This window comes from Symphalangus syndactylus, chromosome 5 (genome assembly GCF_028878055.3).
Source record: "Symphalangus syndactylus isolate Jambi chromosome 5, NHGRI_mSymSyn1-v2.1_pri, whole genome shotgun sequence".
Lineage (NCBI taxonomy): Eukaryota > Metazoa > Chordata > Mammalia > Primates > Hylobatidae > Symphalangus > Symphalangus syndactylus.
In genome coordinates, this window is record NC_072427.2 from 117,852,281 (window position 1) to 118,921,371 (window position 1,069,091).

A 1,069,091-nucleotide genomic window follows, 5' to 3' on the forward strand; every position below is an offset into this window, starting at 1 on the left:
GCCCACCTTAGCATTCCAAAGTGATGGCATTACAGGCGTGAGCCACCACACCTGGCCCAAAAGCTTTGTGTTTTTAAAGATATTAGACATGTTTCTTGTTTTTAAAAGAAATCTTAACAATAATGTAGGAGAATAAGACAAACATTTTTCCAAAAAAGAGAAATCATTGTGCTTATTTTGTCTTATTGGAATGTTGGTGCTAAAGTCGGCTTCATTAATCATCAAGCATGCTATGGATTTTCCATTTTTATAGGATCTATATCTCAGTTAAGGTAATACTGGTAATTCTTGTGCTCCATTTGAAGATGAAAAATATAGGCCAAATTCATAGACTTTGCATAGAAGCTGGATAATGAAGACAGCTCTGGAGGAACACATAGATACACACACACAGACACACATATATATATAAAGTATACACACATATATTTTTTAAAGTTTATTTTTTACAGTTTTAAAGCTTTTAAAGCAAAAGCCAGCCCCTCCCCTCTCCCAGAGTGGGCGGCCCCTCCCCTCTCTCTGAGTGGGTGGGGACAGCGGTTGCATGGGCCGCTTTCCTTATGATGCCACAGGTCCCTCTGGACATGCTGCTGCCTGGCCACGCCTCCTTTCCCTTTCATCTTTGTCACTGACCAATGGGCTTGGAGCATTAAGGCCACGCCCCTATTCTGCATTCTAGTGGGGCCCTGGTTACACCTCCTGTGGCTCAGTCGCACAGCTGCCTGGTAGGTGACTGGAAGCATTCAGCAGTGCTCACTAGGATTTCGCTGAGGTGGCCCCAACCCCGCCTCCCTCCCCACCCCACGATGTCAGAAAAAACACAACAGGGGAAATTGGCCGCAGCCAAGAAAAAGGTAAAACACACCAGGTCATGGACCCTAACCCAGCCACAGATGCCCTCTGACAACAAGACCGGTGCCAGAGTCCATACCACTCCTGAGGCATACCAGACAGGGTCCCCCAACCCCAGCACCTCTGGGCTCCCCCGACCAAAGTCTTGTCAGTCATCCCCACCCCTTCAGCAAGGAGCCTGGTCCCTGCCCTTGCCAGTCACCCCAGGGTGACTTTGGGTGGGTGACTCCTGGGGCTCCCTGCTCCATACTCGGCCCTCACCTCCTGCTGCCCCAAGCCCAATCTCCCTGGGCTCTTCGGGCTTGCGTCTCCCAGGACCTGGGTCCCCCAGTCCCAGGCCCCGCCCTCACCAGTTGTCCCTGGGTGACTTTGGGCTGGTGACTCCTGGGGCTCCCTACTGCAGAGTCTGCCCTCCCCTCCTGCTGCCCCAAGCTCGACCTCCCTGGACTTCTTGGGCTGGCGTCTCCGAGGACCTGGGTCAAAACCCTGTGTTTCCATCCCCCATCGTGGAGTGGTTACTCGGGCCTCGCGCTGATGTGGTCCCCTCCCCTGGGAGGAGTGGAATGTAGTGATGTCACAGTCCCCTTATCCCCCTAGGAACTGTCATTACTGCTGCAAGACCGGCCTTTGATCTTACAACCCAGTCCTGTAAGTTTTCTCACTCCATTTCTGGTTCCTCTGTTTGCAGCATAAATTTCCAGCTGGAAGGGGAGTGGGGACTATGGGACCTAGGAGCAAGAGGTTTCAGGCTGCCTTACTCCCTTAACATAGACATTGACAGTGGGAAAAGCCTACACTTCCCCTGTGAGCTGAAAACATTGACAGTATCTCTGGGTGGCAATGGGAGGATGGGTTTGGTTTGGTTTTCTCCCAGGCTTCTACTTTCCAGAGAGACTTCCGGTAACAGGCTAATTTCTTTCCATTTGTTCAACTCTATTTTTATGTATTTAATAGGTATTTAACAATTATTCTCATAGATTTTTGTATATTAAGTATGCACATTTATTTTTTCATTTTTATATTTTATTTTTTGAGTTGGAGTCTCACTCTGTTGCCCAGGCTGGAGTGCAGTGGCTGGGTCTCAGCTCACTACAAGCTCTGCATCCCAGGTTCACGCCATTCTCCTGCCTCAGCCTCCTGAGTAGCTGGGACCACAGGCGCCTGCCGCCACCTCGCCTGGCTAATTTTTTGTATTTTTAGTAGAGACGGGGTTTCACCATGTTAGCCAGGATGGTCTCGATCTCCTGAACTTGTGATCCGCCCACCTCGGCCTCCCAAAGTGCTGGGATTACAGGCGTGAGCCACCGTGCCTGGCCTAAATATGCACATTTATTAAGCATGTAGTGTTTGCCCCTATTGTAAGCAACATTTTCTTTGTAATTACGTTTGCTGTTTATTGTTTGTATACGTGAAGGCTAGGATGCTTTATTATTACAGGTGATTTTAGGTCCACTATATGTCCTTTTGCTAGCTTCTCTCTTTTGTATCCCTGGCAGGTTTTTTTCAGTCTACCTTTGCTCACCACAGAGTTTGAAGGAAAGGCAAGAGTGGGGAGGGAACATTAGAAATTGTGTAGATAGTGTAGATCTGATGATTTTTCTATTTTCTAAGTGCTAGTTTATAGTATCAGCATTCTGTCTTTAAATTATGCTCAGTATATTTTTTTTGTAGAGATTTATTTCCCCTTTCTTGTTGTGTATTGCTTTTGGAGAAAACGTGGAAAAACAGGTAGCTAGACAGCTGTCATTTTCTTCAGTGACCTGGAATTCCTAGGTTCAATTTTTAATTTTTTTATTATTGTTATTGTTAATTCACAAATATACATTTATGGGGTGCAGTGCAGTGTTTTGATACATGCATACAATGTGGAATAATTAAATAAACTGAATTAGCATTCATCAATTGGATTACCTATGATTTCTTAGGGTCAGACATTTGATTTAGTACATTATTGTTGAGTATAGTGACTGTTCTGTGCAATAGATTTCAAAACCTGTTCTTTCTGTCTGAAACTTTCTACACTTTGATCAACAATTCCCCATTCCTTCTTTTTTCAGCTCCGCTGACCTCTGGTAACCATCAGTCTATGCTACTTTTGTGAGTTGAACGTTTTTAGATTCCACATGAAGGTGAAATCATGTGATATCTGTCTTTCTGTGCCTGGCTTATTTCACTTAGCATAATGTCTTCCAGATTCATCTATGTTGTTGAAAGTGACAGGATTTCCTTCCCTTTAAAGGCCGTATTAATAGTATCCTCTTGCATGCATGTACCACATTTTCTTTATCCATTAATCCACTGAAGGACACTTGTGTTGATTCTATAGCTTGGCCATTGTGAATAATGCTACAATGAACGTGAGAGTACAGATATCTCTTTGACATATTAATTTCAGTTCCTTCGGATATATACCCAGAAGTGAGATTACAAGATCATATGGTGGTTCTATTTTTAGTTTTTCGAGGAGCCTCCATACCATTTTCCATACTGGTTATACTAATTTTTTTTTTTTGTTTTTTTTTTTTTACATTCCCACCAAGAATGTATGAGAGTTCCCTTTTTTCCACATCCTCATGAACACATTATCTTTCCGATGATAGTTATTCTAACAGGTGTCAGGTGACCTCTCATTGTGGTTTTAATTTGCATTTCCATGAGGATTATGAGCCTGAGTATTGTTTCATATACCTGTTGGCCACTTATATCTTTTGAGAAATGTCAGTTTAGGTCCTTTGCCCATTTTTAAATCAGGTAATTTATTTTCTTGCTAGTGAGTTGTTGAGTTCCTTGTATATTCTGGAGATTAGTCCCTTGTTGAATGAATAGTTTGAAAATGTTTTCTCCCATTCTGTTGTATGGCCCTTCACTTTGTTGTTTCCTTTGCAGAGGATTTTTGGTTTGATGCCATCCCTTTTATCTATTTTTGCTTTTGTTGCCTGTGCTTCTGAGGTCATGCCCAAAGTTTCACTTCCCAGACCCATGTTGTGGACCTTTTCTTCCATGTTTTCTTCTAGTGGTTTTACAGTTTCAGGTAGGTTATTTAAAACTTTAATCTATTTTTAATTGATTTTTGAATATGGTGTAAGATAAGGGTCCAGTTTCAGTCTCCTGCATGTAGATATCTGCTTTTCCCAACATCATTTAGTGAAGAGACTGTCCTTCCCCCAATTTGTATTCTTGGTACCTGTGTCAAAAATCAATTGACTGTAAATGCATGGGTTTATTTGTGAGCTTTCTGTCCTGTTTGATTTGTTACTATCTTTGTTTTTGTACCAGACTCATGCTGTTTTGATTACAATCACCTTGGAAAATACGTTGAAATCCGTTATCATCATGCTTTCAGCTTTGTTCCTTTTTACTCAAGATTGCTTTGGCTATGCAGTCTTATGTGGTTCTATAAGACTTTCAGAATTAAAAAAAATTCTGAGGGTAAGGCCATTAGAATTTTGATGGGAATTGTGTTGAATCTGTAGATCGCTTTGGCCAGTATGGACACTTTAACAATATTGATTCTTCCAATCCATGAAGAATATCTTTCCATGTATTTGTGTAATCTTCAATTTATTTGCTCAATATTTTATAGTTTTTAGTATAGAGATCTTTACCCTCCTGATTAAATTTTCTCCTGTGAATTTTCTGAGGCTTTTATAAATAAGATTTCCTTTTGTTTTTTCCTCCAGATAGTTTGTTGTTAGTGTATAGAAATGCTACTGATTTTTCTATGTTGATTTTGTATCTTAGTGACTTTATCAGTTCCAACAGGTTTTGTTTTGGCAAAGTCTTTAGAGTTTTCTGTATATAAAATGTTATCAGCAACTAGTGACAGTTCAACTACTTAGTTTCCAATTTGGATGCATCTTCTTGGTTCTATTGCCTGATTGCTCTGAACAGGACTTCTAGTACTATGTTAAAAAGAAGAGATGATACAGGGCATCCTTGTCTGTTTCCTGATCTTAGAGGAAAGGCTCTCAACTTTTCACGTTTAAGAATGTTAGCCAGGAGTTGGTCATATGTGGCCTTTTATTATGCTGAGGTACTTTCCCTCTATATCTAATCAATTGAGAGTTTCTATCATGAAAAAGTGTTGAATTTTGTCAAAGATTTTCCTCATCTATTGAGATGATCATAATTTGTATCCCTCATTTTGTTAGAGTGATAATCACATGTATAGATTTGAGTATGTTGATCCATCCTTGCATCCCGGAGATAAATGCCATTTGATTACACTGTATGATCATTTTAATCTGTTGTTGAATTTGATTTGCTGGTATTTTGCTGAGGACTTTTGCATCTGTGTTAATCAGGGATATTTATCTGTAGTTTTCCATTCTTTTAGTATCCTCATCTGGCTTTGGTGTAAGGTAATGCTGCCCTCCTACAATGAATTTGAAAGTATTTCCCCCTCTTCAGTTTTTTGAAAGAGTTTGAGAATAATTAGTATTAGTTCTTATTTAAATATTTGTAGACTTTAGCAGTGAAGCTGTCTGGTCATAGCCTTTTCTTAATGGGAGTCTATATTACTGATTCAATTTTCATACTCATTACCAGTCTGTTCAGATTTTCTTTCTGTTTCAATCTTGGTAGGTTATTATATGTCTTAGGAATTTATCCATTTTTTTCTAGATTATCCAATTTGTTGGCGTATAATTTTTCATAGCATTTTCTTATCCTTTATGTTTTTGTGCTCTCAATTGTAATGTTTCTTCTGTAATTTCTGAGGTTATTTACATGGAAGTTATAGGTTGAATTTTTAATCTGTTAAAAGTTTTGAGTGTTTTTCTCAGCAACATTGTGGTTCTTTGTAGCTTGTACTTTTCCTAAGTGTCTCTTTTACAAATTTATTTTTAGTTTTTAGGAACAGGGTCTCACTCTGTTGCCCAGGCTGGAGTGCAGTTGTGCAATCATAGCTCATTGCAGCCTAAACCTCCTGGGCTCAAGCAATCCTCTTGCCTCAGCCTCCCAAAATGTTGGGACTACAAGTGTGAGCCACCATGCCTAGCTACTTTTGTGTGTATCTCCTTTATTGCTTGCTTTTTCTCCTATATGTAGGTAGGATAAAATATAAATAGTATTCAGATTGTGATGTAAGCTTAAATATTTAGAGGCTGACAAGGCAGAGAACAAAAAAAAAGGGACCACACAGTTGTGTGAGAATGAGAGGTTTGGAGAAAATTTAGAAGAGTCTGAAAATAAAAGTTTAGGGCAGGAGAAAAAAGGCTTAAATGAGATTGATAGGGAAGAGGAGGAAAGCATGAAGGGAGAAGGGGTTGCTGATTTACTGTGCCTCTCACCTGTCCTCCTTGGATCTCAGTGTCCAGGGCGGGGTCCCTACCTGGTGTGGAGTTGCCTTCTCCCTGATTGTCACTCCCTGTACTCAGAGCTGAACCCTCTGCCTTCACTAAGATGAAGTCCTGCTAGATCTTTGCCTGTGACCTCTTAACCATCCCCATGGAGGAACAACCCTTTTTCTAATGGATCCTCTGCAAATCCTAGTTATTTACCTGTGTATATCTTTCCATGGGCCTTTGTGGCTCTTCTAGGATGGGAAGTGCCTTCATCCTAGTCTCTGGAGTCCTCTCTTCCCTCTGCTGAATGTGTGTTGGCAGCTATGTGTCCATTTGCCTCTGTACCTGATGGTGCATTCACCACTCATTCTAATGTAGTCTATTTTTCTCTCAATGTTATTTCTTACATAGTTTAATAATTAATTGATTTTTACGAGTGAATTGATTGTCAGTCTCTGTGCTAGTGGCTATAATGAATATAGAAAAATGCACAATTGATACTCACAGATTTAGTATGAGACATAAAGCATACCTATAAAAAATAGAGGGCAAAGCAGAAAGTACAGAAAAAAACCTTAATATTTTTACTCCTCATTGACAAATAGCAATGTTACATCAATAATTCAGAGTGGCATCTTAGTACTAACTCTTGGTGCAAGTATCTTTCATACGCTTTAAGTTAAATACCGTGTTATAATGTGTTGTGAAAATTAAAATGATAGAATTTCCTTTTTACATTGAGAATTTCAAGTTTATGGTTCTAACCCATTGGTTACAACTGAGAAAAGTAAGGCACTTACCTGTAACCTCAGCTACTTGGGAGGCTGAAGCAAGAGGATCAAGGCTGCAGTGTACTATGGCTCTGATTGTAAATAGCCACTACACTCTAGCTTGGACAACATAGATCTTGTCTCAAAAAAAAAAAAAAGTCCTGAGGAGAGTAGGAAAATTTTTTCTCATGAAATTTTTCAGTAAGACTGTCAGTAATACAATAGTGTTCATGGGGCAAATAAACAAATGTTTTGTCAACATAGTATAGTTTTATGATACAGATGAGGAACCAAAAAAGAACCAGAAACAAATAAAACAAAATACAAACATGTAGCCCTTGTCAAAGGTTTTCACTGCTATTACTAAAACATATAAAAGTCAGCATGATACATTGGAAAAGACCCTGGATTGGTCATAGCTCTTAGATTAATTTGGGTAAGTTACTTAGCCTTTCTGGGTCTCAGTTACCTTATTAAAGATGTATACTCTAGTGGTTCCAAAATACAGTCCAACATTAGTGTTATCTATGATAAAGTATTCATAGGTAGAGGTAAAAATATTAAGGACATTTGAAAAACATTTTCCTTCTAAGGATTATTCTTTGATATTTTGTTGCTCTTTTGGGATTAAAAAGTGTGATAAGAGTGATTGTTTTAAAATCTTAGCTTAAACATGTTGGCAACTCTAAGCTAATGGCAAAAGTGTTTTTTTTCTTTTAAACCTCATACTGTTTTAATAAACTTTAAAAATTTCAGAAAACCCTAGAAGATGTCTATAGGCTTTGCTTCAGCCTCTTTCTACGAGTATGAAATATTACGAACGCAATGCTACGAGTAATATACCTACAATTCAAGCATTATTTTTTTCTATTTTAGCAAACAGAAGTGCTAGCCACTCTAGTATAAATTTCTGGCAATACTTGCCAAAAGTCAGTGTAGGTGTAGCTGAGGTAGTAACAGCTGTTGGAAATCTGAATCTCTCCATACCTACACAGTCCCCCAGTTACATAGGTCAATAAGCAGATACAGTTAAAACCACACACCTTCAGAATACCTGGAAGACAGAACATTAAAACTGCAAGTTACCCATAAGTACAAAAATAAACACTAATTTACAGTAGAATCATATTTTAGGCTCCTGCCCCAGGTCTTTGTGGAAAGGTGAACTATCTAGAAACACTGTATTGGAAAAGGAAGAGGATATTGATATAAAACCACTTCCAGAAAGAGAAAGTTCTGGGTGTTTACACTGAAACATGACAATAATAAAAGAGAGTCCTGGGAAATCAGAACACTGACAGAGAGAAAGGATTTAAAAGTATAGGTAGGGCTTAAGGAAGAAATCTCGGAAGGGAAATACTTCAGGAAGAGGATACAAATGAAGGGGAAATTGCCCTTTAGGAACTGAGCAGAAAAGAGAAAAGAATGGGAAATTTAGACTCCTTCAAGACAAAAGAAAACTAAAAATTTAAAGGACAAAAAATCATTTTCCCTGATTCCTCAGAAAAGCCATGAATTAAGGAAACTGCCACACAGATAGAAAAGGTAATTATTGAAGTAGCCATGTGTAAGCCACCCCAAATGCCAGCCATGTCTATGCAATACAGAAATGCAAACAGTCTTATCTATGCAAAACTATCCAAGAAGAAAACAGAAAATGAGAATTAAAACTTACAGATTGATAAATTTCCTGAAAACCAACCTCTTAAACAGAAAAAAAATGATATCGCAGCACTCCAAACCAAATTAAATATTCTTAAATAACACATGTAAAATAATCAAATCAGCAATCTAAAGATTAATAACTGGATAGAAATCAAGATAAGAATTGATTGGACTCAGGGAAGAAATTGATATAGAAAAAAATCAGAAACGTCTAAATGATAAGGTGTCCAAGAGAGAATTGATTTCAATAAAAATTTAACAAGTGGCATTGAAGAAAGCTAGCAAAAACAACCAACAAAATGAAAATGAGATAGAAATGTTTTAGAAAGTGGTTGAAATGGAAATCAGGAAAAGGAGATTGAATAAATGTATAATTGGAGTCTATGAGGCAGAAGAAACAATGGAATAATGAAATTACAAATCGAGAATACTTTTCAGAAATAACAGAAGGCATGACTTTACATATTTAATGGGTCTATAGGGAACCTTGGAAGATTTACTATGATCAATTGGCTCCAAGCATATCCTAGTATACCACTAGGCTTTAATGATTCAGAAAAAATTCTCAGTGCTTCCAGGAAAAAAGATCAAGTAACTTACAAAGCCAAGATTATTATACTGTTATTAGACTTCTCAGAAGCAATAAATAGAGCAAAGGAATAATGGCAGCATTTTCAAGAAACACATTGGATGCTTGCTCCCTCCTCCAAGTTCTAGCCAGGAGGCTTCATGCCCCATGCAAATCGTTGCAAAGTTCATCTAGAGAATTCCTTCTGCCTGTGGAGTTTTACCCCCTCCTCCTCTGATCATCCTCTTGATGTATCCCTGTGGTGCCAGGCAGGAATGGCCTGCTTGGGTACCCAGTGAGCTCCCAGGGCCTTTCTGCTGCTTCCTCCACCCCTGTATTTCGCTCAGCTCTCCACACTGACTCAGCTCCAGGTAAAGTCAGAAACTTCTCCCTCAAAGAGACATTCAGCTTCTCCAGTGGAGGTATGTGTTAGGAAGAGGAGGGTCTCCCTTTCTCACTTCTGCAGTTGGGGCATACACAGTTTTTTGGGGAGTCTCCTGGGTCCTGCAGAAGCAGTCCACTGCCTTCAGAGGGTCTGTGGATCCTCTCGGGATTGCTGGTTTGTTCTTGCAGTCCATCTGGAGCTAAAATTCACAATGCGAGCTGTCGGCTGCTGCTCTGTCTGCAGCTGCAATCTAGTCCTGCCTCCCGTCTGCCACGATCTCCTAATCGAGGTTTGTTTCTTCTATCCCCAATTTGTTGAGAATTTTTTATCATCAAGGGATGCTGAATTTTATCCAATGCTTTTTCAGCATGTATTAAAATTGTATTGTTTTCATTTGTCTTCCTGTTAATGTGGTATTTCACATTTATTAGTTTGTGAATGTTAAACCATTTTTGTGTCCCTGGGATGCGTCCAACTTGATCATAGTGAACTTTTTAATGTACTGTTGGATTTTGTTTTTTGTCTTGAGAATCTTTGTATCTGTTTTCATCAGGGATATTGGCCTGTAGCTTTGTTTTGTTGTTGTTATATCCTTGTCTGGTTTTGGAATCAGGGTAACGCTGACCTTTTAAAATGAGTGCAAAAATATTCCCCCATTTCAATTTTCTGCAATAGTTTGAAGAGAATTGGTGTTACTTTTCAAATGAATTCAACAGTGAAGCCATCAGATCCTAGGTTCTTCCTTGACGGGAAACTTTTTATGACTGCTTCAGTCCTGTTACACATTATCGGTCAGTTCAGGTTTTCTATTTCTTCATTTCAGGCTTGGTAGGTTGTATGTGTCCAGGAAGTTACCTGTTTCTTTTATTAGATTCATGGGCATATGGTTGTTGATAATAGTCTCTTGTGATCTTTTGGATTTCTCTGGTATCATTTGTAATATATTCTTTTTCATTTGATTTTATTTGAGTCTTCTTTCTTTTTTTCCTAGTAGAGCTAAAAGGTTTGTTGACTTTTGATCTTTTAAAAAAAAGCCAACTCATGGGTTTGTTCATCTTTTATAATATTTTTTAAATCTCCATTTTGCTTATTTTGGGTCTGATATTCATTATTTCTTTCTGCTATTTTGGATTTAGTTTGTCCTTGGTTTTTTAGTTCCTTGACGTGCAATGTTATATAGTTTATTTGATATCTTTCTACTTCTTGATGTAGGCATTTATCACTATAATCTTCCCCTATAAGAACTGCTTTTATTGTATCCCATAGGTTTGGGTATGTTATTTTTATTTGTCTCCAATAATTTTTAAATTTCCTTTTTAATTTCTTGATGACCCATTTGTTGTTCAGGAGCATGTAGTTTAATTTCCATGAATTTGTAGTTTCCCATTTCCTTTTGATATTGATTTCTAATTTTATTCCATTGTGTTATAAAATGTTCTTGTTATAATCTTGATTTTTAAAAATTTGTGAAGACTTATGAACTAGCATGGTCTTTTCTGGAAAATCCATGTGCTGTTGAGAAAACTGTCTATTCTGTAGCTATTGGGTACAATGTTTTATAAATGTTAAGTCCATTTGATTTAGAGTGGAGTTTAATGTTTCTTTGTTGATTTTCTCTTTGAATTATTTGTCTATTGCTGAAAGTGGAGTGTTGAAGTCCCCTACTATTATTGTATGATACTCGATCTTTCTCTTTAGGTCTATTAATATTTACTTTATGTGATTGAGTGCCCCACTGTCTGGTGCATGCGTATTTATAATTGTCATATCCTCTTGCTATGATGATCCTTCAATCAATACACGGTGGCCTTTTTGCCTTTTTTTTTTTTAAATACTTAAAGTCTATTTTATCCGATTATAGCTACTTTTCTTTTTTGGTTTCCATTTACATGGAATATCTTTTTCCATCTTTTCACTTTCAGTCTGTGTGTTTCTTTATAGGTTAAGTGAGTTTCTTGTAGACAGTATATAGTTGGGGCTTTTTCATCTGTTGTCCTACTTTCTGTCTTTTAAATAGATAATTTAATCCATTCACATTTAAGGTTATTTATAGGTAAGTGTTTAGTATTGCCATTTTGCTACTTGTTTTCTGGTTGTTTTGTAGATCCTTTTTTTCGTTATTCTTCTTTTACTCTTAATTTATGGGTAAGTGATGTTTTTCTAGTAGTATGTTTTGATTCTGTGCTATTCATTTTTAGTGTATCTATTATAGGTTTTTGCTTTATGGTTAGTTACTGTGAGACTTACAAAATATATCTTAGGTTATTTTAAACTAATAACAACTCCACTTCAATTGCAAAGAAAAGTATAAAAAACAAACTTTACACTTGAACACCATTTCCTCCACTACTGTTTGACTTTTTGATGTTTCAATTTACATCTTTTTGTATTTCCTATCTATTAACAAATTATTGTAGTTATTATCGTCTTTAATAGTTTTGTCTTTTAGTCTTCCTAGTTAGAGTATAAATGGTTTACCTACCGTAATTATAATATTAGAGTATTCTGAATTTGTCTGTAGTCTTTTATACAGTGAGTTTTATACCTTCAGATATTTTCTCAATTCTCCGGTATTGTTTTTAGTAGTATCGACCCTGCCTTGTGTCTTTTTCAATGTGATTTTCATCTCTGTGATGGTTTTAGTTTTCTTTCCCCCGTTAGTTTGAACTAAGCATGTGTTTTTTCTTTTGCTTTTGTCTTTGACGTAGTTCCATAGCAGTTACTCATCTATGTTGAGGTATTTTTAAGGAGGTACTTGCTTCAATATTTTTAATTCAGTTGCTATCTTTGTCGATGATTTTTATTTTCTTGATAGCAATATTTTTGTTTTCTTCCTATGATTCACCTTTTATTTTAAATATAATTTAAGTTCTTGGATACATGTGCAGAACATGCAGGTTTGTTATATAGGTACACACGTGCCATGGTGGTTTGCTGCACCTATCAACCTGTCATCTAAAATAGATATTTCTCCTAATGCTATCCCTCCTCTACCCCCCCAACCCCAAAATAGGCCCCTGTGTGTGATGTTCCCCTCCCCGTGTCCATGTGTTCTCGTTGTTCAGCTCCCACTTCTGAGTGAGAACATGCGGTGTTTGGTTTTCTGTTTCTGTGTTAGTTTGCTGAGAATGATGGTTTCCAGCTTCATCCATGTCCCTGCAAAGGACATGAACTCATTATTTATGGCTGCATAGTATTCCATGGTATATATGTGCCATGTTTTCTTCATCGATTCTATCATTAATGGGCATTTGGGTTGGTTCCAAGTCTGTGCTATTGTGAACAGTGCTGCAATAAACATGTGTGCATGTGTCTTTATGGTAGAATGATTTATTATTCTTTGGGCATATACCCAGTAATGGGATGACTGAGTCAAATGGTATTTCTGCTTCTAGATCCTTGAGGAATCGCCACACTGTCTTCCACATGGTTGAACGAATTTACATTCCCACCAACAGTGTAAAAGCGTTCCTATTTCTCCATATCCTCTTCAGCACCTGTTGTTTCCTGCCTTTTTAATGATGGCCATTCTAACTGGCATGAGATGGTATCTCACTGTGGTTTTGATTTGCATTTCTCTAATGACCTGTGATGATGAGCTTTTTTTCATATGACTGTTGGCTGCATAATTTCGAGAAGTGTCTGTTTATACCCTTCACCCACTTTTTGATGGGTTTTTTTTTTTTGTAAATTTGTTTAAGTTCCTTGTAGATTCTGGATATTAGCCCTTTGTCAGATGGATAGATTGCAAAAATTTTCTCCCATTCTGTCTGTTGCCTATTCACTCTGATGATAGTTTCTCTTGCTGTGCAGAAGCTCTTTAGTTTAATTAGATCCCATTTGTCAATTCTGGCTTTTGTTGCCATTGCTTTTAGTGTTTTAGAGATGAAGTCCTTGCCCATGCCTATGTCCTGAATGGTATTGTCTAGGTTTTCTTCTAGGGTTTTTATGGTTTTAGGTTTTATATTTAAGTCTTTAATCCATCTTGCGTTAATTTTTGTATAAGGTGTAAGGAAGGGGTCCAGTGTCTGTTTTCTGCACATGGCTAGCCAGTTTTCCCAACACCATTTATTAAATAGGAAATCCTTTCCCCATGGCTTATTTTTGTCAGGTTTGTCAAAGATCAGATGGTTATAGATGTGTGGCATTATTTTTGAGGCCTCTTTTCTGTTTCATTGGTCTATATATCTGTTTTGGTATCAGTACATGCTGTTTTATTTATGTATTTATATATGTTTATTTTATTATTATTATTTTTTTGAGATGGAGTCTCACTCTGTTGCTCAGGCTGGAGTGCAGTGGTGTGATCTCGACTCACTGCAACCTTCGCCTCCCAAGTTCAGGTGATTCTCCTGCCTCAGCCTCCCGAGTAGCTGGGATTACAGGCACGCACCACCATGTCCAGCTAATTTTTGTATTTTTAGTAGAGATGGGGTTTCACCATGTTGGTCAGGCGGGTTTCGAACTCCTGACCTTGTGATTGGCCTGCCTTGGCCTCCCAAAGTGCTGGGATTACAGGTGTGAGCCACCGCTCCTGGCTGGTACCAGTACATGCTGTTTTGGTTACTGTAGCCATGTAGTAAAGTTTGAAGTCAGGTAGTGTGATGCCTCCAACTTTGTTCTTTTTGCTTAGGATTGTCTTGGCTATGTGGCTTTTTTTTGGTTCCACATGAAATTTAAAGTAATTTTTTCTAATTCTGTGAAGAAAGTCAGTGGTAGCTTGATGGGAATAGCATTGAATCTATAAATTACTTTGGGCAGTGTGGTCATTTTCACGATATTGATTCTTCCTGTCCATGAGCATGGTATGTTCTTCCATTTGTTTGTGTCCTCTCTTATTTCCTTGAGCAGTGGTTTGTAGTTCTCCTTGAAAAGGTCCTTTACATCCCTTGTAAGTTGTATTCTTAGGTATTCTATTCTCTTTTCAGCAATTGTGAATGGGAGTTTCCTTATGATTTGGCTCTCTGTCTATTATTGGTGTATTGGAGTGCTTGTTATTTTCGCACATAGATTCTGTATCCTGAGACTTTGCTGAAGTTGCTTATCAGCTTAAGGAGATTTTTGGCTGAGATGATGGGGTTTTATAAATATAGAATCGTGTCATCTGCAAACAGAGACAATTTGACTTCCTCTCTTCCTGTTTGAATACCATTTATTTCTTTCTCTTGCCTGATTGTCCTGGCCAGAACTTCCAATACTATGTTGAATAGGAGTGGTGAGAGAGGGCATCCTTGTGCTGGTTTTTGAAGGGAATGCTTCAGTTTTTGCCCATTCAGTTTGATATTGGCTGTGTGTTTGTCATACATAGCTCTTATTATTTTGAGATACATTCCATCAATACCTAGTTTATTGATAGTTTTTAGCATGAAGGGTGTTGAATTTTATCAAAGGCCTTTTCTGCATCTACTGAGATAATCGTGTGGTTTTTTTCATTGATTCTGTTTGTGTGGTGGATTATGTTTATTGATTTGTTTATTGATGATGTTTATGTTTGTGTGGTGATTATGTTTATTAAGTTGAACCAGCTTTGCATTGCAGGAATGATGATGGCTTCATCATGGTGGATAAGCTTTTTGATGTGGTGCTGGATTCGATTTGCCAGTATTTTATTGAGGATTTTTGCATCAATGTTCATCAGGGATATTGGCATGAAATTTTCTTTTTTTGTTGTATCTTTGCCAGGTTTTGGTATCTGGATGATGCTGGCCTCATAAAATGAGTTAGGGAGGAGTCCCTCTTCTTTTATTTTTTGGAATAGTTTCAGAAGGAATGGTACCAGCTCCTCTTTGTACCTCTGGTAGAATTTAGCTGTGAATCCATCTGGTACTGGGCTTTTCTTTGTTGGTAGGCTGTTAATTACTGCCTCAATTTCAGAACTTGTTATTGGCCTATTCAGGGATTCAACCTTTTCCTGGTTGAGTCTTGGGAGGGTGTATGTGTCCAGGAATTGATTTCTTCTAGATTTTCTAGTTTATTGGCAAATAGGTGTTTATAGTATTCTCTGATAGTTTGTATTTCTGAGGGATCAGTGGTAACATCCCCTTTATCATTTTTTATTTTTTCTATTTGATTCTTCTCTCTTTTATTCTTTATTAGTCCGGCTAGCAGTCTATCTATTTTGTTAATCTTTTCAAAAACCAGCTCCTGGATTCGTTGATATTTTGAAGGGTTTTTTCATGTCTCCATCTCCTTCAGTTCTGCTCTGATCTTAGTTATTTCTTGTTTTCTGCTAGCTTTTGAATGTGTTTGCTCTTGATTCTCCAGTTCTTTTAATTGTGATGTTAGGTTGTCGATTTCAAATCTTTCTTGCTTTCTCCTGTTGGCATTTAGTGCTATAAATTTCCCTTTAAACACTGCTTTAGCTGTGTCCCAGAGATTCTGGTATGCTGTGTCTTTGTTCTCATTGGTTTTGAAGAACTTACTTATTTCTGCCTTAATTTTGTTATGTATCCAGTAGTCATTCAGGAGCAGGTTGTTCACTTTCCATGTAGAAGTGCGGTTTTGAGTGAGTTTCTTAATCCTGAGTTCTAATTTGATTGCACTGTGGTTTGAGAGACTATTTGTTAGGATTTCCATTCTTTTTCATTTGCTGAGGAGTGTTTTACTTCCAATTACGTGGTCAATTTTAGAATAAATGCGATGTGGTCAATTTTAGAATAAGTGAGATGTGGTGCTGAGAAGAATGTATATTCTGTCGATTTGGGGTGGAGAGTTCTGTAGATGTCTATTAGGTCTGCTTGGTCCAGAGCTGAGTTCAAGTCCTGGATATCCTTGTTAATTTTCTGTCTTGTTGATCTAACATTGACAGTGGGGTATTAAAGTCTCCCACTATTGTTATGTGTTAGTCTAAGTCTCTTTGTAGGTGTCTAAGGACTTGCTTTATGAATCTGGGTGCTCCTGTACTGGGTGCTTATATACTTAGGAGAGTTAGCTCTTCTTGTTGCATTGGTCCCTTTACCATTATGTAATGCCCTTCTTTGTCTTTTTTGATCTTTGTTAGTTCAAAGTCTGTTTTATCAGAGAGTAGGATTGCAGCCACTTCTTTTTTTGCTTTCCATTTGCTTGGTAAATATCCTTCCATCTCTTTATTTTGAGCCTATGTATGTCTTTGCACACGAGATTGGTCTCCTGAATACAGCACACCGATGGATCTTGACTCTTTATCCAGTTTGCCAGTCTGTGTCTTTTAATTGGGGCATTTAGCCTGTTTACATTGAAAGTTAACATTGTTATGTGTGAATTTGATCCTGTGATTATGATGTTTGCTGGTTATTTTGCCCATTAGTTGATGCAGTTTCTTCATAGTGTCGATGTTCCTTAGAATTTGGTATGTTTTTGCAGTGGCTGGTACTGGTTTTTCCTTTCCATGTTTAGTGCTTCCTTCAGGAGCTCTTGTAAGGCAGGCCTTTTGGTGACAAAATCTCTCAGCATTTGCTTGTCTGTAAAGGATTTTATTTCTCCTTTGCTTATGAAACTTAGAATGGCTGGATATGACATTCCAGATTGAAAATTCTTTTCTTTAAGAATGTTGAATATTGGCTCTCATTCTCTTCTGGCTTGTAGGGTTTCTGCAGAGAGATCCGCTGTTAGTCTGACGGACTTCCCTTTGTGGATAACCCGACCTTTCTCTCTGGCTGCCCTTAACATTTTTCCTTCATTTCAATCTTGGTGAATCTGACGATTAGGTGTCTTGGGGTTGCTCAAGGAGTATCTTTTTGGTGGTCTCCGTATTTTCTGAATTTGAGTGTTGGCCTGTCTTGCTAGGTTGGGGAAGTTCTTCTGGATAGTATCCTGAAGTGTGTTTTCCAACTCAGTTCCATTATCCCTGTCACTTTCAGGTACACCAATCAAATGTAAGTTTGGTCTTTTCACATAATCCCATATTTCTTGGAGGCTTTGTTCATTCTTTTTCATTCTTTTTTCTCTAATCTTGTCTTCACACTTTTATTTCGTTAAGTTGATCTTCAGCCTCTGATATCCTTTCTTCTACTTGATCGCTTTGGCTATTGATACTTGTGTATGCTTCAGGAAGTTTTTGTGCTGTGTTTTTCAGCTCCATCAGGTCATTTATATTCTTCTCTAAGCTGTTTATTGTTGTTAACAATTCCTTCAGCCCTTTTCCTAGGTTCCTAGCTTCCTTGCATTGGGTTAGAACACGCTCCTTTAGCTTGGATGAGTTTGTTATTACCCACCTTATGAAGCCTACTTCTGTCAATTCATCAAACTTCTTCTCCATCCAGCTTTGCTCTGTTGCTGACAAGGAGTTGTGATCCTTTGGAGGAGAAGACTCGTTCTGGTTTTCACAATTTCCAGGCTTTTTGTGCTGTTTTTTCCTCATCTTCATGGATTTATCTACCTTTGGTCTTTGATGTTGGTGACTTTAAGATGGGATTTCTGTGTGGATGTCCTTTTTGTTGATGTTGTTGCTATTCCTTTCTGTTTGTTAGTTTTATTGCTAAAAGGCCCCTCTGCTGCAGGTCTGTTGGAGTTTGCTGGAGGTCCACTCCAGACCCTTTTTGCCTGGGTATCACCAGCAGAGGCTGCATAATAGCAAAGATTGCTGCCTATTCCTTCCTCTGGAAGCTTCCTCCCAGAGGGGCACCTGCCAGATGGCAGCCAGAGCTGCCTGTATGAGGTTTCTGTTGACCCCTGCTGGGAGATGTATCCCAGTCAGGAGGCATGGGGGTCAGGGACCCACTTGAGGAGGCAGTCTGTCCGTTAGCAGAGCTCGAGTGCTGTGCTGAGAGATCTGCTGCTGTCTTCAGATCTGGCAGGCAGGAATGTTTAAGTCTGTTGAAGCTGTGCCCACAGCCACACCTTCCCCAAGGTGCTCTGTCCCAGGGAGATGGAAGTTTTATCTATAAGTCACTGACTGGGGCTGCTGCCTTTCTTTCAGAGATACCTTGCCTAGAGAGGAGGAATCTAGAGGGGCAGTCTGGCTACAGCAGCTTTGCTGAGCTTTGGTGTAGTCTGCCCAGTTTGAATTTCCCCATGGCTTTGTTTACACTGTGAGAGGAGAACCGCCTACTCAAGCCTCCGTAATGGCGGACACCCCTTCCACCACCAAGCTTGAGCATCGCAGGTCGACTTCAGACTGCTGTGCTGGCAGCAAGAATTTCAAGCCAGTGGATCTTAGCTTGCTGGGCTCCACGGGGGTGGGATCCGCTGAGATAGACCACTTGACTTCCTAGCTTCAGCCCCCTTTCCAGGGGAGTAAACAGTTCTGTCTGGCTGGTCTTCCAAATGCCACTGGGGTGTGAAAAAAAAAAAAACCCAAACTCTTGCAGCTAGCTCAGTGTCTGCTCAAACAGCCACCGAGTTTTGTGCTTAAAACCCGGGGCCCTGCTGGTATAGGCACCCAAGGGAATCTCCTGGTCTGCAGGTTACAAAGACTGTGGGAAAAGTGTAATATTTGGATTGGAATGCACCATTTCTCATGGCACAGTCCCTCATGTCTTCCCTTGGCTGAGGGAGGGAGTTCCCTGACCTCTTGCACTGCCCATGTGAGGTGACGCCCCACCCTGCTTCACCTTGCCCTCTGTGGGCTGCACCCACTGTCTAACCCATCCCAGTGAGATGAGGTGGGTATCTCAGTTGGAAATGCAGAAATCACCCACCTTCTGAGTTGATCTCTCTGGGAGCTGTAGACGGGAGCTGTTCCTATTCAGCCTTCTTGCCCGCCACCTCCACCATTCATCTTTTGATTCTTTACCCTTAACATTAAAAAAAATTAATAACATGCTTGTATAGTTCTGGGCCTGGTTTTGTTTTATTTGTCATTTTTGAATTTGATGAGTTATTTCCAGACCATGTATTTGCAGGTGGTTCACACTGGGAAAGAACCTGGGTTATATTTTATACTGGTCAAAAGTTTCCCATAATACACCAGTGTGTGTGAAAGGAGTTCTTTTGGCCTTTATTTCTCCCTAGTCATCAAGAATGGGAAGCTGTAAGGTCTGGCAAGTGTCTGTTTGCTTTTTTTATCTCAATTCAGCCTTGCTTCTCTTTAGTGTTAAAGTTGATTTAGAGAAGGTTCTCTGCATACCTTCCCTATTGTTAAACTCCAGATATTGTTGGCTTTGCCTTTTGGGTGTGCCGCCTATTTGAGGACATGAACTCTGCCAGCTTTGAGACTGTAGCCTGAGATGTCATCTCAGTATCTTTTTCCATGCTCGTTTGACCTTAGGTTTTTTAGAAGCTCGTTCACACCTTTTGTTGTTTGATGTTGACTTGGTGTTGTATTATGTTACCATTTGTGTTAGTTGAATTACTTGGTGTTTTGGAATTTCTGAAAGGAAATCTCTATTTTATAACTGGGAATCTGATTGTTTTTTAAAAAGTGACTTCCAGCCGGGCATGATGGCTCATACCTATTATCCCAGCACTTTGGGAGGCCGAGGCGGGCAGATCACGAGGTCAGGAGATCAAGACCATCCTGGCTAACATGGTGAAATGCCCTTTCTACTAAAAATACAAAAAAATTAGCTAGGCGTGGTGGCGGGTGCCTGTAGCCCCAGCTACTTGGGAGGCTGAGGCAGGAGAATGGCGTGAACCTGGGAGGTGGAGATTGCAGTAAGCTGAGATCGCACCACTGCACTCCAGCCTGGGCAACAGAGCGAGACTCAGTCTCAAAAAAAAAAAAAAAAAAAAAAAAAAGTGACTTCCATGATGTCCCAGATAAATTCTTAGAAAAAAGAGGATTCAATCTATAAACATTTAGAATGTACTACATTTATTAATACCTCTGTTTAGTACAACATACCCATTCCTTTTTATTAATATTATTTTAGATAGGTAATTCCAGGTAGAAAAGATCTCTATTACTTTTTAAGAGACACTTTATTTCCCAGTTAGCTAGAAAAGTGTGCTATTTACTTGAACACATGAACTGTACTTGGCAGGGAGTTCATGACTAAGAGGGAAAAAATTTGATTGGCTTGAATATTTCACCACTATTGTTAGCTCAATATATTGAGTAACAAGGTTCTGTCAATTTTCCCTTAAATATTTTTATGTATTTTGTATGTGTATCAAAATACAACTTGTGCTCCTAGTATTATTCTAAGTCTTGTAAATGCTACAAAGGAGTGATGAATCTGGTTGTCACCTAGTTTGGGAATAGCATATTTATGAAAAACACCTGTGAGGCTTATCAGATTCAGAAAGTATGGCCTACAGAGAGATTCTTTAGGAGGGCTGACGCATTCCCCTGATGCCAGGTTCTGATACCACAGAGTTGGATGACTAGGTATTTGACCTGTGTGTGAAACCTGGGGGCTTACCAGGAGGATAGTTTCAGATTCCCAAAATATACTGGGTGTTTATTATATGCTTGGAGTTTTTACATCAATAATCTCATTTCATCCATATGGTAACTATCAAGGTAAATGCTATTATTCCCACTTTAAAAATAAAGAAGGTGACTTTCAGAGAAGTCATATGATCTTTGCAAAGTCACGTGGGCCTGTTCTTGGCTGGGCTGGGACTGAACCCAAATTTTTAGACTTCTACTTCAGTGTTCCTTCCACTCTCTCATCCAGCTCCTGGGCAGCTGCCGGTTTCTTGCTACAAGATTTTCCCACCAAATATACCCTCTTGACTTAGTCAGTTTCCATTAATTTTACATCAAGGTTTGACTTCCTGACTCTCATCTTTTATCTGACCCTGAATAATAGCAGAGACCTAAATACCATGCTAAAGTTAAGTGATTGAACCTTTCCAAAAGCAGATATATGGGGTCAGGAAATGACACCTTTCTTCTGTTCAATCTTGATGTGCCTGGGGTTGCCTAGATTATGGTTTTTTTTTTTCCTTGGGTCCCTTAATAGCTTAGAAATTTTGTACATGAACAAAGAAGCTTTGAGGCACTATAGACATTTTTAGAAATAAAAGAAATGTGAGGCTTTCACATTTTGAACAGGTAACATGCAGGACTGAAGGCCTGACAACTCTGTAGAGGGTCGGATGAGATGAGTGTACGACTCTCAGTAATAAAGCCTGGGGAAGAAGACTCCATGTAAGGGGGATGGGGAGGAGAAAGAACCACCTGCAAGTGAGCTTTTGCTCTCAATATCCTCTAGTTCTAGAACTCAGAGGTGAGTCATTTTAATTGGATTTATAAGGAAGATGGCTTTTTAAAAAGAAATTTACTATTCCTTGATTATTACGTGACTTTTGACATTAAAAGTTAGAGGCACAATGTGAAATGTATTGTGACAAGACCCAGCTTTTCCTCCTTCACATTCCTTCAGAGAAGTCACTGCCTGGCAATGTTTATCTTTATACAAATCACTATGCTTTGTGGAATATTGATAGGTGTGTGTGTGTGTGTGTGTGTGGTGGTTGTGGGCACAGAAAGGAAAAGCACGTTGCTTTGGTGATAATAGTTTGCTACACTCTGTTCATCCCAGGTGGTTCTATTTGGGTAGGAAAAGCCAAATTCTTCTACTGTTTCTTTATGGATAGACATTCTAAGAGCTTGAAGGAGGCCTTCGCTGATTTTTGTTTGTTGCTGTTGAGATCAGAGTCACCAACAAGGGGACATGTTTATAAATATTAGGCCATGATGTTTGTGTAACCTCTAGGGTAAAGAAAGGAAGTTATGGCAGAAAACAGAACTTCAGGAGTCAACCTGACAATAACAAAGTTTTCTGGGCATCATGGATGACACTTAACAGTTTTAATCCTTCTGTTTAATCAGACACACTGCGTGTTTTGTTCACTACTTTCCTTCTCCAGAAAGCTCTTACCCTGGATTTTTTTAAAGGGCCACTAAACTTCCTTTAGGACATTATTTCCATGAGTCCAGGGTCATCTTTTTTGTCGTTAAACTTTGAGGCATGCATTTACTTTCCCACATCACCAATCATGGCTTATTGTGTGTCAACTGTCGTAATTATGAGTGGCTAAATTATATATATCCTCAGGAAAACGTAGACCTCATGGAAAGAGTCTCGTGCAGTGGAACTTAAAATGTGTTGTAGCTGGAATATGAGGCATGAAGTGGGCATGGTGGGAGATAAGGCTGCAGAGATGGGCACAGGTTTCGAGCCACGTGGTCTTTATCCTAGAAACAGTGAGAGGCCAATGAAGAGTTTTAGACAGGCAGAGGACAGGTAGGATTGAGGAAGTGGTGATTTTAGTACAGATCTCTGTGTTAAGAAATCTGTTTTGTGTAAACATTAAAACTCTGCACTCTGGAGACAGACTAGTTTTTGCCCAGAGTGTGTGGGAGGATCAGTTAGAAGTTACTGCGGTAGAGCCTATACAGAACAGTTACAAAAATAGACAATGAAATAGGCCCCCTTCATTTAATTCTGGCCGGGCGTGGTGGCTCACACATGTAATTGTAGCACTTTGGGAGGCCGAGGCAGGTGGATCACAAGGTCAGGGGTTCGAGACCAGCCTGGCCAATATGGTGAAACCCCGTCTCTACTAAAAATACAAAAATTAGCCAGGCATGGTGGCGGGCGTGCCTATAGTCCCAGCTACTCATGAGGCTGAGGCAGGAAAATTGCTTGAACCCGGAAGGCAGAGGTTGCACTGAGTCAAGATGGCACCACTGCACTCTAGCCTGGGTGACAGTGCGAGACTCTGTCTCCAAAAAAAAAAAAAAAAAAAAAGCTTCATTTGATTTCACTGGATCTATATATCTATATAATACAGAGGGTTTTGTGATTATAATGCAATAAAATGAGAAATCACTTTTCAAAGAGTTTAAGAAGCCCGTGTGTTTTAAAATAAAATTTTACAGAATAACCTTGAGTTCAAGGGGAAATAATGAATGGAAATTATTACTTAGAATTAATAATATTCATATAAACATTAATGATATTTAATATATGATAATATGAGCTAGTCATTCAATGTTATGTTAGAAGAAAGAAACAAAACAAACTGAAAGAAATAGGAAAGATGAAAATAAAGACTGGAAGAAATATATGAATTAGAGAACAGGAATAACACTAAGCCAGAGAGAAGATTTAGGTACCCAAAAGCTAATTCCTTGAAAGAATGAATTTTATAGATAGACATCTGTCAAAAAGGAACAAGAAAAAACTATGCAATGTAAACAAAAGAATTTGAAGGAAAAAGATAAAAATATCAAGTCAGAGTTGCAATGATTTTGAAGAATTAAATAAAAGTGATAAGCTCTAGAAAAACACATATTCAATAATATGTGCAAGAGAAAATACAGAACTTTGACCAATAAATATTGAAGAAATTAGATAGTCAGAACCTCCCACACCGTAAACACCCAGCCAGCATGGTTGTCTTTTTCTTTTTCTCTTTCTCTTTCTCTTTCTCTCTTTTTCTTTTCTTTCCTTTTTTTTTTTTTTTTTTTTTTTTTTTTGAGATGGAGTTTCACTCTTGTTGCCCAGGCTGAAGTGTAATGGTGCAATCTCAGCTCACTGCAACCTCTGCCTCCCGGGTTCAAGCAATTCTCCTGCCTCAGCCTCCCGAGTACCTGGGATTATAGGCACCTGCCACCAGGCCTGGCTAATTTTTTGTATTTTTAGTAGAGATGGAGTTTTGCCCTGTTGGCCAGGCTGGTCTCAAACTCCAGGCCTCGGGTGATCATCCACCTTGGCCTCCCAAAGTGCTGGAACTATAGGTGTGAGCCGCAGTGCCCAGGATTGTTTTCTAAATGACTTTTAGCATAGCTTCAAAGATCAGTCAATTGTTAGTTCATAAAGTTGCTCCAGCATATAGAAAGAGAAAAAGCTACAAGGTCTATTCAAAATTCTCTGGAGAAATAATGGTCCACGAATGGCTAGGTGTAAAATATATATGTTGTTATCCACAGTTCCTGGCTCATAACTCCCATAGCCCTTGTTAGAATCTTTTATTATAATGTCGGAGTGCTTTAGGCCTCAGAAGCAGGGCTCAGAAAACAATCTGTCTCTCTGACCTTCTCCTGCCTCCTTTTCCTGCTCCTTTCTCTCCCCAAGGCAGGAATCTTCCCTAGCCTTTGTCTTGAAGCTGGCGGTAAAGAAATTCTCTGGCCTACCTCGTGTGCTTGTAAGATCCCCATTTCAGAAGAGGCTCTTTCCATACCTTCAAGGAAGGTCCACAGAGAGGTCAAGAAGAACCTGAACAGACAGGCCTTGTTGGGTTTCCCCACTGGTCTATTAATGTTTCATATCCTTTTTGTCCAGCCACATTTATGCATGGTTGTCAATCATGCCTATCAAATGAAGTCCATAGCTATAGAAAGCCCGAGAGGACAAGATCCTAAAAGCTTCCAGAGAGCTGAACACCTGAGGTTCTTGGCGGGCGAGCCTGGGGCGGTCATGGAAGTTCCACATTCCTTTTCATGTGCCTCGCTCTATGCATGGCTTCATCTGTATTTTTTGCGATATCCTTTATAATAATACATGTAGATAAATTTTCCTGAGTTCTGTGAGCCACTCTAGCAATTTAATTGAACCCAATGTGGGGATTATGGGAAGCCCAACTTGTAGCCAGTTAGTCAGAATTTTCAGAGACCCAGACCTGTGACTGCTAGGAGGGAGGGGGCAGTCTTGTAACACTGAGCCCTCGCCCTGTGGTGTCTGAGGATATCTCCAGGTAGATAGTGTTAGAACTGGATTGAGTTGGGGGACACACAGCAGGTGTCATCTGAAGAACTGATTGCTTGCTTGGTGTGTAGAGAGAAATCTTCATACATTTAGTCCCAGAAATCTTTTGTGTTGATTGTTGTGGCGTAAGAACAGAAGAAAAACGTAAGTTGAGTTAATTTTTCCTTAACATACTAGGTAAATGATAAAAAAAAAGAAGAAAGAAGGTGTACTTGCCTTACCAGATATTAAGATGTATTACAAGGTCATGGTAGTAAAACGTATATGATACTGGGGCAAAAACAGGGAAATGCACCATTGAATTTGTAGAAAACTCCAAGACAGATGCATGTATATATGGTGACACCACAAATCTGTGGGGGAAAGAACAGATCATTTAGTAGGTGATGTTTGGGAAAATGGGCTCATAATATGGAAAACCACTAAGCTGACATCACATATAAGGGTAGACCCTAGGTGAATAAAGTAACTGAATGTGAAAGCATCCTAAGCCGAAAATAGCTAGCACAAAGGAGGCTGGATGCAGATGCCGACTGAGTTTCTTTTATGAGCTGGGACATAACTGGTGAGGAAAATCTAAGATGAATAGAAGAGGGGCTGCCATTGAAGGCATGCATCTCAGGAAAAACCCTTACTTTGACAGCGAGTCTTTATGTGGTGGTGTGGGAACCAAAATCAATTACTTCTCACACTAAGACAAAGGACATGTACAGTAAAATGATTTTGATCCAAAGGCAAGAGGTCTAAGGGAAAATGCCAGCTTTTCCCTCTATGGAGGTAGACGGGTTTTATGTAGCTTTTATAGCCAAAAGATTTCCCAGAGTTTCAGAACCAGTGGCAAAATTAGAATTTGATATTTAGTCCAGATGATGGCTTGTTCTTTTCAGGAGTGTGAGCCTTGTTCTTTTAAGAGTGTGAGCTCTGAAGTCAAGCAGACCTTGGTTCAAACCCTTGGCTCTGCCACTGAAGAGTAAGTAATGGGTTTGAACAATCTTTCTATGCTTTACCCTCTTTACCTATTACATGGGTATGGAAATAACTCCTTTCCCATTAAATTGTGTGAACAATAAATGAAATAACCCGTGCAAAGTGTCTTGCTTTGCCTGGCATAGTGCCTAGCACACAGTAACTGCTTATTTCGTACTAATTTTCCTATCTCTATTGAGGAATAATTGATATACAAAAGCCGCATATAATTCATGTATATAATTTGAGCTTGAACAGATGCCTATATTAATGTTATCATCACCATATTCAGGTAATAAACATATCCATTACCTTCAAGAGTTTCCTTGTGTCTTCCTCCCCTTTTTTTTGTGGTGGTGAGAATACTTAACATGAGATCTACCCTTTTAACAACATTTTAGATATGCAATACCTTATCGTTAACTCTAGGCACTATGTTGTACAGCAGATCACTGGAAATTACTCGGCTCATATAACTATATACATTGAACAATACTGTATCATCTCTGCATTCCCTATGAATCACCATTCTATTGTCTACCTCTGTACTTCTGACTAATTTAGGTGCCTCACGCAAGAGGAATCAGGCAGTGCTTGTCTTTCTATGACGGACTTATTTCACTTATCTAATATTAGCTGTTACAGTCATCTCAACATTGAGAAACATGGAAATTGATTTTTCCAATTGTGGCCCTTTGAGTTCTTTCGTCCTCTGCTAGTGACCAGTGACATGCCTTTGCTTAGTAGGAAGAGGAACCCAAAATAACAGTTAATTTCAGAACAAAGCTTCTGTCTTTAGTGGGCTAAATTTTAGAATCCTTTAATTTTGACCTATTCCCTTATAAAGTAAGAAGGAAGAGAATATTTTGTATCTCGTGTTTTCTTTCCCTGAAGGTTTCAGTTAAAAGTACTTCCATCAAGCAAAGCATAACTGCATTCTGAATAATGCATTATGCCTTTTTAGAGACAAGGAAGATGCAAAGGAACGAAAAGCATTTTTTCTCCTCCTCAAAATAGTGACCAGTCAGGCTGAAGGAATACCTATTTTTGACCTCAATTAATATGTCCTTTTCCCCTGTAGTATGTTTGGGAATGATTATGTCTCAATCAGCCTTTTTATGTTCATTCTTTTACAATTGGATAACTAGAACAATGTCACACCCTTATCCCCTAGTTTTTTTTTTTTCTGCTAAGACTGTATGTACATTAAACCAGTGGATTCTTGGTCTTTATGTAGAATGGTTGCACCTGTGTTATGGGTTGAATTGTGTCCCCCCCCACCCCAAAATTTTTATGTTGAAGTCCTAACTCTTGGTACTTCGGAATGTGGCTTTATTTGGAGATAGTCTTTACAAAAGTAATTAAGTTAAAATGATGTCATTAGAGTCGACTCTAGTCCTAATGAAAGGGAAATAGGGGGACATGGACACACACACACACACACACACACACACACACACACACACAGAGGGAGAATGCCGTGTAAGATGAAGGCAGAGATTGGGGTAATGCTTTTACAAGCCGTGGAATGCCAGGGATTGCCAGCAAACCATCAGAAACTTGGGGAAAGGTACGAGATAGATCGTTCCCTCACAGCCCTTAGAAGGAACCAAACCTGCTGACACCTTGACCTTGGACATGTAGCTTGAAGAACTGAGAAGATAACTTTTTGCAGTTTAAGCTCTAGCCGGTTTGTGGTACTTTGTTGCAACAGTCCTAGCGAACAAATACAACCTGCATGAAGCCATCTGGGAAGTGGCATCTTAGCAGAAGTACCAGATTTGTTTTTCACATTCCAGCTCTGCCATGTAATAAGTTGTGCAACCTTAAGCAGCTTAACAGTTCTGAAAATCAGTTTCCTTACTTTGTTACTGGTCTAAAAAACAGTCATTCTTTGCACTCTTTGAGCTTTTACTTTACTAGAGTCTGAGAATCTTGGTATTTGCCGTGCCAGCTTTCTACAGTCTGAGGAAGGCTTTCTTCCTTCTTAAAATGTGAAGCATGAAATAAAGGGTAACTCTTAGTCCTCACTGACATCACAGAAGCAGTAAACCTAGTACAGTCATCCCTCGCCCCAGACTTGTACTAATCAGGCCCGAATCTTTACATGTGTTAACCTGTTTTATCCTCACACCAGTCCTAGGGTGACAGTACTATTCTTTGCCCATTATAAAATCAAGGAAGCTGAAGCATAAAGTGTTTTAAGTAAATTGCCCAAGGTTGCATGTACTAAGTAGAAAAAGAATTTGAAAACATGCATACTGTCTTAAAAGCCTGTGCTTTAACTATTACATCAAAAATCTTTAAACCACTGTCAGTTGGGAATTCTTTTCTGGAGTGTTGAAGGGCTCATAAAGGACAGACTCCTCTCACAGGGGAGCAAAACCCCTACTCAGATTTGTCGTGAGGATTTCATAAGATAATATGCTAAATGCGTGGCAAAGTACCTAGTGTATAGTAAGTGATCAATAAATGTTTGTTCAGTTTGCCTCTGTCAAGGGAGCAAGAGAAGTCATGAAGACTGGAGAAACTCCTGCTGCTCCCCTCTCCCAGAACACAGAGCTCTCAGCCTGGGTTTAGGTGCTTTTGGGAGGAGGCAGCAGTTGGAGTGCTGACGTGGACAGCAACAGCTTCTGCTGTGTCAGTGTGGCCTGTGGGTCTCAGGTAACTCCACGCCCAGAAAAGTGGCTCAGCTGCTGGAGTCTCAATCTCACTCGCAGATGGAGACAATCTGAACCACTAGGGGCGGAGGATAGAGAGGCAAAGGTGGCTGGAAAATGACTTAGGAAATTGGCCTCTTTTTTTTTTCCTGTGATGTTGACCCCTAGAGCAGCCTGGAAACAAAGTGACCTGCAATGGCTTGAGAGGTTCTTTCTGGAAAGAAGCTATTAAAAGGAGCCTGAGGCAGAGACACTTGTCCTCATATCCTAGAGTCCATTTCTCTTAGTGTTACTGACTTTCAGGGCACACGTGTTGCTCACTTTCACAGTCAATGTGAAAGGGAATGCACAGACGAGCCTTGATCTTCACAGAACTTAGGAAATGTGAAGCCCTTTTCACATGCACAGCTCTGCTCCCAGTGTGAGCTAGGATGTGAGAACAAAGCCATGACTTGGGAAGACTGAAAGGAACATTATATCCAGAGACTGCCCCCACCTTTGTGGTGAAAATCATGCTCAGAAGGAGTTAGTACTATTATGTCCTGGCAACATGGAAATTATTCTGAAAAAATGTTAGTCTATCTTTAAATTTTTTTTTTTTTTTTTTTTTTTTTTTTTTTTTTTTTTTTTTTTTTTTAGAAAGAGACAGATATCTGCTGTAGCCCAGGCTGGAGTGCAAAAGTATGATCATAGCTCCCTGCAGTCTCAAATTCCTGGCCTCAAGTGATCCTCCCACCTCAGCCTCCTGAGTAGCTAGGCACATGCCACCCTGCCTGGCTAATTTTCCAAGAGATTTTGAAAGGAATTTGAATCATTTTTTGATGGGGCTCTTTGACAACTTTATTATGTAGGTTATCTCAAATTATGCTTATGGGGAGTGATTCTCTATTCTTGTGTTTTCATTGAAATTTTAGTCCCTTCCCAATTTATATAGCTGAGCAAAGCAGGGTCTTGCCACTATTTCTAAAAATCCCAGCCTTTGCATCTTCCAGTTTTAGAAAGTAAAGCCTTGCCAGTTTCAGAAGACATTCAGCTACATAACGTGTTTGATTTTGGTAGACTTTATTGAAGATTGGGAGAATCTCAGGAGTTCTTTGCATAATCTTGGTCCACAATCTTGCTCACTTTTCTGCCTTCTCCCTTCCATCACTCCCCATTTGTGTCACCTCCCAACCAGGAACAACTTTCTCTTTCTGTTGAAAAGAGTAGGTTTTGCTTTTGTCTTACATGACTCTGTAGTCCAGAGCCCAGCAGAAACCCATGACCTCTAGCAATTAACATATCCTTACTGGAGCAATGTACACATTTCCTCAACATATCTCTTCCTAAGAGAAGTAATTATAATAGTCACTCAAATACAAATTTAAAAATGTATCATCACACATACTTTCCTGCTTTTTCAAACAGTGTAAGCAGAATGCTAGTTGTTTTCTTTTGGATGTTGATGCTGACGGCAGTGCTGTCCCGTGCTGTAGTTCTCTCAGCACTTCGGGATTGTTAAATTTGTGGAGCTATACAGAGGAGCCCCAGATTAATTCTAGCAATTTCTTTTCTATCTTTGGTCACTGATTTCTTTTACGTGTTTACACGCCTTCCCTCTAATTTTCTGCTTTTATTCTGTTGTGAAACAGAAAACCAAGTAACAACAAAATATAGCAGGTTTCACTTGAACGGGTGCCAGATGCTGTGCTGTATACTTTCTCTGCACTTACCCACAACAGTCCTTGAGAAAGGTGCTTGAATTTACATTTCATTTAGATGGTGAAAAAGGAAGGCCTAAAGAGTAAATAGCCTCTTCAAATAAAGTGGTACAATTAGTAAGTGAAAGATTCAAACTCAAAGGTGCCTGACTCTGGAACCCCTTATCTTTATTACGTTGTTCTGCTCAAATTGTACATGAAATGAAGGTAATAGTTTTTCAGGAAGGGTTAGGTGATGTCTCTACAACTTAAATTTATTTCACTTTGTGCAATTTGTGACATTTATATTACTAGTGCAAAAGAATTGTTAGCTCTTATTTGCAGAATCTAAGTTTTGGGTTGTTGGGTGTTCCTGTAGGCTGAGGATCGGGGAGGACCTCCTTGAGGAAGTGGTGCTTGTCATGACTTCGGGGCTGTGTTTACTTGACCTGAGCTATTTTTTATTCATTCATTTGGTCACTCACTCATTCACCACGCACTTACCAAGTGACAGACACTGCAGTAGATGTGGGAGATTCGAAGATTTGTTTGACTTAGCTGTTGTCTTTATTAGGACTCTCTAACCCCGTCATACAATACTCTCTCTCATTCCTGCAGGATCAAGTAAGAGAGTGAAGGATGTGCTCAAGGAGAGGGTAAGAGTACAAATAGGACCTACCCAGGACTGGGGGTCTAAACAGAGTTTAAAAGGTTAAGTTTGACAGACAAGAGGAGCAAGACTTGAGTCAAAAATCTTGTTAGGTGTCTAGAAAGACAAGGGCTGCTTATAATTTAAGTGAAGAGGAGCTATAGAAAGTGTGATTTTATTCATTCACTCCTTCAGTCATTAGCTAGTCCCCATGTTAGAGACCATAGATGCAGATTTCTTGTTCTTGAAAGTCTTATTGTTTTAGGGGCCATTCAAATTAGGGGTAAATGAATTTTATATAAAACAATGAGGTAAAAACCATATTAGAGGTATAAATACAGAGTTGGGAGCAGAATATATCTGATCAGGGATCAGTCAAGACAGGCTTTATAAATTACATTACACAGCAGCTAGACTGTTGAATAGGAGTTAGTAAGGTACTGAGGAAATAGGAGGATCAAATAAATACCTTTTTATATCCAGTCAATGGAGAAAGAATTTGCTTTTTAAATTTTTTCTATAGTTTGTGCAACAAATTTTAATTAAAAAAGTAATATGACTAATCTGTCACTATGAGAATTTCAGCAGGAACAAATAAAATGAACATTCATTTTTTAGAAACTGTCCCTCCTAGGCCCCTTCAATCTGAGTGTTTTTTTTTTTTTTAGAACAAGCCACTGTAATCAGTGTCATTGGTATTTTTTCTATATTCATTTTAAAACACAGAAAAGCTGAGTTTTGTTGTATGTATTTAAATCCAAATAGGACCACTACATACTGCGTTTTTAACTCTATGTTCTAGATCTGCTTTTTCATGCTCCATAGTATGAGTACATAGAATGTGTATATTATCATTTATTTAACTATTCCCCATACATATTTTTAGCTGTTCAAAGAATACGGAAATTAAAGTCTCTTTGCAAACACATGCAAGTATATAGATACCAAGAAGTGGAATTTCTAGGTCAAAAAGAATATACATTAAAAATGCCAATAGATACTGATAAATTGCTTTCTAAAGTGTTCCCATTTATACTTCCCCAAATAATGAGGATACTTATTTCTTAACACCTTTGTCAAACTTAGTATTATCAAGCTTTTGAATTTTGGTCAGACTGATGGACAAAACTAGGACCATTTTGCTGATGTTACATTTGCCCAAATACTGTGATATTGAGCATAGTTTTACATGTTTATCATTTGAGCTGTTCTGTGAATTTCCTGTTCTCATTTTGCATTCATTTTTATATTTGTTTATCTTTTAAAAACATTCATGGAGTTTTACAAGCGCATTCCTGAGAAACGGTTTTCTATTATCTATATTACACATGCCTTCACCCAATCTATCACTTCTCTTTTAACTTCGTTTATAGTGAATTCCAAAATTTTTCAATTTTGATGTCATAAAATACATCAATATTTTCCATTATTTGTGTTCTGGAATATGTTTAAGGGATCTTTCCCTACCCCAATGTGTGTTTATTGACATGACCATATTCCTCATTCCACCAGTGGAGCTGGAAACTAATATGGATATTTCAACTCATTTTCAAAGCTGTAGAATTCCTATTAATTCCTATTAGCACATATAATATAGAATATGAGGGAATAGGTCATAAAGAGAATTAACAATTATATATTATCCACCTGTTTCTAAGGACTAATTAAATGTCTTTCTATTAGTGAATTGAATTAATGAATTGTCCTACTTTTAAAGAATTCTTCAGTAAAAAGGAGTTGCAGAGAGATGTACAAGCACTTAGCATTATTTTCAGATTTAGTGGCCATGAGGTACCTTTTGGGTACTACATTTAACTGCTTGGCTTTTCTTTTGTATAGTAGTCAATAAAGAGGATAAATTATGTCAAGGCTTTCTTTTTTCTTCTCTCTCTGTCTTTTTTAGACAGGGTCTCACTCTGTCACCGAGGCTGGAGTGCAGTAGTGTGATCTCTGCTCACTGAAACTTCTGCCTCCCAGGCTGAAGTGATTCTTCTGCCTCAGCCTCCTAAGCAGCTGGGACTACAGGCACTCTCTACCACAGCTGGCTAATTTTTGTATTTTTTGTAGACACAGGGTGTTTTCATGTTGCCCAGGCTGGTCTTAAACTCCTGAGCTTAAGTGATCTGCCTGCCTCAGCCTCCCAAAGTGCTGGGAACACAGGCATGAGCCACCACGCCCGGCCTTCTAGGTTTTCTAGGAGAGGTTTGGTTCACAACTTTAGGTGTCGATACTGGATTAGCTGTCAGCCCCTACTGAACATTATCTAACCACAGGATATAAAGTAAATTTCATTTTCCACCTCATATTCTCACTATGAATGGGAACAAAATCTAACTAGACTTAACTTAAAAATTTAAAAACCAAATTCAAAGCTGAGTCATCCAAGAAATAGTGTTTATTTATTTCTAGGTACATAAAACAATCTTAAATTCCTAAAAATATAAGTTGTTTAGTAGTTGTTCTAAAACTGAGAAATTTGACTTCTCAGAGAGCTCAGTGAGAAGGAAGAAGTAACTAGCATACGACGATCTGGAGAAGATAAACATATCTGTTTCTAGCATAGCAACTTTGGCCCAAGACAATCCAGTGACTAGAAAACATACTTGGTCAGATGTTTCTATGAGGAAGGCCCAGTAGGTCTGTAAGCTCACCAATGGCAGAAGTGGTGGTGGTGGTGCTGTGGACTGTCTTCCTGCTCGAGAAAGAACCAAACCTGTATTTTGGGTATGAGAATTAGCAGACATCTTTTGGGTGGCTTGCTGACAAATGTTAGTCTTAAGTTTCCAACCAAGACAGCTAGAGTTTAGGGCTGGGTTTTGGTCCCAACAGAGGAGTTGAAGTGTTAACTGGACCATGAAGGCAGAGGACCATTTCTATCCACTGAACTAATACATAGTTGTATTAGTTCATTTATTTATTAAATATTTGCTGAGCAACTGCTGTATCTCAGGTACTACAAATACCAATGAATATAAGAGACAAAAATCTCTATCCTTGCGCAGCTTGGATTCTATCGTGGGAAGACAGCTGATAAAGCATAGACTGTGTTACATGGTGCTGTTAAGAAAAATAGAGCTGAACGGAGATAGGAAATATCAAGGTGTAGAAGCTGCAGTTTTAAGAGTGGCTTGAGAGGGTGTCTCTGAGAATGTGGCCTTTGAGCAAATATCTGAAGGAGGTGAGGAAGTGAGCCATGCATCAATCTAGAGAAAGAGGATGTATTAGTTTTTACTCTTATAAGGGATTGTCTGAGACTGGATGTGAATAAAGGAAAGACATTTATTTTGGCTCACATTTCTGTAGGCTGCACAGGAAGTGTGGTGCCAGCATCTGCTTCTGCTGAGGCCCCAGGAAGCTTACAATCATGGCGGAAGGTGAAGCAGGAGCTGATGTGTCACATGGAAAGAGAGAGAGAGTGGGGACTTGGCAGGTTCTTTTAAACAACCAGATCACATGTGAACTCATAGAGTGACAATTCACTCATTACTGCAAGGACAGCACCAAGCCATTCATGAGGGCTCTGCCCCTATGGCCCAAACACCTCCCACTAGGCCCACCTCCAACATTGGAGGTCACATTTCAACATGAGATTTGGAGAGGACAAAACATCCAAACCCTATCAGAGGGTTTTCAGGAAGAGAGAAGTGTAAATGTTTCTGAGGTGGGAGAATACTTGGCATGTGTGCTAAGTGAGGGTTCAGCCAGTGAAGTACACATGCACTGAGATCAGTGACGAGGAATGTGTTCAGGTGATGAAGGCGGCTGGCTAAGCAAGTCAGAAATGTATAGGGCAGGCAATCAGGAAGGAAAATAGTATGAACAGGATTTAAGTCCAAGGACACAGGCCAAGGCTGTTGTCTACAGGTGGAATTTCTTCTTACTGGAGGAAGCCATAGCCCTGCTCTTAAATCCTATCTGATTAATTTAGGCCACCAGATTATGCAGGATAATCTCTCTTACTTAAGGTCAAACAATTAGGAACTTCAATTACATGTGCAAAATACCTTCACAGCAACACCTAGAATAGAGTTTGATTGAATAATCGGGGACTGTAGTCTCACCAGTTGGTATATTTTTAAAAAGCCATTGCAACATGTTCCAAGAATAGTAAGGAGCCAATAGGATTAGAGAGATGTGAGCATCTGGAAAAATAGATGAGTCAGAGATAACAGGAGCCATTGGAAGGACATTGAAACTGACTCTGAGAAAGATGTGTGGCTGTTAGAGGGTTCCTAGCTTAGACAGACAGAGATCTGAAGCCTATTTTAAAGGATTATGCTGGCACTCCATGGGGGAATAGATGGAAGAGGGCAAGATGATGTTATAACTTGGAGACCACATCATGCTGGGCTTATTCATATATTACTATGTTCAGGGATACCAAGTCTTATTTCCAAGTCCCACTTGGCTATAATCCTGATTAAGAAGGTTTAAAAGGCTGGGTGCAGTGGCTCACGCCTGTAATCCCAGCACTTTGGGAGGCCGAGGCAGGCGGATCACCTGAGGTCAGGAGTTCGAGACCAGCCTGACCAACATGTAGAAACATTTAGTAGAAGCCCCGTCTCTACTAAAAAGACAAAAATTAGCCGGGCATGGTGACGTGTGCCTGTAATCCCAGCTACTCAGGAGACTGAGGCAGGAGAATCGCTTGAACCCGGGAGGTGGAGGTTGCAGTGAGTGGAGATCGCGCCATTGCCCTCCAGCCTGGGGGGCAAGAGCAAGACTTTATCTCAAAAAGAAAAAAAAAAAGAAAGTTTAATAAGGAAACACTGTGCATTTATTTACTAGGTTCCTAGAACTATGATAGGTGTCAGGAACGTAAAGGTGATCAAGGCAAAGCAATGTATAGTCTTTTGTTTCCTCAAAAGTGATGCAGTTTATAGTGAGCTTCCCTCACTGTTCCACCGTTGGGACCAAAATGTCATGTGATGTTAAGTTTTAACTATGGTGTTGGGGCAGGTCCCAGGCCTTCTTGTACCTTGCCCACCATGTTTAGGCTCTTGAGATACATGGTACAGAGGACACTCCAGCCAAGGCACAGACTTTTTACCTTGATTTTCAGACTTCTTTATTATCCTTTTGGCTTAAGCTAGAGAGAAAAAACCAAAAAAATGACTAGAGTGAAATAATGAAAAATGGGGATGTACCAGCTGTTGTTTCTTGACCCTTAACACAATGCCTGCTCATTTTAGATTTTTTCCTCAATCACTGCGTTGTAATCCTGGGAACTGAATTTGCCAGCAGGGCAGAGAGAGATACTTGTGTGATGTTTGGAAGTAAGGAGGAAAGAGAGGATCCTTCCTCTGGCTGTGGTGGAGGCAGGGTAGCAAGGGTACCAGCAATGATGGCAGCAGCTTCCTGGGCTCCATGACCCCGTGGTGTCTCCAGCTTTGGAGATGTAGACAGCTGTGCTTTAGCTGTAGCTTCCCACAGTTTTCTGATTTCTGGGTCGATCACCTTGCCTGTCTAATTTACACTTCCAAAAATGTAGTAATGACTTATTTCACTGCGCTAATCCTGCTCTGTTTGAAATGTCTGACTGAGCCCTCCCTGACTCACAGGTCTTCTCTACCTCTCTTTCTGCAGCCTGGGGAAGGTTTCAATCAGCTAGTTTCCTCCTTCCCCTCATCTGACCTCAACCCTGGCTCCTCTTAACTCTCCAGAGATGAATGGTCTGTGACAGAAGACTTCTGACCAAAATGAAGGGAAAGGAAAGGATGCGAGGATGTCTAGGTAGGTGTAGAGGGTGGTGGAAGAAAGGTACTAAGAGACCCCAGCGTGGGAGGGGGAAGGGGAAAAGACATAGTCCCTTTAATTTCTTGTCATTTCTTAAACACTTTTAATTCCCCAGTCTTACAGTTTTAGAAGTGAGTTAAATGAAGGATGTGAGAATAGTCTTCTTTATCTATGACTACCTTTTATTTCCCCTGAACTTTCACATACTCTAATAAAAGTGTGTTTCCATCACTCTTCAGCCTGAGTGTGTTCAGGTTTTCTTGGGAGAGGGAGGGGGATGCAATATTTGATTTATCCAACATCTTTGGTCTTATTTATATACATGACCTGATATAATTTTCACATGTATTAGGTTTTAATATGTTTTATATTTAATATACACAAAACTCTATTAAAAGGAAAGGGTGTGGCAAAGTTTGAGAACTTGCTCGGATTCATGTAGCTAATCAAAGTGGACCTAAGATTTGAGCTCAGATCACCAGACTAATTCAGTTAACGCAGAGTTCCTTTGTTAGTAGAAACAAATCTGGATTTGGAATCAGGGAGAGGAATGTAAGGTCGACAGTAAATTGGAAGAAGTTCTAGTATAGTTTCTGACTTTTTTAAGTCTGTTAAAAGAGTGTCATTAATAACGTCCCTGGTGAGACTGGATTGCTGGTGAGTCTTTTGACTACAGAATTGAAATGGAAGTTTAAAATTAATTTAAAAATAAAAATAAAGGATTAAAAACTACATTATTACTTAAATTTTGACTTCAACATCTATTTAAGTCTATCCCATCCATGAAAGTTCTTTTCATAATCTTTTTTTGGTAGGAGAAGATGGTTAGAAATACTGAAGGCATTGTGGGAAAAATAGGGCTAGGCCCAAGTCATGAGTAAACTTACGAAAAGAGTTATTATGGTTTTATATATTAATTAAAACAACTGGGACAGAAGTCTAATTAAAAAGATATAACAGGCTAGGCGTGGTGGCTCACACCTGTAATCCCAGCACTTTGGAAGTCTGAGGTGGGCAGATCACGAGGTCAGGAGTTCAAGACCAGCGTGGCCACCATGGTGAAACACCGTCTCTACTAAAAATACAAAAAATTAGCTGAGCATGGTGGTGCGCACCTGTAATCCTGGCTACTCGGGAGGCTGAGGCAGGAGAATCACTTGAACCTAGGAGGCGGAGGTTGCAGTGAGCCGAGATTGCACCATTGCACTCCAGCCTGGGTGATAAGGTGAGACTCTGTCTCAAAAAAAAAAAAAAAGTAACAATATTGCCTCCCACATCCTAATTTAGTGATAATGGTTAATGTGCGAGTCCTCCTATTCTCACTTGCTAGAAGTTTTTTGGCTTTCAATAAGATGTTTATAAATTCATTTGGCTTTGCTGCAAATAATTTGCAGCTTAGGTGTTTTCAAATTATAGTCTCTTCTTCTGCTTCATGATTCAAAGACTTTCTTATTTTGTGGTACAGTTGTTAATCTCTGTCTCATAGGTCCCGCCCTGACCACAGAAACAGAGCATTTTTGATGTTGGAGATGGGAAAAGCTTTGAATATCACTTATGTCAATCTACTTGTTATAGATGAATAGTTCATTATCAAATTCTTTTATAAAAATAAAAAACCTAAAATGCATTAAGCATGTATTCTACTTGCTATGTACCAGGCACTGTTCCAAGTTCTTTACCTGTGTTAACTCATTTAATCCTCAGAGCAGCCCTTGGAGATAAATGCAATCATTGTCCCATTTTTGCAGACAAGAAAACAGGCACAAAAAAATTAAGTGGCTTATGCAAGGTCACATATCAGGAAGGAGCTCTCTGGAACTGTCTCTGAAGTGTTGCTCACATGACCTCTGTGTGTGTAGGTTATGCTGTCTCAGACCTGCCTGAATCCAGGTTTCTTATTTCCTACTCTCCTGACAAACTAGGATGGTCATCAAGTTTGACCTTACCATCTCTTGGCTTTTTATGCTTCTCTTAAAGTTTCATTGCAAGAATTCTACTTTGGTTCTCTTTTCTGTTTCTGACTCCTAGTTTGTTGTCTCTCTGTCTGTGTCTCTTGCAGAGTTGACTTTCAGATCCTATATACTATGTATGGGATGACATTCCATGAAAAGTCTTAGAGATGAAACCTTTTTACTGAATAATTTGTTGAAAGAAATATTCAAAATTGAGCCCTCTTATCCTCAAAATACTTAATTTTTAAATAAACAGAAATGAGTGTTTTCTGATTACAAAATAACATAATTGTATTGTAAAAATGCAGGGCATGCATGAAGACATAAAGAAGATCATTAAAATCACGCCATATTCCTACCCCACAGTGATATCCACTGTTAGTATCTAATGGCAGAGTCACAGGAAGTACTAACAATGGCTGATGAGACAGCGTCCTTGAATGTACACTTCCAGCGAAAAGGAAACTCTATCACAAGGTAGCCCACACACTATTTCAACAGCTTTAGTTGTTAGAGTGCTCCTTTTGGAAGCTAGATGGATATACTTGACATGCATGTATCCATTCTTTCTTTCTATATCTTGGCGGATACTACTAATTGATCATTGTGCTTTATCATTGAGCTTCTAGGCAGTTATTACCAAGCTTTGGAGATGGCATACAAAATCAAACCTCTTTTCCATCCCTGCTCCATGCTGATACTGAACCATTAATATGTTTTAAGGACTTTCATTCAACTGTCTCCCAACATCTAAGAGTTCTGGGAAATCACCCTGGGTGTATAACGTGCTTTGTGCCTTTTTATAAGAACAGAGTGGTGACTTTAGAAATTTTTTATAGTAAGACTCATCATCTAGATTTTTATCTTTTTTTTTTTTTTTTTTTAGAACATTGAAAAGCAACAAATAAGACACTTTTGTAAGAGTAAGGGCTGTTTTATGTTCTAGTATGACTTGTTCAATGCTGAAAGGGTACATACCTTTATTACATGTGCTTCATATTTGTACATCAGGGGAAAGCCAGGTCCTAATCTGAAAGCCACAGGCAAGCCTTGCAAATATTGAGTTCTACACAGATGGAAATGCCCATTGTGATAAAACTGAGTCCTCTGCTAATGTAGGCAGTCGGTATGCCTAGCCCTTTGCTACATGTTTACTTTATTTGGAGAAGGAAATGAGGAATTATATATTCTGCCTTGCTCACAAAGGAAAAGTTAAAGAACAGCTGCTTCCTCACTATGAATGTGCTGCCTTGGGGCACATCATCCCAAAAAGATATTTGCAGGAGCAAGGCCAAGAAGGGGAGGTAGAGTTCATCATCTGTATTACCTTTCTCTCATTCTCCATATCCACTCCAACAGCAAGTGCAGTTAAGTCTACCTTTGAAATTTACGTTGAGTCTGAGCACTTTTCACCATCTTGAGTCTGCTCATGGTCATATCTTGGTTCCTTGACTCACTAGCAGTGTAACTTTGGGAATGTTCTTTAATCTCACTCTGCCTTGCTTATCTGTGAAATGGAGATAATAAAGTTGCAGTTACATAGGGTCATATGCACATTAAATTAGGGCGAGTAAAGTAGTAAAAAAGTGGCTGATATCTCCAAGTGTAAGTATTATGGACACATCTTTTCAGGGTCTTACAAATGTGCATATCTAGTATGAATTATAGAGAATCAGTGTTAAAAGGGACTTCAAGGATGAACTAGCCTAATGCACTTGTTTACAAAGAAGCAGCCTGAGGTGCAGGGAGGTGAAATATCTTTGAATTCACGTAATAACTTTGGGTGGGTGAGTTTGGATTAGGATGAAAGCCTCTATGATGGGTTAAGGACCCTGGTTGAGAACATGAGTCCCTACGTGTCTAAAGTATTCTGTGTTTTCCCAGTCTGAGATTTCGGCTTGTCCAACAAGCTTCCTGACCTTCAGTCATTGGTAAGGATTTTTCATGCATTGTTCAGCTCTGCACAGCTCATTAAGAGCCTTCTCCTGTCCCCTTAGCTATGAGATGCCTTCTAGGGCCCACTGGTACACATTTCCCATTTATATTAATAGAAAACCCCTGATCAGATGGACTCGATCTATACTTTGCACTCCACCCTGTGTATTACACCACTCTATGTAATTACTTTGGTAAGACCATGTTCCCACTTTGTTATTATTCTGGTTCCTGCTAGGCACAGCACTTGGAGTCTCCCTACACCTTCAATCTTGGAGGATTCTGTCTGGTAGTGTGGTGGTTCTAGCCAACTTATTCCTAATTTGCAGGTAAGACCCAGGTGGTCTTAGAAGTATGCCCAGCACTGCATGATTTGCTGGTAGAGACAAAAGACCTGGGAAACTCTATCACAGCCTTTGAGCAGTTGTCTCATGACAAAGTTCCAATTTTTTACTATGGCTTACAAGGTCGTTTTTTAGGATCTGGATCTGACCTTAAAATCAACAAGTCATGGTATTCCTGAATAAAGTATTCTCCCTCCATTTCCAGTGCAACACCATAGATTACATTCTAGCTCTTCCATTTACGTATATGTAAATCCTTCCTTCAGCTGTATGAAACTTGGTTCTCCTCAATGATTTTTAAAAACAAACTTTTGATTTTGAAATAATTTTAGACACACATAAGTTACAAAGATAGTGCAGAGAATGCCTGTACATCTCTCACCCAGTTTCCCCTAACTTTATCATCTTGCAGAATCCTGGTACATTTGTCAGAAGTAAAATTAACTGTGGTACATTACAATTACGTAAACTACAGGCTTTACTCATACTTCACCAGTTTTTCCACTGATGTCCCTCTTCTGTTCCAAAATCCAATCGAGGATATTGCATGGCCCTCAATATTTTTAGAGATACTATCCAAATAGTACTGGTTATGCAGCCCAAAGTTGATGTGAGGGCCTATTTTCAGTGCCCTTTGACATATAAAATGTCAAATCTATAGCCTTCATGAATGAAACTGAATTCTGATCTCAACTTTAAGTAGATGTTTAGAGGGGTCAAGACAGTATAAGGAAAAGTCAGTGTGAAATATGTACTTTCTTTCCCATGAGTAATAAAATGTTAAGACTGTAGTATTATTTCCCTCACAGGAACATGAACAATGTGAACAATGGCTTTATCATCACTGAGTGTTTGGTCGGGCACATTTTTATTGATTCAGTCCATGTTTTAACTTTCTAGACACAGAGAAAACGGGTTGGGTAAGACAGGCAAGGGGAACTTGGCTCCCATAGATTGTGGTTGCCCTTTTCCCAAAAATAAACCAGGCATGGTGCTGGAAATTTTTACACACATTATTTTAATTGTATAAAACTTGGTGAAGTTAGATTTCTTATTTCTGGAGATGAGAAAATTTAACCATACAGAATTTTTAAAAGTTTCTGAGGAGCACTGCCAGAGACTCTAGCAAGATGAATGACTAGAGTTACGTGGTGTTTTTCCCTCCCACAAAAGGGGACCAAAACAAAAAGTAACTGTATTTTGAACAGAGCAACTACAGAAGTGTGCTGGAGAGCAGCAAGGGCCTGGCAAAATCTCTGTCACGTCAGAATCCTCCATTTGTGTAAAGGTGCTATGTACATCTCTCAGTTCTCTAGTGTAAAAGTTTACAGTCAAAGTGACTAAAAGCCATAACAGCTACAATTAGTGGCTAAGGAACACATAATATATAAGTAAGTACTAAGGCACAAAAATATAAATTGTAAGGGGTGGTGGTAAAATGTCTAGAGTATTTTGATATCACCAAAGTTAAGTTGCTACCAGCTTAAAACAGTTTACCTACAATACTTTTTCTGTTAACCCCATGGTAATCAAAAAGAAAAGAAATTATAGTAGATGAACAAATGACAAACAAAGCTTAGCAACTCAGAAAACTACCAAACCACAGAGGTAAAAGACAAAGGAGGACAAAAGGAACAATGAACCTATAAAACAACCAGAAAATCCTTAACAAAATGACAGGAATAAGTCCTTCACTATTGGAAATAACCTAGAATGTTGATGGATTAAATTACTCAGTTAAAATATATAGAGTGGCTGAATGGATTTTTTAAAAAACCAACTATATGCTGCCTACAAGAGACTCACTCCAGTGTTAAAGACAAACATAGACTGAAAGTAAACAGATAGAAAATCACATTCTATGCAAATGGGAACCAGAAGTGAGCATGAGTGGCCAAACTTATAGCAGATAAAATAGCTTTTAAGTTACAAACCGTAAAAAGAGACAAAGAAGATCGTTATATAATGATAACAGTATCAATTCAACAGAAGGATATAGCAGTTATATATGCATTCAACTCTAGAGCATGCATATATATAAAGCAAATAGGAGACCTATAGGAAGAGATAGTCTGCCATATGACAATAGAGGATTTCAGCGTACCACTTTCAACATCGAGTGGATCATCTGAAAAACCAAAGAAATTTTGAACTTAAATTGTTCCATAAATGGGCCTAACAGAAGGTAACAGAACAGTCTGTCCAATGGCTAAATAATACATATTCTTTTAAACTGCACATGAGACTTTATCCAGGATATATCATATGTTAGACCACAAAACAAGGCTTAACAAATTTAAGAACATAGGGGTCATATTAAACATCTTTTCCAACCACAATGGTATAAAACTGAAATCAACAAGGAAAACTTCAGAAACTTTACAAATACATGAAAATTAAACAACATGCTCCCAAACAATGAATCAAACAATTAGTCAATGAAGAAAGTAAAAGGAAAATGAAAACTTTCCTTGAGGTAAATGAGAATGGAAGCATATTATACCAAAATCTATGGGACGCAGCAAAAGCAGTTCTAAAGGAAATATTATGCAATAAAACCCTACATCAAAAAAGAAAGATTTCTAATGACCTAATGATATGCTTCAAGGAACTAAAAAACAAGCATAGACTAAACCCAAAATTGAGAGAAGGAAGAAAACCATGAAGCTTGGAACAGAAATACGTGAAATAGAGACCAAAAATAAATAAATAAACAAAAAACAAAAAAGATTAACGAAAGAGTTGGCTCTTTAAAAAGATAAATAAAACGGACAAATATTTAAGAAAAATGATAAAATCAGAGATGAAAAAAGAGACATTACAACTGATACCACAGAAACATAAGGAATCATTAGAGACTATTCTAAACAAGTGTATGTCAAAAAATTGATAAATAGAAGCAATGGAAAAATGCCTGGACACATATGACTTACCAAGATTAAATTATGAAAAAAAGGAATCTGAACATGTCAATCACAAGTACGAAAATTCAATCAGTAATAAAAAGTCTTTGATCAAAGAATAGCCCAGAACCTGATGTCTTCACTGCTGAATTCTGCCAAACATTTAAAGAAGAACTAATACCAATTTTACTTGATGTCTTCACTGCTGAATTCTACCAAACATTTAAAGAAGAACTAATACCAATTTTTCTCAAACTATTCCAGAAAATTAAAGAAGAAGGAATACTTCCAAACTCATTTTACAAGTCCAGCATTACCTGATTTCAAAACCAAGTAGGGATATGACACAAAAAGAAAACTATGTATCAACACTATTGATGAACATAGATGTAAAAATTCTCAATAAGACACTAACAGTCTAATAGCACATTGTAAAGACTATTCACTATGATGAAGTTGGATTCATCCCAGGGATGCAAGAATGGTTTAACATACACAAACTAATAAACGTGATATACTGTGTTATCAGGAAGAGAAACATCATGTGATTATTTCAACACATGCTGAAAAAACATTCAATACAGTTCAATATTCCTTCATCAAAAAGATTCAACGTCAATTGGAGATAGAAGTGATATGGGGGGGGGAGGGAAGTGCTGGTTAGAGAAGCATGGGATTCCTAAGGAGGGCTCCATTCTTGGGCCTGTGCCTATGGACTTAAATGAGGACAGGCATTTCTGTTTTCATGCCCCAAAAGTTGCCTTTTGGCCCACCATGCCCCCTATCCTGTACCCATAAAAATCCGAGAACCTAGTGGGCACAGACACAGGCAGCTGAACATTGAGAGGAGCAGAAGAACACACTGACAGATACCAGCAGACACTGGCAGGTCAGTGACAGCAGAACAATGCTAACACTGAGGGGAATTCAGCTGGGGCCAGTTGGAGGAAAGTCCGGCTGCTGGGCATCCTGACTCCAGGGGAAGGCAACCTTTCCATTCCATCCCCCTTCTAGCTCCCCATCCAACTTGCTGAGAGCTACCTCCACCACTCAGTAAAATCTTGCACTCATCCTCCAAGCCCGTATGTGATCTGATTTTTTCTAGTACACTAGGGCAAGAACCCAGGATACAGAAAGCCTGCTGTCCTTGCGATAAGGCAGAGGGTCTAATTGAGGTGATTAACACTAGCCGCCTGCACATGGCAAAGCTGAAAGAGTGCACCATAACACAGGCCAACTTGGGCTTCAGGAGCTGTAAATACCCCTACACACTGCCTTGGGGTTGGAGCCCAAAAACGTTCCCCATGACCTCTGCAACTGCCTGTCTGCATGTCCCCTCTAGGGGTTTGAGCAGTGGGGCACTGAAGAAGAGAGCCACATCCCTGTTGAACACTCTGCAAGGGGAAAAGGGGGAACTTCTCTCATTTCAGAAGGAACATACTTCAACACAATAAAGGCCATATATGACAAAACCCACAACACCATACTGAATGGCAAAAAGTTGAAAGCTTTTCTTCTAAGATCTGTAATATGAGAATCATGTTCACTTTCACTGCTTCTCTTCAATATAAAACTAGAAATACTTGCCAGAGCACTTAGGCAGGAGGAAAAAAAAGGCATCTAAACTGAAAAGGAGAAAATCAAGTTGTCCCTGTTGGCAGATGACATTATCATATACATGGAAAACCCTAATGATCCCACTAAAAACTAATTAACAAATTCAGTAAAGTTACAGTATACAAAATCAATATAGAAAATAGAAAAATCAGTGATATTATTACACACTAATAATATCTAGTAGTCAAGACAACAATTGCAGTTACTATAGATACAGAAAAGATAAAAACTTAACCAAGGAGGTGAAAAATCTCTACATTGAAAACTACAAAACTTTTATGAAATAAATTGAAGAGGACACAAATAAATGGAAAGATAACTCATGGCTGTGGATTAGAAGAATTGATATTAAAAATGGCCATACTAACCAAAGTAATCTACAGATATAATTCCTATCAAAATACCAATGACACTCTTCATAGAACTAAGAAGATAAATCTCAAAATGGTATGGAACCAGAAAAAACCTTGAATAGCCAAGGCAATCTTGAGCAAAGAGAAGAAAGATGGAGCCATGATGCTACTTACTTCAAAATACACCACAAAGCTGTAGTAACCAAAGCAACATGGTACTGGCATAAAAAAACAGACACATGGACCAATGGAAAAGAATAGAGAGCTCAGAAATAAATTCACACTTTTATAGCTGACTGATTTTGAATAAAGATGCCATGAATACACACTGGGAAAAGGATAGTCTCTTCAATAAATGGTGCTGTGAAAATTGGATATCCACATGCAGAAAAATACTAGACTTATACCTCTCCCCACATAAAAAAAAAAGATCAAAATTGACTAAAAACCTAAATGTAAAATCTGATACTATGCAATGACTAGAAGAAAACGGGAAATGCTTCATGAGCTTGGTCTGGACAAGGATTTTAAAAAATAAAACCTCAAAGCACAAACACCAAAAGCAAAAATAGACAAATGAGACTGCATATAACTAAAAATCTTTTACACATCAAAGGAAACTATAAGCAGAACGACAAGACAGCATATATAATTAGAGAAAATATTCACAAGTTATATACCTGATGAGGGGTTGATAGTCACTACATATTAGAAAATTAAATAACCGAACAGTAGAAAGCCCAAATAATCCAATCTAAAAATGAGCAAAAGACCTGAACAGACATTTTTCAAAAGAAGACATACAAATGGGCAAAAGATGCATGAAAAAAATGCTCTACATGACTAATCAGGGAAATGTAAATCAAAACCACGATGAGACATACTACCTCACTCTAGTTAGAATGACTATTATCAAAAAGACAAAAGAAAACTAGTGTTGCAGAAGACATGGAGAACAGAACTCTCGCATGCTGTGTGTGGAAATGTGAATTAGTGTAGCCATTATAGAAAACAGTATGAAGCTGTTTTGTAAGCTAAATATAGAACTACCATATGATCCAGCAATCCTATTATTGGATATATATATATACAAAAATGAAATCAGTATGTTGAAGAGATATCTGCACTTCCATATTTATTGCAGCTCTATTTACAGTAGCCAAGATGTAGAATCAACTTGGCATCCAACAGTGGAGGAATGGATAAGAAATTTTGTGTGTGTGTGTGTGTGTGTATGTATGTATGTATATGTATACATGTATATATATACGTGTATATATATGTATATGCACAATGGAATACTATTCATCCATAAAAAATGAAACCCTGTCATTTGAGACGTCATGGATGAGCCTGGAGGACATCATGTTAAATGAAATAAGCCAGGCACAGAAATTCAAATATGATATTATCTTACTCACATGAGTGATCTAAAAAAAAAATTATTACCTTACAAGCAGAGAGTAGGACCGTGGTTACTAGAGACCTGGGAGGGGAAAAAGACAAGGAAAGAATGAGAAGAGGTTGGCCAGTGGGTATACAGTTAAAATTAGATAGGAAGAATAATTTTCGGTGTCCAATTGCACAGTAGGGTGACTATGGTTAATAGTAAAATACTGTATTATTGCATGTTACGCAATAGCTAGAAAAAGGCTTTTGAAGATTCTCACCACAAAGAAATGATAAATGCATGATGGATACACTAAAGACCCTGACTGGATCATTATACAATGCTGGCATGCACCAAAATATCAAATTGTACCTTGTACATATGTATAATTACATTGTGTCCATTAAAAAAGAATTTTAAAAGTGTCTCAGGATTAAGGAGCAGGCCACTATCAGGGAGAGGAGGCATCAAACCCAGATTTCCCTCGTTCCAAAGTTGTCCCCTTCCCACAATGTCCGATGGCTGTTCTTCACCATAGAACTGATGATAATAGCATAATGTGTATGTGAAAGTGCTTGCAACCTTTAGAGTGACAAAAATAGGATTAGAATAATTGCAAATGTTAATATTTTCTGAATTTGTCCTAAAACTCTTTAGATCCCAGCATGTATAAACTTACACATAGGTAAACCATAGTTTGGTGTCACACCTTGAAGAGGTTTTGAACATATACCTTGTCCTAAAGATACAAGCTTCATTGTCTTATGTGTTACCATAGAGAGGGGCTTCTATTTTCATATGTTGTAAATTTCTAGAAACTTACAAACTGATGGAAATTGAGTAACAGACAATATTGTAAGAGGTTTTCTGTTTACAGAATGCTAAAAATATAAGATGCCTACTTGTATTTTGAATTTTAGCTATCAAGTTTGAGAATTATAATTTGCTTTTAATATCTGTACTTCTTTTGCTAGTGAGTACACAATTAACTGCTTAAATTTGGTGAGACTTCAGTTGAGGATAAAGACACTTCTAGCACATCTAGTGATTTACATGTTTATCTGATTTATGTACTGTCTATTACCTTAAAGAAGACATTCAACCTCTCTGGCCTCAAACTCATTTGTAAAGTGAGATTTGATAATAATACCTGTTGATCGAGTTGCTATGATGATTCAGTAGGATGTTTACAGAGCTCATTGAACAGTGCTTGGCACATAGTAAGCATTACATAAATTGTTCAATAAATCAGCAAGATGAGCTTCATTGTAACACCAACTATAATATGCCTTAATTGGCTTATTATAACATGTCATGCTTTACCTGCATACAGCAGAGGAAAGTAACTTGACTTAAGTTGCACATACAGCCAGTGGTAGAGCTGGATTCACATTAGGCTACCTGAATCTGAAGTATTCTCTTCCTCGCTGTCAGCTTTTCACTTTCCGAAGAAGATGAAACAATTTAACATGCTTCTTCAACTTCCCTCCTCTCCACCTCAACTGTTTCTTTCACACCACTCTCCTTCCTACCTCCAAGTGCCCTCTCTCTTCTCAGAGGTGCTGTATCCCCTTTACTTTCCAAAGTGATCTTTTTCACATTGTAGATAACTCCTTTCTCTGGGCTTTGCCCCATCTATGTCGTTTTTTGATCTCCAGTCTTTCTTTTCACTTTCCCCTTCACCTCTTCCTCCATGTTTAGACTCTGCATCCTCACCTTTCTGCGTTCAGCATGGCATAGGAGTCAGAAGGCTTATGTTCTTTTCCTAGATCTGCCCCTGGCTGTGTTCATTTAGACAAGTCACTCAACATTTTTCAGCTCAGTTTATTAAAAAAGTTGTAAGAAACTCTTAGGCCTTATTTCAAGGTCAGAACTCTGGGATAATAATTCTTCTGTCTTTGTTCCTCAAAGGCTTGGGAATAGGGGTACCTAGAATTACACTGGCCATGTTTCTGTTTGGACCGCGGCCTCCCACCTTGGTGGAATCTCTTTTGACTGTCAGTTTCACTTGATCTAGAAGGTCTTCAAGTCACCATCTCCAACAGCAAAAAACAACTCTGCATTTCCAATTCGTGTCTCATGTGGAATAATTTAACTTGTCTAAACCTCTCACATCTGAGCTACACCTAGAGGTGGTGGCTATTCATACCCAAGCAGTTCTCTTAATGTGGTTACCTTAATAAAGTGGTGGTTCTCTTTCTAAGAGTATTCTGTCATCTTCTTTTCCCAGCTGGTTTAAACTGCAGCCAGCTTATCATTGACAACATTTTTTTTCCTATGCATTTTGGGGATGCAAACTAGCAAGACTTGGTGCTTCAGAGTTTACATTAGAATACAATTAGATTTTATAACACAGATAATAAAGAAGCATATTCTATTTTTTTTCAAACTAGAATTTCCTGAGTGTATTTTTCCACCAAATCTTTTTTTGCAATATGGTAATGTTTTAATTATCGTTTTCCAGAAACAATGGTTAGTGAGAGACAGAGATTTTGAGTGATTTATTTTAAGGAATTGACTCACACATTGCAGTGGCTGGCAAGTACAAAATCTGCAGAGTAGGCTAACAACAGGCTGAAGAACTAGGGAAGAGCTGGTGTTGCAGTTTGCATCCAAAGGCAGTCTGCTGGCAGAGTTCGTTTTTGCTTGGGGAGATCAGTCTTTTTTCTGTTAAGGCCTTCAGTTGATTGGTTGAGGCTGAGTCACATTATGGACGGTAATCTGCTTTACTCAGAGTGTGTTGATTTAAATGTTTAAAATAATTTTTTTTTTTTTTCAAATGAATTTTTTAAAGTTACTGTAAAATGTTATTAATGTGAAAGAGTATAAAATGTATTATTTAAATAACAACATTAAGTAGCCACATACACATTGCCCACGATAAGAAGCAGCATCGCCAGAACCTAAGCAGACTTGTGTTGCCCCACTTGATCACGTCTCCTGTTTTGCCACCCAAGATATAGCCACTTTTCTGAATTTGCTAATTATCATTTCCTGTGTGCGTCACCAAACAAATTTTTTAGGTTTTCCATCTTTCAAACTTTATGTAACCAGAACCAAAATGTACATATTCTTTTGTGACTTTTCATCAAACTGTTCGAGATTTGTCCACCTTGATGCATTTCACTATATTTCATTCATTTTTTAAATGAATTAATAGCATTTCCATGAATGATTATATCTCCGTATCTGTTCTATTGATAGACACGTGTGTTTCTAGATTTTCTGTGATTACAAAAAATCCTACTAGGAACATTCTTAAATGTTTAGACATTTAGGGAGTACAAGTGCAGTTGTGTTACATGGATATATTGCATAGAGGCAATGTCTGGGCTTTTAGTATACCTGTTGCCCAAATAGTGTATGTTATACCCAATAGAAAATGCCTTCACAGAAACATCTAGAATACTGTTCGACCAAATATCTGGATACTGTGGCCTCACCAACTTGACACATAAAATTAACCATCATGGCTAATTAACCTAAAACTAGTAATTAATGAACAATATATTTTAGAAGTACAGGCCAAGGTCATATTAATGCTAGGCTAAGGGGACTCAGACTTTATTCTGTAGGTAAAGAAGCAGTCTAAGTTTTGACTAGAGCTATGACATGTACTTTGGGGAGATTATTTTGAAGGTAGCTGTATTTAAGAAGCATTTAAACTGTATTTAAGACCAAGTAGCGAGAAAAAAAAAACATTCATTTTGATGATCTAGGCAAGATGTATTATAGGATAAGTAGGGAAGTGATAGCAGAAGTGGGTGAAGTAGAGTGAATTTCATTTATCCAGAATCTACAATGAACTCAAACAAATTTACAAGAAAAAAAAAACAACCCCATCAAAAAGTAGGCGAAGGACATGAACAGACACTTCTCAAAAGAAGACATTTATGCAGCCAAAAAACACATGAAAAAATGCTCATAATCATTGGCCATCAGAGAAATGCAAATCAAAACCACAGTGAGATACCATCTCACACCAGTTAGAATGGCCATCATTAAAAAGTCAGGAAACAACAGGTGCTGGAGAGGATGTGGAGAAATAGGAACACTTTTACACTGTTGGTGGGACTGTAAACTAGTTCAACCATTGTGGAAGTCAGTGTGGCGATTCCTCAGGGATCTCGAACTAGAAATACCATTTGACCCAGCCATCCCATTACTGGGTATATACCCAAAGGACTATAAATCATGCTGCTATAAAGACACATGCACACGTATGTTTATTGCGGCACTATTCACAATAGCAAAGACTTGGAACCAACCCAAATGTCCAACAACGATAGACTGGATTAAGAAAATGTGGCACATATACACCATGGAATACTATGCAGCCATAAAAAATGATGAGTTCATGTCCTTTGTAGGGACATGGATGAAACTGGAAACCATCATTCTCAGTAAACTATCGCAAGGACAATAAACCAAACACCGCATGTTCTCACTCATAGGTGGGAATTGAACAATGAGAACTCATGGACACAGGAAGGGGAACATCCCACTCCGGGGACTGTTGTGGGGTGGGGCGAGGCGGGAGGGACAGCATTAGGAGATATACCTAATGCTAAATGACGAGTTAATGGGTGCAGCAAAACAACATGGCACATGTATACATATGTAACAAACCTGCACATTGTGCACATGTACCCTAAAATCTGAAGTGTAATAATAAAAAATAAAAAAAAAACGCTTTGTAAGTGTAACTAAGAGGATGGGTCAAATGACTAAGTTTTAGGGCTAGAGAAGGGAAAATTTAGTAATAATGCTAAGGCTTCAAGTCTTGGCACTGAGAAGATGGCAGTGACATTGGAAGAAAATAATATTGGAGGAAAAGTAGACTTCCTAGATGCTGGTGGGACCTTATATCTGAATAAATAGACATTTTGACTTCTTAATAGTTTGGTAACAGGCAGACGTGGTGGCTCACACCTGTAATCCCAGCACTTAGGGAGGCCGAAGAGGGCAGATCACTTGAGGTCAGGAGTTTGAGACCAGTCTGGCCAACATGGTAAAACCCTGTTTCTACTAAAAATATAAAAATTAGCCAGGTGTGGTGGTATATGCCTGTAATTCCAGCTACTCGGGAGGCTGAGGTAGGAGAATCACTCAAGCCCAGGAGGTGGAGATTGCAGTGAGCCGAGATGGCGCCAGTGCACTCCAGCCTGGGCCACAGAGAGAGAGTGCATCTCAAAAAAAAAAAAAAAAAAAAAAGATTAGTAATATAGAAAGATAATTGGCAACTGGGATTAATAACTTCAAGGGAATTTATGAGGAGAATAGGGCTATGCATATCACTTCGTTGTTTTGTCAGGCCAAACTGTTTTTTTCTTTTCCTTAGAAATGAAGATTAGAATAGAAATTGACAAGAAAACCAAATGCTCCACAGCCACTAGCTCTTTGTTCAAAGGCAATGAATCCTGACTAGTGGACATTCATGAAACCAACCCAGACCCCTAGTTATGAGGTAGAGCTGCTGGATTTGTCACAGTAAACATTTCTGAGGCTGAGAGAATCAGGGTCGAAAGGCTTGTTAGGATTTGATAAAGAAAGCTGGTGGCCCATAGTAATAACCCTTCTATTTTTCTTTTCAATTTTTTTCAACTTCATTTGTACTCATTCTTTTCTTCAGTGAGCAATTCCCTAAGCTCAGCTTAACCCTCTGGCTCCAACAAAGATGCTATTTTTATTTTCTGTCCTGTTCTAGGCCATTTTCAGTCATTTTACATTTGAACAGATATCTTTGACCTACTGAAAATCTTACTAGCAAATTTCCTCAAAATAGCTCTACCAATCCTAGAGTTTGAAGATGAGGAGCAGAAAATTAATTAGTTGCATGAGCCTATTACTACCATTGAGCATAGATTGAAGGAGGTCATGAGAGCCCAAAGAGTTAGAGACAGAAGGACCTTGTAGGTCACCTAGGCTATTACCCTCATGTCACACATGAGGAGGCAGAGGCAGGGAGAAGGTAACAGATTGTATCTAAAGCAATGGCAGGGCTTAGAGGAGCAGGTGTGTTGTTTAACTTTCAGTCTGGGAATGTTTCACTGTACCATGATGACCTAAGCACTCTGCTTGAGCTGGGCACTACAGAATATATGATAGAAGTCCAAGGCGTGGTCTTTGCCCTCTTAAAATTTTACCTTTATTCCCAAGATTTTTTAAAAAGTTTCTCTAACATTAAAAGAGGCATTGGCCCTTGTAGTTCTTCACAAATTGAGAAAGCTTTAGGTTTGTTTTTGCCACATGATCTCAGTATATTTTTCCAGCAGACTTAGAAAACACTGTGACCATTTTACAATTCTTTGTCTTATCAAACCCCTAGATTACAGTCAGGGATAGCAACTACTGCTACTTGGCTTGCAAAAGTGAATTGCTTTATCATCTTTTTTTTTCCTAATGTGTCACAAAAATTCTAGCAAATCATTTGACCTCTATGCTGCACACGATATATCTTGTCCTAAAGAGAATTATGTCTGTTAGGCAATGGTTATTGACATCCTCTTACGGAAGTTGCTTCTGAATGGTGGCATAATTTTTGGCTCTGTGGGGTGTGTACAGTTCTTCATCTCTGTTGATGCTTGCTGTTGAGCTGATGACTTGTCTACAGAATATAGGTAGTGAAATGTGTTTGTGGGTTGTGGCAAATCACTGTGACTGGTGATATGTATGTGACCTAGAAACAGCCAAAGTAAATCCCAGTAGTTTATATGGAAAGAATGTACATTAAAACATTTTATTAGTTTAGGTTGGGACTTAAAATATGGGCTATTTTCATGTAAAAACGTGTTGAATTTGTACACATATGCATAAAAAGAATGCATAAAATGGTAAAGTGGAAGGATATGGAATTATTGGGAAAGTGTGGCATTTGGGGCTCTGGGTTACTTGGGAAGCCAAGGGATAGCAGTGAGAAAGGAGTGAGATTTGATACTGCCTAAGGAGAAAAAGCTAGGGCTCGGCAATGAAGGAGGAGCTCTGAGATATCAAAGCACCAACTGAGTCGGCACTGAAGGCTTTGCACCTGGGTTAGCAAGGCGAAGAGGAGCAAGCACAGGCTTATAGACCGTCAGAAAGCAGAGATCGAGAGAAGGGAGCATTTAATCTAGTACCTGTGGCTCTGCATGTGGGAGGTTTGGGCAAAGTATTGAGTGTAGCAAGCTTACTGGAATACTAGGAGTTAGGTTTTGGGGTTTAAATTCTAGTTATACATAATTTTGTGATATAGAATTTATAATAAATGCAATTAATGGAAAAATTATACTTTCTCTGAACTTCAGTAACCTCATTTGTAAAATGAATCTAATGATGCTATTCAGAGTTGTTTTCGAATTAAATGAGATTATGTGAAAGCCCTTTGTGGCTAGCAACAGGCTATATGAATGAAAGACCCATTTGATTTATTGTAAATTAAAAGTGAATGATGGCTTTAGGTTACATGTGGCCATTCAATTCCAATAAGGCCATTATAAAATAATTGTAAACTTTATGAATTTTTATTACAAGGCGAGAAAGTAGCTATGAAAGGTTGGTTACTTGTTCGCAGGTTTACCCAATCAGAGCATAGTTTCTAAATTTTGAAGACAGCACTTTTTAAAATATTCATCTTACTCCTTAAAGCAAGAAGCCATAGGTACATAATGACAACTTAAAGTCAGAATTTATGTATTTCTTTAGTGCAGAAATCATCATTATGTCCCCAGAACATCAGTAGAATCTATCATCTATGCATTTTTTATGGACTCATTTGGGAAATGTCATGGTTTATCAGAGCCACATAAATCAGAGTTTGCTGGATTTAGTCCAATCTTTAAATGTCACCTGGAGATGAGGGAATAATATTGAATCATTTTGTGTGTGAGAGATTAAATAAAAGCAATAAAAGCAGGTAGAGAAATCAACGAAAATTTGAGGAAAAAAATTACATGAGCTAGAAATAGATATCACTGGGTATAAGAAATTGCAAATTTTCTTAAAATGTAGGTTCAAACACAGCAGGCTTCATGCTTTCCTTTTATATGCTTTAAGTGATAACAGTGTTGAACTGTTACTTTTCATAATGTTTTCAGAGTTCCAGAATTCTCTCCATTTATGTGCAGTATCTTCCTTGCCGTAAACTCAAAACCTACTGTACCAGCCAGGATAGGGTAGGTTGTACTATAGTCATCAGCAACCTCCAAAATACTCAGTGTCTTATAACAACAAAGGGTTATTTCTTTAGTAATGTCATGGGTCCATCTTGACCTCACTATTGTTCCTATTCAGTGAGCAGGAAGCTCTCTTGGGTGAAGGTTGGGTCTGGAGTTGCCTGAGCTTGGCAAGGCCTGAGCTTGGCAAGGACACTCCTGACAGGAGGAGGAAAATGGCCAATGAGATGAGCAAATATTGTCTACTAGAGAGGGCGATGAAAATGAGGAAAGATTGCAATGTGCAGCCTTATTTTTTCCTAGGTTGATGGCCTTGTCAGGGTCTTAGGGAGGCAGCCAGATGGGGGAAAGGGAGAGGTCTCAGTGATCATTGCCCTGGTACATGGTCTGATAGAGCACCTCTGTTTGTAAATCTGCAGGTGTTGCAACTGCAAAGGAAAGAGGGCCAAGGCAAATAGCACATAACCTTTCCACTTCTATTCAGGGTACAAACCAAGTCACATAGCAATCTCTGCATTTAAGGGGGCAGGGATGTAGAATTCTCCTTCAGTGTGAGTAATTGAATTGAGTAGTTGTGAAGAACACCCTGATTTGTCCTTCAAATATTGTCTCAGGTAGCACTGTAACCATGAAGCAGTCCCAGTGAAAAGTCAGGACACCTGTAGTATTTTCTCCTCTTTTCATGTTACAGTTTTCATCTTATTTTTTTGTTATTTGTGAATGCTATGATCTGAATGTTTGTGTCACCTCCCAAATTTATATGTTGAAATTCTGACCCCCATATGATGGTATTAGGAGAAGGGGCTTTGAGGAGGTGATTATGTCATGAAGGAAGAGACCTCATGATTGGGATTAGTGCTGTTCTCACACTGCTATAAAGAACTATCTGAGACGGGATAATTTATGAAGAAAAAGGGTTTAATTGACCCACAGTTTCACAGGGTTAACAGGAAGCATGACTGGGAGGCCTCAGGAAACAGAGTTATGGCAGAAGGTGAAGGGGAAGCAAGCATGTCTTACCATGGTACAGCAGGAGAGAGAGACAGCAAAGGGGGAAGTGCAACACACTTTTAAGCCATCAGATCTTGTGGGTCTTGTTAGAACTCACTATCATGAGAACAGCAAGGGGGAAATCTGCCCCCATGATGCAGTCGCCTCTCACCAGACCCTTCTTCCAATTTGACATAAAATTTGGGTAGGGGCACAAACCTAAACCATATCATCCTATCCCTGGCCCCTCCCAAATCTCATGTCATTCTCATATTTCACAATCAATCATGACTTTCCTACAATCCCCCAAAGTCTTAACTCATTCCAGAATTAATTCAAAAGTCCAAGTCCAAAGTCTCATTTGAGACAAGGCAAGTCCCTTCCACCTATGGGCCTGTAAAAGTGAAAACAAGTTAGTTACTTCCAGGGTATAATGGGGGTACAGGCATTGGGTAAATGCTTCTGTTACAAAAGAGATAAATTGGTCTCAAAACCTAAGGGGTCACAGGCTCCATGCAAGTCTGAAACCCAGCAGGGCAGTCATTAAACCTTAAAGCTCCAAAATAATCTCCTTTGACTCCATGTCTCACATCCAGGGCATGCTGATGTAAGAGGTGGGCTCCTATAACATTGGGCAACTCCATCCCTGTGGTTTTGCAGGGTACAGCCCCTGCAGCTGGTTTCATGGGCTGATGTTGAGTGTCTGTGGCTTTTCCAGGTGCATAGTGTAAATTGTCGTGAATCTGGGGTCTGGAGGATATTGGCCTGCTTCTCAAAGCTTCACTAGGGAGTGCCCCAGTGGAGACTCTGTGGGGGGGGCTCCAACCTCACATTTCCCCTCTACACTGACCTAGTAGAGGTTCTCCATGACAGCTTCACCTCTGCGGCAGACTTCTGCCTGGAAATCCAGGTATTTCCATACATCCTCTGAAATCTAGGCTGAGGTTCCCAAACCTCAACTCTTGCCTTTTACACATGTGCAGGCCAAACGGTACATGGAAACTACCAAGTCTTGGGGCTTGCATTATTTGAAGTAATGGCCTGAACCGTATCTTGGCTTCTTTTAGCCACGGCTGGAGCTACAGCTGCTGGGATGCAGGGTGCCATGTCCTGAGGCTTCGCAGAGCCCACAAAACCATTTTTTTCCTCATAGGCCTCTGGCCTGTGATGAGAAGGGCTGCCGTGAAGCTCTCTGAAATGCCTTGGAGACATTTTCCCCATTGTCTTGGCGACTAACATTTGGCTCTTGTTTATTTATGTAAATTTCTACAGTCAGTGGCTTGAATTTGTCCCCAGAAAATGCGTTTTTCTTTTCTACCTCATGGTCAGACTGCGTATTTTTCATATTTTATGTTCTGCTTCTCTTTGAAACATAAGTTCCAATTTCAGACCATCTCTTTGTAAATGCATATGACTGTATGCTGTTAGGAGTAGCCAGGTCATGTCTTAAATGCTTTGCTGCTTAGATATTTCTTTCACCAGAAATTTCTTCCTAATCATCTCTCTCAAGTTCAAAGTTCCACAGATCCCTACAGAAGGGACATAATACCTCCAGTCTCTTTGCTAAAGCATAGCAAGACTGACCTTTACCTTAGTTCCCAGTGAGTTCCTCATCTCCATCTAAGACCTCCTCAGCCTAGATTTCATTGTCCATCTCACTATCAGCATTTTGGTTAAAACCATTCAACAAGTCTCTGGTAAGTTCCAAAATTTCCCACATCTTCCTGTCTTCTTTTGAGCCCTCCAAACTGTTCAAACTTCTGCCCATTACCCAGTTCCAAAATGTCTTCCACATTTTCAGGTATCTTTATAGCAGTACAACATTCTCGGTACCAATTTTCTGTTTTAGTCCATTCTCACACTGCTTTCAAGAACTTAACTACCTGGGACTGGGTAATTTAGGAAGAAAAGAAGTTTGACTCACAGTTCCACAGGGTTAACAGGAAGCATGACTGGGAGGCCTTTGGATACTTACAATTGTGGTGGAAGGTGACAGGGAAGCAAGCATGTCTTACCATGTCACAGCAGGAGAGAGAGAAGGGCAAAGTGCCACACATTTTTAAAGCATCAGATTTTGTGAGAACTCACTCATTATCATGAGAAAGCAATGGTGAAATCCGCCCCCATGATCCAATCACCTCCCACCAGGCCCCTTTTACAATTTAACATGAGATTTGGGCAGGGACATAAATCCAAACCATATCAGTGCCCTTATGAAAGAGACTTCAGAGAGACCCCTTATCCTTTCTTCCAGGTGAGGATACAAGGAGAAGTTGGCAATTTCCAACCTGGAAGAGGGCCTTCACTAAAACCTCACCATCCTGGCACCCTGATCTCAGACTTCCAGCCTCCAGAACTGTGAGAAAGAAATTTCTGTTTTTTTATAGCCATCTACTCTGTGGTATTTTTTTTTTTTTTATAGCAACCTGAATGGACTAAGATGGTGAGTGTCTCTTACTTCTGGTGATAGGTGATAGATGGGTGAGCTTTTTTTGGGTATAGGTCATATCTTACTCATTGAGCTATCTCTAGTAATAAGCACTGTGCTTGGAGTACAGTAGTATTCAATCTTTTTAATGAATTAATGGGTCCAAATTTTGATGAATTAATCCTTTTAATGAATTGTGAATTAAAGACTCTTTTTTGTGCATCTCTAACCTAAAAAGGCATCTTAGGTCAGTCACCCCTAAGTATTCTGAATTGGGTAAGAGGGCAGTTGTCTTAATAGTAGAGGGTGAAACATCTCACCTGCACCCTATATTCTCTCCTCTCTATATTAAATGGAAACTAAGGAGTGGGTGAAAATACTGCAAAGGTTTATGAGTCACTTGGGAGGAGACAAAATGTGCTGTACTTTATCATATCTTATTTGACTTTAGATTCTGCAGGATGCTAGGACTCCATACTTACAGCCAGTTAGGCACTGCTAATGACCATGGCTAGCAAACAATCTTTGATCAACCCAGGTCTGTGCAAATTAGGTTTTCCTTATCTGTTAGTATTTTCACAGTTGCTACTACTTTGAGTTGTAATAATGTTTTTAATAGACTTTATTATTTTAGAGCATTTTTAGGTTTATATAATAATTAAATGGAAAATACAGAGAATTACCATGAAATCCTATGCCCTAGTCCTATTAATTTTTAACTTAGGCTTATCCATAGCTATTAGGTAAACAGGTTGGTCCCTTGGCAACAGGCTGGATCTGAGTTTGAGTCTTTTACTGGGCTAGTCAAGGCCAAATCTGGATAGGAGAAATATAAGGAAGTTTTAAAAAAATTTTATTTATTTATTTATTTTAAAGCAAACATGGGCTGCTTGTGAGGCAATGGGAATGAGGAGGCAAAATGACTAAGGGGGGATAGAGGCAAGTACCAAGCAGAGGCTTGGGAAATTGCTCCACCTGTGTGAATGACCTTGGCAATGGGTTTAAAAAGGTGGAGATGTGGAGTTGGAGGTGGACTGGGGAGAAGGTTTAAGTAACTTCACATTTCCTTTTTAAATTTTTGTGGGCACATAGTAGGTATATATGTATTTATGGTATACATGAGATATTTTAGTACAGGCATACATTGCATAGTAATCACATCTACATAAAGAGGGTATCCATCACGTCAAGCATCTATTCTTTCTGTTATAAACAATCCAATTATATTCTTCCAGTTATTTTTAAATGCACAATAAGTTATTGCTGAGGGTAGTCACCCGGTTGTGTTATCAAATACTAGATCTTGTTCATTCTACATAATTACAGTTTTGTACCATTAACCATCCTCATCCCCTCCCCCACCCACCTACTACCCTTCCCAGTCCCTGGTAACCATCATTCTACTCTGTATCTCCATGAGTTCAATTGTTTTAATTTTTAGCTCCCCCAAACAAGTGGGAACATGTGAAGTTTGTCTTTCTGTGCCTAGCTTATTTCAGAGTAGAAGTTTTAAAGCACACAATCCCAACTTACCCTTTCCCAGTTATCATATTTCTTCATCTTTGCCCTAATCCTTTCTTTCTATCTATCTTTCCTTTTTTTCCTAATTTTCCTTTAGAAGCCAAAATCTCTGCTCACTACGTGGATACACAAGTCGTATTTGTCATATCAAGACTTTTCCTCTGCTCTTGGGCAGCCCTCTCTGGATTCTCACACTATCAGCAGTGGCTAATACTGTCTCAAATGCAAAGTCCTCCTTGGAGCTGGAGGTGGTGCTTAAATAATACTAGTATGCATTTCTTTTGACTGAATGTAATTACATGTGTAAAGGCTCAGAGTAATTCATTAAAAATGGATTTAAATCATGCATCACAGAATAATCTCTTAAATATAATGTTTCTATAAACTCTTACATTCCATCAATAATACTTCCAGGTAATATATGTTTATATTTTGAAATAGTAATTTCATATTTTAAAGCACAGTATTTGATTTTTTTTTTTTTTTTTTTGAGACGGAGTCTCACTCTGTCACCCATGCTGGAGTGCAGTGGCACGATCTTGGCTCACTGCAACCTCTGCCTCCTAGGTTCAAGCGATTCTCCTGCTTCAGCCTCCTGAGTAGCTGGGATTACAGGCGTGTGCCACCATGCCTGGCTAATTTTTGTATTTTTAGCAGAGATGGGGTTTCACCATGTTGGTCAGGCTGGTTTCGAACTCCTGACCTCGTGATCCATTCGCCTTGGCCTCTCAAAGTGCTGGGATTAAAGGCGTGAGCCACCGCACCCGGCCAATGGTTTTTGATTATATACCAGCTCCTTAGAAGTCTATATTCAGTTCACTTAACACAGAGAGAAGTATTTTCATATAGGCTGAGAGCATTTGAAATAACTTAAAAAGTAAAACAATTACAGATTGGACAATAGTATAAAATGGAACATAAAACAACAGAAGGGTAGGTCAAGACCAAAGATTTGTATCTTTGAATACAAATGTCTACAATATCTATTGAAAAAATGTTGTTGTTTTACAGGGTGAGAAACTTCAAAAGACCATTCTGGAAGATCATGCATAGAATTAGTGAACACATGGTGTGGGCAGCTAGTTCACCATATGCCAACTGACAATATAAGTCTTAGCATGCTGCTACTGAATTTTTAGTAGATTTATTCCCTTGGCTATTTGCCATTCTCTTGTAGTTTGATAGACATCAGAATGAAGGTAAAAAAATTCTCATGAAATAAACTATAGAGCTTTGAAGTATGAGAAAGAGGCTTTTCCCCTTTGGTTTTCCCTTCAGTAAGTAATTGAGTCTGAGACGGTTGATCCAGGTCCATCTTGGTAACTTTCAAGGCAGAATTTCCAGCATTTTTATAAAACTTAAAAAAAGGGTGATCATTTAATTTGTTTTGATATATTTTAAGTTTTCAATTTGTAAGTGTTCATAGCCTCTAAAATTCTAATTTCAAGTGGAGAATGATAAATCAGGATAGGTAGCCTCAGAGCATTGAGTGCATGTGGATGTTGGGACAGATTACTCTAGCAGGGAAGGAGGGAAAATACTGAGTGACTCTGCATGCAAGGCACTGTGCCACATGCTTTGCAGGTAGTATCTAATTTGCTCATCATATTAGCCTTTTGAGGTTCGTAATTGCCATTCCTATCTTAGAGAAGAGGAAGATGAGGTTGAATAAGATAAGGTACCATGTCAAACAATATGTAGATGACATCTAAGACTCAAGGGTTTTTCTGCCAGGACTCCAGAGCACATTCTCTTTTATTACACCTTGAACTCCCTGTGGTAAAGAGTTTCTGAGACCAAAAAAAAAAAAAAAAAAAAAAAAGACAAAAAAATGAGCCAGGATTTTTTAGTTTTTAGGGTTTGTGGGAAAGAGATCCTTGATCAGAAGGTTAAAATCCTCAGGCTTTGGTTTTAGTCATTCCTGAGTTACTCTTTCTGGGCCAGTGAATTACCATTGGCTGTTTCAGAACTTATTTTGTACCCAGCATTTTACTAGGATCTTAGAGAGACATCATGATGATATAATGCTTGGCAGTATATCTCTAGAAAGTTTTCTTCTATATCTGAGAATTAGAATGTAACAGAAGGAAAATGATCTATAACTTGGCTAAATTGTGTGGCATGAATTTGTGCTTCCTCTTTCATGGGCTGTGAGGATACACAGTGAAGGAAATGGTACAGTGTTTATGCCTATGGGATTTTTAAATTTCTTATGAAATGCAGAGAGTACAACTACTATCATGTGGGGGTGAGATCATGATTATTTTGATCTAGAAGGTGCAATAGGGAAATGTTAGTATGGACAACACATTTTTTTTTTTTTCCAGATAAAAAGTACTGTAATAGATTAGAAAGAGGTCAAAATGTGTTGAAGTCTTGTGGTGATAGCTTCGTGGAAATGGTATTTGAATTGTGTCTGGAAGGTTGGGTAGGATTCAACAAAAAGAAAGAGACTTTTCAGGTTTGGGGAACTGCATAAGCAGAGCCATAACCTGAATCAGTTATTTTACTCATAATTTCTATCTTATCCAATTCCAGCAGAAATTGAGGCAGAATTTTTAAAGTACCTATTAGTATAGCTTAAAATAATGTTAAAACAGTTAAATAATAGTGTGAAATGGGCCTTACATTTAGCTTCAAGTTTCCTGGCAGTGAAAGAATAGGAAACAGGAGAATTTGTCTGATAAATGGAAATGTACTGAGTCTTCAGATGAGACATGATTTTGTCTCTTAATTTCCAATTTGGTATGTAAAAGACATTGAGCAGTATAACAGACAGTACAGTTTGTAGCAGTTTTAGGAAGAACAGAACTCACTGTGTGGCTCTGTTTTCTTTTTTAAAAAGTCTAATTTAATTTTATTTTTAATTGAGTAATGTATATTTATAGGATACCATGTGATGTTATGATATATATGTATACGTTGTGGAATGATTCAATCAAGCTATTTAATATATCTACCACCTCACATACTTATCATTTTTCTGTAGGAAGAAAATTTACAATCTCCTTTCCAAAGTGGTGCTGTTTTCTACTGACTCTTGAGTTCCTTTCCACTCAGCCAGTGGATGGAGAAGGGAAAGTGAACTTGTAGAGTTTTTGGGCCATGCTGAGTTTTAATTACATCTGCACACATATCATTGTTCAGGACTTGGTCAAGTAGCTATACCAAATGTCAGAGGTGTTTGAACCAAAGCAATCCCATCTTGAGTAAGGGCTGGGTAAAATAAGACTGAGATCTACTGGGCTGCATTCCCAGATAATTAAGGCATTCTAAGTCGCAGGGTGAGATTGGAGGTTGGCACAAGATACAGGTCATAAAGACCTTGCTGATGAAACAGGTTGCAGTAAAGAAGCCAGCTAAAACCCACCAAAATCAAGATGCTGACAAGAGTGACCTCTGGTCGTTCTCACTGTTACACTCCTACCAATGCCATGACAGTTTACAAATGCCATGGCAACATCAGGAAGTTACCCTATATGGTCTACAAAGGGGAGGCATGAATAATCCACCCCTTGTTTAGCATATCATCAAGAAATAACCATAAAAATGGGCAACCAGTAGCCCAAGGGCTGCTCTGTCTATGGAGTAGCCATTCTTTATTCCTTTAGTTTCTTAATAGACTCCATGGACTCACCCCGAATTCTTTTTTGAGTGAGATCTGAGACTCCTTTCTGGGGGTCTGGATCAGGACCCCTGTCCAATAACACTAACTTCAAAGGACATTTGGAAATGTAATGTAGCTGTGAGCCTAGAAGGATGGGGAAAGAATTTGTGCATTTGAACTTCAGTGGTAGTCAGCATAAGGAAAATCTTTTGGACTGGTGTAGACATTTTGTGCTAGTGATTAAAGGAATATTGAGATACTTTTAATGTCAGATACAGGCGTAAAAATTACAAATCCTGATTCATTTTCCTTTCCCTGTGGAGAGCATTCTACTTCTTTCTGACTTGGAGCTGGGTCAAGGTCGGGGGATGAATGCTTTCATTAAGATTCAACTTGTTTTGTGCAGTAGAAGACAGGGACAAGCTTGCATTTCAAGGATTTGGGTTGGGGAAGATAATGCTAGAATGACCGTTCAGAATAGAAATATCCTGAATGTCATATACCAGAACACTGTAGAACTAAAACGTTATCTGATAAAAAAATGAAGGAGTCTTGGTCAATGGACCCCAATCCATCCAGTTACCAATTAGAAATCTCAGCATCATTACCAAATTCCCCTCTCCCTTTCACCCCAAGAAGAGGCTTGGCAAATAACAGATCCTCAAAATATTGTTATTAAAAAATAATAAATATATTTGTTTTCTAATAAAATTCCTTTGTGACCAGAAAATAATCTGTATAATACTGACTCTTTGAAATTGCCTTGTGGTCTAGTACGTGACCAGTACTTATAAATATTCTGTATGTACTTATAAAGAAAGTATATTATCTAATTATTGATTATGATAAACTAATTGAAATGGTACCTGTATTGCTTAGATGTTTTATTTTCTTTCTAATATTTGTCAATTTGATCTTTCAGTTATGGAAAGATGTTAAATTTCCCACAATAAAGATATATTTGCCAATTTTATATACAGTTCTTGACCAAGATGGTCTTAATGTTGCTCCTTCAGCTTGACTAAACTTTTTGGCAGGCTTTTTCCTGACTCTAGGTATGGGACCTCTTGAGCTCTTTTTTTCTTAAAGCATTTACTTTGAGAAACTTCAAGTTGTAATTTTTTCCCCTGCTTCCTTGAGATGTAAATCCTTTTTAAAAGCTTCTTGCTAATTTTACAATCCAGGATATCTTTCTCAAGAACCTGGAAGTCATCCTTTACAAATGTAATCATCAAGGAAGACCACACCTCTATCTCCTAGTCTCCTTGGGAGAGTGTCACGCCCTTTATTTCAATGGAGTTGAGGTCAGACTGCAATGGGGTATGTCTCCTTGATTGCAGTAGTCTAGAATAAAGTCTTCTTCACTTGTTTAACTTTATCCAGTACAATTTTTTGCTCTTGTGAAATTTGCAGTCTGATTGTAGTTCCTTACAGGTTTTTGATTTTTCTCTCTGAATCCTTCTAAGACCTTTTCAGTACCCCATTAAATTTTTGAATCAGATTTTTCTCTATTGTACATGTCATGTCAATTTCAATTGTGCATCCATGTGAAGAGAGGACTGTGTTTACTAATTCGTAGGGGAGACGGTTGTTGCTGTTAATTTCCATACAACATGTTAACAGAGATTAATAGATTTTCTCGTGAGTTGCCATTACTGCATGCAGGTGGATTTTTTTCTAGCCTACCTTTCCTTTTGATGATGTGGTTCCTTTCGGGGTTCAATTCTAGGTGTGGATCTCAAATTCAGTACCCTCCCCCAACACATGCACACACTTTGGTGAACTTACACCTACTTTCTTTTTTTCTCCTAAGCAGTTAATCCCTAAAGCTCTAGTTTCTAACATCAGCTGTTGTTCTGACAGAGTCTTGGTTTCTGAGATCACGTAACATTCTTATTTCAGCTCCCTGTTTTTCTTTCTTTGCTGTTTTTGTCTTTTAGTAATTTTTTTGAGGGTCTTGGCAATGCGTTTAAAGTAGAGTTGATATAATCTGTCTTTTATCTAGGTGCTGAACACAGAAGCCCCAAAGTATAAAAAATGCATGAGTGAATGGAATCATAAATTTGATCCAATAGATTATAGGAATCTTGTGAATGATTTTCTATGGGGAATGTAGTATTTTATATAGGACTATGTCCTGGAAAGGGGTTTATGAGATTTGGGGGGATTATAACAGTTGTAGTGATGACACTTTCCTTTGGCTAGAAAAGAAAGCATACTGGCTGAGGATGGAGTGAGGTACTTACTCTTCATAAGCCAGGATAATGCATTGGTGGCATTCTCCCAGGGACAGCAGGGACAGTTGGTTCCATTGTCATTTATTAAACAAGTATAACCTTTATCTTTTTTATTGTATTTACATTAGACTCAATTTCAGAACTGTTCCTAATTTTTTGATGGTTTATGTGCTGTCTAAGCACAAAGGAGACTGCCAGGCCCTTAGGATGTTTTACCCAATTTCAGGCCCAAATAATTTCTGAGATGTGAAATAGGTCAGTTTAAAACCTCTCTTCTTTCTGGAGGGCAAGATAATGATAATCATTTTGCAATTCTCAGGGTCACGACATGAGACTTAGGTAATCTTGTTGGTGAGTGATCAACTGCACAGAAAGAATGAATTTCTTACAGTCTGTCTGCTGCCTTAGAAAATTATTGATCAACCAGTAGAATTTCTATATATTTTTGTTGCTGCCAGTCAAAACTGAATTATGGAAAATGAAATAATTTTGGATTCTTAAGTGTTACAAGGACGGAAGTACAGTATGAGGCACATAACTTAAAAAAGCAGCTCAACATTTTCTGACAGGTGTTTATGTGACAGAACCTTGAAATCTAACTGGACTTCTTTGGAATGACAATACCAGGTAAGTAGCTAAAACAAGACAAAAAACAGTGTCACACGAGTTCACTTTGCAGAAAATTGGCAGCAGCAGGTATGGAATGTTAGCTCAGAGCACACACTGCCGTGTCCCTTTGGCTGATTGCTTTCTACAACTTTACAGAGACGTCTCAGATTGAGGTTTTTTGGCGGTTTATATTTGAAGATAGAGCTTTTTCAAGGCTGGATTGGTAACAGATTGTGATTTAAAAATTACTAAATGCCTTTAGTACCTGGCAGCTACAAAAATTCATTTTATTTTGAAAACTTGATGTTTGGTGGTGCCTATGAGTTTCCTACTCCTCAAGTCTAGATGCATGGTGTTTCCAGGACATCTGTGAGAATGGGCTTTTTGTCATCAAGGGTGGTGGTAGAGAATGGGGTTGCAGGAAAGTTTGGGGGCTTATTCTAAAGCTGTGTTTGATTCGTAAGTAGATTGTTTTAAGCATATTACAGGTCAATAAAAATGTTAAAATGCTTAGTACAGAATTGAGGAAATCCCAGTTATTTATATAAAATAATGTTATTTTTCACTTGGGAGTTTGGACATATTGATGGAGATAATGAGGGGGTGACTTCCCCATAACTATTGCTGCTGACATAGGCTGATACATACATTTAACATTTAAAAAGCTGCCTTTAGAGATTTTCTTTTAAATTTTATTAGGAAATATTGGTTTATCCCACTCTTTTCCATTTTCCTTTTTTGGCTCTTTTAATAGTGGAATTCTTTTAAAAAATACATATTTTGGGGACTAAAATAAGTACGTGATAGTATAAATGCACACAATTGTTTTCTACCATCTGCAGCTTTAATTTTTTTTTTTTTTTTTTTTTTTTTTTACAATATTAGACAAGAAAGATTTGCAAGGAATCTTAAAGATCTCTGGGTCCAAGCTCTGTTACCATAAAATAATGTGAACAGAACTGATTGAGTTGGTCTCTAATTACCTCTTTACTGCTCAATGCTCCTAATATGGATTCACTAATTCTTCTTTGGTGATAGAATCTGGATTGAAAATGCCTGATTACCTCTTGCTATTGATAAACAACTTAGGACATGTGGTCATGTGACAAAGCTCTAACCAATAAGCTGAAGTGCTGTGTAGTTCAGTAGTGTGTCCTTACCTGTGGTTTCACTTTCCTATTTCAGTTACTTGTGGTCAACTGTGGTCCAAAAATATTAAGATAGTTTGAGAAAGAAAGATCGCATTCACATAAGTTTTAGTATAATACATTATTGTTATAATTGTTCTATTTTATTATTGTTTTATCTCTTACTGTACCTAATTTATAAATTAAACTTCATCAAAATGTATGTAGAGGCAAATGCACTTGAACTCCAAATACAGAGTATGTAGAATTCAGTACTACTATGGTTTCAGGTATCCAACAGGGGTTTTCAAACATACTCCTGTGAATAAGGGGGGACTATTGTACTTCGAAGATGTTGTCCTAAGATGACCTTTTTATCCCAGTTTTCCATTTCGCTGCTGAAATATGATAGGACACTGAAATAATGGCTGAAGCACCAGCTTTCATTTGACACCATGAATGCCAGAGCCACATCCCAGGGACTGAGCATGTGAAGGAGGCTGAGTCATGATGACAATGACTGTAAGACCTCTGTATTGACTTTACTGTGCCTCACTCGGGACTTCCGTCATAACAGAGAAAACACTTGTAAATTGTTTAAACCATTGTCATTTTGGGTTTTCTGTCACATGAAATAGTGACTCACACATGAGTCATTTATAACATACTGTATTTTATTCAGTCATTAGTTCAATATTAATCTCTTGCTAGATACTGAGCTCTATTCTATGTGCTAGCAGTGCAGAGGTAAATAAGATGTAGTATTTACCTTCAACAAGCTCGGAGACCAGCCGGGGAAACTGATACATCAAAAGACTGTGAAACAGAGTTTCATTAGTAGAGGCATCTATGAGTGCTATGGTGGAGTAAAAGAGGAAGTAAGTAATTCTGGCTTTTTTAGGTGAGTGGCAGGGTTCACAGAAAAGGAAGTACTTGAACTGGCTCTTGCAAGATTTGTAAGACTTTTCCAGTTAAGAATGGGGAGGTAGTTGGGGAGGGATGCACATTTTAGTCAGAGAAAACTTGTAAAAAGACCTGAAGGCATGTCACAGAATAATACTTCAGGTGAGCTCTAAGTACTTTGGAATAGATAGAAATTAGAGTTACTGGAAGTGATAGGACAGCATGTTAGAGAGAGCCCAGATCATTCTGTATCTGGTGAATATATTTGTCATGTCTTGTTTTACTTCACTTTACTTCAGTTGTCCAGGGATGAAAAAGGGTATCATCATGTCCTGAGCATCGTACACTTTCACAAAGATTTGCTTTCTGGAACACTTGTTACTTTTGATTAAAGCATTAACATTTACTCAGCACTTACTATATGCCAGAATTATGTAATACTTAATATGTGTAATCTCATTTAATGTAGCCCTTTTTGGAGGTAAATACCATTATCACACCCACATTAAAGATGGAGATATTAAGGCCTGGAAATAAAAAGTAGCTTGTCCAACATAACATATTTCACAAGTAATAACATTGAGATTCAAGTTAAAGGCTCTCTGCTTCTGGAAGCAAAGCTCTTACCCATAAGATTTAATCCATTTGTCTGTCTATTCACTTAGCATCTCTCTATTAATCATAACTCAATTTCAATAAAAGATATCCTTTATTTGAATATCAGATGCCTTGAATATGGATGGTCCTTCGGACACATTGAAGTTATTACAAGGAATTAAAATATTTCGAAAGCAGATTTTATTATTCGTATGTTGACTATTGACATGGCAAGTTAAGAAATATTGTTAGAACAAACTGGGCCATTTTAAAAACACGTTTACGTTTATCTGGGTATCTATGTATCTACTGACCTATAACTATCTGTCATCTATCTGATCACAGAAATGTGGACTGGAAGGGGCTTTGGAACTCAATCTAGTACTTTCTCAAAGCTTTTGGAGAGCAATTATGTGCTTCAAGACAAGCTCAGTTTCTGAATTCTTGGCTCCTTGGCAAATGGCTTGCCATTAGCAAACACCTGAGGAGGATTTCTGAGGTACAGAGATAATTTATTGATTTATTGATGAAGGTAACTCAGAGCCATTTGGAATAGAAAGAAGCATTTATAATGTCATAAATAATGCAGTCTCATGAAAATGCAAACTGAATGGTGATGATTATTCTAAAGAGTCAAGAGAGTTATTGCCCATAAAATGGTGTTTGGTTTCTTCAGGATACCTGACTCCTAAACATAATTAGAAAATTGTAAGTAGACAGGCTGATTCTAGAAAATATTAGGATCATCTTGCAAAGGAGGTGGTTCTATGATAAAAGAGACATTTGAAACTATAAATCTGTTATGACATCCTAGATTTGACCCCTCTACACTTGAACTCACATTATGACAAAATATGTAATGTTTTATTTCTAGTCTTTTCTGGTTATATTCTTGTGAACATTATAATTTCAAAAGGATTGTGACCTATTTGAGGGCATTGATTGCACCTTTGCTTTGTTCTTTTTGTCTTATTTTTCCCTCATGGTTTCTAGAACCAAGCTAAATTTTAGTTAATTTTTTTAGTATAACTCCAGAAAACATGAGACAGTCAAGCCTGTATACTCTACAGAAAAATTTACAGGAAGAGATTAAGAAAAATGATATTGTTTTGATTTCGTATTATTAATTTTTTAATTTATTCATTCCATAATTACATAAAGAATCTAGTATACAAAAGGAAGTGTGCTAGGCCCTGAAGTAGATGCAGATAGCCTCTTTTAAGGAAGCATGAGTTTTATAGCAGAAATAAAGCATGTACATAAAGATCTCTAATATCAGATAAAGAGGAGAAAGTACCACGATGGCTGATAGGTTTCATGTTTGTCCCATACAAATCTCATGTTGCAATGTAATTCCCAATGTTGGAAGTGGGGCCTGGTGGGAGGTGATTGGGCCATGGAGGTGGATCCCTCATGAAGGGCTTAGCACCGTCCCTTGAAGATAAATGAGTTCTTGCTCTGAGTTCACTTGAGATCTGGTTGTTTAAAAGTATGTGGCACCTCCCTTCTCTCTCTTTTGCTCCTGTGTTAGCCATGTGAGACACCTGGTCCCCCTTGCTGGCACCACACTTCTTGTACTGTCTACAGAACTGTGAGCCAATTAAACTACTTTTCCCTTTAAATTACCCAGCCTCAGATAAAACAGCTTATCAGAATAGCCTATTTAGGGTGCTCAGATTGGGGTGTTTCAGTTTCAAGATAGTGGAATTGAAGTAGTTTCTGCCTCTGTCTCTTAAGATTATTCCAAAGCAACCAGCAAAATAGAAAAGAGGAAAAATACTCAATGAAAATGGGCTGATATATATAATCTTGTATTATAATATGTCATGACAGAGATGAGGAAAGTGAAATGTAAATTCTTGTGGCTTGGTGTGATGGTTAATTCTACATGTCAACTTGACTGAGTGTGTTAGGTGTTTTTGCATTGTTATAGAGGAATATCTGAGACTGGGTAGTTTATATAAAGAAAAGAAGTTTAATTGGCTCATGGTTCTGCAAGCTTTATAGGAGGCATGGTGCTGGCATCTGCTCTGATAAGAATCAGTCTCTGAGTTACAAACAATCCAACTACGCTCTTTAAGTTATTTTGAGGGGATGGATACCCCATTCTCCATGATGTGCTTATTTCGTATTGCATGCCTGTATCAAAACATCTCATGTATCCCATAAATATATACACCTACTATATATGCACAAAAATTGAAAAAAAAAACAACAAAAAACAAAGAACCAACCTCTGCTAACATCACGCTTCTCTTCTGCAGCTTTACCACCTCTCTTAGCCTTCGTAGAATCGAAGAGAGTTAGGACCTTGCTCTGGACTATGCTTTGGCTTGAGGAAATGTTGTGGGTGGTTCGATCTATCCAGGGCAGTAAAACTTTCTCCATGTCAGCAGTGAGGCTGTTTCACTTTCTGATCATTTGTGTGTTTACTGGAGCAGCACTTTTAATTTCCTTCAAGAACTTTTTCTTTGTGTTCAAAGCTTGACTGTTTGGTGTAAGAAGTCCAGTTTTGGCCTACCTCAGCTTTTAACATGCCTTCTTCAGTAAGCTCAATCGTTTTTAGCTTTTGATTCAAAGTGAGAGACGTACCACTTTTCACGTGAACACTTAGAGGTGTTTGTAGGGTTGGTAATTGGCCTAATGACGATATTGTTGTGTCTTGGGGAATAGGGAGGCTCAAGGAGAGAGAAAAAGATGAGGTACAACCAGTTGGTGGAGCAGTTAGAATACATCACAGCATTTATTTATTGGGTAGGTTTGCTGTCTTATATAGGCAAGGTTCGTGGTGCCCCAAAGTAATTATAATTTTGTATGTCCAAGATCACTGATCACCCTAACCAACAGATAAAGGTTTAAAACATTTCAAGAATTATTAAAATGTGACAGACATAAAGTGAGCACCATGCTGTCAGAAAAATGGTGCCAGTAGACTTGTTTGACACAGGGTTGCCATGCCACAAATCTGCAATTTGTGGGGAAAAAAAGCATCAAAAAATGCAATTATCTGGGAAGCACAGTAAGGTAAAGAACAAGAAAATGATGTAAGTTTTTGCACGTGTATTGAAACATCATGTTATACCTCATAAATATGTACAATTACTCTGTGTCAGTCATAAATTTAAACAAATACCAAAGTCAAATAATAGTAGTATGAAATCATTAAAAGAACTTATACAATTTGGTATAGGCTTGAATGCCTATGAACAATATAATGCACTGAATTTCTGTTCTTCTATTTAATTTCCATTTTAATAACTAAAGTCATAAAAATAATTTTGCCTAAAAGGATTATTTGCTATGCTAATTAACACCTCAAATTATGATTAAACATTTACAAATTAAATGTCTCTCTGGGGAGCCTTACGTCTCAGGTCCATCTCTTCTGTGTACTTCTGTCGCTATCTAAACATATTTCATTATTTAAATGCAAGATTTAAAAAAACCCATAATGCTATTAAAGTTAGAAATATAGCATATGAAAAGTCTGTTGATTTTTTAAAATGTGTTTTAAATTGCTGGGCTTAAATGTGTAACAACATAAATATTTGATTAATTTTGCTGCCATAATATAGAAGTTTCAGTTTAACAGGGCTACATGTATCTGAAAAAACAATTTCTCTAAAGCTAACAATGACAATGGGAAATTAATCAGAATAATTACCACCATGTTAATATCTGGGTTAAGTGAGTTAACAGATACAAAATATTTAGAATAGTACCAGGCACAAAGTAAGTGTTTAATTATTTTTACTTGTCATGGTTATTACATAAATTATTTTTAGTATCTTCCTTTTTTTTTTGTTTTTTTGAGATGGACTCTTGCTCTGTCACCCAGGCTGGAGTGCAATGGCATGATCTTGGCTCGCTACAATCTCCACCTCCCGGGTTCAAATGATTCTCTTCCCTCAGCCTCCCGAGTAGCTGGGATTACAGGCGCCCACCACCACACCTGGCTAGTTTTTGTATTTTTAGTAGAGATGGGGTTTTACTACGTTGACCAGGCTGGTCTCAAACTCCTGACCTGAAGTAATCCACCCTCTCAGGCCTTCCAAAGTGCTGGTAATACAGGCATGAGCCACTGTGCCCAGCAATATCTTCCTTTTATAGAATAGATTTTCCTTGAAACTGCAAACCCCGAAGGTTTCAGATTTATAAGGAGAGGAACTGAGGAGGTAATGTAGATAAATGACATGCAAACTCTCAAGTGGTATATGTATATCAAATTTTTACTTTGGAGGCTAGAGATGCTGTAGTGTAATAGAGGGAAATTTTATCTCTGGGGTCAGGTCAGGACAAGGGTTGGGTTAAAATAAAAATCTTTGGGGAAAATCGACTTTCTCCTTACTTGCATTGTTGGCAGAATTCATTTCTTTGTGGCTATAAGGCTGACACTGCGTCTCCTTGCTGAGTTCCCAGCTGCTAGCAGCCACCTGCATTCTTTGGCTCACGGTCGCCTTCCTCCATTTTCAAAGCTAGCATTGGCAGATTGAGTACTTCTCAGAATTTCAGTCTCTCCTCTTTCTTCTACCTCCTCTGTCTGATTTACTGTTTTGCTTTTAAGGACTCATGTGATTAGAATGGACCCATCTAATAATAACCCTAAGTAATTTCCACATCTGAGGGTCCATAATGTCAATCACATCTGCAAAATTATTTCTGTCATAAGTAACATATTCACACGTTTCTACAATTAGGAACTATTATTCTGTTAACCACAACTCGGGATTGTGCTAAGCGCTGTGCAAAATGATAGTATTAGTAATGATAGTAATAATAGTAACAGTGGTAGCAAGCCCTGTGCTAAGTTTTCTACATGTAAATTTAATCATTAAACCAACCCAATGAGGTACGTAACGGTATGGGTCTTATTTTACAGATGAGAAAACCGAGGCACAAATGGACAAATAACTTGCCCAAAGTTACCACATCAATAAGCTGGGGTTTGAACATAGGCAATCTGATCCTGGAGAGCAAAAATGTCCTGTCCCCAGTGAGTTTACAGTCAAATAGGTTTTGGGGAAAAGAGAAGTCATACAGATAAATGCATGTTTTAATTCTGGTAAATTTTAGGACGGAGTGGTGTATGCCACTTAAAAAGCCTGAAGTTGCAAGATTTGACTTGTCTAGAGGAAGGTGAGGGCTTGGCTGTTGCCTGACTTGTGAAGAATGCATAGACATTAACTAGATAAAGTCGTGAGGCGGGGCATGTGCTTTCCAAGCAGACGACTGAGTATCTACAAATGGCCTGTGGCCGTCCAGCGCTTAGCCAGAATGAACAGTCTGAAAGAAGGTTATCGTGGCCAGATGACAGGAAGTAAAGGGGAGTTGGGTCCTAAAGGAGGCTGGAAAAGGTGGGAGCCAGACCAGGCTGTGAAAGTTTTGTACTGTACTTACCTAAGAGCTGTGGGCAATATGTTAAGCCCTGGGTGACATGGTGAGATTGATGTTTGAAATCATAAGCCTGGCTCTAATGGAAAAACAGATTGGAGTAAGGCAAGAGTGGAAGCCAGAGACCTGGTGGGAGAATGGGATATTGCAGTAGACTGAGGTTTGTTTATAGTGGCTTAGACTACTGGGGTGATGAGGGGTAATGGAGGTAAATAGAGATATTTCACATGTATTTAGGAGGTTAAAGTTTTAAAAACGATGCTGCATTAGATGTTGGTGTGAGAAGGTACTATATGTCCTTTTTCTTCTCCAACCTCTGGGATTAATTATAATGTCTTTGGAGTCTTGTGAAACCATGCTTCTTAATCTGGGGCTCTTGATCCTGCTTGTTTCTGTGGAGCTCCTGATTCATGAGGTTTTGCTTGAGGCTCTGGAATTTGGGAATTCAGAGCCATTTGTTTCGTTTCATTTTTTTGAAGTACCTTATTTGAACATTCTTATGTTCACGCACACTTGGGAAACGCTGATATAGACAGTGTGTAAGATAGTTAGTGATTCTCAATATTGGTTGCACATTAGGGATGCTTTAAAAAATATGTACGCCAGGGCCCCACCTGAAACAATTAAGTCAGAATCTGTGTGAGTTGGGCCTGGGCATTGGTGTTTTAACAGGTGATTGTGATATGCAGCCAGTATGAAACTCTGAGTTAAATTATGATTCTGGAGAGCATGTGGAAAAAAGAAACCTGGGGTAATATAAAGATAGAAGCATGCCAGGCATATGGTAACAATGATTTATAAAGCACAACATGGACAAATTATTCAAAATGAAATCAATAAAGTAGTAAAGGTACTGAATTAAGCTGCATCCACTGGGATATTTTCAACCTTTTCCAAATGACTGCATAAAATTATTCTTGCATCTTCCAGCAGGAAAGATTAAGTAGTAGATACAGTACTTGATATACTTCTCTAAATCAGACATAAAGCAAATATATTAAATTCAGAGAACCTCTTCATAAAAGGAACCAAAGTTTTCAAATGAAGGTAATGTAACTTTGGACGTTTAGCACGATCTGAGGTTATTTATAAAATAAACTAAGGCAAAACCATCATGTCTGTACTTGTAAATTTTGTGTTTTGACTTCTCAATAAATTTTATATTAAAAGGCATTAATACTTGCTGTTTGTTATTGGATACTTATGTCCATTGTTGAGGAAGCTTTGCATTTAAAGCAAAGCATAAATAAGAATATAACTACAAAATGACTTCTGTAATAATTAAGTTAAAAAATAGCAATGCCAGAGACCTAATGGTTATTCTCATTCACTGGTGATGTAAAAAGAACAACCTAGTTAGGTGACAATTTAAAATACCGACCCAAACTTTAGAAATGCAAAGGTCTCCAGGGGGATTCCTGGCTTTGTGTTTCTATCAGTCAATCAATTAATCTATCCATCTATCAATTAAGTTATGCTCAATATACAAAAACTGCATATTTAAAATTTATAATAATTGCGTATATTTAAATCATAGAATGTAATGTCTTTACATATTTATAAACTTGCGAACCCTTTGTTACAAAGATAATGAACATATCCTTCACCTCCCAGAGTTTACTCATGCCTCTCTGTAATCCTTTGCTCCCACATTTGCTCATTCCCCACTCCTCAGACATATAGAGTATTCTCCTTTTTGTCTTGTTTTTTGTTTCATCCAGAAAAATTATTTTGAGGTTTATTTTTGAGATCCATATTGTTGCTTATACCAATAGTTCATTTCTTATTGTTGCTGAATAGTAGTCCACTGTATATAATCACCTCAGTTTTTCTATATTTCTTGATAGATATTCAGGCCATTCCTAGTTTTTGGCTATTACAAATAAAACTGCTGTGAACATCCATATACAAGTCTTTGCATGGACACGTGCCTCTTTTCTTTCAGAACTTTGGAGTAGAATGGCTAGATCAAGTGGTAAGTGTACGTTTGACTTCTTAGGAAACTGCCAAAATACTTCATGAAGTAGCTATATCATTTTACATTCTCATCAATGTTTTCTCCAGAGACTAACCCTCCAAAGGCCTGCCTGGATGGATAAACCTGTCTGTAAATATTTCGGAATTTGGGCGAGGGAGGGGGACTGGATCTAGTACTCTCAGTAAATCCTATTTCTGGCATGGCACCTCACCTCAACTTTTATTGTGTCTCCGTGACCTGGATTCTGACACACTTTGACTCAATTTCTGCAGAGAATAAATTGATTATCTCTTGAGACATGGAAGAAAGAGGAAATTACTTGGTTGCATGGAGTCAGAGAAAGACAGAGTCCAGTTGTTCTTTTACAGCCTTCTAGGCAATGCCGCATTTTCAGTGTCATGATCCTTAAACCCCCTTTAACTTCAGAAATACCCGGCATCTCCAATGTCTGAAATTTTCTAGGATTCTAAAAGATGAGTTAACTTGTTTCTCATCGGAATCTTGCTTAGCATCTTCTTAGGCAACACCTTTTTCCTTTATGTAAAGTCAGCTATCACCTAGAAATTTTCTATCTTCCAAAAGTTGGTTAACATCTCTTGCTCTATCACTTAATATAGTACTATATTTCTTTTATTGCTTATCTGACACTTTAGCAATGTTTGGAAAGGGAGCAAAAATAAATTTTTGCATCATAACTCTATTGTTACAGCACTTAAAAAGGAACCTAGACACCCTAGAAGACATTGGAAGGAAAATGAAGGCAGGGCTGATAGTCAACATGTATTGTTACAGCCATGCAAGGTAAAACAGCAAAACACTTTCATGCATATTGGTTATTAGTGGCTACTCCAAGCCTCCTGCCCCTTCTGAGACCTCTGAATGTCTCCCATGATTTAGCAACTAATGAGGTAATGTCTGATATAATAGGCGGGCTTCTAGGACCCTGCTCTGGCACTCACCTCTGTTCATTTTGATTGGGTGGCATGCGTTCTGATTGATCTGCAAGTTTTTTGATTAGTTGGCAGCTGGTTTTGACTGATCATATCCATAATATATGCTGTTAAATAATTTTGATATCACTCTTGAATAAAGGAACTCTAACCCATATGATCTGAGGAGGAATGGAATGAAATGAAGTATGAGATTAAAGGAGAGCAGATTCAGGAAGGATATTTTAATTATTTTCAAATACAGTAGGACTTATTGACATGTTCGAGATAAACTACAGATTTAGATCTAGGGCAGATTTAATCTCAATATAAACATGAACCTTCTAAAGGTTGAACCTTTTCAAAATTCAAATCAGCAGTTTTATTTATTCCCTAACCTTGGGAAGAATAATATATTTACAATTATATCTATCTACAATATGTTATATACAACATAAATACATGATTTTAAAATATAACATATTCTTTGTTTAGATTATAAAAGCAATGCAGGTTTTTGTAACAGTGCATGCTGGAAAACTTAGCTTAGGAAAGTACGAATAGGAGGCTGGGGATGGTGGCTCATGCTTGTAATCCCAGCACTTTGGGAGGCTGGGGTGGGTGGATTACTTAAGCCCACGAGTTTGAGATCAGCCTGGACAACATGGTGAAACCCTATCTCTACTAAGATCCGGAAAAAAACAAAAACAAAAACAAAAAACCGGGCATGGCAGCATGTGCCTGTAGTCCTAGCTACTCAGGAGGCTGAGGCACAAGAATGGCTTGAGCCCGGGAGGTGGAGGTTGCAGTGAGCCAAGATTGTGCCACTGCACTCTAGCCCGGGCGACAGAGTGAGACAGTCTCTCAAACAACAACAACAAAAAACGAAAAATACGAAAAGTATGAATAAGAAAACAGAAAACTCTCATGTTACAACCCAGAGGTAATGATAATGTATTACTTCCATGCAATTGTTCTTCTGAGTAAAAGAAATAAATTTGTCCTTTGAGGTTTTCCTATCTTATGTATTTGACATTTGAGCCCTTATTTTGTTTTAATTTTTCATGCGTAAAATTTTATTTGCTCTATAGACATCACAATAATATTTTATATCTTCTGTTTCGTACATAATTAAGAGCAAATAGAAGAGTGCATTTGTAGTATACGGATCACAAATATGATAGCCAGGAGCACTTTCTTGTTTTATTTTGAACTAATAGAAACATGGAAATAAAATATTTTAAATCAGAATTGATAGGACCTAGCAAGTAAAAATGTTAAGTTTCCTATCGATGTTGAGAAACATGAGGTATTCATAGATGCTGTTTAACTCTTTCTAACATGGGAGTGTTAGAAAACTAGTTAATTATTATACATCTTTTATTATTTTTTCTTTTTTTTATTATACTTTAAGTTCTGGGATACATGTGCAGATCATTATAATGCAACCCTTATTTTAAATATCTACATTATAATAATTTCAGACCCCATCCTTTAGATCACAGGAGGAAGTCCATTTTTTTAATCCAAGAAAATTCTGGAAATCCCTAAAAATGTATGTACGCAATATGCATAACATGTACTGCAAATCAACCCATTGGCTGTATTTGGGAATTGTTTTATTGGATTGTATTCTGCTTTTGTTCTAAATCTCAGGAATTCTTAGATCACTTCACTAAATCCAGTGGCTTCTCTGGGTCATACTATTCTTCTATCAGTTTACTTACAGGATGAATATAAACCCCTCATTTAATTTCCCCAAATTATATTTCAGGCAAGGAAATGCTGTATCATAGAACTTGAGTAAATGCAGATACATAGAGCACAATAGAGGAAACATACTACACTGCCATTAGAAATAGTTTCTCTTCGGCCGGGCGCGGTGGCTCACGCTTGTAATCCCAGCACTTTGGGAGGCCGAGGCGGGCGGATCACGAGGTCAGGAGATCGACGCCACGGTGAAACCCCGTCTCTACTAAAAATACAAAAAATTAGCTGGGCGTGGTGGCGGGCGCCTGTAGTCCCAGCTACTTGGAGAGGCTGAGGCGGGAGAATGGCGTGAACCCGGGAGGCGGAGCCTGCAGTGAGCCCAGATTGTGCCACTGCACTCCAGCCTGGGCGACAGAGCGAGACTCTGTCTCAAAAAAAAAAAAAAAAAAAAAAAAAAAAGAAATAGTTTCTCTTCGTGTGTAGATACTAAGCAAACCAGAGAGTTCATGCCTAGCTCCTGGCAGGCTGCTGCTGAGTCAGGGACATCTTAGCTCCATCAGCAAGTAACCTCTGCCATCTAGTACTGGGTATACCAGGAGACAACCTTCCTGGGTGCCAGAAAGAAAAGCTGGTCTCCTCCCCTCTTGTCCAAGGAGATCTTGCTTATTTAATGATCTTGTATGTTTGACAGTGGTAGTAGCCATTCCTTCATAAAAACCCATACCCTACCTACAATGATGTGGTTAGGCTTTCCTGACCCAAGAAACACATTCATGATGGTTGCCGTACATTTCTAAAGGATTAAACTATTTAATCTTAACTTCATATGTGATACCAACAGTTCAGACTAAACTTGTTTATGTGGGAATGGGGGGAAGAGGATCTAACTTTCCGAAGGCGAGTGATCCTAAAAATAAGTATACTCAATTTACATTCACATACAGAATATATAATATTGTGGCCTGCAGCTTCTGCATTGAAAATTGTTGGGATTCCATAGGTTTCCGAAGTCATGAGGTGTATATGTGCTTTATATTTGTGTAACTAAAGAATCTAGTCCTGTGATTTTTTTTTTCTAAAAAAGTCTGTTACAAATGTAAATTAAAGTTGTTTCCAAAGGAAAGAAAACTGCTAGTAATGTTATTTTTTCCTTTTTTTAAAAATAGCTTTATTGAGTTATAATTCATATAAAGTATACAGTAATAGCTTTTAGTATATTAAAATATGTATACAACCATCACTACAGTCAATTTTAGTTTTCATCACCTCAAAAAGAAATTCCATGCCCTTTATTTGTACACCTCCATTGCCCCATCCCCCACCATCCCTAAGCAACCCCTGATATACTCCCTGTCTGTATAGATTTTCCTATTCTGAACCTTTCAATAAAAATATTGTGTGGCAATGTATATTAGTCCATTCTCACACTACTATAAAGAATTGCCCAAAACTGGGTAACTTATAAAGCAAAGAGGTTTAATTGACCCACAGTTTCACATGGCTGGGGAGTCCTCAGGAAACTTAGAATCATGGTGGAAGGGGAAACAAACACGTGCTTCTTCGCATGATGGCAGGAAGGAGAAGTGCTAAGCAAAAGGGGGAAAACCCCTTATAAAACCATCAGATCTCGTGAGAACTCTATCACTAGAACAGCATGACGGTAACCACCCCATGATTAAATTATCTCCCACCAGATCCCTCCCACCACACGTAGGAATTAGGAGAACTACAGTTTAAGATGAGATTTGGGTGGGGACACAGCCAAAGCATATCACAACATGTTTTATTTGACTGGCTTCTTTCATTTGACATTATGTTTTCAAGGTTAAATAATTTTGTGGTGTGTATCAGTACTTTTTTATGGCTGAATAATCATTGTACGGCTACCACATTTTAAAATTAATAAGATGGACATATGGATTGTTTCCACCTTTTGTCTATTATTAGTAATGTTGCTATAGAGATTTATGTACAAGTGTTTGTGTGGTCATATGTTTTTATTTCTTTTGGGTACATACCTACCAGTGGAATTTCTGGGTCATATCTAAGTGGTAACATAAGTCTTATTTTTCTTAAAATTATGGTAAGTACTTTGGTACAAATTTTATACATATGGGTATTTACATATATGTGTATCTCACATGAGATATATACTATTTACAGTTAAAAAGAAAAGAGAGGAAAGGATAGAGATGAAAAGCACTAATAAGCCTACCATTTCGTGAAATACACTTTCAGCTCTTTTGTGTACATGTCAATAAGTACATACAAGTTTATGTCATAATATTGATAGTTTTAGATGCTTCCTTTGATCTTTAACATGATGATGGACATTGGATGCATTATTGCATCATACAAATGTATCATAACTTATTTAACCAATTTCCTATTACTGGACATTGTGGTCATTTTAAAACCTGGTATTATTTTAATATATGAAGTTGGTACATACATTTTGGTCCTTGGAATAAACACAAAAGCATATAGCAACAGTTCTTTAGCAAACGATGGTGGCTCTGTGGGGTTGTCCACAGAGAAAATGTGTCTATCCTTTCAGTTTATGGAGAAAATACAGTAAAAACTTACCTTACACACCAAGTTAACTGGAAAGGAAGTCAAACAAAAAGTGACAAAAACTTTTTTTTTTTTTTTTTTTTTGGCAAAGATGTGTGAAACAAGAGAAAGTACTCATACAAAAGACAATAACTTAACCAGTAAGCATTGCTTCAAGTCCTTTCGAAGAAGCAAAACCTAAAATTTGAAGGAGAACATACCTTAGATTTCAATACTATTGCAATATTTCTTAAAGATCTGAAGAAGCTGATTCAGAAGAAGGGATATAGCAAAAACATTAAACTCTGTCAATATTTTGTTTTGAAAGTGGGTTACCTTCACAACTTTTATTTGCATATCTGTTTGTCTCACATATGTGAATGCATATATTCAATGCCACTTTTATTGCTTACTTTTTCTTAACTACTATGCTATGAGAACTTAAATTTATCAGGCATGGCTTTCCTACCTTTGTCTGTTTTTAGAAATATAATTTCCTTGTTTGAAGGAGTCTGCAGTTGGAGAAGCCTTCCCAGAGGCAGGAAGGACATAAGTTGATTTTAAGGATGCATTTGCTTCCCTAGCCTGAAAATCAATACATGAAGCAAACCAAAGTTCTGTTCTCAGATTTGGAACACAGCACTTCTGGGACTTTTCTTAGCAGCCTCTATAAATACGTATAAGTTCACATTGCAGTGTCACGTAGCAGGAAATTCTAGAGGTCAGTGGTCAGAAATAAGAGGAAGAGCCAGATGCAGTGGCATGAGCCTGTAGTCCTAGCTACTCAGGAGGCTTGAGGTGGGAGAACGCCTTTAGCCCTGGAAGTATGAGGCAAGCCTGAGAATTTGAGGCAATCCTGGACAGTACAGTGAGACCCCATCTCTTAAATGAATAGAAACAAAAAGAGGAAAAGTGATCTGATGTAGCTGATTATTGAGAAAGTGCAAAGAACCTCAAGGAGGAGACACTTTACTGTAGGCAAGTGACTCAAGGGATTTTCTGATCTGTCTTTTCTGTGTTCCCTGACCAGCAAGCTCTGTGGCATTCACCTGAAAGCCACCATGTCATTGAGCAGTTATGGGCGAAGGGCATTCTGGGGGTCTTGGGGAACATGGCTATAATGGGGCATATGACTTTCCCCCAATTCATGTCAATTACTTCTCCTGAATCCATACTCTGTAGCTGGTACCACTTATATTGCTTCTTTACTGTCTACATTCATAAAGTTCCTATCATAAAGATAGGAATCTATTTTCTTTAGAAGATTACATATTCACAAGCAACAAAACAATGTAACTGTGATTGAAAGGTTCATATTCAAAAGACAGTTACTGGTTATTTCTTTTCTCAGCTAAATGTAATGTTCACTTATCTTGATTTTAAAATTAGTAGTAGTAGTAGCAGTGAAGAATAGGGATCCTTAACTCAGGTCTCAGTGTCTAATCCCTAAATTGAAGGTATTTAAGCAGATTGTCAATAAAATTAATTTTAGCTGTAAATTCTGATGAGCTTGTGTGTTTTCTTTTCTTAAAACAAGCACAGGATTCTTCCAGTCTTGGACTCTGATTAAAAATGTGCAATGGCTTCCAATTGCCATGGGTTTTAGACTAGCATTTAAATATATTTGACTGATTTGCCCCCAGTCTACTATTCTAGTTTGCTTCCTCACATTCCTCACTACAAATCCTCCACTGACTTGGTCAGTATCCTAATTATACCACAAACATAACTCGTTTTCTTCTCTTCCCATCCTGTGTGCTTTCTCCTTCTTCCTGTAACTCTCATTTTCTTATCCAAATACTACACAGTATTTTTATTCTAGGTACACATTGGTCTCTTTGCTCTTTGGGGAGACAGGGACTTTGTAGTGAGAGGAATCTTGATCTTTAGTAGCTTAGCCACTTTGGACCAGTAACTTACAACTTCTGTAGGCTTTAATTTCTTCATTTGAAAAGGATTCATAAAAGTACCTGGCTCATAAAGGTTTTGTGAGGTTACCTGGAAAGCACTGAACCTGTTGTTGGCACATAGTAGATATTCAGTAGATGATGTTGAGAAAGATGATGAATATCGGCTTATATAATTGCATATTTGGTCTTTGTCAGGATAGACCTGCCTTATGTTTTCATTCATATCACTGTGAAAGATCTTCTTGAGTTAGTTTTCTTCCTATACAGCAGTGTGTGATTTTTTTATTTCCAAAAGTCCCCTTCTACCTCTGTGAGGAAAATAAGCTAATCTCTAGGAGAAAGAAAAGTCTCCTAATGTTTGAGAGAAAGCAGCCAATTTCAGAACCACAGCTTCTCTGGCTGTTGGTCTTAGCTGTGCTTTATTTCTCAGAGTTTTTAGTCCATTCCACTTTCTCTTCACTCCTCCCTGGCTCACAGTAGTAAACTGAAGCATACTTTGTTGAAGTAAGAAGAAATAATTATATTATGCTTCTTACCTACAAGCGCATGAGTTTTGGTGCCTTTTAGGAGGAATACATTAGATGGGCACCTGGTTGGCAATCAACCTACTCTACCTCATTGGATGACATTTAAATAATCACTCAAATCTGCAGTAACTAGAGAAGAGTATTTCAAATGAATTATTGAGTATTTACTTCATATTACAATTTAATGATTAGGTATACAGATAAATAAGGGAACATTTTCATGACATCCATACTATTGAATGCAGTGAATGTGTAGAACACATCTTGATTTCTAAAAATTCCTACAGTTACCAGTGAACAAAAACAATACATCTGAATGGGGAAAATTTAAATTATTTTCCAGGCTTACGTTGTCGTGAGGCTTATTTTTAGAGATGCCTAGGACACTGAAATAATTGATGATTCATAGACAGATTCTTATTTGACTTGGTAATTATGTCCACACAAATTATTTATAGGGCTTTAAAAAAATTTACCTGGACTACTAGAATATTTTCCCTGAAGATCTCTCAGTAGAATGGGGCAGAGATATTTATTTTTATTTTTTTTGTTTTTGTGAGTTCTGTTAGTATTCACCATATTAACAATTAACATTGAGAAATGTTTTACAATATATAATTATCTTAATCTAAGTTACATGTTAATTTTTATGAAAAATAATTTTATTTTTCAACAATAATAAGTAATATTTTTTATTGTGTAAATTTAAGGTGTACAACATGTTTTCGTGTATTCCTGCATGGTGAAGTGCTTACAACAGTCAAATTAATAATATATTATCTTCCATAGTTACCTTTCCTTTGTGCATGTATGTATGTGTGTGGGGTAAGAGTATCTAAAATTTATTATTTTAATGAATTTCCAGTATATAAAATGCAATATCATTAACTATAGTGCTCATGCTGTATGCTACTTCTCTACATGTGTTCATCCTATGTAAATAAAATATTTGTACCCTTTGGCCTACATCTCCTATTTCCCCTGTGCCTTTCCCAACTACCATTCTACTCTGCTGCTTTGTGTTTATTTTTTTTTTAAGATTCCACATATAAGTGAGATCCTGTAGTGTAGAATTTGTCTTTCTATATCTGGCTTATTTCAGTGAACATAATATCATCTAGGTTCAACCATGTTGCTGAAAATGGCAGGATCTCCTTTTTTAAGACCAGATAGTATTCTGTTGTGTATGTATACTATGACTTCTTTATCCATTCCTCTATCAGTGGACACTTCGGTTGTTTCCCTATCTTGGCTATTGTGAATAATGCTACAATAAGCATGGGCATGCAGATATCTTTATGAGGTGGTAATTTCATTACCTTTGAGTATATATCCAGAAGAGGGATCACTAGGTCATATGGTAGTTCTACATTGAATTTCTTTTAGGAAGCTCTGTGAAGTTTTCTAGGGGCTACACAAATCTGCATTCTTACCAACAGTCTACAAATGTTTCCTGTTCTCTACACCCTCACCACCACTTACCTCTTGTCTTTTTTATAATGAGCATCCCAACAGATGTTAGGTGATAAATCATTGTGGTTTTGATTTGCATTTCCCTGATGACTAGTGATGTTGAGCACCTTTTCATGTACTTGTTGGCCATTTGTATATCTTCTCTAGGAATAAGTCTGTTCAGGTCCTTTACCTATTTTTTAATCAGGTTATTCTTTTGTTTTGCTAGTAAGTTGTTTGAGTTCCTTGCATATTTTAGGTATTAACCTCTTGAGAGAGACTATGGTTGGTACATATATTCTCCCAGTATTTAAGTCTTCTCTTCAGCCTCTTTACCATTCTTTCATGGTAAAACACTGTTGAGTGTTTTTACCATGAAAGAAGGTTCAACTTTGTCAAATGCCTTTTCTGCATCTGTTGAGCAGATGGTTTTTGTCATTAATTCTGTTAATGTCATTTATCACATTAATTGATATGCCTTTTTTTAAATCAACATTGCATACCAGGGATAAATCCAACTTGGTCATTATAATTTTTTGATGTTCTTGAGTTCATTTTGCTGGTGTTCTCTTGATGATTTTTGCATCTATGTTCATCTGAGATATTGGCCTGTAGTTTTCTTATTGTGTCTGGCTTTGACATAAGAATGATGCTGGCCTCAAACATGGGTTTGGAAGTATTCCCTCTAGTTCTAAACTTTAGAAGAGTGTAAGAAGAATTTGAGATATGTTCCATCAATATCTAGTTTTTTGCGTTATTTTTTTTTCTTTTGAGATGGAATCTCACTTTGTTGCCCAGGCTGGAGTGCAGTGGCATGATCTCCGCTCACTGCAAGCTCTGCCTCCTGGGTTCACGCCGTTCTCCTGCCTCAGCCTCCCGAGTAGCTGGGACTACAGGCGCCTGCCACCACACCCGGCTAATTTTTTATATTTTTAGTAGAGACGGGGTTTCACTGTGTTAGCCAGGATGGTCTTGATCTCCTGACCTCGTGATCCGCCCACCTCGGCCTCCCAAAGTGCTGGGATTACAGGCGTGAGCCACCGCGCCTGGCTGATTGTGTGTTTTTAACATGAAGGGATGTTAAATTTTATCAAAGGCCTTTTCTGCATCTAGTGATATAATCATGTGGTTTTTGTCTTTGGTTCTGTTTATGTGATGGATTACATTTATTGATTTGTATATGCTGAACCAGGCTTGCATCCCAGGGATGAAGCTGACTTGATTGTGTGGATAAGCTTTTTGATATACTGCTGGATTTGGTTTGCCAGTATTTTATCGAGGATTTTCGCATTGATGTTCATCAGGGATGTTGGCCTGAAGTTTTCTTTTTTTGTTATGTCTTTGCCAGGTTTTGGTATCAGGATGATGCTGCCCTCATAGAATGAGTTAGGGAGAAGTCCCGCCTTTTCAATTGTTTGGAACACTTTCAGATTTGTACCTCTTTCTACTTCTGGTAGAATTGGACTGTGAATCCATCTGGTCCTGGGCTTTTTTTGATTGGTAGGCTATTAGATACTGTCTCAATTTCAGAAGTTGTTATTGGTCTATTCAGGGATTTGACTTCTTCCTGATGTAGTCTTGGGAGGGTGAGTGTGTCCTGGAATGTATATATTTCTTCTAGATTTTCTAGTTTATTTGCATAAAGGTGATATAGTATTCTCTCAGTTTGTATTTCCGTGGGGTCAATGGTGATATCCCCTTTATCATTTTTTATTGTGTCTGTTTTATTCTTCTCTCTTTACTTCTTTATTAGTCTAGCTAGGGTTTACTTATTTCATTAATTTTTTCAAAAAACAGCTCCTGGATTCATTGATATTTTTGAAGGGTTTTTTGTGTCTCTATCTCCTTCAATTCTTTTCTGATCTTAGTTATTTCTTGTCCCCTGCTAGCTTTTGGATTAGTTTGCTCTTACCTCTCTAGCTCTTTTAATTGTGATGTTAGGGTGTCAATTTGAGATCTTTCTAACTTTCTGATGTGAGCATTTAGTGCTATAAATTTCCTTCTTAACACTGCTTTAGCTGTATCCCAGAGATTCTGGTATGTTGTCTCTTTGTTCTCATTGGTTTCAAAGAACTTACTTATTTCTGCCTTAATGTCATCAGTTACCCAGGAGTCATTCAGGAACAGGTTGTTCAATTTCCATGAAATTGTGTGGTTTTGAGTGAGTTTCTTAATCCTGAGTTCTAATTTGGTGGCACTGTGGTCTGAGAAACTCTTATGATTTCAGTTCTTTTGCATTAGCTGAGGAGTGTTTTACTTCCAATTATGTGGTCAGTTTTAGAATAAGTGCCATGTGGCACTGAGAAGAATGTATATTCTGTTGATTTGGGGTAGAGAGTTCTGTAGATGCCTACTAGGCCCATTTGATCCAGAGCTGAGTTCAGTCCTGAATAGCCTTGTTAATTTTCTGTCTCATTGATCTAATACTGACAGTGGAGTGTTAAAGTCTCCCACTATTGTTGTGTGGGAGTCTAAGTCTCTTTGTAGGTCTGTAAGAACTTGTTTTGTGACTCTGGGTGCTTTGTGGTTTGGGTGCATATATATTTAGAATACTTAGCTTTTTTTGTTGAATTGTTTCCCTTATCATTATGTAATACCTTTCTTTGTCTTTTTTGATCTGTGTTCATTTAAAGTCTGTTTTGTTGGAGACTGGGATTGCAACCCCTGCTTTTTTTGCTTTCTATTTGCTTGGTAAATTGTCCTCCATCCCTTTATTTTGAGCCTATGTGTGTTTTTGCATGTGAGATGGGTCTTTGCATGGAACATATCTCAAAATAATAAGAGCTATTTATGACAAACCCACAGCCAACATCATACTGAATGGGCAAAAGTTGGAAGCATTCCCTTTGGAAACCGGTACAAGACAAGGATGCCCTCTCTCACCACTCCTGTTCAACATAGTATTGGAAGTTCTGGTTAGGGCAATCAGGCAAGAGAAAGAAGTAAACGTATTCAAATAGGAAGACAGGAAGTCAAGTTGTCTCTGTTTGCAGATGACATGATTTTATATTTATAAAACCCCATAATCTCATCCCCCAAACTTATTGGTCTGATGAACAACTTCAGCGAAGTCTCAGGATACAAAATCAATGTGCAAAGATCACAAGCATTCCTTTATACCAACAATAGGCAAGCATAGAGCCAAATCATGAATGAACGCCCATTCACAGTCGCTACAAAGAGAATGCCTAGGAATATGGCTCACTAGGGATGTGAAGGACCTCTTCAAGGAGAACTACAAACTGCTGCTCAAGGAAGTAAGAGAGGACACAAATGGAAAAACATTCCATCCTCATGGATAGAAAGAAACAATATCATGAAAATGATCATACTGCCCAAAGTAATTTATAGATTCAGTGCGCTATTCCCCTCAAACTACAGTTGACATTCTTCACAGAATTAGAAAAAACTATTTTAAATTTTATATGGAATCAAAGAAGACCCTGTATAGCCCAGACAATCCTAAGCACAAAGAACAAAGCTGGAGGCATCATGCTACCTGACTTCAAACTGTACTATAAGGCTACAGTAACCAAAACAGCATGGTACTGGTACCAAAATAGATGTATAGACTACTGGAGCAGAACAGAGGCCTCAGAAATAACACCACACATCTATAACCATCTGATCTTCAACAAACCTGACAAAACAAGCAATGGGGAAAGGGTCTCCTAATCAGTAAATGGTTCCTACTTCAACTTTGTTTGTTAGTGGTTTGTTTTCTATTTCTTCTTGATTCAATCCCACTAGGTTGTGTGTTGCTAGGAATTTATGAATTTTCTCTAGGTTATCTAATTTGTTGGCATATGACTGTTTATAAGTCCCTTATGATCCTTTTCATTTCTGAGGCATCTGTTGTAATGTCTTCTCTCTAATTTGTGATTTCAGTTGTTTGAATCTTCTCTCTGCCTTAGTTGGTCTAGCTAAGGATTTTTCATTTTTGCTTATTTTTGCAAAAACCTACCTCTTTGTTTTATTGATATTTTTATTTTATTTTTTATTTTATTGATATTTTTCCTACAGTTTCTCTATTCTCATTTGATTTATGACCTAACATATGATCTATCCTGGAGAATGTTTCATGTGGGCTTGAGTAGAATATGTATCCTGTGAATGTTCTACATATGTCTCTTAGCTCCATTTGATTGAAAGTATAGGTGGGAAAAAAAAAGAAAATATAGGTGAAGTCCAATATTTCCATATTAATTTTCTCCTGGATCATCTTTCTGTTGCTGAAAGTGTGATATTGAAATCTGCTACAATTATTGTATTGCTGTCTATCTCTCCCTTCAGATCTGTTAATATTTGCTTTATTCATTTAGGTGCTCTGATATCGGGTCCATATGTATTTATAATTGTTTATCCTTTTAATGAAGTGACCTCTTTATCGTATGATACTTTATTTTCTTTTTTTACAGTTTTGAATGTAAAGGCTATTTTGTCTGATAAGTGTAGCTACTCCTGCTCTATTTTGGTTTCCATTTGTATGGGATATCTATTTCCATCATTTCTCTTTTCATCTGCTTGTTTCCTTACAAATGAAATGAGTCTCTTGTAGGCAGCATGTAGTTGGGTCCTGTTTTAAATTCATTTAGCTGCTCTGTGTACTTTATTAATTTTAGGCCATTTACGTTTAAAGTGGTTAGGTAAATATTTACTATAGATATTTTATTTATTGTTTTCTGGATATTTTGTAGATTCTTTCCTTCTTGCAGTCTTTCTTTGTAATTATATAATTTTCTGTAGTAATATGCTTTGATTATTTTCTTTTTCTCTTTTGTGTATCTACTATAGGTTTTTGCCTGGGGGTTAATATGAGGCTTATGCAAAACATCTCATACCCAACTTAACTTGACTCACAAGAAGAGGTGGGGATTTCTAAAGATGAAGCGTACAACTGGGCCTTCAGGTGTTCATGTTTTAGGAATCTTCAAAATTTATCAGATCTCTGGAGCTCTCGGTGCCACTGTAATGGGCTTAAGGGATTCATTTCCTGCCAAAGATGGCTAAATAATTTCTCTTATAGAACCCAACAGTGACTCCAACATTCAATCATTTCTCTATTCATTCATTTTCTAAACATACATTAAACAACTAGGTGTCAGACACTGCTCTATGGCTGAGTGATGCCAATGTAAACAAAGCACATTTTCTCTAACTGCAGCAGTAGTATGGTGGTATAAAAGTTAAAATTATATTAGAAGCTTTCCAGAATCAAAACTGTGTGACCTTGGGCAAGTCCACACCTCTCTGATATTAGTATCCTCAACTGTAAATTGGGATAATATCTGTCCCAAATAAATTGTCTTTACATGATCAGATGTGCTAATGCACGTGGGAGTACTTTTTAATGAGCAATGCAAATGTAAGGAGTTTTTTTTTTTTGTTCTGCTTTTTTTTTTTAAACATAGACAACTGGTTAAATAGACTTAAAAGCATTCCTTCTCAAGTTTCCAACTTGGTAGAGAGCCATGGTGACCAGAATGTCAAAGGGTTGAACATGTCTTGTGTGTTTTAAAACTAGATTCATCACTAGAACTGTTGCAAAAAAAAAAAGCCCAGTGACAATACTGAATTTAGATCTATCAAAAAACAAGTGATAAACAGTACATTTTCTAAAATTTTTAATGCTCTTATTAGAAACTTTTATTTTTCACAAATGAAACATGGGTTTGCACCTTTATAACCGTCCAACTTTTAAAATTATCCAGCATGTTCCTGAATTTAACAGGTTTTAATTTCCAAGCTATATATATTGCAGCCTGGAAGCAAATATGAAATCCATGAACAACACATCTTATTTTCAGATACCCATTTGTTTACTGAGTAATTCGTTCTCTCGTTGGTAACATATTAAACTAATATATTTAAAAACACTTGTACAGCTTGGTAAATGAAGGAGTATGAATATATCTGACCCCAGGGATATTCTTACAAATGTCCGGTAGTATAGGAAAAAGTATGCTGAGAGAAAAGTATGCTAGTATAATGTATCTGGTTATAATTTATTAAAACCTTCTTGCCTGGATTAATTATTGTGTGAATGAGTTTTAAAATGTCACCTAAGTAATGTGTCACGATGAGCCTGTATAATTAAAATGTGGTTTACCAGTTGCTTTTCTCAGATTATAAATTATTGACATTGTGATTGCGTTAGTGCAACTGTGTTAATTTCTCTCATGTTTAATGTCTGCGACAGGAATAGATTTCCTTATAATATTAAAGAACCAGAAGACGGATGGTGAGTCTTCACTGCCATGGTTGATCTGATCTGTAAAAAGCTAATATGGTTATAGGAATTCAATGTTATGTTTATTTTTCTCTTCTGTATTATAATCTAGTAACTAAACAGATTGGAATTCCCTTTTGGGGTTAGTGCTCACATAGAGTAGCAAAGCTGAAAATCAGTCATGCACTGAGATTAAAATGGAGTGGTTGGGAATATGTAAGTTGGGGGAAGTATGTAAACAAAGAGATAGTGTGAAAGAGTAGAAACGGAGTCACATGAAAGCAATTCTGGAACAGGGTTTCAGAAAGACGTGGCATTTGCATAGGTTGGGTCCTGCCACTTCCCAGGGTTAGTTGATCTCATGGTTATTGTATCCATGCCTAACTCACTGGGTTACATTGTATGTGTGGTTTTCATTTATAAGAATTAAAGTATAAATGGCCAACAGGTCTATGAAAAAAATCCTCAGCATCACTAATCATCAGGGAAATGCAAATTAAAACAATACTGAGATGTCATCTTTCCCAGTTAGGATAACTATTATTAGAAAGACAATAAATGCTGGCAAGGATGCAGAGAAAAAGGAACTCTTACACAGTAGATGCGAGTGTAATTTAGGAAAGCTATTAAGGTGACAGTATAAAGATTTCACAAACAACTAAAAATAGAGCTACCATTTGATCGAGAAATCCCACTCCTGGGTATTTATCCAAAGGAAAGGGAATCAGTATGTCAAAGGGAGACCTGCAACCCCACGTTTACTGCAGCACTGTTCACAATAGATAGAATATTGAGTCAACCTGTATGTCCATCAACAGATGAATGGTAAAGAAAATGTGGTATATATACATAAGGGAATTCCATTCAGGCATAAAAGAGAATAACATTCTTTCATTTGCAGCAACATGGATGAAAACTGGAAGCTGTATGGTAAGAGAAATAAGGCAGATACTGACAGATACCGCATGTTCTCGCTCAGTTGTGGGAGCTAAAAATGCTGACCTCATGAAGGTAGAGTGTAGAATGATGGTTACTAGAGACTGGGATGGGTTTATGTGTGTGAGAGGGGATAAAGAGAGATTAGTTAGTGGTTGCAAACATATAGTTAGAAGAAATAAATACCAGTGTTTGATAGCACAGTAGGGTGACTATAATTAACAGTATGTATTTCAAAATAGCTAGAAGATTTGAAATGTTCCCAACACAAAGAAATGATAAATATTTGAGGTGATGAATATCCTAAATATCTGATCAACAGCCTGATTTGATCATTACATACTCCATGCATGTATCAAAATATCACATGTATGCCATAAAAATATACAAATATGCATTGGTTAAAAATTTATAAAGAATTATGTATAATGACCAACATAAATGAACTAACAAAAATAAAAGATCGAGGAAAAGTAATCCTTTAAAGCATTCAGGGGAGTCTACCAGTGACTTCCTTCAATGAACAGGAATGGCCTTTCCCTCATGCCTTTTATAGTATCACATCTTGCTAAGCTAAGTGGAATTTTTGTGTTTAAACACAGACCCGGTTTGAACAATGTATTACCTTAAATGAAAGCCAAACACTTCATAGTGATTGGTTCAAATGCTGAAAGAAAAACCAGCAGTGATGCATTTTTGAGATACACATTTTTTTCCTGATCTGATGAGATTTCCGAGAGTATTATCATTGATATATACATATTTTTTTCACCTAATAGACTAATGTTAGAACCTAACCCAGGAGTAAGCTGTGACTCCGTTGCATTCTCCACTAAGAAGAAATAAAAGTTAGCCAGGACAAGGAGTGGAACTAAGGCAAAAATTGGACACTGCTGGATGCTGCAGGACTAGGCAGTAGCTTCCTCGAGTTAGCAGATAGCTAATAAAGAGGCAGGCACATCCAGGGTGGTAAACATGTTTCAGAGATGAACAGCAATGGGTAGCAAAGCACAGCTACTGAGATTTCAGGCTTAAAAACAGATTCCAGAGATGAAGAGATGAGCAAAGAAAGGGAGAAGAAAACAAGAAAGGCTAGTAAATGATAATACAATCTGATCATAGTGTGGAAGTCACTTGATTTCTGATACATTGGATCAATTTCAGGTTATGTGCCAATTAAGTACAATAAACATTTTAGCCATTTCTTTGCTTTAAATACAAAAATACTTTATTCCATAATCAAATTTTCTTTTTTTCTGTTTGTCTTAACATTTTTTGGCCATGTTAAGCATGTATTTATATTGGAGGAATCAAAGATGTCTTATATAGTTAAAAATCTTGTATAGTACAGCTCTTATTAGAGTATAAACACATTGATTGGAGAATTTTCTTTGCTCTGAGAAGACAGTAAGGAGAAAAAATACTGCAAAACTATAGAAAAAAATTATGGCCCAAGTAAAATAGCAATATTAACTTTTTACTGTTAGTCTGCCAGGGGTACATAAAATTTGTTGTAGATTGTTTACCCCAGAAAACAGATGGCAATGAGTGTGAAGGACGTTTCTTAGGGAGTGGACTTGGGTTCAGCACCTGGGATGTGGGAAAAGGAAAGGAATTAGGGTTGGGCCTAGGAAGAATTGAGGCTGTGATGCATCATAACAGGAACTCGGCTGACTCCAAAAGGATCTCTGAAGCTTGGGTAAGCCCTCATGGTTGTTTCTCTTTGGGGGAGAGGAGCTGGTCGTTTATCCCCAGTACTTGGGTAGGGATTCACTGGGGAAGAGGGGAGCTCTTTCAGTGAGGTCATACCCAGCTTAGGGTATATATCCTTGAGTCTTTAGGGGAATAGAGCATAGAGATCTGGGCAGCGCAGCATTTGTGACAATTTATCCATATTTCTGGGGCCATTTGTTTCATACAAGTTTTCAGGGTAGCTGCTTTAAGACTCTGGTGGGACTTCCTCTTTGGGTAAACTTAAAAGGTTATAAGGGGAAAAAGGTTAATAGGAGAAACTGAACCCCAGCTGCTACTGGGAAGGGGGAGCTCTAGGCTAAACTCTCTGATCGATTCTGGAGCCCTTTACCTTGGTTATTATAATGGTACAAGGATGCTAACTTTGTGAGTAACCCAGACCTTCCTTCCTGAGGGGACCAAGTTAATGTTTACTTTTCTTAGGCTGTGGCTGTGGCAATTATGGGTTCATTATTAAAATTAGATGATGGAATACTAACATACGCCAACCACCTTGGTGTTAAGCTGATTGCCCACTTCTCCAATGTATAACAGCAGCTTTCCTCCTGATGACTAGGTCATGTACCTTTTCCAGGATGGTGATTATCCCAAATCCTTTTTTTTTTTTTTCCTTTTTTTTTTTTTTTTTTTGGGCACAAGGTGCCCAAAGTGTGGAAGTGGCAGCTGTATCTTCTATCTAATGGGACTTTGCTATGTCTGCTGGTAGAAGAGTTCTCTAAACCTGTGGTGCCCAGAATTGTGGAAATGGGAAGCACACTTTCCCAAAGTGGGTTACTGGGGGTGATAGTAAGAGGGGCCATGTGGCTTTCATGCCTTGATTCTGAGACCCATATATTTTTTCTTTGGGGGACAGTGCATCAAATAGTGGTCATTGATTTAGTATGGATTTTGTATATTGGAGGATGGTGCCCCAGGCAGGCAGGATATTGTCATTAGTGTGGGGCTTCAGCAGCACCTTCAATAAGTGATTCCCATACACTTTTAGGTCAGCAGTTTCTGAGTAGTAAAGTTAGTGGTAGAACGTGGATTTCATGCTCATGTGCCCACTGCCTTATTGCCTTTGGTGTAAAGTAAGTTGCTTGTCTGATGTGAAAGTGTGTGAGGTGCATGCTAGTGGGTCAAATGCCCTGTAAACTGTTGGATAGTGGTATTTGTGGAAGCTATACCGGAAATGTGTAGTGGTATCTGTCAAAATAAGTGGCTAGTTGATCTCCGAGGGATGGTGCTGTATCAGTGCTTACGGTTGATCTTTGTGGCATCGTGTGGCAGTGGCAGTGACGGTAGTAGCTAGATGATCCTTGTTGAGTGAGATTTTGACACTATTTGGTTCATGCGTGCTTCATTTCTGCTATGATACCACAGTGCTTATCCTGAGCATGTGGAAAACTTTTCTAAAAAGAGCTTAAGGTTTAAACCTCTCTTTTAATTGTATCAAGACATAACCTTGAGAATTTTGTTCTACTCTCCTGCCTTAAGAACTCCTGTCCAAAATCCCCATGGGTGATGTGAACCATCATTTGTGAACCATTCCAAGAAGACATGGTTTGCTTTTACCAGTTGTCCATTCACATGAAATTTCTACTTTTTTTAAACAAAGAATTTGGGCAAGTAAGCATTTTATTCTAAGAAAAGATTTAAAATCAAATATTAATTTAGAATCAAATGTGTCACCGGCCTCATAAAGTTTATATGTCTAGAAATTTTTCTAAATCTTATTAGAAATTAATGTCTGTGCCGCTCAGAGTTTGTGAACACTGCTCTGTGTACATATCATCTAATGGAAGAATGATAGGAAAAGCTCCCAGGAGCACATACATCTTAAACAGGGCTTGCCATTGTGTATCAAAGACTCTGTTAATGATGCAGTTTCCCAGCACAAACAATACATGTTATTTGTCCTCAACTTTTCAATCTGAGTTTGCTCTACAGTAGAATTAGAATTTAAAACACTGTGTCGGCCAACTCAGTGAAGTTCAGTTGTGAGTAGAATTTCTGCTTCTGAATTCTTAAAGTTTAAATAATGACCTGTGTGTTATAAGCTCCAGGAACTTCTTTGAAAATGTGTGGGCAAAACAACGTTCCTCTAATAGTGTTGAAAGAAAGAATGCAGTCTTATTAAAGGGAATTAGAAGAGGGGATGTAGATTTTCATTTGATTCACTTTGATTTAAAGCAAAATATAGTAAGAATTTGATAAATAAACTTATGAAGCCAAACTAATCAGAATCCTCAATTAACCTATCTTTTGCTGCTGCTGCTGCTGCTGCTGCTGTTGTTGTTGCTATACTGATATTTCATGAGAAGGGGACAAAGAGTGAAAACTAGTTCACACTCAAGATTTATCTCCCACCAAAAAATCTCCTTCCAGGGATGCATGAGTCCTATATAGATTCAGTCCAATGTTCACATCCCATATTTACAATCCCTATACAGAGGAAATGATGTTTAAAATAATGACTCAGAGATATTACAAAGTGTAAAATGATCAAAGGAAGATTCAGTAATGTTCAGGAGACTGTGCCTATTTAGGAAAGAAAATTTGCTTGTGTACTTAAAAAACCTACACACATAACAGAATGGACTGACAAGTTTTCCAAAGTAACTCAGAGTTAATCAGATAATCCATTTCCAAAGCATTCTACTCACCTATGGTCTTACTCTGTTTGATTTAACCCATAGCTCACTTGGTGGCATCCATGTCCTCAGTAGTTTAGGCAAATTTTTCTTAAAGTCCCATGTCATGAGCAGTGCAGGGTTAGAGGTGTCCAGGTTCACACATGTGTATGTCTTTACACAGAGTCAGACTTCTATTGATAACTATTTTAATCACAAAAGCCACGAGCTACATGGAGTTCCCAAGGAGACAATTCTCCTTAGTACTTCCCTTCACTCCGTGGCCACACAGGCTCAATCCACTCCACAAGTCAGTCTATATTATATAGCATACATAATAGTATATTTAATCTATATATAAATGTTATAGGTTAAACATTACACAACAAACAAAAGTAACACTTAACATCAAGAGGAGAAAGAGATAGGAGAAAGGGTTAATGAGCAAGTCCCAGCAGGAGCAAAGAAGACAAAAGGATTCGTGGTCTGGTCCATTGGTCTCCAAATGGACTCTCCAAAGGAAGAGTCTTTGATGTGGCAGAGCCTTTAGAGGTAGATGCCAAGTGCTTATCATGGGTGACTGCAAGGATCAGTCAGTCAAGGCAGCTGTTTGGAGCTGCTGAAGGTCTGCTTTTTTTTGTAGTCACAGAGTCCTCTGGTGAGAACCTATAGTGGAAGAATGTGTTTGTTTATGTGCTTATCTACTTGGATGTAGTCTTTATATTTTTATTAAGTAAAACGTCTTATCCTTGTTGGCAAAGTGCCATAGGAAATATAAAATGGAGTCTTTTTCTAAGATGGAGTTTAATGAAGGGGTGTTCTATACACCCCAATTTCATAGTTTTTGGGCATTTCTGGATTAACTTCCTCAGTTTACTCTTCTATTTCTGAGGGAGTTTTCAATTTCTGTTGCTACCTGGTTGCCAAATATTACTTCTTTCTAGGATTCATTAAAAAATTATAACCCACCAAATATATAAAGATTTTTGTAGGTTTGGATAGAAAAGTCATCTCACACAACAAGCAGTCAGTGGCATTTTTCTTGGCCCAATATAATCTCCACCCTTCCTCTTGGGGCCATTCTTCATCCAAAGTGTTCTGGGCCTCTGGTCAAGTGTCTCTGCTCACCGAATGCAGCCCCTAGGTCTTAGAAGGGAGTGATTCCTGAAGCTGATAATCATTTTTAGATATCTCTTGGTCTCCTCTCCCTGTGTCCCACTGAATTCTAATGAATAATTTTCACATCACATTAAACTTTTATTTCTTATAAAATTGTTCTAAATTGCCATCTGGTCTCCCAGTCCTTGAAGAATAAATAGCCCTTGATCTTGCAGTTCCAACAATCTTAATTCAGTTCAGCTGCCACATTTGATAGATGAGGAAACTAAAGCTCAGAGAAGGGAAGTGATTTACCAAAAAATATTGGTGCTATTTAGAAGCAGAGCTGAAGCCATAACTCTGGTCTTCTTCCTCTTAAGCCAATGCCCCTTCCTACTTGTGTCATTTTTTTGCTGCATTCCAGATTGGCGACACTGTAATGATGAAAGATGACAGAGTTGCTTATGCACCTTGTATTCTTGTCTATTACAACCATAAACTTGAATGTTTCCCAAAATAGTTAATCATATAATAAAAGGAGATAATGTGGTTTCTTGTCCTGTAAATCTTGAAGAAACACCTCCTGTATCTTTTATTAATGTTTGATGTATTGTTTTTCAGGCTGTAAGGAATTTGTCTTAGTGTAATTGTATATAAATACTGCCTGTTTGTCTCTCCTTACTACTAGATGCTGACACAAGGTAATAATTGGTTACACTTCATTAGGAGAATAACAATTTATAACAATATTACTTGCCAATAAGCTTAATGCTTTCTTTTCCTATTCAGTAGAGAAATTGTTTTGCTTTATGTCTACACAGATTTTTCTTTCCTAGCTAAGTTTATTTTAGTCATAAGGCAATCAGGTGGCATGGAAATATTAAAAACTACAGGAAACCAGCATCTAGCAAATAAATTTGAAGACCATGTTCACCCTGAATAAACAAATGCCTTTAAAAATTTTCCAACTTTTAATAAAATTTAAACTCAGAAAAGTTGGAAAAGAAGTACCATAAAGACACATGTACCCTTCACCTAGATTCACAAATTGTTAGCATTTTCTGAGATTGGCTTTGTGTGTCTCTGTCGCTTTCCCTCTTCACACACACACTCATTCTCTGTCTTACACACATGCACATATACATGCACATATTTTGGGGGAGTTCTGAACTGCCCTAAAGCAAGTTTCAGACACCAAGATCATCCAAAAATACTTAAGGTATTTTTCCTAAAATTAGCACATTCTTTTATATTACTACAATAACAATCACAAGACATTTGCTACTGATAATTAATATTATGTAGTATACAGTCTAAATTTAAATGTCTCTAATTGCTCTCAAATATTCTTTATATTAGGGATCATATATTGGATTTTTTGTCATGTTTCTTATTTTATCAGTCTACAATATTGCTCACCCTCCGCCCTTTTTCCTCATCTTTTACAGCCTTGACATTTTTGAAGAGTCCAGACTGATTGTCTCATAGAATGTTCAATCAAACTGGATTCATCTAACTGTTCCCTCTGGATTCGATTATGGATAAAATGTTTCAGCAAATACTACATTTCCCATTGCATTACATTAGGAGTTTGTAATGTCACTTTGTCTCAATATTGGTGAAGCTAAGTTTGATCTTTTCATTTAAAATACAAGTTTCAACTTCTGTACTTAATAAACGTTTGATGGGTGATAGAGATATATGAATGTCCTTTTTCTAACAATATGTTAGCTTATAGTGTTAGGAGGAATTGCTTGCCAGAAACTCGTATTACCTTGGTGGTATTTGCAAAATGGTGATTTTAAATTTCAATCATTTTTCTAGATCAGGGGCCAGTAAATTTTTCCAGTAAAGAGCCACATCCTAAGTATTTTAGGCTTCGTGGGCTACATATGGTCTCTGTTACAGTTACATATTCTATTTTTTCTTTAGCTGTGTAAAAAAGTATTCTTAGCTCATGGACTGCAGGAAAACAGTCTGCAGCAGGATTTGGGCCACGGATAGTAATTTGCCAAAGCCCTGTTCTATATTATAAAGAAGAGCTTTGCTTTTCCTTGTTAACACCTGTGTGTGTGTGTGTGTGTGTAGTCTGTGTGTCAGAGACTGAGATTCTTTGATAATGTTATTTCTTTTATAGAGTTGGTCTGTTTAAGCTTTTTTTTTTTTAAAAATACTCTTTTGGATTTAACTTTGGTAAATAACACTGTCTTAGGAAAATTTCAATTTCATCTTCTATGCTTTCTGATGCAATAGCCACTAGTTGCTTGAGGCTATTCAAATTTAAATTAATTATAATTAAATAAAATAAAACATTCAGTTTCTCAGTCACCTGAGCCACATTTAAGTGTATAAATATTCACTCAACACAGATGGCCAGTGGCTACCTATTGGACAGTACAGATGTAGGATATTTTCATGATTTAGAAGTTCTATTGGATAGTAATGAATGCAGATTTCAAATGTATTTGCATAGAGTAGTGCAAAATAGTCCCTTATAATTAGAGTTAAATTATTATTCTTTCTTGTCTTTTTTTTTGCTTTTATGCTTATTTCCTTTCTTACTAATTTGTCTATTTTACTTTTTTCAAGGTACTAAAGTTCTTATTTATTATATCTACTATTTTTCTGTTTTATCTCACATTTTCCTTTCCTTATGCTTTCTTTTGATTTACTTTTTCTTTATCAACTCTTTTTTTTAAAAACGTTTAGGTTTAGAGGTATGTGTGCAGGTTTGTTACATAGGTAAATTGTGTGTCACTGGGGATTGATATACAGACTATTTAGTCACCTCTGTGGTAAGCATAGTACCTGATAAGTAGTTTTTCAGTCTTAACCCTCCTCCTTCCCTCCACCCTCAAGTAAGTCCCAGTGCCCTTTGTTCCCTTCTTTGTGTCCATGTGTCCTCAATGTTTAGCTTCTACTTGTGAGAACATGTAGTATTTGGTTTTCTGTTCCTGCATTAGTTCATGTAAGATAATAGCTTTTACCTTCGTTGATGTTGCTGCAAAGGACATGATCTCATTCCTTTTTATGGCTACATAGTATTTCATGGTGTATATGTACCACATTTTCTTTATTCAGTCTGCCATCAGTGGGCATTTAGGTTGGTTCCATGTCTTTGCTATTGGGAATGGTGCTGCAATGAGCATACGTGTGCATGTGTCTTTATGGTAGAACAATTTATATTACTTTGGGTATATATTCAATGATAGGATTGCTGGTTTTAATGGTAATTCTGCTTTGAGTTCTTTGAGAAATTGCCAAACTGCTTTCCACAATCGATGAACTAATTCACATTCCCACTAGCAGTGTATAAGCATTCCCTTTTCTTTGTAACCTCACCAGCATCTGTTATTTTTTAATTTTTTAATAGTAGACATTCTGACTGGTATAAGATGGTATCGCATTGTGGTTTTGATTTACATTTCTCTAACGATTAGTGATGTTGAACTTTTTTTTCATATGCTTGTCAGCCACGTGTATGTCTTTTTTTAGAAGAGTGTCTTTTCATGTCCTTTGCCTACTTTTTAATGGCATTGTTTATTTTCTGACCTTAGTCAGAAGCATAGTTGGTGAATATTTTTTCCCATTCTATAGGTTGTCTGTTTACTCTGTTGATAATTTGATTTTTAAATTTATTTTTTAATTTAAAAAATTTCAAAATTTTTGTAGGCAGATAAGGTATATATATTTATAGGGTACATGAGATGTTTTGATACAGACATGTAATGTGAAATAAGCACATCAGGGAGAATGGGGTATCCATCCCCTCAAGCACTTATCCTTTGATTTACAAACAATCCATTATACTTCAAATTATTTAAAAATACATAATTAAGTTATTAATGACTATAGTCACTCTGTTGTGCTATAAAATAATAGGTCTTATTGATTCTTTCTAACTATTTTATTGTACCCATTATCGATACCTACCTCCCCACTCCCTTCCTGGCTTCTGGAAACCATCCTTCTACTCTATGTCTATTAGTTCAATTATTCTGAATTTTGAACCCCACAAATAAGTGAGAAGATGCATTGTCTTTCTGTTCCTGGCTTATGTCACTTAACATAATGATCTCCAGTTTCATCCACGTTTGTGAAAATAACTGGATCTTGTTCTTTTTTAAGGATGAATAGTACTCCATTGTGTATATGTACTACGTTTTCTTTATGCATTCATCTGTTGATAGATGCTTAAGTTGCTTCCAAATCTTAGCTATTATAAACAGTCCTGCAACAAACATAGAAGTACAGATATCACTTTAATATCCTGTTTTTCTTTCTTCGGGGTATATACCCAGCAGTGGGATTGCTGGATCATACAGTAGCTCAAATTGTTTTTTGAATAACCTATAAACTGTTCTCCATGGAGATTGTCCCAATTTACATCCTCACCAGTAGTGTACAGGATTTCCTTTTCTTCACATCCTCGTCAGCACTTGTTATTGTCTGTCTTTTGGATATTAGCCATTTTGGCTGGGGTGATATGATATCTTGTTAAAGTTTTGATTTCCATTTCTTTGAGGCTCATTGATGTTGAGCACCTTTTCATATGCCTGTTTTTTGTATGTGTTCTTTTGAAAAATGTCTATTCAAATCTTTCACTCATTTTTAATCAGACTATTATATTTTTTCCTATAGAGTTATTTGAGCTGCTTATGTATTCTGGTTATTAATCCCTTGTCAGAGAGGTAGTTTGCAAATATTTTCCCCCATACTTTGGGTGGTCTCTTTCACTTTGTTGATTGTATCCTTTGCTGTGCAGAAGCTTTTTAACTTTGTATGATCCCATTTGTCCATTTTTGCTTTGGTTGCCTGTGCTTGTTGGGTATATTGCTCAAGAAATCTTTGCCCAGACCAATGTCTTCGAGTTTCACCAATCTATTCTCTTATTAGTTTTATAAATTGAGGTCTTAGATTTAAGTCTTTAGTCCGTTGTGATTTGATTTTTGTATATGGTCACAGAGAGGGGTCAAGTTTCATTCTTCTGCCTACAGATATCCAGGATTCCCAACACCATTTATTGAAGAGACCAGCTTTTCCCCAGTGTGTGTTCTTGGCACCTTTGTCAAAACTGAGTCACTGTGGGTGTGTGGGTTTGTTTCTGGGTTCTGTATTCTGTTCCATTAGTCTATGTGTCTGTTTTTATGCAAGTACCATGCTGTTTTGGTTACCTGTCAGGTAATATAATTCCTCCAGGTTTGTTCTTTTTTCTTAGGATAGCTTTGGCTCTTCTGAGTTTTTTTGTGATACGTATCAATAATAGGATTTTTTTCATTTCTGTGGAGAATGTCGTTGGTATTTTGATGGGGCTTGCATTGAATCTGTAAATTGCCTTGGCTATTATGCACGTTTTAACAATATTGATTCTTCCAATCCATGAACATGAGTATTTTTCCATTTTTTTGGTGTCCTGTTCAATTTATTTCATTAGTGTTTCATAGTTTTCATTTTAGAAATCTTTTACATCTCTGTTAATTCCTAGATATTTAATTTTATGTGTGGATATTGTAAATGGGATTACTTTTTAAATTTCTTTTTTGCATTGTTCACTGTTGGCATATAGAAATGCTACTGATTTGGATATGTTGATATCATATTCTGCAACTTTACTGAATTTTAATTAGTTCTAATAGTTTTCTTTGTGAAGTCCTTTAAGTTTTTGCAAACGTAAGATCATATCATCTGCAAAGAAGAATAATTTGATTTCTGCCTTTCCAATTTCCACGCAGTTTATATCTTTCTCTCATCTGATTACTCTAGCTAGGACTTCCAGTACAATGTTGAATAACAGTGGTGACAGTGGGCAACCTTGTCGCATTCCAGATCTTTAAAAAAGGCTTTCAGTTTTTTCCCCTTCAGTATGATACTGCTATGGTCTGTCATATATGGCTTTTATTATATTGAAGTATTTTCCTTCTATACCCAGCTTTTGATGGTTTATTTTTAAATCATGAAGGGATGTTTACATTTTATCAAATCCTTTTTCAGCATAAATTGAAATGATCTTATGGTGTTTGTTCTTCATTTTGTCGATACGATGTATCACATTGATTGATTTGCATATGTTGAGTCATCCTTGCATCCCAGGGATAAATCCCACTTGGTCATGATGAATGATCTTTCCAATGTATTGCTGAATTCAGTTTGCTAGTATTTTGTTGAGAATTTTTGCTACAATATTCATCAGAGATTTTGGTCTGTAGTTTTCTTTTATTGATGTGTCTTTGTCTGAATTTGGTATCACGGCAATACTGGCTTCTTAGATTGACTTTGGAAATCTTCCCTTCTCCTGTATTTTTTGAAATAGTTTGAGTGGGATTGATATTAGTTCTTATTTAACAGTTTGAGCAGTGAAGCCATGAAGTCCCTGGCTTTTCTTTACTGGGAGACTTTTTGTTATGGCTTAAATCTCGATATGTGTTATTGGTCTGTTCAGGTTTTGGATTTCTTCCTGGTTCAATCTTGGTAGGTTGTATATGTCTAGGAATTTGTCCATTTCTTGTAGGTTTTACAATTTATTGACATATAGTTGCTCATAGTAGCGGCTAATTATCCTTTGAATTTCTGCAGTATCAGCTGTAATATCTCCTTTTTCAAGTCTGATTTGATTTATTTGTATCTTCTCTCTTTCTTATTTACTGTGGCTACAGGCTTGTCAATTTAACCTCAAAAGACCAACTTCTTGTTTCGTTCATCTTTTATGTTGTTTTTTCATTTAAATTTCATTTCTGCTCTGATCGCTGTTATTTCTTTTCTCCCTCTAATTTTGGGTTTGGTTTGCTGTTGCTTTTTAAGTTCCTTAAGATGCGTTGTTACGTTATTTATTTGAAGTGTTTCCTCTTGTTGATATAGGCACTTAGAGCTATCAACTTCCCTCTTAGTGCAGGTTTTGTTGTATCCCATAGGTTTTGGTATGTTGTGTTTCTATTATCATTTGTTTCAAGAAATCTTTCAATTTCCTTCTTAGTTTTTTCATTAGCCCACCTGTCATTCAGGAGCATATAGTTTAATTCATTTATAGAGTTTCCAAAATTGCTCCTGTTATTTCTAGTTTTATTTATTGTGGTCAGAGAAGATGTTCCATATTATTTCAGATTTTTTGAATGTTTTAAGACTTGTTTTGTGACTTAACATATGGTCTTCTCTTGAGAATGATCCATGTGCTTAGGAGAAAGAATGTGTATTCTGACACTGTTGGGTGAAATGTTACGTAACTATCTATTAGATATATACGGTCTATAGTGCAGATTATATCTGATGTTTCTTTGCTGATGTTTTGTCTGCCAGATCTGTCCAATGCTGCAAGTGGGGTATTGAAGTCTCCAGCTATTATTGTATTGAAGCTTATTTCCCTCTTCAGCTGTAATAATATTTTCTTTATATATCTGGGTGCTCCTCTGTTGGGTGCATATGTATTTAAAATTATTATAAATTCTTGCTCTATTGACCCCTTTATTATTATATCGTGCCCTTGTTTGTTTCTTCCTACAGTTTTTGTCTTGAAATCTATTTTGTCTAAGTATAGAAACTCCTGCTCCCTTTTGGTTTCCATTGGCATGGAATAACTTTTTCCATCCCTGTATTTTCATTCTGTGTGTGTCTTTATAGGTGAAGTGTGTTTCTTGCAGGCAACAGCTAAATGGGTCTTTTTTTTTTTTTTTTCATGCAGTCAACCAGTCTGTCTTTTAATTGAAGACTTAAGTCCATTTACATGTAATGCTGTTATTGATAAGTAAGGACTTACTCCTGCCATTTTGTTATTTGCTTTCTGTTTATTTTGGGGTTTTCTCTTCTTTGTTTCCTCTCTGTCTTCCTTTGGTGAAGGTGATTTTCCCTAGTGATGTGCTTTAGTTTCTTGCTTTTTATTTTTCGTGTTTCCATTGTATGTCTTTTTTGGTTTGAGGTTACCATGAGGCTTGCAGATACTATCTTGTAACCCATTATTTTAACCTGATAGCAACTTAACATTATTTGCGTAAACCAATAAGCAAACAAAAGGAACACTAATAACAGCTTTATGCCTTAAACTTTTTCCTCACTCTTTAACTTTTTGTTGTTTCTGTTTATATCTTATTGTAGTGACTATGTCTGGAAATGTTGTAGTTTTTCAATGTACTTATTATTACTAGTGAGTTTTGTACCTTTAGGTGATTATTTATTGCTCATCAATATCCTTTCTTTCTGACTGAAGTGCTCCCTTTAGTGTATCTTGTAGGATAGGTCTGATATTGATGAAATCCCTTAGCTTTTGTTTTTCTGGGAAAGTCTTCATTTCTCCTTTATGTTTGAAGGATATTTTCACCAGATATGCTATTCTAGGATAAAAGTTTTTTTTTCCTTCAGCACTTTAAATATGTTATGTCATTCTCCCCTGGCCTGTAAAGTTTCTTCTGAAAAATCTACTGCCAGATGTATTTGAGCTCCGTTATTTGTTTCTGTTCACTTGCTGCTTTTAGGATCCTTTATCCTTGACCTTTGGTGGTTTGATTATTAAATGCCTTGAGGTAGGATTCTTTGGGTTAAATCTTCTTGGTGTTCTGTAACCTTCTTGTTCTTAGATATTGGTATCTTTCTGTAGGTTTAGGAAGTTCTCTATTATTATTCCTTTGAATATACCTTCTACGCCCATCTCTTTTTCTACCTCCTCTAAGGCCAATGACTCTTAGATTTGCCCTTTTGAACCTACTTTCTAAATACTGCAGGCAGGCTTCGTTGTTTCCCATTCTTCTTTGTTTTGTCTCCTCTGTGTACTTTCTGTTTTTGTTAAACATTTTTAAATAGTTCAATATGTTTTTGGAGAACAGGTGGTGTTTGGTTACATGAATAATTTTGTTAGTGGTGATTTCTGAGATTTTAATGTATCCACCACCCAAGCAGTGTACACTGTACCCAGTGTGTAGTCTTTTATCCCTCACCCCTCTCTCACCCTTTCCTCTGAGTCTCCAAATGTCCATTGTATCATTCTTATGCCTTTGCATCCTCATAGCTTAGCTCCCACTTCTGAGTGAGAAATACAATGTTTGATTTTTCCATTCTTGATTTACTTCACTTAGAATAATTATCTCCAATTCCATCCAGGTTGCTGTGATGCCATTATTTCATTCAATTTTATGTCTGAGTAGTATTCCATGGTGTGTGTGTGTGTGTGTGTGTGCGTGTGTGTGTGTGTGTGTATGTATCACATTTTCCTTATCCACTCATTGATTGACAGGCATTTGGGCTGGTTCCATATTTTTGCAATTGCAAATTGTGCTGCTATAAACATGCATGTGCAAGTATCTTTTTCATATAATGACTTCTTTTCCTCTGGGTGGATACCCGGGAGTAGAATTGCTGCATCAGATGGTAGATTTAGTTCTTTAAGGATTCGCCACATTGTTTACCATAGTGGTTGTACTAGTTTACATTTCCATCCACAGTGTAACAGTGTTCTTTTTTCACCACTTCCACACCAACGTCTGTTATTTTTTGACTTTTTGATTATGGCTATTCTTGCAGGAGTGAGGTGGTATTGCACTGTGGTTTTGATTTACATTCCCCTGATAATTAGTGATGTTGAGAATATTTTCATATGTTTGTTGGCCATTTGTATATTTTCTTTGAGAATTGTCTATTGAAGTCTTTAGCCCACTTTTTGATGGGATTGTTTGCTTTGTTCTTGCTGATTTGTTTGAGTTCCTTGTAGATTCTGGATATTAGTCCTTTTTCAGATGTGTAGATTGTGAAGATTTTCTCCCACTCTGGGTTTTCCATTTCCTCTGCTGATTATTTGTTTTGCTCTGCAGAAACTTTTTAGCTGAAGTCCCATCTGTTTTTCTTTGTTTTTGTTGTGTTTGCTTTTGGGTTCTTGGTCATGAAATCTTTGCCTAAGCCAATGTCTAAAAGAGTTTTTTTTTTTTTTTTCAGTGTTATCTTCTAGAATTTTTATGGTTTAAGGTCTTGGATTTAAGTCTTTGATCCATCTTGAGTTGATTTTTGTATAGGGTGAGAGATGAGGATCCAGTTTCATTCTTCTAGATGCTGCCTGCCAATTTCCCCAGCACCATTTGTTAAATAGGGTCTCTTTCTCCATTTGTGTTTTTGTTTGCTTTGTTGAAGATCAGTTGGCTGTGTTTGGATTTATTTCTGGGTTCTCTATTTTTTTCCCTTGGCCCATAAATCTATTTTTATACCAGTACCATGCTGTTTTGGTGACTATAGCATTATAGTATAGTTTGAAGTCAAGTAATGTAATGTGTTTTTTTTTTTCTTTTTTTTTTTTTTATTATACTTTAGGTTTTAGGGTACATGTGCACAATGTGCAGCTTTGTTACATATGTATCCATGTGCCATGTTGATTTCCTGCACCCATTAACTCGTCATTTAGCATTAGGTATATCTCCTAATGCTGTCCCTCCCCCCTCTCCCAACCCCACAACAGTCCCCGGAGTGTGATGTTCCCCTTCCTGTGAGTTCTCATTGTTCAATTCCCACCTATGAGTGAGAACATGCGGTGTTTGGTTTTTTGTCCTTGCGATAGTTTACTGAGAATGATGTTTTCCAGTTTCATCCATGTCCCTACAAAGGACATGAACTCATCGTTTTTTATGGCTGCATAGTATTCCATGGTGTATGTGTGCCACATTTTCTTAATCCAGTATATCATTATTGATGGACATTTGGGTTGGTTCCAAGTCTTTGCTATTGTGAATAGTGCCGCAATAAACATACGTGTGCATGTGTCTTTATAGCAGCATGATTTATAGTCCTTTGGGTATATACCCAGTAATGGGATGGCTGGGTCCTTTTCTTAGCTTAGTCTATTCTGTTGTTAATACTTGCAGTTTTATTGTGAAATTCTCAACCTGAGTTTTTCAAATCTGTAAGATCAATTTGGTCCTTCTTAAAATAGCCATGTCATCTTTTATCTCCTGGATATTTTTATTGTATTCCTTAGGATCCTTGGCTTGGGTTTTGACTTTCTCCTGAATCTAGATGATCTTCATTCCTATCCATATCTGAATTCTGTTTTTGTCAATTCAGTCATTTCAGCCTGGTTAAGAGCCATTGCTGGGGAACTAGTGCAGTTGTTTGGAGGTAAGAATACACTCCAGCTCTTTTATTTTTTTTTTTTGAGACGGAGTCTTGCTCTGTCACCCAGGCTGGAGTGCAGTGGCACAATCTCGGCTCACTGCAAGCTCCGCCTCCTGGGCTCATGCCATTCTCCTGCCTCAGCCTCTCCGAGTAGCTGGGACTACAGGTGCCCGCCACCATGCCTGGCTAATTTTTTGTATTTTTAGTAGAGACGGGGTTTCACCGTGGTCTCGATCTCCTGACCTCGTTATCCACCCACCTCGGCCTCCCAAAGTGCTGGGATTACAAGCGTGAGCCACTGCGCCCGGCCCACTCCAGCTCTTTAAGGTGCCTAATTCTTGTGCTAGTTCTATTTTATCACTGTGAGTTGATGTTCGTTTAATCTTTGAAGTTGCTGTCCTTTGGATTTTTTTTTTCTTTTATCTTTTTGATGTTCTTGGGTGTTTGATTGTGTTATAAGGTGGATTCAGTGCTGGAGGCACTCTGGTTGGGCAACCAAGGATGTACTGCAAATGCGCACAGCGAGGCTGAAGCCCTGGAAGAGGCCAGCTGACAAGGGGGCATTCAAGTCAGACTACCCCATCTTACAGGCAAGGCCACTTTGCTCTGTTCAGGCCTAACAGTTCCTCTAAGACTAAAGTCTCCAAAGGGCACATGGTGAGCCTTGAGTGATAGGCATCCCTGGTCATACTCCACTGAACACATTCCTGCACCAAACACTCTGGGCACTGCAGAGGCTGGAGTCCTACCCCTCTCTGCTCTTTAAGCAGCTCTCCTTGCCAGCTCAAGTGTCCTTGGGTATCACGGGATCTATTGCTGCCATGATTCCAGAGGTCCATAGCAAGATTAGGTCATTCCTTGACTGTACAATTCACCCCTTTGCCAGTAGTCATTGGGGGCCAGGAAGGAATCCTGGTGTGGGGTAGCCCCTGGCAGAGTTCCCAGCTTCCTCTTCCTTCAGCCCAGCATCTGTGTTCTCCCTCTATCCTCCCTCTATTCTCAGTGCCTTCCCTCTGAATATCTGCTCAGACTGCACCAGTGTTTTTTTAAATAATACTGAATAGTCCTTCTTAGTCCTTCCATGGCATATGTTCTTGCTGGCTGCGTCTAGTCAGCCATCTCCATCTAGTCTGGGAACCACTTTTATTTTTTTTAAGACACGGTCTCTCTCTTTCCCTGGGCTGCGGTTTCCCAGATCATAGTTGCCTGCAGCCTCAGCCTCGAATTCCTGGGCTTGTGTAATTCTCCTGTCCCAGCCTCCTGAGTAGCAGGAACTATGGGCACAGAATATCACACTGGGTATTTTATTTTATTTTATTTTATTTTTTATTTTATTTTGACAATGTCTCCTTATGTTGCCCAGTTTGGTCTCAAACTCCTGACTGGAAGCCGTTGTCATGCACTAACCTTCCAAAGCACTGGGATTACAGGCGTGATCAGGTATACTTAGCTCTATTCTTCTGAGTTCAGAATTTAACTTTTTAAAATTCTAGCCGGGTGTGGTGGCGGGCGCCTGTAATCCCAGCTACTCAGGAGGCTGAGGCAGGAGAATCACCTGAACCCGGGAAGCAAAGGTTGCAGTTAGCCAAGATTGTGCCACTGCACTCCATCCAGCCTGGGCGACAGAGCGAGACTCCATCTCCAAAAAACAAAAAACAAAAGGAATATGTATATCAAATCATAACATTGCACACCTTGAAAATATACAATCTGTTTGCCAATTAAGTACTTTTAAATATGTATTTTTCTTTTTAAGATTATATATTTGAGATACATATATATATATATATTAGATCTACCTTATTTCTTTTACATATTTATATTTTCTTTTTTTTATTATACTTTAAGTTCTAGGGTACATGTGTACAACATACAGGTTTGTTACATATGTATACATGTGCCATATTGGTGTGCTGCACCCATCAACTTATCGTTTACATTAGGTATATCTGCTAATGCTATCCCTCCCCCCTTCCCCCACCCCAGGACAGGCCCTGGTGTGTGATGTTCCCCACCCTGTGTCCAAGTTCTCACTGTTCAGTTCCCACCTATGAGTGAGAACATGTGGTGTTTGGTTTTCTGTCCTTGCGATAGTTTGCTGAGAATGGTGGTTTCCAGCTTCATCCATGTCCCTACAAAGGACATGAACTCATCCTTTTTTATGGCTGCATAGTATTCCATGGTATATATGTGCCACATTTTCTTAATCCAGTATATCATTATTGATGGACATTTGGGTTGGTTCCAAGTCTTTGCTATTGTGAATAATGCTGCAATAAACATACGTGTGCATGTGTCTTTATAGCAGCATATTTATAACCCTTTGGGTATATACCCAGTAATGGGATGGCAGGTCAAATGGTATTTCTAGTTCTAAATCCTTGAGGAAGCGCCACACTGTCTTCCACAATGGTTGAACTAGTTTACAGTCCCACCAACAGTGTAAAAGTACTCCTATTTCTCCACATCCTCTCCAGCACCTGTTGTTTCCTGACTTTTTAATGATCGCCATTCTAACTGGTGTGAGATGGTATGTCATTGTGGTTTTGATTTGCATTTCTCTGATGGCCAGTGATGATGAGCATTTTTTCATGTGTCTTTGGGCTGCATAAATGTCTTCTTTTGAGAAGTGTCTGTTCATGTCCTTTGCCCACTTGTTGATGGGGTTGTTTGTTTTTTTCTTGTAAATTTGTTTGAGTTCATTGTAGATTCTGGATTTTAGCCCTTTGTCATATGGGTAGATTGTAAAATTTTTCTCCCATTCTGTAGGTTGCCTGTTCAATCTGATGGTAGTTTCTTTTGCTGTGCAGAAGTTCTTTAGTTTAATTACATCCCATTTGTCAATTTTGGCTTTTGTTGCCATTGCTTTTGCTGTTTTAATCATGAAGCCCTTGCCCATGCCTATGTCGTGAATGGTATGGCCTAGGTTCTCTTCTAGGGTTTTTATGATTTTAGGTCTAACATTTAAGTCTTTAATCCATCTTGAATTAATTTTTTGTATAAGGTATAAGGAAGGGATCCAGTTTCAGCTTTCTACATATGGCTAGCCAGTTTTCCCAGCACCATTTATTAAATAGGGAATCCTTTCCCCATTTCTTGTTTTTGTCAGGTTTGTCAAAGATCAGATAGTTGTAGATGTGTGGTATTATTTCTGAGGGCTCTGTTCTGTTCCATTGATCTATATCTCTGTTTTGGTACCAGTATCATGCTGTTTTGGTTATTGTAGCCTTCTAGTATAGTTGGAAGTCAGGTAGTGTGATGCCTCCAGCTTGTTCTTTTGGCTTAGGATTGCCTTGGCAATGCGGGCTGTTTTTTGGTTCCATATGAACTTTAAAGTAGTTTTTTCCAATTCTGTGAAGAAAGTCATTGGTAGCTTGATGGGGATGGCATTGAACCTATAAATTACCTTGGGCACCATGGCTATTTTCACAATATTGATTCTTCCTATCCATGAGCATGGAATGTTTTCCCATTTGTTTGTGTCCTCTTTTATTTCGTTGAGCAGTGGTTTGTAGTTCTCCTTGAAGAGGTCCTTCACATCCCTTGTAAGTTGGATTCCTAGGTATTTGATTCTCTTTGAAGCAATTGTAAATGGGAGTTCACTCATGATTTGGCTCTGTGTCTGTTATTGGTGTATAGGAATGCTGGTGTTTTTTGCACATTGATTTTGTATCCTGAGACTTTGCTGAAGTTGCCTATTAGCTTAAGGAGATTTTGGGCTGAGATGATTTGCTAAATATACAATCATGTCATCTGCAAACAGGGACAATTTGACTTCCTCTTTTCCTAATTGAATACTCTTTATTTCTTTCTCCTGGCTGATTTCCCTGGTCAGAACTTCCAACACTATGTTGAATAGGAGTGGTGAGAGAGGGCTTCCCTGTCTTGTGCCAGTTTTCAAAGGGAATGCTTCCTGGTTTTGCCCATTCAGTATGATATTGGTTGTGGGTTTGTCATAAATAGCTGTTATTATTTTGAGATACGTCCCATCAATACCTAATTTATTGAGAGTTTTTAGCATGAAGGGCTGTTGAATTCTGTCAAAGACCTTTTCTGCATATATTGAGATAATCATGTGGTGGTTTTTGTCTTTGGTTCTGTTTATATGATGGATTATGTTTATTGATTTGTGTATGTTGAACCAGCCTTGCATCCCATGGATGAAGCCAACTTGATCGTGGTGGATACGCTTTTTGATGTGCTGCTGGATTTGGTTTGCCAGTATTTTATTGAGGATTTTTGCAATGATGTTCGTCATGGATATTGGTCTAAAATTCCCTTTTTTTGTTGTGTCTCTGCCAGGCTTTGGTGTCAGGATGATGCTGGCCTCATAAAATGAGTTAGGGAGGATTCCCTCTTTTTCTGTTGATTGAAATAATTTCAGAAGGTATGGTACCAGCTCCTCTTTGTACTTCTGGTAGAATTTGGCTGTGAATCCATCAGGTCCTGGGCTTTTTTTGGTTGGTAGGCTACTAATTATTGCCTCAATTTCAGAGCCCGTTACTGGTCTATTCAGGGTTTCAACTTCTTCCTGGTTTAGTCTTGGGAGGGTGTATGTATCCAGGAATTTATCCATTTCTTCTAGATTTTCTAGCTTATTTGCATAGAGTTGTTTATTGTATTCTCTGAAGGTAGTTTGTATTTCTGTGGGATCAGTGTTGATATCCCCTTTATCATTTTTTTATTGCATCTATTTGATTCTTCTCTCTTTTCTTCTTTATTAGTCTTGCTAGTTGTCTATCTATTTTGTTGATCTTTTCAAAAAACCAGCTCCTGGATTCATTGATATTTTGAAGGGTTTTTTGTGTCTCTATCTCCTTCAGTTCTGCTCTGATCTTAGTTATTTCTTGTCTTCTGCTAGCTTTTGTATGTGTTTGCTCTTGCTTCTCTAGTTCTTTTAATTGTGATGTTAGGGTGTCAATTTTAGATCTTTCCTGCTTTCTCTTGTGGGCATTTAGTGCTATAAATTTCCCTCTACACAGTGCTTTGAATGTGTCCCAGAGATTCTGGTATGTTGTGTCTTTGTTCTCATTGGTTTCAAAGAACATCTTTATTTCTGCCTTCATTTCGTTATGTACCCAGTAGTCATTCAGGAGCAGGTTGTTCAGTTTCCATGTAGTTGAGTGGTTTTGAGTGAGTTTCTTAATCCTGAGTTCTAGTTTGATTGCACTGTGGTCTGAGAGACAGTTTGTTATAATTTCTGTTCTTTTACATTTGCTGAGGAGAGCTTTACTTCCAACTATGTGGTCAATTTTGGAATAAGTGCAATTTGGTGCTGAGAAGAATGTACATTCTGTTGATTTGGGGTGGTGAGTTCTGTAGATGTCTTTTAGGTCTGCTTAATGCAGAGCTGAGTTCACGTCCTGGATGTCCTTGTTAACCTTCTGTCTCATTGATCTGTCTAATGTTGACAGTGTGGTGTTAAAGTCTCCCATTATTATTGTGTGGGAGTCTAAGCCTCTTTGTAGGTCTGTAAGGACTTGCTTTATGAATCTGGGTGCTCCTGTATTGGGTGCATGTCTATTTAGGGTAGTTAGCTCTTCTTGTTGAATTGATCCCTTTACCATTATGTAATGGCCTTCTTTGTCTCTTTTGATCTTTGTTGGTTTAAAGTCTGTTTTATCAGAGGCTAGGATTGTGACCCCTGCTTTTTTTTTTTTTTGTTTTCCATTTGCTTGGTAGATCTTCCTCCATCCCTTTATTTCGAGCCTATATGTGTCTCTGCATGTGAGATGCATCTCTTGAATACAGCACACTGATGGGTCTTGACTCTATCCAATTTGCCAGTCTCTGTTTTTTAATTGTGGCATTTAGCCGATTTATATTTAAGGTTAATATTGTTATGTGTGAATTTGATCCTGTCATTTTGACGTTAGTTGGTTATTTTGCTCGTTAGTTGATGCAGTTTCTTCCTAGCCTCGATAGTCTTTACAATTTGGCATGTTTTTGCAGTGGCTGGTACCGGTTGTTCCTTTCCATGTTTAGTGCTTCCTTCAGGAGCTCTTATAAGGCAGGTCTGGTGGTGACAAAATCTCTAGGCATTTGCTTGTCTGTAAAGGATTTTATTTCTCCTTCACTTATGAAGCTTAGTTTGGCTGGATATGAAATTCTGGGTTGAAAATTCCTTTCTTTAAGAATGTTGAATATTGGCCCCCACTCTTTTCTGGCTTGTAGAGTTTCTGCCAAGAGATCCACTGTTAGTCTGATGGGCTTTCTTTTGTGGGTAACCTGACCTTTCTCTCCGGCTGCCCTTAACATTTTTTCCTTCATTTCAACTTTGGTGAATCTGATAGTTATGTGTCTTGGAGTTGCTCTTCTCGAGGAGTATCTTTGTGGTGTTCTCTGTATTTCCTGAATCTGAATGTTGGCCTGCCTTGCTAGGTTGGGGAAGTTCTCCTGGATAATATCCTGCAGAGTGTTTTCCAACTTGGTTCCATTCTCCCCGTCACTTTCAGATACAGCAATCAGATGCAGATTTGGTCTTTTCACGTAGTTCCATATTTATTGGAGGCTTTGTTCATTTCTTTTTACTCTTTTTTTCTCTAAACTTCTCGCTTCATTTCATTCATTTGATCCTCAATCATTGATACCCTTTCTTCCACTTGATCAAATCGGGTACTGAAGCTTGTGCATTCATCACATAGTTCTTGTGCCATGGTTTTCAGCTCCATCAGGTCATTTAAGGACTTCTCTGTGCCGTTTAATCTAGTTAGTCATTTGTCTAATCTTTTTTCAACATTTTTAGCTTCTTTGCAATGGGTTCAAGCATCCTCCTTTAGCTTGGAGAAGTTTGTTATTACCGATCATCTGAAGCTTTCTTCTCTCAACTCGTCAAAGTCATTCTCTGTCCAGGTTGTTCCACTGCTGGCAAGGAGTTGTGTTCCTTTGGAGGAGAAGAGGCGCTCTGATTTTTAGAATTTTCAGCTTTTCTGCTCTGGTTTCTCCCCATCTTTGTGGTTTTATCTACCTATGGTCTTTGATGATGGTGACAGACAGATGGGGTTTTGGTGTGGATGTCCTTTCTGTTTGTTAGTTTTCCTTCTAACAGTCAGGACCCTCAGCTACAAGTCTTTTGGAGTTTGCTGGAGGTCCACTTCAGTCTGTGTTTGCCTGGGTGTCACCAGTGGAGGCTGCAGAACAGCAAATATTGCAGAATGGAAAATGTTGCTGCCTGATCCTTCCTCTGGAAGGTTCATCTCAGAGGGGCACCTAGCTGTATGAGGTGTCAGATGGCCCCTACTGGGAGGTGTCTCCCAGTTAGGCTACTTGGGGGTCAGGGACCCACTTGAGGAGGCATTCTGTCCATTCTTAGATCTCAAACTCTGTGCTGGGAGAACCAATACTCTCTTCAAAACTGTCAGACTGGGATGTTTAAGTCTGCAGAAGTTTCTGCTGCCTTTTTTTCAGCTATGCCCTGCCCCCAGAGGTGGAGTCTACAGAGGCAGGCAGGCCTCCTTGAGCTGCAGTGGGCTCCACCCAGTTCGAGCTTCCTGGCCACTTTGTTTACCTACTCAAGCCTCAGCAGTAGCGGACGCCCCTCCCCCAGCCTCACTGCCACCTTGCTGGTCGATCTCAGACTGCTGTGCTAGCAGTGAATGAGGCTCCGTGGGCATGGGACCTTTCGAGCCAGGCGCGGGATATAATCTCCTGGTGTGCTGTTTGCTAAGACCATTGTAAAAGCGCAGTATTAGGGTGAGAGTGTCCGGATTTTCTAGGTACCGTCTGTCATAGCTTCCCTTGGCTAGGAAAGGGAATTCCCTGATCCCTTGCATTTCCTGGGTGAGGTGATGCCCTGCTCTGCTTTGGCTCACACTCGCGTGGGCTGCACCCATTATCCGACAAGCCGCAGTGAGATGAACCTGGTACCTCAGTTGGAAATGCAGAAATCACCCGTCTTCTGTGTTGCTCACGCTGGGAGCTGTAGACTGGAGCTGTTCCTATTTGGCCATCTTGGAACCCGTTTTTTATATTTTCTTTATTTTACCTGTGTTAGCCTAAGAGTGGTGGTGTGTTATGAGTGTGTTTCTGTCAGTTTCTCTTTCCATGTTTGTCTTTTCTGCTCTATGTATGCCATTGCTGTGGGATTTTGGTGTATAGGTTCCTAAATGATACTTTTATTGTAAATTGTTAGTATTACAAAGCACTCTTTTTTGTTTAAATTTTTTGGCATGAATTGTCCTGTGTGCCTGATATCAGTATTGCAAATCCTGTTTTCTCAGTGTTTGCATTTGTTTTACATACGTTTGTCCATGTACTGCCTTTTATTCATAATCTTTCTGTATTATTTTGTTTTAGGTGTATCTTCATGTCTTGCATACAGCGTAGACTTGTATTTTGCTTGAGAATCAATCTGAAAGTCTTTAAAAAAATAGGTGGGCTAAGTCTGTTTACAATTATTGTTATGGCTTGTTAAGTGTGGTCCCAGCTTTGTCATTTTTTAATGTTGTGCTTCTCTTTGTATTAGTTGATCCTATATTTATTGTATTTTTTCCTCTATGAGATATGTGTTTTCCTCTTTTAAATTTCTTTTATTGTATTGGCAGATTTGAACATATTTGTTCTAGTTGTTACTTTTATACTCGTTTTTTAAAAATGATACTTTCAGTATATGTTTTCTTATTTGAGCCTGATTTGGTTTTTTTTAGTTTTTCAGCTTCAATGGAATATATTTTGATTCCGACATCATACATTTAGGGCAATCACTGTGCTTATTCCATGTTCCTTTTTCTCTTTCCCTTCTCTTCTCTTTTTAAAAATTGTGTTATCTCTACATTTTCAGAATATGTAACATTTGTATGTATTTAGGAACTTTAGGGACTCCGATAATTTGATGGATTGTTGTTTATCTACTTATTTATCACTCTGTAATTCTTTTTTAAGAAATCATTTTCTTTGTTATAGTATTTTTGTTTCCTTGGATGTTTTCATTTCTGAGTTCTCCTTAGTATATTTAAAGTTGTATCTATTCTCTTACATACATTGTAATTAAATTTAGCTTTCATTTCTGAGATAATTTTGAGTTCGTTTTCAGTTTGTTTTGAATTTAATTGACTCGCATTTGATAGCTTCCCTTTTTAATCCGTTTATATTGAAAGATTTAAATATGTGCTTCAAAATCTTTTGAAATATCTCCAAACAGTTGTTTAAACATAGATAATTCCAGTTGAGATATTGTACTGCAGCTTTTCTCTGCTTTGGTTTATTTTAGGGGATTTTTATCAGCTAAAATGTTTTTAATTTTTTTCCCTTTACTAGCCTTGTAGGGATGGCTTTTGCCATTGTTACTTATTTTGAATGTCTTATATTTTCCTGGACTACCAGTAAAAGATTTTTCTGTCTGTTACTCTGAAGTCTTGGTTGTTTTCTAGATGTCTTAGTTAATAGCACCCTCTTCTTTGGGGGTGGTAAAATCTTTCATGTATTTTTTTGGAGTGATGAGGAAAGAAATTGATAACATGTCTTCTGATTTTGCAATTCTCTTTTCTTTCTATATTTCCACATTTCCACTGCTTGTTTTTTTTTTGGCAGGGGGGCGGGTGGGGGATGGAGTCTTGCTCTGTTGCCCAGGCTGGAGTGCAATGGCACAATGTCGGCTCACTGCAACCTCTGCCTCCCGGGTTCAAGTGATTTTCCTGCCTCAGCCTCCTGAGTAGCCAGGATTATAGGCATGTGCCATCATGCCCAGCTAATTTTTGTATTTTTAGTGGAGATGGGGTTTCACCCTGTTGGTCAGGCTGGTCTTGAAATCTTGACCTCGTGATCTGCCCGCCTCAACCTCCCAAAGTGCTGAGATTACAGGCTTGAGCCACTGCACCCAGCCCCACTGCTTGCTTCTTTCCCTTCGCAAGCCTTAAGAATGCCCCTCTCCAAGATGCCACCATCAGCCCTACACATTTTTAATCCCCTTCTTTGTGATTTCTCAGGAGCTATGCTTTGATCTATGAAGTCTCAAACTTGGTCTTAGTGGCTTTCCCCATTCAATATTTGACTCCCTCTGATGTAGGTTTTATCTGCACTCTACCATGGCTAGCTGTCCACTGTCTTCTCTCTTCTCTGCAGGGCACTACCGTATTATCTACTCTGGATTGGGGTCCGAAGCCGACTCTACTAATTTCATATATTTATTGCCTTTCTTACATATAAATTAAATTATACTATATTTTTAAAAATTGTTTTACTTGTAATTGACTAATTGTATATTGATAGGGTACAATGTGATGTTTCCATACATGTGTACATTGTGTAATGATAAAATTAGAGTAATTAGCACATCAAGCACCTTAAATATCTATCGTTTCTTTGTTGTAGGAACATTCAAAATCCTCTCTTATAGTTATTTGAGATATACAATGTGTTTTTGTCGACTGTGGTCACCCTACTGTGCAGTATGACACCAGAACTTTTCCTTGTACCTGTAACTTTCTATCTACTGACTAACCTCTGCCTAGCTCCCACTGCCCCCTACCCTCTCTAGTCTCTGGTAACTACAGTTGTATTCAGTTAATTCTATGAGGTTGAACTTTTTAGATTCCACATATGAGTGAGAATATGCAGTATTTGTCTTTCTCTGGCTTATTTCATGTAACGAAATGTCTGTAAGATTGATTCATGATTTTGCAAAGGACAGGATTTTGTTCTTTTTTTTGTGGCTGAATATTATTCCATTGTGTATATATACACCACATTTTCTTAATCCATCATCTGCCACTGGACATATGTTGATTCCATTCGTTGGTTATTGTGAGTAGTGCTGTGAGAGACATGGGAATGCAGATTATTTCTTTGAAATACTGATTTTTGTTTTCTTTGCATATATGTATACAGTACTGGGATCACTGGATCATATGATAGTTGTATTTTTAATTTTTTTGAGAGACCTCCACACTGTTTTCCATAATGCCTATACTAATTTACATTCCAACCAACAGTGTGCAGGGGTTCCCTTTTCTACATATACTCATCAAGACCTACCTTTTGTCTTTTTGGTGACAGCCAAGATGTCACCAATAGGTGATACGTTATCATGGTCTTGATTTACCTTAACCTGATAATTAGTGTATTAGGATTCTCTAGAGGGACAGACATAATAGGATGTATGTATATACAAAAGGGAGTTTATTAAAAAGAATTGACTCACATGATCACAAGGTGAAGTCCCATATAGGCTGTCTGCAAGGTGAGGAGCAAAGAAGCCAGTAGTGGCTCAGTCCGAGTCCCCAAACCTCAAAGTAGGGAAGATGATATTGCACCCTTCAGTCAGTGGCTGAAGGCCTGAGAGCCTCTGGCAAACCACTGGTGTAAGTCCTAGACCCCAAAAGCTTAACAACTTGGAGTCTGATGTTCGAAGGTAGGAAGCATCCAGGATGAGAGAAAGATGAAGGCTGGAAGACTCAGCAAGTCAGCTTCTTCCACCTTCTTCTGCCTGCTTTTTCTAGCCACGCTGGCAGCGGATTGGATGGTGGGTCCATTGTGGGTAGATGTGGACCCATCCACAATGCACATGGGCCTTTCTTTCCCAGTCCACTGACACAAGTGTTAATCTCTCCTGGCAATGCCCAGAGACAATACTTTGCATCCTTCAATCCAGTTGAGTTGACACTTAATATTAACCATCATAATTAGTGATAGTGACTTTTTGTGTGTGTGTGTTGGACATTTGTCTGTCTTCTTTTGATAAATATCTATTCAAGTCTTTTGCTCATTTTAAAATGAAATTTTTTTCATATTTTAAGTTTCTTATATATTCTGAATGTTAACCCTTTGTTAGATACATACTTTGCAAACATTTTCACCCATTCTGTAGGGTATGCCTTCACTCAGTGATTGCATCTTTTGTTGTGCATAAGGTTTTTAGTTTCATGTAATTCTGTTTGTCTATTCTTTCTTTTGCTGTTTGTGCTTTTAAGGTCTTATCAAAAAAATTCTTGCACAGTCCAGAGTCATGAAACATTTATGTTTTCTCCTAGTGTTTTGATAGCTTGGGATCTTACGTCTTAGTTTTTAATCCCTCTTGAGATGATTTTTGTATGTTTTGAGAGTTTTGAGATGATTTTTGTATATTGTGAGAGTTAAGAGTCTAGTTGCATTCTTCTGCATGTGGATACTCAGTTTTCCAAGTACCTATTTCTTGAAGAGACGACATTTTCCCCATAGTGTGCTCATGACACCTTTGTTGAAAATCGTTTGGCTTTAGATACATGGTTTGTTTCTGGGCTCTCTATTATGTCCTGTTGGTCTAAGTATCTGTTTTACTGCCAATATCATGCTGTTTTGGTTATTACAGCTTTGTAGTATGTTTTAAAGTAAGGTAATTTGATGCCTCCAGCTTTTCCCTCCCCTTTATCTGAGATTTCTCTAGCTTTGGGGATCTTTTGTGGTTCGATACAAATCTTAGAATGGGCTTTTCTGTTTCTGTAAAGATTGTTTCTGGCATTTTGTTACAGCTTCGATTCAGATGGTAGATTACTTTTGGCAGTATGGCCATTTTAACAATATTAATTCTTTCTGTGAGCATGAAAGGTCTCTTTATTTGCTTTCATTCTCTTCACTTTCTTTCATCAATGTTTTTATAGTTTGTAGACATCTTTCACTTCCTTGATTAAGTTTATCCCTAGGGTATTTTTTCTCTTTTTTTTTAGCTATTGTAAATGGGATTGTCTTGATGATTTCTTCTTCAGCTAGCTTGTTGTCTATGTACAGAGACACTATTGAGTTTTTGTATGTTGATCTTGTATCCTGCAACTTTATTGAAATTGTTTATTAGTTCTATGAGTTTCTTTGGTAGAGTCTTTAGGTTTTTATATTATTAAAATCTTGTCATCTACAAAAAGGGATAATTTGACTTTCTCTTTTCCAATTTGGATGCTTTGATTTCTTTTCCTTGCCTAATTCTCTGACTAGAACTTCCACTACTATGTTAAATAAGAAGGGTGGGCATGGACATCCTTGTTTTGTTCCAGTTTTTAAAGAAATAGCTTTCAGCTATTCTTCATTCAGTATGATGTTAGCTGTAGGTTTGTCATATATGGCTTTTATCATTTTGAGGTTCTTTCCTTTTATTGCTAATCCTCTTCCCTTTCCTTCCCTTCCCTTCCCTCTCTCTGTCTCCCTGACTTACTTTCCTTCCTTCCTTCCTTCCTTCCTTCCTTCCTTCCTTCCTTCCTTCCTTCCTTCCCTCCTTCCCTCCCTCCCTCCCTCCCTCCCTCCCTCCCTCCCTCCCTCCCTCCCTCCTTCCTTCCTTCCTTCCTGAAGAAATTATCATGAAGGGGTGTTAAATTTTGTCGAATGCTTTTTCTGCATCTATTGAGATGGTCATATGGTTTTTGCTGTTTATTGTTATTTTTGTTGTTTATTCTGCTGATGTGATATATCATGTTTACTGATTTGCAAATTTGGAACCATCCTTGCATTCCTGGGATAAATCTCATTTAGTCATAAAGTATTTTTAAATGTATTATTGGATTCAGTTTGCTAGTATTTTATTGAAGATCTTTACATCTATATTTATCAGGGATATTGGCCTGTAGTTTTCTTTTGTTTCCTTGTGTCCTTGTCTGACTTCATTATCAGGGTTATAGTTGCATCATAGAATGAGACAGGAAGAGTTCCCTCTACTTCAGCTTTCTAAAATAGTTTGAGAAGAATTAGTGTTAGTTCTTCTTTTAGGATTCAGTAGAATTCAGCAGTGAAGCGATCCAGTCTTGGACTTTTCTTTTTTGGGAGATTTTTTATTACTGATTCAATCTTGTTAGTTGTTACTGGTCTGTTCAGGTTTTCTATTTCTTCTTGGTTCAATCTTGATAGGTTGTATGTGTCCAAGAATTTATCCATTTATTCTAGGTACTCAAATTTATTGGTCTATAATTGTCATAGTAGTCTCTAATGGTCCTTTGTATTTCTCTGGTTTTTATTATGATGCCTTCTTTTTCATTTCTGATTTTATTTAGGTGGGTCTTTCCTCAAGTTTTTCAGTGTAGCTAATAATTTGTCAATTTTGTTAATCTTTTAAAAAACAACTTTTTGTTTCATTGATGTTTTGTATTGTTTTTATTTTATTTTTATTATTATTATACTTTAAGTTTTAGGGTACATGTGCACAATGTGCAGCTTTGTTACATATGTATACATGTGCCATGTTGGTGTGCTGCACCCATTAACTTGTCATTTAGCATTAGGTATATCTCCTAATGCTATCCCTCCCCCTCCCCCCACCCCACAACAGTCCCCAGAGTGTGATGTTCCCCTTCCTGTGTCCATGTGTTCTCATTGTTCAGTTCTCACCTATGAGTGAAAACATGCGGTGTTTGGTCTTTTGTCCTTGCGATAGTTTACTGAGAATGATGATTTCCATTTTTATCCGTGTCCCTACAAAGGACATGAACTCATCCTTTTTTATGGCTGCATAGTATTTCATGGTGTATATGTGCCACATTTTCTTAATCCAGTCTATCATTGTTGGACATTTGGGTTGGTTCCAAGTCTTTGCTATTGTGAATAGTGCCGCAAGAAACATACGTGTGCATGTGTCTATAGCAGCATGATTTATAGTCCATTGGGTATATACCCAGTAATGCGTTGGCTGGGTCAAATGGTATTTCTAGTTCTAGATCCGTGAAGAATCACCACACTGACTTCCACAATTGTTTAGTCCAAATTTTGTTTCATGCTGCTCCAATTTTTATTCTTTATTTCCTTCTAATTTTGGGTTCAGTTTGTTCTTGCTTTTCTACTTCTTTGAGATTTATTGTTAAGTTGTTTATTTGAAATCTTTGTATTTTTTGATGTAGGCATTAATTACCATAAATTTGCCTGTTAATATTTTTTTTCTGTGTCCCATAAGTTTTGGCATATAGTGTCTATTTTAATTTGTTTAAGGTATTTCTAAATGTTATTATTAATTACTTCCTTCACCCACCCGTCATTCAGGAACATATTTAATTTCAATGCATCTGTATTGTTTCAACTGTTCCTCTTGGTGTTGATTTCTAGTTGTATTACATTGTGGTCAGATAAGATACTTGATATGATGTAGACTTTGTAAAAAATTTTGAGAGTTATTTTGTGTCCAAACATATGGCCAGTCCTGAAGAATGTTCCATGTCCAGGTGAGAAGAATGTATATTCTGCAGCTTTTGGGTGAAATGGTCTGTAAATATCTGTTAGGTCTATTTGATGTATAATGCAATTTAAATCTGATGTTTCCTTGTTGATTTTTTTGTCTAGATGATCTGTCCAATGCTGAGAGTAGGATATTGAAGTCACTAACTGTTACTGTATTGGGAGTCTAATCTCTCGTTGTAGATCTAATAACATTTGTTTTACATATCTTGGTGTTCCAGTGTTGGGGACTTACATATTTATAATTGCCCTCCTGTCTCTGGGCCAATCCAATCCAAGTGGAGAGATGGGGCTACAGAGGATGAATGTCTACATTGCCACCCTCCTGGGCTTCCAGTCACCACGGTCTTTTCTTGTGGGAGAGATGAGTTTCAAATATCTCTAGTCAGTCATCTTGCTAATTGTCATTCTGTGTATTGATTTTGTATTCTGCAATTTCACTTAGTTTCCTCATTCCAATAGCTTTTAAAAAAATCTTTAGGGTTTCCTACAGGTAAGACCATGTTGTCTGCAAACAGACAATTTCAATTCCTCCATTAGAATTTGGATGCTTCTTTTTACTTTTTTCTTGCCCAACTGCTCTGGTTAGGACTTGCAGTACTATTATTTCAGTACTATATGGCAAAAACCTCAATTACTTTTTCACTTACCTACTATGTTCAATAGAAGTGGTGAACATGGCATCTTTTTCTTTTTCCAGATGTTAGACAAAAAGCTGGAAGCTTTTCATGATCTCTTGTGTTTCAGTGGTATTAGTTATAATGTCTTTGTTTTCATTTCAGATTTTACTTGTCATCTCTTTTCTTAGTCTTGCTAAAGATTTGTTGATTTTTTTATCTTTTCAAAAAACTAACTTTACATTTCATTGATATTTTGTATTTTTATTCTTTTTTATTTCTGTTCTCATCTTTATTATTTTTTTCTACTAATTTTGAGTTTATTTTGTTCCTACTTTTCCAGTTACTTGAGGGTGCAATGTTAGGTTGTTTATTGGAGATCTTTCTACTCTTTTGATATATGCATTTATATAAACAGTGCTATGAGGTACAAACTTCTCTCATGGTACTGCTTTTGCCATTCTCTCATAGATTTTGGTATGTTGTGTTTCTGTTGTCATTTGTTTCAAAAATTTTTAACTTCTCTTTTAATTTCCTCATTGACCCATTTGTTATTCAGTAGCCTGTTGTTGAAGTTCCATGTATTTGTAAAGTTTCAGAAGTTCCTTCTGTTACTGATTCCTAGTTTAATACTGTTATGATTAGAAAAGGTACTTGATATGATCTCTATCTTCTTAAGTTTGTTAAGACATACTTTGTGGCCTAACATGATCTGTCCTGGAGAATGTTCCATGTGCAGTTGAGTAGAATGTATATTCTGTAGCTGTTTGGTAGGATATTCTGTAAATGTTAGGTCCATTTGGTCTAGAGTTCAGTTTAAGTCCAATGTGTCTTTTATGATTTTCTGTCTGCATAATCTGTCCATTGTTGAAAGTGGGATATTAAAGTCTTCTACTATTATTGTATTACATTGTATTTCTCCTTTTAGATCTAATAATATTTGCTTTATATATTTGCATACTCCAGTTTTGGGTATGTACACATTTATAGTTGTTATATCCTCTTGCTTAGTAGATTCCTTTATCACTATATAATAACCTTGTTTGTTCTTTTCATAGTTTTCTACTAAAAGTGTCTTATCTATTACAATCATAGCCACTCCTGCTCCTTTTTATTTATGCAACTCCTGCTCACTTTTTATTTTTGCTTAGAATGTATTTTCCATCTCTTTCCTTTCAAATTGGATGTGTTCTTACAGGTAAAGTGAGTTTTGTGGGAGCATATAGTTGGATCTTGTTTTTTACTCTATTCTGCCATTTCATATCTTTTAATTGGAGAATTTAATTCATTTGCCTTCAAGGTTGTTATTGATACATAGGTACTTATTCCTTCCATTTTTCTGATTCTGTTGTGGTTGTTTTGTACATCCTTTATTTTTTCTTTTGTTTTTGTTTACCATTGTGGTCTGGTGATTTCTGTTTGCTTTTGGTGCTAAGGTTTGATTTCATTCCCTTTCTATTTTGTGTATCTGCTGCATTTTTGTTTGAGGTTAACGTGTGGGTAATATAAATAACCTTGTAGCTAAAATAGACTAATTTAGGCTGAGAGAAAATTATCTTTGGTTGTATAGAAACCTTCTAGACTTTCACCCACTTCTCACAATACATTACTTTTACCTTAATATACCTATTGGTATATTGTGGGTTCTTTTACAACTAATCATAGCTGTAGTTATTTTTGACCATATTGACTTTAACCTTCATAGTAGAGATTTGAATGATTATTAATTTACCTCTAGTAATGAATTTGTACTTTGATATGTTTTCATAATAGTAATTATTGTCATTTTGCTTCCATTTGTATTCCTCCCTTAAGCATTTCTTTTAAGACTAGGGTTGATGAATTCCTTGTAGTATTGCTCATCTGGGAATGACTTTTTTTTTCTATCTTTTCTGGAGGAGAGATTTGCTGTGTATAGTATTTTTGGCTGGCAGTTTTTTCCCTATATAGCACTTGGAATATATCATCTCATTTTTTCTTTGCCTGCAATGCATCAGCTGAGAAATCTGCTGATAGTCTAATGGAGATTCCCATGTATATGGCTTCACTCTTTTCTTTCTCTTGGTACTTATAGAATTCTCTCTTTGTGTTTTGTCAGTTTGGTTATTGATAAAGTTTGGGTGTTATCCCCTCTAAATTTCATGTTGAATTTGTAATCTACAGTCTTGGAGGTGGGGTCTGGTGGGAGGTGATTGGATTATTGGGGCATAGCCCTCAGGAATGGCTTAGTGACATCTCCTTAGTGGTGAGTGAACTCATATAAGATCTAGTTGTTTAAAAATGTGTGGTACCTTCCCCCTGTTTGCTCTCTCCCCATGTGAGATGCCTGCTCTCCCTTTGCCTTTAGCCTTGATAGTAAGCTTCCTGAGTCCTCATTAGAAGGTGAGCAGATGCCGGTGACATGCTTTCTGTACAGCCTGCAGAACTGTGAGCCAATAAAACCTCTTTTCTTTATAAATTACCCACCCTTGAATACTGCATTGTAGTGATTCAAGAGCAGTCTAACATAATTATAATGTTGCTAGGTGAGGAACTTTTGTTTTAATACATTTAGGGACTTCTGAGCTTCCTGGATTTGGACGTCTATCTCTCTGTCAAGACTTACAAAGTTTTCTGCTATTGTTTTGTTAAATAGGATTTCTGTGCATTTCTTCACCTATTTTGCCTCTGGAGCTCCTCTAATATATATTAAGCATATTAACCAAATATATATGTAAATATACGTAAAGATATATTTGCTTAATGATATCACATAAGTCCCTTTGGCTTACTTTTACTTCTTATTTTTTCCTCCTTTGACATGGTTATTTCCAAAGACTTATCTTCAAGTTCAGAAATTCTTTCTTCTAGTCTCTTGTTGTAGCTCTCAATTCATCAGGTTCCAGGATTTTTGTTTGGTTCTTTTCACATTTTCTTTGTTAAATTCCTCATTTTGTGACGTTATTGAAGTGTTTATCTGTATGCTCTTGTATCTTGCCAAGTTTCCTTATGATTATGATTTTGAATTCCTTCTTTGGCATTTCATAAATTTCCTTTTCTTTTTTTTTTTAGCAATAAAACAGTATATTTAATTAGAAACAGAATAAAATATTCACATCTCTACTTTCATTTGCTTTCCATTCTACATCAACAGAGACCTGTGAACTGAAATATAATAGCTATGTTGTGTTCATTTTATTATTATAGTTTTACATTAACAAGTTTCTTAGTTTTTATTATGAACATTTGAAAGATGTTCCCCGCAAGTCCTTAGGTTTCTCTAACATGAAGGTATAGATGACATCACATCACACTGATATTCAGATTCGGTTTTTTTCCAGCTTGATAACCTTTGTCTGAGTACATTCTGGGTCTTGATCCCATTTTGAGGTATTCGTTCTCTTTTAGTATTTCTGTGGCCCTCCAGGGGTATCTCATAAGTACTGAGGAATTGCTTGTCTACCTCAACTACTATGCTTCATGCCTTTGCTCTTAATGTCTCACTGCGATTATTTCCATGTCACTGATGCAATCATTTGTCTAGGCCTTGTTTTAGTGCTTCACCTAGGATTATGCTTCTGACACTGGTGGGTGCTGACAGTGATATTCACCCTCATCTTAGCCCACTGTTTGAAGTATATCCTATTTCATTATTGCTGCACTTGGCTCCTGGACTGCCATTCATGATGATGTTGCTAGTCACAGGTCTTTGTAGTTTTAATGTCATATGATCCTTCACAGCCTGGGTTGCGTTTCTGCAAAGTGAGTAGGGAGGGCTTATCATCATCTATGATGAAGTTCTGCAGATCTATAACTCATTTAGTTGTATAAAACACTATTCTTTCCTGTCCAGAGTATTTACATGCCAGCAAGATCACTGGGTCCAGGTCAGGTTCATAAAACACCCACTATAATCTACTGGGAGAGTTTCCATTGGACTCTTGGACCCTTATTGCCCTTGCCATGAATTCTGTCTCAGGAGGATAGATCATCTTGTAAATTTTATGTCATCTGCTTCCTTCCCTGATATTTTACCACAAATTGTCTATATATATGTATATGTGTGTGTGTATATATATGTATGTGTGTATCTATATATCTATATATCTGAGTCATTCATATATATATATATGAATGATAGAAGTTCTTTTCCTAAGAGGTTCATTTTAAGTTTATCTGTAGCATCATAACTGGGTTCATTATTTTATTACCTTTCAGTTTATACTCAACACAGAAGCCAGGGTGATCCTGTTAAAATATTTCAGAGCATGTCTCCTCTCTATTCAAATGCTGCTGTGGCTCCCTTTCTCAGAGTGTAAGCAGGTTGCTTTTTATCACTCTTAAGGCCCTTTATGTTCTGCTTGTTCCCACTTAACTCTCTGACCTCACTTTGTCTCATTATTTTCTTTTTTTTATCAGTATATTTCTTTTTTTTTTATTATTATACTTTAGGTTTTTGGGTACATGTGCACAATGTGCAGGTTTGTTACATATGTATCCATGTGCCATGTCAGTGTGGCGATTCCTCAGGGATCTAGAACTAGAAATACCATTTGACCCAGCCATCCCATTACTGGATATATACCCAAAGGACTATAAATCATGCTGCTATAAAGACACATGCACACGTATGTTTACTGCGGCACTATTCACAATAGCAAAGACTTGGAACCAACCCAAATGTCTAACAATGATAGACTGGATTAAGAAAATGTGGCACATATACACCATGGAATACTATGCAGCCATAAAAAATGATGAGTTCATGTCCTTTGTAGGGACATGGATGAAACTGGAAAACATCATTCTCAGTAAACTATCACAAGGACAAAAGACCAAACACCACATGTTCTCACTCACAGGTGGGAATTGAACAATGAAAACACATGGACACAGGAAGGGGAACATCACACTCTGGGGACTGTTGTGGGGTGGGGGGAAGGGGGAGGGACAGCGTTAGGAGATATACCTAATGCTAAATGACGAGTTAATGGGTGCAGCACACCAACATGGCACATGGATACATATGTAACAAAGCTGCACATTGTGCACATGTACCCTAAAACTTAAAGTATAATAATAATAAAAAATAAAAATAAATCTGTTACTATTGAGGATGAGGGTTAGTATTTGGAAAGGGGCAGGAGAAGTATCACTATTTTTAGTAGTGTTCTATTTTCATACATGGTTATAAGCAAATAAATGTGTTTCACTAAAAAAAACTATAATCCAAAAAAAAACTTACCAGAAATAAAATAACTTAAATCTCCAATTGAAAGTGGCCATCTGGTACTTTGGAAAATTGATCTAGAAAAATAAACTCCAAAAATCAACTCCAAAACAGTAAAAATACTTTAAACATAAAAATAATCAGAATCTCCAGGTAAAAAGATGAGTAACACCTATAAAGGCACGAAAATTAAACTGGCATCAGACTACCCAAAAACTGTATATAACGTAAGGCAGCAGTCAAGTAGCTTTTCAAGAAACTTAAGGAAACCAAAAATAGCATATATGAATATTATAGGTGAACCAATAATTGTATAAACCAAATGGAATGACTGTTAGAAAGAACAAATACAGGTTGTTACAGGGATAACCTCTAGTCACCCTTTAGTGATATAACCTTTTGGTCATGACTCATTGAATGGGGAAGAAAGAATTTCAAGTTAGGCAGACTATTTAGAGCATATGCTTGTTCTTAAAGTGTATGCTGGGATTTTAAAATTTTTATTTATTTATTTTTTGCCGTCTTCCTCTATCCCCTCTCTTCTGCCTATCTCTCTACCCCCATTTCCCATCTTATTCATCTTCTTTTCTATCCTTCTCCATCTTTCTTCTGCATTCTTCTGGGCCCCACCCTGTGCCTATGGGGCTGGCCCCTGCAGACCTCCTAACAGGAGTTTTCTTACCCTGGGGCTTGCAGATGGGTTTGGAGTACGGGAAACAGGTCTAGATGTTTCTTCCCTCGTTGTCTTTCTGCCTTGTCACTCTGGTTGTTTCAATGGTCGTATTTCTTTTTAGCTATAACCTTTGCTGGAAAACTGCTTCTCCCAAGGCTCCCTCTCCTGGCTCCCTCTCTTTGCTCCTTCAAGTCTAGGGTAATAAAGGCCTCTTTCTGTTGGTAGAATCTGGGTCTCTATATCCTTTATTGGTTCCTTAATTTTTGCCTCAATTGCTACAAATACTCCCTTAATTAATTTCTGCTGAAAGTAACAGCCAAGTACACCTTCTGTTTTCTGTTGGGACCCTGACTAATACAAAGTGCTTCTCCATTAATTTGAAATTATTACTAGAACTAAAACGTGAGACTCAGTTTCAGATTTTATTTCTTAAATAGAGGATATTTCTTATGTGAAAATTTCTTAGTTGTTATGGAGCCACCATACACCATGTAAATGAACCTAGAAAGAGAGAAAGCTTGTGTATAAAAGAAAGAGAAGCAGATATGCAGAGATAAGAGACAGAAGGTGAAGATCACAAGTTCTTACTGTTTCCAGGTGCTGACCGACTTCACTATCTTTGAGGGCCAGCTACATTCCTGCACCTGTCTAGTAAAACACATCAATATTATTGTCATAAACTAGCCTGCTTATTTTTCTTTTGAACACTTCAGGCTTCTTTTAGTTGTCACTAAATCTTTCTTTTGTGTTTGAATTTCTACTTGTTCTTCAAAAATTTTGAAAGCTCTATGGACATAGTTCTCAATGCTCTTCTATTAATAGTTTCATTTAGAATAAAAATGTTTCTAGGAGGTTATATACAAACTGGTAATAGTATTTTTTTCTTTGGGTATAGAACTACAGCAGGATTTTTTTTTGATATCATCTCGATTTATTGAAAACCATTGCACAGTGCCTGAAAATTAATATATTCATTTTAAAATGTATTCCGTTTATAAATCTATAACTACATGTAAACTATTTGTTCAGTTGTGTTCACAGATGTGTATGGAAAGAAGTGATAATAGATAACAATTTTATTTGATCCATTCAATTTAAAGATCAAAATGAGCAAATAGGAGCAAAAAATGAATATATTTTACATTTCAAAATGAATAAAATATATACATTATCATGTTACGTTACTATATGGCATATAAAAATGCATATATTCCTCGTTCAAAGTTTTCCCATGGCTTCAATATTTATGGGAATTTCTTATTGCTAATGCTGCATATTTTACAGCATTTTCTACCTAAATGGTCACTCTATCACAAGCCTCATGAATCCTATCTTAATAAACGAGCCAAGAGAAGAAGTTTCATCTATCGTAATTATAAAGAGAATTAAGCAAAAGCGTTTTCAAAATTATGCACACTTACAGACTGTCTTAATGGGTTGTTATAAATCTGCAAATGACTATCTGGGAAAACTTCATGGAAGTTTGTGTGGTGGAGGGAGATACTGCATTAATATAAGACAACTGGCATCTCTTTAAGCATCTGTCATCAGCTCATGGGCTTTAGTTCTCCAAAAATGGATTTGGGAATAATGACTCCCTTAATGATTCCATATTATCTCATCTTGGGACTCTTTGTTGTTAATAGATTTGTAAGTGCAGTAACGTGTAAAGTTCCTTGTAACCAAATTATAATTGTTACCATTCTGTTTACATTGGGATACAAAAACCATCAGGGAAGTGTTGTCCTATGTAAGCTATTAACATATTTATACTGGGCTGTATCATATTCAAGGGCTTTTCATAGGTATAACTTAGGTATATTATATTTGATTCTCATAGAAGTTTCATAGGTATATTTTATTCGATTCTCATAGAAGGTCTGATAAGTTGTGCCACAGACATTATTCCCCCGACACACAAATATTTTATTAATATGGTGAAACTGAGGATTAGAGGTTTTTATTACAATTACAATAATAATTCTAATACATAGTATTTTGGAGTATTTATCAAGTTCTGGACATCACAGTATGGTTAGTTGATTAATAGTTATGCAGTCATCCAGTGGTAATAGATGTGCAGAATCTTATGATAAGTCAAGCTGTTCTACACTGTGCCATCGTGATTTTGGAATTTATACTTTTTATGTTTGTTAGATTTGTTCATCCCAAAAGAAAAAGATTCAGATTCATATTCTGAGTGTAACATGTTCTTCTTAATTCCTATTGGAGACACAGCAGCTATTTGCATTATATTGGTGAAGAGTGTGAAGGGAAGACTGGAGAAGTCAACATCAGACCATCAAATATATGTTGGGGAGGGTGCTCCTTTTCTTGTGCTTAGTCAGGCTATGAGGAATATGGATTACCTGATAATCTGAGGACCCCAAGCCTTTTACCATCTTTACCTACTTTCTGTGCTAACTTCTTTGATCAAGGGAAAATGAATAATAGCTTAGTTCCTGGGAATAAGTGGTTATTTATCAATGTTTCAGGGGGATAAAAATAATAGATATGAAATCTTTGGGAGCCTCACAGTATTGAGAGACACAGCAAATGCAGTTTAAGATAAATAGACAAAGGCAATTTGTTAATATCTCAAATTTGTTTCAGACATTATGTATACTGTAATTTCATATCCATATTATTATTTGATTATCATAAGATCTCTAGTTGTAGATATAGTTGAAATCATTCCTTTGGTGAAAATGAGGTACAGAGGGAATTAGTACTATAGAGGCAGTGATACTAATACTTGATACAAATGCCAATAACATTTAATGAAATAGAAGGACAAAGTAGGAAGGCAAACTGTGACAGCAGTGACTCTCGTGATCATTCCTGAGGAAGGACAAGGTAAGAAGAAATAATACCCCATTTATTTCTATAGATGAATAAGGTTCAAGATTCTCATTACACACTCTGATAGGTAAAATATTTTGACTGTATACTTCCATATTTCAGTTTTAAGCACCAACCATGCAAATTTTTTCTCAACTTATATAGTAAATTTCCATCTTCTATTGTATCAATCAGTCACTTATTCTCGCAAAGTAGTCAGAAAGTGCTGCCTTGTTGTAGTTTTTAACAAGTTGGTGCAGAACCCACTGAAACTCTGAAAGATATTGAAATAATGTTAGGGTACTCTCTTTCCAAATTTCTGAAGTGAGCATATGTGACAAAACTTTAAATAGGTAATATACTTAAATTGTTCTTGGAATCAAAATGACATGACTCTAGGAAAGTTTCCAAATATCAATTTCCAAAATGTTCTTGCTGAAGTATAACTTTATTTTTTAAGAAACTACTTCTCTCACTCACTGTTAAAAATATGACCTTTATCTTGAATGGATAAATTAAATATGTATATACATTTTAATAACACTTGGGAGCATTTATCATAAAAATCATGAACCATTTGATTTCTCTGTATAATAATTTATAACTAATATGAAAATTCTGCAGCTCTTTTAAGTGCTTTGCCATGAGCAAAATTTCACATGTATAAGACTTTAATGATTTCTTCCTGTCTCATTAGGTATTTTCAACATTCTATACAGTATTCTGAAATTCTCATTTTTACACAGTTAATTAAATCATGATACCTTTCAACATTTGGTGCATTTCTTACTGTAGCCTTTTTTAAATTTAAATTAAATATATTTTACAATTTTTGGTCTTATTCCTTCGGCATATTTGCATACTAATACGTAACGACGTATCTCTTTTTAATGATCTTAAAGTTCTGTCGTTCAGGTGAATCATTACATCATCTTCTATTGATAAATACTTGAATCGTTTCCACTTATTTCTCATTATTAACAATGGTATGGGTAATATCTTCATATGTATATGTCTTTGTACATATGTACTCATGCACAAAACCATATTACAAAATCAAGCTTCCATAGAGTACTAGCATATAGTAGATCCTAAATGAATATTTATTGAATTAAGGAAGTGCCTCTTGATCTTTTGAACCACATCTGAGGTCTGGAGGATCTGAAATATGACCTGAATTCCTGAAGAGGAACTCTAGAAAAACAGTATATCCCTGTTAGCATACCAGGATTAGGGGACAGAACCAAAATGTGTTTAAAATGAATATAGTCCAACAGTGTTGGGCGCCAGTGATTTCTTAATATCTTCACCACCAAGAACCTCATTCTGAAATATTTTGCTTGCCAAACAAATAATAATTACTTACATTTTACTTTAGGCACACTTTTAAGTCTTGAAAGCTATGTTATAACTTAAGTAATACCAAATCCATAAAATGGGAATCTGTGTTTAATCTACTTAACTTTAGAGAACGCAAGATTCAGTCAAGGAGAATGCACGTGTAGATGGATTTCTCTTGAGAAAATATATTTATGCTTTTAGTGAAATATTCACCTAAAGACAGCCCAGTACCAAGCCCTATGTACTAATCCTGATGTCACTGGGAATTGGATTTCCCCTGTGGGGAACTGATTAGAGCTGAACTTAAATCTCCAAGGTTCTGGCCTTACTCAGGTATCTAAAGATTTATTCTACAGATCTAATTAGGAGGGTTGAGCTATGGCTGTAAGCTTTTGCTGCAATTGTTTGATATGCAGTCAAAGAATATAATATTACCTTGGAGTAAATGAATAGATGAATAACTGAATGAATTTAAATGATGCCTGTCACTTAAAGATTCTAGTTAAAGTATATCTCCATCAGTAGTTACACTTGCAGGTTTTAAAGAATAAATACTTGTATTTTTTAAGTTAAAGAATGTATTTACTTTTGAGAATGTATGTGTGTCTGTACTCTTTCATTTAGTGTTTTACTAAATAGTTCTTAATTTATTATTAAAATGGAATGTAGGCTGGGCATGGTGACTCATGCTTGTAATCCCAGCACTTTGGGAGGCCGAGGTGGTGGATCACTTGAGGTCGGGAGTTTGAGAACAGCCTGACCAATATGGAGAAACTACATTTCTACTAAAAAAAAAATACAAAATTAGCTGGGCGTGGTGGTGCATGCCTGTAATCCCACTGTAATCTCAGCTACTCATGAGGCTGAGGCAGGAGAGTCGCTTGAACCTGAGAGGCGGAGGTTGCAGTGAGCTGAGATCGTGCCATTGCACTCCAGCCTGGGCAAGAAGAGCTAAATTCTGTCTCAAAAACAAACAAACGGAATGTAGCAAATGTTTTAAAATAGGATATTAGAAATATGTTTTCATCCAACTATGTTAAAAAACCTCCCATACTTATGTAATTCACTCTAATGCTTGTTTCTTCAAAATTTTAGCAGTATATCTATGCATCCTCTGAAAGCATTGTCTGCTAAAGAAATGCATTTTGATCACTATATTGTATTCACTGTGTTGTTTCAGCTATTTAGCTACTTTTACAATTTCAAATGGAACAAGCACTGCTGGCAAAGCCAAGCCCCCTCATTTGGCTTGCACTATGAAATAAGAAATCTCTAAAGAGGCTTCTTATCTTTTTATAGCACTTAGTGAAATGTTGTTGTACCCTGGATTGAGAATCACATGACTTGCTGTGATACTGTAGAGATTTGTGTTCAGGTTCTGGATAATTAATGTTTAAGTGTTAATCATGATGACTTCATACAATCGTTGGGTAGTATCTCAAGGTACAGTGAATACTTAGGGCAAAGGTCACTCTTAAAAATAGTAGATGTCGGTCTATATTTCAAATAATCTTGGTATATCCAGGTTTTTGAAGCCTACTTCTTGTCAGATGTGATTAGATTATCACTTTTGTTTTAACTTCAAAGCTGACAAAGAGCTTGTATACTCTTACTCCTTGTAGTTTGGTCAAAAAAAAAAAAATAGACAACAAACTGAACATTTAGTCAGCCTCACATAAAATGAAATATGTTGCACTATATTGAAAACCAGCACAGCTAGGGTATCACTCCAACACACTTTGTGTGGGGAGGCTTCTCCTCCTCCTGTAGGTGACACAATGCTGGAAATGTGATATCCAACACGGAGACATGGGGTTGATCCATATGTTAAATGAAATATTCTGTGTCCTTTTTTATACAAGTATAACTTTAAAAATAGCTAACATAAAACCATGTTTTTCCTATATATGTCCACCTACCCAGCATGAGTTTGATAATTCTAAAAAATTCTGGTAAGCCTTTAGAATGTGAAACATCATGGCTATTTCCTAACAATAGCTGTTTTTATTATCTGCTTGTTTCTTAGTTTTAATGGTAGCTACACTTCTGTGATGCTTAGGCCCCTAAAAGATTGAAAGCATACACAGTGAGGGTACCACTCTATTCTACTCCATGTAGGGGCGCTTCTCTTCCTCATTAGGTGGCACGATGCTGGGCATGTGATATATGACACAGAAATGAGGTGCTGATCCATAAGTTAAATAAAATGTAGTTCTAGTGAAGTATGAAGTAGTTGCTTCTGCTTCTACCAAACAAGATTTTTTGTGTCCAGTATCCAGACAGCTGGTTTCTGAAATTAAGGCACTGGACCCACATATTCTCACTGCAAAGGACACTGCTACTGTGGCTGCTTCCACCGACTGGTATCATCACTGAGACTGCAATGGATGATGAAAAGAGGATGGTGTTATCTCCATGTCAGGCATCTTTCTTTGAGGACTACAGCAGTGCGGTGTCTGAACCAAAGTAGCTATTCAGGAAGTATTTACTGAGCACCTGAATAAATCTTATGGCAAGGTATTATGTTACAGGCTTTAAGAACCCTGCACTGCTATTTGTAGATCTTACCAAAATTATAATTGGATTTATATGCAATTATTTATTTAATGGCAGCCACCTTGCTTCTCAAACCACTCCCTCACAAGTAAGCTGCTTGAGTTTAGAGACCAAAGTCTATGGTACGAGTAATGTTAATGCCCGTGACTCTAGACGTCATGAAGATATTTTTATTGTGAAGATACATATTTAGTTTTTACTTGTTCTTTTATTGAAGCCCCTCAAGGAGGAGTTAAGGGATGCTGGGCAAATGAATGATTATACTGACAAATACGTAGGTGTGGTGACCAGGGACATGTGCCTTTCAGACCTTCAATCAAGGAGTGTAATTAAGTCCCCATCTGCTGCACCCTGAAATCCAAGAGTGTGTTTGCACTGAGGCCACGCTTCTTCCAGAACATTCCCTGTTAATGACTGAGGGAAGAAAGCTGACTCATTTCACGGAAACACAGGACTGTTATTGGCCAATTTCCTGAAGGCTTTACTGAAGCTTTCTTAGACCATGTGGTGGTCTAGGATGCATCCAGCCAAATTCCTCTCTGTTTCTTCTTCACTCCAAATCATGATGGTCTGCTGACTCTCCAAGTCTTCTCTGGCTGCCTCCTGACTTCTTTTTCACACAGGTATTTTCCCTAACAAAACTGTCAGTGTTTAATCCCATCTTTGTGTTTGTTTCTTGAAAGATCCTAATTAAAGTAGTAGTGTAGTTCAAATGTTCCTAAAACAAAGAAATGATAAATGCTTGAGGTGATGGATATCATGATTACCCTGATTTGTTCACTATACATTGTATGTCTGTATCAAAATATCACATGTACCCCATAAGTATATGCAACTGTTATATACGCATACTAATTAAAAACTTAAGAAAAAAAGTAGGGTAATCAATCGTTTCTTTTTTTTTTCACTGGTCTACTGCACCTCATCAAATGTGTGTTTCAGCTTTTGTTGTTTTAGGATGGGATATTTTCCCCCATGAGTTTCCTTTGTTCTTTATACAAACCCCTGAAGTGCTTTTCTCAAAATTTCTCTCTACTTGCTTGGGCACCCCTACATCCGTGGCCTTGATCTATACTAGGACTATAAATGTAAAAGCATGAACTTCTATAATTACTGTTAAGACTGTGAAAGAAGACAGGAGACAATTTATCTTTTATCACTGTGATACTAGAGGAGCAAGATGTGCACAGACCTGTGTTAAATGCTGGATGACATATTAGAGCTGGAAGGTTTGAGAAATCATAGATTTAAACTTTTCCATAAATTCTTACTAGTAAAAATGGTGTGCTGTTTCGTAATGCTTTGCATTCTCACATTTATTGCTGTGAGTAGACATAGGCATTTTGTAAGAAGAAAAGAACAAGACAAATGGGCTTTGTGAGCAGCAAAGTGACAAAACATTAGTGGTCAAACTGAGAATATATGGGAGAGCCAAGGGCACCGTTAATATGATGGAAAAATACAAAGTACTCAAGATGAGTGAGGATAATTTTGCTCTCTGAAATTAGAACTGTGTGGAATAGCTTTCTAATTTATATCAATTACTGGCTTGTATTGGCCTATTAGAAGTATCTGCTAAAGTCACATAAATTGAATTTGACCAATGGGACCTTACTTAAAAATAAAACTGTAGTGTAGCAAATTCCAGTTGTGTTGTTAAGGTAAAAAACTTACTCAAGGAGTAGCCCAGAAAAACATCAGCAACAGAATTTAGGCCGACAACCATCCTGTGAAAAATATCTCTCACTCACTGCCTAAAATCACACAGGTAACCTCATTTAATGAGACTGAGTAATCTGATGCACAATGAATGTGACAAAAGACTCAGAGCTGCCCAAAATAAGACCAGTGACTTTCATTGTATCATTTTTTTAGTCTGTGTGTTTTGAATACATATTCAACAGGTGGTGAAAATATTTGGACTCTTTTCAAGGGATGGTCATTCACATAGAAGAGAAGTTGGAAGGATATCCTCTTGAGGCCCAGGAGAAAAGGACTGTGCTATTTTCTGAGCAGACATAAACCTGTTTGACAGGATGAATCTGAAGGAGTTGAGCTGTACTCTCATTGCAAGAGCTGCATTTGCTATGGTTATCACTGATCGTTTCTTAGATTTAGAATGGAGCTCCACCAACTGATAAATACCATAGAGTTGTTTGAGAAACCATTGCATCATGTCATGACTGATGTATTTTAGCAGGATGTGGGCACATAATAGGATGTGGTAATATCAAAAAACAAACAATTGACGGGACCGGAAACTAAGACTTATAAGAGGATATGATAATTGTGGAGCACTGATCTATTTTTTCTGCTGGTATTATTCTTTCCTATTAGCCTGTTGGGTTAATCTAGTTCCTTTTATAAATCTAGGCATACATTCTTCAAAGTCTGAATGAATGGTGTCAAGCTACCAGACTGTCTACAAGATGGAGCAAGTCAGTAGACATATGAGCTTTATGAAATATTTTCAAGTTTCTTATGACCAAATTTCTAAGAAAAATAATAATTTGCAAGTGAAAGCAATGTTATTTGTGTTGAGTCTGGTATGTATCACTGTGAGCTAAGAAAAACGGAGCAATCGGCTACTTCTACAGGTTCTAATGATGGCAGTGGCTGTTGTCATCACTCCAGCTGCAGCAGAGAGGTGCCCTGGGTGGGGCTACAGCTGCCCAAACTGCACTGTGGATCTGAGCCTCCCTGTGCTCTTGGGCTGGGGGGTACCCGGAGCAGGCGGGCTCTCCCCTCCTGGGTGTAGCTGCAAGGGCGGAACCCCTAGTTGCCGGCCTGGTCCTCCCACTCCACTCAGCAAGAAGGAGCTGGGGACAAGCAGGAACCCTTCCCCTCCTGAGTTGGCCCGGTGGCTGAGCTGTGGCTGCCCTCCCAGGCTCAGGACCTGGGCATCTCTGCAGCCTGCACCCTTGGGGGCCTGGGAAGGTTCCCCCACCCCCTACAATCCCTGCAGGCTCGGGGAATGTCTTCTCCTGCCACCTGGCCTCTCTCAGCTCCCATGCTGGCTCTGATCTTGGAGCAGGGTTGGGGCTGAGCCCCGGGGCCATGAATGGCAGCGGCAGGGAGATTAATTCCTGGGTAAAAGGGGGCGGGTCTCCAGTGAGGCCCCATCTTCAGGCCAGGGAGGGCCTGAAGGCTGGAAGCCAGGCTGCCAGTTCCTCAGACCAGAGTGGGAATTCCTGGTGCCTCTTCCAGGCCCTCCCATGGCCACCCACGGACCAGTTGGCACACACTTTCTCCCCTCTGAGGTCCATAATGGCCCTGGACTTAGAGCAGGGCAGAGGACGGCCAGAGGACTAAGAGGGCAGGGAGACAATGAGACGATCAGCTACAGAGAGGAGGACCCTCTGTGCTTAGAGCTGCAGAGACGACCTGCCGGCAGAGAGGAGCTACCCTCTCCGCTGAGAGCTTCAGAGACCTGCAGAAATGTCCAGAAGACCTGTCTGCAGAGAAGACCCATCCTCTCCAGGGCCTCCTCTTTAAAGACAGCTGAACATTCCACAGGATGACCTGCCTACAGAGAGGAGCTACCCACTCCTCTGAGCTGCTCTAACACTAAATCAAACTCTTCTTCACCTTTCACTTGTCTGTGTACCTCATTCTTCCTCAGGACAAGAACTCGGGCAAAGGCACCATGGCCACAGAGGTTTCCAGCCAGACAAATCGACACCCCAGAGATCCCGTAACACTAGGAGAGTCAAGAAGATGGTTTTCTTTCAGTGTGTGCCAGTGATCCAGAATGAATGAATGATTGTTTTTGCCCGTAAAAGTTGGAGAGAAAGAAAAAAAAGAACAGAAAGGAAGAGAGAGAGCAAAGCAAAGATAATGCAGAAGAAACTAAAACAACCTAAAAGGAAAGAGGGCGGGGGAGGAAAAATGACATATTCCCTGTGAGCTTCATTGCCCTGCCTAGAGATTTTCCAAATATCTAAAAATTATTTTTGTGGATAATTTTTAGCGTCGCTCATAATATAAATTAATTCCATGATTTTTTTTGTCTATTAAATATCCATTATAATTTAAGACATTAATTCTGTTAGGCTTTTGAAATATTCAACATAGCTTGGGGATGAACTTTTCTAGTCTTAGAAACTCGGGATAGAATTATGCCTAAACTCCTCTATCAATTTAGGGAAGTTAATCTTGTAAACTCTGGAACCATAGTGTAGGATTTAGCTTTGCTTAGGAGTTCCCTGGATCTGCCAGAGTAAGTTGCTGGCCTTTGGGTACCACCTCACTCTGTTGCTCCCATGCATTTGTTAATTTGTTTAGTGCGAGGATCCTTCTGGTCCCCTTACATGAGGAGATCTGAAGCAACAAGTCTTCATTGCAGGCTTTGGTTCCCTCAAAGCCTAACTATATTCTCTGTGGTTCCTACAAGTTCTGTTAGCATTCACTGTTGTGGAAGCAGGAATCAAATTATTTAAAAATTTGTAGCTATGCTATTATATTTTAAGTAAGTATTTTTGGTAAGCCAACAAAGGAAAATGGATATTTGAAGCTTAAAATCACATTCTAAAGTTTTGTAGTCTTTGAAAAACATAACTTCTTTTAATTTATGTAGTCTATTATTGTGTTTTCAAAATTATTCAACTGTCAATCATCAGGTCCTGTGTAAAGTCAGTTTTGAAGTATAAATAGGATTCAATTGCATTGTATCATGGGTCCCCTGAAGTAAAAGAGAAATTTCCTGAAATATTTTCTTTTTCTGAAAAACTATGAACCCACTTCTTACAGTTTATTTGATTTCCAAATGACCATTCCTTGACTACTTTTACTATAGGACAAAATAATTTTCTGTATTTTAAAAATCGGTAGTGCTTATAACATTTTTGTAGGAAGGAAGTTTATTTTTTTCTTATTTTAACATCAAATTGTTTTCCTTGGCAAATGGAGCCTACATGACATTTGAATACAATAAGAAAATTGACTTAAAATCCAGATACAGCAAGTTCTCAAAAAACATTTTGTTCAACATAGTTTAGTTATATAACTGATGAGAAAAAAATAGATTCCTGGCTGGGACCACGTTCTCTGTGGATTTTGCATGTTCTCCTTATGTCTGCATAAGTTTTCTCTGAGTACTCTGGTTTCCTCCCATGTCCCAATGCTTGTGTGTGTTAGATGCATCGGTGTGTGTAAGTGATGCCAGTCTGAGTGAGTGCAGGTGTGTGTGTGTGTGTGTGCGCCTTGTGAAGGGATGGTATTCTGTCCAGAGTTGGTCCCTTCCTATCCCCTTGAGCTGCTGAGATAGGCTCCAGCCACCATGACCCTGACCTGGAATAATTGGATGAATAATTATCTTGAATTTATTAGTTCTTCTTAAATGTATGTTGATCTCACAGTTATTTCAGTGTTTAATATTAGAGGTGTTTAGAGTCTTTAGAGGTTTGGTGATGTTTTTGTGATCAGAAATGTGGCATAGGAGCTTACTTGTTTATATCAATTAGCCTGTGGTAAGATTGGTTTCATTATATGTCGTTTGGCTTAAAGTCACAGTTTTCAAGTAAGGACTTACTGTATTTTTGAATATTTTGATTTTTTATATTAAAGGAAATATGTGTAATAAAAATGATTTTTAGGCTTTTCTGTAATGTTAATTTTCCCGTGATTGATTACCCTGAAATACAGAAGGATATTAGCCCAAGGTCTTTCAATAGCCATAATGATGAAATGTAAAAAGCATGAAATGTTTTAACACCAACCTCTTTGGAACATTTTTTTTTTACATTAATTTCCAGCTCAGTAAACCTTCTTGATGGCAACACCAAATGTTTCATGTTAATCCAATGTGTGATTCATTTCAGTTTTACTAATCTTGCCACATACAGTTCTAGAATAAAGCCAGATGCTGAAGAATTATTTTACAGACACAAACTTTTAAAGATGGAAATTTAATGGAAATTTATGTGTAGATTAGATAGCAATTGGTTAATGATCACAAATCTTTATGATTGTATAAAGAAAAATGAGAAAATTCACATCACAAAAAAGCTCAACATAAACAAAAATAAAACTTTGAGCAGAAAAGATTAAGAAAAGAACACAGTTGCCTGCTGCTAGGTAAAATGAGTGTACCTGAACTCCGGGTGCTGGCATGTATGTACCATTTAATTCAATTATTCCACAGACAGATGTCAAATTTGGCCTATCTTCTGATTCCATTATACATTAATTCATGGTAGATATAAGAAACATTCTATTTGGCTTAGAAAGAAAAACCTCCGTAATCATCCTACTGAAAATCACAATTTAACAGCTCCTCCAGGCTTAGAATCATAGAATTTTAGGATTTCAAGAGAACCTGGAGATTATCTGGCTTGATCATTTTACATTGGAGGAAACCAGGGTTCAGAAGTCTGATGCGACTCTTCCAATTATGTTGACCGGGATTAAGGAGAATCTGGTTCTGACTCTCCTGACAAATATTGTTTGTATCCATTATAGATAAATAAGTGCCCTAGAGACACCTGAGCAACTCTCCGCCATCTTCAGGTATAAGGATGGCTATGCACACAAGCACCGAATTATAGTAATGATGGCCACCACTTATTGGGTGTCTTCTATATAGCATCCATTTGATGTATATTACTTACAATTCTAACATCTTTGTGACCTGGTAATTGTTGTTATTCTTCTATTACTAATAAAGAAATTAAAGTTCAGAAAGGTAAATTACCTTATTCAGATCCACACAAACAGCAAATAGCTGAAGCAAGGTATGGTATGACTATTCCTGAAGGTCTCAGGGAAAGGAATTTGAAGGAAGGGAAGGTACAAACTATCGGAACTGTAAGAATCTATATGATAGTAGAAGAGTTGATGGGGTGCTAGTGCACTTCTGTTGGTGACTGAGATAAACAGCAGTATCAGACAGGAAGTCACTTGTTTTTAAAAGTTGGATTAAGTTTAGCACATGATATTTGTTCTAAATAATTAAAGATATGTAAAAATCAGAGTATACATATATAGCTTTAGAATTTTCTTTTGGCCAGTGAAAATTTAAAAGCTAAAGAGTCTATTCACATTTCCAGCATTCCACTGGACTCTTTGTTTCATATATTTTATGTCTCTGATGAGATTTCTCATCTATTATTGCATATTGCCTTTCTTTTCTTCTAGACTATTTAAAATCTGAATCATAGATTTTTTTGTTGATCTGAAAGTTCTAACATCCAAGTCATCTCTGGCTCTAGTTCTTTTGACTGATTTTTCACTAAAATGCTGTTTTTATTCTAGTCTTTTTGTGTTCCTGATACTTTTCAATTAGAGGTCAAACATTGTATAGAAGAATGGTAGAGACTGAGGTGAACAGTATTTATGCCTGGAAATGGGCCACCCCTTCTTTAGGTCATGGATGTGGGAGTTGAGTCAATTTAGTAAGTAACTGAGCTGGGATATTTTGTTGTTATATTCAGTGCATCACAGCCTTCAAATGCTTATAGCAGTGGGCTACCTCTGCCTTGTGTTTCGTTTAGGGGTTGGGGTACCACAAAGTTTTTCTCAAAGTTCGTGCTCCATCTGCATATTTGGGCATAATGGGGGTCTCTCTCCACATTCCTACCCCTCCCTCAGCAGCAGACAACTTTCGCTACTATTCTTTCTGGCTGCTAGGGCAGTAGGATTTTCCAACCTTCTCCCATGGCTGTCTTTTGTGTCACAGAAAGGATGGCTTAGAGAATGGGCATATTTTATGTCTGTGCACCACGAAGTGGTTCTTTCTTGGATCTCCTTCTTTGAACCAAATCTTTTTTGAGAGTGCCTGGTGGGGGCTTATGGAAAAGCACTTGTACGTGAACGTAGACATACCCTTGTGTCTGAGCTTCCAGGGATCTCAAACTGTCTGTCACATGAATCCACAGTCAGCCTTTAAGAATTAATTACTTATTTTGCTAATTTCTTCTTTCTTTCTTTTTTTTTTTTTTTTTTTTATGGCACTCGCCTCTTTCTTCTGTGTTTTGTCAAAACTGAAACAGTTCAGGTGTCCTGTCTCCCTTTTGAAACTCAGTTCACATAATTGTTTTGAAACCTCAGCTCTCTGATAGGTTTAAGGAAAGTTATAATTTTGTACATTTCCCAGTTTTTTCTTCTTGTTAGGATGACAGTCATACTTCCTGCTGCTTTATATCAGAGGCAGTAGAACCCCTCAGCCCACTCTTACTAAAAGGGTGTAAGGATAATCATCTAACTGTTGTTATTCCTGGTTCTACATATTTATATTACGATAGCCAAATAAACATTCTCAAATTGGGTAGTTACATTTTAGTCATTAAATAAATTTCTTTATCATTTCAAAAAATATGAGTCAAGGGTTGTGAAGAGACTGAGTGTTGCGATGAACATAGAAGCTTTTACTTGTAGCCAGAGGATACTATAAGGAAATGGTTTGCCACTAATTATCTAGTGACATTGGTAAGCTTACTTAACTACTTTCTGTAGTTCATTACTTTGTAATGTAAAAAGCGTCATTTTCATACTATTGTTGTAAAGATCAAGAATATACTTTTTCATTCAAAAAATGAATTTGAGCATCTATAGTCAGTAATAAAGGTGCTCGTAATACAGGAGTGAACAAGGGAGAAGTTGTTCCTTGCCCTTACAAAGCATGCATTTTACTGGGAAGAGACAGATATAAACATGGAGAAAAATTAACGTAACTTCAGGTAGTAAGTGCCTTGAAGAAAAAGTGGGGTAAGAATACAGAGTTAATGAAGTCAGGTGGGGATTGTTTTACAGTGTGTGGACGGTAGGTTACTTTTGACTAGAAACTGAATGACTCCATCTTCCCCTGAAAAAATCAGCTTTGAGAAGGCCAGGTAGAAGAGAAGAAGTATATTCTAGTTAAAGCAAACTTCAAGTGTGAGCCCTGAAGTGAAATAAGCTTGATGTATTTGAGCAACTGAAAAGTCAGTTTGGCTGCAGCATAGCTGGCTAGAGAAAGAATGGAAGGGGCTAGTTTGGAAACGGAGACAAGATGCAGATTATGTAGTGTTTGGTGGGCGAAGTTAAAAAAAAATTGTATGCATGACCCTAACCACAAGCCTGAGAAAAGGTAAGTATTCAAGAAGTGTTAATTATTTTATCATCATTTACTCCTCTCTGTGGATGTCAATATATCCTACCCCAAATAAATAAAAGTCAGGAAAAGGATGGTGATACACTGCTCTGGAATTGTAAGTTTGGGTAAGTAAATCTAAACTGGGAAGGCTAGGTAAAATTAAGAAATCTAGGAATTTTGTCTTCCAAACTGGTCTTAATATCACTATTCATCTGTGTGTTGGATATAGCTAGAGTTCTAGACAAAATTTAAGATTGGTTAGAGTTTATGTTTTCAGGTGCTAACTCCATTAATTACTATTTTCCTTCAAATGCTCTTCTATCCTACACCAAAGATATCAAATGTCTTTCATATAACCCCATGAAATCTCTCATTCTTATAGCCAATATATTAATTTGGAAGTAAGATAAAAATAAGAGGTAAATTACTGATAGGTTTCTATACTGCCAAACTCTAGGCCTTATAATCCATTCCTACAGATAACCGAATTTGAGATATATTAACTAAGATATGGTTATGTCATACAAATAACCAGGTTCTTGTCATATGACCAGGAAGGATTAGGCTCACCGACACATAGAAGGCTGAGGAGTAGTATTTATTGGGTGAAAAGGAAAAATAACTCTCAGCCAAGTGAGAGAGAATCCTGCTAGCAGTTTGAATCCCAGGTCACCATGCAGGAACAGGAGAGGCCAGGCTCTTCCCCTCTGCAAAGAGTGAGAGCTTCCCCAGGTTCCACTCTGTCCCGGAGTGCTTAGGTGGTCATTATACAGAAACAGTTGGGAAAGGGCCAGCTTCATCTGGGAGCAGCAGTCTGAGTTTTTAGCCTTCAGGCTTTCTTATGCTTGAAGGCAGGGTTTCACTGGGAACCCTTGGCTGCTTCCTGTCTCTATCAGTTATGACTGTTAACCGTGAGAAAAGATATTTTTGAGCAAAGGCATCTTGCAAACTCAAACTTGTCTTTCCGATCCTTGGTCTGTATGGTGGTTCTGGAAAAAAAATACATTCAGCATTGTTTATTAACATGCAGTCAACCTATCTACGCTTCCTTTATTCCTTTTAAAAAAAATCTGTCTTAAAACAATAAGCAGTTATCTTTTATTCTAGAGAGAAATGGGCTCAGCACAACACAAAGGTCTCATTTTCTTATGCTTCTGTTTTCTGCTTTAACGTAAAAAGCATACTAATATTTAAGAACAAAAACCTAGAATCTAGGCTGAAAGGTAACATAGGTATCATCTCATGCTTCCACTCTCCAAATCTTTTGCTCCTCTGTAGTCCTGCTACAATCTCTCACCAAGATCATTGGCTTATCCTTGGCTGGACAAATTCTTCTGGCACAGAGAATGCAGAGAATATAGTGTCTCACGAAGTGGCCCATTTAATCTTGGCTTATTTATTTTAAATTTCTTTACACACCTCTTATAATTCTCTCACTCCAACTTGCTCATAAACAATGTATTTTGGATTCTAATGAAATCCATGATCCCCAAATGTTGATATTTTTCCTCTTATGTTTTTATCTTCCTCTTTTTGGTAATGTCTCTAACCTTCTTGATTTCTTCTCTGGTAACTTTTACATATTCATATCTGCATTTATGCTGTTGCCAAGTTGCCAACATTGTAATTCCTGGGGTTTTATTTTTAGTAAAAGAATATATATATTTTTAATATTACTGATATGATCACCAGAAAAAGACGAGTTCATTTATTAAACTTTTTCTTTTGTTTGTTAATTCATTCAGTAGAAACTTATTCAGGCATTTATCTAGGTCCTGAGGGTGTAATAGTGAACAAAAGGAACAAAAAGAACTTTTGTAAGATGTGTAATAAAGATGTTCTGACACCTCACTCTGTTCACCTATTTACATTTTTTATACCTCCTAACTACCAGGTCCTCTGAGCATATATACATATGTAATTCCTTACATGTGAAGAGTGAGGAATTCTGGAGAACTTTTGTAAGATGTGTAATAAAGATGTTCTGACACCTCACTCTGTTCACCTATTTACATTTTTTATACCTCCTAACTACCAGGTCCTCTGAGCATATATACATATGTAATTCCTTACATGTTAAGAGTGAGGAATTCTGGAAGTTCTCTAACTTACAGAATTTTAATTATTGATATTATTATTATGATTATTTTGAGACAGGACTTCGCTCTTCCACCCAGGCTGAAGTGCAGTGGCGCTATCTTGGCTCACTGCAACCTTTGCCTTCCAGTTTCAAGCAATTCTCTTACCTCAGACCCCTAAGTAGCTGGGATTACAGGGGTATGCCACCACGCCGGCTAATTTTTGTATTTTTAGTAGAGACGAGGTTTCACCATGTTGGCCAGGCTGGTCTCGAACTCCTGACCTCGTGATCCGCCCACCTCGGCCTCCCAAAGTGCTGGGATTACAGGCGTGAGCCACTGCGCCTGGCCTGATATATTATTAATATCAATGAGATGAAAGTAAGAACCTCCCCATAAGCTGTTTATTATTGCTGAGAATTGGGTGCTTTTTTCCCCTTCCATAGTCTCAGCAGATTCATCTTTAATTGTTGTCTTCAGATTTTTAATGCTTTGGCATACCACTTCCCCAATCTTTTCTCTTGAAGATGTGCTCTCTTCTCATCTCATAAACTCAGAATTTTGTTCTAGTTTGGACTAGAATATTCAAAGCAAGTTACTCCATGTGACATTCCTGCCGTGAACTCTTAAATTTCCTTCAGTTGCTAAGATCATTGTAATCAATATGTATTTTATGAGTGTTAAAAAAAACCTCCTTCAAGATTTCTTTGTTTAATCCTTTGCTCTTTTTCTTTCTAAATCTTCAGGCTTCATCTGCAACCATGCCATCTTTTTCCCTTATGTGTGTTGTCTAGTTTTATTTGAAAAATGTTTCCTAATTAGACAGAAATCTTTCTACTAGTTTTTCAAAACAGGTGGGTAAAATCTAGAGCAACAATTACAATTGTTACCATCTCCTGCTTTTTGTAAAATGCTTTTTAATTTTTTAAAATTTTTATGGGCACACAGTAGGTATATATACTTATGAGGTACCTGTGATGTTTTTATACAGGCATTGAACTCCTCTGTACTGATTTTGCCCAAACTTCCTTTCTCCAGTTACAGATACACAATGAATCTTCTGGTCAAGGGTACTGTGTTTTTTGATAGGGCAATGAGAAGGGACCCTGTGGCTAAGAGCTGTCCCACAACTAGAGTATAAGAATAAAAGGGACACCAGGACATATTCGCATTTTCTATTGGCCAATAAATTTCCTATGAATATACTTCCCTTTCTGTTTCACTTATTTTCTTTCTTTCTCTCCCTGTCTCTTCTTCCCCTCCCTCCCCTCCCCTCCCCTCCCTTCCTCTCCCTTCTGTTTTTGATGGAGTCTTACCCTGTCGCCCAGGCTGGAATGCAGTGGCGTGATCTTGCTTACTGCAACCTCCGCCTCCTGGGTTCAAGCAATTCTCCTGTCTCAGCTTGCTAAGTAGCTGGGCTTACAGGCATGCATCACCACCCCCAGATAATTTTTGTATGTTTAGTAGTGACAGGGTTTCACCGTGTTGGCCAGGCTGATCTGAAACCCCTGACCTGAGGTGATCTGTCTGTCTTGCCCTCCCAAAGTGCTAGGATTACAGGCTTGAGCCACCCTGCCTGGCCTACTTCACTTATTTTCATTTTGTTTCTAACACCAAGGGCAACAAATAATCATTTTTGACTCATCCATCAGTTTTGCATTTTCAATTCAGTTGTATTTAATTTTCACCTTTTTGTTTTTTTTGTACTTTTGAATTTTGCCCTTCCATCTCTTATCCCATTTCTCTTGCAGACTCTTGACATCTTTTCATAACTTTGGAAAAATATCCATTGCGTAAGCAATGATTGGACTGGCCAGCACCTTCATTCATTATACATATTTACACTCTTCTAAATTTTGATAAGTTTTTCTGTAAAATGATCTGGGAACTCCATGAATTTCTATGGACTTCAAGAGGCTACTAGAACAACCTGTTCATTTTCACTTTTTTTTTTCCCCCCGCATCTAACCCAGGGATGGATAGGGATGCTAGTATCATATCAACGACCTTTCAGGCAAAGGTTATTTTACAAAATCTTGACTAGAAAACCATCGATTAGATCGACAGCTTTTAGATGTTTTCCTCATACTTCCCTCCTTTATCATGTTCCGTGATTTTTACTAAAGTTCAAGCAGTCAGCTATTTTTTTCCCTTTATTGCTCTTATCACTCTCCCCTTTCTAACTGTAAGGTTTTGGTAAGTACAGTGTTTTTTTGTTTTTCCAATCATTTTCTGCTTTAACCACTATGACTCTGTTTGATAAGAGTGGTCTAATCTGTCTTCTCTAATTTCCCCCTTTTGCTTATAATGTGTAGTCTCTTGTATGGATGGAGACTTGGAGTATCTATTCTGTACCATAAAACCTTGGGGTTTTCTTTTATAATGTACTTTTTTAGATGATTAGTATTCATGGTTTAAATTTATCTAAAGTAATATAAATTTGTACATTGGGTATACTACATCTTTTTGCAAAATTTCTCACTTTTTGGGAAAAAGTCATAACACGGCATGGTCAGAAAATAAGTATTTTTCTCAGTTTTTTTTTTTTTTTTTTTTTACCCATGCTTGCTGTAAGTACTACTGGGTCACTTTAGTTTTGAGTAAATACGTTTGTTTTTTTTTAATTTATATAATTATTTGTATTATTTGGATCCCCATCAGTTTCTTCTAATATTCCCCGCTGCCTTTTTTTTTTTTTTTTTTAACTTTCCCCACCCCAACTTCAAGATTTTTTGTACTGGATGAGAACATGTTATATCCTTAAATCATGTTATTTTTGCAGGAATTAGACACATAATCCACTTCTAATCTAGGCATTTTATTTGTTGTTTATTTGTTGAAAATACACTATGTGTAAATTAAGAAGTACCATGGTAGCCTGGCTTTCTGCGGGCACCGTGGTGAAGTCCCCCGAATGGTCCATTGTGTTTGCCAGTAGATATGTGGCACTGCCTATATATTAGGAAGACATGACATTTTAGGTAGAGAAGAGAAAAATCACTGGGCCTGTTTGTTTTCCCCATTTGGTATGGTTTTAGTTTTTTAAGGTCTTCTGCAATTCCTTTATTCTTTTTCTGCCTGTAGTGCCTCATATTCTAATATGCTGTTACTCAATTGCCTCTGTCTTCCTGGAAGTTCTTGTATGAATCTTGGCAGCTGCAATGTTCTGTTTTTATGCTTTCAGATTTCTCTTTCTCTGAATACCCTGTCCACTTTCTTTCATTCCTACTTGATTTTTAAATCTGCTTTCTTGGGATGTAATTTACCTACATTAAAATTCTCTAAGTGAGCAATTTGATGCAGTTGGCACATATATACGGCTTTACAACCATCAAAGCAATCAAAAAGAAAAATAATATTTCTGTCACTCACAAATATAATAGTTCCCTTATACTGCTAATTGACCACGTAGTTTTCTCTGAAGGAAGTGGTTTCTTTTTCTTGTCCTCAAAGATCTTTTTTTTTTTTTTTTTTGAGATAGAGCAGGAGTGCAATGGCATCATCTTGGCTTACTGCAAACTCTGCCTCCTGGGTTCAAGTGATTTTTGTGCTTCAGCCTCCCAAGTAGCTGGGATTACAGTCATGCGCAACCAGGCCAGGCTAATTTTGTATTTTTAGTAGAGATGGGGTTTTGCTATGTTGGCCAGGCTGGTCTCAAACTCCTGAGCTCAAACCCACCTGGCTCGTCCTCCCAAAGTGCTGGGATTACAGGCATGAGCCACCAAACCCGGCCCTATCTTTTCTTTTTACTGAATAATTATCTTTGTAGTAAAATGATTTGTTTTACTTTTCCATCTCTTGTCTCAGTACTGTAAGCCCATCGCCATTTGTATTTCTTCCCAACTCTTTCTGAAGCACCCTCTTGAGATTTTCCTTTTGCACAGAGGACTATGCATTCATAGAAGCGAATTTTATGTGCTTCATTACTCCTTTTCCCTCTTGTGTTCTGAATCCTGCACATGTGTGTCTTCTGCCTATTTTTATTATTTCATGGTCTTCGGTAACGTGAACTGGCTAGTATTTTTCTAAAACACAAAATTATAGACGTTTTTCTCCTCCTTTTTCCCCCTTCCCTTTTCCTGCCAGAAGGAACAGTGTTGAGCTTGTTTTAAAAAGACTGTGATGTTTTTATTTATTACATATTCACTTTATTTCTAGATCCACAAAATGTGTTTTTTCTAATCCTTATCAGACCCTAACTGAAAAGCATCTGGCATTGATTAATCCCTCCTTCTCTTGCTCCAATTTTACTTCATCTTTGTATTCCTAGTTCCAAACCTGACAACTTTCACTTAAATTTTTATTACGTAATGTTTTCAATATTTATACAGCGAGCTTTTTATTTTAAAGAGAATTAAAAAGAAATCTTGGGCTTTCTCTTCCTTTCCATACAGTTCCCAAAATTTTATGCATGTTTACCACAGATTCAATGCTTTGTCAAATGCTTTAATTCCTAAGTGTGTTTACGTGCTGTGGAAAAACTTTAGATACTGGAGGTAGCCAGAATGCAACTCAGATAATATCTATCCTGGCTTCTGATCATGAGGACTTGATATCTGTATTCCTCAAGGCTCATTTTCTTATTCTGTAAAATACAAATAAATACCTTTCAGGACATGGAAATAGTAAAAATTAGAGCATAAGTAAAGGATTACTATAAAAATATATTTGAGATAACATATATAAAACCTCTAAAACATCTGGCCCATGGACTGTATTCATTAAATAATCAGTATTATTATTTCAGCAAATGAGAACTTTGAATAAACTCCAGTTAAAAAAATGATTACGTAATCTCTTATACACAACTGACTTTTTCCACTCCCAGAAATTTTATAGATTTTCTTCATCTGTATGACACTTTTACCAGAAGTTCTAGGATTCTAGAAAATGAAACAGGCAAACCAGATCTTTGCTTCAGATTTTCTCCTTCATGACCTCTATTGGCTTCAATTATTTTTTCCTTTTTTGTCCTTAATGAGGTTGCCAGCTTTGTACCCTTTCCTGTTAGTTTCCATTTTCAAGTAACCCTGATTCCTACCTTTCACATAGAGGGTGAAAGAGAATGGGGTGAAGAAAATAATATGAAGTCTTAGTACACTCAGTCCTTACCAATTTATGTTTTTTTTTCTGTTATACTCTAAAATTTTCTCTTTTTAAGAATTCGCAAAACTCTCAGACTGTAGCCTCCAAATCCTCCTGCTGTCATTGACCACCTTGGTTTCTTTTCTGGTGAAATGTCCTGGTTTGAAAAACTCACATATAAGTGTTAATTTCTAATAAACAAGAAAATTAGTACACGCCCATTCTCCAAGTTGTTTGTAACTGGCTAATAACACTGGCAAGGATAAGTGAGTTTCAACTGCCTCTTATTTCAGTCCTTTTTCTACCTGGCTGCCAGGTCTAATTTAGTGCTTCTCAAACCTGGCTACATAAGAAATACCTGGGCCGGGCGCGGTGGCTCACGCCTGTAATCCCAGCACTTTGGGAGGCCGAGGCGGGCGGATCACAAGGTCAGGAGATCGAGACCACGGTGAAACCCCGTCTCTACTAAAAATACAAAAAAATTAGCCAGGCGTGGTGGCGGGCGCCTGTAGTCCCAGCTACTCGGAGAGGCTGAGGCAGGAGAATGGCGTGAACCTGGGAGGCAGAGCTTGCAGTGAGCCGAGATCGTGCCACTGCACTCCAGCCTGGGTGACAGAGCGAGACTCCGTCTCAAAAAAAAAAAAAAAAAAGAAATACCTGGGGAGTTTTAAAATATTAGCAAATGCCTGAGCCACACCATGGCTGGTTCTGAATCACTGAGGGTAGGGCCCAGGCATCTGTATCTTTTAAAAGCCTTCCACTTGATTCTAATGTGTAGCCAGGGTTGAGGAATATTGCAATAATTAGATATCTAGTTTCCAAGCTCGTTTTTATTTTAAAATTTAATTACAGTTGTCTTAGAATGAAGGAATTAATTTGCCAAATGTATTTTTTCCTAAGTGGATTTTTTTTTTTTTCTTTAAGGAGATGGAAAAAAGTGGAGTTGCTGTGTGGTGAGAGTGTAGAGGTCTACCTAATCAGAATTCCTCCAGCTGCATCTCAGAACTCATAAGACCACTCACAGTACTGTTTGAAAACCCTTAGCTTAGGTGTACAGTGAATTCACTGGAGGAGCGTTTTTCACTGGGTCAGTGGAGCAAGACCTAGACAACAGAGCTTCCTGGCCAATTGCCTCCAGTAGCCTACTCGAGTGCTGTAAAGATGTCACCATTTTCTATGTATGACACAATGTGAAAAATGTTGGGATGCACTGGTTGAAGAGGCCATGTTTATCTCTGTCATTTGTACCATTTTTATGTCTGTTATTTTCACCATTTTATCTCTGTTATTTTCTGTAGGCTACATATTTCACTGTACCAAATATTTCAGCAATTAATCGTTCAGTGGATGATTTTCAGCATTTAAAAAATGCAAGTTTATCCACTGGCTGCTTTTACTTTCTTTAGTTTCGCTTTCCTTTGAGTGTTTATACATAACACTCTGAGAAAAAGTGCATAGTTAAAAATTAATCCACAACTGGTAATGACAGCTGACACACAACCAAGATACCATTTTTTTAAGTCATGATTACTCAAGATTTCTCAGTGGACGCTAGCCTTGTTTATATGCAGGTTTTACAATAGAAGCCTTTATACCCAGAATGTAATAGATTTTTGCGTCCAGCTTGCCACCTGCGTGCAGGAGATTCCCAGAAGACAGGCACATACTCCGGGTCGTTGAGTCTCACCTCATTTGATACATATAATGAATTGCTGTTGGGTGTAGTTTTGGGATATGAGCAAATTTCAGCTGTCATCTCTAAGGCAGCTTACCTAGAATTAGATCCTGCCATTTCAAATGCTGTTTGTCTTCATTAATCTTCATTCTTGCCCCATTTGTCCTATTCAGTTAACGTGACCTGAATAGCTTAATGGTGCCGGTGTACTGTCAGGCAGGCTAAGACTGAATATAGACATACCCTCTGGACACCGTCATCTATAACTCTAAGCAATATTATATCTATTTTTTGTTATCTTGTTGGTCTTGTTAATTTGGCTGTCTTACTATTTGCTTACCAAAACTGCTGCTGTCATCTTTTTTTTTTTTTTTTTAAGCCTAAGAAGCATGGGTGGTAGAGAACTGCCTGGACAGGCTTCTGAAATCTAAATCGGTCTGGAAATTTCTATTTGATTCAACAACTATCTTTTGGATAGTGGTTCTACTAGATTAAAAGTTCTGGCCGGGCGCGGTGGCTCACGCCTGTAATCCCAGCACTTTGGGAGGCCGAGGCGGGCAGACCACAAGGTCAGGAGATCGATAACATCTTGGCTAACATGGTGAAACCCATCTCTACTAAAAATACAAAAAATTAGCCGGGTGTGGTGGCAGGGGCCTGTAGTCCCAGCTACTCCGGAGGCTGAGGCAGGAGAATGGTGTGAACCCGGGAGGCGGAGCTTGCAGTGAACTGAGATCGCGCCACTGCACTCCAGCCTGGATGATAGAGCCAGATTATGTCTTAAAAAACAAAAAAGAAAGAAAAAAAAGTTGAGGTCAGGGAGCATGTCTTAATTTTCATACTTCAACTCTAACACAGTGCTTAATATGTGGTAGACCCTTCAGTAGGTAAAGTTTTATGATAAATGAAAAACTGGAGAATGGTCTGTAGAATACAAAACAAGTGCATGACAGGTTAAATGTCCTTAAGTATTATAAAAAGCTCTGCAGAGAAAATAAGCCTGTGTACTAGAAGCATTACATGTATTGTCTATTTTAATGCTCTTAACATTGCTATAAAGCAGGCATTATTATCTTCATTTATAGATGGATAACAAGGCTCAGAGAGGTAGAGAGAAACTCACACAAAGTCACTCAGTGGATTAGTGGAAGAACTATCTGTTTATAGTGAAATACAGTTCATACAGAAAAACAAGATCAGTATTTGATTTATTCCTTTAACTTTCAGAATTAATTTGTTGGCTTTCCATTAACTAATTTTAAATTTCAGATTAATTTGATGGCATTCTGGCAATCTCCAAAAAAAATTAATAGTTTTTTTTTTTCATCCCAAAAAGTATCACTTTGAATTCTTGGGTTTTAACACTTATTTGACGTTTTGATCAACTGTAGTCATTAACCGTGTTGACTAATGTTTTCACTTTTGGCTACTGTGTTTCTTTTTTTTTTTTTTTGTATCCTTTTGACACTAGTCCATTAAGTACTTTTTGATACTTATTTTCATTACACAAAAGTAAGTACCAGGTTCATTTTGTACATTTCTGCACGTGATCAGGAATTAGCGAATTTCTCCAAGGAGTCCTCGTTCTAGTGGCTTGGTTTTGGACACCATCATCTAAGAAATGGTGAGGTCCATTGCTACTGAGTTTTTAGTGCTTCCGGGTTATTTTAATGAGCAGAACTAAAGAATACATTTAAAAAATACATACATTTAATCATTAAAAAATATATTTATCTCCTTTTCCTTTACATTGGGTATCTTAGTTCTTTATAAAATTACCATATTTATCTGATTCTATATTTATATAATAATTGTAAAATAACAATACCAGTATTATTGCTAACAGTAAGACACACGATAAACACACCATAAACTGTTCTACACCTTATTTTTTTTTTTACTTAATATGGGCTGAATGATCACTGCTTATCAGTATATGTAGATATTTCTCATTATTTTTTTCATAATTTACTTAGAACTACTTCAAACTATTTCAAACAGTATAAAAAACTCTCATATTCCTTTACTCCTTCGTACAGATGCCCTAATTGTTGGTGTTTCACCAATTAGCCTTTACTCCTTCGTACAGATGCCCTAATTGTTGGTGTTTCACCAATTAGCCTTCATCAGCTCTCTCTTTCAATATAAGGTATATTGTATGTGTGTATAATGTCTGTTTTATGATCATTATCATTTTTCTTTTCCTGAACTATTCCACCTACTCTTTCCTATTAGCACAATATAATTATCCAAAGCAGGAAATCAACATTAATACAATACCACCATCCAACTCACAGACCTCATTTAAATCTCATTGTCCCAACAAAGTATCTTTTTTCTATCTGATCCTGATTCAATCGAATATCATGCATAGATTTTAGTTATGTATCTTACGTTTCCTTTAAATGTTTTCTCAGGCTGTCTCAGATTTTCATGACTTGAAGATTTTATAGAATAGAAGCCTCTCAATCTTTATGGTGCCCCTCAACCTGGGCGCCTCCATTGTTTCCTCATGACCATATTCAAGTGATACATTCTTGTCAGGAATGTGATAAAAATCATGATGTTCCTCTCAGGTCAGAAAACATACAGGCTAAACTTGATCACTTGGCATGTGAATGCCTCCTCGTTATCTCCACAATGATATCACCGTTTTCCCCCTGTACTTGATAGTATTTTTGGGGGAAATACTCTAGGGCTATGTCAATATCTGGTTCTTCATCAAATGACTGTTCTCTAGCCTTTGCATTTATTGATGATTCCTGACTGAATTAGCTACCACTATATTGATTCTGAATTTTGATTTTATATTTCTATCATTCATTTATTCATTCAGTTTTTTAGTTGTCTTTTTGCTTTAAAGAAGAGCTATCCCTAGTCTTATTTATTTATATAGTATAGACTTATGGATCTCATTTTCTCAACATGTTGTAATGCATTGTTATTATTTATTTTCATGATCAAATTATAGATTTGGCCAGTAGGTACCCATTAAAGCTGACTTCACTGTCCTTTTTAAAATAAACACTATTAATAGCATACATTTTTCAGTATAGAACTGAAAACATTTTTTTAAAGTTTTGACAAATTTTTATATCTAACTACCACCACAATTAAAATATGGAACAAATTCCATTGTCCTCAAAATTTACTCCTGTGCCTCATCTCTTGATCCTCACTCTCAGTCAACAAGTAGAAACCTGAAGGTATGTTTCATTAAAGAAAAAAAAAAACACCTTGGTATTTTTGGAATATTTAAGCTGTTTATATTTAATATTATAATGGATCAATAAAGTTCCCCTTTATTTGCTTTTTTTCCCTACTTTTGTATTTATTTTCAATTTATTTTCCCTTTTTTCTTCTGTTAGCTTGGTAATTACATATTTTCTTTTCTTTCTTTTTTTTTTTTTTTTCTTGAGCTGGCGTCTCACTCTGTCACCCAGGCTGGAGTGCAATGGTGCAATCTCGGCTCACTGCAACCTCAGCCTCCCAGGTTCAAGTGATTCTCCTGCTTTAGCCTCCTGAGTAGTTGGGATTACAGGCAAGCGCTACCATTCCTGGCTATTTTTTTTTTTTTTTTGTATATTTAGTAGAGATGGGATTTCACCATGTTGGTCAGGCTGGTCTCATACTCCTGACCTTGTGATCCGCCCGCCTCAGCCTCCCAAAGTGCTGGGATTACAGGCATGAGCCACTGCACCTGGCCTACATATATTTTTTCTATTCTTTCAGTGATTGCCATGAATCATTGTTTCATTGAAGCCTAACATAAATTAAAAAATATAGTCAGGTGTGGACAGTGGGAAGAATTTAGAATACTTAATTCCATTTGCCATTGTCAAATTATATCAATGTTGCTAATTTTATTGTGTTTATTTTTATTGTAGTTATATTGTCATCAAGTACAATTCTCAGTAGTTATCATTTTTGTTGTTTCCTGCAATTAATGTTTATCTTTTTTATTGTTCTTTCTTCTTGTATCTCTAAACTGCTATTTAGTGTATTTTTTCTTACACTCAGTTCAGTCCCTTTTAATTCAGATCTACTAGTGAAAATTTTAATTCAGATCTACTAGTGGAATATTCTCTCAGTTTTATTTATATGAAAACATTTTTAATTTTTCTATTTCTGAATGATATTTTTGCTAGTATAGAACCGTAGGTTTCTAGTTATTTTTTACCCTATTTTTTATATTGACAAATTGTCTTATAGTTTCCACTGTTTCTGTTGAAAGTCAATTGTCACTTCTAGGTATTGGACAGAGTGACAAATTCTTTCTCTTTCTCTCTCACTGTGTGTCTTGCTGCCTTCCAGTAATCTTTGTCCTTGATTTTCTGCAGTTTTACTTTGATGTGTGTTTCCTTGTGTTTATTCTTATTGTTGTGCGTGGTGCCTCTGGAATCTGCGGCTTTGTGCTTTTCATCAGTTTTGGAAAATTCGTAGCTAGTATCTCTCCAAGTATTGCTTTTCTTTACTCTCTCTCTTTGGATTTACTCTAAATATTTTCTTACAATTTATATTCTGTTTAACATTTCTCTTGATTTGGTTTGATTCTGTGTCCCCACCCAAGTCTCATGTTAAGTGTTGGGGGACAGACCTGGTGGGAGTGATTGGATCATGGGGGTGGTTTCCCCCTTGCTGTTCTTGTGATTGTGAGTTCTCACAACATCTGGTTGTTTGAAAAGTGTGTAGCACATCCCCCTTCACTCTGTCTCCTGATCCACCACAGTAAGATGTGTATGCTTCCCCTCTGCTTTCTGCCATAATTGTAAGCTTCCTGAGGCTTCCTACCCATGCTTCCTGTACAGCCTGTGGATCCATGAGTCAATCCTCTTTTCTTCAGAAATTACTCAATCTCAGGTAGTTCTTTATAGCAGTGTGATACATCTCCCATCTCCAAATCCAATGAATTCAGTGTTTTACTTATTGTATCTTTTTAAACAGAATTTATATTTGATTTTTAAGTTTCTACTACTGCGATGAAATTCATACTACTTGAACATATTAATCCTGTTAAGGTTAAAATTTAAAAATTTCTAAATTTTTCATTGTAATTAAAAAATTTTAATTTAAAAATTAAAAAAATTATAAATTAAACAAATTAATTTTAAAATTTGAATCCTAACAGGATTAATATGTTCAAGTAATATGAATGTTTAAAGTTTTAAAATTTTAATCTTAACACCTTGATCTCCTTTGGTTTGTATATTTTCTCTTTATTTTAGGTTAACTCATATGTTTCATAGGCTGACTTATTTTCTGCTATGTGCTAAACATTGTTTAGAAAAAGCTATCAAACTATTTTGAGGCTCTGGATGATCTTATTGTAACATGGAGTCACTTTTGTTTCTTGCAGTCAGCTAAGCATGGAACACCATCATCCAATCAGAAAACGAGATGATCCTAGATTATGAGGGTAGGTACAATTCCACTTTACCCTTATTCCATTAATGTGTAGGCATTGGGGGTTTACCACTAAGACGTGGGTCTTACTCTTCTTATTGGATCTTGAACCAAAATCTTTGTCCCCAAAGCCCAATGAATTCTTCAAAGTTAATATTATTTGAAATAATAAATCATAATTTCATACATTTTGGAGTGCAATTTAATGTTTATATATATATACACACACACACACGCAGAGCCTGGAATGACTAAATCAAGCCAATAAACAAATCTGTCACCTCACTTATCATTTTTCATGGTGAGACATTTGAAATTTACTCTCAGCTATTTTGAAATATATAATAAATTATTATTTGTGGTCATCCTGCTGTGCAGTAGATCTAAAGAAAACGATAGTTTCCTCCTGTGTAACTGAAACTTAGTGCCCCTTAACCAGCACTTCCCCATTCCTTCCCTTTCTACCCCAAGCCTCTGGTAACCACTGCTTCTATGAGTTAGACTTTTTTAGATTCTGCCTGTAAGATCATGTGATACAAACCTCAAAGCATAGGTAACAAAAGTTAAAATAGACAAGTTTGTTTGGATTAAGTTAAAATCTCTCTACACAGTAAAGAAAATAACAGAGTTAAGAAATAATCTACAGAATGAGAGAAAATATTTGCAAACCATATATCTAATAAGGGGTTAATATCCAAAATATATAACTAAATAGCTTAACTAAATAGCAAGAAAAACCAGTAACCTAATTTAAATACAGAAGTAAAAATATGACTATCCTATGATCCAGCAATCCCATGTCTGGGTATATAATGAAAAGTATTGAAATCAATATATCGAGGAGATACCTGCACTCCCTTGTTCATTGCAGCATTATTCATAGCAGCCAAGATAGAGACTCAACCTATGTGTGTACTAGTAGATGAATAGGTAAAGGAAATGTGGTAATTATACACAGTGGAATACTATTCAGCTTTAAACGGGGGAATTATGTCATTTGGGACAGTATAGATGAACCTGAAGGATGTTAGGCTCTGCGAAGTAAGTCAGTGATTCTGTATGTTCTGTCCTTCGACTCCAATCTGTTGTTTCACAGATCACTGATGGTCTTGAGGGAAAAAAAAAATGCTGCAAATGCAGGGCTCACTTCTCTGTGATTACCTACTCATCCAGATACCGGCCCCACAATTCCTCACTGCTATTCTAATTAGCCTCCTAATGACATTATACATTATTTTGATGAAATGTGCCTCCAGATTTCTAGCTGTTTTCAGCAAAATGTGTGGCCTAAAATAATACAGCTATTTCCAGAATTTAAACTCAGTATCTTTGCTTAAAAAGATAGCACCTTTTTTCTAAGTGTTCTCACCTAGTATATAGAAATGTATTTTCATATTCATCTTTTATTAATACATGCTAAACCTAATGATTTGAATAATTTATATATTCTATTGTCTCTTCGTTGGTCATCATATAATTTTGTAAGTAAATATAATGATATTTTCTGCCTTTTCTATGTATCTGCCTTATCTTTCTTTTAATTGTGTATACCATTTTATTTTTTAGTGTTTGCTCTAGAGTTTTATATATGTATACACATACACATGTCACTATTACTAATTTTTCAGTCTACTTTCAAATAATATACTACTTCACATCTAGTATAAAGCCTCACAAAAGCATACTTTTTTCTTTCCTCCCATCTTTTGTGCTATTTTTGTCCCAGTTTTACTTCTATGCGTGTTTTAAACCTTACAATCTGTTTTCACTGCTTTCTGCTTTAGACAGTCAATTCTATCATAAACATATTTCAAAATAATTTTAGACTTATAAAAAGTTGCAAAAGAGTATAGAGAGTTACGGAACAGGCTTTACAAAGCTTCCCTTAAGGTCAGCTTCCAAAAGGAACATGGCACAATGACCCAAATCAGAAGATTCACATTGATTCAATATTACTTACTCATCTAAAGACTTCGATTGAATTTTGCAAACTTTTTTGCTAACATAGTTTTTCAGATTCAGGAACTTATGCCAAATAACACATTTTATTTAGTTTTCATCTCTCCTTAATCTCCAATCTGTGACATTTTTTAGTTTGTCTTTATTATGATCTTGACACATTTGAGGGGTACTGACCAGTAATTTTCTTGAATGTCCCACTAATTTGGGTATAGCCTATGATTTTTCATGATTACTTTGAAGTTACGTATATTTGGCAGGAATATTTCAGAATGACTTTATACCATTTGCAGTATATCATATCAGAAGCTATATGTTATTGATATATGTTCTTAATGGTGATGGTATGTTTGATAGCTTAACATGTTGAAGTTAAAGAAAATTATTAGTTTTTTTGACTATAAATTTACTACTTTTCTTTTTAAATTAATAAATTAGTTTAATGTTAATGAAGTAGTTCAATTAATAAGTATATTTGAGACTATAAAAGTATTCTGGTTCTCCTTATACTTTTGCCTGCTAATTTTCTTGTTAATAAACGACTCTTGCCTATGACATTACTACTGTGGTGTCTGCCTATTGGATATTTTCCGTTTCTCTTTGCTTTATTCTTTCTACATTAATTGATTGGAATTCTAATGTAAGGAAGAGCTGTCTCTTGTTACTTTCCTTTTCTTTTTATTCTTTCTCCAGTTATTTATATTACATGGACTTATGGATAGATATTGATTCTGAGGCGTGTCATTCACTATTATCACTACCTATTTTTTTACTCAAATTGTCCCTGCTTTTGCCTGTGAGAAGTTCCTTCAGGGTTGACTCCTGTGTCCTTAAAGACTGTTTTAAAATCTTTTCATTGTGAATTTTCTGTTTATGTCTTTTCTTCATCATTATTGGATTTTTAATGCTCTATTCTTTACATATTAGGGATATTAGCCCTTTGCAGCACATGTTGTAAACATTTTCTTCCATTTCATCAGTGGCCTTTTGACTTGGTTTCTGGTATGTTTTTGCCATGAGAACTTTGAAACAATTTCTATCGAGTCAAATTTTAAAATTGTCTCTTTTATTGCCTCTGGATTTTTAAGTCACAGTTTCAAAGCCTTTCCATATAAATGGATTATAGAAAAATTCACCCCCCCCTTTTTTTTTTTTTACTACTTGTAAGTTTTCATTTTTACATTTAAATCCCTGATCTATTTCAAGTTTGTTTTTATGCATGGTATAAACTGAATCTAATTATATATTTTCCCAAATACTAACAAGATTCCTAAGCATTATTTATTTAAAAAATTTGTCTTTGTGAATTTGAGATGATGCTTTCGATATATACTAAATTCAGATATGTACCATTTGGAGTCTGTCTGTTTCTAGTCCACTAGTCTATTTGTCAACGCATGTACCTGTACCATAGCATTTTATTTACAGTGTTCATACTGTGTTTTAATGTCTGGTGAGTTATTTCCCATCATGGTTTTCTTTAGTGTTTTCTTGGATTTTCTTGCATGTTTCTTTTTTTGTGTGTAAAGTTTAAAATCTGTTTGCCTATATCCACACAATACTTTATAGTTGTCTTATTTATAATGAATAAAATTTATGAGTAATTATGTTAACTTATAAGTAATTAAGTTAAAAATAATTACAAGTTAACTTATGTTTTCCCTTAAAATATGATATTATCATATGTTTTCTTCTGTTTGTGTGCTAAATTACATATATGGAGGTTCTGCATTTGTGTTATTAAATCAACTTGGAGAGGTGTTGAATGTGCTCTACATGTAGGAAGAAGGCAGCAAGGTGATCTGAAAGCTGGCTGTGGGCAGAGAACACAGCTCTCAAGATACCCATGAGGTCTTCTATATTTCCCAGCCCCCTTGCAATTAGTTCAAGCTCTTTAACTTGCTCTGTTAAATGCATATGGGTGGAAGTGTTATGTGCCTGGGCCAAGTGTAATAATTTAAGAGTCAACATGGGATCCTCTGTCTCTTTCTTTCCCTCTTGATCAGTGGAGAATATTGTACATTCCAGAAAGTAAAATGGCAAGCCTACTTCAGCCTCGGTTCCTGGGTGATTGTGAAGAGCCAAGTTTTCTGCTGTCCTGCATTGGAGCTGTAGCATGAGGGGGAAATGTACCTTTGATATCTGAAGTCACTGGGAATTAGGGATAACTTTTTAACACAACACAACCTATTTAATTGTGATCATAGGATAAGTCTCTATGATATGAGTTTCTTAAAATTTGTTGAAATTTGTGCTATGAATTGGTACATGGTCAGTCTTCTATATCTTGTATGATTCAGAAGAATATATATTCTCAAGTTCTTGAACGCTTGGTTCTACTTGGGTCCATGACATCTAGTTTATTCATTGTTGTAATAGTTTCATAGTTAGAAGTCTTAGATTTAAGCCTTTAATCCATTTTTATGTGATTTTTGTATATGGTAAGAGATAGGGGTCTAGTTTCATTATTCTGCATATGGATATTCAGTTTTTCCAGCATAATTTTTTTTTGAGACAGAGTCGTTCTGTCGCCCAGGCTGGAGTGCAGTGGTGCCATCTCGGCTCACTGCAAGCTCCGCCTCCCGGGTTCACGCCATTCTCCTGCCTCAGCCTCCCGAGTAGCTGGGACTACAGGCGCCCGCCACCACACCCAGCTAATTTTTGTATATTTAGTAGAGACTGGGTTTCACCGTGTTAACCAGGATGGTCTCAATCTCCTGACCTCGTGATCTGCCCGCCTCGGCCTCTCAAAGTGCTGGGATTACAGGCGTGAGCCACTGTGCCCGGCTTCCTGCATCATTTTTTGAAGAGAGTGTGTTACTCAAATTTTTCTACATTGATGCTGATTTTCCTCATGCTTGACCTATAATTGACTGATAGAGGTATGTTAAAATCTCTTATTGTGCTGGTATTTTCGTTTAGTTACTATTGTCCTGTCTGATTTTCTTACTATTTTTAACCTATGTTATTAGGGGAATGCAACTTTATAATTATTATATTTGTTGAAACTATTATATAATAACCCTTTTTATTGCTAATAATACTTTTTCCTTTAACACATACACAGTTTGATATTAAATAGGTTTCTCAGCTTTTTTTACCATAGTATTTTACTGGTATGCCTTTATCAATACTTTTATCCCTTTGTGCATTTTATTTTAGGTGTATGGCTGGATGATTTTTACAAATATAGTCTGATAATTACTGTTTTTAACTGAAAAATTAAACTTTTATGTTTATTGTGATTACATATTTATATTTGGATTATTTCCTACCAGATTCCAGGGAGTACTTTGAAATCAGGACAACTTTAAATTAACTTCCAAAGTCAGATACACAAGATAGAGAATAAAATGGTGATTATCATTGGTGAGGTAGGGTAGGAAATAGGGAGATGTAGTACAAATGACACAAAGTAGCAGATATGTAGGATGAACAATCTAGAGATCTATATATAACATAAGGAATATAGTTAATAGGATTGTACTGTATTTGGGATTTTTACTAAAAGAGTAGGTTTTAGGTACTCTTGCTATGACAAAATGGTAACTATATAAGATGATGGATATATTAATTTGCTTGTCCTTAGTAACAATTTCATTCTGTATATGTCTATTGAAACATCATGTTATATACCTTAAATATATACACTAAAAAGAGAATCCTAAAACTTAATTTATCAACAAAAGAACATTTATAAGATATAATAGTTTTCTGGACATCGTAGGTAATATGAATTCATCTAAACTTGCATGAGAATTTGCTTTCTGTAGCAAATTTTACTGAGAGCCTTTTTCTCTCTTCTACTCAGGAGTCCCGCCTAAAAAACTGTTCTCTGACATCTCTCATTGTTGCAATTTTTTTCCCCTGTCCTCGCTGCTACTGAGTGCGTATCCCCTTGGAGTTTTGCATTTATAAAAATGTATATATTCAAATCTCGAACAGACCTAAGGCTTCTTCTTTGTCCCCTGTGTGGGTGTGGTCATTAAAACTCAAGATCCTGAGTTACTGGCAGTATAAAAACTCCAGATTAGACTGCATCCCATTCACCTGATGAATTACCTAGTTATTGTCTTCCCTGGAATGTCTCCCAAGTATCTGAAATGGAATGTTTCCAAGACGGAGCCTTTGCTTTGTACTCCCACAGTGGGTCTTCTCAGTCTTCCTGGGCTCAACCCCAGTCAGTGACACCCTCCCCTCAACCCATCTATTCAGTGCCTGGAGCTGTCAACTGGGAATTTACCTTTCCTTCCTTCATCTCCATTTCTGCATGCAACCTATCGGCCAAGAGTATTAATTTTACATCCAAATAGACCTTTAATAATAATCTCTTCATCACTCTGGACAGAAATCACCACCACTTTTTCCAGACTATTTCAATAGCCACCTCACCGGCCTTCCTGTCTGGAACCCCTCAAGTCTATCTATTTCACATAGCCTGCACACAGAGAATTTTAAAAAGAAATTTGATCATGTTACTCCCTTTTAGTGATTTCCCATCATATGTAAAAGCTAATTTCTCTATTATTTCCCATGTAGGCCTATGCTATCAGCCTCCTGTGTTTTCACATAAACCATACTGTTTATCCTACAAACCCCTACAAACTACACTTTTCCCAGTGCTGTCTTGAGTACTCCACTTCCAGCTAGGAAATAGAAAAATACTTCAAACAGCTGTGCTAAGAAAACCATATATTTTGCACATTTCAGCTTACACATCATATCAGTAGAGATTTCTTCTCCAATTGTCTTGTCTAAATTATATCTAGATCTCTCCCTCTGCCCTTGGTGTTCTTTTTCATCACATCCTGTTTGTTTTCTTTCTATAAGACACCTACAATGCAATGGGGATCATACTGTTTTGATCTAAACTTACTTTAGAAAGAGAGAATTCCCTGAAGATTTTATAAGTTCAATAATATTTCTCACTTTTCAGTTGGGTCTTTTCTTCTTTTCTATGTTAACCCATATAAACAAAGGGTAAAAGAAGAAGATTCTTTTTCTTAGAGTCTTTATCTTATTTGATCTTCCATGATTTATGACTTAAACAAATAGGACAAGCATTAAAAATCCCAATTAGCTTGTATTTTGTGTAGCATATAAGTTATTGTTCTATCCATACCTCTGTTCACAGAAGGCTGTAACTGGCTCTAGAAAAGTTCGGGTGGTCAGGGTATTCTTTAGCAATTAACAGGCACTACTGGGAAGCTTTTAGCAAATATATGCTCTTTCCCCTCTATAATGCTTTGAGGATATAAAATCAAATAGCAAGCAGGAAATAAGCTAAGGGTCAAACTCAAACTCCTACTGTTACTGTGTTGCTGTCTATCTCATTTCCTAGGTTTAGTAGTAATTGTTTTATAAATTTGGGAGCTGCAGAGTCAGGTGTGTATATATTTAGGATTGTGATATTTTCCTATTGGACTAGTCCTTTTAATCAATATATAATGTCTTTTTTTCTCTTTAACTGCTGTTCCTTTAAAGTTTGTTTTGTCTGATATAAGAATAGCTACTCCTAGCGGTCTGTCAATTTTGTTGATCTTTTCAAAAAACCAGCTCCTGGATTCATTAATTTTTTGAAGGGTTTTTTGTGTCTCTATTTCCTTCAGTTCTGCTCTGATTTTAGTTATTTCTAGCCTTCTGCTAGCTTTTGAATGTGTTTGCTCTTGCTTTTCTAGTTCTTTTAATTGTGATGTTAGGGTGTCAATTTTGGATCTTTCCTGCTTTCTCTTGTGGGCATTTAGTGCTATAAATTTCCCTCTACACACTGCTTTGAACGTGTCCCAGAGATTCTGGTATGTTGTGTCTTTGTTCTCGTTGGTTTCAAAGAACATCTTTATTTCTGCCTTCATTTCATTATGTACCCAATAGTCATTCAGGAGCAGGTTGTTCAGTTTCCATGTAGTTGAGCGGTTTTGAGTGAGTTTCTTAATCCTGAGTTCTAGTTTGATTGCACTGTGGTCTGAGAGACAGTTTGTTATAATTTCTGTTCTTTTACATTTGCTGAGGAGAGCTTTACTTCCAACTATGTGGTCAATTTTGGAATAGGTGTGGTGTGGTGCTGAAAAAAATGTATATTCTGTTGACTTGGGGTGGAGAGTTCTGTAGATGTCTATTAGGTCCACTTTATGTAGAGCTGAGTTCAATTCCTGGATATCGTTTTTAACTTTCTGTCTCGTTGATCTGTCTAATGCTGAGAGTGGGGTGTTAAAATCTCCCATTATTATTGTGTGGGAGTTTAAGTCCCTTTGTAGGTCACTGAGGACTTGCTTTATGAATCTGGGTGCTCCTGTATTGGGTGCATATATATTTAGGATAGTTAGCTCTTCTTGTTGGATTGATCCCTTTACCATTATGTAATGGCCTTCTTTGTCTCTTTTGATCTTTGTTGGTTTAAAGTCTATTTTATCAGAGATTAGGATTGCAACCCCTGCCTTTTTTTGTTTTCCAGTTGCTTGATAGATCTTCCTCCATCCCTTTGTTTTGAGTCTATGTGTGTCTCTGCACGTGAGATGGGTTTCCTGAATACAGCACACTGATGGGTCCTGACTCCTTATCCAGTTTGCCAGTCTGTGTCTTTTGATTGGAGCATTTAGCCCATTTACATTTAACGTGAATATTGTTATGTGTGAATCTGATCCTGTCATTATGATGTTAGTTGGTTATTTTGCTCGTTAGTTGCTATAGTTTCTTCGTAGCCTCGATGGTCTTTACAATTTGGCATGTTTTTGCAGTGGCTGGTACCGGTTGTTCCTTTCCATGTTTAGTGCTTCCTTCAGGAGCTCTTTTAGGGCAGGCCTGGTGGTGACAAAATCACTCAGCGTTTGCTTGTCTGTAAAGTATTTTATTTCTCCTTCACTTATGAAGCTTAGTTTGGTGGGATAGGAAATTCTGGGTTGAAAATTCTTTTCTTTAAGAATGTTGAATATCGGCCCCCACTCCCTTCTGGCTTGTAGAGTCTCTGCTGAGAGATCAGCTGTTAGTCTGATGGGCTTCCCTTTGTGGGTAACCCGACCTTTCTCTCTGGCTGCCCTTAACATTTTTTCCTTCATTTCAACTTTGGTGAATCTGACAATTATGTGTCTTGGAGTTGCTCTTCTCGAGGAGTATCTTTGTGGCGTTCTCTGTATTTCCTGAATCTGAATGCTGGCCTGCCTTGCTAGATTGGGGAAGTTCTCCTGGATAATATCTTGCAGAGTGTTTTCCAACTTGGTTCCATTCTCCCCATCATTTTCAGGTACACCAATCAGACGTAGGTTTGGTCTTTTCACATAGTCCCAAATTTCTTGGAGGCTTTGTTCATTTCTTTTTATTCTTTTTTCTCTAAACTTCCCTTCTCTCTTCATTTCATTCATTTCATCTTCCATCAGCAAAACTAATAAAGAAGAAAAGAGAGAAGAATCAAATAGATGCAATAAAAAACGAAAAAGGGGATATCACCACCGATCCCACAGAAATACAATCTACCATCAGAGAATACTACAAACACCTCTAGAAATAAACTAGAAAATCTAGAAGAAATGGATAAATTCCTCGACAAATACACCCTCCCAAGACTAAACCAGGAAGAAGTTGAATCTCTGAATAGACCAATAACAGGTTCTGAAATTGTGGCAATAATCAATAGCTTACCAACCAAAAAGAGTCCAGGACCTGATGGATTCACAGCTGAATTCTACCAGAGGTACAAGGAGGAACTGGTACCATACCTTCTGAAACTATTACAATCGATAGAAAAAGACGGAATCCTCCCTAACACATTTTACGAAGCCAGCATCGTCCTGATACCAAAGCCTGGCAGAGACATAACCAAAAAAGAGAATTTCAGACCAATATCCTTGATGAACATTGATGCAAAAATCCTCAATAAAATACTGGCAAACCGAATCCAGCAGCACATCAAAAAGCTTATCCACCATAATCAAGTGGGCTTCATCCCTGGGATGCAAGGCTGGTTCAACATATGCAAATCAATAAATGTAATCCAGCATATAAACAGAACCAAAGACAAAAACCACATGATTATCTCAATAGATGCAGAAAAGGCCTTTGACAAAATTCAACAACCCTTCATGCTAAAAACTCTCAATAAATTAGGTATTGATGGGACGTATCTCAAAATAATAAGAGCTGTCTATGACAAACCCACAGCCAATATCATACTGAATGGGCAAAAACTGGAAGCATTCCCTCTGAAAACTGGCACAAGACAGGGATGCCCTCTCTCACCACTCCTATTCAACATAGTGCTGGAAGTTCTGGCCAGAGCAATCAGGCAGGAGAAGGAAATAAAGGGTATTCAATTAGGAAAAGAGGAAGTCAAATTGTCCCTGTTTGCAGATGACATGATTGTATATCTAGAAAACCCCATCGTCTCAGCCCAAAATCTCCTTAAGCTGATTAGCAACTTCAGCAAAGTCTCAGGATACAAAATTAATGTACAAAAATCACAAGCATTCTTGTACACCAATAGCAGACAAACAGAGAGCCAAATCATGAGTGAACTCCCATTCACAATTGCTTCAAAGAGAATAAAATACCTAGGAATCCAACTTACAAGGGATGTGAAGGACCTCTTCAAGGAGAACTACAAACCACTGCTCAATGAAATAAAAGAGGATACAAACAAATGGAAGAACATTCCATGCTCATGGGTTGGAAGAATCAATATCGTGAAAATGGCCATACTGCCCAAGGTAATTTATAGATTCAATGCCATCCCCATCAAGCTACCAATGACTTTCTTCACAGAATTGGAAAAAACTACTTTAAAGTTCATATGGAACCAAAAAAGAGCCCGCATCGCCAAGTCAATCCTAAGCCAAAAGAACAAAGCTGGAGGCATCACGCTACCTGACTTTAAACTATACTACAAGGCTACAGTAACCAAAACAGCATGGTACTGGTACCACAACAGAGACATAGATCAATGGAACAGAACAGAGCCCTCAGAAATGATGCCGCATAGCTACAACTATCTGATCTTTGACAAACCTGACAAAAACAAGAAATGGGGAAAGGATTCCCTATTTAATAAATGGTGCTGGGAAAACTGGCTAGCCACATGTAGAAAGCTGCAACTGGATCCCTTCCTTACACCTTATACAAAAATTAATTCAAGATGGATTAAAGACTTATATGTTAGATCTAAAACCATTAAAATCCTACAAGAAAACCTAGGCAATACCATTCAGGACATAGGCGTGGGCAAGGACTTCATGTCTAAAACACCAAAAGCCATGGCAACAAAAGACAAAATCAACAAATGTGATCTCATTAAACTAAAGAGCTTCTGCACAGCAAAAGAAACTACCATCAGAGTGAACAGGCAACCTACAGAAGGGGAGAAAATTTTTGCAACCTACTCATCTGACAAAGGGTTAATATCCAGAATCTACAATGAACTCAAACAAATTTACAAGAAATAAACAAACAACCCCATCAAAAAGTGGGCAAAGGACATGAACAGACACTTCTCAAAAGAAGACATTTATGCAGCCAAAAAACACATGAAGAAATGCTCATCATCACTGGCCATCAGAGAAATGCAAATCAAAACCACAGTGAGATACCATCTCACACCAGTTAGAATGGCCATCATTAAAAAGTCAGGAAACAACAGGTGCTGGAGAGGATGTGGAGAAATAGGAACACTTTTACACTGTTGGTGGGACTGTAAACTAGTTCAACCATTGTGGAAGTCAGTGTGGCGATTCCTCAGGGATCTAGAACTAGAAATACCATTTGACCCAGCCATCCCATTACTGGGTATATACCCAAAGGACTATAAATCATGCTGCTATAAAGACACATGCACACGTATGTTTATTGTGGCACTATTCACAATAGCAAAGAGTTGGAACCAACCCAAATGTCCAACAACGATAGACTGGATTAAGAAAATGTGGCACATATACACCATGGAATACTATGCAGCCATAAAAAATGATGAGTTCGTGTCCTTTGTAGGGACATGGATGAAACTGGAAAACATCATTCTCAGTAAACTATCGCAAGGACAAAAAACCAAACACCGCATGTTCTCACTCATAGGTGGGAATTGAACAATGAGAACTCATGGACACAGGAAGGGGAACATCACACTCCGGGGACTGTTGTGGGGTGGGGGGAGGGGGGAGGGACAGCATTAGGAGATACACCTAATGCTAAATGATGAGTTAATGGGTGCAGGAAATCAACATGGCACGTGGATACATATGTAACAAACCTGCACATTGTGCACATGTACCCTAAAACCCTAAAGTATAATAAAAATAAATAAATAAATTAAAAAAAAAAAAGAATAGCTACTCCTGCTCACTTTTGGATTCTATTTGTATGGGATATCTTTTTCCACCTGTTTACCTTAAGTTATGTGTGAGTCCTTATGTATCAACTAAGTCTCTTGAAGGCAGCAGATGTTTGGATAGTGAAATCTTATTTATTCTGCCATTCTGTATCATTTAGTTGGAACATTTAGGCAATTTACATTCACTATTAGTATTGAGATGTGAGGCATTATTCTATTCATCATGCTATTTGTTGTCTGAATATTTTGTTTGTTTTTTTTCCATTTTATTGTTATATAGGTCCTGTGACATTCATGCTTTAAGAAGGTTCAGTTTTGGTGTATGTTGAGGATTTGTTTCAAGATTTAGAGGTTCTTTTAGCATTTCTTGTAGTGCTGACTTGGTAGTGGTGAATTCTCTAAGCATTTGTCTGAAAAAGACAGTATCTTTCCTTCATTTATGAAAGTTAGTTTTACTGGATACAAAATTCTTGACTGATTATTATTTGTTTAAATAGGTTAAAGATAGAGCCCCAATTCTTTCTAGCTAGTAGGGTTTCTGCTGAGAAATGTGCTGTTAATCTGATAGATTTTCCTTTATAGGTTATCTGATGCTTTTGCCTGACATCTGTTAATATTTTTTCCTTCATATTGACTTTAGATAACCTGATGACTACATGCCTTGGTGAAGATCTTTTGTGATGAATTAACCAGGTGTTCTTTCAGCTTCTTGTGTTTGCATGTCTAGATCTCTAGCAAGGCCAGGGAAGTTTTCCTTGATTATGCCTTCAAATGTGTTTTCCAAACTCTTAGATTTCTCTTCTTCCTGGGAACACAAACTATTCTTAGGTTTGATCATTTAACATAATCCCAAACTTCTTGGAAGCTTTTTTAAAATTTATTTTTTATTTTTGAGACAGAGTCTTGCTCTATCACCAGGCTGGAGTTCAGTGGCATGATCTTGGCTCACTGCAACCTCCAACTACCTGGTTCAAGCAATTCTCCTGCCTCAGCCTCCTGAGTAGCTGGGATTACAGGCACGCACCACCATGCCCAGCTAAATTTTGTATTTTTAGTAGATATGAGGTTTCACCATATTGTCCAGGATGGTCTCGATCTCCTGACCTCATGATCCACCCACCTTGGCCTCCCAATGTTAATGTTTTTATTCCTTTTCTTCTTTGTCAGATTGGGTTAATTCGAAAGACTTGTCTTTGAGCACTGAAGTTCTTTCTTCTACTTGTTCAATTCTATTGCAGAGACTTTCCAGTATGTTTTGAAATTCTCTAAGTGTGTCCTTCATTTCCAGAAGTTGTGATTGTTTTTTATTTATGCTATCTATTTCACTGGAGATTTTTCCATTCATATCCTGTATCTTTTTTTTTAAATTTCTTTAAGTTGTACTTCACCTTTCTCTGGTGCCTCCTTAATTGGCTTCATAGTCGACTTTCTGAATTCTTTTTCTGGCAATTCAGATATTTCGTCTAGGTTTGGATCCATTGCTGGTGAGCTAGTGTGATCTTTTGGGGTGTTATTAAACCTTGTTTTGTCATATTACCAGAACTGTTTTTCTGGTTCCTTCTCATTTGGGTAGACTATGCCACAGGGATGATGGATCTGGGACTCAAGGGCTGCTGTTTAGATACTTTTGTCTCATGGGGTGCTTCCTTGACATGGTGCTCTCCCCTTTCCCTTAGGGATGGGGATTCCTGATAGCTGAACTGCAGTGATTGTTATTTCTCTCTTAATCTAGCCACCTAGTGGGGCCACCAGGCTCAAGGCTGATACTGGGGAGTGTCTGCAAATATTCCTGTGATGTGATCCATCTTCAGCACTCTCAGGTATGGATACTAGCACCTGCTCTGGTGGAGGTAGAAGGAAAGTGAAGCAGACTCTGTGAGGGTCCTTGGTTGTATTTTTGTTAAATGTGTGCTGATTTTGTGTTGGTTGGCCTCTATCCAGAAGGTGACACTTTCAAGAGCACATGAGCTGTGGTATTATAGAAAGGTTCAGGTGGTGGGTGGGGCCATAGAGCTTCCAAGAGATTATGTTCCTTGTCTTCGGAGTTCCTTGGTTGTCCCATGGAGCCTGCAGTGGTAATATGCCTTCTTCAAAGGGTCTGTGGATTCCCTTGACGTTTCTGTTATGTTCTTGTGGTAGTTGTCAGAGCAAAAGTTTACATTGTGGGTCTCCATGAGCTGCTCTGCCTGTCTGAGTGGGAGCTGCAAGTTAGTCCTGCCTATGATCCACCATTTTCCCCTACTCCCAAACTCAAAGTTTTTCTGAGTCCACTCCAATTTTATTTTAATACTTGAATTTTTAACTAGTATTTGGACTTTGCAGTATCAGGTCTTTGAAAGTTTAGGTTGTTGATATGTTTCAGTAACTTCTAATGGTAATATTTTTGATAAAATTGACGTTTAAAAATTCTTTGAAATATAAATTAGGTAATAAACAGTAATCCTTGTTTATATGCTGACATGTCAGTTAAACTATTTAGAAGTAAGTCAAGTTAATGGCTTGTTAAGAATTATAGGGTAATGCAGGGAACTGTGTTCTAGATGAGAGTATTGCAATATATCTTTTATATTGTGTAGTAGTGGAAAGAGAATGTACTTTGAAATAATAACAAACTTACATTTGAATTTCATGTCTATAATTTAATAGTCAAATGACCTTGGGAGACCTATGTGAAACATTATCTCTGCCTGTCAGATTTCTGCAGATTTTCCTATTTTACTTTTTACTGAAAATAAGTACCATTTTAGTCCAGAATTAACAACACTCATAGTCATATACCTCGGAGTTAATAAACAGATTTGCATTATTCTTTTTATTGTTTAAATAATTCTACATACTCCTGTTTATTTGGAGAACTGGTTTTCAAATGTATATCGACTCTATTAGATTTTCATTCATTTCCATAAATTACCTTTGGAGGAGATGTTACAGGAATCGGGGTAGCAAATTCGAATTCCATCAAACACATTCATTTTTATTAAAATTAATAATGATTTATTTTTACCTAGTGGAAGCAAAAGAGCATGGTGCTTGATAGCTTAGACTTTGGAGTCTGTCATTTGTTCCCCTGCATATCTGTGTAGAATAAAAGACTTGATCAAATATGTGGGAGTAGACTAAGAGAGGTTAAGTTCTCGCCTGAAATGCCAAGTTGTCACTGATGGTCTGGGGGAGAAAGTAAGCATTCTGCTCTCCCTTAGTTCATACCTTTAAAAAAGGTAACATACTTATTATATGGTATCTGAGCTTTATATGTGATCTCAAAGCTTAACCACAGACTCTTTCTGAAGACTCCCACTCTAGGCCTTAGAATAGTCCAATCCTGGTGACCTGGCACTGTTGCTGTCAGCCCTGGGTTCTGGAGTCCCTTCTGACCTCTGTGTTTCTTATCATGGGACACACAAAGAGCCTTGTGGGTGTTATAGCCCATATGCAGTGTATTTTACTCTATTGTGTGTTTTGAAGGAGACATTTCACATTACTGGCCGCTCTAGTGGCAACTAAGAGCTGGCCATGGAACATACTTTTGGGGAGATTCTAATCTATTCAAGAAGTTAGTGGCAAGGACACTTGAAGGATGCTTTTAAAGGAGTTTCTGAAGAAATGGAAATTAGTCTTCCTCTTTGAATACACTTTTTGTACATTGTAACTGGAATGATGCATTTGTCTTTCTCCTTTCCCTGCTACAACTCCGCTTAGTAAGTACTACCACTGACAGCTACAGCCTTCTTCTAGCTCAGGGATTTTCTTAATAGTACTGTTCCTCTGGGCTATTGTTTCAACATTCAGATATCACATGAGGGTACAAAATAACTTTTTATTATGTGTAAGATATGGTTCAGAATTCATCTGATACTATACTGTTTTGGATATGTAGGACCATACCTGTATATACTATAGATTTACATGATCGTTGTCATCAACAACTGTTTTACTATTTTGCTCAAACATTAGGTCCTGAGATCCCTGAGGATATCATTGCCAACTAATGGTGCCTGAATCTAGTAGAATTTCTTGTTATCATTATAAATAACTCTGCCTCTTAAATTATTTCTATTTGACCCCATTCTACACACCGTACTTGTTCTCCAAAGGTTTGGTTAGTCACCCAAAAGCTGACTTTTCCTGAACTTTAGTACAAGTCATATCTTACTAAAAGAAAATGCACTGAGAGAAACAAGCTTTGGCATCGTCTTTCCACTAGCAAACCCCTGCTGTCCCTTCCTATATAAGTGGTTGCAGACACCCATTGTGAGGCTGTACAGTTCCCAAACTGGAAAAAGAAAACTCAAGGAGTTCCCCCAAAAAGGCACATGAAAAATTCAATTCCCACCTGTAAGCTCATGAGTCTTAGTGGAGTTCAGGGACCATAAAGAGTTCATAAGGCTTTGTCCTCAAGAATAACAGTATTTAATGTTTAGTTCATGTGGTACCACCTACATACACGATTACATTCCCCATACGCGGCTAATCTGGACCTCTGAGGCAATTAGATTGGTGTTCTTTCAGGTGTTTTATTAGCTGAACAAATATCAGGGAAGGTAGGAATATGGGCATTGGGATCAGACAAACCTGCATTCTGACTTGACTGGGCTCTACTGCTTACTGTATGCATGACTTTGGACACCTGTATAACCTCTCTAAACCATAAGAGTCTTATCAGACTAAGGATGATAGTGCTATTTATCTTATGTCATGAGAATTAATCATATAAAGTGTCTAAAAGCTTAGCATGGTTTCTGGTGGATGGTAGGTATTCCCCACAAAGGAGCTATTATTATTAAGGAAAAAAAAATCTCAGTTCTCTAAAACAGGTGTCCCAACCCCTGGGCAGCAGGCAGGTACCGGTCCGTGGCCTGTTAGGAACCGGGCTGCACAGCAGGAGGTGAGTGGCAAATGAGCAAGCATTACCACCTGAGCTCCGCCTCCTGTCAGGTGAGCTGTGGCGTTAGATTCTCATAGGAGTGCAAACCCGATTGTGAACTGAGCAGGCAAGGGATCTAGGTTGTGCATTCCTTATGAGAATATAACTAATGCCCAATGATCTGAGGTGAAAGTTTCATCCTGAACATATACCTACTGTTCCCTCCAGCACTCCCACCTAACGCCCCCCCACCTCCAGCCCACCCCCACCCCACGGAAAAATTATCTTCTAGGAAACCCGTCCATGGTGGCAAAGAGGTTGGGAACCACTGCTCTAAAACATTTCTCAGGCTCTGGTGTATAGTAGTTTGCAAACTAATCAGAAACAATCTTATGACCCAACAAGTGATGGTCATAGCTGTGGAAAAACATTTTCTAAGTCTCAAATATTTATTTTTTTTCAAAAATTACTAAAGCCAATGGAAGTGGTAAAATATTAGAAATGGGATTGTTCCAAATATAGCTGGAGTTGACTCCTAGTGGTTAATTAATACCCTTCCATCTTAAAGCTAGAGTCGATGAGGACCTATTACTGAAAAAACTGTATTTACACCAGCTATAAATAAACCTCTTTTAATTGTACAATTGCCAAGTAGTTCTCAGAAAGCATTTTATTTGTCAGTAGACAGAATGAATTGGACATAATACTAGACTAGTCACTGGTTGGATAACCATCAAGAAAGTGCCAGGACAGACCCACAGACCATCTTGTGAGCTGGCAGCTTCCCGAGAATTCTTCATTTATAGCAGACCTAAAGCTACAATGAGGGCCAAGTGCCCCCTAGCACCTTCAATTACAGTTTCCCGATCCCTTGCAAAATAATTGAATATAGTTATTCAACAGTCTTTAAAAGTTAGGCCATCATTGTCTGGCATTTTTCTGTAGCAAATCCAGGGAGAGCTAATAGCTCCATGGACTGGAGTAAAGCAGCTTTTAAAGGAAGAGTAAATGTCAGTTAGGATTACATTTCAGATCCCTGTGTCAATCAACCAGGCTTAACAGTACCTGAGAACAGACTCAGGCAGGAAAAATAGAAGTTGTTAATACCGGGCGAAAGAGAATATCTTTCGTTTGTGGGTTCCATGGTAGTGAAAAAGAAACATTCATTGACGTGGTCTCATTTCAGCTCATTCACAGCTGGCAATTTCAACATAAAGATCAGAACTTGATGCGTAGAAATTCATGACATGTTGTTTTTGCTGGATACTCTCAATTTTCCTCTCCAGATTTACTCTCCACTTATATCTTGCTCTGTGTTCTAGAAGGTTGTCCTCTATGGATTGTGTAAACCATGCTCCCTGTTTTGTCAGCTTTTGGTTGGAATTGGCCAATGGGTGGGAGCATCAGAAGATTGGAGTATGGAAAGAAAGAGAGGTTAGAGTGTTTCTCTGTTCTCTCTCCATTGGCCATCGGCTGTGTATGTTTGCCCAAGGCTATAGCTCCTGTTGGATAGCTATTTTCAGGAACTTCCAGTGGTTTCCAATAACCATTTCCTCTACTTGCTTCCCATGTGACCTATGACTAAAAACAGAAACACCACAATGAATTGATTACTCCAGAGAACAACCACGCATTTTTCTTTTAAGGTGAGAAATGATTTACCTTTCTAAGAGAAACAAAACCTCCTTGTAGCCTGATAGATGTTGCTAATTAATTGAGTTTATGCTAAAATTCAGTTTGAGTGTAACTTTTTCGCTGGGGGGGAAGAACTGAGTAGTAAAGAATAAGAGCATATTTTCATGAAGTAAAGAGATACTGACAACTTGAAATAAGTAGGTGGAATTCTTCCATAAGATTGCTATGGATATCAGAAACTAGGAATATAACTTTTATTTCTCATATCTTCCTGAAGCCTGAAATCTTTTGGTTGGCATCCATGCCTCTCATCTGTTATCCAAGACTTTCTTGTATCTCATTGTGTCACTCATAAGTTACCCTCTTACTTTCCATAGGAAAACATTATTTTTCTATGAAATAATTATTTCTGTATTTATATTTTAAATATATTTCTTCATAAAACCATTCTTCGTGTTTTTATTATAAAATGATGCTATCATAATTAAAAAATAAAGTATATACATTTTTAAAATTATAGTTTTCCCCTTCCTCTTTTTCCTGATGACGTAAACACTGACGCTTTGCTGCATACTCTTTTCTGTGCCTATAGAAACATTTAAATATGTACATATCTACCAGCAAGTAGAGGAAATTGTACCTATAGTGATGAGTAGGTAATCATCTCTATGTCTATTTTATATGCCTTTACTGTTCTCTGAGATAGAAATCTGGACAGATGTAAGCATGTCGCCAAACTCCTTTAGTTGGTTTGCTCCAGGTCTTTCAGAAATCTCTGTGCATAAAGGGATCACTGTGGTTCTTTAAACAAACAAAAACAACAAATTCCTGGAACTTACCCATACTCTATGATTGTGAGATGGAATCATCCTTTTGATAAGCATCCTCAGTGACTTTAAAATAGATGTTCCTGGAACCATATTTTAGGAAACACTTTAATCTTAAATATCCTGGGCAAGTTGCGTAGCATTTTTGAGCTTTGATTACCTCATTTTTCCACATTAGGAATGTAAGACCTCCCCTAGGCAAGTAGTTTTTGTCTGTTTAGTTCACTGATGTGTCCACAGAGCCTAGAAGCATGCCTGGTACATCAAAAACATACAATAAATGTTTGATCAATAAAAGAATACATAAATGAATGAGTGAATAAACTTGTAAAAGGAGCTTAGGATTGAGTTAAAGTTTCAATACAATACACATCTAACATTATAGTATACTGCAGGCACTCAGGAAATATAAATTCTCCTCTTAGCCTTGAATTTTGAGTCAGCGTGGTATGCAAAATTCTAGCTACAATTCAATGGGTTGTCTTATCTAAGAAAATAATTACAGTAAAACAAGCAAAATGAGCTTGCCAGTTAAATGGCACAAACATGATGTGCTTTATTTTTTAACAGAAGGGTTTTAGAGATCTATTCACCTTATGCTCTTTTTCTTACCGAAGAATCCATCAAGATGTGGGCATTAGCTTATTTTAATAGGTGTGTGAAAATGTGGGAAACATGTGACAGGGAACTGTACTAATGCTACTGTCATCAATCAGGTGTGTGTGTGCGTGTATGTGTGTGTGTGTAAGCAGAGGGATATTGTGTAGCAGCAGAGGGATATTTCTGAGGATGACAGGCGATGTATTTAGTTTCTAGAAATATCTTTGCTCAAAATTTAGTAAGGACAAAACTGATTTTTCCAGATAAAATCATTTACATTATTTATTTATGTAGATCCTAACTGACATCTTGTCCAGGCTGTCAAGACCTCTCTTACCCATTGGTTTATCAGCTTATGACACAGAACTTCCATTTCTCATTAATATTAGCTTACTGTTTAATGAGACATTTAACTTCACACTCTGGGTGCATCTGTGAAACAGTCTAGTCATTCCATAAATTGTGAATAAAATTATTTTGCTGGAAAATTACTGAAATGATGAGTTCCCGAAATAGAAAGTTAAAATTTAGCTGTGAGAGCTTTACAGACAAGGCAAACAGAATTTCAGTGCACTAAATAAGCAGTATTGTATTGGAAGGAGTAAAAAATTCATAAGGCTGTGTGTTTTTTTTTTTTTAGGACAGGTCAGGGTATTTAATATGATTTATCATAAAAAATATAGTATTTCCAAAAATGTCAGCTACTTCTTATGAGAAATTAGATGGAATTGACTTATTTTGCACATTAATGTTAATATCATGTCTTTTCAATGAGGTAAAGTGGAACATCGTGGAACATCTTGACTGGAGGCATACTAGTTAACTTAAGTCACTCCAAGTAATTGAGGGGGTCTTCCAGGAAGGTGACATCTCGGGGAGCTTCCATCGTAACTTATAATTGGATATGATTTCATAGAGCCGATAGTAGTTTAATATAAGAATCTAAGAAGCAGAGAGCAGCATTTTTGCCCCAAGGGGACTATACCCCATTACCATATGTTTCATCTCAGAGATGAAAGTCAGACTGATGTAAAGAGGAGGTAAGTATCTTTCCCAAGGCACAAAGCTGCTGAGAAGTACATCCATGACAAATAAAGTCATTGACATAAGATCTTTGAGGTCTCTGACCCCTCTTATATTTATAAATGAAACTGGCTACCAAATAGATAATCTTATACCATTTCTTGGGTGAAGAATGTTACAGTAGTTAACTGGATGTGGTTTCCTAGACACCTTCCCATGGGAATGGTGGACTCCTCTGGACTCCATCTGACTCTATGGAGGGTGATTGCCAGTTCCCACCATCAGGTGTGCTGTGTACATTTGTGGTAGCCAGCTGCCTTGACTGCATTTCCTCTTCTGAAACTCACTGTTAGCAAGCTGTCTGGATTGGCAACCCCCTTCTGCATTTCTTTTAGACATTGAGTATTTTGTTCTTCGGCAGGAATTGTGACTGTGAGATGATGGTATGTGAGAAAGCCTGATTTTTTCTTTGGATGTTGCAATAAATTAGAAGCACACTATCAAGAGAGTGTGTCTTCTCTCATGAATGTCTTGGCTATTAGGGCTGGCTGGATAGTTAATGTAGGAGAAGCCACCACAAGATGGGCGTTCTCGCACCCATGACAGGCAAGCCTTTCAACACTATTCCCACAGGCAGAGTGTCCCCTGGACCCTGATGCAGCTTCTTACAGTATTCTAACCCTGCCCCGGTAACAACCATTATGGAATGTGCACATTTAGCTTCAACATGGCTAGACCAGGTTGAGCCAAGTAGATGGGAACTTGATCTAGACAAATAGGATTTAGACCAACTGAGAGGCCTTCAGAGGCTGTTACCAGCTGAGACAGCACCTGGAACAAAGCCACAGAGATGAGACTGAGTGTCATGAGTCATGGGTAGAGATGGAGCACAATGAGGTTGGCCTGGTTAAAGCAAAAAGTAGGTCTAAAGAAAGTAGGCTCATGACCAGAGTGAGTGCATATTTCTGCCAGCATTGTATTCTAGGCAAGGAATTTCAATGTGGAGTTGTAGGTAGTCTCTCAAGACAGATTAGTAAGACAAAAACATAGGATATATGGAGACCAATGTAATATTAGTATCATCTTCTAGGCTAGAGGCAGTGAGAAGGTAACTTGATAAAGCAATTTCAAAGCCATTATTATTAATATAGATAGCAAGAATGAGCAGTTTAGATAACGTATCACCAAAGTCATAATCAATAGGTATCATGCACCTCATTGTAGTCCTTGGATCAGATTTCCCCATCAGTAAGATAGTTATTATAATTGGGGAATTAAAAACAAACATGATAAATAACATGTTATTGGGGAAGTGGCTACATGGATCTTTGGGGAACAAAAGGATGGAATAAAGACAAGTTTTTCTTTCTCTCCCAACTCACTCTTTCACCTCTGTTGAGCTTCAGATGCCAGAAGCCTCCTTAGCTTTCAGGCTTCTTACCCTGATGGGAGTCTTTCTGAAGGACTGTAGGTCACACGCTTGGAATGAAAATGTTAGTGCCTTGGCAGATGGGGATTTGAGTGGGCTACAGTTGGTCACAAAACTATGGACATAATAAAGAAATAAAATTCTTGAAATGTATGACTCCTATTAGAGTTCTATAAAACCGAATGCCAAATAGTCTTAAGACCTTTCTGAGAGAGAGGACATGAGTGAGGTCACTGCTGGATACTGTATTAAGATGAGGAGAAGTGCAAATCTCTGGGAAATGTTTTAGTTCAGTAGTCTGTGTGGCTGTATCCAATGGGACTTCTGGTTTGTTAATGCAATGTTTGTTTATACATTCAATAAACTTTGAGAGTTTTTCCAAGCCCTCAGCATGCAGAAATAAAGGCTTAATGTGGGAAATACCATAAGTAAATGGGTGCATGAGAGGAAAGGGTCATCTGTGTGTGAGGGTAGGGTGGAGAAATGTACTAACGTTTCCTACAAAATGACTTATGGGTTTCCGTTAAGGGAAGGCCAGTAGGAGCGTGCCAGATGAGGAACATGGATGAAGACAAGGGCATTCTAGGTAGAAAAAGAGCTTTAAGCCAATTTCTATTTGGATATTTTGTCTTATGAGCTCAGAGAGATGTTTACAATAGCATAAGTATGTTTGAAAAGAATTTCTCTCTCCCCCAAACTTTTTCTCTAACTGAAAAATAAGTGAGTTGTGGCCCCAAGTGAAGGCTGACCATGGCAGAAACTGAGGGAGAAGAAGAATTCCTTGAGACACTTAGTTTGACAGGTGATGGGACTATGCCCTCCAGGAAATTAGAGGGATTGGTGAATCTACAGTGTCACTGGGTTCACTAATAATGAGAGAAGACCTCTTGGAAGAGAAGAAACGACTTAAACAGTACCTTCTGAGGATTTAAAAAATCATCCTGACTTTTTTTTTTCAAAGGAGACAGTGGTTATTTGCTGCCAATATGTGGAATTTCTGACTGGCGGGTATAGCAGAGAGGCATGAAGACTGAAGCGGGGAGCTGGTCTTCCAGTGGGAAATACACACGATTCTATCTTCCAAATGAAGTGTCTCCACTGAGCAATCATAGAGTCCAGAAAAAAATATAAAAATATAGCTTTGATGAAAAGGAGATCCATCTCAGGACCTCAGATTATGTCTCTGGAATAATGTCAGGTTTCAATGCCACTTCTCTTCTAAGTATTAATTGTACATGAAAGTATCTCAGAGTCATATACTGACTGGCATTAAGAGTCATTATAAAGAAACAATAAAAATGGACTAAATGTTTTGAATATGAGGGAACAGGTGTGTTTTCATTTGTTCAATGAATACATTAATTAGCTGATGAAAAATTACTAGCATTGTGTCAAAGTTTTGTCAGATTTTGTGCCAGGGGCTGCTCAGGCTTTAAGACACATGAAGGTTAGGGAGAAATGGCAGCTCCTTTATCATAGTGGCTCAATAGTGAGGTTATGGGGAATGCAGCTGCATCTCTCTTTCTTTTTTTTTTTTTTTTGAGATGGAGTCTCGCTCTGTCACCCAGGCTGGAGTGCGGTGGCGCGATCTCGGCTCACTGCAAGCTCTGCCTCCCGGGTTCATGCCATTCTCCTGCCCCAGCCTCCCAAGTAGCTGGGACTACAGGTGCCCGCCACCACGCCTGGCTAATTTTTTGTATTTTTAGTAGAAACGGGGTTTCACCGTGGTCTCGATCTCCTGACCTCGTGATCCACCCGCCTTGGCCTCCCAAAGTGCTGGGATTACAGGCGTGAGCCACCGCGCCCGGCCTGCATCTCTCTTTCTGTGATTCCCTGGCAGTAACTGGTTGGTTACCTCAGTGGCAAAACATTCTAGTGTCCTCTGTGGAGCAGGCCACTGGGGACCATGAAAGTTCCTGCTGCATGGCTGATACTGGTAACCTCTGCTTTTGTTCTTTGTTCCTAGCCATCTCCTGGTGTCTCAGGTATGCTAATCTCACCAGTGATTCTTTCTGTCTTGTCTATTTAGATATTATCTTTTTTGCTTCACTGTGTTGCTGCAGATTCTTTAATAGTCCCTTGAGCCCTGCTAGGGCTGTTTTGATTTGTAACATGGTGATGTCACTTCTCAATTTAGCCATCTTTTTAACTAGTGTGCCCCTCTACCTTGTTTTTCTAGTTTGTGCTTGTATGATTATTGTAAAAAGCTTTAATTTAACCCTGTTACTTTAATCCGGTATCATCTGTAATTTATTGTCATATCTGTCACCCTTGGAAAGTGTTCTCTCTTATTTTATGCGTTCTGATTTTTCTTGTCTCCTGTATTTCTATTCAATTTTCTATCGTTATTTGGACTATTTTGTTGGTCTTTATTATTCTTCTACATTGATTTAGAAGAAAGAAATCTTGTTTTTAACTCCATAAGTGGTGAATTAAAGTTTTCCAAAAATGTTTATATATGGTCATTGCTAAACACCCATATAGCATGACTTTTGTTTCAAATTATGAGTTAGGAAATAGAGCACATTTATTTCTTATTTTTTGATCTGGTTCCCTAACTTTCCCTACACTTTATCAGTTTATTCTGTAGCAATGAATTCTTTCATTTAGAAATGCAATTTTTCAAGGTAAAACTATTTTCCAAACATGTTTTAATTATTACCTATGTTTACCTTATCAGCCTTTCTTCCATGAGCTGTTAGTTCTTTTATTCAGTTGTCCTTTGTGCTTTGTCTCATTGCTTAATAGTTAATTGCTGCCATTATTTGAGTGCTTATCAATTACTATTCTAAATATTATATGCATTAACTTATTTAATCTTTACAATACTTTTATAAGAATAGTATAGTAATTGTCATTGAACAAATGAGAAAAATTGTGGCTTAGAAGGGTTAAATAACTTGTATAATGTCTTGAAGCTATTCATGAAATCAAAACTTAAACTCAGGCCAGTCTGAATCTAAAGCCTCTACAGTAATGGCTCTAAACTGGATTACTCTTGCCTACCACCCTAAGTGACACTTGGCAATGTCTGGAGACATTTTGGTTATGATAATTGAGGGACTTGGGATGTGCTCCTGGCATAAGGTAGGTAGAGTCCAGAGATGGTAACTGAACATCTTACAATGCACAGGGCAGGCTTCCACGATAAAGGGTCATCTTGTCCCACATGTAATATTTTTTCTCATTATTTGTTTGTTTTTGCTGTCTTCATCATTACAGTATGTACTATTTATTTCATCCAAAGCATATGTTGTTTTGACATTGGCTTTTTATTTAATACCTATTAAATTAGTTGAATTGGTGTTTTAACATCTCCCAATAAAGAAGAAATACAGGCCCACATATTTTCACTGTTAAATTCTACCAAATATTTAAGAATGAATTAATATCATTTCATCACAATCTCTTTGAGAGAGTAAAGAAGAAGAGAATTCCCCATACACTTTTGGAGGCCATATATAGTCTATATTCTACATGATTTATAGACCATAAGAGGCACTATATATATATGTATATATACGTGTATATATGTATATATGTATATATACGTGTATATATGTATATATGTATATATGTATATATACGTGTATATATGTATATATGTATATATACGTGTATATATGTATATATGCGTGTATACATGTATATATGTATATATGCATGTATACATGTATATATGCATGTATACATGTATACATGTATATATACATGTATACATGTATACATGCATATATACATGTATATAGCATATCTTTGACAAAATGTTACACAATTGAATATATATATGAAGAGCATATATTTTGACAAAGTAGGATTTACTACTGAAATGTAAAGTTATTTCAACAATCAAAAATGAACCAAAGTAATTTACCACATAGACTACAGCAGAAAAATTATTGTCCTAATTGATGAGAAAAAGCATTAGACAAAATTCAAAAGTCATTTATGATAGAAAGTTTTAAAGAGTAGGAGTAGGAAGCAACTTCCCTAAGCTTATAAAATACATGAATAAAACCTCCAGCTAACATATTTAATGGTGACAGACTCAGTAGATTCTCCTTAAGATTGAGAACACATCAAGCATATCTGTGCTCACCACTCTTATACAAAATCAGACTAGCAGCCTTAGCAAGTGCACTGAGGAAAGAAAAAGAAATAATATGTGTACAGAGTAGAAAGGAAGAAAAATAATTGCCTCTCTTTAATAATTGTCCATGTACAAAATCCCAAGGAATCAAAAAAAATGCTAAAACTAATAAAATGAGGCTAGTGAGGTTCCAGGATACCAAGTCAATATACAAAAATCTTTCTTTGTACAGGAAATAAACAATTGGATTTTGAATTTTATTCTCAAAGTAACATTTATACTCTTGTACACATACAGAAGAAATCTTGGTAGGATTTGTATGGTGAAAACCATAAGACAGTAATAAATCAATGAAGACGTCAATAAGTGGAGACATATACTGTGCCCATGAGTTGAAGATTCAATATTGTTAAGACATTGGTTGTTTGTAAATTGGTGTATGGATTTAATAAGTTCTCAGTCAAAATCCCAGTAGGCTGTTAAAGTTTTTTTTTTTTTTTTTTTTGAGACAGAGTTTTGCTCTTGTTGCCCAGGCTGGAGTGCAATGTCGTGATCTCGTCTCACTGCAACCTCTGTCTCCTGGGTTCAAGTGATTCCCCCACCTCAGCCTCCCAAGTAGCTGGGATTACAGGCATGTGCCACCATGTCTGGCTAATTTTGTATTTTTAGTAGAGACGGGGTTTCTCCATGTTGGTTAGGCTGGTCTTGAACTCTTGACCTCAGGTGATCTGCCTGCCTTGGCCTCCCAAAGTGCTGGGACTACAGGCATGAGCCACCGTGCCTGGCTGAATGTTACAATTTTTATAGAGAGGGAGAAGCAGTAGAATATTACACTGTTTTGAAGAGAAGACCATGGAGAACTCTTACTACCTGAGTTCAAGACAGCATAAAGCTACAGTAATTGCTACAGTGTCACATTCGTGATAAGGTATAGAGTCAGATCAATGGAACAGACTAGAGATGTCAGAAATGGACCCGCGCACATTTGCTCAATTGATTTGTGATGAAGGTACAAAGGTAATTCAAAGTGAGAAGTGTAGTATTTTCAGTGAATCGTGTGGTGCTGGAACAATTGGACATGCCTATGAAAATTAGTTTCTAATTAACTACTCAATTGTAATTTAATAATTATAGATGAACCTTCACTCAAACTTTATACCCTCTATTAACCTCAAAACGGTTCACAGGCCAAATTGTAATACCCCAAAGTATAAAATTTCCATATGAAAACATAGGAGAAAAAAATCTTTTTGGCCTTGAGTGAGGCAAGTCATTCTTATGATAGCAAAGCTATGATCTATAAAAGAGAAAAAATGACTTACTTCATCAAATTCGACTTGATGGAAGTGAAAACCTTGTTTTCTCTGAAAGAGATTGTTATAAAAATGAAAAGACTAGCCACAGACTGGGATGAGATAGTTGCACATTTCATATCTGACAAAGGGTTTGTATATGGAATACAAAAATATGTCCCCAAACTCAACAATAAACAACTCATTAAATAAATGGGCAAAAGATTTGCAGATACTTCACTAAAGAAAATATATGGATGTCAAATAAGCACATACAGAGATACTCAATGTTATTAGTCCTCAGATGAATACAAATTAAAGCCGTGTTGAGATACTATTTTGTGTATATCAAAAGAAGAACTAAAATAAAGAACTGACGATACCCAGTGCTTGCAAAGATGCAGAGCAACTGAAACTCTCATACATTGCTGCTGGAAATGTAAAATTTTACAACTACTTTCAAAAGTTTGATAGTTCCTTATGAAGTTAAAGATATACTTATCGTAAGACCTAGAAATCACACTCTAATAGATAAGCACCCAAGAAAAATAAAAACAAGTATACACGAAATCCTGTATGTGAATGTTTATAAAAGCTTTGTTCGTAATATTGCCAAACAATGTGAAGTGTAATAAGTGGTGAATGAAATCTTTTTAATGTTCATACAGTGCAGTAATATTCAGCAATAAAAACTAGGTAATAATTGATACATGCCACAATGTAGATGAATCTCTGGTGCATTGTGCCAAGTGAAATAATACAGGCTCAAAAGAATATATACTATAGTTCCATTTATATGACATTCTGGAATACACAAAACGTGAGGGACTAGAATGAATCAGTGCTGCAGAGGGTTGATGGTAGGAAAAGTGTTTGTCTATAAAGCGGTAACGTGGAATTTTGAGGCATGATGGAATTGTCCCATATCTTGACTGTTGTGATTAATACATGACTGCGCATTTGTCATAACACAGAAATGTATGCCAAAAGAGATAATTTTAGCATATGCAAATTAAAAAATATATTTTTTTTGAGACAGGGTCTCATTCTGTTGCCCAGGCTGGAGTGCAGTGACGCATCTTGGCTCACTGCAACCTCCGCTTCCCCGGCTCAAGTGATTCTCCTGCCTCAGCCTCTCAAGTAGCTGGGACTACAGGCACATGTCACCAGGCCCGACTCATTTTTGTATTTTTTTGTAGAGATGGGGCTTTGCCACGTTGACTAGGCTGGTCTCGAACTTCTAAGCTCAAAACACCCTGCCTGCCTCGGCCTCTCAACGTGATTACAGGTGTGAGCCACCATGCCTAGCCAAACTATGTTTTAAAATAGACAACTAAGCATTACTTATTTTCATCGATTTGTATATACTTTTTAATAAATATGCTTATTGATGCCGGGAAGTCATTCATTATAAGAAGAAACATTATGTACTATTAAGGAAGAAAAAAATCACCAATTAAACCATAACATGTCAAAGGATTATACATGTATCCCGATTTCAAAGTTGTCATGATGTGAAAAAACGTGAGCACTTTTAAATATATATTATTTAACATTCACAAATTGGAATTGATTCTCTTTCATATCACATATCCTAGTTTTTTATTCTAAAAAATCACACTCCAGAAGCCTGAACCACAGAGATGAGTGATGAGTGGAGGCCTGGGGAGTCAGGAGAGCAAAGGGGCAGCGATTTCCAACAAAGGACTTGAGTATAAACACAGGTAATATCAGGGGAGGGCAGTCTCTTGCCTGTGTGCCCAAGAATTTTTCTAAGTAGGTAGAATTAGACATTTATTCCAGGATCTTCCCTGAGTCATGTATAAGTATGATCATTTATTATTTGAGTATAAAGATTAAGGCTGCTATAGTAGTCCATAAAGGGGCTAGCTAGTATAGTCATATCTTTATGTAATGTAGAGAAATTAAAAGGAGAAAATCTTGTTTCAAGCATTGTTTTTAAAAAAGACCAAATAAAAGACATTAAGCTAGAATTGTCATTTATAAATGTGCCTCATTTAAGATAAATTCAAGATATAAATGATCCTAGAAGTAGATAAATTAGAGCAGGTTGTAATGGGGACATCTGATTACTTACCTTAATGCATTCAAATTCCTTCGAATAGCAAATGCTCTACTCCGGGTTTAAATACTTTGTGTTTGCTAAATTTGATTTACATGTGTATCTTTAAAGACCCGTAATGTGAGGTTTATCCACAGACGAGTAACAGAGCTTTGCCTTTGTGTGTTTTATCTAGAATAAGATGAATAAATTGCTATACACATTAGTGCAACACTCAATTGACAGAGATCACTGGGAACCTTAGAGGGACTCCTAATTTGGATAAGTAAATAGAACAGGCTTTGTTCTGAAGACAACAGGAATACTTGTGCTTTGAGAGGAAAAGAGAGTCTACAGAATTTATAATCATTTCAAAATTAGTACCTGTACTTTATGATAGTAATAAATAGACTTAATTCACCCTGCCACTATTAGCCTTTGATATATATTGTATACATTGTAAAAGACAGAATAATTGGATGCAATTAAACATGTCAGGGAAAAAATACCTTGCTCAATTTAAAGTGATCAATGCAAATCCTGACTGCCTTTTACTCAAATGTATCATGTATTATGACATTAATGTGCTCCTAAAGAGCTTAAGTCAGTGTTCTGTAAAATATTTATAACATAAATCTAGAATGCATTTTTCAAGTAATTGATGAAAAACTTTATAATGTAAGATTTTAACCATGTTGCATGTTGAATTTTGTTCATGGGGCTAAACAGTATTTAGCAATATATAGGTAGATACATTAGTTCTTATTTTCCTCGTCATTACAATATATAGTGGTTTCTATGAATGCAACACCTGTGGAATAAATTTTAATATCTGAACTTTCTTTAAACTTTTATTTTAGATTCAGGAGTTCATGTCCAGGTTCATTATATAGGTAAATTAGTGTCACAGGGGTTTTGGTGTAGATTATTTTGTCACCCAGGTAGTAAGCTTAGTAACGTGATAGATACTTTTTCTTATCTTTCTATCTATCTTTTCCCTCCTCCTACCCTCAAGTAGGCCACAGTGTCTGTTGTTGCCCCCTTAGTGTCCATGTGTCCTCATCGTTTAGCTTCCATTTGTAAGTGATAGCATGTAGTATTTGGTTTTCTATTCCTGTGTTAGTTTGCTTCAGATAATGGCCTCCAGCTCCATCCTTGTCACTGTGAAGGACATGGTCTCATTCTTTTTATGGCTGCATAGTATTCCATGCTGTATTTCTTTATCTGGTCTACTGTTGATGGACATTTAGGCTGGTTCCATGTGTTTGCTATTGTGAATAGTGCTGCAGTGGACATATACGTGCATATGTGTTCATGGTAGAATGTTTGATATTCCTTTGGCTATGTACTCAGTAGTGGGATTGCTTAGTCGAATGGTAATTCTGTTTGTTTGTAGTTCTTTGAGGAATCACCACACTGCTTTCCACAATAGTTGAAGTAATTTACACTCCCACCAGCAGTGTATAAACATTTTTCTTCACAACCTCGCCAGCATCTGTTATTTTTTGACTTTTTAATAATAGCTATTCTGACATCTAAACTTTTAATGAGATGTTAGAACCAAATAAATAATATGAAGACTATTACATATGGTCAAAAGAGCCTGGAGTTTTTATTCCTAAATAATGAGATGATATTGCATAAATGAAATAAAAAGGCAGAAGATACAATACAATGCTGCATGTGCTCAATATACGTCCATTTATTAAAGCATATGCCAGAGGATCGCATCACGCTATGCATTTAGAGGAGTCATTAACAAAGCAATGGCCTAACAGTTTACCATGAATTAGCCCACCTCACTGGTCTGTGATTTCCCCCTCAGTAGCAGAATGGTTCTGACAGTCATGATACTAAGCACTTCTGTACTTAACGTATTAGATCAGCTTGTTCACAAAGCACAATCATAACAGGCTCTTGTTTCTGCTTCTGTAAGTAGTCCACTAACAGTTATGACCATAAGTTAGTTATAATTACAAAGTACTGTTTTACAGCCATATATTTTGGCATAGACTAAAAAGTCAAATCATAAAAATACAGAAAATGCACATATTCATAAACTGTTGTTTTATATTCAAAAACCAACTTAGCTATATTTTTAGGTACCAAGCTGTATTACATTGTTCTCCTACTGCATTTGATGCATTTGGGACTTACTTATAAATACAAATTACAAAATTTTAAGCAATTTCTTCAGACTTAATTTTACTATTTATTTTTTCACTAGGTGGATGAAAACATGACTTCTGGCATCAGTAGAATATACAGTAATGCTGCATTCAATACTAATCATTGAATATTTTTTAAAATAAAGTACTGAACTGATTATAGAGTCATAACTGTCAGAGGGAAGATATTAACAACAATATAGTTACTTACAGGTATTTTCAATAAACCTTTCATCCCATTTCTAAACCATTAATGATTTTTAAAGAATGAAATATGGTAAAGCCAAGACATAACACTATATGACAAATGCATTAACTTACCATTTTTACAAAGGTGATGTGACCTTGGCAGTTTTAGAGAACAAAGTTTTGTCTATATATATCAAACATTGTTAACAAACTCTAGCATTGCTTTATGTAAGTTTGCTTTAACAGCATTTCTTCACAGTGATATTTCAGAAAGGTTGGAAACTGGTCAGCAGAAAATATTTCCCACCTTTTCTATTTTTAATTTGTATGCAAAAATCACAATATCTGCGACTATAAAATTACAAATGCTTTCTAGAAGTGACTACATCTCTAGTTATGATAGAAAAGGGTATTTATTTGTAAGACATCTATAATGAGGTAAGTAAATAAAATGGAAATTGAGTAATAAATGTTTTCTGATCTACGGGCAATATAATCTAATTTAACAAAGACAACTGATGGGCAAACTCAAAAGACTAGTTTTTAAAAATTATGTTTAATGAATGTGAAATTGGTAAAGAAACAAAAAACATTTTAAAAGGTGTTCTTGAGATTTCACTTTACATCATAATTTTGGCACTTCATGGAACACTTATTTCCCAAAGACCAGAATTGGTATAAAAGTTCAGCAGGTTTTTGTAGACATGGTACATGAGTACTGGCAAACATTGAAATGTAGTGAAATAAACATTCCCATGTATTTGCACATGCATGCAGTAGTCAAACAATTATAGTTATGAATTTAGGTTTCAAGCACTCTCTTCAGTAGATCTTGTTTCAGATTTAAGTCTTACAAATTCTTTAGCCACATCGTCACTGGTCCTCTGAGAGAGTATTCTTAGGATAGTCAAACCAGTTTCATCCATAGAGACGTTTTTCAGAAGAGGATACCATGCCCCGTAGCTTCCCTTTTCTGCTATGTTCTGTAGCTGAATGACTGTCATTCCGATAATTCGATCTTCTCTGGCAAAGCAGTAATCCTTAACTGAGAGATGAAGTTCATAAGCCCCTGGTCGATTTTCCTTTCCCAGAATGCTGTGTGGATTAAAAATACACATTCTGAGCAAAAACTTCACTTCCACTAGGCATCATTATGGTTCTCAAATACTGCTGAAAATTGTATACATTGGATCTGATTATTATGTTGGCAAATAGAATATCAGTGTATTTTAACCCTTTAAATTTGACTTAGAAAGCGAATTTTAAAATGACTTTTTCGACAGAAAAAAATGGGAATTAAGATACTATGTTACTATGTTACACTTAATCAGTAGAGGCAGGGTCTCCTGATTGCAGGTATGGTGGAGTTGGACAGGGGTCATGGGGGCTAGGCCAGGGTAATGGATACCTCTTGGTGGATACCTCTTGGCAGAATTTCTATGCCATTTCAATACCAGTTACTACTCTCACTTTACCTCCAAATCCTGAATAAGCTATTATATCTAGGAGTCTTTTCTCAGGGGAATACACTGCACAGCCCATCAAGCACTACTCACAATTATGCTAAATTGGATACAAATCTCCAGAGTAAATCAATTCCAGCAGAGCCTGGTGATTCTTCAATGCCAATTCTTTCCTACGGTAACAGACCTGTGAAGAAGTGTGTGGCCTCTCCTCTTGTTAGTGTCAACATAATAAAGAAGGCCAAGTGGTGATATGGTAGACATAGTCTTCCTCCACCCCTTATTTTTGTTCATTCTCATGTTCTTTACTTTCTAATGAATGTATATCTAGGCCTCAGCAGTACCGGTTTCCAAATTCCTTCCTTTTACAGGTGATTTTTTCCTGATGAAACATTTTGCAGAGTCAAACTTTCATTTCTAGGAAACATTGGTAACTAAAGTTTGTATTTAGGGAGAATCTGAAATAATGTGAAGGGAAATGGAAGTCTAAGGGATATGATGGGAACCAGATCTCATGAATTAAAAATGCTGCCTTTAAGTAGCTCACTGTGTTATATCTAACAAGAAACTTTAGTTGGGTCCAGGTTTTTGTCTGTGGTGGAGAAGTAGATAGATAGATAAGAGGGTGAAACATTCAGAGCAGAGTGCTGAAACGACTATAGGAAATCATGAACAAAAAACCTGTAAGAAAGAGACTATTTTGGCATGTAAATCCTTAGGGCTTTGTCCTAGGCCTAGTAACTTCTCTATGTATCCATTCCCAGGTTAGATTATTTATATTTATTGAATTTAATGACATCTCTTGAGAGTCTGACAGGCATCTCCAAATTAATAGATTTAAAACAACATTTTTGTCATTTCTTCTTCCATCTTGGTAAATTACTATCTTCCCAACTACTCATGCCAAAAACTTAGGGTTCATCCTTGATTTTATTCAGTGCCAGGTGTCACCCACTTTCCCCCTGTGGATCCACCCTCCTTTTTGCTGTTTGCAATCGAAAACTCATCTGTTGGGACTATCTCAGTAGGGTGTCTTCTTGCTTCCAGTAGATTTTGGCCAAAAGGGAACCCCATCAAGAGGTAGGCAGTGAGGTCAGCGTCTTTATTTCCCTGGCTCTTTGCCTGTGAGGCTGCCTCCGGTAGGCTGTTGCCCTCTATGGAATGTCACTGCTGCTTTCAAGGCAAGAATACATTGACGTATACATTTCAAACTTGATGTATACTCGAAATGTATACATCTAACTGAAAAGAAATGAATAGTTCTTTCCATTAATAGTGCAATTGAATAATACATTTCAAGCATACATCAAGTTTTCACTTTCCTAATTTTGGTAATGACTCTTTCTCTCCTCTTTTCAGGCATAAGCATGGTAATAGCCTGGTTACTATTAGCCCCAGGTCCCATGATTACTCAAATTTCTCTACACTTCACTGCTTTGTAAATTCCTTTGTAAGTAAGCTCATTTTGAATTACTCTAAATTGAGTGTTCTTGGGAATTACTCTTTCATGTTCTACCTCCAGCCTATGGCAAGAATCTACTTTCCACACATGATACAGAATCTTCTCCATCTATCTCCCTACTAGGATCTGGTTAGTCACTAATAGCTATTGGCTGGACTATTGCAACAGCCTTTTAACTGATCTTTACATATTTGGTCTTACCGCCATATAATTATTTCTGTACACAACAAGCAAAATAAAGATGTAAATCACATTGTTCATCTCTTCATTTGAAAACCCTTTAGTGGACCACCTATTGAACCTAGAATTGAGAAGCCCTATGTGACACAGCATCTGTACCTTGGCCTCTCCAAAGTAATTGGATCTGACTCCTTTATCTATGATGGGCTGCTTCTTAAATATCCCAGACTTGCTGTTGCCTTAGAGTCCTTGTACTACCTATTTCACTTTGTCTGAAGTGTTCTGCACTTCCATGCCTGGCTTTTTATTTGGACAGGTTTCAGTGTAAAAGTCACATGCTCAGAGAGGCTTCCCTGACCTCCCAGGCAAAGCAGCTAGTCATAGCACTTACCACATAGTTCTGCATATCGTATTTAATGCCTTATGACAAATATTTTGTGACTTTATCATACATTCCTCATCCGTAGAAAGTAACTTACATGAGTGCACTGCAAAAGATTCATTCAGACACCTCCTATGATATATACACCTAATGACTATAACATTGGCTGATACATGGCAGGCACTGAACAGATATGGAATGAATGGAAGGGAACTAAAAACAGAGCCCTTCCCACTCTGAATCCCTCAGTAAGTTCAGCTGTACAGTAACTATTGCCTGGTGAAATAAGTAAGGTGGGTTTAGGACTTACAACTGAAATGTTTCATTGTACTTTGGTGACCACGTGTTGCTTTTTGTTTTTGTGCCTTGTTTTCTCTTCTTGTCTCCGAGGTTGGGTCCCAGTATACAAACTTCCACAAAGGGGCGGAACATTGCTGTGGTCTGCCAGTTTAGGTCATTAATAGCAATCACTAAAAAAGCAAAGGAAAGATCACATTTTAGCAAACAAATGTGTGGAAATTTAGAGTGAAATTTTAAAAGAGATTTATGAAGCCAAAACTTAATAATAGTGCCCTAACCCCACTGACAAGACACTGTACTCCAAGACAATAAAATAGAATTTTCTTTCCAGAAGGCACACCTGATGGAGCTTTCAGCTTTAAGCTGTGTGGCTTTGGTGAAAAGTTAGCTGCAATTAAAATGACATCTGTTACTAATGAAAAGTTAGCACTCTCCTCCTCTTGGTAAAAACATGGTGTTGTTCATATTAAACATTAAGATATGCTCATCAGGAAATAGATAAAATCTATAAATTTACCAGTCAATGACAATATTTTGGATTGTATGCTTTCAGTATTTAGTTACTTTATTTATAAGATTGCAACACATTATAATATCATTTTGTATATAGCTTTATTTTTTTAAGTCTATCATGGCTAATTTTCTAATTCATTATATATTTTTTCAACTGCTAATAATATTTTGCTCTGCGGATATATTTCATCCTGTATTTAGCCAGTCACTTGTTAGATATTATAGCTGTTTTTAAATTTCAGTCATCATAAAAAATTACTAAATGAACATTCTTGTGTGTAAATACCTTTGCTCATCCTCAAGCGAAGTGTCTTGTAATTAAAATCACTACTGCAAAATATTCATTAAACTTTCACATGTTGGCAACATATTTTTCAAAAATATTTAAGGAAATTGAAAGTATATAGTACTGTATATAATCTATTCTAAAATATAGCTATTTTACTTTTATGATGTAAAGATACAATATGTAATGTAATTGTAATTCTGAAATATATTGGGCAACCCTGGTTTTGCTCAAAGTGGGTATTGAAGTGACTAATATAAAAATAGAACGAGCGTATTGTGAACAAAATGCTAATCCTTTAATTTCATCTTCGAAATTACCCCTGCATTCAGGCTGTTTTTACAATATAAAACCAACAAATCAAGCCACTCATTACAAAGAACTCTAAGCCAGTTGTTGGAAATCATATAGAAAAAGCGGTAGGTTTTGTGAATAGTAAGAACATACTGACTGACTTAATATTTAAAGTGCAAGTGTTCAATGAATATCATGGCACCAACCACAAAATAAATATCTGATAAAGTAAGTTTTGATATTTAAAAACTGTATTTATATATTTTGAATAATGCATGCTAAACATTAGTGCTATTGATATTTTTCTAATCAAAAGTTGGGGTTTCATTAGGAAATTTGGTGCATGCCCTAAAATAATTATGCAGTTTTTTTTAATGCAAGAAAAGTTACATTGCTGATATCAGTACTGCTGCAGAAGTTTAGAAGGCTGTTTTGATTTATCTAGACCAGAAGTATACCTTTTACAGTGACTTTATGATCGCCCGTTCCTGGGGTGGCAGTGATGTCCACATTAACAGATATCTGACCTACGGCATCTTTGGAGGAACGACCTGAAAATAAGAAGAAGTTTACTGGCCTGAGCTTCAGACTCGTTAATAATGGACAATTTCATTCATAAAATTTATTATTGGAAATGAATAGTTCTTTCCATTAATAGTGCATAATAGGTGATGATAAATATTCACTTAAGTATGATATGCAAGTTTGAAGCTTGGATGTAATGATTACCCCATTGAACTAAGATTTCATTGGGCCTGCAGAAATCCTAAGACATTCTGTTACTGTTATGAGGGTCCAAAGAACTAGGGTTGATTTACTAGCCACTTAATGAAGTTATATTCATTTCTTGCACACAAGGATGCACCACTGATTTTTATTACTTTAAGAACTTTTCTACAATGTGCCGTACCAGAGCACTGGGAACAGAAAGGTAGCTTTGTTAGGGTCCTTGCCTTCATGAAACTCATAGTTGGCCAGGGGAGACCCACATGCAAGTGTATTACAACAATTTATAAGGTGTACCGATAGCATTTTAAAAAGTCATCTCTCTCCTGGAAAAGATTAGTCAGGGGTTAAACTTATTGTGTTGGAAAGGGCCTGTGATTTGGGTTCAGATAAACATAAATTCAAATCACAGTATGCCACCACTGATTCTATGATTCTGTTTTCTTATTTGTAAAACGAGGATAACACCAACCTCTTACTATATTCACATTAACATATCTTTTATGAACATACATACACATTTTTCCCCAGTTACCAGGTCTTTATATTTTCACCTAAAAATGTATCATGGAGGTCATTCCAGTTCAGTGTAGATAAAGCTGCCACTACAAAGTACATGTTCAACAACTACATGCATGGAAAATAAAACATTAATGTTTGATATTTAATCCATTATATGAATCTATAATTTAACCATATTTCAATGAATTGCTTGCTATTATAAACTATAATGAATTATTATGCTACAAGTTTATCTACAGTATAGTTTTTAAAAGCACAGTATTTTTGTCAAAGTTATGTGGAGTTTTCATTTCTACCCTAGGGATTATAACTTTTGCAGTCTCATTTGCAATGTATTAGATTAATAAAGATCTTATTTTCATAAAAATGAAGGCTAATGCTGAAAGCCCAGAACAAAAGATTCTAAAAGACTTTCAGTTTCTATCTTGAGAGAATCATCAGGATTTGGGCCAAAACCTTTCAAGAGAACCTGCTGAGATGAGCCAGTTCACCACAAGGGCCTCTCTCCTTGGCACAGCCATTTGATGATAAAAGGACTGGAAGATAGAAAGTGGTCACTTTGGACATAAGAATTTTAGAACAACCCTTCACACTAACCAAATAGACAATGACCCCTCACCACTAAAGGTCACCACTGAAGTACAAATGGAGTCATCTTTTTTCTTTCCTTCCTCCCCCACGCCAGGGAGACTACCACCAGGAGAAAGAGGTCATGAGAGGAGGTCATACCTTTATCTTTTACTCTTTGTACTGCTGAAGGCACGATTATAGCCTGCTTTAGGGAGAGAGGGTTTTTTTTTGTTTTGTTTTGTTTTTTTTGAGACAAGGTCTTGCTCTGTTGCTCAAGCTGGAGCACAGTGGTGCAATCATAGCTCACTCCAGGCTCAACATGTAGGGCTCAGGTGATTCTCCCACCTCAGCTTCCCAAGTACCTGGGACTAGAAGTGTGGACCACCATGCCTGGGCCTCCCAAAAGTGCTGGAATTATGGGTGTGAGCTGCCATGCGCGGCCGAGAATAGAGCCAAAGCTTTAATGTGAGCAGAATGAAACCTTAAGAAATGAGTAATTTTCTAGCAGCACGAGTAACTAATACAGTTTGAACCTGGACTGGGAGATCCCAAAGTACTGCACCTGGCCATAACATTCTAAGTAGGGCAATATGTGAGTTTTGGTGTCCTTCGTTATGAAGGAAGACTTATGTTGTTTTAAAACAAGTAACATCTAAGGAAATGTGCCTAAAACCTTTAAGAAGGGACTCTAAACGTATACAAGGTAAGTTTTTCCTTTCTCAAATTGCTTGTCTGCGGTCTTCCATTTATAGACCCTAGCTGTGTGTGTGTTTTCTAATCAGATACTGACGGTTGTATTGACGTCAGGGGCGGAGGATTTAAAAATCTTGCTGATGTACTCAGCAGTGCCTGAACACTTTTCTGAAACCTCCTGGGTGGAAACATTTACTAGACTCTCAAAATACATATTTCCTTTTCTAAGACAAAATTGACTCTTCAATTAGGTCAAACATAGTCTTGAGAACTGGCTGTGTAAGGTAGTACAACCCTAAAGTGCAATGAGGAACATAAATTTTCTGACAATTGTAGGTTAGAAACAATGGGCTAGAAAGTATTGATTATCATTGCTCTTATTGCTTAATAGTCAAAGAATTTTCACTTTGGAACTACACGATTCTGCTTTCATGGCCCTAAGTTTATACCACTCTCTAGTACTCATGCTATAGCTAGTATTACAGTTAATAAAGGCATTCTGTTAAGGAGAAAAATCTGCATAATTATTAATAATCCATACTTCTCATTCATACAATGCAATGCTTTGATGTGCATTACATGGGCAATTAAATATTTGTTGATTAAATAGGCTGAAACTAGTTGCTTCCACAGTTTAAACAACATTAGTGTCCCTCTGATCAGTTCAAATTTCAGTTACTATGGTATATTAAATGTGTGTAATTGCATAAAGGGCAAACTTCACAAGCTAATTCTGTAGTCCACTAATCACTATGTGGATAGCAGAAACATATCATTAGTGACCAGTCTCTTCTTTCAAAGTAAAGTAGGTGATTGGTCACTGTGTACCTGTTCACACACAGACAACAAAGTGTGGCCCCTTTGTTTTGCAATTATAAACCCACGTGATTATTTTACGAACCTGGATAATCAAAAGATGGACTTGCTCAGGAAAGATGAAAGTGCAGCAAAGAAAGGATAAGGGGTAATGCTAGAGTGAATCATGCGTAGAGTGCAAATGAGTTAATCTAAGCAATCACTGACCCTTGGAATGGTGACACTACTGCCATTGGAGAGATTCTAGATAAGCATCCACGTTAGGCTTATTGACATAAGTGAGGAGAAAGATACCGGTATCTTAGCAAAATTTACATGGAGAAAAGCTCACATTTAAGGAACTCTCAGATAGGTGATGACATACAAAGCTGAAAGGATTACAATGTTGGTGGATTGTCATAGTCCTAAATTTGGATCCATTTCCAAGGCGTAGAAAAGCTGCTTGCCCCTTACTATACCATGAGAAGAAAGAGGCAAACACTGTTCAAACTCCTCTTAAGAAGACTTTTACAATAAAACTCATTAAACAAATATTTTTACTGTATTTTAAATTTCCGTGTACATTTATAATTGACAGTAAGAGGTTTTTTGTTTTTTGACAAAATGTTTTTAAAAGTCACGGTAGAATTTTACGTTTTTCCGTAAGTTATCCAGATTACTTTGCACAGTTTGTCTCCCGTTCTTTTCATAGCCCTGTATTACTGTGAAAAGAACTAAACATATACTTCCATTGATTCATTTAATGCTTTTGATACTGAAACTCTAAAAGCTGCTTAATTCAGTCACATGTGAGTTACATGTGTGTTATATTGTGCAACATATTTTACCTCACATTCGGAAGATTTGCTTTACTATGTCCTTGAATATGATGTGTACGGTGCAATTTGTCGATTGTCTATCCCAGGGTAAAAATGAAATTGAACCAAAGCACTTTGAAGTTGAACACAGGATACTCAATCGACCAGTTATTTGCCCAAAAAGGCAGCCTATATTTCCCTTTCCTATGGATTTGAACATGGAAATAATCTAACATCATACTCTTTATTCAACAAAGTTTTAGCGAGCAATTCAGAAAATTTTAATGAGAGGCTATGCCTGTTATATAGTCTTGCTTATTCTAAATCCATAGGGATTAGATGACATGTGAAATCACCATCTGTGTGTCTACAATGTGCCCTTTGTCACTAACATTATTGGGTCATGAATACTTCAAGAATGAGTAGTGCCCTTGTGAGTATCCTCCGACAGAGGGCAGGAAGCTCAAAGAGCTCACTGTCTGCTTTATTTGAACTTCTCTTCAGAAGAGCAGCTTTTGAGGATTAAAAATTCCTGCTTACTGTCATTATAACACAGGATTTATAAGCACCTTACTGGAATCTCTCACCTACCATAATTTTAGTATGCTGTGTGAGGGAATGAACAGTCTCACACATTTAATAACGACTACTTATATAATGCTTTTAATTGGTAATGACCTATATGAAACATGATATAGAAAACACATCACAGCTTCTCAAATGACCCCTATAGGTTAACCAATTGCTTCAGTTTCTGACAAATTTGAATCTGGCCCCATGCACCTTTGCTGGGCCCCACAAAACAAGGAGGTAGATTATTTATGAAGGTCAACCACTCCGGCAATATCACAACTAAATATCAGGCTCATCTGCCCCATAGCTCCTCCATCTTCAGGTCCAGGACTCTGGATTGGAATGACCTACCTCCACATTCAGTTCTATAAGTCATTAGGCCTCATCCAAGATGGTAGATGATGAATAAATGGACAATGACTTACTTAGGCTTTTTTTCCTCTCTCATCCCTTCCAGTGCTTTCTTTCCTGGTCTTTGCTCATTGTTTCCATGTTATTTAATATATATTTGGAAGAATTCATGGAAGTGATAACAATAATGGCTACAATTTTTTATTACCTATGTATGCCAGGCATTGTGCCAAATGTTTCAGGTATAAGATCTAGTAAGGTATTATGTACATTTTACAGATGGTAAGACTGGGATTCGGAGGTTAGTTGCCTTAAACAGGCAACTAACTAATAATAAAGAGCAAAGCTGAGATTTGACTTCAGATCTCTAACTTATAAGATATAGCATATACTGTGCTCTGATGCTCATTGAACACCTTCTCCCACATCCCTCCTCCCTGCCCCTCCACTTTTTTCTTTTTTACATCAAAGAGGAAAAAGCAAACTTTGACCTGGTTTAGTTTTAATGGCAATTAAAATATTGCTACACTAAAAGACAGGACATGAAACAAAAGATTTAAAAAATCACTTACGTAGGACCTAGCTAGCTTAGGATTTTCTAACATTTATTTTGCATTTTCACTTTACTAAACTCTACAGTCACACGTCACTTAATGACGGGTATAAATTCTGAAAAATGTGTTAGGTGATTTCTTCATTGTGCGAACATCATCGAGTGTGCTTACACAAACCTAGGTGGTATAGCCCGTGACGCTTCTAAGTGGTAGGGTACAGTTTATTGTTCCTAGGCTGCAAACCTTTACACTATGTTACTGTACTGAATAGTGTAAGCAGTTGCAACACCTGTATTTGTGTACCTAAACATAGCTAAACATAGAGAAGATACAGTATAAAACACAAAAACAAGACACCTACATTGGGCCCTTACCATGAATGGAGCTTGTGGGATTGAAAGTTGCCCTGGCTGAGTCAATGCCTGAGTGATGAGTGAATATGAAGGCCTAAGACATTATTGTACACCCTGTAGACTCTCTCTCTAAACACTCAGGCTACTTTATAAAAGATTTTCTTCAATAATAAACTAGACTTTCTGTAACCTTTTACTTTGTAAACTATTTTTTAACCTTTTGACTCTTCCGTAGTAACACATAGCTCAAGCTGTATAAAAACATCATTCTTTATAACCTTATTCTGTAAAATGTTTTCTATTTTAAAGATTTTTTTTTTACTTAAAAGTTTTTTTGGTGGTTGTTGTTAAACTAAACTATTAGCCCAGGCCTACACAGGGTCAGAATCCTCAACATCATTTTTTAAAATTTTTAACTTGAGTCTTTTCTAACTGTACATAATTATATTGCTATACTTTTTAATGACTGGCAGTGCAGCAGGCTTATTTACACCATCTTTACCACAAACATGTTGTGCTATGATGTTATTATAATCTTATGGGCCACTGTTGAAATGCAGCGTATCATTGACTGTAACATTGGTATATGTCACAAACTCCACAGCAATTATGTAGACATACTTAAATTAACTTTGTTTCCTAGGACTCCCTATTTTCATGGCTTTCTGGACTTTAAACTTACTTAACATAAAGTAGCAGATACAAGCTTTTTCAATCAACAGTAAGTCTCCATGGCTACAGTTTGCTGAAGTGTGTTGCTGAGAAATTGATGAGAGGTTAATAAGAAATCCATGAGGTAAGTCACCATGTCGGTTAATTATCTTTTAGAATTTCCTTGGGAATTTAGGTATCCTAACTTTAAATATTTTAGGATTGAAACATATTTAGATGGAAGAATTTTAGGGCTAAAGGGAGCCTTGGAAATCATTTGGTCCAGTCTTTTTGTTTCAGACATAAAGAAGCTGAGGCTTAGTATTTTGAACACGTTTCGATAAAGGGGGCAATATTAGTGGTAGGTCTTATTTTTCAGTTCTGGATTCTTTCCACTGACAACTAGCTTGTCTTTTGGAATCCACAGAATTGGATAGATTGTCAAACAAGAGAAGAACTTGGGCAGTAGGTAGCATGTGGATTTGGCCAGTCACTGTTACTTGTTTCCACCTGGAAACACACAGCAGTTGGGGGAAAATAAACAAAACAACTTTCAACCCCAACTAATGCCTGATAACTGTTTCAGAGGTAGACACTCATTATCTATTTAACTTGACCTATCAGCATCTCTCAAATCTATTCATGCACCACAATTACTAGCAAACATGACTATCGAGCAGAGAGAGGTAGAGGTATAAAAAGGTTCTCTCCATTTGGCAGTGTGTATTCCCACCAGACATTATAAGCAGGAAGAGATTAGGGAATAACACACCTTGAAGGATGAGACCGTCAGGATGTCTTCTTCTTGGTGATCACTAAAGTAAATTAAATAAATGTGGTAATGGGAGCCAAGTCAGTTCAGATGAAGTCAGTCAGTAAGGGACTATGCATCCCCATAGCCCTGGCTTCAGACCACTGCATCTGTCAGTAACCAAAGGAAGTTAAGAAGACAGACCCTCTTTTTGATAGCACAATAGGGTGACTATAGTCAATAACAACTTAATGGTACATTTTTAAATAACTTAAAGAGTATAACTGGATTTTAAGTAAAAAGATAAATGCTTGAGGAGATAGATATCCCCTTCCCCACGATGTGCTTATTTCACATTGCATGCCTGTATCAAAACATCTCATGTACCCACAAAAAATTTTAAAAGTGGCTAAGGTTAATCCAGTTCACATACACATTGAAAAATCGATGTCTAAAAACATCTCATTTGAGGATAAGTGAACATATAAAACTCAATAAAGGGCATCTGAAACAAAAATTCTATAGAACAAGAAAAAGATACTATCTTTGGAACTCAGAGGAGAAAGCTTCTCTCTGAAAACAGTATTTCTAAATAAATCAGGATTTAAAAAAAAAATAGTCACTAAATGTACAACAAAATTTCTTGAGATAAAAGTTTTAAATTTTTAGAAGAATTCCATTTCAGAAAAATTAGAAAAGTATAAACTACACCAGCATATATCTGGATGAAACGTTTACAGATAAAGGGCAAAATGTCTAAGTATATAATAAATATCCAAGTAGAAAAGGAAGATTCTGGCAGCCCTGTATTTTTCCTCCTAAAATTCAGGAAAAAATTACACAATACCTAGTTATGAGGGAGACAGTATATGATCCTAGAATTTTAATCCATCCAGTTTTTCCTCATGTGTAAATAAAAAGTAATTTTCAAAAACTCAAAAGCCCAGAAAAATTAATACATATTTCAGCCAATAGCGCGTAAGACCGGAGCTGCTGGGTTGTAGTGAGTGTTGGTATTGACTACCTGCCTGCCACACTAAAAGTATTCTGTCTTGTAATATAACAGCTACAGGGGAAAGTTACTATATTTTCAAGGAAATTATGGATTCACAGTCTAAAAAAATAAGTCAATTGACCTGAGTTTCATAAAAGGAAAGAGAAGAACACGAACATTATGTATCTGATTAAGAGTTAAAAAGGAAAGCAGTATGACGATCAGCAACCTCTCTCGGGAACTACTTGTGCTATTAATTAAAGTAGCTGGGGCACCAGGAAATAGGGCTGGAGTTCTTACCCTGTTTTATTTTTCTTCATGCACTTCTGATGCTGCAAAGTATGTAATAGTTTCTCCCACCAAAATATAAGCTCCATAAGGGAAAGATCTTTGCCCTGGTCACAAATGCTTAATTACTACCTAAAACAGTTCCTAGTACGTACTAGATAAATATTTGCCAAACACACAGTTACACAATTAGAAAAGTTGAGAATATTATTTAAAAGAAGACAAATTGTAAATTAAACCGAGGTTATAAGCCTGGCATTTTATCATGATTTATATCTCTATTTTGATAATTAGCTTTTTAAAAAAGAAGATATTATAGAAATAATTAAGGCCCCAAGAGTTCTCCTCCCTGGTCTCTTTCTCCATTATTATGAATTCAGAAACGATTACACTTGAATGTCTTTATACTTGGTTTATGGGTCCATAAATATTTATTCAGTAATAGGTTTTAGAAATATTAACAGTATTATGAGTATCATTGTATAGTTTTATTTCACTAGGTACTGTTTGAGGTTTATCCATGTTAAATAGACAGCATTGTAATTCACTTATTTTAAACTACTGTATAGTATACCATTCATGAATATTTTGATTCATGCATTCTCCTATTAATATTTAGTAAATATAGCAACACAATTTTAATAGACATTTTTTAATATGTCACCTGTTGGGATTTTGATCATTGTATTTATAGATTAATCTGGAAATTGTAACCTTGATGTTTATGTCTTGCTCTGAATTTCAAAATCTTTTGGAGGTTTTATACATATTTTGCTACATTTGTATGTATGTTATTATTTTAAATAGGATATTTTAATTTTATATCCTAATTGGCTATTATGTAAAAAAGCTGTTGATTTTGTAGTGAGTAAATCTTCTAATTGTTTTTATATAGGTCTGTTTATGGTTTCTATGTAGGTAATTATGTTGTCTGCTTCCAAAATTTTTTAGAAGTCTCTTGTTCTTGAGTAGAGAGAAAAATAATAATAATCTCCCAATTTTATGTGAATATAACCTCTAAATAATAGTGACATAGCACAAAATTAGGACCCCACTGAATTAATTCATATAAATATAAAAATCCTAAGTGAAATACTGACAAAATGCAAGGCTTTGACCAAATAAAGCTTATTAAAACTTATAGTAACAAGAAAAGATTGGTTTAATAAATATCTGAAAGTCTAATAAGGTGTGATAAAATTCAATGCTCATTCCTATTCAAACCTTATTCATATTTGGAGGGTAGCTTTAAAATGCGATTTCTCAAAAATATCCACTTCATTTGCAACAACAACCGATTTCATATCCACATGTAAGTCATTAAAAATTGCCTTTTAAAGCAAACAGAATAAGACTATGTGAAATTAGAGTAAATGAATGGAGTCAATGAGAAAGAGCACGATTATTCAATTAAATGTTCTAGGAGAAGTTTTTACTATTGGGGAAAAAGTTGAGTTAAACTGGAATCATTTGATATCTGTATGTGGAAAATCTTTTGGAACTTGAAATCAAATCACAAACTTAAAAACAAAAAACATTTGTAAATCAATCTGTCAACTGGGAAAATGTTTTGTAACAGATGTTACAGATAGAAGGTTACTATCCCTAATGTATAAAGAAGTCACACAAATAAACTCTAAATGAAGAGATAGACAATTCAACTGGTTCATGTGGAAAATGTGGAACATTTAAATAAGGTATCTAGCATTGCTTATCACATTAGCATATATTTTAGCATATTTTAAACAAATACAACCACCTAATGCTAGAGATTTTGTGAAAAATATAATTACTCGAGTCCACTATTGATGGGAAGAGAAATTAAAACAATGATTCCAGGTGGAAAGCAACTTGGGTATTACATGTGTTCTGCATATTTGAGTTTCATAATTTCAATTATGAAACTATTCAAAACATATGTTAAAGATGGTGTTTTATTAAATTCTGGTTGAAAATAATGAGAAATAAACTTATTTCGTACTTGCTAAGTTTTCCAATTCCATGTTAAATAAAAATAAAATAAATGTAGTTGGAACATTTCAAAACGTGTATTAAGAGAGCTTGATTTACTACTGGCTAAAGCATAACAGTTCTCAAGAAAGAGGGATTTATAACTTACAATCATAGGGGTTTCAAAGGAGTATATGCATATACTTTTCCAGAAGAGTTTAAAATAGTTGAATATTTCAGGCTTCTTAAAAGTTCCTCCAGAGATTATTTCAGAAATAAGAACTCAACCAACCTATGGATGGACCTTCTCTTCTTTAGGTGTTGTCTTAATCAGATTTCTTGAATGTACTGTCCATCTCTGCTCACTTTTCTCTTCAAGCATAATTTTGCTGAAAATTGGGAGTCTCCAGTGATCTTTTTTTTAGGCAGCTATATGTGTTTTTTCAGGTCCTTCGTATTTGCTATGTCTTTGGCCTGTATGTGGTTGATTACCTTCTTGCAGTTCGTTTCTCCTTGGCTTCCCTAACTATCTACTTCTTTGCATTACTTATTGTAGCTTCCTTTTTTTCCTTTGTTTAGCTTTCTGTTATGTGCCATCTACTATTGTGAGCTCTTGGCTTTCCACTCTCCTTTCTCTATTCTCAAACTTTAATCATTTTAATATTTGTACTGTTTGTTAGTCCCTACCCTGATCTTTCAATTAAACTCCATTTCTAATAGCCTAAGAAATATCCTTGCATGTTTTCATTTTAGCAGAATCTCAAAGTTAATTTTTCATATTCTCAAAATACCTCCAAGGGCTTACCTTCCCCATTTTCAAACCTGGTAATATTATTTTTCTACTATTCAAGCTCAAATCATTGGCAATCCCATGGGATTTATCTTATTTTTATTTATTGACCCTAACCAATAACTAAATCATGTCCATTGTTCTTTATACGGTTTTAGTCTTTATTTCATTTAATGCAGTAGGACTAAGTTTCCCAATATACCAATTGCGTCCTGTTAACCCCTTCTAAACCCAAGGGCTCTTGCTGATTTGAGTGGAAATTTTTTTTTTTTTTTTTGCATTTTTTTTTTTTTAATTATACTTTAGGGTTTTAGGGTACATGTGCACAATGTGCAGGTTTGTTACATATGTATCCATGTGCCATGTTGATTTCCTGCACCCATTAACTCGTCACCTAGCATTAGGTGTATCTCCTAATGCTGTCCCAACCCCCTCCCCCCACCCCACAACAGTCCCCGGAGTGTGATGTTCCCCTTCCTGTGTCCATGAGTTCTCATTGTTCAATTCCCACCTATGAGTGAGAACATGCGGTGTTTGGTTTTTTGTCCTTGCGATAGTTTACTGAGAATGATGTTTTCCAGTTTCATCCATGTCCCTACAAAGGACACGAACTCATCATTTTTTATGGCTGCATAGTATTCCATGGTGTATATGTGCCACATTTTCTTAATCCAGTCTATCGTTGTTGGACATTTGGGTTGGTTCCAACTCTTTGCTATTGTGAATAGTGCCGCAATAAACATACGTGTGCATGTGTCTTTATAGCAGCATGATTTATAGTCCTTTGGGTATATACCCAGTAATGGGAGGGCTGGGTCAAATGGTATTTCTAGTTTGAGATCCCTGAGGAATCGCCACACTGACCTCCACAATGGTTGAACTAGTTTACAGTCCCACCAACAGTGTAAAAGTGTTCCTATTTCTCCACATCCTCTCCAGCACCTGTTGTTTCCTGATCTTCCAATGATGGCCATTCTAACTGGTGTGAGATGGTATCTCACTGTGGTTTTGATTTGCATTTCTCTGATGGCCAGTGATGATGAGCATTTCTTCATGTGTTTTTTGGCTGCATAAATGTCTTCTTTTGAGAAGTGTCTGTTCATGTCCTCTGCCCACTTTTTGATGGGGTTGTTTGTTTTTTTCTTGTAAATTTGTTTGAGTTCATTGTAGATTCTGGATATTAGCCCTTTGTCAGATGAGTAGGTTGCAAAAATTTTCTCCCATTCTGTAGGTTGCCTGTTCACTCTGATGATAGTTTCTTCTGCTGTGCAGAAGCTCTTTAGTTTAATGAGATCCCATTTGTCGATTTTGGCTTTTGTTGCCATTGCTTTTGGTGTTTTAGACATGAAGTCCTTGCCCACGCCTATGTCCTGAATGGTATTGCCTAGGTTTTCTTGTAGGATTTTAATGGTTTTAGGTCTAACATATAAGTCTTTAATCCATCTTGAATTAATTTTTGTATAAGGTGTAAGGAAGGGATCCAGTTGCAGCTTTCTACATATGGCTAGCCAGTTTTCCCAGCACCATTTATTAAATAGGGAATCCTTTCCCCATTTCTTGTTTTTGTCAGGTTTGTCAAAGATCAGATAGTTGTAGATATGCGGCGTCATTTCTGAGGGCTCTGTTCTGTTCCATTGATCTATGTCTCTGTTGTGGTACCAGTACCATGCTGTTTTGGTTACTGTAGCCTTGTAGTATAGTTTAAAGTCAGGTAGCGTGATGCCTCCAGCTTTGTTCTTTTGGCTTAGGATTGACTTGGCGATGCGGGCTCTTTTTTGGTTCCATATGAACTTTAAAGTAGTTTTTTCCAATTCTGTGAAGAAAGTCATTGGTAGCTTGATGGGGATGGCATTGAATCTATAAATTACCTTGGGCAGTATGGCCATTTTCACGATATTGATTCTTCCAACCCATGAGCATGGAATGTTCTTCCATTTGTTTGTATCCTCTTTTATTTCATTGAGCAGTGGTTTGTAGTTCTCCTTGAAGAGGTCCTTCACATCCCTTGTAAGTTGGATTCCTAGGTATTTTATTCTCTTTGAAGCAATTGTGAATGGGAGTTCACTCATCATTTGGCTCTCTGTTTGTCTGTTATTGGTGCACAAGAATGCTTGTGATTTTTGTACATTAATTTTGTATCCTGAGACTTTGCTGAAGTTGCTAATCAGCTTAAGGAGATTTTGGGCTGAGACAATGGGGTTTTCTAGATATACAATCATGTCATCTGCAAACAGGGACAATTTGACTTCCTCTTTTCCTAATTGAATACCCTTTATTTCCTTCTCCTGCCTGATTGCTCTGGCCAGAACTTCCAGCACTATGTTGAATAGGAGCGGTGAGAGAGGGCATCCCTGTCTTGTGCCAGTTTTCAGAGGGAATGCTTCCAGTTCTTGCCCTTTCAGTATGATATTGGCTGTGGGTTTGTCATAGATAGCTCTTATTATTTTGAGATACGTCCCATCAATACCTAATTTATTGAGAGTTTTTAGCATGAAGGGTTGTTGAATTTTGTCAAAGGCCTTTTCTGCATCTATTGAGATAATCATGTGGTTTTTGTCTTTGGTTCTGTTTATATGCTGGATTACATTTATTGATTTGCGTATGTTGAACCAGCCTTGCATCCCAGGGATGAAGCCCACTTGATCATGGTGGATAAGCTTTTTGATGTGCTGCTGGATTCGGTTTGCCAGTATTTTATTGAGGATTTTTGCATCAATGTTCATCAAGGATATTGGTGTGAAATTCTCTTTTTTGGTTATGCCTCTGCCAGGTTTTGGTATCAGGACGATGCTGGCTTCATAAAATGTGTTAGGGAGGATTCCCTCTTTTTCTATCGACTGGAATAGTTTCAGAAGGAATGGTACCAGTTCCTCCTTGTACCTCTGGTAGAATTCAGCTGTGAATCCATCAGGTCCTGGACTCTTTTTGGTTGGTAAGCTATTGATTATTGCCACAATTTCAGAACCTGTTATTGGTCTATTCAGAGATTCAACTTCTTCCTGGTTTAGTTTTGGGAGGGTGTATTTGTCGAGGAATTTATCCATTTCTTCTAGATTTTCTAGTTTATTTGCATAGAGGTGTTTGTAGTATTCTCTGATGGTAGATTGTATTTCTGTGGGATCGGTGGTGATATCCCCTTTTTCGTTTTTTATTGCATCTATTTGATTCTTCTCTCTTTTCCTCTTTATTAGTCTTGCTAGCGGTCCATCAATTTTGTTGATCTTTTCAAAAAACCAGCTCCTGGATTCATTAATTTTTTGAAGGGCTTTTTGTGTCTCTATTTCCTTCAGTTCTGCTCTGATTTTAGTTATTTCTAGCCTTCTGCTAGCTTTTGAATGTGTTTGCTCTTGCTTTTCTAGTTCTTTTAATTGTGATGTGAGGGTGTCAATTTTGGATCTTTCCTGCTTTCTCTTGTGGGCATTTAGTGCTATAAATTTCCCTCTACACACTGCTTTGAATCTGTCCCAGAGATTCTGGTATGTTGTGTCTTTGTTCTTGTTGGTTTCAAAGAACATCTTTATTTCTGCCTTCATTTCATTATGTACCCAATAGTCATTCAGGAGCAGGTTGTTCAGTTTCCATGTAGTTGAGCGGTTTTGACTGAGTTTCTTAATCCTGAGTTCTAGTTTGATTGCACTGTGGTCTGAGATACAGTTTGTTATAATTTCCGTTCTTTTACATTTGCTGAGGAGAGCTTTACTTCCAACTATGTGGTCAATTTTGGAATAGGTGTGGTGTGGTGCTGAAAAAAATGTATATTCTGTTGACTTGGGGTGGAGAGTTCTGTAGATGTCTATTAGGTCCACTTTATGTAGAGCTGAGTTCAATTCCTGGATATCCTTGTTAACTTTCTGTCTCGTTGATCTGTCTAATGCTGACAGTGGGGTGTTAAAATCTCCCATTATTATTGTGTGGGAGTTTAAGTCCCTTTGTAGGTCACTGAGGACTTGCTTTATGAATCTGGGTGCTCCTGTGTTGGGTGCATATATATTTAGGATAGTTAGCTCTTCTTGTTGAATTGATCCCTTTACCATTATGTAATGGCCTTCTTTGTCTCTTTTGATCTTTGTTGGTTTAAAGTCTATTTTATCAGAGACTAGGATTGCAACCCCTGCCTTTTTTTGTTTTCCAGTTGCTTGATAGATCTTCCTCCATACCTTTATTTTGAGTCTATGTGTGTCTCTGCATGTGAGATGGGTTTCCTGAATACAGCACACTGATGGATCCTGACTCCTTATCCAGTTTGCCAGTCTGTGTCTTTTGATTGGAGCATTTAGCCCATTTACATTTAACGTGAATATTGTTATGTGTGAATCTGATCCTGTCCTTATGATGTTAGTTGGTTATTTTGCTCGTTAGTTGATGTAGTTTCTTCCTAGCCTCGATGGTCTTTACAATTTGGCATGTTTTTGCAGTGGCTGGTACCGGTTGTTCCTTTCCATGTTTAGTGCTTCTTTCAGGAGCTCTTTTAGGGCAGGCCTCGTGGTGACAAAATCACTCAGCATTTGCTTGTCTGTAAAGTATTTTATTTCTCCTTCACTTATGAAGCTTAGTTTGGCGGGATAGGAAATTCTGGGTTGAAAATTCTTTTCTTTAAGAATGTTGAATATCGGCCCCCACTCTCTTCTGGCTTGTAGAGTTTCTGCTGAGGGATCAGCTGTTAGTCTGATGGGCTTCCCTTTGTGGGTAACCCGACCTTTCTCTCTGGCTGCCCTTAACATTTTTTCCTTCATTTCAACTTTGGTGAATCTGACAATTATGTGTCTTGGAGTTGCCCTTCTCGAGGAGTATCTTTGTGGCATTCTCTGTATTTCCTGAATCTGAATGCTGGCCTGCCTTGCTAGATTGGGGAAGTTCTCCTGGATAATATCTTGCAGAGTGTTTTCCAACTTGGTTCCATTGTCCCCATCATTTTCAGGTACACCAATCACACGTAGGTTTGGTCTTTTCACATAGTCCCAAATTTCTTGGAGGCTTTGTTCATTTCTTTTTATTCTTTTTTCTCTAAACTTCCCTTCTCTCTTTATTTCATTCATTTCATCTTCCATCAGCAATACCCTTTCTTCCAGTTGATCGCATCTGCTACTGAGGCTTCTGCAATCTTCGCGTAGTTCTCGAAACTTGGCTTTCAGCTCCATCAGCTCCTTTAAGCCCTTCTCTCCATTGGTTATTCTAGTTATCCATTCTTCTAATTTGTTTTCAAAGTTTTTAACTTCTTCTTTGCTATTGTTTTGAATTTCCTCTCGTAGCTCAGAGTAGTTTGATCGTCTGAAGGCTTCTTCTCTCAACTCATCAAAGTCATCCTCCATCCAGCTTTGTTCCGTTGCTGGTGAGGAACTACGTTCCTTTGGAGGAGGAGAGGTGCTCTGTTTTTTAGAGTTTCCAGTTTTTTTGGTCTGTTTTTTCCCCATTTTGTGGTTTTATCTACTTTTTGTCTTTGATGATGGTGATGTACAGATGGGTTTTTGGTGTGGATGTCCTTTCTGTTTGTTAGTTTTCCTTCTACCAGACAGGACCCTCAGCTGCAGGTCTGTTGGAGTTTACTAGAGGTCCACTCCAGACCCTGTTTGGCTGGGTGTCAGCAGCGGTGGCTGCAGAACAGCGGATTTTCGTGAGACCACAAATTCAGCTGTCTGATAGTTCCTCTGAAAGTTTTGTCTCAGAGGAGTACCCGGTTGAATGAGGTGTCAGTCTGTCCCTACTGGGGGGGTGCCTCCCAGTTAGGCTGCTCAGGGGTGAGGGACCCACTTTAGGAGGCAGTCTGTCCGTTCTCAGATCTCCAGCTGCATGCTGGGAGAACCACTACTCTCTTCAAAGCTGTCAGTGCAACAACCCTTCATGCTAAAAACTCTCAATAAATTCGGTATTGATGGGACGTATCTCAAAATAATAAGAGCTATCTACAACAAACCCACAGCCAATATCATACTGAATGGGCAAAAACTGGAAGCATTCCCTCTGAAAACTGGCACAAGACAGGGATGCCCTCTCTCACCGCTACTATTCAACATAGTGCTGGAAGTTCTGGCCAGAGCAATCAGGCAGGAGAAGGAAATAAAGGGTATTCAATTAGGAAAAGAGGAAGTCAAATTGTCCCTGTTTGCAGATGACATGATTGTATATCTAGAAAACCCCATTGTCTCAGCCCAAAATCTCCTTAAGCTGATTAGCAACTTCAGCAAAGTCTCAGGATACAAAATTAATGTACAAAAATCACAAGCATTCTTGTACACCAATAACAGACAAACAGAGAGCCAAATCATGAGTGAACTCCCATTCACAATTGCTTCAAAGAGAATAAAATACCTAGGAATCCAACTTACCAGGGATGTGAAGGACCTCTTCAAGGAGAACTACAAACCACTGCTCAATGAAATAAAAGAGGATACAAACAAATGGAAGAACATTCCATGCTCATGGGTTGGAAGAATCAATATTGTGAAAATGGCCATACTGCCCAAGGTAATTTATAGATTCAATGCCATCCCCATCAAGCTACCAATGACTTTCTTCACAGAATTGGAAAAAACTACTTTAAAGTTCATATGGAACCAAAAAAGAGCCCGCATCGCCAAGTCAATCCTAAGCCAAAAGAACAAAGCTGGAGGCATCACGCTACCTGACTTTAAACTATACTACAAGGCTACAGTAACCAAAACAGCATGGTACTGGTACCACAACAGAGACATAGATCAATGGAACAGAACAGAGCCCTCAGAAATGATGCCGCATAGCTACAACTATCTGATCTTTGACAAACCTGACAAAAACAAGAAATGGGGAAAGGATTCCCTATTTAATAAATGGTGCTGGGAAAACTGGCTAGCCATATGTAGAAAGCTGCAACTGGATCCCTTCCTTACACCTTATACAAAAATTAATTCAAGATGGATTAAAGACTTATATGTTAGACCTAAAACCATTAAAATCCTACAAGAAAACCTAGGCAATACCATTCAGGACATAGGCGTGGGCAAGGACTTCATGTCTAAAACACCAAAAGCAATGGCAACAAAAGCCAAAATCGACAAATGGGATCTCATTAAACTAAAGAGCTTCTGCACAGCAAAAGAAACTATCATCAGAGTGAACAGGCAACCTACACAATGGGAGAAAATTTTTGCAACCTACTCATCTGACAAAGGGCTAATATCCAGAATCTACAATGAACTCAAACAAATTTACAAGAATAAAACAAACAACCCCATCAAAAAGTGGGCAGAGGACATGAACAGACACTTCTCAAAAGAAGACATTTATGCAGCCAAAAAACACATGAAGAAATGCTCATCATCACTGGCCATCAGAGAAATGCAAATCAAAACCACAATGAGATACCATCTCACACCAGTTAGAATGGCCATCATTAAAAAATCAGGAAACAACAGGTGCTGGAGAGGATGTGGAGAAATAGGAACACTTTTACACTGTTGGTGGGACTGTAAACTAGTTCAACCATTGTGGAAGTCAGTGTGGCGATTCCTCAGGGATCTCGAACTAGAAATACCATTTGACCCAGCCATCCCATTACTGGGTATATACCCAAAGGACTATAAATCATGCTGCTATAAAGACACATGCACACGTATGTTTATTGCGGCACTATTCACAATAGCAAAGAGTTGGAACCAACCCAAATGTCCAACAACGATACACTGGATTAAGAAAATGTGGCACATATACACCATGGAATACTATGCAGCCATAAAAAATGATGAGTTCGTGTCCTTTGTAGGGACATGGATGAAACTGGAAAACATCATTCTCAGTAAACTATCGCAAGGACAAAAAGCCAAACACCGCATGTTCTCACTCATAGGTGGGAATTGAACAATGAGAACTCATGGACACAGGAAGGGGAACATCACGCTCCGGGGACTGTTGTGGGGTGGGGGGAGGGGGGAGGGACAGCATTAGGAGATACACCTAATGCTAAATGACGAATTAATGGGTGCAGGAAATCAACATGGCACATGGATACATATGTAACAAACCTGCACATTGTGCACATGTACCCTAAAACCCTAAAGTATAATAAAAAAAAAAAAAAAAAAAAGCTGTCAGTGAGACAGGGACATTTAAGGCTGTGGAGGTTCTTGCTGAGTTTTTGTTTGTCTGTGCCCTGCCCCCAGAGGTGGAGCCTACAGAGGCAGGCAGGCCTCCTTGAGCTGTGGTGGGCTCCACCCAGTTCGAGCTTCCTGGCTGCTTTGTTTACCTAAGCAAGCCTGGGCAATGGCGGGCGCCCCTCCCCCAGCCTCGCTGCCGCCTTGCAGCTTGATCTCAGACTGCTGTGCTAGGAATCAGGGAGACTCTGTGGGCATAGGACCCTCCGAGCCAGGTGCGGGACACAATCTCCTAGTGTGCCGTTTTCCAGGCCCGTTGGAAAAGCACAGTATTAGGATGGGACTGGCCCGATATTCCAGGTGCCGTCTGTTTCCCCTTTCTTTGAATAGGAAAGGGAACTCCCTGACCCCTTGCGCTTCCCGAGTGAGGCAATGCCTCGCTCTGCTTCGGCTCGCGCACAGTGCGCTTCACCGACTGTCCTGCACCCACTGTTAGGCACTCCCTAGTGAGATGAAACCGGTACCTCAAGCAGAAATGCAGAAATCACCGGTCTTCTGTGTCGCTGGGGCTGGGAGCTGGAGACCGGAGCTGTTCCTATTTGGCCATCTTGGCTCCACCCTCGAGTGGAAATTTTAAATTTAATCCTAAGCTTTAGGAATTGTTCTCCTATCAATTATAAATGAATTTATCTCTTATCACACTCAGCAACATCGCTTTTTACAAGCCTTCCTTGCACATATGCAAATACTACTCCACTTCCAAGCTCTGCCATCTCTGCATAGCTTCCGCAGTCACTCCAACCAACACTACTGATGGCCACTTGTAGCTACTGTATTCTCCCTATACCACTCATTTTGTCACTTAATATGCCACCTCATTGTGTATTCCTGTGTTTTCTACAGATCAAACCTATTGCATCATGAAGTTATGCCAAGATTAAAACAGTTTTAATGCTAAATTTTAAAAAGTATAGTTGTCTAAAATTTTTTAATACTATTGGTGAAATTGATGGAATAACTGATACAAAAACTGGTCATTGAAACACACATTTTGGAGATGAAACCTAATAGAGATTCAGTGTATGTAGAAGGTGTGTGATGGTCTCTGGGCCATACTGCCTGGGTTTGAATCCAGGCTTTGCTAAGTATCGGCTAGGTGACCTTGAGCAAGTTACTTAATCTCAAATCTCACATCTGTAAAATAGGAGTAATAGTTCTTACCTATTTCAATTGTTGTAAAGATTAAATGAGTTACCACTTAAAAAGAACTTAAAAGAAAGACCTGACATATGTAGAGTCTAGTTGCTAGCTATTATTTTGGTGGTTGTTTATTAAAGTGTTACTCATCCCTGTTTACCTAGCAATTTCTATAAACCTTTCTTTACAGAAACACTTGCACAAATACACAAAGACACATATAACTAACATTTTTAGAGGTGGGTGGATCACTTTAGGTCAGGAGTTTGAGACCAGCCTGGCCAACATCGTGAAACCCTGCCTCTACTAAAAATACAAAAAATTAGCCAGGCATGGGGGTGTGTGCCTGTAATTCCAGCTACTCGGGAGGTGGAGACAGGAGAATTGCTTGAACCTGGAAGGCAGAGGCTGCAGTGAGCCGAGATTGCGCCTCTGCTCTCCTGCCTGGGTGACAGAGCAAGACTCCATCTCAAAAAAAAAAAAAAAAACAAAACTAAAGACAACTGATATGTCTATAAGTAGTAAAATAGTGAGTACATCATCATATATCACATGACATACTGACATACTGTGAATTCACACTAAACAGTGAAGGAACTCTTTTGTATATAAGATATGAAGATCTATTTAAAAAAAACAACAATATGCACTGATATGGTTTGGCTGTGTCCCCACCCAAATCTCATCTTGAATTGTGGTTCCCATAATCTCCCTATGTCATGGGAGGGACCTGGTAGGAAGTAATTGAATCATGGGGCACTTCCCCCTTGTTGTTCTCATGACAGTGAGTGAGTTATCATGATATCTGATGGTTTTATAAGGAGCTTTTTCCCCTTTGCTTGGCACTTCTCTTTCCTGCCACCATGTGAAGAAGCACGTCTGCTTCCCTTTCTGCCATGATTGTAAGTTTCCTGAGGCCTCCCCAGCCATGCTGAACTGTGAGTCAATTAAACCTTTTTTCTGTATAAATTGCCCAGTCTCGGATATGTCTTTATTAGCAGCATGAGACTGGACAATTACATGCATATTACTCAATTTTAGGGGGAAGAAAGAAGTATTATACATGTATGATTGAAGGTCTGGGAGAATAAACAATGCACACAGAGATGGTGTTGGCTGAGTGTATTAGCTTTGCTATCATACATTCTCATATTATCTGAATTGTTTAAGAAACATCTAGCACTTAATTAAAATGTTTAAACATATTAAAAAAAAAAACCCAGAAAATTAGAGCAGGAAAATATAGATGACAAGTTCAGTTCATTGATTTAAAACCCTGTGCTTTCCCTGTCTGGAGAATACATACATCACTGATGTGGCTCAGTCATTTTGACCAGGATGTTATCCACCCCGCCAAGCAGCTGTCATGAACAAATTGCTGAATTTGTGAGCATGTGAGTGAGCCACTGAACAGTGTTGAGAGGAAAATTGGTAATGTGCATCAATGGGTAGATGGAGCAGTGTCCACAGTGATCCAATAATTGGTACCTGGGTGACAGCAGAAGACAGAACTGACTTCATTCCGGTAATCAATCAAGAATGCTCACCCAGGAAAATACTCAAGCAGCAGCAGTAAAAAGCCATTAAATAATAAAAAGAAATCAGCTTAGTTATGGACAACAATGCAAACACATCTAAGAGATGACCACAATTAACAGCAGTAGTTCCCAGGGTTCAGAACATTTGGCTGAGAACTCATTTAGTACCAGAGACTTCAGAAACTTTAGAAGCTAATGTTGAAATAGTAAAATGTAACTCTCACCATCACTTTGAAGCAGCCACTCTGCAGGAAGCAGGCATACACAAATTTAACTATCCTACAGAAAAGGCAACAGGGCTTGGTAATGTACTGCTCTGATCTTTTAAATCAATAATTGGTCTAATCTAACATAATTCAGCAAGGACAATATAGCAAGATAAGGAACTGTAATGAACAGAATGAATAACATTTGTCAGAAGAGAAATAGAGAATATATGTGGTTTCATTTCCCAGCAGATACAATAAACAGAGGGTGTAATGCAATAAACCCTCAGTGTTTCCTTTTCTTCCTTAGTGTATTTTGTTTTTTATTGTGACACAGTGCTGAATAAGAATCTGGAATCTGAAATATATAAAAAAATATAGACTAAAAATAAACATGGTTTCTTCATTTGTTTGTTAACACATTCAACCTGCCACTTTGCTAGGTGTTGAGAAATATAAACAAAAAAGCAAAACTACAAATGAGTACATCACATCCTGTACCTTCAGAGAGGTGAATAAAATATACACATAAATAACTCCAGTGGAAGATATTTTTGTGATCTAAAAGATTTGCATTTGAATTCTGGCTGTATCACATACCTGTGCTCTGAGCAATCATTTTAGCATTCCTGAGATTCATGTTTTGTTATCTTTGGAAATAAAATAATCACATTCCCTTCACAAGATCATGAGGACAAAATGAGGTGCCACTGGTTGAAATTACAGTCTAACACCTATTTGGTGCTTATAAATGTTAATTCCTTTATGTCCTTTTGTTTTGATTTGAATAAGATGATCTATTTAATTTCTGTTAAATTAGTTTTAACAACTCATTTAATGTTTATAGTAAACTTAAATATAAGTTTTTTTTTTGGAAAAAGATCTGGAATACATAGACATGATTTCAGTTTTCTGACTTATCCCGTAATGCTATTGCCTTCTAAAAATCTTGAACTTCATCTGTTTAGTGGAGAGAAACTGGCTTTTTGTTTTTTCAAATAAATGCAAGGAGAGCACGTTCCTTTTGATGAGACCTTAAGTTATGAAATAAACACACAAAAATAAAAACTACTGTTTGTCTAATATGGTTTGACTCTTGTGTCCCCACCCAAATCTTATGTTGAATCGTAATCCCCAGTGTTGGGGGAGGGAACCGGTAGAGGTGATTGGATCATGGGAGCAGATTTCCCCCTTGCTGTTCTTGTGATAGTGAATGTGTTCTAAAGAGATCTGCTTGTTTAAAAGTGTGTAGCACCTCCCCCCTTCCCTTTGTCTTTGCTGTCTGCCATGGAAAGATGCGCTTGCTTCCCCTCTGCCTTTGCTGTCTGCCATGGAAAGATGCGCTTGCTTCCCCTCTGCCTTTTGCCATAATTCTAAGTTTCCTGAGGTCTCCCAGCCATCTTCACATACAGCCTGCATAACTGAGTCAATTAGCCCTCTTTTCTCCGTAAATTACCCTGTGGTCTCAAGTAGTTCTTTATAGCAGTGTGAGAATGGACTAATACCTTGTCTGAAGCATTTAAAAAATAAAAAATAGATCTCAACTTCCAAAGACTGTATTCTCTATAAGAACAGTCACTCTAACAATCTCCTAAATTCAAACTGTGCTGAGGAACTCCCAGGTAGAAGGTAGGATTAAAAATATTTTTTCTTTCTCAAGAATGTATTGAACTGACTCTGAAAAAGGGCAAACAAGCATGGAGAAATAGAGATAAGAAACAGTGTTCTGAAGTTGAAATACTGGCTTCTAGTAATTTCTGTGGCCTAGTATATCCCTGTGATCTGTGGCTTGGTTCTCACTTGCAAACCAAGATTCTTTCGCATTCTTAAAATTTATGCTACTCTTCAAGTATTTGGTATCATACATCTGTCACCACCAACCATTAGTTGCATTCATAATGCAGGATTTGACACAGAACTAGATACCAACCCATTTAAGTCAAATACAAGTATGGGGGCTCCAAAGCAAGACAAAAAAGTATTTTTGAGAGCTTCTAAGCTTGTGGAAGGATAAGTAAACAAAATCCAGTGGGATTTGTGCTATGATAGGAAACACAAGGGGCACTGGTAGCACACAGGAGGAGTACCTCATTAAGACTGGGGATGGGCTCAGAGTGCCAGGCTTAAAAGCAGTTTCAGTGATTCTACACGGCACTGTGGCCCCTCTTAGAACTCAGCTGTCGGATCCAGCTAGGACTGATTAAACTGCCATTCAGACTAATTGGTTGCTGATTGTTTGACCCTCCCCTGGGGCCACTGTTTACGGGTTTGTGAGCTTCCCACTGATCACTTCTCCCTCCAGCTTTACTACCCAGCAGGTCTTGTTTCTCGTCTCAGGCAGTGAATCCTAACTCCAAGCTGGGAATAAACTCCCAGTGAGTTCCCCTGCTGCTGCAGCATCCTTTGGAGATGAGGAAATTACCCATCTGAACACAGAATAGAGCTGGTTTTTTCCCCAGGTGTACTTTAGTTTTTAAGTTGCAGGGTACATGTGCTGGAAGTGCAGATTTGTTAATTAGGTAGGTCTGGGTCCAGACCTTTTATCAGGTTTTAGACTCTACATTTTAAGCATGAGGAGAACTTCATTTTGTTTGATTTCTCATGCTCTCTATTATGACAGCATTCCTCTTCAATGCCCTGTCAGAGTAACAACATCTGAACAACTCAAAGTCCTCCAGAACACTGCTGGCACAGTATTGCCCTGTGCTGGCACTGGAAAGGTGTTCAAGTGGAAATATTATCCCACCAGAAATAAAGAGGTCTTAGAGGAATTGCTGACTGTAGAGGTGACAAGACCAGTGGGGATTCTGGCCTCACAGGGGTGGCCTCTTATTTTCTGGAATCAATATTTAGAATTGGAGCTTTTACTGGAAGCAGGGAGTTCCCCAGGAAAGTTAGCCCCTTGAGGAGAGAGGTATCAGTGATCCCCCAAAACTGCAACTGCCCCTCTCAAAATAAATTGGTTACAATAAATGATGCACCTAAACTCAGAGGTGTTACAGGTATTTTTTTTTTTTTCTTTTCTGGTTTAAGGAAAAAAGTAATTTCAAACTTTGTTGTGTTTCTTAATGGAAAAACTGAAAGTAAACTCCAGGTATTAGATGCACAATTAAATACATTTTAGTTCATCTATGTGGTGGGAAATTATGCATTCCTTAACTCATACTTCTAGAAATTTTAGATGACATGTGTCAGTGTCATCAGGCCACATCGTAATAGACACAATGCCAGGACATGGATGACAACAGAGACCAACCAGTCCACTGTAGGGTGAAGAAAAGGCTGACTCCATAAAGAGATGGGCATGAATTCAGCTCTCACATCAATAAGCTGAGGGTGAAAGTGTCAGAGGCAGATCAAAGCCTGGAAAACCGTGTACCAGGCATGTGAAACCAGAGGATATCACAGGCTCTGAATAAGTGGGAAAGAACATTTAGATATTGGTAACAAAGAGTGGGAAGGCTGCACTCAGTCAGGTAGAAAAAAAAAAAAAAAAGCCATGCTCAGGTGTAAGCTTTCAATCAAGTCTATCTAGACAGAAGTTTTGTTTTTTTGGAGTCTCCCTCTGTCTCCCAGACTGGAGTGCAGTGCCGTGACCTCAGCTCACTGCAACATCTGCCTCCCCTTTCAAGTGATTCTCCTGCCTCAGCCTCCCAAGTAGCTGGCATTCCAGGTACCTGCCACTACACCTGGCTAATTTTTGTATTTTTCTGTAGAGACGGGGGTTTCACCATGTTGCCCAGGATGGTCTCAAACTCCTGGCCTCAAGTGATCTGCCTGCCTTGGCCTCCTAAAGTGTTGAGATTACAGGCGTGAGCCACTGTGCCTGGCCAGTTCTTCATATTTTTACTATCCACATGTGAATGGTTTCAGGGGTGGGAGTGCTTATAGATCCACACTGGAGTATTAAACAAGTGATTTTCTATATATGTCTAAGAATGAATGCAGTGCTACCAACAGTTCTGGCAGCGATGTAACTGTGGAATAATGAACAACCAGATAAGCATCTTTCACTATACAGGGCGTGTTCTTTAAAAGCTGCCAGTAAAGTGATTTGTGTCAAGTGTTTTTCTCGTCAATAATTGAGGAATCAATACCTTCAAAATGCATTCAACATGATTAAAAAAGAGTCACACTTCACAGAATTCTAGGAAGATGTGTGAGAGATGGCAGCCTAATTTTTTGATCTTCCCAAATCTGCACAGAGACAAACAAAGCAACTACTTATCGAAGCCAGAAACCCGAGGAAAACATTTACCATGAGACAGGTGTCAAGGTAACTCCTTGAATCCCCAAACGGGATAACGCCGGAGGTGCCACAAACAGCTATGAGTTCTTTGTGTGACTGGTGTCTATGTGGAAGAGGCACATGGGAATGGAGGAAGGACTAAACAGATGCACCAGAGCCTCTATGAAATCTCCCGACTGATCCTACCTATTATCTTGCCTCAAGCATGAAACCTGAGTCCAGTCGCCAGACACAGAGGCCGACTTGCAGGAACACAGAAGGATATGTGGAATCACAGTGTCCATCCTCAATCAGAAAAATCCAGGCTGTCAGAGACTCTACAATTGAAAAATGCTTGCTCTTAAAAAGATAATAGAGTACAGAAGGGATTTGTAAATGAAAGGGACTTTAAAAGACATCACGTTTAAAAGAAAATGAGCAAGCGAAACTGATGTCCAAGGATCCAATCTCGGGCATGAAAAACTATCAAGAAATGCAAAGAAGTGATTACAATGAAAGTCACTTTGGAGGGAGGTGGGGGCTGTGACTGATGGGACGTATGGAGGAACTTCTGGGGTGACTGGCAAAGTTTTCTTTGATGACTTTTGTGGTCCTTACACTTGTTCTATGTGGCTCTTTGTTCTGTGCTATATGTTACAATAAAGGTTAAAATACTTAAACATAAGATCTATTGATAATCTCAAAATAAAAAGAAAGCTTAGAGCATCCTCTAAAATATGCTCATGCTTTTAAAATGAAAATAGAATATTTAAAAGCATATAATCTACTGATCATCTCTAAATATTAAAATATTCTAGCTCCTTGATATTAGAACTATGGTGGCCACTTAAAGACTATTTGTTTCTCACTTCCATGAAAGGAGGGCACAGGTGTGTGTGAGAGAGGATTTTCTTCTTATTCTTGTTCTCACTCTGTCCCACTGTCAGCCCAGTGAAATTAATCTATTGTTCTCCAAGAATTAGAAACAATTGTGTTAGTTACTCTGCATAGTGTGTTAACAAGCTACTAGGGTGATTAAAGTGTTTCCGAAATAAAGTTATCCCCTTCTACCTCCAGGCTGGACAACTCCATGGAAACCACTACAGGTTTGCTTTCTTTGGATGCTCTCTTGGTCCTCAGAGGCCCTTGAGGAGCTCATTCCTTTTCAACAGCTGCTAATTGATGAAGAAATTGTTGTCTGTTCAGTCTATGCCAAAATAAAATGGCCAAGGGAGGAGCTAGCGAGGGCAAGACAAGAGGACTGGGGAGCTGGCTGTGGGCTCACAGAGGGAGGGAAGTAAGAGGGGAGTGCAAGTCAATCCTCCCATTGTTCTCAGATAGGGCAGTGGGTGGGAGAGACCGGAAGTCACTACAACAGATTGCAGAGACCAGGGCATGCTCTTCCTCAATACTTCCTTACCTTTGCCTGCTTCTATGTTTCCACTTTGAGGAGAAACATGTTCTTAAGTGAATGGCAGTCGCCCTAAGGATGGCACCTGGATGATTTTACTTCTTTCTTCCTGTTGTTAAATTTAGTGACAAAACTCCTTTGGAATGGGGGACAGGGAAAGGGAGATGGATGTCTGAACCACTCAACCAGGCCCCCAAAGGGAAAAAGCATATGGATAAGGAACAGAGAATGTCTTGTACTCTCTGTGATCATCAGAACTTGCATACTTTTTCCTGACAGAATCGAAGTTAATTTTTATTAGCTTATGCAAGATTCTGATTCAAGTAAGACAATTTCTACACCACTCTGCCCACATTTTGTGTCTGTCTTTTCTTCTGTGTAGTGGTAACTATTCAGATCCTACCAAAGCTCCCTAACCTGTTCCCCTAGGGTCTTCTCAGTCCTACCATCGAGTGCTCTCCTCCTCTAAACCACAGCACTTTCCTGTAATATTCTTGTAGGTCTGACTTAGGTTTTAAGTCATTTTGTTTGTGGCCTCTTGCACCAGGAGATTATCTTCTCTTTGACATTAAAGAGCCTATTACCCTCTGGATTCCCTGCGGCATCCCAAAGAGTTCCTGGTATATAGGTCACCAAAACATGTTTGTTGCTTATTTAGCTTATTTTACTCATATTCATTGCACACCATATTGAATGTTCTTTGGAACTAAAGAATTGTGAGAATGTAGGCGTTTACTCTAGCTTAACCCATCAGATCAAGCTTGTCCAACCCTCGAGCCACAGGCTGCATGTGGCACAGGATGGCTTTGAATACAGCCTAACTCAAATTTGTGAACTTTCTTAAAACAATAATTTTTTTTGCAATTTTTTTTTTGGCTCATAAGCTATCATTAGTGTTAGTGTATTTTATGTGTGGCCTAAGACAATTCTTATTCTTCCAATGTGGCCCAGGGAAGTCAAAAGATGGGACACTCATGCATTAGACTACAGATTACCTGAGCATATGGGCTTATGTATCCAATGCTGTATCATCCACATCTAGATTGGTGCTTGGTCCATGATGGACACTCAGTTAACATTAGTCCCATGAATGAATAAATGATCTATGTATGGGGTTTTCTTAAGGTATGAAAGCTTTGTTTTCAAAGATAAAATATTTATTTTGTATAAGAAAGAGATAAAAAACAAACACTGATTGGTGAGAATAATCCATAATTCAGACACATTATCAATCAATAAATACCTGAAAAATAAGGTACCAAAAAAGTGAATTATAATGCATATTCACATCTGACAATTATTGTGCATTTAGCAATAGGACAGTACCATAGGGGCAAAGGAATCTAAAAGGCCCCCTATAATCTAACTTAATCTAACTGAGCTCATCTTGTTCTCAAATCGGACCTACTGCTCCAGCTTATCTGGCCTGCTCCCCTATACTCTGAATACAGCTTGCTCATTCCTACATCTTTGCCTTTGGTGATACCATTTTGTGTTCATGGAAAAATGCTCTCATCCCTAAATAATATGCCTCCATTAAAATCCCTCCCTAGATACCCCTTTTCTACACAGTGTTCCCTAGATAACACGATTCTTGAGGAATTTAGAGAGGTCTCACTTTTTGATAAGATCAAGGCACAGTCCAGGGCCTACCACGTTCTAACACAAATATGTGCTACCATGAAATCACTCTCTCGTAAGAGTCTCTAATAAGTCCCATACTTCTTATTCCCTGACAAATTAGGTCATAAACTACTCTGGAGAGTAGGAATGGTGTTCATTATTCTCTCTGTTCCAAATTACCTGGTTGTATAAGAGGTTAATAAATGATCATATGCCTGCTATATTAGACCTAGGAAATTTCTTCCTAAAAAAACAAAAGTACTCAAAACAATTACTACAAAAGCAAGAGAAGAAGTTAATCTTTCCAATGCCTCTAACTTGAGTGCCTAGATAATTATCATTCTCTTCAAGTTTACTTTCAATGGTTAGGAAGAGGTGCGAGAGAAAGAAGAGTGAGGAGACCATAACTATTTAATGTTATAAGTACTACTCAAGAAGAAAAGAAGCAGATGTCCTTCATTTCCATAGAAGACAGAAACACAATAGGCTTCACACAGACCCAGAGAAAATTTGTCTATTTGTGGGGAGGAATTTTTCACTGTACAACTAACCACTGAAGTAGGCTACTTAAAGGAAATTCCTAAAAACAGTGTAGACAACCATGTGTTTCGAGTAGTTGGAACATTTTAACAATCGCTCTCTTGAGGCTCCTCCAGTGCCCGAGATCCATAATGAACCAATATCGCTGGAAAAATCTTACTTTTGGAAACTTGGATAGTCTTACTGGAGTGAAAGAAATAGTTCTTACCATTTTTATCCACAAATAGCATAAAAATGTAACAATGACTGCAAGCAGATACTGAAGAAATAGAGATTACACTGCAGGCTTGTACAAGACACAAATTCAAAGCAAAAGAAAGCGAAAAGGCATCAAATGCAGAAGAAATCGTTCAGGCTTTCTCTTTTCTTGATCTGTACCTCTGAAGCTGGCATAAACCCTCATGTTTATTAGAAAATGTCCTGAACGTGGAATCTTGAAGCAAGGATTTGTATGCTAGTCACTAATGTGATTATTTAACCTCTCTGAACCTCTGTTTTTCTTCATTGGTAAGATGGGAATGATAATATTTCTCTACCTATATACGTGTGACCAGATAATATCATGAATATGGATATATTTACTAAAGTAAAATGAGCTATTACTGAAATGTATGATTATTATGAGAAATTAGGTGGGGAAATGTAGAATATGATTAGAATAGTATTTTACTATATTATTTTACCAAAGCACAATTGATTTTTCATTTAATATTTGTTGAGCACCAGATGCGAAGGTTACAGAAATAAACAAAACAAATACTCCTACTGTTATTGAAGGAAAACAAACTCTTATCAAATATGTATTTGTGCCTCAGTACAATACAGCTAACATTTTCTGAGTGTCTGCTAAATGACAAGTGCATGAATGTTTTTATATAAACTCTCAGAGCTTAATCTTTTTGCTTCAAGTATTTTCTGACATGGAAACAGCCAATTTTTCTTTTAAAAAGAGGGAAAATTTAGAATCCTTAGTAAAAGTTATAACATCAAATTAATAGAAATTGACTCCATTTTTACAACTTAAACTTTACAGTGCTTGAACTAAATCAATATAAACTGAATTCTTTTAGGAAACCTCAACACATGCCAGTGCTGCTTCCTTCAGGTTGATTCAACAGAACTTTATTCCACCCAGATCCTATGTGCTGTGCCTGGATGTGCCTCTGGAGAGCATCGAACTGTCTCTGTATACGGACAGGTTTTCACTCAATTTTTTAAATCCCAAAAAAGTGTCATGGAATTAATTTTGAATTAAAAAAGGACCTTTAGGCTGGGCGCAGTGGCTCATGCCGGCAATCCCAGCACTTTGGGAGGCCTAGGCAGGTAGATTGCCCGACCGAGGTCAGCAGTTGGAGGCCAGTCTGGCCAACATGGTGAAACCCCGTGTCTACTAAAAATACACAAAAATTAGCCAGGCATGGTGGCGCGCACCTGTAATCCCAGCTACTCGGGAGGCTGAGGCAGGGGAATTGCTTGAACTAGGGAGGTGAAGGTTGCAGTGAGCCAAGATGGCATTCCAGCATGGGTGACAGAGCGAGACTCCATCTCAAAAACAAAACAGAATAAAGGACCTCAGAGGCTAAAATCTTCCACTCATTGTAGGAGTCTTCTATAATGTGCCTGGAATGTTTTACCAGTCTTAAAGCTTGACTACTTTCTATCATGTAAACATCTAAAAAAGGCATCATATTCCTTTGCTAGGTAGCTCCAATGATTATTTTGTTCATAAAATATCAAGACAAAGTTTGTGTCCCTGGAATACATTTAATGCCTCAATTTTGAAGAAGTCATTATTGTGCTCCATGAATATTAGGTATAATTGGAAAATTGTTTATATTATTAGCTGGATATGACATATTTTTAGACACTCAGAATAAAAATTGTACATAATGTGTTTGCCTTAACACCTGAAGTCATCATTAATGTTAGTAGTCTTTATTCACTAATTTATTTACTCAAATATTTTAAGTTCTTAGTATGTGTTGTGTAGGTTGCCAGTCTATGAAAAAGATCAAAATTTCATTCTTATGTAGTTATTATGTTTTACACAGCAGGGACTCTCTTGCGCCATCTGCAGTGTCTCAGGGATGATTCTCCATGCCCAACATTCTTCCCTCTCCTTCCATGTCTTACCCCAGACGTATCTGGAGTTCACAAGCAGAGGACCACAGACCCTGGGCTAAGTAAAATAAACCCCTTACATGCACAGAAACTTTGGCCTGCAGGTTCGGTGCAATATCTTCCTACCAGAGGACCCTGGATTCCAAAGGTGTTAAGCTCTCTCCTAACGTACCTGGTAAGATTCTTCGCTGGCACGCTGCTATTGCCCTTGGCTCTTACCTTCCTGAGCAGTGGTCCCTAACCCCCAGGCTGTGGACTGATACTGGTCTGTGGCCTGTTAGGAACTGGGCTGCACAGCAGGAGATAAGCGGCAGGCAAGTGAGCACTACCACCTCCTGTCACATCAGCCAGCATTAGTTTCTCACAGGAACATGAACCCTATCGTGAACTGCGCATATGAGGGATCTAGGTTGTGCACTCCTTATGAGAATCTAACTAATGCCTGATGATCTGAGAACAGTTTCATCCCAAAACCATCCCAACTGGTTTTGGGATGAAATTGCCCAAGATGAAACCAGTCTCTGGTGCCAGAAAGATTGGGGACAGCTCTTCCTGAGGATGGGACTTCCCAGTTGTGTTAGTCCATTTTGTATTGCTGTAAAGGAATACCTGAGACTGGGTAACTTGTTAAGAAAAGAGGATTATTTGGCTCACAGTTCTGCAGGCTATACAAGCATGGCACCACTATCTGCTCAGCTACTGGTGAGACCTCTGGGAGCTTTTATTCATGGTAGAAGGCAAAGGGGAAGTAGCTGTGTCACATTGCAAAAGAAGAGGGAGATCCCATGCTCTTAACCAGCTCTGATGTGAACTCATAGAGCAATAAATCACTCACTTCCATGGGGAGGGCAGCAAACCATTCATGAGAGATCTGCCCCCATAACCCAAACACCTCCCACTAGACCCCACCTCCAACACTGAGGGATCACGTGTCAACATGCGAGTTGGAAAAGACAAAACATTCAAATGATATCCCCAGTCCTCCTGCCTGTGCAATGCCTCCCGTCATGGTCATATTTGACCCTGGTGGTGCTCTCATTTGGCCTCTTGAGTTATTGTTGTACATGTGTGTGTGCATATGCATATCAGAGGGTAACTCCTCAAAGCAAGCCTGGGACTTACAGTCATTTCAATTTGCATCATGGCTATACTCTTTATATTCCAATTCCTAGATGAAAATCCCACAAAACTAAAAACAACAAAGCTGGCCTCCATAGACACCTTCCTTGCGGGAAATTAGTTATCTAAAATTCACAGGGAGGCATGTTTGGCATGTGATATAGAAAATGTTCTTTTTAATGTAGCACTTTCAGTAGGAAAAACACCCACAGTTGGGATAAGCATATTTATACGTCATGAAAAAAATACAACTTTCTGATAAATATAACCTCTGAGATGGAACTTAACACATTTCTGGTTTGAACCTTCAGATTCAGTAGCTCAAACCCTGTCCAATTCAACTTGACTCAGTCATGCTGGGTTTTGGACCAAAAATACCAATAAGCTTAGTTAAAACACTCAAACCTAGCCCAAGCAGACAACCAAAACTCCTGTTGAAGACTTTTTTTTTTTTTTTCAAATTCTTAAAGGCATTTTCATATGTAATATTTCTTATGCTCTGAAGAAATATGTTATCTACTTCACATGATCATTTAAGAGATTGAGTAACTAGTATAATGAATGGAAAATTACTTTTCAATTATTTGGCTACATTTCTATAAAAGATCAAGTCAAATTCACTGGAAAATTGAATCTGTCCAGATAAACCAGAGAATTAAACAAATAGAAGCTGTCCAAGAATTCTGAATTATTTCTGGAGAAACTTGTATGCAATTGCATCACTAAAACCACTCAGCACAAGTGGTAGGGAATGTATTTCCAATGTAGTTTTAGTGGCAAAATAAGATCTGAACACAACTGCCTTAGATAACTTAAACAAAATAATCACAAATTCCATAATTAAGAATCTGTGGATGAAGACAAACAAGAGGCAGGACTAGATTGCAGCCCCAGACAGAGCAGCCTGTGGAGACTTGCATTGTGAATTTTAGCTCCAGATGAACTGCAAGAACAAACCAGCAATCCTGAGAGGACCCACAGACCCCCTGAAGGAAGGCGGCTGCTCCTGCAGGGACCGGGCGACACCCCAAATACTTTGAGTGCCGCATCTGCAGGAGTGGAAAAAGGAGACCCTCCTTTGTGGGAAAGAGAGTTTCTGGGGTGCCAGTTGAATTGGTCTTCCCTGTGTGAGACACCCATGGGAAGCCATGGGTGGCCTCTGAGGAGAAAAGTCTCCTTATTGCCTTCATGTCCTTAGGCCCCGAGAGCATAACGGCATTCCACAGGCTGCTCAGAGAGATAACGCTCCCTTGAAGCAGTGGAGTATAATCAAACATCTTGGCTTCTCCTGAAACCCACTCCCACCTGTATCAGTCCTGATAAGTTAAAGATCTTAAGTAGTTTAGACACATACCTTTGCTCAAGGAAATTCACAGAAACCACCACTGCTATACCTCTTATCGAATGACTCACGAATTCTCCTTCACTGATTAATCCTTTCCCTCATCCCTTCCTCCTCCTCCCATCTGCCCTAAGAACAAAGAGTTTGTAAACCAATAAATTGGGCAGAGCCTGAGAGCTCTGGGCCGTGAGCGAGCCTCCGATGCTCCGGTCCCCTGGACCCGCCTTTTACACACTTACTCTGTCTCTAACTCCTTTCTCTCTGCTGGACTTGGTGTACCGACTGGGTGGTGTGGGGCTGGTTTCCCCAACATCCTTTCCTGAACACACATCCCTACTGGGGAAGCTGAACCTGGGAGATGGAAAGCCTCAGGCAAGTTTTCAAGCCCAACTCACCCTCTGCATAGAAACAGACTTGGGGATGTTGCAGGAGGCATGGTGGAAGTGAGACCGGCCCTTCAGTTCGTGTGGGAGCTGGGTGAAGCCTGTGACTGTCGACTTTCTCCCACTTCCCCGACAACCTGCATGACTCAGCAGAGGCAGCTATAATCCTCCTAGGTATACAACTTCAGTGACCTGGGAATCTCACCCCCACCCCCAACAGCAGCCACAGCAAGACCTGCCCAAGGACAGTCTTGAGCTCAGACACACCTAGCCCTGCCCCACCTGACGGTCCTTCCCTACCCACCCTGGTAGCGGAAGCCAAAGGGAGTACACTCTTGGGAGTTCTAAGGCATCACCCACCAATAGTCCTTCTCCACACTACTACAGCTGATGCTTTCTGGAAAACGCCATCTCCCGGCAGCAGGTCAGCCCGCACAAAAAAAGAGCTTTAAACCACCAAAGCTAAGAGCTCTCATGGAGTCCATTGCACCCTCTGCCACCTCCACTGGAACAGGCGCTGGTACCCACGGCTGAGAGACCCATAGATGGTTCACATCACAAGACTGTGCAGACAACCCCCAGTACCAGCCCAGAGCCGGGTACACTCACTGGGTGGCTAGACCCAGAAGAGAGACAACAATCCCTGCAGTTTGGCTCACAGGAAGCCACATCCACAGGAAAATGGGGAGAGTACTACATCAAGGGAACACCCTGAGGGACAAAAAATCAGAACAGCCTTCAGCCCTAGACCTTCCCTCTGATAGAGCCTGTCCCAGTGAGAAGGAACCAGAAAACCAACCCTGGTAATATGACAAAACAAGACTGGTCAACATGCCCCCAAAATCACCTAGTGTTCACCAGCAATGGATCTAAACCAAGAAGAAATCCCTGATTCACCTGAAAAAGAATTCAGGAGATTAGTTAAGCTACTCAGGGAGGGACCAGAGAAAGGTAAAGCCTGGTGAAAGGAAATCCAAAAAATGATACAAGAAGTGAAGGGAGGCCGGGCACGGTGGCTCAAGCCTGTAATCCCAGCACTTTGGGAGGCCGAGGCAGGCGGATCATGAGGTCAGGAGATCGACACCATCCTGGCTAACACGGTGAAACCCTGTCTCTACTAAAAATACAAAAAAAAAAAAAAAAAAAAAAATTAGCTGGGTGAGGTGGCAGGCGTCTGTAGTCTCAGCTACTCGGGAGGCTGAGGCAGGAGAATGGCGTGAACCCCGGGGGGCGGAGCCTGCAGTGAGCGGAGATCGCGCCACTGCACTCCAGCCTGGGCGACAGAGCGAGACTCCGTCTCAAAAGTGCCTTGAGAAATATTAAAGGAAATAGATATCTTAAAGAAAAAACAATAAGAAATTCAGGAAACTTTAGACACACTTTTAGAAGCGTGAAATGCTCTGAAAAGTCTCAGCAATACAATTGAACAAGTAGAAGAAAGAAATTCAGAGCTCAAAGATAAGGTCTTTGAATAAACCCAATCCAACAAAGACAAAGACAAAAGAATAAGAAAATATGAACAAAGCCTCTACAAATAAGAAAATACGAACAAAGCCTAGGATTATGTTAAATGACCAAACCTAAAAATAATTGGTGTTCTTGGGAAATAATTCAATTCTAAAAGCTTGGAAAACATATTTGGGGAAATAATCGAGGAAAACTTCTCTGGCCTTGATAGAAACCTAGACATGCAAATACAAGAAGCACAAAGAACACCTGGGAAATTCATCACAAGAAGATCTTTGCCTAGACACATGGCCATCAAGTTATCCAATGTTAAGACAAAGGAAAGAATCGTAAGAGCTACGAGACAGAAGCACCAGGTAACCTATAAAAGAAAACCTATCAGATTAACAGGAGATTTATCAACAGAAACCCTATAAGCTAAAAGGGATTGGACCCTTATCTTCAGCCTCCTCAAATAAAACAATTATTAGCCAAGAATTTTGTATCCAGTGAAACCAAACATCATATATGAAGGAGAGATACAGTCATTTTCACACAAACAAATGCTGAGAGAATTCACCATTACCAAGCCATCACTACAAGAACTGCCAAAAGGAGCTCTAACTCTTGAAACAAATCCTGGAAACATATCAAAACCAAATCTCTTTAAAGCATAAATCACACAAGACCTATACAACAAAAATACAAGTAAAAAAAAAACAAAAACAAAAAACAAAGTACACAGGCAACAAAGAGCACGATGAATGCAATAGTACCTCACATTTCAATACTAACATTAAATGTAAATGGCCTAAATGCTAAATTTAAAAGATACAGAACCACAGAATGGATAAGAACTCACAAACCAACTATCCACTGCCTTCAGGAGGCTCACCTAACACATAAGGGCTCACATAAACTTAAAGGGGTAGAAAAAGGCATTTCACGCAAAAGGTCACCAAAAGCAAGCAGGGGTAGCTATTCTTATATCAGACAAAACAAACTTTAAAGCAACAGCGGTTAAAAGAGACAAAGAGGGACAGTATAGAATGGTAAAAGGCCTTGTCCAACAGGAAAATATCACAATCCTAAACATATATACAGCTAACACTGGAACTCCCAATTTTATAAAACAATTACTAATTGACCTAGGAAATGAGATAGACAGCAACACAATAATAGTGGGGGACTTCAATACTCCACTGACAGCACTAGACAGGTCATCAAGACAGAAAGTCAACAAAGAAACAATGGATTTAAACTATACCTTGGAACTAATGGACTTAACAGATACATACAGAAGATTTCATCCAACAACCACAGAATACACGTTCTATTCAGCAGTGCACGGAACTTTCTCCAAGACAGACCATATGATAGGCCATAAAATGAGCCTCAATACATTTAAGAAAATTGAAATTATATCAAGCATTCTCTCAGACCACAGTGGAATAAAACTGGAGCTAAACTCCAAAAGGAACTTTCAAAACCACACAAATACATGGAAATTAAATAACCTCCTGAATGAGCATTGGGTCAAAAATGAAATTGAGATAAAAATTAAAAACTTCATCAAACTCAATGACAATAATTATACAACCTATCAAAACCTCTGCCATACAGCTAAGGTGGTGTTAACAGGAAAGTTCATAGCCCTAAACGCCTGTAACAAAAACACTGAAAGAGCACACACAGACAATCTGCGGTCAGGCATCAAGGAACTAAGAAACAAGAATAAACCAAACCCAAACCCAGCAGGAGAAAGGAAATAACCAACATCACAGCACTACTAAATGCAATTGAAACAAATAGACAAACAAAAATACAAAAGATAAATGAAACAAAAAGCTGGTTATTTGGAAAGATAAAGAAAATTGATGGACTATTAGCAAGATTAACCAAGATAAAAAGAGAAAATCCAAATAACCTCATTGAGATGTGAAACAGGAAATATTACAACTGACACGACTGAAATACAAAAGATCATTCAAGGCTACTATGAACAACTTTATGTACATAAACTAGAAAATCTAGAAGAGAGGGATAAATTCCTGGAGAAATACAACCCTCCTAGCTTAAATCAGGAAGAATTAGATACCCTGAACAGACTAGTAACAAGTAGTGAGATTGAAATGGTAATTAGAAAGTTACCAACAAAAAAAGTCCAGGACCAGACAGATTCACAGCAGAATTCTACCAGACATTCAAAGAAGAATTGATACCAATCCTTTTGACACTATTCCACAAGACAGAGAAAGAAGGGACCCTCCTTAATTCATTCTGTGAAGCCAGCATCACCCTAATACCAAAACCAGGAAAGGACACAAAAGAGAAAACTACAGACCTATATCCTTGATGAATATACATGGTAAAATCCTTGACAAAATACTTGCTAACCGAATCTAACAGCTTATCAAAAAGATAATCCACCATGATCCAAGTGGGTTTCATACCAGGGATGCAGGGATAGTGTAACATACACAAGTCAAAAAATGTGATACATGACATAAACAGAATTAAAGACAAAAATCACATGATCATCTCAATAGATGCAGAAAAAGCATTCAACAAAATCCAGCATCCCTTTATGATTAAAACCCTCACAAAATTGGTATACAAGGGAAATACCTTAATGTAATAAAAGCCATCTATGACAAACCCACAGCCAGCATAATTCTGAATGGGGAAAAGTTGAATGTATTCCCTCCGAGATTTGGAACAAGACAGGGATGGCCACTCTCAGCACTCCTCTTCAACATAGTACTGGAAATCCTAGCCAGAGTAATCAGACAAGAGAAAGAAATAAAGGGTATCCAAATAGGTAAAGAGGAAGTCAAACTGTCCCTGTTTGCTGACGATATGATCACCTACCTTGAAAACCCTAAGGACTCCTCCAGAAAGCTCATATAACTGGTAAAAGAATTCAGCAAAGTTTCCGGATACAAGATTAATGTACACAAATCAGTAGCTCTTCTATATACCAGCAGCAACAAAATGGAGAATCAAATCAAGAACTCAACCCCTTTTACAACTGCTGCAAACAAACAAACTAACCCTTGGGAATATACCTAACAAAAGAGTCAGAAGACCTCTGAAGGAAAACTACATAACACTGATGAAAGAAAACATAGATGACACAAACAAATGGAAACACATCCCATGCTCCTGGATGTTAGAATTAATTTTGTGAAAATGAGCATACTGCTAAAAGCAATCTACAAATACAATGCAATTCCCATGAAAATACCACCATCATTCTTCAGAGTTAGAAAAAACAGTTCTAAAATTCATATGGAACTAAACAAGAGCCCACATAGCCAAAGCAAGACTAAGCAAAAAGAACAAATCTGGAAGCATCCCACTTCCTGATTTTAAACTATACTATAAGGCCATAGTCACCAAAACAGGGTGGTACTGGTATAAAAATAGGCACATAGACCAATGGAACAGAATAGAGAACCCAGAAATAAATCCAAATACTTACAGCCAATTGATCTTCAACAAAGCAAACAAAAATATAAAATGGGAAAAGGACACCCTTTGCAACAAATGGTGCTGGGATAATTGGCTAGCCACATGTAGGAGAATGAAACTGGATCTTTGTCTCTCACCTTATACAAAAATTAACTCAAGATGGATTAAGGACTTAAACCTAAGACCTGAAACTATAAAAATTCTAGATGATAACATTGGAAAAACCCTCCTAGACATTGGCTCAGACAAAGATTTCATGACTAAAAACTCAAAAGCAATTGCAATGAAAACAAAGATAATAGCTGGGACCTAACTAAAATAAAGAGTTTTTGCATGGCAAAAAGAACAGTGAGCAAACAGTCAATCCACAGAGTGGGAGAAAATGTTCACAATCTATACTTCTGACAAAGGACTACTATCCAGAATCTACAACAAATTCAAATCAGTAAGAAAAAAACAACCTGATCAAAAAGTGGGCTAAGGACATAAATAGACAATTCTCAAAAGAAGATATACAAATGGCTGGCTGGGCGTGGTGGCTCATGCCTATAATCCCAGCACTTTGGGAGGCTGAGGCAGGTGGATTGCTAGGTCAGGAGTTCAAGACCAGCCTGGTCAACATGGTGAAACCCCGTCTCTATTAAAAATACAAAAATTAGCTGGGCATGGTGGCATGCACCTGTAATCCCAGCTATTCGGGAGGCTGAGGCAGGAGAATCACTTGAACCCAGGAGGCGGAGGCTTTAGTGAGCCAAGATTGTGCCACTGCACTCCAGCCTGGGTGACAGAGTGAGACTCAGTCTCAAAAAAAAAAAAAAAAGAAAGAAAGAAAGAAGAAGATATATACAAATGGCTAACAAGCATATGACAAAATGCTCAACATTACTAATGATCAAGGAAATGCAAATCAAAACCACAATGCGATACCACATTACTCCTGCAAGAATGGCCATAATCAAATAATAATCAAAAAAACAGTAGATGTTGGTGTGGCTGCGGTGATCAGGGAACACTTCTACACTGCTGGTGGGAATGTAAACTAGTACAGCTGCTATGGAAAATAGAGTGGAGATTCCTTAAAGAACTAAAAGTAGAATTACTATTTGATCCAGCAATCTCACTACTGAGTATCTACCCAAAGGAAAAGAAGTCATTATTTGAAAAAGATACTTGCACATGCATGTTTATAGCAACACAATTCACAATTGCAAAACTGTGGAACCAACCGAAATGCCCATCAATCAACGAGTGGATAAAGAAACTGGTGTATATATATATACACACACACAACGGAATGGAATACTACTGAGCCACAAAAAGGAATGAATTAACAGCATTTGCAATGACCTAGATGAGACTGGTGACTATTATTCTAAGTGAAGCAACTCAGGAATGGAAAATCAAACATTGTATGTTCTCAATGATATGTGGGAGCTAAGCTATAAGGATGCATATGCATAAGAATGATACAGTGGACTTTGGGAACTTGGGAGGAAGAGGGGAAGGGGGTAGGGATAAAAGACAACAAATATGGTGCAGTGTATACTCCTTGGGTGATGGGTGTACCAGGATCTCACAAATCACTAAAGAATTTACTCATGTAACCAAATACCACCTGTACATCAATAACTTATGGAAAAAAAAAGAATTTACTATGAAGTATTTGTTATGCACTAGGCATTGTTCTAGGAGGCTTACATATATTGATTTATTTAATCTTCTCACCAACCACACTTAGGAGACACTATTGTCAACCTCATTTTACAGATGAGGGAATGAGACATAGATAAGTTAAATTACTTAATGTTACACGTAGTAAGTGGCAGAGCCGAGATTTAAAGTAATCAATAATAATGTGACCATATTTAAGGGAAAAGTTCAATTTACTTGAGGAAATAAATTTAAAATATATCAGCATTTCCTTTGCATTTCAGCAGATAATGCGTTGCACCCCAATGCTATTAATGAACCATATGAGAAGCTAGGTGAGGCAGAAGCCAAGGTTAACAAAGAGCTTCACCATGCAACCAGCAGTCTGCTGGTCAGGGGAAGGGTGTCCTACCCATTCTCTATCATCTTATCTAGGACTCTCCAATCTACCTTGTGATTGTGCCTAATACAGAACACCATACAAAACCCATCTTCCTGAGACTAAAATGATTCACCCATGCATTGTGCCCAGGGCCAATGTTAGTCTCATCTGAAACTTGGCATAACAAGTGCACAGTGAATAATTCTCTCTTATTTCTTAAAAATATGACTTAATTAGTCATTAAAATGTATCTAACTTAACTTCAAATATTTTATTATTGAACATGTCAGTATCTTACATGAAGAAGTCTACCTTTGACTGAATAAAGTAAAAAGACGTTTGCTGTTTGTGTAGAGAGGAGATGCACAGGGTAGAGAATGAGAGAGTTGACTGGGCATGGGGAGGTGGGTGGAGGCTCAGTCTCACCTGGCCTTCACTTGCCTTCCTTCAAGTCTTTTTGCCAGAGGGGAGGAGCAGTGTAACATCTGCCTCCAGTGATGAAAATCCACTCTACCAACAGAATGACCATACATTATAAGAGTGGAGTACTGAGGTCCTGACGGCTGGTCTCAAACTCCTTAGTTGTGAGTTTACTATCTATATGTGGAAGTTATAAGACTACATTATCTTTTAAACTATCATATCTCTATTTTGTCCAGACTGTCTTTGAGTTATTTTGAGTGAGTTCTATTATATGAATTAGTTGGTGGTTGTTTTTAAAAACTGGGAAGACATGCAGACAACTGTTTCCTTACAATAGACTCTGAGCACATATGAAGAAGCTTCAGGCCATATAAATGCTTCACGGGTTTTGTGAACTGTCCTGGTAGGAGAAGAATTCTGTCATTTCACCTCATAAGTATTTGTGTAAAACCAACATGACACAACAGTTTGAAAATGAAATCTAAGTTGAAACCTAATAATTTCATAAAATTCTGTCATTTCACCTTATAAGTATTTGCGTAAAATCAACATGACACAATAGTTTGAAATTGAAATCTAAGTTGAAACCTAATTAATAATTTCATAAAATCTACGGTGGTAGTAAGTGCTGGAAGGAAAAACATTATCTGGGTAGTTTTCAGCCATATTGGTATGTAAAATGAATCTAGGGGTGATTAAATGTTGAGTACATGAATAAATGAGTTAATGTGTGAGTGGAATTTGATAAATTATTGATTGATGGCCTAACAGTCTGTACAGCTTAGTTATATCATCGATTATCTGGATGATCCTGCTTCCATAAATTTACTTTTCTAGCTCTTTCCTTTCCAAATTATCAGGAATGCACGATTTACTACCTGGCTAACCAGGAGCTGGCTGGTTTCTTCTCATCCTTAAGCCAAGGGCCTTCACTCATCACTATTTATTTCCTTGATTATTACTTGCAACTTGCATTACTTGCATCCCCATGATGACAAGGACTTAGCCTGGCTTGTTATTCCTATAAGGGCAAATGCCAACTAAAAATAAGCAGCTCAGCTCTTTGTTACGGACTGAATTGTGTCCCCCCTAAATGTGTTTGTGAAAGCCCCACCCTCCAATGTGACTTTATTGGAAGAAAGGACCTTTAAAAAGTTAATTAAGGTTAGATGAGGTGACAAGGATGGGGCTCCAATATGATAGAACTGGTGTCCTTTTAAGAGGAGGAAGAGACACCAGAGATCTCTTTCCCTGTGCAGGGGGAAAAGGCCATGAGAACAGAGTGAAAAGGTAACTGTCTGCGAGATAGGAAGAGCAATCTCACCAAAAACCAAGCCCACTGGCACCTTCATCTTGGGCTTTCAGCCTCGAGAACTGTGAGGGAATAAATATCTGTCGTTTAAGTTACCCAATCTGTAGTATTTTGTTAAGAAGCCTATAAGGAATATATGACTAATATGTTCTCCATGTTAAAAATAAGCAAAGAAACATCCTTTTCTTAGGGTGTTTACTTTAGAAAGCTTGTACCTCTTTGTCATTTTGAAATGTATATAAATATTTTTAAAAGCTATCTTAGTCTCTTGCTAGTTTTAAGACCCAAGGATACCGTTCTCAAAGACCGGGGAATCATCACTTTGAAAATTATCAAGGAAGATAACACCTCTATTTATCAGGTTCTGTAGGAGGCTAGGAGGGTAATTTCAGCAGGTATCTTACTCCAAGTTGCAAGACAACCTCCTTTTATAAAGATATGAGAAATTTATTTTTGCTTTGGATAAAGCCAATTGTTTAACACAGATGGTTACCCCAATTACTAAGGGAATTTAGGTTGAAAGTTGTTTGACAAATGGTGCTGTAAAGTCCCCTTGAGGACAAGTTATTGTTTACCTTGAGAATTTGTATATAAAAGGTTATATCTGCTTGTTACATTAAAAGGTGAGATTTTTTTCTGTCTTTGCAATTTCTTAGCTGATTTCCGGAGACGTGCATCTCACTCTGGTTTAATGCTTATTCAGTAAAACTGTGTTCTTTCTCTTCTACCTTTGTGGAGAAGTTTTCTGGGTTAGGAAGAGATTATGTTTTCATTTATATTTCTCTAACACTTCCCAGTCCCAGTGAGAATATAGGCAATATATAAGCATCTGTTAAATTAATACCTACATCTCCCCATCTGTATTAGTCCATTTTGCATTGCTATAAAGGAATAAATACCTGAGGCTGGGTAATTTATAAAGAAAAGAGGGTTATTTGACTCATGGTTGTGCAGACTGCCCAAGAAGCACGGCACCAGCATCTGCTTCTTTTGAGGCCTAAGGAAGATTACAATCATGGCAGAAAGCAAAGGGGGGGCTGGCACCTAACATAGTGAGAGAGGAAGCAAGAGAGACACGGGGGCAGTACCACACCCTTTAACAACCAGATCTCAGTGAATGAATAGAGCAAGAACTCAGCCATTACCATGAGGAGGGCACCAAGCCATTCATGAAGGATCTGCCCCATGACCCAAACACCTGCCAGCAGGCCCTACCTCCAACACTGGGGATCACATTTCAACATGAGATTTGGAGGGGCCAAACATTCAAACTATATCACCATCTCTGTTACTACTGCATCCACACAAATAATGAGAGGTTCTATTAGACTTCATTACCTCTTAATTCTGCTGCCCATATCAGATAACCAATGGTAGGCTGGTGATGAGAAATCAAAAGTATAGGCCAAAATTGGTTTTACTCAAATGGCCATAGCATCACTTTAAATGTTTGGAAAAATTAGATTTCTTTGGTTAGTGGGCTGATTAGTGGAAAATGCCCTGTGCTTACAGTTGGAAGAATTTGGATTTGAATCCAGTTCCACCACTTACTCTCTCTATAAGTCTCACCAGTCACCTAATTTCACCCTGAAGCCTGGTCTCATCTGAAAATGTTTCGTTTTCCTTATAGGGTCACAGAGAGGACCAGATGAAATATTACAGGTGTGCTTTGCACAATGAACATTTGTACCATGATGTTTTCTTAGTGAATACTAAGAATGCCTGTCATCTAAATGGACTGTAACACTTACCAGCTAGTTTCCAAGTTGGCTTACTCCTAAAGGAAAGAAAAACTGACCTTTTCCGTTTCCAGTTCATCTGTCTATTTAATACTTTTACTCTTTTGAATTTCTTCATAAGGACTTTCACTGCCCTTCAACATCATTTTCTTTAACAGCGTAGGACATGGTGCTCACAGTTTTGCATGTTTAATTTGTTCTGCATTGGAGGTTATGGTTACAAAGCGGGGTGCTCTCTCAAGTTACCTTGCCTTTTCAGCTAAAGAATTCGAGGCATTTATAAACTGAGGGAATAAAATGACTTCAAGTGGAAAATGAAATGAAACGAGGCATAACTGCATACTCCAAGATAGCAATGCAATTTAGAGCTAGAATAGGTCTAGTGTGTTCTAAATCATAAACACATTTTATAGTATAAATATATATTGTCAGTAAACAACCAAGCTTTCTGTTGTGATTTATATATTTAGGTTCCTAATTTGGTCTTGAGGTCTCTCTTTGGAGGGGGCCAGAAACCAGCCACTCTCCAGGAGAGCCCTGGCCAGGGGGAAAGGTAGGTTCTAGGATGTCAGTCAGGTGCGGCACAAGGAGGTGGTGAAACCAAAACGCAGCAACAAAAGAAATCTCTTACTTACACATCCCAGAGAGGTGGAGGGAGTGGCAGGAGCCTGAGGGGAAGTCTGGAGGCCATGGGGAGCCAAAGAGCAGAGGGAGGGCCTGGAGCTTTGTCCTGGGGCTTTCCCGTGGGGGGTGTGGCTTAGGCTGATTTAAGAGAACTTGGAGGAAGCAGGACTTATTTACAGGACTCTGGTGTTGGCCATTAGGTTTGATGGTGGTCAGCAGCTGTGTTTATGATTTGGCACACACTAGACCTATTCTAGCACGATGAAGAGCAAATGGGCCGCATTACAAACAACCACTTAGGGAGGGGAAGTGTTACCCAGACCAGAGGTGATACAGTGAGACTGGGCTTCAGACAACTTAGGTCAGGCCTGAAAATGGATGCTGAGGCAGCAACTATTAACCACATTTATGGCAGTTTCCAACAAAACCTGGCTTTTAAATCATTTCTATTATACGTGAAGAAAAACCAAACTGAAAATAATTGGAAATAACCCCTTTGGTTTGCCCTAATAAGCAGGAATCAAATTTCTAGGTTCTTCTATTATATGTAAAATGGCAATGTCATTTAAATGAAAGCTAAGATATGAGAGAAAATGGAGGGAAATATGTAGCCCTTTACCTCAGGTGTGAAAGTGTTTTCGTTTCATAAAGGCCTTTTTAAGCTTTAGTTTCAGGTTTATCTTGTTGTTATTTTAGTGCAGTCTACATGAAAATATTCTTTGGAGGCTGTAAAACACATGCTCTCATTTGGAAAAAAATACTTTTCATTGACTCTCTATTTTCCTATTCTGGTTTTTGAATGTTTCTTTTATCTAGAGGTTTATATTGCTAAAGAAACTGCCTATGGTTATAGTTTGCAGCCAACAAGTTGCCCTGAATTAGCTACAGGTGGCTCTCATGATGGGAATGGCGTGGCGTGAGGCTTAACAATGGTTCTCAAATTGTGGTTCCTAAACCAGCACCATCAGCTGTGCCTGAGAACTTATTATAAATGCAAATTCTCAGACTCCACCCAGACCCACTGAATACGAAACTCTGAGTGTAACCCAGCAATCTGTGGTCAAACAAGCCTCACAGGTGATGCTGAACTACACTAGAGAACTGTCAGTTTACTGTTACAGAAACCCCTTAGGGTTTCGGTAGCACATTACTTAAGTAATATAAATGGTCAACATTTTAAAATTATCTTAGCTGGTACTGAAAACCATTATCCTGTTTAACAAGGAGTCAGTCTAACAGTAGTGGTGGTCATCGTAATTCACAGTTTTGGCTAGTTGGCCCAGTTCATAGGCACAGTGATTCACCCCGAGGACTCACAGTGATTCACCCGGAGGACTCACAGTGATTCACTCCGAGGACTCACAGTGATTCACCCCGAGGGCTCACAGTGATTCACCCTGAGGGCTCACAGTGACTTGCAAACATGTCCCTTCTGCAGAGCTCAGACTGAGAGGCCTTTTGGAGGGCTAACCAGCAAAAATGTTTAAATGTCATTGATATTTACTCTGCCCTCATCTTCACCCTCATTCTGGGCCTTTGCTTTCCTTGAAATAGTGGCTTTCGCTGTGACTTCGTTTATCCTCTCTCACCGTGCGCCCTTCCTCAGAACCTGCAAAGGTTCCACAGGATTCAAGAATCACCTCCTGAATGTAGTTGCAGAATGGACTGCTCTCTTGACTGTATCTCATATCTTAGTAGACACAGTCACTTAGATGTCCTCCTGTTAATATCAGCACAAATAAATAAAACTGAATTTGTGCCTCAAATCAGCTCCCCCTCTAAGCTTCCACACTTTCGTCAGTGGTAGGTTGCACAGATCTACGAGTTACCTAATTCCCTTTTCCCCTTTGCTTGCTTGACCCTGGCATGACCTGTAGATTTTAATAATATTTATCATCTTCATCCCTTTTCTCCATTCCTGCTATTACTGTACTGAGAATGTGAATACCTGAACTATGAAACTGTTTTCCTAAAGGCCTTCTTCTCTCCCGTCCTCATTACCTCCCTTTCTCCTTCCTTCCCTTTCTCTTAATTCCTTCCTTCTTTCCTTCTCTCCTCCTTTCCTTCCTCCCCTTTCTCCTGCAAACAGATGGCAAAATAAATGGTTTACATTAACCTGTATGACCTCCTCTCCTTCTAGGTCTCCCACTGACTAAGACCAGCCTCCACATTCTTGAGCCTCAAAATTCTCCAAGTTCTGATGACAATCTACTTCTTTTGTCCCCCCTCCATTCACTTCCCCTATTGACTCTTTAGTGGTTCTCAAACTCAGAAGCACCAAAAAGGCTGATTAAAAGAGATATTTGAGCCCGACTCCTAGAGTTTCTGTTGCAGTAGTTTTAGGGTAAAGCCCAAGATTTAGCACTTCTGAAAAGTTTCCACGTGCTATAGATAGAATGTTGATATCTCCCCCAAATTCATATGTTGAAGTCCTAATCCCCAGCGTGGCTGTATTTAGAGATGGGGCCTCTAAGGAAGTAACTAAGGTTAAATGAGGTAATAGGGTGCGGCCCTGGCCTGACGGGATTAGTGTCCTTATAAAACGAGATGCCAGAGAACTTAGGATCTCTCTCTCAGCCATGTGAAGACACAGCAAGAAGAAGGCTGTCTGCAAGTCAGGAGGAGAGCCCTCATCAGAAACAGAATTGGTGGCACATTGATCTGGACTTCCCAGCCTTCAGAACTGGAGAATAAATTTTTGTGTTTAAGCCACCCAGTCTTTGTATTTTGTTATGACAGCCTGAGCGGGTAATCCTGAGGCTGCTGTTCTGGGACTATACTTTGAGAGCACCTTTCTGCTCTACTCTGATTGGTCTCTTTGTTGACTTGATCTCTGTGTCTTTCTGACCTGCCTATTTTTCTCCTTTCTTTACTTGAGCCCCATATCTTCTTGAAAACCCAGTTGGAACCACACGTCTTCCCTGAAGGCTCCCAACTCTCCCATCACAGGCATCTCTCCCCTTCTGAAAGCCTCTACTCTTTATCTTTAGATTCATCTGGCATCTAGCATAAACTACCCTGGATGATTCTTTTTGCTCTTCATACAGTTGTTTTATCTTCATCATAAGCTCCTTGGAGCAAAGAATCTATCCCTGGTGTCACATACCGAGCACAGCGCTTTGTGCACAGCACAGGTTCAATAAATATATGATTATTTGACAACCATGGAGTGTATGGAGAAGGGGTTCCGAGAAACTGCAGGTGTGAATCATTCAGGTGTCACAGATCTCTCAGTCCCTCCGAGAGCATCTTAGGAATGTGGAGGTACAGCTCACAGAGGAACACGTGATTACTGGCTTACTTGCTTAGGGAGCTGCGTCCTGAGGGCGTCTCTCTTAATGTTTTGTAAACGAAAGAGTCACCTCTGAGACAGAGTACATCTTATGATGATGATGATGATGCCATAAGAATGATGAACATTTATGGGGATTTCTATGTGCAAAGTGTTTCACGGGTATTATCACTTGTAATTCTCCCAGCAACTCCACACGGTATGAATTATTATGCTTTCCATTTTTACAGAAGACAGAATTGAGGCTTAGAGAGGATAAGTGACTTATCCCAGGTCTTATAGCCAGGCAGAACCAGAGCACTTGCTTGGGCCATGCCTGCTATAGCTCTCCATTCACCTGTTTTCGCATTTCTTGCCTTTCTTCCATAAATAAGCAGAGAGTTTTACACCAGAGGTTTGTACAAGGTTGGCTTCCAACCTTTAAAGATTTAGGTTTACTATTTTTATGCCATTTAACATAGTTTATATTTCTTATTCTAAGATAGATTAAACATGTAATAACAAGGCTTAACTTCCAGTGCCAAAGGATAACTGTAGGAGAAAACGTCCCATCTTCTCTCAGAAATCAGCTGTGAAGGACACGTGCAGGTTGTGAGGCAGTAGTCTGCAGTTTCCAATTAACGCCACTGACCCCATTGGTCACCAAACCTGTTCTCAGTGAACAAAAACAGGCGTGGTGGCTCAGTGGGTCCAGAGAAATTGTATTGCATTTTGCTTTCGTGACTCAGCGATTTGAAGAGTATTTTTCTGACGTCAGCATTTCCATAAGATTCCCAAACAACTTATTCTAACCTCTGTTTTACCTTCTAACCAGACCTAAAACAAAACAAACAGCAGTAACAAAAATATTAAAAAGTATCATAGCTACCCATAATAAGAAGGTATTACACAATTTTCAAAATACCTGCTTTATCATTAACTCAGCGCTTAATTTTAATCGATGCATTATACATAAACATGTGGGTCCCACTCCAGGCGATTGTGCTACTCACAAAGCAATTATAAGATTCTTTAAATCCTAAAGTTCTTTTTTTTTTTTTTTTTTCTTTTTTGAGACAGAGTCTTGCTCTGTCGCCCAGGCTGGAGTGCAGTGGCGTGATCTCGGCTCACTGCAACCTCTGCCTTCCAGGTTCAAGCCATTCTTCTGCCTTAGCATCCCAAGTAGCTGGGACTACAGGTGTATGCCACCACGCCTGACTAATTTTTTTGTATTTTTAGTAGAGATGAGGTTTCACTGTGTTAGCTGGAAGGTCTGGATCTCCTGACCTCGTGATCTGCCTGCCTCAGCCTCCTAAAGTGCTGGGATTACAGGCGTGAGCCACCATGCCCGGCCAAGAGAAAGTTTAATTGGGCTGTTTATTCCAGCTCAGATTTAAATCCAAGGCCTTAAAAGACTTCAAAATCTACCACTTTGAATAAACTGCACCTTGGCCATCAATTAAACTAATTTACTTTGCATAAGAAAGTGTATTTTTAATATTTTTAAATACAATTATAATTCAAAAATAAACATCTAGACATTTTGGGATAATTTGAAAGTACAGAAAACCATAAGCAGGCAGAGGAAAAAAAACAACCACACTTTCATCACACAGAAGGAATTGTTGCTTTATTTTGGAATCCTGTAGAAGAAATTTTATATCCTAACTTTTATTAACTTAAGATTTATTTCACTAACATTTGCCTATTTTACTGCTGAACTACATCTTGAGTCTGCCCATATTTCTTTGTCACTATTCCACCATCCAAGCCCCATGCCGTGTCTCACCTGGATTTTTATTGGAGCCTGGAACTTGTGTCTGCTCCTGTCTTGTCTCCCTTCAGTCTATTACCCATGTTGCACTCCTGCTTAAATCACTTCAGTGACATCCATTGCTCTTGGGTGAGATGACTGTCACAAAAGGGCACCCAGGAGCCCTTTGGAATATTACACCAATAATCTGAATATCTCTGCCTGACTTTATTTTTTGTTTTTTAATTTTTATTTATTTTTTTGAGATGGATTTTCGCTTTTGAGCCCCCTGGCTGGAGTGCAATGGCGCGATCTCAGCTCACTGCAACCTCCACCTCCTGGGTTCAAGTGATTCTCCTGCCTCAACCTCCCGAGTAGCCGGGACTTCAGGCATGTAGTCCCAGCTTCACCATGCCTGGCTAATTCTTGTATTTTTAGTAGAGACAGAATTTAACCATGTTGGCCAGGCTGGTCTCGAACTGCTGACCTCAAGCGATCCGTTCACCTTGGTCTCCCAAAGTCCTAGGATTACAGGCGTGAGCCATGGTGCTGGCCCTCTGTCTGACTTTAGAGGGTTGTTCTGAGACTTAAGTGACAAAAATACATGAAGGTGCTTATAAATGGTAGTAAACTGCAGTGTGAGTGGTTATTACTTTATATGTAAACTTTATATGTGACTTTAGATGTAAACAAATGTCAAGTGCTTTTGTTTCTTTTGAAAATATATGTATGTTACCTTCACAATTATTTAAACCAATCTTAGTATTTGAGAGGCAAGTAACAGGGAACACTTGAAGTCAGGAAACAGGGATTCTAATCACTGATACTCAGCATAACCTTGGAATGAGATCTGGCTCTCACCAAATTGAGAAATAAAGAAATGCATCATATACACAGATGTTGATTAAAAATGTGAGTGCTATAAAAAATGTAATCTTTCAAGTATTCATGACAAAAAATGAATGAAGAAACACTAGAAGTACACCTATTCTGAGCTAAAAATATGTACATTTTAGTCTATCAGTATATTAAAAGTGATAATTTCCCCATAGCATGACATGCAATAAACATGTGCTTATTCTATGCTGTGAGAACTCTTACATTTTACAAGTGACTTTACAAATGATTCCCCGTTGTCTTAATCTGATTTCAGATTTCCAGAAAAGATAAAATGCTGGGCCAAATAAACTGTATTCTGAGAAAGTGGGATTTGGAATTTTGATGTACTGCCCAGACTGTAATGGAAATGTTTCTGTGGAAAGCTCTTTTGTTCATTCTGGACAAAGGAGTCATCAAAATTTGATGTTTTCTCTCACTCCAAAGAGCATTATTCTGATGCTTGAAATGCTTATTTCAACATGTTAATCTTTGACCCAAATGAAGGAGTTTCCATGGAAGAAAACCTGGCAAAACTCTAAAGATTTTTCAAGTATCAGAGTATAAATAGTGAACAGATGGAAACTAGAATTTGAGGAATTTTAGGATGGTTTGAGAGGAGACTTTTTATGAGGGTTTCGCTGGGCTGTAGGGAAATGACAAGGGAAAGTGGAGCTGCTGACTACCCTCATCGGTAAACCATGAGGGGAGGAAGGAGTTACTGGAACCTGGAAAGAGATAGTTTTCCAGGAAAGACATTGAGAAGCTTAGAGTCAAAGGACAGAGCCAGGCTGAGAGGACCTTGTCCAGAGGGAGCCTGGAGAAGGAATATCTGAACGTACTCTTCCCTTTTAGGAGGGGCTCCCTGCTGTCTGAACCACTTGGGAAACAGGGAGTAAGCCTGCCCAAGACTGTGACCCACACAGCTCAGCCTCCTGCGGAGTGGGGGAAAGTAGATTAGGAGAGGTAAATGGAGATATTCGGCATAGACTTTCATGGTAATTTACCTAGCACAAAGCCTGGCATATGACAAATGCTCCTAAAACTAAGTCACATGAAAGGATAAATGGATCTCTCAGTGACCTAAACTGTGCAGAGTGGCAGACTTCATTTTTCTCCTGGTCGCTTTTTGAGTTTCATGTAACAGACTGAATAAAACATCATGATTTCAAGAGTTTGCTAAAAAAAAAAAAAAAAAGTAGTCTTTTTCTCTCTCTTTCTAATTTTATATACCCTTTGTGTTTCTCCAATGGCACTTACTATCTTTTATCTTGTATGATAGTGGATAGTGTCAGTTGTAGAATTACAAGCTTTTTTCTAAGGATGCACACAGACTCATACACACTTTGGATGTTCTTGTGTCTAGAACAGGACCACAAACATAGTTGCTTCAATAAAAGTCTGTAATCACATACATTCAAATATGAGAACTGTGTTACATTACACGATTTGAGATTTTCTGCATTGAATTTAATAGCATTCATTTGTTCTATAACTCACTAAGCACCTGCTTTGCATCCAGTACTGTATGGAGCACTTGGATTCCAAAGACGAATATGCAAACTGCCTGTTCTACTAGGGCTTACATTGTAAGAAGAGAGGATTGCCAATTATCAATCATGAAATGACTCACTGTGCTAGGGAACTGTCACAAGATGAATCCTTGTGCTGGTGGGGGACAAGAGTGGAGAAGAGTGAGACAGGGAAGAAAGAGCAATGCAGCAATGTCCTACACGTGCATGGTAGACTCCAGGCTATATTAGAAAGAGTGTCCTGGAAGCAGGATGTATTTTCTTACATTTAGCTTGGATTTCTACAACATCAGTTCCTCTGTTTATTACTTAAAAGGTGTCCTGGCTATTGAGCCTACCCAGTAACTGCAGCCAGAATGAAGTGAAACTGGGGAGCAGAGGAAGAAGTTAGAAGTTTGCGGAGGGGGTTTATTGCCAACATGAAAACCAAGTATCAGCTTAAAGATCATCTCCTGAACAGAAGAAAGATTCAGTGATACTAACATGTAGAGTGCAGAGAAGGAAGTACACCCAATTATTTAAAGCTAGGGAGAAGAAAGCATGGGCTGTGGGAAGGAATAATGATAGGCTGATTTCTTTCTGATGAAAACGAGTGTGAGACAGCGGGAGGGGCATTGTCTCTGTCACTTATCTACTTGACCAACTACCTTAGCAAGTTTAAAAATCTATCTGTGAGTAAAATCTTTACACATCGTGTCTTAATCTGAGAAGTGTGGAGAATGTTACTGGTCTTGCAGGATTTGGGGGAGGAATAGCACAGAGGTAGACAACTTGGTTAGTGCACAAGATGTTTGCTTATCATCACTGTAACTTCATTTAATATTTGCCATTTCTATTATGGGAGTCAACATCCTTAGGATCATATCACAGTACCCCGCTTATTAAAGGTATTTGTGCATAGCTCTTTGACTGCACTGAAGACCTTCATCCAGCTTGGTGAAGTGAATGTCATCAGAAAGACTGCAATGTTTGAAGAGCCATATTTCACAGATTCTCCTCAGTTTTACACTTAGGAATCTAGAGAAATGCTAATCTCTTGTCTTAGAAGGCAATTCGAGATAGTCCAGTGGTGCCTAAGGGGCAGAGAGTGACATTTACTGAGTGTAATCCTGCTGGAGAGGATTCCAGATCTCTGACTATCTCTGCCAAGCTTATCAGCCAATATGAGACATAACTTCTATGTTTTAAAATCAGTATTGAGTTGAAAATGGCCAACCATAGGAACTGAAGACATTTCTCAGCAATTTTTCCAGAGGTGGCTATCCAGTTGAAATTTCAGCAGTGGCCCTTGGCCAAAAAGCTCATTTTTTTTTTTTTTTTTGACAACAGTTTTTCTGCCAATGAAATATTAAGTTCTTCTGTATTACTGATAAGAAAATTGTTCACTCTTTCCACAGTGAACCATTTCAGAAAAGGGTTTATTTTCTACTTCTGGGCATATATTCTATAGTTTGAGGAATATAATTAGAGATAATTAATGCTTTCATTAGGTGATATGATCCCAAATAACTATGTGTGAGATGCTTCCAAATTTTACTCCTGACAATAAAAGTGTGCTTGGATATATAACCTGGCATTTAAACTTTTCATCATATATTCTGGATACGAGGTGGGCAGATCACCTGAGGTCAGGAGTTCGAGGCCAGCCTGGCCAACATGGTGAGACCCCGTCTCTACTAAAATTACAAAAATTAGCTGGGTATGGTGGTGGACACCTGTAATCCCAGCTATTCAGGAGGCTGAGGCAGAAGAATCACTTGAACCCAGGAGGCGGAAGTTGCAGTGAGCCGAGATTACACCATTGCACTCAAGCTTGGGTGACAGACACAGACTCCATCTCAAAATAAATAAATAAATAAATAAATAAATAAATAAATAAATAATAAAATATTTCTTCCACTTAAATTATAAAAATGACCAATAAAAATAAGAGTGAGCAATCTCCACATAACATTAGTGCAATATACTAAGCGTACTGAAGTATATTAATAGATTCCAGAATGGGAATCAGTAGCTATATGCTTTCCATCTCAAATTAAAATACATTATACTCTACTTCAGCAGGATACAGGTTATTAAAATGATCAAAATGATCTAGTCTAAATGTTAAGAAACTTAAGCAGGGACTCAAAGACTTCACTCATTAAAAATGAGAAAAGAGGACAGATCATAGAATACAAACACTTCAGCTCTTGTATTTTAATTCGCATAGGCATTAACTATTAATATTTTATGGGACAGTTGTAACTTCTCTATAAAATATCCCTTTTCTGTGTAAAGCTTTTGTGATTCAGGTCACTCAAGCTGCAATAAAACTCAGAGAAGGAAACAGAGGATGGCTCAGCAATTAATCATTCTGTGCCTTATTTCAAATTGTGTTATTCATTGAAAAAACTGTATTTAATATGTTCAATTTTATTCATTTTTCACTGTCTGCTCCTGCATGAAATATTCAAAGAGCCCTTGGTATAATGAAATAGGTGTTAGAAAAAAACCGTTTTTTATTAACATTGTAATCAAGATGCAAGAAATGAATTTTCTACCAGCTTCTAAAACTGTAAGTAATGCATTCTTGAGAGAAAACAGCAATAAAAAATGTAATATTTCAAGCTAACTATCAATTTTAAACCACTGAGTCAAATTTTGGAGAAATAACATGTCATAATTCCAACATATATTAAAATTTCTGCTAATGTTACATTAAACCTACCACAGTATTTCTACATATTTTAATGGTGCAAGAAAATTTAAGATACTTCTAATAATATCTATTGATTAAAATAGGGGGTGATGTAGTGAATTTTGTTTTAAAAAATTATGTTTTTTCACCAGTAAAAATATACTGTGGACATGCTTGCTATATTGGGATTTTAAAATAAGAGTGCAAGTACATACTCTCCTGGACAGTTTCTTTATCCAGAATACATTTCTTCGCCTACCTTCTCATGACCCAGTATACTCACCTACCTCTCTGCCTTTTCTGTCTCCTCAGACCAAAATTTCACTTCTCACTTTCCAGCCTGTATTGGAGTATGGTGTCCTAGACTGAGCACTATTGCTATTTAGAGCCAGATGAATTTTTATTACAGGAAGGCTGTCCTGTGCACTGTCGGATGTTTAGCAGCATTCCTGGCCTCTACACTAGATGCCAGTAACATGACCACCACTCCAGGATGTGACAACCAAAGTTCTGCAGATATTGCCGTATGTCTCTTGAGGGAGAGAACCACCCCTACTTGACATGCACCGTATTAGGGCAACTTGTAAACATAACATCATATTCACCTTCGAACATATTTCTCATTGTATGAAACAGCTCAGAGGTGACACTCAGTAAATGTTTGTTAAATGGATGCAGAATAAGACGGTGTTTTAGTATTGCAGTACATTTCTAGAATAATAAACATGTGACTCTTATATATTAAATTCTCAGTTCCACTTAAAAACTTAAGAATACTTCTACGTCCATTTTGGATTTGTTTATTTTCCATGTTTGGAACAGAGAGAGAAGACTGTTTTTCCAATATGAGAGATCACATTTGAATTATGTGGCTCATAAATTTCTAATGGGATTCAATTCCTTGTAGAGTATTTTTCTCTTTTTGTCTAAGTACTACAGAAAGATGACATCCAAATCTCTTCCAAAAGAGAATAATGAAGGAGGAAAGGAGTACAAAAATAGGAGAGAAAAGAGCGAGAAAGAGGTGAATAAGGAAAAAAGAATAAATGAGCAAGATACAAGAGGCATTTCCATACTTATAAACCCATTTATTAAAAAGTTAAATTCCACTAAACATATTTTTAAAGGGAAGTATGTCTTAACACCTGAAAATAGTGAAAAAAATCAATTATAAGTTATTGACTTTTTCCTTTTATATTAAATGTTATAGTTACTTTTCTAACACAAGCAAGGGAGAAAAACAGAAAAAAGAGGATACGAGAAAGGAAAAGAAGAAAATGGAGTAAGGGGAAATTATATGAGAATAAGAAAAGTAAAACACAAATGCTTTTAAAAGTGCACTTAGATTCTAAAGGATCAGAGACTTTTTATACAACACACATTTTGATTAAATAACACTTAAATAATGATTCAATGCAGTTTGAAACAGTAATTTCCCCCACAGAGCATGAATTAAAAATTAAAGAGACAGGCTGGGCACAGTAGCTCACACCTGTAATCCCAGCACTTTGGGAGGCTGAGGTGGGCAGATCACCTGGGGTCAGGAGTTCAAGACCAGCCTGGTCAACATGGTGAAACCCATCTCTACTAAAAAAAATACAAAAATGCCGGTCATGGTGGCGTGCACCTGTAATCCCAGCTACCCAGGAGGCTGAGGCAGGAGAATCACTGGAACCCGGGAGGCAGAGGCTGCAGTAAGTCGAGATTGTGCCACTGCACTCTAGCCTGGGTGACAGAGCAAGACTCTATCTCAAAAAAAAAAGACAAGAAAATCACTTTGGGTTTTATGATCATAAGGTAAATGATTATGCTTATTATTTGGAAAAAAATACACATTTTTTTTTCTCAGATAATAGTCATTTAAAAGTTGTATTTCATTAATTAGTTCTGTATTTCTAAATTAAGAACACGTGAGAGAAAAAACCCAAGTAATGGGGAAACATTCATTCAAGGTAGTGAGCCTTTTTACTTGTCGTTAAGGAGAGGTGTACATAGAGGTCAGGGCACAGTCTAGATATGTGTTGAACCAGGATCTGGCATCCTGCTTTTTAGCCACGTGACCTTAGGTTTGGGTTCTCCCATAAGTAAACCTGAGACAAGCATCAAAAGGTAAGTGGTCTGCCTGTGGAGGGATCCCAGGAAACACTGGGAAAGGAGCCAGGAGGTGAGAAAAGAAAAAAAGTAAGTAAGCTAAAAAAAAAAAAAAAAGTAAGTAAGTAAAAAGTAAGTAAGTGAGTGTCAAGCCAGCCTTCTGAGGGAAACTGGATCGCATCTCATAGGGAAACTGTGGAGTGATGTGTATGTAGAATACACATCAGAGTTGTCACAAATGAGGAAGACAGAGATTTTCTCTTCTTCCTTTCTTACCCACCAACTTCCTGTATTTCACTGGTAGGGGGCTGCTCCCTGAGGCAGTAACCCTCTGGCACTCCAGCTGGTCCTGCATAGGACTGAGCCTGTGCCTGTGGCTCCTCAGGCAGAGTGGCAGGTGTTCGCAGTAAGCAGTGTCAGCTATTACTGCTTTATATTTGATTGATACTATAACAGTATGATCTTTCTAAATCATATAACAAAATCTAAGTTAAAATAACAAAAATGAAATACAGTGACTATTCATGGGTATTTGGTATTGTGCTAAGTGCTAGACAATTATTTGGATAATTGCAACAATATTTACACTGTGATATGGTTTGGCTGTGTCCCCACCCAAATCTCATCTTGACTTGTAGCTCCCATAATTCCTACATGTCATGGGAGGGACCCGGTGAGAGGTAATTGAATCACAGGGGTGGGTTTTTCCTGTGTTGTTATCATGCTAGTGAATAAGTCTCATGAGATCTGATGGTTTTATAAAGGCCAGTTCCCCTGCACACACACTCTCTTGCCTGCCACCATGTAAGACATGCCTTTGCCCCTCCTTTGTCTTCTGCCATGATTGTGAGGCCTCCCCAGCCATGCTGAACTGTGAGTCCATTAAACCTCTTTCTTTTATAAATTACCCACTCTTGGGTATGTCTTTATTAGCAGCATGAGAATGGACTAATAATGCACTGGAAACTGAGACTTCATTTGGTCAGTTTTGACTCCATGTCACCAGAATAAAACAGGTACAGGATAATGTATCCTACTAGTGACTGGAAATGATCATCTGCAGGAAGAGTACCAATGGAATACAAAGGGTGGAACCCAAATGCCTCTATTTCAGCATGTCCAGTGTCAAATGTTCAAAGAATTGTATAGCACTTTATATAAATAAGACCCCAATAATTAAACTTTTCTATATTTCTCTGTCACTTAAGGGATCTTGGAAGCCGAGTTTCCTTTGGCGCCAAAGAGAACATGGACTGGACAGAAGAATTTGGAAGTCATAAGTACAAACTATAACTTCAGGATCTGTTACAGAAATAAGTATTGTATATTCTACTATATTTTCATTTTTATGGTTTTATAAATAATTCTAAAATGTAGCTAATTTTCATCTCTCTCTCTTGCTCATCACAATTTTCCAAAGGGTGTAGTGTTTGTTAACTTTATTATTCAGTCTATGGTCATGAATATTGAGATGGGATTGTGACAGAATCAAAAAAAGAGAGGGAATGAATATTACTCAGAAATCCTGGATTCACTAACTGAGAAGACTTGAGCTTGCCTCCATTTTTTATTGAACATGATCATGTTACATCAAGCCATAGCATTGTCCCTCCCCTAATGTGGAAGTATAAATGCTTATGTACAGGTAGAGAAGAGAATTTTAGAGAAATGGCAGGGTGGAGAAAGTGGGTAGTAGTGGAGAAGTCTCCATTACCACCAACAATTTGAAAAAAATGTATGAGTTTTCTATGGCTCAAGTGAACCTCACAAGAGGAAGTTGGGCTTTAGCTTACTCGCCGGAATCCCATTCCAGAGGGCTAGCCACAAGGAATGGATTTTCAAGCAGCAAGAATCTATGGCATATGCTGCAGTAGGCAGTCACAGGAGACACTGACAGGAATCGATCTGAAATAGATTTCACTCCTCAAGGAAATGTGCAGATAGGAGGTCCCCAGAAACACACATGAGAGACCAGCGTTTGGATGCAACCATATAGGAAGCATTGAGGACCTCTTCTTCTTCCCCTTTAGTTTCCATTCCCCAAAACACTGAGGAATAGAGAGACCTGTAAGTGGATGGGGAAGGAGGAGTAAGTGGCACATCAGGCTCCCTTTTATACACTAAGTCCTTTGGGCCTGAGCACGTCTGGTGAGGGCAGCTAGGCAAAGGTGGATGGGAGGGCTGGAGGAGGTGGAAATAAGTTTCCACAAGGCATATTTACACGTAGTTATTGGAGAAAATTCAAAACCATTTCATACCTATATCCTACCAATTTCAGTTATCTGAAAAAAAGTTGGATATTCAGAAAAAAACAGAAAATGAGGGAATAGGAAATAAACTAAGAGTAAAACCAATTATATTGTCAGTGAGTTATTAGAAATAAGAATCCTCTCCTCTTCCCATGTGTTTTTAATGTTTTCATATAATACATGTAATAAAAAGATAATTATGCCAAATTCCATATACCATAGCTGATTATATATATATATATACACACACACACACACAAACATACATAGATGTATCCACACACACTCACACAGTCGGCCCTTGATATCCATGGGTTCTGCATCCATAGATTCAACCAACTGTGGATGGAAAATATTTTTAAAAATTGCAACTATACTGAACATGTACAGGCTTTTTTTCTTGTTATTATTCTATAAACAATACTGCATAAAAATTATTTACATTTTTTCATATTCTACATACTCTAGAGATGATTTAAGATATGTGGGAGGATGTGCATATGTTATATGCAACTCCTATCCCTTTTTATATCTGGGACTTGAGCATCCATAAATTTTGTTATCTATGGGAGGTCCTGGAACCAATTACCCATGGATACCAAGGGATGAGTGTCTGTATATGTATATGTGTGTGTGTTGGGGGTGTTGTACACATAAATGGAAACCTATAAAGATAAAGCAAAAGTTTTATATACTCATTGTTTTCTTAAAGTTACAACACTATTTATTTGATATATTAGAATTGTATTCATATTTATAAAGTTTAGAAAACCTTAAGGGAGCACGAGCATGCATTCAGGGAATAATGTTTTGAATATTTCTGCATCTCTTGACAATCTCTCATGAGCTCGACTTTTCCCCTTCTGGAAATATCCCACAGTATAACCTGGGATATATGAAAAGGGATAATTGTAGTTTTTAATTGGACAGTATCAGAAAGCAGTTATAGGCAGACTACCTACCTAGCACCTTTAGCTTTATCTTTGATACAGGTAGAAAAATTAATGTATCCAAGAGGAAACAATGAAGAGTCCAGGGTATTTTCATCACAGTTAAAAAATTATCAGTATGTTCCCTTTTCCAAGGATCTTTCATGAATGAAGACAGTGTCCTCTTACTTACTTTTATTATTTCTGTAGTATAACTTATTAGGTTCTGGAGTTTGAGCCTGCATTTGGCTCTTTTGACTCGTACTGACATTTTCAATAATCTCTTAGAAATGCCAGATCTTAAATGCATATAATCACCAAAATATAATAAATCACAAAGCAACTTGAAAGAAAAACTTTTGAACAGTAATATCCTAGAAGCTTATGCGGTGGAAACTTTGACACATGAAACATATCTGAGTTTCAAATAAAATACGAAGCCTGCCTCTTGGCCTGTTTCAAAGAAATCTTGTAATTTTTTTCATATGAAATTAGCGTAAAATGAGATTTCCCTTATGAAAACCCAAGAGCACAGGATTTTACATTTGAAGTTAGGATTTAGAGAATTATTATCATTTTTTTGGACGATACCAAGACTAGAAATCCACTGAGTCTTTTATACTGAATTGAAGAAAATATCATGGTCATAAATATTGAAAAGTAGATTTTACTTAGAGTGGTTTTATGGAAGTTAAAATCATCAACAAGTCAGCCATTCCATAGAGCTTTAGTATGAAATACATCTTAGTGTTATTAAAATTATTTATAAAATTATAATTCATGAACACTAAAAAAAACTGGTATTCTCTATTAACCATAACTCTCCATTTTTAATGATACTTTAATTCACGACAGCAAAAAATTATTGGTACTATGTATAATAATTCTGATGTCAAATTTTAGTTTCGTATTCAGTTTACCTTATTCTCAGGTCCTATGTGTTACTTACTCTGTGAGGTTTGAGTATCTATGAATTTCTTTATCAAGGCATCAGTAGTTTGGGTATAAAGGCTGAGAGCATATCTCAGAGACTGAAGATCTGGGCTTTTCTCCAAGAAATTCTTTTTCAGGCCATTTCCTCCTGCATGAAAGTATTGCTACAAAGAAAAAAAAATAAGCAGAGGCATTTAGAGAGAAGTATTGGAGGAAAGAATTTATTACTCTAATAGAGAAGCTCAAATGGAATAATACAATTTGATCAAGGCAAGATACAAAAAAAACGGTCCCATCATTTTCCCATTGCTAAGTTATTAACATCTAATTCAGGTCCCTAGAAGACGTCTCTGAAATGACACTTAACATCACAGACCTCATATCCCAGAAGGCCTAAGCCTTTTTCTCTTATGCAAAATTTTAAACAAATGAGATCATGCTGATGTAGCAGTCACAATCCGTATAGAATAACAGGTTTAGGTAACAATTATCAACTTGGTTATTGACTTCTGTTTCTTGAATACCAGAAAAATACCAAGGGTTGTCAAAATTTCATAGGTAAGGTAGCTTCTGGCCACATATTTTCCAGATACCAGTTTGAGATTCTAGGTTAGGTGTCTGCCACTCCATCTGCCCAATCCTCTAATCACACAGTGGTGCAGATATAGGCCAACCTGACGAGCAGAGTGGTCCTTGGAAATCCAACACCCCTTGAACTTTGTGTCTGATAAATAGAATAAAACTATTTTTTTGCTATTTTTATTCAACCAAACTCAAAATATTCCAATATTTATAAATAAGATAATAGAGAAGATACATGGTAATTGACAATAAATATGGTTACTGAGGGATGTTAGCATTTTTCATACTACAAGTGTTATGCACAGACATCTCTTGGAAATGCAGACTGTCTAGAGATATATGATAGAACTAAGGATTTTTTTCTACCTGTTTATAAATGATAATAGATTTATAATATTCTATTAAGATTAAATGGTTCTCTTTCTCTCTTCCTGTACCAACAATGCTAGAGGAAACAAAGCACTCACTAGTAACTGTGGCTCACTGTGATCTATAATTAGCACAGAATGAAATATGTCGAAGAAGCTCAAGAAATTATTCAGAGACGCTCTCCTAAATGGGTATGTGTCATTCTTCTTTCCCACTCCTTAAGAAGTTCTCAGGCAAGACATTTCAATGAGCTGAAAAATCATAGTTTTCTCAGTTTTTTTTTCCCTATTCAAGGGGAGATGCAGAAAAATTTTATGGGTATTAGCAAGCATCTGGTTGTATTTTCAGAGAGTATACTGTAGAGGAGATTCAGGGTGTAGGCCAGAGAAATTAGGCAATTGGGATTTAAACTTAAGAAAGACCGGTACAATTACAGATACCCTCCTCAGGCAGAAAGAAACCTATGGTCCTTTGAAATTCCATTTACCGATTCTAGCTAGGTGCTCTGTGAACACACAGGCTTTGGCAAAAACTACATATGCTATGAAAAGGAGGCACGGAAAAAAATGTCTTCTCTTTAGGAAAAGACAAAACATAATTTTTAAATTGTTCCACACCTGGATCTTATAAAGAATGTTAAAACATTTTCACATGCAGAAAGTATTTAGAGGACTAGTAGTCCAGAACTGTTTCAGGTGCCTTAATGGTTGAAAAAAATATGACAATTCCTTTCTTTGAGAAACACAGTATTTAAGGATGGAAAAAAGATTTCATGGACGTATTGAGGGGGACGCACATAAATGTATTTAGATTGGTCTTGACTCTGTATCACCTAGAGGGTGGTGGGGTGCTCTCTGGAGGACTGTTTAATCATGAATCAAGGAGCCATCCAAAGGAACAACTCTGCCTGAGAGTAAAGAGCAATGCTAGCAACTGAGCCAAGGGTAGGAGGGCAACTCTGGAAAGGAAGGCACTTTCTCTCTTAATGTGTCTCAGGTAAGCCCGAGTCTTATCAAATTTGAGCCTAAGTGCTAGATGATTACAACAAAGGAGGACGAGGACGAGCAGAAAGAGGAGGAGGAAGAGAGGGAAGTTAAACCTAAACTGACAAGATGAAAACTTGCCATTTCTGGGGAAAAAGGAGCAGAAAAGATTAGTGGGTATTCTGTCTGTGATACACATTTGGGTTATTTTCACTTTTCATTGTCCTTGGGCTACTTTAAAACTCTATAAATGGTAGAAAATGAATAATAATAGTGTAGATGATTTTTGTCCCTAGTAATACAAATTAATTATTTTGGGTGGAATAGAACTGAATATTGCTCTGTGGATAAATCTGTCTTGCCTCTATTCCAGCTTTTCTTATTGCTTGTATATGCTTGGTTTCTGGAATTCTCCTCTGAGACAGTAGTAACATCTTACCTGGTTCTCTCTCTAATTGATGAATAACATTTTGACACATCTTGTAACTGCATGAATATCACAATTGTACTCTCTTTTAAAAACTGTTCTTTAACAGTGTATATAAAGTAGTATGAGTGATAGCATTTATAAGGATGACCACAGGATTTACTGTCTAATTTGTAAGATTGCACTGTGGATTCTTCAGTCACCTTAGTACTTGACAGCATCCGTGGTAACGTCTGCTGTGCCACCTGTTTTCTCCCTCTTTTCTTTAATAAATATTTATTAAATCTGTATCATGAGCCAGACCTTGTGCTGGATGCTAACATTATAAAGCAAAAGAGATGCAGTGGTTGCTCCAAAAGGGATTATGATCTAGTAGGAAATGTAACCAACATTTAAACAAATGACTTCAAAAATACATTGCAGGTGTTAGAAAAATGATCTGAAAATACAGATAATGGGGGAGGCATGCAATTCTGTTATCTAAGGAGCCAGCAAAGGCTTCCAAAGAAGTGACATCTTTGGTGGTTATGAGTTTTTAAGTACTGTTGTTTTTAACTTTAGCAGCCAGTAGGTAATTTATCCTCATGAACTAGACAAAGAGGATGATCTCACCAAATAAACAACAGAAACCTTAGTACTCTCAGCACTATTTAAGGAGAACTGAAGTGTTTGTAGTTCTCCACGTATAATTTAGATGTAGTTTTCAAAATACTGTTTTCTACTGTTATTCTATACTCATCACTAAACTTGTGCTGCCTCTAGGTAGTAGAGGGCCTATGGAAGTTAAGAGATGACATCGCACTCCTAAAGATTCCCAATGCTTATTAACATGGTAGAGGCTCTGAGGCATACTGTGGTAAAGAGATCTGTGTAATCCTTTATTAATATACCTTGTTGCTAAAATTATTAGGCCATAGGACACCTATATCACTGGGCTAATACTTTTGGGAATACAAGTGTTCCATGGAATATGATTTGAGAAACCCAAGAACAGAAGAATGTCACTGAACTTCATCTAATTGAGATATTGTTGAGGGCCTAGAAAGCTTCACAGGAGAAGGTAAAAAGAGTTAAGCTATGAAGGCATAAACTATGTCCTTGTACTTGAATCTTTTAAAATAATTTTATAGAAGGGCATGTTTTTAATACTAAGGCATTATTTTGTAGGACTCTCCTGGGACTTTGGGGACTAATCAGGAAATGAAATCATAAATAAAGTGTGTGCTTGTACCTGAGGAAAACCCAAGGGTCCCTATAGTTTTAGGTTATGATACTCAACTGACTTCCTCTTTTTTAGCCATAGAGTTTTACTTGTTATTCCATTAAAGTCTCTAGCAGGACATTTACTGAATAGAAGATTTTTAAGGGCAGAAACTAATGCCTTTGTCTTTTGAGTGCATTTTACAATATGAAATGTCCCCAGACAGAAACCCAGGACAGAGGGTAGCTATGTCAGAAGAGAAAACAAATTGCCAGGTGGTAAGAATGAAAACATCCCATTCAATGGACACAGAAAAATAACATATGCCATAGGCTCCTCACTCCAACAGTGAAGAAGGTGATTTCTATGGTTATGCAAATGGAAACTCGATGAGAATTCTACTTTATGAAAACCTTTCATACAGTGTTCAAAACCTGGAATGACAGCATCTAAGAGCACCAGTCTGGTTATCTTACTGGCACAGATAATCAGGAGAAAGGGGGCTGCAGTTATTACATGGCATTCAGAGATTTTACATTCAGATTGACTCTATGCCCATGACTCTGAAGGAACTAGAGAGTAGAATCTGCATTTTGCTGAGGCTTGGGTTTGAAGGATATAATGTGAGAGGGATGTATAGAAGTAAATGTCTTAATTATTAGACAAAACCCACTATCCATAGCTCAGTGCAGTATAGTTGATTTCTACTTATTTTAATGGGCATTTTGTTGGGGGATAACATGCTAGAAAGGAATCTGTAAATGTGGGGTTTAAAGCCCAGTATAATGAAAACATTATACAAGTGAAAAGTGCATTATTTTCCATTGATTCTAAACAAAAGACCAAGACTTGGTTTCTTATAATTCCTCTGTGGCCTGCGGTATACTCTAAGAAACTTCAGTTTGATCTGTTCAGATGTTTTACTTAGACTGGCCTAAAGTGGCAGGAAAAAGTGGGCAAAAAACATTTAGGACAGGTCATTTCCTCCTTACTGAAGAAAAAAATCTGTAACCTCTCAGTTGAAGGACTAGGGAGGAGTTGGTCATTTAGTGCAAAGAAGGATAAAGGTATTAGCTGGAGGACATTCTCTCTTCCTCTCTATCACGGCTGATATTTTCACTATGGACTTAAAAAAACAAAGGCAGAAAGCATGTTTGACAGATGTGCAGTTGAGCTGAAGCTTAAAGTTGTTACACTGGATGACAAAATTTGGCTTTAGAAGGGTCCCGGTAGTCTGGAATGCTGGGTCAACATTTCTAGAATGAGATGGCAAAGAGGAAAGTAAAAAGCCAGGATTCATAATAAATATTAATATTTGTGTTTACCACAAAGTACAGAATAGGGGTGATGTGGCTTAACAACAGAAAATGTTAAAAAGTCATAAAGATTTATTTACTTTCAAGCTCAACATGATTTCATAAGTGGGAAGGCAGCTGTTAAAGCAAGTGAAATCTGATCACACATCAAAATAGGTAGACAGGTCAAGTATAAGGGTTTGGGAAGGCAGGAACATTCTTTATTGGTTAGAACACATCTGAGATATTCAGTTCATTCTTGGGCTTCATCATTTACAAGAAATATGAAAAGTGGAGGCCTTTTAAAAATAGATGACCAGAATTTCATAAGGTCTACAAGGCATGTTATTCAATAAACAGCTTCAGATGATATAGGATGGCATGATAGTTTTCTTCAATATCTGAAAGTCTATCACACAGAAAAGGAAACAGAATAATTTTATAGTAGTTCCAAAGAACAGAAGGAGCACCAATACATAGCAGGAGAGCAGATTTTTCTTTGACACATTCATCAAAAATTTCCAATAATAATGCATCTTAAAAATCAAAACTTCCACTTATAAGTTAGTGAGGTCCCGTCACTGGCTGCTATTAAGTGGTGGCCAGAAGACCATGTGCGGACAACATTGTAGATGACGTGGCAAAAGTGGGAGATGCTCAGTCATGTTTCCAATTCTGAGAGTCTAGAATCCTCTTAACCTCTTTGATTCTCTGATCCTTATAATATGCTAGAAAATATAATTCTTCATCTGTCCTCTATACAGTCAGACTTTTGCATAGGTTATTTAACCTCTTAGGCTATCAGTTAATTCATTTATAGACTGGTAGCAGAAATACCCATTCTATCTTTGGTGTTGTAAAATTGTAATTACTCTAACTGGAAGAGCTTCGTGAAAGATGCAGTTCTTTCCAATTGTAAGAAATATATTTAATTGGCAGAATAACATAGAACTCAAGATAGAACTCAGCATGGTGTTTTAAGCATCAGCCCCTATGTCAAGCAGGTTCTTAAATATTTATTTCCACGTTCCTGCCATCATATCTAACTCCAACATGGCACTAGGAAAATAGCCTTCCTGGCTGTCTCCCATTTTTCTTGGTGGAACCATGCGTTCTCGGTCGCTGGGGCTGAAATCTCTGAGGCATTTGGGGCTCCTTTTCCTTTTTGCCCCATATTCAGTTGCCAAGTTCCAACAACTCTCCCTGGCGTGTGTCACTCATATCCATCTTTTCCTTTCTCCTCCTAAAGCCACCACCTTGCTGTTAGCTCTCATCATCTTATGAACTAAATAACTGGAACTCAAATCTCTGGCTACAGTCTTGAACTATGCAATCTAATTTGTGCATTTCTTTAAGATTCCTATTGGTGAAATGACTTTAGCATAACATTTTCAAAATCATCAGTGAATCCTCTTTTATAAAATATACTGAGGGCACAAAAGGACCTCTGTATTTTCAACCTAAACATTTCCCATCGACCTCATTTTACACTGCTTCAGGCCAGTCCACAGAGTAGTCTACTCACTGCCTCCAAGCCTTCTCGTCTTGTGCCTTTCCCTGGTGAAATTCCTTTTTCCTGTTGATGTTCTTGTCCTGAGTCTTCCTCCAAAAAAAGCTTTGTATCCAGCCTGTAAACTCCCATCTGTCCTTCAAGACCATTGCAGCTTTTCCTGATCTCTTGAGTCCATACTGGTTGATCACATCCTCAAAAACTTTATGATTTTTTTAATCTGTTTCCCTCAATTAGTATTTTGATCACCTGTTCCATCTCTTACACTGTTATAAGTTAACATGTATGATTATTTCGTTTTCAATGTACCTCTCTCAGCTTTTAATCTGGACTATAAACTCCTGGAGAGAAGGAACAGCACTGCTTCTCAAAGGGGAGTCTCAGGTGTTGAAGAATCTAACCAGGACTGTGCTGTTATAGGGAAAAAGTGCTGGGCCCAGGAAACCAAAAGGCCAGAGAAAAAAGCCTTAAGGATTTGAACTATTGCTTGGCGGAAAGAGTCAGATTTAACAGTTAGCTCCTTTGAGAGAGAATTAAAGGGTTTATTGGGAAAGGAGGAAAAAAGAAACACACTGGTTGCAGTAGAGTATGTGGGGTCTTGGGCTTAAGAGTAGAAAGAGAGGCCTCCAAAATGAACCAGTCATCAGGCAATATAAGTGACAACTTAATATTTATGAAGCGTTTTCTATATGCCTGCTTTAATTGCTTTGTACGTGATGACTCATGTAATTTTCTTTCAACAATCTTTTAAGTAGTAGTATTATTTCCATAGGAGAGAAGAATAATTTGCACATTGGTGTCTTTCTCTCTCTCTCTTAATCACCTCCTATCCTGATATTATACTTGTTAGTGGTAGAATTTCCCATGTAGTTTCCAGTATTTTATTTACTTTTGTAATTCATAGGCACCTTCTGACATTTGTAAAGGCTGCCACCCTAGATACATTAATATGTTGGTGTCACAAATGTCAGGATGTGTGATAAGGAGCACCATTATCACCTCGGGGGTAGGAAGGAGCCATATACGAAGTATCATTTTCTTTACCTTGAAAAATAACTAGATTCTTTTTTTCTTCATGACTTTTCAGAAAACAAAGCACTTGAGACCTGACTGTGATTTGAGAGGCAAAAAAAAAAAAAAAAAAATAGTACTGCTAAATTTAAAAAAATCAGGAAAAATATTGCCTGCATGCTTGGCAAGCTATTTTTTTTATAATCCCAATAAAACTCTCTGAATTCTTCTAACTCTTCAAAGTTTTCAAGATTGAAGATCTTGCACAATATATTTTTACTGACTCATGGGAACATGCTATTGTTTCTTTACAAGATTATAAGAAGAATTCCCTTTTTTTGTTAAATATACTATTTTGGTAGCAATTTTCCATCATTACTTTGTTCTTTCCAACACCTGTATCATATTTTCGGCAAATCCAGGCAGACAGCTTATTTTGCAAACTTAGATATAATCATAACCCACCTTAACTTTATAATTTTAGAGGTTAGCCACTGAAGTTTTCTTTTTTTAGAAATTATTTGACAGATAATTTAAAAAATTATTTTCTACCACAACTGGAGTACTCTTTTACACATATCAGAATATGCTCTTCCTTCCCATAAAATATTTCAGTGTTTCTCTTTTGCTGACAAACTAAAGTTGAGATTCTTTACTTTGGTGTTTAAGCCGCAGCATTCTGGCTCCAATCCAATGTTCTTCTTTCATTCCCTGTGATGCTCAGCCAGTCATGATCGGTTCTTCTACACTGGACTATTTAAAGTTTTAATGCCAGCCAACGCCTTCTCTTTGGGCACTCATGCTGTGTTTTCTATAGGCCTGCAATGCCTTTCTCCCATTGTTTTTTTCCCTCTTTAGCCTCTACATCCCTAAATGTGCTTCTCTCGGAAGCTTTTCCCTGGACATTCAGAGAAAATTCATCACCCTGTCTGCCCTCCCCCATCCTTTGTCCACAATTATTTTACGGATTGTAGATGTTTTTGTTCCCAAGTCAAAGGCAAGTGCTCTCATCTCCAACCACCTCCTCATTGCTCACCATATTTTCTACCTATAGTAAGCTCTCAAATAATGATATTTGAATTGCAATCCTCTAAACTAGGTAGGTTATTTTGTTCTTCTCATGAGCAGCTGGATTTTAACCAAGGCAAAAGCTATACTTGTAATGGTGAAAAGCAGATGCTGAGAAAAAGTCCTTGGAATCACCCATGGACAACGGAGATAGCAGGATAGGGTAGAACCTCTGTGAGGGTAAGAAACACAGAGGAATAAAATGTGGTTCATCACCATGTGCTTCTGTCTGCTGGAGTCCTGAGCATAAGAAATGGTATTATCTAGGATTAAATAAGAAAGTAATAAGTTCCAAAGCTATATTTGAATTTATAGTTAAATTCCTTTCCTTATACCAAGAAATGCAAATTTCCAGAGGGCCCTGATTCAGATGTTTATTATTTTTAGAGAAACCTCAGTATTGCCACTGCATGATGCCAAATATATTTGCAACATATAATGTAGTGTCATGTTCAGGCCCATATAACGGGTTCTGCGGGAATTTAAAAGGGTGGGAAAAATTAAATCATTCAGCATTTTTTTCAGGTCAAAGTGTAACTGCTATTTCTCTTTGAAAGAAATCTACATTTAGGGGAATTTCATGTCAGTCCTGAGTCTTCTTGAGATATGGGGTTGGAACTCAAAGTCCAGCTAGAACTCCTTTAAAGTTTCCCTATTGGCCTCCCTATTAGTTTGCACATACAGATTAGGTGACTGATTATCTGTCTCATAGCTGCCACCTTTCTACTTTTACTTTCAAACATTGTTGATTTGGTTGCTTTGCCGGGTAAATGGAATGTCTCAAAGCCCAACCATCCTACCTGCAGCAGATGATCATTTGTTACTCCTGCCATATTTGACACTCTTGACTTACTTATAATAGAAGCTACATGTGACTGGTGTTATAAAATAGTTCCAGTCCAATTAAACTTTCAATATTTAGAAAATTAATATTTTCATCAATGCTTGTATAGAGGCTGAAAGGTTTTACATTATTTTAAAATAATTAGAAAAGAATCTAAGTAATTGACATAGTATTTTAATGTAGCAAGAAGTAATCTCTTTGAAGAAGCATCCCTTTTAGCCTGCTACATTTTACTTAAACTTTGTACATACTTATTGAAAAAATGTGAAATAGAAGCAAGGACACTAGCTTTAGAATTTGGAGTCCTTTCTCAGCTCTGCCAATTACTAGCAGAGCTATGGCCTTGGAAAAACAACTGACATGTCTTCACTTTTAATTTTCTCAATTATCAAATGTGAACAATCATTCTTGACCTATCTAATGCCCAGGATATTGACAAGGATCAGGTGAAATGATGTACATACATAAGAGAAACTTGAAAATGTAAAACATTATTTCAGCCTATATTCTAAAAACTCCATAACATTTTCCTTCTTTGTTTTCTCATTTCTAGCTTATTCAATTAAATTGAGCTGGAGAGGAATGAAAGATTATCTCTTTAGCAGCCATTGGAAATTAGCATGGGTAGCGTCTGCTCCTTTGGTCTAAGGTCATCTTTCTCATAAGGTCTCTGCTTGCATTATAGTCCTCCTTTGGCTGGGCTCTGGGGAGACACTGAATCTTCAGCTCTTGGAGTTAAAACTCTTTTAAGTTGTACTCTTCCTTCTCTTGAATTCCTTTGTAGTCAATCTCACAATTAGTGTTTGGTAGGACAGTAAGTTGGTGCAAATCTCACAGACAGACAAGATAAAGGGAGTCTCAGCTTTGGCAAACTGATGACAGTCATTGAAAATCAGATATCAGGGGAATACCTTGGCAGATGGGCAGGGCACAGGGTCAAGAGAGTCTCATAGCAGGCACAGCAGGCCTAGCATGGAGGTGCCTAGAGAAAGAGTTGGCATCACAGAAGTTAGGGAAGACGGGAACTGGAGAACTGACACAGGCTCTGGGGCTCAGGAGGACCAGAGTCAGACTTCAGTCCTGGAGAAACAAGACGAATGGCATGGACCCATTTACTGGACCTAGGACACCAAATAGTAGTTTTGTCCACAAAGAACAAGGATGGTGTCTGGTGTCTGAGACTGAATTGAAATATTAGTATAGATGATATAAACAGGAAGATAGGACAGTGGAGCTGTCAAGATAAAAGGAATTTGCTTGAGGATCAACATTGTCTTAGACTCTGAGAAGAACTCAGCCAGCAGGTGGTGATCATCTGGCCCCGTCAATAAAAGTTAGAGAAATGTTGAAGTTCGAGACAGAAGCCAGATCTGTGAACACAGTGAATACCATTCCCTATTCCCACAGAACACATTTTCCTTCCGTTCCTAAAGCCATGCATTGACCTAATAAAATGCATGAAGAGCTGAGTTCAGATGCCAAATTTTTTTCTTTTCTTCCTCTTCATGGTGCATGCTAGAGCTTATTTTTTTCTACTAGCATGCCCTTTTATATAGCTATTAGTGCTACTATAACTCCAAAGATTAGTTATTTCTTCCTCAAATTTTTGAAAATAATTTTTAAAAACTTTTAAAGTTTTTTATTGTATTTCTTTTTCATGTTGTTCATTTTTTCCTCAAAATTATTTTGCAAATTTTCCATATTTCCAGACAACATTCCTGCTACCTCTTCTAGAAACTCCATTTCTGTGATCCAGGTGCCTCCAGGTGTCACAAAAGTCTTACCTCCCAACTTTAATTTGGCAGTTTTTACCACTGCAGCGGCAAAAGACTGCCTCATATTAAATGCTGAAACTGCAAAACAAAAGCCACGAGGTGACAGTTTTGTGAAAGTATGTGACTGTTATTCAGATAAAACTCTGTTGAAATGAATACCATTGTTTCTATCCAGTAGAACTGTTCTGTGCTCTACAAATGGGTCATGGTAGCTAACAGTTATAGTATAGTTAGTAGCTATGCTATTCACACATCCTGGATAGTAGATGCTTCCCCCAGTGAAGAGTGAAAACTTTGGACATAATTTGAATTTAGAAGACAAACTCATCTTTCAAACTCTTTAAAAAACTTTCACATATAAATATATATGGATATAAATATAAAAAATTATTTGAAAATAACTTCTAGGTTACATTTTGAGATCCGCACACATTTAGCATACACTACAATAACTTTTAATCTTTGGCTATGAAAACAGTTGATGCGTACAAACGACGTCTTTGGGTGTTCAGCAGAAAATGAAATGAAATTATTGTACTTACTAAGCAAGAAGGGAGGGTTGATATTTTAAAAATAATTTCAACATGCATAGAAAACATATAAAAACAAATTCTGTCTACACAAAATATTCTCAAAGCATCTGTTTATCTGGGTTTTAGGGTACATTTCTTTGAGAACATGTGTTAAAACATAGGTTTCACTCATGCTTTAGAGAGAGATAAAAGAAGCAAGTATAAGGACAGTGTATTGTGGATGTCATAAGGAGATAGACAGGGCTAAATCTGGCATCCTCCAGGAATGTATTAGGTTGGTGCAATAGTATTAATGGCAAAAACCCAATTACTATTGCACCAACCTATATCTATTCAACTATCTACCATATCTTTGAATGGCGCAGCTCTACTGATACATGGCTAAGATCAGGGCTACCTATCTCTGGAGGAAAATGGGGGCCTCTCTGGATGTATATAGAGGAGCATTATAATCTCACCTTGATGGTAGCCAGGACCACCTCCATTATAGCGCATTGTCTGGGCGTCAGACCCTTGGCATCCTCTCGAATCATGTGCTCCTGGAAAACAGATGAAGAATTGCTTATAAAACAACCAGTTCATGTATTCAACAACTACTTTAAAACATAATCTGTATTATCTGCATATGCAAAATTTCCTATTTGAAATATCTTCTGCACATGAATGCATTTAAAATAAATTGATTGTCATATATTTTATAAATCTCCTCTTTGTCAAAGGAGGAAATGTTAAACATTTACTTGAAAAGAAGTGCTTTGATAGAGGTATGGCTTTATTTGCACTTGCAAGCTAACGTTAGGGAAAAAAGAGAGAAACTGGAAAATGCGTGATGAAATTTTTTCAGCTGACTTCCTTGGTTTATGTCTGTCACACTGAGGAATGTTAATCATGAAAAGGGTTTAAGGAGCAAATTTGAGCCTCTCCCAATTATTACTGATAAAGTCTATTTTAAATATAATGCCTCCATTTTACTGTTTTCTTAGTTGCCCTCAATTCTTACTCATTCCTGGGAAAAGCACCAAATAATTAACTAAATTTGGCTGTGAAGATTTTAAATATTTTATAATCATTTTACATATTTTAAAACTGATTTTAAAACTTATTTCATTATTTTACAATGGATTTTCTTCATTGTTCACTGTGGTCTGTTTCAACCCATCATACAAAGCTTATTTAGGGAAATGATGGCAGAAAAAGAAAATAATAAAGGAAATAAAAACTAAGGGAAAAATTTAAAAATGTCTGATCCCCCCAAACTGATACAATCATCCCAGGGCTGCCATTATTCTATTGGACAACACTCAACAAATATTTATTGAGTGTTTATTATGTGCCAGCACTGTTCACGGTGAATGAGATATATTGTTTAATACAGGGAAAACTTTTGTCCTTCTGGAGCTTAAACTTATGTAGGTGCCTTTGTGAATTAGAAGGAAAGTCCCACGTGGGTGAACATAGCTCTGAGCAGGTATGGAATGATGAGTAAAGCAGTGCCTTTGGTAAATAATAAAAGGTGTCTTATTTTTTATGAGAGGACAGCTTCAAGTTAACACATACAGCTTGGCAAGTGGAACATGGGCTCAATTTCAGCTGTCACTTGCTCCTTTAGGCATGCATTTTTGTGCAATGCACAAACCACGCAGTCACACCCAGTGGCTTGTCCTTGTATTTTGGCCTTTATCTTATTGTTGTATTTGGTAGTTGCCACGATTCCTGAAGATGATAATCTATCTATGGCTCGCTCACTCCTTCAGCTTTTCGTTGTCTATTTTGGCAGTTGTTATCTGCTAGGCACTCAGTAAATTTTTGGTAATTGGATTGTACTTCTTCAGTGTGTGTCACAGGATTTTATATGCTCCAATAGAATCATCGTCTTTGGATACTGCTAACAACAGGGTATAATGTTTCATGGATCCATGATATATATTTATACATCTTACTGCATCTTTTTCTGATACGGCGATTTCAAGTTAATCATATGAGTTCATTTCACAGTTTTTAAATAGCAATATTATATACCCATTGAGACTCAAAGAGTAATAGAAATGTTTGCTGAATTATAGGGGAAAATGCTTTCAGACAAGTAATTAAAAATATTTTCTATTAAATAAATTTATCTGGCTTCATCAGTCTTGACTGGTTTAAAAATGTGGTCACATTATTTTTTAACAGATGCTAATAAGTGCTGGTGCTATAGAAATATAATTCTTACTAGAAATAATTTTTTAGAATTTAGCAACAGATCATTCAAGTAAGGGAATCTCTGAAAACGGCCAGAAATGAGTTATTGCCCAAGTAAAAAGCATGCAGTAAACTCAGAGTCTCAGGTGTATTTTCATCAGTTGGTTTTGATATTATATCACCAGTTCCTGAAGATTTATGCATATTTTCTTTTATGTCAAATAAATCTGATTATATGAAATATTGTCAGGCAAATATATATGTTATATATAGCATACATTTAATATGTATTATATGTAATACACATTATAAATGTTTTCTGTTATATATTATATATTATTATATATAATTATATATTATAATATGTATAATTATATATAATAATATATAATTATATATTATATATTATAATATGTATAATTATATATTATAATATGTATAATTATATATTATAATATGTATAATTATATATTATAATATGTATAATTATATAATATATAATATAATTATATCTTGTAATATATAATATATAATTATATTATATATTGTAGTATATAATATAATTATATATAACTGTATATTATATATAACTGTATATTATATATAACAATATATATTATATATAACTGTATATTATATATAGTAATATATAATATAGATAACTATATATTATATATAGTAAGATATAATATATTATATATAGTAAGATATAATATATTATATATTATATATGTAATATATTATATATAATTATGTATTATATTACATATATTATATACAATATAATATATATTGCAATATATATTATATTGTATATAATATATATTGTATTATATATTGTAATATATAATATAATTATATATAATATATAATTATATATTGTACTATATATTGTAATATATAATATAATTATATATAATATATAATTATATATTGTATTATATATTGTAATATATAATATAATTATATAATATATAATTATATATTGTATTATATATTGTAATATATAATATAATTATATAATATATAATTATATATTGTATTATATATTGTAATATATAATATAATTATATATAATATATAATTATATATTGTATTATATATTGTAATATATAATTATATATTGTATTATATATTGTAATATATAATATAATTATATATAATATATAATTATATATTGTGTTATATATTGTTATATATAATATATATTACACCTAATGAAGTTCCAAATTATGAAGTAATAGAAAATGTGAAATTGTTGAATAAATACATGTTTAATGAAATAATCCTAAATCATAGCCAAACACAGAAACCCAATTCGTTCCCCACATTGTTCCATTTTTCTTCATCTTGTATTCCTTTAGGCAGTTATCCATCAATACTCCTAAATAGGAGTTCTGAAATTCTCTATCAGTACAATTATTTCAAATAGCACCTTTTCAGCACATCAAATCTGCTTTCAAATTAATATATTGAAAATTTAAAGACCCACGGTTTAACATTTTTTTAAATGGAAGTGACGTTCTAATAAAATAAGAGGAAATAGTTTTATAGACTTTGAAGTTCTTCATGCCAGCTGGAGTTTCAGATTTTTGCATAATACTGTAGGAGATTTATTGCTCTGTAATTCAAATAATAATAACTAAATGGACTGATAATTCATAAATAAAAAACTCAAAAGCCAACAATGGAATATGATATGGAACGAAGTTATTTTTCTCATCATCAATAGATACAAAGACTATCTTTTGTCCTTCATATTATTTCAGTTTTGTTGAAATAATCCTGTTAGGTCATTATATTTATAGTGTGCTTTTAGGTTATTAGAATTAAAAAAGAATTCAGCAACTTGAAAAAATAATGGGACCACAAAGCATGCTAAAGTGTTATGTTTTCTGTGGACCCTGATTTTTCCCATAGAGCATGTATATACCCTCTAGGGAACCAGTCTCTATCTCAATCAGAATTCATAAGATTTGGATTGGGTTGACTGTACCTGAACCTCAGGGTGAGTATGTGAGTTAAGCCAATTGGCACATGTCACTTCTCAGACCACAGCGACTGGTTTGGGAATGGTGATCATACTTCCTCAGAGCTACTGATATTCCAGGAGACTTTTCTGTGATTCCCTGCACTGAGATGGGTGTTTTTCTCTACAAGCCTTGAAGTTCAAAAGATGTTACATCAAAGGATGTGAGAGCAGAGACAACCAACTTACACACAGAAATGAAGGTCTGTTATGGCAATGTATCAAACAAGGAGAAGGGCAGAGTCGAGAGGTGGTGAGTATCTGGTTCCTGTAACACTGTTTGAATCCCTAATCAAGTGGTAACAGAAAGCAGAGTTACCCTTGGACTATAAAATTTCATGTAGCAGTAAATTCCCTGTTTGCTTATGTTTGGCTTTCCATCACTTGAAAATGAAGTAGTTCTAGCTGATAGAACACTCAACTCAGGAAACTGAAGCCTGGGGAGATGGAGTGTGCTTACTAACATCACACAGATATTAGATGTGTGGCCAGGGCCATTTCTTTCGTAGTAAGACCTATGTTATTTCACCTTCATGGTTTTATGTGAGAAACTTCAGCAGTGTATAAATCCACTTTTCAAAATAGGCTCCAGAAATCCCAGGGAGGTAATAAAAGGGATACAGAAAAGGCTAGAGATCCAAGATCCAAAATAATAGTTTGGCAGTGACATCTACCTTTTATCTTTCCTTCCAACCATCAACAGCACTGAACACATGTGAGTAACAATTTTAGGTGATAGTTATATCTTCCAGATGGATTATTGGTTTTAATTTTTGTGTTAGGAATGGGATAATGTGGATGATAAAATAGAATACTGAAATTATAAGGCACATATTTTACCTCAGTACATAATTATACATTTTGTTTTTCCCCTGTGCTGTACATATGAAACAATCCAATACTCAATGGCACCTAACTTTGAGCTACCAGCTGGGGGAGGAATGAAGATAGCTCCCTCTGCAAGTGGGAGGTGACATATACTTTGCAGTTACCAAGCAAAGATAATGTGTGTGTTGTCTCATTTATACTCACAACAATCCTTATAACTGATATTATTATTATTTTTTTGCATTTTACAAGAGCCACATCTGAAGATAAGGGAGGTTAAATACTTTGGCCCATGTCACATAGTAGGAAGCATTTGAGGAAGAATTTGAAACAAGGTTACCTGTGTCTGGAACTCATCCCTTAACTACATTCTAGTAGGTAGAAATGGAATAAAAATAGCACGTATTTTAGCCAGTCAAGTTCCTATGCTAGAGGAACAGGGACTGAAGTTTCCTGCATAAATCCAGAATTTTGGGAATCTCAAATTATAACTAAGCACAGAGTCATTTAGTCAGAACATCCCCCACTTGTAATGGGATTGAACATGTTGACAAGTTCAGTGCCTGCTTTGATGAGTTTCATTTTCCCATACTGTGTTTCTTGGTTTGAAGACTTCTCTAGACTTCACTGGATTTCTATGCAGTGTTCCATTTTGTCTTTGTTCATATCAAGCCAGTTTAATATATGAAAGAAAATATGCTCTCTAATTTAATCCAGAAGCAATAATGCTAAATGCTGCAACACAAAGTTAAAAATTCCTAAAGCAGATTGTGAAATCACAGATATACATCTTCTTAATCCTGCCGTGCTAGATACTATTACTAGGAGGAGGATGCTTGCGGAACTGTAGTTAACTTACTACTTTCCATGACTGAGTAATTTCCATATTTTTATTACCTTCAGTTTGGATAATTGTCCAAGATCTTTAGCTGCAATGAAAATCATCTGGGGTCCCTAGAAACAAAGAAAAAGTGAGAGAAGACTCAGTCTTAAGATATTCAGTATTAGTCACGATAGAAATGCAGTCAACAGATAATTTCTTTATTTCCCTTATAAGAGTTATGGCTTATGCTGGATGCCCTTAATTGGTCTATCATAAAGATTGGGTCAAATATATCTAGTACCGCTGGCAGTATAACAGTCCTCATAGGTGTCCCACTTCTGAAAGTCTTAAGTTTAGGTTAATGAATGGGTTGCTACTAATGTAGCCAGTTTAATGTAGTATATGGATTAAATCAGTGATCTTTAACTTTTATTCATTTATTTTTAGCAGAGGCAACTTCCTCATTCTACTCCCTGCAAAAATAAATGTATGCAAAATCTGAAGATACGGGGCTAAAGAAGGTGGAATTGCTCCTTCTAAAATGCTGTCCAATCTATTAGCGACTACCCTCTTAACCCCTCCCTCAGCCAGAGGCTTTCTCTAGAACCCCAAGGCCCTGGGGAAATGAATTTGAAAAACACTGGAATAAACCATCCAATGCTTTACTAGAATGAAAAACTAGAGGCATGTCTGTTGGTGTATGTGACTGGAAAAGTACTAAATTTGGCCAAGTTCATAACAGCTTGAAATATTGTCACAGGAAGGAAAATTAGCTATTCTGAACAAATGTCATCTAGATTTTTTATCGGAGTGTGTATTTTATTGGAGAATTAAAGACTATAAGTTTGAGAACAGCAACCGTGGTTAATTTTGCTCATATTTTGCCCCGTCACCTAGCACAGTGCCTAGTACATAGTAGGAGCTCAAAGAATATTTATTTAATGAATGAATAAATGATGTGCATTCATACTTGGATATCTCAGTGCTAGAGAAATTTTAGGTTATGGTAAGCTTTCCTAGGGAAAACCTTATACAGAAAATGAAATGTCATAGATAGCATTTCTACTGTAACATAATATATACATTCTTGAAAAACCTCATATTCTACAAAATTGCACACTAAAAATAATAGGACTTATGGGAAAAACAGCAATGGGCAGAACAGTCCAAGCCCTGGCAGTTCTGTTACTAAAGAACTATCAAAACCATAACTGCTACTTTGGGATATGGCTTGGACAGCTAGCAGGGAACTCAGTCAAGCTAATGGTTGCCTCAAGGAATATTAAAAATGCAAAATATCCTGGCTAACACGGTGAAACCCCGTCTCTACTAAAAATACAAAAAAAATTGGCCGGGCACGGTGGCGGGCACCTGTAGTCCCAGCTACTTGGGAAGCTGAGGCAGGAGAATGGCGTGAACCTGGGAGGTGGAGCTTGCAGTGAGCCGAGATTGCGCCACTGCACTCCAGCCTGGGCGACAGAGCGAGATTCTGTCTCCAAAAAGAAAAAGCAAAAGAAACAAAACAACAACAACAAAACAACAGAGTTCAAAAGTGAGCTGAGACAACGCTCGTGCAAGTGGAGCTACCAGCACACGGGGAAGGTAGCCTGCCATCTGTGACAGTCACGCAAGGTTCAGTTTTCCAGAGAGGGAGCCCGTGTACAGTTACTCTCCTCTTTTTTCCTTTTTCAAACAGGTCTGTGAAGTAGCCAAGGGGAGAGCTTTTTCTTTTTCTGCTGAAGTTATAGTTTTTCTATTATATTCCAGAGCCTCTGACCTGGGGAAATTTATATATAAACCAACCCAGCTTCCAGATTATACTGATACTCCTCTATTGAACGATTACATGAGTGCTAACCGGTGTTATGGAAATATATTATGTATTGAAGTAGAATGTGTGTGTGTGTGTGTATGTGTGTATGTGTGTGTGTATTTATAAATGTGACTTGGAACCTATATATATGTAGGCTATAAAATGATTAAAGCACACATTCACGGCATTAAGCGAAACTCAAAAGTTATTTATATTTTATCACTCACTGTCTGGCAGCAAATCAACAAAAACACATGCATATTTGCATCTTGGAACACTTTATAAGAAAATGTTTTCTAGGCATATGCTTTCACTGAATAAACATGGACTGAGTGTGTATAACTAATGTATAATAATGCGTATTTTATTTCCATTAATACTTACTCGTTATTTGCATCAATTTATCTTCCTCGGTCACGGAGAAAAAAATACATTACCCCACAACAGGTGCTTGTTAGTGTTATTTTTCCCTTGTTTGGCTCAGGATATGTGAACAGAGATACCTGGCTCTGTGTATCCACTTGACCACTGTCTAACTTTGCAGCCAATTGATCTTTCTGGTTCTTTTCCTTTTTCTTTGTGTAATACAATCTCATTCTTCAGATTCACTAAAAGATGCCTCCTCTATTAACCTCCAAGTGGGGAGGTAAGAGATGAAAGCATAATAGAAAGGTGAAAAAAAATCCAAATAGCAGTGGTGTAACTATCTCCTTAAACTGTAAAATTTAAGAAAGAAGCACAGTGGATACATTGTATCTTAATTCTATTTTCTTGAGGTTGGTAAAATTAAATAAAAATTATATGTGTAAACCAGATAACACTATAAATAGAACTTTGATACATGTTTTAAGAGGTTAAGTTCTGACTGTCAAGCAAGGTGAAGTTTGACTGCTATTGCCATTATTTAAAATTGACTTGGATGGGAAACTATAATTTGAATGATCATTGTTAAGAAACTAGATACCAAACACTTTTTCCCCAAAGGGATTTAATTCGTATTTCATCTGGATGAAAATCATTCACTTAAACCAAAAACAGATGGGTTAATGAAAGCATAACTAAACTTTATATACTTACTGTTTGATCTGTCAGAGGAGGAAGAACAATTTGTTTTTCTATTTTGTTGAGAACTAGCTTCCACAACTCTTTTAAAACTCGCTTTAGGACTGTTTTCTCACAGATTTTTGCTGAGAGACTTAATCTGAAAAAAAAATAGATATATATATATATTCACTTTTAAATTTCAGATCAAGGTATCAATTTGGGCCTTTACAATTTTCAAATGCTAAACTCCATTTGCTAAATTATTAAACAAAATGTATAATCTCAAAAAAACTATTTCATGATTCTGTACATTAGATAATTCTCTACATTTGATAGAAAATGAAATCAGCATACATCTTTTCTTACGTTGTTTTCTAAATCAACAGGCTTTGGAAAGAGAAATGACTTTTTTTGTATTCTACCTTAAGTTTTGGGATACGTGTGCAGAATGTGCAGGTTTGTTACATAGGTATACATGTGCCATGGTGGTTTGATGCACCCATCAACCAGACATCTACATTAGGTATTTCTCCTAATGCTATCCTTCACCCAGCCCTCCACCCGCCGACAGGCCCTGGTGTATGATGTTCCCCTCCCTGTGTCCATGTGTTCTCATTGTTCAACTCCCACTTACGAGTGAGAACATGCGGTGTTTCATTTTCTGTTCCTGTGTTAGTTTGCTGAGAATGATGGTTTCCAGCTTCATCCATGTCCCTGCAAAGGACATGAACTCATCCCTTTTCATGGCTGCATAGTATTCCATGGTGTATATGTGCCACATTTTCTTGATCCAGTCTATCATTGATGGACATTTGCGTTGGTTCCAAGTTTTGCTATTGTCAGTAGTGCTGCAATAAACTTATGTGTGCATGTGTCTTTATAGTAGAATGATTTATAATCATTTGGGTATATAGTCAGTAATGGGATTGCCGGGTCAAATGGAATTTCTAGTTCTAGATCCTTGAGGAATCGCCACACTGTCTTTCAAAATGGTTGAACTAATTTACACTCCCAACAACAGTGTAAAAGCATCCCTATTTCTCCACATCCTCTCCAGCATCCGTGATTTCCTGACTTTTTAGTGATCACCACTCTAACTGGCGTGAGATGGTATCTCACTGTGGTTTTGATTTGCATTTCTAATGCAGATGACCAGTAATAATGACCAGTAATAATGAGCTATTTTTCATGTTTGCTGGCCGCATAAATGTCTTCTTTTGAGCAGTGTCTGTTCATATCCTTCGTCCACTTTTTGATTTCTTTTTTCTTGTAAATTTGTTTAAGTTCCTTGTAGATTAAGTAGATTAAGATTTAAGTTCCTTGTAGGATATTAGCCCAGATGGATAGATTGCAAACATTTTCTCCCATTCTGTAGGTTGCCTGTTCACTCTGATGATGCTTTCTTTTGCTGCGCAGAAGCTCTTTAGTTTAATTAGATCCCATTTGTCAATTTTGGCTTTTGTTGCCATTGCTTTTGGTGTTTTAGTCATGAAGTCTTTGCCCATGCCTATGTCCTGAATGGTATTGCCTAGGTTTTCTTCTAGGGATGTTATGGTTTTAGGTCTTAGGTTTAAGTCTTTAGTCCACCTTGAGTTAATTTTTGTATAAGGTGTAAGGAAGGAGTCCACTTTCAGTTTTCTGCATATGGCTAGCCAGTTTTCCCAATATCATTTATTAAATAGGAAATCATTTCCCCATTGCTCGTTTTTGTCAGGTTTGTTAAAGATCAGGTGGTTGTAGATGTGTGGTGTTATTTCTGAGTCCACTGTTGTGTTCCATTGGTCTATATATCTGTTTTGGTACCAGTACCATGCTGTTTTGGTTACTGTAGCCTTGTAGTATAGTTTGAAGTCAGGTAGCATGATGCCTCCAGCTGTGTTCTTTTTGCTTAGGATCGTCTTGGCTATACAGGCTCTTTTTTGATTCCATATGAAATTTAAAGTAGTTTTTTCCAATTCTGTGAAGAAAGTTAATGGTAGCTTGATGAGGATAGCATTGAATCGATAAATTACTTTGGGCAGTGTGGCCATTTTCACAATATTGATTCTTCCTATCCATGAACATGAAATTTATTTCCATTTGTTTGTTTCCTCTCTTATTTCCTTGCGTAGTGGTTTGTAGCTCTCCTTGGAGAGGTCCTTCACTTCCCTTGTAAGTTGTATTCCTTGGTATTTTATTCTCTTTGTAGCAATTGTGAATGGGAGTTCACTCATGATTTGGCTCTCTGTTTTTCTATTATTGGTGTATAGGAATGCTAGTGATTTTTGCACATTGATTTTATATCCTGAGACTTTGCTGAAGTTGCCTATCAGCATCAGGAGATTTTGGGCTGAGACGATGGGGTTTTCCAAATATACAATCATGTCATCTGCAAACAGAGACAATTTGATTTCCTCTTTTCCTATTCGAATATCCTTTATTTCTTTCTCTTGCCTGATTGCCCTGGCCAGAACTTCCAATACTATGTTAAATAGGAGTGGTGAGAGAGGGCATCCTTGTCTTGTGCTGGTTCTTGAAGGGAATGCTTCCAGCCTTTGCCCACTCAGTATGATATTGGCTGTGGGTTTGTCATAAACAGCTCTTATTATATTGAGATATGTTCCATCAATACCTATTTTATTGAGAGTTTTTTTTAGCATGAAGTGCTGTTGAATTTTATCAAAGGCCTTTTCTGTATCCATTGAGATAATCATGTGTTTTAAGTCACTGGTTCTGTTTATGTGATGGATTACATTTACTGATTTGTGTATGTTGAACCAGCCTTGGATCCTGGGGTGAATCTGACTTGATCGTGGTAGATAAGCTTTTTGATGTGCTGCTGGATTCGGTTTGCCAGTATTTTATTGAGGATTTTTGCATCGATGTTCATCAGGGATATTGGCCTGAAATTCTCTTTTTCTGTTGTGTCTCTGCCAGGTTTTGTTATCAGGATGATGCTGGACTCATAAAATCAGTTAAGGATGAGTCCCTCTTTTTCTATTGTTCGGAATAGTTTCAGAAGGAATAGTATCAGCTCCTCTTTGTACCTCTGGTAGAATTTGGCTGTGAATCTATTTGGTCCTGGGCTTTTTTTGGTTGGTATGTTATTAATTACTGCCTCAGTTTCAGAACTTGTTATTGGTCTATTCAGGGATTTGACTTCTTCCTGCGTTAGTCTGGGGAGGGTGTATGTGTCCAGGAATTTATCCATTTGTTCTAGATTTTCTAGTTTATTTGCATACAGGTGTTTATAGTATTCTCTGAAGGTAGTTTGTATTTCTGTGGGATCAGTGGTGATATCACCTTTATCATTTTTTATGGTGTCTATTTGATTCTTCTCTCTTCTTTATTAATCTGGCTAGTGGTCTATCTATTTTTGTTAATCTTTTCAAAAAACCAGCTCCTAGATTCATTGATTTTTTTGAAGGGTTTTTCGTTTCTCTATTTCCTTCAGTTCTGCTCTGATCTTAGTTATTTCTTGTCTTCTCCTAGCTTTTGAATTTGTTTTCTCTTGCTTCTCTAGTTCTTTTAATTTTGATGTTAGTGTGTTGATTTTAGATCTTTCCCTCTTTTTCCTGTGGGCATTTAGTGCTATAAATTTCCCTCTCAACACTGCTTTAGCTGTGTCCCAGAGATTCTGGTATGTTGTGTCTTCATTAGTGAAGGAGACATAAAATCCTTTACAGACAAGCAAATGCTGAGAAATTTTGTCACCACCAGGCCTACCTTACAAGAGCTTCCAAAGGAAGCACTAAATATGGAAAGGAAAAGCTGGTACCAGCCACTACAAAAACATGCCAAAATTCTAAAGACCATTGACACTATGAAGAAACTGCATCAACTAATGGGCAAAATAATCACGTAGTATCATAGTGACAGGACCAAATTCACACATAACAATATTAATCTTAAATGTAAATGGGCTAAATACCCCAATTAAAAGACACAGAGTGATAAACTGGATAAAGGGTCAAGACCCATAAGCATGCTGTATTCAGGAGACCCATCTCATGTGCTAAGACACACATAGGCTCAAAATAAAGGAATGGAGGAATATTTACCAAGCACATCGAAAGCAATAAAAGGAAGGGTTGCAATCCTAGTCTCTGATAAAACAGACTTTAAACCAACAAAGATCAAAAAAGACCAAGAAGGGCATTACAAAATGGTAAAAGGATCAATGCAACAAGAAGAGTTAACTAATATAAATATATATGTACCCAATACAGGAGCACCCGGATTCATAAAGCAAGTTCTTATAGACCTACAAAGAGACTTAGTCTCCCATACAATAATAGTGGGAGACTTTAACACCCCACTGTCAATATTAGACAGATCAATGAGACAGAAAATTAATAAGGATATTCAGGACTTGAACTCAGCTCTGGACCAAGTGGACCTAATAGACACCTACAGAACTCTCCACCTCCTATCAACAGAATATACAGTCTTCTCAGCACCACATTGCACTTATTCTAAAATTGACCACATAATTGAAAGTAAAACACTCCTCAGCAAATGCAAAAGAATGGAAATCATAACAAAGAGTCTCTCAGACCACAGTGCAATCAAATTACAACTCAGGATTAAGAACCTCACTCAAAACCGCACAACTACATGGAAGCTGAACAACCTGCTCCTAAATGACTCCTGGGTAAATAACGAAATCAAGGCAGAAATAAATAAGTTCTTTGAAAACAATAAAAAATAACTTTTAAAGCACACGAAGTAAAATATCTTTAAAGGCAAATGATCCCTTTTTATTCATATTTAATACTTACTAAACCTAGAGCAACTTCTGATATCAGTCACCAAGGTTTGGCCTGACAGTTGAGAAAACAACAACAGAACCCATATTTTTAACCCATGTTACAGCAGCAGAAGGCAGATCATTCTCCGCAGTGGAGTCAGTCTCCCAAAGCACATGATTTTCACCCTCACCCCGATGGTATTTAGTATATGCCAATGTTCATGGTCTAGGAACACCAAGGAAATACATTTTCAGCACTACTGGGCACTGGGCCAACATAACAACATGGCAAAGGTGTACATAATTTCAATCAAGAATAAAAATTTACCTATTTTAATAGGTGTAAGGTATTCCTTACAAATTCTTCTCATGGTGACATAATGATGTAACATTATCTAGCATTTGTATAATACCTATACAAGCTATTCTTTAGAAACTTCTTCTATATATATTTCTCATTTACTATTATGCCCATATTACAACTCAAAAACAGGCACAGAGAGGCTTGGGTACTTGTCCACGGAAGTGAAGCTAGTAAGTTAGATTCAAAGTTTGACTCTTCTAAATCCAGCCTGTCTTCCAATGTCCCATGCTACCTCTGATGAATATGCTTACACAGGATGTTATGGCCTATATGAAGACACAGTGCTGCATAAATATCTATTAAATATACTATCATATGACCCTGGCCTCTTTGAGTCTCTAAGTGAATTAAACCTGTTTCACAGAGAGCCAAAGATGGGTCATATATTTCAGGGCAGCCTCATTGACTCCCTATAATGCTACTCTGTATGCTTTTGGACTCAGAAATTATAACCTGGGCTCTAGTCATGATAGAAACATTTGGCTGTTTTTAACATTTAAAGATATACATAATTGTATTTATATAATTACAATGGATAACATTGAAAGGCATGTGACATGTGAGAGGCATATAGACAGATTTTCAAGACACATTTTTATGTTAAAGTATTTATCCTAACACTAAGTATGTAAAAGCCCAATATATAAAAATATGTGAAAGCAAACTTCTCTGGATAAAGAGGAAGGTTGGGGACCCCTGAGGCATGTATGTAGAACTCCAGCTCCTGTAATTTGAAAACTGTTTTTCAGGGGTACCATTTTTAGCTTGCTGGTGAGTATCTGGCATGGACATAGGGTAGAAAGCAGCAGATGTGTCATGGCAGAAAAATGCCTGGTAGGATTGGAGACACAACAAATCTGCCAATTTTGCTGCAGATGTACAATTTTCACTTTCCGAAGATCCAAGTCTAAGAATTAATCTTGTGTTTATGGTCAGCTCACATACTTGGCATGCCGACTAACCCTGCTTAGACTGGAACTAAAAGAATAGGAATAAAATCATTGTCACGTGCGCAGCTCGTTGTAGGATTTCTGCTAGTTAAAAATGCAGTTTACACCTCAATTTGTGAAGTGGTGAGGTCTTAGTGGAGAAAGTGCAACATAAGGAAGTAAGATGTTTTATTTAGAGAGGCTGCACAAAGACAAAAAGAGCTTATACATTCATAATATAACATGATTTCTAAGGGAATTTTCTCATACCACCTTGAAGACTTTCAAGCCTCTATCGTTTATTTTAAATAATAGAAAATAATGGCGAACTAGCAAATGCCTCTTTAATTCAGTCTGAATTAATCAACTTGATAGTGTAAGCTGAAAAGCATGTATTTCAGAACCTGAGCTGTCTAGATTGGCTGAATACAAAACTAATTAATCAGACAATTTTCAAATGCCATGTGTACTGGCTGGCAATAAAGATTTCCTGTCTTATAATGAATCGCATTTTCATGAAAATTTACCTAGCTGTATTCCCTCCCCTTGGAATGCCTGTCCCTCATTTTCATATATCTAAACTTTATCCACCTTTAAATACCCAACCCAAATCAAATTTTTATTCATTCTTTGAAGTAGAAGTAAATATTGTACTCATTATCACTTTACATCTTATGTTTATTTGTGTTCCTTTCTTATTTCTCCTCCTAAACTATTAACTCCTTGAAAACAGAATCAATATCTGGCTTTTAAGTATCTCCCCTATGCAGTGGCCTTCAAGTTATGCATTCTGAAGTAGCCCTGAGGACTTCTGCAATTCTCCATGACATATTTCTTTCAAAATTTTTAAATGTCTTTTACAAATGCTTAAAGCTCATAGATTATTTCCTAACTTTATACGTTATCTCTTTCCACCAATAATTAAAAGATATGACATATATGGTGACATAATTTTCTAATTATACTTTAGTAAGACTGAGTAAAAATAAGAATCAAAATGTACTGAAAGTAAGGGTCAACCCATTTTATCCATTAGCCCCGTTTTATAGATGGTGAAATGGATTCAAAGTCACTCAGCTAATAGTTGGAAGTACCAAGATTACTTAAAACTTTCTGTTATGTTCCACAACTTTGGCCACAGGACATAGAAAGCAAATAGTTTTGCTAATAATAAATAATACTTCTCCAAACTACTGATTGGACTTCTAAAAACCAGAAGGCATTCCAGTGAGAGGTTGAAACGAATTGGGATTGCTTGGGCCTGCTGTTCATCACCATCACATTCACGACCAATGCTGGTGTGTTTATAGTGACCCATTTCTGTGTTGTCCATAGAAAAGAGTCATATACTAAGATAAAAATGTCCAGAGAATGTATAGAAAATTATGTTGTAAAAGTGAAAGTCTACATTAACAAACTAAAGAAATGAGGAAAAGTATTTCTCCTTCTCTCTTTCTTTACTTCTTCCCTTTCCTCTCTCTTTTCTTCTGCACCTACTTCCCTACCTACATCCTATTATCTACTTACCTATATACCTGTCTTCTAGATATTTCCCCACAGAGAACAAAACATAAGGCTTAATTTTCCTACCAAATATTGACATTAAATAGATAACAACATTAGACTTATGTAGTAAGAAGGCAACCAAAGGTAAATGGAATTAAAACAGAAGTCATAGTGTACAGAAGATATTTTCCTATGAGTTATTTCTTTTTTATCCTTACCTATTTAAATATTTTATAATTACGACTGTGGGAAAGTTTAGATGGAAAGAAAAAGAAATGCACTAAGTAAGTTTAATTACCTGGAAGAATATCCAACTTTTTTTCCTTTCCAACTCTTATTTAAATTCAGAAGGCACATGTGCAAATTTATTACATGGGAAAATTGCATGCTGTGGGTGTTTGGTGTACAGATTATTTCATCACCCAGGTAACAAGTATAGTACCCAATACATAGTTTTTGATTCTCACCCTCCTCCCGCCCTCCACTCTTAAGTGGGCTCTAGTGTCTATTGTTCCCTTCTTTGTGCCTATTTGTACTCAGTGTTTAGCTCTCACTGATAAGTGAGAACATGCAGTATTTGATTTTCTGTTCCTGTGTTAGTTCACATAGGATAATGGCCACCAGTTCATCCACGTTGCTGCAAAGGTCATGATGTCATTCATTTTTATGGCTGTGTAGTATTCCATTATATATATGTACCACATTTTCTTTATCCAGTCTACCATTGATGGGCTATTTAGGTTGACTCCTTGTCTTTGCTATTGTGAACAGTGCTGCAATGAACATATGCATGCATGTGTCTTTATGGTAGAACAATTTATATTCTTTTGATATATGCCCAGTAATGGGATTGCTGGGTTGAATGGAGGTTCTGTTTTAAGTTAGTTGAGAACTCTACAAGCTGTTTTCCACAGTGGATGAATTAACTTACATTCCTACCAGCAGTGTATAAGCATTCCCTTTTCTCCACAACCTCATCAGGATCTGTTATTTTTTAACTTTTTACTAATAGTCATCCTGATTGGTGTGAGATGGTATCTCATTGTGGTTTTGATTTTCATTTCTCCAATGATTAGTGATGTTGAGCATTTTTCTTTATGCTTGTTAGCTGCTTGTATGTCTTCTTTTGAGAAGTGTCTGCTCATATGCTTTGCTCATTTTTAATGGGGTTGTTTTTTTTTTTTTGCTTGTTAATTTATTTAAGCTCCTTATAAAGTCCGGATATTAGACCATTGTCAGATGCATAGTTTGAAAATATTTTCTCCTATTCTGTAAGATGTCTGTTTACTCTGACAATAGTTTCTTTTGCTCTGTAGAAGCTCTTTAATTAGTCCTATTTTTCATTTTTAGTTTTTGTTGCAATTGCTTTTGGAATCTTCATCATAAAAACTGCCAGGGCCTATGTCCAGAATGGTTTTTCCTAGGTTTCTTCTAGGGTTTTATAGTTTTAGGTTTTACATTTAAATCTTTAATCCACCTTGAGTTGATTTTTGTATACAGTGAAAGGAAAGTTTCCAGTTTTAATCTTCTGCATATGGCTAGCCAGTTATTCTAACACCATTTATTAGGAAGTTCTTTCCCTTCCTGCTTGTTTTTGTTGACTTTGTTGAAGACCAGTTGGTTGTAGGTGTGTGGCTTTATTTCTGGGTTCTCTAATCTGTTTCATTGGTCTATGTGTCTATTTTTGTACCAGTACCATGCTGTTCTGATTACTGTAGTTTTGTGGTATAGTTTGAAGTCAGGTCCTGTGAGGCCTCTGGCTTTGTTCTTTTTGCTTAGGATTGCTTTGACTATTCAGACTCTTTTTTGATTCTAAATGAATTTTGAAATTTTTTGTTTCTAATTCTGTGGAAAATATTGCTGGTAGTTTGATAGGAATAGGATTTAAACTGTAAATTGCTTTGGTAGTATAGCCATTTTAACAATGTTGAGTCTTCCTATCCATGAGCATGGAATATTTTTCCATTTGTTTGTCATCTCTGATTTCTTTCAGCAGTATTTTGTAATTCCTGTTTTAGAGAACTTTCACCTCTCTCATTAGCTGTATTTCTAGAGATTTTCTTGTGTGTGTGCATGTGGCTATTGTGAATGGAACTGTGTTCTTGATTTGGCTCTCAGCTTGGATGCTGTTGGTGCACAGAAATGCTACCGATTTTTGTACATTAATTTTGTATCCTGAAACTTTGCTAAAGTTATCAGATCTAGGATCTTTTGGGCAGAGACTATAGGGTTTTCTATGCATACGATCACATCATATGTGAACAAAGATTGACTTTCTCTCTTCCTATCTGGATGCCTTTTATTTATTTCTCTTGCCCGATTGCTTTGGTTAGGACTTCTAGTACCATGTTGAATAGGAGTAGTGAGAGTGAGCATCCTTGTCTTGTTCTGGTTCTCAAGGGGAATGCTTCCAGCTTTTGCCCATTCAGTATGATGTTGGTTGTGGGTTTGTCATAGATGGTTCTTATTATTTTGAAGTATGTTCTCTTAATGCCTAGTTTGTTGAGGGTTTTTAACATGAGGCAATGTTGAATTGTATTGAAAGCCTTTTCTGCATCTATTGAGATGATCATGTGGCTTTTGTATTTAGTTCTGTTTATGTGGTGAATCACATTTATCGATTTGCATCTGTTAAACCACCTTGCATCCTAGGAATAAATCCTACATGATAATCCTGAGATAGCTTTTTGATATGCTGCTGGGTTTGATCTGTTAGTATTTTGTTGAGGATTTTTGCATCTATGTTCATCAAGATATTGACCTGAAGTTTTCTTTTTTTGTTGTGTCTTCGCCAGCTTTTAGTATCAGAATGATGCTGGCCTCATTGAATGAGTTGTGGAGTAGTCCTTCCTCCTCAATTTTTGGAATAGTTTCAATAGGATTGGTACTAGCTCTTTTTTACACATCTCATAAAATTTGGCTGTGAATCCATCTGCTCCAGGGCCTTTTCTAGTTGGTAGGCTTTTTTATTACTGATTCCATTTCAGAACTCATTATTGGTCTGTTCAGGGTTTCAGTTTCTTCCTGGTTCAATGTTGGTAGTTTGTATGTTTCTGGGAATTTATTCATTTCTTCTAGGTTTTCCAGTTTGTGTGCATAGAGGTCTCTGTAATAGTCTCTGAGGGTTATCTGGATTTCTGTGGGGTTGGTGGTGATGCTCACTTTGTCATTTCTGATTGTGTTTATTTGAATCTTCTCACTTTTTCCCTTATTAGTCTAGCTAGTGGTCTACCAATCTTATTTATGCTTTCAAAAAACAAACTCTGTTTCATTGATCTTTTGTATGGTTTCTCATCTCTGAATTTGATTCAGTTCAACTGATACTGGTGATTTTTCTTCTGCTGGCTTTTGGGTTGGTTTATGGTTTACTCTTGTTTTCCTAGCTTCTCCAGGTTGTTAAATTGACAATTTCTAACTTTTTGATCTGGATGTTTAGCACTATATACTTTTTTCTTAACACTGCTTTAGCTGTGTCCCAGAGATTCTGGTATGTTATACCTTTTATTTTACAATTTTCAAAGGATTACTTGATTTCTGTCTTAAATTCATTGTCAAAAATCATTCAGGAGCAGAATGCTTAATTTCCATGTAATTGTACAGTTTTGAGAGGTCATCTTAGCATTAATTTCTAATTTTATTGCACTGTTGTTTGAGAGTGTGGTTGGTATGATTTCAAATTTTTTGAATTCATTGACAATTGTTTTGTGGCTGATTGTATGATTGATTTTAGAGTATGAGCCATGTGCAGATGAGGAGAATGTATATTCTGTTTTTGTTGGGTTAAGTGTTCTGTAGATGTCTGTTAGGTCCTTTTGGTCAAGTGTAGAGTTTAGGTCCTGAATATCTTTGTTAGTGTTCTGCCTCAATGATCTGTCTCAGTGGGATGGTGATATTATTGTGTATTTATCTGTCTTTTCATAGGTCTCTAAGAAATTGCTTTATAAATCCTGATACTCCAGTGTTAGGTGGACATATGTGTAGGATAGCTAAGTCTTGTTGAATCGAACCCTTTATCATTATATAATGCTATTGGGTTTTTTTTGGATCATTGTTCATTTAAATCCTATTTTGTCTGAAATTACAATAGCAACCCCTGCTCTTTTTTGTTTTCCATTTTTTTGGTAGATTTTTCTCCATCCCTTTACTTTGAGCCTATGGGTGTCACTGCATGTGAGATGACTCTCTTAAAGACAGCTTCCTGCCTTTTAAGTGGGGCATTTACTCCATTTATATTCAAGGTTGATATTGATATGTGAGATTTTATCCTGTCGTTGTGTCTTTAGCTGGTTGTTATGCAGAGTTGATTGTGTAGTTACTTTATAGTGTCTATAGTTGATGTACTTAAGCATATTTTTGTGTTGGCAGGTATTGATCTTTCATTTTCACATTTAGCACTCCCTTAGGGACATCTTGAGAGGCAGGTCTAGGGTAACAAATTTCCTTAGCATTTGCTTGTCTGAAAAGGATATAATTTCTCCTGTGCTTATGAAACTTAGTTTGGTGGGGTATGAAATACTTCTTTGGAATTTCTTTAAGAATGCTGAATATAGCACCCCAATGTCTTTTGGCTTGTAGAGTTTCTGCTGAATGGTCTACTGTTAGCCTAATGGGATCCCCTTTGTAGGTGACCTGCCCCCTCTCTCTAGCTGTCTTTAATATTTTTCTTTCACACTGACTTTGAGGAATCTGATGACAGTACAGTCATCTTGTATAGTATGTCCTGGGGAGATACGAAGACTGCTGATTATATTAGGAAATTCTTATAGTGAATTTTGCAGCTCCATCAGACCACTTTGATTCTTTCTTAAAATGGCTATTTTGTCCTTTAGCCCTTGTATCATTAGATTCCTTGGGTTCCTTGGATTGGCTTTTGACTTTCTCCTGAATTTTCATCTTTTTTCCTATCCAGATGCCAAATTCTTTATCTGTCATTTCAGCCACATCTGCCTGGTTAAGAACCGGGCGCGGTGGCTCATGCTTGTAATCCCAGCACTTTGGGAGGCCGAGGTGGGCGGATCACGAGGTCAGGAGATCGAGACCACGGTGAAACCCCGTCTCTACTAAAAATACAAAAAATTAGCCGGGCGCGGTGGCGGGCGCCTGTAGTCCCAGCTACTCGGAGAGGCTGAGGCAGGAGAATGGCGTGAACCCGGGAGGCGGAGCTTGCAATGAGCCGAGATCGCGCCACTACATTCCAGCCTGGGTGACAGAGCGAGACTCTGTCTCAAAAAAAAAAAAAAAAAAAAAAGAACCACTGCTGGGTAGCTAGTGTGGTTGTTTGGAAGTAGTAAGACACTCTGGCTTTTTGAGTTGCCAGAGTTCTCATGCTGGTTCTTTCTCATCTACATGGGCTAATGTTCCTTTAATCTTTTAAGTTGCTGTTGTTTGAATAGTGCTTTTTTGCTTTTATATTCTTTCATGCCCTTGAGGCTTTGAAGATTTGACTATGGTATACATTGGGTTAAGTCAAAGTCAACTGGCTTCATTTCTGGAAGATTGAAGGGGGCCAAGGCTTAGCTTGGCATTCCTGGATTGCATGCCCTAACCCTGGGGCGTGGTACCAGGCCCATTACTTTGTTTTCTGTCTCCTCAAGGATAAGCACCTGCTGCACTAGAGGGGCGAAGGTGTTCCTGGTCTTCTGGTAACAACAGTCTGATGGACAGTGCTGGCCAAAGCACTTTGCTGGGGCAATGGCTGGTGGCAGCAATACAGTGGTGTCTACGTGTGCCGGTGGCAGCAGCAGCACAGTGGGGCGACTGTTGTCCTTGTCTTTAAAGAAAGACATTGTAATTTTTCTTTTATTTAAATCTTGGTCCTTTTGATATTAATTTGCCACAACAATAATAAATGAGATTATGTAAACGAACATATATGACACTGGTCCCTTGGTAGGCATTCAAAATTATTATTCACTTTTCTCTTCTACATTCAGTTCTGGTTTTGAGTATCACTGTTTAAGAAATCATGTTTCTGGTTGCTTTAGATCAATGATTCCCAATCCCAGCTGTGGACACATTACAAAATATAGGTGCTTTGACCCTGCCTCAAACTTACTAAATTAGAACTTCTAAGAGTAGGAACAGAACAAAAACCTTAAAAACAAACAGAGCAACCAACCAAACTTTCAGGTTAAGAATTTGTCTTAGTCAGTCATAATGGCCTGCATTCCCATGCACTCCCACCACTATTAAACTGTAATCTCCATGGTATCAGGGAGATTTCTTTTTCATCACTGTCCAGTGTGTAGAATATGGTTTGATACAGGTGAGCACTCAATAAATCGTTATTGAAGGTTGGGTCAGGCAGCTATCTGCTTGCCTCTGAGCTAAGTTAATTCTAGTCATATTTGTGCTATTCTCTTTTTTGTCAGGTTTCTGACATGAAATCAGATATTCTGGACTCAGCTCAGTCTTTCTCTATGTCCAGGAGGATTGAAAACAATATGTTATCCAAGGAACATGAAATTCTAAATCTTTCTCTGCCTCAGAACAGCAACCTCCTTAGTTATAAAATTTATTTCCCCTCTTTCTTTCCTTTCTTGTACAAAGTCATTCCTAATTTATTTTTATCTAGTAATCAGTTAAAGGTATGTTGCTTTTTAATGAATTTATTTATCTTTGAATTCATTTATTTCTATAGAAAGACTTTTAATGCTACCTTACACAGAGGAAATCAATGTTTTTCTTAAAGCCTTACAAGTCAAATTTAGGGCAATAAGTAAAGAGAAAATTGGGCAAAAAAACTTACGTTTTGTCCAAAAAATCCATAAGAGATCTTAACACAATCTCTGCATCCATTGCTGCACTGTTCTTATTAGATGTGGTGTTTCCATTTGTTCTCATTTGATTTAGTTCAAAACTCATCTGTTTTATACACTCTTCAATTATAACCTGGAAACTAAAAATAAAGAATATAAATTCTAGAATATAAGAATACATTTTGCCTGAGCCTGTTTCAATTTCACCCTGAGGATTTTGATCTGTTTCCACTGGTGTGAATTCCCCTGCTCATGAGTTTTCAAATTCACTGTTTAACTGCAAAAATTTTTGTTGCAATGAAAGCTTACGTGTAATACTTATAAGTAAGGCAGATGAAAGTGCTGTTCTTCAGGTTGAATTAATTTGAGTGGAGGTTCATTCAGTCCCCACCTCTGATAGTCACAGTTGAGATGTTCCTCTGAGCATGGTTTGGGAAAATGACTGCTCTAGAAAGACTCTTGCAGTATTTGGTTTTCTGTTCGTGTGTTAGTTTGCTAATGATAATGGCCTCCAACTCCATCCATGTCCCTACAAAGGACATGATGTTTTTCCTTTTTTTGGCTGAATAGTATTTCATGGTGTATATGTACCATATTTTCTTTATCCAGTCTAGGGTTGATGGGCATTTAGGTTGATGCCATACTTTGCTATTGTGAATAGTGTTGCAATGAGCATATGCATGCATGTGTCTTTATGGTAGAATGATTTATATTCCTTTGAGTATGTACCCAGTAATGGGATTCCTGGGTCAAATGATATTTCTGTCTTTAGGTCTTTGAGAAATTGCCTCACTGTCTTCCACAATGGAGCTAAATGATGAGAACACATGGACATGTGGAGGGGAACAATTCACAGTGGGGTCTACTGGAGGGTAGAGGGTGGGAAGAGGGAGAGGATCAGGAAAAACAACTAACGGGTAGTAGGCTTAATACCTAGATGATGTATTATAATGTGTATAACAAACCCGTGTGACACAAGTTTACCTATGTAACAAACCTGCACATATACCCCTGAACATAACATAAAAGTTAAAAGAAAAATGAAGTACTGCCACTGCCACAATGTAAATCAACCATATGCTTAAAAGCATTGTGCTAGGTAAAGAAGCCAGTCACAAAAGACCACATATTGTATGACTCAGTTTATATAAAATATCCAGAATAGGCAAATCCATAGAGACAGAAAGGAGATTAGTGGTTTCCTAGGGCTGGAAAGGAGATTGGAATGGGATTTATTGCTAATGGGTATGGGGTTTCTTTTTGTGGTGATATCAGTGTTCTAAAGTTAGATTTTGGTGAGAGTTGCACAATTCTGTGAATATGCTAGAAACCACTCACCTGCATATTTTTAATGGGAGAATTTCATGGTATGTGAATTATATTTCAATAAAGTTTGTTGTTAAAAAAAAAAAAAGAAACACTCTTGGCATCTGGATACGCCTTCTTCATTTGGATTCTGTGACTCCACACCTTCTTGGCTTTCCTCTGACCTCACAGGCTGCTCCTTCTCAACTGCCTGACCTCTAACCATTGGAGTAAGGTTGCCATATTTATCAAATGAAAGCACTGGACACCGAGTTAAATCTGAATTTCAGACAGTGAATAGTTTTAGTACAAACATGGCCACGTAATATTTGTAACACAATTATACTAAAAATTATTCCTTATGTATCTAAAATTCAAGTTTAACTGAGGGTGTTCTGTATTTTATTCGGAAATCCTACACTGTGATCCTCTGGGCTTCATCCTTGGACCACTTCACTTCTCCATCAGCAATCACTTTCTTGGCAATCACATCTAATCCCACGGCTTCCATAGCATCTATATAGTGGTGGTTCTCAAATTCACATCTGCAGACCTGACTTCTCACCCAAACTCCAGACTATTTTATTTAACTGCCCATGCAATCTTTCCACTTCAAAGTCTGATGGGTTTCTCATACTCAACATCCAACCTATCAGCAAAATGTATCCTAAATCTGAGGATTTATTATTACTTCCAAAAATGCCACTATAGACCCCTTTACCATCCTCCCACTTGAACCTGTGCAATAATTTCCTAAATTGTTTCTGTTCAACCCTATACAGAGAGCCTTTTAAAAGAAAAACCAGATCATGTTCCTCGTTTGCTAAAAATCTTCAATAGCTTCCAACTCCAGTTAGAAAAAACTCTAGATGTATTTGACAGACTGAAAGCCCAGCATAATCTGGCACTGGCAATCTCACTGATCTCATTTCCTGCCACTCCTCCTTCCGTTTCATTGCAGTCCAGCCACAGTAGACTTCCTGGTGTTCTTAGAATTCTCTGAGGACACTCTTATCTCATGGCCACTGTTATATTCCCTCTGCCATGGAAGGAAATTCTCATAGCTCTCTTGGTCCCTCGTTTATTTCAGGCATATACCAAATATCACTTTAGAGAAATCTTCCTTGTTCACTCAAGCTGAAATGGCATTCCTATCAATCTCTGTTCCCTTATTGTTCTTTTTTTCTCAATGGCATTCTTCATTATATGATGCACTGCATAATTTAATTTATTTGCTTACTGCCTGTTTCCCTCCCTAGAATGTAAGCCCCATGAGAGCAGGAATTTTGTTTTGTTCAGTGCTGCATGCCCATACCATGGCACAGGATGCCATGCTTGGCACAAAGAGGTTGTGCAAGAAATATTGGGACAATAGTTAAAACTGCTGCATTATATACTTGAAATTTGCTAAGAGGACAGATCTTAATGTTATCAGCACACACACAAACACACAAATGGCAACTCCATGAAGGTGATAGATACGTTAATTATCTGGAATGTGGCGATCATTTTATAATGGATATGTATATCAAAACAAAGTTGTATATCTTACATATACATAATTTTTATATGGTAATGATATCTCAATAAAGCTATTAAAAAGGAAAAATGTGTTGAATGCATCAATGGACCATCTCCTTCCACCTACCTCTATTGCCTCACCCACTCTAAGGATTTAAATGTCACGAAGAGCAATATTTCATATTGCTTTTTTCATTCTGTATATCCCCTACACCAGTGTTGATGGTTCTTACTTAAGTAAGAAGTGGCAAGTAGTAAGATATTCAAATCTCGGAGACTCTTAGCATCACCACCATTCCTCCATATTGTCTGCTATTTTCATGTTTCCAACAATAGGAGTAATAATAACACATGTGTGGGCAGGCAAGAAAAACTACTTAGGAGAATGAAGATCAATGAAAGCTTGGAAAATGGTCAAATCATTGGAATGGTAATGAGGAGAAGGAGGGAATTCATTTTAGTATTGCAGTCAAGTCAATCCCATTCCTCTCCTCCTCCACACACAATGATGATACGGTTAGTATTTGAGAAGTATCCAAAGGCATAAATTCCTCAGATTTTAAATAGAAGTTTAGGAATGTTCACTATATAATGCCTTTATTTAAATAAAATATACATGTTTATTTATTCATGCATACATTTTCCACATATTTACTAAACTATTATGTGCCCATCACTGTTCTAGGTGCTGAAGATATATCAATGAACAGAACAGGCACAGTGTTTTGTTCTTATAGCAAATATGAGAACTTTTATTTTACATTTACATGATGGAAATATTTTAGTTGACGTCTTGTTAAGTACTTCATTTGTCCAGTTTTTGGTTTTCCATATACATATTTCCATGCCTAATATGGAAAAATTTTAATAAATGTTAAATTATCGTAACTTGAGTGTTTTTCTTGCTTCTGGGCCTTTAATAGCAGGGTTATACATACACTTGTTCATAATTTTGTGTACATATTCAAGGCCTGATTCCACTTCTACCATCATGTTTGATCTGTCTCCATTTTTGGCTCCTGAATTCTTGGATTTCTTTACTGTTGACAACACCATTCTTGCCCCTCTGGGCTTGGCATTTACATTTGGTTCCTTGATCCTTGCATCTCAGCTGGCCCCTTTGAATTTGTTTCATTTCTTGGCTCTCTGCATATTTATCTGCTTTAAAGGAACATTCTCTTCCAAGCTGTCATCCAAGAGAGTCTAAATCCTTGATTATTTCACTTTTATCTGGCTGAAGCTGCCTTTGTACTTCTGTCAGGTAGAGGTTGCAAGAGATGGTGGGGAAAATGAGGAAGGGGATGTTGTTTGTGGTGGAGTGTGTATTGAATCAAAGTAAAGGTAGTAGATACTTGGAGCAATAGAAAAGGAAGGCAAATCATATTGAAAATATTTTGAACTAGTTGATTTACCACTGGGTCATCAATGATCCTGCTGGCTGTAGTCAAAATCTCCTTTGAAGTGACTACTTTCTTTTGCACTGATTTTTGAATCAGTGCATTGGGGTGGGGAGATACCCACCCCAATTTTTTTGCACTGATTTTCCTGATTTTGCACTGATTTTCTTTTGCACTGATTTTCAAATTAGGGCATTGGGGTGGGGCGATAGACTAGACAAGAGATGTGACATTTATGTTCCCATTATGTGAAAAAGCAGTTTTCTAAACAGACCTGTATTGTAAACTCTAATGAGAAGCCAGCTCTGGGTATGTTATCAGGCATATAGAGGAAGGGTTCTCAGGGTCTAATGGACAATAGCATTCTACTTTTGCATTAATCCAGGCGAAACCAATACTTGTGCCTACCTTTTTGACTCTATCAATTTTTGGTAAATTCACCTAAAAAGTCTTTTCTTTTTCTATTTTTTTTTGATAAAAAAGGTCTATATTAACTGGCTTGAATAAAAGTACTACCAGTAAATAATTACAGATTTTGTGAGCACCCAAGGAGCCACATACTCACAGAATAATGCCTATGAAATATTCCTGAATTTTTTTGTTTACTTAAACTAGCCAGCCTCTAGTACTAAAGGTGTTGGTTAAGAAGAAAAAAGAAAGGAGCAAACTAAAAACCAAACTGCAAAACAGGTGTAAGCAGAAACCCTAGTGGCACACTCTTTGAAAATTTTAAGACCATCTTTAAGTTATTATTGAGGTTATATCACTTAGTCTCAGTTCCCATGTAGGTGCCCTGTGAGCATGTCAGGATTCCACAAATGTGTGGTTTGGCTCAGCTCTGACTTTACAGCAAAGACATCCTAACAGCTGCATATAGTAGAATTATTTAATTATGAGTTTTAATAACAGAAAATCAAGTGGATTTTTACAATTAATTATGCACTTAATTCTAAAACTCTGCACTGCCAATTTAGACCTTAAGAAGAGTAGGTTCAGACTAAAATTGTGCATTGTGACTTCACAGCATGATCACATTGATTACTGTAGACTTTTCTACCCTGAGAGTATAACATAAACCTGATTGGTAGTGTGAGGAACAAAGCCATAGCAACATACCAACAAGGATATAATAATTATATTTTTTATGAGGAAAACATGACGTGTGGCCCATTTATTCCAATACTCCTAATAAACCCTAATTGAGCAGAGTACTAAATTCTTTCCTATATTTAAAAGATCAACAATAAATGGGTTCTGGGTAGCCGCAGGTTTTACTATTTAGGCTAAAATAGCTGGCTTCATACAAATAAAGCCCTTCAAGTGTCCTCCTAAGGACACTACTCCTTCTTTCATAACTGTGGTTTATCCAGATATCTTTCGAATCGGAAAACATATTCTAGCCTTTATAACCTGAATATTCCACCTCCCCAAACAAAACAAAAAGCACTTATCATCAGAATGATTTAGATATTTTACAGAAAATAATTGAAATATACTTTACTTATATTCTAGTTTCTACTCTGTTTAGTCATCTTATTTTCCATAAAGTTCGGAACAACTCTAGCTATTCCTGACCTCTTTTTTCTTCCTCCCCCTAACTTTGCTAAATAATCTCTAATGTTGCCTCCGTGGCTGAAGGCAACAGTCTTTCTGCTAACCCCATGTTAATTTGCAACTAGAACAAAGAGAGACATGCCTGAAATGGCTCAGCAAAGGCCTCTTCATCTCTCAGTGTCACCCCAAGTCAGAGCCAGTGAACCCCACATCTCTGGAACAATCTATGTTTCTCCAACTTCAGGTAAACAGAACATTGAAATTGCTGACTAACATCCAGATGAAGTAGGCAGGATCATCGAGTCAGCTAACAACGCTGCAGAGGCAGAGTGATCACCCTTGGCTCAACACAGCAAGGCTCCTCTGGCTCAGCAGCTGAGCCCTGAAGCTGAGTTCCATGAAGACAAGGCCACCTTGCTTAAGGAAGTTACAGACACACCTCTGATAATGAAGAGAAGGCTAAGTGGGAGACTATTCTTCACTCTGCTTTATTCCTACATCTAAGAAGAAAAATATGATGCTTTCAGAGTCTTTTGTCTTTCTTATTTAAAAAATGGCATAACTAATTGATAAATGTTTATTAATAGTGGATCTTTCTAAAACACAACCATAGTAGGTGATGAGTGGTGGCCAGAGATAGTCCCTACCTGAAGAGAGCAATCTTTTTTTTTAAGACGGAGTCTCTGTTGCCCAGGCAACAAGCTCCGCCTCCAGGGTTCACGCCATTCTCCTGCCTCAGCCTCCTGAATAACTGGGACTACAGGCGCCCGCCACCACGCCCGGCTACTTTTTTTGTTTGTTTTATATTTTTAGTAGAGACGGGGTTTCACTGTGTTAGCCAGGATGGTCTCGATCTCCTGACCTCGTGATCCACCTGCCTCGGCCTCCCAAAGTGCTGGGATTACAGACGTGAGCCACTGCGCCCAGCCCTGAAGAGCAATCTTTATAGTCTCTTTTGCAAACTGAACACATAGTTTAAAATAATACATCAGTTATTGAACTAATATTTAAAGCAAATTCTATATTAATGAACCTCTTCAAAAATATATTTTCTTTCCTATCTATTTTAACATTTTGATGAGTGATAGCTTTTTCCTATAGAACTGAAGTGAAATTTAACTAGGGTGAACTTATCTTTCTTTAGAATCATATCACAGATAAAGCCAGTTTTAACAAACATTTAAAATATATAGATATATCAATAGTTTCCAAACTCCTTCCCATGGGGTAGTTGTATTTAGATTGCTAAGCCGTAAAACCAAGAATCCTGACAATTTGGTATAGGCTTGTTGATCCAGCTATACTGAGTGCAACCACACTGATATGTATGGTATGAATACAACTCATACTTCTTATATATGTGAAGTTTTTCTCTTTTCTTCCCTCCCTCTCTTTAGTCTTTCAATAGCCAGTCACCAAGCTCTAAACACTAGAACTGCATATAGGTGTAAGATATGGTTTGTGTCCTGAGTGTGGGAAATAGACAGGTAAAACAAAACTTAAAGGATAGTGTTATAGGTGTTATCCAACCGAAGGATGCACAGAGTTCTAGGGAGTGCACAGCGAGATAGCATTATTAGATTGTGGGGTCATAACAGACATTTCAGAGAAAATGACATTTAGACTGGGTCTTGAAGTTAAATAGATTTAGTCAGTTAGAGGAAACAGCATTGAAGGCAAGAATATCATGAGCTGACACCTAATTAGCTAATTTAGATAATGACAACAGAGGCCACTTACCTTTCACCATAAGTGACGCTGAGCTCATCCAGGACCCCACTGAGCTTAACCTGAAGTTCTTTTAGAATAGTACTAGCTTCAGAATCTAGCTGCAGAGAGACCATAAATAGTATTACTTTGGAGTTTTGAGAAAGCATGCCTCTGTTCGCTTACAAGCATTTTGATTATTACATGGTAACTTCAAACAACATGTAAGCTTTTTTTCTCTTCTTTTTTTTTTTTTTTTGGTCTTTGAAATCAAATCTAAACATTTAGGAAACTTTAAAGAAACCAAGGGGTTCTCATATACAAAAAATTGTTTGAAATTCAAGGCATGCATACAAGTAATAGCTACATAGCAAAGCCTTTGTTGGTTATAGCAATGAGATGCAAGGCATGACAAAAATATCCTCCAGAACATGATAATTCCATAATTTAGAAAACCTGTTATACTTCAGCTGAATATATGTGTTGCTTCAAAATTTATTTAAATCTTTAATATCCCTGTAAATAAATAGGCACATTAAGAATAAAAGTTGTTAAAAATTTACATTTGAATATTGTCTTGTGCATTATTTAAAGGTGTTTTCATATTTCCCCAACTTTGGAATTAAGAGTAATAGGATAGATGAGGTATCTAAGCACTCCCATGTTTTTCTGGAGACGATAGGCCTGACTTTTCTTCCTGGTTGCTAATTTACAGCTGAAAGTTCAGGATAATAGATCTATTGTATCAAGCAGAGAGAAATCCATATAAATAGCAATTGGAAATATTCTCTGAAACTGGCATGTGACTCTTTCTTTCTTTCTACCTTTAGAAATTTAGTTTCCTACCATTGCTATCATTATTTCTTGCGCAAGCTGATCTACTATAGAAAAAAAGAGGACAGGATAAAGCCAAATTTGGGGAGTAAAACAAATTAAAGCATGACTTAGTGTAAGTAAGAGAATCTAACAATGCCAACTAAATATAGTTTAAACTAATATAGTTTAAACTAATATCAGTTTAAACTCCTGGGAGCCGATACAGAACCAAGAAGTGTCCCTGTGAGTGTGTATTGGACATAAGTCCTATAACCCTCCAAGACTACTTTCTGATACTAAGGAACTGTTAGGAAGAAGAACTATTTACATATCTCTGCAGCTGGGTAGCTCTAAGTTGTACTGATGTGACTAAAAACATTGGAATGAAAATCAAATATTGCATTTGGCATTTGAGACTTTATTAATTATATCAAACCAATCCTTTAAATCAGTTTTAACTCAAATCCAGGTAATCTTCAGGATTGGTTAGCTTCTGCCCTCTATCAGAGGCAATGTGATTTTTCTGGACTCCTTGTATCTTTTTTTTTTTTCTCTGTCTCAGTAATCAGTTATGCTGACAGCTCTTATCCAGACACACAGGCTACCATAACAGATAGAGACTTCTATAGGAGTGAGAAAATTAACGTATCTGTGAGCCTCATACTTTCTAAGAGTTCTGTTCAACTATAACCAGTTGCAGGAAAGTAATTCAGAAAGACAATTAGATAGTACATACTTATTTTAAAAAGACTTAAAAAATGGATAATGAATTTAATCACAATTTGCCTAACAAACTGTAACTCTCTAACTCCTAACCAAGGAAACATATGTGGATTTTCCACTTCAATCCTAAGGAACCATGCAGGCTGAATTTTTTAAATGATAGTTTCTTGTTATTGTGCTAATAACAATTTTACCTTGATTTCACGTGGTAAAAATGTTGGGGAAGAGGGAATGAGACGTAAGTTCTCCCAGGGGGCTTTCTTCAGGCTCTCCACTTCCTGCTCACATGGGCGGTAGTTCCCCACCCACACCTCTACCACCTCCAAGGAAATCGCTCTGAAAGTAGCGTTTTCTTCAGGAAATGGGGGTTGCTTCTTATTTAAAATGTGTTTTGGTTTTCATATGAGTTTAATATACACATTGAGGTAATTTGTTCACATTGAGGTAGGATTATCACCAGATAAAGCCTTCAAAGTCATACAGAAATGGCTACATAAGTCACTGGCACAAATGTATGCTATTTTCTTATAGAATTATTTTAGTCCACCTTAGGTATTTGGTGAATAGATATTTCTTATCAAATAATTATTACTTGACAACCTAAAACTGCCAGACTACAGCGATTTGAACATTGGATGACAGTTTTAATTTCTGGATACACAGATATGTTTCTAAGTAGGTGCAGATGGAATGTCTCTGTCATGTAACCATTCCCTCCCACAAAAGGAAAAGTTTTAGTTTCAGTTAACTATTTAATGTTTACATGACTGAGTCATACCATTAAAACAGGCAAAGCAATTCTGAGGCCGATGTACATGCTCTTCAAATTGCAGTTCTTTTTCAATAATGAGCATAATGGACATAATTATCACACTCATCTAATAATAAAACAATCTCTTTAGGTAGCAAAACTACCAGTTTTTGAGTTCTTCTGCATTACTCTATGTGTCCAAATTAGGGACATTTTTCTTTTTTTATGTTATTTTATTTTATTATTATTATACTTTAAGTTTTAGGGTACATGTGCACAACATTTTTCTTACTCCTACAAATTTTGTAAAATTTTAAGAAATAATAGATTGGGAGCTGAGAGCTCATTGCCTAAATTATCAATAGCATATTTTTAAAATTATTGGGTACTTTGTAAAGGTAAAAGGCAATCTAATCTTTTTTCAAAGGTTTAAACCGTATCCTAGTTATATAAGTAGTATAACATCAAAATTATTTTGAATCTTTTGGTATTGTTAGAGTTATTGTTAAAAGCAAAAATTAAGAGGGAAAGAACAGAAAAATTTCAAACATTCATAAGTCACAGTGTATTCTAAAGTAGAAACTCAATTAGCATGTGTATATGAACAACTTAATTGGCTGGCTGGCTAAATAAAGTTTCTATGTAATGAGGAATATACACAATGAAAATTTAAGGATTTTGAGTCAAATTCTGAATTTAAAATAAAGTTTTTAAGACAGATTTAATTCCCCACTCTATGAAGGGCTTGGGTATTCCAAAATCGAGGCTGCCAAAGTATGGTTCAGATGATCAGAATAAACTATAATCCTGCATAGGTATTAACTGAGTTTTACACCATTGAGGTATTTTATACCATTGAGCTGTAGTAACAGATATAACTTGTCTGGGAGAGCCAGCTAGTAGGTAAGACTTTTTGTTGTTGTTGTTGTTTTGTTTTGTTTTGTTTTGTTTTTGAGACAGAATCTTGCTCTGTCACCCAGGCTGGAGTACAGTGGCTCGATCTTGGCTCACTGCAACCTCCACCTCCTGGGTTCAAACAATTCTCCTGCCTCAGCCTCCTGAGTAGCTGGGATTACAGGTACCTGCTACCACGTCCAGCTATTTTTTTTGTATTTTTAGTAGAGACGGGGTTTCACCATGCTGACCAGGCTGGTCTTGAACTCCTGACCTCAGGTGATCCACCTGCCTTGGCCTCCCAAAGTGCTGGGATTACAGACGTGAGCCACCGCGTCCGGCCAGAAAGACATCTTTTAAGTTATTTTCCTTAAGGCTTACTTTTCCTTTTTCTTTAAAAGATAACTCACTTATCACCTCCTTTTGCAAATTTTCCCTCAAGTGTAGCTAGCCCTAGGCAGTTAGTAGTTCTAGCCTCTACACTGACTATGCTCTTTACTATAACTGTGTATGCAGTGTTCTCTCTAAATGCTCTCTTATAAATCTACCTCTTCCATAGGACTTGTTCATACTTTTCTATCCTGGGTATCTGTCCCAGTGTCCTGCACGCATGGGCATTCACCACATGTTGAGGAAGGAAGTGAGGATAGACAGGAGCATTATTTCCAAGAAAAATGCTGTTTAACTTGCACTCTTGTTTCCTTCTTTTGGATTTTGTTCCATCAATTATCTCTTTCCCTTTTCATTCCTTCTACCATTAATTTTATTACCCCATCCTATAAATATGCTCAAGTAACATTAATGTTAACATAAACAATAGACAATGAAAGAGAAGGCAGACTTATTTGGAACTACATTCTCATTGACATCTAGCCAATATCCTTCCTTCTTTTGATCTTCAAACTGCTTACAACAGTGTCAAACTTGTTGACCCCACATCCTTTTCTCCTAAACATTCATTAGTTCTCTGCAATGTGGCTTGCTTCTGCTACAGATATGCCACTGACGTGTTTCCATATGGTCACCAATGATTTCTTAATTTCAAGGACCTTATTTATCTTAGCCCTCATTCATACTGTTGTTTGCTCTGTTTCCCAAGGTCCTTCCCTGCTTCTGTAACTGCCTGTGATGTGTCTGTGTCTTCTGTTAACTTTACTCCTCTGTATATCCCTTAAATACTAGTGTCCTTCAATTCTCCTTTTTCAATCTTCTTTTCTTTTTACTCTGTACTGCCCTTGAACAATTAAATTCATGCCCATGGCTTTAACTATCACCCATATGCTAAGGGCCCCAAATCTATTATCAACACTCTTAACAGCATGCCTGAGAATCATGTCTATATTTCCAAGTACCTAGTAAACTTCCACTTTGATGGCCCTTACATACCTCAGCTGTAGCATATCAAAGCACAACTTATTACCATTCTTTATTTATTTATCTTCTTATTTCCTCTGATTTGGTTAATGGCCTACAATTGTTTAAGGCAGAAATGTGAAAGTCATCTTTGACTTCTGTTTTCTATACCAAATATGACTGGTGATATCTCTGAAATGTTTTATCCACCTGTCTTGTCCTCTTCACTTCCAGATTCTGAATTTTTCTCCTCTAGCCCACTGTAATCATCTACACATTGTGTTCCTATTTCCTGTATCCCCTCTTCATCCTCCTAACTGGTATAATAAACCCAAATATGATCATGACACTGGCGTATCATCCTTGTAGCTGGCTTTCCACCAGGGAATTGCTTCAAGCAACTTCTCACAATCTTATCTGGGCTCTTGCTTTTTTATTTTTTCTTTTTAAAACATCATTTTCCTTCAAATCTTCCACTTGACCAGAATCTTTTCATCTTATAAGGTCTACTTCAACTTAAAATATATGACTGAGAATTCAGCAAAAATTCCCTAGTGAGTCTAGAAGTAGTGTACTTTCCTGGAAATGCCCTAAATCACTTCATAAGCCTGTGGTGTCAGCATGAATACTGTGGTTTGTTGTCAGAAGTAAAAGAATACATGGTCCTCTCTACTGGAAACAAATATGCCCAGCTCTAACCATACTACCCTGTTTTTTGTTTCGTTTTAAACTGCCTCTTAAGGAGAAACTCCAAGAACTTACATGGCAATTTTCAGACAGACTATGGCATTTTCTTTATCCTATTCAGATTTGCATGAATGTTATGCTAGAGGTATCAGTTGTATAAGTTCATGTTTCTAACTTCTGGGTTTCAAAAAGTTGAACATCAATAGCTGTCTCCCATCCTAATTAAAGAGAGTATGCAGTAAATCCAACTGTCACTGTGCTTCAGATCAACGAAATGCCTTTGAGATACGTTAAATGAGTTTCCTCAGTCTAGACAACTGAAGGAAAAAAAAGATTGCCTTACCTTTTATAATTCACTCAATATAGTTTTGAGTTAGTGAATATAAGGAATTTTGGCTTTTTCTGTTTCTATGAACTGTTTTTCTTTAAATTACACCTTCAAGCTTTATATGAGTGATGTGACATTCTTTTCTCTTAAACATTTTTTTCCCTTCTCACCTACAACACATACACTATTCCTCTACTTCATGGATTGCTAACATGCGGATTGTCCTTATAATGACAGAAATTTAGAAAAAAAAAAGAATTTCTGAAATCACATAGTTGAACTTCCTTGTTGTTTCCAAATGGGTACAACCAAAGCACAGATAATGTGTTACGCTTTTGGAGCCACATGGGGACTGAAGAGCAGCATTCTTAGAAGCTATTTCCTCTGAAGAAATTCTCTTCTGAAAATGTTCATTAAAAAAACAGGAATCCCTGTTTTATAACAACGGGAAAGGAATTTAGGGCTTATATGTTGCATCTATTGGCTAATTGTGAAAATGGACTGGGTAGGGAGAGAAGTTAGGAATAGAATCAATGAGACACTTTATGTTTAGAATTTTGTTCTGCCCTTTTCCCCTGTCCTACTCTGTCTGACCCATTTGGCTGTTTCTTCACATTCTCGCATCTGTTAGAAACCACACTGCTCAGTGATGTGAAAATAGTCCACCCAGTCAACTGAATTCAGGACCTGTTGACCATCAAGGGCTGGGGACAGAGTGTTCCCTGTGAGCCATTATCTCAGGGTGTCTGAGGACTATTCTGCTAAGTAGGGCAAAAAAGAGAATTGACTGGGTTAAAGAAGTTAAATTTTACCAGTAACGGCATTGGTTTATGGTTTGTTAAAGCAGGCATGAGCAACTGAAGGTGATCACAACCAGATAATGAAATAGATTTATTATAGAAGATGGCAGTTAAAGTGAAGCTGTCTTCCTCTCCTTCCTTGCTGTGGCATGTGTCCTTTCTCCTTAAGTTTTCTGAAGGTTCAGAGAGAGGTGAGTTTAAAAAGAGACTCGGCAGTGTATGAGTAACCCTGTGAGGTCTCCCAAATGCTCTGGGAAGTGAGGTTAAGAAGCATCACCTGCCTGGGTCTGTATTTCATCTTGACATGGCTTGCCGACCAGAAAACCTTTCAACCTCCTCAGCAGCACCTTTTCTTAATTTCACAAGCTTAGCAGTTAGCTAAACTTTATGTAGTAGTAGTGCTAAATTATTAAACATATTTATTAAATCACTTCAATATAATTTGCTTTATTGGCCCTTATTATTCTCTTAATTTTCCATTAAGTTCAATTTATTAAATCTAATTGCAGAGATGGCAGAGATGGTTAGGAGGAGAAAGAAACCAGGCAGTCTCTGCATGTTGCCAGAATAAAAGGCCAGCACTTCAAACATTCAATTCTCCTTATTATCTGGGGCTATGAAGCTATAACTGGTTGCTTTTACTGACTTCAGCCAAATCACATTTCCCTTTTTACCTCCATTTATACAACAAGAGGTGAGGTTTGAGTTTATTTCTGAATTGTTGCAGGATAAGTTATAACAATTAAAACTTTCATCTGAAGGGTATGTTCACATTTAGGAAGTGTTCTTGTTGTTTTTCTCTCACAAACCTTATCTCTTTAATTGCTCTGATTCCCCTAAAAACTTCTGAGTTCTTGAGGGTGCGGTCCGCATCTTAGTAATTAATGTATCTCCAGTTCCTAGTAAAATTTACAGCTCATAACAAGTGCTCAGCAAATGAATATTTGTTGCATGAATTAGCGAAGGAGTAAATTCTGTCATCATATTCAGTGTGCTCAGATCTTTTTTTCATACAGCAGTCAGCCCCAAGGGGAAGAGATGCTTACAGTGGTGGAGAAAGACGTGGAACAGCTGGCTTCTGAATATCCTTCAGTAAGTGCTAAAAGGCATCTCTAGTCTAATTATTGTTTTACCAAGTCCCTTACACCTTGTAATCTCCTTGAGGCCCCAGGCATTAAAAAATCTTTTTATTTTATACCCCAATTTCTGCCCACCTGCAGATAAACTACATGTAAGTAGGCAACAATGGATATTCTAACTAAATAAGAACTTTTCAAATTGCTTTAGAAAACAGTTTTAGAACTGAAAGATATAATGTGACAATTTGAAATTGTCTATTTTATTATCTAATATATACTTTATAATTTATTCTATATTTTGTAATTCCCAAAAATATGAGAACAGTAGATTAATTCTTATTCATTTATTAACTAGTAACTTATATTTCTATATTAAGAAGAAAAGGCAAGACAGATTAGAAACCTGAACGTAAAATTTGGCCTCTGTTAACTATAACACCATTTTTTATAAGGTTACATATAAAATTCAAGCATAAAGGCCAGAATCTTAAAAAACTGCAAGAATTTTGTATATGATTGCAAATCGACTACCTGTATTTTGGGATTATCATATTCTTTAATACAAATACTTGCCTGCACGCTTGCATGCTGTCCCAATTTCCATACAAACACCTTGAATCTCAGGTGTTCTTAAGATTCAAAACACAGAAAGTAGGCTGGTCAGGAGTGGTGTACAAATAAGAAAAATGAGTATTCTGTGTTATTTTCTAATTATCTGATTCCTTTTTTTTTTTTTTTTGAGACAGCATCTCATTCCATTGTCCAGGCTGGAGTGTCGTGGTGTGATCTCTGCTCACTGCAACCTCCGCCTCTAGGGTTCAAGTGATTCTCCTGCTTCAGCCTCCTGAGTAGCTGGGATTACAGGCACCCACCACCATGCCTGGCTAATTTTTGGTATTTTTAGTAGAAACAGGGTTTTGCCATGTTTGGCTGGTCTCAAACTCTTGACCTCAGGTGATCCACCCACTTTGGCCTCCCAAAGTGCTGGGATTACAGGAACGAGCTACCACACCTGGCCTGATTCTTTCTCAGAAAGCATATAGCAGTAATTTGCAAAGCATGGTCCCCAGACCAGTAGCATCAGCGTCACCCAGAGATTCCTTAGAAATGCAAATCATCTGGCCCTGCTCCAAACGTACTGAATCAAATACACTGGGGGTAGAGTTCAGTGATGTGTGTTTTTCATAAACTCATCAGGTAGTTCTGATGCTTGCTGAAGTTCAAGAACTACTGCCATGGAGTATTATTTCCTTTAAAGCTCTGATCTTTCATCTCCTGTTGCCTCAGCACGTATAAAGTTGAGAGGCTAGTGGCAAGTGAAAAATGATGAAGATTAATGTTTTTCCTTCCTGGTCTAGGGTTGCTTAGCTACTGACTTGGTCCATGTGGCTAATAGGTATTACAATGAATTTCAATGAGCTACATACACACACTTTTGGGCAGTCAGATGCAATTTCTAGTTGACACATCAAATTTGTCATTAAAAATTAAAAGCGACATAGATATACATCTCTGAAATAAAACGATAATTTAGTTGACCATTAAAATATCCATATTTTTAGAATAATGGCGTTATGGTCCAGATTCCTTGGCTCTATTCTGCCTGGACTTATGTGAAGTTACTCTCATGGGAAATTTTACCACCATGATATGACACAGAAGAGTCAATCCTTTTCTGAGTCATAACAATACAAATAGCATTATCATTATACCTAATTGATCTGCCTGTGCTCAACAGTTGAAAATAATTTAGCTGAACAAACGAACCCTCCTTTTTCCCTAAATGTCTTAATAACGGCTAACTACAATTTGAAGTAACATCAATAGTTAGCGGGCTTATGGATAACTATGGATTCTACCATTTAAAACGATTGCACCAATAAAATATTGTGAAGGATTAATGCACCTTCTAAATCAATTATCATAATACAAGTTCTTTAGAGTTTCAAAATCCATCTCTTATAACTTCCTGAAAAGAAATTAAATTTTGGATTTTTTTCATATACCTGTATATTTAGATTGCAAATTAATGATAAGTCCTTTTCTTGGGCTGCAGCAATGTGTTTTTGTTACAAAATGAATACAAGCTAAGTAATTATTTGCAATTGATAGATAATAAATTATATTCATGAAATAATTAAGCTATTAACATAATGTAACCTAAAGTAATCACTCACCAATGAATGAAAATGATTACATAGCAAGCTGATAATCATTTTGTTGTTATTGTGTTATAAAGGGACAGGTAATATTATATGGGGATTGTAGTGTAAATTAACTTGTAGCTCTAGTACATCTACAACATGGGTTGGCTATTTTATTTGTTTTAGTATAGTGATTCCCAAAAGTGTATCCACATAAAAAATCGCCAGAGGTGCTTTTTAAAAAAAACAGACTCTGTACTCCATTCCTAAAGATTAGTTTTTCTTCATGGTTTGTGAGTTACTTTTTTTTTTTTTAATATTCTCTAGAGGAATCAGAGATGTTATGCCAAAACATGCCTCTGATTTGTATGCAGAGAAGTGTGTTGGAAAATCACTTTATAGGAGAAGAAAATTAGTGGTTTGCTTTTCTCTTTTGACTTTTTTTTCCCTAAATAGGGCATTAGAAAGTAAATGTGCTGACATGGCCCGTAGGATATTGTGCATGCGACTGTCTAACAATGATTGCTTAAGTGACTGTTTTTGGAACCACTGTCAACAGCATAATCCCAGGATCATCATGGTGTTAAGCAATGCTTCCATTTGAACTCCATACAGAGAGTGGATTTTTCTACTGAAAAAAACGTTTTAAACACTCTTTTTATTTCCAGAGGGAAAAGAGGCTGATTCTGTGAAGAAAAAACAGCTGCCTCAACTACATGGTGATCAGGTTAAAGCAGCAGGGAGCTGCAGTAGCATGCAGTCATGCCTCTAAGCAGCCAGCACTTTGCAGATAGTATAATATTAGAGGAAAGCAATGCTGTTGTTAGAAGCCAGCTAATAAACACATAGCATTAAAAACCATTTTGAGCAAGTGCACAAGCAATTATTTGCTATTTAATTTTTATAGCAAGAAGTACATATCTCAGCACAGATGGTGGGGTATAAAATAAAAAGAAACTCTTAAACAAAGAATAAGGTCTAGCCTGGAATATTTCCCTTATTTACAGATTGGAATTGGTTATAATACCAGTCAAAGGTTTTACAACCAGTTCCACTGTAAGGAAAAAACTGGAAATTTGAATTAGAACACATTGTATAACTTTTAAAGGCCCCTGAACATGTCTGTATTAAGTGTTGCATATCAAAGGGTGAATTCTGTAATTTTCTCATATCAAAGAGTGAATTCTATAATTTTCAATCAAATCCTTTTTCATCTTTATAAAAGCCCCAAGTTAAGGAAACCATTTAGATACTGCCATGTTTATAGAACAATATTGGAAGAACTCTGCTTATTATTTTGAAATTCTGTTGCCTAGAGACCCCAGAGTAATCAGAAACTCTATCATAATTCTGTATCAATTAAGCTTCTATTTTCTGGGAGGACACATGATGCACTCAGACTTGAATGCAAGTCTTGCTTCCTCCTGACATTTCATCAATCTCTATGCCAATGCTGACTGGCCCTACCTAAAACTTTGAGCTGAAAATGGAAGGGAATAAGAGAAAAGATCTATGCATAGAGAGGGGAAAAAGAAAACAGGAGAAACAGAAAATCACAGAAAAGGGTAAAGAGAGGAAGGAAAGAAATGAAAAAAATATTTAGAAAAAGAAAGGAGCAGATTACATTGTTAGAAGCTAGGCATTCATTTTATTTCACTGATTTATTTATGTTTTCTTCTTAAATTGTATCTGAGGAGTTTAGCAAATAGACATTGCAAGAGTTTTAAAGGGAGAAGGTACCAAGCTCAGTATTTCTGTTTTCATTATTTTCTTCAATAAGAGGAGGAGTTCTATGGTTTAGTCATATATTTGAAATAAAATGAATAGTGTGAAAACTGTATATTTCAAACCAGCAATTCTATCTGAAATATGGAATTCATTTTTTATTGGTGAACAAGCCACTTTATAACATTTTTAATTAGCAAGTGGCTTGGCCCATCCAGTTTCCTTTAAGTACAGGTCTGATTTATCTGGTTAAATTCAGCTCAACAATATGTTATTCACATTAGAGTTCAAACACAGAATAGTAATGAAATAGCGTAAGTAGTGTAAGGAGAAATTTATGGAAATATGACATTTTAAATATAACTTTACTCTTAAGTGATTTGTGGGCTTTAAAATTTACAGAAAGGAGATAATATTTCCCACATGAAATCAATAATTTCTTCATCTCTTTTCTAAATGCTAAGTGGACTTCAAGTCTGAATATGAAACATCAGTAAAATTGAAAAGGAAATCTCACATTATGTTCCCTAATTGGTTGTGCTTACCTAATTCAGCAGAATAATTTTAAAATAAGATCAATGCCCTCAAACTTTACATAAAGCATTAACACACTTTAGGGAATGAGGCCTTATTTTATACAAATAAAACTGAGATTGCAATGAAGGCACAGCTCATAAACGTTCATGTTTTTAAAGTTTTGCATCATCACACATATATTCTAGTGCTTCTCCATTGTAGAATGCTAAATAGCAAGTTCATTTTTCAAAATACTGAAAAAGAAACAGACATTGGGGAAGTCTAAAAACATCTCCTTGGGGTTAAAAGCAAAATCACATGGGAAGGAGCCAATCTTAAAAGAAACATTTGTAGTCACATAAATTTAGAAATAAAAGGGATATTTACATTGAAATGCATTCTAGCATTACGCACATCTCAGAAACTTTCCCACAGGAAGGAACAATGTAAAGGAATCTTAAACAGAAGTATCTATCTACATATTCTTGACATAGCTGCCCTTGAGATTGTTTGGAGGGGAATGAGGGCATGGGGAGAAACCCTGCTTCATGACCCTCCCTCTCAGCACCTTCTGCAGTCCCTCAGTCCCCGAATGCTTAGGTCAGTTTATGAAAGAAAAGACTGCGGCAGGCAGGAAGATGCAGGTGCATAGCTAGTATTTCACTGTCTGTCTGTTCCAAACAAGCAAATGGGAATAAGTAGAAAATGCAATGGTCTTTAGGTATGGAGTGAGGGTTGGAGGGAACAGCCAGGTAAGGGATAAAATGCTTACTATCACAAACCTCATAAAAGAATCTTTCTCCTTCCTTCTTCTGCTCATGGAATTGCAAGTCAAAGATGTTGGACAAAGACATGACACATTACAGACACAGCACACAACACATTTTTGACAGAGCTTTCTCGATGTGAAAAATAAACTACCAATACATCAAAAACCAATAGTACCACAAAGCATATTTCAGAACAAACATTGATACCAAGCTGACATTGTACAAGACAGTGAAAAACACAATTTGTGGAATTTTACAAGTCATTAGCATACAAATATATGTGTGTATACATGACTACACACACAAACATACATGTGCACATACATAAGACCAAAGGCTACTATCTTCTGCCTCCCATTCCACTTCTAATGTATTTACTAAAGTATTCTGTTGTGGATAATAATCATTTTAGTTGTTAATGACATTTGAGATTATTATCATTTCCTGTTCTTAGTTAACCATGTAAAAACTTGATTAAGACACTTTCATAGCAAGAGATACGCTGCTAATAATCTCTAAGTAGGTTTTTAGCAAATGTAGGAGAAAAAGATACCCACCTCTTTCCCTCCCATGGATTCAAACATTTTTTCCAGCTGGACCCGCAATTGTTGAATATTGTTCATCAAGATACAGGGCTTTAAATACAGAAGAAAAGACTATTGTGAGCAATCATTTTATATAAAATTATTGAATGAGTTTAACTTATAAGTGGTTGAAAATAGCTATCTTGGATTCCTATTATATAAGATGTATATACTAATTCTGCTATTTCAACATTATAGTTTGTAACAGTTAAGAATGGAAATGGAAAAATATAATGCCACATTGGGGAATGAAATTTAATAACATACTCAGACAATAAACCATTGGAGACTTACTGCTAAAGTTTCTTTTATCTTTAACATAGTAACATTTCATACTTAGAAAGTAAGCACATTTTTTGTTTTCATAGATTTACTTTTAGAAAAAGGTTAGCTTAAATTCTTCTGTTATTTTACTGTTTTAGAAAACAAAACATCATGTGATTTTTTAAATGCAAAAAATTTTAAAAATAAATAGATTTTCTGGCTGCAGATAAAGACCACATGCTGGTATTCGAAGCATTTTGCTTCTGGCTGTAACCTGTGTTTTTCTTCTCATTTTCCTACTTGCTTATTTGACTCATATCCATCATTCAGGTTAGAGCGTTCTTTTTTCCTGGATTTTATCTTATCACTCACTTGGCATTTGTTTTATATTGCTTTACATTTGAGTTGCTTTTCACTCTCACTGGCCAAACTTAAATACATTGTACATGTTGCTGTATCTCTTTCTGCTTTTCTTACTCACAAACTACTGCACAGTGGTATACATATAATACATGCTTAGAAAATGTTTCTCCACTTGTTTCCAAGGAGCCAGAAATAAAACAATAACAAAGATGTGAAGCTTTGTGACAGGTCTAGATGTGAACTCAGAATAGTAAACATTAATTCATAATTAGAAAACAATTCATGATAGTTATAGAATCATTTAATCTTTGCTGTATATTGATTCCTAAGAGCCAGTGTATCAGAGGAAAACAGACACAGAAAGAGAAATAGACAAAGGGAGGAAAATGGATGTAGCTTCCAAGTTGCTGGGAAATAAGCCAATAACCAGAGTCATGCAAAGGACTCAAGGGATGTCAGAGAGGTGTTAGCTCTTATCAGTGGCAAGATTTTACTATTACTTGAGCCACATTAATGACCTTTGAAAAACTTTCTACTTGACTCAAAGTGACCACATCATCACTTTGATTTATGCAAACAATTTAAAAATTCCTTTCTGTTTCCTTGATTCCAGTCACTTAAAATTTTTTTAACACAGATATCTGAGATGTATCCCAGAAAGATTCTGTTTTAATTAGCTGAATCAAAATGTTCCACAAATGATTCTGATCCATAGCCATAAGTGAGTACTACTTGATCTGGCCTTAGTCCTTTCCATAGTGGGTAGGGCCACATTTTCAGAGGATTCAGCATCTTGACCCAAAATCCACAAACTAAGCCAATAGCCTATCTTTTCACTAGGAGATAGGGTCATTGATATTTACTTTTAATTTCAGAAAGGGAAAATTTGGTGTGAATCTGGGCAATCCTACCAGGGAGAAATCCAAGGTCAAAGTAAAACAGTGACTTATAATGAGAAGCAGGAAGGCTATACAGGTGAGTGGTTATTATCACCTTGTTTCCCATATGTCTAAGTTAGCTTGATAGACTCTTCTTAGATTATTTGATATTAACATTCAAACTAATCTTTATTGTCACATATAACAGGACCCTAGTACTAGCTTTATAAATAAAGGCCAACTGCCAACTCTTCTTACTATGATGATTTCTGATTAAAGAGAGCTACTGAGAACAAAATAAATATGGACAGTTTGGCTCACTTGACATGGATTGCTATTGACCCCAAGTTAGACTACAGAGAAAAAAGAGGAGATGCAGTTATCCAGAGGGAGACAAAAATAGATACGAGACTCTCCCTTTTCATTAAGAGTTCCCTGACCTTGAAATGTTCAAAGTTCAATTTTACTGAATCAATTCATCAAACTGCTACTGGGAACAGATTACACAAATTCACCTTAAATTTAATCGTGAAACAGTTTTTACTTTCAACAACTTCATAGCAAATGAAAAAAAGAACAACTTGATAGCAAATGAAAAAAACTGACAGCAAAGGAAACATTACCCTAATTCAGGGATATTGCTTTTTGAGTTTAGTAAGATAAAACAAACTATGTTAAAGTCAATTTGTATCTTCCTATTTTTATATCTTGATTTTTTTCCCTAAAAATAGAATACCTTTAATTTTATCTCAATCTAGAACAAAGTTAGGAAACTGAAACATAACGAATATGAAAGTTTCACACTAGGAATATTTCTACATGGCCAAAGTGTCTCTGAGTTTAAAAATATTTTAAAAATTATTTAAAATAAAAGTAATTCTAATTTAGATTGTGATGTCTTGCTATATTTTGGAATGTGAAATTAAATGAATAAAAATATTTTGACCTATTTCCAATTTAAAATGTTACAGTAGAAAACAAATTATTCTGACATGGATATTTTATTTAACTCTGGTCTTTAATTCTGAACCCTGAGAACTCAAATGTTATGGTCGTATCTTTTTTGTTTGTATGTTTTTGAGACAGAGTTTCACTCTTTTTTGGCCAGGCTGGAGTGCAATGGCACAGTCTTGGCTCACTGCAACCTCCATCTCCCAGGTTCAAGCAATTCTCCTGTCTCAGCCTCCCAAGTAGCTTGGATTATAGGTGCACGCCACCACAGCTGGTTAATTTTATATTTTTTTTTTTTTTTTTTTTTTTTTTTTTGAGACGGAGTCTCGCTCTGTCGCCCAGGCTGGAGTGCAGTGGCGCGATCTCAGAGACAGGGTTTCACCATGTTGGCCAGGCTGGTCTTGAACTCCTGACCTCAGGTGATCTGCCCACCTCGGCCGCCCAAAGTGCTGGAATTATGGGTGTGAGCCACCGCGCCTGGTGTATATTATGGTCATATCTTAAATGATGTCTATCTTTAGATGTTTCTAGCTCAATTTGCAGATGAAATAGATATATTGCCATAGATATACTGAAAGATGTACAAGTTTCAGTGGTCTTGATATTGAAATCAGATACTGAAATAATTATAAATAAGTATCTGTAATGGTAACTATATATACTCATGGAAATGTACAAAAGCATTTCAATTTGCCTTGAATGAAAACATAAGCCAAGTAACCATGTGATATCCTTTTATAAAAGCTAAAATGATACTTGGCATTTAAGCAATAGTGTATAAGGCTGGTCAAGATATTAGTAATTATGGAAGAAAAGCACTGAGGGAAGGAAAAGGAAGTTCCTTTGCTATAATATTTGGAGGGCTTTTGTTCCTTTTTATAAAGATTTAATTTTTGAAAGCATAAAACCTACAGAAAGAGTACATAGAATAATATAATAAATACTGGGTTATAATTTTTATCTCAGTGTTTATTAAATGTAAAATATAATATAGAATGTTAATACATAAAGTGGAACTCTGCAGGGGCTTTTAAAAACTAATTTGCCTTTCTGAATGGCAGGAATTAGCCTTAGGAGTTCACGGTCACCTTTCAAAATCTTCAATTTGGCTGTCCTAATATAAACAGTATCCTTTTGTGAAATTATCAGATACTGTTTTGATTTTCAATGTAACACTTTAGACATGTATTATCTTTTAATCAGAAATAATATACTTTCAATAAATAAATATCTTGCTTTTGGAGTATAATCAATAGCAATAAGAAATAATTGAGTTGTCAAAAAGTTCTAATAAAATTTCTGGGCAGCATATTAATTTAAGGAAAAGAAGCATCTTATAGAATTCTCAAGAACGATTAGGGGACTGACTTATCTTAATGAGCTGTCAGCAAGAGGTCAATGAGGTTTCAGGGAGAAAACTAGTAGCTTTCTTTAGAGTAATTTAGATTCACCTGATAGCGAAACTGATTTTTGGAGGGGGAAAAAACTGGTTTTTCTTTTTTTTTTTTAAAAAAAAAAAAACCCTATACTCACTTTTTAAACACTTTTTTTCAGAGCTACTGTTTTTCAAAATGTTTACAATGCTGCCAACGTATTTCTCCTAATATTACAGATTGAATAAGAAAGCTTTCACCTTCCATCATAAAATAAATCTCACTGTATTTCAAATACCTTTATCTCGCTTTTCTTTATGCCTTTTATTAAGCTGCAATACTAGTTTGAATTTTATAAATATTTTCTCAATCATCTAAAAAAGCTATTTTAATAATTCAGAATAGAAATCAGCATTGTTCCATATATTAACCTTTGCAATTTATTTGAAAACTGAAAGACTAAATTATTTGAGTATTAGTGCCAAAATGAAACTAGTTGGTGCCAATACTCATCTAATTTTTAAGTCCTTTGTTTTTCTCAGCTCCAGTATTTTATGAGTATGTGAATTTTCAATTATTTATTCTAGTCTTGTTACTTTTCTACATGGAAAACCACAAGTTGGCTGGCATTGAGACACTCTCTACCTTCCTGTAAATCCTGTATTATAACCAGTTCAAGAACCCTGGAGAAGTTTTCAACTTCTTAAGATCCTTATTTCTTACTATCCTATATGAAAACTGAAAATCAACAATTTCTCTTGCTTACTCATACTTTGAAGAAGTAAATCTCAACTGAGAGATACTTGAAAGTAGAGACATTTTTACTTACCACATTTTCCTTATCACAGTATGAACTGAAATCACTTGATACAATTGCAGCATACTGGAGCAGCACTTTATTGATAGTCTAAGAAAGAAAACATTGTGAACTTTACCCAGGTAAGTATGTAGTTTACAAATACGCTATAAAGTTTAATCCTAAGTTACCTTCTTGCTGTCCTTTTCATCTTAGTTCTACATTTTTTTCTCTCTCTAACAACTGTTTGTGAGCCTAAGAATGCCTTCTGTTTTCATTAATTATGCAAAACAGAGGAAAATAAACCATGTTAATTACATTTTATTTCAATTACTTAAAGATGCATGAATGAATTTGCACTCTACTGCTTTTATACATAGATTAAATTATCATAAGCCAAATGTAGATACGATTTTCTTAGAAGAGATAAGGCAACAATGGCAGTAGAAATGTCATCTCTTTTGATAGAAAAGTAAAGACAAAAAAGCTTTTATTTTCTTATTTGTACAACATATGTCTGAATTTTCTTAGTGGCTCAAAATCAACTGAGGGAGACACTCCAAAGAGTTAAGCTGAAGAAGAGATGTTTAATTTATAAACCTGAATTCGCTAAATTGATTATAAGCTTGCTTACACACTTTTAAAATCACAATGAAATCCTGAAATAAGAGATAACACACAGACAGAAAATCAATACTTTGTTGAAGTACACAGTAACGTGATAATATGCATCAACTCAAATAGAAAGTTGACCTTGAAAAATATAAAATCTTATCAAGGAGCAGACCAATAAATCCTGGTAAATAGATGGTTGATCAGACTGAATTATCTTCCAAATGTGTCTCTTCAAATTTTACTTTAGACATAATGTTGAATTACTTTGGACTTACCTATGAAATACTTATTCGTTTGTACATATGAACACTACTCTCAATCTACAGCTTCTTGATGACATTATAAACTTGAAGAATTATTATATTGTATTGCATACACAACAACATATAAACACAAACCATAAACCTGACTTTAGGCAATCATTGTAACTGAGACATTGTAACTTGCTTAAGGTAAAGTTCGGGCTGTGTGAAAATCCTCTACAACTTAGTGCCATGTGAGATTTTTTAATTCTTATGATTCTGCTTCCCCTACATCCTACAGCTGCCGGGTGACTTGTTGAACAGCCTGGGTTTTGTTTTTTCTCTTTTTTTTTTTTTATCGTTTTCTAAAGAAGAAAGAGGAAGCTGGATACCCTTTACCATCATTCTTGAAGTATGCCCTATGGCCTACATCTTGAGTCTGCTTCATAGGAAAACCTTAGTCCCTTGAATTTATGCTTAGAGACAAGGAATCCTGGGATCTCACATGTACTAGCCTACAAATGCCAATGGTTAGCAAGTCAGGATAGGCTGCAGGTCAGAAAAAGTGCACAGTCATATAGAATATATCTAGCCTGGGCAACAGAGTGAGACTGTCTCAAAAAAAAAAAAAAAAGAATATAGCTTAAAGCCGTGTGCCTATAAGAGTTGCAAGTACACTGCTGTAATAACTCCCATCTTTACTAATGTACAATGTACTTGAATGAGAGTGTGCAAAGCAAATTTTGTGGGCAACTTCAAATTCATTCTAATTTATTCAGCTAAGTAAACCACTACCACACAATAGCTCTTTCATACTAATAAGCTGTTGCTTATGACATGCTTAACTCATTGGTTCTCGGAACGTAGTTCTGGAATCAGCAGCACTATAAGCATCACCTGGGAACTTGTTAGACATGCACATTTTCTGGTCCTATCCTAAATTACTGAGTCAGAAATGCTAGAGGTGGGCCCCAGCTGTCTGGGTTTTAACCAGTCTAAGGTAATTCCAATGCATACAAAGTTTAAGAACCACTATCTTAACGAATGCATGGCAGGGTGGAGGTAACTCTTCAGAGAGAAGCTGCGATGGAAGGGGCACCTCGCAAGGCCTGGAACATAGGACTTCTGGGTGTGTGAGCTTAGGTCATGATTTTGTCTTTGGGGAACTACTGGTCTTCAGAAGAGAGTATAGTGCAGAGACAGGGAACAAACAGCCTAGCAGGGGCTGTGGCATCTTGTTCTAAAGAAATAGTCATGAGGAGTAGAGGGCTCTTTTATGGATGCCTATAAAGAGCTGCTATTCAAAAAGTTCCAGATTAAATAACATGAAATTCTAATAGGAGTGTGGCAGTACAGAGAGTGATTCTGCTGCATTTAAAGGATTAGACATGGTGACTAAAATATCTTTCAGCTACAATCAGTTCTGATTCGACACACAGGTACTGGTGGAGCATTGAATGGGACGGCCATCAATTACTCAGACAAAGGCACTGTGTTTTTCTGAGCTAATGCCACCCTGTTAGGAGTGGGCTAAATATCCTGTCAACACTTCCAGTTATTCCATCTAGTGTATTACTCTTACGATCAGTAAGATAAGAAGTGTGGTTCAAAATCCATCTTTTCATTCACATTTTATGCATGGAACAATGTAGTATTAGAGAAACACAAGGAAGACAAGAAAACTGTCACATTGGTTCAGCAACATTAGAAATGTGACTTCACGGATTTATGTAATGTATTTTAACACATCCGACATAAGATAGGGTCTCCCATTTCTGCCACTATAAATGCCTAGGTTTGACCTTAAGGATAAAAAACAAATAGTGAAATTCTATTCTCCAAATTTCTAACTTAATTCTGATCACACCAGAATGAGAAGGGAGTATAGTTTAGTGGTTGAAAGGATTCTATCCATATCATTTCAATTATTTAAACATTTTTAGTCTGTTTCATCATGGATGGAAATTAGGGAACATAATAGTACCCATTTAATTAGATGGTTGTGAATAATAAGAAAATGTATAACATGATTAGCCTATAATAATGCTCAATGAATTATCATTATTATTTTTAAAAATTAGAATTATGTTCCCAGAGAACAAGGAATAGAAATATGTGTGCGTCATTTACCACAGTATCTCCAGCACCCGGCAAACAGCCAGACTCATACCCGGGACTTAATATTTGTTTATTTGTTTTTAAGCAATATTAAAAATAACATTACTTCATATCTATTTTTGAAATTAAATTACCCATACTGGTAAGAGCAGCAGTATAGTCATAGGAATATTGACTACTCATGTGCCCATTTTCTCACTCGTCGTAGCTTCTGAATGTTCTTGATATGAAATTTGAAGCATTTTGTTTGGTACCTTTTTTAGTCTTATATCCTGTTTAGTAAGAATAAATTGTCCCTTTAAATCCCATTTTAAAATGCAAAAATTTTTAAATCTCTACAGATACAATTAATATGTCTTACCTCCAGGAGACTGTTTAAATCAATATAAATCCCATAAAGATAATGGGATTTTAGTATATTTTGATATAAGGATTCCAATACTGAGAAGGGTAGTTTTCAAGACTAATTAGTCATGTCTGACGAAATAAAAACAAATTCCAATAGTTTGCAGTTCTTGTGAAACGGCTAATTATAGTAAACACAAACCATTTTAATCTACTTTGTTATATAAAATACAAATTATAGATAGAAAGGCTGATAATGAGTTTGGGACCAGCCTGGCCAACATGGAGAAACCCCGTCTCTACTAAAAATGCAAAAAATTAGCTGAGTATGGTGGCGAACACCTGTAATCCCAGCTACTTTTGGGAGGCTGAGGCAGGAGAATCACTTGAACCCGGGAGGTGAAGTTTGCAGTGAGCCGAGACTGTGCCACCGCACTCCAGTGACAGAGTGAGACTGTCTCAAAAAAAAAATAATAAATAAAAAAAAGGAAAGGCTGATAATGGTAAAATGGATTTGACTGATGTTACTTATTTTTATATTTATGTTTAATTGATTTTGCTTTTTATTTATTATTCTATATAGTAAGTCACTGCAAGAGTTAAAAAGAGAAATGCTGGCAAGAGATTTTTAAATCATTCTAATAAAATAGAATTTCTTTTTCAATGAAAATTACTAATTTCTTCTTTTCCAGAAAATGCTTCTCATTGTTCTTACATTATTTCCTTTTGACAATTGGATATTATTGAATTTCCATGGATTAAAAATGTTTTACTTCATTGATTTTTTTATTGCACCAATAAAAGCACACATTTCCTCAGTAATACATGGAAACTGATTCTCTTCTTCTTGCTTCAGAGAATGTGTTTTCCTGAGTGTGATTCTAATATGACCTTCCTTGTGACCTCCCACCCTTTTATACTTCCATTCAGTACATTTGGTTATACCCCAGCTGGCTTATTGTGGCTAAGTTCAGTATTACAGCTGAAGAAAGGTTAGAGCTACCAATGGGTGGCTGGAGCCCAGGGTCTAGGAATCTCAATTCAACATTCTTTCTACTCTGTTACTGTGCACTCATGTCTCCCAACTTACATAAGCTACCTGCCTGACTACTCTGAGGGTGAATTCTAGTTACTTTTCTAATATCAGGTACAATTATAATACGTTACTAAATATAATAACCTAAATATATTAACCCAAATATATTAACCCTGAGATTTTTAAATTCTCATATGATCCTGCTTCCCCTACATCCTACAGAATTCCAGGAATAGTACGTGACATACTTTGTCAAACACTATTCCTAATGACCCAGTTTCATTCTTTTCTTGGCATTCACCCAAACACAGCTGCTCATCAAGAGAAGACTTAGAGAATTTTTAGAATTATGCTCCTACAGATTTCACTATATTGGGAAAGTAGAATCATCTAAGGGGACTAAGAAAGTCATCTGTAAGAATGGTTTAAATGATTATTGGCTGTTATTGAATATCTTAAATGTTGGAGGTTAGTCTTCTTAATTAATGAAGACTTAAGATCAGAATATTTCATGGCAAATAAATATAACACAGTTTAGTGTCTCTCTCTCTGTCTCTGCTCCTTTATCTATATTCTGGGCCTCTTTCAATTTCTGAGATGCTGCGATTATAACATTTGACTTCGTCATAGTTGTTTGCAGCTTTGGCCCTTCCATACACGTTTTTCTGAGGTCAGATATTACGCTTATTCATGACTACATCCCTCAAGGTGGCTTATAGTGTGTGCGAGTGAGGCATATCAGCAAGCACTTGTTGAATGAACAGCCTAAAACCTCAGTCATCATTCAATCCACGGAATCAGACTTATATTTAGATCAGCCAGACATAGAACTGTGCAAGTAGTTTCCCTAAATTACTATGCTTGTTATGTCACTACCCTGCATAAAAATCTCCAAAGGTTCTGCATTTCCTAAATTGACCAGAACATTAAGTCTAAACTTCTCAACCTGGGAAGCAAAGTTCTTCAAGATCTGGGGTATCTTCACTCTCCCAACATTTGCTACTGCTTCTCCCCACAAGGGTTGTTTCTCCCTGCCCTTCCCATGTCAGGCTGCGCTTTACCTCTTCCTTTGTTCCTGCTATTCCTCTGGCTTAGAATACTTTTCTCACTTCTCTGTTTTAGTCTTCTACGAGCCCTGCCCTTGTAATGAAGCCTCTGCCTATTTCAGCTCTCATCAGATTTCCCTCCACTCAATTTACGGTTGATCTCACTAAACTTGAAGCTGAATTGTGTCCCTTCTCACGTCATCTTTCAATTAGTTTATGTCATGTGGTCTTGCATATTATATGGATTTTTTTTTTTTTAGATTTGATAGACAGTGGCTGCTTCTTTCATTTCTTATATTTCCCTTGAAACTCTTGGCAAAGTAGTAAGCACATGGTAAGTCATTTTAGATTTTAAGAGGAGATGGGGCCTTAAGATAAATTTGGTTTATCAAAATCAGTATGTCAAATATGAAAACTAAATTCATAAAAAACTTGAAGTATTGAGATTCAATTACAAATATTGGCTGAATTGTAATCAGAAATCAGTTTTCATGGCTCCAAGTTCAATATATGTTGTACTATACTATAATGTCTGCTAAAACACTTGGCAATTTGCACATGAAATTGCCAAGGCTTACTTTCAGCTAGAAAACACCACATTTGAAATGGGAGTAATTTGGAAATCTATGGTAATTTCTTCTATTATAAGTAACTGAGTCCTCGATGTGAACAATAAATAGGTTTTTAAGATGATACATCCATATAAAAGAAATAAGAAGTGCAGGAAATCAGATGGGAATCTTGGAAATAACTGAATTTACGAGTACAGAATTACAAATAAACTGGGATAGGGATGACAGAGAAGACTAACACCACAAAACAATGGCATTTTTCAGATTGCCACAGACCCAGAAAAAAAGAAGACTCGTTTTATTTAACCTACCTTTGCAAATCTTCTCATTAAGTGAGATAATGCTTCAGGATTAGGGCATTCCAGTTTCTTAATTATCTCAAAGCTCTGATTCAGCTGAGCAAAGACATCAACCACGGAGCAAGAAAAGAGGGCATGATCAGATGTCTGCTGGAACTGTGGGGAGAGGAGATGAAACCATCCCAAACAGTACATTAGAAGCGGAATGGAAAAATCTTCATTATTTCCCATCAACAACTGAATCTCCCGTATCATATATTTACATTTCCCAGTTATAAAATGCTTACCCACTTTAAAATCATTAATCTCCTTTTCTAGAAAGTGTGGTGGAACTAATATCATGGGGCAAGCTGCTGCTAATTGGTTTTTCCACCGCTGAATTGAGGTACTGGTTCTTTTGTATTTCATTTTCTCCAAAGGCAATAGGTTAGCTTAGCAAGCCGGTTGTGGCTCAAGATTTTGGGAGCTGCTGCACAGGGACTGGGAGAATGTCTGCTTCTAATCTAGAAATCCTGGAAAAGTTCCAGGACAACACAGATGTTTTGTACAAGCTTAGGGAACCTGTAGATTCAGATTAATGTAAGAATTAAAGAAAATCTTGGGAAAAATGGGTGACTGATTTTTTTTTTAAATAAATGTAGGTAAGTTTCTAGGTTTCTGATCAGACAATTGAAATAGTGTTTTAAATTAATTTTGGTCATTGGGTAATGGAAACAATTAATAACGATGAGTCTAATAATTCCCATTAGCTTAAAAGCAAGCAATGTGACTGAATCATGGCAATGAACATTCTTAAGTTAATTTAAACTCACTCCATCTTTTTTGTCTCTTCCCAGTGCTCCATGAAGGAATTCCATTGACACATCTTCGTTTTCATCTAGCCACTGCATGACAAAAGGTTCAAACCACCTATAACAAATTAATAATGTTACATACCACAAAGGACATCATTTGCATATAATTAACAGGAATGCTGATCTTTTTGTATATGAGAGTAATTCAGAATCGACAATCTCATTCTCTCTTGCAGTTTTGCTTCCTTAGAGACCTTTACCTTTCTCCATCAAATTAGTCTCCTCCTCTTTACCTCCAACCTCTACCTCATCTTGATTCTTCCCATGCTGCCTCAAATATGCTTAGTTTCCAATAGTTACTCTGTAATTCCCTTCAAAATTCAAACTCTTGTAAAATGTAAACCTTGTGTGCTCTCTTCCCTATCAACTCGTTTCCTCATTTTTAAATTCTTTGCCATAGAGCTTCTACCCATTCACACTAATCTGTAACTGATTCTGGGTGCTTACCTCAGACTTGTAAGTTATGATCTATAATCTATGGACAATTGATTTTTGGAAATTGTTTAAGATATTTTTTTTCTCCATTCTGAGCATAAATTCTTTTTTCTGTATGTATGCCCAGTTGATCTAGCACCATTTATTTAGAACACCATTTAACCCCCCACCACATTGAGTTCGCATCTTTGATGCAAATCAGGTCATGCCATACATGCAAATTGGCCTCTGGACTATTTTATTCCCTTGATTCATTTGTTATGTACTGATATGGTTTGGATCTGTGTCCCCACCAAATCTCATGTCAAATTGTAGTCCTCAGTGTTGGAGGTGGGGCCTGGTAGGAGGTGGTTTGATCATGCAGGTGGAGTTTTCATGAATAGTTTAGAACTATCCCCTTGGTGCTCTTCTTGAGATAGCGTTTGAGTTCTCATGAGATCTGGTTATGCCCCACTCCCTCTTTGCCTTTTGCCATGGTTGAAAACTTCCTGGGGACTTCCCAGAAGCAGAAGCCACTATGCTTCTTGTACAGCCTGCAGAACTGTGAGCCAATTAAACGTATTTAGTTTTTTACCTAGACTCAGGTATTTCTTTATAGCAGTGTGAGAACGGACTGAGAAATGCATTAACATGACACTCTCTTAAGAACTCTACCTTATTAGATAGCCAATAATGTAGTTCTCCGGTTTGTAGATTGCCTTTGTATTTTTAAGCACTTTGCATTTCTACATGCATTTTAAAAGTCTTGCCAATTTGCATAAAAATATCTTTTGAAATTTGCATAGGGTTGCACTGAAACTGTAGGTCCACGTGGGGGGAATTACTATCTTTATAATAATGCATCTTTTTAGGAATGTTACATATTTCATTTAGTTCATCTTAAATTTCTCTCATAATATTTTATAGTTGCTTGAAAACATGGCTTGTATGCCGTTCATCACATTTATTTGTGGTGATTTTAATGTTATTTAAATGGTACAATTTATATATAATTTTCTAATTGTTTGTGGCTATAATACAGAAATTTAATAAAGTTTTAAATAGACCACACTTGCTTTTAAAATTCTACTTCAAAAACGTTTTGAATTTTCATCTACTTCCTGTTTTAGCTGCATTCTACAAAACTGGATATGCCATATTTTATTAGCACTTAATTCAAAATATTTTGTAATTTTTACCATGATTTTTTACTCATGAGTATTTAGAATATTCTGCTGCTTTTCTGTATTTAGTTATCTAATTATCTTCTTGGAGTTGATTTGTGTCTTAATTCTACAGTGTCAAGAATATATAATACATGATTTCTCCCCTTAACATGTATTAGTTTTGTTTTATGGCTCAGGAGACAGTCTATTTTGGTAAATGTACCATGTGTACCTAATAACAATATGTATTTTATCATTTTTGTTTATAAATTTTATATGGGTGTTTTTGTGTGTAAGGATTGTCAGTGAAAAATTATGGAAACTCTGGATGATCAGATATAGATATAGAAATATAGATACCTGTATAGATAGATATCTCTAAATGTTTTATTCATATTTTTCAAACTTCTTTGTTCTTACTGTTTTTTGGGGTCTGGTTTTTCAATTCATTGCTGAAGAAGCAAAATCTCCAGATAGCTATTTAGTCCTGCTGTCTGGTAGCCTTTAATTTTTTGATGAATGTTTTATATTGTCCATGAAAAATTGTGGACCTTTGATCTAGACAGTGTTGGGTTGTCGGTTGGTCTATTTCCACTTTGTCATTATTTCTAGGGCAGAGACCTTCAAAAATCTCACCTGAAAGCCTGGAGTGTTTATAACGCTCCTTCTTAATTTTGGACACAATTTATGATTCCATTTATATAAAGTATAAAAATCTATAAAACTAATCTATGCTATTAGGCATCAGAAGGTGGTTTCTGCTGCAACAGAAGGAGAGGCTGTTATGGTAAGTAGGCACGAAGGGGACCAGCCTTGACTTCTAACATTTGTCCCTTCAGCACTATGAGACTGCTAAAGTATCTACTTAGTTCCCAATCTGTTAGTGGCCACTTTCTACTTGATTTTCTTCTGTCCCAATCTCAACACATAGGCAAATTAGGCATCAGAAAATGCCTTCAGTGGGAACTGCCTGTAGAATGTTGTGCTCATCGCCTATGGTTTCCTTTTCTCTGGGATCTTGGTCTCACAAATCCAAGCAGCCTTCATAGCCCCATCAGCCATATTGTTTCTCCAGTCCAGGGAGACAGCTGTAAACTCTGAGCTACTGTTGGCTGTTCACTCTGCAAGCCCCGTATTGCAAACTGGCAGATGTATGGGGGTGAAAACATGGGAGAGAAGATGCTGCAACATACAGGACTCACCTTAGTGCATTTTTCTTTTCTCAGGGATCTTAGATTCTCAAGTCCTGGTTGCTTTTGTTGTCTTTGTTGTCTTTCTGCTGCTGTTTAATTTTATTTACCTTTTCTGTTAGCCATCAGGGAAAATATTAGTCTGATTTTAGTTTAGTGTGGAATGTCTAGACAGAGCCAGAAGCAGAAGTGTCTGGCAAATAGCTCCTCTGTTTTACTTCCCTATACCTGATCAGTGATACTACTAGCAACTTAGGCATACAAACTTCATGTTTAACTCTTTCCTCTTTCTTGTTTATTTTTCTATTTTTAAATTTTTTTCATTTCAATAGGTTTTGAGGGGAACACGTGGTGTTTGGTTAAACGAATAAGTTTTTTAGTGGTGATTTCTGAGATTTTGGTGCATCCATCATCTAAGCAGTGTTTACTGTACCCAGTGTGTAGTCTTTTATCCTTCCCCCCCACCTCCCTTCCCCCAAGTCTTCAAAGTCCATTGTATCATTCTTATGCCTTTGCTTCCTCATAGCTCAGCTCCTACTTGTGAGTGAAAACATATGTTTGGTTTTCCATTCCTGAGTTACTTCACTTAGAATAATGGTCTCCAGTTCCATCCAGGTTGCTGGGAATGTCATTATTTCATTCTTTTTTATGGCTGAGTAGTATTCCATGGTGTGCATATATATACATATATACATATGTATACATATATACCTATATATGTGCATATATATACATATATACATATGTATACATATATACCTATATAGGTATGTATATATATACATACATGTATGTATATATATACATACCTATATAGGTATATATACACCTATATATATACACACATATGTGTATATATGCATCTATGTATATATATACACATCTATATACATATATACACATATGTGTATATATGCATATATATACACATCTATATACATATATACACATATGTGTATATATGCATATATGTATATATGCATATATGTGTATATATGTATATAGATGTATATATACACTTATATATGCGTATATATACACATATATACGTATATATACGTATATATACACATATACACATATATACGTATATATACACATACACATATATGTGTATGTATATACATATATGTATATACATACACATATATATATACACACCACAATTTCTTTATCCACTCATTGATTGATGGGCATTTGGCCTGGTTCCACATTTCTTTATCCACTCATTGATTGATGGGCATTTGGCCTGGTTCCACATTTTTGAAATTGTGAATTGTGCTTCTATAAACATGCATGTGCAAAGATCTTTTTTGTATATGACTTCTTTTCCTTTGGGTAGATACCCAGAAGTGTGACTGCTGGATTAAATGGTAGATCTACTTTTAGTTCTTTAAGGAATCTTCACCTTTTCTCTTTCTTTTAACCCCATATGTCTTTAGTTGATGACTTTTGTAAATTCTGTCTTCAAAATTTCTGTTCCACGTCTTCACCATTTGCATACTTACTGCAATCACTCTATATTATCAATATAGCCTTTATTTAACATAAAGACTATAATTTTATTGTATTTATTTTAAGTATGTTTTATTTGACAAAAGAAGTTGTATGTATTTACCAAGTATAACACATTGCTTTGAAATATGTATACATTGTGGAATGGCTAAATTGAAATAATTAACAAATGCATTACTTCACATACTTATCATTTTTATGGTGAGAACATGTAAAATATGTTCTCTTAGCAACTTTTCAGAATATGATACACTAATTATAGTCATCATGTTGTATAATAATCTCTTGAACTCATTCCTCCTACTTAACTAAAATGTTATATCTTTTGACCAAAATCTCCCCAACACCCTATACCCAATAGTATAGCATTTTTAAGTTATCCCACTGTCCCCTTACTTCTTATATACTTTGTATGAGAAAAGTTGTGTTAAAGGGCTGTTCTAATTTCATCTCTAAATCACTCATTACCTTCTAAATCTCTTCTCTGCCCCCTATTCCTTGTCTCTTCCAACTCCCACAATGCCTGATGAATGTGGTACAAGCTTCACAATATTTATTTATAACAATCTAGCTCAAAACTACTTTTCCTACATTATTTTTTAAAACATTACTTTCTATTAATTTTATAAAAATAGAAATACGCCTCACTTCCTATGGATGATAGCTCATATATTCTTACCTCCATAATTATGCTCATAACTTTCATTTTCATCTTAATGCTTTTTCTCCCTTTTCTTTCCATAACCTGGCAAATTTTATAAAGTCTACATCAAATGCTATCCCATCCATAAATATTGTGTGGAATTCCCCAAATAGAGGTAATTTCTCTCTTCTGTGAAACCCTATTGCACTTTGCTTATGCTCCTTAAATTGGCACGTATTTCATTTTGCCTTGCTTTATAATGATATTTGAGCTTATCAGCATCTCCTAGAGTATAAGTTCCTTTCAGAGTGGGGGCCTTTATTTTCTATTGCTCTACAGCACTTGGAAAGTGCCTGGCATAGGGAAGACCCCATCAATAGAATAAAATAGAATTCTAATACATATCAAATGCAAAGTATTACATGAGTCCTTGTGTGATTACAAATGTGTCTGAAAGAGGCATATTTATGAGAAAGTTCCCTGTTAAACCACTATTTCTATTTTTAGAAATATGAATTCCTAAGAGAGCTCCAAGTTTGAATAAAAAGGAAAATCTGAATATATAGGTCAATATACAAGCACCATACTTTCCCCCAAAAAATCTGTGTTCTGGTACTTTTACAGAAAATCATTCATGTTATCACGTGAGCCATGTCTTATTATGCATTTTTTGTCTATAAGTTGAATATCCAGGTAGGGCATATTTACAATATGCAACACAATTCAATTAAATATGGTTCCCAAAGACATGCAAATCCTTTAATGTTAACTTCATAATGGAAATTTCTGTATTCCAATGAAGATGATGTGAAGAGATTTTAGTGCTGCGCAATTCAGGTGTAATTTTACAGGACTGTGAATTTAGATCTGAGGGTGTGTGTGTGAAAATCACTACTTACAAGGAGTATTCAGGAACAGCATCCTTGAAGGCAGGAAGTTCACGCACATATTCATTATAAAACCATTTAACTTTGAAATGCAAATTCATATAATCGGTGCTCTTGCATAACCGCTGATTTTCATGTTCTATAACAGATAAAATCAAATATTTAATAAAGCTTGGTTTGCCAACAATGCTGCTATGTTCCAATCTATTTTTATTAATAGAATTTCTAAAAGGAAGAAAATAGTATATTAGATGTAAAGGTATAATGAATTGCTAAAAGCAGACCTAAAATTTTACAAAATGGAGAAATAATTATAAGTCCCACATAGAATAGGTCAAGCAGTAATGCAAAATAACTTCAATGTTCTAATCCAGCTTACTGAAAAATGTGAAAAGTCAGATGTAGTTACAGAGTAATAACATACTAAAATTTCTGCTTATCTGCAAATTTTCATATTTTCACTGCTTTTAGCTTGATACAAAGTGGCAGAGAGAATTAAAATTCTTTTTTTTTTTTAGATTATACTTTAAGTTTTAGGGTACCTGTGCACAACATGCAGGTTTGTTACATATGTATACATGTGCATGTTGTTCTAAGCATGCATAAAACATGAGTCAGGAGCTATAATCATTGATTAATTAATATTGGATATATGAAGTGAGTAGATCATATTTCTGGCCTAGTTATTTACCCCCTAAAGTATTAAAATAGTTGAAAAGGAGAGAAAATATCTCTAACTTATGAGGCACATGATTTCTTCTTCATTCTGTAGGTTTACCTAAAGTTATCTTGCACCCTTTGGCTTTATTGATACATTCTTAGCAGGACTTCCTAATATGTGGAATTTTTTTTCTCTCTTGCTCAAAAAATATAGCTTAACACAGTTGTTAAGCTACTGTGACCCGAACATACAGGGCTGGGGAATAGAGACAAATAATAATGTTACTGAGCATGTTTATCTATGCTATTTTTCCCTCCTTAATAATATTTGGCCAATTTTCACTACAATTTTAAACATAATGAAACCTAAAATATTCCTAGCTATATCCAGGTTGAATGTGCCCTCTGAGAAATTCTGCTTGAGGTCTGTGAGTCTCCTAAGGACTTTGATTTATAGCAGAAACATCCTATACTTTACATTCCAAGCTAAATTCTTAAAACACCATTTGAAGCAATGAGATTGCTATAAGCAAATTAAAGGCATCCCTGCTTTTCAAAACCTGAATATAGAGGGACTGAAATCCCAATAGTGAACATAAGAGAGAACTGAACCCCAGGTCAAACATTTCCAAATTATCGGAGCAATTATTAATTCAAGACAAGTTGTAGAGCAGAGAAAGAGAGAAAAAGAAAGAGAGGGAAGGAGAGAGTGAGGGAGAGAGGCATGGAGGGAGGGAGGGAGGGAGGGGAACATAAAGACACGTACTCACATAGAAACAAGAGTAATAAACTAATACTTCTAGGCCAAACTCCCAAACAAAATTTTAGTCAAGATGATATTTTGCTTTAGCTCCCTCCAAATTCATTTCACTCTTTTCACCATTCAGTGTAAGCTCTCCCCTAACCTCTCTCTTCAGATGTCTAATATCCCTGTGCTCTTTAAGAGGAAACATTTACTTGATAAAGTCAGGTAGAAATTTAACACAATACTACCCTGAAACCCAGATCAATGGAGACCTTCGCTCGGGGACTGATGAATTTAGAAGGTTCAACTTACCACAAATACAGACTCATCATTAAATAGCTCTTGGGCTCCTCTGTCACTTGGAATCTTACACTTGGTGCTGGCACAGAACAACCAGAATACTAAACATTTCCTCTTGTGAGTACCACCACCTGCTCTTATGATTAACACCCTCTAAGACCCAGAGAAACATTTTGGACCATTTTTCCTCCTGTGTCCTAGAAACAAAAGGTGACAATGTCCAAATGCTACTGAGGTTTGCAGGTTGTACCATTGCTGACAACAGAAAGATACTGCTTTGGAGTGTGGGGAGAAATTTGTGCTCTGGAAGCAGTTAGGTAAGAGAAGGGGCAAACTAATTAACTTGCCAAATTCTTCCTTTGGATAGCAGAAATGCAGCAGATTATTGCATAATAAAGCATCATTAACAAGCACCCACTTGCTTACTTTCCTTTGGTTCAACCGTATGTGTCTGAAGATACCCATAAATCACTGCAGTATCATTAATCAAAACACGTGCACATAATGGCTGAGAACTATGTTAAATATTAAATAATTCATATTATGTTTAAATTTCTGTATGTAAATTTCTATGTTAATATACATGAAGCCTGATACTTCTTTGCCAACTAGATGGCCATTTAATGTTAAAATTGTCAATAGTTTTATTTTATTTTTAAAATCTAGATGCATGAAGTTTAACTAAATTTTAGCTGCATTCAAATGATTTACCTTAGAAATTTATATCTAATATTAATATTTTGTATTTTGTTTTCATTTAAATAAATATTTTGGGTACTTTAGAAAAAACTTTCTGAAAACTATACATAAACTGTATCTGAGAACACATATAGAGATAATTTTATTTTAATTTTTGTATTCGAAAGTTTAAATTGAACCTTGGTATAAACTATAGACTCAAATGTATGTTTTGAATATGGCAACCTTTTATTTTTTAATCCTTTAAATATTAACAAGGTGTGTAAACTATGATTGGGTAGAAAAAGAAAATATATAAGTAGAGTAGAAAAAGTAAAGGCTGAAAAGCAAAAAGAGAGAAAACATTTCAAAGTGAAGGTATGCCTAAATTTTTTTTTTTTAAGATTTTTTTTTTTTTAATATTGCCATTCTAACTGGTGTGAGATGGTATCTCATTGTGGCATTGATTTGCATTTCTCTAATGAACAATGATGACGAGCTTTTTTTCATGTGTTTGTTGGCTGCATAAATGCCTTATTTTGAGAAATATCTGTTCATATCCTTTGCCCACTTTTTTTTTTTTTGAGACAGTCTCGCTTTGTCGCCCAGGCTGGAGTGCAGTGGCGCGATCTCGGCTCACTACAAGCTCCGCCTCCCGGGTTCACGCCATTCTCCTGCCTCAACCTCTCCCAGTAGCTGGGACTACAGGCGCCCGCCACCACGCCCAGCTAATTTTTTGTATTTTTAGTAGAGACGGAGTTTCACTGTGGTCTTGATCTCCTGACCTCGTGATCTGCCCGCCTCGGCCTCCCAAAGTGCTGGGATTACAAGCGTGAGCCACCACGCCCAGCCAGGTGTGCCTAAATTTTAAAAACAGAAAATAATGAAAGCAAGCAGATATTATGTGACTCAGGAAAGGTATTGTTTGGCACCACATTAAGCCAAATGAAAATATTTGAAAATTTTTATTATAAGAACAAATTAGTGATTTTGCTAAAATAAAGGTGAGAAAGTATATTTTCTGAAAAAATATGCTGATTTATGCATACATTTATTTAAAAACAAAAATATTACCAATCTAAGCATAACACTCTAATATGCATATTGATAATTACATTTTAACTTTTGCATTTTTCCAGCTTTTAGCATCTTAAAATATAACTGCTATTACGTACAACTTTTATCATGTTGATATGAAGGTTTTTTCTTTTAGGTAGGAAGTTAGGATATGTTTTATTTAACAGCTTATTAGTTAGATTTATAAATTATTAGTATTTAGGTCTATGGTATGTGGATCTTCATCTATGCCCTTGCCTCTGCAAATGGTAGGAATGAGCCTGAATTAATGTGTTATTTCTTCCAAGAGCATTTGCACTTGAAGAGAATGCTAAAGAAAAAAGCAACTCAGTTTCATTTACTACCAAAAAATGTTTCCTGGGTGTGTCTCTTGCCCCAGGTTGCATGTGAGGCATTGGAAATATAAATATGGACACATTGATCTGAAGCGGATGGAGCTTAGGGAGGAAAGGGTGACATGTTAACTTTCGATTCAATACAATATGGCAAGTGCCTTGATTTTTGACAGGTACAGGATGTTGTGGTCTCTTGGAGGAGATGAATTTAGCTCTACTTTGTGCTTCAAATGAACAACTTAATAATGAAATGATCTGCTGATAGTGGTAGTTAGTGGGAGAGAGAAATTTATGTCAAAAGAAACATTACATAAAACAAGACATTTTTCTTACTTAAATGGGATACTATTTAAGAGGTGTGCATGTCTGCAAAATTATGTAAGTATGTTTCCAATTAAAACCTTGAGATTTTTTCCTGTCTCTATACTCATATTTTTAAATATTTTTGTGGTAAGTTAGGGTGAATCTTGAATTTATGCCGTGACATTAAAAAAAAAGTTTCCCAATCCCTGTCCCTGGCAATGCAGTAGCCCCTACACTTTGGAAAGCAGGTAAAAGCCAGCAGTAGGCCGCATTTGGTCAGTTTTTCAGACAAGACCTTCAGTTTCTTTGCTTAACCCATCTGTACTTCAATTCTAGTTGTTTCTTCCTCCTTATTTGGCTGCTCTGCTTGGAACTTATAGATCTCCTCCAATGCGTCCTCCTGGACTCTGCAAACTCCCTACATTCCTACAGTCTCTTCATTCCTATTCCCACAAAAGAAACACTTCTGTCTACTTTACTGCAGCCACACATAGGCAGACCACTTCTTCACTTCACAAGTCTTCCCGTTGAGGATGGATATGGGAAAAGAGATAGGAAAGATACCTTAATCTTTCTAAAGAATTAAAACTGGTTTTATTCTTATCTAGAGACTACTCATTCTAGTTCCTAAGAGCGTATCTGCTATGATAACTCTTAAGTATCAGGGTTTTACCAGCCTCTTTGCTGGGAAAAAATAGAAAAATTACTAACAGTTTCCTCCTTACAAAGTTGCTTCCAAACCCATGGGAATTAATCTTTATCCCTCTATGCTATATTTCTCTTATGCACTATCAACTGATATTGATTTTTCTCTGTGGAAAGAAACAGGGGAGCTCAGCATCTGTTTGCCCATTCTGCCAGTTCAACAAAAGAGTAATTGGGTTCTTTCATGCATTATGCACTTCAGCTTATATAATAAAAATTTTTCAATATATTGAGTTGATTGGTGATATAGGTCTGATCTTGAGGACAGTACAAACAAAAATGAAAAGAAATGATATGATTCTATATAATGAGATCTACCTGTGATGTTTGCCTTTAAATGGCAAATACTAAATACAAGATTTTGCTTGTTTGTTTGCAGTGACTTGTAGTACAGAAATCATCATGAACCCCAGTATTTGTGGCAGGTTTAATTTACTGGTTACCAAACTATGTCCTTTTCCTCTCAGGTACACAACCAGACTACATTTTCCAGACTTTCTTGCTGTATGATTGAATTTGGGGCTCTGCTACATCACAACAAGATTTTCGAAGCTTAATGCCCACTTATTAATTATCCTCCAGAGTGCTCTGCTTTCTAATTTCCTGCCTCTTTCTTCCTGTGTACATATACATACATATAGATGTACATATACCGACATACATTGAGGCTGTCTCCTTGCCTTGATGGAACTGTGTTAGTGTAACTCTAGCTGACTCCACTGTGAATTGATGCACCACTGCATCAATATTTTACCTTCCTGTCATCCTTGTTTCATATTCGTGGTCTCTCAGTTACATTCTGGGTAGTTAATGCCTCTTACATGATTCTATAAAAAGTGAGCTGTTATTGTTCCAAAATCCAACTGCCTGTTTTTCTTATGTGTTCATATATTCCTTCCATAATGGGTAATCACATGTTATACAGGAGATATTTAAAATAAACTACAATTATATCCTAACTAATACCTACCAAATAATCAATGTAAGATATTGTTATATCAAATTCAAAAATATAGTTCAAATTATTTCTACGCGAATTATCTTCTGCTTAGTGGTAGACTGTGTTGACAAAATGGCATCAATCTCATCTGATGTGAATGACTCTTAGAATTTATTTAGCCATCAATCCTCCTACATTTTTAATTTTGGCAACAAAGATTTAACTAGCTCATTACATTTACAAAATAAAACATTTAATTAGTTTTCCAAGCTGCAGTATAATTTTGTACAAAATTTAATCTTTGAATTTCAGTGAAAAATATGAATATTTTACTACCAGAATAAAAATGGTTCATTAAAACTGTACAAGGAAAAGGCTTGGCAATTTGGAAGAACATGACTATTTTCCTTTAAAGGGTGCTTGCCAGCATTCACTTGAAAATAATATATTTTCTTCAGAAAGTCAGTGTTTATTCATGAGCTTTTTTCTGTATAATGTACAATTATGTTTTGGTTTACATAATAGGAATGGTATATTCTTGACCCATTCTCATGCCAAAGGAAAATTTGCTGCTATCATCACAGTGTCATTTTTCAGTCCTTACTTTGTGACATAATTTTATTGTATAAACATTTTACCCTATAGTTTGTAACATATTATTTCATTAAGACCATTTTAATCATCCCTCTCCATGTTTGACAGCCTGCTCTAGCTCTAATAGGTGGTAAGATGAATGGTCTGGAAACAATATGAAATAAAAAGCCTGTATTAGGATTCAGTATGTATGATGTTTTACTAGCTATTGTGTGCTCACAAATACAAAATTTTATCACCAAGAAACATTGGTTCTAAACTATGACAGACTATTATAGATACAAAACACACATAAGCATTTCCGAGGTAATTATAACTTCATATTAACAATATTTAGATGGGATCATGGGTTCTTTTTTATATGCGAAGAATGGTAAGCCATGTAATTAGAAGTTAAAAAAATAAGGTAGGATGAGTTACCATTTTCTATTTTAGAGAAACTTTATAAAGATCTTATAATGTTGGGATATCTTTGCAGGCAAGAAATCATCAAAATCCTGGCTGCCAAAAGTAAGCTATAGTGTTAACAAGGTTAAAGGTTAGAGTAATAAAAATGAAAAAATAAATGACTATACATAATATGTCAGGAAAAATCATCTGGACCAATGTGAATCCTCTAGAGAGGAAAATAGGCAAAAAGGAAAGATTAGTCACAATTGTAAATTATGGTAATCAAATTTCTTTTCTCTCTCTCTCTCTCTCTTTTTTTTTGTTTTGTTTTGAGATGGAGTCTTGCTCTGTTGCCCAGGATGGAGTGCAGTGGCACAATCTTGGCTCACGGCAACCTCCACCTCCTGAGTTCAAGCAATTATCCTGCCTCAGCCTACCTAGTAATTGAGATTACAGGTGAGTGTCACTACACCTGGCTAACTTTTGTATTTCTAGTAGAGATGGTGTTTCATCATGTTGGCCAGGCTGGTCCCAAACTCCTGACCTCAAGTAATCAACCTGCCTTAGCCTCCCAAAGTGCTGGGATTACACGTGTGAGCCACTGTGCCCAGCCATTATGGTAATAAACTTTCTTTAGAATCAGTGACTTTGGAGGAACAAATATAGTTAATTTTTGTAGGGTGAGAAAAAAGATATAGAAGTTTCTTTCATGACACATTTTTGATATCAAATCTTAGCAAAATACTAGGAAAAAAAGCAAAGAAAATGAATGAAATAGTGCCTTACTTTATGACCACTGAAACTCATGCCAAAGGAAGCTTTATTCTTGAGAGGAGTAGCAGTTGGTAGTTCTGCTCATAGTTACAAACAATTCCTTAGCAGAAACCCAGAATGAATCCAGGATCCCTGGGTTCATTAAACCAGGAATGATGTGAGGTTGGACATACCTCATAGATACACTCTCTGATTGATCTACTTAGAATTCTGGCCTAGATCTATGAGGTATGTCCCGGTTGGACATACCTCATAGATCTACTCTCTGATTGACCTACTTGAATTCTGGCTTATATCTAGTTCTGGTCTAGATCTAAAGCCATACTGGTATGTTTAGAGGAAGACCCACTCCATGATCCGACTTAGAAGAATGCTGCATGACTTGTCCAAGCCATATACCTGAAAAATTAGGAAGCAGTATACAGGTAGATCCACATAATCTGATGTTGGAAATAGAGATGGATAGTTATAAAGAAAAAGAATGGGATGGAAAGGGAAAGGGTATTTTTAAAAAAGAGAGAGCCAACAGGCTGGATCATAATGATAAAAGGCATCCAAAGAAGCTCTTGGCATTAATTGACAAATCATTGACCAAGCCTATTAAAAAAAAGAATAAGTTTCACTTACTTTGCATATTTACCCATAATCCTAGAAATAAATATCGTACAAAGTATATTTGTGAGAATGAGAACTGAGTACTAAAATGTGGATTTCATTCCTTTATACAACATATTCATTGACTATTCTACTATGAACCAAGTACTATTTTCTTTTTTCTTTTCTTTTTTTTTTTTGAGATGGAGTCTCGCTCTGTCGTCCTGGCTGGAGTGCAGTGGCACGATCTTGGCTCACTGCAGCCTCCACCTCCTGGGGGTTCAAGCAATTCTCCTGCCTCAGCCTCTGGAGCAGCTAGGATTACAAGTGCCCGCCACCACACCCAGATATTTTGTGTGTGTGTGTGTGTGTGTGTGTGTGTGTGTGTGTGTGTGTGTTTTAACAGAGACGGGGTTTCACCATGTTGGCCAGGCTGGTCTCGAACTCCTAACCTCAGGTGATGCGCCCACCTCAGCCTCCCAAAGTGCTGGGATTACGGGCATGAGCCACCATGCCCGGCCACCAGGTACTATTTTCTATACAGGAAATACAGCAAAGAAAAAGACACCGTGTCCCTGCCATCATGGAGCTTATAATATAGTGACAAGTGGCAGACAATAAATGCCATTCAATGTAATGTGAAGTATAACGTGAGGTACGTGTTCTGGAAAAAATATATATATAATGTAAGGGGAAGAAGTGGGCCTGGAGTGCCTTTTTTGATAGGGTGCTCACGGAAGGTGGCTCATGAGATGACAAGAGAGCAGAACTGAATGAAGTCAAAAAGCAAACCACAGAGCCATCTTCTGGAAAAGCATTCCCAGTGGAGAATACAGACAGTAAAGTGGCCCTCAAGCAAAAAAGTGTGCTTGACAAGCTCAAAGAGATGCAAGGAGGCCAGTGTGACTGAAGCAAAGTGAGTTTGGGAGAGTGTTGAGATCTGGGTTCAGAGAGAAACCCAGACTAGGTCACGTAGGCTCTTGTAACCCATGACTGAGACATTTTCCTCTAAGAGTTACGGAATAAAACTGCATGATTTTGGTCTGATTTACATTTGTAAAACATGGCTTTGGTTGCTATCTGGTGAACAGATGACAGGGATGAGAAAGTAGAGGCAGAAGGATATGCAGAAGGCTACTGCAGTAGAACAAGGGACAGGGCAGCTTGGACACTTGGGTGGTAGCAGTGATGATTGTGGTAGAAGTGGTGAGGCATGAAGTCTAATCTTGGTTCTGTGTCTTTCCACTACATAGCCTTACCTCTCACCTCTTTCCTTCCTAAATAACCTGAGACCAGAAATGGTAACTTATTGAAATTTTGTATCCCTGCCCAACCTTGTTTGCTTAGAACCATAGATGGATGAATAGATGAATAGATAAATGGATAAAAGAATGTAAAGATTGTATCCAGTTTCTTTGCCATTTCCATTTCTTCATTTTCTTCTAGGTCTTACTGGGAATGGAGTGGATCATCAATCAGACTAATCAACATTGGACTTGGCCTACAACTTTGCTGGTTTATAGCTTCCAATGGGGAAAAGTCACTGCTGCATCTTACTCTTTTTTTTTTTCTGTATTAAAATAAAAGGCCCCGATTGTGTCAGTAAATTTTTTTGCTAAGAATTGTTGATAAAAAACAAAAAAACAATTTCATCCATAATAGTTCAAATTAACCACTCATAAATAATCAGTTTCAAGTATGTCTCAGAATCTTATAACTTTTATTACAAAATCATTACTTATAGTTTTTTATTAAAAGACTCAAATATTTGTGGATTTTACCTCTTGAAATTTATGGTACATTTTCTCATTACTTATTTAAATGTAACCTGTAATTGAGATCCTTTTTTGTGGGAGGAAATTGATTTCTATCAATGATTTACAGCATACAAAAACAAACTAGGAATTTCTCTTCTTGGTAGATTTCAACTAAGCTATTTTTTCCTTAGCTTTTCTGAGTTTGCCTTCATCTCCTTATTATTTACCAAGGAGATGGGCCCAATTGATAGGTCATGAAGATAAAGCGAAAACATGTTCACTTAGTTTATATTTTGACAGGAAGTAAAAACATCCTGAATATTTGATCAGTTTAAAATTTATTATTGGCGGGAACAGTTATTTACTTACTTTACTGATAATGTATTTGTTTAATAAGTCTGTTTCCTTTCTCTGTATGCCTATTTTAGTTCTGACATGTTCAATTTCAGCTCACGGTTTTAAAATAACATCTGGATAGGAGATCCTAACGCAGCATGTCTCAATTTTACACTGAAAATGCATAAGTGAAAACAGAAAACTATGAATACTTACATGCTCATTAAAAGTAAAACTGATCAATAACCATGGCTAGCACCTAGGGGAAATTTTCAAAACAACTGGATCTATAAAACTGCAATACAATGACCCATTCAGATGTGTTTGAGCACCTAAGACTATGTCTCACGTTATAATCCTGACTCTTGCTGTTCATCTCTTCCTCACCTCCAGTTGCTTGCCAGGTGTGAATGCGTATAAGAGAAAACTGTGTAGCTAATCATTAGCTTCCTAGATGCTGGTTTTATTTTTTTTTTTGTTCAGGGAAGCCAGAGTTCTGATTCATAACCCTTCCCAACCCTGCAACAAATAATTCAATGAATGAAAGGTATGGAAGACGACTTCCAGAAGATAACTAGCCAGGAAGTGTGTGAGTTTGCATATGTGTGTGTGTGTGTGTATGTATTGTATGTGTGTTTGTGTGTGTATGTTCTGTGAATATGTGTGTTTCTGTTGGTAAAAGGTAAGTAAAAAGGTGAGAGGGAGACAAAGAAATGCCAGTGGCATTTTGCATTGTAGGGAGAGTGTTTCTCATAATTAAAACAACCTTAACATCCTATGCAATGGCAAAGAGAGAAAATATGTGAAGAAAACAGGGCTGGGCGCCATGGCTCACGCCTGTAATCCCAGCACCTTGGGAGGCAGAGACAGGTAAAACCCCGTCTCTACCAAAAATATAAAAATTAGCTGGGCATGGTGGCGTGCACCTGTAATCCCAGCTACTTGGGAGGCTGAGGTAGGAGAATCGCTTGAACCTGGGAGATGGAGGTTGCAGTGAGCCGAGATCGCGACACTGCACTCCAGCCTAGTGACAAAGTGAGACTCTGTCTCAAAAAAAAAAAAAAAAAAGAAAAAGAAAAAGAAAACAGGCTAATTCTCATGAAAAGAAATTAAAAACAATGAAAATTTGCATCATCTGAATTATTTAGACTAGGAGTTCACAAACTTTAGTCTGATTGTTAAAATGCAGATTCCTGACCTCTACTCTCAGAGATTCGGTATGTTTGGCATAAGCATTCAGGTGAGCATTCAGATGAATATAATGCAGGTGACCTGGTTGGCATATGTTGACAGACACTGTCACCAAGATTAAGACAGATCTCTGAAAAACCAGCTGAAGAGCAGAAGATAAATTTAATTTAAAAGTGTGCAAAGTGGTAAGATGATGTCTTATTTTCTATGAAATAAGAAAACAAAGCCATAAGAAGACACTTAGAGAATAAGATTACAAATTATGACGGAGTTGCAGCTCTAGTATTCACTATATTAGAAAATTAATATTCACTGTAAAATTTAAATTGGATAATGTTAGAAGCTACCTAAATGTTTAGAGCACTTCTGACAAATAGTTAAATTTTCTTAATATTCAAATGATTTTTATAAATTAATAACAATTAATAAACTAGTTTATTAAAAAGTTAGAGGATAAGAAATTCTCATTTACAATGGCCTTTAGACATGTGAAAAATGTATAACTATGTTCATATTTAAAGAAATGACAATTTAATGAGATATTTGTCAGACTGACAAAAAGTAAAATATACACTGCTTTTCCCATTAGGGAAAAATTGGCAATATATATCAAAATTTTAAATGTTCAGGAGACTTCAAGATGGGTAAACTAGAGGTGCCTGGCACTTGCCTCCTCCACACAGACGGACATAAACACCAAGTAGGTAACCACATGTGGAATACAGCATCTGGGAGAGAACAGTGGAATTCAGCAGAGAAGAGACAGAGAACCTCTGAGGTGAGGAAGGAGAGAGAAGTGAAGTAGCTGGCCCCTCAGGATCAGCTCAGAGCCAGGAGGAACTTCCCATTATGGGAAAAAGGTGAACAAAAGATCCCCAGTGGTTTAAATTCCCACCGCCCGCTCCTACAGTCCTAACATAGGAGAACCCTTTGGCTCTCACAGGACCTGAGACTGGAATAGGAGCTGCTGCGAGTTCACTTGATTGGATTAATTCAAAGAAGGAGTTCACGCTGGGTCCTGTAACCCCTCCAAGACCCAAACAGCAGCAATATTGTGCTATTTTGAGAGCCCAGCCCTCACTAGACTACACCGTGCCCTGAGAGCTAAAAGCTCCTGCATCTACATCACTGACGCTCTGCTGACATCCCCCTATGTCCTTCCCGAGGACTGCAGTATCATGACACTAGTTGGACACGGCAGTGCAGCTGAGTTTCCACTACTCTAGCCCATGAAGAGCCTTACACCCCAGGAAACGTGGTACAGCACACCAGAGAGGCTGCCACGAGAAAAAAGTGAGACAAAGTGTATATTCCCCAGGGCTTGAGAGCCACCTGCCTAGGACCACTGCCATGCAGAGCAACCCTGCCCCTCACAGGAGCAATGCTGCCATGCAACTGCAAGTGCCTTTAAGGGCCTTGGTTATGGGCCCGTCCACATGCCATCCTGGGACCTGAGGAGAGACTTGTCCTGCACATCACCACTGCTGCCGATACCTACACAGGTCATCTGGAGGCCTGGGGATTGGTCCATCCTGCCTGCCACTGCTAGCATCCCCATGCGCCATCAGGGGACATGAGGACAGGGCTGCTCTACCCACCACAGATGCAGCAACTTTTCATGTCCTCTGCATTCTGTGTCCTGCCCGCCACCACTGGTGCTTGCACACACCATCCAGGGACCCAAAGACAGGCCCATCCCTGTCCCATAAACCCCCCAAAACCCAAGCAGCTGCAACATTCTGCTATTTTGAGAGCCCAAACTCACCAGACTATATAGCGCCCTGAAAGCCACTGCTGCTGCAACCAGTACCTGCATGTATCATCCTGGACCCTGGGGACTGATCCACCCCACCTGCCCACTGCATGTATGCACACATACACCTTCCAAGACCCTGGAGATCAGCTCACCCTGACCCCCACTGTGGCATGTGCATGTCATCCAGGAGCATTAGGAAAGACCAATTTCTTTCTTGCAGTCTGCACACAAGTGTGCTTCTCAGGGGCCAGGGACTGGCCTGCCCAGTCCTGCACTGCCACTGCTGGCTCCAGCATGCACCACTCATGGGCCTGAGGGTTGGCCCACCACCACTACTGCCACTGCCAATGTTATGCATACTGACACCACCACCACTGGCACTTGAGGACCAGCATGCCTAGCATCCCATCCCCAGCAATGCATTCCCATAGCCTCCACTAATAACTGCAGCTTAAACCACAGAGGAACTCCAAGACATTAATGATACTGATTACAGCCAAAGGAATGGTACAGAGAACACACTACTGTGCCCTGCCAGAAACAAAACCAAAGCATCCTACCAAACCAATACCATAGTTACATAGGTTTTGAGAGCCAAGTCCTCATGAGAATACATTGTACCTGGAGACCCTACAGCTGCTGCATCTATAGATCCCTGAAGCCCTGCTGACACCCCCTCTGCTGAGAAATCTGCTGCTAATCTGATTTCCTTACATGTGACTATAGGAAAAAGCCTTTCCCTATAAAAGCTAATTCATAAAATTAGAAAAAGTGACTGCTACACCAGATGTGCAGATACTAAATGCAAGAATCCAAGAAATAATGAGAAAGCAAGGAAACATGACACCTGCAAAGCAACACAATAATTCTCTAGTAACAAATTTCATAGAAAAGGAAATATATGAAATACTTAAAAATTAATTAAAAATGGTAATATTAAAGAAACACAGTGCAAGAGAACCCAGATAAACAAGACGAATGAATTAGAAAATTCATAATCTGAATAAGAAATTCAACAAAGAGATAAATATCATTATAAAGAAAAAAATCATGGAACTAAATATTTAAGGAATGAAAAAACATAATTGAGAACTTCAAAAATAGATAAGGTCAAGCAGAATGAAGAATTTATAAACTTGAAGACAGGTCTTTTGAGATAACCCAGCCAGATAAAATTAAAAAAAAAAAAAGTAAAAAAAGAATGAACGAAGGCTATGTAACACATGGAACATTATAAAGTGACAAAATATTCAAAACTTTAGTGTCCCAGAGGGTGAGGAGAAAGGCAATGGAATAGAAAACCATTTTATATTGTTAAATATAATAGCTTAAATAATAAATAAATAATAAAGACCACAGCAGAGCTAAATGAAGACTTCTCAAGTCTTACAATAAATATGGACGTTCAAATACAGGAAGCTCACAGATCTTCCAACAGATTCAATCCAAAAGTTTCCTCCAAGGAATATTATCATCAAACTGCCAAAAGTCAAATACAAGGAAAGAATTCTACAAACAGTAAGGAAAAAGTCAACTCACATATAAGGGAGTCTCCATCAAACCAACAGTGGCTTCTCAGCAGAAAGCTTACAGGCCAGGAGAGAATAGTATGAAATATCCCAAGTGCAAAAGAAAAACAAACAAACAAACAACAACAAAAAAACTGCCAACAAAGAATACAATACCCAGCAAAGCTACTATTCAAAACTGAAAGGCAAGTAAATTCTTTCCCAGACAAACAAAAACAGGAGGAATTCATCACCACTACACAGGCCTTACAAGAAATGCTTAAGGAATCCCTACATTTGGAAGTGAAAAGATGATATCTACCATAATGAAAACAAAAAAGTATAAAATTTACTAGTAGAGTGCATACAGAAAAAAAACATTAAAAGGAACGCAACATTATCACTATGAAAACCCACCAAATTGTAAGGGCAAACAATAAAAGATGGATAAAGAAAAATGGATATATGAAGCAATCAGAAAACAATGAACAGAATGACAGGAGTAAGTCATCACCTAACAATAATAACCTGGAATGCAAACTTTTAAATTTCTGATTAAAAGATATAGACAGGTTAAATGGATTTGAAAAAAATCTGACTGTATGCTGCCTAAAAGAAATTTACTCCACCTGTAAAGATACATATAGACTGAATGTGAAGGAATTAAAAAATTATTCCATAAAAATGGAAATCAAAAGCATGCAGGAATAACTAATAGCAGACAAAAGAGACTTTACATCAAAAACACAAAAAGAGAAAAAGAAGAACATTATATAATAATCAAGGGATCAATTTACCAAGATGATATATCAATCATAAATATACATGTACCCAATATCAAAGCACCCAGATATATAAAGCAAATATTCTTAGCACTAAAGAGAGAGAGATCCCATAAAATAATAGTCAGGGATTTCAATACCCCCACTTAAAGCACTGGACAGCATATATCTTTAAGGATTTATAGCCAACTGAATTTTTACAAAGGCACTACGAACATACCTTGGGGAACAGATACCCTCTTCAATAATGGTGCCAGGAGAGCTGGATATCCCTATGTGGAAGAATAAAACCAAACCCCTATCTCTCACTATATACAAAAATAAACTCAAAATATATTACAGACTTAAACATCAGACCTGACACTACAAAAACAGGGTGAACACTTCAGAACACTGGTATAGGCAACTATTTTATGGCTAAGACCTCAAAAGCACAGGCAACAAAAGAAAAAACAGAAAAATAAGACTGATATAATTTGGCTATTTGTCCCCTCCAAATCTTGTGTTGAAATTTGATCCCTAATAGGGCCTAATAGGAGGTGTTTGAGTCATGGGGATGGATCTCTTCTCACGAATGGCTTGGTGTCCTTCTTGTGGGATTCAGTGAACTCTCACTTTTAGTTCCCATAAAATCTAATTGTTAAAATGTGTCTGGCACCTCCCTTCCCTCTATCTTTTCTCCACTCTTGTCATGTGATGCCTGCTCCCCTTCTTCTTCTGGTATGGGTGGAAGCTTCCTGAAGCCCTCACCAGAAGCAGATACTGGCACCATGCTTCTTGTACAGCCTGAAGAAACATAAGCCAAAAAGACATAAATTACCCAGCCTCAGGTATTCCTTATACCAATGCAAATGAACTAACACCAGGACTATATTAAACTAAAAAGCTTCTGCACAGCAAAAGAAACAATCAACAGAGTGAAGAGATAACCTATAGAATGGGAGAAAATATTTGCAAACTATTCATCTGACAAAGAAATAGTATCCAGAACATACAAGGAACTCAAGCAAGTAAACAGCAAAACAAAACAAACAAACACAACAAATAATTACATTAAAAAGCAGGCAAGGGACATGAATAATTTCTCAAAAAAATGACATACAAATGTCCAACTGGTATATGAAAAAATGCTTAACATCACTAATCATCAGGGCAATGCAAATCAAAACCACAATGAGAAATTATCTCACTTCAGTTAGAATGGCTATTATCAGAGGGAAAAAAACAACAGATGCTGGTGAGGACGCAGAGAAAAAAGAACTCTTACACTCTTGGTAGGAATGCAAATTAGTATAGCCATTATGGAAAACAGTATGAAGATTTATCATAAAAACTAAAAATAAGACTACCATATGTTCTGGCAATTCCACTACTGGGTATTTACCACCCCTCCCAAAAAAAAGCAAATCAACAAATCAATATATAAAAGAAATACCTGCACCCCCATGTTTATTGTAGCACTAATAGCAGTAGCCAAGATAAGTTTTCATCAATGGATGAATGGATTAAAAAATGCAGTAAGCCCAATGCAATATTATTTGGCCATAAAAATAATGGCATTATGTCTTTTGCAGAAATCCAGACACAGAAGACAAATATCACACGTTCTCACTTAAAAAGGTGTGCACATAGATGTAGAGAGTGGAATGATAGATAATAGGGACTCAGAAGGGTGACAAGGTAGGAGGGGGAAAGATGATGAGAAACTGGTTAATGGATACAATGTACATTATTCGTGTGATATATACCCTAAAAGCACTGACTTCACCACTACACGTGTAACAGAATGCACTTGTATCCCATAAACATATGTAAATTTATAAAAAAACTAAAAAAAGAAAAACGAGAAGAGGTGGTATATATACACAATGCAATACTATTGAGCTGTAAAAAGGAAGGAAATCTTTCATTTGCAGCAACATAGATGGAACCAGAGGTCATTATATGATGTCAAATAAGCTAGGCACAGAAAGACAAACTTTGGGAGCTAAAATCATTGATTTCATGGAGTTAGAGGGTAGAATGATAGTTATAGGAGGCTGGGAAGGGTAGAAGAGAGAATCAAGAGAGGTTGGTTAATGGAGCAAACATAAAGTTACAAAGAAAGAATAAGAAAGTTGTAGTGTTTGACAGCACAGGGGGGTAACTAAAGTTAACAATAATTCAATGTATATTTCAAACTAACTACAAGATTTGAACTGTTCCTAACACAAAGAAATGATCAATGTTTAAGGCGATGGATATCCTAATTACCCTGATCTGATCATTACTCTTTGTATGAATGTATCAAAATATCATATGTGTCCTATAAATATGTACATTATGTATCAATAAAATAATCTCCAACAACAAACATCTAATGCATACATATTTTGTCATTTCCACTTCTAAGAATTCTACTCTTATGTATATTTAGACATGTAAATAAAATGTATATGTTTAGAGGTATTCATCATATAAAATGCTAGAAATAATCTAAATATTTATTGATTTAGGAAGAAATAAATATATCATACATCTATTCCTTTGATTATAACAAAGAAAGTGGAACACCTAAATTTTTTTATATTGTCTGAGCCACAAGTTTATAGGTAAGTTTAAAAAGCAAGGTCCAGGAAATAAGGACACTATCATGAAGAGATATTTACATTCCCATATTCACTGTAGCATTATTCATAAAAGCCAGGATATGAAATCATGTGGAAACAAGTGTCCATTGACGGATGAGATGATAAAGATGATGTCTATATACATAGAATATTATTGTCTTAAAAAAGAATGAAATTTTGCCGTTTGTGACATGAATGAAACTTGAAGATAGTATGTTAAGTGAAATAAGCCAGACACAGAAAACTAAATACTGCATGATCTCACCTGTATGTGAAACCTAAAGTCAAACTCATAAGAAAAGCATAGAATGGTGGTTACCCAGGATTGAGGGGTGGGGAAAAAGGGAGATATTGGTCAAAGTGTTAAAACCTTCAGTCATAAGACGAATAAGTACTGGAGACCTAACACACAGCATGATGACTATAGTTGATAGTGTATTATAAACTTAAAATTTACTAAGTGAGTAGATCTCAAGTGCTTCCACCACAAAAACACAAAGATGACTATGCAAATGAAGGGCACGTTAGTTAGCTTGATTGTCATAATCATTTCACAGTGTATACATATGTTAAAACCACATTGTATACCCTAATTATATACAAATTTTGGTCAATCATAGCTCAGTAAAACTGTAAAAATTATCTACATTAGTAAAAAAGATATTTCTAAGAATGCCAAAAAAAACCCAAAGTGCAGAAGAGTATGAATGGTTTATTACCATGTGTAATAATGTACATAATATGTACATACATACATACATAAAACATGCTTAGAATATATCTGAAAATACACAAGAAACTGGAAACTGCAATCATCATTAGGCCAGAAACTAATCAGTTATGGAAAAGAAACTTTCCACAGAATTCTTTTTGTATATATTGATAGTTTTAACCAGGTACATATATTACATTTTAAAAAACCAATACCATATCTAAAAAACACAACCCCAAATGGTAAAGCACTTAACAGACAATTTTGGAAACTAAATAAGTAACTTAAGGATAGGTTGATAACATCTTCCAGAATGCAAAAATAATTCTTAGGGTAGAAAATTAGTGTATAAGTGATTGATATTAAAGTCAGAGACACTTCTATTTCATACCCTGTGACCCAGCAAGTCCAATGCCTCACCATATTAGTCACCAGAAAAATGAAAATTAAACCAGTTTAACCCCCTTCCATGCCTACCCAAACGGCTAAAATGAAAAAGAGAGACAATACCAAGTTAGTGAAGATGTGGAACTAACAGAACTTTTATATACTGTTGGTGGGAGAGGTAAAAGCTACAACCATTGGGAAAACTATTTTGTGAAACTAAACTGGACATATGCACACCCAATGACCCAGCAAGTCCACCCATTGGGAATATACTTGAACATTTGCGTATAGATATGTTCACCGAAAGATATAGAGAAGAATGTTTATAGCAGCACTATTCATAAGAGCCTAAAATCAGAAACTATCTGTCTTTGTCAGTTTGGGGTTCTATAACAAAATGCCATAAACTGCATAGCTTATAAACAACAGAAATTTATGTCTCATAGTTCTGGTGGCTAGGAAGTCCAAAATTAAGGCACTGTCAAATTTGGTATCTAGTGAGGGCCCACTTCCTAGTTCACAGATGCTGCCTTCTTGCTGTGTCCCCACACGGTGGTATGGGCAAGGTCACTCACCCCATTCATGTGGGCTGCACCCTCATGACCTAATCACCTTCCTAATGGAAGGCCCAACTCTTAATACCATCACATTGGTGATTAGGCTTCAACAAATAAATTTTTGGACACAAACATTTAGACCATACTACTATCCACATATACCTCACCAGTAAAATGCATAGCATTATATTTGTACACCAGAATATAATACAGCAATGGAAATTAACAAAGTGTAAACATTTCACACAAGAAATAACATTGAATGAAAGAAATTCAGCACAAAAGATAATGTACTCTATGATTTAATTTAAATGAAGTTTCAGAATAGGTGAAAACTATTCTACGATGTTAGAAGTGAAGGTAGTGAGTACCTCTAGGAGAGGAATTGGGCAATGACAGGAAAGGGGCATGAAGGGGGCTTCTGTGGTTCTGTTACAGGTAAGTTCAGTGTGTAAAAATGTATCCAGCTGGACACCTATGGTGTGCAGACTTTATGTGTGCTATAGTTCAATAGAAGGTTTTCTTAGTAAAAATAAACTCATCCTTTAGGCAATGGTTGGTGATTAAATGTATTGCATATAATTAAAGAATTAGGAACATAGAAGTTACATGAAGTCAATTGCACTATGTCCAGGTGAACACTTGCCAAGACAGACATAATGTGAAAGACACAAGTACCTTGGTATATTTTCCCTACTTAAAACTTAATATCGTTCAAGACCAGCCTGACCAACATGGAGAAACCCCATCTCTACTAAAAATACAAGATTAGCTGGGGGTGGTGGCACATGCCAGTAATCCCAGCTACTTGGGAGGCTGAGGCAGGAGAATCACTTGAACCTGGGAGGTGGAGGTTGCAGTGAGCTGAAATAGCACCATTGCACTCCAGTCTGGGCAACAAGAATGAAACTCTGTCTCCAAAAACAAAACAAAACAAAAAAAAAAACGTACCTGGAAGTTAAAAATGCCTGTCAAATATTTTGTATCTTTTAATTATGTTTTAAATACTACATTTATACAATCAATTCTTTGTATACATACATCTCTTTTTCATCGTGTCAGTTAACAAATTTTACTTCTTAGGTTAAATTTTAGACAAGTAGAATAGATATATACAGAGAACTATTTGAACACATACTTTTATTCTGTTTCTTTCCTTTTCTATTTATTCACACTTTTTTTTACAAGTTAAGTATTTTTATTATCTCTATTTTGCAGATGAGAAAACATCACTTGTCAAAAATTACAGAATTATGAACTGTTAAAGGCATGATTCAAGCCCAGGCTGTTTGTATCAAAATCACATATTGTTAAATACTATCTTATTTTACTTCTCTATGATCATTATTTCTATTTTATCTGTTCAATATGTCTTTCACATTTAAATGAACTAACCCACTTCAACATGCCTTCCTCCTCCATATTCCACTGAAAATTCTCTGAATAAGTTTTACATTACATTTTAATGTAATCCAATTCAATGAGTATTTTTGATTGCTTATCATGTGCAAATCACTGTTCTATGTGCTATGGGAATAAAAAGATTCCTAGGACATGATCTCTACCTTTAAACAAAAGTGTGTAGAAAGACGAATATTTCTTTTGGATATGATGGATGCATTGGAGGACAGACTTGATAGAGTAAGGGAGCCAGAGGACATGAGCTTTAGTGTTGGTTCTGCCCTTACTGGCCTTGTCACCATTGGCAAGCCATTTTGCACCTTGAAGACTCAGTTTCCTCATATGTTAAGCAGGACTATAACTTTAAATGTATTTCAGTTTTTTTTAAAAAAATCAAATGATATCACATGTATAAATGTCTCATCAACAAAATACACTGTATAAATGGCAGTCTTCTAAACAGGGCTAACACTCTTACTAGAAGAACTTTCTTGTGGTACATTTTTCATTGTAAAAAGTATAGTTTAAAAAATGAATGATGAGGTGTGAGGAAGGGATCCAGTTTCTGTTTTCTGCATATGGCTAGCCAGTTTTCCCAACACCATTTATTAAATAGGAAATCCTTTCCCCATTACTTGTTTTTGTCAGGTTTGTCAAAGATCAGATGGTTGTAGATGTGTGGCATTATTTCTGAGGCTCTGTTCTGTTCCATTGGTCTATATGTTTTGGTACTAGTACCATGCTGTTTTGGTTACTGTAGCCTTGTAGTATAGTTTGAAGTCAGGTAGCATGATGCCTCCAGCTTTGTTCTTTTGGCTTAGGATTGTCTTGGCTATGTGGGATCTTTTTTGGTTCCATATGAAATTTAAAGTAGTTTTTTCCAACTCTGTGAAGAAAGTTGAAGGTAGTTTGATGGGGATAGCATTGAATCTATAAATTACTTTTGGGCAGTATGGCCATTTTCATGATATTGACTCTTCCTATCCATGAGCATGGAATGTTTTTCCATTTGTTTGTGTCCTCTCATTTCTTTGAGCAGTAGTTTGTAGTTCTCCTTGAAGAGGTCCTTCACATCCCTTGTAAGTTGTATTTCTAGGTACTTTATTCTCTTTGTAGCAATTGTGAATGGCAGTTCACTCATGATTTGGCTCTGTTTGTCTGTTAATGGTATATAGGAATGCTTGTGATTTTTGCACATTGATTTTGTATCCTGAGACTTTGCTGAAGTTGCTTATCAGCTTAAGGAGATTTTGGGCTGAGACGATGGGGTTTTCTAAATATACAATCATGTCATCTGCAAACAGAGACAATTTGACTTCATCTTTTCCTAATTGAATACCCTTTATTTCTTTCTCTTGCCTGATTGCCCTGCCCAGAACTTTCAACACTATGTTAAATAGGAGTGTTGAGAGAGGGCATCCTTGTCTTGTGCTGGTTTTCAAAGGGAATGCTTCCAGTTTTTGCCCATTTAGTATGATATTGGCTGTGGGTTTGTCACAAATAGCTCTTATTATTTTGAGATATGTTCCATCAATACCTAATTTATTGTGAGTTTTTAGCATGAAGGGCTGTTGAATTTTGTTGAAGACCTTTTCTGCATCTATTGAGATAATCACGTGATTTTTTTCATTGGTTCTGTTTATGTGATGGATTACGTTTATTGATTTGCATATGTTGAGTCTTGCATACCAGGGATGAAGCTGACTTGATCGTGGTGGATAAACTTTTTGATGTGCTGCTGGATTTGGTTTACCAGTATTTTATTGAGGATTTTCACATTGATGTTCATCAGGGATATTGGCCTGAAATTGTGTGTGTGTGGCTCTGCCAGGTTTTGGTATCAGGATGATGCTGGCCTCATGAAATGAATTAGGGAGGATTCCCTCTTTTTTATTATTTGGAATAGTTTCAGAAGGAATGGCACCAGCTCCTGTTTGTACCTGTGGTCGAATTTGGCTGTGAATCCATCTGGTCCTGGACTTTTATTAGTTGGTAGGCTATTAATTGCTGCCTCAATTTCAGAACTTAAAAACTGGCTAGCCATATACAGAAAGCTGAAACTGGATCCTTTCCTCACACATTATACAAAAATAAACTGAAGATGGATTAAAGACTTAAATGTAAGACCTAAAACCATAAAAACCCTAGAAGAAAACCTAGGCAATACCATTCAGGACATAGGCATGGGCAAAGACTTCATGACTAAAGCACCAAAAGCAATGACAACAAAAGCCAAAATTGACAAAAGGGATCTAATTAAACTAAAGAGCTTCTGCACAGCAAAAGAAACTATCATCAGAGTGCACAGCCAACCTACAGAATGGGAGAAATTTTTTGCAATCTATCCATCTGATGAAGGGCTAATATCCAGAATCTACAAAGAACTTAAACCAATTTACAAGAAAAAAACAAACAACTCCTTCAAAAAAGTAGGCAAAAGATATGAACAGACACCACTCAAAAGAAGACATTTATGCAGCCAACAAGCATATGAAGAAAAGCTCATAATCACTGTTCATTAGAGAAATGCAAATCAAAACCACAATGAGATACCATCTCACGCCAGTTAGAATGGTGATCATTAAAAAGTCAGGAAACAACAGATGCTGGAGAGGATGTGGAAAAATAGGAATGCCTTTACACTGTTGGTGGGAGTGTAAATTAGTTCAACCATTGTGGAAGACAGTGTGGTGATTCCTCAAGGATCTAGAACTAGAAATACCATTTGACCCAGCAATCCCATTACTAGGTATATACCCAAAGAATTATAAATCATTCTACTATAAAGACTCATGCACACGTATGTTTATTGCGGCACTGTTCACAATAGCAAAGACTTGGATCCAACCCAAATGCCCATCAATAATAGAATGGATAAAGAAAATGTGGCATATATACACCATGGAATACTATGCAGCCATAAAAATGGATGAGTTCATGTCCTTTGCAAGCACATGGATGAAGCTGGAAACCATCATCCTCAGCAAACTAACAGAAGAACAGAAAACCAAACACTACATGTTCTCACTCGTAAGTGGGAGTTGAAAAATGAGAACACATGGACACAGGGAGGGGAACATCACACACTGGGGCCTGTTGGGAGGGTGGGGCTAGGGGAGGGATAGCATTAGGATAAATTCCTAATGTAGATGTTGGGTTGATGGGTGCAGCAAACCACCATGGGACATGTATACCTATGTAACAAACCTGCACGTTATGCACGTGTACCCCAGAACTTAAAGTATAATTTTAAAAAAGTATGATAATATTTGGTAGTGAGGTAAGGAGTTTTATGCCCTCTTATTTTTTGTTGTTATTGTATTGCAAGATCTTAACTCTTTCCACTCCTTCTTTCATCTCCTACTACCCAGAAAAGGAGCAAAACTTCTTCTGTTTAACCTCTTTTCAAGAAGCAATGGTGTTTCAAGACACCTTTTTAGTTTTTTACTTTAAGTTCTTTTTTTCTTTAGGTTCTGCCTCTTTTAAGTACTTGTGATTGTTCTTTTCTATTAATACACATTTAAGGTAGATTTTCTCTTTTGGGACTAAGCTAATCTTTTGGCCCTCCTTTTCCTGCTTTGCCATCTTATGTAGTTTTTCCAGACACCCTTCCTCTTTCTTTGCAAAGGGAGAGACCTGTTGTGAAATAGTGTAAGCTATCTCTGTTGGAATTTATTTATGGTTAGTTTGACATTTGTAGTGGGGGACATCAGCAATATGGTAGAATAGGAGGCTCCTGACTGTCTCCACCCACAGACACACTAACTAAACTTCTATTCACAGATCATTTCCATCTTGGAGACGTTCAGAAACCAGTTGAGAGACTCCTACCCACTGTAAAACTGAGAAAACGTCTACATCAAGTGGGTAGGAAAAGCTGAAGCACTAATGGGGCAGACAGACAAAAGCTCTCCTGCAGGCTGAGCCAGAGCTTGGCACTGCACAAGCCTTTTCTCTGGTTTACCTAAGTGATAAATTCAGGCCTACTATTCTTCCTAGGAAAAGTTAGTCCATATGCCAAGTACCCATTCTATAGATCCCACCCAGGTGGGAGAAAAACAGGGAAATATATTTCAAAAACAAAAACAAGATAAATCTCTGGAAACAAATCCAACGAAGTGGAGATTTGTGATTTAACTGACAGAGAATTCAGAATAATCATCATAAAGATGATCACTGAGGACAGGAAAGCAATTCAAGAACAACTAAGTACTTCAGCAAACAGATAGAAAATATTAACAAGTATCAAACAGAAATCACAGAACTGAATAGTACTATAAATGAAGTGAAAAATTCAGTTAGGGGCAGATTAAAAGCAGACTAGATAAAGCAGAGAAAGAACAGTGAATTCAAAGGCAGGTCACTGGAAATCATCCAATCTGAGGAGCAAAAATGAAAAATGAATGGCAGAGTGAAAATTGCTTAAGAAAAAAACATGGGACACTATGAAGTGGAATAACACACACATTATTGGAGTTCTAAAATAAGAAGAAAAAGAGGGAAAGAAACAGAAGTCATATTCAAAAAAATAAGGGCAGAAAACTTTTCAAGCCTGAAGAAGCAAAGTGAAACCCATACAAAGGAAGCCCAAAGGACACCCAATGAGATGAATTCAAAGAGACCCACTCTGAGACACATCATAATTGAATTATCAAAAGTTAAAAACATGGAAGCATCTGGAGGCCATTATCCTAAGTAAGCTAACAAAGGAACAGAAAACCAAATACTACATGTTCTCACTTTTAGTGGGAGCTAAGCATTAGGTACTCATGGAAATAAAGATGGCAACAACAGACACTGGGGAGTACTAGATGGGGGAGGTAGAGAGGGAAAAGAGCGTTGAAAAACTAATTATTGGGTACCATGCTCACTACCTCGGTAACGGGATCATTCATATTCCAAGCCTCAGCATAATGCAATATATCCATGTAACAAATCTGTACATGTCCGACTCCCCAGATAGGAAATACGTTTAAATTATTTTAAAAAAGGAAACAAGTTAAAAACAAAAAGGGAGACTTGAAAGCAGCAAAGGAAAAGCAAATTGTTACATACGTGAGAACCTCTAGTAGATTATCAGTAAATATTTCAGAAGAAACATTCTAGACCAGAAGTAAGTGAGATGATATACTCAAAACTATGAAAGAGAAAAAACTGTCAACCAAGAATGCTATACCTTGCAACTCTGTTTTTCAGAAAAAAAGGAAGGAGTGATAAATACTTTCTCAGACAAATAAAAGAAGAGCATGGCAGGTCTAGTTTATCACTGGTACACGTGCATTAGACCTGCCTCAGAAGAAATGCTAAAAGCAAATGTTTAAGATTAAGGAAGAGGATGCTAATTACTGACATGAAAACATACAAAAGTATAAAACTTACTGGTAAAAGTAAGTACTTTTTAATGAAAGAAAAGTCAAATCCAAAATACTGTAAAACTGACATAACAATGGGCAAGTCAATGATATCTTCAGTAAAAAGTTTAAAAGGCAAAACTGTTAGAAACAACTAAAATGTAAATAATGTGTTAATGGATGCATATTATAAAAAGATGTAAACTGTGACATCAAACACAAACAAGGGGAAGGGGGAATAAAAGTGTAGAGATTTTCTTGGCTATCAAAGTTGGGTGATTATCAGCTTAAAATAGCCAGTTTTAAAGTATGAGAGGCTTTATGTAAGCATCAGGGTAACCACAAGAAAAAGGCTACAGTAGATGTACAAAAGATAAAAAGGAATGATCCAATGCATATTATTACAGAAAGCCATCAAACCAGTGGAAGAAAGCAAAGGTATAGAAAATAACAAAGGATCTACAAACAATCATAAAATGAATACCAAAATGGCACTTGTAAGTTCTTATCTGTCAACAATTGTTTTAAATGTAAGTTAATTAAATTCTCTAATCAAAAGGCATACAGTAGCTAAATAGATTAATTTTTTTAAAAGACCCAACTATATGCTAGCTACATATAGTATATAATTGGGTATTTTTCACCTTACAGACAAGTCATAGACAGATTATCCAAATAGAAAATCAATTTGAAAAGCATTAGTTTGAACTACATCAAACAGACATAACACACACATACAGAAGATTCCATCCAACAGCAACAAAATGACATTTTTTTCAAGTGTATACTGAAAAGTTTCCAAGATAGATCATATGTTAGGCCACAAAATAAGTCTGAACAAGTTAGACTATACCTATGTGCCACCTACATATAGCATATAATTAGGTCTTTTCACCTTACGGAAAAGTCATAGACTGAAAGTGAAGGAATAGGAGAAGGTAGTATGTGCAAAGAAAGCCAAAAGGGAACAGGGGCATCTATACTTATTTCATATAAAGCAGACTTTAGGCCAAAAACTATAAAAACAAAGGTCATAATAAAATGATAAATGGTCAATTCATCAAGAGGATACAACAATTGTAAACATCTATATACCCAACTTTGAAGCACCTACATATGCTCTGAAGATCTGAAGAGAGACATGGACTGCAACACAATAATTGTAGGAAATTTCAGTGTCCTACTTTCAACAATAGATAGATAACCTAAACAGAGAAATCAACTAAAAAAGTGTTTGTTTGAACTATAACAGACATAACACACATATTCAGGACATTCTATCCAACAGCAACAAATGCACATTCTTTCCAAGTGCATACAGAACATTTTCCAAGATTGATCAAATATTAGGCCACAAAATAAGTCTTAACAAATTTGAGAAAATCAAAATCATATGAAGTATCTTTTCCAACCATAATTATATAAAACTAGAAAGCAGTAACAGGAAAAAATATGCAAAATTAACAAATATATGGAAATTGAATAATATGCTCCTAAAAAACTATAGGGTTAAAAAAAAGAAAAAATTTGAAAATATCTTGAGATTATTATGGAATGCAGCAAAAGCAGTTCTGAGAGGGAAATTTGTAGCAATAAATGCCTACATCAAAAAAAGAAGAAAGATCTTAAATAAAAAAAAGTTACACCTCAAGTAACTAAAAAAGAAGGATAAACTAAATGCAACATTAGCAGAATGAAGGAAACAACAAAGATTAAAGCAGAAATAAATGGAATAAAAACTAGAAAAGCAATTTAAAAGACTAATGAAACAAAATATTAGCTTTATAAAAGATAAACAAAATTGAAAAAAACTTAGCTTTTTTCTTAGACTAAGAAAAAAGAGAGAAAGCTCAAATAAATAAAATCATAAATGAAAAAAGAGATTACAGCTGATAACACAAAGTACAAAAGATCACAAGAAAGTACTGTGAACAACTATATACAAACCAATTAGACAACCTAGAAGAAATGGAGAAAGTCCTAAAATCATATAACCTACAGGATTGAATCACAAAGAAATAGCAAATCTGAATAGGCCAACAAGGAGTGAGGAGACTGAATCAGAAATTAAATGTCTCCCATCAAAGAAAAGTCCAGGACCAGAAGCATCACAAATGAATTTTACCAAACATTTAAAGAAGAACTAATACATATTCTACTCAAACCCTTCCAAATATTGAAGAGGTAGGAATACTTCCAATCGCATTTCATAGTCTAGCATTAAACTGATAACAAAGCCAGACAGACACATTTATTTTCATTATATCCCTGATGAACATATATGGGCAAAAATCCTCAACTAAATTATTAGCAAACTATATTCATCAGTACATTAAAAAGAATGAACACCACATCAAGTGGGATTTATCTCTGGGATGCAAGGATGGTGAAATATATGTAAATCAATACATGTGATTCATGTTATATTAAAGAATGAACAAAGACCCTCTGAGCATATTAATAGAGTCAGATAAAGCATTTGATAAAATTAAGCATCACTTTATGATAAAAATACCACTCAACAAATTAGTTTTAGAAGGAATATTCCTCAATAGGGTAAAGACTATATATGACAAGCTCACAGTTAACATCATAATGAATGCGAAAAAGTCGAAGACTTCTCCTCTGATGTCAGGAACAAGATAAGGATGGCCACTCTCACCACTTCTGTTCAGCATATTACAGTCAGCCCTTCATAACTGTTGGTTTTGTATCATGGATTCAACCAACCATTGATTGAAAATATTCACAAAAAATTCCACATAATTCCAAAAAGCAAAACTTGAATTTGCTGTGTACCAAGTACTACACTGAACCCACATAAGTGAAGTGATGTGTTGGCATTGTATTAGGCATTATAAGTAAACTAGACAGGATTTTATGTATATGAAAGGATATGTATTAATTATATGCAAATATTAAGCCATTTTAGATAAGGGGATTGAACATGCACAGATTTTGGTATCTACAGGGGGTCCTTGAACCAGAGCCATGTGAATAGTGATGGATAACTGTATTGAAATTCCTAACCAGAGCAATTAGACAAGAGAAGGAAATGAAAGGCATCCAAATGGGAAAGGAAAAAAAAATCTGCTTGCTGATGGCATGATTTTACGTAAAGAAAATCCTGAAGACGCTACATAAGAAACATTCCTACAACTCATAAAGGAACTCAGTGAAGTTGCAAGATACAAAACCAACTTATGAAAATTAATTTCTATACAGTAATAATAAACTATTTAAATTAGAAATTGAGAACACAATCCCATTTACAATAACATAAAAAATAACATAGAAGGAAATTTAGTTAAGGAAGTGAAAGACCTGTATACCGAAAACTCTAAAACATTGATAAAAGAAATTGGAGGTAACATGAGAAAATAGAAAGACATCCCTTACTCACAAATTGGAATAATTAATATTGTTAAAATGTCCATACTGCTAAAATCAATCTATAGATTCAGCAAAATGCCTATAAGTATTTCAATTCTATTCTTCACAGAAATAGAGAAAACAATCCTAAAATTTGTAAGGAATTACAAAAGTCCTGAAATAGCCAAAGTAATCTTGAGCCAAAGGAGAAGCATCACACTACTGGATTTCAAAATACTTACAAAGCTATAATAAACAAAATAGCATAGTATTGACATAAAAACAAATATACTAAGCAATGGAACAGGATAGAGAGCCCAGAAATAAATCCACACATTTATAGTCAATTTATTTTTGACAAAGTTACCAGTGCACACAATGAGGAAAGGACAGTATTTTCAACAAATGGTACTGGGAAAACTGGATAGCCACATGCGAAAGAATGAAAATGGACCCTTAACTCACCCTTTATACAAGAATCATCTCAAAATAGATTAAAGACTTAAAAGGAAGACATGAAACTGTAAAACTTCTGAAAGAAACATAGGGGAAAATCTTCACGACATTGATCAGGGCAGCGATTTCTTGGCTAAGATTCCAAAAGTATAGGCATCCAAAACAAAAATAGATGGAATGCCTCAAAATAAAAAGCTTCTGCACAGCAAAAGAAACAAAAATGTGAAAAGACAACCCACAGATTGGGAGACAATATTTTCAAATACATACATTGGATAAAAGACTAATATCCAAAATATATTAATATAATGAACTCAAACAACTCAATAAGAATAAAATAACCCTATTTAAAAATAGGCAAAAGACCTAAGTAGACATTTCTCAAAAGAATATATAGAAACGGCCAACAGATACATGAAAAAGGCTCAATATCAGATAAATGCAAATTAAAACCACCATGAGATATCACCTCACACTTATTAGATTGGCTATAATCAAAAAGATAAAAGATAAAAAGTACTGGTGAAAATGTGGATAAAAGGGAACCCATACATGCCGTTAGTGGTACTGTAAATTAGTACAGACACTTTGGGAAACAATATGGAGGTGTCTCAGAAAACTGAAAATGGAGCTATTATATGATCCAGCAATCCCACTTTTGGGTGTATAGCCAAAGGAATTAAAATCAGTATGTTGAAGAGATAGATATCTACATCTACACTCCCATGTTCATTGAAATATTATTCAATGTGGGAAAAAACTGAAGTGATCATCATTTAATGAATGGATTTAAAAACATGGGATATATACACAATGAGATACTATCGAGCCTTAAAAGAGCAGGGCAGTCTGACATTTTTGACAACATGAGTGAACCTATAGGACATTATGCTTAGTGAAATAAGTCAGGTATGGAGGGACAAATACCATATGATCTCACCTAGACATGGAATCTGAAAAAGTCAAACTCAAAGAATTAGAGAATAGAATTGTGGTTATCAGAGGCTGATGGGAGAGCAGGGTAGACGGAGAAAGGGGAGACATTACTGAAACCACAGAAAGTTTAGGTTAAACAAGAGGAATAAGTTCTAGTGTTTTATTGCATAGCATGGTGACTATAGTAAATAATAATTTATTGTGTATTTCAAAGTAGCTAAGGGAGAAGAATTTAAATTTTCCCATCACAAATGAATGATAAATGTTTGAGGTAATGAAAAAAATAATAAAATTGATGAAAATTTAAAATCTTATTAAAAAAAGAAATTTGTAGTCATCTCTGTCCTCTAGTTATACTCAAGCTAAAGTCTGTGTACTTTTTTGTCTTTGGTTTAGAAATTGTTGGAAAATATTCGGATTTAAATAGCCATCATTATCATAATTAGTTTCATCAAATAACTACAATTTTGGAAAACTCCTGCATCATTTACTGACAAATTCTTCTTGAGTTATTTAAATTTATGTTTCCCTGTTAAAATGTAAGCCCCATGAATGAAGGAACCATGTCTATCTTGTTCACAGCTGTTTTTCCAGTCCTTGTTTAAAATATAGATAATATGGTTTTGTGCCCAGAAATTCTCATTTAGAAACTCCAGTGTAGGTCTCAGAAGTCTGAATATTTTAACAACTGTCACAGTTTATTTTAATGCACAGTCAGGTTTGGAACTAATTCTCTAGAATAATGCTCTTCAATACAGTAGCTCTGGAAATTCACAGGTCTCCTAATTTCTTTAGGATCAAATATTAGTATCCCAATTTATTATAATATTTTAAGATGCTTCTTATTGTCACCTTTATTTACTGCTTATTTGCATAGCCACTAGTAATCTTTTATTACATTTTTCTCTTTTTGAATTTTATTTGATATTTTTCAAATTACTAAAATAATACCTGATTGTTGGAATAAATGGGAAAATCAATCTTCCAATCCCACCCCACCTCCACTGAATGTCCATAGAACACTGATATGCTTCTTAGGAATACAAATGTGTGTGTGGGGGTGGGGTCTGTTTTTATTTGCCAAAAGAGAATAATCACATATGTAATTTTTTTGTCTTAAAGATGCAACATCCTGACACGATACTCTCTCAAGTTCAATTGACTTCCACAGGCAAATTCAGCCCGAAGTTGACCTCCAACATGCCCTTCTGTCACATACATCAAAATACCAGTATCCAGAGTTCAGGTGACTTTTTTGGAAATTGATATATAATAGCTGTAGACATTAATGGGGTACATGAGATATTTTCATACATGCATACTACGTGAAATGATCAAATCAGGGCAATTGAAATATACATCACCTCAGTCATTTACTGTTCCTTTGTGTTTTGAAATTCTAAATCTCTTCCAGCTATTTTGAAATATACTATAAATTCTTGTTAACTATAGTCACCCCACTGAGCTATCAAACTCTAGAAGTTATTTCTTCTATCTAATTGTATTTTTGTACCCATTAACCAACCTCTCTTTCCCCACCTTCGCAACCTCTGGTAACCACCATTCTCCATGAGATCCATTCTTTTCAGCTCCCACATATCAGTGAGAACACGCAAAATTTGACTCTCTCTGCTTAGTTTATTTCACTTAATGTAATAACCTTCAGTTCCATCCATGTTGCTGCATATAACAGGATTCCATTCTTTTTATGGCTTAATAATATTCCACTGTGTATACAGACCATATTTTCATTATCTGTTCATCTGTTGATGGACAAGATTCCATATCTTGGCTACCCACATAATCTTTTTGTACATTTACATCTGAAAGCACTTTTCTAGGAATAATTTAGGCTTTAGGGGAAAAGAACTTAAATACATGCAACATCATGCTCTTTACATTGCTTCTTATGTAGTCCTAACCTGATATCTTTGTTCTGCTAATTCTGTTTCTAAATTCCAAAGTCTAATCCTCATTATGTATCCCCAATCCTGTTAGCTGAGTATCTGTCATATTAAAACGCCACACTTTGACCATCTTTCTGGAATCATACTACTATTCCTGCCTCTGTGCATTCACATTGGCTATTTTCTCCCCATCTTGAATGAGTTATCATTTTATCTAGCCTCAGCCATAGTCATCATTTTACTTAAATGTAGCTTCAAATTCTCATAATTCAGTAAGTTATTACTAACTAGTACCATTCCATGTTGACCTCTTACTCAGTAGGGAGTTATACTAAGGGCTCCTTTCATTTTCTTATTAACCCTTCCCCCTAAGCAGGCTATAACTCAGATCCTCATTTGTTTTATCATATCTACCAAAGTATTTATAAAGCATAGAAGCCATAAAATGATTAAATAAATGAATTTAAATTCAGCATTCAGAGGCCAAAAGGATTGGCTAAATGAACTATGAATACTATAACATTTAAGTATTTTCCGGTGTATTCTTGATGACCAATTGACTGTATTAGGATAATCTGAAGATAAGTGGAATCATATACTAGCACAGTTCATTTGAAATCTTAGAATTTACCCTATTCTGGTCACTGTCTTATTGACTGTTTCGTTTTAGTTTTATTCATTACTTCTTTCAAGCTGTGGTACCTCGCAAGCATATTGCCAAAGCAGATAACGATAGCTTCAATATATATTGAAATTATATGATACTGAATGCTGCCATCAAATATGTATTATCTATGTAATATACAGAAAAAGTCTAATGTATTATCTGTATGTATTTATTATAACAAATTGACTTCTATAATCATTGGGGCTAGACAATGAGTGACAATTTTAGTGAAGCCTGTAATAGAAGTTCAAAGAGGTTAAAAAAAAAAAAAAAAAAGCAATCCATGGATACCTTTGAATACTATTTATCATTTAAAAGCATTCCATTTGTTAAGTTCTTAATACCTTTTATTGGCCAGGAGAACAGTCAATAAACATGCATTTCTCCTAACATTACACTAATTTACACTCATTTTCTACTGGATAATCTGAATCTATCTGGAGCAATACCACCTCTTCTATGTATGTGACTGCTATCGGTAATCTAAGGTTCTTCCTTCTAAAATTATTCAAATAAAAATTTGATTTAAAAGTTTTTAAACTTAAGTCATTTTCCTTGTATGAACTATGACCACTACAGAATTTTCAAAAATACATTTAACTCATATACAATGAGTTTTGATCCTTTAGAAGAAAAAGCCTGTTAAATACATCTCATCATTCTGATGTTTTATGTACAATCAACTAATAAATAATTATAATGTTTATTTTCAAGAACAAAAAAATTTAATGCTTCACTAAAATGTCAACATAAAAATGACTGAAAAATACTTGGAAGATAAATGATAGCTCAGAGAAAGTTTTCTCTATTCCAGGAAGATTTATTTTAAATAGCTAATAAAAGATGGATATGCTGGTAGAAAAACTGACAAAGTTCATGAATGGAAAATATAGTAAGAATGATCATATAGGAAAATGGACTCAACTGTATCAATTACTAAAAAGGAAAATTCAAACTCCAAGATATTGCTTTTCACCTAGGATATTAGTAAAGATTGTGCATATTGATAATACCTAGTGTTGGCAAGATATGGAGAATTAGGCACTTTTAATTGCTGTTAATGGAAATCTTACGTGATAAAAATTTCATAGAAATTACTACTGATATTTATAATTTACATTTGTTAGCTAACTGCTTCTTTATCTTCACCATCACTCCTGTCATCATTTGTTGCGATTTTAATAACTACGTAGATGACCTATTTAGTGCCCTGGCTCTAAGTCGCTGAACTTCTCTTCTCCATTGGGCTTGTCCCTTTTTTCATCTCAGCCATCCCCTCCCACGGTCTTACCCTCTGTCATGTCATTACCAACAACGGCATTTCCTTCAAATCTCAATTTCAAGAATTCTGCCTTTTGACAAGCATCCTACTCCTTGACCTGGTTTTCATTTTGTGTCGGAATTGGTGGGTTCTTGGTCTCACTGACTTCAAGAATGAAGCCGCGGACCCTCGCAGTGAGTGTTACAGTTCTTAAAAATGGTGTGCCCAGAAGTTTGTTCCTTCTAAAGTTCGGACGTGTTCGGAGTTTCTTCCTACTGTTGGGTTCGTGGTCTCACTGGCTTCAGGAGTGAAGCTGCAGACCTTCATGGTGAGTGTTACAGCTCTTAAGGCGACGCGTCTGGAGTTGTTCATTCCTCGCAGTGGGTTCGTGGTCTCTCTCCGTGGCCTCAAGAGTGAAGGTGCAGACCTTTGCAGTGAGTGTTATAGCTCATAAAGGCAGTGCAGACCCAAACAATGAGCAGCAGCAAGATTTACTGCAAAGACTGAAAGAACAAACCTTCCACAGTATGCAAGGGGACCCAAGCGGGTTATCCCTGCTGCCTCGGGCAGCCTGCTTTTATTCCCTTATCCGACCCCACCCACATCCTGCTGATTGGCCCATTTTACAGAGAGCTGATTGGCCCATTTTACAGACAGCTGATTGGCCCATTTTGACAGGGCGCTGACTGATGCGTTTAAAAACCTTGAGCTAGACAGAGTGCTGATTGGTGCATTTACAATCCTTTAGCTAGACACAAAAGTTCTCCAAGTCCCCACTAGATTAGCTAGACACAGAGCACTGATTGGTGCATTTACAAACCTTGAGCTAGACACAGGGTGCTGATTGGTGCATTTACAATCCTTTAGCTAGATACAAAAGTTCTCCAAGTCCCCACTAGATTAGCTAGACACAGAGCACTGATTGGTGCGTTTACAAACCTTTAGCTAGACACAGAGTGCTGACTGGTGTATCCACAAACCCCCAAGCTAGACACAGAGTGCTGATTGGTGCATTTACAATTCTCCAGCTAGACAGAAAAGTTCTCCAAGTCCTCACCTGACTCAGGAGCCCAGCTGGCTTTGCCCGGTGGATCCTGCGCCAGGGCCATGGGTGGAGCTGCCTGCCAGTCCCATGCCATGCGCCTGCACTCCTCTTCCCTTGGGTGGTTGATGGGATCAGGTGCCACTGGAGCATAGGGCGGTGCCCATCAGGGAGGCTCCTCGGGCCTCGTGGGAGCCCATGGTGAGGGGGCTCGGGCATGGTGGGTTGCAGGTCCTGAGCCCTGCCCCTGGGGAGGCGGCTGAGGCCTGGTGAGAATTCCAGTGTGGCACGGGTGGGCTGGCAGTGCTGGGGGACCCAGCACCCCCCCCGCAGCTGCTGGCCCAGGTGCTAAGCCCCTCACTCCCTGGGGCCGGAGGTGCTGGCCGGCCGGCCGCTCCGAGTGTGGGCCCACCGAGCCCATGCCCACCCAGAACTCACGCTGGCCCGCTGCTTGCAGCCCTGATTCCCGCCCATGCCTCTCCCTCCATACTTCCCTGCAAACAGAGGGAGCTGGCTCAAGCCTTGGCCAGCCCAGAGAGGGACTCCCACTGTGCAGTGGCGGGCTGAACGGCTCCTCAAGCATGGCCAGAGCAGATGCAGAGACTGAGGAGGCACTGAGAGCGAGTGAGAGCTGCCAGCACATTGTGACCTCTCAATTTCAGTCCCTCTTATATCCACTGAGATTTACATTTTCTGTGTAAATAATCCCTTCATAATTCTATTTTCTTTTTATTATGAGTTTGTGGCTCATGATTATAGTCTCTCTTTTATATACATGCTCAACTACTTGGCCTCTCTTTTTCTTTGTCACACACGCCTGGCAAAGGCCTGACTTGGGTAAACCCAAATCCTTATCTATTTTGTGCTTGTATCCCAGTACCTAAACATGACTGGAAAACATACAACTCTGCTGGTTTGTGGTCATCACTTGAAGGTAAGACCAGTACTGACAGTGATCTCTATATTTCACTATCTTTGCTTCCTACTCTCAGAAGTTATTATTTCATACCAGTATTCTTCTTTTTCTTCAAACATTGAACAACCCCTCAAATCTCCTCACTCTCAACTGATCACTTAGTGTTCACATCTACCACTACCATATTTATCAATCTGCCCTCTTCTGTAGACATATAGTTTGCCTCCCCTTCTGCTACTGTGGCTGACCTACTCATACTACTATCTAAGAGTAACCAGTCTATTTGTTTACTGAATCCTACCTGATTTACTCAATGACTCAGTTGTCGCAATTGTATACTTTCTCTTCTGCATTATCAATTTTTCTCTGTCTACTAAATTATTCCCATAATCATAAATACATATAGTATTTTCCCCATAATTAATGGATTTTTAATATTAAAATGAAGACCATGGAGATTAAAGAACATCACACATATATAAATCAAATTATAGACTAACAAAATATTTTGCTAGATAACATTTAAGCTAAAAGAAACCATAAATACAAAGATAGATTATATGATATACAGGTTAAATATCCCTTATCTAAAATGCTATGGACCAGTAGTGTTTTGGATTTTGAATTTTGGAATATTTGCAATATATTCACTGATTGAGCATCCCTAATCTGAAAATCCAAATTCTAAATGTTCCAGCAAGCATTTTCCTTTAGTGTCATGTCAGCACTCAAAAAATGCCAAATTTGAGAACATTTCAGACTTTGAATATTTGGATTTGGGATGCTCAACCTGTAATAAATCTTTACAACAAAAATAATGTAACTTGATTTATAGTCCTTTGGGTATACATATGCACATGCATGTTTATTGCGGCACTATTCACAATAGCAAAGACTTGGAAACAACCCAAATGTCCAACAACGATAGACTGGATTAAGAAAATGTGGCATATATACACCATGGAATACTATGCAGCCATAAAAAATGATGAGTTCATGTCCTTTGTAGGGACATGGATGAAACTGGAAATCATCATTCTCAGTAAACTATTTCAAGGTCAAAAAACCAAACACTGCATGTTCTCACTCATAGGTGGGAATTGAACAATGAGAACACATGGACATAGGAAGGGGAACATCACCCTCTGGGGACTGTTGTGGGGTGGGGGGAGGGGGAGGGATAGCATTAGGAGATACACCTAATGCTAAATGACGAGTTAATGGGTGCAGCACACCAACATGGCACATGGATACACATGTAACAAACCTGCACATTGTGCACACGTACCCTAAGACTTAAAGTACAATAAAATAAATAAATATATATATAACTTGAATAAAAATATCCTAAGAAAAATATATGCAGCAATTGTTTTAAAAATTATATTTTATAAATACGTCATAAAAATAAGAAATTCAAACAATATTGATTGAATTGAAGACCAATATTTAAGGGGAAAGTCATGAATAAAAATGCAAGAAATAAAATTAGTCACAAACATAAAATATGTTCCACTCTTTTGTTATAAAAGAAATAAAAAATATAAACGAACAATAAGGTTCTAACTTATAACTATTACAACAGCAAATTTAAAGTTATTCCTATATTCTAGACTTGAGAGGAAAATGGCCAATAGGAAAGAGGACTAATGTGCAGCTCCCACTTGGATGAACAGAAGAGTGTGTGGAGATTCATTTTGTGAAGTTTTGCTCCAAGAACCACTGCAAGAACATACCAGAAAAACCGAAAAAATTCACAGACCCTTTGAAAGAAGCGGCTTGCTACTGCAAATGCTGCAAGACAGCTGGAAAACTCTGAAGACAAAGGTCATAAACTCTTGGGAGCTCTATGGCCCTGCCCATTGCCTGAGAAACCTGAGTACTTATCCTGGCCAACTTAGGGCAAGATTATATTCCCCTTCTATTACTGGAGCTGGTGCTCTCTTGAAAGTGCCACTTCCTGGCTGGAGGCCAGCCAACTTGAGCCATTGCAACCACTCATAACAGAACAACCCTGCTCCAATGAAGGAGAAGACAACAGCTAATTCCACCGCCAGCAATACCCTGGCTAATCAGAGGTCCTGAGTCTGTTCAAGTGACAACTTCACTGCTAGCATAACCAGCATTCAAGAAAACCAGCACACTAAACAAAACTACAATCAAGGACTCCCACAGAGTCCACTTAACTCCCGTGCCACCTCCACTGGAGCAGGTGCCGGTATCCATGGCTGGGAGACATGAAGATGGATCACATCACAGGACTCTTTACAAACATTCCACAGCACAAGCCCAGAGCCCAGTAGCCCTACTGGATGGACAAACTTAGAAGGGCAATAACAATCACTCAAGTCTGGCTTTCAGGAAGCCCCATTCCTAGGGGGAGAGCACCATATCAAGGGATCACCCAATGGGACAAAATAATCTGAACGGCAGTCCTTGAGCCGCAGATCTGTCCCCTGAAACAGTCTACCTAAATTAGAAGGAACCAGAGAAGTAATTCTGGTAATATGAATAAACATGGTTCTATAACACTCAGAAAATATCACACTAGCTCTCCAGTAATGGATCCAAACCAAGAAGAAATCTCTGAATTACCAGATAAAGAATTCAGAAGTTTGATTATTATTATTTAGCTACTCAAGGGGGCACCAGAGAAAGGTGAAAAGTAACTTAAAGAAATAAAAAAAAAATGGATGCAAAAGTCTTCAGATAAATAGACATCATAAAGAAAAGATGAGCACAACTTCTGGAAATAAAAGACACGCTTAGAAAAATGCAAATTATACTGAAAAGTTTCAACAATAGAATTGAATAATTAGAAGAATAAACTTCAGAACTCAAAGACAAGGCTTTCAAATTAACTCAATCTGACAAAGACAAAGAAACAAGAGAAAAAAATGAACAAAACCTCCAAGAAACTTGGGATTATGTTAAACAACCAAATGTAAGAATAATTGACATTCCTGTGGCGGAAGAAAAATAAAAAAGTTTGGAAAACTTATTTGAGGGAATAATCAACAATTACTCCCGTGGTCCTGCTAAAGATCTTCACATCAAATACAAGAAGGTCAAAGAACACCCGGGAAATTCATCTCAAAAGGATCATCACCTAGGGACATAGTCATTAGGTTATCTAAAGTTAAGACAAAGGAAAGAATCTTAAGGGCTATAAGACAAAAGCACCAGGTAACCTATAAAGGAAACAGTAGATTTCAGATTAATGGTAAATTTCTCAACAGAAAAACTGCAAGCCAGAAGGGACTGAGGTCCCTTCTTCAGCCTCCTTAACAAAATAGTTACCAGCCAAGAATGTTGTATCCAGAGAAACTAAGCTTCATAAGTGAAGGAGAGAGAAAGTCTTTTTCAGACAAATGCTGAGAGAATTCACCACTACCAAGCCAGCACTACAGGAACTGTTAAAAAGAATTTTAAGTCTTGAAACAAAACTTCAAAATACACCAAAATAGAACCCCTTTAAAGCATAAATCAACAGGACCTATAAATCAATAACACAATGAAAAAGAGATATTAAGTCAACAGCTGTTATGAAGAATAGAACAGTACCTCACATCTTGATACTAACGTTGAATATAAATGGCCTAAATGCTCCACTAAAAAGATACAGAATGGCAGAATGGATAAAAACCCACCAATCAAGTATCTGCTGTCTTTAAGAGACTCACCTAATAGCGAAGGATACACATAAACTTAAGGTAAAGGGGTGGAAAAGATATTCCATGGAAATGGAATCCAAAAGTGAGCAGGAGTAGCTACTCTTTTTTCCAAAAAAAAGAGAAGACCTTAAACTTAAAGCAACAATAGTTTAAAAAAGACAGAGGGACATTCTATAATGATAAAAGGGTTAGTCTAATAGGAAATATCACAATCCTAAATATATATGCATCTAACACTGGAGATCCCAAATTTATAAGACAATTATTACTATATCTAAGAAATGAGATAGATGGCAACAAAATAAAAGCGAGAGATTTCAATGTCAACTCCACTGACAGCACTAGACAGGTCATCAAGACCAAAAGTCAACAAAGAAACAATGGACTTAAATTATATACTAGAACAAATGGATTTAACAAATATTTGCAGAACATTCTAACCAACAACTGCAGAATATACATTCTTTTCACCAGCACATGGGAAATTCCCCAAGACAGACCATATGATAGGCCACAAAACAAGTCTCAATAAATTTAAGAAAATTAAAATTATATCTAGTACTTTCTCAGACCACAGTGAAATAAAATTGGAAATTAACTCCAAAAGGAACTATTAAACTATACAAATACATAAAAATTAAATAATCTGCCCCAAATGATATTTGGATCAACAATGAAATCATGATGGAAAATTAAAAATTCCTTGAACCTAATGATAATTATGACACAACCAATAAAAACCTGTGGGATAAAGCAAAAGTGGTGCTTAAAGGAACATTAATAGCTTAAATGCCTACATCAAAATATCTGAAACAGCACAAGTAGACAATATAAGCTCACACCTCAAGGAACTGGAGAAACAAGGACAAACTAAACCCAAATCCAGTAGCAGAAAAAAAAAAAAAAGAAAAAAAACCCAAAAAGCAGAGCAGAACTACATGAAATTGAAACAAAAAAATACAAAAGATAAATTAAACAGAAAGCTGGTTCTTTAAAAAGATAAACAAAATCAAAAGATCATTAGTGAGATTAACCAAGAAAAAGAAGAGAGAAGATCCAAATAAGCTCAATTAGAAACAAAATGGGAGATATTACAACTGATACCACAGAAATATAAAAGATCATTCAAGGCAACTTTGAACACCTATATGCACACAAACTAGAAAACCTAGAGGATATGGATAAAGTCCTGGAAAGATGCAAGCCTCCTAAATTAAACCAGGAAAAAATAGAAACCCGGAACAGAGCAAGAACAAGTGGCAAGATCAAAATAGTCTTTAAAAAAATTGCCAAAAAAAAGTCCATGGCCAGATGGATTCACAGCTGAATTCTATAAGACATTCAAAGAAGAATGGGTACCAATCCCACTCAAACTATTCCAAAAGATAGAGAAAGAAGAAATCCTCCCTAAATCATTCTATGAAGCCAGTATCACTGTAATACCCAAACAAGAGAAGGACATAATAAAAAAAGAAAACTACAGAAACATATCCGTGATGAACATAAATGCAAAAAATCTCAACAAAATACTAGCTATCTGAATCCAACAGCATGTCAAAAAGATAACATGCCATAATTAAGAGGGTTTCATACCAAGGATGCATGGTTGGTTTAACATATGCAAGTCAGTAAATGTGATACACCACATAAACAGAATTAAAAACAATAATTATATGATCATCTCAATAGACACAGAAATGGAATTTGATAAAATCCAGCATCCCTTCCTGATTAAAACCCTCAGTAAAATCAGCATAGAAGGGACATATTTTAAGGTAATAAAAGCCATCTATGACAAACCACAGCCAACATTATACTGAACAGGGAAAAGTTGAAGGCATTCCATCTGAGAACTGGAACTAGACAAGGATGCCCACTTTCACCAGTTCTATTCAACATAGTACTGGAAGTCCTAGTCAGAGCAGTCAGACAAGAGAAAGTAATGAAGGGCATCCAAATCAGTAAAGAGGAAGTCAAACTGTCATTATTTACTGATGATATGATCATATACCTAGAACACCCTAAAAACTCATTCAAAAAGCTCCTAGATCTGATAAACGAATTGAGTAAAGCTTCAGGATACAAAATCAATGTACACAAATTAGGAGCACTGCTATACACCAGTAGTGACCAAGATGAGAATCAAATCAAGAACTCAAACCCTTTTGCAACAACTGCAAATAAATAAATAAATAAATAAATAAAATACATAGGAGTAAACATAACAAAAAAGGTGAAAGACCTCTATAAGGAAAACTACAAAACACTGCTGAAAGAAATAGATGATACAAACAAATGGAAACATATCCCATGCTCATGGATGGGTAGGACCAACATTATGAGGATGACCACACTGCCAAAAGAGAGAGAGAGAGGAATATGACTCAGCCATAGAAAGGAATGAAATAATGGCATTCACAGCAACCTAGATGGAGCTGGAGACCATTATTCTAAGTGAAGTAACTCAGGAATGGAAAACCAAAGATCATATGTTCTCACTTATAAGTGGGAGGTAAGCTATGATAATGCAACATCATAATGATATAATGAACTCTGGAGACTTGGGGGCAAGGGTGGGAGGGGGTAAGGGATAAAAGACTACATTTTTGATGTAGTGTATACTACTGAGTTGATGGGTGCACCAAGATCTCAGAAATCACCACTAAAGAATGTATCCATGTAAACAAACACAACCTGTTTCCCCAAAACTACTGAATGAATGAATGAATAAATAAATAAATAAAATTTAAAAAAGAGATGGAGTACTTGGAGTTGCTACACTGTGGATGAAACTTGAAAACATTACCTTGAGTGAAAGAAGCCAGACACAAAAGGCCATGCACATATTGTATGATTCCACCTACATGAGGTACTCAGAATAGGTAAATGTATAGAGAAAGAAAGTAGAATAGAAGATATCAGGGGCTTGGAGGAAGGGCATGGGGAGTTATTGTTTTCTTTTTTTTTTTTTCCACTATTGTTGCCTGGGCTGGAGTACAATGGTGTGATCTCAGCTCATTGCAACCTCCACCTCCCAGGTTCAAGTGATTCTCCAGCCTCAGCCTCCTGAGAGCTTGGGATTACAGGTGCCCACCAACACGCCCGGCTAACTTTTGGTATTTTTAGTAGAGGCGGGGTTTCACCATGTTGGCTAGGCTGGTCTCGAACTCCTGACCTCAGGTGATCTGCCTGCTTTGGCCTCCCAAAGTGCTGGGATTACAGACGTAAGCCAGTGCACCCTGCCAGGGAGTTATTGTTCATTGGGTACAGAGTTTCTCTTGGGGATGAAGATGAAAAAGTCCTGAAAATAGATGGTGATAGTAGCACAACATTGTGAATGTAGCACCTCATGCCACTGATTTGTACACATATTAATGGTTAAAATGGTAAATTGTATTTTATATATACATATCACAATAAAAAAATATAAAAAAGAATAAAGTACTAATACATGTTACAATATGGGTAAACCTTGAAAACATTATGCTAAGTGAGGGAAGCCAGACACAAGGCAACATATTTTATGATTGCATTTATATGAAATGTCTGGAATATGCCAATCCACAGAGCTAGAAGGTAAATAGATGGTTACCAGATGCTGAGGGAGGGGGAAACTGACAATATTTTGGAACTAGATGGGGTGCTCGTTGCACAACATTGTGAATAACTAAATGCCACTGAACTGTATACTTTAAAATGATAAATTTTATGTGTATTTCATCTAAATTAAAAATAATATACTATATCAAAAAAAGTAATTCCTACATTCCATTTTGTCAAAAGTGTGCTTAAATGAGAATATCTGTCTATAGCTGGTGGCAGTGAAAACTGTTGAAAACATTAGAAAATTTCAAAAGGTATATCATGTTAATCATCTCTGACTCAGTAAATTCATTCCTGATAATTTGCACAAAGATGTAAACAAAATGAGGAAAAGGCAAAATACAAGAACTTTTTACTGTAGCATTATTTACAGTACTTAAAAAATCTAACAACCTGATTATCCAAATATAGGGTGTAGTTAAAAAGCTGAAGGTTATGGATTTGGTGGAATATTGTGTAACCATCTGAAGAGGGATTTCAAGATGGCTGAGTAGAGGCATCTAACAAATAATGAGTTGGTAATCATGCTTTCAATAGATCCTCTAAGAGAGAACATCAGGATTCAACAGAGAAGTGACAGGATACATATAAAAGAAGGAAGGACAGAGAAGCAAGGTAGCCTGTTCAGCTAGTATCATCTGGGAGCCCAATGAGACTCCACAGTGCAGGAAAAGAGTAAGTGAGTGATCCCTAGCAGTCTACATTCCCACCATGGACCCCTCCAATCCTACCAAGGGAATGTTTCTTGACACTTGTGGGCACAGAGATAAACATAGAGAGCTGCCTGGAGACTGCAATGGCATTGCTTTAGGGAGAGAGAGAGAGCTCAGGCTTGGTCCCCCATACTGGAAACTCAAGCCCTAAGCAGCTATACAATGGTGCCATTTTGAGAACCTAGCCACCACCAGAATGCATCCTGTCCTGGGCCCCAACAGCCTCTGCATTTCCACACCCTTAGAATCCCATTGTCATCCCCTGCTGAGAGCCACTGCTGCTGCTGGCTACTGCCACCTGGGCTAAAGTGTGAGCCACTGGCAGCAACCCTATTTTCCCACAAAGAAGGGCTGCTGTCCATTTTCATGCACATAGAAAAGTGGCTGCTCCACTGGCAGCTGCCACCTGGGGCCAAAGTGCATACTCCCCAGCCAGCTACCTATGGCTGCTGACACTGAAAGCAACTTGGCCCTTAGCAGTAGCAGGGCCACAGTGCAGATGCAGCCATCTCCACAAAAGCATGCTGCTGGGGTCTGAGGACCACTCCATCTGACCATAGCCAACCTCTATGCACCATGGGGAGCTCTGAGGATAGGTTTTCCCAACCTGGCTTTCTCCAACTTCCCCTAGTACCTGAGCATGCTGTCCAGGAATCTTGGGATTGTCCTGCCCTATCCACCAGCATTTGCACCTAAGCATTCCTCTCGGCAGCTGAAGATGGGCCCATCCAACCTGCTGTTGCCACCACTGTGGGACAGAAGACCAGCTTGCCCAGCCTGTCACAGCCATGTTCAATACCAGTGCAGATGTCTTGGGAACCAGAGCATTGAGCCACCACTATAACTGCCATCATCCATGCACTATCCAGGGACACAAGGACCCACCCACCTACCTGAGCCACTGCTACCACTGCCAGCATCTGAGCAAACCAAGTGGAGATCCAAGAGTTGGCCCTCCTGGACCTGCCAATACAGAGGCCAATGTACATTGCTCTTGGGCTCAAGAACAGCTACATTTGCCCCATCACTGCTCACACCGGGATCTGAGGACTCACTCAGATGATGTCCCCATCCCAAGCAAAGCTCCACCATAGCCTCCACTAAGAATCACACCCTAAGTCACTGAGGAAATCACGGATACCACAGATACCACTGATTTGGCTGTGCACAGTCAAATAAATGATACAAATAATACACTACTGCATGCACCCAGAATCAAAGCCAATGTTCCCTACCTAACCAAAATCACAGAAACATCTTCGCTATGAAGTCCTTCCCTATGAAAGCAAATCAAAAAATTGGAAGAGGCAACTTTTATATCAGGTGCACAGATACCAAGATAAGGACACAAGAAACGTGACGAAGGAAATATGACACTTCCAAAAAAAACAATAATTCTGCAGCTACAAATTCCAATGAAAAAGAAATTTATCAAATATCAGAAAAATTAAAACTAATGATATTAAATAAGGTCAGTAAGGAACAACCCAATACAGATAACTAATACAAAGAAATCAGAAAAACAATTCAGGATATGTAGAGAAATGTGCAAAAGAGATAGCTATAATATAAAATAACCAAAAAATCCTAGAACTGAAGAATTCACTGAAGTAAAAAATGCATTTATTCAAAAAAAGACTAGATCCAGCAGAAGAAAGAATTTCAGAACTTAAAGACGGGTCTTTAAAATAATCCAGTCAGACAATTTTTTTAAAAAGAGAAGAAACAAAGCCTACATGACATATGGGACAGCATAAAAGGACTAAACATGTAAATTTTCAGAGGCCCAGAAGGAGAGGAAAAAATAAAAAAAAAACCTACTCAACAAAATATTAGGTAGAAGCTTACATCTCTTATATAGATGATATATTCAAAAGGCTGAAAAAAGTATCCACCAAAAATACTATACCCCAAAAATTTACCCTTCATAAATAAAAGCAAAATAAACTTTTTCCCTGACAAGCAAAAACTGAGGTAATTCCTCATCACTAGACTGACCCTACAATAAACTATTTAGCATAAAATGACTAAATATGTGAATTTTCAGAGACCCAGGAGAGGAAAAAATATTTAAAAAACTCTATTTAAAAAAATAATAGGTAGAAGCTTACATCTCTTACAGAGATGATATATTCAAAGTGCTGAAAAGAAAAAGAAAGTATCCACCATAAATATTATACACAGTAAAGTTATCCTTCATAAATAAAGGAAAATAAAGTCTCCTTGACAAGCAAAAACTGAGGCAATTCATCACTAGACTGACCCTAAAAGAAACTCTTGGGTGGTTCCAAGATGGCTGTATAGGAACAGCTCCAGTCTACAGCTCCCAGTGTGAGCAACACAGAAGATGGGTGATTTCTGAATTTCCAACTGAGGCATCGGGTTCATCTCACTGGGGCTTGTCAGACAGTGGGGGCAGGAAAGTGGGTGCAGTGCACGGAGCATGAGCTGAAGTAGGGCGAGGCATCGCCTCACCCGGGAAGCACAAGGGGTCAGGGAATTCCCTTTCCTAGCCAACCAAAGCTGTGGCAGTCAACACCTGGAAAATCGGGTCACTCCCACCCTAATACTGTGCTTTTCCAATGGTCTTAGCAAACGGCATGCCAGGAGATTATATCCCGCGTCTGGCTCGGAGGGTCCCATGCCCATAGAGCCTCGCTCATTGCTAGCACAGCAGTCTGAGATCCATCTGCAAGGCGGCAGCGAGGCTGGGGGAGGGACGCCCACCATTGCTGAGGCTTGAGTAGGTAAACAAAGCAGCCAGGAAGCTGGAACTGGGTGGAGCCCGCTGCAGCTCAAGGAGGCCTGCCTGCCTCTGTAGACTCCACCTCTGGGGGCAGGGCATAGCTGAACAAAAGGCAGCAGAAACCTCTGCAGACTTAAATGTCCCTGTCTGACAGCTTTGAAGAGAGTAGTGGTCTCCCAGCACAGTGTTTGAGATCTGAGAATGGACAGACTGCCTCCTCAAGTGTGTCCCTGACTCCTGAGTAGCCTAACTGGGAGGCACCCCCCAGTAGGGACAGACTGACACCTCACATGGCCAGATATCCCTCTGAGACGAAACTTACAGAGGAACAATCAGGCAGCAACATTCGCTGTTCAGCAATATTCACTGTTTTGCAGCCTCCGCTGCTGATACCCAGGCAAACAGGGTCTGGAGTGGACCTCCAGCAAACTCCAACAGACCTGGAGCTGAGGGTCCTGACTGTTAGAAGGAAAACTAACAAACAGAAAGGACATCCACACCAAAACCCCACCTGTACGTCACCATCACCAAAGACCAAAGGTAGATAAAACCACAAAGATGGGGAAAAAACAGAGCAGAAAAGCTGAAATTTCTAAAAATCAGAGCGCTTCTCCTCCCCCAAAGGAACGCAGCTCCTCACCAGCAAAGGAACAAAGCTTGATGGAGAATGACTTTGATGAGCTGAGAGAAGGCTTCAGACGATCAAACTTCTTCAAGCTAAAGGAGGAAGTTTGAACCCATTGCAAAGAAGTTAAAAACCTTGAAAAAAGATTAGTCGAATGGCTAACTAGAATAACCAATGCAGAGAAGTCCTTAAAGGACCTGATGAAGCTGAAAACCATGGCTCGAGAACTACGTAACGAATGCATAAGCTTCAGTAGCTGATTCGATCAACTGGAAGAAAGGGTATCAGAGATTGAAGATCAAATGAATGAAATGAAGCCAGAAGGGAAGTTTAGAGAAAAAAGAACAAAATAAAACAAACAAAGCCTCCAAGAAATATGGGACTATGTAAAAAGACCAAATCTATGTCTGATTGGTGTACCTGAAAGTGATGGAGAGAATGGAACCAGGTTGTGCAGGATATTATTCGGGAGAACTTCCCCAACCTAAAAAGGCAGGCCAACATTCAAATTCAGGAAATACAGAGAACACCACAAAGATACTCCTCGAGAAGAGCAACTCCAAAACACATAATTGTCAGATTCACCAAAGTTGAAATGAAGGAAAAAATAATAAGGGCAGCCAGAGAGAAAGGTCGGGTTACCCACAAAGGGAAGCCCATCAGACTAACAGCTGATCTCTCGGCAGAAATTCTACAAGCCAGAAGAGAGTGGGGGCCAATATTCAACATTCTTAAAGAAAAGAATTTTCAACCCAGAATCTCATATCCAGCCAAACGAAGCTTCATAAGTGAAGGAGAAATAAAATACTTTACAGACAAGCAAATGCTGAGAGATTTTGTCACCACCAGGCCTGCCTTAAAAGAGCTCCTGAAGGAAGCACTAAACATGGAAAGGAACAAATGGTACCAGCCACTGCAAAAACGTGCCAAATTGTAAAGACCATCGAGGCTAGGAAGAAACTGAATCAACTAACGAGCAAAATAACCAGCTAACATCATAATGACAGGACCAAATTCACACATAACAATATTAACCTTAAATGTAAATAGGCTAAATGCCCCAATTAAAAGACACAGACTGGCAAATTGGATAGAGAGTGAGCACCCATCAGTGTGCTGTATTCAGGAAACCCATCTCATGTGCAGAGACACACATAGGATCTAAATAAACGGACGGAGGAAGATATACCAAGCAAATGGAAAACAAAAAAGGCAGGGGTTGCAATCCTAGTCTCTGATAAAACAGACTTTAAACCAACAAAGATCAAAAGAGACAAGAAGGCCATTACATAATGGTAAAGGGATCAATTCAACAAGAAGAGCTAACTACCCTAAATATACATGCACCCAATATGGGAGCACCCAGATTCATAAAGCAAGTCCTTAGAGACCTATAAAGAGACTTAGACTCTCACACAACAATAATGGGAGACTTTAACACCCCACTGTCAACATTAGACAAATCAATGAGACAGAAAGTTAACAAGGATATCCAGGAATTGAACTCAGCTCTGCACCAAGCGGACCTAATAGACATCAACAGAACTCTCCACCCAAAATCAACAGAATATAAATTATTCTCAGCACCACACCGCACTTATTCCAAAATTGACCACATAGTTGGAATTAAAGCACAACTCAGCAAATGTAAAAGAACAGAAATTATAACAAACTGTCTCTCAGACCATAGTGCAATCAAACTAGAGCTCAGGATTAAGAAACTCACTCAAAACCGCTCAACTACATGGAAACTGAACAACCTGCTCCTGAATGACTACTGGGTACATAACGAAATGAAGGCAGAAATAAAGATGTTCTTTGAAACCAATGAGAACAAAGACACAACATACCAGCATCTCTGGGACACATTTAAAGCAGTGTGTAGAGGGAAATTTATAGCACTAAATGTCCACAAAGAATGCAGGAAAGATCTAAAATTGACACCCTAACATCACAAGCCGAGGCGGGTGGATCATGAGGTCAGGAGATCGAGACCATCCTGGCCAACACAGTGAAACCCCGTCTCTACTAAAAATACAAAAAAATTAGCCGGGTGAAATGGCGGGCGCCTGTAGTCCCAGCTACTCGGGAGGCTGAGGCAGGAGAATGGCGTGAACCCCGGGGGGCGGAGCCTGCAGTGAGCCGAGATCGCGCCACTGCACTCCAGCCTGGGCGACAGCGAGACTCGGTCTCAAAAAAAAAAAAAAAAAAAGAACTAGAGAAGCAAGACCAAACAAATTCAAAAGCTAGCAGAAGGCAAGAAATAAGTAAGATCAAAGCAGAAATGAAGGAGATAGAAACACAGAAAACCCTTCAAAAAATCAATGAATCCAGGAGCTGGTTTTTTGAAAAGATCAACAAAATCGATAGAATACTAGCAAGACTAATAAAGAAGAAAAGAGAGAAGAATCAAATAGACACAATAAAAAATGATACAGGGGATATCACCACTGATCCCACAGAAATACAAACTACCATCAGAGAATATATAAACACCTCTATGCAAATAAACTAGAAAATCTAGAAGAAATGGATAAATTCCTCAACACATACATCCTCCCAAGACTAAACCAGGAAGAAGTTGAATCTCTGAATAGACCAATAACAGGCTCTGAAATTGAGGCAATAATTAATAGCCTACCAACCAAAAAAAGTCCAGGACCAGACGGATTCACAGCCGAATTCTACCAGAGGTACAAGGAGGAGCTGGTACCATTCCTTCTGAAACTATTCCAATCAATAGAAAAAGAGGGAATCCTCCCTAATTCATTTTATAAGGCCAGCATCATCCTGATACCAAAGCCTGGCAGAGACACAACCAAAAAAGAGAATTTCAGACCAATATCCTTGAAGAACATAGATGCAAATATCCTCAATAAAATACTGGCAAGCCGAAACCAGCAGCACATCAACAAGCTTATCCACGATGATCAAGTGGGCTTCATTCCTGGGACGCAAGGCTGGTTCAACATATGAAAATCAATAAACATAATCCAGCACATAAACAGAACCAAAGGCAAAAACCACATGATTATCTCAATAGATGCAGAAAAGGCCTTTGACAAAATTCAACAGCCCTTCATGCTAAAAACTCTCAATAAATTAGGTATTGATGGGATGTATCTCAAAATAATAAGAGCTATTTATGACAAACCCACAGCCAATATCATACCGAATGGGCAGAAACTGGAAGCATTCCCTTTGAAAATGGGCACAAGACAGGGATGCCTTCTCTCACCACTCCTATTCAACATAGTGTTGGTAGTTCTGGCCAGGGCAATCAGGAGGAGAAAGAAATAAAGGGTATTCAATGAGGAAAAGAGGAAGTCAAATTGTCCCTGTTTGCAGATGACATGATTGTATATCTAGAAAATCCCGTTATCTCAGCCTCAAATCTCCTTAAGCTGCTAAGCAACTTCAGCAAAGCCTCAGGATACAAAATCAATGTGCAAAAATCACAGGCATTCTTATACACCAATAACAGACAAAGAGAGAGCCAAATCATGAGTAAACTCCCATTCACAATTGCTTCAAAGAGAATAAAATACCTAGGAATCCAACTTACAAGGGATGTGAAGGACCTCTTCAAGGAGAACTACAAACCACTGCTCAAAGAAATAAAAGAGGATACCAACAAATGGAATAACATTCCATGCTCATGGAGAGGAAGAATCAATATTGGGAAAATGGCCATACTGCCCAAGGTAATTTATAGATTCAATGCCATCCCCATCAAGCTACCAATGACTTTCTTCACAGAATTGGAAAAAACTACTTTAAAGTTCATATGGAACCAAAGAAGAGCCCACATTGCCAAGTCAATCCTAACCCAAAAGAACAAAGCTGGAGGCATCATGCTACCTGACTTCAAACTATACTACAAGGCTACAGTAACCAAAACAGCATGGTACTGGTACCAAAACAGAGATACAGACCAATGGAACAGAACAGAGCCCTCAGAAATAATACCACACATCTACAACTATCTGATCTTTGACAAACCTGACAAAAACAAGAAATGGGGAAAGGATTCCCTATTCAACAAATGGGGCTGGGAAAACTGGCTAGCCATATGAAGAAAGCTGAAACTAGATCCCTTCCTTACACCTTATACAAAAATTAATTCAAGATGGATGAAAGACTTAAATGTTAGACCTCAAACCATAAAAACCCTAGAAGAAAACCTAGGCAATACCATTCAGGACATAGGCATGGGCAAGGACTTCATGTCTAAAACACCAAAAGCAATGGCAACAAAAGCCAAAATTGACAAATGGGATCTAATTAAACTAAAGAGCTTCTGCATAGCAAAAGAAACTACCATCAGAGTGAACAGGCAATCTAGGGAATGGGATAAAATTTTTGCAATCTACTCATCTGACAAAGGGCTAATATCCAGAATCTACAAATAACTCAAACAAATTGACAAGAAAAAAATAACTCCATCAACAAGTAGGCGAAGGATATGAACAGACACTTCTCAAAAGAAGACATTTATGCAGCCAACAGACTCATGAAAAATTGCTCATCATCACTGGCCATCAGAGAAATGCAAATCAAAACCACAATGAGATACCATCTCACACCAGTTAGAATGGTGATCATTAAAAAGTCAGGAAACAACAGGTGCTGGAGAGGATGTGGAGAAATAGGAACACTTTTACACTGTTGGTGGGACTGTAAACTAGTTCAATCATTGCCGAAGACTGTGTGCCCATTCCCTAGAAATACCATTTGACCCAGCCATTACTGGGTATATACCCAAAGGATTATAAATCATGCTGCTATAAAGACACATGCACACGTATGTTTATTGTGGCACTATTCACAGTAGCAAAGACTTGGATCCAACCCAAATGTCCAACAATGATAGACTGGATTGAGAAAATGTGGCACATATACACCATGGAATACTATGCAGCCTTAAAGAATGATGAGTTCATGTCCTTTATGGGGGCATGGATGAAGCTGGAAACCATCATTCTCAGCAAACTATCGCAAGGACAAAAAAACAAACACCGCATGTTCTCACTCATAGGTGGAAATTAAACAATGAGAACACTTGGACACAGGAAGGGGAACATCATACACCGGGGCCTGTTGTGGGGTGTGGGGAGGGGGGAGGGATAGCATTAGGAGATATACCTAATGTAAAGGATGAGTTAATGAGTGCAGCACACCAACATGGCACATGTATACATATGTAACAAACCTGCACCTTGTGCACATGTACTCTAGAACTTAAAGTATAATAAAAAATATATATATAAAAGAAATATAAAAAAAAGAAACTCTTAAGCCAGTTCTACACCTGGAAGTGAATGGATGACATCCACCATCACAAAAATGCACAAAAGGATAAAACCCACTGGTAGAGCACACGCACACAAATTAGAAGAGAAAGGACTTAAATGTTACCACTATAGAAAATCCCAAACCACAATAATAAATAATAGGAGAGAAAAAGTGAAACAAAGGATATACAAATGATACAGTGAACAATTAACAATATACCAGGAACAAAATCTCATATATCAATGATAACCTTGGATTGAAATAAATTAAATTTTCCTACTTAAAAGATACAGACTGGATGAATGGATAAAAGTACGTGATACAATTATATCATGCCTACAAAAGATCACTTTTCCTGTATCTGACATATATAGACTGAAAGTAAAGGAATGAAAAAGACATATACAAATATCATATACATATATATGTGTATACATGGCATATATGACATATATTATGTATATGTATATATATACATATATCAAGAGTAAAGGGATGAAAAATGATATTCCACATCAACAACAACAAAAATTGAGTAGGAGAAGTCATATTTACACCAGATAAAACATATTTTAAGTAAAATAAAAACTATAAAAAGAAACAAAGATGGTTATTATATAATGATAAGGGATCATTCAGAAAGAGGACATAACAGCTCTAAATATATACATAACCATACTGGAGTATCCAGACATATAAAGTGGATATTATTAGATCTAAAGGGAAAGATGAGCTACAATAAAATAATGATAGGGAACTTACTGTCAGTATTAGACAGATCATCTAGACAGAAAATTAATAAATACACTTTGAATTTAAACTAAATTTTAGAGCAAATGAACTTAATATACCTTTACAGAACAGTTTATTCAACAGCTACAGGGTATACATTCTTCTCATCAGTATATGAAATATTATCCAAGATAGAGTATATGTTAAGCTGCAAAGCAAGTCTTAACAAATTTTAAAAATCAAATCACATCAAGTATCTTCTCATACAACAATAAAATAAAATTAGAAATCGATACAAAGAGGACGTATTGGAAACTATACAAATACATGAAAATTTATAAATCATGCTCCTGAATGATCATTGGGTCAATGAAGCAATCAAGATGGAAATCAGAACGTTTATTGAAACAAATAAAAATAGAAACACAGCATAGAAAAATGTATGTGATAAAGTCAAAGCAGTGCTAAGAGGGAAATTTTTAGCAATAAATGCTGACATCAAAAAAGTAAAAAGATTTTTTAAATAAACAATCTAATGCTGCTCCTTAAGAAACAAGAAAAGCAAGAAGAAACCAAATCCAAAATTAGTTGAAAGAAAGAAATAATAAAGATCAGACTAAATCTAAACAAAAGAGACTAAAAAATACAAAGGATCAATGAAACAAATTTGATTTTTGAAAAGATAAAATTGATAAACCATTAGCTTGATGAACCAAGAATAAAAGAAAAAGATCCAAATAAAGTCAAAATTGAAAAAAGAGACATTATAACTGACACCACAGAAATGTAAAAGATATCAGAGACTATTATGAACAACTATATGCTAACAAACTGGAAAACCTAGAGGAAATGGGTAAATTCCTGGGCACATATAACCTTCCAGGATGGAATCAGGAAGAATAGAAAACCTGACCAGATCAACAGTGAGCAATGAGATTGAATCAGTAACAAAGTCTGTCAAGAAAGAAAAGCCCATAACCAGATGACTTCACTCTCAAATTTTAGCAAATATATAAAGAAGAATTAACACCAATTAACCTCAAATTATTACCAAAAAATTAAGAGGAAAAAATTATTTCCAGTGAATTCTATGAGGCCAGAATTACCCCAATACTAAAATCGGAAAAGGACACAACAACAAAAATAAACTACAGGCGAATATCCCTGATGAACATAGATACAAAAGTCCTCAACAAAATACCAGCTAACAAATCCAACAGCACATCACAAAGACAGCACAATATGAACAAGCGGGGTTTATCCCAGGAATGCCATGATAGCTCAATATATGTAAATCAATAAATATGATACATCACATCAAAGAACGAAAGACAAAAAAAGATCATCTCAATGCATGTAGAAAAAGCATCCTTTCATGATAAAACTTCTCAATAAACTAGGCATAGTAGGAACATAACTCAACATAATAAAGACTATACATGAGAAACCCACAGCTAACATCATACTAGGTGAGGATGTCTGAAAGCCTTTCCTCTAAGAACTGGGGCTGGGCGTGGTGACTCACACCTGCAATCCCAGCACTTTGGGAGGCTGAGGCAGGTGGATCACCTGAGGTCAGGAGCTCAAGACAAGCATAGCCAACATTGTGAAACCCCGGTCTCTACAAAAATACAAAAATTAGCTGGGCATGATGGCAGATGCCTGTAATCCCAGCTACTCAGGAGGCAGGGGCAGAAGAATTGCTTGAACCCAGGAGCCACAGTGCACTCCAGCCTGGGCGACAGAGTGAGATCCTATCTCAAAAAAAAAAAAGGACTGGAACAAGTGGTGAAAGATGCCTAATTTCATTCAATTCAATTTAGTACTGGAAGTCCTTGCTAGAGCAATCAGGCAAGAAAAAGAAAAAAAGGCATCAAAAATGGAAAAGAATAAGTCAAATTATCTCTCTTTGTGGAAGACAGATTTGGAAAAGAATAAAAGACTATCAGAAAATTCTTAAAATGTATACACAAATTAATAAAATTACAAGATACAAAGTAAATACACAAATGCAATAGTGTTTCTATACAATAATAATGAACTAGTTTAAAAAGAAAGAAGAAAATCCCATTTATAATAGCTACGAAAAAATACCTAAGAATAAATTAAACAAAGATGATAAAAGACTCTACAATGAAAACTACAAAACACTGATGAAAGAAAATGAAAATTACACAAGTAGAAAGATATCTCATGCTCATGGATTACAAGAAGAAATATTGTTAAAACAATCATACATGTAAATCAATCAATAGTTTAAGTGTAAGCACTATTAAAATACCAATGTAGTTTTCCAAATAAATGAAAAAATAATCCTAAAATTCCTATGTAGCCACAAAAGACACCAAATAGCCCAAGAAATTCAGATCAAAAAACAAAGCTGGAGACATCACAGTATCTGACTTCAAAACATATTACAAGGCTATAGTAAACAAAATAGCATGGTATTGGTATAAAAACAGACACATAGAACAATGGAACACAATACAGAACCCTAAAATATATTCACATATTTATAGCTAAGTGATTTTTGATAAGGGTGCCTACTGATTCCCTCCAAAGGTGCCAAGAGCATATATCAGGAAAAGAATAACTTCTTAAATAAATGGTGCTAGAAAAGTTAGACATCTATATGTAGAAGAACGAAACTGGACCCCTATCACTCACCATATACAAAAATCAACCAAACATAGATTAAACACTTAAACATAAGACCTGAAACTATAATAAAACTGCTAGAAGAGAACTTGGAGAAAACACTTCAAGATATTGGTCTAGGCTAGAATTTCAGGGCTAATACCTCAAAAGCACAGGCAATAGAAAGAAAAAAAGATGACTGGGACTATATTAATCTAAAATGCTTCTGCAGAGCAAATGAAATAACCAACAGAGTAAAGAGACAACCTGTAGAATGAGAGAAAATATTTGCAAACTATTCATTTTACAAGGAACAAATATTCAGTACATAGAAGGAACTCAAATAACTCAACAGTAAGAAAATAATCTCATCAAAAAGTAGGCAAAGGACCTGAATAGGCACTTATCAAAAGAAGACATACAAATGGTCAACATGTATATTAATAATGCTCGACATCACTAATCATCAGGGAAATGCAAATCAAAACCACAATGAGATATCATTTTAACCCAGTTAGAATAGCTATTATTAAAAAGATAAAAAAATGATAAATGCTGGCAGGGTTACAGAGAAAAGGGAACACTTATGCATTGCTGGTGGAAACGTAAATTAGTATAGCAACTATGGAAAACAGTACAGAGATTTCCCCAAAATCTAAAAACAGAACTACTGTAGAATCCAGCAATCCCACTATTGGGTATCTATTCAGAGTAAAGGAAATTATCTACATCAAATAGATACCTACAGCCCCATCTTTTTTGCAGTACTAGTCACAATAGAAAAGATATGAAACCAATCCAAGTACCTATCAATGGATGGATGGATAAAGATGGTGTGGTATTTATACACAATGGAATACTACTCAGCCATAAAAAAAGAATGAAATCATGTCATTTGGAGCCACATGAATGAAACTGGAGGTCATTATGTTAGGTGAAATAAGCCAGGCACAGAAAGACAGTACTGCCTGTTCTCATTCATATATGGGAGCTAAAAAGGTGATTCTCATAGCATTAGAGAGTAGATGATAATGTATTAGTTTGTTTTCACACTGCCATAAAGAAATACCCAAGGCTGGGTAATTTATAAAGGAAATAGATTTAATTGACTCATAGTTCTGCAAAGCTAGGAAGGCCTCAGGAAACTTACAATCATGATGGAGGGTGAAGGGGGACCTTGGACCTTCTCACATGACAGGAGGAGAGAGAAGCAGAGGCAGGAGAAATTCTAGACACTTATAAGGCTATCAGACCTTGTGAGAACTCGCTCACTATCAAGAAAACAGCATGGGGGAACCCACCCCCATAACCCAATAACCTCCTACTCGGTCCCTACCTTGATACATTATGGGGATTACAATTTAAGATGAGATTTGGGTGAGGACACAGCCAAACCATGAGAGATAGATACCAGAAACTGAGAAGAGTGTACGGGTAGGAGTAGGGGTGAAATGAAGAGAAGTTGGTTAATGGTTACAACAATAGATAGAAGAAATAATTTCCAATGTTCAACAGCAGAGTAGTGTGAGAATAGTCAACAATAACATATTGTGTATTTCAAAATATTAATAGCTAGAGGCAAGGATTTGAAATATTCCTAATTCATAGGAATGATAAATATTTGAGATGATGGATACCCTAAATATCCTATCTTGATCCTTACATATTATATGCATGGAACAAAATATCACATGTACCCCATAAATATGTACAAATATCACATATTGATAAAAAAACTTGAGACTTTGTATCAATATGCAAAAATATAAAAATATGTGAAAATACATAAATGCATCTATGCTATTATTACAATTATGTAAAATTTTGTATGCTTATGTAGGACTAGAAAATAGGATGGTAGGATCTTGGTAATTTAAAATTTTAAATTTAAAATTTATTTCTATCATTATTGAGCAATATATACAAGTCAAATAACTCTTCAAAATTATCATTATCAACTTTCATTTTCCCTGAAGAAGAGAATTTTATCCTATTTTATATATTTTAATGTAAACTCTAGATTACATAGTCTAAAGAAACCTACCAAAGGCACTGGGTTCTTACTGATCTTTTGGGAGTAGTAACACACCTACACATAAATGGCACTTTCATGAAGGATTAGGTAATTAATTTGTTTAAAAGATTTTGGACTTACTACTGTTATTACTGGTATCCCAGTGACGTGTTTTGTATTTCAAACTATTCCATGTAACACAGATTGTGAGAGAGATGTGTTGAGTTTAGATGGATATTATACAGGAGCAGGATATAGGTAATTTGAGCGGCCTGGCACCTAGGAAGGATTCTATAGGAAGATAATGTTGTCCTGATCTAGTGCAGTAACAGGTAAGTATGAGAAGAAGGGGTAAGAGAACCAGATACTTAAGGGTGAGAACTTTATAAGTTAAACTTTCAAAACCCATTAAATTAAAAAATATATTTGAGTATGCTATTTACAAACAACACAAAGTATTGAGTTAAGAGCTTGGACTCTGAGTAAAGTGTGAAGGTGAGGGAAGAACTTAATGTGACTTAGCGATCTTGAAGGGTTATTGAGGTCAGAGTGAAGCTGTCAAGTACGGTTAAAAATAGGATATATAGAAGAACAAACAGCTTTGAGCAGAGGATAAATTCTTGATGTGCTGGGGGATTCTAGAAATATTTCCTCACCACCAACTCTCTAAAGGTACTAATTGCAACTCATAGTTGTATAAATTATAAGCAGTTTAAGAGATTGAGAAATTTTACCTAGATATCAAATTAGAGAAATTATGCCTTGATGGCAAGGACATAAACATTAAGGTATGTTCTGCTTGCCATTTTAGAGACTGGAAGAAGATTCTGGTTATATGAAACCAGGAACTTGGAAAGAGGACTCCTCATGTTGACTAGAGCAGAGTGGTCAACCCCGTTTAAATCTACATTTTAAAAATGTGCTTGCTTACAACTGGTGAGCACAAAGACTTAGACAAAAGAATTCAATGTTTAAAACGCAGCTCTCTTGTAGACATGGACACATCTTGTAGTCTTTACTAGAAGAAAAGCAAACAATTGGGCATCTTTATATTCCACCCATATTTTAGTAGAGGAATCAGAGCCATTAGAAGACACGCTTCAGAGAATCCATTGAGTTTGGAAGGATTCAGTCACTGACTTTATGCAGTTTAGAAGTTCTATGGGACTACACCTGCTGGATAGGTGATTTTACATTGAAAAGTTAATGTGAGCTGTTCCAGATATGTGCCTTTTTTTTTTTCTATAGATGAGTCTATATATAGGCTTTCCTTAAGAGTAACCTCACCAAATATTTTGTAAAGAGGCTAAACTGGTGATGACTTGAAATGTATTTTACCCTAGTTTCCTCTTATGAATGCACTTACTCCTGATAACTAGAAAAATGTATGAGTTTTAGATAGTCAAAGAATACAAGGTAAGAGATTGAAGGACATAGGAATGACACATTGCTTTTATCGTATACCTAAAATGTAGCAAAACCTTGAGCTGCTTTTAAGTACCTTACTTAAAATCCTTTGAATTTCATGGATTTCAAAACTTGGTCTTAATCATGATCCTATAAAATGCATAGCAGAAACCATACTGGATAGACTCTGCAGATAATGGGTTCAAACATGTCCTCTGTGTTCTAACCACCTGTGTGACCCTGAGTGATCATTATTGTTCCTTGTCAACAGTATTCCTGTTTGCAATCGATCAGAATGGGACTAACTGACTACTCTCTGATATGCCTTAAGTGCTAACCTAGCAAGACTCTCCCCTCAAAAGCTATTGTATCATTCAACTTTGTGGTGTGACTTATAGGAAAATGGCTCAATCCTGAAGAAATGGAACATGTGGGAACCTGAAAAATAAACAAACTAGATAGATCTAAGGAAGGAAAAGCTGTAATGTGAACAATCAAATCAGTCATGGATTAGACTCAGATTATATTACCAAGAAGCCCAAATGTTTTGAGAGTTACAAGTTTTATAAATTTTAGAGCATCTGTTGAGTGAGTTCCTTTGAAGCTTATATAATAGATGTAACAACAATATTTAGATGCTATTGAATATGTATGTAAAGCTTGCCAGCTGGTAATTGTTTTGTGACTAAAATATTATGAGCATAATCAAATAGCTAAAGATGGACATGTATTTCCTCTTTTGGAACTTTGTGGGTATTTGCCAACACACACAAAAAATATTTGGGGCAAAACGGTGACCAGTGAAAGCAATTATCCAAGGGGATGCTAATTTTACAATGGGGAAAAGACAAGTTTGTTACCAGACATGCCAAATTGGTGAATGCATATGCACATAAACTAAATAATCTCATTGTAGGTAGCCATCAGAGAAATGTAAATTGCAAATTTTGCAGGCTATGGACTAATAGTGTCAGTGTTAATATTTAAAACCAGCAGCTTAAATAAAAATATTTTGTTATGCTCTTATTGCTTATAATTTTTTCATTAAAAAATTAATACAATAACTGCATAGCAAAAATGCATTTTTATTCCTTTTATTTTTCTAAATTTCTTTTTCTTTTTCTTTTCCTAATTTTACTTTAAGTTCTGAGATACATGTGCAGAACGTGCAGGTTTGTTACATAGGTATACATGTGCCATGGTGGTTTGCTGCACCCATCAACCCGTCATCTGGTTTTGAGCCCCATATGCATTAGGTCTTTGTCCTAAGGCTCTCCTTCCCCTTGCCCCCCAACCCTCGACAGGCCCTGGTGTGTGATGTTCCCCACCCTGTGTCCATGTGATCTCATTGTTCAACTCCCACTTATGAGTGAGAATATGCAGTATTTGGTTTTCTGTTCCTGTGTTAGTTTGCTGAGAATGATGGTTTCCAGCTTCATCCATGCCCCCGTAAGAGACATGAACTCATCCTTTTTTATGGCTGCATAGTATTCCATGGTGTAGTATGTGTGCCACATTTTCTTTATCCAGTCTGTCACTGATGGGCATTTGGGTTGGTTCCAAGTCTTTGCTATTGTAAATAGTGCTGCAATAAACATACATGTGCGTGTGTCTTTACAGTAGAATGATTTATAATCCTTTGTGTATATAACCAGTAATGGGATTGCTGGGTCAAATGGTATTTCTAGTTCTAGATCCTGGAGGAATCACCACACTGTCTTCCATAATGGTTGAACTAGTTTACATTCCCACCAACAGTGTAAAAACATTTCTATTTCTCCACATCCTCTCCAGCATCTGCTGTTTCCTAACTTTTTAATGATCACCATTCTGACTGGTGTTAGATGGTGTCTCATTGTGGTTTTTACTTGCATTTCTCTAATGACCAGTGATGATGAGCTTTTTTTCATATGTTTCTTGGCCACACAACTGTCTTTTTTTGAGAAGTGTCTGTTCATATCCTTTGCCCACTTTTTGATTTTTTTTGTTTTGTTTTTTTTCTTGTACATTTATTTAAGTTCCTTGTAGAGTCTGGATATTAGCCCTTTGTCAGATGGATAGATTGCAAAAGTTTTCTCCCATTCTGTAGGTTGACTGTTCACTCTGATGATAGTTTCTTTTTTTATTTTTATTTATTAGTTTTTAAATCTATTATACTTTAAGTTCTGGGATACTTGTGCCTAACATGCAGTTTTGTTACATAGGTATACATGTGCCACGGTGGTTTGCTGCACCCATCAACCCGTCATCTACATTAGGTATTTCTTCTAATGTTACCCCTCCCCAGTCCCCCACCCACTGAGAGGACCTGGTGTGTGATGTTCCCCTCCCTGTGTTCATGTGTTCTCACTGTTCAACTCCCACTTATGAGTGAGAACATGTGGTGTTTAGTTTTCTGTTCTTGTGTTACTTTGCCAAGAACGATAGTTTCCAGCATCATCTATGTCCCTGCAAAGGACATAAACTCATCCTTTTTTATGGCTGCATAGCATTCCATGGTGTATATGTGCCACATTTTATCCAGTTTATCTGATGGGAATTTGGGTTGGTTCCAAGTCTTTGATATTGTGAACAGTGCTGCAATAAACATATGTGTGCATGTGTCTTTGTAATAGAATGATTTATAACCCTTTGTGTATATACCCAGTAATGGGATTGCTGGGTCAAATGGTATTTCTGGTCCTAGATCCTTGAGGAATTGCCACATTGTCTTCCACTATTTCTGAACTAATTTAAACTCCCACCAACAGTGTAAAAACATTCCTATTTTTCCACATCTACACCAGCATCTGTTGTTTCCTGACTTTTTAATGATTGCCATTCTAACTGGTGTGACATGGTATCTCATTGTGGTTTTGATTTGCATTTCTCTAACGACCAGTGATGATGAGCTTTTTTTCATGTGTTTGTTGGCTGCATAAATGCCTTATTTTGAGAAATATCTGTTCATATCCTTTGCCCACTTTTTTTTTTTTTTTTTTGAGACGGAGTCTCGCTCTGTCACCCAGGCTGGAGTGCAGTGGTGCGATCTCGGCTCACTGCAAGCTCTGCCTCCCAGGTTCACGCCATTCTCCTGCCTCAGCCTGTCTGAGTAGCTGGGACTACAGGCACCCGCCACCACGCCTGGCTAATTTTTTTTTTTTTTTTTGTATTTTTAGTAGAGACAGGGTTTCACCATGGTCTCAATCTCCTGACCTCGTGATCCGCCCGCCTCGGCCTCCCAAAGTGCTGGGATTACAAGCGTGAGCCACCACGCCCGGCCCCTTTGCCCATTTTTTGATGGGGTTGTTTTTTCTTGTAAATTTAAGTTCTTTGTGGATTCTGGATATTAGCCCTTCGTCAGACGGATAGATTGCAAAAAATTTCTCCGATTTTGTAGGTTGTCTGTTCTCTCTGATGATAGTTTATTTTGCTGTGCAGAAGCTCTTTAGTTTAATTAGATCCCGTTTGTCAATTTTGGCTTTTGTTGTCATTGTTTTTGGTGTTTCAGTCATGAAGTCTTTGCTCATGCCTATGTCTTGAATGGTATTGCCCATGTTTTCTTCTAGGGTTTTTATGGTTTCAGGCTTTATGGTTAAGTCTTTAATCCATCTTGAGTTAATTTTTGTATAAGGTGTAAGGAAGGGGTCCAGTTTCTGTTTTCTGCATATGGCTAGCCAGTTTTCCCAACACCATTTACTAAATAGGGAACCCTTTCTCCATTGCTTCTTTTTGTCATTTTGTTGAAGATCAGATGATTGTAGATACGTGGTGTTATTTCTGAGGTCTCTGTTCTGTTCCATTGGTCTATACATCTGGTTTGGTACCAGTACCATGCTGTTTGGTTACTATAGCCTTGTAGTATAGTTTGATGTCAGGTAGTATGATGCCTCTAGCTTTGTTTTTTTGCTTAGGATTGTCTTGGCTATACGGGCTTTTTTTTGTTGTTGTTCCATATGAAATTTAAGGTAGTTTTTTTCTAATTCTGTGAAGAAAGTCAATGGTAGCCGATAGGGATAGCATTGAATCTATAAATTAGTTTGGGCAGTATGGCCATTTTCACGACACTGATTCTTCGTATCCATGAGCATGAAATTTATTTCCATTTGTTTGTGTCTTCTCTTATTTCCTTGAGCAGTGGTTTGTAGTTCTCCTTGAAGAGGTCCTTCGTGTCCCTTGTATGTTGTATTCCTAGGTATTTTATTCTCTTTGTAGCAATTGTGAATAGGAGTTCACTCATGACTTGGCTCTGTTTGTCTGTTAATGGTATATAGGAATGCTTGTGATTTTTGCACATTGATTTTGTATCTTCAGACTTCACAGAAGTTGCTTATCAGCTTGAGGAGTTTTGGGCTGAGACAATGGGTTTTCTAAATATACAATCATGTCATCTGCAAGCAGAGACAACTTGACTTTCTCTCTTCCTATTTGAATACCCTTCATTTCTTTCTCTTACCTGATTGCCCTGGCCAGAACATCCAATACCGTGTTGAATAAAAGTGGTGAGAGAGGGCCTTCTTGCCTTGTGCCAGTTTTCAAAGGGAATGTTTCCAGCTTTTGCCCATTCAGGATGATATTGCCAATAAGTTTGTCATAAATAGCTCTTATTATTTTGAGATATGTTCCATCAATACCTAGTTTATTGAGAGTTTTTAGCATGAAGGGGTGTTGAATTTTATCGAAGGCCTTTTCTGCATCTAATGAGATAATCATGTGGTTTTTGTCATTGGTTCTGTTTATGTGATGGATTGTGTTCATTGATTTGCATATGTTGAACCAGCCTTGCATCCCAGGGATGAAGCTGACTTGAACGTGGTGGATAAGCTTGTTGATGTGCTGCTGGATTTGGTTTGCCCGTACTTTATTGAGGATTTTTGCAAAGATGTTCATCAGGGATATTGGCCTGAAATTTTCTTTTCTTGAAGTGTCTCTGGCAGGTTTTGGTATCAGGATGATGCTGGCCTCATAAAAGAGTTAGGGAGGAATCTCTTTTTCTATTATTTGGAATAGTTTTAGAAGGAATGGTACCATCTCCTCTTTGTATCTCTGATAGAATTCTGCTGTGACTCCATCTGGTCCTGGGCTTCTTTTGGCTGGTAGGCTATGCCTCAATTTCATAACTTGTTATTAGTCTATTCAGGGATTCAGCTTCTTCTTGGTTTAGTCTTAGAAGATGTATGTTAATGAATTTATCCATTTCTTCTAGATTTTCTAGTTTATTTATATAGAGGTGTTTATAGCATTCTCTGATGGTAGTTTGTATTTCTGTGGGATCAGTGGTGATATCCCCTTTCTCATTTTTTATTTTGTCTATTTGATTCTTCTGTCTTTTCTTCTTCATTTGTCTGGCTAGCAGTCTATTTTGTTAATCTTTTCAAAAATCCAGCTCTTGGATTCATTGATTTTTTTGATGTGTTTTTCGTGTCTCCATCTCCTTCAGTTCTGCTCTGATCTTAGTTATTTCTTGTCTTCTGCTAGCTTTTGAATTTGTTTGCTCTTGCTTCTCTAGTTCTTTTAATTGTGATGTTAGGGTGTAGATTTTAGATCTTTCCCACTTTCTGATGTGGGCATTTAGTGCTATAAATTTCCCTCTTAACCCTGTTTTAGCTGTGTCTCAGAGATTCTGGTACATTGTGTCTTTGTTCTCATTGGTTTCAAAGAAATAATTTATTTCTGCTTTAATTTCATTATTTACCCAGTGGTCATTCAGGAGCAGGTTGTTCAGTTTTCAGGTAGTTGTGTGGTTTTGAGTGAGTTTCTTAATCCTGAGTTCTAATTTGAGTGCACTATCCCTTTTCAACTGGTTAAATCCTGCTTGTTTGTGAAATCTTGGCACAAAAATCACTTCATCATGGAACACTTTTCTGAATCACCTGACAAAATGCCCCTCTCAATTATTTTTCTAACACCACACACTCATTTTTTCTAATAGGTAACACAGTTGCTCTTACTTAAATAAGCAAGAATAATTGTTAAATACCCATCTCCCTAACAAGACTGTGGACTCTATTAGGGCAGAGATTCTATGTCTTTATTGTCCCAAGTACTTAGCACAGTGCCTGACACAGAGTAGCTATTTAAATATTAGCTTATTAAATGGTCAAATGAGTAACATTTTTGTGGTTGTTAGAAACGTGTTTAAATATAAATATATAGAAGTCATATCTTTAAAAATTGTTTATTTTATTGATACATAATAGATGTACATGTTTTCAGGGTACATGTGCTAACTTGAAACATTCATATAATCAAATTAGGGTAATTAGAATATCACCTTAATATTTATCTTTTTGTTACTCTAGGAATATGTGAATTATTTTCTTCTAGCTATTTTGAAATGTAAAAATTGATTAATGTTATCTCTAGAAAGAATCCGTGCAGTAGATTTTTAAAATGATCTTAAAGAATGACTATATGATACTTCCAAGTATTATAGCTACAGAGACCATATGGTCTAATTCGCTGAGCTTGTGCTTATTGCACATATGATTTTCCACTTTATACAGAAGTTTTTTACCAAAGAAAGTAATTTGAAGAATGTAAAACCGACAGTCTTCAAAAGTACTTCCTCAGTTGCAATTAATTCATATTACATAGACTGCAGCGCATATTAACTTTAAGTAGATCTGTTTTATAAAAATTGGATTTTGCAAGAATAGTGAAACGATAAAAATATTTGACATCAAATTTCAGAGTTTAAGATAAAACCAGATGGATGTACACTCTAATATACTAGTATGTACTGACAATATGTGATATTGCATATTAGATACCCTATTAGACATTCCAAATATTTAGCCATTAATGGAAAAAGGAGATAAGTTCTCAGAACTACTGTGAAGACACAGAAAAAGTATTGGCCCTCTAGGCAGAAAAAAAAAGCTCGTGATTCAGAGAAGTAAAGTTGGCAGAGATGATCCCCCAATATGGCAACACAATTATTTGAGAAGATCTAAGATTTAAAATTGTTAATTATTCCAGGAAATTTGCACGTGTTATAAACCTGAATTTCTGCTTTATACATTAAATTTCTTGGATATATAATTTAACAAATGCAAACATTCACAAAATAAATCTCCAAGTCCAGTACTCTGTCAGCAATAATTATTCTGAATATTCTTGATTGAGTAGTGACTTAACAAATTACTTTGTTTGCAAGGGCAGTAGGAAGTAAAAAGTGTTAATGTAACTGCTTTGGGTGTACCATCTTCTGCCCAGGTTTTCTCTAAAGAGAAGTTGCTACATGGTTCATGACATCTGAAATTTCCGGTGGGAAGACTTGGATCATGAAGGAGGCAAGATTTGTTCAAACTCACTCACCAGCTGTTCCGTCAGTTACATTAGCTATTTAAATATTGTTGCCAAATGCCAGAACCTCTCAGTGGAATAACTGAATGAAAGACCTCCATTTCCCAGAAAGCTCATTCTAGTTCTTGAAATTCCTGAGATAGTATTTAGTGCAGTGAAAACAAAATGTGTTTTAAATTCTCATGCAAAATTTTATTCAGTTAGTGCAAATTTAAACAAGATAAAACAAGACGTAAGATAACTCGTTTAACAGCAATGGTACAGAAAATGTAATTTGACAAGTTGTTTAACCTCTGTGTACCTTAATTTCTATTAATATTTAATGCTGATTTACCTTATATGATGTTGAGAAGCTTAATAGGCTAATGAGTTTGAGCAATTAACACATTAAAAAAATGTCTCAACCTTCAGCGTGATAAGAAAGCAAAAAAAAAAAAAAAAAAAAAAATCCAAACATACAAATGAAAGGCGAAATTCAATATGAAAGAAGCATGAAAAGACTAGTAGTAAAATAATTTTGGATTTCTTTTACAACTGACCACAAATTTCCCAAAAGTTTTAATAGCTGATATCAGTTGGACTCAGTCATCAAGCAGTAACCAATATGCTCGAGACACTTTCATCATATGAAGATTAAAAAACTAAATGTAAAAGTGCTTTATCACCATAAGTTAAGTGGTATAAGAATCGACAAAGCACAACTTAAAAAATAGAATGAATAGCTTTTTTCTTATTCACAAAAATCTGAATATAGAATCTGAAATTTTCACTTATCAAACATGTCAACATACTATTAGATTAGAGTCCATCTTAGGGTTAAATTAAAAAAATGCTGAATGTATAGACTACGTAAAAAACAAGCAATAATTATACAAAGGTTTGTTCCCATGTTCCTACCCTCAAATTGGCGTATTATTTTGGAAATAAAGTGTTTTAGTTACAAGTGTGCATTTTGATGTATCATATGCATTTTTAACTATAAAAGATAAAATACTATTAAAATTCAGTTTTATTCTCCAAATCAAATCCCTTAACGTTTCATCCAGAACTACATTACTTTTTACTTTCTGTTACTTACTCCCAGAGTGATTGACATAGTTCTCCTTAGGCAAATAGAAATAAGTTAAAGGAATAGCAAAATGGCAATGCTGTCATTACATTGCCTTCAAAACGTCAATAGCAAATTCCCATGGAGATAAATAATAAAAATTAGTAAATGATAAAATCTGAATGTACCTTGCATAGAATTCAACTAAGAAAAAATCTGATTAAAATTACAAGTGAATAAATATTCACAAATATCAATACCTAGTTATAATGGAAATTATCCACCTCTATTATGGTATACATAAATGAATTTGATTAAAGAAATGATGGGAGAAATACTAGTTATAGTTAATATGTTAGGGCTAAATATAACTATATGTTTCTATACTGCTTTTATCATTTGTGGGAAATAACTGTTGTGATTTGAGAAAATTATAGATAATGTGATAACATTAGAAATCATTACATTTTTAAAAAGATAAAGACTTGGAAAAATATGGGAGGTTCATAAAAGAATAATGCTTTAACTTGTCCTTAGGAATTTCTGCATTGCTCCTTTAATCATAATAACTAAAAACATTTGTATAACACTTTCACTTATAAATTACTTTTTATTGAAATATTTATATATCATAAAGTTTACCCATTTAAAGTCTACAGTTCAATGAGAGGGAAAGACAGACAGTGGCTGCTAATGGTACAAAGATTCTTTCTGCAATAATGAATAAATTTAAATTATAATGGTGATTGCACAACCCTGTAAATATAATAGAGCATTTTGAGCATTGTTTCATTTCATCACTACAAAATCCTTTAAGAGAATGCTATTCTAGAGAAGAATAGCATTCACATGCAAGAAACTTTAAGGAATTATACAATATATGGGAAATACGGGCCCCGACAGGGGGCTAGGGGAAAGAGAGAGAGAAGCACATGAAGAAAGAGGCAGAAATCCTTCAGTGCTTGATCAACCACCAATCCGAGAAGGGGTGGGGCAGGAGGCAGGGAGCACCATGGGATAGTACAAGCACATTTGCAATCTATCAACATTTGGGGAAGCAAACAAGGGATCAAAGGGCACACTGCCTGGGGATTCTGCAGCTGTGCTTACCCATACCCACTTTACATCTAGCACAGAGAACATACCAGGAAACTAAACTGAGGAATTTACTCATGCAACATGTGTGAGGTACCTACCTTCCACATAATAGATTCTTCTCCAGATGCTAGGGTTATAACAGTAGACAACACAGAAAAGTCCCTTTCATAGAGCTTACAGTCTAAGGTGCGAAACAGGCAATAAACAAATAAGCATATCATGTCAGTGGGTGATACTACTTTCCTATTTTATAAAGCAGTAAAGGACTTCCTTATCAGAAACCTGAAGTGAATATTCAGGAAAAGAGTATTCCAAGCAGAGGCAACAGATATGCAGACAACCTGAGGGACAGGTTTGTATGATGTGATTGGGGAAGGACAAAGAGTTCAGAGTGACTGTCACAAAGGGATGAGCTGGGAATCATCGGAGATGAGTTCAGAGACAGGGCCTCCAGCAATAATGCAGGGCCTTCCAGTTCAGGGTAAAGAATGGATTTCATTCTGTGTGTGACAAGGGTCATGAACAGAAGAGAGACATGATTTGATTTTTGTCAGATCAAAACAAAGAAACAGTAGAAAGATGTTTTAGAATTAAAGAGATATCTGAGTCTACAAAGTTTAAGCACTCATGGAGTACCAGGCACAACTAACAATGAAAGAAACCCTCCAGTGTATTTTCAACCTTGAAATAAATAAAAAGTATTATTCACATCTAGGCTGAAACAAAACAGAACAGGCTGTGTTCAAAGAAGAAAATTATTCTGGTCTTCTAATTCTTTGCTATAACCCTATATACCAAAAGACAATGGAGAAGTATCCACAGGGTTCTGAGAGAAAATAGGTATCACCTAAGAATTATATACTTAGCCACACTGTCTCTCAAGCACAACAGAGGTAGTTTCAGACATGCAGGGACTTACAGTGTTATAATCCATGAACATTTCCCTTCAAAAAAATGACCTGCAGGTATAGGCTGACCAAATAACTAAGTCAAGAACACTTATGACTATAAAAACAAAAGTTGTCAATAGTAAAATATAATAAGCTACAATTTCTTTCATAAAAAGTATTTTGGTTAATTATTATGTAAAATTAAAGTTATAAATGTTTTATATAAAATTATATTAAATGTGTGAAAAGCAAATATGTAAGTGTATACATAATTTCTGGATAAATACACTGGGTAATTTTGAAGTTCTTTGTGCTTTGTATTTTTCAATTTTTTTGTAAGTTTTTAAATCAGAAAAATAATATACTGTTTTAGCCTGTTTTCATGCTGCTGATAAAGACACACCTGAGACTGGGAAGAAAAAGAGGCTTAATTGGACTCATAGTTTCACATAGCTGAGGAAAGCCTCAGAATCACGGTGGGAAGAGAAAGGCACTTCTTACATGGTGGCAGCAGGAAAAAATGAGGAAGAAGCAAAAGTAGAAACCTCTGATAAACCCATCAGATCTTGTAAGACTTATTCACTACCACGAGAACAGCATGGGAAAGACCAGTCCCCATGATTCAATTATCTCCCCCTGGGTCCTTCCCACAACACATGCGAATTCTGGGAGACACAATTTGAGTTGAAGTTTCAGTGGGGACACAGCCAAACCATATCATATACATTTTCAATAGTAAAGGAAGAAATTATTTGGTCATATTATCCTCTGGTATTTGTAAAATGTTATGCTTTATATATTCTGAGAGTAGAAAAATTGAATTTGTAGGTCATTAATGAAACATATAGATTCTTTATTTAGATATAGCTTTAGAATATATCTAGCTGAATGGTTAACTCAGGTTTTAGCACTGAATTCTTCATTCAAGTGAAGACTGATGATCATCATCACCAAAGCTAATATTTGAGCACTTATTACTATGTACCAGGAAATTCTCTAACCATTTTAAACGTAGCACCGAATTTAATCTTCACAACAACATGATTTTTCAGAAGAAGAAACTGATGTACAGAGTTGACAGAACAATTGCTCATTGTTGCATGGTGGGTAAGTAATGGAGACAGATTTTTGTACTCATCCTGTCTGACTAAAGCCAATGTCTTTGAGACTAAACAACACACCATGGAAGACGGCCTTTAAAATAATCCCAAATAATCTCTACTTCCTACTATTTACCACCTCCCCCCCGGGGTAGTCCCCTTCCCTTGAACATAGATTTGACCTAATGACTTGTTTCTAATGACTAAAATACAACAAAAGTTATGGGTTCTCACTTCTGTGATTGGGTTATAAGAGATTACAATTTTTATTTTTTTTGTTTTCAGGCTCTCGGTTTCTTGGCTTGCGTACTTCGATAAAGCAAGACACCATGTTGGAGGGGCCTACTTGTAAAGATACTGAAGGTGGCCACAGGCCAAATGCCAAGGAAGAAGTGAGGCCATCAGTGAGATAACTTTTGAGAAACCGAACTCTGTCAACAACCATACGAAATAATATGGAAGCAGATCCTTCACCAACTGAACTTTTAGATGACGCCAAGTCCTGTATGACACTTTCATTTCAGCCTTGTAAGAGACTCTAGGACAGAGGACCCAGCGAAAACATGCCCAGATTACTGAATATGAATATGTTCTGTTAAATGACAAAGAAGAATTAAGGTTTCAGTTGGAATTAAGTTTGCTAATCAGCTGACCTTAAGACAAAAGATTATGCTGGATTTCTAGTTCTGCTCAATGTACTCAACAGGAAACATAAATGTGGAAGAGGGAGGCAGAAGAGTCATTTTTAGAGTCATGACAAAAATACTTGGATATTGCTGACATAGAATTTGGAAGATGGCCACAGCCATGAAATGTGGGAAGCCTCTAGAAGCTTGTGAGAGACAGGAAAATGGATTCTCTCCTAGAGTCTCCAGAAAGAAAGGCTGTCTACCAATACCTTGATTTAGCCCAATGAAACCGACATCAGACTTCCGGGCCGACAAAAGTCTCTAAGATGATATATTTGCATTTGCATTGTTTTATGCAGTAACTTTGGGGATAATTTGTTGCATAGATGACTAATAAACACACTATGTCAAACAGAGGGAAAATTAGCTGGCCAGTAGTCATTCTTCTCTGAACCTTAGCTACCACCAAAGCAGTCCCTGAAGTTTTAACTTAGTGTTCCATAGAACACAGTGTGAAGACCACTGATCTAGACTAACTTCTCAGGAGGTGAATAAATTTATTTGAATAGTGTCACTAAGAGGGACTACAATAATTGAGAAAGGAATCACTTAATTCTAGGTGTCATTTGCCTTTGAGTCTATTAGTAAGATCTCTCATGCCTGGTTGTCCATGTGAGTTTTTCTTATGTGGAACACAGCATGAAAATTCTTTAGCCTCATAACTTGGGTTGTGATTCACCTGTACAGTGAATTCTCCAATTTGCAAACCACTTACTACTGGTTGCCTCCTTTCATTGTAGAATCTTCTCTTGTAGCTCCACCCCACCAATCCAGGTCCAGTTTTTATCCTTTTACTTACTGCTTTTGTATTTTTCCAATAAGCCAGAGCAGTGATTTGGGGTCATGGTGTCGTTGAACTCTGCCATCTACATAGTGAATTGTGAGTTTTTACTCACTGTAATGTGTTTATACTCATTCTAGTGATGGTACTAAGGTTTACAAATAATTTATTTCTTCTTATAAACGAATAAACTATATCCTAATGTCACTCATACTCTTTCACATGCTGAAGTGGTCCCTGGTAGTCCAGAAAGGCCTGGAGTTTCTTACAGTACATGGCATTGTATACATAGCATGTCAGCTTTGGCTCATCAGGACACATTTTGAAGTTAAGATCAGCATTTTGGAGCATTCTTAAAGAACCCTTCCAATGACAAGTAATGCAGAGTGCACTGAAGTTTCCTGGGGAGACGCAGAGAGGGCAACCAGCGCAGAGCACAGCACAATACACTCATTTCCCCACGAAACATTTTTGTTTTCTCTCCAAGATGTTCTCCATGCTCCAATCTGCTCCTGTCCTTTCCAGCCAGCAGACTGTCAATAGGTCTAGATGATATCTTCCTCTTCCACTATGATTCTAAAAATGACATTTTCTTGCCCCTAATTCTATTGTTTTTGCCAAATTGGATATCCCATTGATGTAGGATTAAGATGTGTGTGAAGTTACTCACCACAAACCATTCACAGGTATTTTCTTGATAGTATAACACACATGTGAATGTTATCTATAATGCTTGAAAAGGCTTGATCTAAAGCATAAATGGGCTTTAGCCAAGTCCTTTCCCCTTCTCAAGTTGTAGCCATGTCACACTTACAACAAACATGTATAATTGACAGTCACCTCAAGAGAACCAACAGAAGGTCATTTCTTCAGCGCTTTCCCTGGAAGGTTTCCAAAGAAAAACAAAACAAAAAACATGGTTTCCTAAACTGCTTATCAGGAGAAAGTTTCTAGAAAGCTGATTTCATGCCGACTGCCACCTCCTTCCCAAGTTTCTTTTGTTTCCAAAACATTTTCACTGGCTGAGTATCAGCAGTCTCCAAACAAAGGCACAGATTTTTTGACCAAAATATTACAAAAATAGCCACAGCTATTTTTTTTCATTGGTTATATCCACATATGTGCATGCATCGTTGGGCTTGTGATTCATTTGACTTAATGAGGAGACAGCTAAATTTACAAGTTCCACAATTCAAGTTCAAGTAGTTTAGATAATATTCATTTGTTCCTAAACAATTTTATCATCTTTATTATCTACCATAGGTAGCAAGGCAGCAATGAGCATCTAAGGCCATGACATGTAAATATTTCTGTTTCCTTTTTTTTTTCTTTTATTATACTTTAAGTTCTAGGGTACATGTGCACAATGTGCAGGTTTGTTACATATGTATACATGTGCCATGTTGGTGTGCTGCACCCATTAACTCGTCATTTACATTAGGTATATCTGTTTCCTTTTTAAAATGAACTTTTCTAAACTAATTTTAACAATTGCTTTCAATCTATTATCTCTCTAAAAAATTCTAAAAACCACTAATAAGGAAGAAAAATCTAAGCAAGTTTTCATCACTTTATCTTTTCTTTTTTCTCCTATCTCTTCCCAGATGGTACATGGCTGTAAAACTAATAGCAGGAAAATGATAGAAAAAATATAAAGTTAAATATATAATTTTCACGTAAGTGAAAACCTACCATGTTATGATACTGACATATGCAAAATGCAGTTAGCTCCGTTCCCTTGTTTTCAGCCAATACTAACTTTATTTTCTTGATTGAACTCTTACTATATTTTTCCTTCTGGCAGTAATGGCTGTCTATAGATTTTTATATTCAAATGCTCCATTCAAATACCTTGCCCAAGAGATGTGATCATTCACCAGGAATATCTTAATTTGTTTGAAGAGAAAACATTTTTATGCATAAATACAACATTTTCTTTATGTATATTTAGAAATAAAGAGCTAGGTACACAAAAACAGGCCCAAATTGTGTCAAATTCCAAATATTGTTGTGGAAATTATCTATATGCTGTATTATATTGGCAAATTTATCAACATAGAAATATATCTGAATATATCTAAAAGATATATTTTGTGAGATTTAAGGTGGCATAATATATTTTTTAAAATATTCAATTATTATTTTTTGAATAGGAGTATTCAATTTTAAATGAAATTATAAACTTTCATAGTCTATGAACTGCTAGCTTCAACCCCTCAGTGTGTCATAACATCAATTTAGAGGGTGATGACCAGAATTTAAATATGTATATATAAATTATATGCAATATGTCATATATGTATGCTATATATTATAAACATGTAATATCTTCATGTATATACAGATACATATATAAGGTACATACACATCTATGAAGAAATAACATTTCAGAATTTTTTATCTTTATCATGATGTTTATGTTTCATGAAGTTTTTGTTTTGGTTGTGTGTGTGTGTGTGTGTACTATATTGCTGTAAAAGTGTATCTTCTTTTTGCTTTGGATTGTGACCAAAACATGTACAAACAGAAAAAAGGAAAAGGCATCAAAAACAGAAAAAAAGTAGTAAAGAAGTGAACAAATAACCAGGCTAAAGCATATGATTCAGATATAGTAAGTGTTTGGGGGAGAAAAAAGAGTTGGAGGTGTGTGGGAGTGTTGTGAGGGATGGGATGGTCAGGGTAGGGTTGTAAAGGTCAGGGTAGGGTTGTGAAGGAAGGTGACCATGAAATGAGACTTGAAGAATGGAAAGGAGCCCTCTATGAAGAGAAGGGAAACAGCTTCATAGGCAGAAAAGCAAGCAGATATGAATGCCCTGGTGTGGGAACACATTTGGCTCAGTTAAGGAAGAGTCATGGGGACAGCGTGGCTACATTTGAGTGAGAGGAAAGTGAATGAGGTAAAGCTGGAAAGATGGGTAGAGCCCAGACTACATGCTACATTATAAGCCATAGTAAGAATAATGAATTTTGGTCAATTGAAAGAGGAAGCCTTTGGAAATTTTTATATACCAGGGAATGTCTTGATGTAATCTAAGTGTGTGAAAGTCAATCTGAATGTTATGAGCTAATGGATCATAAGAAAGCAAGAGCGGAAATGTGCAAACTACTTAGAGGGCTATGATAGGTATCAAAGTGAAGGGGGCCTGTAGCTAGAACTAGTTGGAGGTAGTAGAGATGGAGAGAAGTGTGAGAGCCAAATATGCTTTGGAGGTAGAACAGGTAAGTATTTATGGATTTGTCTATGTCAAGTGTCTGGAGATTGTGGTAGAGCAAGAGAAATGAGGAATCAAAGATAATATCTGATAATCCACAAATGGTAACATATTTTGCTGTAATAAAAAAAGACCAAGAGAGGAACAGGATTTGGGTGAGAAGGTTGTACTTCTAGGTTTACTTTAAACATTTAAGTTAGAGGTGTCTAATGGACATGCTTTTCATCCATATCACTGATTAAATTTTGTATGTTTATTTGTGTGATTATTTGCTTATTGTAAAGTAAAAAGTTTCTCAAGGCAGGGATCACGCCTGTTGTGTTGCATTGAGCCTTGCTAACAGAATGCCTGGCACACAGCAAACATTCTGGGAATTCCTTGAATACATAATATATAAGTGTGTGTATTAATGAAAAATTAAATGAATGTTTGTGATTAATTTTCCTTTGGTGATCATTTTTATCAAATAAACCAAGTTTTAACAGAAGATAGTTTCTACTTGCATAAGGATGAGCCAAGGACAATGAGGTGTCTATAAAGAATCATGAAATGGGTTCATCTGCTAGTTAAATCACCTGCTTCCACACAGCGGTTTTCTAGAGCAGTGGTTCTCAACTTTGGTGCACATTAGCTGCAACTGGAAGTTTTGTTAAAACAGGAATTGCTGGACCCTATTCCCAGGATGTCTGATTAGGTAGATGTGGGGTGGGGCCCAAGAATTTGCATTTCCACCAACTGCCTAGCTGATGCTGCTGGTCCAGGGATAATCGCTGCTCTAGCAAGCAAAAGTTTTGAACCTGGGGTTCATGGATCCTTGGGAGAAGTCAATGATTGAGCTATAGGGCATTTGTATACATATCTTTGAGAGAATATATGCAGAGTTTTGATGTGTAGGCTATTTAGCATTTTTCTAGTAATACAGTCTACATATTTTATTAGATTCTCCAAGAAGGCCTCCAAAATGTAATTCACATTATGAATAATGGCACTCAATCATGAATACATCAATCTAGTATGAATACATACTAGAACCACCAGGAATCTTGGCTCTTCCATTCAATTGCAATGTAATTTCAGGCAAAATAACCCCTCTAAATGGGGGATAATGATAGTATTTATTTCATAGGCTTGTTGTGGGAATCAAATAATTTAATATTCATAAATCACTTAAACCAGTATCTAGCAAGTGCTAAATAGGCAATTGCTAAATAAGATAAAAAATCTGGGCGTGTTTCAAAAGGCCAAGGCTCTACCCCTGGTGATTCTAACGTACAATCAGTGTTGAAAACCACTGTTCTGAAATGAAGAGAGCACAACAGATAAATGAATGCCTTTCCTGAAAGTGTCTGGTTAATTTCTTTTCAGTGAACCAGAATTCCCTTCCCAGAGGAGCTTGGCGAGGAAAACTACAGAGGGCTAACAAGAGCTTTAGCATCTTAGACAATAATTTATTTTTATAAAATTTCAAGAGTCGTTTCTTGCTCACCTCATTTTCCTGTTGTTATGGGAAGGGCTGAGGGAAATGAAGCCAAACGGAAAAAAAATGGTTTTATCCACATTGACTATTATTTTTATTTAAAATCATCACAAACAAAAACCTGACCTAAAATAAGAATATGCTAATATTATACAGAAATGATCAGAGAGGCAAATACTAATTGTGCTAGCCAGACTTCAAGATGACACCTGTGATCCTTGACCCTTCGAGTTCATATCCTTGCGTACTCTCTCCCACACTGAACAAGCTGAACTGTGTGACCAACGAGATAATGTAGAAGTGACTGAGTGTGGCTTCACAGTATAGAGAATACAGATGGCAGCTTCTGCCTTTTCTCTTGCATTGCCCCCTTTGGGAAAAGCTAGCAGCTGTATCTTGGAGATGGTCAAGGACTTTGTGGAGAGGTCCATGCTGAGAACAACTGAGGTCTCCTGCTGACAGCCCACAACTACTCAATAGCCATGTAAGTATGTCACCTAGGAAAGCAATCCCCCAGCCCATCATTTCTTCAACAACAGCAGCTACTTATGTATGTTGCCAGCCACTATATTTTGGGATAATTCATTATATCATAATAGGTAACTGATACACTAACCCTAAATCTTATATTTTTTAGGTATCCAAGCTGAGAGTTTCTCTTTTCCTATTTTGGTGCTACTGCAGGGGACCTGTTCATCTTATTCTTTTCTGACTCATTAAGCTCACCAAAAATAATTAGCTACTAAAACAATTAACTAGAAAAGTGGGTATGTTGTGCAAGGGAGAGAGAAAGATCACCCAGTCTCAGCCTTTTAGTCTCCTGAGGCCTCACATATGAGAGAAAGAAAAAAAGTTGTCATACTTGACTGAGTACCAAGCTCAACAGTGAAAGACCAGCTGTATTCATGACAACACAGACTCTGAATTGAGTTAACAAGAAATTTAAATTCTAATATCATCTGAAATGAAAAATGTGAGAAAGCTCAGTGTTTTCCAGGAGCACAGATGACCAGGTAACTTAACTAAATCCTTGAATGTCAGCGTCCACTGTTGTTCCTTATTTCAAAACCAAAGAGGCAGAATTATATGAGATAAAACTACAATCTTAGAGTTTGAGTTCAGGCAGGGATAAAATACTCATCAAGGCCTTATGTTCTATCTATATAGTGACCATCTACTAATTAAAAATATCTGAACAGGTAAGGTTCCATATCCTGATTCTAATACCAGCTCAGTGGGTTTTTGGAAACTCATTTCCATTTACGTGAGATTCTGCTAAAGTTCACCATTGTATAATAGAAAGACAGACTTAAAAGTTATTGAAGTTATTAGACACTGAACTTCTAATAGTATCAGAGCACCTAGCTGTGTGTTCAACAAATAGATTTGCCTACACTGCAAGTGGGACCACATTCATAGCCCGAGAAGTTAGTTTAGCCCTGTTCTTACCATTTGATTACTTTTTAAGTTGGACCAGAGAAAGTGGCTGACCAGTTAATTACATACCTACTCTGATGTATTCAGCTCTATCAAAAGAGCATGGTATATTACTCAGGTAAACATATTTTAATTATCTTTTACTGAAATAGATAACAAAGTGATTTAGTAGATGGTCAAAGGTGTACCTAAATAACAGCATTACAAACAGTCTTAGATGTCTATTTTTCTTCTGTTACTTAGAAACCAAATATTTTAGTCAGCATGTTTCTAGATTAATTATACAGAGCTTGCCTTCTCTATCTACTCCAGATATACAAAACAAGTAGTTTCAACTTAATTGCAAGGGAGGAGGGAGTGTGCGGGTTGGAAGGGAACTGCCAGTGGAGGAAACTGTGAAATGCACTTACTTTAAGTGTGAAAGAGGAACTGCGCTCCCAAGTTTAGGTCAACGGTATTAACACTGATGCTTTCCTTCAATGAAAGATGAAAGGAGGCAAGAATCTCCTACATTTCTGAGATACATGTTTAGAGGTGAAAAGCAGATGCTAATTAGCTTCATTTCTTGCTCCCATTTAATTGTCTTTTATGTTTATTCCCACATAGCCACTTCCAGCTCTTCAGTGTATGCAGGATATATTTGCCAACCCCCCAACCATCCCAGTTTTTAATTATAATGTGTTTATTTCCTTATTGTGATTTCAGATCTTTTGGAAGGGATAACCAGGATGCCCCAAATGCTTCAGTGTGTTTAATCTCTTGGAAAGCCCTGAGTGCACCAGGTGCTCGTAAGATATAGATAAAGAAGGGGCAGGGCAGACAGGGTGTGGGAAGAAACATGCAGAACAAGCAGAGGAAGATGAGCCTGAAACGTATCGTTCCACCTTGGTCTTGCCCTGCTTCTCAATGTCTATTCTCCCCGATCTCCATTTCCCCACTAAAACGACATAGGGGATTTAATGGAATACTTTTCGACTTTGTATTAGACAGCCTGACAGCTGATTTTTACTAACCAGTCTGTGAAATCTGCTTGATGGCTAAAATGTGGTTTTATCTCATAAAGGCAGCATTTTGCCAGATGTTCTGTGGGCTGTGTTTGCTAATGTAAAATAGATTGTTATATATTAGAAAGCCTTTGGGTAGGGACTGAGGCTAAAAGGCATTCTGATGAGCTAAAGCTTTACTATTCTGTTGTGCAAATATCAATATGGACAATTAAACTGATGAACAATGTACTTCAATATAGAAGGGACTAGAAAACAGCTACTTGGGACACTGAGGCAGCAGAATGGCTTGAATCAGGGGGTCGGAGGTTGCAGTGAGCCAAGATCACACCACTGCACTCCAGCCTGGTGACAGAGCTAGACTCCATCTCAAACAAACAAACATACATAAAACATACAGGAAATTTTAACAATGTACAACTGCCTGGCTCTAATACAAATGAAAATAATTCTGAATTATGTTGCTAATCTACACATATATATTCATTTACACACTGCTTTAGTGCACCTTAGATTTTCATGCAACCATTATTTATTGAGCAACTACTACATGCCAGGCTTGTGTTAAGGACTGACACATGGTTAACATAGTTCTTTTTGTCAAAAAGCTCTAATCTCATATAATTGAAAATGTCACTAGTAAGACCGTCTATTCTACTAAAAAGCATTAAAACATTTTAATCTTCCAAATGTATATGAAGTATGCTGAATCATAGTTAAATATGGAAAATACGGTTATGCAGAATTGTACCTAAGTCCCCAGTTAAATTTACTCTAAGACATAGATTTAGAGTACATTTTAAATTTACTCTAAAACTTACATGGTAAAGTTAATTATCAACTTTCTATAACATTTGGCTTATACGTCATGATACAAAAGGGCAATAAACGTTTGAAAATGCACTGAGTTTTGTACTACTCAAACAAAAGGGGAGAACAGTGAAACACAAAGGTGTTGAGCTCTTGGAATGTTCCCAAGGTCACACAGCAAAAGACGGTCACAGATTGATGTCTCCTCTACTGCCCTTTCCACTAATCCATTGAGTTGGGATTACCTGGTAACGTTGGTAATTTATTGGTTCAACAAGTAGTTATCGAGTAGCTTCTATTTTCTAAACATCATTATAGGCGATGTAGATATGTCGGTAAAAGTCATAGACACAAAAATTACATTGTGGTAAAAAAGACACGTAAGAAATAATCAAATCAACAAACAAATAATCAAATAAAATTAGTTGTTATGCAGCAAATTAAAATAAAGTTATTCCTGGGAGCTACTACAGATAATGTGGTGAGGGAAATCTTCCCTGGGGAGGCGTGGGCAGCTGAGCCCTACATGGCTGCTTATGAAGATTGGTGGGAAGAAAATTCCAGGCATCAGAGCAGCTGACCAAAAAAATCCCTCAGGCAGGAATAAACGTTTATTGTAGTGAAGACAATAAAGGAATCAATGATAACCCATAAGTGCTTAAGTAACTGCATAAATGGTGGTACCAATAACCGCTATCGGGAACAGCTGGGAAGAGTCGGTTCCGACAGAGGAGTTTAAGAATCTATATCGACCCTAAAAATTTTCAGATGCCTGATAGACTTTCAAGGAGGGTGGGGGGATGCTGAGTATAGGCCTACGGTAGTGAATGCTATCTGAAAAAAAGTTATTTGCTGAGTGGACTGGTAGTTCCTGTCTGATTTAAGAGAATTCTGGGGTCCCAAAGAGACAGTGAAAGCAGAGAGATGTAAAAGGATGTGGTTAGTAGGAGGCAAACATGGAAGAGGTAGGAAGGGCTGGGTCATTAATAAACTGTAGAAGAAACACCTCATTGCAAAGTAAGGAATTGTACCTCTGAGCAGTTCTCGTGTGATTTTAAAGATTAGATAAACCTCTCTATTTGTGAGTGGGAGAGGCTGACTTTATCAGAAAACTAGGTATTATGATCTATTGAGTACCTTTTTTTTCCAAATAAGAAAAACTGTATGTTCCCTCTGCAACCTGGTACAGGAAAGCTATTAAACAGTAGCATGAGAAACATGAACTCTATAAAACCTGTCTTACTCTCACAACCTATTTTCCATATTGTAATCAAAATGATTTTTCTAAGTTGCAAATCTAAATAAGACATTCACCTGCTGAAAATCCTTTATGGGACTTTGTTTCTCTCAGCACAGAGTCAAGGCCCTGTCTGCTGGTCCCTGCTAATTTCTCCTGTCTTACTCTTGCTACCTCTTTCTTGTTCATTGGGCCCATTGAGTTCTCTCTTCTCAAATGCACCTTGTGCTTTCTCTAATTGCTAGCGCTCTGTCCTACCAAAAGCTCTTCTTAACTCCTACCTATCCTTTAGGTCTTTATCAAAGTTACATTTTCTTAGAGGACGTTCCCGTAGTAAGCCTGCCTTGTCCCCTAGCCCCAGGTCTGATGTAGGTGCTTCTCTAGACACTCCGTCATCATAAGCCCTCACCACTCCACATTGCAACTGTTTGCATTCTTGTAGTCCTCCTCTATAATCTTGATGAGGGTGGGGACCAGGGCTATCTTGTTCACTGTTGCATCCCCTACATCCAGTGCACCAATGGTCATTTAGTATCTATGGGCTCAATATATATTTACTGAATAAGTACAAAGAAATTTTTCTACCGGGTTGTTAGTTTCTAGAGGATAGTAACCGGGTCTATGGTTCTGTCTCTAACTGTAAACACAATGTGGGTGCACAAAGAATATTTATAGAATTGCTTAACTTAGAGCTGTATTTCTCTTTTTCTACACTGAATGATTTGTACTTATTCGGAGTGGAGTTTCGGGTGAAGACCGCTGCCATTGTTCTTGTGTAAACTTGGTAGGATTTTGACCCGCCTCCCCGTGGATACTGTTTCCAAGTCCAGGTAGACAAATATCTGGACTAAACAACTCATCCACCCCCTCAATATGGCCTGCTTTGGTAAATGAACTACCATAAAATATTCTTGCATATGAGCATAATCCTACCAGTGAAATACTCTTATGATCCAAGAACTTAGACCATATAATTAAAAATGTATATACTTCTTTAGGGTTTTTTGAGTACTTTGAGACCTTATCTTTCTACCATATGGAAGTAAGTTTTAGAACTAAACTGATCACAATAATTAGTGTTTTAATGTTTCAATTCTTAACATTTAAAGCCAAGAACACAATATCACCATTTAACTCTAACATGTATTCGAATAAGTATAAATATTTATAATTACCTTCTAAAGCATATTTCATATCCAGAGCAAAAAGAGTCCACATAATTTCAGCACTTATTTTTCCCATGTTCAGCTCTTGAGGAAACCTAAAAGCAAACACATTGTATTAGTGTATGAAGAAGAATGGCATGCCTCAAAACCAAAATACAGCATTTTACATATATACCACAGTAGTTATTACACAGTTCATAAATATGTTTATTTATGACATTTCTCTTTATGAACTTTCATAAGTAAAAAAAAAAAAGTTACGCACTAGAGTTTAATGTTAAAAAGTTATTGGATGGTAAGAAAAGAGACTTCATTATATCAGTGCCAAAGTAACGGTGCCTGGGGCTCCCTGTGGATGTCTTGTGATGAGTGTTTGGGTCTCAAGAGCTCCTTCGGTTTTATGGAAGACTCCATCTTTTTTTTTTTTTTTTTTTGTGAGTTGGAATCTCACTCTTCACCTAGGCTGGAGTGCAATGGTGCCATTTTGGCTCACTGCAATCTCCGCCTCCCGGGTTCAAGCAATTCTCCTGCCTCAGCCTCCCAAGCAGCTGGGATTACAGGCATATGCCACCATGCCCGGCTAATCTTTTGTATTTAGTAGACACAGGGTTTCACCATGTTGATTCAGGCTAGTCTGGAGCTCCTGACCTCAGGTGATCCACCCGCCTTGGCCTCCCAGAGTGCTGAGATTACAGGCATGAGCCACCATACTTGGCCGACTCCATCTTTTTATGTCTCACTTTTGAGGATAGATCAGATGAAGCTGAATAGCAAACACCACGTGACACTACAAAATCACACCTCATATATGTCCCTCAGCCATTTTCTTTGAAGCACACTTAAGTACTTCTATTTTTTCTATTATCTATTATCTTCATGTGAATTATTTGAACAAAGATTCCTCACTCCCTCTGGCAAAATGGCTCCTGGTGGACACCGACTAATCTATACTCCAGAACGTCCAGGCAGGTCTGTGTTTTAGACTAAACAAGCTTAGGTTAAAAACAAGATTCTGACTGCTTCTAAAAATTTATTTTGTTTGCATGTGTTTTCAGTATCATGATAAGGCTCCTAATAATATAAGCCCAATGAATATGATGACCGAGTCTTTTTATTACAATGTAAACACTCACTCCATGCCAGAATGTAAGACTAGAAGTATTTTCTCTCTATATATATACAGACGCGTACACATGAATAAAAATATTTATATCAAAGAACAGAGCTAGCTCTCACATTCATCCACATTTGGGGGTTCGAATAAAAAAAGAGTATAATCCTGTATGGAAAGTGTTACCTAAGGAAATATGACCTCAAGACAACCTCAAATAAGAAAAGACTACTGACACATACAGAACTAGTCTAGTCCATATTTCCATCAAAATTAGAGTGTGTTGCATCAGTTTCCCTTTCTGACTGCCAATTTTATCAATTTGTCTAATAAGGCATTCGATTTTAAAACTTAAATCAGAAGCTTTACATTTATCAAGTATTTAAGTTCAGAACTTTTCTAAAAAAATTTAATACAATCTGAATACATATAAATTAGTTTTCAATATTAAATTTTACTTTATTGATATAAAAATAACCCTAAGCAAACAATTTATCTCAAAAGGTTTCGTCTGAGCATAAATACTAGCATCATACATTTTGTAGTACATTAGATTTTATGTAATTAGTATGCAGCATCAAAATTGTGATATAATAAGAGTGCTTTATGCTTATAAAAAGGCAAAATTCCTTAGTTATTTTAATTTATTTGAATCAAGAATAAGATCATATTAACTTTACAGTACAATATACAAGAAACAAAGAAATAAAGAACTAAAACTAAAAACTAAAACACACAAAAAACTAAAGAATATTTCTCATAAACATAGATGTAAAAATCTTCAACAAAATATACCACATTTAATCTCACAATTTATAAAAAGAATAATACATTACGATCGAGGGGTTTGTCCCAAAAATGCAACGTTAATTCAACCTTCAAAAATGAATCGACATAATTTACCGTATTGTTAGACTGTGGAAGAAAAATTTTATGATCATCTCAATAGATGCTGAAAAGATATTTGACAAACTTCAACATTCATTCATGATTTAAAATCCCTCTGGAAGATAGTAATTAAAGTGAACTTTTTTAACCTCATAAAGAGAATCTACAAAACTCTACTGCTAAAATTATTGTTAAGTCTCACACTTGATACTTAAGGATGGAGACAATGATACTGACTCTCAGTATTTCTACATAACATTGTACTGGAGTTCCTAAATTCTGTTAAAATGCAAGAGAAATACGTAAGAGGCATATAGATAGCAAAGGAAGAAATAAAACTCTTCACAGACAACATGGTTTTCTACATAAAAAATGGCATGCTAAAAATTGTCTGCATAGAAAATGTCTAAAAAACTAATTTAAGAAGCTACAAAATATAAGGTCACAGAATACAAAATCATGTATTTCGGTGTACTACCAATGGGCTATTGGAAATTGAAATTAAAATAACAGTATCATTTATAATAGCATCTGATATGGTTTTGCCCTGTGTTCCCACCCAAATCCCATCTCAAACTGTAATCCCCACATGTTGAGGGAGGGATCTGTAATTCCCATGGGGGCAGTTTCCTCCATGCTGTTCTCTTATAGTGAGTGAGTACTCATGAGATCTGATGGTTTTAAAAGTGTTTGGCAGTTCCCTCCTGTGCTCTTGTCTCTCTCCTCTTGCCCTGTGAAGAAGCTGCTTGCTTCCCCTCAGCCTTCAACCATGATTATGTTTCCTGAGGCCTCCCTCACCATGCAGAACTGTGAGTCAATTAAACCTCTTTCCTTTATAAATTACTCAGTCTTGGGCATTTTTTTTTCTTTTTTTTTTTTTTTTTTTAAGATGAAGTCTCACTCTGTCACCCAGGCTGGAGTGTGGTGGTGCGATCTTGGCTCACTGCAACCTCTACCTCCTGGGTTCAAGCGATTCTCCTGCCTCAGCCTCCCGAGTAGCTGGGACTACAGGCATGCACCTTATAGCAGTGTCAAAATGGACTAATGCAGCATCAAAAGTTATTAAATACTTAGTTATAAATCTAAGATAATATGTACAAGATTTATATGAAGAAAACTATAAAGTATTGAAAAAGAAATTAAATAAGGCCTAAATCAATATATTGTATTTATAGACTGATACACTCAATAATGTTAGAATTTTGTCTTTTCTCAAATTGATTCATAGATTCAATGCAATCTCCATCAAAATTCTAGCAGAATTTCTTGTGGAAATTAACAAACTGATTCTAAAACTGACATGGCAAAGTAAAAGCACTAGAAGAGGAAAAAATGTTGTTTTTCTTTTAAAGTAAAGAACAAACATTACTTGCATTTGCAGCTTTCTATGAAAATATAATAATTTAAACAGAATATCTTCAAATACAAGAGTGGCTAGTTTTCGACAACGTGTAACAGTATTGTCAGTGGAGAAAGGACAGTCTTTTCAACGAGAGATGCTAAAATACTTGAATATCCACATGCAAAAAAGAAAAAATCTTGACTCATACCTTGCAACAAATTAAACATTTAACTCAAAAAGGACCACAGACCAAAATGCCAAACCTAAAACTATAAAACTTCTGAAAGAAAACATAGTAGAAAATCCTTATGACCTTATATTAGGCAAAAATTGTCTAGATGTAACACAAAGGTGTAAACCCATAAAATAAAATATTGATAAATTGAACTTCATGAATTAAAATCTGATCTTCAAAATACACTGTTGAGAAAACAGAAAGATAAGCCACAGACAGGGAGAAAAAAATTTGCAAAACATGTGACTGATAAAGGACTTATGTCCAGGATATATACATCACACTAAAATCTCAATAATAGAGAAAAAACATTACCCAATAAAAATGGGCAAATGATTTGAATGACACTTCAGCAGAGAAAAAAATTAGATGGGAAATAAACACATGCAAATAGGCTCAACATTATTAGTCATTAGATACTTGGCAATAAAATTATGATGTGATATACATGTCTGTTAGAATAGCTTAAAAAAAACAAAAGGCAAAAGCCCACCAATATTAAGGGCTAGCAAAGATGCAAGCGTGCAGAGGAGCTGGAACTCTGACACATTGCTTTTGAGAATGCAAAATGTTATAGTTGTTTTGGAAAGCAGTTTGGCAAATGACATTCTTATAGAATTAGAAAAAAAAATTCTAAATTCATATGGAACCCAGAAAGAACCCAAACATACAAAACAATCTTAAGAAAAAAGAACCAAGCCAAAGATATCACACTACCTAACTTCAAATTATACTACAAGGCTACAGTAACCATAACAGCATGATACTGGCACCAAGAAAGGCACATAGAACAATGGAACAGAATAGGGGGCCCAGAAATAAGGCCACACACCTACAACCATCTGATCTTTCACAAAGCTGACAAAAGCAATGGAGAAATGACTCCCCATTTAATAAATGATGCTGGGATAATTGGCTAGTCATGTGCAGAAGACTGAAACTGGATCTTTTTCACCATATACAAAAATCAACTCAAGATGAATTAAAGACTTAATGTAAAACTGGAAACTACAAAAACCCAGGAGAAAACCTAGAAAATGCCATCTGGACATAGGTCCTGGCAAAGATTTTATGATGACCCCAAAAGCAATTGCAACGAAAAGAAAAATTGACAAGTGGGATTTAATTAAGCTAAAGAGCTTCTGCACAGCAAAAGAAACTATCAACAGAGTAAAGGGACAACCTTTAGAATGGGAGAAGATACTTGCAAACTATACATCTGGCAAAGGTAATATCCAGAATCTGTAAAAAACTTAAACAAGTCAACATGCAAAAACAGCAGGCAACCCCGTTAAAAATGAACAAAGAACACGAACAGAGACTTCTCAAAAGAAGACTTACACATGGCCAACAAGCATGTGAAAAAATTCTTGACATTACTAATCATTACAGAAATGCAGATAAAAACCACCATGAGATATTATCTCACATTGGTCAGAATGGCAATCATTGAAAAGTAAAAACATAACAGACGCTGGTGAGGTTGCAGAGAAAAGGGAACGATTATACGCTGCTGGTGGGAACGTAAATTAATTCAGCCACTGTGGAAAACAGTTTGGAGATTTCTCAAAGAACTTGAAATAGAACTACCATTTGACTCAGCAATCTCTTTACTGGGCATAAAACCAAAACAAATCTTTCTACCAAAAAGACACATGCACTTGTATGGTCATCACAGCACTATTCATAATAACACAGACATAGAATTCAACCTAGAAGCCCATACACAGTGGACTGGATAAAGAAAAGGTGGTACATTTGTACCATAGGATACTACACAGGTATAAAAAAGAATAAAATCACGTCCTTTGCAGCAACATGGATGGAGTTGGAGGTCATTATCATAAGTGACTTAACTCAGGAACAAAAATTAAATATCAGATGTTCTCACTTATAAGTGGGAGCTAAATATTAAGTGCATATGGACACAAAGAAAAGAACAACAGACATTGGGAGCTCCTTGAGGGTGGAGGGTGGGAAAAGAGTACGGATCTAAAAACTACCTGTTGGCTACTATGCTTATCATCTGGGTGATGAAATAATTTGTATATCAAACCCCCATGACTTACAATTTACCCGTGTAACAAACCTGCCTATGTACCCACTGAACCTCACATAAAAGTTGGAAAGAAAAAGCAAAACAAAAATCACCATTTAAAATAAAACAACAAACTGGAAAAATATATACGGCTTATATAAAAGACAAAAAGAGAATATTATTAATATATAAGGAACATATAGTATTATTAACATGTTAAAAATCTAGATAAAAAATGAAAGAAAAAGTGGCTGAGATGAAAGGGAAATTTTAAAAAATGTCAAAGCCTTATAAACACAAGAAAGAAGCTGTTCACCTTACTAAGAGTCAAAATTTTCTACTTATCAGACTGGAAACAATTAAAAGTTGATGAAAATTCAGGCTTTTTTTTGAAGTTGATTTTCTCATAGTTATCTAATGACTCTCTACAGGCCTTCAGTTCTTTTCTATACCAATATCTGTGTTGTCCCTATCCCCTTCTCTTCTCTGTGCCCCAGGAGTCCCCTCATTGGCTGCATCATCCTGCTGTTAAATGATACCATGGAAAAATATGCAGCTATTGAAATGACCAAGGCAGATCTATTTCAATTGACATGAATAGATGTTTCTCAAGCAATATTAGGTGAATAATGCAAATTATAGATTAGCATATAAAATATGATCATATATTTCATAAAAAACACTATGGAAGCAAATATTATTAAATGAATTTCTATGTTTATATGTGTGAAAGATTAGCTGGAAGAAAACACACCAAAGTACTGAAAATTTGTAAAGCTTAGGTTGGGGAGTCATGCTTTTAATTTTTACTGATTTACTTCACAGAAATGATACATAAACATTAGGACTCTTATTTTCTACTTCATACAGCCTGTGAAGCTGAATATGATTATTTTTCTAAGCATATCATTTTTGAAACTCAATTTTGAAGTAGAATCAATGGGAGTTTTACTATATACATGAGTTCTTTTAAAAGATGGATAATATTGTTTCTCACAAAACCCCTGTTCAGTTGTTATTATTTCTAATTTAAAAAATTGGTGGTCAGGAGTTAAGCCCTGAAATCTCTCCAATAAAGAAAAAACAATATTCATGAGTTTGTTTGATATTTAGAGGAGAAGTAAACGGAACTTTAATAACATTCATTTTAGACTCAGTAACGTTAGATATTAGGAAAGTATACTAGAACACGAAACAAATCAAAGATAGAATCAGAAACAGAGCCAACGTATCTTGCCCATGTTTCTTTTCTTTCTTTTTTTTTTTTTTTTTTTTTTTTTTGAGACAGAGTCTCCCTCTGTCACCCAGGCTAGAGTGCAGTGGTGCCATCTTGGCTCACTGCAACTCCGCCTCTCAGGTTCACGCCACTCTTCTGCCTCAGCCTCCCAAGTAGGTGGGACTACAGGTGCCCGCCACCACGCCCAGCTAATTTTTTGTATTCTTAGTAGAGCTGGAGTTTCACCACGTTCACCAGGATGGTCTCGATCTCCTGACCTTGTGATCCGCCCACCTTGGCCTCCCAAAGTGCTGGGATTACAGGTGTGAGCCACCACGCCCGGCTCGTTCTTTTCTTTTACAGTAAAAAAAATTCCCATGCATTGAAAATGTTTTCACAGTTAACTTTTTCTTTCTTTTTTTTTTGGTATTAGGCTATTGGTTTTTTCCTCAAAATATTTACAGTTTAAATAATTGGCTTCATATTTTATGTAGTAGTCCCTCTTTAAATTTAAATCCCAAGATCTACTTCTTGCTGAGATCTACTTCTATACAGAAAACAATATTTGGGGTCTGAGGTCTCATTCTGATCAGTTTTAGAAGTTTTTCTTCATTATAAAACATTACGATACATTTGTTTCAATTTTGGTTGTGCTATTACCTATAGAGATAATAGACATCGCATGATAGAAAATAAAAAGAATGCAAAGTTTCTTTCTTTAACAGTTACACAAGTTCTTCTGAAGCCTGTATTTTATTTGACCTTACCTCCACTCTATGGTACTTTTTGTACATTCGGAAGAAGTTTTCTTACTCTTTCTTACATATTTCATCGTTAAATTAATGGCAATTCTACTTAGCTGATGAATTTAGATAGCTACCAGAGTCATCAACCTCTGCCACCATCCACAGTGTCCCCTCCTTTCCAGCCTCCTGGGAATTTTTTCTTTGGTCTACCTATGGAATTTGCCTCTCTCTTCCCTATTCCTAATATCACACCCCCAATTCAAGTCGTTATCTTCATTTGCCTCAATAATTGCACTAATCTATTAGTTTAGGTCTTTGTCTCTATTTTTCTCTCTTCTGATATATCTTCTATATTATCACCTAATTTACCTTTTAAACACACAGGCCATCATATTTCTAACTACTGCTTTAAAACCATAAATTGCTTGTCACACATTTATTAGCATATAATAGTTTCAATTCATTAATATGACTATCCTGCTTTGACCATCTGGCCCCAACTTTCATTTCTTTCACCTTCATTCCCCAACCCTTACCATGAATAATCTAGCTACCTCTATTATTTTTCTTGACATGCCTGACGTTCCATATATCTTCTGATAATTTTCCACCTTCCTGTTGTCTCTTCTTCTTAATTTCTATGAGATAATAACCTCTCTCTCTCCCTGGAAAGCACAGCCCAAGCATCACCTCCCTTTAAGTCTTCTGTTGTATTCAAGGCAGAATTAGCAATGATTAAATAGTTGTGAACGATACGGGCAAAGGGAAGTGCATAGTGACTATAAATGGGTCTGAGCTCACTGAATATTAAGAATTAGTGACAGGATTGGTGCTTTTATACCGTGGAAATTCTATAATTTTACTCTTGACACAAGGTTTAACTTAACTGGCACAATGTTATTGATGTTTGCTTTGTAGTTCCAAACTGATGAAAATAAGGGGAATAATATTTTTTCTGTTTAACCAATTTTGTCTAGCATTACAAAATGTTCCTCCTGACAGGGTTCAGGACACGCTACCCCAAAACATGGCACCTTGGCAAATAGAATATTTCAAGTGGACGGAATCTGAGAAATGGCACATGCAGTTAGGACTTTATGATTTTCCCCTGAAGCAAGACATAAAACCTAGAAGGGATTTTCTAATCTTCCTCTGAAGCAGGAAATAAGATCCTTACGTGAGAGGTGCTGCTCCTACACCAAAAGGAAAGAAAGAAGCATCCTTATCATTGAAGACACGGATGTGAAAAGGAATGCGAACGAGCAGGCCTTGCTGTTTCTCCAAGTTGACTGTGTTTATACTTCTCTGGGGGCTTCTATACATGTCCCCACAACTCTCCACTTTTCATCAAACCTAGCACAAAATATACTCAAATTTAATCATTTATTCAGGTCTTTATTCCCTTTGAAGGCTCCCGTGTCCTATAAAGCTTATGTTAAATAAATTCGTATGCTCTTCTCTTGTTAATGGATCTTGTTATAGTGACTACAGCTGCAGACTCAGAGGGTAGAAGGATAAGATATTCTTTCTCCCCTACACTTCTCTCACATAGCATCTCTTTACTACCTAACAGTATTAATTACATTTACACAGTCTTCTCAATACCTACATATGTATATAATTTTTTCTCTCCATACTATTTAGACCATTTTAGCAGCCAGAATATAACTTAGCAACATTTGCAAAGCTAACAGTTTCCCAAACAATTCTTTACTTTTTTCTGCCTTGTTGAAATAGGGGAGAAAAAATGAACAACTATGAGTAAAATACAGTAGGTGAAAGAGGAAAGTCGGTACTGCAAATGAAAGGAGAAACACTCCATTTTCCCGACAACATAGATTTTATCAATGTCTGAATAACTAATGGCTACCTTTTAAGTTTCTAATTTTTAAGGGGCCACAAAATAATGTTTCCATAATAGTGTTTTTTCACCATGTCTAACTTGCCTTTGTAGACTTGTAAATATGTAATCTCACTTTGACACTAAATTTTTAAATGCTTTTTCTATGCTGTAGTCCCAGTATCAAATCATTATTTAAAAGGCAGAGTTTGTTTTTTTCTGACACCTTCCACAATTGAATACTTCTGCCTTTTGGCAGGGGCTAGCTAACGAGTCTATACCATCTGCATATTTGCTAGAGGCTTATTTTCCAAAATTTAACACATTTTTGTCTATTTCTCCTGCATAATACATAGCAGTATAATATAGAAGTTAAATAGCAATGCATTCCAAAAGACAGCAATTTCATTTCTCCTCTGCTGCTTAGCTAATTTACCCAGTGGAGCAGTGAGTAATCTCTTCAAAACTCAATTTTCTCACTTGCCAAATGGGGATGATATTAATTGTGTAACCTGGGACTGTTCCTAGGGCTGCTGTGAGGATTAAATGAGATTTTACATGTAAATATTTTGCATAGTCACTGGCACATAGTGAGTACTCAACAAATGTTTCCTGCTGATAATGATGAAATTCTAAGTATAAATGAGACAGACAGGAAAATATTATTTAGATTCCATCGATTCTAATGTAAAAATAATCACATAAAGTGAATGAAAATTTATATTTGTACTTACTAGGTGTTTAGTCTGTAAGGAGAAAATTTGTTAATAAAGTTAATAGCAATAAACTTGATTGCAAAGGAAAATGTTTATGTACTCACAGGACTGAATGGTTTTATGAACTTCAGAAGTATCGAGCTATACACTAACAATTCATACATTAACTACAAATCAGTTCCAAACTATGACAGAAGCAAAACTGAAAGAGGTTTACCTTTCCACAACCATTTTGTAACTTTGTAGAAATTGTCATACACACTTAAAAGTTAAAAGAAGTACACAAAAATATGGAACATTAAATATTCCTATGTACCATATATATTTAAATTAGCTCTTCTCACACTAGTCTGAATTCATGAGGTTTTCTTGTGCACAGATTAAATTCTCTAAGGTATAGCTCCACCTCTTCTTCATTTTTAGTGCAGTCATAGCTTAACTTAATCTACCATCATAAAGAGGAGGTTTAATGAAATAACTGATCCATTCCACCATTATGTGACTGTCTCCTGTTTTTAATTTGCAGCAATTAATTAACAAAGCACAAATGTTTTAAATCTTGAATCTTATGAGACACAACAATTTAATAACCCAATTTATTATCTTGCAAATTTCTTAGTGAAATGAGGAAAACATAATCTGCCACTGCCAAATTTGATAATACTGATTCATCAGTCACAATGGATAAAATTAGAATCCATTAAATGTGAAGTATTATTTTGATATGCAAAGTTTGTCTTTGAAGAAAAGTATGTTAATTATTACAAATAAGTAAGCAATGGTTCTCTGTAACTGCCTGTCATGTATGCATCTGAAATTTCTTTGTCATAGCTAGAACTTAAGAGACAGTTTGTTGTGCCCTTTTTACATTATAAAACTTATTAAGCCTTTGTTAGCACGTTCTGCACTTAAGATACTTGACATGCATTTAGTGCAATTAACTGCTATTATCACGAATATAGTGAACAACTAAGCGTAAATTTTATTAATCAGGACTCTACTAGTAAATTACAAGCCATCCTTACGAATTAACGCTGTGGTGGAAATTTTCCTTTTGTGCTTAGGTTCTCTTGTGCCATAAAGCAAGTTGATCATAAGTGTCATTTGAAGCCAATCACCCTTTTTATCTTTTTGCTTTCTCTTTGTTTCAAGGCATTATTTTAATGAACTCAGATATTTAAGTATATATTTAATTGTAACATGAAAAACACAATTGTGAATGGATCTATGTAAACTTTTTTTTTTTTTTTTTGAGACAGATTCTCACTCTGTTGCTGAGGCTGTTGCTCAGAGTGTTGCCTTGGCTCACTGCAGCCTCTACCTCCTGGGCTCAGGCAGATCCTTCGGCCTCAGCCTCCCTAATAGCTGGGACTACTGGCACGTGGCAAAATGCCTGGCTAATTTTTGTATTTTTGTGTAGAGACGGGGTCTCACTATGTACTGATCTCAAACTCCTGGCCTCAAGAAATCCTCCTGCCTTGGGTTCCCAAAGTGCTGGGATTACAGGCATGAACCACTGCTCCTGGCTTCCACTTTTTAAAAGTTTTTATTTATTTATGTCAGAGACAGGATCTTGCTCTGTCACACAGGCTGCAGTGCAGTGGTCTGATCACAGCTCACTTCAGCCTTGAACTCCTAGGATCAAGAGACCCACCTGCCTCCTCCTCCCAAGTAGCTAGGCCTATCAGCATAAGCCCAGCTCTGAGTTAACTCTTGAAATCAGCATTGCATAAGACAATAAAAATACCACCTGGCAGTAAGACAAAGGAGTTGGAGACGGCCAGGGACAGCCTAAATAACTTGTGTGATGTGCATGGGGTAAATAGTCAACAGAATTTACTGGGTTTAGATAACTGTTTCTCCAGCTGCAAGACCTGGTACAAGCAAGTCCTCATGTTCATATTGCAGGGCAGGGAGCTTAAGGCAGTAGAGCAGAGATGGAGATTACCATTGGGGAGCACCTACTCAATGCAGGCACGGGGCCGGGTGCTTTCTGTGCATTATCTCTACAAATCCTGATATGGTCTCATGAATTAAGTTTTGCCTCCTAATTTGTAAAACACGGAAAGCCTAAAAGATGTTGCGATCAGATCCAGATTAATCATTAAAATATCAGAAATGTTTGGAAGGATTAATGCTCATCATCTTATTTATGGGATCCTTTTGTTAACACTAACCCTTTTGTTATTTCAAAGGGTTGCTTACATTTTGATTCTTCCTATTACTAGATAAGTGATTTTGCGTAAGTTAGTCCCCTCTATGCTTAAGTTTCATCATCTGCAGTTTGGGGATGATAATGGTACTGATATCATTAGAATAAATTTAGAATTAAACATTAAACTGTAAAAATGCTTAGATGTCTCCAGCTAATTCTCCATGGTTCCCTATATAATGATTATGATATTTATAACATATAAATACGTAGTTGTGTTAAAATCTTTCAGCAAGCATGACAAACCTTGAAAAATTCAAGATCAACTCTTTTTCCGCCTCTGTGATATGTGGTCAGGGTGGTAGAAAATTGAAATCTTCAGAGGTCTTTAAATTAGTATAATTATTGGTAAACATTCTTTGGCAGTACTTTTGTGCACTTAGAAAAGTATCTGAATTATTTCCATGTAATGTAATATTTTGGGAAATTGCAGAGAAACATACTTGATCTGTTTTAAAATTCAAAATGGTTATGATACACATGAGTAATAGTTTTTAAAATTACTTTTGAAATTTTACTTTATGTCTTTAGTGTCAGGTAGATTTTTATAACAGATCTGTGGGTTTTTTCACTACCTATTCTGCCCACTATGAACTGCAGGTCTGCAAAACTGATCACTTGTAGGAAATGAACCGTTCACCTAGATCCTAAGAATTCAAATTAAATCACTTTTTTTTTTTTTTTTTTTTTAACCTTTCAACAGCAAACGAACTGCAACTATATTGGAATACATGTGTCCTTCCATATAATATTATGTTGGGTTAGTTATGCTACTTTGGTTCCAAAAATCAGAGGCTCAAGTAACTACAAATAATTAAAAAGTAATTTTTGTAAGGACACTTTGGGTAATGGAGAAACAAGACTACACTCCATTACCACATTGTACTGGAACCCAAGAAAAGCTGAACTCTGTCTACTGGAGTCAAACAGTCCCTGGAGTCAGGCTTCAGGGACCCTCAGACAAGACAGACAAGATGCTCCTTCAGGGTTTAAGGCAGCGCTGAAGAGTGCGTTGAATGACCACAGATGGGGATCTTCATGCACAAAGTCCTCCAGTATGTGACTCTGCTATTCTTGTACCTGCTTTTCCTTCCAAGTATCCTTTCCCTCCACTCACTGTCAATTACCTTCTTCTCTCTCCATTCTATCTTCATTCCTGTTTATACTTCATTCTGACTTATTCTTAATTGTTGATCACCTACTACAGGTATCTCCAAATTCATAAACTTTCAGTGTCTATTCTCCCTGTCAGCTGATTCATTCTCGGGATTTCTTGGTACAGTTCCAGAGAGTGAACCTAGTTTCTCTTATTGTGCAAAATTTTTCTCATAAGGCTGCATCAGCAAGGGTGTGTAGGAGGAGTTTAATCATAAAATCACTTGTGACTGTGGCCGGCACAGTAGTTAACCACTTTAAGACTGATTAATTTCGTACACATCTCTTTTACAAATCAAATATTTGTGATTCTAGCCTTGCATGGTGCCTGGCATATATTAAGGGTTCAATACACATTTATTAAATTCAAATGAAACTGTTAATGAAAAATGATAAAAGTCCAATAGAGCAGAAAAGAAAATAATGAGATAAAATAGGTTAAAAGAAATAATTAAATATTTACCTTATCTCTCCTATATTTACTATATATATGGGTAACCAAGTAATTAACCCTAATTACTTTGCAAAGTAAGTTCTTCTTTGCAAAAAATTCTAATGAATAAATGTTGAAGAAATGATAACCTTATAAAACCACCATTTTGTCATCCCTAATGAAATAGCGAATTCTGAAGTGATCACAAATAAATGAAACCATTAGAGGAAAGGTTGATGAAGAAATAAGGCTGTCAGCACTAATCAATGTTAACATCACTGCAAGAAAATAACCAGATAATGTCCTACCTGATGTAACATAGTATGAAATACACACAGTGACTTGTGAAGTGTTCTTCAAAAAATGAATCTGTAATGTTCAACTATGGAGAGTATTGACTATGAAGGAACAGGTTAAATGGCACCAGAAGGAGGCAAATGGAATAACCCAGAAAGTGGCATATTCTAAAGGATAATGAACATAGCTTCTTTCAGAAGTCAATGGTATGAATAAAATAAAAGGGAGGTGGGACTTAACTAGTATGAAAGAGACTTGCAACACGTAATAACCATATGTAACGCTAATACCTTATTTGGATCCTGATTGAAACAAACCAATGTACAAAAAAAAAACTTCTTTAAAGAAAATCAGAAGCATTTGATTATGGAAGAGGGATTACACAATACCAGGGCCTTACCATTAATGTTATTAATTGTGATGTACAAAAGAAAGCCATGATTTTTAGAGATAAATACTGAACTAAGAAGGGATGAAATGATAAAATGTCTGAAGTTTGTTTAAGATAATTCAGCCAAAAGAAAAAGAAAGTGAAAACTCAAGAGTATAGATGAAGAAAACATCACAAAATTTTGATAATTGTTGAATTTGAATGATGGATATACAGGACTCTACTGCATAGTCTCTGTACTTTATAGTATGATAAACACTTTCATAACAATTTCTTAAATATAAAAGTAATTTAGGGAAGCCATAGTGTAAGCAAACAAATCAATAACTTTAATACTCTGAACAACATTATTTCCAAAACAGAAAGAACGAAGGGCAAATCCCTGATCAAAGTAGCTTAAACATAAACTTCCTCACTTCAGCAAATAAAATATACTATCTTTAAAAACAATGCAATTTGAAACTAATGTTCTGGCTCATCACATAACCCTGAGAGGGGAAAAACAGGCAAATTTTATCCTTGCAAATGGAAAAGACAATCTTTTAAAACGAGTCCATTTTCTACTCAATACATTGAGATACTTTCTGCTATCTACACTTAATGCAGACAGAAATGAATTGAGACTTCACTGTATGTATACTTTTGGAGAAAACTAAAAGAAATTACATATTATAGTACAATGCATGCAAAGAAATGAGATAACAGAATGGATGAAACATTTCTGCTTATGTTTTGGTCTGCATAACAAAAACAAAGTAATATGAAGTCACGATAGTTAAGTAAAATGGGTAAAATTTTCTGAATATTTAGAAATAATTAATATTTCTTACTTTTAGGCACATATAGCGAAACTTCTCTACATTATGTATTTAATTGATATCAACCTAAAGGACTTTCTTATCTATGTATACAATTGTCTGTTGCATACAAGGCTTGGAAGTCCCACAGATAAGCAAATACCTGTATATCAAAATATAAGTCACTGTGATCTTCTTTAAATGGATACTTCCTCCTATATTTCTTATCTCCAATAATGATGCACCTATAAATATGACATTTCCATGGTCTCTACTTTCTTCCTTAACACTCCACTCAATGCATTTAGTCATAAAGATCTTTTGATTTATTTCACACATCTAACCTTAACTCTCCATCATCTTATACAAGGCTTTCATATCTTATCACTGGATTACTGCTACAGCCATTTAACATTTATCTTCACTAACAGAAGAAAGACAATAATAAAGGAATGAGAAAAAAATTAATTTAAAACAAAAAACAAAACATTGAATAAAATCAAAAGCTGTTTCTTAAGACCAGTGAAATTTATAAATGTTCAGTCAGTTGGACAGAACAAAAGAGAGAAGACACAAAATATCAATATTAAGGATGAGACAGGAAAAATCAGTTCAGATTTAATAGACATAAAAAAGATAATAATAGACTGGCATAAACAACTACATGATGGAAAATTTCACCACTTAGATTAAATGGAAAATTTTCTTGAAGACACAAACTACAAAGACCTAAATTGAATAAATAGGTAAACTAAATAGCCCTCTATCTAATGAAGAAATAACATTTTTAGCTTAAAAACCTTCTATAATAAAACTCTAAGCCCAGATGATTTTTCCAGTAAATTCTACCAAAAACTCAGAAAAGAAAATGTCAAATTTTATAAAAACTCTTTTGGCAAATTACACAGGAGGAAATACTGTCTAACTCATTCTATAAAACCATCATTACATTGATATAAAAGACAGAAAAAGACACTATAAGAAAATAAAACCATAGAGCAATATCCTCATAAACACAAAAGCACAAATACTTAACAAAATTTTATTAATAAAATATAATATTATGTAGGAAAGATTATACATCAAGACCACGTGGAGATTGTCCCAGGAATGCAAGGTTGGTTTAAAGTTAAAAATTCCTTAGTATAATTCACCATACAGCTTGTTGAAAAGCAAAATTATGTGATTACCCTATTATGAGCAGAAAAGATATTTGACAAAATCCAACACCCTTTCATGATAAAAACTTTCAGAATAATAAGAACAGAACAGAACTTCCTCAACTTGATAAAGCATTATCCATGAAAAACATTTAGTTAACATGATATTCAATGGTAAAAATCTCTGTGCTTTCCCTATGAGATTAGGAATAAGGCAAGAATGTCTGCTCTTCGCTAATTTTAGTCAACATTGTACTGAAGATTTTAGCCAGAGCAATAAGGCAAGAAAAATAATAAAATACATCCAAATTGGAGAGAAATAAGTAAAACGATCTTTATTTTAGACAAGAATATAATTTATTTAAATAATCATAAGGAACCTACAAAAAAGTAAATTTAGAAAGGCTGAAGATATATATTTGTATATCTATGTACTATTAACAAAGAATGGGAATTTGGAATTAAAAATACCATTTAAGATAGTAATAAAAATACTTAGAAACCGATTAACAAAGAATATGTAACACCTTTTCACCAAAATAAGAAATTAAAAAAGACCTTAATGCATGTACATGCCGTGTTAATGGATTATAAAATTCAATATTGCTGTTTTCTTTTCTCCCCAATAGATTTATATATTTAATGCAATATCAATCAAAAGTCCAGCAGACATTTTACTTGTCGAATTGACAAACCGATACAAATTTAAATGGAATTGCAAAGGAGCTAGAAGAGCCAAACAATTTTCAAAAATATAAACAAAGTTGAGTAAATTTTACTATAATATTTCAAAATATGTTAGAAAACGATAGTGACCAAGACTTGCAGTACTGGTGTAATTACGGATATATAGATCAGTGGAACAGAATACAAAGAACTTCAGAATTAACCTCTTACATATACAGTCAATTGAGTTTTCACCAAGGTGCCAAAGCAATTCAATGAGGAAAGAATAATTTTCAACAAGTAGAGATAAAAATATAGATAACCATATGAAAACGATCCCAAAGAAAATTAAACTTGATTATCACACCAGTTAACAAGTAAAAATTAGCTTGAAATGAATTACAGACTTAAATGTAAGATGTCTAGAAGAAAATTGTGGTGTTGCAAGCTGACTGTGCAGATCGCAAAGATTTCTAAAATAGAATTTTTTAAAAGCTTAAACTATAAAAGAAACTGATCAATGAATTGGACTATTCCATCACAATTTTTTTAAAAATGCGCAAGAACTATGCTCTTCAGAAGGCACTAGTAAGATAATGGAAAAGAAAGTTACAAACTAGAAGCATATATTGCAACATTTATTTCTGATGACAGACTTTTATCTAGTATAGACCTTTACAACTCAACAATAATAAGATAAACATCCTAATTTGGAAATGGGAAAATGATTTGAACAGAAATTTCACCAAAGAAGATATATGAATTTCAAATATTCAGATAAAAATATGGTCAGTATCATTAGGATTCAGGAAAGTGCAAATTAATATCATAGTTAGATAATATATGCCTATTAGGATAGGTAAAATTAAAAGATTTATCAAACCAAGTGTTGGCATGGCACAGCCACTTTGGAAAGCAGTTTGGCAGTTTTAATATTAAGTACATATTTACCACATAACTCAATAGAAATAAAAGAGTATGTCTATACAAAAACTTGTAAACAAATATTCATAGCAACCTAATCTTGAAAAAATACAAATTTTAACAGATGAATGAATAAACATATTGTGGTATATATGTACAATGGAATACTACCCAAAAATAAAAAGAAACATACAATAACATGGGTGAAACTCAAAATAGTTGTAATGAATAAAAGTAGCCGGACAAAAGAATGGAGAGAATCTATGATTACATTTACACATAATGATAACGTTTCCAAACTAATTCATAGTATTTGAAAGCAGATGAGGGGCATTGCCTGGGGATGGTGGAGGAGTGGATGAATTACAAAAGTGGATGAATTATTGGGGTAATGGATATCTTCATTATTTTGAAAATAGTGATAATTTTGTGGCTAAATACATATGCCAGAAATATTCAAATTAGACTATTTAAATATGTGAAATTTTATTATATTCAATTATACCTCAATAAACCCGTTAGAAAGACAGAGAAAGAAAAACAGACAGAAACCTAGACCTAAATCTGAAAGTACTCTCCTTAATACTATTTAGTTTTAATGAAATATTGAAATTTCTAAAACATCTAAAATTCGTTATAAATAATTTTAAAAATTGAGAAAATATTACTCAAATAAATACTGTAGTTCATGAATAAATCAACAACATGGGAATAGACAGAACAAACACTGACTACATGTATAAATTTACTTTATTAATTCATTCAACAAATATGTATGCCTGAATATACATTAGTCAACAAAATACAAGTCTTTTCCCTCATGCTTATATTCTACTGTCACTGTAAACTTGTTATCAAATTTGAGTAAGCAGAAGCCTACAATGATTTCTCAAACTCATGATAACAATAAGAACTTCACTAAATGATCTGAATCAATAATCATGGATTACATTGAAAGAGATTTTTAAATGTCCTATGTTTTAAAATCATTAAATTCACTTGCCTTTGCCTCTAAAACAAAACCCAAGCTACTTTTATCATGTCCTTCACATATTGATCTGTGCCTTCATTGTTACTGACCATAAGACACAATAACAGGGATCGTTTATTAATATTGCAGACTTCCGTGTCAATTTCAGGTTTTCTGACTCCATAGATTTGGGATGGGGCTCAAGATCTGCAAATCCAGCTAGTAGTCCATGTGATCCTTATCCTAGTGGTCTGGATTTTTTACTTTGTGAAATTCTGCATTAGTTTAAGTAACCAAGGAGATGATTAATGAAGCATAAATGTGACGATACAGTATTCAAACAAAGAAACAGATATAAATGAAAATCTCACCACATTATACAAATGCAACATTGGCCACCAGGACGCCATCTTAGTCTCCGGATGAGTTCACTTAAGGCATTTATCAAATTAAGTGAGAAACTAAATTGAATGATCTTCAGTATGTGAAAAAAAGTTTTACAGCATCCTTAAAATCTGACCAAACACAATAATAATAAATGGATTCCAAATAGAGGAAGGCATTCGTTTTTTTCAGGGACAAGTTTTCAAAGGAAAAAAGTGGACTTAAACTCTGACATTAAAAACAAAATTAAAAAAACAAAAACAATTTTCTCCTTTGCACATGTCATTGCTAATTTTTACACTTGGTAGGCTTAATTTAGTTCATAATTTTAAATCTATTTTTGCCATAAATAAATGTATTTATTCCTGCTTCTTTACTACAGTTACATAAAGTCAACTAAAATCTTTGTATATATTTTGTGGTACATGATTAAAAATAAATCATGGATACTTTAATTTCTTCCATGATTTTATAATGTATTTTTACTGGTCAAATCCTGATTTAAGATAACTTGGTAAACATAAGAAATTTCTTTGATTATTAAAACCAAAGTTTCTTCATAGAACTGAATTTGTGTTTCTCAGTAGATGTTTGTTTTCATCCAGTATCCATTTGTAAAATGGCCTATCCCAGTCCAAGGACACAGTTTTGAAACAAGTTGTTGGTCTCCCAATCTTTCAGAAACCTACTCTGTCCTCAAGAAAGGTTCAAAGAGTAAATAAGAAAACAGCTCTATTCCACAAAGCTGCCAGAGACCTGAGAAGTACTTCCCAGGACCCGTGATGAGACGACGACATGTTATAGCTTAAGAGAAGATCTTCTAGTCCTAACAGAAGAGAATAAAAGATCAAAGTCTGTACAGAGATTAGGAAACACAAAGGCCATCAGGAAGAAAAGGCGGATATAAGAATTAGGTGTGGGGGAAAAGGGAGAAGAAAGTGAAAGGGCAAACTTGATGTTATCATGATTGTATACCAAAAATAGGACCACTGTCTCCACAATTAGGAGGAATTGGGGGACTGTTGAAAATGGGTGGTTAATAGTAAGCAGAAAAGGATGAAGACTGAAATACTTAAATGTATTTCTTCTTTAATTGGAATTTTAATTGGACTCCACATAAACAATGACCCTAACGGTCTTGACCAGTATAGAGGATAAGAATACAGTCATTTATCCATACTAAGTCTAAGCCTACTTCACTGTTCTACTTCATTGTTTGTCTATTCCTGCTATCTTTGCTACCCATAACATTTCAGGTCTAACTAATATTGTCAAGACAATCCTCCTCATTAACCAGATTGCAAGTGCCTAGCTGGTAGTCTGATGTTATTTTTGCTTTTATGGTCTTTAATATGTGGGTGTAAAATAAAATCTAAATATGCAATATTAAAGTTGGATTGGATCTTGGAAATCATCTAATAATTACACCTTTATTTTAGTTGGGAGGAAATTGAGACCCAGAGAAATTAGATAATTTGCCTAAGGTCACACAGCTAGTTGTATTTTGATAAAATGAGGATTTTTACGGTCTCTTCTAGAACAGTCACGAATTTTAATTCATCTGCCTTTTCTTAGAGGCATGAACTTTAGATTATAATTTGTGAAAATTGACTTTTTGTTAAATATTTTATTAAATTTGTTAAATCAATATGAACAGCTATTTTGAAAGCAGGTTTTTTGCCAAATCTTTATTATTAAAAAGGCACAATGCAATATGTTTAACACTAGCTCTTCAAAATTATTTTTAGTTTTGGGGGAGGGTACATTTTTTTTTTGAGACAGTGGTATAGTTATGAAAGGATCTGGAGGAAAAGTTTTACATTACATAAAAATCAAATCTTGGAAAATATTTTTCTCCATATCCAAAGAATCACACTCCATGGAGCTCAAACTAAAAATTCATAATATCATTTAATTGATATTTACTGATAAAAGTTGAAAAATACTATTTTCTATAGCTTAATTATGGAAAAGTTTATTATTGTCGTCAGAGTATGTTGCGCTTAAAATATGTATTATTTGAACTTTGGTGGAATAAAATCCATTCATTTCCAAAACATTGTACTTACTGATTCAGGACAGGTGTGTAGGCAGTTTTATCCTCATCAATAATAGTGACCATCAGTGTAATAAGTTGGGGCCAAAAATCCAAATTCTTGGTGGTTGGTCCCTGATCTTCACGAGGAATGTCCTGTTTCTTACTCTGCTCACAGGTTCACGCAACATGCAAAAGAAAAGGTTAAATGGGATGACTTTAGTTAGATGTCACTCTCAAATAGAAGATCAAAGAAAAATGATTATGGAAATGAAACTTAGATTACGGGAGTCAAAGCTGTTAAACTCAAGTTTCTTTTCTTCATTGAATGACATCCCATAGAATAAACTCACAGTGGCCAGGCTTGTATTTCTAATCACTTTTTAAATTTTGGTTTAACTTCCATTGCTTTGTTGTTGTTGTTCTGGATTAGAGGTTTTTCCTCCCTCTGATGATTACAGTTCATGACCTTAAGAATTATTATTATTAGAAATTATGCCTTTAATGTGGCTTCTTCCAAGGATGAAGATTGAATTTTGTGTGTGCAAAGGTGTGTGTGTGTGCGTGTGTGTGTGCATAAAATTTATCTTGTCTAAATATTTTGCTCAAAGTTACATCAGTAGTAAGTATGCAGAACTGACAGCTGCCTGTCAGTGCTGTTACTCAAACTCAGAACTGTTAAATCCCACAATATATATGCAATATTAATTGACTTAAACTCTCCCTTCTTACACACAAATTTCTCTAGGTAACTAAAATTTTGTAAGTTTGTCTTTTTCTCTTTTTTTCCTTTTTTTTAAAATATCTTTGAATCTTTCTCAATTTACCATTCTGCCCAAAGTCTTCAACTCTCAGTCTAGAAAGCAGAATGTGACATAGGATGATCTAGATTTACTTTGGGGTTAACAAAGTACAATAACAATCTTGAATGTTTCACATATAAATTTCATACTCAACATAAGCAATTCTTTACAACATATAGATAAGTTATTCTGGCCATTTATTTTGGTGGGTGTTCCTCTTAGAGCACTTCTTTTACATTTACTTGTTAAAATTGGGTAAAAATATAGGCAGAGATGTATTTTCACTTAAGTATATGAAAATTTTTGCTAAACCCTTTACAAGCTTATAGGTGCAGGATATTTGAAAACATCAACTTATGGCTCCGGAAACTCAAAGACTCTGATATAAAATGGGTATTAGATTTTATCTGGCCCAAACTATTGCCATATCCAATTGCCATGTCTTCTGCTGTGACCAGATCAGCCACCCTCTCGGCTGAATGGTTGTATGTGCATATGTTCCAGTGAAAATCATGATATGTAACCATATTTTGTTGAGTTGGCATTTAATTATTCTCCCTTAACTTAAAAGACAGCCCTATAGTGAACTCACTTAGCACTAGACACCTCTATTCTTAGACTATAATGTACTTTTAAGAGCATGTATTTCCCTAGGGTGCATCCAAGAGCCTTTGATTTATATTTATGTTTGAAATGCAACAGATGTTAAAACTTGCAGAACTAAATTAAAATGGTAAAAAAAAAAAAAAAAATTAGTGGCTGACACAAAATACTTCAAATATCCAGAATGAATGATAAGCAATCTCCAAAGTATGGATTAAGAGGTATGTATATATGATCCCTGAGAACAACTTGAAAGTTCTTGGCAAGCTTCTTCTTTCAATTCCTGGGTTATATTAGTGAATCTTTAGGAAGTAATGGGCCGTAATGCAGGCTTACAAATATCAAGATTTGCTGCCTTTTAAGTTAGAAATTTTATTAAAATTTATTTTTACTTTGTGAACAGGATTTTGTTATCACTACTATAATGTAATTATTTGTGCATTATATTAAGCTCAATAGATTTCTAAAGGATTTAGAAATCCAGGTAACCTGGTGAGTTGTGAAGGCTACAAATAAAACTACTTCTAATGGCCACAGTGGGGAGATATTTGTATTAGAACACTATCATTAATTATCATCATATGAACATAGCCAAACTATATGTCTTATATATTTTAAGTAATGTGATTAAATGAAAGAAAACTATTATACATGATATGTGTAACATCACAGCCACTTCTCATCATTTTGCAAAGAGTGACATGGAAAGGAGGAGAGACAGAAGTAGTTGAAATATGCATTCATTCCCAAGCCCCTTACCTGTTGCAAACTGTACTTCCATCACTCTTTTTTATGACACTAGAAGATTACTGATGATGCTATTTTTCACATCATATAACGTTTGTTGCATTAGAATAAATCAAACTGGATGTTGAATCATTAAGTTTTTATACAGCACACAATACTATTATAAACCAGGCTTTCCTTACTTTAATAGCATATTGTAATAGACTGAATGCTTAAAGGATGAGGTCTCATCTGGTGTATTATAATATTTACTCAATTTCTTAAGAATTAAGTTTCTCTATGTAAAACTTTTTAATATACCCTAGAAATCTAATAGGGTATTTAACCTTATGATTGGAAAAATTAAGGTTATAGTAGTAGAAATTAAGAAAAGCTTATAATAAGTATATTCATATTGACGGAAACATTACTATGAATAATGTTATGAAATAACATTTGTTATATCAAGAAAATATGGTAATTGTAAATCATTTAATAGCAAATAAAAATACATTTATTAAAATATGACCCAGTAAATCAATCATAATTATAGTGATTATTATAATAGTGACTAAAATTATTTTGTTAATAGATTATTGAAGAAATAGACTTTACAGAAAATCTGTAAGGGTATAATGGGGAGGTAATTTTTTGAAAGTGGAAAGTTGCCAGGTTATAGGATTATCTGAAGAAAGTTCCAATGGTCATGTTTACAAAGTCATTTCATTACAGAAAAGCATATACAGAAAAGTTTTTACAGACAAGCTGATGGGATGTATATTACACTTTCATGATATCACATAAGAAAATATAAGTATATTCCATCAAGAAGAGATCAATATATAGAAAGAGCCATTACATGCAAAAGAAAGTATTGAAATAACAAATGATATCTTCAACTTAGTGGAAACTATACAATACTTTTAATACTGTTATAAAATATTTCTGTGGCATTCAATGTATTCATTCAATAAACATGTAATTGTGAAACGCTGCTTCTAAGGAGTTGACAAGACTAGGGTTGGGAGGAGACATGCGGTAGAAAAATGCAAAGACGGGCCGGACACAGTGGCTCATGCCTGTAATCCCAGCACTTTGGGAGGCTGACGTAGGTGGATCACCTGAAGTCAGGAGTTGGAGACCAGCCTGGCCAACATAGTGAAACTCCATCTCTACTAAAAATGCAGAAACTAGCTGGACATGATGGCACATGCCTGTAGTCCTGGCTGCTTGGGAGGCTGAGGCAGGAGAATTGCTTGAACCTGAGAGGTGGCGGTTGTAGTGAGCCAAGATTGTGCCACTGCACTCCAGCCTGAACAACAGATCGAGATTCCATCACAGAAAAAAAAAAATGCAAAGACAGGCTGTGTAAACACAAAAACACATGACAGATGCCTACTATATTTGAATAATTACTAGTAAAATGGGCTATAACAGCTTTTGAAGAAGTGTGCTTCTCTAACGTTTGTTCTACTGTATGTTAGTATTACGTACTTACACCCACAAGGGCCAATGCTCAACTAACTTAAAAATTTTTGCTTAAACAAAGTTAAATACGTTATTTTCAGATTTCCTGAAGCCTTTAATATGCTAATGTGCATGGTGATTCTCCAAGATTGTGGTTCTCCAACTTAGTGTATATCAGCCTCGCTGGGAAAGCTCACAAACACAGGTCCTGGGACCCATGGTTCCTGATTCAGTAGGTCTAGGGTAAAGCTTGAAAATGTGTATTGAGAGTGACCTTTCAAGTAATGCTGGTGCTTCTGCTCCAGGAACCAATTTGAGAACCACTTCTCTAAGAGGTAATACTAAAGCATTAGTTTCTCAAATGGATTTGAACTTGGTAAAGCCCTCCATTCCCGTCCTGTTCCCCCACCTCATCGTGCCAGATTTTTCACAGGATAAGTGTTCTTCCGAACATACTTTGGGAAATAAAAGACTAGAGAGATAAATGCAGGGGTCAAATCATGAAAAGTTTTGTGTGTCATGTCAAGGAGTTTGCATCTAAACCAAACCTGATAAGGACAATTAAAAGATTTTAAACATAGAAGTACTTGTGTTCCAAATGACTTGGCAGTTTACTTATTAACTTAAAGAGTTAATAAGTAACTCTTATTACTTATTTACTATAAGTAAAATTGTTGGAACTTATTGACTAATGGGTGAGAAAGAAAAGAGAAAAGGAGGAATCTAGAAGGTAATTAGGTAGACCTGTCTGAAGTTTCAAAAGCATTCTGAATGTGTTGATGTAGATTAAAAAAATTCCGGTATATATGTGGCAGCTGAAATTATGGAGTAAATAAGATTACTCAAAAAGAGAGAGATAAATGTGACCACAGACAAAACCTTAGAGAAAAAGTCTAAAAAACGATAAGAATAAAATTTTATGAGACATAGGCAAAGGAGAGAGGCCCCCGCTGAAATGGAAGAGAATGAGATCCAGCGTCTATGTGGACTAATTAGCTTCAAGCATAAATAAGAATGTGACTTACTTTGAGTAAGATGATAAAAAAATATTGCAGATAAGCCTTGTTGGTGGTGAGAAAAATTAGCTAGGAATTTCCTTGTTGAGAGAAGAGGTGGTGCACAGTGTACTGGTGTAGTAGTAAAAGTTTGAAATTGCACCTGTGAGGAATGAGAGACAGCCTCGAGTTGGACCCACAGTGGCATTGCCAGGCAGTGTGGGGTGGCTCTCTGAACTTGTAGTGACACTATGCTGGACCATTATGAGTTTTCTCCAATATTGAATGTAGAAGCCTAAAAGCCAAAATGTTGGATGTGCTTCTGGAGTATACAGTAAAAACAGTAAAGGAGAATGAGATTTAAATAACTGATGAGAATTACTGAAGTGCTAGAACAAACACATATTTTGGACTGGAGGAAGGAAGGAAGAAAAGGAAGGGAAGGTGAAGAAACAGATCTAGAGGAAACAAGGAGTGAAAAAGGCAGGATAGGAAATTGAGGTCAGTAGGATATGTGTGTTTCGTCATTCAGCTCATGGGAATGGGAATCCAGAATGGAGATTAGGTGAAGGGCTCTACAAATGAGGAGGTCTAGGAGAAGCCAAAGGGACTGTGGTATTTCTGAACAGAACTTAAAAGAATTTGTGTGCTTGTGTGTGTGTGTGTGTGTGTGTGTGTGTGTGTGTATAAGTGCTTTGCAATGTGCATAGCAAGGTAGCTGTAGTCATGGCAGCTAAGCAATGATTAAAGATCTTAGCAACAAGGTTTGCTGATGCCAAGAATTTGAATAATCAGGACAGGGTAGATATAAAGAAACAAAAAAGAAAACAAGATAGATGTAAGGCAGAATATTTTGAAAGAGGTAAGCTTTAAAATGTGATAAATATGTGGCAAGATAAAATAATATTAAAACATTAACTAGACAGCTTTCATATGATGTGTTTGCAACTTCTTCTGATTACAAATTGATTGTTTACCTATTCATAATTCTGAGATAAGGAAATCTTAGCTATAGAAGTTCACAGGTTAGAAGAACGGGCCCTCTCTCATTAGTTTTGAGGTAGGAGATCAGCAGGACTTGTCCTCCAAATCAGTAGGGTTATGATCCCACTGATCAAAACAGGATGCAGTAAAGAAACCAGCTAAAATCAAAATGGGAACGAAAGCAACCTCTAGTTGCCCTCACTGCTAATTATACACTAATTATAATGTATTAACATGCTAAAGGACACTCCCAGTAGCACCATGACAGTTTACAAATGCCATGGCAATGCCTGGAAGTTACCTTACATGGTTTAAAGGAGAGAAACCCTCAGTTCCAGGAACTCCACATCCCTTTTCTAGAAAATGATTTACCATATAATTAAGGAGTAGCTATAAATCTAGCTAACTGGTGCTAGATCCACAAGTGCTACTCTGCCTGTGGGGGAGCCCCGCTTTGTCCCGGAGCAGCCATTCTCCTGTACTCTGTTGCTCTAATAAACTTGCTTTGCTTTCACTTTACTTTGTTGGCTTATTTTTGAATTATTTCCTGCATAATGCCAAGAACACTCCTTGGCTGGGCCCCAATATTGGGGTTCACCCGCATCAGTTTAGAAGTAGAACCTAAAGTTTCAGATACCCAGGGGATCAAGGATCCTTGTGAAGAGCAATGTGGACAGTGTATCAGCTAGGAAAATAGAGGGCAATTATTCTACTCTACATTTAGACAGGATTGAGAAAGAGAATTTCTCTAAGTCCTCTTCCCCTAGCTCCAGGTAAACTATTGGGACATTCCTGACATCAGTGGAGCCACATGCCCCTCTTCTCTCTTCCAGATACTGCTGCCTTCACCTTACCACCTAATGCTACCTCCACTACTTCCAAAAGCAGCAACAGAGGCATATTTTCAACTCATTACAATTCAATTCTCATTAAAAAAACTGTTAGCCATGAAGACTGAACATACAAATGAATAATGTCTAGACCATATCTGATAGAACTCTGGCCCACAATCTCTGCATCAACAATTCCAGGAGGCCAAACCACAACCTTTGCAGCAACTGACCTGGAATGGTAAGGATTTGGCCAATGGCTGCCAGCTTCCTTATATTTTGCCCTAATTTTTAACTGAAAACCCAAAAGAGAAAGCCAAATATACTCCCTAAACAAATCACACAGGATGTGTCACTTCCATTTAGCTGACTCCTAGCTTTCCCATGCTAACATGCTCCAAACACATCACACCTGAGGCCTTCCATGTTTTTTATTATAAGGCTTTTCCACTTCCCTGACTGACTTTGAATCTCTGCCAAGTGCTAGTGATGGTAGCTGACTTTCTTGCTATAGCAAAGTCTGAATAAATAAACTGTCTATTCTCACTTGGATGTTCTTCATTTATTTCCAAATATTAAAGTCAAATACCATCATCGTCATTTTAGAGATAAGTAAACTGAGGGTTATCTTAATTTCCACATCCTCTTAACTGCAAATAACACAAGTTAGTAGCCTCGGTTTTTTTTTTTCCCTTTAGCCTCAATGCCAAGACCTGGTCGAGTTTATAGATACAGATGGCAACCATCACCTCACATTAATAATACGGAGCTAATTTTTATTTTGTGTTATATATCTTGAATGAGAAGAAAAGCTTTCAGAGAACAAAACGATTGATACCTTTGTTAAATCCCTTTGCACTTCCTGAGTTCTCAAATGTCACAACTCCTGAGCACTCATTTGCCGTTTGAGAATTATAGGCACAATCAAGGTCTGGCTGCAAGTTAATTTCCATTTGATTTCCCCCCAGTTTTAGAGCATTCTTTTTTCTCCTTTTATTGATATATAATAATTTACAAATTTATGGGGTACATGTGAGTGTTCTTTGCATGCATAGAACATATAATGATTAAGCCAGCATATCTGGGATATTTATCACCTTGAATGATTATCATTTCAAGTCCTGTCCTCCAGTTACTTTGAAATGTGCATAATATTATTGCTAAGTATAGTAACCCTAGTCTGCTATCAAACATTATAACTTGTTTCTTGTATCTAACTATATTTTTATATCCATAACCAACCCTGCTTCATCCTGCTCCCCTCCAACCCTCGCCACAACCCACCCTTCCCAGTCTCTGGTATCTATCATTCTATTCTCTATTTCCATATCAAGTTTATTAGCTCCCACATGTAAACGAGAATATGTGGTATTTGTCTTTCTGTGCCTGGCTTATTGTACTTAATGTAATGACCTCCAGTTCCACCCATGTGACTGAAAATGACATGATTTCATTATTTTTATGGTCAAGTAGTATTCTATTATGAATATATACCACACTCTCTTTATCTGTTGTTCCCTTGATGAACACTTAGGTTGATTTCATATCTTTCCATAGTACCGAAGGACTTCCAGTACTATGTTGAATAGAAGTGGTGAAAGTGGGCATCGTTCACCATGGGCACTTAGGTTGATTCCATATCTTTCCACTATTCTTCGTGAATAATGCTGCAATAAACACATGAGTACATGTTTCCCAGTAGTGGGATTGCTATATTCTATGGTAGTTCTGTTTTCCATAGCAGTTGTACTAATTTATACTCTCACCAACAGTGTGTAATAGTTCCCTTTTCCTCATATCCTTGCCAGTATCTGACATTTTTTGTCTTTTAAAAATTATAGCCATTCTAACTGCAGTAAAATGATATCTCATTGTGGTTTTGATTTGCATTTCCCTGATGATTAGCGATATTCAGCATTTTTTATACACCTGTTAGACATCTGTGTATCTTCTTTTGGGAAATACCTATTCGTATCCTTTGCCCACTTATTAATAGAATTATTATTTTTTACTATTGAGATGCTTGAGTTCCCTGTATATTCCAGATATTAGTGCCCTGTAGGATGAATAATTTGCAAATATTTTCTTTAATTCAAGAGGATGCCTCTTCACTCTGTTGAGTGTTCCTTTGTTGTGCAGAAGCTTTTAACTTTACTATGGTCTCAATAGTCTGTTTTGGTTTTTGTTGCCTATGCTTTTGAGCTCTTAGCCATAAAATCTTTCCCTAGAAAGATTTTCTGAAGACCAATGTCCTGAAGAATTTTCCCTCTGTTTTCTTCTAGTAGTTTTATAATTTCAGGTTTAACATGTAAGTCTTTAACCCATATTGAGTTGCCTTTTGTATATGGTAGAGACAGGGGTCCAGTTTCATTCTTTTGCATATAGTTATAGATTTTCTTCAGCACCATTTAATGAAGAGAGTGTGCTTTCCCCAATGTATGTTCCTGGAATCTATGTTGAAGATGAGTTGGCTGTAAATATGTGGATTTATTTCTGGGTCCTCTATTCAGTTTCATTGGTCTGTGTTTACTTTCATACAAATGCCATGCTGTCATGGTTACAATAGCTTTGTAATATGTTTTGAAGTCAGATAGCATGATGCCTCCAGGTTTGTTCTTAATGCTCAGGTTGCTTTGGATATTTCAGCGCTTTACTTGCTCCACATGAATTTTAGAATTGTGTGTTATATTTCTGTAAAAAGTGGCACTGGTATTTTGATAGGAATTACATTGAATCCATAGATTGCTTTGGGTAGTATGGTCATCTCAATAATATTAATTCTTCTGATTCATGAACAAGTAATGTCTTTCCATTTGTTTGTGTCTTCTTCAATTCCTTTCATCAGTGTTTTGCAGTTTTCCTTGTAGAGGTCTTTCTCTTCCTTGATTAAATTTATTCCTAGGTATTTTTATGTAGCTATTGAAAATGAGACTGCCTTAATTTCTTTTTTGGCTATGCCATTATTAGCGGACAGAAATGCTACTGATTTTTGTATGTTGATTTTGTATCCTTCAACATTACTGACTTTGTTTATAAGTTCTAAGAATTTTCTGGTAGAGTCTTTTGGATTATCTGGACCTAAGATTGTGTCATTTACAAAAAGGGACAGTTTGACTCTCTTCTAATTTTGGTGACTTTTATTTATTTTCCTTGCCTGATTTCTCAGGCAAAAAATTCCAGCACCATGTTGCATAGGAGTGGTGAAAGTGGGCATTTTTCACCATTTGTTTCATTTCTTAGAGAAAATGCTTTCAAATCTCCCCCTTCAGTATGATTTTAGTGTGGGTTTATCATATATGGTATTTATTATTTTGAGGTATGATATTTCTATGCCTAGTTTGCTCAGAGTGGTTATAAAAGAACGATATTTTTCTGCATCTATTGTGATAATCCTATGGGTTTTGTCTTTCCTTCTGCTGACATGATAGATCGCATTTATTGACCTGAATATGTTGAACTATGCTACCATCCTTGGGATAAATCTCACTTGATCATGATGTATTATCTTTTTAATGTGTTGTTGCATTCAGTTTGTTAGTATTTTGTAAGGATTTTTGCATCTATATTTATCAGAGATATTGGTCTATAGCTTTTTTGTGTGTATCTGTCTGGTTTGAGTATTAGGAAAATGCTAGCCTAATAGAATGAGTAGGGAGAATTCTCTATTCGATTTTTGGAAAAGTTTAAGAAAAAGTGGTATTCATTCTTCTTTATATGTTTGGTAGAATTCTGCATTGAATCCATCCTGTCCTGAGCTTTTATTTGTTCATAGAATTTCTATTACTGATTCAATGTTGCTCCTCATTATTGGCTTGTTTAGATTTCCTGTTTCTTCCTCATTGAATCTTGGTAAGTTGTATGCTTCCAAGAATCTATTCATTTCCTCTAGGTTTTTCAGTTGGTTAGTGTATAGTTGTTAATAATAATCTCTGGTGATCTTTTGTATTTCATAATATCAGTCGTAATGTCTCCTTTTTCATTTCTGAGGTCGTCTGTTTTGAGCTTCTTGCTTTTTTTCTTCGGTAGTCTAGTTATCAGTTTATCAAATGTTTAAATCTCTTTGAATAACCAACTTTTGCATTGGTTTCTTTAGCCTCTATTTTGTTTAGTTCTGCTCTGACTTTTATTATTTCCTTCCTTCTGCTAATTTTGGGTTAGATTTATTCTTGCTTTTCTAGTTACTTGAAGTGTATCATGAGACTATTTGAAATCTTTCTGAGTTTTTTTTTCATCTTTTTTTTGTTTGTTTTTGGGATAGGGTCTCACTCTGTCGCCCATGCTGGAGTGCAATGGCTCAATCTTGGCTCACTGCAAGCTTAGCCTTCTGGGCTCAAGTGACCCTCCCACCTCAGCCTCCTGAGTAGCTGGGACTATAGGCATATGCCACTACACCAGAATAATTTTTGTACATTTTGTGGAGATGGAGTTTTGCCACGTTGCCCAGGCTTATCTCAAACTCCCGGGCTTAAGCAATCTGCCTGCCTCTGCCTCCCAAGTCTCCCAAGGTGTGGGGACTATAGGAGTGAGCCACTGAGCCCAGACTCACTTTTTGTTTATGTAGTTGTTTGGTGCTATAAACTTTCCTCTTAGCATTGCTTTTGCTATGTCCTACAGAAATTAATACTTTGTATTTCCATTTTTCTCTCTCTCAAGAAATGTTTGAATATAAATCTTAATTTTCCTATTGACCCAATGGTCATTGAGAAGTGTGTTGTTTGTTTTCCAAGTATATGTATAGGTTCCAAAGTCCCTCTTGCTATTGATTTCTAGTTTTACTCACTGTAGTCCAAGAAGATACATTATATGATTTTGATTTTTAAAATATTTTGAAACTTGTTTTGTTGACTAACATGTATTTTATTCTGGAGAATGTTCCACATGCTGATGAGAAGAATATGTAGTTGTTGGATAAAATGTTCTATAAGTATCTGTTAGTTTCACTTGGTTGAAAGTTCAGTTTACGTCCAATGTCTCTGTTGATTTTCTGTCCAGATGATCTGTTTAATGCTGAGAGTAGGATGTTGAAATCTTCCATTATTATTGTGTTGAAGTTTGTATCTTTTTAAAATATATTTTTAGATTGTTTAGATATCTAGTAATATTTTCTTTATGAATCTGGGTGCATATATATATATAATAGCTACAAAAAATATGTAAGAGTTAATTTAACCCAGAAGGTAAAAGATATCTAAATTAAAATCTATAAATAAGAATAAAAGAAATTTTAAAAGACACAAACAAATAAAAAGATGTCCAATGTTTATGGATTGGAAGTGTAATACTGTTAAAATATCGATATGACCCAAAGTGATCTACAGAGTCAATGCAATCACTATAAAAATACCAATGTCATTCTTCACAGAAATTGAGAAAACAATCCTAAAATTTGTATGAATCCACCACAGATTCTGTATAACCAAAGCAATTTTGCGTAAAAAAAAAAAAAAAAAAACAAAGCTGGAGGCATCATACTACCTGACTTCAAAATATACTACAAAGCCATAGTAACCAAAACAGTATGGTGCTAATATAAAAGCAGACACACAGATCAATGCAACAGAATAGAGAGCCGAAAAACAAATCCTAGCCACCCGATTTTCAAAAAATATGCCATGGGCACACAATAGTTAAAGGACAATCTCTTCAATCAATGATGTTAAGAAAACTAGATATCCACATGCAGAAGAATGAAATTATATCCTTATTTGACACCATATACAAAAACCAACTCAAAACCTTTAAAGACTTCAATGTAAGACCACAAGCTATTAAATCACTAAAAGAAAACATAGGAGAAAAGCTCCATGACACTAGACTGGATTAAGATTTTTTTGGATGTGATCCCAAAAGCACAGGAAACAAAGGCAAAAATAAACAAATGGGTTTACATTAAACAAAAATGCTTCTGTACAACAAAGAACTCAAAATAGTGAAGGGACAGCTTATAGAAGTGGAAAAAATATTTGCCATCTATATATTTGATAAGGAGTTACTACCCAAAATTTGTAAGACATTCAAACAACTCAATAGCAAGGGAACAAATAACCCAATTAAACATGGGCAAAGAACCTAAACAGATATTTGTCAAAAGAAGATATACAAATAGTTAACAGGTGTATGGAAAAATGCTCAGCATCATTTATTATCAGGGAAACGCAAATTAAAAACACAATGAAATATCACCTTTCACTTGTCAGAATGGCTATTATCAAAAAGACAAAAGATAACATGTGTTGGTTAGGATGTAAAGAGAACTCTTGCACACTTTTGGTGGGAATGTAAATCAGTACAGCTATTATGGAAAACAATCTCTTTCTCATAAAACTAAAAATAGAACTACCATGTGATCTATCTGACCATTGTATATATATCCAAAAGATATTAAATCAGTATGTCAAAGACATAGTGACACTCCCATATTCATTGTAGCATTATTCACAATAGCCAAGATATGGAATCAACTTAAGTAGCCATCAATGAATGAATGGATAAAAACCATACATACGTATAAACACAGTGGAATCCTATGTAGTTTTAAAGAAAGGAAATGTTGCTTCACGGATGAACTTGGAGAACATTATGTTAAGGGGATTAAGCCAGGCACAGAAAGACAAATATCACGCTCATGTATGGAACTAAAAAAGTTGATCTCATAGAAGTAGATAGTAGAATGGTGTTTAACAGGGGCAGGTGTGGTTGGGGTAGGGTTGGGGGTGGGGGCTTAGACAGCTGTTGGTCAGAGGACACAAAATTTTAGTTAGAAGGAATAAATTCAAGAGATCTATTGTACAACATGTTTACTGCAGTTAACAGTATATTGTATTCTAGAAAAATGCTAAGACAGTAGATATAAATTGTTCTCACCATAGAAATAATAACTATGTGAGGCAATGTATATATCAATTAGCTAGATTGAGTCATTTCACAATGTATATATCCTTCAAAACATGTTGTGCATGACAAATAAATTCAATTTATCTTTCAATCAAAAAATTAATAATTTTAAAACCCATACCAAAAATACCTTGAGCAAAGTGTAAACTGCAACTTATACAGAGAATGTGAAAGAAACATATGTGGAATGGAATTGGAGCCAATATTCACAGCTCCTACTGACCACTGTTTTTCTAAGTCTGGTCCGTGGATCTTCTACGTCAGAACCATGTAGGTTGCTTGATAGAAATACAGTTGATTTTAGAGCCTCTATTGTAGACCTACTAAATCAGGATAACTGAAAATACGGCCCACAAATTTGGCCTTACATACATAGCACTGCTCTTATGAAGTCTCACGTTCATAGGAAAAGTTCACTGGTAACTTATAATAAAGTCAGATTAAAAACAGGACTCGCTTTTTAGAAACAAGAGTAATACACTTACTTTTGGGTGCCAGTATCAGTCATGAGTTTGCTAGATTTTGTATTCTGTCATGATAACAAAAGATGTATCTTTCACCTTCAGACCTGATGAATTTCCAACTACACACAATTCCCTAATTTTAAGAGGAAGTGGAATATTTTACTAGGTATTTATGTAGTATCCTTTCTAGCTGTTGATAGACTTTGATACTAGATCCTACATAAAACATTACTTTTAAAATTAATAGTCACTAAGGGATTACTAGTTTTCTCAAATAACATAATAGACTATTGCTATTAATAATTGAAAACAAAAATACTGAGCAACTAGTGGTCTTAAGAGTAATTATCAAAAGCTAAAAATACATTAATTTGTTAGAAACAAAGCTAGGAATTTCCATATATTAGAATATTTCAGTTTCATTACAGTAAAATATTCAATAATCTTTACAGGCTCCTTTCAGTTTCAGTAAGTCAGAGCTATCCTGACATTTAAATTGCCAAAACTGCATTTCAAAGTGTTTGGGCACTCTAAGTGGTTTTTAACATCTCTAAATGGCTCCTTGAATTTGAATAGACTGTACATAGTTAATTAAACTATACATAATTATAAAATAGTACAACTCTGCATGTGGAATTTTAAATATATAAAATATGTAACAGCACGGTAAAATAGAAAAATAGTAACTGAATATAGGATTAGAAACTTATACTCTGGGCTCAGCTTTCCATTAATTTATTGTATAAATTTGGGCAAAGAATTAATCTCTTCAAACTTTAGATTCCTAATATTGAAATGATAATATATACACATATATTTCTATATTTCTGATAATTATAGCAAGTACATGTGTAGAATATATTTAATATTATATATTTATTACCAAAATGGGGAATACTTACATTTAATTAAGTTTATGGTATATGCTTTAGTAATTGACGAGGTCCTTAGGATCCAAGAGACATGCATATGAAAGTTTCTTGAATATAAACACTACCATTTTAATAAACTAATAGCTGCTCCTTTCTCTTTAGGTAAATTACACTTGTATTAAAAAAGCAAAATGCAATAGATCATATCTGGCTAGCATTTATTTTCTGCTTCAGATATCACCTCTTTATTTTTTTTTTTTTGCTGGTGGGGCTGCAGATAAATAGGAACACTTTTTTTTTTTTTTTTTTTTCTTTTTTTTTTATTATACTTTAGGGTTTTAGGGTACATGTGCACAATGTGCAGTTTTGTTACATATGTATCCATGTGCCATGTTGATTTCCTGCACCCATTAACTCGTCATTTAGCATTAGGTGTATCTCCTAATGCTGTCCCTCCCCCCTCCCCCCACCCCACAACAGTCCCCGGAGTGTGATGTTCCCCTTCCTGTGTCCATGAGTTCTCATTGTTCAATTCCCACCTATGAGTGAGAACATGCGGTGTCTGGTTTTTTGTCCTTGCGATAGTTTACTGAGAATGATGTTTTCCAGTTTCATCCATGTCCCTACAAAGGACACGAACTCATCATTTTTTATGGCTGCATAGTATTCCATGGTGTATATGTGCCACATTTTCTTAATCCAGTCTATCGTTGTTGGACATTTGGGTTGGTTCCAACTCTTTGCTATTGTGAATAGTGCCGCAATAAACATACGTGTGCATGTGTCTTTATAGCAGCATGATTTATAGTCCTTTGGGTATATACCCAGTAATGGGATGGCTGGGTCAAATGGTATTTCTAGTTCGAGATCCCTGAGGAATCGCCACACTGACTTCCACAATGGTTGAACTAGTTTACAGTCCCACCAACAGTGTAAAAGTGTTCCTATTTCTCCACATCCTCTCCAGCACTTGTTGTTTCCTGATTTTTTAATGATGGCCATTCTAACTGGTGTGAGATAGTATCTCACTGTGGTTTTGATTTGCATTTCTCTGATGGCCAGTGATGAGGAGCATTTCTTCATGTGTTTTTTGGCTGCATAAATGTCTTCTTTTGAGAAGTGTCTGTTCATGTCCTCTGCCCACTTTTTGATGGGGTTGTTTGTTTTTTTCTTGTAAATTTGTTTGAGTTCATTGTAGATTCTGGATATTAGCCCTTTGTCAGATGAGTAGGTTGCAAAAATTTTCTCCCATTGTGTAGGTTGCCTGTTCACTCTGATGATAGTTTCTTTTGCTGTGCAGAAGCTCTTTAGTTTAATGAGATCCCATTTGTCGATTTTGGCTTTTGTTGCCATTGCTTTTGGTGTTTTAGACATGAAGTCCTTGCCCACGCCTATGACCTGAATGGTATTGCCTAGGTTTTCTTGTAGGATTTTAATGGTTTTAGGTCTAACATATAAGTCTTTAATCCATCTTGAATTAATTTTTGTATAAGGTGTAAGGAAGGGATCCAGTTGCAGCTTTCTACATATGGCTAGCCAGTTTTCCCAGCACCATTTATTAAATAGAGAATCCTTTCCCCATTTCTTGTTTTTGTCAGGTTTGTCAAAGATCAGATAGTTGTAGCTATGCGGCATCATTTCTGAGGGCTCTGTTCTGTTCCATTGATCTATGTCTCTGTTGTGGTACCAGTACCATGCTGTTTTGGTTACTGTAGCCTTGTAGTATAGTTTAAAGTCAGGTAGCGTGATGCCTCCAGCTTTGTTCTTTTGGCTTAGGATTGACTTGGCGATGCGGGCTCTTTTTTGGTTCCATATGAACTTTAAAGTAGTTTTTTCCAATTCTGTGAAGAAAGTCATTGGTAGCTTGATGGGGATGGCATTGAATCTATAAATTACCTTGGGCAGTATGGCCATTTTCACGATATTGATTCTTCCAACCCATGAGCATGGAATGTTCTTCCATTTGTTTGTATCCTCTTTTATTTCATTGAGCAGTGGTTTGTAGTTCTCCTTGAAGAGGTCCTTCACATCCCTTGTAAGCTGGATTCCTAGGTATTTTATTCTCTTTGAAGCAATTGCAGATATCACCTCTTTAAAAGCACTGGTAGTGCTTAGAACAAAGATAACAAACTCTGGGGTCATGCATATGTTAATTAGCTATATTTTGTCATTCCACAATGTACATATACTTCAAAATAAAATGTTGTACACTAACATGAGATTTCGTGTCAATTAAAAACTTTTTAAGTTTATAATTAGTAAAAATTTTATATTTTAATGAAGGATATTTTAATCTTTATAATTGAGATTTTTAATTTTTAAAAATAGCTTTATAATATGAGTGAAATTCAGATACTTATACCATATTCAGATATTATTTGAATGTAAGAGACCCTTAGTGAAGGTCAAAAAACCAGAAATCTCTCTGGAGTGCTGACTTGTAAACCAAAATCTATAAATAAAAATATGACAACATGTCAGATTAGAAATCAGAATGATCAGCTAGAAAATACCATATTCGTGTTTTATCAAAACGAATCTGAAAGTCAAGAGGCAGGAAAGGGCAATTCAATGTGAATTAGCACTGAAGCAGTGGCAGACACGATCGTATCATGATATAACTGTCAGATTGCTCATTGTCAGGGAGTTTTAGAATTGAAAGGGGACTTAAAGATTGCAAGTCCTAGTTTTCCCTAGGCTTAATGACAAGTAAATCTATATGTCTAAATGTCTATATTTCATTATGAGGTATTTAGTGAACTAAATCACTTGAGGGTGATTCGGGATTCCAAAATGTATCTCAGGGTTAGCAACAATAGACAGTCCCCAGGGCCTTGCTGTTCTTGAAATGACTATTTCTCAGTATTTAACAGCCAGGCTAAATGGGGTCAATGAAGAGACTGGATATCAGTACAATTTGACGCCTGCTGAAAAGATGAGGAAAGCCACCATATTGGCTTTTTTCCCCCATCTGTGCATAGAAAGAGGTGGAACTAGTTAATAAATGCGTTAAGAAAATAGTAAATATTGCAGGAATGCCAAGTGTTGGCTCGATAGCAGTCCTACAATAAGTGCGTTACAGCCCAGAAAAACTCAACAAACACTATTAAGTACAACCAATGAGCTCCTAAGAAACCAACGTGGCCTATTATTTCTCACCACCCTTAAAAACACAAGCAGAGTATGTAGTCAGCACGAAACTGAGGATCCCTGACTAACCAGAGATTCTAACACAGCCAGCTCTCATTTTTCTTAAAAACAGTAGAAACAAGTGAGATGTGTAACTAGAAGAGCACAGATAGGCCCACATACCCTTTTAGTTTTTCTTCTTATCTCAGGCTCAACGCTATTACAAGCCCTTTTAAGGCATGCAAGTTGACTAATCTGAGTGTCATTTTTTCTTCATTGTTCATCCATACATTGGTGAAATAATGTCAGTGCAACTGTGATGACCAAAATATAGAAAAGACAATCTAAGAACCTTTCAAACTAGATAACTTATCTCTAAATAACTAAAGTTAGGCTATGTTTTGTTCATATTCTATCTTTAATTTTATAGCAGATAGTATCTAACTGGAATTTTCTTCTGGATTTATCAATTCATTAGGTAGATATAAAATTCGTGGTGCATTTTAAAAATTGTGTGGCTTGGTTATTAATGCCTGAATCATTATTTACAAGTTTAGTGTTGCATGGGGAACAGTGATCTAAATAGTCAATTACCAATTTAATTGTAAATGTGGCTGTTATGCTGGATTGCAATCAGCAAGTAAATAAACAAAAGAGCTTTAGCAAAGGCAATGCTTTTGTTGTGGGAGACAGTCTACAAATTAACCTTATCCCAAGTAACTGCAGCTCAAAACTACCAATAATAGCATGAAATTAAAATACATTCGACTGATGCCCTTTAGCATTCAACTTCTTTTTTTTGGAGGGGGGTTAATAATCGATCCCAGAAGGTCTATTTCTATAATCTACTTGTAGCTATCAAAATACAGGGATGTCTAATTTTACCAATTGTGCTAACTAGAGAAAATGCATTTTTTCCTTTCATTTTTAACTCTGAAGGACTTCATAAGTTATACTTGAACAAATCATTACTTCATGGAGGAGATCATTCTAATGGTTCTTCCTTTACCAACAAGCTTCGGTAAAATTAATCTACAATTGTTTAACATGGTTATGTCCTACTAACACGTTTACTCTTTGGACTTTATGAAATAGACTCCTCAGCTCTAATATTTGAAAGGACATTACTGGAATTAATGAGTGCCTACTCTGTTCCATTTACTAAAACAAGAGTTTTGTAGTCATGATAGATATTTATTGCAATTGCTTATTTAATTGTTGGGTCTATTCTGTGAAACAAAAAGCAAAATCTCTCTTGATGAATAAAATCTCTGCATTTAGTGCAAATATCAGTCATACAGCAGATACTCATTAAACAGCACTTAAGAAAATTAACATAAATTAGGTGTTAGCATCACCATGTTGTGTGTGGGGTGGGGGAACTGAGGCACAGTGAAGTTAATTCTTGTGTTTTTAAGGGTGGTAAGAAATAGCAGGCCACATTGGTTTCTTGGGGGCTCATTGGTTGTACCTAATAGCACTTGTTGAGTTTTTCTTTGCCATAACTCACATGTTGTGGCACTTCTATAGAGCTAACACTTGGCATTTCTACCACAGTTTTGTCAGGAGAAGTGAATATACAAAGCACCGAGAGTCACTTCGTAGAGAAGATAACATTCGATTTGATTATATAAAGAAGATTTGTTAATTTAAAAGGCTCCTATGGGAAAGGAAAGGAATAAAAGAAAACATCATAATTCTCACTGTAGCAGAAAACAAATTTCATTAGATCTGTGTTCAATTTATTCTTTAGATAACATGACTCCTCAATAGTCAGTAATAGCGTCTCAGTGCCATCTGTGGTTTAACATGGGCCCAAAAACATAGGGTAAAGTGTCAGTAGTAAGAAACTCTGGCTAGTAATCTCTGAAATGCATGGCTGAGACTAAGGTGAGGCACGTGGGGTGTCCTTGAGTGCAGAATTTAAGGGTCAACCATGTACTTGCTTTACCCTGAAAGTCTCACTCTAGTGGACCCTAGTTGCGGCCCAGCTGAAGTTTTTCAGTGCAATATGAATGTCGCCATTTGTTCTGAGCTCCAGAGTTATGTTTTCCAGTACAGTAGCCACTAGCCAAATGTGACTATTTAAGTTTAAAGTAAATGTAAATAAAGTATAAACTTCAGTAATTCAATTGGTCTAGGTACAATTCAAGTGCTCAACAGCTACATGTGGCTAGAGGCTTCCGTATCGGATAGTGTCAATATAAAATATATCTACCATCACAGAAAATTTTGTGGGACAGAACTGACTTGCCTCAGTCTATAATCTAAAATTTAACTGAGACTAGATGCTATAATGGACTCCAGAATGAAGGAGAGGTTAAAAGCCGCTTTTATTATGCTATAATTTGTTGGATCATTTACATTCTCTGTCTAAAAACTTTTAAATATTTTTTATTCATTCATTCTATCAGTATTTATGGAGCAGATACCTTGTGGAAAGTACTGTGTATGGACAGGGGCAAGAAAGTGATTCTCACAGATGAATCAAACTCAGATCCGCCCTTCAAAGAGCCTGTGGCATAATGGGAAAGCTAAGACTTGCAAAAAATAACAGTAACATAAAGTGGAACGAACTCCCAAATAGGAATTAAGGGTAGGGAGAAATTATTTACTGTTAAATCTATCAAGAATTTGTTATAGAAAATGTGTATTCGCATTGTGCCTTTTTGAATAGGCAGGATTGGAAAATGTAAATATAGTTGCAGGGAGAGCTACTACCTTTTTAATGAGAAAAGTCAAGTTTAGAGGAAAATCTGAGCCATACATGGGAAGAACTATTTGGTTGGTTTGGAATATACAGTGTGTAGGGGTTGGCATATTTCTTATGTTTTATTGGTACTTTCTGTTCTGATAGCTTCTGAGAAACTATATTAATATGAATACAATTTCAATACTAATAGATTTAAATTAATAAATGTCATGTCATTAATCTATCTGATCTTATGCATAATTCAATTATATGAATCATAAGGTCACTGTATCCCCTGAGGTTAAATGACAACCAGCCAGTTTTCCTGTGAGAAGACAGTTGTGTGAGAGCTCAACAATTCCTGGTCTAACTGGCTCTTTTTTTTTTTAAATTTTATTATTATTATACTTTAAGTTTTAGGGTACATGTACACAATGTGCAGGTTTGTTACATATGTATCCATGTGTCATGTTGGTGTGCTGCACCCATTAACTCGTCATTTAGCATTAGGTATATCTCCTAACGCTATCCCTCCCGCCTCCCCCCACACAACAATAGTCACCGGAGTGTGATGTTCCCCTTCCTGTGTCCATGAGTTCTCATTGTTCAATTCCCACCTATGAGTGAGAACATGCGGTGTTTGGTTTTTTGTCCTTGTGACAGTTTGCTGAGAATGATGGTTTCCAGTTTCATCCATGTCCCTACAAAGGACATGAACTCATCATTTTTTATGGCTGCATAGTATTCCATGGTGTATATGTGCCACATTTTCTTTATCCAGTCTATTGTTGTTGGACATTCGGGTTGGTTCCAAGTCTTTGCTATTGTGAATAGTGCCGCAATAAATATAGGTATGCATGTGTCTTTATAGCAGCATGATTTATAATCCTTTGGGTATATACCCAGTAATGGGCTGGCTGGGTCACATGGTATTTCTAGTTCTAGATCCCTGAGGAATCGCCACACTGACTTCCACAATGGTTGAACTAGTTTACAGTCCCACCAACAGTGTAAAAGTGTTCCTATTTCTCCACATCCTCTCCCGCACCTGTTGTTTCCTGACTTTTTAATGATGGCCATTCTAACTGGTGTGAGATGGTATCTCATTATGGTTTTGATTTGCATTTCTCTGATGGCCAGTGATGATGAGCATTTTTTCATGTGTTTTTTGGCTGCATAAATGTCATCTTTTGAGAAGTGTCTGTTCATATCCTTCACCCACTTTTTGATGGGATTGTTTTTTTCTTATAAATTTGTTTGAGTTCATTGTAGATTCTGGATATTAGCCCTTTGTCAGATGAATAGGTTGCAAAAATTTTCTCCCCTTCTGTAGGTTGCCTGTTCACTCTGATGGTAGTTTCTTTTGCTGTGCAGAAGCTCTTTAGTTTAATTAGATCCCATTTGTCAATTTTGGCTTTTGTTGCCATTGCTTTTGGTGTTTTAGACATGAAGTCCTTGCCCATGCCTATGTCCTGAATGGTATTGCCTAGGTTTTCTTCTAGGGTGGGCTTCATCCCTGGGATGCAAGGCTGGTTCAACATATGCAAATCAATAAATGTAACCCAGCATATAAACAGAACCAAAGACAAAAACCACATGATTATCTCAATAGACACAGAAAAGGCCTTTGACAAAATTCAACAACCCTTCATGCTAAAAACTCTCAATGAATTAGGTATTGATGGGACGTATCTCAAAATAATAAGAGCTATCTATGACAAACCCACAGCCAATATCATACTGAATGGGCAAAAACTGGAAGCATTCCCTTTGAAAACTGGCACAACACAGGGATGCCCCTCTCTCACCACTCCTATTCAACATAGTGTTGGAAGTTCTGGCCAGGGCAATTAGGCAGGAGAAGGAAATAAAGGGTATTCAATTAGGAAAAGAGGAAGTCAAATCATCCCTGTTTGCAGATGACATGATTGTATATCTAGAAAACCCCATTGTCTCAGCCCAAAATCTCCTTAAGCTGATAAGCAAATTCAGCAAAGTCTCAGGATACAAAATCAATGTACAAAAATCACAAGCATTCTTGTACACCAATCACAGACAAACAGAGAGCCAAATCATGAGTGAACTCCCATTCACAATTGCTTCAAAGAGAATAAAATACCTAGGAATCCAACTTACAAGGGATGTGAAGGACCTCTTCAGGGAGAACTACAAACCACTGCTCAATGAAATAAAAGAGAATACAAACAAATGGAAGAACATTCCATGCTCATGGGTAGGAAGAATCAATATCGTGAGAATGGCCATACTGCCCAAGGTAATTTATAGATTCAATGCCATCCCCATCAAACTACCAATAACTTTCTTCACAGAATTGGAAAAAACTACTTTAAAGTTCATATGGAACCAAAAAAGAGCCCACATCGCCAAGTCAATCCTAAGCCAAAAGAACAAAGCCGGAGGCATCATGCTACCTGACTTCAAACTATACTACAAGGCTACAGTAACCAAAACAGCATGGTACTGGTACCAAAACAGAGATATAGATTAATGGAACAGAACAGAGCCCTAAGAAATAATGCTGCATGTCTACAACCATCTGATCTTTGACAAACCTGACAAAAACAAGCAATGGGGAAAGGATTCCCTATTTAATAAATCATGCTGGGAAAACTGGCTAGCCGTATGTAGAAAGCTGAAACTGGATCCCTTCCTTACACCTTATACAAAAATTAATTCAAGATGGATTAAAGACTTGTATGTTAGATCTAACTGGCTCTTAAGGAATCGTATCCTGCTGTGCTGTAACAGGGATGTTAGGGCCTTGCAGCCACCAGAGGACTGAGTATATTCCATGCATATAGTCAAGAGTTGTCCAAATCTGCCTTAAAGATAGGTTAGGTATTTTTCAGAAAAATGAAGAAAAATGCTGCATTAACAAAACACCATTCATTGCCAAGATGATGCTTAATAAAAAAAAAAAAAAAAATCACTGAGAGCTCTTTTTTTTTTCCATCAATAGGTCAGATTTGTTTCTTCCAGCCAACCCCGATTTTCTCAATTACTGTTAATATCCTGGGTCAAAGAGTTAATTATTTTCTAAACATATTATTTAATATATCATATTTACCATTTTAGCACACAAACCTTGTAAACCTAAGATACTAAAAAAAAAACAAAAAACTATAGTGGGTTAAATGTACCACATATCGATGGATGTATGTGTGTGTATATGTGTTCATACGCACATAATTAACATATAGTAAAATGTTTTCAGGTAGAAATGCTTTTTATCCTGGGGATTTAAAATTGGACTGGAAAATGAATCTCAGGCAAAGTACAAAGCATGATTAAAATCCTTATCTGTAAAACTATAAGGAAAATCTGAAGAGGGCTGAACATAAATACCCCAAGCTGCCAGCTTCTTTAAAACATTTTGCCACGTTATGGAAATATATCTGTTATATAGCAACTAGAAAATGCATCACCCAAATTATATGTAGATGAAACATCTGCAATAAATTCTAAATAACAGAATAACCATAATAAACGATGCTTTTGAAATAAAAATAAGGCCTTTTCATCTAACAGAGAGATGCTGTAATTTAAAGGGAGTCATTAATAAAAATAGGACACAAAATAATATAGCCAAGCAATATCCCAACTTGCTCTTCTTCTGTGGAACAATTAAATAATCAGAAACTCTCCTGGAACACTTTTTCCCAATGTGCTGCAAAGGTCACAACAGTTAACATAATTCTAAGGGTCTTCAAGACGGAGAATTGAAAATAACATATTTTCCTTCCCTTATAAAAACTCACGATGATTTTACAACTAAGATAAGTAGTCCAAGTACTGAATCTCCAGGAAGACATAGTATAACTAAAAAAGTTCTAAAGAATATACGATGTTCACAAAGTGAGACTGTCTCTTGGGTCAAGTTTTTTTTTTTCTTTTTTTTTTGAGCGGGGAGGAGTGCAAGTGAGGAGCCTACGACATTTGTCATATGAGGGCCCACTGGAAAGACTCCAACTCTTTCATCCTAAATCTTGAGTCTCCCAAGGCTCATAGTTAATACATAAAATCATAAATCAACATGGTCTTATACGCCATCCCAAATTCCTATGTAATACAAAAGATATCTTATGAATATAAGTTAAGTTAATTTTGGCAAATAAAAAGAAAACTTTGGGAGGTGATAGATATGTTTATGGCCTTGATGGTGGTGATGATTTCATGGGTGTATATTTATCCCCAAATTTATCAAGTTGTATAGACTGAATATGTACAGTTTTTAAATATATCAATCATACCTCAACAAAGTGGTTTTTAAAAAAGAGGAAAACTACTTTAAATTCAAGGACCATGTGCAATAATCAGAGAAACACCTTTCCCCAAGATGCTATGAAAATGAGAGGGAGACTTCCAATGGATACAAAGAACTTAGCCTCCAAAAAGGACCAGCTGGCCAGAAGGGGAAGAGTTATACGGAGAAAAGGATCTCAGTGGGGAACCTGCATTCAGCCAAGTCAGGAACAGAAAGGACACAGGAAAAGACTAAGAGGACCAAGAAAACAGACCAAGCCTGTGGCTGGGTTTGCAGCTCTGCAGATCTGACGGGGAGTTCTTTCTCTCTCTAAATGGCAAAAAGAAAAAAAAAAAGGCTGTCAAAATTGGAATGGCAGTTGAGCTGTGCCATCTTAGTGGCTACTTTGCAATCTAATCAGGGCTATTGCCATAGACAGAGCGCTAGTGTTAGCATCCACGTATGGAAAAGCATTCACCTGCACAGTGGTTATGCCCGAGTTTGATTGTTTTTATGTACATCTAGCAGTAGCTCTAGCATACTATAATTAGACTCATTCATAGCTTTCTAATTCACATAGCTATTCATCAATAAGAATCAATCACTAGCTAATGTGTTACTGGCACCATCTAGACACAAATTACATTGAATAAGTTTCATTAAGTCTTTTAATGGGAATATCGTAAGTACAATCAGTACTATATTACACTTCTAGTGGGCACTATTTTCCATAAAGGTTTTGGACTTCTTATTTAGATTTGTGTGAGTTTGTTTCAACAAAAAAGTCACTAAGGTGAAGTCTTACTGTCCTTCACTAAAAGTATAAACTGTCATCAGCTCAGTCAGTTTCCAAAAGAAGCTGCCACTCAAAAGATGATACTAAATTGAATTTAAATGTGTACAAAATGACATTAAACCCCAGTAGCTCCCTACATCTAAGAAAAATGAACATTGATTTGGGACCCTGCTCAAATTCTGATGTCTCTGAGCTTTGTTGGTGGCTAACTTTTCCCTCTCATAGCAGCTCTGAGTGTAATTACTTATAAATAAAATATGACTATCTCAAAAATTAAGCTATTTTCATGCAATTAAATTTTTCTTGGGGGGTCATTTTTTGGTCTAATAAATACTTAGATGACTACCTAATTCACTTGGGTCCAGCTATATTATAAGATAAATTAAATGTCATGTTTTATAGTCTTCAACTATCAAGACACATGGATTTATTTTTCTACCATTGAATTTCATTGGTTTTTCTTTCATACAGCATCTGTTAAGCAAAAAGCTCATTTTCTGATGTTTCTATTCTCCAGCAATATGTAAAGGTCAAGCTGGAGTTTCCAATCAGTACTAAATCACCACAGTGCCTATACTGAATTGATGTAATTTGCCCCAAATTAAGAAGAAAACCATGAATTTTTAATTTGCATTTATGCAAATGTATGACACTTGTTGGGCTTTTTAATATACTGAAAATTGCTTGTTAGTTCCCCTTACTTTTTAACCAAATATCTATAATTGCTCAGGATCTTTAAAATGGAAATCCTTATTTAAGACGTAAGACTTTAATTTTTCTGTATGTATTATTTTTACTCAACATACATCAAAAAGCTAGGCATATTTTTGTAAATGAGTTCTTTAGCAAGAGAAAATCAGGAAATTTAACACAGACAGATTACCCAAATAGTCTATTGTTATAGCTGTTCTACTTGCTCCCAGGCTTGCCCTTCCAATTAATTCTCAATTCTGTAGCCAGATACGCTTTTATAAACACATATCTGATCATGCCATGCCACTGCTTAAAATTCTTAGTGGCTCCATGTTTCCTTCAGGACAAATCCAAATCCATTAACTTGGTTTACAAAACATCTCTTTTCTTCTTTAGCCTGATTTGTCACTAGTAAAAGGAAATAATTTTCAGTCTTTATGACTTTCACTGATACTAGTATCAAATGACTTGTGACATACTCACCCTTGAAAAAAACCTCATGATTAGGACTGGGTGAGGTGGCTCACACCTGTAATCTCAGCACTTTGGGAGGCCAAGGTGGGCAGATCACCTGAGGTCAGGAGTTCAAGACCAGCCTGGCGAACATGGCGAAACCCCATCTCTACTAAAAATACAAAAATTGGCTGGGTGGACTGGCATGTGTCTATAATCCCAGCCACTCAGGAGGCTGAGGCAAGAGAATCACTTGAACCCAGGAGGCAGAGGTTGCAGTGAGCCGAGATCGTGCCACTGCACTCCAGCCTCAGCAACAAGAGTGAAACTCTGTCTCAAAAACAAACAAACAAACAAAACAAACCTCATGATCAGCTCAGCACTGTGATTGGTTATGGCTGCTTCAGGTTTCAGCTCTGAAAGGCATCAACCTTCTCCTACCTCTGAGATCTTGCACTTGTGGGACTTTTGTTTATTTGTAATACTCTCTCTGGCCCTTTGTCCATCACCATGCCCCATCCTTCTTTTCCCTAACACATCCTTCCCACTTAACTTACCTATTCTTTATGTGCCTTCTTCTCATCCTAAAAGCCCTTCATGATCTGTCTATCCCCAGTAGATTATGTGAGCCTCCTATGTGCTCGCAGAACACCTTTTTTTTCTCTCAGAGCATTTTCCACATTTTAACTTTCCCTTTACTTGTCTGAGTCATGCAGTAGATGAGTGATTTTCGATCATTAGAGTGTACTTGGAGGACTTGTTTAAATGCAGAATGTTGGACCCCACCCTCAAGAGTTTCTGATTCAGTAGCTCTTGAGTGGATCCTAAGATATATATATCTGAAAGTGATGTTGTGGTTCTATAACTCCATTTTTGTGAACCCTGCAATGGAAAAAAACTGAGAGAAGTTATGTCAGCATGATGGTGGAACACAAGATTCCCTTGTATCACTACTCCTCCAAAAATATAATTAGAAACTATTCAAAGACAAGAACACCACCCTGAATTCAGGGGAGTAATGGAGAAATCTCTTGGGCCTACAGAATCAAGAGAAGGCATGACCAGTAGGAGAAATAGTCATTTTAGTCTGTGCTGCTCCCTCCTCCAAGCTGGCATAACACCATTTGCAAAGAATTTCCCTAGACCTGTGGGTTCTGAGGTGAGAGGAAGGAGTTGGAGGTGGATATTCAATTTCTCCACTGGTCTGATAATCTTCATGGGAAGCCAACTCCAGTTCCATCCCACTGGAAAGACTGGGAGTGCCAGGAGGGCTCAATCACCTGGGATAAATTGGATAAAGAGCAGGTCTCTCATCACAGTGAGTGGTACACAGATCTTGGCAGCTATTCTTCCCTCTAATCAGCATGGATGCCACAGTAAGGAGACTGGCTGGAGCCATAGAGCTACAGTAGTACAATATGCAGGAAGGCCCAAATCCCTGGCCATATTTTTTACAAACCCAGATGTTCATGTGAATCTTTCTCCTGTCCTAGAAATAACTAAAATGTTGGAATTTGGTTTTGGTGCCACTTAAGTCTTCATCAGACCAGAAAACAATAGCAGGACAGCAATATAATTCTGGTATAGCACTTAAGTTCTTGTACTCTCTATAAGTCTTCCCCAGACTGGGAAATAATAGCAGAGCAGCAATTCAGTTCTGGTGCAGCATTTAAGTTTCAACTCACAGAGTAAGCCTTCCTCAAACCAGGAAAGAAAGGTAGGGTAGCAGTTTAGTTCCAGTGCAGTGTTTTAGTTCCAGTGCTCACTATAAGTCCTCCCCAGAACTGGGAGCAAAGGATTAACTTTTGGTACTAAGTAGTAAAGGTCTAATACAATCAAAGAATACTGCAAAAGTTGGGCAAGGTGGTTCTCTTCTCAAATGTACAGACATCAATGTAAGCATTGTTAAACTCAGGGAAATATGACATCAACAAAGGAAAACAACAAAGCTTCAGCAATGGGCACAGAATTGAGTATCTATGAAATGTCTGTCAGAAAAATTCAGAATTATCTCCTTAAATAAGTTCAGGGGAATCACAAGAAAATATGGACAAAAAAAACTGATGAAATTTGGAAAATAATCTAAGAATAAAATGAGAAAATTGACAAAGAAACAGTGTTTACACAAGTAAAAACACACCAAGTAGAAATCTTAAAATTGAAGAATACTGAATACAATGCATAGAGAATACAATAACTGACCTGAAAAACACATTAGAAAGCCTCAACAGTAGACTTGATCAAAGAAAGGAAATAATGAACAAGCTTGAAGAGAGAATATACAAAATAGGAGATAAAAGAAAAAATAGAAAAGAGTAAAGAAGTCCTATGAGAATTATGAGCTACCATAAAGTGAATTAAGTTCCACCAAATATTAATAAAATTTCCTGATGGAGATAAAGGGAAAAGACCTAGAAAGTATATTTAAGGAAATAATGGCTGAATATTTCCCAAATCTGGAGAAAGATGACAGCATTCAGGTCCAAGAAACACAGAGATTGCCAACTAAATTTAAGCCAAAAACAAATTTCCCAAGGCAAATAATAATCACATTATCAACCAAAGATAAATAAAGAATACTTAAAACAGCAAGAGCAAAGAACTATATCACATTCAACAGAGCTCCAATACACCTTTCAGAGGATTTCTCAGTGAGAGTGGAATACTGTACTCAAAGTGCTAATGGAAAAAAAAAAAAAAAAAAAAACCTGCCAACCAAGAATACTGTACCAAGAAAAGCCATCTGGGAAACATAGAGGAGAGAGAACTTTCACAGGCAAATAAATGCTGAGTGTATTCCTTAATACCAGCCCTATCTTACAAGAAAAATGCTAAAGAGAGTTCTTTAATCTGAAAGTAGCTTTGCTTATATCAGATAAAACAGACTTTATGTCAAGCATGGTGAAAAAAAGGCAATTATATAATGATAAAGAGGTCAATACAGCAAGCAGACACAAGAATTTTAAATATATATGCACCCAATATCAGAGCACCTAAATATATAAATTCAATATTAATAGACTTAAAGGAATTGATGCAATAAAATAATAGTAGATTGCTTCAGTACTCCATTTTCAGCAATGGACAGATCATTCAGGCAGAAAATCAACAAAGAAATATCAAAGTTAAACTGCACTCAACACCAAATAGATGTCACAGACATTTCCAGAAAATGTCATCCAACAGCTGCTGAATAAAATTTTTTCTCAACAGCACTTGAAACATTCTCCAGTACAAATCATATGTTAGGTCACAGAACAGGTCTTAATAAATTTTTAAAAGTCAAAATAATATCAAGTATCATTTCTGATTACAATGAAAAAACCTAAAAATCAATAACAAAAGGAATAATAGAAACTGTACAAATTCATATAAATTAAACAACGTGCTCCTGAACAATGATGGGTCAATGAAGAAATTAGATAATTCCTTGAGACAAGTGAAAACAGAAACACAGCCTAACCAAACCTAAGAGGTACAGCAACAGCAGTTTTAAGAGGGAAGTTATAGCAATAAACACTTACATCAAGAAAGGTATACCTTAGGAAACTAGAAAAACAAAAACAAACTAAACTTAATATTGGTAGAAGAAAAGAAATAACAGAGAACAGAACAAAAATAAATAAAACAGAGATTTTGAAAATATGAATGATTAACAAAACCAAGACTTGGTTTTCAAAAAATAAACAACAATCATAAACCTTTAGTTAGTGTAAGTACAAAAGAGAAAAGACTCAAATAAGCATAATTAGAGATGATAAAAGGAGACATCACAACAGATGCCACAGAAATACAAATGATTCAATACAAATACAAAATATAATATTATGGACAATTATATGCCAACAAGTGGAAAAATCTATAAGAAATGTATAAATTCCTGAACACATACAGCCTACCAAGACTGAATCATGAAGAAATAGAGAACCTGAACAGACTAATAATAAGGAAGAAGACTGGGGCAATAATAGACTCTCCCATCAAAGAAGAGTCCAGGACCTGATGGCTTCACCGCTAATAAATATTTGCCAATAATATTGAATTATCAAATATTCAAGGAAGAACTCATATTAACTTTTCTCAAATTCATCATAAAAAATTGAAGAGGTGGGAATACTTTCCACTGATTTTATAAACTCAGCATTACCATAGTATCAAAACCAGACAATGATACAACAAAAAAAGAAAACTATAGGACAATATCCCTGTTGAACATAGTTGCAAAAACTCTCAACACTAGCAAAACAAATTAAACAACACATTAAAAAGATCTTTCATTATTACCAAATGGAATCATGCCAAGGATACAAGGAGGGTTCAACATATGCAAATCAATAAACATAATACATCATACTAACAGAATCAAGGAGAAAAAAACAAAAAATCAAATATGAATATTTCAGTAGACACAGAAAAAAATTCTATAAAATTTAACAATTTTTCATGATAAAATATCTTCAACAAATTAGGTATAAAAGTAATATACTTCAACACAATAAAGGCCATATATGACAAATCACAGCTAAAATCATACTCAATTGGGAAAAGTTGGGAGCATTTTTCTCTAAGTTATGGAACAAAATAAGGATGTCCACTTTCACTGTTTTTATTCAACATAATACTGGAAGTCTTAGCTATAGTGATTGGGCAAGAGAAAGAGACAAAGGGCATCCAAATTGGATAGAAGAAAGTCAGATTATCCCTGTTTGAGGACAGCATGATTAAAAATACAGAAAATCCCAAAGACTCCACAAAAATAATACTGGAACCAATAAATAAATGAATTTAGTAAAGTTGCAGCATAAAAATTAGCATATAAAAATTAGTTGCATTTCTATACACCAATTACAGACTATCTGAAAAATAAATCAAGAATGTAATCCAATGTGTAATAGTCATAAAATATAAAATAGTGATACATTTATAACCATGGAGGTCAAAGATCTCTATACTAAGAACTATAAGATAACTGATGAAATAAATTGAAGAATATGCAAATAATTGGAATGACATTTTTTGTCCACTCATTGGAAAAAATAATATTAAATGTATGTACTACCCAAAGGGAGCTAAAGATTAATGTTATCCCTATGAAAATACCAATGATGTTCTTCATAGAAATAGAAAAACCAATCCTAAAATTTGTATGGAACAACAAAAGACCCAAATATCCAAAACAATCTTAATCAAAAAGAATGAAGCTGGAGGCATCATACTACCTGACCTCAAAACACACCACAAAGTTATAGTGAGCAAAACAGCATGGTACTGGCATAAAAACAGACACATTGGCCAAAGGTATAGAACAGAGAACCCAGAAAGAAATCCACGTACTTACAGCCAACTCATTTTTGACAAAGTTGGAAAGAATATACACTGGGGAAAAGATAGTCCTTAATAAATGGTGCTAGGAAAGCTAGATTGCATACTGAGTAAATGCAGAAACTCCTAGATATTTTTTAACTAAAAAGAGGTAGTAGATATCTTTGTGCACCATGATTAGTACAGGCAAGTCTCCCTGGTTTTGGGGCTTTTGATAATAATAGAGAAAAGATTAACGTATATACATACATACACACACACACATAAAATCATGGTTTACATATATATACACACACATATGTGTGTGTGTGTTTTTTCTCATATATATGTGAAAAATGTGTTTTGTAAGTCCTACTCCAACAGCAAGGGAAATTTATATGGAAACCAACGAATAGTTTACTGAAAGGTTGAAAGAATGTGTTTGTATTTTTCCCCTGGATTTCTCAGTAATTATCTCCTCAGATTACTTTCTCCTAAAACGTTTATATGTGCTAATGTGTCTAATTTTATGCTAACTTTAGAGGCTTAAAGTTATTTTTTAACATACGCATATGCTGAAACCTCTTCAATTTTTGCTTTATCTTTGAAGAATATTTATCAGTGTACAAAAAGTATGTGTAAATGTATAATGCTAAAAATTTAAGAATTTCAAATATTAGAATAAAAAATTATTTTTTCCTAAAGCTTAGCTTAACAAATATTTTCAAATTTAATATTTCATAAAAACAATGTACAGAAAGTCCTGTTGGATAATGGAAGAAAATCAGAATATTTTAAAAATATTCCAGGTTTTTTTTAGGATGGAGAGAATGCAAAGCAAAAACATTTGTTGATTTGATTCTGCTCTATACTTCAAAATTATCTTTTATTTTGAAATTTATAATAAAATACTGCTTTAGGACAATGTTTTCATCACAATTTATATAAAATAAATTCCAAGTGAGTCATACATTTAACCAAAATACTGTAAAAATTCTAGATGGAAAGAAGGGATGAGATTTTAAAAAATAACTGCAAAGTGGGGACTATAGTTTACAACATAACATAAATCCTATAAACTGTAAACTGATACAATTAACAATGTAAACTTCAAAAAAAACTAAAGAAATTTAAACAAAATCTAAAGAAATTATGTTTGAATCCTTTATCAAGACAAAGTGCAATTTGCTTAAAATAGAACAAGGTCCTATAGATCAGAATACATAAATAAATAAAAAATGAAGAAAACTTTGATTAAACATTGAAGTGCCTTTTTAATAAACAAAAATGTTTAAACTTATCAATATTAAGATAAATGTAAATTGAAATTCCTCAGCAATTTTTTTTATATCTATTAAATTTGTGAAAACTATTAAGACAATGACTACGGTCTGAATGTTGGGTATCCCACAAAAATTCTTCTGTTATATTGCTAAAGTATTCCTAATACTCAATGTGATAGGATTAAAAGTTGGGACTTTTTGGGGGAATTATCAAATAATAAAACTCTGCTCTCATGAATGAGACCCGTGCCCTAATAAAAGAGGTTGAAAGCTGCTTTTGCCCCTTCAGCAAGGTTTCAGCAAGAAGTCATTACCTTGGAAGCAGAGAGCATATCCCACCAGACGCTAAATCTACTGGCATCTTGATCTTGAACTTCCCAGCTTCAAGAACTGTGAGCAATAAACCTCTGTCGTTTATTAATTACCCAATCTAAGGTATTTTCATTATAGCAGCCCAGAAGGCCTATGACATCTTTGGTAGAACAGTATATGGACAAGGCATGGAGAAAAAACACTTTTAGAGATTGCTGGAGGGACTGAAAATTAATAAAACCTCTTTGGAGGTTAATTTGTTGGTATCTACTAAAATTCCCAATCTATATGACATTTGTTCCATCAATCAAATACACATTTTGAATTTTATTTGATACATACTTTTACGAGTTACAAAAAGATACATATCATGTCTTTCTAGCATCATTTGTGAAAACATAACCTTAGAAACAACTTGAATTTCCACCAACAGGGGCAGGCTAAATATACTATGAAATGTCCGTTCAATGGAATACTGCGCAGACATAAAAAATGAGAATATTTTAGTGCATTGGATATGAAACCATCTCAAAGACATATTGTTAAATGAAGCACAGAGCAATAGAGTATGTATAATATGCTTCTATTTGTGTAAAAAAGGTGATTCATATATCTGATATGTGTATGTGTCTTCATATATACAAACATATCTATATATACATCTATGACATGTTCATATTTGGAAAGCATATATATACATAGGTATGAATGCAGTATCTCTGAAAGGATATGTAGAAAGGTGATAATATTGTTTATTTCCAGGAGGGGAGGCTGAGTACTTGGGGGAAAGTATGAGCAGAAACATTTTCACTTTATACTTTAAAAACAAATCTTTTCAATTATGTGCCTGAGAAATATATTACCAAAAAATTTAATAAATAAAACTTGAATTACAAGCAAAGTGACGGCTGGGTGTGGTGGCTCACACCTGTAATCCCAGCACTTTGGGAGGCCAAAGTGGGAGCATCACTTGAGGTCAGGAGCTCAAGACCAGCCTGGCCAACATGGTGAAAGCCCGTCTCTACTAAAAATACAAAAAATTAGCCAGGTTTGGTGGTGAGTGCCTGTAGCCCCAGCTTCTAGAGAGGCTGAGGCAGGAGAATAGCTTGCACCCGGGAGGCAGAGGTTGCAGTGAGCCGAGATCATGCCATGGTACTCCATCCTGGGTGATAAAGTGAGACTGTCTCGAAAAAAAAAGCAAAGTGAGATTAAAAATCAAGATTAATTCAGAGATAATGAAATGAAACATGACGTGTAGACTGCATGATCATAGAAATAATTCTAATTATTGCTTGTCTTTGATACTTGATAATTTTTAAGTTTGTTTCTGCTGATCATAACAAAATGTCTGAAACTTGGAAATTTATAAAGAAAATACATTTATTTCTTACAATTGCAGGGGCTGAGAAGTCCAAGGTCAAGGGGCAACATCTGGTGAAGGCCTTCTTGGTGGGGACTCTCTGTAGAGTCTGGAGGTAGCACAGGGCATCACGTGGCAAAGAGGCTGAAAATGATAGTTCAGGCCTTTCTTCCTGTTCCAATAAAGCCACCAACTCTACTCCTGTGATAGCCCACTAACACAATAATTCATAAATGAAATAATTTATTCATATGGGCAGAGCCCTTGTGGCCCAATCACCTCTCGAGGGCCTCATCTGTCAATACTGCCACATTGGGGATTATATCTCAACATGAATTTTAGAGGGGACAAACATTCAAACTATAGCAAGCAACTATTCCCATATTATTTCATTCCAAGTTACATTTTATGCAGAATTTGGGGGCACTGATCTTTAAGGTTTTTTTTTGAATAATAGTAAAGTTGAGATATTCCTTGAGTTGGAAGTACTACTTTGGTTTGTACAACCTTGTTCCTCTTACTATCACTGAAGGAAACCTATTCCGGAAGCTATGTGACCAAAAAGAAGCAAAGGACAATGAAGTACATTTCCAGAAATTTTTATAGGCTGTCAGTGCCAAGTTTAATTAGAGAGCACGTTCCAATGCTTCCAAATATCTGGAAGATGCTTTGCAAGCAGATGGAGAGTGACAGCCTATGCATTTCAGAGTAATCCTGGTAGGTCCAGCAAACTATGTATTTTGTGTGTTATAATCTCCTCCATTTTTATAAGGCTAAAAGGATCAGTAGAAGTAGCACCGAATCAAAAACTGCTTGTGTTTCAGTGCATGGTGTTATAGCACAAACTCCTGTCTGGTCAGTGAATTTAGCACAAAAACAAGGCAAGTATTGATGGAATAAAGAAAAGGACCATCTCCTGAATACCTATGAGTAAGATGATTCACAAACATTCTTTCATTTAATCCTCACAGCAATTCTATGAGTAATCATTGTTATCCTTTTTTTTTCTAAATGAAAACATTGAGGCTTAGAAGAACGAAGTAACTTGTCCAAGACTCAATAGTTTCCTAATTGATGGGAGCCGCTATTTGAATCCAGGTGGGTTTGATTTCAAAGCTGCATCTCTTCCTAAGACATCCACTCCTTGCCAAAACAAAACAAGGTTATTTGTTGACATGAAGCAGGCAGGACAACCAATTCTTCCCTAGGAATTGTAAGAGCTATTTCCAGAATCAAAGCAAAAGGGTCTGGCTCCTTCATCCTGGCCCAGATACAACTCTGTTTTTCAGTTGGTTGGTGTCCTCCAAGTTTTTATGGGGCAGTTTTGTGTGTGAAGCAGTGGAGCTAGAGTAAAAGCCAAGGACAGAACCCCAGGAGTTCTAACATTTACAGGCCTGGTAGAGGAGGGCATTTGACAAAGAATTCAAAAGGGAGCAGTGAGGTCAGAGGAAAGCCGGTAAGAATAGCAAGTAGACATTTAGCAAATAAAGCGTTTTAGGAAGGATAGAGTGGCCAATAATAACAAATGCTTCTGATAGGTTAAGTAAATGAGGCCAGATAATTGACCATTGGTTTAGGCACAGTACAGGTGAAAGAGCTAAGATAGTTTCAGCAGAAGCCCAAAGAAAGTGATTCTACTGGACCTCTTTGCTGGGATGAAAAATACAACTGTCTGTAGAATTCTAGGTACTACTACACTGGGATTTTGAATGAAAATAAGATAATGTTTTGTTTTATTGGTTGATTGATGGATTGACTGTAACATTTCCCCGGTCTTTGCAGGTACACATCTCCAGAATTACCACCTCCAGCAGAGTCTGTCTGTATGTATTTCTAACAGAAGCCATATTATTTTAAATTCTACTCTTCCCTACATCCCAGACTAGGATGGGTTTTTCTTTTAATACTACATTATATTTTCCCTGCCTGGCATCTGACACTATTTTAGTATTGGTCTAATAATTTTCTTAATGTCTACCTCTCTGGCTAGAGTCCCATGAGGATACTGACTGTGTTTTTCTTGTTCACTGCTCTTTCTCTTATTCTTAGTGTTTGGTACACAACAAGAAGTCAACAAATTTTATTTATTGTATATATGTGAATAAACGAATTACATTTAAATCCTTTTTCCTGTATGAGACAGAAAGCTCAAAACTAATCTTCCTGCATAATTTTGAATGCTTCCTCTTTGCCATTTTCACCACTGCCAAAGAAGAATGTCTCAAAGATAGAATTTTTCAATAGATAAAATTGTAAAAATCAACAAAACAGGATACATAAACTGCATTTTTAATAAGATATTTTAAGGAACGGTAAAAAAGTTGAGCACCTCTATAGAGAGCCATAGAGCATATTTAAGGAAAATAAAACGCATCATGGAAATAAAGAAAGGGACCAATTCATTTCCTGGTGAGATTCCATTATCCATTAACTTGTTTTGGAGAAAGCAAGGGGAAATTGGATTACCGGATTATTACAATCTAGTCTGTCTTTGCTAGCCATCTATTAGAGATTATATATAGACACCACTTATGAGTGATAGCAGAAATACATATATATTCTAGAATTTAGCATAATTAATTGCTGTATTTTTGTTTTATGCCTTCTGTTTGACACTGTTCTGACGAATCAGGAACTTTAGAAGAAACATACTACAAAATATGAGACTTTTAATAAAAGAGACTATGTCTAATCAGCATATGATTATTAGACTGTCTAATCAGCACATTAAATACCATTTCATTAAGCAACACCGTTTTATTCACGTGATTTTGTTGCTGATGATGAATTAAACAATTATGACCAATAATATTCTTCAGAGAGGATAACCTGACTCACTCTCTCTCTCTATATATATATATACATTTATATAATTATATATATTTATATATAATTATATATAATTACATATATATTGATATGTATTTATTTACATATGTATAAAATATATATTTTATATATATTATATATATATATAATTGTTGGGATTACAGGCTCAGGCACTGTGCTTGGTACTATGTTTTTTAGAAACTAGATGCCAACAGAAAAATTAGAGCCCACATGAAAGTCTAGTTTTCTTCTGGTGTGGCGGCCCATGCTTCTAGTCCTAGCAACTTTATATATAAAACATATATAAAATAGCTTTTGTCTTATAAAACGTATATTAGGCAATATATATTTTATATATATAATTATATAAATGTATATATATGTTATATATTTATATAATCACAATATATAAACAAAATCACAACTATGAGAATAAGTACATCAGTATTTCCTGGAAAGCTGAAAATAGCAACTAAAAATGCATTAAACTTAACCATATAGAGAGCTTTTTAGATGGATTAGAGTTCCTGACCTCTTGTTTTAAAGTTTCACATTTAACTTTCGCCCCAAGATTTCAATGAAATCACTGAGTAAATGATATTTTAACTTTAATTCTCTCTCTGTATATTTCTCTCTTTTAATTACTTATGTTTCTACACTACTTTCTAATTCACTAGATGCTTCACTAAGTGTAAACACCTCCCGATTTTAGAATCAGAGTTCTACTACCTCTGAAGTAGAGATAAAAGATACTGCATTATTTTAGAGATGAGAAAACAGTGGCTACTGAGTGATTTGTTAATTCTTTATAATTAGTTAAGTTGTAAAACTAAGATTAAAATTAAAATCTTATGGTTTTGATTCACATGTATTATAAACAAAAATGGCAACTATTACATCCACTATTTATGAAATGCCTAGTATATGTGAAGTCTTAGATTGGATATAAAAAATGCATTGGTGAGCAAGAGAGATAAAATTCCTACACTGAAGGGTTTTATAATATTCTCCACCATACTGTCTCCCTGTTGATCTTAATTGCTGTATCGTTTTACCAAGGATTCAGTAATATAAGTAACATCTACCATTTTTTTCTCTTTAAAAGGAATTATATAAAGAATTATGTAACTCCTGGGAAGCTGGGGAAGAGGAGCCGAAGCCTTGGGAAATAATACAGACTATTAGGCAAAAACAGTTCTTAAACAGGTTTTTTACATACTATAGTTCTTTTCACAATTTAATTTTCAGTGCAAGTTTTTCTCTAGATACTTACTAAAAAGAAAAACTAAAAAGTAAATAGGATATCAGAATCCACAGTGACAAAGTTCTATTCAATGGAATAGTTGCTTAATGCCAGGTATCATTCTACTAACTTGTTAAAAAATACAGATTCCTGCGCACTTTACTGGATATCCTGTATTTTTTGAAGGAGCCGAGAACCTGAGTTTTAACAAGCTCCCCAGATGATTCTTAGCAGCAGGAAATTTGGGAAATACTAGAGTCAAACAATTGTAAAAAAAAATTATGTTTCCATTTTCTTATGTTTACTGGACTTGTCATGAGCTTGGAGTAATTTGACTTACTAAAATGTCCCATCCCAAGCAACAACTATATTTTAAAACTAATCGATTCAAGACTCATCAGTTTCCTGGGTAACTATTATACAAAGTCACAATGTGAAAAATAGAAAAATTTCAAGTGAAATGACTCAAACTATAGTCTTCAATGAAATATTATATGTTCCAAACAACTTACTTGATAGTATTAAAATATAAAGAAGCATATTGTAAATGAATTCATTTTTTCCTATCACCATTTGTGAATGAAAAACATCTTTAAAGAATGAAGGTTTCTAAAGAAGGAACACATTAACATAAAAATCACATGATACAATATTGATTATACCTCTTGACTCCACTACAGCAGTTTTACGGCTATAACACTGCACAGTTTCAGAGGTCGACATTTCAGTTTCGTATACGGCCATGTGGGGCAGAAAGAGTCAACATTAAATCTGAGTTTTATACTTGTTAGATGCTAAATTCATATCAATTGAAAAGTTACACAAAGTTTAGGTAATTGACTCCAGAGATATCACAAACATAGCATATTTTGCTGCAGACCTTTAGACTTACTCTTTTTTTCTTTGAGGTGGAGGAGAGGTGAGAACCTTAAATTTAGGAATTTAGATCATGCAAGTTTCCTGTCTGCCTGTCTATTCATTCCATCCATCATCCTTATCTTTCTATTTCTTTTAATTACCATTCTACAATTTCATCTCCTTTTGACTTACATAAGACCATGTTACTGAGTTTGATGTTTGCCTATTTTTTCAGTCTTATAAAATGTTTATTATTGTTTTGTGTATTTATCTAAATTTTCGAAAAATAGGCTGGGCGCAGTGGCTCATGCCTGTAATCCCAACACTTTGGGAGGCCGAGGCAGGCGGATCACGAGGTCAGGATATCAAGACCATCCTGGCTAACATGGTGAAACCCCATCTCTACCAAAATACAAAAATTAGCCGGGAGTGGTGGCGGGCGCCTGCAGTCCCAGTTACTTGGGAGGCTGAGACAGGAGACTGGCGTGAACCTGGGAGGCGGAGCTTGCAGTGAGCCGAGTTCGTGTCACTGCACTCCAGCCTGGGCGACAGAGGGAGACTCCATCTCAAAAAAAAAAAAAAAAAAAGGAAAATAGTATTGTGCTAATATACAACATTATGTTTCTTCCCTTGTTTTCCACTTATCACCGTTTTTACTTTTTATCCATGTTACTATGTAGACATCTAACCCATTTTCCTAAGTGCTCCACAATACTCCATGGTACGTATCCACTACATTTTATGGATCTATTTTTCTGTGAAGGATACCTGGGTTGCCTCCAACTCCTCAGCCTCACAAACAATGCTATATTGAATATCCTAGTAAACATGCCCTTGGTGAACTTTGTGAAAATGTGTACCCAGAGTTAGTTTACTTGCCAATTGAAAGTGCATGAAGGTTCCAATGTCCCATATCACCATTAAACTTATAATTGATCTTTTTTTGGTATTGTTGAACTATTTTTGCATTCATGAGATGAAATTACTTGACCACATCACGTTCTTTAATATTTAATACTTTAATTAGACTTTTTTCATCAATGTTCATTAACAACGTGAGGTTATAATTTCTTTCATGTATTGTCATAATTCTGTTTTAGAATCAAAATTTCACTAGTTTTACTAATACAACATACTATCTATGTTATTGATATTTTCAGAATTTATTATGGTTTCATTTTTTACTTCATTCACTTTGTTATGAAAATTAAAGCATATAGTGATAGAAGCATAACTGGCTAGTCATTTTTTAGGCTCTGAATTTTCATGTATTTTTCTTCTTTAAAATACATAAGACATAGCAATATACTACCCGTTTTGAACAATTTCTTGTTACAAGTAAAATTTTATACACTAGTCATGAAGCTGGCATTTAAAAAGAAATTTTCTTTTCATAACATGTACTCTATGCATTTTATAGAATATCAAATGATATTTTTATATATTTATAAAATATAAATATTTTATAAATCATAATTTGATATATTTGTATATATCGAATTATAAACATATTAAGTCTAAGTTATGCTTATATTTACTCAGACTTATTACTAAGACAATGAGCACATAAGGTGGTAAAAAGTCACCTTTCTTTCAGAATAAACATCATTCCCTAACTAATGCCAATGATTACACAAGAAAGTACATTGCTGGAGGCCGGGCGCGGTGGCTCACGCTTGTAATCCCAGCACTTTGGGAGGCCCAGGCGGGCAGATCACGAGGTCAGGAGATCAAGACCATCCTGGCTAACACGGTGAAACCCCGCCTCTACTAAAAATACAAAAAATTAGCCGGGCGTGGTGGCGGGCACCTGTAGTCCCAGCTACTCGGAGAGGCTGAGGCAGGAGAATGGCGTGAACCCGGGAGGCGGAGCTTGTAGTGAGCCGAGATCGCGCCACTGCACTCCAGCCTGGGCGACAGAGCGAGACTCCATCTCAAAAAAAAAAAAAAAAAAAAAAAAAAAAAAAAAAAAAGAAAGTACATTGCTGGAAAAATATCTAAGAAAAGTCAGGGACATATTATAGCCAGTTTTGTAATGATCACTATTTAAATCATGTTTCAAATTAAGAGTTATAGAATTGGATATTTTTCTACATGTAGATTTCAGGGCACATTTTAACTTTTCTTTCATTGCTGAATTATTTAGAAATTGGCTAGAGCAAAACCAAATGAAAGGGAAAAAGACAAATTGCTAAATCAACTTTTTGGGTTAAAATAACTGAGAAAGATGCATCCACAAATTAAGCATAGACGTTCTGAAATTTTCCACATTTAAATTCAGGTAAGTTGCCAGTTTAGAGTATTCTACGGTGATATTTTCTTTTTCTCAAAGAATTTTCAGAGGATAACGTGGCCAAAATTGTGGTATACATATCACATTTCGTCTAATACAAAGAGATGTTTTTTGATAGAATTTTCATTTAGTAAGCATTAATTGATCTCTGCACAGTGTTATATGCTACAAATTCAATATTAAGATAAATGGAGTTTGCTTTCACTAAACTCAAGGATTCCATGAGTTTCAGACAAAAGATATTTTAATGCATATGAAAAGTAAAGGGTGCTTCTGTCCACATGGTACAAGATGGCTCAAAATCAGATCCACATTCTGTCTAGTGGAAGGGAAAAAGTAGAGGAAAGGAGGGTATTCCCTTCTCCTTTAAGAGACTATACTGAAATTTTTACACATCTACTACAAAGATATTCATCACAGCCTTATTTGTAATTGTGAAAAATCGAAATTGATATGTAAATTGCTGTATATGCTGTAGGCAGTTGTAAAAATCAACTAACTATACATACATGCATCAGCACAGACAGCTCTCAAAAATTAATATTGAGCTTTAAAAATTATAGAAAAATAATTACATTTAGACAATCTGGTTCTAGAATTAGTATATATAACAATAATACTGTATTACCTATTTCTAAAATGTATTATATCACAGGTTGATAGAGATAAAGACTGCATCACAAATAATAGATATATGTAATAAATTTACATAAAGATGAAACTATGTTCATCAAAGCTAATAAGAAATTCATAACAGAGATTTCCTTTGAGATAAGAAGTGAGAGAATTTGACTTGGGAGGGAAACAAAGAACCTAAGCATATGTGTGCATGTGTGTGTGTATGTATCCAAAAGTTAATAAAGAGAGAAATATGTTTCTACTGATTTTACATACAACTCCCACTTGTAGGTAGCACATTTTCCTTTGCATTCATCTATCTGTATCACTCATGCTGCCTTATAACAAAACACAGTCATTTGGAGAAATGATTTTCAAAAGAAATCATCAACATGAATGTCAAGAACTTTCGTTTGTTCTTGTTTTTAGTTACAAACCTTCTAATTAGATTCAAAATAAGATTTTAAAAAGTCCCTAAGTGTGCTTCAGAACTAAAAGTGTACGTGTGTTTTAGTTAAGACGTATCTTAATACAATTTTCTTAGGTAGTCATTCAATAAGCGACTCAACACTTACCAAAATATATAAATTTAAAATAGCAGAATCTTAGGCAGAAAGGTTTTATTGGTTTTTGGCGTCTTTTTGTGGATGATCTCTGTGTAAACAAGTTTTGATTTCAGGGTAGGTGTGGAGGGAGACTGTAGAAATCAGTTAATAAAGGTTTTCATTGTTAACAGAAAAGTTCTTTCACTGAGTGGTTTCCACAGAACTGAGTTAATGCTGACATTAGCTCAGCATAATTCTTTTAAAACACATTTAAAAAGAAAGTCTTATCTATCCTCCTCATTCCACAATTAGGGGGTCTCTTTACGTAGATTTTATTAAAATGGATGTATTCATGCCGGCAATAATCACTATTAATATTATCCAGCTAATTCATCCTGCTCTTGTTCCAGGTTCCTAAAATAACCTTCAGATTACAGGTTTTATTTTCACATAGATGTTCACCTGGGAGAGTATAAACTAAAACATTTTCAGTCTGTTTGAAACTGTAGTTTTTATTTTAAAGAAACTATTGTTTGTTCCCTGACATGTCGTAAGAGCCTACACCAGTCCCTGGCATATAATAGGGCTGATTAGGTATCTGCTGGATAGATATCTATCCAGTTTATAGATTGATCCTTTGTGTATCTCTCTGTGAGTCCAATGACCTCTGTCTACACTGACGCATTGGAGTTCTTAAGCTAAACTGAAGTGCAGATGTGGAGCCTGGCAATTCAGCCAAGGTAAATACCACCTACCGAGTGCAGAGCCAGCATCCGGAGACCACACTTCTCTCGTTCTAACTGCAGCTGTTTCTACTTTTCTATTAAATCGATTTTCCTTTTTTATCCTAAGCATTTTATTATTATATGGTTCTTCAAAATCCCTCTGGAGAGAGAAAGTATGATTCCACATTTAAATAATCAGAACTGTACTGTGGCTAACAGTGCTGGAATTCTTAATTTTTTTGTTTCAGGCAAGGCGTTATATTATCCAGAGAGGATTCAGAGAAAACAGAAGTAGCATGAATATGATGAAGAAACTAGACAAGAAGAGGCTAAATAGCTTAACAAAGGCCACAATGCTAGAAAGTAGAGCTGTAATTTGAACTCAGGGGTTTTAATATCAGAGATTATGTTCCTTATCATAGGTTTTAATGTAGAGTCATTGAAGGACACTACAAATAAGTAACTAAGGCACTGCCTTTTTTTTTTAAATGTTATTTTTTCTAGATAATTACTTTGTTTATCCACCCTACTCAGAGTCAGGTATACCACCAAGCACTGGGAATACAAAGATGAAACTCACGGTTTAGCCGGAAAGACAGGTCAAACTGATATCACATGATGCACCTAATAAATTCACCATGATAAGTGCAGTGGTGGTGACATGTCAGGGTATTATGAGACTAGGGAACCGAAACACCAAATCCAGCTAGAAGAGGTTATAAAGGCTTTCTGAAGAAAAGGTTAGCTGAGCTGGGGTTAGCTGTTAGAAGGGAAGTTTGGAGAAGGGATGCACACTCCAGGCAGGTAAATATAAGGCAGTCAAAGTCACCGTGGAGTTTAACGTACTGAATCACGGAATGCAAATGTGGAGATGATGTTGAACTCAGGAGTGATAATCAAGGCTTAGATCTTAGAGGCACTGTGGATAATGGGAGAGTCTGGACTTCATCCTGTGAGTTAATGGGGAGCTGATCCAGAGTTATAAATAGGACAGTCACATAAACATGGATATATTTTAAATATATAGTGGGGTGGCAGGTTGGAAAAGGAGCAGAAGTTCTATTAGTCAAAATAAGCCAGATTGTGCTATGGTAACAAATAAATATCCAAGTATCAGTGAGTTAATACAATAAAAGATTATTTCTCAAACATCCAAAGTCTGAGGCTGACAGGCAGCCCTTCTCAACCTGGTAGCTATGCCATCTGGAATATGCATCCTTCCAGGTTGTTGCACTGCAGGTGACAAGATGTTTTTATGGGTTGGGACTAGAAGTGGACCTGATTTACTTTTCCCATATCTCATCATCTGGGATCCTGCCACATGACCCAGAATAAGTGCAAGAGGCCTTAGGCAAGCACTGAGGGTCTACCACAGAATAGGGCACTTCATTCAATCTTGTTTATAATAGGTGAAATATACCTATAATTGCTTACTGTATTATTTGGAGAAAAATCAGTTTATTTATGTATTCAATTCATTAAACAAATGCTTTTGTGAGCACCTACTTGGCACTGTCCTGAGTTCTGTCTCTGTCATAAAAAGCAGGGGCAAAGCATTGTTCACATTACTTCCCTGCACATCAACTCTTCATTGGCTCTCCAGTCACATGGAGATACATGCAAGAGGACAGAATTAGAGTAAGAGGGGTGAGAAGCATAACGTGGGCCAGATCATGTGGAGTTTTGTAGGACTTCGAATTTAACTTAAATGAAGGGCCTTAGAACATTCTATGCAGAAGAGTGATATAATCTGACTTCCTTTTTAAAAAAATAATTCTGGCTGCTCTGTTGAGAACAGACGTAAGATGATGGGGTAGACACGTTGAGCTCTCTTAGGAAGTTACGTAGTAATCCAAGCGAACAATGATTATGGTTTTGACCCAGGGTAGAAGCATGGATCTGGTGAAAAGTGGTCTGATTCTGGATATGTTTTGAAATGAAGGCATTTAATTTTGAGCTAAATAATTAGAATTTGAAGACAGGTGAGATGTATGCTATAAGACAAAAAGGTCTTCACTTGAGCTCTTAGGAGCATGGAGTTGCAGCCAATTGAGGGGAGATAAGCCTTAATCATATGAAATATTCCTAGATGGCTTCAAAAGGGCTCTAGAGAGCATTAGCCCCCTAAATAATTCAGCCCCAATGGATGCTTCCTTTAGAATTTCAAATAATAACAATATTGATGAAAAAGTATTTTTCCGAGATTTAAAGCTTAGCCCCAAGCGTTCCCTACATTGACAAAATTTCACATAAAATCTAAGATCTATCTACCTAAAGATAAAACTAGTAAGAAAAGTATGTAATTGTCTTTTCTGAAAGCCAAGTCAGAAAATATTAAGCTATATTAGATTATTTTGATGTGACATAATTCATTTACTTTTTGTTAGGGGCATGTTTGCTTTATGGGAACTACCTACGAAGCTCTCTTACAGAAATAAACTGCTTGTTTATTATTGTTGTTGTTATTATTTATGTATTAGAAAGACATCAAGTAAGGTATGCCACTTTACTTTGGCAGTTTAATTCATCCACTGAGTATTAATTAGTAGATGAGGAAATAATAAAGATTCTCTCTTTGACCAAACTTTGGTCAAACTCTTCTGAGCTCTCTTTTTAACCAGGCGTCAACTTTTGAACTTCCATGTTAGTTTCTGCATTGCCCAATTTAGCAAGAATCTTCTCAGTTTAGCCAGGATTTTTCATCCTTGATATCTGATCACACTTTGATATCTGGTCAGATTTCCTTCCTCCACAATGCTTCCGGTGATATTTGATCACCCTGGTCTGCCTTCAGCAAGAATCCCATCAGATCTGTTAGCCAGGATCCCCCCTTACCACAAATGTTACCTCTTAGTAATTTCTATCCAGTAAGCCCCTCCCCTTAACTCAGCTCCTTGGCGATAAATTCCCACTTTTCCTTGTGGTATTCATAGTCGAGCCTAATTTCTCTTGTCTACTATAAAATCCCATTGCGGTAGCCTTCCTGTGTAACTATTTTAATAGTCCTCTTTGAATAGTCTGCCTTAGCATTCTGTAATGGGTGTAATGAATAACTTTTTTCTTTAACGAAGATTATATTTGAGCTGGATTTTGATGAAAGCAGGGAAGGAGGGAGAGTTTTTTTAGGCACATAGAACAGGATGCATAAATGCAGGGATATGAAAAAGGATGGCTGATTCATGGAAACTATAAAATTTAGGGCTCATGAGAGCAGAGCAGTTTGGTTCAGGAGTGTGAGGAGTAGGAAACTGAACTTGGTCAAGTCTGGTAAGATTGATTATAAAGTTATGCATGGGGCCAGGTGCGGTGGCTCACACCTGTACTCTCAGCACTTTGGGAGGCTGAGGCAGGTGGGTCCCCCTGAGGTCAGGAGTTCGAGACCAGCCTGGCTAATATGGTGAAACCCTGTCTCTACTAAAAATACAAAATAAGCCAGGCATGATGGTGGGCCTCTGTAATCCCAGCTACTCAGGAGGCTGAGGCAGGAGGATCACTTGAACCCAAGAGGCGGAGGTTGCAGTGAGCTGAGATTGCACCACTGCACTCCAGTCTGGGTGACAGAGCAAAACTCCGTCAAAAAAAAAAAAAAAAAAGTTATGCATGGGTAATTGCATGGTACAATAAAAAGTTTCAATCTTAGCCTTTAGGTAAAATAAAGATAATGATGTTGAAAAATGTAAAAGAATTGAAAGAGCCCTATGGGAGGAAGATGGAAAGTAGAGATTAGACAAAGAAAAGTCATTAGAAAACTACTCATGGGAAAGTGCAAGTGAGAACCAATTTAGCTCCTAGAAATCCTGGAGGACCAAGTTTTAAAACTAGAGCATATCTAACAGAGTTGATGAGCTAAAGTTACGAACAAGTATGTGGTTATATATTGTTTTGCTTATGCAATGCCAAACTCAGCTTAATTTGTTTTCCTATAAAGCAAAAAAAAAAAAAAAAAAAAACAACAGTGACCCCAGAAATATATCATACTATATGAAACCTGGCTAAAAATCCAGTTTGGAAGAGTCTTACTTGCCTTCATCTAACATTTGCTTCCTAGAATTTGCCTCTCCCAAGTAAACAGAATGTTTCATGGATAATCACACAATTTGTAATATCTAGTGGAGCAAGTGCACTCTTCCGGAAAGGATAGGCAACAGACACTTTTTTTTTTTTTAATAGAGATACGGTCTTGCTGTGTCACCAAGGCTAGAATGCAGTGGAACAATCATAGATCACTCTAACTTCCAATTCCTGGGCTCACTCTAACCACCTTAACCTCCTAAGTAGGTGTGACTATAGACACATGCAACCACACACAGCTAATGTTTTTAAAAAATTGTAGAGATAGGGTCTCGCTATGCTGCCCGGGTTGCCCAAGCTAGAATACATTTGTAAAAGCCAATTTCATAGAAGTAATAGCTATATATGTCATAGTATGCATTAGAAAACTTCAATATAACAAAAAGACATGTCATCAAGAGGGAACTAATCTATGAAATCCACATAACCAAAAAACGATTAATATCCACAATATTTTTAGATTTTTGTACAAATTAATAAGTAACAGACAAGAAAACCAAGAAAAACACACACACAAGATTGACAGGCAATTCACAGAACATAAAACTCAAGCGTTCATTGATCATATGTGAAAATATGTTCAAACTCACCAATATTAGAATGGTGTTCATCTCCAAAGCACTAAAAAGGAGTGGGATGGGATTGGGAAATACAAAGCAAAATACTTTTTTTTTTTTTTTGAGACGGAGTCTTGCTCTGTCCCCCAGGCTGGAGTGCAGTGGTGCAATCTTGGCTCACTGCAAGCTTCACCTCCCAGGCTTCACGCCATTCTCCTGCCTCAGCCTCCCGAGTAGCTGGGACTACAGGCGCCCGCCACCACGCCCCGCTAATTTTTTGTATTTTTAGTAGAGACGGGGTTTCACCCTGTTAGCCAGGATGGTCTCGATCTCCTGACCTCGTGATCTGCCCGCCTCAGCCTCCCAAGCCAAACACTATTTTATGTGTAACATTTAATGTCTTTAAACAAGAGCAGAGAAATATTGGAAAATGTTAACATATGGTTATAGGTAGTAAGCATATACATGTTTGATTCGCTTTGTATATTTTCTTTTGTATTCCTGAAATTTTTAAAAATAATTTCAACATTTATTTTAGATTCATGAGGTACATTTGTAGGTTTGTTACCTGAATAGACTGTGTGATGCTGGGGTTTGGGGTACAACTGATCCCCTTACCCAGGTACTGAACATAGAACTCAATAGTTAGTTTTTAAGCCTTCTCCCACTGCCAGTAGGCCTAGTTTCTATTGTTCCCATCTTTATAAGCTCTCACTTATAAGTGAGAATATGCAGTGTTTAATTTTCCTTTCCTGCGTTATTTTGTTTAGGATAATGGCCTCCAGATGCATCCATGTTGCTGCAAAGGACATGATTTCATTCTTTTTTATGGCTACATAGTATATCATGGTGTGTATACACCACATTTTCTTTATCCAGTCCACCATGGATGGGCACCTAGGTTGATTCCATGTCTTTGCTTTTGTGAATAGTGCTGTGATGAATATATGAGTGCATTTATCTTTTTGGTAGAAAAACTGATTTTCTTTTGTAGAGATTCTCAGTAGTGGAACTGCTAGGTCAAATGGTAGTTCTGTTTTAAGTTTTCTGAGAAATCTCCATACTGCTTTCCACAGTGGCTGAACACATTTATATTTCCACAAACAGTGTATAAGCATTCCCTTTTTTCTGCAGCCTTATCAGCATGTATTGTTTTTTGATGTTTTAATAATAGCCATTCTGCAGGTTTATGGATGTGTAGAATCAATATTGTGAAAATGACCATACTGCCAAAACAATTTACAAATTCAGTGCAATTCCCATCAAAATACCACCATAATTCTTCACAGAACTAGAAAAAAACAGTCCTAAAATTCACATGGAATCAAAAAAGAGCCCACATAGCCAAAGCAATACTAAGCAAAAGGAACACATCTGGAGACATCACATTACCTAACTTTATACTATAAGGCCATAGTCACCAAAACAGCATGGTACTGGTATAAAAATAGGCACATACACAAATGGAAGAGAATAGTGAACACATAAATAAACCCACATACTTACAGCCAACTGATCTTTAACAAAGCAAACAAAAACATAAAGCAGGGAAAGAATACCCTATTCAACAAATGGTGCTGGGATAATTGGCAAGCCACATGTAGGAAAATGAAACTGGGTCTTCATCTCTCATCTTATACAACAATCTACTCAAGATAGATCAAGGAACCTAAATCTAAGACCTGAAACTATAAAAATTCTAGAAGATAACATCAGCAAAACCCTTCTAGACATTGGCTTAGGCAAAGACTTCATGACCAAGAACCCAAAAGCAAATGCAACAAAAACAAAGATAAATAGGTAGGATTTAATTAAACTAAAGGACTTTTGCACAGCAAAAGGAACAGTCAGCAGAGTAAACAGACAACCCACAGAGTGGGAGAAAATCTTCACAATCTATACATCTGTTAGAGGACTAATATCCAGAATCTACAAGAAACTCAAACAAATTAGTAAGAAAAAAAATCTTATCAGAAACCGGGCCAAGGACATAAATAGACAATTCTCAAAAGAAGATATACAAATGGCCAACAAATATATGAAAAGAATGCTCAACACAACCATGATCAGGGAAATACAAATTAAAACCACAATGCAATACCACATTACTACTGGAAGAATGGCCATAGTAAAAACATCAAAAAATCATAGATGCCTTCACAGATGCAGTGAAAAGGGAACACTTCTACACTGCTAATGGGAATGTAAACTAGTACAACCACTTTGGAAAACAGTGTAGAGATCCCTCAGAGAACTAAGAGTAGAACTACCATTTAATCCAGAAATCTCACTACTGGGTATCTACCCAGAGGAAAAGAAATCCACACACAAAGAAGATACTTGCACATGCAGGTTTATAGCAGCACAATTTACAATTCCAAAAATATGGAACCAGCCTAAATGCCCATCAATCAATGAGTGAATAAAGAAACTGTGATATATATATATCTCCACATAATGGACTACTACTACTCAGCCATAAAAAGGAATGAATTGATGGCATTCACAGCAACCTAGGTGGAACTGAAGACTATTATTGTAAGTGAAGTAATTCAGGAATAGAAAGCTACACATTGTATGTTCTCACTCATAAGTCGGAGCTAAGCTATGAGGATGCAAAGGCATAAGAATGATACAATGGACTTTGAGGACTCTGGGGGAAGGGTCGGAGGGGTGTGAGGGATAAAAGACTACAAATTGGGTTCAGTGTATACTGCTTGGGTGATGGGTACACTGAAATCTCACAAATCACCACTAAATACCTTACTTATGTAACCAAATACCACTTGTTCCCCAAAAACCTAATGAAATAAAAATTTAATAATAATAATAGCCATTACCACTGGTACAAGATTGTATCTCATTGTGGTTTTGATTTCAATTGTATTTTTGAAATATTTCTTAATAAATTAACATATAGGCCGGGCGTGGTGGCTCATGCCTGTAATCTCAGCACTTTGGGAGGCCAAGGCGGGCGGATCACCTGAAGTCAGGAGTTCAAGACCAGCCTGGCCAACATGGAGAAACCCCGTCTCTACTAAAAATAAAAAAAATCAGCTGGGCATGCTGGCTCATGCCTGTAATCCCAGCTACTGGGGAGCCTGAGGCAGGAGAATCGCTTGAACCCAGGAGGCAGAGGTTGCAGTCAGCCGAGATTGCTCCACGGCACTCCAGCCTGGGCGACAGAGTGAGACTCCATCTTAAAAAATAAATAAATAAAATAAAATGGTATGGGAGGCAGTATGAATTAGGGGAAGAACATAGAAATAGGAGTTGGAATCCTAATATCTAGTCCCAAATCTGCCACCTACCCACTGTGTGACCTTGAGAAAATCTCTTCATTTTTCTGAAACTGATTCTTCAGCTAAAACCTCAAATAATACGTGCCTTTGCTATATAAAGTTACTGTAAGGAGTGAATTAGTTCATGTATGTGAAAGTGATATTCAAAAGTGAAGAAAAGGTATAGAAATTCTCAAATTTGCAGTCAATGTGAAATTAAATGAACATACTTTTCTATTTACTATCAGGCTAAACTTATTGAAACAGATATTAGAAACAAAATCGGGGATTGTAAAAGACATACGTATTTTCTCACCGGGTCTGTTAGCTGGGAGTAGAGTTCATGGCAATTGTCAAAAATATACTTGTATGTAGAATCCAGGCAAGCCCTCACACAGTCCTTCACCACCATGCTCGCTTTTGGGGGGCTTTGCAGCTCCAGAACCTGACAGAAAAAGACAGACACTTATTTTCTCAAATGCAACGATAACACATTGTATTCTAGTATAAACTACTCAAATACATATTCAATAAATACTTTCAGTTGATTTTTCTATGTTCAGTAAGTGTCATCTTACCATGTGGTTTTAAATGTGTAAACATTTTAACTTTCTGATAGAAAAACTTATTGAAAATGATAATAGTTGTAAACGCTCAAATAAAAACACTTAACGTGACCAGTTAGTATTTCATGCATTGATTTCATTCCATTCCATCATCCAACAAATATTCATCGCTTCCTATATGCCAGTTAATGGTGATACGGCAATGAACGATAGAAACAAAAATCCCTTTCCTCATGGGCTTAAGTTCAAGTAGATAATAAAATAAATATGTAAAATATATTACATGAGGATGCATGTTGAAAAGTAAAACAGAGGAAGGATGGAAAGTGTTTCAGTGGAATAGAATTAATACAATAAACAGCAATAGTAAATGAAGCTGTAGGGTGAGAACAAGGGGAAACTACATATAGACCACTGTAAGAATCTCAGCTTTTAGCGAGGTGGGAAGAAGTGGATAGTTTAAGCCTAAGAGCAAAATGGCCTAATTTTAGCAAAAAAAACTACCTTTTATAAGGCTCCCTTATGCTGCCTTAAAGTGGGCTATGAAAAAACTAGAAAGACCAATTATGAGAATAATGTTAAAATCTGCTCTAGAGAAGATGATGCTTGACCAAGGTGGTAGAATTAGAAATTATTAGAAGAGCTCATACTCTGGTAAAATTTAGAAAAAAAGAGCTAACGGGATTTTCTGACAGACTGGATGACTGGTGTGAGAGCTGACCCCAGTTGATCCCAATATTTTAGCCTGAGCAACTGCTATAAGGGAGGTGACTTCAATTTAAATGGGAAAAACTGTGGATGGGAGCTCAGGAGTCAATTCTGAACAGTTTAAGAAGCCTATTAGGCATATACATGAATTTCACGAAGATATTTGGATAAATGAATCTATAGTTGTGGAAAAGTTCTGGTTAGAGATATAAATTTGGAAATTATTAGCTTACAGAAGAATATAAAGAAACAACACTGGTTGAGTATGGAGAGTGAAGAGAAGAGGTCCAATAAATAAATCCGGTTAAATCTTACATAATTCTAAATCTGTGACAACAGACAAATGAGAAAGAATAAAGCAGTAGAGAGCCCCACCCCCCGCCCCGCTCCCAAAAGAGCCAATGGTATAGGAGAGAAATAAAACATGAGATGTTGACAAATTAATTTTGGTGAAGTGAGACAGTAAAAGTCTGATTACAGTGTGGTCAAAAACTAAGGACAGAGTTGAAGTTTTAATATTGTTAAAATGTCAGTTCTCTCCGGATTGATCTGTAGATGACATGCAATCTCAATTAAAATCCCAGAAAGGATGAAAATCACCTATACAATTGTGAAAAATGAAGAAACGAGGTGGGATGCACATTATCTTTTTTAATGATTTGCTGTGAGGTCACAGTAATCAAGACAGGATGGTAGTGGTGGATGTACAGACAATTGAATAGTATAGAGAGTTCAGAAATAGACCCATGTATATATGGTCAATTTAACTTTTTACAATAATACAAAAGCAATTCAATGGAGAAAGGAAAATCTTTCTAAGAGATGCTGCTGGAACTATTTAACATAAATATGTAAAATGTTATCCTTGACTCACACTTCACACTTATATCAAACAAAAACAGCCACCAAAAAAACCCCAAAATTCTAAATAAAAAATATGCCCAAATGCAAAAGGTAAAACCAATCTTTTAGAAGAAACACACCAAAAAACCTCTTTGTGATGTTGGTTTAACCAAGAGCATTATCCATAATTAGAAAAAAAAATGATAAAGTAGACCAAAATTAAAAACTTACCATATGACATATTTTTAAGACAATTAAAAGACAAGGCACAAACAAGGCAAAAATAATAGCAAATCACATATCTGACAAAAAATTGTATTCAAAACATATAAAAACTCTCAAAACTCAAGACTATTGTATTATTGAAGAGTGCAAGAAAGTAGATTTTAAATATTCTACTCACAAAAATGATAACTTTGTGAGGTAATGCATATGTTAATTAGCTAGATTTAGCCATCCTGCAATGCATATATATTTTAAAACATCATGTTGTACACAATAAATACATGCAATTTTATCTATCAATTTAAAATAATTAAAATTAAAATGCCCTTAACAGTAAGAAAACCAGCTAATAAATATGGGTAAAAATTTCAACATTCTTCACAAAAGAAGATGTTCAGACAGCAAATCAACCCCCCCAAAATTCTCAATATTATTAATTTTTAGACAAATAAAATTAATACATTAAGATAATGCAACGTCACTTCTACTAGAATAATAAATACATACAAACATACATACATAACATTGAAAATCCCAAGAGTTTTGCTAGAGGATGCAGAACAACTGGGACTCTCACACACTGTTGCTGAGGATTTAACCCAAGGAACATAAAAAACGTATGTTTACAACTATAATCCCACGCTTATTTAAAATAGTTTTATTTGTAATAAACCAAAATTGTAAATAACTCAAATATCTCTCAATGAGGGAATGGATAAGTCGGTAGTACATATATAACAAAGAATTACTACTTAGCAATTAACAGAAGTGAATTGTTGAGACACTCAACACCAATGAATCTCTATTGTGTTATGCTACATTGTGTAAAATTTCATTTACATGATGTTCTAAGGAAGGGAAACCTACAGGCAAAGAACAAATCAGTGGTTACCAGCATGTGGGAGAAGGGTTGACAACAATGGTATAGCACAAGGGAATTCTGTAGGCTCATGGAACTGTTCTGTATCTTATTGCTCTGGTGGTTATATGACTACACATTTGTCAAAACTAATAGGACTGTACAACAAAAGAGTGATTTTTACTCTCTGCCATGAGAAAAAAGGATAACAGGAGAAGAAAATTTGTTGAAAGGATAATAGGAGGAAATTAATTGGAAGGAAATGTATAGATGACTATTTCAAGGAGTTTTGCTATTAAGGGAAATGAACTGGGGTAGGAGCTATAGAAGAAAGTGATGCCAAGCAGTATTTTGAAGACTGTAAAATCAATAGCACATACATAAGGGAAAGTTGACAATTCAGGAGAGTGGAGAGTATTGCTGGACCAATATTTTAGTGCACAAGAGAAGACAAAATCAATTGCACAAGTAGAAGAGACCACATTTTCTAAGAAAACAGATGGCTCATCAAGAGTAAAAAAGAAAGAATATAAGGACACATACAAGGAGGTACCTACTGGGGTAGGTGGTGGGAGTATGTGATTGGAGCTTGAGGATGCTCCTCTTTCTTTCCTCCTATTTTTGTTTTTTCATTGAAATAGGAAGCAAAGTAATCAGCTGGTAGTGAGGGTTGGGGAAGAATAGTTACAAGTTTAAGGAGATAGTGCTTTTAAGCAAGGAGGCATGGCAGATGGGTAGCACTGTGCTGGCAAGCCCTACCCTCACTCCCATTCCTCACTCCTCAGTGTCAATGGCAGACATCACTTGTCAATCTAAGTCAACTTGATTGGGTCTCGCCATCATTATCTGCACATTGTTCCAATAGCTACTGACAGTAGATTAGAATTGATGTAAATTCTATTTATCCTAGTCACCCAGTTAACCTGATTTTAAACCAAATGAATTTTAATTCAACTTTAAAGAATCTAAATGAAATTTAATATAGTATGGTTTCCCTTTGTGTCTCTCTTTTATTACAAAATGCCATTTTTAGAGGTTCTAGTGAAAAAAATTATGGGCAAATGCAAAGAAAAAAGTTGTTCCTATTTAGGAATTTTCTGAATAAGCATCGTAATACTCTCTTTCAAAGAGAGTATATTTTAGCCCACAGCCTGGCAAGTAGTTTCTGAAAATGCTTTACATAAGTTGCACTGCAAGCCAGAACTATGACTGCAGAGAACTCGCAATTAAAGCAGAAATGATATATCTAAAAAGAAATACCTGGTTTGTAAGGCCTAGCCAATTATACCAATAGATAGGTGATCAAACATATTCCTACACAGACATTTCCAGTGCTGAAAATGGAAGTGGCCACAATTGGGGTAAATTTAAAAGAGTCAGCTACTTTCTTGTAGCAAAAAAAGTCAGCAAAACATCTAAGTTAAAACTAAAATTAGAAGTGAACTCCATTTCCATTTAACATTCTTTGGAAATTTTTTAAGTGCCACATCCACTTACTAGAGAGCTTTATCTAAGACAGATTTAACTAAGAACTAAATTAGAGCCAAATGCATCAGAGGATTTTAAGTGTCTAGGATAACCTCTTCTTCACTATACCTTACATTGGAAGATTCATTGAGTTCAGGCAAAGATAGTACAGCTTAATCGATGGGGTTAACAAAGTACTTGATCAAGAGGAGGGTAAAGCAAGACTTTACCAGGGGATGAATGTATTCTATGTCACACCAAAACAGTGACAGAAATAAAATGAGATACCTTCATCCTAAAAAAGGTGATACTTGTTAACAGGTCAACAGTTGATTTCAGGTCTTGCAGTCTTTCAGTATTGCTTGCAGGAAAGTTTTCCTGGTTAATTAGGAAACAGAAAATGGATAAGGTTGTCAGCAGTAAACCTCCAGTGGGAAAATAAACTAAAACTAGCTTCTCATGAAAGAAAATGGAAAGTAAACAGTATCCAATTTTAAAAATACTCTTAAAGTATTCTTAAAATATTTTTATCATAAAACATTATAGAACATAAACAATTTGGAAATATTATATTTTTACCCTTGGAAAGCTGCACTCTTCTATTTATACTAACAATGCAATAAATGCAAAACAATATCATTATTACAATGTTATGTTATTAATGCTTGCTTCTAAAATAGTCTTGCTACTAAAAGGAGGAAGTGTAGCATACACAGGAAAAAATTTTCATGATTTTCTCAAGATAACTACTTTTTAAAAAATATTTTGGAAATTATGCATGTGCTGCATTTACTTTTAGTCACAAAAATACTTTAAAAGTTAAAAAATAAGTTTGCATCATACAGTCTGTCCTGAAATACTATGGATTTTAACAAAAGGTTTCTTTTAGCCAGGTTTGATGAGAAGTATCATTTAAAAATACAGATGTTTATAATTTTGAAGGAATGAAAAGTTATAAAATGTTTGAACTAAGAAACAATTTTTACTTTGGTCAATTTCACGTATTAACATGCTTTTCTAAAGAGCCATTAGGAAAACCATCGCTAATTACGAGATATTCATGAACTTGAACAGGGTTAGTGTGCCTATGATGAGGTGGTGAATGAGGTGGCTTCAGGCCTTTGTCGCCCCCAAATATCTCTCTCAATGGCTTAATGGTTGTTCTCTTCTCATTATGTTGGCCCCAGATCCAACACAAAATAACCAACATGAAACAATACCAAATTAAATTTGGTATTATAACTTCCATAAGTATGCAATTAAAGTATCTGTCAATAAGAGACTAATTAAAAATGAATGCATGGGAGATAGATATGTTCAAATAAGAAAAGATGTTTAGGATACATTGTTAAAGAATGTAAGATACAAGAGAGCATCTATTAGTTATTACTATAGACATTTTATAACTAAAATTTGTAACTTTTTATAACTAAGATATTTTATAACTAAAATTATATGTGTGTATATTTATGCACATATGTACATGAATATATTTGTGGTATGTGTATGTGTTTCCCCAGGAGGTGATATATAGAATTGATGACAACGAATTCTGGGCAGCTTTGCAAGAGCACATGGTACTCTCGGTACCATGATCTAGGAGGAAAGAGAATGAAGCAGTAAATTAAGTAGGAAGCTCAGAAATTGGGGAAGTATCAGCAGAATATTTCAGTAACAAAGGATGAGCTTTCAAAATGAGGACTGGGCCGCAGTCTACTTCATGAATTAGCTGAGGGTCATTGAATCTGATGGCTATTTTAAAAATTACAAAATTAAAGCTGCATGTGCGTACTCACACACACACACACACACACGCACACACAGAGTATTGTTGTAGTCTACGTGGGGCAAAGAATCTAAACAACGAAGGAGACCTGCTGGATTATTTCTAAGGGTGACAGCACCTGAGGTCAATATTTTTATTTTTCTATTACATGATGGGTAATTTTTACAACATGGCAAGAAATTCTCTAGACCAAACAACAGTTTTCTTTTAGGCAAGTAAATTTGTACATACCCTATACTTTGAGAGATCAATCCTCAAAGAGTTATGTAACTGGTCCAGTAGTTTTATGAATTTTTCCCTCTGTACAAAGCAAACACAAAATAGGAGAATGTAAATAAATGACCACTCTAATGACCTCATAATAATTCTGAGTTTTGTCTCTATTTTGTAGAAAGAAAGGATCGAATATATCAATCACTTGTCCAAGATCATAAAGTTACTATGTGGCATAGCAGTGATTCAAACTCAGGTCTCTTTGACACCAAATTCATGGTCTTTTCAATGAGTCATACTTCCTCTCTATGATGAATGAGAAATGTGTAACTGTTCTAACAAAATATCTAGAGACTTGCATTTTGTAGAAAGAGATCAGACAAATAAATTACCAGTACATTTCTCTGTGTGTAGTAATTCACAACAATATAATGCGTCAGCAAGAGAAAATGCAACCCATTCTTCTTTTTATTCCTGTACTTCATGCCCCTTCTCCAGACAATATATTACAGTTTTTTACACTTCTCCCACCTACGGAAGTGGGAGCAGGTGTTGTTTTTGTCAAAACCAATTTGAAAAAAAATTTTCTTCTTGGAAGCAAATGTAGACTTCATAATCTGAAAGGATCAATTGCTTTCAAAGGCTGTGTATGATTTAGTGCTAAAATTAGTACAAAAATGCAGCCAAAAAACTTCTGTTGCTTCCACTTGATGCAGTATCAGTGTTGAACTGTCCTCTTAACAGAAGTAATTGAAGATGGTGAGAATAAAGAGCGTTCCTCTTATTAAGTGTATGGTTAAAGTTGTGTGGATTAAACAAAAACAAAGTCAAAACATAAAAGTCACACATGCAAACCTTATTGGTAGACACTCCACTATTCTGAATTCCAGTTTTCTCATCAAAAATAAAAAAAAAATGGGAGAGGTAAGATTAAATGACATAAAATGTCCCTGCCAACATTAATATTCTGTAAACACCAAATTGCACTTTGGAAGATATTGACAAAAATGAAAGCTTTTCCCGGTAGTTTCACATAGGAGGTGGATTTATGGGGTATATAACTCTTATGCCTCGAAGTCACTGATCTTGATGGAGTGAGCTGAATATTAACAGGAGGTGATAAATTGTTCCTAAGCTGAAACTCCAATTTTCTGAATAAACCGTCATCGTCAGATTTATACATCAGTAAGAAAGTTTGAGTATCATCTCTGTGTTAACCTCTGTGGAGGCAATAAAGGAGCCTAAGAAACGAGCCCTGCCTTCCAGAAGCATGCGATCTTGTTAGGCAGGTTAAGACCCTTTATCCCAACAAAGCTACAGAAAATACAGATGAGTTGAACATCTTAGATCTTTCTCTGCCACTCTCAATTATACCTTCCCAGGGGATGAGGCAAGCTATACAGTCCTTTCTTAACTCTCCAACTTCCATGCATTTGGGTTGGTGGCCCTCAATCCGGATAGAAAAAGAGAAGAATCACTAAAATAATTAGTTTAGGCCACAGTAAAGTTAATCATTTAGATGATTATCAAAGTGAGTGTGATTCGTGTCACATCTCTGGATGCCTTATCTTATCTCTGTGATGGGCACAAATCATCAAGACAGTTGAAGTGACTGATCAACCATACTGTGGCCCAAATCATTGGCCCTCTTATACTCATCGGGGCAAATGGTGCTGGTTGTCTGCCCAATATCCATTCTTCCATTGTTCCTTACTAAAAGAATATCATATGTCAAATGTACCCATATGAAATGCTCACCCTCTCAGACCTCTTTTCCTCCAAGGATGACCACATGCCATGGTTTTGGCCAATGAGATGTAGACAGTTTATTAAATAAAATAGACCCAGCTACCATACTACCAATGACTTATTGTTCTGAAAGATTTAAAAAGAGTGCTTGGCAGATAGTGTTTGTTACATTAGTGTTTGCTGTATAATTCTTTGTTAGGTATACCATTCAGACTTTTCAACTTTTGCCCTTTGTGCTTCTTCCCTTTTCCCACCTAAAACTCTAATAGGCTCCAGAAGATAGAGTGCTTATTTCATGCCCGTTAGATGAAAATGGAAAGAACAAATGGAAAAAAAAAAAAAAAAAAGGATTGCCTACATCCATCCTACCGCATCTGCCCACTCTTTTAAAATACTACAATACTGAGCAGCTATACTAGCTCTGAATTCCCTACCTCTGTGGACTTAGCTTCCATGAGTGGGGGAGCAAAGGGGGAAATCTTATTTAGTTAAATGTATTTAGTGAGTTTCTGTTTCATGCAGTTGAAAAGATTTCTGACTGATACAGTTCACACATTTGGTTTCCCTACCTAGTCTTCGGTGCCCGGCTGGAAAATTTACATTCAAGGAAAATAGAAAACTGTGAAGAAAACTGCTGGGCTTCTTGCCACTGAATCCAGAACATCAGATGATGTGAAATTAAAAGTATGCTGCTGATTGAATTTTCACAGAGATTCTTTAAACAGCAGGACAGCTTGAAATTTAATTTTATTTACAACATTTCTATTTAAGTAGAGTGAGATTGCCTTTGCAGAGCAGAGCAAGCCTACTGTCTGTAGGGTGTGATTTGAGGAATAACGACAGACTGGGTGATTAAAAAATGTTTCCCCAAGGGACATGGCACAATATCTAAAATTGCCACATTATTCAGTTTTTTATTAAATAAGGGCCACATACGTCTAGTAGGAGGCAAATCAATAATAAAAATAATAACAAATATTATAATAGGTTCAAAAATAACAGTTAGAAGGAATAAGATCCAGTGTTTGGTAGCACAATAGGGCAACTATAGTTAACAATAATTGGTTGTGTATTTCAAAATAACTAAGAGAGTGGAATTGGAATGTCCCCAACATGAAGAAATGATAAATGCTTGAGATGATAGATATTCCAGTTATTCCGATTTTATCATTACGTATTGTATGCATGTATCAAAATTTACCTCGTACCCCATGAATATGTACCATTATTATGTATCCAATTAGAAATTTAAATAAATTTTTAAAATAAATAAAAGGTAAATCCAAGCAAAAAAAAAAAAAAATGACAACTTGGTTTAATTAGTTGACCAGAATAACTAGACCAGGGATTGGCAAACTGTCTACAAAGGGCCAGTTAGTAAATATTTTTCACTTTGCCAACCCTGTCTCAACTATTCAGTCTGACACTGTAGCACAGTAGCTGCCATAGACAATATGTAAACTAATAGGCATGATTGTTTTCCAGTGAAACTTGATTTATGGATTTTAGCCCTGCCTTTCATTTCAGTGGAGTTGAGCTCTCTTCCCTATTGCAATAGCCTTGAATAAAGTTTGCCTTGCCTGTTTAATTTTGTCAGCTGTAATTTTTGCTTTTACATCACATATGAAAAAAAATTGGTGTTTTCCCAAATTTTATGAAAATCACTAAAACGCACGTGGCATGAAATAAACTCTTCTAAAGTGTCCGTTAAAAAAATATGTCAACTCTGCTAAGTAAAAAAAAATTATAAAAATAATATTTCAATTTTTTGTCACATGACGTGATCAAAGAAAATGAAGCCAAATGTGCAGAAAGAAAATATTATAGCGGTTGGTAAGTCAATAAAAATATCATTTATACTTGGTTATATATATTGAGCATGTATATACTCAAGTAAATAAACAGCTCAGAAATATCAATTTTACGATTGATTTGGTATTTGTATTTCAAGATAACTCACTAAATAAATTTCCTAAAGACACCTTCAAAATTAAAATATTGACTGCCTCCCACCTCATGGAATTTTGTTCCTTTTCAACTCCTGATCCACCCATGAGTGCCTTCAACACACAGAGACATTTTATCTAATAAAGCTCTTTGTCTGGACTCCAAATAACACTTACACTCAGTGATGCGCTGGTAAAGTGGCTCTCTGAAAGCAAAAAGCCTTGATTTTTAGCATTTGCTAACTTTCATGTTGTAAATACTTTTAATATATCCAATTGCAAGGATGGCTGTGTTTAACAACAAGCTTGCAATATTCCTGAAAATTTACTGATCAGTTCTCATGAGCAGGTACCAGCCAGTTGTAGCATACCACTCTTCTACAATCAATTTTCAACAATATACTCCCTGAGTTACCTTTTGGACCTAAGACTTCCCTTGCGAAATGTTAACTGAAAGGTGCTATTAATATGTTCCTCCTACAATCCTCTGTCTCTGCCTGTTTTCTCTCTTCCACGCTCTCCGTCCCTTTCCCCACTTCTCCCCTCCTTCTCTCTTGCTATCCATCATACTTCTCATGGTTCCACTTACCAAAAACTAGAGCTAATGGCAAATCACTTTACCTTCACCCCATTATGTTTATATAAATTTCCTTACCTTCCCATGGCCTCTTTTCTGCAAAATTTCGGCCTAGAGTCAATCCAACCATCAGCTATATCTCCTAGTAGATCAGCGTCAGAATGCTGACACACTCTAAGAAAGTCTCACTGTCACAAGAATTGTGACAACACATTTATAGTGCCCAACAGCAAATGACACTTTCAGTTTACTAGGAATTTCTTTTGCATGTCCCTGAAACATTCTTTTTTGTATTCCCCTCAGTAGCTTATCCAAACTTTTACCAACCACCCATCCCCTCTGCAACCATTTCACAGCCCATTGTTTTGTAAATGAGCAATCCTTGTCCTTCCTGACAACTTTGAAGAAGGAATAAAAAATAAGGTACAAGTGCCCCAACTTTTCACTTCTATATCGAAAGCTTAGTGTTCTCTGCAAGGACTCTCACACTATTTCCTTGAATTTCAGAACAGAGCTTGTCCTTTCTCATTCTAAAGGCTAGCCTCTCCTTCTGCCCTCATGACTGCACTTCCTTCGTTTCCTCTGAGATAGTACTTATAGTCACTTATTCTCCCATCTGAGAAATTCGCAACCTCACTCTTACAACTAGCTCCTTTCCTAACACTCTATAAACATGTTTATATTTACCTTATTAGTTTAAAAATCCCTACCCAAGCAGATAATAAAAATAAAGTCTCTTTTTATATGGAAAAACCTTCTTACTCTTGCCCAACCTCTCTTTTTATCTTCTGATTTAAGTTCCTTGAAAGAATAGTCTATTTCCTCATCCAATTTCACGCTTTCTTTCAGAATGTTGTTATAAAGTTAATACAGACTTAAGGTATTTTATAAAAAATTTTAGACGTCATTCTCAGCAAAGTAACACAAGAAGAGAAAACCAAACACCACATGTTCTCACTCATAAGTGGGAGTTGAACAATGAGAACATATGGACGCAGGAAGGGGAACATCACACACTGGGGCCTGTCGAGGGGTGAGGGGCTGGGGGAGGGATAGCATTAGGAGAAATACCTAACGTAAATGATGAGTTGGCGGGAGCAGCAAACCAACATGGCACAAGTATACCTATGTAACAAACCTGCACGTTGTGCACATGTACCCTAGAACTTAAAGTATAATAATAACAAACAGACTGTTGTATAAAGATTAGTACAAAACAAAACCAACAAAATGTCAGCTATAATCCAACTAGGTGGCTACATCGTTGGTATTTTAGCACATTTCCTTCCAGTCTTATCTCTAAACCTGTATGTGAGTATGTAAGTGTGTGTGTGTATGTGTGTGTGTGTCTTCAATGTTGGAATTAAATTGCATATAGAGTTTTTTAGCATACTTTTTTCATTTATTATTATCATGGGCATTGCTCAATTATAGAACCTCTTCCATAAAAACTTGAGTTTTTTCTTTTTTGTCGTTGTTTTTTTTTGAGACGGGGTCTTGCTCTTTCGCCCAGCCCAGAGTGCAGTGGCTCAATCTCGGCTCACTGCAAGCTCCACCTCCTGGGTTCACGCCATTCTCCTGCCTCAGCCCCCCGAGTAGCTGGGACTACAGGAGCCCGCCACTGCGCCCGGCTAATTTTTTGTATTTTTAGTAGAGACGGGGTTTCACCGTGTTAACCGGGATGGTCTCGATCTCCTGACCTCGTGATCCGCCCACCTCGGCCTCCCAAAGTGCTGGGATTACAGGCGTGAGCCACTGCGCCTGACCAAAACTTCATTTTTAATGACTGTATCATATTTTAGTGAATAATTGAGCTTTAATTTATATAACTGTGCTTCTATGCCAGGGATATTCAATCTTTTGGCTTCCATGGGCCACAATAGAAAGAAGAAGAAGACTTGTCTTGGGCCACACATAAAATATGCTAACACTAATGATAGCTGATGAGCAATAAAAAAAAAAATCATGCATAAGTCTCACAATGTTTTAAGAAAGTTTACGAATTCGTATTGGGCTATATTCAAAGCCACTCTGGGCTGCATGTGGCCCATGGGCTGTGGGTTGGACAAGCTTGTTACATGCCACTCACTGAACAAACTTCATGAAATCAGGCTTCAACCTCAATTGCTTCACTGACCGACGACCTTCTACTTGCCAAATTCAATGGGCTAATTTCTTTCTCCATTTTACTTGAACTCTCTATGACAGTTAATGATATTATATACTACCCTTTTCCCAAAAGAGTTTACCTTGCCATTTACAGTTATCACTTTTTTTTAGAGACCGGGTCTCATTCTGTCACCCAGGCTGGAGTGCAGTGGTACGATAAAATCACATTTAAAAAAAAAAAATCATTGTCATCCAATTGGGCTAGCCATTTTCCTAGGTAAACTTTGCTTGCATCTCTTCTGTACACCCAGGGGTTCTGTCCTTTTCACTTTACTTTTGAACATGTTTCATCCACATCATGATTTCAAATAAGATTTATACAGGAAAAGGTCTAAATGTGTAATGGTTTTCTTTTCTTAAAGATTTGTTTTACAATTTTCACAGGTAAGAAAGTTTTTCCTACTGGTTTATTATCTGGAGTCTCAAAATATGTGGGCTAGGCACCTTTGAGAAGGATCAAGAAGGGAGCATATCATTGTCATTGAGTCCCAGATGACAGAATCAGCTTTAATAGTTAGGTGAATAAAAACCTGAGGTTCCAACGTGGAGGCAGGAGATATACTTAGGTATATTTGACTCATCAAATGGCATTATTTTCAACAGCTAGAAAAATATAGTCAAATTTATATACCAAATCACCAACTTTTCACGATGTAGTTTGAAGAAACATTTCTCTTTCTTTTGGCCCTATTCTATAATAAGTCATTGTATTTACAAAATGAAGTTTGTTGTAACTACATTGCCACTGAAATCCTAAAATGTACTGAAATCAATCTGCTCTCTCTTCTTTGGGTCAACATGAAGTAAAGGAACATGTTACCTAATTTTCCTCTAGGTAGTTTTTACGGTGGATATTAATCACTGAAACACATCTTTCTCAGAGGGAGAAAGGCTCAGTGTTCCATGATGTTGGCTTATTCTTCACAATATACGCACATGGAATATTAGAAGCAAAACAATTTCATAGCGCAGCATGCTTTATGTTATAGGTAAAATCCCAAGACAACAAGTGCTGTTACTAAGATGAGGTTTTTATAACAAAACTGTTCTATGATCTGGTATTTGGTAACAACAGGATTTTGTTAAGCTGGCTAGAGAACGTTCTTTAGTTCCAGCTTCTGCAAGAGTCAATCTGTCTAACAAAAGTAGCTTATACTGTAGGTAAGGCAGGAGAGACAAAATTCTCATATTTTATGCAATGACACGTTTAACTTTTACCAGCTGGCTTGCCATCTTTTATCTAATTTTATCATTATTTTAAATTTGAGAAACATGTTAAAGTAAGAATTATCTTCTTCATTGAGCATGTTGAGGAACTGAGGCTTAGATGACTAAACTGACTTGCTAAATTTCAATAAAAACTGAAACTCCATAACTCCTAACCCAAAGAGTAGTCTCCTTTACTGGCATTTTATTTGATTTGGCATTAAATAGCAATTATACTTTCCTTTGATTATTCTAATTCACTTCATACACCTCACATGCATTTCTCTTTTAGAGGAAAAGGACAGAAAAAGAGTAAACACAGGAGCACATTAGATTTTCACCCTTTTATTTGCTGTGTCTCAACTGTTTCTTTTCTATGACACATAACTCAAAATTTGATTTCTAAACAATATACTCTGTAACAAAAATATATTCAGTAAACTAAATTGGAAGCGCAGTGGAAACAATATGGTGCCATGAAAAATCACCTTCCCACAATTGATCTTAGTTTCCTCCATGAAAAAAAAAAAAACAAGAGAACAAAAAACCTGTTTCACAGGATTATTGAACAGTGCTACTGCCTACCCATTAGCCCTGACCAGAAACCTGGGAATATTTCCAGGCATCTTCTCCTTCCCTCCCTGTCCGTGTCCCCAAACATACCAAATGCTATTGAGGCTGTTGATTTTATGCCCTGAAAACCTTTGGTATTTATCCTCTCTTCTCCACCTCCACTCATTTTTAATTTTGACTCTTACCACTTTACTAGAAATACTCTTAATTTATATCCTATTTCCAGTCTTGCCAATCTCAGTTACAGTATACCTGTAGAGAAAGAGTTACAACGACGGATGCAACAGACGAATTCTTGGGGCTCCTTTGATTCCCTGAATTTCTACTTTTCAATGCATTCTTGATGCCTTTGCATATGTCAGATGGACAGCCTTAATTAGGCACAGATTGTTTTTCTTAGGCTCCTTAAACACGTACTATGTTTTACTTAGAGGATGTGCCACTATCCATCAGTACCAGAAGGAACCAATAGGAAGTGCAAATGGAGCCTAATATGTTCCAGAGATGGCAGCCAAGCTCACACTTAGTAGGGAACTGTATCTACAAGACAGTGAATCTGAAATGTTGAATACCAAATTTGCATATGTTGAGAATTCCCTATAAAGTCCCAGCATTCTCTTATAAAACGTATGTTTTTCCCTCACTGAAAAAGATCCTTTAAGATATGAAGATTCAATCTAATGAAAATTCTTATTGACTGTCAAAGTTAATTTACTAAAAATGTTTCAAATGAACTTTGAGCTGGAGCCCATTATGCTATTCCCTAAAATGTCCTTTCTGAAATAAGATTCCAAGAATATCTTAAGTTCAAAGTCTCTTGAAATGCAACTCCCATAAGCTGCTAGAAATTTTAAAGTTTAAAAAATTATACTTACACCAAAGTTGGTAGCAGCAAATCGATCTGAGGCAGAAACCTGTACATTTGTTGAAACTGTTGTGTGAGCATAAAAAGCATTTATATTAGCCAGCAAGGTGCTCATGACGGCAGGGACACCGGGGCACATGTATTTAGAAGACAGACATGAAAAGTGCCTGCAAGACAAAAAATATAAAGTGTTTTTAAAACAGAAATTAATTAATTCATGCAACAACAGAGCTTCTAACATCAGCAATTAAGTAATTCCACAGCTACGTCTATGAAAAGGAGAGAAAACTGCACAATCTCTAATTGAAAGAAAAACAATTTCGGCCTTTTGAAAATTTCTCATTCACAAACGTAAAGTGGCTTAATTAGAGTGTAATTTGCCCTTTTTGCCCGTGGACACTGCCGAGAAATCATTGTTAAAGTCTCCCTTGCCACTGTCGTCATGTCGAAGTCAGTTTTCGAAAAAGCCTGAACCGCTGCAGAAGCTCTGCATCAGAGGGTTAAGCTTTGAAAAAAGTTAGTAAGAGTCTGAGGAGCGATGGGGAACACTTACAGGCTATGGGGTAATGAGAGACCCAAACACCCAGCGTTCCAGGGGCTTTGGGTTTGACACGTATGCCACTGTGGAGGAGGTGGATGTAGCCACGAATGCAAGGCCACAAAGGTGGATGGAAGAGTTGTGGAAACAAAGAGAGCTGTCTCAAGAGAAGATTCTCAAAGACCAGGTACCCAATTAACTTTGAAAAAGATCTTTGTGGGTGGCATTAAATAAGACATTGAAGGACATCACTCAAGAGATAATTTTGAACAGTACAGGGAAATCGAAGGATTGAAATCATAGCTGAGGCAGTGGCAAGAAAAGGGGTTTTGCTTTTGTAACCTTTGATGACCATGACTCCATAAATAAGGCTGTCATTCAGAAACACCTTACTGTGAACGGCCACAACTGTGAAGTAAGAAAAGCCCCGTCAGAGCAAGAGATGGCTAGTGCCTCACCCAGTTGAAGAGGTCAAAGTGGTCCTAAAAGCTTTGGTGGTGGTCATGGAGGTGGTTTCAGGGGAATAACAACTTTGGTCATGGAGGAAACTTTAGTGGTTGTGTGGCTTTGGCGGTAGCTGTGGTGGTAGTGGATATGGTGGCAGTGGGGATGACTATAATGGATTTGGTAATAATGGAAGCAGTTTTGGAAGTAGTGGAAGCTATAACAATTTTGGCAATGATAGGAGTCAATCTTCAAATTTTGGATGAATGAAGGGTAGAAACTTTGGAGGCAGAAGCTCTGGCTCCTGTAGTCATGGAGGCCCATACTTCGCCAACCAGGAAACCAAGGTGGTCATGGTGGTTCCAGTAGCAGCAGTAGCTATGGCAGTGGCAGAAGATATTAATTACTGCCAGGAAACAAAGTTTAGCAGGAGAAGAGAGCCAGAGAAGTGACAAGGAAGCTACAGGTTCCAACACAGTTGTGAATTCAGCCAGGCACAGTAGTGACAGGGCCTTGCTGCTCTCAAAGAAGATGTGTTTTAGACAATACTCATGCGTATGGGCCAAAAACTCAAGGATTATATTTATGACTAATTGTATAACAGGTTATTTTAGTTTCTGTTTTGTGTAAAGCATTCCAGTGAACGTTTTTAATGCAGATTTTTTTTGCACCCTTGATGTTGATTGCTAAATGTAATAGTTTGATCATTATGCGGAATAAATGTGTCTTAAAAAAAAAAGAACGTAATTTGCCGCAAAGATGTGAAAACTCAACTTTGAATGTTGCATGTACACACCAAAATTACAATTTCCAGTGGAATTTAGCACCATCGGAAAGCAAGTGCTCAGGAGTCTCCCTGCTTCCTCAATCCTGCTTCTACTTATTTTCATTCCTGAAATGCCATATTTTAACCAAAATGTTCTTTTGTATTTGTATGCCTCTCACAGTTGTAAAGTAGCATGACACCCTCCTCTCGTTATACATTGAATTAATAAGTCAATTTAACCTCTGACTTGAATCCAGTTTGTATGATTTTTCAGAAAGAAATATCTTCTGTAAGCAATTCTCTTTTCTAAGCACTTTGTTACAGACAAGATTTAATTAGGCAAACAGATGAATAGTGAGAACAGATTGAATAATGCCAGCTTTATGCTTAAAGATCATTTCTTTTAAACCTTGAATAATGGTATCATTTATACCCATCAAAAGCATCAAGGGTCCAATTTTGTTATTTCTCTCAAGGAAACCTGTTTCATTTGAACTACAACAAAAGACTTGAAAATGGACAGCACAGCTTATGATAAAAGTGAAAGATAAAATATACATGGAGGAAAGAAAATTTCACTATATAATGTGATCCTATTTTGCTCTCATATCTTACTATGCCACCAAAGCATCTAGACATTTCAGAATTTTGTATTATCGAACACATACATAAATAGCTGCCCTGAGTGGCACTCACAAAAAATAAATCATGGCCCTGAAAACTGTGGCTTTTCTTAGATCTTAACCAGGCGCCTTTCTACCTACTTTGTCATAATACTGATTAACAAAAAAGGTTAAATCTTTAAAGATGCATCTTTAAGAATCACGAATAAAAATTTATGCTATGAGAGTTCCATGATTTGTGCAAATTAACCCTGGATTTAGATTATTAATGACTGCTTCTTTAAGGAAATGGTAAGTGTTATGACTTTATTATACACTGAATTGATTATAATTAATATGTATTAAGAATCCACAAATGATATTATTTATGTAACAAAAAACATTAGTTAAAAATAGAAACTAAAAATTCTTAGAGCTATGCTATCACATTTCTTTTTTTTTTTTTTCAACAATTCACAAGTAATTACATTTGTCAGACTAAAATCACAGGTCAAAAGTTGTGGAAAATGTAATGCCTAAAAATGGTGTAGGCAACAATAAAATAACTAGGGGGAAAAAGAGATATAGAAATGCTATAGTCAATTTTGAAAATAAATTGTTAAGACACTCAAAAACAAGGGGGTTATTACCCAGACCCTGCATTGTCTATTTAAAGGGATACTGGAGGTCATCAGGCTGAGTAATCTCATTCTTGGTTTTAAAAAGGATTGGTGCTCTCATAAAGCAGCCATATTACTTGGCTTTACTTTTGTAGCTGCCACCTTGAGATTTTTGGTGCTTGGTTAAGGAAGCGACAGCAGCTTAGTGGTTACTTCAAGTGTAAATAGTAGAGCGACACAGGAATAACATACTTAAGGCATTCACAGGATGATTTTTATAAGTGAAACTAAAAGATTTATGTAAAAAATGACATAATTTTTTTTAATACGACCTCAAAAGCACAGGCAAAAGAAGCAAAACCAGATAAACAAGAGCACATCAAATTAAAAAGTTTCTGCACAGCAAAGGAAAAACTCAAGAGAGTGAAGAGACAACCTTCAGGATGAGAGAAAATATCTGTCAACTGTACACCTGATAAGGGGTTAATACCCAAACCACATAAGAACCTTGAACAACTCAGTAGCAAGAAAACAAATAATCCAATTAAAAATGGGCAAAAGACCTGAATAGGCAGTTTTCAAAAGAAGATACAGAAATGGCTGAAAGGTATATAAAAAAAAATTCAACATCACCAATCATCAGGGAAATGCAGATTAAGACCACATCGGATATTACCTCACTCCTATTAGAATGGCTATTACCCAAAAGATAAAAGGTAAGAAGTGTTGGCAACGATGTGGAGAAAAGGGAACCCTGTATACTGTTGGTGGGAATGTAAATTAGTACAACCATTAAGGGAAATGGTATGGTGGTTCTTCAGAAAACTAAAAAAGAGGACAATCATATGATTCATCATTCCCATTAATGGATATATCCACAAATAAGATGAAATCAGCACGTCGAAGAGATATCTGCACTCCCATATCCCATATTGCAGCACAATAGCCAAGGAACAGAATCAACCTAAGTATCTATCACTAGATGAATGGATAAAGAAAATCATGGTTATATACATAAGAGAATACTGTTCACTCATAAAAAGAAGGAAATCCTGCCATTTGCAACAACACGGATGAACCTGGAGGACATTATGTGAAATAAGCCAGACACAAAAAGACAAATACAGCATGATCTCACTCATATGTACAGTCTGAAAGGTTGAAATCAGAGAAGTAGAGAGTTGAAAGGTAGTTACTAGAGGTTGGAGCAGTTAGGGCGTGCAGAGTTGGGAAGATCCTGGTCAAAGGATATAACATTTTATTAAATGAGGGGATAAGTCCTAAAGATCTATTTTACAGAACGGTGACTATAGTTAATGATGATATATTGTATTTGTGAAAAATGCTAGGAGAATGGATGTTAAAAGTTCTCCCACAAAAATGATAACTATGTGAGATGATGCATATGTTAATCAGCTAGATTTAATCATACCACAGTGTATATGTGCTTCAAGGCATCATATTGTACATGATAAATATGTATAATTTTATCTGTCAGTTTAAAATAAAACTAAACAAATTTGAAAGAAAATGACACAATTATTGAACATTGCTCACTACTTAAAAGTCATCTGAGGGAAATACAAATGCAATATGGGAAGATTAGAAGTATCAAAAACCACCCTTTGCCTATTTTATACTTTGAGATGGTTAAGCAAATATCTTGATGATAAAAATATCCTAAGAAACTGTGGCTTTTGAGTGCCAGAGCAATGTTTCATGACCAAAATGAGAGGTTAATAAATAATTCATAGGTTATATGTGAAAATTTGTATAATTCAGGAAATGTCATGTAAATAAGTGCAGTCTTGAGTTATATAGTTTAATACACTCTTCGTCACACATTTATCATTAATGCTAACATATGTTATTCACAGAAAAGTTAGAAAAAAGTAATGTCAAACTTACATTCACAGTTTAAGCTTGTCTTTTAAAAATAACTTCAATGTATAGTCAAATAGTAATTATAATACATTCATCTATGAAAATTGATTAGAATTAGTATTATAATTTATTCTAAGAGTTTTCTAGTATTTAACCATTTTTTTCCTATTAAAGCCATCTGGTCAGAGTACTCTTTCGTCATTGGTTATGTACTTACTGTATTCCTGGCACTCTTCTTAATGGTAAGAATCTGGAGTTGATTAAAACACAGTCTTGATCTAATAAAGTGCATACTCCTAATTGAGAAGCACATACCTTGAATCCTAATTTTGTTGTACAGCAGAAAGTGCAATCATAGAGGCAACCAAAAGGTTTGGGTGGGCCATAGGATAGAGAAGCAGGCCTGGAGGGGCAGGGCAATCCTCCAAAGGCCGAATTGAGTCCCATAGTGGTGGAGACAGGAGAAGATAGAGGGAAACACAAGGACTACAGAATGAGAGTTGAGGTAATGATCATGAAAGAGTGAAGAGCTTAGCATCTTTACGAGTTGGTCCAACAAATATTTACTGAGCACACTTGCATGGCAGATGCTATATGAGCTTTGGATATGCAGTAATGAATCTGCTTATAGACTGCTGGGGGAATCGGTCATGTAATAAATTTAGTACAGTTATGCAAAAATTATGAAAAAAGCATAGCAGAGTGCTATGAAGACACTGAGTTAGAATGTGTATATCACAGCCTGGTGAGGAGGGTCAGGGGAGATGTCTTGAGATGAGGCTGGGCTAACAGTCAATGAATGACTAAGAGATAGCCAAGCCTAGCATAGAGTTTGATATCACTGATGGATAAAGAATGTATTCCGGAGGAATGGAAAAGTACAAATCAAGGCACTATGCAAAGAAATAAAATATTGTGTAAAGTGAACTCCAGCAATTTTAGGTTAACAGAGCACAAGTTTCCAGGGGAACATTTAGGATTGGTATGGCCAAAGATAGGTCTGAGGGGTTTGCAGAGAGTCTTATCTAACATTTTGGATCTATTCTATGCATCAAAAAACATTTTTGGAGAAAGTTCAAAATCTTAGAGTAAATATAAGTTGAAAAGTATTAGCAAGGAACTCTAGCTCTTCAACGTGTATTAGGAAGTGAAATAATCAGATCTGGATTTTAAATAGGTTAATTTGATGGGAGGAGCATATAGGAGGATGAGTTTAAGGAAGGTGAAAGTGAAGAGTCCAATTAGGAGGCTATGAAGAGAAGAGATGATGGATGTCTGAACTAGAGTAGTAGTGTGCAGATGATGAGGAGGAAATGGATTTGAGAAATATTCAGAGAGGATAAACTGTCAGGACTTAGAATTCATAAGGAAAACGGGATGGGGAACAGAAAAGTTCCAAGGTTCTAGTTTGAATGACTACATGAATGGCTCTTCTGCCAAGTGAGCTGGGAGCTAAAAATTGGAAAACAATTGAAGGTGGGGCTGATGTATCCAGCCAATTATGAGCGTACGGTGCTGATAGAGCTTCCATGTAGGAATGTTACTGGTTTTTGGAGACATGGACTAAACACCTAGATTTGGGATCATCGTCATGAATTATCAAAAACCATGAGAAAGGATAAGATTACCTAGGGAACATATGTACAATAAATGAAGAAATGTTAGAGAATGTCACCTGGGAAATAGCAATATGAAAGGAAATTATACAAGAAGGAAAAAAAAGTAAATTCTATAATTGAGACTAAATAAATACTAGATAGGTAAAAGTAAACCCAGGAAACTGGAATCAGGATAATCTTGATAAAAGGATGATTGATACTGTTAAGTGCAGTAAGAGTCTTATAAAATAGGACAGAAAAGAAGTTATTTGACTTGACAAATAAACATCATCATGACCTTAGCAAAATCAACATTAATAGAATGACAGGAGTTTGTACTAAAAGGAAATAAGATGGAAAGTGAAGAGGCACCAGGGGATGACCAAGGTAAAGTAGGTCAAGGCCAAACCTTGACTGGTACAACATCTAGACAAGGAATTTTGATTTTCTCTTGTGAATTACATGAAGTTACCTGAGATTTCTGCAGAAAGAACTAGCATTATCAGATTAATTTGAAAAGATGACTCTGAAGTGGTATAAAGATGGATACAAATGAGTGAGTAGTGGAAGCAGAAAAACAATTTAGAAAGTGTAGAAGTGAAAATTGACACTCTTGCCATGTTTCCAATATGAACGATCACTTCACATACCACAGTCAGAAGGAAAAAAAACATACTTTGCATCTGGAGACAATCCAAGTATCACAGAATTACTGCCTGCTTCTGATCTCTAAGATAACAATACCTTGAATTCTGTGATATTTGATAATCCAAATATCACAGAATTACTGTCTGCTTCTGATCTCTAAGATACAAAACATTGAATTTTTCTGTAGTACCCAAACTTCCTAACAAAATAATTTTAAGCCTAATTTTGACAATGTTATAACTGAAGATTTGGACTGATCTCTGAAAATATAAAACCAAGTGGGAAGGCTGCTGTTCCCATCATGAAAACACCAAGTAAACTAGGTAACCTTAGTGATTCCAACTTAGTCTTTAAATACTTAATTGCTTTTGTTTTGCCAATGTTTCTGAAGTCTAATGTCCTCTCTGTATTTGTCATAATTAAACATTTCTTTCCTTTTCTAATTTTTTTTCTTTAAAGTCACAGAGCAGGTAAGGTTCTCAAAGACTGGAATTCAGGCAGTGTATCTTTAGAGACTCCCTCTTAACCATCCAGCATGGTATAGCTTCTCTTAATTTATCCTCTTCACTATCTTTATAAAAAAAAAACAAAATTCTTTATTTTTAATTGACAAAAGTTACATATTTATCATGTACAATATGTTGGTTTGAAATATGTATACAATATGGAATGGCTGAATCAAGCTAATTAACATTTGCACTACCTCCCATACTTATCTTTTTAAGTGGTGAGAAAACATAAAATCTATTCTCTTTGCTCTTTTCAAGAATACAACACATTGTTATTAACTATAGTCACCATGTTGTAAAATGAATTTCTGGAATTTATTCCTCCCATCTAACTAAAATTTTGTATTCCTTGACCAATAGCTCCACAATCCGCCTCCTTTCCCCAAGACCCTGGTAATCACCATTCTGCTCTTTATTTCAATGAATTCCAGTTTTTTTTTTTTTTTGATGCCACATGTAAGTGAGATTATGCAGTATTTGTCTTTCTGTGCCTGCCTTATTTCCCTTACCCATAATATTCTCAGGGTTTAACCATCTTGTTGCAAGTGACAAGATTTCATTCTTTTTTTAAAGGCTAAAACTATTCCATTGTGAGTACATACTACATTTTCTCAATACATTCACCCATTGATTAACACTTAGGTTGATTCCATGTCTTAGTTATTGTGACTAATGCTGCAATGAACATGGGACTACAGATATATCTTTGACCTAATGATTTTATTTACTTTGGCCCTCTCTCTTCAATATTGTGTATTACTTGTAGACGTATCTGTTCCTTCTGGAATGTGTTTGGCTTATGCTTTGATAACTTTTGAAAGAAAAAAAAGCATTGTGTTATTGATTTGTTTGACTTATTCCACAATAAGTATTATAGCTTTATACAGTTTTACATTTTATACTTTAAAGGTTATGCAGTTTTATTTACAAAAACAAAGAGAAATATACGTAAGTTTTTAGTTTATCAAAGAATAAAAAAACAAGTTGAATTATCTTTCTTGTTAGTACTTAAGGTTACAAAGAGACTCTTAAAGTCAACCATAGGCAAAATTTGAATCAGCAAAATTTAAGATATATATCCAGCCCGTATTTAGCACAGTGTTTTCTTGTACATACTAATTGACCAACAAACATTACTTAATTAAAACAAATTAAAGTAATATGAACCAAAATATAAACTAAAGGTATTGATGTAGAGTTAGAGTGTACAGGACATATGCTTGAGTATGACAGTTTATGAAAACAGCCAATTATGTTGTGAAAGTGTGGCGGAAGTACTTAGCAGTTAACACTGTAATAACAATGGCTACTTTGAAGGTGAATAATATTCTACTTATAATCAGTATGCTGAAAGCAGCATTTTAACTTTCCTAAAGCATTAGGCCAGTATTCCTCTTAGAAAGCTGACAGAAATACTTTACATTTTGATTAAAACTTAACTGAGGTGATTTCTGGGGTATGATGGATGGTAGCTAGCCGCACCTGACTCAATCCCTCTAAGCATCCCATGGAAACTTCCGAGAAAACCAAAAAGGATGCAAAATCACAACCGTGTTGGAAATTAAGGTTACCAGTCAAAGATTTCCCAGTTTCCGGAAGGAACTTTTTCTAACTTTAGGCAACTGGCTAGATGGAGAACTATTCAGTGACTGCTGGTATATAAACTCCTAAAACACTAACCTGACAGAGAGTAATGGGAGGGTATTTCTAGAAATCTTCCAATGTCTGCCCCCTTTATCAGAGATCTGGGGCCTAGACTGCTGCCAAGCAAGGCTATCAATCCCTCCCTATTTCATACTAATGGACTCCCCAGGCAGTAAAGCTGTTTCTCCTTTCCCACACCTTCTCACTCTATATCCATTAAAGAGCATAAAACTCCCAAGATTCTAATACTGCCTGTACAATAGGGAATGAGCAATGGGATGTGAAGCTACTTAGAAGAAAGGGCTGGAAGAACGCTGGGAACAATATACTCTGGGGATTATATAGAATCTTTTATGCTCTGCTTTTAGCAAGACAAAATTTACTGGTTGTTTACATTGTTCAGAAAAAGAAATATGCTTAGAAAACTCACCAATAGAAGCTAAAAAATATTTTTCCCCAGTCTAAAAGAGTGCTTCATTTGACTAAAGAAATGGCAGAAAGTGGAAAATTTTTAGTGGCTGGTCTTTCAGTTTAAAGTTTGCAGGTGGATGCTGACAACATCCAGGTGGTCAGCAAACACATATTCAAAGAAACCCTGTAAGATGCCAAAACAAGCAGGATAAAAACATTTTACTATTTCAACACACACATACACACACACACACACACATACACACACACACACACGCACACCAAACACAAATAGATATGTGTATATGTCTACGTGAAAACACAAAAACAAACACCCAGCAGGAAATACTGCTAAATAATATGATCATAGTGTTATCTCTGGTTGGCGTTATACATTTTTGTTATTTAAAAAATGTACATTGTATATTTTTAAATGTAGCGTTAACGTGTTTTATTACCCTAACTAGAAACAAAATATAAAATATACATCTTAAATTTTGCTAATTCAAATTTTGCCTATTGTTGACTTTAAAAGTCTCTTTGTAACCTTAAGCACTAATAAGATAATTTAACATGTTTTTTATTCTTGTTTAACTAAATTATTTTTATATATTTTCCTTTTGAAGAAAACTACATAACCTTTAAAGTATATCATGCAAAATTGTATAACCTATAATATTTTAAAATATCATTGAACAAGAATTTTGTCGAAGAAGTCAAACAAATCACTGACAAAATGACTTTTCTCTTTCAAAGTGTATTACTGACAAGTAATTTCTAGTTAGGAATATATGCCTCATGATATAATAAAATTACTGTAAAACAGATACCAGTTTAATTTTACTTAATAAAATATATTAAGAATTTTAAAGATATTAATGAAATGATCTTGGTGCATAAGTTCTGAAGGCAAAATAAAGGTATGAGAATGGTGAATATGTGAAAATCAAAAAGGCTAATAAGAAAAACCCAGCATTTCACTTAATGCTACTTTTCTTTCCACTAGATATTTTATTACCAGTTTCAATAACAACTTAGCATTACCATAGCGTTTTTCTTGTGAGCTAATTAATCAGCAAAACTTTTGTTGTTTGATTGAAAGGAAATGTAAATATGTCAAAAATTTAAATATGAGTCATAAATTTAGTCAGTTAAATTAAACACTTTTTAATACACCCAAAGATTAAAGATACAATACTTAGGAGTAGTTGCCACCTCTTAGAACTTATATTAAAATGATCTTCTTAGAAATAACTAGTGACTTGGGATTTAAACAAACAGTTGAGAGCAAAGATTAAAAGCTTACTCATTTGATACTGATTTTACAAAATAAAATACTGAAACTGAGCAACAGAATTTTCAGGTCATTACAATGTGTATAACTTTTTCCCCAGTTTGGTAAAAATACCTATTCTTTTCTAGAAACTGTGATTAAAAGCATGCTAAATTAAGGAAGGTAGCTCCTAGTACCAAAACAGTAGTCTATGTTGAACTTGCCTTTTCATGACTCTAAATAGTAAATGATTAGGCAATTGATATGATAAAGGTGGTAGTAGTATCCATCAAAGTAAACATTTCTTGGATGGTTGAAAGAAAAAAGAAAAATAGACAAATCTTACAAAAGGAAAAATATGAATCAGTATTAGTGGCTACATTTCCTTGAAACCTTGAAGAAATGGTCAGCAAAGTGTGCGTGCATGTGTGTGTGTGTATGTACATATATATATATATATATATATAGAGAGAGAGAGAGAGAGAGAGAGGAGGGATAGAAGGAATCTGGGTGGCCAATTTAGAGTTAAAAGTACCAAGGCATAAAGATGCTTCATGCTAAACCTAGCCCTCTTCTGTGACCTTAAAAAGTAACTTCATCACTTCTAGATTCAGTTTTTCCATCTGGAAAGTGAAAGGATTTTTAGAAGATCTAATCCTTACATGCTCTAACATGCTATGCCTTTCTGAATATAAATAACATGTTGGCTGTGTCCAGCTGCATTCATCACTTCTCTCCACCATCAACATTTGATTCTATGGCAGCCAGAGGTTCGGAAAAATAACAAGAAAGCACTGGACACCGAAGTCAGCCTGAGGCAATCTTTGCTGTTTGCAGAGCTTTCAGCTAATGGGCTTCTACGGGAGGTTCAATTTGGCAAGACGTCCGCCTCCGAGTTTGCAAGGGTTCTCTCTTTATGTGTAGTTACAGCCAAGGCAAACTTTTTCTTGCTTCTAACCATATCCATTGAAAATCATTTACTTTTAACAGCTACAGTTCCAACACTACTTAAATTATTCTCAGAGTGGAAATAGGATTAAAAGTACAACCAGTAATTAAAAATGACTGACTCAGAGGTGCTGCAAACCACTTCTTCAAAAACCAGAGAGTACATCTTCAAAAAAAAAAAAAAAAAAAAGATCAAAAAGTACTGTTGCAATCTCTGGAAATGTTTAATATTCTCCCCTAAAGACATGATTAAAAACAATGGATTAACATTAAAACACTTGACTTTACTTTTGCAAGTAAAAGGTGTTAATGTCAGAAGAATTCAACAAATGGAATTTTAGTTCCGTGGGAAAAGTTAGAGTAATAAACTCTAAAAAGATGATACTTATTGCAAATAATGAAACATGGTACTGACATAAAAATAGACACATAGATTAACGGAACAGAATAGAGAGCCCAGAAATAAATCCACACATTTACTGACAAATGATTTTCAACGAGAGTGTCAATGAGAAAAGAATAATCTCTTTAATAATGATGCTGAAAAAACTGGATGTCCACATGCAGAAGAATACAATTTGACCCACCCTTATCTCACACCATATAAAATATCAACTCTAAATTGATTGAAGACTTGAATGTGAGACCCAAAACTATAAAACTACTAGAAGAAAACATAGAGGAAAAACTGCATGACATTGGTCTGTGTAATGATTTATTAGTTATAACCTCAAAAGCACAGGCAACAAAAGCAAAAATAGACAATGGGATTGCATTAACCTAAAAAGCTTCTTCACAGCAAAGGAAACAATCAACAAAGTGAGGAGCCACCCTACAATGTGGGAGAAAAAATTTGCCGACTATACATTTAATAAAGGGTTAATATCCAAAATATAAAAGGAACTCAAATAATTAAACAGCAAGAAAACAAATAACATGATTAAAAAATGGGCAAAGGATCTGAATAGACATTTCCCTGAAGAAGACATACAAATGGCCAATAGTATATGAAAAATATTTAACATCACTAATCATCAGAGAAATGCAAATTAAAACCACAATAAGCTATCACCTCACTCCTATTAGAATGGCTATTACCAAAAAAGGTAAAAGATAACAAGCCTTGGCAAGGAGGTGGAGCAAAGAGAATCTCGTACGCTGTTGATGGTAATGTAAATTGTTACAGCAATTATGACAAACAGTAAGAAGCTTCCTCAAAAAGTTAAAAATAGAACTATTATATAATCTATTATTTCTACTACTGGGCTTATAGCCAAAGAAAATAAATCAGTATGTCAAGAAATATCCACACACCCATATTTATCGCAGCATTACTCACAATAGTCAAGATATGGAATCAACGTAACTGTCCATTGACAGATAAATGGATAAAGAAAACGTATATACATACAATCGAACAGTATTCAGCCATAAAAATGAAGGAAATTTTATCATTTGCAACAACATGGATGAACGTGGAGAACATTACGTTAAATGAAATAAGCCAGACACAGAAAGACAAATACCATACAATCATCTCATTCGTATGTGGAATATATAAAAAAAGAGGAACTTACTGAATTAGAGAGTAAAATGGTAGTTACCAGGAGCTGGAGTTGGCTAGCAGGGTGGGTGCTGGGAGATATTTGTCAAAGTATAAGAATTTTCACTTGGATAGGAGGTGTAAGTTCAAAATGTCTATTGTACAACATGGTGATGATAGTTAATAACAATGCATTGTATTCTTGAAAAATGCTAACAGTGTGGAAGTGTACTCATGGCAAAAATAACTATGTAAGGTAATGCATATGTTCATTAGCTAGATTTGGTCATTTTACAATATATATATATACTTCAAAACACCATGTTGTACATAATAAATACGTAAAATTTTATCAATCAATTTTTTAAAAAATTTAAAAAGCAAATAATGAGATAGTTACTGGCAAGTTTTTGGCTAAAGCAACTGATACAAAGTTATTAACCATTAATAGTCAAAATATTATTGGCCTAATATGTATTTCAAATAGCACATCTGGATTAATGCCACTTGCTATTGTTGAACAAAAAAAAAAACAATCCTCTAACTCACATGCCAGTTCAGGGACAGGTGTCCAAAATCATATGGAACTTGTGGTTTTCAAAGAATAGAAATGCCTTTCACCTAAAGTTTAAAAATAATCAATTGAACAGAAGAACAAGGTGATTGGAAAGAAGTACCAAAAGGAAGATTATGATTCTTAGATTGTTGCAAGCAATTTCAGAGATACTGTTCAAAATGAAAGGAAAGACTATCTGCATTTCTGATGTTAGAAATGCACTAAAACAATATTCATCACACTTGCTCCCCCAAATTCAGCTCAGCATTCTAACTTATCAGTGATAAGTTAGAATTTTATTCATTCTTGTCACTAAAGATGACTCAAACACTTAAATGTCACTTCTGTTTTGACCAAAAACATCATAGCTTCTCAAAGATACTATGGGTTGCTAGAGCCCAATTAGGGAGATTTTGAGTACAAGAGCAATGGTGTGTGACTGGAAAATAAATAAAAGGCACAGATTTTAGAGGAAGACAGAAGTTGAAGGACAAGTAAGGGTGGGGCCCTCAGGCTGCCCATCAGCTTTCTCTGACAATTCTTCTCATCTGTGCTTGGATTTGCTTCCTCTATACCTATGCCCTTAGAGCCCGCATGCTTGTTACTATTTAATCTCTTCATTCTCTTCCCCCTAAATCAGGAGCTTACTAGAGACAAGAGCTATCTTTTACTGCTATTTCCCCATTGCCTTGTGCTGTGGTCTGAACAGTTGTGTTCATGAAAAACTCATATGTTGAAACCTATGACTCAAGGCTGTAGTATTAGGTGGTGAGGCTGTTGAGAGGTGATTACATGAGTGGGGAGCCCCCATGAATGAGATTTTAGTTGTCTTATAAAGAGGCCCCAGAGAGGTTTCATCCCTTTGGCCATGTGAAGCTTGCACACAGTGAAAAGATAGCCATAAAGGAACCAGGAAATGGCCCTCATCAGACACCAGATCTGATGGCACCTTAATTTTGGACCTTCTAGCATCCAGGATTGTGAGAAATAAATTTCTTTGTTTATAAGCCACTCAACTGATGGTATTTTTTATAGCAGCCTCACAGACTAAGACATTCTCTATAAGTCCTCATACTTAATCAGAAAATGTCTATTGAATAAATTAATTTCATCTTCTAGAATGTGGCGTTCGTGAGAAACTAGACTTCTTGTTCACTGCTGTAACCATAGAAACATTTCTGGCACTTGATAGGAAATGAGTAAATATTTCTTAAACGAATGAATGACTCCGTTAAGCAGCACTCTTTTTTACGGGTAGACTCCTGGCTCAAGCAGTTAAAACAGACTGGCGACTTTAAGGTAATCTGTATCCAAGCAGTTCTGATTTAAACATAAATTAGATAAAGATGGCCAGTGCCAGGGTACAGGTTGTTTTTTAAGCACATCAAGGTAAAAAACACCGACCTAATGCTTTCCTCTCCTTTGCTATTGCAGAGGCAAAACCATAGCCTAACAGAATCTCAGACTTCGTGAGACATCTTAGCCTTCACGTTACAATAAATGACTAATTGAACACTCAAGAAAATGTATTTTCTTGACAGAAATAATCTCCAGAGGATGGTTTAAACCATAATAACTGATATAAAGTTCCCCAGATGTGTTCAGCTGTGAACAATTAGTCTGTCAAAACACTATTAGGAACACACACGTTGCATATATAGATTAAAAGCATCAAGAACTCCCAAAATATTGATGATGGAAATAAGTTCTATGCCTCACCCCATGATGCAAAATATGTGGAATGGTGTGTTCCTTGGAGAAGGGGACCAGCCTATCATTCTTACTGTCATTAGTTGGAAAATTGTTTTTATTTTAGATGGATGGTTGCATTTGCCATGTGGGAACAAATTCTTCAGGTCCTTGATCAATCACTTATCCAAACAGGAAAATTGTAATCCCTCTCCTACTGATGCATGCTCTAGAACCAAGGGTCATTTTTATGTAACAGGTAGGGCTAATAAATGGTACCCTCACAGAAAATATTCTGTGGAAAGGGGAATGCTTTATAGTAAGCTGGAGGTACCTTGGAGCACTGGGACATTCAGTCCTAATGCTCAGGTTTACCAGCAAAATAGTTTCAGGCTCTTTTGTCTGAAGAGAAATTCACAAGAGAAAAATTCAATAGTGTACTACCAGACTCTGACTTAAAACATACTTCCTCTTGTTTATTTCTTCTCCAAATCCATCTTCAAAGAAATGGGAATGTGCTCAAAAGGAACCAATAAATCTCTAATAAAAGAGGAAGATTATGAAATTACCCAGGGATTTGGCTAACCCTAAAGAGTATTTAAATATCAAAAGAAAGTATAATTTGATTTCTGTTTTTGATCAAGTGGTGTCTAGGAAAATCCACAGAATTAAGGACTTTTGTCTTTTTCGAAAATGGTTAAGTATCCTTACTGTAGAGAAAAGACAGTTATTTCTTCCTTGTAGCTGAGTTTTCCAATTTTGTTTTTTTAAGAATTAAGAGGAAGTAATTCTGAGACAGGCTTCAAATGTTGCATTCTAGGTTTTGTTGTTCTTTCGTTGGTTGGTTGGTTGGCTTTCCAGTTACTTTTGTTGTTGTTGTTCCCTGATGCAAGCTTTCAGAACAACAGAAAAATACCTATTCATTAGTCAACCAGTTTAAATTAAAAGATAGATTTATTCATAAACAGTTTTTTTTTTTTAGTTGAGTTAGTCCTTGGCCAGCAATAGCTTAGGGCTCAAGTTACAGTTCAATTGCAAAAGCATCATTTTAAAAGTATGGTGGAAATTATCTCTGAAAGCTGTATTTCAACTCTTGACTGAAAAAAAAAAAGTAAGTACTCTGAAACTTCCTCAAATTTTTAAAAATGATCAATGTAGTGTGCTCTCACCCTTATTACAACATAAATGGTGACATAGACCCCTGTATCAGCTCAATTAAACTTTTCATTTTCACCTTCTTTTTGGCAACTGAAAAACTCTGGCATCTAGAAATACACTAGGAGAAGGTAAAAATAAATGTTATTCTGATAAACAACTTCTGCCTCTGATTCACTCAATTGCAAATATGTATTGAGTTTCTATCATGCATCAAGAACTTCTTATAAAGCAGTAATGAAAGATATGATTCCTCTGTTCAAAATTTCAATTTGTAAGTCATGGAATAGAATTCAAGTGCACCTCTATGCTGTTCCATTCTATTCTCTTTCCTGGATATAATTACAGATTACAATTATATTAACAGATTGAGATAAAATGAGTACATGTATATTTTTGTATAAAAACAATAATTTCTAATAACTAATGAATACCAATAAGTAATATTGGTATTCATAAAATCTTTAATGGTACAATAGAGACTGTATCTATGTTGGCAGTAACTTCCTTAGGATTGATCAGATTGTCAACAGAATTCTTTTTCTTCTGGCAAAGTCATGGAAAATTTTGTACTGCCAAAGCAAAAATTGCACGAAAGTTAATTAGACAAGGGAATTTTCATTAAGGCTACTGCAACAGGCACAAGATCAGGTAGGGGCTTTTAAAAAAAAATTACATCTCAAAGGAACAGAGAAAGAATTTACAATTGTTAAGTTTTCTAAAGTAAATGCTCTAAGGGAAAGGAGGTCAGGGGCCTGTGGGTTTAGGTCATTTGGAATCTGCAAGGGCTGGGAGGAAATGGACGTCAGGACGATAGAGAAAGAAAGAAGCCTGTCTAAAGTTTTGCTAAGCTAGGAAAAACGTTAGGGTTGTCATGATAAGTATTCAGTACTTAAAGAAACATGTGATGTATAAAAATATTTTTAAATCAAATGTATAACCACAAGTACACATAATCTACCACACTATTGTCACTGAAGTGTAATTGTCAATGAATCGCAAAACCTAAGGCATTCTTTTTCTTTGTTTCTATCCGCCTTGTTTTCACTCCTTAGACCAGTGAATCTATGGCCCTCATGCCAAACCCTGACCAAATCCCGAGTTCCTGTTTTTTAAAATAAAGTTTTATCAGCACACAGCCATTTCCATTTATTTGCTTAATATCTATGGTTGCTTTGTACTAGTACTGCAGAGCTAAGTAGTGTAACAGAGACTGGTACAACTACAAAATATTTGCTATCTGGCCCTTTACAGAAAAAAAAATTTCCAACCCCTGCTCTTAGAGCGTTGTCTAGTGTGAACAGGAGTTTTGCCTTTCCCGAGATTTATAAATACAATGAGACCCAATTTACCTGCAGGTCACATGCAACCAAATAAATATCCAAAATACTTTTGAAAAATACTTATCTTAAAGGCTTATCAGAAACTCAAAAAAAATGCAGCCATTTGTCTCTCCTCTACTTGTGCCCTGGAAGCCTCCTCCTTGCTTTGAGTTGTCCCCACCTTTCTGGATGGAACCAACGTACATCTCACATATATTAATGTCTCATGTCTCCCTAAAATGTATAAAACCAAGCAGTGCCCCGACCACCTTGGGCACACGTCGTCAGGAACTCCTGAGACCATGTCATGGGAGCATGTCCTCAACCTTGGCAAAATAAACTTTCTAAATTAACTGGGGGGGAAAAAAAAAGAAATAAAAATATTTATCTTTTACTTAGATTGAGAAGCAAGAGTTATCACATTATACAATGTAATAAAATAAGGAAGGGCTAATTCTCCTCTTTTCAACGATCTATGTGATACATACTTACCATTTTTCTATATTAACATGATTGTGTTTCTCAGAACACAGAAAAGATGGAAATGAACGAATCTAACATCAGCTCCCAGATATATTTTAGAATAAATTTAACTTAATCGTTTCTTTTAATGAGATTCTATCCAGCAGCAGGTTGTTTTGATTTTTTAACCTACCTCTCTTTAGGCAGAACAATTGATTTCCCTTAGACTGTTCATCATAGTTGCATTTTAATTGTGCTATAACTTTATACTAGGTGTTCTGAATCGTAGCCTTTGGCATGGGATGGAACAGATGTCAAAATCACGGACTCTCTTATGGTTGATCAATTATAAAACAAGTTGCCTTCAAAGTAGTGAGCTCCCTGTTACTGGATGTGGATGAACAAAGGGATGATGACCATTAGTCAGGGATCCAATAACAAAGTTTCTAGATTTGAGAGGGAGGTTCAATCGGGTGATCTCTAAGGTTTCTTATTTTTTTTTTCATGTCTAAGAATCTGTGTATCTTTATTATTTAGCATAAGGACATTCTATGTACTGAAAAAGCATGCACAATTTATCAGTAATTATCATTCATGCTTACATTATGTTGTTCTAGAATTATGATTAGAGATTAAGGGCTATGAACAGTAAACTTTGAAAAGAAACACTGATAGCATTGAATCTATCAATTACTTTGGGAAGTATACCCCATCAAGCTACCATTGACTTTCTTCACAGAATTAGAAAAAACTACTTTAAATTTCATACGGAATAAAAAAAGAGCCAGCATAGCCAAGACAATTCCAAGCAAAAAGAACAAAGCTGGAGACATCACATTACGTGACTTCAGTAAACCAAACAGCATGGTACTGGTACCAGAACAGATATATAGACCAATGGAAGAGAACAGAGGCCTCAGAAATAACACCACACATCTACAACCATCTGATCTTTGACAAACCTGACACAAACAAGCAATGGGGAAAGGGTTTCCTATTTAATAAATGGTGTTGGGAAAACTGGCTACCCATATGCAGAAAGCTGAAACTGGATCCCTTCCTTACACCTTATACACAAATTTACTCAAGCTGGATTAAAGACTTAAATGTAAAAACTAAAAGCATAAAAACCCCAGAAGAAAACCTAGGCAATTCCATTCAGGACATAGGTATGGGCAAAAACTTCATGACTAAAACACCAAAAGCAATGGCAACAAAAGCCAAAATTGACAAATGGGATCTAATTAAACTAAAGAGCTTCTGCACAGCAAAAGAAACTATCATCAGAGTGAACAGGCAACCTACAGAATGGGGGAAAATTTTCGCAACCTACTCATCTGACAAAGGGCTAATATCGAGAATCTACAAAGAACTTAAACAAATTTGCAAGAAAAAAACAAACAACCCCATTACAAAGTGGGCAAAGGATATGAACCAACATTTCTCAAAAGAAGACATTTATGCAGCCAAGAAACATATGAAAAAAGCTCATCATCACTGGTCATTAGAGAAATGCAAATCAAAACCACAATGAGATACCATCACATGCCAGTTAGAATGGCAATCATTAAAAAGTCAGGAAACAATAGATGCTGGAGAGGATATAGAGAAATAGGAATGCTTTTACACTGTTGATGAGAGTGTAAATTAGTTCAACCATTGTGGAAGACAGTGTGGTGATTCCTCAAGGATCTAGAACTAGAAATACTATTTGACCCAGCAATCCCATTACTAGGTATATACCCAAAGGATTATAAATCATTCTACTATAAAGACTCATGCACACATATGTTTATCGCAGCACTGTTCATAATAGCAAAGACTTGGAACCAAGCCAAATGCCCATCAATGATAAACTGGATAAAGAAAATGTGGCACATATATACCATGGAATACTATGCAGCCATAAAAAAGGATGAGTTCATGTCCTTTGCAAGGACATGGATGAAGCTGGAAACCATCATTCTCAGCAAACTAACACAAGAACAGAAAACCAAACACTGCATGTTCTCACTCAAAAGTGAGAGTTGAACAATGAGAACACATGGACACAGGGAGGGGAACATCACACACCGGGGCCTGTTGGGGGGTAGAGGGCAAAGGGAGGGATAGCATTAGGAGAAATATCTAATGTAGATGATGGGTTGATGGGTGCAGCAAACGACCATGGCACATGTATACCTATGTAACAAACCTGCACATTCTGCACATGTACCCCAGAACTTATAGTATATTAAAAACAAAAAAAAAAGAAAACGAACACTGATTTTGGCCCAGTCTTCATTCATCATTAAGATGGTTGAAATTGACTGATTATCTGGGCCGGTATCTATTCAGTTCACATGAAAATGAGATCTTGTTGTTAATATGAAAAAAGTCATCTAATATATGCATATAAATAATTTACATATTACACCTCATATATATCTGAACCACATGCACTTATAAAATTAGACCAGGTCTCAAAAAGGAAACTATGGGGAAGTAATGAATACTTCTGTTCATTACTAAACCCTCACTGAAATTCAGTTCTAAATCGTCATTGAAATTATAATAAGGCAATTCTGTGCCATCACATTTTTTATACTGTTTGGGTTCTATGGGTGCTAAACAAATCTTTGTTTTACTGAATTGGCAGTACTGATATAAATATGAGAAGGAAAGACATAGTCTAATATTTGGAACAAGACACCATAATAGCTCTGAACCTGTCTCTCTCACTAACAGGCTTTGTGACCTTGGACAAACCAGGGCTTTAGTTACCTCAGCTATGGAATAAGTCACTGGCTCTCAAACTTTAAAGTATATGAGAATCACCTGGAAGACTTGTTAAACCATAGGTTGCTGGATTCCACCCTCAGATTTTCTGATTCAGTAGGTCTGGGATGGGGTGGGTAATTTGCATTGCTAAGTTGCCAGGTGCTGTTGATACTATTTGTCAAGGAACTACACTTGGAGAACAGAACAAGGATTGGACGATGGTGGTAGTGAATTACCAAGTCATTAATACTTCACAGCTGTAAGAGAGAGTGGTCAGCATCAGACATGCACAGTGAAATATAATCCTCTTTTTAATCAGTTTCATTTGAATTAGAAGTGAGATGAATGCTCCTTTCTTTCTTTGTATTTTAATAGAGATATTGACCATGTAAATGTCCTGTAGTACTTACGTCATAGCTTGATAAATGGATTCAATTCCATAACGCATAGCAAACTCATCAACTATTTCTTGGGAAGCATCATCAAAGAAAACCTTCCAGGCTTCATCCCCTTTGACTTCTGGGATTTTCACTCCACCATTAGATTTCACTTCAGTCAAGTAATGGAACAGATTCTAAAAGCAAGTGGTTTTTAATTGTTCAGTGATTCCTCAGAATAGGCCAGAAATATTTAACTAAAACTTTCAGTAAAATGCACTTGCACTGTCACTGCCTCTAATGTTTCATCAGCATCTGCAAGCAATAGGAATACCTGGAATTTTTATTCTAACTCAATTCATCTTTTATGCAAAATCTGCTTTGATTTCTGCCTGGGTAAAAGCGCTGATATAAATATGGAAATGAAGGACATAGTTTAATATTTAGGACAAGACGTCATAACAGCTCTGGATGGGTCTCTGACAGTAACAGGCTTTGTAACCTCGGAAAAATCAAGGCTTTAGTTCCCTCAGCAAATAAGGCACTGGTTCTCAAACTTTAAAGTGTATAAGAATCACCTGGAAGGCTTACTAAAACACACATTGCCAAGTTCCACTCTCAGAATTAGATTCTATTACACTGCAGCTGAGAGGTTAGTTTAGGGGTGTCACCGGTGACTCCCTGATGCAAATGATACTTTTCTTACATCAAAAAATGTGAGATGAGGCTGAAGAATGTACCCTTATTCATGTTCGAAGTGATAAAGTACCTTCCTAAGGCACTTTAGACGGTAAAGTTCGGTGGGTCTATACAGAATCAATGATTCAAATATTTTGTACATACCTAACCATTTGCAGAAGGAAGTGAGTGTTTTTGCATGAAAACATTTCTACATGATAGAGCGTATTTTGCATTCGGGGATTCTGAGTAAATTATAGTGCCCTGGATGAACAATGTGATTTTGACTATGTTAAGGCAAAATTTAGCTGTGTAAATGATGCTAAAGGGTTTGGGCTGCAAAATGGTAAGAGTCAGGGCATAGAATCGAGGCTGAAAATGAATGTTGGAGAATTTTGTAACGAAATAAAATTACTACTCTCAATTCCTTTTTGCTTCTAAGTTTAGCAACTGCTACTTTGATGCAGCCAGGGTAAACTGAAGGACTTGCTCTTAGATTTCAGTTCTTTCTGCTTCTTGGACCAGTAGAAAAGACTCTGTAAAGTGAACCGGACTGCTGTTTCTCTAACTGCAGACCTTCTCTGCCCACACTTTAAGGCCAGAATTCTCCATCATGCCAGTTCAAGGGATTTATTTTATTGGTCTGAAAAATGAACCATCTCTCTTGAGGGAATGATATCACTAACCACAAAACTGTGATTATGAAATTAAGCCTAGGTCCTATGCCTAATTACTGTGTAATATACACACGATTTAAACACTGTTCCTCATTTCTTTCTTAGTAAAATGGGGTATAAATATTCACATGTATACATTTTCATGAATATAATTAGAAAAAATAACATGCAAAAAAGTAGAACTATCTTTCAGTTGTCTTTTTCTCTCTGAGGAAGGTACTTTGTTACTTTGAAAAACATGAAGAAGAGTACATTCCTCAGCTTCACCTATTTTTTGATATGAGACGAGTATCATTTGCATCAGAGAAAGTCTCCTGTGACACATCTAACTAAGCTCTCAGCGACAAACATTCAATAGACTCCAAGATGATTTGTCTGTGCTTCTGTACTGAGACACAAAAGGGAACTGGTGAAACTGTGCTTTTGATTGATGTTGGGTGGTGTTTACCTCTCTCCAAGCCAACTAGGCCCTACTTTTTGGGTGAGTAACCACATCTTCATTCTCTCCATACTCACATGTTTGTAGAAAGAGAGGTTAACACGAAGGACTGTGCGATATGTATGAAACTGTTTGTTGTACTCAGAAACAGGAAGAAAAATTAACTGCTTATTACCTTGGCTCCCAAAAGCCATTGAAACAGCACCAGATTTTTATGTTTCTAGTTATAAATAGAGTCCTAATTAAATCTTCAATAAAATCTGAACTGTAACTCGGAGTTCTCAAACGCAATTATGATTTGATCCCCTCCCGCATTACCAAACTACTACATATTTAATGCTTCCAAAATATGTGGCATGACTCATTTCTTCAATCAATATTTTTAACACTCTTCTTCCTCTTTGGAAGAACATTAATTTTTTTGTATCTACTTTTGCATTATCATCTTATTGCCTATTCACATCTGCCTCCCAGGCTTGTTCTAAACTCTCATTAGATGACAAGTTCATCAGGAGTAATACAACACATAGAACTTATGATATCTTAGTATATCACCTGCTGTAGTATGGAGTCAGAACTCCAGGAATCACTCTACAAATTCAATGATTTTTAAACCAAACATTCTGTTTTATAATTCATAATCGAGAACGTTTCTTATATTTTGTATTAGTAAAATTCCATTTATTTACCTCATGTAAACATGTATATTGAATATGATATGGAGCAACCTTCTCTTCTCCTTTTATCTCCACATTGATTTTCAATCGTATGGCCCCAGATACAGCTGACTTATCTGTCCTTTTCTCTGATAAAGCAAAAAAGCAATTGGTCAGTCTTGTCTGACAATAATGTTTTTCTCATATGACCTCTCAAAACCAAAAAAAAGAAACAAAACAAAAAAACGGCTTACGTAGCTAAAAGCTATTTTTCTGAGTCAGAGTTGCTTATTAAGTAACCATAATGAGGCCATATGTGGTAGCTCTTGCCTATAATCTCAGTGTTTTGGGAAGCCAAGGTAGGAGGACCACTTAAAGCTAGGAGTTTGAGACCAGCCTAGGCAACATAGCGAGATCTAGTCTCTACAATTTTTTTTTTAATTAGGCAGGTGTGTTGGTGCTTGCCTACAGCCTTAGCTAATTAGGAGGCTGAGGCAGGAGGATCTCTTGAACTCAGGAGTTTGAGGTTATACTAAGCTATGATCATACCAGGGCACTTCACCTTGTCTAACAGAGTGAGACCCTGTCTCTATTTAAAAATGCAAAAAAAGTTACCATGATTCCCCTAAATACAATTTAAAATATTTGCCTATTGTGGTATTGTAATTGTCAAATGTCTTACAGATACTCCGAATAAAAAAACTAATCAGAAGACCCTGCCATTGTCATATATTTCTGTGTATTTGATCAGTTTATACAATGAAATTAAATAAGTTATTTGGCAATCAAAATCAAGAAAAACGGTGTATAAATAGGAAATTATTTTATCTGAAAGTTGTCACTGCTTGGCTTCTTCTCTTTGTTTCTGTACTTGAAAAGATGAGCCAAAGTTCTGGTTTATCAAAAAAAAATGTTAATAGTTTTCATTATCAGTGATTTATAAAGACCTACAGTCTATAGCCTAGGCTAACTTATAAGTGCTGGACTGTTTATTTAAATGCAAACAACATATAGTCAATTTAGCCATATAATGTGTGTGCGTATGTGTTCGGTATAAACTGAGCAATAGCTTTGCGATAAATAAAGGCATAATCTAGGCTGTGATTGTAGCAGAGGGTCCTAAGTTCAAGACCCATTTCAGATACAAAATACAGAGGCAATCTGACCCATTTCACAAATGAAAATAGGATTTAGGTAAGTGACACAAAGTCAGTGTGGAGGACTTTAAATTGGCCCTCTTTCTAAACATAGCTGTATTTTTAGCGTGTAAGGTACAGTTAAATCATGAAGACAACTTCCCTCTTGTGGAATGTCTACTGACTTTTCACTGTTATTCTTTAATCATCATTCGTGTTGCAAAGATTCTTCCCTTCTAAGTGCCAGGATCATAAGCGATTTTCCTACTGGCTGAGAGGGAGTTGATTCTCAACAAATATTAAAATTCTCTGCTAGGCCGGGCGCGATGTCTCACGCCTGTAATCCCAGCATTTTGGGAGGCTGAGGCGGGCGGATCACAAGGTCAGGAGATCGAGACCATTCTGGCTAACACAGTGAAACCCCGTCTCCGCTAAAAAATACACACACAAAAAATTAGCCGGGCGTGGTGGCGGGCGCCTGTAGTCCCAGCTACTCGGGAGGCTGAGGCAGGAGAATGGCGTGAACCTGGGAAGCGGAGCTTGCAGTGAGCCGAGATTGCGACACTGCACTCCAGTCTGGGGGATAGAGCGAGACTCCGTCTCAAAAATAAATAAATAAATAAATAAATAAATAAATAAATAAACAAACAAACAAACAAAAATTCTCTGCTGGGGCCAAGAGAAATGCAAGACCTAGGGTCTTTTTTGTCACACACTTCTTTCCAGAACTCCAGGGGAGCTTTATTGGTTCTTTGATTTTTAACTGTCATCATCCCAAAGGATCTTTGGGCAGCAGGCTCTGCTTGGACACCCAAGGCTTTCAGTCAAAACTTCCTTTGTGTAGTGGAATGACTTTTAAGTGATAAGGAAGGTCGTATCAAGAATAGAAATAGATTGTTTGGATAGAATGTATTTAGGGATTTTACACAAAGTTAAAAAAGGTAAAACCTGTACACACTGTCAAAGGTTAAACATCAGCAATGAGGGCAAAAAACTACTCAGGGTGAATAAGTAAAGACTTAACAATATTGTGTTTCATCACATTTTCATCTCATAGACTGAAGGACAGTTTCAGCATAAGAACTGGATGGCTGATTTTACTAATAGCAGCATATTCAAATTCCTCAGCAAGTTCTGAATATATACTGGTACGTGGTTTTTTTTTTTTTGGTTCTTCTTCTTCTTTGATTTATTTATTTTTTTTTACAAGGTCTCACTCTGTCACCCAGGCTGGGGTGCAGTGGCATAATCTTTTAGTTCACTGCAGCCTCAGTGTCCTGGACTCGAGTGATCCTCCTGCCTCAGCCTCCAGAGTAGCTGGGACTACAGGCACATGGCACCATGCTTGGCTAATATTTTTAAAAGTTTTGGTAGAGATGGGTCTCAGTATGTTGTCCAGTCTGAACTCAAACTTCTGGCCTTAAGCAATGCTCCCTCCTCCACCTCCCAAAATGCTGGGATTACGGGTGTGAGCCACTGTGCCAGGTACTCATATATGTTTTGTTAAAAGAACAAATTGGAGAAATTTCTGTTCTGAATTACAACTTTACTGCCTCGACCCAAGAATATGTTAACATATTACAGAAAAAAAGTCCATATAAAGATAAACCTCTTTCATAAAGAAATAATTTGTGAATGTTCCACAGAGTTAATGGCCTGAAATTTACCCTCAGTTGGTATCTCTACTTTCATATATGAAGTCATTTAATAGTTAAAACAAGCTTTGGGGGGTGGCTCATTATAGCAGAGGTAAAAATTCTACTCCAATACCTAAGAGTACAAATCTTCTTTAAGGAAGATTTCTTAAGATAGTTTTAATAATTAGTTCTTAGTTTAACTTGAATCATCTGTGTTTAGATAAATTAAATATCTCTTTCATTGAATTATTCTATAATCTAGAGTTTCGTGAATTCTATGTGACCTTCTCCGTTTGTCAATTATTTCATTACTAAAAGTATGCAGATTTTTTTTTAAAGTCAAAAGCACTTTTTAATTTGTTAACATATGTTGGTATCCTAAGTGGTAACTCTTTGTAACCCAAGGAATGTGTCAACTCTTTAATTCATATCCAGCCAGCCCTCAAAAGTTTAATTAAAACACTTTATAGGATATGATTAGGACATCTTCAGGTCGTGCCTTTGCAGAAACTGAGGTGACCCATATATTTTTACTATTATTAAATCACCACAGAAAATTCTATGTTATTATTTTATTCTAGTAAAAGTTAAATGAAAACTTACCTTATTTAATTTCTGGTTCCATAATAATTTTTTAAATCATTCCAGTTAATTACCTTCTCAGTATCATCATCAAGAGAGTCCACATGAGTTCACATATTTACTTGGCTTTGTCATCTAAAGCCTACTTTTATACCATCATTTGAAAGCAATTCAAAATACATTTTTCCTTCATTGTCAAAATTTCATTAATGGACAAGAAGGAAATAAGTCAAACAACATTAAATAATAGGTCATTTGTTTCCCGTGTATTTGGCAAGGGTTTGTGAAGCTGTATTTCACGCATTGAAAATTAAGAATGCAATAACATTTTTCTCTAAAAGACTTCTAGGTAGTCCTTGGAAAGGGTTTTCTCTTTTCACCTCAAATTTACCAAAGTCTTTCAATAGTATTGAAAAAAGAATAGCCTTTTCTTGTCAATGAAATGAATCGTCTGAAGTTCAACAGAATGTCCTGGAAAGGCATTGGTTATTTTTACTTATATGGGAATATAATACATGCCACAGGTATTCAGGGGTTTTACTTAAGTTGTTTTCAAGTAGATAAAAAAAAAATCACCTAAGTTGTACCAGACGTCCATTTCTCCACTCAAGGTCCTCACTTCTACAATTGTTTGTCCCAGAAAATCATCTGACTCCTTTTTGAAATGTTGCTTGACTCTGGATTTAATATCATCATCTTCATCCCATACTCTGACTTTGATTCGATCTGTGGAGTTATGACACTCACTGAAAATAAATGTGGATAAGTTAACAACCATTGAAAACTGCTCTAAATTGCATCTGATGTTAGTACTTTATTTTCTATCTATTCTAGAAAGGCATAATATACTACATAATAAATGAGATAACCCATTTCATCTACCCATGGGATGTTGCGGGCACATAATGCAAATATACTGAAGAAAAGTTAAATAATGTTAATAAGGGAAAATCGAATCCCATTCCATCCTATTTCCTTTAACTGATTTAGATATAATCAAATATGGGTAAGAAATCTTTGCTTGTGATATTTTCACTTATGCCATATTTCCTATTGACGATAGTTATCTTGATAAAAATATCCATGCTTGGAAAATTCTTCACCATAAAAATAAAGCTAATTTTATTGCAATGGGTGTTGAGAATGTGGACTTCACAGACTACAAAATGACAATAATAGTTTTCTGAAGGACTTGAAAAACTAAAAATCCCAGTAAGCACATAAGATATTATTAAATCAAGTAGAATTAGAGAAAAATCCTTCTGATTTAAAGAACAAACTGTGCATTCCAGTCCATCGTTAATTTCCAGGTTTCCTTCACCCTCTTTTGTTGAGGCAAGCTACTCAGTATTGCGTACACATATCATGGTCTTTTCTGACACTGTGAATTTTGTATACACTCTTCCCTAGGCTTCTTTGCCTGTTAACCAATCAATCTTTAGGAATCAGCAAGTTAACTGATGTACATCACTTTTCCTACAACTTATTGAACCATTTAGTTGCGATCAACTCTGTGCTCTCTGTGTATCCTGTACATGATTTCCTCTAGCACAAGTGCTTTATCTCAGGGTTCATGGACGAGTTCTGAGCATTCTTGAACTTGGATTAAAATACATATATTATATATATATATATACACACACACACACATATAAGGATAATATACATATTATATATGCATTATCTATATAATCTATATAGATAGATATAGATATCTCTCTATATAATCTATATATCATCTATAATTAATATGGATATATGTATAAAACATATTTTATACATATATATGTATTATAAAACATGTTTTATACATATATATGTATAAAATACATATATAGAGAGGAAGAGATCTTTATATTTTCAATTATGAATATAGACAACAAACCACAACAGCATTTTTGTCATCAATACAACCACAGATACTTCTTATATATAACAGTATAAGTGTTATGAACCATAAAATATTATTTGTGCCTATCATTAAACTAAAACTATGTTTCAATATAAATGATTTAATTCTATGAATTTTATTTTTTTTATGAAAAAGTACATATTGAAAAGACATCCATGGTTTTCACTAGACTTCCCAACAGGTTCATGGTGCGAAAAGTATTTGAGAATTCCTGACAGTATAATGTCTCTTTCATTAACTTATAAGGCAAAATAATATAGCACATACAAGAATAATATTTGAATCTGATGGGCCTATATGAAATTGTAGCACCACTGTTTCTACTTAACATAGGAGTTTTCAACACGCAGCATTTTACTCATTTCTGGGACATTTTTGGTTTTCACGAACATTCAAGGACATTACTGGCATTCAGTGGAATAGGCTAGAGATCTAGATACCACACCATGTAAATCACACTGGTGATTTAAAATGACCCCTCAGGCATTAAGGAAATTGTTTAACTCATTGATAATTATCTTAGCTCAGGATGTAATTCTTTTAGGTAGAAACACCATGTCTTTTGCATGGTTTGCTAGTCACTGAAATGTCCTGGAAAGGAACTAGTATGTCAATCACTAATCAAAGAAGGTTTTGTTGTTGCTGTTAAGAACTTCACCAAGGCTTGCTTTCCATTTTGAAAAATTATATCACCCATGTCAAAACTACGCAAAGTATTTGAACTATAATATTTGAACTATAGTATCTATAGTATTTCTATCAGTGTGCATTTGAAATGGTCACATTCATGTTAATTTTATCAACAGTGAAAGCCTGTGTCTACTATGTATTCTAGGTTTGTTGTATCCAAGCCCTTACACGTTAAAATACATATTAGAATACTTTTAGTTCTCCTTCATTTTAAGTTGGAACATTATACTGATTTTTCAAATTATATCTATAGATAGGCTAAGTCACACATTACTTTGTTTCAGCATAAAATGGGTCATTATGAATTATTTTACATAAAAATGATTCATTGGGTCTGACAGGGTTGAGAATTACTATGTCTACCTAACTTAACTTCTATAAATCTCAGTTACTTTACCTATAAATAACATGGGGTAATAACACTTGTCTTAGAAAATGCTTGTGGGAAATGGTAGATAATACCTTATAGCAGTTAGCACAGTGCCAGGCAATGTTTGATCCATATTAGCTATAATATGCCATTATTCCGTAAGTTCCACATGTTCTTTTTGAAGTTAGAGCCTATGTTTAATATATGTATTATTGACAGTTTCTGGCACGTATCTTTCAAAAAATATTCACTAAAGTCTGTAAAGTTTCACCAAAATAAAATCCCTTTTACATTTGAAGAAAAAATAATTTTGTCATTCTTAGAAATATATTCATAAAAATATCTAAGTTTGAAGTATTTTATTAGTAAAATGTGGTAGAAATTGTGGGGAGAAAGGAAGAATTAATCCATGACACTGTGTCTGGAGCAGCTAACCAAGCCTACTGTCAACCATGGAGGGCAGTCAGAATAGTAACAGCACAGCTGCCTCCCGTTGACTCAGAATTCCCAAGATAACTGTATGAACCCACACCTGAAATTATTGTAGCAAGCATATTTGGATGATAACCTCTTTGGTAATTTGCCCAAAATTTATATTAAAAGTGGCTAACATTTTAAGTTCTTTGCTATCAAAAAGAAGAAAAGTCTAAGTAGAAACAAAGACACAACTACTAGTTTATTTATTTCATTCTTATCTTAGAAAAAGATAGAAAGGCATTTTAGAGTAGCAAAAGATACAGCTATCGTCTTAAACTTAACTCTCAATACATTGCAAACGCAGAAAGATGTCTTTTTTTTGTCACTTTTTGATAAATAAATTATCAGAGTTTATGTAAGCCCTGGAAGACAGAGTTCTAGTGCATTTTTTACCCACAAATAGCAGGCACAATAAAAAGCAAGCTCTAGATAATAAAGATTGGTAAACATTTCTAGAATCTATTCCTTCACAAGAAAAAATATTCATCTCATTTTGAGGCAAATTTTTTTGAGATTCTAGTTTTTGCTATAAAAGCAAGGTAAAAATTTATTAAGTGGTTAAATATGCATACAAATAGCAATCCATACAAAATAGTAGTAACGATATGAGCAAACATACATACATATGCATGTGTCTTTCTACATAATACATATATATGATATAGAAAAAGGAGGGAGAGACAATATTATCTTTCTTTCCAAATTTCTGTTCAAAATAAATGTGATACCAATAGATGAAGGACAAATATAAATGACCAATGATGTTCTTTGTATAAGTGTACTTGCAATTTGTCTTGGGAGTTTGAGTCTCTCTGCATTTCTGGTTGACTGTTTTTTTTCATTTTTTTAATTAAATGAACTTTTTATTTTAGAATAATTTTAGATTTACAGAAGAGTTGCAACGATAGCACAGAGCCTTTCTCTAGGCCCTGAATCCTAATTATTTCTTATTAACCTGTCACATTACTAATATTTGTCGCAACTCACATTTGTTCTACTTTTCTTCCCCGTAAAGACTGGCCAGCTCTTACAATTTTTCTCTTCCAAACAGCTTTTTTTGAGGAATATTAAGTTGGCCATTATGTTTCATATTTAAACTGTCAGAAACTTACAGTTTTACTTCACAGAGCAAAGGTTAAGAGTGAGGCTGTTGTTTCAAATGCTGACGATTACCTAAGGGTGTTGTGATGGGTTTGAAACTGGAGATTCAGTTTATGATTCTGTGGTGGAGAAGCATCACGTATGGATGCCCAGCCTCTCGAACATTCTGCTTTCATTTTGACTAGATCCCTCCTTGTGTTGCTCATCTTCTGAAGACTGAAGTTAGATAACTCACACTCCTGGATTCCTTTGTAGCTATGTTCCAGGTATTTACCCTGCATTCAAGCAAGGTGTAAACTCAAAGTGATACAGTGTACGGTGTCTAAATCATGGGAACTGCTTTTTTTTTCCCCCCAACAGTGGATGCTATGTGGTACTGTGATACAGGGTTTCACAGTGCTATTTAGTCCCGAGAGGCAAAAGTATTGATCAATGTTTTCCCCAAAGAAATGTCACCACATAATTTGACCCAGTTCCCACACAGCAGCTTCAGAAGCTGGTACTTTAACCTCTACAATCATTCTTGAGTGACCTAGTAGTCTATAAATAATCTCTCTCAGCCTAAACCAACCAAAGTGGACTGCGTTGTTTGCAACTAAGAATACTCACTAACATAATTTTTAAAGCATGAAGGGAGTGGCAAGTAACAGTGTCCAAAAATATAGAACTGACTCTGTGGAGGAGACGCTGGCACAGAGAGTGAAGATTTAATCACCTCAGGCTAGAAAGCTGATACATTTTGATACGCAATTGCAAAACAGCTAGTCAAATCTTGCTCACTATACTTATAAACTTTGACCACCATGCCAGCTGAAGCTTTTTTATTAGTGGGAATGGTAGGAAATAAAATTCAGAATGTTGGCAAGTGATTATCAAATGTTTCCCCCTTTCAAAAATATACTACCATACACAGAGATACATTCAAACTGAATCTAGACAGTTTATAGGTAGAGATGCAAAGGAGAGCAGCCATGTTCAAAAAGGTTCACGTGCTAGTGTCCTGCAATGTAAATTGACTGAGAATAGCATAATTTGGAACTCTGCAGGGTTGAGAAAAGCCAGCTGATTCTGAACACAAAAAGGTACCTGTACAAGCAGAGGCTTCTAAGTGCAACTTCAGAAATAGATAAAATTGTTGCCCTGGGGCTTTTCCAGCACCATCCTTTAAGAGGTCTACGAGTCAAAATGAATGGCAGCTTAGTGGCAAAAACCAAATTAAAGGTGTTGCATTCTCACCCTGGCATATTATTTTTCAGGAACTGAGGCTGCAGCCATTAGGTTAAGGGAGATGAATTGATCAGAACAGAGGAGCCAAGAGCTAAGAGACAAATTTGTCCAGGCTTATGTGGTTACTTGCTCATAAAATTGTCTTAGAGCCCATCTCCTGGAAGCCTGGTAAATTTTCCTGGAAACAGTATTGCCCAAAAGTCACATATACATGCTGAGAAGCTAAAGAGATTGAGCAAAGAAGGTTTACCCATATGTAGACTCAAACTAGTAGAGGGAAATTGATAAACGAAATTCATCTAGAAAGTAGCAGGTCATACAAGATTGACTAACCCAGAAACTACTTCTGCTGCTAGGATCAGGAAGTCCTGAATATACCTGTCCAGCAGGACTCTATGGTTGCTACATACAAAGACTATGTATTTTCCATTTTCTCTCTTACTAAATCAGAAATTTTAAATTGCTGTTATCCTATTTTCTTTTCTCTCCACAATACATTGGGAGTGTTGGACAAAGATACATAGTGTCTAATTTGTGTCCCACGATCTACAAAGAACCAAACCTGAAGCTCGTAAAGAGACTACAGAAAGATCCTGGACTTCAAACTAAATGCAGTAACTGAATATAATTTTTAGATTACCTACATTGAAAGGGAGAGAATGAATTCATTTCATTTAAAGTGAACATACAGGTAGAAAAGTCATATATACATGCTGAGAAGCTAAAGAGGTTGTTGGTGGCAGAAGCTGTAAGTACACTCATACAACAACATTTCAAACCATTCCGCTCCTTCCCTTTTTTAGTTTTATGCAATTTCCCAACCTCTCCTGCAACTAGAGATGGACATTAGACAAACTTCTTTCAAAGAGATATGAGCAATAGTCTTCTGATGCTGTCTCCTCTTTTTTCTCCCTTTACTACCCTGAAACATGGATGTAGAACAGCCTTCACTAAAAATGTTAAAATAGGAAGATAAAATAAGCTTTGTTCTTTGAAGGGATAATTGAGTTACCATACTTATATCTGAACTTCTTGTGGAATGAAATAAATGAATCTCTTCTTTGGTAAAGCTGTGGCTTGATATGAGATTAATGCAATTCTGATTGGATCAAGTGGGAAAAGAATAAAAAACAATAAGTCCATTTTGTTTGATTATATCTGAGATAAATTTAAATAAGTTTAAGAACTCTTATTAGTTTTTATACTTGCTGTGTTCTATGGTATTCCTTAGCTATTTAAAATGTGTTTCACAAACCATGACTTTTATGAAAATATACAGGTTTGCATTTTAGCTGGGAAATGGTAGGCTCTTTTAGTAAACAACTTGACAGCAAGAGAAATATCCTTACATACAAGAGGAAAAAAATCTATCTTGTGTAATAGAGGGAGAATGCATAGTCTCACTAATCTTACTCTACTAAACCATTTATGAACTGAATAATTTGTTAACCAAAATTCCAGGTTTAGGGTTTACCAGTTTGTGAATTTGGCTTTTCTTTTATCAACAGAAATTAAGAATTTTTACTGCACAAACTTGATAAATAAAGTACTGCTACAGCCACGTTATTCGTTTTGCAGTTTTCCTTTAATTAAAAATAATTCTCTTCTTAAAGAGTGATTCATATTTCTAATTTTAAATGTTTTCATTGTTAAAGAGAGAGCTGGTTTTGTTTCCATGGGAATAAGGTCTTTTATTCCATTCAAAATTAAAGAAAAATATGTTCCTTTTCTGGCCTCAGTATTATTGTATGTGTGTCTGTGTTTTGTTTTGATTTTAGCTTCTAATTTACAGGTGCTGTATCTCTGCAGAGCCAATCACTTATTTGGCCAATTTTCTTTTGGCAGCCATCAAAATGACTAATTTCCTTATAATTGCTTATTCCACCCTTGCAAGTATTTTCAGATACAGAGTCTCCTAGATATGGTCCAAATAGATATTTCCTATCATTAAAGCAAAATTTTTTTTGGCCAAGTTATCAGAGTTTAACCCATCATGAGATGGATCGCTCTACCTAGAGAAATGCTCATGGCTTTCATAAAGTCAATAAAGCCTGATTGCCTGACTTCAATGGAAAAAACAAGTTCCTGCTCAAGTAACCATCTCGGAATACAACAACATTGCTGAAGTAGTATATTAGAAGAGAGTTGTTAAATATTGAAAACTGCACTTATAGTTGGGCTAGATCTAATGAAGCAACTAAAATATACCTCACACTGCAACTATACCAGAAAAATGTCAGTAGTAAGTGCTGTCACCATTAGAAATCATGTTTGTTAAGAATATCTAAAATTTCTAGCTACATATTTTAATTGTAAAAAGATCCAGCTTTTATTAAAAGATATACTGATAAAAGAAATAATGGGCCAGGCATAGTGGCTTACGCCTGTAATCCTAGCACTCTGGGGGGCTGAAGTGGACAGATCACTTGAGGTCAGGAGTTTGAGACCAGCCTGGCCAAAATGGTGAAACCCTGTCTCTACTTAGAATACAAAACAAATTAGCCTGGCATGGTGGCGGACACCTGCAACTCCAGCTACTCAGGAAGCTAAGGCAGGAGAATCGCTTGAACTGGGGAGGCAGAGGTTGCATTGAACTGAGATCACGTCACTGCACTCCAGCCTGGGTGACAGAACGAGACTCTGTCTTAAAAAAATAAATAAATAAAATAAATAACTACTGAATATACATGATTAATAAATATATACATATATAAAAATATATATTCATTAAAATAAGCTGTAAGCATATAAATCAAAATATCAAAATATAGTTGATAGAATTTGTGAAAATGTTATTTTATTATTTATATTTTTTCTGCTACAATAAAAAATGTAGTTTGAAATATCTTCTAGTAATTATGAATGATCTCATTCCAACTCAGCCTGGAAGGCAGGGCACCAGTTGAGAAAATCATCAGCAGAAACTGCCTGCCAGAGCCATGCTGAGGCAAAGCAGCCGCAGCAGCCTTTCAAACAGTAATTAAATTCTCTAGTTACAGCTTAATTCCTTAAACTCTGACCCAGCAAATGGAAATACTATAAGACACTCAACTTTCACATTTCCTGTTAGTGATTGATCATGAATTATGTAACCCACTTCTATTGCAATATCGGTGTCTCACTTGTTATTGCATGCATGAAGATCCCTAACACTATTATCTTCAAATTCTATTATAGTAGATGGACAAACTCTAAGTTCAAAACACAGTGATGATGCAGAGAAACTTTTCTCACCTACATTTAACAGGAGCAATTTAGTTACCGGAGTTTTAAAAAAAAAAGAGGCCGGGCGCGGTGGCTCACGCTTGTAATCCCAGCACTTTGGGAGGCCGAAGCGGGCGGATCACGAGGTCAGGAGATCGAGACCACGGTGAAACCCCGTCTCTACTAAAAATACAAAAAAAATTAGCCGGGCGTGGTGGTGGGCGCCTGTAGTCCCAGCTACTCGGAGAGGCTGTGGCAGGAGAATGGCGTGAACCCGGGAGGCGGAGCTTGCAGTGAGCTGAGATCGCGCCGCTGCACTCCAGCCTGGGGGATAGAGCGAGACTCCGTCTCAAAAAAAAAAAAAAAAAAAAAAAGAGTCCTCAACACTTTAAATTCTCTCATAGTTTTTCTTTGTAGTATTAAGGCACTGTAAATCCATTTTAGAAGTCAATAACATAGGAGACGATGAAAATAAGAACGAGAAAGGAATTATATTATTAGCATGACTTTTGGAAAAGGAAAAGAGGAGTTCATGCACGGGCTTTTAAGGGTTGACTGAAGAAAGCACTTATGTTTTAATAGATCATAGAAACAAAGAGCAAAATATAACCTTATAAACTACATTAATTTCCCTGAACCACCTTCTAGAACCCACAATTAGATTATAAATCTTTCAAAGTCTTGTATTATATGTTTATATCTAATAATTTCTCCACAGATAATGTTGCAGAATAAAGTTGTTTTAACAGCTGTTTTGATAACTATTAAATAACATTAAAACAGTTGAATAATAACAGTAAATGAATACTAAGCTTTTAAAATACTACCAAAATTATAATGTAAAATACAATTATTAATAATATTAAAATAATAAACATAAAAAACTCGTTTAGGAAAATACCCCGTGTTCATTTTGCTACGAAAAGAGAGACCACTTAAGAAGAGAGACATCAGCAAACAGGCAGATCAAATTGTTCTCTCAAGAAATTAGAAGTGTGTGTGTATGTGTGTGTGTGCACACGTGTGCACATGTGCTCGTGGTGACTTCTATTCATCATTTCTTTGGTTCACCTTGTATTTTCCCAGCTCAAACCCTGTATTCATGTTTTTCCTAGTTAAGGATGTCTTTTCCCTACTCCTCTGGTTAACACTTACCTGTCTTTCAAAACCCACATAAAGAGTCATCCCTGTGTGAAAGTGTCCTGGGAGCTTTCTGTTTGTTCCAAGCTCTAGTGCCTGCAGCAAGTAGGTATTCAAAATTGTTTGCATAATAAATAAGAGAAACATCACAGGTCGGAGTAATTATACTCTTCCTTTTTATTCCTCATGAGATATTACAAATATACTTGTTCGAATTAGTGGCATAATTATTGAAGCTGAAATTAAACTATTTGTTTGAAGAAACAAGGTCCACTTTGGATGTATGTTTGATATTTATTTAATATTTTAATAAGGAAATTATGTTCCCAAATCTGACTTTCATTTAAGTGGTGATATGTGTTCTTTCTAAAAACTTACCTGTCCATAGAACAAAGAGCTATACATCAATAATCTCTAAAGTCATTGGTTGTAAGGAGGAACAAAAGAGCATAGAACTGTAAAGGGACTGGAACAGTGTCTGTTGCTGTTGTTTGTGGTTTTCTTATTCTAGCTATAATATTCCAAGATCTGTGATTCACAGTATTAGTTACACATTTTTTGTATTTCACTTTCAAGGACAATGTGAAACCAAAGAAATGTGAACCAAAGAAATGGTGAACCAAAGAAATGGTGAATAGAAATCACCACCAGTACATGGGCACACGTGCACACACACACACACACACACACACACTTCTAATTTCTTGAGAGAACAATTTGATCTGCCTGTTCGTTGATATCTCTCTTCTTAAGTGGTCTCTCTTTTCGTAGCAAAATGAACTTAACAAGAAAAAAATAAAAAATAAAAATGAGAGTTCACTTTTGGTTCCACCATTTGTTGACTATTGTATTACTTAATCTCTTTGCCTTGGTTTTGTCTTCTGTTTAATGGTGATAATAATAATGATACCTACCTCATAATACTGTTGTAAGAATTAAATGAATTAATGTGTATATGTGTATCACTTAGTATAGCACTTTGGAGTGTATAGATACATAGACAATACTTGTAAGTATCTTTGGAATGAATGCATGCATTCTTCTCAACTTCATATTTGACTGAGAGTTGGCGGTTTCAATTTCTCCCACTGTTGCATTCTGTAAATTACCAGAAAACTATAAAAGCAGTTAAGGAATAGAAGAGCTAACAGGCAAATGACCAGCACACCACATGCCAAACCCACACAGAAAATGCCATGAAAAGATACACACAACTACATACTTAGCTTTCAGTATATCTTTGGTTCTCTCTCTCAGTCCTTTCAGTATTTCTTTGTCCTTCTCTGAAAGATCTTAGCATTTGTGTCTTGATAATAAACCATAAACACAAAGCATTTTTCTGGAGTGTATGATCCAACTTTCTTATTTCAGAAAAGGAAACCTCTGTATAAAGACTAATAAACATTTTGCACTAGTAACAATGAGTGAATTGGAAAGAAAATTGTGGATATAAAAGTTTTGGAAAAATAATAGCACTTTATAAACTATTATAATTGTTTTTAATGTTTATATAGTCACTCTGTATAAGTATATGGATAATTTAAAGACTTTTAAAAATATTGAGTGTTGACCGGGCATGGTGGCTTATTCCTGTAATCCCAACACTTTGGGAGGCTGAGGCAGGCATATCACTTGAGGTCAGGAGTTTGAAACCAGCCTGGCCAACATGGCAAATTCTCGTCTCTACTAAACATACAAAAATTCCCCGTGCATCGTGGCATGTGCCTGTAATCTCAGTTACTCAGGAGGCTGAGGCAGGAAAATCTCTTTAGCCCAGGAGGCAGAGGTTCCCATGAGCAGAGATTGCACCACTGCACTCCAGCCTGGGCGACAGAGCGAGACTCTGTCTCAATTTTTTTTAAAGTATATATATATATATGTTTATATATGTATGTATACATATGTTTATATATGTATATATGTATGTATATAAACATATGCTTTTATATGTATATGTATGTATATACATACATATATGTTTATATATGTGTATATGTATGTATATAAACATATATGTTTATATATGTTTATATATGTATATGTATGTATATAAACATATATTTATATATGTATATGCATGTATATACATACATTTGTTTATATATACATATATGTTTATATATGTTTATACATATATGTATACATATATATGGAGAGAGAGCGCACGAGAGAGACAATGTGTTTTTCAGAAAGATGGAACTCTCCTCTATCAATTTCCATCTGCAATGAGCACAGTTCTTATTGTGATAGCTGTATCCAGTTCATTACTTGACTCACTGAATGTTATTGTCAACATTTTAATAGAAAGTTATTATTTAGTATCAGTATTTGCCTTTAAAAACTTTGATATATTGTTATCAAAGTAGATACATGTATCTACTTTGAATTGTGACAGATATGGGATTGTATTGTACATATCATTTACCCCTTTAACTTAACACATTGGGTACATCCTGACACATCATTCTTTTTAATAAGTATATTGTATTTCATCATATTACTGTGTCCTAATTTATTTAACCATTCTCCTATGTACAATAAATAGACATTTAAATAGTTTCTATTTGTTTACTGTTACAAAAAATACTACACAGAACCACAGAACCCCTTGTATGTATATGTTTATAAGCTTGTGAAAATGTGTTAGTCAAATTATTAAAAGTAGCTTTGCTAGATTTAAAAGTGTGCATATTATATGCATATCTGTATACACACACACATTGCTAAAATATATCCAGAGACATGTATGTGCTTACCCTTCTATCTGCTTCTCTATACTCTCATTAATACTAAGAATTTTTACTGTTTAATATTTGCTGATGAGATCATTGAAAACCTATCTTTTTATATTATATTGACTTTTAGGGAGCACATCCATCCTACAGTAAACAAAATACATGCATAAATATTAATGCAATACTTTTCTTTTTTCCTTACCAGCCTATCTGAACAGAAAAAAATTCTAATGTAAAGCTTCACATTCCCATATCTAAAAGACCTCTAAAGAGATGATAAATATTTCTTGCCAGAGAAAAAGGGTTAAACAAAATAAATAGCCAGAGTTTATTTCTGGCAAGAAAACAGGATCAGTCAGCATTCATTTCTGTAGACACCCGGCATCCTTTCTCTTAACTATTCCCCCCACCTTCCTTGCTAGAAAAGAAGAGCTGCCATTCTTTCAAGAAACTTTGAGGCAATGATGGAAATGCCAGTAACAAGTGGCAGTTCCATCAGTTTCCCAAACAGACTTTATCTGAACACCAAACTTGAATCAGGAGAGGCAATCACAAAAATAAACACTGTCAACATCCCTCTCATTCCAAACATGAACAATACAACAGCACAGTACAGGCTTATACAAAGAAGATTGTACTAATCACCACGGAACTGCTGGAGAAATGTTAGGAAATCTCACATTCCAATTAACTTTTCCACTTAAGTCTAAGCTTCAACCAATTATCTCAAATGGAGCAAATGTTCTGAAGAATTCACAAATAGTAATGTTGGTTATACCTTAGTCCTCTCTGGGCTGTTTTTGCTAGATGTGAAAAATGCAAAGAGACTGAATTTTTGAAAATGCCAAGTCACTGCACAAATACCACAAAACACTTGGCAACACCTATCATATTTTGGCACTGGTACTCATCTGTCTGCAGTATTGCCTTTTATCATTCAGATGCAAACTTAGGTGCCATAAGAACTAAAGTTGAATAAATATGTTTATGAACAGCTGAATGAAAATTTACCAGACAACTGTTTGAATGTATTTAATATTTCCAAAAGTTTGTGTAATAAAACATAAAACAACCCAATTTGATCAAATATAAGCATAGCTTATATTTTAAAAAGTATAACAAATACTGTGCTCTAGATGATAAAGAGGTAAGACTGATGATTCACATAGAAATCGTTCTAATGAAAGCGATTACTTTAGGTTGAACCATATAATATTTCCATTTTTGTAGGTCAAAAGGGTCAAATGTCAAGAATTTCACATGGCTCGATTGTGTAATGACCAGTTCTGCATGATGAAGTCTTGACTGTGTCCTAACTGAAAATCCATTATGTACTTTGCAAGTATAAGAAAGTCTGTTATATTAAAAAAAAATAACTAGTGCATTCGCAAAACCTAGTCTGATTATTAGTCAAGATACTGAAGAGATGAGTGTCGGGGAGATGGACAGAAGAACGGTATTGTACAGCTTAACAACAAGGTTGAGGAAGCCCTGGAGATCATCAAGATATACTAAATTTGATTCATTTGAGAACAGCATTGATCATAGAGGGGATCATTTAGACATTAGTGAATGCTTTTCCAGAAATTCAGCCACACAGGGAACTTCCCAATTCCTCTCTCGCCAGATAGGGGATTAATCTTGTCTACTCAAAGAAATCTAAAGCTTTCAAGCTCACTTGAGAATATTAACCTGACATATGACTCTAAAGTAGGGAGCAGTAAAGAAACTTCTGGCTGTTAAGAATTTTCTTGGAGTTCTAAAATCGCAAGATCCACACTCATAAGGAGTGGTTGATAAAGAAAAAAGATAAGATTTCTAAAAAGTGGTGAAAAGAGAGTTGGGTGCCAATATTTAAAAAGGCACAGCAAAAGCTAGGCAAAATAGTCAGAGGTCTCAGATCAGGATGGAGTGGCCAAAGATGGTAAGGAAAGTTAGGTCGGTAGAGAGCATTGACATAAGAGTTATTTTTGAGTTGCATGCCACACTGATCACTTTTCCATAAACAGAAAGTCGTCTAAGGGGATTGTTTCTCTCTGATTGTGCACTGGCTACTACCTGTACTTAAAGGACTCTAACTGTAGAGTAGCCTCCAAAATCTGAGATTGCCTGGAGTGCCAGTTCATAAATTTATCAGCTACTTAATTTCCCCCAACTGTATCATTTTTTTCTACATTACTCTCATATTACAAAATAGACTGGGTTCAAATCATTTAGTTTCATCTCAATCCTTGTGATTGAATATACAATTGAAAAATACAACTGAATTATTTGTTTTAATTCGTCCTTGGAACAAAGCAAGGAACAAATAATTGCTTAAAATTAAATATTTATTAAAGCATGTCTTAAACCATTTTAAATATGGCCCTTGTAGCAGCAATATTAAAAAGATAAAGTTAATGTCTCCTTTTTGATGAAATTTTCCCAGCACATATACTTATCTGCCAATTAGTAGAGTTTTATAAAGTAATAAACCTATGATGTCAGAGGGCACTTAGACATCATCTTGCAGTGAAAAGTCATGCCAAATGTTCCCCCAGAGTTAGTGGTAGGTTTCCATCTTGTGCTTTCTTAACCTTATACGTTGTTCTGTAAGGACAGGGTGAAAAAAGATGATATGGATCTAATCATAATAAAAGCTCAAGGGGTTACTTCCTACTTCTTATTTTAGTGCTTTAACTAAGTCAAAAGAAGTGCTATCCATTTTATTGTCCCTCCAAGTCCAACTCTAGTCAAAATCAGCTTCAAAGTTTACTGGGTAGAAACATAACTGAAAGAAAGTAACAAATATATCATGAAGACTAAAGGCATTCTTAACATTTCATCAGGCAGGAAAACACTGTGGAGAGGCTAATAAAAATGTCAACATCTGAGTTCATATCATAATGTTTGGGTATCGTGCACAGAAAAGAAAGGAATGTCTTTGAAATTATTTGGAAGAAAATGTCATTGAAAACAAAGGAGAAATAAGCGTGAAGCAATAGTGGGAATAAATTTTTTAAATTAACAGTAAAAGTTTACAGAAGATGCTTTCATTGGTAAAAAAATCAATTATAGAAATTATCATTTGAAAATAATTATTTAATATATTTTTATGCCTACTTTATACCCAAAATTATTTTAGGATGTTGTCCTTAAGTAGCTCAAAACTTAAATGAGGAAAATTACACTAACATATATAAAGTACATAAAAATTTGGAAGGACTGTATCAAAAATGGTCTCAAATGTCGTAAGACTAATGGGGAAAAATGTTAAAGGCAAGTAGTAGATGTGACTGAGATAGCACATTCTTTTAATTTTGAGTAATGACTTTTTATATAGAACTCAATGAGTAAGGTATACAAAATTCACAACAGTATTACATCCTAATTAGCCCATCAAGGAACTTGGGGTTCTGGCTATACTATCTACAATTTCATAAAAGTCTGAGACATTTTTCTCAGCCATAAATGTAAGGATGTAAATGCGCATGATACTGTATTTTAGATTTTAGATGTGTTGAACACTGTAAACCATTAATGCCAGACCACAAAGGATGGTGGTGGTCGGGGTCACTGATTTTATTGTGTGGTCATAATCATCATAGTAGAAGCAGCAATTTTATATCATCTTGAATTTGTGGGGTGTGAGTAATTAGTGGAATATTGACTCTGCTAACACAGTGAATGAATTATTTTTTTGTCAGAGTTTTTTTTTCAAATGTTTATTGGGGTATAACTAAAATACAATTAACTGCACACATTTCAAATGTACAATATTTTTAGGTCTTGGCATATGCATTCACCTATGGAATCATCACCATGATTAACATAATTAAAGTTGTATTTCAAAAGTTTCTCCAAAAGTTTCTTTGAGCTTCTTTGTAATCAGTTCCTCTCATCTTTTCCTTTGCTTACTCCCCAGGAAAACACTGATCTGATTTCTTACATTGGAAATTAGTCTGCATTTTGCATTTTCTATAATTTTATGCAGATGAAATTATACTGTAAGAATTCCTGTCTGAATTCTGTCACTCACCATAATTATTTTGAGACTTACCCATGATATTGTGTATACTACAGGTCATTCCTTTTCACTATTAACTAGTATTTCAGTCTCTGGGCTTACCCCAGCTTATATCTATTCACCTATTGATATCTACTCACCTATTGATGAAGACTTGGGGTTGTTGTCAGTTTTAAGTTATTACAAAAAAGCAGCTATGAATATCTGTATACAAGTCTTTGTATGGACACATATTTTCTTTTCAATAAATGAATGAATTCTTTTCCCAAGTGGTTTACCGTTTTATAGTCCCACCAACAACAGAATTCCAGTTCTACCACATTCTCACCAACACTTAGTGACAACAGGATAAAGGTATAGAGGAGACAACTAGAAGTGTATTATTATAACTTTCTCATATTGTATGTGTAGTATTAATATTATATTACTTGTAGGCTGTTATAACTTAAAGACATATACATAATAAACTCTAAAGTAATAACTAGAATAACAAAATAATGAGACATAAATAACCCAACAAACTATATCATACACGATTATAAAAAATATTCAAGTGGTTCAAAAAAGGGCAGAAAAGGAAATACTAGGGGACAAAGAACATACTATTATACTAAGTATGATGTGATTTTCACATAGTTTTAATTTGAATTTCCCTAATAATTAATGACATTGAGCATATTTTCATGTGTTTATTTGCCATCAACACAAATCTCCTGTGTGTACTTTAAAATGATAGGTAGTCTGTTCTTGTTGGGCAAAGTGTTCTAAGTAGCATACCTACGAGTAGTATAACTATTTGTGTCTTTATTTAAAGTGTGTTTCTTACAGGCAGGATATGCTTGCACGTTGCTTTTTTATTCGATCTGACAATCTCTGCCTTTTATTCGGGGCGTTTAGATGTTTTTTATGTAATGTGATCAGTGGCATATTTAAGTTTTAGTCTATCATCTTGCTATTTGCTTTCTGTTTTCCCCATTTGTTTATTTTACCCCCTTTATAGGATTTATCATTTTTGATATTAAAATTTGTCTACTTTGGCTGCGCGCAGTGGCTCACACCTGTAATCCCAGCACTTTGGGAGGCCGAGGCAGGCAGATCACAAGGTCAGGAGATCGAGACCATCCTGGCTAAGACGGTGAAACCCTATCTCTACTAAAAATACAAAAATTAGCTGGGCATGGTGGCGGGCACCTGTAATCCCAGCTACTTGGAGAATGGCGTGAACCCAGGAGGCAGAGCTTGCATTGAGCTGAGATCGTGCCACTGCACCCCAGCCTGGGCGACAGAGCGAGACTCCGTCTCAAAAAAAAAGTCTATTTTATTGGCTTTTTAACCATAACATTTTTGTTTTCTCTTTTTAGTGGTTGCTTTAGAGTTTATAAACTCATCTTTAAGTGGATATTTATGTGATAATAGAAGATATAGGCATGAGTTGTGTTTCTTTCATTTTGCTTGTTGGGATGGACGATTCAGCAAAAATCTATTGGTCTCCCGAAGGTTTCTCATTTGTAAAATGATAACAACAATCATAATGACAATGATTAGTTGTGAAGTATTATACATATGATAGGATGTGAGATACAGTAAATGACTACACAAATATCCATGCCTATAATTATGATGATATTTGCAGTGATTTGGGTTTTGTTTTAGATATTTCTTCCTTGCCATTAATATTTATTCAACACATTGCTTACCTATTTAAAACTTCTTTTGCCCAGCTTTCAAATATTACCTTGCTTCAAACATCTTTTATTTGGAGTCAAATATCTATCCTATTGTCAAGTCAAGTTGGCAGCACCAGGCAGAACTGACCACTTCTCCCCCACCTCCCTAGGACTGGCTCCCCCTACTGACGATGTTAGCCTCAGCATCCTCTCCACTCCAATTGTAATGAAAGCTCTGGGGCAAAAAAATCATGTGTCTTTCATCTTTACCTCGGTGCCTGTAACACTGCGGAGAGTACCTCACACTTAAATATATGTTCAACAAATTATTTCTCTACAGAGTGTTGGGGCTGATACTAACAAAAAAAAATGCTCAGAAAGCTGAATTTTACACTATATGGATCTGGGTCAACAGGGATCTGCAGACTCCCAATTTGGCCAGGGACAGTACTAGCATGTCGATCTTTTTCTACACAAGGGGTACATCCAAGAAGTGAGGGAATGAACCAAGTAGAGATAGATTGGCATCTTAGTTTTGGGATCTTGAAAATGCTGCTAGATCAGTTGGTTGTAGTGTAATACTACACTCAGGGGAAATTGCTTCAACCCACAAATGAGTGACTAGCATGCCCCATTAAGACTTCCCTGGTCTCCATTCCACACATGAAACATACAAGTGATAGTTTTAAGATGTTCCAATCATTGATAGACCAATAACCCCGGACTTGTATGGTGCTTTGTAAAGATGAACTGAGCTAATTATTGAAAAACCCAAAGAGGCTTCCAGCAGCAAACTGAGTGCCAGAGTTGGGAAACACATGGCCAAGGCTATTATATACCATGAGGAAGTGAAAAACAAGAAAATCTACTGAGTAGGATCAAGAATCAGATCAGTGTGCAGAGAAGAGAGGAAGGGGAAAAGCAGGGAAAGGAGGGAGATAGGGACACAGTGAAAGGAGAGTGTGTGGGTGTAAATGGAAAGATGGAAAAACAGATATAGGTGAATAAACTCTCAGAGAAGAAGAGAGGAATAAACAAGCATAATCATTTCTGCCCTTGGGACAATTTGTTTGGCTTTTCCTGGTTTCTGCAAGGACTTTCTGTTCTCTTATATTAAAATTTGTCCTCACCTAATCTGTTTTCCATGTACTAGTTTAATTGTAGAGGGTTCCCTTTCCTCTGACTGAGACAGATTCCTGCAGAACAGTCCTTTTTACCCCAAAGACTGCTGTTTGTACCCACAACTGCTCCCTAAAGATTTGGGAGATTTTACTTAAGTTCTGTTTGGTTCTCAATTTAAAACTAAGTCAAGTTCATAGCACCTTGCACCTCTGCCTATGGAATATTAGAGTGATAGCTCTAAAGATGCATCTTGATTTGATATTTTCTAGTTTACTGACTGTGAATTAATTCTTTGGTGACCCTAAGTTCATATTTTATGACATCCAATTTAGATCTCTCCATAACTCCTTCTGCCATTTATTATAAAACCCTTAGATTCTAGTGAGAAGCAGTGATAATGTAAATTCTATTCTGTTGGCCTTGCTGTATGTGGATAGGTAATGGCTCAATCTCATTTAGCAAGTGAACAGTAGAATTGGTTATTATTGTTTTCCTGCTGCTAGACATAATCACAACGTAGGCAATGATGAGAAAAAAAAGAGAAATAAATCAATAAATTCTAATCCCATAAAGTGTGACTAAACTCCTTGCTTTAGAAACTGTGGAACCATCTTCTATGACAAATGACTTGCTGATGTTGGTACCATCACTGTAAAATGGCTCAGGCAACTGAGGAAATACTCCCTTCCCACATAGCCTAGGAAAAGACTGCTGGTAATCTAGGTAATAAATCAGATGCATGATTATGTTCAGGCTGTCATTTTAAAATATTAGTCTGCTGTGCTATCAAAATATTTTAAATATGGTATTAAATAAATTATCTTTTATAGAGCTTGGTTCATGCTTAATTCTTACTCAGCCCCGGCTGAGCAGCACATGGCATGGTGGAGAGCCATGGGCCTGAGGCACTCTGTGCACCACATCTGGGTAGCTAGGAATTGAATGTGGCTGCCATATACTTCAAAAGGTCCAAAACAGTCATGCCTCTAAACAACAGTATTATGAGTTTAGTGTTACTGTCTGTCAAGATGGGGAGTAACTTTTAGCACATTTCGCACGGTGAAACTGAGATTCAAAGAGGTTAAGGATTGGTCAAGAAACATGTTAGACCCAGAATAGTACTGGTATTCAGGTTTATCATCTTGTTGGCCAGATAGTTTTGGTATCACATGGAATCACTCTTTAAGTCAATACTTTCCATGGTACTTAACTACAGTGCTTTACATATAACGGTCACTCAGGAAATTAGGTGGAATTAAATGGATACTCCAAGAAGTAAGTAGAGCTGATTGTCCAGTCAGTTACTTAAGTAGAATACTTAACTACCATTCCCATGCCTATTCAATGCTACTATAAATGAGGACACATTTGCACTCCTATCACAGGCATTTTGTTGACTAGACTTTCATTAACCTAATTCTTTACTCCAATGGTTAATATCTATTAAAAACAGATTAAGTAGAGCATATCTACTATCACCTTTATGACCTACCTCAACTCTTGCAGGGAGTCAGCATGAAATTTGTTTTTATTTCAGAAGTTTGCAAAAAGGAGGCACCAAGGCCTCAACTATAGAGTCCTCAGAAAACAGCAGCAACATATGCACAAAGTGTCAGTCTCCTAACTCTCAAATTTCCTATTCAAACTGGCAGACCACACTGGCACTTTCTCTCTATAACTCACTGAGAGAGTTACTTGTTTTCCTCCTGAGGGAATGGTTTATGATAAGCATAAGACATTTCATTAACAGTAGCAAAGGAAACTGAAATTGAATGTCATAATTAATTATGAAATGATCAACTATACAATTTAGGATCAAAGAACAAAGATAACCAGCACCTTAGATTTATATGATACTTAATCATTTTCAAAGTGCTTTCATATGTGTTAATTAATCTTCACGTGATATTTTAGGAATTAAACATTTGTTTACAACCCCTTGTAACTCAGATTTCTGTAAGGGCTTAATTGATTATGCCTCTGTTCTCTCCAAATGCTGTCCCGAGTGCCCCATTCTGAAATCACACAACATCCGTAGTATTTTAAAGATTATAAATTCAAACTCTTTGTTTTAAGGTAAGATAAATAAAATTAAAATTGAAATTATTTAGCATTAAAATCTCTAGAGGGCATTAAAGTGCAATTAATGGAGGGATAATTAAGGCCAAATCCCAAAGTTGAAAAACGATTTCAACTACATTTTCATTTTACTAGTTCTGTGATTGATTGCCTTGCTTAGGTCTGCAAGTGAAGAGTTTGGATGTAGGGGAAAAAAAACCACACTTCCTAATTTCTACCTGTATCTTCACAATTTCTACCTGGCTTCACACAGGGCTCTACTTTGTAGTGTCGAATATACTACAACCCATCTGAGCTTTGATTTTCTCATCAGTGAAGTGAGGAAGTTGGACAAAACTATCTCTCAGATCCATTTCCCAGTCTCAGTTCTCTGATTCTTATTTTAGTAGAACTTATTTTTTCTTTTTACAGCAGCCTATTCATTGGTTCTCCCTTGGCCTCACTATTCAAGTTGGAACTTATTTGGCGTGAGACTATTACTGTCATATTTAGTGTAAAGACCTGAAGCTCAGCACAAAGATATAATCATGTTGTTAATGCTAATAATAATACAGCTATCATTTTTAATACTTAACAAATTCTATGAAATTTATATACAGTATCTATCTCAAAAAACATAACAATTCTGTGAGGTATGTATTATTATCCCTATTTTTCATATTAGACAAGCTAAAGCTCAGAAGTTAAAGTCACGCTATTAATAAAACATCCTGTTTTCAGAATGTCAGTATACATTTTTTCCACCCCAGTTCACAGGGCAGAACTGTCAGGGTAGGGGGAGGCATGGATGAGTTCATCTGTGACGTGTATACATTTTTCAAAGTCTGAACATAAATTCACTGTGAACTCATCTCTTTCTGCAAAAGAGAACTGTTTATAAAGAAAAGGTAACTTTGCAATTCTCATGCAATTTTTATGATAAATGAAAACATGCACTGGTAGCTTCAAAATAGTATTTCTGGAGCCAGTGATATAGAACCTGTATAATAAGAATAAAATCTTAGAATTCGGGAAACTGATGACAGAAAGAACTAATGTTAAAAAAGTTGGCTTTTAAAAAGGAGACCAGTAGAAAAGAATTACAAGTGTAACTTCACTTAAAGTTAATAAATATTTTATCAGTAAAGTGGAAAATATTGTGAAAAATTATGTACTTATATATAGTTTATGCATGGCCAGGTACAGTGTTAAATTTGAATTTCTTCTTTGAAATGATGTTGTTTAAAAAATACATATATTGTTATTGCCAGTACAGATGGTGCCTCCTATCAAAAGGAAACTAGGCACACAACATGGAAAATTATATGAAAACTGCCAATAATAATACAGATAATTCATAGTTTAATGGTCCATTCTAGTGTGTAATTCTGTGTACTTTCCCCATGAACTATGATGCTTTTTAGCCAGCCTGGTGGGAACAAGCACTAGCCCTGGTCTGGATGAGCACTGCGAACTGTCACATCAAGTACTTGGGTGGTCTTAGGTAGTTTTCTCACATGCATCATTATTTGGCTGCACTTATCATTACTCAGTTGATTTCTCAAGGAGGACCCTTTGAAGGATTAAAATAAGACAATAAATATTTCTATTTTATTTTACTGATTACAATTGGATCAATATTTCTAGAAATTTTATTCTCTTTGACATGCCCTACGTTGGCTGTCATACTATTTTATTTTGTCTTTTGCTTATCAATCAAATTCAGGTTTCCAGACTTTCTATTCTAGTCAAGAGGGATTAACAGGGACCAGAGATATCCTCCTACATAAAAAAAATCAAGCAGTGAGCAAAATACATCAAACAGTGTTTTTCAATATAATGGAGATATGTCAGTGATGAACAGTGATCCCTGAGAGAGAGAAAAACAAAGAAAGAAGGAAAGTGAGCCCTATGATTACTTCAGCTTATTGCCTTGAGGGAGTTTTCCAATCATTGTGCAAGAAATAGAAACCAAGGTAGAGTCCATTAGACTCTCTGAGTTGAAAGACAGAATTGAAAGGTGGAGAAGACCAAGGCAGCTAGAGGTAACAGGGCATAATATCAACATAAAAGAGCTGAACAGAAGGAAGATTTCAACAATCTGCACAAAGGTCCCCTTGAGAAATGAGGTGAGTAATGATAAGTGCATGCACATAAAGAAACAGCCTGGGCGACAGAGCGAGACTCTGTCTCAAAAAAAAAAAAAAAAAAAAAAAAAAAAAGAAACTGCCCAAGGCCAGATTAAGATTTAAAAGTTTAGATGCAATAGTGCCCAACACACAGCCAGTTCTAGAAATCATACTAATTTCCACTGGGCAGAAGATAAAACCCCCTAATTCATGAGTTAGTAGGAAGAGTATGCTGAAGAGTCTTCCCTTCATGATACGGGGAATAATTAGCCTGAAATTGAGCACTATTTCATTCCCCTTTAACACATTTGAAAAGCAAGATCCAAAGCACAAAAATATTTCCATGTAACTTATGTCCAGAACAAAGCTCAATAACACCTATAGGATGCTACAATATCCAGCAAACAACAAAGTAACATTTGCAATGTCTACAATTCAAGCTAAAATTACCAGGCAAGCAAAGTAGCAGAAAAATATAATGCATAATGAGGAGAAAAATCCATCAATCAAAAGTGACCAAAATTGGACATAGATGTTAGAATTGGTAGGGAAGGACATCAAAACAGTTATCATAAGTATTGCATGTTTTCAAAAATTTAAGTTGAGGCATGGAAGATACAAAGACCCAGTTAGGATTTCCTAGGATGGAAAAGAAAACGCCTAATATGAAAAATACAGTGGCTTAGATTTTAGCAAATTAGACATTACAGAAGAAAAGCTTAGTGAATTTAAACACACAATGGAAGTAATCCAAAGTGAAATACAGAAGAAAAAAATAAGAAAAAAAGACATTAAGAAAATTTGGGGGGTGGAGGGCAAGTGGAGGGAGAGCATTAGGACAAATACCTAATGCACGCTGGGCTTAAAACCTAGTTGATGGGTTGATAGGTGCAGCAAACCACCATGGAACATGTATACCTATGTAACAAACCTGCATATTCTGCACATGTATCCCAGAACTTAAAGTAAAATTTTAAAAGAAAGAAAGAAAGAAAAGTCCTCAGAGTGTCAAGGAGCTATGGGGCAACTTCAGGAGGCCTAATATATATAGAAAAGTAGAGCCTCCAAACGGACAGCAGAATGAATATTTAAAGAAATAATGACCAAATGTTTCCAAATTTGAAAGAAAACTGTAGACCCACAGTCCCAAATAGCTAAACGAACCCTAAACATTGGAAAAAGGAAGAATATTACACCACGTGAAATCATAAACCAATTGTACAAATGAGTTGAAAAATATTTTAAAAGCAGTTGGGGGAGTAGGGGAGATATGTTATACACAGAGAAGCAAAAATGTGGACAACTGCAGATTTGTTATTGAAGCAAAAAAATTAAAATGACAATCAGAATCATATGATCATCTCAATAGATACAGAAATAGAATGTAACAAAATGCAACATCTATTTCTGGTCAAAACTCTCAGTTCACTGAGAATAGAAAAATCACTTTTTAACTGGATAAATGGCATCTACAATAAAGCTACAGCTAATATCATAGTTAATCAAGAAATGAAGTTTTCCACTTGAGATTGGGCATGAGACTAAGATGTCTGCTCTTACCTCTTTGATTTGGCATCATACTGGAAATCTTAGCCAGTGCTTTAAAGCAACCAAAATTCCATCAGGGTTTTTTTGTTTTGTTTTGTAAAAAAAAAAAGATGAATCAATTCTTAAATTAATATCAAATAATTGATAGGTTACAAAATAGCCAAAATAAATTTGAAAAAATAAGGTTGGTAGACTAATTCTACCCAATTTTCAGACTTACTATAAAGCTGCAATGATCAAGACTGTGTGTTATTAGAAAACAGATAAATAGATCAAAGAAACAGAACGACATGTTCGGACGCAGTGGCTAATGCTTGTAATCCCAGCACTTTGGGAGTCTGAGGCAGAGGGATCACTTAAGGTCAGGAGTTTGAGACCAGCCTGGCCAACAGGGTGAAACCCTGTCTCTACTAAAAATACAAAAAATTAGCTGGGCATGGTGGTGCATGCCTGTAATTCCAGTTACTCGAGAGGCTGAGGCAAAAGAAACATTTGAACCCAGGAGGTGGAGGTTGCAGTGAGCCAAGATTGTGCCACTGCGCTCCAGCTGGGGCAAAAGAGCGAGACTCTTTGTCTCAAAACAACCACCACCACAAGAATGACGTTCAGAAATACAGACACATATACATGGAGAGCTGAATTTTATCAAAGATGTAAAAGCAACTTAGTAGAGAAAAATAGTGCTTTCAAAAATGACACAGAAACAAGTATATGTCCATATGCAAAAAAATGAACTTAAGTCTGTCACTTATACCATACTCAAAAATTACCTCAAAATGTATCAAAAGCCTAAATGTAAAACCTAAAACCATAAAAGCTATACAAATACAAAATACAAAAGCAATACCAAATGGACAAAATATTTGAACAGACACTTAACCAAAGCAGATACATAGCACATAAGCAAATGAAAACATGCTCAAAATTATTAGTCCTTGGAGAAATGCAAAGTACAACCACTATAACACTGTATATGGATCAGAATGGCTAAAATGTCAAAAACTGGCCTTACCAAGTACAGATACCCCTCAACTTACAATAGGGTTACATCATGATAAACCCATCATAAGACAAAACTATCATAAGTTGACAATGCACTAAACATGGGCAACACAGCAGATGGTCTCCAGCTTATGTTGGTTCAATTTAGGATTTATAAACTTTATGATGGTGCAAAAGTGATAGGTATTTAATCGAAACCATAACCCAATTATAGATCCTAAGAAACACCTCAGCTTACAATGGGATCACATCGTGATGAATATATCTTAAAGTAAAAAATCATTATGTCAAATTATCATAAGTCGAGGACCATTTGTGTTGGAAGGGTATGTTTGACCTAGAACTCTCAGACATTTGTAGTGAAAGGATAAAATGGTACAGTCATCTGGAAAAAAATATCTCAAACATTAACCATATTCCTAATATGTGATCCAGCTATTCATTCCACTTCTAGGTATTTATTCAAGAGAAATAAAAACATACGTCCACACAAATATTTACATAGAAATGTCAGTTTTAGTGTGAGTCATTCATTTAACATATGGGTCGCTTTGTTGTCATTAACCAAAAACTGGAAACAAACCAAAATATCCATCAAGAGGTGAATGGTAAAATAAACTGCGATATATTAATAAAATGGAATGCTAACAAGCAATAAAAATAAGCTGTTGACATACCCTACAATTTGGATGGATCTCTAAATAATTATGTTGAATGAATAGAACCACACAAAGCATTACATGCCATATTGTTCTAGTTATAGGAAATTCTAGAAAATGCAAAATGAAAAGTATCCCACAGCATCAGAAAGCAAACCAGTGACTGCCTTTGCACATGGGAAGTCAGAAGGGATGACTTTCCACGAGGCATAAAGAATATTCTGGGGCACTGATGGATATGTTCATTATCTTCCCTGTAGTGACAGGAGGTACACATATGTCAAAACTTGACAAAATGTACACTTTAAATGTGTAGATTTTATGTTATGTCAATTATACCTCAATAAAACTGTTTCTAAGCTTTCAGATATCCAGCTTCCTGAAAAACCGGAAGCTCTAGCTGCATCGTGTCTACATGATCGCATGGCAATGGAAGCCATTTATTTTCTGGGAATCACCTGTTTTCCAGTTTTCCTTAGTCTTCATCCCTCCCCTTTGTTGTTCATTTCCTGCTTTATTCATTTACTTGACTCCAACAGGAAATTTAATTTTAACTTCTAATTGATTTCTTGTCTTCTATTTTAACACATAATGGTATTCGTCTCTCCCAGAAGTCTGAAGGGAGAAATCCTCCAAATCTCTTAGTTCATTCTACAGTACCCTCTGTTATTTGGTTCCAACTGATTATCCAAACCTATTTCTTAACACTTCCTTCATCAGGCCATATATGAAAGAAACTCTACTTCTTACACAATATTGCCCACATTCTCAAATAAGCTATATATTCTGGGTGTATTTACTTACCATGGTAATGAGATTCCTGTTTAAAGCATTTGCAAAGAGAGAACTAAAGTAAAAAGACTTGTCTTTAACTCATGTAGGAATTTTTATTTCTACCAAATAATAACTGAAATTCATTTTTTTTACAAAGGAGTGTTAAAAAAAGAACTTTTGAGAGAAAAATGAGTTCCTGCTGTTCAGTGAAAGATATAAGAGGTTTAAAAATAAATGCCCTCATGGAATGTACAAGGTTATAAAAGTTATCATCAACCATCTCAATAGTATTAGCTAGCGTAGATATGGTTCCACCCCAAGTGATGGGCCAGGAGATGCTCTAAGTCTATTGTCTTTAGTTATAAATCTTCAGATGTCAAGATACTGTGAAATCAAGATTACATTTCTGGCTATGTTGGGTCATCTCAAGTTATAGATCATGTTGTATATCTTTTTTTGTCTCCTGCAAAGCTACCCCAGTCATGCCATCTTTTTTTGATTTGAAGTATTCTTCTTATTCACTTGCTTCCAAAGATGAAGAATAAATAATAGATATTATGAGAGTATTGAGGGAGTTTATAACATTACTTTTACTTTTTTATTACTTTTGGGTAAGAGATTATTAAAATACGAGATAATTGTTGCATACTTTGTATGCCTGTCTTAAATTCATTGTTAAATAAATTAATATTTGTAAAGGTTTCACATTATATACTCACAAATAAAACTTCTCATCCCATACTGGGTTCAAATTTCCAAAAATGGTTTTTGTTCTTCTTTTGTTCTTTCCAACTTGAACTGTAACATATGGATCACTAGACCCTGTTTTATCTTTTGCCTGTAGACCCTGTGCAGAAACCACTGAAATAAACCAAAATGAACATTTTAACATACAGAGTCCTCAGAAACAAAAAATAATAATAACAAAGACAATTTTTCTGTCATTTGGTTCTTTGGGTTTACAGATGCATCCCTGTTGCTTTCATTCTCATGACCCACAGAACTTTAAAAAAAGTTTAATAAAAATAAATATACAACATTAAAATCTGTAATTTTTGCTTTTGTCTCTAATGAAAAGTAGCTCTATACATACACATGCATATACATATTGGCTATATACTCATACACATTACTGCATACATGTACAGAGGAATGAGGAAGATATACCTACACTTATATGAAAAATTACCCAACATAATTCAAAGGCCTGTAATCCAAACTGATTTATTTATGAGTCTGCCATCAATATTGATCAACTCTACATAGTTGAGAAAGCATCTTTATTTATCTTGTAAATACAAAATGAGTACGTAAAGAGTCTTGGTAAATGTTAACAGGCTGCACAGTCACTTGCTGTTAACATTACAAGCAACTTCAGAAGTCCAATTTACTAGATATCATTAAACTCAAATTGTCCTGACTTGAGGACCAAATGGATGAGGATGTTGAGCCAGGAGTAGGTAAAATAACATCGATTTTCTCATTTAAAAAGATTAACTGAACAGATTATTAGCTACTGTTATAATTTATCACTGGTAGGCAGCAAAAATACTCACTTCTTGTCAACTGCAGGTGAATATATTGAAAAACAGAAACTTTTTCCTATGAAGGAACTTTTGATTAGGACAAGACACAGACTAAAATTATTTCACTTATCTAGTATGTATTTTCAAAATGTGAAGTACCAACTAGTCTTGTTCATATTAACATGATTCAAAAAATAATCATTTATTTTACCTATAATTATTATTAGCAGTTATTTCTAGGACACATAAAAGTCTCAATTTACAATAAAAATTTTTAAGAAGACTTATTTTTACCTGTAATGGTTATTTTTGCAGACCACTTAGATGTCCCATCCAGTACACTCTGTTTGGCCGCCTTTGTATACTGCACAAAATCTTCTTTAGAAATCTGAAACATTTCCTGGATTACTTCAAATACTTCTGGCCGGTTTCTCTCCCGGATCTTCATTCTTTCTTTCATTGCTGTAATAATGGTCTGAGTCTTGTCTTCGGCACCATGTTTAGAACTCTTTTCTGCTGCTCCTATGATGGAAAAATCAATGGTGGTGTGAGCGTACGTGCCATTACTTTTTGATGGCTAAAGGAGGGAGGAAAAGGAGGAGGAAGTGAGAATGAATGAGTGCTTTCATTCTGTGGAGTCAGGTGGCTTTTTAGAAAAATATCATAATGAACTGCTATGCTGAGATTCACAACAACTAGTACTCCTTTTGTGTTGTTGGCAAGTAAATTGACCTCCTATGATTCCCAGGCTTTTCTTTTGTATTACTGAACTAAATTAGATGTCGTGCAAAAATTTGGTTTGAATTTTCTAAAAAGAATTCAAAAACAGCAAAAAGAACAGACACAATCAAATGTGTTACATACCACGCATATTTCCTCAATGGGTGTCCAAAACAAAATTGAGAAATAGATAGAATATAAGTGGCAAAAGTCACTTGGAAAGCAATAATTCAAACACATCACTGTTATTTGCTGAACATTAAAATAGAATGTAAGATGTTACTTAGGAAGAAACTGATTGAACTGTTTAAAAAAGATTTGGACACTACTAGGCTAAATGACCTATAAAGTAACTGATAGAATACCGACTTGAACTCTCTTTCTCTAGTATATCCAGAGCTTTTAAATGACTGAATACTCATTTTTCACTAAAAACTTTTTTTATTTCTGGGGCATTGTCTTTCATGACTGGTCTCAACTTTCTGGGCAGTTTTGTTTGTAACACAAATCATTCTGTCAGTGAAGGATTTCTAAAATTCCATTATTGGATCCCTAAACTTAAGCTACTGGCTAGATATTCTCATTGCTCTGTATGGCCTTCTGGGTTGCCTAGTATTACACAAGTTAATAACGGACCATGGTTTCAATTTCCACAATTCCTTAGTGAGTTTAAAGTAAGAAAGCAAAAGCTCATGTACCAGTGTCTACAGGAACTGCCACTGCTAAAATCAAACATTTTTTTGGTACAGAAGCAACTGAAATATAGTGAAAATAATCGAAAGGCTTGTGTTCATAGGTAGTAATTGCTCTAATTTTCATTGGCATGACTGTAAGTTTGCATAATTAGTATTCTCATTTTTTTTCTGAACTATTATATTTCTGAGATAGGCATACTAATATCTCATAAACTATTTAGAGATTAAATGGGATAATTTATAGGTAAGCACAATTTCTATGATAAAGATAATATCAGTGATGTTCTTTGAACCTAATTTGTGAATGTTGAGCCCAATTTAAGTATAGAAAGTAAGACAAAAGATGAAAGGTCAACTATTAACTTTACTTATGATAAATTCATATACAATTTGACAGCAATAATTTAATGTAAATGTTCATTTATTTGAAAGTGTAATATGTTTCCTAGAGTGGAAAAATATGTTCATAATAATGAATGTGAATAGAGGAAGCTAAAAGATATGAATATTCCAGTGGTAGAAAGAGCAGGCTACCTGTCTTTATCTTTTATTTTAAACTTTGAGGACCTAAAAGACATTTAAAAAAAGGAAGACAAAAAAAAGAACGAATTCCACTAAAGATTATTTAAAAGTACATTGTAAATGGTCTACACTGTTGAAACATGTCCCTGGAATAGCTACAAATTTGTAAATTGCATGCAATTAAGATGTTTTAATTTATCAATATTGGTTTAACTACACAGTCCATAATTCTTAAACAGTAAAATTAGCTTAGGCTGGAGTAAATAGTTGAAACTATTCGATAGGCATATTTTATTCAAGTAGTTAATATTCACTAAATGGAAAGGACAGTGGTGGCTGGAAAATGTTCCCTACAAGACACAAAGTGACTCAAAAGTTTGGTCTGTGACAGCCAGGCAAGGAACGTCCAAAAGGTTAGAAATGTCATAAAAATGTTGACTCTCCCCCAAATTTCTAAACAGCTATTCTTATGTTTGCTATTAATGCTCCCAAAGGCTCTAGGAAGGAGTGCTAAAGTCATGTAGAGTTAGGTATGCTTTGGATTATTTTTCTAAATTCAGGAAAAGTCCATCTAAATACCACGCACGCAATAAATGCTCGAACAATAGCTGCCAAATTCAAAGCTAGAATATAAAGAGATTTTTCATCCAAAGGAATCAGACTTCTGTCCTTCACGACTCCCTCTTTTTATTTTAAAAAAAATTAGGAAAGCTTGAGCATTAGCTTTGAAATTTCACTTATTCTTATGTATTATTGATGTTATTATCGAATATCTATTTTATATGTACAGACAAAAGAGCCATAAACTGAAATTGCCAATCGGTGGACAGCAGGTTAATAGAGACATAGTGTTTAAGCATTTTCTCTGTTATTTCTAGAAAAAAATATTTAACTTTTAAAAATTTTACTTTTGGCCGGGCGTGGTGGCTCAAGCCTGTAATCCCAGCACTTTGGGAGGCTGAGGCCAGCGGATCACGAGGTCAGGAGATTGTTACCATCTTACTAACATGACGAAACCCCGTCTCTACCAAAAATACAAAAAAATTAGCTGGGCATGGTGGTGGGCGCCTGTAGTCCCAGCTACCTCGGGAGGCTGAGGCAAGAGAATGGCCTGAATCTGGGAGGCAGAACTTGCAGTGAGCCGAGATCATGCCACTGCACTCCAGCCTGGGCGACAGAGCGAGACTCCATCTCAAAACAAAACAAAACAAACAAACAAACAAAAATTTCTACTTTTTCATTTTTGATCCGAAGAAAATTATTCATCTTAGATTGTTTAGCTCAGAGATAGAGACAAATTCATAATTAATTTTTGTCACTGATTTACAAGTACTTTCCATTGCCCTATTCTTTATCAAACCCACATATCTTAGGTTTCTAATGAAACTCTTTATTAAATAGTTACAATTTGCCATGAATTTCCAGCCCTTTGGGTTATTTTTCTTCGGCCTTATTTGTTTATCTAAAAGTCATCAGAGATAACTTTAAATTTGTTTTTATATGAGTCTTTCTTCAAAGCGTGTGGTAGAAGGTCTAGTAGTGTCATTGAAATACAGTCATATGCCAACCAGAGATCAACAATAGATGAGATCAAAGGAGATGATGTAAACTAAAAGCACTTTGTATAGTATAATATCCAAATGAAATGCATCATTGATACTTTTAAAAATAATTACTTGACAGATAAGACAATATAATTATGGACAACACAACCATAATTCAACCTTAGACAGAGGGGCAAACTGGTTTTCTTCTATGTAATTTAATGGGACAATTAACTAGAACTCATTTTTCTTTAATTTTTGTCAGACAAAACATCTAAACTTCAGGTGAAATTAACAATTTTACCATCTTTATATGGCAATTTACAATTTTTGTGTTTTTTTCTGAAGAAGTATCTATAGATAATATCTACAAATACTTACAGAATTTATAGATAGAATCTAAAAATGGAAGAATATTGAAGTTGTTATATATGTAACTTTATATGTAAAACAAAGTTACGGCCGGGCGCGGTGGCTCACGCTTGTAATCCCAGCACTTTGGGAGGCCAAGGCAGGCGGATCACGAGGTCAGGAGATCGAGACCACAGTGAAACCACGTCTCTACTAAAAAAAGAAAATACAAAAAATTAGCCGGGCGTGGTGGCGGGCGCCTGTAGTCCCAGCTACTCGGAGAAGCTGAGGCAGGAGAATGGCGTGAACCCGGGAGGCGGAGCTTGCAGTGAGCCCAGATTGCGCCACTGCACTCCAGCCTGGGCGACAGAGCGAGACTCTGTCTCAAAAAAAAAAAGTTACATAAAATACATATTTTGATTATATATAACTTTATAAAACAGACAAATATAAAGTTATATATATATAAAAACTTAAAACTACAGGTGTGTGTATATATATACATACATACATATATAATATACACACATACATATATGTGTGTATATTATATATAGAATATATGTATACATATATATGTATACACACATATATGTATAAAATAACTTCAATGTTCTTCCTTCTTCTCAGCTCTTTCCTTTTGCTATTTTTCTCAACAGCTCTTCCAAAACATTTCTACTCTCAAGTCACCTACCTCACCCCCATTACCCTCCATTCTCAGCATATGCTCTTATCTCAAGAGGAAATAGAGGTCTTTTAAACTCAACAGTCACGTTTTCTCTCCTCTCCTACAGAAACAAACAAAAAAACCCAAACCTGATTTGTAGTATTAGCAGATTTCTGTGATGTAAATACTTCTAACAGCTGATTCCAAGCAAATGCCTCACAAAATTCTTTCATATTTAACAATCACTATTGACATAGCTACCTGCATATATGTCCATTCCTTATGCTACCTCATAAGGCCCAAATTTTATTAAATGTGTATTTCAAGTGTCTAACACACTGTTTGGAAACTAGCATACACTCAATAAATAGAGGAAATACTTCTCGGGGGAGCCGAAGATAAAATGATTGGCAAAATTGAATATTTAATTTGGCTCCGGGTTAATTTAATGAATTATGAACTTCTTGCAAACTCCTGCCCTAAGGCCACAATTCTGGAAAAAAAACAGGAATAAATTGGATATAAAATGATAAATATCCTGTCGAATAAGCCTTATGAAAAGACAAAATACACCTGGCCCTTGGGTTTGGATTTGGAATTCTTAGAAAACAATGGCTGTATTCCCATCATTAGATAACAGAATTTGGTTAACCTACATGCCACAAGCACTTACATAGTCACCATACAGCAAGAACATGAATGCCAACTATAAATGGAAGAAATATATAAAAATAAGGTAAAAGTGCACAGTAGCTAATGATGCTTCAGTGATATGGTTTGGCTGTGTCCCCACCCAAATCTCATCTTGAATTTTAGCTCCCATAATTCCCACGTGTTGTGGGAGGGACCTGGTGGGAGATAATTGAATCATGGCAGCAGTTGCCCTGTACTGTTCTCATGGTAGTGAATAAGTCTCACGAGATCGGATGGTTTTATAAGGGGAAACCCCTTTCATTTGTTTCTCATTCTTTCTCTTAGCCTGATGCCATGTAAGACCTGCCTTTCGCCTTCCGCCATGATTGTTAGGCCTCACCAGCCATGTGGAATTGTGAGTCCATTAAACCTCTCTTCTTTATAAATTACCCAGTCTTGGGTATGTCTTTATCAGCAGCCTGAAAACGTGCTAATACACTTGGGTAGAGGAGACAATCTTGAGTGTGAATCCTGATCTGCCACTTACTAACTGGCATGGTCTGAATGTTTGCATCCCATTGAAAGTCATATATTGAAACCTAATCCCCGATGTGATAATGTTAAAAGATGAGGCCTTTGGGAGGTAGCTAGATCATGAAAGCAGAGCCCTCAAGAATGGGATTAATGGCCTTACAGGCTCAAGGGAGCTCACTTGCCCCTTCTACTATGTGAAGATGCAGCGGGAAGTCAGCAGTCTGCAACCTGGAAGATCGCCCTCGATGGGCCCTGACTGTGCTGAAACCCTCATCTTGGGCTTTCTACCTTCAGAACTGTGGGTAATAAATTTATGTTGTTTATAAGCCCCCCAATTTATGGTACTTTCTTATGCAGCTGAAACAGACTAAGATCCTAACCTTTTAGTCTTGAGCTAGTTAGTTTATCTCTCTCAACTTTAGCTTCTTCATCTGAAAAACAGGTAGGAATAGTAGTAGTGTCTCCCTTAACAGGATGAGGATTCAATGAGATAACACATCTAGCTTTAATAATAGTAATGGAATAAGTATAGTGATTTCAGCATGTCAAAAAGGTGAAGGTATAGGTATTTATTAAAGAACTTCAGGCCAGGAGTGGTGGCTCACATCTGTAATCCCAGCACTTTTGGAGGCCGAGGTAAGTGGATCACTTGAGGTCATGAGTTCATAACCAGCCTGGCCAACATGGTGGAACTCCATCTCTACTAAAAAAAAAACAAAACAAAAAAATTAGCCCGGTGTGGTGGTACACATCTGTAGTCCCAGCTACTTGGGAAGCTGAGGCAGGAGAATGGCTTGAACCCAGCAGGCGAAGGTTGCAGTGAGCCGAGATTGTGCCACTGTACTCCAACCTGGGAGACAGAGTGGGACTTTGTCTAAAAAAATAATAATAATTTCACATTAGTAAGAAATGTTAGGGGTTTGAGCTTCATAATCACTTGACCTCTGAAACAACTGGAAAACTCTCACACGGACGGTGTCTGCAGTATGCTGGATGCTCTATATCTATTTGCTAGATGAGGGCCAAGGAAGGGCTTAAAGATAAAAGAAATTTGAGTTAAAAAAAAATAGAGAAAAGAACTTATTTATTTTTTTGACATCCATAAAGCCTTTCCTGCATTTGAGACTGATGGACCCAGAGAAAGTGGGTGGTTAACATCCATTGAAAGCATTCAGAGGGTCTGATATTGAGGCATTTGTGTATTCCTTTCTTTCTCTAGGAGCCTCTCTGACACGGGAAATGGGTCTTTACTGCTTTTCTTTTATTTCCCAGTAAAAACCTGTGGGTGGGCCTGCTTTCATTGTCTCTCTGCTTTTTGCCCCCGTGAAATCATGTGGGTGGACATTCAGTTGCCATTCTCTAAGTTTCCATTCTCTACCCATTTCCTTTAGATGTTTTATATCCAAGATAATACGAACCCTCCTCTTTTAACGTGCCTTCAGTCTTTTCAAGGAACAGACCTGCAACTCCCCCAGGCTTCAAGTTAGCGGCCTCCTTTTTCTTGTAAAATCAAAGCCACGCACTCCTCATTTTTTGCAAACAACAAAGGACTGACATTTAACAGAAGGTAATTGGAGGAGCACAAATCTTACATAGTGTCATCTCCCATTCGTGTAGGTGAGAGCCTGTAGGTAACTCTGTCACTGACAGTGGGAAAATACAGGAAGGTAGTCCGCTTCCCAAGGAACTACCACCTTCTCTGAAATGACCAGTGTCAGGGAGCGTGGCAGCAAGAGCACACAAAAACTGCCAAACTGTTTTTTCTCTTCTGCCTGTACCGTCCCCACCATATTCAATCATCTCATTATTGGTATATGCAAACTTTTAGAACAAGTTTGAAAACAAGCATGTTTTAAAAATACAAAATCAGGAATGTGCTTGCATAACAGTACGTTAAAGCTACTACATCTCATCAGCATCTTCTAGAGGTTTCCCAGTCATCAGAGTCAAAAGCTATCTACATTTTTAGGGGAACAAATTAATTGTAATTTAAAATGTGCTCAATTTTCAAAATATTTTTACTAAGCAAGGAAAGAGAAGAAACCAAGAGAGTGATGGTAGGAGGAAGAAATTTTTCTTTGTATCACATTTAGTTACATAGATTTCTTCATATACTTTTCAAAAAAATACAAAGCAAAAGAAAAGTAAACACCAAAATTTTCAAAACAAGATTTATTTCTATTTCTTCATAACTAGACTCTGACTTCTAGGAACTTTGCTAACACAACTAGTTCACAGTGTTGTTCAGATCTGGCCTGGTACTCATAGCTAGGCTACATTGTTCTTTTCTTGGACCTAAACAATTTCAAAGAGCGCCAACCTTAGACGTGGTCACCCTGCAACAGTGTTAAAGTAAGACAAACAAGGCCGCTTCCTTATTTTTCCTAAGCATAGACAAAAACATAGCACTGTGTAAACCACAAAATATCGAATATTCGCTTTCCTAACTAATATGAGTGGTTATTGTTGCTTTAAAGTATAATTGTTGTCTTTTATCCTCAGGGAATGCGTTCCAAAGCCTTCAAGAATACCTGAAACCTCAGATAGTACCAAACTCTATCTTTATTGCATAGTGTTTTCGTTGTTGTTGTTGTTGTCATTGTTTTATTTTATTTTAATCTGATCACCAAGAAAGCTACTAAGTGACTGTGGGGTGAGTAGCATCTATAGCATGGATACAATGACAAAGGGATGACTTTCGTTCCAAGAAGGATGGCAGATTTCATCATGCCACTAAAAATGGTGTGCAACTTAAAATTTATACATTATTTCTAGAACTTTCTGTTTAACATTTTTGGACCATACTGCAGAGGACTGAAACTGGAAAGTGAAACCACGAATAAGGAGGGGCTACTGTAAAGCTGTGGCTTCAGTCTACTCTGCCTTCCTTCTAGATTAGATGTTTACAGACACAAAATCACAGAATTGTCCTCACTTCCACATAACACCCCATCCAGAGTACACCTCTGCTTTCTAGCACCGTCTTGCTGAGATGCCCTACAGTCACCCTGGTGCATGTTCTCCCTCACAATAATAAAACATACTTTTTAAAACTACGGGTGTGTTCCTGGTGGCCTCTAGCTGGAGGTCATTGACAAGTATTATTAACTGTTTTCACAGATGAGGAAAATGACGCCCAGGGGAGTTTTAAAAACATTATGGTTGCAACAAGACTGGAAGTCAGATTATTTTTAAGTAGCCCAACACTATGAAAAAACATGCATTGATATCCATTGACTATGTTACATAGAATACCTCTATGGCATTATGCAAAGCATATTCACCCTCTTAGTCCTCTCCAGCAGCCAACCCCAACACCTGAAAATGCTCCATTATTAGTCTATTCCTTTGGGTTAAGGAACTGACCGTTGCACTCCTTTCCCTTTTAGTGTTGTTGAAAAGTCAGTGCAATAACATGCTGGGATAGAGGTGGTAGTGACACACAAGGGGGTCAGGGAAGTGCCTGAAGGGGAAGGGTGTGGTCTCTGGCTAGGGCTCCACCCCTGGGCCTCTGCCCAGGGACCTAAGTGAGGACAGGCATTTTTGTTTTCCTGCCCAAATGTTGCATTGCCCAAGACAACCCTGGCCTGCCATGGCCCCATCCTGTGCCTATAAAAACCCTAAGGCCCTAGCCAGCAAACACAAGCTGGATGTGGAGAGGAGCACATCAGCAGAGGAACACACAGGCGGCTGGACATCCAGACGAACACATTGGTAGAAAAAGACACAAGTGGCTGGATGTTGAGAGGACACCGATGGGAGCACGCGGGGCGGAAGAGCACAGAACAGACATCGTCACGCCAGCAGACCATCAACTAACAGAATGTGGTGGGGTTTGGCCAGGGCAGTCAGAGGCAGGCCTCCAAGCGGCCTGACTCCAGGGGTAAACCATTTCCTTCTGGCTCCCCCATCTGCTGAGAGCTACTTCCACTCAATAAAACCTTGCATTCATTGTCCAAGCCCACGTGTGATCCAATTCTTCCAGTACACCAAGGCAAGAACCTTGGGATACAGAAAGCCCTCTGTCCTTGCGATAAGGGAGGGGTCTAATTGAGTTGACTAACACAGGCCACCTACAGGAAGCTAAACTTAAAGAGCACCCTGCAACATATGCCTACTGGGGCTTCAGCTGTAAACATTCACTCCTAGACACTGCCGTGGGGCTCCCTACCTATCTGTATACTCCCCTAGAGGTCTGAGCAGCGGGGCTACACCCTATCACACGCCCTGCAAGGAGGTCATGGGAACTTTTCCTATTTCAGGAGCATTGAGGATTTATTGGCGGTTGGCTGTAGATGGCGGGTCCTGAGGAGTTATCATGGCGGGGAACTCGTGGAGGCTACAGCAGGCAGCATAGAATGTCTCCAATTCAGGGGTACCCTGTGTGCTTTCTCCCATATGAAAAAATGAGACAGTGCTGAAAATAAAATGCAGTAACTTTCCTTTTCTTCCCCCTAGGACTGACTTTGCAAACTTATTTATAAGTTAGGAAAGAACACCAGGCTGAATTCAGAGACCTGAGTTCTAATCCCGCTTACGCTATTCACTTGATTCTTTTTGATGAGACACTAAATCTTCTGAACTCAGGCAAAGCAGTAGACTGAGTTTCCTAACTCACTAATCTTGAAGCTCCTTTAATAGCGTATGCTTATATGGAAAGATGATATTTAAACCATAACAGGTTATTTCTAGTTGTAGTTCTTGTTCCTTCTTCCATTAGTTTAACCACATTTGTTAAGCAGCTCCTTTGCTTAAATGTGTGTTAAGTAGCAGTGGATAAAAGGAATCCTACTTCAAAGTTTCCTGAGTACTCATTACTTAAACATATGTTGTAAAATTGTTATTGAAAGAGTAAAATGTCAAAAGTTTCCAAGATACATGTTCACATCTGTTCATCTAAGTTATGTATTAGAAAATAAGGGCCGGGCGCGGTGGCTCAAGCCTGTAATCCCTGCACTTTGGGAGGCCGAGGTGGGCGGATCACGAGGTCAGGAGATCAAGACCATCCTGGCTAACACGGTGAAACCCTGTCTCTACTAAAAATACAAAAAATTAGCCGGGCATGGTGGCGGGCGCCTGTAGTCCCAGCTACGTGGGAGGCTGAGGCAGGAGAATGGCGTGAACCGCGGAGGCGGAGCTTGCAGTGAGCCGAGATCGCGCCACTGCACTCCAGCCTGGGCGACAGAGAAAGACTCTGTCTCAAAAAAAAAAAAAAAAAAAAAGAAAAAAGAAAAGAAGGTTGAGTCCAGGAAAAATACCACTTACTTTCTTTGCAGCTCTGAGAGCCCAGAATAAAGCTCTTACCCACAATAGATGATCAATATATACAGATATTTGACTGTCTTAAGATATGATTTCAAAATGTGATAACAGGGCAACAAAGAAAGGAGAATCAATATCTAATTTGCAAACAAGAGTATGTCAGCCAGATTTTATTAATGCTACGAATTTATTAATTGCTCGTCTTAGGACACATAAGTTCAACATAATGTCAGTAGGAAGCACATAGAACTAAAGAACACATCTCACAAAATGCTTCTTTGCTGAGCGTTTGGTGAAATATTTTCTGGCTTCATGCAGGTGCTTGAAATTTCTAGTTAGGAATTAAAAGTAGGCAGAATGCTTATTCAGTAAGACTCTGGGATTCCTTCTTTGGAGATGTGTAAGGAAAGTGCCATGATTATTTGCATTTTTTTCCAATCTCTGTAGCTGTCTCTTTTCTACACTGAAAAGATAACCAAGGAAAATATTTTACATATGATGTCTCTTTTACATATGACTCACTCTGCACACAATCCTCATCCCGGCCAACACGGCCTTTTTCTAGTTTAAAACTACCACCGAGGTGCTACAGCAAGTTCCTTACAGGTTATGTTAACATAATTCAGGGTCACAACCTGCTCCTCCATTTATTATAATTAAATTATTTCACCACCAAATGCTTTTTCCAAAAAAGAATAAAATGTCTTTTTAGGTGACGAGACACAAATGAACTAATTAAAGAAAAAGCAGGTGAACTCTGGCTTCTGCCACTGATTTTATTGAAGGAGTATAAATCAGGTCTCTTTTCTCATTGTTCTCCCTGTTTCCGTTTGGTCTCCTTCTTACCACCCTGTGACTATGCGTTTTGGGCCAAGAAGGTGGTAAAATCTAGGAACTACCATCAAGTAAAATTAGCTAGAGAGAGTGTTAGATGAAGCTCTTTGGGGAATTGACTGGACATTTCCATGCATCTCTGAAGCCACACGGAAGCACTGGAGCAATGAGTGGGATTTCACCATCACCTGGTCTAATTCCACTTGACTGAAGGTGCACAAGTCACAAACCCAAGACTTCATGGTAAGGAAACACCTAACTTAAATCAGTTTGAAGTAACTTTACACACTCTCTCTTTTGCATGGGTCATTGGTCAGACCACATTAATTTCTTTTAGCATGTGTGTGTTGATAGACTGTAATTATTCAGAAAAGAATTAGCAAAATAAAAAGAGTACTAGAAACCAATAGAAAACTAGATAATTACTTTTAAGTACTTGAAAAACTGTCATATTTAATAGAGTTCATTAAATATTTTCGCCAGAAGTAAGATATAGCTTAATGGGTAGAAATTACAAGGAAAGACACCTTGGCTTAAATTTTAATTTATGAACTAGCATTTTAAAATCATGAGTTAAACTGCCTACCAAGGGTTTAAAGTTTCCCTGGAAATGTTACAAGATTGAATGGCCATTTTATAAAGAAAATCATAGAACTGTCTTACATTTAGAGGGGGCTGAATTAGCTATACCTTCTAACTCTGATTTTCTTAGCTTTTTATTCTTTCCTTTTCTTCAGTTTTGGCATTCATGAAATTATCTCATATATACTGTTACCATTGCCATTTTTTGGCTTAAAACAATGAATAAGAGAAATTTCTTGAGGTAATGTCACTGATTCTGTAGGGAGAATTCCAAATTTTATTGATAGTTATCATGGAAAGTTATGAAGTTAAGTACACATACTTGTAGGACCTCTTTCTGATCAATATGAGAGTGTCAATTTTAGGGAAAAAGTAAAAATGGATTTATAAAAACCCTCCCTGGGGCATGCATACCTACCTTCATTGTTCTGCACTATTTTTGATTCTTCCAATTTACATGTGCATTTTAATGAATAATGTCAATGAAAATTTTGGATTGCATAATTTATTTAACAAATATAAAATAATAAATGTTGTTTTAGGAAATGGAAATAGATTCTGAATATGTTTCTAAAGTTTCATGAATGGGTAGCATCTGTCCTTTCTGAAAGACTAGAAGAATGAATTGATTTCTTAGGTATGAGCAGCGTCATTTTTTTCTCTAAGGAATTTAAGACATTTGTTTTTAGATGACAGTGTGTTTTCTACTTTCTTAAATGTCATTGCTCTAATATGCTTATTTCTTAAGATGCCTCTACACTATTCACTTTTTAAACAATTGGGCTGAATTTTCATCAGATTATGAGCTTTTGCATGTAAATTAAATGAGTAATATCAAGTCAATCCCCCTTCCTTTAAAATAATTATTCTTAACTATATTTTTTATTTTTCAAATAAAGAATACCACTTCTTTTGCTTAAAAAATGCACTTCTTACCATTAACACAGCCTCAGTCTGATCTGATCTTATATGGAGAATACTAATCAGATAAAGCAAACCTAAGAATGTATGTGATCGTAACTACAACAAGTCAGCTGTGACAGCATTTCTGATTTAATCTTTGACATTTTCCTCTTCTCCCTTCAGTGTCAAGCAATCCACATATCTTACATCCATATAAACAATCAATAGAGGGGACAATATTTAGATGTGAAAAAATATGATTTGCAAATGAACATCGTGTTGAAATATAATTTTTTGGCAATTTTTAAGTGACACTACCCAATAAATATAGTAGTGAAAAGTCAATTATGTGTATTTTAGAATGTGATGCATTAGCATTTCTAGACCTAAAGTAGCAAATAAAGGATTTTTTTTGGAAATGAAAAATTTAAGGTAACTTGTTATAAAAACCAAAGTGGCATGTACTCATTCAAGAGTGTGAAAGGATGGAAAGGTCATTAATATTTATTAAGCATCTACCATGTGCCAGGCTCTTAGCAGAGACTATTACATTTAGCCTTTCCAATAACCCTCTAAGGTAAATTTTGTTATTCCTGCCCATAGAGTGGAGAAATATAAAGCCTCAAGAAGTTAAAATATTTTCTCAAAGTCACATATCTGGTAAGTTACATTTGTTGTTGACATTCAAACCCAAGACATCCCATTTCCAAGGCCTGTGCAGGAACTGCAGAAGGACATAGATCCTGCCAGACAGGCACCAGATAGGCTCGAAAAAAGAATTCCAGTTGCTGCAAATGCAGAAGCATATCTTGAGCCCTGTTTGGGGAACCTGATTTTACATATTCCCACTTACCTCATGGAGCTATTATGATGCATGAGTAAGAAAATAGGGGCCGGGCGCGGTGGCTCACACCTGTAATCCCAACACTTTGGGAGGCCGAGGCGGGCGGATCACGAGGTCAGGAGATGGAGACCATCCTGGCCTACATGGTGAAACCCCATCTCTACTAAAAATACAAAAAATTAGCCGGGCGTGGTGGCGGGCGCCTGTAGTCCCAGCTACTCGGGAGGCTGAGGCAGGAGAATGGCGTGAACCCGGGAGGCGGAGGTTGCAGTGAGTCGAGATTGCGCCACTGCACTCCAGCCTGGGTGACAGAGCGAGACTCCGTATAAAAAAAAAAAAAAAAAAAAAAAAGATTGGAAGTCACTTTGAAGGTTTATGCTGGATGAGAGTGCAATTTCACTCCAGGTACTCACCCTGAGGATTCTAATAGCGCCTAGCTCCACACTGTAAGAATGCATCAGCAGCTGTGATTTGATGGACAGTATGTGTATCTTTGTGTAAGTGGTGGGAGGGCAGCGGGTAGGATTTCTTGACAACCAGCAAGAGTTGAAGCGATCTAACATGAAACAGATGGAATAAGGCAGGCTCTGCATACCACTTTTTCAGCCAAACCAAGTACTCACTCTGCAAGCAGTCAGCGTTTAGCAGGTCCTGACACTTTTCGTGGCACTTCACTCCACACTCCAGACACTTCATGCCTTGCCTTGCAATGCCCCACAGGAGCCCTTCACACTCGTAACAGTAGGTGGGTGTGGTAGCCGTCCAGACCTCAAAATTGTGTGGGGTGGTAGAAGACATAGGGTAGATCAGCGCTTGCAAGGTCTTCTTGAAGACGTGCATTTTCTGTGAACACGAGAGAAGTTACCAGTGCGCTGCCAAGTCAGTGGATTTGAATTGTTTCAAAATAAAACAAACCATTTTATCACTTTTCTCTGAAAATGGTATTTTGAGAGAGCCCCTGGATCACTGATTCAAGTCATGACAGTAAGCATAATAACTCTGCTAACCTCTTCTTCTCTCAATGTTTTAGGGCCCAATTCAGTTATCTGTACACAAAGAACTCCCTAATCTTCCAGACTGGACTGGGCTTCACTGTCTGCAGCTTCTTTCCCAGCAGGACACAGGTCTAATGACTTGACAATATCTATGTCCCTGCTATGCTGTAAACCCCACGCCTCTCTTACTTTCTACCCAGGCCGTTATTTCCTGACTCCCTTGCCCTCCCTGACACTTCACCCTCCTCAGCCCCAAGGAATACTTCTGTAATTCAATCTGCAGGAAATTTGCTTTCAGTACTATCACCCAGGAAGGATCTTATCACCTAATTCATGAGAAAGCATCAGTAGTAGACAAGGTCAAATGAAGCACTCTCCCATGGTGATTTATATTTTAAAAGGAAATAATTGCTAATAGCACATGGAAAGACTCTCTAATGATAAGTCATTAGTGAGGTGAAAAACATCTATTGAACAAGTAGGTAGGAGATCTGAGTTCTCCTAGGCCCAACCACATGATATTTAAAAGGGGCCTCTATAAGCAGAACTGTCTTCCGTGTTTTTCTTCTTCGTGCCTGAACAGCTTATCACCGTCCCTGGAACATAGTAGAGGTACATTTGTTTTAACGAATAAACGTTCTGCCACTTATGAATCTTGTAATCTACGGAGAAATGTAAGGGCTCTAAGACTCACTCTCTCCTCCGCTCTGCTTAAAATGGTATTACTTTGAAGATCAAATTATATAATGATAACAGAAGTAGTCTACAGGCTTCAAAACACCAAATAAGCCCTTAGTATTAGTATTGATGCTGGATTAAAAAAAAAAACAAAAAACAAACACCACCAACAACAATAAACACAGGCCAATAGAAAAGAGAATTGGTTAAATGAGTCCTTTTCTATGCTTCTCATATCCCACAAAGCAGGTGACTTCCTGAGAGAAAGACCAGCACTCTTAGAGGTTACATTTACAGATAATTTCACACAACTGCCTGATGCATAATGAATGGATATTTACATAAACCCCGTAGGAGCCTAGCTGATAAGTCATACTAGAAGGGAAGCATTTATATTTTGCATTAATTATCCTTAAATCTCATTTCAGAATATTTTCCCACAGTGTTGAAATGACTAACTTTCAATTCCACAGTATGGTAACAGCATATTTCCCTTTATTACTACATTCCTCTCACTCTGTGTTTTCTCAGAATATGTTTGGTAATGGTACTAGGAGGTCCCCTACCAGGGAATGAAGCCTCAGTAAAAATGTTTCTAATTTTGAATGGCTAGATCCATCCTTGCTATTAGATAAGGGGCTGGTCAATCCAGAGCTCTTTATACTTCAAGTGAGTCTACAGAGTGGCAGTATGGTCAAATTCAGGCATCACTCAAGTAGAAGATCCTGATATTAGGGTTTATTCAGATAGAACAACTGGATCCATCACTTTTCAATAAAGAGCGTCTGAAGCAAGTAAATCTCCTGGCTTCATTTCATAATAAAGATGTCTTATAAAGAACTGTTAAGAGTTCTTTGAGAATTAGAAGCATGTATTATTCACCTTTGCCTCCTCTTTAATATCTAGCATAGTGAGTATCTTCACTATCATTAAAATAAATGAAATAATCCTTGGCCTAACAGATTTTTCACTAGCTACCCACAGACAGAGTCTCCTGTTCTAATTGGGCTGAGGGGCTGTGTGTGTGTGTTTGTGTGCGTAATGTAGCATTTGTGGTCTAGAAGAAAAATTAGGAAGGGAACTAATTTATATACTTGCAATTGCATCAGGCAACTCGTTTGTTTTAATGGCAATAAAATAATAAAAATAGAATAATAAAATATTCTAATTACGTGGAATACTGAGTGGGAATAAAACAGAATCTGCTAATGAACGGAAGAAAAGTAAGTAACATACCTTACATAAATTTAGAAAGTAGAGTTGGGAATAAGGTTGTTTTTGAACATGAACTTATTCACATATTTCAAGATTAAGTAAATGATTAACATATATGATCTAATTCCCTATGTCCACTTTCCTTTTACTGAAGTCAAGTGATAAATAGTCAGTACTCTAAGTCTGTAGGTTATAGTAGGAGTAATAAAAACAAGTAACTCTGCTAAAAAATTAAACATACTGGAGGAAAACAAGTAAAAGCTCTGAATAAACAGCTGAGCAGATTTCATTAAAATGTTTTGTTTGGTGTGGCTAAGGAGCCATGATTCATTTCACGTACAGGGAGAGTAAAGCTAATTTCCAAAAGTAAGAAACATGAAACATTTACTAGACAGCCCGTTGAAAAGCAATTGAATGGGGCACTGAAACAAATCCCAATACTTAAAAGCTATTAAAGTTAGAGAAAAACACTAAAACATTAGACAGCCTACTAGAGGGTACCTATCCCCTTTAATAAGGGCTCATCATTTTAGGGAAATGATGAGTCCTTTTCATTCTTGACTTTCGGGGGTATGGGCCTGTATTTATCAAAGCTGAAAATTACTCTGAAATAAATGCCATACGAAAACATTCTTTTTTCAGCAAAGTATATGCTGAGTTGATAGTTTAGGAACATGAAATTATTAGGTAGGAAAAGCATATAAAAATAATCTCATAATAGAGAATTCTTGTATTTCAGGGGGATAATGCATCTTGGAGAAAGATGTTTTCTCAGCAGCAAAATCAGGCAAGATGAAATAAGACTATAAGAAGGAAAAAGTGTGGGTTTTTGTGTGGAATAAGGTGAAAAGAGCAAGAAGCACTAAATAAAAGCATGGCAGGGGAAAACAAGGGGAAACCCCAAAATTTGCCATTGATGGAAGCAAATGAAAGTCTATAGTTTACCATTAGGAATCAGATTGAAGGATGAAAAGCCATTAAAAAGAAAAGTAACACTAAGGGCAGACAGATTAATAATCAGCTATAAATAAGAGCCGAAGGAGAAGGATGGAACTGAGTATGTTATCAAGAGAGGGTCTCTCGCCTAGGTAAACAACTTGGAATTAGACATATGGAGATCCCTAGAACAAGCAAAAACCTAATTAATAGAATTAGGACCCGAGGACAGCAGGATTTGGCAAAATGAGTGACTTGCTGCTAATCTATTTAACTTTTCAAATTTCCAAATTTTATTTTAAGTACAGGGCTACATGTGCAGGATGTGCAGGTTACGTAAGTAAACATGTGCCATGGTGGTTTGTTGCACAGAACATCCCACCACCCAGGTATTAAGCCCAGCATCCATTAGCTATTCTCCCTGCTGCTCTCCCTCCTCCCACCCCCACCTTCTGACAGGCCACAGTGTGTGTTGTACCCCTCTAGGTGTCCATGTGTTCTCATAAGCTGCTAATCTATTTTAAATGTTTCTAAACTTTACAAATCTTCTACAACTTTTCAAATCTTCTACAACAAAAATGTATTTCCTAAAAAATATGTATCTTAAGATTATAATAAAGTGCATGTTCATTGTAAAAATAATTTATAAAACAGAAAGGCACTAATATAAATAATAAAAATATTCGATGTAGCTTTTTAAAGTTAGGCATTATTTGATACATATCCTTCCCGTATTCTTTTTTATGTATAGACAGGATGCAATACTCTTGCAATTAGAAAAAAAAACAACATTATTTTCACATTGCTTAAGTGACTCCAAAAAAGAAGGCATTTTTTTTCGCTGTGTGTAGACATCTCATTAACCTGTAGAAATGAGTAAGGAACGTTTTCACATGCTGATAAGCCTTTGCAGGCAAGTACAACATATAGACTACACTGGGGAAGCTGCTCACACCCTAGAGAAATATTTTGTTAGAACTTTCTTCTCCATAAAATAAATTTAAAGTAAGTTGCACTAATATATCACTTTGGGAACAATTAAGACACTGGAAGGAAATGAATTGCCTTTTCTATTCATCACTACCTGAAGAAACTAAAAAGAGCCTGAGATTTAAAGGAATCAGGCTTCCTGCCAAGAGCAATGGCTAGTGTTTTCAGACCATCAATATTCTAATCTGCCAACTGTTAATAATTATAACAGGAACAAAGCTTGTCTGCCCCCATTGGCCACGTCGTTTCTCTCCTTCTTCCTTTCTGTTTTAACCAGTGACTAACCTATGAAGTTCTATTTTCCTCCTCATCCCGTGGAGGAAATAATCCTCCTTGTGAGATTATGTAAGCCACACCTTTCCTATACCCCCCAAATATCACATTTTGATACTTTCAAGAAAAAAAAATGCTTCTTATTTTGAGGCATTTTCCATATACTTGATGTATACTTTCCAGAAAAAAAAATACATCTACTCTTTGGTGAAGTGTAAGTGTTATTTTTTCTGGACAAAAACATCAGAATTTTTTGCAGACCAAACATTAGGTACAATATGATCTTTTTGAAATTTGTTATAAACACGAAGACAGAGCAATGCTAGGATAAAATCCTGACTATAAAAACAGACATAATTTCAGTGCTGATTTGCTCATCTAAGTAATCATCCTATAAAATTGATTGACTGTAGGAGCTAAAATTATTCAGGTGGCTTTTTTGTAGCAGAAAGTACAAACAAAGACTAAAAGTTATATCCTATCTATGTGAGAATGTAAGTAGTTTTCTTTCACTTCTATTGCTTTATAACAGATATAAATTAGCATTGTCCTGAGAAACTTATGGGGTGAGTCCAAATAAAGAGGGCAGAACAACGCTAACGTGGATGATTCCTTAATTCAAGGAGAGCACAATATAGCATAAGCCCTTTGTTATGACACAGAACATAATCTGAAAACAAAATATGATAGATTTTATGAACTATAAATGTTCTTTTTTCCCAATTCAAACTTTCAATAAAAATGTATACAAGTGATGTGGGTGGTATGAGATAATTAATTTGATAAATATATGAAACTAAAAAGAATATGGATTTCTACACTGGGGGAAACTTTAGCCATTTTAATGTGGGAAGTCTAAGATTTACTACTTGGGGTGGAGACTGCATTCTTATGAGTCTAAAACCAGCTTAAGACAAGGATGCCCTCTGTTACCACTCCTATTCAACCTAGTATTGGAAGTTCTGGCCAGGGCAATTGGGCAAGAAACGAAATAAAGTGTATTCAAATAGGAAGAGAGGAAGTCAAATTACTTTTGCAGAGGACATAATCCTATATCTAGAAAATTCCATGTCTCAGTCCAAAAGAGTAAGCTTATAAGCAATTTCAGCAAAGTCTGAGGATACAAAATCAACGTGCAAAAATGAGTAGCATCTCTATACACAAACAACAGGTAGGCAGAGAGCCAAATTGTGAACAAACTCCCATTCACAATTGCTGCAAAAAGAATAAAATACCTAGTGATATAGCTAACAAAAGGAGTGAAAGACCTCTTCAAGGAGAACTACAAACTACTGCTCAAGGAAATTAGAGAGGAAGCAAACAAATTGAAAAACATTCCATGCTCATGGATAGGAAGAATCAATATTGTGAAAATGGCCATACTGCCCAAAGTAATTTGTAGATTCAATGCTACTCCCATTAAACTACCATGAACATTTTCTACAGAATTAGAAGAAACTGTTAAAAAATTTGTATGGAACCAAAAATAGCCTGAAGAGCCAAGACAATCCTAAGTAAAAATAACAAAGTTGTAGGCATCACCCTACCCACCTTCAAACTATACTACGAGGCTACGGTAGCCAAAACAGCATGGTACTGGTATAAGAACAGACACATAGACTAATGAAATGGAATAAAGAAATAAGAAAGAAGACCATGCACCTTCAACCATCTGACAAAACCTGACAAAAACAGGCAATGAGGAAAGGATTCCCTATTTAATAAATGGTGCTAGAGAACTGGCTAGCCATATGCAGAAAACTGAAACTGGACCACTTGCTTACATCATATACAAAAATTATCTCAAGATGGATTAAAGACTTAAATATAAAACCCCAAAACTATAAACACTCTAGAAGAAAATCTAGGCAGTACCATTCAGGACACACTGATGGGCAAAGATTTCATGACAAAAACGCCAAAAGCAATTGCAACAAAAGCAGAAGTTGACAAATGAGATATAATTTAACTAAATAGCTTCTGTGCAGCAAAAGAAACTAAAATAAGAGTGAACAGGCAACCTACAGAATGGGAGAAAATTTTTGCAATCTATCTGTCTGACAAAAGTCTAATATCCAAGATCTATAAGGAACTTAAACAAATTTACAAGAAAAAAAAATAAACAATCTCATTAAAAAGTGGGCAAAGGACTTGAACATAAATTTCTCAAAAGAAGTCATTCATGCAGTCAAAAAAACATGAGAAGAAGCTCAACATCACTGACCATTAGAGAAATGCAAATCAAAATCACAATTAGATGCTTTCTCATGGCAGTCAGAATGGTGATTATTAAAAAGTCAAAAAGAACAGATGCTGGCATGGTTGCAGAAAATAAGGAATGCTTTTACACTGTTGGTGGGAATTAAATTAGTTCAATCATTGTAGAAGACAGATTCCTCAAAGATCTAGAGGCAGAAATACCACTTGACCCAGCAATCCCATTACTGGGTATATCCCCAAAGGAATGTAAATCATTCTGTTGTAAAGATACATGCATGCGTATGTTCATTGAAGCACTGTTCACAATAGCAAAGACATGGAATCAACCCAAATGTCCATCAATGATAGACTGGATAAAGAAAATGTGCTACATATACACCATGAAATACTATACAGCCATAAAAAGGAATTAGATCATGTCCTTTGTAGGGACATGGATAGAGCTGGAAACCATCATCCTCAGCAAACTAATACAGGAACAGAAAACCAAGCCCCATATGTTCTCACTTATTAGTGGGAGCTGAAGGATGAGCACGCATGGACGTGTGGCGGGGAATAACACACAATGGTGCCTGTCGGGGTGGGGGTGGGAGGAGGGAGAGCATCGAGAAGAATAGCTAACAGATGCTGGGCTTAATACCAAGGTGATGGGTTGATCTGGGCAGCAAACCACCGTGGCACACATTTACCTGTGTAACAAGCACATCCTGTACATGTATCCCAGAACTTAAAATAGAAGTTGAAGGAAAAAAAAGAGAAGAATGTTTAGGATTTTATAAAACTAAGGTGAGGAGGGGTTGACCATTCCTATAAATAGATCTCATGTAACTGTCCTTTTATGTAACCAAGCAAAGTCAGTCAGGGAACCATGGGAAATTGTGTGGTGAAAAATTGTTAATCACAAAATTAACTAACTTTTAGTATGTACTTATGCATCAAAAATGGATACATGGTTAGTTATTATTATTATTTATTTTCTTCACTTACACTGTAAATATTACTTTGTGTATATGCAATAGTTAATAAGAACCACTAAAATCAATAACTATATGTTCAACCCTATAACTCAGAAAAGTAGTTTCAGGGTAAACACAAAGAATAAAAAAATCTAAAAATGACAAGAGCATAAATAAATGAAATAGAAAACAAGGAGATAAGATGGAGTCAACAGAGCAAAGCCAGATAAATTTCCTGCAGTTTTGATTTTACAAAAGAGAGAGAAAATACAAATAAATAATAATAGGATAAAATGGCACACATTTTTATATAAACCATGATATAATTATATAAACAATTTGATGGTATTAAATTCACAAATTTAGAAAAACAAGACAATTTGCTAAAAAAATATAAATTGTCTAGACTAAGTCAAGAATGAATGCTTAGGGTACATAATCACTATATTAAATAAGTTGATTCAATAGTCAAAAAATTACTCTCAAAATAAGTACCATATCCAGGTGGTTTTGGAGGACAAGTTTTGCCAGTCCTTCAAGATACAGAACTTATTTTATAGAAACCATCCCAGAGAAGGGAAAAGAAGAAATCTTCCCCAATTATCTTATTAAGCTAGTTTAATAATGATGCCAAAATTGTTCAAGAACACAGAAAAACATAGTCATTTTTACCTTATGATGCAAAGTAGATGCAAAAATATGATATAATTAGTAAACATATAAGAAAATCAAGGACATGAAAATTTCCATAACTTGCCCTAGGCACCACAGCAGGTAAATTGTGGAACTGGACCAACAGGGATCTGAAGTCAAAGTCCGTGCTTATGAAGAATAACAGAACCAATAGCAATACTTGCAGACAAGAGATAATCTTTACTTTGGCATCATTATTGCTGGCTTCCATGTCAGTACTTCCTGGAAAGGAAAATTACCCTCAGGTGCAAAGAGGGCAGGGAGGCATTAGACTCAGCATGTATTCTGCAGCCCCGATCACAAGTTTCTGCCCTACTGGGCTGATGGCCACCTGCCATGCCGGCCACTGTATAAAGAGAAAAGGGGGAATGGGACGGGTTTGACTAAACAAAGGGCTTTCTACATAAGCTATTTCTTTTAATTCTCACAAACTGTGAGGTAACTGTTATTACTTTCATTTTATTGATGAAGCAAAGTTGTCTCAGGAAGGTGAAGAATATTGAGAAGAAACAAGTAGTCAAAGCTAGTGAGAGGTGGAGTTGAGATTCTAATTCAGGCCCCTTTCACTTCCAAACTTATCCGGGTGGCCTGAAAGGGTTTCTGTTCCCGAGCAGGGGTCTGAAGGACCTGGGTGTACTGTAAGCCTACAGCTCTGGTTGAAGTTGAAGTCTCAGAGAGGTGTTCTGAGCAGTTTTCTCCTTCCATGTTATCTGTCTAGTGTCATGCTACAAATTGGGCTCAGGTTTGATCTCCTGAATACCTCCTCATCTAGTTCTTGCCAGTCCCTTTCACAAAGTTTGAATCCTAGACAAACTTCCCCTTACTGAGAATGGACACTTCCTAGAAGCCTGCCAGCCTTAACATGCCCATCAACCCAGACAGAACCAACAGGGCTTTAGGATCCCTCTTATGCTTAGTCATTTTCATTCCCCCTCTACCTGGTTTCCCATAAACCTCATCTGAGACTATCTTGGTTTAAATGCTCTTGCCTACTAGAAGCTTCCATGTGACTTGTAGCAACAATGGATACAAAATTAAGTATCTCAGTCCCCCTCCCACTGTACGGTAAGCCTCATGAAAGTAGAGATTTTTGGCTGAGTTGTTCGCTACTTTATTTCCAGTCTGAAACAACACCTGACACAGAGCAGGTAGTCAATGAGCATGTATTGAATTACCGAATGGATATACTTTGATTGCCCCACTGTCAGGTTCACACCTAAGAAATTATCAGTCTGTGAAACTAGCACAGAGATGGATAGTGGAGTGCCAGGAAGACTACTGCTATGGTATTTAGATACTAGATTGGTTGGTCCTTCCTATGTTACTAAGCTAGATGGAAATTTTCAGAAATCATAATCCTTAACAGCTTATTAAGCTGAGATTCTCGATCAGTCCTAATAGCGCCTCATGGGTAAGGTGGAGTTGGTGATGGATGGGGGCACTGGCGATGCTTCACCCATGGCCAGCAGAGCGTTAGTGGAGGAGGCAGTGCTACGTGACCCACTGTCATCCTGCATCAGGCATTAGTGCCTGTTCTGTCCTTGGAAGAGATGACTGAGCTTCAAACTGTACATTTCTTTAATTAAAATAGAAATGGTACCATTTGATATTTTTCACATCACCAAGCCATTTCCCTTCACATAAAAGCAAATATTTTATGCTTTTATATCAAGTGTGCCTAGGAAGATTTTCAGCACCAAGGAGTGCAAATTATTTGCTCCAGCATTTATGTTAGCTGCGTGTGTAATGACTGAATGCAACAGCTCGTCAAGAGTGACATTTAACATGCTTGTTGTTCAGAAGTCATAGTTCATTTACTTTTTGAGGCATGAGTCCCAGGAAAATGGGCTTTATGAATCTGAGAGGTAACTGATGGATTCTGTTCATCCATTCAACACCAACACAGAGTTTTTTACTGAGGCCTTCTGAAACTAAAGGAGTAAAGGAGATATTTTTAAGTTGTTGGAAAGCAGATCAATAGCTAACCTTAAAGTGAGGATACGTTCCCTGTCCAGGACTCAGAAAATACAGTAGCATTCCACTAATTTCCATGCTTTCCTGTTAGCTCATCAAAGGACTTAGTATTCATAGTTCAAATCAAATACCATGTTTTAAAACACAGGAAAGGAACAGTGTAGGAATTTATCAATAAAATTCTTCAGCCTTTATTATTTACTCAAAAAAAGACTAGATGCTTTGAGATTCAGCAAGCAATATGCAGTTTTTCCTACACCAGAGGATGTCTGCTTTGTCTTGTGCCCAAACTATACTCAAAATATTACATGGCATCATAAATCTAACAGATAAGAATAAGGAGGTGGGGGCCATGGTGGCTCACACCTGTAATCCCAGCACTTTGGGAGGCTGAGGTGGAAGAATTGCTTGAGCCCAGGAGTTTGAGACCAGCCTGGGCAACAGAGCGAGACCCTGTCTCTAAAAAAAAATGAAAATATTAGCTGAGTGTGGTGGCATATGCCTTTAGCCTCAACTACCTAGAAGGCAGAGGCCAGAGGCTCATGTGAGCTCTGAAGGTTGAGGCTGCAGTGAGCTATGATCATACCACGACATTCCCACTTGGATGACAGAGCCACTCTGTCTGCAAAAAATAAATAAATAAAAAGAGAGAGAGAGAGAAAGAAAGAATAATACTCTGAGAATGCAATTACATTTTTTCTCCTGTGGCACAATAGAAAATGTATCAACTTGTAGCCTCCAGATAGTCAAACGAGTATGTTTTGTTTTACTGATATGTACTGGGTAGGGGAGCTTACTGATGGAAAAACCCAGGAAAGATTGACATTTGGATGAAAGATGACAATGACAGGAAGAAGAAGGAAGGGAATGAGAAACATAGACATAAAAAATGGTGTTTAAATGTTAAGTTATAGAAAGTTAAAATGCATAATATAATATTTCTGGCAGAATTTTTATTCTATAAGTATGACAAAGTTGCCAAAATTGGGGAGGTAGGATATATTAGTCTCCAGGCATAGGGAGGGACACAGATACTGTCTCAAGTAAATCCCCAGCAGAATGTGCAAGACACATTTACCAGAAAAGAACATGCCAGGCACAAAACACAAGAATTTTTTTTAAAAATCCCTTTTACCCAAACTACACCTGAAGCCAATTAAATCAGAGTGGCTGAGAATGAGAACCCAGCACTGTATGTTTTAAAGCTCCCTCAAGTGTTCCATTGAGCCAGATTTAAGAATCCCTGACCTAAATAATTACAGCCTATTTGTATCTTCTAATCAGCATGGTTCTTTCATTCAATCAGAATTTACAAACATCCACCTCATGCCAGGCAGTGTGCTAAGCCATAGTGGTAGAATCATTTAACAAGAACAACACACAAGTTATAGTGCCACCCTCAAGGATATCAGAGTTTAAAAGAAAAGATGTATGCAAAATAATCAAAATAATTGTAATAAAAATAATAAAACAGAAGCTCGTATGTATTGTTTGTTACAACCTGAGCTATGCTGAATGTTAAGCATGTATCTACTTCCTAATCCTCGCAGTTTCCTTGTCACCTCACTTTGTAGATGAGAGAATTCAGGCTTGAAGAAGTAACATAACTGTGGGATATAATAATTCTAATTAAGTGGCACAGATGGGACTCATACCAAGCTGACTTCACTCGTAATCATATGACCCTATGGAGGTCATGAATAAATGCTACCAGGTATGGTGGCTCATGCCTGTAATCCCCGCACTTTGGGAGGCCAAGGCAAGCAGATCATGAGGTCAAGAGATGGAGACCATCCTGGCCAACACGATGAAACCCCATCTCTACTAAAAATACAAAAATTAGCTGGGCATGGTGGCAAGCACCTGTAGTCCCAGCTACTAGGGGGGCTGAGGCAGGAGAATTGCTTGAACCCAGGAGGCGGAGGTTGCAGTGAGCTGAGATTGTGCCACTGCACTGCAGCCTGCAACAGCGTGAGATTCCGTCTCAAAAAAAAAAAAAAAAAAAAAAAAAAAAAATCTATAAAAGTCCTAAGGAGGAAATTAATCATTCAGCTGGAGGGAAGATGTTTGGGGAAAACCTCATAAAAAAGGCAAAACTTAAACTATGTAAAAAATCAGTAGGACTTTTCCTTCCACAGGGAGAATAACAGGGAAGTTATGTTAGAACTGAACAGCATTTGTAAAGATAGGAAGGTTTATACGTATTTGAGGAGAAGAAAATGATTGGCTGAGTCCCTGAGGAAGTTTGTTTGGAGTCAGGCTTTCCTCATGCTCCCAGTTACTTCCAGAACATTGGACTAAACATCACAGATGAGTATCTCAAGCAGAACGGTTTCCCCCTTGTGATTATGAGCAATATTTAGTTAGTAATGGACACTGTACTTACCAGTTCCTCATTATTTAGGGATGTCCTAATCACCATAGCCAGGGAGAGTCCAGATTTCCGGGCAGCCAGGGTCTAAAACAAACAGAATTATGACTTATTAATACATAGGGAGGTTGACATGCATATACTGCTCAACAGAGGGTGAAAATGCAAGAATGTCGGCCATCACTGTTCATATTTTAGTTAGTAAGGACCTGCCATTTTGGTAATCAGCTGATTCACCCAGAATATGGACTCATACAATATTAAAACTGGAAAGGTACCGCAACTCATCAAACCCAACGCCTGCATTTTATAGATGCTGAAACTGAGGTCCAGAAAGGCAAGATGACCAGACTTAAGATGACCAGCCCCCTCAACCACCTCAGGCTAGCAAGAGGCTTCTCAAACTTTCTTATTCCCCAAGGTGGTTGTGATATATTCATTCAGAATACATAACCTTTGGTAGAGAGCCAGCCTGACTTTGGGGATAGCCCTGAATCATAATTAGTATTAGATGGTTCGTGAGTTGTTCATAGTTCCCTAGAATATTCTTCCATATCTATTCAAGATAGTTTTTCTAAGTGCCCATTCAATTTACTGATAATTGTTATATCCAGATTCGTTTTCTTCACTTGATGCTGGTAACTTGGGTGATCTTAAATAAGAGTCAAGTTGCTTTAGTTTCCTCACTACATAAAATAGAACCATAACCACCACTACCTACTCCTACCCAAAATATATGAAATACAAGAAACTCAGCAGTGCTATAGAGAACGTTGGAAATCAGAAGCTCCATATGGGAATATTAAAACCGTTATCCCATTAGGAGCAAAGGGATGTCATTGTGGAATAATGCATTCTTGATCAGCCAAGACCCATCTGGTCATATACATATCTCCTCAGCGTTACAAAGTCATTAACTCAAATAAAATTCAGCATACACCTGAGTAAGAATGTCACTCCCCACTCATCTCCACATTTACCTTGAAGACTTACCTCCAAGAGTTTACCCAAGAAAATCTTTCATCTTCGAAAAATATATTCCCTACAACTACATTTGTATCCTATCTTGGTCTGTGTTTGCACCTGTTGCATACATAATTTTCTCTTTCAGAATTGAACCAGATGTTAAATTCTTGCAGAACAAACTTCTTATTCTTGTATGTCTGTCTTTTCATTTCTCCATCTTGCCCTCTTTTACCCCATGAGTAAGTGCGGTGTATGTTTGAGAAGACTGTAAAATATTAATTAAATAAATAGAAAAGCACTTACCATGGCCTGAAGATTCCAGAAGTGAGAGGAAACAAAGTGTAAATAATTAGATACACGAAAGGTAGGAAAAGAGTATAACAATGTTAAATTAGCCTAACACTTTACAATTATTTCCACATAGTGGCGACAGAAAGCTGAACTAAATGTACTGACATGTTATACTTTCCAGTATAAGACCTTTTCAGTGAGGATCATATTTTAAAACTAAAGTGGTGGCCTTCAGATGAAGGCTTTCTTAGCAAAATTAAAAATTACCGATGTAAAAAGTTATGTACATTGTTGCTGAAAGAAAATTTACTTTTTACGGGGGAAATATATTTTTCATATCACATATAATATTAAAAATATGCCTATAAAATGTGAAGATATTTTGGATGATGGAAGAGACACTTTTTCATAATGTTTTTTTTTTTACAATCTAATGCAGGCCATGGTCAATTTTTTGCATTTATCAAGGTGGCCATAGCATATTTCAATATAGGAAACAGATTTATTCAGTCATGATCAGAAGTAATAATGATGTTAATAACTTGAAAACCATGGTTTTCTTTTCTTTTTTATTGTTTTTATTTTTATTTTTGAGACGGAGTCTCGCTCTGTCGCCCAGGCTGGAGTGCAGTGGCGCAATCTCGGCTCACTGCAAGCTCCGCCTCCCGGGTTCATGCCATTCTCCTGCCTCAGCCTCCCGAGTAGCTGGGACTACAGGTGCCCGCAACCACTCCAGTTAATTTTTTGTATTTTTAGTAGAGACAGGGTTTCACCATGTTAGCCAGGATGGTCTTGATCTCCTGACCTCGTGATCCGCCCGCCTCAGCCTCCCACAGTGAACCATGATTTTCTTTAAATAGAAGAGCTTATTAATTTAGCTAGAATTGACTTTAATATAATAAAATAAAGAGTTGATTAATGTTATCTACTCGCTTTATAAAGTATACAGGTCCACTGTGTTAAGGTGAAGAAGTTTAAATAAAGCCTCAAGCACTGTGAATTAAACTTCTGGTCACTCGTAATACTAAACACATCAAAGCCTATTCATTTGCTTGGCATGCTGTGTGATTTCTTTTTGCTCCAATTATAGGTTCATATTAACTTAATTGTAATTTCCACTTATATCAAAAGCTATCAAAAGGTTTGAGTTATCTCCTCCATCTAATAGATTTTAAAGAAATAATAATAACAGCAGGTAGCATCTGGCCTCATATACTTTTATTACATGAAATATTTACAGGCTACACAATGAATGAGAAGGACATTACGTTTGAGTAAGGAAAAAACCACACATGCAATCAAAGAGAATTAAACAGTTGTAACTTACCACATCTCGGACAATGGGCAAAGTTTTTTTTCTGCGAAGATCCGGCATGCTGTCAATACCATAAAGTCCACCTCCAGCCCTGAAAGAGAAAATAAAACCAATAATTGCAATGGGTAAAATGACTTCTTGTAAGAAAAACATCCACTGTTCATGGTATAAAGTCTGTGAAAAAGATGACATGGATACCATAGTTTTCAAATAATTCACAAAGCTGCAAAGATACAAGCCTCTAGGACTTTGTTGAGTGAGGAAAAAAGACTGTAGCTACCACACTTGCTGACCACTCATCTTCTTGGATAGTTGAAAATTTAAGATACACATGGCCTGGATGGACACACTGTTTTCTGTTAGTACCACAGAGAACATAATCAAAATGTAAGATCTGTGGAATTCTTACCTCCAGGAGGAAACGGAAGCAAACCATTTTTGGTGCAAGTTTGGTCTGGCTGTGGTGCTAAATAAGTTACCTTCATTATAGAAATACCGGTTATTGTGTGCTTCTGCTTCACAAATTAAACTCCAGAGTAATGTCTCAAGGAGTCATGGACATATTTAAGATATTGGTAATTACCCTTATACCACAAGTTCCACTTATCTGAATTCATCCTACAGGTAAACGCACAGAATTAAAATAAGTAGTTGTAGAAGGATGTTTATTGCATCTTTAAATAATAGCAATAAAAGCTAGGTTATTTACATGTTCATCAATAGCATATTGATTAAATGAATCAATGGGAAGAATAATTAAAGTGAAACAGGTAAATATATGTGTGCATACATAAAAAATGCTCATAAGATGTTTAGTGAACAAGCAAGTTTGCATATTAGTAAGTTTAGTATACTCCTATATATATATATATGTTTATGAATGCACAGAAAATATCTAGAAAAATAATCATGAAATTGATAACTGTAGTTACCTCTGTGGAGTGAGAACGGGTGAGAGAAAGAGAAAACTCCCTGTTATAAACTTGGTAATGTTCAATTTTTAAATAAGCATGTATTATTTTGCAATTAAAATAATTTTCTAAGAGGTATTAATATTTGTTTCTCTAGAATGAGTTTCATACACTGAATTTGACTTTTTATTGCATTAAATCCAGTCATTTAATATAACCAACAAGATGCTAATATTACTGATGATAGCTTCTCCTTATGCTTACTTGAACCCCTTGCTGACCTCTTGCCCATGGTCAGTTTATTCACCATGAACAGCACAGTTCATGCCACTCCGTGATAGCTAGGCATCTCTGTCATTGCAACAGTCTACAAAGGCTAATGACAGATTAATAGCATTTTATAGTCCAGTTTTCCATCAGCAGAGAGATGGCCTCTATGTTCTTGCTGCTTAGCTTAATATAAGGAAACTTAGTCTTATTGGATTTTTCTTAGTCTTCATGATCCTAACTCCAACACTTCTTCAGGTATGCACTACTACTAACATGGTACTACTAACAAATCACTAAATGTGTCATAAAATTCATGGTAATAGAAATGAAAACAAAGTACTAATAAAGATAAAATGAATTAATAAATGCATAGTAATAATGCCATAACATATGTTTGGATGTGAGGATCAAATGCAGTGAGTGTGAAATATTAAAACCATTGCAAATGTGTAAGAAAGACATCGAGGATGAGCAAATTATTTTCAGAGTCGTGCACTTCAACTAATTGTCCCCCTTAATTTTGATCATAAAGAAATAGAATATGTGTGAAGCAGAGGTCAAGAAAGATGAAAGAAAAGAGAGAAGAAAAGAACTGAAGAGAATGCGTTCAGGGAGAAAGGTGACATTTAAAAGACCCGTTTCTCCACTAATTCTATGATAAAATAGCTAATATGATTTCCCTCATTGCCCAGAATAATGACAATTAGCACTCTCTAGGTTAAGGGCTCTGTTAGTCACAGTGAGTCAAAGTTTGAGAATGTATATCACAAGAAAGAATCATTGGTGACATACTCTTTTGGATGTCAAGAAACTGCGGAGTAGAAAAGGGAAAAGAATGATAAACATTTTTTCTTAAGCCCTACCTTCAGAATACAGAGCCCTACTCCATCAGTAACTTCTTGCTTCCCTCCTGTCATCTTTCTTTATTCCTTCCCACCCCCTGCCAATTCATACTTGACCCTTCCACATTCAAAACATCAAATACATGGAAAAAGGCTAAGTGAATGGGTATCTAGAAGGATTCTTCCAGTTTCATGTGCTCCAATATTAGACTGTCATTCCACGTAGTTTCTACTTTCTCTCCTCTGTGAACACTATCAATAACGAACTAAAACATGCATGAATAAATATTTTCCCACTACAGTACCTATTAATCATGTTAACTATAAACCTTCAAGTATTTTGAAATGTTTTGACTTCTAAACAATGCAACTTTCATAGCTATGTAAAGAAACACATTCAATTCAGATGATGGTTGGGAAAGTGATTTATAAGCAGCAAAGTGTTATATAAATGAGTTGTGTATTTTCTTTTATCAGTAATCATTATTTCTTCTATGGTTTCCTTTCCGTGGAACTTAATTCAGATTTTCAAAGTACACCCAGAATCTTGAATCAAACTTATTTACCCACAAATTTGGGAATCGGTTATAAGCATGTGCCTTATTGGGCCTGACACTTCACTCCCATGCTTGTCTCATCAGAGCAGAGATATCCAAGGACCTAGGACAAATATGAGCATTGCAGAATAACAAGCCCAAGTGAGCAGACATGTATCCAAAATTCATCTCTGCCTCTTTTGAGTTTGCCACTGAATTTCGCTGAACTTACATTTTATAATTTGGAAAATTGCAAGACAATAAAAACACTTTCTCAACCTTCACAGAGGGCCTCAAAACATAGCCTTCTCAGGTTATGTTTCCTTGTACTTTTATGTTTTCATCATTACTATAAGAAACTTTGATAAGCCTATCCATCAAGTAATAATATAAAATTTTATCATAAACCATGACTTTGAAAAAAGTCTACCTTGCTGACCTCACCTCATGAATAGAGAAGTACTTGATAAATATGGATAAGTTCTACATAAATGCAAACTATTTTTGTAATATTTATTGGGAGGCTTCTCACCAGGAGCGATCTTGGAGAGATTAAGTAACAAAAACTAGTAAATAGTGGAAATATTCATATATAAATAAATCATTTACTTTCTAGGCAAGATGTTAAGTTCATGCACAATAGATAAAATCCAGGAGAAACTGTCTAGACTTGATGAAGAGGTAGTCAGACAAAGTTATCAGAACAGACCATGGCAGACAAGTAACTCTAAAGGTAAGGTCTGATAAGAAAAGAAGCTGTTTCATTTCAGCCCTTTTTGGTATAGTTGACTGTTTTAAGATGTCATTGACTGTACACAGAAAACTCACTAAGGATAACTAATTTTTTTGGTGCTTATTAGGTGACAGATATAATGCTAGTATTTGTACCCAACATTTACAGAGTGCTTATTATTCTAAGCACTTTACTTAACTCATTTTATTTTTTTAAAATCATATGAGGTATAGGTACAATTATTTCTCTCATTTTATAAATAAGAAAATGAAGACATAGAATCCTTCAAAATCATATCCAAGGTCATTATTTAGATCTGAAATGGCAGTGCCAAGGTTTGAGCCCACAGTTTATGACTTACCGTGCTCCACTGCTTATCTGATTGGGATATCGTATATCTCTAAAACTCATATGAACTGAGGTCTACAATTAATATTATTTTGTATTTAATGAAACTAATATATTGCAGAGATTTATTTCGACTGCAGGATCATTTTACCTCAAACTTAATGTTCTTAATAATCAATAAGTATTTTGCTAAGAAGAAATAAGACACGTGTACCAGTTGATCCAGGGATGTTGCCATCATTTGGATATTTTTTCAATGTATTTCAGGAAAGTATTATCTTCAAATCACAACCCTGTTTCATTGTACAAAATAGCCTCAGTCTTCCTCAAATGACCCCTGTCCAACTATTCAAGTGTTCTTCTTAGGAAAAAAGACATATTAGACTATAGGCATTACCGAGGATAAAAAACTGAAGACATCGATGGAAACAGTTGGAAAGGCAATGGTCACACAAAATTGACAAAATGGATATTATTTTAAAGTCTAAATCAACCATGCTCAAATTCAATATCAGCTCTATTACAAAGTTTTTATTAATATTATTTTAATTAACATATAACTATACACATTTATGGGGTACAATGTGATGTTTTGATGTAGGTATGCAATGTGGGCTGATTAAATCAAGTTAATTAACATACTTACCACCTCATTTATTTTTTTGTAGCGAGACCTTTAAAATATACACTCTTAGCCAACATGGTCTAAATATTTTCAGTGGTTTTCTTTTGTTTCTCAGTTCTTTCCATAATGATATTAAAATGAGTTTACTGAATTTAATAAAATCTGAGATGTACAGTATATTGCTATGTGCCTTGACTCAGGTTCAGTTAATTGTCTTGTTATAAAATAAATGCAATATAGAGTATACAAATTACATATGTTCTGTAATTTTAAAACACTTCATATTTAGATAAAGAAAATAAAAGCTGATTTTACTGATTAAGTAGAGATTAATTATTATTTTCACGCAAAAGTGACTGATAACATATTGAATGTATATGGACTGCAAAAGAAATTTGAGAAGACACCAGGAAAATATCACGTGAAAACTATCAAGCAGGATATAAAAAAATACGCAATACAACTCATTATTAGTGAAATGCAAAATTAAACCACAATGAAATGTCATCTCACAAGTGATACAAGGGTTATCATGAAAATAATAAAAGATTAGAAGTGTTGGTGATGCTATGGAGAAAAAGGGACCTTTGCATATTGTTGTTGGGAATGTAGATTAATACAGCCATTGTGGAAAACAAGCTGTAGATTCCTCAAATAAGTAAAAAACACAACTACCATATAATTCATTACTCCTACCAACGGGTGTATATTCAAATAAAATGGAATCAATATGTTGAAAAAATATGTTCAATCCTATATTTATTGCTACATTATTCACAATATAGCCAGGGTATGAAATCAACCAAACTGTCTATCAGTGGATTAATGGATAAAGAAAATTCTACACAATAGAATACTAGTCAGTCTTAAAAAAAAAAAAACCTGCCATTTGTGACAATGGATGAACCTGAAGGATATTATGTTAAGTGAAATAAGCCATCCATAGAAACACAAATACCACATGATCTTGATGACATGTGCAACCTAAAAATGTTGATCTCAGAACTAGGGAATAGAGTGGTAGCTACAAGAAGTGGATGGCATGGAAGGGGAGGTTAGGGAGATATTGGTCAAAAGATACAGAAAATTAGTTACACGGGAGGAGTAAGTTTAAGAGATCTGTTGTAAATAGGGTGAATATAGTTCATTAACAATATACTGTATTCTGGAAAAATGCTAACAGAGTGGATGTTAAGTGTACTCACCCCATAAATATAACTATGTGAGGTAACACATATGTTAATCAGCTAGATTTTGCCATTTCACAATGTAAATATACTTCAAAATATAATGCTGTACATGATAAATATGTACAATTATTCCAATCATTTAAAAATAATAATAAACAAATGGTAAGGTGATTAAAAATAAAAAGACTGTCAGCTTTCAAGGAAGTGGAGCAACATGGCTGAATAGAAGCCTCTAGCAATCATCTTCTCCATAGGAACACCAAATTGAACAAACGTCCACACAGAAAACACCTTCATAAGAACCAAAAATCAGGTGAGCAATCATAATACTTGGTTTTAACTTCACATCACTAAAAGAGGCACTGGAGAGAATCGGAATGACAGCGTATAATTCCTGATGCCACCCCTCACCGATCCCTTGGCAGTGACCACATGGCATGGAAAGAGAATCTGAGTGCTTGAGGGAGGGAGAGTGCAGTAACTGTGGGACTTTGCATTGGAACATTGGAACTCAATGCTGTCCTGTCACAGCAGAAAGCAACAACAGGCAGAACTCAGCCAATGCCCACAGAAGGAGCATTTACACCAGCCCTAGCAAGTGGGGACTAGCGCATCCCAGCAGTTGGATCCTGAGTGCTGGCAAGCCTCACCACTAAAGGCTACAGTGCTCTAGGGTCCTAAATAAACTTGAAAGGCAGTCTAGGTACAAGGACTGAAAATCCTGGTGCTGTGCTATGCTTAGAGCCAGTGGATTTGGGCAAATGACCTAGAGATACACCATCTAGAGTGGCTCAGGGAGAGTTTATACCACACATTTCCCCAATCCCAGGCAGCACAGCTCACAGGCCTGAGACAGACACTTTCCCTCTGCTTGAGGAGAGGAGAGGAGAGCGAAGAGTAAGAGGACTTTGTCTTGCAACTTGGAACCCAGCACAGCCACAGTAGAATAAGGAATCAGAGTTCTGAGACTCCCATTCCAGGCCATGGCTCTTAGACAACAGTTCTAGGCACACCCTAGGCCAGAAGGGAACCTGCTGCCTTGAAGGGAAGAATCCAGTCCTGGCAGGATTCATTACCTGCTGATCAAAATACCCTAGGTCCCTGAATAATCAGGAGCTGTAGCCAGGTAGTACTCGCCATGGGCCTTGGGTGAGACTCAGGGACATGCTGGCTTTGGTGTAACCAAGCACATTCCCAGCTGTGATGGCACTGGGGAGGGACCCATTCTGCTTGAGAAATGGAGAGAAAAGGGTGAAAGAGATTTTGTCTTGCAGCTTAGGTACCAGCTTGGCCACAGTGGGGAACAGCACCCAGAGTTCTTGAGGTCCCTGATTCCATGCCTTGGCTTTTCGACAGCATTTCTGGACCTTCCCTGGACCAGATGGGAGCACATTGCTTTGAAAAAAGAACTCCAGGCTTGGCAGCATTCACCACAAGCTGACGAAAGAGCCCTTGGGCCTTGAATGAAGGTTGACTGTAGCCAGGCAGTACTCACTATGGGCCTGGGGCAGTGGTGACCATGGGGAGAGATACGTCTTCTTATGGAAAGGAGATGGAAAGTGAGTAGGACTTTGTCGCATGGTTGAGGTACCAGCTCAGCTGCAGGAGAAAAGAGCACCAGGTAGATTCCTAAAGTTTCTGACTTCAGCCCCCAGCTCCTGGATGGCATCTCTGGACCCACCAGCGATGAGAGGGAACTCACTATCCTGAAGGAAAGGACACAAGCCTGGCTGGCCTTACCACCTGCTTATTGTGGAGCATCAGGGCCTTAAGTGAACATAGGTGGTAGCCAGTCAGTGGTTGACAGGCCTTGGGCAAGACCCAGTACTATACCGGCTTCAAGACTGACCCAGCACATTACCAGTGGTGGTCTGGGCACAGCTGTACTCACCTAGCTGTGGCGCTGGACCTGAGCATCCCTGAGCTCTTGGGGGCCCGGGAAGCCCCCTTGTCCCCACAGGTTTGGAAGTGCCTGATAACACTCCCTGGCCTCTACCCACTCCTGGTGCCTGGAAAATTCTCACTCTGGGCCACTTTTGGAACAAAGCTGAAGCCAAGCCTGGAATGCTGTCATGACTTGGCTGGTGTGTGTGCACTCAGGGAAGTACTGACACACCAGCCCCCCTGCCCCCTCGGTCTCCCTCTGAAGATTTAGGCCCCAAAGAGCTCAGAGAGAGAGGGAGGGGGTGCTGAAGGTGGCTCAGCATGGGCTGGCAGGTGCCCCTAGGCACAAGCAGCCTGGGTGCCGTGAATGGTACGTTGATGGCAGCAGGCAGGCTCCAGGGTGGAAAGGGGTGGGTCTGTGGTGAAACCCCACCTTCGAGCAAGGGATGGCTTGAAGCCTGGGGACTGGGCTGCCAGTTCCGGGTGGAGTCCACAGCCAGGAGTAAGAACTTATGGTGCTTTTTCCAGGCCCGCCCTTGGCCATCCATGGACCAATCAGCACACACTTCCTCCCTTCTGAGCCCATAAAAACCCTGAACTCAGCCAGCCTTAAACAGAAATAAGAACGATCTGCCTGAAGAAAGGAGCTACCCACTTTGGGTCTCCTGAAAACTATTCTGCCACTCCATGAAGCTCCTTTCTGCTCACGCTTCAGCTGTTTGTGTGCCTCATTCTTCCTGGACAAAGGATAAGAACTCAGGACCCACTGAATGGTGGGACTAAAAGAGTTGTAACATAAACAGGGCTGAAACATGCCCCCCACCCTTCCCTGCTTGCCATGCTGTGGGTAATGAGAAGGAGAAGAGCTGCTGCCCTCTAGGATCCCAGATCTAGGGACTCCCTGAGCCAGGGGTCTGACACACTTTAAGGAGTTCTACAGTTTCTGATGTCTCCAAGCTTCCAGGCACCACCATGATCCCCCTGTCCAGACACAGGTGCCTACAGCACAAGCCACATGGAGTACATCTGGTCTAGCTGCAGCTTCTCACAGAGCTAACATGTGTGCTGGTGCCTGGAGCTGCCTGCCCTGCCTCAGCAGCCAGTGGCTGGACCCCAGGCTTGCTCTCCAACACACCCCTTGCCACTCTGCACCTGGCTTGTCCTTGGCTGGTGTAGGATCTGGGCCAGTGGCATAAGCCAAGCACAGTTGGCTGGGGCAAGTGGATGGAACAAGGTAAGTGGTCATAAGCAATACTCAAGCAGAAGTTACTGGTGGCAACAGAGGTTTCCAGCTAGCAAAGTGACACTCCAAGGATCCTGTGACACTACAAATCAATAAAAGCCCAGGACCAGATGGATTTACAGCTGAATTCTACCAGAGGTACAGAAAGGAGGTGGTACCATTTCTTCTGAAACTACTCCAGGCAATTGAAAAGGATGGACTCATCCCTATCTCATTTTATGAGGCCAGTGTCATCCTGATACCAGAACCTAGAAGAGATATGACAAAAAATGAAAACTTCAGGTCAATATCTCTGATGAGCATTGATGCAAAAATCATCCATAAAATGCTGGCACTGAATCCAGCAGCACAACAAAAAGCCTACCCATGACAATCAACTTGGCTTTATCCTGAGATGCAAAGTTGGTTTAACATACACAAATCAATAAATGTAATTTACCAAATAAACAGAACTAAAAACAAAAACCACGTGATTATCTCAACAGATGCAAAAAGGCCTTCAATAAAATTCAACATCTCTTCATGTTAAAAACTCTCAATAAACTAGGTATTGAAGGAACATACCTCAAAATAATAAGAGCCATTTATGACAAACCCACAGCCAAAATTATACTGAACGGGCAAAAGCTGGAAGCATTTGCCTTGAGAACTGGCACAAGACAAGGATGCCCTCTCTTACCACTCCTATTCAACATAGTATTGGAAGTTCTGGCCAGGGCAATCAGGCAAGAGAAAGAAATAAAGGTATTCAAATGGGAAGACAAGAAGTCAAACTGTCTTTGTTGACAGATGACATAATCCTGTATCTAAAAAACCCATCGTGTCAGCCCAAAAGCTTCTTAAGCTGATAAGCAATTTCACAAAATTCTCAGGATGCAAAATCAATGTGCAAAAATCACAAGCATTCCTTTACACCAATAACAGACAAGCAGAGAACCAATTCATGAATGAACCTCATTCACATTTGCTATGAAGAGAATAAAATACTTAGGAATACAGCTAACAAGGAGTGAAGGGCCTCTTCAAGGAGAACTACAAACCACCACTCAAGGAAATTAGAGAGGACACAGACAAATGGAACAACATTCCATGCTCATGGATAGAAAGAATGAATATTGTGAAAATGGGCATAATGCCCAAAGTAATTTATATATTCAATTCTATTTTCATTAAACTATCTTTGACATTCTTCACAGAATTAGCAAAAGCTATTTTAAAGTTTATATTGAACCAAAAAAGAGCCCAAATAGCCAAGACAATCCTAAGCAAAAAGAACAAAGCTGGAATCATGCTAGCCAGCTTCAAACTATACTACAACGCTATAGTAACTAAAACAGCATGGTACTAGTTTAAAAAAAAAGACACATTGAGAACTCAGAAATAAGACTGCACATCTACAACCATCTAATCTTCAACAAATAATACAAAATATCAATGAAAAAAAGCTATTTTATTGAAAAGATAAACAAAACTTACAACCCTTTAGCCAAGCTAAATAAGAAAAAAAAAAAAGACACAAGTAAAACAAGAGGTGAAAAGGGAAACATTGCAACCAATACTACAGATAGTCAAAGGATCATTAGAGGCTACTATAAGCAACTATATGCCAATAAATTGGAAAACCTAGAGGAAATTAATAAATTACTAAACACATAAAACCTACAAAAATTAAACCAGGAAGACATTCAAGACCTGAAAAGACCAATAACAAGTAGCAAGATTGAAGCTGCAATAAAGTGTCTCTGAGCATAGAAAAGCCCGGGACCTGATGACTTCATTGCTATATTTTGGAAAACATTTTAAAAAGAACTAATACCAATCTTATTCTAACTACTCTGAGAAATAATATAGGAGAAGTGAATACTTCTAAACTCTATAACACCAGCATTACCCTGATACCAAAGCCAAAGACACATGAACAAAAAAAGAAAGTAAGAAAGCCACAGGCCAAAATTCCTGATGAACACGAATTTGATGCAAATATCCTTAACAAAATACTAGCAAACCGAATTCAACAACACATTGAAAAGATCATTGATCATAACCAAAGATGATTTATCTCAGAGACACAAGGATGGTTCATCATACCCAAATCAGTCAATGTGATACACCACATCAACAGAATAAAGGACAAAAACCATATGACTATTTAAACTGATATCGAAAAAGCATTTGATGACATTCAACATTCCTTCATTACAAAAGCCTTCAAATTCCCAGAAAGAACATACTTAACACATTAAAAGTGCCAAAAATACAACAGACACACAGCTAGTAACATACTGAATGGGGAAAAACTGAAAACCTTTCCTTTAAGATCAGTAACACCACAAGGGTGCCCACTGTCACCACGGTTATTCAACATAGTACTGGAAGTCCTAGCTGGAGTAATCAGACAAAAGATATAAAGTGCAACTAAAGTGGAAAGGAAGAAGTCTAATTATCTTTGTTTGCACATGATGTGATCTTATATTTGGGAAAACCTAAAGACTTCACCAAAAAACTCTTAGAATTGATCAACAAATTTAGTAAAGTTGCAGGATACAAAATCAACATACAAAAATCAGTAGCATTTTTATATGCCATCAGCAAACAATATGAAAACAAGATCAAGAAAGTAACCTCATTTACAATGGTTACAAATAAAATAAAACCCTACAAATTAACTTAATCAAATAAGTGAAAGGTCTCTATAATGAAAACTACAAAACACTGGATGCAAGAAATTGAAGAGAACACCTAAAAACAGAAAAATATTCCATGTTCATAGATTGGAGGAATATTGTTAAAATGCCCATACTACCTACCCAAAGCAATCTACAGATTTAATACAATCCCTATCAAAATACTAATGCCCTTCTTCACAGAAAAAGAATAAAAAATTCTAAAATTTGTATGGAACTGCAAAAGACTCAGGATAAGCAAAGCTATCCTGAGCAGAAAACAAAAACAAAAACAAAACAAACAAACAACAAAAAAACCCAAAACTTAAGGAATCACCTTACCTGACTTCCAATTATTCTACAGAACTACAGTAACCAAAATAACATGGTACTGGCCTAAAAACAGACACGCAGACCAATGAAACAGAATAGAGAACCGAGAAACAAATCCATACATCAACAGTGAATTCATTTTCAACAAATGTGCCAAAAAACACATTGGGAAATGATAGTCCTCTTCAATAAATGGTGCTAGAAAAACTAGATATCCATATACAGAAGAATAAAACTAGACTCCTGTCCCTCACCATATACGAAAATCAAATAAAAATGGATTAAAGACTTAAATCTAAGACCAGAAGCTATAAAACTACAGGAAGAAAACATTTGGGAAACTCTCCAGGACATTGGTCTGGGCAAAGAGTTCTTGAGTAATACCCCATAAGTACAGGCAACCAAAGCAAAAATGGACACATGGGATCACATCAACTTTAAAAGCTTCTGCACAGCAAAGGAAACAATCAACAACGTGAAGAGACAACCCACATAATGGGAGAAAATATTTGCAAACTATTCATGCTACAAGAGATTAATAACCAGAATATACATAGGGAGCTCAAACAACTCTATAGAAAAAATCTAATAATCTGATTAAAAATGGGCAAAATATCTGAATAGACATCTTTCAGTGAAGACATACAAATGGCAAGCAGGTATATGAAAATGTGCTCAAACATCACTGTTTATCAAAGAAATGCAAATCAAAATTTCAATGTGATATCACCTCAACCCAGATAAAAATGGCTTTTATCCAAATACCAGGCAAAATGAATGCTGGCAAGGATACAGAGAGAAGGGAATCCTTGTTCACTGATGGTGGGATTGTAAATTAGCACGAGCACTATCGAGATCAGTTTGGAGGTTCCTCAAAAACTGAAAATAGAACTACCATATGACCCAGTAATCTCACTGCTAGGTATATACCCAAAGGAAAGGAAATCAGTATATTGAAGCGACACCTGCTCTCTCGTGTTTATTGCAGCACTGTTCACAATAGCCAAGACTTAGGGGGAACCAAAATGTCCATCATCAGATGAATAAAGAAAATGTGTACCTATACACAATGAAGTACTATTCAGCCATAAAAAAACAATGAGATCTTGTCACTTGCAACAATATAGATGGAACTGGAGGTCATTCTTTTATGTGAAATAAACCAGGCACACAAAGACAAACTGCATACGCTCACTTATTTGTAGGAGCTAAAAATCAAAACAATTGTACTCATGGAGACAGGGAATAGAATGATGGTTATCAGAGTCTGGGAAGGGTAGGGGTGGGTGGAAGAGGGACGGGGAAATGGTTGGTGGGTACAAAAATATAATTGGATAGAATGGATAAAATCTTGTATTTGATAGTACTACAGTCAACAATAATTTATTGTACACTTAAAAATAACTAAAATAGTATGATCGAATTGTTTGTAACACAAAGAAAGCCTACATTCTTGAGTTGATGGATATCCCATTTACTCTGATGTGATTATTATGCACTGTATGCCTGTATCAAAATATGTCATGTATCCTGTGAATATCTATACCTACTATGTACTCACAAAAATTTAAAATTTAAAATAAAACAAAAAATTAAAAAAAAAAAGAAAAAAAAATCTTTCTGATTTTGGGACAACAGTTTGCCATTCCACAAGAGGACAGTTGATAGTTATTTGGCTAATATTCACAGACTAGCTTTTTTCTATTACAAATCAGAAGATTTGTAGACTCTGTATCTGAAGGAGTTCTTGAATTAATTGAAGACTGTGGGTCTGAGAAAATGCATAGTGTTTCTGTTTATTTCTGTGTTGCCAAAACAGTTGTTCGATAGGGCTATGCAATTAATCTTTTTTTTTTTTTTAGCATTATGGAACATTAAAGCAAGGTAAAAGATAACCAATCATTCTAAATCCCTCTTCTTTAATACAACTCTATTCTGTTAGACTTTTACAAATAACTCTTTTTATTTATTTGATGATAACCTATGAAAACCTATTTGCATTTTTGCCTAACATTATGTATTTTATATATAATATAATTTTCCTGATGACTATTGTAGACTTCATATAGTTTCCACCTGCTAAATATTAGCTATTCAGACTGTGTTATCCTCCCTTCTCTTTTCAATTATTGTCAACACTGAATGAATATTTATGTCTGTACAATTGGTGATTCACTTTCCACATACAATTAACCACCAATTCCTAACGATTTTTTGATTTCATATTTCATCAGAGCTATAGCACCATCTCTCTTCATTATTTTATACAACATTGTGAAAAAAATAATTAAATTATGACACTATGCTTTCTTAGCAATTAGAATTGAAATTTAGGTCCCTATGACATAGACTTTTGTTATTTATTAACCATTTTTGTCAATACATGAAGGGAAAATATACACAAAATAAATTGTTAACTTATTTCTTAAACTTCTGATTCAGAGTCCAAGTCTTTGGAATTAGACTTCATCAGAATTGTCAATGTGTGGGACGTTTTCCAAAATATTGTCCTCTAAGCCAGCAAGAGCATCTGTGGTTTAGTATTACATAAAATAATAAACCATTATTGTCTTTTTCATCCCAAGTAGCAAACCACTATGCTACAGGTTTTGACGTTGATAGGTTCTCAATCTTACCAAAAGCACCAAAACATGCAAACAAGCCTCCTACCCTTCCCCTAATCATCCTTAATTTTTTAATGAAACAATAAGACATTGCAGTTGTTTAGCAATGCCACCACCAAAACCGTCAAAATGTGATTCTTTCCCAGTGTACTTTTAACTACATTTACAAGTGTGCAGGCAATGAAACTCTTACAACATTTGCTTGGCTACCAATATTTTTAATAAACCATCAGTTATTAAGATGCATTTCTATTGTTTATAATGCATTAAAAATGTATGTTGTAGAATTGTTACAGTAGGATGTTTTGCCACCTGTCCCCCTCCTGAAGCTCCTCATCAGTAGTGCCCTATTCCACTTCCTGCATTCTGAACGAATGGCCCAGCTTTTCTCCAGCCCATTTTTTGGATTGCCAACAGAGTGATTTTTCCATAACACAAAATCTAAGCATGTCATTTTTATATTCATTATCCCTGATTGCTTATAGGATATAGAACAAACCCCTTTACACCCCAGTAAGGATTTATTGCCCCCTCATAGCTCATCTCTTTCGACTTCTGTCTTTGAGCTTCACTGTTCCAGCCATCCTGAACTCCTTGCAGGTTTTTGGGAGGCATCATACTATTCCACACTTCTCTGTTTTTGCTCCCCCATTCTGTCTACTGGTACTGGCCGCCTCACTGAGTAGCAAATGCTAACACCTACTTACCATTCGAGCAACACAGTAACATCACACTCACTGATCCATAAGTATCTTCTCCCTATCCCCAGGTAACCCTCTTCCCTATCTCTGCAACCCTTCACTTCAGGATTTCTCAGTGGAAACAGATGGGGAATGAGGGGAGAAAGAGGGGGAGAAAATTACGTCTCTTTTCCCTCAAATGCACTGCCAGCACCTGCGTGGGTTGAAAGGTAAACATTTGTTGCTGACAGGAGGATGTCCTATTTTTGGTTGAACTGGAGCAGAAAAATGTCTGAGAACAATTGTTTTAAGTCTTCTGTCATATCCCCTTTAAAACTGCATTCTTTTTGTTTACAGGGAATGTCTCCACTATAATACATATTTTTTAAAAATCTAAAATGATATTACTCATCTCTACTTTCCTAGAACTAGTTCTGGCATGTAGCAAGGATGAATGAAAAGTTGAGGTTCAAGTGAATAGGCCTTGACATTAGAGGGATGTGACATTAAGTAGTCCATGGTTCTGTCTTAAAATTTAGATTTTTATCCCGGAAATTATATCTGGAAAGAGCAAGATGGAAGCCTTCGGACGTGGCAGAAGTCAGAGACCTCACACTAAAGAGGGTTAGTCAGCAAGAACTTAAGTCACAGGGAATAAGATAAGAGCCTGAAATTTCCTAGGCCAGTAAATATTTTTTATCCTCTATGAATCTATCTACTACTGAAAACGAAAAAAATTACTTGCCTTAAAGCATCTTTGGGAGCACTGATGGAGATAATACACATAAGTAGATTATGTATTACTGGTAGCAATTATTTGATCAGAGACTTGTGCAGACAGAAACAAAATTAAAGCTGATTGAATGTGTGCTGGCCCACCTGCTGCCCTGTGGTATTTACAATCATCCAAACTAAGGAACAGATTAATGAAAGAGCCTCTGGCAGACATGAACTTGTAGATACCTATCTGCATAGAGAGTTAAAAGAATAGAAGGGCAGATTGCCAAAGTTCTGATCATACCCCCTATTGTATTTTTGGCTCTGTTAATTTCCTCTTCTGACTACGCTTTGGTCCAGACTTTCTTTCCTCTGCTGATCTTTGGTTGGCACCTTAGCTCTGATGATGCCACATCCTGGTTGAGCTACTTCCTTGCCTTGTCCTTATCGACAATCCTAGTCCCAGTTATTTAATTTCACATCAGTCAAGAGTCTCACAGATGACTCCACCAAGTTTATTTTTCCATGAACCCTAATATCTGAAAAACACTACTTTGATCCTCTCAAATATCTTTCAAAGCCCCATCTGAAAATGGAAATAAACTTCAAAGAATAAAGCTCCTCCTCAGTACTAATTGTTCCAGACTCTCACATCTTCTCTCCATTAACTCCTAGATATCTTAACTACTGCTGTAAAGCAGAATGATTTTCTTCATTGGAAACCACACATAGTACTCTAAGGTAACCGGATGATCTCTTTGGAGATCATCTAATCACATTAGAAACCAATATGCCATCTCGCAGTAAGACCAGTATGGCTATAGTTCTTGTGTTGTCATGATCACTCATCCCTTGGTTGAACATAAGATGATGTAATTGGCTTAAGTTCAGAGGTCATGGTTGCATGAAAAATATATAAAATTACCCTCAGCAGAATAACAATGTTCACACTTGTGAGGCAAGGGAAAAATGAAACTTAAATAGGGCATAGAATATTCATATCTTTCATCTCGCTCATTCTGGGAATGTATTAATAAAATACTGAACTAACTGGCACATTGAATTGCCCATCATTTTTTAATGTTTTCCTTTATTTCTCTCTGTGTCGTATTTTCCCTCTTGCTTTCTCTCTAGTAAATTTGTATAGGAAGTGACTCCATTGAAGTAGGGAAGGAGTGCCTGAAACACACTGGCTGTCAATAAACAATTTTTTAAAGGTTCTCAAATATTTTCACAAACATGCCAGCAATTTCAAGACAATATATCCATTCCAGAACCAATTATTTTCCCTGAAATTTTTTAGCTGTTTCCTTGTCTCTGTTTTGTGTATTACCATCAATTTCACAAAGAGGTTTAAAATACTAAATAACAGCTACTCTGAGTTATAGAATTGAAGCAACCTAAAAAATGCTATATTCCAATATTTTTGTAGTTTAAGGATAGGGAAAATGAGCTGTAAAGAAAATAAATGCTTGTGCAAGATACCCAGATTATTGGCAGCAAGCTAGACATAATCGGGGCTCCAGGCTTTCGCTGCAGTCCTGTCCTTTCCCCCTCCTTTGCCTCTAGTATCCAAGAGATATCAAATCTTGTCCACTTTACTTCATGTACACACTCACTCTCTCTCATCTCCACATCCTTTCTCATTTGCATCTTTATATTTGGATCACCATGTACATTTGTTGTTAATCTTATTGTGTTATGCCTGGACCTCTTTTTGTTGACTTTCTAATAACCACTTTCCCCATCTCCAGCTTATCCCAGTTTCAACTTATGTTGGACAATGGCTGCATCTATCTTCTGTAGGTATTTAGCCATGAAACTGACTTGATTAAAGTGATGTTTTAAGAAGACTAGTCTGGCAGTGCTTTTCATGATGGATTGGAGGACAAATAAAGGAGACAGAGACGTGGTCTCAAAGATTGTTGAAATAATCCTGGATTCCTTAATGGGCTTCTTAATGAGAGTCTTGACTGAGGTAATTTCACCACTATTTTTCTCAACCCCTCCATTCCACTTCATGAACTCTGGTAAAACTCCCAATTCAAACTGCCATAATATTTTAAAGATAAGATAGCTTCACTATCAAGGAGAGGCTTTGTATTCTACTAAATTACTTTCTCTTTTCTTGTGCATTTCACCTATTAAAGCTCAATAATGCTCCTTAACACTTTAGGCAGGCTTTCTTTCCTTTGAGACGTGGTTTCAGAAGTGCTGACTACCTCATTATTCACCTTTACATTATTTTTTAAAGCTAATGCCATTTTTTAAAGTTTTCAAAGAGTGGGAGAGGACATGAATGATACACTATCCTGATGAGAGAGGGAATTTCAAATTGTATTTCCAGTAATGAAAAATATTTTTTCATAGAAAAACAAATAACCAAATGGTCCTAGGTTTCTGGTATAATGAGTTGAGGAAGTAAAAATGCCTAAATGCAGCTTTCAGCACTCTCCTGAAGGTTTTCTCAATGGCAGGCTTGGAAACAATGTCAGTGTCAGGGATTAACTTTTAACAACTCAATTACAATATGTACCTTCTAGGACTCATTTTCTTTACACATTGTTTGTCAAATAGACAATACAGACTTTTCCAGAGCTTGCAATTCCCTGTACCAAAAACCTTACTCCCTCCATAATGTTCTGTATACCGAAATTAGCCTCAGACATTATTACATGCTACAGAACAGAAAACAAAAAATGCAGCCCCAAAACTTTCTCGTAATAAGAGCATCCACTATTTTTTTTTTTTTTTGAAAAAGAAATCCCTTTAATTAAAATTCATGCTATTTAGGGTCTCAATTTAGGGTGTTAGTTTTTAAACATCGAAGTCACACTTCTGTGGTTCAAAGCTGTAGTAAATATGAAATTGTGTACATTAATCTTCCTTGGTTTGAAGCTAATTTTCTTAGTAATCTCTTTCAGGAAAATCTCAGCAGCCATTTACACATAGTTTTTTAAAGTATGATCATTCATAATTAATGAAAGACCAGCTTCTTAATGGGCTTTACTTTAAAGTCATTACGTAGAATCAAATCTCCAACAGCAAAGAAACTACATTTCTTAAAGCTGAAACCCTTTATTCCTTTTAATTATACTATCCTTTAGAAGTATGCTGCATATATAAACCCTAAAATGTTTAATAATCCCTCTTCTATCACTAATGAAAATTAGCAGTACCTGACAGCAGAGACTAACACTATTAAGTGGTTGTCAGACTTTCACAGCCCACCCCTCTTATTATTAGACAATGTTTCTTGCATCCTCTTATATAGCTTCACAGTTCCAAGCTGACTGCAACGAAAAACATAACTCAGACTTTAGCTCAGACTAAAGACACATCTCACCCAGTAGTTTAGCTTTGATAGATAGTACCAAGAATGCCCTTTCAGGTCCTGCTCATTTCAAAGACTAGAGAAAGCAAAGAATAAAGAAAAGTCCTGTGCTGTGTACCTCATCAGGAAGTAGCCTACTCACAGACAACTAGAGCCAAGCTCTGGTTGTTTTTTATTCCATGGTTTTCTCATTATTTTAAAAGAAATTATGGAACTTTTAGGGTATAACTAAAATATAATTTTTAAAAAGCATCAACTGTACATCAGGTACTGTTTTAATGAATTGCCAATTAGGGAATGGGTATTGGAGGGATTCCAATTGATCCACACGGGCAAGGATAAGATATAATAATTTGTAGTGTCAATTTTTGAGTTTCTCTGACCATCAATTTGCAATGTGTTATTTCTCTCCATTGGTAGCTCCGTCTGTGCCTTTGCCTCCTTGGATATGTGATCTCAGTGCCTTTGGCTGGCAAACTTCTGGTGCCATTGGATTAGAGAAAATTCCCTCACCTCTGAAAGTTTCCAGCAATACTACCTGTTAGGTTGGCAAGTTGGAAAATGTCTTCCCCAATCTACCTGTCTGCTACAAAATAACAAATCTTTCCCCTTTTGAACTGCGTGATATAGCTTTATCTATTTTTGGTTATATGCAATGCAGTGCTTTATGATTACATGCATTATCACACATCTTATACATCATCACACATCTCTTCAACAACTTGCATCTTTAAGGTCAAGAATAAATGTATGTTCTCCATGTAAAAATAATTTGTCTGCAACCCATGAATGTACCCAGAGGGGTAACTTCCCGGGATTGTGCCAACGATTAGAAGCTTACAAAGTTAACAAGACTTAACTGCATGTTCCTAAGTAACTATCAAATTAGTTGAGAACCCATTTCACCATGCTACCATTGCACTACATTTATTCCTTTTATGACACACATTAAAAATTGTGCTGAAGCTGTCTGCACATGTTTGACTTTCACTAGATTAAAAAACCCTTCCAAAATAGGAACTATATAAAATATACTTTTCCTCTCTAGTATTTAGTATAGGATTTTACACATATTAAATATTAAATAAGTAATGAAATTAATGAATGAAGGAATTATTTTCATTTTTAAAAGTTTTATTTTTAAGTGACAAACAATAATTATATATATTTACAGGGTATAACCTAATGTTTCAATATATGTAAACATTGTGGAATATTCATCTTTTAAAACACTTCTTACTAAAGCAAAAACAAGAATATAGACACACATTTGAAGGTCTTGAGTAATTAGAAATTAAAAGATTGTCCAAGTTTTCTTTTCTGCGTTGGGGTTTGAAGCAAAGGTTATTATTCTAACCGGTATGATTCTCTAAAAATGGAAAAACAAATAGATTCATTATGTCTCTAATCCAAAATGTTGTTCTTACTGTGCTTAGCATAGTGGCAGTTTGCCTCCTCAAGGCCATCAGGGTTTAAATAGAGAAAAAGTACTGTTTGTTCCTAATGGGTATGCCTTGCATTTTCAGGTACAGTTGCTGAAACTGAAATTGAGCTTTCAAAAACACACACCCAACCAAAAGGTAATTTTAGCTGTCTGAAAAAGGACATATCCATCTATGTTTACTTTAACGTGTAATAACTCTGCTTAGTGACTGTCAAACTAGTACTGTATTCTGGAAGCACTTTTTAAACCCAGTAGTTAAAACAAACAAACAAACAAACACACATAGATCTAATTGAGGTTGAGGGAGAAGAAGGGAGCCAAACTATGTAGATTTGGGACATTTGGTTGTGCTGGCTGGAGAAGCAAAAGAAAACCGTTTATTCTTCCCAGATTCCACAAGGAGCACGGTATTGTGTACATAATTTAACGGTCATTTTTCAATATACATGGATGTGGGAGCTGTTTCCAGTGACTGTATATGATTCTCTGGACTTAGATAAGAATCATCTGAACAGTAAAATGTAAGTAGAGTCACTTAAAATCAGGCATGTTTCTGAAAATAGTAATATAAAAATGATACAAACATCTACCTGAATTTTTCCTTTGGGTGCATGCCTGTTTGGTGTTTGTCCATAACACCTCTCCCGTGGATCTCTCCTCAGCAGTTTGGCATGATGAAAGCTTAGCTACTTACCATTTTGTGATTATTTCACCTTGGGAAATGAGGTAAAGAGAACATCTCAAGCTTGTTTGTAAATTTCAAGCACCATGATAATGGAACAAAAATAGCAATGTTGTACCAGTCAGCAAGTGCTGGTCCCAAAATATGTTAGTGCCCATAACTTGGTCACTCAGCCTCCTTGTGTAAGCTAAAGCATTTGAGCTACTGACAATTAGGACCCCATATAAAATAAATGGGTCGTGGGAGTGAATAAGCCAGCAAGACGGAATCTCCTGTTTCTTAGCTTACAACCTGGGGACAATGTAAGAGGGAGGAGCGGACTTTTGCCTCTATAATAATAGCATTGGAAGGCATGAAAAATAAGGCTGCATCCTGACCTGAGTCCTGCTCACAGGGTAGAGAGATGTAATACAAGCTCATTTCCTTTGATTCTTCTGTAGACTAAGCAATGCATGTTAGATCTGCCAAATATGGATATCCTATGAAATCCCACTAGCACTGCACCTGACACCCTGTTCATACTGATGGGGAACGCTGGGACAAAGGATGGAGCTATGTGGGGGAGTGAACTTTTGGTGTTATTACTTCCACTTTGTACACCACAATCAGGGGTGCACTGGAGCTAGCCCTATGGTTCTAGAGAGGAAGAGCAAACTGTAGACATCTTTCCCTAACTCCACATTCAGAGATAATCACATTGATAGCTTGAAACTGATCATAGTAGGATAGCTTGAGACTAGGAAAAAAGGCAAATGCTACAAAGTAGGGCTTTTTTTTCCTACTTGAATAAAACCTACAGGTATTAAACATTTACCAGCACACACCTAACTAATCATCACTCTTGCTAATATCCCAGTGAGGAACTCCTATAATTTGTACTTCACTAATTGAATTTTCACTCCCCTTTATCTCTATCTTTGATTGCTATGGACTCTTACCATCATTTTACATAATATTTATAGAAATATTTGAGTTCTTTAAAATCAGTATGTTTCTCAGAACTTCAATTGAAAGGGAAGCCAGCATAGAGGTACACATAAATAGTTGTGTAATTTACAGTGATGACTTCAATTCAGTGCTCCTTTGAAATGATTCCCTGGTCAAATTAATTCACTTCAGCATTCACTGAGTTCCTACTATGATACCTAGCCTACTAAGTGCTATAGAGTGCTGGGAGACAATTCTTCATGGATGTCCTGCATTTCTGTACATCTTGCTAGCAGAGGCTCTGACTGCCTTTTGTAGTGTCTACTCCTCTGGAATAGAGGACAGATTTGCTTGCTGATCAGTATAATAAATATAATGTCTCCCCGTGAAGCAAAGTTTGGCTTGACTTGCTTAAGTCCACTGTGTGTCCTGCACCCACAAAGGCCCACCTCCAAGTCATCCTGTGGGACCTGGGACAAGGGAAACCATTGTAAACAAGAAGCCAATGCTGTCTGCTTTGCCATGAAAATAAAATCCTTTGTCTCTGACCTTTGTATCAGGATTACGGTATTTTCTGCCAGCATCCATGCAACTGTGGCAGACTAGCTAGTCAGCTTTTATGTAGGGTAAAATATCAGAAATTCATAGTTCTTAAAGTAGAGAACATAAGTTTATTCTTGACCTTAAAGAGACATATAAACATGTAAAGAGATATGTGATGACGCATAAGTGCATGTAATTATAAAGAATTGAATTTCATATAACCAAAATATATAAAGCTATATCAAATGGTTCAAAAAGGAAGAGATTTTTATAATAAATGCTTAAATCTCTCATCATGAAGTAATTTTGACATAGCATTGCATTTCAGTACCAAAATAAATATTTGGTGCCACACAATCCTCATTTATGACCATGCTTGTTATATGGGAACATTAATCATCTAATTAATGACAAAGTAACTGATTTAGAGAGCTAATATAGAAACACCTTTAAATAAAATAACAAACAAGAAAAATTAACACTTGTTTTGTTAGACCATATATATATATGTTAATGCAGTTAACTATATATATTTTGGTTATATGCAGTTAACTATATATATCTATTATATATATAGTAAGTTTTCTTTGCATAATATAATCAATATTTCTTTCATTTGTGGAACAACAACTATATGTCAGGTAGTGTACGAGATTCTTCATGAGTATTCTTTGTAACACTGACAACAATAACTTTTCAAGTAGGAATTATTTCTAACATATAGAGGAGGAAATTGTGTTTCACAGCAGTTAAATAATTTGTTCAAAGTTAATATAGTTAGAGAAAATTGATTCAAAAATATTCAGTAGTTATGAAACAATGTCTTACACGTACCTTAAATAAAATAAATCTGTTAACATCTACCAGACACTTTTTGTCTGTATTATCTCATTTTATCTTATTTATTTCAACCTAATATATAAATCGACTATCCCAATTCTAAAGAAGTTGCACTAGTTTGTTGGATCATGTTGACATTAAAATCAAAATGTGTAATCGCTGTTTAACCAGTATTAAGAGGTAAAACCTTCTAGATATTTGTACACATAAAACATTTACATAAAATATAGGCCTGGTGTGGTGGCTCACACCTGTAATTTCAGCACTTTGGGAGGTCAGGGTGGGCCGACTGTTTGAGCCCAGGAGTTCAAGACCAGCCTTGGCAATATGGTGAAATCCTGTCTCTACAAAAAAACACAGAAAATTAGCCAGGGATGGTGGCCTGTGCCTGTAGTCCAGCTATTCAGGAGGCTGAGAAGGGAGGATCATCCGAGCCTGGGAGGTCGAGTCTGCAGTGAGCCATGATTGTGCAGCTGTACTCCAGCCCTGAGTGACAGAGTGAGACCCTGCCTCAAAGAAAAAAAAAAAACAAAAAAACAAAAACCACTGAAATGTAACGGGTCAGTTCAGGATACACTTCACTCTATGCCTGAATCCCTAGACCATTTGGGTTAGTTTATAACTGATCGTGGTTGCAAGTTGCTTATACTCTCTTTGCAAATATCAAATAAAGTTAATACAGAACTTCAAATACAGGAGCCCTTTTCCCTTCTTTGGGTTTCTAAGACATTTACCCCATCATGCTTCCAGTTCTACTCTGAAATACTCCCTCCTCAGGCACTTAAATCTGCATATAGCTGAACATTCACAGTAGAGTGGGAGGAGGAGCAGAGGGCCTTAAAGACTAGTTTGCAGTACCCAAGAGAGACTTCTTTCAGGACCGGAGCACTGAGCCATGATGAAGGCTAGGGCAAGGCAGTCAAAGTTTAGGTGACATGGTTTGTTAGCCATGGACTTGCTTTTCATAAAGGAGTTAATGTTTCTCTTTTGGAGACTTGCGTCACGCAGAGGAAGGTTCCTTGTGTCATTTTGGCTCGCCTGTGTTGACAAATGGGATAAGCATAAATGTATTGGGGGCAAAATAATATATAAGTGAGAGAACTAAAAAGTTATTTTACCTCAAAAGTACTATAGTTTATGGCTATTTATTGTATGTGATACATAAGATTTTTAAAACTCATCTTTTCAATGAGACTTACATAACCTTACCATTCAATACTGCTCCTTCCCTGCCAAAATTTACCCTGCCTCAGCACTTCCAATTCCCTTTATTCTGGTTTAGTTCTTATTTTCACAGTTCTTATGACCATCATACACACATCATACACATAATGTACTTATGTTTATTTTATTATCTGTCATTTCTACTTAGAATTCCAGCTCTGTGAGGGCAGGGGTCTTTATTACCAAATGCCTTCAGAAACACCTAGCACATAGTAGTTGCTCAATAAATATTATGGGAATGAATAAACAAGTAAACAACCTTGAAATGTTCAATAATAATAATTTATGCAGCCCTTATTATTTGACAGGTACTGTTACAGCTACATACCCACATTAATTCATTGAATCCTGCTATGGTTTGGCTATTTGACCCCTCAAAATCTCATGGTGAAACGTAATCCCCAGTGTTGGAGATGGGGCCTTGTGGGAGGTGTCAGTATCACGGGGCAGGGGTCATCCCTCATGAACGCACCATCCCCTTCGTGATAAGTGAGTTCTTGCTCTGAGTTCATGTGAGCTGGTTGTTTAAAAGTATGTGGCACCTCTTCCCTCTTTCTTTTTCCTGCTCTCACCATGTGACATGCTGGCTCCCCATAACCTTCTACTGTGATTGTAAACTTCCCGAAGTCCTCACCAGAAGCTGAGCAGATGTTGGTGCCATGCTTCTTGTACGGCTTTCAGAACTGTAAGCCAATTAAACCTCTTTCTTTACAATAAATTTTCCAGTTTAAGTATTCTTTTACACTAAAAATAGCCTAAGACAAAGCCATACAATAAATCTTATGAAATACAACTACTATTATGCTTATTTTCTACATTAGCATACTAAAACACAGAGACATTAAGTATTTTGTTCCAAAACCACACAACTGACACATACAAAGCTTAGATTTGAACCCAACCAGTCTGGTTTCAGAGCGCATCTCTTGATCACTACAGTAGTGAATGATATTCATGACAGGCATTGAGTCATTTTAAGAAAAGACATATATTGGGTTCTGAATATTGTTTAAGAAGTCAGAGATGTACAAATTTTTAGAAAAATATCTAATCAAAATTATCTCCAAATTAACCCCACTATAGGTATCTTTAATGGGTACTTCAGTTATCTGGATAATTAACTTACATGAATTATTCCATTCCCTCAAAAACTTAATTGTAAAATGCCAGTAGGCATATTCCCACTTTCACAGTTTCTTCTCCTTCTCTCCCTCCCTTAAGTTCAAGATTGGGCAGCTCTGTGTGGTGAGGGCCTCATGCTCCTCCTGCTCATGGCAGAAAATGAAAAAGGAGTGCAAAGAGATCACATGACAACTGAGGACATGAGAGAAAGAAAATGAGAAAATTATACTATTTTTAACAACCAGCTTTTTTCTGAAACTAATCCATTCTCAGGAAAGCAAGAACTCCCTCACCTTGAGGGAGAGCATTAATCTATTTATGATGGCAAACACCCCTCACCGGGCCCCACCTCCCAATATTGCCACATCAGGAACCAAATTTCAACATGAGTTTTCTTCAGAACAACCAACATTCTAATCCTTGTAATTATCATCATCACCATCATCAATAAAGTGCCACTGCTACCTTACCTTGGTACAATGCATTGCGTGAGGATGCTTCCTCTCTGCTACTGTGAGATCCAAACTTTTATTTAGGACCCACAGTATTTTTGCTACTTAGAGTACCTTGGGTTTTATTTTCCATTAGGAATGGGTTATATTTTAACAGTCTCAGCACAGTGCTTTATTTTGGCGATCTAAACACAAGCCAAAGTTATAGACGTCTGACATTCATGAACTGTGTTCTGGCCAGAGCAATTTCATAAGCCAAGAGCTCTTGACATGCAGTTTCACTTCGCTATAATTTTCTAGACTAAGATTGCTTGACCACACTGAGTTGACTCTTTACATTCACGCTTAGTATATCTATTAGAAGTGCGATGAGGCTCCCATTTTCACAATGTACTCGCTGACAAGTGCCACAAATATCTTTAATACAATTTATTGTCTGGTTTAGATAGAGCTATATCGGTCAGATATTTCCTTCACCTGATCCTAGTTTACTGCCCAGCTGTGAGGATGATCTCTTTTGTCTAAGGAAGCAGAAGCAAGGTGATAGAATCCTTATATACTAGGTGCATTGATTAATGGTTCATTCTGTAATAACCATCAGCCATTTAAAAGTCAAAACAAAAACAATTAATATTCCAGTTGTCAACCATTTTCTTTAAGAAATGCTAAGTCTCCCTGAACTACTTCAAGAAGGTGGAGCTGATTTCAGAATAATTCCAATGGGAAAAAAATCTCCAAACCTTTTCTGTTATCAAAACTTTTATTTTTATAAATTATCACTTGACTTGATTGGAGGAAGAGGGATAGGAACCTTAAGAAGATCAGTTAAACAGGGGATAATGGATGGTAAGTGACTAATGCAAAGAGAAGGGAGAGACACTATTACAGGACAAAAAGAAAAACAGAAAAACAATCATCTATAAATATTTTTAGGAAGGTAATTTCTGAGTTTTTGTGATGTGCATAACACCAGGAATAACAATTTCTTTGTGATTAAATATTTACTACAAATCCACAATCTTTTATGCATTAATACTATGAAATTACTGGTTTCATTATGTTATATTATTTTTAAAGAGAGGAAATCCTTGATTAAAACTAAATTATACCCTAATCTCTTCAAAGTAACAACTTATTAGTTCGGCTAGAGAAATTTGTGTTTAGATATGCTGAATTTAATCCTATGCCAGTCCTAAAATCTCAGAAGCCCAGCTGTAAGTTCAGCTGACTGGATTACTTCCTTATGCACTCACAGGTAACCAGTTTTGTAGATATAATACTGTTGTGTCCTACAATAAACTCTGAGACATGTGCCGTGAAAAATGAGGTTTGCCTTTCAATTTATACTTTGAACACTTATAAGAACTTCATAAATTCTGCAAAAAGTAGAGAAGCTTAAAAGATGACACGACAATGCTTTTAAAAATCAAGTCCCATGGCAGAAAAAAAGGAGCCTGTTTTCTGTTGCTCCAGACAGCAGAACTGGGGCTAATTGGTGGAAATAACAGAGAGTTAGAATTTGACTCATCATCTATTACTATAGTTACAATAAACATGAAAACAGCCAATATTTATAGAGCCGTTACTGAGTGGCAGGTATGAGGCATGATGCTAAGAGTTATACAAAAACATCTCACTCTTTTTTCTTTACCATTAACACTTTTGAACAATAAGAATCTGATATTAGTTGAATAATTGCTTAATGAGCTCCTAGCCTATAGAAATACATAAGCTGAGACAAATTGTCTTTTAGCATAGCACAGAAAGACAAATCTTACATTGGGGGACAAGAGAAACTAGAAAATTAGTGGTGCTCTTAACTAGTTGATTATTAGACTCACCAGGAGAATTAAACAAAAACAAAAACAATAACAAATGGGAGAGGAGATGTTTGATTTTTAAAACAGAGTACTACACTACCAATCATTTCTTTCACCATATTCCCTGACCCAAGGATTTAGCAAGATTCTGATTTAACAGACCCTTAGGGAGTCATAAAATCTATATTTTTAAAACTCTTTCAGTTCTCTGATTATCAGTCAGGATTAGGAAACCATTATTTATAATCCCAATTATGGGATTACGGAAGTCTGATGGTAAATATTAAAAGAATAAAACATATTTTAGAATTAAAATGATTTTTAACATGACATTGAAACTGTTTTATGATTAAATGACTTATATGTAATGATGTAGGTCACATATGCATGGCAATAATAAAAATAACTCATGTATTTTCTACTCAGTTCAAAAAACATTTCCAATATTGTCGACTTTCCCAAATATTCTCTTTTCTCCTCTCCTCCAAAGTTAACTACTATCCTGAATTTTGTGATAATATTTCACTTGCTTTCCTCAATGTGACTCTGTCTTAATTATTAGCTTAAAAATAAGTTACTTATCTGGTAAAGTAAGTACTTCTACCTTGTTGTTTTTCTTGAGATTTTAGCTATTTTTGCTTTGTTTTGCAGAAAAATTTTACAACTTTCTTGAGTGAATAAAAACAATTTGTTGATATTTTAATTGTAATCACGTTAAACGTGTAGACAAATTGAGAGAGAATTTGATACTTTATATTTGGTTATCCTATCTATAAGCATGGTAAATATCTCCATTTGTTTAATCTTTAATTTTTTTCCATAAATGGCATAAATATCAACCACAATCCAGTTTATGCCTGCAGCCCTTATACTGTTAATATCGCAAATTATTTTTTATTGATTTATCTTTGTTGCCAGTATGTAAAAACGGAATTGAGGTGTTTTTTTTCAATTTTTAATCTTTTTATGTCAATAGGTTTTTGGGAACAGGTGGTGTTTGGTTACATGAATAAGTTCTTTCGTGATTTCTGAGATTTGGCTCACCCATCACCCAAGCAGCGCACACTGTACCCAACATGTAGTATTTTATCCCTCGCCACCCCCAGCCTTTCCCGAGTCCCCAAAGTTCAATATATGATTCCTATGGCTTTGTGTCCTCATAGCTTAGCTCCCACATATGAGTGAGAACATACAATGTTTGGTTTTCCATTCCTGAGTTACTTCACTTAGAATAAAAGTCTCCAATTCCATCCAGGTTGCTGCAAATGCTATTGTTTTGTTCCTTTTTATGACTGAGTAGCATCCCATTGTGTGTGTGTGCACATATACACACATATATACATATATATGTATATACACACATATATACATATATATGTATATACACACATATATACATATATATGTATATATATACACACATATATACATATATATGTATATATACACATACACATATACATACATATGTGTATGTGTATATGTATATATACATACATACATATGTGTATGTGTATATATACACATATATATGTATATATGTGTGAATATATACATATATATGTATAAATGCCAATCAATCACGAGTGGATAAAGAAAATGTATATAGTATGTCTGAGTAGTATTCCATTTTACGAAATACACACATGGAATACTTAGTCATAAAATATATGGAATACACACAATGGAATACTAATGAGTCATAAAATATATATATGTGTATATATATGTGTGTGTGTGTGTATATATATATATATATATATATACATATATATATATATATACACAAATATACACACACACACAACATTTTCTTTATCCACTCGTGATTGTTGGGCATTTGGACTGATTCTATATTTTTGCAATTGCAAATCGTGCTGCTATAAACATGCGTGTGCAAGTATCTTTTTTTTATAGTGACTTCTTTTCTTCTGGGTAGACACTTAGTAGTGGGATTGCTGGATCAAACAGTAGATCTACTTTTAGTTCTTTAAGGAGTCTTCACACTGTTTTCCATAGTGGTGGTACTAGTTTACATTCCCACCAACAGTGTAAAAGTGTTCCCTTTTCACTTCATCCCCACCAACATCTATTATTTTTTGATATTTTTATTATGGCCATTCTTGCAGCAGTGAGATGGTATTGCATTATGGTTTTGATTTGCATTTCTCTGACAATTAGTGATGTTGGGCATCTTTCCATATGCTTGTTGGCCATTTTTATATCTTCCTTTGAGAACTGTATATTCATGTCCTTAGCCCATTTTTTGATAGAATTTTTTTTTTCCTTGCTGAATTGTTTGAGTTCTTTGATATTAGTCCTTTGTCAGATGTATTGATTGTGAAGATTTTCTCCCATTCTGTTGATGGTCTGTTAACTCTGCTGATTATTTCTTTCGCTGTACAGATGCTTTTTAGTTTAATTAAGTCCCATCTATTTATCTTTGTTTTCATTGCATTTGCTTTTGGATTCTTGGTCATGAAATCTTTGCCTAGGCTAATGTCTAGAAGGGCTTTTCCAATGTTATCTTCTAGAATCTTTATGGTTTCAGGTCTTAGATTTAAGTCTTTGATCCATCTTCAGTTCATTCTCATACAGGGTTAGAGATAAGGATCCAGTTTCTTTCTTCTACATGTGGCTTGCCAATTCTCCCAGTACCATTTGTTGAATGGGATGTTTTCCCCCACTTTATGTTTTTGTTTGCTTTTTTGAAGATCAGTTGGCTGTAAGTATTTGGGTTTATTTCTGGGTTCTCTATTCTGTTCCATTGGTCTAGTGCCAATTTTTATACCAGTACTATGCTATTTTGGTGACTATGGCTTATAGTATAGTTTGAATTTGGGTAACGTGATACCTCCATATTTGTTCTTCTTGCTTTGTCTTGCTTTGGCTATGAGGGCTCTTTTTTGGTTCCATATGAGTTTTACAATGGTTTTTTCTAGTTATGTGATGAATGATGGTAGCATTTTGATGGGAATTGCATTGAATTTGTAGATTGCTTTTGGCAGTATGGTCCTTTTCACAATATTGATTCTATCCACCCACGAGCATGAGATGTGTTTCCATTTGTTTGTGTCATCTAAGATTTCTTTCAGCAGTGTTTTGTAGTTTTTCTTGCAGAGGTCTTTCACCTTCTTGGTTAGGTATGTTCTTAACAATTTATTTAATTTTTTTGCAGCTATTGTGAAAGGGGTTGAGTTCTTGATTTGATTCTCAGCTTGGTCATTGTTGGTATATAGCAGAGCTACCAATTTGTGTACATTGATTTTATATCCTGAAAGTTTACTGAATTCATTTACCAGTTCTAGAAGCTTTTTGGATGAGCCTTTAGGGTTTTCTAGGTATACAATCATATCATCAGCAAATAGTAACAGTTTGAATTCCTCTTTACCAATTCAGATGCCCTTTAGTTCTTTCTCTTGTCTGATTTCTCTGGCTAGGACTTTCAGTACTATGTTGAATAGAAGTAGTGAGGGTGAGCATTCTTGACTTGTTCCAGTTCTCAGGGGAAATGCTTTCATCTTTTCCCCATTTAGTATAATGTTGGCTGTGGGTTTGTCCTAGATGGCTTTTATTACCTTAAGATATGTCCCTTCCATGACAATTTTGCTGAGGGTTTTAATCATAAAATCATCCTAGATTTCATCGAATGCTTTCTCTGTGTCTATTGAGATAATCATGTGACTTTTGTTTTTAATTCTGTTTATGTGGTGTATCATATTTATTGACTTAAGTATGTTAAACCATCCCTGTATTCCTGGTATGAAACCCACTTGATCATGGTGGATTATCTTTTTGATATGCTGTTAGATTTGGTCCCCTAGTATTTTGTTGAAGATTTTTGCATCTATATTCATCAGGAGTATTGGTCTGTAGTTTTCTTTTTTTTGATAGGTCCTGTCTTGGTTTTGGTACTAGAGTGATACGGGCTTCATAGAATGATTTAGGGAGGATTCCCTGTTTCTCCATCTTTTGCAATAATGTCAACAGGATTGGTTTCAATTCTTCTTTGGATGTCTGATAGAATTCGGCTATTAATTTCTTTGGTCTGGACATTTTTGTTGTTGGCAACTTTTTTATTACCATTTTAATCTTGCTGCTTGTTATTGGTCTGTTCAGAGATTCTATGTCTTCCTGGTTCAATCTAGAAGGGTTGTATATTTCCAGGAATTTATCCATCTCCTCTAAGTTTTCTAGTTTATGTGCATAAAGGTGTTCATTGTAGCCTTGAATATTTTGCATTTCTGTGGTATCAGTTATAATATCTCCCGCTTCATTTCTAACTGAGCCTATTTGGATCTTCTCTCTTTTCTTGGTTAATCTCACTAACAGTTTATCAATTTCATCTTTTCAAAGAACAAACGTTTTGTTTCATTTATCTTTTGTATTTTTTGTTTGTTTCAGTTTCATTTAGTTCTGCTCTGATCTTTGTTATTTATTTTCTTCTGCTGGGCTTGGGCTTGGATTGCTCTTGTTTCTCCAGGTCCCTGAGGTGTGACGTTAGATTGACTGAGTGCTCCTTCAGACTCTTGATGTTGGCATTTAATGCTATGAACTTTCCTCTTAGCACCACTTTCACTGTATCCCAGAGGTTTTGATAGGTTGCGTCACTATTACTGTTTAGTTCAAAGAATTTTTTAATTCCCATCTTGATTTCATTGTTGACCCAATGATCATTCAGGAGCAGGTTATTTCATTTCCATGTATTTGCATGGTTTTGAGGGTTCCTTTCTTTTTATTTTATTCCACTGTGTTCTGAGAGAGTACTTGATACAATTTCAATGGTTTTAAGTTTACTGAGACTTGTTCTGTGGCCTGTTGTATGGTCTATCTTGGAGAATCTTCCATGTGCTGATGAATAAAATGCATATTCTGCAGTTGTTAGGTAGAAAGTTCCGCAAATATCTATTAAGACCATTTGTTGTAGGGTATAGTTTAAGTCCATTGTTTCTTTGCTGAGTTTCTGTCTTGATGACCCATCTAATGCTGTCAGTGGAGTATTAAAGACCCCCACTAATAGGTTGCTGTCTGTCTCATTTCTTAGGTCTAGAAGTAATTGTTTTATAAATTTGGGAGCTCTAGTGTTAGGTGCATATATATTCACAATTGTGATATTTTCCTGTTGGATTAGTCCTTTTATCATCATATAATGTCTCTCTTTGTCTTTTTTAACTGCTATTGCTTTAAAGTTTGCTTTGTCTGATATAAGAATAGCTACTCCTAGTCACTTCTGGTGTCCATTTGCATGAAATATATTTTTCCACCCCTTTAAGTTTATATGAGTCCTTATTTGTTGTAAGAGTCTCCTGAAAACAGCAAAAACTTAGTAAATTTTCATCTATTCAGCCATTCTGCATCTTTTAAGTGGAACATTTAGGCCATTTACATTCAATGTTAGTATTGAGATGTGTGATACCATTATATTCATCATAGTATTTGTTGACTGAATACCTTGGTTTTTGTTTTCATTGTCTTTTTATATAGGTCCTGTGAGATTTGTGCTTTAAGTAGGTTCTATTTTGGTTTATTTAGAAGATCTGTTTCAAGATTTAGAGCTCCTTTAACAGTCCTTGTAGTGCTGTCTTGGTAGTGGCAAATTCTCTCAGCATTTGTTTGTCTGGAAGAGACTGTATCTTTCCTTTATTTGTGAAGTCTAGCTTTGCTGAATACACAATTCTTGGCTTATAATTGTTTTATTTAAGGAGGCCAAAAATAGGACTCCAACCTCTTCTAGCTTGTAGGATTTCTTCTGAGAAATCTGCTGTTAATATGACAGATTTTCCTTTATAGGTTACCTGATGCTTTATGTCACAATTCTTAAGATTCTTTCCTTTGTCTAGACTTTAGATAACCTGATGACTATGTGCTTAGGGGAAAATCATTTTACAATGAATTTCCCAGGTTTATTGATGCTTCTTGTATTTGGATGTGTGGCTCTCTAGCAAGGCTGGGGGTTTCCTCAATTATTCCCTCAAAAATGTTTTCTAAACTTGTAGATTTCTCTTTTTCTGTGGGAACACCAATTATTCTTAGGTTTGGACTTTTAACATAGTCCTGAACTTCTTGGAAGCTTTGTTCATTTCTTAAAATTCTTTTTGTCTTTGATGGATTGGGTTAACTTGGAAAGCCTGTCTTCGAGCTCTGAAGTTCTTTCTTCTGCTTGTTTGATTCTATTGCTGAGAGTTTCCAGTGTATTTTGCATTCCTCTAAGTGTGTTCTTGATTTCCAGAAGGTGTAATTGTTTTTTATTTATACTTTTTGTTTCACTAAAGATTTTTCATTTTATATCCTGTATCACATTTTTTATTTAAGTTAGACTTCACCTTTCTCTTCACAATTAACCTCCTGAATTGTTTTTTCTGGCAATTCAGAGATTTTTTCTTGATTTGGATCCATTACAGGTGAACTGCTTATTATCTTTTGGGGGTCTTAAAGAAACTTGTTTTGTCATATTACCACACTTGTTTTTCCAGTTCCTTCTCATTTGGGTGGACTATGTCAGAGGGAAGATCTGGGATTCAAAGGCTGCTTTTCAGATCTTTTGTCCCACAGGGTGCTCCCTTGATGTGGTGCTCTCCTACTTCCCCTAGGAGAGGGGCTTCCTGAGAGCCAAACTATAGTGATTGTTTTTGTTATTCTGCGTCTACCCACCCAGTGGAGCTACGAGGCTCGGGGTTGGTACTGGGGAGTGTCGGCAAAGTGTCCTGTGATATGATCCATCTTCATGTCTTGCAGCTGTGGATACCAGCATCTCCTCCACTGGAGGTAGCAGGGGAGTGAAGTGGACATTGTGAGGATCCTTGGCTGTGTTTTTGTTTAGTGTGCTGGTTTTGTGTTGATTGGCCTCTAGCCAGGAGGTGGTGTTTTCAAGAGTACATCAGCTGTGGTTCTATAGGGCGGATGCAAACTTCCCCTAGGGGCATCTGGTTAAGTGTTCAGGTTTCTCAGGTGGTGGGCAGGGCCAAGAGATCATGAGCTTTGTCTTTGGCTACCAGGGCAGGTAGAGAAAGACTACCAGGTGGAGGTAGGGATAGGAATGTCTGAGCTCAGCCCTTCCTTCGGCAGGGCTTGATGAAGGTGCTGCGTGGGATAGGGGTGTGGTTCCCAGTTCAATGGAGTTATATTCCCAGGGGGATTATGGCTGCTTCGGCTGAGCCATATAGGTTTCCAGGGAAGTGAGGGAAAGCTGGCAGTCACAAGCCTCACCCCAGTCCCACACAGCCTGCAGTCCTAAAGGCTTGTCTCACTCCCACCATACCCATCCAATAGCACCGAGTCTATTTCCAGGCAGCTGGTGACCAGGGCTGAGAACTTGCCTCAGACCACGAGCCTCCTTGTTGATAATGCAAAAAGGCACAGATTTTGGTGTCTCAGGGAGCCTGCAGCAGTGATCCAGTTCCTTCAGAGGGTCTGTGGACTCTCTCGACTTTCCTAGTATGTTCCTGCACTAGTTCTTGGAGCAAAAGTTCATGATGTGAGTATTCACATATTGCTCTCTCTGCCTGAGCAGGAGCTGCAAGCCAGTCCTGCCTCCTATCCGCCATCTTAATCTGATATCCCCCAGATGCTTTATTCTTAAAGGTTCCTTTTACAGCCAGAAGATGCACTTCAGGCAAAGTTTTAAATGTGAAAAGGTTTGCACCTACAACTCAATTATTCTCAAAGCCTCCTTATAGAGGTGTGCTTAAAATGTAATCATGCAATTGACTTTTGTATGTTAAACCTATCCAGCATCTTTCTAAATGTACTTTTTTTTTTTTTTTTTTTTTTTGACGGAGTCTCACTCTGTCACCCAGGGTGTAGCGCAGTGGTGCGATCTTGGCTCACTGCAACCTCCGCCTCCTGGGTTCAAGTGATTCCTGTCTCAGCCTCCCACTTAGCTGGGATTACAGGCGCCCGGCTAAATTTTGTATTTTAATAGAGATGGGGTTTTGCCATGCTGGCCAGTCTGGTCTCGAACTCCTGGCCTCAGGTGATCTGCCTGCCTTGGCCTCCCAAAGTGCTGGGATCACAGGCGTGAGCCACTGTGCCCAGCCAAATGTACTTATTAAAACTAATAATTTGTTTGAAGTTTCTTTGGCATTTTCTATGTAGATCATATCATCTGCTAATAATGAAAGTTTTGTTTTCTATTTTCCAAATGTTACACCTTTTCTTTTTCTTTTTTTATGGTGCTCTTTAGAATCTCCAAAACAATACTGAGCAGAGGTGACGATCTAATAGATACATTTTCTCATCCCTGGCCTTAAAGTAAATATTGCAGTTTTTTACTGTTAAGCATGAATGTTCCTATAGGTTTTTATTATGTAAGTTCATCGGGTTAAGATATTTTCCATATAATTTACTAGAATTTCTTTCTCAAAAATTATGAATGGCTTTTAGTCTTGAATGACTTTTCATCTATTGGAATGATCACAAAGTTTTTCTCATTTAATCAGCTACTGTAGATTAGTATATTATTCACTGACTGCAAGTCAAGTTAAACTTGAAAGCCTGGGTTTAACTTAACTTGGTCATGATATATTGTCTTTTATATAATTGTTGGATGTTAATATTCCATTTGTTAATTTTTTATTTATACTCATGAGTGAACATGGTCTGCAACTTTCCTGCTTCTCATTGTCCTTATCTGATTTGGGTACTAAGGTTACACCAGTTTCATAAAATAACTTGGAGAATGTTTTCTCTTTTTCTATTATATGGAAAATTGAATGTGGAATAGATCCAAAAGTCCCACTTTCGGCAGGGATCTCTACTATAAAGTCTCATTTCTGAAGGTCACAGGTTTTTTGTTTTTTTCTCCAGTAGCCTGCATGCCGCTAAAGCTGAAGATCTGGGCTTGTGAGATCAGCCTTTGCCCCAGAACAGTTGACAGCTGTTTGTTTGTCTCTCTGCATTTCCACTTTCACTAGCTGCTTGACCTGTAAGAATTTCCCTTATTTTCTTGCAAGTTCACCTATATACTTCAGGAGATTATATTTTATTTAGAAAATAAGAGTGTGTTATACTTTCAGTAGGGAGAAAAATAAACCTCTTCTCCCATTCATAAAAGAGCTTTCCCACGTGGTAAAACATAATCTGCTTGGATGACTACAGGGAACTGTTTCAGCGTTCATAAGTTTGGCATGAGATAAAGATGGTCATGGACACTTGGTTCTATGAGAAAGGTGGAGAACTTGCACATATTCAAGGTGTCAGTAAAAAGACAAAATAAGACACAGTTGTGGTAAAGTAAGCTGGGCAGATGATTTTAAATTAATTCAGCTTTGGTATATTATCAAGCAACAGGTAATCTGAACAATTTTAACCAACTGCAATAAGACGTCTTCATTGTAACCATTAGCACTCTCTCCTGGCTGCACTTCTCTGCAATGTCATATTACACCACTTACAACAAAACCACTTTGCTAAACATCGCTCAAGAGAAAGTACAAATGAAATGGTAATGAGAGATGATCTATAAGAGTATAGAGACTAAAGAGCAAGTATTAGGGGATTTTCAATATTCAGAGGAGAAGTTTAGGTTATATAAAGTGTGGCTTACCTTGTACCTGGGAACTTCATGACATTAATGCTGAATTCATTGTCTATCTATGGTGTAAAAGGTGCTGCTTCTGTCCTGCTACTCTACCACCTCACTATCCAAACAGTACAGGGTTGACCACACAATACTATTTACTGAATGAATAAAGGAAGAATTCGCATCCCCACAGCTCTTTCCAAAACAAATGTTATTCATTATGCCTTTGTTCCATAGCAAAGCTACAGTGCAAAAATGTCTTGGAACGGCAGTGTTTGAATTGTTAAATTAATGGCTGTTCTCTCAGCCTACATTTTATCTGCCAGCCAATGATGTAAACAGGGGTGTAGGGCATAAGCCTGGCTCCTGCTGAGGGTATAGGCTTTTTTCCTCTGCTACCAGAGTTGTTTCTGGTACAGGTGGAGAAGAACCAGGATTGAAATTCCATCTTTGTATGTTGCAGTATCAGAGATCATGAGGAAGAACCAAAAAAATTGCAGACACATCCACATAAAACTTCTGATCCTGAAAAGCTAAACCAACTCAATATTCTATACGTGGAATGTCAGGAGGTAAATGTAATTTTTGAGAAAAGATGACAAACTAAATGGAAATAGAGTTTAAATTATGAATTCTTTGATCATTTCCTGTTTGAGTTTCACTGAGGATTTTTGTCTTTTTTTTTCTCACAAAAACATGTTTAGTGTTTAATGCTGCTTTCAAAAATACATATTTTAAATTTTTGTACCTAATATCAGAAGCCCACTCACAGGCCTTCAGCTGTGTCTGTGTAGACCTGTCTGTCTGGCTGATCTGGGGCTCATACAGTGTCCTTTCTTATACTTCTAGTGGTATCCCACTCCATTTCAACTTCAGACCCACTCCACTCCTGAGTCCTACTTTTGCAGTCAATGCAGCTCATGTCCTTTTACCCAGATCTCGCACTTAAATTTCATAAAGTAGCTTTGAAGCAATGTCTATTCAATGGAGAGTTTTGTATCATGTTGATTTAATCCACAGACCCAAACGATATTATCAAATTCTTAAATTTGATAGGTTGGGTGTCAACCTTAAAACTTCATTTAACGCTGTCTTTTAACATTTAAATATTTTATGACTAAAATATGGATCAGTATTGTCCTTGCCACAAATAATGTCCAAGAACTTTGAAGACTAAAAAATATTCTACAAACGGAGGATATTATTGTTACCACACACAAGAAATCACTCCTTCAGCTAAGGGTGCAATTTAAGAGCATACGTCAGGGAAAACAAGAGATATTGATAAAACAGCATTTGTCTAAGAACCTTGAAGTACCTTCAAAATATGATCATCTATAGTACATATCACTGCTCTAGTCCAAACTATCATCCCCTCTAACTTGGGTCATATGCATAATCTCCAAACTGGTCTACACAGAGCAGCCAGAGTGATCTCTGCAAACCTTGCTTCCTACTAAATTTAAAAGGAGGTGCACATCCTGTTTGAAGGCCCACTTGGCCCTCAGATATATGGCCTTTGCATCTTTATAAATTCATCTTTACCTACTCTTCCCTTGGTTCACTGCATTTGGACTACACTGGCCTTCTTTCAGCTCCTCTAGTTGGCCAAGCTCATTCCTACATCTGTTCTCTTCCGTAGAACCTTCATAGCTCCAGATCTCATTACCTAGGTGTTAATTCAGATGTCACTTTGAAAATTATTCCATAAAAGCTACCCTGGGACTCTCTAGCAGTCTGAGAAATCAAATCCAGATTTGTACATTTGGCAATCAGTGCTATGGAGGTAACAGGGAAATCTTTGTAGGGAGATGAATTTCTCTTAAGAGATGGCCTTATAGTACAAGTCTAGATCACTTAACCTCTTATCACCTCAATCTCTTGTCAGTAAAATAGAAACGATAACACTAAGTTGCGTAGCTATTCGATTAGTTTATTTGAAAGGGGTAAAACAGAATGGCAGAGTTGACTGAAGGGCCGGGGGTGTGAGTGTAGACTTTTTGGTAGGTGGAACCAGAGGGAACATTGAAAAGCTGATCGGCGGCTCAACAGAGATGGAAGCTTCTAAAATAGAGGGGAAGGAGAAAAAGAGAATAAGGAAGCGGTAAAAGGTGATTGCCTTTAGGGCAAAAAATAAAAAGGATAAACTTTTGAAAGAAAGAAGCTATTTCCTAAATGAGGAGATATCAAGACATACTGAATAAAGATAGAAAACATGTGTTGTATATACACTCAAGCTTTTTAGAGCAGGGATTCAGGAAGTATCCAAGCATTTCACATGGTCATCAGTGAGCAGTAGTAACTGAGGCTGAATTTATGATTCATAAGAAGATATGTAAAGACTCTTAACAGAACTTTAAAAAATTGTCTTAAAGCCCAATCTTTCACTTTGTTTCTCATCTGCAACATAGTAAATATCATCTCACTTAGTACTTTATAAAGTAGAAGAAAACAACTTTGTGAATACCTGAAGCCTCAGTTGTCATGAAAATGAATCTAAGATGGTAGATTCTTAGGAAAATAACAGTGGGGCATTGGTAATGTACAGTAAGTGCAAGTATAAGCTTTGAGTTACTTGAGTTTCCATTTAAAAATGAATAAAAATAAATCTCATTTCCTTCTTTTTCCTTTCATCTTAATGTGTGTGTTTGTGTGACACAGAGAAACAGAAAAAAAGAGAGAAACTTGTCTTAGATAAAACCAAACTTGTCTTAGATAAAAACTATTGTCTGTAATTCACAACACAATATATGAGAAAGGACTGGCAAATACGTTGAAGACTGAAGGCCCAGTGGGAAGCTGAGTATTGCTACAGCTACAGATCTCAAGTGAAACTAACAGAACTCTGTGATTGAAATCACAGATCCCACTCTGATTTATAAAACCAATAATTCTATGGAATGATGAAAAAGATATGTCCTGAACATGGTGTGAAAGTAAAATAAATCAAGGAAGAACCAACAAACAAACGAACTATCCAGATACAGTAATGTGATGAGTAAGATGTTAGAGAACCAGGGTGGAGGAAAGGGGCTGTATTGTGAAGAGTCTGGCAGCTGCCAATCACAGTTGTCTGGAAAGACATAAACACTAAAAGAATTCATGGATATATCACCCTGTGTCCAAATGTACTACTTGTGAAGCATGGAGAATCTATCCTTGCCTGCAACGCTCCTTCATTAGATGACACAAGAAAAACCCATCTCCTTTTAAAAAATGACAGAGCAACAACAACAATAAGAAACTAATACCTGATAGTCACAAAGACTACAAAAATAAAGAAGAAATGAAAAAACAAATGACAAGAAAGAATATTCCCTAAATATAAAAAGTTTTTCTGGAAGAAATATAAATTGTGACAAACACATTAACTTGTACTCAAAAACTAATTCAGGAATAAAGAAATTGCCTTTACAGTATCATTCAGGACATAGGCATGGGCAAAGACTCCATGACTAAAACACCAAAAGCAATGGCAACAAAAGCCAAAATTGACAAATGGGATCTAATTAAACTAAAGAGCTTCTCCACAGCTTCATCAGAGTGAACAGGCAACCTACAGAATGGAAGAAAATTTTTGCAATCTATCCATCTGACAAAGGGCTAATATCTAGAATCTACAAGGAGCTTGAACAAATTTACAAGAAAAAATAACTCCATCAAAAAGAAGGCGAAGGATATGAACAGACACTTCTCAAAAGAAGATATTTATGCAGCCAAAAAACATATGTAAAAAAAACCCGTCATCACTGGTCATTAGAGAAATGCAAATCAAAACCACAATGAGATAACATCTTATGCCAGTTAGAATGGTGATCATTAAAAAGTCAGGAAACAACAGACGCTGGAGAGGATGTGGAGAAATAGGAAGGCTTTTACACTGTTGGTGGGAGTGTAAATCAGTTCAACCATTGTGGAAGTCAGTGTGGCGATTCCTCAGGGATCTAGAAGCAGAAACACCATTTGACCCAGCAATCCCATTTACTGGGTATACACCCAAAGGATTATAAATCATTCTATGATAAAGACTCATGCACATGTATGTTTATTGCAGCACTGTTCACAAAAGCAGACTTGGAACGAACTCAAATGCCCATCAGTGATAGACTGGATAAAGAAAATGTGGCACATATACACCATGGAATACTATGCAGCCATAAAAAAGGATGAGTTCATGTCCTTTGCAGGGACATGGATGAAGCTGGAAACCATCATTCTCAGCAAACTAACACAGGAACAGAAAACCAAACACTGCATGTTCTCACTCATAAGTGGGAGTTGAACAATGAGAACATATGGACACATGGAGGGGAACATCACACAGCGGGGCCTATCGGGGGTTGGGGGCTAGGGGAGGGATACCATTAGGAGAAATACCTAATGTAGATGACGGGTTGATGGGTGCAGCAAACCACCATGGCACGTGTGTACCTATGGAACAAACCTGCATGTTCAGCACATGTATCCCAGAACTTAAAGCATAATTTAAAAATGCTTAAAAAATTAAGGAACTAAACTAAAAAATTGAGGAACGAAACTAGCATGGACTAAACTAATTTTATCATTGCTTTTCATGGAAAATGCATACGTAATGTCTCAAAAACGAGAGGAATAAATATATTATAAATTAAAAAGATCAACTTTCTAAATTACTAAAATAAATTATAGATGGACTAGAAAACAAAACAGATTATAAAAAGAACAAACAAAAATGATAGAACTAGGCCTGCTATATCAATAAGTGTAAATGGTTCAAACAATGTTATGTTTAAAAGCAAACTTTATCTATTATATATAAAACATACACCTAAAACAAAATTACTAAATGGGATACATAAAAAATAATAATTTTTGCAGTATATTTAGTAATAAAATATGATGGGAAACAACTTACTGTCCCTCACGGATATTGCGATACATTATACAATGGAATACAATGTATCTTCCAGAAAATATGAAGTGACTATATTTGTAGATAAAGACCTATGTTATGTTAAAAACTGAAAAAAGGGTGGAGAATGGTGCATAATCTATCATTTGTTTATTTACATACATAAAGACCTATATAAAAATGCTTGATGTACATAGAATATCACTAAAAAGATACATAATTAAATGAGGAAAGTGAGGTCTCCCTAAGGAAAAGGGATGGGTGGCGAGAAGTAGAGGAAAGAGGGAGATTTGCTTATTGCTATGTAGCCTGTTTGCCTTTTTAATTTTTATTGTCCATAGGAATTACCTGTTTTGTTAAACTTTTTTAAGCAAAAAAAATAAGAAAAAGAAAAGCTTGTGTGTCTGAGTCTTTTAGTCTTGGCTTTGCCACTTAACTGGTTGTGCTTGCTAGCTTAAATCAGTTTCCTTATCACCCTAATGGAGGTAAGAGTATTAACCAACTTGCAGGATTGGTTAAGCCATCGGCAGGGACTAAAACACTAGAAGGTGTGAACTTATCCATTACCTTAGAAACCTGTACTAAGAGTAAGGCGTTCCCTCACTGGACAATTTTGTAGAATCAGTTTAGTCTCTAAAACCTTTTATAAATGCAAAACATTAGGCTAAAATTAGGACTGTTTACCTAACATGTTACATAATATGTTTCTAAGTTTTTTCCTGAATTATCTAAATCACTTCTATTTTTTACAGTAGGACATTTTTCCAAAATAGAATCTTTACCAAAATGGGTATTAAGTGGCATCAAAGAATCAAGATGCCACTGCAATCAAGCAGCTGTTTGTGGCATGCATTTCTCCCCTTTATGGAACCTTGATCTGAACATGGCCCTATAAGCTTTGCCACAACTAACACTGACTCAAGACCAGGCAACTTCTTACATTAAAAAAAAATTCATTTTTAACCAAATTATCTTAATTATCTTGTTTCCACTTGAGTTACATTAAAAAATTCAATTTTTAATCAAATTATCTAAATTGTCTTGTTTCCATTTTCCCGAAATATCTACATAATTGCTTCAGCTGTCTCTTTCATCTGCCTCTGCAGACACAGCTCCGCACTCTAATATACTCCGAGTTTCCTAAGAACTTCTATTGAAGTAGTTATTACTTGTGGAGCTCATTTTCCTAATAGCTATAAAAGACTCAGCAGGCAACTGGTGTTATGACGGTGTTGTTTTTCTTAGAAGAACTATTAAAATAAATTGAATTTTAAAAAATGGTACCATCAGAGGGCCCACTTTATAAGAAAAGAAATTCTGAGTAGAATATGTGCAGGCACACTTAACACCCATATCCTCCAGTGCATTTCTCCCATTTGCCCAGGGAATATTTATCTGGGAGACAGAATTTTCTGAACCACTTTTACACATTTTAATTTTGTTCCAGACACTGACCTGTGGGACAAAGAAAATGAGCTTTTCATCTAGTCTCATATGAATACAGATGACTCGTACTCATAATAGGCAATGAGATATCCTTGCTATTTTATTATTTTTGGTGCATAAATCTCTAAATTATCTACCAGTAGTTGACTTTTGTAGGAGAATATCATTCACCTAAAAACTAGCATTCAAAGCAACAACAGTCCTTATTTTTAATGTGGTTTTACCAAAACAGCATTATGTAAGCATGTGAATTGCTTCTAGAGAATTTGGAAATTGTAACAATGGAAGAGTAAGCTTGCATTTCTTCCTAAGATAAGCTCCGATTTGGAAAACATAATTATATCTAAGCATTAGTGATTGCCCCTATTTGTAATCATCAAATTTAAATTTCCAATAAATGCAATTCCTCAAATAGGGTATCTAATAAATAGGGATCATGATATGTACCTATCCAGCTATAAGGATCAGTGAGATTAAGTACTTTTAGAGTGTCTGACACATAACAGATTCTTAACAAATAAGGGCTAATATAACATACATAAAACTGCCACAGCAAAGCAATAGTGTACTTATTAAGAACTTATGCTCTGAAGTAAAGCAATCCGGCTTTGAAAATCATTTGCGATTGCTCTTATCAGGACAAAATAAGGTCATATTTGAAAATTGTTTAGCAGAGTACCACTCCGCTAGTGAATTTAAAATAAATGTAGTTTGCTGCACTCAATTATCATTATCATAAAATCTTTGTATGTAATTATTCAATTAAAATTATACATAGACAATAAAAATAAAATTCTTTATATAATTATTATTTGCCTGTTGCCAGCATATGTGTTCAACAAGTAGTTTACCTCTTTATAATCACAACTAGAAAATTATTTAATACATTTTGGGTTTATCTAAAACAAGGTCAGTGTGTACCTTCTTATGCTGTTGGAATTAACTTCAAATGTTATGATTTTCTACTTAGTTTAAATAATGTAAGAATATGAAATAAGAATGTATTCAATCCCATTATGTACCAAGTTCACTCTTCTAGATGCTGAGGAGCAGGTGGTGAGTAAAAACATACAGTGTGGCTGGGCTCGAAGGCTCATGGCTGTAATCCCAGCACTTTGGGAGGCCAAACTGGGTGGATCACTTGAGGTTAGGAGTTCCAGACCAGCCTCAGCAACATGATGAAACTCCATCTCTACAAAAAATATAAAAATTATCCGTGCATGGTGGTGGGCGCCTGCAATCCCAGCTACTTGGGGGACTGAGGCAGGAGAATCGCTTGCACCCAGGAGGTGGAGGTTGCAGTGAGCCAAAATCGCACCACTGCACTCCAGCCTGGGCAACAGAGCAAGACTCTGTCTCAAAACAAAACAAAACAATAAAACAAAACATACAGTGTGAATCCTGGTAGGCCTCATTATTTAGTGAAGAGATAAGATATTACTAATCAAATTATTAAAAGGTATAAATACAGCTGCTTGAGTGCCATAAAGATATGATGCCAGAAGAAGTTTTTATAGAAAAAAATCATGTTGTCACCGAGGTCAGGACAGGCTTTTTCTGAGGACAGGCTGACCAAGAGATTCAGTGAGGAGGAGTCAGCTATGCAAAGGCAGGTAGAAAGGCCACTCTGAGCAAAGGGGTATCAGAGACAACGGGCCAGCTGTCAAGAAACCTATTCATATTTTAGAAACTGAAACCTAGTGTGACTGGAATTCAAAGAGCAAAACTAAAGAGTTATTGAGAAGGGTCAGGCCTTTTCATTGATGGTTTTGATCTTTACGAGCAATGGAAAGTTATGAAAGAATTCTGAGTACTAGGATCATCTGATCATAATTACATTTTGAAAGAGCCCACTCTCTGGCTATGGTATGGGGAACATGTTCTTGTGAGCAAGAATGGATGTAGGAATGCCAATGAAGACAGCATGGCAAAAGTCCTAGTCAGGGTAGGACTTTAGCAATGAAGAGGAGAGATGCGGGAGATAATATATTTTATTAAACATTAGAATTTTGATCTAACTTGAAGAATTACTCTCAGGAAATGCATATGTGTGAGCTCATACTAACTTTTACGTGTAAAATTGATGCCGAGGCGGGCAGATCACCTGAGGTCAGGAGTTCAAAACCAGCCTGGCCAACATGGTGAAACCCCGTGTCTACTAAAATACAAAAATTAGCCAGGCATGGTGACATGTGCCAGTAATCCCAGGTACTCGGGGGGCAGAGGCAGGAGACTCACTTGAACCTGGGACGTAGAGGTTGCAGTGAGCCAAGTTTGTGCCACTGCACTCCAGCCTGGGTGACAGAGCAAGACTCTGTCTAAAAAAAAAAAAAAAAATTATACTATGTTCTTTGTATGTGTCAGTGAACATGATAATGTGGTAATTAAGGGCAGTGAGCATTAAGTAATATGTACGCCAAACGGGCACGCTTACTACTGCACTACATGATTAAGGTTTTCTCCAGAAGCCCAGAAATATTAAGTTGTTCTTACATGGAGTGGGTATTGATTCATTCTTACTACAATTCATGATTAAACTTTTCCCACAGTGTGAGTGGATTTTTTTCTGTTATAATATTAAAATAATAACATACATTCTTCACTTTGAGGAAAAATTATACTGCATGATGTGAAATTAAAAGATAAATTTGTTTTTAGAATCCTGAAGTATATAATTAAGTAGAAAATATTTTATTTTGATATACCAATTGATTACATACAGTTATTTTGTGGCTTAAGATATAATTTTTCAAGTGTCAAATATATACCAGAATTTATTTTCTTCATCGACTTTCAGCAAAGGAAATTTAACCTACAAAGCAAATGGATAATGAATCCAATAGAGAAACATTTAAAACTTTAACAAAGGAAAATGCCTTGGCTTACTTTCTTGTTAACTTTCTTATTAGCATCAGTTGCCTCAAAACAAAACCAATCTAAAAACACACTAAATCAGACGTAACAATTCATGTGACGGGAATGTACAGTCTGCATTTCAGAGATTATAGTGCTAAACACATTAAATCATCCATTTCAAGTAATTTTTGTACTTTTTAAAAGTGTGAATCTATTTGCAATATTTTTTTTTCAAAACTGGTTGAACGTCCTTTCCCCAAGTAAGTGAGCTATTAAATATTTAAGGCATAGCTAATGTGTCTGGTCTTTTGTGAAGATTTCAGGATCTCACGCTAATAAAACAAATTGTTCCTCTCTCTGTGCCACTGCTCAGTTTGAGACTTAGCTCTCTATTCTGTTACTTAATACTGTCTGCAATGACTGGTCCCCATGTTTTTTTTTTCTGTCTCACAATGTCTGAGCCTATTTATTGAGTCTGAGCCTATTTATTACTATTTATTGAGTAATCAATAAATAGTTATTGCATGAATGGCTATGGGCCATACTCATATTCTCCAAAATCATTTCGATAATCCATGGTCCTTCAATTCTATAAATGCCCTATGTGAGTAAATTTCTTTTGGACATTTTAACACAAACAAAAATATATATTGGCCCTTAATAACCTACACATGTAAATATTCGAACATGGCAAATAGTAATCATTTCAATAAAAAGTGATTGAGGAATCAAAATCATATATATATATATGAAAGTTTTTGAAAAAGTAATCTTTTGCTTTTCAAAGACAAGTTGCTATTTGCTGGTTATTTAGATAGTTAATAGCATAGTCAGAACTGCATCTAGTTTGCCTAAATTCAGAAAACATTCTCTTCTGCTTCCCTGTAGTAGTTATTGTGCCAGCATTTTCCAAATTTGTGTCACCTATGTACAATCAGCACCATTTATTTATTTAATGTTTTTCTTAAACTCAACTGACTTTTAAAGAATGTATTTATCAACTTTATAATAATAAATGGAAGCAATATGTATTACTACTTGATACTTGATATTCATTTTCCCATCTCTGCTTTTGTCCCCCTATTTCACCTTTTTTATCTTCTTTGGGGGTTGTAAAATGTTTTTATTTTGTTATTTTATTTTTCTCCTCTACTAGCTTGTGTTATCTATTTTATTATAGTGGTTATTCTAGATATTAAAACATGAATACTTGCTCACTAAAGTCAAGTGAAATTAGTACTTTAACTTCCTGAACAATGAATGAAACATAATATTTAACTCAATACTTTATGCCATTACTGTTTTCACTTATTTTATTGCTGCATATGTTATAGGCTGTACATCATTTCTCTTTAACAATCAATATTCCTTTATAACCACCTAGATATTTTCTCTTTCTGGTACTTTTCTATCTTTCCTAAAGTTCCATGCTACTTGGAATTATTTTCCTTCAATTTCAATAATGTTTTAATATGTCTTGTAGTAAAGATATGCTGATGAATTATTTCAGGGTTTTTTTTAGAGGATATTTTCCTGGAGGATAAATCGTGGGTTGTTAAAAAAAGGAAAACACCCTGGTTGAGATAGACTTGCAGATGAATTCTACCAGTTGTACAAAGAAGAGCTGGTACCAATTCAACTGAAACTATTCCAAAAAATTGAGGAGGACAGATTCCTTTCTGACTCATTCTATGAAGCCAGCATCACCCTGATACCAAAACCTGGCAAAGACACAACAAAAACAGGAAACTAGAGACCAATATCCCTCAACAAAATACTAACAAACTGAATTTAACAGCACATCAAAAAGTTGACTCACCATGATGAAGTAGGTTTCATTCCTGGGATGCAAGGTTGGTTCAACATACACATATCGATAAATGTGATTCATCACATAAACAGAATTAAAAATGAAAACCATATGATCATCTCAATAGATGCAGAAAAAAGCTCATCCCTTTAGGATAAAAAACTTAAGAAACTAGGCATCGAAGGAACATGCCACAAAATAATCAGAGTTATCTATGACAAACACGGAGGCAACATCATACCGAACGGGCAAAAACTGGAAGCATCCCCACTGAGAACTAAAACAAGACAAGGATGCTCACTCTAACCACTCCTATTCAACATAGTACTAGAAGTCCTAGTCAGAGTAATCAGGCACGAGAAAAAATAAAAGGCAATAAAATAGTCAAAGAAGAACTCAAACTATCTCTCTTCATGGAAAATGTGAGCATATATCTAGAAACCTCTAAAGATTCTGCCAAAAGGCTTTTGGAACTAACAAGTGACTTTAGTACAGTTTCAAGATACAAAGTCAACATGCAAAAAATAGTAGCATTTCTACACACCACTAAAACGTTCAAGCTGAGAGCCAAATCAAGAGTGCAGTCCCATTTAAAATAGCCACAAAAATAATTTTTTTAAACCAAAAAGGTAAACCATCTGTAAGTGGAGAACTACAAAATACTACTAAAAGAAATCATAGATGAAACAAACAAATGGGAAAACATACCATGCTCTATACACTGGAAGAATCAATATGATTAAAGTGGTCATACTGCCCAAAGCAATCTACAGATTCAATGGTATTCTTATTGAACTATCAATGTCATTTTTCATAGACCTAGGAAAAAACTACTCTAAAATTCACATGGAACCAAAAAAGAGTCCAAATAGCCAAAGCAAGCCTAAGAAGAAAAAACAGAAACAAACAAACAAGCAGAAACAGAGCTACAGCCATTATACTACCTGACTTCAAACTATACATAAAGCCACAACTACCAAAGCAGCTTGGTACTTGTACAAAAACAGACATATAGACCAATGGAACAGAACAGAGAACCCAGAAATAAAGCAGCACATCTTCAGCCATCTGATCTTCAACAAAGTCTATAAAAATAAGCAATGGAGAAAGGACTCCCTATTCAATAATGATACTTGTATAACTAGGTAGCCATATGCAGAAGAATAAAACTGTATCCCTACCTTTTACCGTATACAAAACCTAACTGAAGATGTATTAAAGATTTAAATGCAAGACTTCAAACTAGGTTTCTTAAATCCTAGAAGAAAACATAGAAAACACCATTCTGGATATCAGCCTTGGGAAAGAACTTATGACTAAGTCCTCAAAAGCAATTTTACAACATAAACAAAAATTGACAACTAGGACCCAATTAAACTAAAGAGATTCTGCACAGCCAAAGAAACTATCAACAGAGTAAGCAGACAACCTAGAAAATAGGAGAACATATTTTCAAACTACACATCCAACAAATGTCTAATAACGTGACTCTATAAGACGCTTAAACAAATCAACAAGCAAAAAAATGAATAATGCCATCAAAATGGACCAAAGATATGAGCAGACCGTTCTCAAAAGACATACCAGTATCCAATAAATATATGAAAAAAACGTTCATCATCACTAATCGTCAAAGAAATGCAAGTCAAAACCACAATGAGATACCATTTCACACCAATCAGAATGGCTATTAAAAAGTCAAAAACAACAGATACTGGTGAGGATGCAGAGAAAAGGGAACACTTATACACTTAGTGGGAATGTAAATTAGTTTGGTCACTGTGGAAAGCAGTTTGGCAATTTCTGAAATAACTAAAAGCAGAACTTCCATTTGACCCACCAATCCCATTACTGGGTATATAACCAAAAGAAAACATATCTTTCTACAACAAATACAAATGCACTTGCACGATCATCACACTATTCACAATATCAACAACATGGAATCAGCCTAGGTGCCCATCCACAGTGGACTGAATGAACAAAATTTAGTACATATTGCCATGGAATACTGTGTAGCCATGAAAAAGAATGAAATCATGTCCTTTGTAGCAGCATGGATGCAGCTAGAGGCCATTATCCTAAGCAAAATAATCCAGGAATAGAGAACAAAATATGGCATGTAATCACTTATAAATGGGAACTAAACATTGGGTACTCATGGACATAAAGATGTAACAATGGAAACCGGGGACTATCAGAGGGGAGAAGCGAAGGGGCAAAGGCTTAAAAACTATCAGGTACTATGTTCAGTACTTGGGTGATGGAGTCATTCATACCCCAAACCTCAGCATCACATAATATACCCAGGTAATGAACCTGCACGTATACCCTCTGAAAGTAAAATAAAGTCAATAAATAAAATTTTAGTTTTTATTTTAGCACTTGAAGACATCATTTTATTTTCTCTTGTCTTTCACAGTTACTATTGGAACATTAACCTTATGTTTTATTGCTTCTCTTTTGAAAATAACATACTGTTGCTTTTAAATTTTTTTTCCTATTCTTTGATATTTAGTAATTTGACTGTAGTGATCTTTGTTGTGATTATTTCTTATTTATCCTGCTTGGGTGCTGTTAGATTTTTGAATTCGTAATTTGATGCCATTTATTACTTTTGGAACATTTTTGGTTATTTTGGTTTTTAAATATTGATTTCCTATTGTCTTTGCCCTCCATTTTGGCATTCCAATTGCACATATATTTGAATTTCTCACTGTAGCTCATATACTGGTATTTTCTTTTTCTTTAATTATTATTCTTTCTTTCAGAGCTTCCTTTAGATGTATTCAACTATCTCTAATTGTATTTATAGTGTCTTCTCTATGTCCCTTCTCTTGTGAAATCCATCCAATAAGGACTTAATAGCATATATTGTATTTTGCAGCTCTAGAATATCAACTTGTTTCACGTATTTCAACTCTTTAGTGAAACTCTCCATATATTCCTACATTTAGTGCATGTATACTTCTGCCCTTTGATATACTAATAATAGTAATTTTAAAGTCTGTAGATACAGACTAATTCCATTATTGGATTGTTAGTCTGCTTATTTTGTTTCTTTTGATTATTAGCCACATTTTCTTGCTTATTCACACTTTCAATAATTTTTTATCATATGTGCATATCATATATTAAGGAAACATAAAGGATCTGGTGGAGCTTACCTTTTTTCTAGAGTTCCTGTTGAATTCTGTAAGGTGGGTAGGGTACATGTGAGGGGTGTTAATCACTTCTACTCAATCGTGGATTATAGTGAATAATTGGCTGGGTTGGTGCTTTAGCAAGAATTCATTCATTTCTGATTCATTCCTGTTATTCAGGCATGTTCCAAGCTTCCTCTTGGGAGACTGGTAGATTTATACTTCCTGATGTCTAAATAACTATGAAAATTCAGTCAGCCTTTGTAGGTCTTGGGTTTTTCTGTTTGCCCTTCCATTCCATGCTATTTCCCAATTTGGTAGATGTCATGAGAAGATGACAAACTATGTGTTTGAGGCAGGCCTGTTCCTCAAGCAGGATTTTATTTCCTTAATTTTGTGAAGATATGGGAACAGGTCAGACTTCTCTGTAAAGCTCCCAGGCCTTCAGCATGACCCCCAGATTTGGCAAATAGGTGACGGGGAAAACAGAATTCTGGCCTCCTTGAGTTTCTTAAATACTGTGCAAGTTCTGCACAGAAATTTTGTTATCTTACTTTCTCCTTTGTGTGAGCAAAGCCTGACCCTTAATTCATACTGAGAACTGGTAATTATTTCCAGGGACGAAAACAACAGGCGTCCATTTTGCACCCTGGAAAGGCTTATCCCTCTTGGAATTTGCTTATTTAATCCTCTTTGTTTCCACAGCTCTTTCTAGGAACTACTTATTAAACACAGTTCACTTAAGACACTAGGAGTTACTCTTCTGTGTATCTGCTGATATTTTCTTTGTTTTTTAATTTGAGATACTTCATGAATAGCTTAAAAATTGATGGATTACATCTTAAATATCCATCGATTTTTAAGCTATTTATGAGAAAACCAAGAGTTACAGTGGAAACTCATTAAGGCTATTCTGCATTGGGCAGAGAAAGATCATGTGGAGAGAAGATATGGGGAGGGAGGAATCCCTCTTTTTACAGGGGTTCCCTACACCCCACTTCAAACAAACAGACCTGTTTCAAATGGTTTTACATCATCAACTTATAGCCAATGAGACCCTAAATACAGGATTGTGTAGATTGAAAACCATGCTTGATGATCACTTGATTTACTGTAGCTGAAAAATAGAGAATAATTCTCCCGCTTAAAAGAAAAAATATGATAGAAGTTAAAGGAAACGACAGAGGAAAGTAGGGTATGTTTTTATTTTTATAAAAAATCAATAAAAATGCACATTTTAAAAATTCTGAGTAATAAATTCCTATGTGATCATAGGCAGCAAACTACTAACGGAAAAGGCAATAAAACGAGAGAGAAAAAAATGAGAAAAAATGTTTAGTAATACTGCCTACATACAACATATCACAGGATTTTATCTGTTATTATAGAAAATCACATTATTGGGACTGAAATAACATGGCTGTTCTATTTTACTAACTCAGGAAGATGATGGATACAGAGTAACAACTATAGATAGTAATAGTTATATATTATATAACAAGTGGAGGCTGAGTACACTGATTGTAAGTTTAACAATTCACAATACCTGAAATTATACATATCATGCCTACGTAAAAATTCATTTTAAATTAATTTATCAGGAGACAGACTCACAGAAGAGAATACACACTGAAACAAAGAAGCAAAGTGAAAAATAAAGCTTTGCTTGTTTTATTCTGATATTCCATTGGTTTATGGCCTCTCTTTAACCTCTTAGTGAGGAGAGACTACTGACTCATGCTAGAGATATAATGCCTACCTGTATTTTACTTGAAGATTACATGTATATTTGTATTCACAGAGTGAGCCACATGTAGTACTTTTCCAGAGTATGCAAATTGCCTTAGCTAATTTGTGTGTATGTGTGCTTAAAAAATAGTCTTAACTTGTAAAGAACCTCTTCAGAGAACCCAACGAATCAATGCAGTCATTATCCCAGTCTATACATACAGTACCTCTGATAACTATTACCATCACTATTGTTTAGTTATGGTAGTATTTGATAAAATTGTACCTGCACAGGATCAATTCTCTTTAAGTGTGCTACCTGCTACACATGTGCATGGTATAGTCCTGAAATTATATGTCCCCGCTGTTTGATACTGCTGCTTTATTTTTAAGACCTTTTTTTCAGAATGCCTTTGAAACACTTTAGGTTTTCAGATTTCTAGGCTATATAATAAGAGAAAAGTATTCATCTGGGAGGTCAGGCAACCCAATCACATATGCGGTCTGCCAATTTGAGGATAGTTTGATAACATCAATCTCAGTGCTACTGGTGTTCCCTTGATAAAGAATATTAATTTATTTTCACCTTAATGTGATGAGTCTTTATCAGTAGCATTTATGTTTCTTTTATAGCGTTATAAGACATCTCCTATAAACAATTCATCTTTTTGTTCCATAGAGCAAGGCAAAAATTATAACTACATAGTGGACCAAAACTTTAACATTAGATTTTAATATCTTAGTCTTCAAATATTAAGCCCATATCAAATTTGTGCTTTTAAGTTACTATTTGATATTATTAAATTTATTCTTCAATGTCAGACTTTCATAAAAAGTAGGTCATAAAAAGTGAGTCTATAGGCTCAATTTTGTTTCATGCTCCCTGGTTTTAAGGTGGATATGAATTATTATAATTTGCTACTTAAGAACTTTTTGATAAAGGATTTCAGTCATTCATCGTTGTTTCAACTTCATTTTTTGTGTACTATATGTAGAAATATTATCATAAGGGTTAGACAGGGGCTAATGGAGACATTATAAAAGGTGACTCTAGATTACAGGGCCAAGGTAAGCCAGGGATCTCAAAAAGCAGAAAGATTGAGGAATAAAGACAGAACAGAACAGACAACCTAAGTTAAAAGTTATATTGTTTCTTTAGTAGAACATAATAATCTCAGTACCTTCACTGTAACTGGCTCCTATCTTCTAGAAGCCACTGGTCCACAATGTGATTTAGAGATGCTACTAAAAAGTGGGAGACACTTTCTTATACACCACTGGAAGCAGCCTTAATAAAATTTAGCAGAGGAAAAAAACTATGATCTTGAAGATTGTGCTTAAAAAGAATGTTGAACCCACTGTGCTTCCAGATTCTTTTCAAGATGTTTTAATACAAATTTCATAAAGTTGAAATGCAGAAGCATGTTAAAAAAACACAATCAACAAAAAGAGTAGACATCTACACTAAGTGTAAGAGATGAGGAAAGAGATATCCTATATATGACAGATGCATTATTTTAGACACTAAATATGTTTTATACTAACTAGTGCTTCTCACACTATGCTGAAAAGCAATTTTTCAAAAAAATTTCTATTTAGTATAGACCAGTATGTGGTTTTAAAACCTCATAACCAGTTTTATAACCACTGCTCACAAATAGGCAGTGTGCCACCACATGACCCATAACCCTTTTAATAAGTCCACGAATCATGAGTCTGAATGGCAGAACAATGCCAAATCCCTATAAAAGTTTCTAAACTTACTCCCAGTTTCTGTGTATCTCCCTGTGGAACTGTGAAACCCTGTCTCTACTAAAAATACAAAAATTAGCTGGGCGTGGTGGCAGGTGCCTGTAGTCGCAGCTACTCGGGAGGTTGAGGCAGGAGAATGGTGTGAACCCGGGAGGTGGAGCTTGCAGTGAGCCGAGATCGCACCACTGCACTCCAGCCTGGGCGACAGAGCGAGACTCCATCTCAAAAAAAAAAAAAAAAAAAAAAAAAAAAAAAAAAAAAAAAAAAAAAAATTCTAGGGCCACAACAACAGTGTTATAATAAGTAGCAAATTATTATAACAAAGTGTCTCTTTTCCTACTGGAAAGAGGATTCGTTTGGTACCAGGGAAGACTCACCTTGGTTTACTATTTTATAGTTATGGTGGGCAAATAACGTGGTGCTACTGGAGATAGATTGGACACCATGGCTTCTGCTCCTCTTGTGCTCGTTTTGAAACTTTATTTCCTCTTTAGTCTTTCCTTGGCCAGGGTTTAAAGTATCAAACATCGGTCTGGGTATTAAGAAAATAATATTTTGTTTGCTTGGAATCCTACATAAAGAAAAGCTGGACGGAGAGATAAGATGTAGGGCTTTCTTTTCCATGGTAAGTTAGTTTCTGCTGCAGGGAGAACATGAGTGGTGGAAAGGAAATATGCCACTGTTGGACTCATGAATGTGACCAAAGGCTGGAGAATTAAGGAGTTGAGAAAGATAAAGGTGCAGGTCATTCTGCTTCTCACTACCACTGGGATAGCATGCTTAGGCGAGTGCAACGAGAAACATGTGGGGTCAATAGGCTTGAGCTCGGCAAAAGGATTTACAAAAGCAAAATTTAAACTCGTGAGGTTCCTTCCGATTGAGTTTAAATTCAAAGATTGTGAACTTTGGATAACTGGCATCTTAATTACATTGAAATCAAGAGGACTATCTCCATTCTTACCTGCTTTATCAGTACATGACCCAAATTGTTCACAGCTGGAAAAGGAAACGAGGGCTTTTACAATTCTTATTATTAAATGCTGTTACTTTAGAGGAAATAACTGATTCTGAAGTGTGTGGGGATGGGGCTGTTGGAGTTACTATATGGTCCAGGCTTCGTTTTGCTTTGCTTGTTTAAGAATTTATGATTAAGATAGAATCATATTTAATTATACTGTTCAAAGAACTTGGTATGTTCTAAGGGTAATCTGGTTTTAATAAACTTGTTTTTAATTTCTTGATGCTACATTAAGTTATAGTTGAGAATACAGTGATTAAATCATACCTGAACTAAACCATTTGGCAAATTTTATGAATATGAGTTAAAACAGCACAATTATCATTAAAAATTAAAAACAAGATTTGTTATGAAAAATCTCTCCACAAATAAATGAAAGTTGATCATGCAAATAAGCCAGCTCACTACTGGAAGAAAACCCACATTCCTGAAGAAGATGTAATTTGTATGAAAGAAAACTATTTTTGTTTTGCAATCACTTAACAAGAAAATAATCTCACTTAAGGAGAAAATAATGTTTCAGAAAAATAGAGGAAGAAAGAATACCTCTTTATTTATTTAATGAGGACAGCAGCACCTTTATACTAAACCCACACAAAGACACTAATAGAAAAGAGAACTAGCTGCCAATTTGCCCTCATGAGCATAAAAACAAAAATATCCTTCACAGAATATTAACAAGTTGCATTTAGCAAATTCAAACAGATAAAAAGGGAAATATGTCATGACCTATTGAAGTTTATCATAAGAATACAATACTGATGCAATGTTTGATAACCAATTTAATTCCCTATATAAACAAAGGGGAAACCCACCTGATAATCTCAATAGATATACAAATGGCATTTGACAAATTCAACACACATTTATGATTAAGAAAAACTGTTAGGAAGAGAACTGAACTTAATAAAGGGCAACTCTGAGACACCTACTGCTAACACAGTTAATGAATGCTAAAAGCCTGAATGCTTCTCCTTAAAATTAACAAAGCAAGATGCCCATTGTCATCACTTCTATTTATCACTTTACTGGAGAGCCTAGTCAGTTCATTAAGGCAAGAAAAGAAACACTAACACCCACACACTTTGGAAAGGAAGTAATGAAACTGTATTTGTGGATAATAAGGGCATATACACAGAAACTCCTAAGCAATCTGCAACAATGTTATGAAAATTAGTGATCTGGCAAAGTTGCAGAATACAAGATCAATATTACAAAATAAATTTAATCCCTCCTTATGAGAAACAAAAAAACTGAAAAATGAAATTTTAAAGATATAAATTATAACAGCATCCAAAACTATAAAATACTTTGAGATAAATTTAACAAACGTGCAGTAACTGTACAATGTAAATCACACAAAAGAAGCACAGAGAGAAAATGAAGAAAATGTAAATAAATGGAGACATATTACACGTTCTTTGATTAGAACACTCAGTATTTTTAAGGTGACAATGTAACCCTCAATTGATCAACAGGTTTAAAGCACTGTATCATAATCCCAGCAGGTTTTTTTGGTAGACCTTGTAAACATTTATATGGGAATTCAAGGTATTTGGAATGGCTACAATATAACCTTGTAAAAAGATAACAAAATTGGAGAAATACACTATGATTTTCAAGGCTTATTATCAAGTTATAGAAGTTATGATTATGTGATATCAGCATCATCACAAAGATTAGTGAACAGGATAGAGAGTTCAGAAACTGACTCATCCATATTAGGTCAGCTCATTCTCAACAGAAGTGCCAAGATAATTTCATGAGGGAGATGCTGGTATTTCAACCAATGATGCTGGAACAGCTGTATGTTCATATAAGCAAAAGTAAATCTTATTTCCTACCTTTACGATGTACACAAAAATTAGCTATAATGGATCACAAGTCTCAATATAAAAGCTGAAATTATAAAGATTCTAAAGCTCACCATAGAATAAAACCTTCACAACCATGGGGTAGGGATATACTTCTTAGACAAGACCCAAAATGACCTATAAATAAATAAATAAATAAATAAATATATATATACGTGTGTGTGTGTATATATATACACGTGTGTGTGTGTATATATATATATATACGTGTGTGTGTGTATATATATACACGTGTGTGTGTATATATATATACGTGTGTGTATATATATGTGTGTATATATATGTGTGTATGTATATTTGACTTTGTCATAAATTAATATATATATTTGACTTAATCATAAATTAAGCATCATACAAAAATATTTATAGAAGCTTTATGAAAAATAATATGGAAACATTCCAGGTATATTTCAGCAGGACTGATAACCTGTGGTATAATTTATACAATGGTATACTACTCATCAAGAAAAAGGCACAAATTACTAATACATTCAACCACGTTATGCTGAGCTATAAAGGAGCTAGAGCCACAGAATCCTTACTGTATTACCTCATTCATATAAAATTCAAGAATAGGCAATTTGAAAAACTGTGTGTACCTAGTAGGTGTGTATATTTATGGGGTACATAGTATATTTTAACACAGGCATGCAATGCATAATAATCACATTGGAGTAAATGGGGTATCCTTCACCTTAAGAATGTATGCTTTCTTTGTGTTACAAACAATCCAATTATACTCTTTTAATTATTTTAAAATGTATAATACATTATTGACTGCAGTCACCTCATTGTGCTGTCAAATACTACATCTTATTCCTTCTATCTAACTATATTTTTGTATTCATTAACCATTCCCACTCCCCCACCACTACCCTTCCCAGCCTCTGGTAACCATCATTCTACTCTTATCTCCATGAGTACAATTGTTTTAATTTTTAGCTCCCACAAATAAGCGAGAACATGTAAACTTAGTCCTTCTGTGCCTGGTTTATTTCATTTACCATAACGACCTCCACTTGCATCCATGGTAACTGCAAATGACAGGATCTCATTCTTTTTCATGGCTGAATAATACTCCACTGTGTATACATACCACATTTTCTTTATCCATTCACATGTTGATGGGACACTTAGGTTGCTTCCAAATCTTAGCTATTGTGAATAATACCGAAATAAACATGGGAATACAGATATCTCTTTGAAATACCAATTTTCTTTCTTTTGGGTGTATACCTAGCAGTGGGATTGCTGGATCATACAGGGGCTCAATCTCTAGATTTTTGAGGTACCTCCATACTGTTCTCCATAGTGGTTGTACTAATTTACAATCCCACCAACAGTATACGAGGATTCCCTTTTTTCCACATTCTCACCAGCATTTGTTTTTGTCTCTCTTTTGGTTAAAAGTCCTTTTAACTGGGGTGCGATGATATTGCATTGTAGTTTTGATTTGCATTTCCCTGGTGATCAATGACATTGAGCAATTTTTCATATACCTGTTTGTCATTTGTTTGTCTTCTTTTAAGAGATGTCTATTCAGATATTTTTCCCATTTTTTAACTGGATTATTAGATTGTTTCCTATAGTGTCGTTTGAGTCCCTTGTATATGCTGGCTATTAATCCCTTGTCAGATGGGTAGTTTGGAAATATTTTCTCCCATTCTGTGGATTGTCTCTTCACTTTGCCGATTGTTTCCTTTGCTATGCAGAAGCTTTTTAAGTTGATCTGATCCTATTTGTCCATTTTTGCATTGGCTGCCAAGAACAGACAAAACTAGTCTATAGTAATTGCAATTTGATCAGTGATTGCTGGCAACCTAGAGTTTGAGATTGATTATAGAGAGACATAAGGGAATGTCTGGCAATCATGGAAATGTTCTGAATTTCTATTGGGCTGCTGATTATATAAGCATGTGTACATTTGACAAAACTCATTCATTGGCGCACTAAAAAGGGCTTGTTTTACTGCATATAATGTATATGCCCATCCTTGTGATTTTTGTACACGTGGACTTTGTAAATAGTCCTTTTGTAAACAAACCCCCTCAATTCCATTTTAGGGATGCCATCTGAATCTGGCGCAGACTCTCACAGGAACAATGGCTTATACCTTTAGGCAGACATTCTTCAGACTTTTAAAAAATATAGCTAGGCCAGTTTACTTTTTAGGTATCTGTGAAAAAATGAGGATTCCTGGGTCTTTGCAGCCAAAACATATTTACAAAAAGGAATCACCTGTGGCACCTTCATTGCCACGGTTTCTCTAGCAGAGTATCGTACCTTCTGAGCACCATCTCTAATCTAACATTCAAATAGCTTAAAGTACAGGATGTATAGTATAACAGATAAAATCCTTTAACCTGTTCAAATGAAATGGCTGTCTCTTCCTCAGAAAAATAAGATATTTTAAGGAAAAAAAAAGGGAGGGAAATAAAAAAACCCTTACTAATGTTTTTAATTTGAAAAAGGGAAAACTTGACAGTCTCTCAGTACCACACGTAATGATAACGACGTTGTTTGAAATTCCCCAGAATATATAGATCACCTCTTTTTATATGTTTATACTCCCTTCATATTTTTATGTATTAGATCTTGTCTTTCCAAATGTGGAGCTAGGAGTTGATAATCGCCTGTGTGCTATACGCTAAATGATTCTGTTTTTTTTCATCTTTTTCCCCTTACTGCACTGTAGTTTTATTTTTGAGAATTTCATCATTAGAATCTCTATTTCATTAACATGTTGTATATTTCTCATATACAAATGATTCTCAAATGGAAATCTATAAAGTCACTATCAGACATAAGTATCACAATAGAGACAAGCTTTTCTTCTTTTCTTCTAAACAAATATGTGAGAGTGAGGTCTTATCTGCAAGAAACAGGAACCCATTTTGATGGCATTCAATGCTTAAATAATATTTATGAAGTTTCTCTTCCTCTTATATACCCTGTATCATGATAGGTTTAAGAACATAGTGATGTTAAAAAAAAAAATAGAAAAAGGATATTGTCCTTGCTGATATGAAGCTTACAACCTTGTGGGAGAGGAGATAGATATCAAATGCATTATCACATAAAAGATAGATTCATAAACGCGAAACGTTCCCTGAAGAAAAAGAACCAGCTGCTCTGAGACAGAGCAGGTGGGTGGTGGGGGAACTAATATAAACTACAGAGCCAGGGAAAGTTTCTTGGAAAAAGGTCGCATTAGCAGAGATGTAAAGTATGGACAGGAGTTGTCGAGGAGAGGTGATGTGTCCCAAAGGACAATCCAAACAGCAAGAACAGAAAGTTTAGAGTCCTAGGGCTGGAGAGGGCAATCCTCATATTCAAGGAAAGAAAACAGGTCAGAATGGCGGGCAGTGCAGCAAAGGAAGGAAAGAGACGCATGAAATGAGGCTGGAGAATGAGCCCAGGCCTTCTGGATCATGTTAAATACATTGAATTTTAATTCTAAGAAGTGTCATAAGGTGCCATTATTTACAAAGAATGCCTTCTGCAAACTCGAGCAGGCAACTGAATTACTGTAGGAATTGACAAGAGAGCTTAGCAGATGGTTAGTAATGGGCAAAATACTAAAAAGAAAAAAATAACAATAGCCTCTCTACATGGAGAAAATTTGATATTTAGGAAGAGGTTGGATTCTGGAAAGGTGTTCATAATTTAATAAGTGCAAAAATTCAAAATGACTAAGAGAAATGTAAACGTATAGCCATCAGATGCATTTCTATCAAATAGGCTTGGGAAATGGTCCATTAAAGCTGTTTAAACAGTAATAGTAATTCAAACATTCTTTTGGGCTTTTTAAAAGGGAAAATTTTCGTCTAATTTGAAAAACTTTTAAGCAAATGCCTGTTTCCTTTGATGGTCTCTGCCTGATTCTACTTCTTCAATAACTGAGTTCCCTGTAAAATGTTTCCTTGCCATTTAGCCTATCCAACATGTGACAAAAACTTTATAAGCAGGAATCTATTATACTTGTCCATCTGAGTTAACATTAGGTTGATAGGTGATCAAATTGAAATGTGTTTTCAGCCACACCCTTAGCATTTTTCCATTTTATTACTTTTATTGATTCTTGGTGATTATTGCTAATTGCATAGACACAGCACTTGTTATGAGTTGCAAGATTCATTTATGCCCTCTTTAATGTTCGGTTTGTTAAAAATGTATCTTATATGCATATGTAATAATTATATTTTACTTTTAGTTTTCGCTGATTTTTTCTACTTTTATTTCCAGTATAATCCTAGAACTCTCCTATTTAAAATTCTTAATTTTTTGGCACTCACACCGCTGTTGAATTTAACAGACATGTTGTGTTATAGTATTCATAAACTACCTTAAAAATAATCAAGAACAGGAAGCAAGACATATCTGAGCTGTGCAAGAATAAAACGACCGTGGCCAAAAACCCTTTGTATTTAATATTAATAAGCAGAATGATTCACTTTTGCTTAGTAGCATATAAAAGTTGAACGTTGAAAACTCTTAAAAGAGCATCTGTATTAGAAAGAACCAATTACAGTAAAAATGAGTGAGATCCCAATCTTACAAGGAACCAGAAATATTTAATATTTAGCAACAAGTTTAACAATGAATGTAAACATAAAATTACACATTTCAACTGTTGAAACTTGATGAAATTGTCACACTAATCTGAGTAAACAAAAGTCCAAACAAATCTCAAAATGATATTTTTTGAGAATAGCGATGTAAACAAGCGAAAATAGCCAGCAACTTTTTAAAGACAACATGGGAACTGACTTTATAGTCAAGTATATTTTAAAGCCACACCTTTCTAATGTTTTATTATTAAAAATCTCAAACATTCAGCAAAATTGAACAAATGTTTTACGGCATACCCTATACTCACCACCTAGATTCTACTATAATTATTTTACTATACTTGCTGTATCATGTATCTATTCATACAACCACCCCACTTTCCAAGGGATAGTTCTCCCTTTATCTATAGGAGAGTTTTGGTTGTTCCACATCTTTGCCAGAATTAGAGGTTGTCAGTTGTTTTAGTTTTTAACATTTTGGTAGGTGTATAGTAGTCTCTCCTAGTGCCTTTAATTTTCATATTTCTAAAAACTAGTGATGTGCATTTTTCCATATGCTTATTGGCCACTCCTATATGTTCTTTTGATGTGACTGTTGAAACCTTTGGCCCATATTTTATTGAATTGTTTAACTTTTTTAATTGAGTTGTAGAATTTTTTTTTATATACACTGCATACCAGTCCTTTGTTTTCCTCTTAAGGTTTGCTAGTTTTAACTTTTACGTTTAATTTGTATGTGTATGGTGTGAGTTAGAGGTTGAGATTTGGTTTTCTTTTTTTTTTTTTCCTATTTGGATACTCATTCTTTCACTCATTTCACTCATTCTAGCACCATCTGTTCAAGAGTCTCTTTTCCTATTTTTCTTTTTTTTTTTGAGACGGAATGTCTCTCTGTCGCCCAGGCTGGAGTGCAGTGGTTCAATCTAGGCTCACTGCAAGCTCCGCCTCCCGGGTTCACGCCATTCTCCTGCCTCAGCCTCTCCGAGTAGCTGGGACTACAGGCACCCGCCACCACGCCCGGCTAATTTTTTTTGTATTTTTAGTAGAGACGGGGTTTCACCGTGGTCTCGATCTCCTGACCTCGTGATCCGCCCGCCTCGGCCTCCCAAAGTGTTGGGATTACGGGCGTGAGCCACCGCGCCCAGCCCCGTCTCTTTTCCTATTGGGTTGCTTTGTCATTTATGTCAAAAATCAAATGCCCATATTTATGTGGGTGTATTTCTATTGCTCTCATATCTTTCACTCTCATACCAGTTTACCACTGTTTGATTATTGTAGCTTTATAATATATCTTGGAGTCAGGTAGTATATATCCTCAAACTGTTCACCTTTCTAAAGATTACTTTGAATATTCAAGTTCTTTATATTTCCATGTAAATTTTAGAACCAGATTGTCAATTCTTATGGAAAATAATGCTGAGATTGAGTAGGATTGCATTGAATCCAATGATTAGATGAGAGAAAACTGACATTTTATCAATATTCCGTCTTCTAATCCACTAACATAGCAAATTTGTTTATTTAAGTCATCTTTAACTTCCCTCATAAATGTTTCTGTTTTTTAGGTTGCAGAACTTGTACCACATTTAAAATTTATTCCTACATATGTTATGTGTTGTGATACAATTTTACAAAATTCTTAAAATTTCATTTTATAATTGTGTGCTGATAAAAAAAATTGATTTTGATATATTAGCCTTGAAACCTATTTTACTAACATCACTATTAGTTCAAGTAATTGTTCTGCAGAATCCTTAAGGTTTTCTATACAAATCATCATTCTGTCTGCAAATGAAGACAGCTTTGTTTCTTCCTTTCCAATCTTTGTGCCATTTTTCTTGCCTAATTGCCTATACTTGTTTTAAAAAGCTGTAAAATTGGACTGAAAATTTATAGAAAATGAATAGTTCAGAAATAACTAAACACAATTTGGTTACAAATATATGTAATTTTGCACATGATAAATAATAAAAATGTTAAATATTTGGAGAAATAATATTTTTAAGATATGATTGGGTAATAAATAAATAATTGAATAAGTAATATTTTTTCATGTCTCCTACCATACATTCAAATAAATTAATACAGGCTAAATATACAAATGTTTGCTATAAGAAGACTGGAAGCAAATATTCTCATAATTTTTGTGTTGGGAATAGTTTTGTAAACCTTATCTAAAGGCAGAAATCAAGAGAATATGGATAGATTTAGTAAAATAAAAATCTGTTCAAGATCAATAATGCTATAATAACATTAAAAATATGATAAACTGGAAAGGTGACTTTGATACATAAGCCAAAAATACTCTTAATACATAAATAACTCCTACAAACCTTAGTAAAGATAATTTACCACAGACGATAAATGTGATGAGAACAATAGACGAACAATCACAAAATAACAAATGCAAATGGCAAGAAATAAGAAAACATTTTGAATTCACCTGTTAAAAATAACACAAATTTTAAAAATGAGATGCATTTTGACCTTTCAAATTGGCAAGAAAGGGAGAAAAAGAGAGGGAGGGAGGGAGAAAAAAAGGAAGACAGAAAAAGAGAGAGCGAAGCAGAGAGAATTATAAAATGAACACAAAATTTTTAAAAATATTTGTTGAAGACAATTTACTAAATCAGTAATTATACTTTAAATAATTTAGAGCGATAATTTTGAAAACACAATAATAAAAATGAAGTAACCTAAAACCTGATGTTAAAATGCTGATTAAATAAATTATGCTCTATTATTATATTTGAATGTTTTACAATAGTATATAAAGATGATAACTTATTTGTTGATGTAAGAACTACAATACCTAAGTTCTGAAGTGACACAGGGCTGGGATCAGAGCCCAGTTCTGTCATTCACTCACTGTGTGGTCTTAGACTAAATGTTTATCCCTCAATTTTCTCATCTGTAAATTGCAGCAATGGGAACCACTTAATATAGTTGTGAGAATTCAGTGAAATAATGGGATTAAAAATACTAGTACCTGACACATAGAGCTTATAACAGTTCATTTTTCCATATTCTTACAGAATTTATCGAAATATATACATATAATTATTATTAACACTTTTATGTGAAAATAGAGCTATAAATATTATACTCATGATTTCATGTTTATGAAAATCATATATATACACACAAACACACAGGTGTTTCTTTAAAGTATTTCTGGGAGAGTATTCAAAAAATTGTAAACAGTGGTTCACTGTTGGAAGGGGGAAGGGGACACTGGAAGCAAAGGGAAGGTGACTTTTTAAACTTACTTCACTCTCAAGAGTCTTTGAAATTTCAAAATGAGTATTGATTTTAAAATAACAGACATATACAAACTGTCCTCTCTACTTACCTCTGGATATAGGATTTTACAAGTGATTTTGTTTTTATATTTTGCATATTTTAATAAAAGTTATTTTACAATATAGTGAGATGTATCAAAACCTATAGGTAAACCAACTGTTACTTCATTAGCTAAAATTTCAAATTATAAAATATCATGATGAAATTATTCTAATAGTAGAGCTGTCTGTGATTTTTTAATGTTTAGAAACCATAGAACTGTCCTTTTTTCTAGTCCTTCAGTGCCAACCAGACGGTTCTGAGAAAAATTAAACCCAAATCGTTTACATCAATCCAGAACATTTGGCACTGAGCTGCAAATTTACATTCCATAATTGTTTAGTGAAAGCAATCCTGACAGAGGCTGATGGCTCTAGAAACCCAGCTGAACTGACAGAACAGATGCTATAACCACTTGCAATACCTGTTCTCACCTAGATGTAAGGTTCATGTTCTGTTGTTTTAATTTTAGCACTGTCCTACTGATGTTTTATTCACTTATTTATTTAGTTTTTTTACTTATTTATAGTATCCACACAAATACTTGGCCAAGCCACATTGTCTAAGATGAAGACAGTGTTTTTAACTTGGTTTACATTGGTATAGCAAATGATATACAGTATAATCAGGAAAATGTTATATACAATTTATTACATCTAAGCCAAATTTTATGCCTACATAGCTACTACAATTTTTTAAACAGATGGACCATAAATATATTTTGAAGTGTATTCAAGTTAGATTATTTAAATTACATGTGTATACATTAGACATAATTTAAATTAAACTACACATAAATTCTAACTATTTACATATAATTACCTTTAGCTAGCTAGCTCTCCTTTTTTCTTTCTTTAACTGAATATATTTAAAGTATACAAGATGTTCTAATATACTTACACATAATGAAATGGTTGCTATAGTCAAGCAAAATAACACAAGCATCATTTTGCAGAGTTACCCTTTTTTTTCTGTAAGAACATCTAAAATCCACTCTCTTAGCAAACTCCCACTATACCAAACACTGTTACAGCCATATTATTCACACTGTATATTAGCTCTCTAGTCTTATTCATCCCATAAATTCACAATCAGGCAGGCTTACGATTTACATTCTGAGAACTATAATTCTTCAGCTAGAATTTTTTTTCTATATCAGTTAATTGAAAACACTATAATTATTTCTTCTGATTCCAAGTAACTTCACTCTCCAAAATTATTCTTCAACTCATGATCACAAAAGAGATTGTGATCTGTTACAGAAGAGGGTACATTAAAATAATACCTAGCACAGCATAAAGCACCTAGCAGATACTGGGTAAATGACTTCTGTTAGATTGATGATAAAAGCAATCCCAATTCTCAGGAAGTAATGGCAGTGAATTTGCACAACAGGCTCTAGTTATAAAACAAACATCCTGGGTAGAAGAAGGTAACTAAAAAGAAGAACAGTGGGTGTTCCCAAAGATGCAAAGCACTCTGGGGTAAAGTTTAAAAATGATTTAGATACATTTAAAAAATTGACGGAGAATATATTAGTTTACTACTGCTGCTGTAACAAATTATCACAAATGTAATGGCTTATAACAACAGAAATTTACCATCTTACAATTCTGGCCAGAAATCCTATAATTAAGGTCTCTGCAAGGCTCTGCTCCTTCTGGCAGCTTTGTAGGAGATTTTGTTTCTTTGTCTTTTCCTGCTCCAGAGGTTGAGGCTGCCTGCAGTCTTTGGCTAGTAGCCCCTTTTTCTATCACTCCAGTCTCTGCTTCCCATTCATCATCACATCTTCTCTGAAACTGACAGCCCTTTTATTAGGACCTTTGTAATTATTATTGGGCCCACTCAGATAACCCAGGGTAATCTATTTCAAGCTCCTGAATCATTCATAACTGCAAAGTGTCTTTTGCCATGTGAGGTAACATATTCACAGGTTCCAGGAATTAGGATGCAAACATCTCTGCAAGGCCATCGTGCTGTCTACCACAAGGAGTGAGATAGAAGAAAAGAAAATCCTAAAAGGCGGCACAACTTTATCTACAGTTATCTTGTCTCACCTATTCAGGGAACACAGTTTAAAAAACCAAAATTAAACTCAGTGACGTTGCATTATTCAACATCTGTTTATCTCTTGATTTCACCCTCATGCTTAATCTTGTTGAGTTTTAACAAGGGATTATTCAGGGAACTATTTTAAACCAACATGAGATTTAAAAGAAAATACATTTCTGTAAGCTCTTAGAGAATTAATGAATTAAATGGAAACTAAAAGTCATATTAACTAAAGTATAAAGTAGTTTGTATTGTATGCAATGGAAGGAGATGGAGAAAGTTCCAGGAAATCTTTCTCACTAATAGCCAAGGAACTGTCTATTTCTTGGAGCTGGTCTCAAAGGATAGAGGACATAATAGGCTAAATTAATGTAAAAGCAGGACTCTGGTTTTGATGGAAAGAATCTTATTCAGACAGTGAAAGTGACAAAATATCAGATTGTATTTGATGGGGAGAGAGTTTTCGAAATTTCCTTACCAGGAAATCTTTTAGTATGAGCCACAATATTTCATATGTTCTCTGTCTGATTGCAAGAGCTGCCCAGGTATTCTCTTTGAATGCCTTCCGGTCTGTCTATCCCTGATTGCATAGTGTCACAAGCCAAGGGAATCAGGTCTCTAAATTCTGCAATCACAGGTAACCGGCAGTAGAATGAACCAGACAAGGAAATGGACCAGTCCCTGCCTTGTAGTGAAATTACTGGGGATTATATCTAGTCACTTGCCTGAGTTCACCTTAACCCTTTTGCAGTTGTACATCATCTGCTGTAAGAAAAAGCAAAACAAATCCTAAACAATAGACATCAGCCACGTACACACATGCACATGAATTTATGAGTAACAGCAATATGACTCTATCATATGTAATTTCCTAATGACTAGAGAGCAAAGCAGCCAAAAAATAAGAATGCTGGATGACCAACATCAATCTGTGCTTCAGCAAGATCGCATCTCCCTCTATGACACAGACTATGTAATTGCTTGGAAAAAGTCATTTTTGTTTTTTTGAAACGGAGTCCCTCTCTGTAGCCCAGACTGGGGTGCAGTGGCGCATTCTCGGCTCACTGCAACTTCTGCCTCCCGGGTTCAAGCGGTTCTCCTGCCTCAGCCTCCCTAGTAGCTGGGACTACAGATGTGCATGCCCGGCTAATTTTTTCGTATTCTTATGAGAGACAGGGTTTCTCCATGTTGGTCAGGCTGGTCTGGAACTCCTGACCTCAGGTAATACACCCACCCTGGCCTCCCAAAGTGCTGGGATTACAGGTGTGAGCCACCATGCCCGGCCGAAAAAGTCAAAATTTTAATGATAATTGACAAAAGGCTCACTGTATCTAATATAAAACAAAACCTAAAGACACTAAAACAAGAACAACTCTGAACTTATAGAAATAAATATTGAGATATTTCTTCCCAATATAAGAGAAATTCTGGCAGTTGTTATTAATGCTCTCAGTATATTAAAATATGATTAAATTAATAAATATTTAAATTGGCCAGCTACTATTTCACTGGACAAAATCATTGGCCTACCACTGTCAAACAGCAGACTTGTACCACTGTCAAACGGTGTCCATGTACCTGGCAGAAAGCCATGGCTTTATGACTAACATACAAGCCCAAGATCTCCACTCTCTGTCCAAATTGGCCTAATGTTCCTGTTTATTATTCAACTTATAGAATAAACTTTGAGACTACATATAGAACAAATAGCATGCACCTGTGGTCTCGCCTATTTGGGAGGCTGAGGTAGGAGGATCACTTAAGCATGAGAAATTGAAGCTGCAGTGAAACATGACTGTGCCACTGTACTCCAGCCTGCGTGACAGAGCAAGATCCTATTTCTAAAAAGTTTAAAAAAATTAAAAAGAAAAAAAGCTAATATTTATTTTACAACAATCCACTCAGTGTAGATCAACTGAGCTCTTTTGTTTAATTGTGACATTGTCCTGTTATTCACAATGGCTTTCCTAACCCCTTTTAGGCTAAGGTATCTACCTTCAAAAGAAATGTGCAAATTTAGAGATTTTTCACATTTCAAAGAGTATGTTACTTACATTCTCATTAAAATAGCTTTATCATAAAAATTTAAACTAATTATCAAATATATTAGAGAAATAGATACTAGAACATATTTATAAACCAGAAACAATTACTAATGACCAACATGTAAAAAACATTTGCTTTCTATGTGTCATAAATTGTGTTAAATGTTCGCATATGTCAATTCATTTAATACTGATAGCAACTGAATAGTTCAGAATTGTAATTATTTACTTATGCATATAAAAATCATTTTAGAGAAACTAGGAAGCTTTTCCACAGCTATACTTTTGAATAGCTATTTAGCAAGAATTTTATTCCAGAGATCAGTCTTATACCAAATTTGAAGATCATGAATTCTATTTCTAAATCAAAAAAGAGTGTAAGTGACTCTGGATCTTTGTAATTTAGTTTTTTTGGAACATGAGCAAGTAAAGGATATCCTGGAGTGATCAACAACTTATCATAGTTTCTATGAAACAAGCATGTGTCATAGCTTTCTGTTGCTTGATATAAATGAATCTAGCATGCATTGTTAGGAGGGTGTAATAACATCCTTCTTTCTTAATCATTCAGTCTAGGCTCCTATGCCCTCTTTGTCATTTTCATCTAGCTATCATTTCTGTAGAGTTGAATCTCAAATCACTATACCAATCCTAAACTTTCTCCCATGACCTAGATCCTCACTAACAGTCTACCTAACACTGCCATTTAACTACCCATTTCATATTTTTCCCAAGCGAAACATGCTCAAAGCTAGCATCATTATTTATTCTGACAGAGTAGTTTCTATGTCCTTTTTTGTCAATAGTATTCCAAAAGTCTTCCAATTGTCTAGTTTTCCATGATGTATCATATATTCCTTCTACCTCAATCTTCACACAACAAAGGTTTAATTTTTAAACTCATGGCTTGAATGCCTTTGCTGCCTTCTAATTGCCTACAATTGATGTTTTGCCCAAGGAAGGACAGGATAGGCAGATAATTTAATAGTAACTAAGGGAAGAGGAAGGTATGTGTTACTCTTCCCTTGCCTTCTCACAATTCTAATCCTCTCTCTAGTGCACTACTGCATAATGGTAAACCAGAATATCCTTCAGGTATTTGAAGTTACAAAAGCAGGTTAGAAAATACAGGCAAAAACCCTCATGTTTCTTAGCTGATGTTTAAGGCCCTTCCAATCTGGCACTCACCTATCTTCAAAATCCTTTTGTGACAGTATTATCCCCATGAGCCTTAAACATCTACCAAACTTGACCCACTAATTTCCATGTCCAAGTGTTTGTTCATACCAGAAGTAGGCCCTTAAACGCTAGATTATTAAGACACATTTTAGCCACAGGGACACTTTTTTTTTTTTTTTGCAGCTCCTGTAGTCCCACGTCTGAATGATCCTTTTAACTATCTTCATAGCTAAATACAACATGCACAATGAAACAGTGCCTTAGGCATCTGCATCCTCTAATCAAAAAAGACTCATAGAACAAACAGTGCTTTTGTACTTGGTGTACCCTTAATAAAGTGTTGACTTGGTTTTGAATGAAATGGTAGAGTCTTCTTCCTTTAGTTTCCTCTCCATTCACATCCTTTGGTATTTAGACTGTGTAAGATATTTACTGTGTTCATTCTGCCTGGTCTGCGGTCTACAAAGAATTTGAATGCTAGTGAAACTTTGAAATTATTGAATCAGCATGTTTACTCGACAGTTCTATTGTAGCCTGTTCAATAGTGAGCATGAAATAGCTAAAGTATAATAAGTAAGACACATTGCCAGCAGGGAGATGTTTAATGGTGTGATACAGAAAGTGTCAAGTTTCTAAGCAGTGCCAAGATCTGTATCTAGCTTTAACTCCAATGAAAAGTGGGCCCTCCTGCCAAAGATAGCAAAATAAAATCCTACCCACATCCCAGTTTGCAATAATAGGAAGAAAAAAGGCTGGTCTCAGCTGAGCAGATAACAAAGCTAATATTGGCTGGGTGTGATAGCTCATGCCTGTAATCCCAGCACTTTGGTGCCAGGTGGGAGGATTACTTGAGGTCAGGAATTTGAGAACAGCCTGGGCAGCATAGTGAGACCTCATCTTTACATAATTTTTTTTTTTTTTAAATTAGCTAGGTGTGGTAGCATGCGCCTGTGGTCTTGGCTATTTGGGAAGCTAAGGTAGGAGGATCACTTGAGTATGAGAAGTTGAAGCTGCAGTGAACCATGATTGTGCCACTGTACTCCAGCCTGAGTGACAGCAAGATCCTATTTCTAAAAAGTTTAAAAAAAATAAAAAGAAAAAAAAGCTAATATTAAAAGGAGTAGGCCAGGCTCGGTGGCTCACACCTGTAATCCCAGCACTTTGGGAGGCCGAGGCAAGTGGATCACGAGGTCAGGAGATCGAGACCATCCTGGCTAACACAGTGAAACCCCATCTCTACTAAAAATACAAAAAGTTAGCTGGGCATGGTGGTGGGCACCTGTAGCCCCAGCCACTCAGGAGGATGAGGTGGGAGAATGGCGTGAACCCAGGAGACGGAGCTTGCAATGAGCAGCTATTGGGCCACTGTACTCCAGCCTGGGCGAAAAGAGTGAGACTCCATCTCAAAAAAAAAAAAAAAAAAAAAAAAAAAAGAGTAAATGACACTGCACCATGCATGGAAAGGGAAGAAGTTTGGCAGCATCTGCCATGTATTCATTCAAACAGCAAAGTTTTTAGAAAGGGAAGAATCTCTGATGAGGTCTACTTATTTGCTCAAATAGGCAATAAAACAAATTTCTGTTCTAAAAGTTGCTCCTTCTCACAATTCAATTCAGTTCTAGAAAGAACTCACCAGTCTATCTTAAGGCTTCTCTCTTCCTTGTCCCTTTGTCTTTCTGGATATGAGTTCCTTGAGATATGATTTTCTTGTTTTCAAGGGGTAAACAATTATGGCTAAAGATACATGCCAAGTAGAGGGCTGGAGTAGGGAATTACTATTTTTCCAAGCTTGAATCTATACATTTTCTTAGGCAGAAGACCAGTGGGAGTAGATAGAAATATATTTAATTCTCTTTCTACATATGGCTAGCCAGTTTTCCCAGCACCATTTATGAAATACGGAATCCTTTCCCCATTTCTTGTTTTTGTCAGGTTTGTCAAAGATCAGATGGTTGTAGATGTGTGGTATTATTTCTGAGGGCTCTGTTCTGTTCCATTGGTCTATATCTCTGTTTTGGTACCAGTAGCATGCTGTTTTGATATTTAATTCTCTAAATGAGAGCTTCTAGTGAACTATACATGTTTTACAGCTCCGCTGATCTTCTCAGAAGAACCCTTTGAGCAGCCCGTTGGGGTAGCTAGAGTGTCTCAAAACTCATAAAGTGGTCAACTCATCTTGGTTTGCGCAGGGCTTTCCTGGTTCTAGCACTAAAACTACTGCATCCTAAGAAACCCCCCAGTTTCAAGAAACCCTACCTCTGATCACGATGAGCAAGGATTTACCTTTTAATAATGTATTATTAAACTATTATTTTCTATGTGTGCTAGATTTAAAAAGAAACTTAAAACATACTAAATGATCTTGCGATTATAATGTGATTATGAGTATAATCTATAGTTTTCAAATGCAGCATGAAGATTCACAGGTTAAATGACTTGCACAAACTAACACAGCTAATTCAATAGAGTCAAGATTTAAAACTAGGCCCTCTAATTCGAAGCTCTTTGTATTTGTCAGTATATCACATTATCACGTGTCTTTTCCTCAGAAGCAATGTGGGAATTTTCCCTTCTCATGTCCCATTGGCTAAATGGAAAAAGCAAAGACATTATGCACCTTCACTTAGTGTTAATTCTAATTTGTAACCTATGGCTGGCTTGCAGTCAGTTGGTGAGAGGGGAACTCAGCAGTTTTGCCTTGATCCCAGAGAAACAGCTCAAGTTCACAAACAGTCCTTTTCTCCCTCCTTAAAAGTTACTTATACAACCAGGGTGGCCACACCCACTAGTTCCAACTGCTGAGTCTGAATTGCCATCCCCGGCTCTTTTTTTTTCCTTTATGATAAGACTTCTCACAGAAAACCTATGTGCCTTTCAAAAATTCTGTTGCCCATCAATTTCACTGCTACTGACACAGTCTTTCATCAAATATGTCTAGTTTTGAACCTAAGTTGCAGACACTGTCCAGCTTCTCTATTCTCAGACCCTGTGTAAACCGATGAAAGCAAACATATACATTGGAAAGAGATTTTGCAGATGTCACACTGGACAAATCTGAGTCTCAGCTCTAGCCTGGAAAGGATACTCTGTTACATGTAATCCGTGGTTTCCTTGACACTTGCACTACAGCTTTGTACCTCCCACACTTGATACAATAAATGCAACTTATTGTTTTTTTTTGTTTGTTTTTTTTTTTTTTTTTGAGACGGAGTCTCGCTCTGTCACCCAGGCTGGAGTGCAGTGGCGCGATCTCGGCTCACTGCAAGCTCAGCCTCCCGGGTTCCGTGAGCCACCGCGCCCGGCCTGCAACTTATTGTTAAACGTGGGGAACCTTCTAAATTATAAGATTCTGTAGCTGTCACTCTGTGACTCTGGAATAACTGTTTCAAGTATTGTTTCCTGAAGAGGTCTTTATATGCAGAGATCATAGGGCAGATGATGTCATCTTGTATAAAAAGATTTATACAGATGATTCTCAGCAGTGATGGCTTCTACGAATCCCCTGGTTTGGCCTTTCCTACCTGGCACCTTAGAGTCTAAGCCTCAAGATAATGAGTAGGAGTTACAGTGATGCTTATCATGGTTGACAGAGTTGTGTAAAAATTCTCAAAGCAAGAAAGATGCCTGCTATGCCTGAGTGCACCTGCTTCTGGAGACTAATGTCTTTCTAAAAATTAAGATTTTGGCAGATGATTCTGCCCTAGTTAATGAAAATCATACAATCTTGTGAATTTAAATCCATCAGTTTCTTCCCTGTCATTGTCACCATCACCCTGTAGTTATTGTTTGACCAGAATAACTGAGTCATTTTTCACAAGATGCAGGTATTTCAAATTACAGAAATATGTTATTCAAAGGTTAATATATTTAGTATCTTTGGTCAGGCATTCAAACTTTCAGCTTACATTTTCCACTTCTTTCCTCCACATGATCGGACATACTACTGTCCATTTTCTTGCCTATGATGCAACTTATGCTTCGTACTGCTTCCTGGTCTGCATTTTCTTTTCCATATCCATGTGTCAAAGTTGTATCCAAACATTTAAGCCCAATTTAATTCCACCTTCTCCATAAAGTCTGCACTGAGAACTCCAAGTCAGAAATACATCTTCTCTTAAATGTACAGAACACTTTTATTCACTCATCTGGAAAGTAAATTACTCTTTATCCCATATTGTAACAGAGTAACTAGGTACTACTGAAAATGAGATTCTGATGTTTTCATGGCAATATCTATTTTTTCATTATTTAAAATACAAATAATTACATGGAAGTAAATATATGAAATGATATTCTATTTTCTCAAAATTGTGGAAAATATATAATTTGAAGAATATTTAATTGTGAATATACATGATTATACTCTATTGTTAAAAATGGCCTCAGTCACTCACTCCTCTTATAAAGAAAACGGAGCCTTATTTCCACATTCCTTGAATCTCAGTGGGACTTATGATGTGTTTTCACAATAGAATGTGGCAAAAGTGATAGCTGTCAGTTTCAGTTTTGGATTCAAATGGACTTGCATGCTTCCACTTATTCCTTTAGAATCCTGTCACCGTCATATAATCAAGTTTGGTTTGGCCAGCTGGATGAAGAGTAACAGCCCAATTGCCCCTGCTCCAGAATAGCCAAAGAGCCACCAGAAATGTGAGCAATAGCCCCTGTTGGGCTGACCATACATGCATGAGTGAATGTAGACAAGACCCATGGATTCATTGTTTAAGCCACTGAGTTTTGGAGTGGTTTGTTACATGGCAATATCTAACTGATACAGTTACTATATTATGATAGAATATAAAGATAGGACATTAAGATTGGAATAGGTTTTAAATAATCAAGCATCTGATATTTAAATTTCTTTTGCAATATTTCTAACAACTGAGCACCTAATTTATTTAAAAGTCTCTAGCAGTAAGAAACTTAGTATTTACAAAGACAGTTCTTATTATTGGAAATATCTTCTTACATTGGTCAGAAGCCTGCCTATACACAATTTCTTCAATGATCCATGTTCTGTCCACTGGGAAGCTTAGGACAATATAGTTCCTTTTATAACCTAATCTTTTAAATACTTGAAGGCCTCTAACACGAATTCTCACTTGAACCTTCCCTTTTCTAGATTCATCGTGTATGAAGGCAAAGCCTCTGTCAGCATGGTTCCCTGAACAACTATGAAGATGAAGGTGCATCCTCCTCCTCGTATCTATATGCACTGAAAATGTTGCATGCTTAAATTCTGAAAAATAAGGGGAAAAATGGAAATGTTGCATGGATGAGAAATAACATTTTATTTAATTAATATACTGAAATTTGGTAGTTGTTCATTACTGTATCATAACTTAGGTTATCTTGGTTAATATACTATTTATACTTCACCTTGTTAGTTTCAGATCATTGTTGTAATGTGCTAAGATCTTTTAGACATTAATTCCATTATTAATATACTAGCTATTTTCCCAGGTATATGTCACCCTTAAATTGTATAAGTATGTATTTTATATTTTTTATCTTTTCCAGTTAAAAACAATCTAAGTCCATATTCATGGATTGGAAAATGTAATATTGCTAAAATGTCCATACTACCCAAAGCAATCTACAGATTCAAAGCAACATGTATCAAAATACCAATAGAAAGTAGATTGTTGAATAACAGAGGCCAGGAAGAATACAGAGGAGGTGGGGAAGAAGAGAAGTTAATAGGTACAAAAATATAGTTAGATGGAGGAAATAAGACCTAGTGCTCAATAAATCAGTCGAGTGACTACAATATATGATTTATTATATATTTCAAAATAGCTAGTAGAGGATAATTTGAATATTCCAGGCATAAAGAAAAACATTTAAGGTAATGAGTATTTCAATTACCCTGGTTTAATTATTACACATTATATGAATGAATCAAAATACCACAGGTACCCCTAAAATATGTACCTCTATTATACACCAATTTTTAAAAATCAGTGTAAAGGCAATTCCTGAGGCATTTCAATAAGAGCCACCCCTGAGTACAATATCAATCATGAATTATCACACCTTGGGTCCAGTCATTCAACCTATTATTAGTTTATCTAGGTCATATTTTTCTAGGATATATCCTGAAATTCCTTTGCAAACATATTTTTGAAATCTAGAAATATATCTACATTTATTTGGTACATATACTTAGAAACCTTTTCAGATCAATACATAATGTAATGTTAAAATATAACATAAGTGTACAGTACAATATTTAACAGAACAAATCCAGAAATGAGTATTATTGATTTGTAAAATTGTATCAATTTGGCATAATAGCAAAGCAGGCCGGGCGCGGTGGCTCACGCTTGTAATCCCAGCACTTTGGGAGGCCGAGGTGGGCGGATCACGAGGTCAGGAGATCGAGACCACGGTGAAACCCCGTCTCTACTAAAAATACAAAAACTTAGTCAGGCATGGTGGCGGGCGCCTGTAGTCCCAGCTACTCGGGAGGCTGAGGCGGGAGAATGGCATGAACCCAGGAGGCGGAGCTTGCAGTGAGCCGAGATTGCGCCACTGCACTCCAGCCTGGGTGACAGAGCGAGACTCCGTCTCAAAAAAAAAAAAAAAAAAAAAAAAAAAATAGCAAAGCAATCAAATTCTGCAGTCAGGTAGATCTAGTTCAAATCTCAGCACTGATACTGTCACTGATCTTGATATTTGCTTAGTGTCTGGATTCCTAAATTATCTCATCTGTAAAATATGAATAATAATTATCATACCTACCTCAAAAAGTTGCTACAATAATTAATGGAAGTAATGCTAAACAATGCTCAGATATGGGTCTGTTATATTACAACATTTCAAAAAGTATTACTTATAATAATTATGAATTTGAGATATACCATTTTTAAATGACATCTAAAGTGTTGCTTAATTATTTTATTTTATATTCTTTCTAAATGTTAAGACAGACTAAAAACTAAGAACTCTTAATCTGCTGGTCTTAGATAGATTTTGTCATATCTGAAAATATGGATTACAGTGCAGTTCCTGGAGCAAACTGTTTCATATTTAAGAAAGTATGTGGATTAAGCAAACTTGTTACTTTAAATAAGAAGTGAGTAATTATTTACAAGTTTATAGCAGCAGCAGCACAGATTTTTAGCAGTGATTATTTTATCGTTCTCTTGCACTACTATATAGTCTGTCTATAAGAGGGAATCTATGTCATCTACCTTTATGGAATAAGGTACTTTTTCATTAAAAGATACCTAAAAACATACTCTATATATGCTTCATTGGAAAATACAATTATCACCCTCAGTGTTCCTCTTTTTTTTTTTTTTCTCTAAGACTTTTATACATATTAGATGTGCTCAACAGCCATATCAATTACAGCTTGGAAAGAACCAGTAGGTATAGGAACCACGGTATTTCTTACACTTTCCATCTTATTTAGTGGGGTTATTTTCAGTGTTTCCCAGCTAATAGCTGGTAATTTTCTAACACAAGTGATTATTCTGCTCAATGTAACAGATGATATTTTCTGTAGTTACTAAACTTGCACCACTTTAAGACTGAAGACTCAAACACTGTCTTCATAAAGGATGTATCAGTGATTTTAATTTGCTACTCTTCAAACTCAAGAATATCTGGAAGGCATTAGAAGATTAAGCTTGACTCTGATGTAGCCAAGATTTGTTAATTTCCTCATAAATTTAAGCCCTAGAGACTTAGGGGTCATGATTAAGAATCTGGCATATAAAGAGCTGAAATGTATACTAATATATAAATGTTGGATAAGCAAATTGAACACAGAGAAGGAAATGCGTTTACTTTTTTCTCATCAACAAATATACTGTCTTCAAGTTTCTTAACTAGCAATTTCATTTTTCTGGGGCTGGATTGGCCCCGCTAGCTGCTATATTAAGTTGGCACTCCTGTGATACTCAAACCCAGAAGTGAGTACCAACATTGGCTTGAGGTATAGACCCTGGAGTGAGAAAAAAAAATTGTGAATGAGTTCACGAGGGTGAGGGGATAGAAGTAGTACTATGCTTAAGCTTATGTTGATGGCCTTAGTTTTCTAATTGAGAAAAGACTGGCTTTGGGAGTTGGATGTGTGATGAAACTTATATCGCTAATATGGAGATGGTCTTACCAAATGCTAGTCCTTTGGAAGTGCGTGATTTGGGGTTCTTTTAAAATACATCTCAAATATTATGAGGTTGAGTTAGTGGCTCACAGAAATCAGGGAAAGGTAAATTTCCTATCGAGCGTGTTTTTATTGGCAGTCACCTAAAGATGAAAGGAAAAGCAGGCCCTTTCTAAGAAGCCAACCAGAGCTGTGTAGATCAACTATGGAAGGCTCCAGCGCCAGGAACTGGCTAAAGGAAAGTTGTCAGAATTGATGGCAGCTCTGATTTCCTTCCCCAAAGTAGAACCATTATCTGTATCGTGGCTTGAAAGGGATCTTGATCTGAAATGTAAATGCCGGGCGCTGTGGCTCTCTCCTATAATCCCAGCACTTTGGGAGGCCGAGGGTAGCAGACTGCCTGAGCTCAGGAGTTCGAAACCACCCTGGGCAACTTGGTGAAACACCATCTCTACTAAAATACAAAAAAATTAGCCAGGCATGATGGCACACACCTGTAATCCCATCTACTCGGGAGGCTGACGCAGGAGAATCACTTTAGTCCAGGAGGCAGAGGTTGCAGTGAGCCGAGATCATGCCACTGCACTCCAGCGTGGGTGAGAGTGAGACTCCATCTCAGAAAAAAAAAAAAAAAAAGAATAAAAGAGTAGTTTTCATATAATGAGTAAACCTGGAGGTTCTCCTGGCTTACATGTACTAGGATTATCCTGAGGTTTCATCATCTTAAATACTATTAAATAATGGATGTAAAAAATGTGATTTGGGGGGATAACTTTTTATGGTCAGCCTCCTAAAGCTCAGAAGATGGCCTCTATTACAATAGGCATCAGGTTTCTTATATATGTGTGAGGATGGATGGACCTATTTTCTAATATTACCTGAAGATGGGGGAGTCTTATACAGTATCCCTGATCAACCGTGGGTAATAGTCAAGTATTTTTTCCTGGGTTTATGGTCTACCACTGGGTAAGAAAGAATGGTAAGCTATAAACCCAAGCCAGAAAGTGAGATGATCAAAAAGGTGCCAATCTACAACTTGGTGAACTATGAGCTATTAGCAGCTTCAGGATGACAGCTCCATTTTCTTAATCTTCTGAGTCAGTTTTATGATTGTTTTGCCACCATAAATTTAGGAATAAAATATGCCTAAAAGAAACTATTTAGAATCTACCCCAAGAAAACTATGGTTCAACTAAGCCTGGTTGAGAATATAGACAGTAAAGTTTATCTTAATTTCATAGATGCTGTACCAAAGTATATTTCCCATTAAACGGGTCTGTGGTTGTGAGGTCTCATAGATACGCACATTGAAGTAGTCAGCCTAATGTTTGGTCTTTGTAGTTAATATCAAAAGCTAACCTAATGATCTTATGACTTTCTTTTTTTTTTTTTTTGAGACGGAGTCTCGCTCTTTCACCCAGGCTGGAGTGCAGTGGCGCGATCTCGGCTCACTGCAGGCTCCGCCCCCCGGGGTTCACGCCATTCTCCTGCCTCAGCCTCCCGCGTAGCTGGGACTACAGGCACCTGCCACCTCGCCCGGCTAATTTTTTGTATTTTTAGTAGAGATGGGGTTTCACCGTGTTAGCCAGGATGGTCTCGATCTCCTGACCTTGTGATCCGCCCGCCTCGGCCTCCCAAAGTGCTGGGATTACAGGCGTGAGCCACCGCGCCCGGCCGATCTTATGACTTTCTAAGTAGAGAAGATATCAAGTGCTCCTGAGACTAGAGAGAGATGGAGGTAGACCAAAATTAGATAGGCAGTCTTCTTGACCACAGGAAGCTAATGGCTCAGCAACCATTTCTTGATTCATGGGTTTTAGAAAGTTGGCGGCCTTGTGGTTATCAGTTTTCCTAATTAAGAAACTCTCTGTCTAGATTAAGCCTTTGTGCATAGGACATTATGTGTTTGCTCTGCATGAGGACTGCAGACAGTGTGCTGAGCACTAACAGGCATGATACAATCAAGAGTCTGTGATTGGGCGTACTCCCTGAAGTCTCACATGAGGCTCCTTTCGAGCAGCTGCAACTGCCTTGTGGCATGATTGTGCCCAGCACTGGCCAAGAGATGTCAAGGGTTGTTTCTCCTGTAATAATTTAAGCAAGTCAACTTATTTTAAACTCCTTAGGAATTTGAAATCAAGTTGGAGGATAAGAATCTTGTTAAATCTATGCAACTTATCAAACTAATATATGCTACAGAACTGGTAGAAAAAAATAGAAACACTAAAAACAGGGATAATACTTTACCATAGTAAAAAGAGAGAGAAATAGAAATCAAGAAATATATTCAAAGCCATGTGAAAAGAGCTATAAAGTTATCCTTTGGTATCCACAGGAGATTAGTTCCAGGATCCCCTGTCAGAGACCAAAATCTGCAGATACTCAACTGCCTTATATAAAATGGCACAGTATTTGTGTATTTCCTGTGCCCATCGTCCCATATACTTTAAATTATCTCTAAGTTACTTATATGACCAAATACAATGTAAATGCTATATTAACAGTTGTGATCTTGTATTTCTATTTGTATTTCTTATTGTTGCATCGCTATTTATTATTATTGTTTAGCATATTCTCAATCAACAGCTGTTTGAATCCACAGATGTAGAACCCACAGATACAGAGGGCCTACTGTCCTTTACATTTAAGAAAAACAAGAGTCATTAAAAATATTTAGGTAGAAAGGCCCGTGCTTTAAAGACATTGATCTTTAACAGTGTAGAGATTAGATTTAATGTAGAAGAAGAAATTAACAAAGGAAGATTGGTTAGAAGATCAGTCTCAGAACATCAGTTTGCAACTGCCTAAGTAAAAGGTACTGGGGACCAAAACTAGATCAGTGGTAATGTGAATACAAATAAGTTGAAAAAATATGGGCATGATGACTCACTGGCTATACAATAATGAATTATGAAAGTGGGCCCTGTTTGCCTCTGTTAACCCTTATAATAAGTAGAAATCTCTACTTCACTCTTACCTAACTCTATAGTGAACCCCTTCTATACCAAGTTCTCTGGAGGGAAAGGAAACTGTTCCCTAAAAATAATTAACTAAAAGGTCAAAGACCGTATTAGTCCATTTTCACACTGCTATAAAAACACAACATGAGACTGGGTAATTTACAAAGAAAAGAGATTTAACTGACTCACAGTTCTGCATGCCTGGGGAGGCCTCAGGAAATGTACAATCCTGGTAGAAGCCAAAGAGGAAGAAAAGCATCCCTTACATGGCAGCAGGAGACAGAGAGCCAGGGGCAGGGGGAATTGCCAAACACTTTTAAAGCCTCGGATCTCATGAGAACGCCCTAGCATGAGAACAGCCTGGGGGAAACTGCCCCCCATGATCCAATCACCTCCCACCAGGTCCATCCTTGACACATGGGGATTACAATTTGAGATGAGATTTAGGTGACAGAACCAAACCATATAAAAGACAAAGGCTCCTTCCTCCAAAGAGTGACCTGTCACCATGATTAAAGCCCTGTGTTATGTGGGGGCTGTCATTTTCTTAATATTTGGCAAACCTGGTTCAGAGCATGCAAGGATGGTGCTGTAGGGTAAACCACTGACTGACTCAGAAGAAAGGGCAGTGGAAACAGCCCATGTCTAGGCTTAGGAGAATTTCTGACCCTTGAGAAATAGGGAAGTTATCTGAGGGAACAGGGAAGAATCAAATTAGTGGACTTGACAGGAAGAACTGAAATAAAAAGTTCTCAGCTATGAGAGAGAAGACTGCTGCAATGAGAAAAGTTAGGTGAAGGGCCCCTGGAGAGTAGGAACAACTTTATCTTCTATGCTAAGTGAAAGAATTTAGGCCCTGGCTAAACATGGAAGTCAAGACTATGAAAGAGGAAGAGAGTGTGAGGATAGTATGCAATCTCAACTTTATAGACAAATAAAAAAGCAGTGTCAGTACTGTGACAGAAAATTAAAAATATGTTAAGCCAGCTTTATTCATATGTTGAACAACCTAACTGACATTGAGTTCTACAACAGTAGCAAAAATGGGCATTTTAATCAAGGTAAAATTAAGAAAAACAATGGAATTGTGTAGGACTTTGGATGAAAATTGGCTTGTTCACATTTACCAAGATAGTTGTTCCTGGTGATAATTGAACAACCTTGGAAATCTCAGCATATATTTCTTATTAATTTTTTTGGTAAATGTACCTGTTTGAAAATGAGGTCAAAATAGAAGCCTCTGTTTTAATTTAACAATATCTCAGTGTCCTTCCCTTCAACAGTGTCTCTTCATTTTTCTCTGTCTCTGCATTATTTCACTTCTGTAACTACTGCCTCTTTCCTGATAAGGTTCATTCTGGTAGAGGTTGAACAGAAGTTACCAGCCTAGTTCAGAACCATGGACAGAGGAATTTCACATCGGCTCAAGGAACTTAGTGCCATGAGAACTGTACTGCAGAGATGAACTTCAATGACTAGTGAAGAAAGAAAATAAAGATGATAATATCCTCCCCAAACTGTTTTTCCCTAATCCCACCATTGTTTTATGGACTTGCCCAAATTGTGGTACATGCAAGTCTGGTGCTTTGAGAATAGACACACACACACACACACACACCTTGCAATGCTTCTTATAATTCAACCACTGTTTTATAGACTTGTGGTACTCTCAGAATACACACACACACACACACACACGCACACACACCTTGTGATGCTTCTTATAATTCAACCAGTGGAGTTCTAACTACAAATGTCAAGGGAAAGGTAAACTTAAGTCATATACAATCAAAGCACCAAAGGAGTGTTATTCTAATTAAAAACGTGTTTCACATTTGGAGAAGGTACTCATGTGACTTTGTTCACTATCATTGAATAAAAGTAGCTTCATCAGGCCAGGCGCAGTGGCTCATGCCTGCAATCCCAGCACTTTGGGAGGCCGAGGCGGGCAGATCACGAGGTCAGGAGATCGAGACCATCCTGGCTAACATGGTGAACCCTATCTCTACTAAAAATACAAAAAATTGGCCAGGCGTGGTGGAGGGCGCCTGTAGTCCCAGCTACTCAGGAGGCTGAGGCAGGAGAATGGCATGAACCCGGGAGGCAGAGCTTGCAGTGAGCGGAGATTCTGCCACTGCACTCCAATCTGGGCAACAGAGCGAGACTCTGTCTCAAAAAAAAAAAAAAAAAAAGTAGTTTCATCAAACTGATGCTGGGTAACTGCCATGGGCATGTATCACTCAGATATCCCTTAGAGAGAATCTGCTGCAGGATAGTTGGGTAAAAGCCTCCAGCTGCCACAGCTCCAGTATCCACTGCAGCATTCACCCCAAGGCTACACCCTCCCCAAGCTGCTCCCAACCAATGGCTAAACTTAGTGGAAATAATAGAGCTGGCTACTTGTACCCAATGAAAGACTCCTCTAATAAGCAAACTTTCCTCTCCATTTGTCTGAATGACTTTCTTTTAGCCTCATTATAGTCAGTTTCAGGCTTTTCACACTCAATTCTCCTTCCTGCTCCATATACTTTTGCAAATGTAAGAACTGTGTCACGGTCCAAAGGCTCTTCTCACCTACTTCTGCTACCTCTCCATATTATCTTTGAGACATTTCTGCCCAGTAAACCTCTTGTACATTTCATATTGAGTTGCTGTGTGCTTTCTGTATGACTCTTTGCTTATGTAGATGACAAAAGTTAACAAAATCTTATAAAACCAATAAAGGGTATAAATGTTAAATTCATTGGTTTCATCAAAACATGTATCCTTCCCACTTTCTCTTGCTCCTTTTATTTTTCTGTCACCTCTTCTCTGTCCCTCTTCCAGTTTTTCCCCAGAGCCTGTCTGAACTTTTATTGTGACAGATAGGAAAAACAGAATGAAATTTGCCATGTCTTTTCTGGCAACACTTACAGGAAATGTACAGAGAGCTAAGCAGAAATCAGAAAGCAGAATTATTAATTTCATTATCTAGTTTCAGTGTATATAGTTTATTAATTTGGTTTTAGTGTGTATAGATTATTCTCTCATTGACACTTGAGTAAACTAAGGGAAGGATGAATGTCATTTGGCTCTCAAATGATTGGGGATGGCGAAGGTAGAAAAGTGAAAGATTTAGCAGCATTGTAATAGAAAAGCAATGACTCCGTATTTCAAAAGTCTGCCCCAGTCATAGTTTTTCAGGATAACAGAAGTCGTGATATTTAAATAGTATTTCATTTTATTTAAAAAATATATTCTAAAATATTTATAGAAAAAGTAAAATAAGCACATCCTTCTGAAAGAGCTTGTGATTGAAGGCTCATATGTAAATGTACCCTTCAGGTTCTTTAAGAGAAAATAAGCATTCAGGCAATGACAAATTCTCCTGATGACTGAAAATTATCACCCCCTTCCCATATATCACAGTTCCAAAATCCCTTAGAAAGTCGTTGAAAGAGGCATTTTCAGAAAACGTAACAATGTGGAAAGATCTATTCGAAATGCAGAGAGGAACTATTTTAGCCAGACATTTCTACTGCATGTGCTTAACAAAAGCATGGATGTAGATTAACTCTGTTGCTCTGGCAAGGATCAAGTCCATATTCAGACATGAGTTAGCAAATCAAATTTTTACAAAGTGATAGATGCTGTAGGCGAGGGGGAGGTGCAGAATCTGTGACATCATAAACTCAGATTAACCTCCAGGTGCATGACATTATGTCCCAACATTTTTCATAACTAAACCAGAATTCAACTTAATGATTTCCTAAGACAACCATTTTATTTAGTTGTCAAATTATTATTGCTGGCAAACTTAAAGACACAGTATTTGTGGTGTTGTAGTAGAGAGAGTAGTCTATTCACTACCCTAATATCTCTGAATAATTCATAGTGATCTTTCACCACAGCTGGTTTTATAACTCATTTAAATTACTATAACATTAGAATATGAATGAGAGTAATTCTTCACAAATTTCAAGGACATTGAAGTTAGAGATGTAACAGAAATAACATCTTAATCACTTCTATTTGGAAAAATCAAAATAAAAACGATACATATATATTAATTTGTAGGAGCTTTACATTTAAAACTTTAAATCTTACAAATATTTTATTTAAAATAAGTAACAGGCCATCATTAAAAAATCAGGAAACAACAGGTGCTGGAGAGGATGTGGAGAAATAGGAACACTTTTACACCGTTGGTGGGACTGTAAACTAGTTCAACCATTGTGGAAGTCAGTGTGGCGATTCCTCAGGGATCTAGAACTAGCAATACCATTTGACCCAGCCATCCCATTACTGGGTATATACCCAAAGGACTATAAATCATGCTGCTATAAAGACACATGCACACGTATGTTTATTGCGGCACTATTCACAATAGCAAAGAGTTGGAACCAACCCAAATGTCCAACAACGATAGACTGGATTAAGAAAATGTGGCACATATACACCATGGAATACTATGCAGCCATAAAAAATGATGAGTTCGTGTCCTTTGTAGGGACATGGATGAAACTGGAAAACATCATTCTCAGTAAACTATCGCAAGGACAAAAAACCAAACACCGCATGTTCTCACTCATAGGTGGGAATTGAACAATGAGAACTCATAGACACAGGAAGGGGAACATCCCACTCCGGGGACTGTTGTGGGGTGGGGGGAGGGGGGAGGGACAGCATTAGGAGATACACCTAATGTAAATGACGAGTTAATGGGTGCAGGAAATCAACATGGCACATGGATACATATGTAACAAACCTGCACATTGTGCACATGTACCCTAAAACCCTAAAGTATAATAAAAAAAAAAAAATAAGTAACATGTGGATGTATTTAATAACAAACTGATTTTCAAAAAATGAGTGTATTATAAAACGGAACTGTGAAACTTTTTGCCTAGATAAAAAAACTAAAACATGGCTCTAAATTTTGCTTCTATTTATACTGTACATAAATGTATTCAAATTTCAACATTTATAAAACATCTAATACACATATACATATATATGTACATATATTTAAATTATTTGCCAGGCACGGTGGCTCATGCATGTAATCCCAGCACTTTGGATGCCAAGGTGGGTGGATCGCCTGAGCTCATGAGCCCAAGACCAGCCTGAACAACATGGCAAAACCCGGTCTCAATTTTAAAACAAAAATCTATATAAATAGATAGAGATTTAATTATATCAATGTCTCTCTATATTCACATATAAAGAGGTATATATGAATATATAAACTGTGTATAAACATTGGTCCACAAATTACCTTTTAAAATCTATTGTGATATATTTACCATAGTATCTATAATTATGTCATAATTTACAATTATGAATTAGAAATAATTTTGAAAACCCACCAATAGAAGAATAAAACATGTTGTATGAATGTTTTCAAATATTTGCATCACTTCAAAATAATAAAGTAGAAAATTTGGCAAGGCATTTGTTATTAAATGGAAAAAAAGGAAACGGCAAGTTGCAGAGGCAATGTAGCATGTAAATTGAGATTACAGGCTCTGGAATTGGATTAACTGAGCTTGAATACTGACTTTGTCACTCACTAGCTGTCTTAAGGAAATGTCTCTTAAGTGCTTTGTGGATTGGTTTCTTCATTTGTAAAATTAGAGTCAAAATAGTACTTACCTCGTACGGCCATTGTAAAGGTTAAGTGAGTCATTATGTATAGAACAGTTTTAACAGCACTAGATACAAAGTCAGCATTAAATTCATGCTTATTTATTTACACAGAGTGGACTGTTTTATGTTAAAATGCAAAAAAAACCACATTGCAAAACCACTTATATGAACATAGATATGTACTGCAAACACGCAGACAAATGCCTATGAACATTCATGCCACACTGATACCAGTGTGTATGTAACTTTTAACATTAAAGACGAGGCTGCTTGAATTTTTTACATAGAAAATAAATTTCATACATTATTTTTGTGATTAAATTTTAAATACTTTGATACTTATGTTAAGTGTAATACTATGCAACTATGAAAAATAATAGTATAGATTACATTCATTGAGTTGACAGGAAAAATGTTCATGCACATATATCATTAAGTGCAAACAAGCACATTGAAAGAGAGCATTAATTGTATCAATATGAATCCATTCACATAAAATTATGTGGTTCTATTTGGGTATGTAATGATAATGTTAACAGTTAAACTGGTTAGGTGATTTTGACTTATATATATATAATCATATATATTCATATTTTTAGAATTGTTTTACAGTTAACATGTATTTTTTTTTAAGAAAACACTATAATGTCGACTTCATTGTGGAATGAAGTAACAATGAGGCTAGCTAATCATGCAGCATCTTGTATTCAAAGCATATGTGTTGAGAACACAGCCAAGTGCCATCTATGAATGGAATAAATTAGAAAGGTATGAAGGTACTTACCCACCACACACGGGGAGTGCAGAAAATTTGGAAGCCTCGAAATCATTGCCACTTACTATTCGAGCCTTAAATGAAGAGTGAGAGAAAAACAAAACAAACAGGCTTTTAGCATACTACAGTTTTATGTACATGAAATCGGGACACAGGTCAGCTGCACTACACACGTAACACCTAGTATGACAGATGCTAAGCAGGGTCAGCTCCAAGTCAAAGCTACTGTGTTTTTATGAGCAGAGGTTTTGAAATTAGCTGTCAGCATTTAAACAAATGCACTGGCAGAGTCCAGGAAAATATATCATATTCCAAGTACTATTTGCCCTTAAAACTTGATATGTGCAGTGAAGATCGTGAATCAGTCAGAAAGGTCATGATTAGCCAGACTTAAGAAAAGATGCTGTGTTTGACAGTAGCAGACCCCTAGGTTGGCAAGTATAGCTAAGGTAAGCGCAGCTGGCAAGGTGTGACCTCTCCATAAGTGCAACATATCAGGGACACACTTAAAGGACAACCAAATAATGGAAAGCTGGGATAACATGCACATTTCAAAACTAAAACAGAGGAATCAAACAGGTCTAATATGTCACAAACAAACATGTACAAAAGACAAGATCCCTCAGGAGGGAAGAATAAGTATGATTTAAAACCTTTTCATCCACAGAACTGCTATCTGAAAGAGAATCAGGAAAAGAAGGGATAAATGTTAGATGGAGTACTTTTCAAGAAATCGTTTAAACATATACATGAACAGAGTGTTAATATGTTACATTGTTTAAAATTATAAATAAACAGAGTTTCAAGGTTGAGCCCAAGGGTATAAGGATAGCTGGTTCTCATAATTTAAAGTGCAGGGAAATGTAATAGAATGCTTGAAAAGTATAAAAGTGATTACAGGATTTAATGAAAGACAATGTGTTATATTAAGAAAAGAACACAGTTGAAGAATCAGAAGTCCTGGGCTCCAGCTGAGGCTCTGCCACTTACTAGACGCATTGGGTAAGCTACCAAACTCTTTGAAGTCAAGAGCCTGGATCCAACTCTGTAATACGATCACAAATACTTTGACTAATTGCCTCGCAACGTTGTTGATAGAATTAATTGAGATCAATATTTGGGAAAGTAAACCTCAGATGACTCTATAGATAAAAGTTGTTTTATTAAGAGATTATATATTTATGGCTTCTCATATCATAGAGTTTACGAGCTAAAAGATTAAGTTGATTCCATCTTACACATAAGAAAACTGATGCCTAAAGAGGTTAAGTGACTTGATTAAGATCACAAAGCTAGTAAATGGCAGAAGAGGGACACAAATCCAGGGCTCCTGATCTCCCATCTGGTGCTCTTTACATCTAATGTTTCAGGTGAGCTGAACAGAACAGTGAAGGGTGCTTGGTCTACAGCCTTAAGACGCAACTTAAGATAAAACACAGGGCCAACATTTTCCAGGTCCAACTGCTCATGGACCCAAGGAGATGGAGAATGGACTACTGTGTCATCATTTTCTAAACCCAGGTTTAAATTTGCCTGGTCATAGGATAGAGTCTATTACTACCTTACACAGTACTATTGCTCTGAAACTCATTAATTCATCTTTGCTTGTTAGCATAAAACTGGAGAAACTTCTCTATGGATACAAGTCGGCAAAATGCTAGAGCTGGAGTGACACTGGAGTTTACTCAGTTCAAATCCCTTGTTTATATAAATGAGCACTGGAAAGATTAAAATTTGTCCAAGGTCATGTAGCTCAATGGTGACCCTTACTGATGAAAATCTTAAATGCATTACTTTTCTTGACTCATTAAGTATAGGCTGCTTAACTGTCATAAGTAAATATTTCGGTGCAGATTTTACAGTATCTCAGGGTTCTATCTCCAAATGCAAAACAGGGTAAAATGTATTGTGAAGTAATAAAAGATAAATCTTATTTATGGCCATAATTATTTTAAAATACTATATAAAATAAATAAAATTTAGCATTATTGCAGAATAATATACCATATTCAAGAAAATTGTACCCAAAGTATCAAATAATGGAATGTCTAATTTAATATGACATATCAATTGGCCAGAAAATAGATATCTTAATTTTCATAGGGCGCAAAAGTCATCTGATAAAAAATCAAAACCTTCTAGTCGTTCAAAACCTCCTTAAAAGAGGATTATAATGGGTCTTCTTTAAGTTTAATATGTTAAAAAAGTATTATATATACTATTACAGTCAGCAATTTATGTGTGAAATAGTAGGGCATTTCTATGATCATTAAAAGCAAACGAAATTGTCCAAAAGCATCATTTTCACTTCTTCCTGAAAATTCTGGCCTATATATTAAAACTAATGAAAATAAACTATATAATTATTAGAAGGCAAAATAGAAAGTTATTTTTATAAGAATTATAATTTTATATCTAGTAATCAAAACATACAAAATCACATGGAAAACTATTAAACAAAAGAGTCAACAGAGTAACTATATAGTCAACCCATAAACAAAATAATAATGTTATTTCCTATGCACTAGCAACTAGTTTGGAAAACAATGAAATAAGATCTGATTTCACATATGCGACATTTTGAATGAGTACTTTGTATTCATTATCTCCTGTTGATATCTGTCTTCCATCTCAACCATCCCACTAAATAAAGGTAATCTTAACAAGGTCATCAATTACTTTTCAGCTGTTAAATCTGGTAATACATCAGTTCTTTCAATGTTCCATTCATTCACTGAACACATGTTTATTGCCAATGAAACTTTTTTGTTCACTTTGACTGCTTTCTTGTCTCCCTGCTGTATTCTTCCCTGAAATCTTTCTAAAAAAGATAAAATTATGTCACTCTCCTTCATAAATCCCACAAATGACATACAGTACCCTCATGAAAGAACATAAAATCCATGTGAAATGCAATCTCATCACTCATTACATCTCATTCACATCATAAACTTCAGTCACAATTACATTCTTGAAGTTCCATTTCTGTGCCATGTTCTTTGAAATCTATGTGCCTTTGCAGTGCTGTTTCCTCCCTGTGAAACAACTGTTCTCCATCCTCATCGAACTGACTGCCTGTTACGTCCCAAACCTAGCTGAAGCACAACCCCTGTTTCTGGAAACTTGTGACACTTCTCCCTGCTGTTGTCCTGGGTTCAATATTGTGCACTGTGCTTTCCTCTTTGCTAATCTTCATCCTTTGCCACTTTCCTTATCTGCAATCCTTTCAGAATTTGAGCTCCTTGATGGTAGTCTGTTTTCTAATCTCTCTCTCTCCCTTTTTTTTACTCTTACCACATTCCCGAAATATAGGAGATGACCAATAACCATTTCTTAAATATTGGAACGGATAATTTTAATAAGCTACACCACTTCATGGAATATCTAAAAATCTGAATAATAGAAAATATTATTTCGTTTTTCTATATAGTGATGATGAATTATAATCTAACAGATTTGTAGATTTGACAGTCAAAATCCTAATGGCAGATTGCTGTAACTTGAAATTTTACCAATTTTAAGTGTAACTGGATTAATAAACAAGTAAAAATATCTAAAATTTTGTAAAAGAAGCATTATGAGATGAATCTATAAAAGTATTAATAGTTTATAACAGCTAAAACAGTATGGTCCTGGCAAAATAACAGATTAAAAGCGAAACACAAAATATAATTAAGAAACCCTTATACTCAAGAATTTAATGACTAAGAAAACATTTTTTATTAAAGACAAAGAGAAGCACTAGTCAGTAAATGGTGCTCAGACAATAGGTTAAGTATCTATAATACTCATTTGTATCCTCATCTCATACATATGCCACCAAGTTCCACATACATTAAATATTTAAATATAGAATAATTAAAGGAAGAAAGACAAGTAAAAAGAGAAAGGAATATTTATTAAAACTTTGGAATGAGATTTTTAAATTTAGACTTCATAGATAATTGACAAATTAAAATGCAACAATGGTAAATACACATACAAATTATCTATGTTACTAAAACTACAACTAATGATTAAAAAATTAATGAAGATTAAAGATATTGATTTTAATGATATTAAAAATAATTCCCAAGGCTGTTGAAATTATTAATCAAACACTATCATGAATAGTTGATGAGCATGAAAATTTTAATAATATAAGTTAAAAAAATCTTTCATAACATGTCTATCAATAGACTGTTTTGATAGGAAAATTCCACTTTTGGAAACTGGTGCTAAGGAAATTATTTTTGTTATGGGTTGAATTGTGTCCCACCTCTCCCAATTTAAATGTTGAAGTCCTAACGTCTGTACATCACAGTGTGGACTTGTTTAGAAATAGGATCATTGCAGATGGAACTAGTTAAAACAGGCCATACCAGAGTAGGGTGGACTCATAATCCAATGTGACTGGTGTTCTTATAAAAAGGGGAAATTTGGGTCGGATGCAGTGGCTCACACCTGTAATCCTGGCACTTTGGGAGGCTGAGGCGGGCAGGTCATGAGGTCAGGAGTTTGAGACCAGCCTGGCCGACATGGTGAAACCCCATCTCTACTAAAAATACAAAAATTAGCTGGACATGGTGGTGCGTGCCTGTAACCCCAGCTATTTGGGAGGCTGAGGCACAAGAATCGCTTGAACCCAGGAGGCGGAGGATGCAGTGAGCCGAGATTGTGCCACTGCACTCCAGCCTGGTGACAGAGTGAGACGCCATCTCAAAAAAAAAAAAAAAAAAAAAAAAAAAAAAAAAAAAATTAGGGGAAATTTGGAGATATATGCACACACAATAATATCAAGTAAAGATTAGTGATGCTTCCATAAGCCAAGCAACTCCCAGAAACTTGGGGAGAGGTCTCAATAGATTCTCCCCTAGTTCCTTCAGAGGGAGTATGGCCCTGCCAATACCTTGATAGTGAACGTCCAGCCTCTAGAACTCTGAGAATAAATTTCTGCTATTCTAAAGTCACTCAATTTTTGATATTATGTTATGGCAACCCTAGCAAACATACAATTTAAATACTAAAAAATGTGTTAAGATTGGCACTGTTTCATTATTTACTACAAAATATTGGAAAAGCACACATGATTAAATATAGAACTACGGGTTGAAAATTATGTTCTATGGCTTTGATGCAATAATCTGTGACCATTAAAATCAATGCATTTAGAGGCTAAATAAAAATATAGAAAATGTTTCTGATGTATAAAATAAAAATTAGGAAGTAACCTCATGTTTAAGGTTACTTGAGGTTATAAGGTGACTAAGTAAAAACAAAAACAGTTATATATAGATAAAGACTTGAAAAAAATCACCATAATGTTATTAATCTTCAGTAATAGGTTAATATATCCATTCATATTCTCTTATATTTTCCAAGATTCTGTTATTTAATAATCATACTGTTTAAAATATTTTAAAATGACACAATATTCTACCCAACAGCAGCAGAATATATATTCCTGCAGAGTGTAAATTTTGGAAAAGTCTTCAAGCCACAAAACACATCTTAACAAATTTAAACACTGAAATCATATCAAGTGTTTTTTCTGACCACAATATTTGAAAGTAGAAATCAATAACAGGAAGAATTTTAGAACATCCACAAATATGTGGAAATAAAACAACACACTCCTGAAGAACCAATGGGTCAAAGGTGAAATAAATAAATATTTAGAGACAAACAAAAATAGAAACACAATATATCAAAACTTATGGGATGTAGCAAAAGCACTTCTAAGAGGGATAAAGTAATAAATACCCACATTTAAAAGAAGATCTCAAATAACCTAAATTTTTACTTCACAGAACTAGATACAAAACAAAACAAACTAAGCCCAATGTCAGCAGAACTAAGGAAATAATAAAGATTACAGAAGGAATAAATGAAATAGAGACTACAATGACAATGGAAAAGATAGATGAGACTAAGAGGGTTTTCTTTGAAAATGTAAACAAAATTGTCAAACTCTTAGCTAGACTCACCAAGAAAATAAGAGAAATGGATCAAATAAATAAAATTATAAATGGAAGAGCAACATTACAACTGGTAGCACAAAACTACAAAGGATCTTAAGAGACCACTATGAATAATTACATGCCATCAAATTGAATAACCTGGAAGAAATGGATAAATTACTAGAACATACAACCTACCGATACTAAATCATAAAGAAAGAGAAAATCTGAGCAGACCAATAATGAGTAACAACACGGAAGTAGTCATCAATTATCTCTCAACAAAGAATAGCCCATTACAAGATAGCTTCATTGTGTGCCAAGATTTAACAACAATATTTCTCAAACTCTTCCAAAAAATTGAAGAGGAGATAATACTTATACCTCATTTTATGGGCCAGCATTACTCACACCAAAGCCAGACAAGGATTCTACAAGAAAATTACCAGCCACTATTCCTGATGAACATAGATGCAAAAAATCTTCAAAAAAATGCTAGCAAACCAAATTCAATGGCATAGTAAAAGGATCATACACCATGATCAAATGGAATTTATCCTTGGGATGCAAGGATGTTTCAGTGAATGCAAATCAATAAATGGCATACACGGCTGGGTGCAGTGGCTGACACCCGTGATCCAAACCCTTTGGGAGGCCCAAGTGGGCAGATCACTAGAGCCTAGGAGTTTAAGAATAGCCTGGGCAAGACTAGCGGGGGCAAGACACCATCTCTACTAAAAATACAAAAATTAGCCAAGCATGGTGGTGTACACCTCTACTCCCAGCTACTAGGGAGGCTGAGATGGGAGGACTGATTGAGAATATTGAGGCTGCAGTGAGCCTAGACTGTGCCACTGCACTCCTGGGTGACAGAGTGAGACCCTGTCTTAAAGTTGAAAAAAAAAAAAAGCGATACACAAAAATAAAAGAATGAAGGATGAAAATTATATAATGATCTGAATAGACGCAGAAAAAGCTCTTGACAAAATTCAACATCTTTTCATGATAAAAACTCTCAGCAAATTAGGTATAGAGGGAATGTCCCTGGACATAATAAAAGCGATATACAATAAGCCCATAGCTAACATCATACTCAACAGTGAAAAGCTGAAAGATTTTCCCCTAAGATCAGAAACAAGACAAGCGCTCCCACTCTCATCATTCCTATCCAGCATAGTACTAGAAGTTCTCACTGGAGAAATAAGGCAAGAAAAAAATAAATAAAAGGCATCTAAATAAAAAAATGAAGAAGTAAATCGTTTCTGTTTACAGGTGACAGTATCTCATATATGGAAAACCCTAGACTCCACCAAAAAACTTAAAACTAATAAACAAATTTAAAGTGTCATGATAAAAAAATCTATACACTAATATAACAAACTATCTGAAAAAAGAATATTAAAACAGTGGGCAACAAGGCAAGCCAGTCTCTAAAAACAATACAAAAAAAATTTGCAGGGCATGTTGCACATGCCTATAGTCCCAGCTACTCGGGAGGTTGATGTGGGAAGATCACCTGGGCCTGGGAGGTCAAGGCTGCAGTTAGCAGTGATTATACCACTGCACTCCAGCTTTGGTGACAGAGTGAGACCCCATCTTAAAAAAGACATTTTTAAAAATTAAAATTTACAATATCAAAATGTTAAATACTTAGATATAAATTTAATGAAGGAGGTGAAAGATCTGTACACTGGAAACTATAAGACATCAATGAAATAATTGAAGAAAACACAAGTAAATGGAAAGATGTTCAGTGTGCCTGCATTGAAAAAACTGATATTCTTAAAATGCTTGCGTTTTAAGTGACCTACAGATTCAAAGGAATCTCTACCACAATTCCAATGGCTTTTTCAAAGGCTTATAGAGTCAAAGGAATCTCTACCAGGATTCCAATGGCTTTTTTACAGAAACAGAAAAACAATTCTAAAACTTATATGGAATCATAAAAAAGCCCTGAATAGCCAAAGCAATCTTTAGAGAAAAGAACAAAGCTGGGGCATGATTTGTCCTGATTTCAAGCTACATTACAAAGTTATAGTAATCGAAACAATATGGTACCAGCATAAAAATAGACACATAGACTGATGGAACAGAAGAGAGAGCTCAGAAATAAAACCACAGACATATGGCAAACTAATATTTGATGAAGGTGCCAAGAATACACAATGGGGAAAGGACTGTCTTTTCAATAAATGGTATTGGAAAAATCAGATATCCACATGTGAGAGAATACAATTGGACCCTTATTTTATACCACACAAAAATTAACTTGGGATGGATTCTTAAGTGTAGGACCTGAACCCATAAAGCTCCAACATTAAAGTTTAAGGAAAATTTACCATTGGCAACATATTGGCCATGACAGCAATAATTTCTTTGGATATGACACTGGAAATGCAGGCAACAAAATAAAACATTAACGTGTTCATCAAATTAACAAGCTTTTGCAGAGCAAAGGAAACAATTGGCAAAATGAAAAGGAAACCTGTGAAATGGGAGAAAATATTTGCAAACCATATGTCTGATAAAGGGTCAATATCCAAATATATAGGAAACTCATATAACTCAATAGCAAAATTACAAACACTTTGATTAATAAATTGGCAATGGGTCTAAAACAGACTTTTTTTTCAAAAAAGACATTAATGGCTAATACACATTTAAAAAGGTGCTCAATATCATTAATCAGCAGAGAAATGCAAATCAAAACCAAAATGAGATATCACCTCACACCTGTTAGAATGGTTATAATTAAAACACAAGAGATAATGTGTTGGTGGTAATGGTGTGGACAGAAAGGAACTCTTGTACATTGATGGTGGAAATATAAATTGGTACAGCCATTAAGTAAAGCAGTATGGAGGTTCCTCAAAAACATAAAAATACAACTACCATAATAATCCAGCAATCTCATTTATAGGTACAAATTTAAATAAAATGAGATTAGCATGTTGAAGAGATATCTGCACTGCCATATTCATTGCAGAATTATTCACCATAGCCAAGGTATAAAAACAACCTATTTCAGTGAAACCCCGTCTCTACTAAAAATACAAAAAAAAATTAGCCATGCGTGGTGGCAGGTGCCTGTAGTCCCAGCTACTTGGGAGGCTAAGGCAGGAGAATGGCTTGAACCCAGGGGGTGGAGCTTGCAGTGAGCCAAGATCGCGCCATTGCACTCCAGCCTGGGAGACAGCGAGACTCCATCTCAAAAAAAAAAAAAACTCTTTGTCAGCAGATGAAGACAATGTTATGTGTATATATGTGTATATACACAAAAACACACACACATACACACACACACACACACACACACACACAGAGATGATTATTTAACCATTAAAAAGAAAAAACTCCTGCCATTCATGACAAGATTGATTCATCTAGAGGGCATATACTAGGTGAAATAAGGCAGAAAAAGAAAAGCCAAATATTATTTCACTTATAAGTAAAATCTCAAAAAAAAAAAAAAGCTGAACTCATAAAAGTGGAGAATAGAACAGTGGTTGCCAGGGCTGGGGGTGGGGAAAATGAGTTTTTGGTCAAAGTGTACAAACTTTCAGTTATAAGATGAAAAAATTCTGGGGATCTAATACACAGCATGACAACTATAGCCAATAATACTGCATTGTTTTCTCGAAATGTGTTAATATAGTACGTAAGTGTCCTCACCACACACACACACACACACACACACACACACATGTAACTCAGCATAGTGATGGATATATTAGTTACTTTTATTGTGGTAATCATTGCACAATGCATATGAATATCAAATCATTATATTTTAACACCTTGAAATATCTAATTTATTTGTCAACTATGCCTTAATAAAGCTGGGGAAAGAATAAAATGTAAAATGTATACAATAGGCAAAAATCTAGGCTACTATTCAAGGGGCAGTGTAATATATATATAAAACATATATACATATGCAGATAATCATATATGTATATACAGATATAGTGTGTATAGATATAGTAAATACACACACATACACACACAGCCTTTGTTAGCTGATAAATTGCCTTTTATTCTACATACAGTTGTTCTGCTTAGTAAAACTGTGGTAAAATGTCTGTAATTACATGCTGGGTACTCCCTATAATGCTGCTCCCAATGTTCCTAGTCTTAGAAGGCACATATCATCTCACAACAGGTTCATTTTGCAGCTCAGCAATTTAATGTCGTTAATGCGGGACCACAGTACATCCATGTACTTTATAGTGAAACCACCCCTATAAATGGGATTAAAGTAAGTTTGCAGTGGTTATACGGTTTTAATGTCTTCAAATTCCACAAGCAATTTAAAATAAAAAAACTGATAAAATATTTACTTGGAGAACAGCACTATTCTATTCAACCATGTTGCATGGTGACCTACAAAACCAAAATTCTCAGTATATAGAAATACAAATAATATATGTGTGTCTCCTGTGTCTTAGACCCATCAGAGGTTCTTGTGTGAGCATCCTCAAGAAGTAAATCTGAACATAATCTAAGGAAACATGTCATCTCCCTAACCCTCAGTTTTCCTTCATGTGTAAGTAAAATAAGAATATCTGACCAGCATCTATCTAAACCGTCTAGCTCTAAATTCTATATCTTCTGGTATGTGTAGTGAATTTTCACTATAACAAGGAATGTTTATTCACCAGTTACCACGAAAAATAAATATGCATAATACCTAATGCCTACATTTAAGATTAAGATGGATAGATATAGTCAATTTACAGTCTTCTAAGAGAAAAGTAAAAATGTTGTATTTTCTCCCTTAATGTTTTACCTCTATTATAACACACTTTTTGAAGGAAATTTGAATAGATCTCCAAGTTTGTATGTAAATTGAGTTCCGTCCTATCTAGTTTAGGAATTCCCTTAAACATCTTTGCTCTGAGGTTCTTCAGTGATAACACAGCATAAATTTCCCACTGGTGATAATTCATTATCTTCTTTGGAAAGAGTTTGCTCTGTCACCATATTAAAAGAGATACGACTTTGATACATGTGTAGTATGCCTGAAAGTCATCACATGAGAGCCAAAAATAGTGCAAAGAAAAATCATTAATGAAATCAGAGGGTTGCTGAGCTGTCATTAGCCTTTACAGAGTACCTACTGTGTGCTAGGTAAGTATGCAAATAACTTTATCTTCCCTTTTATTGAATTCCTTAAACTGTCTTGTTAATTATTAATAATGAGCACATGCTTCCAGGTCAGAGGAAGTACCTGTGGATGGTGCATGTTTCAGACGTACTTCTGGATGCAACTGGATGAGTGCTGGGAGATTAATGCTGATCTAACTCATATCTCACATATCTTTGATCACTCATTTACCGCCTCAACAGTAATCTAAAAAAACTCAATTGGTTGAGCACGGTGGCTCACGCCTGTAATCCCAGCACTTTGGGAGGCCGAGACAGGCAGATCACGAGGTCAGGAGATCGAGACCATCCTGGCTAACATGGTGAAACCCCAACTCTACTAAAAATACAAAAAATTAGCTGGGTGTGGTGGCGGCCACCTGTAGTCCCAGCTACTTGGGAGGCTGAGGGAGGAGAATGGCATAAGTAAACCTGGGAGGCGGAGCTGGCAGTGAGCCTAGATTGCACCACTGCACTCCAGCCTGGGTGACAGAGCAAGACTCCGTCAAAAAAAAAAATAAAAAGAAAGAAGAAAAAAACTGAATTGCAATGACAGTTCAACATCATAACGATGTTAAAGATATGAACAAAGTGATATGGAAGCACAGGGAAGAGATCCCCTAACTCTTCAGCCATGGAGAACACTGGATTGGGGAAGGACTCATTCGGGAGAGGAGTGGGTTTTGTCGATGTGTGAAGGTATTCCTGGCAGAGTAAAAAGGATTTCAAAAGGCATTGAAGCTTGAAAGAGCATAGAGTGTTAGGGACTGAGACATGGGAGTGCGACAGTAAACAATTTCAAGAAATGAAAGGAAAGTGAGTAAGATTCATAACATAAAAGTCCTTACATATTTTACAGGAGTCAGCCCTTATTCATTGGGGGGATATGTTCCAAGATCCCAAGTGCCTGCCTAAAACCAAGGACAGCACCAAACCCTAAACATGCTACATTGTTTAGATGTGATAACTGAGATGACTACTAAGTGCCTAACTATGGATAGTGTATACAGCATGAATATGCTAAAGAAAGGGATGACTCACGTCCTGGGCAGGACAAAGCAGAATGCATAAGATTTCATTACCTATCTCAGAAGGGATATAACTTAAAACTTACTCATTCTTAACTTCTGGAATTTTCCATTGAATATTTTTGGACTGCTGTTGACCATGGGTTACTGAAACCATGTAAAGTAAATAGTAGATCAGGGAGACTATTGTATTAAGGAATATAAATTATATCCTAATCGCAATGTGGAATCACACAATGTTTTCAAGCAGGAGAATGATATATAACACAATCAAAATTTTATTTTCTGTTTTTAAAAATCCATTCTAGTCTGCCAGGCAATAACGCAAAATAAGATATAATATGGAAGGAATCTTCCCTCTGGTCCACATATACCAAAATTCCATGCAGACACACAAATACTAGGTAACATGATTTTGTTAAACTTTAAAACATATCTAAGCTCAAAATCAAACATAATCTCCCAATCATTACAAATGAAGTAACTCAAAACCAATCTTCAGTGCAGTAAAAATCAAAATTGCTCGCAGGAATATGGAAACATTTCATTCATTGATTCATTTCCCATCTACCAAGTGCCCCTAAGTTCTAGGCACTGTGCTAGGGACAGGGGATGCAACAGTTGAAAACCAAGATAAATAACACCATTGGTCATGCAACTTTTACAGTAGAGGTAAACCCAGGTACAACAGAATCTGTACACAAGAAAAGTTATAACTTTCTAGAACTACTTGAATAAAACCAGAAAGAATATTATTAAAAACACTCATAAAATATAAAAGCATGAGATAAGAATTAACTATGGAAGTAGAGAAACAGAGGGAAATTTTCTTTCCACCTAGGAACATGAATGGAAAAGATTTGCCTATGAAGATAGGAATCTTAAGCCTATACCAAATATAGATGTAGGTTCAGAATTCATACCAAACTGAAATATATTTATTCTTTTCACATAAAAGACTATTAAAAATTAATTATGGGCTGGGCGCAGTGGCTCACGCCTATAATCCCAGCACTTTGGGAGGCCGAGGCGGGCGGACCACGAGGTCAGGAGATAGAGACCATCCTGGCTAACACGGTGAAACCTCGTCTCTAATAAAAATACAAAAAAATTAGCCAGGCGTGTTGGCGGGCGCCTGTAGTCCCAGCTACTCGGGAGGCTGAGGCAGGAGAATGGCGTGAACCCGAGAGGCGGAGCTTGCAGTGAGCAGAGATTGTGCCACTGCACTGCCTGGGAGACAGACTGAGACTCCCTCTCACAAAAAAAAAAAAAAAAAAAAAAAAAAAAATATTAATTATGTACCTGGCCACGAAGAAGCCTCAACATATTCCACAGATATCAAAAAGACCAATCAAATAAGAAATCAACAATGGTGATTCAAATATAACAAAATAAAATACAACAAAAACAAAAATGAAAACCACATTTGAAAACTTTTAAGCATGCCTTATTTTATAGGAAAAGAAATCGCAATGGAAATGATAAAACATTAATAAAAATTAAAACTAAATGCACTAAAACACATCACATGCATACATATATTTGTGAGATAAATTTAATGCAACAAAAGAAAGGTTATAACCTTAAAACTTTGTTTAAAATATAACAAAAAAGTAAAATAGATCAGTTTAAGTGCAACTCAAGAAGCTAAAAACAAAAACCACATTATAAACTCAAAGTACAAAAAAAAAGACAAATAATAATGTAAACTTATGACATGGAAAAATCAGTATAAATAAAGACTTCTTTAAAGTTTTAATGGAAGTATAAATGTTAAGCAGCATTGATTAAGAAAATAGAATGTACATATAAACAATATTATTATTATGTAAAAGGATATAGTTAAAGGTACGGTAAAGATTTTGAAAAGTTCTGAGAAAATGATATATACATCTTTATGCCAATTAATGGTCAAACTTGAGGAAATGGGTAATTTTCTAAGACTATTAAACTATCAAAATAAAAATTTTCTTAAAAATATAAATTACCAAAATTTACCCAAAAATAATAGAACAACTAAACACAGTATCAATTATTAAAGAAATTGAATCAGTAGAAAATGCTCCCTATCAAAGAATATCTAATATTTTAAACTGTTAGATACATTTTAACAAATATTCATAAAATGAATAACTTCCACATAGTATACATTTGACTATAGAAGTAGGATACAGAAAGATATGCACCTAATTAATTTTCTAAGGCTAGTATAAGCTTGATACTGAAATAAGAAAAGAAAGTACATGATAAGATTACATACCAGTATCACAGATGAGTAAAATCCTAAAGAATATTTTGCAATTAATCTAGCAGTGTGGATGTATGTACATATGTATGCATCTGGCCAAGCTATATTTACCCCTGTGATAAAACCGTGCTTTAACAATGTAAAATTCATTAGTGGAACTTCCGCTTCCAGGAAAAATAGACCTACTCTCCCTGTTACTCCCACCAAATGTAACTAACAACTCTGGTCATTATATGTAAAATATAATAAACTGAAAATTGGAGAGAAGACGGTAGATTAGCTATTGATCTTGGGATTCAAAGCCTGAATTTCCACCCAAAAGAAGCAGTAGTGATGTGCCCCTCTCTTCCTCACTGGAATGGTGTTAGAGGAGGAATGTGGAATCAGATTGTTTTTAAGCAAGAGAATGACCTAGTTGAGAGGCCTAGTTGAGAGTCAGGACTTGGACCATTTCTCAGTAGTAATGAGGTTACTCCCCTGATATCAGTGATGGGAAGCAGCAGTTAGGTACTAATTTCCCTCCCAACTAGGGTTCTGTAAGCAGAGACTCAGTGGGAAGTCTCAACTTCCAGCCATTTCCAGCAGTAACATAAAGCCCTTTCCACTTGGGTATCCGTGGGGGCAGGCTAAAGAACCTGGACTTCCAACTCAACCTGGTACAAATGAATCAGAGCTCCCTTTCAATCACTAGAGAAATGTCAAACCATGCCTGCTAAAACACGAGATTTTAATAACATCCAAAGTCTTAAACATAACACCCTAACTGTTCAGGTTTCCAGCAAAACTTACTTGTCATAGTAAGAACCATGGAGATATCAAAGGGAATGAGGAAAGACAATCAATAGATGCAAATGTGCACACACAGATGTTAGGATGACAGGACAAGGATTCTAATGCCTCTAAAACAAAACACTTTAAAACAATTCTAAATATGTCTGAATCAAATGAAGAAAATAGAAAGTTTTGTGAAGAAGTAGAAAGTTGTAGCAAATAAATTAAGGATATAAAAATAAACATTTGTATGATATAATTCTTCCAATCTGTGAGCATATAATGTTTTTCCATTTATTTCTGTTGTCTCTGATTCATTCAGCAGGGTTTTGTAGTTGTTGTAGAAATCTTTCCCCTCTTTCATCAGCTATATTTATGGGTACTTCATTTTCTTTGTGGCTATTGTAAATGGGATTGTGTTCTTGATTTCACTCTCAACCTGGACCTTGTTGGTGTATAGAAATGCTGCTGACATTTGTACTGATTTTATATCCTGAGACTTTATTAAAGTTATTTATCAGTGCCAGGAGTCTTCTGGCAGAGTCTTTAGGATATCCTAGGTATAGAATCCTATCTTCAGATGAGAGAGATAGTTCGACTTCTTCTTTTTTTATTTAGATGCCTTTTATTTCCTACTCTTGCCTGACTGCTCTGGCTAGGACTTCTAGTACATGTTGAACAGGAGTGATGAGAGTGACTAGTCTTGTCTTGTTCCAGTTCCAGCTCTCAAGGAGGAAGGTTCAAGCTTTTTAAAATATATATATATTAAATATTATATTATATATATATTAAATATATTATATATATAAATAAATATATATGAAATACTATATATTTAATATGTATATTATATATACACACACACACACACACACAGTTTAAGTTCTGGGATACATGTGCAGAACGTGTAGGTTTGTTACATAGGTATACATGTGTCATGGTGGTTTGCTGCACCCATTAACCCGTCATGTACATTAGCTATTTCTCTTAATGCTATCTCTTCCCTAGTCCCCCACTCCCCAACAAGCCCTAGTGTGGGATGTTCCCCTCTCTGTGTCCATGTGTTTTCATTGTTCAACTCCCACTTATGAGTGAGAACATGGAGTGTTTGGTTTTCTGTTCCTGTGTTAGTTTGCTGAGAATGATGGTTTCCAGCTTCATCTATGTCCCTGCAAAGGACATGAACTCATCCTTTTTTATGGCTACATAGTATTCCATGGTGAATATGTGCCACATTTTCTTTATCCAGTCTATCATTGATGGGCATTTGGGTTGGTTCCAAGTCTTTGGTATTGTGAACAGTGCTACAATAAACATACGTGTGCATGTGTCTTTATCACAGAATGATTTATAATCCTTTGGGTATATACCCAGTAATGGGATTGCTGGGTCAAATGATATTTCTGGTTCTAGATCACTGAGGAATCGCCACACTGTTTTCCACAATGATTGAATTAATTTACACTCCCACCAACAGTGTAAAAGCATTCCTATTTCTCTACAGCCTCTCCAGCATCTATTGTTTCCTGACTTTTTAATGATCGCCATTCTAACTGGCATGAGATGGTATCTCATTGTGGTTTTGATTTTCATTTCTCCAATGAATAGTGATTATGAGCTTTTTTCATTTATCTATTGGCCACATAAATGTCTTCTTTTGAGAAGTGTCTGTTCATATCCTTCGCCCACTCTTTGATGGGGTTGTTTTTTCTTGTAAATTTGTATAAGTTCCTTGTAGATTCTGTATATTAGCCCTTTGTCAGATGGATTGCAAAAATTTTCTCCCGTTTTGTAGGTTGCCCATTCACTCTGATGGTAGCTTCTTTTTCTGTGCAGAAGCTCTTTAGTTTAATTAGATCCCATTTGTCAATTTTGGCTTTTGTTGCCATTACTTTTGGTGTTTTAGTCATGAAGTCTTTGCCCATGCCTATGTCCTGAATGGTATTGCCTAGGTTTTCTTCTAGGATTTTTATGGTTTTAGGTCTTAGGTTTAAGTCTTTAATCCATCTTGAGTTAATTTCATCAGTGTAGTAGGGGAGTTTAAGTCTCAAACAATATTTGCGGATTTTTTTGTTTTTCCTTTGTATCAGCTTTTGCTTTATCTATTTTGCAGCTTTTTATTTGGTGCATATTCATTTTTATTGCAATGTCTTCTAGGTAGATAGGCCTCTATATCATTATATAATGTGCCTCTCTGTTAGTTTTCTTTGCTTTGAAGTCTACTTTATCTAATATTAGCACAGCTACCATTGCTTTATCAGATTAATGTTTGTATGGCCTATCTTTTTCCATGCTTTACTTTCAAACTCCCAATATCATTACATTTGGATTAAGTTCCTTATGGAGAGCAATAGTTGAGGCATGTTTTTTAATCCACTTTATTATGCTGTAACTTTTATTTGGTGTATTTACACCATTTAACGTAATTATTGATATGTTAAGGCTTAAGTTTATCCTTTTATTTTTTGTCATCTGTTTGTTCTGATTTTCATTTCTGTACTTTCTTTTTTCTTGCATTGCTTTAGATTACTTGAACATTTTTTAGTTTGTAGTATATTTCTTTGTATTGCTTTTCTAGAGGTTACTGTAGGTATTGTATTTTGTGTAAGTTTTCTTTTGCTTAAAAATTACCACAGACTTTAATTCATGATATTGGCAGTTTGAAAATAATCAATGGAAAAAGACCATACAAACATTAATCTAATAAAGCAACAGTATCTGTGCTAATATTAGATAAAGCAGACTTCAAAGCAAAGAAAACTAACAGAGAGACACATAATGATACAGAGGTCAATCTACTTAGAAGACACAGCAATCAAAAATGAACATGCACCAAATAAAAAGCTGCAAAATAGATGAAGCAAAATCTGACACTAAGGAAAAATAAACAAATACACAAGTATTGTTTGAGACTTAAACTTCCCTATTACACTCCCTATTACACTGATGAAATTATTCGAAGAATATCTTAATAGATGAAGAAATGTACCATGTTTGTGAATTGGAAAAGTTACCATAGCAAGATATAGGTAATCCCCAAATTTATACAAAGTCTTAACACAATTCTTACCAAAACCTAGAATTATTATTATTATTATTGTTATTTTAGATGGAATCTCACACTGTCACCCAGGCTGGAGTGCAGTGGCGCAATCTCAGTTCACTGCAACCTCCGCCTCCCAGATTCAAGTGATTCTCCTCCCTCAGCCTCCTGAGTAGCTGGAATTACAGGCACCCACCACCATGCCAGGCTAATTTTTTGTATTTTTAGTAGAGATGGGTTTTCACTATGTTGACCAGGCTGGTCTCAAATGCCTGACCTCATGATCCACCTGCCTTGGCCTCCCAAAGTGCTGGAATTATAGACGTGAGCCACCGTGCCCAGCCCTAGAATTATTTTTATAGTTAAGGACAAGGGTTCTCCAAAACTTACATGGAAAGATCAGGGAACTACAATAGCTAAAAACAATTCTGAAGGAAAAGAATAAAATGGGAGGTATTACTTTATTCAATTAAGATTACTTTATATTTATAGCAACCAAGACTGTGTTGTTCTGGTAGATGGAATGGCATTTAGATTTATGAAACAGAATAGAGAGCCCAGAAAAAGACCCACACATTTCTGGTCAACTGATTTTTTTTGGCAAAGATTCAAAAGCAATTGAATAGAAGATAAGCTTTTCAACAACTAGTGCTTGAGCAATTGGATATTCATAGGCAAAAACAAAAATAAATTTTAAAAAGAGGAAACTTTACTTAAACTTCACATCTTTTGCAAAAATTATCTCAAAATGAACCATAGACTTAAATGTAAAATATAAAAATGTAAAACTCTTAGTTAACTTAGGAGAAAATTTCAAGACATAGGGCTTGGGGATTAATTCTTAATAATGATACCAATAGCATAATATGAAAAGAATCAATTATTTGGACTTCAACATTTTAAAAATTGTTCTTAGAAAGACCTTGTTAGGAGGATAAAAAGACAAGCAATAAACTGGAAGAACAAAATTGTAAATCACAAATCCACCAAAGGACTAGTTTCTGTAATATGTAAAGAATTCTCTCAAAATTCAACAGAAAAAATCTAATACGGAAATTGGCAAAAGACATAGACAGTTCTTTCACTAAAGAGGACATATGGATGACAAGCTTATGAAAGGATAATCAATATTAGTAGCTATTTAGAAAGTGCAAATAAAAACCACAATGAAATGTCTCTACACACTTAATAGAACAAATAAAACAAAAAGCAGTGACAATACCAAATGGTGGAGAGGATGCTGTGAAACTGGGTCTCGTGTATGATGTCATAAAGCTAAACATACACTCATAATTCAACTAGCAATTACACGTTTAGGCATTTATCCTAGAGAAATGAAAATACGTCTACACAAAAATCTACATATGATTAATCATAGCAGCTTTATTTTAATAACCCAAACTGGAAATATCCAAAATGTTCATTAACAGATGAATAGTTAAACAAACTGTGGCACATCCATGTCATAGGACACTAGTCAGCAGTAAAATTAAATGAACTATTGATATATGCAACAATTTGGATAGATCTCAGGGCATTATGCTAAGTGAAAAAAGCCAGTCTCCAAAGGTCAGAAGTTCTGTAATTTCATTTATATAATAGTCATGGAATGACAAAATTATGAAGATAAAAAACACATTAGCAGTTGCCAGGAGTTATGAATGGTTAAGGAAGGAGAATAGTGGGAGTGATTATAAAGAGACAGAACCAGAGAGAGAGCTTTGTGGTGAAGGAACAGGTCTATAGTTTGATTGCAATGGTGCTTATACAATTTACACGTGTGATAAAACTACATAGAACTATACTTGCACATTATACCAATGCCAAATTCCTGTTTTTGATATTGTACTCTACGTAATGAGATGTACCTGCTGGGAGAAACTGGTGAAGGATACCTGTCACCTCTCGACTATCTCTATAACTTCCTGTGAATCCGTAATTTTTTTGAAATAAGCAGCTTTAAAAATCAGTGTTAAAAGAAAAATAAATTACTTTGATTTATTACTTTTGAATTTGATTTAATCAAGATTTAAAGTCTGCTCTTTACAAGATATCTTTAATAAAATGAAATACTAAGAAAACATACTAAGAAATATACTAAGAAAAAAATACATATGAAAATAATTTATATTATCCATATCATTTATATATCCATATAAATGTATATATAGATATATATAAAGACACATAGATATTCATTACATCTCTCTCTAGTTATATCTAGAATACTATATCAAGATAACACCAATTTACAAGTGGACAAAAGAGTTGAATGGAGACTGTACAAGAGAATATATGAATAATGAAAGTACACATAAAGATACTCAATATCATTAGTCCTGGGGTAATGAAATTTTAAACCATAAGATACCATGACACATACTTTAAAATAGCTGCAATTAAAAAGACTGACAATAATAAAAGTGTTGATAAGATGTGAAGCAACACAAACTCTCTTACACTTCAGGGAAGAATGTAAAAAACTACAATCACTTTAGAAACAGGGTAGCTATTACTTAAAAATTTAAACATACATTTGCCATATAACCAAGGTATTCCACTACTAGAAAGAAAAATTAAAATACATGTTCACATGAATACTTAAATGTAAAATTTCATAGCAGCTTTATTAATAATACCCAAATACTGGAAATAACATAAATGTCAATCAACAGATGAATGTATAAACAAATTTTGCTCTATCCAAACAACAAGAAATATATTGCTGATACAAATATAAATATCGATAGATCTCAATACTATTATGCTAACTGAAAGAAGCTAGATGCAAAATTGTGCACACTGTCTTATTCCATTATTTGAAATTCAAGATCAAGCAAAACTTGATCTTGATGAAAATCAGATCAGCAGTTGCCTTCATAGCAAAGATAATTGACTACCAGGGGGCATGAGAGAACACTTCGTGGTGATTTTTTTTTCTGTCTTGATTGTGAAGTTGGCTGCATGGGTTCGTACAGTAGCCAAAAATGTATCAAACTGCACACACACAATGGATGCATCATACAAAGAGAGAGATTATACCTCAAAGAAGTTAATTTTAAAAATCTATCAGTACAATTCACCATGTTAAAGGACTGGAAAAAAAAAAGAAACCTAAAATGACCTCATTATATACAGTAAACTGTTTTTAATAAAATTAAACATTTATTCATGACTACCAAAAACTAACTAAAGAACCAAAACAAAGCACAAGCATTTTAAGAAACTAAGAAAGTCTCCAGAGATTTCCTTGATCTGATGAAATGTATTTATTAAAAACATGGCACACCATTTAGAAATTATTAAGTGTAAGATCAGAAATCAGACACATAGGACTTTTATCATTTCTACAATTTAACAAAGTGCTCCAAAGCCCTAACTAATGAAATAAGAAAAAAAAATAATGGAACAAGATTGGAACAAAATCGTAATTTACAGACTGGCTGTCATACTGAGAGGTGACGGCGTGCTGGCAGTCCTCACAGCCCTCACTCGCTCTCAGCACCTCCTCTGCCTGGGCTCCCACTTTGGCAGCACTTGAGGAGCCTTTCAGCCTCCACTGAACTGTGGGAGCCCCTTTCTGGGCTGGCCAAGGCGGCAGCCGGCTCCCTCAGCTTGCAGGGAGGCGTGGAGGGAGAGGTGCGAGCGGGAACCGGGGCTGTGCACGGTGCTTGCCGGCCAGCTGGAGTTCCAGGTGGGCATGGGCTTGGCGGGCCCTGCACTCGGAGCAGCCGGCTGGCCCTGCCGGCCCCGGGCAATGAGGGGCTCAGCACCCGGGCCAGCAGCTGCGGAGGGTGTACTGGGTCCCCCAGCAGTGCCAGCCCACTGGTGCTGCGCTCGATTTCTCGCCAGGCCTTAGCTGCCTTCCCGCGGGGCAGGCCTCGGGACCTGCAGCCCACCATGCCTGAGCCTTCCCCTGCCTCTGTGGGCTCCTGTGCGGCCCGAGCCTCCCTGATGAGTGCCACCCCCTGCTCCATGGCGCCCAGTCCCATCGACCACCCAAGGGCTGAGGAGTGCGAGTGCATGGTGTGAGACTGGCAGGCCGCTCCACCTGCAGCCCAGGTGTAGGATCCACTGGGTGAAACCAGCTGGGCTCCTGAGTCTGGTGGAGATGTGGACAACCTTTATGTCTAGCTCAGGGATTGTAAATACACCAATCAGCACCCTGTGTCTAGCTCAGGGTCTGTGAATGCACCAATCCACACTGTATCTAGCTGCTCTGGTGGGGCCTTGGAGAACCTTTATGTCTAGCTCAAGGATTGTAAATACACCAATCGGCACTCTGTATCTAGCTCAGGGTTTGTGAACACACCAGTCAGCACCCTGTGTCTAGGTCAGGGTTTGTGAGTGCACCAATCGACACTCTGTATCTAGCTGCTCTAGTGGGGCCTTGGAGAACCTTTGTGTGGATACTCTGTATCTAACTGATCTGATGGGGACGTGGAGAACCTTTATGTCTAGCTCAGGGATTGTAAATGCACCAATCAGTGGCCTGCCAAAACAGACCACTCGGCTCTACCAATCAGCAGGACGTGGATGGGGCCAGATAAGAGAATAAAAGCAGGCTGCCGGAGCCAGCAGTGGCAACCCGCTCGGGTCCCCTTCCACACTGTGGAAGCTTTGTTCTTTCGCCCTTTGCAATAAATCTTGCTACTGCTCACTCTTTGGGTCCACACTGCCTTTATGAGCTGTAACACTCACCGCGAAGGTCTGTAGCTTCACTCCTGAGCCAGCAAGACCACAAACCCACCAGAAGGAAGAAACTCCGAACACATCCGAACATCGGAAGGAACAAACAACTCCAGGCGCGCCACCTTAAGAGCTGTAACACTCACCGCGAGGGTCCATGGCTTCATTCTTGAAGTCAGTGAGACCAAGAACCCACTAATTCCAGACACAATATTAGCAAATATTACTGGCTACATAAAGTCCAAAGGAACCTATAGACAGGCTATTAAAATAAATAAGAATATTTGTTAAGGTCACTCCGTATAAGATCAACATAAAAAACTTAACACTATGCCCATATTTTAATGATAAAAAATAGGAAATACAATACAAAAATAACCCATTCACAATAACATAACGATTATGTTATGTCCATAAGGTAAATCTGACAAAACCAACACAAGACCTTCACAGAGAAAAATATAAAGCATTTCTGAAAGAGATAAAAGAATATATGAATAAACTGACAAAATTTTATAGGTAAAAAGTTTAGTATATGAAGATACAGTATTCTTAAAATTAATATATAAAGACAATACACTCAGAATCAATAGCACAATAAGATTTTTTTCAAAGACTTCTACAAAAATAGTCAAGCAGACACTAAAAAAAGAAGAAAAAGAAGAGCATCATTGCCCTATTAAATATCAAGGGAAATTAAAAAGCTATGATAATTGAGAAAGTACGATATTGTCATACAACACATTTAAAAAATAATTATTGCAACCAAACAGAGGGCCACAAACCACACACATACAGGCATACCATGGAAACATTGCAGACTTAGTTCCAGACCACCATAATAAAGCAAATATTGGAAAGAAGTGAGTCACACACTTTTTTTGGTTTCCTAGTTTGATAGCATTAGGTATAAAAAATAATGTGCATGCCTTAATTAAAAATACTTTAGTGCTAAAAATACTAACAATCATCTGAGCCTTCAGCAAATTGTAATCTTTTTGCTGATGAAGATTATTGCCTCCATGTTGATGAATGCTGACTGATCAGGGTGGTATTTGCTGAAGGGTGGGGTGACTGCGGCAATTTATTAAAATAAGACAACGGTGAAGCTTGGCACATTCATTGACTTTTCCTTCTGGGAAAGATTTCCCTGTACCTTGTGACACTGTTTGATAGCATTTTACCCACAGTAGGAATTCTTTCAAAATTGGACTCCATCCTCTCAAACCCTGCTGCTACTTTATCAACTAAATTTACATAATAATATTCTAAATCCTTTGTCATTTCAACGATGTTCATAACATCTTCACCAGGAGGAGATGCCGTCGCAGAAACCCATTTACTTTGCTCATCCATAAGAAGCAACTCCTCACTCACTGAAGTTTAATCAAGAGTTTGCAGGAATTCACTCCCACTTTCAGGCTTCATATCTAATTCCAGTTCTCTTTTTAGTTCTACCACATCTGTAGTTACTTCCTCCACTGAAGTCTTGAACCCCTCAAAGTCATCCATGAGGGTTGGAATCGACTTTTTCCAACTCCTATTAATGTGGTATTTCGACCTCTTCCCATGAATCACAAATGGCCTTAATGACATCTAGAATGGTGAATCCTTTCCAGAAGGTTTTCAATTGACTTTTTCCTAGATTCATCTGATAAATCACTATGTTTGGCAGCTATAGCCTTACAAAATTTATTTCTTAAATAATGAGACTTGAGAGTCAAAATTACTCCCTGATCCATGGGCTGCAGAATGGATGTTGTGTTTGTAGGTGTGAACACATTAATCTCTTTGTACATCTCCTTCAGAGCTCTTGAGTGACCAAGTGCATTGTAAATGAGCTGTAACATTTTGAAAGCAATCTTTCTTTTTTTTTCTGAGCAGTATAAGTATTCAGTAAACCATGTTGCAAATAAATGTGCTATCATCCAGGCTTGTGGCTCCATTAACAGAGCACAAGTAGAGTAGATTCAGCATAATTCCCAAAACCTCTCGGATTTTCAGAATGCAAAATGGAGCACTGGCTTCAGCTTAGAGTCACCAGCTGCATTAACTCCCAATAAGAGAATCAGCTTGTTCTTTGAAGCTTGGAAGCCAGGCATTGACTTCTGTTCTTCAGCTTTAAAAGTCCTGGTGTCATTTTGTCCAATAGAAGGCTGTTTTGTCTATATTGAAAATCTGTTGTTTAGTGGAGTCACCTTCATCAATTATCTTAACTAGATCTTCTGGATAATCTGCAGCAGCTTCTGCATAAGCACTTGTTTCTCTGCTTTGCCTTGTACTTTTATGTTATGGAGACAGCTTATTTCCTTTAACTCCATGAACTGACCTCTTCCGACTTCAAATTTTTCTTCTGTGGCTTCCTCACTCCTCTTACCCTTCATAGAATTGTGGAGCCTTAGGGCCTTGTTCTGAATTAGGCTTTGGCTTAAGGAAGAGAATGTTGTGGCTGATATGATCTATCCAGATCACTAAAACTTTCTTTATATTAGCAATAAAGTTGTTTTGCTTTTTTATCCTTTGTGTATTCACTGAAGTAGTGCTTTTAATTTCCTTCAAGAACTTTCCTTATACAACTTGGCTAACTGGCACAAGAGGGCTACTTTTCAGCCTATTGACTTTCGACCTGCCTTCCCCACTAAGCTTAAACTTTTCTAGTTTTCGATTTGAAGTGAGAGATGTGTGACTCTTCAGTTCACTTAAACACTTAGAGGCCACTGTAGGGTTATTAAGTAGCCTAACTTCAATATTGTTTTGTCTGCAGAAATCAGGATGGCAAAAAAGAGAGAAAGAAGGAATGGCCCATGTGTGGAGTAGTCAGAACACACACAACGTTTTTTAAGTTCACCATCACAAATGGGCACAGTATGTGGTGTTCCAAAACAATTACGATAGTAATATCAGAGATCACTGATCACAGATCACCATAATACACGTAATAATCATGAAAAAAATTAAAATATTTCAAGAATTACCAAACGTGATACAGAGACAAGAAGTTAAACTGTTCTTAAAAAAATGTTACCTAAACACTTGCTCAATGCAGGGTTGCCACAGACCTTCGATTTGTTAAAAAATGCAAAATCTTTCAGCTTTCCTTTACTGAGTAATAAGATAGAAGCTATAATAAAAAGTCTCCCGTCAAAGAAAAGCACAGGACCTGATAGCTTCACTGCTGAATTCTACTAAACATTTAAGAACTAACTACTAACAGCAATTCTACTCAAACTCTTAAAAAAAAAAAAAAAAAAAAAAAAAACTGGAGAGGAAGGAATACTTCCAAACTCATTCTATAAGGCCAGAATTACTCTAATATGAAAAAAAGACAAGGATACAACAACAACAACTGCAGGGCAATATCACTGATGAACACAGATGTGAAAGTCATTGACAAAATACTAGCCAACCAAATTCAACAACACATTGAAAAGATCATTTACCATCATCAAGGGAATTTATTCCTAGGATGCAAGTATGGTTCAAGATACTCACATTGATGAATGTGACACATCACATTAACAGAACCAAAAAAATAAAAACCATAAGATCATTTCAATAGATGCTGAAAGAGCATTTGATAAAATTTAACATCCCTTCATGATAAAAACCCCAACAAACAGAGTGTAGAAGAAACATACCTCAAAATAATAAAGGCCATAAATGATAAACACATAGCTAACATACTGAACAGGGAAAAACTAAAAGCCTTTCCTCTAAAATCTGGAACAAGACAAGGATGCCCACTTTTACCACTTTTATCCAATATAATACTGGAAGTCATGGCCAGAGTAAGTAGGCCAGAAAAACAAATAAAGGACATTCAAACTGGAAGGGAATTAGTTGAATTATCGTTATTCACAGATGACATGGTATTATATTAGAAAAACCTAGACTCCACCAAAAAATTATAAGAAGTGATAAATGAATTCAGTATAGTTGCAGGTTAGAAAATCAACATACAAAAATCAGTAACATTTCTATATATCAACAGCAAACAATCTGAATAAAAAATCAGGAAAGCAATCTGATTAAAATAGCTACAAGAAGAAAATACTTAGGGATCAATTTAACCAAAGAAGTAAAATCTCTATACAAGAAAAACTAAAATCACTGATGAAAAAAAATTGAAGAGGACACAAGAAAGTGGATATTCCATGTTCATGAATTAGAAGGAGTAATATTGTTAAAATGAACATAGTACCCAAAGTACTAAAGTACATTTAATCCACAGATTAAATGTATTCTCTATGAAAATGCCAATATTATTTTTCACAAAAATAGAAAAAATCAATTCTAAAATTTATATGGAACCACATAAGAACTCAAATGGTCAAAGCAATTTGAGTGGCAAAAGCAAAAAAGATTTTTTTTTTTCTGAAAATAAAGAAAAAGCTGAAGCATCACATTATATGACTTCAAAATATACTACAAAACTATAGTAACCAAATCAGCATGGTATTGGCATAAAAACAGACACACACAAACCAAAGGAACAGAAGAGAGAAGCCGGATGTAAATCTGCACATTTACAGCCAACTCATTTTCAACAAAGGTGCCAAGAACATATAATAGGGAAAAGACACTCTTCTCAATAAATGGTTTGGGGCCAGGCATGGTGGTACATGTTTGTAACCTCAGCACTTTGGGAGGCCAAGGCGGGGGAATCCCTTGAACTCAGGAGTTCAAGACCAGCCTGGGCAACATGGCAAGATCCCATCTCTACAAAAAAATACAAAAGATAGCTGGACTAGTGGTGTGTGCCAGTAGCCCCAAGTACTCAGGAGGTAGAGACAGGAGGATCACCTGTGCCCAGAGGTTGAGGCTGCAGTGAGCCAGGATTGTCCCAGTGCACTCCAGCTTGGACAACAGAGTGAGACCCTGTCTCTAAAGAGAGAGAAAATGAGAGAGAGAGAGAGAAAAAAAAATAATAGTTCTGAGAAAACTCTATTACCATATGCAGAAGAATGAAACTGGACCTCTACCTCACATTATATACAAAAATCAAATCAAAATGGATAAAGACTTTAATCTAGGGGCCTGAAACTATAAAACTACTAGAAGATAATATTGGAAAAACACTTGAGAACATCAGACTGGGCAAAGGTGTTTTTCTGTAAGACCTCAAAAGAACAGAAAACAAAAGCAAAAATAAAAAAATTGGGTTACATCAAGGTAAAAAGTCTTGGCACAGCAACGAAAACAATCAAAAAAGTGAAGAGATATCCCACAGAATGGAAGAAAATATTTACAAACTATCCATCTGACCAGCAATTAATAATCAGAATATATAAGGAGCTCAAATAACTCAATAAGAAAAAAAATAATTGGAAGCAAAAACGGGCAAAATATCTGAATAGCCATTTATCAAAATAAGACATACAAATGGTATATAAAAAAAAACTCAGCATCTCCAGTCATCAGAGAAATGCATATCAAAACCATAATGTGATATCACCTCACCCTAGCTAAAACAGGTTTTTATCGAAAAGATCAGTAATAATGATGCTGGCAAGGATGTGAAGAAAGGGGAACCTTCACACACTGCTGGTAAGAATGTGAATTAGTAAAGCCACTATGGGAAACTATATGGAGGTTCCTCAAAAAACTTAAAACTACCATATGGTTCAGCAATTCCATTACTAGATATATATCCAAAAGAAAGCAAATCAATATATTAAAGAAATGTCTGCATTCTCATGTTTATTGCAGCACTATTTACAATAGCCAACGTGTGGAATCAACCTAAGTTCCCATCAATGGATGAATGCACAGAGACAATATGGCATATATACACAATGGAAAATTATTCAGTCATAAAAATGAATAAAATATTGTTATTTGCAACAATACGGATGAAACTGGAAGTTGTTATGTTTACTGAAATATGCTAAGCACAGAAAGACAAACATTGCATGTTCTCACTCATCGATGAGAGCTAAGAAAATGGACCTCTTGAAGGTAGCCAGTATATTGGTGGTTACCAGAGGCTGGGAAGGGTGTGAGGGAAGAGGGTATAAAGATAGGCTGATTAGTGGGCACAAATATACAGTTAGATAGAAAAAAATAAGACATCATGTTCAATGGAACAGAAGGGTGACTATATGATTATCTATTGTATATTTCAAAATAGCTAGAAGGGGATATTTCAAATGTTTGTAGCATAAAGAAAAGACAAATAATTAAGATGATGAATATTCTAATTACACTGGTTTGATATATACACATTAAAGAAAAGTGCTAGATTATCACATGTACCTTGAAAATATGTACATCTATTATGTTTCAATTAAAACAATAAAATTCTGGGAAGGGTGGGGGGGGCAAGGAGAAAAAAGAATATAAATGTATTTATTACCACTGAACTATATACTTAAAATGATGTGGATGGTGAATTTTATATGTGTATTTTATCTCAATTAAAAAAATTTTAAATGACTATAAAAATAACCCAGTGAGGTGGTATCTTCTTTGGAAAGCCGTCCTTGATACTGTTACTGTCTCCTTCTTCTATGCATCTATTGCTGCCTTATCAGGTCATCAAAGTCATACCATAATTTATAAATCACATGCCTTTTGTCTCCTTACAGATTGAGTATCTTGAGGGAAATCATGTCATTCATCTCAGTATCCCTAGTGTCCTCAGTAGCCCCAGGGCTAGGAATATAGCAATCAATGAATATTTCTGAAAATGAATTCTTTGAATTTCCACATCCTTGAGCAAACTATGATTGATACTGCCTTTTAAGTTTTATCCAAATGAAAGCAGATAGAGCTTTAAATTAAAAATTAAAATAAAACTATTTTTAAAATATTTAAGATGATGGATATCCCAATTACCCTGATTTTATCTTTACACATTATATGAATATCAAATTATTACATGTACCCCAAAATATGTACATCGATTATGTATCAATTTTAAAAAGAAAAATAGAATGGTACCTGTGAAGTGTGAAGCACAACAAAGCAAACTGCAGTAAAACAAGATAGGCCTGTATATGGGAACTGACTTATTATAAAATAAAGAAACAGCAGCACAAAACCACAGTGAAGGATGCAATTGATAATGTTGGCACAACTGGTTTCTATATGGAAAAAAGAATTTAAAAAATATTAGCTTCCTTTCTCAAAGCATGTGCACAAATACATTTTTGTACATTAAAACATCAGTGTAATCTTCTTAAATTCATTTGAAAATGTAGGAAATATATAAGTATATGTATAACAATGAGCTAAAAATATTTTAGGGCTCTAAAAGCATAAGTCATGAAGGATAAGAATGATCAACTTAAGCACATTACAAGTAAAAATATATAATAAAATTAAAAAATAAAAGAACAGTATATATTTGCAGAACGTAGAGCAAATGGAGGATTAGCATCTATAATAAAAGAACTTGAAAAACAATCCAATAGAAAAGTGGGGAATGCGTTTTAAATTCCAATTCATTAAGTGGAAATCTGAATTAAAAACAAAGGAAAAGATGCTCAAATCTTCAGCCATGAAGATTGTGCAATCGCTATAGTAGTAATATATTATTTCACAGCCACTGGAATGGAAAATAATTAAATACCTGCGACTACCACATTCTTTTTTTTTTTTTTTTTTTTTTTTTTTTGAGACGGAGTCTTGCTCTGTCGCCCAGGCTGGAGTGCAGTGGCGCCATATCTGCTCACTGCAAGCTCCGCCTCCCGGGTTCTCCTGCCTCAGCCTCCCGAGTAGCTGGGACTACAGGCGCCCGCCACTATGCCCGGCTAATTTTTTGTATTTTTTTTTAGTAGAGACGGGGTTTCACCGCGTTAGCCAGGATGGTCTCGATCTCCTGACCTTGTGATCCGCCCACCTCGGCCTCCCAAAGTGCTGGGATTACAGGCGTGAGCCACCGCGCCCGGCCCACATTCTTATGCATGGAAACATTCATGTAATGCTGCCAATAATAAAAATGTATACAAAGATTCTGAAGAAATAAATAGCATTATCTAATAAGTTTTAAACTTGCTAATCTCTTTGCCCAAAAATTCTGCCTGTAGGTACATGACATCAACTCTTACACATAGGTAGCAGGTTACATGTAGAAATACGTTTATTGCATTATTTGCAGTAGCAAAAAAATAGGATCTAGTATAAATGCCTATTAATAGGGAATGGATAAGTTTTGCTATGTTTATATAGTAGAATATGTTAAAATGAATGAATTAGACTGATAGGCATCAATGGGAGTAGTTTTCCAAAACTTAAAATGGAGTGAAAAAAGCAAGTTGTAGATCGTCTGGTATAGCATTATTTGTATAAAAAATTTAAAATCACAAAGCTCCACTTCTACTGTATCTATGAATAGTAAAATTATGCAACATAACCTGGAAGGATGCACATTAAATTTTTTATAGTGATTGCCCCTAAGGATGGAAGGAAATAGGACAGGAGGGCCAGATAAGGAGACTCCAATTTTATTCTTAGTGCTTTATTCTTTTAATTAAAAGTGTCAATGAAAAGAAAATAAGGGTATTCCAGTGGCAGGCTATTGGGATTATAGTGCGTCCTTAAGACTGCAGAAAATAATCCATAGAAAGAGGGCGAATACATTAAGGAGGTAACATCATGCTTTCTATAAAATTTACATACTAATGTTTTTGGCAGTGGTTTGGGGATAAAAAAGGGTCTCCAAGAGCTGCCAGTCATAGTGTGAGTGAACACTGGTGAGGCAGAGCTCATGTTCAGGTGGAAGACCCTGAGTAAATGCACAAAGTAAGCCTTTCAGAGGTGTGAGGGAAATCTACTAGGCTGATGTATTAGACAAGCTAAAGGTAAACGTCATAGAAGCCACTCCCAGAATCCAAATACAGGTACATTTTTAATTGTTACAGATTATTTTTAAACTATGTCAACTTAAAGTCTTTTAATTTTTTCTTTATTTTTTTGAGACAGAGTCTCACTTTGTTGCCCAGACTGGAGTACAGTGGTGCGATCTCGGCTCACTGCAACCTCTGCCTTCCGGGTTCAAGCAATTCTCCTCCCTCAGCCTGGGACTACAGGAATGTGCCACCACACCCAGCTAATTTTTTGTATTTTTAGTAGAGATGGGGTTTCACAGTATTAACCAGGATGATCTCGATCTCCTGACTTCGTGATCCACCCTCCTCGGCCTGCCAAAGTGCTGAGATTACAGCAGTCTTATAATGCTTTCACACGCAACCCGCAGAACTTAACAGCTTGCCTTGTGTGAATACCCCCATGAAGACTTCCCTGGACCTGCTCAGCTTCTAATACTCCTTTCTTTCCTACTCCAGCTGCAGCTCTCGGACCTGACTTTCTTCTTTGTTCCAGTTGCCACTCTGATTTCTCTGCTTATATTCTTCTTTAACCAGCTGTTAAAATATGCAGATTTCCCAACTACTTGTCTTCCTACTATCTCTAAAATAAGCCCAGAGTTTAGTAGATCATGAATGCTATCAAGATACAGAGAGGGGATGCAGTAGCATTCTTTTCTCTCTCCTTCCCTCCCTCCTTTTCTCTCTCTCTTTTGCTTAACCAACATCTATTGACAGACTTCATGTGCAATAATCTCTTATCCCAAGGAGTTTGCAATTTAAGGGGTAAGATGTAGGTAGGGATGAGTGTGGAGGAGAGGTGGAAAAAAGAAACTCACCTAACATGATAAAGAGTAAAATACGACACAATTTATTAAGATACATCTGCATATCCATTTAACCAGAAAAACACTATTTACTGCACTTATTTGCAACCTTCTTGCTGCATACTCCACTTCATCTACTATTACATTCAAGGTAAAGTTTGGTCAAGGCATAACTCTCTCTCAGAAGTATTTTCATTTTAATGTGGACTTTTGGCCTGAGGGGAAAGCAATGTTTAGGGATAGTACTGTCCACGGGCCTCAACTTGCAACTTGGGTTGGCTCTGAGCAGAGAGGTCTAATTGATATGAGAGTTAAAAAGAAATTATTTAGGCAGATAGTGAGGGTCAGAAAGTGCTCAGTAAGGTTTCTCTTTTTATGAAAAGCAGCACCAAAATTATTTCTAACTTTTTGTTAGAAAAAGAGCTGCAAACATAGATAAGCAAGCTGGAAGCTTGCACAGGTGAATGTTGGCAGCTGTGACACTAGTAAAAGGCTACCTGGGGGCTAGGCATATTCAACATGACAGTTCCATCTTTCCTTTTATCAGTCAAGTGTACAGTAAGGAGCAGACAACATGGCGCTGGCCAGGTAGAAACCCCATTTTCATAATAGATTAAGGTGGGTGGCTAGCTCCTTCAGGTAGTATGTAAACATCACACCTGGACCAATCTTTGGGCCCTACATAAAGCAGACACCACCTCCTCAATCCAGTCTATAAAAACCCATGCACTTCACGATGGGACTGGAAGACCCACTCAGGAGTCCCTCTCTCTCTGCAGGAAAGAGAGCTATTCTCATTCCTCTTTCTTTTGCATACTAAACCTCGGCTCTTAACCTCATTCCACATGTGTCTGTGTCCTTGATTTCCTTGACATGAGGCAACGAACCTCAGGTATTACCCCAGACGAATGATGTTGCTTCAGAATTTGTGAAGAAGCAATGTTTGGGAATAGTAACTTTCTTCCTTCTATGAGAAAGTAGAATTTTAACAAGAAATTTTTCACAGGTTCCCTAACTATACCTGTGCCCCTGGTTTCAAGCAGATGGCTTTATATCACACAGTGGCTTGGGTAGAAGGTGGTAAAAGTGGTAATGGCAATTTCCACCATTGTTGCATCCTAGCTTCAACCTCTGTGGCAAAAGGGCTCCCATCATCTCTATAAATCAAAGACTCTGCATGCCAACTTTGAAAGGCTGATGATTCTTCCCCCACCTTTTGGGGAAGAGCAATATCTCCCTTCATGTCTCACTGTTCACCACCAAACACAGCACTCCTCTCTGCCCCCTTGGACTGGTCCTGTTCACCCTAAAAAGTTCTTGGGCTTTCTGTTTACCCAAATCATTCAATCCTTTGATGAGAAGGACCTCTCCTGTCGATTCCTATGAACTATACCAGAGTATAGAGCGAATAACATGGAAACATTCAGTAATTACGTATTGGAATCAAAGTGCCTCAGAACCAAAAGGTCTTGTGGTGATCATATTGCCCATTGATTTTCAAACTGTGTTCTGAGAAGCCCTGTGGTTTCCCAGAGAGGCTTCAGGGGCTGAGGCAAGGTCTTCACACCTAGGATTCTGCATCCACCGCCTCCAATCAAGTAGAACAGTTATGACGTTATTTGCTTTATAATTGGGATTCCAAATAGGACTTCATTTACAAAAATAGTTTCTCTCTAAAAAAGGAGGATGAACAATTGAATGTTGGCATTATTTTTATGAGGAAATGAAAAGTTAAGTAAGTTAAAGTCATTTTCTATCAAGGTCACATAGTTCTAGGTTTAAAAGATTTGATGTTTACTGGAGAATTCTCAGCATTATGGGAAGCTGTTAAGGAAGACATGTGGGAGCCTTTGATGTCTATCGTCCATCTTATTGTACTACATAAACAGGACGATGCTTCTCCAAGAGTAAAGTCAGAAGTGAAAAATAACTATGTTTAATTTACCAACATAGCAATTCTGGCATAAAGTCAGGGAAGAAGGAGAAGAATTGTAGTGTGCATTATGCCCTGCTCTAACAGTTGGAAGAATAAGAGTCATTGACTGGCATTGACTGGTATGGGGCTAACTTTTGGATCATTTAACCTAGCTATAACCCTGTGAACAAGTATTTCTCATTAAAGGAAGTGCAATGGTGTATGCAAACTTTTGGAAAGCAATTGTTTACTCTTGTCTGCAGTTACAAGAGGAAGGACTAAGTCATCAAGCTTCCATTTCTGCCTCTGTTTGGTGATTTCTAATAAGGGTCATTTATGAGGCCAATCAATTGTGTTCAAGGAAGTCACTAAAATGGGAGAGAATTATATTTGGTACCAAAGCTGATGTGGAAGAAAATTCACACACACACACACACAAAAACAACTTTGATCTCTACTCCAGGCTCTGGCTTAATGGTTTAGAAAACTAATAATTAATTTTCTCAATAACACATCATATAGCTAGAGCTATAATGTTCAAATAACATGCAATCCTATTTTTTCTTAATAAGTGGAATCCTCTTTTAATCATTTTGAAACCAACAACCACAAAATGCATTGTTTTATTCCTGTAATATTTTTCCACAAGTCTTTTCAACATAGCAAGCGATCTCATTTCCAAGGTTATACACTGAAGACAGAATTTGATTTTACATGCAGATCTCATTTCACCTAACAAACAGAATGATAATATTTTTCTCTATTGGTATTGCTATATGGTATAGAATATTTGAAAAGTACTGTTTGTCTTCTGTGGGACTTCTCAGATTAGGTCAAGAAGTATGTATTAATATTTATACATTTTTTTTTTTTTGAGACAGCGTCTCACTCTGTCACCCAGGCTGGAGTGCAGTGGCACAATCTTGGCTCACTGCAACCTCTGCCTCCCGGGTTCATGCAATTCTCATGCCTCAGCCTCCTGAGTAGCTGGGACTACAGGCGTGTGCTACCAGGCCCAGCTAAATTTTTTGTATTTTTAATAGAGACTGGGTTCCACTATATTAGCCAGGCTGGTCTTGAATTCCTGGCCTCAAGTGATCTGTCTGCTTCGGCCTTCCAAAGTGCTGGGATTATAGGCATGAGCCACTGCACCTGGCCAATATTTATACTTTAAACAGAAGGACCTGCAACAATAGCTGGAAATGATGTTGAAACTAGGCCTCTTCTTCCTTGCTGATGTCCAAGACAGATGGGATAGCCACCGAGCAGAGTAAGTTTCATGGAGAAAAGGTTGTCACAGAGTCTGTCTGAACAGATTATGTTGGGAGGAGGGAGATATCCACCTATAATATCTCGATCCCTACCCCAGCAACTCACAATCCAGCTTCCTAACGACCCTACCTCATATTAAGGATTACCATATGTATAGGGTTTATGAGGTATGGATTATTCTGAATAAAGTTGTTAAGTAAAACATCAATTGTATTAGAAAATATAGTTTGTAGGCCAGTCACAGTGGCTCATGCCTGTAATCCCAGCACTATGGGAGGCCGAGGTGGGTGGATCACCTGAGGTCAGGACTTCGAGGCCAGCATTGCTAACTCGGCAAAACCCCGTCTCTACTAAAAATACAAAAATTAGCTGGGTGTGATGGCGCATGCCTGTAATCTCACCTACTTGGGAGGCTGAGGCAGGAGAATGGCGTGAACCTGGGAGGTGGAGGCTGCAGTGAGCTCAGATTGCGCCACTGCACTCCAGCCTGGGTGACAAAGCAAGACTTTGTCAAAAAAAAAAAAAAAAAAAAAAAAAAGAAAGGAAGAAAGGAAGGAAGGGAAGGAAAGGGAAGGGAGGGGAAGGGAGAGGAAGGGAGGGGAAGGGAGGGGGAGGGGAGGGAAGGGAAGGGAAGGGGACAGGAGGGGAGGGGGGAGGGGAGGGGAGGGAAGGGAAGGGGAAAAAAAGAAAGGAAAATAAAATATAGTTTGTAAAAACCTCACTTCCGATAGCAGAGAGGTTGCTAACTATTTTTTGTCCTTCAGCTTTGTAAAACACTAGTTGGAGGCTAAGAAAGCATAGATGAAAAACATTTGTGATCCCAAATAGGAAACGTCTGTCATTACAGGAGGTGCATAATACAGAGAAAGTGAGTAAACTTTCCCCCTGGGCAGGTGGTGAGTACAGGAATCCCACTCTAGATTAAAGGACTGAAAGCTTGCACCCATGTTCCAGATTCAGACTCTCACTCCATACATCAGAATTCCACCAGGCTAAATGTAGGAAAGCAAACCACGCTAAGATGGAACAATTACAAGGAATGCTTCCTCCTCTGAGTGCTTATATCTGAAGAGTTGCCTGAATTTGTAGTATCTCACACAGCAGGTTCCTTTTTGTCATCATGAAATCAACCAAGGGAGAGAAATTTGGCTTGCCGTATGCCTCCACCTCTTTTTATCCCCCTATTTTCCAGACAAAGTAATAGGAATAAAGCAGAGAAAGTCACATCATAGCTCAGAATAAGACAAGCCTTTTTATTTGATTGTCATTGGTTCTTATCTAGAACTGGAGGTAAATCTATGTGCTATGGGAAAAATAAAAGTTAAGAAAACTTGCTATAATTTGAGACTTGAAATTCAAATCTACTATAATACTATGATTATTTTACAAGCTATTTTTTTTCTTGGCCTAGATGGTTTATTGAGACGTTTAAAAAGTATTATTTAGCAAAGGCCAGGTATGGTGGCTCACGCCTGTAATCCCAGCACTTTGGGAGGCCAAGGCGGGCAGATCACGAGGTCAGGAGATCGAGACCATCCTGGCTAACATGGTGAAACCCCGTCTCTACTAAAAATACAAAAAAATTAGCAAGGCGTGGTGGCGGTCGCCTGTAGTCCCAGCTACTCGGGAGGCTGAGGCAGGAGAATGGCATAAGTAAACCCGGGAGGGAGAGCTTGCAGTGAGCCCAGATGGCGCCACTGCACTCCAGCCTGGGCAACAGAGCAAGACTCTGTTTCAAAAAAAAAAAAAAAAAAAAAGAAGTATTATTTAGCAAACTACATTTCCATTGAAATAATAGAAAACTATCATCAAACCATTATCTCTAAATGCTGTCTACAGATCCAAAGCATTGATTCCTACAAAACAGAATAAAACCCAGATAATCATTGTATACTGTTAGACACTTGAAAACTTTTCTCTCCAAAGTATGTTTTTTTCTCTTTTACAAACTGTGGTCTCAAAGTCACAGAAACCATCACTCTTTTGCCTTTGCTCATACCAGTTTTCAATAACTTTTAGAATAAAGGACAAAATTTCAATCTTCTCAAGACTCAACTCATATGTTTTAATGGAAAATTTCTTTCCAAAGGATGTTTTTACAGTTCTTACATAATCCTAGAATAAATATAAAAAGACTTTGAGAGATGACCTAATCTATTATCATGCTTCCTTGAAAGTAAACAGCAAAACCACCCTAAAGTAATGGGAATAACGCTATTTAGTACAAAAGCTTGAGAAAGGACCCTACTCTGTGTTACATATCACAATAATAATTCCTTTTAAACTAACAGGTGAGTTTTCATTCTGGATAAAAGAAGCGGCATCATTGAAATCCATTTCTTCTCCTGTTCTCAGCTGGGTTCCAAGGTTGAATTAATATCATAAACTTTAAAAACTGTGTTATTTCACTGCCTCTCCTGTAGACTGCAAGCTCCTTGGAAAAATGGGAACCAGTCATCATCTTTATATTAGACTCTATATTCTAACTCAGTGCCTGGCACATCCTTGTGTTTATGAAGCAATGCATCAAAGTACTTCAAGTGCATCAAAAACTAAACCAACACACTGGCTTATAAATGCTTTTTAATTATATGCTTATAATGCTTGTTAATATTTGAATGATTATCATTTAAAATACATTTTTTGTTATAGCTGTTTCTGTCCCCTCATACATAGGTAGCCCTTATTTTTTCAGCTGTATTTAGCTCAATTATTGGTGTATTAAAAATTAAAAATTTAGACAAAGGCTCAGGCATAATTGCAATATGGAATTAAGATTTGAAATAAAACAGTCAAAAATATTAGTCACAGTTTTCTTTTAAGGAGTTGTAATAACGTATTTTCTAACTTTCTGATATAGTTCTACACAAAAATATATTTAATTTCAATATGGTCACATGATACCTACTGTATAATAACCTGTGAAACAAACTCATTTGGATAATGTATGTTTTCATGAATGTAACTTCACCTTAAAAGTATCTTTCGTTCTACACAGCAGGGAACATACAAGAGCGAGAGTTCCCCTGAGCCAGTATTCTGCCATGTGGCTGTTAGTCTGAAAACTCTGAAAAAAGGAAAGCACTTCTTGTCTTCCTTGCCTCACTACCAGCTGCTACTGCCACCTCCAATTCAATGTTCACTATTGTCTAGTTGCCATTAATCACACGGGTTGGTTTCATATTTTGGCCAGTTTAAAACTGAGTCATATGGTAAGTATCTATTAAATGTTTACTTCAGATGAGGGATGCAAGGATAGAATGACTGAGGAAAGAAATAAATTTGGTGGGGAAAATGATAAGAAGAGATGGCACATGGAACAGAAAATGAAGGATTAACTTCATTTAAAGAAAGAATAGGAGATAATTTTTTTTCTGCTGAAACTAAAGAAGAACAATAAGAGAACAAGAATATGTAGAAATGATACTTTTATGTTACTGAGCAAACTCACTGCAAGTCATTCTGTGTAACCTCTCAATTCTGAATCACTTTTTAAAAGCAAACCTGAAAATATTTTTGCTTGATGTATTTGTTTAAGAATTAGAGAAGTTTTAGGTGGTCATTGGCGACTTTCAAGTTCTTGTTTTAATATTTGTTCTCTTCAAGACTTGAACATCAGTAATGATTCATTTTTATAAGAAAAGAAATTATCCACTTTGGGCTGGGCACGGTGGCTCACGCCTGTAATCCCAGCACTTTGGGAAGCCGAGGCAGGTGGATACGAGGTCAGGAGATCGAGACCATCCTGGCTAACACGGTGAAATCCCATCTCTACTAAAAATGCAAAAAATTAGCCGGGCGTGGTGGCAGGCGCCTGTAGTCCCAGCTACTCGGGAGGCTGAGGCAGGAGAATGGCGTGAACTCAGGAGGCGGAGCTTGCAGTGACTGGCTCCAGCCTGGGCGACAGAGCGAGACTCCGTCTCATATAAATAAATAAATAAATAAATAAATAAATAAATAAAAGGAAATTTTCCACTTTGACAATCCCAAACTGTAGGCTTCAGAGCTCATTCTACATATATTATTTCCTGTTTCTATAGACATGAGTCTCAGAGGTCTTACAATTTTTTATTTCAAATAAAGGTAGATGCTTCTGAATATGAATTACTTTATTACCAAAATCTGCTTAATAAGTTAAGGGATCTAGAAAGACTGCTGTACCAACACAGAATTATCAGGGCTCATTACAACTACATCACCGAAGAAGACTCCAGCACGTGTTGCAGTCGCTGTCTTTTAAATTCCAAGAAGAAAGTATCTACCTAGTGACCATTTCCACTCTAGTAAGTTTAAAATAGAACTGAACTGCATGTCTGCCAATCTTCCTCCCGCATTCTCTTTGTTCCAAGGATGGTAATAGCTTCTAGCTAGTCATTGAATAAAAAGCCATAAAATAATCTTATACTTTTATCCTACTTGTTTATTCCAATTATTCTATTTACTGTCATATTCAGCCAGTCACAAAATCTGGTTGAAACCACCACTTACATACTCTTCACTTTCACGTTCTTCTATTCATTCCTACTATCATAGGACATAGTTCAGATTTTCATGATTTCTGCAATAGTCTGTGTCGTTTTTCTGTCTCTATATTTTCATCACACAGTAGTAGAAATGTTTTTTCATGTGTAGTTAAGAGTGTTTACAGCTTTCTAGTCCTTATTCACCTGAGACTTTAAAATGCAATGTGTGACTTCTGTTTAAACTTCACGAATTGGCCAAACACATGAATTTCTTCTCCCTGTCGTGACTTTACACAAAGGATAATAATAAAAAATATACCAAAATCTTCAGAATGAAGGAAAGAGAATGGGAAAGGGCATAATGTGGGCAGTTACTGAATTTATTCTTATCAGAAGAACCCTGACAGGCTCCAGATTGAGATGCAGCAGGTGGTAAGAATTATGGGCCTAGAGGAAGGAGCTGAAAGCAAGAGAATAATTGACCATCTGAAAACATTGCTGAGACCCCCCATGTCCTGTTCACCATCATGGGCAGTTAGACTGTTACTGCCTCGGGAAGAATACCCAAGGTTTATTCTCATGAGAAATTAAATCTGAGAAGCTATGGGCCCAGAAACTCCAGGCAAATAGTGAGACAGAGATAAAAATTAAAAAGTTAAATAAAATCCTGTATAAGAACTGTTGAACTGTCAGTTCTCTTGTCCATCCTGCTCCCAGGAACCACAGGAGCAGGTGTATGCCCCTCAGGTAGAAAAACTGGGGCTTTTCCTCTAGACAAAGTGAAGAGCCTTAGAGATGAGATTTACAGAAAGTGACATTGGCAGCACTTTTAAACAAACACATACACACCAATGCAAATTCAGCCTTACCACCTTAATACCCTAGAGTGTAACTCTCCAGTTACCAAAGCCCAGCAGAGAATACAGAGCACCAGCCAGCTTCTCAGTGTCTTATTGTTACAATATGAACCAACAGACAAGGATTACAAAACAATGAAAGACAAACCACTAATATGAAAGATGGATACAATCAAACTGGAAAATCAAAACCCAGATGAACCAAAATCAGCATATGAAACAATTAGGAAGCAGAATTTTAAAAAAAACAAAACAAAACACTGTAAATATAATTATTTAGAGAAACTAAAAATTATGCTGCATCATAAGACACTACTAAAATTTAACTATCAGAAAATAAGAAAGAACTCTTGACTATTAGAAATCGGATAACTGAACTGGAGGGTGGAGCCAAGATGGCCGAATAGGAACAGCTCCGGTCTCCAGCTCCCAGCCCCAGCGACACAGAAGACGGGTGATTTCTGCATTTCTGCTTGAGGTATCGGTTTCATCTCACTAGGGAGTGCCTAACAGTGGGTTCAGGACAGTCGGTGAAGCGCACTGTGCGCAAGCCGAAGCAGGGCGAGGCATTGCCTCACTCGGGAAGCGCAAGGGGTCAGGGAGTTCCCTTTCCTAGTCAAAGAAAGGGAAAACAGACGGCACCTGGAATATCGGGTCAGTCCCGTCCTAATACTGCGCTTTTCCAACGGGCCTGGAAAACGGCACACTAGGAGACTGTGTCCCGCACCTGGCTCGGAGGGTCCTATGCCCACAGAGTCTTGCTGATTGCTAGCACAGCAGTCTGAGATCACGCTGCAAGGCGGCAACGAGGCTGGGGGAGGGGCGCCCGCCATTGCCCAGGCTTGCTTAGGTAAACAAAGCAGCCAGGAAGCTCGAACTGGGTGGAGCCCACCACAGCTCAAGGAGGCCTGCCTGCCTCTGTAGGCTCCACCTCTGGGGGCAGGGCACAGACAACCAAAAACTCAGCGAGAACCTCCACAGCCTTAAATGTCCCTGTCTGACTGACAGCTTTGAAGAGAGTAGTGGTTCTCCCAGCACGCAGCTGGAGATCTGAGAACGGACAGACTGCCTCCTAAAGTGGGTCCCTCACCCCTGAGCAGCCTAACTGGGAGGCACCCCCCCAGTGGGACAGACTGACACCTCATTCAACCGGGTAATCCTCTGAGACAAAACTTTCAGAGGAACTATCAGACAGCTGAATTTGTGGTCTCACGAAAATCCGCTGTTCTGCAGCCACCGGTGCTGACACCCAGCCAAACAGGGTCTGGAGTGGACCTCTAGTAAACTCCAACAGACCTGCAGCTGAGGGTCTTGTCTGGTAGAAGGAAAATTAACAAACAGAAAGGACATCCACACCAAAAACCCATCTGTACATCACCATCATCGAAGACAAAAAGTAGACAAAACCACAAAGATGGGGAAAAAACAGACCAAAAAAACTGGAAACTCTAAAAAACAGAGCACCTCTCCTCCTCCAAAGGAACGCAGTTCCTCACCAGCAACGGAACAAAGCTGGATGGAGGATGACTTTGATGAGTTGAGAGAAGAAGGCTTCAGACGATCAAACTACTCTGAGCTACGAGAGGAAATTCAAAACAATAGCAAAGAAGTTAAAAACTTTGAAAAAAAATTAGAAGAATGGATAACTAGAATAACCAATGGAGAGAAGGGCTTAAAGGAGATGATGGAGCTGAAAGCCAAGTTTCGAGAACTACGCGAAGAATGCAGAAGCCTCAGTAGCAGATGCGATCAACTGGAAGAAAGGGTATCGCTGATAGAAGATGAAATGAATGAAATGAAGAGAGAAGGGAAGTTTAGAGAAAAAAGAATAAAAAGAAATGAACAAAGCCTCCAAGAAATTTGGGACTATGTGAAAAGACCAAACCTACGTCTGATTGGTGTACCTGAAAATGATGGGGAGAATGGAACCAAGTTGGAAAACACTCTGCAAGATATTATCCAGGAGAACTTCCCCAATCTAGCAAGGCAGGCCAGCATTCAGATTCAGGAAATACAGAGAACACCACAAAGATACTCCTCGAGAAGGGCAACTCCAAGACACATAATTGTCAGATTCACCAAAGTGGAAATGAAGGAGAAAATGTTAAGGGCAGCCAGAGAGAAAGGTCGGGTTACCCACAAAGGGAAGCCCATCAGACTAACAGCTGATCTCTCAGCAGAAACTCTACAAGCCAGAAGAGAGTGGGGGCCGATATTCAACATTCTTAAAGAAAAGAATTTTCAACCCAGAATTTCCTATCCCGCCAAACTAAGCTTCATAAGTGAAGGAGAAATAAAATACTTTACAGACAAGCAAACGCTGAGTGATTTTGTCACCACCAGGCCTGCCCTAAAAGAGCTCCTGAAGGAAGCACTAAACATGGAAAGGAACAACCGGTACCAGCCCCTGCAAAAACATGCCAAATTGTAAAGACCATCGAGGCTAGGAAGAAACTATAGCAACTAACGAGCAAAATAACCAACTAACATCATAATGACAGGATCAGATTCACACATAACAATATTCACGTTAAATGTAAATGGGCTAAATGCTCCAATCAAAAGACACAGACTGGCAAACTGGATAAGGAGTCAGGACCCATCAGTGTGCTGTATTCAGGAAACCCATCTCACGTGCAGAGACACACATAGACTCAAAATAAAGGGATGGAGGAAGATCTATCAAGCAACTGGAAAACAAAAAAAGGCAGGGGTTGCAATCCTAGTCTCTGATAAAATAGACTTTAAACCAACAAAGATCAAAAGAGACAAAGAAGGCCATTACATAATGGTAAAGGGATCAATTCAACAAGAAGAGCTAACTATCCTAAATATATATGCACCCAACACAGGAGCACCCAGATTCATAAAGCAAGTCCTCAGTGACCTACAAAGGGACTTAAACTCCCACACAATAATAATGGGAGATTTTAACACCCCACTGTCAGCATTAGACAGATCAACGAGACAGAAAGTTAACAAGGATATCCAGGAATTGAACTCAGCTCTACATAAAGTGGACCTAATAGACATCTACAGAACTCTCCACCCCAAATCAACAGAATATACATTTTTTTCAGCACCACACCACACCTATTCCAAAATTGACCACATAGTTGGAAGTAAAGCTCTTCTCAGCAAATGTAAAAGAACAGAGATTATAACAAACTGTCTCTCAGACCACAGTGCAATCAAACTAGAACTCAGGATTAAGAAACTCAGTCAAAACCGCTCAACTACATGGAAACTGAACAACCTGCTCCTGAATGACTATTGGGTACATAATGAAATGAAGGCAGAAATAAAGATGTTCTTTGAAACCAACGAGAACAAAGACACAACATACCAGAATCTCTGGGACACGTTCAAAGCAGTGTGTAGAGGGAAATTTATAGCACTAAATGCCCACAAGAGAAAGCAGGAAAGATCCAAAATTGACACCCTAACATCACAATTAAAAGAACTAGAAAAGCAAGAGCAAACACATTCAAAAGCTAGCAGAAGGCTAGAAATAACTAAAATCAGAGCAGAACTGAAGGAAATAGAGACACAAAAAACCCTTCAAAAAATTAATGAATCTAGGAGCTGGTTTTTTGAAAAGATCAACAAAATTGATGGACCGCTAGCAAGACTAATAAAGAAGAAAAGAGAGAAGAATCAAATAGATGCAATAAAAAACGAAAAAGGGGATATCACCACCGATCCCACAGAAATACAATCTACCATCAGAGAATACTACAAACACCTCTATGCAAATAAACTAGAAAATCTGGAAGAAATGGATAAATTCCTCGACAAATACACCCTCCCAAGACTAAACCAGGAAGAAGTTGAATCTCTGAATAGACCAATAACAGGTTCTGAAATTGTGGCAATAATCAATAACTTACCAACCAAAAAGAGTCCAGGACCTGATGGATTCACAGCTGAATTCTACCAGAGGTACAAGGAGGAACTGGTACCATTCCTTCTGAAACTATTCCAATCGATAGAAAAAGAGAGAATCCTCCCTAACACATTTTACGAAGCCAGCATCGTCCTGATACCAAAACCTGGCAGAGACATAACCAAAAAAGAGAATTTCAGATCAATATCCTTGATGAACATTGATGCAAAAATCCTCAATAAAATACTGGCAAACCGAATCCAGCAGCACATCAAAAAGCTTATCCACCATGATCAAGTGGGCTTCATCCCTGGGATGCAAGGCTGGTTCAACATACGCAAATCAATAAATGTAATCCAGCATATAAACAGAACCAAAGACAAAAACCACATGATTATCTCAATAGATGCAGAAAAGGCCTTTGACAAAATTCAACAACCCTTCATGCTAAAAACTCTCAATAAATTAGGTATTGATGGGACGTATCTCAAAATAATAAGAGCTATCTACAACAAACCCACAGCCAATATCATACTGAATGGGCAAAAACTGGAAGCATTCCCTCTGAAAACTGGCACAAGACAGGGATGCCCTCTCTCACCGCTACTATTCAACATAGTGCTGGAAGTTCTGGCCAGAGCAATCAGGCAGGAGAAGGAAATAAAGGGTATTCAATTAGGAAAAGAGGAAGTCAAATTGTCCCTGTTTGCAGATGACATGATTGTATATCTAGAAAACCCCATTGTCTCAGCCCAAAATCTCCTTAAGCTGATTAGCAACTTCAGCAAAGTCTCAGGATACAAAATTAATGTACAAAAATCACAAGCATTCTTGTACACCAATAACAGACAAACAGAGAGCCAAATCATGAGTGAACTCCCATTCACAATTGCTTCAAAGAGAATAAAATACCTAGGAATCCAACTTACCAGGGATGTGAAGGACCTCTTCAAGGAGAACTACAAACCACTGCTCAATGAAATAAAAGAGGATACAAACAAATGGAAGAACATTCCATGCTCATGGGTTGGAAGAATCAATATCGTGAAAATGGCCATACTGCCCAAGGTAATTTATAGATTCAATGCCATCCCCATCAAGCTACCAATGACTTTCTTCACAGAATTGGAAAAAACTACTTTAAAGTTCATATGGAACCAAAAAAGAGCCCGCATCGCCAAGTCAATCCTAAGCCAAAAGAACAAAGCTGGAGGCATCACGCTACCTGACTTTAAACTATACTACAAGGCTACAGTAACCAAAACAGCATGGTACTGGTACCACAACAGAGACATAGATCAATGGAACAGAACAGAGCCCTCAGAAATGATGCCGCATAGCTACAACTATCTGATCTTTGACAAACCTGACAAAAACAAGAAATGGGGAAAGGATTCCCTATTTAATAAATGGTGCTGGGAAAACTGGCTAGCCATATGTAGAAAGCTGCAACTGGATCCCTTCCTTACACCTTATACAAAAATTAATTCAAGATGGATTAAAGACTTATATGTTAGACCTAAAACCATTAAAATCCTACAAGAAAACCTAGGCAATACCATTCAGGACATAGGCGTGGGCAAGGACTTCATGTCTAAAACACCAAAAGCAATGGCAACAAAAGCCAAAATCGACAAATGGGATCTCATTAAACTAAAGAGCTTCTGCACAGCAAAAGAAACTATCATCAGAGTGAACAGGCAACCTACACAATGGGAGAAAATTTTTGCAACCTACTCATCTGACAAAGGGTTAATATCCAGAATCTACAATGAACTCAAACAAATTTACAAGAAAAAAACAAACAACCCCATCAAAAAGTGGGCAGAGGACATGAACAGACACTTCTCAAAAGAAGACATTTATGCAGCCAAAAAACACATGAAGAAATGCTCATCATCACTGGCCATCAGAGAAATGCAAATCAAAACCACAGTGAGATACCATCTCACACCAGTTAGAATGGCCATCATTAAAAAATCAGGAAACAACAGGTGCTGGAGAGGATGTGGAGAAATAGGAACACTTTTACACTGTTGGTGGGACTGTAAACTAGTTCAACCATTGTGGAAGTCAGTGTGGCGATTCCTCAGGGATCTCGAACTAGAAATACCATTTGACCCAGCCATCCCATTACTGGGTATATACCCAAAGGACTATAAATCATGCTGCTATAAAGACACATGCACACGTATGTTTATTGCGGCACTATTCACAATAGCAAAGACTTGGAACCAACCCAAATGTCCAACAACGATAGACTGGATTAAGAAAATGTCACACATATACACCATGGAATACTATGCAGCCATAAAAAATGATGAGTTCGTGTCCTTTGTAGGGACATGGATGAAACTGGAAAACATCATTCTCAGTAAACTATCGCAAGGACAAAAAACCAAACACCGCATGTTCTCACTCATAGGTGGGAATTGAACAATGAGAACTCATGGACACAGGAATGGGAACATCACGCTCCGGGGACTGTTGTGGGGTGGGGGGAGGGGGGAGGGACAGCATTAGGAGATACACCTAATGCTAAATGACGAGTTAATGGGTGCAGGAAATCAACATGGCACATGGATACATATGTAACAAACCTGCACATTGTGCACATGTACCCTAAAACCCTAAAGTATAATAAAAAAAGAAAAAAAAAAAAAGAAAAAAAAAAAAAGAAATCGGATAACTGAAATATAACTATTAAGTGCTGAGAAAAGGAGTTCAGAAAATCACTTGAAGTTAGAATACAAAGAAAAGGGAAGGAAAATAAAACAGATAAGAACATTAGAGATCAATCATGAAAATCTTAAAGGAAATCCAAAGAAAAAGAATCAACAAATTTGTGTGTGGCTAGGGGGAAGAAATCTAAGAATATATTTTTTTAAGTTAGCATAGACAAAAACATTTCCAAACATGAATATTCTCCAAGAGAAAAAAAAGATGAAAAAGTGGTTTTCTTATTGATTATTTCTCTGGAAGTTACTGACTTCCATGAAAACAAAAAGACAAACCCGAAAAGATATAGAATCCAGGCATCGTTTGAAGACAATGAAGGGAATTCCTAGAATGAGTGCTAACAGAAGTCCCAGGAAGAGCAATGAAGCAGGTACAGCAAGTATCCAGAGCAATGGGTCCAAACCTGGGCTCGCTGAGGTGAGAGGCCCAAGGACTGTGAAAGAAAGAAAAGGACTTGACACAATACCTTAACAGGTCTATGTGTGGCCGGGCATGGTGGCTCACACCTGTAATCCCAGCACTTTGGGAGACGGGCAGATCACGAGGTCAAGAGATCGAGACCATCCTGGCCAACATGGTGAAACCCTGTCTCTACTAAAAGTACAAAAATTAGCTGGGTGTGGTGGCGGGCGCCTGTAGTTCCAGCTACTCAGGAGGCTGAGGCAGGAGAATCACTTGATCCCGGGACTGTGGAGTTGCAGTGAGCCAAGATGGCACCACTGCACTCCAGCCTGAGCTACAGAGTGAGACTCCGTCTCGTAAAAAAAAAAAAAAAAAAAGTCTATGTGTTTGGAAAACAGTATTGAGAGTTGTCTGATAGGTCTGATGGTGATGGTACAGGTAGAAAAAAAACAATGACAGGGTCACAGAAATTAATTAAATGAAAGAACAAGGCAATCAATAATGATAGCGAAACAAGGTACTCAGCTAAGACAATTTAATAGAAGGATTGTGTTCGGTTTGCACTGACAAAAATATTCTTAATCTACAAAAGTGAAGTAATACTATTGTGTTTTCAGAAAAGTTAATTTGAACATGGTTGGTAAACTATAATTTTCTCTGTATGTGTGACCAGCTTAGCATTTATCTTGGAAGAAATATTATTCATCCTGTTCCAGGAAACAGAAAGTGCTTTGGGTATAAGAATGTAAGATCTCAGCTCCACGCCCTCCCAAGACTAAACCAGGAAGAAGTTGAATCTCTGAATAGATCAATAACAGGCTCTGAAATTGTGGCAATAATCAATAGCTTACCAACCACAAAGAATCCAGGACCTGATGGATTCACAGCCGAATTCTACCAGAGGTACAAGGAGGAACTGGTACCATTCCTTCTGAAACTATTCCAATCGATAGAAAAAGAGAGAATCCTCCCTAACACATTTTATGAGGCCAGCATCGTCCTGATACCAAAGCCTGGCAGAGACATAACCAAAAAAGAGAATTTCAGACCAATATCCTTGATGAACATTGATGCAAAAATCCTCAATAAAATACTGGCAAACCGAATCCAGCAGCACATCAAAAAGCTCATCCACCATGATCAAGTGGGCTTCATCCCTGGGATGCAAGGCTGGTTCAACATACGCAAATCAATAAATGTAATCCAGCATATAAACAGAACCAAAGACAAAAACCACATGATTATTTCAATAGATGCAGAAAAGGCCTTTGACAAAATTCAACAACCCTTCATGCTAAAAACTCTCAATAAATTAGGTATTGATGGGACGTATCTCAAAATAATAAGAGCTATCTATGACAAGCCCACAGCCAATATCATACTGAATGGGCAAAAACTGGAAGCATTCCCTTTGAAAACTGGCACAAGACAGGGATGCCCTCTCTCACCACCCCTATTCAACATAGTGTTGGAAGTTCTGGCCAGGGCAATCAGGCAGGAGAAGGAAATAAAGGGTATTCAATTAGGAAAAGAGGAAGTCAAATTGTCCCTGTTTGCAGATGACATGATTGTATATCTAGAAAACCCCATTGTCTCAGCCCAAAATCTCCTTAAGCTGATTAGCAACTTCAGCAAGGTCTCAGGATACAAAATCGATGTGCAAAAATCACAAGCATTCTTATACACCAATAATAGACAAACAGAGAGCCAAATCATGAGTGAACTCCCATTCACAATTGCTTCAAAGAGAATAAAATACCTAGGAATCCAACTTACAAGGGACGTGAAGGACCTTTTCAAGGAGAACTACAAGCCACTGCTCAATGAAATAAAAGAGGATACAAACAAATGGAAGAACATTCCATGCTCATGGGTTGGAAGAATCAATATCATGAAAATGGCCATACTGCCCAAGGTAATTTATAGATTCAATGCCATCCCCATCAAGCTACCAATGACTTTCCTCACAGAATTGGAAAAAACTAAAGTTCATATGGAACCAAAAAAGAGCCCGCATCGCCAAGTCAATCCTAAGCCAAAAGAACAAAGCTGGAGGCATCACGCTACCTGACTTTAAACTATACTACAAGGCTACAGTAACCAAAACAGCATGGTACTGGTACCACAACAGAGACATAGATCAATGGAACAGAACAGAGCCCTCAGAAATGATGCCACATATCTACAACTATCTGATCTTTGACAAACCTGACAAAAACAAGAAATGGGGAAAGTATTCCCTATTTAATAAATGGTGCTGGGAAAACTGGCCAGCCATATGTAGAAAGCTGAAACTGGATCCCTTCCTTACACCTTATACAAAAATTAATTCAAGATGGATTAAAGACTTACATGTTAGACCTAAAACCATTAAAATCCTACAAGAAAACCTAGGCAATACCATTCAGGACATAGACATGGGCAAGGACTTCATGTCTAAAACACCAAAAGCAATGGCAACAAAAGCCAAAATTGACAAATGGGATCTCATTAAACTAAAGAGCTTCTGCACAGCAAAAGAAACTATCATCAGAGTGAACAGGCAACCTACAAATGGGAGAAAACTTTTGCAACCTACTCATCTGACAAAGGGCTAATATCCAGAATCTACAATGAACTCAAACAAATTTACAAGAAAAAAACAAACAACCCCATCAAAAAGTGGGCAAAGGACATGAACAGACACTTCTCAAAAGAAGACATTTATGCAGCCAAAAAACACATGAAAAAATGCTCATCATCACTGGCCATCAGAGAAATGCAAATCAAAACCACAGTGAGATACCATCTCACACCAGTTAGAATGGCCATCATTAAAAAGTCAGGAAACAACAGGTGCTGGAGAGGATGTGGAGAAATAGGAACACTTTTACACTGTTGGTGGGACTGTAAACTAGTTCAACCATTGTGGAAGTCAGTGTGGCAATTCCTCAAGGATCTAGAACTAGAAATACCATTTGACCCAGCCATCCCATTACTGGGTATATACCCAAAGGACTATAAATCATGCTGCTATAAAGACACATGCACACGTATGTTTATTGCGGCACTATTCACAATAGCAAAGACTTGGAACCAACCCAAATGTCCAACAACGATAGACTGGATTAAGAAAATGTCACACATATACACCATGGAATAGTATGCAGCCACAAAAAATGATGAGTTCTTGTCCTTTGTAGGGACATGGATGAAACTGGAAACCATCATTCTCAGTAAACTATCGCAAGGACAAAAAACCAAACACCGCATGTTCTCACTCATAGGTGGGAATTGAACAATGAGAACACATGGACACAGGAAGGGGAACATCACGCTCCGGGGACTGTTGTGGGGTGGGGGAAGGGAGGAGGGACAGCATTAGGAGATATACCTAATGCTAAATGACAAGTTAATGGGTGCAGCAAAACAACATGGCACATGGATACTTACGTAACAAACCTGCACATTGTGCACATGTACCCTAAAACCTAAAGTATAATAATAATAAAAAAAAAGAGTATCTGAGGAACAAGAATGGGGGAGAAGAGTGTTGCCCTAGATAATCCCTAAGACTTCTTTAAGCTTTAGTATCCTATTCTTATTCATCCGATGATTCTGAGAAATTCCACCTATGAACGATAAAACACATTTAGCCTGTGGCTTCTCAAGCAAGTATCATAGAAACATAAATTATAAGTAGTTATTATATCAGGTGAGATCTCACATAAATAGGGTACGTGTGTTCCTTATAAGTGCGTTGCAGAAATGGCAAAGTGATTTTCTGGTATTTCTTGAGTTTATGACAGTGTTGCATGCAAATGTTTTATCTTCTGTAAGAGATACTGTGTTCCTGGTGTACTTTGTTTATGAAGAGTCTTGCTCATATTTATATATATTTTTAAACTTCAGTAAAAATAATCATCAGAAAAAATAAATGCACCTAAATGTCCTAAATTCCATGTCTAACTATTGTTATATCAAGCCCTGTTTGTCTCAGCTTTTTCAAACTAGAATCTAAACAAAATATTCACTTAATAAACAATTGGTATATTCATGTAAAAAAAAAAAAAAAGATCTCAGCTCCCAAAGGCCTGAACATAAGGTAAGGAAGACAGGCTGTGCTTAGTTACCCTGGTGAACCCCTTAAAATAAGTGTGAGAGTACAGGTGTTTCTGTGTGTGTAAAGAATTGTGAGATGTATGTCTATGTGTAAGAGAGCGTGTGTATGTACTGTAAGAGAGTGTGTGTGTGTTTGTGTATCATAGTTATAATGATTGGACCACAAGTCTGTGATCGGAATGAAACAAATCCTTCGGAGAAAAATACTGCAGAAAGAGGGCTTTCTCTCCCCGATTTGTACCCTGAGAAACTGCCAGACAATGAACTTCAGTCACAGAGGACAAAATCTACCTTCCTTCCAGAAAAACGACTGTCATGACTAGAAGTATTAATCTGCTACAGCCACCAACAGACTTCCAGCAAGATGCAAGCACTGCAGCTGGCCAAGGGATCACTTATTTTTGACAGTGACACCAGAACTACGGCAACAACATTAGCAAAGAATGCTACTCTCCAGGAGGACCAATCAAATGTTCTTCTTTTTATCCCCATGAGACAAGAGTCACCAGGATCGGGTGAACGCCCCTGGGGTGCACGTTCTGAGCATATGAGGGAAATATGGCTAAAGAGAGATGCAGAGGAAGAAAGACAGCATTTCATCAACACTAGAATGAACACTCGGACACATTTAAACATTTAAAAGAATATGCTTTTTAAAAGTACTCCACATTGAGAAAGTAGAAAATAGTAGCTACATACAGAAAAGGTATTTATTATAATTTAGTTGTTGTTTTTCTTGCACCCTGTAAAACATGGATAGAACACCTCTACTTGAGCAGCACATTCCCAGTTCTGCAGACCTGCCTCAAGAGTTTAGGGAAAGATGTGTGTAGGTGACAGCTCTGTGTATCCAGAGTGTGACATACACAAGCATGTCCTGCAGCAGTAAGGCTGTTTTGCACTTGAAAATCCTTCAGGCAGGACAGGAGCCTCTCAAGGTACTTCCGGACACCCTTTGACATCTTTGAAAGTTGAAAAACTGAATTTTAATAAAAATACTTTATGCCAGTACATTCTCAGGTTAGACTGTGTGTCTAGCCCCCAGTCCACTGTATTAAGAACGATCTGGCAGAAGCTTATATGCATGCGGGTGAAAGAAAACCTACTAGACTCCAAGCTATAATACTTTGGTTCATTTGTTTATTTGTATGACTATGGGAATTTGCCTAATCTGTGTGAGTCTCGGTTTGCCCACTTATAATATGACTATGGTCAAATTCCACATCGTAGATACTTCACACAGGATCTAGTAGACAGGCATCAAATGAGATAATACATATGCAAGAATGCTGTAATGCAAAGAGCACTGAACAAAGGCTAGCAGTTTAATAATTTGAACTGATTCACATGCCAGTGTTTTTTGAAAACCATTCTTTGGCTCTCTAGGTTACCTAAGTATAAGAATGGGGAGGATGGCCAGGCACAGTGGCTCACACCTGTGATCCCAGCACTTTGGCAGGCCAAGGCGAGTGGATCACGAGGTCAGGAGTTCGACACCAGCCTGACCAATATGGTGAAACCCCATCTCTACTAAAAATACAAAAACTAGCTGGGCGTGGTGGTGCGTGCCTGTAATCCCAGCTACTCAGGAGGCTGAGGCAGGAGAATCGCTTGAACTCGGGACACAGAGGTTGCGGTGAGCAGAGATCATGCCACTGCACTCCAGCCTGGGCAATGGAGCAAGTCTCCATGTCAAAAAAAAAAAAAAAAAAAAAAAAAAAAAATGGGGAGGAGGATAATGAGGAGGAGCAAATAGAATGAACTCCATGTCTCTCCAACACTTGACCTGAAGTAACTCCAGTTTTATCTTGTTTATTTTGGGAATTATAAATACGATTTTATTTAGTAAAAAAATAGGTTCTTTTGCTTTAAAAGTATTTATAAAGTATAGCTATAAACAATAGAGAAAGGAATAGGAGACTCTGAGAGATGAGAACAAACGCAAACATCTCTATTGTAAAATAACTCAATATGGCAATAAAAGACAGAGGCAGAGAAATAGCAGCAGAGCGGCAGTAAAGATAGTAATAGCCTGTGAATCAAGAAATTTGGGTTTTATTCTGTCTCTGTGCTACCAGCCAAATAACTAAAAATCAAGAAAAAAAAGGAACCGTAATAGAAGGAGATTAACAGGTTATCCAGATATTAGAGTTATCAAAGGCAGGCCCTAAAAAAACTCATCATAAATATATTGAAGGAAATATGTGACAAGATGGAGAATTTCTCCATAAAACAGAAATCTAAATTAAACAAATCCAATGAAATCTTAGAAATAAAAATTATTAAAAAATTGAAATGGGCTTAACAACAGGTATTGATCTGGATGTTAATTACTTGGTGTACACTTCAGATTTATGCCCTTTACTATATGTGTATTATATATTATACCTCAGTCAATGTATTTGTAATTCATTCCTTCTGGTTGTGAAAATGGGCTGGGGAGTGAGAAGAGGAGTGAGCAAGAATGAAGCAAGAAGTGCTTAAAAAATCCATGTGGTCAGTCACCAAAAGAGATGATGGCATGGATTAGGTGGCAGTGATGGAGCAGGTAGAAAGAAAGGTTTTGAAATAATGTTAATTGGATTGCTAATGAATTTTCCAGTTTTAACAGCTATTTTTTTTTTTTTTTTTTTTTTGAGATATTGAGTTGTAGAAGTGTATGCACCATCTCCCACACAGGTAACTGGATATACATGTACTAAGCTCAGAATGGAGATCTGGGCTAAAGATACAACCTAAGTTCTCAGCATAAAAATGCAATTCAAAGAAAAGCATAAGGCTGAATGGAATCACATAGAGAGTGTAAATGGAGAAGAGAAAGGCGCCCAGGTCAAAGGTCTGAAATGCACCAAAATTTAGAATTTGTATGCAAGAGTCGGAGACACTTCTGAAAAGGAATGGCCCGTGAGGTAGGAGGAAAGCTAAACGAATGTGGTGTCAAAGAAGCCATGAGTGGAGAATGTGTCAATAAGCAGACAGTGACCAGTCATATCAAGCTATGCTGTGAAAATGAGATTTGACTGTGCGGATTTTATTTTTGGCTTTGATGGAAGCATTTCAACGTATAGGTGGAAAAAAATCTCAAAGAAGTAAATTTAAAGGAGAACAAGAAGTGAAGAAGTAGAGACAGCAATAGAGAAAACTCTTGCATTGTGTGAAGGGGGGGAAAGAAATAAGGTACTTGGAGGAGTGCAAGGAGAATTTAATTTTATTTTTTTATTTATTTAATTTTTTTTTTTTTTTTTTGAGACAGAATCTCACTCTTTTGCCCATGCTGGAGTGTAGTAGCAGGATCTTGGCTGACTGCAACCTCTGCCTCCCAGGTTCAAGTAATTCTCATACCCCAGCCTCCTGAATAGCTGGGATTATAGGTGCCCACCACCACGCCTGGCTAATTTTTGTACTATATATTTAGTGGGGACAGGGTTTCACCATGCTGGCCAGGCTGATTTGAAACTCCTGACTTCAAGTGATCCACCTGCCTCAGCCTCCCAAAGTGCTGGGATTACAGGCATGAGCCACTGTGCCCAGCCAAGTATTTTTTTAAATGTGGGATATATTAAAGTGCACTTCTACTTTACAGGAGAAAATGCTTGAAAAACTGGATGGGTTGCACTCTAAATTTGCAAGCAGATGAAGTGCAAGGGATTTTCTTTCATTTTAATCAAAGGGGAAATATTCGAGTACAGATGCACTCAGGTTTAGGAATTCAATGATGGTGGGATGATGATGGGCTTCTTCTCTGAATGCTTCTAGTTTCCTTTTACAGTTTGAAAAATTTCATCAGAATGTGAACATGAATGGTGAGGTGGAAAGGAAAAAGGAAAAGATAATTAAGTGACCATCTTGGGGTATTAGGAAGCAAATGTATTGAGGAAATACAGCAGGGTTGCTGGAGAGGGTCACCTTGAGATGCATGGCCATCTATTTATAGTGAGACCACTTATTGCGGTTTGCTATCTTCCCAAGCAAAGTTCAGTAATACGATTTGGAGCAGAGTCTTGGAGCCAGAGGAAAATTAGATTTAACCCTGACCTGGATTTTTCCATGGGAGAAAGATAGAAAGGGGAGCATTTCATCCAACTTAAATGCTGTAGCCTCTTACACCGAACACCCTGGAAAGTTCTGTCGCTCTTAGGCACACAGTAGCTGGGGATCATCCTGAAGTTGCGATCACTTTTGGTTCTACTCTTGACCAAACTGCCCTTTTTCAAGTAAAGAACTTTACAAGCTCATCAAGTGATATCAACATCTTTGGACATATTTGATTAAAACCAAGGGACTGCTAAGCCTCTGATAAGTTTTCTCTCAGGAGAATTATTTGGTAGATAAAATACATAAGGCAACACGTTGCAAGCCGCAGAATTGAAAATCCATGTACTGGCTCTGACTTAAAGAGGCAGACCTTCCATCCTCACCTATTTCAAACTCAGCCAGCCCTCCTTAGCAGTATATTAGGGAATGAAAATGTCCTTTAGAGATTCGCTGACATTTGATGAAGACGGAAATCTCCATTAGAAAGATCATCATTTGCAAACTCTCAAAAAGAAAACACTGACTTTCTTGGTCAACATGTTTTGCTGGTGAAATGTTTTAAAGTGTACCTATGGTAAAAAGTTCAACAGTATACATTTGTCAGCTGTATTATAAGTTAGAAAACTGTAATTTATTATGATACAGACCTGTTTATCTTATGCTGGTGTTTCTTTTATAATCTACTAAGAAAAAAAAACGTGAAGTGAAGCAACACGTTTATTCTTCGAAAGAACATGGAGGCATGTGTGTAAAAGTGGATTGGGAATCTGGTGCTGCTTGCAGTTCCTGGAAGTTGGGAGGAAGGAGAAGAAGCTATGGAGGGGCCGCATGGGGTAGCTCACACCTGTAATCCCAGCACTTTGGGAGGCCCAGGTGGGCAGATCACCTGGGGTCAGGAGTTTGAGACCAGCCTGGCCAACATGGTGAAACCCTGTCTCCACTAAAAATTAGCTAGGCGTGGTGGCACATGCCTGTAATCCCAGCTACTCAGGAGGCTGAGGCAGTGGAATTGCTTGAACCCAGCAGGCAGAGGTTGCGGTGAGCCAAGATCGCCACAATGCATTCCAGCCTGGGCAACAGAGCAAGACTCCATCTCAAAATAAAATAAAATAAAATAAAATAAAAACACTGCAGAGGGAGTCACCAAAGTGGAGCATGTGCTTTAGCCCAGCTATCCCCAGAGTGGCCTGTCCTGGCCACTCTGTCCAGCTGAGACTACTGAATATTCTACGACTTGTTACTAACCTCTGGAGTGGCAAAATCATACCTAATTGTATTCTTTTCCAACAGTCAGTGCGCATTTAAACTGATAAAGCAAAGAAACGTTCACAGTCATTTCACATACACGAAATGTCTCTTCAAGAGGAAGGCTTACTCTTTTCTAAAAACCCCAGAGTCTATGTATAAATGAGCGTTGTTCTCATCACAATACTTATTTTACAAGCAAGTTATTCTAACAATGATCTGAATGTTATTTTGATGAATTCTTCTTAGAGATCAATCATCTAAGAATATCAGTCACATAACTACACACAGTTAACCATTTCAAATCCTTTGCGGACCGAGAGAGATGGACAGGTGAACAAATGGATGAACTACTACTAGATGAATTACACATAGACTTGAGGTCACAGCTCTTTCTGGATCCACTCCTAGAAGCTGCTACAAAGATAATGAAGTTATTTAAACTTCTGTGCCTCTGATATTTTCTGTCTAGAAAATAATTCATTCCACCTGGGGCCCAGATTCCATTACAAGTTAAAGGAGAAATAAATGAAAAAGCGCCTGATAGTCATCAAGCTACATAGAATACCAGGCATTGTAATTTGTCAGCACCACGTAATCTCCTTACAAAGAGCTGTCTCAAGTTCTCCATTAAAACACCTAATTTTCTTACACATTGGGGAGATTGAGGTAGATCCATATCTCCTGTCAGAAAAAAACCTCTGAGACAAGTTGTTAAAATGGACAAAGCCAACTAACAAATAGTAAATGTGGTAAAATAGATAATAATTTTGAAGGAGAAATGGACACCAAAACAATTATGCAAAGTAAGACCTGAAAGAAGGAGCAGTGACTATCTTAGACAAGTACAAAAGACGGGGTGTTCCATAAATATTTGAAGGACAAAGCAATGTTAGAGTAGAGCTATAACCACACCACTATGAGAACATTAAATAGGAACGATCAAATTGTCTTTATTTGAGGCATTTGGAGAAGGGAAAGGCTGTATCCTAACTGAGACTTTTTGTTAAGCCTCTGACTTCAGAAATTTCAGGAATATACTTCAGAAATATATGGGAATATATTTTTATTGCAGAGAATTGCATTCAAATAGTATAGACAAAAGTTTCCCATTTAAGCTTGATATCCTCTCTCTCACCTAAAATAGCTATAATTATTAATTTATCATATATCCTTCTGAATAATAAAAACATATTTACATACATATATAGAGAGAGAGAAATAGGCAAAATTTTCTTTTTCTTTTTCCCTAGATCTCTCTTACTTCACGCTTTATTCTGCGGCTGGCCTGGAAGTCTAGAGTGTAGTTAAAAGAGGTAGCTAAGAGTACAAGACAGGGTTGGAGAGAAAGGTCGGAGCCAGACCATTCTAAATGTCAGGCAATGGTAAGAAAGCTAGTGTGTATTCTAAGTTGTTTAAATGCAAGAACAGGGAATTGTTATAATTTGATTATTTCTAAAGGGTACTCTGGCAGCTGGGGAGGAGACACTAACAGAATGGGGCATAATCCATATTGAAGAGCGCGTGAGAGTTGGAGAATTAGAGACAGTAAATACAGACAACTAGAGAAGATTTGCTGTGAAGGGGAAAAGAAAATTGGCACTTCTCCAAAACAGGCTCCAAAATACTATATCCAGCATGTCCCCCTCTTAAAATTTGCTGAGAGTTCTTGAGGCCATAGTTCTTGGTCTATCACAGACTTTTTTTTTTCCAAATAGAGAAATGAGCAGCATCAAAAGACCATGTGATGAAATGTGGAATCCCTGACCTAGCACAACCCAGCCCTCATCTCCAGACCTATGCTTTCTGCACCAGCCAGATTTTAAGCTTCAGATCTGAATGAAAGTCTCAAGCTGTCACTCAACAGCAGCAGCTAAGGAGAATCACTCCACACCCCACCAAGGTGACCCTCTCATTTCATTTCTAAATGAAGTTCAAACTCCAGTTCAGCATTCAAGGCTCACACACACCTACACATCTTCCGTGGTATTGCCCCCATTATTGCCTTCACATGCTCTCTTTCTAGTCAAATATAGCTAAAGTCTGCACCTTTGTTTACTCTAATCTCTTTATATAAAATGATCAGTTTCCTCAATTCCACATGGACACGTGCTGTGTGCCTTTTAAGACTCCAGTCAAATCATTTCCTTTCTGAATCTCTGGCCATAAAATAATCTTTCCTCTCTAAAATCCCACGGAACTACTAATATATACTAATCCTTTCTATAAGACCCCAAGTAAGCCTTTTGAATATGTCTTGAACCTAATAGTGGTCATTAAATTTGTTGAATATTACTGTTGTAACAGAGTGTTAAAATGGGTTATTTCTTATTTCTGTTTCATCTGAGTACTCTAAGCTAGTGCTTCTCAAAAGTGACTGTGAATATAAATCACCTGGGCACCAGGTAAAAATGCAGATTCCCATTCAGTAGGTCTGGGATGAGACCTAAGATTCAGCATTTCTTCAAGCTACCGGGTGAAGCTGCTGCTGGTACTAAAACCACAAACTGAATATCAATCTACTGAATAGGTGCCAACTATTTTCATGCTGCAAAGTAGGACCACAAAAGTAGAGAAGGTGACATTAGTTTGGTGACATGGACATGGAACAGAAAATTCAACTCCAGCTTTTGTAAGGTTGGAGTAGCTAAGGAGCCTGGAGTTTAGAGGAATTTTGGAGAGAATGCTGTATAATGATGGTCCTGCTTACCCCACTACAACCTGATCTATGGGAAATAGGAGATGCTTTTTCAGCCATTAAGCCTAGGGAGAATGTCATGAAATGGACTGATACAGAGCTCGATTTGTATGTCCTAGAGTTTGAGAGGCACGATGCCTGAGAAATCTAAAGGAAAAGAGACTGTAACAGTCTGCCTGCTGGGGTGGACGGTGTTCTGTAGTGAGGCTTCCATGTTGGGACAGCCTGCATGCCCAGAGTTCATTGGAAAAATGATGTGCATTATTTTCCATGGAAGAAATGTGGACCATACCTGTGTGAGAATCTGTGTGGGGCTGTCTTAGATGTTGCACAGAAAGGCCACCAGAATGGGTTTGGATATCTCACCAGAAAGATGCTGAAGCTGTTAGGATAGATATGTCAGGGATAAGGGATAATTGCAGTTAAAACGTCTGAATCACTTTGTACTTGGCCATATCAGTGGAACAGGAGTGAGAGACCCCCTGTGATGACAGGTTTCCCCAACCCCAAAGAGAAAGGCTCAGCTATAATACTTGCCAAAACTCAGAGATAGTTGCACAGGCCTTAACTGCGGGAGAGAAAGAATTGTAACAAAACATTAATCGATTTTTGCTTATTGTATAGGAGTGAGCACTTTAATTGAACTAAGACTTCAGTGAAGTGTTCAAAGGACATTTTTGCTATCTGAGAATAAAAGTCAATGGGATCTGCTCAAGTTGTCATCTAAGGTGGTGGGAAGAACAAATTCTAAAAAGGGGCAGTAGAAGACAAACAGTTGGTTTAAAGTTCTACACTTTGAGTCTAGCTTGTTGAAAGACACAGTTACAGTTACCTCAAAGCACAATATAAAAGGCACACTCATGAGTACCAGTTAGCCTTAAACTAAGCCCATAATACTGTCTTAGCTTTGAAGGTGGTAGTATTAAAACAGGTCCTCCAAGAAGCAGATATCAAGATGAGAGAGATCAGCTGCACAGAGATTTATTAGAGGTAACATCCATAAGGGAAAATAAGAAGGGAGTATGAAGAGGCTGGGAGTGCTGTCAAACCACCAGGTAGAATTGACTTTTACCCTGGATGAAGAACACAGGGAAGGAAAGTTTAGCGGAGACGTCTTAGACAGCAGTGCAATTCTAGGTGAGGTCAGTAAGGCCTTCGGAGTCCTTAAGCCAAAGTTTATTATCAGGAGCTCCACGTCACCAAGAAACAGGTCTGCCTTTGCATTGCTGCCTCCACTCAGTCATTGATGAGTGTAGCCCATGGGAAGCCTGTCTTCTTGGAAATGAAGTAAAGGTTTCAATGCACACCAATTGGTGCTATAAGTCAATTATGCTCCCCACAGTCCAAGGAGTGCATTCTCATAACTGCCACAGAAGTAATACAGATTTTTAATATATTTACTTAGTTATTTTTGCCATGGGACCTTGAACTGAGAAGAGACCATTTTGAGGATAAATCATGGCTCATGCTGTCATATTTTCAGGCATTATAGAATTGCCCTTGTACAATGTATTTATAAAAAGCTGAATGTGACTTTTCTTCATTGGAATTGAAAAGGTGTTATTGATATGGACATATGCTCAACAGAAAGCAACAGTCACACCAGGTCCAGAACTCACTAAATTATTGTAGAAGAACCCAAATGTGACTTTCCAAGGGCTCTCAGATCATGCTAAGTCGAGACCATTGTAGCACCCATGTGCATTTGGTAATTATCCACTGATATGAACATTTTAACATAAAAACTCATTTAAAAATAAAAGATGTTCTCATTAAACTGCTCAAGAGAGCAACATTAATATTCAGTTTAACAAAGATTATAATTCAGGCTTTTCATTAGTTGTTAATCATCAAATTATACATTTACATAAAAGCAAAGGACAATTTAAGGAGTAACACTAACGTTCAACAAACAAAACTAATTTAACTGTTTAGCCATACCTACTTAAGTCAGTATAAAACTAAGGACTCTGAGAAAAGCAAAAAGTTAATTCCATCTTATTTTATCTATGCAATAGTGATTAAGCAGGTTAAACTTATTTGGCTGACTCAAGTTTTACTGGGGAACAGCCTTTGATTGTATTTCCAAAATAGACAAGATTGATTTTTCCTCTTTTTTTTTTTGTAATTTACATGTTTTAGCACCCTGTGAACACAGCCTTGGGGATTAATAATGGCAGCATAAATATAAGCCGAAGCAGGACTTATAAGCAAAAATAGACGACAAATAAGGATAGGACCCTAACGAACCTAGAACAACAGGATGTGAATGAGTGGAGGCTAAAGGGGACTGGAATACTTTAATCTTGAAAGCTAAGGGATTCCTTCCAGATTCTAATCATTATTCACCTTTCTCTCAGAGGAAGATATTGTGACAGGTATATGTCAGATATTTATTCTTTAAACAGTAAAAAATGTTCCCCTATCTTTGTCATACAATAAACTAAAGTTTAAAAACCATTTTTGGTTGAGGTCGCCAGTGAGGTAATATCAAAATCCACACTAAAAGACAAATAAGTAATGTCATAGGGAATTATCCTCCCTACATTCCCATTACAACTCAAATATATTTCGATGTATAGTATATTTATAGTTTTTATACTCTGAGTTCATTATTTGAATGTCTACCTTCCCCAGTGGACTTCTAAACATATTAAAGATATTGAGTATTTCTCTTCCAACTATTTGCATCACTAGCAACTAGGAGTGTACTTGGGGATTAAGGGGACAGATTTTGTCAGGTTCAGACCTTAGCTCCAACATTAAATGTGTTTCCTTGAGCAACTTAGTAAACCTCTTCAAGACATGACTTAAAAGAGGGATTATAACACTTACCTCACTGCGTTACGAGAAGAAACGGAATGTAAAGCCTTAATACAAGATATAGCAACCATAAAATGTTGCTAGTATTGTTATCACTATCATGATTATGATTTTGTAAAATTATAGCAGATCCTCTGTAAAGACTTGGTTAATGAATATGCTTTGTGACCCTATCAGCCCAAAAACAAACTCAAAATTCAAAGATTATGGAAGTTCACAGTAAAAATAAATCATGTTAAATGCTTGACTCCGTAATGCTATACCCTGTCATTTTTGAATTATTTGGGCATATATAATTCTAAACTGTGCAGCCCCAGGTAAGGAGCCTTCTAGGATCTCATGTCCCACCAGTGAGGCAGGTGGAACACAGCCAAGGCCTTGAAGGGTAGAAATGTGGAGAATAAAATTAAGAAGATAGTAACAATCTTCTGCTCCTAAGAGAGAGGATCTGTGTTCAAATGGCTAAGTCTAAGAGGTGTAGTAAATTTGAATCCAATACAAGTCAATATTGATATCAAACTTTTGAGAAACTGTTTTCATGTTCTTGAAAAAGTACTAAGAAAAGAAATATGGTTGATGCATATAAGCAAAGTTTGCCAGCAATGAGAACACTAAGACTTAAGGAATAAATCTCAATGAGAAAATGCTGGAAGCAGGAATCAAGCCAAATGGAAAATATGAAGTCCTGTGCAGCAAAAATTCAATAAAATGATTTCTCTTGAAAAAAAATCAACTGAAAAACTGCAAGAGATAACAAAAAATTTTAGAAAGAAGACAAGTTATAAAATAAATATTCAGACATTGATAGTGGCTTTATATACTAGCAATATCCTGTTAGAAAATACAATAAAATATTCCCATTCAAAGAAGGAATAAAAATATAAAATCTATAGAAATACATCAACAAATAGGAACTAAATTTAAAGCATATAAAAATTTACAGAGAGATGGAAAATAAATCTCAAATAAAGAGAAGACCATACAATAGTAGATATGAAAGGATGTATCATTATAAACAAATCAACTCTTCCTAAATCAATACATAAATTTAAAGCAGCTTCAATACAAATTTCAAATGATGATTTTGAACCTAAGAAAGGACTATAAAATCCATCTGCGAGAATAAATGGGGAAAAGAGTCAAGAAAAAAATGGAATTGAAGCTCTGCAAGGTGAGAACAAAACAGAGGTTATTAGCTGAAACAGTACAAGTTAAACAGAGCTGAGGAACATGTCAAGAGAGGATCATTTAACGAAAGAGGAAGTTTTAAGCGCAGGAGAGACAATTACAAGTCTTAAACTGAAAAGGTCAGAGGCAGAAGGATCAAACCAGCCTCAAAAAGCAGTTCAGTGTCAGCTAGAAGTCAGGGGAACCCCACTGAGGAAGGTCGTGGTTGGATACTGAGGCAACCCCCCCCCTCCCGCCCCAGCTTCTGTGGAAGGTATGTCACTTAACAGGCTTTTTGGGATGACGTTCAGAGCTTACAGAATTGAGGCTAAGTGTGCACCAAGAGCATCTCATCAATCTGCACAGAGGCCTCAAATTCTTCTTAGTGCTTCTCAGTCATAAGATCATCAAGTACCTACTGACATGTGCCAGTCACACCACACATTCTCAGTTATAGTGGGACAGAGCCAAATTAATGCTTCCCGGAGCTGATGCACCTGCCCAAGTCTCAGGCAGCTTAGCCCATCAACGGGGACAGGGGAGCTTCCAGGCTGAGAGTCTCTCCAGAAACAGCCATTAAATGCTGTGACAACCCCCATCTGTATAGGATATTGACATTCAGGTGAAAAGAGGAATGAGTAACCCCTATCCTTCAGATATTTTGAAACATTACAACGTTTGGGAGTGTACAGAATAACTTCCTGGTGATTGGCTAAATATAACAATTGGTTAAGAGCATAAACTTGAGCCAGAATGTATGGATTTGAAACTTGATGTTGCCACTTTCTAAATGTAAGTAGTCATTTAACTTTTCTTGATCTATCTTTGGTAAGCTGGGGTTAATATGTCGTAAGATTGTTGTGAGGATTATGAGCAAATATATTAAGTATTTAGTAGCATGATTATTTCATTGTACTACAAAGGACTTGCTCTTATTTTAAATTAGACATTTAGTAGTAGGTAGACAGGACTTCTTGTCCCTTCATCCTTAAGCCTTTTTACCAACTTTTTTTTTGTTTTCTATAGAAACAACAGAGTCATAACTGATACTTTTTTCTCAAACAGTACCTGAAAAAATTCCCCAGCAGCGCTTAAAAGGACCCAAAGAGGAGGTCTATACAGAATACATCCTCCTTTTGCAATCCTGAAGTGGTTCCATTTTCAGGGAGCTGATTCCCTTTGGCAAGCACAAAATTATCATTTGACATTTGCAGGTGATGCATGTCCTTGGAGAAAGAAATGTAAGCAATGTCAGAGTTCTCCTGTACATCAGCAAAGGAAACACATGTGAGCCCCAGGCTGTTTGTGCCAGAGTCCTTCCCAATAAAATAGGTCAGAGCTCTGCTGCAATCTACATTCTCTCTCACACAGTCCACTGAGGGCCGAAGCAGCACATTGGAAGTCCTACTGCTTGTTCCACTCTGACTCCCATAAGTCAGCAGGGGAACATGGGACCAAACCTCACATTCAAGAATTGTATTGACACCTTGTAACACCTGTATGATGAGTTGAATTTCTGAGTTACTTTACATGTGTATCTTTAAAATTTCCCTCCAGACAGTAGAAATGAATGTCCCATTCTGAACCCAAAGGTGAAGTGCATCAAACACACAACCAGCAAGGCATGCATGTTGCGAAAAAAAAAAAAAAGGTATTTGAAGCAATAACCATAAGTGATTTCACTGGATTAATTGAACATTTAGGAAATAGAAAATAACATGGGAAGGCCGTATTTTCTCCTCCACTCAACACTCTCTACCCCAGTGAACACACATGCACATATGATGACAGACATATACTCACAGGTTTTCTCCTCTAACCTTCAAGAGGATACAGCCTGAATACTGCTCTTATCTGAAATCTACACACGAGTAATTGAAATTTTGCTTCTCTGGCCATTCTGTTCCATCTCAAGCCCAAACCCAGGAAACCCCAATTAAGTCTCCCAAGTCCTTCCTCCTCATTAAGCTAAAAGAAGTAATGGTAAGTGTAGACACATTCTTCCAAATAAGGAATTGCTGACTACAGAGAGCTTTCTTTGTTCTAGGCACTGCACTAGTACTAGGCACACCTTGCTTTTAGTTTTCATGAGTCAAGCAAGGAAGATATCATTAATTCCAGGTTACACACACAGGGAAGATAACCTGGCAGATTCCTGAACCACATGGCAAAGAATTTTTAGACTATCAAAGCAGGAGCATGCAGGAGGCATGAAAGAGGCACAGGGGTAAGCACAGGAGAAGGGTGGAAAAGGGCCGCTAAGAATGTTCGGGCCATGAGCCTGTGGTATGTGACGGGACTGTGACATTGCCAAGGCCAGCATCAAGTTTCTGGAACTTCATGTTGATATTTGCCCCCAAGTTATCTGACCCCAAAGCCAGGTAGGGACCAATCCAAGATTTCTTCTGTTTCAATGGCGTAAAATTAGGTTTTCCTCCTCCCCAAATTCTACATCCTGCGTCACTGGAAGAAAGAACAGTAAACTACGCAAGAAAAGGCAGAAAATGTTTAAATGCCCATTTATTACTTCCAACGTGAATGCTGCATCACACTGTACATCACATTGTCTCTACTGTCTGTAGACTTAGAAATTAGAGGTGAAACAGACAGAGAGCACTCACGTTCTTCTTCACCTGCAATCCTAACTCCCACACCAAATTTACCCTCAGGGGAACAATGTAGAGAAAGGAAGTAACATGCTGTGATCAGAGCTACAGAAGTAGATAAACCTGTCTGTAATCAACCTCCGATTTCAAAAATACCAACAACAATAACGGTAACGACTTGGTGAAAAACAATGAAATTTCCTATGGATCAGCAGAACCCCCATCCGATGTAAAGCATCTCTTGTCTGGAAGTGCATCTATGATCACATTGTCACCAGTGTGGATTAAAAATATCTCTCCCTTCATGGTGCAAATAGCATGTCCCCACTCTGCCCAACTTTTCCTAAGAGCCCAAGACTGACTTGCCTCAAACTGGAAGAGGATACACAAGGGTGTCAGGGGAGTGATCCATGGGGCCTGAATCCTGACAAATTACGGCCGTGAAAGGAGATGAAATGGCTGATTGGATGAGGGGGTAAAAAAAAAAAAAAAAAAAAGAAAGAAAGAAAAGAAAAGAAGGAAAAGGAAGCCCATGGCTGCTTCTACATTTTTGCCTAGTGTATTAGGAAAAAAGAGGGACTATTCAGTTGACATAAAAAATATAGGAGCCAATTTCAATAGGAATTTTAAGGCATTTTAAAATCAAGATATATATATATATATAATATTCTGGAATTGTAGGCTATTTACAGAGATATATATATATTAATAGGAATTTTAAGGCATTTTAAAATCAAGATATATATATAATATTCTGGATTTGTAGGCTATTTACAGATATATATATATGTATATTACGAGATATATATATATAATATTCTGGATTTGTAGGCTGTGTTACTTGTAGGCATTTCAATAATGTCTTCAGAACAGATAAATGTAAGTAAAATTACATTCTTTCCATCTTGGTCTACATTTTGACTAGTTTTGTTCTAAACAATAGCGAAATTTGCCTTAAAGTGTCTTTTCTCCCAATATCCAAGTTAACCAGAATTGGTTAGAAGTGGAAATTATTGATAATTTCCTCAATCAGAAAAGTCTCTGGCACAGACAAAAACTTTGGTAACTGTTGAAAATGAGCTTGAAGAACATAATACAGAAAGCTATACTTAATCCAGCTTCTTAGTTACAAGAGCTAATCAGTAACAATTCTCTTTTGCATCATAGACAAGGCTCTGCCTAAAGCAACTGTTCTCTAGGCCCCTCTCAGTGGTAACTGGAGTAGTTTTGGCATAGGAGATCTACCTGTGGTAGTCACCCACATCACACTAATTTAAGCCTGTAATGTGCCCATCTGTGGACGTGAGGGAATCTTTGGCAATGCATATGCTAATTAGCAGATGCTGATTACTGAGAAAATTGAAATAAAAAGAATCACATCATAATAAAGACTGAAGTGGGTAAAGATGAGTGAAATATACAGGGTTCCACATTTCAACTTCATGCAGAAAAGAACTTTCTCAGTAGTTGGGTTTTGCAAAAATGCAGAGCTGTCCTGTCAGATAATGGGCTCCCTGACGCCAGTAATGTTTAAGTACAGGCTAGAAATCCATCTGCCGCTGATATGATGGAAAGTATACCTGTACTGATGATGAACTAGTGATTTCCAAGGGCTCTCTAAATTTTAAGATTCTTTGATTTATTAAAAAAAAAAAAAACTGCACTCCACTTTCTGGAGTGGAAATTATTTGAAAATAATGCTTCAAATGAAAACAATAAGAAAAATACATCATAGGAGGTGAATGACACATCTAAATCAAGTATGTTCAATGTCCAGTGCTAGGAGACAGGAAAATAGTGCTTCCAGTAGCTGACAAGTACTGAGGTGGAAAATAAGCAACAGGCCAGGTGTGGTGGCTCACGTCTGTAATCCCAGCACTTTAGGAGGCTGAGGTGGGTGGATCATGATGTCAGGAGTTCAAGACCAGCCTGACCAAGATGGTGAAACCCCGTCTCTACCAAAAATACAAGAAATTAGCTGGGTCAGAGGCAGGTGCCCATAATCCCAGCTACTCTGGAAGCTGAGGCAGGAGAATCCATTGAACTTGGAGGGAGGAGGTTGCAGTGAGCCGAGATCTCGCCACTGCAACTGCACTCCAGCCTGGGCGACTGTGAGACTCCATCTCAAAAAAAACAAAAAAAGAAAATAAGCAACACATAGTACATGTGAAATAAATGGTAATGTTACAAACAAATAAGATAATTTCCATGGTAGCACATTGCTGCATTTCAACAGATTTATAATTCCTGGTTTTCGCCATTTCACTCTCCCTCTTTTGAACTTTCATCTTAAGATTACAAAACAAACACAAATGAGAAGGGATTTATGTTTTTCCTTTGTTAGAAGGGTATCAAACCCGCCTACTTTCTAGGCCTTCTGATGAACATTTTATTTTGAGAGACTGAGCAGCCTAAATTTTATCATTTTGCTGAAAAATTTTTGATTATGCCACGTGACCCTTAAGGAGATAGGGAACATAATTTCTGAGATGTTAGAAATAAATCCCTTTTGCAAAGGAAAAAAAAAACTTTTTTGAATGTTTTATAGTATTCCCATATCTTTCTCCACTCAGAGTCTCTTAAAACACGTCATCCCATTTGGAATGTAAAATATAGGAGTGGCTACATGGAAATAGAGAATAGAATTGTGTGTATTAGAGGCTGAGAAGTATAGGGAGGAGGAGAGACTGGTTAATAGACACACAATTACAGCTAGATAGACAGAATGTGTCTGATGTTCTGCAGCACTGTAAGGTGAATATTGTTAACTAACTTATTGTATATCCTCAAAAAGCTAAAAGAGAGGATTTTGAGTGTTCACAACACAAAGACATGCTATGTTTGAGGTGATAAATACCCAGATGATCCAAATTTGATCATTCCACATGTATACATGTATTGAAATATCACTCTGTATCACATAAATATGTATATTACATGTCAACTAAAATAAAAGGAGGGGCCAAACATATCTCCAGGGTGCTCCAACAATTGTTTCATAATTGTTTCTTTAATCATTTTTAAATACGCAGACAGAAAAGTGCATTGCACAAAATAAAATACAGAGCTTAAAATTGATCACACCCCCACACGTCAGGAAGTGTCAGCCAGCACCCCGACCCTCGTATTGTGCCTAGTTTTCTTTTATTGTGTGGTAAGATTTTTAAAAAGGCACTTTGGGAGGCCAAGGCAAGAGGATCATTTCAGGGCGGGGATTTGAGAACAGCCTGGGTGACAAAGGAGACCCCTATCTCTACAAATAATAAATAAATAAAGTCTTATTGGAAAAAAGTATAAATACTTTGAGGCAAAGGTTGGCGTATCTTCTTTAAGAGAAGATATTTGTTTGCTTCTACTAGGCTTCTGGGCACTGACAATAGAGAGTCTTCTTAATGCACATTCGGTGACTGAGATGACTGAAAGCTATAGCTTCTTAGAAGTCTGGCCTGGAGCAAATTCTGAGGAACCCCAAACTAAAAGGTGGAGTATAGGGATTACTTGGGATCCTTCTTTGTAAGACTCCGGACTCTAACATTTTGTATCTTTTGCTTTAAGAGCCTGTCAAAAGTGCAACTAAACTTCCCGCTGACACTTCTGGAATCAGTAAATGTACCAGGAGAAAGTAGCCCTAAATTTTGGGCACATCTTTGTATATTTTTGTCTCCTCTAGGATCTTAGGCCTGTAACTCTCTACTAGCTTCTTTGTTCTCTGATATCTGTAAATTATTTGCCTAGATTTTCTAATCTGCCTCCATAGGAAGGGTTATTCCAAATTACTCTTCTACCAATAATGTTAGCAGAAGTCATAATCAACATTCAGAAGTCTTCTTATAATAATAATTTGGACAAATTGAACCATTTATTTCTATAAAAATAAATGTTTATACATTATCTAAAATAAAGATGTACCTGCCACATATCAAAACTACTTATAAATAATCATAATACACTATTATTGAAACACACCACTACTTTTGAATGCAAAATAAAGATCATTTTCCTTAATTCTTGCAACTGTGATCTTGAGGCTGAGGGGCCCTGATTCTTAGTAAAAAAAAAAAAGAGTGACCAAATGGCATTAGCATCTCATCTATATGAGAAGAGAGTATTTCTTCTGACAGAGAAGATAATTTTTTTCAAGTCACTCAACGAGCAGTAATATTTACGGATCCCTTAGCATATGACCTGAATATTCTGCATCTTTTTATGTATACTTTCTTATTTAATATTTATAATATACATCTAAAGTAGATATTAACAGTTCTCATTAACTAATGAGAAAACTAAAGCTCAAAGAAGTGAAATGACCCATCAAAGGATACATGCCAAAAAGTGGCAATGGCCATAAAGGGGACACCATTCAGACCCAGGACCCCTGACTTTTGAAAATTACATGGAAAATAATTCAAACACAAGGCTGGGAATTTATAAAGCCAGAAATAAATGAAACTTATTTAAGAAGGAAAGAAGGTAGATATGTCTTCACAACCATTATTTCTGAGTTATAAAGACAATTCGTACACCCATAAAACACAACTGCAAAAAAATGAACTTTGCTCGAATCCAACCCACCCATTCCGTTATATACGAGGAACTTAAATCCAAATGACCAATAGAAAGAGAGTAGAAAGAGTACAGAACTGAAGAAAAAAGGGGACACAGATCACAGTTACTGTGAATGGACGGGCTCTCAACAGAAAACTGAGGGAAGAGAGCCAGGACAGCTGGGGTGCAGAAAAGGAAAGTAGCAAGAGTCTGGCTGAGACTGACCCCAGAGCAACGTGGAGCCCCGAAGAAAGGGTAGTGGGAGTCCTCTCTGCTCCCCTCACCTCTGTGGCAATCTGCTGCCTGCCAAACTGTTGGGAAGACCCTCTGCACTCACAGCCCTGGACAACACTGTCCGTGGCGATTTGGGAACTTCATGAGGACAGAGGACCAGGTAGCCAGTTTGTGCAGAGGTTCCCCCACCCCACTCAGACCCTTACTGAGATGGTGAGTACCATACTGGTTACGTACCTATCATGGGCCACTGTCCCGCCTGAGAAATCTCTGCCCTCAAGACAATGCACCAGCAGATGCTCAGCAAACATACCTTTGAATCCCCTCAGACTTTCGCAAGCACAGCGGACAATCGAGTCCCTGGTGGGCTGTGGCGTCCCTAGAGATCTAACCCTTGGTGTAGGCTGCCCCAAGGGAGGAGGGAGTGCAGTCCATCAAAGCTCTTTTTGGGACAAAGGAAATGAAGGCGCATCACCAATCTCTAGAAGGGGCAGCACCCAGCAGCTGGGAAGAGGGATGGAGAGGGGGTTATTTCCCGAACCCCACCCCATCTACTATTGTGGATACAGCAGAGGTTCTCCCCACTGGGGGCTGGCACATGTACACCTGGAGAAAGTGCTTTTTCACGGGGCAGAAAGTGAGCTTGTGCTGTTTGGGCTTGCATGAAGACTGGGGCCCAACTCCATCTCCCTACACACAGCAGCAGCACCCTGGCAATGGACAAGACAAGCCATACAGTTGTCTGCTCCAGACTGAGGGAAAAGGCTGTGCCCTGAGCCCAGTTTGGTGGTCGCTGCCAGAGGGGCATAGCCACATCCAAAGGTCCACAGCCACACTGCAGCTGGGAGCCAAAAAACAAAGTCTAAATGAACTGGAGGTTTTGAGCCTTGCAACAGGGCCATGACAGGGAAGGGAATCGTGTTCCTGGCTGCTCAGGACAAGGCTTCACTCCCACTCCCTACCCCAGGGACCTAGAACATCCCAACACAGTCTCTCCCCATCAGGTTGGGCACTTCCCCCTGAGCTGAGAGTGAGCCGGCTCTTACTCTTCATTGCCACCTACTGGAATGGAGCCTGAATTGCACCATCAAATTAAAAATCTTCCGGAGGGTCTTACTGCTAGTACACAAGATGCGCTCCCTGAGACCTCCACACCCAGAGCACCGCAGGAGATGGTGTATGGGCTCGTATGTCCAATATATCCCTACAACAAGCAGCATCTTAGAAAGCTATCACACAGAACCTATCCACAACCAAGGAACCCATTCAGAGCCTTGGCCCCCACGAAAGCACCCAGAAACAAAACCGGATGATTATATACAACATATACTGTAGTCATACCCTCAAGGGAAAAGATAAAAAATTAAAAACAGTCCCATCAAAATGATAGAAAACTAAAAAATAAGAAGCGACGGTTCCTTAAGATGAGTAGAAATCAACAGGAGAACTCCAGCAGTACAAAAAGACAGTGTTTTGACAACTTCAAAAGATTACGTTAGCTCTCTGGCAATGGATCCCAACCAAAGTCAAAAGTCTAAAATGACAGATAAAGAATTTAACATATAAATTTCAAGGAAACTCAATGAGATCCAAGAGAAAGTTGAAATGAACACGAAGCAACCCAGACAAAATTAAAAAAAAATTAATGAACAAAGCACTTAAGAAACATGGGGTTATGTAAAGCAACCAAATCTATGACTAATCGGCATTATGATAGAGAATAAGAAAAAGTAGGCAACTTGGAAAACATATTTGAAAGAATAGTTCAGGAAAAGTGTCCTAATATTGCTAGAGTTCAAGACCCAGATACAAGAAATTCAGAGAACACCTGCAAGATACTATACAAAATGACCATCACCAAGATATATGATCATCAGGCTATCCAAGGTCAATGCTAATGAAAACATCTTGAAGGCATAGAGTAAAGGGCAAAATTACCTATAAAGGAAATCCCATTAGGCTAACAGTGGTCTTCTAAGCCAGAAGAAATTAGGGGCCTACTTTTAGCCTTCTTAAAGGAAAATAAATGACATTCATGCATTTTATATCCTGACAAACTAAACTTCATAAATGAAAAAGAAATAAAAACTTTCCCAGGCAAGCAAATGCTAAGGGAATTCATAACCACCGGACCAGCCCTATAAGAAATGATCAAAGGAGTTCTAAACATGGAAATGAAAGGACGATACTTGCTACCATAAAAGGACAAGTAAGTACAAAGTTCACAGATCCCATAAAGCAACTACACAATTGTACAAAGCAACTAGCTAACAATGCTAGGAGAGGAACAAAACCTCACATATCCGTATTAACCTTGAAAGTAAGTAGCCTAAATGCTCTATTTAAAAGACATAGAGGGGAAAATTGGATTAAAAAACAATACTCAACCTGCTGTTGCCTTCAAGAGTCCCACATTGTGTGTAATGATACCCACAGACTCAAAGTAAAGGGATGAAGAAAGATCTCTCATGCAAATGGAAAGCGAAGGAAAAAAATAGCAGGGATTGCTATTCTTGTATCTGATGAAACAGACTTTAAAACAACAGTAAAAAAAAAAATAAAAGAGCATTATATAACGATAAAGGATTCAATTCAACAAGAAAATTTAACTATCCTAAGTATATACAAACCCAATATCAGAGTACCAAGATTCACAAACAAATACTACTGTATCTAAGAAGAGAGGCAGACAGCCATACAATAATAGTGAGGGCCTTCAGCACTCCACTGACAGCACTAGAAAGATCATCAAAGCATAAGCTAATAAAGTAACTCAGAACTTAAATTGGAGTCTTGTCCAAATGGACTTAATAGGCGTCTACAGAACATTCAGTTCAATACCAAAGAATAAACATTTTATCATCTGTGCATGAAACAATCTCTAAAATGGTCATAAGGCAAATCTCAGTAAGTTCAAAAATCAAAATCATATCAAGCACATTATCAGACCACAAAACAAAATTTAAAAATTAATACCAAGAGGAACTCTCAAAACCACACAAATATATGGAAACTAAACAACTTGCTCCTGAATGGCTTTTGAATAAGCAATTAAATTAAGGCACAAATTTTTAAAATTTTGAAACAAACAAAAATAGACACACAACATACCAAAACCAATGGAGATACAGTGAAACAGTGTTAAGAGGAAACTTTATAGCGCTAAATGCCTACACCAAAAAGATAGAAAGTTCTCAAATTAACAACCTAATGCTGCACCCAAAGGAACTAGAAAAACAAAAACTAACCGAATGCAAAGTTAGCAAAAGCAAAGAAACAACAAAGATTAAATGGAATTGTGACCCAAAAAAACACACAAAGGATCAACAAAACAAAAAGTTGGTTATTTGAAAGGATAAACAAAACTGATATATCAATATCTAGATTAACCAAGAAAAAGAGAGAAGATTCAAACAAGCACAATCAGAATTGATAAAGGTGTCATCACACCTGACACCACAACAATACAAAAGATCCATAAAGATTACTATGAACATTTCTATGTTTACAAAATAGAAACCAAGAGGAAATGGATAAATTCCTGGAAACATATGACTTCCCGAGATTAAAACAGTAAGAAATTGAAATCATGAACAGACTAAAAACAAGTTATAGAATTGAATCATTAATAAAAAATCTACCAACTAAAAAAAGCCCAAGATCAGATGGATTCACAGCCAAATTCTACCAGATGTACAAAGAAGAGCTGATACCAATCTTCAGGAAATGTTTCCAAAAAACTGAGAGAGATTCCTCCTTAAATCATTTTGTGAAGCCAGTATCATCCTGATACCAAAATGTGACAATGACACAACAAAAATAGAAAACTATAGGTCAGTATCCTTGATGAATGTAGACCCCAAAATCCTCAATGAAATACTAGCAAACCAAATCAAGAAGCTTATCAAAAAGTCAGTTAATCACAATAAAGTGGATTTTATTCCATGGATGCAAGGATGATTCAACATATGCAAATCAATAAATGTAATTCACTACATAAACAGAACTAAGAGCAAAAACTATACGATCCTCTCAATTGATGCCAAAACAGCATTCAATAAAATCCAACATCCCTTTATGATAAAAAAAAAAACCCTCAACAAACCAGGCCTTGAAGGAACTACCTCAAAATAATCAAAGCCATATATGACAAGCCCACACCTAACATTATACTGAATGGGGAAAAGTTGAAAGACTTCCTCCTAAAACCTGGAACAAGACAAGGATGTCTACTCTAACCACTTCTATTCAACATAGTACCCGAAGTCCTAGCCAGAGTAATTAAGCAAGAGAAAGAAAGAAAAAGCATCTAAATAGGAAAAGAGGAAATCAAATTATCTCTATTCACTGATGACATGATTCTATAACCAGAAAGCCTTAATGATTCTTTTAAAAGACTCCTAGACCTGATAAAGGACTTCAGCAGTTTTCAGGATACAAAATTAACGCACAAAAATCAATTGCATTTCATATACCAATAGTGCTCAAGCTGAGAACCAAATGAAAAACTCAATCCCATTTATAATAGCCACACACACACAAAATAAAATACTCAGGAATACATCTAACCAACAGATAAAAGACCGTTACCAGGAGAACCATAAAACACTGTGAAAGAAATCATAGGTGATACAAACAAGTGCAAAAACATCCCATGCTTATGAATAGGAAGAATCCATATCATTAAAATGACTAAACTGTCCATAAAAAAACTAAAAGTTCAACGAAATTCCTATGAAATTACCAACATCAATTTTCACAGGATTAGAAAAAAATGATTAAAATTAATATGGAACTAAAATATGCCAGAACAGCCAAAGCAATCCTAAGCAAAAAAGAACAAAGCCAGAGGTATGACCTTACCTGACTTCAGACTATACTACAAAGCTATGATAACCAAAGGAGCATGGTGCAAGTACAGAAATACACACATAGATCAATGGAACAGAATAGAGAACACAGAAATAAAGTCACACACCTATAACCAACTGATCTTCTACAAAGTCAACAAAAATAGACAGAGAGGAACACAATATTCAATAAATAGTGCTGGGAAAACTGGCTAGACACATGCAGAAGAATAAAAATAGATCCCTATCTCTTGCCATATACAAAAATTAACTCAAGATGGATGAAGGACTTAAATGTAAGACCTGAAACTATAAAAATTCTAGAAGAAAATCTAGGAAAAACTCTTCTGGATATTGGCCTAGGCCAAAAATTTATAATTAAGACTTCAAAAGTAAATGCAACAGAAACAAAAATAGACAAATGGAACTTAAACTAAAGAGCTCCTACACAGCAAAAGAAACAATCAACAGAGGAAGCAGCCTACAGAATAGGAGAAAGTATTTGCAAGCTACACACTCAACAGAGGACTAACATCCAGAATTTATAAGGAACTTAAGGAAATCAGCAGGAAAAAACAACTCCATTAAAAGGTGGACAAAGGATATGAACAGACAATTCTCAAAAGAATCCATACAAGCAGCCAACAAACATATGAGAAAATGCTCGACATCACTAATCATCAGAGAAATGCAAATAAAAACTACAACGAGAACCCATCTCACACCAGTCATAATGGCTTTAAAAAAAAAAAGATGTTGGCAAAGATGCAGAAAAAGGGAACGCTTATACACTATTGGCAGAAATGTAAATCAGCTCATCTTCTATGAAAAGGAGTATAGAGATTTCTCAAATAACTAAAAGTGGAACTAAAATTCCATTAAACAATCCTAATGCTAGGTATCTATCTAAAGGAAAGTAAATAGTTCTATAAAAAATATAGCTGCACTCTTACGGTTATTGCAGCACTACTCACAGTAGCAAAGTTATGGAATCAACCTACGTGTCCATCAATGGATGAATGGATAAGAAAATATGATATGTATACACACTATAGAATGCCACACAGCTATAAAACCACATGTATAGCCTCCAGCTTCATCCATCTTGTATTTTACAGCAACCTGGATGGAGCTGGAGGCTATTAGACTAAGTGAAATAATTCAGAAACAAAAAATACCACATGTGCTCACTAATAAGTGGGAGGTAAACAATGAATACACATGGACATAAATACGGAAATAATAGACACTGGGGACTCCAATGTAGGGGAGGCTGGGAGGGAAGCAGAGATTGAAAAACTACCTATTAGGTACTACGTTTACTATTTGGGTGATGGGTTCACTAGAAGCCCAAACCCCAGCATTATGCAATATATTCACATAACAAATCTGCACGGGTACCCTCTAAATCTGTAATAAAATTTTTTTAAAGGTGACAGGAAAAGAAAATTACACAGGCTTATTTTTTTAGTTAGCACTTTCTGATTTAGCAAATTGGTTGTATTATTGCTATTAAATTTAATTAGATGTTATGGGACTAATAAAACAACATCTATTTGTGCCAATTTGAGAAGTAGTTGGCCGGGCATGGTGGCTCATGCCTGTAATCCCAGCACTTTGGGAGGCCTAGGTGGGCAGATCACATGAGACCAAGGGTTTGAGAGCAGCCTGGGCAACACGGTGAAACCCAGTCTACACTAAAAATGCAAAAATTAGCTGAGTGTGGTGGTGCATGCCTGTAGTCCCAGCTACTCAGGAGGCTGAGGCAGGAGAATCACTTGAGCCTGGGAGGCAGAGGTTGCAGTAAGCCGAGATCACGCCAATGCACTCCAGCCTGGGAGATAGAGAGAGATTCTGTCTCAAAAAAAAAAAAAAAAAAGAAAAGAAAAGAAAATGAAAAACAAAAAAGAAATAGATGTTTTACGAATGAAAATCTTGCTGAAGAAATACAATTTGCAAATAAGAAAATGCATTAAAATGCACCATAAGAAACATGTTTAATAATCTGTATTAAGAATTCATTTTTAGAGTTTTCCAAGCAAGATATTCAGTAAGAAATGGCCTATAGGAAGTCCTTTCCCTTTTTTCATTCCCTTTGCTTCCAAGGTTGTTTGAGACCCATAAATATAGGGAAGAAAGAGACTCATAGTCTTCACTATAACAGGCCCCTGGACTTGTTGCCTAAAGACCAAAACCCAAGCCTCAGTTTAACCAATAATTAACCATGTGACCTTGATAAGCTACTCATCTCTCAGATACCATTTTCTTATGCATAAATATAGGGAAAAAATATCCATTCTACAGATTAGAAAAATATAACAATTCATAAAGACCACTATTACAAAGAGGATTTTTATAATAATTTCTCTAAATCAATCTGATAATGTTAAGTTCAACTCACGTGGAAAGAAAGCAAGTAGAAATATTTGTTCAGCTATATCCATTTTTTTCCCCTTTATTCCTACTTAACAGCAAAGAATACTCCCACAGGGATTTGACCTAAAACCGAACATGGAAATGAAGTTAAAAGTGTGTATTTGTGTGTTGGGTGGTGGGTAATGACAATTCCAATTTCTAGTTTTCTTATGCAGAAACCAACTCGTTATCAAGTGGTAATAGAGACTAACTATCACTCCTCTGCCAGCACCTCCTATTCTATTTCCACTACCCAATAAATGTGGTGTTTTCCAGGGAACTGTAAACATTTTAAAAAGTAATTAACCTGAATGTTACCCACATTTATAAATGGTGGAGGGCATTTAAATGGAAATTAAATTCAATATAAGAGTCTAAGTGAAGGAGAAGAAAGAGGTGACCTAGAACTCTAGAAGACCCTACTCTGAAGTGGACTGCAATCAACTAGCTGTGTGACTTTGAACAAATTACTAAGTAGCCTCATCTGTAAAATGAAGGCAATTATCTAGATAATCTCTAAAGTCCTGTTGAGCTTGCAGATTTAAAACTATTTTGATTTGCATGTTCATTTAATATTTAAAATTATTCTCTGGTATTATTATATCTGAAGATGATAGTTACACGGAATTTTTTTAAATATGAGCACACACATATTCATAAATGCAATACATATACAAACTATGCATGAATTATTTTCAATAAGTTGCAGTGCAGTTAGCCACACTGAGATTCCACAATCGCTGCTCAATACTTCTGATAGTATTAACAACCATCACTTATGGAAAGCTCAAAAAGTCTGACATGCTGGACAAAGTATTCAGTTGATGCAAAAGCAATTGCAGTTTGGGACGCTACTTTTTTTTTTTTTTTTTTGAGACAGAGTCTCGCTCTGTTGCCCAGGCTGGAGTGCAGTGGCACGATCTCGGCTCACTGCAAGCTCCGGCTCACTGCAAGCTCCGGCTCACTGCAAGCTCCAGCTCACTGCAGGCTCCGCCTCCCAGGTTCACACCATTTTCCTGTCTCAGCCTCCCAAGTAGCTGGGACTACAGGCATCTGCCGCCACGCCGGGCTAATTTTTTGTATTTTTAGTAGAGACGGAGTTTCACCATGTTAGCCAGGATGGTCTCCATCTCCTGACCTCGTGATCCACCCACCTCGGCCTCCCAAAGTGCTGGGATTATAGGCATGAGCCACCGCACCCGGCCTTGGACATTACTTTTAATAGTAAAAACTACAATTACATCGGCACCAACTGAATCATTTACATACACCCTTTCCTTTGACTGTGTTATTATTCTTTGAGTGATATAACACATTTTACAGATATAGAAATTGCAGCTCAGGCCGTAGTAAATGTTGGAGCACAGGTCTGACTGACTCCAACCACACGATATTGATGATACTAACAACCTACATCACCAGTTAAGAAAGTGCTTTAAGGTAACAAATTCTTGAAGAACTGTGAATAGAAAGAGGCTGTGGATCCTTCTATTCAACATAGTATTGGAAGTTCTGGCTAGGGCAATCAGGCAAGAGAAAGAAATAAAGCATATTCAAATAGGAAGAGAGGAAGTCAAATTGTCTCTGTTTGCAGATGACATGATTATATATTTAGAAAACCCCATCGTCTCACCCCCAAATCTCCTTAAGCTCATAAGCAACTTCAGCCAAGTCTCAGAATACGAAATCAATGTGCAAAAATCACAAGCATTCCTGTACACCAATAATAGACAAACAGAGAGCCAAATCATGAGTGACTCCCATTTGCAATTGCTACAAAGAGAATAAAACACCTAGGAATACAACTTATAAGGGATGTGAAAGACCTCTTCAAGGAGAACTACAAACCACTGCTCAAGGAAATAAGACAGGAGGACACAAACAAATGGAATAACATCTCATGCTAATGGATATGAAGAATCAATATCGTGAAAATGGCCATACTTCCCAAAGTAATTTATAGGCTCACTGTTATCCCCATCAAGCTACCATTGACATTATTCACAGAATTAGAAAAAACTACTTTAAATTTCATATGGAACCAAAACAGCCCACATAGCCAAGACAATCCTAAACAAAAAGAACAAAGCTGGAGGCATCACGCTAGCTGACTTCAAACTATACTACAAGGCTACAGTAACCAAAACAGCATGGTAGTGGTACCAAAATAGATATATAGACAAATGGAACAGAACAGAGGCCTCAGAAATAACACCACACATCTACAACCATCTGATCTTTGAAAAACCTGACAAAAACAAGCAATGGGGAAAGGATTCTCTGTTCAATATATGATGTTGGGAAAAGTGGCTAGCCATATGCAGAAAACTGAAACTGGACTCCTTCCTTACACCTTATACAAAAATTAACTCAAGATGGATTAAAGACTTAAACATAAGAACTAAAACCATAAAAATCCTAGCAGAAAACCTAGGCAATACATTCAGGACATAGGCATGGGCAAAGACTTCACGACTAAAACACCAAAAACAATGGCAACAAAAGCCAAAATTGACAAATGGGATCTAATTAAACCAAAGAGCTTCTGCACAGCAAAAGAAACTATCATCAGAGTGAATAGGTAACCTACAGAATGGGAGAAAATTTTTGCAATCTATCCATCTGACAAAGGGCTAATATCCAGAATCTACAAACAACTTAAACAAATTTACAAGAAAAAAACAACCCAATCGAAAAGTGGGCAAGGATACGAACAGACACTTCTCAAAAGAAGAGATTTATGTAGCCAACAAACATATGAAAAAATGCTCACCATCACTGGTTATTAGAGAAATGCAAATGAAAACCACAATGAGATGCCATCTCACGCCAGTTAGAATGGTGATTATTAAAAAGTCAGGAAACAACAGATGCTGGAGAGGATGTGGAGAAATAGTTACGCTTTTACATTGTTGATGGGGGTGTAAATTAGTTTAACCATTGTGGAAGACAGTGTGGTGATTCCTCAAGGATCTAGAATAAGAAATACCATTGGACCCAGCAATCCCATTACTGGGTATATAACCAAAGGATTATAAATCATTCAACTATAAAGACACATGCACATGCATATGTATTGCAGCACTGTTCACAATACCAAAGACTTGGAACCAACCCAAATGCCCATCAATGATAAACTAGCTAAAGAAAATGTGGCACATATATACCATGGAATACTATGCAGCCATAAAAAAGGATGGGTTCATGTCCTTTACAGGGACATGGACGAAGCTGGAAACCACCATTCTCAGCAAACTAACACAAGAACAGAAAACTAAACACCACATGTTCTCACTCATAAGTGGGAGCTGAACAATGAGAACACATGGACACAGGGAAGGGAACATCACATACCAGGGCCTGTCGGGGGGTGGAGGGCTAGGGGAGGGATAGTATTAGGAGAAATACCTAATGTAGATGACGCATTGATGGGTGCAGCAAACCACCATGGCACGTGTATACCTATGTAACAAACCTGCACAATCTGCATATGTACCTCAGTACTTAAAGTATAATTTAAAAAAAGAAGAAGAAGAAGAAGAAAGAGGCTGTGGATCAATGGCAGTTTAAATTATTGGCAAGGTCAAGGTTTGGTTAGTAAATTCATTACTCAGTTATATAATTATACCTACAAGTAGTAAAATGTTCTTTTATTCAGATCATTATGAGGACTCAAAAGTGCATATTACATAATACAAATGAGGACAAAACTCTCCTAAGAGTTCCCAGATAATTCAAATTTCTTTCCCATCTTATCTCTGCCTACCTTATACTGAACTTCCCATTAAAATCATTAAGGTATGAAAAAAGAAAAGGTAGTGGCTTGGAAGACAGGGGGATAAAAAGGCCTTGTGTTATCTATGCAAGCCAAGACTCATATCATAGTAACATGGTGTATTCCAAACTCTTTGGGTGATGTGCACAATTTTCCCCTCTTCATGCTCTATTAGCTCTACTGAAGAAACAAAAAAGTGCAAAGGACAGCCTCAGCTACCTACCAGGCCTTTTGCTGGGCATGCTGATGGAGAATTCAGTTGCCCTGGATTTGGGTTTATTACCAATTTTATCTATAGATACACTAGGAAGCAAAATCCCTATGGTGTGAAAATACAGATTTTTCTAAAAGAAGGCTTATTTTAGGCTGGGCATTTGGCATCTCAGACAAGCTTGAAATAACATCTGAAATTACAAACTGCGTTATCCCAGAGGAAATGCACCCCTGCTCACTACCCTGTACTTCCACACATGAATTCTAGGTCAGCCATAGATCAGAGTCCTGGTTTCCACTCCCAGAACTAGGAAAACAAAGAGATACAAAGTCTATGGGAAAAGTAATAAAAGAATAGAGAAGATCAAATTCTGCAACAGAGAAGGAGGGCTGTCCCAGATGGTAGTAGAAGCAAATCTAAGGTCATCTTAGGAAACCAAGTAGAGTGAAATAGTTTGCTTGGGAAGGCAAGACAAGGAAGGAAAAGGGCAACCAAGTTAGGAGCCAGAGATATCAAGACACGTCGTGACCAGCAGTAAGTCAGGGCAGGGATCAGGAACATTTTCCTTTAAAAGCACAAGATTATAAATACTTTAGGCTTTGAGGAACATGTAGTCTCTGTTGCAACTACTCAACTCTGCCATTACAGCAAACAGAGACAACGTGAAACAGGGCATGACTGTTTCAATTAAGCTTTATATATGAACACTGATATTTAAATTGTATGTAATTTTCATATGTCATGAAATAGTGTTCTTTTTGTTTTTTTCAACCATTTCAAAATATAAGAACCATTCTTATCTTGCTGTTCCTACAAAGAGGTAGCAGGCCACATATAGCCCATGGGCCATTGTTTGCCTACCCTGGATCAGAGTGAGCCATTCAGTACTAATCATATGGAGTCTCATTTTTTTGTGTATGGTACCTCTGCATGCTTTAAAGTTAACATTCATGAGTTGGTTGCAGAAGAATATATCAATAATCTGATTTGTGAAATATATATTTTACACAAAAATACCAATAATAGAAAATAGTAACAATAACCATTACTTCTACAGATTTTACTATGCTCTAGGCACTGTTTTTTACATATAGTATTAAATATTTAGTGAAGTAGGAACTACTATCTGCATTTAAAGATAAAAATACTGAGCAACAGAGACAAGAATATTGATATTTATAGCTATCCACAATTTATCTGCAACTCTGAAATCCTAAAAGCTTACAAATTTTTTTTTCAGAAGGAAATTTGATATAAAAATCTGATCTGAATTGGTGAGTATGCCTAGTCTTTATTTCTGCCACTTGGGGTGAACATTCATACATTTCATGATAAAAATACTAATTATCAGATGCTACACCAGACTCTGCTAGACTTATTTCATAAAAGTTCATATAGGACTAGTATTATCTTTCTAAAGTTAAAAAAGAACTGCCTTTCCAAACACATCAGGCCCTATAGATGTTGAATAATAAATTGTATATCTTCTACCGAAAAGTATGAACCAACTCCCATGAATGATAGTGTGGTCTATTAAAAGAAAACTAGATTAATAGTTTGAAATCTTTGGGTTGAATCCAGCTTGTAAGTAATGAGTTGAGATCTTAAAAAACTTTACTTCACTCTCTGGATTTTACTTTCCTTATCTTGACCAGATATCCACAAGGCCAGGTGAGAAATGTAGATGAAGGAAGCAGAGAAACTGCAGCTTCCGGGAGAGCAGAGGCCACAGCTAACTGGAAAACACGGGCCCTGTCTTTTGTCACATGAACATGCATGGTCCAAGTATCCTGAAAAATTTGAGAAAAAACAGAACCATATTTATATGTAAATTTTTTAGGGTTAAAAAAAACCTAGGCAAGCTAACAAAACAGGTCTGTAGACAAAATGTGATGTACAGATTGCAATCCTCATCTGAGTGATGGGCTGTAACATCATCTTATACTGCATTCAGACTCAAATTCCATTCCTTCTGCTTTTACTTGCAGCTGGTGGTAACTTGCCTGCCTTGAAGCCCCTGTAGCACTTACATATTCCACTTAGTCAGCTGTTGGCATGGACTGCCTTCCATTTTCAGTTATCTTTTCATATCTTCTTATCTTTTATGCCTAACTAGATTATAAGATCCTCGAGGGTCCTTGAGAGTGATGAAGTATTTCTGAATTTCTGTAACAATTGGCTCAGTGCCTGAAACACAGCAAGGGCTTAATGAAAACATTTGAACTGACGTAACAACAGGCTATAAATAGCTTTGGCTCAATTATAAAGCCAAACTCTGTGTTACTTGGATTCTTCATTGCCGGTGGGAGACATTGTGGTAAAATCGCCCCAGTAGGGGCTTCGGAATCCAACAGACCTAAATCAGAATACCAGCTTCTTTGCTTCAAGCTCTATGACCTTGAGCTTATCACATAACTGTCTAAGGATCATTGTAAAATGGAAGGTTAACAATACTCAACTCATTCTGTAGATTAAGTGAAGTAATGTATAAAGCATGTGGAATAGCATAAATGTCATTTACCGCTTATTCTCTTCATCGCTTCTGTGGCCAAGGAAAGAGAAAGGTTCTTACAGAATATTGAGGACTAGTCCTCACGTGGCTCTTCACTATCTATAGAAAATCAGATCCAGTAACTGCTGCAGAATCCCTGGAGGTCAGGTATACCTACTTCACCATAGTTCAAGGCGTTATCTAACGTTACAGTGTACCTTGTGTGATTTCAAACAAATTATGTTTGTCTGAGCTGACCTGAACATTTTCTTCTCCTTTTAAGCAATCAAAATACCTCTCCAAGTACATAGCCCGTGACAAGTTATCTTTAGCTTCGAAGAAATAAAATAAAAAACGTTCGACACAAACTTGGCCGAGCATAGAGCCATGAATAATTTTCAGTATATACATGAGAGCAATTTAGTTAAGGATGTGGTTTTCAGGATTATTTTATGTAGACATAACAAACTTCTAAAACAATCCTGTTAGGAAAACATGGACAGTGGGTCAGCATTCAGACACACTTGTGATATTATTAATGTCTATCCTTATAGGCTGCCTGAAAGAAGACTCCAGTCACTGTGATACAAAGGAGACAGTACACAAGGCTTCCAAAATGTCATAGACTGGTATCATAGAACCTTTGCACAAAAAGGGATTTAGCCAAGTAGTCCAGCCCTTTTCTCTACAACTTCCCAAAGGTCATCTTGGAGCTGCTTAAACACTTTCAGACAGAAGAGGAACGCACTCCTTCTAGTGATAACCTTTGTCATTGACATATTGAGAGGAATAAAACTAAGACAAGACCTTAGATCTGTTTCTGTCTCTCAGTCTGCTCTCTGAAGATATTCAGGATAGCTTAATGTGTAAGCATCTGTATTTGTATGAATATATACTGAGTATCACATTGTGTTCCTAGAATTATTTAAGATGTGCTAGATAATACAAAGTAAGTCTAATGAACTTTTTAATATGACTTACTATTTATCTTGATGGCAGAATCCAAACACCGTAACTTATTTCAGAATGCCTAAAATAGATATAATGCCCTGTGCACAGTGACCTGTCAATATTACTCACTAATCCTGTAGTTTGCCCTCATTATAGGATAAAAAGAGGAAAAAAAATAAATTCTGACAATTTCTAGTCCACTTTTCTGAAATTGACCACTACAGTTAATCTGTGTGTTCATCCATGGTTTGTGCAGCTTATGTTTTGAAAAAAATATATACATTTAGTATGGTTGTGTCTGTGATAATTAGAAGAACAAAGCCAGTTATATACTTACAATCATGAGGTGAAGACAATCAACCTTTTCTCCTTTAGCAGTGGTTGGCAGACTTCTGTAAACTACCAGATAATAAATATACGCTTTGCCAACCTTGCAGTCTCTGTGGCAACCACTCAACTTTGCCATTGTACAGTTATAGTAGCCATAGACAATATGTAAACAAATGGATGTGTCTGTGTTCCAAATTAAACTTTATTTACAAAAGCAGGTTGCAGCTTGATTTAGCCCCCAGACCCAGCATGGTGGAGTGGGAAGAACATTGGCCTGGGAGTCAGGAGAAGGAAGTTCGAGCTGTGGCCCTTCTTCTAGCTACCTCTATGACGGCAAACACTTCACAAGTTTGGGCTTGAGTCTTCATCTCTAAATGGAACAAATTAGATGATTTTTCTTGAACTTCAGTTTCAAAGTGTCACGAATCAGTTATCAAAATCTCTTAAAAGCTGTGGCTATTGAATAGTTCAGGTTACGTTGCTGCTACATTCAAAACTTTGATTGGGGCTTTCCTTAACACTGACTACAGGAGGTCCCAAAAGGCTCTCCTGAAAATTAGTCCCCAGTGTAGGTAATGAAATTGAAGGGATGGGAAATTTCTCTTTCCTCAGGAAAATGACAGAGACTTCTTCTCAATAACCCCAACTTAAGGTTCCCAGATTTAGCAAGTGTAAGTTATTTGTTGTTTATCTGAAATATGATTTAACTGGGTATCCTGTAATTTACCTGGCAATATTACTCTAACTCCTTAATTTTAAAAAGGAGTCAGACTGTTGACACTTTTACACATGTATTTTCACATGTATTGAGCTCACTAGGTCTCACAGCATCCCACATATTGGGCACAGGGATTGTTATCTTCATTCTAATCAGGAAAAAGTAGAGGCATCAAGACTTAGGAATTATCTAGTCTCAGAGGGCTAATGACATAAGTCTGAATATCCCCTAGCATCTTCAGAGAGATACAAATATTTAGTTCATTATGGACCTACAACTTTGTACAATAGGTACTCATAAATATATATCAAAACTGTAAACTGCAAAACTGCAGTTATGCTTCTATTATGTCCATATAGTGCAACATTTACAGCTATTTCCTAAAACGATATTCAAATGCATTATCATAGAGACAAGCTTTACCTCTCACAGCATGAATTGTTGACTGAAATAATGAACTCTCCTTCTCTTGGAGAAAGGACATTTTCTTAAATCAGTTGAAACAAGTCAAATATTTAAAAATTTTTATAACATAAGATGTTAATTAAATATGAAACCAGAAAATCCAAAATTAGGTGTGGAGTGTGTTGGCCTAAAAGACAACCTAAAAGATACACTGTTCTCTCAGGAGATAAAGGAATAAAAGAAATTTTAAATATGGCATGGATTTAAATATTTGATGATGTTTATGTGACGACAATACAGTTTTCCTTGAGCTAAGTGTAATTACTTGAGGCAACATTGCTTTCAGGAATCTTCAACCAAGATTAAAAAAACAGTCAGTCATCAAATCGAACTAAATAGGAGTATAGGGAAGAATTATTGCCTTAATAATCTAAGAAACTCATTTACTTTAAAAAATATCAGCATGAGCCAGGGCTATAAGCTAAAAGACTGTCAAAACAAGCCATGTCTTAGATGGAATGAGTGTGGTAACATCCTGTATTAGTGTGGCAAAATCTATTCTTCCTAAATTAAAAAAAACAACAATTTTTCTATTTTCCCCTTCAGCACTGATCCTCGGAATCTAGGCATTAAATTTAGATATTTCTGTGGGACAAGACTTTGCCTTCTGGAGTATCGTGCTGGGTAAAACCAGATGGACATCTTAGCACTAACATCAGAGGACTTTTTCCCTTTCCTCAATTTTCAGTGCCCAAATACCGTAGCCACTGGCCTCATCTCTGGTCTCCACTACTCAAAATAGGGGAAGAGCCTATCATTTTGGTCATTAACTGCCTAGAAATCATCTTTTGAAGGCATAACACGTGACCTCTGAGCCTCACAAATCTCACTTCAGTGGGTCTCCATTTCCTCAATGGAGGAGTGCTCTGTAGAGCCCTGTGGCCACCTTGCAGTGGGGTTGAGAGCTGAATGAAATCCTTGGCCTATAGTGTCTCTCTGTGTTTTTACATAAGTGCACAGATGATACTGAATTTCACCATGGATTTCCAAATCTGAAAAAACAAAATGTTTGAAAACAGTGAAGACACAAAACGGACTGACTCTAACAAACATAAGCTTCAACTTCCTAACAAGGGATTTCAAAGACCATTCTCAGATTCACCAGAGAAATTACTCATCAGAGGAGGGAAAAAGAGATCAGCTTGTATTTCTTAGCTCTTATTATGTGCTAGGCTGCTGGCCATCATGCTAGAAGACAGGAGAAGCATTAGCTATCATCTTGATCAATCTATAACTCCTTACTTATTAATTCAGATGATCCGTGCATATCTTTTATTGACACCACAAAAGTGAGATAAACTATTCCCAGAAGCTTCTCTGCAGATGACTCTGCTAACTGGGTTGAGAATGTTTTGAACTTTTTCTATTTGTTTAAAACTGCCGAAGTAATATCAAAGTCATAATTAGAGATAAAGTAATTTGGATCTCCAGAATTTTGCATAGGTGTTCATGCTAATAAATAGTAAAATTTGGGGATATGGTTAAGTAATCACGGAAGAGAAAATAATTAAATTCAAACTGTGCTTGCTTTCTTTTCTATTAGCCAGTACAGTGATTCCTTAATATTGCTCCCTTCATTGGAAGTCAGTAAGACATTCAGCAATGAGGATAGCAGAGAGTAGGTTGGTGTTCACCAACTCCCTTCCTCTTCCAAGATGCACAAAAAGAGTGTATTTCCCAGTCTCACTTGCAGTTAGATTGGGGCCATGGAACTAGCTCTTGCCAATGGAATGGACTGGCCCCCAAAAGTTCCTGTGAAGTATTGGTCTTTCTCCCACTAACTGGAAGTGAAGAATTCCAGGATGGCAAAGCCACCCTAAAGAAAGCCCAGCATCTTGCATTCTTGCTTGGAAGACAGCCTCCTAATCTGCACTGAGCTGTGATGGAGGCAAAAAATAAATCCTTGTTATGATAAGCCACTGAGATTTGGGGGATGTTTCTTACAGGGGCTTACCAATACGAACCAGATATCAAAGAAAGGGCTCAGGCCCGATATTCTGTGTCACCTTAGCATGGTTCATTATCAAAAACTAACACGAGATATAAAAGGGTGCAGTGAGGAAATGGTGAATAGTGAGGGCTGGCAGCAGAGATCGTATAATGCAGAAAAAGCATGTCGGAGAGTGGAATTGGGAACTTAGGGAAACTAAGACGTTGGCAACTCAAAGTAAACAATAGCAGAAGTCCTGTAGCTGGCTCCCTTGTTAGAGCTCAAAAGGCAGGCCACCAACAGAGAGGTGGGCCCCTGAGGACTCTTCTGACTGTACCTGGTGTTTATCTCTCTGATCCAAGCTAGAAAGTGAGCTCCTGTGTAGTCAGATCATTTGAAATGCCTACTGCAGTCCAGACCTCTGAGAAAGACAGTCTGGTTTGCGTATCTAATTTAGAGATCTAGATATTGGCTCAGAATTCCAAGGATACCATTGGAGTGAATGAATCTTAAACATAGGAAGTTTTCTATAACAAAAGTAATATTCATCAGCTAGAAATCCTTGCAGAGTGAATTTATTTACATATTTTACTTCTCAAGTACTCTCATCTTTCTCTGATTTTGAGAACTTCATATAAGACTTTCTTCCATGAAAGCTTTCTTACCTGATGATGGTCAGTAGAGCAAATTAAAACCTCTAACATTTTGGGAAGCACATGGAAAGTGATGGGAACTCTTCAGTTAAAGCCTGTTTCCTGAAAGTGAATTAAACAGTACCTGTAGTTATTCCTATTTAACTGCTCTTAGCAAGATTATAGGTAGTGGTTCCTGCTGATAGATTGAGTGCAAAGGAACGAGAAGCACTGGAAACTGGGGGGGAAGTGACTGATGTGAGTAAATATATATTTGGAATATGTCCATTTAATTATTCTGAATGAGTTTCTGGTTCATGTTAGCAGCATCTCTTGGGAAATCAGCTACACTGCATTTGCTTCACTGCTTCCACGTGCATATTGAATGAAACTGTGCAGACTCAATACAAATTTATTCGCTGCTGATCCTAAGGTGCACAGTGGAAATCTGAGGCGTCAACTTGCCAGCCCCCACTGTGTGAGGAAAGACCTTAAGTGAGCTAGAGACAGGTTCTCAAACTTCGAGGTTGCAGTTATTTTTGTAATCTTTTTAGCAACAAATCGACCACGTCTACGCAGAGCCAGTAGGTCTATTTATAGCCGGAAATAACAAATGAAGTTATGGCAAGATCATGGAGCCATGGATCTCTCTGTTGCCACTAGGTAGCCATATGACCTTAAGTTAGTGACACTGAACAATTTTCTGCACTTGACCTTTATAGGTTAAGTATCTTTTGTGAGAGTAATTTCACCAAAAGCTAGACACAAAATGTGACAGACCTGACAAATCTGAAAAAAAAAGAAAAAAAAAAGAAAAAGAAAAATTGAGGTAGGAGGATGGTGAGAAGCTAGACACAAAGAGGGATAAGACAGCTTTTTAAATCCATCTCCTGTTTTCACCTGTTGTGGGCCAAATCTTAGAAATTCTTGGGTGTCAAAAAACAGTATCTGTTTTATCCATGAAACTCCTATTGTCCTTTGTGCCTCCAAAAATCCTGTATTTCCACATGGATTTGTCTAATGGCCCTTTCCCCTCCTTCTCAACGACAGACTCTCTAAGGCATCTGTGTCTCCCACCTTGAAGGTTTTGCGCTATATCCCATTAGCATTTTTCTGCACCAAAAAGATTTGTGGAACTCAATGGAAGCATAGCATTGTTTTCACACTTAGCACAAAGACTGGTCATTTTTTAAAAGGTCAAGTAATTCTTGTAGCATTTACTGGTGCCTAGAATTCATTCAAGACAGAATCTTCTTTGCAGTTTATTTTCCATGCTATTGCTGGAAAAATACTAGTTTGCTTCCATAAACTCCAATCTTCTGAATCTAGGAGAATAAAAATGAGTGAGGGAGAAGTAAGTGAGGATGTTAAAAAAAAAAATCAAATAACCACTATCCTTTACCAAGAGCTGATGACTCCTAGGAGGGATCTGAAATGAAGGAAACAGTTGGTATTGGCTTTGGCATATACCTTCAGTACTTCTCTCCTCCCACTTAGTGCCCTGTCCAAGCTCTCCAAGGACTCTAACATCCTAAATTCTTGCCTATCGCCCCCTTCCCCACCACACACTTCTTACTCAGCTTCGTGTGTGTCTTGCTTTGGAATTACCCTTCCCTAGAATCAAACTCTCATTTACTTAAAGTATATCAGCCAGGTTAGAATGAAAGCTAATTCACATTAAGTTTATGACTAATCATCTTCCCACATACTCCTTAACATATTCCAGAATGTTTTCTTATTAGCTCTAATTGGTGAAATTTCAGTCAGTGTGGAGGAGATATTTTGAAATAGGAAGGCATCCTCTCTCATCCTGGAAGGAAAAAAAAACAAATACCACAGGTTTTCTCTTCATCTATCCCCACTACAATTCTCCAGGCCTAGCCCTAATGGGAACTAATGAGCCTTTCTTTCCCCTCACACCAACTTGCTGAATCAAGATCAATGAGCATTCCTAATTGCAATTTTGTCTCTCAATGAAAGGGGATGGGGTAGAATAACTGGGATGTCTAGACTTACACCAAACCACAGTGAGATTTTCATGCCTCAGTTCCCAGTATTTGCAGCAGTCAATTATTACACGAGTAGCTCCCAAAATTTAGGAAGATCAGGATCACCTGAAGGGCTTATTGAACGTGATTCCTGGGTTCTACCAGTAGAGTTTCTAACAGCGGTATGCTTGGGTGGGGTTAAAATTTTGCATGACTATCAAGCTCCCTTGTTGATGCTCACACTGCTGGTCTAAGGACAACACACTAAGGACCAGTGCTTTAGACTAAACTGTACTTCCACATGGAAGGTAAAAAGCATTCCTGAAGTAGAAGTTATATACTCAACAACATAATGATGTAAAAAAGCACCACATGTTTAGGACCAGTGTCATTTTGCTTTCCGGAAGGTTGAGTTTTGTGAAAAGAAGAAGAAAAATGGAGTTGAGAGAGTTTAGGGCTAGGAGAGAAGAATCATGTCAATTTAGAATGTGGTGCTGGGATCATCCTCTATAGGAAACTATGACCTCTGCCATGTTAGGAGAATCACACAGAGGATGGAGTTTTTTTTTTTTTTTTTTTTTTTTTTTTTGACACTGAGTTTCACTCTTGTTGTCCAGGCTGGAGTGCAGTGCAATGGTGCAATCTCGGCTCACTGCAACCTCCACCTCTCAAGTTCAAGCGATTCTCCTGCCTTAGCCTCCCAAGTAGCTGGGATTACAGGTGCCTGCCACCATGCCTGGCTAATTTTGTATTTTTAGTAAAGGTAGGGTTTCACCATGCTGGCCAGGCTGGTTTCGAATTCCTGACCTCACGTGATCCACCTGCCTAGGCCTCCCAAACTGCTGGGATTACAGGTGTGAGCCACCACACCCAGCCAAGGATGGAGATTCTTAAGAGATATATGAAGTCATCTTGAGTCACTCCCCATCTTGGCATGAATGAATAATTTAAGTTCTTGGTATATGATTGATACAGGCTGCCGAAATTCTGAGGTGCATTTTTTAAATTTACAGACATCCATGACGCTGATTTAACTGACATACCCATGCTAAGAATGAAGGGGAAAGAAAGTCTCTTTCTGGTTTTCAATCCTCTCCCTTTTCCTTCTTTTCTCCTTGATTCTTTCTGCCTCCAAGGCATTCTAGAGCCATTATCAGGCTGCATACAATGATCAAGCTCACTGTTCACGAAAAGGTTTTATAGAATGAGAGCTCTCCTTCTACTTTCTCTTGCACCATGTTGAGAAACTCACCCTCTTTTCTCCACTGTCTTGTTTCCTTTGCTCTCTCTTACTTAAGCGTGCCTAAAAGAGCTTGCTGTACCATTGTGCTTACAAGGGAGGTAAGATTCCAAGGTTTGGATTTGGACACAGGGTCTGTATACTTCCTCAGAGGCCTTTAAGTTGGTCTTTGTGCCTCAACCCAACTTCAACAGAGAGAGATCCAGTATGAAGGGAAATTGGGGAGTGATCCAATTAGCAAAAAAATACCTCTGGTCCAGGGAAAAAAAGGAGGCAAGCTTGCAAGAGCAAAAGGTGTTTCTTTTGTTTGTACAACTAAAATTTACTAAATAGAGTACCATTTTTCTTCCAGCCACCTAAATTCTGAGGGAGCATAGACCTTATTCACTGTCTTAGGTGAGGTCCACCAAGAATCAGACTCTGAACTAGACTTTAAGCAAAATTAGTTCATTTGGTAGAAAACACTGGCAGAGGTGTGGCAAAGTAAGAAAGGGAAAGGAAGAAACCAACACAGAAAAGTCAGTTTCATGGGGAACTGGGACTCATCTCCTCTAGAAAATGGTATGGAACACACCTCTCAGTTGTTCCACCTAAGGACAAGGGAACGTATCTACCAATTCTTTCTAGTTGTTAGTTAAGGGTTGCTCCTAGGATGTTAATTTCTTGACATTTTTTTACTAGTACTCAGTTGGGACTTATATGCTCTTGTAATCAGAGAAATCATAAAGAGAAGCACAGAAGCTAATGGAAGGTATCCAGTAGATGTGAAGAGAGTACCCACAACTCTCTTGCAGTCATTTTGAGTAGTTTTCTTCTTTCATCATCAGGTGTCCTAAAATTTCCAGCTGTCAATAATAAATGTACTCATTGGAAACAAAACATATATTTTAGTTTCATGACCTTTCATTCCCTATTAGTGTTACCTTAATTCCATCCCATCCTGTTATTAGAATGACTCTATCAATGTCTTTCTAGAAAACAAATGTAGGGATAAATTTATTCCAAAAAAATAAAACACCATCTATGCAAAGATGTCTTTGAAATCTTGATAATTAATTCTATGAAACAACCCAGAGAAGTAATGCTTAACACTTTCCAAATGCATACTGATGGTAAGAAAAAGCATCAAATACTCACATTTGCATTTTGTCTAGACATGGCTACAAACTAAAATCCCTCAGTTGATCAGCTGGAGGGACCAAATAAATTTCTGTTATCAGTACAACAATAGCACTTGCTTGTTTTGTAGCAGCGCATATAAAAAGAACATTTAAATGCAAAATAGAATCTCAGGAAATATATTTTTTCAAGCTAAGCACTCACCATAGTATACTTGAATTATTAGTCTGATATAACTTTACTAGAGAAATGACAGAAAAGAAGACAAGACTAATGATATGATATAATTGAGTTGGCAAGGACAAACTCCTAAGTAGCTAATTTAGTGTTCAGGGAAACCCCAAAATGCATAAGCATGATTTTTCCATACTAAAAGTGAGTTATTGTAACTGATTTAGGCATGAGAGGTATTTTAGTATAATAAATCAATTATTTGGCATTGCATGTTAATAAGTTTTATCTAATCAATTTGCCATTGTAGTCACAGAGAAAATCTTGTAATAAGCAGCATGATCAAGCTTGATCCCTGTAATAATGCCTATTTATCTGCAGGCTATAATTGTAAAAGAAGAATAAATAAAGCAATTTTGTCATCCTGATCAAACAGTGTAGGCCACAGTTGATTCAGATGTTACAACAATGCAGTTGGTACAACTCACTGGGCAGCAGACTTCATGAGCACTAAGCAAAAATTAAAATTGACTGCATCAAAGTCGACTCCATTTATGCCTGGCCTTCATTAAGGGTCAGCAAGAGAAAACAAAAAAATAAAAACAAAAAATAAATATGTTGGTGAAAATGTCATTTGGGCTCTCATTTACCTGGCAGGGTATAGACAGAAAATACAGGTTTAATGTAAATAATTGATACTGTGATATGCCTTTATAATTGAAAATAGTCAACATGGTACATTATAAAACCAGTAGAGAAAGTGGGAAGTTCTTAAGGAGTGAAGAAAATCTTTCAAATTTGGGTCACATTCCCGTATTTAAATTATAAACGGCAAGTAGATGCTGAACAATCCAGCTTAATGATCCTATCTTCTTGATTCTGCAATGGTATATCAGCATGTTTTTACAGTATAAAATTCTAGATTCACAACATTTAATTCTATTCACAAAATTCTGTTAGCATGAAATCATCCTGTGGCAATTTAACAGAGGGCAGCCTTAAGATAGGTATTATGATAGGAGGATGCATAGACAAATCAGTCACAGTCAATACCTCCAATGAGCTTATAGCCTAAGAAGGAGAGATTGACAAGAGCACTAGAGTGGGATGGATGCTAATACAGAACCATCTATGTGGTACATGGAGATGCAGAAAAGGAACAGTCGAATGATAGGTAGGCATAAATTAGTGCAACCACTATGGAGAACAGCTTGGAGGTTCCTCAAAGCTAAAAATAGAGCTATGATATACTCCAGCAATCTCACTGCTAGGTATATACCCAAAGAAAGGAAACCAGTATACTTAAGAGATATCTGCACTCCCATGTTTATTGCAGCACTATTCACAATAGCCAAGATTTGGAAGCAACCTAAGTGTCTATCATCAGACGAATGGATGAAGAAAAGTGGGAGCACTATTCAGCCTTAAAAAAGAATGAGATCCTGTCATTTGCAACAAGATGAATAGAACTGAAAGTCACTATGTTAAGTGAAATAAGCCAAGCACAGAAAAACAAACTTCACATATTCTCTCTTATTTGTGAGAGCTAAAAGAGTATAATTGGATTGTTTGTAACACAAAGAAAGGATAAATTATTGAGGTGATGGATACCCCATTTACCCTGATGTGATTATTACACATCGTATGTCTGTATCAAAATGTCATGTACCCCATAAATATATGCATCTAATATACAGCCAATAAAAACCATAAATTAAAAAATATATAGGTAGGCAGGGAAGCATGTCACAGAAAGCTTTACAAATGATGCGACACTCAGGTTATTTGTTAACTGCGGAACTTACATTTCTATTTTTGCAAAATCAGTTTCAAAGTTCTAGAACACATTCTGAGTTAAGTATAAGAAAATTTAGGCTGGGCATGGTGGCTTATGCCTGTAATCCCAACACTTTGGGAGGCTGTGGGTGGATCACTTAAGGTCAGGAGTTTGAGACCAGCCCGAACAACATGGTGAAACCAGACCTCTACTAAAAATAAAAAATAAATTGGCCAGGTGCGGTGGCGCACACCTGTAGTGGTGCACATCTGTAGTCCCTTCTATCAGGAAGCTGAGCCAGGAGAATTATTTGAACATGGATGGCAGAAGTTGCAGTGGGTTGAGATCACACCACTGCCACTGTACTCCAGCCTGAGCAACAGAGTCAGACTCCATCTTAAAAGATAATAACAATAATAAGAAAATTTAAGAGTCAACTGGATTTCTAAATTTATTAGGTTGGTGCAAAGTAATTGTGGATTTTTGCCATTACAACCAACCTAATATTTTTCTGTATCCTTTTAGCTGGATAGTAACCACATCACTGAGTACTATTTCTGTCACTGGATACTTATAAAATCAAATTAACAACTATATTGAAGACATTGTTCTAGGTGACAAGTGAAAGCAAACTAACTAACTAAATAAATACATGATTAAAGCACAGCCTTTACAACCCAGGAAGGAAACAACTTATGAAACAAATTTAAGCACATAAAGAGTTAAATATTAAAAACTTAAGATAGGTTTTAACAAATGGAATGTCATCCTTTCTTCTTGGATAAAACACTTCAACACCATAAACATGTAATTTATCATTCAATCCATGTGTTCATTGTAACCTCTGTAAAATACCAACAAAAATTTTCAAAGTCAGCAAGTGAGATATAAAGTCTGTATAACAGAAACATATGGAATGAAGTTAGAAAATGAAAAATCATAGATCCATCATAGAACCACAGCTATCTGATCAGCAGCTAGTGTTACCAGATACTGAACTATGTACCAAAGTCTCTATATTTGAAAGACTGTGATATAGTACATTGAATAGAGAGACTAAGCAGTGAGAAAAAAATCAGGAAGTCCAGGAAAAAAAACCCAAATACGAATAGAAGTTTATATATTATATAAATGTCAACTCAATCCACTAGATAAAAAAATACACTTTTTAAATAATTAGTGTCAAAACACTCTATAATCGTTTGGAAAATGATGAAATTGCATCCATTCCTTATACCATATGCCAGAATAAACTCCAAATGCATCAAGAATACAAATAAAATACATGAAGTTATAAAAATATTAGAAAAAAAGATGGATCCATTCCTTTATAACCTGAGTGTGGGAAAAACCTTTCTATGTCTAAAATACAGATGCAATAAAAGATGGATAAATGTGGCTCTATAAAAATGAATTTTCTATAAGGCAAAAAAGAAAATCACAATAAAAGAGTATAAAAATCTGGAAGAAAATGTTTGCAACATATATCATAGTTAAAAGACTAATAGTCAAGAAGTCACTGTGGTGACCAGGAGATCGAGAGGCTTCTTCGTAACTGGTACCAGCTATATGAAAGCAATTGCCACTGCTTTCCTAGAACTTGAGTAAATACAATCAAGTGGCATTTTAAATTTTTGCTGGAAGTGGTGTCATGAGACTGAAGATATCTCTTTTAAGAGAACCAAAGCATCAAGAATTAGTAAGCTGTGTAGGCTGGACTACTGCTGAAGGGCTATATTCATATAGTGATGATCACCAGATAGTGAAGAGAAACTTGTTCGCTAGTGGAACAACTCAAATAGTAAAGCTTCCTGATGATATTTACCCTATAGATCTTCACCGGTTTCCAAAGAGTTTGGGTATAAGAGACAAACTCAAGCAGAAAGCTTTCTCCTCATAAGTTCTGATGATAAATTTAATTTGATTTCCAAGTTAGAAAGAGTGGAAAAAAGTGTAGCAGCTCACTCTGGAGAATACTTGCAGGAAGATAGAATGATGAAGCAACAGCATTAGTTACAATTGGAGAAGGTGGACAATAAAAATTTGGTCAAAGACTTGGATGCTTAGATCAACTTTAGCTCAGCAAGCCCAGGTCAGCTCCTGACTACTCCCAGAGAATATTCCCAGAAAATATACTTATCAAGTACAGAAAAAGGAGGAGTGCCTTCTGAGGAATACCACTGTATTCAGTAGTGTGGGGTCCTGATTCAGAAAAGGTTCTTTATACAGCAGGCAAGCAGCTAATCATTAAACCTCCTCAGTGGCCGGCACAGTGGCTCACGCCTATAATACCAGCACTTTGGGAGGCTGAGGCGAGTGGATCACCTGAGGTCAGGAGTTCAAAACCAGCCTAGCCAACATGGTGAAACCCCTGTCTCTACTAAAAATACAAAAAAAATAGCCGGGCGTGGTGGCAGGCGCCTGTAATCCCAGCTAATTGGGAGGCTGAGGCAGGAGAATTGCTTGAACCTGGGAGGCGGAGGTTGCAGTGAGCCGAGATCGCGCCACTACACTCCTGCCTGGGGGACAGAGTGAGACTCCGTCTCACAAAAAGAAACCTCTTCAATCAAATGCTAAAGTTTTACAGAAAGCTTATGATGGCATCATTTTAAAAATAGATTGGAACTCAGTCAATAATCTTATTTTATCTGCTGGTGAAGACTGTAAATATAAGGTATGGGATAGTTACAGTCACCCACTGTACAATTCACAACCTCATGAGCATCCAATTACTTTAGTTACCTGGGCTCCAGATGGAGAATTATTTGCTATTGGATTATTTCATACTTTACTCTTATGTAATAAAACTGGGTGATCATATGCTTTAGAAAAACACTGGCAGCATATTTAATATTGCATGGTCAACTGATGTCACTCAGACTGCTGGAGTGTGTGGAATTGGGCATGTTGTTTTGCACCTGCGGTGGAACAATATTGAGAGTGGAAAAACTTTCAAGTAACATTAACTAAAAGAAGGACCATACACGTTCATAATGTTCTTAATGATGCAGTGAACTTACTGGAATTCCATCACGGCCATTAAAGCATCTTTGAACTCTGCACACTTAGTTGTTTCAATGTCTCTTCAATGTTATGTGGTCTCCACAAAGAACTGGAATACACCAATTACATCTGATCTCAAAGAAGGAACTGTTAGTTTAATCCTGCAGGAAGAAAGACATTTTCTTCTCATAGATGTTAGCAGTATCGATTTATATTCGCATGAAAGGCACTTTATTTCATCTCCAAAATTTCCTAGAGTGAGAACAGATATTCCGAATGCATGGACTGTGCCTCTGAGTAATGATACCATAGCAATGAGACAAAGTTGATGAAAAAATTGGGGCATCAACTGGAAAACCATTAGATGATGGAAAGTTTCTTCCTTGTAAGAATGAAATCTTGAAAATTGCTCTGGATCAAAAAGGACTTACCAGTGATAGAAAAGTCACTTTCATTGATAAAAATAGAGATACGTTTACCACTTCTGTGAAACAATTTGAGAAGGAAGAAAAAATTATCAAACTTGGAACAATGGTGCATACTTTGGCATGGAGTGATACATGCACTATCCTTTGCAGACTTCAAGATACTCAATTTACAGTGTGGTATTACTCCAATATGGTTTATGCGGACAGTGACATTTTCCCTAAAACATTACGTGAAAGGGATACAAGTGAATTCAGTAAAAATCCCCATATTGTGAGTTTTGTTGGAAATCAGGTAACTACAACAAGAGTTAATGGCCCTCTGGTTCACATCAGTGTATCACCATATCCTGTTATTCTCCCTGAATATGTAGGCAGTTCGAAATGGGAAAATGATTTAAGACTTTGCCGCTTTGTTGAGGAGCAAACCATGTGAGCTTGTCTAGCTGCTATGGCAGTTGCTAATCAAAATATTACTATTACAGAAATAGGCTATGCAGCAATTGGTGAAATCGATAAGGTCTGGTACTTCAATTCTATAAAAGTCTTTCATTTAAAGAGTCAAAAATGGCCCACATACTAAGGTTTAGTGGAAACATACAGGAGGCTGAAATAGCACTTACTCAGGCTGGCCTCATTTATCAAGCAATCCAGATCAATATTAATCTCTACAACTGAGAAAGGGCAGTAGAATTGGCTGTAAAATACAAAACACATGTTGATACAGTTCTTGCTTACTGTCAAAAGTTTTTGGAGACATTTGGTAAAGAGGAAACATAAACAATACTTGCAGTATGCAGAAGGTCTCCAAAAAGATTGAGAGAAAAATCAAAGCCAAAATTGAGATTGAAATTACAAAAGAAGGAGAACAATCATCAAGCAGCCAATCCAGTAAGAGTATGGGTCTAAAGCCCTACATGCCACGCATATCTTTAAGAAGTTTTGTCTTTTGAAATGAATTCTGATTAACTAAGGATATGCATGTTTTGGCTGATAAAAAAAAAGGATAATCTTTAAATAAGTATACACACTTGCTGTGTATTTAATGTAAAAGTACATTCAGAAAGATGAAACACAAAGTAATTTATGTACTTCTCTGTTTCATATTTTTCTAATCCAATAATTAGCAAAATATTGTGATATATTTATGATATGCCTATGTAGTGTTAATTATATTTCAGTTTTTTGCCCATTATTTCATCCCGGAATCTCCAGCCTGAACAAATATGAATGTTGATGATAAAACATTAAACTATTTAAAAATGTATATTATTAATTTCTATTTGACCTCTAAATTGTGAAATGCCTCCAAAAGTTTATTTTAGAACAAAAATACATGAGGATGGATTTGCGCAAATGTATAAAATGCAGACACTTATACGCCAAAGTTCATAGCAGCATTACTCAAATAGCAAAAGGTGGAAACAACTCAAATATCTAGCATGAATGGATAAACAAATGTGGTACAATACATACAATGGAATATTATTTAGCCTTAAAAAGGAATGAAATTCTGATAAATGCTACAACAGGATAAACCTTGAAAACCTATGCTAAGTGACATAAGCCAGACACAAAATGTCAATTATGATGCCACTTACATGAGGTACAAGCATAGGCAAGCTCATAGAGACAGAAAGGAGAACAGTCTTTACCAGAGACAGGTGGGGAGAAGGAAGGGTGGGGGGTGGCTATTGATTAACGGGTACATAGCTACTGCTTGGGGTGAACAAATTCTGAAAATGAATGGTAATGATGGTTGCTCAACATTCTGAATGTTAATGCCACTGAATTGTTCCCATAAACATGGTTAAAATGGTAAATTTTGTTATGTATATTTTATCATAATTTTAAAAATATATCTAAAATGGGTAAGAAGGCTTCTCCTCATTCCTTTCCTGACTTGAGATGGTCAGGCAATAGGCCCTGAAGTCTGAATTTGTGAAAATCTTCTTAAATGATAAACCTGTTTGACTAGTCATAATCATTTGTCTCCAAATTACTACCACATAACTTTTTAAAAAATAAATACCACTTAGAAAATCTTATGTGAACCCATTTTTGGAAATTGTACATTATAGAGTGCGTATGTGCATATATATGGAATTATATATAAATATGTTACATGTGTATAAAGGGATAAAGGGATTATGTCTCTTACCCCCATTTGAATTACTATGTCTAGTTTTTTTATTTTTAATAGAAATCTTTTCTTTTTAACATGTTTCTTTTCTTTTCTGGAATGTTGGAATATTCTGCTCTTGACCCAGATACTGGGTACAAGAGTGTACTCAGTTTATGAAATCTGATTGAGCAGTGTACTTATAAGTTGTACTGTTTATATATTTTCTATATTGCTATATTTCAATGAAAAGCTTAAAAATTGAAAAATGGTTAAAAGAGTTTTGTTATATATATTTTACCACAATAAAAAAGTAAAAAATAAAGTGTCTATGTTCTAGAACAACAACAAAAAAGGCTAATAGCCAATATAAAAATGTTTTTAAAGTTTGAAGGAAAAAACCCACTAGAAAAATGAACAAAACTATATACACAGGTGGTTTGGAATAAGACAAATATAAAAATAATCTTTAAACATATGAAAAGATTATTGATTTCATTCACAATAAAATAAATGCAAATTAAAATTACATTGAAATATGTCAATTGAGTGGCAAAAATATAGAAGTCTGACAATATACATTGTTGATGAGACTCTGGAAAAACAAGCATACTCATATGTTACGAATGGCAATCCAGAATGATGTAATCCCTCTGGAGAATAATTGCTAACCCTAACAAGCCTATTCATACACTAACCCAGAAATCCCTAGGTATTTACTCTGATGACACACCTCATAGAAAAATACACCTACAGTGCTATTCACTGTTATAGAAAATTATTAGACACCAATTCACAAGATATCGGCAGGATTAAGCTTTGTTACATCCACAGAAAGGGGTATTATGTAGCAATAAAGACAATGAGAAAGATCTCCATAAACTACTGAAGTAATCTCCAAGATAGATTGTTGGTTAAAAAAACAGCAAACTTGAGACAACTGAGTATCAAAGTGCGAAATGATGGAAATGGATGAGAACATTGAATACGAGATGAATCTGGAGTCCATACTGATGCTACAATAAATTTTAAAAAGAGAATTAGAGATGATAAAATCTTCTTTATAGAAGAATGTCAATTAATACATGTAAAAAGACTGACAGAATTACAAAAATCATCATTTTGCAACCTTGATGGTAATTATCAGTTCAAGCGAGAATTATCAATGGATGCTAAAGCTAGTTTGTAGAACACTGATGAAAAATGGGATATTCCTAGAATCTCGAACTATTTCCCCAGAGATTATTTATTTACTACAATAACTTACTCTTTGTTCAGTAAAGACCTCAGGTGTATGGTTAAGAAAGACAGGTTTCAGCCAGGCAGTCAGGTTCTATCAGCTACTCCTACTCTCCCCATCAGTGTGACTCACCACAGAATCAGTTCATCCAGAGTGGTAGGAAAAAGTACTGTGACCTCCCACTGGTCAGAGGCCCCACCACACATGGTAATAATTCCACCTCCAGTTAAGAACAGGTGTTCTGAAAAATGTATGGGCATGAATGCTTATATGTAAAATTTATACTGAAGAGAACAATTGTATTATTCAGGGGGAAAAAGATGGAAATTCACCAACAAATATCTTTCAAGAAAAATGTGTAGGTTAAAAGTATTCTGAATTTTTAACAAAGTTGTTAAACAAATTCAATGGAGAACAGAAAAATCTTTTCAACAAACGATGCTAGACAACTAGATATCCACATACAAAAGAATGAAACTAAACCCTTGTTTGCATACCATATGCAAAAATTAACTCAAAACAAATCTGAAAACTAAATAAAACTCTTAGAAGAAAACATATAAATAGTTCTTCATGATTTTGGATTTGGCAGTGGTTAGATATGATACCAAAAACATGAGCAAAAAAAGAAAAAGTTGATAATTTACACTCCATCAAAATTTAAAATTTTTGTGTTTTGAAGGACACAGTCAAGAAAGTGAAAAGATAACTCACAGATTGAGAGAAAATATTTTAAATCACATATGTCATAAGGGACTTGTAACTAGAATATATAAAAATATCGTACAATTCAACAATAAAAAGAAAAAATAACCAAACTAAAAACTGGGCAAAGAATTTGAATATATATTTTGCTCCAAAGAAGATATATAAAAACACCCTTAGTAATTAGAGAAATGTAAATGTAAAATAGCAGCTACGTGAGATGATAGATATGTTAATCTGCTTGACTATAATAACAATTTTACTATCTATATGTATCTGATAACATCATGTTGCAAACCTCAAATATACACAATAAAATTTATTTTTAAAAATGAGATACCACTTCACCACGAACAGGATGACTGTAACAAAAAAGTCAGATAATAACAAGTGTTGGTGAGAACGTGGAGAAAGTGGAACTCCCCCAGATCTGCCACCCCACCCGCCACATTGCTGGTGGGACTGTCAGGTTGTGCAGCCACTTTGGAAAACAGCTGGGAAATTCTTCAAAAAGTTAAATGAAGAGTTCCACGGAACCAAGTAATCCTACCTCTTAGATCTACATCCAAGAAAACTTTAAATACATGTCATCATAAAAACCTGTACACAAATATTCATAGCAGCATTAATAATAGCCAAAAAGTGGAAATAGCTTTTTCCAATCAGTATATAGAGGGATGGATGAACAAATGTGTTATATCCATAATATGAAATATTGCTCAGGCACAAAAAGGAATGAAGTTACTGTCATGTGCTACGACATAGACAAACCTTGAAAACACTATATTATGTAAAAGAAATCAGATGCAAAAGGCTACATTTTATATTATTCCATTTATATGAAAGATTCAGAATAGGCAACTCCACAGGGACAGAAAGTAGATTAGTGGTTGCCAGAGGCTGGGGGCAGGGGGAAAAGAGAGTGATTACAATAAACATGGGATTTCTTTTTGGGGTGACAAAAGTTCCAAAATTAGATTATGGTGATGGTTGTACCTCTCTAAATATGCTAAAAACTATTGAATTGTATTTACACCTTAAAAGGGTGAATTTTATATTACGTAAATTTATTTCAATAAAGTTGTAATAAGAAAAACATATTCTGAAATTAAAGCCTAAGTTGTGAGTGATATAAGGTCCAAAGGGAAATGGTCTTTAATAATGCCATCTGTCAGTAGAGCCATCTATCAAACCAGGAACCAAGAGTATGTAGATGAAGTTGTATGATCACACACAATAGACGAAAAGAGTAGGACACCCCACTGAGGGACAAAACATCATCCCAAAAGAGGGTATCCCAAGTTCTGGACGTCTACACATCAACTAATACAAGATTGCATAGAAATTGCGGCAAGAGTAGAAACCTATTTCCCTTGACAAGAACCAAATGAACCACCCAAAATGGCTGGATGTTTACAGCCTCCTCTGCCATACATCTTTGCTCCTACCTAAGAGGGAAGCCACAGGAAAAAAGCACAAACTTGCTTAGAGAAGACAGAATCCTACAGCCTCCATTTCTGTGGTTTCTACATCTGACCAGACCCAGAGTAAAAATAAACTGCTGCTAAAAGAGAACTAGGAAACTTTGACTGGGCTTCAAAATTCAAAGTCCATGTACATTTAATTAGCAAGGCATAAATAAAGTGATGCATGTTCCTGTATCTGCTGGCTTAATATCTCCAGAAATTGCAGTGTAAATGTTGCCCAAATTCTCTGTCTGTTGCATAGTGATCTCCTGATGAAATTGACATGTTGCGCAAGGCTGCCTCCTTTATTGCATAAATGCATTAAAATAAGTTTCCATGTCCAGAATTATTTTAGCCACTTTGTGAAAAAAAATATGGTTTTAAAAATGTATAATTTCAAAACCCATCCACATATAAGGTAAATTTACCATAAGCTTATTTTAGTAGAGTCCTGGGATGAAGCCATTATTGTAAAACATGTTATAAGCCTTTCCTTATAGAGGAGCAGTCATGTTTCCAGGCTGGATAGGGAGCATCTAGCAGGCTTCTTAAGGACAAGAAGTGTGATAGACTCATTTTGTTGTACTTTCATAACATTGATGCTCAATGTTATGTACAGTAGATTCTCAGTGAGTGGTTTTTTCTTTCTTTCTTTTTTTTTTTTTTTTTTTTTTGAGACAGAGTCTTGCTCTGTCGCCCAGGCTGGAGTGCAGTCGCGTGATCTCGGCTCACTGCAAGTTCCACTTCCCAGGTTCACACCATTCTCCTGCCTCAGCCTCCCGAGTAGCTGGGACCACAGGCGCCCACCACATACCCGGCTAATTTTTTGCATTTTTAGTAGAGACAGGGTTTCACCATGTAGGCCAGGATGGTCTCGATCTCCTGACCTTGTGATCTGCCCGCCTCAGCCTCCCAAAGTGCTGGGATTACAGGTGTGAGCCACCACACCCAGCCTCAGTAAGTGGTTTCTAAGCCACTAAGTTAATGAACGACAACCAGGTGACATGTGGTTACCATCTATCAGTTGTCCTCCACTGGAATATAAGATTCTTCACTTCCCCTATTTTGTGTTTGTATCTTTCCTCTTTCATAGGGACAACTTTTGTTCTTAGCAATATCAGTATATTTACCCATTTGCCTAAACCTGCAGGTGTGTTGGGGTTGAAAAGTCACTGTTGAAGTTATCCCTACAGACTCACATTTTCAATGATAAGCTCAAAATTTATCAGCGATAAATCCCTATGTATTTTCATTTCATGCTTTATGTCAAAAATAAGATTTTTCTGACAATTATTTGACCTAGGGCTCCAAAACCGGACTCTGAAGTATTGTGATATTTTATAGAGGTTGAGTATTCCTTATCTTGGGAAAAGAAGTGTTTTCCACTTCTAATATTTTCTGATTTTGGAATATTTGCATTATATGCCAGCTAAGCATCCCAAATATAAAAATCTCAGCATCATATTGGTGCTCAAAATGTTTCACATTTCAAATATTCAGATTAGGAATGCTCAACCTGGAATGCCAAGCCCCAGCACCATCATGCTAAGTTGAGATGTACTCGATCAGGTTTTGAAACATTACACAAATCTTACCAACCAGTCCTGACAGTACTATACCCCCAACTTCAAATGCAAATAAAGTAAAAACAAAGTACTATCTATTCACTTTATCAATTTTAAAATGTCTCAATACAGTATTAGCTTACAGTTACATTGAATTTATTATGTACCAGATATTCGTCTTTATCTATACTAAGTAATTTAATCTTCACAACAACCCCATGAGGTAATATTATTTTCATTATTCTCATTTGACAAATGAACAAAGTGAGGAAAAGATAAGTAACGTGGCCAATGTCACACAACTCATGAATCCGAGAGCTGGTATTAAATCCAAGACAATTATCTCAGAATCATGCTCTTTACAACTACTACACTATGTAGCTTTGGGTTGATTAAAAGAGTATGGTGTTCCAGGCATGTCTATTCATTGCTGGTTAGAGGTATATGGGAACGAAATTTCCAAAAGACAATTCTTATGCACCTCTCGGAGTCCTGACAGTCATTTTTAGTCTTTGAGTTAATATTTTGACTTCTAGGCATTTATTCTAAAGAGATAATATATAAAATGAAACATTTACATACAGAGAAGTGTTATTTATCACAGAAAGAAAATAGAAAACATGCCAAGTGTTATGAGAATGTTCAAATTAATTATAATTTGTAGAGACAATGAAATATTTGACTACCAATTAAAATGATATTTAAGTATTTTTATGATATGAGAAATATTTGTGACATAATGCTAAGCCAAATGCAGGATACAAAGTTTTATATATACTACCATCTTATATTTTAAAATATAGAAAGGTATTCATTTAACAAACATTAAAGAGCTCCTCTATGTTATCCATCAATAAGCAAAACAGACAAAGTCTGCTGCTCTGGTGTAGCTAACTTTCCATGGAAGCAGGTAAAAAATGAGTATATTAAGTGGATAAATTATACAGTGAATTCAAAGGCTAAGTGCAATTACAAAGAGAACAGAGCAGAGTGAAGGGAATTGAGAATGCTGGGTTGGTGCATGCAGGTTGCAAAATTAAATAGAGATAAATCTCACTGAGACAGTATGATCTGAGTAAAGACCGGGAGGAAGTAGTGGATTTAGTCAAGTGAATACCTGAGGGAAGAACATTTCAGGCCAAGAGAACAGCTACAGCAAAGGCTCAGTTGCAGACACTATTAGTAACACACGCATATTCTGGGTGCTCACCTCTACACACCTGAAGACAGTTTACTGCAAACACCTGTGACTCACTTCCAGCAGGCCTTTATTTTCAGGCCAAAGTGCATGCTAAGCCAGTACTTGGGGCAAGCGGGAAGTTAATAGCCCTGGAAGCAAAACTCAACCAATGACAGCTAGGGAGTTGTTGAAAAATACCCCCAGCTTTCCCAGCCTGGGTAGGATAACAGAGACATGTTCCACACTATCCCCCAGAGAGTGTTTCTCAAACATTAATTAGGGCGTAAGAATCACCTGAAGCCCTTGTTAAAGCGCAGATTCTGATTAAGTAGGTCTGGGGTGGGGCCTGAATCTCATTTTAACAAACTCCCAGGTGATAGCATCATGCTGGTTCACAGACCACACCTTAAGTAGCAAGGTCAGGGTTCTTCAGTGGGATGGGACCCACCTGCCTATAGCCTAAGTATATCTTGTGTCGGCTTCCTTTCTATACCTTACTCCTAGTCTCTCTCCCACATTTTGAATTTGGCATCACCTTTGAAATAAACTAGCTGCATTTAACCTGTCTTAGAGTCTGTCTGCTTCTGGGGGAACCCTACCCATAGGAATGAGCCTGGTGAGCTAGAAGAACACAGTGAATCCACATGACTAGAACAGAGTGATTGAAGGTTTCAGCAGTAAGAACAAGAAAGGAGCTTGGAGAGGTAATGGGGAAAGAGTGTAAAGGCCAAAGTAAGGTGTTTGGCCTGTCCTCTCAGTAAAATGGGGGTGGGGTGGGGGAGGCACATTGTAGAGTTTTGAACAGAGGATGACATTATGTCATACTGACATTAACAGCCTCACTCTGGCGACTGGTGGGGTTCAAGGGAAGAAGCAGGGAGGCCATTGCATCCAGTGCAGAGATGATGAAGGCAAAGGATGGGGGGCTGGAGAGGGAAGCAAATGGTGGTGGGGTGACATGTAAGAAGTCATTAGATTCTAGACACCCAAGTGAAGCAGTCGAGGAAACAGTTACATACTAATAGACTAGAGTCTAGGAGGGAAGTTCATGCTAGGAAATAGAAATGCTGTCATCTTCAGCACGCAAGTGGCATTCAAAGTTATGAGACCAAATGGGATCACCTAGAATGCAAGTGTAAGTAGGAAAATATACAACCATAAATAGGAAAAAAAAAGAGTCCAAGAGCTGAGCTCTGGAACACTCCAGTCTTAGAAAACTGGAAGTGAATATGCTTAAAGTCAATGGTAGAAATATCTGTGTGGAGGGATTCTAGTTGGTTATTTTTCCTTACTTTCATTAGCTTGACTTTAGTGTCATCTGTGGAGCCAAAGACCCCAGGGATATGCAACACCAATGGCATGTCATTCTGTTTCACTGTCGCCCTGCCAGTCAGGAACAATATGAAAAGAATCTAGAATAATTTGACAACTCAAATCAGACAAATAAAATTAAATGAGGTTTCAAAAGTATTACATAAGCATGTGAAACATCTGATGGAATGAAAAGAAAATGTGTTTTGAGCCAGATGAGAAAACATTAAAAAGTACTAAGAGAATCAGATAAGTGCAGAACCTAACAAAACAGTGAAGAAAATTACAAACAATCTCGATGAGACTGGACAGAAATGTTACATAACAATAATCTGAATGCAGGAGGGGGCAATGTCTTCTAAAGGGCATGAGGTCCCTGTTGCTACAGCAACTATAAAAAGCAGGTCGACTTGTAGGTAAGTGACATGTGGAGAATCAACTGCATCTAGACCCCAAATGTTCCATTGATTTGTAGCCTTTACTGGCCCAAGATAGTACAACCATTCTTTAAACAGAAAGGATTGGAATTTACCACAGAGAGTCTAAATCAAGCCCACAATTATATTGTAACTGTGTTAAGTTCATGAAAATTATTTACGTAAAAATGGAAATAACCTATACGTATTAAAATGTTAGAAATACTTCAGATAATTTATTAAACTAACATATGAGTCTCAGGATTCTAAATTGAAACATAATTGATTTTAAAATTGTGATCTTAGTTATTCAAAGAGAACTGTTAAGTTTTTAAAACAGTGTTGAGATGTTTAAGACAACTTGATATTGACTTCATAAGTTTAATTTATTTTAAAGAATTACTTAATTACTTGGAAAGATTCTGTTTATCAGTCAGTTAAAGTTCTTATAAAGAAAACTAAATATTTTCAGGTGTAAATGCAGTTTAAAATGTTAAAAATTGTTTTGCTAACCTCATTTGTAAATGGGAGATAACATTAATTTAAAGCCTCCTTCATTTTAACAAGTGATTGCTAACATCTCCTATATTTAAAATAGAATAAGATGTACAAATGGGGCCAGTAGCAGTGGTTCATGCCTGTAATCCCAGCACTTTGAAAGGCCGAGGTGGGCGGATCACTTTGAGGCCAGGAATCCCAGACCAGCCAACGTGGTGAAACTCCATCTCTACTAAAAATAAAAAAAATTAGCTAGGCATTGTTGCACGTGCCAGTAATCCCAGCTACTGCAGCTACTCAGGAGGCTAAGGTAAGCGAATTGCTTGAACTAGGGAAGCAGGAGGTTGCAGTAAGCCAAGATCACACCATTGTACTCCAGCTTGTGCAACACAGACTCTGTCTCAGGAAAAAAAAAAAAAAAAATATATATATATATATATATATATATATGTATATACACACATATATACATACAAGTATAACATAAAAGCATAAGAGAAACTATTTTTAAGGTAACTGTAATAAATTAAATATTAATTTTAAAATGATATATGTAAACAGAATGTACTTGCTCAAAAGCTGCCTCAAAGACAGCAAAAAACCTCCATTGCTTTTACACTTCTCACTTTTTGGTAAAAGAATACAGATTTCCATATATTTGCTAAATTTCATACACTATACAAATATTAATTTAGAAAAAAATACATTAATAGGACACAAAGAAAACTGCCCAAATGAATGTACTCCATAACGGCACTTGCATAAATGGCAAACCTAACCATTTTGTCCCTAAGTGCAAAGTGAATGGTGTTAGATCACTTGCAGAAGAATTTATGGGAGTATCTTATATAGATCAGACAACTATTCTAATAAGTGAACACCACATCCAAAAACAGACCAACAAATCTCTAATGTTAGAAGTATCTCCTGCCATATGTCAAATGTGTATAGATACTAGCATAATTTAAAAAGAAACATATAAATTCATTTTGATGTGTAAACGAATTCAAACTTGCTTTTTCCTCCAAAACAGTGAAATAATTATTGGCCTTGTAATCACTTACCAAATGACAGGCATTGTGCTAAGCCTTTTGGACATTTTTTTAAAATTTTTGCATGATAAATCAATGAGAAAAATACTTTTATTACCGCAATTTTACAGCTGTGGAAGGTAGGGAATAGATGGTTAAAAACTATTTGCCCACGGCACATTGTGGAGATGCTCAGGGTAGAAAAAACTGTATCTTTCTGTCTGCGAAGCACCTACTTTAAACCACATCACTGGAGTGCCTAAAAGGGCAACTACTGTGGAACAGGAAACCTGCAAAATTATGTGGATACTAGAAAGGTAGCTAGTACTCAAAATAGCTGGAATCAGGGGTGCTAAACTCAAGGCAGCTATTTCTCTATCAAGAAGCTTTTAAGGTTTAAGAACACCTTTAACTGGAAAGCACACAGAAATACTTAGGACAGGTCTCGCCTTAATGCTAGGTCTTTCGGTAGCCCGAATCATATAAAATAAATTACATTTAGTATCCACAGCAGGCTCATTTTCTTGGCATTCCTGCCCTTCATGCAGGCAGAGTGGCCTGCTTCTGGTGACTTAAGTGAGAGCAGAAGGTCCATTCATTGAATGACTCTCCCTGCTTTCCCAGAATCCTCTCAACTGAATCACCGAAGGTTTACCATTTTCACACAGTCATAGAAATTCAGAGGCAAAAGAACTTCGGAAGTTATCTATTCTGTTTTGGTCTTTGAACACCTCAAATTTTGCTACAATTTAGCAAACTGCCCCAACTCCATCCATTATAGGAATGACAGATGAAGGTCGACGAGAAGAAAGGAGAGAAACAGATTCAATTGCGTCTAGTGCCGCTGAGGAGATGTAACCCAGAGAAGAATGGCTGCATTTTCCTGGACAGGCTCAGGCCAAAGCAGAAAGTTACTTGGGCTCATCCCTCCCTCTTTTCATGTATGTGGAAATCAAAACTGAGTGAATTTATATTACTGGCACATTGGAAGGTGTCCCCAAAAGAAGTTTCTAAAGAACTGAGACAGAACGACTTTTGAATGTGTTAAGTGAGAGATGCAGTACCTAACGCCTTTAGGAAATGCATAACATGTCTGGGTCTCAGTTTCTTTCTCCGTAAATTGAAGGATTTGGACAACATCAGGATTTCTCCACCTGCGCCGGATAATTATTTGTTGTGGGCTGCCCTGGGCACTACAGAATGATCAACAGCATCCTTGGCCTTGCCCAGCAGTGCCAGTTGCACCTCAAGTTGAAAACCACTGAATTAGACCATTATAGAGACATCTTCAGCCTTGGCAGATTAGGGTGCCAGGGAAACTTTGAAGCTTTTATCAGTAACAACTTGTGGTTAATTTCTCACATCCTGGAATCCTAAGGTTCATTGAGAATGAATACAAGGCCGAAGGCTGGCAGAGACAATCAAGTGTCCGGAAAAAGGAAGGGGTCATTCTCTTTAAAGAAACCTCTCAACTTGGCTTGTAGTCACCTAGAATGACAATAATTCTTTATAACCTGAATTCCTAGATGGGAAGACTACAAAATCCCTGAAGTATTACTACCAGATCTGCTTTTCAAGGCAGAAATGTATGACCATATCTTCATCTTCTCTTTCTGGCATCCAATGGCTACACTTAAGGATCCAAATCATCCTCTTGGTGTTGCAACACCTCCCCACCTTGTGAAACTTGTCTGTAAGTGGCTCGGCTTTTTGGAATATTGCCCCAGACTCTCTGCTTCCTAGCATTGGGTGCTCATCTAATCTCATTTGTGTTGCTGCTATCTTGGTTGATGGAAAACTTCCCATGCCTGTGCAAATTGGCTTCCATGTTTTTCTCCAAGTGATGGTTCTGGGACACAGGCATCTCTCTCTAAATCGGGTCAGAAATCCAGTCACCTCCACAGTGACAAAGGTGCATGCATCTAAGAATGGGCTGTAGGTTTAAAGTGACTAGAAGAAGGCCAGTGAAATTTAGAGGGAGATTCCCGTACAGAAGGGTCTCTCAGTTGGAGAAAATGAACTCCTGTGAAGTTTGTCATCTGACTAACAGTGTTTACTGGGTGCTTCCAAATTCTCATCACCATCACTGGAGCGTTTTGGTTTTTGTTATACAAATCATGCATGCCTATGATTTTTAGAAAGAACAAAAAAATAAAAACATAGGAAGATATAAAGGGAAATAGATATAGTGTGTATATGTAATCATGTAACATGCTATTCTGCACTTTGGATTTTTGTTTGACTTAATATATCACAAGCATCTAGATATGCCTCATTCTTTATAATGAAAGTGGACTAATACATTTTCTGGGTACATTATACATTTTTTAACAAGGCCCCTTTAGGCATGTGTAGGTTGTATATTGTTTTTCATAAGACAATGCTGCCAAGAATATCAGTATAAATGTATATCTGAAGAGTCATTCATAAACAAAAATGGAAGAAGGGTATGTAAATTTAAAACTTTGCTAAATATTGCCAAATCATCCTTGGAAGTGGATGTACTAGTTTGTACTCTTCTGGGGGGCATTTTGAAGTGGTCATTGGAAGAAGAGCTTCAGACTCCTAGGCCACAGCAAACAGTGTGCCTATCTAAAAGGATTAGATAAACTGGGTTATTTCTATGTCGGTTCTCTTCAGAGTAGTCTCTCTCCCAGGTTTAAAATCATTTGTGTTAGATAACAGTGAAACAAACTGAACGGAACTGCAACCACTGAGGAGGTTCTGAAGTCAGTTTCTAAGGAGTAAATATCATGTAGTCAAAATTATCTTTGAAAACATCTTAAACAGCTCACGAAGTACATTGTGTATAGTTTTGTATCAACAAATCTGTAAAGTAATATGTATGCAAAATGATAAAATGTACAGCAATGTACCATGCAAATCAAGTAAATATACTAAGAATTTCACATCATTGTATTCTTAAACATTAATCATTTTCAGTTCAAGGAGATAGCGACTTTTTAAGGAAACTCAAAAATTTAGAATTATTGAGAGAAACAATTATATTTCCCATCTTGTATTAACCTAGGTGCCTGAAGAAAACAGAATTAATACCAATAATTCAAATAAGTTTCTTTAACAAAAGGACAAATTACAGAGGTGTAAGATAAGGTAAGGGAACAAAAAGAGATGGTAAGGGCCCAGAGAGAGAGAGACCATGTACACGAGAACATGATTGTCATGCCTAACACCTAAGACAAAACTAAGAAATCGTGTGCTCAGTGCCCAACACAAGTTGCTTCAGTGGCTTACAGCAGTAAATGGTAGACACACGCTTACAGCTAGAGCTGAGGCACCAAAACAGGGAGTGAGCAAAGATACTCTGACCTTTCCCTTCTGCTATTTGACCTGCAAACCTGACCACAAGCCTGCTGGCAAAGAAGGCTGGGTGATCCAATACACAGGGGTCAGCCTCCTGGGACAGACAGCAAGCCAGGGAAGTTCATTCTGGAACAAAAGCTTGCAGAATGGATTGGCCAGAGAAATCGCTAGCACTATTTAAATTATTATCTGTATCTCCTTTTCTCTTTCACTTTGCCAGCAAAGTTGGACTAAATTCAATGACCCTGTGATGAAACTCCACTCTATATAGCAGAGGATTATATTAGAGAGCTCATTCCTTTTGGATAATTCTTCTAGCCCACAGAAATGATGAGTGAAAGGACATACAGATCTCCCATGCTCAAGAAGTTCAGTGTGAGAACCTTCATTTGGTTTGTGCTTGGATCAATTTCCTGAGGGATGCTAGATCCCTCTCTCACCATATTATGTGCTGTCCTAAAATTTAAATATTACCCAGGTACATAATAACTCTGGGTTTTGGCTTTTCTCATCTGCAAAACAAGAGGACCGAATTAGATAGAGGATTCTCTAACCTGGCCAGTCTCCAAAACTTTAGAGGATTCTATTCACAATACATATTCCCAGGTCCTTCTTGGGGCCCACCGAATCAGAATCCTTGGGTGTGCGGTTCACGGAATGTGTGTATATAAAATTTCACCCAGGTGATGCTGGCATGCATCCAGGCTTGAGAACAGCTGCTCTCGATGATCTTCAAGACAGATTCCATTTCAAAAATCCCATGACAATAAGATAAGTCAGTAAGATAAGTTAGCAAAATAATCCAAGGAATTTTTTCTTGTCACTTAGTTAAAAAAAAATTAGGAACTAAGGTATATCCAAAGTAACAGTGTTTCTCTAACCTCTTCCAAAATCTTTGAACATTTTATGTTTTGCATTTTCAGATTTTTATTAGAATATTGGTAAATAGAAGTACATTGTGTATTTTTTATTTGTTTTTTTTATAAACTAAGGGGTGGGTTCTGAGGCAATAAGTCTCATTATTAATTACATCTATGCCATTATTAAAGGAACATCTTAAATTCTTTTTATTTCCATAGGTTTTTGGGGGAACAGGTGGTGTTTGGTTACATGAGTAAGGTCTTTAGTGGTGATTTTTTGAGATTTTGGTGCCCCCATCACCCAAGCAGCATACACTGAACTCAATTTGTAGTCTTTTTTTTTTTTTTTTTTTTTTTATTATACTTTAGGGTTTTAAGGTACATGTGCACAATGTGCAGGTTTGTTACATATGTATCCATGTGCCATGTTGATTTCCTGCACCCATTAATTCGTCATTTAGCATTAGGTGTATCTCCTAATGCTGTCCCTCCCCCCTCCCCCCACCCCACAACAGTCCCCGGAGCGTGATGTTCCCCTTCCTGTGTCCATGAGTTCTCATTGTTCAATTCCCACCTAGTCTTTTATCTCTCACTTCCTTCCCACCCTTTCCCCCTGAGTCCCCAAAGTCCATTGTATCATTCTTATGCCTTTGCATCCTCATAGATTAGCTCCCACTTATGAGTGAGAACATATGATGTTTGGTTTTCCATTCCTGACTTACTTCACTTAGAATAATAGTCTCCAATCCCATCCAGATTGCTGCAAATGCCATTAGTTCATTTAAAGGAACATCTATTTTAATAGCAGCATACTGTTATTACTTCACTACAGGGGACCACATGAAGAGAACCAGTTTCTAGGAAATCCTCCAGTGCAATAGCTTGTATGATCTTGGACAAAATATTTAACCTTTAGGCTCTTGTTATTATTTCAGCTTTTAAGTGACAGGATTGGCTTAAATGATTTAGAAGCTCCCTTCCAGCCTAAAAAACCTGGAGTTCTAAGAAATGTCACAATATATATGCATATCTTCCTTTGTTGTCTACTGTTGCATCTTAAAAGAGAGAGTTTTTCAAAAATTGGATACCTTGTGCTAAACAGATTATGCCAAAATAAACAACTCTCTACTAGATTCCTGCATTTCAAACCTGAGCAATCACTCATCAACACAATGAAGTCACCCAGGAGGCTGGGAAAGGTTTCTTTGATGACTGGGCTTCTAGGCCTGTCCAAATATCTCTCATGTTTATCCGGCCTTGTAATCAAAGGAGTGTTTTCCTATCAATCTGATTTTATGTACCTTGACATGAAAATCACTTCCTTCCACACAAACTGCTATTCTTTCTAAATCATTCATACTAAAAATGAACAATGCCAGAGAAAGCAAAGCTACCAACAGAATCAAATTACTGTAATAAATGAGTGCATTTGTAACTGAGTAATACCTCTCAGGACAAAGCAGTCATCTGACCCTGAACTGCAAAGTACATATATTTCCTCATTCTATAATCATCCTCAGTCTTTAAGACATGTAGACTCATGCCTTTGCCATAAGACAAGAAAATCCTTCTAATTAATACTTCTGGTAGCTATTTACATTGTGGTAAGAAAAGTAATTTACCTAAGCAGCAGACCATGAAGATCAAGCACTGTGGAAAAATTAAATGTTGTAACAAGTAAAATGTATGATAAAGTTCATGAATGATATGCCATAATTTATTTTGCATAATTTGTTTTGATAATAACATGACCCTGTTAAGCAGATAACATACTTGACTACAATTATGCTTAATTTTATGCAGCCATATCAAAGCTTTATTGTATTAATATTTGATCCTTATTTCTATAGTATCTATAAAAGGCATCAGTGAAAGCCATTTGCTCAGTTACCTCTACAGGTAAGTCATTATGCATGCACACACATTCACACAGGCAAACATACACTTGTGCATCTTCCTAGATATTTGGTACAACTACTGCTCTGGTTCTTTCTACGTCCCTCTATCAGTAATAACTTCCTGTCAAAAAGTAGAAACTTCAAATTGTCCAAAGATGATTCCTTCAAGCCCAGCCTGATGTGTGTTCAGTTGCTAAAATGATGTTATTTCACACTTTGGGAGGCCGAGGAGGGCAGATCCCAAGGTCAGGAGATTGAGACCATCCTGGCTAACACAGTGAAACCCTGTCTCTACTAAAAATACAAAAAATTAGCCAGATGTGGTGGCGGGCGCCTGTAGATGCAGGTACTCGGGAGGCTGAGGCAGGAGAATGGCGTGAACCCAGGAGGCAGAGCCTGCAGTGAGCTGAGATTGTGCCACTGCACTCCAGCCTGGGCAACAGAGCGAGACTGTCTCAAAAAAAAAAAAAAAAAAAAAGATGTTATTTCAGGATATCTAGACATGCTTTGCTATCCAAAAACGGCACCCTTCTGAATTTCCAATGCCTAAATATCTTTATCAGCAGGAATGCTTCCATTTGATAATAGGAAAGACATAAAATGCAAACATCCTCAGGAGATGCAGCTTATCAGCTGAAAATCAATTACAATAAATATCACTCATTCTACAAAGCAATGAAAGGAAGGACAAGGGTTGATGAAACAAAGACCAACTAGCTACTAGATACTTGATAATTGGGAGACACCGCATCACAGGCCTAAGAGACTGGGGTGTGTGACTGGAAGAAGAGGTGTACTATGGTTTGAATGTTTTCGTCCTCTCAAATTCATGCTGAAACTTAATTCCCAATGCAACAGTATTAGAAGGTAGTAATCAAATCATGAAGGCTCTGCCTTCACGAATGGGATTTTGTGCTCTTATAAAAGGGCTTAATAAAGATAGTTCATCCCTTTTTTGCACTTCCTCCTTCTGCCACCTGAGGACACGGTGTTTTTTTCTTTCTGGAAGATGCAACATTCAAGGCACCATCTTAGAAGCAGAGAGCAGCCCTCACTGGAAAACCGAACTGGGACTTAAACTTCCCAACCTCTGGAACTGTGAAAAAATAAGTTTCTATTCTTTATAAATTACCGTGTCTCAGATATTTTGTTATAGCAATACAAACAAAGATGGGGGTAAGAAGAGGATGATGGAGGCCACCTTTACTTCTACATAATTTTGCTATGATACTTTAACATTTATACAAAAGGTTTTGCTTACTTACTACTACCACTAACAATAATTTCTAACCCGATTGACCTTACTGTCTGAGATTATCTCTAAGTTCTCTCACACCTGGACTGCAATTAGTTAGACCTTTTTCACAGTTATCTTTATATTGTTCACAGGAGGTTGTATAACAACTAACAGCAGGGGCAGGTATTTGAATACTGGCTCTGCCTAAGGGGCATTAACTAAGTAAGTAACATTCAGCTTAATGGTCTATGGATCTGTCACCTCAGGAGCAAAATGAGGATATTAATAGTCATGACCTTGGGTCTGAATTTGGGTCTTGCCAAAGGAAGAGGGTGGGACACGGACATGGGGGTGGGTAGTTTGGAAGGTGGTCCCTGGAAGCAGGAAGGGGGGCAGGGAGAATGAGGTAGAGGTGGAGAAAAAGCCTATATAAAGATGAATGACTGAACCTGCTGCTGCTGCTGCAGCAGCAGACGAGAGGGACTTGGCTCAGCTAAGACCTCCAGACTTGGGTTCAGTGTGCTGCCCTGAATTGCTCTCCCAAAGGGTGGAAAGCTGCAGCATTTATCCTGGATCTGCTGTCCTTTACTGGTTGAGGGTTGCTGAGTGGAATCACTCAACATCAGAGAAGACTGAGGCAGAGACCTGAAAAGATGAAGGTGTTCACTTGAGTGAAGGATGAAGCTGAGCATGACCATAAGCTCTGGTCCACCAGAGCTGCAGGTGCAATCAGAGCAAGGTTAAGTAGGGCCACGTAGGGTCCCAGGGACATGTGCCATACCTTCTGAAGCTGTGTGAAGGCTTAAGTGGGAAAATGCATGCAAAGTGCTCACCTCTGTCAGTTTGGCTGCATAAGTGGATTTTATGGCATTGTCTTACTTTCTTGCTTATTACTAATAATAATGAACGGGTAATAATTAGTATTTTAATTGTAAGGTCATTAATTATCGAGTTATTTTTCCGTGTCTTCTACTTTGATGTCATTCACAGTATACATTCAGTAGGTGCTAATAAATATTTTCAAAAAACAATTGAATGATAATAATATGAGTATCAGCTACAATGCCTCTCACAACAGTCGCTCAAGAAATAATTGTGAATTGACTTGAACCAGACCATAACAGTATCAAGGAAGGAAACCATGTGTTTATGTCATGTGCTTTCTCCCTGCAGCCCTAATCTTGAGTTCATCACACTACTAGCACTCAATAAATGTTGATTGACTTATTTGGTTCACTATGTTGAAGTTGCCCCAAGGCAACACAGTTAAAAAGCCAGAGAGTACAGGCAGATGCACATTTTTTTGTGTTTCATGAAAACATCAATAACTGAAGCTATTAATACTAAGTCCAGTTTCACCAAGCTGTCTGTGCCCAGAGCCTTTCAAGAATTCAAACCCAAAAATAATCACAATCAATTCCCAAAATGCATTCTGGATGGTTTAGTTAAGAAATGTATAGCAAGGTAATTATAGCATTTGGCTTCTGATTAATATTTCTCATAAATAGTTTAAAATCAAAAGTCTGTGCTTTTTAGGTAGGTTGCCTCCCTGCTGATTACTTACTGGTTTGGCTGAAAATTTATTTTATGTATTTATTTTATCACCACATTTTAAGTGAGGAAACGGAGCCACAGTGAGGTTAAACAACTTGCCCAAGCTCCTAAGACTTGTAGGCTGCAGGTGCCTGTAGTCCCAGCTACACGGGAGGCTGAGGCAGGAGAATGGCGTGAACCCGGGAGGCGGAGCTTGCAGTGAGCTGAGATTGTGCCACTGCACTCCAGCCTGGGTGACAACAGAGCGAGACTCTGTCTCAAAAAAAAAAAAAAAAAAACCACTTGTAGGCTGACTCCAGAGGCCAGGGTCTTAACCACTATGCTTGGCTGAGTCATGGCTGACCACTGGTGGGCACTGGGAAAAATGCCAAGGGTACCAGGCATACCACTTGCCTTGCAGGAGATGAGGGAGGCAGCAGGAAAACAGGAATTTTCAGCGCTATGGGCTCGCTGTTGTTTTGCCCTTACTCTAAAAGTTATACAAAGACATTTTTAGTTTTGCCGATTTATATGTATCGCTGGATGCTGAGACGTGATGGATTAGTGGCAGAGCGGGGATGGGGAAAGACATAGAGACGGAGACTAATTATGAGGCTACAGCAATGGTCCATTGCTGTCCAATGTTCAATGGAGATTGAGAGACAATTAGAAGGCAAAATTGCCCGGCCTTATTCAATGACTGAGTTTGGGGTGATGAGTGTACCCCACACAGGAAAATTCACTTTTGCTAATAAAAGGAGAAAATAGTTAATTGTGTACATTATGAAATCAACTGAAAGTCTGAAAAACTTAGCTTGAGATATAGGTTTCAAGATGACATAGATCCCAGTCAACACTCACCACAGTAAGTTCACCACTACTGGTACTTAAACCATGGGCAGCTGCAACTATTAACCTGGATTTATTAGTCTATGTACAGTGCTAATGTACAATGTCGAATTATCCCTATCTCCTACCACTTCCTCCCAATTCAAAGTTCTGGGCAGGCATTTCCAGTTAGCCCAGTTTGACATGTGCTCAAGGCATGGCTAATAGGGGTGGGAAGAAGGTGCTTCCAGCCCCTTCAGCTTTGTAGTAGCACACAGAGCACTACTTCCTTCTAAGGGCTTACCTACTAGTAAGGAGACACCAATAAGAAAGGAATTCGGATGCTGAAAAGCCAAAAAAAAAAAAAAAAAAAAAAGGAAATGTGCAAATTTTCACTACAACGTGTCAAATAAGCTGCTAAGGAGGACAACCCTGTACTGAGCAAACAGAGGCTGGTGGTGCCATCTGTTGAGACCGAAAACCCAGGGAGAGGCCAGGCACTGTGGCTCACGCCTGTGATCCCAGCACTTTGGGAGGCAGAGGCAGGCAGATCATTTGAGGTCAGGAGTTCAAGTCCAGCCTGGTCAACATGGTAAAACCCTGTCTATACTAAAAAACACAAAAATTTTTAGCCAGGTGTGGTGGCACACGCCTGTAATCCCAGCTACTTGGGAAGCTGCGGCAGGAAAATCACTTGAATCCGGAGGGGTGGAGGTTGCAGTGAGCCGAGATCCTGCCACTGCACTCCACCCTGGGCGACAGTGCGAGACTCTGTCTCAAAAACAAAACAAAAGAGGAGAGTTCAACAGGCTATCTTGTTTGACATAACTCCTACAACTCATTATCTTACTCTTCTTCCATGGCTTTCCACAGTGTCTAGGAGTAAAAATAAAATCTCCAAAAGATTCAAAAGACACAGAAAAGGTGGCCTCTGATTATTGCACCAGATTTGTCGGTTTTTTTTTTTTCAATTCCTCAAATACATCATACCATTTCCTGCCTATAGAACGTGGCTCATGCTATTTCCTCTGACTGAGGGGATCAGTTCCTTTCTCTTAGCCTGGCTCAATGTATTCATTCTTCAAATCTCACATAAAATACCATTTCCTTAGGGAAGCCTTTAACCTCTAAGCTGTAATGTGCTGTCTTAACACTTGTATTTTCTTCTACATCCATTATCAAAGTTGGAAACAATATATTTGTGTAATTTTTAAAATTAAATTCCTCTCACCTACTTCACTGACGACAAAGACCAAATATGATTTTTCACTGCCGTATCCCAGATGCCCAGCCAGGAAATTAAAGATTTATTGAAGAATGAATGAATCAATGCACAAATTAATGACTGAAAGAATAAATATATATAACAGTCTAGGTTTGAGAGAGGATAATTAGCCCAAAGGCACTGATTTGGGATCATCAGGATACAGATGATCACTGTAGCCAATGGAACTAATCAAATCACTCAAAAAAGAGTGAAAAGAGTACTTGGGATGAGATATTATCAACTATTAAGCATTTCTTAATGTGATCTATGGGTTACCCTACAGCAAAATCAACTGGAGACTGGATGAAAGAATCTATGTCTTTAATAAATGACTCCAGATGATTTTAATGCAACCTGAGAACCACTAACTTTAGCAATCAGCACAGAAATACCTTTGACTTAGTCTCAAAGTTTGTATTATAGGCCAGGTGTTCTAACTTCTAGAAGAAAGAAGCATAAACGTGCACAAGTAGCTAAGAGCATGTTATTGTGCAAAGAATACCAGAGGAGGATTCAGAAATCCTGGGCCTGTCACCTGATCTCATCATATGCTACATTTACAACCTACATTAGCGACCGGTAATTATCTTCAGGGAATAGAGACATGGGGACTTTGGCCATAGTCTACTGCATTCATGTTTTATGAGGATTCAATATAGGTGATAGGTGACTTAAAAATATTCCATTATGTTTCTAGAAAATGCAAAGGGCATGTTGATCAGCTCAAGAATTTCCTATTCATTTCTCTCAGATAGGAAAATGCTTTTTTAAACATTAAGTAAATTATCATTTTATGTATGTGTATAGGCACACGAGTATGTGTGCCTTAACTGTAATCACTAAAGAACAGAAATGTAAATCTAAAACCATGGGCTTTCCACAAGACACTGTCAGCATCAGAAAAGGCATTAAAAGGGCAGGGGAAGCTTAACCTACATCTCTGGGAAATAAGAAGATTATATTCAAGCTGTCATTTCCTGTTGCCACGATTATATGCAGTCAACAATTTCTTTTATCACAAATTATACAGAAATGACACCTGGATAATCATGTTGCCTGTAATATCATCATGTAAAATGGGAGAATGGTCTGATCGTTTGAATGCTGGCTTATGATTTGGGAAAATAGCTTGTAATTGCAGTTCTACTGACAAATTGCTGCTGTTGGGTAAATCAATATTTACCGCCTCAGTTTCTCCATCGTATACAGTTGAACACCGACACTTAATTTCTGGAATCCTAAACTAGGCTGCATGGGGTAATGCTTAAGCACACAGAATCTGGAAGAGAAACGCCAAAGTACAAATACTGGATTTGTTACTTCTGGCTTTTCTTCCCCCTCCTCTTAGATAAGTTACAGTATTTCGGTTTCACATCCATAAAGTGGGGTCAAATATAATACCCATTTCATAGGCTTATTGTGAGGATATGATTTAATACAGTGTAAAGTATTTAGAATAGTATCTGGCACATAAGAAAGGAATTAATAAATGTTACCCATTATTAAGCTCCATAGTTTCTAGGGTTCTTAAGAAAACTAATGGGTTTAACCCTAAAGTATAATAAAGAAAAAAAAAAAAAAAAAAAAAAAAAAAAGAAAACTAATGAAAGTATGTGTTTGTGTGTGCCAATGCTATATAAAACACATACACACATAACAAATTTCATACTCCAAAATAAAAAGCATCCCTTTTAAAGTCATCATGGTTGAGTTAGGGAGAAAATGAAGGATATGTTGAGGGCAGTGAAGATGGTTGGAGGGATGAGGGAGAGATACACTTATTCTAAATAAAGCGACATTGCTCAGTGTATCTCGGGACCTTTGAGCATTGCCTATGGATCATTTCTTATTTCACAGTTGTTTGAATCTGCCAATTATTAATCACTTTTATCTTAGGATGGTTTATTTAATATTTGGAAGTAGCTGAGAGTCAGTAAATCAAGTTTGATGAATGAAATGGTTAACAAGATTCCATAGCATGATTTTTTTTTTTTTTTTTGAGATGGAATTTCACTCTGTCGCCCAGGCTGGAGTGCAGTGACACAATCTTGGCTCACTGCAAGCTCCGCCCCCCGGGTTCACGCCGTTCTCCTGCCTCAGCCTCCCGAGTAGCTGGGACTACAGGCGCCCACCACCACGCCCGGCTAAGTTTTTGTGTTTTTAGAGACGGGGTCTCACCGTGTTAGCCAGGATGGTCTCGATCTCCTGTCCTCGTGATCTGCCCGCCTTGGCCTCCCAAAGTGCTGGGGTTACAGGTGTGAGCCACCACGCCCGGCCTCCATAGCATATTTTTTTTAACAGAAGCATACAATAGACTGAAATGAGCCATGGTGTAGAAGTCAATCAATGCATTTAGCTCTGTCCAGTTTTACAGCCTATGGAGGTAACATGAGCTACTATCTTTAGTGCAGGAAACAGTTCTATTTGAGTCCATCTCCCTTGGACTCAGCATTAAAACATTTTTCTTGTAAATCAGGCTCAGTCCTTGGATACCTTCTGAACAATAAGGCTTTTACCTGTTTCAGATACTCATTTCTCACCTTGGGTCCTAGTTTAGGTAACTAGGTAATTCTCTTGATAACCTCTCTAGTACCTCAATCCCTCCTAGGATTTGTATTTCTCTTAATAGTTCTCATTCTGGGATGTTGACAGCCTATCCAAGTGATACCCAGAGTTAGAGTCCTAAATGCTTTGGAAGCCATCATGGTGGTCTGAGGTGCACTCTCCAGGTGGCAGGTTTTCTCTGCTGCACTGGAGTCCCTCTCCTCCCTTGTTCCTGAGTTTTATGCCAGAGCCTAAATTGCTCCACTGGATATAGCTATTCCATCTACCCCATTCTCACATAATTCATCATAATTGATTAGGCTACTCTTTGCTATCTTACACCAGAGTTCAGAGTTTATCTTATTCCACACAGCAATCTCAAAAATGATTTATAATTTCTATAAAATATGTCTCTGAGCTTGAAGAAATAACATGAATGATGACATGAGCAGAAACAAGCAAAAAAAGAACTATTCATCTGAGGTTTTGACATAACATCATTTCTTGAATCTCTGAGATACAGTATTTTGCGTTGTACACTTTCCAACAACATTCCTAGTACAACCTGGAAATTGCTGTCTTTCATTGTCAGTTAATATTTTCCTCAAAAAATGCACCATGCCTTTAGCTTCCCTACAAAGGCAGGTATTCCAGTCTTATAGTTTGGGAGCCATTTAATAGTTATACTATAACTTAACTGTGTTTATGAACTCTGCAACATTTTTGTTGTTCCTGTTCATGGGTCTTTGTATATCCTTTGGAATTTCTTACCTTCTATAGAATTTTTTAATTCTCAAAAACTAACCTTATTGGCACTTAACTTCTTCACCCCTACTAAAATCTTTTCAAGTGGCTAACATCACCTCCCCAGACTTACAAAACTTCCTAAAAATATGACACTATCTCTTAGCACAAACTATTATCACTCACTTTTTATTAAGAGAGCTCAGTATGTAACTACATTTGCTAACACAAAATTGGCTTACTTTAAATGTACAACTTACACAGATGCTTAAAAACATAAGCCATAATCTTTCATGACAAGACTGGCCTGCATTGGCAACAGGATGTCAGGGAAAGAGCAACAGACTTTGGATTCTGGGCAAGGCACAACAGGAGTCAACCAATACCCTTAATTCGCTATATGGTGTTGAGCCTTCCTTGTTTTGCTCCTCTGAGACTCAGTCATCTCACTTGTAAGATGAGGCTAACGGTACCTTCTTCCCAAAGCTATGGTGACAAGTATGAAATTAAAATGCCTAGAACTGAGTCTGATAGAACAGCATACCTATTGGTTTCTTTCCCTTTCTCTTAGTTCCATCTCACAGCAGAATACACTTAAACACTTCAGCTCCAGTTGGGACTAATCTCCTTATACGTATTATCTTTCTCTCCTCTGAACCAATTTACAAACAGATGTATTCTTTGGGTTCTAGTCTTGCCTCCTAGATGAATTTTACTGTTGGACCTTTTAAGCTTTATCTCTAGCAAGAAGTAGTGTCCCTAGCTGGTTCTCTACTGCTTCTAGGGGCCTTTGGCCACTTCACTCCTCAAAGGTCTCCTTTGACTCCAAAAGCACAGACAGCAAAAGCAAAATAGGCAAATGGAATTACATCGAAGTAAAAAGCTTCTGCATAGCCAAGGAAACAATCTACAGAAAGATGAGACGATCCATGAATTGGAAGAAAGTATTATTTGCAAACCATATATTTGATAAGGGGCTAATGTCCAAAATATATAAGGAACCCAAACGAGTCAATTTGCTCAGGCAAAGAACCTGAGCAGACGTTTATCAAAAGGATAGATGTAAATGGAAGATATATTAAACAATGCTCAGTATCTCAGGGAAATGCAAATTAAAACCACAAAGAGGCTGGGCTGGGGTGGCTTTTGCTTCTAATCCCAGCTACTCTGGAAGCTGAGGCAGGAGAATCACTTGATCTCTGAAGTTTGAGGCTGCAATGAGCCATGATCATCAAGGTACTCCAGCCTGGGTGACAGATACCCTGTTGCTTAAAAAAAATAAAAGAAACAGCCAAAAAACCAGTGTGATATCACCTCACACCTGTTTCAATGACGATCGAAAAGATGAATAATAACAAGTGTTGATGAGAATGTAGAGAAAAGAAAATTCTTGTACATTGTTGGTAGGAATGTACATAAGCACAGCCATTTCAGAAAATACTACAGAGATTCCTCAAAACTAAAACTATAATTACTAGAAAATATGATCTACCAATCCCACTTCTTCATATTCAGTCATGTGTTGCTTAACAACAAGGATACGTTCTGAGAAATGAGTCATTAGGTGATTTTGTCATTGCTTGACCATCATAGACTGTACCTTAAACAAACGTAAATGGTACCATCTACTATACACCTAAGCTATATGGTATAGCCTATTACTACTAGATATGTTTAGATACATGTACATTTACAATTTAACATATAGAGCATGTTACTATAGTGATTACTGTAGACAATTGTAACACACTGGTAAATGTTTGTGTTCTAAACATATTCAAACATAGAAAAGGTACAGTAAAAATACAGTATTATAATCTTTTGGGACCACCATCATGTATAAAGACTGTCATATATGCAGTCCATCATCACCTGAAATGTCATCACGCATCTCAGGGCTGTATATCCAAAGGAATTGAGACTGATATTTCAAAGAGATAGCTGCACTCCCATGTTTACTTCAGCAATATTCACAATAGCCAAGATATGAAAGCAACCTAAGTGTCTACCAGCGGATGAATGGATAAAAAAGTAGATGTACACACAATGGAACACTACACAGTCTTTAAAAAGAAAGGAATCTGTAATTGTGACAACATGGATGTAACTGAAGGACATTATGCTAAGTGAAATAAGGCAGGCACAGAAGAAAAGTACTGTATGGTCTCAATTATATGTGGAATCTAACAAAGTCAATCTCAGAGAAACAGATTTTAGGAAGGTGATTACCTGAGGCTAAGGGTTGGGGTAGAGAGTGAGGTGGGAAAAGGGGAGATGTTGATCAAAGGGTAAAAAGTTTGAGCTAGACTGGAGGAATAAAATGTTAGTGATCTACTGCACGGTATGGTGACCACACTCAATAATAACATTGTATATTTCTTTTTTTTTTGAGACGGAGTCTCGCTCTGTCGCCCAGGCTGGAGTGCAGTGGCACAATCTCGGCTCACTGCAAGCTCCGCCTCCTGGGTTCACGCCATTCTTCTGCCTCAGCCTCTCCGAGTAGCTGGGACTACAGGCACCCGCCACCATGCCCGGCTAATTTTTTTGTATTTTTAGTAGAGATGGGGTTTCACCGTGGTCTCGATCTCCTGACCTCGTGATCCGCCCGCCTCGGCCTCCCAAAGTGCTGGGATTACAAGCGTGAGCCACCGTGCCCGGCCTAACATTGTATATTTCAAAATTACTGTAAGAATAGATTTGTCATGTTCTCACTAAAAAAAAAAAGATGATATGTTTGTAAGGTGATGGATATGTTAATTAGCTTGTTTGAATCTTTCTACAATGTATATGTAACTCAAAACATTACATTATACCCCATAAATATACACAATTGTTATTGTCAATTAAAAATGTTACTGCCAAATAAAAATGTCAATTAAAAAAACAAGAGAATCACTTTATATTATAGATCATGCTAGTGTATTAGAAGCAAAAAATACTAGACAAAAGATTATTGTTATGCACTGCATTTTTATGGAATATTTTGCAAATAAGTTGCCTTCTCCTATTACCAGTATTGCTATGCTTGAAGGAAGATTTACCAAAAAAAAAAAAAAAGCCCCAAGTTGTCAGATAAAATGTGGAATGATAGGAATTTATTTGTAGGCAAAATTATGCACAAAATGGTTTCTACAGGAAAATCCCCTAGGACTTTTGATACAGATGATTTCTAAAATTTTAAATTCATACATACCTTTTAAGGAATACATCTATTGCTCTTCTATTTTCATATGTAGATATTACTAAAGCCTTTTCACAAAATGTAATAATCTACTTAACTCTGAAAGGTTGACAAAACATCTTTTGTTTTTAAGTTAAGAAAAATTGGCCGGGTGCGGTGGTTCACGCCTGTAATCCCAACACTTTGGGAGGCCAAGGCAGGCAGATCATGAGGTCAGGAGTTTGAGACCAGCCTGGCTAATATGGTGAAACTCCATCTCTAATAAAAAAAAAAATACAAAAAAAAAAATTAGCTGGGCATGGTGGTGCATGCCTGTAGTCTCAGCTACTTGGGAGGCTGAGGCAGGAGAACCCAGGAGGAGGAGGATGCAGTGAGCTGAGATCGCGCCACTGCACTCTAGCCTGGGCGACAGAGTGAGACTTCGTCTCAAAAAAAAAAAAAAAAAAAAAAAGAAAGAAAAATCATTAATATTTTTCCTTAGACTGATTTTACCTCTTTCAAGTTAAAAAAGGGGGAAATTAAGAATGCCGTGTGAGCAGGTATATTTGCTACATAGCTTTTAGTAGTGCTCTTCAAATGTGCTCTGATGATCATATTCCTCAGAACCATCAAGGGAGCATGTGAATAGCCAGACTGCATCCTCCTGACCTGGACTGTCCACAGGTGAGCTTTTTTAGTTTTCATTTTAGATTTTGTTTTATTATGTTTTTAATTGTGTGTGTGTGGTTATTGCTGTTGTTTTATTAAAGGGCATATATTACATCAGTAACTCATGTAATTTAAATGCATATGCCTGGCCCCATTGTAGGACCACCAAGTCACAATAATCTGTGAAAATATGCTACTAATTGGTCATTTTAAAACAACATACCAGGAACAACTACTACAAAAGCTTTCCAGATGATTCGAACAACCAGCCAGATTAGGAACCACTAGTCTAACAAAGTATATACCTTAGGAAATTTTAATACCTTCAGTTTTATATCCTTACTTGGAAGTCAAAATATTCTGATGGTTTTATAACCATTCAGAAAACAAAATATATACATGACGTAAAAACTAGGAAGTATGCTAATTTCCAATATCACAGTCTCTTTCAGAGCAAGATTTTTGTTCTTCTGCTAGGAAAATTATTAATACTTCAAACTGGCGTTAGGTTCTGATTTCAGGTAAAGTGTATCAGACTGCAAATACAACATCCTTCAAGCAGCTGTTTTAGTACAGTATTTATTGCATTCTACAAATCTTGATTTATAAAATGAACCAAGGATTTGAAGTAGAAACACTGAGAATGAACTATTTCACATCAAAACCTGAGAGTCCCAGAAATTTAGTGGCTTTCATATTCATACTGGTTTCTCGTAAATATCTCTGAGTTGAACTAAACCTAGTGGCTGACTCTGTTCTTCATCTTTTATCAGTTTTTCCAACTTAAAACTTGAATAAAAACAACCTTTGAAGTGAATAAGCATATTGCTGCTCTAAATAGCCAAAGTAACAATCCCTGTAATTCTGGATCCGCCAATTATTAGCTGAATGACATTAAGCTAGGTAAGTTTTCAGCATCTGCTTCCTCACCTGTAAAATGGGATAATAATAAAATAAAATTAATAGTGATGTTATAAGAATTAAAAGAATGAAAAACAGGTAAACAGCCTGGAAAGTGCCTAATATATAGTAATTCTGAGTAGTAAGCTTTTATCTCTATTCTTCTGAGCTCTCAGGAGATAAAGTCATAGTCTTAGCAATTAAAAGCCACAGTTTGAATTTGGATTTGACTTTAAAGTTTGTGTTTTTTTTTATTTGGTATCCCACCTCTCTTGATTCAGGCATTTATCCGACACATATTAACTCAATGCCATATGGGTATAAAACACTAGTCTAGGCACAGTATAAGTTAAAGGATTAAAAAAAAAGACAACTTGCCTCTAGACTATTCCAGAATAGAAAATGAGAAATGCACATAAATATGAGAGTCAGTGTGATAAGAGGCAAGTACATGGGAATTTTGAGGAGACAATAAATAGTTAATTCCAGTTGATAGGTGGTACAAGGCTGAAGGTGGGGGATCAGAGAGTCACCATCATGGTATAGGAATCAAGACAGCTGCACAAATGGTGCCAACTCAGCAGGGGCCAGCAACAATGGAAGAATTTGACCTCATGGGGAAGCTTCTGACTACACACACTCTAAGGTCTCTTCCTACTGGAATGCTATTCAAGGTGAAGATTCTCTGAAACATTATCATCAAATATCCACATCTATAGACATTGGAGTTTTCTGGTCCTCTGGATCCTGAAGACAACAGTTGAAATAAATAATTCAAATGTGTGAGCTTATAATTCCATAAAGCTATGTCAGAGAGACAGCATCCCACAGTTTGACAGCAAGAGCTCTGCACTCCAATCTGGCTAAGGTTACTTATGGAGAAAAGACAGCACTGCTACCTCATGATAACTACGTAGCCATGGAGAGAAAAAATATGCTGGCATCTGCCCAAAGCCCAGTAAGCAGATGGCCATGGGAACAGAAACCATCATGACAATTGGCACCTCTTTGGGATGCTCTGAGCAGGAAAGGGGCCTGGAAAATGTCCTTCTTTGGCTGTCCTTCCTTCAGAGGCATATGGGTGGCACAGGATGGGGAAAACTGCCTGACTGCTGCCAAGGGGAGCAAAGATAGCCTTTAAAATCTAGGCTACTGCAGCTTCCTGGGTAGTCAATCTGGTACCTTTCAGCAACCAGAGACCATCTTAAAGATGTGTGTGCTGATTTCCTCTAGGACAGATGATATCCAACGGATTCCATTCAAAGTTGGCTCACAGGATAATAAGAAGCCAAGCTCCAAGAGGATGGAGGGGTCTGAGTCCTCTATAGCCAGGCCTCATATGTCAGATAAATGGCACAGGATTGTTTTATCTCTGGTTTTATTCTTAACCAGGTGGCTGTAGATAACCAAGAGCATGTGTGTATTCCAAGGTTAAGTGACATTCACTGAATGACAAAGTTTGTTAGCTGGTTGAAGGGTCATCATCAGTAACAATCTGCTTTGCAGAGGCTTTCTAATTTGGAATTTTTGGAAGCTGAAGAAGATCCATTTTTCTGAAATGTATCATCTTGTCCTATTTATGATATTGCCTAACATTTCAAGCAACTACATTAACCAATTGGCATTAAAACATTTCTCTATTATGTCACAACATATATACACAAACCACACACACACACACACACACACACACACATGCTCATGCACTTCTTAGTCTTCATTTGCCTTTGAGTAAACTCTGAATCAACAGCAAATAAAATACAATGTCAAACTGCTGGCCTGTATCCCAAGAAATAGCAAATGAATTTCAGTAACAAGGACATCTGACTCTCAAAAATCACTCCAATGTAAGACAGATATTATTACCACATGAATTACATTTGCATAACATTTGACTACTTTTCACTCTTAAATCAGTTTTAAATATAGTTGAGAACTACCCATCCCTGCAAAAAAACAAAAACACAAAATGTCACAACAGCCAGTGCATTCAAGATCCCTTTGACCTATATATCATTCCTAAATAAATTACATAAACTGTGTTGTTTTATAAAGACAGATTTTTAGAGTGGCAAACCCTAGTTATTTCGGTTGTCATAGAAATTCAAATAGTTTAGCAGTAAAGATTTCTGATTATTCAATAATCTACTCACATCAACCACAAAATGGCTCATTTAGAGGAGTTTGATCACAGCTTTGGTCAAGACAGAGAAGCCATAACCAGCTACTGGCTGCAGATATTATTATGTTATTTGATAATAGCAAGTAACACTTGGTCATATATACCTTTATGAAGTATTATGTAGAGTAATAGCTTAGTTAATGATGACAATCCCATGATCAGGGAACATAATAATAATATGCAATTTGTTTAAATTGAGATAGTAACAGACTATCCCAAAAATGTAAGTAATTAGCATGCAACTAAAATAAATGGTAAGGGATTGGAATAAGTGCGGAGGAAGTTGGGTTGAGAAATAAAAAGTAAACAAACTCTTACATTTGCATATAACTGTCACTTTCCAAAAGAATATAATCCAAAGTTGTTCCCACAAGAAAGCAATTAAACTTGTTAGTTAAGGTACTCTTCTCATTTCCATGGTGGAGAAGGGACTTTATTCTTAGGAAGGTAACCACTCAACTCTATCCCCTTACTGATCTCTTCTCAAAGAATAGCTTGTGATCACTCAGGCATGACCTAGGGCCATGGCTCTACTGCTCTCCCTGACTGTGCCAGCAGGTTGTAAGGGAGTCTGTGGTCTTCCACGGGACTGTCCTATGCAGACACAACTTTTCCTATGGGCAACCCCTAAATTGTTGAATGGATAGGAAAATGAGTGGTTAAGTCTCAGAGTCCATCTTTTCACATTTTTTTTTTAACATTACACCTTTCTCTCCATCCCTGTAAACTTAATGGAACCAAGAAATAGATGCCAGGCTGTTGGCTTAACCTTTGGTTTCACTCACCTTTTGTTTGACAACTGATACCACAAAGTTAGTTGAGGTAAAATGGGGTTTGTGCCTAAATTTAGCAGAGAAATCTGATCCACAATGTGTTGGGTTAAGTTTGGGCTCATTCCAATATGACCCATTTAACATATTCTTTGATTTTAAATCATCAAGCCCAACTCCTTAGGAGAGCTGCCTGAGTAAAACAAAATGCTCCCCAGAGTAAGCGTGAAAAGTCATTGCAAGTAAACTCTTTCACCCAAGTAAACACAGAACATGCTCTAAAGAACTGCTACCCAATGTTAAAACACAATTAGCTCACAATGTAGCATTTAAACATGAATACCTCCAGCCAAGATCTTCTCTTCCAACTCCGCCATTTGCTTTTTATAGGCCCTTAAAGCTGCTTCTTTGAAAGAAGGACGAATTCTCTTTGGCTTTGTGATCTCCACTGGCTGTTCAGGAATGTTTTGGTTTTCATCTTCTCTTATTTCCATCTCAGCTGATGTTTCATTTAAGGGTTCTAATCCCTCTTCACTAACCATATCGTCTGCTGGACCATCATAACCCTCATCTTGTGGGGTTTCGTAAGGTGTTTCATATGAAAGGTGATCATATGCTTGCATTTGTTCATCTGTTTCAGTAATACTAGTCCTGTTTTCTAGTTTAGCAAGGACTTGTTCCATCACTTCAACATAATCTGTTTCATTATCAGCCACTGGTTCAGTATAATCTTCCTCATCCTCTGCTTTATAGTAATAGGGCTCCGTGTAGACATCAGAGTCAAGTGTGGTACTTGACTCATTTGCAGTTGATTGAGATAATGTCCGAAATCTCCCCATTAATGAAGAGCCACTGTCCTCATACCCACTCAGACTCTGTGTGCTTTTGTTCCATACTACTTCTAAGGCTGATTTAGCCCTCTGCAGTGTAGATCCAAATTTTGGGAAGCTGAAAGTCTTATCTGAAAGGTCAATGCTTAATCGACTATGCCATGATTTGGGTGGGGCATCCTCTGAATCATCACTTTGCAATTCACTTTGACTTCGATACCTCATGGACAACTGGTTTTGATTTTGGTATAGCTCATTAGAATTAGCTCCCTGATAAGAGTCATATTGGCCAACCCACTGGGCTTGTGGTTCATTATCCAAACCAGGGCATGGAGAAGAATTGTCATCTTGAGTTAAGTCATAGCTCTCTGAGTCATCTTGAAGATCACTGTGGCACTTTCCCAAGTATTCTAGGTCTTTATTGTAAACACCAAGCTGTTGGTCAGAAAGACTGTTTGTTTCATAATCAAAACCTTCCTGGGTGGATGAATCCAAGCCTAAATCAGCTCCTTGCTCTACTTGATTCCATTCCTTCCATGGAGAAAGATCCTCATGTAAAGAGAGCTGAGAATCACTGTAATGACTCTGGTCTCCAGATGCACACACCATGCCATTACTCATTCCACTATCCACAGTTTCTGTGTTTTCAATTTCGGTCTGTCCTTGGATACCCTGAACACTTCCATTCAAATGCTGGTCCTTGGGACTGTCATACAGGGTCGCTGTTCCTTCCTGTTTCCTCTGCCATAGCTCCCGGTCCGAAGATGACAGGAGAGAGCTTCCATTAGTTCTAGTGAAAAACTGATTTTCTGAAAAATCCTCTGAATAAGACTGACACAATTTGGAAAAATCTGATTCAGAATGACTAAGTTTAGCAGTGAAAAAATCACTCTGTGAGTGCCAGAGAGGTGTTGCATCTGCATAATGGGTTGTGGTTTGCTTTTCCAAGATATCTGATTCTGGCAACTGTGAGGAGATTTTATCATAATCTGATTTATTTGAAATTCTGCTGCTATTAGCAGTTTTATTCTTGGATCTAGCACTGTGTGATTTTGAGCTTGGCTTGGAAGTACCTCCCTTTGTTAGAAGCTCTGACTTGGAAAGCACAGCGTAACTGTTTCTATTGAGGTCAGATTCAAGATCTTCATCACTGTCATCAGGTGACTGCCAATTGTTCTTCTTGATTTTTGGTTCTGGAGTAGACAACTTTATATCCATGCTTTCATATGTCTGGGAGGACGGTATCCCTTTCTCTTTCCTTTCTCTGATGTCATGAGTTAGAATATCTGTTGAGACTCCAATGCCTGTTCCTTTGAGTTTATATGATTTTTTTAAGACAGAATCCCTTTGCTGAGGGGTTTCAAAGTACACAAGTATGGGTCGAGGCTTTGCATTTGGGCAGTCCCTCTGGTGTCCTATCCTCTGAGCAAATTCAATTTTAATAGCATTTGGTGCATCTGAAAAACCCATTTTATCTATTAGAATTTGGTACACCACACTTTCAACATATTCAAATCTTTCTTCAGGCACATTTAAAAATCTCAGGCTTGCCTTGCTACCCATATGACCTAAGTGCTTAATATAATCATGGATGTCTCTAGTTTCCCTCCGAGACTGGACAAACCCCGTACGTAGCTGCTCAATTTCATTTTGTACAACCTCCACACTGCTGGAGATCTCATCGATGGAGTGCTTGAGAGCATTGACGTGCCCTCGTAGTTCAGAAAGTTCTGTTTCAATCTGACTTATTCCTTGAAGTTCCTTAAAGATCATTTCCATGACATCATGTGTTTGGCTAATGCAGCCAGAGGAACTGAACCCTGGCTCCAGGGCATTTGTCTTTGGGTTTCGGACAGTTCTGTCCAAAGACTTGCTTCTTATTCCCCAGGATTTTTTCATGGTGCTTAACTCTGAGTCTGAGGAGACACACTCTTGACTCTTTTTCCATTTTCTCAGTTTTCGTAAAGCTCCCAGTTTTAAGCCATGTAGAGTACGCTCCCCGTCAGAGCTGCCCTCAGAGGGTGCAAGGCTGCTTGAACTCTTTCTGTTGCGTCTAACTGGCATTGTGTGTGTTGATTGTGCCTGGTTTTCTGTGCTACTCCTTAGTTCATTTAATGATTCTGAGTAGGAACTCTCAATTGAAGAGAGCTCTGGAAGCAGATCCTCATTATCACTATTGGTTACTTTAGCATTCTTTTGTAGGCCATTGGCAATAGCTACTCGGTAACTGAATGTTGGTGATAGGGAAAACTCTTTACTAGCCTCGTCTTCCTTAGTGGATAAGTTGTGAGTGGATGAACACTTTGCAATCTTCTTTACAGTGCTTTTAAAGGTATAAGAAAATTTGGGGGATTTGGTCTGGCCAGCAGTGGGGAAGTCTTGATCCTTTTTCTGCTGACGATACTCTTTGTTTTTGCTTGTATTTCCCAATTTCTTTGTAAACATTCCTTTGCAAAGCTTATGAATGTAAGGTAAAATCAAGCTCTTGAAAAAATTAGCCACCATGGAGGGCAATTAGTGCAAGCTTTTCTGCCCCAGAAAAGTAAACAAGTATCAGGATGAAAATCTGAAAATCCAAGACAAGCATCACTGTTCAGATGTTCTGTGAATCACTGGAAAGAGCAGGAAGGGCAGGCATGGCTCTGCCATATTGTTGCTGTCCTGTGCAAACCAGAAGCAAAGCTCCATCTATGAAAGACATTCTTTCCTGGAGGAGGGGTTTCATGAATCTCTCTCATTTCCACATAACTCCATGCAGTGTCTAAAAAGAAATGAATGTTAAAATAAATATCAGAATTCAATTCTAGATTTATTCCACTTCCAACATGTTTCAAAAGTATTCATAATACACAATGTGTGAAAAATTGCTGAGGAAGTAGGAGAATATATGAATTTCAATGTAAATTTACTTTTAAAATAATCACTTAAAGCAAATCACTACCAATAACTACGTTTATAATGTTTTTGGATAAATCATTTATGGGTGGACACAACTGAAATAGTAATAAAAGGTAATTATGATTATTTAGAAAACATTGAGTAATATAACAGGCAATTTATACAGCCATATTGACTTAAAGTCATTTCTACTTTACTTTCTTTCCTAATATCATGTTTACTTACACAAATGTAAGAATTTAAGTGTATGTATATTCCCCTCACATCCCAGATATTCAAAATTCACAAATTAATATTATCTATATATATATAACTGTTTTTATTCATTCAAACAATCTTTTTCTGACCACGTGAATAAATAATCTCTATGATGACTAGTTTCTTGAATTATGTGAAGAAAAAGAAAATAAAGTTTACATTTAATTTTGCTGGTTTGCCAGCACAGGGCCTTATATTAGTAGGAACTCAAAGTTTTGTTGAATTGAACTTAATATTTTATCAGTGAAATGTAACCCAGAATAATAGTAACGGTCAAAAGGCTTTGTTGGTATTCCAGTATGTGTTTGGGTAGATAACCTATTTAATTCATTAAAGAACACATCATAAACTACAGATTGTCTCAGAAATCTGCTCTTTTATCAGCTCTCTCCACTTGGAAATCTGCCAGTTTCACTTCAGTCAGGTCTGCAGGGGATTTGGGAATACATGCTCTGGCCAGGAGCCAAGCTCCACAAGAGACAGGGGAGCACAGAAGAGGAGGAGAAAAGATGGAGTGAAAGAGATGAACTCTAAAGAAGTCCAAGTCTTTCTGGGTTTCAAATACTATCAGGGTATAATTCTTCTGCTCTGAAACAATTTGGTATTCATTCACAAACACAATCCAGGACCTATTTTCTACTAATAAAAATGTCAAGAAATTTACTTTTGAGTTGATTTTAAAAGCATTTTTTTTATTATACTATAGGTTTTAGGGTACATGTGCACAATGTGCAGGTTTGTTACATATGTATCCATGTGCCATGTTGATTTCCTGCACCCATTAACTCGTCATTTAGCATTAGGTATATCTCCTACTCCTTTGTGGCATCTCCTTGTGAAGAAAAGGCTTTGGAAAGTTAAGCTGCAATCAGGTAGATAAGTTATTTTTAAACCAATTTTGGTCGAATAAAATTTTCTACCCATCACTCAATCCAAAATCCTTGGTCTTCCAAACTTAGAAACAGATGCTTCTTTTGTTTAAATCAAAGTAGCAATTCTGTTAATGCCTCTGATGTTTTCAAATCTAAATTTCCTGACTGGCATTACTGGTTCAAAGCTACTGTTCTGGGCAATAATTGTTAGAAAAAGTTTGAGTGGGAAAGTTCAATGTGAAATGAAGCCCACCAAATGAAAACTCAGGAACAGGTGTCCACAGTTGCACACACGAACTCATTTGCTTGTATTCCAACCACAGAGAACAACCTGTTATTCACTAAGGGCTCCACACTCTTTCATGCCTCAGTAACTTTTATGTCCTCTCTAGCCAGAATATCAGTCATTATCCAGCCCTCACTATCTGTAAAAATTATGTTTAAACTCCAAAACCATTTCAGCAACCACCCAAACTGAGCTCGTCTCTCTCCTAGCCACTTTTTATCAAAGAATTGGCACACATTTCAGCCACTTAGTATCTCCACCTAGTTGCCCCAAATTAAACTCCATCCAGAACCTAGCAATTTTCCTGAATTACTAATCTCAATAACGTCATCATAATCATCCACTTGCCCACAGCACATACTCAGGAGTCATTCTAGATCATGTGTCATCCATCTCATGTTCATACCTGAGGTGACACAGTAATACCTTAGTAAGGAACACTGTCATTTCTCATCTGGATTATGACAATTGTATCCTACGTGGTCTCCCTAATGATGATTTGTACTCTTTTTTCAAATCCTAAATTTCTAAAATTCATACAATTAAAAATATATGTCTTCCTTCTTGAAAGACTATTTTAGCAGTCTAATTTTCTATCACTCCCATAAGCACATCTGCCTCAGTCACAGTGAAGTAGTAGCAGTTCCCTGATTACCATATTTTTACCTCACTAAAGGGCCTTTTTCCATGCTGTTCCTTCTTCCTCCAATTCCTTTCCCCTTCCCCTCTCTATTCACATGTCTCTTTCATAAATATCTACAGAATATCTATACATTTGAGACCCAGCCAAGGATCAACATCAGCTCTTTTTACCTCCTCAGCATACAGCACTTCCTCCTCTGTGCTCCTGCAATGTACTCTCGAAATACCATAATTATTTATGTGAAATATTTTATCTGTATGTCTGCCTCTCCTATCTGACTATAAACTCTTGAAAAGCAGGAGCCATATTCTATTTAACTTTAAATTTTTATATTCCTTGATACATAATAGACTCATACTGTTTGTCAGATAGGTGATTATATAAATGAATGAAAGTAATAAACCCATGAACTAATACATAAACAATGTAGGTTCCAGTAAGCCTAAACTGGCTGCACTGGGCCTTACACAATCCAGAGAAGGAGAAGCAGTGTGAGCAGAAGGGAAGCATCTGAGACATTCATGTCATGTGCAAAGACGAAGAAGCATCCACTTTGTCCAGAGAGGGATGCCTCTGATGGGGAGCAGAGGATTGACAAAATACAATCAGAAGGTAGAGAGTTTTGAAATTTAAGAAGTCCCATTTGAGGAGTAGGCACTAATACCTATTGGCTTTCAGCACAGTCCCTTGATCTAGATTACCTGCAATGGAATCCCAACTCTGTGATACGCTAGCTGTGTGGTCATAAGAAAGTTACTTCCTTGGGAAGCCAGGGCAGGCAGATCGTGAGGTCAGGAATTCAAACCATCCTGGCCAAGATGGTGAAACCCTGTCTCTACTAAAAATACAAAAATTAGCCAGGTGTGGTGGTGCATGCCTGTAGTCCCAGCTACTCAGGAGGCTGAGGCAGGAGAATCACTTGAACCCAGGAGGCAGAGGTTGCAGTGAGCCGAGATCATGTCACTACACTCCAGCCTGGTGACAAAGCGAGACTCTATCTCAAAAAAAAAAAAAAAAAAAAAAGAAGAAGAAGAAGAAGAAGAAAATTACTTTCCTACTGCTTTATCTTGTACATTAATTATATTGGGAAAGAAATAGCATCTCCTCATAGGATAGTTGTAAGGTTTAAATAAGTTAATACATGTAAATTTTTGGAGCAATGTCTAGAAGATACCAAAGCCCAGTAAATATTAGTTATTGCTAGTGCTGAGAAGAGTAGTGAAAAAGTTCAAGAAGCAATTACAGAGGACTAATCAGGTGGTATCTGATGTGAAAATTATGATATAGTGGGAGGCAATCTAAGAATTCTGCTAGGTTGGAGAATGAAAGAGGAAGAACAAAAACATTCTAAAGAAGCAGTCAGAAGTGAAAGGGAAGGTAACTTTTATCTCTATGGTTCAGCAACAATTTCCTAATATTGAAATCTCATCTTCCTAGTTACTGAGCTCCCACTGTATGTGTGTGACACAATCCCATCAAAAAACCATAGATGCCTTAGGGAAAGAGTTGGTGAGTCCAAAATAATGGCTGTGGAACTTCCTTCAGACAAGTGACTGAGACAGGAAAGGAAGATGACATTTAATGATCACCTGTTATGTTTCAGAAACTTAAATTATCTCCGCAATCCTCACAGAAACTCTTTAAAGAAGGCATTATGATGCCTATTATATGAGGAGATAAGAGATTCAAAGAGATAAAGAGATACAGCCAAAAACTGCACAGCTAAATAAAGCAAAAAGGTAGTTTGGTCCTAGTCCTGGGGTCTATGAAACAATCATTTGTACGTAAAGTGAATGTTACCAGTGGTAACTGACACAAACCCTTACACCCAGCCCACACAAACCCACATACCTACTCCTCTCTCTGAAGTTCATTTTTTTAAAGGAAAATAGCTCAAATCAGGAAAAACTCAAGGTGGATGAGAGGCAGCTGGAGGGTGAACGCTAAGATAACATCATCTCAACTACTTGAATTCCAAAGCTCCAGATATTTTAACTTTAGTTACATAACCACACATCGTCTTCAGTAATGAACTTTAGGGATAAGATTTAAGACTTTGGAAAGAAAGTCTTTGAGAGAGATTAAAACAATAGACTATGCTGTTATGGGAAGCCTTAGTAATAACATTCAGTTACTATTTACTATGTACCAAGCACTGTGTATGCAATTTTCTAAAGTTTATCTCATTTCATTCTCACAATAATTGTATAAAATAAGTATTTTTAATTTCCAGATAAAGTGACTCAAGGTTTAGTTTCTGAAAACTTGCTTAAGGTCATGCGATTAACATGAAACACAGCCTTGACTCAGAACCCCAGATTTGAATAGGAAGTGTGTAAACTCTGAAACTAATATTAGTGTTCAATGGGAAATATGTTTTGCAGATATGTTAACATATTCATTTTTAAGAGAACTATTTAATATGACTCTAAAAGCTAGATACCCTAGTGAGCTAAAGGAGATAATGAACTTTTAAACAGTCAAAAATTTATTGCTAAATCATTACCAGAATTAAGTTAAAGCATTTTCAGATCAACAAACAATTTTATGTTCCTTTCTAAATGCAGTAAAGTATTTCATGTTCCTTATTAAAGGCAGTAAAGTACTAAATACCCAGGTGAGCTGGATATTTAGAGGTTAACTTTCAAGACAGACAAAGAAGACAAAGGGACAGGACCTCTTATGGTACAGCCCAAGTACGAACGCCTGCCCAAGTCCTGGCCTCAGGACTCACGCTTGTCTCACTGGCCCTTATTCTGATCTGTATTCCTGTCTTTGGTCTAGAAATATGCTTATGACCTGGCTTTTGTTATTTTTAGTTCTGGGTTACATGGGCAGGATGTGCAGGTTTGTTACATAGATAAATGTGCGCCATGCTGGTTTGCTACACCTGTCAACCCATTACCTAGGTATTAAGCCTAGCACGCATTTAGCTACTTTTCCTAATGCTCTACATCCCCCCAACCCACCCTGCAACAGGTTCCAGTGTGTGTTGTTCCCCTCCCTGAGTCCATGTGTTCTCATTGTACAGCTCCCACTTCTGAGTGAGAAGATGCAGTGTTTGGTTTTCTGTCCCTGTGTTAGTTTGCTAAGGATAATGGCTTCCACCTTCATCCATGTCCCTGCAAAGAACATGACGTCATTCCTTTTTATAGCTTCATAGTATTCCACAGTGTATATGTACCACATTTTCTTTATCCAATCTATTTTTTTTATTATTATACTTTAGGTTTTAGGGTACATGTGCACAATGTGCAGGTTTGTTACGTATGTATCCATGTGCCATGTTGGTTTGCTGCACCCATTAACTCGTCATTTAGCATTAGGTATATCTCCTAATGCTGTCCCTCCCCCCTCCCCCAACCCCACAACAGCCCCCAGAGTGTGATGTTCCCCTTCCTGTGTCCATGAGTTCTCATTATTCAATTCCCACCTATGAGTGAGAACATGCAGTGTTTGGTTTTTTGTCCTTGCGATAGTTTACTGAGAATGATGGTTTCTAGTTTCATCCATGTCCCTACAAAGGACATGAACTCATCATTTTTTATGGCTGCATAGTATTCCATGGTGTATATGTGCCACATTTTCTTAATCCAGTCTATTGTTGTTGGACATTTGGGTTGGTTCCAAGTCTTTGCTATTGTGAATAGTGCCGCAATAAACATACGTGTGCATGCGTCTTTATAGCAGCATGATTTATAGTCCTTTGGATATATACCCGGTAATGGGATGGCTGGGTCAAATGGTATTTCTAGTTCTAGATCCTTGAGGAATCGACACACTGACTTCCACAATGGTTGAACTAGTTTACAGTCCCACCAACAGTGTAAAAGTGTTCCTATTTCTCCACATCCTCTCCAGCACCTGTTGTTTCCTGACTTTTTAATGATGGCCATTCTAACTGGTGTGAGATGGTATCTCATTGTGGTTTTGATTTGCATTTCTCTGATGGCCAGTGATGATGAGCATTTTTTCATGTGTTTTTTGGCTGCATAAATGTCTTCTTTTGAGAAGTGTCTGTTCATGTCCTTTGCCCACTTTTTGATGGGGTTGTTTTTTTCTTGTAAATGTGTTTGAGTTGACTGTAGATTCTGGATATTAGCCCTTTGTCAGATGAGTATGCTGTGAAAATTTTCTCCCATTCTGTAGGTTGCCTGTTCACTCTGATGGTAGTTTCTTTTGCTGTGCAGAAGCTCTCACAGAATTGGAAAAAACTACTTTAAAGTTCATATGGAACCAAAAAAGAGTCTGCATCGCCAAGTCAATCCTAAGCCAAAAGAACAAAGCTGGAGGCATCACGCTACCTGACTTTAAACTATACTACAAGGCTACAGTAACCAAAACAGCATGGTACTGGTACCACAACAGAGACATAGATCAATGGAACAGAACAGAGCCCTCAGAAATGATGCCGCATATCTACAACTATCTGATCTTTGACAAACCTGACAAAAACAAGAAATGGGGAAAGGATTCCCTATTTAATAAATGGTGCTGGGAAAACCGGCTAGCCATATGTAGAAAGCTGAAACTGGATCCCTTCCTTACACCTTATACAAAAATTAATTCAAGATGGATTAAAGACTTACATGTTAGACCTCAAACCATAAAAACCCTAGAAGAAAACCTAGGCAATACCATTCAGGACGTAGGTGTAGGCAAGGACTTCATGTCTAAAACACCAAAAGCAATGGCAACAAAAGCCAAAATTGACAAATGGGATCTAATTAAACTATCCAATCTATTTTTGATGGGCATTTGGGTTGATTCCATGTCTTTGCTATTGAATCTCTTGACTTTTTGACTTTCTCTTTACTGTTATTTGCTTAATCCTAGACTAATATTACTCTTAACTGCTCCTTCATTTGCATTAAGTTGTGTTACGTGTCTTGGACTGTGTTAGGATTAGAATTATTTTCCCACAAGAACATAGGAAGAAAGCCTCTGCTTTTCAATACAATAGCACCTCATCAGTAAATGCCCTATAATATAATTGCTGATTTAAAAGAAATTATTTCAAAATACATAAAAGGGTGATATGTAAATGTGGTTCACCACATGTCTGTTCAACAGTAAATTCTTGGTGATTTGAAAAGTAGCTGACTCAAAGAAGCTTCCCATCAGGTAGGAGGGCAGAATCACTGCAACAGAGAAGGAAGCAACCCTAACAAAGTGCAGAAAAGGTGCAACTGAGCAAGAGGGCCCCTGTGCAAAACAGCATTGAGCAGCACACTCACCAAGTAACTTTATAAGCAGACTCCTCCAAACACAGCAAAGAAGAAAACCAGAGTAGCTGGAGATGGAAGGGCAAGCCAGATACACCAATAGCACGTGAGGAGCCACCAGGATTGATAAGGGGGAGCATGTCGAGGTGGAACAAGTTGGGACAAGGCAGACGATGAGCAAATAGGTTGATATTAAAGATTAAATTTTAAAAAGCATCCTCTAGAATGTCTTTATCAGGTCAATGAAGATTTATACCTGTTTTATATATCCTTTCTACATGAAGGAGTAAGAGGATGTGTATATAATGTGACTGACGGTCACAGGGATGACTCTGACATTGACAATTGCTGGAACACAGTAACACATTAAATAATGTTTGGGGGAACTGTTAGTTTTTTGCCTTACTTTAAGGCAAAAGCAATAAACCAATAAATATTAAAATATTTCAACAAAAATGACCAAATCAGAAAGTGATTAAAAGGTTTATCCTAAGCTAATATACTATTTTTTAAAAATAAACAGAAAGACCCCTTTCCCCCAAGAATGAAAGTCAAATGACTCAAGCATCCTCTTTAATTCTAGCTAATCAGTTATTTTGTGAATTTCTTCACCCAACTACAACCCACATACATTCTTTATTCATTCCCATTGCTACTACTTTTGTTTAAGAGTAAACAATGGCACTCAGTACTAATATTTCCATAGCACTTAGGATCTACAAAGTCCTTTTGTGTGGCTTATCTCAAATAATCTTCATGGTAATCTTGTAAGGATAGTATCTCAGTGTGTCATCAGGAATGCTGAGCCTCAGAGATGCTGAAGTAGTTGCCCAAATCACCTAACTCTAAAATGATTTTACTATAATAATTTACATTCTCCTTATTTTAGACATAGAATACTACAGTAGTTTACTGGCCCCCTAAAATAATATCCTCCACCATTTCAAACCTTCCCATTGATTGAATTTCCCTTAAATATCCCATCAAATTTCCCTTAAATATCATTTTCTTCTCCTCCTTCTCCCCATGAATGATTGTATACCCTCTGCTCTAGGCCACTTCATCGTACTGTGGATGCACACATGTATTCTTCCATTGTTTTATTCTTGTTCTTCACTCTGTCTAGAATGTCCTCCACCTAATCTGTTCCAAATCATTCAAATGAGAAATCGAGACTCATGTTTTCCACAAAAGTTATTTAACTTGTCATCTCTTCTTTTCATTATAGTCCTTACAGTCTATATGTCTGAACCATGACATTTAGTCCTTAATTATTCTTCTAAGCTGTTTACCAGACAGCTCTTACACATGTTTTTCCATTTTTAATGTCTATTATATATCAGGCATTGTCTTGAGCGCTTTTTATAGATTACATTGATGTTTGATAGTAAACTTGTGGCAGATACTTTTATGAATTCCCATTTTACAGATGAAGAATACGAGAGCCTGAGTATCTAGTCCAAAGCCACATAGTTGGAAGTCATGCAGCCAGCATTACAACCAACGTGACTGGTTTTAGAGTCCTTTCTCATAAACACTATGCTATACTACTATGCCCACGAGGACCAATCTTAGGGAAATAGGTGGTGACCTATGTAGTATGTTTGAAGAACTCCCCTACTCCAGAATAATCTATACTAGTTTTTATTATTAGAGCTTTATTTCTTTTATTTAAAATTTTGGTCTTTGTTGAAATGCAAGTCTCACCACTGGGCCCCTAGGTTTTAAGGCTTATCAGGCACATTGTACTTTGGTATAAATGGTTTATCAGGATATCCCTCAGGACTTGGAGGGAGAGTAGAGAGAACATTAAAAAGCCTGAGTCACAGAAGCACAGGTGACCAAAGCAAACGTGGACAAATGGAGTCACATCGAGTTAAAAAGCTTCTGCACAGCAAAGGAAACAATCAACAAAGTGAAGAGACAACCCAGAGAATGAGAGAAAATATTTGCAAACTACCCATCTGACAAGGGATTAATAACCGGAATATATAAGGAGCTCAAACGACTCTACAGGAAGAAAATCTAATAATCCAATTTAAAAATGGGCAAAACACTTGAATAGACATTTATCAAAAGAATATATACAAACAGAAAATGGGCATATGAAAAGGTGTTCAATATCATTGATCATCAGAGAGATGCAACTCAAAACTACAATGAGATATCTCACTCCAGTTAAAGTGGCTTTTATCTCAAAGACAGGCAATAACAAATGCTGGTGAGGATGTTGAGAAAAGGAAGCCCTTGTATACTATTGCTGGGAATGTAAATTACTACAACCACTATGGAGGACAGTTTGAAGGTTCCTCAAAAAACTAAAAATAGAGCTACCATATGATCCCGCAATCCTGCTGTTGGATATATACTCAAAAGAAAAGAAATCCTTATATCAAAGAGATATCTGCAATCCCATGCCTGTTGAAGTACTGTTCACAATAGCCAAGATTTGGAAGCAACCTAAGTGTCCACCAACAGATTAATGGATAAATAAATGTGGTACATATACATAATAAAGTACTATTCAGCCATAAGAAGAATAATGAGATCCTGTCATTTGCGACAACATAGATGCAACTGGAGTTATGTTAAGTGAAATAAGCCAGGCGCAGAAAGACAAACATTGCATGTTCTCACTTATTTGTGGGATCTGGAAATCAAAGCAACTGAACTCATGGAGATAGAAAGTAGAAGGCTGGTTACCAGAGGCTGGCAAGGGTAACAGGGAGGTAGAAGGAAGATGGAGATGGTTAATGGGTACAAAAAAATAGAAATAATGAATACAATCTAATATTTGATAGCACACTAGGGTGACTACAGTCAGTAAAAGTGGTTTTTTTTTTTTGTTTGTTTGTTTTGTTTGTTTCTTTGTTTGAGATGGAGTCTCACTCTGTCGCCCAGGCTGGAGTGCTGTGGCGCGATCTCAGCTCACTGCAAGCTCCACCTCCCGGGTTCACGCCATTCTTCTGCCTCAGCCTCCCGAGTAGCTGGGAGTACAGGTGCCCGCCACCATGCCAACTAACGTTTTGTATTTTTAGTAGAGACGGAGTTTCACCATGTTAGCCAGGATGGTCTCCATCTCCTGACCTCATGATCCGCCCGCCTCGGCCTCCCAAAGTGCTGGGATTACAGGCGTAAGCCACCGCACCCAGTCTATAGTCAGTAAAAGTTTAATTGTACATTTTAAAACACTAAATGAGTATAACTGGATTGTAATACTAAAGATAAATACTTGAGGGGATGGATACCCTATTCGCTGTGATTATTACACATTGCATGTCTGTATCAAAATATCTTAGGTACTCCATAAATATATACATCTACTATGCACCCACAATAATTTTTTAAAAATTAAGGTCTGAGAATGGGAAGAGTCTACCTTCAAAGGGGACAGGTAAAAGGGTATTCCAGAAATGAGATACTGAGGAGCCTTGAATAAGCTTTGCCTGTTTACTATCTTGGCATGGCCCGACCCCATTCCCAGCTACATGATGATAAGCACTATTGCTTTTTCAGTCTTTGCAGCATCTTCCTAATCGCATGCACAGAGAGCAGAGTACAGGTACCCTGGCTTACAGATAAGCAACTTAGAATTATAACATTTCAAAGATGAGTTTTTTTGTCATAAGGTATTGTTTTGTTTTGATTTTTATCCGCAGAAACAAGCCCCCTCCCACTTTTTTTCCAACAAAATCAGACGTTGAAACTCACTATGATTGGAAAAGCAGAGCTCCTTTAGCTGAATTAAGGCAGCAGGGTTAGAGTCCCACTTCACTGCTTCCACAAAAATTGCAGCCTACAGAAACCCTCTACAGAGTCGTGGAGGTTGGGGAGTGCAGTTTGAACAGCACTGATCCTCAAATTGTACACAGCATGAAAAGGAAAGCTAGGAAGGTCAAAACACTTGCCTTAGTGCATACGGCAGAGCTGGAACGAAAACGCAGGCCTCCTACCCTGACTTCACTATTCTTTCCTCTGCGCTGTGCTGCCTTTCCTCTACAGCAATCACATCCCAGGGTTTGGCACCTTCCCACTGTGCCCAACATTCTTTCATAGGGCAATCTAACTCTGTCCTTAAATAATTTGACTTTTACCTTGATTCTCTACACTCAATGTCTGTAATTTTCTGGAATTGGAAACTGTTTGAGATTAAAAGAGATTTCTGAAGGTAAATCCTGTGAGCAATTTTGACATTTGTTAGAATTATTGATGGAGAGTTAAGCTGTATAAAGGAAGGCCATTGAGGACCACTGCTATTCTAGAGCAAAAGCTTCCATTAGCTGAAATGTTTCTCACGTCTTCTGTCCCACCACGTTTGACACATTACCACCCGAGTGTCCTATACCAAGGCAAGGAGCCCGTATTCCTGTTTAAACAAATTACCTGCTCCTCTGTGTCTCCTAAGGTCTATTCTGTCTCTTATTTGGATTAATCTGTATCTTGAAAACAACCCCGCAAGGTAAAATATTATTCTCATTTTAAAGACAGAAGAGAAAAAAAAGCTAGACTCAGAGCTTCTAAGCGACTTACTCGAGACTTACTCAAACATACAGTTAGGATTTGAATAATTTCTTTCTTTCTTTCCCTTTTTTTTTTTTTTTTGAGACGGAGTCTCGCTCTGTCGCCCAGGCTGGAGTGCAGTGACACAATCTCGGCTCACTGCAAGCTCCGCCTCCCGGGTTCACGCCATTCTCCTGCCTCAGCCTCCCGAGTAGCTGGGACTACAGGCGCCCGCCACCACGCCCGGCTAATTTTTTGTATTTTTAGTAGAGACGGGGTTTCACCGTGGTCTCGATCTCCTGACCTCGTGATCCACCCTCCTCGGCCTCCCAAAGTGCTGGGATTACAGGCATGAGCCACCACGCCCAGCTGATTTGAATAACTTCTGTATGGTTACCAAACCATGCTGCATCATACTGTTCAAGTGGGATAACATCAATTAAATCACGGAGTATTTCCATCCTTGATGGGACGGAGTCATTTGGTGCCCACCTGAGCTCTATCATCCCCTGTGAGTGGGGGAAGGTATAGAGGGGAGACTTAAGTCAGATTGGCTACTTTAGATCATGGCTGTGCCACGTCCCCACGGCACACTTTGAGCAAACTATTTAATCTCTGTTTCTCAGTTTCCTCATTTAACAAATAAGATAATGGTACCAACTTCCTCATATTGCTAGAATTATTAAATAAGAAATAATTAGAGAAGTGCCCACAACATCAGAAGTACTAAAGTACTAAAAATGTTAACATTATTATTAAATAATACGATTCCCATCTGAGCAGAACTTTCCTCTACACCTACTAGTTTACTGATTGCAGGCCAGCCAAGAAATCACCACAGTGACACAGACGCTCTTTGGGGTTCATTTAGACTAACGCAAGCTGCTCAGTTACATTAGTCTATTTTTTAAGGTATAGTAAATTTCACACTAATTTTGAAAGCTCGTGAGGAAGATAAAAATCTATAGTGTTACATGTAGTTAAAAGTGTTTTCAATTCCCAGACAGGAGCTAATGCACTCCTCCATCTGTGTCCCAGGCTCATTTGATCATCACAGATACCTTCTCCAATGCATACAAACACCCTTACTATACTTATGACATGTATTATAGGACCTAACATGAGGCAATATGATCCCTCATTTTTGCCTCAATTTTCCCAAAGCAATGTACTAGTGTGTCTGATCGTTAATAGCTGTTTAATGACTTTTCATTGGAAAAAAGTAACAAATTTATCAAAACCTGTCATGAACTATCACCAACCTGCTCAGCTATAAACAGAATTTGACCTAAATGTTAGTAGGGTGGAAGAGGAAAAGAGTTATCAGGTCCTTAATACAAATCTATTACCCTCCTAAGATGTAAAAATTATCACACATTATGAAAGAGTAAGATTCAAACTAAAAAAATTTTTTTGTATTTCTCTAAGAGTTGCCTACAAAAGGAAGTATTTTGGCCAAAAATATGTCTGTCCTTTGCTAAAATTACATTAAATATACGTATAACAAGAAACTAGGAATATTGCTGGGAAGTTGGTACATTGATTAGATGTCCACAAGTCTAATTTATGAAGTCTAAAGAGTGCTGCACCTTGAGTGTCTAAACAAAAATCTGTTCACAAAGTATTCTTTATATATGATTAGGTGTTGCTAACTCATTTTGCTCAGTTTTATTACATTCGATCTGTCCATAAATTCACTCTAATGCCAAAAGAACATCCTTAAAAGCAACACACTGGCGATTCCTCACGGATCTAGAACTAGAAATACCATTTGACCCAGCCATCCCATTACTGGGTATATACCCAAAGGTCTATAAATCATGCTGCTATAAAGACACATGCACACGTATGTTTAGTGCGGCACTATTCACAATAGTAAAGAGCTGGAACCAACCCAAATGTCCAACAACAATAGACTGGATTAAGAAAATGTGGCACATATATACCATGGAATACTATGCAGCCATAAAAAATGATGAGTTCGTGTCCTTTGTAGGGACATGGATGAAACTGGAAAACATCATTCTCAGTAAACTATCGCAAGGACAAAAAACCAAACACCGCATGTTCTCACTCATAGGTGGGAATTGAACAATGAGAACTCATGGACACAGGAAGGGGAACATCACATTCCGGGGACTGTTATGGGGTGGGGGAGGGGGGAGGGACAGCATTAGGAGATATACCTAATGCTAAATGACGAGTTAATGGGTGCAGGAAATCAACATGGCACATGGATACATATGTAACAAACTTGCACATTGAGCACATGTACCCTAAAACCTAAAGTATAATAAATAAAATAAAATAAAAAATAAAAGCAACACACTGGGTTTAGTAACTAGTGGCAATTTCAGACTGATTTCTAATGTGGTTTGCTAAGACCTCTGTGAAGAACAAGAGGCTGACTTACGAATTTTAGCAATGTTAAAACCACTTGATAGATCATCTAAAATTGGTTTCACTCTTAGATTTTACTAAAATTAGCTATAGATTTATGCTATGTGATGGTATAATAATATCACCACCTGCATTTTCATTTGACTTAGCTTTCAAAACATGTTCATATATATTCTGTGGCTTGATTCTAAGAATAGTTAGAATGCTTAGCCATGGAGGGAGGTGTCATTATCTTCAGTAGATCAAAGTTTGGAGAGGTTACTTGACTTGCTTAAGGGCACAAAACTAAAATCCAGTAGTTTTAGTCTGGCTTGTGGAAATTGGCTCTTTTTATTATAATCAGATGCTGTTCTTGATTCTGATATCTTTATGACATTTCTTGAAGTCTTTGAATCACTCTTTAAGACTCTATTTTAGGAGGCATACTCCATTCTAACTTAAAACCTCTCCCTCAGAATTGCTTGTCTCAAGCAATTTAGCTGTCTTTGAAGTAAGGGAAATATGGAAGTCATCTAATTTTTCTGTCAAAATATCACGTACTCATTACATACAAAAACTGTAGAAGAGATATACTTTATTCATATGCACAGAGCTCACTAACCAAGACACATACTGGTCCTTGAAATAAGCCTCAAATATTTCAAAAGACTAACATCTTACAGAGCATATATCTTGACCATAATAAAAGACATTTAAAAAACAGTAAGAATGAAATATCTATAAATACTCCATCTCCACAGCTATCTTTTAAAGTTAAACAACATTCTTCTAAATAATCCATGGGTCAGAACCCCCCAAAACTGAAATATTTTGAAATGAATAATTTAAAAAAACAACATACCACAATGTATGGGACACAGCTAAAGGCAGTGCTTAAAAATGAATGTATAGGTTTAAATAATCTAGGAATCTATCATCTAAACTTCACCTTTAGAAGCTGTCAAAAAAAGAGCAAATTAAATACACAACAAATGGAATGAAGAAAATAACAAAAATAAGAGAAGAAGTCAATGACAAAAACCCAGAAGTTAACAAATAGGTAATAAAAATTGATGAAGAAAATAAGAAATACAAATTACCAATATCAGAACTAAAAGACAGAATATAAGTACAAATCATACAGACATTAAACCAACAATGAGAATATTATACAAACTTTATGTCAATAAATTCAATAATGGATAAAATACATCAATTCCTTCAAAACCACATATTATAAAAACTAAGGAAGAATTTTTCTCTATGTATATATATCTTATATATATTTTATTTGTATGAGAATAGATTTATATATATAGATATCTTACATGTACATATGTAATCAAATATCTTCCATAAAGAGAGCTCCAGGCAGAATTTTTAAACTAGAGGATTCTAGAAATATTTAAGGAAAAATGTGTTAATTTGAAACAAACTGTTTCAGAAAAGAGGAAAGAACACTATCCAATTGCTTTATTTGGCCACAAAATCATGATTTCAAAACTTGACAAAAATGTTACAAGAGAAGAAAAAATTCAGATTAGTATCCCTCATGAATGTAGATGAAAAATATTTAACAAAATATTAGCAAATAAAATCTAGAAATGTGTAAAAAGATCAATAGATCACGATCAAGTATAATTATTCCAAGAATGTAAGGCTGATTTAATTTTTGAAAATCAGTCATGCAATTGAACACATTAAAAAAAAAAAGAAAGGGAGAAAAATAGCATAAAATCACTTACGTACATGTAAAGAAGGCACTTAACAAAATTCAACACCCGTTTATGCCATAAAACATTTCTTAGCAAAATAGAAGAAAACATCATCAATCTAATAAAATCAAAATCTACATATCAGCTTATAATTGAAGACAAAATATTTAATGCTTTCTCTTAGATAGGGATTAAGCTTGGTATATCCACTCTCACCACCTGTATTTAACATCGAATTGGAGGATTTAGATAGGTCAATAAGGGAGAACAATGAAATCAAAAGTATTAGAAAGGAAAAAAATTAAATTGCATTTTTCCACAGTTGACATGAGTATTTATGTGAAAATCTTAAGGAATCTTCAAAATAAGTGTAAAAGCTGAAAACTAAATTCAGCAAGCCCACAGAACATAAGCTCAATATAGATAAATTATGTTTCTCACTACTAGCAGTAAAAAACTGAAAAATAAGATAAAAAATCAATATAACATCAAAATCATAAAATTTTTAGAAATAAATTTACCAAAATATTTTCCTGAATACTACGAATATTGCTGAAAGAAATTAAAAAATAACTAAAGAGATAACGTATGATCAGAAGTTGAAAAATTCAATGTTAATATATCAATTCTCCCCAAAGTGATCTATAGATTTAATAGACCACAACAAAATCCCAGCATATTTGTTTTTGAGAATTTGGAAATAAAATGCTAAAATGTATACGGAAATGGAAAGATTCTAGAATACTTAAAACATTCTATAAAAATAACAAGATTGGGCCAGGAGTGGTGGCTCATACCTGTAATCCTAGCACTTTGGGAGGCCAAGGTAGGAAGATCACTTAAGCCCAGGAATTCTAGACCAGCCTGGGCAACATGACGAAACCTTGTCTCTACAAAGAATACAAAAATTAGCTGGTCATGGTGGCGCACACCTGTAGTCCCATCTACTAGGGAGGCTGAGGTGGGAGGATAGCTTGGGCCTGGCTGGTGGAGGTTGCAGTGAGTCAAGATTGTGCCACTTCACTGCAGCCTGGGCAACAGAGTGAGACAGTCTCAAAAAGAAAAGAATAATAAAAAATAAAATAAAACAATATTGGAGGATAAACACTACCTAATTTCAAAATTTACTAACAGCTGCAGTAGTAGTGATACTGATATAACTAGAGAAAAGAAATAATTGGAGTAGAAGTCCAGAAATAGACACATGTGTATAGAAAACTTTAATTTTTAAAAAGGATAAATGATGCTAAATGACGAGTTAATGGGTGCAGCAAACCAACATGGCACATGGATACATATGTAACAAACCTGCACATTGTGCACATGTACCCTAAAACCTAAAGTATAATAATAAAAAAAAAGGTACAAAAAATTCAATTAGGATATTTTTCAATAAATGATCCTGGAACAATTTTATAAATGTGAGAAAAGTAGCTAATACTGCATATGGAATTAATTTCAGCTGAACTAAAACTGTAATGCTGTGAGTATAACATATAAAAGAATGTTAATGCAAACTTAAGGTATAGAAAAATTTCTTATAAGTATAAATAAGCACTAAACATAAAACAGAAATTTGACAACTTGGAATTCATCAAAATTAAAAACTTGTCTTCTTTGAAAACCATTAACAAAAAAAGAAGGCAAGTCACAGATTGACTTTGCAATGCACACATCTGATTTGTATCACACTCACATGCTTGCACACACACCAACCCAAAAAATCAACAATAAAATTACAATATAAACAAAAAAGGTCAAAAGACTTGAGTAAACACTTCACCAAGGAAGGTATTCAAATGACGAATAAGCACATAAAACTGTACTCTACAGCATTAATTATAAGGAAAATACAAATAAAAAAATCAAAATGAGATACCATTTCATACAGATGAAAATGGCTAAAATTTCTAAAGACTGGTTACACCAAATGATGGAAGGGATGTGGAGCAACTGGAACTTTTATATATTGCAGAGGACAATGTAAAATAAAATCACCTTAGGAATGGCTAATTTCTTACAAAGTTAAGCCTACATGCACCCTGTGATTCAGTAACTTTATTCTTAAGTACTCACCCATGAGAAATAAACATATTTTCACAAACAAATGTGTGTATAAGATTTTTTCTGATAGCTTTTTTCATAATAGCCAAAAAATGAAGAAAAAATCCATCAGGAGAATGAATACAAAAATTATGGTATATTTGAATAATGAACCACTACTGCATGTGACGTTCATAAACATGATGAGCAAGATAAATCAGGCACAAAAGAGTACATACTCTATGATTTCATGTATATTAAGTTCAAAGCAAGAATAATTTATGATATTCAAAATCTGAAACACTGTTGGCTATGAAGAGTGGTGATTGACTTGAAGGGGATATGAGAAAGATTTTTAGGGTGATAGAAATGCTCTATATCTTAGAGTGGTTAAGTGTTTTCTTTTTTTTTTCTTTTTTTTTTTTTTTTTTTTTTTTTTTTGAGACAGAGTCTCACTCTATCACCCAGGCTGGAGTGCAGTGGCGTGATCTCGGCTCACTGCAAGCTCCACCTCCCGGGTTCACACCATTCTCCTGCCTCAGCCTCCCAAGTAACTGGGACCACAGGCGCCCGCCACCACACCCGGCTAATTTTTTTGTATTTGTAGTAGAGACCGAGTTTCACTGTGTTAGCCAGGACAGTCTTGATCTCCTGACCTCGTGATCCTCCCGCCTCAACCTCCCAAAGTGCTGGGATTACAGGGATGAGCCACCACACCCAGCCCCTAGTGTTTTCATTTTTAAAAATTCTTTTAATTGTAAGCTTAAAATATATGCACTTCACTGTAAATTGTTGTCCAATAAAAATATGTAAATAATAAAATACAAATATATACAGAAAAAGTGGTTCACCCCTGCAATCAAAGACATAAGGGCCTACGCAGTGTGTTGACGAGACAAAAGGTTCTTTTGACATTAATCCTCACCACAAAGACCAGGCCTCACCTCTCAAACCTGCTTGGAAATTGTCTACCTGATACAGAAACGTCTTCTTGATTAAAGACGAACTGAAGTTGTCCAAGGCTTCACTGTCATACAATTGGAACAAAACTACAATAAGTATTCAAATATATACTTGTTTCAGTACTGTATGTTTGCTGTACATCTCTAATATGCAAGAATTCTTCCTTTCCAAGGATCACATCTCTTCCTGTTCTCTTAATGGAATCACTTCTCACCACCTCTAGGACTGTTCTCTCTCCTTTTGCTCACATCTTCAGTCTCTTTCTCTTTACTGAGTCCACCCAGCCTAAGCAATAAGCATATTCATATCTTCCATGTTGTAAATAAAAAACAAACAAATGAACAAGTCTTTGGCCGTCCTTCCATAGCATTACCTCCTCCAGCTACTGCACATCCCACCTAACTCTTGAAAAGCATCATGGAAACCTCTTTCTCTACTTCTCCAAGAGTCCATACATCTCCATCCTCTCACCATCCAGTTCCAGCCTCAGTACTCTACTGAAATTTCTCCTTTATTGGGCATAAAAAGTATTTGTATAAAACCTTAATCTTCTCCAAGCTATCACTGCATCTGAAACCATTAACTACTTGGCGTTCTTTAAATCAGCCTATTTACTTCCATGACAAATGTGACCTGCTGGAGCCAATCTCTGACCACAGCTACTTCTATCTTGGTGGTCACATGATTAAGACTCATCCAGATAGTTTCCCTCTTGGGAACTTGAGAGAGAACATGAAGTCTTTCATCAGGCCTTTGTAGACATTTCAACAAGAAAGTGACAAAGCTTTTACTTAAGTAGTCAAGTATAAACCTTGTAAAAGTTGAACAGTGAAAACATTTTCAGGGGGGTGAAAAAAAAAAAGAATGCAGACAAGAGGAACGAGAGTGGAAATAAGAGAACAGATGGCCCCAGAGGGAGGGCTGCCTTTTTTTCTGATTGATTTCTAGGTTGAAGACTGGGGCTACTGGGAGTTTTATCTGAAGGGTGGTAAAATACCTATTTAAGTAGGTTTCTTTCTTTACAAAGAAGCCCTAACAAAGTCCTTTACTGGCGCTGCTCCTCTTTTCAGACTTCTCTTCCCCTTTCTTCTAACTAGCAAATCAATATGTCTGCATCTGTCTTCTATTCTTTGCATTAATTCCTATTTGTTTGTTGACCAGTTGGGTCTATGTAACCACTAACATCTCAAATTTAATATTTTCAAATTTATCTTACTATCGTGTCCCCTCAGTTTCTCATAGAGTATTTATATACAAAAGCAATATTATCCTAATTATACAGACTGGACATCCAGGTTCACCCTTCATTCCTCCATTTTTTTGTCACACATCTCTAACCAGTTTCTAAATCTTACGAATCTTAACTTCACAATTTCTCTCATTCCCATACCTCCTACCTCCTTTCCATTCCCAGAGCTACCACCTTAGTCCAGGCCCTCATCAGTGTTCCCTTGAGGTCATTATCTTGTTTTTTATTTTAAAAATACTAAAAATATTAAACATTTTTGTATAGATTCTGCAATGTTTCATACTATACATATTAAAAAACACATTTAATTAATCCTCACCACACATATTTACACTTGACTATTGACATGGCTTCCAAGCTGTTCTCCCTTCATTAATTGTGCAAAACTCTAAATGCATCCTTCTTTTGTAGTAAAAGTAGGAATTTTAAGTTTTAATGAATGTTGCACTGGCAGAAAACAGACTAGAACATAGATGCTTACAGAATTAGAATCCTCCCCTCCTTTCCCCTTTAGAGTATTTGATCCAGTGTGATTCTCTTCACACAATGGAACTTCATTTGATTCTAATTCTTGGATAAAAGCCCATTACTTATGCTTCAAGGCACTCAAGTGAAATGGGCGTGGCATTTATAATTAAAATTTAAATTAGCATCACACTAAAGAGAGCTGCAATTTCATTTTCCTGTATCTTAAGGTGCTCTTTAAATAAATCCATAAAGAAATTATTTCAAAATACCTAATAGCAAGATATCTTTTAAAGTTTTCTGCAAAGATAGAGTACATTCAATATAATTATAGGTAATATATGCTGCCAATAAGGAATTTAAATATCAAGTCCAGTTCTTTAAAAATTTTATATTCTTATTGTGGGATACCACATTATACATGTAAAGTCTCTTCTGTTTAAAACTAAAACTTTCTTAGTATCAGCAAGCTCTGAGAATAATCAATCACAGAAGATACAGTTAATAACTTGATCTATAGCAAGTCCAAATATTGGTGTAATTGAAATAATTGGAAGAAATTAAGAAGGTAATATGAAATTTTTTATACCAATAATAACCACAGAGGTAAAAATATACAATGTCTATCCATCAAAAGCTCCTTCTCACAAAGGAAGGTAAAATCTCTCTCTTCAATAAAACCACATTAAGAATAGGCCTCCAATTATACCTGTGTTTTTCCATTCCCCTGACATAGCCTAGACCATTATTGAGGCCTTGACTACAGCTATAAAGTAAAGACCCAGAAGAATGCTGTGGGAAATTAGACAGACTATCTTTGACACCACAGATCATGGGACCACAATCTGCTATCTTCTAAAACATTGCAGATTAAAAAAACACAACAAACAACAACAACAATTAGAATATCCTCTGAGTAAACTTTTGTGTCTTTGGAGGAAGAAGGACATGGAAGGGGTATGCCAGAGTGCATACACTTTCTGAATATCCCTGATACTCAAGTCAATGTAATGCCAACCATAATATTTGCATTCCAGCCTCCCATCCTCACCTTCTCTCAGAATGAATGGAAAGACTTGATGTGGCACAGCCATAACGTGCCACACAGATACCCCCTTCAGGACTAAGTCACTCACCCCTTCAGCTTTCAAAAACGTTATGTTGGCTGCCAGGAGTTCGTAGTTGACTCACTCCCTGAGAGAGGTTCATGGTCAAGCGCTCATTATCTCTCTTCTGCTGCTTTATACATCCAATGATGAATGGATGTGGGGGTTCAATTGCTTGAACCCCTTGCTTTAATACAGGGACCATATTGGCATCAGAGTTTCCTGTGAGATTGGTCGAAGACTCTATGGCAAATGCATTGCAGCTCAGCTTTTCCCTATACCTAATCCAAAGGAAGTTCAGCATATATTTCTCTGTCTCACAGCCTACTTCCCTGGTAATCTGACCTAAGAAAATTGATAGCAAGGGAGCACTGAGGAAGTGACTCCAGATAAGATATTTTATCTATGTCCTCAGTTAGACTGGAAATGAGGACTTAATCACTGATGCTATGTAGAAAATGGATAGTCCATGGTGTATTATAGCAGTGTGATTGTTAATGTTTTCACTGGCAGTAGACTGGGATGGGATATGAGTAGAAGGGAATGAATTAATGCATACATACTGTATCTCAGGTATTTGAGAGGTTCAGGGGAAGAAGTGATTCATACTCTGGAATACAGTAACTGTTGCTAGGGCCTCTTGATGCAGTATAGAAAGACAACAAAAGTGAAGAGTGATTAATTACTAATGTAAAGCTGAGTTGAAAGACAACAGACTTCCAATGTCACCACATAAATAAATTCTTCCCTCTTGCCACAGATTCAGAAAAAGCTGAGCACCAGGTCCAGGAATTAATCATAAGAGTTATAAATCTCTAGAGGAGGTTGAATTCTCAGCTTGGGCAGCTTGGATTTGCCGAGGCCAAGGCCTTAGGAAAAATAGGACTGTGAGTCATGGGATAGGACATCTGGGTTAATTCACCTGAAACTCTTTGATCCCTAGATTCTGCTGAATCCTCTAAGATTGCAAAAGTCGCCCTCTCCTTCTTGTTGGGGCTAGCACTTCATCCTTGCTTGAAGACAATATGGAGGCTTCTTACTTGTAGGAAAATCTTTGCATCCACCATGAAGATCTACCACAAACAACCTCCTGGAACTCCAGACCAACAACTAGAGTAAAGTCATAGCATTCTCCAGCTGAGAAATGGCAGGGTCTGTTAAGAGGGAAGAGAGACTATATATTGAAGAAGCTGTAAGACCTCACCAATATGTATGCACAAGTAGGAATGGGGAGAGCACATATGGACTGGATTCTGTCAGTGCTACATCAATGGAGAGATATGCAAAGTTAAACAGAGGAGAATGTATCATTATGGGATACATTCCTTCTCCAGTGATATTAAATTTAACACCTGGCAAGGACCCATAGGAGGCATGTTAACACAAAACTAGAGTAATTCTTAAAAGGTTGAAAATTCATGGTCTGCACTAACAAATATTATGGAAAACAGTAGAGAAAGGGATGATAAGTCTCAGAGAAGTAGATGTACTAGAGTGAATATACTATATAATGCCAGAAAACCTATCAGCTAAGAATATTCCATGGGAGTACACATCATTCACCAGTGAGATAAGTAAGGTCATTGTGAGATTCTGAACAGCATCATTGAGTATCTCAGTGATACCTATCATCTATATGTCAGGGACGTTACAGGACTAGGCTCTGATAACAAGGGCAATAACAGGATCCCAAAAACAATTGAGGTTAGGTAGTAATGTTTAACTATCAGAAACAATGTGGGTGCAATTACCATAATAAGTTGCAACATTGGAGTGGCAGCCATGGAGGCCTAACTTAGAGCTATGGAGATGGCTAATAGAATGCAGTTCCTAGAGGCAAGCAGATGCACACTGCTCCACAGAAATTGTTTAATTTATACAAGCAAAAGAAATAATGGATGATTAGAAGGTTGAGGACAGCCTTCCCCGTAAGATTCACCAAGTCTGATCTAGATGCTGCTGCTGCCAAATATCCAATCTGCCAGCAGCTGAGACAAAGGTTGAGCACCTGATACAACAGCTTTCAAGAAGATGGACCAGCCACTTAGTAAAGATTGATCACGTTGGACTTTTTCTGCTCTAGAAAGAAAAATGCTTTACTTTAATTGGAATCAACATGATTTTTGATATGTTTACCTTTCCTACCCACATAATTTTAGACCAAGGGGTCTACTTCATCTTAGTGGAGATGCAGCATCGGACCCATGGAAGTACACATCATTTACAATTTAACCTTATATACCCCTCTACTATTCCTATCACAACAAAGCCCAGAGGATTCCAATCTGCATATATATACCCTTCTAAGGCATATTTCAAGTACCAGGTTATACCAGGGTTTGAGATAGGAAAGATCTGTGCATCTATCACTACTGAAAAATAAAAGTAAAAACAAAAGATTTTAAAATTTTATTATACAGCACTTCAGTGTAACTCCAATATGTCCTTCATATACAGATACAAATAGGTCAATTGCAGCTAGAGTTGCATCACCAATTTCTTGGCCAGCAGAGGGCAAGATAGAAGAGACCCTTCATTCTTGCTCTGCATTTAATCTTCCTAATCTTTTGCTGGGTTTTTTGAAAGCTTTATAATTCTGCATTCACTTTTCACTCATAATCTCTTTTTCATCGATGACCCCATTGATACATGGAATAATTATCTGCATGTTTGGGATAATTCAAAGGGTCCTGAGTAAGCAAGAGAATGGGACAAAAAGCAGGTATATATTTTTTAAAGTCCTTTAAGAGAGTCTTTAAGAGAGTATGTTTTAATAGGGTAAACATACCTATCTCTCTTTAAGTGAGAAGGCAAGTCTGCATAAGAGAGAAGGCAAGTCTACCCAAGATTCAGCAGAGAAACTCCTGGTTATCATGGCCTGTTTACCTTTTGGACAAGCTGACCTGTTCTCCCTTTATGAATTTTGCCTCAAGTAAGTAAGCCTTGTCCTTTAACCTGCTTAGGAATAATGGGCAGGGTCACAGGAAGAAACATAAATATCGAATCATGTTAGACTCTTCACCCATTTTTTTCCTCTGGCTTCCTTATCATGACAGTGTCAGAGATCTCCAAACTCTGAGATGCAGAACTATTGCAGTGCTACCTGTCAGCACTTAGGACTAGCCCCCTTTTAAAGCAGCTGTCAGAGTAGCCATGCTGGCTGCTGTCTTCAAGAAAAGTGCAATTATACATTAGTATAAATAAGTTCATACTTTCAAAACCAGGTAAATCAAGGTGAATACTGCTTTACAAAGGCATTTAGCACAATTTTCCTGAAAACAAAAAGCTTGTTCCCTAGAGAATTTAACATTACGGTTAACTTGCAGATATTATTCTATTTGGCTATTTGTATATCTGAGAGTAAAAAAAAGAAAACATGTTTTACATGGCATAATAAACAAAACAGAAATATCCTACATTTGCCAAAGAAGAAATAGAATTAATGACAAAATAGGTAAAACATGAGGAGTTACAGTTCTAATTAAGGCCACTGCCCTGCTGTGGCGTCTTTAGGAACTGTTTGGATTAATATTTTTTCTTTTTATGTTAAATCCATGAATTTCCTACCAGGCTATTATTTCAGGCAGAAGCCAAGAAACATTGCCTACATTTTTTTTTAACAATTAAGCAGTGCTTGTTAATCAGATTTTGTTGACAGCTTTCCAGGACTGTAATTGAGGTTGCATAACCTCGCCTTCGTTGATAAATGCAATTGAGATACTGTGTCTAGATGAGAAATATCTGACCACAATTTGGAGGTGAGGTATCTATTTAACAAATTCAAAAATATTGAACCACATGCTGACATTAGAGAGACAGCTCAATTTCCTCTGTACTGTTTTACTCACACCAAGCATTGCATCTATTTAAAAGAATCTTTTATGAGCCCACTACCTGCATGGTAGTCAACACAGAGTAGGTTACTGATGACGATGAAGAAGTGAAAGATACATTCAAGGGGAATCTAGCTAGCTAGAAACCTGGATTTGAATGCAAAAGCTTTAAAAATACTGACAATATGGAGATACCAACACTTTATTCATTCACACAATAAATATTTACTGGGCACCAGCTACTTATTGTGAGCTGTACTAGGTTTGAGAAACACAATGGTGAGCCAAACAGCAACAGGCCCTGCCCCCTAAGAATGGAACGAACAGAGAGAGTTTGGAAAGTGAGCAATTTCAACAAACGGTAGATTTTCCCTGCAGCAAGAGGTGACTCTTTGATGTCTACTTCGTGAAATTCAGACCCAACAATAGCCCTGCTCCTTACCATACTTTTTCTGTTCTAACCCAAGATATCTCTTTACCTCCTTGCTTGGAAAGAATGTACTTTCAAATCCTCCCTAGCAGACCATTCCTGTTGCAATTCTAAATCTTATAATTCTATATTCATATTTCCTTCCCCCAAAAGATGCAAGAGCTTGTGATGGTAGATCCTTTTTGATTATCTTCACATTTCTTCTGTGCAACCTAGCAAAGAACCCAAAGGCTTCTTAAATAACAAAAACAGCCTCCTGCACTCTATTCACAATAATTTTGTTATTTTTTTGTCTTCCATAAGCATTTTGTCTAGAATATTCTCTCTGACCAATAATAATACATCCTTTCTTTAAAATATCAAGAAAAATTATTGTAAGAACTATTTTTGTATTAATAATGTCAAACACAGGAAACTGCTGTATTGTATCTCATCAGAACCACTTTAATTCACCAGGGTTTCTTCCTTCCCTCCTCCTCCCATACCTAATATATGTAAGCATTCTACTAGTTTTGCAGTGAAGAGAACAACAGCGTAAGACTTGCCTTCAGGGAACTTACAGTCTAGTGAAAACAGAAGAGAAGGCAGATACAGGCACTAGAAATTCAGACCAGCCTGGATGGTGAGGGAGAGAAGTATCGGGAAAGCCAAGCCTTTAGGCCTCTGCACAGGTAACCACACACAAAACTCACACAAACACATCTCGTCTGAAACCGAATTTCATTTCTCCCGCAAAAGCTGCTCACAGTTCTGTAATTAACCCAGAAGAAACTCCCTAGATGCCAAATGTTTTATAGATAGTTTAATTAGGGCAAAAGCAGCAACTCGAGACAGGAAATATATCTCTCAATCAGGAAAGAACAGAGACATCCTTCAGATAGCCTAAGGCACACAGCAAGAACAGAAAATGTAAACACAGTCACATCAGTGCACTGGGATTGCTACACTGAATTTTGTGGGCATGTTTCAAACCCAAGCTTGGCTATCTGCTGTTGTCCATGACAGTCCTGCCCCATCTTCTGTCAGAGCCAATTGCTGAGTTCTCAGGACATTTTTGCAAACGAATTGCAGAAGTACTGTAAGCAAAAGGTAACTAAGATAAGCCTGCTAGTACTCGAGAATATTAAACAACAACAACAACAAAAAAAAGCCTGTCTTTCATGTTTAGAACTGATGTTCTACTTTCCCTTCTGTAGGATGCTAGCTTTGAATTGCTCTTCTGGAGGAAGTGATGGATTTTGTATAACTGCAATCTCTTTTCTACTCCTCTTTAAAACCAATTGCTTTCCTCTGGCAAGATTATGTGTTAGGATCCAGGCCTATTTCTCCCAAGGCAAATAATCCACATAGGAGGTTAACTTACTTTCCCGGTAATTTCTACTACCTCCCAAGTCAAATAAAATAAAATTTGAATTACCCAGACAGCCATTCCTCATCACTAACAATGTGTTATTTAACCAACCAAGAAATGCCTATTTATCTAAAATATCTGTTTATCAATTTCAAATAATTAGGAAGTGAAATGAAGACCAATTATGCTAAACATAGTTTAATATTTTATACTGAAAAAAGCACTAAAGAGAAATCTTAAGAATCTTTCATGCCACTGTAGTGTATATCATTATTGTGCAATATTGCAGACAAAAGATAAGCCAATCTATAAGTAGTATCCTCACCTGTAAATATCTATTATATTTATCCTTCTTCTAAAGCTACTACCATAAATTAGTTAATTGTTCATTAACATTTGAATTCCTGATAAATAGGATTTCAGAGTGTCTTTCCACTACATTTCAGATTGGTTGGTTTTATCACTCACTTTCACAGACATATAGTAACAAATTTATTTGCATTAACATATGAACAGGCTTTGCTTTTTGGTCCAGTTTCATCTGATGTTAAGTAGTACAGTAAATTATCTGTCCTCTAAGTGTTTTAGGTAACTGAACTAAGAGACTAAGTTCACAATGAAAAGTGAGGCAATATGTGACTGAACTGAGAAGCAATTGAAAACCAGACATCCAGAAACTGTAACTACTTTAATAAGTACTTTCTTGGTGCTGCATAATTTTTAAAAACCATATCTAGTGTTTTATAATCTTAATTAAATTCGGAATTTTTTCATATCTTCTGTACTTATCAAATTTTCAGAATTCTAAGAAATGTCTTATTCTCATAGAAGGATCCTGTATATTTCTAAAACAACAATCAACAAATAATATCTTGCCAGTAGGGCCTGAGTTACAGAGAAGTGAAATCAACTACAAGAGAAATTCATCAAGGCTTATAGTGTCAAGTGTCTTAAGAGAAAGGTAATATGAAATCTAGAAACAAAAGGAAAACTTACAAAGCTAGGCTCAACTTTTCTCTCAATAGATTCTAGAGTTGACCCCACGCTTTGTCTCTCCTAATTGGCATTCCCTCCCCGTTTCAAGTCCAAACAAGGACTTCAAGACATATTTTGCTCAGACCTTTCGTTCACTCTTTGAGAAATTTTCTTCCAACATAAAATATGACAGGTGAGTGTACTTGTCTATAATGAGTCACACTGCCTCCTATCTTGAAATAGATAGATGCTCTAAGAATTTCCTCAAGAAAACTTAAAAAAAGATCACTGGGGATTCCTCCCTGGATGTCTTTCCATAATCGTGGCTATTGAAAAATCCACTGGGAGCTAGATGCCATCAAGCAGGACCCACAGCAGTAGAAACAACAATGAAAACGCGTTCAATGTGCTCAGGAGAGAGGCAAATGAAAGTTGAGATTACCAGCTGGAGTCAAAATGGGAAGATTTAGAACAAAGGAAGAGAGGAAGGATATGGGATATAGACCCAATGAGGAAACTATTGTTACTACAAAAACAAAACAGACGAAAGTAGTAGTCTCAGAACCCCCTGATCAATAAGAGGAAGACAAACACCACAGTGAGTTGACATTGACCTATAATGTGACATGGTTATGACATCAGGTAGGCAGCTCCCCTACTAATAAAAGTCCGTCTTCCACCACTCTCGTAGCTATACCTCTTCCACCTTTCAGTGGTTGTGTTCATGAGCTACATGGACGCTAGATCCTGACATTCATGTTCACCACAGTTACTGAAGGCAGGAGCCTGAAGAGTAAAAATAAATCAGGGTTGCTGGTCAGACTCTAATCTCTCTTCTTGTTCCCAGGAGCATTTTACAGTGGTAGACACTTCATGCAACCCACATCAGATGTACTATAAAAAGTTAAGAAAAAGACAAACAACCCCATCAAAAAGTGGGCAAGGGATATGAACAGCCACTTCTCAAAAGAAGACATTTACGTGGCCAACAAACATATGAAAGAAATCTCAACATCACTGATCATCAGAGAAATGCAGATCAAAACCACAATGAGATACCATTTCATCCCAGTCAGAATGGCGATTATTAAAAAAGTCAGGAAACAATAGATGCTAGTGAGGCTGTGGAGAAATAGGAAAGCTTTTACACTATTGGTGGGGATGTAAATTAGTTCAACCATTGTGGAAAACAGCGTGGCAAGTCCTCAAGAATCTGGAGCCAGAAATACCATTTGACCCAGCAATCCCATTACTGGGTATATACAAAAGGAATATAAATCATTCTACTATAAAGACATATGCACACATATGTTTAGTGCAGCACTATTTACAATAGCAAAGCCATGGACCCAACCCAACTCCCCATCGATGATAGACTGGATAAAGAAAATGTGGCACATATACATCATGGAATACTATGCAGCCATAAAAAAGTATGAGTTCATGTACTTTGCAGGGACATGGATGAAGCTGGAAACCATCATTCTCAGCAAAATAACACAGGAACAGAAATCCAAACACCAGATGTTCTCAGTCATAAGTGGGAGATGAACACTGAGAACACATGGACACAGAGAAGGGAACATCACACCCCAGGGCCTGTTGGAGGGTGGGGATTGAGGGGAGGGAACTTAGAGGACGGGTCAATAGGTGCAGCAGACCACCATGCACATGTATACCTATGTAACAAACCTGCACGTTCCGCACATGTATACCTATGTAACAAACCTGCACGTTCTGCACATGTATACCTATGTAACAAACCTGCACGTTCTGCACATGTATACCTATGTAACAAACCTGCACGTTCTGCACACGTATTCCCGTGTTTTTTTTTTTTTTTAAGAAGAAATAAAGAATAAAAAAAAAGAAAGTCACTAAGATTTGCTGCCATAACACTATGGAAAATACATACAAGCTTATATTAGAATCTCGGGGCAATTGATTTAATCAGAAATAGGCTGTCCAAAGCAATCCCAATTTGCCATAAATGTGCTGATAAAGTCATTACCATTTTAGGACACAGCAGAGGTTTCTGTTTCCTTCTGATTTGAATTATTTTTCTTGTTATTTCCAACTTTGCATACCATACGCTTCTTCCCTTACCAGTCTTTTAATCTAATAACATATACATTTCAGATATAAAAGCACATATTTCCTGAGCATTTATCTTCAATACACAGATAATGACAAATTTACAGCCAGTGCTCACTGAGAACTTCCTTTATATTATTTAACTTACTCCTCCTGTAAACTCTGTGAAGCAATGGTCTTTACAGTGTCATTATTTCTAGTTGAGAATTCAGATGCAGAAATTTTAAGTAACTTGCCAAAGTTTGCACAAACACTATACTTAAGGGATTTATTCTCTAGCTAAGGCTTTTAAAAAGTAACATTCAAAAATATAGGTTTTAACTGTAATCCAAGACCAAAGAAGAAATCTTATAAGAGAGTATACGATGCATTAGTAAATTAATCAGACAAATCATTTACTACTGTGGAATTGTATCAAATGTCAGTATCTGGAAACTGTGCATAATCTGTCTAATTGGGGCAGAGATTGGATAAGGAAATAGAAAAAGAGATAAAGCTGGGAAGGCAGTCAGGTCTCGTTGTAAAAAATATTTTTCCATACTAAGTATTTAAGGCTTTAGTTTATAAACAATATAGTGTCCTTGAAAATTTTCGATCAGGGAGTGACATATGTCATGTTCAAAGCATTTTTTAGGACAATGAATCTGGCAGTAGTATGCAGAACAGATGCTTACAGAAAGGATCATACAGATAAAACAATTGGAAGATTCAAGCAGTATTCTAGGCATAAAGTTATAAGAACTTGAACTAGGGTGGTGTTAAGAGGAAGATAACAGAAGACATGGCTGGAGACCATGTGTTAAAGAGAAAACAAGAGTAACTGAATACGATCCATGAGAAAGGATAAGGCAGTGAGGATGATTTGAGATTTGGGTCTGAGAAGCTGAAGCAATTAGGAAGAGATGCTGCTTGAGAGACCCAGAGCTGAATTTCTTGACTTTTGAGACATGTTAGTGGAAATCCTGTCAAAGAGGTAATAGAGGCCACTGAAGAAATTCAGGTCACCAAGACGAAAAGTAGAAAGAGAGGATCAAGAATGTTCCCACTCAAGGCTAAATGGAGAATGAAAGCAATTACGGTAGGCAATTTTTTTAATTTGCCGTATTTATTTATCAAGCATTACATTTATTATTTAAAAAAATATGCTCTTCAACCACTTTCCAGTAATATTGTGGCAACTTCTTGCGTAATTAAGCAAAATAGTCTAATTTTAGGGATTATTTTCTAAGAATAATCAAATATTAATTTTTACATATATGAAGTTATCCATATATTTTGCCTCCTACCAATCAACCTTCTTTGAAAGTGAAAAGGAAATGTAAATTTTCCTTAGGTTTGAGCAGCTTCATAGTTAAATTTCTCCTTCAGCCATGAGAGCTCCCTGCAGCCCTCTTTTATCCAACATATTCTCATTGAATGTGCCAATCCAGAGAGGAAGGCACTAGAGAGAGTCAATCTATTCCAGTAACTAAGTAGAGTAGGTACATATTCTTTACTTTTAAAAGCTTTGTTCCATAAATGACTCTTAAAAAGTTAGCAGCTAAGTATCCTAATGCTATTTGTTTCTTGTTAACAAAGTAGCAGTACTTCAACATTTATCACAGCTACAGCAGATATGTAATGAGTCACAGTAAAGAGCCTTATAAACATGCAGTTTCATGGATTATAATTAAGCCAATACTTCTGCCTTGTTGTCTGAAGGAAAACAAGTTGACAAATTTCTTACTCAATTCTAAAACCATGAACACTGTTTCTTCAGTTTATCAGGTAGACAAATGCTATTTACCAAGCCTCTAGCTTCTCAGGAGAAGCAAGTCAGAGTCAAGTAATTCTGTAGCTACATTTGAAATGGAGTCAAGCCTACAGAGTCTGCACGATGCAGTTTTTATAGAATCTCTGAGTTGAGGAACTAGAAGAGATCTTCATGAACATCTAACCAGTCTAACAGACAACCAAGGCTTACAAAGAAAATGATGGCCAAAGTTTACCCAGCCAATTGGTGACTGAGCTAGGATTTGATTAATTACAGTATTTTCTATGAGACAGGAAAAAGCACTGGACTCTTGTTGGAATGTGTCATTCATTCTCTAGCTTTATCTCACTGGTAATTTTTACTTAAGATTTCTCATTAATAAACAAAGCAACTATTTAGACTTTTTCAGTTGTGTGCCACTTAACAATGGCATGATTCAAAACACAACCCTTCTTCCTCCAGTTATTCTGAGACCATATCATCAGTGCCCCCTTTCAGAGACGTGCCTCAGGGAATGTGCCTAAGCCATTAGTTCTTCCCACCTATAAAATGGAAATAGCCACCCACTCTGTCCAACCACTGCTCTTTTTCTTTTATGTTTTACATGCTTGGAGAAGCTACTTCTAGAGTAAATAATTTCAACTTATAAAACACATGAAGCAAAATATTTTCATGCAAAACACTTTTTCCCCATCAAAAAGACATATTGCACCCAGATTCTCAAGAACCAGAAGGCTCAGAAACAAAGTATGTTTTATCCTGAACACAGGATTTGGGCCAACAAAAATTGGCTGTTGGGAGCAAAAGACAGGCTGAAGATGGGACTGTGAAAATGTAGGGAGACAAGAAAATATTTGAAAGGGAAGCCCGTCTTTTATGATTACTTTTTAAAAATACTTCAAAATCTCTGAGTACAATTTATAATGTTGAGTTCCTATCTTTCTATCTAGCATTTATTTCCACAAAATATTTTCCTAACTCTTTATATAGGAAGAATAATATAAAACTCTCTTCCATATCAAGATTATAATTAATTTCTGTATGCTGAGGCTAAAATATACAATATAACTAGGATATAAAAGAGCTGGGAAACATTTATGCCTACTGCATCACAACCATTTTGACAAGACATGGAGAAATGATTCAGTATGTCTTATTGTCTACTTCTCCTCTGGAGGACTTTTGACCTAGAGGTTAGAATATTTATTCCTGTCTCCCTTCCTATGCCTTAAAGACTACAAGTGAAACAAATACTGCTGTGGCATCCATTATCTCTGTAGAGATTATAGAACTGGTGATCAGTCTTTTGCATTCTCAAAAGCTACAGATTGAGAGGGCTATTAATAAATCCTTTTTTTTTAAGCTAGAAGAAAGTAGGGAGCCTAGTGATCAAACCACAGACAACTTAAGATCCAGAAAGGATTTGTAATAACAACAGAAACACAAATTTGATGCTTTGGATTTGCAATTTTTTGCTACAGTTATTCTAAATGCATATTACCAAATGAATTGATATTAGGTACAAACTATGACCTATTTATAAAGTGGCTTTCTAGCTATAAAAGTGTATTTCAGAAACAAACTTGGCATATATTTAAAACTCTTAAAATTTCTAGCTGCCAAGCAGGATTATTTTTCTTGGGTGACAAAGTGATTCTAATGTCTTCAAAAATTCTAGAGAATGCCCTTCTGTAGTAAAGATTATGGGATGGAAAGAATTAATAACAGAAACGTATATGCTGAAACTGGAAGACAATGTACAGGTGGCATAATACTTCAGAGAAGTTATGGCAGGGTTTATGCATTGCGTTAGCTGAAAAAGTTAACAGAAATGAAAGTGCCTAGAGAATTGGGGAAAAGATATTATCATACCCAAAGTGTCTGATATTAAAAAAAATACAGAGGTTTGCCCTAAATCAGCAAAGTCAATGAAGTACACTGTCTCCTGCACTGACCTTCCTCCCAACCCCACCTCAGCCCCAACATACATTTGGTGTGTTTTGTCTTTAAAAGGGGAATCACTGCAATTATCCTCTGTTTCCAATGACCCATGGGCTCTTAAGCAACTAGTTTTGTGCACCACATACGATATTGCTTCATATTTAAAGATTAGCAACCTTATCAAGTTATTATATGGCCTGGAAAGGAAACCAGTTTACTTTATTAACAATAAGCACATGAGGCTTCTCTAACACTTTACCTCCTATTTCACCTGGGCATGAATTTACCTGGCACATAGCGATGATGATCTCTGGAAGGAGTTTCCAGATTTCTTTAATGGAAGTCTAACAACAAATTATTGAATGCTAGGAAATAAACCCATACCTATTATCCACCTTCAAATTCTACTGAAAAAACATTGGCAATTCTACTGAAATTACTTTCTCAACAAAATTCCATTATAGTTTGAAAATACAACTTCGTGAATTAGAGTTTCAAATATTCTTTTAGATGATCCTTTATCAGTTTATTAGTTTAAAACATTATTTAATGGATTCAGTAAAATTACTGCTACAGTGTTTCACCTGCAGACATCATAAGCTTCTTTATACAAGATGTCAACATAGAAGAAACACACAATGTTTTTCACTCCCTACTAACAAACATAAACTTAATACTTTGCTCATCTTCTAAATCACTCCTCTGGTCTCAAGAATTGCCTATACTTGCTTACCATATTTTGACATTGTTGTTGTTATAGTTAAGTGTGGAATTTTAAAACAAATGATTTCCTCATTTTGTGTACGGCCTAAGTGCTCCAGATTGCTACCATTTGGCAAAAATGAGGTTTATAGTTTTCAAAGAGCAGGGTGGTGATTTACTTTACAGTATGCATAAATGACAATTTAAAGCCCACTTACCTCTATTACATTTGAACTTTTTAATCATAAGAAAGTGGGAACAACAACAATTAAAAGCCAGGGTCCTAGAGCTTTGACATTAACTCTGTGTTAACACTAAAAATCTATTAAATATTTTATATACACAGAAAAGTAGTACTTCCTCATTCTCGTTTCTCCCCTCCAGAAAATCTCATTTAATATAGACATATGCACATTTAATTTATTGACAATTTAACCCACTTTTATGAAAAGTATTGATGAGCAAAAGGTGGTAAGATGATTTTCTAAAAATCCTTAAGTTTTTTATTAATTTCAAAATTACATAAACTTAAAATTTTAGCTTCTTAAAGAAATGCAGAGTACTTTAAAACTAATCTTTACATGTATTACCCACCCTCAAACCTCTTTCATGTTTTTCCTTAAAAGCCTAACAATGAAAATTGATTTTTAAGTTTTGTCATCTCCGTCTAGGTACTAAAGACAGCCAACATTACTATTGTTGTATATCTGTCTTACTCTTGGTGATACAAGTATATTGATGATGTAATTGCAGAAGTTAGGGTTTACTCATGCTGTTGGACCGAAGGGATTTTTTTAGACTGCCTCCTTGAGCACCATAGAACAGTTGTAAAACAGAACCAAGCACACAATTTAAGCAATTCATCTCTTGAAAGTAAATCTGCAGGATCTTCTTCTTGAAGAACTGATGAAGAGCTAGAAATAAAAAATCATGGTAAAGCTTCTTTTGCTTCAGACTGGATGCTGAGCTGGAAAAACACTTGGGTGACACACTAGTGTATGACATCTTGGCTTTTAACCCTTTCCTAGAAGCCCTCAACTTTTGTTCTCTGTTGAGCTCAATTTTTTTCTTCCAAAATTCCAAGGGGTTATGGAATATCCCAGCCTTTCATCTCAACCCTATTTGTCCCTATGTAGATATTCTCCTGAAAGTTGACTGGAAACTAAGCAGTCATTTATCATTCTGAATTTTTTTTTTAAAAAAGCAACGACTGAGAAGTCATGATGCTCCATAGAATCACGTACATTATAAAAACAGGAGAGCTGAGATTTTACAAATGTATCTGCTACGCTAAGAGAACCCCATGGTTGTGATTCCCAAGTGCAAACAAAAAGAAGGGACAGGAAAATACAGACAGAAAATCGCATGCAGATGAAGCAGTGCGTGCAGCGGAGGAAAGAACATACCTGAGGGATTCTCCTTTAAAAAAAAAATGTGCACGCCGGCTGGGTTGTTCTTCCCCTCCTTTTGGAGTGTATGTGTTTTCCTTTTAGGAACAGCACTTGCAATTGTGTTTCTAGTCTCGTTTCCTTTTTTCAGTCACAAATAGTTAGAACAGGAGTGGAAGCCGCGTCCCAGGGATCCGACTCGTGCAATCAGGCATGTCTTGGTCTGCAACGGTGTCTGTTCTTTTCTTGTCAATTCTGTCGCGCTCCCCGGGTAGCCTCCGAAGCAATTCTACAACTTAGCTGCTGGCAAGAAACTGCCTTTCACGCTTCTCATTGCCAAATACCTTCCGCAGCTCATTTCTCATCTCTGTCTCCCAGAAAGCAAAATGGGATCTCTCTCCCGTGTGTTGACGAGCGCCCGGGCTCATCCACATTTGAGGGTGAGAAGCAGCCGGGCTGAGTGCGTGCTGGGAACTTCACACATCGCCGGCTGCGGCTGAGGCTTTTCTGAATGCAGCACCGACACTGCGATCCCCAGCCTCCTCCTCCACCGAGAGCGCCCGCGCTCCCTCTCCTGCCGCCTTGGCTGCACGGAGCAGCTCCCAGAGGGTGAGCTGCAGCCCCTGCTCACAGGAGACGCACTGTAGCCACTGCCAGGTGTGGCCTTCACCACCGCACTGACAACTAACTGTGTGGGACACAGCTTCATCGCTGGGAGACGCCTGAATGCCAGAGCTTCCCCAGCCTATCTTCCCTGTATCGCTGGATGATGATCTAGGAGACAGACAGTCATGGCCAATTCTGCTAGTGGAATAGCGTGGATAACACTAAATTACCCATGTTACTCAACAATGACTGTTTTAGATGTACTTGACTGTACTTGGAATTATGAAAGTATACCGCACACGGTATCATTCCCTATGAGCCACCAAATGCAGCTAACAGGACCCTGTATTTAAATAGAGGAGGTACTGACATCCCATCCCAGTTGGTTTTTCCTCTTATTTTTGTGGAAAACCATTTGAAGGTGATTCCTGAACAATTTGAATTAATGACACATGCATAAATCAAAGTGGGAAATGATGGGTAACTTATAGTGATGCAAAGGTTTTTCTTCTCACTTAGGAGTAATGTCTTTTCATTTGATGTTAACATTTTAAAGATCTGACTGGGAATTGAATGGACTTGCTTTCTCTTTTAGTTTTGCTGAGTAGAGGAGGTGGGGGGAGTAACAGTTCCCACTTTCCATCAATAAAGCATTTTCAATCCTCTAATCCTCCTGTTGAAACAAATAAAAAAGTACTGAATCTTAAAATAGAGCCTTAAAGCAGCTCGAGGCCTGGAATAATTTGGAGGTTTTAAGCTACATCTGCTCTACTGCTTACTTAAAATTTTACTTTTCTTTGCTTTTTAGAAAATGGAAGGATATTTCCAGGACTGAAGAACGTCAACTAGCAGCTGTGGTTAAATAGTATAAGAAGCATATATACAGATTTGTATGGCATTTTTCAGTACTTGGAGGGATGAATATGTCTTGACTGTCGTTAGAATTGACTCCACCTAAATATTCAATAATAATACTTGCCATCAAAATAAACAGTTAAACCGGATATAGCATTTTTTGGCAAAACTTGTGGCAAAACATATTTCACCTACCATATATGGCAACCGATAAATAACCTCTCCATGATGTTTAAAAAAGTGTCCCCAAATGTGACACAATATATATGCTGGGTACTAGCAGCTGAGCCCTCCCCATTCCCAGCTATCAGCCCCACCTTTAATTCAGAGCAGCACAGCTTCCCTTACCTGCTGCTTAAGTGACTGTTAATGGACCTGAGCAGCTGCTCAAGGTCTAATGATCTGCATCAGGGGCAAGTACCAGGACAGTCTTATTCCTGCCTTCACTCATCACTGGAGTGGCAGGCAGGACAAAGCTCTACTGCCCCCGGCTGTAAGCACTGGAGAGCAGCACGGGAAAACCGGTTAGACCTAAAATTACCTGATAGGGCGAAACTTGACTTTTTTATACAGAAAAACTCATGCTAGCCAATACACTATTTTGAAGAACGTGTTTTAATACGTAGAGAAAAGGACACCTATTCACTGAATCTGTTTTCATTTTTTGGTGTGAAATAACCACTCCAAAGTGCAGAAGCTGTGGTCACCTGAGAGACCCTAGCACACAGAATAAGGTAAATGTGCATACATCTTCAGTAAATTTGGATTTAATGTCAGTGATGTAATTGTTTAAACCTATAGAAGGAAATAAATGAAAGATGATTCTAACTATGAGTGGTCTATAAAACATGTATGTAGGAAAATTAGCCGGGCTTGGTGGTGGGTGCCTGTAATCCCAGCTACTCAGGAGGCTGAGGCAGTAGAATCACTTGAACTTGGGAGGTGGAGGTTGCAGTGAGCCAAGATTGCACCATTGCACTCCAGCCTGGGCGACAGAGCAAGACTAAAAAAAAAAAAGAAAAAAGAAAAAAGAAAAAAAAAGAGAAAAAGAAGAAAAAAAAACATGTATGTAGTGCCATGAAAAGTTGTGAAAATATTGCTCTAATTCAAATACTCTCGTAGAGAAAATGAATCACACCAGGGGTGGTAATCATTAGTTTTTACTGGAAAGAAGAAATAATGTTTCATGAATGCTTCAATGCCAGTATGTGTGTTTTAATGAATGCCGTGCTAAGCTCTAATAATCAGGATGCTGGTCATATGTTTCAAAATGGAAATTGTTTACATCTCTGAAAGTGGCAGGAATCATGTATTTGAGGGACCCTGGCTGCTAATAAAATATGTTGCTGTTAGAGTGACAGAGCTTTATGACTTTATTGACCTGCAGGGACATCAAAATCCCTAGTAGAAATGTTTTGGCTTTTGACGAGTAGTTTTCACTACTGAGTACCTGATTTGAATAACATATAATTACAATGATGAGATTTCAACAGTAAGAGCCACATTCTTATCAGTAAGATGCATTCTGTTTCTACAGAGCTTTTCAAACTCTTGAATTAATAACATTAAACAACACAGGATAAGAAGTAATTTCTACTTATACACTCACCCCATCCACAGGTACATGCCTCAAAACTTATAGATGGTTGGATTACATAATAAGATCATTTCTCCTCCAAATGCTTCAGCAGTCGTTTCAGAAAGAATAAAACCTCTGGGGTACCATTCACCTCTCGTACCCCAAGACATAAGCTGAGCCAGATCATTTGTCTCATTTATGGTTCAGGTGGAAGAAAAGCAAGGAACATGGGTCACTGCTTATTTTTTAGTACAGTAGTAGTGAAGCTTGACTAAACCAAAAGAATCAAGTAAAGGGGTCATTCTTGTACAATTCTGTCATGGCCTGTATATTTGGCTTTAAGCAATAGAGGAATCCTTGAAAAAGCATAAACCAATCCTGTGTGCATGGAATTGTGTTTTCAGTTTTTTAGAAAACCTCGATCTTTATTTTAGGGAATTGGTAACCAACCATTGAACCTCACTATTATATATTTTTTTTTTTTTTATTATACTTTAGGGTTTTAGGGTACATGTGCACAATGTGCAGTTTTGTTACATATGTATCCATGTGCCATGTTGATTTCCTGCACCCATGAATTCGTCATTTAGCATTAGGTGTATCTCCTAATGCTGTCCCTCCCCCTTCCCCCCACCCCACAACAGTCCCCGGAGCGTGATGTTCCCCTTCCTGTGTCCATGAGTTCTCATTGTTCAATTCCCACCTATGAGTGAGAACATGCGGTGTTTGGTTTTTTGTCCTTGCGATAGTTTACTGAGAATGATGTTTTCCAGTTTCATCCTTTTAAAAAACAATACTCTGACCAATCATTGGCTCTCTGTTTCCGTGCAAATGGATTGGCAAAATGGATTCGTTGTCCAGATAATTGCGGAGAAAAATATGATTATGTTTAAAACAGCAAGTTGGCATTTCTAGCTCTATATACGTAAATAATGTATAGGAGAAAAAATATTTGGAAATAAAGAATCTTATGCAATTTGGAAAGATGTGCCTAGCATAGATTACATGGTAGTAAAACACACGTTAAGTTCTGTTCTTAAATTAAAGCTTTCCATTAAATTATGGGTCACTTTAAAATGGCACTTTTGAGTAGAACCGACAGTGTGTAACTTTAGAGACCAGGTCACACGAGGTATACTGCCAATTCCTGTTTGATCACTCTGGTTTGCTCACTCTGGAGGAAGTTAGTTGCCATGTCATGAGGATAGCCAAGCAGCCTAGGGGGAAGTCCACATGGCAAGGAACTAAGGACTCCTGCCAACAGCCAGCCAGACACAAACTGTGACCTCCCGCCAACAGGCATGTGAATGAGCCGTTTTAGAATCTGACCCTCTAACCATGTTCAAGCTTTCAAATGACTGCAACCACTGCTGACATGCTAAATGCAGCCACATGAGAAACCCTGAGGCAGAAAAACCCAGGTAAGCTATTCTTGAATTTCTGGCCCACAGGAACTGAGATAATAAATGTTCGTTGTTTAAATGCAAAAAAGAAAAAAAAAGTACTTTTGACTTTTCCAACTGAGGAATGAGATTAACTATTTTTCAACTGTGGTATTTAAATGTATCTAAGTGATTTAAGAAGTAAAATTTTAGGCTCAACAAATTCTGTCACAAGATACGGATGCTGTACTTCTCCAGTCAGTATTGGCAGTGCCTTCTAAGCACTTTCATAAAGCTCTGTTGTGGCACTGTTGTATTATACAGTATGCTAACTACTATTTCACTCATCTGCCTGCTTTTCCTTGCTGGACTGTGAGCTCCTTGAGGGCAGAGACCATGGTTCATTCATTTTTATATCATCCATGCCCAGCTGAAGGTCAGACTCATTAAAGGTAGGTTGATGAGTGAGTGAATAATAGTGTGCTTGCTTAGTAAAGCACAGAGTTAATGAGGCTAAGGACATGGGTTGAGTCCCTGTGTAGCCAATTAGCTTTGTTCTATTTCTTGGTCCAAATGGCGCCCTTAGTTCTCACCAGCTGTCTCACAAATTTGTGCCAGAACAAACCTTCTAACTATATATTCCAACAATAGTGAGTCAGTAACACAATAATAGTGTCTAAAACTTAACACCCTTAAAAGTGTTATTACATACATTTTCTTATTTGATACTTATCTTTAAAAACCTGCAAAACATTATAGTAGTATTTTATGGTTCCCATATTGTAATGATGAAACAGGCTCAAATTCTTGCAAGACTTATCTGGTTGTACAGAACTAGTAAGTGGTTAAGACTGGATTAAAAATCAGCATTGAACCTCTATTTCAAAACTGGATCCCCTGTAAAGCAGACAAGTATTTACTTATACAAGCATAATAAATGGCACAATCTGTAATTTTTTGAAAAAAATTAATAATTAAATGGAGTAAATTATTCAAGCAGACACTCTTTTAGAATATTTCTGCTTGGGTAATGATTGCTAGACTTTGGATAGATATCGTTTATGTTGAATGCTGTTTGGTGTGACAGCATCTATACTTTCATTCTGTTGTTCATTTTTTATTTCCTTCAGTAAAATTAAAAATGTGTCAGCACTGTATTCCGGCAAATCATCAGATGAAGGGACTTTTAAAGAGGTTCTAAATTTTTTTAAAGACAGCATTTGGATGACCTCAAGTAAAAATTTTTTTTCCACTTTTTGGGTTTTTTTTTTCATTTTGTTGATTCAGGAAACTGATTTAGTGATATGGCACAGCATTGAAGAGCTCAGACTCTGAAATCAGGGTGCCTGGTTTCCAATTTGGGCTTTAGCAAGTACAATTTTTCTGACTTTAGTCAAGTTTCTTAGCATTTCTAAGCTTGCTTTACCTGCAAAATGGGTATAAATATAATTTCTATTTATACTCTTGCTGATGAATCAAATGAGATAATCCATTAAAGCAATTTAGATAGTACTTATTATGTAGTAGGTGCTCAATAAATATTAGCTAGCAATAATTAATATATTAAACTTCTTATCAAATATTGTCATTTTCTACTATAATCTGCCCTGCATTCATAATGGTGACGTTTCCAGAGGAGTAAATGTTTTAAAATTCTTAATTAGTTTTAGAATACCACAGAGCCATTCTTTGATTCAGAGTTCCACTACTTTCCACCTGTAGGGCCATATGCTATTTATGTAATCTCCCCGAGCCTCAGTTTTCTGTTTGTATATACTATGTGTTCAATATGTCTATTTCTTTTTTCCTTTTCTATTCTTTATAGATTTCCAAATGCAAATTTCAATTTGGCTTGACAAAAATGAAAACTATAATCTTAATAATTCATATTCTCAATGTCTTATGTACACTAGACATTTTTCCATGTTTGACAATAAAGTTGATGTATATATTGAGCTATCTTGTTCAATATTGGAAAGGATGAATGTCTTAAAATACATATGTACACAGTGATAAACGATCATTGGGTTTTTCTTCCAAAAAAAAAAAAAAAAAAAAACAATGACTTCCTTCCCTTTTTTTGAAGGCTGGAGTGCATATGTGAATAACATCACATGCCAATCATTCAGGAGTTATCCAATATGCACTGATGACACCAAGAGCAGTGAAAATAACCTCAGCAGAAGCTTCCTGATGACTGGGTGAGAATCATTATTGACCACAAACTGCATGGATTCAAATTTTGTGGAGATGTCCTTTGTCTAACAGGTTTTTTAGAAACCATATTTGGTACTAAAGATATTTTAATTATCCAATTTCTTGTTATAACCAAGAATCATACTGAAAGACCTTTCCACCTAACTGCCTAGGATGTGTATAAAGTGTGAAGCAAGTCAGGAACGTACTTCTTTGAAATGGTCTGAAATATTTGTATCAAAATAGATCCACATAGAGCACTTTATTTAATATGATTGGACATAGCATCCTTTCTTTTTACAGTGTTTCAGATTCTCCCGTTTCCTAGTTGTTATCTCCAGAGAGCACATCCACATATTCTGTAGAGCCCAGAGGGCAAAAGCAAAAACAAAACCCTACTTTCTGGTTTAGGGCCAGGGAGAAAGAAGCTCTTATAAGCATCAGAAGGGTTGACTCTAGGTCAGCTGTGAGCTAAGTGACGTTTTCTTCAGAACCCTTCACTGTCCAGGTCTTTGCCCTTTTTTCTCTCTCCTTCAGCAAACTCTTTGGTTACTTTGGCAATCTCTATTGAGAGAAAGCTCTATAAAGTACCAAAAGCTAAATTGCAAATTAATAAAATATATCACATGGGAGGAAGAGGAAGTCAAGACAATGAACCCGTAGTCATTTAAAAATAATTCTAACTGGTATTTTTGCAGTTGGTAATTCTGATTTATGAGTCATCTATAAAATGAAGGAAAATAAAGAGTGTTACCTATTCATGTTTTTGTTGTAAAAACCAAATGACTTAAAAATATAAAGTACTTGACAGTATCAGCTGTTCCTTTTATCAACACCATCATTGTCATTTTATAAATAGGTGCTAGAGGAAGAGATGCCCTACCTCTGGAAATGCTAGAAGGGAGCAGTATCTGATAGGATCATAGTACGAATTAAAAGGGAGATAATAAAATCTTTCTCATATAAATGTTCTAGTTTCCAGATATATTTCTTAAAAGAAAGTATACTTTTTAAAACTCCAGAAAGATCTTCTTCTCTAAAATATTGCCCTCTTATAACACTGAAATTCCAACAGCTAGTAGAGACTTTAATGAATCATCCTATACTGAAAAATAAAAATACTTCCATTTTTATTTTCTTCCTGAAAATATTTTCTTCCATTCTGTTAGTTACCTATTCATTTTGCTGTTTCCTTCGTCATACTGAAGTTTCTAAGTTTGATGTCTAATTGATCTACTTTTGCTTTTGTTGCCTGTGCTTTTACTGTCATATTTAACAAATCACTGAGAAAGTCTTGAAGCTCTTCCCTGATGTTTTCTTCTAGGGGTTTTATAGTTTTATATTTGACATTGTAAACTATAATCCATTTTTTAGTTAATTTTTGTACATGACGTAAGTATCCAATGTCACTCGTTTGCGGGAGCATCTCCAGTTTTCTCAGCATTGTTTGTTGAAGAGGCTGCCATTTCTCCATTGTGTGGTTTGCCAACTTGAATAGACATTTCTCAAAAGAAGATATACAAATGCCCAATGAGAATACGAAATAATGCCCAACATCACTAATCATTAGAGAAATGCGTATCGAAACCACAATATTACTTCACACCCATTAGAGTAGCCATTATAAAACACACACAAAGAGAAAATAAGTATTGGCAAGATGTGGAGAAATTGGAGCCTACGTTCACTGTTGGTGGAAATGAAACCTGGTGTAGCTACTATGAAAAACAGTAGAAAAGTTCCTCAAAAATTCAAAAGTAGAATAAACATATGATCCAGCAATTTCATTTCTGGGTATATATTCAAAAGAATTATTACTTTTTAATCAACTTGTAAGTTCCAGTGTCCATGTGCGTGGTATGCAGGTTTATTATACAGGTCAACATGTGCCATGGTGGTTGCTGCACAGATCAACCCAACATGTAGGTATTAAGCCCAGTATCCCTCAGCTTTTCTTCCTGATGCTCTCCCTCCCTCTGCATCCCCCAAACAGAGACCCAGTGTACGTTGTTTCCCCCCATGTGTCCATCTGTTCTCATCGTTCAGCTCCTACTTATAAGTGAGAACATGTGGTATTTGGTTTTTTCTGTTTCTGCATTAGTTTGTGGAGGATAACTGCTTCCAGCTCCATCCAAAGTAGGATCTCAAAGATGTATTTGCACAACTGTACTCAATGCAATATTATTCACAATAGCCAAGAGTTAGAAGGACTCAAGTGCCCATCAATGAATGAGTGGGTAAAGAAAATATAGTATTTATATACAATGGAATATTTTTCAGCCTTAAAAAGGAGAGAAAATGGCAGAGTTCAGTGGCTCACGCCTGTAATCCCAGCACTTTGGGAAGCCGAGGCGGGTGGATCACCTGAGATCAGGAGTTTGAGACCAGCCTAACCAACATGATAAAACCCCATCTCTACTAAATACAAAAAATTAGCCAGGAGTGGTGGCACATGCGTTTAATCCCAGCTACTTGGGAGGCTAAGGCAGGAGAATCGCTTGAACTGGGCAGGCAAAGGTTGGAGTGAGCCAGGATCATGCCACTGAACTCTAGTCTGAGCAACAAGAGTGAAACTCTGTCTCAAAAAAAAAAAAAAAAAAAAAAACGGAAAACTTGTCACAAGCTACAGTATGAATGAACTGTGAGGACATTATGCTAAGTGAGATATGCCAATCATAAAACAAACAAACAAAAACATACTATATGATTCTAGTTATTTTAGATATCTAAAGTAGTAAACTCAGAAACAGAAGGCAGAAGAGTGGTTGTCAGGAGCAAGGGGAGGGGGAAAACAGAAAGTCAGGTGATGGGTATAGAATTTCAGTTTTAAAAAATGAAAAAGTTCTAGAGATCTGTCCCACAATAATGTGAATATACTTAACACTGTGCACTTAAAAATGTTTAAGATGGTAAATTTTATGTTAAGTGTATGGGGATTTTGTTCGTTTGTTTGTTTGTTTGTTTGTTTGTTTTGAGACAGCACCTTACCTGATGCCCAGGCTGGGGTGCAATAGCACATTCATGGCCCACTGCAGCCTCCAAATCTTATGCTCAAGCAACCCTCCTGCCTCAGCCTCCTGAATAGCTGGGACTACAGGTGTGTGCCACCATGCCTAGCCATTTTTTAAAAATTTTTTATAGAGACAGGGTCTCACTATATTGACCAGGCTGGCCTCAAATCCCTGCCCTCAAGAAATCCTCCTGCCTCAGCCTCCCAAAATGTATTATGTGTGTTTACAACAATTTTTAAATTGCTATCTGAAGGAGGCATTAGGCTATGTATTAACATTCAAAAATAATTTATCAAATTCCTGCTTGAGTTAGAGGATAGAATGCTGCAACTGGCTCCATCCTGAGCATCTTACAGCATGACCAGGGCTGCCCTGTAGTGTTTCATCTTTCTCAGATACTCTCCCTCCCTACTCTTGTCTCTTTTACGCATATTTTCAATAGTCAGTTATCTTGCCCTGATTCTCTTCGTTATCAATGTGCAATCACTTTCCCCTGCTGTGCCTTCTACTATCTGTGGGTAGATCTCTGAACTCCAGAGATTCTGGAATGAAAACTCAACCCAGGCATTTGGAATGTAATTATTCTCTTTATCCTATAAAACAGAGGTGCAAACACAAATACTTTAATAGTAAGGAAGGTTATGTCCGTGGATTAAGTCTGTCGAGTGTGATAAAATTCAAAAAGATGGGGATTGTGGGGATTGTAGGAAACTGCAGAGTACCTGCCCTCTCTAGAGCAATAGCTGCCTAATGAGGGGAGCACGAGACAATTAAATCTGCTGGTTTTCAAAATAGAGCAGAAATAAAGAATGTTGTGTAAATCTTTGCAATGTTTAAAACAATCTGAATGTAAACAAAAACTGGACTCTTTCCAGTTTGCTGGCCATCAGCTTTTGATTCTTGCTATAAAGCTCAAAGAGATAAGAAATTTAGATCCTCTCTCAAACTCAAATTACAAACAAAAGGAAGGCTGACTCCTATTTTTTCATGGAGAGATCCAAACACAGGACCTTGTGAGACCCTGGGATTTAGGATCTTTCCTCAGCTTCCTGGCTAAGGAAATACCAGAATACCTTTTCTGGGGCTTCTCCTTCTAAGCTCCTTCTATGGAATTTCAGTGAATATAGTGAGAACCCCCTGTCCTTTTTCACCCAATATCCTGGGTATATCTGCTTAACCCCACCATCTTCTCTGGGTTCTTCCTGATTATAAGTGTTTGATATATTCCGTATTTCTGTGGTTCTTAATAGTATCTTACTCTTGGATTGAGAGAAGCCTTCCAATAGCCGGGTCCCCTGCCTAATTCACTAAGAACAACTGTCAACTGAATTTTAAAATTCATTTAAGAACTAGTTCTCACAGGAGCAATCTGAGCCCACGGGGGTTGCCTAGGGAAATGAGCTTCAGTAATACTGCATAATGCAGTCTCTTATCTCCTGTCTAAATTATGCTTTTGATAAGCATTGAGTTGGATCACCTTTCCCTTCACCCTCAGGTACAAGGACAATTTTTCTCTTAGTATCCAGACTCAAGTCCTCAAGTCTGTAAAACCATGAGAACGATAACACTTTACCATCAGAACGATAACACTTTACCATCAGAACGATAACACTTTACCATGAGAACGATAACACTTTACCATCAGAACGATAACACTTTACCATGAGAACGATAACACTTTACCATCAGAACGATAACACTTTACCATGAGAACGATAACACTTTACCATCAGAACGATAACACTTTACCATCAGAACGATAACACTTTACCATGAGAACGATAACACTTTACCATGAGAACGATAACACTTTACCATGAGAACGATAACACTTTACCATCAGAACGATAACACTTTACCATGAGAACGATAACACTTTACCATCAGAACGATAACACTTTACCATCAGAACGATAACACTTTACCATGAGAACGATAACACTTTACCATGAGAACGATAACACTTTACCATCAGAACGATAACACTTTACCATGAGAACGATAACACTTTACCATCAGAACGATAACACTTTACCATCAGAACGATAACACTTTACCATGAGAACGATAACACTTTACCATGAGAACGATAACAACACTTTACCATGAGAACGATAACAACACTTTACCATCAGAACGATAACAACACTTTACCATGAGAACGATAACACTTTACTATCAGAACGATAACACGTTACCATCAGAACAATAACACTTTACCATCAGAACGATAACACTTTACCATCAGAACGATAACAACACTTTACCATCAGAACGATAACAACACTTTACCATCAGAACGATAACAACACTTTACCATCAGAGACATTCTCCATTGTGCACAGAGCACAGATCAATTCCAGGTACGCAATTGGTACTGAGTAGTTTCTACAGGCTAAAGATACAAAATATTTTGAGATCTACAGATAATTGAAAAAAATAAATAAAGCCACGTATTTGAGAACAAAGACTACAGAATCTACAGATACATTTTTTAAAAACAATGCATCACAATTGGTACTGTTTCATATTTTACTATCTATATGAAACCACCAAATGAATTTCAACGAATTGGCTTGTGCCAACTATAGTTATTTATCTCCATTTGGCAAATACTTCACTAAAGCAAAAGAGCTCAATGTAACTTACACTTCTCCTTCCCTTCTGCCACCACCTTAATCACATGGTGAGCTGTTATTTAAGAATAGTTCAAGGAAACATCTCTTGAAACTAGAGAGAATAACTAGGATAGCAAAGCAAAAATCCAGACAACAAATAAAAGTAGTTGAGAGGATATCCTTATGAACACAAAATATAAGCAAGTGGGGACAAAGATATAAAATCCTTCTGGTGTCTGCTTTTGTATGAGAGGAAATAGAAGAAAGCAATAAGGAATGTAAAGGACTTGAGAACAGGTAAACCCCCAAATAAACAAAGGTACTCACTTGAAAGCACAGTAGGTCACTTGAGAACAGCAGGTACATACTTCAACTCGTGATGATTCAAAAAAAAAAAATTACGTTCTTAAAAACTCATTTTATAAAAAAGTAAATAGAAAAAACACATTCAAAATCCATACAAACTCACCACAGGAAAAAAAAAATGAGTAGATGAAGCATAATGATATCCCCTCAGAAAATGAAAACATGACATAAAGACAGGCTCAAAAAACATAAACCATAACCTAATAGTTCATATAGGTTCAAAATGTTTATTAAAATGATACAAGATATGAAAAGTTAACAAATTAGAATTGGAAAAACTAGAGATGAGGGTATACAGATCAGGAAAGAATTAGAAATAGAAGCAACATTGTTTTAGAAGTGAAAGAATGCAAAGGATATAAACACAACTGGTATTATTACCTTGGGAAAATAAGTAAAATGAATTATGTTTTAAATAAAAGTGTGTAAAAAGAATTCAAGATAAAATGACAACTATAGAAGCTAAGAAAAGAAAATCTAACATAGATATAATATGAACGCATGAACCTCTTCCCCAAAGAAGAAAATAAGATAGTAAAAACTTAAATTCAAAGGAAGCTTACTAAAATGTAAAACAAAAAATTTGAGATATGTTGTTTTGAGAGGGCATACTGCATGCCTGAGAAAAATCAATCTATAAAGAGCAATGCCAGTATATACTCTAGTAAATTATTTAGATATCCAGACAAAAAAAAAGATCAAGTCATTTATAAGGAAAAAATAGACTGTCTTCAGAATTTTGGCAAATTTTATGTCAACAGGCAATGAAGTTAAAAAAATAAAGTAAAGAAAATATGAACCATAAATGTGATATTCAACACGTTCATCCAACACAAACAAACTCACCTTCAAGGATAAAGAGTACAATCTGCTATAAACATTTAAAAACTCAAGGAATATTATTCTTGTGATATCTCCTTGAGGAATAGACTATAAAAAGAGCTCCAGGTAATCAAAACAAATGGAAAAATGTTGGCATAAAATAGTGCTAACACTCAGCATTGATAGTTGTTTACATCACAAAAAGAGAGACAGCCGGATATCAGGTGACTTGTTATAGAAAAAGATACAACCATCAATAAAACAGTCTTACCCAAGAAAACTGAACCTGAATCTAATCAAGCCAGTAGGTTCAACTACTGACTTATAGAAAATATAAATAGAAGAATATGTCAACTATGCCACATGAATATGATCAGCAAAATCTAGAATATGAGACTTTTATGAATGACCCACTTAATTTCTTTAACAAATACATTTCAGAAGAATAAAAAAACGAGAGTGAGAGACCTGGGGAAACCTATAGATAAAAGTGCACTGAAAAGACATAAATACATTCAACATTTCAATATTATTTGGATTCTGATTAAAAAGAGAGAGCTCTTTGTGAGATAATTGTAAATTTAAACACCCAAATTGATATTCAATATTACAGAATCATTGTGAGTGTACGAAGTAATTGTACTGAAGGTTGTGTTTAAAATGAGTTCAAATGTTTAAGGGTAAAACGATATGATGTATGAGATTTGAAATTAATATGAGCTGAGGAGGGGAAGAGAGGGTTATAAATGATTGAAGGGTCATGGGTTGATAATCATTGAAACCAGTTGATAGGCACGTAAGTGTTCATTATAATAATTTGCCTACTTTTTACATTTAAAATTTTGCATAATAAAACATAGTTCAAATCGTTTTATGCCTAATACATTGTGAAGGAACCAGTTATTTTGTGCTGTGTTGCCTGTGTGAGTGTAATGCACCAAATGTGTCTAAACTATTATAAATAAAAACTTGTTTGGGACTTATTAGTATAATCAGAGAAGAAAACTTATAGAATCATTAACACTGTTTTTCTGAACAATTGTATTTTCTTACCTAAAAGATGTATATCTTGGGGCAGACTGTGTCTTGTTAGTATACATGTAATGTACGTTCATGACTGTGGCTAACATGACTTCAAGATGTGCTACTGCTTCCCTCCAGTGACACTAGCTGCTGTCAGATCCTCCAAAGTGCCAAAAGATTCTAAATTGTCTTGTGGGTTTTCAAATCTTCATCTGGCTTTAGATGACATGCTATTTTTAAAACATTACTTGGAGCGTTTTTTTAATGTGGCATTTCATATATCATCTTTAATAGTCTTTGTTTCATGGATAGATTTCTGGCTCGGGTAAGTACTAAGGCCTATTTTATTTAGATGTGTATTTAAATACCTCAGAAGAATACCTGAACATCTCTTTAGAATTTATTAGGTTGGTGCAAAAGTAATTGCAGTTTTTGCCATTACAACCTAATAGTTCAGCTTATTGAGGTAGGTGCATTACATGTCCTTAGGGTATAGAAAAATATTGGCTACCCAGTAATTATTTGAAGAAAGACCATTTTATCTACTTTTGGTTTACACCCATAGGGATAGCTCTGTGCACGTAGCTGTAAAAATATAGTGTTTGTACTAAGTGTAATTCTTAGATTTAAGAGCCTACTTCCACACAGTATTCAGGATTTAGGGAAACAGATCAATCATACCAACTCTTTTCAGCAAGTAGATGAACATCTCTGCAAAATGGTTCATTCTCTTTCAAACCCACTTAGTCAGGCTGTTTGATTTAGCCCCTGTATACACCATTTAGAATGAAAAGGTAGATACAGTCCTTCCCATGAGATTTGTCAGTACTCCTACTCTGTAAAGATGTTGGTCCTTACTGATTTTATTTCCTAAAATTGTAACCCATTTTTGCTTCTAGGTTCACATCTTTCATGTTTCAAGCTGGAAAAAAAAAATGGGTAACGACCATTTCTTTCCAGACAGATGGGCCTGTTTGTGATTTGCCAAATTCCAAAATATGTGTTCTTTCCCAGATCCTGCCAGAAAGAACTTGGGTGCTAAAATAGATGTAGAAAATCCCTCTATCCTGACACAATTGCTTGACTAAATTATGTTTCTGGATATAAAACCATCCAGCCTGTTTTATTTCCATTTCCATGTGCAGCACTCAATTCCCCTGATAATTTCTTAGTCATTTTAAGTTTGTGAACCATGAATGTCAGTCATTGGTTCCTTACTCTTGTAGGTTTCACCTCTTCTTAATGAAATATGCATGTCTTCCTTGAGCATCTCATCCTTCAGTTCTGCAGATTCATCTTTAACAAGCCTTCCCAAATCCACTCTTAGCAGGGCTCCTCTTATAGACATTATTATTATTTTCGAGTGTCTACTGTTTCCCAGGATTTGTACCGAGAATTAACGATTGGTAATACTTACCAGAATTTCACCCTGTGGCTGATACTGAGCTAAATCCTTTACACGTGTATTGTCCCATATGGGTATCTCAACAACACAATGAGGCAGGTACTCTTTTCATCTCTATTTTACTAATGAGGAAACTGAAGCTCAGAGAAGTCAAGAAATTTGCTTCAGGTCACACAGCTTCCAAGGGTTCAAACCCAGGCAGGCTTGATTTATTTCAAAGCTTAGTGAATTTCATTGTGACAGTCAGTCTTCACCAAACCTGAAAATGTTTTTATAATAAAAGCCTGAGTATAACTTTGGTGGGCTATGAAGACAGAAGTTGAGGGTCTTCATGTAACAGAAACCTTTTAAAATAAGGCCCCCAAAATAATTGTCTGAGTGTGGGTGGGGGAGAGTTTGCCTCTATAAACCATAATGTAAACCTCAGCCTTTCTCATGGCTAATGCTCGCCCTCTGCTGGCGTGTCTAATTTGTGCCCAATTGAAGGGTCATTAAAACATACCCTATGTTCTGTAGTTTCAATTTAGGACAGCAGAATCAGCTTTCTGACCTCTGTAAGGTAATGTGAAAAAATCATGCAATCGAGAAAACTACATAAATATTCTCTATTATGATTTCTTTGCAGGTGGGCATAACTTGGCACCTTTGATTTCTAAGCAGTCTGAATTTTATCATGTACAAAGAATGACAGATGAACTCTTATTAGTTATTCCCTTCAGGTGGTTCTGATGAGGGCAGTGAAAGGAAGGCTCACGGTGTAACCAAGGAAAGAATTAATTAGAGCAGAGGCTCACCTCTGTGGTTCTATTTTATGTCTGAAGAAAAAGAAAGTCACTAAAAACCATGGCATTTGCTCCAGTCTACTTCTCTCTTCTCTTTAATAATGCAGTATACATTGTTGCAGCCAATTATCTGATGAACATGGCAATGCTTAAATGGAACAGTCAGCATCTTATGAGTTTGTCTGTTTCTTGAGACAGGTGGACTGTCACTGTTTGGTACAGCATCTATTAGGGCTAAGGGAATCATATTTTTTCTATTGATATGATTATGCAATCAGCCATGTGCGCTGCAAGAAACGGGAGTGGAACTGGAATATAATAAGCACACACACATACTCACACATGAAAATAAAATAATTTCAAATAATATACTTGAAATAAATCATAACTGTATAATGAGAGAGTGAATATCAAAATATTTACTCAAATATCACCAGTATTTTAAAATAATAATATCTAAACATGGTTAGCAAATTAGTGTATTTAAGTCTGTGCTGACTCTTCTATTTCACATATAGTGATTTATATATTTGTCTGATATTTTTATTCAAGTTATTAGCATGAAAAATGATATTCTGTAAGCCAGCAAAATGCTTAGCAGTGTCAGATATTAAATAGATAGCAGAGTTTAAACAAAATACGAGCAGGAATCAGGAACCTCAGATTATATTATAGCTATCATCAATGTCATGGATTAAAAATAATGCAAACAATTTGACAGTACACAAGCCTCAAATTTCATGCTATTTGATGGAGATAGGGAGGAGCTATCTCTTAAAGAAAACATAACGCATTAACTCAGTAACTCCTAAAATTTGATAATATAAACAGAAGTGAAGAAATGAAGAAAGGCATTAAAGATAAGAAAGAAGAATAAATGAAGAGTAGAAAAGGAGTTTGTAATTTCTCTGCCTTCTTTTTCCCCCCAATTTTTGACACTAAGAAGTAGGTTTGTAGATTTCTCATGCTGATGTGCCATTTACAATGCAGTTTATTCTGCTACCGTACATATTCGTATTTGGTGAATTATCTCATATGTGTGTAGTAAATAGGAAACTAGTTACAAGGCTTTTCAGGAATGTCTGTTTTGTTACAGCAGTAATATTATTCAATGATTAAAAACTACTTTTTTCCTGGCATGGACATATATTAACCAATTTAACATACTCTCAGCAACCTCATTTTTTCTGTTTTACTGTTAGGGAAATGAAGGCTTAGAGAGGTCACACAGTAAGAAAACCAAGATTCAAACAGTTTCTAAACTGTTAACCACTATATGCTGCCCTTGCTGATTCTAACCTGCTCTTAACCACTGTGCACCATGCATCCAAAGCCCTACTGATAAAAGAATCATAATGACAATGTGTACATTCATCCCTCCTCATGAAGACAAATTAAGGGCAGTGTCTTTCAGACAAAAGATCTAGAACACCAGTTTCTGTAGCCCTCTTTGCAAACAAAGTAACTTCCTGAGAGGTGAAGCAATTCAGAGACGAGGGCTGCCAGAGCAGAGTCCCCCAGCAAAGGAATGAGAGCACCGAGGCTCAGGCGCTTCATGGTCCGGTGCTGTGCCAGTGGGCAAGCCTTGGGAGAAACAGATATCCCCCTGCCGGGCCATGCTGCATTGGCTGGAGTGCCCCCAGAGAGCTCAGGAAATTGTTCACTGACTACTGGCTGCAGCAAAACCTCAGGGATGAAGGAAAGGGTAAGGATGGAAAACCTAGGAACCATCAAAAAATAGGCAGTTGCTCAAAAGTTGAATTTTGCCCCTCTATCCATTTTAGGTACAGGAATACACACACACACACACACACACACAAACATATACAAACACACATACACAGAGCAAACAATTTTGAGACTTTTTTAAAAGAAGTTTATAACTCATCCATTACCTAAGAATAATTTATAATACTTCATTATATTTTTTGTCTGTGATATAATATATAAAATCAGGAAAGCTATGTGGTGGGGACAGTAATTTAATATGTGCATAGTCGGGATGAAGGCAAGAAGTTGGCTGCAGAGAAGATGGGAGTATCTATCACATGTAACTTGATTAGATGCTAGGATTTATTGAAATGGATATGAAAGGATTGACTATAAAAACCGATAAAACTGACCAAATGGTGCTCCACCCTCCAAAAGCACTCTACTTTGGGATCTAGGTCAGAGTGGTTAGTAACTAGTTAACGAGTCATCTGGGTCATTTCCAGGTCACATTCTTACTTTGTGTTGTGTGTTCATAGAAATTCCAAATAATAAGTTTTATTTTTGTCATAATTCATATATACATTCCAGAGTATAGTCCTTGAACTTATTTCAAAAGCTTTTCATTAAATGATACAGTAGTGGTCTGAAAAGGGTAGTCAAACTTTGAACAAGACAAAGAATACAAAAGAGTCTCTCAAAGAATAGGGACATTCTGGTTCCATTCCTACAATCCTATAAAACCCAAGCTACCATTTAGGAAAAAAAAAAAAAACAACCATGATATAGATTATATACACAAGTCTCCAGACTTGGTTGGTCTGCTCTAGGGTCACAGTCAGTCTCACAACTCCCTGTGGTAGGCATTACCTCATCACACAGGTAACGAACCTAAGACTTAGGTTACTTATTGCCTGTGGTGACAATAGCAGAATGGGGATCCAAACCCAGATCTCGTTCTAGTCAGATTCAAGAAACCTTCGTAATTGCATGAAATGGAGGAAAATAGACAACTACTTGAAGTTAGCATATCTCCTTAGTGTCTCAGAGAGGGTAAGAGGGTGATCTCACTGTTACTTTTAACTGTAAACTGTAAAAACTTTCAATGGGAAAAGTAATGCTTATCCCAGGAGTTCTAAATGCTGCCTTCTACCTAGTTCACCCCATTTATTAAAATACCGCGATAATTCTTTTTCTATAATGCAATTTGTAAAAATCTGCTTCTTCAATTTATTGCAGTGATACCCAGCTCAGATACTGTAATGAAGTCCATGAAGAAATATAAATAGAAATCCACTTTATGAAGAACTTGGCTGTAAGATTTATTCTGACTAACATGGATCATCTATATTATATTGAGTTTCCCACTTTAATATTGTAGCTTGGATCTGTTTTCTATTGTGAGACTTAATATACAAAACATAGCCATGAAATCTCTATCAAGTAGAATTGCAAGCAATAAATTACCAAACTGAGTTAGAGGTCTTTGAGCCCTGAAAACCAAAGGACACTCTGAGTCTTAAAACAGTGGGCAAGCTACTAGGTATGGGTGAAAAATCAGCACAGTTAAACTGAGATGACCACCAACATGAGCATGAACAAGGATAAGAAATAAGTCAGGCTAGTTAGAATGGCTATTATCAAAAAGAAACCATAAGAAATGCTGATGAGGATATGGAGAAAGGAGAAGTCTTATACACTGTTAACGGGAATGTAAAGTAGTACAGCCATTATGGAAAACAGTATGGAGGTTCCTCAAAATCTATAAATACAAATACCATATGAACCAGGAATCCCACTGCTGGGAATACATACAAGAGAAAAAAATGGTATATCTAAGAGATATCTGCATTCCCATGTTTATTGCAGCACTATTTACAATAGCCAAAATATGGAATCAACCTAAGTGCCCATCAAAGGATGAATAGATAAAAATAATGTGATATATACATAGTAAATTATTCAGCCATAAAAAAGAATAAAATCCTGTCATTTACAGCAATGTGGATGGAACTGGAGGTGATTGTTAGTGGCACAAGCGAGACACAGAAAGACAAATATTTCACATTCTCGCCCATATGTGAGAGCTAAAAATGTTGCTCTCATGGAAGTAGAAGGAAGAATGGTGGTTACCAAAGGCTGTGAGGGCAAGCAGGGTGGGAGCAGGAAGAGAGGTTGCTTAATGGATGCATAAATGCAGTTACGTGGAACGAATAAGTTCTAGTATTCGACAGTACAGTAATTATAGCTAATAATAATTCATTCTATGTTTGAAAATAGCTACAAGAATTGTAATGTTCCCAACACAAAGAAAAGATAAATGTTTGAGGTAATGGATATCCCAATTACCCTGATTAGAGCATTATACATAGCATAAGGGTATCAAACTATCACGTGTATCCCCAAAATATATACGACTACTATACACCAATATAAAATAATTTTAAAAAACAAATAAGACAGGAAGCAGAGGCTATGGGAGTAGCCTGTGATGGGGATCAGACAGCCTGAGTCTTACTATCAAAAGATGGGATAATTTGGGCAAGTCAAATCCTCCGTTTCCTCATCAATAAGCTGAGGCATCTGTATTCAGCCCTTTCTAGTTTCCCTTGGAGCACGGACTCTGTTTCACTGAAAGCAAGGCAGCACAAAGGCTTCAAGACCAGGTAAAAAGGCAAAACAACAATGAGCCCAGGTGTTCATTTCGCTTTGATTTTGGTAGTGGAAAAAACAAAGAGACAAAGAATGATCTAAATTAGGCAGTCATATGAAACCCTGAGGCTGAGTTCATCTGAAATTTGAGGATAGTTTTCGGGAGAAGGGATGTTACAATTTGTCTCTAGAGCTGTCCAAATTTCGGTTTGTTCTGATTTTAGAAATTTGTCCTCATTTCTTTAAACGTTGGTATAGGTAGGGAGAAAAAAGGGGATTGGGTGACAAACTTTGTCTAAAATTATCTACAGCTCTCTTTAAGTAGTGGCTGTAGTATTTCTTATGCTCCTATAAATTTAGATATGAAATGAAACAAGGTACTGTTTGATTACCTCTTTTAAAGTCCTCTAGAAATAAAGAACAAAATTATCTCAATCTCCACCTTCTCCCCTGACCAAAAAAAAAAAAAAAAAAAAAAAAAAAATCTGAGCCCATGTTGAAATCATTAAATATATCTTTTGCTTATAAAAGATGTTTATTGATGCCTCTGTTAACCTCTAGACTATGAGCTCCTGGGGACAAGGACTATTTGGTGTCTGTTGCTGACGCCCATGCAAGGCTGAGCACTATTCCTAGCACCTACTGAAAGTTCAATAAATGTGTGCTGACTTAAACTATGTTTAAAATAAGACCAATCTCCTCTCTTTCCTGTACTTATTTAATATGCTGTAATTGAATATTGAACAAAAACAACAGAAAGAAATTGGTACTTATATCAATCTACTCAGAATTTCTGGGCTATAAAACAAAATGGTTTGCTTAGGGTAGGTAAGGGAGGAGTTTTCACTGTACTACTATATATATACTGTAAAATTTACCATTAGCAACATTTAGTACATTCACTATGTTGTGAGATTTTTTTTAAATTATATTGAAAGTCTATGAAAATACTTACCAAAAAAAAGGAACCACTGCCTTTAAAAACACTTTTGAGAACATTCCCATTTCTGGTGGGGCGTGGCGGCTCACGCCTATAATCCCAGCACTTTGGGAAGCCAAGGTGGGCAGATCACTTGAGGCTGGGAGTTCAAGACCAACCTGGTGAAACCCAATCTCTACTAAAAATACAAAAATTAGCCAGGTGTAGTGGTGTGCACCTGTAATCCCAGCTACTCAAGAGGCTGAGGCACAAGAATCACTTGAACCCAGGAGGTGGAGGTTGCGGCGAGCTAACATTGTGGCACTGCACTCCAGACTCTGTGACAGAGTGAGACTCTGTCTCAAAAAAAAAAAAAAAAACAAAGAGAACATTCCCATTTCTGAAAATTCTCACTTTGCATGTTAGAATATCACAATATTGTCATAATGAACACATATGTAGTAATGATATTTCTTGGCATTTGTTTTAATGAAAAATATTTCTATGAAGATAATATCAGTGTTTTGAACTTTATGATACATGCAGCTCCTATTTTATAAGCTTGGACATGCAGAGCTGCCATGTTTTACACACATGGATGCGTGGACACACACATACACACACACACACACACACACACACTTGAGCTTAATTTTACCAGTCCCGTGGACAACCCAGCCAACAATGCTCCCTCTCAGTTCCGTGACATCCTCAACTCTGACAATCCTTCTCTCCATTCTATTTCCACCATGCATTCCTGGACCACATCATGACATTGGCATTACTCAGAATTCCTTCAACTACACAATCACTCCCTGCTCAGAGTTTCCTTTGGTTTTTCCTGTTCAATTTCTCTGTGTCATCCATCCCTTCAAGCTCCTGACTTTATTTCAATCATCAAGCTTCTCCCTTTTTCGCTTGCTAACTTATGAAGCTTCAGTTCTAAGTAACACTCTTGCTAATACCCTAAACCTCTTTACCTCTCTGTTTTGTTTTATAGACAAACCCCATCTAAGACCTGATTATATAATCGTTAAGAACAAGAGCTTGGGGCAAAATGGTGTATGTCTGTTTTTGATCACTGAGCCTTCTGAGCAGCTAGTACCGGTGGAGGCATTGTAGGCAGCAAATACATATTTGCTATGTGAATTCCCCACCCCTAATTATTCTTTTGTCTTAAATTTCAACTTTTATTTTAGATTCAGGTGGTACACGTGTAGCTTTGTTACCTGGGTATATTACGTGATGCTGAGGTTTGGGATGCAATTGATTCTATCACCAAAGAACTGACCATAGTACCCAATAGTTAATTTTTCAACACTTGCCCTTCTCCTCCTCCCCTTTGGAATCCCCAGTGTCTACTGTTGCCAGCTTTTTTTTGTCCATGAGTACCCACTGTTTAGCTCCCACCTATAAGTGAGAACATGTGGTGTTTGTTTTTCTGTTTCTATATTAGTTCAGTTAGGATAATGGCTTCCAGCTACATCCATGTTGCTGCAAAGGACATGATTTCATTCCTTTTTATGACTCTATGGTATTCCATTGTGTATATATACCACATTGTCTTCATCCACTCCACTACTGATGGGAACCTAGGTTGATTCCATGTCTTTGCTATTGAGAATCGTGCTGTGGTGAACATAGGAGTGCGTGTGTCTTTATGGTAGAACAATTTATTTTCTTTCCTCAGTATTCTTAAATGGGTGAAATCGGATTAAAATGGCCAGCATGAGGAGGCATCAGAATGGGGAAGGTAAGTGGCTGTGGTATCACTAGACTAGCTGATGGAGCATGTTTAAAGCCTCCGGATTTTTTAAACCAATCCTCTTTCTATACACTCTATTTTCCATGTTTTCTTGAGCTGCTGCCACTTCCCATTTATATCCCTACACATTATCACTGCCTCAAATTTCTGTAGAAAACACTCAAACTGTATTTAAACGCTTTAGAGATGGAATTTCAACAGCCCTGTCACTTTGTGTTTCAGCCAAGGGTAGATTGCTCTAATTACCCACATCTTTTTGGCTGGAGCAGTTTCAATTTTTCTCAATTCCTATTTATATCTTTCTAATGAAAATAACAAGAATACAGCAGCTGAAAAATCATGTCTTTTAATAACACTGTCTCATAAGTTTTTATTTCTTAATTCAGTATGTTTGGTATCAAAAACTATTTCTAAGTTCTTTTCCCATTGTGATTTCTCTCCTTTATATATGTGTATGTGTGTGTGTGTGTGTGTGTGTAAGAAAAAGTCATAGCTTTGATATCATAGTACAAAAAGAAGCAGAAATCTTCACAAAGCAATTCAGCATCTGTGTCTATGCAGGGGAAATACTATAGATAATTGAAGATATTATCTAGATAGCTTGCAATCAAAATGTATGTTCACCTGAAACTGCTTTGCACTTAATGGCACTATTCTGGTACTTATGCTACTGAACATCTATGTTCCAGTTCTCTTCTTATATTCATCAAAACATTGTAAGTAGAGCCACAAGTTAAATTTCATATGTCCTAGCCAGCTCATCTTTTTAGCATTATAGCTGGACTGTGAAAATATGCTGGTTCCTTGGTCATTTTGACTTCGGTATGAAAGCCTTATGGTACAACCTGATAGTACACTGATACTCTGTGTAAGGCTGGAAGCATATAGTCTATTTACTGTATTTTTTGAAACACAAACTTAACCGTAGCATTTTATAATTCATATAAAGCTTCTCCTTTAAGTTTGAGAGAATGAGAATGTCCTCTCTTAAACATGAACCAAAACATTGAGGGAAATCTTACTATTTCTTTATAAGCTTGCCCTGAGAACCATCTAAATCCCTAACTCCGTAACAGGCCAATCTAACTCATAACCCATTTGAAGCCTATAATCAGAAGACAAAACCTGGGAAGCTCACTCAATAGCAAGTTGTAAAAACATACGATGACATCTAATGTTGGATTTCATCTTCATCAAAGGAGACTGCATGATAGCAGGATGATAGCTTTGGGGTTAGAATCAATTTATAACTATGTGTAACTTTGTGTAAACCACTTTTCCACTTCTTGGAGTTTAGTTTTCTTTCTTCATTCAATTAATATTTACTTCCTTGGCAAATACCAGGTACTAAATGTTTAAATATATTTATAATTATGCCCAGTATCTATCATCATATGAAACTGGTGTGCTTAACAATAACAGTTCAAAAAGAAATATTGTCTCTCCTCTCAAGAAGCACACACCCTAGTGGGACAAATAGAGAAAACATTGTGTCACTACAGACATGCACATGGAACATAAGAATGCTTCAGGAAAACAATAAGCTGATGATAACTATTTCCAACAGACTGAGTTAAATGAGATTATGTATGTAAAATTGGGCACCTAGTAGTTTTTCCATTTACAATCCATGAATACAAGAAATTCAGGCTCTTTAAAGGATGGATAGGAAATGATGAATGAGAAAGAAAGGAGACAAAGATAAAGGAGGATATGAATAGCTGTGCTGCCTTGCTGCTCCTTCACTACAAAGCTTGCAGCCCTGCACCCCCAACCTGGCTGCGCTGTGTCCCTTACAGTCACCATGCAAGTCTTGATGCCAACTGCACGTAGCATCTATCCTCCAATTAACAAGCAGGTCTGGACTATGCTCTGACACTGCTTCCAGCAGACGTAAGAGCAAGGAGAGTTTTGTGATGCGGAAACTTATAAATCTTAAATAGCTTAGAGGCAATTTAGCAGTGAAACAGAAAGCCCTGTGATCTCTTCATATTATCCCTTCTGATTCTATGACCTCACAAGTTAAGTTAATATCTAATGTGCTGGCATATGTAATAACAAATGCTGTTGGACATGCAGGTTATATCTGAATATTCATTCCGCCTCTGAGCCATTGCCTCCACTCTCTGCCACAAAGCAACTGCCCCCAATTTGTAATGCATTCATGTTTAGAGCAAACTGGTTCAAGCTTTATCCAAGTCTGCAAAGGAGAATCTCTATTTTGCTCCTCTTGTAATACTCTTGGGTGATGCCTTAATATTGCTGCTCCAGAAACATCCCTGGATCTAGAGAGTCCTTAGGGTTGAATTGGACAGAAGCTGGACTCTCATTGCTAATGTGCCTTGACTTCTGGGGCCCTCCTGAGGAGAAACACCTGGAGCACCAGGAGGCAGGTGCCCATGGGCACAGCCTAGCTGCCTGCTTAGCCGGCAAGCTCTTATATGGAAAGCCACTTCTCATTTCCCTCAGGATTCAAGAGTGCCTACTTTGCATCAGATTAATGGAGGTTTTTCCACACAGAAATAAAATGTGATCTCTGATCATTTAACCATGTGACTCTGAGGAAAAGAATTCTGAAAGTACATTCCAAAATCCTCTCATCACATCAAAGTCTGAAGCATGATATAAAAAGAAGCCTAAATTAACCCCTGAAAGCAGCTGTCGTGAGGTGCTAATTCAGTTACAACTTATTCATATCTATTTCACTTCAGGTTTTGAACATAGAAGTGGCATATATTTCACTCTGTACACTTCACATAAGTACAAGACACTGAAGAAATCTTATTTTGCTGTGTTCTTCCCCAAACCGCTCAGGGAAAAAAAAATTAGACAAGACAGGGATGCCCTCTCTCACCACTCCTATTCAACATAGTGTTGGAAGTTCTGGCCACGGCAATCAGGCAGGAGAAGGAAATAAAGGGCATTCAATTAGGAAAAGAGGAAGTCAAATTGTCCTTGTTTGCAGATGACATGATTGTATATCTAGAAAACCCCATTGTCTCAGCCCAAAATCTCCTTAAGCTGATTAGCAACTTCAGCAAGGTCTCAGGATACAAAATCGATGTGCAAAAATCACAAGCATTCTTATACACCAATAACAGACAAACAGAGAGCCAAATCATGAGTGAACTCCCATTCACAATTGCTTCATCTTAAAAGAATAAAATACCTAGGAATCCAACTTACAAGGGATGTGAAGGACCTCTTCAAGGAGAACTACAAACCACTGCTCAATGAAATAAAAGAGGATACAAACAAATGCAAGAACATTCCATGCTCATGGGTAGGAAGAATCAATATCGTGAAAATGGCCATACTGCCCAAGGTAATTTATAGATTCAATGCCATCTCCATCAAGCTACCAATGACTTTCTTCACAGAATTGGGAAAAACTACTTTAAAGTTCATATGGAACCAAAAAGGAGCCCACATTGCCAAGTCAATCCTAAGCCAAAAGAACAAAGCTGGAGGCATCACGCTACCTGACTTCAAACTATACTACAAGGCTACAGGAACCAAAACAGCATGGTACTGGTACCAAAACAGAGATATAGACCAATGGAACAGAACAGAGCCTTCAGAAATAATGCTGCATATCTACAACTATCTGATCTTTGACAAACCTGACAAAAACAAGAAATGGGGAAAGGATTCCCTATTTAATAAATGGTGCTGGGAAAACTGGCTAGCCATATGTATAAAGCTGAAACTGGATCCCTTCTTTACACCTTATAGAAAAATTAATTCAAGATGGATTAAAGACTTACATGTTAGACCTAAAAACATAAAAACCCTAGAAGAAAACCTCGGCAATACCATTCAGGACATAGGCATGGGCAAGGACTTCATGTCTAAAACACCAAAAGCAATGGCAACAAAAGCCAAAATTGACAAATGGGATCTAATTAAACTAAAGAGCTTCTGCACAGCAAAAGAAACTACCATCGGAGTGAACAGGCAACCTACAGAATGGGAGAAAATTTTTGCAACCTACTCATCTGACAAAGGGCTAATATCCAGAATCTACAAAGAACTCAAACAAATTTACAAGAAAAAGCAACCCCATCAAAAAGTGGGTGAAGGATATGAACAGACACTTCTCAAAAGAAGACATTTATGCAGCCAAAAAACACATGAAAAATTGCTCATCATCACTGGCCATCAGAGAAATGCAAATCAAAACCACAATGAGATACCATCTCACACCAGTTAGAATGGCCATCATTAAAAAGTCAGGAAACAACAGGTGCTGGAGAGGATGTGGAGAAATAGGAATGCTTTTACACTGTTGGTGGGACTGTAAGCTAGTTCAACCATTGTGGAAGTCAGTGTGGCGATTCCTCAGGGATCTAGAACTAGAAATACCATTTGACCCAGCCAGCCCATTACTGGGTATATACCCAAAGGATTATAAATCATGCTGCTATAAAGACACACATGCACACGTATGTTTATTGCGGCACTATTCACAATAGCAAAGACTTGGAACCAACCCAAATTTCCAACAATGATAGACTGGATGAAGAAAATATGGCACATATACACCATGGAATACTATGCAGCCATAAAAATGATGAGTTCATGTCCTTTGTAGGGACATGGATGAAGCTGGAAACCATCATTCTCAGCAAACTATTGCAAGGACAAAAAATCAAACACCGCATGTTCTCACTCATAGGTGGGAATTGAACAATGAGAACACATGGACACAGGAAGGGGAACATCACACACCAGGGACTGTTGTGGGGTGGGGAGAGGGGGGAGGGATAGCATTAGGAGATATACCTAATGTTAAATGATGAGTTAATGGGTGCAGCACACCAACATGGCACATGTATACATATGTAACAAACCTGCACATTGTGCACATGTACCCTAAAACTTAAAGTATAATAATAATAAAATTTTAAAAAAATAGACCCTCTAAGGGACTGTAACATTTAGAAACATTTATTATATATGCCCTGAATATTATGAACACCATAGGTCCCTGTGCTTAAATGTTTTCTCTGTATACTTGAAGTAAGAAGGATGGACTTTGAATTCCCTATTTCCTTGCAATTTTTAAGAGCATCAGTTTGCCTGGATCATCTTATTCCTAGCTTCAATCAAGTGCCAGCACAGTGGATTCCTAATTTGGTTATACATTAGAATCATCTGGGGAGTTTTTTATTAAAACAATTCTGATGCCCAGATCACAGCCCACACAATTAAATTACAATGTCCACGTTGGCAGCCAGAAATCAATCAGTATTTTTTAAAGGTCCCAAGGTGTTTCAAATAGCCATCAAAATTTGGGAACTATTTGGGTACAAAAGTTCATGCTCAAATGGTTGATAACTAGTAACATAAATTAATTGATGGGTTGGAAGGTGAGTTGATGGGGGAAGACAGAATGAATGGGAGAATTATTTATTTAGAAACCCTGAGTTCAAGATTGGCCGGGCACAGTGGCTCACGCCTGTAATCCTAGCACTTTGGGAGTCCAAGGTGGGCGGATCACGAGGTCAGGAGATCGAGACCATCCTGGCTAACACGGTGAAACCCCATCTTTACTAAAAATACAAAAAATTAGCTGGGTGTGGTGGTAGATGCCTGTAGTCCCAGCTACTTGGGAGGCTGAGGCAGGAGAATTGCGTGAACCCGGGAGGTGGAGCTTTCAGTGAGCCGACATCACGCCACTGCACTCCAGCCTGGGGGACAGGGCGAGACTCCATCTCAAAAAAAAAAAGAAAGAATGATCTAGCCCTTTTATTTGTGTGTAACCTTGAGCAAGCAAGTCAAAAGCTGAATGAATCTATTTCCTTTTCTATCCGATAGAGATGATATTGTCCTGCCAGGTAACGTCATAATTTTAGCCACTATTGCCACATTTACTTCCTAACCACCCCACTTTTCTCCAGATCGGCACCCCTTTAGGGCAATGTATTCAACATCTTCAGAATCTCTACTGTTTAGAAATACTGCCCTCTTTTCTTCTCAGGACAACCAAGGAATGGTTTACTGTGTCCTTGGCCTTAAGAATATCACCTCAGCTCATGACTACACACCTCAGCATTGCCCAGACCCTCGCATCCCCCTATTGCTGATACATAAACCAAAGCGGTATAGGATGCTATGCAAAGTACCGCTGTGCTTTGTTCCTTGCAGTCAAAGTTTTCCATTTACAGAGGCTTGAGGGATAAATACACTTGAAAAAAGATAAAATCCTCGTGACCAGCTGGTCTCCAGATCCGCTGGGACAGAGCCCAAGGAATCACTTGAATTTTCAATAAGATGAATTTAAGTTTAATATAAAGATAAATGTCCTAGGAGGAAAGGTTATTTACACTTTAAAAATAAAGGATGTGATACCCATTTCAGAGCTGTATTATAAGTAATTTTTTCTTAGCATATGGAAGAAAAAGGATCCCTGAAGGGTAGTGGTTAAAAACATGGGTTTGGGGGCCAAACAGAACTGAGTTTTTATCTTGGCTCCACCACTGGCTAGTTTAAGCAAGCTGCTTAACCTCTCAAAGCCTAACTACCATTTCCTTATCTGTGGGATTAGGAGACCAATACCTATGTCACAAAGGCTGTGAAGAATAGGGTGGCCACGTGATTTACCATTTACACCAGATACTTTTGAGAGTGAAAGGGGTCACTACAATAATTAATAGGTTTTAATTAATCTGTAATGGAGCTAAACCTGATCTGTCCCTGCAAACTTGGGTCAGCCCACATAGTGAGCATCCCAAAAAATGGCTTGGTTATTCACATTACTGTGTTGAATACCATAGGAAGCCTTTATACATTAGATAGATGTGAAATCAGGGTAAAATGTTGAAATGAGTCAAGTTGGAATTCAATATCCCCAATTCAGCTTGTATGTTGATTCCTTGTCAGGGCATTTCTGATGCCAAGTCACCCAGCCGTGTAGGTTTATTGAGTTAAATCAGAATTAAATGTTAGATATTTTCACACTTCTTGCAGACATATATAAATCATCATTTTTAAAAGTTTGGCAAAAAGACCTTAGAAATGAGGTCCTAAAAATATGAATTTACTGCTCATATTTTACAGTTTAAGAAATATCTTCAGAGAAAAGCCTTCATCTCCCCATATTCTTCTCACAGTGAGAATCAGAGAGCAGAGCATAACTACAGGACTGTTTTCACTAGATTGCTATATTACATTTCGCTTTGTAATATATAATAACTGTTGTTACAAAAAGACCTGAAACTTTTAGGATTACATTGATGAAGACATGGACTTGTCTTAGCTGGCTTCCTGAAAGCCTCTTTGAACACAGATGTGTCTTCTCTAAGCAACGCAAAATGTGGTAGCCTAATGCCACCCCTGAGCTTGCTCTCTCAGCTGAGAAAAATGCATAACCCCTGGCTGCTATTTCTGTGTCTTCAGCCCTGAATCCAGAATCAAATGTGATTTTCTCCAGTTGGTTTACCGTCTTATAGAAGCATTTCATGTCTTACAGTGTGGTTGGATGCTAGAGAGCGATCTACTGCACGTAATCTAAAATTAAACATAAAACACTTGGAGTATCAGTTGACATCTTGGATTTCCCAGCTATTGTCTTATGTTGTTAGAGATGAGAAATTATTATAAAATTAGAGTACTGAAAAAGGCTACCATCACATTACCTACTAAATATCTAGTCCTACAGAGGCAAAAAAAAAAAAAAAACACAAAAAAAAACTTTGCTGATACTTTTCTAAGCAAAGAGAAAAAGGAAAAGGGGAAAAAACGTATTTATAAAAAAGAAAAATAAAGACCTTCTCTGGGCAAATTGCTTAGCCTCTTCAAGTCTCAATTTCCTGTCTATAAGATGGGAATATTATTGTCTACTTCACATGGCTACTGTGAAAATTAAACAAATTAATATAAGGTTTGTTCCACATGATGGGCTTTCAATACCTGATCATCTTTACCAAGCCTCTTCTTTGTATTTTAAGTTTTAGAAGTTGCCACAGAGATGCCTCTTTCAGTTGCCTGCCTGACTGGGGTTAATGTGGATTTTCCCCCCAGCATGTACTTTTATAATGTACTGAGGTAAGAGTGTCACAGATGTTTTTCTAGATACATTTCTGTGTATTGACATTTTTATCTTCTTCCTGTGTTTCTGACATTGAGAATAGTGGTTCCAAAAATATGAAAAAACAAATAGCAGAGCTTAAGGTCAAATATAATGTTAGTTAAACCTGAATTTATTATAAGACACTTTCTCTACTCAAAAAGAGTAAGTTCTTGAGTATCAGTTCAACAGCAAACATTATATTCAGACTTTAGTATACATAAGAATCTTGAGGACTATAAAGTGCAAATTCTCAGCCTTCCTAATAAAATCTGATTCATTCTGTCTGGAGCAGAGTTCCAGGAATCTGCATTTTTGCAAGCCCCTCGGGTAGTCCTGGGATGATACTTGGAGAAAAATCTCTCTTTGATGTGCCAGGTCCTCTGTTTGGGATTCATCTCAGAGTCCTGGTGTGCTCACAGTTCTCCAAACCTGGGATATATAATCAGATGATTAACACACTGCAATTAACACTAATGGAGTTGTATACTGAGTGCTATGGAGAAATAGAAGCAAAAATGACTAAGTGCCCCAGATCACAGACAAATCTTTGAGAAATTATTCTACAAAAATTATTTTAGATAACTTGTAGTTTTCTTATTTCTCTCTCAAAATAACAGACATCATAAAACCAAAAGAAATGTCTATGGATCTCCTGGGTTATATCAATAAATCATTCCCAGCCAGGTGCTAAATTTTTTTAAATAGCTGCAAGTCTCCCACCCAACAAGTAGAAAGCAGTCCAGGATTTAGCACATTGGCTGTATATCTACTATGTAGCAGGCACTTTATCTCAATAAGGTCAGTGTCTCACAATCTGTCAACCTGTAGCCATACTCCAAACTGCAGGAAGAGTGAACAACCTAAAATATTGGTAAGTTCTTAATAAGGTGCCACGATTCTCCATTGCAAAAGTAAAGCATGTATTATATTATCATTGCTTATCTATTTTCTGTACTCCTCTGTAGATTATAAGTCCTGTGAGGGAAGATATTATGTCTTGCCCACTACTGTATCTTCAATCCCTAGAACAGTGCCTAGCACAATAAATAGTTATAATGGATTAATGGAAAATACCTTTAATGGTTTATCCTGTGTAAAGAATAAATTCCAAGCTCTTTAAGTACAATATATGCAAGGCTCTGGATTCCTCTTTCTAGCTGCATTTCTTATTCTTCTGCCTTTCGATTCAGCCTCAGGTCTCTCCATACTTCCTACTCTGTGTCAGCTGTGTGCCTTCATTGTCCCCTTTTCCTCTGCTTGAAAGGTCATTTCCTCACCTGGCTAATTCCTGCACATCTTTCTCGCATCATTTCTGCCCTCTCCAACATTTTTGTAATTTAAGAGTTCAGAAAATGTTGAAAGAGTATAATAAATTTCTGTTGATAGCTTTTTTTTGTTTTTTGAGATGCAGTCTTGCTCTGTCACCCAGGCTGGAGCACAGCGGCACAACCTTAGGTCACTGCAACCTCCGCCTCCTGGGTTCAAGCAATTCTTCTGCCTCAGCCTCCTGAATAGTTGGGATTACAGGTGCCTGTGACCACACCCAGCTAATTTTGTATTTTGAGTAGAGACGGGATTTCACCATGTTGGTCAAGCTGGTCTCAATCTCCTGACCTCATGATCCACCCCCCTCGGCCTCCCAAAGTGCTGGGATTATAGGCATGAGCCACCGCACTGGTAGCTCTTTGTTGTGACAGAAGTTTCTCAACAGAGTACTTTCTTCTGAAAGCAGTATCATTTTTCCATATTTAATCTCCACAAGAACCACTTTCAAAAAATAACAGTAACCTAGCACTTTAAAGAACTAAAAATAAAAAGAGTAAACAAACAAGATTTATTATTTTAGAAAATCTAGCTCGTTCTTACATGAGTAGCTTTTGAGATGGAAAATACCTTTAAATCAAGATTTTGGTTTTGGCTTACACTCCCAGCCTACTCTTTGGGTTATTTTCAGTTCTTGTTCATTTACCTTAAGAATATGTTCACCTAATTGCACTACTGAATCAGATAGCAAATCAATCCTCTTCTAATAAAGTTAAAACAGTTAAATTTTAATTCAGAAGATATTGGCTGCCAGTTTCAAAAATGTGTATCATGATATGTTTCTGAAGACAAAGTCATTGTGATACCACATACAAGTTTTGATTCTAGATATTTTTCTGCCCATGTGTTCCTCTACAGTGAAGCCTAAAGAGTCATCCTCCAACCTTGACAACCCTTCACCATTATAATGGAACAAGTCCCAGATGAGAACAACAGCCATCTCAGGCAGTCACAATTTTCTGCAGTAGAAATTCAACAAGAGCCTCTGATGGATACAAAACACTGTGCTGGGAGCTGTGGTGACAAGATCAAAGGGACATAGATAACCCTTTCAAAAAATAAAAAGAGCTCAAGAGTCATAACAAAAGATGTGAACAAACATCACCAATGAGAGGTACAAGGTGATCAGAGGCATGATGAAGGTCTAAGTTTTCAGGAAAAGGAGCAGCTACTTCCAGTTGGTAGATCATTAAGGAAATGCTGCAAAAGGAATTGAACTTCAAACTGTACCTTGGAGATGGGGATTGAGTATGGACAGAAGAAGATGAAATGAGGACTGTTGTTGAGCTGAGAGCTAATAAATCAGCTTTCTGTTTCATTTGTTCATTCATCCATTTTACAAATATTAATCAAATATCTTCTATGTGCCACATTATACTATGCTCTAAGTATGATGTTGTGAAAAAAAGACACAGCCCGTAACTTAATGGTGCTTAAAAGTCTAATATCATCTATCCACCTGCTTTTTCTTAGGCCTTAATATTTTACTTTGAAAATCCAGGAAGTATACAATTTTGGAACTCATCAGAACATAGACTGAATAGTCCAGGGCAGACCATATGGCTTGCTAATTGGTTACATATAAGTCATCACCATAGATTTGGGACCAAGTTTTATACTTATATTTGGAAATATTGGGAACAAAAGATAAAAACTGGAAAGTTTCATTTGTTTGCTTACATTCCAAGCATAACAAGCTATTAATATAACTTCTATTAGAACCCACTAGACTCTGTGTTACTGACTTTTAAAAAAGTGAGCCAACAATATCCTTGATGAACATTAATGCAAAAATCCTCGACAAAATACTTGCAAACCAAATCCAGCAGGATATCAAAAAGTGAATCCACCATGATCAAGTAGGCTTTATCCTTGGAATACATGGTTGGTTCAACATCTGCAAATCAGTTAATATGATTCATTACATAAACAGAACTAAAATGAAAACCACATGATTATCTCAATAGATACAGATAGATCTTTTGATAAAATTCAATACCCTGTCATGTTAAAAAAAAAAAAAAAAAAAAACTCAGCTCACTGCAACCTCCTCCTCCCTGGTTCAAGTGATTCTTCAGCCTCAGCCTCCTGAGTAGCTGGGACTGCAGGCATGTGCCACTGTGTCTGGCTAATTTTTGTATTTTTAGTAGAGACAGGGTTCCACCATGTTGGCCAGGCTAGTCTTGAACTCCTGACCTCAGGTGATCCAGCATAGGTGACACAGCAAGACTCCGTTTAAAAAAAAAAAAGAACACCTCAGTAAACTAGGTATTGGAGGACTATGCCTCAAAATCATAAGAGCCGTCTAGGATGAACCCACAGCTAACATACTGACATACAGAATGGGCAAAAGCTGGAAGCATTCCCCTTGAAAACCAGCACAAGACAAGGATGTCCTCGCTTACCACTCCTATTCAACATTGTATTAGGTGTCCTGGCCAAAGCAATCAGGCAAGATAAAGAAATAAAGTGCATCCAAATATGAATATAGGAAGTCAAATGATCCATGTTTGTAGACAACATGATTCTATATATAGAAAACCCCATAGCCTTGGCCCAAAAGCTCCCTCAGCAGATAAACAATGTTAGCAAAGTATCAGGACAAAAAACTCAATGGACAAAACTCACTAGCATTCCAATATACCAACAACAGCCAAATCAGAAAAGCGATCCCATTCACAATTGCTACAAAAAGAATAAAAAACACAGGAACATAGCTAACCAGGGAGGTGAAAGATCTCTACAATGAGAGCTACAAAACGCTGCTCAAATAAATCAGGGATGACACAAACACATGGAAAAACATTCCATGCTCATGGACAGGAAGAATCATTATCATTAAAATGACCATACTGGCCAAAGCAGTATTATAGATTCAATGCTATTCCTATTAAACTACCAATAACATTATTCACATAACTAGAAAAAAAGTATTTTAAAATTCATATGGAACCAAAAAAAAAGCTCAAATAACAAGGGCAATTCTAAGCAAAAAGACTAAAGCTGGTGGCATCACGCTACCTGACTTCAACCTATTCTACAGGGCTATGGTAACCAAAACAGCATGGTATTGGTACAAAAACAGACACAAAGACCAACTGAACAGAATAGATAGTCCAGAAATAAGGCTGCACACCTACAACAATCTGATTTTTTACAAAGCTGACAAAAACGAGCAATGGGGAAAGGACCCCCCCATTTAATAAATAGTGCTGAGATAACTGGCTAGCCATATGCGTAAGATTGAAACTGGAACCCCTTCTTTATATTATATATAAAAATCAACTCAAAATATATTAAAGACTTAAATATAAAATCCAAACTATAAAAAGATAACCTAGGCAATACTATTCTGAACATAGGAACTGGCAAAGATTCCATGATGAAGATGCTAAATGCAGTTGCAACAAAAGCAAAAATTGACAAATTGGATCTAATTGAACTAAAGAGTTTCTGCATAGCAAAAGAAAATATCAACACAGTAAACACAACCTACAGAATAGGAGAAAATATTTGCAAACTATGCATCTGACAAAGGACTAATATCCAGCATCTATAAATAAATGTACAAGAAAAATAACCCCATTAAAAAGTGGGCAAAGGACAGGAACAGGCACTTTTCAAAAGAAGACATACATGCGGCCAAGAAGCATATAAAAAAAGTCCAATATCACCAATCATTACAGAAATGCAAATTAAAACCACAGTGAGGTACCACCTCACACCAATCAGAATGGCTATTACTAAAAAGTAAAAAATAACAGACGCTGGTAAAGTTGCAGAGAAAGGAGATGCTTATACCCTGTTGGTGGGAGAGTAACTTAATTCAACCATCAAAAGCAGTGTAGCAATTCCTCAAAGAGCTATAAACAGAACTGCCATTCGACCCAGCAATCCTATTACTGGGGATATACCCAAAGAAATACAAATCATTCTACCATCATGACACAGGGATGCATAGATTCATTGCAGCACTATTCACAATAGCAAACACATGGAATAAACCAAAATGCCCATCAATGGCAGACTGGGTAAAGAAAATGTGGTACATATATACCATGTGGTACATATATACTGTACAGTCATAAAAGAGAATGATACCATGTCCTTTGCAAGAACATGGATGGAGGTGGAGGCCATTATCCTTAGCAAACTAATGCAGACACAGAAAACCAAATGCCACATGTTCTCACTTATAAGTGGGAGCTAAATGAGGAGAACACAGGGACCCTATGAGGAGAACAACAGAACAACAAGGGCCTACTTGAGGATGGAAGGCAGGAGGAGGGAAAGGATCAGAAAAAATAACCATTGGGTACTAGGCCTAGTACCTGGGTGATAGAATAATCTGTACAAGAAACTCCCGTGACATGATTTTAACTATATAACAAAACTTGCACATGTACCCCTGAACCTAAAATAAAAGTTTAAAATAAAAAAGAGGGCCAAATTAAATCATTAAAATAATAAAATAATTTTTTTTCTTTTTGAAGTTTTAAGACACATCAGTTAGGAAGCCTGGAGGCATCTTAGATGGCAGACATAAGCCTTTTATGTTAAATGTAAATAATTGTTAATTACGCAAGTAAACTAAAAGACAGATATTGACAGAGTAGATTTAAAAACATGATACAATTATATGCTGTCTACCAGAAACTTCAAATATAACAATATATGCACTTTGAAATGAAAAGGAGGGGAAGAGATATATCATGTAAACATTAATCAAAAGAAAGCAGGAGTGACTATGTTACTATCAGATAAAAACACAGACTTCAGAGAAAAAAAATTACCAGATACTTAGACATCCCAGAGTCAAAATGTCATAAAAGGGCCAATTTACCAAGAAAATATAGCAATCCTACATGTACATGTGCCAAATACAGATCCTCAAAATATGTCAGACAGAGACTTATAGAACTGAAAGGAGAAATAGACAAATCACAAATCCATTCTTTATACAAAAATTTACTCAAACAGATCATGGACTTAAGTGTGAAGTATAATACCATAATTTTTTTAGGGAAAAAAACCCTGGAAGTTTAACTTTTAAATCACGCATAAGCCCTTTATGGATAAAATTATAAATACTTTAAAACCGTTAAAAATAGAGACATCTGCTTATCACAGACAACAAAATATCAATTCTCCCAAAATTTCTATATGGCTTCAAATCAATCCCTCTCAAAATAAAAGAGAAATTATTATTTTTGTTCTTGTTTTTGTTGTGTTGCTGTTTAGAAACTAGAGGAGATAATTCTTGTTATTTGAGAATTACAAAGAACCAAGAATAATGAAGATACTTAAAAGGAGAAAAAATAAGTGGTCAATTTGTCCTATTAGATAGCAAAATGTATTATGTGATTGTGACAAGAGAATGTGATTTTGTCTTAAGTATGGATAAATTAGCCAATAAAATAGAATTGCACATTCAGAAACAGAGCCACTTAAACTTGATACATGAAGAAGCAGCACTGCCAATCAGTGAGGAAAGGTAAAACAATTCATTAAATTTTTTGACCATTGGCTATTAAAATGGAGGGTGGAATGGAGAATGGAGTTAGATCTCTAATATCTACATCAAATCAATTCCAGGGTGATTAAAGATTTGTCAATGATAAACTTTAAATTTTAGAATAAAATACAAACTAATATGTTTCTGTTCTTAGTGAAAAGAAAAATGTCATAAATATCAAGCAAAAACTTCAGGATAGGCTGGGCACAATGGCTCATGCCTGTAATCCCAGCACTTTGAGAGACCCAGGCAGGTGGATCACTTGAGGCCAGGAGCTTGAGGCCAGCCTGGGCAACATGGCGAAACCCTGTCTCTACTAAAAATACAAAAATTAGCCAGGCGTGGTGGCACATTCCTGTAATCTCAGCTATTTGGAAGGCTGAGGCATGAGAATTGCTTGAACCAGGAGTTGGAAGTTGCACTGAGCCAAGATCGCACCACTGCACTCCAGCCTGGGTGACAGAGTGAGACTCTGTCTCAAAAACAGAAACAAAGAGAAAAATATTTCAGGATAATTGTTACCTGGAAAATAGGCATAATAATGAGTCACACAGATTCAAATGCCTTGGTAATGAACTAATTCTTTTTTTTTTTCAACTTTTATTTTAAATTCCAGGGTACATGTATAGGATGTGCAGGTTTTTTACATAGGTAAACAAGTGCCATAGTGGTTTGCTGAAAAGATCATCCTATCACATAGGTATTAAGCCCAGCATCCATTAGCTATTCTTCCTGATGCTCTCTCTCCCCCCATCCCCACCAACAGACCCCAGTGTATGTGGTTTCCCCACGTGTGTCCCTATGTTCTCATCATTTAACTCCTACTTATAAATGAGAACATGGAGTGTTTGGTTTTCTATTCCTGCATTAGCTTGCTGAGGATAACAGTTTTAGCTCCTTCCATATCCCTGCAAAGGACATGATCTCACTCCTTTTTATGAGTGCATAGTATTCCACGTTATATGTACCACATTTTCTTTATTCAGTCTACCATTGATGGGCATTTGGGTTGATTCCATGTCTTTGCTATTGTGAATAGTGCTGTCATGAACATACATGTGCATGTATCTTTATAATAGAATAATTTATATTCCTTTGGGTATATATCCAGTAATGGGATTGCTGGGTCAAATAGCATTTCTTGTTCTAGGTCTTTAAGGTATTGCCACACTGTCTTCCACAATGTTGAACTAATTTACACTCCCACCAACAGTGTAAAAGTGTTCTTCTTGGCAACCTCGTCAGCACCTGTTGTTTCTTGATTTTTTAATAACCACCATTCTGTCTGGCATGAGATGGCATCTTATTTTGGTTTTGATTTGCATTTCTTTAATGATCAGAGATGTTGAGCTTTTTTTCATGTTTGGCCCCATGAATGTCCTCTTTTGGGAGATGTCTGTTCATATCCTTTGCCTACTTTTTAATGGGGTTGTTTTCTTCTTGTAATTTTGCGTAAGTTCCCTGTAGTCCTTGGATATTAGACCTTTGTCAGATGGATAGATTACATAAATTTTCTTCCAAAAGTCCTTTGCCTACTTTTTAATGGGATTGTTTTTTTCTTGTAATTTTTTGTAAGTTCCTTGTAGACCTTGGATATTAGACCTTTGTCAGATGGATAGATGACACAAATTTTCTCCCATTATGTAGATTGTCTGTTCACTCTGATGATAGTTTCTTTTGCTTGCAGAAACTCTAGTTTAATTAGATCCCATTTGTCAATTTTTGCTTTTGTTGCAATTGCTTTTGTCATTTTTGTCATGAAATCTTTACCCAAGCCTATGCCCAGAGTGGTATTACCTAGATTTTCTTCTATGGTTTTCATAGTTTTGGATTTTATATTTAAGTCTTTAATCCATATTCATTTTTGTATACTATGTAAGGAGGGAGTCCAGTTTCAATCTTCTGCGGTATGGCTAGCCAGTTCTCCCAGCACCATTTATTAAATAGGGGATCATTTCCTCATTGCTTTTGCCAGGTTTGTCAAAGATTAGATGGTTGTAGGAGTGTGGCCTTATTTCTGAGTTCTCTATTCAGTCCCATTGGTCTATGTGTCTGTTTTGTACCAGTACAATGGTGTCTTGGTTACTGTAGCCTTGTAGTATAGTTTGAAGTTGGGTAGCGTGATGCTTCTAGCTTTGTTGTTTCTGTTTACGATTGTCTTGGCTATTTGGGCTCTTATTCCACATGAATTTTAAAATAGATTTTTTTTTCTAATTTGTCAAAAATGGCACTGGTAGTTTAATAGGAATAGCATTGATAAATTACTTTGGCCAGTAAGGCCATTTTCACAATATTGATTCTTTCTATACATGAGCGTGGAATGTTTTTCCATTTCTTTGTGTCCTGATGTCCTTGAGCAGTGGTTTGTAGTTCTTCTTGAATAGGACCTTCACTTCCCTTGTTAACTGTATTCCAAGGCATTTTATCATCTTTGTGGCAATTGTGAATGGGAGTTCATTCATGATTTGGCTCTCTGATTGTCTACTGTTGGTGTATAGGAATGCTAGTGATTTCTGCACATCGATTTCATATCCTGAAACTTTGCTGAAGTTGCTTATCAGCTTAAGAAGATTTTAGGCTGAGACAGTAGAGTTTTCTAGATAGAGGATGATGTCATCTGCAAACAAAGATAATTTGACTTCCTCTATTTTCATTTGAATACGCTTTCTTTCTTTCTCTTGCCTGATTACTCTAGCCAGAACATCCTATACTATGTTGTATAGGAATGGTGAGAGAGGGCATCCTTATCTTGTCCTGATTTTCAAGGGGAATGCTTCCAGCTTTTCCCTATTCAGTACAATATTGGCTGTGGGTTTGTCATATATAGCTCTTACAATTTTGAGGCATGGTCCTTCAATACTTAGTTCATTCAGGGTTTTTAACATAAAGGGATGATTGTTAGGGACAAACCACCCCAAAAAGCTTCTTGGTATTGCCAACACTCCCCGCAAACCTCTCTGTGCTACCTACCCTTCCCTCAAAACTTTTTACATTTCTAAGCCCTTATCTAAGTGCCATGGTGAAGCCAACAGACTTTACCTATCAGGTCTTGCTACAATAAACAAACCCCAATTACAAACCATCCAGACCACACAGAGGGAGATGGTGGGAAGCATAAACAAACTTTACCTACTCCCTCCTGTAAGTTCCTTCATCTAGCTGCTACCATAAACATCACAAGGTGACAGATGGCAAAGTTAACCAATAAACGACCCCAGAATCTCTCTACCCAATACAAACCCATCATCTTGCAAGCTCAGGACTGTCTCCTCTGTCTGTAATGGAACAGCCAGCAGGTTAAATAAAGGCTTGCCTGAACTTGGGTCTCTCTCTCTCTCTCTCATCCTTTCTCTTGGCTGACCTTAAAATGACAAATTTGATTGAAGGCCTTTTCTGCATCTATTGAGATAATTGTGTGGTTTTTGTTGTTAATTCTGTTTATGTGATGAATTATCTTTATTAATTTGCATATGTTGAACCAACCTTGCATCCCAGGGATGAAGCCAACTTGATTTTGGTGGATAAGCTTTTTGATGTGCTGCTGGATTCAGTTTACTAGTATTTTACTGAGGATTTTTGCATCAGTGTTTGTCAGGGATAGTGGCCTGAAGTTTTCTTTTTCTGTTGTGTCTCTGCCAGGTTTTGGTATCAGGATGATGCTGACCTCATAGGATGAGTTAGGGAGGAGTGCCTTGTTTTCAAATTTTTGGAATAGTTTCAGTAGAAATGGTACTGGCTCTTCTTTGTACCTCTGGTAGAATTCAGCTGTAAATCCATCTGGTCCTGGGGTTTTTTGGTTGGTAGAGTATTTATTACTGCCTCAATTTCAGAACTCATTACTGGTCTATTCAGGAATTCAATTTATTCTTGGTTCAGTCTTGAGGGGGTGTACATGTCCAGGAATTTACCCATTTATTCTAGATTTTCTAGTGTAGGTACATAGAGGTGTTTATAGTGTTCTCTGACGGTTGTTTGTATTTCTGTGGGGTCACTGGTGATATCCCCCTTGTATCTGATTGTATCTATTTGATTCTTCTCTTTTTTCCTTATTAGTCTATCTAGTAGTCTATTTTCTCAATTTTTGCAAAAAACCAGCTCCTGGATTCACTGATTTTTTAAGGGTTTTTCTTGGCCCTATCTCTTCCAGTTTTGCTCTGATCCTGATAATTTCTTGTCTTCTGCTAGCTTTGAGGTTTGCTGTTGGTTCTCTGGTTCTTTTAGTTGAGATGTTAGGTTATTGATTTGAGATCTTTCTAGCTTTTTGATGTGGGCATTTAGTGCTATAAATTTCCCTCTTAACAGTGCTTTAGTTGTATCCCAGAGATGCTGGTACATTCTCTCTTTGTTGTCATTAGTTTAAACAAACTTCTTGATTTCTGCCTTAATTTCATTATTTTCCCAGGAGTCCTTCAGGAGCAGATTGCTCAGTTTCCATGTAGTTTTGTGATTTTGAGTGAATTTCTTAATCTGGAGTTCTATTTTGATTGTGCTGTGGTCTGAGGGATTGTTATGATTTCAGTTCTTTTGCATTTGCTGAGGAGTGTTTTACTTCTGATTACGTGACCAATTTTGGAGTAAGTGCCATTTGGCCATGAGAAGAATGTATATTTTGTTGTTTGGGGGTGGAAAGCTCTGCAGATATTTATCAGGTCTGCTTGATCCAGAGCTCAGTTCAGGTCCTGAATATCTTTGTTAATTTTCTGTCTCAATGATCTGTCTAGTATTGTCAGTGGGGTGTTATTATGTGGGAGTCTAAGTCTCTTTGTAGGTCTCTAAGAACTTGCTTTATGAATCTGGGTGATCCTGTATTGGGTGCATATACATTTAGGATAGTTAGCTCTTCTTGTTGAGTTGAACCCTTTACCATTATTTAATGCCCTTCTTTGTCTTTTTTGATCTTTATTGGTTTAAAGTCTGTTTTGTCAGCAACTAGGATTGTGACTCCTTTTTTTTCTGCTTTCCATTTGCTGGGTAAATTTTCCTGCATCCCTTTATGTGTGTCTTTGCACATGAGATGGGTCTCTTGAAGACAGCATACCAATGGGTCTTGGCTCTTAATCCAGCTTGCCATACTGTAATGTTTAGTTGAGACATTTAGTCCATTTACATTTAAGGTTAATATTGTTACATGTGAATTTGATCATGTCATTATCATTGCTAGCTGGTTATTTTGCAGACTTGTTTATGTGGTTGCTTCACAGTATCACTGGTCGGTGTACTTCATTGTGTTTTTGTAGTGGCTGGTGATGGTTTTTCCTTTGCATATTTAGTGCTTCCTTCAGGAGCTCTCACAAGGCAGGCCCAGTGGTGACAAATTCCTTCAGCATTGCTTATCTGAAAGGAACATATTTCTCCTTCACTTATGAAGCTAAGTTTGGCCAGATATAAAATTCTGGGTTAGAAATTCTCTTCCCTAAGAATGTTGAATATTGGCCCCCACTCTCTTCTGGCTTGTAGTTTTTTCACTGAGAGGTCTACTGTTAGTCTGATGGGTTTCCCTTTGTAGGTGACCTGGCCTTTCTCTCTGGCTGCCTTTAACATTTTTTCTTTCATTTCAACCTTGGAGAATCTGATGATTATGTGTCTTGCGGTTGATCTTCTCATGGAGTATCTTACTGGGGTTCTCTGCATTTCCTGAATTTGAATACTGGCCTGTCTTGCTAGGTTGGGAAGTTCTCCTGTATGAAATCCTGAAGTATGATTTGTAACTTGGTTCTGTCCTCTCCATCTCTCTCATGTACCCCAATTAGTCATAGGTTCAGTCTTTTTACACAGTCCCATATTTCTTGGAGGTTTTGTTTGTTCCTTTTAATTCTTTTTTCTCTATTCTTGCCTGCCTGTCTTTTTTTAGAAAGATAGTCTTCAAGCTCTGATATTCTTTCCTCTGCATGGCCTATTCTGCTATTGATACTTGTGATTGCATTGTGAAATTCTCATCTTGTGTTTTTTAGCTCCACCAGGTTAGTTGTGCTCCTCTCTAAACTGGCTATTCTAGTTATCAACATCGATATTGTTTTATCATAATTTTTTGCTTCTTTGCATTGGGTTAGAACATGCTCCTTTAGCTCACTGACATTTGTTATTACCCACCTTCAGAAGCCTACTTCTGTCAATTCAGCCATCTCAGCCTCAGCCCAGTTCTATGCCCTTGCTGGAGAGGTGTTGCAGTCATTTGGAGGAGAAGAGGCACTATGGCTTTTTGAGTTTTCAGCATTTTTGCATTGATTCTTTCTCATCTTTGTGGGCTTATTCACCTTTGGTCTTTGAGGTTTCTGACCTCAGAATGGGTTTTTGGGGGGTCTTTTTGTTGTTGTTGTTGATTTCTGTTTGTTTTTCTTTAACAAACAGGCCACTGACTGTTAGCAACCATAGGGCTGCTGCAGTTTGCCGGGGGTCCACTCCAGACCCTAGTCACCTTGGTCCCTCCCACATCTGGAGCTATCACCAGTGAAGGCTATGAAATAGCAAAGGTGGCAGCCTTCTCCTTCCTCTGGGAGCTCTGTCCCAGAGGGGCACAGACCTGATGCCAGCCCGAATGCTCCTGTAGGTGTCTGGAGACCCCTGCTGGGAGGTTTCACCCAGTCAGGAGGAATGGGACCAGGGACTCACTTAAAGAAGTAGTCTGGCTGCCCCTTGGCAGAGCAAGTTCACTGCACCTGGGGAAACACCCCTCTTCCAAACTACCCATTACAGTTGTCTAGAAATAGCTGACTCTCATTAATTGGTAGCTTTGCTTGATATTCTAGGACTTGACTTTACCTTCTGATTTTAAGATAAACATAAATTTATTCATGCATTCCACAAACATGTAATCATACTATTTTCTTAGGTGTTAGAAATACAGCATGAGAGAGAAAGGCAGGGGTTGGAAAGAACTCTACTACACCAGATTATAGAGTCTGGCATCAGTAGACAATTATAGGTACAAGGAAATGCAGTGAGGTGTGAGTGTTTGATATAGTTTGGATGTCCTCTACCAATCTCATATTGAGAGTTAATATCCATTGTTGGAGTTGGGGTCTTGTGGGAAGTCACTGGATCATGGGGGCAGATTTTTCATCAATGGTTTAGCACCATCCCCTTGGTGCTGTCCTTTCAATAGCAAGTGAGATCTTGTGAGATCTGGTTGTTGAAAAGTATATGGCACCTCCCTCACTCTCTCTCTTGTTCTTGCAATGTAATATGCTGGCTCTCCCTTTGCCTTTGCCATGATTTCAAGCTTCCTGAGGCCTCACCAGAAGCCAAGCAGATGCCTGGCACCATGCATCCCATGCAGCCTGCAGAACCATGAGCCAATTAAACCTCTTTCCTTTATAAAATACCCAGTCTCAGGTATTTTGTTATAGCAATGCAAGAATGGCCTAACACAGCATTCTTGCAGAAGTTCTCTACAGAGCATTATTGAGTAAAATTGTAGGAAAGACTTCAATAATGAGAAGGTTTATATACTGAACCCTAGAAGTTCAATAAATGGTCACCAGATAGACAAGGCTGAGGATGGTGCTACGAGCTGAGAAAACAGAGGGAGCAAAGGCACAGAGGCATTCAACAGCATAGTGCACTCGGAGAGCTACAGTGGTTCAGAATGACTAAATTACAGCATGCTAACTGTGTGTGTTAAGGTCTATGGCTAGAGAGGCAGAGAGAGACCAGAGAGTGTAAACCATATTAAAACTTTGGAATTTATTCAGTCTTCCAGAGGCTTCCACAGCGGGGTGCATCCGCTGCCAGTGCTGTGGTATACAGTGCTGAAATGTTGGAAGTAAATATTTAAATGTCTAACTACATTATAGTAATACCACCATTTTGATTTATGTGTATCTTATATTTGTGTGGTAATACATGTTGACAGTTTTTAAGCGAAGATATATATATGCATATGTTGATGTTTTTTCTTTATTGAAGAGGTACATTATGTACCTACAAAATTTGAAGACAACTGCTAAATTATTAAGCAGGGCCACAAAGTAATAAGATGTTTGTATTAAAAAGCTTTCATGGTAGGGGGAGGTGGGCAGCATAGAGTATAGGTTAGAGAAGGAAGAACAGGATGCTATCCTAATTGTCCAGGCTGAGATGATAAGGATCTGAACTATGGCAGTAGATTTAGAGTTGAAGAGAAAGGCAAGGCCTGTTCTTGGAGGATCTTACACAAAAATAATCAACAGGATTTAGTCACTTATGAAATCCAAGTGAGAAGAGGGAGGCATCTTTAAATGACTCCTGTATTCCTGGGTTGATGACTGGATGGCAGTGCCAACCACAATGGTCGGAGCTTAGGGATGGAGGTTTGGTGACAAAGGTAATGAGCTCCTCTTTTGGCACGTTTAATTATAAAATTCTTTTGTGAAAATTAAATGGGGATGTTTAAGAGATAGTTGAGTATGTGGGTTTTAAAGTTCTGAAAAGAGATTTGGCCTAGGCCTAAGTATGCATGGGACTTAAGGGCTTAGAATCAAAAGCTCATGCAAATGAATAAGAGTGGCCAGAGAGTGAAATGACTAAGAAAAGAGGTCAAAGCTAAGGAAACTGCAATATTTAAAGGAAAGGAATAGGAAGAAAAGGCAGAAAAAGAAACCCAAAAGAAAGGGTTAGAGTGGTAAGAAGAGTATGAGCAGAGATGGGAGTGATGGAAGCCCAGGTAAGGGAGAGTTTCTTGAAGAAAACTGATATGTTTAATTGCCTTGGGTAAAGAGCATTCCCTTGTTCATTTTCCTGTTAACACTTTCAGGTATTTACTGAGTACCTGCAGTTAGACAAATTGCATTAATTTTAACATCACAGGTTATGGAAAGTCTATAATTTAGAATAGAGTATCTGTGAATATTATTCTGTACTTAAACATTTTGTTCTGTCACTTAAATACCTGAGGTCAGCACTGTGTTTTTGTTGTTGTTGTTGTTGTTTTGTTTTTTGAGACGGAGTCTCGCTGTTGCCAGGCTGGAGTGCAGTGGTGCAATCTCGGCTCACTGTAACCTCTGCCTCCCGGGTTCAAGCGATTCTCCTGCCTCAGCCTCCTGACTACCTGGGACTACAGGCACGTGCCACCACGACCAGCTAATTTTTGTATTTTTAGTAGAGATGGGGTTTCACCATGTTGGCCAGGTTGGTCTCAATCTCTTGACTTCGTGATCTGCCCAGCTCAGCCTCCCAAAGTTCTGGGATTACAGGCATGAGCCACTGTGCCCGGCCTGAGCTTAGCACTGTTAACCCAGCACCTAGTATATAATAAATTAAGAGTGACATGAGGGGTGTATTTTGGATGATTAAAAACACTAATACTGATGGTGGGCCAGATGTTAAACAATCAGCTTAATCATTTCCATTTTGGTAAGTGATTTCATGCCTACGATATGAATCGTTGACAGCACTGTAACACCAAGGACTCACCCTGATTTGTAGCATATGTTCTACATGTGGTGTTAGGCATACTTCCTGCTAGCAAAAGACGATTTTAACAAAAACTCACCTCAATTGATTTCATCCCTTTTTAAGAGAAGAGTCACAGAGTCTTTCAAATCTTACCTAAGTGTATACCTTTGTTTAGGTGTCTCAACCATGTATTTTAAAGCTTAGGCTAGGCATATAAGCCAGAAGTCAAGAGCCCTGTAAATCAGCCCTTACCCTGCATCACCCAGGAAAGCATATAAGATTAGGAACAAGGAATCAAAGACAATTTGTACACACATATGCATACACCCCACCCACCTTGTAATGCAAACATTATGATTAATAAGCCAAAAAAGGCCAGATGCAATGGCTCACGGCTGTAATCCCAGCACTCTGGGAGGTCAAGACTAGTGGGTCACTTGAGGTCAGGAGTTTGAGATCAGCCTGGCCAACATGGTGAAACCCTGTCTCTACTAAAAATACAAAAATTAGCCAGGTGTGGTAGCATGCCCCTGTAATCCCAGCTACTCAGGAGACTGAGGCAGGAGAATCGCTTGAACCCGAGAGGAAGAGGTTGCAGTGAACCAAGATCGTGCACTGCACTCCAGCCTGGTCAACAGAGTGAGACTCTGTCTCAAAAATAAATAAATAAATAAATAAAATAAAGCAACTTCCTATCTGAGATGGTAAGCTCATCTCACTTAAGCAGAAGTCACTGTCATTGAATGGCGTTAGACAGTTGTCAGCTGCTGGTTCTTTCCCTGGCAAATCTCTTAAGTGTCCCTTTAGATTAAGAACATTTAATTTAGCAAAAGCTCATTTTGACCAGAGAGTATTTTTCATTTGACAAAACTAAGTGTTCTCTACAGAGGTCAACAATAACTTCATTTGAGTGTAAATCTTACTTTTATTTCCATGCTCTAAAAATCTTTACACTGAAAAAGTACCTTAAGATCTCAGTACTAAAATGCATGAGGGAAGCAACCATGTCTGTGCTGTTTATGGCTGTTTCCCCAGCATTTAACCTAACACTAATAGAAATGTAATCTTTGGTAGAGTATAATCTTAAATTTTGTATATAATGATTCTGTCAAGTAATGAGTATAAAGTATGAGTACAAAGGGGTCAGATCAAATAAAATCCAGCAAAGGCTACTGAGGAACAATTTTTCCTATCACAGACAGACCAATAGGGTATTTTATAAGTACCAGTGTTTGTGTATTTAGTTTGTGTATTTAGGTTTTTAATAAGTAACAGTGTTTGTGTATTTACCACTGTCCTAGAAAGAGCCAAAGCAGCCTTCTTCCCAGAAAATCTCTTCTTAATGATATGGTTGATTATCTCTAAAGATGGTCACCAGCAATTCCACCAGTTCTTTTAGTTACAGGCCATTCCTTCCATCAAGAGGTCAAGATTATTTCCCCTCCTTTGAATCTGGCCTTGTGATTTGCTTTGACCAATAGAATGCAATGGCAGGGACTTGTGTGAGTTTGGTGTCTAGACATTGAGAGGAATGGTAGTATCTACTCCTCCTCTCTGGGAGCTCAGCTGTCATGCTGTGAGGAAGAAAGAGGCCATGGAGAAAGGGGCCATGTGGAGAAACTGTGGAGAGAGAGGACACATGAAACCCTGGAGGAGAAATCAATCAGCTTAGCTGACAGTCAGCTTCAAGGCCTCAGACATGTGAGAAAGGCCACCTTGCATGCTTCATTCCAGCCCAGTTACCAGATCAAGGCAGCCAACTGAGTGACCAGAGCAGAAGGACCACTCAGGCAATGCACAGAATGGTGACAGATAATAAACCATTGTCATTTTCAGCCTTTGTTATGAGTAGTTTGTTACATAGTAAGATATATCTAACATAAATGACATCACAGTTCTCTCCTTCTATGTCACCGTTAGCATCTTATTTTTGTTCTTTTTGATATTATTCTCATAGGAATTCTAGCCTGTTTGCTTTAGTTGTAGTGTTGAAACCAGTTTCAAGAATGAAGAGCTACATTTGAAAAATGCTGGTTTCTAAAACTTTCCAATGGGTGCAGTGCCAGATAACATGACTTTTATTATAATGGAAACAGTTTGTCTCTAAACTGTTTATAATCAAATTCACTGTGCTTGAAATATTCAAATACACAGAAGTTTTCCTCTTAAAATTCTAATAGTTAAGTAGTTAAGTACAGGAGCAAGGCCCAAATTTAATGTAGCCTGCCTTAACACACGCACCTAAAAATATTATTGAGGTCTAAGCTGATCCATGTTAAACATTTCTAAATATTAATTTTTTCTAATCAAAATGACTTCTTACTGTATCATTCTAAATTTTAGTAATTGATGCTTTAACATCACTGAGGTAGATACACTCATCAAAAAAGTCTCTGGTGATATAATTTTTTCTTAGTGGCATTTCAAAATAACATGGTACAATGAGGTAAAAATGATATGGTTTGGCTGTGTCCCCACCCAAATCTCATCTGGAATTGTAGCTCCCATATTTCTCACATGTCATGGGAGGGACCTACTGGGAGGTAATTGAATCATGGGGGTGGGACTTTCCTATGCTGTTCTTTTGATAGTGAATAAGTCTCACAAGATCTGATGGTTTTATAAAGGGAGTTCCCCTACACAAGCTCTCTTGCCTGCAAGCTCTCTTGCTTGCCACCATGTAAGATGGGCCTTCTCTTTCCTTTGCCTTCTGCCATGATTGTGAGGCCTCCCCAGAAGCGTGGAACCGTGAATCCATTAAACCCCTTTCCTTTATAAATTACCCAGTCTCAGGTATGTCTTTACTACCAGCATGAGAACAGACTAATACAATCCCTATAATATCTCCCAGCAAACAGTAAGTATGATCCTTTTCTTTCATGACTCTTGCCATGATGTAATCATCACCACTGTCTTCAAGGCTGAATTTCAATGTGAAGTCTTCCCAAAGAGAACATAAAGAACATGATCTTCTCTTGAAATTATTGGTTATTCCCATCATTCTCAGTAAACTATCGCAAGGACAAAAAACCAAACACCGCATGTTCTCACTCATAGGTGGGAATTGAACAATAAGAACTCATGGACACAGGAAGGGGAACATCACACTCTGGGGACTGTTGTGGGGTGGAGGGAGGGGGGAGGGACAGCATTAGGAGATATACCTAATGCTAAATGATGAGTTAATGGGTACAGCAAAACAACATGGCACATGGATACATATGTAACAAACCTGCACATTGTGCACATGTACCCTAAAACCTAAGTAAAATAAAAAAAAAATTATTGGTTATTCCACTGACATAATCTTTTGAATGTTAAGATTACTTATACAATGGATGAAATGCTAAGTTAGAGCTCCCAGTACTCTGTGAAAGCAGCAGTACCTCCAGAAATTCACTTAGAAAGCTCATCCCTGTGAAACAAACTGTATGATTAATCCCAACTGCAAGAACTCACATTGACCTTGCTTATAACAAAGCTCAAAGTAGACATATTCAAATGTCCTTCCAGGAGAGTCTAAATAGAACTTGTTTTTTTTTTTACATAGTTAGATATTCTATCTCTGTTGGGAGCAAGCCCCCCAAAATCTGGCCATAAACTGGCCCCAAAACTGGCCATAAACAAAATCTTTGCAGTACTGTAACAAGTTCATAATGGCCCTAACTCCCAAGCTGGAAGGTTGGGGGTTTACAGGAATGAGGGCAAGAACATCTGGCCTGCCCGGGGTGGAAAACCACTTAAAGGCATTCTTGAGCCACAAACAATAACATGAGTGATCTGTATCTTAAGGGCATGTTCCTGCTGCAGTTAACTAGCCCAACCTATTCCTTTAATTCCGCCCATCCCTTCGTTTCCCATAAATGATACTTTTAGTTAATTTAATATCTATAGAAACAATGCTAATGATTGCTTTGCTGTTAATAAATATGTGGGTATATTTCTGTTTGGGGCTCTCAGCTCTGAAGGCTGTGAGAACCCTGATTTCCCACTTCACACCTCTATATTTCTGTGTGTGTGTCTTTAATTCCTCTAGCACTGCTGGGTTAGGGTCTCCCTGACTGAACTGGTCTCGGCAATCTCTATGCTGAAATCTTCAACATGTAGACATCCTTTAACCCTTCTTTAATAAACTATTATTTCTGAAGTTGTCAAATTTTGAGTAGTTACATGTCTATTTCAACTAATTGCTGGCAGAAGACAGTGATATGATTTTGCTCATTCTATCACTTACTTTGCTTCTTCTCATTCTTCTACTCTTAGAGACATGATGGTAGCTGGCTGTCCCTGGAATTCTCTTCCAAGCTCCCTGCTCTTCTCAGTTTATGCCAAAGGAAGCAAAACCATCTACTTACATCTGCAAGTCAGATCAAACCAGTAGGGATCCATTTCTAAAACTTCCCTGAGCAATCACACACATACCCACAACTTCTACTGATGACTCCCAAATCTAAATTTCAGGCTCAGAACCCTCCTTTGAAATTCCAGCTTCAAATAACCACTTGTGTTCTGTACATGGCACCTTCATATTCCACAGCTGCTTTCAAGTCCACATGACGTTTCTCCTCCCATTCTTACTCTAATAAGTGTCTTGTTAGTGGAATTATCACCTACCCTGAAAACTGAGATGTTTAGCTCTTTCTCCCTTACACTCTACAGTCAGTCCATGCCAGTTACTATCAATTCTATCTCCAAACATATCCTTTGAATCTGTCCATTCCCTCTCTCTTACCTCACTGATGCATCATTTCTTATCTGGACTCTTACACCCACATCCCAACTGTTCTCCTTGCCTACAGCCTCGCCTCCTCTCCAGTCCATTCCCTGCATAGTAGCCAAAGTGATCTTCATGGAACTAACCCTGAGGGGCAGCAGAGTGAAGTGGTTAAAAACACAGACTCCAGAGCCTAGGTTAAATCCTGATTCCATCACTCACTAGTTTTGTCATCTTGGGAGTGTTACTTAACTTTTCTGTTTTGTATTCCTCAGAATTAAATTGGAATAAAAATAGTATCTACTTTGCCTGGTGGTTATGAGGATGAAATGAGTTAACATTTATAAAGCTCTTAGAACAGTGCCTGGAATATAGAAAGTACAATACTGTATAAGTGAGTGTTAAATAAATGGATGACAATCTATCTGCTTAAGACCTTTTCCTGGAGGGAAATGCTTACTCAGGGAAAGTAACCCTCCACAGTCCAGCACCTGCTTACCTGTCCAGTCCAACTCAGTTTATCCCACATAAGGGCAGAGCTATAGGCACAGAAAACTATTGGCAGATCCCTGATCCTATCCTGCCATTCCATTCCTCCATGCCCTTCTCTCTGGAATGTCCTTCTCTCTGGAACATGAAGTGAACTCCCACCAATCATTCAAGCATTAAAGATTGGGTATCTTCTTCCTTTTAAGCCAAGCCAAGTTACTCGCCTCCTTTATGGTGCTGTCACAGAATCTGGCAGATATCTCTGTTATTCCATTTACCACACTGCATTGCAATATTTCTGACAAGCCCATTTCCTCTATTAGGCATGCTTTTTGAGGCCAGTGACTGTGTCCTTTATCCTTATCTCTTTGATACATAGCATAATAACTAGCAGGAATATAGGATACAACAAATATTTCTGTTTCATTATCCTCTACGTGTTTTCTTTCCTCTCTCAATAGTATTAGCAGTGATATCATGATGCTTTAATATACACAGAACACTTTAAAACATATTATATCCCTTTTTTGATCTATAGAATAAAAGAAAAATAATTATTCTCACATGTGAGAGAACTAGGTTTCAAAAATCAAATGATTTCCCTAGGATCATGCAGCCATTATTCAAATCCAGGGCTTGCAATTCCAAATCCTACAAATTATTTTTCTATTTCATAATTACCTACCCTCCCTTGAAGATGACTATTTTGTATTAAACTCTGGGAAAATAATGAGTCTGCTCCCTACACCTTCTTCAGAAAGCACCTCTGCTTTAATATCTATGAGTCATACTTCCCCCACTGAAAAAAAAAAAAAAAAAAATACTAAAAAACTAAATCATCTTGTTTTAATCAATAGGAATAGTATTGCTCCTGGCCGAATGCATTCATTACTTACAAATATGCCTTGTAAGCTCCCAGACAGGTGTCTTTTAAAACTATGTTGTGTTCCTACTGGGGCTTGACCAAAATCCGTGGTTGCTCTTCAAGGGCACAACGTCCTTGGAGTCAGATAAGGAAGCCTTGTCTGCAAAGTCATTTCATATTTTACAGGCCTAGCCAGGAATAGTCACAAAAGAGAAGCACCTGGTCAGGCATGGCGATCATTCACAAGATCCGAACAAGGAAGATCTTTCTTTAAAAATAGTTTTTGGAGACACCTGAAGATTAGGCTGCGAGCTAGTGTCACTGATAAATAATAGTCTGGTGTTTACGTTTTCACCAGGGATTGTTTCTCCTGACACTACAAATTAAATGAGGCAGCTAGACTCTCAGAGCCTGTAATTTTATGTGGAGAGCTGTGTGTTTAAAATGTAAACAAAAGGGATAGCCTGTCTTTCTAAGGAGTTTAAGAAAAGCCGGAATTTAACATGCAAACACACTTCTATTCTGCTTGACACTTCTATTCTGCAAGACAAGCTTTATACTAAAGCTCTAAAATGAGTTTTTTCTCACCTCGGAAGTCCTTCCAAATCCAGGTGTGTGGCAAATGCTAACTGCTACAGAGAAAACAAGCCTCTGGCTCCCGGGAAGGACAGGCCGTGTTGCCAAACACAGACCCTTTGGGGTTTGAAATCTTGACAGGTCCCAAACAAAGCGTCTTGTTGTATTTCCTCTTTTATAGACTGTAGCATTTAACTTTTTATAACAAGAAGAGATGTATACTTTCTTTTATATTTTGGGAGGATATCTACCCTATGAGAGACTATCTGAAGTAAGAATCTAATGTAATTACTGTAAAAATCCATGAACATCCAGTCAAATCACCTGGTTACATTTATTCCCTCCACTGAAGACACAAAATAATGTAAACAGATTCCCCTTTTTCTGTGACATTCCCCATGAAACTAAGCGCTGTTCTCTCTTTATAAGAACCATTGACTGAAACAACATTCTGATTCAATATTTGGCCCATAACAGCTGTGAAAGCACAATTTTCTATTGACAGCTTAAATCCCATCTCACCTGGAGAATCTTAGTTATAGACAGGCTAGAAAACACATATAACCATATACCCTAAACACATAGTTTATAAACAACATTCCAACTTAAAGGGAAAACATCAATTTTTGATATCAACAGAATGTATTTGTGCTTTAAAAAGTAAATTTTGATTGTGATAAGAATTGGTGTTTGAATTTTGTGTTCAAAATGATTCAGTGTTCAAAAGTCTGATTTTAGTCAAATGAAATTTAGGCTTTCTTTGGGATTAGGAAAGGATACCTCTTGCTTTTAGCTTTTCTAACTAAAAGCCAGTTTGTATGGCATATCAAGTCACTGTAATTTTCAGAGAAAATTACATAATTATTGAGGTTAAACAAAGCACAAGATAATCAGCATTGTTGTTATTATACAAAACTAAAATTTTTCCTTACTACAGTCCAAAAATATAGTGCACCCTGTCACTATTTCCTTAATTTGCTCTGTCATTATTTTCTTAATTCATAAAAATATAAATGGAAAAGGTTAATAATATTTTACACTTATAAACATTTAGCTATTTATTTCCTAAGTTGAGCTTCACAACAATTTCATGAAAGAAAAGGGAAAGCATCATTCCTCCCTTTTTACAAATGAAGAGCTGAATCTCAAAGATTACAAGGTTTCTGCAAGGTCACACAGCTGGTAAATGGCAACACTGGAAACAAATCTAGTCTATTAGCACTGAACTGCGCCATGCTATCTCTTTTTTTGTTTTTTGTTTGTTTGTTTTATTTTTTTGAGACAGAGTCTCACTCTGTTGCCCAGGTTGGAGTGCAATGGCATGATCTCGGCTCACTGCAACCTCCGCCTCCCGGGTTCAAGCGATTCTCCTGCCTCAGCCTCCCAAGTAGCTGGGATTACAGACGCCCACCACTATACCCGGCTAATTTTTTTTGTGTGTTTTAGTAGAGACGGGGTTTCACCATGTTAGGCTGCTCTCAAACTCCTGACCTCAGGTGATCTGCCTGCCTCAGCCTCCCAAAGTGCTGAGATTACAGGCATGAGCCACCGCGCCCAGCCTGTGCTATTTCTGTTGAATAAACTTTGCCTTTACCTAGATTAATCAACTTAGAACCTAAATTGCTATTGGTTGCTCATCTGCTGTGAATTAACTCTAGCTCCATCTATCCAAATGTGGTAAGCATGGGAAGAAAGTGCCCAAGAAGCAGCCTTGGAGTACTTACAAACAGAGATGATTCTTAAGGTGTTAGTTCCATTCCGAGGAAGAAACACACTCTCTCCCAATATCCCTTACTCTCGGTGCACTCATCTCTTTCCAACTGACTCCTACTCTCTGCAGCTCTAAATAAATGATTTCCACCAGAAAACAATGTGAGCTCTGTAGAGACAGCTAATATTGAAGGAAGATGCAATGCAAGGGTTGCAGGGCTGCTTTTAGAGGATGGCTCAAGGGTCGTAGGGGAAGTATCCTGCAAGTTATCAAGGCTGTTGGTTAGTCAAGTTATCACGATCCTCTTCATTATTGTTTCTACTATAAATGTATCCTTCTATCACGGAAGAATCTGTAAATTGTTCTGTCTACTATATTCACTGACAGATACACAGAGACTTAACAAATTTTTCTAGAGTCTTTTTTCATCCAGTAAATAATTATTGGGCATCTATTATATGCCAGGCAGTAGTCTGGATTCTGAGGATACATCAGTCTTGTATAGGAGACAGACACACAAAAATAATCACATTGCCTTTTGGTGAGTGGTATAACTAAGGGCTTTAGATGTGATTGTTTCCACCTCGGTGAATGGGACAGCTTTGCAGAAATTATGTCGTTTGATCTGAATCTTACAGATTAAGCAGTAGTTCAGCAACAAGGAATGGAAAGGGTAGTATTTTATTCCTCCTGAAATTCACAAACATATAAATGCAAATGAATACATTAATTCCCATGGGAGGTCTCTACAAATCTGAGAATGAAATATTTTAATAGAAAGCCTCTAGAATAATGTATAGAGTGGCTTAGTAAACAAGAACTACTGATCACCTTATGCATTTCACCATTAATAATCGCTTCTGGTAAGTAATGAATACTCATATTCTCAAAATATTTTGAGCAAAAAAGTTCTTAGCTATAGCCTAGTTCAATCCAACTTTTCTGATAAGACACAGAAAGATTAAATGTCTTATTTAAAAATCACAGTTAATCACTGAAATTAAAAATACTATAAATAAAAGTTTCTGACATCCCATTGTTTCTTTCTTCAATATTGCCTGCTAGTTTATGGTTAGTGACGTCCTCTGTAAGACATAAGCATGGTACTCTGAGGTCAGAGGTTTAGGTTAATAAAACAGAAGGGGGTTGTTATTTATTTTCTGCTTAATATAAAAAGGAATAAAGAACCTGAGGCAGGAAAGGAAATTCCAAAGATGAGGGACAAGAATGGAGGTAAGTACGAAAGACCAAGAGCCAGGAGAGCTGGATTTGATTGTGATTCATTCTTGTTAAGTGGTCTTGAATTAGCCATTTGCCCCCATTGGCTTCCATTTCTTCATTTGTAAAATTAAGTCAATAATACCTGGCCATTCATTTGTAAGTCTCTCAGTTTATATGTGAATATGTGTTGGATTTCAAAAACTATTAATATCGATTAAACATCTTCTGGGAAACTTTTTCATATATGCCCTCCATTATAACTCGAGCCAGATTCACACAATTGGTACTAGCCCCAGTTTAGAATGAGGAGACTGTGTTGCAGAGAATTTATTTGACTTTCCAACAGTCACTTAGCTAGTGGGTTACAAGGCTACAGTTTGAACACAGCTCACAAAGACCATTGCTTTTTAAAAGTCAGTAATACCATTACTTATTCACTTTATCATAGTATTTAAATTCAAGCATGACCAAATAAACACATGCTTATGCTTACAAACATAAATGCTACTGAAACAAAAGTTTCAGAAAACATTATTCATACTGCACTTCAATATATTCTACTTTTGAAATCCTAGTCACAATCCCCGAAACTGATTTCGTAACCAACTCACAAGTCGCAGTTAGAAAATACTGTCTTAGTTACATGACACACACGCTTTTTTCATTAAAAACCCCATTTAAATCAAATGACCCTTAAAGTCCATTCCAGTTCTAAAACTGGACATTTAATACAATAAGTAAACATGAAGATGCTTTAGAAAATTTAAAGTGCTATGAAAATGTGAGGTGGCCATAACACACCCATTTGTCACATATGAGCATCTATATGGACCCAAAGCACTGAAAACTCCACTCATCACTATCTCCATGCCAGAGGGAAAGGGCAAGCATTTTGAGTCTTTAATAGCTCAAGAAATTCTAAGTCATAAATAGCTGTAATTTGTCCTGACATTTAGAAAGTTGATATCCCAGTGAAGAAGTTATTAGATTGGAGAACTCTGAGAATAAGAGACGTTTAAGCAATTTGACTTACTTTCATATGCAATATATAGTCTCCACAGAGAATCGGCCAACTTTAATGTCAACCAGAATGTTTATATTCACTCAGAGGTCATCTTGACAATGAAATGTCTTTTACTGACATAAAGTTACAGATGTGAATTTCCTTTTAAAAAGAGCTATATAATAATATGGCAGCTCCTTTTTCTTATTATAAATAGAATATTCTAATAAGCATAAAAAGCCCACAAAGCAACTTTGAAGGCCTTTTTATTGGAACCAGTTTTTACAGTAGCTGAGAAGTTCGCAGAGTAAAAATAATAAAGACATTGATTCAATTATCCCATTCACATTTAGAGTAAATATTCTACAGCAATGTTCTTTCCTGTCATAGAAAAAAGATGCCTCAATGTCTGTGCCCCACCTACCATAGCATGGTTTTCTTGTCTCCAATGAGCCTTTCCCCTCCTACCACAGGGCTAGCTCAGATGCTCTCCCCACTGCCTCGAAAACACCCAGCACCCTACTTTAATTCCTGCTCATCCTTGAAAACTCATTTCAAATATTACGCCCTCTAGCCTCTTCCCTTGGTCACTCCCATAGTTAAACTCCCATAGTTAAAGGTGCATGGCACATGCACCTTTTATTGTTGTGGCTATTAATAGAAGTGTGATTTATTATTTTTTTGTCCAATTATTTGATTAAAATGACTCCCGTACTAGATTCAAACTCTAAGAGGACAAGAACTGTGTCTTTCTGGTTACTGTTCTATCCTCAGGGCCTAATAGAGTGCCTGTAACACGCAAAATACTAAGTTAATGTTTTTTGAGAAAATAAATGGTTCTCTTATGGAGAAGACTCCATCCACTCTCAGTTGCTATGCTTCGTAACCTCCTCCAGATGCTACATCTTTATTCTTTGAAGACCTTCTACACCAAGGAGCTAATGTTTTATGAGAATAAAATAATCAAGTTAGCAATTATAAATAAAATTTTGCTTTTTATTATTATTTTTGAGACGGTTTCACTCTTGTCACCCAGGCTGGAGTGCAGTGTGGTAATCTCAGCTCACTGCAGTCTCTGCCTCCCGGTCCACGCAGTTTTCCTACCTCAGTCTGCCAAGTAGCCGAGATTACAGGCACACACCACCACACCCAGCTAATTTTTGTATTTTTAGTAGAGACAGGGTTTCATCATGTTGGTCAGGCTGGTCTTGAACTCCTGACCAGCCTCCCAAAGTGCTGAAATTACAGGTGTGAGCCACCCTGCCTGGCCTAATTCTGCTTTTTAAGTTGATAACTAAAGAAAGAATCCAAGAGAAAGGGAAAGAGGTTTTGTGTAAAGTTATACGCTGTAGCGTTATCTTAACAATATTATAGAAACAACCTTAATATCTAACAAGAAGGAAGTGGTAAAACAAGGTACATCCGTTCAATAGAATGTTATCTATACATTGAAATGATTAATTATGAACATTATCTTTTAAAAAAGAAAAATATTCGTAGTAAATTAGGCTAATAAGGACAAAAGACCAAAGTATATAGCTATCTTCTAATATACAAAGCATAAATTAATCTAAAAAGACGGATTGGAAAAAAAAACATGGAAAAGAAAAGCAACTTGATATGGGAGTGTGATAATTAATATTTTAATCTTATTTTTATTGTGATATTACTTGTATCAAGAGAATCATTTAAAAATATACATAAATACTCAGAGTCTGACTGTAAAATATTTTTAACCAAAACTTTAGATACCTACTTTGAGAATCCTATAGCATGTTATATGTTGTATATTTTCCAGTGTAAAGAACAATTGGGTCATGCCTTTGAATGAAGACTGTGAGTACCAACAAACTCTCAATCTCATTCTTGGAAACTCTGTGATTTATGGCTACTGAATATACCTAAATACAATCCAAAATTAACGTTGTTCCAAAAAAAGAAGATTGTGTCAGCTTCTTGGAATATTACAGCTGCTTCCACTCACATGGTGGTAATGGAGATGGACACGTGCTGGCGTGGAATATAGATGAACTTAGTTGCATTCTGTTTAGAAATCAACACCTAAGCAGCTCCAAGAATTTGTCATCTGAGAATTCCTCCCTGATTCCAATTAGGAAGTTAATTCATTACTCACCCAGGTGAGCTCTACCCTAAGATCGCTGATTCACTGAGGCACACATGGTCACCTAGGACAAGTAAATTCTTCCGTTATTCACGCCAATAACTGATGTTTGTTTTTGGTGTGCCAGACACATCACTGAGCATACCAATATTTCATCCTCACAACAAGCCTATGGATTAGGCATTATTATTAACCCCCACTTTTTAATTAAAGTAGTTGAGACATCATAATTATCATGTAACCTGCTCAAGCTCACATAGCTAGTAAGTGTTCTGAGTCAGAAACTAAACCTAGAACCCACACATTTAAGCATTACTCCGTAGTACTATGAAAATGTGAGTCTGCAAAACTTAAAAAAAATTGGCGAGTTAGGAAATAATTGGTTCAATCCTATATTGTTAAATTCACATGAAGTATAGAGCTTCCTATACTTCATATATCATCAGAAACAAACTAAAACGGGAGAAAGAAATCCCACATTCACTTCTGCGTGCTGCAGAGCCATGAAAGCATATATGCTGTGACTGTCGAAAAATTGCTCTTATCTCATCATTTTCAAAAGTACTTTGAAACTCTGTGCAATGGCCCAAACACATTCACAAGCCCATGACTTATAGTACCAGATAAATTCCATGGTGTTGGGGAGAGAGGCTCTCTGATGACAGGCACTTCCAGGAAGAAGCATCTGGCTTTAGAATCCTCACTTTACCATTTGTCTTTGCCTTGCAAAACAGCCCATTTCTGAGTCCCTGTGGGACCCAGCAGTCACCAGGCAATGGGAGTGCAGTCTCCACTATCCTTAGACAATGTGTAATATCAGCTACGAGAACGGGGACAGTCCCTGTGCTCAGCACTGCCTTGGCTGTCACAGCCAGGGACAGACTTTAAAATGACTCAATAGTGAGACATAAAAATATCAAGATCATGGACTGATGCTGCGTCTGACGGAGTGGGAGGCTTTGTAAACTATGAAAGATTGAAGGTTAAATTACTACTATTTTTCACCTTTGTCCCAACCAAAAAGACTGTTAACAGGCTATTAGTAAACATGACTTGTGATAAGAGGGTGAGAAAAAAAAAAATCTGAGTAGGCAAATAAACAATTTGTTGACAACAGGAAGAAAACTGGGCTCGAGGCCAAATACCTGCTCATCTTCCTGGAGCTGCAGCTTAGCCTGTGAGAGCAGCACACTCAGGGGCTGAAGATTCCACTGATTTGAGGCCCTGTTGCTTCTGCAATGGAGTGGCTTTCAAAAGCGAAAACAAAACACAGGGAAGAAAGGGTTGAAAGTGAACAGCCAATCATTCTTACGAAAACAGAATTTTAAAATGATCCACATTTTAAGCAAATCAAATTCTGGCAGGAGATTCTTGGGCAGAGAATTTATTGTACAAGCGTTCTCAATCAACTTCTTTTGTTACAACTGCTACCACCTGTGCCCAGCCCAAAGAATGTCTTACTTTCCTTAAAACATGCTAAACTCAATACTATTGAGCAGAAACCTTTTCAATCTTTATCTTAGCTAAGACAGGTGACTGTGCTTTAAGTTACTAAAAATTTAGGAAGGGCAAAAAAAGAAAATGACAAAAAAATTAAAAGTGCCGTTTCTCAAAATCAATGAAAGTGACAAAGAATTTTACATAGCCTCAAATCCTGTTGTCCTAAGCCTAAAATACTGGTTTTACTTTGAACATTCCTTGCCCATCCACTTTGTTACTTTCTAGGGAAAGAATGACAGAATAATTAAAATGTCTGTGTGTGGTGAGGAGTGGAGTGGGGGAAGACGTTAGGAGATAGAAAAGAGGCCTTTTGTGTCACATTTTTGTCCAAGGTCTGAATTACCACTGAGTTATGCTACACTAAATTCAAAATTTTCACCAGGAGAGTTTTGAAGCGCTTATTTCCCTGGCTCTCCACCAGTATCAAGCCTGTGTTCAGGCAAATGACAATCAACGATCACTTGTTACCTAAGAGCTAGGTACTCACTTTTAGGAGTTCCTTCTGGAGCCAGTAAGAGAACTCAACTTTCTTTTTCCCTTTTCTTTTTTACGGGAGCCTAGTTCCTTCTCACTTTGTTCAGGTTTCCAGTCTTAAAAGCTGAGCCAGCTAGAAGGAAGGTGTTTGATACTATGAGACTAGCTACTCCTGACGCAGGTTTCAGCTGCACCCAACTGTTAAAGAATGCTGGGCGGTTTATTAATCAGGTGAAATCACTTCTTCCATTCTGGAAGCGAGCTCACAAAAGTCACTCCCTGCTGTTATAACCCATAGTGATAGTGTGGGGAAGAGAAAGAACAAGATTATTTCACAGAATTCTTCATGATGTCTATTTAAATGTTAAGCAAATTCACCAGGATTGGACTGTCATAAAAATAAATGAATAAACCAAGAAGGAATTAATGTGCCATTACTGATGCTGTGCTTAATTTAAAATCATAGTCTGGTCATCTGATTCTTTTATGCCAATATTTAACTATATTCAAAGAACCTGTAACACTGTTTCCCAAAGTATAATCTGTAAACTACCTGCCTCAAAAACCCAAGATGCTTGCTGAAAATATAGACTCTGACAGCATTCCAGCTTCAGTGCGTCAGAAACTCTAGTGGTGGGATCTGATCCAGGAATACATAGTTTCTTTAGAAGCTTCCTGACGTTTCTTAAGCATGCTGATGTGTGATGGTTCTCGAACATTTCTAAAGTGCGTGAGAATCGCTTTGAAACGTTTAAAATGCACATTCTCAGGGACTGGGATTCAGTACTTCTGAGTTAAGCCTAGCAATCTGCATTTTTAGAAAGGACTCTGGTAGTTCTGAAATAGGAGCACACTTTTAGCCACACTGCATAGAGCTTCTAGGTGCTCGACGATGCAGGCAGCTCTACTTCCCAACTCTTCACTACTGATGGGTCTCAGTTTTCTTTCATCTTACAAGTCCTGGCCTTTCCCATTCTCTCTCTGGTTTCTTTCTCAGGGCTACTTCCCCTCATCCTTTCCATTCCAGGTCAGCCTACTCTATTAATTCAAATGCACAAGGAAGCTTCATTAAGAGTAAAGATATTTCAGTGAATATGCAGCCACAGTAGAGATAAATCACAAATAGAATTCTCATTGTTCAGGATGTCCTTCTCGAATGGGTCATATTGGACTACCTCCTATTGACCTGAAAATCTTGCCATGAGACCCTAAGACTTGGATTATAGTCACAGGGTTCAGTCCCCGTAGTCTGCCTTTCGAGTTTACGTATAGCTAATACGTTAATTTGTACTATAGGCAATTGTGGGATCCAAGCTCTTCTATCACCATTCTTCGAACTCTGTCTAGTCTCCCAGCCCACCACAGTAATTTATGTCCAATTTCCCATTTTTAAACAGTTTTAAGCCCTTATTTTACAGTTTTATTTCAAAAATACAGGAAATTTAACACTATAACAGAAACTTGGGGGGAAAAGAAAATTGGGAAAAAATTATAAAAGAATCCTAAGTAGTGCATTTATTTTCATTTTACAGATAAGGAACCTAAAGATAAAGAGCAATGAATATCATCCCACAAGTACTTTTCCATGGATCTATATGTACCTTAATTCATATGCATAGATTTCAACCGTGGTTTTGTACGTGATGTTTTCCCTAATAGTCATCAATCCATCTCTCCACTTATTGATTCATTTGACAAATATTTATTTTTGCACTACAATGCAACAACTTTGGTTTATATACTTTTAAAATGTTTGCTGATATACTAAGCAAAATATGATACAACATTGTTTAATTCATTTTTTCTTTCTAGGAAAGTTGAACTTGTTTTAAAAATATTTACTGATTATGTTCTATCACTTTTGAGGTATCCCTTAAACATTTTGCCCATTTGTCATTTGTGTTTTGAGTCCTTTGTGACATTTTATTTATATGAACACATTACATATTACAAACATCTATCCTTCATTGGTCATAAGTGCTATAATACTAATTAGTTACTTAAGCTACTACAATTTGAGGTAAGGTTCATGATTGTCTTTCTCACAGGTTCTCTTTAGGCCTCTGTAATACCTGAGACACTGTCTTCTCTACAGCCTGGTTGTTGTATTGTCCTTTTATTTGTTATTTTTTAAGTTTTCACTTAAAAGATTATCTTTTTAATCTATTCCAAAGTGTTGGAAGCTGAACTTTACAAGTTCCTGCCACTGACTTTTCCAGTACAGTTTTCTGAGGACATATTTTTTAAAAAGAAAAACAAAAAGTGGACCTTCTACTGAAACCAGGTAGGACCAGAGTCAGTTCCACAGGCCCCCTTGGCAGTTTTGCCAAAGCAGGCCTTATGGAGTGAGTGTGTGAAGTCAGGGGAATTGAACCCTCCATCCTGTGAGGAAAGGGCTGAGTCAACTCATGTTCTCTTTAGTGAAATAATGCAAATTCAGATGGGAAAGCCTCCATTATGACATTCCCCGGCACCCTTCTTATACTTTAGGTATTGAAGGCAGCCCCCTCTTTTATGGCTGGTTTTAGCAGACAAAGAAACAAAGGAATACAGTATATACATAATATATATGTATACATACACACACATATTTAAGGGGAGGGAAAGGAGAGGAGGGTCATATAAACCTAAAACAGTTATCACATATCTCATTACCCCCAAATGAGCCTGTGTCAGGTTCACAACTACGCCAAAGGTCATGTTGAGGTCTGGAGGGAGTGGGTGGGCAAGCAGAAAGAACACTCGAGGGGCTGTAGGCAGGTGAAAGATGATTTTATTCAGCAGCAGCTCTCATCAACAGCTTTCTCACACTAGCTCCTACACTGTTCGCCTGTATCTCGGCCATCTGCTCCCGCTCTGTGGCCCCTGCTGCCCCCACACCTGCAGCTGTATGGCCGGCTCTCCCATGGCTTCAAGGTCAGCAGCTTAACGCTTTCTCTGGGCACAAGCGAGCCGAGCTGTATCCTGGCTCCCCAGGGTCCATCTGCAAAGATGGACAGCTCTGACTCTCTCTTTCTCTGGACGCCAGCGCACCCACCATGTCAAGCCATGTTGAGCTGAGCCGAGCCCCAAGAGCCATGTCTCTTGTGCACAGCGTCAACAGGGCAGTTATACCTTTTACAGCAATAATGGCTCAGAACCAAGTATGAACTTACACAAACAGGTTATATAACAAGTGGAGGTGCACACTCATGCACCAAACTCACTTGGATATCCACCTGGGCCTATTCCTTGACCAAAGCACATCCATGTACCTTACACTCCACCCCCTAGGCCGAGGGAGACATAGGCCTTGGACACACAGGTTTTATACACAGGTTTGGCACACAGGCTCGGCATATAAACTTTGGGCACACAGGCCTGATACATACACACAGGCTTCTGGGCACATAGGCCTGACACATAAGCCTCATACGTAGGCTCTGGGCACACAAGCCCATCACATACATAAGCTTCAATAAACTGCTCAGCTATTGGCGCAGATTACCATCCTTGCGTCCTTGATGATTACTGTTCACATTGCCCTGAGTTCAGCTCATTAGCTACTTTGCCTACACCTGGTTTTAACCCCTGTGGTGTTAGTACTAGGCTGGACTGTGGCAGCAATCCAGGCAGCAGTAGTTCCCTGCCTACACATGTCTGTGTACCATGCCCTATTAGGAATGGGAGAATGCCCTTCCTAATGATGAAGACTTAGGGTTTAGGGGTGCCTCAGGCCCCATGGCCTTATTTGGCATTAGGACTACAGGTCCCAAGACCTCCTGTAACTCTGCTGCTAAGGGACTTGTAATCAGTGTACTTCACTGCTGTAAGTAGGCTCCCCACTTTGCTAAAGTGGATGTCTGTGCTGTCCCAGCCCGTGGGGTCATTACCCATGAGTGTACCCACCCCACTGTTGGGAAAGTCGTCTGCATGATGACTGCAGCCCTTCCTGCCATGATCTTATGAGCCTGAAGGGCAGTATATACAATTACTAACTGCTTTCCCAGTCCAGAGGGTGGTTATCCATGAACACACCCATCCTATTATTACTAACTGCTTCTTTATCAGGGAATACTGGAGCTCAGCTCCCTTGCATAATTGGGACCAAAAGCCTACTGGCATACTCAGGCACTCCGTGCACTGCCATAGGCCCTAACTGAAACTATCTGTGGTCACATGCACATCTAGCTTAAATGGGCACCTCTGGTCAACTACCCATAGGGCTTGTGCTTGCTGAATAACCTACTTGGCTACCAGGAAGGCTGTCTCAGCTGCATCATCCCAATCCCAGGCAAGAAGGGCATTGCTGCTTCTAAACCTGCAAGAGAATCAGAAGTGAATATAACATTATTAACAAGACCATGACATATGGTGGGGCTATGCATATAAGCCCCGAAGCAACACTGTGAAAGTCCGTTGCCACCCTCCCATGAAGGCAAACTGTTCCTGGCTCTCTGAAGCAATGTCAATGGAGAAGAATGCATTAGCCAAGTCTCATCACAAAGTGGTACTGTCCCAGTTCTGTTGTCAAACAGTCCATCAAGTCTATGATGGAAGGTCCAGCTGCATGCAGAGGGGGTGTTGCTTTATTCAGTTCCTGATAATCCACTGTCATCTGCCAAGCTCCATCAGGCTTTTTGACCGGCCATACTAGAGAATCATAGGGGTTATGGGTGCCACGTACCATTTGCACCTCCTCTAACTTCTTATTAGTCTCAGTTATCTCTGTGTGCCCCCCACACACACACCTCCCAGTAACGGTATTGACGAGTGGAAGTAAGTTGTTGGGGTTGTGGCAGAACTTGGGGCTGGTAATGTGTATAGAGTACTGACTTTACTACACGAACCAGGAGACCAAATTCTCTGGCTGTGGTTTGTGAGTCCAGGCCATGCAAAATGTCCAGCCCCAGAATATATTCAGGTATAGGAGAAACATACGGAGTGTACAGATGGATAGCAGAGTAGCCAACGCCAATATGGATTCACCATCACAGACTGGCCCCCATAACTGTCAATCAATGCAGCTTTTCCCAGAAACTTATCCAGGTTCCCATAAACTAGACTGCAGTCTACACCAGTATCTACCAGTGCTAGGACCCGCTGTACATTAGTAGGGGACCAGAGGATTGCCAGCTCCACATATAGCCTCCAGTTGTCCAGTTCCCCCCAGAGTTGGGCACCTCAGCCAGTTCCCTAATCAAACAGGAAAGGCCTAATGTCTTCGCCCGTCTGCAAATAGTCCTCGAGCTGAAGTTTCCAGGTGGGGCTGGGTTGAACAACATTGTCTTGCCCCTCCTTGGGCATCTTCAGAATTGCAGCTCTGGGGACAATTGCCTCCACAGAGCCAACAGCATTCCACTGGGTTGCCTGTCAATTTTCTCCCTAGCAACCCCAGCTGCAAGTAAATCAATCCATATCCGCATGTGGGTCACCTGGTGGGCCCCTTTTAATCTCGTGGGATGGTTACTTGTGAAGGGGGCACCTTCCCATCCTTTATGGCATGGACTCCCAGGTCCCGCCAATGGCTTCTGCCACCCCAAGGGCTGCCATAGCAATAGTCACTTTGTGTATGCCGTGTCCCACATATGGGGTGAGAACAGCAGCTAGAGAGCCAAAGCATCCAGGGGTGCTGAACTCAGCACAAGATCCCTCATGGGGGAGGTAAAGCGTTCATCATCTGGCCCCAGATATTCCGATCAAACAGCTTGCTGCATAGCCATCTCCCGGAGCGCCTGCACCAAATCAGTATATGGTTGCCATTTACAGTTTCTGGTGCCTCTCCAGCATCATTCCAAACAGTCCGTATGGCTGCCATCAGCCACCTGATTTACATGTAGTCACCTTGCCCTTGTGTCAACCGTTGGCACAACTGCAGCCGCTGATGAAGGGAGGGGTGAGCTGTGATAGAAGCCAGCTTCTCCATCTCAGAGGCGGAGCAGCTGTGAGATGCTATCAGCTCCTTCGGATGCTGCTGGACTGTTTACCTATTTCCCTCAAACCAGTGGGGGTATAAGCACTATAAGAGGTATATTCCACCACTGTGGGGGGCTCCTGGGATCTCCCCTGGGGTCCCACTGGCTGCTTATGTTCTACCTTCTGACGGATCACAGGGTGATCTGGCAGTGGAGGAGCCTCCTCCTCAGCATCAGACCGAATGGGAGTGTCCCGCCAGGAGGATGGGCTCAAGGTCGGGCTGACAGCTGTTGCTAACTCCTGTTCCTGGCTGTTTATCTGGGCCTCTAAGTGCCCTGCTTGCACCTGGAGGTCCCCCACCCCCAGGTCCTGCTCCAAGCTGTGCACTTGGGCCCCCAGGGGCTCAGCTTGCGCTGGGAGGTCCCTTACCTGTGGAACTGAGCATGTACTTCCTGCAGTGCTGTGAGAACCGCCCATCTGACGCTGCCAGCAAAGGTGCATTCCTCCTTGGTGCTGTGTGCTCCCACACTTGCAGGAGACCTCTCCACTGCCTCCCGCGTTTCCATTGGGGCTCATCCAAGCAGCACCGCTGCCCCTGGGTACAGCCTGTGCTGCCGCCACATAGCTGACCCAGGAGCCCTCAGGGGCCAAAGACCTACTCACTTCATCCTGCCAAGGTCGCAATTGTCAGGTACATGACTACGCCAAAGGTCATGCCGAGGTCTGGAGGGAGTGGGTGGGCAAGCAGAAAGAACACTCAGGGGGCCGTAGGCAGGTGAAAAGTGATTTTATTCAGCAGTGGCTCTCATCAACAGCTTTCTCACACTAGCTCTCTACACTGTTCGCCTGTATCTCGGCCGTCTGCTCTGGCTCTGTGGCTCCTGCTGCCCCCACACCTGCAGCTGCATGGCCTGCTCTCCCTTGGCTTCAGGGTCAGCAGCTTAACTCTTTCTCTGGGCACGATCAAGCCGAGCTGTATCCTGGCTCCCCTCTGTCTGCAAAGATGGACAGCTCTGACTCTCTTTCTCTGGGCGCCAGCGCGCCCGCCATGTCAAGCCATGTTGAGCTGAGCCGAGCCCCAAGAGCCACGTCCTTTGTGCACAGCGTCAACAGGGCAGTTATACCTTTTACAGCAATAGTGGCTCAGAGCCAAATATGAACTTACACAAACAGGTGATATAATAAGTGGAGGTGGGTGCTTGCATGCCAAACTCAGTGAGTCATGCAGGCCTGGGTATCCGCCTCGGCCTATTCCTTGACCAAAGCACATCCAGGTACCTCACAGCCTGACATTAACAAAAAGATAATAAAAACCTCCTGGGGGTTAAGTGACAACATGGATGTAGCGAGAAGGGAAACGGCACACATTTAAGTGTTCCATATGTTTGGCAGAATTCAGGTCAACACCTGGGTCCTGCACTTGCCAGACAAGTAGCTAACGATACTCAAAGAAAAAAAAATTTTTAATTCAAGCAGAGCTCCATACCACAGTTTTCCTTTAAGCCCTGTGGCCCGCAGGCACGGTTTCCCTACCACTAGGAACAAAAACTTTGGCTCCAAGGCAAATAAAACAAAAAAAGCATTTCCACTTACAACATAAAAATACAGAAACTTCATCAAAGAAAGAAAACTATCCAAGAAGCCTACTTCCAGCAAAACCAAGGTAACACTGCTTTCTCTGCATTCAGTGCTCAAGTGGTTCTCTGTACAATGTGTTCTTAAAAAATATGTCCACTTGACTGACAGGTGCAACATATTGATGGAAAAACTCAACATGAAACGCAATAGTTCAAAGAAAGAATTGAAAAGAAGTGAGGGAAAATAACAGTTTTGGATAAATTAGCTTAAAAGGGGGTTGTCACCAGACTTAGAATGCTCTTGGCTGGCCCTGGCTCTCCAGGAGCTCTGAATCGTCTGGGAATTCATGCAACGTGGATAACAGTCAATGTTGCCATTAAAATCTTTAAAAATAATCATTACAACCTAAATTCAACCATGTAAACAGCACTACACACAGCACATACCTGCCCTGAAAAACAATATGCAAAACTAAGATCTGACACTGAATCATTTTGTGATGTTAATTCAATCTAACGGTCCCATCCCCCTTCCCTGTTCTACACCCCCCACCCCACCACACACACAAATCTAATTTGTGCAAGAAATAGTGGGCTCATTCTATTGAAGACTTCAAACAAAAATACACAAAATGTATGTAACCAGGTTCAAATATTTTTGGAGATCCCCCCGCCAAAAAATAAAAATAACCAAAGAATGAAGAAAGTGCCTAAAATATGATAAAGCATTTTAGAGCCCTTTCAGATACAAGGCAGAGAGAGACGTAAAATAGAAAATGTCCAGATCTTCAGTAATTTCCAGAAAGGTCTAATGCGTTGGTTGGCCGCAGGGCAGTGGCAGATCCTTGCTCCTGCTCCTGGGATAGAGCCTTTAAGTCTGCTTCTTGGGACACAAGGCCTCAGGCCCTGGGCTGAGTGCACATGTCCCTTCCCCTTCTCTTTTCCTTCCCTCCATTTCCCACTCCACAAAGGTATCGAAGAGGCTTGGCCAGGCCTCATCTGTGCTATATTTACCGAGGTCAGAACCTCACCTGAGTGAAGTTAAAGAACATGTTCCAAGTGTCCTGGGTGATGTCCTTGATCCCTGAGGGGTTCTCTCTTAGGAATTTCAGCCATTGGTCCAATACTGGGGGACTGTTCTGGGTAAAGACTAGTTTCCACAGTGCAATGGCTATTTCCTGATGCAGTGACCACTGCCCTTCTTCAGCATCCAGGCCAAACTGAAACGTAAACCGGTAGAGATCCTTGAATTTTTCCGCTTGTTTAGCTTCTGTTAAGAGGTTAGGGAACTGTGCACAGATTCCGTCAATGTTGTCTGCACTTACTGCTTTGCAGCCATCAAATGACTCCTTCCTGGTGAATCTGCACATGGTTGCAGCCTGGAACTTCCAAGCCAAGAGCAGCATTCGAAATTCCATGGGGTCGACACAAAAGTCATTGCAAAAACATTCCATGCCTTCTTCCAAAATTGCTTCCTCCCGCTCATCCTTGTAGCACCCGAACAGTTCTTCCAACCTCTGCAAGGAAGACTCCTTGGCACTGAACGTGGACTCTCTCCCTGCATCTCCCAAGGACATCAGCAGCCAGCAGGCCTCAGTAGCAGCCTCCACGTTCCTGGTCCCATTTACAAGGACATTTCCACCTGGCTTGCTGCAGGGTGGCACCTCCTCCTCACGGTGGCCTGCACCCCGTCTGCTGTGTGACTTGCTGCTAGGGTCACGGGCTCCATTCCTGCTGCCCAGTGTCCATGAGGGATTCTTGCAGTTGGTGACATACTGGCCCGTTGTGCTGGTGGCCCTGCCTCTAGGGTGGCCCTGCCTCTAGAGCGGCCCCGTCTGGATTGGATGCCGTCGCTACAGCTGGCCCACATACCTCAACACGCCATCAGCTGGAGGAGCCAGCAAACCCACCACTCCAAAAGTAAATGGCATTAACTGGCTTTTTAGGTTGCCCACTTTTCAGAATGAGTTTGTCCAAAAGCAGTTGCTCCGAACGTTCCTCCAGTCAAATGTTTCCTGGAAACGACAAAGGCCTGTCGGGTCCAAAACACCTACCATCCCCAATCGCATTTCCAAGCTTCTTACCCGCGCTGCCACCTCTTCTTCCACCACTGTCACCACCTCTTCATTGTTGGCCAACCGGAAGCTTCCCCGCTCCCCACGACCCGTATTCCCTTTTAAAACCCACAAGGCATAACCGATAGTTAAAGGATGTCTACCTGTATTATATCTACTCATGCATGCATTAAATTCTTTGCTCCTTGGGATAGAAACTACTATATTGACTATTTACCCTGCCCAACCCTAATCCTAAACTTGGAAAACTGCCCATAGGTTATTGTCATGTGCAGGTAACAGTAGAGCAGTACAGTCTAAGCTCAGGGCCAGACACAGTTCAGGGAATGGTAACAAAAGAGCTGGACTCCCAGGACAGGGGCCTCTAGCACATACCTAATATTGATTCTTACATATACCAAGTATGGGCTCAAAAGTAGTTTACAGAATTGAATTGAAAGTCAGGATCCATTGGCATCATTAAATATTTTCAATGCTTTAATTTCTAATTCTGTTAAACTGTAGCAATCTATTAGTAGAATGGTATACCTTTGAATTCACAATTATGTGTAAACTTAAATGGTGGTTTGCTAAAGATAGCTCAGAAAAGTTCCCATAGAAGAGAAATTTGGCTATTTTGTGAGATGCAGTTAGATGGGGCTTCCAGATAGAACTTACAAGCTAGATCCCTGGTGAGTTAGTTTAGCCTAGGAGAAAAGTAAGGTATTAAAAATAATAGAAAATGATTGTCTCCCCAATGTATTTGATAACGCAAAACCTCCATAGATTTTTTAGCTTATAAAATATCTTGCCTAATTAAGTAGACTATTGATATGAAAAGAGCCCCTGGAGCTCTGATTGATGTACTGGGCTGACCTGGGCCCCAAGGCTCAGGCACAGAACAGAACAACCCTCAGCAAAAGTAGCCTAGACTCTTGGCAGCCTATAGGGAAGGTCCCTTGGACCCACCACTCTCCAAGCTAGGAGCGCAGCAGGGCAGAGGCTCAGCTGTGGGGCTAGAGCGGCAGGTGAAGGAATCTGGCTCCTTCTTGCTGGCTAGTAATTAAGTAGTAGAGACCTAGCAACTGCAGTGGCATCTCATTTCACTCAGACCCAAACCATAGCAAGACTCCAGAGGGCTCTGAATACCTGCTTCAGGTTTTTATCTGTAACTGAGTCAGAAATAGAAGCTTTTCCAGGCAAAACTTTTAACACAGGACCCCTGAACCTTTTGCAATTTAATCGTGTGAATGGCTCATCATAGTATATCCATGATTTTTTTTCCTTTTCCTTTTAATATTTTACTTTTCCCCAGATGCAGATTTTCTAGGACTTCTGTGAACTTATCTTCAGGGTGTCATACAAAGTCACAGGATTGAGAACCAGAATGCTCTAGTCCCTCCTCCGTTACTGTCTCATTTTCTTTATTTTTCTTTTTCTCTTTTTTTTTTTTTTTTTTTGAGACGGAGTCTCACTCTGTCGCCTGGCTGGAGTGCAGTGGCGCAATCTCGGCTCACTGCAACCTCCACCTCCCAGGAATAAGGAGTATCTGCAAGTATTCCTCCCAGGAATAAGGAATATCCGCAAGAATAAGGAGAAAACTAGAGATGGCGATTTTCTCTGGAGAGTAGGACTTTGGCACTCAGGAAGTGGCTCTTGGTAGTCTGCCTTGGGAGGGAAACTTAGTTTACATTGAATATACTTTTATCACTTGGATTTTTATTATGCATATAAGTTTTTGATAAAACAATATTATTTATACCAATATTTGAAAAAAATGTATAAAACCAAATATTTAGATATACTTTTTTTTTTCTTTTTTTGGAGAAAGGTTCTCATTCTGTCACCCAGACTGGAGTGCAGTGGTGCAATCTCGGCTCACTGCAGCTTCAACCTCCCAATCTCAGGTGATCCTCCTTCTGCAGTCTCCCAAGCTGGGACTACAGGTGCACATCACCATGCCTGGTTTTGTATGTTTTGTGTTTGTTTGTTTGTTTGTTTGTTTGTTTGTTTGTAGAGACAAGGTTTTCCATGTTGCCCAGGCTGGTCTAGAACTTCTGGGCTTAAGTAATCTGTCCACCTCAGCCTCCTAAAGTGCTAGGATTACAGGCACGCATACTACATTTTTAACATAATGTATACTCCCCAAAGCGTCGTGTGCTGCTAGCCTGACCATTTTTGTGTGTATAAGCCCTGGAATAATGTATCTACTATTAAGTCTAAGAGTGTATTTGAACTTGTATATGTGCCATTACTTAGAAACTTTACAGTATTCCCTAAGTCTTTCTTCTAAAATGCAAGTCTCTGTAAGGTTGCTAGGGTAAAAATAGGACAAACAAGAAAAGTAGGACAAAAAAAGGAGCACCCATTAAATGATAAGGACATGTGCATGTTCCTGATATGCTGTGGACAACGAGTGGGCACCTAACACTGAACAGGGACAATATTTCTAAGCCCCCATTCTCCTCTTATGTTGACATTTATAAGAAATGCTAACAAGTGGTAGAATATTCAACAGCTAAAGGATAATTTTCCCACTGCCCCTCTTTCTAACTACTCAGTAATTGCAGTAAATCCTAAAACTTCAAGATACATGTATTTAAAATATTATCTATGAAAATTAGTAATTTCTAAACTCTAACTAGAATAAAACCAGAAACAAATTAAATATCAAGGGTGATGTAGTCTCCAAAATGGCTCTATTTATTATTTTGCTTTTATTTATTTTACTCATTTATTCAACAAATATTTAATTAGCATCATTTATGTTAAGCATTGTGCTTGAAACTAGAGATATAGTAGCAAAGAAGGTAGATAGAGACCTTGCTCTCTGCTAAAGGAGAAATAACTGAATAATTCATTAGATAATAATAAATGACTTATTTATAAAGTTCATAACATGAGTTAAGTTGTGTGTCAGGCACTTTCATATGCATCATCTCAGTCAATACTATAGGAACTTTTAATAAAAGCATTATTATCTCCACATTACATATGAGGAAACGGACTCCAAAAGAGAGGTTAAGTGACTTGATCAAGGTCCTTAACAAGAAAAAATAAGAGGAATACTCAATTTCTGGGGCAAATTTGAAGAAGAGCTCTTCCCATCTGGCTCTCTCCACTATATCATACATCATCTATTCTATTAGTCTACTCAATGCTGGTCTTCTATTACAAACATTTACTTATATTAAAAATATTTATTTCAAAAATTAAATATATCCTTTCTTTTTAGTACATTGTTTTTTTAAGAATTTACATCAACCATCAGAAAAAATAGGGAAAACCATGAAGTGAACTTCACTATATTAAGTAATACCACTTGATATTCGGTGTTGTTTGCATAAAACAGAAATATATTCTAAGTTAAAAATAATGACATTATCCTAAGGATATTTGGTAGTTCATACACCCAAAGAAAAAGTTCAGAAACAGGCTTTGGAAGAAGCAGAAAGCAGAATAGCACTAGGGTTCTCAGTTGCAAAAAATCAACCAAACAAAAACAATCTCTTCCGTGTTGATATGGTTTGGATCTGTGTCCCCACCCAACTCTCATCTTGAATTGTAATCCTCACTCTATACTCCCCACGTGTCGAGAGAGGGGGGTGATTGGATTATGAGGGTGGTTCCCCCATGCTGTTATCATGATCGTGAGTGAGTTCTCATGAGATATGATGGTTTAATAAGTGTTTGGAAGTTCTTCCTTCGCTCTTCTCTCTCCTGCCACCATGTGAAGAAGGCCCTTGCTTCCCCTTCACCTTCTGCCATGATTGTAAGTTTCCTGAGGGCCTCCCCAGCCAAGTGGAATTGTGAGTCACTTAAACCTCTTTGCTTTATAAATTACCCACTCTCAGATAGTATCTTTATAGCAGTGTGAGAATGGACTAATACAGGGTTCTGGGTATGATCATCTGAAAGAATTGACAAAAACCATTTTAGCCCTTGAGTCACTCCACTCAAGATTCAATTCCTGAAGGAAAAGTTCAATTGTCCTGGCTGATCCCTTGGCAAGGAAAGATCGGACATCCTGACTGACAGTTCCATCTCTATGCCATGCAAAAAGAGAGACATGGTCCATTTATTAGAAGAAAAGAAGAATAGTTGCTAGACAGACTCCTCAGATGCTACTTATGCACATATTGTTAAAGTGGATGCTGAGTGTCATAATTTTGTGGAAATCACAGGCACGAATGCAAATAGTCCATGTTGGATTGCCAGACCTAGTGTAGTAGTTGGGATATTCATATAACTCAATTACAGAGACTTCTTTTTTTGAGACAGGGTCTTACCCAGGCTGGAGTGCAGTGGTGCAATCACAATTCACTGCAGACTCTACCTCCCGTGCTCAGATGATCCTCCCACCTCAGCCTCCCTAGTAGCTGGGAGTACAGGCACGCACCACCACGCCCACCTAATTTTTTGTAGGGACAAGGTTTTGTCATGTTGCCCAGGCTTGTCTTGAACTCCAGGACTCAAGGGATCCTCTGCCTTAGCCTCCCAAAGTGCTGGGATTACAATGTAAGCCACTGTGCCAAGCCTATTGCAGAGACTTTTGATGGTCTCCCAGGGTTCCCTTAGTCTTTAAACACCTCATTCTAGCAAGAGCTTGGGATAATAGATATTTACATATTCTCTAAGTTTGTATTACAATGTCTGTTATTTCAATCTGCTTAGTATGATAAAAGTAGGGACCTGCTATTTTTTTAAGATATATGAAGTGATGTTTTGAGATATATATACGTTGTGAAATAATCGCCGAAGTCAAGATAATTAATATATCCATCACCTCACATAGTCACCTTTGTGTGTGTGGTGAGAACATTTAAGACCCACCCTCAGCAAATTTCAAGTATAGAATACAGTAAGCTATAGTCACCTTACTGGACATTAGAGCTCCAGAACTTACTCATCCTACATAACTAAAACTTTTTATACTCTTTGACCAACATCTCCCCACTTCCCCCAGCCCCCAGTCTCTAGCAACCAACCATTCTACTCCCCGCTTTTATGAGTTATATTTTTTTAGATTCTACATATGAATGAGACCATGTGGTATTTGTCTTTCTTTGCCTGGCTTATCTCATTTGGCATAATGTCTTCCAGGTTCATTCATGTTCAGGATTTTCTTTATTTTTAGACCAAACAATCATTGTGTGTGTGTGTGTATGTGTATAAAGTAATATAATATAAATGTAATATATATGATGTAATATATATATAAAGATGAAATCTTATACATTCATATGTCAAAGGACACTTAAGACACTTAGATTATTTCTATATCTTGGCTATTGTGAATAATACTGCAATGAACATGAGGAATAGTGATAGCTCTGTAAGATACTGTTTTCATTTCCTTCGACTGTACCTGTAGTGGGGTTGCTGGATCATATGGTAGTTCTGCTTTTAATTTTTTAGGAACCTTCACACTGTTTTCCATAATAGTTACACTACATGCCTTCTATATTTTAAAACCTAAACTTAAGCAGAGAGTTTCGTGTGTTATGCATTCATTATCCAACAAATGTAGTTCATATCTGCTTGTGATTTTCTGTCTATGCATGCCTCAGTTCCAAGGCCCTTGGAATATCTATTTTCCTTAGATAGATTTAAAAAAAACATATCCAACACTTACTACGTACTGTTACAGTTCTTATTCACTTGTCTCATTAATCCACAACATCCATAGGTTGGAACTAATATTATAACTATTCTTCAGATGAATAAAATGAGGCATCATAAAGGCTAAGTAACTTGCCCAAGGTATCATAACTAATTAATGGTAGAGCCAGGGTATAAACACAGAAGCTGATTCCAAAATGCATGCTTGTGTCCATAAAAATGTGGAGTCTTTTCTCAATAATTTGGTTTGAGGTTGATGAAAATAACATTTTATTTAAGAAACAAAGCTTGAGATTTCAACATTTTAAGGTTTTCCTGCAAAGTTTAGAATACCGTACTTTGTATGTTTGGAATTTTCTAAAATAGAATATTACTTTGTGAAAGTAATACGATGATATCCGTCATGACCTGGAGTCAAACAGAATAGAGTTAGTTCAGCAAACACTAAAACAATGGTTTTGTTCATTTTTAATGAAATTATTTTTATGATGATATCTTTTATTTGTATAAGGCAAGGGCACAGTGCATATAGATAGAAATTTAAATGAGATTTATTTTTTCTTTATAATATTTGTATTACAAATTAGTCTGCTTTATAATGTACATTTATGTATATAAATTATTTTGCATATAACAAATGTTTTATCACTTGAGTAACAAATGAGTAAAGTTAAAATCCCATAAATTCTTCAAATGCTTCTTAAAGGAATTATTTGATAAATATGGTACTATTCTGAAGTGGAAACTGAACCAAGAGAGTCTACCAACTCAGCAGGAAGGTTTAGTTTTCCCCAACCAAAAGGCTTCCTTATTGAACATCCAACAAGATTAAAAATAATAATTCTAAGCCTTGCATTTGGCCAGGTAAACTAGTCAATCGATAAGCCAGCGACCAATTAAAAATTATTAGGTGTGTGTGATATTCATGTTAAAGAGCCACCGAAGTCCAAGTTTTTTGACCTTCTATGTCCCTGCACAATGTCACTGTACTTAACATCATAATTCCTTTTAATATGCTTCCAAGATCTAAATACTAATTGCTCTCTATCTCAGATGGAAATTTCAATATCCTCCTTTATATTCACTATTCCACAACACCAATATAGCTGTCAGAAAGGTTTTCAGTCATTAAGTAACTTCTCATTCACAGCAAATTAGGTTTTATATATGGCTTCTTGTCCAACCTAGACTTGAACACAGCCCTTGAACATCCAGTTTTCCAAGAGCAGATGCTGTCTACTGCCTGCTTTCCTTATCCTACTTTCAGGCTACAGAACACTGTCAGAGTAGGTCTTGAACAGTCATGTCACTGAGCTGATCACTGTGAACACCTTGGAGATTATGGGAATTCTCACTCTGTTGATTTGGCTGAGGGCAATGGTAGTGAAAAAGGACAAAATGATCTGATTGGCCTTGTGGCCATCCAGTTCCACATGGAGATATTGTCACAATCTTAAATTAATGAAGAGGACTTTTATTGGATTTGTGTTGCTCTGGTTGGATTTCAAATTCAGAAAACTCAATTAGAATGGAAATCATTTTCTCTTGAGACATTAAACCCTGAAATATTTCAAATGACATTTGATGGATGTGCTTCTGATTTATTTTGATAGGCTCCATCAAGGAATCTTGTTATGTCGATCAATATGTCTGAGCCCTTTTATTTACACCAGAAAATTGTAATGTGTTACATCTGCTGGGATCAAGCCAATCTTGAAATCTGAGACGATCTGATGTTATGCAGTCTGCATTAGCTTTGCAGTTCCAATATGGAGACAAATATCTATATGTCACCATAAGGTATTTGAATTTTTAATGAATATTTTATCCTCTGTGTTGGAGAATATGTTTTGGACGGGCAAATAATTACATTGGCATTATCTTGTCTTTGTTTCAAACAGGATCAAAATCCAAATTGACTGTATGATCGTCATCGGCATCTTCCAAAGTTGCTTTCATCAGAACCTATGTCCCAGCATTCCAGCCCCACCACTGTCCCTACCAACCCTTTGAAGCTTCTACTTCTGATTTTTTCCTCCATCTGGTCTATCATCCATTCTTATGCCATTATTTTCTTCCTTCAAACCTTGTATTATTGCAAAATGAATTTCACTGGCCTTTTTGCTATTGTTGATATCAGAATCCATTTGATGCAGTACTCACCAAGCATTGTAAGCCCCCTAAACCTTCTGAAGACCCCTTACCAATCTTTTTCTGTATTGGCTTCTATCATTCCAAATTTTTTGCTTCTGTTGATATTGACAATGAATTATATACCCCCTTAAGCACTATATTCCCACTGCCTTGCATGTGGAAAGTGTTTAATATGAGTTAATTAAATAAGCTATTGAATAAAGCAGACTTGCCAGTGTCAATATTTTCTAGTGCCATCCGTCATTACAGGTGTTTTCTTCTCTCCCTAATTACTCCTTCTACTACCATGTTTGTTTTCTGCTGCTTTAAACTATGTTAAGTCCTCATGTTCTGCAATCACTAACTGATAGGTTATTCCTTTTTTCAGTACACTTACTGACCATATCAGTCTTCTTTCTCTTCCATTACTGCCAGAACTTGGCATCAACTGCCAGCTCTGTTGAGGCAGAAATTTGACTGCAACCTCCTTCAATCTGTCTGTCTCCTGTATCTAGGAAGGGATACTTAGGTGGGATTAGGGTTAGGGAGTATTAAAGGATCATAGAGGACAAGGAGAATGGTTCCTAAAAAGAGCCCATTTGGACTAGAAGGGAAACTAGGATGAGGAAAGGACTTTTTATGAAACAAATTTGAGTATTATTATATGCTATGAGGAAAGAACCAAAAGAGTAGGATTTATTGAAAATATTGAAGAAAAAAAGTATGCCTGAGAGAACATGATCTTAAAGGATATATGGAGAGGTGAAAACTAATGCACATGTGATGGTATTAGTCTTAGGATAAAGGTCATTTCTTCCATTGAGGAAAATGGAAATGGGTAAGAACTTAATTTTGTAGACAGAGGGATAAGAATCCTCAATTTTCACTGTAAATAAAAAAAGTGGTCTGCTGAGATAAGTCAGAGATAAGGGAGACTTGAAGAGAGGAGTGAAAAGATGAAATAATCAATTACCTTTAAACTTTCATTCATGAGAATATCCAAATGTTTTGGGTGCAGTAAACATGCACTCTCAAATTTCTGATGGCATTATAAATTGGCAAAATGTCTTTGGTAATCAATTTGGCCTCAACAATATTCATATATTTGACTCCATTGACTATTTCTCATAAAATAATTTACAATAAAGACAGAGTTTATATACAAAAATGTTCATTTCAACATTATTCATTGTAAGGAAAAATCCTGGAAGCAACCTAATCGTCCATAGATAGAGGAGGGACTAAATAAATTATGGTACATCCAAGTAATAAAAATCTACCAGCTGGGTGTGGTGGCTCACGCCTGCAATCCCTGCACTTTGGGAGGCTGAGGCAGGCAGATCACCTGAGGTCAGGAGATCGAGACCATCCTGGCTAACACAGTGAAGCCCCATCTCTACTAAAAAAGAAATACAAAAAAAATAGCTAGGCATGGTGGCGGGCACCTGTAGTCCCAGGTACTTGGGAGGCTGAGGCAGGAGAATGGCGTGAACCCGGGAGGTGGAGCTTGTAGTGAGCCAAGATTGTGCCACTGCACTCCAGCCTGGGTGACAGAGCGAGACTCCATCTCAAAAAAAAGAAAAAAGAAAGAAAGAAATCTACGAAGACATTAAAATGGTGCTTACTAAGAATCTTTAATTTAATGGAGAAATTCTTTTTATAAAAAATAATCCCATGACTATTATGTTAATTAAATATAATAAATTAACTATAGAAGAAAATGAATAAAAATCATAACAGTGTATAGAATAATTATTATTATACTTTATATATGTTTTTGAGTATTTTCCACATTTTTAGAGATGTATATTACTTTTGTTATGAGAAAATACATACCAAACTTTTAAATTAATCTTTTGGTAATTTATCAAGACTAATGTTGAAAAGGAGGAAAAAAAATGAATGTATGTTAAACCCTTATGGAAAAAGAAGATAAAGTAGGGAGCACGAAGTGCCTATTCCTGTAGCTCAATTGATTAACAACATAGTACATTTTATGAGTCAGTATTGCAAATGTACAAAATCAAGATTGCAGATTTGGGACGTAGATCTGTTGAACTCTCTGAGATGTGACATTGATCTGAGTCTTTAAAAGTTGGATCATTTAATGTAGAAGATAATGCATTTTTGGCCCACAGTGAAAAAAAAAAAACAGAAGTCTGATGAACACTGGGCCTCCATTTTTATACTGCAATATCCCCTGAACGTCCTACAGTTGCCCTCCTTGGAGGAATTGTGTAGCTACGGTGATTCATAATCCCCACCATATCTCACTGGTTTCCTAACAATGAGTCCAAACAGCAGTTGCTATTTGTCATTACTCTTGCTTTTACTATTGTTTACAGTAAATAAACATTTCTCTGTCACCATGGCTGGTAAAGCTAAAAGAAATAATCTGAAAAGCCCATATGTTTCAAAAAAAATAAAGAACATGTTTAATTGTTTAAGTACAGAATATTCTTCTGTGTCTGATGTTCATACATCAGGCCCTCTTCTCCAATTTTTATAACTTGCATGGCTATCCTAAACACTTGTGTCTGCCATCCTGGAATAAGTCTGGGGACACATTATTGTTAATAACATAAACTGCTTACTATATTTTAATACTAAAAAATTATAATTCCTTATTAAATCCATAGGGTATCATTCTAGTCCCTCATTAATTTTGAATTAAATAGATGTACTATTTGCAGAATAATGGGATTGAAGATTGAGGGGGTATTTTAATAGTAGGATTCAGGCTTGACTTTCTGGAGGATTTTCTACACAAAGATGAAATAGGATATATGTTATACTAATCTGATGACAATATAAAATAAAATATCATATGGCAGAAAACGAAGAGCTTTCTGTAGGGTGGGGTAGTTATCTGTTGGGGAGATGGGACTTCAACCATGCAGAACTGGGTGAGACTTCCTCATGGGAAGGACAATAGCAAAGATAAGAAACCAAAAAGGAACCATCTCGGAAGCAGAGAGACTGCCAGCGCTTTGGGAAGCCGAGGCGGGCGGATTACCTGAGGTCGGGAGTTCGAGACCAGCCTGACCAACATGGAGAAACCCCGTCTCTACTAAAAACACAAAAATAGCCAGGCGTGGTGGCACATGGCTGTAATAGCAGCTACTCGGGAGGCTGAGGCAGGAGAATCGCTTGAACCCGGGAGGTGGAGGTTGTGGTGAGCCGAGATCCTGGGCAACAAGAGTGAAACTCCGTCTAAAAAAAAAGTAGAGAGACTGGTTTTCCAGTTAAGTGTTCATTTTGGTGAACAGTGACTAAAAAGTTTGCATAAGAAGAGTGAGTTAAGAAAATTGGTCTCTTGAAATTCAGGAAGAGAAGTTTGGAATGTAATTCTTTTAGAAAGCAAAGCTACTGCATGCTTTTGAACACAAGAAGTTGATTTTCAAGAAGTTTAATTTGGAAGGAAAGTGGTTTGAAGGAAGCGATTAGAGACAAAGAGGAAAATGATGTGTTTATAACAATTTAGATTTATTCAGAGAGTCAACAGATTCTTGTAGAGCACTTGTTATGAGATGCTGTCTATTAGGCATTAAGGATACACAATAATCAAATTCTTTGACCTCAAAGAGCATATATTCCAGTGGACATAGGCAGATAATAAACATATACATAAATAGGTACAATAGTGTAACAGGACATAGTGCACAGAATACTGAAGGTGTTAATATAATCAGAGAATTCTTCTCTGAGATATGACACTAATCTGAGTCTTTAAAGATGAAAATGAGGTTACTATATGGAAACACATTGGAAGAATCTCCGGCCTCAAGAGGAAGAATCTCCACCTCAAGAGGAAGTGAGCATGGTGTGGGGGACAGTTGGGGATGGGGTGGGGGGCAGGGTATGGAGAAGTGTTGGTCAAAGGGGACAGACTTTCAGTTGCAAGATGAATGAGTTCTGGGACTCTAATGTGCAGCATAGTGAACAGTGAATATAGTCATAGTTATTACCAATAATACTGTATTGTATACTGGAAATTTGTTATGGAAGTAGATACTAAGTATTCTTACATTTTTTTTTAAATTGGAATATTAGGTGATAGATGTGTTAAGTGGCTTAATTATAGAATCATTTCACAATGTATACATATACCAAATTATCATATTGTACACTCTAAATACATACACATTTTGTCAATTATACCTCAATAAAGCCAGAATTAAAACCTACTGACTTTAAAATGGCCCAGTCAATAGTCAGCTCCCTGCTCCCTTGGGGAGCCAATATCTTTTGATTCTTTTCTCATTTACTAGGGAATCAGAAGAGGTCAGGGTAACCTCCCTCTTTAGGCTACTGTTTGGGGAAATGTTTGATTTTTTTGAAGAATATAGCTATTAGGAGAAAAAAAGTGTGTTAGTGTGTATGTGTGTATGTGTGTGTGCGTGTGTCTGGAGAAGAATTTCAATAGACTTTTAGAATCAGTGAGGTCAAGAAAAGTTGCACTCAATAACCTTACCATCTTGCCCTGATCATTTCAAATAATTTCACTAGCACCATATTTAAAAGATAAGCATGACTGGTTTAAAAATAATTTAATAGTCCCAACGTTAACAGTAGAAGATGATGATGATGATGGTGGTGGTCATTACCTCTATAAAAGGAGAAAGTCTGCATTTTTAGGACTATGTGCACCAGCAGGAGGAAGTAATGCAGAAGATCTTGTATTGAACTATCAGCATGGGTCTCACAGCTGGAAGAGTTAGCCCAGTAAGAGAACATTTGTATAGAGCAGCATTTTTGTCACAAGATGCCAGTGCTCAGCAAGGTTTTTATCATACAAAATGAAAGGACTTAAAATACTCAACTAGAACTACAGTTATCAAGACCAAGGGTTTTTCAAAGTGCAACATTAATCCCCTAGGATTTTTAGTAGGGGTTAGACAGAAAATGAAGGCAGTCAGGGCATTCTCAGAAAAAATAAATCTGGAAAGTGTCAAGGTAAAGTTAAATGGATTTTTTAAATTACAGCACATAGAAGAACTTTTAATATGCTAATACACTTTCTGATTTTCCAAGAAAGGGGTCTATGTAGAGTGTCATTTAAGGGATAACTTCTCATCAGGGAAATTCAGGAAAAGTGGCCAAAATGGCATTGAGTAAGGCCTGAATAGATGATACTATAACAGTGTAATGACCTTGTGGATCAATTCAGTTGAGTTGTAATGTATTGCCATTTAAATGTATGTATAGCCAGGTTCCATGGCACATGCCTATAATACCAGCTATTTGGGAGGCTGAGATGGGAAGATCACTTGAGGCCAGGAGTTCAAGACTAGCCTAGACAATATAGTGAGACCCCCATCTCTACAAAAACAAGGAAAAAATAAAATAAATATGTATAAAATTATTGTTGCTATCCATGTACTCAAAAAAGTTCCCAAAGCATCAAGTAGTATAATGAGAGATGACTGAGCTGGTAATCAGGAGGTTGGATCTTAATCTCTATTTTTACCATTTTCCTGATCCAGTCCATTGGACCCCGTTGAGGACTCGCTGATTCTTTCATTTATTCAATGAGCATTGATTGTCTCCTCTGTGTGAGACAAGACTTCTAGGTGCTAGGGATATAGCAATAGATAAGAAAGACCAAGTCCTTGACCTCATAGAACTTACATTCTAGTGAAGAAGACAGATAGTAAATAAACATACAGTTTCACTGTTGGATAAGGTATTATCAAGTGAGGGAGGAAAGCAGGGTTCAGTTACTTTCTCTCCGAAATGAGGAGGCTGGACTCTGTCAGTGATTTCCACAGTCTTTAAGTAATTACATGTAACAGAAAACCTCAGTAACCCAACTATGTTGGCTTCCCAAATAGAAGTTTATTTTTCTCATATGAGAAAAAGTTAGGAGGCAGGTCATCCAGGACAGGTGGAATAGTTTCATGAGGTCATCAGTGTCCCAGGTGTCTCTGATGTTTCTATTCACCTTAGGGTGTGGTTTTTAATGCTAATGGAGATGATACCAGACATAATAAAGAAGGAATTGCTAAAGAATATGGGATAGTCCCCACATTTAGAAAGCCAGAATTTCCTAAAAATCCACAGCAGGCACTCCTTACATCTTTAGGGAGGCTGAGAAACATGAATACTTTTCAGCTGAGCAACTAGTTGCCCTGAACATGACCTGGTTCCCTTTAAGGAAGAGGGATGGAGTGGAAATTAAGTATCTCGTCTGCCATAAGGCTTAGGGGTGAAAAACATATATCCACTTCACCATCCCATGTATTATTATGATAATAACATTGAATATTGTAATAATAATACTCATACTAATATCCAACATTAAGAAAAAAATACTGTTTCACACAGAAGTATTTACAAATGACACCTTTGCTAAACAAACACACAAGCTCAGAAAAATTGACTAAATCGAACCAGAAGAGCACAGCAGCACCCAACTTAAAGGAAGTGCTAACACTACAATGAAAGACTGTGGCACAATTCATTATTAGATCTTGCCTGTCACTTAGTTGTATTTGGTATATATATGCTCTAGTAGTATTTTCTTACATTTGTTACAAGTAAGGTGAAAATCAAACACCAAATGAAACAGTGATAGTGACACACTTTTCAACCAAAAATGTGTTTATATGATATTCAAATGTATTCATGAAGATGACTAGAGAAGTGTTCTCCTAAGGAACTCTACGTTGGCAACCAAAGTTGACTTGATGATGGTCACTAATGGACATTAGCATATTTAAATTCATGTGTTGTTTTTATTATCATTTTGTTTGAGATGCATTTTAAAGTAAAAATCAAATAAAATGTTGGCAGAGCTCTGAAGAAAGAGAATGCTAGAGTTAAAATATACTGGACTAAGTGGCCTTAATCTCACCTACAGACTCAGACTTAATTTTTTTACATTTTACAAGAGACTGAGCTTTGTTGAAGACATCAAGATTGAAAAATGGATTAATGTTAGTCTTAGTTCATATTTTCAATGCTCAAAGAACAGCAATCTCACAAACCTTTGAATAATTTGGAATAGACATTATAAAACTGGAGGAAATAGTAATGATACAATGAATTCAAAGTTGAGTAAATCCTTCTCATCTGTAATGCCTAAGAAACACAAAAAGCACTATTCATTCTTCAGCTATCTGCACACATTCTAATCTCACAGACAGCTGCAGAATACAAAACTTGTCTACAAGGGATTTGTATGTATTACTAATTAGATATACAGCTTACTTCAGCTGGGATATCTTTTAATTATGTTTATTAAAACAGTCTGAAATATGTTTATAAAAATGTATGTTTTTATTTTATCAATTTATGAACATTCAATGATCTCTTCTAAGATTTACACAGTAGTAGACCATGCCTAAATTATTTACAACCTGTTTTCCAAAAGACAAAGACCATTACATGACACAAAATTTCTTTCTTTCTTTCTTTTTTTTTTTTTTTTTTTTTTGAGATGAAATCTCACTCTGTCGCCCAGGCTGGAGTGCAGTGGCAACCTCCGCCTCCCGGGTTCAAGCTATTCTCCTGCCTCAGCATCTGGAGTAACTGGATTACAGACGCCTGCGACCACACCCGGTTTATTTTTATATTTTTAGTAGAGATGAGGTTTCACCATGTTGGCCAGGATGGTCTCAAACTCCTGACCTCAAGTGATCTGCCTACCTTGGCCTCCCAAAGTGTTGGGATTACAGGCATGAGCCACCGTGCACAGCCTTGACAAAAAATTTCTAAGGAGTGATCCTAATAACAGTAAAAGCTTTATTCATGGAAACTGAACACTAGATAATTACATATAATAAGTAAATTTGAAAACATAATTATCAATATAATACTATGTGGAACAAATTGTGATCAAGGAATATTTAAATGAAATAATACAGTCCATGAGTTGATTATTGTTGAACATGGTGAAGGGTTAATGGGGCAATAATTTACACTAATCTCTTGACTTTTGTAAATATCAAAAGTTTGCTATAATAAAAGTTTTACAAAATTATAAAAAACTCATTTACAGTCGAATAAATGAATAAATAAACATTTCAGAAAGAAATGTTTCTACTGATAATTAAAAAAAACCCAACCAAAGTGACATAAATAAACGGGGGTCTATTTCCATAATAGCAAGAAGTCTCAAGATACTCAGGTCCCTCAACAATTGCCTTCCTTATTGTCTCAGACAGCAGCTACAACTTCAACCATCATGCCTCCATTCAAGGCATAAGAGGGGAAAGTGACTGTGCCAGCAGACTTTCGCCCACAACTCCAGGCCAGTCAGATGACCACTTCTTGCTATAGGGAAAGCTGGAAAACTGATACTTGATTTTCACTTTCTCTATAGTAATCAGGAAAGGGATAAAGGGGTTGGGTTTGTTGAGCCAACCTACAGTGTCTGCCAAAACAACTATAAGAATATTTAGGTAAACAGTTGGGACATTCATTCAACTGACTATTATTAAGCCATTAAGAAGCAAATACCAATATTAGCAAAGATGGCCAAACAGGAACAGCTCCAGTCTGCAGCTCCCGGCACGATTGACACAGAAGGGGGGTGATTTCTGCATTTCCAACCAAGGTATCCAGTTATTCTCACTGGGACTGGTTGGACAGTGGGTGCAACCCATGGAGGGTGAGCTGAAGCAGGGTGGGGTGTCGCCTCACCTGGGAAGTGCAAGGTGTCGGGGAATTTTCTCCCCTATCCAAGGGAAGCCGTGAGGGAAGGAGCCTGAGGAACTGTGCGCTCCAGCCCAGATACTGCACTTTTCCCATGGTCTTCACAACCCACAGACCAGGAGATTCCCTCCACTGCCTACCCCACCACGGCACTGGGTTTCAAGCACAAAACTGGGCAGACACCAAACTAGCCGCAGAAGTTTTTTTTCCAAACCCCAGTGGCACCTCGAATGCCAGTGAGGCAGAACCGTTCACTCTCCTGGAAAGGGTTGCTGAAGCCAGGGACCCAAGTGGTCTGGCTCTGTAGGCCCCATGCCATGGAGCCCAGCAAACTAAGATCCACTGGCTTGAAATTCTCGCTGCCAGCACAGCAGCAGTCTGAGATGGACCTGGGATGCTTGAGCTTGGTGAGGGAAGGGACATCCACCATTGCTGAGGCTTGAGTAGGCAGTTTTACCCTCATAGTGTAAACAAAGCTGCCAGGAAGTTCAAACTGGGCGAAGCCCACTGCAGCTCAGCGAGGCTGCTGTGGCCAGACTGCCACATTTCTCCTCTCTGGGCAGGGCATCTCTGAAAAAAAGGCAGCAGCCCCAGTCAGGGACTTATAGATAAAACCCCCATCTCCCTGGGACAGAGCACCTGGGGGAAGGGGTGGCTGTGGGCGCAGCTTCAGCAGATTTAAACGTCCCTGCCTGACAGCTCTGAAGAGAGCAGCAGACCTCCCAGCACAGCATTCAAGCTCTGTTAAGGGTCAGAATGCCTCCTCAAGTGGGTCCCTGACCCCTGGGTATCCTGACTGGGAGATACCTCCCAGTAGGGGCTAACAGACACCTCATATAGGAGAGCTCTGGCAGGCATCTAGCAGGTGCCCCTCTGGGACAAAGCTTCCAGAGAAAAGAACAGGCAGGAATCTTTGCTATTCTGCAGCCTTTGCTGGTGATATCCAGGCAAACAGGGTCTGGAGTGGACCTCAGCAAACTCCAGCAGACCTGCAGCAGAGGAGCCTGACTGTTAGAAGGAAAACTAACAAACAGAAATGAATAGCGAGTCCACTCAAAGACCCCATCCGAAGGTCACCAACATCAAAGACGAAAGGTAGATAAATCTACAAAGATGGGGAGAAACAGCTCAAAAAGGCTGAAAACTCCAAAAACCAGAACACCACTTCTCCTCCAAAGGATCACAAATCCTCACCAGCAAGGGGACAAAACTTGATGGAGAATGAGTTTGATGAATTGACAGAAGTAAGCCTCAAAAGGTGGGTAATAACAAACTCCTCTGAGCTAAAGGAGTATGTTCCAACCCAATGCAAGGAAGCTAAGAACTTTGAAAAAAGGTTAGACGAATTTCTAGCTAGAATAACCAGTTTAGAGAACATAAATGACCTGATGGAGCTGAAAAACACAGCACGAGAACTTCATGAAGCATACACAAGTATCTATAGCTGAATCAATCAAGTGGAAGAAAGGATATCAGAGACTGAAGATCAACTTAATGAAATAAAGTGAGAAGACAAGATTAAAGAAAAAATAAAAAGGAATAAACAAAGCCTCCAAGAAATATGGGACTATGTGAAAAGACCAAATGTACATTTGATTGGTGTACCTGAAAGTGACAGGGAAAATGGAACCAAGCTGGAAAACCACTCTTCAGGATATTATCCAGGAGAACTTCCCCAACCTAGCAAGGCAGGCCAACATTCAAATGCAGGAAATACAGAGAACACCACAAAGATACTCCTCGAGAAGAGCAACCCCAAGACACACAATCATCAGATTCACCAAGGTTGAAATGAAGAAAAACACGTTCAGGGCAGCCAGAGAAAAAGGTTGGGTTACCCTCAAAGGGCAGCCCATTAGACTAACAGCAGATCTCTCTGCAGAAACCCTACAAGCCAGAGGAGAGTGGGGGCCAATACTCAACATTCTTTAAGAAAAGAATTTTCAACCCAGAATTTCGTATCCAGCCAAACTAAGCTTTATAAGTGAAGGAGAAATAAAATCCTTTACAGACAAGCAAATGCTGAGAGATTTTGTCACCACCAGGCCTGCCTTACAAGAGCTCCTGAAGGAAGCACTAAACATGGAAAGGAACAACCAGTACCAGCCACTGCAAAAACATACCAAATTGTAAAGAACATCAACACTATGAAGAAACTGCATCAACTAATGGGCAAAATAACCAGCCAGCATCATAATGACAGGATCAAATTCACATATAACAATATTAACTTTAAATGTTAACGGGCTAAATGCCCCAGTTAAAAGACACAGACTGGCAAACTGGATAAACAGTCAAGACCCATCGGTGTGCTGTATTCAGGAGACCCATCTCACATGCAATGACACAAATAGGCTCAAAATAAAGGGACAGAGGAATATTTACCAAGCAAATGGAAAGCAAAGAAGAGCAGGAGTTGCAATCGTAATCTCTAATAAAAACAGACTTTAAAGTAACAAAGATCAAAAGAGACAAAAAAGAGCATTATTTAATGGTAAAGGGATCAATTCAAAAAGAAGAGCTAACTATCTTAAATATATACGTACCCAATACAGGAGCACCCACATTCATAAAGCAAGTTCTTAGAGATCTACAGACTTAGACTCCCACACAATAATAGTGGGAGACTTTAACATCCCACTGTCAATATTAGACAAATCAATGAGACAGAAAATTAACAAGGATATCCAGGACTTGAACTCAGCTCGGGACCTAGTGGACCTAATAGACATGGACAGAACTGTCCACCCCGAATCAACAGAATAGACATTCTTCTCAGCACCTCATCACACTTATTCTAAAATTGACCACATAATGAGAAGTAAAACACTCCTCAGCAAATGCAAAACAATGGAAATCATAACAAACAGTCTCTCAGAACACAGTGCAATCAAATTAGGACTCAGGATTAAGAAACTCACTCAAAACCACACAACTACATGGAAATTGAACAACCTGCTCCTAAATGAGTACTGGGTAAATAACAAAATGAAGGCAGAAATAAAGATGTTCCTTGAAACCAATGGGAACAAAGACACAACATACCAGAATCTCTGGGACACATTTAAAGCAATATGTAGAGGGAAATTTATAGCACTAAATGCCCACAAGAGAAAGCAGGAAAGATCTAAAATTGACACCCTAAAATCAAAATTAAAAGAACTAGGGAAGCAACAGCAAACAAATTCAAAAGCTAGCAAAAGACAAGACATAACTAAGATCAGAGCAGAACTGAAGGAGATAGAGACATGAAAAACCCTTCAAAAAATTAATGAATCCAGGAGCTGTTTTCTTTAAAAGCTCAAAAAATAGGCCACTAGCCAGACTAACAAAGAAGAAAAGAGAGAAGAATCAAATAGACACAATAAAAAATGATAAAGGGGATATCACTACTGATCCCATAGAAATACAAACTACCATCAGAGAATACTATAAACACCTCTACACAAATAAACTAGAAAATCTAGAAGAAATGGATAAATTCCTGAACACATACACTCTCCCAAGTCTAAACCAGGAAGAAGTCAAATCCCTGAATAGACCAATAACAAGTTCTGAAATTGAGGCAGTAATTAGTAGTCTACCAACCAAAAAAAGTCCAGGACCAGACAGATTCACAGCCAATTTCTACCAGAGGTACAAAGAGGAACTGGTGGCTGGGCACAGTGGCTCATGCCTGTAATCCCAGCACTTTGGGAGGCCAAGGTGGGTGGATCACAAGGTCAGGAGATTGAGACCATCCTGGCTAACACAGTGAAATCCCACCTCTACTAAAAATACAAAAAAAATTAGCTGGGTGTGATGGCAGGCACCTGTAGTCCCAGCTACTCAGGAGGCTGAGGCGGGAGAATGGTGTGAACCCAGGAGGCAGAGCTTGCAGCGAGCCAAGATCATACCACTGCACTCCAGCCTGGGTGACACAGTGAGACTCTGTCTCAAAAAAAAAAAAAAAAAAAAAAAAGGAGCTGATACCATTCCTTCTGAAACTATTCCAAACAATAGAAAAAAAAGAGAATCCTCCCCTAACTCATTTTATGAAGCCAGCATCATCCTTATACCAAAACCTGGCAGAGACACAACCAAAAAAGAAAATTTCAGGCCAATATCCCTGATGAACATCAATGTAAAAATCCTCAATAAAATACTGGCAAATCAAATCCATGAGCACATCAAAAAGCTTATCCACCACGATCAAGTTGGCTTCATACCTGGGACACAAGGCTGGTTCAACATATGCAAATCAATAAACATAAACCATCATGTAAACAGAACCAATGACAAAAACCACATGATTATCTCAATAGATGCAGAAAAGGCCTTTGACAAAATTCAACACCCTTCATGCTAAAAACTCTCAATAAACTAGGTATCAATGGAATGTATCACAAAATAATAAGAGTTATTTATGACAAACCCACAGCCGTTATCATACTGAATGGGCAAAAACTGGAAGCATTCCCTTTCAAAATCGGCACAAGACAAGGATGCCCTCTCTCACCACTCCTATTCAACATAGTGTTAGAAGTTCCGGCCAGGGCAATCAGGCAAGAGAAAGAAATAAATGGTATTCAAATAGGAAGAGAGGAAGTCAAATTGTCTCTGTTTGCAGATGACATGATTGTATATTTAGAAAGCCCCATAGTCTCAGCTCAAAATCTCCTTAAACTGATAAGCAACTTCAGCCAAGTCTCAGGATACAAAATCAATGTGCAAAAATTACAAGCATTCCTATACACCAATAACAGACAAACAGAGAGCCAAATCATGAGTGAACTCCCATTCACAACTGCTACTAAGAGAATTAAAATACCTGGGAATACAACTTACAAGGGATGCGAAGGACCTCTTCAAGGGGAACTACAAACTACTGCTCAAGGAAATAAGAGGGGACACAAACAAATGGAAAAACATTCCATGCTCATAGATAGGGAGAATCAATATTGTGAAAGTGGCCAAACTGCCCAAAGAAATTTATAGATTCAATGCTATCCCCATCAAGCTACCACTGACTTTGTTTACAGAATTGGAAAAAACTTCATATGGAACCAAAAAAGAGCCCGCATAGCCAAGACAGTCCTAAGCAAAAAGAACAAAGCTGGAGGCATCATACTGCCTGACTTCAAACAATACTATGAGGCTACAGAAACCAAAACGACATGGTACTGGTACCAAAACAGATATATAGACCAAAGGAACAGAACAGAGGCCTCAGAAATAACACCACACATCTACAACCATCTGATCTTTGACAAACCTGACATAAATAAGCAATGGGGAAAAGATACCCTATCTAATAAATGGTGTTGGGAAAACTGGCAAGCCATATGTGGAAAACTGAAATGTGAGCCCTTCCTTACACCTTATACAAAAATCAACTCAAGATGGATTAAAGACTTAAACATAAAACCTAAAACCATAAAAACCATAGAAGAAAACCTAGGCAATACCATTAAGGACATAGGCATCGGCAAAGACTTCATGTCTAAAACACCAAAAGCAATGGCAACAAAAGCCAAAATTGACAAATGGGATCTAATTAATCTAAAGAGCTTCTGCACAGCAAAAGAAACTATCATCAGAGTGATCAGGCAACCTATAGAAGGGGAGAAAATTTTTGCAATATATCCATCTGACAAAAGGCTAATATCCAGAATCTACAAGGAACTTAAACAAATTTACAAGAAAAAAAAAAACCCTATTAAAAATTAGGCAAAGCATATGAACAGACACTTCCCAAAAGAAGACATTTATGCAGCCAAAAAACATATGAAAAATTGTTCATCATCACTGGTCATTACAGAAATGCAAATCAAATCCACAATGAGATACCATCTCACGCCAGTTAGAAGGTGATCATTAAAAAGTCAGGAAACAACAGATGCTGGAGAGGATGTGGAGAAATAGGAACACTTTTACGCTGTTGGTGGGAATGTAAATTAGTTCAACCATTGTGGAAGACAGTGCAGCGATTCCTCAAGGACCTAGAACTAGAAATACCATTTGACCCAGCAATCCCATTACCGGGTATGGACCCAAAGGATTATAAATCGTTCTACTATAAAGACACATGCACACGTATGTTTATTACAACACTCTTCACAATAGCAAAGACTTGGAACCAACCCAAATGTCCATCAATGATAGACTGGATAAAGAAAATGTGGCACATATACACCATGGAATACTATGCAGCCATAAAAAGGGATGAGTTCATGTCCTTTGCAGGGACATGGATGAAGCTGGAAGTGTTCACAAGAATAGAAAACCAAACACCGCATATTCTCACTCATAAGTGGGAGTTGAACAATGAGAACACATGGACACAGGGAGGGGAACATCACACTATCAGGGGGTGGGAGGTAGTGGAGGGATACCATTAGGAGAAATACCTAATGTATGTGGGTTGATGGGTGCAGCAAACCACAATGGCACATGCAACAAAACTGCATGTCCTGCACAGTACCCCAGAACTTAAAGTATAATAAAAAAAAAGAAAAAGAAACAAACCCCATGCAACATGAAGAAAGGGAATTGCCTAATATTAATGTCATATCTGATACGTCTTCAACTTATTAAAAAGCAAAAATCATGAAATCCCATGTATATCTAAAAAAGAGGATAAGCAGTAAAAAATGTTAATAAGAGTTACACTTAATATAATGGTTTGAGCCGGGCGCGGTGGCTCACACTTGTAATCCCAGCACTTTGGGAGGCCGAGGCGGGCGGATCACGAGGTCAGGAGATCGAGACCACGGTGAAACCCCGTCTCTACTAAAAATACAAAAAATTAGCTGGGCGTGGTGGTGGGCACCTGTAGTCCCAGCTACTCGGAGAGGCTGAGGCAGGAGAATGGCGTAAACCCGGGAGGCGGAGCTTGCAGTGAGCCGAGATTGCGCCACTGCACTCCAGCCTGGGCAACAGAGCGAGACTCCGTCTCAAAAAAAAAAAAAAAAAAGGAAAAAAAAAAAAGAATGGTTTGGGGTGTTTATTTTACCCCTAATATACTTTGTTTCCTCACATTTCCTATAATAAAATGAATTACCTTAGAATAAAAATAATAAACATATTAAATAACAGGGGATTTTAAGGATATCAATAACTGACATTTTTAATGCAGTCAATATTTTAATAAACTTTATTTTTAGACCAGTTTTAGATTTACAAAATGGAGAAGATAGTACAGAGAGTTTCCATAACCCTTCTCCTTCCACACACAAACATTATTACATTTTAGATTAGTATGGCACATTTGTTATAATTAATGAAGCCATATTGATATAGGATTAACCAAAGTCCGTATTTACTCAGATCTTCTTAGTTTCACCAAGTGTCCTTTTTCTGTTCCAGGATTCCATACAGGATACCACATTGCATTTAGTTGTCATAATTCCATAGGCACCTCTTGGCTGTGACAGTTTCTCAGATTTTCCTTGTTTTTGATGACCTTGAAAGTTTTTAGGAGTACTCCTCACGTATATTGTAGGATGCTGCCCTATTGTGACTTATCTGATGTTTTCATCATGATTAGACTGGAGTCATGTATTTCGGGGAGGTAAATCACAGAGGTAAAGTGTGAATTTCATGATGTCATAACAAGGGTACATACTATCAACCTGATCTGTAACTAGTGATACTAACCTTGATCATCCAGTTGAAATACTGTTTACCAGTTTTCTCCACTGTAGAGTTCCTCCACTCCCCTACCTCCCTTTTTAATACTGTGTTCTTCAGAAGGAAATCACAATGCATAGCCCAAACTTATCGAGTGAAGAATTATACTGCCTCTCTTTTAGGGTAGAGTGTCTTCATAGATTACTTGTTGTTCCTCTGTGCAGGAGATTTTTCTTCCTCTGCTTATTAATTTATTCAATTATTTACTTATATAAGTATGGACTCATGAATACTTATTTCATACTTGGGGTTGTGGTCCAATACTACTTTACTTCATTTGTTCCTCACATTTTTCTAGCTTTGGCCATTGAAAGCTCTTTTTGTTGGCTCCTGTGACCCTTTGACATATCCCTATCAATGTAGGTTTGGGTTTGTTTTTGTTTGGTTTCTGTTCACTTCATAAGTCTCTGGAACTACAAATGTTCCAAGCTCATCTTGTATATGCCCCAGTCCTAGAAGCAGTCATTTCTCCCAGAAGCTCTGTTTCTTTTTCTTGGAGAATGATACTAGAAACCAGGATTGGGTGTTCGGTATGCTTGTTGGTACTAAGGTGTCATTTCTTATATATACCCACAGAAATATACATATCTATAAATATTTCTGTATGTAACCATCTAAACATGAGTTCTCACCAATGTCTCCAACTCTTAACCATTACCATATAGATCATTCCAGCCTCTTCCTCTTAGTTATCTGTAAAATCCCAACCCAACAGTCAGAAACCTTGTTCCCACCATCCACCATTCATTCATATAATTGATCAATTCCAGTATACAAGTATAGCAGTGTCAGAATTGTTAACCCATACCCAATGAGAAACAACCTTATTAATGAGAGTACAGGACTTATGACCAACTCCTTTTGTTTTTGGTATTGCACACTCTACTGGTTTTCAAACTTACTTGTGTCAGCATCTTTTTCCCTCACTCCCTTCAGTGAGGTTGTTTCACACATTTATGGTACATTTATTTTCTCTTTTGTAGGGGCAGAAAGGTGTGATCACTTTTCTCACCCATCATAAGGGTCATGATTGATTCTCCTACAAGGACAGGTTGACCAGAGAAAAGCATACCAAATTAATGGCATCAAAATTTTATGTGACATAGGAGCCTTCAGAAATAAAGATCCAAAGACCCAGGGAAAACTATTTTATGCTTAGGTTTGATGAAGAACAGACAGTCATGTAGAAATGTGATTGGACACAAGAGTATGATCCAACAACAACAGACTGAGAGCAAATGTAGTAAGTCCTGTCTGTTCAGATTTTTCTTGGCCTCTCTGCATAGCATTTCATCTTCCCAGGTATGGAACAGAACCCCTCTGGAATAAGGGTCTTTAAAGGAGAAGTCAGCCTGGAGACAGTGACCTGTCTAGATTTAATGGCTTGCTTTGGAAGAGAGAGGTTCTGGTTTCTACGCCCCACTTTAGGGAAGAAGAATTCTGATTTCTAAGACTCTCACTGGGGAATAAAATTGGGTGGGAAACAGAAAGGCAGGAGAAGTTCAGAAAGACCTTAGTTCTGAGGCTTTTCCAATTTCCGTTTGTTCAAAGAACTGAGTCTGACAAGGCGCCCTACTTTGGGGGTATCCACTTGTCACATTGCTTCCTGAAATCCCCTGACTTTCTATTTATAAAACATAATTTGTATATATATTAAGATTCACTCTGTGTGATAAAGTTCTATGGATTTTGACGAATGCATAATCTCATGATTCTACGATTGCAGTATTATTCACTAATAGTTTCACTGCTCTGTAAAACCCTGATTTCACCTACTCTTCCTCCTCTGCCTTCCCCTGAACTTCTGGCAACCACTGATGAATCTTTCTCAACAGTTTTGTCTTTTCCAGAAGTCATTTGGTAGGAGCAGAAGTAGCAGCAGCAGGAGTAAAGGGAAAGAGGGGGGAACTAGAGAAAGGAGTCCTTCTCTAGGTTGTCAGGAACTAAAATTCCAAAAGAGTTAAGTTCAAGTAAAAACTACTCAGAGAATGCCAAGACTCAAGGTGAGAACATCTCACTCGCTCAATATATTCAAAGAGCAGAATGGAATGGAATGGAAGCAAGTAAAGAGTGAAGTAGTTGGCCAGGTGCGATGACTCATATCTATAATCCCAGCATTTTGGGAGGCCATGGCAGGAAGATTGCTTCAGGCCAGAAGTTTGAGACTAGTCTGGGCAATGCAGTGAGCCCCATTTCTCCAAAGATATAAATAAACAAAAAATTAGCTGGGCACGGTGGCACGCACCAGTAGTCTCAGCTACTCAGGAGGCTGAGGTGGGAGGATTGCTTGAGCCCAGGAGTTCAGGCTGCAGTGAGCTAGTATTGTGCCACTTCATCCTAGCCTGGATGACAGAACGAGGCCCTGTGTATAGGCAGGGGAAACAGTGAAGAGTGAAGAGTTTTGGATCCTGGGAAATTACTGAAAAAATTGCCTGATGGAGACTAATCCTGGATCACAACTCTCATGCTAGCTGATCATGTGACCTGGACAGGTCCCTTCATCTTCCTGCTCTACAATTTCCCATTTGAAAAATAACAGGATTGTATAGTTAATGGGGTCTATTCCTCCCAGCCTTAAGCACTCTGTGACTCTCTTTTATTAACCATAGTAACAACAATGATGGTCTCAACTGGTCTCGTGGACACCCTAACTCAGCCATGCACGGTACCGGCATCATTTCCCCAAGATCACAGCATCAAGGCAACTTGGCAAAAGTGGAAATAGTAGAGAGAAAAACAGAAGAAACCTACCCTCAGACTTTCCGTAGGAATTTTTGCCCTGAATTATGATGGAAGAGCAATACAAGTACCCTGCAATATTTTATATACTTATTCCAAATATTAGAGTGCTTTGAGGAAATTGTGAGGCTTTCAAAGTCAAAACAAAACCTATTTTGAAAGAAAAAACTCACTGTTAATGTTTATGTACTTCTTGAAAGTGAAATCAAGCCGGAGGATTTTTCCTCTGAGATTTCTGCAACAGCCAAAGACAAATATAACTCCTTTGACAAATAACCATTCATATTATATAATGACTAAAAGAAAAAGTCTTGTCGCAAAATCTAATCTTGGGAAAGAACATGCTTTGTCTGCATTAAATAGCAATAAAGGAGCCAACATCTATCATTTCTGTCATTTATGCATTTGATTGCTTTACCAATAGTTCTATGAAAGGATGTGATAGACCTGATTGGCATTTGGTCCTCTCCTTTCAGGTTAAGAAATTTAAACTAACTCTTGAACCCCATGCCAAAAGACAGTTATCTTTTGCGTGTGACTCCGCCCCAAAACCTGAGACATGTTTGTCAGCCCTTCCAGGGCTATGGCTGATACCAAGAGGAAATATTTCAAAGCAAACAGCAACAGTATTTGATGTCAGAAGTGAAAAATAAACAAAGTCCCCATATTTGAGGCTCCCAAAGCTACAGCTAGCAATTCAGTTCTAACAGTAGCTTTACTGCCCTTTTCTGAGGCTGATATTAAAGCCTCATGGTAAGGTAATAAATTTCATCATTTTAAGTAGAAAAAAAAAAACATTCAGTTGCTGGTTCACTATTAAATCTTTTCCTACAGAGTTAGTTTTCTCTGGTGTGGTAGCCACAGTGCTCTTCCAGGATTTTCTGAATTTTTTCCTTTAACTTTTTTTTTAAGTTCAGGGGTACATGTGCGGGATGTGCAGGTTTGTTACATAAGTAAATGTGTGTCATATAGGTCGTTGTAAAGGTGATTTCATCACCCAAGTATAAAGCCTAGTGTCCATTGGTTATTTTTCCTGCTTCTCTCCCTCCTCCTACCTTCCACCCTCTGATAGGCCCCAGTGTGCGTTGTTCCAAAATGATCAGAAGTAGTTTACTAATAAAAATAATAGTATCATCCTCAGTGGAGAAGAACACTTGTTTTCCAAAGGCTGTTTAACTATTTAATGCTTAATAACCTCTGTAGAGATTATATCAATCCGTAACTCAAGAACCCAAGAATACACTGGTTATACTCCACCAAAACTGTGTCCTGGATATATTGATTTGACAAAGTTTTGGGACGACAGTGGGCCACCATCACCAAATCCTTTTTCAATAAATGTAAATTATGCTTCATTTGGCCCTGTTATCCTACCAAATGGCAGTAGAATAGTATTGAAATGTCTTTTCTTAAAGGACCATACAAGTCATCAAGGCTTGCCAATGTGAGTAATTCTGACTCCCTGTCATGACTCAGACATATTATAAAATTAAGTGTACAAATATATACAAACTCAAATAGAAATAATGACTGGGTCACATGAAGTATCATAAATAATGAATTATAACAAAAGCTTTGGGTATATATAGATTTTATTATAAGCAAAAGTAGTGTGGAAAAAATCTAATTCCTAGACTTGCAAATCCCAAAGATATTATATTTGTTTACAGAACTGTACAATAAAAATCAAACCATTAGGTAATGGAAGCTTTTGAACTTGTTCATAAACCAAAAACATTCAATTATGTTAAACATTTAATATTTTATTGTGATAATAGATGACATTTACTGAACATAAAATAAAAGCTAGATTCCACATTCCATACCTTAAACTGCACTCTCCTAGTTAATCTTCATTCAACTCTCAGAGCTAAATAATTTTATATGCATTTTAGAGGTTAATTTCTCACAATCATGCATGTTCTGGATATCCTCAAACCTAAGTGTCTCATCCCCACCTACTATATGACCCTTGTTTCTGGCCTTTCTTTTCCTTCAAAAGTGGCTTGTGCTGAGTTTTCTATCAAGACTTGAAAAGGTTGCTGACTGGACAGCAGATAGATAATTAACGTGAAAGTAATCATGTGGGTTATAGGCATGATGCACAGCCCTGTTTGATAATATTTGTATTTTAACAAGGTCCTTTTTGGTTTTGTGCAAGTAGGAATATCCCACTTCTTGGAATGCCATTGAAAAACTTTTGAGAACATGAACCCTCTAACAAACGAATGAAGGTATTGGTTGGGACTCTACAAGTAACAAAATCTAGCTTTCAAACTTCACAATTTCCGTAACAAGAAAGAACTGGCTAAAGGACTTTCCAATCAGGTGCTTAAAAGCTCTGATCACTGGCTAAAGACAGGTGTCCACCACTGGACAATCCAACTGTGGCCATGGAAGAGGAGTTAGAAGCTGACACCCTCTATTCATTCTCTGAAGATTGTTCTTTACGTTATTTCCCACTCACGGTAACCTGACTTAAAGTGGCTGAAAGTGAGGTATGCTTAAGCAGAACTTCTTTAAAATTTACGTGAATTTGGTTTCAAGTGTCTTCAAATCAGAAGTAATGATCCCAGTGCAAGACAAAGCATTTAACTTTTAAGATACTTAATGGCCACTTTGACAATACGGGAAGCATTCTACATGCTTGGACACAATTTCCAGCTCTAACACTCCATAACCATGCAAGCTTTGGTTTGCAGCACTCTCTCGAAACAGTATGGCTACCCTGAGGCTCTGAATAAAACCTCGGACACTTTATAAGTTCCCCCTTCACAGAGCAAAAGAAACAAAACCAATTAGATTTAAATTTACACGTACACACACACACACACACACACACACACAATCCCCAACTTCTTAGTGGAGTTAATGCAGCCCTTAAATGATGGATTTATTTCCTTGCTGTGGCTCACACACACTGCTGAAAACTTGGCTCAGACTGTGATGCATTTGACAAGGCCAACATCACTTGGGGCAATACAGAAAAAGGGTTGCTTATATGCTATTCCCTCCAATTCAGCTCTTTCCTCTCTTGCTATGCTTCTTTATTGCCTTCCAAATTCAGACTCTCACTTACAAGCTTCTCTTATTCATGAACATTAAAAATCAAGCCATTGTTATCTTAAAACCCACTTGGGTATTCCGTAGGGAGAGTAAGAGGCAATGGAGGGGCAGTAAGCAATAATTGCCGTCTTATTTTGTCTATTACCTGCTGCAATATCTTAAGCAGAACAACTCCCTTTCAAACTCTTTTTTTGTGATGATTTCAGAAAAAAAAAAAAAAGAAGACGACAAAGCAGCTTGCTTTTAAAGAGAGGAAAAAGAGGTCGTGATTAATTCCTGTTAGAAATCCTCTCATTTTAAGAGCAGACTGGGTTATCCTTATAATACGTCAGGATTTGGTCCCGAGAGAGCTGTCAGCTGACCTCACAGGAAGCTTCTTGAAGCTGAAGCCTGTTCGTGCTGTCACTCAATGCTGACCCGCGGTTGTATTCTAAATCACTACACACAGTGCTCTTTGCAAACCAAAAGTGCAGTTCAGACATTATTGAGCTATTCCTTCAGCTCTTCAGAAAACAATTGCAAAGCTGCCACAACACAAGTTAACTTCTTTGAAATTGAAGTAATTGGTCATTACAGTTTATTCTGTGTGAATATTGATTCGCTATCTAGTTTCTTCAATCTTTATAATATAGTTGTTTTAGCCAACTTCTGGTTCTCAGATCTGAGTAAAACTACCATGCATCAAGAGCTCTTATTCTGCCATTTGTGACTGTAGCAAAAAGCGCACTAGAAAATACGTCTCGGAGATCCTGCATTTTAATCCCAGCCTCATTCTTCCTAGCCATTTAATAATGCAGGATTATCTTCCCTGTCTGTAAAATGGACATGGTAGTGGCCCTCCTTTGACCTTGCAGAGTAACTACATGATTTAAACAAAAATGCCAGTCATCCTTGATAAATGGTGTTACCTAAAAACAAAGAAGAAAAATTACATATATATATATAAACACACACACACACACACACACAAACACACACACACAGCATGATAAATTTATTTTAATTTTTTTCACCATACCTTATTTCTTATGTTAGATTACATGGCTTGTATCTAATAATGATTTTCTTTTCCAGTTTTAAAAAGAGAATCAGGCAAGGCAGGTGGATCATAAGGTCAGGAGTTCAAGACCAGCCTGGCCAAAATGGTGAAACCCCATCTCTACTGAAAATACAAAAATTAGCTGGCATAGTGGTGGATGCCTGTAATCCCAGCTACTTGGGAGGCTGAGGCAGAGAACTGCTTGAACCTGGGAGGTGGAGGTTGCAGTGAGCTGAGATAGTGCCACAGCACTCCAGCCTGGGCGACAGAGCGAGACTCCGTCTCAAAAAAAAAGAAAGAATTAGCATTTACTTAAAAAAATGTAACAAGTATACTTAAAAGAGCTGCAAGCACCAAGTTCCTATATATAACAACATAAATACTATTTCCATACATGCATTTGATATAAAAATTGAAAAACAGCTGGGTGTAGTAGCTTACCCCTATAATCCTAGCATTTTGGGAAGCCAAGGTGGGAAGATTGCTTGAGCCCAGGAGTTTGAGACCAGCGTGGGCAATATGGCAAGAACCCACTCTCCTAAAAATTTCCAAAAATTAGCTTGGCATGGTGTTGTGTGCCTGTAGTCCCAGCTACTCAGGAGGCTCAGGTGGGAGTATCACTTGAGCCCTGGGGGTCAAAGCTGCAATGAGTCATGATTGTGCTATTGCACTGCAGCCTGGTCAACAGAGTGAGACCTTGTGTCTAAAAATAAATGAATCAATGAATGAATGAATGAATATTGAACCCATTTAAAAATCTTGGAGGACTATTTTCTTTGCTAAAAAAGTTATTTTTTATATGTACTATTTTTACAAGGGAATCAAAATGTACAAGGTATGTCATCATCATAAAGAGAATTTGGAGGTGACTCTTTCAGGGAGCCATACCCAGATTTGATTTAATTGTTCAAAAGCAAAAAATTGTTTTAAAGTTAATTAGAGTCAAAGAGCTCATAATATAATATTGTAGATTTTCTAAAAGTTATTTCAGATATCAAATGGCTTCTATCTGCATATTCATTGCTTCAGAGGTTCATTTGGTTGATTGGTTCCATGAGCAAAGACCTGTAGCAGTAAATCTCTAGCAATGCAATAAGACACTTACAACAAAAGTTGTTTCTTCCTTTAGTGATTTCAGAAGTAAACTGAATTGGGAATATCTTCATTTATGGCAGCCAGCTCTTCCGTTTCCTGTTTCTTTTTTTTTTTTAAGAATAGCTTCCAAATATTTCTTAAAATTATTGTGTGAAAGCCCAAAAGCAGACAAAGAGCAGCACAGATAAGAAGTGCATGGCTATATACATGATCTCATCAGCAGGACGACAGGGCTGGCTAAATGGAACCCCAGCCAGGCCCTTATGGCCATGCAGAGAAATGGTAATTCCTGCTGCAGGCCCAAATCAATCAGACAGAGCATCGCATCACAAAATTAGAATTTTGAGGAAAGAGAAAAGCAAGTCTGTATTCCTGACTCTCTATTTCAAAACCTGGCACCTAGAAATTCTGAGTGTTGATCAAGTTAAAAGAAAATGCTGTGTATAAAAATGCTTCAGAAACTCTAGAGTCCTGTATGAGTATGAAAAATTCTTACCACAACTGGATTCAGAGGGCACAGCTTTGGTTTGAGGCTTGGCAGTGAGGAGGTGATAATAGTGATCACAGATGAAGTTTCTAAGTTGACAGCAAATTTCAGTTATCATCCATTTCCAAGCAATCCTGTGAACACAAGTATGTCCTGCTCAAAGTTTGAAATTGTGTCAACCAGAAGACAAATGAGACAAACCATTTTTTAAAAAAATGCAAGTTTCATGGATAAACAAATGTGGCATATTCATAAAGTGGAACCATACTCAATACTAAGCAAAAAAGCATTATGGTAGATCAACATGGTGAATCTAAAAAATGTATATTGAACAAAAAGAGCAAGACATATAAATGAAACAAACAAAAGAGAACATACTGTATGATTCCATTTATACGAAGCTCAAGAATGTCCAGATGAATCTATAGTAATGGAAATCCCCATAGTTGCGGGGTCAGGAGGGTGGAATTGGCATATTGAGTACAAGGGGGCATGAAGGAACTGTCTGAGACAAAGGAAAGTGGTCTATGTATTAGGTATTGTTTACACAGATATGTACGTGTCAAACCTCATCTCATTCTACACTTAAGATCTGTACATTTCTGTATTCATACATACACTTAACCTCAACATGTTTTGTAAAAGTTCAACTTTCCGTTCTTCTCTCTTCTTGTTTCTTCTCCTTCACCCCTCCTCCTCCTCCCTATTTTCCTTCTCTCTCTCTCTTTCTCTGTATCCACAAACACACTAGCCTTTCTATTTAACCTAGTTTCTCTCTTGACCTCTTCTAGTCCCTGAGGAAGTAAAGCTCTTTCTTTTTAATTTCTATTAATATTAACCTAGGTTTTGGCTAGATTAACCCTACCCAGTCCTTTGAAATTCAGAGCAGAAACCTCCCTGAACTAGGGTCTGTCTTCCCTGAGCCTACGTTTCTAAGAACTTCTCTCACTCTCAGGGAGGGAACATGGCATTGAAGGGATGGATGGGGCAGAAGGCATTGGAGAGGGCAAGGCGAAGGAGAACAGGAGTCCTTCAGAGCTCTGCTGCAAGCCCCTGTGGAACACTGATGTGCTTTTGCACAATTCAGCTAATCAAATTGAGTAATTATATTAAAGTGACTTTTTAACATGGATTTTTGGCATATTAGACCTGAAGGACGTTTTCTTGACAACTTGCTATATTACTAACAGAAACCACTTTCAGAATCTCTAGGACTTAGGAAGTTCACCAACTTAACTTACCTTCTGAAGCTGCTGGATCTTAGATCAAGATGAAATTCCAATATAAAATAAGTGGTCTCAGTGATTTCTGAAGAATATGCTATAGTTAGACACACAGAAACGCCACGATGCACTCTCTTGGCATCTCTCTCTCTCTCTATCTCACTAGACATCATCAAACTGTGGAACTGTTGACAATAGTTATCTCTGGAAAGAGAAATAATAGAAAGACTTCTTGATCTTGTTCATCTTTGTATTTATTTGTGGTTTTGCTTTTACAATTACTATATTGTTTTTATAATCACAAAAAGACTAAGGATACCATAAAATACTTCTGCAATAAGAGAGAGATGAGTGGGCAATTATAACAGTTTATACCCACTTTGTGGCCCTCATTTTGAAAAAATAAATAAATCTGAGCAGACTTTTCAAAAAAAACGTAATAAAAACCATTTGAAACCAAAAAAAACCTGACATGAACAGAAGTTCCTGCTCTTCTGTTTTGATTTCCAAGATGGCAGCTGTGTAAGCATTAATGAGACATGCAGCTTTAGAGGGAAGAAACTGATCCACGTCTGTAACATTTTCTTAGTATGTCAACATTTCGGTTTTGCAATATGGTAGATAACATGGAGCCTCTGAATTGGTAGGCCCGCTCACTATTTCTACAGAGATTAACACAGCATTCAGTCAATCCTTCGAGCCTCCATTTTTAAATATAATATTGAAATGAGAAGGTTCAATTTTGAGAAAGGCTCAGCTGAGAAGGTGCCCCCCGGAAATATAATGGAAGTTTGGTACTTGAGCTTTGAACATTCCATTGAATTAGAAAACCAGAGATGCCGGTGAATTGATTAGTTCGTTTAGTGCCACATTCTGCCAAAATATCTGTGCAATATTGGATTTCAAAATGCAACATGAGCGAAAGCTAAAAGTCATCATGAATAATTCAGATCACATCTGAATGTTTGTCACACTAGAAAAAGAAAAATATTTTATCTTAAACAGGAAAGAACATTTAGCATAAAAAATCATTACGTGGGAACAAAACCAAACAAAAGCACTTTAGAACACATACCCTGTGCTCAGATATCTGAGAGAACTTCTAGTTTAACTTGACATAGCACATGAATTGGCATCCTTTCCTTACCACCTTTTGTTCCAAGGAAGTAATATTAACCCTTCAGTGTCAGTCAAACAACTCTTCTTGCAGTGTCTGCCATGTGTCAGCACTGTGTGACACACACACAAGATGCAAGGCATGGCCCAGACCCTAGTGCTTGAGTAAAGAATGCCACAACAGAAAATCGAACACAAGATGGTGCTAAATGGTGTAATGCACACCACAAAACTATTGCAGAATTATATTACAACTACATGTGCCACAGCCTTTGAGGGAACAAAGGGAGTGTTAATTTCTTACCTGGTCCCCATTTCCCTGCACAATCTTACATATCACTATCAGATACATCATCCTCAAATGCAGTTCCCATCACATTACTCTAGCTTAAAAACTCAAGTTACTCCCCCAATGACTTGTTTTTTGGAAAATCTTCACCCTGATCTAATACGAGCCTTCAAACCACCTTACCAGCAACCTCCTGCTATTGTCCTCACTCAAGCATCTTCAGAGTCTAGGTAGGCAAGCTAAAATGTGCAGCAACCTGTTGCAAAACTACAGTGAGCATACAGACTAGGCAGAACATACCCAACAACATTCAGATTATAATTGAAAAAGAAAAATCTTGCGCTAGTCTGCCATCAACCTGCTGAGATGCCACACTGCACCCCAGGATGGCATAGTAAGCCCTTGCCTCTACCATGAATACTGCTTTTCTTTCTCCTATTTCTTACCCGTCCCTTGGCCTTGAATGCTCACAAATCAACATCCTCACCTTCAAGGCAAATCTTAAATCACCTTCCTCTAAGAAGCCTCCCAAATCCCTTCAAATCATGTGTAATCTGTCCTTCCATGTTTCACTGTTATGGCATTTATGTAACATGTTCTTTTTAAAATAATAATTTGTGCACTTAAATTATGTTCTTTACTAAGCAGACATGAAATTCCTTGAGATTGGAGATTTTCTTACTCACCTCTGGGTACATCATGTTAACGTTAGTAGGGGCTCAATACATTTTCAATAAGCTCAATTGAAATTGCCATATAAGAAAATATTTGGAAAGCACTGCTCAATGTACTTACAATAGATGTGAGGGAAAGTCACATGCATATAAGATTTTTTCTTTTTAATTTTGAGACAGAGTCTCACTCTGTCACCAGGCTGGAGTGCAGTGGCACAATCTCAGCTCACCACAACCTCCACCTCCCAGGTTCAAGCGATTCTCCTGCCTCAGCCTCTCAAGTAGCTGGGATTCAAGTGCATGCCACCACGCCCAGCTAATTTTTGTATTTTTAGTAGAGATGGGGTTTCACCATATTGGTCAGTATGGTCTCGAACTCCTGACCTCGTGATCCGCCCGCCTTGGCCTCCCAAAGTGCTGGGATTACAGGCATGAGCCACCGCGCCTGGCCAAGATTTTTAAAATTATTTACATGGCAATTAAAGAAATGCCAAGTATATGTGGAAGTGCCAAGTGAGTGGTACCGGAAGTACCTGGTATAAGTTTCAAAGGAATGTGAGAGACAGCTTTGGGCAGAAAAGTAGGTATTGAGCTACGTATTGAGGGCTAATAGACTTTGGATATACAGGATGGTAAAGGAGGCATTTCAAGAAAGAAAGTTCTAATGTGTGACCTTGGTGTTCACCTGTCCTCTCTGGGTAAAGGATCTCTCACCCGCATAATGAAAATAGCTAGTTGGATAATCTCTAAAGCCCAATTTCAGTAATGTGAGTAAAGGCATAGTCCATGGTGTCTTTGGAAAGATATGTCATAGAGGTAAACACCTTGGGAATAGAAGTCAGACAGGTCTGAGCTCCATTCCTGGTACTGCCACTTCCCACATGTGTAGCTTTAGAAAAGTTGCATAATTTATTTAAGCCTCAATTATTTTCGTTTATAAAATGAGAATAATACTAATCATGCACATTGTATTGGGTTGTCAGGGGAATTAAATTAAATAATGTATTAAGGTACTATGTATGATACCTGGAGCAGGGTAAATTCCCTGTAAAATCTAGCTATTATTTTTACTATAAGAAACATGCCACAGCCTGAACAACATGGCAAAACCCTGTCTCCACAAAAAATACACAAATTAGCTAGGTGTGGTGAAACATGCCCATAGTCCCAGCTACTCAGCAGGCTGAGGTGGGAGAATTGACTGGGCCTAGAGGTCAAGGCTGTAGTGAGCCATGATTATATCACTGCACTCCAGCCTGAGCGACAGAGTAAGACCCTGAGACAGACAGAAAGACAAGAAAGAAAGACAAGAAAGACGGAAGGAAGGAAGGAAGGAAGGAAGGAAGGAAGGAAGGAAGGAAGGAAGGAAGGAAGGAAGGGAGGGAGGGAGGGAGGGAGGGAGGGAGGGAGGGATGGAGGACCACAAGTTCTTGCCTGCTCTGAAAATGCAGCTGGGGCATGAATGTGAAACAAAGGCGGTAAGGAAGGCTCTTGGCTCTCTGAAAGATTCACTACAAGTCCAGAAATGTGAAAATGACCCAGATTTCCTGAATCTTAGATCAGATGTCATTTCAACACATCACAATAGTTGCTTTCTGCAGGTTCTCCTGAAGAAGGGAGGGTTTCATCAGTTCCATACACACATTGAAGGAGCATTCTAACACCATTAACTGTAGAAACTAGCAGCAGAGGAAGTTTATCTTGCACAACTTTCTTTTGTGTGTGTGTACAAGTTGAAGAGTTCAAACATAAGCACCCACTTCCACAATACTCACTGTAATGCCTTCCATTGGCATCAGGCTTGATGTTGGGGCAGACCATTTTAAGGAAGGAAGGAAGGGAGGGAGGGGAAGGAAGGAAAGCGATAGAAAGAAAAAGAGAGAGAGAGAGGAAGAAAGAGAGAGAGAGAGAGAGGGATAGATGCTGGCTGTACACAGTAGCTCATGCCTGTAATCACGTGAGGGTGATTACACTAGAGGATGGATCATTTGATCCCGGGGGGTTCAAGACCAGCCTGGGCAACATCGTAAGACTTCATCTCTATTAAAAATAATTTTAAAAATAAGAAATATTCTTATTTGGGAATGTATAAGAACACTTACTCAGACTTTTTCTGTTTTCCCCAAATAGGGACTAGAACTTAAAGCCAATGGCCAGCAGCGGACAATAGTGCATTCTGAAAATTCTTGGCAGATCAGATACTTCTTAAAGGCTTTTGAGAGGTGACTAAGCCATCTCCCCTATGCTACAACCATCACCCCATCACAACTTTCCCATTCAGTCCGCACGTGGGTGATGGAGATCAGAACAAATGTCAGAAATGTAAAACATCTGCTAGAAAAAGAGTTATGTGTTTTATTTTCCCCTTTCCTCCTCATGGAAGGAAGGAGGTGGTGCTGAGTACCCCAACCTAAAGCCAAGTGAGAGGCCCTCCAAAAGAATCACTTCGTGCATCACGTGACTGATATCTTCTCCCACAGTTGAAAGTACATTTATATAGACTGCTAGATGACTTTCCTTCTGAGCCTCTTTGAGCTGAGGGAAAAAAATCAAAAAGAGGGGAGGGAAAGGAAGAAGCAGTGTGGCTGTGGAGCAGCTCCCAAGCTCACAATTTGACAAGGCAAAGCTGCTCCATGAGTTTCCTGTGGGTCAGATGGACATCGTGGAAGAGGAGGCAAGTTGAGCCATCTTGCGAGCAACAACGGAGGCATACTCCAGGAGCAAGTTGCGGGGATACTACTTGGTGAGGGAATGAGACAGGGTGGAAAGAGGTAGGTTCGGAGTGGATCTTCTCCAAGAACCCCAGTCTCCGCAGAAAACTCACAACTCTCCCTCTCCAGAACCGACAGTTGGAGGCCTAGAACTCAGAAGGCATTGAATGTGATCGGTGTTAGAGAAACAGGACCGAGCCCAGAGGAGAGATTACAACAATAGCCACTACAGAAAAAAGGCTTGTCCCTATCCCCCTTCTCCTCCTTAACACACCAAAGGATCTAGAGCCAGGAGAGGAAAGGAAGAGGAAGGCAACAGCCAGGAATATCTTTCCATCCTGAAGCTCTCCTAGACATGGATGAAGCCTGTGGAAGGATAAGAAAAAGTCTAAAATTTGCTCTGGATGCTTTGAGAACTACAGCAACCAAAAATCCGAAAGCCATGGAACATGGCAAAACGTTGTCATTTTAATAAGTTCAGCTTGCTGAAGAAAGGATTGGAGAAAATAATATGGTTTAATATGTGTGCCCCCAACAAGATCAATTTCAGTATAACCAGTCTAGAAGGATAATGAGAGAGGATACTGGAAGGATAAACTGAGTCCACATTGTAAGAATCTTGACTTATTAGGACTTGAAATTCATCCTGAAAGTAATGAGAACATTGAAGATTTGGGGCCAGGTCACTACAGGTCCCTATGAGGATTAATTGAGCTGTTGTCTGTGGGTAGATTGTAAGACACAGAGCCTAGAGGCATGGAGACTGGAGAGGAAGTTGTCATAATAATTTTGATGACTCATAGTAACTGGAGCCTACACCACAGAGACAACTGTTGAAATGGCATAAAAGAGATAAACAGCAGTGACATTTTACATGTGGAATGAAAATATTTAGACAACCATCTAAAACTAGGGAGTAAGAATAAAGGATAATTCTAACTTGAGTTGAAGTTCTTCAACCTAGACTATGACTACCATTGGCCACTACTCCCTCTTTTCTCCAACCCCCTTCCTGGAAGAAAAAAATCTATGAATGGTGGTCATTTTGAGAGAAATGTGAAGAGATGCGTGTGGCTTAGAGTCATTTCACCTTTCCAACTCATTAAAAACTTCTCCAATCCCTATCTGACATATTTCTCCCAACAATGCTATTACCACCACCACAAGTTCTTGCCTGCTCTGAAAATGCAGCTGGGGCATGAATGTGAAACAAAGGTGGTAAGGAAGGCTCATGGCTCTCTGAAAGATTCACTACAAGTCCAGAAATGTGAAAATGACCCAGATTTCCTGAATCTTAGATCAGATGTCATTTCAACACATAATAGTTGCTTTCTGCAGGTTCTCCTGAAGAAGGGAGGGTTTCATCAGCTCCATACACACATTGAAGGAGCATTCTAACACCATTAACTGTAGAAACTAGCAGCAGAGGAAGTTTTTCTTGCACAACTTTCTTTTGTGTGTGTGTACAAGTTGAAGAGTTCAAACATAAGCACCCACTTCCACAATACTCACTGTAATGCCTTCCATTGGCATCAGGCTTGATGTTGGGGCAGACCGTTTTAAGTACTTGTTTCAATCAAGATGCTAAGTGAGCATGAAGAAGCCATAAGAAATCAATGTGTCCAATTTCTGGGATTCACAATTTCAGACCTGAACCAAGGCCAGCCACAGGCTATCTAGGGAGTCTCCTGGAAATTTGCTGCCCCCTCCCTACCTCATTCATTTATTCGCTCATGTGAAACATATTTACTAAAGACCTACTCTGTGCCACTCATTGTGCTCTCAACTGGAACACAGCAATGAACAAAATAGACCTTCCCTCAAGTTGCTCACAGCCTTGCATAGAAGGCAAGAAAAGAGAAGGTGATATCTGATATAAATGAGCAGAGCCTGCTGTGGAAGTGATCAGCCAGCTTAGACTGGGAGGATGAGAAAGTGCTTCCCAGAATTAAGATGTAAGCTGAACCTAAATAAGAAGAAGTCAGTCGGGGAGTTAAGAAGTTATAAAATATTACATGTGCAAAAGTCCCAAGACAAGAATGAACATAAGCATGGCTAAACATGGCATAAGCACAGAAGGTCAATGAACATCACTTGAGCCTAGAAAATGGGGGCATAGGGATGGGGTTGGCAGAGGAAGAGGGGTAAAAATAGAGAGGTCATACAGACATTCAGGGCCCATATCAGCAATGAACATCTTTGTAAAAGAATTTGAGAAGAAATCAAGGGCCATATATAGCAATCAAATTTATTCGAGGGAGTGGGGCAGGTAACTTTGGAGACTAAATGAGAATGAACTAGAATTAGAGCACAACGTGACTGGCAACTGGGAAAGCAATTATATGGCATGAGGATGACGATAGCGTTGGAGTTATTGTGTAGGATGGCTCCAACACTATTGTCAAGGGCACTGGGCAGGCCTTGGTCTTGATCATAGGTAAGAGATGAGGAAGGGACAGAAGCATCCTAGAGTAGAAGTATGGTGTGCTGTTTTAGGGCAGGGGCTCTACTTCTCCCAGTTAATTCAGTTAATTGCTGTATGACCTTGGCCAAACTTCTTAAACCTCTGTGCTTTGGCTTACTTTCTGGTAAAATAAAAATCAGGATAAGACCCTCTTTTTAGAGAGCTTGTGAAGATAGGGTAAAGTACATGAAGTGCTGAACTCTTGCCTGACATGTATCAGGTGTTTGTATGAGTTAGGACATAGTCTCACTTGCTGTAACAGAAGCACAAAACTACAGTGGCTTATATAAGACAGAAGTGCATTTTTCTTATATCCAGGTATAAGCAGTGGTAGGAAGGCAAGCTGAATGGCCATGGACTCTTCTACCTTGTTGTTCTGTAATCACTAGGATGAGGCACTCACCCACATGGTCGAGGATATCTCCACTCCAGCCAGTAGGTTGGGTGGGGGTGGGGCGAAGGAAAAAGGACAGTGTGTCCAAATTCTGCAGTTGTGCCTTTTAGTACAGAGAAGGTGAGAATGCATATCAGGGGACAATCAGCCACCAGCAATACTTGATATATGTTAATATTATAGAAAAATAGAAAGTGACTGCTCAAAGGAGAGGAGAAAAAGAAAAAATTCATTTCTGTTGGGTGAGACTTGGTAAACTTGAAACATAAAAAGTTTTAAACTTAAAACATTTCCAATTTTATCAAAGGAGAAGGATTTAGACAAAACTATATTATATAAGGACAATGATGAACTCAAAGGATTTATTTTTGTGTAAAAGGGACATTGTAAGTGTAGGAGTACAGTCAGGCTGGTGGGAAAAATTTTAAAATGAAGTTATAGAATATAGACACAAATCTTCTTGGAAGGCCCAAAGATTTTGCAAAAGTCTTAGGATAGTGTTATGGCTGAAAGCAGTCTAATCCTTACCTTGTGTAAATAGCTCACAGTAGGTACAAAGGAATGTAGAGGAGTTTATCTAAATAGCTTGTTTACTCATGTGGTCCTAAGACCAACCTTTGATCAACTGCAGGTGCATAATTGCTCTCTACTCTGGGGGGTCAGCAATCAGGTCAATTACCCTCTGGTGGTGTTTACTCAAGACCTTTGTTATTTAATCTATACTGAATAAATACAAGCTTCACTGGCTGAGGGGGCTGAAGCTGCTACTCTTTACAGCACCTTCCTTGGTATCTGTGAGGGGCCTGGACTCTTAGCCGGACTGACAGGCAGAATATCTGTGTCAGCATACGTTATTCATCTGTCATTGGGTCCGGGTCTGCGGGACAGACCCCCGCATGTAAGAATTAATTTAAGTATTATTAATTATTACTAGTTAATAATTAAATACTATTAACTGTTTTCAAGGAGTTATTCTAATGAAGATTCTAATATTCATCCTAATATTGAAAGAAAAATGATTAAGCCCACAAGGGAATTAGTATGAATTACCCTTTTTATTGGCATGACATCGTGGAGTGAAATATTAATGATTTTCTTCTACTCATGAAACATCATCAAAAGAAAACAATGTCATGAACGTATATGCCTGTGTATGACCACCTGCTACAAGGCAGCTCAGGAGATACGTGGTGTCTCAGCTGAGACAGGCAGCATTGAACAGGAGGCACTGGTCACTTCATGACTGCAATGGTTTGCTGTCCCCATGTGGCCATCCACGTAACTGCAGGTCACCCAGGGCCCTAAAGCTTTGTATCTTCAAATCCCAGATCATGATCCAGGGTCTATCTCTTTTCCAAAATGATGGATTATCAATTTGCTTTCTATATTTATGAATTTTTTTTAAGACAGGGTCTTTGTCTCCCATACTGGAGTGCAGTGGCTCAATCATGGCTCAATGCAGCCTTGACCTCCCAGGTTCACACGATCCTCCCACCTCAGCCTCTGAGTAGCCCAGACTACAGGCATGCACCACCATGCCCAACTAAATTTTTTGTAGACGTGGTGTTTTGCCATTTTGCTCAGGCTGGTCTCAACTCCTCGGTTCAAGTGATCCTTCTATTTTGGCCTCCCAAAATGCTGGGATTACAGGCATGAGCCATCAAGCCCCACCCATTCTTGTTTTTAATATGGCCCTAGTGAGATCTCTGTAGAAAACCTCAAATGACATCTCCACACCTCTGAGTAATATGAACCTCCTGCTTCAAAGTTAGCTTATTCTTTTCTTAAATTTACTTTTTCCCTCCAGACCGCATGGGTCATTTTTACTTCTTTAAGGATTGACCAAGAGCAAAATTAACAACCCTAACTGCCTGTAACTTAAACAGGGAGAGATCTATGACTTCTTGTGGACAGGGCATTTTCACAAGCAGGAATATCTTATACATTAAGCTAAGAGAAGAACCCTGTGGGGAGCAGACTGCATAGGCCGGGCCTCCTTGGTCTCCTCCTCACCTGACCCCTAGGGCACAAGTCAGTATAGACCCAGCATTCACATCCAGCAAAGATTGCCCAGGGACAGATCCTCCAGTGAATTTTTTCCACCTACTTTATTTGCTTAAATTAGTCCTTTTGTTATAAAGAACCATAGACTGGCATTTCAAATGGCCCCTGGCTGGGTTTTGTGTGGATCAGTCCAAGAATGTAATACAATTGCTCCTCCAATTGCTCTCAGGGAAAGTGCATTGCAATGTCCTCTACTACCAACAGCCTGCCTGCAAATTCAGGGTGGTCAGCAGAGACTTCTGGGGATTAGAGAGCAGCTCCCTGGCCATTTCCCATTGATAGTTTAATATGATAAAAGTTTGTGGCCAGGAATGGTGGCTCATGTCTGTAATCCCAGCACTTTGGGAGGCCAAGACAGAAAGATCACTTGAGCCCAGGAATTCAAGACCAGTCTGGGCAACATAGGTAGACCCCCTCTCTACAAATATATATATTTTTAATTAGCTGGGCATGGTGGCATGCGCCTGGGGTCCCAGCTACTTGGGAGGCTGAGGCAGGGGAATTGCCTGAGCCTGGGAGGTCCAGGCTGCAGTGAGGCATGGGAGCACCACTGCACGCCAGCCTGGGTGACAGAGCAAGATCCCGTCTCAAAAAATTAAAAAATAAAACAAAATTTGTTATTTAACCTTGAACAAGAAAGACAAGAGCAAGCCTTAGCAAAATAATGCAAAAGTTATTATTTTACAGGAAATAGGATTCAAATCATATTAATAGGCAGGAAGGAAATCAATCCTCCCAGTGGCAAGGTGAGTTTATTCTTAGAGATTTAAGAAAAAATACAGCCATCATCCACAGGACCAGAGTTCCCTGCCCCCCCAATCCTATCCCATCCCTCTGTCAATTACTCATAACTTTCTCACCTGCAAAGTCTTTTCCAGAAAAGAAAGACATTGATTTTCAGCGGATGCCTCAAGGCTTCAGAATTAGTAAAGAACTGCAGAAGTTGTAAAGCGGCTTTCACTAATCTGCACAGACAGACGCTGGGCTGCTGAGAGAGGGAGGCAGGATGTGGATGCCTCCCTAAGAAGGGCTTAAGTAATGGAAGCAATTTCATCAAAATCAAACACTGTTAATGTTTTATCTGATATATAAAAATTCTAGTTCATTATAGTTTTTCTGTTCCTATTGTTACTACAGATGTTTTCTCATGTTTATTGTTCATTGCTTATTTGTGTTCCTGTACCAGCATATTTGTATTCTTTGACCTCCAGTATGATATCTGATATTTTATAACAGTAATGTGAGCATCCTTGCCTTTTTCCTAAATTTGCTGGAAATTCCTCTATTGTTTCTCCCTGAAATATGATTTCTACTGTTAATTGCTGATAAAATGCTGCTTTTAAATTAAGCCATGTGATTTCCAAGTTACTGAGGATGTTCCTCAGAAATGGATGTTGAACTTCATCAAATGGCCTTTTTAGCAACTGTCATATACTTTGACTCCTTAATTACTGATATAGTGAATAACCTGAAACCATTTCCAAATGTTTAGCCGTCTTTACATTTCTGAAATATGGCATAGTGTGGTTTTAAGGTTCTGCTAGATTATGTTAGATGATGGTTTTACATACTTTTGGTTCTGCGTTCATATGTAAGAAAAGTCTGTAAACTTATTTTTTAGTGCTGTCTTTCAACACTCTCAGAATTAGTGACTTACCACTTTCATAGAATGAGTTGTTAATTTGTATGAATGAGTAAATTTCTAGCAACTAATTCATCTATGCTTTGCAGTAGCTTAAATGTCTTCAATTTTCTGTGCCTCGAAGATTCGATTGGATTGGATTTACTGCTCAGACATTGGATCTGGTGCCTTGCAGGTCAGGGGCAAGGTGGGAGAAAGAACTCTTGTCTTTCCTTATTGTTTCTAACTATTCTTGAACCTAAATTGCTAATATTTTCACAAGAGTTACTTATCTAAGCCACATTTTAAAATGTATTGGTATAAATGTATAGTTAGTATTCATTTAAAATTGTTAAATCTCTTTATTGTCTGAGTAAACACCTCCTCATTACTGATGTTGCATATTGTGTTGTCTATGTGGTCTTCTTAAACAGCTCTGAAGACAATATTTTTGCGTTCCATTTTATTAATTTTTGCTTTTATCTTCATTAACTGTGTTTATTCCTTCAGCATTGCAATTCTTCTGCCTTCTGAAGTGAAATGTATAGCACATATATTTTAAATCTTTCAAAACTTGAAAGGTTTAATGTTTTGTCTTCACTGCCACATATTTCTAAGCATTTATTAATTTATTTTTACGTGATATAATCACATCACAAATAATGTGTGGGTACTGAAGAATAGCAGTTGAAAAGTTTTCTCTACTATCCCTGTTTACCACGTACTTTTTACTTACCTCTTTAATCTGAGTTTTTAGAAGTTTCTTTTTAAAAATTATTTCTTTGTGGTAATTCTACTATCTTCCTTGACTTTGTTTTGTTTTTGCCATCTTTTAGTTATTTATTTCTTATTCTATTGTATAGGTTCAGAATTTCTACTCTGGGAACTTTATTCACACTTTTCTTTTGGCTTGGTATGTAATCAATTTTTTGTATGTGAATATTTCACAGTCAACTTACATTTAACTGGAGCCAATTTTTATAAAACTTCTATATTCATAACTCAAAATAAAATAAATACAAATATATACTTTTAGATATATATTTTCAAAGCTATATTAAAATATAATGTATGATTTTAAATAGATTTTTATTGATGATTAAATTATGGAGTTCAGTGGATCTTAATACTGACCTTCAGCATTTATTTGCCCTCCTATTCATGTCACTGTTATGGGCTAAATTGTTTCCCCATCAAAATTCATATGTTGAGATCATAACACCCAACACCTATAACCCTATTTGAAGATAAAGCCTTTAAAGAGGTGATTAAGTTAAAACGAGGCCTTTAGGTTGGGGCCCTAATCTAATATGACTGGTGTCCTTAGAAGAAGAAGAGACACCAGGGTCTCATGCACACAAGAAAGGTCAAGTCGGACTCAGTGGGAAGGCAGCCACCTGCAAGCCAGGGAGAGACGCCTCAGGAAAAACCAAACCTGCTGACACCTTGATCTTGGATTTCCAGCCTCCAAAACTGTGAGAAACTAAGTTTCAGCTGCTTAAGCCTCCCTGTCTGTATTCTGTCAGCCCGAGTGGACTCATGCAGTCACTCAATGGAATGAAGTTCCTGCCACAGCTTTATGACTGAGGCCAAATGCATTTGCTATTCATCAGTCGCAGCTGCACTGTTGATTTTCTTAAGCTACAGAAATGTTTCTCAGTACTTAAATCTCCATCAAAGTAGAAAAATAAAAAATAGTCCAAGTTCAATTTATTCATTTGTGTAACTTGACTGTTCCCAACAGACTTTATCTCATTGCTCATTCTTTTCTCTCTGCCTAAAATTGACCAAACCACAGCTGAACAAATTGAGGTTGGTAGTTGGTCCAAGGCTAAGAATTCGGGTCTTCTGACCCCTGGTTAATGCCCTTTTGGACTTACTACACCATTCCTTATATAGACTCAGATTTGTCTAGAAAATTTACTTTTCTCTCTACCCTTACAAACTGAATTGCATGATAGTCAAACAACTGCCTTTCGTGCTTTGTGAAATGAATACTTCTGAAGCCTATCATATGGTCTCTGATGCCTTTTTATCCAGAATAAATCAGGGTTACTTTATTATAAATAATACAACCTAGGAAGAGGGTATTTATTCAGGGACATCTGTACCGACGACTCTGCAAATACTATTGGTTTCTTCAGATCAATCCTCTTCTGACGAAAAAGGGAAAGAATTTCTTAGATCTGAAATATTTAACGATATAGACTAGGTAGAGAAAATATCGAAAGTTTAAAACTGAAATTCACAGAAACTACTTGAGGCCTATACTGCCTTTAATATTCCTTTGATTAAAAGTCATTATATAATTATGTAATAAGTCTTTGCACTGTAAATCAATGGAATTCATAGTAAGTAGCTTTCTTTGAAAGAGGTTAAGAGAAAGAATGGGGTTGAGAAAGAGTAAACTGAGGAAAAAGTATTGGTTGATTTCGCCTGTCTGACACAACTTTTATTATTATTTTCCTTTCCAGAATCACTAAAGAAAATACAGATAAGCAAAAGGAAGAAAATAATCATTTGTGATCGCACCAACCCCAGTAATAAATAATATGGCTTATGGACATATGTTCAGTCAGTTTTCAATAAATATTGTTTTTAAATAAAATTCTGCTTGAATTGGTGTTTTAGGTTGGGCTTCCTTGGAAAAAGACCTAGAGACAGGGATTCAAGTACTGGTCATTTATGTGGGTGAAGATGTCAGGAGACACAGGAAGAGTGGAAAAGTAAGACGAGGCATAGAAAGCAGCCAAAAAAGTGTACGTACAAGGACATTACCACTGGGGTAGCTGAAATGTTCCAAATGAGGAACTCTGGGAGCCAGCATGGAACATGGACCTCAAAGTTATCTTAACAAAGTAGTGAGTAACCTCACCACTGGGGTTATATCATGAACTCCACCAGTTATTGAATGAGTGTTCATCAAGGGGCATAATTGGCAGGCTAAGCACATGGGCAAAGAAAATTTAGACAAAGAGAAGCCGATGCTGGAAATTAGAAGCACAGTAAGCACATGCTGGAATAGTGAGGGTGAAGATACACAAGTGTGGCATACATAATACATAGCATCTGTTACAAATATAATGTCTGGTAACCTGCTTTATTCATTTATCACACCTTGAATCTTTTATGGAATATTAAATGCTCTGAGTATGATATTAATTATCAATCCTTTTGGCTACATACTAGTCTATTGAATGATTGCACAAATCTCTGATTGTCGACACTTGAGGATTCCACTTTTTCATTATAATATACAAATTGTGATAAGCATTCTTGTATTAAAATCTGTTGTGCATGTATAACAATATCATTATGATAAATAGCTATCATTTGAATGACTGCATCAAAGGATATGTAACATTTTATGACTTTTGATTTGTGTCACAAAGTTAATCTTTAGAAAGATTGTACTAATTTACACAATTAGAAATGTGTGTCACTTCTGCAGTTTCCTGCCCAATACTGATCTGAAGGATGAGGCCAACCTGCATAGACTTGGGGCTGACTCTGCCACCCAGACAGCCTGGAGGGTAATGCATCAGTCCAAAGAGGAGTAATCTCAGGCCTTAAGATCTGATAGAATTTGCCTTGCTAGGCTTGGTTCTTTCTTGGGACCTGTCACCTCTTTCTTCCTTCTGATTTCTCCATTTGCGGTGGGAATGTCTATCCTAGGCCTGCCCACCATTGTATTTTGAAAGCACATTAACTTGTCTGATTTTACAGGTTTATAGCTGGAGAGGAATTTGACCTCAGGATGAATCATACCTACAGTCTCCCCTATATCTGATTTAGGTGATATTTAGATAAGACTTTGGACTTTAGAGTTGATGCATGAATTAGTTAAAACTTGGAGGGCCATTGGGATGAAATGAATGTGTTTTACATGCAAGAAGGACATTAATTTGGGGGAGCCAGGGACAGAATGCTACAGACTAGATGTCGTTACTCCTCAAATCATATGCTGGAGCCCTAACCTAAAAAGTGATGTTACTTGCAGATGGAGTCTTTGAGAGACAATTAGGTTTAAGATGAGGTCCTGAAGCCCCAAGATACCAGAGAGATTGCTTTCACTCTGTCTCCCCGACGTGAGTGTGGCAGGCCAGCTTTCTAGTAGCAACCAGAACAGTCGGTTTCCACTAACCTTTTACTATAATTTTGATGAATGCATAAGTTAAACTTAAAGAACTGGAGAAACTGGGTGTATGAGGGCAGGAATGTGAAAACAAACCTATTAAGACCCTGCCTGGGTTTTCTCAGACCCTAAAGTCTGATTGAATAATAGCATTCTTACACATACACTTTGTACCAGGACACACTTAAGAAACATTCCAAGACTCTAGAGAAAGCTTTCCAGACCCCAGGCTCTAGTTAAAGATTAGATACAGATTGAATGAAACACTCCTGCTTGTGGGTGCACTCCCACACGTAGGCATCGAGCTTAAAATATACATGAGCACTAGAAAAAAACTTGTAACTTTGAGTCTGTCTGGTGAGTTACTCTGACTTTCTCCCTGTAACCAGTTGCAGAAATAAACTCCCTTTTTCCAAGTCTGTCTGCGTCTGGTTATTGGAGCATAAGAACAAGCAGCTGGACCTCATTCTGTGCAGGAACATGAGCACATAGCAAGAAGGTGGCTGTCTACAAGCCAGGAATAGAGCCCTTTCCAGAATCCGATCATGCTGCCACTCTGATCTTGGACTTCTGGCCTCCAAAACTGTTAAAAATAAATTCCTGTTGTTTAAGCTACCCAGTCTACGGTATTTTGTTATAGCAGCCCAAACAGACTAATACATCTGGTGTCATTTCACAGCCGAGATTTAATGCCTCCTGATGATACACTAGCTAGTAACCACATACCAGGCAAGGACTGAGTTGGAGGGACAAGATAGCGGAGCTGGTGGGAATTATGGGGAGTTAGTGGGGGTGAACTTCAACTAATACAAAACAAGAGGCAAGAGAAAGGTAGGCAGTTGCATTTTTCCCTTTTACCTATCTTCCATGGACTACTCTGAGGTTATGATTCCTCTTTACGATTCTTCTGGAGAGGTAATGAAGGCCAAGCTAACATGCCCACTGAGCAATCCACTGGATCTGCTTCCAACTCATTGTGTTTCATGGCTTTCTTTGCCTCACATTTCTTTTTTCCTTTATCTTAACACACATATATTTGCACCTCTATAGGCAGCAAAACTTTAATTGTTGCCCCAGGCTCTGTTTTCTAGAGGACCCATGCTAAGAAATGAGTTTTTGACAAGCACCATATATTGCTTCTCAGCCTTTTGACTAAGAACAAATGTGATGAAGATGATATATTTTTATTATGATAGAAAGAAATCCAATGAACTTATAAAAAAACAAAAATAACACAACACGCAAAAAATAATGGAGTTGAGTCATTTTATGTTTAAGATGGCTGTTTAATACCATTGTCTTTTAGAAAGCAAGTGAAAAAAGTTTCCAATTGTATCCTTGTATAAACGCAAAGGCTGAATAATAAAACATACTTGATTAGGTTCCTGCCTTTTAGACAACTGTACCCAAGCAATGTAAATTAATTACGAAGTATAAACTTAGCAGGAGGTCTCAAATATAGAGTCCTTGAACATACTCATTTTAATTCTTGTCATTGACATACATTTATTTTAAAGGCTAAACTGAATGTGCAAATAATATGAAATAAAGAGAAATATATGATATTTTGAATAAAATTAAGATTCAGAATGATGTCATTCTAAAATGTAAAGTATCTCTAGCTTTCAGATGACACTTAAATACATTGACAAGGTGAATTTTATCAAAAATAAGTCTAAAGCCCTACATTTTGGTTCAGAAAATCAAATGTACATGAACTGGGTAGAAAGAATCCATTTCAGCAGCAAAGATTAAATCTAGGAACTTTAGTTGATCACAACATTTACATTAATCTCCTCTTCAAGAAGATGCATCCATAGGAGCACGTTGTCCCAATGACCTGAAAGAATAGTCTACCATGCTCAACTTTCTAAGACTTTTTCAGGAATATTGATTCTGGTTCTGGAAGACAATATAAGACTGTTAAAATAATCAACATATTCAGAAAAATGTCTAAAAGATTAAGGATCTGAAAAGCACGTTATGTGAAGAGTGAATGGTTTGAAAGGATTAAGAATGTATAACTTAGAGCAGCAAAGACTCCTGGGAGATTTCACAGCTATCTTCAAATAGGGCTATTTCAGGTCATTCTAAGAGAGACTCAGATTTCAGGTCATCCTAAGACGAAAATTTCCAATGATGACGGCCAAGAATGGAATGAGAAACCCTATGGGGCAATTACCTGCCCATGACTGAAGTATCTAAATAGGGGTTGCATGACCAATTAATTCATTTGTCATTATTCTGCATTGTGGCTGGAATGATGGACCAATGACCTCTACGGGTCCCTTCGACTGTGAGTTACCTCCCTGAGGATCCTCAAAATATCCTTCTTTAGTTTTGAAATTTTTAACATTTTAGGTCATGAAAGCAACCTGTAAAATATTGCTTGAAAATGATATCATGTGACTTATCACATGATATCATGATTATCATCTGAATCTAACCTCAATAAATTATTAAAGTAAAAAAATCCACACATATATTCAAAGCTTAAGACAAGTAGATAACTATATTATACAACTGAACAACGTGCATTCTTACTTGAAATGTCATTGGCAACAAGGGGTCATCAATATCTAGAAAGAGAAGATGGTCTGTGCTGCTATAATTAGCAGAACTCAAATTTGATAGAGAATTCAGATAAAGAAAAACATATCTGGATTTCTTATCAAAACTGGGGCAATCACAGCTAGTGTGGGAATTCCAAGGGGCAAGAGGGCAGTGCAGATATTTCTCACCCTAAAGAAGCAGAGAAAGACAAAACCGTAGGAGTGCGCATAGCCCAAAACTGTTAGAGAAAACAGATCCCCCAAGCCTGGAGTGAAATCAGAAGGATTCAGCAGTGGAAATAATACAAATAGGTATCAGAAATGAGATGTGGAGCCAAGAATCTCGCCAGGGAGATAAAAGCAGGATCTGGGAAACAGCCTAGAACTGTCTTCCCTGGGTACCCATTTAGATGAAGTTTTCTGAATACGGGGCTGGAAGTTCATAGCGTTAAAAATGAAAACTAAATATGAGTGTGTGTGTGTGTGTGTGTATGTATGCCTGTATTTATTTTATAAATCATTCTTATCAAAGACTCCTTCAGTATAAGATTACAACTTTCCTTTTATCTTTTTCTTTTTTTGGTGTTTAATATCCTCTCTTTTATAAAATAATGAGAAAGAATTTTGCAAAAACAATGCAAAGAATTTGTTTTGTTTAATGTTTTCAATGGCAATAAGAAATATCGACAAACCTGGGCCATCCCTTCCATTGGTTTTTCTTGTAATTTCACTAGTCTGTGAAATTTTAAAATCTGGAAATGGTTGGCCCAGAACATGCATTCATATTTGCAATTTTTGTGAGGCAGTCAGGATGATATATTTGGACTAAAGAAAAAAGTTTGAAAAGAATCAATTCATCTAGCAAGAATTATACAACTTTTTTCTATCATAAAACATTATTTTATTAATGATGAGACATTAAAATTTTTTTAATTAACATTAAAATACTACAAAGACTTCATAGGGTTTTTTTTTGTTTCATTTTGTTATTTTGGTAATGCTTTGGTGAATGCTAGTTAACTAGCTTTCTCCTTCTATGAGTTGTACGTGCTCATTTACAAAATGCAAATAAGAAAAAAAACAAAGATAATTATTTTCAATATTTAGATTTATCAAACTTCAAATATTAAATACCATTACCCATAAATATATCTAAACACATAAAATAATTTTTAATATTTTAATATTAAGTAAAATATATCTATGGCAGAAAATGATAGTTTGAATCATGTGACTATGACCAAGTTATGCTGAGTACTTATTCCAACTACTGTATGAATATTTTGAGTATTAAAATGACTCCTTAATATTAACCATATGCATATTTATACTTATAAAATGTAAGAAGCAGTGTGTTAGCCATTAGGCCACAGATAAACATGTTTTTGTTTCTAAGCCTATTTCAAAATCTCATTATCTGGGCTGGGCATGGTGGCTCATGCCTGTAATCCCAACACTTTGGGATGCCGAGGCATGTGGATCACGAAGTCAGGAGTTCGAGACCAGCCTGACCAACATGGTGCAACCCCATCTCTATGAAAAACACAAAAATCAGCTGCATGTGGTGGGGCATGCTTGTAATCCCAGCTAGTAAGGAGGCTGAGGAAGGAGAATCACTTGAACCCGGGAGGTGGAGGTTGCAATGAGCCAAGATCATGCCACTGCACTCCAGCCTGGGTGACAGAACGAGAATCCATTTCAAAAAAAAAAAAAAAAGAAACAAATCTCATTATGAGGAGAAAATGAGATAATGAATACACAACTGTAAGTTGTTTTTAATAAAAATTATATATCATGTCACAATACTAAAGTGAAACCAAACGTAATTTAATTTAATACTATTCCTAAGCAAACATTTAAAATGCATATCAAAATCTTAGTGTTTTATATTGTCGTCTTCAATTTTCACTATGTAAGTGTTATAGAGTTCCAATTGATAGAATGCTAGATAATATGTTGCCTACCTTATCTAGCCACCAATATTATAGATGTACATATCAAAAATGAAGAAATTAAACATGTCATATGACATTCATATAGAGGTTAAAATTATCATTTCTGCCAGAGCTAAATTAAAAGCCCTAAAACAATGTTTGTCATTTTCTTTTAATAACATGTTCCAAATTAAGAAAACAGCATGTTAAGCATAAATCTTAATGTATGAACTACCTTAGGGAATGAAATAAATTCTGGGTGACTAACTTGTTTTAAAAATAACTCTGCATTCATTATTGTTAAATAATACTGAAGAAAATCTTAACGCCAGCTCACCATTGTACTTTCAGCTTGATAAATGAAGTGTCACCAAAAAAGTTAATCAGATAACGTTTATATAATTTCACTTTTAAGATAATTTTCCTCCTAATCATCTGCCAACATTTGAGAGAGAAATGGAATCTTTTCTCTGCATAATTTTCCCCCAGCAGACTGCCATTGCCAGCAGCAGTTGGTTAATAATAGATGCTCAGCATCTTAGAATATTACTGGTACAGACAGCACAGAGCCTAAGGTTAACACAGAGGTCACGTAGGGTCATTCTGCTCAATAGATCTGCAATAATAATTTGCTAAAGCTCTGTTCCTTATAGTTTGAAAAATGTAATGTCTTTCCCAAGACTTCTAAAAATTCTCAGGAGTTTTCCCAAATCTGATTCTGAGCTTCTAGTCCCAATATTATCTTAGTTTAGGATGGCCTTACCATCTCATACCTGCTATTTCTGTTCTGCCTTGTGCCAATCCAGATGTACAAACTAACTCTCTTCTTTAATTTCTATAAAATTCACTCATTTATTTTGGTGTCTAACCAAACTCTACTAAAAATTTGGGTTATGAGAAGTAATTATATTGTTAAAAGAGAAACTTTAGCTGAATTAAATTTAAGAGTTTAATTGAGCAAAGATCCATTCATGAATCAGACAGCCTCCTGAGCCAGAGTAGGCTCAGAGACTCCAGCGTGACTACGTGGTGGAAAAAGATTCATGGGCAGAAAAAGGAAAGTGATATACAGAAAATGGAAGTTAGGTACAGAAATAGCCAGATTGGGGCCGGGCACAGTGGCTCACACCTGTAATCCCAGCATTTTGGGAGGCCGAGGCGGGCAGATCATAGGTCAGGGTAAAGGGTTCAATTAAACGGGAAGGACTAACTATCCTAAATATATACGCACCCAATACAGGAGCACCCAGATTTATAAAGCAAGTTTTTAGAGACTTACAAAGAGATTTAGACTACCATACAATAATAATGGGAGACTTCAACACCCTGCTGTCATTATTAGACAGATCACTGAGACAGAAAATTACCAAATATATTCAGGACCTGAACTCAGCTCTGGATCAAGTGGACCTGATAGGTATCTACAGAACTCTCCACCCAAAAACAGAATATACATTCTTATCACCTCATGGCACTTACTCTAAAATTGATCAGATAAATGAAAACACCCCTCAGCAAATGCAAAAGAACTGAAATCATAACAGTCTCTCAGACCACAGTGCAATCTAACTAGAACTCAAGATTAAGAAATTTATTCAAAACCACAAAACTACATGAAAATTGAAAAACCTGTTCCTGAATGATTCTTGGGTAAATAATGAAATTAAGGCAGAAATCAAGAAATTCTATGAAACTAATGAAAACAAAAGACGACATTCCAGAATCTCTGGGGCACAGCTAAAGCAATGTTATAGCATTAAATGCCCACATCAAAAAGCTAGAAAGATCTCAAGTTAACAATATAACATCTCAACAATAACAACAACAAAAAAAAACTAGAGAACCAAGAGCACACAAACCCCAAAACTAACAGAAGACAAGAAAAAATAAATAAATAAATAAAACAAGATTATACCTGAACTGAAGGAGAGAGAGATACAAAAAAAAATTCAAAAGATCAACAAATCCAGGAGCTGTTTTTTTATAATAATAACAATAAAATAGACCACTGGCTAGACTAACAAAGAAGAAAAAAGAGAAGAATAAAATAAACACGTTCAAAAATAATAAAGTGTATATCACCACTGACCCCACAGAAATACAAGCAACCATCAGAGAACACTATAACATCTCTATGCACACAAACTAGAAAATCTAGAAAAAATGGATAAATTCCTGGACACATACACACTCCCAATACTGAACCAAGAAGAAATTGCATCCCTGAATGGACCAATAACAAGTTCTGAAATTGAGGCAGTAACAAATAGCCTACCAACAAAAAAAGCCCAGGATCAGATGGACTCATGTCTGAATTCTACCAGAGGTACAAAGAAGAGTTGGTACTGTGTCTACGCAAACTGTTCCAAAAGATCGAAAAGGAGGGACTCCTCTCTAACTCATTCTATGAGGCCAGGATCATCCTGATACAAAAACCTAGCAGAGATACAAAAAGAAAGAAAACTTCAGGCCAATATCTTTGACCAATATCGATGCAAATATCCTCAATAAAATACTGGCAAATCGAATCCAGCAGCACATCAAAAAGCTTATGCACCATGATCATTCATTCCTAGGGTGCAAGCTTGGTTTAACATAGGCAGATCAATAACCGTAATTCATCACGTAAACAGAACTAAAGACAAAAAACCATATGATAATCTCAATAGATGCAGAAAAGGACTTTGATAAAATTCAACATCCTTTCATTTTAAAAACTCTTAATTAACTAGGTATTGATGGAACATACCCAAAAATAATGAGAGCCATTTATGACAAAACCACAGTCAATATCATACTGAATGGGCAAAAATTGGAAGCATTCCCCTTAAAAACTGGCACAAGACAAGGATGCCCTCTCTCACCACTCCTATTCAACATATTAGAAGCTCTGGCCAGGGCAATCAGGCAAGAGAAAGAAATAAGGCATATTTAAATAGGAAGATAGGAAGTCAAATTGTCTCTGTTGACAGATGACATGATTCTGTATCTAGAAGACCCCACTGTCTCAGCCCAAAAGCTTCTTAAGCTGACAAGTAACTTCAGCAAAGTCTCAGAATACAAAATAATTGTGCAAAAATCACAAGCATTCCTATACACCAACAATAGTCAAGCAGAGAGCCAAATCATGAATGAACTCTCATTCACAATTGCTACAAAGAGAAAAAAACACCTAGGAATACAGCGAATAAGGGATGCGAAGGACCTCTTCAAGGAGAACTACAAACCACTGCTCAGGGAAATCAGAGAGGATACACACAAATGGAAAAATATTCCATGTTCCTGGATAGCAAGAATAAATATCATTAAAATGGCCATACTACCCAAATTAATTTATAGATTCAATGCTATCTGCATTAAACTACCATTAACATTTTTCACAGAATTAGAAAAATCTACTTTAAACTTCATATGGAACAAAAAAAAGAGCCCAAATAGCCAAGACAATCCTAAGCAAAAAGAACAAAGCTGGAGGCATCACGCTACCTGACTTCAAACTATATCACAAGGCTACAGTAACCAAAACAGCATGGTACTGGTACAAAAACAGACACATAAACCAATGGAACAAAATAGAGAACTCAGAAATAAGACCACACACCTACAACCATCTGACCTTTGACAAACCTGACAAAAACAATTAATGGGGAAAGGATTTTCCATTTAATATATGGTGTTGGGAGAACTGCTTAGCCATATGCAGAAAATTAAAACTGGACCCCTTCCTTACACCATATATAAAAATTAACTCAAGATGGATTAAAGACTTTAATATAAAACCCAAAACTTGGCAGGGCATGATGGGTCACGCCTATCATCCCAGCACTTTGGGAGGCTGAGGCAGGTGGATCACGAGGTCAAGAGCTCGAGACAAGCCTGATCAACATGGTGAAACCCCGTCTCTACTAAAAATACAAAAATTAGCAAGGCATGGTGGTGTGTGCCTGTAATTCCAGCTACTCAGGAGACTGAGGCAAGAGAATCACTTGAATCCAGGAGGCAGAAGTTGCAGTGAGCCAAGATTGTGCCACTGCACTCCAGCCTGGGTGGCAGAGTGAGACTCAATCTCAAAAAAAAATAAATAAAAATAAAAATAAAATAATAATAAAAAAAAACCTATAAAAACCCTGGAAGAAAATCTAGGCAATACCATTCAGGACATAGGCACAGGCAAAGATTTCATGATGAAAATGCTAAAAGCAATTGCAACAAAAGCAACAATTGACAAATGGGATCTCATTAAACTAAAGAGCTTCTGCACAGCAAAAGAAACTATCATCTGAGTGAACAGACAATTTACAGAATGGGAGAACATTTTTGCAATCTATCCATCTGACAAAGGTCTAATATCCAGAGTCTACAAGGAATTTAAACAAATTTACGAGAAAAAAACAAACAACCCCATTAAAAGTGGGCAAAGGAAATGAACAGACACTTCTCAAAATAAGAGATTCATGTGGGCAACAAATGTATGAAAAAAGGATCATCATCACTGACTATTAGAGAAATGTAAATCAAAACCACAATGAGATACCATCTCCTGCCAGACAGAATGGCTATTATTAAAAAATCAGAAAACGGCCGGGCGCAGTGGCTCAAGCCTGTAATCCCAGCACTTTGGGAGGCCAAGGCGGGCAGATCACGAGGTCAGGAGATCGAGACCATCCTGGCTAACACGGCGAAACTCTGTCTCTACTAAAAATACAAAAAATTAGCCGGGTGTGGCGGCAGGCAGAGGCTGAGGCAGGAGAAGGGCGTGAACCCAGGAGGCGGAGCTTGCAGTGAGCCCAGATAGTGCCACTGCAGTCCGGCCTGGGCGAAAGAGCAAGACTCTGTCACAAAAAAAAAAAAAAAAAAAAAAGTCAGAAAACAATAGATACTGGCGAAGTTGCAGAGAAAAAGGAATGCTTTTACAATCTTGGTGGGAGTATAAATTAGTTCAACCATTGTGGAAGACAGACCAGAGTTTTCTCAAAGACCTAGAGGCCGAAATACCATTTGACCCATTAATAAGCATATACTCAAAGGAATATAAATCATTCACTTATAAAGACACATGCACATGTATGTTCATTGCCCCACTATTCACAATAGCAAGGACATGGAATCAACCCAAATGACCATCAATGATAGACTGGATAAAGAAAATGTGGTGCGTATACATCACGGGATACTACGCAGCCATAAAAATAAACAAGATCATGTCTTTTGATCTGCATGGATGGCACAAACTAACGAAGGAACAGAAAAGGAAACACTGCATGTTCTCATTTATAAGTGGGAGCTGAATGATGAGAACACATAGACACATGGTAGGGAAGAACACACACTGAGGCCTACTGCAGTTGGGGGTGAGGGGAGAGAGAGCATCAGGAAGAATAACTAATGGATGCTGGGCTTAATACCCAGATGATGAGTTGATCTGTGCAGCAAACCACCATGGCACAAGTTTACCTATGTAACAAACCTGCACATCCTACACATGTACCATTGAACTTAAAATAAAAGTTGAAGTAAAAAAAAAAAAAAAAGATAGTTCCTAAAGTGGGTGGGGGAGGAGGCAGAGTGCGTGCACACACATAAAAGATTACCCCTTATTATGAATTCTGTCTCAATTTTCTTAGACAAATAACACATTTTTCTTTCTTTCACCATTAGCTACCCAAATAAGCAGGTAACTAGATTTCCACTTCCAGTCATGAAGCGGTATTAGAATCCAGAATTAATCTCCTGCCATAAACAATTAGAAAACTAAAAAATATATAGAAAACAAACACTATTTTCATATGTTGGACTATATAGGTAGTGCAGGGCAATGATGGCAGAGACAGAATGGATACGATATGGTAAACTTTGTAATTGTTCACATTTTCTACCTTGAGGCAATTACCAGACAGCAGCATGGGGCAAGGGGTGAGAGTGATCTGGAAGAGCCTAGTCGAAGAGCTCAGATTTCAGAGAGGCAGAAGTGGCTAAAATTTCCACAGACACAGAATATGCAGAGAAAACGTTATAGAAATTTATGTTGGGGTGACTTTAAGTCTGTGGCTGAATATCCATCTGTACATACGTAGGAAGAAACCCCATGATGCCAAGCTAGGGAAAACTTCTAGGAAAGGAGAAATTGTAGAAAACTGTAGATGAAAAATTCCAGAACTCACGTAAGGCCTGGAATCATCCAAGCTTCCAATAGCTAGAGTAAAAGGCCTGTTAGAAAAAATGTCGAACACACTCAAAAGTGTGTGTTTTTACCTATTCTCTTATTCAACAATCCAATCAGCACAGACGACACTGTGACCAAATGTGTGGGGGTTTACCCCACACACCAAGCGGCAGACACCAACTGGGTTTCCTCTAATTCAATTAAAATCTGACAATATCTTCCTGGGAAAAATGTCAGATCCCACAGGGTGAAAGCTGAATCCTGCAAGATACCAGTCACAACTTTGGCCTCCAGAACTTCTGACTCACCAGCTTCAAGTTGGGGTTCCCACAACTCCCTCTTTGGATCCCATTAATTTGCTACAGTGGCTCACAGAACTCAGGGAAACACATTTACCAGCTTATTATAAGGTACATTACAAAGGACACAGATGAAGAGATGCATGCGATGAGGTACAGGGGAAGGTGTACAGAGCTTCCTTGTCCTCCCCAGACGCACCACCTTCCAGCAACCTCCACATGTTCAGCTGTCCTGACGCTCTCAAACTCTGTCTTCTTGGGCTATATATGGAGACTTCGTTGCACAGGCATGATTGAACGATGGACAACCATGTCACAATGCGATTGGACAAAAAGGGCATGATCTGAAGCCTGCAAGGGCTTGCTGTTCAGACTCTTCTTGGTCTCTCTGTGCAGCATTCCTTCCTCCAGGGTACAGGGCACAGCCCCCCTGGAATGAGGGTTTATGACCCACAATCAGGTTAGAGTCCTGCCTTGGGCAGGTGAAAGGAGCACAGGAGGAGATGAGAGACTGAGAGAGAAAGAGAGAGAGAGAGAGAGATTCTGTTTACTGTAACAGGGGCTATGGGAGTTACGAGCCAGAAACCATGGTTGAACATCCCAGTGAACAAAGAGTATTCATTAAAAACGGCATAAGGGCTAAGCATTAAAACTGGGGCTAAAGTAAAGGTAACTCCTGTTACTTTTAACCTAAAGGGGCTTTAAATCAAGCCTCAAAATGATCAAACTGATAATGAGTTAACCTCACTGTCTCCCAGAACAAAGTCCAGCACTCTGCAGGACAACAACAAAATCTAAACATCAGAAATGGAAAATTTTAAATAACTGGATAAAGAGGGGGGAAAAATGTCATCAATAACCAGAAAAAAGGCAATTAAAACACACTTAAACATGACATAGGTGACCAAATTTATAAATAACAGGGGATACTAAAACAGTTTACTTAAATATGCTACATATGCTCAAGGATATAAGAAAAAATTAAAATAATAAGAGAAATAGAAGATACGAAAGAGAACATACTAGAACTCCAAGAAATATAAAAATAAAATTTCTGAAATAAAAACATCACAGAATAAAATTAAAAGCAGATTAGACACTGCATAAGTAAAGGTCAGTGAACTGGAAGGCATAGTAATAGCACTTTCCAAAATGAAACGTAGAAAAGGAAAAAAAAAGGTTGGAAAAAATGACCAGAGCCTCAATGACACGTGGGAAAATATCAAAGATTTAATGCATGCATAATGAAGTCCTTATAAGAGAGAAGGGAGAACAGGAAAGAAGAAAAAAAAGAAAATCATTGCCAATAGTTATCCAATATGCTGAATGAATCCTAAGCAGAATTAACATAAAGAAAATCACACATGGCTAATTGTAATCAAATTGCCAAAATCCAGTGATAAAGAAGAAAAATTTTAAAGGAGCCAGAAATAAAAGACATTGCTTCAGTGCAACAAGGAATGATTGCAGATTCATATCAGAAATATGCATTTTAAAAGACAATCAAATGGCAATCTTTTAAAGAACTTAAGTGGGAGTGGGGGTTGTGATACCCCCCTAAATATTTTTAATTAATTAAAATTTAATTTAAAAAAATATTTTTAGAGACAGCGTCTTGCTCTGTTACCCAGGCTGGAATGCAGTGCCACAATAATGGCTCACCGCAGCCTCAACCACCTGGGTTCAAGTGATCCTCCTGCCTCAGTCTCCCAAGTAACTGGGACAATAGGTGCATGCCACCATGCCTGCCTAAATTTTTTTTATATTTTGTAGAGATGGGGTCTCACTATGTTGCCCAGGCTGGTCTTGAACTTGACCTCAATTGATCCTCCTGCCTCATCCTCCCAAAGTGTCAGGATTAGAAGTGTGAGCCACCATGCCCTGTACCCCCTAGAATTCTATATCCAGCAAAAAGTCTTTCAAAAATGAAGGCAAACAGAAACTAAGGCAAACCTGCAGCACAAGAAATGTTAAAGGAAAATGACACTAAAAAGAAACTTGTATCTACAGACAAGACAAAGAAGGCTGTAAGTGGTAACGCTGTGGGAAAATATTAAAATATATGCTTTATTCATTGTTTAATTTTTTAAAACACATGGCCCACCTTCTTCATTGTCTCACATATGTATGTGTAGCATATTGCTTATTCTTCTTGGCCTTTTACAGTGGCCTGCATCACGCCCAGAGCCCCTAGTTGCCAATGTCTTAGGAGCCCCTGTAATATCATCTCCTGGAAGCACAAGGGTTGCCCTTCCATGAGAATTGGTGGTTGCTGCCAGAATACATTTTGTGGAAAAGAATGGGAATCTTGTGACTCATCATCTAATGGCTTACTTGCCTTCATTAAAAATGAAAACGTGTGCACATATACACCATGGAATACTATGCAGCCATAAAAAATGATGACTTCATGTCCTTTGTAGGGACATGGATGAAACTGGAAACCATCATTCTCAGTAAACTATCGCAAGGACAAAAAACCAAACACTGCATGTTCTCACTCATAGGTGGGAATTGAACAATGAGAACTCATGGACACAGGAAGGGGAACATCACACTCCAGGGACTGTTGTGGGGTGGGGGGAGGGGGGAGGGACAGCATTAGGAGATATACCTAATGCTAAATGACGAGTTAATGGGTGCAGCACACCAACATGGCACACGTATACATATGTAACAAACCTGCATGTTGTGTACATGTACCCTATAACCTAAAGTATAATAATAATAAAAATAAATTAAAAAATTAAAAAAAAATGAAAACATGCAATAAGAAGAAATATTTTTGGTCTGAAAATGCTTTTTTGGAAAAAAAAGAAAAAATATATAAGTGCTCAAAGTAAAAACAGTAGCAATAGCAATGTATTGTGGAGTTTATAACCTATGAAAATTTAAAATTAATGGCAATATTGTTCTAAAAAGTAGAATGGACTTAAAGTATAATGTTATAAGATTTATATTTTATAAAGAAGTTTTATAATATTATTTGAAGGTAGACCATAAAATTACGTTTTATATTGTAGACCTTACAGTAATTACTAATCGAGACTTATAAATAATACATTGATAGTGGGCATAAAATGTAATTATAAAAATTACTTGCTCCAAAGGAAGGAAAAAATAAAGGAAGATGACACAAAACAAATGCTGAAGATAAAAAATAAGCAACAACATGGTAGGTTTAATTCTACCTCATAGATAATCAACAATTTTAAACGTTCAAAATGCATCAAAAAGCAGAAAATATCATATTGGATGAAAAGACAAGATTCAACTACATGCTATCTACAAGAAATTCACCTTAAATATAAAAAAATTCACTTTAAATATAAATCTAAATAGATTATAAGCAGCTATCTACAAGAAATTCACTTTAAATATAAAAATGTAGATTAAGAGTAATGGGAAAAGTTATATAATGCAAACACTAATAGAAGGAACCTGGTGTTGCTCTTAATATGAGACAAGAGTCTTCATAACAAGAAATACTGCAAGGAATAGAGAGAGAAGCTGCGTAATATTAGTGAGGTCAATTCAACAAGAATATATAAAAATACAAAAAGAAGCATGATCTAGTAACGTAATTTCAAAACACATGAAGTAAAAGATGTAAACACGGAAGTAGTAGTTAAAACCGTAATTATGTTAAAACCAAAATTATATTTTGAGATGTCAGTACTTCGTATTCTAAACAGGTTGATAGAACAAGAAGGCAGAGAAATCAATAGAAACACACAAGACCTAAAAGACGCCAAGAATCAACTTGGCCTAATTGACATAGAGAACACCCTGTCAAACATCTGACAAATATACTTTCTTTTCAAATGCACCTGGAATATTCACCAGTAGACACCATGTGCTTATCCACAAAACAAGTCTCAATATATTTAAAAGGAACAAAATAATTCAAAGTATGTTCTCTGACAATATGCAATTAAATTGAGCAATAAAACAGAACACTATCTATGAAAAGGTCCAAAATACATATTTGAAATTAAATAACACACATCTCAATAGGAAATCACAAGTAAAATTAGAAAATATTTTAAATGAATGAAAATGAAAACATGACATAATATAATTTATGAGGACGATGCTATAGACGAAAGCAATAATCTAATCTTCTACAAAAAGAAGCTATAAAAATAAGAGCAAATTGAACTCAAATAGAAAGAAAAATATAAAACAACAGCAGAAACCAGTGAAACAAAATGAAATAGATAAAATCAATAAAAAACCTGATTCTTTAAAAAGAGTAATTAAATTATAAACCACTAGTTAGACTGATCAATGAGAGAGAGAGAATACAAATAAATTACCAATGTCAGAAACGAAATAGAGAACATCACTAGACATCCTACAGACATTATAAGGGTGATAAGGAAATATGAACAATTTTATGACTACTAAAATAACTTAGATGAAATGTCATGTGCCCATCTTCAATAAATTATGTCAAGGTCATGAAGTATTTTGATTGGCTTAAGTATCTTTGCATGTTTACCTCTGTCACCAGAGATTCAAATTCACCCAAAACACACAATCAATGAAAGAAAGGTCCTGAGCAGGCAAAGAAAATATATGCTTATCTTATCACAGTGGTGCATGTTTAACCTTACTATTTCATCTTTGGTATTTGTTCCACTGGGTCATCCCTGTATTGAAGCTGATTTTCCTGTATCTAAAGGCCATATCCTCTCAATCTAGGGAGGATATAAAAAATTAGCTAATGAGGCTGGGCACAGTGGCTCACACCTCTAATCCCAGCACTTTGGGAGGTGGGCAGATCACCTGAGGTCAGGAGTTCGAGACCAGCCTGGCCAACATGGTGAAACCTCATCTCTACTAAAAATACAAAAGAAAAAAAAAATAGCCAGGCATGGTGGTGGGCACCTGTAATCCCAGCTACTTGGGAGGCTGAGGCAGGAGAATCACTTGAACCTGGGAGGCAGAGGTTGTAGTGAGTGGAGACCACGCCATTGCACTCCAGCCTGGGCAACAAGAACTAAACTCCATCTCAAAAAAAAAAAAAAAAAAATAGCTAATGAAATGCCTTACCTAGTTCATACTCTATAACCTTTCTCTTTTTGTTAGCCTGAATTATTTAACATCTTCCACGTTCCTGATACACAAATTGGTAAGTAGTGAAAGTTAAAAACCTGCAAGTTCAGCTCTACTCCAAGATCTAGACTAAATCTTTAACTTTGTTTGTAGAAAGTTAATAAGTTATTGTGTTTTAGCACAAAGTCCCTATAACTGTTTGTTTTTATGTTGGGTCTAGTTTCCCCTTCCTTGAGCATTTGTTGTTTTTTTGTTTGTTGTTCTTGACATCATGGTCCAATCCTGCACTCAAGTACCTGTAGACCAGAACAACGGCTCTAGTGAGGTCTCTCTAGGACAACTATTCTCAACGCTGACCTCTGCAGTTGGGCCCTACACTTTAAGACTTGACTCCTCCAAAGCCAGATTATGGACTCATAGTCACAGAGCTTTGCTCTCCTGCTGAGGTGTTCTGAGACATCTCTGTCTCATTCTCAGTCTCATTATACATCACCACAGTATAACTAAAGCTTCTACCTAAAGGATCTTGGAATTATTAAATGGTTTACCTTCCTGAAAATATTATTTCTGAAAATAAGTTGGATTAGGATATAAGGCATATGAAGTATCTCTTCTATATAGTACAATCTGGACAATTTTTTTAAAAATTTGTCATTCATTAAAACTACCTAAAAATGTCTTAAAGCAAACAGATATTACCATATTAATACATAAATATGCTCAGCTTTGGCTGTATGAGTAACCTACAAAAATTTATTTAATTCTCATCTAACTCTGTAAATATTAAAATTTTCTTCTTGTAAGTGTGGAAAATAAGTAACTTGCACAAATCCACAAATGTGGAAAATAAGTAGCTTGCACAAATTCAAACCCAAGTTTGTGGCATCACTAGTCTCATGGACTCATTGGTTATCATAAAAACGATATAAAATACATGCAGACAAATTTTTTAAAAATCCACCATAAAAATTGAATTTGATTTACCAAATAAAGATTATTACCAATCTCATAGATTCATTAGTTATGTGTTGTAAACCTCATCACACTACACAATGCCATGTGAATGCAAAGATCTGATCAAATCATGTCAGTAGAGTTGCTCCTTAACTTACAATGGGGTTATGCCTCAATAAATCCATTGTAAATTGAAAATATGTATTTAATGAACCTAACCTACTGAACATCATAGCTTAGCCCAGTCTACCTTAAATGGGCTGAGAACAATTATATTAGCCTACAATTGGGCAAAATCATCTAACACAAAGCCTATTTTGTAATAAGGTGTTAACTATCTCATGTAATTTATTGAATACTGTACTGAAAGTGAAAAACAGAATGCTTTTATTGTTACTTGGAGTATGGTTTCTACTGAGTGTGTAAGGCTTTTGTACCATTGTAAAGTAAAAAAAAAAAGAAAAGTAAGTCAAACCATCCTAAGCGGGGAACTATTTATGTTAGGATTTTGCCCCGAAAAGGAAAAATGATGCTGCCTGCAAATGTCAATTGGGTCTGCCACAGTTCAAACATGTCTCATTATTAAATATCTAAAATTTCCCCAGATTCCTAGCATTATAGGAAATAAAAAGATTCATTCATAAAACAGTACCACTTCATGGACTGAATCACATACAATTTACTGACAGTTAAATTAAGCTTAAATATAATACATACAACACATAATTAATAAGTAGTTACAATTATATTGAGCTTTGCATCCCTAGGCCCGTGCTTAGCATAGAGTAAGCATTCAATAAATTTCATGAATGATCAAAACACTGAATGCATAAGGAAATAATATGCTGTGGTATTAAAACCAACTTCATATCATAAGACATTGTGTTGAAGGCTGTAGGCAAAGTAGGAGGGCTGTGTTGTCTTCCAGCTCTGCTTCACATTCTCTTCTGATTCTAGTTGTGAGGCTGTATTCTTTTTGACCTACTTCTCTGTTTCAGTTTTCTATACTGTTCCATGCTGAACATTCTGTTATAAATTTTTTTTTTTTTTTGAGAGACTGTTGCTCTGTCACCCAGGCTGGAGGGCAATGGCGTGGTGTCAGCTCACTGCAACCTCAGCCTCCCAGGTTCAAGTGATTCTCCTGCCTCAGCCTCCTGAGTAGCTGGAACGACAGGTGCTTGCCACCACACCTGGGCTAATTTTTATACTTTTAGTAGAGACGAGGTTTCACTGTATTGGCCAGGCTAGTCTCGAACTCCTGACCTCGTGATCCACCCACCTTGGCCTCCCAAAGTGCTGGGATTTCAGACGTGAGCCACTGCGCCCAGCCTTCAATTTTTAATATAATCAGTTTAGAGAGCTTTCTCTGAGATTGCTTAAACTTAGCTCATACATTCAGGCTCACTGCTTTAACACCTGGATATAAACCTGTATCATCCATTTCAGTATGAACTTGAGAAAGTCAAAGACAACATGGTGACAAACACTCTCTCCTTTTCCAACCTCTAGCATGTCTTCTCACAGCTCAGGTTAGTGCCTCTAGGATGATGTCACCAGTCCCCTTAACATGCCTGCTTGAAAAAGCTCAATGCTGGCCAAAGAATTTACTGTTTGTTCCAGCAGAAATCTGACTCTAGGTCCCTGATCTCTTTTTTCTTAGGAACTCTCCCTTCTACTTGAGAAAATTTGCAATTGTAAAACATTTGTCCCTTTGAGATGCATCTTCTGCAACCCAAAAATGTCATTCTCAAGAACCTGAAAGTCAACCTTTTGAAATATCATCTCAAGAATGCTAAAGCTCTGTCTTCCAGGCTATGTGCAGGAGCCTAACTTTGATAAACACCAGTTAACAAATACACAGATGACCTTATCACATTGACCCACCTTCCCTGCCTCAGTGTCCTTCAGTACTTTTCCTTTAGCACACCCCAGCAAACAAACACTCCCACATTTTGTGTCAACAAAACTGAGCTCAGTCAATACCAAAGTATTTCTCTCCAATTGCAGTAGTCTGAATAAAATCTGCCTTGCTGCCTTTAATGGACATTGGACTCTGTTTCTCTTTAACAGTGACCAAATTTCGTTATCTCATAAATAACCTTGCCTTCTACTTCACCAAGAATATTAAAATTATCAGTGGTGATCTTCCTCAGCTCTCTGATTTGCAACCAACATGCTTATCTACAGTGACACACACGTTTTCCTTCTTTCCTCTGATTTCAGAGGTCCTGTCTCTCCTGCTCCAGGAAACACATTTACATATGCTCTGGGATTCACTTCTTTTCCCTTCAGCTGGGACCTTCTGTTATCAGTTCCCCTTTTTGTATGTCACATCTCCTTTAAACTGGCTGCTTCTCAGCCAGTCAGCATGCTCAGGCTCTTCTGTTCTGAAAAGATTTTAAACTCCATCTGATTTCTTTTCTCTTCTTATTCCATGAATCTTCAATGAGTTATCTCTACTTTTCAATGCCCTCTTTTTAATATTCACTTAATTCTCACTCCACTGAAATAGAGCCTGTCAACAAATCTCATGGACTTCCTCTCACTAGTGACTTCCTAAATCCTGACCTCAAGGGAAACTTTTTAGTATCTAACTTATCAGGCCTCTGTGCTGACCTGGGATGTGCTGGCCATTAACATGTTTCTTACGTGTTTCTTTTACTGCTTTGACTTTGTTCTGCACACACGGCCTTCATTTTCAGTCTTCTTCGTGGGCTCTTTTTTCTCCACATATACAACATAGTATCCTCTTCAGACGTCTAGCCTTGGTCCTTATCTCACCCACGGGTCCCTCCTTGAACAGCATTACTAATCTCATGATTAATTGCTTATAAAAAAATAAGTAAAACCACAAACCAAAAAAAAGAGCCACCATAAAGAGTGATATATGTATATACATTTGAGATAGGATTTCACTCTGCTGCCCAGGTTAGAGTGCAGTGGCATGCTCACAGCTCACTGCAACTTCTGCCTCCTGGGCTCAAGCAGTCTTCCCATAAGCAATCCTCCCACCTCAGTCTCCTGAGTCACTAGGACTACAAGCATGAGCCACCATGCCTGGATAATTTTTGTGGTTTTTTTCTTGGTAGAGACAGGGTTTTGCCATGTTGCCCAGGCTGGTTTCAAACTCCTGGACTCAAGCAATCTGCCTGTCTCGGCCTCCCAAAATGTTGGGATCACAGGCCTAAGCCACTGCAAAAGCGAATTATATTTACCAAATAGGTGACCCAATTCACTGTTTAGAAATAGAAATATTAATATGGGAAAATAAATATTCGAATGAGAGACATCTAAAGGGCAAGTGACTTCAAAGTCAGAGATGGCTGGCTTTTGACCATTCTAGTTGTGAGTAAAACTCTAGTTATTTAGCAAAATTTCTCTGTTCTTTATTTTAATTTTTAAATTACAAAGAACTTTTTATTAACTATTTTAATTTTTAAATTATATACATATATAACCTAAAATTATATATATATAAGCACAAGAATGATCCTGGTGTTCAAAATTTCTTCAGTTTCAAGTAATAGAAACCCAACTCAAATTGGCTTAAGCAATAAATCGGCTACTATAATTTGAGGAAAGTTAAGGAGCAGATGTCAGGCACTTCTGGGTGCAAGTTGTCAAACTATAAAATTTCTATCTCTCTCTCAGCTCAGCTTCTCTGTGTGTCAACTTCATTTTCAGGCTTAATATCTGCAACCATAACAAAGATGCCTATTATCAATTTAGATTTATATCCTACCACCTAAGCACCTGAAAGACAATGTAACTTTCTCCATGTATTCAACGAAGTCTCAAGAAGGGTTCAGTGGCCTGGCTTGAATTAATCCAAGTCCATCCTGACCATTTATTATGCCCAGAAGAATGCAGAACTCTAATCGGCCAATTCCAAGTCACAAACTCAGCCAATGATCTTAGGAAATTGTGAGCCCTATCTGAACATCATGAATTGAGAATAGTGGAGATAGTTTCCCCAAAGGTAAATCAGAATGCTAGTGGCCAGAAAATGTATCTACAATGATACTTTATATCTGTAAAGTTTTCTTTAATGTTTTCAACAACAGAAATTATTTATACTTTATGAATGAGCAAAGTAAAAGTCAGAGGAATTAAATTCAGTCACATAGTAAAAGACAGTATTGGATTTTCATTTCCCCCTCTTAAGACTAATATTCTTTTCACTATGTGATGCTTCCCATTCTCCTGCTCAATGCTATTAAGAGATTCTGCACTTTTCAGTGTCAAAGAAAAGCACTTTACTGAAAGCTTCAATTTATGCAAATACAAGTCATAGTTTGATGTTCTTACTCATGTTCAGAATATTTAAAAAGACATCAACATCTTCATGGATAACTCTCCACCCTTAGTCTTGCTTTAACATATAAAGATCTTCCCCAAAGTGGTCCAGAAATTCTTCCTATCCAGCTAAAGTGAGAGTCTACAGTTAAGAAGTGGTAAGCTCCTGTGCAAAATTTGATGTCATAACATCACTATGGCAACAGTAACTGAAGAGAGAAGAGGCAAATTTTGTCCTGAAAATTAATCAGCTGCAGTGACAATCTTATTTACTTTCTCTGGCAAGTAGTGCAAATCCACATAAGACCCCTGACAATCTTCCAGTCCTCATTTTCAGTTAAAAAATAAAAATACAACTACAGATCTATGTTAAAACTTTTTCCAAACAAGAATCATAAACCTTCTATTTCTCAGCTACCTTGTGGGGAGCTCTTTGTCACATATGCCATAATTTTTTCAAAATTTCATGCAGTAGGTAGCAATTTTTTCATATACTTATTCTCAACTAAAATATCTTATTTTTTTACTAACTTCTTTAATATCTATTAGTTGCCTTCAGATTTGTGCTTAATAAAGATTATGTGTTGAGAAAGAGGATGTTCAATAAAAGTGCAGAATAAGATAATCCACACAATATATATTTTAGAGAAGAAAAAAATGTGTATATTTTTAGCCTTGCTTTTGGTTGAAGCTTTCAAGATATAATTGGAAGGAAAGGGAGTTTATTTCACTGGGAGATAACCAAGGTAGGGGGGAAAGCAGAGACTCTGGAGTCAAATAAACTAGTATTAAATCCTAGCTCCACCAATTGATAGTTGTAAAATGGTCAAGTCTCTTGACATGTTTTAATCTCAGTTTTTTTAAATATAAAATAGGGATCTGTAATTCCCCGGTTTTCTAAGGTTCTTGGAAACATTAGAGATAATGTATATGAATTGCGTGGCACATGGTAGGTGGTCAAAAAGGCAAATGAAAGCAAACCATTTCTGTTTGTGAGACCATCCGCACGTTGGTTTCACCAACACCAGAGCTCCTAGACTTGGAATTCTCACTCACTTCTGATAGCTGTGAGCCAGACTAACCCTCTGAATTTGGCACTTGCAGTTATCACACTGGAATTCCAATACTTAGGATGATGTACCCATGCTATGCCTCATACTTCTCATATATTCCATGATTACTCCTATGTGAGCAGAGCAGTATGAGGCCATGGCGTACACACCATGCCTCATACTTATACTTGCTCTGCTCACATAGAAGTAATCATGGAATCCTGCTTATTTACATCTGTTTCTCTTTGTCCTTCCTTCCCAAACTTGAAGGCTCACATCGATACTTCCTCAGTGCCTTTATTCACAGTCAAAATGGGACCCATGATGCTAATAGAAGAGGCATGCAAGCGTTATTAGAACCTGTACATCAAGGTAAAAGGAGGTGGTGTTAAGCATTTTCTGCTTACTACGGTCTTGAACCCTGTCCTCAGGCTTCACCTCAGGTGCTTAATACTTTGCCTCATGACTGCTCAAGTCTTGCAGGCCTCTGTTCCAGGTTTTTCTCCTTGTTTTTTTTCATGCCCCTTCCCATTATGACTCTAGTTTTGCTTGGCTAGAAAAATATCTGTCTTACGGCTTTCTAGAGAATATTGACAAACTCCATTACAAGCGCTCAGTAAATTAATTAGTTTAGCACATTAATCTCTATTTAACAGAGCTAAAATTTTAATAAAAGGCAATTCTTAGACAGTTAGAATAAGAAGAAAATTTCTCAGGTATATAGTGCAGTCTTCAAGCCATTTTCTCATAGCTAAAATACTGAACATGGATTCTTATTCCTATTAGTATTCTTTTGTTGTAGGAAACAATTCTCCATGCTTAATAATAAATAATATTATCAATTGCTAATTCTATATAGTGTTGAAGGAATTGGAATCTTAGCAGAGACACCTAACTGTGAAGTTGGAGAAGCTGCTCTTTCATCCTGTTCATCTTGTTATAAGTAAAGAATCACTGGAAATGTTAACAGCTTTTAGAAACCTAGAGATATGAGTCTTAATTAGGGGATGGGAAGAACAGTAAAAAATAGTAAACATGTTGCTGGGAGACAGATTTCTCACAGCAGAAGAAACACACACACGCCTACCCATATATACATGCATATACACATTTTACACATGTTTTAGAAATCATGTAAAAAGGGGAGAAACACATATATACAATATTTGGAAACAAAAAAAGCTCATAGCTAAAGATAAAGTAACATTTAGAAAGTAATATAATATTTTGAATAACTACACCAGTAAATTTGAAAACTTGGACAAATTTTCAATTTCCTATGAAAGTATATATCAAATATTACTTAATAACAAATTAAATATCTGAATATACCTTAACCAGAAGTTGAATAAATAAATTTTAACCAACACTCTCTCCTCCAAAAACTTCCAAGACTTTAGGACTTACTAGTAATTTATGCTAAATGTTTACATGTTTTAACAAGCTCTTCCAGAGAACAGAAAATGAGAAAATCTTAACCAAATTGTTTTATAAGGATAAAAAAATTAGAGAACAAAAAATTATAGGTCAATTTCTCTTATAAAATAGTATATATATCCTAAATAAAATGTTGTCAATCCAAATTAAAAGATATATAAATATAGTTCATTATAATCAAGTTGAATGTATATTAGAGATGTTAAAAATCAATTAGTGTAATTTTCCACATTATGTTTGAAGAAGAAAACCATTTAGCTGTCTCAACAGATGAGTTAAAGCATTCAATAAAATTAAACATCTATTCATAGGAAAAGTTAAATCTAGAAGGGAGCACATTTAATCAGATAAAAACATATCCATAAAAATCTATGGTAAACACCATAAATATTGATGGAAAAAACATTTTAAAAATCTATATGCTACAAGCATGCTAGCAAATGTTCTGGTTCAAGTAAGCCTTTAAAAAATATAAAAGAATGAATGAATGAGTGAGTGGCACAAAAGATTTGTGACATTTTATGGAGAAAATTATAAGGTTTGTAAAGTATTAAGGGAGACATAAATGATGGATAAATACATCATATTTATAGGCAAACATTAAAGATATTGATCTTTCCCAAATTGACCCATACATTTATGTAATTCCAATTAAAATCCCAACAAGATATTTTCACGGAAAAATTATAAACTAATTTAAAAGTGTTACAGAACTTTTTTAGCAAAAATTATATTTTATAGCAAAATTTTTTAATTCAAAAAATTGATGATTAAGCAAGGGAGTATTATTCAACAAAATGGTAAGATTTATTAAGCTAAATAAGTTTAAAGAGTTAATGAAGCTTTGATTTAAAAGTAGTGCATTGATTTTTTAAAAATTCACACCAATAAGATACTACACAGTTCTTAGAAACTGATCAACACATATAAACATAAATGTGATCTTTAACAGTGGTGGCATTTCAAACCAGTAGGGAAAAGATGGATTATTCAATAAATTATCCTTTGGGGAAATGCCATGTAAAAAGTGAAATGGGATTCCTATCTCATACTACATACAAGAAATCAATTCCAGTGAAATTTGCAGATACAAAAGCAAAACATTAAAATTTTCAGAAGAGACTGTCATTTACCTCTACTACTGCCTCCTAATGCTGGCTGTGTGCTAGTTGGTGCTGCCTGGCACCTCTTGAGTAAAAAAGCAGCTAAAACTACTTCAGCACTCACCTTGGCCAATGAAAAGCTTATGCACTGAATCAAGACTGAGAACAAGAACCAAGTTAATTTGAAGTGGCAGGGCAGGTGCTGTAGAGCAGTTTAAGATTAAGAGGCTTATACCACTTAGTAAACTTAGGAAAACATGTTGTGAACCACAGGGCTTTTCAATAAGGCAGAACAGCTCCTGATTTGGTGAGCAGCCAATCAGTAAACCAAACACACCTGCAGAGCTGGAGCTGGAGCATCATGATGCCGCTGATGTGTCCCAGCAGCAGACAGGGGTGTATCATAAACAAACAACGAAATGACTGCTTTTTGCTTAAGCTGTATTCCCTTGAGGTGATGCATTCATGATTAGAAAACTGATTTGATTCAACAAATTCTGACTGCTGTGGTAGATCTTCTTCCACCTTCAATTCTCCCCCTTCTCGATTCATTTCAATTGTCAATTGTCCATAAAATAATTCATGTATGCACACAGGTATGTTGCATTTTATTTTCCAAATAGACAATGATATTATGAGGCAAAATTACAACAAATTTAGTTTAAAGATCTCACTGACTTTTATTTGTGATTCTATAACATAGAGTGAGTATTCTGATGAGCTGGGAAGACAAATTTGGCTTTATAAGCAGAAAATGGCTGAAGAAATCAGAAATACAGAACACAAGGCGGATTGGTTATTTGAAAGTTACCATCGTCATAGGGTTAAAACTGAGTGAACTTCCTTACTATGCTGACTCAGGCAGACTGGAATCTCCTGTGTTTTGGAAAACTGGCCCATTTCAAAATTGTTTGATTACCATCCCTTAGTCTAAGTGACTCCATTCTGGTTTGATCTGGTCTGCTAAGACCAAGTGCAAAGGCTAATTCACAACAACGGCCTCCAATAAACTGTGTTTAACAACATGCAAAGCTGGGTATTAAAGCAGTTACTCTGGCCCTTAGAAATTCTGATATGACCTTCACTCTCTCAAAATTTTGTCATTAGTTCCTCATAAATAATATATCCTTTTCAGATTATGCTAATTGGAACATAACATCTGTTTTCTTGCACTCTGATTTATACACCTATTTTTCCCAACCATGGCACTGAATCAGAATGTTTGGTGGCAAAATATGTGAGTCTACTAGAGTAATCTGTTCTGACTGAGGTCTGCAATTCTGAATCCTCAAAGAAGAGATCAGAATTAGGTAGCTGGCAGTCCCACAGCCCAGCCAATATGTGTCCCTAAGTGTGCTTCTAGGAATAGGATGAGAGGTAATTAAGTGAGATATTGGGAACCACCAGTCTACACACAAGAATCTGTTCACATAAAACTTACTTGTAGTTCATAGATTGCAGAATGGAAGCAGGCATATTAGGCACTTATTTACTCCAGTAGTAGCCAGATTTCTTACTTTTTGCATAAACTTTTTATGCAAATAACTTTCTAATCTGTTAGTATATGAAGAACTTTGATAATAATAAGGGAATATATTCATGGAATAGTTACAAAATCTTACCGTTAATATATATTTTAAAGTAAAAATATTAAAACTAACCAAAGACGTATTTTTAAAAACAAGATGCTATATTTCTCTGGTGTAAAGGCCTGTTTACCTTCACACAGTGAAGATGATATTAACTCTGTGGTTGCAACAGGAGCAAGGGTACAATACCACGTAGGTTTTCATCTCTAGGAGGCTTGCGAAGTTCAAGACAAGATCTAAGCATGCTGATCACAGCTGGGAGGATTTGTTTTGTTCTATGTTGTTTTTCTGTAAGATATTAGCAGTGGGCCGGGCGAGGTGGCTCACGCCTGTAATCCCAGCACTTAAGGAGGCTGAGGCGGGCGGATCACCTGAGGTCAGGTGTTTGAGACCAGCCTCAACATGGGGAAACCCCGTCTCTACTAAAAATACAAAAAATTAGCCAGGCGTAGTGGTGCATGCCTGTAATCTCAGCTACTCAGGAGGCTGAGGCAGGAGAATTGCTTGAACCTGGGAGGCGGAGGTTGCAGTGAGCCGAGATGGAGCCATTGCACTCCAGCCTGGGCAACAAGAGCGAAACTCTATCTCAAAAAAAAAAAAAAAAAAAAAAAAGATATTAGCAGTATTTAATTTAGTATTTTGCAAAGCCCTATGCTTTTCCCCAATCTGCATGTATATTTGTTTCTTATAATAAAAAATCTAAACTATTGACAGGCAGAAGATATTTCACAACTCAGCTCCAACTACTTCCCCAGGTCATCTCCTATTCATTCATCTAACAGCCTTTCCCCAGTCTCTCCCTGTTCCTGGCACACCCATATCTCGACACTTTCTATTGCAGGTGATATTGTTCATACCTTCCTACTTACGTACCTGATGTCTCCTGTATCTGGAATGCCCTCTTCCCTTTTCAGACATATTTCAAAACATTTCTTATCTTCCCCACAAGATGATTCACTGAACTCTTTCAAGGAGCTGCCCCTTGATGTTTTCGTTCCACTCCTTGCTTTATAGTTCTGGCATATTCAGGGAAGAGAAGTTGTTTCCTTCCTCTCTCCATCTTCCTAGGCAGGTGTCGTCTGCCCTGCCCTGAAATATTATATTAACTTTTAAGTCAGCTGCCTTTGGGCATTGTGAGAACCACTGTGTACCAGGTACCCTGTTAAGCGCTGGCAATACAAAGATTGCCAAGGTGGCAAAGTAAAGAAGGTGGGAAGCACTAGACACTTGGGCAAAGAAGCATCCTACAGTTGTTCATCCCAGAGGCAAGTGCAAAAAGCTATGTGAGCACAGATGCCATAAACAAGAAAGATGATCAAAGGTGATGCACCGGGCAGGAGAGAGTTAAACACATTTCTTCCTTGTTCCATTCTGGAGCATTTTGTTGCAAAATCACATTCATACAGTTTCTGTTCATCTGAGAGAGAAGACAAAAAAGACCTCAGAGCAGGTAGTATGTTTTCTGCTGAATATCAATCTTCCCACAGCCCTGTCTTGACCAGCATTATAGAGCAGAGATGGATATTCCCTGTGAGAACACAAAAGCCCATCTGTGACTATGGCCAATCCCCTACTAAAAGGTCTCATGAGAACAGGTGTCTCTCTTTCTTAGCACTCGGCATAGCTACAATTTTGCATTTTGTTAAACATAATTACATGATGATTTTCTATAATGCTAGACTGTAAAAGCCACAAGACCAGGACTGGACTTATTTTTCCCATCTTTTTATCTTCAGCACTGAGCACAATGCCTGTCACATTAAAATGCTCAATAAATACAACTCAAAAAGAGAACCAATAAATGATAATACAACTATCAGCTAAGTAGCTACATAAACTGAGATACACTACCTCCTGTAATCTTCATAATAACTCTTACTTTAATCATGAGATACCTGAGTCTTTGAGAGCAGGAAAATCGCAGGTTAAAAATTGAACCCAGCTCTGTCTAGCCTTCCTGCGGCCTCACTCTCAGTCCCGACACTATACCATCTTATAATAAGATCCATGTGCAGATACAACAAGTTTCCAGAAACACCAGGGGCTGGAAGCACCAGACAGACTGGACAGTCATTTTTAGCAAGGCCATCTGACACCAAATGCAGAAGGGCTGACTTTCTGCCGCTTTCTATTCCACAATTATAAATTAGAAATGACTTAAGTATCCAAAAGAGGAAAACTGTTAAGTCAATTATGACATACCTATGTGATAAAATATTATTAGGTAATTAAAATTATGGTTTATAAGAATAAAAGAAATGTTCCAGATACGCCATTAGGTAGAAAAAGTAGATTATAAAATGTACTATAATCTCAGTTTTGTTAAAGTATATATTGCATATGTTTTAACAAATGGTATATACACATTTTAGAAGAATATACATAAACAAAAATGTCAATGGTGGTGTTATGCATAGAAGTATAGATTATTTTCATTTTTTTCCTTTTATTTTTCCTATATATTCTATAATTATCATAAATTACTTTAAAATTCTTACAAATATGATTTATGGTAAATATACAGATAAAAAAACAAAAACAAAAGATTAATGGTGATTTTCCTCTGTACGGTAAAACGATAATTTTATTTATTAATAATTTTTGTATATTTAAAAATTTAAAGCAACTAAAAAGGTTTATAAGACTGAAATAAACTGCCCTCTAACTATGTTTTGACAGCCCTCAAGTTGCAAATAAAATTGCCTTCCGTTCGCCCCTGCTCTTCCCTACATAATTTTGCTACCTGAAATTATGTTCTTAGCAACTACTCATGACACATGTTTGCAGTTCACACGAAATTTGGGGTCCCAGTCATTTGTCTAACACACACAGACACACAGAAACAAAAGGAAACCAGTTATTTATTTTAGGGTCCACATTTTTGGAATATGGACCAAAAATATGGACGCTAAAATAAACAAATGGTTTGCTTTCATAACGTTGCTAAACATCCCCAGAGTCACTGAAGCAGTACTAGATTTATTTTCACAGCAAATTCTTGCCTTTTGGCCGCTCTGAACCCTGGCGTCATTCCCAGATTAGATCTTAGCTTCTGCTAGGAGTCAACCAACTGCTGAAAAAGCAGAGACTTAGAAGCCAAAAGACTGGAAAAGAAGAGTTCACGGAATGAGCCAGACTGTCTGCTAGCAAACAGGCTATAGCTAGTGGAGGGGGCAGAACAGAAGCCCCCTGCCAACCACTAAGAGGATTCCAGGGTGGACCACAGAACATCTCGGACAAGGAATAGGGAGCTCAGAGGTGGGAATTTTCCAAACCTGAACCCTGGCTATGATTTAACTACAGTTCTTTTCATCTGATTACATCCCATGAGAGTTTTACCTTTTATCTCTTCCTCCCACGGTGCTTCCCATTTTTTCGCACATCCTTTACAGTAACTCCCACTATTAGCAGGTAATACAATTCCTTCTGCCTTAACTGCCCCAGTAGAACTTGAGTTGGTCTGATTGCTTCAAAAGTCTATACCTAGAGTAGAATGCAAGACTGAGAAATCTATGGGCTCCTAAAGATTTGCAAGATGGCTATTAACCGTCCTACAAGCTCGTGGAAATCAGAGCTCCCAGGAAACCCGAGGGCTTTGCTGAAATATAACAGTTGGCCCTGGGTTAGTTTTTCCTGTGTTCATAGATGTACGGTACTGAGCAGTAAAGGACAGAGTATGAACTTGTCCCAGAAATCAGAGGCAGCAGCTTGAAGCAAATTCTCCCACAATCTCCATCTCTAAACACAAACTACCCCCAGTAGGATCTGTGGTTTAAACACAAACCATCCTCAGTAGAATCTGTAGGTTAGTACAAGGATTCTGTTTTGGGAAGAGTTTTCCCTTTGAGAAGAGTCTTCCATTCTGGCATGTTACTCTTAATTCACCCTAAGCCAAACATTTAATTGTAGTGCTATTCCCCCTCATTTGCCTGGGCCTTCTATTGTAAACCAAATAAAATGACTGAGGCAAGCTTCAATCAACTTAGAGATTTATTTTGCCAAGGTTGAGGATGCACCTGGGAAAAAGAGACACAAGGCACAGTAGGATCTGCAGCCTGCACTTTTTCGAAAGAGAATTTTCAGAGCTTCAATATTTAAAGAGAAAAAAGCGGGCAGGAGGGGGAAGAAGGAAAGAAAAAAAGAGACATAAAGAGTATAGTCACATTCTTGTGAGGTTTTCATTAGCGCTCACGGAATCCACATGTTGCATATGAAAATGAGGGAGTAGAGGGGCAGTCAGTTATGTATTTGCTCAGTAAAACTGCACTTTACATAAGATAAAGTAAACACAGAGTAGAGGAAGAAGTCAAATATGCGTTTGCCTTGGGGTGGAGGGGACAATCTCTAGTCTCTTGTCCAACACTCATAAAGATAAGCTGTTAATTTACATTTTCAGGGCGAGGGATGCCACCTGGGGAGATATGTGGCCTTTTATCTTGTAACTGTTTAGGAACAAAAGGAAAGGCAGGTTTTGGGGGTTTTGTTTGTTTGTCTGTTTTTGTGCATGACTCAGCTTCCAAGCTTAATTTTTTCCTTTGGCATAGTGAGTTTAGGGTGCTGAGATTTTCTTTTCCTTGCTCACTATGTAGCTATTTATTTAAAACAAGCCCACAAGGAAAACTTGTGGTATTAGAACTGTGCAGTGTCTGGACCATGGAGGCAAATACAGGAAACTACATAGGTGATAAAATGTGTAGAGCTTAAAACACTCCAATTCATACCAATGAATACAAGTACAATGGGGGAATCAAAATAAGATCTTTGGATTGTAGAGATGTCTGTATCTTCATTGTGATATTATGCTGCAGTTTTGCAAAATGTTACCAATGGGGGAAAATAGACAACGTGTACAAATGATCTTTTTGCATTATTTCTTACAACTGCATGTGAATCTACAATTATCACAAATTTTTAAAATCTTTAAAATAGTTTAAAAATCAAGTGACAAGCTGCTAAATAAAATATATTCTATACTCCTACCTTGAAAAATAGACTTCTTAACTACCTGGAATTCCAGTAAGGGAGGAGACCACCCCTCATAGTGTCTTATGACCAATTTCTGCCTCAAAGAAAAAGTAGGAGTTAAAGAAAAGACAGAAGTGAAATCAGTAGTCAGACAGCCCGGCGTTGCATTCTCGGCCTGGTAGTTAAAGATAGACTCCTGACTTAACCGGTTATGTTATCTATAGATTCCAGACATTGTATGGGAAAGCACTGTGAAAATTCCTGTCCCGTTCTGTTCCGTTCTGATTAGCGGTGCATGCAGCCCCCATCACGTACCCACTGCTTGCTCAATCGACCACGACCCTCTCACGTGGACCCCCTTAGAGTTGTAAGCCCTTAAAAGGGACAGGAATTGCTCACTCAGGGAGCTAGGTTTTTGGAGACGTGAGTCTGCCAATGCTCCCAGCTGAATAAAGCCCTTTCCTTCCACAACTTGGTGTCTGAGGGGTTCTTGTCTGCAGCTCATCCTGCTACACCAGGTTCAAATTTCAGATACCCTGAATTGGAATTTTCCATGGGAACACAGCTGCCTAGGAAAGCTGCCCCATCTCAGATGCACTCCTTTTCTCTTCTCCTCCCTCTTCTCTAAAATGCATGTTTGTGGACACCCACATTTGTGGACAGAACATACAAGCTTCATCTACACTCCTCTTACCTCTCAAATGGAGTCCTTGGCGGCTTCTTGCAGGCTCTGAAACCAGGCTCCAAGTCCTTTAAACATGAAATTCTGAGTCCCACATACTTGGAGTTGGTCTGTGGAGCACAGCGAGGGGCACTGTAGCCTGTGGGTGGGCACATCTCCTTTACCTTGCTAACTCTTCACATCATCTGTAGGCACACAGCCAGAAAAGGACCAGGGAAGGGTCCAATGCAGGGTCTCTTGTCAAAGTCTAAGGGGAGTATCAATCATTACTGCCATTTCACAGATAAGAAAATTGAGTGAAATTATGCTTCATGTCACTGATAACTAGTAATATCAGGTTTCCAGCCAGATCTATTAGAGGCCAAGGCCACGTCACAGCAATTATAGCACACTCTCCCCTGATGAAAACCTGAATAAAATGCCCATTTGATTGTCTAAAGAATCCACTAGGGCCTATCTATGTGCTCACAGCTGTCCTAATTACGAGCCAGATATACAGTTGCCTTTCTCAGGACTTCTGTCATTCATTTAATGAGGCAGATTATTAATGAAATTGAATTCAATTCAACAGGCATTCACTGAGAACACCACAATCATTGAGACACTGCTCATTATTTGCAGGACCAGCTCATTAATCTTGATTAATTCAGGTGCCAACTCTACAACATTAAAAATAGATGTTAAATGTATACAGATGCATTATGCCGAAGCCATTATCAAGAGTAGTGCTTTCACAGGCATTCCTGAGACATTTCTATGGATTCTGCTCTATTTTTTCATTATTTCCAGAAATCTCTCTCTAGTTCTCAAAAACAAACCAATCGATTAGAGAGGATGATACACAAAACCCACCCTTCTTTTGCCCAGGTAGGGAGATGGAAAAAGAAATAGAAAAAGAGGAAGATGAACAGTGCAGATAAGTAGAAGTGGGGATAAAATAACAGAATGTTTAGAAATGCTTTCTAATTTGTCAACGAAAGTTTTCCCACGACCTTTCATTTCTCAACTTAAAAAAAATATCAGATATATCTTTGCTCCTTCCAGTCAGAATGCCCCAGGCTGTTCCTGCAGGTGTCCCCACTATTTCCTGCTTATTGAGTGGTTTAGACAGATGGAACTGACTCCACCCTGCACGGTGCTCAGTGTGCTCAGTGGACCATTCCAGCAGCTGGGGAGAAACAAGTTCCTCTTCACACCCAGTGTGATAATAAGTGAGATCCCTATGAACAAGCAAGGAAGGAAGCTTCCTGACACAGTGCACCATGGGCATTTAGCATGTAACTCTTCTATTATTTGTGGAAATGAGGTTATAAGAGGAAAATATATAGACGTGAGAGCATGGAGTTGGGGCGTCTTTTCTGACAACCCAGAGGCATATTCTTCTGGGTTCTCTTCTGAATTCTATTTGTAATCAGAATTATCTAGGTAAGAAAAATGTTACTTTAGTAGACAGAATCATAAAAAATAAAGTAAAAAAAATTTTAAGCATCATAAACGTGGAATAAGAAAATGAGATATTTAGGTTAAGCTTGAATGGTTTAGATTCATTTTAAATCCAGTTTTAGTATTTCTTTTCAAATCCTCATCATTAAAAATTCTGCCAATCTATTTAAAGATGAAAATAGGCCGGGCGCGGTGGCTCACGCTTGTAATCCCAGCACTTTGGGAGGCCGAGGCGGGCGGATCATGAGGTCAGGAGATCGAGACCACGGTGAAACCCCATCTCTACTAAAACTACAAAAAATTAGCCGGGCGTGGTGGCGGGCGCCTGTAGTCCCAGCTACTCGGAGAGGCTGAGACGGGAGAATGGCGTGAACCCGGGAGGCGGAGCTTGCAGTGAGCCGAGACTGCGCCACTGCACTCCAGCCTGGGCGACAGAGCGAGACTCCGTCTCAAAAAAAAAAAAAAAAAAAAAAAAAAAAAAAAAGATGAAAATAAAAGAAAGTCATTCTTAAATTAAGAGATTTAATTCTCAGAATCCACAAATGTTAAACTATTTGAAAGATGTGAAGAGGATTTCCCTGAAATACCTTTTCCAGTATAAAATATACTGGAAGTGAATGAAATCAGTCAATGACATGAGATGTATCACAAAGAATTGAGTAAGTGGAGAGAAGAGTGGGATAACACCCACAGAAGGGGATCAGAGCAAAGGGAAGAAGCAGAAATGGGAGGAGAATAATAGTTAGAGGTCTTCCAAACTGGTCAGCTGCAGTAGCCAACAGTGCCTCCCGCTTTCACACTTATCTGCCACCTTCTATTCTCAACAGGCTTCCAACCCAGACCCCCAAGGGCTTCCCATAATACTTGAAAGGAAACTCAAAGGCTGACCTTACCATGTCCCTGGTCTTGTATGATCTGGCCCCTGGCTATTTCTTTAATTACATTTCCTACTACTGTCTCATCTAGTTTATTCCACCTGATCCACTTTGATCAGCTTGCTATTCCTCAAACACCTCATGCATGTTTCCATTTCAAGAACTTTGCACTTGCTCTACCCTCTGCCTGGAATGCCCTTTCCCTAAATAGTCACACAACTACCCCGCTTAATTATTCAAGTGCCTATTTAAATGCCCCCCTCATCCAAGAGCACTTCCTTGGCCACTCTATCCAAAGTAGCACATATATGCATCTAAGTTGCTTTCTCTCCTTCCATTCTTATTTTTTCTGCACAATGACATTTACTGTTATCATTTTGTTTGTTTATAGTCTGAATCTCATACTGGTTTTAAAAATTATGAAAGCCTGGACTTTATTTAGATTGCCTCCATATCTGCAGTTCCTACAACATACCCGGCATGTGGTAAGCACTCACTAGGATCTGTGAGATGAATAAATGAAGTCAGGTGAGTTGGTCACACTGGAGCATTATGTAGGAGGTAAGTTTGGCTGAATGGGTAAGGTCAAATCATGAGAAAACTTGAATCATAGGATGAGTCTGGATATATATGATGCATTGGAGTTTCTGAAGAACAGAGTTCAAGCCCCAGGACCTAGAATAGTTCCTGACACACAGCAGGCGTTCATTACATGTTTCATGATCATGTTATGTCAGATGTTAAACAAAATGGAGAAATTCCTTTTCTGTCCCACAGGAGAAAAAGGAGAATGCACTCACCCGGATTACAGAATTGACATTTTCTTTCTTTCTTTTTCTTTTTTTGTGAGATGGGGTCTTGCTCTGTTGCCTAGGCTGGAGTGCAGTGACACAATCTCAGCTCACTACAACCTCCATCTCCTGGGTTCAAGCGACTTCTGGCTAATTTTTGTATTTTTGGCAGATTCGGTATTTCACCATGTTAGTCAGGCTGGTCTCCAACTCCTGACCTCAAGTGATCTGCCCATCTCGGCCTCCCAAAGTGCTAGGATTACAGGTGTGAGCCACTGTGCCCAGCCAGAATTGACATTTTCTGAATTATTCTTCCCTCCTACAGAATATGGCAGCCTTCTGATATTTCTACTCCACAAAATGTTGGAGCTTTCTTCTTGTTCAAGCAGTCTTCTGGGAATTCTGTTCTGGGTGAAACAAGATAGGAACTGATGACGAGGGAAAATGGGACTGTTTCCCTAAGAGACACTGGCTTAAGTCACATAGCTATCACTGAGGCAGCCAGCATGAGGACCCCATTATAAGTGCCCTAGAAGACACATTGTGAAAACGAATATCTAATTTCCCTTGGGACAAGCATCTAATTTTCTGTAACATTGTGCCTTCTCACAGATGAAAAGGGCTGCTCTCAGTTACTTGGATCAGTGTTCTCAGATGCTCTAGGAAAAGCACTTTAAATGGTTACCATGACCAGGACAAGATTTTTGAGCCAGTGTGTTGTCTGCGTTTTGTGTGTGTGTAACTACAGAGTGTTTAGCAACGTTGTAGTTATAAAGAATAAGCATTATTACACGTTAATTTTAAAAGAAAGAAAATCAAGTTGCATATATATGTACATACATATATTTTTATAACAAATGTGAAAAAATACATGAGGAAAAGCACACTAGAAAATCATCAGCTGGTAGTCTTAAATGATGCTAGCAATGCTTAGTGAATACTTAGTGAATACAGCCAGATGGATTACTTGAATACTCATTTCATCTCACAACCTTATGGTATGGTTACTATTAACATTATCTCTACCTTGCAAATAAAGGAACTAAGGCCCAGACAGGTAAAATAGCATCGCCAAGTACATGCTTTTAGTAAATGGCACAGGTGAAATTTGAATCTAGTCAATTAGATCCTAAAGACTGTGCTCCAAACCATTACACTGCCAATAGTATGGTATTTTATTCCTTCTACTTTCCCATCTTTGATACGTTTTACTTTTACAATAAAAAAAAAAAAATTCTAGGATTATCCATATTTCTTTTTTGTCATGTAGAAAAATAAAATAGTATTAATGGGCTCATATACCAAATTCAAGATAATATACAAAACATATCCTAAAGTTACAATGTATTTTACAAAACTCTATCTTGCATTAATAAATATCATGCCCTATTTCTTGCTGAGTCTGTTTTTTGAGAACAAACAAGTGCATATGTTCTCATACAATGACCCGTACCTTAAAAACGTAGCCTGCTGTGACTGTATCTGCAATCTGAATTGTAATTTTTAAAAGAACTAAGCTAAAAAAAGAAAATCACAGGTGCATAAAGTATCTGATTTGAAAAAAAATTAATGATGATACCATCTTATCTTTTTTAAAATTAGTACTCAATTATATTTAAATTTTAAAATACTTTTCTGGGAAAAACATACTATTTAAAAATTATATATTTTTAATGCTATAATTTTCTGAAAGTGATATTGACCCTGTAAGTAGAAAAAAATTAAACAAAATGCCATGGTATCCATTGAAACTCTACAACTCTAAGTCTTTTTAGACAAAAATCCAAAGAGAAAGGTATGTATTAAAATCTGTATCTGATGTATACTCTAAGAATCAGTAACTGTGAGTGTCATTTTACCAAAGACCTACTTTAGATAGTAATGCTCTTCTTCAACTCATTTTCAGCTCAGTTAAGGTTTTTTCCCCCTCAGGTTCTCTTTGTTGTTGCCTGATGCTAACATTGTTTTCTTAAAGGTATAAAGGAAATTTTTTCTTCCAACACAATTTTCTGTGCACTGCAGGTCTTTTCTTTTGCCTTCTGGTAACTGACCTAATAGATTTTATATTTTATTGAGTAATTCCTATGCCATTATTATAAATTTTGGTTTGTTTAGAAAAAATTTCGAGATTAAAATTATTTTTAATTAGGGTTATTACACCTGCATATCTTTCTGTATGTGCTTTTAAAGTCCTTGTGATGCTGAGTTACAGGGCTTTGACTCCTAGGTCTAAAAAGGACATCAAGTCCTGGTAAGTCTTAAACACTGATAGCAATGAAAGCCTCATCTTCAGGCTCAGTAGAAGATGCCAATCAAAATAAACTGTGTTCTTGACACACAGGACCAGAAATTAAAGCTATTCAACTCCTCAAGGCTCAGGGACTATTGCAGAAGAGGTGGGTGTGTGAGATTGTAAGGGCCAATTTTGAGAGAGAAAATAATTACATATTCTCTATAAATTAACCATCAATGTCAAGCACACACTGATACAAGACCAGCATATGGGCCCCTGTGTCAGGTTAACAAGGTTTTCTTGAAGCATTAACTGACTCTTTAATAAAGGTTATAAAAGTCTTATGGAAGCTATATCTTATGGTCAAAATTAAAATTTTATAGATTGTTTAGAAAAACAAATTTAATTGGCTTCATCCTGTTTTATTAGGGCTTAGTATTTGGAAAATTAAGTGTCCTCTCTCAAAGAATGAAGGTTTTCACTTTTTAAAAAAAAATCCTTGAGTTATCACTCCAGTTAAATGAATGACTTATTTGACAATGACCTGTAATCCTATGTTGTGATATCAAGTATTTTAAACCTTTGATATTTGACAAACTTTCCAAAATCAAATTATAAATTATGTATTTTTCTGACCTAATTAATCCTTTAAGATATTAGCTTCCCTAAAGTCCAAAAATGACATATTTGGGTTATTTAGTATAAAAATTATACAGGAAGCATTGTCAAATATGAAATGGTGTTTGGTTTTCTTTCGACTGTAGTTGTAAAAATATGTTATTGGTATGTGTTCCAAAATTATGAAAAACTCCTGTAATTCTGATATGACTTAGTGTACATTATCTGTAATGTAATTATGTAATAATCATAATTGTTATGTTAAATTATTGTGTGCCACAGAGGTAACAATTTCCTTGTCAATTGTGTCTTTGACTATGGCTACTCTAAAACCTTTTGTCATCTACAGACAGTTGTTTTGTTTTGGTCCACTTTAGAAGGTGGTTTTATAATCAACTATAAAACTCTAACAGGTGCTATTGAATACAGGTTTCTGACAAGTTTGGAGACTGACATCAGAATAGAGGAAAAATTTTCAGGACTCATGGAGAGCTGAAATGTTCATGAATATCAAGGAATTAGCTGCATGGACTGAACTAATAGAAGACAGAAGTAATTTTTAGACTTTTTGCTTAAAACATTGCTGATCCTTTGTTTTGTTTTTCAGAGTCAAGAAAACTTTTATTTTGAGCTATTGACAGCTTTTAACAATTAACTATACTCCTGAACAAAATGTGGAGCATATTTTTTTCTCTCTACCTTATTTCTCCAGAATTCGGAAACTATCTGTGAGTATTCTTAACTATGGCAATAGTTATTTGCATGAGTACAATAAGAATCTGTTTTCATTTGTAACAGAACACAACTGGAGAGACTGCTTATTTTACCAAGGCTTTGACTGGAATGGCATGATTTCCTTTAAGAAATTAAACTTGACTTATAGAGTTGCCAATAAAAGCCCCTTAGGAAAACTGGCTTCATACCTTGTCTACACAGTTCCTGTCCCAGTTCCTGTCTTGTGGTAAGTAAAGAATGTCATTTTCTGACAGGCCCAGGAGCCCCAGGTTTTTTGGGGACCACAAGAGGAGAGGAATTCACCCAACTCATAGATATTTGATGGTACAAATCCATGGCTGGGCTTGGTTTTACAGTAGTCTTATCTGAGATTCCTTCTATGGAACAAAGTTCCATCAAAAGCCAATTTAAAAAGCCTATGTGGAAAAAATAATTATTCTTGCTGCACTTCATACAAATAATCTGGCCTAGTATAATAAAGCAAATTGGTCCTACCATGATTTGTCTTTTGTAAAAATGGGAAACTGGAGAGAGAAAAAAATATGTTTCAAAAACTACAGTATACCTGTTGTTAGAGTCTAGTTTTGCCTAATGTTTTTCAAATTTTATTATTTCTACAGTTTGGACTGAATTCTAATTTTTCCTCGCTATAAGTCTCCAAAATAATGCTTTCAATTTTTTTCTTCTTTCTTTACCTTTTCTCCCCATTTTTCCTAATTTGAAATCACTGAAAACTAAGCCATGCTTTCTTATATCCTTGCAAACTGAAGCTAGACAACTTAAACTTCAGAAGAAAATAACAACTTATTTATATACGTAAGCCGCTCTCATACCTGCCTACTGATATATGGACTTCACAGCAATGTGGCTATATTAATTTTCCAGGATTGTTCTTTTTGTTGTTGTTGTTTTTCTCCCTTCCTCCCTCTGTTTTCTCTCCACAGGACATGAGACTTCACAAGCTGCTAAAAATGAGCTTTCCTAATAACCTAAAACCTACCCATCTAGGAATAAACTGTCCTAGCCATGAGAGACCAGACCAGAGACTCATTGTCTTCTAAAACGCTTCCTCCAAATATTTTTAAAAGAAAAGGGGGGAAATTTGAAGGGAAAATAAATCTTGGGGCCCCCAAATCACTAAGCTAAAGGGAAAAGTCAAGCTGGGAACTGCTTAGGGCAAACCTGCCTGCCATTCTATTCAAAGTCATCCCTCTGCTCACTGAGATAGATGCATATCTGATTGCTTCCTTTGGAAAGGCTAATCAGATACTCAAAAGAATGAAACTGTTTGTCTCTCACCTACCTGCGACCTGGAAGCTGCCTCCCTGCTTTGAGTTGTCCCACCTTTCTGGACAGAACCAATGTACATCGTACATGTATTGATTAATGTCTCATGTCTCCTTAAAGTGTATAAAACCAAGCTGTGCCCCAACCACTTGGGCACATGTCGTTAGGACCTCCTGAGGCTGTGTCATGGGTGCACATCCTCGACCTTGGCAAAATAAACTTTCTAAATTAACTGAGACCTGTCTCAGATATTCAGGGTTCACAAAGGAAAGCCATTTTTGGGGTGAGTTCTGGCAAAACAGCCAAGAGATATTATACACTACTTCTGTCCATGTGTCTCAATTGCATGTTTTGCATGATCTTTTTAAGTAAGGAGTCAAATAATTTTCTAAGTTTATTTCTTCACGTCAATATTATATGATAAACAAAGGTACACATATATTTAAGATAAGATGGAGGGGTTTTTTTTCTTGAATATTTATTCAGCATTGGAAAAGATACATCTTATTTATTGTTGCTAAAAGATCATTGGATATTATAAAATCATACTTGTTTAGTTTACTAGGTGAAATTTTCCTGCTTGTCATTCAGTCACTTACCTACTCTTTTATGTATTCCCATGATTCATTTACTAGATTTCAATTAACAGCTTTAAATGTAATAATCTGTAGATGAAAAGAGTCAAACTCTGTGATATGGTTTGGCTCTGTCCCCACCCAAATCTCATCTTCAGTTGTAGTTCCCATAATCCTTACATGTGGTGAAAGGGACCCACTGGGAGATCATTGTATCATGGGGGCAGATCCCCCATGCTATTCTCGTGATAGTAAGTTCTCACAAGATCTGATGGTTGTATAAGGGCCTTCCTCCTTCACTTGGGACTCATTCTCTTCCCTGCTGTCCCATGAAGAGATGCTTTCTGCCAAGATTGTAAGTTTGTTGAGGCTAACCGAGCCATGTGGAACTGTGAGTCAATTAAACCTCTTTCCTTTATAAACTACCCAGTCTCAGGTATGTCTTCACAGCAGTATGAAAACTAACTAGTACACTCTGTAAAATATTTGAAGAGATTTACTCTGAGCCAAATATGAGTGACCAATGGCCCATGACACAGCCCTCAGGAGATCCTGAGAACATGGACCCAAGGTGGTCAGGCTACACCTTGGCTTTATACATTTTAGGGAGACATAAGACTTCAATCAATACATGTAGGAGGTACATTGGTTCGCTCCCGAAAGGTGGTGGTGGGGTGGCTTCCAGGTCACAGGTAGATTCAAATATTTTCTGATTGACAATTGGTTAAAAGAGTTAAATATTGTCTAAAGATTTAAAATCAATGGAAAGAAATGTTGGGGTTAAGATAATGTGCTGTGTGGACCAAGGTTTTATTGCAGATGAAGCCTCTAGGTAGCAGGCTTCAGAGAATAGATTGGAAATGTTTCTTGCCAGACTCAGTCTGTTCTATCAGTCTTAAGGTCTGTGTTGATATTAATGCTGGTCAACTGGGCCCGAATTCCAAAAGGGAGGAGAGTGTAATGAGGCATGTTTGACTCCTTCCTGTCACAGCCTGAACTAGTTTTCCAGGTTAACTTTGGAATGCCCTTGGCTGAGAAGAAGGGTCCATTTAGATGGTTGGGGGACTTAGAATTTTATTTTTGGTTTACAATCAAATGTTATAGATTCTTCTGTAAATAGTGTACTATTCATAAGCTCTGCTGCTGTTAATTTCTACAAAGTTGATTAAAGTCATCTCTAATATCCATTTAAGTACAGGTGTAGAACAAAATGTTCCCAAATTACAACCCAGAAAGTTATGCTCTGAACTATAGAAGGATAGTTTTGTTTAATTAGGATGAATTCCACACTCTCAGATGTTGATAAGAATGTGCTTGGTCTGTCAAATGCATAATTATAGATTTAATAGTTTTTGACTATGAAATAAAATTATATATGTAACCACATATAAGAATTCTCAAGAATTCTTCTCTTAAGATGAATTCTTAAGCTTCTTAAGGCATATTTGGACAACCTATATAATTGACATTTGCCTATGCAAAAAATAATCCTAAAGCACACACTAGGGATGAAACTAATGCTGAACTCTGAACTCCATCTTACTGTAGCTATTAAAAAAAAAGTTAATCTCTAGAAATATGGTCAAACAAAAAAAGTCCCATCCATCTCAGTAAGAGACAACATTACAAAATATTTTGCTTATTATCTTTAACAATTAATTGGATATATTTAGAAGAAATATGACCTTTTTATTTTAAAGTATTATTTTTTAATGCAAGGAATTTTTCTCCAATATTTACTCTTAGTTGTCCATTTTAAATATCTAGGTCATTTGAACAAAATGTGTTAAGAACATGCCAGTAAAGATTTTTAATATTATTCTAGGTCAATGGAAAGTCTTTAAAGTTTTATCATGAGATTACTGAATTAATGCAATTCATATTTTTTAAAAATCATGGTGACTGATATATGGGGAAAGAACAGGGGAAGAGGTTAAAGAGTGAAAGCAGACAGCCTGGTTGAAAGGTAACTTAGTCTTTATAAGAAAGGATGGTGTTTTGGACTGGGGTGGTGGCTACAGAGATGTAAAAAGGGAGAGGATGTAGCATATGTTTTAGAGGTAGAAACAATAGAATTTACTGATGGGTTTGATATGGACCATGTAAGTCAATGACTCCTAGATTTTGGTTTTTGTTTTATTATATTTTGTTTCGTGTTTTGATTGAGCAATTGAATGTAATGGTGTCATTCATTCTATTAAGAAGCCTGAGGAAAGGGCAGACTGAGAGATAACAAGAGTCCTCTTTCTACATATTAAATGTGAGTTGCTTATTAGACATTTAATTGAGGTTTCAAGTAGGCTATTATATATAAAAGTTTGAAACTAATAAAAGAGATCAGAGGTGTAGAAATTTAGATTCATCAATATCACATGATACTTAAATCCACAGGACTAAGAGAAACCACCTATGGAAGGACAATAAATAAACAGGCAACTCTTGACTCCACCCAGAAGCAATCCATCATTTTGAGGTCAAGTAGAAAAGGTGGAACCTGAAAGGAAACCGAGAAGTGGTGGTGAGGGAAGTAGGAGGAAATTCAGGAGACTATAGCGTCACAAGAAGCAAGAGATGAAAGCTTTTCCAGACACATTCATTAAAGGGATGATCTTAACCCTACTTTCTATTGGACTGTACCTGGAATGTGCCATGTATAACAACAACAAAAATCTTTTAAGTAGGAGATTATAAGAAAGAATAATTTTTCAATGTGAGAAAAGAAAGCGAAAAAGACATAATTTGGGTGATGATTACAGGGACATGCAAACCAAAAATAGAATCCTATGCACCCCCTTAACTGACTGAGCCCTTCTGGGCCACAGGAACCCCAGAGAAACCTGAAAAACTGAATTGAAGGGACATTGGACATGCCTCATTATACCTCTTCCCTTTTGGACTTCAGTCATAACTGACCACAGTATTAACATTAAAATGGAGATCATGAGACTGACAAAACAGACGCTTTGTGGCAATAAGACACCAAATTCCAAATTGACTCTGGTATAGCATCACATGACAGATAGCAGACCCTGAAAGAAATCAAAATGTTTTATCCCAAATTATATTTCTTTAACATATTTTGAAATGGCCCTGCAAAGCTGTCCTTTCTGGAGGAAGTTTACTTCTGTAAAGAATCTCCATTTTTTTTTTTTTTTTTTTTTTTTGAGACGGAGTCTCGCTCTGTTGCCCAGGCTGGAGTGCAGTGGCACGATCTCTGCTCACTGCAAGCTCCGCCTCCCGGGTTCATGCCATTCTCCTGCCTCAGCCTCCCGAGTAGCTGGGACTACAGGCGCCTGCCACCACGCCCGGCTAATTTTCTGTATTTTTAGTAGAGACGGGGTTTCACCGTGTTAGCAAGGATGGTCTCGATCTCCTGACCTTGTGATCCGCCCACCTCGGCCTCCCAAAGTGCTGGGATTACAGGCGTGAAAAAAAAAAAAAAAAGAATCTCCATTAATGCAGCCAGGACTTTCTCCATCTAGGAGAGACTAAGAGTCTGACACCTTTAAAGTTCTGAAAAGAAATATTTACGATTTTTTCTCTTTGAGGGCTGCTACCTGGAAGCTTCATCTACATAACAAAACAAGAACCTTGTCTTCTACAACCTCCTTATCTTAACTCAAGAATTTCTTTCTATTGGCTTCAAGTCTTTAGACAAAGCTTAATTCTTTGAACTAATTGTCAATTAGAAAGTCTTTGAACCCACTTATGACCTGTAAACCTACCCTACTTCTCCCACCCCACCTCCAATTCAAGATGTCCCACCTTTTTGGTCTGAACCAATGTATTGATTTAAATATTTGCTTGTAATATTGCTCTCCATAAAATGTATAAAACCAAACTGTAACTCAGTCATCAATCACCTCAGGCACCCTTTCTCAGGACCTCTTGAGACTGTTCCTTGGGCCACAGTTGCCTGTATCGGTTCAGAATAAACCTGTTTAAATATTTTACAGAGTTTTTTTTTTCTTTTCTCCATCAACAGACAGTTAACCTCTTTATTTATTAACTTAGTATTTACGCAACTATAACTGTGTGATTTTCTAATATTTTGGGGAACAGAGAGCAATTAAGAGGTCAAGAAAGTTGTTCCCAGAACTCTCAGAGGCCATAATCTTGAAGAACAAACCTAAAGGATCCTTTTTCCCCTACACAGCAGTAGTTACTTTAGCTCATGAATAGGCCAAGAAATGCCAAATTTAACATTCAGAAACATGAAAACAAAGCAAATCATTAAAAGCAACAACATACGAGTGAGATGATAGTAGTGCTTCCTCTCTCTCTTCACCTCCCCACTCAATTACCATAAATATTTGCATAAAGTAACTAGACAGTAAATACTGTAAAGACAAATGCACATTTAAAATCAGACTCTTACTCATTTTGAAAATGAGAAAAAATATCTCTTTCTCTCCATTTACTTTGAGCATTTACTTTAGAAAACTTATTATTACAAGTTCTTTCTCCTCTCTTTGAAATGTATATAAATTCTTTTGAAGACTAAATTGGCATTTTGTCAGCTATGTAATCTAGAAATATCTTTCTCAAGTCCCTGGTAGCCATTTCTTTGAAATGTAAACATCAAGGAAGATAGTACCTACATCTCCCAGTCTTTGGGGTAGGCTTAAGTCTGACTTAGGTGGGCACCTTGCTCCAAGTTGCAAAACTATTTCCTGTCCTAAAGATATAAGAGGTTTGAATTTCCTCTGGATAAAGCAAATTAACTAGCACAGTTAATTGTACCCAACTAACAGGCACAATTATGGTAACCTATGTGTGACATACTGTGCTGTCAAGTCCTCTTGAGTTATTGTTCATCTTGAAAACATGCATATAATGGGTCGTGTCTGCTTGGCTGTATATAAGGGTGAGCAATGTCTTAGTGGATTGCCTGTGATACCCATCACATTATGTTTCAATGCTTTCAATATTAAAAATGTTTTCTTTTCCTATTACCTTTGTGGAGATGATTTCTTGATAAGGAGTTTTTGTTTTTAGTTATATTTCCCCAACAATACCCATTTACTAAGTTAGCCATCTGCCTTAGTAAATTACAATTAAAAACAAAAAGTTCTATTTGTGAAAAGTGTTTTCTACCAATGATAAAGGAAAAATCTTAAAAACTGCTAGGGAGGCCGGGCGTGGTGGCTCACGCCTGTAATCCCAGCACTTTGGGAGGCCGAGATGGGTGGATCACGAGGTCAGGAGATTGAGACCATCCTAGCTAACATGGTGAAACCCCGTCTCTACTAAAAATACAAAAAATTAGCCAGGCGCGGTGGCAGGCGCCTGTAGTCCCAGCTACTCGGGAGGCTGAGGCAGGAGAATGGAGTGAACCCGGGAGGCGGAGCTTGCAGCGAGCAGAGGTTGCGCCACTGCACTCCAGCCTGGGCGACAGAGTGAGACTCCGTCTCAAAAAAAAAAACTGCTAGGGAAGCTAGATTATATAGAAGAAAACTTTGTGAATTTTCAATGCATTCATCCTAACCAAACAGCTTTTCTTATTGCTTTTCCAAAGTAATTAGATGATATGTAAATGAGTATATTATACAATGAGATGAATTACATAGCACAATAAAGACATTTAAATTAGGAAAAAATGCATTTTAAATAAAGCCAATTACATTTGACAATTAAACAAATGTGTTGAGTACTTCCTGTGTTCCACTTGCTATGTAGGTAATGGGCTAGCCAAAGGGAATGAGACTGTTGGGTGCCATGGCTCACACCTGTAATCCCATCACTTTGGGAGGCTGAGGCGAGTGGATCACTTGAGGTCAGGACCAAAGAGAATGAGACAGTCTCTGTTCCAAGGGTACTCAGGGTTTAGCTTGGAAGAGAACTATCACATCTTTAATTAATTTTGTGTATATAAATAGTAATAAGCAGGAATGTCTTAGCTCTTGGATAGATGATTTGTGATTCTATATACAGTCGCTTCCAGGTATTTTGCTTTAATTTCATATTTTTAATGTTTTTCCAATTGGGATATAAAGCGAGACCAAAACACTAAGTTCTAAGGAGGAACTTAAAATGTATAAATTTCTATGTGTTTTAGCCATGGATGAGAATATTTTTTAATAGACTGAAAATCTAGGACAAGAGTCAGCAATATTTTCTTAATGGAAAATTTAAAAAGAAAATTTAATTCCAAGGCAGGTCAAATTCAATTCTTTGCCCATAGGCAATGGTAAAACACTGGATGAAATATTAATATAACAAAAAGATTATCCAGGTCTTCTGTTTGATCTCGTGGCCCCAAAATGCATCCAATCAAGTTGACTTCCTATTCCAAACAAGATTTTTTTTTCATTTTGTCAAGAATTAAACCATGTTTTGGAAATCTGTGTACTGAGCTACAGCCACAATTGGTAGATGTGGACTTCCTAGATTGTTTTATTCTCTGTAACTTTGAAAAGCCATGTCTGTAGCCCACCTCATTTCACATCACAGTTGTAGTTCCACACATTTTAAGTGCAGGACAGAACATTCTTTGGAGTCATTCAGACCTAGGTTTAATTTCTCTTCTGCCCTTTGTTAACCTATGAAGATTTTAAGTAACATTTCCAGATCTCAAGCTCTTCAATTATGGAATGGGTGTAAAATTTACCATTCTATTAAGATAATTAAGAAAAGATAAAATTTATAAAACATGATTAAATATGTAAAATCTCTGGTATGAAGTAGAAAAACATTAATTACATATTTCCTTTTGCTGTCTTGAAAATCCTAAAAATTCAGTAGAGGCTACAAAAGCTGTTTTCAAATCTTCTGGTCTCATGACTCTATACACTAAAAATTATTGATGAAGGCCGGGTGCCATGGCTCTTGACTATAACCCCAGCTACTCAGGAGGCTGAGGCAGGAAAATCGCTTGAACCTGGGAGGCAGAGGTGGTAATGAGCCAAGATCGCATCACTGCACTCCAGCCTGGGCAACAGAGCAAGACTCTGTCTCAAAAAAAAGAAAAAAAAAAAAACAAAAGAAACTAAATACTTTGCCACATATTGAAATGTTAGATAATTTTATTTATAGATAACTCTTACATAAAGATAATAAGAACATTATCCCCAATTAATGAATATTAGTAAAATGATCATTGCTCTAAATATTAAAAGTTTTCTCTTTGAAAAATATTTAAATTTTCACCACTCCAAATGTTTTACTATCTCATGATAAGTCAAATTCACTTCATTTCATGAGCTCCCTGCCCACCATATGTCATTGGCCAATGCATGAGAAAGAAAGGTGAATAGGAATAGCTCTGGTTTTCAGGCAGAAAACCTTGAAGTATGTCCCTGCTCCATCACCATGCTCTCTTGAGCATATTACCTAAACTTTCTGAATTTCTTTTTGACTAGTGGTTGGAGGGAAATAGAGGAAAAAATGTTCTGTCCCATGTGTGGATCTTTGGAGAGCATGGAGAAGAACAATCTTAGAAAGGGAGACACAAGTGAGATCAGGGCTTCAGCAGGAAGCCAAAAAATGGAGCCAGAGTAAGAAAAAGAAATGTGACTTATTTACAGAAATTTCTATTAGAGCCCTTTCCCCATTTTTAAACCTTGCTGGGTTTTTATTGTTGTTGTTGTTGTTGTTATTAAGTTGTAGGGTTTGTTTGTTTTTTATATTTTGGCCCTTAGCTCCTTATTAAATACATGGTTTGTAAATATTTTCTCTCATTCTGTAGGTTGTCTTTCCATTCTGTCATTTCTTTTGCTCTACAGAAGCTTTTTAGTTTACAGCAATCCCATTTGTCTATTTTGGCTTTGTTTGTCTCTGCTTTTGCTATCATATCCAAGAAATCATTGCCAACACCAATGTCAAGAAACTTTATCCTATTTGTTCTTCTAGTAGTTTTATAGTTTCAGTTTTTACATTTAAGCCCTTAATTCATTTTGGCTTTATTTTTGTGTATGGTGTAAAGTAGGTGTCCAATTTTATAATTTTGCATGTGGATAACTTGTTTTCCCAGCACCATTTATTGAAAAGACTCTCCTTTCCCTCAGTGTATGGCCAGTAAATACATGAAAAGGTGCTCAATATCACCAATCATCAGCGAAATGAAAACCAAAACCACACAAGATATCATCTCACACCTGTTAGTATGACCATTATTAAAAAAAAAAAAGATAATAAGCATCGGTAAGGATGTGGAGAAAAGGGAATCCTTGTAAAATAGTGCAATCAAAAAGAATATGAAGATTCTTCCAAAAGTTAAAAACAGAATTACCATAGCACCTAGCAATCCCACTTGTGCGTATATATCTAAAATATTAAAATAAAGATCTTGACAAGATATCTGCAGTCCTACATTCATTGCAGTGTTAGTTACAATAGCAAAGCTATTGTAGAAAGCCAGGCTTAGAGAAAGAAAACATAGTATAATACAATGGAATATTAGCTTTTGAAAAGAAGGAAATCCTGCCATTTGTGACAAAACATGGATGAATCTAGAGAACATTATTCTAAGTGAAATAAGACAGCCACTGAGGGATAAATAATGTGTGATTCCACTTATGTGAGTTATCTAAAATAGTCATAACCATGGAAAAAAACAGTAGAATGAAGGGTACCAGAGGCTGGCAAGAGTGGGGAATTGAGAGTTGCTTTTCAATGGGAATAAAGTTTCAGTTATGCTTGATGAATAATTTCTAGAGATCTGCTGTACAACATAGAACATATAGTTACCAATACTGTATAGCGGGCTTAAAAATTTGTTAAGGAAGTGGATCTCATGTTAGGTGTCCTTACAACAACAAACAACGAAACGAAACAAAGGAAAGAGAAACAAGGAAACTTTCAGAGGTGATAGTTATTCTATTACTTGATTGTAGTGATGACTTCACTGGTGTATGCTTATGTCCAAGCTCATCAAATTCTGCCTATGTTAAATATGTGCAGTTTTTTTTTTTTTTTGGTTTAAAAGTTAAAGCTCAATTAATCTGTTTTTTTCTTTAATAGAAAAAGAAAGACAGGAAGAAAGACAAGCAAGCAAGAAAGAAAGAAAGAAAATTGAGCCATTCACCACCCTCTCTGCCAACAATAATTCTCAGATGGGCCAGGCACAGTGGCTCATGCCTGTAATTTCAGCACTTTGGGAGGCTGAGGCAGGAGGATCACTCAAGACCAGGAGCTCAAGACCAGCCTGGACAACATAGTGAGACCCTATCTCCACAAAAAGTAAAATTAGCCCAGGCATGATGTCACATGACTGTAGTCCCAGCTACTTGGGACGCTGAGGGAAGAGGATCACTTGAGCCCAGGAGTTCGAGATTGCAGGGACCTATGATTGCACCACTGCACTCCAGCCTGGGTGAGAGAGCAAGACCCTGTCTCAAAGAAAACAAAAAAGAATTATCAGACAGGCTGGGTACAGTGGCTCACGCCTGTAATCCTAGCACTCTGGGAGGCCGAGGAGGGTGGATCACTTCATCCCAGGAATTTGAGAACAGCCTGGCCATCATAGTGAAACCCTATCTCTATTAAAATACAAAAATTAGCCAGGGCGTGGTGGCACACACCTGTACTCCCGGCTACTTCAGAGGCTGAGGCGGGAGAATCACTTGAACCTGGGAGGTGGAGGTTGGAATGAGCTGAGATTGTGCCACTGCACTCCAGCCTGGGCAAAAGAACAAAGCTCTGTCTCAAAAAAAAAAAAAAAAGAATTCTCAGGCAGATGTTTTCTCACTCTGCATGGGATGGGATTTTCTTTTTTTCTTTTTTCTTTTATAGAGACAAGGTCTCCTATGTTGTCCAGGCTGGTCTTGAACCCCTGAGTTCAAGCAATCCTCCTGCCTTGGCCTCCCAAAGTGTTGGGATTACAAGGCGTGAGCCATGGCACCCAACCAGGTTGGGATTTTCTATCAATGAGGGGCAAATCTCTCAGAAAACAAAAAGACTTTAACTCATATTTGTATCATATATATAAAGTGCCTGACATATGGTAGATGCTATGTAAGTTTTGGTTCTTTATCCACACTTACTTATTTTGAAACAGGGTCTCTGTTTCACAGGCTGTAGTGCAGTGGTACTCTGTTGCCCAGGCTGGAGTGCCAGTGGTACAATCTCTGCTCACTGTAGTCTCAACCTCCCGGGCTCAGGTAATTCTCCACCTCAGCCTTCTGAGTAGCTGGGATTACAGGCACGCGCCGCTGTGCCCAGCTGTAAACAATTAAAATACCAAAGTACATGCTTTGGAAGATAGTAGAAAATCTCTGATGAGAAAGGGCAGTTCTGGTTTGTTATTACAGAGTGTATGAGCACTCACACACGCCCATACCCCAATTAAAGCTCACAATAGATGAATCCTTAAAAGAAGGGGAAATTAGAGCAGAGTAAAAGGACGCTAACTGTTGACAGTGAAAAATGTTATTTGTAATAATAGAGACTAGTAAAAGCCAAACACATGTTGCTTGTTTGTGAGACCACCCAGCAGTCTGACTTGATTGGAAGTTGTGTCAATGGTCCTCTATCAAAGACTATCACCGTGAATGATGTATGAATAGCTGTTTCACTGAAATTAAGAGAAGCCTTATGTGATCTGCAGAATGGCCATGTACTTTAGGTTATTTGCAAAAGTTTTGTAAATTAAATTGTGAATTTGACTGAGAGTACTTTTAAAACTGTAACTAAGCAGTGAAAGGAAAGTTGAATTGACAGTGTTATCTAGAAAGGTGCCTCTCTCAGGTAAGCAGGGATTTGGAGAAACATAAAGACTCGGGTTTTATTGAGCACACATGGGCATAAACATGGGAACAATATACACCGTGGAATACTAGAGGGTGGAGGGGTGGGTTAAAAGACTACCTGTCAGGTACTATGCTCACTACCTGGGTAATGAGGTTCCTACTCCATACCTCAGCACCACGCAATATTCCCATGCAACAAATCTGCACATGCACCCACTGCATCTAAAATAAAAGTTGAATTAATAAAATAAAATAAAATAAAATAAAATAAAATAAAAGCTGGGTGTGGTGGCTCACGGCTGTAATCCCAGCAGTTTGGGAGGCCGAGGTAGGTGTATCACCTGAGGGCAGGAGTTCGAGACCAGCCTGGCCAACATGGTGAAACCCCGTCTCTACTAAAAATACAAAAAATTAGCCAGGCATGGTGGCACATGCCTGTAATCCCAGCTACTCGTGAGGCTGAGGCAGAAGAATTGCTTGAACCCAGGAGGCAGAGGTTGCAGTGAGCTGAGATTACACCATTGCACTCCAGCCTGGGCAACAAGACAGAAACTCCGTCTCAAATAAACAAATAAATAAACCTTGGTTTTCGGGTTTTGCCCCGGCCCCTATTTAAGACTTAAACCATCACCAGTTTATATATACACTGTCAAAAATAACATACTTCTGAAAGGAAGACTAGTTCTTTTGTTTCCTATGGCTCCTAAGAAGTCAGGGTGACATCTGGTGGACAGATAGTCTTAACGTATCTATCAAGACAGTATAAATTTCTATCTGACTCCCACTTTAAAAGTTCTCAAAGAGTCAAAAATTTAAAAAGGAAGTTGTGCCTCAACTGGACAGAAAACATGACTCTTAACCCCAAACACAGACTATTCCAAGTGGATCCTCACAATTAAATAGTTGGATCTAGAGACCACTAATGCTGTAAGTGTACCTATCCAAGATGATGTGTGGCTCTGAATAAAAAGAAAGATTTGTGCTTTGTTTTGCTAAAGGACAATTTTTAAGAGGATGTAATTGTGACTCTCCTATAAAACGAATTGTGTCAAACATTTTAGTTAACTCTTTGTCATCTAAAGATAAGGAAGACATTGAAATGCACAAATATAAAATACATGCTAAGCTGATGAAACCACCAACAGTACAGTATGAAGAAAGTGTAAGGTGCCAGATGGGAAAGCTGAATGAAAGGTCTATGCAGCATAACTGAAGCCAAATCATAAAAAATCTTGCAAATCAATAGGAGATCTGATACTTTTTTAAAGAAAATGGGAAGCCATTGTGATTTTAAGCAGAAGAGTGACATAATCTAACTTGTGCCACAGAAAATTAATCTGGCACTCATGTGGAGCATGGATTAAAACTTGGAGAAAGACAGAAGGCAGGATCCAGGTTAAGAGGCTGGCACAGCATTCCAGGTGAGAAATGATGAAGAGCTAACATAAGCAGCGGCATGGGGAGGACAGGGAAGGTGACACATTTGAGGCGTCTGTGGAAGCTGTGGCTCTCTAACCTCACAAACCTGTGAGGGCAGATTGAGTTACATGCACCCTTATCTTCTAATCTTACTAGCTCCAAGTGCCACCTGCAGAAGCAGCACTTCCTCTGCACAGACACTCCAAAAAATGTCTGGGAGTTTGCAACCGATTTCTTACATATGTTTACAGAACAATGACAAAAATTTCAGGTTGCTACTTGCCATTAGCATCTTCCACGATGAAATTAGAAATTTGCTGATTTTCTTTGGCCACCACTGCTCTCGGTCCTCAGGGTACAGCACATGCCCAGCAATCTCTTATTAAGTGGAAAGGAGTTTCCTCCCCCTGGCCCCTATCCCTATTGTATTTAATTGAGAGGTGTCCATAGCAGGGTAGATTGAGCAACGGGGTGCTATAGAGTTTAGCGAGAGAGGTCTTTAGGGTACAAACAATTCATTTATTTTTTCCAGGGAACACACATATCACCAGGATAGCTGAACTGGAATGGGTTTACCTACCAATTACTACATGGTACCTTGCACCATTCTAACCCTTAGTCCCTTTGGGTGAGGCTGAAGGTCCATGCTAGATAACTTCCCTGCTTAGAATGAATTCTCTCTGTGTGTGTTAGGTTGGTACAAAAGTAATTGCGGTTTTACTATTAAAAGTAATGGTAAAAAAAAAAGTTTTACCATTATTTTTAATGGTAAAACCGCAATTACTTTTGTACCAACCTGATACTTTCTTACCTGCCTGTAACCTAACTCTCAATCTGGCAGCCCTGTCTGAACTCCAAATGTGGAGAGAGTTCATGCTTTTACATCCCTCAGTGTCCTCAATTTTCCTGAAAATCAGTCTGTCAGAACAATTAGAGGTCATAGAGATAAGATGAGAAGAAAAAACTAGCTCTACATATTAGCCACATTAGAATCTAGTTCTAAACCAGCTGAAATCTCTATTACTCAGGTAACAGGCATCAGTAAAATGCAGACATCAATAAAATATTAATGTAAACGATTAAGTATAGAATATGAGGGAAAGAAAGTAGGCAAAGAGGTCTCCGAGATACCTAACTTAGGTAACTAGAAGGCTCCATCAAAAAGGTGGGTGGGGGGAGGGAATACAGGAAGTGAAGCAAATTTTAGGTTATGAAGTGAACCCAGCTTCATGGAATATCCACATTCCAGTGGAGGTATCCAGAAGACTAGAGGTCCTCCAACCATAATACATCTCAATGAACCTAGAACACTTTAAAAAATACATCTGGGGAACTTGTATTGGAGCCCATACATCCCTCTCTTTAACAAATTCTTTAAAATTGTTTAAGGCAGGAGAATGGCGTGAACCCGGGAGGCGGAGCTTGCAGTGAGCCGAGATTGCGCCACTGCACTCCAGCCTGGGGGACAGAGCGAGACTCCGTCTCAAAAAAAAAAAAAAAAAAAAAAAAAAAAAAAAAAATTGTTTAAAGGCTCTCTTAAAATTTACAAAATACCAACAGTGATTGTCTCCAGGAAAGTTGGCTTCGGGTAAGATTTATCATTGCAAGTACTAGAAAAAAAAAAAAAAACTAGTTGTTTTAAACAGTAAAAAGGAGATTTAAAAAGAAGATTTTACATAGTTCACAGACTCTTGAGGCAGGAAGTGTTTGGGCGTGGCACAAAGGGCTAAGGAAGCCAGTTCAAGAATCCAAGAGCAATGTTCAAAATCACCCCAAAAGCAGTTTAGTGAGGTCCCACTGTGCCATCCATTGTTTGAAAATTTCCTCAATTTGGTGAAAGATCCATGAAACTCAATAAACCCCAGTTCCCAAATGAACTGGGCCAGGGACAGGGCAGGGCTTCATCAGTGCCCCCTACATCACTGACGTTGCTGCCTCAGGAGCCAAGGTCACTGCTACTCCGTGGCGCTGCACCTCTTACCAGCGTGAATTCTTTCCTGCTGATGCTGTCTTGTTTTCAGACCCACATCTGGGGCAGAACCTCAGTCATGTGTCCACATCCCAGCTGCAAGAGGAGGTAGGTAAAGCAGGGGTTTTCACCTCTACAGCGAAAGAGGTTCTGATGTCAGGCAGCCAAAAGAGATGAAAAATGTACACAACGGTGATTTTTTTTGGCGATGTTTTCTGGTTATTTATGCTTCTTCACATGTTATACATTTTCTATAATGAAGAGGGTTAAATAATCAGAAAAAAATGTTTAAATAAGAGATTCTATTTCAGGTTGTTGTTTTTTTATTATTTTTTTATTTTTAGCAAATCTGTTTGGTATTGCTTCTCCCTCTAGTGGAGACTAAAAGGAAATACACAGGTGGATGATTGATGGTTCTGTAATTTTACTGTTAAGAGTAAAATGTACTATCACTCCATTTCATAGGTGAGTAAACTGGAGCTGAGAGATAAGAGACAGTTTACCAAAGATACGTATGAACTTAATGGTAGAGCCAGCCCTACAATCAAGATATCTTGATGTAGGTTTCTATTTTGTGTTCTGTCATAAACAGCATGACTGTAGACTATATGGCAAGATTAGAGGGGCATTCAGAATCTCCGAGTTAACTCTCTGTTGTTGTTTTTTTTAATAGAACACAAGAATTAGCTATGACTAAAATATAAGTGGGTTTAGCAATTATCCCCAGTATTTCATCTTCAGTGGAAATAAATTTGAGAGGAAGCATTGTTAGAGGTTAAGAGTGCGAACTTTGAGACAAAACTTCCTGGATTTGATCCCAGCCCTTCCATTTGCTGAAAGGAGCCCTCACAAAACAAGAATTGCAGCTGGTGAGGTTGGAGAATAGTATAGCTTCCTGCCTGAGGACAATCTCCAGTCTGCACAGCAGCTCAGGGCAGCAGAACATCGCAGCCTTACTGCTCTGAGGCATAAAAAGCCAGAGTTTAGGGTTTGGGGAGCAGCCAGAAAGCTTGGAAGAGAAGGGATCATATAGTGAGTGTGTCCCAAAATATGCAGCTAATATTGGCCTGAAATGTAGGCTGACCACTCAGCTAAACTTCACAGGGGAACTAGTTAAAAAGCAGCAGCTGGAAACTACAGATCCTAGGGAAACTGTTGACTTCAGGGGACACAGATGGAGTTTGAATCCAGACATGTTAATTGTTGACTGGAATAAAAATCAACCTTCTCCGAGTCTATTATGTATCACTCATGCAAAGAAACGGAAGCACATGACCAACGCTAAAGAACAAAAAGAGTCAAGGTAAACCCATCTCAAAATGACTCAAATAGTACGATTAGCAGACAAGTGAAAGAAACGTAATGGATATAAATAAATGAAAGTACTAAATACTAAACAAAATGGCTCCTCTTGGCTGTGACAGTTTCTCAGACTTTCTTCCATTTTTGTAACTTTAACAATTTTGAGAAGCATTGGTCAGCTATATTGTAGGATGCCCCTTTATTAGAATTTTTCTGATTTTTTTCTCATTATTAAACTGGGGTTATGAGTTTTAGAGAGAAAGATAACAGAGGTAAAGTGCCATTTTTATTGTAACATATCAAGGGTATAGACTATTAACATGATTTCTGACTAATAATGGTGAACTTGATCACCAGACTGAAACAGTGCTTGAAAAGATACTCCTTTTTCTCCCATTTCATTCTGTACTTTTTGGAAGGAAGTCACTATGCACACCCCACACTTAAAGAGTAGAGTTTTGCTTCACCTTGTTGGATGGGGGAGTATCTGTGTAATTTATTTGGAATTATTTTACATGGGAGATTTATCTCTTCTTCCTATTTATTTATTATTCAATCATTTATTTATATCAGTATGCATTCATGGATATTTATTTTTTACTTTGAGTTATCACCCAGTACTACTTGTTTTATTTTGTTACTCAAATTCTTTCAGCTTTGGACATTGGGAGCTCTTTCAGTTGGCTTCTGTATTAATCATCCAGGGCTGCTGTAACAAATTACCACAAACTCCATGGCTTAAAACAACAGAAATGTATTTTCTCAAAATTCTAATGGCAAGAAGTCCAAAATCAGTTTTACTGAGACAAAAAACAAGTGTTGGCCAATCTGTGCTCTCTCTGGAGGTGAGAAGTTATTCCTTGCCTCTTCTAGTTTCCGGCGAATGCCAGTAATCCTCGCTTGACTTGTGGCTGCCTCACTTCCATCCCTGCCTCCCTGATCACGTTGCCTCTTCTTCATCCCTGTGTCTGTGTCAGATCTCTCTCTGCTTCCTTATAAAGATACATGTCAGCTGGGCGTGGGGGCTCACGCCTACAACTCCAGCACTTTGGGTGGCCGAGGTGGGTGGATCACTTGAGGTCTGGAGTTCGAAACCAGCCTGAACAATATGGTGAAACCCCATCTCTACGAAAAATACAAAAATTAGCCCGGAGTGGTGGCGTGTGCCTGTAGTCCCAGCTACTTGGCAGGCTGAGGCAGGATTACCACTTGAACCAGGAGGTGGAGACTGCAATGAGTTGAGATTCAACACTGCACTCCAGCCTGGGCGACAGAGCGAGGCTCTGTCTCAAAATAGGAAAAAAAAAAAAAAAAAAGATACATGTGATTGTATTTAGGGTCCAGCCAGATTATCTGAAATAATATTCCTTACTTACTCACTCTGCAAAAACCATTTTTCCTTATACGATAGCATTGCCAGATTACAGGGAATAGAAACTGATACTTTTTGGGGGACATTATTTATCTTAATACAGCTCTTGTGCCACTTTGACATACCCACATCAAGGTAGTTTGTGGGTTTCTTTTCTGTTCTCTTTGTTTGTTTTTTGAGCATTTCCTTACACTCTAACACTACAAGATGCTCCAGGCTCATCTTGTGTATTTCCTGCTATAGTCCTAGAATTAGCCATTGCTCCAAGGAGCCCTACTTCCTTTCACTGGAGAATGGTATTAGAAACCATGATCTGGGTACTAGATATGCTAGTTGCTACTAGAGTGTTGCTTCTTTTAGAGTCAGTTTAGAGAAACTGACAGAGCAAACAAATAGATGTGTGTCCTAACCCATGTATATATACATATTCATAAATATTTCTATATGTAATCACCTGTATCTCTTTTAAATTAAACATGAGTTCTTACTAATGTAATCTATTACCATATGGATCATTCTAGCCTTCTCCCCTTGCTTATCTGTATATTCCCAAAACAACGCTGAGAAACCTGGCTCCCACCATCCACCATTCATTGTTCAGTTCTAGTATACATGTATGGCAGTATGAGAATCATTACTGCATATCTTTAGGGGAAACAAACCTATCAACTGCACATAATGCTTATGTGCACTTCCTTTTGCCTTTAGTCTCACAGACTCCACTTATTTCCAAAGTTATTTAGGTCAGCAACTTTTCCCCAAATCCCTCAGTGTGCTTGTTTCATACATTTGTGATACAGCTAGATTATCTTCTCACAACATGCATTTTTTCCTGTGACTCCAAAACATCCTGATAGATTTTTTCATTTGCATACATTAACATTTACTCCTTTTATTGTCAAGCTCTATGAGTTTTGACAAATGCATAATGTCACGTATCCACCATTGCAGTATCATACAGGATTGTATTACCACCCTAAAAATCCCACATACTTCACCCCCACAACCACAACCCCCCCACACACCAAAATCCTTAGCAATCACTGATATTTTTCTTATGTCTATAGTTTTAGCTATTCTAGAATGTCATATATATTTGCAAACATTTTCAATTTGGCTTTCTGCACTTAAAAATGTGCATGTAAGGTTCTTCCATGTCTTTTCATGGCATAATCGCTCATTTCCTCTTATAATTGAATAATATCCTATTATAAGCCCGGGCGCGGTGGCTCACGCCTGTAATCCCATCCCTTTAGGAGGCTGAAGTGGGTATATCATCTGAGGTCAGGAGTTCGAGACCAGCCTGACCAACATGGAGAAACAGAGCAAAAAAATAGATGTGTGTCCTAACTAAAAATACAAAATTAGCTGGGTCTAGTGGCACATGCCTGTAATCCCAGCTACTCGGGAGGCTGAGGCAGGAGAATCGCTTGAACCCGGGAGGTACAGGTTGCAGTGAGCTGAGATTGTGCCATTGCGCTCCAGCCTGGGCAACAAGAGTAAAACCCCGTCTCAAAAAAAAAAAAAAAAAAAAAAATATATATATATATATGGTATGGCTATACCACTATTTGTTTATCCACATACTTTTGTATTTTTAAAAAAGTTTTCCAGCTTCATTGAGGCATAATTGACTAATGAAATTATATAAATTTAAGGTGTATAGTGTGATAATTTGATATGTGTACATTGTGAAACGATTATCACAATTAGGTTAGTTAACACATCAATCACTTCACCTAGTTACCTTTTGTGTGTACATGTGTGTGGTATGAGCAATTTAAGATCTCTATTAACAATTTAAAGTGTACAATACAGTATTGTTAACTATAGTCACCGTGCTGTATGTTAGATCCCCAGAACATATTCATCTTATAACTGAAAGTTTGTGCCCTTTCACCAACATTTCTCCATTTCCTTTAGCCCCAGCTCCTGGCAATCACCATTCTATTATCTGTTTCCATGGGTTCAACTTTTAAAAATTCTACGTGTAAGTAAGGTAATACAGTATTTGTGTTTGTCTGACTTGTTTTGCTTTGCATAATTCTCTCAAGATTCATCTATGTTGTCACAAATTATGGTATTTCCTTCTTTTTTAAGGCTGAATGATATTCCATTTTCTGTATATAACACAATTTCTTTCCCTATTCATCTATCAGCTGACGTTTAGGTTGTTCCCATGTCTTGGCTAGTGTGAATAATGCTGCAATGAACATGAGAGAGCAGATTCTCTTAGAGATACTAATTTCATTTCCTTTGGATATATGCCCATGAGTGGGATTGCTGGGTCATATGGTAGTTCTGGTTTTAATTTTTTAGGAACTTCCATACTGTTTTCCATAATGGATGTACTAATTTACATTCCCACCAACAGTGTAGAAGGATTCCCTTTTCTCCACGTCCTTGCCAACATTTGTCTCGTCTTCTTGATGACAGCCATTCTAACTGGTGTGGTTATATCTCTCATTGCAGATTTTATTTGCATTTCCCTGATGATTAGTGATGTTGACCACCTTTTCATAATATACTTTTGTGTATTAGCCTTGTATCCCTTGCTATCATCACTTATTAGTTTCAGGGGTTGGTTTTTGGGTGGTTTTGGGGGTTTGTGGCGTGTGTTTTTGGTAAACTAATTGCAATTTAGATACACAATCATCATCTGTGAACCAAAATGGTTTTATTCCTTTTTTGCCTAATCTGTATCACTTTTATTTCATTTTATTTTCTTATTAAACTATCTATGAGTTCTAGCACAAAGCTGAATAGAAGTGGTGAGAAAAGACATAGTCACCTTGTTGTTCCTAATTTTAGGAGAAAAGTATTTAGTTTTTCAATAATAAGTATCATGTTGGCTGTTAGGTTGCTTTAGATGTTCTTTATAAGGTTGAGAAAGCTCACCCAATTCTAGTTTGAATAGAGTTTTTATCATGAATCGGTATTGTATTTTGCCAAATGCTTCTTCTGCATTATTTGAATGATCATATCACTTTTCTTCCTTAGCCTGTTGATGTGATTGATTGTGTTAATTGATAATCAAATGTTGTATCAGCCTTGCATATCTGGAAGATATCCTGCTTGTTTGTGATATCCAATTCTTTTTGTATATTATTACAATCAATCTGCTACTACTTTGTTCAGGATTTTTATATCTATATTTTTGAGAGATATTAGTCTATAAGTTTCCTTGTTGTAATGTCTTGGTATTAGGATAATGCAGGCCTCTTAAGAATTAGGAAATGATCCCTATGCTTTGTGTTTCTGAGATTGTGGAGTATCACTGGTGTATATCATGAACAATTTCTTCCTTAATAATTGGTAGAATTCACCAATAAAACCATCTGAACCCACCTGAAAGTTATTACTTCTTAATTTAATTTCTTAATAAATATAAGCCTATTCTGATCACCTATTTCTCCTTGTGTGAGTTTGGGTAGCACTGAAAGTTTTGTAACTTTCAAGCAATTGGTAAATTTCATATAAGTTATTAGAATCGTGAGCATAGCATTGTTCTTAACATTCATTTATTATGATTTTTTAATCCACCTCCTCAAATGCTTATCCATTGAGTTGAAAACAATCCAATTATACTCTTTAAGTTATCTAAAAATGTACAGTTATTATTGACTATAGTCACTCTGTTGTGCTATCAAATAGTAGATCTTATTCATTCTTTATATTTTTTGCACCCATTATCCATCCCTTACTCCCCCATATCCCCACCACTACCCTTCCCAACCTCTGGTAACCATCCTTCTACTCTCTATGTCCATGAGTTCACATTGTTTTGATTTTTAGATCCCATAAATTTTGTGTGTTTATTTTGTATCTGTATCCTGTAACTTTACTGAATTTGTTTATCAGTTCTAATAGTTTTCTTGGGGAACGTTTAGATTTTTTCAAAAATAAGATCACATCATCTGCAAACAAGGATAATTCGACTTCCTCCTTTCCAATTTGGATGCCCTTTATATCTTTCTCTTGTCTGATTTCTCTAGCTAGGACTTTCAGTACTGTGTTGAATAACAGTGGTGATAGGGGGCATCCTTGTCATGTTCCAGATCTTAGAGGAAAGGCTTTCAGTGTTTCTCAATTCTGTATGATTCTAGCTGTGGATCTGTCATGTATAGTTTTTATTATATTGGGATATTGGTGGGGAGGTTTGTGGGCACTCAAGTTCAGACTGCTTGGATCTTTGATTCCCCTCTGGCTAGGGCTGCTTGAAATACTCCTTCGGTGGGCCAGTGTCAGTTGAGTTTGGTCTATGAGTGCTTGCCTGATTTTTGGTTCTTGTGAAGGTGTTTTTTGTGTGTTTGTTTGTTTTCTATGTAGATAGTTGTTGGTGTCTTTGTGGGGAGGATGATCAGTGGAGCTTTCTATTCTGCCATGTTGCTCCACCTGTTTGTTTTCTTTTCTCTCATTTATTATTTATTTAATGCCCATAAGATCAATAGTGGGAACCCCTTTTTTGTTTCTGATATTAGTAATTTTTGTCTTCTATTTCTTCATGGTTTGCCTGGCTAGGGGTTTATTAGTTTTATTAATCTTTTCAAAGAACCAGCTTTTGGTTTTGTTGATTTTCTCTATCTAGTTTCTGTTTTCAATTTATTTGATTTTTGCTCTAATGTTTATTATTTATTTTCTTCTGCTTGCTTTAGGTTTACATTGTACTTCTTTCACTAATCTTTTAAGTTGGAAGTTTAAATTGATTTTAGATCTATCTTATTCTCTAATAATATGCATTCAGTGCTATAAATTTTTGTGTAGGCACTGTTTTTGCTGTGTCCCACAAATTTTGATAAGATGTATTTTTATTTTCATTTAGTTTAAAATATTTTAATATCCTTTGAAACTTCTTCTTTGACCCATGTATTACTTAGAAGTGTTTGTTATTGTTTCTCTGCCACTTTGCTAATATCAAGTATAGAGTTGTTTAATCTACAGCTATCTTTTTATGATTGATTATTCGCCTAATTCTAGTATGGTCTGAGAACATAACTTGAATTAGTTCTATTTTTTTAAAAATTTTAAGATGTGCTTTATCGTCCACAACATGGTCAATCAGTGAATGTCCACGTGAGCTTGAGAACAATGTGTATTCTGCAGTTGTTAGATGAAATATTCTATAAATGTTAGTTAGATTTAGCAGATTGATGGTGCTGTTCAGTTTAGTTATATCCTTACTGATTTTCTGCCTTCTGGATCTATCAATTACTAAAAGAGGGATATTCAATTATTCAATTATAATAATAGATTTTCCTATTTTTCCTTGCAGTTTTCTCAGGTTTTACCTTACAAATTTTGACATTCTGTTGTTTGATGCATGCATGTCAAGTATTGTTATATCTTCTTGGAACCTTTACTCACTTATCATTATGCAGTGCTCTCTTTATCCCAGGTGATTTTCCTTGTTCAGAAGTCTGTTTTGTCTGATATTAATATAGCTACTTCCGTTTTCTTTTTATTATAGCGTGGTATACTCTTCTATATCTCTTTATTTTTAATTTATCTGGGTTTGTACATTTAAAGTAAACTTCTTATAGATAACAGATAGTTGAATCTTGTGTCTTTATCTACTATGACAGTCTCTGTCATTTAATTGATAATACAGAACATTCACATTTCAAGTGACTATCGATATTGATGAAATAATACCTACCACGTTTTAAACTGTTTTCTATTTATTGCATTTGTTTCTTTTTTTTTTAAATCTTCTTCTTTTTCTGCCACCTCTGGTTTTAATTGAGCATTTCACATGATTCCATTTTATTTTCTCTCTTAGGAAATCAATTATAATTATTTTCTTCCTTTTTTTAGTGGTTGCCCTAGAGTATACAACATACCTTCATGACTAATCTAAGTCCATTTTCAAATAACACTGTGCCACTTCATCAGTAGTGCAGATATCTTATAGAAGAACATTCTCAATTTCTCTTTCTCATCCCCTATTACTGTTACTTATTTTACTTATCCATATGCTATAATGCCTTAATATTTTAACTATTACTAATTTGACAAACAGTTATCTGTTGGATCAATTAAGAAGAAGAAAAATAAAATGTTTCATTTTATCCTCATTTATTCCTTCTCTATGAACCCTTTCTCCACGTAGATCTAAGTTTCTGACCTATATTATTTTTATCTCTGAGGAAGTTCTTTAACAGTTCTTGCAGGACACATCTACTGCTAATGAATTACCTCAGTTTTTGCTTTTCTGAGCAAGACTATTTTTCTTCACTTTTTCAGGATAAATTTCCTGAATATAGAACTCTAGGTTGGTGGTTTTTTTATTTATTCAATGCTTACATTTTACTCCACTTCCTTCTTGTTTGCATGGTTTCTGGCAAGTATTCCACTATAATTCTTCTCGTTGTTTTAATGATAAGGTGCTTTGTTTGGTTTTATTTTGTCCTCTGAATTCTTCTGCGATGTTCTCTTTGTCTTTGAATTTCTGCTGCTTTGATAAAATATGCTTATTTCTTGGTATTTATTCTATTAGTTCTTTATTGTACTTGGTGTTCTCTGAGCTTCCTGGAGCCATGAACAGATAAGAACATGATGGTAAGGTGTGGGAAGAAGAAATGTTCTATAATCGTTTGATAATATTTTAGATTTCTAGTGGGACTGTCTTCCTGAGCTATAAATGTCACAAGTTTTTCTTAGCCATTTTCTCCCGTCTCTTTAAATGAGATAGGAAGGCTAGAGAACCTAAAGTTGGCTGATTTCCCTTCCCCCAGGTTAGATAAGGTTTTGGTAAAGTGTTTACCCTTGCTTAAATTAAGGAAACCAGGTATTTGTTATGAAATCTACTATGGGAATATTTCAAAAGCTATTTCTCCCTGACCATAATTCAAATGGTTGCTTTTCCTTCCTCCTGCTCAAATTGGGATTTTTCTAGATCTTTACCTTGAGAACCTAGTGGGCTTATGGAGGTAAAACCTACAAAAGTATGGAGGGTTCCAAAGCCTGAGCCTCCAGGGTTTCTCATTCTCAAGCTAATCCACACTCAGCCTACAGAAATTCATCAAAACTATCATTTTAGTGTTCTTACCTATTTGTGGCTCTAGTGACTTCTGTTCCATGTAAATCGACCTTGGCTGAGATTCTCTGTATTTACCTATCTTGCCAGGTTTTGGAGTGTTCTTGCCCTGTGACCTCAGTTCCCAGGTGGGTCTAAGAAAAGACTGATTTTCAGTTTCTTAGGCATTTTTAATTATTCTATGGACAGGAATGATGATTTCCAAGCTCTTTTTATGTTGGAGCTGAAATTGTAAGTCTGTTACATACCTTCTAATCTGCAAATTTTCTCTTACTGTTTTTCTTCTTTCACTGTATGTTTGTTGAAGAAAGTGGGTGGGCAAGTGGAGGGGCTCATGCCTGTAATCCCAGCACTTTGAGAGGCTGAGACAGGAAGATCACTTGAGCCCAGTAGTTCAAAACCAGCCTGAGCAACATAGTGAGACCTCGCCTCTACTAAAAATAAACAAAAAATTATCCAGGTGTGATGGCATGCACCTGTGGTCCCAGCTACTTGGGAAGCTGAGGCATGAGGATCACTTGAGCCTGGGAGGTTGAAGCTGTAGGAAGCCATGATTGCACCACTGTACTTCAGCCTACACAACAGAGCAAACCCTGTCTAAAAAAAAAAAAAGAAAAGGAAAGGAAAATGGGACATCTCTTAGAGATTCTTACCTTCTAATATTTGCTTATTGCCTCCTATGGGGAGTTTTCACACATTCTTCTGGCTTCTTTATTATCTGTAAAGCTAACGTCTTGATCCGATTTGGCTTAGATTTATGGCATGACTATTGTATACGGGTGTTGTGTTGTTCCATTAAGAGACACATAATGTCTAGTTCTTTCCCTTTTTTGTGGCACGAAGCCTGGGCATTACATTTGCTGTTGTCAGCCTCATCACCATTATAAAGTTCCCTATCAGCAATTCACTTAATGGCTTTAGTAGCCACTGATAATTATGACCTAAATCCATTATTTCATTAGGAGTTAAATGATGATATTCTAATTCTACTATTGCTTTCTGATTTGCTGTAATTCTTTTTAAAAGTCTTTTTTTTTTAATTAACTGTTTGGTACCCTAAAATACTATTTGTCCAAGAAATATGATGTAAATGCTTGATCATTTTACTCAATTTACCAGTTTTTACAATAGAGTATTGGTTCATAGCATCTTCCAAAGGTGATTGAGAGATTTTTTATGTGAGTATCCTTAAGAACTAATGAGTTTTAGTATATTTGATGTGTCTTAATATATTATCATTATTATTCTTTTTTTGTTGCTAGTATTTTCCCAGTGCAATCCCCTTCAAATTGGCTCTGGGATCCAATTAACATGAAACCAATTATTTCTTTTTTTTTTTTTTTTTTTTTTTTTGAGACGGAGTCTTGCTCTCTCCCCCAGGCTGGAGTGCAGTGGCGCGATCTCGGCTCACTGCAAGCTCCGCCTCCCGGGTTCACGCCATTCTCCTGCCTCAGCCTCCCGAGTAGCTGGGACTACAGGCACCCGCCACCGCACCCGGCTAATTTTTTGTATTTTTTTAGTAGAGACGAGGTTTCACCGTGTTAGCCAGGATGGTCTCGATCTCCTGACCTTGTGATCCGCCCACCTCGGCCTCCCAAGTGCTGGGATTACAGGCTTGAGCCACCGTGCCCGGCCGAAACCAGTTATTTCTAATAGCTTCCTTGTCTTTCAGTAAGACAGAATATTTCAGTTATATTTTATGCATTTCCTGGCCCAAAATTGGTATCTGCCATTTCTTCAAGGATCTCTATACTCTTTAAGCCCTATACTCTTAATACAAACCACACATGCAAGCCTGTTTGAAATATCAGTAATGATGTACTACAACTTGCTAATATTTAATACTATTCTCTTGGCTGTCTCCTTTTAATTATATATGGGATGTTCATCATTCTAACAAATATCATTTCTGAAGATATTTCTGTAAAACAAAATTAATGTCTCAGTAAATAATCTACTTGCTTCAAGTAACATTCTGTACAACACAATTCCAGCATACAAAAATAATATTTATTTTTCTCTGAAAACTAACTTGGTATTTTTCTCCTTCTGGCTACCTATTTGTATACCATTGTTCATATTTCTGCAATGTCAACTCTCCAGCCTTATTCCAACATTTATTGTGCTGGGGTTTTTGTTTGTATCCTTTTGGGGGGGTTTTGAGACAGGGTCTTGCTCTGTCACCTGGGCTGGAGGCTGGAGTGCAGTAACACCATCGATTCTCACCACAGCTTTGACCTCACAGGCTCAATTGGTCCTCCCATCTCAGCCTCCTGAGTAGCAGGGACTACAGACACATGCCACCATGTCCAGCTATGTTTTTCCTTTCTTTTCTTTTCTTTTCTTTTTTTTTTTTTTTTTTGACAGGGTCTTCTTATGTTGCCCAGGCTGGTCTGAAATTCCTGGGCATAAGCCACCCTCCCACCTGGGCCTCCCAAAGTGCTGGGATTACAGGCATAAGCCACCACACCTGGCCAACTATTGTTTTCACACCACTGCCTCCATAACTGCACCTTGTCCTCATTTAGATCTTATTCCCATTTCAATTCCACCTATATTTCCAAGACACAGCCTAAACACTCTGGTCAGTGAATGTATGAAATTTCGAACTTTAAATGACCTATGCAGTAATGTCTTCATTCCCACTCATATTCTGTTATTGTCCCACACGTGGCCTGCTCTAAGTGTGTACCCAGCAATAATTTGTCCCTCTCCACTGCCCAGCAACTCTGTTTGACCTCTTGAGCAGTCTTCTTAAATTTTACCCAGTGTAGGAATCACTTGTGGTTTTGTTAAGGTGAAATTTCTATTCAGAAGGTCTGGAGTGAGGTCTGTGTGGGACAGAGAGTTTCTGGGATGCCAGATGAGTTGGTCTTCCCTGTGTGAGACACCCATAGGAAGCCATGGACAGCCTCTGACGAGTAAAGTCTCCTTATTGCCTTCATGTCTTTATGCCCCAAGAGCATAACCGCTCTGTGGCATTCCACAGGTTGCTCAGGGAGATAACACTCCCTTGAAGCAGTGGAGTATAATCAAACATCTTGGCTTCTCCTGAAACCCACTCCCACCCATTTCAGTCCCGATAAGTTAAAGATCTTAAGTAGTTTAGACACACCAGGCTTGAGGAGATTCACAGAAACCGCCACTGCTGTATATCTTATTGAATGACTCACGAGTTCTCCTTCACTGATTAATCCTTTTCCTCATCCCTTCCTCCCCCTCCCATTTGCCCTAAGAACAAAGAGCTTGTAAACCAATAAATTGGGTGGAGGCCGGGAGCTCGGGGAGCGAGCAAGCCTCCGATGCTCCGGTCCCCTGGACCCGCCTTTTAAACTCTTACTCTGTCTCTTTCTAATTCCTTTGTGTCTGCTGGACTCGGGGTACCCACCGGGTGGTGTGGGGCTGGTTTCCCCAACAGTCTGATATTCTGCATTTCTAACAAGCTCCTAGTAGATGAATGTTGCTGATCCTACACCATATTTTAAGAAGCAAGGCTCTAGTGTGCTGGCATTATATACGCTATAAAGAAATATTCCAAACACACATTTCTCCCTAATCTGTCCTTCCCTTCATCTCTGCTATTATGATTGATAATCTTCCTTCTTACTTCACCTAAAAGAAAAGACTGACAACATCAAATGTGAGCTTGAACAATTGAATATGCTCCTACCCGTTTGACAATGAGAAATCTGTTACACCATGTGGTTAAATCTGTTAAAACATGTTAGAGATTATTTGGCATTTCTCCTTTCAAAAAGGAAAAACTAGTTCCCCTTCCCTTGAACACAGATCATCAGCCTTAGAGACTTGCTTCTAAAGAATTGCGGAGCAGCAATGGTGAGTGATTTCCAAGGCTAAGTCATAAAAGAAGTATGGCTTCTGCTTGCCTCTTTTTGGATCATGTGCCTTTGAAACTACCTGAAGCTGCCAAGCTAGAAAGACCACATAGAGATAGAGACACCTGAGGGTCCCCAGCTGTCCAGTCCAGCAGTTTGAGTTTTCCCAGCCCAGGCACCAGACGTGGGAATGTGCGAGGCTGCAGATGATTGAAGGCTTAGCTGCTGACTACAACTCCCTGAGAGACCTAGAGTCAGAAGCTCCTTGTTGACCTACAGGCTGCTCACAAAAACATGAGAGATAATAAGTTCATGTTCCAAGTCATTGTTTTGAAGTGGTTTGTTATGCAACAAAAGGTACGTGGAAATATATCACATTTCCCCTTGTCCCTGACTGCCAAGAACTTCAGAGCCAAATCTAATAGTCAGTCACTCCAACTCTGCCAGCTCTCATGGCTATCATATTTGCTTCTTCCTTCTTTCTAAGTCCTGATTTTTTTTCTGTTTATTAACTTCATTATTTCTATGTTCTTTTTTTAAGCTGCCTCAAATTCTTTTAGATAATAGATGAAGTATAAATAAACAATGATTCTGTTTCTCACCCACTTGTCTCTACATTCTTCTCAGTTTATTTTCTTTCATATTTTTATGTTGTCTCAGAAAAAACTAAATGATCTTTTTTTTTTTTTTTATTTTCTGAAGCATCTTTAATCTCTTGCCATCTGTGTTCTTGCCATTTGGTTTTAAACAAGTACAAAGCTCTTCTACCTTGAGAAAGCCTTTACTTTTCTACCACTACCATGTTTATTACTTTCTTTTCATAGTTAATCTTCTGGAGAATGTTTCTCTTCCATTTTATCTAAGCCCAAACTGAATTTTCACTTGTACATCAGGATGTGAAATGCAACAGCACCTACAAAGTAAAATTGTGGGTATGGCTGGTGTGTTAATTTAATGCGGAAGAATGTCAGTAGAGTACTTCTATTGTTACTCATTAAAAACAGCTGTTGGCCAGCACTCAAAAACACTTACTTAATTATTGCATGTATCTCCAGTGATGACTTTTTCCTCGTTTACCCTTTAGCAATTTGTGAAAGCATTTTTTTTTTCCATTTTCAAATGTTGTTAATAACACCCTTGTTGGTAACACTGTTAATCTTTCTTTGCAAAACAAAGGCCTGGTAATGACAGGAAAAGTGACAGTTCTTATTAATATTTAATTATGTTGTGTGTACAATAATGCAATAAATCCTCCCTCTTTGACGCTGTCCTAATGTACTCAGCACTAATGTCTCCTTATGTTTTACTATGACAACCTTTCTTCCCAGGGTTGATAAGCCCTAATTAGGGGCGTTGGTTGGGGACAAGATCTTGTTAATGAGTGGAGGAGGGAAAAAGAATCCATGCCAAACTCAGTCCAGGTTCAGAAACATATTTTACAACCTCGATGGAAGTGGATGTGATGAATTTCAACAAGAATTTCAAACTATATACTCTATATCTAATGAATGGCAACACATTTCCTTTTACACCTAAACTTTGCAGATTCCATTCTCTGTCTAGATTTCCATCTCCCATTCTTCTTGCCCTAACCCGCTTCTTACTGACATTTGTCTGATCACCATCTCAGTTCTTCACTTGGTTGCCAACCTTTCAGGAGGGCTTTCTGACCACCTACTTTGGGGGTAAGAGCCCTTTCTCTGCATTTCACTATGCTCCTATGACCACAATGTTGGACTTGCCTTCTCTCCTGTCTGTTTTCACTAAGTAGCTTTCTGAGGAAAGAACCATGGTTTTTTCCTTTAAGATCATATCTCTTGCACCCTTAGCACCTAACACAAACCTGGCTTATGAAACACTTGCAATATATGTTATATGTTGAATAAGAACTGTATGTTCATTCCTTTCGATACTTAAAAACAGGACATCTTACACATTTGAAGGTAGGTTTGATTTTCTAAAGAAGTCAAAGTTTATTTCAGTGGGGGTAAACAAAATGACTGATCAAGCTTAATAAAAGCATTTTTGAAGTGACAAACAAAATAACCACTTGCTCCTCCCCAAAAAATTACAACTACAAAATAATAAGACTGGTTTTTATGTGGTTTTTGAAATATCACTAAAAACCATTCCGAAAGAAGAATTTAGAGTAAGAGAAATGACATCCGATGTGAATGAGAATACTACACCTTAAAGAAGCTCTTTTGAGTGGGACAATTTTCCTTTGGCTACTTGTGGAGCAGTCACACTGAGAATTGGTTCTAGTGGAAAAAAACAAATCCTGAAATAGAGTTGCAAGTTCAGTCTCCAGCTTTGACACTATAGCTGGGCATAAGACCTTAGGAGAAAGACCCACTCATGTTTCCTTCCTTGTGGACAAAGGGACAGACTAGCAGTGCTGCATATTAGAGCACTGCTGCATTGCAAGCATCCTGGGCCCCTGGCACCCAATGCCAGGAACAACCTCAAACACTGTGACAACCAATACGATGGGAAGTACGGCCGCCAGAGGAGAATTACTGCCTGATGCTCTTTCAAGTTCCTTACCATTCTATCACCCTGCAAAAGAAGCAGAGGCTTCTTGAGTTTTTTTTTTTTAAATAATTCTCACTTGCATTTGGACCCATAAAGTGTCTTAGGAGGTTGAGCAAATTGGATTCCTTTTCTAAATGTGACTCTTTCTCATCATTTGGGCCCCATTGTGGTATCTGATATTTTGTCCCTTGATTCTTCATCTGGGTAAAAACAGTGTCATTTTAGGACTCTTGTACATGCTCTAGAACACAAAGGAACTCAAACTAATGTCTTAAGTAGAAATGAGTAGAGAAGAAAGGACTACTCAGTTTTTAAAATAGCCGAAAATTAGTAGGTTCTTGATAAGGCTCTGAAAATTATAATATTTTCCACTAAGAAAGACAGATAAAAACACTAGCTATCAGTTAGTGCATTAGCTAAAAATGCCTTGATTCTCTGCTAAGGAATACAGAAAATGTCAATACGTCTACCTTTTTCTGCGATACATAATGGAGAATAAGTAAACAAAAGGAAAGAAAGAGAGAGTAATGGGGGAATACAAAGTAAGAGATTTATTGGGGAGAAATTATTCCTAGTCTTTCACATAATCAGTTTGAAAGCATGCAAGTATTTTAATCTATAAGACAGTAATAAAGTCTTTAGCCTGTTCATTGTCTCTTCTCCAACACCTCAAACATAATAGACCTTCACTAGATATTTGTTGAGTAAGTAATAAGAGGCTAAACATTTCTCAAATGTTGTATTTGAATGCACAACAGAATGGAATAATCCACCTGCACCACTGGTGTATCAGCACAGGCTAAAGTGACATATGGGGGCATAATGTCCTCGCTAATGAATGGGATTTAGGAGGAGGAAAGCTAGGAACAGAAGTGCTGTCAGAGAAGTAATAAGTTGAAGTGAGAGCCGGAATAAACAAACTGGCTGAGAGATCCCAAAGGCTAAGGTTACACCAGCTTCTTCCACTTGACAAGTTTGTCAACAGCCAGACCTGCCAGCAAATCATCTCTGGCATTTTGTGTTGTTCAGAGAGATTTGAGCTTCTCATTAATGTTATCTCAGGAGTCCTAAATCTACCACACAACGATGTACTTTAATAGGCATGAAAGTCTGTAAATCAATGGACTAAGCATAAACTTTGTGATTAGGCAGTTAAAGGTTCAAATCCCAGAGGAGTGTATATCGCTGTTTCCTCTCCAGATTCAGGAGCAAAAGCATTGCATTGGAGAGAGCTAATAGCATAATTTGGGTAAAACTTTCCAGGGTATAGTATACTTTGTTACTTTTTAGTCTTGTATTTTTATCTTGATAAAAATATTCAATATTTACAGTAGTCGGAGAAAAACACAGAACTTCACTCAAGTTTTACATATATTATTATTATTATTATAAGACTTATGCACATGCAGGTGCCATCATGATATATTGCTGCATTTTCAATAGTAGTTTTTCTTCCTTTGGGACATTAATTGGTGATGTGGCATGCCACACTGCCACACTGTAACCCAGGAAACTTCCAATCATCCCACTTCATCATCAACACCAAGCTATACCACTGTTGCAATATTACAGTTGTATGGTCTTGAGCAAGTTAGTTTACCTCTGTGAGCCTGTTTCCTTATCTTTAAAAGGAGAATTACAGTAAAAAATAAAGCTTAATGTGTGTTAAGCCTTACTCTGAACAATTTATATTGCAATACCTAATTTGTAGCCTTCCTGGAAAGTAGGTACTATTACTATCACCATATTGTAGAAGAGGAAGGCAGGGGTTCTGAGAGGTTAAATACCTTGCTCAACATAACATAGCTTGTCAGTGGAGTAGCTGGGATTCCAACCCAGACTGTCTAGCTCTGGGGTGCAAGTCCTTAGCCACTATACTACAGCCACTGCTCATAAAGTAGGGAAGGCAGTGAGATGATGTAATAAAGGCATTTAGCACAGTGCCTCAAACATAGGGAGTTTTTATAGATTGATGGTTAAGTTCGCTGCAGCAAAGTTCAACCCCTCAAAAAAAAAATGACAGTGTAAAGGAAAGCATAAGGGCTTTGGAATTGAATGGCCTGGTATTTAAATCCCAGCACACTGACTCCCTAGTTGTGTGATTCGGGGCCAGTTACTTATCTCTTTGAAACTCTGCTGTTTTCTTACCTTTGCAATGGGATGATAATACTCACCTCTTAGGGTTGTCATGAGATCTAAGTTTAAGACAACACACGGTGTATGGCGTGCCGTGGTGAGGGCGCTATGTGAAGGGTGGTATACAGAACAGCTCGGGAGCTTGGACCCTCTGTAGGCCATCCTCCTAATTCAGCCTGCTTCATGTCCAACCCCCTCCCTCCCCATCCACCAAATGCCCTCATTAAATTAATAAATAAGTCTGAGTCAAAGACACAATTCTTCCCTAAATCAGAATCAGAGGCTAGCTTAGATTATGGACCAAAGCTTGGATGAAAACAATAATTTCCAAACTGGTCTCCTTGATTCCACTCTTGCTTAACTCAAAATAATTTCACACAGCACTCCTTATGATATGGTTTACCTGTGTCCCCACCCAAATCTCATCTTGAATTGTAGTTCCCATTATCCTCATGTGTCATGGGAGGGATCCAGTGGGAGGTAATCAAATCTTATGGGCAGTTTTTCCTGTGTTGTTCTTGTGATAGTAAATAAGTCTCCCAAGAACTGATGATTTTATAAAGGGAAGTTCCCCTGCACATGCTCTCTTACCTGATGCCATATAAGGTGTGCCTTTGCTTCTCCTTTGCCTTCTGCCAGGATTGTGAGGCCTCCCCAGAAATGTGTAACTGTGAGCCCATTAAACCTCTTTCCTTTATAAACTACCCAGTCTCAGGTATGTCTTTATGAGCAGCATGAGAATAGATTAATACAGTAAATGGATACCAGTAGAGTGGGGTCCTGCTATAAAGATACCTGAAAATGTGAATGCAACTTTGGAACTGAGTAACTGGCAAAGGTTGGAAGAGTCTGAAGGGCTCAGAAGAAGGCAGGAAGATGTGGGAAATTTTGTAACTTCCTAGAGAATTGCTGAATGACTTCGACCACAATGCTAATAGTGATATGGACAATAAAGTCCAGACTGTGGCGGTCTCAGATGGAGATGAGGAATTTCTTGGGAACTGGAGTAAAGGTCACTCTTGCTATGCAAAGCGACTGGAGGCATTTTGCCCCTGCCTTACAGATCTGTGGAACTTTGAACTTGAGAGAGATGATTTAAGGTATCTAGCAGAAGAAATTTCTAAGCAGCAAAGCATTCAAGAGGAAGGAGAGGATAAAAGTTTGGAAAATCTGCAGACTGAAAATGCAATAGAAAAGAAAAATCCATTTTCTGGGGAGAAATTCAAGCCTGCAGCAGAAATTTGCATAATTAACAAGAAGCCAAATGTTAATCACCAAGACAATGGGGAAAATGTCTCACCTTCAGGGCCACGCCTCCCATTACAGACCTAGACGCCTAGGTGGGGAAAAATAATTTCCTGGGCCAGGGCCAGGCCCTCCCCTTGCTGTGTGCAGCCTAAGGACTTGGTACCCTGTGTTCCAGCCACTTCAGCCATGGCTAAAAGGAGCCAAGGTATGGCCATGGCTTCAGAGGGTGCAAGTCCCAATCCTTGGCAGCTTCCACATGGTGTTGGACCTGCAGGTGCACAGAAGACAAGAATTGAGGTTTGGGAACCTCCATCTAGATTTCAGAGTATGTATGGAAATGCCTGGATGACCAGGCAGAGGTGTGCTGCCGGGGCAGAGCCCTCATGAAGAACCTCTGTTAGGGCAGTGCAGAAGGGAAATGTGGGGTTAGAGTCCCCAAACAGAGTCCCCACTGGGGCACTATCTACTAGAGCTGTGAGAAGAAAGCCACAGTCGTCCAGACCCCAGAATGGTAGATCCACCAGCAGCTTGCACCATGAGCCTGGAAAAGCCACAGACACTCAACTCCAGCTTGTGAAAGCAACCAGGAGGGAAGCTGTACCCTGCAAAGCCACAGTGGCAGAACTGCCCAAGACCATGGAAACCTCCATCTTTCATTAGCATGACCTGGATGTGAGATGTTAAGTCAAAGGAGATCATTTTGGTGCTTTAAGTATTGACTGCCCTGCTGGAGCAAAGGTGATTCTTGTCATGCTTTAGCAAAGAGACTGGTGGCATTTTGCCTGTACCCTAGAGATCTGTGGAACCTTAAACTAGAGAAAAATGATTTAGGGTATTGGCCAGAAGAAATTTCTAAACAACAAAGCATTCACGATGTTACTTGGATGCTGTTAAAAGCATTCAGTTTTATGTATTCACAAAGATATGACTTGGAATTGGAACTTATGTTTAAAAGAGGAGCAGAGCATAAAAGTTCAGAAAATGTGCAGACTGACAATGCAATAAAAAATTCCATGTTCTAAGGAGAAATTCAAACCAGCTGCAGAAATTTGCATAAGTACCCAGGAAACAAATGTTATTCACCAAGACAATGGGGAAAGTGTCTGCAGGGCATGTCAGAGACCTTCCTGTCAGGCCCTCCCACTACAGGACTGGAGGTCTAAGAGGGAAAAATGGCTTCATGGGCCAGGCTCAGGGCCCCCTGCTTTATGCAGCCTGGCAACATGGTGCCCTTTATCCCAGCTGCTTCAGCTCCAGCAATGGCTAAAAGGAGCCCATGTATAGCTCAGGCCATTGCTTCAGAGGGTGCAAGTCCCAAGCCTTGGTGGATTACATGTGGTGCTGGGCCTGGGGTGCACAGAAGCCAATAACAGGTTTGGCAACCTCCACCTAGATTTCAGAGGATGTATGAAAACTCTTGGATGTCCAGGGAGAAGTTTGCTGCAGGGATGGGGCCCTCATGGAGAACCTCTGCTAGGGCAGTGTGGAAGGGAAATGTGGGATTGAAGCCCCCATACAGAGTCCCCACTGGGGCAATGCCTAGTGGAGCTGTGAGAAGAGCACTACCATTCTCTATCCCCATCAAATGGTAGATCCACCAATAGCTTGAACTATGCACCTAAAAAAGCCTCAGGCACTCAGTGCCATCCCGTGAAAGCAGCTGGGAGGAGGGCTATACATGCAAAGCCATAAGGGCAGAGTGGCCCAAGACTGTGAGAACCCACTTCTTGCATCAACAGACCTGGATGTGAGACATAGAGTCAAAGGGGATTATTTCAGAACTTTTGGCTTTATAAAAGGGAGCTCCCCTGCACATGCTGTCTTGCCTGCCGCCACGTAAAACATGCCTTTGCTTCTCCTTTGCCTTCTGCCATGACTGTGAGGCCTCCCCAGCCATGTGGAACTGTGAGTCCATTAAATATCTTTCCTTTTTAATTACCCAGTCTCAAGTGTGTCTTTATTAGTGGTTTAAGAGCAGACTAAAACATTCTTTTTGCCTGTCTTGTACCCATCTTATAAAATGAGTAAAAGAGATACTCATCTTACTTGTTAGCTTATAAGACTTCATTTGTTTATTCATCAGACACTTAGCATCTATACCATTTTCTGGACACTGTGCTATGTTTTGAGGGTACAACTGAGTTTATGATTAAGCCAACTTTCACAGTCTTCTTGAGTTCCTTCCAGCTTTGACTCCTGATCTAGTTCCAAAGCCAGTGCATGTGTTTTAGGTTTTTCATTATGGCAGCACCTTAAATTTTTTTAAAATTTTTGTGTGTGCATACTAGTTATATATATTTATAGGGTACATGATATATTTTGGTACAGATCTTAAACATCAACCTTTTTATTATATCTCCCAGCTGTGGGGTTGACTGGGATCAGTAAGATAATTCTCCTTCTAATTGCCCTTGGGATGTCTCTCAAGTATGCCATCATTGGCATCACAGGCTGGATTTATTTGGAGGCTGAAATGGATGCTCAGATGCTTGGCCTCTCTCCCTCTTCGTGGAATAGTAAGACTTAGGGTCAGCTACAAAGCCAGCCCAGATACAAGAGAATAGGAAATAAAGGATATCTCTCAGTGGAGGAGTGACAAATAATTTGCTGCCATCTTACATCTACTACAGATCATAATGGTTTTCATGTGACTTAAAAGTATTTTTTGAAGTTTGTCATATGCCCTTTAACTTTCATATGGATTCGATGTGTAGATGATTTTAAATTATACACAGTAAAATTTGTCAGTCACTTCTGAGATTATCTCAACTTCTCGCCCATATACAAAATTCTCTTCTTAAATGAAAAGCAAAAAAAAAAAGATATCTTGGTTTGTGTTGGGTGGGAACTGCATGGACTATGAAGAGATTCATCTTCTTCATAATCTTTTGGTATTTTTAAAAGATAATAAATGTGTATGATTTTTGTAAGTTTTTATTATCAAAATAGAAGAAAAAGAAAGAGGAAAAGAAAAAGAAGAAATAAAAAAGTGGAGGAGATGGGGGAAAATATAGACAAGGAAAGCTCTTTCCCACACTAAAATTTTGTAATATTTACTAATATTTAACTCAAGACATTTTGTAGTTTCTTTTTCTTTACGTCTGAATCTATAGCTCATTTGAAAATTATTTAATATGATATGAGTTAGGGTATAATTTTAATTTATTTACAAGTGCTGAAGTAGTAACACAAATTCAGTAATTGATTTCATTATTTAACTAGTTTTATTAAACATCTAATATGTGCTAAGCACTCTGGCCATTACTAACTGTACAGTCCTGAAATTGATTCAGTCACTGCCATGATGGAGCTTATAATACTCCAGTAAGGAAAACAAGTAAATAAGAAAAGAATATATAACAACTATTTTCACATTTGTTATAAAGAAAAAAATGGGAGCTATAGTGAGAAAATAGGAAGGGAAATAACAGGAGTAGAAACTCAAAACTAAATAGGTCATAGGTTTTGACAATGCAAAGTCAAAAGCAAATGATTTCTATGTCATATTCTTTCTCTATTATTTATGTATCCTCTCCTTTCATTAAATCAGTTAAAATAACATATATGAAAGTTTGTTAAAGAATCAGGAAACATAAAAGGATGGATCAGCATTTAAGAGTGGATAAATTGTCAAAATCCCCCCTAAAATGTTTTGTGCGGTTGCCGTGGGAGGGGATGGAGGAGAGTTTATCCAGAAACTGAGTTTAGGTCAACCCAAAGAGTATTTGCAGAAGGCCCAGCACAGTGGGGAGTACTGGCTACAGGGGGGGGCGAAAGCATTGCCAACCAGGTGCCCATCTGAGCTTTGACTGAGCGTTGATGATTCCCCCCAGAGGAAAGGAATTTCTTCCTGGCTTTTGAGGTCTCTTGGCCTTCAGCACGGGTCCCAGTGCGGCAGTCACCGCCCTGGTGCTCTCAGTGATGGAGCTGCCATAATGAACCTGAAAGACCGAGAAGCAAGAGGGAAGCTGGGGCTCCCTCGCCTACAGTGGAGGGTCCCAGTTCTATCAGCTTCTCTCCTCACAGTGTCTACTAACGACCGACATTTGCTAATGTAAATAATAGTAAATTATTGAGAATGCTAATTATTTTATAGTCTGTTTTTAATCTATTTTAATTAAATAAAATCCGTTACTCTAAAAAAAAAGAGCGATAAATTGGAGATGATCTGGAATATTTCTGAGAATGTAAAGTTCAGAGCTGAAGGAAGTTTATATTAACCATGAAATGAGCTGGATTATTTAAGAAGACAAAGACATGAAGATAGTCCAAAAGAACAACTACTTAGGATGACAATTACAGTTCACTTCAAAATGATGACATCATGTAAAATTGCCAAAAACAATGCAAAGTCCAAAGCAAATGATTTCTATGTCATATTCTTTCTCTACTATTTATGTATCTTCTCCATTCATTAGATCAGTTAATATAATATAGACGAAAGTTTGTTAAAGAAGCATTATCCAAATGTAAGGCATTGTTGTTGCTGTCATAAATTGGAATTCAGTCCTAGTTCTAAATTGATTTTCTCGGGATAACAAATATAGGACTAGGATACTAACTATAGGCTACTCTGCTCCTTGACCTTTTCTGGGATATTAATATAATTAAGTTCTGGAAATTAACTTCCCTTCATGTCAGAGTGTCTATAATCTATAGCACAGTTTTTCTTCTGGAAACTTCCATTTGCTGATGATTAAGTACGCAATGTTGCAGTCATTTATATAGGCAGCTGAGAAGAATTCACAAGGAGACTGCAAAATCCAAAGTGCATCTGGGTCATTTATTCTATAACATCGCCTCAGGTAATTATTCTGCTCTTGCACAGAGCATTTAGAGCATGGAAAATAACTAGGTTTATTACTGTTACAGTAACAATTTCAAATTGTTCAATGTTCACCTTTTTTAAGACACAGAATTCTGTCATTTAAAAATACATTGACTTGTCTTTTCTCATTTTGCCTTCAATGTAGGCATTTCCAAAACATGAAGAAGAAATGTATTTGACCTTGAAATCAGGTGCTAGAAAAATAGCCTGTCTAAATGTTACTTTTCACCTAAAATATTATATTATAGGGCTGCTCAATGGCATGGCTATAATAAAGAATCTGCCATCATTTTTTTAAGCTCCTAGTTATACAGGCTTATAACTTCTTTAACAGTCATTCCAAGGATCTTCAGTTCCACTGCCACTTCTGCGTGGCTATCTTTACAGTTTTATTTTATAAGCCACATATCTTTACAAATCCATTTTTATAAAAACATTAAGTCCTTGATTTGAGTAATAAGTGAGAAGTTACTAGCATGATCTAAGTCTTAACTGAGACAATGGGGATTAGGGGAAAGATCAGTGACCAGTGAGGTTGATACTTGAGCCCAGGTTTGTCAAAACGAAATGCACAACCTTGATGAAAACCCTTAACTTCTTAAGACTTCTAATATCCTAGCTAAAATATGGTGTTGGACTTGATAGTGTTTACAATTCTTTAATTTTCAGTTAGGACTTCAGTGGAATAGCATAAAAATGGAAAATCCTGGACTTTCCTCTCTGATGATTGATCAGAAAGACACATTTGCAGTCTCTTCAATTCTTTACTATTATCAGGTATTTACCATAGTTTTCCTATTACATATTCTTGATCCAGGGGATTAAAATCTAGTGAAAGAATGCATGTGAAATGTCAATAGTAAATGCTAAATTCTTATTCTTCACTGATGATTTTAGTTTCAGTAGTAAACAACAGAAACCCACTCCAGAAGTTTTAGCAGAAAAGTAATTTATTTAAGTCTATCATGAGGACTGCTAAGGACAACTTAAGAGTTTAGAACTGCTCTGTGGAAATGTGAATACCACTGCTATTGGCACAGGAAGCAGAATTCTCACCATTATTGCTGTACTCTGGACCTTATCACCACAGCCACTGCCACAGATGCCTCTGAAGTAGAGGTCTCTGCTGCCAATGTGGCTGAATTCTGCAAGCAGCTACTTTATTGCGTTGATGCTAATCTATGGGTGCATCTGATTGGTAAGCCTTAGTTATGTACCTGAACCCCAGCTTCAAAGTAAACTGGGAAAGATATTTTGCCTTCTATCTTGGGGAGGTAGCAGTGGGTTAAGTGGGAAAATTTCCCCAACTATAAATAGTGTCCCAAGAACCTGAGAAACCCAAAAGAAGAATAAATGTCCATTATAATCTTCTCATAGCAAATTTTAAGTAGAATGAACTTTATATGTGTGTGTGTGTATATACATATATTTTGTTTGTTTGTTTGTTTGTTTGTTTTGTTTTGGACATGGAGTCTTGCTCTATCACTCAGGCTAGAGTGCAGTGGCACGATATCGGCTCACCGCAACCTCCGCCTCCCGGGTTCAAGCGATTCTCCTGCCTCCACCTCCCGAGTAGCTGGGATTACAGGCGCCCACAACCACGCCCGGCTAATTTTTGTATTTTTGATAGAAACGGGGTTTCACCATGTTGGTTAGGCTGGTCTCAAACTCCTGACCTCAGGCGATCTGCCCGCCTCGGCCTCCCAAAGTGCTGGGATTACAGGTGTGAGCCACCACACCTGGCTATTTATAAATTTTTATGTATAAATGTTAGATGTTATTATCTTTGTAATTGTTATCTTTTATTTTAAATAATGTTTAATTCAGTACTTATATTGTTTCACATTTGGGTAATTTTTTAGTATTTTTTCCCCAGCGTTCAAACAGACTAGTCAAATATTTACCAATAATTTTTGAAATGCTCATACATATCAAGTAATTCATCTATTACTATTCTATCTTGTTCTCCTCTAAAGACTATTCTGTGTCACTTTTTTCCTGCTATACAGACTGGCTACTATTTGGGCTTTAGGCACGTATCTCATGCTGTGTTTTGCCTTCACTGCTTTTTCAAATCGATTCCCATTCCCATCATTCCTGGATGTCATGCTTTCCTTTTTCTTGGTTAATTTATTTGTTTACCTGAAGATATCCTCCGTGGCTTCCTAAAAAGTGTGTATGGGAGGTTTACATTTGTGTTCTTGCATTATGAAAATGTCTTATAATTGTTATTAACTTGGCAGAATATACAATTCAAATCTGAGAATAGTTTGTTCTTAAAACTGTGAAGGCCTTGATAACCTGTTTTCTATCATCCCACATTGCTGCTGAAAAGTCTAAAACAATTACGCTTCTTGTTCCTTTGCAGGTAACCTTGATTTTTCTCTCTCAAAGTTTTTAGAATCTGCTTGTAACCCCTGGCATTCTGTAAATTCACAATAATGATGTACATTTTTATTTTTGCTTAATAACAATTTTTAATGCGTTTTATTTTTAATGAGGTTACTTCAGAAAATACAAATCAGCAACCCCATTTTCTTTGAAATTTTATTTAGACCTATGAAATTTAAAGTTTGGGAACCGCTTAGAGCAAGGATGTCTAACAAGCCTTTTGAGATCAAGTGGTCAGTTGGCGTCCTTGGTCTCAATTATAGAACAGGCTTTCGTCAGTGAAAATTCATATACACTCGTTATGCATGACCTTACAGAGTTTTATAACTAAAGTGGAGAGATCCCGCCCTTAAGGCAAGGTACCTTCCTTTAGATATTGTGTGTGCAGTTCTAGTGTTGGTCATTAGAAGGATGGCTTGTCTCTAGTCACCTAGCAGCAAGCCAGAATGAAGGAGAGAGAGACAGAGAGAGGGAGAGAGAGAGAGAGAGAAGAGACTCCACGTCTATGTTTGCACCTCTGCAGAGACAGAATTAGTTTAGTAATTCTTATGTCTCACATGTGCATATTGCTTACAGTTTATATGAGCCCCTAACTGATAAAAATAAACATGTTTCTGAAGATTGTGTGATTTGTTTACAGTCACATACATAATGTCAGGCCCAGAATTCACAGATCACAAATCTCTGGCTGTTTTTGTGAATTTCAAGTAATTTCAGGTTATAATAAAAGGAAGTCTCGGCTTTAAAGAAGACTCGGGGATTAACTACCAAAGCATAAAAGTAAATAATTTCAAGTGCAAATAATTTCAAATAAATATTGTAAAGGTTGCACAAAAGAGGCATTTGAACCCATTCTTTTTCTATTTGTAAAGTGTCATCCTGATATGATATTTCTTGAAATGATTCTTGGTCTACTCAGTCACTGACATGTTTTGCTTTTTTTTGGTGACTTGTTATTACACTGGTGATAAACACATTCTAGTCTCTGCTTAGTTCTATTTAAAACATGGTTAATGGTTAAATGAATGACCCTTTAATTCCTAGGTTTTTTCTTTAAGTCTACCTACAGTAAATTCACACTTCGTGGAGTTTGATTCTATCAAAAATGGCAAATAGATACAGTCATGTAACCAGCAACACAGTCTAGATATGGGACAGTTTTATTATCCAAAATAGTTATTCCATCTCCAAGGCAACCACTAAAGTATATAGTCTCAAACCTGGCTTGTTTCATGTAGCATAATGCACTTGTGATTCAGCCATGGTGTTGCATGCATTAATGATTTGTTCCTTTTTATTACTGAGTAGCATTCCAATATATAGATATACTAGAGTTTGTATGCTCACCAACCTAAGCTGTTTCCACTTATGAATAAAGCTATGATAAGTACTCACAAACTGGACTTTATATGAACATAAGTTTTCATTTATCACTATACCAAGGAGTAGCATTGATAGATCACAAAGCACGTGTATGTTTAACTTTGTAAGAAACTGGAAAACATTACCCAAAATTTCTGCATCATTTTACAATCCCCTACCACTGTACGATAATTTTAAATTTTCTGTATCCTCACTGGCATTTCATAATACCAATATTTTAAAAACTTCAGCCATTTCAATAGGGGCTTAGTAATATCTCATTGTGGCTTACTGTGCATTTCTTTAATAACTAATGATGTGTGGGGCATTGCATCATCTGTTCATTTTTCATCAGTAACATTTTCTTTGGTGAAGGGACCAAATCTTTTAACAGATTTAAAAATTCAATTGTTAGTGTACTTACTGTTGAGTTTGGAGCATTCTTTTGTATTCTGATAGAAGTCCTTTACCAGATATATGATTGGCAAATAATTTCTCCCAATCTGTGGCTTTGCTTTTCTTTCCCTTAGTAGTGTTCTTCATAAACCAGAAGTTCTTTGATAAAGTACTATTTTTCAATTTTTTTATTTTATGGATATTGCTTTTTGCCTAACTCAAAGTAACAAGAAATCTCTTCTACGTTTTCTTATAGAAGATTTACAGGTTTATGTTTTACATTTAGAGCTATGATCCATTTTGGGTTAATTTTAAGGTGCAAGGTGTAGGTTAAAATGTATTCATTCATTAATTCATTTAGTGTATGGATGACAATAGTTCTAGCATCATTTGTTGAAAAGATTATCCTTTCTCCACACAATTACTTTAGCACCTTAAAAAAAAATCAGTTGACTCTACACACTTGAGCCTGTTTCAGGATGCTGTTTTGCTTCACCGATGTATATGTCTGGCCTTTTACCACCACTGCAGTGTCCTGATTACTATAGCTTGATAGTACGTTTTGAAATCAGAGAATGTGAGTTCTCCAGAATTATTCTTTTTCAAAATTGTTGACTATTCCAGTTCTTTGCCTTTTCTTATAATTTTAGAATGTCTGTCAATTTCTTTGATACTATTTTTTAATTGACAGATGAAATTATAAGCATTTATCATGTACACGATGTTTTGAAATCCATAAATATTGTGGAATGGTTAAATCTTGCTAATTAACAAATGTATTACTTCATATAGTTATCATTTTTGTGGTGAGAACATTTAACATCCACTCTACATTTTTCAAGAATATATCATCATTAACAATAATCACTGTGCTGTATAACATATCTCCTGTACTTTTTCCTCTTTTCTAATTGTAATTAGGTCTCCTTTTGTCTGAGGTATTTGAACCAGAGCAACTCCAACTTGAATATGGGCTGGGTAAAATAAGGCTGAGACCTACTGGGCTGCATTCCCAGGAGGTGAAGGCATTCTAAGTCACAGGATGAGATAGAAGGTCAGCCTAAGGTACAGGTCATAAAGACCTTGCCTATAAAACAGGTTGTGGTAAAGAAGGCAGCTAAAACCCACCAAAACCAAGACGGTGATGACAGTGACCTCTGATCGTCCTCACTGCTCATTATATGCTAATCATAAACACATTAGTATGCTAAAAGACATGCCCACTAGTGACATGACAGTATACAAATGCCATGGCAACGCCTGCAAGTTACCCTATATGGTCTAAAAGGGGGAGGGACCCTCAGTTCTGGGAATTGCTGACCCCTTTCCCAGAAAACTCATGAATAGTCCACCCCTTGTTTAGCATATAATCAAGAACTAATCATAAAAATACCAACCAGTTGCCCTGGGGCTGCTCTACCTGTGGAGTAGCCATTCTTTATTCCTTTACTTTCTTAATAAACTTGCTTTCACTTTATGGACTTGCTCCACATTCTTTCTCATGCAAGGTCCAAGAACCCTCTCTTGGGGTCTGGATTGGGACCTCTTTCTCGTAACACTTTGGCTAACATCTCCCTGAGCTGGCTCCACTCTAACCACTGCAGCCTGTAGTAAACACTGTTCTACTTTCTACTTCTAAGATATCAGCTTTTTTAGATTCCACATATGAGTGAGATGATGTGGTATTTTTTCTTTTTGTGCTTGACTTATTTTACTTCACATAATGTCCTCCAGATTCTTCCGTGTTTTTGCAAATGACAGGATTTCCTTATTTTTTTATGGATGAATAGTATCCATTATGTACGTCTATCATATTTTCTTTATCCATTCATCTGCTGATAGACACATAGGATGATTACACATCTTGGCTATTGTGAATAGTGCAGCAATGAATATGGTAGTTCAGATACCTCTTTGGCATACTGATTTCATTTTCTTTGGCTATGTATTCAATAGTGGCATTGCTGGATGATATGGTAATTTTATTTCTAATTTGAGGAAACTCCATACCATTTTCTTTAATGGCTATACAAATTTGCAGACTTATCAACAGAGTGAAAGTGTTCCCCTTCCTTCACATTCTCACCAACACTTATGTCTGCTTTTTTTGATAATAGCCGTACTAACAGGAGTGAGGTGAGATCTCATTGTGGTTTTGATTTGCATTTCCCTGATGATTACTAATGTTAAGCCTTTTTTCAGATACTTCTTGGCCATTTGCCTATCTTCTTTTGAGAAATGTCTATTCAGATTTTTGTCCATTTTTTATTTTTTTAATTGTTATGAAGTTGTTTGAGTTCCTTAAATACTTTGAATATTAACCCCTTATCAGATGTATAGTTTGCAAATATTTTCTCCCGTTTGGTAGACTGTCTCTTCATTATGTTGATTAACATTTTTTCCCGCTCCCTAAATTATTTCTTCGCTTTTCCTTTTCTACTTGAGCATCTTGCTCTGTCTCCTCTTCCTTTTTCCTTTTCTAATTGATGTGCTTTGATCTCTTTCTTACTGGAAGTTTTCTACATAATTCTGATGATCCTTTGTTTTTTATTGTAATGTAAATTTAAAGTACTACAATCTGAGTTGGCATTCTTCCTGTAAGGTGTGGATTGGCAAATCCTTCAGAATCGTATGTATACTCACCCATTTGCTTGAGAAACTTCCAAATGTCGTGTTTTGAGGACTTTTTCCGGAATCATTCAATTTCTTTTGAGAAAATGTCTCCAGTATCCTGTACAGGGCTATCTGCTTAGCTGTCAGCATTCTTATAGCTGCCATTCCAGCCTTGGGATCCCTGTTCCATATGTAGACTTTGTCCTAATGTCCCTCTATTGGTTGGGCAGAGTCTGGGGTCTTTCCATTCCTTTTGTTGGTGAAATGGGGTGAAGTTGGGCAGACAGGTAAACAAGCTTAAGCATTTTATCATGGGTAGAAACAGAACTCTGAGAAAGCATTAGAGGTGGATGAGAATAAATACCTTTTCCTGAGGGCCCAGAAGAGTCTGCAAAGAATAATCATCACAACGTCTGGGTTTCGAAGTAACCTCCAGGCAAACTGATTAATGAGTGGGAGGCAGAGATGGACAGATAAAAGCATTTCCATGAAGAGGTATCTGTGTAAAATCAAGAAAGCGTGGAAAAGCATCGTCCATTTCTGAAGCAGCAAGGGCTTCAATGCCATAATGCTGACAATTAATATATGGATTAGAACAGGGAACTAGCACTTTATCTAGTTTAAAGAAAAACAATTAATTTGTTTTTTTAAAGGATCTAAAGCCTTTGCATTTTAATTCTAAATTTGAATATTACTTTATTTGCTTAGTTCAATCTGTACTAGTTAATGTATTTCAATTCTATCACTTGTTACTTGTATCTAACAACACATCATTTAACATCTTTGGTTCTCAATTGTCCCATCTGTAAAATGGAGCTGCCTGTATCAGTCAGGGTTTTTAGTTGTGTGCAAAATAAAGCGACATGCTAATCTAAATAGAAAAGGATTTTATGAAAGGGTATTGGATCTCTCCCAGGAAATAGAAAACTAAGTTTGAATGTTATGCAATCCTGACAAAATCCAAAGTCATACTGCAGAACTAGTACCATCATCACTGCCACCAGCTGGGCATAGAGAGTGGATCCCGCACCACTGACACTCTGCTAGTGTCCTCGGATGCAGCCACTAGACACTGCACCACTGCCTTTGAAAATCAGATGTGGCTGTGGTGCTGCCATCTCCCTCACAAGAAAGTGTTTTTTCTAGAGCTGTGGGTCTGATTGGCAGAAGCTAGAACATGTGTTCGTGCCCTGTGTATAATGGAATACTGAAGAGTAAGCAATGAACTGTTTACAACTTCTCCAGGAAAAATACAGGCTCTGACTCCTAAAGAGGGAAGTGGGTTTCCAACCGTAGAAAACAGGGGCAAAAACTGAATCATCAACAAGAATGATCAATGCCCACATAGGTTAGGCAACCAAAAGGTTTTTAGAAGACACATGACATTATAATACAGAAAACTTTGAAAATGCCAGATATTATTATTATTATTGTCATCCTTAGCACATCCTCATCAAGGAAGGTTCCTGAACAAATTCTGTATTAGTTATTTATTAATGTGTAACAAATTACCCTCAAAACTTAGTGAGGTATATGTAATAATGAAAAGGGCTTTATTATTGCAGAGTATCTATGTGACAGGAATTCAGGAGTGGTTGAGATGTGTGGTTCTGGTACAGTGTTTCTCATAAAGTTGCAGTCAAGATACCAGCTGGGACTGTCCGCCTGACTGAAGCTAGAGGATTTGTCTACAAGCTGGCACGTTCACAGGAGCAGGCCTCAGTTTCTTGATGGCTACTGGAAATAGACTTCTGTTCCTGAACATATGGGCCTTTCCATAGAGCTGCTGGAGTGGCTTCCCCCAGAGAGAATGACCCAAGCAGCAGAAAGAACAAGGTGGAAGCTACATTGTCATTTTACAATCTACATTTCACAGCTGTTCTCCATCTTATCTACCGTGTTCTTCTTGTTGGAAGGTAGTCACTAAGTATTGCCCACAGAGAGAATTAAGGCTTCACCAGAGGGAGGAGTTTCAAATAATTTCTGGAAATATACTAAACCATCACGAGTTATTTTTATCATTTCACAGATTGACCGAACTAATTTACTTAGGCATTATTTCTAGTCATTTTTTGTATTATAATATGTCAGAGGATCTTTTTGATTGGAAATTACCACATCTTCTCCAAAGATATTTATTGTATCTGGCAAAAATTTTTCAGTGCTTAAAAGGAAGAGGGGTTCACACTGCATAGCATCTTATCAGCAAAGAAACACATTTCAACTATAAATGAAATATTTGTCCTTTTGTTCAAACACCTGAATCCTGCAGTATAGAGATTAACAGATTATAAAGTAAGTCATCGTTGTCTGGCTAGCCTTATTGATGTGATGGGAGGAAAGTTAGGAGACAGTTTTTGTAAATCGGGACACTTTTCTGAGAACCACAAAGTATTCTAGGAACACAAAGTTGAGTGTCTTCAGAGGCCAAGCAGGTAGTATAGATGGGTGAAGACTATAGGGAGTGGCGAGGCCTACAACATTCAAATGCCAGTTAAAAATAACAGCAGCAATACCAAGCCAACCAAACAAATCACCTTCCAGTGTCCAATTTGGCTTTCACCTGCCAGCTTGCTCTTCCTGCTGATGTCTAAGCTCTAACTTGCTTTTCTTTGGGAAAAATAAAGATGTAAGGAATGAGCAAGTTAAGGGAATCCTTGTGGTTCCTTTCTTTTTGTTCTCCCTTATATCCTAAACTAAGGACTAACTGCACGTCTCCTTCCATCATCTACAGAGAGAGACAGAGGGCATGCTCTCTTCATTCTCTCCCATCTGTTACACTGAACACACTCTTGCTGTCCAAGGCAGTTGGTCTCATATGCATCCCCTCTAGGTGCATGTGTTAGGGGCACCATGTTTCTTTAAATAGGCTATCATTCTGGGTTTATTATTAGACCGGTTTTGATCATGCTGTGTTGAGGCTACCTGTGCCTCAACAGTATAGAAATTCATACACTGGAGACAAGGCCAAATAGGCACAATACTTCCCAAAAATTCTTTGTGGTTTAGGCGATAACATCAATGTTTGGGTTTGAGATATTCAGTGTACTATTAATTTTTCTTTATTCAAAGGAGAAAAGGCCCTTTCAGAAACATTGCTTTAGAACCTCCAATTTTATTCAACCCCGCCTTGAATGCCAATTCTAGATGAGTTTTTAATGACCACTTCTCAGTCCAAGGATTAAGACCAAAGAAAAATAAGGAGATTTTATAGCACTTACAAACTATGCTAGTTCATTGCATTCCAAAATGCAGTTCGTTCAACAGTGTGATGATACAACTTTTCGTCATTCAGTCATCTATTCACTATTTACCAAATAATTATTGAGCAAGGAGATGGTGAACAAACAGCCATAGCCCCTCATGGAGTTAATAGTCAATTTAGTACATCAAATTTGCAAATACTGAGAATATGTATATTTAATGCCCAGTTAAATATTTCCTTGGTGGAGAAATTGGCTCTCACGCACTGATGGAAGCATTTGCTCCAGCTATTAAAAATCAACTTGGAAAGATGTATGGAGAGGCATAAAAAATAGGGATACATTTTGACTTAATAATTCTGCTTCTGGAAATCTGTCCTAACAAAATATTCAACATGGCACAATTTAGTTAAAATTTAGAAACAAACACCCAGCAAGTGGGAAGCATGGGAAGCAGTTATATTACAAAGCATCTATTTGATGGTCTATTATGCAGCTATTAAAAAGGATGATTATGAAGACAATGTAGCAACAAGGTAAACTACTTATAATGTAAGGTTTAAGGGAAAAGATATAAACTGTACCTGTATAACATTACAAATACATAAACATGTACTTTTTCAGAGAGGCAAGAAAGAAATACACTGAAAAAAGGATACTAAAGGTTCTTTTAGATTGCTATGGTTTGGGATATATATTTTTTCTCTTCCTCTTCTATATATTTATTTTAATGTATATTTATTTAATCTTGGAAAACAAATTATACCGAAAGTCCAATCCTCTCGTTTTTTAAAAAATTATGATTTATTTCACGTTGAAAAATGGAATGCTTCAAACATTTAGATGTCATCCTTGTGCAAGGGAGATGCTAGTCTTCTCTGTATCATTCTATTTTTACTGTATGTGCTGTCGAAGCAAGCACAAAATGAGCTCTTTTTAAAGAAGTGGAGAAAATTATGAAATTTCATCTGAATGGGTGAGGTATCAAATTGCTTACCATGTTGTTTTTACTTTAGAACTTATGGAGCTTTTTCAGTTATAATATCATACGCTACATGAATAAGAAAACAAGAAATATAGGGAGGAAGGGATAAACTATTGCTATAACCAATACCCACTGTGTCAGGACCCAATAAATACATATAGGTTGGCACACAATCAGAGGTCTTATTTGTGTGCCGGAACTTTCAGAAATGAAGCCTTAGAGACCTCTATTTTATCCCATAAGCCAGGCGCAGGAACAGCCCTGAGTCCAGTCAAAGAAGTAACAATGAATAAGATGTATATAAATGAGGCGGGCATGTCATTCTGTCAGTTGCTTCCTACTGACTAACAAAGAGCAGATAATTCTGCTTCTCAATTCATTAATTTTGGCAAAAGGTATCTTGGTCTACCTAATTCAGCTTCTCCATTTAAGCAGGTTCACATTATGATTTTAGTGGGTATTTTTGCTTTGGGGAGGCCACTTTATAAACAATATTAAAAATTATATCTTACAATGTCAAATTAAAAATACAGACTTGGGTAAGCAAAGACTTTTATTCTAAAGGAGTATTGCAATGGAGAGAAAGTGACTTGCAATAGGCGGAGGGGGACTAGTGCAATTAGAAGAAAACTTTGATCCTGAGATATGCAAACCTCTCAAAGGTTAGGCAGAAAAAGTCTTTTCTTTTCTAGGAAGGAATAAACAATGCTGGAAGTAACAGGATGTCGAAAAGTGGAATGAGTTAGGGTGAATGATCTTACAGTAGAAAAGAGAAAATTCTACCCTATGATCACCCGATTTTCAGGAGGGGCTCTTAAGGAGGGGTTGTATGATGGCTCAGGCAAAGGGCAGGTCAAAGCTCAGGGGCCAGGAGAAAGAGAGAATTCTAACTAAAATTGGGTCGAGTCAAGGTAGCAGATATTCTGTCCACATTGGTCAGTGGGTGAAACAGTTCAGCTAATCATTAATGATGCAAAGAACGGAATGGTGGAGCGTCTATGTTCAGCTTTGTCATTAAAAAAACAAGGTTGGCATCAGCAAGTCTTATCTAAGTCACATGGGGGAGGATCTTTCCTTGTATAAGCTGTTTTCTAGAACACTAAGGAGTGGGAGGGTTCTTTTAATCCTTCATGTTTTCCAGGATCACAGGACTTGGGTAAAGTTCAACATGGTCAGTGACTACAATGGTACAAAGATCAACACATTAAAATTATATATTACAAGACTTTCTTTGACTTAAATGTTCTTTTGTTCTTTTTTCTCTGTCCCCATTTTGTGGGCCCCCAAATTATTAGGGATCCTGGGCACTGTCCGTAACGGATAAGCCAGCCCTGATCTGAGACACAGAGAGACTGAGAGTCTCTAAGACCACTAAGCTAGCTACAGCAGAGCTCAGACAAGAGCAACTAGGTCTAGACCTCTTTCTACATTTGCGACTATGAAGACCATGGAGAAGGCTCTGCTCAAGAGGTAGGATGAAGGCTTGGGGATGAGGGGATGTGTGGGGATATTAACTTTGGTACAAGAACCTGCAGACTTAGAAGGAAAGGATTGGCAAGGGAAATTCATTAAAGAGTTGATGGCTGGGAGTGCCTTAACAGTTGACTGTCACAGGCACGTCATTCGACAACATTTGTTCTGTATCTCCTACGTGCTTGGTGTCCCTGCCTTTATGAGCTTATGCACAAGCAATGGAGGCTAATGCACAAGCAATGGTAGTCAGTTGTGACAAGTGTGATGACAGAAGAAGCAAGGTAATTAGGAGTGAGTAACAAGCACACCTAACCTGCAGGAGGGAATTGAGAATCCAGAATAAAAACAAACCAGTCCCAAAGGATGCAGAAGGCAAGAGGAGTGCTCTAGTAGGAAACATTGCATGCAGGAAGACCCAGGTTACGTGAAGTTTAAGAGATGGAAAACCTGTGATCTTACTTGGGCCTGGCCAAATATCCTTATTATTTGGGAAGCCAGATATCAGTGAAAAAAAGAAGGAG

The 1,069,091-nt window shown here is 37.0% G+C and overlaps 3 protein-coding genes, 2 long non-coding RNA genes and 1 other non-coding gene across 10 annotated transcripts; 3 read left to right on the plus strand and 3 right to left on the minus strand.

Annotated features, from left to right (window-relative positions):
• Nucleotides 1-211: 211 nt before the first annotated feature.
• On the plus strand, nucleotides 212-58,867 carry LOC134736660 (uncharacterized). The gene is made up of 3 exons (XR_010120817.1): nucleotides 212-854; nucleotides 36,647-36,793; nucleotides 58,685-58,867. It is a non-coding gene; the product is annotated as an uncharacterized lncRNA (long non-coding RNA).
• Nucleotides 58,868-192,955: 134,088 nt separating this feature from the next.
• On the minus strand, nucleotides 192,956-856,398 carry UNC13C (unc-13 homolog C). Of its 2 annotated transcripts, XM_055279199.2 has the most exons (33): nucleotides 855,776-856,398; nucleotides 816,202-819,449; nucleotides 683,083-683,105; nucleotides 682,439-682,503; nucleotides 593,749-593,827; nucleotides 592,434-592,439; nucleotides 591,180-591,251; nucleotides 578,487-578,706; nucleotides 564,067-564,294; nucleotides 562,966-563,107; nucleotides 535,002-535,171; nucleotides 531,104-531,219; nucleotides 528,654-528,817; nucleotides 506,882-507,038; nucleotides 497,805-497,873; nucleotides 496,076-496,165; nucleotides 491,436-491,564; nucleotides 439,213-439,346; nucleotides 417,632-417,717; nucleotides 333,954-334,080; nucleotides 328,085-328,181; nucleotides 327,285-327,428; nucleotides 321,033-321,110; nucleotides 316,348-316,425; nucleotides 303,238-303,326; nucleotides 295,711-295,860; nucleotides 281,468-281,591; nucleotides 278,652-278,708; nucleotides 273,175-273,255; nucleotides 261,135-261,282; nucleotides 199,063-199,155; nucleotides 197,522-197,681; nucleotides 192,956-194,819 (listed from the first exon to the last, which is right to left on the minus strand). In XM_055279199.2, exons 2-33 carry the CDS (start codon nucleotides 819,191-819,193, stop codon nucleotides 194,534-194,536), a joined length of 6,654 nt encoding a protein of 2,217 aa, XP_055135174.2. In that variant the 5' UTR covers nucleotides 819,194-819,449; nucleotides 855,776-856,398; the 3' UTR covers nucleotides 192,956-194,533. The 2 variants fall into 2 exon arrangements, with proteins under 2 accessions (XP_055135174.2, XP_055135175.2); XM_055279200.2 differs by lacking the exon at nucleotides 592,434-592,439.
• LOC129482797 (intraflagellar transport protein 80 homolog) lies at nucleotides 780,516-783,479 on the plus strand. The gene is given in 13 exon segments (XM_055279201.2): nucleotides 780,516-780,839; nucleotides 780,842-780,949; nucleotides 780,952-781,014; nucleotides 781,017-781,065; nucleotides 781,151-781,229; nucleotides 781,535-781,809; nucleotides 781,811-781,887; nucleotides 781,890-782,010; nucleotides 782,012-782,299; nucleotides 782,301-782,950; nucleotides 782,953-783,184; nucleotides 783,186-783,231; nucleotides 783,233-783,479. Coding segments are annotated over 13 exon segments (2,325 nt in total). The 5' UTR covers nucleotides 780,516-780,631; the 3' UTR covers nucleotides 783,362-783,479.
• Nucleotides 856,399-859,969: 3,571 nt separating the features above from the next.
• On the plus strand, nucleotides 859,970-935,880 carry LOC129482798 (uncharacterized). 4 transcript variants are annotated; one of them, XR_010120814.1, is made up of 4 exons: nucleotides 859,970-860,631; nucleotides 862,266-862,380; nucleotides 935,169-935,355; nucleotides 935,457-935,880. It is a non-coding gene; the product is annotated as an uncharacterized lncRNA (long non-coding RNA). The 4 variants fall into 4 exon arrangements; XR_010120813.1 differs by having other exon boundaries at nucleotides 859,970-860,218; XR_010120815.1 differs by lacking the exons at nucleotides 935,169-935,355; nucleotides 935,457-935,880 and adding an exon at nucleotides 889,704-890,163 and having other exon boundaries at nucleotides 859,972-860,218.
• Nucleotides 926,751-928,116, minus strand: LOC129481597 (DCN1-like protein 3). The gene is given in 3 exon segments (XM_063640011.1): nucleotides 926,751-926,907; nucleotides 926,909-927,699; nucleotides 927,874-928,116. Coding segments are annotated over 3 exon segments (1,191 nt in total).
• Nucleotides 935,881-1,066,927: 131,047 nt separating the features above from the next.
• On the minus strand, nucleotides 1,066,928-1,067,034 carry LOC129483593 (U6 spliceosomal RNA). Its single transcript, XR_008658116.2, has one exon. It is a non-coding gene; the product is annotated as a U6 spliceosomal RNA (small nuclear RNA).
• Between the last annotated feature and the right edge of the window lie 2,057 nt (nucleotides 1,067,035-1,069,091).

What these genes read in the sequence shown, in the direction of transcription:
- UNC13C (XM_055279199.2), bottom strand. Translation starts at nt 819,193, where the DNA reads ATGGTGGCTAATTTTTTCAAGAGCTTGATTTTACCTTACATTCATAAG. An exon ending in ATGGATTTTTTGGACAAAAC is followed by an intron (nt 281,592 to 295,710) that starts GTAAGTTTTTTT and finishes TTTTTTTTTCAG; the next exon opens with ATTAAGTCTCTCAGCAAAAA. An exon ending in TACAATGAAACATTTCAGTT is followed by an intron (nt 194,820 to 197,521) that starts GTAAGTCCTAAA and finishes TAATCCACACAG; the next exon opens with CATTCTGGGAAAGGAAAATC.